We start from the raw sequence: 1,153,433 nt of genomic DNA on the forward strand, positions 1-1,153,433 counted from the left end.
ACAGGATCGGCATCTATTCCCAGGTCAATCTCGCAGTTGCTGGCCTGGGTGGTATTTGGAAGGAATTCTTCTTTTAATGCCCCACCGTTGCCCGAATTAGCTAGGGGTAGAGACGTAACAGGTGTGTTAGCCATTGTGGATTGGATTGAGCCCATAGGATCAAGTCAATCCACCCGTTCCAGGTAGGAGAGCTTATCAAAATAGTTAAAGGTCGGGATGTTGTATCTCAGCCCCACCCCGTCCGCCAGGTCTGGATTTGCAAATCCCCTGTAGTGCTTAGTAGTTTGTAAGGGGGGGAAGTTGGGGATAGAAGAAACTCAAATCCCTGGTAAGGATATTGCTCTTCCTAAACTGGGCGTGCCAATTACATATGTGTTCTACCACCCGTCTATCCCCAAAGTTAATAACAACGCAATCCCCAGAGAGATCCTTTCTTCTGTGACCCAACCAACTTAACCTCCTTGCGAATAATATCTGCCCAGATAAATCAGGGGGTAGGGGCCTGTTCTTATTCAGCCAGTGGGCCGCTTTGTTTCTTAACTCAGGGTAGGATTCTAGTCTACCTTGGGATAATTCCGGAACACCAACTAGTACTACCGTATATGGCAGTGATTGCGTGGGTTGATCAATGCGTGTAAAAGACCTCCTTGGGTTGATGGTTGGGGAAAGGTCTTTTACTAATGTAGGGTTTACTTTCGTGTGTCCCACGTCATCCAAGGCCTGGCCTAAGGTGCCCTCCACACTTTCCTTTTCCTTATTTTCTGCCAACCTCGGGATTTTCTGCAAGGGCCTGCCCGCGGTATCCGCAGTGATCGTCGTTTGCTTAGTTAGAGAACTGCGATCAGGTAATGAGTGAGTAATACTGTTTGTACCTGTTTTTTGTGCAGCAGGGCGGTGTTGCAAGACAGTAGACTTGGTGTTCGCTACACTAATTGATTTCCCTGTAATAGTTGGGTCGCTATTCAATACTTTCTCCAAATTATCTATTTTAACTCCTATACACCTTACTCTTTCCAATAGGGGTGCCATTAGAGATTTCATAAGGTGCTCAATTTTATCAAATAGACCCTCATTACATAAAGGGGACGGTGAAGAACTAGCTGGATTATCGATGGTTGCGTCCTGAGGACCACCATCATTACTAGGAGAGGATACTGTTACTAACACACTATTAATAGCGTTTTTACCTCTCGTTGTATTTAATTTAGCTGCGGGCCTCTTTTGTTTTTGGCCACCCATGCTCCCCTTAACGGTCCTTGTAGGTATGGATTCCATTTTTTTTTTTTTTTTTATATATTTTTATTGCAGGAATTAGCCAAAGTTACATGTCAGATCAGCAACATATCTGCAGGGAAAATAAGATGGAAACATCCGATCCCCCGTGAGAAAACATCTTGAATACACAGCCATTCAGCCCACAACCCGAGGGTCGGGCGGCGTCTTCTTACAAAAAATCACAGGTGGGGATCTGGTATAAAGTCGAAGCTGATCCGGATAATCCAACGGCCTTCATCTGCTTTTCTAGATCAACCTAACAGAAAAAACTCCCTCCCCAACAGTCTCATGGTTCCGCTCCACCCCCCGACCCAACCCCGCCATCAGTGTGTGGTGGTAAGTGTAGAAAGAGCTTGTGGGAAGAAACCCTAGGTGACTGGATAGAGATCATTGTCGTGGACGTCTAACGGGACTCAAGTTGTGCTGCATCATCACCCTCGGAATCGCTGGAAGCGCAGTAATCTCTAAGGGCCTGCACTATTGTCTCCCATTCCAATGCTGTTTCTAGCGCCCTCTCGTTTTGCTGCAGCCTCGCCAGTTGGTATCGCAAAGTGCTCTCCCCTGTGGCCCACTTCAGAAGTTCGTTGTGCCATTTAGCTCCTGTTGGACCAACTCTTGCCTTCCAATTCCTGGTTATCTCTCGTTTAGCGAGAACGAGCCCTAAATCTATAAATTTGCTCGAAATTTTATTTTTAGGGGTATGCGGGAACCAATGTAGGAGCCCCACCGCCGCGTCGACCGTCAAGGTTCTCCCAGTAACCCTATTAAGAGTGTCCTCGATCAAAAGCCAGTATGAGGACAGCGCCGGGCAGGACCACAGCATGTGAATGAGGTCTGCCTCAGACGCTTGGCACCTGGGGCAATCCGCTGTGTCCGTGGCGAAGTATTGCTGAATTTTCGCCGGGGTCAAATAGGCCCTGTGGAGTATATCAAAATGGACCAGTTGAAACCGGGCATGGCGCGCTCCCTTCCAGGCTCGGCGCATGAGTTGTGACCACGTCGTCTCCGGTATCTCTTTCCCTATGTCAGCCTCCCAGCGGTTCCGTAGTGTGGTGAGCGGGGGCAAACCCTTGTTAATCAATCTATTATATAAGCACGTGACAGCCTTGACAGTCCCCGCGGACATCATAACGTATTGGCACACCGGAGACGTAGGCGGTTCCTCCAGACCACTTTTCCAGTGCGTCTGAATTGCTCTAACCAGAGCCGTGTGCAGGAGGAAGTCGCCTCGGGGAGCGTCGAAACGGTCCAGGATCTCCTGGAAGGGCAGTAACACCCCAGCCTCATAAAGGTCCCCCACCAATTGAAATCCTGCATCTTCCCACTGTCCTAGGCGCGACCAGTCTCCCGCGTGCGGTAAGGCCGTTAACATCCCTAGCAGCATTTCCGGTGCATATGGGAGTCGCAGCTCCCCCCAGGCGTGGGCGCGATTCCAGCATAACCTAATAGTCCTTTCTACGAGCGTCAGGTCTTGTAGGGCCAGGCGCTGGCGTAGTGCGATGAAGGAAATAACATGCCTGGGCATGCCCGTGCCCCTCCCATCCTGCGGGCCACGAAACTCTCTCGCTATCTCCTGGGTGAAGGTCTGCAATTGAGCTGCCAGATAATATTTCTCAAAGTCTGGCACCGCAAGGCCTCCTTCCGATTTTGGTCTCATGAGAGTCTTGAGAGCCACTCTCCGGCGGCCCGATCCCCAGAGGAACCCCAACACCATGGATCTCAAAAGCCGAAAGGTGGCCGGCGGGATCCAAATCGGAAGCGCTCTAAAATAGTATATCAACCGGGGAAGTGCCACCATTTTCAACAGTGCAATACTGAGAGCGGCAGGGTAGCCCAAAAATCCCTGTTGCCTCGTAACGCGCGAGTACAGCGGGCTATATTGCCGTCTAGAAGGTCGGCGGGGTCATGGTATACGTATACCCCCAGGTACTTGAGGCAGCTAGGTTCCCACCTAATCTCTCTGCTGGTGTCGGGTCTGGGTTCTCCTTTACGAACCGGGAACAGACAGGTCTTGGCCCAATTCACCTTAAGGCCCGAGACCTCCCCGAAGGATGTCAGAGCCTCAGCAGCCCCATCCAAAGCAGTATCCGAATTCTCAAGGAAGAGCAGCAGGTCATCAGCATACAGTGAGATATAGTGCTGACCAGATAAGGTCCGCAATCCGCCGAAAGAAACTCCGGATCGGACCGACAGCGCCAGTGGCTCCACCGCTAACGCAAAGAGCAATGGGGATAACGAGCATCCCTGCCTTGTGCCTCGTTCTACTGGGTACTGTTGGGAGATCAGCGGGCCTGCCCTCACCCTGGCCGACGCCGAGGCATAAAGCACCGTGGTCCACCTGATAAAGCCCTCCCCCACACCAAAGCGCAGCAGCACTCTGCGCAAGTAATCCCATTCTAGGCTATCAAAGGCCTTTTCCAGATCGACCGAAAGGACCAACGGGCACAGGGCCTCTGTGTGCGGTTCCTCTAGCAAGCAAAACAACCTGCGAATATTCATGGTCGTGTTACGTTTTGGGATGAATCCTGCCTGGTCCTCGTGTATCAAGGAGCGCATGTGCCCTAGCAGCCTCGATGACAGTATGCTGCTTAGGATCTTATAATCGACCGTTAACATTGATAACGGTCGGTAAGATGCCGGGTCAGCTGACTCCCTACCAGGTTTGAGGAGGGGAACTACTAAGGCCTCACACATCGAGCTGTGGAGTCGTCCCAAGCGCTTCGCCTCTTTGTAGACTATGAGCAGTGGGGGCGCCAATAGGTCTACGTAGGTGTAGTAAAACTCGACCGGGAGCCCGTCAAGGCCCGGGGTCTTATCTCTCGCCATCCCTTTTATGGCGCTACGGATTTCCCCCAGTTCAATATCGGTGCCCAGGGCCTTCGCCACGTCGGGCTCCAGCGCGGGAATCTCTAAGGGTTGCAGATAATCATCAATCAGGGTGGGGTCTCGGGTCGGGTTACTGCGGTACAGCCGTTCGTAGTAGCGCTGGTAGCAACCTAATATCTCCGGTTGGGTGTACACCTCAAGACCCTCCGCGGTGCGCATGGACGTCGTCAGGGAGGTCCGGCGCGTGGGATTGGCCAACCAAGCCAAAAGCACGCCTGACTTATCCCCCTCCGTGAGCGACCTGGTGGTGTAGGCCTTATAATCAAAACAGCGCAGTCTTTCGACCTCTGCTGCCACCGCCTCCCTCGTCGCTGCAGTACGTTCTTGAAGTTCTGGATGGCCGGGGCGACGAAGTTCCATCTCGCGGAGCTTCCGGTCAGCTGTGGCCAAGTCATCAAGGATGACACGTCGCATTCCCACTTTCTTAGAGATACAATAGCCCCTGATCACTACCTTAAACGCATCCCACTCTGACGCTCTCGATCCAGCAGTGCCCCCATTGGTCGCAAAATAATCAGAAATTTTGTCCTCCAGGTCCGCCCTGAAGACTATATCCTCTAATATCTCTGTGCGCAGTTTCCAAGTAGGTACACTAGGGGTCCCGGGGAACCAATGTCCGCTAGGAGGGGGTTGTGATCAGAGATGGTCCTAGCCAAATATTCAGAGCGCACCGTCGCGGACACCAACTCCGCCGACCCTAGAAATCCGTCTAGCCGCACATGTAATTCGTGCAGGCCAGAAAAAAATGAGTAGTCTCTAGTGTCGGGGTGTTGCGCTCGCCAGATATCCGTCAGCCCCCAGTGTGTCTGCCATTCCTTCCTACCTTTAGCCACCCGCCGGACCGGGGAGTCCGGAGGGGGGGTGTGAGCGGTCGGCGTCAACATCCACCACCGAGTTAAAATCACCACCTAGCAGGAGGGTTCCCGAGAGGAAATGGGCCAAGGAGCCCGACAACCCGGAGAGGAAGGCGAGCTGGTCCACATTAGGTGCATAAACACAACAAATATTCAGGTCCCTACCCCCCAATGTACCAGAGATAGCTACGTAGCGACCCTCCGGATCCATCACCGATTTTGAAACCTGCAGGCGAACCCCAGCTCTTATCCATATTAGCGCCCCCCTCGCGTAAGCTGAGTATGAAGTGCAGTAGACCTGCCCTCTCCACCTACGTTGCAGCGCGGCCCCTTCCGCCTTGGTGAGATGTGTCTCCTGCAGCAGCGCTATTTGCACCCCTCTACGCACTAGATAAGCGTGAACCTTGTGACGTCTGGACATAGTGTGGAGCCCCCGCACATTCCAAGTGATGCATTTTACATTAGCGATCTCAGCCATTGTCCCACATCGTCGTTCCCGGGCTCTCCCAACAACGCTCAAACAAAAAACAAGCAACAGTCAAGTCAACACTAATGGCGGCCATCCCCCCCAACAACAACCCAACACCCGTCTGAAACAAACCCCTCCCCCCCTCCCCCCCACCCCAGAATAGGACCCAAATAGCACCATCTAGTTCCCATCCAAACCGTGTCCCCGGAAAACCCCCGTTCCCCGACTAATCCTGCGGTCGCCACCGCAGGGAAGCCTTAAGGGCTAGGTGCGGGCTGGGCGCCAGTAATGGGCCATCGAGTCTCGGTCTACCGAGACTAAGTCGAGCCCCAAGTCAAAAGTGTCGGCCGGATCAGGACCCCCCAACCCCACCAATGGTTCATAGCATTAACCGCAACCTCCACATCCCCCCCGGCAGACCCCCGCCCAAGTGGAATCAGCTCACCCGAGTTCATCCCTGCCCATCCAGCATGCCCTCAGCCGAGTCCGGAGTAACCACTGGCAGGTGAACACTATCAGTCTCTGATTCCTCCGTGTCCGAATGAGCCCCCTCGCCGCCCGGTTCCGATTCTTCAACAATGGGGCCGCCTTGGGAACCAGATAGGTTAGAAACCATTTCCAGCACTCCTCGCCGCTCAGCCATAGTCTCTACAGTCGAAGGCTTGCCCGGTTTGCCGCGGCGGCTCCGAAGTCTCTTGGAACGTCGTTGCTGTCCGGGTTCCGAAGTCGACTGGGAGGAAGAGCCGAAACCATCCTTGCCAGCCCTATATATTTCGAGCGAAGTACAGACGTCCCCCGGGGTATCAAAGAACTGGGTCTTATCGTCAAGGATAATGCGGAGCTTCGCAGGAAAGAGGAGCGAGTATTGAATACCCTCGCTCCGAAGTTCACGCTTGACCGCTAGGAAAGAGGTCCGCTTTCGTTGGGTCTCATAAGTATAGTCTGGAAAAATGTTCACCTGGCTATTCTCCACCTGATAAGGGCCATTGTGCCTGGCAGCGTTGAGGAGCAGGTCCCTGTCCCGAAAATGTAATAAGCGCGCCACCCACCACCGGGCGTGGGGAGCGACCTTGTTGCGGTGGCCTCGCCGGCACTCTGTGTGCACGCTCCAGGGTATAGAAGGAGGACAGACCTTCCGGGGCCACCACGTGCCGGAGCCAAGCTTCTAGATAGGCCACCATGTCGCCATCTTCGATCTTTTCCGGTAGGCCCACCACACGAATATTGTTCCGTCTGTTATGCCCTTCAGCGTCCTCTGCCCGTCTCTCCAAGGCATCGATCCGGGACAGGGCATCCCTCATCGTTGCAGCCAGAGTCTTCTGTGCCGGCTCCAAGATCTTCACTGAGCTCTCCACCTCTTTGACTCTGTCCGAGAGCTTATCGTGGTCTGCCTGAGGAGGCCCAAACTCGTCGCAACCTGGGCGATGTCTTGCTGCAGGGCAGATCGCGTATTTGCGATCGCCTCCAGGACCCGGTCGAATTGCTGCTGTAGGTGGGGACCACCAGAGCTCTCAGGGTCAACTCGATCGTCCTTGTCCGGCGCCTCCGTGTCCGAGGCGGCCGGGGTGGTTCCTTTAGGTCCCCTTGGTTTTCCCATGGCGGATGTGCCTCGCGGGAGAAAGCTCGGCAGGTTCTCCACCAAGTGTGGGCGTCGGCTGTAGTTCCCTTGGTGTGTGGCCGTATTGAAGAGGGCCTTCGATCGTCCTCGCCAAGTCCCACCACTTCTCCGATCTTTCGGGATGTACCACCGCTGAGACCCCGGAGCCCACCAAGGGGGAGGCGGGGGCGATCGGCGCCGACTGGGGTAGGCCCGTCGGGTCGAGGGAGACCTCGAGTTATAGCCACCAGTGCGGCTGGAATCCCTACGGTGCCAAGTTGCAGTGCCGCCCATATAGTTCCCAGGGATCCGGCGAAGTCAGGTTGGCGGCGGGAGACAGCCGATCGTTTCGAGTGGTATTGTCGCTCCGCTCAGGGCCTCCGGCCGTCCGTGTCCAGCCTGCGCCGAGAAAAGCGACTAACAAACAGTCCAGGGATGACGACGGTGTCCAGACACTCCCAAACCGCCAGCCGGACGGTCGCTTCTCGGGAAGATGAGACGTGGAGAAGATTCATGCAGATCTGGTAGGCTTCTCCGGGCCAGGGGTCCCGGCAAGGCTATCGAGAGGGTCCGGGCGCCATCTTGGGCTCCGCTCCGTTTCCTCCGCAACTTCGCTTTTCCGTCAGAGCAACCAGTTTTCGGGTGTCCCCGGGTGCCTAACCTGGTCGGCCTGAACCCGATCTTCGATTTGTGGGGGTCGGGGTGCCCCAAAATCCTCGATCTGCAGGATAAAAGCGGGCTCAGTCCCGGAGCCGAGCTCTCAGGCGACCATCGCCATCGGCGTCCAAGCCACGCCCCCCTTGTAGGTATGGATTCCATGTTAATATGTTTTTACATGTGCCTAGCTTTTTGCCCTCTAGTAGTTACCCTCGGGTTGTCATTGTTCATACTTAAAGAAGAAGCAGGGACCAAAATTGGGCTTATGGGTTTATCACAGAGCCCACTAGGTATAAGGTCCTCTGCCTGAGGGGAAGGGTCAGGTGTTGACTCGTTTAAAAAGGTAATAGGGGTCAGGGATAACCTGGTTGGTGGGGGCAAAAACTCCGGAGATACTTGGCCCCTGGTGGGGGACTAGTGTTAGTAGTTAGGGCATTGTGGAACCCTGGGAGAGAAACAAAAGTTGGAGCCAGTAGAGAATCCTGAGAATTAATAGTTGTTGTGAATATATTGGTAGGTGGCAAGGGGGGGAAGAGACCCAGTGGGGAGTGAGAGACGGCGTTCTGTGTGTTCTATGGCGTTAGCCACCACCCCAATAGTTTTCTAAAGCATACGATCTATTGCTGTCAGGCTGGGTAGTGGAGGTTTTGGGGCTGGCTTTTGCTTAGACACTAGAGCGGGCACCGCAAAATTATATTTCCCCGTTTGCAGCCCCTTAAATGGGAATTTAAATAATTACCAGAACGAGCTCTGGTCACAATGCAGTAGTGGTGAGAGTTGATAGGTAGTACACAAGATGGATGGTAACAAATCAGCAGTAGTAGTATGTAGTATATTCAACACTTTACTCAAAGAAAACAACCTCCCCCGTACCACAAAGACCAAGGGAGGTGGCCCGACCCGGCCTCTTCGGGACACTAACGGACACAAACGGTCTCGCCCTTGTCCCGTGCTTCTCCCGGCGAACTCCTGCGTCGCGGGAATAGTGAGTTGGTTAAATGCCGCCTGAGTCTGTGGGCGTGTCGGTTGTCCGGCCCAGGTGTGCGGCAGCCAAGAGAGTCCTGGGACATGCAGTCCCCCAAAGATGGCGATAGTTCAGTTCTGGCGGCAAAACGGGAGCGCCTCTCCCACTCAGGGCACTCAAATGAGAGATCGCTTTACTACACCCCCGAGACTGAAATCGGGCGGATCGCTTATTTTACCTGTGCTACTTTTAAATATTGTATTCTCCCTTCTGTCCGACCCCTTTTTAGAAACCCCTCGCTGCTTTGCACAATTGCACTTTCTCCCACTCGTATTTCTGGGGAAACCAGATTTCTACCTGGGGAACTGGCGCTATAGTTTGAGGATTATCACTTTCCTCTTCCCACGATCCTAAGGTGCTCGGCAGGGCTGGTGAAGCCCCGGGTCCCGGATTACGTGGCGGCCATCTTTGGTTGGGCTGTAGTTGCCACTATAAAAACGGTCTGCCATGTCTCCGCGCAGCGGACGCGGTCAGCGGACGTGCCGGATCTGTGCCGGAGTCGTGCCAGAGTCCTGCCCGTCTGCGCCCGTCTGCGCACGGACGGGCGCAGGGGCAGGGTCACTCACCAAACGGATTACTTATTCTGGGGAGGAAATCCGTCAACTGAATGGGGGCATAACATCTCTAGACCTGGCTACACTCACTCGTGTAGGGGAACTGTCCATCCAGGCACCGCAGATAGGTAGGTCCCCAGCCCCCCCGCATACTCTAAAGCTGGTTAGCCTAAACACTAGGTCACTATGTTGTCATAGTCTTGAGATTTACACTCTATTGCAAGGCGAAGACATTGACATCCTGACCTTGACCGAGACCTGGATGGGGGACAACTCCCTACCAGACATCATAGCCGCCGTCCCTGTAAACTATGACATCCATTGGCAGAATCGCACAGGGAACACCCGAGGGGGAGGAGTGGCAATAATATTCAAGAGACATCTAGCAGTGACCAAAATACTGGCCGAGTCAGTGGATCTGGCCGACTTGCTGGCGATAAAAATCATGCTTGATAATATGTGTGTTACAGTTCTCACAGTCTATCGCCCTCCCAACGCCACCCCAGGCTTTAATGACTCCTTTATGACCTATGTTTCTGACATATGTTCCAGATATAGAAATGTCATAGTTACAGGAGACTTTAATTTTCACTGGGACAAAGAAAAGAAACAGCCAGCAGCTAGCTCCCTAGAGACAACCATGTCCTCCCTGGGATTCAGGCAGCTCGTAAACGCCCCTACTCATACAAAAGGCCACCCCCTAGATCTGATATGGACTACAGATCCCAGGGTGGTATTAGCTGGAATCCTCCCTTGTATCTGGTCAGACCATCATTTGATCTACTGTGACATCCCCCTGGATACCATACCCTTACGCCCAGCACCTAAACCCAGACTGACCCGCCAGTGGAAAAATGTGGACCAACACACACTGAACACGTCACTCAGGGGAACTGTCCAGCCGATAACACCTAATAAAGATGTAGATCAAGACTGTAAGGACATGATGGACTATTTGGCAAAAGCCATCGATCAGATAGCACCCGAGAAACTCCAAACAAAAAATAGTGGACAAAAGGGAGCCCCATGGTTCACACCCGCTTTGAGGGATCAAAGGAAGGCTCTGCGTAATATGGAGAGAAACTGGAGGAAAAATAAGGATACAGATACCTGTGAACAATACAAGATGGCGTTTCGCAGCTATAAAAAATCCACCCGTGAAACTAAAGCTTCATTTTATGAGATCCGAATAAATAGGGCGACCAATGTTCAAAAGGAAACGTTCAAAATCCTGAAGGAACTAACTAAAAGAGCTCAGGATGCAGAAAGCAGCATAAACTGTGATACTTTCTGGATAAAGTTGACACCATTATGCTCGAAATAAAAAGTATGGGGTACGGCCCAATCGAGCAGCAGACCACTCTAAACCCAGCTGCCTATCATCATTTCCCCCTATGGACCCACTAATCCTCGAATCACTGATGAGGAAGACAAAATCTGGTTCCCCAGCAGATCCATGCCCCCCAAGTATTTTCTGCTTGGCACGTCCTATTCTAGAGGACCATATCCTAGCCACATTAAATAAATCCCTGAGCACTGGCAGGCTCCCCACTAGCTTTAAAGAAGCTCGTGTAAGACCGCTGCTAAAGAAAGTGGGGGCAGATCCGAACGCCTTAAAAAACTATAGACCCATATCCCAGCTGCCTTTCCTGTCCAAAGTACTCGAGCAACATGTGCTAAAATCTCTGTCAAGCTTCCTGGAGTCTAACCATCTACTCCATGAGAGGCAGGCAGGTTTCCGCGCACATCACAGCACCGAGCTTGTCATGCTCTCGGTGCTGGACGAGCTCAGAAGGATGGCTGACAGTAAGAGACCGAGCGCCCTGATTCTGTTAGACCTATCAGCGGCGTTCGATACTGTCAGCCACACCCTTCTGCTGGACAGGCTGGCTGGGGTTGGGATTCAGGGCTTAGCTCTTCGGTGGCTGGAATCATTCCTATCTGGGAGAACCCAGAGAATCCAGATGGGAGACAGCATATCAGGAGTGGGAGGTCTGACTTGTGGTGTCCCCCAGGGCTCAGATCTATCCCCACTCCTGTTTAACCTATATCTGCAGCCCCTGATTAACACACTAGCGGGGATGGGCTGTCGGGTGTTTAACTATGCCGACGACACACAGCTGTTGTTGGGCATAGATGACACCGTACAAGCCCAGTCACGCGCCCAGGACATACTCAGATACACAGTCCACTGGATGGCCACTAACCAGTTAAAAATCAACCCGGAAAAAACAGAGGTGCTGATAGTACCATCCAAGTGCTCCTCCTGGAGTGACATGTACTGGCCCCAGGAGCTGGGCCCAACTCCACAGCCAGCTGCCACAGTCAAAAGTCTTGGCATTAAGTTAGACAGTGCCCTTTCAATGACCAACCAGGTACCTGCACTGGTCTTTTAAGACCGTTGCGCAAACTAGTTCCTCTCCTCTCCGAGTCGATGCTTCGCACAGTGGTTTCTGCCACCATAGTGTCAAGACTCGACTATGGAAATGCGCTCTACTTAGGCCTGCCAAAAATGCTAATAAACAGACTTCAGGTAGTCCTAAACGACGCCGCCAGACTCATTTTTAATCTCCCGAGGAGAGCGCATGCCTCTCCATTATTAAAGAGTCTACACTGGCTGCCAATCGGGCAGAGGTCCGTCTTTAAAAGCCTCTGTATAGCCCATAAAGCCATCTATAGGAAGGCCCCGGCTTACATCAAGGAACGGATTGAGACATATAGACCGGAAAGAAACCTCAGGTCTTCAGACGCCCAACTCCTTGTATGCCCACGTTTCAAACTGGCCACAATGGGAGGGAGATCTTTCTCGGTCCTACTACCGAACCTTTGGAACGCCCTGCCTGAGACACTCCGTAAGGGGGGTAACCTACTCCGCTTCAGGAAAGCCCTGAAAACCAACCTTTTCAGAACAGCACTCAGCTTAGCTTAAGTCTTGCCCCTTCCCTCCACCCTTTTTCAGTATCCCGGCTGTTATGTTCTGTGGCCAAAAGCGCCCTGAGACCTGCAGGTGATTCGGCGCTATATAAACCCGCTATAACAATAACAATAACAATAACAAATGGGTAAACAATCTCCAAATAGGCTCCTCAGGAGGAAAAAGAGAACACACCACTATCCACCTCTAGCGCTGCGGCATCTCCACTGAACTCGCCTCTAAGAAGGCACTATTGCCCTCCTCTAGTTCTGCCTTACCCCTCGACATCTTTGAAAAGCCTAACTCGACCATCACAAACACCAAGAACAATGCGTCATGGGGCATCTTTATCCCATTTAGTGAAAAAGACATCCACAAGATTCTTCAGAATATCAACCCTTCCAACCCTTCCAACCACTTTGGTGACCAGTTGCCTCCGGCCATCTTCAAAGAAATCAAGAATGCACTCATCCCCACCTGGACAAGGATTGTAAATGCTTCCCTTTCTCAAGGCATGATCCCCGACTGCGTAAAATCAGCTCAGGCATTACCTATACAAAAAAACACAATGCTGACAAATCTGATCTTAATAACTACCACCCCCATCTCCAACATCTCCACCCTAACGAAACTCCTAGAAAAATGTGTTCCATCCCAACTTTGTGCTCACATAGAGAATTGCCAACTCCTAGACCAGCATCAATCTGGTTTTCGGAAGGGGCACAGCACCTAATCGTCCCTCGTTCACGTTATGAAGGACATTAACAAATCCTGCCTCCTGATCCTCCTTGACCTTTCCTGAGCATTCTACACAGTTAATCATGACAACCTCCTATCCATCCTGCAAAAGAGAATGGGGTTTTCGGATATGGTGATACAATGGTTCTCATCCTTCCTTCATCACCGATCACAACTCTTTGTGAGGCAAACCACTTTCTCTCCCAGCCCTCTCCAGTACTCATGGGGATCCCCCCTTTCTCTAATCCTCCTCAACCTCTTCTTGGAACCTCTTGCTAACTCCCTAAAGTCCACGATCATTATCTTCCACATGTATGCTGACAAAACACAACTCTATTCGAAAATCTCATTCCCGGAAAGCATCACCTCACTAGTTCAAGTTCAAAAATTTGTATAGCGCACTACTCACCCAGAGGGTCTCAAGGCGCTTGGGGGGGGGGGGTGTGGGGGGTACTTTACTTATCGAATATCCAAGTTTTTAGTTGCTTTCTGAAGGAGAGGTGGTTCTGTGTAAGGCGGAGGTGGGTGGGGAGAGAATTCCAGGTTTTGGCCGCTAAGTAGGAGGAGGATCTTCCCCCCATGGTGGATCTATGGATGCAAGGAATTGCGGCGAGGGCTTGATTGGACGATCGTAGTTGGCGGGTGGGGGTGTAGAAGGACAGTCGCGTGTTGAGGTATTCGGGTCCTAGGTCGTAGAGGGCTTTGTGTGCGTGGGTGAGGAGACGGAACGTTATTCTCTTGTTGACGGGGAGCCAGTGGAGGTCTTTCAGGTGACCTGAAATGTGAGCTTGACGGGGGATGTCCAGTATGAGTCTGGCTGAGGCGTTTTGGATGTGTTGGAGTTTTTTCTGTAGTTTGGCTGTGGTTCCGGCGTAAAGGGTGTTTCCGTAATCCAGTCGGCTTGTGACCAGTGCGTGGGTGACCGTCTTTCTTGTTTCGGTGGGGATCCAGCGGAAGATTTTTTTGAGCATGCGTAGGATGTTGAAGCATGATGATGAGATGGCGTTGACTTGTCTGGTCATCGAGAGGGAGGAGTCCATGATGAAGCCCAGGTTACATGCGTGGTCCGTAGGTATGGGTGCGGTTCCCAGGGCCGTGGCCACCATGAGTCGTCCCAGGCAGAGGGGGATGAACCTAAGATGAGGACTTCCGTTTTGTCCGAGTTCAGTTTTAAACGGCTGTTCTTCATCCACTCGGCTACTTCTTTCATTCCTTCATGTAAGTTGATTTTGGCGGTGTTTGGGTCTTTGGTGAGGGAGAGGATCAGTTGGGTGTCGTCTGCGTAGGAGATGATGTTGAGGTTGTGTTGGCGTGCGATGGATGCGAGGGGACTCATGTATATGTTGAAGAGGGAGGGACTGAGTGATGATCCTTGTGGTACGCCGCAGATTACTTCGGTGGCCTCTGATCTAAAAGGGGGGAGGCGGACTCTCTGGGTTCTTCCGGCGAGGAACGAGATGATCCAGACCAATGCTTTTCCTTGTTTTCCGACGTTGCTGAGGCGTTGTATGAGGGTGCTATGACAGACTGTGTCGAAGGCTGCGGAGAGGTCAAGTAGGATGAGGGCAGCTGTTTCTCCGTTGTCCAGTAGAGTTCGAATGTCGTCTGTTGCTGCGATGAGGGCGGTTTCGGTGCTGTGTTTGGCTCGGACGCCGGACTGTGAGGGGTCGAGGGATTTGTTGGATTCAAGGAAGGCGGCGAGCTGACTGTTGACGGCTTTCTCAATGACTTTGGCAGGGAATGGGAGGAGCGAGATGGGGCGGTAGTTCTTAAGTTCAGTGGGGTCTGCTGTGGGTTTCTTCAGAAGGGCGCTGAGTTCGGCATGTTTCCAGCTTTCTGGGAAGGTAGCGGAGTTGAAGGAGCAGTTGATGACGTCACGGAGATGGGGTGCGATAATGGAGTCTGCTTTGTTGAAAATGTGGTGGGGACATGGGTTGGTTGGCGATCCTGAGTGGATGGAGTTCATCAGGCGGATGGTGTCTTCAGTGGTGATTGGGTTCCAGGCGCAAAGATTGTTAGAGGGCGGTTTTGGTTCGGAGGTGGGTGGAGTGGACTGGTCTTCGGACTGGTTTTCAAAGCTGTTATGTATGTCGGCAATTTTGTTGTGGAAGAATGAGGCTAGGGAGTCGCAGAGGTCTTGGGAGGGAGGGATGTCGTTGGTGCCGGCGGTGGGGTTGGTAAATTCTTTGACGATGTTGAATAGTTCCTTGCTGTTTTGGGCGTTGGTGTCAAGACGATCCTTGAATGCTGATTTCTTGGTGGATCGGATCAGTTGGTGGTGTTTGCGGGTGGCGTTCTTGAAGGTGGCCAGGTTGTCAGTGGTTGGGTTTTTTCTTCAGGCTTTCTCGAGGGTACAACTTAAGGTCATCGTTGAACCTGGGGGCTTTTTTGCTACCTTGCTTGATTTTATGGTTTTTCAAGGGTGCTAGTTCGTCGGCGCTGTGGGCGATCCATTGTGTGAGGTTGGTGGCTGCTTGGTTTGGGTCCGATGATTTGGCAGGAGGGTTCTGGTGAAGCGATGTGAAGAGCAGGTCGGTGGTAATTTTGTTCCAGTTTCTTCGGGGAATAGGTTGTGGGGGGTTGTGGGTCGTGGTCTTTTTGTAGTTGAAGTGAACGCAGCTGTGGTCCGTCCAGTGGAGAGCTGTGGTGTAATTGAAGGAGATGTGCTTGCTGGAGGTGAAGATTGGGTCGAGCGTGTGTCCGGCATAGTGGGTGGGGGTATTGACAAGTTGGTCGAGACCGAGGTTGGCCAGGTTGTCCAGAAGGCTGGTGGTGTTGCTGTCGTTTTCCAGGTGGAAGTTGAGGTCTCCCAGTAGAATGTAGTCCTCGGAGGGGAGGGCGTGTGGGCTGATGAAGTCAGTGATGTCTTCGCTGAATTGTGTGCGGGGTCCTGGTGGTCTGTAGATGAGGGTGCCTCTGAGTGTGGTCTTGGGGTCGTTGTGGATCTGGAAGTGAAGGTGTTCGGCGGTAGCGAGGTTGTCGTCGGAACTGGTCGTGATGCGGATGGTGTTCTTATGGACGATGGCGATGCCTCCTCCTGTTTGGTTGGTGCGGTCCTTTCGGATGATCTTGTAGCCGTCCGGGATGGCTATGGCGAGATCGGGTGCTGATGAGGCGTTCTTCCAGGTTTCTGTAAGGAAGGTGACATCCGGCGATGTAGTGTTGAGTAGGTTCCAGAGTTCAATGGCGTGTCTGTGGACCGAGCGGGTGTTGAGCAGGGTGCACTTTAGGTGGTTAGTGTCGGAGCTCTGTTTGGAGTTTGTGGATTTGGTGTGGGTCCTGATGCAGTCGACCTTGCAGGAGTGGCAGGTGAAGGGTCCATGGGTGTGTCCTGGGGCGGCTTGGTAGCAGTTTGGTGGGCGGCCGGGGTTAAGGGCTGAGAGGGTTGCAGCGTCGTATGTTATGCGGGCGGAGTGGATTTTGCGGGGGCCAGGGGGTCTGGCGTTGGGCGCGGTCCAGGCGCGGACGGGCGGAGACGGGCTTACCTTTGGCGCGCATAGGGCGCGACCGCTGCGTGTGAACGCTGCGCGAAAAAGCATCTGTCATAAGTGGTTAGTGGAGGGGGGTGGGGCGAGGGAGGAGCAGCTGGGAGGCGGGAGCGGGGTGGAGAGCCGGGCTGGGAGGCACAACAACAAACAACAAAATGGCAGCAAGCCAAAAGCGAAATAGGACGAGATTGGGGCACGACCTTATAAAGCGCTATGAACAGGCAACAATATTCTGAGCAGGCAAAGCGAGTGATACACAATGGCACAGTAAATATCGAAGCACGGTCTAGCAGTAAGGCGCTACGATAACACAATATTCAGCAGTGCGAGCAATGCGTGATAGATGGCAGTCTGGCAGTAAGCGCAACGATAACACAATAATCAGGCAAGCAATGCGTGATAGATGGCAGTCTGGCAGTAAGCGCTACGATAACACACTATTCAGGCAAGCAATGTGTGATAGATGGCAGTCTGGCAGTAAGCGCTACGATACCAGAAGATTAAGCAGGGAGAAGCGACAGCTTCTGAGAAGCTCAGGACGGTCACAGCGCTAGTTCTGGAACAGTGAAGCCTACACTTTCTGTGGGAGGGAGGAGCAGCTGGGGGGCGGGAGCGGGTGGAGAGCCGGCCTGGGAGGCACAACAACAAACAACAAAATGGCAGCAAGCCAAAAGCGAAATAGGAAGAGATTGGGGCACGACCTTATAAAGCGCTATGAACAGGCAGCACAGTCAGGCAACAATATTCTGAGCAGGCAAAGCGAGTGATACACAATGGCACAGTAAATATCGAAGCACGGTCTAGCAGTAAGGCGCTACGATAACACAATATTCAGCAGTGCGAGCAATGCGTGATAGATGGCAGTCTGGCAATAAGCGCTACAATAACACAATATTCAGGCAAGCAATGCGTGATAGATGGCAGTCTGGCAGTAAGCGCTACGATACCAGAAGATTGAGCAGGGAGCAGCGAGGGGAGCGACCGCTTCTGAGAAGCTCAGGACGGTCAACACTATCCTAACGTCTACTCAAAATTGGTTAAAGGAGAACCATCTCCTTCTCAAAACCTCCAGAACGGAATTCCTGCTCATCTCCCCTCCAAACCACATCCCCAATTTAGACCTCTGGCTGACTCACCTCACTACTTTCAACTGCAATCCGATCATCATAGACTCAGCCAAATCTCTCTGAGTCACCATGGACAAGCACCTGAATATGAATAATTATGTCAGCAATGTATGTAAGGGAGCAAACCACTTGATGAGAACTCTCAGAAATATCAAACCTTTCCTGCCACAAAGTGATTTCAAGCAGGTGGTCCAAGCTCTCGTCTTGCCGAGGCTAGATGGCATTGCTACCCTCTGTGGCCTTCCCAAATACGACCTAGCTCCACTAGGCCTCACAGAACACTGCAGCTAGACTGGTTACAGGCTCCGAAAGAAATGAGCACACATCCCCAGTCCTAAAATATCTACCCTATGAAGCACAAACTCAGCTAAAGATTTCCGTTCTGGCGCACAAAGCCCTTCACTTCAATACTCTCAGGTACCTGGCACAAATACTTGAACTATCTTGTGAGGAGAGAGCCTCAAGAAGCACCACTACTTTCCTCTTGAACCACCCATCTTTAGCAAAAAGAGAACTTATCACCGAGCCTTCGCCGGTGCGGTCCCAAGGATACGGAACTCTTTTCCGCTGGAAGTACGAAGACTCTCCTCGACGACAGCGTTCAAATTGGAAGCTAAAAGATTCCTAATGAGCCAATTGTTACCTTAAGAGGGCTAGGCCCACTTTGCTGTGTGTCATTGTTCCTGCTACCATGAGACCTCCATTTGATATGGCTCCTTTTTACTGCTTATTATTACCCCCTTCGTTACCCGCTTACACCTGTTTATTGTATTAATTTCCTTTTCCCACTCGATGATCATTATGTCCTCCCTTCCATCCTATTGTAAAGCGCTCGGATATCCTTCGGGATCTTGTTCGCGCTATATAAAACCTAATAAATAAATAAAAATAAAACAAATAAATAATGGACATCTTGCAGGCAATACATGCAACTAAGAAATATGAGGATGTAAATCCCCTTAACTATAAATCATTTATCATAAAAATGAAAAGACTTCTAGATAGAGTTTACTCCTGCTATCCACAATTGGTCGGTTGGGTAGATTAAAATAGCAGTATTGCCACTGATTATATTTCTGTTTTCAGCCCTCGCAATAGTTCTCTATATTAAATACTTTCTTAGGTCGAGCCTATCCCATTCCGCAGGAATGGATAGGGGAGAATTTTAGTGTGCAAAATAGGTTCTCAAATCATTGGGCGGATTTAAGACAGTTCACGTGAACACAAGCATGCGCATTTCCCCACATCAAAGCCATCAGCCTCCCTCCCACAAGCTTCCCCAGCGTGCGCAGTGCGCACTGGCCTCACTTCTCCTCCCCCCTAATTGCTTTCACTTGGCAGTGAGCTACTTCAAAGGGTTCCGCTACCCCGCCCCCTGCTTCACGGACGCTTCTCAGGCCACCAGCCTGCCCAATACTTGGGTTTCATGGCCCGCTTTGGCTTTCTAAAAAAAAAAATACGCTCATTCACCGCCTGTTACAGCTCTACTTATATTATAGGAGTGTTTCCTTTTAATAGTTTATTCTCCTCTTTCCGTGTGACATCAAAGAGGAAGCTGCGAGGTTTCATGGCCCGCTTTGGCTTTCTAAAAAACGCGCTCATTCACCGCCTGTTACAGCTCTACCAACCTGCCCAATACTTGTTTTTTTGCAGTTTGTTTTGTGTTTTAGCAGTTTTGATATAGAGCAAATTGATCTCGAAGTTATTGGAATGCTAACATGGCACCAGTTACATTACACAAGGACACATTCGCTTTTTTGTACGCACTGGAAGATAACAGGATTTTCCCAGAATCACACGGTGTCAAGGCAAGCCGACGCCGAGATTAGAACCTGGATTCCCACACTCAGAAGTCCCAGCCCAGGCCGTGATGTCACATTCTCTCCCCGGGACCGAAACTTCACAAGCCCGTGTGACATCAAAGAGGAAGCTGCGAGGTTTCATGGCCCGCTTTGGCTTTCTAAAAAAAAACGCGCTCATTCACCGCCTGTTACAGCTCTACTTATATTATAGGAGTGTTTCCTTTAAATGGTATATTCTCCTCTTTCCGCTTGCCCTTTGTAATTGTAAACTTACGCATGGGGCTCCGTTACTTAATAATGAACATTGAACAAAGAGCATGCAGGGCGTCAGCTCGTACGGGGGGGGGGGGTGGGGCAGAGAATATATCTTGTGGCGTGTGCCTCAAGCACAGAGCCCTAGCCGCCCGAGTCTTTATTTCAGGTACTATACAAGAGCAACCCTTGAAATAAATAAATACCGCTCAGGAAAAATAAACCAAATTGTCCAATACATTAACAGTACACAAACAGGGATAAATGTGTGGAAGAGGCTTGATTGAAATATTTATATTAAAAAAACACACACACACCAGCATCAAACGTCTTGTGAGACTAACAAAAGATGAGGGTTTTGGAGGGGCAAGAGTTCAGGGAGGGGCTGCTGGTGCGTTTGTGGTCACCTGCTGCAGATACTGTTTTCCAGCACTGCCTGAAGTCAAGGGAAAGGCCCACGTGGCCATCAAAGCCCAAACTGCCTGTTTTTCTTCCCTCGTCTCTACCTCTGACTTTCCCCCAATGTGAGCAAAGACTAATCCTATTTAACTTATTCAGCAGTTTGTGCAGGGTGTAATCAGCATCTCCATCTGCCTCCCACCTCCACCTCTCCCACTCACCAGTGACCGTGCGTGGACCCCACCCACTGGTCAGCATGAAGTCCCAGCCCAGGCCGTGATGTCGCATTCTCTCCCCGTGGCCGAAACTTCACAAGCCCTTGTGACATCAAAGAGGAAGCTGGGAGGTTTCATGGCCCGCTTTGGCTTTCTAAAATACGCGCTCATTCACCGCCTGTTACAGCTCTACCAGCCTGCCCAATACTTGTTTTTTTGCAGTTTGTTTTGTGTTTTAGCAGTTTTGATATAGAGCAAATTGAACTCGAAGCTATTGGAATGCTTAACATGGCACCAGTTACATTACACAAGGACACATTCGCTTTTTTGTACGCACTGGAAGATAATGGGATTTGCCCAGAATCACAGGGTGTCAAGGCAAGCCGACGCCGAGATTAGAACCTGGTTTCCCACACTCAGAAGTCCCAGCCCAGGCCTTGATGTCACATTCTCTCCCCGTGGCCTAAACCTCACAAGCCTGTGTGACATCAAAGAGGAAGCTGCAAGGTTTTATGGCCCGCTTCGCCTGTTACAGCTCTACTTATATTATAGGAGTGTTTCCTTTTAATAGTATATTCTCCTCTTTCCGCTTGTTTCACTCTTGATGTAATGCCCAAAATTGCTGCCGCAGCTTTTTCCCCGTCAGTTCCTTTCTTCCCCATTTGTTTCTGGCAGGTTGCACATCTTACTTCAACCCTCTGAAACACTAGTCTAAATGTGAACATGATGTGACCACAACAGCATCACTCAGCACCACCACAGCACCACTCAGCGCCACCCCAGCATCACTCAGCGCCACCCCAGCATCACTCAGCGCCACCCCAGCATCACTCAGCGCCACCACAGCACCACTCAGCACAACCACAGCACCACCACAGCATCACTCAGCACCACCCCAGCATCATTCAGCACCACTCAGCACCACCACAGCATCACTCAGCATCACCAAAGCACCACCACAGCATCACTCAGCGCCACCACAGCATCACTCAGCACCACCACATTATCACTCAGCACCACCACAGCACCACCACAGCATGACTCAGCACCACCACAGCATCACTCAGCACCACCACAGCACAGCTCAGCACCACCACAGCATCACTCAGCACCACCACAGCATCACTCAGCACCACCACAGCACCACTCAGCACCACCACATTATCACTCAGCACCACCACATTATCACTCAGCACCACCACATTATCACTCAGCACCACCACATTATCACTCAGCACCACCACAGCACCACTCAGCACCACCACATTATCACTCAGCACCACCACAGCATCACTCAGCACCACCACAGCATCACTCAGCACCACCACAGCACCACTCAGCACCACCACATTATCACTCAGCACCACCACATTATCACTCAGCACCACCACATTATCACTCAGCACCACCACAGCACTCAGCACCACCACAGCAACACTCAGCACCACCACAGCATCACTCAGCCCCACCCCAGCATCACTCAGCACCACCACATTATGAATCAGCACACCACATTATCACTCAGCACCACCACAGCACCACTCAGCACCACCACAGTATCACTCAGCACCACCACAGCATCACTCAGCACCACCGCAGCACCACCACAGCATCACTCAGCACCACCACAGCATCATTCAGAACCACCACAGCACCACCACAGCATCACTCAGCACCACCACAGCACCACCACAGCATCACTCAGCGCAACCCCAGCATCACTCAGCACCACCACAGTATCACTCAGCGCCACCACAACATCACTCAGCGCCACCACAACATCACTCAGCGCCACCACAACATCACTCCGCGCCATCACAGCATCAATCTGTGCAACCATTCAACAACAACTTGTTCAAATATGTTCTCTCAATGTTTCAAGCTTTATTACAAATGTCACAAAAAGATGTTAATATTTCACTTCTGTTCTTGGATTTTCATCACAATAAAATACACTGAACATAATCTTCACAAAAGTTATTTACAAAAGTTTAAGCTATTGCCATTATAAATTACAATCACTTTTATTTAAGTATTAATTATTTAAAAAAATTAAAAGCCATTGTTATTTGTAATATCTAAGTCACGTAAATACAAAACATGTTGCATTACAAATGCTATAGGTGTCACATTTGCGAAAGTTATAACTATTGGCATTGTAAATGACAAAGCTATTAATTTAGCTATTTTCAAAACCAACATATACATGACAAAATTGTCATTTACAAGACCAATAGCTCAAACTTTCATAATGCGAGACCTATTGCATTGCAAATGCTTGTTTTACAAACCTTCCCATAACCACCTTAATATAATAGAATAAAAGCCCCAGACTGGCATTGGGCAATCTTGGTCTTTCAAAAGAGGCCACAGGGCAAGCTTTACCTAATTTATGCCTGTATTACTTTACAACCTTTGCTGGGGTATAGCACATAATGAGTTCTATTAATTCCCCTCCTTTGTATGATAACAAAATAGTTACTTACCAGTCTGTTTAATTTTAAAGCTTGAAGAATTTTCTGAATTCACATGCTGTGCATTATTTCACCATCTGGTGTATGAGACTGGAAACTTAGGTTAGTCCTCTTTCTTTTTTTCTGGGTATCATATTTGACCATTTGGTGCTATTTCCATCCTCGTGTGACGGAATATGTGCACCCTGGAAGCCTCTGTGTGTGGTCGCTATCTTTAGATTCTTTTATTCCCTTGGTGACTTCTAATTTTCCTAGCTTCTCACAAATTTTAGGCATTGCAGAGTACAACCCTCCCCGCAACGGCTCATTTTTTGGGTAGTTGGAGGATCCCATGTGGATCCAGAAAATTCCTCAGACTGCAAAATTACTTCTATTGGTAAGTAACAATTTTGTTTTGCAGCATGAATCCTTTTCTGGATTCACATGCTGTCCATTAATTTTGCAGCAGTAGTCTTCTCTTGGAGATGGTGTTAAAATGAATTTGAGTTTGCGAAGCGTTATTTCAGCACTCAGTTTCACTTGTAACTCTTTGTTCAACTTAATGTCCATGTGATAGTGCTTTCTGAAGGAATGAACTGATAACAAGGCGGATGTCATTTATAGGTCACTCATTGACATGTTTACTAAGAATGGTAAGGTGATCCCTTTCTTCTTAGTGGCATGAGCGTTAGGTCTTGCCTCCAAAGGCGCATCTGCTTCCTCACGGCGACAGAAAAAAAACGAAGGATTTAACTCTTGACTGGGGTGAATGTTTGATTTGCTCTGTATTTCATCCATCATCCGTGTGTCTTTTGCTTCCTCGCAGCTGCACTCTAATACATGCACTATCCATCATGCAATGGTGCCCTTTGTTACAGGTAATCCTATGCATGAATCAGCAAAGGATATAAATAACTGGTTTCCCTTTCTAATCTCTTTAGTTCTTTCCAGGTAGTACATCACTGTTTTGTAGACGTCCAGCGAGTGTAGGGCTCTTTAGGGCCTGCGTTTTTGGCTATTAAAAGAAAACTGGAAAATGAATTGTTTGAACTGGGATATGACTTTGGAAAGTAAGTGCGGGTTTGTCCGGATGATGTTCCTAACCTTTTGCATTTGTAGGTAGGGAGTCCTGGGTGGTTAGCGCTGGCAGTTAGCTGACCCTACGTAGTAATGTGATCGCAATTAGGAAGGTGTTTTTTAAGGTCAGGAACCACAGTTCTGCTTTGAGCAGCAGTACAGACGGTGCCTTCATTAGTTGTGTGGGTACAGGTTAAGGGTCCACATTAGTGTTGGTGCAGACATGGGTGCAGCTAGGCTCCTTGCCTGTTTTAGAAACCTTTTAATCACGAGTGATGTGGGGAGGCTCCTTAGGTGTCCTCTTGTTTGGGCTACTATTGCCGGCAAGTCTACCTCTAATGAGGGGCATGGTAGATTGTCATCTAGCAAGTTTTTGAAGACCCGGACTACTGTGGTGTCTTCAGTTCTGTAGTGAAGTAGTTCTTTAACCATGCACCACAGATTGTATCTCGGGCATTTTGCAGAATAGAACCTTCTTGTACTCTGTCTTGCCTCTTTTAGGATGTTGATTGACCATTTTGAGAGGTTCAGGTGGCCAAAAGCTATGTGCTTAGGGACAATGCTGCCAGATTATATGTGTTTACTTCCAAGTGGTGGACTTTTCCCCTTTGAGTGGAGAAATGAATGTGCCTGGTTGGACACTTTCTAAAAATGTTCTGTGCTATCTTCCCAAAAACATGAACCATGTTTATTTTGTGTACTATGGAGCAATGAGGATCATCATCATGCGCGACCACTTGCACTTGCTTATGACCAGCGCTATGAGCAGAATTGGTGGAAAAACGTTTTCAAATCTCCCTTACCAGTCTATCGACAGGGCAGTCCTTTTGGAGCATTGGGTTTATGTGTTGATGCCTGGTCGCGGTCTTGGTATTTCGCTTTTTTTGGTGCTACGTAGAGGTCGATCTAGTGTTTCCCAGTGCATGAAGAGATCTTGGAGGGGTCTAATGTATTGTCTCACGGTTGGCCTGCAGAGTTACTTGGCTGAAGAGATGGGTCCTCTGGGAAGCAGTCCTCTTACTTTGCCATGAAAGAGGAGTTGTGCTGTCTGCAAGTGTTGCATCGCTGGTGGTTGCTATTGGAGTGTGGTGCTAGGATGTCTGAAGTGCCGTGCCCAGGAAGCTTTCCCTCCTGGCTACTCTTCTCATGGGGCCTTCTATGGGGTTGGCCTAGCCCTGCCATTGTCCTCCTTCAACTACTGGAGTATTTCCTCCACTGCAGTGCCAAATAGGTGTTCTCCAATGAGGGGGAGAGGGGTTTATGATGCTTGCCTGCACCTTGCTTTTGAACCCCGAAACTCATAGCCAAACGTGTCTTCTCAGTGTTTTGCCCATCACCGTCTACTGGATCTATCTGCGGTGCGAAGGACAGATTTCAAACACATGTTGGTGATGGTCTTGCCTTCTTCCACTAAGGCGGCTGCTCATTTTTGGTACTGATTTTTGGTACTGCTCTGGGAGGTGCTTAATGAGGTTGCCCAATTCTTCCTAATGCTCATGGGCATACCGGTTTAGGACTGCATTGGAGTTTGTGATCCTCCTCTGAGTGGCTGCTCTTCCATCCATTTTTTTGCCCTACCACTTCCACCCTCTTGCTCTCTTTCTTGGGTGGAGGACCCATGAAAGTGGAAGCATTTTCTCTGTTCCTTGTCATGGCACCAATGATGGAGTCTGCTGTGGCTTTCCCTCTAATGTATAATGGGTCTCGGGAGGAGTGTTTATACTTTTTCTTCACTTGCAGGCTGCTGGCGCTCTGAAAGCCTCCCTTCCCTAGTACAGGGAGCCGGCCCAAAGCATCTTTTCTTTCTATGAACTGGAGTGCCTTTTCCTCTGCATTGTTTGTGGTTGGAGTTCTTTTCTTTGGAGCCAGGGCCTTGAGGTCTAATGGTTCCTTCTGCCTCTCTCACTCATTCTAGGACATTGTGCTTTTTTTCTGGGGGGAGACAACTGCTAGTGTCCTTGTATCAGGACTTGTGGGTCTCTGTGTTTCAACTTTCCTACACTCGACAAATCTTTCTGCAAAAATTTAGTATTTTGGGACTTTTGAGTCAAACGATTTTTGGTCGCTCTCACCTGCTTTCTCCCAAGGATCTGAGGTCTTATTTAGAGGTCTCTTTGATGGATCACATGCCATTTCGATGACCTCTTGCTTGCTGTCCGACCCTTTGACTTGAGAGTCTATGGTGCCCTGTCCTCCGCCTTGCTGGACAGCACAAAGTCTCTTAGGGATGAACTCTTTTCTGCGCCTCCATGGTGGCATAGTGTGCATGTCCTTGCTAGGCTCTAATCTCAGGGTTTTCGGGAAGAACTTTGAGCATGCCTCGCAGCCGTTATTGTTATGATCCCTGTGTAAGCAGAGGTTATAGAACTGATGGTTGTCTTTCTGGGCAAATCTGTAGTAGCACTTGGGCGGAAACTTAAGGGAGTGTTTTCCATTTGCTTCGACTGGTCCACTGGTCTATTGATGCATTGTCTGACCGCTTGTTCACCCTTCGATGTGTTGCCCCTGCTTCGGTGTTATTCAGTTCTTTGTCCTTTTTTCTTCCAATTGTCCCTTGTGGTAGATCTTTTTCTCTGTCCTCAACGATTATCTTTTAAGAAAAGGCTGTTTTTATAAAAACCTTTGATATTCCTTAAATCAATTATCATATCAGATATCCCCTTCAAAAATTAAGAGGGCATCAAAACAGATTCCTTTTATTAGGTGATGTTTTAGTGACTGAAAATTGGAAATCAAAAGCATTATGTTATTTACCCTGTAAGCATCTGTTCTTGGCATTTAGTGCTTTAGAATCATATGCTTTGCATAAGTCCGCCAGCTAAGGTTGGGCACGGATGATTATAAGTTGTTTTTGTTCCAAGAAGTTTTCTTCGAGTCATGAGGCTGGGTGACTCCTCCACTTGGTAATACTGCGCATGGTCATCAACGGAATCTTCAGATTGTTTTGCCGTGGGTAGATGAGAATGTACATATTAGCAATGAGATGTTCATGCAGTAGTATGCTATAAGTATATAAAGTGTATGAACTGCAACCTACACAAGGTGTTTTGGGGAAGATGGTTGGCGCATATGAATCTACAGTACAACATGCCAAGAAGAGATACTTACAGGGTAAGTAACATAATCTGTTGTGTTCTATAGATGCACATGCTTTGCACACACTGTAAAGCAGTCCCTCTCCCCAGATAGTGGTTAACCTGTGGGAGTTGCAGATGTTTGAAAAAGAGTTCTTAGTACTGCTGATCAACATTGGCTTGTTGGCGTGCAAAGACAACCATACAACAGTGTTTTGTGAAAGTGTGTGGAGTGGAACATGTTGCTGCTTTACAAATATGAGCAATAGGAATATTCCCTAAAAAAGCCATGGAAGCTCTCTTTTTCTAGTGGAGTGAGCTTTAGGAGGAAAAGGTAAAAGCCTTTTAGCTTTTGCCTAACATGTTTGGATGCATTTAAGTATCCATCTTGAAATGCCTGATTTAGAAATTGCCTTTCCCATAAAAGGAGGTGCGAAGGCAATAAACAATTCTTTTGTTTTTCTCAATAATTTAGTTCTATCAATATAATACATTAGGGCCCTTTTGACATATAAAGTGTGTAATGCCCTTTCTGCAACAGAGTTGCAGGAAAAAAAACGGTTACTCAATCTATAGACTAATATGAAAATTGGAAACTACCTTTGGTAGGAACCTAGGATTTGTTCCAAGTACTAACTTGTCTCTATGTAAATGGAAGAAAAGTTACTCAAGTGTTAGTGCCTGCATTTCACTGACTCTTCTAAGTGAAGTAATAGCAATTAAAAAGGCAAGTTCCCATGATAAGTATTGCAATTGACATGAGTTAAGTGGTTCAAACGGAGGACCCATGAGTCTTGTTAACACAATGTTTAAGTTCCACGCTGGTGCAATTAGAAGTCTAGGAAGAATTACTCTTAAGTCCCTCCATAAAGGCTTTTATGAAAGGGATTTAAAATAATAAGTGCTGTCTATTTTGCAAACATGCTGCAACAGCCCCAAGGTATGGAAGTGTATGCCAACCTTGTGGTTTGTAAATGCAATAAGTAATTATTGTTTCTACTTTCAGCCAGAACATAACGAATCTTTTCCATTAAGTCACAACATTGACTTGTGGTAGGTTTGCGAGCCTCGTTAAGAATGTCCATACATTCTTGAGATCGATTTAAATATCCAAATCCTTGGTATTGGGGTGTCTCAGTTTTCCTTGGTTATGTGTAATAAGGTCTGAGTTGAGGTGAAGCTTCTCTTGTGGAACTAGAGATGGTTCCAACAGTGTTGAAAACGATGGTTGACGAGCCCAAGTTGGAGCTTTTGGTATCATGGTAAGCGATGTATGCCTAAGTTTCCTGACCACTAGTGAAAGTAGTGAGAGAGGAGGAAAAGTGTGTGCAAATATCCCTGACCAGTTCATCCATGGAGCATTGCCTTTGGAATGTTGGAGTGGATACCTGCTTGCGAATGTTAGCATTTTATGTTTTCTTTTGTTGCAAAGAGATCTATTTGTAGAAACCCCAATTTCTGAAAGTACGGTAGAAGAACTAGGTGGTGGAGTTTCCATTTGTGGCCTTGTTGCTGTGTCCTGGCCAAGAAAGTCTGCAATTTGATTGCTTGTCCCAAGGACAGGCCCTGTTAGAAGGTGAATGTAGTGATGTATTGCTAAGCTCCATACTTTCTGTGCCAACGGAGACAATTGGTGAGTGTGTCACCCCGTTTTTGTATATAATACATAGCTGTCATATTGTCTGTTCAAAATAGGACAACATTCTGTTATAGGTGAGGTAGGATGGCTTTGACTGCTAGATGAACAGCTTGCAGCTCTAAGTAACTGATATGGAGATACTTATGTTTGGAATCCCACACCCCCTGAACCGTGAGGTTTTGGAGGTGTGCACCCCAACCTATCATGGAAGTATCTGCTGTTAGGATGATTTGCAAAACTGGGTCTTGAAAAGGCTGCCTCTTAGATACATTTTGTGTATTACACTATTTCAGAGAGTGATGTGTGTGGCTGTTCACCAACACTAGATTGTAAAGTTGACCCAGTGACGGAGTCCATTGATGAGAGAGACATTCTTGTAGAGGTCTCATGTTAAGTCTGGCATGTGGAACTATTGAAATACAAGATGCCATCATGCGTAGGAGTTGCAGAAATGTTCTGGCTGGGATTTGACTCTGAAACTGTTAAATTAATATTACTATGCTGTGTATTCGGTCTACATTTGGGGATGCCAATGCTAAATTTGTGTTGAGCATGGCCCCTAGCTATGACTATATGTTGGGTAGTTTTAGATGCGACTTTTGTAGGTGGTTGGTAAACCCTAGTTGATGTAGTAATTTTAGAGTTTGTTGAGTGTTTTGTTGGCAAAGGATGTGGCTGTTTGCTTTTCTTAGCCAGTCGTCTAAGTATGGAAAGACATGAATGTTTTCTCTGCGCAGATGTACTGCTAACACTGCTAGACATTTTGTGAATACTGTTGTAGTGGTAATACCTAAGGGAAGAGCTTTGACTTGATAATGTTTTCCCTGAAACCTGAGGTATTTCCTGTTTGCAGGATGAATAGGAATATGGAATTAGGTGTCCTTTATATCTTAAGGTAGCCACAAAGTCTCCTTTTTGTAACAAAGGAATGCTCTCTTGAAGTGTGACCATATCGAAGTGTTTTGATGTGATGTAATGATTTAATGGTCTGAGATTCAATATGGATCGTAGTAACCCATCTTTTTTGGGAATAAGGAAGTATAGTGAATGAATTCCTGTTCCCTGAAACTGTTTTTTAACTGTTTCTATTACTCCTTTTTGTAATAGAGCTTTTTTCTTGTTGCAGGAAAATTTGATGTTGACTGGACAGTTTGTGTTTTCGAGGTGGACTATTTGGAGGAGTTGTAATGAACTCCAGACAGTAACCATGTTGGATAATATCCAACACCCACTGGTCTGTTGCAATTGATTTCCAAGTGGTGAGAAATTGTTGAAGACTAAACTGACAGGTGTTAAGTGGCGTGAGGGATAGGCAAGGAAATCTTTGTTATTGGTGTTTGAGGACCGGGTATTCTTCCCTCTGCTTCTTCCTTCAAAATGTATACGAACCTCTGTAAAATGTTTTTGAAGTAGAGGTTATCCCTTGGATTTTGAACGCTGACCCAGTGGTGTCTGAGGAAGCAGATCTTGCACCCTGCTAGTAATTGGGTCTACGAAAGGAACCACGGTATGTATTTGTTTGCAGAGCCCCCATTGATTTTGCGACCTCTGTATCCTTTTTCATTTTCTGACGGGCTGTATCCGCTTGGGTGAATGTTTTGACGAATGACCTGTTAATCTTCTCCTACTGGTGAGTGAGGAGACGTATCATCTGCCGCAGATGAATGTGGTGAATGAGGTGGTGGAGTAGATGGTGTTTGTGGGGTAGGTGAAGGTGGACTAGGGTTGTATAATAGGCTAGTGGCAGCATTTTTCCTCTCCTTTTTTAAAGGTTGAATAGGAACATCCAAAACTTCTTTAAATGACATTTGCTTCTTAGAAGATTGTTGTTTTGCTGGTTGGAGCACTATCCTTTTAGTTCCAGGCTGAATCTGGAGTCTTTAGATTTCGGTCCGAAAACAAAGCATTTCAGTGGCAGAAGCTTCAGTTTAGTTGGCGCTGTGGTTGGTTTATAAACTGACTGTTTTTGTTTTGGTGCCGAGACCAAAGATCGAGGGGCTGTAGGCCCAGGTGTGGAGGAAGTTAGGGCCTCGGCTGCAGGCGGAGAACGCGAAATTGCCCAAAAGCCTGCGTTCCGCAACTTCGCGAAATTCTTTGCTTGTTTGCGTTCTCAAAATGCGTGTTCGTCAGATATTCCCCCCCCCCGAGCACGCAAACAACAATTGTGAACAGTAAAAAAGCATCGCGAAGAAGCAATTCCGCGTGTTCGCGAAATTTCTGTGTGTTCGCTGAGATTTTTTACCATTTCGAAGAGATATGCCTAACGCAATTACACAAATTCCGCCCACCCCTAATCTAGACCTCCGACTACTGAACAAAACGTTAAGAAAATGTGAAGAGCATATGAGCGAAAAAGAATTTACTCAAAATGTATGTGCACAACTAACATTAGAAAATCTGGGATTCTGAATCTATTTTATAGGACAGATAAATAGTACATTACACACAATTAAAACAATTACATAAAAAAAATCTTGACTAGCTTACTCCTTTTGCCTATAATACAGAAACTTCAAACACTTTCATGAGCCTACATGCACAATGTAAATCCTTATTTATTTTAACAGAAGGGTTTTAATTAGTTGTGCAGTAAACTATCCATTTGCTAGGAAGACCAATGTGTCAATTTTTATTTATTGATAAATCTATACCTAGATTTCATAGTGTATTGCTTATAGGTATGGCCATGGTACATTAAAAAGAAATCCTTAATTTTTCCCTTGCCCACGCAAGAAACCGTTCCTTATTTTCTATTGAATGCATTGTAAAGCCCCTTCCAGTTCAGAGACATGAGCTCCACAAGTACCAAAACAGTGATGAATACCATGCATGTTTTGTTATGGTGTTTTGAAAACTGAAACAGAAACTGTGTTTAGTGAAAGTCCCATACAAAACCAGTGACACACCTACTGGCAACATTTAATACAAAACGTATGCTGCACAATTGAACTAAGAGTTGGATAAATGCACATTCTTAGATAAATGCAGTCTCACAGATAAAAACGATCAGCCTTTATTCTATTACAAAACACAATTTTTGCAACAAAAGGTGCTCACATTCGTTAGTCTCTACAGCCAAGCAAGTTTCAAAATATGGAAAAACAAAGAACATTTTGTTTAGGTGAAATGCACATATGCCTGGAAAATTAAGAAAAAGAACACTCCGTTACTTTACGCCATAATTCAACTACCCAAGTAAAGCTATAGTTAAGCAGAAGGAGCAAATTTTTTAGATATCTCTGATGAGAAAAACAACATCCAGAAAGAGGTCAGTATGGCCGGTCACGCTGGTCATTTCTGTAGTCGTTTCTGATGAAGACAAAAAATAAATGTTACAGATCTCAAAAATACTATGTTAAACATTTAAGCTTCGCACAATAGCAACCCATACATATTTCTTACATACCTATGTCCAACACAACAAACTAATATGCGTTTTAATCAATGTCCCAAAAAAGAAACACCTGAACTGTTAAAGGTTTGATGTTTGCAGCCTGTAAATCACAGCAGAAACAAATAGCAAATCTCCTTTATCTCTATAACCACCCTAGAAACATCTCTGTCGATTTTACTGTTCCAAGGAAAGAAAGTCTCTGTATTTCTTTCTCTCACATTTATGCCCAATATCAATTATAACTTGTGGCTGGACTAACTTTAACCAACAATAATTCATTTAGGACTAAAATACCATTCGCATAGAAAAGGGTGCTTTAGATGAAGAAATCTGTATAAATTTAGTGTAGAATGATTACTGGGGTAGTGTTATTGGGAGATGTTCAAAAGTACCAAATTTAGACTACACCACTACATGGAATTGTTTCAGTGAGGCACACAAGGACTGGCTTTATTCTGGGTCATTTTTAGAAAACGTCAATGTGCACAGTCACACGTTTTGCGCATTTCTGTTAGATGATTACATGGAAAAAAACAAGCAACAGGTTACTTTACCCTTATGCAAATTCCTTCCTTTATAATTCAGCCCTTTCCAGGTATCAACTATAAACTTATTTTTTAAGCAGTAAGCAGGTTCCTGTCACCAGACCACATTGAGGAGAGAGTGATGCCCGAAGTGCATATACAGACTCAGTTATGCCCGTTTCGCCCAATAAGGATATAATAGATGGAGTACTGCCCAAATTATCCTCAAGTAGGAAGGCAGTAGGGCATAACAATAGGAGAAAGTCATCATATCCAAAATGTTACTTACCTTGTAAGCATCTGTTTGTGGCATGTAGTGCTGTAGATTCAGATGCTCTGCATACTCCTGCCATACAGTGTTGGCTCTGAATGTGTGTGAGTTATTTTTCTTCAAAGAAGTCTTTTGAATGACAAGGTATTTTGACTCCTTCGCTAGTTGGTAAATCGCATGGGCACCAACCCCATTCTTTAATTGTTTTCTTTCATGGCGGCTGAGGATGATTGTGGAGTGATGCAATATATAAATAGATGTCCACACAAAAGAGAAAGTTATAGAAGAGTGATTAGTGCAGCAGTCACAGGTGTCTAGGAAGGAGGGTGAGCTCATGTGAATCTGCAGCCCTACATGTCATGAACAGAAAACTACTGGGTAAGTCATATTTTACATTCAAGGCAGGTGTGGCTGTCGATACACATCTCTGCACAGACTGTACAACAGTTCTCTCTAAAAAGTGGTGGCTAGCCTGTGGGTTTTGAATAGGACTGAAACAGCATACTGAGTACTGACTGGCCAATAATGGCTTGTTGCCGGGCCAGCACAACCACCGAACCTCCGAACTGGGATACTTAGCCTGTCCATGAGAAGCATCTTAGACAATAATATGGATATCCTTAACCAATGGAGATAAAAAAACATTTCTGGAAATCCAAACTCTTCTTACCTATCTATACATCTGATGAAGAACATAATCTAGAACTTGTCTTCCTACACATTATCAGCCCTAAAGACGTTCCTGTATGGGACAAAAAGCGTTGGCGGTTTCAAAACGTTTTTTAACATGGAATGAATAAAGATTTCATCTGAATTCAACGTCGACTCATCTTTGAAACAATTGTGCTCTTTGATTATCATATCATTGTTTTATTTCATGTATAAAAGTGTGCTGGGCTATCTTGCATATTTGGCCTTGACACAATCATCACCAAACATAAAACCTTATACCTCCACGCTATCCTACCTTCTGACTGGACTGAAAACCACCTAATCCTTTTCGATTTCAATACCATCCAACCTAAGACCCTCTCCAAACCATCCGCCTCAAGCACTGGGCGAGGAACACACATCAAATCCTCCAGGTTGAGTTAGAAGCAATAGTCCGCTCCCAAATTTCAGCTCCACTCAGCCTGACCTCCGCTGATGACCTCACCGCCCACTACAAAACAAAAATGGCAGAACTCCTTAACACAGTCGCTTCGCTAAAACTCAAGGAATCAAGCGGTATCCCCCTCTCAGCAATCCAGAACATCAACCTCTACCCCTTGCAATGGAATAATGATACGACTTGCAACAAATTCGACTATATCCCTGAAGAAGCCCTCAAACTTGTTGCTTGCGTGAAGCTGACATCGGACATCTCCAACCCCCTCCCTGCAACGTTTGTAAAAAAAAAAAAACCTCAATCACATCTCAACAACATGGACCAAAATCATCTCCTCCTCATTGAGCAGCTCCATGCCGTCCTCCCTCAAACTCAGTCAAGTAACCGCCCTCATAAAAACAGACGCTGACCAGAATGACAGTAACCATTACAAAACTATTACAAACCTCCCTTTCCAGGCCAAAATCATTGAACAATGTAAACCAGCACAAATCAACAGCCACATTGAAAAATTCAACCGACATGACCCCTTCCAATCTGGGTCCAGCACAGATACTTCTATATTGAACGTCACAGACGACCTACACAGATCTCTGGACGAAGGCCAGGCCTGCCTCTTAGCCCTTCTGGACCTGTCGGCTTCCTTTAATACTGTTAACCATGACATCCTCCTCTACATCCTCTCTCACCACAGAGGTATCAATGGGCCTGTCCTTCAGTGGTATGCTTCCTTCCTGAACTAACGCTCACAGTTAATCAAATCAAACAACTCCACCTCAAAAGCAACACCAGTCTCTCAAGAAGTTCCCCAAAGGTCAAACCTGTCTCCTGCCCAAACCAACTTCTTTATGGAACCACTTTCAATGATCCTGAAACAAGCAAGAGTCGCTTACCATCTCTATACAGATGACACCCGAATCTACATTAACCACGGCACAAATTCTCACGCAGTGTGTGAGAATTAATGAGTGGGTGGGGCTGCGTTGGCCAATGGACGTGCGGAGCATCAGCGAGGTAGTGTTTGCGGCAGCTGTTGGCAGACGCGAGCACGGAAGGGGTTAACATCTCATTAATTAAAGACATTCACCACCTAAACACCACTCTTTCCACGGTTCAATCCTGGCTGACTGTCAATTATCTTAAGCTTACCCAAACAAAACCGTACTGCTGTTCATCCAACCAAAAGATAAGTCCTTTCCCGTAGATATTTGGCTTGACAACCTCACTGCATTAAATAGCAAACTATTAATCTCCAACTCTGTAAAATCTCTGGGGATTACACTTGACGAAAAATTTCCATGAAAGAGCACATTAATCCCTCAGCTAAAAATGCCCTCTACACGTTGAAACACCTAAAAAAGACCTAAAGACTGTGGTGCACTCCTTAGTACTCTGAAAACTGAACAATGGTAATGCAATGATCACAGGTGTCCCCAAAACACACTTAGTCCCTTTAATAGCCACACTTCATGCTACAGCCAGACTACTGTTGGGGGAAGAGTCGCTTGGACCACATCACTCCCACTGTTAAGAAACTCAATGGCTACCAATTGAAGAAAGATGTATTTTCAAAACTGCTTGCATAACTCATAAAGCTCTCTTTGTTGAAAAACCAGTTTACCTCACAAACAAACAATCAAAAGCCAGCCAAAAGAGACCTCTCTGAAGTTCTAACACTTTGCTCCTGATTTCTCCCAAATCCGAGACAGAAAAATGATGCACCAGCTCCTTCTCCATGAATGCTTCCAGAATTTGGAACTCGTTGCCTCAGGACCTACAAGACAATCACTAATTCCCTGATATGAAGAAGAAACAAACTTCTTCTTCTCAAATACCTAAACCCTCTCCCCTAAATGATCCTATTGGCCTGATGCTTCTTCCGTGCACCCTCCTTCTCAACTTGATACCACTACCTTGGGGAAAAAACGGACTCCACTCTCCAACATCCACAACTCCTCAGAACTATATCGTTTGCATATCCTACTGTCTGTAGTATACCTCTTTTTATATGGTAACTTTGTATCCTCTATGTACTCTTTATGTAACCTTTGTAATTGCTGCTATACCAGTCATGTAGCCGACTGTCTATTTAATGCCTGCTTTTATATTGTTACTATGCACTGCTACTTGCTTTTCATGTGCCTCATGTAATTGCTTCTTTATTGTTCTCGTATGCTGCTGTCTATTGTATACTTTTTATACTATTACTAGGTACTGTTTTCTGCTCATATATAAATTCTGTAATTGCTGCTGTGCTAACTCCGTGACGCGCTCTGCTGCCTTCGGGTAAAGTTCACGCTATACAAAACTCGATAGATAAATATAGCATATGAGGGCTTGTTTACATCTAAGGTATGGAAAGCCCGTTACGCAACCAAGTCAGGTTCTGGAAGGAAAACAGAAATTTCAATGGACTGTTTAAGATGGAACAGGGAGACCACCTTTGAAAGGAATTTGAGGTTGACGCTAAGGTCAACCCTATCTCTGTGTACTTGAAAGAAAGACTCTTCTAATGTTAATGTCATAGTTTTGAGACTACACTACTTGCAATAGCAGACTCTATCAGAATTGCCCTAGATGATTGCCAGCCAGCCATGCTGATTCTACTGGATTAATCAGACGCAATCCATACCATCTCACACTCAATTTTCCAACAGATAGGCATCCGAGGGTTAGCTTTGGACTGGCTGGTCGATTTTCTCAAAGACATGGTTCAAACAATCTCCATAGGGACAGTTCATTCTTGCACTGTACTGCTGAACAAAGGTGTCCCTCAGGGATCCTTCTTGAGCCCTACACTTTTTAATATCTATGTGAACCCATTGGCTAAACTCAATAAATCCTTTGGGTTTTAGACATTCTCATATGCAGATGATACACAGTTCATCATCTCATTTGGGCAAGACATTGAGAGAATTAAACAAAAATTCCTCACCTGTATGAAAGAAATTGCGACTTGGATGTCTCTTAATTGCCTCCAATTCAATGCAGTAAAGAAAGAAACTACATTGTTTGGAAAAGCTCGGAGTATAAAGAAGGACGACTAGAGGCCAGCAGAATTAGGAACTGCTCCTCAGCCGACTAGATCCGCAAAAATCTAGGCATAATCTTGAATGATCAACTTTTAATGCAAAACACATTTTACCTCTGTATGTGATGCATGCTTTGGCACTATGCGTTTGCTCAAAAAAATCATTAGATGGCTACCACTGAACTCACCAAAGACTCTCATACAAGATCTAATTATGTCCTGCCTGGATTATGGAAATACCTTGCTTTGCGTTGTTAGAACATTTCTTCGGACCAAGTTACAAGTGGTCCAAAACACAGCAATACGTATGATTGAGAACCTACTCCCTAGCACCCTTTATACTCGGAGACCTACACTGGCCTCCCAAAAGAAAGAGATCGCTTTTCAAACTGCTTCGCCTAAGATACAAGTCTTTATCAATACCAGGACCAAAATACCTATGCAATAAGCTCACTCCCTACATTCCAAGTGGAAACCTCCGCACTAGCCACATATCATTCTTATGTTCCTGAGCATTCATACAGCCAAATTCGGAGGACGTGCCTTCTACTAGTCTGCCCCACTCCACTAGAATAAGCTTCCTCTTTCCATTTGAACAGGCCCAACCTTGGTGGAATTTAAGAAACACCTGAAAACCTGGCTTTTTTAACTATCTCTTCCGAACTTACCTGCCCTACAGTGCCTAGATACCCTTATGCGGATTAGCCATGCGCTATACAAAGAATCAAATTACATACCATTACTAGCACGTCTGACTTAAGTGATGGCAACGAGGAATGTCACCTTCCAAGAAAGAAATTGAAGGGGCAAGAGTGGAGGGATTTTGGAAGAGGAAATCCTCTTCTATGGGGTTGACATTGAGGTATAAAACTGCTCTAGATACCAGCTCATGGTGAGATGTGGAGTCATCAGGAAGTGAGGATCAGGATCTGTGTCACTGTGCCGACAGGATGATTTGCCCTATTTGGATTGGTGATGACTATGGTCCACTGCCATTTCAGTATATTGCTAGGAATCCTTTATTTTAGCCTATTTGTAGGGTTTGCCTATTGGCTTTGGCATGATTCTATGCCTATTTTGCCTCTTTTCGGGCCTAAAGGCCTAAACTAGAGAGCAGCCATCTTGTCTTCCTGCCTCAGTTGTCTGAGGCTTTTGTAGGTCAGAAGTGATATTTAGAGTTGAGTTGTTATGCACTAGTTAGAAACCGGTGAGGACCGGCCCTTATCGAAGGAATGTGTTTTTTTCCCCGGGCTCTAGATGCAACTACAGCCGGCCACTGTGGGAGTGCAGGGAGCGCGGGGCTTGGCACAGGAATTCGGTGGGAGGCCGGGTGCTTGCTGGAAATTTCCATGAGCACAGAGCCTCCGATATTATCAGAGAACAGAAGAGCAGAGTTGTCAGATGGTTTTTGGAACTGAAGAGAGTGGTCAGATGGTTTTTGGAACTGAAGAGAGTGGTCAGATGGTTTTTGGAACTGAAGAGAACGGTCAGTTGGTCTTTGGAGTTTAAGCAGTCAGAGATGATCTTTGGAGTTGGAACTGTCAGCTGGAGCTGCCAGTTTGTCAGAATGTATTGAAGCAGTTGCCAGTCAGATGGAAGAGTTGGAGCTGTCAGTTGGAGCTTTTGGAGCAGTTGAACCAGTGGAGTGGAGTTAGCACGTTGGTGATGGTGCAGGGGAGAGAGAGTCCTGATTTCACCAGAGAGAGAGGAACAGACAGCAGATGTTGGTCCGTTGGTGGTGGTGCCATGGTGATGGAAAGAGTCCTAATTCCACCAGAGAGGGACAGAGAGTTGGACCCTTCTTAATAGGGCGAGGTGTTCCTAAATAATTTGCATTATATAATCATTCACTCCTTTTTGCTACCTAGGTTATGTTTAGGTCTCCACTTGCATTAATAATTTCCTACTGTGTTGCTTATATACATATATCATTGTTATAATGTTTTCATTCTATTCTAATGTTTAACCATCTTTACTTTTCAGTTCTTTATATAAATGTATGTGTTGGTGATTGCAATCTATCACTGCGCTATATAGAGCATTAGTCATTTAGATCCTTGTCATTGTAATAAAGAGACCCCAGTCAAATCCTGTTTGTTTATTGTCTCTGAGAGAGAGAGTAAAGGGTTCCTTTTTGACCAGATGCTGATGTATAGAGGGCTGGGAGACACCCCCACTTGTGGGTAACTGTTGATAACTAGGTACACTACTCGGGATCAGTGATGGCTGCAATACAGAACATATAATTTTCCCTTAGTTTCTGTAGAGGAAGGTCGGGCCCCTTTTTGCTGACAGAGAGATGGGTGATTCCTCTCTGGTGAAGGGAAATCGGCTCCTAAGCAGAAATGCCCAAATTGTTGATAGATTAACCCCACATAGCATAGACAGTCGGGAGACTACAAAGAATCGTCGGGGGACGTTAAAGATAAGATAAAGATAAGATAAGATAAAGAATCGTCGGGTGACGTTAAAGATAAGAGTCTTACAGGACTATAAATATAGCGTTAAAGATAATCGTCGGGGACGTTAAAGATAAGAGTCTTACGGGACTATAAATATAGAGACAGTCTTACGGGACTATAAATATAGCGACTGTGAGGTAACTATAGGATAAGATATGGAATCCATTAGATGTTAGTGGTATGTTTGATTGTACAGGCTTGTAAATAGCTCTTTTTCACCTTCTCAGGTGAGTATTCTAGATATCATGTATATAGTGGCCTGAGAAGAGTGTGGTTCGTGGCGACTGGGTTAGCTACGGTTGGTAGGCTGCCTGTTCTGAAAATCCGGTCGTTACAGTCACCTGGAGGGCCCATGTCATAAGAGTCCTAGGCATCCCCATGTGGGGGTGTAATGAAGGCATTCAACCCCCCACATGTATCCCCGTGTCTGAGTGCAGTGATCCCTGAGGTGTGGATGAATGGGGGTAAGGTGAAGTATCAGGTGGGTATAGGCAGTGCTGTGGTCTTGTTGGCGATGCTGGGGGTGGTGGTAAGTCAATGTCTGGCAGAGGGCTGGTGGCTTTGTCCAATTTCTTTTGATGTTTCATCAGAATGGGCCCATCAAAAGCCTATTCGAAGTTCAGCTGGCGTTTAGAGGACTGTGGGGCAGTCACTGATGGGCGGGTGAGGATCCAGTCTATTCGTGGGTGAAGAACAATAGTTACTTACCTGTAATCTGTGGTTCTCCAGTATTGGTGTCTTTCATAGATTCACATGCCGGAGTCATTCCCCGTCGTCGGAGTGGGAGTCCCACGGTACATAACAAAGCAATAATATGCCATAAATATGTAGTAAATAACAACAGAAATAAACCAGGAAGTAAAGTAGCCCCTGCTACAGTAGGAAAAACATCCACATCTATGACTATCCTAGTCATATTGTACAGTCCGAACTACAGCCAATCAGGCGCCAGCACCCACCAGAATGTTCTCCCCAAAGGCTCAGGCTCTCAGATTTTCTCGCAGGAGTGTAGGTAAAATCCCTTATAGCCTAAAAGCCTCTGAGGGGAGGTGGGCGGGTTGCATGTGAATCTATGAAAGACACCAATACTGGAGAACCACAGATTACAGGTAAGTAACTATTGTTCTTCTCCAGTATTAGGGGTGTCTTTCATAGATTCACATGCCTGAATCAGAGTAGCTAGCAGTATATATCCTTGCTGTACAGACGCTAAAGAAGCCAAGCTTGTCAGCAAATAACGCATATAACCATGCAAAGTGAAAATACACATGTCGTAATAAGCATAACATAATGGAATCATGGAAATGTGTGAACATAACATAAGAAGCGTCTGACAGCAGAAAAAACAAGGAGGTGGGAAACAGAGGCTCACCTTAGTGAAACAAATTCCGTAGAACAGCTCGACCCACAGAAGTACCAGCCTCGCTGATCGATTCTAGACAGTAATGTCTGGTAAAGGTATGGCGACTAGCCCAAGTAGCCGCTTTGCAGACCTGCTGAAGAGGGACTCCAGCAAATAAGGCCGTAGATGAGACCGCTCTAGTAGAGTGCGCTCTGGGCGCTGACAGTAAAGGTCTCCCAGCCTGTGCATGGCAAAAGGCAATGGCAGCAGAAATCCATCTTGAAATAGTCTGTTTTGAAACTGCCTGCCCCTTACGAATCGCACCGTAGGTAATGAACAACTGGTCAGAAGTGCGTAGAGTAGATGTTCTTTGTAGGTAAAATTTAAGACATCTTCTAATGTCAAGCGAGTGTAACGCTCTTTCCGCAGGCTTTTGTGGGTCTGGAAAGAACGATTTAAGAACAATAGGTTCGTTGAGATGGAAATCCGAAGGTACTTTCGGAATGTATTTTGGATTTGTGCGAAGTATCACAGAGTCACTAGTGAATTGCAGGAAAGGATGGTGCCCAGTGAAAGCTTGGATATCACTAACCCTCCTGGAGGATGTTAAAGCAAGGAGCAGTGATAATTTCCACGAAAGGTACTTCAGGTCGCCCTTGTGGATGGGCTCGAATGGGTGACGCATGAGTTGAGCTAGGACCACATTTAGATGCCATGAAGGAGGCGGACGCGTACAGGAGGGAACATTCTAAAGAGGCCTCTGAAGAATTGTTGGATAATCCTTGCTGAGTACAGAGAATTGGTCCCATCCTGACGATATCTGGATATTGCAGCCAGAAACACCTTTAAGGTAGCATGAGACAGACCTGTTTGTGCTAACTGCAGGAAAAAAGGAAGAATTTCCTCAGGTTTTGCTGAAAAAGGGTGAACTCCTGCTGAGCGGCACCAGATGCAGAAGCGCTTCCATCTCAGACTATATGTTTTGATGGTATTAGGTGCTCTAGCCTTGGCCAACACCTCTTTACAGTCCTCCCGGATGTTTAGGTGTGCAAACTCACGGTGTTCAGGAGCCAGGCCGCTAATTTCAGAGATGCTGGGTCCGGGTGGAATACTTGTCCTTCCTGGATGCTGAGCAAGTTCGGAATAGGATGTAACTGAATTGGCTTGCACTCTGACAGTAGGAGGAGCTCTGTAAACCAATATTGGCGCGGCCATCTGGGCGCAATCAGAATGAGTCGGCAAGGTTCCTTCTCCATCTTCCGCAGAACCTTGGGGACTAGTGGAATCGGTGGGAAAGCGTACACAAACATCAGAGACCAATTGATGGAGAATGCATTCCCCAGAGAGTTCGTGTGGGGATGCCAGCTTGCGAAGCTTTGGCATTTGCTATTGGTCCTTGTCGCAAATAGATCTAGGTCTGGCCAACCCCACTGATGAAATATGTGTTCCACTGTCTCCTGGTGAAGCTCCCATTCGTGGGTGATGACCGTTGTTCTGCTGAGTGCGTCTGCCAGGACGTTTTCTGTCCCCGGAACATGCACTGCTTGTAGATGTACATTGTGGTGAAGAGCCCATGTCCATACAACTTGTGCCTCTCGAGACAGGAGAAGAGATCGCGTTCCCCCCTGCTTGTTGACGTAGTGCATGCTTGTTGTGTTGTCTGTTCTTATCAACACATTGGCATCCTGAATAACAGCACAAAACGCCTTGAGTGCAAATAAAATGGCTCTCAGTTCTAAACGGTTGATGTGCCATCGTTTTTGCTGCGCAGTCCATTTGCCGCTGATCGTGAAGCCTTGTAGATGAGCTCCCTAGCCCTCGAGGGACGCATCTGTAGTGATGGTTGAAAAGTTCAGTAAAATATGGACATACAAGATTGTGGTATGTCAAAGAGGTTTATTGGAAAACACCCCATCCATCAGCTACCAGCGAGTAACTCATATTCAGGGAACACAAGCAGGCATGACATTCTAGGTTCCAAAGAACCTTAAAGCAACAGGATGAGGAAGACACTACACATCTTCCTTCTCAAAACAAAGCATTACCCCACAACAAAAGGTATGAGAAGAAAAGCGAACATAAAGGTACCATGCATAAGAAGATCAACCTAAAATAAATCACTTTTAAAACAACATCCTAACTTACATAGTCCTTGAGATAAGAAGGCATTTTCCTAACACAAGAAGCTTTCATTCTATCACAAACATTAGGCTCAACAGAAGACCTACTTACATTGGGAATAGAATTAGAAACATTTCCATGGACCACAACTACACGATTCACATTCCAGATTTTTCCATTCTCCAATTTTACAGAATTTCTGAAACTTTTCACTACCCGCAAGGGAGTAGTACACTTTGACCAGGACATAGCCCCAACTGGAGCTTTGACACAAACAAAATCCCCAACTACCACCACACATTCCTTAACTCTTTTCCTGGAATCATAAGAAACCTTGTTTTTAGACGGCATAAACTCCTCCCTTTCTTTCCAAGCATTATAGTTTTTGTCTTTCAAACCTTTACCCCAAAACATCCAACCAGGAGAGAGAGTGGTATTAGGATTTCTACCTTTAAACAGTTCAAAAGGGGTTCTTTTAGTTGTACTTTGTGGAGAAAATCTATGAGCCAAAATACATTTCTGCAACTCCTCTTTCCAATTCAAACAATTAACCCTTGAGAGTTGAATATTCTCCAGTATAACCCTATTGAACCTTTCAATTACACCATTTGATTCTGAGTGATATACGGACGTCCTTTTATGCTTAATCCCACATGACAATAAAAATTCATCCATCATATTTGAACAAAATTGAGGTCCATTATCACATAAAATTGACGTAGGAAATCCTTCCCTTCTGAAAACATCCTTAAGCAAAGAAATCACAGAAAAAGACGTGACTTCCGACACAGAAGAAACCTCAACCCATCTAGAGTAGAGATCTATTAAAACAATTAAAAAAGGAGTTTTCTGTTCACCAAACCATAGGTGCTGTTCTTGGTTGTAGAATTTTATCACTTACTTTACAATGTACACACTCCCTCACCTCCCTTTGTATTTCAAAGTCCATCCCAGGCCACCAGAAAGAACAACAAATTATTTCCTTTGTTTTTACAATTCCTAGATGACCTTGATGAGCCTCTTCAATTATTCTTCTCCTCAAAGTGATAGGAGGAATTAATTTGGAGCCTCTTAACAAAACATTATTTTCAACAGACAACTCATTAAATACCAAGTGCCAAACTTTATCAAAAGACTTGTCAAGTACTAAATTTTCCTGAATCAAATTCCTTATCTTAGAAACAACCTCATCCTTACCACATTCCTCCAACCACTCTTCCTCAAGTATTACTCCAGATGTAATCTCACACACATTTGTCGGGATCCAGCTGAGGCGCCTGCCTAGATTATAGGAAAAGACGAAAAACAACGGAGGACTACGGGTCCCAGAATGCCTGGAGGCAGGAGGAGGTTATTTGAGTGACACGTGTGCACGAACCAGCGCGCGTAATTTTGGACATTTGAATCATTCAGCTGGTCGGCGAGGATTCGCCGACATTGGGAAACCCGTGTGCTTTGACGGGAGAAAAAGAGTTTGGCTTCGCGTTCCCTGATTCCGCTCGCTTTCGAGGTGAGCAGTTGGAGAGGTCAGGGGCCGCGGGAATTCACCGAAGAGACTTCAGCTACAGGTAAGAGAGAGAGCGGCTGCTCTACTCTCAGGGATATTGCCGCTGCGAGCTGCTTCATCTTGGCGTTCTGATTGACCCGTGCGGCTGCAAGGGGTCAGAACTGTGGAACGATTAAAGGAGCAGACAAAGGGCACTTGGGAAAAGACTCCGTGAAGAGTGAACGGAGGGGTTAAGTACTTACCTTTCAGTTTTGGCATTTTCTCAGACATAACCAAAAGTGTGTTGATCCTCCGGTGAGGAGGAGCGCTTGGAATTGGGACCTGTCTTTCATCCTGGGAATGCTTGTTGATCCCCAAAGAGGAGGAGCGCCAACGGGTTAAATTGCAAAGACATTTTCCTTTGGATTTAGTAATACCGAGGCTCACGCACAAAAATAGGGGAAAGACCCGTAGGGCTACAATTATTTTAGTACGGTAGAGCTTTTGAGCTCCATAACATTAAGGAGGGATAAACTATTGGGACTGATGAAGTAATCAGTATTCTATGCAGGGTTGTTTTCATTGCACGGAGGTGCAGTCTTTGGAAGTGTCGTGTGCAGAGGATCTGCAGTCAATGTACAAGATACTAGCGAGATCTAATGAGAGTAGATATGCAATGGTGGATGTGACTAGTTTACTAATGTGTTGTATGCTTGTGTTTTACAGATCCTTTGTCCCTGCTGTCCCTATCCCGTCCTTTGTCCCCCGTCCGATCTGACCGTAACTCAGTGATAATCATATTGAGTTCGGAACGATCGGGAAGTGGAACCCTTATAGCATCACACCGATCCTGAGGAGCCAGAGGAGCATAACAACATTCACCTCGTCTTGACAGGTCTCTTCCTCTTCAGATAAACCATCAGCATCTCTGACCAATCTCGATAGACAGTCCGCAGTCACATTTTCCACACCAGGTATATAATTTACAGAAAAATTAAACTCTTGCAGACCAATTACCCATTTCCTTATACGTGAAGATACACAATCCAAACCTTTTTTTGTGAAAATCTCCTTTAAAGGCTTGTGATCCGAGCAAACCTTGAACTCCCCATAAAAAATTTTTACACTTTCTAAGAGCCCAGAATATGGCCAAAGCTTCTTTTTCTATAACAGAATAGTTTAATTCTGCACCTCGCAAACTTCTAGAAGCACAGGCAATAAGTTTCTCAACTCCACCTCTATTCTGTTTCAAAATAGCACCAAGCCCTTTTGAGCTGGCATCAATTACAACAAAAGTTTCTTCAAAAGGAACAAAAGCCTGCAAATTAGGAGCATTTCCTAAATCATTCTTAATTCCCTCAAATTCCTTCTGACAAAGTTCAGTCCAAACAAATTCCTTGTTCTTTACAATTAAAGCTCTCAAGTTGCCAGATTTACTGGCTAAATCCTTAATGAATTTTCCATAATACTCTACCATGCCTAAAAATTAAACAATTTCCTCTTTATTTTTAGGACATTCCAAATTGTATCTACCAAATCTTTCTTTGGAGATATACCAAAAGCAGAGATATTGTGACCCAGGTAATTTACATTATTCACAGAAAATTTACATTTCTCATACTTCAGAGTAAGACCAGCAGATTCTAGTCTCCTAAGAACTATCCTCAGAATCTTATCATGCTCTTCCTGATTTCTCCCATGAATCAACAGATCATCTTGATAACATTTTACCGACTTTACTCCTCTCAAAATTGATGCCATAACCCTTTGAAAAACTGACGCAGAAGACACAAGACCAAAAGGCATCCTTTTATATTTGTAAGATCCGAAAGGTGTGATAAAAGCCATCAGGTCTTGTGACTCCTGCGTCAACTCAATCTGATGATACGCTTGAGCTAAATCTAAAGTCGAAAATGTTCTAGAATCACCAAAAGAAGTTAAAATCTCGTCAATATTAGGTAGAGGAAACTTATCTACTACCACCTCCTTATTGAGCGATCTCAAATCACAACAGAGTCTAATATCCCCATTGGGTTTGTTTGCGACAACAACTGGCGCAAACCATTCAGTCGCCTCAACTGCTTCAATAATATTCTGTTCAAGTAGTTTCTTTATTTCCTCTTCTACCTTACCCTGAACTGCAATAGGAATCCTCCTAACTTTAGCAATAACAGGAACAGCATTCTTCTTTATTTTTATGCAATGCTTGTACCCTTTTAAGCAACCTAATTCCTTTCTAAATAGACAAGGGTACTCCTTTACAAAAGAATTCACCTCAGATTTTATTTCATGAATTTGAATCTGTGGATTTGAATTTGGATTTAAAACCACCCCCAACAAACGCTGATGAGACCAACTGATCAATGAATCACCAACTTTTGAGACATAAACCTTTCCAACAATCATGTTCATTTCAATTTCAATTAAAGCATTAAAATAACCTAACATACTTATGGGGAAACCACCATATCCTCCTGGATTGAGATCCATCCTACAAAGCTTGTTTCTCTTTTCAAAATGTTTCTCATACATTTCCTTAGATACAATAGTGATCGGAGAACATGAATCAAACTTCATGTCAATTTCCACACCTTCAATTTTCACCTTACCAACTGGGTGATCATCATTCAAACTTTCCTTAACCTGACAAATAACTTCTTTTACTTCCTTTCTAAAGACCTTTCTTTCCTTCGATTTGCAAAACTTTACAAAGTGCCCTTTTTTCCCACAAGCATGACAAACAAAGGTTAAAGCCGGACACGTTTTGGAATTTGCCTTATGTCCAGATTTCCAACACCTGAAACATGAAATAGCATTAAAAGAAGCATTCTCTTTGCTAGGTTCATTTGAAATATTTTTTACCTCTTTTACCTGACAAACAATCTCTTTCACATCCTCAACAACAGTTTCAACTTTCAACTTGTCACTTTTCAATTCATTAACACATTTTAACATGTGTTCAACTCTTTTTGCTATACTCACAACTTCTTCTAAAGGCGGTTCATCTTTCAACCATAATTCCTCTCTGATCTTTTCCTCTCTACATTTCAAAACTAACTAATCCCTCAACCGTTCTTCATTCACTGCACCAAATTTACATGTTGAAGATAACTTTCGTAGAGCAGATAAATACTCTTCAATAGATTCATCCTTCCCTTGTTCTCTTTTCCCGAAGTGATACCTTTCCATAATAGTGCTGACACGAGGCAAATAATGTTTATCTAACTTCAATAAACATACCTCATACTCATCCAAACCTCTTTGCTCTTGCACAGAAAGTTCAGGTAAATTTTCTAACACCTCCTGACCTTCCCCTCCTAAACAATGCGTTAAGAGAGAATACTTTCTTTCCGCACTTAGATTAGTGCCACATACTCATGCATAATGTGCACATTTTTTTTTCCATTTACTCCATTTTACCTTAGGTTCACCTGGATCAGGGAGAAAAAACGGTGTAGTTTTAACATTTTGCATCCTAAAATTATGTAAAACCTAAAACACACTTTCACCACAAGAAAAAGAAACTTATACTTTACACTACTAAGTACAAAATGTATTTCCTATTCTTAATCCAAACTAAAATATAATTTATTAGTTAGATTCTTTAAACTAAAATTAATAAAAATATCACTTTCTTCTTGTTATTTTATGGATACACATTTAAATAAACTTCTTCTCAAAGTTTTGCTGAAACATTAATCAGATACCAACTTCTGTCATACGAAAATAAGCAGTTGCTAAAAGAGACTTCAGTAAAAGGATCGTCCCTTCGCTTAATATAGGTTCAAAACAAGAAGTGTTTCCACTTTCGCCTGATAAGGTTTCAAATACAAGGAGCGTTTCCGTTTTCCACTTCGTTTAGAAAAGTTTAATACAGAGAGCGCTTTCTCCTCACACCGAAGAACACTTCTCTTCCTCTGCGTTCCACTTCACCGAGGATAAAACTACTTCCGCGTTCCAGACAACAATGCAGCTCTCGTCCTCAAATCTCGCGAATGCTCACGTTCGCCAATACAGTTATACGCATTCAAATGCGTCATCATTACTCACTGAGTCTTGAAGCATGAAGACTTCGCCAGCTCCACAAATTGCCAGAGCTCACAAACGGCCTGATAGAAAATGACGTTACACACACGAGCAAACACAACTCTTGGTGAGTCAGAGCACAATTGAACTGCAAGTCATTAACTTTCGAAAAACAACTTTTGATGTATAATTTACGATCAATTGTTTTGTTTTCAAATTCTAAGACCGTTTAAAAAAAAAATCTTCTCTTGTCAAAAATGTATAATTAACAGCCGCTGGAGAAGTATCCTCTTCTCTTTTAAAACACAGCCGCTGGAGAAGAATTCTACAAAATCATCTGTTGTTATATGATTATTTCCGTTTTGAATAAACACATACCGTCCCAATTAATTTAAACAGCCGCTGGGGAAATAAAATTCTCTTCCTTTTAACACACTGCCGCTGGGGAAGATACGTTCATTATTCATCCAGACAAGACTTTTTTCAATGCTTTCTTTCAATCCTTTTATTTAAAAAAACATGAAAAGTCACAATTTCTCCTTTTCCAATTATTTTAAAACTTAGCTTGATGTTGAGGTGTCCTTTCTTACGCCTTCTCCTCGAATTTCCCTCGTCGCCAATGAAAAGTTCAGTAAAATATGGACATACAAGATTGTGGTATGTCAAAGAGGTTTATTGGAAAACACCCCATCCATCAGCTACCAACGAGTAAATCATATTCAGGGAACACAAGCAGGCATGACATTCTAGGTTCCAAAGAACCATAAAGCAATAGGATGAGGAAGACACTACAATGGTTAAACTCGGTGCTTCTTGAAGGAACGCGCAACCCTGCCTCAGATGACTCCTCTGTGTCCACCAGTGAAGAGACTTCTTCATGAGTGGCGTGATGTGAATGAGGTCCTCGAAAGTGCCCGAAACCTGTTGCCACTGTAAAGTTAGTTCCTCCTGAAGCGGCCTCATTCGAAGCCGGCAATTTGGAAGTAATGGGATACAAGCCGATGCCATCCCTAGAAAAGACTTGTACAGTCGGACTGAAGCTGATTTTCTTTGCATCAGATCTTGTGCTAGCCGACTTATCTTTATCTGTCTTTCCTTTGAGATGAAGGCTCTGAGTTTTTGAGTGTCTAGAGTCGCACCTAAGAATGCCCTTCTTTGAGACGATTACATCTGGGATTTGCCGAAGTTGATGGTCAGACCTAGAGACTGAAATAGGCGTAGACATTGCTGTAGGTGTCGATGAACGGTTTCGTGAGAATTGGCCTTTATAAGGCAGTCGTCCAGATATGGGAAAATTTGTATTCCCTCCAGCCGGAGGTGCGCAGCCACTGGGGCTAAAACATTTGTAAATACTCTTGGAGCTGACCGCAGACCAAAAGGGAGGACCTTGAATTGGTAGTCCCTGCCAGCCACCCTGAAGCGAAGAAACTTTCTGTGGCTAGGTAGAATGGGAATGTGGAAATATGCATCCTGGAGATCTAAGGTGACCATGCAATCTCCTGCTGCTAGAAGATGCAATATTTCCTGAAGCGACAACATCCGGAAGGTTAACTTCCTTAGATATTTGTTCAAAGCGCGAAGATCGAGGATTGGGCCCCATTCCCCGTTCTTCTTTCTTATCAGGAAGAACCTGGAGTAAAACCCCATTCCTCTCATCTTCTGAGAGACGCTCTCTATCGCTCCTTTTCGTATCATTTCTTTGATTTGAGTAAACAGCTCTTTTAGGTGAGCTGGAGGCGGTCCTTTTGGCAGAAAATTTGGAGGGAATTTTTCGAATTCTAGGGCATGGCCCCTGGCCACAATATCCAGTACCCATTTGTCTGTTGTTATGGACTGCCAGTTGGAGTAAAATTGTGATATTCTTCCGCCAAGTTTTTCGTGAGGGTGGAAAATCAGTGGTGGCAGGTAAAAAGTCTCATTGGCGTTTGTCTTTGCTGCGGTAGTTTGTCTTTCCCCTGCCTTGGGTGTAGGTTGATCTTTTCTGTCCATAAGACTGGTAGCGCTGCGTCTGATAGCGCTGGTTACCTTGTCTGTATATGGATTGTGGTTGGTATCCACCTCTATTGGAGGACGTTCCACGTCCTCTTGCTCCTTGAAAGGGCGGCTTGCGGAATTGCAGGGTGCCCAGGGATCTTGCTGTTTCCCTATCCTTTTTAAAGTTTGTAATGCTTCCTCAACCTGGGGACCAAATAAATATTCGCTATCAAATGGCATGTCTAAAACTCTGTTTTGAACTTCTTGCCTGAAAGAAGTCGAATGTAACCACCCCTGTCTGCGCAGGATAGCAGCTCCTGCTAACTGTCGAAATCCTGTAGATGCAACATCTACCGCTGAGTCGATAATCTCTTCAGAGATTCTTTGGCCTTCTTGAAGAATCTGAAGTGCTTTGGTCTTGGATTGCTCAGGGAGTAGATCTATAAATGGTGCGATGTCAGACCACATTTGGCGGTCGTATCGCCCCAAAATGGCCAATGCGTTGGCAGCGCGAACAGTTGTTGCAGCCATGGTGGAAACACGCTTACCAATTGAGTCTAGGCGTCTGCCATCCCTGTCCGGCGGCGCCGTAACTGCAGAGGATGGATTTCTGGCTCTCTTTTGGGCGGCCTGAACAATTACTGAGTCAAGTTTTGGTTGCCCAATCAGACATGGAGGCGATTTCTCAGGAGCTTTATATTTTTTATCTATGCGTGGCAAGACCGGAGGGATGGAGGCCGGTGTTGACATTACTTTAATCCCTTCTTTCCATATAAATTCTACAATTGGTATTGTTTTAACCTGTCGTCTGGGCTGGTCTTTGAAATCGTATAAGAAACATTCTTGTTCCGTCTGTTCCATCTGTATATGGAAACGTTTGGTTGCACGTTCCATTAATAAGTGAAAACTTGCGACATCCACTGGAGGGGAGGCCGACGTAGTCTGAGGAGATGTGGAAGGAGATTGTACTTGATAGTCATCCCACTCCGACAAATCATCAACTTCTCCTTCTTCCCTTTGGTCTTCATCCTCCGAAGACTGCGGAGCTTCCTCCTGAGTAAGTTGTGATTGTGGAGACGGACACACCGGTGGAAGCACGGGTGGAGGTGCTTCGGAAGTTGGAGTTGTTGGCCCAGAACCTGCCGATTCTGATGGTGGGAACCTCCTATAGTAATCATCCAGCATATATTGTAAGTTGGATAACAAAGCCATAGGCACTTGAGCAACTGGGTTATTCACTGGTGTCGATATGTGAACAGGAGATTGGGAAACATCATATTCTTCCTCTTGTAGTTTGATACGCAACTCCGACGGGCTAGTAGCTTGTCCAAATGTATTCTGGACCATCTCATCCTCACTTTCAGTGTCCAAAAGTTGGTCTGGCACTTCAGAAGACACCTTTTGAGGTGAAATACGAAGGGGTGAAAGCTGCATTGCTGTTTCACGCATTTGTCCCGATGCTTGCTTTGGTGTTAGAAACACTGTCGACGGAGACCAAACCTGTAGTGCCGTGCATGATGACAATTGCGGCGTCGTCAGAGGATTTCCCTCCGATGATTTTGTCGTCGACGAGGTATCTTTCGTCGACGGGACACTCTTCGTCGACGGGACACTCTTCGTCGACGGGACACTCTTCGTCGACGGGACACTCGTCGTCGATGGGACACTCGTCGTCGATGGGACACTCGTCGTCGGTGGGACACTCGTCGTCGGTGGGACACTCGTCGCCGGCGGAGCACTCTTCGCCGGCGGGTCACTCTTCGCCGACGGTGTTACCTTCGTAGACGGCGTGGAGCCCGTCGACGATTTCTTTTTCGGCGGCAGTAAAGCCTTCAGAGGAGTCGACGACGAGGCGATACAGGCCTCACGAGACAAATCCCATAGTTGGAGACGACGTCGACGATGACATAACCATACGAGGCTTTGGAGAGGAAAAAGTTACCGTCGATGTCACTGTAATCGTCGTTCTCGTCGACGAGGAGGTAGAAGTGGTCATCGCCGGTAGAGGAGATGAGGTCTGTGGTAAATTCCTCTCAGAAGATTGAGGAAACTTGATGGTGGTTCCTTTTTTAAGGTCAGAAGCGCTCTCTTTGCCCTTGCTTGAGGGGACAGCCTTTGAAGTTGAAGGCTTATCCAGACCCTTAGAAGGTGGTTGTTTTTTAGTCACCTTTGCCTTAGGTGAAGACAATCCTTCAGGGGCAGGCCTCTTCCTAGAGGCTGTAGCTGAACCAGAGGCAATGCTGCCCACCTCAGAAGCAGGATTAGAAGAATCCTTTAGCCTCTTCAACCACAGGAGTAAACAACCCTCTCTATCCCTGAGAGTCTTTTGAGGCATGGTCGTGCAGATTTTACAGTCAGAGGCCTGATAATCTGGGTATAAGCAATAGATACACTTTTTATGTGGATCTTTCTCAAACAGCCAAAGCTTACCGCAACAGTCACAGGCTCTGAAGAGAGACTTCTTAGAAGACATCCTTGAAAATAGTTCAAATTGAAGTAGAGTGAAGAAAACTGAGCAGAGCTCAGGGAGACTCCCTTACACACGACGTGCGGTAGAAAGTTATTTGCTGACAAGCTTGGCTTCTTTAGCGTCTGTACAGCAAGGATATATACTGCTAGCTACTCTGATTCAGGCATGCGAATCTATGAAAGACACCCGTAATACTGGAGAAGAACAATAGTTACTTACCTGTAATCTGTGGTTCTCCAGTATTGGTGTCTTTCATAGATTCACATGCAACCCGCCCACCTCCCCTCAGAGGCTTTTAGGCTATAAGGGATTTTACCTACCCTCCTGCGAGAAAATCTGAGAGCCTGAGCCTCTGGGGAGAACATTCTGGTGGGTGCTGGCGCCTGATTGGCTGTAGTTTGGACTATACAAAATGACTAGGATAGTCATAGATGTGGAAGTTTTTCCTACTGTAGCAGGGGCTACTTTACTTCCTGGTTTATTTCTATTGTTATTTACTACATATTTATGGCATATTATTGCTTTGTTATGTACCGTGGAACTCCCACTCTGACGACGGGGAATGATTCAGGCATGTGAATCTATGAAAGACACCCCTAATACTGGAGAATCACAATGTGCCATTGCCGAGGGTCTATCTCGTCCTAGCCTTTTTAGAGGATCAGTTTGACGGTAGTCAGCGCCAAGGGTTTTGAAACCAGAGCTGAAGTCTTTGGGACTGGTGGTCATTTCAGCCTTCGACGCAAAGGGTTTTGGCTCAGACGGGCAGGTCGGTGCCGAGGCTGGAGTTAACAGCGCTAGTGAGATGCCTTTGATGGCTTCTTCAGCACCGAGGTGAGGCTGGATGTTGTGAAGCAGAGGTTCAGTGCCGACCATGGCCCAATGGCAGTGGTGGCCCAGGAAGCCGTCCTCTGTAGATCCAGAGATGTCGGAGGCCCCTTTGTACTGGGCTGCTCGACAGGTGAGAAGTGTTTAGAGGAATGGAGAGGAGGAATCATACTCACGAAAGTTTGTGCAGGTGGAAGGTCTTCAATCTCCAGGTCAGAGCCAGAACTAACATTGGGCGAGAAAACCTCATCAGTAGTCAATGACTGTGCATGCTGTTCACACTCGAGGTGCTGTGTACCATGAGCTCTGGGGTGTCCTCCTATACAACATCTTGAGGTGACAAGCCAGACGATCGCAAGTCTTTTTTGGGAGCGGAAAGAGGGCAGGCGTCCTAGTCATGCTTGGGCGAGAGGCAGAGGTTAGAGACCTTGTAGAGATTGTTCTGGGGATACTTCATGTGGCACCAAGGAGAGTATCTGAAGGGCATCCGTTGTATCACAGTCGAGGCATTTTCAAGAAAGGAGGAGATGAAACGGAGAAGGCCCCGAAGGGCGAGACCCCATGAGGGGCAGAGGACGACCGTAGAGTCACTCGAGGCAAAGGGTCGAGAGAGAGAGAGAGAGAGCGAGCAAAGCTGTGAAAGTTGACAAGAGCATCACAACAGTGCTGATCCAGGGCACGGGAGCACTCGTCTGAACCAAACGACAGAAAGAAAACAATCTAACAATGGAGTCGTTGCCCATGACCAACAAGATAAACAACTTGCACAGATATGGGAACAACACTAAATGGCAGGAGTACGAGAGCACGTTTATCTCTCAAATAGAATGTTACGAAAAACAAGTCACTTATTTTTCTATTGGATATTGACTTCTAAAAACTCGTTCTTTGAATTCGAACTTAAGGGCCACCATTGGTGGAGGGAGAGGATTTAATATCTTAAATTAAACCGTAAAAATGCAAGGCAGTTTGTCCAAACAAAGAGTTTTTGTACAGCAACGGAGGGAGGCCCAGGTCGCTGCTTCATGGATTGACTATAGTGGAACACCCCTTCACAGAGCTAAAGTTGCTGACATGCCGTTAAAAAGAGTGCATACAAAAACCCTCAAGGGGCCTCTTATCTGACAATTCTCAATATTTTAGACATAAAGAAAATCTGCAAGATAACCTTTTTTATCATTTCCCCTAAAGGGATTACAAAGTTAATGAACAGACCATGTCTAATCCACAATCGGATGACCTATGATATTGTGACTCAGTACGTCCAGAATCCAGCAGGTAGTCTTTCATCCTCCTTTGATGGATGAGGGGGAGGACAGAAAGATGCTGAGGAGTCAAGTTCATACCTATGAAACCTTGAAGGCATTTTCAGTAGAAATTACAGCTTCGTTCTCAAAGTGGCCGTATATCCGAAAAACTAGGGAATGGACAGGAGAAAGAAAGGGCTTGCAATTTACTTCCTCTTAGCTGAAGTAATAGCAACTGAAAAGCAATGTTGCCATGTCTATTATTGAGGAGATCATAAATTCATGGAGTTGAAAGGAGATCCCATTAAAAAATAACAGAACACTATTTAAATCCCAATGTAGTACCACCCTCACGCTACAAACCTTTAAGGATTATCAAGAATAGGAATGTTCAAAAGAGAATAAAGTGAATACAAACATGAAGATATAGCAGCCATATCACCTTTAACTCTGTGCAGTTTGTGGCCCTTCTCAGCCAAGTGCACATCAAAAAGGAAGGATGTGAGATCTCAGCCAGTATACACAAAGCTACTGAGCGCACAAAAAACAAGAAAACCGGACAATGTACTTGCATGACCTCTCCCAGTTCAACAGCATCTACTACTCCAAAGTACATCTGTAATTTCCTGTGGAAAGATATTACTTTTTAAAGGTACCCTTTAAAGTTCCACTTGTCTACCAAAGGAACTGAAGGCTACCAAAGGAGGGAGGCGAAATGTAAGTTTTATACACTATAGTTCCATTCATGACTGAAAGATTGTTCCCCAATGAGGCAATCTGCCCCAACATTTGGAGTCGCAGCAATAAATAAATAAATACATAAATAGAAGGGCTAACAGTTGAACTTTTCTGTCTATTGAACAAGATCATAGATTTATGACTTCCGTATCTAAGATTTTGGAGGAGACCACCCCCTCTTCACACAGGCATTTTTCTTCTTTGTGTTGTCTCTTATTATTTGCACCTGGCATCCCCAGGAGAGCCAACCTTACATCTCTCATCTTGAAAAGATTTAGGAGCAGGAGACTTGCCCGATGATCATTTTTTTTAAAACTTATTTTATTGGTTGCGCTGTAACAAAATACACAATACAGTCCAAAGCATCGCCATTATACTCCGAGTCAATACCTAGAACTTTACTTTTCATCATATTAAACGTAATCAATTATTGCATCAGTTCTTCAACTTGATAGTGGCACTGTATACTAATCATGATTCCCAATCTTCTCTTTATGCAAATCCAACCTTCTTACAAAACAACTCCTGACCCCGCATAATTCCCACTAACCCCCCCCCCCCTTGCCACTGGTGTGTGTTACATGGGGTACAGAATACAAGCTATAACTCAAGGCCCAACTGCAACCCAAGCGATCCCATGACTCCCGTGTACATGACCTCCTCGATCAGCCACACTACCCATTCACTCTTCCTTTGTCTGCTGAGCGATTGTACCAGCAGCTTCCATGCTGTCGACGTTTCCAGTGCTTTCTCATTGTTCGAATGTTGTGCTTGTTGGAATCTAATAGCGCTTTCACTACCGGCCCACTTGCTGAGCTCTGCCTTCCATCCCTTACTGTTAGGGCCCTTTTTCGATTTCCAGTGCAATGTTATTTCTCTTTTCGCTAATAACAACCCCAAATCCACAAATTTACTGGTCACCTTCATCTTGGACGTGTGGGGAAACCAATGCAGCAAGCATGTGGCTATATCAAACTCTAACTGTCGATCAGTGACTGTATTCAACAGGTCCCCCACTTCCTCCCAATAACCCCCAACTTTGGACATTCCTACAACATGTGCTCCAACTCCACCCCTCCCCCTGCACATCTAGGACACTCTGAATCTTGCACCTGAAAGTATTTCCGGATCTTACCCGGTGTTAAGTATGCTCTGGAACCAGCTGGAACCTTGCATTCCTAGTCCCTTTCCAAGCCCTGCGGAGAATATGTCCTCATGTAGTTTCCGGTATTGGCTTCCCGATGCCTGCCTCCCATTTTTGTTGTAACGTGTCTAGTGGTTGTAGTCCCTCATTCAGCATCCTGGAATAAAGGCATGTAACCGCCTTGAAGGTCCCTGCCGCCTTCACCACATACTGACATGCCATAGTTGTTTTGGGCTCCACAGCTCCCTCCAGTGTTCACTAATTTTAGCAACCAGAGCCACGTGTAACAAAAATCTGCCTCCAGTTAGCTCATATCTCTCTTGTAGCGCCTGATAGGGCAGTAACTCGCCACCTTCGTATAAATCCCCCAGTACCTGAATCCCTACATGTTCCCATTCCATCAGAGGCGTCCAGTATCCACCATGAGGTAATGCTGTTATCATCCCAAATGGGATTTCAGGAGCATAGGGATGTAGTACTCCAGCCCTGCGCTGGCTACGGTTCCAACATAATCTCAGCATTTTCTCTTCTAACGAGAGATCCCTATGGGTAAGCTTTTGCTGCAGGACTATAAATGACAGTATATGTCTTTGGATTCCCCTGCCTCTCAGATGCTCCGGGCCTCTGAACTCCACGGCAATTGCTTGTGTCAAAACCTGGAGTTGTGCTGCTAAATAATAGAGCTCGAAATCTGGAACTGCTAGCCCACCCTCAGCCTTCGGTCTCATTAGTGTCGCTTGGGCCACCCTCCGCCTTCCAGTTCCCCAGAGGTACCCCACTACCATGGATTTCAGTAGCCCGAACACCGATGAAGGGACCCAAAGGGGTAATGTCCTAAAAAAATATAACAGCCGAGGTAGGGCCACCATTTTCAGTAGTGCTATCCGACCCATCACAGACAATGGAAACGCCGACCTAAATGCTATGCTACCCTTCAAAGCCCTCACACATCTCCCTATGTTCCCCTCCAACAGATCAGCGGCTTCATGGTAAATACAAACCCCCAAGTAGGTCAGGCACGCCGGCTCCCAGCGCACATCCCAAGAAAGCTCAGGCGGCAGTTTCTGGAGTCACAGCTGCAGGACAAGTTGATTTTGGTGCAACTTTTAATGAAGGCTGCAGAGAAGCTGGCGAGGTTGGGGCCAAGTAAAGTACCCTCTTCAATCTTCTTCGGCTTTGCGGCTCCTCTCTCTTCTTAGGTTGTCAGTATCTGTTTCTCTGGTGCCAGGGACTTCCCTAAATACTGTATTTAGAGGCGTTAGGCGAGTGTAGGGTTCTGTGGGCTAATGACCATGGGGGTCACTACGCACATTATATGACCACTTCCTGTAGGAAGTGAGCATAACCCTGTCCCAGAATTGCTAGGTATGCCATTACAAAGATGGCTATCTCTGAAGTAGTGTCTACCTCGCAGTTAGCCACCCTTAGGGATGGTACAAGCCTCGGGTGGCTTGCCTACCTGTCTAGCTACCTTTCCTGCCTGTTGAGTTATCAAGGGGGCTCTGGACAGGGGCAGTGCTTCCTCTCCTGTGAGGGGGAGCCAGAATCCCATTCCAAAGGTGACGACTCCTTTGAAGCTTCCTAGCCCAGTTAGGCTAACAAGCAGGTCATTCTGTGGGAGGGTGTTACATCTTCTTCCTGACAGGCTTTTGTTCTTGATCTCCTAAGAGCAAATGGCTCCCACTCTAGGAGGTCAGAAACTTGTCTCAAGTGGCAGGCTAGCAAAATCCAGTCAGCAAGCACACCAGAGGCTGGTAGGTGTTCAGGGGGTGATAAATCCACCACTGGCATAAGGGTCAATTGATCAAGGCAAGATGTTTAGTTCCAAACAACCCTATTTTCCATGAAGCCATCATGGAGCTGGGGAAAAAGATTTCACCATTGTTCAGTACATGTTTTAAGATGGTTTTCCTGGTCACTTGCACTGGCAGTAATGCACAAGTTACTTACCTTCGGTAACGATATATCTGTAGGAAACATTAGTTAGTGTTAGATTCTTTACCTTAGAATATCCCCAGGCGGCAGACTGGATCCAGAAAGTTTTCGTCAGCAGTACCCCTGCACGTCGCTAGGCGTCGTCTACAGCTCCGCGTCCGTCGTCGGCGTCGTGATCACCGGGATGACGTCGGAGTACTTAGACGCTGCCCTCGCGCGCTGACGTCAATTCTGTACATAGCTTTCCGCACCAGTAACGCAGAGCCATGATAGAAACTGAAACTGGTCCCATGAAATTAGGGCCCTGAAAGGGATGTCCTTAACCCTAGATATCGGTTCGCAGAACGGGGAGCATGGGTGGGGCGGTAAGGAATCTAACACTAACTAATGTTTCTTACAGATATATTGTTACCGAAGGTAAGTAACTTGAGCATCTGAAAGAAACACATTAGTGCTTGATTCCTTACCTTAGAATAGATACCTCAGCAATACCAACCCCGGTGGTGGGTCTGCGAACCAAGATCACACCAGAAAATACTCGAGAACAGAACAGCCGAAAAAGCCATCTCTCCGGACTTGGCTGTCCAGGCAGTATTGCCTAGAAAAGTGTGCAGCGAGGCTCACGTGGCTGCCTGACAGATGTCCTGCAAGTAGTAGCCGCTGTGGCCCGAGTGCAATGGGCGCGCAGCCCAATAGGAGGGTCCTTTTTCGCCAAGGAGTAGCAAACCTTGATGCACAAGATGACCCACCGAGAGATGGTCGGCTTGTGCACCGTCCGTTCCTTCTTAGCGCCCACGTAACCAACAAAGAGCTGGTCGTCCACCCCGATCTGGCGTGTACGATCCAGATAGAAGGAGAGCGCACCTTTTGGGCCCAGACGGTGGAGCCTCTCTTCCTCCTCCGAAGGATGCGGAGGCGGGAAGAAGGTGGGCAAGGTGATGGACTGCCCGATGTGAAAGGCTGTGACTACCTTGGGCAGGAAAGAAGGACGAGTCCTCAGAACAACTTTGTCCAGATAGACAGAGAGGAAAGGAGTTTTAGAAGATAGAGCCTGGAGCTCACTCACTCTCCTGGCAGAGGTGATGGCAACCAGGAATGCAGTTTTAAGAGTCAGAAGACGAAGAGGACAGTTATGAAGTGGCTCAAAGGGAGCGCACATCAGATATGTCAGAACAAGATTCAAGTGCCACTGAGGCATCACGAAGAGAACAGGAGGAAAAGAGAAGGCTGATCAGGAAGCCTTAAGAAGGCTGAAATGGCTGAGAGGTAGCCCTTGAGAGTGCCCAGAGCCGAGCCCTGCTGGGCAAGAGACAGAAGGAAGAGTACAACCTCTGAAAGGGGGGCAGATAGTGGATCCACAGCCTTTGCTGTGCACCGTGCCACAAATATGTTCCACTTGCAGGCGTATACCGTTTTTGTGGAGGGACGCCTGGCTGCCAGAATCACATCACAGACTTCAGGAAGAAAGTCAAATGGCCTCAACTGTCGCCACTCGGGGAGCGCTAGGGGGCGCACAGCGGAATGGCTGCCTAGCTGTGCAGCTCCGCCGGGCGAATCTGCAGAAATCCGATAAAATGCACTGAAACGGATCGCCGTGGGTCAGCAGGCACACCGTTCAGCGTGGGAACATGTCGTGCGTGTGAAGACCCTCAAGGATCGAGCCTTCCCACACCAGAGTTGCGACAATCAGCCGAGAGCCCCAACGAACTCGGAGATTCATCATGGCGGATAGAGCTCAGCTACCGGCTCTTGGAGACTGCACCCGCCAGCGCCGCCTGGAGTGAAGGTGCGCTTCCGACAGTGCACTGAACAGCGGCGGCGCTTCCTTCGAGTGCGTATCGCCTGCAGTGTAATATTGGTGGGATCTACGCGGCGATGCAGAAAGAGGTCGGCAGACGTGAAGGTACGGGCCGGAGTGACATGGCAGCTTATCCCCACTCATGAATGCCCGTCTGTCTGTTAAACTAATAATGCACTCCACGTCATGTTTGCTCGAGAGGGGGAAGCGGATCTAGCTTGTTTTGGTATCTTGGCAAAGGAAAAGAAAAACGGGACGGTCGAGCAGTGCCATCCATGACAGCGCTTCCCCCCCTGGGACTGCTCCTAACTGCTGGGGAACGGCGGGCAGTAAAATGGCGGCGCCCCTCCACGGGTAGGCTCGGGGCTACCCGATGAGTCGGACAGCGAGGTGCTTGATGCCTTTCAGCCCATACCACAATGAGGGAATAAAACCGACCCCTTCCTGCCTGCATGAGGCTGTGAGTCTGGAGAGGGGAGCGCGATCTCAGTGGGTTGTATACCCGGCGCAGGGCTTCTTCACGGGCGGCTGACGCAGACGCCGCATTACAAGCAAAACGGAGCGGTGTCTAATGATGAGCCCAGATGCTCATTTCCTGGGTGATTAAAAGACGAAGAACTTTACCGACATAACCTGTGGGGCCGTGGGGTGGTGTGCCTCGCCTGCCGGCGCCGGTCCTTGTGATCTATTCTCGAGTGGGGATTGGCGTGATCCTGGCGAGGCGCTCAGACATCACGTCCGCTCACCCACGACGCTGGGGGGCCTGATCTGAGCACCACTCAGTATATACGGAGAATAGGTGCCTTATTCCCTCCTGCTGGATTTTGGCGCTGCACTACACATTGCACAGGTGAACAACCACAGGGACTACTGACCCGGCACCCCCCTACTGTACACCATGGGCAAGCCGGATAAACAACAGCCGAAGCTAACGTTTGAGACGCGCAAGGCGCCAAAAAATCAAACTGGTGCTGCAGAGGAAGACCTGGAAACTGACTCTCAAGAGGGTACTGTCATGGAAAACATATTGAAATCCATACAAGCCAACCTGCAGGACATCAATAGCAAACTTGATCATCTAACAGGCCAAGTGGACAGCATGGCGGCCAAACTTGACAAACAGGGCGAACGCTTGGATACGGCCAAAAACAGGATCTCGACGGTGGAAGACGAATCGCGAACCACGGCGGCCAAATGTACAGGAATGGAGAAGATATTAGCGGTGATCACAGCCAAGGCCGAGGAGTTGGAAGCCAGGTCGAGAAGTAACAACATACGTATCTCGGGTCTGCCAGAATCAACCAACACTGGCCGAATGGAGACCTATGTGGAACAACTATGCAAAGACCTGTTCGGCCCCGAAAATCTGTCCTCCATCTTCATTACTGAACGAGCGCACCGCTCATTGGCGCCAAAACCCAAACCGGGAGCCACGCCCCGACCGATCGTGGCAAGAGTTTTGAATTATCGCGCCAGGGATACTGTGCTCAGGATGGCGAGGGAAAAAGGCGAGATTCACCATCAAGGAAACAAACTTGAATTTTTCCCAGACTTCACGATTGCGGTACAACAGGCACGCAAAGAGTTCAACGAGGCTAAAGCCAAACTCCAAGAGCTGCAGATCCTGTATGCCATGTTGTACCCTGCTCGCCTGCGGATCACGTGGGAGGATAAACCGGTTTTCTTCTCGACTCCGAAAGCTGCCATGGCGTTCATCAAAACGATTGCCAAAGGTAAACGATCCAATCGCAGAGACAGACACACCGAGTCAGACTGACAGGTAAGACCTTCTGATAAACGCTGCGCTGTACTTGTCTAACTGACGGACCTACAGTCATTGGAGGGCAACGCTGGCCTCCGCATAGACTACAGCTCCCAACCGATGCCTCCTATCCGTACAGGGGGTAATGAATAATGAGACAATGTTGGGCATGGGTAACATGTCAGGCGGGGACGTGGCCTGGTTACCTAGGGAGAACTGCTATATGGTTCGCATGGCAGCGGAACACAACAAACTATCAGAGTATGGATATGGTTGAGCTGCCACAATATGCCGCCTCTATGTACTTGAGGGAGGGGTAATTTGCTTTCTGTCATATATGGTAAGACTGTTCCGAATACCTATTGCTTCAATGACGCACATTGACACTGGTGTTGCTTCAGAGCCCAGGCGCTCTATATACTGATTGTAGATTCGCCCACATCCTTTCACTAGGATGGGTACTGCGTCCTCGGCGGACCTCCACTAGGGCAGTCCCCGACAAGTTATGTTGACCATTTCTGTTCTGTGGGTATTATGGCTTCAGCAGAATTGGGTTGCTGGAGTGGGTGGGAACTGGGGAAGTTGGGGTTTGTTGGTTTTTGAACTACCTGGGCGATCGAAATGCACTGCTGTACGCCAAAGTAAGATACTTGTTCACAGGTTGACATCCGAAATCAAGATACTGTGCACTGTTGAGCTGCCATTTGACGGGGAGAGGGGGGTGGGGGGAGGGGGGGTCCGGGGGGGGTGTCACGCGTGGTACAACCAGGGTGTAATGTTGTCAATATGAGCGCAAATAGTCTGAAACTGCTAACGTGGAATGTGAGAGGCCTCACCAATCCTAAAAAGGTCAGACAAATTTTTGCATGTCTTAACAGGCACCACATAGACATAGCGTTGCTTCAAGAGACCCACATGGACCCCAAAGCACATAGACCAATTGGTACACGCTGGGCGGAATCGAACCACTCGGCAGCATACTCATCCTATTCCAGAGGGGTGATGACACTGGTCAAAAAGGGCACTCATTACAGAGTAACACGTACAATAGCCGACATAAACGGACGATATGTCATCGTGTCAGGAGTGTTGCGGGGACGGGAGGTGACGATAGTGAATGTGTATGGTCCGAATGTTGATTCTCCAGGGTTTTTTCAGGAATTATGGGATCACCTGCTGGAATTTACTGATACAACTATACTCTGGGGGGGGGGGACTTTAATGTGGCATTACAAGACAACATAGATCGTTCTGATGCATCCGTGGAGCAACACAAGAAAGCCAGGGAAAAGCTAGGAGACATACTAGCCGAACTTACACTCAAAGACGTGTGGAGGGTCAAACATCCAGCAACACCGGGCGCGACGCATGTGAACGTGTCACACGGTAGCTGGTCAAGGATTGATTATTGGCTGGGGACAGATGATGTGGTGTTATGGACTACACAGATAATGACACACCCGCGCACGCTGTCCGATCACAACCCAGTAGAACTTACTCTACAGATCCCACACTACACACCCCCTCCTTTCAGCTGGCGATTCCGCGCACAGGCACTATTGGACCCCTTATACGTGACTACCTTAACAAACGAAATAAAGAAGTACTTCCAGTTGAATGAGAACTCAGTTGACGATCCGTGCATTCTGTGGGAGGCATTCAAGGCGACACTTAGGGGCACTTGCATCAGCACGACAGCTGGGATACTCAAAGACATACGAGCGCAAATCACCAGGCTTGAGCGTGAGATATCGGCCCTAGAGAGGGAGTACGCACACACTGGTAATGGGGAACTACTGGGGAAAATTAAGCTTGTTCTTTTAGAACACCAAAAATTTGCAGAAGACGAACTGAAATATGTGCACAAGAGACCACTAGCTAGACAGTTCGGGGAGGGTGGGAGGCCTGGCAGGATGTTGGCAAGGAAAATATGTAAAGGACGAGAGCCGCAACTAATCACACAAGTGCGAGACAAAGACGGCAACTTATGTACACGACCTGCGGAGATCCTTGATAGCTTTGTTCGTAATTATGCCGACTTGTACACTTCCTGCCAACCTGCTCAGCCACAGGAAACACGTGACTACCTTCAAGATATAGCAATAGCGTGGTTGTCAGACAACCAGCGTGAATATCTGGCACAACCGATTACGGTAGAAGAGGTGACTGCCATTATACACGCATTACCAAACGGGAAAGCTCCGGGGCCTGATGGCTTTACATGTGAATTTTATAAGGTCTTTGTTGATCTCCTTGCCCCCCACATGGTTGAGATGTATGGTGCGGCCTTTGACCAGAAGGTGCTGCGCGAGGTGGTGATCATCACTCTCCTAAAGCCTGATAAACAGCCAGATCACTGCGAATCGTATCGTCCCCTGTCCCTTTTAAACGTAGACTCTAAAATTTTAGCGAAACTCCTGGCTGATCGATTGCAGCCCCTGATGACGAACCTCATACTCCCAGATCAGGCGGGGTTCATCCCTACACGAGCCACTTTCCACAATACGAGAACCTTATTTGCACTGTCTCACTACCTCAACCCCCAGACAAAGGCAGCGGCCGTCATGCTTGACGCAGCCAAAGCTTTCAACTCCATCGAATGGTCTTACATACATACCATATCACAGAGAATGGGGTTTCCAGCACGGTACGTATCCTGGGTGTCTCTCCTATATACGAGGCCGGTAGCTAGAGTGAGGGTAAATGTATACATATCGGCACCTTTCAATATTGCTAGAGGGACTAGACAGGGATGTCCACTGTCGCCTTTGATATTCGCCCTTGCCCTGGAGCCCCTAGCGTGCACAATTCGCCAGACACATAACCACTCAGCATTGCATTTCCCCGGGAGGCCTTTGCATATTTCGCTGTACGCGGATGACATGCTTCTCTACGTGCGAGACCCCGAACAGAATCTTAGCCCATTATTGCGTGAGTATGTGAAATTCGGTCACCACTCTGGGTTACAGATTAACTGGGAGAAGTCAATCATCATCCCACTCACTGATTCCACCACTCCACACACACCTGACTTCCCGCTAGGCTGGCAGTCCGAACCCACGCGCTATCTGGGTATATGGTACAGCCGGGACCCTGAAGAAGTGATCAGGACGAACTATGGGAGGGTGCTCACAGACCTGGAGGGTAAAGTAGAAAGATGGATACAGCTGCCGCTGTCATTAGCGGACAGAATTGCAATAGTCAAGATGAATGTCCTTCCGAAACTTTTGTATTTATTCAATAATATAAATCACACCGCCTAAGGCAGTTTTCACCCACATCACATCCCTGGTGCTTAAGCTTATATGGGCAGGTAAGCAGGCGCGCATAGACCTGCGTACATTAACATTGCCCTATGAAAAGGGTGGGTTCTGTGTGTCTGACTTTCGGCTCTACTACCTGTGTGCACAGGCCCAGTACGCAGCACACTGGTATCATCCCTCCCCATATCTCACACACACAGCGGTGGAAGAGGGCGACGCAGCACCGATTCCACTAAATGCGATAGTGACGCATAAGCGACCCCCACTACACTCAAAAGATATTAACACGGTTGACACCACGGCTCACGCATGGAGAACACTCGGTAGGATGACTCACAAACTTCCACTATATGCCCCGGCACTCCCACTGCATTTCCACCCACACTTATCTGTGACTAATGAGAAAGTGGGAATGGACCTACTGAAAAGTATAGGAATAGACTCGTTTGGGGATTTATACCACGAGGGGACTTTTCGCAGAACCGACGATCTGACCTATGTCAGCAACCCGACTCTACTTTTTAAATTCACACACTTTAGACTACAGAGGGCAATTCAGGAACTGTATCCAAATTACCCAGAAGAACCACCAACTTTGCAATCGCTGCAATTTATAATCACCTCATCGAATACATCCCATCTAGTCTCTAGATTATATAAGATGGCACAAAGCGAACTCCCACACGACACTGACAAGGCCCTGCAGAGATGGAACGACTCGCTCCCTGAGGAGCTTACAGAGCGTGAATGGTCTATAGCCTGCACACTCCTCAAACTACTCACTTCAAATGGAAACCTGCGCATTACACACCTTAAATACCTACACCAAATATACCATACACCACACAGGTTACATAAATATGGGTTACGGGAGGATGCAAGGTGCAGACGTGGGTGTGACGGGGCGGATTTCATACATTTAGCCTGGTATTGTCAAAAGATATACGCTTACTGGGATAAGATCACCACTACTTTGAGTGCAATGGTGGGGATCGAGGTGGAGTGCACTATAAAAAACTGTCTACTGGGCCTGGTGCCGAATATTAAAGCGGGGAAACGGAAGTTCTGTGCTATAGCGCTATTGCTTGCTAAAAAACAAATCTCCAGGTGTTGGGAAGGGAAAAAAGTCCCGGATGCTAAAGCATGGCTAACAGATCTGACGTATTGTAGGGACATGCTGCTCACATACGAAGAGGAATTGCCCAGAAGATCGCGCTCAAAGAATTTTTGGTGTTACTTGACAGACTATCTATTGACTCTTGAGGGGGAAGAAATGGAGGAATAGCTGGATGTTGCCCAATGTGACCTGCCCTTAAAGCCGCAGATCTAATACGTCACTCACACTGCTCAATGGTATAGTCCTGTACTTACCGCACATTCTTCATGCTACACACGGAGGGTGTCAGAGTGTAGAATTGCCCAGGGGTTGCCAGGTTTATTATGTTTTGAATGTTCTACAAAAAGGGGCTAAACACACCCCAAAAAATGAAGTTGCACGTGAAGTAGCAGTCAGCTGGCCCCCGCGCAAATACGATATATCACCACTGTTTTACTGCAGATACGCCGCTGGACCCCTGGGTTGCCAGCTGAAAGGCTGTGTTGTTCATTGATACTGCAATTTTTCAGAACGCGGCCAGCCCCAGGGTTGTAGGCCTACCGCTGTGTCAACTATGCCTAAATCACGTCAATAAAGATTTTGTTGAACTTAAAAAAAAAAATAATAATAATAAAACTGTCGCCACTCAATCTCTACGCATGGAGGTGGAGACTGGACAGGTTCGGGTGGAGGACCGACCCCTGCTGCGAGAGAAGGTCTTCCTGAGTTCAGACGCCATTCGTGATCTATCATGCACCTGTGGCTGAGTTAGTCCGCCCTGACGTTCAGGAAACCTGCCAAGTGTTGAACCACCAGGGTGACGCCCTGGTGTTCCAGCCATGTCCAGAGGCGCAGAGCCTCCTGACAGAGGGTCCATGACCCCACCCCGCCCTGTTTGTTGCAGTACCACATGTCGGTGGTGTTGTATGTGAACACCTGCACTACACTTCCCCAGACAGAGGGAAGGGATGTCTTCAGTGCAAGACGGATTGCCTTCAGCTCTAGAAGGTTGATATGGAGCCGGGACTCCGCCTGAGACAAGAGGTCTCTGATCTACCGCTCTCCCATGTGGCCCCCCATCCCAGGAGGAAGGCATCTGTCACCACTACGTGCTCCGGTTGGGGAAGGGAGAGAGATCGCAGCTGACCCAATTGCGGTTCATGAGCCACCACTGCAACAGGCTAGCAGTGCCCTCCGAGATCAGGACGTGGTCGGACAGGTTGCCCTGATGCTGTGCCCACTGAAACTTCAGGTCCCACTGCAGAGCCCGCATCCGCCACCTGGCGTGATGCACCAGAAGGATCCAAAAGGCCATCAGCCCCAGGAGCTGCAGGAGCCGCAGTGTCAACCTGACCGAGACTCGGAATAAAGGCTGAAAGATCGGAATCAGAGCCTGAATATCCCGAACCCGCTGTTCGGGGCGATAAACCCGAAACTGCGCTGAGTCCAGAACCGCTCCGATGAAAAGGAGCTTCTGAGAGGGGCACAGGTGTGACTTTGGCACATTGATGGAGAACCCCAGCGAGTGCAGGAGGTCGGCCGTAGTCTGGAGGTGGGAGACGACTGTCTGGGGCGAGCCCGTCTTCAACAACCAATCGTCGAGATAGGGGAAGATTGAAACCCCTAATCTGCTCAGATGACCTGCGACCACCGCCATCACTTTCGTGAACACCCGTGGGGCGCTGGTAAGGCCGAAGGGAGCACGGTAAACTGAAAGTGCTCGTGGCCTACCGTGAACCGCAGGTAATGCCGGTGGGCTGGCAGGACGGGGATGTGGAAATACGCGTCCTGCAAGTCCAATGCTACCATCCAGTCTTCTGGGTCCAGGGCAGCTAGGACCTGAGCCAAAGTCAGCATCTTGAACTTCCTCTTCCGGTGGAAGCCGTTGACGCTCCGTAGGTCCAAGATAGGGCGTAGGCCTCCTTTGCCCTTCTTGGGTACCAGAAAGTAGTGGGAATAGTAACCACGTCCTACTTCTGGCCCAGGAACGCGCTCGATTGCCCCCTTGGCCAAGAGGGCCGTAACTTCCTCCTGCAGAAGTTGCGAGTGATCCCCGACATGCAGTGGCACTGCGGTGGCATGGCTGGAGGTGTCGCCTCAAAAGGGAGGGAGTAGCCCCTTCAGACGATTTGCAGCACCCACCTGTCCGACGTGATGGTACGCCAGTGGGGGAGGTGATGGCGGACCCTGCCCCCCCACTGGCGATGAATGGGCCTGAAATGCCAGACTAGGAAGGCTTAGAGGCAGATGCTGCAGGGGCAGGTGTGGACTGACCCTGCCGGTATCCCCCGGTACCGCCACAGCGGTAACCACATCCGCGACCGTGTTGAGCCTGCGTCTGTGGCTGGCTGGACGGGTGGGTCGCCCCTTCCTTGGCCATGAAAAGCGGAAGTTTGCTGGCGTTGGCCTAGGCCCAAGGACTTGGCCGTAGCCCTGGAGTCCTTGAAATGCTCCAGCGTACTATCCGCCTTGTCGCCATAGAGGTGACGGTCTTCAAAGGGCATGTCCATGAGGGTGGCCTGGACATCCCCCGAAAAGGTGGCTGCGAACCGCCACCATCGTTGCAATCGTCCTACCCAGCGAGTCTGTTGTGTCGAGCCCACACCGTATTGAATAGCGTGCTGCATCCCGCCCTTCCGCAAGGGCTTGGGCGAGCTTTGCCCAGGCCTCTACCGGGCACTGTGGCAGCACCTCCGCAACCGTATCCCACAGAGTGGGTGTAACGGCCCAAAAGACAGGCGGTGTTAACAGACCGCAGCCCCAAACCCAAGGAGGAGAACAGTTTCTTCCCAAACTGATCGTACCTTTTGGATTCCCGACCCGGAGGAGCGGTCGGGAATGCGGTCTGGGATGTAGAGGCATGGATCACCAGGCTCTCGGGGTGGGGTGAACGGACAGGAAGCTAGGGTCGCCCGGAGCCGGGCGGTGGGCCACGTTCAGATCCACAGGGAGGCCTGTGGAGGGCTTGGACTAGGTGCCCAACAGAACGTCGGTGAGGGCTTCGTTGAACGGCAGTAGAGGCTCCGAGGAGCTTGCCTGCGGTTTGAGCACCTCAGTGAGGAGGTTAGTCCTCACGGCAGCGACAGGGAGCTCAAGAGCCAAGGCCTTGGCCGCCCTGTTCAACACCACGCTGTAAGCAGCCCCCTCTCTCGTAGCCACGGAAGGAGTAAAGACGAATCCAGTGTCGGACGAAGTGTCCAGACCACTGGCCTCCCCTAGCTTGTCTGCCCAGTTCTGGCTCAACTGGCACTGCAGTGCCAGAGGGTTCTCAGACCCCTCCCAGTCCTCCTCCTCATCCATCTCCTGATAGTCAGGGAAAAATGATGGAGCCAGGTCGTAGGTGAATTGCTCACCTGTCAGCACCGGTCCGACGCCGGACCCGGACCAGGGGTGGGACTGGGGACGGCATCGTCCGGGGACAGAGTCTTGGGCGACACCCTCGGGTTCGGCGCCTGCGGAGGAGTCGTAAGGTCGACTGGCGACGACCCGGATCCAGGCCCGGATTCTACGGGGCCCTGCGGCGTCGGGACCGGAGTCGATGACTGTGGCGTCGGGACCGGAGTCGACGACGGGGCCGAAGCACCCAACGGTGCTGGGGCCAGAGCCGCCGGCCCGCTAGGGCTCCCCGACGGACCCGAAGGAGCCGCGGCAGGGTCCGTCGGAGGGAAGTGAGTCCTCATGGCCACGAGGAAGTCGCGTATCTCCTCCGGCGTCGTGTGCAGCCCAGGGACCGTCAGGTGTGGAGCGGAGCCGCGTGAGCGGTGTCGCCCGAACCCGCAACCGTCCGGGGGAGTCCGAAGAGCGATGACGCCTCTTTGACTTCTTTTTCGAGTGCCTCGACTTACCTGAGGATTGGAGCCCGACGAGTGGTTGTGACTCATCAAGCGGCGATGACTGCGGCTCCGCGACCGCTCCCTCGACTTCCACCTCAAGCGAAGCGGAGCCGACTGCAGGAGCTCGAGCCACTTACGGGACCGCTCCCGTCTAGCCTTCGAGGTCAAGGCCCGGCAGTCGGGGCACGACTTGTCATCGTGGTCGGCCGAGACAGTAAAGGCACCGACGGTGGGGGTCAGTCACCGACATCAAGTGGTGACAGTCCTCGCAAGGTTTAAAACCAGGTTTCCCTACCGGCACCGCAAGTCGAAGGTCGACTCGAGAAGTGATCAAAAGTGATCAAAAAAGTTAGTAAAAAAATGACTAAGAGTATTGCTCTTCCCGGATCTGCGCTTGCTGGTGTGGAAAAAAGAAGAACTGACGTCAGCGCGCGAGGGCGGCGTCTAAGTACTCTGACGACGTCATCCCGGCGATCATGACGCCAACTACGGACGCAGAGCTGCAGACGACACCTAACGACGCGCAGGGGTACTGCTGACGAAAACTTTCCGGATCCAGTCTGACGCCTGGGGATATTCTAAGGTAAGGAATCTAACACTAATGTGTTTCTTTCAGAAAGTGCTGACCAGCACAAACACTGTGCCTTAGGGCTGTAAGGCCAGCCAATAGGGTGAATTATATATGCAGTGGTAGGGGACACAGCACAAAGGGATGAATGCCATGTTATGTCTTCACTTATGTCTGCACCAAGACACGCAGCCTGCAAAGGCAGTCATGCATGTGACTGGTGATGGGTCACTGAGGGTGGCACAATTTGTATTGCAGTCCTCACGGCCCCTTTTTAGTACCGAAGGCCCTAGGTGCCATTTACTAGGAGCTTACAGAGGGTGCTAAAGGTTTGCTAATTGGGTGAACAATTGTACAGTTTTGGGAAATAGCTCTGACACTGGGGAACTCGATAGCAGGAACCCAGTGCACCTTCAGTCTAAATCACATCATATAGCAGAAAAAAGTTAGGGCAACCATGTCAAAAAGGGGCACTTCAATACAGACAGAGTCAGCAACTCAGGAAAGCATTAGCAATTGCAATCAGAAATACTGCCTTGATGGTGAAACGTTGTACAGTGCAGCTTGGAAATGGGTTTGAAAAGTGTCACTGAAACACGTATACAACTGGTGACTGTTGACTGAGAAGGCAAAAAAAAGGCAGGAAAGGCAGACATACAACTTCAACTGTGTCTACTGCAAAGCTCTGCTGGGGTTAAGACAAACAAAACATTTTATCGATAGTTCTCTAGAGGATTCAGTTGACGGACCGACACATCCCACAACCACTACTACAGCAGTTAAGTTGAAACCACTCTGTCTCCACGCATGAGGTGTAGGTAGGTAGTGGAGATTTGGGGGCAGGACTCTGCTATACTGTTGAGAGTGGAAGTCCTGCCAAAGAGGTATAAGCTCAACCGACCGCCTGGTGCAGTCCGAAGCTATCAAGTGACATGAGCCCTGTCTGCCATGAAAAAAGGTGTCTTACATATCCAACACAACCATCCAGTATCCTCAGTCCAGGGCAGACAGACGTTGGAACAGGGTGAACATTGTCAATTTGTCATTCAGAAGGAAGGAGTTCAGTGGACAAGGATAAAGGATACTACCAAAGACTCCGTCCTTCTTCGGCATCAGGAAACAATGGGAGAATGAAACAGCCAACCTTGATCCCTGATGCTGGCATCTCTTTGTGGCTCCCTTGGTCAAGAAAGCTTAATCCTCCCCTCTAAGTATGGACTAAAGTTTCTCTGGGAGATGTTGTGGTGTGGGAGGCATTTTTGGGGGATGTGACAAAAAAAAGATAGGGAGTAACTGTGTTCTACAATCTGGAGCACCCACTGGTAGAATGTGAAGCTCCTTCACCTGGGTAGGTAGAGGGTGATACCTTACCTTCCACCAGTGTGTTCGTGAGTTGCAGAGGATGATTTAAAGCGGTTTTCTTTGCGGCAGCTGCAGGAGGGGGTTTGATAGCATGTGGCTCCGAGGGTGCCTGGAGGTTGTTGGTGTGATCCCTTGCCTCTACACCGAAAGGATGGAGAGACTTGGTATAATTGAGTTACACTGTGGTGCTGACTCTGCTGGTATCCTCTGTCAAAGCCTTGAAAGGGGCAACCTTTCTGAGGGACTTTAGACCTCAGAAAGGCCTAGAGAGTGTACGGTGGCCTTGCTCTCTTTAAAACGGTCTAAGGCAGAGTCTGCCATCACTCCAAAGAGCCTAGAGCCATCAAAGGACATGTCAATTAAGGATTGGTGGACGTAGTTTGGAAGGATAGTTGAGTGAATCCATACGTGGCATGGAAGCATCAAGCTGGTCCTGAATGCCCTACCCAGTCAGTCGGTAGTGCCTAGACCCGAACTATGAAGGACTTCGCTGTGTCCTGCCAGTCTTGAATGACGATTTGGAGGGTGACCACAATGTCCTCAGGGAAAGTTGGCAAGATATCCGCCACTCTAACAATGCATGCAAGCACATCCCCAGGGGGCAGCTGGTGTTGACTAGCTTTAGAGTAAGGCTGGAAAACAAGAAAATGCGTTTGGTAAATGTCTCCATGTTTCAACTCAGTCTAGGAAGAGAGGGAGAGAAGAAGGGGGAGACTGGAAAAAGCATTGCGATTGGGACTATTTGTAGACTTCTGCATGACAAGGATTTCCAGGGTGGGGTTTGTGGTGAGGAAGGTTGGAACCCACTGGAGAGGTCTATGCCATCTTGCAATCTATCTATTGACTAGAGGGCAAGATCCAGGTTTTGCCCAGGTGCCCAGTAGTATACTTGGCCGGTTCTTGTGAAAAGGGAGAGGCTCTTGATTTATCTAATGTGGGTGAAGGGCCTCAGTGAAGACATTAGTTTTGACCTCAGTGGACGGTATTGTGTGGTCTATCACTTCTGCTGCCCTTCGAATCACCGTAGCGAAGGAGACAAATTCCTCTGTAGCTGCAACACAGTTGGCGTTGGGGGAGGAGTCTGCCAGCGATGACCAGACTTGAGGAAACCTGAGATCCGTAGGAGCTAAATTTGAATAGCTTTATTTCGATATATAAGCATATCATAAAAGCATTACATTACAAAAAATAGATAAAAACAATTTAACAGTACACAATTTAAAAAATCTACAAAATCAACGGAAATATCAAGAAGTGGATTGTTAACCCAGACATAAGAACAAGTTTAAACAGATTCGGCAAGAACACATTGCTGGAGCAGCAGTTTCTTTGCAGATCTTATCCGCCAAGCCCAGCCCAAAAATTTTGCCAAGCAACAGGCGAAAAGGGGACGAGCATCTGATCGTAATATGCGTAATGCTTCCAGGTGCGATCTGGTGCCCAGGCTCCTACATAGTGGCTTCAGCCATCTCGACCTGGGTGCTACAAATGCGCGACACTCAAACAACAGATGGGCAATAGACTCAACCCTTGAATCACAAAAGGGGCAATATGGAATGGTTTGTACTGGTGGCTTCCAAGTAGAAGTTAACAGCCCTAAGGGAAGAACTCCTACCCTAAATTTGAAGTACAATGATCTGTCTCCCGGATTACAAATTAAATCCAGGTATGGTTCTCTATAAGGGAGCTCCCTGATTAGAAGAAACTCAACAACAGATTTGCATTGCTTAGAATTGGACATTCTCTCATTAGCCACCCAAGACCAGTAAATCTTCTTGAGCATCTGTTTAGATGGTGCTGTCCTATTGACCCAAGCGTCTCCTAGTCCCAATTCGTAGAGAAGCCGCTTGACTTCCCTGAGCCAGCTAACCTTGTGCCAGCCCGGTAAGGATAGGAGTTCTCTTAGGGCATCAGCATAGCTGCACAGTTCTGGTACATTCCATATCCGGGCCCATAGTAAGAGGGGGCGTAGCCTAGCTTGCTCACATGTTGGGCGTGTGCCTGCATCAAGCAAGAGGGGGAGTGTCGGGGTACTGTGGGGTAACTTCATAAGATCTTTATGGAAGTTGTTTTCGAGGTAGGTTAAGGTGTTGACTCTCTGTACACCCCACAGTTCCGCACCATACAGTGCTGCACTTACCACCCTCGCTCTGGAGATGTCTAATAGTGCCCCGATTGGTTTGAGAGATGAGGCACGTTGTTCTTTTAGCAGGGCCCCTGTGACCCTCTTATGGGTCAGAAAGACCTTTTGGTGATGGGCCTTCCAATTCATGGTGTCGCAGAGTCGAATGCCCAGATAGTCAAACTCCTTGACTCTTTCAAGTGGGACTGAGTCTAGAGCAGGAGGAATAACAGATTTCCTAGGGGGGTTAAGAACAAGGAATTTGGTTTTGCTTATGTTTATAGTTAGGCCCTTGGTGTCACAAAAGACCTTGAAGCTAGAAAGCAACTTTTGGATGCTTGCTGGAGATTTTGAGATTAGGAGGGTGTCATCTGCAAATAGGAGCGTAGGTATTTTTCTGCCAGCCAGGGACGGTGCGTCTGTTGGTTGTTGAAGAAGATGCTCCACCACTCCGTTAACATAAAGTGAGAACAGAGTGGGGGCTAGCACACAGCCCTGGCGGACGCCCCTATCTACAGGAATGCGGGATGTTTTTTCCCCCTGGTCACCCCACCTAATCTGGGCAAAGTTACTTTCATGGAACTTGATTAGCAATCCCAACAAATAAGGGGGGATACCCAACCCATCTAGGACATTCTACAATTGGGCTCGTGGGACCAGGTCGAAGGCAGTCCGCAAGTCTATAAAGACTAAATACAAACTGCCCCTACCCAATACGACCACTTTCCAATACAGCATTAGAAGGCGAAAAGTCTGCTCGATTGTGCCTGTCCCTGTTCTCAATCCTGCCTGGAAATCTGACAAAACCTGGTTTTCTTCGGCCCATTGCAAGATCCTACCTAGTACTACTTTGCCCGCAACCTTTTGTGTCGAGTCAAGCAGGCTAATTGGGCGATAATTAGCTGGGTCGTCTCGACAGCCTTTCTTAAAAATCGGGACGACCTCAGCGCCCCTCCAAGAATCAGGAAGAGAACCTCCCAACACAGCCTCGTTCAGGAGCGAGGCAATCAGTCTACTCCACAAGTATGGTTTTTCCTTCAACAGATCACCAGGAATTCCGTCTGGGCCAGCAGCCTTGTTGGTAACAAGGCACCTGATTGCCCCTTCTACTTCCTTAATACTGAAGGGGCAGTCATTAATTGTGGTGGCATCTGGGGATCTGGCTAAAAAATCCATGTTTGGTTGTAATACACCTGGTGGGACAGAGTATAGCTTAGAGAAGTGGGCAAACCAGACCTCACCAGGAATGTTACAGGTGAGTTGTACATCAAGGGGCTTGTCCCTGGCTCTCATCAGATCCCAAAACCCCTTAGAGTCTTTTCTAGTACTCGCCTCCCTTAGCTCACTCCAGAAGTTGTATTCATGAGCCTCCTTAGCCATGGCTACAGTTTTTTTATAAGATTTCCTGGCAAGTCTGATATTGCCTGGGTCCTTGGACTTCACTGCAGAAATAAGTTCCCCTTTGGCAACCCGGCATTTTGAGGAATACCACTTATCTCTTGCTTTAGAAACACCTCTCGTTGCAGCCCTCACCCTATTTTGGGGAATGATAAACAGTTCACTTAGTGCCGCAATGGTTTCTGTGAATGTCGATAGAACAGCTTGTCCGGTGATTCCCAGGGCGTCAAGACTCGACCCCACAGCTGTCGTTATAGTCCTTGCTTGCGCCATCCTTCCCTCATCCGCTGCTACTTTAGCCCATTTTAGCCACCTACCACAGTTTGAGGGAACAAGTTCATGGGATGTTTTCCACGTGTAAGCGGCCTTGGCTGGATTTCTATCGTGCCACGGCGGAATGAGGGTTAAGGATAGAGAATTGTGGTCGCTGTCGCAGGACAATATGACTTCCATGTCTTGATGAAATGGCCATAGGTTGTGGTTCAACATAATATAGTCTATTCTAGAGGTATGTCCCACCCTGTTACAGGTGTGCGCACCCCTAAGGTCTGATTTGGATCGTCCATTGGTTGCTCTCAGGTCGTGTTCCATACAGAGTGCGTTGATGTCTATTGCACTCTGCGTCCATTTTTGGATCGGATCTAGGGTCAGCGTAGGGATACCTCTCCTTGTATCATCATCCCAAGTGTCCAGAATGTCCTCCCTAGCCAGCGGCTCGAAGCAGCAATTGAAATCGCCTGCGAGGAGAACATAGGAGTCAATACTGCAAGTTTCTAGTTCGCTGTTAAGTCCTGTAGAAGATAGCGATGATACCCCTCCCCTGGCCCCCCTTAAATAGAGGTTAAACACTTCTAACTTCCTACCCCCCTGACAGCGTATGGTTATCCTCTGAAGATTAGGAGATTGAGTGGTTTTATGGCTTACACTTAAACCCAGTGCGATGCTAACCCATATAAGAAGGCCGCCAGACGGGCGACCTTTACTACCATGTTGTTGGGAAGCTGGAACGAAGTAAGTTGTGAAACCTACTCTGTGCCTGGGTTCTAGGCACCAGGTTTCTTGCAGGAGACAAATGTTAAAAGGGTCCACAAAGGCGTTCCACTCTGGAATGTCAAAGTTGCGGGCGAGCCCTGCCACATTCCAACTTAAGATCTTTATCAGAGGTTTACCTGGGGTAACCCGCCTAGGTGAATTGACAGATATAGCCGGAAAAGGCTCCAGTCCTGCCTCCACTGCAGCCACTCTATTAGACCTTTGGGGGGGCTCGTTCTGTGGTTAGATGAGAGCCCTGGCTACAGTGGTCCGCCTCCCATCTGCTGGAGCCTTCTGAATGGGTGACAAGGGAATCATAGGGGGTGCATCCAGCTGCTGCGCTACTTCTTGAGTTTCTAGACTGCTTAAGGTGTTCGACCCCCCCTCTTTTGGCAGAGCTTGTAGCGTTTCTTCTAGAGCTGGGGGGTTAATGTCAGTAGATTCTGTCATCAGGAGTGTGCATTCTGAAATCCCTAAGGTTAGGGGTGAAGGAGTCTTTTTTGCTACTTGAAGAGCAGTTTGCCTAGGGAGTCAGTCTACATCTTCGAGGCCACCAAACCTGTTCGTGGTTGGAAGCCCATGCCAGCGTCTAGGGAAATCTTGGTAGTTATTCGGGTGGCTCCTCCATGTTTGATGACGTACCAATGACCAGTCACCTTCCTGAGTATGTATGGGGCGTGGTGGATAGAAGAAGGACAACGGCCTGGGTATGATGGGAGAACCTTCACCAGTGGGCCATGAGCAAATGTGGTGGGCCGTATGAGGGTCCTCGAAAGTCACCACTATACAGTCTCCGGGACTGGTTTTCCTTGAGGGACCCACCCAGGGAACTCGACGAACCATTAGGACTCTGCTTCTCCGACCATTTGGAATTGGTCTGTTCACATTAGGCCAGTGCATTATTTTGTTCTTCAGAGACCAATGGTTCTCGTGATGACCATTTCCAATCTGGGGGACGCCCGTCAATACAACCACGTAGTCATTGGCCTCTGGAGGAAGATCGATATAGCCCCCTCTAAAATTGTTCTTAATGCGTGGACCCTGAATCGGTTGGTGAACAGCTTCGCTGGCAGAAGGTCTTAAGGAAGCGCCAGCATTGGGATTTACAGAAGTTTGAGAAGTGGGGAGCTTAGGAGCCCTAGTTGCGAGAGCAGCAATATTTTGGTCCACACCCACAGTCCGCGGTTTGGGAACCGGCCGAACTATAGCGGGTGCTGGAGGGGGGAGTTGTGGGGCTTGTGGTGTTGGGCCTTCTACAAGGAGGCCTTGATTTTCTAGACTTCTCAAGCCAAGAGTGGCCAAGGCAATAATGCTCTTTTCCATCTCTAGCAAATTATTTTCGATACGTGAAAGTCTAAGGTCTAGGGGAGATGAAGTTTCTTTAGGGTTTCCCAGACTATACCTATGAATTCCCTGTCCTTCCCTTCCTGGCCCTCTAAGTGCGAGCCCTCATCCTCTGCAATGGTGATGATAAAAGCAGGGGCTGATCCCTCTTTATACCCCTCTCGTTGTGCCTGTGCCCAAGATGTACACCCTCCTATTACATTGGGCACAGGTGCACTACCCACATTCAGCTGTTGTGCCACCGCAATTTTAGCCTTCTTACGAGAGTAAGCAGACTTAGAGTTGCGTTTCCTTTTGGGTGGTTTGCCGTTGTTGTATACAGGTGTGTTTGGGATTACCAGGGGAGGGGAATTAGAACTAACTTGCTGATTGCAAATAACCACGGGTAGGGTCAGGTCGCCTGACTGAATTGATGGACACGAGGCTGGGGGAGAAGTGGGTAGGATCGGGGTCTGATGGATGTCTGCCTGCGTAATTACACAGTGGGGAATGGCCAGACGCTCCGGGGTAACAGCAGATGCTATATGGCCCAAGGAGGATTTTTTTGAATTTGCAATGTCCTGGGACAACCTTCTAGCAGCTGCCAAATCCAAGGAGACACAAGTCTGTAATTTGGAAATTTCTTTGTATATGGCTAGATTAGTGCGAGTAATAAAATCATCCATGGGGCCGTTTGTTGGTGGCCCACCCTTGACGGACCTACTCCGGGTTGTCTGGGAGCACATGACTTGACGAGATGGACACACCGCCTAGACCGGCACTAGATTAAGGAGAATACAATAACAACCCAAATAATCCAGGAAGCCAAGCAAAGGGCGAAAGAGGGTGGCCCAGTCCAGTCCTCTCAGTCCTCGAACGGCCTCAAACGGCCCGCTCTTAGCCCGGTCTTCGCCCCGAGCTGCGTCCCGCGCTGCGGGAGTTAGAGGCTGTAATGTAGGGGGCGTGTTGGGCGGGGGGCGGGCCAGCAGGGAGAGCGGACCGGATGCTGGTTTACCTGGTCTCGCAGGGACTCCTGGTTGCTGGAGTCCCCGCACGCTCGCAGCCCCGCCGAGCCTCTCGCCCTGGCGGCCTTACTGTTCCTCCTCCTTAAGGTAAGATGCCCCACACACTCCTGTGCGAAGCAGCACCCGCGGAGCGGGTGCGGCGAGAAGTTGATCGATTCGCCTTGTGCAGCAACGCCTGGTCAGTTATGCCTCCGTGGGTTGGAAAGTCAGGAGTCAGGGGCTAAATTAACTCTAGAGGGTCCCGGGGGAGTACCACACATTTTATCTAGTGCTGCTTTCAGCTCAGAAAGCTGTTGTGGTGTCAGTAATGGGAAGCCAAGGCGCATCAGGAGCAGTATGTGAAGTGGGGAGAAAATATCTCCTCAGCCTACAGGCACTTATAGCGTCACACAACTCTGAATGGTGGAAGCAGCAGAACGAAGGAGAGCAACGTTTGGACTTCTTTGGTTTTGGAACTTTAATTTAACTGAGCTTTATGACGTCAATGACTGTTGTCAAAATTGGTTTCGGGAGAACGCCTGCACCATCGACTATGATAGAGACTGTTTTTTTTTTCTTCCGCCGGAATTCTGGGATGGCAAGTTTAGTTTGGAGGTCGAAGATGGCCTTTTGGTTCATCTTCGTGAAACAGTCATACAACACAGGCATCGTGTTTGGAGCCGAAACATCAGACAGACCTCATGGGTGTCTGTCACCAACATCTGGTGGTTATACTCCTAGCACGTTTTGAACCCTGTGGTTTTTAGATGGGACATGTCCCTAGCATACTGGAAAAAATTGAGAGAATATAAATTCTGTCTTGCTGTAGCTGATGGGATTTGATGGAGCTCCGGATCCCTGTCGAAAGGTGCAGAAAGAAAGGAACTGACATCAGCATGCATAGATTGCGTAGATATAGGGGACTGATGTCACATGTTGGGGGTGAGGGGAGAACCGGCCTGATGCAGAAACACAAGCTGTATATGAAATACCTTAGGAATTGCTATCAAAATTTTCAAGATTCATTCTGGCCCCTGGAGGAAAATCACAAGGTGGGAATCTGCAGTTAGAATTACCAGGACCTACTGCAGAGGTCAGTCAGATCGTACAGGAGGTTGCCATACAAATCTAACCTTCTCACCAGACTTCGGGTGAGAATCCAACATTTGAATGTAACATTGTTGAAAATTGGGAGCTTAACTGCAGGAGTCAGACAGTATAGCCATTTAAATATACCAGCTGCTTACATGGAAATTTTAAAGAAAGCAAACCACCAAATCAACAAGAACATGCTACACAATGAAATGGAATAGGTACAGCAGATGGAACCAAAATAACAGACATGATTCAATTTCATGTCAAAAGGATGTCTATCCTTTCATAACACTTGCCCTTAACACAGTCAACATTGTAATTTCCTTTAATAAGGTCCATCTTGCTGCAATTATGGCTTAAAAGAAGGCACCAAATTAATGTCCCTTTTCAAGGTTCCTGTAGTGAAAAAGGTCTAAAGAACTGGTTTCCTCCTCTAGAAAAACCATCACCACCTTGTGTACTCAATGTCAGAGCCAGCAGACCGATCCGTTACTGCTGTTAAAAAAAAAACGTCTTAGAAAATCCAATTATTTATTAATTATGGACACATTTGTCAAGGGTTAGCCACATCCAAACAGTTTATTTCTAGATTGACTGTAGCATGTTTTTTTTAATGCTGCACATTAGTGGAGAACTCTTTCTCGGGTAGACAGACAGTAGATTCAACTGAGGAAAAGCAGCCACAACAGTTTGACTCAGAAATGTTGCAATAGCAGTTGTGTGCAAAGCTGCCACTGGAGGTCAGCGCATACATTCAATAGACACTACTGCCTAGATTCAGACAAAGAAAGTGACAGTAAAGTCAGTCAGACTACTGTGAAGAGTCTGTCTTGATAGTAATGAACTAATAATGATCTTAGTTTCCTGCTTCATGTGGCCAAGGGAAGCATTTGGAAAATTGCTCCAAGCTTGCTACTCCAAAATGTAGGACTATTGATGAGGATCCTACAATGAGGGAAAATGGTTACTTACTTATAGTTATGACTTTGCATTGTAGGAATCTTCACTGAAGTCATAACATTTCCACACACTTCCCTGTTTAAGTTATTTTGGACTTCCAAAGCTTGTTATCACAGAGTCAATCATCTTATCTCTATTTTCTGACTGTAAAAAAAAGACTGATTCTGAGAAGCAACGACCAGTACAGGGGATCATGGATAGGAGAAGCTCCTGAAGACTTGCAGACAGACAGTTTTCACGACTATCAATATTTTCCCTCTATGTTACACCATTAGTAATATTTCAGATGATCCAATGCAGTTTGGAAATAGCCTCTTCAAACTATACATTAGTCTGCAGTTTGGACAAATTTCCCTTAGATAGGCCTCTGAAGGGTGTTGCTCCTCATATGGCCAATAGCACCCTGTGAACATTATTTAATGGACATGTATTCGATATGAAGTGTTCTGGGGACAACACGTGCAGTGTGGAATTATTCTAATGTTTATAACAATCAATGAAGGTCCTATGGTCTTCAGAAGAGGTATAGTTTTCTTCCTGGACCTACGGCCCAGATACTAGGATAGAGGGGCTGCTTCTTAAGAAAAAGAAAATAAATGGTCTTTAGGGACAACAAGGTCTAAAAATGTTCCTATATGTACTACAGTAGGTTAAAGCTTCAGTTTCATCAAAAGTGGCAGTAAATCAAGTTCTGAAGTTAAAAGAACAGATTTCTATGACAATTCCCTTGTTACTTGATGTGTGGTACAAAATTTGAGCTATGAAGTCTATAGAGGAAATTGAGTTCACCTCTATTCACCTTGGGATCCTCCTATCAGCTAAAAAAAAAGAAGGGTAAAACGTACATGCTAGCATGGTAAATAGAAAAAAAAATTGGCTAATTTAACATCACAACCAAAGGAACCCCAGCCTAACAATAGAGAACAGTTGACATATGTAAATAAGGGAAAGATTCAATGCTGGAAGACAAGGAACAACTTATGACAGATCAGTTTATAAATGCAAAAGAATGACTAACCATCACACTCACCTTCCACCCATTTTACCTCCATATCCACCTCCTCGATCGCCACCTCTGCCACCACGACCCCTGAAGCCTCTATCTCCTCCATATCCTCCCCTCCCACGATCTGTAATACAAAAAGACAAAACAATTAAAAACGTTAAAAAAATAATAATAACAAAACCAAAAGGAGACTAATAATTAAAGCCGCAGGCGAGCTGTTCAGTAAAACAAAAAAAACATCCATCCATAGTCACATCATTAAACAAAAGATATACAGTTTTCAAAAGTATATTTGGTCAACAAGACTTTTGTAATCATTCATCAATGGTAACTCGGTCACTAAGAAAAACAACAACTTTCAGAGGAGGGTCAAAGGGACTATGTTTAAAGACCATCCAAGTTAAGGCCCTCCCCTTCGGCTTTGGACTACGCCGAGAGGTACCGACGGATAGAACGGGGCCTCATTCTCCGAGCCGTTGCCGGGTGAGGTGAGGCTATCTTCCCACATATAGCTGGGAATAGCATCCTCCAAATTAACGCCAATCAAGAGGATACGGTAGGATGGTCCATTTGACCATATCCACTTCTTACAGACAAGTTCTTGTCTGATTCATTTCATTTATTTACGTTGAGTTTCATCACTTTCAATAGTGTATTTTTGCAGTAGCATATTTGTTAGCTTGGCCCTGAAGAATGCCGGTGAACCTCCACCTACACCTAACGGCAGAAACATGTTGGCCTTATTGATTACCAAGCAAAGTTTACAGTGATTATTTCACACTGTTTCTACACTGTTTTTTAACCTGACGTCCAGGTGAATATCATTAAACTTTTTCATTTGCCTCGACCGTCACTTTAAACACCACTTACTTTTCATTCTTTCACTGCACTGCATTACATCAGCACCGCCAGTGGCGAGGACACTTCTATCCTCTGAACTTTGGCCTAGTGACACAACGCCGATACATCAGGGCGTGGGCACACAGACCTAGTTCAAGACGTCCTACATGACGAGGCTCCGCCATATGGGTGGGCTGATAGGACTTATATCAGTACCTTAAGTGTCTCTCCATCACGTGGTAGCTGATGCACTGCACTTTCAGTGTGTTACTTTTGGTGATGACCTAGATTACTCAGCTTATTTCAGACCTTCAAGTTTTTTTGTTGTTTACATAAACTCGGTCACTACACCAATTACATGCTATCTAGAACTGGATCTTTCAAAGATTCATTCATGTGCTTGATTCATTCCCAATCATTAAGGTGGGAGTCTCACAGCAAGTTTAAAACAAAAGTGTAAGGAAATGCCTCTTTTTGTATGGTCATCCTCAAGTTTTTCAACTCATGTTGCTGGTTTTTTCGACTTCGTGAGTGCACCGAGGCCTGCTAAACACACATCATTGCCAGTGCCCTGATCTTAAAGTGTATGTTGAATTGGCTATACCCAATTGGAAATGGCTAACTTACCTGCAACTCCCTAGTAAATGGTACGCTGGTACTAGGGGCAGGTAAGTTAGAGGGCCGCTCATGGGCTTGCAGCACTAATTGTGCCACCCTGGAAGTTCCTCACATAAAACAAGTCCCAGTCGGTCACTAAAGACTGGTAGAGCAGTCGTGCATTGCTACCCTACCTTTGCCATTGAAAGCAATGGCAAAGCTACTACTTGCCCTGGACATGTGTGTTAAGTTATCCCTTTGGCAGGCCTACCGAGCCTTAGCCCCTTCGATGCTTGTGATGGAACCATTCCGTCATCAGTCACGGTTGAGCTGTGCTGATGACGGAATGGTTCCGTCACGACCACACCCAGTTATGGAATGTCCAGCACCGGGGGGAAATCGGGGCAGCAAGCAAGGTGTTAAAGGCAGGGTGCAACATATGACACAGGCAGGATATATACTTTACATGTTCTAACAGTAAAATACACAAAACAACCGTTTTTACTGTAGAAAGACTTGGTTGCCCAATTGGTGAGTACAATGGTACACACTTGACCTCTCAGCTGTGTTACTAATGAATGGTGTAAAAAACGTGTTACATTAAGCCTCACTTGTACTGCAAGTCGAAATTAATGTATCTTGTACCAGTGTGCAGCTCTAGCAAAGCTGTCACCTTGTTGCCTTTAAAACTCCTGTGACTCCCTGGGCACACATCAAGCCTGCCCCATGAGACAGCTTCTGCACTCCTGGAGAGAAGAGTTATTGACTCTCAGGAGGCAGAACAATGAGGGACTGCAGGCCAGCAAGGTGTCACCTCCCTCCTGCAGGAAGCCAATTGGGTGTTAGCCCCAAAAGTCAGAATTCAAAGGTGCAGCCGCCTTTGAAGGGCAAATGTGTAGCACCAGGGGGGATAGGTGCCCTATTGTTGAGGTAGATAGGCTGACAAGGTAGGCAAAGAGGAGAAACCAGTTGCCAAACAGGTTTCCCCAGGGGCACGTAGCCACACCCCCGGGAGGGGGAGCTAGTGAGGTCATTACACCAGGAGTCTTGGCATCTTGGGAGGGGGCAGAATGGTGCATCCTGGGATAGCAAAATGCCACCCTTCGCAGACATTGATCACCAGATGGGAGGGCACCTGAAAGCCTATTCGCTACCAACTGCATCCTACCTTGAGGGCACTTTCTGAGCATAAAGAGGGCACCCCTGGTACCCAGACTTCAGATCTCGACCGACTCGAAAAAAGGACCAAAGAAAAGCGGCCCTGCTGTTCTGAGGAAATAGCGAAGAGGCTGCACCGTCAAGGACTACACCTACTGCACCTGGTGGCGAGCAAAGAGAGGGACTGTCTGCCATGTCTTACTCAATGAGAAGCCATCCCAGAGCCTGGTCAAGCCAACAGAACTTCAAGTGCCAGCTGACTGGCCTCCTGTTTTCCAAACAGGGGCACAACAGCTGAAGAAGCCTGCTGGGGCATGATAGTAGAACAAAATCTTAAAGCTGATACCACCACCGCTGTACAGCACTGAGCGCCTAGACCCGGCATAGAGAGTTGCACTCAGGTTCGCTGATCCCAGGATTTCTATGGGAGAGTTGCTAGGACCCTCAGTAGGAAAGTTATCACTCCAGAATGGGTTGGCCTGTGACTGAGACAAATAGCGACTGGTTGTCCATTGGTGGCTGGACTTCGGCCACACCAGAGATGGCTTCGTATGACATCGACCCTGCAGCCAGGATCCCTTACCACCTTTGTGGATCAAGGAATCCCTTCAGGAAGGCCCCGATCAAGTCACATCCACAGCATCCTTAGAGCATCTTCAGTATCCTTCATCCCTTGTATCAGGACCACGCCATAGGAATCCAATGCTACGCAGATATAGTGCCTAGAACTGTTGAAGGCCTGCTTCTCCTGTGAAGGTAACTGCTGTTGACTTTGCTGGTCTCCCCGACTGGCTCTCTGCTGGACTTGGTCACCCCAAGAACTTCTAACTGACTGCATCGACACTTAGCAAAGTTTACCTTTAAAATATTTCTAAGTGTCTAATTCATTAGCTTTCCCAAGGCTTATTCACGGTTGAGTGAAATTGCTTTGATTATTGCCTGTAAAATCTATAACTCTGGAGCCCTCCGGTGGATTTTTTTCATTCTACTTTCTAAATTCTATAAAATACAGTCTATTTTTATAAATTGGTGTCAGATTTCTTGAGTGTCATGTAGATTTTTCCTTCAATTGTTTTGGTGCTGTTCAACAAGTTACTTAACTTCGGTAACAATATAGCTGTAAGAGACAGATTACTTATGGATTCCTCACATCAGAATTACCCCCAGGAGTCAGACTGGACCCAGAGAACGTTTTTCCTCAGCGGTACCTCTGCGCGTCGATAGGTGGCGGCGGTCAACTCAGCGTTCGTCGTTGGCATCGTGGTCGCCGGAATGACGTTGCGGTATCTACTGAGACGCCGCCCTAGCTGCTGATGTCAGTTCTTTACACGACATTCCACACCAGAAGCGTAGAGCCATGCAAGACACTGACCACTCGTGCACGAAAACTAGGAGGATGGGTGGGGCGGTGAGGAATCCATAACTAATCTGTGTCTCTTACGTAAATCGTTACCGAAGGTAAGTAACTTGTTCATCTGAAAGAGACTATTAGTTATAGATTCCTTACCTTAGAATAGATACCCCAGCAATACCAATCCTGGAGGTTGGTCTGCAAACTAAGTTCACACCACAAAGTCCTGGAGAACTGAACGGCCAAAGAAGCCGTCTGTCCAGACTTGGCTGTCGAAGCAGTAGTGTTTCGTGAACATGTGCAGGGATGCCCACGTGGCTGCTTGGCCGATGTCACTGAGGGGGACTCTACGTCCCAAAGCAGTAGTTGCTACCATTGCCCTGATGGAAGGGGCACGCAACCCCGCAGGAGGTTCACTTTTTGCTAAGGCATAGCAGATCTTGATGCAAAGAACGACCGATCGGGATATGGTTCGTTTCTGCAAGGCCCGACCTTTCTTGGAACCAACATACCCAACATAGAGCTGGTCATCCACCGGGAATTGTTTTGTGCTATCCAGATAGAACGAAAGTGCACGTTTTGGATCAAGACAGGGGAGCCTCTCTTCCTCTTTAGAAGGATGCAGAGGTGGAAAGAAGGTGGGTAAAGTGATTGCCTGGTCTAAATGGAAAGAGGCAACCACTTTGGGAAGGAAAGAGGGCCTAGTGCGTAGGACAACTTTATCCGGATGAACAGCCAGGAAAGGAGGTTTTGAAGAAAGGGCGTTATTTATTATTAGGGAGTTTTATAAAGCGCCTGGTTTACGCCCAAAGGCGTGTCCCCGCGCTATGGTAAGTAGGATAACAGTCTAAACAGCCATCACAGTAGCCTAGCGTCTGAAGAGATAAGTCTTAAGTTTCCGCCTAAACAAGGATTCTGAAGGCTCCAGACGTAATTCTGGCGGCAGGTCATTCCACCTCTTCGCGGCCAGGTATTTAAATGATCTGCCCCCCATGCGTGCTTTCTTAATTTGAGGAATTGTCAGAAGTCCTGTACTAGAGGAGCGCAAGCTCCTTGTAGGCTCGTACCAGGTAACCAGATTCTGTAACGGGGCAGGGGCTTTGCCTCTCAGAATGCGATGGCATGTGGCAAGAGCCTTGAATTCTACCCTGCTCCTGACCGGCGCTCACTCACCCTGCAAGCAGAGGTAATGGCAACCGGAAAGGCAGTTTGAAGGGTCAAGAGTCTGAAAGAACAGTTATGGAGTGTCTCGAAAGGAGCACACATAAAATAAGTAAGAACCAGGTTCAAGCCCACCGGGGCATCACAAAAGGAGTTGGAGGAAACAAGTGAGTAATGCCCTTAAGGAAGCAATTTACAATAGGAGACTCTAGGTCAGGCAGCCGAAGGAAGGGCAAAATGGCCGAAAGATAGCCTTTTAGAGTGCCCAGAGCAGAGCCCTGCTCGGCCAAAGAAAGAATGAAGGGGAGAACATCTGAAAGGGGGGCAGAAACAGGATCCACAGCCTGTGCTGCGCACCATGCCACAAACTTGTTCCATCCACAAGCGTAGACCGTTTAAGTGGAGGGACGCCTGGCTGCTAAGATAACGTTACAGGCTTCTGGAAGAAGGTCGAAAGCTGTCAACTGTCAGAGCTCAATCTCCATGCAAGAAGGTGGAGGCAGCACAGGTTCGGGCAGAGGACCATCCCCTGCTGCTGCAACAGAAGATCCTACCGAAGAGGCAGTCTGTTTGGAAGATCAATGGCCATGTGTAAGAGTCCGGGATACCAGACTCTTTGTTCCCGATCTGGTGCCACAGAATGACTTGGGCCCGGTTGCGCTTGATCTTCTTCAGCACTCTGGGCAGAAGTGGTATAGGCGTAAAGGCGTATAGAAGACCGGAACTCCACTCGCGACGATAAGCGTGGCCTAGCGAGTGCTGCCTTGGAAATTCCAACGCGCAGAACTGCTGACATTGCACGTCCTCTTCGGTGGAAAATAGATCTTACCAAGACTCCCCACTGCTGAAAGAGACCTCGCACCACCTCCTAGTGAAGACGCCATTTGTGATCCATCATGCACCTGTGGCTGAGTTCGTCGGCCCTGGCGTTCAGAGAACCTGCCAGGTGTTGAACCACCAGGGATATGCCCTGATGTTCCAGCAAAGTCCAAAGACGGAGAGCCTCTTTACATAGGTTCTACGACCCCACCTGCCCGGTTTGTTGCAGTACCACATGGTGGTGGTGTTGTCAGTGAACACCTGCACCACTCTTCTCCGAACATAGGGAAGGAATGCCTTCAGTGCAAGACGAATCGCCCGAAGCTTCAGAAGTTGATATGGCGCCCAGACTCCGCCGGAGACAAGAGGCCTCTGAACTCTGCCTCTCCTAAGTGACCGCCCCACCCCAGCACTGATGCATCTGTCACCACTGTGAATTCTGGTTGGGGAAGAGAGCGGGATCTGGAGTCGACCCAATCCCGGTTCGTTAGCCACCACTGCAATTGGCATGCAGTGCCCTCCGAGATCTGGATGCAATCAGAAAGATTTCTCTGATGCTGTGCCCACTGGACCTTCAGTTCCCTCTGCAGAGCCCGCAAATGCCATCTGGCATAGTCCACCAGCAGGATGCAGGAGGCCATGAGGGTGAGTGGCCTCAGGGTCATTCTGACCGAAACACAGAATAGAGGCTGAAAGATCGGAATCATAGCCCGAATATCCCGGACTCGCTGACGGGAGGATAAGCTCGAAGCCTCACTGTGTCCACAACTGCTCCGATGAAAAGAAGCTTCTGAGAGGTAATCCGGTATGACTTCGGCACATTGATGGTGAACCACAGCGAAGGCAGGAGGTCGACCGCAGTCTGTAGGTGGGCGACGACAGCCTAGGGAGTACCCGCCTTCAACAGCCTGTCGTCAAGATAAGGGAAGACTGGAACCCCTGACCAGCGCAGATGAGCTGCAACCACTGCCATCACTTTCGTAAACACCCGAGGGGCGCTGGTAAGGCCAAAGGAGAGCAGGCAAACTGAAAATGCTCGTGGCCTACCGTGAACCGCAGGTAACGCCGATGGGCCGGCAGGACGGGGATGTGAAAATAAGCATCCTGCAAGTCCAACGCTACCATCCAGTCTACAGGGTCGGGAGCAGACAGGACCTGAACCAGTGTCAACATCTTGAACTTCTCTTTCCGGAGGAAGTGGTGGATGTCCCTGAGATCTAAGATAGGACACAGGCCCTTGTCCTTCTTGGCACCACAAAGTAGTGGGAATAACAACAACAACGACTTCTGGGGCAGGAAGGCGCTCAATTCCTCCCTTGGCCAAGGGAGCCGTAACTCCCTGTTGGAGAAGGGCAGGTGATCCTCCGACATGCTATGGAATTGAGGTGGAATGGATAGAGGGGTAGTCTCGAAGGAGTAGCCCCTTCGGACCCACCCACCAGTCAGACGTGATGTTGAGCCATTAGGGGAGGTGACTGGGAATCCTGCCGCCCACTTGCGATTGATGGGCCTGAAAGGCCAGACTAGGAGGGTTTGGAGGATGCCGCAGAGTGGGCTCTGGTGGACTGGCCCGCTTGCTGGCTCCCAACCCCAAGGCGGTGGGATCCACGTCCCCAGTCACACAGAGGCTGGAAAGCTTGCGCAGGCCTGTGGCTCTGGGCGGAACGTGGTGGGGCACCCCTTCCGTAGCCACGAAAGGAACAAAATGCAGACTGCGCTGGGCGGGAGGTGAAAGCGAGGCCTAAGGATCTGGCCGTAGCCCTAAAATCCTTAAAGCGCTTGAGCGCGTTGTCTGCCAACAGGCGACTGCCATCAAAGGGCATGTTCAAAAGCGTTGCCTGGACCTCCCCCGAAAAGCCAGTTGACCTCAACCAGGCGCAGTGTCTTAGTGCTACACACGTGGAAATTGTCCTGCCCAGGGAGTCAGTGGTGTCCAGCCCACATCGGATGGTGAACTTCACTGCGTCGCTCCCTTTGGCAATAGCATGGGAGAGTACGGCACGTGCCTCCTCCGGGCTACGTGGCAGCACCTGGGCAACCGTGTCCCACACAGAATGGGAGTAACGGCCCAATAGACATGCGGTGTTCACCGAAGGCAGTCCCAAGCTGGAGGAAGAAAACAACTTCTTCCCAAGGTGGTCCAGTTAGTTGGATTCCCTATCAGGTGGTGCATTAGGGAATGCGCCTTTGGATGTTGAAGCTTGGACTACCAAGCTCTCAGGGTTAGGATGGGAAGAGAGTAAAATGGGATCGCCTGGAGCCGGGAGGTGGCGTTGGGCAATCATACTGACCACAGGAGCCCCTGTGTTCGGCTTGTATCAAGTGCCCAAAAGGATATCTGTAAGGCCGTCATTGAAAGGCAGCAAGTGCTCTGAAGAGGCCGCGGCCGGCTGAAGCACCTCTGTGAGGAGGTTAGTTCTGACCGCCACCGTAGGAAGCTCTAGGTTTAAGGCCTCGGCTGCCCTACGCAACACCACTGCCTAAGATGCACCCTCCTCCATAGCCACGGCAGAAGGAGATAGCATGCTAATGTTTGGGGAGGTATCCAGACCACTGGCCTCACACAACTCCTCTCTCCAGTCCGGTTCCTCCAACTGGTCGGCAAGAGGGTCCACAGACCCGTCCAGTCCTCCTCACTCTCTCCTATTAGCCACTCCAGGGGGGGTAGGAAACATCAGGAGAGAATAGGGGTACAAAAGTAGTGGTCGGCACCGATCCGGACGTCGGTCCGGCTACGTGTCCTCATCGAGGGGAAGGCCGGGGTCGACACAGGCTGGGGACACAACCGACGTCTGAGGCGGCGGTGGTGTCGTCACTGGATTCAGCACCGGAGGAGGTGTCACAAGGTCGACCGGCATCAATCAGGATCCAGGCCTGGATCCTTGGGTGCCCTGCAGCGCCGGTCCTGAAGCGGCCGACATCAAAGGCCTAGAGCACCCAACCGCGTCTGGAGGGCCCGAGGGCGCACCAGCGGAGTTGGGCTGCCCAAAGATGGAAATGCAAGGCTTTGTAAAAGCTTCAAAGCTGGGCAGGCGTCCCTCAGGCTCCCGGGAAGGTCTGAACCAACCCAACAGGCAGAGCCGGACGACTACCGCCGCTCCAGAGCAGGTGCCGCCGAGAAGAGGGGTCCCTGATCGGTGAAGTTTAAGGAGGCCGGCGGAGAGGGGAAGGACCGGCGATCACAGTGAAAACATCAAGATGGGCACTGTGAGCTGTTGAGGGAAGCGGGGAGCGCAACAGCCGTACAACAGGGACCTTAATTCGAGGGATTAGCGCTGGCCCCCCCCTACCCCCTAACCCTGCCAAGAAACTTAGCCAATGGTTTGTGAACTAGCGACAGAGAGGGTGCATGGCATGACATGGAACCTGGCAGTGTGGCACACAGCATGCAAAGGGGCCTACACAAGTATAGTGGCCATACCCAAAAAACAGTGGTATGCAGTGAATTTTCAGAGCCTACAGGGACACGAGAGACAACAAAGCAACAATGTAGTTACCCCACACAGTGATTGCTCCTGAAATACTGCCTGTACCTGCCTAAAATGACGGCCGCACCAAACCCTCCTACTTCTCTCCTGACCTTATCTCCCTCCTCCCCCTACCCCCTACCCCTACCCATCTCCGCTCTACTCTTCTCCACTTTCCTGCTACTGACCTTTGCCCTCACCTGTCCTGGCCCTTAGTCCCCACCCTGTTTATCTGTGAATTTTCCCTAGTCAATTGAGATCTAGCTATTTTGTCTGATGCCCGATGGAGCTATCTGGTTTAGCTATAGGGGAGACAGGCCGGGGGATTCCCTCCTTGGACGTCACCTACCCAGTCGGTCTTTAGACAGACTTCCTTTCGTCTCTCCTGTCGTCTCTTCCTGCATCCTCCCTCTATTTATGTCTCTCCTTCTCTCCTCTCTCAATGTATTGAGACTGAACTATTTTGTCTGATGCCCGATGGAGCTACCTGGTTTAGCTATAGGGGAGATGGACCGTGGATTCCCTCCTTGGCCGGCACCTACCCAGTCGGTCTTTAGACAGACTTCCTTTCGTCTCTCCTTGTTGTCTCTTCCCTTATCCTCCCTTTCTCACCTCCCCTGCCCCCTCCACTACTACTCTCTCTCCTCTCCTAATTGTATTTCCTATTTTTGATGCATTGTGTAATTGTTGATCTTTTTCTGTTACATTGTTGATTCTCATGTAAAGCGCTCTGATACCGTCGGGTCTAGCCAGTGCTATATAAAACTCTTTAAATAAATAAATAAAAATAAATACCTTCCGCTTCACGCATCGGCCGACGGACGGGGAGAACGCATAGAGGGACGATGCTTCTTCGCCTTCTTCTTGTGCTTCGACTTACCCTAAGACTTCGATGGCGACTGGTGTTGGTGGCTCCATGACCGGTCACGCGACCTCCTTCTCGTCTGGGACCTTGAACTGCGCGAAACGGACTACCGGGACTCAAGAAGCTTTCGGGACCGCTCCCGCAAATACTCCGGGTTCATGGCCCGGCAGTCGGAGCACGACTTGTGGTCGCGCTCCAGGTACCAAAGGCACACAAGGTGCGGGTCCGTGACCGACATCAATTGTCGACAGGAGTCGCAAGCCTTGAGGCCGGTCCGGCGTGACATCCTTCCGTGCACCAGGAGTTGATCGACTCAAAAAATGATGGCGACAGTAGTTGCAAAAAGAGACTCGAGGTACTGCTCTCTCAGGATCTACGCTGGCTGGCGCAGAAAAGGAAAGAACCGACATCAGTGCGTGAGGGCGGCATCTAAGTAGATACTGTGTCATCATTCTGGCGATCACAACGCCAACAACGAATGGGGAGGCGAACAACGCTGCCTATCGACACATACAGGTACTGCTGAGGAAAAATTTCTCTGGATCCTGTGTGACGCCTGGGGTAATTCTAAGGTGAGGAATACATAACTATTTGTCTCTTTCAGATTAAATGCTTAACATGCTGTGAGTTTTACAGATGAAACATACTGGAGCTAAAGAGGTTGGTAAATATATTACACAGTGAGATCAGACAACCACATTATATAATACACTCCATTTCCTCACAAGCAGTGTGAGTATAACCTACCTGAAAAGGCGCTTTATACCAGTGGGACTTTAGATGTGCATTCCCCTCATTGAAACAGACCCAAACTGCCATAAATGATATGAAAGTACCCCTCCAACAGGTTATCACACCTCAGGCTTTTACCACCTGTTGAGTGGAAAGGGAATCCCAGAGCTTTGCTCAATCTTAGGATAATTCTGTTTTTCTTCAGATTACTACCTTAATCCTGAAGAAACTTCCCTTGGGTGTTGTGTGGGTCAGTCCACTAGTACCAACTGACCTGGTTTAGTTCTGGAACCATGAAGAAACAACTAAGAGAGGTACCTTTTTAAGGTCTGTGAGACGTGTGGTAAAATAAGGTTCTACACTGATGGCCCTCATGAAATGTGTGTTTACAGCCAAATATTTGTACAAAATGTACTGAAAATACTCAACAACCGAGAGTGTAGGCTCCTCAGCATCACAGGTAGTGATGTAATGAGGTTATTAATAAAACGCTAACTGCCACTCCGAAAGGAGCATCCTGGAGCCGGTGAGCAGTGGTTCCCTGGGAGACTAGATGAGGGACAGGCATAGTTAGTCTGTGTAACTAAATATCCATGTTTTCAGCAATTTCCTGAATTTGGGTTTCATTTTCTTGCAGTCTCAGATGGGTTGGCAACTTGTTCCATGCCTTGGTTCCCAGAATGGCCACTGTTTTTTCTCTTTGGTTTTACATCTAAAGTAGGTGGTTTAAGGACGTTGGCTGATGAGGACCTGAGGGTTCTCGATGTGATATAGGAAGTAAATCTCTCTGAGAGGTACTTAGGTCCTAGTTTGAGCGAAGCTCTGAAAGTGATTACAAGGATTTAAAAAAGCATTCTCTTGTGGAGTGGGAGCCAATGAAGGCCTTTCAAACCTTCCGATGCCGAGGACCTACGAGGCAGCTTTAGCACTGAGAACACTACTGTGTGTTGGACCACTTGCAGTCTTTTCAAGGTTGATTTTTTTGCTCCTGCCAGGAGGGTGTTGCAATAAACCAAACGCAAGAGGATTAAGGCCACTACCACTGATTTCCTAGCGGAGAGGGGTATTAAATCAAATAATTTTTCCTGAGATTTACTGAGGCTGAAGCAGGTCCCTGCTACCCTGCTACTGCCATTACATGTGGAAGAAAGGATTGAGCAGTATCAAAATGTACTTCTACATTTTTGGCTACCTTCACCGTGTCAGGTGGGGGTGTTGTACCCTCTGGCCACCACTCATGTAGCCGGAATGGGACATCTTTTCCTACTGGCAAAATCTCTATTTTGTCAGTGTTGCATCTGAGGTGATTATCCTTCATCCACTGGATGACATCGGATAGGCAATGTTTAAAATTGAGTTTGGCGTTAGTGGAACTGTTGTCCAGCGAGAGAATCATTTTGGTATCATCAGCGTAAGATGTAACTTCAATCCCAAATGATGAGATCAAAAAGATGAGTGGGGTCATGTAAATGTTGAATAACAACGGGCTCAGTGAGGAGCGTTGTGGCACTCCTGTCGTGATGTGCCGTTCCACGGAAAGAAAAGTTCCCAGGGTCACTGCTGGTCTGCGATTGGTGAGGAAGGACTTTATTCATTCAAACACAGTGCCTGAGATGCTGCAGAACTTCAGCCTTTGTAGAAGGATAGTGTGTGAGATGGTATCGAAGGCGGCCGACAGATCGAGTAAGATCAGTAAGAATCAAAATATAGACCCCAGGATACAGCCTGTTTTAGGGATGAGTACCATAATTGCTCCTCCGGCGCAGGAAAAGAAGGCACATAAGAGCACAAAATCCTTTAAAGCACAAAAGAAAGGCTTCTTATGCAGACAAATTGACTTCTATCTCCTATAAGCAAACTGCTACGGTGCACAAAAAAGACTCTTAAAACTCTCAGAGCCTTCCCTGGAAGAGAGGTACTGGCTGGAGCCCACCCCGGCCCTTCGGAGGAACTTATCCCTGGCGCAGCAGCAACTGCACCATCATTTGACAGAGGAGGCGAAGGACATCTGGTTGGCATCCCAGTATCGGATATACCAGTGGGGGGATAAATCTATTAAAATGCTACATAGTCTATGTAAACTAAGGCAGAGCCCAGCCACGGTCTCCACCATCCGAGGTGCTGTTGGTGTCCTGCGTACAGTCTCCGCGGAGGTGGTGGAGGAATTCCGCACTTTATACCCGTAGGCAACAGGAGGTCGTTTTCCGGGTCCTAATGGGTTCCATATGGAGTTGCTTTGCTCCCATATTACCTCGCTGGGTATGCATTTATTGGGTATGATTCATGAAGCCCTTGAGCAGCAACTACTGCCTCGGGACTGGCATCAGGCCGAAATTGTCCTCTTTTTGAAGCCCGGCCGTCCACCAGAGGATCCGTCCTCATACCGTCCTATCTCCTTAATAAATTTTGAATCCAATCTGGCTTCATGCCCCATCGGGTGGCACATAACATTCACCGGGTTCACAATGCTATGGCTTTGGATCCGAAGCTGAGACGCCCCACGGACTTACTCCTAGCAGATCTAGATAAGGCATTCGACTCCCTTAGCTGGGAGAACCTTTTTCAGCTCCTAGAAGAGATTAATTTCGGCCCACATTTTCTAGTTTATGTGCGCCTCCTTTATACCGAACCGATGGCCTCTGTACGTAAAGCTGGCCATCGTTCCCCCTTCTGTCCTATTAGCCGAGGCACACGTCAAGGCAGCCCCCTATCCCCTCTCCTCCTTGCCTTGGCTGTAGAGCCCCTGGTGGTATGGGTTTGTGGGGATCGGGTGCTCAGAAGCTTTGACTGGCCACGTTCACAACCAGACCACATTGCGCTCTACGCAGACGATGTCCTGTTTTTTATGAACGAACCCTGGATTTCAGGCCCACTTATTTTGCAGATCCTCCAGGTTTTCAGCCAGAACTGTAGCCTTCATACTAACCCTGCTAAATCAGTGCTGTTCCCAGTATGTGGCCATCATGGTAGAGGCACCAGGGCATCCCAGTTAAAACATGCTACGGAAGGGTTTCAATATCTGGGAGTATATGTGTCCCCCTGTCGGCAGATTTCATGGCCACGCAATATAAACTCGCTCCTCGCCAATCTCCGTGAGGAGATAGCTGTCTGGTCATCCCTATCGCTTTAGTTATACGGACAGGCTGCAATTTTTAAAATGGTCTCTCTTCCCTGGGTTCTCTACTGTCTTATGAATTTCCTGTACCACATACTACGGGTGTGGTTTGCACAAATTAACACCTTACACAATACATTTTTATTGGGGCGGAGGGGCAATTCAAGTGGCACTTCAAACCTGCACGCAATCCACCTACTGCGGCGGTATCGTGGCTTCGGATGTATACTCCTACTATGTTGCGGCTCATCTGTTAATCATTAACAACTGGTGGTATAATTCCCCTACGGACCCGACGTTCGCACTAGAGCACTAGGCCATGGGGAGGACTCTCCTCCTGCAGCTCCTTTACAGTGTACAAAGCCTTGACTTTTTGCCACACACCAGTCGAACAAAGATCAGGCTGTGGAGGTACACGGTTCGACGAATGGGTTGGCACATGTGGCTGATGCATGTGACGCCCTTATGGCACGCTAATCATCTGCATCAAGTGGCTGCACTGAAAGGGTTCCGTCAGTGGAATCCGATTGTTATTTCCAACTTGGAGGATGTTATGCGGAGCAGCGTCCTTAAATCATTCCAACGACTACAGGAAGAGTTCCATCTCCACAAAACTCAGTTCTATAGGTACCTCCAACTGCGTCATGCCTTGACTCATTCGCTTGCAAATATACCCGAATTCCATTAGTTGGAAGGCCGACTTCTTATGGGGGATCTACTGGCACACAAAATAAGACAGATATACCAGACGCTGACGATGCACTCCAACACGACCCTACAAAAAACAAGGAGGGCGTGGCAGGATGACATACCAGACTTGACTGATGATGACTGGGCGGAGGCGATAGCTAGTCTCCCTGGTGCCGCAGTTGCATCCAGATACTGTTTCATACAGTTTAAGTATGTGCACCACGTGTATTATACTCGTCTACGTCTTTGGAGGATGGGAGTTGTGGTATCCCCCAGTGCTTATGATGTGACAGTGGGGGAAGGGACATTTCTCCAAACTGGTGTGGAGCTGTGGAGCCCTACATCCCTTTTGGCATAGGGTATCAACCTGTCTTAAAGAGGTGTTGTCGTGGGACCTCCCACACAATCCCCGTCTGTTTTTACTTCATAGTACAGAAGACATAGGTGGGAACCGATATAAGTAGCATCTTCTCTTTCTCGCCCTTACAATCGCCAAACAGGATATTGCCCAACTATGGAAGGGCACCTCTCCGCCGACAATGGGGAAGTTGCGATGAGAACTAGATAATTGCATGCGTGCACAGATGGCGATTTTTCAAGCGAAGGGTTGCCCCCAAAAACATAGGAGCATTTGGTCTTGTTGGGCCACCTACTGGGGCATCAATCACCCTCCTTTTCCATTACAATGCCAGTAATAGTTGTCCTATGGGAGGTTTGCAGACTACAATGTCTAATGTATTGTTTTGTCTATTTGGGTGTGCGGGGTACTGAAATCTGCTTGCCAATGTGGGAGCAGTGGGAAAGTCTGTGTGCAGTTTTGAGTGTATTATTATTATTGTTTTTTGTTATGCATACAAATTGTAACCATTGATATTTCCAGGTCTGGTAACGTCGTGATAATGTGTCTTCATGTGGATTTTGTTGTGCTTTTGCCCTTGTGGTACTTTCTAAATCTAACAAAATATGTTTTTTTTTTTAAACTTTCAGAGCCATCTCTTCCTTGCCTCCCACCAAGTCACTGAAGCCCTCATAACCTGCTTCACCTTCGGCGCCGACTTTGTCACCAAAGATCTCTCCTTAGAAGACCAACTAACTTGAAGCAAGAAAGCAAGCACTTGCAATGACATTAAGGGAGTCTGTCAATGTTAGAATATACCTCCCCAAGTAGTGTGTTCCCTCAGCCAGCTGCTAAGCTTTTATAAACTGAACCAGATGAGCTATCTAATGCAGAAGACCCAGTCAGACCTGCTTTCAGACCACTCCAACTAATTGTCAAATGCTAGGACACAAAGAAAAAAAAGAAGTTTTCTTTGTTCAGGATGACTTCGATACAGTGCCACAACATTTCCATCGCAAAAGACCATGCCTTAGGGATGGCAATTACAGAGAGTTCTCATGGCTAACATGGATCTAGCTAATAGTGGATTCCGACAACTTGCTGGATGTCATGAGTGACTTAATTTATTTTATTTTATTTATTTTTAACATTTGTAGAGCGCACTGCAACCCTGCGGGAATCCTGGCACTGAGACATTGGGAGAGAAACGGATATGAAGGTTTACATGGCTGGGTCAGAGGGTCATACTTTGTACTTTGGGGAAAACCCACGTCTTGACTCTCTTACGGAACAACATTGGGTCCTGTGTTCTCCTGATTTCCAAAGGAAGACTGTTCCAAAGGTGGGCAGCTGCCACGCCGAACGCTCTTCTCCCCAGGGTTGCTTTCTTTATCCTGGGAACCCTAGCAATACTGGCATAGGATGAGCGAAGATTGCATGCTGGTTCATACAATTTAAATCTGCCTTAGAGCGGTTTAGGCCCCTGTCCATGAAGTGCCTTCAACACTATAAATAAGGATTTAAACAAAATCCTTTGACTTACCGGAAGCCAGTACAAATCCGCCAGCGCTTGTGTCATTTGAGAATCTTATTCCAGACCAGAGATCCAACACTGTATATTAGATATGCTAGTCCTATTTGGAAATCACTTCTACATGTAAAGCCAGCCATTTTAAGTTGCTAGGGGAAGACATCAGATTCTGTACTGTGGATGATACCAGGCGAACAAGTTAGTTACCTTCGGTAACGATATATCTGTAAGAAACATTAGTTTTATTATTTATTTAAAAGTTATATTCCTTACCTTAGAATATCCCCAGGCATCAGACTGGATCTGGAAAGTTTTCGTCAGCAGTACCCCTGCGCGTCGGTAGGCGTCATCTGCGGCTCTGCGTCTGTCGTCGGAGTAGTGATCGCCAGGATGATATCGTCGTAATACTTAGACACCGCCCTCGCGCGCTGACGTCAGTTCTGTTCATAGCTTTCCAAGCCAGGAACGCAGAGCCATGCAAGAAACCGACACTGGTGCCATGAAACTAGGGCCCTTAAAGGGAGATACCTTAACCCTAGTTATCAGTTCGCAGAACCGGAAGGATGGGTGGGGCGGTAAGGAATCTAACTAACTAATCTTTCTTACAGATATATCGTTACCGAAGGTAAGTAACTTATTCATCTGAAAAAAACACGTTAGTTAGATTCCTTACCTTAGAATAGATACCCCAGCAATACCAAACCTGGTGGTGGGCCTGCGAACCAAGATCACATCAGGAAATCATGGCGAACCGAACGGCCAAAAAAGCCATCCCTCCGGACTTGACTGTCCAGGCACAAGTGCTGGGCAAACGTGTGCAGTGAGGCCCAAGTAGCTGCCTGACAAATGTCCTGCAAAGGGACTCCCCAACCCTGCGCCTGTTCCTTCTTAGCGCCCACGTAGCCAACAAAGAGTTGGTCATCCACCTGGAATTGTTGTGTGCCTTTGAGGTAAAAGGAGAGCGCACGTTTTGGGTCCAGACAGTGGAGCCTCTCTTCCTCTTTTGAGGGATGCGGAGGTGGAAAGAAGGTGGGCAAGGAAATAGACTGGCCGATGTGAAATACAGTAACAACCTTGGGCAGAAAAGAAGGACGAGTCCTCAGAATAACCTTGTCCGGATGGATGGAGAGGAAAGGAGGTTTAGAGGAAAGAGCCTGGAGCTCACTCACTCTTCTGGCAGAGGTGATGGCAACCAGGAAAACAGTTTTGAGAGTCAGAAGACGAAGAGGGCAATTATGAAGCAGCTTAAAGGGAGTGCACATCAGGTAAGTAAGAACCAGGTTCAAGTCCCACTGAGGCATCACGAAAGGAACAGGAGGGAACATGTGTGTGATGCCTTTCAAGAATCTATTTACAACAGGGGACTTGAAAAGAGAAGGCTGATCAGGAAGCCTCAAGGCGGCAGAAACGGCTGAGAGATAGCACTTGATAGTGCCCAGAGCAGAGACCTGCTGGGCAAGAGAGAGAAGAAAGAGGAGAACCTCTGAGAGAGGGGCAGAGAGTGGATCTACAGCCTTTGCTGCGCACCATGCCACAAATGTGTTCCACCTGCAGGAGTATACCGTTTTTGTGGAGGGACACCTGGCTGCCAGAATGACATCACAGACTTCAGGAGGCAAGTCAAATGGCCTCAACTGCCACTGCTCAATCTCCAAGCATGTAGGTGGAGACTGGACAGGTTTGGGTGGAGGACCGTTCCATGTTGCTGCGACAGAAGGTCCTCCTGAAAAGACAGATGAATCGGGGGATCGACTGACATACTGAGTAGCTCGGGATACCAGTATCTTCGTGCCCAGTCTGGAGCCACAAGGAGGACTTGGGCCCGGTCGTGCCTGATCTTCTTCAGCACTCTGGGCAGAAGTGGTGTAGGTGGAAAGGCGTACAACAGATCGCGTCCAAAAGTGTCGACGAGCGAGTGCTGCCGTGGAAATTCCAACGCGCAGAACTGATGACATTGCGCGTTCTCTTCGGTGGCGAATAGCTCTAACCAAGGCTCTCCCCACTGCTAAAAGAGACCTTGCGCCAAGTCTGAGTTCATATGCCATTCGTAATCCATCATGCAACGGTGGCTGAGTTTACCCGCCCAGGCGTTCAGGGAACCTGACAGGTGTTGAACCACCAAGGTGACGCCCTGGTGTTACAGCCATGTCCCCGCCCTCTTTGTTGCAGTACCACATGGCGGTGTTGTTGTCCGTGAACACCTGCACTACACTTCCCCGGACAGAGGGAAGGAATGCCTTCAGTGCAAGTCGGATCGTCCGCAGCTCTAGAAGGTTGATATGGAGGTGGGACTCTGCTGGAGATCAGAGGCCTCGGATCTCCGCCTCTCCCATGTGGCCACCCCATACCAGGAGGGACGAATCCGTCACCACTGTGTGCAACGGTCGGGGAAGGGGGATGGATCTGCCACCGACCCAATCGCAGTCCGTGAGCCACCACTGCAGCTGATTCGCAGTGCCCTCTGAGATCAGCACATGGTCGGACAGGTTGCCCTGATGCTGTGCCCACTGGAACTTCAGGTCTCACTGCAGAGCCCGCATCTGCCACCTGGCATGATGTACCAACAGGATGCAGGAGGCCATCAGCCCCAGGAGCCACAGCGTCAGCCTGACCGAAACTCGGGATAAAGGCCGAAAGATCGGAATCAGAGCCTGAATATCCCGAACCCGCTGCTCAGAAGGATAAACCCGAAACTACGCCGAGTCCAGAACTGCTCCGATGAAGAGGAGCTTCTGAGAGGGACTCAAGTGTGACTTCGGCACGTTGATGGAGAAACTCAGCGAGTGCAGGAGATCGGCCGTAGTCTGGAGGTGGGAGACGACAGTCTGGAGGTGGGAGACGGCTGTTTGGGGTGAGTCCACCTTCAACAACCAGTCGTCGAGATAGGGGAAGACTGGAACCCCTAATCTGCCGAGATGAGCTGCGACCACCGCCATAACTTTCGTGAACACCCGAGGGGCACTGGTGAGGCCGAAGGGGAGCACGGTATACTGAAAGTGCTCGTGGCCTACCGTGAACTGCCGGTAGTGCCGGTGGGCCGGCAGGACGGGGATATGGAAATAAGCGTCCTGAAAGTCCAAAGCTACCATCCAGTCTCCCCGGTCTAGGGCAGCCAGGACCTTTGCTAAAGTCAGCATCTTGAACTTCTCCTTCCGGAGGAAGATGTTGACCCTCCTGAGGTCCAAGATAGGGAGCAGGCCCCTTTTGCCCTTCTTGGAAAGTAGTGGGAATAACAACCACGTCCTACTTCTGGCCCAGGAACACGCTCAATGGCACCCTTGGCCAAGAAAGCCGTAACTTCCTTCTGCAGAAGTCGCAAGTGATCACCCGACATGCGTTGGAACTGCGGTGGCATGGCTGGAGGGGCCGCCTCCGAGGGGAGGGAGTAGCCCCTTCGGACGATTTGCAGCACCCACCTGTCCAAAGTGATGGTACGCCAGTGGAGTAGGTTATGGCGAACCCTGCCTCCTACTGGCATTGAATCTGTCTGAAAGCTCGGACTAGGAAGGCTTTGAGGAGGATGCTAAGGGGATGGATGTGGACTGACCGGGCCTCCCGCACCTGACCGGACCTCCCGCACCGCCACGGCGGTTACCACATCCGCGACCGCGTCGAAGTTGGTTCTGAGGCGTGTGGCTGGACGAACGTGTGGGGCGCCCATTCCTTGGCCACGAAAGGGACGAAAAGGAGAAGTCTGCTGGCGAAGCCCGACAGGCCCAAGGACTTGGCCATAGCCCTGGAGTCCTTGAAACGCTCAAGCGCACTGTCTGCTTTGTCGCCAAAAAGGCGACGGCCATCGATGGGCATGTCCATGAGCATGATCTGGACATCCCCGAAAAATTGGCAGACCTCAGCCAGGTGTGGCGACGGATCGCCACCGTCGTGGAAAACGCTCTGCCTAGCTAGTCCGTGGCATTAAGTCCACATCGGATGGAATACTGTGCTGCATCCCGCCCCTCAGCAAGAGCCTGGACAAGCCGTGTCTAGGCCTCCTCCGGACACTGAGGCAGCACGTCCGCCACCGTAACCCACAGAGAGTGGGTGTAATGGTCCAAAAGGCATGCAGTATTAATGGACCGCAACCCCAAGCTGACTGCGGAGAACAGTTTCTTCCCAAACTGATCAAGCCTTTTGGATTCTCGATCCGGGGGAGCGGTCGGGACTGTGGTCTGGGACGTAGAGGCCTGGACCACCAGACTCTCAGGGTGGGGTGTACGAACAGAAAGCAGGGGTCGCCCGGAGCCGGGCGGTGGCGTCTGGCCACATTCCGATCCACAGGGGTTACTGTGGAGGGCTTGGACCAAGTGCCCATCAGAACATCAGTGAGGGCCTCATTGAACGGCAGCATATGCTCCGAAGAGCTTACTGGCGGTTGAAGCACCTCGGTGAGGAGATTAGTCCTCACCTACGCAGCAGGGAGCTACTGATGTAGGAGACGGCGCCGACCGGCGCCGTTCCAACGCCGAACCCGGACCGGGGCTTAAACCGGGGGCGACGTCGTCCAAGGACGGCGCCGGGAGGGGCACAATAGGGGTCGGCGCCAGAGGAGAAGTTGTGAGGTCGACTGGCATCGACTGTGATCCAGGCCTGGATCCCAGGGGGTCCTGTGGCACCGGTGACTGAAGTCGGCGCTTGGGCGGAAAGAGAGTCCTCATGGCCACGAGGAAGTCTCAAATCTCGACCGGCGTTGCATTGAGCCCAGGGACCGGAGGGTGTGGAGCCGCATGGATGGTGCCACCCGAACCCTCGGCCGAGTCGCACGACCGGTGAGGGGAGTCAGAAGAGCGATGACGCCTCTTCGACTTCTTCCCATGCCTCGACTTACCTGAATGCGAGGACTTCGAACCCAACGAGCGGTGGTGGTTACGGCTCCGCGAGCGGTCCCTCGCCTTCCTCCTCGACCGGGACCGCGAGCGGGGTGGAGCCGACAGTCGGATCTCGAGAAGCTTACGGGACCCCTCCCGCCAAGCTTTCGAGGTTCAGACCCGACAGTCGGGACACGACTTGTCGTCATGGTCGGCCCCTAGACAGTAGAAACACCGACGGTGGGAGTCAGTGACAGGCGTCACTGGCTTGAAACCGGGCATCCCTACCAGCATCAGGAGTCAAAGTCGACTCGAAAAATATAGTCAAAAAGACCAAAAAGTTAGTCAAAAAGTGACTAAGGATAATAGCGCTTCCCGCATCTGCGCTCGTTGCCGCGGAAAAAAGAAGAACTGACGTCAGCCCGGCGATCACAACGCCGACGACGGAAGCGGAGCTGCAGACTACGCCTACCGACGTGCAGGGGTACTGCTGACAAAAACTTTCCGGATCCAGTCTGACACACGCAGAAGTGTCAAAAATGGTCACAGCCCAAAATCTACACAAAATTTCAGTTCCTAAAAAATCAGGGGGACCCTTTTTTATCAAGTTCAATCGCAGCACAAGGCCTTAAAACTCCGATTTCACCGTTCATATCTCGGATAATGGGGAGAATAGGCCTCCAGCCAAAGATCAAAGAGCAACAATTGGCATAAAAAGTATCCCCGGATCAAATAAACCAACTAACAAACCACAGAGCACTTTGGACGTAACATCAGCTGCACAACGCAAAATTAAACTATCGCCACTGTGGCAGGGTGCACAGGATGACTTAGAAGTTGATATATCAAAAGCAATTTCCTCAAGCGAATTAGAAACATCAAACAAGACGGTAACACCTCAAGGACATAACAAGGAGAAGGACGCAGTGAGAACCTACAGCAGGGGTATGGGGAATAACTGCATAACAAACCAGGATCAGTCCATAATAGATAGGTACTCCACCTATCAGTATTAAAAAACCAAGGATCAGCTTGACGCCATCGCCAAAGTTTTGTCAATTATTGTCATCAACGCCGCACATCAGTGAACCAGTACTTGGACATAAGCTTGAAAACGTGAAGGAGAAGTTGGATGAGGAGGATTGAGATAATTCATTGATAAACCACATACAACAAAACCCGAAAAACTCATGTTAAATTCCCATAATTCCCCCTCAGTGGTGAAAACTCCAGCAGAGAACATAAAACTGAAAGAGCCTCGGGGCAGGGAGGTCCTCTCACTAACACCCGAGTTAGGAATCAAAGCTCACCAGCAGCTGAACTCTGAAAACGCCTGGGCCAGCTTACTTAAGACAGTGCAACTGTTGGTAGAAGCACTCCAATACCAGTCGGACAAAATGGATGCCCAGTTAACTTTATTAAATACATTGGCTGTGTTTGTGGTGGCAATTGACGAAAAACTTGGCGCACAGAACCTACTCTTTCAGAGCTCTCGTGGGAAACAGCAAGTTCGGGAGATAAACTGTGGCTGCGGCCCAATAGTTGACAAACTTACTTCTCTCCCTCTGATATTGGAGGACTTGTGCGCCCAAGTTAAAGAGTCTGCACGGAATAACATTGAGCACAGCCAAAAAGCCTCCTACCCTGTGGAAGTCAAGCATGGAACAATCATAAATAACATGAAAGACCAATGTCTGATAAAGCCTGCCACAAACCCTGTAAGCACAGGATCTCCAATTAAAAACAAGGCCATCAGGAAGCAGGAACTAGCAACAGGACTCTCTTGGGGTCTGGAAGAAAAGCCAGCAGAAACAAGGGCAACCTCTAATGCCAAACAATCGCGAACCCAGAGGAGAAAAGGCAGGAACCAAAAAATTATTTTAAAAAAGGAGGATTTTGCTGGTTTTTTCATCATCTTCCATCTTCTAAACCTGACTTAGTTAATCAAACTCCTTTAGAGGAGAAGGGCAATATACATCTGAGGACATCGAGCACCGGGCCAGGGTTGGTCTCAAACTTCAAACAAGAGCCGGCTCTAGCGGGCTGCACGCAATAATATCCACCAGGGGAAATCGGAAGAACCTGAACTCCCAAGGACTGCGATTTACCCAGGGAAGAAGCTGAACATCAACTATTACCACATGAAACAAAGATAAAAGATCCTATTGCACAGGATCTTATTCTCCACCGATCATTTGCAGCAACTACAGATAAAGACAGCAAATTTTCTACAATCACCATCTCTGGTAACCAGTCTGACCAGCAAATAGGAAGGACCCTAACCTATCTGCTGATCTCTGCTCCCAAAATTGAAGATGATGAACATATAGAACCTAAACATGAGATTTTAAAAACTGAGTCCGCCTGCGTGGAATCTACGAGGCAGCTCTATGCTGGGGCTGCCATAAATACATCTTCAGATATCCAGAGCAGGCCAGGAACTATTGTAAAGTCATTTAACCTAATTACAAACACCCATGAGTGCATCAACAGACCACGAAGTGATAAACTAGTAAAAAATCCCATTAGGAATGTGAAAACAATAGAATTTGTTCCAGTATATATTAAATCGCGGTAATATTCTTCGAGTATTTACACATGTACCCTGACTAAGGGAAGTAAACTCAAAAGATTTGGACTCAGTTGAGTTTATCAATAATGGAGGCCTAAGTGGGGGTGAGTCCACACGGACAACATGGGGGTCGGAACTCATAGCCCAAAAAATCTTACTAGAAACATCTATATTTGAAAATTGGGGCATAGAACTAAAACCCTTCACCTCTTCTGGTTATCCAGCACCTCTATTACAAAATCAAGGGGATTGTCGGGTGTCTGAACGACCTAACGCCTCTAAATCAATATTGAGAGGGGCAAGGGGTCCCTCACCCGTCAACTTGAGGCAGCCTCAGGACAACGGGAGCCATGGTCAGAATCACTCCTATCGAGACCCCTGCTTTGAAGACTCAGGATGGCCCATGAGAGTGGTAGTCTCCAAGCATGAAATAAGTAAATGACAGGATAGCAGGCATAATCTCTTAGAAGGCGAAATAAACTTATTACGGATATGCTCCTGGAACATCAATGGTTTAAACAGCAAGTTGCCAGACTGCGCCACCATGAATTATCTAAAGTCATTCCACATCATAGCCCTCCAGGAGACCAGGGTATCTACGGTTTTTTGCCCCAGCTCTTAGAAGAGCAAGATTCGGTCATCTCCAGGGTGGTCTAGTGACTTACGTAAGCAACAACTGCACAAATTCAGTCCATCAAGTTGCTCTAACACTGGAAACTATCGCTATTAAAATCTCATCCATAAAAATGCCATTATGGTATAGGCACAACGAGATAATAATAATAAATACATACATACATCCTTCGAGGAAATCTGATGATGCAAAGCAATTGGTCAACTTCTTAGAGTCTTGTTTGAGCGAAATCAATACATCGGACATGATACTGACAAGAGACTTTAATCGACTTAGAAGGTGGTAGTGATCCCTAAAGTGATGGGGAGCACACAGTGTTGTTTGAATACCCCTCACACACTAACAGGCCCCTTGGTGTCATGCTTCATCATCGGGCCTTCGCATCCCTCTACGGGATGCAGTGTGCTGCGACTCACGGATACGTAGGAGCACTGATAGTGAACTATGTGTTTGTGTGTGTGAGAGGGAGAGTGAGTGGTGAGGTGAGAGAAGTGAAGGTTAAAAAATACCTGGCTAGTAGGAAAAAATATTTATTATGTCCTCGGCTGGTATTATTAAAAGAGGTGCAAGGCGAGGTTGTCAGTTATACATATTAGGGTATATCAACCTCAAAAAGTGCGTCGACATGTTTCGGAGTACAGGGACTCCTTCTTCAGGACGAGGATATGCACGACTATCCTCACCTTACTCACATGGGTTTTGAATGTAAAAGTGTATTCTACAAAAAACACTAGGTGAAATGTACCTATAGGTGTTTATAGTATGGACAAGCTCTGTAGCGCCCAATTGGCGTTGAAGATATAGAACCTGTAGGATAAACCAAAAGCATAATAAACATCACAGTCGGACGTCCAGGATCTGGAAAAAATAATTCCATACATGGGAGGGTAAAGTTGAACCAAAAATAAGGTTCATGGACCCTGTGGAAAAAAAGAAAAAGACACACAATAGACATAGACATACATTAATTGAAGATACGCCAAAAATCTTCCCAAACATTAACTGTGGAGGAAGGAAAAATATCTTATAGGTGTGGCTTACTTATGGACCAAGGTTATCTGACCTCATGAGCCTTAGCGTGGTATTGGGGGTTCCTTCCTCACTGCTCAATATAGCAACCTAAAAGATGTTAAAGGTAGGTTTTAGGGTCATGAATACGCAGTAATACTGGATATCCCAGTGGCCCTATTTTGAACAACAGAACTCACGGATACTGCACGACCTAGTTGGCTGCCATCCCCTCAACGCGGCTCCGACGATGTGTTGAGTCGTGCTGGTCTGTCTCTTTTATACCGCCAAAAACGCTTCAATTAGATGGTAATTAGAAGCGGAAATATGCCCAAAGAAGGACGGAATCCCTCCACCCGGTCCGGTATTGCGCGCTGGTCAGGGGCGTGTTTAGCGGTAAAAAGGCGCATGCGCTGGGAGTAAGTATTTCCACCTACGCACATGTCTGTGGCCGATCGCGGTGTTAGCTAGGAGTTGTGGCACATGTACGCAATGCGCATGCGTCTTAGTGCTAATTTGGGAGACGCTGATTATTCGCGCATGCGTATTACGCAGTAGGGAGCTGTTATGATGTGGCTGAAATATGAATAGTCGGAAATAAAAAGCACATACCGGGCTTTTACAATATTTGGAATCGAGGTTGCTCAATAGAATAGAGCTATGGCCAAAAGACAAGGGGGTTTGGTATTACCTAAGTGTGATCTACACATTCAGACCGGCTCATTTAAGACATTGAATCGTTAGTTGACAGCCAGTATAGGGGTGGTTGTCAGTGCAGATTATACATCAATTATTCACAATATTATAGTACATTGTTTACAGGTTGTTTTTCGTCTAGTTACTTTGTCAAGAGCACGAAAAAGTGGTATGCATAATTAATGGGTGCCCATTAGGTTAAGATGGATCAGCGCAGTTGGCTCCAAGGGATAGAGTCGTTCAACCCAGTGGTGTCTGTCCCTAGACGGAACACCCACCTTTGTTCTTTTTTGAATAGACCAACATCCATTGGTAATTGTTCAATCACTGTCCACTGTATTTCGTTCACACAGTGTTGGTGTTCCAGGAAATGGGCTGCCATTTTTGTAGTTCATTTCTTACATCTTATGTTACTTTTATGTTCATTAATCCTGGTTTTGACCGCCCTTGTAGTCATGCCCACATATTCTTTGTTACAAGGGCATGTGATTAGATACACAACGTTCTTACTGTTACAATTAGTGAACGTGCGTTGTTCCCATCTCGTGCCATTCAGGAAAGTGAGGGTCTGACTCTTTTTAGTTAGATGACAGCTATTGCAGTTCCCACAGGGATGGTGGCCATGCAGCCCCTGTAACCTTGTTTGTTGTTTTTTCGTGGTTGGGGGTCTTGTGTGTACAAGAATGTCTTTTAAATTCTTGCCCCGCCTCCCTCCCTCCTCTTGTTGAATTTAAGAGACTTTAATCTACATCTACTTGGCTCATCAAAAGCAGAGGAAGTCTCTTTACATTACCAATTATGGGACATAACGCATCAGGGAAGTAATTCAGCAGCAGCTCCCTCCAAAATTGGTCAACTTCTTATAGAGGATCTTGAACATCTTATGCTGCGAGCAACAAATGGAAGAATCACAGGCGATACACCCCCTGCATTTACTCATCATTCCTTAACAAAAAATTCAACGCTGGATTACACCTTTGTGTCCCTCACTCTCTTCAAAGAAATGTTCTCATTTAATATGGGAGATAAAGCTGACAGCGATCACCGGCCCAAGGCAATTACTTTGCATACAAATATTCCTGGATTTACAAAATGGAAGGGCTTACCTGGCACAGTTGCAACTATTAACCTCAGGAAAATAAAATTCACGTTGGTATCGGAAGATAACTTTCAGGAAACTGCTAAAAGTCTATTTGAATCACGGGTTGGGGACAATGAAATAGAGAAATGGATAAGCTTTACTCACGCCTTGGCTACGACTTACTCCGCCCCAATTAAATCTAATACAAAGCAGGGACATGCTAATTTTACCATGCAACAAAAGAGTAAGATAAAATCCATAAAAAAGGCATCAATCACTCTTTGCAGCAGGTGCGCCAGTATCCAACTGACATCACAGAAACTTGTTGAATTACGACAACAGAAAGCATGCTTAAAGCGAGCAATCTGGGAAGCCAGGCACAACTATGAGGATACCCTATGGGCAAAATTGCACGCGGACACCAAAGTAAAAAACAGTGCGAGATTTTGGGAAACTATAAAAAGATTTACTCACCCAACGCACGAGGGCCTGTCTTCAAATATATCTGAAGAGGACTGGGCCACTTTCCTTGGAAACCACTTTAAGCAAGGAAGGTTTGCTTCGCACGCTGAAACCAGCATAGACTCTATAAAGCGGCATAGGACCTCAAAGCATCAAGTCAATGAGGGAAATGTAATTTCTGAGGAACTGTTTGAAGGAGAATCATTGGGACTTATTCCTTTAAGGGATTATACAAAATCAATTAATAAGTACATTAAGAAGGGAAGGCAAGCAGGGGCTCCGGGGCCTAACGGAATCCCACCCGTGCTCTATAAACAAAACATAGAATACTGGGCAAAGGCTCTTAGCCCTTTGTTCTGGGAAATGAGAACAACAGGCCGACTCCCTCCATCTTGGAGGATCTCGATAATTACACCAATCTATAAATCAGGTGACAAGTCCCTCATCAAAAGTTATCAGTTAGTCGCCCTCTTGGACAATGATGCAAAATATTTTGCTGGGACACTGCTGGATGAGCTGCAACTTTGGGCGGAAGATAACTCAATCATTCCCCTAAATCAAACAGGTTTCTCTAAATCCGTGGGGACCTCGACAAACATAACAACAATGGCTTTGTTAATTGAGGTCACGAGAACACCACTACATTTATGCTTTATCGATTACCGGGCAGCCTTTGACCATGTGAACCGACAGAAACTCTGGTTGAAACTGGCAGGCAGGTGCATTTCCCAGGTTTTATTTAACATGTTAATCAACTTGCACACTGAAACTTGGGTGCAAGTAAAGCTCGGCGACGGGTCAACGCTATCTAGGAAAATTCCAACAACAAAGGCCTTAAGCAAGGCTGTGTACTGGCCCCAACGCTATTCAACCTGCTTCTTGCAGATCTTATTCCGTTATTAAATGCCTGCAACACACACTCCCCAAAGGTTGGGAATCTAACACTACCATGTCTCTTTTACGCTGATGACCTAGTATTGATTAGTCAAACGAAGGTGGGTCTGCAGCGTCTTCTAGACATCACGTTCCAGTACCCTGAGGCTAATGACTTAACCATCAACCTGGAGAAAACCAAAACCATGACAATCAAAAAGAACTTGAAGAAAATACCTTTCTGGTTTTGGGATAAGATCCAAATAGATTCAGTCTAAGAGTATAAATACCTGGGGGTGACCATTGATAAAGGCGGGCATTTTGTAACCCAAAGAGATGTAATTAAAAGGAAAGGCATAGCCTTAGCCGTCTCAATGAGAAACCTAAACTTCAGATTAACTGGCCCCTCACTCGCCCTCTTGGTTGAAGTTATACGAGCACAACTTCTTCCAACAATAACTTACTGGAGCGAGGCACAGAGAGGAAGGGATTCCAAGCTCTTGGACACTGGGGTTGCTAAAGTACATAGAATGGTCTTAGGTCTCCCTACACGAGTCTCTCCAGCACAAATCAGGCTCGAGTTTGGCGTGCAAAAACAGACTGTTGCAAGGAAAGGTGCAACAGTTATTTTCTGGGACAGAGTAAGGAAATCTAAACCAGGCACCTTAAACTGGCACTTATGGACTGAGTTACAACAGAAACAGTCATCTCCAGCAGCGAAATATTTAGCTACTAGTGTGTCAATCCTGGGCCTAACCGACCTTTTGGCAACCCCGACAAGCCACTGTCTTTTCAAAAAAGCTACAAAGAAAATTGTTAAAATGGAATCTTGGATTGAAGACAAAGCAGCCCTAGCAAAGAGGTCGCAGGCTGGTTGACCCTGGGCACTTACTCTTCTCAGGCTGCACAAAAGTACTTAGCTTCCGGCTTCGCCAAACACATAAAAATTAAAATTTTAAAATACAGATTAGGCTTGTTGCCATGCACAAGGCACTTTCCACACTGGCTGAAAAACCAAACTGATTTTAACTACCGTGTGTGTGGGATAGCGTAGGAAGATATGCTGCATCTCATCTGTACGTGCAAAGACCTAACAGAGGAAAGGAGACAGTTTTTAAAACCACTTTTCAATCAGAGAGGCATCCGTACACGGAGACAGGCCGTGTTAGCGTGCTTTTCACCTAGGGACACGCAGCTTAACTGCAGGTTTGTGAAATGTTTAGGAAAAGTGGAGAAGAAAATGTTAAATCAGATTGGCACTGCAGCTGACAAGCAAAGACACTGACGTTGCTAGAATAATCATTTTTTTTAACGGACTGCAATAATATAATGTCTTTTAATCAATTTTAACTTTTGAACTTGCAATGACTTGTTTGTAGGAATGGTTTTAAGTAACTCTGCTAAATAAAAGTAAACTTAAAACAGTCTGATGCCTGGGGATATTCTAAGGTAAGTAATCTAACTAATGTGTTTCTTTCAGATATATCTCTACAATCACAGGCTCACTGTCAGAATCTCTATGGACCACAACAGCAGATTTAAAACTTCGGTAAAGAGAAGGGCCAATAAAAATCCTAAGACAGGACCAACGGACTGACTCCTTTTTGATACGGACCACCAGGCCTCCTATTCCCCAGGGAATGGGGGCTCTAGAGGGGAAATATTAACTTTCTGACAGGCGAGTGAATCAATTACATTCAAGAGGTATACTCTCTCGAGTTCATTCAGTGCCCTCGACAAACTTATCTAGGTTCCAACAGCCATATATCCTCACAAAGATATGAAATGGGGTCATAAAGCTACTTCCCAATAATCAAAGGAATGAAGGTTTGTATACCAGACAACTATTAACAGCGTGTGATGCTTTCCATTTACCGGAAGCATCCAATAATTTGGACTCTTTATCTGGAGGCAGGGCATTCCCTGTGGTTTGGGAGTTAGCCCTCTTACAAGCATTAGAAACTACCAAAGAGTCTAAAGTTAACTGACCTTTGATGTAGACTGGGTCATTATTTGCTGTCCTGTATTTCTTCTCTACCTTGGGAGTGATGATCCTAGCTTTGACAGGTTCCTGAAAGATATCCTCAGTATGTTTAAGCAGGGCCTAGAACAACGGTAAGGTTTGGGTAGCCCTTTGAGATGAACTAAGGTCTCTAACATAAAATCCTCCTCCAGACTCTCCTTATGGAGCTCCACCCCATGGTATTCTTCAGCCCTAATTATGAGTTCAATGTACCCAACATTATCATCTGGAGGGGAAGGTCTAGATGGATACAAATCAGGGTCATTATCAGGTTAAGGGACATTATAATGATCCCATGGATCAGGATCCTGTGGGACATCTTGTGGTGCATAGGTATCTAAATCATCATCATCATTCCCTGTATCGTGTGGGTCAGGTGATGGTGGTGTAGGAAATTGTTCAGGTGAAAGAAGAGGGTCTTCAGAAAAGTAAAGAGAAGAAGAGTCAATAGCCACATTTGTCTTTTTTAAAGGAATGTGGTAGACCTCTGATAAGCCCATTTTCCTCTTTTCCGGACGTTTCGCATCAAAGTGACCCGTTTCCGGGTGGAATCCCATTTCTTTCTGTTTCAGTGGATTTTCGGTCCGAGACTCTTTAGCCACTGTTCTGTCTTTAGACGTCTGTTTCAGCGTCGAAAGTTTTGGCTCTGAAGTTTTTGGCTCCAAAGATTTAGCTTTCTGTAGCGGCGGAACAGAGACCAGAAAGTGTTTCTGTTTCGACGCCGAAGGTTTCGGGTCGGCACTGGCGTGGGAACGGGTTCAGCCAGAGCTGGAAGGCTGTTGGCTGTGTTTCAGCGCCGAGCCTGAAAGCGGGGTGCTCAAAACTTTTTGTTGGTGCCGACCTTGTAAAGGAGATGATAGGGGAATGTAGTGTAGTTCCTATTTTCCCTATAGGCCCTGCGCATTGGAATAACATAAACAACAGTATAGACGTAGAAGTGCGGTCTTCCAGGTCTCTACTGACTATGTTAAACTTAATTGGGTTTGTACCAACTAGCTCAGAGGTCACTGGAAACTTTCTTGACTGAATAGGAAGTGATCAGCTTCCCAGGCACAGACAAGAAGTGATTCAGTTTTCCAACAACCGCATAAACATGACAACTTTGCTCCTCAGATAAGAGTCAATCTCTGGAGTCGTGTGAAACAATAGACAGCTATTTCACTCACTCAGTTGTGCAAGAATTACTTTCACCAGGATGCAGAGAATAGAGAGACGGGCGTTTTCAATCAAAGGTATTATTTATTGAACAGTCTTTCTTCTCATGCAAGAGAAATGAATTGCCACAATTGCAAGACTTGTTATTATAAAAAGTGCGTACAGTAAAAGGAGTATTGCGAAATAATACTGTAAAAGCATTGATATGGTTTCTTAGCCATATGATAGTTAAAAGGAATAAAATATATACATTCATATATAGATTTAGCTAATGTTCTCAACTGGTGCTTCTAATTACGCCTACCCCAGTGTACCCGACATAAGCCTAATACTTGGAAGGGAGTAAGTAGCAGTTTAAGTTAAGTTGGTTTTGCCAAGGGTTTGCTTCAAGAATTCTCTCTAAGGATTTTTAGTCAGCACCATACCTCTGGAATAGAATGTTGGAGGTCTGGTATCTCCTCTCAGGACTCGATATTCCAGTCACCCGCAAGGGTAGGCTGGAAACGCCGGAGCTGGATTTTCTCGGCAGGAGAAAAGACAGCGTCTTTCTCAGCGCGTCAAGGAGGAGGGGCAGCGTCCGTGGGCTTCTCGCATCTGCTGGGCTCTGCAAGGGACAGCTGTTCTGCTCCTGTCTTCACCACCACCATCGCTTTTGCTTAAGGCAACGTTGGTATTATTTATACCTGAAAGGTGCCTCGTTTGACGTAAGTTTTTGGACATAAGACGTCAATAAAGATGTCACTAAGAACTGGTCGTTCTTACAGTGCTCATTAGAGTTCTATTACTAATGAAAACAAAGCAAGCGGGGCTTTCCCAGGTTGCTGGGGGTTTTATCTGTTGAGGAACTCGGAGTGTAATCTAGGAATCTAAGATAGTGGCTTCTGCTGTGTCATGTACTGTAATGAGCTGCAGAGGCGAGTTTCTGAAATAGGGCTGAAACATGGCTCTGATCGTTTATGCCATTATATGGGTATGGATTGATTATAGCCATATAGGGGCATAAGGTCACAATATTGATCGGGGTCCCAGATAGAACACGACACCCACTCCACGAATTTATGTCCATCAAATTACTAAAAACTAAAGCAATAAGATGCGTGTGTAACATTACCCACCCCAAAATACATATTGCATTTGAAATGGCGTATTTGAAATACATGAAAGTATAGTTACTGTACGTTATTAAGCATAGAAATCATTTAAAAATTATAGCATATGTAATCAGTTGAACGATTTTGCGAGAAAAAAATAACACATGAAATGTCTCTGAATACAGAAAAGAAGGGCGAGACTATTTCATCACATATAAATGCATTTTGTTGTCTAGAGGATGAGGTAAAGCTATTATGTCTCTAGATCTACTAAAAATAGAAGTTCTGTTCTTTATGAATAGTTCTACTTTAAGCAAAAGTATTTGTGCCAAAAAAAAATGTTCAATTAAAAAAAAAAAATTCTCATGGTGAACGGGGGAATAGAGTTCCAACGCTTTTCAGTAGTTTTTCTTGATCAAAACTGAAGGCCGAATTCAGAGTTCATGGGAACGCTGTGCGCCGGTATGTTTTAAAAAAAAAATCATTGTTTCTGTTCAGATGAGAACATCATATCAGACAGGCTCTCAAAGAATAGGTCTACATATTCAGGTGACAGTTCGACCAAGTTCGATAATGCTGTAACTTGGCAGGTGTGAGAATGATTAATATCATCGGTGTCTGGATCAGCAATGCTCACAGAAGGTTGTACCTGGGTGATGTTGCTTTTATGTACCGCTTCACTGCCGCCAACTAGTCGTAGCGCAGGAGTCTCAACGAATGCCGTCATCGGGATTGGTAGCCGCTGGGGACAACACGATGCATGAGCCGTTACAGGACTTAGCAAAGTATCGATATCCATTGGTACTGCTGATGGTAGTGCAAGACAGGTGTCTAACACGCATTCTTCTCCACATAGCATACATCGAAGCACAGGTAAGATGCAGGTCTGCCATATAGGTCTGAATGAAAGAAACCAGGTCATGTTCAGATCTTTTAGCCGGGCCAATCCAAGGACTCTATTTATGCTGTCCCGGTAGCGTATTGCTAGGATCGTTTCTTCCATCGTTGCTGGAGTCATGTCTGTGTTTTGGCTTGCCATATCGGAGAAGGAGGGTCAAAAATAAAATGCCTGCTACAAGTCCCAAAATCAGGGGTATTCCGCCAAAGACTGAATGGACAAAATTGGGAAGAATGCCCAGGATTGCTTTGAATGGTGTTAACAGTCCCGAAAAAATCGTCTTAAATACGTTTGCGATACCTACGGCATCCGACATATTTAGAATTTGGCTATGCATTTCTGTGAAATGCACGGGGCAATTTGTTGATAAAAGGTCATGTATCTCCGAAGCTGTCCTTGCAACTTGGAGATTATACGTCTCTTTTGATGACGTTATGGGCACTGTTGTCTGCAAAAGCACAGACTTCATTCTGCTTAAAGTATCAATTTGTATAGAAGAGACATTCAAAGTCGGCCAAATCGGCGTCTCGGAATCTTCATGGCCGTTTGGAAACAATGCTTGCATACAGCAAGTGACCATGGACGTTACGCTTACGAGATATGCTTTCCCTGGCACTAGGGCCCAACAGCTGCGATCCGTTATTAGAATGTAACTCCCGTTAGCAAGTTGCTTAGAGAAAGGCTCTATCTGTGTTGCAGGTGTGACATGTTGGTGGCATGAAAGGTTGTTTGAAGGTCCTTCACAGGCCCCGTGTAAATTAATACCCTGGCACAAAAGTATACCGCTTAGTGAATGTTTGCAATTTTCACCACTAAGAAATACATTTTTGTTGTTGTCACTATAGCATGTGTGTGTATATGGTAATTTCCATGATGACTTAATGTACCCTTTACCCAATCGTTCATACTGGCCAGTCGGTATATACTCAAGGCAATTTTTAAATCGGAAAGATGTTATCGGAATTGTGATAATCCCGTGTATTATCCATTCAATGACAGGTCTTTCTGACATTGTCAATGGTAATCTCTCAAGTTTTTCGATGCTCAGGATTGTATAGTCTGCTCCTTTCTGTGCCAAGCTGATTTGTTTATCAGTAAGGTTAAAGATGGAAAACAATAACGTTGTGTTGATTAAACGCCATGGCACATAGCATGAACGAAGATTTTGCAGCGTCCAGCCTAACTGTACAATAGAACGTAATTGCGACTGGCCATGTTGTAACATTAGCAAGTCTTTATCTATTATATCGATGGCAGATGGTACAATACTGTCCAGCGAATATATTATGGAAGACAGAGTCATTAACCCATTGTTCACAACAGAAAGTGATTTTTCCAAATTAATACGATCAATTTCTCGTATTTTTTCAGCTGTTTCAATTTGCATTACTTTCCATGCCTCGTTGTAAGCCGCATATACACTTGCCGCTATGAAACGTTTTTGACGCTGTTTGCGTGGTCCCAGAATGAAATCGCGCAAATCAGCACCATGTTTAAGTAAAGATAAGTGTTGCTTAATTTCTGCCAGTGTGGATGATTTTAGCCATTCAAGGCACAATTTCCCTACACTGTATGTTGTTACTATCCCTGGATGTTGTCTCTGGGAGTATCTTGGGTCTGGTCTGGTCATTTTTAACCCCTGTGTTTTATTCAGGAATCTATCTTGACAGTTATTCGTGTCAGTAGGCCAGATTAACCACTTGTTCCAATAAGGATGTGTTCTGTTTAGATGTAAAATTTGTGATACGTCTATTTCAATATCTGTGGTTGCATTATCAGGTATTGGCTTTGGAATAGACGGTTTGTTAAGGTCTTTAATCTTAGCTAGGCCAAGACAGGATGTTTGGTGAATTGTGTCATTTAAGAATACCAATTGTTCTGGGATCATGCAGGCTCCAAATAATGCTTCTAGGCCTTGTACCTGCCAATCTTTTGTACCCCAGATGGTTTTTGTTTCAATGTTGTTTTTCCAAAAATCAAAACCAAATGTCATCATTTTTTCATAAAATGCTTCTGAATATATCAATTTAGTATTTGCCAGCATTGTTTTTAACCCTGTTTTATCTAACAGTTTATAATAAAACGTTTCTGCATCACTTGTGTTAAACCCTGAGAAGTACTGGAATTTCTCATAGAATGTTTTCGAACTACTTTTAGGTGGAGTAGCACAATGTTCCCATTGGTTATACTTTAAAACATTTCTAGGTTGTGCAGACTTATGCAAGTAATGGTCTCCGTAATGTGAGAAGCAGTACATCTGTTCATAATTAGACGAACCCTGTAAATAATCATGTTCCGTAAATCTAGCTGACAGCACTAAATCTGACATCATATTATTTATACTTTCAAAATCCCAATCATCAGAGAATGTACTTGGTTTTACAAAGTCACTTAATGAAACCTTGAACTGGTGAGGATATTTCAAGATCTCGACCGGGCCATATACTTCATAGTCAGTCTTGTCCCATACTACCCCGCTGGGTATTGGAATGGCTGTGACATTTACTGATGATAGTCCTCTTTTCTTGACGTGAGATGATTTGTGTGGTTTCAGAACTAAGTTGATGTTCTGACTTGCTGTGTCCATTGAACTGTATTTTCCCTCAATGAATTTTCCCAAACAAAGTATCATGATGAGCCAAAGCTGGAGGAAAAATACACCTAGCCCAAACCAGAACTCTAACCATGGAGAAATGAGATAAGTTTCCTTGAGTTGATGAAAGAGTTCTGTTGCTTTTTCTTTAAAGGTCTTTGTTTCTGGCGTAACTTCAGGGTCGTTTTGATCTTCAGAAAAGTTATCGAAGTTGATGAAGTAGCCAGAGGCAGTTCTGTCAATTGTTGGAATTGTTTTCTCCTTTTGTCTTTCATTAGCACATTCTGATGCCACATCATTGTAGACTGGTGTTTCATGACAAACTGTTTCAATCTGTGTTTCAAGAGGCACGAGTTCCATGGCATTATTGCATAGTCCTTCTCTGTGCACTGCAGGTTTATCAAATGTGATTAGTCTTTCAGTTTGAACCTCTTGGATTGTTGCAAATTTGGGTATTCTGTTATTTCTTGGGAGTCCACTTGGCCTACTGTTGATTATAGGCCACATGATTGTGGTTTTACCAGGTCGATTGATACAACTCTGTTCTCCTTTTTACCAGCAAGGGGCGGTAGTACTACTGATCTTGTTCCGTTGATTGCTAAGACAGGTACTGCTTTTCTGTAAGAAGGCCCAAATTCCTTCTTCACCGCTATTTTCTCTCTGACTAGATCCCCAATCTTTGGAATCCAGACAGGCCTTGCTGGGGCTGGCGGTGCGTCTTCAGTGGTAGTTGGCTGTTGCTTTATTTTTATGTTGCTTAAGGATTTTCTTGTTTCATTCAAGTCCTGTAAAACAGCCAAACGATCTTTGATGTCAAAGTCTTTATTCTTATCTTTTACCACTGAAGCCTGACTATCGAGGTCCTGAACATGCATTCTAGTTCCGAACAATAGTTCGTACGGGCTGAAACCTTTTAGAGAATTTCTTGGCAAATTATTTAGACTAAGTTGGACACTTATTAAATGTTTGACCCACCCATCACCCGAACCTGATAACTTCGCTGTTATAGATTGCTTTATGTCTCGGTTTTTTCTTTCCACTACACTGTTTCCTTCAGGGTGAAATGGACAAGAGAACCGCAACCCAACGCCCATACTGGCCATGGCCTCCTTATAAGCTCGAGAGCTGAAAGCAGGACCCTGGTCAGAATGGAACATGGCAATTGCGTATGTGCCGATAAAGACTCGCAGATCTTTAATAACAGTTTTGGCGTCAGCCGAGCGCTGGGGCCACATCCATATGAATCTCGTACATGAATCCACTGCGACCATGATATATTTATAGTTTCCATCCCTTTGTAGGGGACCACAGTGTGCCAGGTAAACACATGCTAATGGTTTATCTGAGATGAGAAGGGACGTCTGTGCTGGTCGTTTTACTGTTGATACTTTTATTCTTTGGCATATTTCGCATTCTAATACATATTTCTTAGTTTGTATTCCCATGCGGGGCCACCAATATCTCTGTTTTAATAATGATATTGTTACGGAAACGCCAGCGTGTGCAGAAGCAAGCCCTTCATGTGCCGCTGTAATTAGTCCTAACCTGTGTTCCATGTTTGGAATTACTCTATCCCCCACTCCAGGGATTCGAGCAAAAGGAACATTATTCGTATCTGTTAAATATAAGAACTTTTTTGGAAAGCCTTTTTTGGAGTGTTTTTCTATCATCTTTTACTGACGCACTGACAGCTTGTAGTATTATCGCTGTCTATTTTTGTTTGTGACCTAGTAATCGCAGCTACGGAAGCCGTTTGCACAGCTGCCTTCGCTGCTTCATCAGCCAATGAATTCCCTGCAACGTGAACGACATCACGTTGATGACTCAGAGTGTGTATCACGTGAGTCTTTTGTAGTTCCTTCTGTAAAAGAACTACTTGTTCCCAAAGCATTTTATGCTTAATTGTGCCACCTTTTGCATCTTTGAATCCATTTTCAACCCAATTCTGCAAGTATTCATTATAAGATTGTACGCAATAATAGGAATTGCACACTATAAGTGTGGGGAATTCGCAATCGGTATTTTCAAGCGCCATCTTAAATGCTAGTAGTTCAGCTCGCTGAGCTGTACAATCTCCTAGAGATTGCGTCTTAGTGACCAGTGGTCTAAATTTTCCTTTGTGGCAACGACCTTTAACAATCGCGCACGCATCACTGTAAGCCTGTTTACCCCCAACTGCGGGTTGTGCTGATCCATCTGTCTATATGATACATTCATATTGTTCTTGAGGGAGAATTTCAATTGGCAGAGGACATTCATATTCATATTGTAAAAATTCCTGTGTTTTTAAGTTAGGATCGAATTCATATACTACGTCTGTTGCAGCAAGAGAATTAACCCATTGGATCCATCTTGGATGCAGAGCTTTAGCATTTGGAATGCTCGCTTTTGTTACCGCTTCTAGAGCAGGTATAGGTGTAACGATTATTATGCGTTTACCTTGTGCTAGGGCCCTTTCTTTTGCTACAGCAGTCTGAAGCGCAGTTAGTATTTTTTCTGTTGAACTGAATTTTATTTCAGCTTTTGTATACAAATGTGATTTGTAAGCTATTGGTACCGTTTCTCCCTCATTAGAGGTCAGGTACGTGAATCCGCATCTTCCTGGGATTACTCGGATTGCAAGGTTGCGTGTGTTGTCACGTGTTTCTAGTTTTGTTTTTGCTAACATGTCTGTTTGCAGTGATCTCAAAATTTCTGTGTGTTTTTGAGTCCAGTTGATTGGTTTAAAATCAGGTTTAATTAATTCGTAGAGAGGTTTAACCCTCTCTGCGTAATTTAGAATGTAAGTTCTTCCGAAATTCAGGAAACCTAGAATCGATTGTAAGTTCTTCAGCGTTTTCGGTGCTTGGAGTACAGCGCACTTCTCTAAGAAGTTGTCCGCTAGGCTCTTGCCTTCACTTGATAATTCGTAACCTAAAAATAGTACTGTAAGATGGGCAATTCGAGACTTTTTAAAGTTTAATTTGTAACCCTCTGCTGCGAAACCAAGTATTATGGTGTTCACTCTTTTCAAGTGAGTATCCAAGTCGTCGTCTGTGAGATAGATATCATCCACATAAGATAATGCCTCATCATCATATACTTGTAGTAACTCTGTTACTCTGGCTGAGAATAGTCCTGGGCTGTTCTTGAATCCCTGTGGGAGCCTACAGAAATTTTTCTGTGACCCCATAATTGAGAAAGCGGTCAAGTACCTGCTTTCTGGTGCAATATTTTGACAAAAGAACCCATTAGATATGTCTAATATCGTTTTATATTTTTTGCGAACTATGTTATTCATTAGTGCAGCACTATGCGAGTTCTGTACCGCAAAGGTTTTGCAACATGAGTTAAGATGTCTGTAGTCCAAGACTTGACGATATGAATTGTCTGGTTTGGAGACAGGAAACAAAGGATTGTTCATTTGAGAGGTGCATGTTTCAATCACCCCCTGATATTCAAGTTGATCTAAAATCTCCCTGACTTGTTTTTTAGCTTCTTGCTTAATTGGATACTGCCTTTGTGCAGTCAGTTGACTTTTTAACTGGATTTTGTGAGGAGGAGAGTCCTCATCCCATCCCACATGATTTTTATATAATGCTGGTGCCTGGGCTACTGCCTATTTCCTTGCATATATATATTTAGTGTGAATCGGAATGTGATTCGAGAAGGCAGGCATAATCATTTCTTCGCCACGAGGGCACTCCCTGACAAACTCCGGGGGCCAATATTTTTCCGCTAACAGGATGTCATAGCCTTTTGAGAGGTTATCCCAAAATAGACCCCGTATTTTTTTTAGTCTTATCTCCCTCTATACGCAGTGTTATTTCGTATACCTTATGAGGTTCGCTAACTCTGGTGTCGGCAGTTTCTACTTGAATGTATTCATTTGTGTCCACTGTCTCCAGATGACTCATCAGGATCTTGCGAGCTATGCTGATTTCTGCTGCACTGTCTAGCATTGTCTGTGCCCACTCCCCGTTTTTCAGCTGTGTCCTCAGTATTCTCGGCATGTTCGATTACTCTAATACTGAGTACCTTCTTTCTTGGAAATTGTAACTTTTTACTTTGAGCAGGATCCTTGTCTTTGGACTTGGTGTGCTCTCCTGGGTCTGACCGTCCTCTTCTTTCCGATTTCTGCGAAAAAGATCAAGAGGGACGTGTATCAATACTTTGATATCTATCAGGCTTTTTCAAGTTATCCCTATTTCTAAGGTTACATCTTTTCTCAGAGGGCTCCCTCTGGGGAGACTGGTGTTCTCGAGTCGGAGTTCTTTCCCTCCGTCGAGGAGACCTTCCTCTGGACTGGAAAACTTTTTCCTTGGGAGTGGACTGTTTATTTCCATCCCAATTTTTCTTTGGAGTATTTTGATTATTTTTAATAAATAATTTTTCAGGATTTTCGAGTAGTTGGGGTTTTACTGGTGTCCCACCCAAGCTGCCTCGTCCTAATTCTTCATAGCATTTTTCTATAATTCTGGCAAGCTCAATTGGTTGTTCTGTTATATCTGTTTCTTTCAATTTCTGGAGGATCGCCACAGATGCTGCTTCTCCTTTTATATTGGCTAGTAATATAGCCGAGACCTGCTTGAAGTCTTTCAGTAATTTCATCCCAAGAGTTAAAGCAGGTTCTGGACCGTATTCATTCTGAATCTGTTTTAGCACATCTGGTATTACCGCCATGGACGGAACACCATGTGTTTTTGTGGAAATGGAAGCAAAGACTGTACCCCAAGTGTCACAGTCCTCCACGTGTGGTGCGACCCCCATTGGAAGGCAGATGGTCAGAATTCTGTGTTTCTCAATAGGGGTAGTATTCGGAAATACGGCCTCTATTTGAGTAATTTTCTGCGCTAACCAGAAAGGAATTTGTTCCCGTTCTATGGGTGTTTTACCAAGACATGATTGTATGTTCTGTGGTGTAATTTTATTTGTGTTCCCCTGATGAGGGGTCAGCTGTGGAACATTAACAGTTGTTTGGACTGTTGCAGTCCGCATTACATATTGGACTAATTGTCTATGTATTTTAATTAGTGTTTTTAGCTGTACTAACAGCTCCTCTTTTGACATTTTTGCAATGTCCGGATGTGGTGTGTAGCTGGCTAGAACCGGCCACGTTGCTCCTGGTCTACCTAGTGGACCGAGCCTGGTAATATGATCATTGTGTTTTAGGGCGCCTTTAAACCAGAGAAGGTGCTTTTGGTATTTTAATGGGATTTCAATCTCCTCGAAAGGAGCGTACTCATCCGGTGGTTCCCCTATCTTGTAATAGTGGAAAACTTTTGTTGCAGCGTTTGCCGCTGGAAATTTTATCCAAGAATAGAATACCTCTGTCTGCCGATATTCGTGTGCCTCTATCACGAAGACGACTGTGCCACCTTGTGTGGTCAGTCCGTTTTCTATAAGTTTTAACGTTATAGTTTTTCTTATGTTGACCGGTTCACTAATCTCATCGGGACTCTGCTGAGTCGCATTTAATGTGGCATCAGCGGTGCCGTTGTTCCCGCCTTCTCCTGGCATTTTACTGTCAGGAAGGTCTTTTGTTTGCAGAGCAGGTCTCCAAGGAGACAAAGATTAGGTGCACAATATTTTGGAATACTGTATCCTTCAACGTTGAATAAACCAGAAACTCTACATAGGAATCTCTTCCTACTAAGTTCGGGCGGATTTTAGCCTTTCACCCACTCCAGACGTCTATTGGAGTATTTACGGGAGAAAGGGTCTGTGTGAAAAAGCACGACTGAGTTACTCTAACGTCTTGCATTAGTTTTATCGCCTTACCAAACGTTGGGCGCCATGTAGTGTAGTTCCTATTTTCCCTATAGGCCCTGCGCATTGGAATAACATAAACAGCAGTATAAACGTAGAAGTGCGGTCTTCCAGGTCTCTACTGACTATGTTAAACTTAATTGGGTTGTACCAACTAGCTCAGAGGTCACTGGAAACTTTCTTGACTGAATAGGAAGTGATCAGCTTCCCAGGCACAGACAAGAAGGGATTCAGTTTTCCAACAACCGCATAAACATGACAGCTTTGCTCCTCAGATAAGAGTCAATCTCTAGAGTCGTGTGAAACAATAGACAGCTATTTCACTCAGTCAGTTGTGCAAGAATTACTTTCACCAGGATGCAGAGAATAGAGAGACGGGCGTTTTCAATAAAAGGTATTATTTATTGAACAGTCTTTCTTCTCATGCAAGAGAAATGAATTGCCACAATTGCAAGACTTGTTATTATAAAAAGTGCGTACAGTAAAAGGAGTATTGCGAAATAATACTGTAAAAGCATTGATATGGTTTCTTAGCCATATGATAGTTAAAAGGAATAAAATATATACATTCATATATACATTTAGCTAACGTTCTCAACTGGTGCTTCTAACTACGCCTACCCCAGTGTACCTGACCTAAGCCTAATACTTGGAAGGGAGTAAGTAAGTAGCAGTTTAAGTTAAGTTGGTTTTGCCAAGGGTTTGCTTCAAGAATTCTCTCTAAGGATTATTAGTCAGCACCATACCTCTGGAATAGAATGTTGGAGGTATGGTATCTCCTCTCAGGACTCGATATTCCAGTCACCCGCAAGGGTAGGCTGGAAACGCCGGAGCTGGATTTTCTCGGCAGGAGAAAAGACAGCATCTTTCTCAGCGCGTCAAGGCAACGTTGGTATTATTTATACCTGAAAGGTGCCTCGTTTGACGCAAGGTTTTGGACATAAAACGTCAATAAAGATGTCACTAAGAACTGGTCGTTCTTACAGTGCTCATTAGAGTTCTATTACTAATAAAAACAAAGCAAGCGGGGCTTTCCCAGGTTGCTGGGGGTTTTATCTGTTGAGGAACTCGGAGTGTAATCTAGGTATCTAAGATAGTGGCTTCTGCTGTGTCATGTACTGTAATGAGCTGCAGAGGCGAGTTTCTGAAATATGGCTGAAACATGGCTCTGATCGTTTATGCCATTATATGGGTATGGATTGATTATAGCCGTATAGAGGCATAAGGTCACAATATTGATAGGGGTCCTAGATAGAACACGACAGGAAGGAAGGCTATTTACTCACGGTTCGTTGTGCCAGGGTGAGGTCTTCGGTATCGGTGTTAGCGCCGGATACGGAGACTTGCTCTTCTTCCATTATGGCATCCTGCGCATGCGATTCTTCGTGTTCGGACTCTTCTCCGAGGAGGTCCGGCACAGACCCGCTTTGCTGGTACATTTTGTGATGTCGAGTCCGAAGATCACGGAGGGTTTTCTACAGCCAAAACCAATGGGACGCGTCGCAGTCTTTCTCAACGTGATCTGGGGATAGGCAAAGGTTGCACACTATGTGCAAGTCGGTGCGTGGGAACTTGGACATAATTTGAATGGAGTCCGTTCAATCAGCTGCGACTGATCCAGTCGCGGGTATGTCCGGCGGCCGTCCAAGAATGTTCCAATTGAAGACTTTGGAGAGCAAAACCATACGCGGAAAGTGGGAAACGCGATCGATAACAATACTGTTGAGGATGGTAGTTTGCACGTCGAATTGGGCCCGAAGGAACGGTGCCAACAATTCACATTCAAACCAGATGAAGGGAAAAAAACAATCTAACAATGGAGTCGATGTTCATGCGCACTATCACCTAAGGGAGGAGTCACCTACCTCCTGACTGGAAAGACTTCTTCGAAGAAAAAGAAAGTGCAAACATCCAGACCCAACACTAGATGGAGATCAATGCACAAGCATATGATCTACAGCTCATATGCCTTGAACAAATATTTCTCTACAATAGGCTTTCAGTTATGTACTGTACTGTTCTGTTTTACTGGTGACAACAGGCTCTGTGATGTAATAGTTGGCCCCCTCGCCAAATATTACATTGTTGAAGACCTTAGAGGGTAGTCGCTTTCCAAGTAGAGAACAAGTTACTTACCTTCGGTAACAATATATCTGTAAGAGATATATATTAGTTATAGGTGCCATCCCTTAGAATTACCCCCCAGGCGTCAGAATGGATCCGGAGAAATTTTTTCGTAGCAGTACCCCTGTGCTCGGTAGATGGCATCGGTTGACTCTGCGTTTGTCATTAGCGTTGTGATTGCTGGGATGCCGGTGTGGTATCTACTTAGATGCCGCCCTCACGCACTTACGTCAGTTCCTTACACGACATTCCACGGCAGAAGTGCACAGCCATGCAAGACACTGACCACTGGTGCACAAAACTAGAGCCCTGGAAGGGAGTCCCTTACCCTAGAAGTCAGTTCGCAGAACTGGGAGGATGGGCGGGAGTGTGAGGAATCTATAACTAATATATGTCTCTTACAGATATATCATTACCGAAGGTAAGTAACTTGTTCATCTGAAAGAGACTACTAGATATAGATTCCTTACCTTAGAATAGATACCCCAGCAATACCAACCTCAGAGGTGGGTCTGCAAACTAAGTTCACACCAGAATGTCCTGAAATGAAATGAAATGAAAATGTGATTTGTAGAGCGCTGCAGCTGCCCTGAGGCGTCCAGGCACTAAAAACAGAGAAAGCCCTCGTAAGGTTACTTTGTTAAGCATTAAACAGGAGGGTTTTTAGCTGTTTGCGGAAGCTAGTCAGGTTGGGGTTGTTTCTCAGCTGCAGAGGGAGGGTGTTCCAAAGTTTGGAGACATTATACGAAAAGGAGCGTCCTCCTGCTCTGGCTCTACAGATTCTGGGAATCTTGGCTAGAAATGCCGTTGAGGAGCGGAGGGTCTTATTGGGCCTGTAGGGAGAAATCAGGGAGCGGTTGATGTCTGGGCCCGTTTCCCAGAATGTCTGGTGGGCAATGCAGAGCGCTTTGAATTTTACTCTGTCCCTAACAGGTAACCAATGTAAGGTCTTTAGGCCGGTTTTTATTGAGGTCCTCCGAGGGATTCCCAGCAGCGCCCTGGCAGCACAGTTCTGGGTGCGTTGAAGCTTTTGTAGGGTGTAGTCTGGTGCTCCCAGGTAGAGGGCGTTGTTAAAATCCAGACGAGATTGGATGAGGCCCTGTATGATTATTTGTTTGGCCTCGAAGCGGAGGAGGGGAAGGACTTTTTTGATCACCCTGAGGAGGCCAAAACAAGTGGCTGATATCTTGGTGGCCTGTGTGTTAAGGCTCAGAGATTTATCGAGCCAGACGCCTAATCTTTTGATGTTGTCTCTGGGGGGTGGGGCCACTCCCATGCTTGATGGCCAAATCAGCTCTATGGTGGCAGGGGAGGCTGGGCCCAGGAGCATGAGCTTAGTTTTGTCGTCATTGAGCTTTAGGCATGAGCTCATCATCCACCTCTTTACGTCTTCCAGGCAGGCCGCTAGGTCTGGTGGCGACTGGAGGCCGCTCTTCTGTGCAAGGGAGACCACCAGCTGGGTGTCGTCCGCATAGGAGATGATATTGACACCATGCGGACGAACCATCCCAGCCAGTGGCCTCATGTATGCATTAAAGAGCGTAGGGCTTAAAGAGGAGCCCTGGGGGACTCCGCATCCCAGAGGATGACTGGATGAGCGGGATGTGCCGTCGAAGACCTGAAAGGTTCTGCCAGATAAAAAAGATTCGAACCATGTCAGGGCATCTCCGGTCACTCCTAAGTCGGCAAGGCGGGTTAGCAGGATTTTGTGGTGTACAGTATCAAATGCAGCACTTAGATCGAGGAGGATCACTGCCACTGATCCTCCTCGATCCAGGATCCGTCTTGCCTCCTCAGTTACAGCCAGTAGGGCAGTCTCTGTCCCATGTTTGGTGCGAAAGCCTGTTTGGGAGGAGTCGAGGAGGTGGTTTTCCTCGAAGAACGTTGTCAGGATGGTATTGACGTGTTTCTCCAAAATTTTCAACGCCCATGGGAGTAGCGAGATCGGGCGATAATTACTGGGGTTGGCCGGGTCAAGGGAAGGTTTTTTCAGTAGAGCCCGCACCATAGCGTGCTTCCATGTTGTGGGAACTGTCCTGCTTACTATGGAGGAGTTCAGTAGATCCAAGAGAGTGGGAAAAATAGTAGTGCTGGCCAGGCTCAATGAGCCTGGGGGAGCAGGGTCGCATGGGGAGCCGGTTTTTATTTGTTGTGCCAATTTCTCTAAGGTTTCCAGTGCTATCAGGGGAAAGGACTCCAGCCGCTTGGTCGGGTTTGAGGCAGAGTGCGGGCTTTGGACAGGTGAGTCGGTGGGCGGGTTGGGAAAAGAAAGATACATTTTATTAACTTTTTGAAAGAAGAATTCCACCAGATCATTGCACTTGGATGGTGAGTTGTTATTATCTGTGACCGGTGACGGAGGTTTGATCAGGGAGTTAACTATACGGTAGATTTCTTTAGGTTTAGATTTCGCCGTAGTTATTTTGAGGTTGTAGTAGGCAGCTTGCGAGGATTTTATGGCCAGCTTATAGTTCCTGATCATTTCCCTATAGGTGGCTTTTTCTTCGGGATTGTATGAAGTGCGCCACTTTCTCTCCTGTCTTTTACAGAGACGTTTGTGGTTTCTGAGATCTTCTGTGTACCAAGGAGCTGTTTTGCTATGTCTCTTGGAGTTTCCTGGAGAACTTAACTGCCAAAGAAGACGCCTGTCCAGACTTGGCTGTCCAGGCAGTAGTGTTTTCTGAATGTGTGCAGGGATGCCCATGTGGCCGCCTGGCAGATGTCACTGAGGGGGACTCCAAGTCCCAAAGCAGTAGTGGCTGCCGTCGCCCTGGTGGAATGGGCGCGCAGTCCTACCGGAGGTTTCTTCTTTGCTAAGGAATAACACATTTTGATGCAAAGAACGACCCACTGAGAGATGGTCTGTTTTTGTACGGCTCCACCTTCCTTGGTGCCCACATAGCCAACAAAGAGCTGGTCATCCACCAGGAATTGCTTTGTGCGATCGAGATAGAAAGATAGCGCACGTTTTGAATCCAGACGGTGGAGCCTCTCCTCCTCCATTGAAGGATGCAGGGGCGGGATGAAGGTGGGCAAAGTGATTGTCTGTCCAATGTGGAAACAGGTAACCACTTTGGGGAGGAAAAAAGGTTGAGTTCTAAGGACAACCTTGTCCGGATGAACAGCAAGGAAAGGAGGCTTAGAAGATAGAGCCTGAAGCTCACTCACCCTGCCAGCAGAGTTGATGGCTATCAGAAAAGCAGTTTTTAAAGTTAAGAGTCTGAGAGGACAATTAAGTAGTGGCTCGAAAGGAGTGCACATAGGGTAAGTCAAAGCCAGGTTCAAGTCCCACTGGTGCATTACAAAAGGAATAGGAGTAAATGCCCTTAAGGAATCTATTTACAATAGGGGAATTGAAAAGAGAAGGCTGATCAGTAAGCCAAAGAAAGGCTTTAATAGCCGATAGAGAGCCTTTACGTGTGCCCAGAGCAGAGCCCTGCTGGGCCTAAGGAACGAGGAACAAAATAACCACAGAAAGAGAAGCAGAAAGGGGATCCACAGCCTTTGCTGTGCACCATGCCACAAATTTGTTCCACCTACATGCGTATACCGTTTTAGTGGCTGGGCGCCTGGCTGCCAAAATAACATTACAGACTTCGGGCGGAATGTCAAAAGCTGTCACCTGTCACCGCTCAATCTCCATGCAAGGAGGTGTGGCTGGACAGGTGTGGGTGGAGGACCGTCTCCTGCTGCTGTGCCAGAAGATCCTCCAGAAGAGGCCTCTGATCTCCGCCTCTCCCATGTGTCCGCCCCACCCCAGAAGTGATGCATCTGTCACCACTGTGAACTCTGGTTGGCGAAGGGAGTGGAATCTGCTTTTGACCCAATCCTAGTTCGTTAGCCACCACTGGATCTGGATTCAATCGGAAAGATTCCCCTGATGCTGTGCACACTGGAACTTCAGATCCTACTGCAGAGCCCGCATATGCCACCTGGCATGATCCACCTTCAGGAAGCAGGAGGCCATGAGGTTCAGAAGCCTCAGGGTCATTCTGACCGAAACTCGTGATTGAGGCTGGAACATCAGTATCATAGCCTGAATATCCCAGACTCGCTGCTCGGGAGGATAGACCCGAAACTGCGCTGTGTCCAGAACCATTGCGATAAAAAGGTGCTTCTTAGAGGGAATCAGGTGTGACTTAGGCACATTGAGAGTGAACCCCAGTGAACGCAGAAGGTCTGCCGTAGTCTGTAGGCGGGAAACGACAGCCTGGGGCGAACCACCCTTCAACAGCCAGTCGTCGAGATAGGGGAAAACTGGAACCCCTGATCTGCGCAGATGAGATGCGACCATCACCATCACCATCACTTTCGTGAACACCAGGGAGGCGCTGGTAAGACCAGATGGGAGCACGGTAAACTGAAAGTGCTCGTGGCCTACCGTGAACCGTAGGTAACGCCTGTGGGCCGGCAGGAGGAGGATGTGGAAATAGGCGTCCTGCAAGTCCAACGCTATCATCCAGTCTCCAGGGTCGAGGGCGAAGGGACCTAAGCCAATGTCAACATTGTGAACTTCTCCTTCTGGAGGAAGCAGTTGACGTTCCTGATGTCCAAGATAGGACCAGGGATTAGTCCTTCTTGGGCACCAGAAAGTAGTGGGAATAACAGCCACGACCAACTTCTGGAGCAGGACCTCCCTAGATAGTCCCCTTGGCCAAGAGAGCTATAACTTCCTGATTGAGAAAAGCCAAGTGATCCTCCGACATGCAATGGAAATGTAGTGGCATGAATGGAGGGGTAGTCTGAAAGGGAAGGGAGTAGCCCCTTCAGACTATCTGCCTGACGTGATGGTTTGCCAGTGGGAGAGGTGATGGCGGATCCTGCAGTCCCCTAGAACCTGGTGGCCCTGAAATGACAGACTAGAGGGGTTTGGAGGCTGCTGCAGAGGGGACGCTGGTCGACTGGTCCGCTCGCTGGCCCCCTGACGCACGACGCTGGGTCCCACGTCCCCGACCACGCAGAGGCTGAACAGTGTGCGCAGGCCTGTTGCTCTGGGTGGAAGGTGGTGGGGCACCCCTTTTGTAGCCACGAAAGGGGCGAAAAGCAGACTGCACGGGGAGAAGTGGTAGCAAGGTCCAAGGATCTGGCCGGAGCCCTAGAATCCTTAAAGCACTCGAGGGCGTTGTCCGCTTTGTCGCCAAACAAGCGACGGCCATCAAAGGGCATGTCCAAAAGAGTCGATTGGACATCACCCAAAAAGCCAGTGGACCTCAGCCAGGCGTAGCGTCGCAGGGCTACCGACGTTGAAATTGTCCTGCCTAGCGAGTTGGGGGTGTCCAGCTCACACCTAATGGCGAACTTCACTGCATCTCTGCCCTCAGCGACGGCATGGGAGAGAGTGGTCCAGGCCTCCTTCGGACACTGTGGAAGCACCTGCACAACCATATCCCACACAGAGTGGGAATAACAGCCCAAAACACATGCAGTGTTCACCGACCGCAGTCCCGATCTGGTGGAAGAAAACATCTTCTTCCCAAGATCATCCAGCTTCTTGGATTCCCTATCTGATGGGAGCAGTAGGAACTGCACCCTTAGAAATTGAGGCTTAAACCACCAAAGGGTTGGGTGTTGAGAGAGGAAAAGTGAGTTGCCTGGAGCTGGGCAGTGGTGTTGGGCAATCATCTTGTGCTGGGCTTATACCAGATGCCAAGGAGGATGTCAGTAAGGGCCTGATTGAACGGCAGTAGGGGCTCCGAAGAGACCGCTGCCGGTTGAAGCACCTCGGTCAGAAGGTTGGTCCTGACTGCCACCGTAGGAAGCTCAAGGTGCAAGGCCTCAGCCGCCCTATGCAACACCACTGCGTATGAGGCTCCCTCCTCCGTAGCCACAGTAGGGAGAGAAAGCATACCAGGGTCTGGCAAGGTAATCCAGACCACTGGCATCACCTAACTTCTCTCTCCAGTACGGTTCACTCAACTGGTCAGCTAAAGGGTCACCAGACCTCTCCCAGTCCTCCTCGTCTTCTTCTGGCTGCCACTCAGGGTGAAAAGGAGAGAACAATGGTACAAAAGGAATGCTCAGCGCAGGATCCGGCGTCGGTCGGGCTCCGTGTCCAGGTCAGGGTGGAGGTCAACGCCGGCTGGGGACACAACCAGCGTCACAGGGAGCGGAGGTGCAGTCAGTGGATTTGACGCCGGAGGAGTTGTTGTATGGTTGACTGAATGGGACCGATCCGGATCCAGGCCTGGATCCCTGGGGGCCCTGCGGCGCTGGGGCCAAAGCCTCCGGGTTTGAAGGCCTAGAACCTCCAGTTGAGTCCGTGGGGCCAGAAGACGCGCTGGCGGAGAGGGGCTTCCCAAAGATCGAGTGAAGGGCTTTGTTAAAACGATGAAGTTGGGCAGGGGTCACCCTGGCTCCCAGAAAAGGAGGAACGCTCGGAGCCGACTCAGCAGGCTCCGCAGGATGACCACGACCTGCATCCTGCGTCACGTTGGTCGATGGATGGGGAGAACGTGAAGAGCAACAATGCTTCTTCGCCTTCTTTGCGTGCTTCGACTTGCCCGAAGATGAAGACTTTGCGGATGAGTGGTGGTGATGGCTCTGCGACCGCTCCCGTAACTTCCCTCTCGACCGGAGCGGAATGGACTGCTGGGCCTCGAGAAGCCTTCGGGACCGCTCCCGCAAAGACTTTGGGTTTACGGCCTGGCAGTCGGAGTACGACTTTGGGTCGTGGTCGCGCTCCAAACACCAAAGGCACACTGGGTGCGGGTCCTTAATCGACATCAATTTGTGACAGGAGTCTCAAGCCTTGAAGCCGTTCCATGGACGGGATATCTCTAAGTGCACCAGGAGTTGAACGACTCAAAAAGAAGTCGACAGAAGTAAAAAAATAGTCGGCAAAAAGTGACTAGATGTACCTCCGGATCTGCGCTGGCTGGCACGGAAAAAGAAAGAACTGACATCAGCACGCTAGGGCGGTGTCTAAGTAGATACCGCAAGGTCATCCCGGCGATCACGATACCGAACGTGGAGTCGACCCACGTCATCTACTGACGCGCAGGGGTACTGCTACGCAAAAATTCTTCGGATCCAATCTGACACCTGGAGGTAATTCTAAGGGAAGGAATTTACTAGTCTCTTTCAGATTGAATTTTTCACCCCAAGCCACAATCTTCCTTAATGACTGTAAATAAGATTCTTTCCTGGTGCCCCTGGCTGAATGTAGAGGCACAGAGAGCGGGCCTTTCAAATGCTTTCATTGAGCTTAGTCAGGCATTTTGAAAACATTCTTCGACTGTGGTCTCAGGGGTCAGCAGAAACCATGGTATATCTCGGGTCGTTTTTGGAGGAATTGGGTCTAAGCACTTCTTAGGCATCTGATCACTTTGGCTCCCATTGACAGAAGCAGAGTAAAGGTCCGTATTGTTGGCTATTCCAGCCCCTGAATGAGATTGGACCCAAAATTCCACTGTTTAGGAACACTGTTCGTCACCCTATTCTCAGAAGAGAATTTGTTGACTGGAATTAGGGGATATTCTGGAAAAGCAGTAAACAGCCTAGGGCATTCAAAATGTGCAACAGCTGTTAAATAATTTTCTAAAAGAAAACATTCTTTGTAATATTCCTTAATTGCAGCTTCCCCATGTATGGTGGGTGGGGTGAACAACATAATAAAAGGCAGAGTGCCACATTCTCAGTAGTTCAATATTACCTATTAGGCATAGACGTTCAGAAATACACCAAAATCCCAGAATTTTTTTCCCCATACCAAGAGAAGATTTAGCACAAACTCACCTCCTCCGGATGGTCGTCCATCATCTGGCCTGGCCTCGTCGCACTGATTGCAGGAATTCCGTCTAGCAAAATTTACATTACCGCACGAACTAGATAAAAAAATAAAAACCTCAGTTTCACTCAATGTATATCCAAACAAACATTTTGTACACACAAAACATTATCTTACGGGTTTGGGCAGACCCAGTCTCCATCCTTTGGTTCGCTGCCACCCTGGAAACCTCCACAACCCCTAAAGCCACCTCCGCGTCCTCCGAAGCCTCCTCCACGTCCTCCGAAGCCCCCTCCACGAGGTCCTGTAGATTTAAAGAATTTGAACAGAAATCACAACATACTCTATAAAAACTTAGTGAGTGGACATGAAACTGTCCTTCCATTTCTGAATAGGAAACTCGGGTTAGGCTCTTATAATTGGCTATTTTAGGGTAAAGTATATACAGTTAGCAAAAACTATGGCACTCTCAGATTCTAGGAGATATTCAAGGGATAATGAAATGACCAGAATTTCAGAAACCCGAACATGTCAGTAAACACAAGCCAACTCTTTGACCAGCATACAAGGCTTGCCTGGGCTAATGCACACAATTCTCATCATTCTCTTTTTGAAGGTCTAGCAAATAAGAAAGCAAAGATATTTTAACTCCCCAGCATTCATACTGCTAAGAAACTGTGATGTTGGATATTTTCCAATCACAAAATGATCAGAATACACAGAGGGCATTAAACATGCCTTAAACGTAGTAAGCTATGAGACCTTAAAATTTGCCAAACCTGATGAGCAGAAATTTGATATGGCACTTGGCCATCTGTTTGAGTATAAAGTGTCTTTCTCCCTGGTTGCCAACTGCATATTACCTGCTTAATACTGTGAACTAATAATTGCATATAATACTATTGTCATTGCAAACACCATTGTAAATAGTCATGCTAACTTGTACTATTGTCCAACACTGTATTATCAGCAGATCTTGAAAACCCTTTTTCCTGTGTTGGCAGTACTAAGTGTGAATCCGGAAACGTATTATTCACTAATGCGCTGTTTTTTTCCCTGTAACATTTTGGAGGCCAATGTGTTCCGTCTACGGCTTTCTTTCTTTTTCTCTTCGAAGAGTGGATATTGTTTCAAACTGTAACTCGTAATAATTGTTAGATGCTTTTGTTAAAAATACTATAAATTAAGTGCATGAATTAATTAATGTGGCATTACTCAAACTAAACAATGTCACCCTATTCAGTCTAAGCATATCAGACTTCTTGTAGGCTTTTTTACTACGTCACTGTCACCAAAAATTGTCCACACTCACAGAAGGCTGGTGGTACAAGGGAAAAGTTGGTTATGTAACTACATAATTAGGTAAAATGATCCCAACTATTATAAAACACTTTATTTACCCGCAGTAAAACCCTTTTTGATGGGTACTCTATCTAATTGCAGATTCCTCACCTTTAGAATATCCTCAGGTGGCACACTGGATCTGGAGAATTTTAACAGGAGTGCTCCCGCATAGGCAGGTGCTGTCAAACATGTTACTTACCTCTGGCAAAGTCTTGTCTGTTAGAGACTAGCCACAGATTCAGTTCGCTGTGCTCCCCTTCAGCCTTACCAGCGCCCCTCAGGTGTTCACCAAAGGGATGCGGTGGTTGTAGCTCATCAGCGGCGATCAGGGTTGTCAGTCTTTCCCATCTCGACGAATGCTGTTGAAGGCAGGTCCGCTCAGGCTGTCATCTTCCACCTTCAGAATAGGGTGAACTTCCTGCACTCACTGGGGATCACCATGAACAAAGTCACATCTGACTCCCTCTCAGATACTCCCTTTCAACTGAGCTGTACTGGACACGCTGCAGTTTCAGGCATACTCTGCAGAATAGCGAGTCCAGGATATTCTGGCTAAGATACCAACGTTTTAGTCTCTCTCTTGGATTTTGATGAGACTGACTCTGAGGCTGCTGGGCCTCATGGCATCATGCGAACTGCTTGTGACACATGCCCACTGGCATATGCAAGCTCTACAGTACGATCTGAAGTTCTAGTGGGTGCGGCATCAGGGAAATCTCTCCAGCATGGTCCAGATCACAGAGGGAACTGCAAATGATCAGCAGAAGTGGTAAACGAACCGCTATTGGGTCAGTGGCAGACCCCTCTTCCTTATCCAACCGGATCTAACAGTGGTGACTGATACGTCACCCCTAGGAGGAGTAGGCTATCTGGGAGAGGTGGAGATCACAGGCCTCTGGTCTTCGGAAGACTCCGGACTCCACATCAATCTTCTGGAGCTCCAGGCATTTCGGCCGGTATTAAAGGCCTTTCTAACCTACAAGGGAAGGCTATAGCAGGTGTTCATTGACAACACCACCACCATGTGTCCTGCAACAAACAGTGCACTGGGGTTGTGAACCCTTTGTCGAAGGACATTGATGGAATGTCAGGGCATATCCCAGGTGGATCACAACCTAGCTGGCTCTCGGAATGTGAGGGCAGATCAACTCAGACAAAAAGGCCTCTGTTCTCCGGCAGAATCCAGACTCCACACCAATCTTTTGGAGCTCCAGGCATTCAGGCCGGTATTAAAGGCTTTTCTACCCTATTTCAAGGGAAGGCTAGTGCAGGAGTTCATGTACAACACCACCACCATGTGTACTGCAACAAACAGGGTGAGTGGAGTAGTAAACCCTTTGTCGAAAGGCCCTGTGCCTCTGGACATGGTTGGAATGTCAGGGCATATCCCAAGTGGTTCAATACCTAGCAGGCTCTTGGAATGGGTGGGCGACTCAGACGAAGATGCATAGTGGATTACGAATGGCACCGCCATCTGGATGTGGTGCAAGGTCTCTTTAAGCAGTGGAGAGAGCCTTAGTTGGATCTGTTCGCCACCACTGGGAACATGCAATGTGAGCAGTTCTGCACGCTGGAGTTTCCAAGGCAGCTCTCAGTCGTACACGATTTTGTCTCAAGGGAGCTCCGGCCTTCTGTATGCCTTTCCACCAAAATCCCTCCTGCTCAGAGCTCTCAAGAAGATCAGAAACGACTGGGACCAAGACATCTTTGTGGCTCCCAACTGGGCTCGAAAGGTTTGGTATCCAGAGCTGTTAAGCATGGTCATTGGTCCTCGGGTCAGGCTGCCTGTTCGGCACAGCAGCAGGGGAGGGTTCTCCAGTTAAACCTGTCAATGCTCCAGCTTGCGTGGAGATTGAGCAGCGGCAGTTGACAGCTTTTGACATTCCGCCTGAAGTCTGTAATGTTATCTTGGCAGCCAGACGACCCTCTACCAAGACTGTATATGCCTGCTGTTGGGGAAAATTTGTTGCATGGTGTGCTGAGAAACTGGTGGACTCTCAGGTCCTTCTCTTTATCCTTTCTCTTGCAAAGCATGTCTCTGCTTTGGTCAACTTAAAGGGCTCTATATTTATGCCATCCCAGCATACCTGTGGTTGCCAGATGAGCCAACCCTCTTAAAATTCCCCGATATAAATAGGTTCTTGAAAGCTTTACAAAACGCTCCTACCTTCGCCTAAACTAGTCCTCACTTTTCTGCTGTGTGCTCCCTTTGAGCCCTTGTACAACTGTTCTCTCAGGCTCCTTATCATTAAGACAACTTTCCTGGTGGCAGTAACATCGGCCCTGAGGGTCAGTGAATTTCATGTTTTGGCATCCAAGCCTCTAGACCTGCACATTTACTCAGACAATCTAGTTCTATGTATCAGAGCTTCCTGTCTGTCGAAAGTTGTCACTCTCTTTCATTAGGCCAAACCATCCTACTGCCTACCTTTTACGTTCCGCCACATCCCACCACGGATGAGGAGAGTCTTCACCATCTGGACCCAAAAAGAGCATTGTCATTGTATCTTGACTGCACGAGACAGTTACGAGTGGACGACCAACTCTTTGTTGGGTATGTCGGAGCGAAAAAGGGGAAGGCCATGCAGAAATGGGCCATCTTCCAATGGATCGTGCTCTGCATTTAGATCTGCTATGCATTGGCCCAGATGCAACCGCCTGAGGGTTTGAGAGGTAATTCCACCAGAGATAAGGCTGCAGCCATTGTGCTAGCACGCAGAGTTCCGGTCATGGATATCCGCCAGTCAGCAACGTGGGCTTCACTAAACACATTCACAAAGCATCACTGCCTGGACTTTGCTCATTCGTTCCTGCAAGACTTTGTAGTGTGAAACACTTTAGCAGATCCACCTTTGGAGAGCTATTGCTTGGGTATCTATTCTAAGGTCAGGAATCTGCAGCTGAAAGTCTCTATGAGATGAACAAGTTCCCTACCTTCGGTAACGCCTTATCTGCTAGCTAGCCGCAGATTCCTTACCGATCCACCCATCCTCCCTGCTCTGTGATCGGATATAAAGGGACAGGGCTGTTACCCTTTCAGGGCCCTAGTTTTTTACACCAGTGGTCAGAGTTCTTTGTGGCTCGAGGCATGGAAACTCGGAAAAAGAAGCTGACGTCAGCAGGCTGTGGTGGTACCTAGATAGACACCACTCTTGTCGCAGATGATGCCCCGTGGAGCCAAATGACGCCACCAACCGCTGTGCATGGGTCCTGTTCACAAAAAAGATTTTGGACCCAGTGTGAAGCCTGTGGCTAATTGTAAGGTAAGGAATTTGCGACTAGAAGTCTCTATCAGATGTGTTGCTCTGTGTTGGACTCATACTGTTTCAGAAGTGAATGATTGGAGCCACTAACAAGTGCCATCCGTGCATGCAGAAATCATTTTCTTGTTTCTTTCCCTTGCCATGGCCCGTTTGAACTGTTGGTGACAGTGTTCCGACCTCGAACATGAGACCTTTTTAGATGTTACAATGGTCATTCCATGAAAATGGAAAGTGGGAGGACAGTGAGGAATCTGCATTTAGATAGAATATCCCAAGAGCGTTACCAAAAGGTAAATAACTTGTTTTTCAGATGTGACCAACCTTCCTGTAGGACCTGACTGTCAATGCAGTAGTGCTTTGTAATCATCCATACTGCGGCCCAACTTGCAGCCTGGCAGGTGTCAAAAACATGCATACCTCTATGGCTAACACAGTCACAGCTGCCTTGACCCTGGTGGAATGGTCTCTCAAGCCATTGGAAGGATTTTGGGCCACTGCATAGCAGGTCTTAATGCAGAGGACTATACACATTGACAGGGTCTTCCTTTGAACCTCCTTGTCCTTTTTTACGCTTGAAGAGCTGACAAAAAGCTGATCATCTAACCGGTGATCTTTCATTGAATGATGTACAAGCTCAACACCCTCTTTGGATCTGTACGACTGAGCCTCTCATTCTCTTTCAAGAGATGGGGCAGAGGAAAGAATGCAATCAAGGCGACTGATGGGCCAGCATGTAAGGGCGAGATGACCGTACAGAGGAAAGACACCCACATATCCCTCCAGAGACCTCCAAACCAAGTTGTCAGGTAAGAATATAGTTTAAGTCAGTTGTCTGACAGCATCTCCAGCTCATTCACACAGCATGCAAACGAGATGGTGATAAGGAAGACTTCAGCATCATGAGCCTTAACGAGCACCTGTACCTCAACTCAAAAAGGATGCACACATATGGAATCTCAAAGCTATGAAAAGGTCCTGTTGGTTGGGAGAAAACGTGCCAACCAATTTAGGAAGTGGATCAAAACCAGTGACTTTACCAGTCCAGCCATCCCTGTTTAGCACTGAAAGGACAGACAACCAACCCTTTCACTGTGTCCACTGCAAGGTCTATCACTGAGTGGGAGCAGACTCACCTGAGGAGTTCTAGATGATTTGGTCGTTCTTATTCAGTAAGAGGATCCATTCTCCACTGCAAATTGAAATTTGTGAAGAGTGCAATGGCTGCTTTGCAGTGTCCCAGAAGGCACGTACCATTTAGGCATTTTGACAGACAGTCACGGAGGACTACCTTAAAACTAGCACCTTTAGGGCGCGTATGATACCCATGAGAATCCTGGTCAATTCAATTGATTGATTTCTGTTTGACTCCAGGATACATACACAGCTGGGGGTGCGGGCGTGCCAAAGGCCGGCGCAAAAATGCAAGCCTGTCTAGCCAGACCGCCGCCAGACGCCAAACCCACAGTCTGTTTTGTCTTCTAGGTAAGCGACAAGGTAACTTCCTTACATTATGTCTAGAAATAACTATTCAAGTGCAGAGCTCAGACTTTTAAATATGCCCCCTTATATTGAAGTAGCCCTGCCAAGAACATGTAAAAAGGCGCCTCTTTTCCCCTTAGTGCAGATCTCATCTGCAGCATCCTTCCGTAGCTCAAAAAGAGAAAGGGCTTTAGTCGATGTTTCTAAACAACTGAAGACTATTTACCTCAATGCCCGGTCCATCTCCAGCCATGCCTTGGAATTATGGGCGCTTCTAGATAAGGAGAAGTCAGACATTTGTTTCATAACTGAAACATGGCTTAACGATCAGTCTGCTCCTGATATAGACATTGCCTTTCCATCGCTATATAAGCTAATTAGGTTGGATAGAGCAGCAAGGAGAAGAGGGGGAATAGCAGTTGCCACGACTGATAAATCAGAAGCTACTATTGTAGATTCCCTGAATGTAGACAAAGCAGAAATCTTAATTTTTAAACTTACAATACAGTTGTCCAAAACATGGACAGGAGCCTTAGTTTGTAGACCTCCGGGACACAAAGTCAATTTTGTGGATGTGCTAATAGAACTTATTGCGCCTTTTGTCTTGGGCGCAAAAGAACAATTGTTAATTACTTGTAAATAGGTGGTTCTCCAGTATTGGTGTCTTTCATAGATTCACATGCTTGAATATTCCCTGTCGTCAGAGTGGGAGTCCCACGGTAAATGAAATAGCAATAACCTACCAATAATATGTAAATGTAAAGCATAACAGATGAAATAAATATTAGAAAACAGGCAGTAAATGCCTAGACCTAATTCCTCATAGGAATCCATGAATAGAGAAAAAACACTTGTAGCCTATTCCTGTCATTATGTTGGCCCAAACTGTACCCAATCAGGCGCCAGCAGTCCTCCAGAACCTTCTCCTCAGAGCTCAACACCTCAGATTTTCGCAGCACAAGAGTGACCACAGAGTCTATGAGGAGAAGAGAGCCTCTGAGGGGAGGAGGGTGGGTCGCATGTGAATCTATGAAAGACACCAATACTGGAGAACCACCTGTTTACAGGTAAGTAACAATTGTTCTTCTCCAGTATTAGGGTGTCTTTCATAGATGCACATGCTTGAATATAGAATAGAAGGCAGTAATATCGGAAGAAAACTTCCCAGTCATGATACACATGCATAGAATCATAAAACCAATATGCGTATAGTCAAGCAAAACAGACAGTAATAAGGTAAACCATAATGGAGGAGGGAAGACAGAGGCTCACCTTATTGAAAAAGATTGCGAAGCACAGCCTGCCCCACTGCAGTGTCTGCGTCGTTGATGACACTTAGGCAGTAATGTTTCGTAAACGTGTGCCTGCCTGACCCTCGCTGAAGACTGAAGAGGCTTGCCTGCCTGTTGATGGCAGAAAGCGATGGCTGAGGAAACCCAACGAGCAATTGTAGGTTTGGTAACCGGACGCCCTCTGTGGAAACGTCCATAAGCTATGAACAGTTGATCAGCTTTACGAAAAGGGGCTGTTCTGCTGATGTAAAACTTTAAGCACCTCTTAATGTCCAAGGAGTGCAAACGCTGCTCCGCTGGAGACTGTGGATTAGGAAAGAAAGTCTTCAGGAAAACAGGTTCGTTAATGTGGAAATCTGAAGGCACCTTAGGCAGGAATGTGGGATTAGTACGAAGCACTACACAGTCAGGTTGAAACTGCAGAAATGGAGGACTTATAGTGAAGGCATGGATATCACTTACGCGACGAGAAGATGTGAGCGCAAGGAGAAGTGCAACCTTCCAAGTGAGAAACTTCAAGTCTGCCTTGTGTATTGGTTCGAAAGGTGCTTTCATAAGTTGTGACAACACAATGTTGAGGTGCCAAGTAGGAGGAGTGCACCGAATCTGTGGGAACTTGCGAAATAATCCTTTGAAAAATTGGCGTATAATTCTGGAAGAACAAAGGGAAGTGACGCCATCTTGACGGAAGTGGGAAATTGCCGCCAGAAAAACTCTCAAAGCTGAATGTGAGAGTACAGACTGAGCAAGTTGCAAAAAGAATGGGAGGAGCTGCGCAGGCGTGGAATGAATGGGATGGATCCCAGCAGCTGCGCACCAATGGCAGAATCTCTTCCATTTAAGTTTATAGGTTTTAACAGTTGACGGAGCTCTAGCCTGAGCGAGGATGTCTCTACAGTCTGGTGGGATGGCTAGATGAGCAAATTCAAGGTGCTCAAGTTCCAAGCTGACAAATTCAGAGAGGAGGCGTCTGGATGGCAAATCTGACCCCTGTCCATCGTTAGAAGGTCCACTCGAGGACGAAGACGGATGGGTTCGCACTGGGATAGAAGGAGTAGCTCTGAAAACCATGCCTGACGAGGCCACCTGGGGGCGATCAGAAGAATGTGGCAAGGCTGTCTCCGCATTTTCCACAATACCCGAGACACCAGAGGGATTGGAGGAAAAGCGTAAGCAAAGAGATTGCACCAGTTCATCAAAAGGGCATTGCCCTGTGATCCTCGGTGGGGATGCCAGCTTGCATAAAACGGGCATTTCCGGTTCTGTGGTGTGGCAAAGAGATCCAGCGGTGAATGCCCCATCTCCGAAAAATCAGTTTGAGTGATTGATGGTGCAACTCCCACTCGTGGGTCGATGACGTGGACCTGCTGAGGGAATCCGCTAGGATGTTGGAAACCCCTGGTAGATGGACTGCAGTGAGAGTGACTTGATGACTTAGAGCCCAGTCCCAGATCGTCTGTGCCAGCTGCGACAAGATTGGAGACTTTGTTCCGCCCACTTGTTTATATAATGCATGCTGGTTGTGTTGTCCGTCTGAATAAGGACTGACTCTCCTTGGATCAAGAGATGAAATGACTTGAGTGCCAGAAAAATGGCCATCAGGTCCAGCCTGTTGATGTGCCAGGCTCTCTGAGGCAAAGTCCACTTGCCCTTTATGGACAGGCCTTGAAGATGAGCACCCCATCCCTTCAACGAGGCGTCCGTCGTCAGAGTAAGTTCCGGAGCGATGGAAAGGAAGGATGACCCTGTCGACAGATTGGATGGCCGCGCCCACCATTTGAGGGCCGCTTTCATGCGGGCGGTGACACAGACTATGTCGTTGAAGAAACCGGTGACCTGGCGCCACTCTCCATCCAGTTCCTCTTGAATGGGACGTGTCCGTAATCTGCAATTGGGGATTAATGCAATGCACGATGACGCCATTCCCAGAAATGATTTTAATAGTCGGACAGAAACGAACTGTCTTGCGCGCAAGAGAGACACCAATTGAAGAATCTTTTGTTGTCGCTCCTGAGACACAAATGCTTTTGCAAGAGCCATCTTTAATGTGGCCCCTAAAAAGTTCTTGCAGGTTGCTGGATGCAATTGGGACTTGGTCATGTTGATGGATAGACCGAGGAAGTGAAACACCTCCTCACAAAGGCGAGTGTCCTGAAGCAGCTGCGTACGAGACTGAGATTTTAGAAGACAGTTGTCCAGGTAAGGAAAAATCTGTACACCCTGAAGACGTAGATAAGCTACCACAGGAGCCAACACCTTCGTAAAGACGCGAGGGGCTGAACGTAGGCCGAAAGACAATACTTTGAACTGGAAATCCCTCCGTCCCACTCGGAAACGTAAATACTTCCGATGTCGCGGTAGAATAGGGACATGGAAGTAGTCGTCTTGGAGGTCGATAGTTGCCATGAAATCCCCCACTGAGAGTAGCCGTAAGATCTCCACCAGCGTTAACATGCGGAAGGATTGGCACTTGAGATATTTGTTGAGTGCTCGTAAATCCAGTATCTGCCTCCAATCCAGCGTCTTCTTCATGACAAGGAAAATAAAATCCCATTCCCCGTTGAGACTCTGGTACCACTTCGACGGCACCCTTCTGTATCATAAGACAAACTTGATGTAATAGTTGTCTTATGTGTGCTGGTGGTGGGCCGGAAGGTGGGGTGGGCGGAGGAAATTTGACGAACTCCAGAGCATGGCCTTTCTCTACGATGTCCAGAACCCAACGGTCCGAAGTGATGGAGGACCATTGAGAACAAAACAGGGAGATTCGACCTCCAACTTTTTGGGGTAAAGGCAAGTCATTGTCGCTTGGGAGCAGATACCCTGCAAGAAGATTTCCCCCTATAGGTTTTAGAAGACTGTTGTCGCGAAGACTGCTGCTGGTTGTTGTTTGAATAGAGTTGGTTGCCTTGGTTGTAGGAACGGTATTAAGTGTTTCCACCTCGAAAAGTAGATGAGGTGCCGCGTCGACGTCCACCCCGAAAGGGCTGTGTCCGAATTGCAAAGTTCCTAGAGAGCGAGCAGTGTCCGTATCTTTTTTAATGGACTGTAAAGCTTCATCAACATGAGCCCCAAACAAAGACTCGCCGTCATACGGCATGTCCAAGATCTTTGCTTGTACTTCCTGTCGGAAAGATGTGGAACGCAACCAACCTTGCCTACGTAGAACAGCCGCTCCAGCGAGCTGCCGAAAGCCAGTGCAGGCGATGTCAACGGCACAATCAATTATCCCCTCCGATGTTCTCTCCCCTTCTTGGAGATGTTGCAAAGCCTCCGCCTTTGAAGCATCCGGAACTAAGGCCACATAAGCTGTCATGTCCGCCCACATTTGGCAGTCGTAACGTCCCAAAATGGCCAAAGCATTGGCCGCTCTCACTGTGGTGGAAGCCATCGTAGAAAACTTGCGGCCTATAGCATCCATGCGACGACCTTCGCGATCTGGTGGTGCAGTAACAGCCGATGCAGGATTCCGCGAACGACGCTGAGCTGCTTGTGTAACCACTGAATCGGGCTTTGACTGTCCAATGAGGCACGCTGGAGTGCCAACAGGTGCCTTGTATTTCTTTGCCAACCTGGGCATCTGAGCCGGAAGTGTATTAGGAGTCTGCATCAATTTTACTCCTTCAGCCCAAATAAAGTCAATTATAGGCACAGTATGGACTTGCTTGAATGGCTGGTTTTTAAAGTCATAAAGAAAACAATCCTCTTCTCTTTGGACTCTAGGCAATTTGAAGCGTTGAGCTGCCCTATCCATTAACTAATGGAAACTCGCAATATCTACAGGAGGAGAATCCCCTGGTGTGGCCGGAGATGGGGACGGTGTCTGAACTTGGTAATAATCCCACTCCGCCATATCGTCATTCTCATCATCATCACGAACCTCACCATCTTCGCGGTCAGGAGAAACCTCATCCTCATCGCCGGCATACACCGTCTTGTGTATCCGAATATTGAACTTGAGGAGCAGAAGTAGGCAGAGGTGACAAAGGAGCCGGAGCCGGTATAGTAACCGGTTGCAGAATAGCAGGGGCTGCAGGCACTTGTGGGGAGGACAGAAAACGTCTGTTGTAGTCGTCCAACATATGTTGAAGATTAGAAATAAGCGACAAGGGTAGCGTCGCCGTAGGAGCCTGAACCGGCGTAGTGTCCTGCTGGAAATATTGTTCCTCCTCATCGTTACTGTAATGTTGGCATTTGATGACCAAATCAGCTGGACTACGTGCTGCTCTAAATGATTTGTGAACATCTTCTTCAGAGTCCTGCTCCGAGTCTGTGGCAAACAACGGCGAGGGAGGTTGCGGATCACTGGAGATGGAAATCTGGTCCACAGGCACCTTGCGGCGTTGGTGAAGAGATTGAACATCGGCAGATGCAGTGGACGACAATGGCAACATTGGCAGTGAGGCAAAAGTAGAAGTCGTCGATGGAGCCACACTGGCAGCATCCGGTATAGTCGATGGTACCGCCGTCGACGGTAATGGCGTCGGCGTTGCCTTCGTCGACAGAGTCGGCGACGAAGATGCCTTCTTTTTCGTCGACGGAACAGTCGTCGACGGTGTGGTCGTCGACGGTGTGGTCGTCGACTGTGCGGTCGTCGACGAGGCTGTCGACGGTGAAGGCTTCTTCGTCGACGACAATGCAATCGGAATGATAGACGGCACAGTCTTGAAACTAAGTGTTACCTTCGTCGACGATGAAGACGTGGACCGTCGACGATCCAGAAGCAAATGTCGTCGTCACCGTCATCGTCGATGATCAGGAGACGGCAGATTTCGGCGTTGGAACGACTGTCGACGGTCCAGTCGACGCAGAAGCATGTTTTTTCACAAAAACAGGAGCAGAAGATGCAGTAGACGCCTGAGAGCCAGGTCTCTTGGGCGTGGACGTAGTAGGTAGAGGTGAAGACACCGTAGGTGCCAAATAAAGAGACATCTTCCTCTTCTTGACGAAAGGTGAGGGCAACTCCTGCACACTACTACGTTTAGATACTGCTTGGGAACGACCAGAAGTAAAACATTCGCTATCAGAAAGTACACCATCCTTGTCCTTGAGTCTCTGAAGCCATAAGAGAAGGTGGCCTTCCCTGTCGTTTAGAGTTTTTGTGGAGAAAGTTCTACAGAACTTACATTTTCCCACTTCATGGTCGAGGTAAAGACAGTAAATACACTTACTGTGTGGATCCTCTGAATAAAGACGCAGCTTCCCACAAGAAGAGCAAGGTCTGAAGAGAGACTTCTTACTTGTAGAGATTTTGAAAAGCACAGGAAAACCTGAAGAAACTGAGAAAACTGAGCAGAGCTCAGGGAGACTGCCTTACACACGACGTGCGGTAGAAAATATGAGGTGTTGAGCTCTGAGGAGAAGGTTCTGGAGGACTGCTGGCGCCTGATTGGCTACAGTTTGGACCAACATAATGACAGGAATAGGCTACAAGTGTTTTTCTCTATTCATGGATTAGTATGAGGAATTAGGTCCAGGCATTTACTGCCTGTTTTCTAATATGTATTTCATCTGTTATTTTTTACATTTACATATTATTGGTATGTTATTGCTATTTTATTTACCGTGGGACTCCCACTCCGACGACGGGGAATATTCAAGCATGTGAATCTATGAAAGACACCCTAATACTGGAGAAAAATGTATTCCTATTGGAGACTTCAACTATCATGCTGACCTATTGCTGGACCCTGACACTGACCAACTGATATCACTGCACACATTAGGACTGAAGCAATTGGTGGTGGGTCCGACCCATCTGGTCGGTCATACCCTAGGACCTTTTGTTTACAAATTCGACTAAGCTCATAGTTGATCAGCCGCTACAGCTTCTCTGGACTGACCATTATTTAATACATTTTAGTCTTTTCATGGACGATCCTATAGTCAGTCGTGTTAAGGACAGTGCTGTCATTAGACCATGACGGAAGGTCACCCCTGCCTCTTTTTCTACTCACTTTAATATCGCAGCCCTGTCTGACACAGATAGTACAGAAGAAGTAACAAAGATCTTTGAACATGCCATAAAATCTACTTTGAATATAGTAGCGCCTGTGTCAAGAGTTAAGACCAAGAGTAAACCATCTCCTTGGTTGACTTCAGCATTGAAATTTGAGAAACTGTCTAATAGGGCGGCAGAACATCTCTGGAGGAAAACACAAACTGCCAGTGATCGAATTAAATATAAAGAAAGCCACAGTTTATATGTAAATAACATTAAACAGGCCAAAAAGCTGTATTTAACTGAGAATTGAGAAAGCTGCCAATTCTAGCAAGAAGCTATATAACATTTTGAAAGAGTTCACCACTTCTGAAGCTATCCAACCCGCCCTCGTTCTTACGCAGGGCTGGGTCGACAAAATATTTTTCTTTTTCAACGACAAAGTAAAAGCTATCTATAGATCCTTTCCCCAAGAAAACAACACTCCTATGCCTTCAGCTACGAAGAACCATTATCTGGTACCTTTTTTGAACAATTTTAATCCAGTAACTTGTGAACAGGTATCAGAAGTTTTTGTTAAGATCAAGTCTGGTTCTCCAGCTGATCCTCTCCCCCCACCGGATCTATAGGAAAGTAGCCTAATGGTTGACACTCAGGGTAACTGAGATTTTTAATATGTCTCTGGAACATGCTGTTGTACCAAGAAATTAGAAAATAGCGCAAGTCAGACCCATCCTAAAGAAGCCCACTCTAAATGCCACTGAACCAGTCAACTACCTCCCCATTTCACTGCTGCCCTATTTCGGGAAAGTTCTCGAGGCCCTGGTAAATAAACAACTAATAAGTTATCTAGAAAGCTATAAGCTTCTTGATTCTTCGCAATCAGGGTTTCGAGCGGCATATAGTACTGAAACAGCAGTAGTTGAAATGTTAGTTAACATCAGGCAGGCCTTGGACAAAAAAGAATCATCTATGCTGGTATTTTTAGACCTATCGGCCGCTTTCGACACCATCTCCCATGACATCTAGTTACAGTGGCTCTGGGATATGGGGGTCCGAGGGAAGGCCTTGGACTGGTTTAATAAAGGATCGCTCCAACACTGTGCATCTTGGTCCACTGGCAGCGTGCAGCAGACCAGTATGTATTGGAGTCCCCCAGAGATCTATCTTGAGCCCTATGCTTTTTAATTTGTATGTCACCCCATTGGCCAAGATAATTAGATCCTATGGGTTTGAGTCTGTCTCGTATGCAGACGACACCCAGCTGCTGATCACAATTGGCCCTGACCCTGCTGACACTATGATCCAGTTTCAAAAGTGTATGACCCACATTGACAGCTGGATGAGCCAAAATAAATTACAGCTAAACAAGCCGAAAATTATTGGTCAAGCAGCTGTGGCCCGAGTCACTCGGCCCCTGTCCTTCTCCAAAACAAACAGTCTGCAATTTGGGAATTACCATCAAGAATAAGCTTTCCATGAAAGCCCATGTGAACCGAGTATTGGGCACCTGCTATGCCATTCTACAGAAATTACGAAAAATCTTCAAGTTGCTATCAACTGAAACCCGTAAGCCACTGGTGCAGGACCTTATCGTAAGTCGCATGGACTATGAAAATGCCTTATTGGCCTCTATAAATGAAGATCTTTTCTCCAAACTACAGATTCTGCAGAATACAGCAGCCAGATTAATCCTGAACTTGCCCCCTAGATCAGCATCCGGCCCGAATCTGAAATTTCTGCATTGGCTTCCAATCAGGAAGAGAGGGCAGTGTAAAATCTTGTGCCTAACACACAAAAGCTTCTATGGCAATGGCCCTGGCTATCTCGGAAAAAAACAAAATAAAATACCAGCCTGCCAGAACCCTGAGGTCTAGCTCAAAACCTCTCAATTCCTCTGCGGATCCGCACTGTGCGTAATGGAGGCAGCTCTTTTTCTTCTCTCGCCCCCCATCTTTGGAATAAGCTCCCGGCCCACCTCATATCCATCTCCGACAACCTTCATTTCCGTAGAGAATTAAAAACATGGCTGTTCTCTAATTAAATGGAATAGGATCCAGGTAGTGGAACTGTCTGTAAGCGCCTTGAGACCTAACGGTGATCTGTGCGCTATATAAGACTTTTTGACTTTGACTAGTTTAGTCCTGATGAAGACCCGCATTGATGTTTTTACTAATCATGCTGCATAAGGTCGAAACAATGACGATTTACATATCCAGCTTGTACTAAATCTTAAGTCAGACAAGGAGTGGAAGAAATAAACCTGTACAGTCGGGACATTTTTCCAAATCTAGTCTGTTATAGCAACTTTGAGAAACAAATCTGTTTTTACAATACTCACTGAATCATTTGATTTCACCAAATGCACTGTATGAGCATGTTTTTCACGCTATATTAGAAGCAGCCTTTTTTGTTTGTTTAATGTAATCTTGATACAATTGTACTGAATATACCAAAGGAGCATAAAAAAAGAGACCCATGTGTATTCTGAGTCTTTTTTTATATTGAGTGTATTGAACAAGCTGAAGCAACGTGACACGAGACCCGTGTGTATTTTTAATCATTTATTTATGTAAATAAACTTAGTGAAAGATACACTTCCTCTAGTGGCAATGACAAAAGTGATTTATATAAAATGTATGTTTTCCTGAAGTGCATCACAAATAGTGACGAACTGAACAAGTTACTTACCTTCGATAATGATATATCTGTAAGAGACATATATTAGTTATAGATTCCTTACCTAAGAATTACCCCCAGGCGTCAGACTGGATCTGGAGAAATGTATTTGAAGCAGCACCCCTGCGCGTCGGTAGGTGGCAGCAGTCAACTCCGCGTTCGTCGTCGTGATCGCCAGGATAACGTTGCGGTATCTACTTCGATGCCGCCCTCGCGCGCTGACGTCAGTTCTTTACACAACATTCCACACCAGAAGCGCAGAGCCAGGTAAGACACTGACCACTGGTGCACAAAACTAGGGCCCTAAAAGACGAGTCCCTTACCCTTTAAGTCAGTTTGCAGAACGGGGAGGATGGGTGGGGTGGGGTTGGTGGTAAGGAATGTATAACCAATATATGTCTCTTACAGATATATTGTTACCGAAGGTAAGTAACTTGTTCATCTGAAAGAGACTATTAGTTATAGATTCCTTACCTTAGAGAAGATACCCCAGCAATACCAACCCTGGAGGTGGGTCTGCGAACTAAGTTCAGACCAGAAAGTCCTGGAGAACTTAACGGCCAAAGAAGCTGTCCAGGCAAAAGTGTTTTGTGAACGTGTGCAGGGATGCCCGCGTGGCGGCCTGGCAGATGTCACTGAGGGGGACTTTTCAAAACCATTTAGCTGCAGTCTATTCATCCTCACACATTAAGGTGTAATTTGTGGTAATTTGGATACAGGACTGCTGCCCTACTGCTAATTATTAGCAAAAACAATGGCCCAACCCGAAATCGATTATTGGCTCAATGAATCAGTACTCACAGTTAATCATTTTTTGTGACTGAATGGGTGTTTACAATTAATCACCTCTTGTAGATTTTATCAAACCTCTTCAAAAGCATCCACCTTGAAAAAACTGATTTATTCAAAAAAGGAGTTTTAATGAATTGCTCCAACACAGCGAGAAGATTTCATATATACATTAATAAAAATTTCAAAAAACGAACGGTAACAAAGAGAGCAGCGTGCTTCTATAAGGGTGCCGGAAAACAGAAAGAAGAAGTGATTTTGAAAGAAAGGGTGTAAGCCTCAACAGAATAGTGACATAGGGTTATTTATAAAGTTGAAAGAACAGTGCTGTACAAAAATCAGCAAAATTATGTAATAAGGCCACTGATTGCTTGTTTCTCTTTTAGCATTTATACATTCTTTAACTGGCATGTATAATGTTTGAAAAGGCAGTGGTCCTATTTTTTGGAGTTAAGCGTCGACGTTTCGACCCGTCTGGTGGTACTGGGGTAGCTGGGGACCTCGACCTGCGGGTCTTCCTCAGGACGTGTATGACACGAAACTTCGTACCGTGGTTAATAAAGCTGTGAGCCCAAAATTTCTTTTTATGGGATGATCAAGAACCTCCTACATCTGGATGGTCATAGACGACTGATTGGTCACAGTCCCACTCCTACAGTGCCGAATTAATGGTCGTTGGCCTTCCACAAAGTTATTCAGGTGATGATATCAAAGGTAACATATAGGACTTAATCCGTTACTTTCTGTGTTCGTATACGGACATCATAGTGAATATAGATGAAGCTCAGTTTATGCGCCAGAAATTCCTTTTGGAATGACGGCCCTCACTTAGAGTTGTTCGCGAAAGTCGAGAAAGTCTCACCCGGCAATTCAGGGCGCGGGAGTATCGGTTTCCTGGCGGCGACTGTTCAAGACAGAAGGCCCTCCTGAAGTGGAAACCTGAATAAAGGGCAAATACGCAGGCTCAGAAGCTGTGAGTTTAATATTCTCCTGGCCCAGTCTGGGGAAAAGCCCCAATCTGGTATGATGGTAGTAGTAACACATGGTTGTAGGTTTTTATTCCCGATAACATGCAACAGCTTTCCTTTGATGGACAGCAGGAAGGCTTTTAGGGCCAAACAGAAGCTCCAGCAGGCGAATGTGAAGCTCTCTACTGGAGACAAGAGTCCTCTGATCACCTTCCACCTCCATTAGTGCCTCCAACTAAGGACAGATATGTCTGTCACAACAGTGATCTCTGGCAGAGAAGGGAGATTAACCTGCCATTGGTGAGACTTGCACCTGACATCCACTACTAGAGATCGTCTACCTTAGGATCTGGATGGAGTGGAAGAGGCAGCTCGCTAAAAAGCCCACTGTGTTTTGCGTTTCACTGCCAGCCAAACATGCACCAACTGGTATAATGGAGGAAGAGGACGCACAAGGCTAAGAAGCCTCAAAGCCATCCTCACTGATACGAAGTACTGATCATCAAGCTCATACTCTGAATGACTTGGACTCACTGCAGTGGAGGCAAAGCCTGGGTCGTCCCTGAGTCCAGAACTGTCCTTATGAATTTAAGTTACTGAGTGGGGAGGTCCAGTTGGGACTTCCGCTCATTTATGGTAAAGCCTAATGATGTAAAGAGCTGGAAAGTCATGCAGAGGTGGCCTACGAATGACTGTGGTGAACCCACCTTTAGTAGCCAACTGTCAAGCTACAAGAATACGTGTAATCCTGACCGTCACTTTCATGAACACCTGAGGGGATCAAGGTAAGGCTAAAGGAGAGTACAGAGAATTAAAAATGTTCCTGGCCCACCTTGAACTGCACAGTAGCTGAACGAGTATACGAGAATTCGAGTCTTGCAAGTGCAGAGATACAATCCAGTCTCCTACATGTAGAACAAATGGAATCTGAGCCACTGTGTGCATTCTGAATTTGTCCTTGCACAGAAAAGACATCAACAGGCAAAGAGTCATGATAGTCTGAGACTTCTATGCTCCTTCAGAATGAGGCAGCATGAAACGTATCCTTTCTCTGAATCCAGAACCCATTCAATGGCATCTTTGGAGAACAAATATATTACCTCCTGCTTCAGCATTGACATGTCCTCCAAGTTCGCTCTTAGGCCTAGAAAAATCCACTCTCTCACTTGCAACTGCAAGTGAGATTTTATCAGGTCGAGCTATTTTTACCACTTACTCGACCTTGCTGGTGAGTAAACTTAAGTTGGAAGAACCAAGTAAAAGAGCAATTAAGACACCTTTAAATCTTGTTTTTATCGTGACACATTTGCTGACTACTCAAGGACAGAGGTCAAATGTCAGTTTGACTTCTTACTAATTATTGCCTATCTGTTCCTGGAAAAAGGTTTTAACTTTTCTTTCACTTATCACAGTTAATAGTTTTTGTCAAGTGAGCGGACAAGAATTATATAAAACAAAAGGATGTAAAATGCCAGGTATTTTCTCCAACATTTAAACTGCTTGTAAATGAATAGCACAAGTATTTCAAAATATAACCGGGATATTGAAAGAACTATTTATGTAATTTAGAATTGTGATTCAAACAAAGGTTTAAATAGGAACTAAGTAAATCAGAATACTTTACTTGGTGATGTGCAAATGACAAATATTTGCATATTTTCAGACACTATTTCCAAACACTGTACACTATATAGTTTTAAAACCACGTCAGTGACAAATTCTGTGGCCATCTCATTGTAACATCTCTTGATTGCAAACGAGTGTACTGCTACTTTATTCTTTAGTTATGTATTTATTAAAAGTGATAGTTTTTAAACAAGATTTAGGAAACATTCCTGTCCCACCCCCCCCCACCCTTGATGGCAATGCAGTTAATGAACGAAGAGGCAAATCAGCGGTCATGCGTATCCTTTACGTGGCTAGATTTGTATTCTATATGGAGTTAATAATTAGTTCATTAAATCAAACAAAATAGTTTTCTGTACAGCAGACGTGCTTAACTTGTATTTGAAGGTGGTTTCATATGTGATAAAGAAGAAAATGGTGTCAAAATTCTTGCCAGGGATCACATAATTTAAAACCAGTTTATGGGTCAAGAGCATTATAATTAGGTACAGTAGATTATTTAAGTCACTGTACCTGCAGGTCTGGTAACATTTTTAGGATTTTACGAGGCCTGGCTCCGGTGTGGGAGGAAGATGGGGCACAGAGGAAATAAAGGGTAAGGTATAGCCGCTTTCATGATTTGTAAGGCCAATCTGCCGGACTCAATTGATCCAACTGGGGAGGCAATTCTGTATCCTGCCTCCCACCGACTGGACATAAATTGTAGAAGACTAACAAAAGCGTTTTGGTAGCCCCTTCAGCAGGTGGAAAGGAACTGGAGGACTGAGGACCCTGCTGCCTAGTGTATTGTCTCCTGCACCACTAGTTGGGAAGGCTGAGGCGGCTTATGGTTCATCCAGTAGAATAACCTTTAAGTTTCTTAAATTATTGAGGAACTTATATAGCTGGTGAATATCGAATTAAAGGGCATATTCTATAACACTGAATCAACCTTTTCACTAAACATTCTGGACCATGGAAGGGCATATTTATTAGGGATGCCTGAACATCACCAGAAAATCTAATCAACCTCATCCATGCATGCCTCCTAAGCATGGAATTGGGATCAAACACCCTCTCAAGGCTGTCAATAGTGTCCAGGACTGCATAAAGTCATCATGTATTGTCGGAGCAAGAGATGCTCAGAGGTCCTCCAATACTCACCGCAAGATCTCGCTGGCGATGTCCCACAGAAGATATGTGTACCTGCCCATAGTGGAAACAATTATGGACCTAAGAGCCTCTTACTGAAAATGTCATTCCTTTTGGATTCCCTACCTAGTTGTTGTAAAGTGTTAGGATTGCCCTCACTAATTGAGGGCTGCAAATTTGGACTCTCTGGTATCGGGCGCTTAGTTAGGAAGTCTGGATCATCAAGCACAGGCTTATGTCGCCGAGCTACAAACCAGCTAATAGGAGGGCAAGAAAAAGGCTTGGACCAGGAAGCCATCAATGTGAAAAGAGGGCATCATTAATTAATAGCAAGGTATCTAACAACATCAACCCTAGACAGAGGATTTCTGTTAGAACTTTATTTTTCTCAATGGAGGACATCTGTAGATCTAGCACCCCAGCTGCCCTTCGGACCACAGCTACAAATGAGGCACTTTTTTACACTGTTGGCCCATGTAGTGAGTCAAGCTTGTTTTCAAGGGGGGTGTCTAGCCCACTTGTATTTTGTAAATCAAGTGTAATCCATAATGAATACAGTAAGGAGGGATGAAACCATCAATGCCCCAATCTTCATCAGTGTTCTGGGGAACCCTATGTGTCCCTTGCATAGGGTCAGAGTCAGAACCAAAAAAAAACTAAGCATCTGTTGATCGCTGCATCATGGCAAAGGGAACGGGTTACAGAAAAAATGCAGAATGAGGTTGTGCCTTCATGGTCTCATAGTGAGGCACTGATTTGGCTTGGGCTCCAGGAATCTCAGAGAGCAACTGTGCAGAGGATTGAAAGGCAACAGGTCAGCCCGTTTCACCCACTGATCCTCTTCGATGTGAGTGATGGCATTTTGGTCTGTAACATGTACATCTGCTGAAAAAGGAAAGGATTTAGCGTTATGATCAGAGCAGATGGACGAGGGGCAAGATGGCGGCCGCGGCTGTGGCCGTGTGAGTGTGCGTTCCTACCTCCTTCACAGTGGACAAAACCAGAAGCCGCTTACCCGTTTTCTGATGTATTACATGGATAGTGCTGCATGTTGCGGATCTCTGTGGCCCTCTGGACGCCATGTGATACATCGGCAAGACTGAGGCTCGGTGAATTGACGTGAGTTGTCGGTAGCTGCTAGATGCCATTTTGATTGCCCGAGCGTGGAGGCGGGGAGGTCTTTGCATCATTGGCAGTGCTCGGCAGTGCTTGACAGTGCTCGGCAGTGAAGCCGCCAAGAGGTAGAGTGAAGGTGAAGGCGAGAGCAAAGGCTGAGTAACCCGCACCCGGAGCAGAGCGGAGGTGAGGCGATTAAGCTCCCAGGCAGCTGGTAGTCGGCGGCTGAGACTTCGCAGATACTTTGTTGCTGGGGTCAAGTCAGACTGCAACATTATGGCCCCGAAAGGCAGGGCGGTGAAAACGTGCGGAGCTAATGCTGCTAAGGCCGCTAACGCTAACGCTGAGCCTCTGGGAGCAAATACGAGTTGAGGCGTCGACTACACCTGCGACTCGAGGCGGACGTAATGGAAGTATCAGAGGAAATACACAGATCGTGCTTGATGAAACTATATGCAGCAAGGCACCTACGCCCTCAGTGTTGATCCAAGCTCCAGGTGAGCCAAATGTAACAGGAAATGACAATATGCCTAGAAATCCTACAGTCCCTGCAATTTTCTTGAAGAAGGCGAATGTAAATGCTAAAGCGAAACCCAGCACTGCACTAACAGCGAGCGGCAGCACTGACACTGCTATTGCCACTAATAGTTTAACTCTTCCTAGCTGCTCTGTAAATGCCGAGGTTGGGCTGAATAAAGCTCTCTGTATAATGAATGATGATGTGATTGACTCTGAGTCAGCAATGTCAGACGGCAAGTTCTATTCGATGTCAGACCTCTCAGTTGTCTCTGAGGATGATAACAACAGCTTGATTGGTGAATAGGGAGATGAAGGCGAACTGGTGGGTGATGAGGACGACTCTGAGCATTCACAAAGGGGCAGGCTGGTGATCAAGAGACTGTCAGACGGAACCAAGAATCTGATAGAATGCCCCATGTGATGTCTCCTCTTCTGCAACCTAGTTGGGAAGGGAGAACCCCGGAAGGTGGGGAGCAAGAACAAGGCCACAGCCAGGGTATGGTGGAAAAGGAAAGAGATGGGGTTACTCTGGACATCATTTATAAGAGTATTATGGCACATCGTTCTGAGACCAAGGCAGAAAGTAGTCGTACCCAGGGAGCAGTCCGTAAGCTTCAAAACACAATGAGGCGTATGAAAAAATCTTATAATGAGTAGACTACGAGAGTTACTGAAACGGAGGAGAGTATTTCTAGTGCGGAGGACTCCCTGACTAAACAGCAAGCAGCCATAGAGACATTGCAGACAACAAGTTCAGATGTTGAATGGAAATTAACGGATTTGGAAAATCGCGCAAGGCGCAAGAACCTGCGAATCCTGGGTATACCCAAATCTAAAGAAGGGAAAGATGTCCGCAAGTTTATTATAGAAGTATTTTCAGAAGCTTTCCCTGAGCTAAGTGACTGGCAGTGGGAGAATGAGGTCATCAGGGCGCATAGATTTCCTTTTACCCAGCGAAAGCACTATGGTGACTCTAGTGCGGCAGGGGGCTCAAAAGCCCAGCCTAGAGTGATTTTGATATGTCTTAACAATTTTATATTGAGAGGCAATATATGATCTGGCACGCCCAGATAGACGCCGCACAGGCAGTGGTTGCGAATTTTTTGTTCGACCTGATTTTTGCCCTGCTACTATGCGGCAAAGATGGCAATTCCGGCAGCTGATTTCGTTGTTCCAAGCCAAGGGGGCACAAGTATTTCTTTTAAATCCTTCCAAATTGAAGGTGATTCACAAGGGCCAGACTAAACATTTCACATCTGAAGCTCAGGCGCAAGATTACTTGAAGTCCCTGGACGCCTAAATTTGAAAATGCAATATAATTTAAGTTGCTGCTGTCTTTTGTCTATTTTTTCTTCGTGTGCTAGGTGTCATAAAAAGCCCAGTTGATTCTGGAGTTTCCATTCATATTTTTGAATCTCCATTTATATTTTCTGCTTATTCTAGCAGCACAACCACAGATCAGTTCTATGCTTAATAAACTGTTTTCCGTGCTGAATAACGGGACTATTTCACAATGAGACAATCAGACTGGCTGGCTAAAAAAAAATATATATATATTTTTCTCTCTCTCACTTTTGTTTTTGATTAAAGGTTTAAATGCAATAGAGATTTCCTCTCATCTTGATATCCTATACTGAATGTTGGTTAATATGGTTTATGTAAAGTACCGGAAAAGCAGCAACTACGGGTGGTGATCTGGTAGGGTCCCTGTGGAGGGGGAGCACTCACTCAATCATCATTGAGGACAGTGTCCTTAAGCCCTGTTATGGGTGGTAGGGGAGGGGAGGGCAGCAGGGAGGGTGGGGTCTGCTTGGGGCAGCCAGGGTGGGGGGTTAAACATAAAAGTAGTACATGAGCACACTTTTTTTTCTTCTTTGTGGTACGCAAGGCGTTGAATGAATGACATTTTTTTGTATTAAAGACTATGGAATGGTAGTTAGAACTTTAAGGTTAGGTACATTGAATGTTAGGGGTCTCAACTCAATATTATCTGTATTCAAGAGACGCATGTAGTGTGGTCAAAGCAGAATCTTTTAACTGAATTGGGATACAATGTCCTAGTATGTACTAAACAAACGTGTACTTTGGGGTTGCTATTTTGGGAAAGAAACAGGTTATTAGTATTGGTCGGATTTTAGAGGACAGCTGTGGTAGATGGACAATTACAGAATGCGCTATAGGTTCCGTCAAATGTACGTTATGCTCCATATACAGCTCTAATCTTGATGAATCAGCCGTGTTAGATTATCTTAATGTTGAGCTAGCGATGTGGCCTACCCCAGTAATAATATGTGGGGATCTGAATATAAATCTTCAACTGGATTCATTGCGCAATGACAGTTATGTGTATACTGGAAGAAAAGCAAAAGTATTTAGGTCACTACAAGCACTTCTTATAGCGCACGGATTGGTCGATTCATGGTCTTATCTTAGGGGTAGCAATCCAGGCTATACCTTTTTTTCCGCGCCTCACCAGAAGCTAGTGCGGCTTGATTACTTCTTTGCACCACAATACATGATTTCTGGTGCAACAATACAGGTTTACCCGAGAGCCAAGTCTGATCACGGCCCTTTTGTCCTTTCTCTAACATCTAATTGCTCCGCCAGCAAGCCTCAGGAATTCTCCTTTGATCGCAAATTGTTGTTGGATATAAACTTTCAGGATTATATGATGAACTGGATCGCAGAGTTCTTTAATCATAACAGGGAGAGACCCGAGATGGGGTTCGTGTGGGACGCGTTTAAAGCCGCTTTCAGGGGGGAGGTTCTTAGTTTTGGGCTACATGCGCAAAAGCAAGCACGGGTACAATCTAACGAATGCAATGTTCCTTCTGCTGGTGTAGCTGGTTGAGGAAAGAACGCCTTCAGAATGACCGGCTCATTGAAGTGGAAGTCCGAGGGAACTTTAGGAATAAACCTAGGGTTAGTTCTCAAGATTACAGTGTCTCTTTTGAACTGGAGGATAGGTTCTTCGATAGTCAAGGCCTGCAATTCTCCAACACGCCTAGCCGACGTGAGAGCGAGGAGGAGAGCCAATTTCCATGAAAGGTACTTCATGTCAGAATGATGGATTGGTTCAAATGGGCCTTTCATGAGCTGAGAAAGGACTAGATTCAAATGCCAAGTAGGAGGAGGCGGTCTCACTGGTGGATAGACTCTGAACAAGCCCTTAAGAAACTGCTTGACAATCCTGGAGGACCACAAGGAAGGCCCAGACCAGACCTTCTGTACCTTGAAATCGCCGCCAAATGGATTTTAATCGATGAATGGGCTAGTCCCGACTTAGCCAAGGACAGCAGATAAGGTAGGAGCTGATGAGGCTTGGAAGCAAAAGGATCAATCTTTTCTCTCCTACACCAGCAACAAAATCTTTTCCACTCAAGACGGTAAGTCCTGTTCGTTGAAGGAGCCCTTGTCTGGGAAAGGACCTCCTTAATTTCTCTTGATATGGGGAGATTCATAAACTCTCTCTGCTCAGGAGCCATGCTGTCAGGTGTAATGACTGTGGATCTGGGTGCCAAACTTGTCCTTCGGACATTGTGAGAAGATCTGGTAGAACCTTCAAAGGAAGAGGAGGAGCCAGCGACAACAGATGGAGTTCTGTGTACCAGAACTGTCTCGGCCACGCAGGGGCTATCAGGATCATCCTGCACGGCTCCACCTTGATCTTCCTGATGAGCCGCGGGATCAGAGGTATGGGGGGAAAGGCGTAAACAAATGTCCTTGACCATGATATCGAAAGCACATTCCCCAGAGAACCTCGATGGTGAAACCTGCTTGCGTAAGACCAGCATTTCTTGTTGGCAAAGAGATCCACCTCCGGTCTGCCCCACTGGCTGAAGACCTCCTCCAGAACTCGCTGAGTAAATTCCCATTCGTGGCTGACTGAGGATGACCTGCTCAGTCTGTCGGGGTTCTCGGTTAGAACTCCTGGCAAGTGTTCTGCCTTTAGCGATATTCCCTCAAGGATCGCCCATTCCCAGATCTGTTGAGCTTCTTGCGACAACGGACCAGATCTGGTTCCTCCTTCCTTGTTCACATACTGCATGGCCGTGGTGTTGTCCATCCTGATAAGCACTTGCGAACCCTCCAGGCGAGGAAGAAAAGCTTACACAGCCAGTCTTATCGCCCTTAGCTCTAAAAGGTTGATGTGGAGTTGTTTCTCCTGGGGCGACCAATGACCGCTGACATGCAGGTCTTGCATCACTGCTCCCCAACCCTCCAAAGACGCGTCCGTTGTTACAACTTGTGGAGACGGGTCGTTTACGAAGGATAGACCTTGGGACAAGTTGTTTTGATCTGTCCACCATAAGGCCGCTTCCTTCATCATTGGAGTGATGGTCACTTTGTCCTCGAAGGAACCGTGGACCTGCTTCCACTGATTGTCTAGTTGCTCCTGCAGAGGACGCATTCTTAGTCTGCAATGAGGAATTAGCGGTATACATGATGAAATCACCCCCAGCAAAGATTTGTAGCGGCGTACTGAAAGACACCTTCTTTCTTGAAAGTCTCGAGCCAAGGTCTGTAATTTCTCCCTCCTTTCCGGAGTAGGGAAGGGTCTTGAGAGCTTTGAATCCAGGATGGCTCCCAGGAAACGAGCCTTTCTGGACGGGACCAGGGATGACTTTGTTGTTTAGAGTGAGTCCCAGATTCTGAGACAAATTTGTACAAGCCTGAACAGCGTCCAGCGCTGCCTCCCTGGACGGAGCTTTCAGCAACCAGTCGTCCAGGTAGGGGAAGACTTGGAAATGGTTCCTTCGCAGAAATGCTGCTACTGGTGCCAGCAACTTTGTAAAAATCCTCGGGGCTGAGCGGAGTCCAAAGGGTAAAACCCTGAACTGAAAATGGCTCTTGGCTACTGTGAATCGTAGAAACCTTCTGTGTGCTGGGTGAATCGGGACATGGAAGTACGCATGCTCGAAATCGAGCGTGGCCATGAAATCCCCCGGGCTGATAAGCTTCAAGATGTCCTGGAGAGAGACCATCCGGAAGGACAGGGAGATGAGATAGGTGTTGAGCTCCCCGAGGTCTAAAATGAGGCGCCATTTCTTTAGTGTCTACCTTACCAGGAAGAACCTGGAATAGAATCCTTGTCCCTTTTGATTTGAGGGGACCGGCTCTATCGCTCCCTTCCGGAGCATCTGTTGGACCTCGAGCCGCATGAGACGCTGGTGTTTCGATGGAATGGCTGCCGGGGGGCTTGGATGGCGGGACTTGCGTAAATTCCAAGGTATGCCCTTTCCGAGTGATGTTGAGCACCCAAGGTCCAATGTTATTCTGGACCAGTTTTGAAGGTATTTGGTTACCCTGCCTCCAACTGATGATCTCTTGGAGGAGGGTCCAGTAGGAAGAGCCAGGAGGCCGCTATTGGTGCTTGGACGAATCTCGTCCTCGTCCAGCCTGCTTCCCCTTATTGTAAGGCTTGGAGTAGCTTGAAGACTGGCCATGTCTCTGCTGATAAGGCTGACAGTTTTGCTGGGAACCTGAGCCCGTGGAGGAATAGCGCTGCTGTTTATAGGATCCCCTGTAATTATTACCTCTGCCTCTGGATCCCTTAAAAGGAGACTTGCGGTATTGAAGGGTCCCCAAGGACCTGGCAGTTTCTGTGTCCGTTTTTATTTCCTGAAGAGTGTCATCAATCTATTTTCCGAATAATGCTTCACCATCAAAGGGAAGATCCAGGACCTTGTTTTGGATCTCAGGCCGAAACCAAGTAGCCTTCACCATCCTTGGCAACGGAGGACAGCCCCCCCCCAGCCAAGGAACGAAACGCTGTTGTTGCAATGTCCATTGCACAGTCAATGATCTCCATTGACGTCACTTCTCCCTCCTGTAAGATTTTTTTTGCCTCCGATGTTGACTCCGGAGGTAGCTGGTCTAGGAACGGGGCGACATCACACCAAGGCTGGCGGTCGTATCTACCCAAGATCGCCAGGGCATTCGCAGCTCGCACTAGAAGACTCGTCATCGATGAGAATCTTTTCCCTGCATTATCCAATCTCCGCCCTTCCTTGTCCGGAGAAGTTGTTAAGGGGGCAGAGGGGTTACGGGATTTCCTCTATGCTGCCTGTGAGATAACTGAGTCTGGTCTTGGATGACCCGTCAAGGCCGTCGGTCCATCGTCGGGTGCCCTGTATTTCTTATCCAGACGCGGTAGCACAGGGACTACCATCGCTGGGTTCTTCATAGCCTTTAGGCCCTCCTTCCACAGATGATCTACAATAGGAATTGACCTAGTTGTCTTCCTAAAGGGTTCCTTGAAATCATATAGGAAACGATCCGTAGCCACAGCAGACATGGCCAATTTGAACCTGCCAGCTGCTCTTTCCATCAGCTGATGGAAACCTCCAATGTCCGCTGGCGGGGAATCAACTGGATCCAAAACTGGTGATGAGGGATCCGGAATGATATATTCATCATACTCAGTAGTATGAGCAGAGTCATGATCCGACTGTTGATCCTCATCCGAGGAATCCTCATGGGCATCTGCCAGCCCGGAGGAATCCTGTGGAAAGAATGTTTGAGGCTGAGGAGAAACCTGAGCAGGTAAACCTGGCATCACCGTTGAGGCAGAAATCACTGCAGGCGCAGCAGGCGCCGCCGGGACCAGAATTGGCCTATTCGCCTTAGATTTGTAGTCCTGCAGCATCTTATGCAGATCCTGAAGAAAAGCACAGTAACCATATCCTGCCCAGAATGGTGTTGCGACTGGGTCGTGTGCTGATGATCATCATCCTCCTGGTCGTATTCTCCTTCAGAGTCCGTCTCCTGGCATTTGACTAGAAGTTGAGAAGGACTATTGGCATAGCTGTACGAGTCCTGGTCATCCTCCTCTGACTCCCCTTCCTGAAAGAGCAAGGTTGGTAGCAGGGGGGTCACTCTCCTCGGAGAAGTCATCTCCGGCGTAATTCTTGTTACAGAAATCGTAATTCTCTTTTCAGAGGACAATACCATTGACGGTTCCGTCGTCGATGGTTGTACACAAGTCGACGAGATCGGGGTCGTTGATGTCGTCGACGATGAAACTGTCTACGCTCCAGCTGCCGTCATTGTCAAAGTCGTCGTCATCGATGCCCTCGTCGACGTTGTCGTCGACACCATTATCGTCGGCGACGCTGTAACCTTCGTCGTCGACACCTTCGTCGTCGGCGCCTTCGTCGTCTTCGTCGACACCTTCGTCGTCGACAAACCTCCCGTCGACGCTGATGAACCTGCCGTCGACGCTTCTCTCTTCGACTACGGTTCCTTCGTCGACGAATCCCCCGTCTACGGGCTCGTCGACGATACCAATTACGACTTAGATTTCTTCATCGACGGAACCTCCGCCGTCGACGTCTTTGTCGTTGAGGACTTAGAACTCCTCTCAGAAGACTGGGAAGAAGGTTTCTTGAAGGCTGAGGCAGTCTTCTCACCCTTGGAAGGCGTAGCTGGTCCTACACTCTCCTTTTCACCTCGGTGAGGAGATTTGCTGGGACCCTGGCTCTCAGACTCACTGGGGGTCTTTTTTGAAGCCTTAGCAGATCGCTCCACAGAAGGATAAGGGGAACCCCTACCCCTCTTCACTGACCTTCTTGAGGAAGACATCGAAGCTGCATCCTCACTGTCACTAGAGACAGTATCCTTCCTAGATTTCAGCTTCTGGAGCCATGTCAAAAGCCTACCCTCACAGTCCCGGAGGGTCTTGGCCAAAAAGGTGCAACAGATCTTACAGTCCGCAGCCTTGTGGTCAGGATAGAGGCAATAGATGCAGTCTTTGTGCTTATCCTCCACAAAAAGCCTTTTCTTGCCACAGGTGGAACATGGCTTGAAAAGGGCCTTTTTCTTCTCCATGTCAGACATCCTGGAAGGCAGCTAACAATCCTGAAGAGAATCTGAAAAGAATCTCAAGAAAAAATCCTGAAGAAATTCCTTGAAGAGTAGAAGTTGAGCAGAGCTCAAAGGAGACTCCGTAAGCACAACGTGCAGTAGAAAATCTGAGGCTCCTTCAGGAGGGTTCTAAGGGGTGAGGCACTTCTGATTGGCTGATGCCTAGGTTTGGTCTCTTTTACAAAAAGAGGGTGATGTGCTACAAAAGGGAATGAGGCCTAGGCCTTTTTCCTTTCTCTTTTGTACCTACAGCTATGGTATTTTTGTTACACAGACTCCCATTCCGACAACGGGGAATGATACAAAAGCATGGGAATCTATGAAAGTTCCAATACTGGGGTAACATTTGAATTATTCCACATGTTTATAAGGATAGGTGAGCCAGTGTTAAAAAAGAAGTTGAACCTAACAGCCTCCATATATTTAAAAAACATATTTGTTTTACTACCCAAGATGAAGCATCATGTTTCTTCAAAAGAAAGCTTAATGAAGTGTACTGCTCTCACATAGATCACAGAGTGAATGAGAATAGTCCCACAAGAGTTTGACAGTGGTCTGTATTACAAAGAAACTATAAAATTGTTGTATTGTTCAATTAACATTTAATGTCTTGATTCTTGTTAAAGATAACACAGTATTACAAAGGCACTGGTTTCAACAGAAAAATCATTTCACTCAACAGTTACAGGAAAAAACTGTATAAATCAAACTCCCCTGGTTTGGAAGAGGGCGAGATGTGACCTACAGACTCCCAAAAACCTCTGTGGTAGTATAAAAGTAACACAATCGTGGGTCCTTGGTGAGACCACTCGGACACAGCAGGTCCAGAGTTAGTTTCATATAAACTCAATATAAACAAAAGAATAGTTGTAGCACCACAGGGCACTACAGCATTCAAAACCCCAGTGTGGTGATAACCTGAACCACAGAGGAGAATAAGGATAAGTTACTTACCTGTAATCCTAGTTCTCTTCCAGGGGTATCCTCATAAAAGTCATAAGCACTGAATATTCCCGCCCATGTGCGGGACCCCGGAAACAATATAAAAATATATATGTAAAAAACACATATATCTCGCTCCACATATATGTACGTACATATATTATTTTTCTCACACCAATGCAGCCCCAAAACTGAGGCTAAACAATGTAAACAAAAGTACATGTACTGCAAATAGTAAGGAAACAAAAACACATTAGGTCAAATACACCTTGAACTTTGTGTTTTAATGAGCAAAACCACTCATAAATCCTGAGAATTGCCAATAAATAGACATTGTTAGCCCTCAGGCTACATTGTAAAACAATAGCATAGAAAATGAAACCATTTTCAACAAAAACTGGCACCGTGCCTTTAAGGCAGCCATGACCCCAGGCTTCCCATCATGCCTCAGAGGTGACAGTTAGGTCAGTTGTTCTTTGCATAACCCTGAAGACAGGGCTCAACCCTAAGATTGTAATAGTACCGAATCCCATTTACCTGGGGAGGCGGTTGGGTTGCTTATGACTTTGATGAGGATACCCCTGGAAGAGAACTAGGATTACAGGTAAGTAACTTATCCTTCTCTTCCAGGGGATCCTCATCAATAGTCAAAAGCAGTGAATAAAATAGCAAGCCCATCAACCACCTGCAGGTAAATGAGAAGTACATGACCCAACCAAACCATAACAGCCAATAACTCAGCTGTTAAACAGATTCCTCATGGAGGCCTGGCCCACCTGGGTATCTGCTCTCGTGTCAGAATCTAGACAGTAATGTCATGTAAATGTATGGACCGACCTCCAGGTCGCCGCTTTACAAATCTCAGACATGGGCACATTATGTAGGTAAGCCGCCGTGGCAGCTCTACCTCTAGTGGAATGCGCTTTAGGGGTAAACCCCAGAGGTTTTTGCGCCAATTGGTAAGCAAGTTTGATACACGAAACAATCCATCTGGAAATGGAACGTTTCGATGCTGCATGACCAGTTCTGATTGATCCATAGTTAATAAATAACTGATCAGAATGCCGAATAGACTTGGACCTGTCCAGATAGAACTTTAAAACCCCTTTCAGGTCCAAAGAGTGTAAAGCCCTCTCCGCTGGAGTAGAGGGATTGGGAAAGAAAGTGGGCAGCGAGATCGACTGATTGACATGAAAATCTGACACCACTTTCGGCAGAAAAGAAGGGTGCGTTCTCAGCACCACTCTATTCAAATGAAACACTGTTTATGGTTCCTTGGTACAGAGAGCCTGAATCTCGCTCACCCTACGAGCTGAAGTAATCGCTACCAAAAAAGCCGCTTTCCAGGAAATATGCTGTAAAGTAGCTTCATGAATGGGCTCAAAAGGAGGACCCATCAACTTTGATAGTACTAGGTTCAGCTCCCAGGGAGGAGAAGGAGGACGTACAGGAGGGTACACCTTTTTCAGACCCTGCAGGAAATCTTTTACCGCTGGCAACTGGAAAAAAGAAGTTTGTGAAGGTGATCGCCTATAAGCAGTTATAGCGGCTAAATGCACCTTAATGGAATTAAACTTCAACCCTGCTTTAGCCAGGTACAACAAGTAGGGAAGAACTGCTTCTTTTCTGACCCTTCACCGGATTATGACCATTCTGTATGCACCACATATAGATCCGCTTCCACTTGCATGCGTAAGAGTGTCTTGTGGAAGGACGTCGTGCTTCTCTCAGAATGGACATGCAGTCTTGTGGCAGTCCTAGATGGCCGTACTGAATGACCTCAGGAGCCATGCTGCCAAGTTCAGTGACGGAAGGTTGGGATGGTGAATCCTCCCGTTCATCTTCGATAACAGGTCTGGCCTGCATGGAAGCCTCTTGTGAGGAGACACTGACAGGTGAAGTAGGTCCGTGTACCACCATTGCCTCGGCCAGTCGTGGGCAATCAGGATCATTATTGTGCATGAGTGGTTCAACTTGCTCGTCACCTTCGGGATCAGCGGAAGGGGTGGAAAGGTGTACACAAATTCCCCTGACCAGTCGATCAAAAAAGAGCATTCCCTCTCGTTCCTGGTCGGTAGAACCTTGAGGCGAAGCTTGGGCATTTGCTGTTTACGTCGTCCGCGAAGAGGTCTATGGAAGGACGACCCCAAGCCTGGAAAATGTCTTCTAGCACTTCGTCGTTGAGAACCCAGTCCTCTCTGTCCTCCAAGTGCCGACTTAGGGCGTCCGCCCTCACATTCTGCTCTCCTGGGAGGTGGACTGCTTGAACCGACAACTTGCGAGCCAGAATCCAATGCCAGATGTGCTAAGCTTCCAGTGATAGAGTCCTTGAGCGTGTTCCTCCCTGCTTGTTCAAATAGTACACCGTGGTGGTGTTGTCCGTTTGTACTAGAACCATTGCCTCCTGAAGCGAGGGAAGGAACACTTTGAGGACCAGATGGACTGCTCTCAATTCCAGCAAGTTGATGTGGTAGGTGCTTTCTTTGGAAGACCACAGACCCTGCACTTGGAGAGGCCCTATGTGCGCCCCCCAGCCTTGTAAAGACGCGTCTGTGATGATCGTTTGTGCGGGAGGAGGTTGATGGAAGAGAACTCCCACCTGCATGTTCTGCTTCTTTGTCCTCCACGGGATGGAAGCTCGAGCTACCTCTGACAAAGTGATCTGATCGTCCCAGCGATCTGATTGCTGGTCCCATTTCTCCTCCAGATCCTGCTGAAGAGGACGCATCCGAAGTCTGGCGTTTGGTACTAAGAAGATGCATGAAGCCATCGACCCCAAGAGGGAGGCTATCTTTCGCACTTTCTGAGTCCTGTTGCGAAGAACTTGCTGGCACTTGAGCGTTATCGAACACTGTCTCTCCTCCGAAGGAAACACTTTTCCTACCTCGGAGTCTAGCAGAGCTCCTAGGAAGTGAATCTTCTGAGTGGGTTGGGAGACAGACTTGCTGTAGTTGACATGTAGGCCAAGACGCTGACAGAGTTCTATGTAGGTCTGGAATTGATTTCTTACTTTGTCTGGAGAAGGACCTTTCAACAGCCAATCGTCTAGGTATGGGTATACGAAGACCCCCCTGCGACGTAGAGCTGCCGCCACCACTGCGACACACTTCGTGAACACTCTGGGGGCCGACTTCAACCCAAACGGCAGGACTTTGAACTGGTAGTGGGAGGTCCCCACCCGGAATCAAAGGAATCTCCTGTGATCGGGCCGTATCGGGACATGAAAGTATGCATCTTGAAGGTCCAGCGAACACATCCAATCCCCCTTCCTGAGATGTGGATATATTTGGTGAAGCGCCAACATGCGAAACTTTTCTTTTCGGACATGTAGATTGAGTGTTCTCAAGTCCAGAATGTGCCTGTATTCCGCCTTTTGGCCCTTTTTTCTGACCAGAAAATACCTCGAATAGACTCCTTTCCCCCTTTGAGCCACCGGCACCCTCTCGATGGCTGATTTTTCGAAGAGTGTCGCTACTTCTTTCTTTAGCATTTGTAGCTGGTGGCTTGACGTTGGCATCGGAGGAACGGGTGGAGGTAGATGTTGAAAACGAAGACAGTACCCATTCTGCAGCGTAGACAACACCAATTTATCTTTTGTAATGGCCTGCCACTCTGTCCTGTGATGTGCAATGCTTCCCCCCACTGGAGTGGACAACGGCGCTGGGGGAAGTGAAGACTCATTGCTTCTGCTGAGGCTTATTGAAGCTGTTGCCTTGGCGCTGATTCCTGTTTCCTTTGGAATTGCGCTTGCCTTTATATTGCGATTTTTGTTGGCCTTGCTGGTTCTGGCCCTTCTGCCAGTGAGGGGTTTGAACCCTCTGCTTCGAAGAGCCCTTGTTGTCAGAACGGAACTTCTTCCGGAATTCCTTTTTCTTTTCAAGCCCCACGGCTTTAAGGGTGTCTAACTCCATTTTCATCCGTTGCATCTCCTCATCAGCACTCGCCCCAAAGAGAGATGTGCCTGAAAAAGGAAGGTTTAGTATTCTGGCTTGAGCCTCGGGTTTCAATGCTGTTAGGCGCAACCACGAGGATCTCCTCGCTGTGATACCATGCGCATAACCATGCGCAGCCAGTGTTGCTACATCTGCCGCCGCCCCTATAATCTGATTGGAGACTTGACTGCCCTCCATCAGAATCTCCTCAAAGTCCTTTCTATCTTCCTGAGGAAGTTTTGCAGAAAGCCTCTGAAGCGAGTCCCACAGAGATCTATCATATCTGCCCAGCAGAGCTTCCGCATTGGAGACCTTGAGGAAAGAGGCTGAGGTGTTCCACATTCTTCTCCCCTATGAGTCTTGTAACTTGCTGTACTTATCTGGCGGTACTGTGGATGAGGAGGCCACCGCATTGGATTTTTTAGCCGCCTCAATGATTACTGAATCTGGCGGTGGGTCGGACTTGAGGAACAGAGGATCCTCTTCAGGAGAGCGATATTTCTTGAGAATCCTCGCTGGGACTGACTTCACCATCGCCGGAGTCAGGAAGACTTCATTCACCGGATCCATGATACCCGGGACCAACGGCAATAAGGGTTTGGGTGCCGTTCTGTGCTGCAGGGTTTCGAAGATGACCGTCGTCTTGACCTGCGGAGCTGTCATAGGCACTCCTAGCTTCAGGGCTCCCCTGCCCAAGATGTCCTGGAACAAGAAAATATCCTCAGTTTGAGATATTCTCGAGCGTGGACTGTCTGTTAGGGTCGGAGAGTAATTCCTGTGAGATCGGGTCCTCGATGGACCTGAAGAGCTATGAGTCCGCCTGGACCTAGATCTTCTCCTACTTGAGCGCGTTCTAGAAGGAGATTGCTCCCTGTGACTAGATCTTCTCTTACTTGAATGCACTCTAGAACGAGACTGTTCTTTGCGGCGGGATGTTTGATCTCGATATGCCCTCAACCGATCCGCCATCTCCTTGTCCTTGGCCCAGTGGTGAAGAGGTCTATACCACCTTGGGGAAAGACGAACAGGAGGAGATTTTTGGGTGCGATCCTTCACTGGCGAACGTGAACCTGCAAAGTCGCGCTTGATCCTGCTGAGACTTTGCAGAGGACTTGGACCTCTCCCTATCCGAAGAGCTGATTTCCCCATCCGAGGATCTGCCACTTCGAGATGCCGAGGAGGATGAGGACAGGCTCACCAGAGACCGTCTAGAGGAAGACCTCGACCGACCTCTTTCTTCTGAGACCCTCCTTCTTTTGGCGGGAGGATCCTGTATTGGTGATTGTTCCACCTCCGCAGCCGATGCTGATCCTGGGGAACCCAGTTGAGACCTTAGGGCTTGAGGCTGGTCCAATGGCTCACTCTCCATCTCTTGCACCACCTGCCTCAAAGGCAACCTCTCCTGTGATCTTGTAGGAAAGATATTCGCTGACTGCGAGTCGCCCCGCTCCCTGGATCTCCGCTGATCTGTCATCAGTGGCTGTTTCGACGACGAACGCCGAGCAGTTAGACGCTCTCTCGACTTCGACCGTGATCTCCTCGACGCCGACCTCGAGTGTCGATGACTGTCCTTTGACATAGAGCGTCTCGCCGTTGAAGGGTGTCTGCTCGATGACGACGGAGGCTGCTTCGACGTCGACCGCCGATGCTCTGGCGGCGACGGAGGGTGCCTCAACGTCGAATGCCGCTTGTCCGAATGCGATGGAGGCTGCCTCGACGTTGAACGCCATTGACAAGGCGTCGACGTGGGCTGCTTCGACGTCGATCGACGATGTGTCGGCAGAGGCTACCTCGACGCCGAACGACCATGACTAGTCGTCGACGGAGGTTGTCTCGACGCCGAACGCCGGTGGCCAGGCGTCGACGGAGAGTGCCTCGACGTCACAGCATGACGATGCTGCTTCGACACCAGTTGGCTCGCCGTCGAGCTCTTCTGCTTCAATGGCGACCTACCCCTCGACGCTGTCTGTAGTGGAGGTACCTTGGATTTCGACGCTGAAGACGTCTTCGTCGCCGTCGACTGCTTCTTCGGCGCCGATCCCGACGCCGAAGGTGAACAAGTCGGGGCTTCATTCGACGTCGACCACGCCCTCAGACTTTTCTGCTTCTTGGGAGATCTTCCTCTCTCAGAAAGTCCATAAACTCGAATTCTCTCTCGGTCTTTGAGAGTTCTGGATGTTAAAACCTGGCAGTGTTCACAGGTTTTCGAAGAATGAGAGTCTGGTAGGCACAGGATACACACTGAATGAGTGTCAGTCTTGGCCTGTAGTGTAGTTCCTATTTTCCCTATAGGCCCTGCGCATTGTAATAACAAACAGCAGTGTAGGCGTAGAAGTGCGGTCTTCTAGGTCTCTACTGACTATATTAGACTTAATTGGGTTTGTACCAGCTAGCTCAGAGGTCACTGGAAACTTTCTTGACTGAATAGGAAGTGATCAGCTTCCCTGGCTCAGACAAGAAGGGATTCAGTTTTCCAACAACCGCATTAACATGACAACTTTGCTCCTCAGAATAAGAGTCAATCTCCAGAGTCATGTGAAACAATAGTCAGTTGTGCAAGATTACTTTCACCAGTATGCAGAGAATAGAGAGACGGGCGTTTTCAATAAAAGGTATTATTTATTGAACAGTCTTCCTTCTCATGCAAGAGAAATGAATTGCCACAATTGCAAGACTTGTTATTATAAAAAGTGCGTACAGTAAAAGGAGTATTGCGAAATAATACTGTAAAAGCATGGATATGGTTTCTTAGCCATATGATAGGTAAAATGAATAAAATATATACATTCATATATACATTTGGCTAACGTACTCAACTGGTGCTTCTAGTTACGCCTACCCCAGTGTACCTGACCTAAGCCTAATACGTGGAAGGGAGTAAGTAAGTAGCAGTTTAAGTTAAGTTGGTTTTGCCAAGGGTTTGCTTCAAGAATTCTCTCTAAGGGTTTAGTCAGCACAGTACCTCTGAAATAGAATGTTGGAGGTCTGGTATCTCCTTTCAGGACTCGATATTCCAGTCACCCGCAAGAGTAGGCTGGAAACGCCGGAGCTGGATTTTCTCGGCAGGAGAAAAGACAGCGTCTTTCTCAGCGCGTCAAGGAGGAGGAGGGGCAGCATCCGTGGGCTTCTCGCATCTGCTGGGCTCTGCAAGGGACAGCTGTTCTGCTCCTGTATTCACCACCACCGTTGTGTTTGCTTAAGGCAACGTTGGTATTATTTATACCTGAAAGGTGCCTTGTTTGACGTAAGTTTTTGGACATAAGACGTCAATAAAGATGTCACTAAGAACTGGTCGTTCTTACAGTGCTCGTTAGAGTTCTATTACTATTCAAAACAAAGCAAGCGGGGCTTTCCCAGGGTGCTGGTGGTTTTTATCTGTTGAAAGAACTCGGTGTGTTATCTAGGAATCTTTAGGAAGTGGCTTCTGCTGTGTCATGTACTGTAATGAGCTGCAGAGACGAGTTACTGAAATATGGCTCTGATCGTTTATGCCATTACAGGGATACCTATTGATACCTATTGATACCTATTGATTATAGCCGAATAGGGGCATGAGGTCACAATATTGATCGGGGTCCTAGATAGAACACAACAGGCCATCTTCCTTCCACATGAAGGGCATTTGTCAAAGAGGGAAGGCATTTTGACAGAAAAAACACCTTTTTAAGCCTAAAAAAGGTAGCAGTAGCACCCTAGACGTCGAGTGAAAGCAAAAATTGTAGATTTACAAGAATATTTTTTGACCGAAAGTCAAAACGAAAGGGAGCTGTTTCACCAGGGTCCTGACTGAAGGAGCCGGAAAGAACAACTGACCTAACTGTCACCCCTGAGGCATGATGGGAAGCCTGGGGTCATGGCTGCCTTAAAGGCACGGTGCCAGTTTTTGTTGATAATGGTTTCATTTTCTATGCTATTGTTTTACAATGCAGCCTGAGGGCTAACAATGTCTATTTATTGGCAATTCTCAGGATTTATGAGTGGTTTTGCTCATTAAAACACAAACTTCAAGGTCTTTTTGACCTAATGTGTTTTTTGTTTCCTTACTAATTGCAGTACATGTACTTTTGTTTACAATTGTTTAGCCTCAGTTTTGGGGCTGCATTGGTGTGAGAAAAATAATATATGTACGTACATATATGTGGAGCGAGATATATGTGTTTTTTACATATATATTTTTATATTGTTTCCGGGGTCCGGCACATGGGCGGGAATATTCAGTGCTTATGACTATTGATGAGGATCCCCTGGAAGAGAATGTATAGATATCAAGCATAGGAAAAATCACACCATCTGGTGCCTGTTCGCACCGATTTGTATAATACATAGGACATTCAATTTTTTGACTACGAAATAATGTACGAACAAACATGTGTAATGCTGTTGAAATGAAGAAAATGGAAAATAAATAAAAAAAACAAAAAAACATAAGAAACATCGAAGTGTCCGATGGGCCCTGTGGGCCTTGACTGGTAATATTAACTCACACATTTAGCATTGGAATCTTCTATTAGTAAGACACTCAGAATGCACCAAAGATAATAATTAAAGATAATAATTAAAACTCTTATGAATTTAAGGATAGCACCCTGGAGCAGGGGCAAGACTGATTTGCACATGAGTGATTATAAACTGAGGTGGCATGGTGAGCAAAAGAGTGGTGGGTTAGAATGCTTGGCAGAGCGATTGTTCATGGGTAGACTTACTGCACGTATTCTTCCCATCACATTTTGTGTGCTTAATTAACGAATAACTGGTTGGGATTTCTCAGAAACTTAGTTTTAACACAGCAGAAAGAAGAACCCCTTCTTTCATCTAATACCACCCTGATCTAATTAATGGACTGGAGAAAAAAAGATAGCTAAAATGATTGATTAACAAGGAAATTCAACACTACTTTGGGAAAAGATGGTGGGTTCTCATAACGGACCTATTTGTACGAAAGACTCCCCAGCACCAATTCAATTCAAAGTGGGTAGTCCACACGATGAAATAGTTGTAATTCTGTTTTATTTTCAAGCTTCATGTATATCCATTAAAATACAACACCAGATTGTAGCCAACACGTGTTTCATCCTACAGTAATTCAACCGTTGACTTTATCAGGGCTACAAATCAAACCTTTTTTTTATGAGTACAAATCTATACATTGCTCACTTTCTCTAATTCTCTAATCCTTCACACCCTGGTGAGTTTTAGTATTTCTTTGTGCGGTGGCTGGTCCTCAAGCCATTTTAAAGACAGTTATTCAGGATACTGTGATCCTTATAGAAAATATTGATCTGAATAAAGGCATCAAAAATGACACCCAAAGTTGCATTGTGATTGATTTGAGAAAATCATAGTAAGTTCCTAAATAACATATAATTTAAGTAAAGAAGGAGAAGATACCACATTTTATATATATTCATATATATATATATATATATATATATATATATATACATACATACATATATATATATATATATATATATATATATATATATGAATATCTCGTGTGACCTAACTTATTTAAGTTCTTTTAGTTTAATCCACCATATGCAAAACCTGTGCCAAGACCTGTTCCATACACACTTACCCCATTGTGTAAATCAAGGTAAGTCTCCAAATACATAGCAATATGTATCTATTGTTCTAAATACTAAAGAGCTTATAAATTATCATCAGCAAATTTATCTCATTGTAATTTTAAGCAATTTAATGAAACTACCAAATATGTTCTCCCCAGTTAGTATTTGGTAGCCACCACATATTTCTCATCGCTCAATCACTTGTTAATATCAATGATCCGAGTCCAAATATATACGTTGTTTTTGTAATTAATTCATAGACCAGAAAATCAAAATTCCCCTCCATGATCATAAGAATATATGAGAATAAAATTAAGATTACGGTGCAGTATAAAGTAAAGTGACCTATGAAAACGGTAAATTGTACCCATATTAAACACAAAAGAAGTCTCTTCAATGGGCTCTAAGCAATCAATTGATATCACAGCATATGCTGTAATAGTCTCAAAATCTTCAATTTAGGTCGTAAAACACCTCGAGATTCGGGCTGTGTTTCTGACTGTATATGTAGCTTTAAATATCCAAAACTGGTCACACGCCCATAAGATTTCTGATCTCAAACCTTACCATACCCAAAATACGGGCTCAGAAGCCCCTACTAAATGTTCTAGAAAGAGAACTTTCTATAATTCTACCTGTATTCACATTGTCGAATGGTGAAATCCCCGAGAAATGCTGAATGTGGCCTGTGAATAGGCTCTATGGTGGGCCAATTCATTTCGAGCATAGGAGATAATATTCTGACCAGTGGCAACACTTTCCTTAGGCCTTTCAAAATATCTTCGATTACATTTAGTTTGAAAAAAGTAACTTGACCTGGAGACTTTTTTATGGTCACTATAAAGACTTTTAAGGAAGAGAACTGCAATTTGGTTGAGTCAAATACATGAAGTAGGCAATGATAATTTCTTCTTACCATGATATCAGTTTATGTCTCTTATTCAGATTGTTTGCTCTTGTTGAAAGAGATTTTGCTTCTTTCAGAATATACATGCATGCTGGTGGCTAGTTCATAAGTCGGCACTGTCAAATTCAGTGATGTTACGATTGGATGCTGGATTTCCTCTGAAGTGTGGTCAGAAGATTTTGCCTGCATGGCAGTCTGTTGTGTGGCCTGATAGACATCTGCAGTAGATCTGGGAACCATCAATGCCTCTGCCTATCTAGTAATATCAGAAAAATACTCAACCAAGTTTTGCGTAGTTTCAACAGCGCAGCCTGGAAGAGTGGGATTGGAGGAAAGAGTACAGTAATGTCCTTGACCAGATGAGCAAAAGGGGACTGCCGCTGATCGTGCCTCCGGAATCTGGCTGTGAAGTCGCTATATTTTTTGTTTTGAGCCACTGCAAAGTGGTCTAACAATAGAATTCCCCACTCATCGAAGACATTTGCATGACTTTGACGTCCAGAACCCTCTTTTAACTATCCTCTTTGAATAACAGGTAGACTTTCTAATTTGATTCTTAGTATCCAGGTTTTGTGCATTACTTTTACCATAAGCCCACAGGTAATTGCCCACAACCAGATATTTTGTACTTCTAAAGAGAGTGCTTTCAATCTGGTGCCTCCCTGTTTCTTTAGTTAGAGTATTATCAAATTATTATCTGTCTGACTCAGTATCGTTTTCATTGTGAGTCAGATGGAAAGCCCCACGGGCCAGAAGGAGCACTCTCCACTTGATAGCTGGTATGATAACTCTCCTCCAATGGCCTTACTCTGCCAGCTGTCCCAATCACGCTCCCCATCCTGTAGGAGAAGCATATGTGACAATTGTCTGTAACTGTATTTCCTGCTAGAATGGAACTCTTCTGATAAGATTGTGTTGCCTGCACATTCATTCAAGGAAATGCTTTGCTCGACAGTTAGCTTCAGCTGGTCTTCTCTGTTGTCAGTGTGACCACTGATATACATTGCTCTAGGGGTCTCATATGCAGCATTGCAGTGGGAACAATGGATAAATAGGATTCCATAGAAAAGAGGAGGGAGGAGGCCTGCCAAACTTTGATTTGCTATTGTTTAGCAGGAGAGGACATTTGTCTAAGATAGAGGGTACTATATCCTCCAAAGTATACACTTCTTCTTCTACATGTCAATTGTGGCCAAAACAGATGCCGCACACGAGTTGGAACTGAGTTTTGAAGACTGATTAGGAGGCCTAATTTTGTTTAGTAACATGGATGGTCTCCTGCACTCCTGTTTCACCTCAACGTGAGCTTTGATTAGGCAATCATCCACATACGTCTAGACAATTATCCCCTGCCTTTGTAGGTAAGCAATCGATACAACTAAAAATGTAAAGAACATGCATGGGACTGACGTGAGGCCAAATTACTGTGTACTGGAAGTGTGAGTTTCACACCATAAGGATCCGATACGGCCGGCCTCTGGACTCACGGTGGGGAGGAGCTCCTGGGGGGGGGGGGGGGGGGGGGCTGTAGCTGTTGTTACCCAGACGGGACCCCCACAACAACAAACCCTAAAACACTGCCCCGCTGGCCATGACGAAGGACAGGCCCCTTCGAGGCGCCCAAACAAATAAAAGAATGCAGTATTCAGTGCGGGGTCCGGCAGTGACAGACCGCCTCAGACCAGTCCTGGACCAAGAAACGCAACAAGACGCCACGGCCCGAGGCAAGGCTGACATATTGGCAGCAATTTGTGATTTCATAACGGCGCTGAAAACCAAAATCGACAGAATGGCCATGGATATTAACCACTTGTGCCTAGACCTCCGCAAGGTGGCGGTTAGGGTTACGACAAATGAAGATGACCTGGCTGCACTGCAGACAGAGGTCAGACAGCTAAGAGAAACGGTGACGACCCTTCGAGACCACACGGCTAGACTGGAAGACAGGGCGGAAGATGCAGAAGGCCGGTCACGAAGAAACAACCTCCATTTTCTGGGATTCCCGGAAAAGGCAGAAGGACCGGCGGCGGACCTATTCCTGGAAGACTGGATTTGCGCAACATTTCCAAACCTCCGACTCTCCAAAATGTTTGCAGTGGAGAGGGCCCATAGATCGCTAGGACCGCCGCCAAAACCTGGAGCCCTGCCTAGAGCCATGATCGCTCGCATCTTTAACTTTCGGGACAGGGACGCGATCCTGCAGCACATACGCACTAATGGGCCACCCAGATTTGAGAACCAGGAGATTCACATATTCCCAGACTACACGAAGTAGGTACAGGACCTACGTAATGGCTTTCTGGGTGTCAAACATCGGATGCGGAGTCTCAACATCAAATATCGCCTAATGTTCCCGGCCAGGCTTCGAGTACAACATGACGGCAAGGTGCGTTTCTTTGATAACCCGGCGGAGGCCACTGATTGGATGGACTCGCTGGGCTTGGCCGGTCTCGATCTAAACCAAAGTTGGCAAGAACAGAGGAGGCAGAGCGGGCGGCAGCGGTACCGACAAGGACGAACGGAGGAACAACGGTTGAGAACCCAGGAGCCACCAGATGAAGGCCGTATCATGGTGGGACGAGATGGCACACTCCTCATGGAACGGGAGGCGATTCCCACACAAAACCAGTTCTCGCCACTATGCCTGGTAAAGGAAACACAATCGGACACAGGGGGTGCCACCGGCCGGTTGGGAGCGGGCCCTGGAGAAGACTGACTGGTGGGCTGAGAGCTGGGTTCGAGGGGGTCTAGGTCATAGACACAGTTAGTACAAGCGCTGCAATAAGGGGCACTGGGCTGCATTACAAGACATGAGTGAGGGGGCCAGAGGGCCATGGGACACGTTGGAGGGGGTGGGAGGGGGGGGGGGGATTGGGTGAATATTTGTTGAGAGGGTATGTTATCCTGCCAAATGGACAGTTTTTGGAAAGGCCGGCTGTAGTGTGCTGAGGCGATCCGGGTAGACCTCCGGTCGGGCGGGGCCACGCGGTGCCAGTCAGTCCACTCCTTTTGGTGGCTGAGAAGAGGGGGACTTTGTTTTTTTGATCTTACGAAAGTAAAAGTGTTTTTTTTCCTTTTTCTGAGATTAGTTTCCTCAAGTTGGGAGTGGTGATGTGGGGGGAGGGTGGTGCTTAGGGGCGGGGCTCTGAGTCCTCAGACCAAGGTTGGGTTATGAGACTGAAGTACTACTGCCTGTGGGTGGGGGGGACAGGGGATCACATTTTGGTTTTGTTGGGGATGCTTCTGGGTCTGGGCGCTGCTGTACGGGTAGGGGTCTGCGACAAACTGATTCTGGGGGGTCATGCTGCAAAGTGGAAGGGGGTCCCCTACAGGTTTGTGGGGCTCGGCGTTACTCATCACAGTGGACTTATGCAAGGGGACACACAGAGATATAGACTGATAACGTTGAATGTGCAGGGGCTCAATAACCGGGTCAAACGGATTCGGGTGGCAACCTATCTTAGGCGCTATGGGATCAGTATTGCGCTGCTCCAAGAGACGCACTTGCGGAGAGACTGTCTAAAATATGTTCAACGTAGGTGGAGGGGCCAATTCTTCACTACCTCATATTCGGGGTTTGACAGGGGCGCACTTATATGGGTGCTCCGGGGGTTCCCTTTAAAGCTTTGCATACCACGCAGGACCCAGAGGAGAGGTTTGTGCTTGCGGCAGGGACGCTGGATGGGCGTAATGTATGTGTGGTGAATGTGTATGCCCCGAATAGTGATGATGGGGGAGGGGGGGTTTAAGTTGAGTTCTGGGGCAGTTGGACCTGGATCCAGACACAGAGCTGATAATAGCGGGAGATTTTAATTGTGCCCTTGGGGAATTGGACAGATACCCCCCAAAATTGGATACTAAACCCAAAACCAGGGAAGCGATAGACCAGATGCTCCAAAACTATGGCCTATTGGATATTTGGCGACATCGGAATCCAGAGCGTAGGGAATACTCGTGTCACACACCCGCTGCCAATACCTATAGTAGACTAGACTATTTTTTTATCCAACAGGCGGCGGCGCATAGGATAGCGGAAACGCAGTACCTGGCCCGCTACTTGTCCAACCACTCCCCACTGTTAATAGCGTATTCACTGGGCCGACCGCGGTCTAAGATACCGCTGTGGAGGCTTAATACTGAAGCTTTCGGGGACCCGACCTATAAGTACACCATTCGAATGGGCTGGAAACCTATTTTGAGACAAATTGGGGCTCGGCCAGTTCCAGAGCAATTGCCTGGGATGCAATGAAAGTGGTGCTACGGGGAGTATGCATGTCTACAGAGGTGGGAGTTAAGAAAGTGCTAGAACGCGACCTACGCCGTCATGAAGAGCACTTGGCTGCTCTAGAGAAGGAGCTTCCAACGAATAAGGAGTGGTTGGCGCAATGGGATGCCACGCGACGGAAGATTGGGGACTTATGGGACTCACGAGGTAAATGTAATAAAAATCTGAGCAGGCGCCGCTAGTATACGGAAGGCGACAAGGTGGGTCGGTTATTGGCTCACCTGATTAGGGCAGAGACGCAACCCCTCCCGATCCTGGCACTCAAAACCGACCTGGGCCGGGTGGTCAATACACAACACGAGATCAACAAAGCATTCTGGACCCACTTTGTAGAATATACTCGGAGCCTGACCCTTTTGCAGGCCCAGAGGTAGTGAAGTCTTTCCTGGCGTCTGTGGAGCTACCCAGTGTGGATCAGGCGAGTCAGGAGGCATTGGGGGTCCCCTTTACAGGGGAGGAGATATGGGCGGCGATTGCCCACCTGAAAACTGCTAAGTCCCCTGGGACGGATGGCATGGCGGCAGAACTGTATAAGGAATACGGGGCGGTCCTGATCCCTAAATTATTCGAAATTATGGAGGAGGCTGGTGAGTGCGGACAGCTACCAAGTTCCATGAGGGAAGCGTTGATAGTAATGATTCCCAAACCTGGGAAGAATCCCCTGCTCCCTGGTTCATATAGACCGATTTTGATGCTGAATGTGGACCTTAAAATTATCAGCCAAGTCTTGGCCAAGAGGCTCCTTCCCTATCTACAACAACTGGTCTATGAAGACCAGTCTGGTTTTATACCAGGCAGGAACACACTGCGGAATATCTGCCGCCTCGCCCACGTTATGCAATCATTGGGGGTGCGGGCCCATCAAAGCACCTTAGTATTCCTAGATATCGAACAAGCGTTCGACTCGTTAAGGTGGGACTATCTCTGGCAGGTACTACTAAAAATGGGCCTAGGTGAAGGTTTTGTCAATTGGACTAAATTGCTCTATACACAGCCTGTGGCGAGGGTCCGCACCGGTCGGTACGTGTCAGATGTAATATCCCATGGCAAGGGGGACACGGCAAGGGTGCCCGCTTTCCCCCTTGCTGTTCGCCCTGGCAATGGAGCCATTGACCTGCCACCTTCGGGGGATACTGGAGGGACAGGGCATCCGGATTGGGGGCTTAGAGCATGTTGTATCCCTATATGCAGATTTGCGGCAGCTTCTGGACTGGACTGCGAAGACAAGACTTCTGGACTGCGAAGACAAATTCGCAGCTTTACGCAATAGGATTGGAAAATGACAGGGAGTTAACCCAGCGTCCGGTGCTGGAATTCCCCTGGGCAGCGGACCCGATCCGGTATCTCGGGATATAGATCGGCAGGACTGAGGCCACCTTTTATCTCCATAATATGGGGAGGATTATCCTGGGTTTACGGGGTAGTATCGTCTTCTGGAACACACTCAACCTCTCCCTCATGGGGAAGATCGCCTTGATAAAGATGGTGGTCCTGCCTCGTTGCCTCTATACAATGCAAGGGTCCTTCTTTGAACTCCCGCACAAAGTATTCAAAGAACTGGATGCACTCCTAGTCCTATTGTTATGGAATGGGAAGAGATGCCAGGTTAGTCTGGAGACTATGAAGCGTAGGTGGGGAAAGGGGGGTCTAGAAGTCCCGGATCTAGAGCTTTATTACTTTGCGGCACAATTGCAGCATGCTATATGATGGCTGGACACGGACCGCTCCTGGGAGAGGTCATTGCTAGAGGGTACCTACGGGGATCGACAGCTGGGTGCACTCCTTTGGCGGGCGGGGGGACAGTGGGATCAGAGTCCCCCACTTGTGAGACTCGGGGCGACATTGTGGAACCGAGTGATACGACGCCTGATTCGGGGTCGAGCGTTTGCCCCGGAGGCTGACTTCTGACTCATGCCATCCTTTGCCCACATAGACCAGGTGATGTCCATGGACAAATGGAAAGAGGGGGGGCTGCCTGATGCTGTCAGACCTTTATCCGGATAATACATTCATTAAGTATCAAGAGGCGGTTAGTAATTTTAAGCTGGATCGGGGCAGTTTCTGCAGTATGCAAAGATAGCGGCGACGGCGCGACATCTATGGCCCTCGTTCCCGGAAGCCCCGGAACACACTCACCCCCTGGTTATGATGCTCGCCGTGGCTGGGGTACGAAAATTTGTGACTCATCTTTATAGGGCGCTTCGGGAGGATAAGCAGAATAGCCCCCTAAAAATAGAAGATACTTGGCAACGGGTGTGTCCGCAGGAGATTACCCCTCGAGACTGGGAAAAGATACACAAAAGGGTCGGGAAGGTGTAGGTATGCAACCGATTTAAGCAAATTCAATACAACATAATACATATGACTTACCTCTCACCCAAGTGACTACATGCCATTGATAAATCCAGAGATCCTCACTGCCCCAGGTGTTGTTGTGCTCCAGCGGATTTCCCGCATATGGTGTGGCTCTGCCCAATGATTATGGAATACTGGCGGTTGGTCCTAGAGGACCTGACCAGGATAACGGGGTGGGTACTTGACCTGGAACCGCACGCTTGCCTATTGGGCTTGATTCCGCGAGATCCTAAGCGCAAGCTGAGTAGGAGGTTCCTGGTCCTAGGACTAGTTATAGCTCAAAGGCAGATTGTAATACATTGGCTTGGGGAAGTGGACGACATATCTGAGGGAGTGGGCACTGGCAGAGGAAGTGCATATACGTAACACCAGGAGAGATCACGAAGTACCGGAAGTGCTGCTGGCGTGGGGAACAATGATACAAGAGATAGGGGGACTCTCCACGCAATCCACACAAGCAGATGAGGAACAAGCAGATGGGAGGGCCCAGACCCCAGAGAGCAGACACAAGGAGACCCAGTACAGCTGCTATGCATTACAGACCTTGAGATACCCAGACCCAGCTGGGGGGAGGGAGAGGGGGAGTGGTTTTGGTGGAGGGAGTAGGGGTGGGGAGTGGTCAGTTACAGTTATGTTGTGGGGACGTTCATAAAACTGTGTAGGAATCCGGACCAAGAGTCTCTTCCATGGTCCAGTTCTGTGCTCCTGATTTGTATTGATATAAAATTGTGTTCCACCTCGGCTGAGGTGACAGGGACTGCTGCTGATTATTGTGTGTAATCTGTTGGGTATGGAGGAACACCTAAAAAAGAAATTAATAAAAAAAAAAAGGATCAGATACTGCCTTCTGATGCTTTGCTATAGGGATATAGTAGTATGTCTCTTGCACACAGGCCTATCACACGCATCCAAGACCCTTTGATTTAAATGTCGATACAGATGCAGAGCCACCATCCGAAATTCTTCTCATTCAAATTTTTGTCGGAAAGTGAGGATCTAGAATTAACCTGTGTCACAATCAGCCGTTTCTCTTGAATTGGGAAGTACCTGAAGTAAAGTCCTTGCCCTGTTTGCTTAGATGGCACCAGCTCAATTTCTTTAACAGGGAAGATGTTTCCTTTCTCAATATGGTGAGAGAAGTGTGGCTCTGGGGTTAGAGGCGGCAGACCTGGAGCTTGAGTTCGGCCCGGGACCAGGGTTCAATTCCCCGCTTCGGCGGGTCTTGGGCTCAAAATTCCACGGACTCGTTAATTCTCGCTCCGGTGCCTTCTCGACTCACGGGTTCACGCTTTGCGACTCTGGGCAATAGCTTGCTTAATCTCCACAACGGCCCCTCGCGGTGGGATGCCTGGCTTTCACCTTGTGGATACCCTACCAGGGTTATCTCACAGGGGAATACCAGAACGGGTTCCCTAAGCAAGCGCTGAGATGCCCCAGGGTAAGTCGTGCGCTATATAAGTTTCATTCATTTCATTTCATTTCATTCATTTGGTGCTCTATTGTTTTGTTTTGAAGTAATAGGCAGTGGATTGGACTTGAAAGAAAGATAATCTATGACTCTCAATCATTTGCACCTATCTGTGACGATTAACTGCTAGAGTTTGAGTTTTTTTTTTTTTACTATTGGTACCTATTGAGTTATTGGTCATGGTATTGCAGTTGACATGGCCAGTGGGGGACTGAAGCAAAAACAACAGTTGATGGACAGAATGCAGAACAATGTCATACATTCACCCCATTACAAGGAAAATTCCTCGTATTATGAATAAAAGTGACAAATAAGGTCACTGCATGACATTACATCACCACATGCCTTACTAATTGCCAAAAGCGACTAACGGTAATAGTGACTGAAGGGATCTTAGTCCTGATAAACGACAATGACACTGAGTGGCTGAAATAAGTTGACGTGTTTCTAAAGACAGTGGTCCCAAACATTAGGAAAGATAGGACAATCCAAATGAATATAGACGAAAATTGAAATCTATATTTGCTGTCCAGCCGGACAGATTTTAATAGCATAAATAGTTATATGTATCCAAGTTGTTAAGCAATTTCCAAGCGGAACACAACCTATGTCCAACTATCACATATGTGAAAACATATGACATACATATAAGGCAAGAAAGGGCAGTCTGTAAGTGCTTCAGAATTATAACAGACGATTAATATTAAAAAAAAATAATAATGAAATAAGTTGACAGCATAAGAGATTATAGGGCAATAATACTACAATACCATCAGATAGAATGTTTTTAATCCTGCTAGGAGGCCCAGAATAAGTAGATAGGGACACTCAGAAGGTAGTTTTAATAAGACATTGCACGGTGGATCCCTTTGAATTTTTCTTTGAAAAACAAATAAAAAGACTATTGTGCAGGGGGTATTGTAGCATGCCCTATGATGAAGCATGCCAGAGAGGGTGATAACTGATAATATTTGTTGTCGTACCCCCACATCCCCATTTTGAGTGCATTAGGTTTAAAGTTTGGGAGGACGGCTGAGGAATTGTACCTCTCACCCCTTCTTTTGTGTGTACATTGAAAGGCAACTGCCAGTACAACGCATGGGTAAGTGAAGCTGAAGGAGCCTTAATGTTATTGGTGTCTATTTTCAAAGTTTCCCAATGCAAGCCTATCATGCTGCCTTTTTTCGCTAAATGGTAGAGTTTTAAATTATTACCATTTTGCACATCAGATACTGCAACGCTCTCTTTGAATAGTCTCTTCTGGACAACTACCATTCTTTCTTTTTGAAAAATCTTTCCTTGGCTTTGCTTCTAAAGAGTGCTGCCCATGAAGAAAACATACGGAAAAGTGCACCCTGTGTACATACTTCTATAGACAAATATTTAACCTGAAGTCTTCTGGGGTGTACCCATGCAATGGAAAACTATATGATTATCAGTGATGATCCTATAATGGAGAAACTCCTATTCATAGTAAAGTTCTCCTTTGAGGGCATGTTTGGTATTCCAGCATTTAGCAATTCTTTTGCAACTAGAGAGAAAAAATTCATATGGGACTTGAATTAAAAAATCTGTTTCTGTACCCCCAAGCCACTCCCAAGGACAGATGTGTGCAGAACTGGAAATGTCAAAACTTGATGGAAATAGCATCTAGTTAAATTGAGCTATTTTGTAACGAAAGAACCCAAAAATAAGTAAAGTTTTGTTTTACTGTGTTAATTAGAAAAAAAATGTAAATCGAAAAATGCTGCAAGTCTAAAAGGTTCTGGATTCCTGCATGCAAACAATCTGTAAGAGAGTTGATGCGTCACAGTGCCAGAGAAGAAAGACTAAACTAAGAAGAACAGTTATGACTAATCAGTATTCTATAATAGAAGACCAATGGGGGCAAGGATATACGAGACAGGGCAATGTATGTAGGTAGAGAAGATTGGGGTCAAGAACAGCTTCCTGAGAGATATATATATATATATACACATATATATACCAAAGTTCGACTTGCGCTGCCTTACTAGTAAGCACCGCCTGCCACAATCTGGACACGGACCCAGAGTAAGTGCTTCAAGAATCTTTTATTGTTCCCTAATGCCAAGACTCGTTTCGCAGCCACAGCCGCTTGCTCACTCGACAATGGGTATTGCTCAGAAAGTGCAATTTAAAGTGACAGTGCATAATTACCATATCGACCACGTGATTAGCTAAAAATAGAGCTAAAAAACATAGTCATCATTTCCATAATATATAAATATATATATATATATATATATATATATATATATACTAGCAGCCCGTCCCGGCCTTGTCCGGGAGCAACAGGCTTCCCCGAGCCCCGCCCGCCCCGACATTGTCCAGCAGCCCGGGCCCCCGCCCATCCCGTCCCCCGCCTGCCCCGACATGGGTCCCCTTACCTCAGCCACCTCTCCTCCCGCCTGTCCGCTGCTCGCACCGCCGCTCCTCACATCACCGCTCCACCCCCGCGCCATGTCCGCCGCTCCCTTACCTCAGCCGCCGCTCCTCCAGCCTGTCCGCTGCTCGCACCGCCACTGGCCTGTCCGTCTCTCCTCACGTCACCGCTCCTCCCCTGCGCCATGTCCGCCGCTCCTCGTCGCGATCCTGGACGCTGCTCCTCCCCTCGCTCCTGACGTGAGCACGCACGTCGCGGCCGACGCTACTTCGGAGGGACTACTTTTTTTTTTACTGTCAATTTTTTAAATAACGTTTTTTTTTTATTTATATAGCCTATAACCATCTACACACCCTGACGATTCCAACGGTGTATCGAGTGTGTAGATTGGCGCTGTGGTTCCCGAGTTTACCCGCCTCAAAGGCTGAAAGTTCTTCCTTTATTATAGTAGTATAGATATATATATATATATATATATCCAAAAACACTTTGCCACCAACTGTCGCTCCTCTTTACCTCGGGTGCCTCCTTACCGTACGGTGAAGTGCGTTACGATATATACAAGATTCGGCGTTTCGACGTTGCCGCCTTCGTCAGTGACGAAGGCGGCAACGCCGAAACGCGTTTGTTGACTGTTAAAGTGTGCACACGGGAAAATAAACCTGGCGTAGAGACTACGAAATTTTGACTGGAGTGTCCTTAATTGTGAAGCAGTTCATGGGCACTGTGTATATGTGTATATATATATATATATATATATATTTATATTTATATATATATATATATATATATATATATATATATATATATATAGAGATCTCTCTCTCTATATCACTATCCATCTATATCTATCTAACAATCCATCTATATCTATCTATATAACTTTCCATCTATATCTATATAACTATCCATCTATATCTAACTATCCATCTATCTATCCATATCTATCCATCCATCCATCTATCTATATATCCTCCAGATCGCTACCTTTCTAATTTACAATAGGCAGCATTAGAGAATATCGATTTTTTTACTGTACAAAGTGACATTTGTGCTCATAAGAAAAACTTTTCTTTTGAATGTTCATTCTCAATTTTTCAGTGCCCTGGTGCTTTCACCTCTACTCTGCATCTTCATGTCATCGCTTCCAGCTTTAATCTTCTACTGTCTCACAGCTTTTCCATCCTGATCTTGGATCAGACGTTTACCAACATTCAACACTGAGCTCTCAATCTCTCTTCCAAACCCAACAGCAGAAAAGGTTATCTGAAGTTGGCATCTATATATTGATGCACTCTGGGCTTAAGTCTGTCGTTACAGCTAGTCTTTATTATGCAACCAATAGATGCTGGAATAATGTAGAGTATGTTGGACTTGAAGAAGATTGATGTTGCTACGATATTGGCTGCACAAGAGAACAGCCTTATCAGGCTGGCAATCAACAACAGCTCTCCCCAGTGGAATGAAATGAACCATATAGTCGGCAGACACAGATATCCATAATATAATACAGAGATCCAGTCAGGGTTTTTTTTGCTGTGAAATCCGAAGTATAAGTACTGGCCTCTAACTACGCTCCACATAGTGCAGGATAGACTTCACCTAGATTTGATCAGACACAAACACCCCTCAATCATGATTTGTAAATAATACCAACCCACTAATGTGAGACTGTCGAAAGGCAACATGCAACAATAAAAAAGATCAAACAAACACATTTATAACACTTACCTCCACCGCCACGTCTGCCTCCACTAATGCCACCTCTAATGAATTCAGGCCTCCTTGTCGCAAACGAAACTTTAATGATAGTACCGTGAAATTCTTTGCCTAAAATAAATGGGATTATACAACATGTGATTTACAAAGTTTCAGTGAACTTGATCTGCTAAAATATAGAACACAATGCATTGCATCATGTGCTGACAGATCAAAATCAAATCATAGAAGATGAATTAAACATGACATTCTGCCTGTTACTGAAACAAGACACAAACCTGAAACTCTGTTTATCATATAGGCTAGTGTTACTTATAAGCACTGAAAATAAAATACTAGCAAAAATATTAAGTAGCTAACAGACTGCAACCAGTGATGCCATAACTGGTGTTACCTACCTACGAAGGATTAACTGGCCAACAATCCATTCTCCTTAGTTTGTAAACACTAAAAGCCATTCTCCATTATGTAGATCCAAGCTCTCAAGAGGTAGCAATACTGTTGGTTTGCTAAGAAGAAACTTGACTCTTTGGAATAGCCTTTATGCTGGAGGTAATATGTTCTGCTGAGGAAGGTGAACTCTTCATGAAACTGATTGAGCTGCTTTAAACAGTGCCATGCGGCAGAGTTATTTTAACTTGCCACTTGTATTAGTCTTGGCTCCAGAGTCATTGGTGGAGCTATTAAGCAACAGATGCTCACAATGCTGCATGTGGGTAAGGGTGAGACTATCGTGTCATTTCACACAGATAATATTATACATCCAAAGCTTAAATACAAATATCAATCAAATCAAAGTGATGTGGTTTTGAGGCTATTTTGGATTCGGCATCAACCGGGGAAATCGAAGGTGTTTCTGTTTACATGTACATGTGAGGAAAGTGCCTTCGTTCTGCATGGTTGGCCCCACTTTTGCTGAACTGCTGATGTACTTTGAGTGTGCCCCGGGCTCCTGCCAAACAGGTACCCAGGGCCTATGTTCTTTCCCTAAAACTTCATTAAAAACAAAACCCAATTGGCACTCTCAGTCCACAGGTCAGCCAATGGAAATGGTACCACAGGCACCCAGGGCAATTTGACCAGGGAAGGCCTCTAAGGGTTGCACCTCTAAGGGTTGCACCCTTAGAGGCCCTGTACCCTTACTCACACACACTGCCTTTGCAGGTTGCGTGTTTTGGTGCAGAACAAAGTGAAGAGTCGACATGGCACACATGCCTATGTGCCATGCCTACAACCCACTGCCCTGGCATAGATCAGCCACCCCTTTAGCTGGGTGCACTTTCCCAGTGGTGAGGGTACAAGTGCATGAGCCCTGTACCTCTACAGTGTCTAAGCCAATTCTTAGACATTGTAAGTGCAGTAATGCCATTAATAGTATATGGAGCTGGGAGTTTGTCATTACGAACTCCACAGTATCGTAATAGCTTTACTGAAAACTGGGAAGTTTGGTATCAAACCTCTCAGCACATTAAACGCACACTGATACCAGTGTGGGATTTAATGAAAAATGCTGCTCTCTGGGGCCTGAAACAATGCACATCCTGGGACGAGGTGCCAAGCCTCCTACTCCAGGATGGGCAGGGATCCAGAAGGGAAACTTCAAAGGCCCCAGGTCACTTGCTGCTTTCAGCAACTAGTCCCCACTGGTTCTGACTCCCACTTTGGGAGGAAGAACCGGCAGGAAAAGCAAGTGAGGAAGAGAAGTGTGCCCACCTCTGCCAATTCCACCCCTCAGGTGGGGGAGGCGAGGTGAAGAACAACTCCCAGTCTCCGCCATCTTGCAGATGGGGGGACTCAGCCAACCACGGACAGGCTCATGCCCCCCTCCCACTGGAGGAGGGACCCATTGGTCTCTGGTTTTTACCTACCTGTTACACCCCTAAATCTAGTATTTACCTTGCTTCCTCAGACAAGAAGAAACTACAATAAGAGGAAGAAGAAGGACCAAACAGCTGTGCAGCAGCTAACAAGAGGAAGACGCCCACTGACTTGGCCCCAGCCCAGTGTGTCCTGCAGCCAGCAACCTTGAAAACCCCAGAGGACTTGCCTGCCTTCAACCCCAAAGACTTTGTCTCCAGTTAACACCAGATTTGTTCATCTGCAACCTCTGGCTCCGGCCGGACACAGCGAATCCGCCCCTCTCAGTACCCGCCATCCACCGCCCGAGCTCAAGTGGGCAAACACCACAAGGATGTCCCCCCGGGAATCCTGACCCGAGATCCGGTGACTCCTGACCTGCCTCAAGCCTCCAGACGATGCCTGCAGCCTAAATCCGGAAGGTCCCCCCCAACCACGACCAGGAGCTGGTAAGACGATCTGACCCCATAAGGCACCCCTGCACCAGACTCCCCACGGCCTTGGGTGCCCAAACCCACAGTGGCTATCCAACCCCTAACTTCCCAACTAACCTCTTGAAGTGTTGGTCGTGCCCAGAAGACCTTTGTCCGCAAGTCTGCAGTGCCTTTGCAAACCACAGGTTACTCATTGAAAACAAAAGGGCGCCCAACGTCGAAACAGCACCTTGCACCCGGCCATCCTAGTGCCACTGAGGGTGCACGTTTGGTGCTACTTTCTTTCCCCATTTGTCCTGACCTAAAGTCCAGGAGCTTTGCTCCCACAACCAAGTGGCCTGCTTGCCAGCAGTCACCAACCGGAGGCCCCATAACCTCCAGTGGATAACAGTGGGCCTCAGCACTCTGCACCTGGCCGCCCAAGTGCCACAGAGGGTGTAACTAGAGTGCATCCTTGACCCTGGGGGACCCCTGAGTCTACCCCCAGACACTCAACTCCCACTACCAAATACTTACCTCAAAACCGATAGCACTATTTTCCTCCATAGGATAACATTGACTGTTTTTCTGTGAAAGGTTTCCTAAGTGTGGAGTTTGAGAAACTAAAGAAATTCTTTAAAATTGAATAATATAATAAAAACGATTTTCAGAAAATGTACCAGAGTAGTATCTAGGTATACTACTCTGTGTAAACCTAGTAATCTCAAAAGTTACTTACCTGCTATTTTACTAAAAAGCCTATTCAAGTTTATGTACTGCATTTACTAAGTATTGCATTTCGTTGCATCCATACTGTAAATCAAACCATAGTGCATATACAATTATCATTCAGACTGTATTTCAAATGCATTACTACTGTAAAGTATGTATTGCTTACGTGTGCCAGGCTTGCTTGGTTCTAGAAAATAAAATAACTAAAAGAATATTTTTATTCAAAAACGATTGGTCGGAGGTTCAGTCTGAATGTGTGAATTAATTTGCTGACTGAGTGTGTACAACACATGCTTAACACTGTCCTCTGATACTGCCTTACTGCTCAACCACACTACCACAAACAGAGCGTGAGGTGCTATCTAACTTCACCTCTGCCTACCTTTAGGGATCCACTGGACTCTGTGCACACTACACCTCACTTTGGTATCGTATATACAGAGCCAGCTTCCTACAACGTGCAGTTGCCACAGATCTTGGAGTCATGGCCTGACCCCAGACACCACAGGCAAAATTCTTTCACCAGCATCTGCGCGCAATAGTCCTTACAGAGATTGAAATCGGTCATGTTATGGGGCAACATAATGTGAAATATATGGAAGAAAAACTCAAAGAATGTGTTTCTGGGAAATGAGAGAAGCTGTGTATGGTGTCACTGCCAGAAAGGAACAGACTTCAGTGTGTAGAGTGGCACCCATAAATGTCCCACATATTACTTCCTGAGTGAAACAGCATTAGTGTGGAGCCGCACAGCGCCACTTTACAGCATGCAGAGGCACTATTGAAAAGTTTCTGGATACAGTCTGACACCTGGGGAATATGCAAAAGGAGAGGAATCTGCGCCTAGAAGTCAAAGCTCTACCTTTGTCTGTAAGACTGGGCTATAACATCTGCCATTGGTGAGAATATTTATCTTCCTTGTGCATGACAATGAGGGATTCTTCCACATAATGGAAGTTTCTATACAAAGTATTTTGGGTACAGACTTCGCATATTAAGGGATTTAACACTTGACCAAATATTTTTCAAAACTCAGTGGGAAAACATCCATCCCAGTGCTCTCTCTCCGTTTGCATGCTTGTTCTAACATCTTTATTTCAAACTTGCTAATTGCTTCGCAGGTCATTTCAGACTGCCAAAATATTTACATATATTTATAAGTAGATTTAAATAAATGTCAGTAACTTTGCTTTCATTTTATCTTTTAATTCTTCTTCGGTGACATTTATCAATTTCAGACTGCATCACCATCTTTCACTTTTTTGCATTTTCTTTTTTTTTACATTGACTTGTCAATACCTGATGCCCGGTTTAGGCTGATACACTAAAATGTTATCCCACCGTACTTTTCTGACCCCCAAGTGTGGTAGTAAAAATGTATCAGACTAGATCTCCGGACTGCCTCCAGTGTGTGATGGTAAGGGTGACATTGCCAAAATAACTAATTCAAACTGCACACCCTCCTTCTCCACTTGCACCGTTTTGTATTCTACCTTTGCAGTGAATCAATGTGTGCTGCTTCATGTATGGGATCTGCCACTATCTCTGAAAAAATCACTTGCTAGGCTTGCTGTGCAGAAACCTTCTAACTTTATGAAGTACACTGTGCAATTACCCGAGAAGGTTCAACCCAAATCTAATCAGCTTGAGATATGTAAAACAAAAATTCTTAATATACATCACAAGAACAATATCGCTTTGTGTTCATTGTATTTTTCAATGCAGTACCTCAAAAGATACTTGAAAAAAACACGTTACTGTGATTAATCCTTTTCCTAAATGTGCACATCTATACATATGTAAATTGTTAATAACCATGAATAAACAGTATAACAAGTATATTTCTAAGATGGCCCCAATGCATTTCGGGTTGTAAGAACCTTTCTTCAGGGGAGCACGTTCATGAGAACGGTCAAACAATGATTGGCGACCTGCCAGAACACATACAAGAAACAAAATATGATTATAATACCAGTATCCCTGGTATTCATGAAGCTTTGATATGTCGATACACCATGTCTCGCATCTACAAATTCTTCCACACCGTTTTTGTTGTTCAGTATGTAATTTATTCTGGAAGGACAATCATGAGTTCCATACTGGAAAGTGAAGTCTGTTTCAGTTGGGTTCCATAACATTCAATTCTTTAAGATCCAATAAGTCCATGATATTTACTAATACAGATATATTACTTTGATGTCTATTTTGTGTTTTCCTTTTTTGGCAAAAAACGGTCCAAAGTCAAATCCACATCTCCACCAAACACTAACCTTTCCTCTAAGTCAGTGATACTAATCTCTATCCCAGATCTGCTGATATTAGCGAAGAAACATCTAAAAAAAAAAAATATTTGCTAGAATAACTATTCATTTAAATATTGAGTGAATTCTTAAATGGAATTTGTACCTTTCTCGAAATGTCAGTGGCCTATATATTGCCCAGAATATCAACTTCTCGGATAGTCAAATGAAATTCCCCCAGTATAAACTTAACTCTGTATACAAAATTCTATTTAAAACAGTACTTCCACACCAGACCAAGTATAATAAAACATATCAGCTGGATAGACAACTTTTATGAGCAAGCAACTTCCCAAACAGGAGTTGATAACATTCATCATCGAGATCCACGTTTTATCACAGCATGCTGGAATGTGCACACTTATCAACTCATTGCCCCAATATATAGTTTAAGACTGTCTACATCATAGTAGGGTGACTATTTTTTTCCCCTCAATTTATTAAGTTCATTTGTCTACTCCTGGTTAATAATGTTATGATGTATCATTCAGTTTATCAGTGTGCATTGTTAAACATGCAACACATATTTATAAAACTGCATGCATGTCCTTTCTTCACATGTTAAAAGAGGTTTAGTAAGAAAATATGCATATGCAAGAGTAAAAGTGAATCACTGATATTACCTAATAAGTAGATTTTAAATAGTCTTTCAATTCCGACCATCCAAAACACACACTGACCTTCAAAAATGGGCAAAACTGAATGTATTACTAGCGATGTGGCTGTTACAAAATCCTCAGTTTACTTTTACTGGCATAATTAGCCACTAATATTTTGGGTCCACATATGGTTGAGAAAGGGGTAAAGGGCTATTCCGTATCCATTTTTCTGCACTGCTTTACTGGAACCGGAATGTCCAAAGCTTCCTCAAAGGACAGCTGGCACTTGGGTGCAGAAGTAGCAGTAGGCTCTGGAGGGTGGGCAAGATTCTGACCCATATAGGGATGAATGACCAGTTATTTCTGCCTTGTATCAATTTCATCTTGTGGAGGATCGGTTCAGTGCCAGCACTGACATGGGATTTCCTGATTGATCCTGAAGTTTCGGCTCTAAAGGCACCTTCGGTTTCAGCGCAGAGGTAGATGTAGTAAACATCGAAGGTCGGCTTGGTGTCAGAGTAGCGGGCGCCATAGGCGTCAGCTTTGAGAACTTGTTTGACGCTGTGTGGAGTGTCCTGAGTAAGTGGTCGGTGCCGAACATGGCGCGAAGGTAGTGGCAGTCTGAAAGCCTGGATGGTTGTGTGCCTATTGAAGGAGGGCTGCTCAACTTCACTCACAAACTGCTAGGCTGGCAGCAGATCCTCAATTTCGAGCTTGGAACTCGAGCCATCTCTGGGGCAGAAAGCTTCTTCATCTTTAGCAGAACGTTGTGGATGATGTTCCCCCTCATTATCCTCGTGGCCAAAGCAGTCTGGAGTATCACTGCAACCCCTGCGTGACATTCCAAGGCTACAAGCTTGACGGCCTCGTTGTGCTCAGGCAAAATGCACAAATAACATTTTGGGTTTTTTCCATGGCAGCGAGGACAGTATCTGAATTGGTGCCGTTCCTTACCTTCAAGGTATGGTGGAAAGACGCGGCTGAGATGCAAGTAGGCCCTGAATAGAAAGTACAACGCAGGCCTGGGCGATCCAAAACACCACTCAACCAAAGTAACGACCATTGATCCAAGACGAAAAGTAAAGGGTGATGCTTTAAAAGAACAATACCAACAGAGGGGAGGAATCCATGCAGACCGAATAGAGCACTGCCACAGTGTCGACCCGGAGCATGGACGCACATGTCCAAACCTGACGGCAGAAAGAAAAGTATCTAACATTGGAGTCGATGACCATGCACATTACCAGCAAGAGGAGGAATCACACTACCTTGTGACTCAAAACTTCTTTGAAGAAAAATATCTAGCACACCTCTGGTCCCACATCAGATGACAGAAGTATGCACAGCATGCGGATCTACAGCCACTTGTCTAAAACATTTTTTTCCATAAAAATAGAAAACGATGAAGATCAGGCTGGTTCAGTCCCAGGGTACACCAAAAAAAATTGAGATGATATAGTAACTGGAAGGTTGAAGCAGAGCTCCACCAGGGGACTCCCTCACACACAACATGCAGTAAAAAGGTGACCTATTTTCTCTAGAATGCGGTGAGTAGTAGATTGGGGTCAGGAAAGAGAAGTAGTAGAGCTGCCACTTCCACCTCAGTGGCTGAAGTTTGCTTAAAATGAGGTGGGGGTGCTGCTAGGCAAAACTGTTGTTAAGGCCTATCGCCTTTTTAACATAGTTTACCACTTTTTAAGATAAGCAGAGATTCCCAGCCTGAAAACGTGAAATGATGCAAGCATGTGATTATACAAAAGATCCAATGCTGGAGAATATAATGCTGATCATCTGTTCAAGAACACAATCATGCCAACCCAGTGTTATTTATGTCCTCATCCCATTACCTGGCAGTGCACAAAAGCATGGACAGAACTGTACTTAAAGATAAAAGACTGTATCAGGAGTATTAATGTTTAAATTATTTTTGAATGCAGTGACATGCATGCTTCAGTCTGATAAAAAGACCACCAAGGAGGCCCCACTACCAAAAGTTCAGAGCTTATTCAACTTTTTTAAACGCTACTTCTGGAAAACTCCCAAAAGTCGCGAAACAAGCGTGTGGAGCCCTTCTTAGCGTAACTTTGCTGAGCCGATCCACTAAGAAGACAGATAAAAATAGGAGTACAGCATTCTAGTCAATCAATCAATCCAGTTTATTCGATTAACTAAAATCATAAAAGTACAAAAAAACAGATACAAAATACACATCCCATAAGACATAAAAACAAACCAAAAGTATTACAATGATTTTGTGAATGTTTAAAAAGGAGCGAAATATATCAGAGTAACAAATTCATAAAACAGTGACAATAAAATGTATACCATGTTTAAACTTAGACATCTTTTTTTCTTGATTCGAATAGCAGCAACAAGAAAACAGGCTACATTAAATATATCCCAGGGGTTACTCAGCATTTGGAGATAAAGTAACGCTGGTCTAACTAGTAAAAAGCCCTTGCCAATCAATAAAGGCTTTCAAAACTTCCTCTGAATATCGTTGTAATAATTACAAAACATCATAAAGTGTAAGGTGTTCAGTACGGAGAATTTATCACACTGACAGGGGTCAGCGTCCTCTGGTTTACACCACCCATGAAAATCACCCAGTGTGAGGTGGATCAATTTAAGACGGAACCTAGTCAGAAGCCAGCAATGTAAAGGCTTAGTCACAGTTATCAGATAGGGTTCAATTGACAAGGTGGTTTTACTCAAGAGATGAGCCCTAACTGACGGTTTCTGTAACTCCAAATCTTCCCGTTCCATCGTCTGTGTGTTCAGAAATTTCATTTTGACCCACTTCACATCAGCCTTACAAATCCTTTTGGGTATCTCAAATATTTCTGGTCGCCCTATTTTATGAAACATACTCTTAACATATGATAACCACTTGATATTACTGTCTTTGTCCAGTTGGATAATATCTTTCAAAATCAGATGATTTAAAGTCAATTCTGGATTTAGCCAGGTTTAAGCCAGCACAGAAGTGGAGCCAGACTCATGATATCCGAGACAAAGCCCTGCACTAATTCCTGATGGACGGCAAAGGTAGATGTTGATTGAGGTACAGACAAAAGTCTACGGAGAAAGATATTTTCAGCTAACTTAACTCCCGGCTGTTGTTTAAAACCCCATATAGAAGAGCCATAGGCGGCAATTGCCAGACATTTAGATCTATATATCTTGAGGATGGCCTCTACAGGCCTAGCCCCCAAGCACTGGGCAAATCCTAATAGAGCAGCCATAGATCTAGTGACAGACAATCTTTAGGCTTTATCTTGGGGAACCCATGAGCCTTTATCATCGAATAATACCTCTAGATATGTAAAAGAGGTAACCCTAGACACTTCCATACCATTACAAAAGGACGGCTAAACTTTCCAAGTATTTTTACCAATTATCATAGTATGTGACTTTCCATTGTTGACGACCAAAACTAGGGACTGCATATAAGCTCCAAAAGCGTCCAACAGTTTCTGGAGATCCATCGCAGTACGAGCTAGGAGGACATCATCGTCCGCGTATAAGAGGACTGGAATCAGATACTCTCCTATACGCGGGATGTCGAGGCTCGCCTCCCTTAAAGATTTGTCCAGGGCATTAATATAAAGAGTGAAAAGTAAGGGCGCCAGTATACACCCTAACTGACGCGAAGAGGTCCTGATGAAGGTCAGCCAAAAAAATAAACTAAACACGGCTCAAGCCCATGTCCAACAGGATGCTCCACAGCTTAGACCTGTTAATCAGGTTGAACGCTGAGGACACATCCATAAACGCCATGTGCAAAGAGCCCTCCTTAGCCACAGTATACTTGCTAATTAATAGGTGCAAGTTAAGACATTGGTCCATAGTGCTTCTACCTTGCCTGAAGCCATACTGCAGGTCTGATAGAACCTTATTGTCAATAGCCCAGTCTGTAATTTTAACTAAAACCACCTTACCCAATATTTTTACCGCCGAATCAATCAGCGATATGGGTCTGTAGCACCGCGGGTCCCCTCTCTGGCCTTTTTTTAAAAACTGGAATGATAATAGATTGGCTCCAGGATGCCGGAAACCCATGCATACCGGAAGCATTAAAAACATTAGCCAATATTTTTACCCAGAATTTAGGTTCACATTTGTATAGAACAGCAGGGACTCCGTCAGGTCCAGGGGCTTTATTACTGGAAGTCTCTTTTATAGCTCTCTCAATATCCTCCTCACTGAACACTAATGGGACTATTGCCTGTCGGGGAGGTGGGCTAGCAATGGAAGACGGTATTGCAATGGAGCCATAAATTGCCCCAAAATGATCTAACCACTGTGCTTCTGTAATATTACAATTCTGCGAGTCATTCTCCTGAGAAGAGAAAAAGGGGGCATTTACAATAGCCCAGAATCTAGAACTGTCTTTTAAGATCTCTACAGATAAGAAGGCATTCCAGACCTCAGACTTTATTGCTGTTTTTCGAGAATGCACTACTAACTTAAACTGATTTCTAAGGCTCGCTACCAAAGCCTTATCTCGGGGTATGCTTTTCAAAGCTGAAATTAATAAACGATGAGCACTCGCGCACTTCTCATCGAACCATCTAATGTCACGATTCCTTTTAGTCTTGGTACTAATCGTCAGATCTGCTGCAATCTGACTACATAGAACCGCAAAGGACCAAAACCTTTGGATTAGAAGAGTCAGCGCACATAGCAAGGTTCCCTTCAGCCTTCAAACAAAGATCAGAAAAAAAGAATCAGGCGTTACTTTCGACCACTTGAGCCTCCTCCCTTGGTCACGTGTTACCAGACAGTTAGCTCCATGGATTTTCCCCCTCTAACCCAAGATGCCCACACTTATGTCCAAGACTAAGATAACAGGGTTCTGGTCACTGGAAGGTGACACCTGGCATTATAGAAACTACTTTATCTATCAACCTAGGGGACAAAAATATATAGTCAATATTAATGTCTTTATTCTTAGATTTAAAGTTGGGACACCTCTCTGGATGACTAAAACAACCAGGTTCAAAAAGATCAGCTTCGGCCAAAAGGTCCTCTTGGGCCTCCCCCCCACCCCCGAGGTAAATGTTCAAAGTGAGGAGTCACCGAGTGACTATGTCCTAAGTGATCATCAATCTGACAATTTAATTCACACAAATGAACATTAAAATCGCCAATTAATAATACATAATAAAAAGTGGATTGTTTTAGCCTATATTCTTCTAAGAACAATTTACGAAAACACAAGTGTTGATTCATGAAAGCAGATTCCCCATAGTTATAAAAGTTTACCAGTAATAGCTTTGAGTAATTGGGAACAGTTACTTCTACTACCAAGCAGTTTGAGTAATCAACCTCTAAACTTTTTGATGAGCAATTTAGTTTAAGTGAGAGGTGGAGCACTAAACCCCCTATTGCTCTACCTGCTGAGGCGAAGCGAGCAGGTTGAAAAAAAGACCTAAACCCATCCAACCAGAAATTAGCCCCAGTATCCCAAGTTTCCTGTAACGCTATTATATCATAGGGTTTAATAAAATCCAACCAAATCGGATCATCTCTTTTTGACCTCAGGCCCGCGATATTCCAGCTAAATATGCTACAGTTTAGTGCAGTTTCGCCTCCTGTGTCAATTGTAACAGGGCCCTTGGGTTGAGGATCAGCATTACTACCCTCTTTCCCATTCAGTCAACCGTTCCCGTCCAATTGTGCTAGAGGCGAAAACCTGTTTAAGAGGGGGAAGTCTCCCTCAGGCATCCCAGGCAAACAGGGTACCAGATGTGATTGTGTACATAGCGCCCTAAATTGATTCTCAAAACCTGACGTAGAGCTTCTTCTGTGAGGGGGACAAGTTAGGGGCTGAAGACATCTGGTTGAGTCTGCCACCTTTACTCCATCCCATATCTAGAAATACTTGCTGGGGGTTAGAGAAAATCCAATGGCAATGCCCTGATGTCACCCCCTTTCAAGGTAGACGAATCCCGAAACAGCCTGTCAACAACAATCCGATTATTAAAGTTGACTATAATACAATCACCAGCTACCTTTATGGGACTGGTTCCCACCCAGGCTACCCTTCTAGCCATTATGATGTGCGCAGAAATCTCAGGATAGCCAGTACAATATTGGTCACACCAATGTTTGGTTTCACGTATCAGGGCCGCCGTGGATTCCCTGTCAGGGACCCTAACAGGGGGAACTCCAACAAGAACCGCAACCAAGGGGGTGGCTTCTGGAGGAAGATTAATTCTACTATCCTTATGACTTGTTTTATCAATCTGGGGGACCCGCTTCTCAATATCTGACAGCAACAAGCCAGCGGGTTGCAGGTTATCTAAGCTAGGGATACTTTGACAAACTTCGCCACTGGTGCGCCTAAGATTTGATCCTCAGCACTCTAGCATCAGAATTAGATTTTACCCCTCTCCCCGGGAGTTGATATAAGGGCTTGCCTAGATAATTCCCTCGAACCACCCGCTAAAGGAGGATTAGGTAACAGTTCCGCTTTTGATATACCTTGTGTGGTATACTTTATATCCTTTTGAAAGGAGTCCAACCTCTCACATTTCTTCTTAAGGTCCTCAACACATGTATTAAGAGTATCAATAACATCTTTGGCAATGCCAGTTAATATGCACTGAAACGGCTCACTAAAGAGCTCCTCTATCAAGTTCAGTAAAATCAGTTGAAGATTTTCATCCAGCTTGGGCGACAGTTTCGTGGGTCCTTTTTTTTTAACACCTTTTTGACGTTTACTGGGTTTTCTGCTGGTGCCCTTTCTCTCCTCAGGAGCCCCCATTGTACCCAGTGTAGGTCGATCTTTATCAAGAACGGGTGTTTCTGCAGTAACAACCTCTGGCAAGACAATCTCATGGGATTGGGTTTCCTTCCTTGTGGTTGGGGTACTAATCAATACCACCGGTTCCAATGGTAGGGAGATATGATGTAAAGATTCGACTGCCTCGGACCCTTCACCACTAGTTTGACTTGTACCCAAGCCCAACTCCTTTTCAGCATTAGCAATCTCCTTATTCAAGGCTCCCACGGCCGAGGTCAGATAAGATATTATTGAGGGAGTCTTTCTGGGAATTATAGCCTTTAAACCCTCCTGCTCCCGGTAGCCCAAATGTTTGCGCTTACCCATTTGACAAGCGTTAGGGAGGTGGCCCAGCCCAGCCTCTTCCTGGCTCTGATGGGTGCAGACGGGCCCGCCCTTCGCCCACGTGCGTTCTGCGCTGCGGGAGGTGCAGGGTGAATATGAAGACCTCTGGCGCCCTGTAATGACGTCCTCCACTCGTGCCGCTCCGAGGCCGCTGGGAGATGTAGTCATCAGCTGGCCGTTCCCCTCACGGCTGAAACCAGGGGCAGAGCAGTGCAGATGCAGATCAAACAGCCGTTCCCCTCACGGCAATGGAAAGACCAAGGTAGGATGATTCACGGAGGGTAATACAGCCGTTCCCCTCACGGCATGAATAAAGGAGTTTTTCACGTGTCACTTAAACCCTGCCTTGCGGGGCGTTCAATCTGCGCATTCGCAAGTGATCGTATCTCCAGCATTTTTAATTTTTCTTCACCATGACAATGCAACTACTTCATCTAACCACTTGGGGCACTTCTAGGCTCCGAGAGTAATCCTCTTGATTGGGTTTAACCATCCCCATTAACCTATGTTACACCATATATATATGTACGTGCGATCTGGGAAAGTACTTGCACAATGTTCCACAGAACTGCTATGTTGATTGATGCACTCTATCACAGGAATGGTTAAACCAGTTTTTCAAAACTAACTTTATTGTTCTTTCTCCAGTTCTTTATGATCAAGGGCCAACAGATATTGTCATTTTATTAGCCTGGTTTGGTCCATACGGTATTTTTTATTTTGTCTGTAACATGTATTTGTCTTGTTTGCTTCAAGTGATTCAGTCTTCACATGAGTCCAAAGCTAATAAGGTGCGGTTAGCCGAGGATACCCCACAACCTACTTAGAAGATGTTTTTAAGTCTCTATTTGGCATTGTGAAAAAAACCTGCAGACAAACGCACAAAAACACTTACCATCAAACCAGTCGATGGCTGCTTTTGCTGATGGTGGATCATCAAATGACACTGTTGCTTCTCCTTTTGATTTGCCGGTGTCTTTGTCCGAATAGAGATTTATCATGGGCTGGCCAGTCTTCTTGTTGGTCTATAATGCATAACAAATACTTACTTTATGTTTTACACAATGACCTCTAAATAAAACGAAAATAAATCAGGCATATTCCAATTCCAGTGGTTATTCTCTTTCCCTCTCCTTCTACCAACTCTGGTGCACATTTGCAGATGTAAAGTGTTTCAAAAATAAATAAAAAAGTGAACACAAACTGATAATCAACCTTTAGGCAAAAACATTACTCCCAAATAGATAAGACTCTGAATGACTTGTGTAATAGCTGGCCTCAAAATACTGCACATACTCTCAGTTAACCGAATAAAATACTATACTCTGAATCATTCTTATATTAAATATTTGGGATGCAGAAACCCAAAGTCCATGCTGGTCTGCAGCGGCCTGGGGGAGTGTGTAGTTGATTCATGAAGGCCATTAATAGGCCTTCATAAATGCTCCAAAAAAACAGAGAGAGTACACTCCTATTCGAGAAAGCAATTTGTTCTGGTGCTTGTGAAGTAACAAATAGCATTTTAATAATATTGTGTACATTGTCCAGCCTCAATTTCAAGAGCAAGAGAAAAACACAAAGACTATGAGGAGCTCAGTCCATAGACCTCGAAAAATTACTATGGCTTGAACCATAATCTGCATGTGACCTACATAAATTCATGTCTTTACTTCTGACATGAAATAAAATAAAGTATATGAACAGTTCCTCATCATCCTATAGGCACAGAAAAAATAGTAAGGTGACTATAACACTACCAAGAAAAGTAGTCCTACTAGAAAATAAAGTGACATTGATAAAGCATTAGATAGAAAAGGGAGACTTATTGAAGTCATGAGATACTAGATTAGCTTGTCCGTCACATGTGGGCATTTCATTGTAGGATATATCAACTAACAACTAAGTCAGTGGATATTTATCATTACAATACAGCCCACGTAGGAAATATATCATTCGTCCTCACCAAATCTAGGTGGAATGGCAATTATCCAATCAAGGCAGTCAAAATGTCAACTATGGTACAATCTAGGAATAAATATTTCAATGCATTTCTTCTAATCCTGTATCTTCAACATTATTCGACATCTGTCTACAAGAAAGAATGTGGTTATGCTAAAAATAGATTGCACTTAATTTTTTTTTTTAAAAACAGTATTTGTAAAGTGCCGTCCTCATAAACTGTTAAGATGGAGAATCAACTCTTATTCAAGGTTCAATCCCTATGGTGCCTAAATCTGCAATTCAAGTATGTGTCTGGATTCCACCAAACTTAGTACAAGGAACCTAACCCGCTCGCCCACACTATTTGGGTATCTCATGGTGTGGTCAATGGCCTACAATTGTAGATCACTACTTCTACTGTGAAATTCACAAACATGTCTGGTAACCGGGTAGTTTATCTAATTTTTTTATTTCTTCTTAAATGTTCCAGGATTTCTTTTTTTTCTTTACAGGATATTTTGCACTCCTAAAGTACTTTGTCTGACATAGGTAAGCGAGTACAGATACAGTATAGTCAGTATTAAATGTTATTAGTTGAGTATGTCATTTTTTCCTCCCACCCGGTAATTGATATTCATGGACACCTTTGCTATTTTTACTTGCCATGAAATTATTACATATGAAAAATATCTTATGAGGGATAGCCATGTCACCCTTTCAGGTTTCATTAAGGTTACTCTTTACTAATTGATCTTCTGATTTCATTCTTCTATAGGTAATAGCAGGCTTGAAAGGGAGATCAGCTGCAATGAGTGGGTCAATCTGAAAGATGTGCCAACGCAATATTAGGATTGTATAGAGTTCATGGGAATGGAAATTGTGTACAGTGATAATCCTATTCATGGGGGATACCATTTGCTGTGTCTTTCATTATTTTTGCTTTACAGAACCATCATTTTGTCTGATTTGTAGTCCTTAGCCTCTCAACTGGCTGGTTCAAAGCTCCAATAGGATACCCTTTATACCAGAATCCCTTAACTAAGCTTGGTTTGCTTCTTCAAAAATGTTTTCTTGATTACAGCTACTCCTTGTATGCAGCGGTTTGCCACATTGGATGCTCCTTTTGAACTCAGGTGGATGATTGATACATGCAAGGAAAACACTGTTCCCCGCTGTAGGTATAGCAGTTTCTACTTAGTCCTGTATTTCTACTAAGAAATCCAAAAACTTGATTCCATTGTATGCTCACGGTAAATGTCCGATTGTATTAATTAGTGTTGATATCACTGATCAATTCTTTGGGAGTTTCATTATTATTCCAGAAGATAAAGAGGTCATCCATCATACTACGTTATCTGTGAAATGTATGTACGGACAGACAACCTGCTTCACCCACCTGCCCATATATTATTTTTTCTATGTCTACAAGATGAGAAGGGACTGTTCATATGTTGCCTTAAGTCCTCTTCACATAGTAACTATGGACTGAACTCCACATAGTTCTATTTTCACACTGAAATTGAGGTAGGGCAGTGTAAACAAATTCATGAACAAGGTACCTGTTTGTACTGAAACACGTTAATGTTTGTGGCCCCTCCAGGATACAGCACTTCTATACCAGTGAATGCATTCCAGATATATATATGCATTGCTTGGCAGGCTGAAAGCGCGAGTAGTCAAGACACCGCTCATTTGAGGAGTGTGATGACAGCAGTAAGGAGCAAGTTTCCACTCACCTGCAAATCGTTTCAACCAGCAAAGAGCTCGCAGAGACCCAGCAACAGGCACTGATGAGAGCCATTTGGAAGGCTTGAAACGCGTCTGCCTTAGCGTTTCAAGGGGACTGCTAGCACCACGCGCATAATATTATAATGAAACCCTTTCCCTTAAACTCCGGAGTGTGCCGTGCTTTTTCCGATGAGGAGGTGGTACTGGTTTTGTGTGTTGTCAGCACTAACGTCACACCCTCTCGGTTTGGTGCACCGTGTTGAGACCAGCATTCCTCTCTGGAAATTTGCATGAACTGCAAAAACACGGAGCCCCCCTAGCAACTTGGATGCCCACCATGGCATGATACGCTGCATTGGGGAGAGAGGAGGCGACGCTGTTCGCCTGTTTAAGGATTTGGGGAGAGAGTCTAATAGGTCGTCCAGCTGGGCACTCAAGCTGGAGTACAGTCCATATCCAGCAACTGGAGACATCACCTGATGTGAAGAGAGGCTGTGTCACTGCACAGGCACCCCTATGGACTGCATCTACCAGCATGCATTGCTTGGCAGGCTGAAAGCGCGAGTGGTCAAGACACCACCCATTGGAGGAGGAGCGTGATGACAGCAGTAAGGAGCAAGTTTCCACTCACCTGCAACTCGTTTCAACCAGCACAGAGACCCAGGAACAGGCACTGCTGAGAGACATTTGGAAGGCTTCAAACGTGTCTGCCTTAGCGTTTCAAGGGGACTGCTAGCACCATGCGCATAATATTTTAATAAAACCCTTGCCCTTGAACTCCGGAGTGTTTTTCCGATGAGGAGGAGGTACTGGATATATAGATATATATATATATATATATATATACACATGTATATATTACCTACTGGCGGTCGCCAGTAGGTATATATAGTTAGGATTTTTTCTCTATGGAACTTTTGAAAATTCTATGTCTAATAACTTTGGCGTTTGTGGACGGAATCGGCTGAAATTTTCAGGAAAATGGCACATTTCGTTTCTGAGCAGCCCCTGAAAATTTGGGGGGGTTCCGTCATGGGGGGCCGAGAAAAAAGGGGGGTCCCAAAACGCGTTTTTCCCATTCATTTTTCCATAGGGCCTTTGGCCTCACTTTTAGCTCGAACGGCTGAATGGATTTACACGAAACTTGGCAAAATTATAGGGACTGTTAGCCCGATGTGCCTTTGCTGGGTCTCAATATATGTGCTCCAGTGGATTTTGAGAAATTAACATTTAAAAAAACAGATATATCTGTGACAGCGTCCCAGATAGCGCACCAGATCGCGTACTTTTCGCGTAACGGAGCTTTGCGTAGCGAAGCTGATTGGCTCTCCGGTGTCTGTCAACATTCTAAACAGTCCGGTGCGGCCGCCATCTTGTCTCTCGGTAGGATCGAGAGACAAGAGGAGGAGAAAAACGAAGGGGGAATTTAATGAAAGGGGGCAAGGTAGATCCTTCTTGACCCCCTAGGAATGATGTTGGGGTTATTAAAGGGTCCCGTGGGGCAAATAATAAAAATTAGATTTTTCGCGGTAGAAGCGCTTCTCGGTTCGCGAACCGGGTCGCAAACTGGTAGCGAAACGTGAATTCGCCATTTTGTGTTTCGATTTAATTAAATTACTAGGTATAAGGGGGTAAGGGAGACGTATCCTGACCCCTTATGTTTTCTGAGGGTGGCTGAGGAGGCTCATATATGTTGATACATGTCTTCCAGCGGCTGTGCGTGAGCGTTTTTTTTTTTTTTGCTGCGTGACGTCTGTTAACGTTCGATTCGATGGAAATACTGTTGACCGCCATTTTGTCACTGCGAGTAAATATTTTGTTAAAAATAATTGTTATAAATTAATCCTTATTGATAAACATTGTCTGCGCCATCTTGCCTTTTTTGCAATGCCACACTTTTGTTGAGCACGGCAGCCATTTTAGATGCCTTGACCAGACCCACTCTCTGCACGCCGCCGATCCTCAGCATGGCTCCCCACCCTCGCAAGCATCTCCCCCACGCACTGGTCACCCCCGCTCTCTCTCTCATGCATGGGCCAGAAACCTCCTCCCATCTGCGCTGTTCGTGAGCGTTTTTTTTTTTGTTGCTGCGTGACGTCTGTTAACGTTCGATTCGATGGAAATCAGGAACTGTTGACCGCCATTTTGTCACTGTGATTAAATATTTTGTTAAAAATAATTGTTATAAATTAATCCTTATTGATAAACATTGTCTGCGCCATCTTGCCTTTTTTGCAATGCCACACTTTTGTTGAGCACGGCAGCCATTTTAGATGCCTTGACCAGACCCACTCTCTGCACGCCGCTGATCCTCAGCATGGCTTCCCACCCTTGCAAGCATCTCCCCCACGCACTGGTCACCCCCGCTCTCTCTCTCATGCATGGGCCAGAAACCTCCTCCCATCTGCGCTGTTCTTCTCTGAGAATCACACCCTGTGCCCGCCCAACACCTCCCTTTCACCCTATTCACTACCGCACCCTCTGACACTCCTCTTCCTCTGTGTCCGATTGTCCAGGCCGGTCCCAGGCTATCACCTAGCCCTGCAGGTGTAGTTTATGGCCCCAGCTGTAGAGAATCACCCCTCTTCAAAGGAGTTACAGTAGATCAAGGCCCCCACCCGATGAGATCCGTCACACCACACACGTTCCTACTATCTGATAACCATCCTGTATTGTGCTTGGGGAGGGGATTCTCACTGTGAGGGTGTGTGGGTCCGAGCCTGAAGCGGAAGATTCCAGGGATGCCTCTTTGTACATCAAAGTTTTTACAATTATGTGTCACATTAAAAATATATAGCACTCCAACAAAGTAGTAGGATTATAACATTTTAATAACTTATAAATATATACAACGCAACAAAAACAGTAAATACATTTAAACATTTTTTTAAAAAAGAAGCAACAATGGTCAGTAGCTGTGTTTTGTGCGAATAGTCCCAAGGCAGCACAACGTGCTGAGTTCTGGACGGCACCCAGGTGATGTTACCTGGGTGGCGCACTGGTTTTTGGTATCCTACAATGCAGCTCCGAAAAACGGTGTGGGGCGTCCCGGGTGGTGCGGGGGGAGGCCTCGTCAGTAGCGGTCTGTTGTGCGAATAGTCCCAAGGCAGCAGAACGCGCTGAGATGTGGATGGCAACCAGGTGATGTCCAGTAAGTTGCCGCACTGGTTTTGGCATCCTACAATGCTGCTCCGAAAAACAGTGTGGGGCGCCCCGGGGGGGGGGGGGAGGCGGCGTGAACAAGCCTCCCCAGGTGGAGGCTCGTCTGCTGTACTGGGGCGCCCCTTTACCGTTTCAGTTGCCATTCCGCCCGCTTTTGCTACACTGTGCCTCATCCTCCATTCAGCTGTTTATCGCCCGCTCTTGCGGCTACAGCGTCTCGCTCACCATGTAGTTGAGTTGCGCCCACTCTTGCGGTGCAGCGATAGGCGGCTGCTACAGGGCCTGGTCCACTAAAATGGCCCTGGGACACCTTGGAACTCGGATGTCCCCTGAGCCTTGAAGATTTTACAAAAGTCTTGAGGGCCCCCGACTCCTGCAGGCTTCCGGTGGAGAGCGGCTGCCATGATTGCTTGTGCAATGACCACGACGGAGCCATGGTGGTGCTCTCATGCTGACGCCAGCTTCAGTCTGAAACATCCAGAAACAAGGTGGGGCTTTCATCGTTTGGGAAAAAAAAAATGTTTTAATCCAATGAAAAGTGTTATTTTTAGGTCATATGATCAAGCCTTCTATCATTAGGAAACCAAAAGTAAAATGAACCAATGAAAAGTTTTATAAACAAGTCACATGACCTGTTATGCTTACGTTACGCGCTGGTATAAAAAGCGTAGAAAATCCGTTGGCACGTGAGGCGGCGTCAGTAGCGGACCGATGTGCGAATAGGCCGAAGGCAGCACAACGCGCCAAGATCCGGATGGCACCGAGGTGGTGTTCAGCAAGTTGCCGCACTGGTGTGGCCATCCTACAATGCTGCGCCGAAAGTCGGCGTGAGGCGCCCCGTTGGCCTGTGAGGTCGCGTCAGTCAGTGGGGGCTGTTTGAGAAAGCAATGTGATGCTGTGCGTCACCCCCAAGATGGAGGCTCCTCAGCTGCAGTGGGGCGCCCCTTGGTGTTTCACTCGCTATCCAGCTGAGTTGCGTCCGCACTTGCGGCTACAGTAGGCCGAAGGCAGCACAACGCGCCGAGATCTGGATGGCACCGAGGTGGTGTCCAGGAAGTTGCCGCACTGGTGTGGCCATCCTACAATGCTGTGCCGAAAGTCGGCGTGGGGTGCCCCGTTGGCTTATGAGGTGGTGTCAGTAGCGGACCGATGTGTGAATAGGTCGGAACCAGCACAAGGCGCCAAGATCCGGATGGCAAGTCCTGGATGTTGGGTGCCATAGTTGAGAGTTCTGAGCAGTGCTTGTAACACTGTCTGAAGCTTATTTGCACCTGCTGCAGCTTCACTATTGCCCTGGTGTGGCCAAAGATCGCCCATGACATAGGCGGCCGGCTCCCAAGGTCCGGCGGAACTTTTTACCTTTTCCTTTCTGCATCTTGTCCCACAATCCGTTTGACCTGAAGACACGACCAGGTCCCTGAATGTGTGCAGGGGGACGCTATTGATTGAATCAAAATGGCGGCTTCACACAAAGCTGACTCAAGCGTTGCTGGTGATGCTATACAGACAAAAACTGGTTTTCAGTTTGTACATTCTTCAGGATTTTTCCATCCAAGGCTGGTTGAGAGTTTGTAGAACAATGGCTTTAGATCTTGCCCTCCCCTCTTTTGACTGTTGGTTCTTGTTGCCTATCTCTTCTGTTGTCATTTAACTGAACCTTTTTTGACTGCCGAAAGGGGTTCTGGTCCGACCGCTGGTTGGTGGAGACATTTTGACTATATCCTGGACCTGCCCGGCCTCGCCCAAAATGGCGCTGGTATAAATGGGACTCGTAACTCCTTGTTGTATACTGGTTGAACAACCTTGATATCACGAGATACGTATGCAGTTTTGAAGCACATGGTGGGCGGGGACGAGAATTGATTGAATATTTCGACATCCTTATTGATATTAAGTTCTGATGTGTTATTGATTACTGTACTATTGTAAGTTCGAATTAACGTCACCCATGGTACTTGCCCGCAAATGTATATCTAGAAAATTTTATTGTAAGTGGCCCTGTCGTATTTTAATTACAAAATGTACGTCCACCGATTCCGCAACTGTTAGACACCTTAGTTCTTGCAACCTAATGGCCCGCTCGTTACGTTCCTCTACAGTGTAAATGTTTCCTCATCATATACGATTCCAGTTTGCTCCGTGGCCGGCCCACGTGGTTATAGGCCCGTATTTGTATACTGACATTTTCACAATAAAGGTTTTTAAAACAAAACATGGTAGTAGTATTTACATTGGTAAAGTTTTTAATTTTAGTCACTGTTTTCGAATCAGTAAAAGGCAAGTGAAATAAAGCAGTCCAATTACATGAGGGATAAAAGGTATAATACGCAGGAACGCAGTTAAGATAAATGGTCAAGGGCTGTTGTGTTTTTTACTCCTGCAACATAAAGTGATCGATAAGAATCTGATATTCAGGCGTATCGGCGACTAAGACAGAAGGCCGAGCATCTTTTGCTCAACGGCTCCGTCATGGGACGAAGAAACGCCCTTTTGCTAGAAAAAGGAATATATTTTACTTGCAGGACAGTTGTAAATTTTCCGGGAAAGTACATTAGCCTGGAACATTATAACATATATGTTTAAGAAAAAATAATGTTCGAAAGCAATAAAAAGCGTAATTTTTAGGTCATATGACCAAGCCTTTCATCATTAGAATAACAAAAGTAAAATGAACCAATGAAAAGTTTTATAAACAAGTCACATGACCTGTTATGCTTACGTTACGCGCCGCGCCCCGGATCGCTTCCGGGAAGCTGCGCTTCGCGCACCGGAGCACTTCCGGGTGCGCTAACGCGGCGTGTCATATAACGCATTACGCGACAACGTAGGTCCAGAATATAGTCAAAATGTCTCCACCAACCAGCGGTCGGAACACAACCCCTTTCAGTAGTCTAAAAAGTTCTGTTAAATGACAACAGAAGGGACAGGCAACAAGAACCATCAGTGAAAGAGGGGAGGGCAAGTTCTTCCCTACCGGGTCACGTTGGGGCGCTACCGGAACTGATCGAATTGGTAGTCTACAGTGTTTCTGGATGTTTCAGACGGAAGCTGGCGTCAGCATGAGAGCACCACCATCTCGTAGCTCAGTCGTGGCCATTCCACGAGCAATCATGGCAGCCGCTCCCCACCAGAAGCCTGCGGGAGTCGGGGGCCCCCAAGACTTTTGTAGAATCTTCAAGGCTCAGGGGACGCTTTCGAGAATGGGGCCCAAGCCCTAGCAGACAAGCGTCCGAGTTCCAAGGTGTCCCAGGTCCATTTTAGTGGATCACGCCCAAATCTGAAGAGCCGGCCGCCATTTTGAGAGTCTTGTGGCAGCCGCCTATCGCTGCATCGCAAGAGCGGGAGCAACTCAACTACATGGTGAGCGAGACGCTGTAGTCGCAAGAGCGGGCGGTAAACAGCTGAATGGCGGAAGAGGCACAGTGTAGCAAAAGCGGGCGGAATGGCAACTGAAACGGTAAAGGGGCGCCCCACTACAGCGTGTCTTCAGGTCAAACGGATTGTGGGACAAGGTCCAGAATGGAAGAGTCATCAAAAGGCAAAAAGTTCCGCCGGACCCCGAGAGCCGGCCGCCTATGTCGGGGGCGATCTTAGGCCACACCAGGGCAACACGACTTGGGGAGGGGGCAGGAGCCAAGCGCCCCCTCCCAGTCCGCGCCACCACACCGTATGTTGAAAATCTGAAGCCATCGTTCTACAAACTCTCAACCAGCCTTGGATGGAAAAATCTTGATGAATGTACAAACTGAAAACCAGTTTTTGTCTGCATAGCATCAGCAGCAACGCTTGCTATCAGAGTTTATGAGTTTCATGCTCGATCGATTGAGCTAGCCGGATCAGGCAACAAAAAGTATAAAATAGTTATGTAAATAGTTATTTAATAAAATGTTTTACCCTGTTACTTTGCTGGTGTGTTGTATATATTTATAATATTTGCATAGATTTTATCGTTATTTTGGGCGGGGTGGGTGGTGGAGCCGAGCTGTCTTGCAGCCCTCATGGTGTGGAGCTCAGTTCATCTCACTATTTTCGTATTTCTCATGAAGGGTTGTTCCTAATGTTTCTATTTTAGCGAGGTCAAAAAGAGATCCCATTAGTGGCCTACTGATTTTGCTCGATTACTTTTGTTTTTTTACACGATTTTTCACTATCTGCAAAGACTAAACAGAGTATTGCGACTTTGTGCTTGTTTGTAAATAGAGAATGAACCAAAGAGAATCAATTCTAAAACAGTAAATGCTTGGATAACAATCAATCAAATGGAGAGACAAGCAGGCACGACGGATTACAACGGGGGCAAAGGCCTGCGTTAACTACCCTTCACTATCTGCAAAGAGAGAGTACTACTAAGAGAAAAGAGGGGGGGGCAGCGTTCAAAGCACATCAGCGTGCATGAACACGAAAAAGTTTTTACCTATCACGTACTTGACATTTGACAGCTTTTGATATTTGCTATTAAAAAACCATTGAAATTCACTGAAAAAACCATAGGTTTTAGCCCATATATAGTTAGGGATTAGCATTTACAAAACCTTAATTTACTCGCACAAAACCATAGAAATTCGCATATATAGTTAGATGCAATAACTATATATCGCGCACCCGCAACCCACTGCTGATGATGTCACATATTACATCATTCATGACATGGTCAGTGACATCACTGATGACATCACTGATGACATCTCAAATGACATCATTCATGACATGGTCAGTGACATCACTGATGATATTTCAAATGACATCACTTGTAAAATCACTGATAACATCTCATTTGTCATTACTGATCACATCACTGATGATATCATTCATGTGATAATACGATCAACCTCTTCAGACTCTAATATAACCTTAGATACAATCAGTGTAAACAGACTCTCACAGACTGTCACTCATCCATGGAGTTACTCACACACCTAGTCAGTCATGTAAAGAATCAATCACACCTCCATTTCCTCAACTATACAGTTATACACACCTTACTTAATCAAACATATACTAACACATATTTACTCTCTTATACAATCCCTGATACAAGTTCACAATGATCCATACAGCCACTCACACATTCACTGGCTCTTATGCACAGTTATTTATATATGTCAACTCTTACATGTACTGTGTTTTACATATGTAGTTACTTTGACATGTAGCACTGAGATATCCATTCACTCACCAATACACTCATGCACACAGTCAACCGCCCATACAGCTGTTTTCACATGCACTTTTGAACCTATACATCTACTGAATCAACTGCTCACACATCTATGCACAGAGTCACACACCTCTCAGCCACCCCCACACACACACTCAGTCTCCCATACAAATATTTGGGCAACCAATCAATAACCCATATAGTTACTCATATAGCTACTGATCAACACATGCAGCAGTTTACAGAACTACAGTAATAATGATGCACAAATTAAGACAGTTTAGTCACTAACCCATGCACTCAGTGAGACACATTTAATCATTCTCTCATACAGTCAGTCATGCACCTACTAAATTCTTCATCCAAACACTTATACATCCACTCATTCTTCAATATGTAAGACATATTTTAACTTTACAGAAACATACAGTCACTTGATGTTGTCATTTGAGATGTCATCAGTGATGTCATCAGTGATGTCACTGACCATGTCATGAATGATGTAATATGTGACATCATCAGCAGTGGGTTGCGGGTGCGCGATATATAGTTATTGCATCTAACTATATATGCGAATTTCTATGGTTTTGTGCGAGTAAATTAAGGTTTTGTAAATGCTAATCCCTAACTATATATGGGCTAAAACCTATGTTTTTTCAGTGAATATCTATATATATACATATATATAATATTTCATTGAAATCCAATCCAAAGTAATTAAGCCATTGTCTGGAAGAACATTACTGGATACAGCCAGTTAAAGCAAGAGTATCAAAAATGATTATATATATATATATATGTGTGTGTGTGTGTGTGTGTGTATATTCTACTTTACCTGCAGTGAAACATATGAATGTAAAAGTCATACAATCAAAGATTGCAATTTTTTGTAATGCGGTCTATGCACTTCTCCACCCAGACTCATTTTCACTGTCTTGTTCAGTCAGCATCGGAGATAACCAGATCCGGTTTAATTTTCAAGGTATAAGGAGAAATCAATATGAAAACAAATAAGGACAAGGTTCAATTACTGGCCTTCCACTCAGCCTTTTATACATCGGAGGTCAACAAAAAAAGTAACTTTAAACTGAGTAACAAACAACTGGTATTCAGCACTGAGAGGCCCCAAGAAGTGAATGTGTGATTCAGTATTACATTCAATCGTTGCCCAACAATTAAAACTGTTGCAAACCTAGATGTCTGCCAGCTGTTATAAGCAACATATTTTTAAGCATAAACGTAATAGCACTTTTAAATACTCAGTAGGACACTGATGAGAAAGAATCCAGATCAACAGTGTTGGAGTTAAAACCCAAAATAACTTGAGCATTTTGCATCCTACCATCTTTGTTGATGATAAATTCTGCTTGTCAGGAACGGTTTTAGTTGTGTCAAAGTACCTTGTCCAATTGTTTAGAAGCACTCCTTGGAAGTCATTATTCACAGGGTTCAGTTTAATTAGCCAGTGTTGTATATAGCTGAGAAACTAGTGATGGATGAAGCAATGGAAGACTCTGCTCTCAGTGGATGTTGCAGGAAAAAGGCTACAGCATAGGCTGGGATATTAGAGCAAGGATTTGATACAACCTTAGGAGGAGTCAGCCTTTTTGGACCTAATGAGATGCATCTATTGTAGTGTAGTTCCTATATTCCCAATAGGCTCTGCACATTGGATTAACATAAACGATAGTTTAGATGTAGGACTGAGGTCGACTAGGTCTCTATTGAATATGTTAGACTTAATTGTGTGTGCCAGCTAGCTCAGAGGTCACTAGAAACTTTCTCGAGTAAACAAGGTGTTTAGCTTTCCTGAATAGACAAGAAGGGATTAGCTTCTGACAACCGCATAAACATGACAACTTTGCTCCGTCCAGAATAAGGAGTATATCTCCAGAGTCGCGGAAACAATAGATAGCTATTTTACTCAGTCAATCGTGCATGCTTAGTTTCACCAGGAGTGCAGAGAAATAGAGAGATGGGCGTTTTCAATAAAAGGGTTATTTATTGAGCAGTCTTCTTTCTCATGCAAGAGAAATGAATTGCCACAATTGCAATACATGTCATAAAATAAAGTGCGTACAGTAAAAGGAGTATTTTGAAATAAAACTGTAAAAGCATTTATATGGTTTCTAAGCCATAAGATACTTAAAATGGATAAAATACATACAATGATAAAAAATTGACTAAATGTACTCAACTGGTGTTTCTAAGACACGCCTAACCGGTGTACCTAACCTAAGCCTAGTACGTGGGAAGGAGTAGATAAGTTACAGTTTTTGCCAAGAATCTGACTCAAGAATTCTCTATGGGTCTAATCAGCTCAGTACCTTAGGTATAGAATGAAGGAGGTCTTGTATCTCTTTCTCAGGATTCGATCTCCCAGCAACCCGCGAGGCTGTCAGGGAAACACTGGAGCTGGATTTTCTCTGCAGGAGAAAAGACAGCTTCTCTCGCAGTGCGTCAGCAGGGAGGGTCGGCTTCCTTCGGCACTCGCATCAGCAGGGCGTCGGGCAAGTAGATAGCCGATCGCCTCCAAACCACCGTGTGTTGCTTAAGGCAGATGTTGGTATATTTATACCTGGAAGGTGCCGAGTTTGACGTAAGGATGGACATAAGACGTCACTAAGAACTGGCAGTTCTTTCAGGACTCTAGGAGTTCTAGGACAAATCAAAACAGAAGCAGGGGGAATTCCCGGGCTGCTGGAGGCTTGGTTTGTTTAAGAACACGTTGTGCTTTCTAGGAGTCTATGGGAGTAGCCTTTCCGTATTTGGACTGCATTGGCTATGACTTAATATGGATATGATTCTTATGCCTTTATAAGGATATGATTTGTTATAACCACATAAGGGCATAAATCGGGAATGTCTTAATTAGGGTCCTAGATACATTCACAACACTCTGACGAGTTAAAGTGAACCACATATATACAAAAATTCCTTAGCTCACTCGCAGTATTATACAGAATGAACAAATCATAAGAGAATCATATCAGGCAGGTGTCTAACTAGAGAAAAAGCTGGAGTAGCATAACACAATCAAAACCAGAAGTGCCTTAGTGACAACTTTCCCTTGTACACAGATCAGCACCCACTTGAAGTTCAGCAGTGAATGCACACATCTCTCAGGCGACCGAATGAATAATAATTCACGTAACCTCTAGATGAAACAGAAGTAAATTGCTATTGAAGGCACTCCCAACATACCTTTAAGGAATGACGGCTGTAAAGATTCTGAAATAGAGCCATAAGTTTGGAGACGTTTTCTGGCTTATCCCCAAGTTCTAAGTGTATTTTGTGCAACTCTGCAAAGTGATTCTGGGGCCCTACACTTGTGTAGGTAGACTAGCCAATGCATTGTCAATACAATCAGTCTAATCAAGGAAGCTTGACAAGAGTGATAGCTTCAAAGAATATCTAACTTTTTGGGAATCTCCATTGAAGAAACTGCAGTCTGTCTTCCACAGGAGTGTTGTGAAATATATTTAACAAACGAATAATAGGTCTGAAACCAAACACACTACAATGTAGGTCTAATGATGTTTTAAGCTATATTCTTTGAATATAAATGAATAACAGTGGCTACTTGCTCATTACGTCGAGAGGAGGTTAAACTCATTTCTGCACTGAAAAAAAACCAAACAGAAAACAGATGCTGCAAATGATCACTAGATTACTAGGGAGTGAAATCCAAAAAGGGCCTGAGTGGGTGGGCAGTCACCATCTACCAGGCTTAAAGCAGTCTTTCTAACGATTTTGGGCTTTATTCACAAAGGGTCTCCACACTCGTGTCAGAGGGGGAGTTGCAAAGTCCAACCTTTCTTGATGCCCACATAGCCAAGAAAGAGCTGATCTTCCACCTGTAATTGTTTTCTGCAGTCAAGATAAAATGAAAGCGCACGTTTTGCATCCAGACGGTGGAGCCTCTCCTCCTCTTTAGAAGGATGCGGGAGGCAGGAAAAAGGTGAGCATAGTGATAGTCTGTCCTATGTGGAAAGAGGTAACCACTTTGGGAAGAAAAGAAGGTCTAGTTCGAAGGACAACCTTGGACAGCAAGGAAAGGAGGCCTAGAGGAAAGGGCCTGAAGCCCACTCACCCTGCGAGCAGAGGTGATGGCAACCAGAAAAGCAGTCTGCAAGGTCAAGAGTCTGATAGGACAATTATTTAGGGGCTCACAGGGAGCGCACATAAGGTAAGTTAAAACAAGGTTCAAGTCCCACTGGGGAATTACAAAAGAAATAGAAGGAAAAAGGTGAGTAATGCCCTTTAGGAAACGATTTACAATATGGGACTTGAAAAGGCATTGCTGGTCAGGAAGGCGAATAAATGCTGAAATGGCCAAAGATAGCCTTTAAGAGTGCCCAGAGCAGAGCCCTGCTGGGCCAAAGTACGAATAAAGAGAAGAACCTCTGAAAGAGGGGCAGAAAGGGGATCCACACCATGCCACAAATTTGTTCCAACTACAGGCGTGTACCATTTTGGTTGAGAGATACATGGGTGCCACGATAACTTTACAGTCTTCGGGAGGATGGTCAAAAAGCTGTCAACTGTCGCCGCTTAATCTCCACGCAAGGAGGTGGAGGCTGGACAGTTTCGGGAGAAGGATCATCCACTGCTGCTGCGACAGAAGATCCTCCTGAGGAGGTAGTCTGATCCGAGGATCGATGGTCTTGTTTTAGAGCTTGGGATACCAGACTCTTTGTGCCCAGTCCGGAGCCACAAGAATGTCTTGGGCCCAGTTGATCTTCTTCAGCAGTCTGGGCAGAAGTGGTATAGGCGGAAAGGCGCATAGAAGACCGCAAACTCCACTCGCGATGAAAAGCGTTGCCTAGCGAGTGCCTCCTTGGAAATTCCAACGCGTAGAACTGCTAACATTGCGCATTCTCTTCAGTAGCGAATAGATCTAACCAAAGCTCTCCCCACTGTTGAAAGAAACCTTGCACCACATTGGAGTGAAGACGCCATTCGTGATCCATCATGCACCGGCGGCTGAGTTTGTCCGCCCAGGCGTACAAGGAACCCGCCAGGTATTGAACACAGAGGATATAGAGACTGTAGCCACTAAGACCAACAAATGGCTACTGGGAGCCCTAGACATTTGTCTCCCCCTGGCTCGTAAAAAATGTACACTTCACAACTCGCCAGCATTATGGTATAATGAGCAATTGAAGGCTATGAAATCCAAGTGCAAACGCTTGGAACGCCTTTGGAGGAAAGATTACTCCCCTATAGCCAGATCTACCTACAAAAACGAACTCAAGCTTTACCACAAAGCCTGTACCACGGCTAGAGCCAATTACATAGCGAAGTCAATTTCTGAAGCTACTAACAAATCGAAAACTCTGTTTAATCTGGTAAAAGAGTTAGCGGGCTCAAATACATCAGCCAAACCCCCGCCATTGAATAGTGTCCTATGTGAAGAACTGGCGAAATTCTTCACAACGAAGATAGAGACCATCTACCAGGACATAGTTAAACAGCACCTGGCTCAAGAAACAGGGGTAACGGATCCCGGCTCAAACAAGGAGGCCATCTCCTCTACGGCTTACCTGTCCCACGAGCCACTAACATCCTGGCCCGAGATCAATGTTCAGGGGCTTCAAGACATCTTAGGGAAAGTTAAATCTGGCTCTCCCATCGATCCCCTTCCGATTTCAGTACTCAGACTTCTGGACACCCCTCAACTTTCCGTGATATGCCAAACTCTGAACTTATCCCTCTCCAAGGCAAAGGTCCCAGCAATATGGAAGCATGCAATGGTCTCACCTCTGCTCAAGAAACCATCGGCAGATCCGAAAATCTTGGCCAATTTCCGGCCTATATCCCTCCTACCTGTTTTCTCCAAAATCTTGGAGAAACATGTCCACGGTCACCTCGCCAGGTTTGCGGAGGTAAACTATATACTGCATCCTTCCCAATCAGGTTTCCGCCCTGGCTTCTCGACTGAGACTACATTGCTCGGTGTGATGGAAAACCTTCGCCTCCTGGTCGATAGAGGGGATTCCGCTGCGCTGATTTTACTTGACCTCAGCGCAGCGTTCGACACCCTCTCCCACAGCATTCTGTTAAAATCACTCTCCACCATGGGCATCAGGGGAAATGCACTTGACTGGATTGCATCTTTCCTGACACTCAGGACATTTCAAATCACCTCCAGTACCGCGGCCTCAAATGTCCACCTATCTCCTATGGTGTACCTCAGGGCTCGGTGCAAAGCCCCCTGCTTTTTAACCTTTATGTAACCCCACTCGCCCAGATCGCTGAAGCAGCAGGTCTAAACATGTTCACCTACGCCGACGATTCTCAAATCGTATTTTCACTCTCTAATGGTGATCATGACTCCTCCTCCCTCCTGCAGACAGGCCTTAGGAACATCGCCACCTGGATGAGCGCAAATATGCTCAAACTAAATGGCAGCAAAACTGAGGATTTAATGGTGGGCCCAAACCAAAACCTCTGGAACCCAAGACACTGGCCATCTGAAATGGGCCCTTTACCCATCCCATCCCAACAAGTTCGAAATCTTGGCATTACCATTGACTATGGCCTAACTATGGAGCCCCAAGTTACCAACCTTACAGCCACCTGTTTTACAATTCTGAGGTGGCTAAGGAAAATCTTTTGGATGCTGCCGGACGACACACAAAAGACTGTGGTCAACGCATTAATCACCTCCCGTTTAGACTACGAAAATGTCCTCTACCTAGGGGCACCACAGGCAGTCATGCGACGCCTTCAACTGGTGCAAAACGCTGCAGCTAGACTGCTCTGTAAGTGCCACAGAAGGGAACACATGTCCGGTCACCTTAAGGCACTCCACTGGCTACGAATTGAAAGTAGGGTCAAATTCAAAACTCTTAGCCTCATGCACAGGATAAAATGGGGCAATGCCCCCAGATACCTACAAGCCCTTGTGCAAACCTACACACCAGCTCGGAGCCTGAGATCTTCAACTCAAGGCCTGTTTTGTGTGCCAAAAACACGCCTAGCGAGGATGGGGGGAAGATCCTTCTCCCTTCTGGGGCCCAAGCTCTGGAACTCCCTCCCTCAGCACCTACGCTTGGAAACCCGCAACACCCATTTTCAAAAAGCCATTAAGACCTGACTTTTCAACCAATAACCAGCCCCTGCCTCTCCCCTGAGCTTTTTCGATCTGCCCACAATGTTTAGTATCTCTTAGCGCCGGGAAACCCTTTTTGGGTAACTGTTGCGCTTTAAAAGCCCAATAAATAAATAAATAAATAAATAAATAAATAAATAAATAAACTGAACCGCCAGCTATTGAACCACCAGGGCTATGCTCTGATGTTTCAGCCACTTCAAGAGAAGGAAGGCCTCCTGAGAAAGGGTCCTTGAACCCACCCAGCCATGTTTATTGTAAAACCACATGGCGGTGGGGTTGTCCGTGAACACCTGCACTACTTTTCCTTTGACAGAAGGAAGGAAAGGTTGATGTGGAGCCCGGACTCCGCCAGAGACCAGAGGCCTCTGATCTCCGCCTCCTCCATGTGGCCACCCGACCCCAGAAGTGATGCTTCCGTCACCACTGTGAACTCTGGTTGGGGACGGGAGAGGGATCTGCTGATGACCCAATCCAGGTTCGTAGGCCACCACTGCAATTGGTGTGCAGTGCCCTCCGAGATCTGGACGCAATCGGAAAGATTCCCCTGATACTGTGTCCACCTAAACCTCAGGTCCCACTGCAGAGCCCGCATATGCCACCTGGCATGATCTAGCAGCAGGATGCAGGAGGCCATGAGGCCCAGAAGCCTCAGGGTCATTCTGACCGAAACTAGGTATAGAGGCTGAAAGATGGGAATCATAGCCAGAATATCCGGGACTTGCTGCTCGGGAGGATAAGTCCAAAACTGCGCTCTGTCCAGAACTGCCCCGAAGAAAAGGAACTTCTGAGAGAGAATCAGGTGTGACTTCAGCACGTTGATAGTGAACCCCAGTGAATGCAGGAGTTCCACCGTAGTCTGGAGGTGGGAGACGACAGCCTGGGGCAAACCCGCCTTTAAAAGCAAGTCGTCAAGCTAGGGGAAGACTGAAACCCCTGATCTGCGCAGATGAGCTGCGAACACCACTATCACTTTCTTTCGTCAATGCCCGAGGGCCACTGGTAAGGTAAAAGGGGAGAGCAGTGAACTGAAAATGCTTGTGGCCTAACATGAACCGTAGGTAATGCCAATGGGTGGGCAGGCAGGACGGGGATGTGAAAATAGATATCCTGCAATTCCAACGCTACCATCCAGTCTCCGGGGTAGAGGGCAGACAAGACTTGAGCCAATGTCAACATTTTGAACTTCTCCTTCCGGAGCAGTTAAAATCCTTGAGATCCAAGATAGGACTCAGGCCTTTCTACTTCTTGGTCACCAGTAAGTAGTGGTAATAACAACCACAACCTACTTCTGGCACAGGGACTCGCTCGATGGCTCCCTTGACCAAGAGAGCCGCAACTTTCTGACAGAGAACTGCCAAGTGATCCTCCGACAGGCGATGGAAAACCGGTGGCATGGAGGGAGGGACAGCCCCAAAGGACTATCTACAAAACCCACCTGTCCGACGTGATGTTGTGCCAATGGGGGAGGTGATGGCGAATCCTGCTGCCCACTGAAAATGGTGGCCCTGAATAGTCAGACTAGGAAGGTTTGAAGGCTGCTGCAGAGGGGGCACTGGTCAACTGGCCTGCCCGCTGGCCCCCGACCTACGACGCTGGGTCCCACGTCCCTGGCCGCGCAGAGGTTGGGTAGATAGCGCAGGCCTGTGGCTTATTTAAGGTTACTTGCATGAACAGCGCTGTAGGTGGCAGAGGACCAGACTATGAAGCAACAACTGTAGATCACAAAGAGGTAGGCGACAAGGTACTGATAGACAGAGGTTTGAAAGCTGACTGCTTTGGGTGGAAAGGCACCAATATATCAGCTGTAGCTGCTTTCCTAGTCACTTTCAGGGGGCTAAGAGTAGGAGAGGTGTATGGCTGAAGAAAGAGTGGCAGCCTGCTTTTTTGATGGAGAATAATTTTACAGGTGCTTCCTTAATGAAAACCTCACAAGACTGTTTTTCTCTTTGCACCTTTTTAGCAGACAGTGCAGGAGGATCACTTCTCCCACAATGATCCAAGGAAGGGGTATCACCAGTATTAACAGCATCTTTCTTGAAGAACTAGGGATAGGTATTGCTATTTGTTAAATGTAAATGTAAATGTTTTGTACTTGTATAGCGCACAGCTACCCGGACCGGGTCTCCCGGTGCTTGTACTCATACCGCTAAGGAACCCTTCCTGGCTTTTCCCTGTGAAATGTCCACTCCTGGGCATCCCCAAGATGAAGCCAGGCATCCCAGTGCTGTTGGGGCCGTTGTGGAGATTAAGCAAGCTATTGCCCAGAGTTGCAGCGTGGGACCCATGATTAGAATAGGCACCGAGGCGAGAAATCATGTTCGAGGGAATTTTTAGAACTCAAGACCCCGCCAAGACCGGCCGAGGCGGGAATTGAACCCTGGTCCCGGGCCAGACCTCTGCATCAGGGTCTGCCGCTCTAACCATTGAGACACACTTCTTGAAGATAAAGTCTTACTGATGTCTCATTCAGGAGGCATTACGTTTCAGAAAAAGGCAGTAAATTCCTTTAAGAAGTAGATCACCCATGGTTTCTTCAATCCAGAAGCCAAACAGGTCTTAAAGAGAGAGCTTTTCTTCCCCTGACCCAGAAGAAAAATCCACAAAACACACTCACTGAGTTGTAGTAGGTGACGTTGTTTCTGCGAGGTTGTCCGGAGAAGAAAAAGATCAAATCCTGATTATTGAGGTAAATGTAGCAACTTGAGCAGAGCACTGCCACAGAACTCCCTCACACTTTTCGTGCAATAAAAAAGTCACGAGTTACGGTGGTCTGTAGGGTGAGTGAGTGTGCAGCTACTTGTGCTACTAAACAAACTCTGTTTTAAGGAGACTCGTCACTTTCACTTTTGTGACAATGTTAAATTATCGGGGTTTCAATGCCTGACTCAATATTCCAACTGTGGAGAACAGAAACTTCAATCCAAATATATGAGGAAAGGGTGTTTAACACTTGCTGGTGTCTTTCAACCCACCCACACAATGAAAAGGGTGACTTCTCAACCCATCAAAAACTGAAAGGGTTGTTTTTCAAACCATCTGGATATCTTTCAACCTATCTACAAGATGAAAAATCAGTTTCTCAACCAAACAGCAAAACTGAAAAGAGAAGTATTTAAGAATGCAGTCAGAGTGTTCATGCTCAAACTAGATACAGAGTATCTTGTATAAACTACCAATGATGTCCAAGAAGGAGAAACAGAAAAAGTTCTGACTTAACCAGTTCGTAATGTTATAATATATGTCTGTTCTAGGTATCTCTATACAGGCAGAAAGTTATGATACACATTCCATGTGGTGGTTTAATCTAAAGTAAACATCCATTCTGGGTCAGCTGTAGAGCGGTCATTGTCCTGAAAGGCAGTAACCTGACCTCTCAAATAAATTAATTTAAAATCTACCTGCTTTAAGGAACCCTTTCACTTAATCACTGTAAATATCAATATGACAAAAATGTATCTTGATCACAAATTATGCCTGCCTGTAATACGCCAAATAATTATTTCCCCTTATATCTGTTCAAGAAATAAACAAGTAGCAGGCATCTTCTAAACTTTGACCTGTGATATAAAAGTTAATATTTCTCCACCCCGGCCGTCAGCACCGACCCCCAACAAAAGGTTATATCAAGCAAAACAGATGCAGCAGCACTGTGTGGTAACCTACTGTTGCCTTTAAGACTTGCATAGACACGTCATAAGGGGAACAGACACATAAACTTTGACACAACATTCTGTCATGTTCTCTCCAACAAAACATCAGCAACTAATGCTTCAGCCAGATGAAAAAGGTAGGCTTGTGGAAACATTGTGCAGTTACCTATAACTATGTTTACCACCTAAACTCAACCTATAGAGACCAAAATGAATCACAACATTATCCAACCGCCGCTGACAGTAGTACTGTCACGTCGCTGATAGGGTCACTGTCGACATCGCTAAGTTAGCATGGCTCGTGCAGCCATGATATTGCTTTTGCGCATTTTACTACATAAGTTTATTTTTGCAAGACTCTGTTTAGGTCTTTCACATGAGAACTGTCCGCTGTGTTTCTTCTTTGCCTGTTCCTGGAGTTTAGTCTAAAAATTGTGAGCAAGGTCGATAAACAATGTCCCTTGTTATTCTGTTCAGGTCAGGCCCTAGTACCTAGAAAAAACATACCACTGCAGCCGCGGCTGATGCATGTTTAGGAAAAACACACATGGAGAGTGACCTTTCCAGGGAGAAGAGCAATAGCCACCTTCGATGTAGAAATACCATCTAAGTTCTAAGGTATAGGGTCTGCTGACAAAACCCAAAGATCTACTATTAAATGATAATACAAATTCTATCCAAGGGGAGGGAGGGGAGGCACTATAGTCCTTTCTCCATTGTCTTTATAATATGACTCCTCCTTTCATAATGTATGGACTGGCTGCGATGCTAACTGTATTTCTGTTATGCATTTTTCTGCTTGTTGTGGCACATACACTGCATGTTAGAGCATGTTAGTTAAAAGAAACATTTTAAACTATAGTCGTGTCTCGGTCAGATTTTATTGTGGACAGGTGCAAGAGTGTGAGCGAAAAGGTGTGTCTTGTCACCACGATTCCTGAGAGATCAGGGAGTGCTGTGTTTTGGGTTGTTGAATCATTTGCTTCTCGGTGTTTGGGTAGGAGAGCGAGTGAGACACTATAGCTAGTCGGAACTGGGCTCCTGGGTACTAAGGCGGTAGAAAGGCATAGCCCCTATACATCAATATCCAATTTTCCTGCGCATAGTTCTGTGCATGTGCAGAATCCCTGCAACAGCATATTAAGTCCAAATGGACAAGTAAAACAAGTTACTTACCTTCGGTAACGCCTTATCTTGTAGAGACTATATCTAGCAATAAATTCCTTACCTTTTGAATTGCCCCAAACGTCAGACTAGACCCAAAATATTTTTCATGAGCAGTCCCCCTATGAGCCAGTAGGTGGCATAGATTGGCTCCACGTCTGTCGTCTGTTTAGTCCACGCCAAGTGATGTTGCGGGAACCCAGGCGTGCTGTCAGCAGCGGCGTAGCTGGAGGTGGGGGCGTCCTCCCCAGGCGGCACTATTTTGGAGGCGGCGGCCGCACGGCACTAGCAGCCAGTGGCGGCGGCCTTTATAATTTATTTGGGGACTGTAGTGTCAGTGTCCACAATTAAATTATAAAGGCACCCGCCATGGTCCACCAGTGCCACGCGGCCCCCGCCCCGACACTAGTGACGTCCAGTTCTGTAAATTGCGTAAGTATTTATTGTATTGTACTACAATACAATACAATTACAATATGTAAGTGAAGTGCAACTGCTTGCAGAATGCTGCAGCATACACACCACCAAGCGTAGTGGTGGTGGTGCGGTGCGCGACGTCCCGTGTTTGTGGGTCCCAGGGCCATCAATCTTGTAGCTCGCGTAAGCGCTACTAATGAGGGCCCTTGGCATTATATTTGTCCAGCACCTGCCACGTGCAGAAAATGTAGCAGTGACGCTCGCCACCACGACGCGCTCTCGTCGTGAGTGGAGTCGAGTCTGGGGAGTGCTGGGCGATTTGTAGCAGATCTAACCCCTAAGGTAGGGGCCCTACCACCACTGTGTAGTCTACACACGACCGACGAGAGCCGGAGGTAAGAGCTAAAAACAGTTGTCCTCAACAATGGAATTTTAGGGCAAGAAAAAAGGACTCATCCCTTCAAGGTAAATTATGCTTCACCTTTTAGAAAATGTTTGTCACGTCAGGATGCAAAGTAAACGTTTGAAGTTTTTTTCCCGTTAATTCAATTTGATGCCCTCCCTCCCTTCCCCAAATGTGATTACATGGGTGCATGTATGTTTTGAACGCATGAACACATGGTATAATTTGTAGAATATTTATTTGAGTTTACTTTGCTTAAAATTGTAATTAACTTTTTTTACTTTGAGCCATAAAAGCGCTATCATTCAATATGGTGTTCTTTTTGTCTCCTAATATTGGGTGAATAGTATATATTGGTATAGCTCCATTTACTAGCTTCATTTTCTGACACTACCCCTTTGCCAGAGTAGAAGGAACGAACATATGAAGCGTATACCTTATTGATTGATTGATCTACATGCTTGCATGCTGAGGGCTTACTTCTCCGCAAAGCTACTGATGGATTGAATCGAGTTGGGCTCACTGGATATAACAGATTCATACTTAAGGCTTTAACTGGTGGGCAGTAGAACATATTTTAGCAGGTAGCAGACAGTTCAGCAGAAATCATCCTATGTATAGTAAAATTTGTGAAAAAAGTACTGATAAAAAAGACCAGACCTTTAACATGAATCTTAAGGTGCATACTTGTCACACATGTTGATCATTAGTACACAACAATGAACATAATTGAAATAGTTTCATAAACATTAAGTCTGTATGTCATATGACTACCGAATTTGGTGGTTTACAGTTTATATTTCTGGGTCAGCCCAAGGTATCCTGAAGTTTGTGATAGCAACAGCTATTTCGTTCCGGTTTTCCTGAATCAACACTTATTTTGAAACGCATCTTATCTTTCAGTTCCCTGGTATTGTCAAAGAAAATAGGAAGGGGGTTGTAATGGTGTTTTTGTTTAAATTTCATGCGTAGGTATAATTGAGAGGTCGCACCGAGCAATGCTTACATTGTGTTTTTTAATAATTGTTTTACATAGCGCAAACTAGCCCCGAGACAACGAATATCCGCTTTAGATGAGCACCAGTTTCGTTACAGAAGGACACATACATTTTTTTTGTTAGGCGTGGTGAGATTAAGTGATTTGCCCAGAATCACAGGATATTCAGCGTCGTTGCCAAGACTCGAATCCGCTTCAACCGCTCTAGCTCTAAGGCTACATCCTCTCAAACGTGTTGCTTACGTTTCCCGTGCTCTGTTTATTTCGAATGAAGCAATTCAATTCCAATTCAACATGCTACCCTCCTGCTTCTGTGACCTGTGAGCGTTTGTTTTCGAATGCAGTTAACAGTGGACTCTAACCATTGAACTGACCTGCACAGCAGAACGTGAACTCTAACGATCCCAAATAGTTTCCAACATTGTGTTGCATATAATGGAAGATATGTTGTAAACACTAATACATTAGGTGCGAAATGTATAAGGATACTTCGAACCACACGTGGTTGAGTATTCACCTTAGAGTACTCCCCAGGTGTCAGACTGTTCCCAGAAAACTTTCCCCAATAGGAGTGGTGCCCTGAGCCGTAAGGCAGCGCTGTGTTGCTCTGCGATGGCTCCACTTCACCGTTGAAGTTTCTAAATGAAGCCACATACAAGTGCAACCCCTGCATACTGACACCAGATATTTTCTTTCTATATCTTTTGACATGGATCTCAAGCTCTGCTCTCAACTTGTCGCTTTTTTTCCTGACTACAAAACTATTTAATCATTGTTATGGATCAAAGTCCACACCAAAACAGGTTTCAAGCCATGCCGCTATTGCAGGAAGCATATCAGTCACGAACCCGCTTGTGATGTGCCTTTAGCGTCTGTACTCATCCCAAGAACCATAATCCAGAAAGACAGACTGGTGCTGCACAGGAGGTGATTGGTGAATGGTGAACGGCCCTTGGAGATGACACTGTGCGCAGAGTATGTGCAAGCGCTGCACTAATCTATGGAGGGAGGTAAGAAACACATGCTTATTTTCCAGTTTCAGTCAGTAAATGAAAGCTGCCAATGGTGCAGTGATATACTGAATGCAGTATGGTGTATGTACGATCATCTGTTTGCTTTGAGCTCTTTGAAGGCCTTGCATAGATATTATCACTGCAGTGTTGACAGTAAGGATTGGGTTTTGTAATACCAGATTGAATAGTGTTTTGGATGATTAATGTCATTGACACAACATGGCTGCAGTTTTGTGTAGCAGCCTTAGGTCTGTAAAGAAGCAGTCTCAAATCGATACTGCATTTCTAGAATGAGTGGGCCCGTGCAGCTTACTTCCCTTGTGAAGCCTTTACAACTGTTGAATTAATCTGAAGAAGGATTTAAGAAACACTTGCTTGTTCGCTAAGAATGAGGAGTAAGTGAAGTGCAGTTAAATAGTGAAAAATGTCTTTGTGCTGTGGGTTTGGTGTGTGGGGATGGGTGGCATTTGTTTGAAAGTCACAGAAGAATTAAATTATTCTCAAGCTGGTACAGTATTTTGTGCACAGATTTTGCATCAGCTTACTTTGAATTTAGAATGTAATTGCAAATATCTCCCAGCAAAACATGTGTAGTGAAGGTAATTTCTTGCATGACAAGATGTTAATGATAGATTACCCTGTCCCAAAAACTATTTCTTGCTTATGGCTAAAGTCAATTAGACATAAATCACCACAGTGCAAAAGCAATGTAAGACACTGATTGCTCATACCTCCTTTCATTATGCTCGTTGGGTCTGTTTGTTCAAGTCAATCAGACAGCAGCATTACTGAATTACTGGAATATTAATAAACTTTACTTGAAGCTTACTTTGACACATGCACATAAAGCCTACCCAGCTGTAATTTTCTGAATTATCTTGCACAGGTTGTTGCTCAATTTAAGAATACTCTTCCTGCTTACAGACAAATATATTCCTTCGCTACAGCGGTATCATAAGAAGATATTAGCGAAATAGAACAGTCTAAGAAACAGAGATTTTATACTCCCTAAACTGTTGCTTTTCGAATCACAGTTCTAATGAAGCAATGCTTAAATGTAAATAAAATGTGATACCAAGGGAATATGTTCCGTTTTGCCACTGTACACTGGAGAAGCCATCGTAAGTGAGAAATTTGTCTACTCAAGAAAAGAAAACCTGAGACTTCATATAGCACTACCCTATTTCTCACCCTATACCTCTCTCAATATATCTTTTACCTCAACTCTCTGACTCATCTCAAACCTCTTTCTACTACTCTTTCAAATGCACTACCCTATTTCTCACCCTATAACCCTATCAATATAGCCTCAACATCCACCCATTCATCTCAAACCCATACCCCTACAATGACCCCCAAAATAGCCCATTCTAGACTCTCCCCTACTCTACCCCTCCTTGTACCATCTGACACCTCTTTTTACTATACTGATCCCCCAAAACAAGCCTTTCTAAACTCTTCCCCCTGACTCTTCCCCTCCACATCCCTTTTTACTCAACCCAGGCCTCCCACTACTGATATGACGTCCACAAAAAAAATCTAAATCTTTCACTCTTGTATCCCTCCACTATCCTTTTCAATCAAAAAACAGACTAACATGTCCACTTATCAAATTTCATATGTCACTATACTAATTCACCACTAATCCTTTATGGGTTCGAGTAGCGTGCTACTCGCTGAAAAAAGTGCTTCAACACCTCATTAGGGGTAGCAAGCACCCTTTTTCCCTCTTCTATCCCTCCACTATCCTTCTCAATCCAAATAACTGACTAATATCCACCACTCAAATTACTTTCATATTTCACTATACTAATGCACCACTAATCCTTTATGGATTCCGGGGTAGCGTGCTACTCGTCAAAAAAGCAATTCAACACCCCATCAGGGGTAACAAGCTCTTCAACGCATTTTCAGAGGTAGTATGCGCTATATAAATGCTATTACAATACAATAAGGGGAGGCAAGGTTCTTTGGAGAGCAGTGAGCCTCCTCATTTTGGTGTTTTAGAACTGCCCATGAACATTACCCCACAAGAGTTCTTTTCACAGGGCTCCATTCCCAACTACCTCAGTACCAGGGGGCCTCTAGTTTCAGCAGCAGTGGAATCGAGAATAGGTTTGGTTGGTATCTTTAGTTACAGCGAGGGGGCATGGTAAGGCTGGCTTTGAAGCAGATGTAACTTTAATCTTTAAAGTTCAATGTATGTTTCATCTTTAAAGTTCATTATTTGGTGTAGCTTTTTCATCTTTAAAGAATGTTCCGTTTTCGGAGTGTTGTGCTTCAGAATGATAAAAATGCCACTCGGCTGCAGGGCCGCTTTTAGCATTGGTGGCAGGTGGTATAACAATCTCTGTTGGTAGCCTCCAATGTCTTCCTTGTTCACAGATTCCCTCACTACTGCCCTACATCTCTCCATAGCCCCTTTCTCAGTTTCATTTAATTTCTTTTATAGTGCTACTCATCCCTATGTAGGGGTCAGAGAACTTTACATTACATACACATTATGCAGCAACAGTGTTTTTTGCAAGTGTGATGAATGCATCTCACATGAGTGTTGCAAACAACCATGTCACTGGCCTCCTCCAGGCAACAAACTATGCTGTGTGCAGACTATTTTATACTGTGTGTAATACAATATTTAAATTAATTGCATACATACTCCGTGTTTTCTGTCACAGGCTGTGCCCCCACAGCACCATAAATATAAGTCCCTATTCCCCTAGTGCGCCAACAAGGATTCAAATCAGTGACCCTCCGGCTACAGACTTAGACATCTGAAGTGATCAAATCAACCAACTGAGTTTTCTTGCAGCGCAATACATTTCCCACAGATGAGTTTACCTTGCATTCATTTTCCATTTTAGGTGTGTACAATAAGGCTGAGGGGATTGCTGGTGACTGTGGAGGGGGAAGTTGGACCTGAGGAGCGAGTAAATGTGAGCGCGATCATGAGAACGAAAAAGAGAGAGAAGAGTGAGAGTGTGGCAGTTAAAAAAGACGAGTACATTTTGGTTGAAATGGGGAAGGTACTGCATGTGGAGATAAGAAATAAGGTTTAAAATACATGATATACCTGGATGGAATGATGGAGTATGTCTAACGTTATGAAGTAAAGTTATGCTGTACTATTGGTGCCAGCTTGTGTCATTAAGTAGCTGAGCTTTATTATTGTGGACATTGTTTTGAGTAAAGCACACTGCAATCATTATTAATACCTACACTTGACAAAAGAATTTCAGTTGTTTTCATTCTTATTGTGACAGGATTGGCACTTGGACTTTAAAAATAATTTGCCCTGTCCGTTGAAAGCTGCTTTTGTCTCCAATTTTATTATATTGTGTGAAAACAAGCATGCCAAGAATGTCAGAACACAAAAGCAGTGTGGGATTTCTCTAAGTCACTAGGCCTTGTGTGAAATTAACTTCTATATATCTATAATCAGCAGGAGGTTTTTGGCACGATACAGCCAAGCTACACGGTTGGCTCCATTGGGCTCCAGAGCAAATACTTACTTTACCCCCAGCAACCCATCTCCCCCGCTACCTGCCATGGGCGGCAACTGAAGGACAGCCCGGGTGCCAGAAGCACTATCTGTGCCACTGGCTGTCAGCTTCTTTTCATGACTTTCCACACCAGAAGTGCAGAGCCATGAAGAACACAACCGGTGTATCAAAACTAGGGCTCTGAAAGGGGTCCTCCCTGTCATAGAAATTGGTACACACACCAAGTGGGATGGGTGGGTCGGTATTGGATCTGTGGCTAGATAAAGTCTCTACCGGATAAGGCGTTATCGAAGGTAAGTAACTTGTTCATCTGATAGAGACTTCTAGCCACTGATTCCTTACCTTTTGAATATATACCCAAGCAATACCATCCCCAAGTGACTGTCTACTAACTCATTTCAAATTTGAAAGTCCTGCAGGAATGAACAATCAACAGTAATGTTTGGTAAACATGTAACGGGAAGCCCATGATACTGCCTGGCAGATATCCAGGACCGGAACTTCGTGTGTTACTGCTGTGGTCGCAGCTTTAGCTCTGGTGGAATGAGCTCGCAAACCTTCAGGAGGTTGCTTCTGACCAGAGCGTAACAGATTCTGAAGCAGAGCACAACCCAACAAGATGACTGTTCGCTTCCACACCGCCTGACTTTTCTTCACGCCCACATACCCTATAAAGAGTTGGTTGCCCACCCAGAACTCTTGTGTACGGTCAAGGTAGAACAACAACCCCCTTTATGGGTCGAGGCAGTGGATTCGCTCCTGTTCTTTAGAGGAATGAATGGGGGTTGAAAAAGAAGGCTGGGTGATTGATTGGCCTACATGAAACAGTGAAACAACTTTTGGTAGAATAGAGGTCTGTGTGTGCAAAGTTGCAGTTTTTCAGGATATACTGAGTGAGAAGATGGCTTATATGATAAGGCCAGCAGCTCACTCACTTGACAGACAGAAGTAATTGCCACAAGGAAGGCTGTTTTTTAGTGAGAGAAGCCTGAGGGAACAATTGTAGAGAGGCTCAAAAGGAGCGCACATTACAAAATTCAAAACTAAATTAAGGTCACACTGAGGCATAATGAATGGTGTAGAAGGGAAGAGATGAGTAAGACCGTTGTGAAACCAATGTACAATAGGGGACTCGAACAAAGAAGGTTGGTCAGGCAACCACATAAAAACTGAAAGAGCATACAAATAGCCCTTAAGAGTGCCCAGAGCAGCGCCCTGCTGGGCAAGAGAAAGAATGAAGAGTATGACTTCAGAAAGAGGATCAATAGATTTTTCTGCACACCATGCCATAATTTCTTTTCCCAACGGCAGCTGTATACTGCCTTGGAGGGACGTCTGCCTGCCAAGATGATGTTACAGACTTTGGGCGGAAGGTCGAAAGCTGTCAATTGTCACCGCTCAATCTCCACGCAAGAGTAGACAGGTTCAGTTGAAGAACCCTCCCCGGCTGCTGCAACAGAAGATCTTCCCAAAGGGACACTCTGATTGGAGGTTCAATGGTCAGGCTCAGTAGCTCGGGATACTAGACTATCTGTGCCCAGTCCGGACCCACATAAATGACTTAGGCACGATCTATCTTGATCTTCTTGAGAACTCTGGGTAGGAGTGGTATGGTTGAAAAGGCATGCAGGAGGTCTGAACTCAAGAAGAAACGTGTCTCCGTGTAAGAGCCGCCTTGGAACATTCAGAATACAAAACTGCTGACATTATGCATTCTCGGCAGAGGCAAATAGATCTAAGCAAAGCTCTCCCCACTCCTAAAAGAGCCCTTGCACACCTCTCGGCGGAGGAGCTATTAGTGATCCGCTAAAGATCTTCGACTGAGTTCATCTGCTCTGGTGTTCAGAGACTCTGCCAGATATAGAACTACCAGGGATTTGCCCTGTTGTTCCATCCATGTCCAGAGATGCAGGGCCCCTTGACAAAGGGTCAAAGACCCCACAGAACCCCGTTTGTTACAGTACCACATGGCGGGGTGTTGCCCATGAACACCTGCACTAGCCTTCCCCTGATGGAGGATAGAAAGGCTTTCAATGCCAGCAGAATCGCACAGAGCTCCAGCTAATTGATGTGGAGTCAGGATTTTGCCAGAGATCAGAGTCCTCTGATCTCCACCCCTCCTACATGGCAGCCCCAGCCCAGAAGTGATGCATCTCTCACTAGTGTGAGATCTTTTAGGGAAGGGAGAGGGTTCTGCCTCTGACCCAATTGCGGTTCGTTAGCCACCTGAAGATCTTTTGTAGTTCCCTTCAAGATCTAGACCATGTCGGAGAGATTCCACTGATGCTGCAACCGCTGGAAATTCAGGTCCCACAGCAGAGCATATGCCATCTGGCATTTGTCACCAGTAGGATGCTGGAGGCTATGAGGTCCAGCAGTCTCAGAGTTACTTTCACTGAAACCCAAGATAGAGGCTGAAACCTCAGTATTATAGCCTGAATATCCTGTACTCGCCACTTGTGAGGATAAGCCAAAGCACCGTGTCCATAACAGCTCAGATGAAAGCCAGTGTCTGAGGAGTCAGGTGTGACTACAGCACGCTGATAGTGAACTCCAGAGATTGCAGAAGGTTAGCTTTAGTCTGGAGGTGGGCGACGATAGCCTGGCGCAAGCTCACCTTCAGCAGCCAGTCGTCGCAACCCTGATCTCTGCAGATGAGCTTCATCCACCGCTATCACCTTGGCAAACACCCGAGGGAGTTGGTAAGGCTTAAAGGAAGCATGGTGAACAGAAAATGCTTGTGGCCTACCATAAACTGGAGACAGCAACGGTCAGCAGGCAGGACGGGAATATGAAAATAGGCGTTGTGCAAGTCCAATGCTATCATCCAGCCTCCAAGGTCCAGGGCAGACAAGACCTGAGCCAATGAGAGCATTTTGAATTTCTCCTTTTTGAGGAAGAGATTGAAGGCTCGCAGATCTAGAACAGGATGAAGGCCTTTGTCCTTTTTGGGAACCAGAAAGTAGCGTAAATAGCAACCACAGCCTACTTCTGGCATCGGAACCCTCTCTATGGCTCCCTTGGCCAAGAGAGCTGTGACCTTCTTGCGGAGAATGAGATGGTGGCATGGGTAATGAGGTAGTCTCCAAGGGAAGGAGTAGCCCCTTTGGTCAATCTGCAAAACCCTCCTTTCTGATGTTATGGACTGCCAGTGGTGCAGGTGATGGCAAATCAGCTGTTAGCTGGTTGCCCATGGTGTTAAGGAGCAGACTTATGGGGTTTAAAGGTTAATGCAGTGGGGGTGAGGTGATGATGGGGTTGCAGATGGTGGATTCACCAGACCTCTGGCCACCTGACCGCGAGGTCTTTGGGTACTGCAGAGGCTGGGGAGCATGTGTGGCATGGTGCCTACCCGGGAATTGGCACAGCTGGAAGCCTCTTCCGTAGCCACGAAAGGTGGATTGGAAGGTGTCTAGGGAGGGGGGGGGGGCTAGGGGGGGCAAGCTGCGAAGCCCAAGGACCTGGATACAGTCCGAGAGTCCTTGAAGTGTTTGAGATCTGCCTGGTCTTCAAAACGATGGGTGCCATCGAAGGGGATGTCCATAAGGGAAGCTTGACATCCCCCGAAAAGTCAAATGACCTCAGCCAGGCGTAGCTGCGGAGTGCCACCAATGTTCTTTTTGCATTTGTCACCCCGAGTGGGACGGGTATGCCCAGACGTGGGTCCCGTGCTCTCCATGCCACTGGAGTCAAGCTATCCTGCTTGATGAGGGCTAAAAGCCCGAAACCAGTCCTAGGATGCTTGTTCCCAGCCCAGGAAGGACCTGGCCTGGCAGGTCGGGCTGGACTGTTCCCATTGGGTGCATGGTAGAGACTGATTTACATATGGCTGGGTCTAAACTGGAATGGCGAGCAAATAAACGATGGATTTAGGCCCAGATCTCTGTCTGGTGAGTCATCCAGGACACTGGCATCCGCCAGCTTCCCATACCAGTAATCATCCAGATGGGCCAAAGGGTCTTCATGAGGGTCAGGGTAGCCACAAGGATTCTCACATCACACCAGTCAAAATCCCCACAGGGCCTGTCAAGAAAAGGACACACTGTATCAGACCTGGTCAGTGCTGGTGTTAAAAGACGCTCCGTATCAGAGTCAGGAGTAACTATGGTCTCTGCTCTGCCAGCACCAAAGGAATGAGTCCAAGCAAACGTTGTGGGTAAGGCACTCCATAGGGGTCCACTTGCCCAAATATGAGGTGTATCACTCATAAAACTCCTGAAGTTGGACGAAGGTTGCTCCTGGAAATTCAGGAAGGAGCGAAGCGGATTCCTGCTCCTGGTCCACAAGTGGAGTGCAGAAGCAGGGCCATGACTTGCGTCATCGTGCCTGTGCCTCGTCCGAGGACTTGGACCACGTGACAAAGTTTAAGAGCACTTCTATTTTTGGGAATGTTTATATTTGTGGGACCTACCAGATGAGGACTTCGACTGTGATGACAACCGACTGAAATGACTCTGAGAATGAGTGTGTCAGGCCACCAAGATCTTTATCGTCCAAATTACCTTCAGATTCATGATGCTGCAATCAGGACAGCTGCTGGAGTTGTGGTCTGACTACAGGCACCACAGGCAAACCAGATGTAGGTCCATCACAGACATTTATCTGTAACAGGCCTCACAGAGTTTAAAACCCAAAGGCTTCTTAGGGGACATCCCTAGCACAATGGGAGCAAAAGTGCTTCTAGGTCTGACAAAAAGGTCAAAAAACTCTCAGAAGTCTGAAACTCGAAGAAAGGGCTGCTGCAAATCCAGATTAAGGTCAAAGTGGTTCAAGCTGAGGTCATGGAGAGGTTAGAGCATCTATTTCGGGAATACCCTCACACATAACATATGGTAGAAATATGAGCTACTGTGGCTACTCTGGCAGCTAGGGGTAAGTAGGAGAGCTCGGCACTTCCACCTAAAAGGCTGAAGTTCAGGTTGTTTCAAATTAGGTAAATATGCTACTAAATAAATATTGTTGTTGACATGTTCACCCTTTTCAACAAAGTGTAATGCTTTAGTTACCGAGGGATTCTCAGCCTGACAATGTGAAATGATTCAAGCATGTGACTATATGAAAGAACCAATGCTGGCAAAGTTTAGATTCTGTGAAATGTCCTCATAATTATCCTTACAGTTCACTTGGCCTTGCACTGTATTCCTCAGGATCGGGCAGGGCTCGAAAAATCATTTAATTTTTGCTAGGCCTGCTGGTCTAATAACCTAAAAAATGTACCCGACCTAACTGAAATCAGTTTTCAGGAAGCAAAGCAAATGTGAAAAGTTAACAAGATTAAAAGGCACTTTTATTGCTCTTTCACTTTGTGAGCAATAAAGATGCCCTTAAATCTTGCTATCTTGTCACATTTCCTATGCTTTCAGAGACAGAGGTCAATAGTCAGTTTGCCTGAAAATAGCTCGTCCTAATTGAATCTGGCTCGCAAATGCGAGCAGGTAAGTGGTCTTCTTCAAGCCTTGTCCGGTCACTTTCTTCAATCGACAGTCCAGCTTCCACATGCAGGTAAGTCTTCTAATACTATTTATTCTGGATGTGTTCCAACGGCTAATGGGTCCCTGAACTGTGAAGCAGAAAGTTGATACCCACGATCCGCCAAATAGATAAAGATTTCAACACTCTTATTTGTAGAGCTATCAATGCTCACTACGTTAAACTTCTTTAAAATACTAACCTGCCAAAAACAAAGTTTCCTGTACTATCAATGAGAAAAAAATGAAAGCCATTCAGGTGACTGTAAATAATTGCCTGTAGTAGTATAATTATGCACACTTTAATCAAAGTATTAATTCTTCTTTTCTACCATTGTCCATCCAATATGCCTATTAACTGGTGTTTCGGGTTAACAAATAGGTAGGAACATGACTGATTGTCTTCAACAATATAATTATAAAAATATTATGAATTTCTCTTAAGACTAAAAGGGTATATGAAAAAAGACCAGCACCCTATCATCAGTTTTTATTTTTTTAAATTGTATTTATTGCTTCAATGCACATTCATTACATTTCCACTGACGTAACAAACACATCTTTTAGCATTTTACACTCAGTATATGGGGATTACCCCTCATAGCGATCATGAGCAGCAATTCTTTTCCCTTTTTTTAGGTTTCACGCCTAGCGATTCAGTGCGCAGCACTGTTTTGCAGCAAGAGACTTCATGTAGGGGGTTTCAAAACTAACCTAGGAATCGCACACGCTCGTGCGTGTGCTTTTTGTTTTGGCCCACACTATTGGCCTTTGCATGCGTCTTTTTAACAAAGACAGCATGCAATTGGCCAAAGGCAGGCGCATTGCTCCCCCAATGGCCTATTGGTGTTGGTTACCCGCACGGCCGCCATGTGTTTTCAATTATCGTGCCCAGAAATTGTTGCTTGTTCTTTTTTGGATCCATTTCACAGGGAAGAAACTAAATGAAAGAAGGAAAGAGGTTGTGAACAGTTTCTTCAGATCACAGTTTTCAGTAATTAATTTCGTAGGCACTCTTTGTTCCCTTCAGCACTTGTGCAGGTAGTGGGAAAAGTTCTTTATTGATTATTTGTTGAGATGTAAGCCAGTGGATGGTTGAATCGCAGTGCACCGGGGTACGTAGCCCTTCTCAAGTACTGTGAGTACGAGTGACACGATGACTCGGACACGATGAGTACCGTGAGGGACTTGTCCCTGACTCATTGAGTACTAGTAATAGAAAGTAAAGTGAGTACCAGTCAACCAGTAGCTTCCTGCTCCGAATGTAGTGAGAATCAGCAGTGCACTGGCCCCGAACTCTGACCTCCACGCTGCAGCGTCAAGGTGATTTATTGCAGCAAAGTACCCCAAAACTGCAAGGTACTGCCCCTCTCCTGCACTGTGAGTTTCAAGATCATACTGGTGCCGACAGAGTGAGTATCAGCAGTACACTGACCGCAGACTCTTGAGTAATGCGCTGCACAGTTATTACATGCAGGGAATTGTTCCAAAAGAGGGACTACTGCCCTTCTTGTGGGCAGTGAGCTCCAGCAGTGCCTGCCCCTGACCACCGACTCTGAGCACCATGCAGCACAAGCACAGTTATTACATGCAAGGAACTGACCCCAGACAGCGAGTGCTGCCCTTCGCACGCACCCTGAGTGCAGGCAGCACACTGCCCCTGCCACAGTGAGAGGAAGGCAGGCTGTGTCATTTTCTACGTGCATGAGTGCCTGGCGCAGCCTTAGTGCTCACTGTATTTCGCAAGTTCAATAAGAATACTGCTCCATACACAATGCGTACCAGCAGTACACTGACTTCAGGCTCTGAGTACTACACTACACAATAATTAAATGTACATTCATCACAAAAACCCTTCTCGTGCACAGTAAGTTCTTCCGAGCCAAGTGAGTACCAGCGGTACATCGAACATCACGCTGCACACACACAGTCATTTTGTGCAGAGAACTGTGTCAAAACACAAGTACTGCCGTTCGCACACGATTCTTCTCGGTACACAGTGAGTACCAGCAGTACACTGACACCAGACTTTGAGTACCACGCGTCACAGTCGTCACTGCTCTTCTTGTGCACAGTGAGTTCCAGCGCCATTCTGCCCCAGACACAGTGAGTACCAGCAGCGACCTCTCCCATACTCCGTGTGTCACTCAGCACAGGCACGATGCTCTCTTGCAGCAACTCCTCAAGCCTAGCGAGTACAAGACAGCCATGCCACGGAGCAGTGAGTCAAAGCAACTGCTCCAGATAGCTTGTGTGCGCAGCACCGTGCCCCAGGCACAGCTTCACGTGGTGCAAAACGCAGTGAGCAATTCCAGAACCCACACAGACACGAGTTTGGCTGTGAGCTGACACAATAACTACCAGCACTGTCCCAGGCACAGCGGCGGTACCAATAGCGCAGGCGCAATGAGGATTAAACCACCCTGCTGCCGAAGTCGCCTAGATTCGCAACATTTAGATCCTGCCTGCTAGTGCTTACCTGCAACAATCTTCCCACAGGAAACGCCAATTGAAAACCGTCCATATAGAGAATACTGCAGTGACGGGCCTCACTCCAACCTAGATGCGCCAAGAAGCAGCCACCCCTGGCTCTGAGACACTGGAGTAGGGTAGGGTGATGTTATACTCTGAGGATGGAAGGAGTGCAGGCTATCGAGCTAAGATAAAGTTTTGTGATACAGGATAAGTTCACACAAAGTGCCGCGTATGAGGGTCACTGCACGTGTGTTGAAGGGTTGAAGTGGTCCGACTGTGTAAGGTTTATCTTTAACAACGTGATTTTTTGAAGTGGGTGTATTTTTCAAATTGTATTTTCTCTGTCTGCAAGTTATTGTTTATCTGTGTTTACCGCTGTTTATTATGTTTCTATATTTTGTGTGTTTGTTTTTATATGGGTACAGTTTGTTGTGCTAAATATGCCCATGCCCCTGAGCATCAAGTTACCTACTTAGAAATGTTTGTTAACTTCACTAAGTAGTGAATCTGTAATCTTAGCTTGAACAGATGTGGGAGCCGAATCCCATTATTTTACTGCACCCCAAATTTACCTTCGGCGACTTGGCTCCGGCACCCTTGATCTCACGATAATTCCCCACCTGTTTTGACGCCAGGCCAACAAATTAGCAGCGTAAGTACATATTGACTGGGTGCACTTATTAACTGAGTTGTAACCGCTCGAAGGCCATTGACTCTGCCGTTCTTTGCCTGCCGTAGCTGTGGAGTGCTGCGAACTACTGTTTGTCCAGGGATCACCGGGTGAGGAAAACTACACGGGCGTGTAGCGGGACTGCGAGGACCAGGGGGCCAAGTTCCATCTCAGTGGCCGCACCTGGGTCCTCTTCTCGCTCCGCCCCCCGCCTACTTCAACGCCTCGCGGCCCCCGCTCCGCGGGAACCGCTCGAAGGCCATTGACTCTGCCGTTCTTTGCCTGCCGTAGCTGTGGAGTGCTGCGAACTACTGTTTGTCCAGGGATCACCGGGTGAGGAAGACTACACGGGCGTGTAGCTGGACTGCGAGGACCAGGGGGCCAAGTTCCATCTCAGTGGCCGCACCTGGGTCCTCTTCTCGCTCCGCCCTCCTGCCGTTCCCCCTCCTACCATCAGTACCTGGCTAAACTATTTAAAGGAAGTAAAGTTGCGCGCACGCGGGACGCGCGCGGGACCTAGCCCGGGGCTAAGCCCGGGCCAAGGGCGGGCCCGTTTTAGCCCGTTCTAGACCGGGTAAGACTGGACTGGGCCACCCCACTAACATTTTTCCATATCTGTTACTGTATACCCAGGACTTTTGAATCTCACTTTATTGTTTCTGGTTGTGCATCTGTTTTTACTGCATTGTTTAAGCATGTCTCCCAGAATCACCCGAAACAGTAAAGCTGCGCACGCTGCCCAGATCATAGGTCCCATAGATCAATTCATTGCAAAAGCTCATGACGCTATTAACCAAGGTGTGCTATTATTAGAGAGAAGGGTATCACAAGATCTCGCTTTGGCCAGGCGCTCTTCATTGGGCTTACTGGCCTCAGCCATAACACCACAACGTCCCTTGGTGCCTGACTCTCAATACGAAACTCCGTCAGTACCAGGGACGGTGGATCTATCAGTATCTATTGACCTTTCTGTAACACAAACATCCCAGCTTTCTGCTCCCCACCCCTCAAGATCCCTTGAGAGAACTCCTATTCTTTTTTCCAACTTGGAGGTGAATCCTCTATCCCCGAACACCAGGGGTCAACGGGAAGGTGCAATCCCGAAAAACAGAAAGAAAAAAAAAGATAACCACCCTACCCCGAACCCCACTGACTTGCAACAGGTTCTTCAGCCCCAATTTAATGATGATCCACATTTATCAACTCACCCTTTACCACTACCGGAAATTCCAAATCAGCCTAACATCATAACACTGCCAGAAACAATTGATCTTTCATCTGACAATCGTAGCATCGTTCCGGAAGGTACTACAGGCAAAGGGCGAACCTCTTTGCCGCAAGATATGCCTATTTTAGCCTCCATAGAGGCTCTAATTAAATTACATCTTAACCCCATTAAATTGGTTCTATCTAAGATCGAGAAATCATTAGCCACATTGACAACTGAATTAAAAACTAACACTACGACCACCAAGCCTGCAGCTCCAGTGACTCGGCAACCTAACTCAATACCCATTCCAAAACCGGTAAAATCAGGGGCCACTCTCCCCAAACAAACTTTACAACTTCCTAAAGTGGTGACCACCACAGCGGTGGTCCACCAAAAATCTGCCCCCATAACCAGCTTCAACCCTCAGCAAACCTCATCAAATTCAGCCACAAAACAACCTGTTATTCCTTCTGTGCCCGACCCTCCTGTACAAAAGGCCACTTCTTCCGGTCCACTACCTGCACGCCCCGCAGCTAAAACATCAGTCAATAAAAATGCGGCCTATAATACAAGGCGCAATGTCCCTCGCTCAGCTCATCTCCCTCCAGAAGCTACACCGTATGTAGCTATCATGACCGGGGTTCCAGCGTTGCATGTCAACTCTGAAGAACCCGGTTGGTCCTTAAAAAATAAGGTTTTCCATTGGTTGTCATTGAATCGACCACTTCCCCCATTTGTCAACAATGGCATTGTCTCAGTCCGTAGAGTTCCCTGGGTAGGGAAAGAGAAAAAAACCATCCCAGGTGATTGCGTCATAATAACTTTTGAAGACCCCCAAATCATAGAATATATCTGCCCATGGGGCGCCCAAACCTCCTCGGAAGGAATTGGCACGAAAAGGTTAGCTTTCTTCTACCCCCCAGCCAACCTCCTTCCACCGGCCCCCGAGTGGAACTGGACTCAGGTAGGGAACCGACATAGAAACACGGATTGGATAAACTGGCAGGGACAAGGAGGCAGAAACACCATGCCTTCCTTGGATTGGAGAGGAGTCTCCACGTCTAACAGGTTTGACTGTTTGGAGATGGTGGACTGACCACCAACAGCCAAAGTCCTGGCCGTTGGTAACCCCTCCACTTTAGAGCCCCTACTCTTGACACCAGTAATTTCCCCTGTCATTCAAAAACCGTCGCCCATACCTACGTCCCCATCATCACCAGCCAAGTTAACTGTTTCAGAGGATGTTCGTACCTCCCAACATGTTGGTTCTCAGCCTTACCTTCATTCCAACAACCTGTGTGTTAATCATCATGAAAGTCTGCCCCGATCTCCCAGCACCGAGACGACTTCAACACAAGGCAAACAACCCCATAACGGACTGGTAGCAACTGCCAACGGACCACCAGCGGCCACGTCACTGCCGATATTATTCTGGAACGTAGCTGGTCTGCGACCCAGGATGCTATCGGCATCATGGTTGGCTTTTGCTACCTCTCACACGATAATGTGCTTTCAAGAGACATGGATAACTGATCCACTGCACATTCAAGGTTACGTAACATTCCACTCTCCCGCTAGTCCCTCAATACACGGCAGACCAAAGGGGGGTCTTGCGGTATATGTATCCAATAAGCTTGAAGTCAAGAAAATTTCCCTGCAGTGTACTTCTTTGTATTACCAGATTCTTTTGATTACTTTTAAAAATGGTATTTCATATTGTTTTATTAATTTTTATAATAACCTTTTACCTGTAGAATGTGTTAAAATTGTTTCCGAAATGTCACTTTATGTAGGCGATCTACGTGCAAGGTTTGCGTCAACTACATGTAATGTAATCTGGGGAGGGGATTTCAATGCACAATTGTGTTCCCACTATATGAATTCTGAATGTGGCCTCCTAGATGAAAACGATTGCCCTATGACACATTTTACTCACTCCTCTGTAGGAGATTCTTTTAATGGTAGTCTAATGTCACTGGAATTGACTTTTGCTAATGAACTTACTGACCCCCCCGTGGAATTTAATCCCACTTTTCACGGAAGGGGTTGTTTTAGCACCATAGATTTTATATTATGTTCTTATTCATTAAAGGGTACTGTTTCACAGTTTAGTACAGGATCTGAAATCTCAGGAGACCACTTCCCCAACACAATAGTATTATCTCTAATTTTGAGTGCGTCTCAACCTTTTAAGAAAAGCCTTCTGGCCCAAGAAACATTGTCCATGGCCAAAAATAATGGGTACTGTGTGAAATGGTCAAGAATCGAACCAGTTGAAACATCAACCACTGTGATCTCAAACGCACTCCCTTGGATTAATACATGCTTAAATGAGACATCCTCCCCAGCGCAAATTATCACCAGTTTTGGGGAAATTCTGAAAGTAATCCAGAAGGCCCTCTTTCGAACTCGCAAGCAGGACCGCTGCAAGGAGCCAGGCTGGTTCAATACGGCTTGCAGGAAAGCTTTAAACGCCTTAAAAAAAGAGCTACATAATCCAATCAGGGACCGAGTAAAAATAGCTAAACTAAGACAGGAATATAAGCAGGCTCAGCATAACTGTAGGAGAGACCATAAGAACGACTTATGGGCCCAATTACACGAGAGTTGTAATAGAAAAGACAGCATTCTATTCTGGCAAACGGTAAAATCTCCCTTCCTGAGCGAGGGTAGCTCTCATCAATATTTGGATGTAGCTGTGTCTGCGGACGAGTGGGTGTCCCACTTTTCAAAAATCATTAGTGACCCCATCGCAGAAAGTGTTGCTCAACCAAATTTTGTACCCGAGCCCACTGAGAAAGGGGAATATCCTATTGACCTTAACTTCTCTCTTGATGAAGTTATAAGCGCACTATCTTCTTCAAAAGCCGGAAAAGCCCCTGGCCCTGATGGTGCACCACTAGATATATTTCTTTTTAACATCGAGTTGTGGTCGCCTATAATCACCCAGCTAATCGCTGCTGTATTAAAAGAAGGACTTTTGGCCTCTTGGTCTTCCTCCATATTGCTCCCAATCTTTAAAAAAGGCGAGAGAAACAACCCTACGTGCTACAGGCCCATATCCCTCCTGGATTCACTGGGTAAAGTTGCGGGCCGCTTAATCTTGGACCGCCTCCAGGACTGGGCGACAGAAAAAAACATCTTAACAGACCTCCAGTACGGTTTCCGGGACGGACTGGGCACTGTTGAACAAGCACTAAATCTAACACTTCTAATAGGGAAATATGCTGGAGTTAAACGGGGAAACCTTTTCATGGTCTACGTCGACCTCAGTGCGGCGTTTGATTGTGTAATCCATGCCAAGCTCTGGTCCATCTTGGACAAGTTGGGTGTTGACCCACCTCTTCTCAAATTTCTGCGGGAGCTCTATACTGGCGCATCGGCTCGCGTAAGATTTGGCACAGGTGGTGAGTTGACCCCATCTTTTCCAATAAACTGTGGAGTAAGACAAGGCTGCGTCCTCGCCCCCTTTTTATTTAATTTATATACCAACGGCTTGGAAGCGGCCATGCTGGAGGGGAGCCGGGATCTACCCACCATCAATAAGCGCCCGATACCAGCACTCCTCTACGCGGACGACTCCGTAATATTTGCTAGGACCCTAGTGCAACTTCAGAAACAGCTAGATAAATATTGCACTTTTATGCTCTCACTTGGGCTAAAGGTCAATAAGACCAAGACCTTTGTCATGCAATCAGGCCCCAAGGTAAAAAGCTCGAAACATCTTTGCATAGACCAATCAAAACTGGAACGCGTCACGGAATACCCCTACTTGGGTATCCTCGTAGACGATAAACTATCATGGAAAAGGGCGATGGTAAATAGAAGATTGCTCTACCAACGTGCAACTTCTGCCCTCGTTTCCTTTTCCAGAAAAATGGGCAAACCATCTCCCCCAGTATTGCTTAAAATCCATCAAGCAAAATGCCTGAGCATAGCCACGTACGGAGCCGGGGTCTGGGGCTACGTAAAAACAGATGAACTACAAAAAATACAAAATGGCTTTGTAAAATATCTCCTGGCTCTCCCGCAGAGCGCCCCCTCTTTCGGATGCCATATAGAGCTTGGGATAGATTATCTAACAGATTATGTTAGGTGTCAACCAATGCTACTATGGCACCGCATATGGACAAAGCCCCAGTGCCATCTTACACGTGCCCTGATCTCAGATTGTCTCGAGATGTCGGCCTGGAAAAACATCCCATGGCTGTCTTTCGTGATCAATTTCCTGAAAGACCTTGACTTTACTCAGTACATCATCGAGCCTTCAGCCATTACTGAGATGAGTAGAAAAACCCTGAAAGCACACTGTCTTACTCATCTAAGGGAACTCCGTATGTCCAGTGAAGTATCTAAACAATCCAATGCCCATATTCTGATGGTTCAGACGTCCCCAGGCACCCAACCATATTTATCATATCACATATCCAACCATGAAAAGTACCTATTAACGAGGTTTCGGTTTAATTTGTTTTTCCGTTTAGTTACCTTTCCTAAAATGTCTACCTGGTCACACGATTTGGATAAATGTCCATGCGACAAGGTCTCCCCCCAAACAACAATGCACGTGGTACTGTTTTGCCACTACTACGCAGTACCACGCAGGCGCTGGGTCTTACCTTTGTTACGACAAATGGGGTTGAGGACCTGTCGCCCGGCGTTTTTAGCCTTGCAACAGCTTGACTCGCAATATGTGGCAAAGAATTTAGCTGTGTTTTTGAAAACTTGTATAGCCATCCGTAAAACCCTGGAAATGAACTTTGTTTGATTGTCAGTACTAGTGCTGTAAATGTACATAAACTGTATTCCTAAAATGCATTAATAACAATTGTGATTTTATAATGTATTGTTTTATTATGATGTACTTTTTATGATTGACAAAACGGTTAATCGAATAAAAGAATTGAATTGAACTGAGTTGTAGGCCAATAAAAAATGTGTTTTATTACAAAATCTCAAATAAGTGGTACAGAAATAAGAGTGCAATGCCATAAAGGCTTAGTTACATAGTCTGAAATAGAGAATTACTCATATTCTAATAAGCAGTAAAAATCATGAAGTCCGGACTATCAGGTTTGAAAGAATATTGACAGCATCTCTAGATAAAACCATCATTTGCAATACAATAGGTCTCGCATTTAAGCAAGTTTAAGCTATTGGCGTTGTAAATGACAATGCCTTTTATTTAGGTTTTAAAAACGAAAACAAAAATAAAAGGCATTGTTATTTGCAATGTCAATAGCTCAAACTTGCGTAAATACGAGACCTACTGCATTGCAAATGCTTGTTTATAATAGAAAGGGAACTAATGTAACTGCATGAATCAAGAAAACTGTGGCGGCAGTGGTGGTCGTAGCTCATCTTTCAAGGAGCAAAAGTGGGTAATCTGGGACTTAGTTAACATTATTCCTTAATGGCAATCAGGCAGGTGTGTGGCAGAGGTCTGCTACTCTATTCCCCATTGTAATCTGTGGCTGCGGGTGGAAGGGTTCAGGGGTTCTCATCGGTTACCTGAGTGAGTATAATGTCTGTGACGCTGCGTACCAGAGGCAAGATACCCCCACTCTCTGATGTGTGCACTCTCTCAAGCATATATCTCCATTCTTCCAGGTCTCGCTCCGCATTTTCATCTGTGTGTACGCTCATGGCCAACTTGTTACTTGCTGCCAACATGGTTGCAATCTGGCTCATGTCCAGGTCATGTGTATGAACGTGGTTGGGTCTGAACCACAGCGAGGGCATTCCCGGGGAGAGGCTGGTTTTAAAGCATGCCAGCCTTTGTGGTGTTAAGCAAGCGCGGTGTAAGTAATAACACTGGGTTTACTTAAACCTTCTGTTACTTGGCAAGCTCACGGACTTGGTTAAATACGCTCTTACATTTTCCATCTGTGAAAAGGGAGGGTAGATCCAGCTCCCATTGGTCTTTGATTGATGAGATTGCTACTGTGCTGTCTTTTTTCAGGGCTTTATATATACGCGGGGGAAATCCTCTGGTGGACCCCAGATCTAGTAGTAGTCTTAATGAGTACAACTCTTGTTGATCATCTGGGTAGGCGGGCCAGATCTCACGGATGGTACGTACTATTTTGGCGTGCTGTAAGAAATGTCCTCTAAGCACCTGGTACCATTGCCCTGCCTCTTCAAGTCAGGAAGGTCCCATGCATGAATAAGTCTCCTGCTGTCCTGCACCCCCTTCTTTTCTCAGTTTTAATGAATTCCTATCAGTATCCAATTTTGTCTTCACAAAGTAAACTGGATACCAGTCCAGGGGGGCGTGGCCTGACGCCGATGGGGACGGGAGCCTGAATCGGAGCTCCCGTTGGTGAACCCCTCCCTGGCACCATCCTGACCGCTGTAGAGGAGCCCCGGCAGCGGAGAATCGGCCCCGGAGGTGCCTGAGGTATAGGGACGGTGGCGGCAACGGATGCGGAGGGTTGAAAGCCCCTGTGGGAAGAGGGAGAGCGGAGGACCCGGTGAAGCCGCGGGCCGCACAAGATGGCCACGGTGCGGCAGTGACGGCTCCAGATGCACTGCGGAGCTGGAGGAGGCCTCGGGGGTCGCTCGGAATTGCCAGCTTGGGGCTGGCACGGTGACCAGAGCAGCGGAGGAGGCCTGAGCTATTCCTGGGGCGAAGGCGGCACACGGAGGAGCCTCGGCGGCGGCCTGGACAAAATGCTGTGGGGCTGGTGAACGGAGGTGTGGCTGCCCTGCACGATCTCCCAGGAAACGGGCCACGGAGAGTTGGCGGTGGCCGGAGCCCGGACTGTCGCTGAGGGGGTGAAGGCACGGGGAGGAACTGTGGCGGACCCCGGGCCCTGCTGAGTGGCCAACGGCGAGAAGTGCAGGCCCGAGGACACAGCGAGGACCCGACACGACCGGTGCAGGCTGTGCTGCACGTTGACAGAAACCTTCCTCCCCCCGCATGGTGGAGGGATCGGGAGGGCGGGCTCCTGGACTGAGCGCGGAGGGTCGGGGCAGCTCTTGGGCCCTGCAGCGATAAGCGAGGAGGCGCCGGGCGGATCTGGTGCTGGGTGAGGCCTGGGACCAGGCTGAAGAGCAGGCAATGGTGGCAGCCTGGAAGAGACATTGAGGGGGCAGAGGGGCCGCTGTAAGCCGATGTGAGAGGCCTCATCAGCTGAATTACGCTAGACACACCGGATGAGGTAGACCCACAGTGAGGGGGGCAGGCTTCAGTGTGCTGATCCTGGACGCTGGCTGTGGCTGTGGGCAGCGCGGCGGAGAGAAGGTCACGAGGCCCTGCAGTGAGTGTGAGAAGGGTGCAAGGAGCGAGGCCCAGCAGCTCAGGGTGAGGAAGAGGCAAGGAGAGGCCTGCGGGTGGACTGGTAAGGCTGCAGCGGTGCCTGGAGACCGAGGCACGCACAAGACGGGGGGCCTGACGGGGTCTGCCTCGTGTGGTCATTGGACATCCTGCGGAGCGGGCAAAGCTTAGAGAGCAGCGCGGTGGGGGACAACTGTGCCGGCCCATCGAGGTGGAGGAGTGAACGTGGGCCGGTGGAGAGAGGCACCTGTGGAGCGGAGCGGTGGGCACACTGCACTGGAGAGGTAGCAACGAGGTACCCAGGGTGTAGTATTTACAGGCTCGAACACTGCCTGCGGGCAGGGGGTGCCTGCAATCACCTTTGCCCAGTCCTAGCGCTTGTGGGGAGCACAGATTACTGAACCTGCGGTCACAGTAGGCCGGACCACCAAGAGTCGGGAAAATGAGCACCAGGAGGGAGCGGGCGAGGACTGCTGAGACCCTACTTCATGCCCGGGGACCAGGACGCCCCAGGGCGACCTCACCCTTCAGGACATTCGGCAGGCCATAGAACGCTCCCGACAGGCGGTTGAAACTAAAATTGACACTCTCAGGGAAGATTTGGGCCTTCTTCGCGCGGATCATAGGAAACTGGCGGATCGAGTCAGGGCCACGGAGGCGGAGATAGAGGGCCTGGGACCGCGGTCGCGGCGAAGGCCGGCAAACTCACAGCCATAGAGAAAAGGGTGCAGGTTCTGGAACAACGGGCGGAGGATGTGGAAAATAGGGCCCGCCGGAATAACATTCGAGTCACGAGCCTTCCGGAGAAGGTCGAAGGGAACAATTTGGTGGAGTACCTCGAGCGATGGCTGCGCACGGAAGTGGCGGGGGAAGGGTTATCCCCATTCTTTGCGCTGGAACGGGTGCACAGGGTGCCGGCCCGGGCCCCGCAGCCTGGCAGACCGCCGAGGCCGGTGGTGGCCCGCCTCTTTTTCAACAAGGACAGGGACCATGTGCTTGGCCAGGCGCGGCTCAAAGGGCAGCTTAAAATGGAGAACAGCGTGGTACGGATCTTCCCCAACTTCTCCCGAGAGGTTCAGCAGCAAAGAGCATCCTTCACGGCTGTTAAACGGAAACTGCACCAGATGGGGGTGTCCTACTCTATGGTTTTTCCGGCCAAGCTGCGCATTGTGCATAATGGAGGAACCACCTTCTTTACCACCCCCCACGACGTATGGGGCTGGATTGAGGACCAAGATCCCCAAGGGCAACAGCGTGGAAAGGAGGGTCCTGCGAATAAAAGCTTACCGACCTCCCCTGGCAAAGGGGCTGCTTCAAAGAACCATCCGACGGCGGAGGAGGCAAATCGAGCTAAGGCCAGTGCGATCACAGCAGTGGCGTCATTGAGTGCAGCAGGAATCCGGGAACCAGCACCGCTCACTGTGGAAGACCAGAGGGACTCGGACTCAGAGACCAGCTTGAGTTCGGTGGGGGATGTCAGCCAGACTCTGCCACACGTAACTCCCCGATCAGCAGACGACCTGGGGTGAGGTGGGCTGCACATGCAGGTACTTTCAGAACTATGCTTGGGGGCAGGAAAAAGGAGACTGATGGTAATGTTCTGCTACTTCTCACTTGAGAGGGCTCCCTGATGCTTATTTGTGACCTGCTGTCCGGGGTGGGGGGAGAGGGGGGGGGCGAAGATTACGGCAACCTCTCGGTGAACTTTGGCCTGATCGTCACCTCTGAACTTGGTTTGTTTGAGCACTAAAGTGCCTATTTTGGATGGGGGAACTGTTTTCCCTTGTCCTGGGGAGAGGGTGTTGGGACGGTAATTGTAATGTTTGGAAGGGGTTAGTAGTTTGGGTCATGGGGAGGGATGCTGCTGCCGACGGGGGTGAAGTGCCACGTCCTGCTGTACTGTAAGAGTTACTGGCAGGTTGTGCGAAGAGGTGCTAGGTCTGGGGACATGCAAGGGGGTGAACATTTGCACTCATGCAGCAGACACAGGCCACCTATAGCATAATGTTGTGGAATGTTAGGGGCATGCATTCTATGAGTAAAAGGTATAAAATATTCTCACAACTAAATAGGAGAGAGGTGTAAATAGCGATGCTCCAAGAAACCCACATACTAGATAAGGAAGGTGAGGCTCTGCGCAGGCGCTGGAGAGGGCAGGCGTTCTACACATCATATTCAGCATTTGCTCGGGGGGGTGCTGATCTGGGTGCGGGCGGGAGTCCCCTTCCACCCAATAGAGCACAAAATTGATCCGTACGGTAGGTATGTGCTGTCTCTGGAGGGTTGGACGGGCAGGATCTTACCCTAGTCAATTTATACGGCCCGAATGTGGATCATGTTAGATTCCTGGAGCAACTGTCGGGGGTGCTGGCACTGTACATGACAGGGGCGGACCTAATAGGGGGAGATTTTAATTGTATTGCAGATACTGACATGGACCGATCGCACCCGCCTCTTCGAGACTCCCCAGTACATGCGGTAGCTAGAGCTTTCAGGGACTGGCAGACTCGTTGGGGACTGGTGGATGTGTGGCGCAGGGCACACCCGACAGGAACTACTCACATTTATCCCACACTCACGATTTACACATCCGCTTGGACACCTTCCTGAGCACACCGAGCCTCTACACCCAGCTGGGGGCGGGGGGGACAGAGTACCTCACTAGGACGGTCGCGGACCATAATCCACTAATGTTACGATACAGGGAAGGTAGGATTTTGCAGCCCATTTCTACATGGCGCCTTAAACCGGAAGCGCTTGAGGATCAGGTATTCCAGCAAGAGACTAGGGAACACATCATACAATATTTTACTGACAATGCGGGCACCACAGACTTCAGAATCATGGAATGGGAGGCCTTCAAGACTGATCAGGGGGAACTGCATGACTTCATTTATAGGGGTCCGTAGGACGCCCCTAGCTGACCTGGAGAGAGCGGATGGGTACTCAGGGCAGTAGAGAGGAGAAAGCCGGACACCCAGAATTGAGACAGGAACTCCTTGAAGCTGAGGAGGAGGAGGCAGTGCAAGTTGAGCGTCTGAGATGCTTTGATTTCCAGAAGTACATGGACAGGACACACGATGAGCGGGACAAAGCTGGGCGACTGTTGCCATGGCTCGCTGACCCATCCAGACGGGGCAGTCCTATTCTGACGATCCACGACCAGGGAGGACGTCCTTTATATACGCAGTAGGAGATTAGCAGCAGGTTTAGGGAGTACTACGCCCGCCTGTATAAAAGCACTGGCAACCGTGACATGGGCAAAATAGCAGGATACTTGACACCCCTTCCGCTCCATTCCTTAGCGGTGGAAGAGGCGGAGGGGCTAGGAGCGGCGATTACGGTGCGGGAAATTAGGGGGGCAGTCAAAGCGATGGCACGAGGGAAGACTCCGGGCACAGACGGCCTGCCCCAGGAGTTCTATGCCACATACCTGGTAGAGCTGGCTCCCAGGCTAGTGGAATTATATGCGGCTGCATGGGAGAGTAGGAGGCTGCCGCCCACAATGAGGGAGGCGATAATGGTTCCCCTGCTTAAACCAGGCAAGGGCCCAAATCAGCCTACCGACCGCTGTCGATGCTAAACCTCGATTTTAAAATCCTCAGAAAGATATTGGCCAACAGGTTGCTGCCACACATGACATCTTTGATGCATTCCGATCAGGCGGGTTTCATCCCCAGCAGAAATCCCACCCTGAACATCAGGAGACTGTTTATAGTGCTACAGCAGGGGGCGGCAGAGGCGCAGGAGGTGGCGATCTTTGCTATTGATATCGAGAAAGCATTCGATAGCCTTGAGTGGGAATACTTGTATGCAGTTCTAGCATGGATGGGGCTGGGGCAGGACTTTATTCAATGGGTTCAAATACTATATACGGACCCAGTGGCGCGGGTACGGACGGGCCGCACCATCTCCCTACAGTATGGGGTGGAGAGGGGTACGCAACAGGGGTGCCCCCTTTCCCCCCTGCTGTTCGCGCTGGCAGTAGAACCGCTAGCGTGTATGGCACGATCAGGGGCGCCATATGAAGGCATTCGACTAGCAGAGCAAACACACTATATCTCATTATATGCGGATGATTTGCTCCTTTTTCTAAAGGACACAGGTGAGGCGTTGGAGGGGGCCCAGCATATGATGGACTAATTTGCAGCTCTTTCTGGGCTCTGTGTCAACTGGCAGAAGTCACGACTCTTCCCGATAGTGGGAGAGGCCATGTCCGCCTGTGGGCCTCGGAAACCTCCAGTGGGAACCCCGCTGTTTTAGACACCTGGGGGTTAAAGTGTACCATGATCTCTCTGATGTTCATGAGGGAAACGTAGGGGGGGGCTCTCCGATCGCTCAAGGGCAGTATGGCGTTTTGGGGGACGCTGCCCCTGTCAGTGGCGGGGCGAATATCCTTGCTAAAAATGGTGGCATTGCCTCGTCTGTTATATTTTTTTACTGTGGATCCCTAAGGCATGGTTCAGATCCCTCGACTCTCTTCTGACAGCTTTTATATGGGGTCCCAGCAGGCACAGAGTGGCGTTGGCCACATTGCGCAGGGCGCGAGAGGAGGGAGGTCTAGCGGTGCCGGATTTGGAGAATTATTATTTGGCGGGTCAGCTCCAACGTTTCACACAGTGGGTGGCAGGAAACCTATATCCGGACAGGAGGATGCCCCTATTCACCCCGAGTAGAGCAGCTGTCCTGAGTACACTCATGGGTACCAACAAACAGTGCGCACTGACCACTTCAGAGCATAAGGTGATAAGCAGCTGCTGGATCAGGTGTCTTCAGAAAACCAAAACCAAGCGACCTTACTCCCCGGAGATGCCTGTGGCGTTGTTAGAGGCGCTCCCGCATGGGGGTCAGTGGAGGGGAGTGGAGGCGTGGGCACGCTCAGGGGTCACTAAGGCAGGAGATTTATATGGTAATGGGGAGCTGCTCACAATTGAGGCCTTCCATGCTAGTTGGGATATCCCACAGGGACATTTTCTGCTGTATGGAGCGGTCACTGGGGCCATGCAGAACATTGGGGTCAGGATACATTAGAACCACCCACACATTCTACATGTGAATACATAAGTCTAGCAGGCGGGGTCAGTAAGGCGGTCTCATGTCTCTATAGAGCCATTAGACGGGATTCCACAGGGTTGCTGGAGAGTCTGAAATGTAAAGGGGAAGTGGACACGGGGAGCCCCATAGCGGAGAAAGATTGGGACAATACACTTATCTGAGCCACCAAGGTCTCCCGCAATGCACGATTCCAATTAATTCGTTTTTATACTCTGCATAGGGCGTATATTACCCCTGATAGGATTAACCAATTGTAGCAGGGAGGCGGAGGCGGGTAAGGATACGGACGATATCTCTCTCAAAGACTAGTGGTGTACTGACTTACCTTCCACCTCCTCTCTGTCACCACCTTAGGACACCTGGGAATCGAAGAAGGAAAGGCGTGTCCCGGCACCTTGGAGGAGAAGAGAGGAGAACGAGTCGAGAGCGTGGAAATCGAAGGAGGACGCAGTTCAGAGATAGCAGAGGAGAAGAGGACGAGAGGAGCTGTGCCAGGAGGCCCACGATACCGCACAGCGCCCAGCCACAACCACGGAGGAGGAGGAGTGTGGCTCTTTCAGGTGCGCGACCGTGTGTCAGGCTGGTTGGGGAGGCGGGGAGCCGCAGTGTGAATATTGTACATATCGTCTCCAGCCTACCCTCCCTTTCCTTCCCTACCTCCCCTTACCTTCTCTGCTCCACAAATACCCTTCACTTGTACCACTCTGTAGAAAGTAGTACACGATCACCGGTGTCCTCACTCCCCCTGGTTTCCCATTGGGAGAACGCAACTGTTGGGCAACCCACCAAGAGGCTTTCTCTCTCTCCCGCATGTGGCGCTGGAACCCAACCAGAGAAAGGGAACGGGTCTCTCCAGAGAGAGGAGAAAGACGGACGAGTCCTTGAAGATCCCGCGACCTAGCTGCCACCTTGGACCCTGCCGCCCTAGCCCGAGAAAGGCGAACCCAAAGAAAGAAAAAGACCTTCAGTAAAATAAAACCTCAGTAACCCCGCTCTGGTCTCCGTGTCCCTCCTTCTGAACCGCCACACCAATATTTTGATCAGGAGGATGTGTGTTGCCCCAGATGCCAGGAGATAGGGGCTAGCTATCTTCACATGATGTGGAGTTGCCCGAAGACAGAGGGGTATTGGCAGGAGGTGGTTCGAGAGACAGCGCGAGTCACAGATAAGGAGATCCCATGCACCCTTGGTCATGTACTGCTCAATTTATTTCCCCACTCTGCTAAAACCAAGGTCACAGCCAGGATCCAAGACCTGGCATACATCCTGGCGAAACGTGTACTTACCAGCAAGTGGAAGGCTCCGGCTGGTCCGGGAGTCGGCAACTGGAAAAAGGAACTAGTGAAATGGGCAATCTGTGAACATAGAATCTTGCTTAGGAACGCGAAAAGAGGTTGTAACTGGATGAGACTGCGTACTGAAGAAGAGTGGTGGGCACCCGGAATTGACCCAGTACAACCTCCTTAGTTACAGACAGAGTCATGGGGTACGGATCGCGACGAACACGAAGAAGTGGAACGCGGCTCCTTTAACTGGGCATACACGGAGGAGGAGGATCCTCCTCCTGCACACGTCAGCGAGACCGGATTGGCTAAAACTGAGGAAGTGATGTTCATGGCGTGTGACATCACCCCCAAAGAGACGGCGAGGAGAGGAGACGGAGAACCGGAGACCGGAGATTGCAGACCCGAAGGAAGAAGTGGAGAACCAGAAGAACAACTGGAAGCAAGCGGAGGAGCGTCCGAGGCGAAGCCAGGAGGCCAACGACCCTGCGAGCCGCCGTGCCACTCTCCCGGGGGAGGAGCGTGGCTTTCCCAGGTACGGCAGCGTATGGCGGCTTGGGTGGGAAGTGTAGGAGAGTAGGGTCTGCAATCCTATGATCACCCAGATTTTTTGCTTTTGCTTCACTGGTTTACGACTTTCTCTGGCTGTGGGCCTGCTAATCAGACCCACAGCCTGGCTGTTCTCTTTCTAAATTACGACATGTACCCTAGGTGCATTTACCAATTGGTACTGGGCCACCTTATCAGACCCCGTAACGCAGGGCATAGGTGTACCCAGGGCCGCCAGGGGCTGCAGCATGTATTATGCCACCCCTGGCTGGCCTCCTCAATTTGACACAACTGGCTGCACGACAGCTGGGGCGAAGTCGTGTAATCACCCTTCGCTTTAGGTATAGGAGTTCTATATCTAACCACACAATGGACATCCGAGTTCCTATCAGTCACTCCTATGGCAGGCCTTAACAATCCTGAAGGCAGAGTGCGTGGGCTCGTGTGAACTAAGCTCTGGCCCGAGCCGAGCCCGGTTGCAGCTTGCGGAATCAAGACCCAATGGCTGTTCCATGATAGCGCGTACCACATCGGTAACTTCGGTGTCGCGTTATCAAGGCATGTCGAGTAAGGTGTAATACGAATCGGGGTGCTGCCCTCTCACCAATTCTGGCGACGAGGTTAGCATTCCGCCCTTCTAGAGGGACACGAAATGTAGGTAACTGTGAACCCTGGTTAAAGTTAACTAAAGCCTCAGCTCCACAAAATGGATGCTGCCACCACAGACACGAGTCTGACCTCCTGCTGCTGGGAGTCCTTCCAGCGAGGAGAGCTTGGACAAAGGGTTTCCTGTCGAGGGCGGTGTTCGCACCGTCCCAGACAGGGTTTGTGTATTCTGGGTAGGTAGGGCTTTTGCGAGAAGGTGACTGCGGAGTGGCACCCCGGTGCTCACTACGCATCTGCCGGTTAGAACCAGTTCCAGGGGCGACAGCCCTGGCCCGGGGAAAGTCCGGCAGGGGAGAGGGGTGTAACTACCCCCCTTCCTGGTCCCACCCTTAGGGCAGGACCTAGTCATGTACCCACCCCTTTCTTTAGAATAAAGGCCGGAGCGGGGACCCTTCCAAATCAGATCATCTTTGATTCAAGAACTACTTTCTACGAAAGGACATTCAAGACTCTTCTCAAGATTTCTCCCTTGTGACTAAGGAGTAGTCACCCTGCATCAGCGGGCACCATCTAAGAACTCTGCGGTTTGCTGTAAGTCCTTCCTCAAGGAATCCGACGGCCCAGCTCGACGAGAACCGGCTTCCCTGGCACCTCTGACCTCTACCCACGTCATCAGCTCAGCTGTGCTCTGTGGGTGCGACGAGACCTCGAGGGACCGGCCATCATCAAAACCTGCACGCTTTCTTAACCGGCACGACCATCGAGGTAACTCTCTGGTGAGTGCTCTGGGGTCCGAGAAGCCCCGACCCTGAGCTGCTCCAGCATCGAAGTGCAGACTCCCAGCATCTCCACGATCTGCGTGGGGCCCTTCTGCTCGCTGCTCAGCACGTTGTCTGGTCACTAGCCGCTGGCTTGTGCCCTTCTGTGACGACATCCGACAATCAACACTGCTGGTCTGGTTGCTCCAGACTGGCCCTTGCTTCCATCTTTTCAAGAAGCACCCCGGACCCTCCTGGTCCACTCAAGACGCCATCTTAGGCCCACCACGTGGCCCTGAGATTTGCCAAGGCTTGTTGCCCCATCCTGGGCCCAGCAACGCCGACAGCATCATCCTTCGTGGGACAGCTCGCACCTCCACCGTGGTCGCCGACAACGCCTCCTGGTCCGTGAGACTGCCGAGCCTAGCGTCACCCACTCACCTGGTCGAGGTGACGGCCAACCGGTGCCTTCCTGGTACCCTTTGACTACTGGCTAGTAGTACGAACTTGGTCCCCTCCGCTTTCAGGTATCCTCAATCTCCGATCCAGGCTTGGATCTCTACGAACTATTCATCACTGGTCGCCGGCCAGCAACTCCTTTTCTTCCGGCTCCTGGCTCGTCAGCGAAGACCCCGACGCCTGTAAGACTTGTGCAGCCGCAGCCCTCGTGGCTAGGTAACTCGGCATTTCGGTGCCTGCATAGCCTCTTTACTCTAGGGTCCCGAGTCCCTCGCTTCCGACTCGCCTTATCGGGTCCGCCCGAGACCTTAAACTTTCCGTGTCCTCGGACACTTGTTTTAATTGTGCACTTGAAGTATTTGCTAAAGAGATTTGGTTTGTGCTTAGTACCCTGTCCTCATAAAGAGTACAGGGCTGTTGTGATTCTTAATAAATATACTGTTTATTTTCATAACACTTGTGTGGTGTCCTTTCACTGGGCGTTCAAGGGGTACATGTGTGGTAAACAGCTGGCTTAACGCGCCCTCTCGAGTCTTTAGCCTTAGACTGCTCGTATCCACGCTACTAGGATAGCTGGTCTATAGGTTGACTTACAACCAAACACCATAAGGGTCGTTGGAACGATACATAGCGGTCGCTAGAATAGCGAACGTTGCATATCGGGCCAACTTCTCACAGGAAGCAAGCGTGTAAAATAGTGTACAGAACCCCTGTTTGTATCCAGCGTTACACCCCCCCTTTCGTTTCCATTTACCCCGCGTTTACCCTCACTGTCTGTGTACATCCCATCCACTTCACTGGCGTATGTTAGAGTTGTGCACGTTCACCGGTGATTCCTCTCCCGACTCACTACACCCGGTCCCTAGGTGCCTAAGACCCCAGCGGACAGCTGAACTAACGGCTCCCTTTCTGTTGGTCTTCTCTTTCCATGGGACCCCGGAGCCGAGGTAGAAGCTTACAACCCAGACCCTGACCAGACCTTGAGGGGCAGTGCTATACCCAGAAGTCAAGAAGGAAGAACACCCGAACGCCAAAACGGATCCCAGTCAGTTCGCAAAAGAGAGACTAACGTTCAGAACGAGGAGAACATTAATGCTAAAAACAAACCGAGGAATACCAATAAAATCCTCTTTAACCCCACGAACAGGTGTCCTTCTCGTTCCTGCACCACAACCTGATACCTCTACTGCCCCCGGCCCACAAGCCCAGTCCACAGAGGTATAGGTAGATTGGAGCGGGCATAGGCCTGTGGGGTGTTGGTAGATGATCTGCAGCATGAGGACCAAGAGTCGACACCTAGCTCGCCACGGGCAGGATCCCAGCTGGTGGGCCATGGGGAGCAGGATCAAGAAAGAGTAGAGGGGGGGACATAACTGGGCCACGGTAGCCTAACATCCAATCTCACATGGAGTGCTCTCTGAACAAGGAACAAGGATGTGGCGAGTACGACTGGGACCCAGACCATATCCGCAGCGAGAGTTGAAGTGGCAAGGAGGTCGGCAGCAGGTGGGGAGGAGGGGGGGATACTGTTAGACTGTTAACATTGCCGAGAAACCAGTACAGCAACCATTGCTGAATGTGCTAGCCAGGCGTAGGATAAGAGGAAGCTGGGATTGGAGGCACACAAACTCATTGTGACTAATCCTACAGGGGGAAATGTGGGTGTTTCCTGACCAGATGATAATGTAATTGTATTTTTCTGAATAATAAATGCCAATAAAAGCTGTTTAAAAAAAAAAAACTGTATTCCAGACATGTGCAGCCAAGGATATTTTGCAGGCTGAATTAAACTAATATCACAGTGAGGTGACTGAAATATTTTTTAACCCTTCGCCGTTATTTAAGTTCATTACTTGACTGCAGTGGACAATAACATATTGGCAATGGTGGTAAGATTATACATACTGTTATAGGGCTACATCCATGTTCGCTCTCTCCGGGGCCAATAGGAGTGTTTATATTAAGAGACAGTCTAATAGCAATTTTTTTATGTTCTATAATGACAAGTGTGTTTATTTCGATGTAATTATTTTCCAATAAAATATTTAGTCTTTGGCTATTGTAACCCCATGCAACCTGCCCTGAATGCCAATTTGTGTCGCTACTTTAATGCCTAAGAGTATCTATTTGTCCTGAAGAACATTCCCAGGAGAACTGTTCAACAAGCAGAATCAGGGTAGACGCTCCTATTTTGACAATTTTGCGAACAAAGGTTTTATTAAAAAAGGCACTTTTTGTAAAACACAAAATTAGAGGAAAGGCAATTGTTTGTCAGAACACAATTCTACGTTTAAGTGACCATGTATAAATGCATTGGATTTTTTTAAATAGATTTAATACTTTCTTTCCACTGGTAGTGGTGTAAATAGGCATTTGCTTGAAATATCTAAAGATATGTTGGGTAGTTGAAGATAAGGTGGTTGTTTAAAAAAAGCATGCACTTATGTGTGTGGCATGCATAATTAAATAGTGAAAAAAGAAAAATTACAGCCTTTATTTAAACTCATGATCAGGACTTTTATTAAAACGTGTGTTTTATAGACCATGGAGTGAAGATGAAAAAAGGAAGTCACTTTCGAGACATGAAGCATGCAGACATTTCAGGTCCAAGAGGATACATTTAAGAATTATCGATTTAAATATAAAGGTGCATATGTGTAATCACCCCACCAGGATCAAGCTGGTGTCCTTGCTCAACCTCCACTTGCTTCCACAACTTACTCCGTCACACTGTCCTTCACATTCCATACGGACTTGAGCAGCATTCTAACCCCTTCTCTTTAGACAAGTAATAAGATCACAAAAATGGCATGTGAAGCGTAGTAAATTAATGGCCCTTCATGCAGGGAGAAAAGGGCAGGTATGTTTCACCATTTATTTTCCAGAAATAAACCACTACTGTGGTGGTTTGTTTCTAAAAAAAATAAAACACAATGTTGCGTGAACTGATAAAACCTTGGTGGTCCAATAATAATCAGCATTAGTGGTGATAAAACCAACACAGATCTTTCTGAAACTGGTGCGGCTCTAAATATGGTGGGCAGTCTTCCGCTCTGGGAGTGGAGTCTAGAGCCTACACTGAAAAGGCAGCCAGATGCAAAACTGTAAATGACCCGACTTTGTCTAGGATCTTGGGTTGGATTTGGGGGAGATAATACTTTTTCGTTAGCCATCAAAGCCACATGATGATTGCTAGCTCTCGAAAATCTGGCACTGCACAGTCCATAGCCCATCTATAAGCTCTAAGGAGTTTTAAGAGTACGATCATCTCCAAAAAGTAAGCAATGTCTCACTTTATTTGACAACCACAATGACTCTAAACAGCACAAAGCATTGTACACCTGGAATAGTGCAACTAAACGTTTGATTTGCCGTTCTTCTAGAAAAACATGCAGCATGATTCCTTGTAATGTAACAGTAAACAATCTATGATGGTTTCAAAATGAATTTCACACTTGAATATTCCCTGCACATTTTCAATGTAAAAATACAGAACTTTAAAAAGGAAATGAGGAGGAATGGTTGCTCTCTCACACCCTGCATAACTGAATTCAATCAAAGATATATGTACAATCCACCTACTCCTGCATAATCAGCAAGGTTATTGTGCTGTCCCAAGGAAAACAGAGGGGAACTAGTACTAAAGACTTAAAGTTGGGATGAAGGCCCTCTGCAACTGTTGGTAAAGCTGTGCACCTGCCCTCTAGTGAGACTGACAACTAACCTTCCTGCATAAGGAGCTGGAGTGTCACAGCCACGAAAAAAAGTGACTAGATCCACTGAATGCATGCAAGACCCAGCTGAACGGGAGGACTTGAAGGACATAATAGTGCACTGCCTGTCCAGGAGCCACATGATTCCCCAAATTTGCTGCCCATGAATCAACACCATTTTTTCGGTCAGCCATATCACCTTCACTATCAAAACAGACATTGCAATCGCTCCCGTCTCTCCCCATACCAATTATACTTACCTCTACTGTCATTTTTTTTGATTTTGGGAAATTCAAACTTCGACCACAGGTATAGGGTTTCATCTAATCAGGTGGAGGAAGTGCCCTTGACTTTGGAACCCCGAGAATCAAATGCACACTATTAAAACAGATTTTAGACATGATATGGGTTGAATCTCTAGTGAAGTCCCTATCCTCCAGGCAGTAGCCAACTGACTACTGTACTGTCTAGTGCTTTCTGTGGGAGCTCCTGACCTATGGGCAGAGTTGGTACAGGGAAATCTCTACAACGATTGATGATTCTTGACAGAAGCCTCCTGTTCCCGTGAATGACTGAAGGGACAATGGGGGTAATATGGCTCCATGCCCAGCAACTGCGCATTTGCAGCCCACAGGCTACTGAACTTTTGTAATCCAGAGAGGGATCGTTCTACAGTAAAGGACGAGGCACCAGTGACCAGACACCATGCCATCCCTGTACACAAGTGGGAACAGTCTTTGGAAGCATCTAAGACTCTTTTCGGGTGGTGGGCTTTTTGGACATCTGTCGGATGTGAACAGTGTAGGTTATTGAACATAATCCTTCAGTAACCAAAAAACAGAGGTAACATTAGAACCTTCAAATCCAAATGGGAAAAAACCTAACCCCCAATTGCTTCATAAAGAGTCCGGGCAGAACTAAACAGTCCACCTGTGCAATAAGACTGGCAATAGGGCCCAATGATATCTAAAGATAACCACCAAGTGCTGAGGAACGACAAACACATTTGTTTTTGATATTCTGAACCATAAATACCAGGAATTAGGGCCATATGTATCAAGATACCAATTAGCGATTCTGTAATAGCGATTTTTAAGAAATCGCTATTTCAGAATCGCTAATTGGTATGTATCAAGAAAATCGCAATTTGTTAGCGACTTCTTGATATTCCTTAATTGCGAATTCGCAAATTGCGAATTCGCTATTAAGGAATACTTTCCCATTCATTTCTATGGGCCTCCTGGCCCATAGGAAGGAATGGGAATTTATTCTCAATTTGCAATTTGCTATTCGCAAATAGAGAAAAATTTCAAGGGTGCAGGGGTGTCCAAAGAACACCCTGTTGCACTCCTGAAATAAGTATGGGTGCACATGTGGTGCCCATACATGCCCTAAGGGCATGTATGGGCGTCACATGGCACTTTGAACAATTCAAAAATGGGCATTTTACAAGAAATTCGCAAATTACCACCAACTTCAAGTTGGTGGTAAATTGCAATTCCTTGGGGACAATTAGAATTTTTTTTTAGCTTCATACATTGCATTTAAGGAATCGCAAAATTTGCGATTCCTTAAATGCAATTGAAAATAAGGAATCTTAAATTTTGTAATTCCTTATTTTGCACCGGATTTTCATTCATACATCCCATTTACCAAATTCGCGTTCACAAAGGCCGAAATTCTGCGAATATCGGCCTTTGCGAATGCAAATTTGAATGATACATATGGCCCTAAGCCATTACTGATAAACCTCACTGCATGCTACAGAGTCAAGTGCTAAAAGGGAGGACCTGGTCATCAAATTTAGGTGCAATATTATTATGGGACCCGGACACTGGTAATAAATGACTTCAACCTAAACAGCTATTGATGAGTAATCACTTATTGCCTTGGAATCCCAGGAGAAGATCGCACAATAATCAACATAATACCATCAATTGGTATAGTACTCATGTTCAAAGGCCAATATCAATTACACTCATTTCAAACTCTCACTGTTTGCCTGAGATGCCAAACGGTAAACTATCCTAAGACAATTTATAACAAAACTATGCATTGAAGGATGCAAAATTATAAACTGAAGAAAATCAAAGGTAGTTACAAATATGGTTATAGCATCTATGTACCTTTATGACGCCAATCTGCTTGAAGAAATCACCCACTTCCTCAGGTGTAGCATCTTCTGCGAGACCTTGCACAAATATGGTATTGTTATCAGTGTTGTCCTGATCACCACCTAAGAGCAAGCACATATTTAATAGCTATTATTCAAAGACGAAGCAAAAGATTCCCAAATATCTCATGCTGCATTTTAGAAGTAATGTTCTTCAATGGGATGATAGCCATTTCAAAGCCCAGAAAATTAGACCATGTCAAAGCTTTAAGCACATATATTGACAGAGGCTTGTAATTAGTAGTAGTAGTAGTAGTTTGAGCTTTATTCAATATGAAAATATCATAAAAGCATTTACAAATTAGAAGTTAAAAATTCCAGTGCTAAAAGACATACATAATAGTTGTAACATACATCATAGTAAACATTTTAGTGTTAAAAAGTCCATATTTCTGTATCTAAAACTTTGTGTCACAAAAAAAAACATGTTTTTATCTACAACAATGAATTTAAAACCGTGAAAAATTTCATTGAAGGTCATACTACATATTCAGGAAGGATTTAAAAAAAACAAATCTTTTAGTAAAGAAGGGAATAACAAGGAGGGGGGTGGGCCAATATTGCGTACTAACGATACTATTTCAGAACCATGTGACTAATGCACTATACACTTTTCTCATTAAGGCGTAGGCTTAATTTATTTAGTAGCCAAAAAGTTCTGGGTAGCCAATACTTAACACTTCTTTCCCATGATCCTTTTACGAGTTAGCCAAACACTTCCCAGAAACTTGGCTACTCCGCAGATCATTAATGAGGATGATGTATCAGTTCTCAGAATACGGAGTGCAGCGCCATGTGGAGTGAGCTCAGATCTGGATGGAGCACCAGATCTAGAGATATCGACAAGAGAGACGGAACCGGCTGCAGACGAATCAGCCGATCCCGAGAATGTAGTGTACCAGAACTGTCGGGGCCACGCTGGTGCAATCAAGATCCTCCGGCAAGGTTCCGCTTTGATCTTCCTGATTAGTCTCGGGATCAGGGGTTTTGGTGGAAAGGCGCAGAGAAATGAGCCACACCAGGCAATCGAAAGCGCATTCCCCAAGGATCCCAGATGGTGATCCCTGCTTGCGTAGAACTGGCATTTGGCATTCTCTGGAGTCACAAACAGGTCTGTGGCTGGGGTTCCCCAGCATCCGAAGACTTCGTCGAGAATGGCTTGGTTAAATTCCCATTTGTAACTGATCGATCTTTGGGGACTCAATGCATCCGCTGTTGTATTGAGCAGACCTGCGAGGTGCTCTGCTGTAAGAGCAATGTTGTGGAGAATCGGCCAGTCCCAAATCTCTTGAGCTTCTTTGGAAAGTGTTCGGGATCTCGTCCCGCCTTGCTTGTTTATATAGTGCATGGCTGTTGTGTTGTCCGTGCGGACCAGCACTGCGCGGTTTGAATCCGTGGCATAAAAGCCTGTAAGGCCAAGCGAATAGCCTTGAGTTCCCATAGGTTGATGTGGAACCTGCACTGATCTGGATCCCAATGACCACTCACATGTAGTTCCTGCAGAACAGCTCTCCAACCTTCCAATGAGGCGTCCGTGGTGAGAACCATGGGAGACGGAGGAAGCGTGAAGGTCAAACCCTTTGAAATGTTGTCCTTTACCAGCCACCAGCTGCATGCTTCTTTCATTGCTGGTGTCACCGTTATCCTGTCGTCGAACGAGCCCTCCGCTTGGTACCACTGCTTGTCCAGCTGTTCCTGCAGCGGACGCATTCGAAGTCTTCAGTGCCGAATTAATGGTATGCAGGATGATATCGATCCTAGTAGGGACTTGTAAAGACGGACAGACAGTGATTTCCTCTTTTGCAAGAGACGAGCTGACAGTAGAAGTTTGTTCTGACACTCTTCCGTCGGAAAAGCTTTGCATTGATCCGTGTCCAGGATAGATCCTAGAAACTTTGCCGACCTGGATGGGTAAAGGATCGATTTTTCCATGATGAGTTGGTGGCCCAGGTTGCTGAAAAGCTGGATGCAACTTGAGACTGCCCTGGAACCTGCTGGAAAGGTCGGAGCTTTTATAAGCCAATCGTCTAGATAGGGAAATACTTCTAGAGATTGCTTTCTGAGAAACGCTGCTACTGGAGCAAGTACTTTGGTAAATATCCGTGGTGCCGACCTGAGACCAAACGGAAGCACCTTGAATTGAAAATGGCTCTTGCCTACTGTGAAGCATAGGTATTGCCTGTGACCTGGATGGATCGGAACATGGAAGTATGCGTCCTCCAGATCCAGTGTCGCCATGTAGTCCCCTTGGTTCAGAAGACACAGGATATCTGGCAGGGTGACCATCCTGAAGGAAAGCTTTATGAGATAGGTGTTGAGCTCCCGTAGATCTAATATTGGACGCCGCTTATCTTCCGTTTTGCGAACCAGGAAGAACCTGGAATAAAAACCTTTCCCTTTCTGTGAGAGAGGGACCGGTTCTATTGCCCCCTTGATGAAGAGTTGGTGGGCTTCGAGACCTAAGAGCCGCAGATGTTTCGACTCGCTGGCGCCCAGAGCTCTGGTTGGAGAAAGCTGTTGAAACTCCAAGGTGTGGCCACACCGAATGATATTCAAGACCTACTGGTCTGATGTAATCGTTTTCCAGTTTTTCAGGCAATGAGAGATCCTGCCCCCTACTGATGTTGACGGAGGGGTAGGAACAGTAGAAAGAGCCAGGAGGTCGCTATTGACGCTTAGCATTGTCTCTGTCCTGGCGACCTTGACGGCTTTTGCCTTGCTGCAGAGAGAAAGAAGCAGATTGGCCTTGCCTCTGAGTATACTGTGGTCTGTAGGACTGCGATGACTGAGAATATGAGGAGTAACGTTGTTGGTATCCTCCTCTGTTGTTAAACTTATTTCCCCTTGCTCCACGGAATGGCACTTTACGATATTGAAGAGTGCCTAAGGACTTGGCTGGGTCTGTGTCCTTTTTGATATCCTGTAAGGCTTCATCAATATGCTTTCCAAAAAGCATGTCACCGTCATAAGGCATATCCAATATTTTGTCCTGTACCTCAGGGCGAAACCAGGTCGCCCGAAGCCAGCCTGGTCTCCTAAGAACAGCCGAACCTGCAAGGGCCCTGAAAGCCGTTGTCGCTATGTCCATGGCACAGTCAATTATTTCTGCTGAAGACCGCTCTCCTTCATCCAAGATTTTTCGTGCATCCATCTTAGTAGGCTCCGGCAACTGGTCTATCAAAGGAACCATATCGCACCACATCTGGCGATCGTAGCGGCCTAAGATCGCCAACGCATTGGCGGCACGAACTAGGAGACTTGACATAGAGGAACACCTCTTCCCCACATTGTCCAGGCGTCCATCCGATTTGCTCTGTCTCGAATTGGCCCATAACAGTACTCCATCCGACGATTCAGCATCTCGTCTACACGCTAAGCGGCTTGAATATAAGGTGCTGGCCCAAGAGCGGGCGCAAGCTACACTCCTTCGAACTCGTCACCGAGTTTATGAGCTCGGAGACCGAGCCGGCAGAATTCTGGCATGGTTGGAGCGCCGTCAGCAGGGCACCAGATGGGTCCCCTTACTCGTCCGCCCCAATAACACCCACATAACAGATCCACAGGAGGTGGCAGAGGCATTTGCGGACCATCTAGAGCAGATATATTCTGCCAGGGCACAATACACGTCAGAGGAATCTCGACAACTCCTAGAGGATACGCATCTGCCCACTCTCTCAGAGTCCGACAGAGATGAACTAGATGCAGACCTCACGGTGGACGAGATTAATAATGCTATTTTTGCCATAAGGTCGGGCAAGGCTATGGGACAAAATGGCATTCCCATCGAATTCCTGAAGGGAGTAGCCCTTGGAGTAACCCCCCACCTGAAGTCAATGTTTGAAGAGAGTCGAGATAGGGGCGTCCTGCCACTTGACCAACGGCTGGCCACCATCGTGGTGACCCATAAGCCAAACAAGCCGACTACGGACTGCAGCTCCTACAGGCCCATTTATCTACTAAGCGCCGAAGTTAAGATCCTGGCGAAACTCCTAGCCACCAGCCTCCTCACCATTCTCCCTTCACTGATCCACGACGACCGGTCGGGATTCCTCCCAGGCCGAAACACAGCCCTAAACCTGGAGAGTGAATAACGTCCTGGGGAGACAGTCCTACTTGCAAGAAGATGCTGCGATACTGTCACTTGACGCCACAATGGCGTTCGATTCGATAGAATGGTCATATCTCTGAGGTATTGGCAAGATTCGGCTTTGGACCTAAATTTTTCTAATGGGATGCTTGCTATATACGGACTTATTGGGAAAGGTGCGTGTCAATAATCACACATCCCGCCAATTTGCCTTACATAGAGGGACCAGACAGGGCTGTCCCCTATCCCCACTATTATTTGCACTTACCCTGGAACCCTTGGCCCACTGGGTCCGGACGGATGCATCCATTATAGGCCTCAAATGGAAGGACGACATGATAGACAAAATCTCTCTAAAAGCAGATGACAACCTGGTCTACGTTGCTTCCCCTAAATCCTCCATTAATCATTTACTCCACGTCATGACTAACTTCGGGAAATACTCCGGTTATTCCATTAACTGGTCGAAATCGGTGCTGTACGTACTGCACGGCCCACCTCCGACTCTTCCTCGGGTATATTCCATTGCCGTGGCCCTAGATGGCTTCAAGTATTTAGGTATCTTTGCCACCCCAGATCCCAAAATGTTTTATGACCATAATATGAAAGGCCCACTCCAAAGACTACACGCTGATATATCACACTGGCGATCATTGCCCTTGTCCCTCCCTGGAAGGGCGGCCCTCTTCAAAATGTTGGCGCTCCCGAGATTTTTGTACGCCCTCCAGAACTGTCCCTTTTCTATCGCTGATTCTTACTTCAACACGCTGGAGGGAGACTTGCGTCTTCTATTGTGGGATGGTAAAGCCTCCCGCATAGCTCTCCGTAAGCTTACCAAGGGGTGGTACGACGGGGGCATCGCCTTGCCGGACTTACGCCTTTATTAATGGGCACCCCAGTTAGTGGCTACAAACCACTGGGTCCACGGATCACCCTTAAATCCAGCTTTTCACCTAGGACGATACCAAACGGGACGAGAGGGTTATTTGGGGGCGCTCTATGGCAAGGATTCTCGCAATCGATATGTAGGGCCCATGACGCAGACAATAGCCATATGGCACCGAGCCAATAAACGAATGGGATGGTCTAACACATTCACTAGGGCCACGCCGTTATGGGCTTCACAGAAGCTTGGCTCCCTCTGTTACCAAATGGGCTTTGATAAACGGGACACCATTGGCAGATCCACATTAGGAGACTTGATTCACAGGGGTAAATTGTTAACCTTCACTGACTTACAACAGAAATACGCCCTTGCACAAGGTGAGGCTTTCCGATATCTTCAAATCAAACATGCTATCTTTTCGAACGTATCAGACCTCTCCTCTCTCCCAGAGGACTCACCCCTCGAGGACAGGCTTCTCTCTGAGCCCCTTCACGCCAAGGCTATATCATACATCTACCGGAAACTGTGCAACAGCATGCCTGACTCATTCCAGACCTTACGTAACAAATGGCAAGGAGACTTGGGACACCTACAAAATGAGGAGTGGCAGGCAGCGTTGATGTTCCCCAGAGAAACGGCGATTAATCATTGTTTTCGACTAATCCAACTCAAAGTGTTACACAGGACATACACGTCTGCCCCTCTCCTGGCTAGGATAGGTAGACGTCCGGAGGACCTATGTCTTCGGGGGTGTGGTCTAACTGGCACCTTTTATCATATCCTGTGGAACTGTCCTGTGATTCAACAACTGTGGCAAAGAGCGACTCATAAAATGAAGGATGCACTGGGAAAACCAATCCCTCCGTCACCTAAGGGGGGGATCCTTAATATATGGGACGCCACGGATTTGACTGATGTTAAGCTCAAGTGGATGGCTTTGGGATACATATTAATAAAGAGAGCAATAGCAATAAACTGGAGAGCCTCTCTACGGCCGTTGCTGGTGGGATGGTTGGCTGAAATGGATAGGTGTATGCTCGCTGAGAAGACTGTGTACACACTCCTGGGCTGCCCCAAGAAATGGGATAAGAAGTAGGGCCGTTGGAATACTTATCAGGGAGAGATTTGTAGTTCCCCCACAGCAGACTTGGCCATGGACAGAGCTGGACCCCGACACTGTAACACTCGCTGATCATTTCTGGTTTTATTGTATAATGCCCACTGTGATGACTCTGCTTTGTATTAAAATGCTATTGTATGATTGATTCTGCCCTCTTTATTTCAATAAAATGTTATTTAAAAAAAAAAACATCGTTAAGAGCACATGTACTGCCTCCTGTTTAGTAGGGCTCAATGCATTTCAGAGCAATTACACCAATACCTAGTAGTTGAAATGGGGGTAAAAAGTTGGGGTAAACCTGCAAAGAGCCGGATTCTTTACACATGAGAACTACATTTGCTCCAATACCTGCCATGGCTATATATCCATAAATTCAAACATGACTTTATTCACAATCAAATTCCTTTAGAGAAAACATGAAAGGTGGAATTGCTTTATCTATTATGTTTTCATGGTTTGGCAAGGGAATTTAAAAAGGGCTGAAGAGTTTTTAAGATGGATTATGAATCGGAATCCTTTCCTGAAATTCACACACACTCTTTGTAACAAAGAACTGGTCTTCCTGGACCTGCGTATTGTTCTGAGGTATTGTTACCTACAGACTGATGCCGTCACAAGAAAACAGACAAAAATATTGCACTATTTCACAGTTTCCATCCCTGTCCTTTTAGATACAACTTACAGGGTAGACAATTTCCACTACGCTTTTAAAAATAAAAGCAGACATGCTGTCAACCATACTGTGGGATCGTTATGCTCAACAAAACATTATAGGCACATTTTTAAAAAAAGGGTCATAAAAACAACAGGGTGGCCCATTTAGAATATTACCAACAGGAGAAGCAAAAAACTTTGATATGTGTCACACCACAGCATCAAACAAAATACAGAAGATTATTAGTAACACAGACTGAGTTAAACATCGAATCTTTTAAGCTTTGAAAACCGCATGTTTTCTTATAAAAAGAGGGTCATTTAAGGACCCTGTTAGTACACACTAGACCAAGGGCACAGACAACCACACGTAATACTACATTTTACACCAGTGAAATGCCATTTCCCTTTCGGAAAATGTACACCCTCTCACAAAAACTGCCATAAAGGTTTATCTTAGTCTTTTTGCCTATAGTTCTTGAAAAACAAAAACCACTACTTGTAATTTTAACCAAGTTATTTACTTGAACGCCTACCAATGTGGCCTAAAGTACGTAGCAATGACAACTAGGAAAGTAAAAAATATGAATGAACACAGAAACATCATAAGGTGGAAGAAAAGAATGACATGGGTTACTTTACTTGCTATTTCTAAGAGAAGGGACACACTGAAGAGGAATTACACTGCCTTGTTATAAGTAAACCATGGATCTCAGCAAAATACCCTGACCCCAAAGCTATCTTTCTAGACAGAGAAGCAATGTGGAATTTTTGTCTTAGAACATATATACATGTAAATGACAAAACTCCTTAAAAAATGGCTAAAGAGAACAGTTTATTGAGTGGGTTTTACTTTACATAAAAATGTATTACATTGAATACATATGTGCAAGGACTCAGAATAATACAATGACACCTACTGAATATGCTGAAACCTGTGCCATGAGAATTAACCATATGGACGGGATACGACCTGGAGTGTTCTACCACTACACTTAGATGGAATGCTACACTGTACATCAGTAGGTGCAGTAGAGACCCCTCCCCTCGTCTTCCACCACTTGTTTGGGCTATTGCATTACTCTGATAGGGAGTTAAGCCCTACTGTTGTTTTATATAAATTTGGGTATATTTTTTTGCAATTGTTCAAAGAAACTTTCCATTGTCACTGGAAGTGCCTGAAAAAGATGTAGGTACCTGGTTAAAATACTAATTTCCACCACATTTATTATTCCTGACCATGACAAGTATAGAAGAGGACCATCTTGTCTGGTCTAGATGATTCACTATAAACAATGAGAGGACGAGCGGTAGGTCTGTCCGTGAAATGTCCTCTCAAACTAAGCAGCATCCATATTAAGTATGACGTTCCGAAAGATCAGTATTTGTCAAACTCGCCAAAGAAAGCTTGTTCTGGCTACACACAAGGATAATCCCTACTTGACAAAATTCTTTTTCAGGATACCAATACCCTTACCCATTAAAGTGGCTTGTTTCATGATTGTTTCCTGGTCCTCACTGGGTGGAAGGCTCAATACCCAATGTGCTACTGGTGGAGGACTTTGTCAAGATGTCTTTGGGATTTTTGTATAGCGCGAACTAGACTTGAGAAATCGGGTATCACAACGCTTTACATGAGCACCAGTTTTGTTACAGATTGACACATTCATTTTTGTGTGGCACAGGGAGATTAAGTGATTTGCCCAGAATCACAGGATGTTGAGCGTCGCTGCTGACACTCGAAACCGGTTCTCCAGCTCCGAGGTCGACCGCTCTAGCCGAAAGGCTACATCCTCTCCCCTTATCGCGTGCTTATTACACACATTTGCATGCTTAACATCTCCTTTGAAGTCACTACTTTCTGTAAATAGGAAATCTAGATTAGGCCAAAAAGGTGCTAAAATTATCTATTGCTATCGTTAAGACAACGTATTTATTATCATTTTATTATTGGAATCTATGAGTAAAGGACTCAAAGGACGTTATTATCTAATACGTCACTAACAAAAGGTTAACCTGTTTTTTCCCTTTGCTGGCCTTCTATCGGAGATGCTCTGGACAGGTGATTTATGCGAATTTCTGGTCATTTTTGCGTAGGCTCCAATATAACCTGTGTACTTGGAAGAGCTGTCTTTTTGAGCATCTCAAACTGCATTGAAGTCCCCTATTGTTATGATGCTACAAAAACCGAGCAATGTGTCAAAAAAGCTCCTAGGAAAATATCTTGTGATGTGTTGACGGAGTATAGAATGGCTACAGTGACTGCTTTGCCCAAAAATTATTAACCCTTTAGAATTAAATATCTGCTATAATTCTCTGATTTCCTGTCTAATAGAGGAAGAGGTTGTCCATCCTAATGAATAGTACCACTCTATTATGTCTATTCTCCTGGTGATGGGTAAAAAGCTGTTGGGTATGTTCTTTGTCTCATTCTATTTTAATCTTTCCTAACCAAATTAGTCTCTTGGAGACAGTTTGTGCCAGCTGCCTAGACTGCCGGTATTTCCATGGTGCTTATCTTGTAACTGGGGAGTTGAATCCTTAGTACTGAAGGATATTACCTTTATCTATAGCAAAGCAAATATGTAATAGTTTTATTTGTTATTGTTTCATGTAACCCTGATCATTGAAAGGTGCTCATCTCCAAAGTGTACATCGTGGTGCAAAGGTTCCCCATGGATTTCTCTCTTACAGGCATATGATTACCATGTAATACCTCCCCCATTTGTACAAAATGATAACCTACTTCTAATTCTAAACATAAAGGAAGAACAGAACAGGTTTCACTTGTTCAACCTCTGTTGTGACACTTTTCGTTTTGAGCATCTAACTCAGTTCACAAGGGAAACTGGAAAGCCAGAGTGACTTACAACATAGGTTGCGTTTATGAATGTTAGCCAACTGCTCTGGCTATCAGTCTGTTTTTAGACTGGTCAACTTCCCCGTTGTCGGGTATTCTTTGTAGTTTGGGAGTGCGCCTTTGTTGAAGTGGTGCATCATCTCTGCAGGAAGGAGCATTTCTTAGCCTGGGGCAGGTCTGTTGTCAGCTGGACACCTTCATCAGAAACCTCACAGTACTGCAAGACCTTCAGGTGTTAGACTCTGTCGCTGCCCACTGTGGCCTCAGCCCAATCGTGGGTAGCACCCCAACAGGTGAGTCGCCTCATGGAAACTGGAGCAATCAAGACACTTGCCAAACGTCCCCACCAGCTGGCCTGCTGTGGTGCAAAGTGTGATAATCAGGGAGCTGTTAAAGTAACTGAGTGCTACAAAGTAATGAAATAGAGTGGTCTGCACCTGAATCTTGATTCCTGCACATGAGAGCTTGAATCCAAAGGGGGTGGGGGGCAGGGAGGCGGGGGGGGGGGTGTCAAGGTTATCGGACATCAAATTACCTGAAGGATAGACACCTGGGATAAGAGTACAGAAGAGTCAGAATATAAGGCGCAGTAGCCCGAGAACTTGTTTAGTAATTGTACCTTTAGTGTGTTCTGTGGCGTATTAAGTTTGAGTGTGTATTAAAGTACTCTTCTTTACTAAATTAGGGCTAATTAAGCTGCTGGGCGTTTGGTGAGATCTGATCATGCAAGCTACTTCCTTGAGAATTCTGCTGCCACTGAGAATCAGATGCTGACAAGGTTTTACTTGGCCCAGTTTTGCAGAGGCACAGTAGGACATACACATATATAGCAGGTTCCACATCACATCAAGGTTTGCACCACCAATTGCTCACCAGGCTCAGTTCAGTTTGAAAAGCTTGAAAAGGATTCTTTTTTTGAGTCATCATTCCACCGTTGGCAAATGCAAATAGACACTTACAGCCCTCATTCTATTCTGGGCGCCCAGGGCTAAAGTTGTTGCTTTTACCTGGAGCCGGCCCGGCCTGCCCCCTTTTTCAGGGAATGGTGTAATAATAGGACCCTTTTTTTGGGGCTTTAGACCAGCTTTATTTCTTTTCCCCATTCTATCAGTGGTTCCCACACAGTGCTATTTACATTATGTGCCATACCAGATTCCAATCGGTGCAATTCTTAGTGCAACTCTAAGCCAATTTTCATACAAAGGGGGCTCACATCCTTTTATATCTTACAGATCTCTCTCCGAGCAATAAGAATAAGGTTAAAAAATAAGGCCACCTGTGTCTCCCTTAACCCACAAATAATCTGTGTCTACCCCGAAAAAAATTCTAACTGTGTTCAAACTAAGTTTAACGTTGTAGATACTCTCCAGTGCCTTCTCCACATTGGCCCAAAAGAGACCTAGACTGGGACAGTCATAAAATACATGGATATCATCAGCCTCTACCCATCCGCACCTAGGGCAACGAGGAGGCGGTCTAACAAACTTCGCTATTTTTTTCGGTGTATAATATAGCCTATTCAAAGCAAAAAACATTTTTTTCTTAAGAGAGGCAGACCTAACATAGCTATACAAATATTGAAGGGATGTTTCATAGAGGGTAACTGAGGCGGCCTCTAGGGTAGACGAACTCCAGACAAGATGTAACGGGGGTGCCTGTGCTTCCTCTGCCACAAGCATTTTTTTGTACCAATGTCCCACTTCCCTCTTCCTATAGCCAGGAGATTGGAGAGCAAACTCAATGTCCCAGTTACCTCCGATGTTCTTCTTCTCAGCGGAAAACCAGGAACAAAGTTGGATGTATTTAAATCTAGAAAAGTAGTCCCCAATCCTTAGCCGCAGAACCTCCCAGGGGAGAACCCCTTCAGATGTTACCAGGTCTGACCAGACTGCTATTCCTGCTCTACTAATGGGAGCAGATAAACTGTCCTTGAGGCATAATGGCAGACCAGGAGACTCCCAGATAGTAGTATTTTATGCCCCATCTTTCCTTTACTCTACTCCAAACAGAGAGCAAGTTTTAATATCTTGAGGCGCACCTTCTTGTAAAACCTTGGTGTACCAAACTTATATAGAAAACCAGGCCCGCCCCCCTCCTGGTCCATTATCCCCAAGATCTGCCCCCAGTTGGAATCATCTGGATTAGAGAGAAGGCTTCGAATATTTTTTAGCTGGAAGGCAAAGGCATACCAGAGTACGTCCGGAAGCGCGAGTCCCCCCTTTAGCAATTTTCTTTTACATTTTTTCCATGAAAGCCTGGAATTTTTATTTGCCCAGATAAAGCTGCCAATTTTTCCCTGAATTTTTCCCAACATTTTTTCAGGAAAAATCAGGGGTATCGTATTAAATAAATATGTTAATTTGGGTAGACTTACTTTCTTGACCAAGTTGACACGGCCATATATTGTTAGAGGGAGATTTTGCCATCTCAGGAAAAGTTGGTCGACATCCTTGGCCACCCTCTGTATATTAATCTGGACTATACTATTGAGATCCAAAGTTATTAATATGCCCAAGTATCTAAACTGACTACTTTAAGCTCTCTCCCAATTGTCGATCCCCCAACTCATTATTTCGTTTTTTGAGTTGTTGATCTGGTAGCCCGAATAACGACCAAAGTCAATCATTATCTCCTCCACTCTCATAAAGGCCTCGGCCGGATTGCTGGTATAAACCGGCAAGTCGTCCGCGTATAACGCCAACTTACAACTGTAATCATTTACTTTGAAGGGTGTTATCCTGTCATCGATCCTCAGCAACTGCGCCAAGGGCTCAATATAGAGGTTGAACAGGAGGGGCGAGATGGGGCACCCCTGCCTGGTACCCCTCTTTATGCTGAAGCGTGATGTCAGTAATCCATTCAATAGAATCGCGGCTGAGGCACCCTCATAGCAGCTTTTCAATGATTGAATAAAAATGGTCCCAAACCCCATAGTACTAAGAACGTCCCACAGGAATCCCCAATTGACACAGTCGAAGGCCTTCGCAGCATCATATCTCCCTGCCAGAACGCTAGTGAAGATCTTATAATCCGCATTTAGCAGGGAGATTGGCAGGGAGTCTGCCTTAGAGGGATCTTTCCCTAGTTTTAATATAAGGACAATTGTGGACTCCTTCCATGATGGTGGGGCACTACCTACTGGGCTATAAACATAGTTGAATAATTCACATAGCCTTGGCTGCAAGACATCCTCGAGCACTTTATAGACTTCCCCGGGGAGGGCATCGGGCCCGGCCGCTTTTATTATTTCTTATCTTTTTTATGTGGAGTCTGACTTCTTCCTCTGTGAAGGGGCTATTGAGGATATCACGGCCTTCATCAGTCAACCTGGGTAGAGCCTTACTCTCCAGCCACTGGAGGGTATTCACGGAGCTTGGGGACAGCTCTTCGTCGTATAATTCAGAGAACAAGGAGAGAAGACATTTTTCCATGTCCTCCTGTTTGCATGATATAGTGCCCTGGTCATCAATGATTAGTCTATTTATGTTGTTCCTCACCCGGTCTGCTCTGATCTTACTGGCCAGTATTGCCCCAGCTCTTTCACCATACTCGTAGTTCTCCATAGAGTACGCGGCCCACTGTGCCTTAACTTTCAGATCCAGCAGACCTCGATATTCTAAACTGAGACGTTCTAGATCTGCTAGAACCTGTGATAAATTATATGCATGGGTATTCAGTCTTAGGTCCTCTAATGATAAGATTTTGTCTTCCAAGGTTTTAAACTTCATTTTCTCTTCCCTATTGCTGGAGCAAGTCAGACTATGCAACTGACCTCGAATATGAGCCTTATAGGCATCCCAAACTAATTTGAGTGGGGCTGAGCCAACATTATCAGAAAAGTAATTAATAGTAGAGGGAGCCACCGAAGTGACTATATCCTGATTGTTTAAAACTGCCCTATTTAGAATCCATCTAGGGGTTGTTACTCCCCTGGCCCTCCCCTTCAAGAGTGAAAACATAATAGTGGCATGATCAGACAGGATGCTTGGAAGTATTTTTATCTCTACTAAGGTCTCTAAACATAACCTGTCTACAAGGATATAATCCAATCTTGAAGCATGGCCATGTTTTTTGCTGAAATATGTAAAGCCCGGCACATTCCCACTCTTAACTTTCCAGGCATCAATTAAACCTAGCTCATGGATCAGGTTAACCATGGCACGACGAGACCTCGGGGCATTAATATACTGGCTGTGGTTAGAGCGATCCTGTCGGGGGTCAAGGAGGACATTAAAGTCCCCCCTATGACTAAGGGAGAAGTGACTTCCACCAGGTTAGACTGTACTTTCAATAGACAGGCAGGGTCATCTGTGTTAGGCCCATAATATGATACTATCGTCAGTTCACTTCCACTAAGATCAACGCGTGCCAAGACCCATCTTCCTGACTGATCAGTTGAAGTTGACTTTATGGATCCTCCGATCCCAGTTTTAATCAAAATAGCAACTTCCTTATTTACCACCATCTGCCCGGAAAAACAAAATGCGAATACCCATCTGAGCCTCCCAAACAGCTCTTTACCCTCAATGGAGCTCAAGTGGGTTTCCTGGAGGAGAATTACTTTAGCCGAAGACTGTTCCAGGTATTTTAAGATCAACCTGCGTCTCCGGGGGCACCGAAGCCCGTTAACATTCCAGGAGATAAATGGTATTTTGTTGTCAGACATCAGGTAACCTCTATCCCCTCCGTCTTATCCAAACCCCGATGCGCCCATGTACTCAATTGAAAGTTCCTATGGACTACTGTGAAGTGAGGACTCTTTTTCCTTTCTCCCCTCAGCCACCCCCCACACCCCTCTTCCCACCACCCCTACCCACCAATAACCACCTGCCTCCCCTACCTCCCTGGGGAACCCTCCCTTTATTCCTGAGCATTACGATCTTAGATGGGTACCCCCTCCCCCCAATCTGTGTATGGTTATAGATAGTACGTAAGTGGTGCAAAAAGAAAAAAGAACTTGCTTTTGTCAGTAGTGAGTGTTACCTAACAGTTAAGAGGTGATATAAAATGCAGTTGAGTGTGTATCAATTAATAACCCTGCTGTTTTCTCAAAGCGGCTACACCTCCCATCCCATCCTACCCCTACCGCCTCCCAGCTACTTGCATCACCTTTCCACTTGCCTCTCCATTCCCACTTTATTGCTCCCCTTACTGCCTGCCCTGATCTTTTCAATCAAATTGTCCGCATCCTCAATCTGACGAACGGTGTACATATGGTTATTCCACATTACGCGGAGTGTTGCAGGAAATCTGAGCTGGGCGTGTGCCCCCAAGGAGTTAAAGGTCGCCAATCTCTTGCCCATCTCCCATTGTTTTGTTGCAGTTATGTGGGAAACATCTGTGCGTATTGTAAAAGTAAATGGGCTGAAGGAGGTTGACCTTATTGAGCCTGCTTTAAGGGCTAGAGACAGGATTCTTTCTTTAGTGGCATAAGTCAGAAAATTAACCAAGATCTTCCTAGGGTGCTCCTTCCCTGGACTTCGCCTATATGGGTCACGATGAACCCTCTGGATGTCAGCTAGTAGATCATGGATAACATCAGGAGAGTCCTTTAGGATTGTTGTTTTAAGGACCGCAACAATAAATGCCTTGATATCGCTCCCCTCAAGATCTTCAGGCATGTTCAAGAATTTTAGATTATTCTTTCTTGAATGATTTTCAAGCCTCTCAAGGTCATCCTTCATATCTCGATTCTGCTGAACCGACTTATCCATGGTGAATGTGGAGGTGGTAATTGCTTCCTTGATCTTAGGAAGCTCCACTTCAAGTGCATCGGTCCTTAGTGAGACCTCCTCCACTTTCCGAGCCAATGCCTCACAGGATGCCTGAATGGCAATCTGATTTGCCTCTGATATGGTGAAGCCCTTCCCTATATCCTCCTTTAGCCCCAATAGAATGTCCAAAAGGGTTCCCGGGATAGATGTTGTTGATAGGGTATTGTCTATAGGTGTGCTATTGATAGTTAAAAGAGGGCTCTCCTTATTACAACTATTTCCATCCTCCTTTCCACTAGTTGAATCACCCTTGAGCTCCCGCTGACTATCCTGGTCTGTGTCCTGGATGTCGAGGGCAGAGAAGCTATTTGAGAGCTCCACTGTAGGATGCACCATGTCCTGCACAGGGGACGAAGAAAGCTGTGGGATATGGCTAGGCTGGGATGGCCCACACATACTGCTGAGTGAAGGCTCGAGAGGAGCGACTTCCGTTATTGCACTAACTGTAGCGTTGGCTGTAGCATTACTTGCGGCCATCCTTTTTTACCTATCTAAGACTCCCGAAGAGAGAACTTTATAGTATGACTTTAGCGATGGAGTAACTCTTACTGGAGCAGGGCCCCCACCCTTCACTTTTTTCCTGCTCTTCTCTTTCCCTGGAGGGGTGTCTGTTCCACTGTGGCTCCCCTTCCCCTTCTGAGAAATAGCTTTAACTTAAATCACTGGGGGAGAAATAGATGAATTTAATATATTAGTGCCCCGATTTCGCAGTGTATAGCGACTAACCCTTGGCTGAGAGATGAATGAGGCTGGAGCGGAGCCCAATTTCGGTACAGGAACGCTAGGGTCGAGGGCAACTGAACTGTCACCGCCTTTCTCCATGCAGGGTTTCCTCACCTCACTATCCAGATCCTGTAAATCACTAATTAGGGTGAGATCTAAATTGCCCTCAATGTCCAATACACCCCCGCAAATTTCCTGCCCCCCGCACCACGGAAGTACATCCGCCCTTCTGAAATGCGCGGGAGTATTCAGGGCAGTATCCACAGACTGATTGCAATTTTCACAAATAAAATATCTACGAGTCACATGGACCTTACCGAGGAATGAGCTCACCACCCCGCAGCACAAACAGTCTGGACAAGTCTTCCGAGATTTCGCCGCCAAGGTCTAGCAGCACCAAGCTCCCGGAGCCATACAGGCTCTCTAGGCAGGCCGCCCTCTCCACTGTTAACCATCCGTGTTCATCAACGTGGAAATTATCGGTGATGTGGAAATGACCACCAAACAGCAAAAAAAAAAAAATGAGGGAAAACAGAAAAAAACGGGATTCGGAATATCAGGAGGGGAGGGTGGAGAGACCAAACTGCCGCTTAGAATCACTACCAAGGAGCACCTTTAACCGCCAGCGAGCTAGCAGGATCCAAACGCCATACTCAGGGGGAGGAGCTCTGTCCTGGCCGTTAGCTTCCGTCCGTAATGTTCCCTCCAGCTTGAATGGATTCTTACCATGACACATTACCATCAGTGTAACAACACTGGGTAGGGGGAAGGGGCACTGAGGACTTCACAGAAAATACCTCCAGTGGAGAACTAGGATTACAAGCATTGGCCTTTTCTTAATAGTCCTAAACTTTACAATGGGTAAAACAAGCGTATTCCTAATAAAGCACAGCCTCAAGTAGAGGGTGGCAAGTTGTAAGGATGAACAGAGAGTGCAAAGACACTAACCAAAATGTTCTGCAAAGCAACATGTCCTTCTATTGTGTTGGAGTTGTACCTAAATCTAAGCGATAGTGCTTTGCGAAAATGTGGATTAACCTTGAACCAGATCCTAAATATATTTCACCAAGGGGTGCTTTTCTGATTTATGCGGCAGTAGCTACTTTCCATTTGGTAAAACGAGTTTTGGGATTGTAAGGCATGGCGTCATTAGTTAACTGTGAGCAGAAAAATGTACAGGATACAATCAATCTGACAACAACTGTTAGGAAGTCAGAAAATGTGTCTGAATAGGGTCATAATTGGCCAAGAACTAATTGGATATTCTCTAGTCTTTTGTCTAGCACAAGTAAAATTGTAAGACATTCCTAACATTCAGAGAAAGCAGAGATCTATTTGCTGAAGTTGTCAAGTGATTGGAACATGGAAAATAAATGGTTTACTAAATATGGAAGTTAGACAAATTCGGAGAGTAGGGCTAGAGTATCACTGCTACTCTATGTGAGTGGACATAATATAGGGTTTCATCTGTTGTAAACAATGATTCCTGTTTTGTTGTAGTAAAACAGTACAAGCATATCTATTTTTCTTGCTATGCCTTGGTATGATTTGATATAAGCTGGACTTTGTCACTATGTCCAAAGAATACAAACAACTGATCTGAACTGTGGAAGGTGATGCTGGTACAACGTGAGGCACATTTCAACTAGAATAATTAGATTCAAAGGAAAGGTATGTACCACTACCTGTCGGTGCACTTGAAAGCTTGTTACTGATTTGTAAATGCAGTATGGATTTTTTTTCAGCAAAGTTTCTTCTTCAGAGAGAGCTTATATATCAGTGTTAAAAATCTGGCTAAGACTTGTAAACTAATCTATGACATGATTTTAGTCTACTATTCCAAGGGTTCATGTTGGAGCTTATTCATAAGGCATCATTAGAGCACATTTCAAGAGAAGCAGCCATCCTGATAGCAATTTATTGAGCACTGAAATAGGGACTCACCCAGTTTCCCTGCCAAAGGCAATCTATGATTTTTATATCAATCAAATTATATATTTGCTTACTTTTTGTCATATTACAAATTCATCAGCAGAAAGCTCATCTATGAGTTGGGTGTGAGGAGGAATCAGTTTTCTATTTACAAAAAAAAATAAGAGAATCACTTCTAATCATACATACATCAATGGGAGCCTCACTGAGGCGTGTAGAGAGGAATCTAAATAGCCACCAAGCAACAGATACGGTACATAAGATGTTTAATTACCTTAGTATCTTGTTAGTCATGACACTAGTTTATCGGCTAGTGGGACGGGCAGTGAGAAAAAATATGTCCCCACTAAAGAGATTAACTTACTGACACTGTGAGCATCTGTACGTGACATGTGGTGCTGTAGATTCACATGTTCTGCATACTCCTGCCATCTAGTGTTGGGTCCAGATGTCTGCAAGTTATTTTTAGGTCTCGCCTACGCAGCGCTCATGCACTGCTTAGGCAAAAATACCTTTTTCCGTCGCTTAGGCTTTTCATCCAAAAAAGTGCACGCGTTCCAGTGTCTTCAATGACAGCGCGTGCACGTGTGGAGTTTCACTTGCGGCGCCATAAGGAAGCAATTATAGCTCCTGGCGCTGCACGCTCCCGCAAGTGAAATGCTTTGACTCGCCCCCTCCTCTCGCCCCTTCCCCGCCTGGAGACGTTTACTCGATAACCGGTTGCTCATAACATCTGTGTTGCTGACTTTAGCATTAGGGAACCCGGTTCGAGCCCCGACTTAGACTCAACATCCTGAGATTCTGGGCAAATTACTTAACCTTCCATCAATCAACATAGGTCTTGTGTGTCTTCATAGTTTGATCTTTTTGCTAGTCTTAGATATTTTCACAAATTGCCTCCTGGTGTAATATGCCTAAATTGGTTATAGGCAGCCGCGGCTGGGTTCTGCACGTCGGCGGTGACAGGCAGTGTTCGGTTCCCAATGCCTATCTGGTATTTTTAAAAAAACAAAGGGGAATTGCTATGAGGGCACAGTTTTTTTCAGTTGTCATGTAAACTGGGTGCTTGGCAAACAAACGCGATGCAGTGCCTTGGCCTTCTTTGATATGCCGCATAGTGCAGGGCGGGCTACTAGGTAGTGTGGGCGGGGCCAGAGGTGTGCATCAGTATTGCGCTGGCATGACGGCCTGCGGCAGCTGCCTTTTTTTTCTTAAGCCGGTGTCCACAATGGTATTCAGTGACAGGCTTGTGCAGGGGAGACAAGTCCTGTGCTTTGTGGCGCTTGTCCTCCTTTGCTTTAATAAAACTTATGAGACCGCATTCCAGCCAGCAGCATGAGGAATGAAAACCAATGTACGCTACTGAGAGAAACCCTTATTTTATTAATCAGGTAAGTGTAGATCGATACCGCATCGCCGGCCTCAGTCGCAGCACTGTGATGTTCATGCCTGTCATTTTAAGCTGATCCTCTGGGGAGAGAGGTTGGCGTCTTGCACCGGCTGGTGTTCTCACGCCACCATCCTGGTGATTGCACGCTGAGCCCTAAAGCCCTTTGCGTAATGAGCCCCGCATGAGTCATTCCGGAAGGGGGATAAAGTGTCACACGATATATGCTTCGCAGTGAGGGTCCGTATTACTTGTTTTAAACTATAGTGTGGGTGTGTACATGCACAATCGTGTGTGTGCTCAGCTTGTGCACCATGGGCGCTAGTGCAAGAAAGGAAGTGGGCTTTGTGGCGGATGTTTACAGCAATATTCAGGATTTATTGGGCCTCTTAAGCCTCTGGGCCCCGGTGCTTCTGCATCAATCGAAGCTTCGGGCGCGCGTGTATGTGTATGCAGGATGCCCGGTTTCAATACTGATCCTTCACGGAGAGATGTGTGTTTGTTTCGCTCCGTAAATGAAACTTCTAAATATGAGATTAATGAGGCTACAGTGTATGTTTGTGTGCACGTGCTGTGTGCCCAAATTATCGTCACAGGTTCGGAATTTTACTGTGTAAGACCCGGCCTTTCAAATTTGGGGGTCGACAGAATGAGTACCATTGAGGGGGGTAACCTGTTCAGCTGTTATTTCCACCAACAGAGCATAACGCAGCAAATACTTTGTAAAACAAGGTGTGACTTTTGATACATTTATTTCTTTGATCACGAATCCACGTTGTCACCTTAAAACGAAGCAGTGCCAGGGAGACGAGCGTCTTATGAGGCTGGGATTCCTGGCAAGGGCAAACTCCCCTCTGCAATTACCTCATCAGCAGGGCCTGGGCAACCTTCGTTGCTGTAGCAGGTGCAGTGGCACCGAGGCCCATGGGGTGAGTGGCCCACCCTTATTATGACTCTTATTCGACTAGGGGGCAGAGAATCCCGTTCTCCTCGGCAGTAGTGTTGCCTACGACACCATATCTGCGCCATTGCCCCTCCGCTACAAATAAACAAAACAAGAAACATCAGCCAGTGAATCCTCACGGAAATCCTAAGAAAAGAGAGCAGAGCCACCCCACCCCTCCCTTCCACCCCACTGTCCCAGCACGCGCTACACCCTGCATCTGGGCCCATCAGCAAGCAGCAAAGTAATCGTGAATGGGTAACATAGCGCCTGCTTCTAGCCGCGCAGTTTCGAAGCACTGTAAATAACAGGTGATTTGAAGTTCCTTTTATCGATATCCTAACCATGAAAGCTGTGTCAGCCCCACCCACAGAGATATAGCCGTGACATGTAGTTCACACACAGATCTTTGCAGCAAGTGCTTTCACACACCGAGTAATCTTTGATTTCCGGTAGTTACCTGGAGTTTGCTACGGAAATGTTTTACATTTCGCGCCCCCCAGACCTCCCCAAAAAAAGAAACTTCCCCATGATAATTCTGATGACACCAGGAAATATATAGGTTACAAGAAGAGCTATTAAGGCGGGGGCCTCCCACATGGTTCGTGTTTGCAGTCACACGGCGGATATCAGCCTCTTCAGTATGTAGTGTTTGCTGCCACCCCCATAGGATTCATGTTATCGACCTTGAAAGGATAAAACCCCGAGCCACAGGAGCGTTGATGCTGCGGTCTACAGGCTGCGCACATATATCTCTGCAGTAAAAACCATCAACAAAGCCCACTGAGCTGCCTACGGAACCTGTCATTCTGGTTAACTCACTGTAAAGTTTATGTGATCATTTCTATGATAGGGAAACAGCATGTTGACTCTGGGGAATCATGTGTGTGCTGCAATGAATTGTTATTATTTTTTATTTATAACTAATAACATGGATAATAATTATACTACAACTACTACTGATGATAATCATAATAATGATAGTAATAATAATAATACTTACAACAATGATAATGCCACTAATCTATTATTATGTTGATGATGTATGCTGAGGATGGTTTTTACTTTAAAGTAAAAACCATCATGGGACCTCTCATGCGATTTACCCACGAGTGCCCATTCCACCAATCACGGCTGCGTTCTAAAACTAGGCCACTTTAACTCACTGACGGCTTCTTCAACAACCTCTGACATCTGTGCCTAGGCTACCCACAGCAGACAGAGAGGACACTTATATGTAAATAGAGAGACTTCCCTCTCGATTGGATTTTCTCTGGAGTGTAGAAAATTAAATGATACCTTCCTGGTGAGGTTGGCATCTTATTGGGCAGCACTGGCCAAGTTGAAAAATTTGCAAGACTCCAACAACATGGAATTCTTGTGCTGATGTGCTTCAATCGCAGATGATGTAGGTGCTTCAGTGTAAAGGACCTCGAATCGCTTTTCTTTGTTGTTTTCTTATATTCCATAAGGTCCGCATTTACAGTGCCATTAGCTCAAACTCTCCTAAATGCAAGACCTATTGCATTGCAAATTCTTGTTCTTCGAAGAAATCTCTTGAGTCACGAAGTAAAGTGACTCCCCCTCTTGATGATAATTATTAGATTGTAGTCCCACAGTCAGTGCGATTGGAGTGTGAGTGTTAGTAAAGAGATTACCATGTATATGATAGTGTAACTAGGTACTGAAACAGTCAAAGGTGTCCTAGGAGAAGGGGTGGCGCATGTGAATCTACAGCACTACGTGTAACAAACAGATGCTTACAGGGTACGTAACTTAATCCGTTCAATAGCATGTGTGGCTGTAGACCTGGGCTGGACAGTAAATATGTAAAAGGTGGTTCCCACTGGAAAATCGTAGCCCTTAACTTTCACAACAATAATGTCAAAACAGAGATTTAAAAAACCCTCTCACAAGAGTAGGTTCACAATTATGTGTTTAGTGCATTTATTGTTGTGTATCTTCTCAGTCATGAATATATACATCAATTCTTAGTGATTATTAAGCATTACTTATATCTTGAAAGAGAAAAAGTGCTCCTACAAAGTGGCGGTGAAGTGAAGAGTGATAAAAAGTGAAAAAAGTGCATATGTGCTATGTACAGAAATATACAGGGATAACAGAGTGTTTGAAGTCAATACTCATCAAGCAAGTGTTGATATTCACCATCTAATTCTCAAAAACACAGTCCACATATGTTGTCTCGTCTACGGTTCGATCCCTGGGCATTAGTTAATTTGAGCATGGTCATCATAAGGACATAAAATATACAGGAAGCACCCATAATTGTGGCAGAAGCTTGCACTGTTATGATAAACTATCTAAAAAGCACAAGGCAATTGTAAAAATAGAAATTTAAATTCTAGTAGATTAAATAACTTCAGGAACGGTCTTTATCACAAAATCCAATTGAAAAACTGGAGCAAAGCTGGATGCCTAAATCATCCGAAAATAAGCTGCTTCTTTAAATACATTCCATACATCGAGCATTCTGTAATGCGAGCTGGCTCAAGGAAAAATTGCAGCTGCTCATTTAAGCACAATGTACTGAATATAATTAAAAAGGACCGTCATTTCAGATGATTTAGGCATCCAGCATTGCACCCATTTTTCAACTGGTGGTAACTGCTTATTAAAGCGCTGTACGGAATGGATCTAAAGAAAAAGCTTGTAGGAGAAGTTTGGGCATTTTTCGCTGTCTGTGGCTGCAAAGAGATGTCTATCTGTGGAAACCCCCACCTGTGGAATTATAAGAGGAGGACTCCGAGGTGGAGTTCCCACTCGTGGACTTGATGCCGCATCCTGCTGAGGAGGTCAACAAAGTTGTCGCCTGTCCCTGGTAGATGTTCCGCTAATAGGTGAACGCCAAATCATCTGAGATAGGCATTATAACTGTAGAGTGTGTGTCCCCTCCTGTTTTTGTAAATAGAACATGTCTGTTGTGTTGTCCGGCCGGACCAAGACAACTTTCCCTTTGCAGTGGACTAAAAAGGCTTTCAAAACTAAGTTAACTGCTCTTAGGTCTAGGTAGTGGAGACTGTAGTGATAGGTGTCCCAGAGACCCTGAACTGTGAGATTCTGTAGATTTGCATGTAAGGGATGCGTCCACTGTGAGAATGATCTGGGAAATAGTTTTGAGGAGCAACCACACTTTTGATAGGTTCTGTGTATGTCACCACTGCAGAGAGTGAGGTATGTGGCTGTCTATCAACACCAGATCTTGTAATTGAGCCTGTGACTGAAACCATTGACTCGCCAGACATTCCTGCAACACACACATATGTAGTCTTGCATGTGGCACTATTGCAATACAATACACCATCATGCCTAGAAGTTGTTGAACTATTTTAACATATGTGTTGATTGGGGTGAAATTGATGGTGCAGTACTGTGATGTTGTGAATACTGGCTGCAATTGGGTAGGCTAACCCTTTGTGTTGACAATAAGGTTGAGTCTGTGAAGGCTGAAGATGCGAGTTCTGTATGTTGACTAAAAAACTCCAATTGATGAAGAAGTTGTATAGTGGTGTGAGTGTGTTGTAGGTACACCTGAAGCATACTGGCTTTGAATAGCCAATCTTCCAGATACGGGAAGACATGAATACTGTGTCTGCGTAGTAGTGCTGCAACTACAGCTAGACATTTGGTGTACACATGGGGTACAGTAGTGACCCTGAGTGGAAGCACTTCAAATTGATAATGGGTTCCTGCTATGGCAAACTTGAGGTATTTCGATCAGCTGGATGTATTGGGATCTGAAAGAAAGTGTCCTTTAAGTCTAGTGCATGCATAAAGTCGCGTTGTGTTAATAGAGGAATGACATCTTGAAGAGTTACCACGTGAAAGTGCTAAGAGAGAATGTATTGATTTATGGATCTGAGGTCCAGTAAGGGCTGAAGTGAACAATTTTTGGAGGAATGGGAAAGTATAAAGAGTATACTTCTGAACTTTGTTGTGCTAGAGGAACAGGCTATATGGCTCCTTTTTGCAACAGAGCCTGTAGCTACTGTTTGAGCAAGGTTTGGTGCGGTTTGGAAAGTATGCGCCTGCAAGGTGGGACGTTTGGAGATGTTTTGAAGAGCTCCAGACAACAAACATGATGGAAAATATTCAACACCCACTAATCTGTTATGGTTTTCCAGTTGTGGAACAAGCTTTGTGGTCTTCCACCGACAGGTGTTAAATGGTAGGGGGGAATGCAAAGTGAGTCACTGTTTGGAAGTGGAGGGTGTGGTATGAAGGGAGGCACTTCTTCAAAGCCCCTTTGGAATTATTCCCTCTCTATGTGCCTCTGCAATATCCTCTTGATATAGAAGTGTGATGATGTTGCCTATAAGAAGAGGTGGAGGCGTCTGATGAAGTTGTTTTATTACTCTGATTGTATGTGGGGCGTTGAAAGGAACCACGAGGAATGAGGGTCTTAAGCGCCCCCACTGGTTTGGCAACCTCGGTGTCCTTCATTTTTTGTAGTGTTTAGTCCACTTGGGGGACCAAAAAGATGTCGTTGGTCAAAAGGGACATTAAGGAGTGTCTGCGGTTCTTCTGGTATGAAGCCAGATATACGTAGCCAAGAGTGTCTACGTAGCAGTATGTTTGTATTTATGCCCCTGCTAGCTGTGTCTGCGGAATCAAGGGCACATCTGATGGAGTTGTCTGAAATTAATTTACCCTCCTGGACAATTCGATGGCCTCCTTTTTAGAAATTCCCAGGAAGATGATGGAGGAGTTTCTCCATCCCTACCTAATGGGCCCTGTTGTATCTTGCTATTACCCCTGAGTATTAGCAATTCACCAATAGGTGGCTGCCTGTTCAATGGGTTTAGACTCTTTGTCAGGTGGAGTGGCATAAGCTGATGTATGAGAGTTTGCCATGGTGTAATGACACATGCCCATACTGGATCTTTAAAAATGTCAACTGAGTGACAGAGAATTCCCATTTGCATGGGAAGATATTCACATGCTATAGTAGTAGGGGAGAGTGTTTCAAAGAGGACGTCATCCTCTATGGAGTCTTTCTGCAGGGGGACCTGGTAATATGCACCTGCCCAACTATAAGTTCCAGGAAGGATGTTGCATCGTCCGGGGGGTGATGGGTTAGCTGGGTAAAGGTCTAGGTAAGTATGTCATAGCTATACCATAAATCTGTGGAATGCTGATCATTGTCATCTCCTCCCCTGTGATCCTCATTATCTGACTGTGGAGAACCCATTAGAGTACTGTCTCCTGAATCACTAAGAGAGCGATGTGAGGAAGGAGGTGGTGCTTGTGAGAGAAGTGGAGGAGGTGTTAGAGGCGGAGAATAAGGAGGCAAAGGTGGCTGTAAAGGACTAGCTGCAATGTCCTTTTACTGTCTCTTAGGAGGCACAGGTAGATCAATGGCCTCCTCAAAAGAAAGCTGACATTTCTATTAAATAGGCGCAGATTCTACTGCCTTTGACATATTCTGAACAGTAGAAGGCTGAATATGTAACTTCTGCTTTGGATCGAGCCTCTCTTTCGTAGTTTCATGGATCGGTTCTGATGCCGAAATGGATGGTTTGGTGCCGAACATGTTTTTTGATCAGCACCAAAGTGGTCGAAGCTGAAGCGGTGGAGGATTGGGTGCATGGAGCCGATGTGGCAGATGATTTGCTTGGCACTGAGATTGCTCGGCTCCAAGTGGAAAGTTTTGATTGGCTTTCAGTGGCAGGCATCCTTAGCAGATATTCAGTGCTGACCATGGCCCGACGGCAATGGTAGCCCAGGAGCCGTAATTTCGGTCAAAAATAAATGTCTCTTAGTGAGTTGGGCAGAAACATAGATACTCACTGCACACTGTCAAGTCCTTTATCCTTAGGCCAGACTATTTCAGTTACGGATTATGAGCCCGAAATGGAAAGGCATCTTCCTCTGCTACCAAAGCCTTGTGCAGCTCCTACTCAGTCTGTTTGACATAGTGTTGGGCAAAAAAGTTGTGTTTCTCTTCCAGATCTCAGCGCTTGTATCTCTTTCTGATGTGCCCAACGGTCCTGCAACATTTTCTCCGATCTAAAAGATAGACAGGCCTCACAGTTTTCCTTGTGGTCAGGAGAGAGGCACAGGTTGCAAACCTGTTGAAGGTCTGTATGTAGGTATTTTGCATGGCAGTACTGAAATGGGGTTCGGTCCATCAACAACACATTGTAGGTCGAATCTGATGAGACAGGAAACAAAGCTTGATTAGGGGAGGCCTGAAGGCCGAGACTGGAGAACGTCGAATCGACGATTGAGGTATTGCTTCTGCTTTTGGAAAGCAATGATGTAACACAAGCAAAAACAATACCGACGAATAAAGAAGGGAACAACGAACCGAAGTGCGTCCAAAAGCTGAGTCATACAGGAGGGCTGAAGAACACGTCCAAACCCAACGCAGAAAGAAAACAATCTAACAATGAAGTCAATGCCCATGTGCAATATCACAGAGAGGAGGAGTTACTTCACCTTCTGACCCGAGAGACTTCTTCGAAGAAAAGCAACTTGCACACATCCAGACCCAACACTAGATGGCAGGAGTATGCTGAGAATACATCTACAGCCACACATGCCATTGAACATGTAGTTTACTGAAGGTAAGTAACCTTTTCTTCTCATGGATACATTTTCACACAGAATACTCACCTTGTTAATGAGCTCAAAAGCAGTAAATTCTCTGAAAGTTGGTATTGAGTGGTCCAGGTCAGCCAAGGACATCATGCAACTCAGCTCTAGCATAGTGACCATCACTGCAAGCCTGAGATGTGAGGTTTAGTGCTTTGCAAAGGTTTACAAGGATGAACACCTAGCTCTCCTGCAGATGAAGGCAACAGAGACATCCCTAGAGAGAGCCATGGGCCCTTTTAGAAAGTGCCTGAATGTCCCCTGGAGAATCTTTCTCGGCCAGGGTATAGCCTATTGTTGATACAAAGAAGGCCCTACCTTTTGTTTTGCTCCAGTGAAGCCCACAAAGACATAGTTCGCAACTCTGTACTATCAACTGCAGTCAATGTAGTAAGAAACTGCATGCCTGGGTTCCAACAATTGCAGATGTTTCTCATCCTGTCCTATGTTGGAAGATTGGGTAAGAAGAATCGACAGGTGGGAAGGACCAACATATCTGAGCAGAAAAGTGTGAAGGGAGAAACTGCGGGTAGAATTAATCACCAGAGACAGAAATATTTTTAGAGCAGGAAGTAAAACCAACCAACAGTGCATCAGCCTAAAAGGAAATGCCATGAAGCAAGTGAAAACAAGGTTAAAATTCCACTGAGGAACAACAAACTAAGTGGTAGGGAGCAAGTAAAGCAACCATTTCTGAGAACGCACTACTACTGTCTATTTAAACAAGGAAGGTTGGTAATGAAAACACAGACAGAGCTGCCAGGTAGTCTTACTGTAGCCACAGCAAGGCTCAGCCATGCAACAGACAATGCAAACTTCAAGGGAGGTCTATCAGTTAAGATGTAAAGAAATGAATGCATTTACACTTACACTATTGAACAAATTTGCCCCAATGGACTGCACAAATGCATTTGGTGGAAGGCCTCCAGGCCCCCAAGACGATGTATTTGACCTCATCAGAAAGCAAAAGATTCTACTTGTCACTGCTCAAACTCTACATGTTCAGTCATAGTATCTGAGGATTGTAGGACCTGTTGCAAATGCATCCATTATGAGCGGGCGGGGACATGAAGGTCGAATGATGTGTGTCAACAAATTGGCACAGCTGATCCTCATTGCCCAGTTTCGAGCTATCAGAATAAAAGGCTCACAATCCTTACACACAACTTAAGACAGAAGACGGATCGGTGGATGTGTAAAGCAGTCCCTGAGATAAACTCACCCAGATGGCATCATTCAGGGAAGCACCCTCCGAGGAGTCCATAGCACATAACAAAGTACACTTTCTGTTTTGGGCAAAGGTGAAAAGTGAAGAGCCCAGCAATACTCCAGAATAGCAACCCAAAGAGGTTAAACCTCCTTGGGGGAACCTGCCTGCAAAAACAAATATGCCTACTTTCTCGTCTTTACTAGCTTGTTATCTTTACTGTAGCTTCATGTTAGGGATGAACTTGCTATTCAATTCTATTGAAAATTGGACCATCAGAACATATGATGGAGAAAGAAATCTAATTTACATGAAAAAGTTACTTACCTTCACAAACTATATTTCTGGCTGATACGGAATCTACCTGCAGATTACACCTGTTGACTAATCCCAGGCGTAAGACTGGATATGGAAAATTCAAACTTTAAGAGCCTAATACAGACCCCAGAAGTGACGCTGGATGAGGTCACCGAAGCAATATAGCACCTACCTTAGTGTATCAGCGTCCGTTTCCATCCATATTTCCAAGCCTTTAAGGCGAGCAGATGAAGCAAACTATTAGGTGTGGTGCAGGGCCAACTCTTAATTGGGATCTTATTTAACCTCTCTCTGTACTACATCCATACAATGGGGAGGAGGGTGGGATCGGTGAGGAATCTGCAGGTAGATCAAGAATCGACCAAAAAGCAGGTTAGTGAAGGTAAGTAACTTTTTCTTCTAATGGATACTTCTGACTGCTGATTCCTGATTTTAATGGATTATTAATGTGTAAAGCACTCGATTGCCCTGCAGCGCCTTGGAGCTGCTTCTGTCTGGAAGTAAAGACTGGTTAGTTAGTAAATAAAGAGCCAGGTTTATAAGGATATCTTGAAGGAGAGGAGGTTAGGGCTCTCCCTCAGCTCCAAAGGAAGGGAGTTCCACAGTTAAGTGGTGGTGGCTGTTATGAAGCGTCTTCCTCTCCAAGTGGTTAGTTTAAATTTATGGTTGTTCCCAAGTTTAAAAGAGCCTCAATTGTTGAATAGATTCTCAAGCCGCACCTTCCCTAGGGGAGGGTTGATGGATGATTAGATGAGGAATTGTTGCAGCACAGACCTAACAAAGTGTCGATCCGTGTGCACCTCTGAATCTAGAAAACAATGCTTGACAAAGGTGTGCAAGGACACCCACATTGCTGCCTTAAAGATCTCTACAATAAAAACGCCTCTCGCGAGGCTGAAAACAATTACTTGGCTATGGTGGACTGAACCCCGATTTCCTCAAGCAGCTCTTTCGGTGCAAGAGCATAACACATTTGATATAAAGGATGGTCAAGGTAAAAACTAACTGCTCGTTGAAGAACCAGATGATAAAGTTCCTCCCGCATAGGATGGTGCGAGGAAAACGTTTAGAATGGCGATAAACAGGACCAAATGGAAAGGGCCAGCACTTTAGGAAGGTTCTAAACACCAGCTTGGCAGGGAAAAAAAGATTTGAATGCCAAGTCAGGAGCTCAAGACCAGCGACCCACTGGCCAGTTTCGTTGAAGTAATGACCACCAAAAAGATAGTCTTCAAGGTAATTAACTGTAAGTTAAGGGGCTGAAACAGAAACCCAATCAAAAAAGTTCAAACAATATTTAGGTCTTAATTGGGAATGCCAAAAAGAGTAGGAGGTAACAGATAGGTCATCCCTTAAAGGAACCTCATTGCAGTGGGGGATTTGAAAATGGACAGTTGGTCTGGGAGACATAGGAACAGTGACAATGTCATCAAGAACCAGTGCGCACCATCTCTGAGCCAGGAAGAGTGCGAACCTGTAGGACCTGTGGCAATCTGGCTTGTAAAGGAACCCCATTGTTGTCTGCACACACCTTGATATAAAACTGCTTCACCACCCAGACTACACAAATTTTGTGGAGGGGTGATACGCTGTGAAAACATTTACCTCCTCTATTGGTAATTGAGAGGAACCTTGAAGTCCCCACTTACTCTCTATGGCTGAAGATTAAGACATCATCACAAAAACCAGAGCAGAGTTGGCCACAGGATGACTGCACTGGTGCTAGAGATGCAAAATATTAGTGCTCAAACACTTGCAGTTCCACTGCTTGGTAACCACCATGCAAACACTAAAAACTTTACTATAGAAAGAACACTTAATGTGTTTCATAAAAATCTTATTCTGAAAGTTCAGAGTACTTCACAAGTTCCCCTACATGTTTTTCTTGTTTTAGTCCATATAAGAGGAGGAAGCCATATTACGGGTTCCAAAACAATGTCTTTATTTATGTTTCATCAATACTTCGCACTCCAGCCCAGCCAACACATTTTGTCCTGAACAGGACTTCATCAGGGTTTGAGAAATCGTGTATGACTATCTGGAATCGGATTAAGCCAGTATGAGTATGGCATTAAAGGAACAGTTTCTCCCAAGTGGGTTCGGCAGAGTAATGCAGACAAGCATGCAACTGTGCCGATACCGAATAACAAATCCAGTATTGGCGCTATTGCATGCTTGTCTGCATTATTCTGGCTCAGTCTTGGCAAATCATCCTCAGAACACGAGAAATCAAGCCTGGAGAGAAATTGTAGTGCACCAGAACGCTAGACCTCACATGAAAGCAATCCACAAGCTTTCCCTTAATGGATACTAGACAATCAAGTCCACTTAAGAAATGCCCCACTTGGCAAAGATGTCCAGGCCAACTTCCGGCAGACAATGCTACTCGTGGTCAGAAAGTTAACACCAGTTCAAGCTGCCGACTGACATTCAGAGACCCCGCCAGGTGATTGGCTGATAACTTAATCCTGGTGGTGCCCAACACCACCCCTTTAACACCTCTAGGACATGAGTCAAGATCCTACTCAATATCATGCACCAACAGGCATGCATGATCAGCAGTATACAGGAGCTTAGCAGTGTAAGGACTGGGAGCCTTGCACCTTCCATGAAGGATGAGATCATTCTCTAGATGCCCTGTATCCTCTGATAAGGAGGAAAGGCACGGAGAAAAGTGTCCAGAACAGACGCTATGAACAGGAGATGCTGGGAAGGCTGCAGGTCAGATTTGCGTATGTTTATTGTCGAACAACAGAGTTGCAACTGACTGAAGCGGATGCAGCACCAACTCAGGTGACTTAGCCTTGAGCAGTCAGTCGTCCAGGTACAGATAATTTGGAATACCTGATCACCTGAGATGAGCTGCATCAACCACCATCACATTGGTGAAAAGTCGAGGATCTGAAATCAAATCAAGAGGAAGTACTGCAAACTGGTAAGGGGTAGAACTCACCACAAAAACCTGCTACTTCTGAAGTTACTGCAGGACCAGGATATGGAAGTAGGCACCCTGTAAGTCGAACAACACTATGGAGTTCCCTGTTTCCAACGCTAACAAGGCCTGGGTTACATTCAGCATCTTGAACTTTTCCATCAGGGAGCTAGAGGTTCAGGACCCTGAAGTTTAGGATAAGATGTTGACAGCTGTCCTCCTTTAGAAGAACAAAGAATTCCCAATAGCATCTTTGTAACCTCTCCTGTTCTGGCTCCACAGCCCCCTTCAGCAGGAGCACTATCACCTCTTGTTGGTCTTGATTTTCTTTGGACCTTGGAGAGGGCCACAGGGGGCAGAGTTGGGGAGGGGGTAAAAGAAGGAAGAGCCTAGTAGTTAATGGTATGGAACCTTTCTATTATCTGAAGGACATACTGGTATGAAGTAATTGACTTCCAGGCTGCAAGAAAGGACAACGGGCCTGTCACAGGCCCTAGATGTGCTGGAAAGAAAATACAAAATAGGCTTGCATAGGCTGCGGGGGATGATGAGGAGGCAGGTTGATGAATAGAATCATTGTCCTTTGTCTCTAGCTCTTTCTGTATTGCTTGATTAGAGGGTTGTGGGGCTGTTGTGCCTGTGACTGGAGTGACTGCCGAAAACTAAATCCTCTACATAAGCCTAAAAAACGATGGCACTGTCTGTAGTCTATTTGAGCCTGAAGCTGCTGGAGGCCCTAGTACCTGGCTGTAACCTTGTTGGCCTTTCTCACTTACTCGCCATATAAAGACCTTGAAAATGGAGATCCATAAGAGTGACCTGTACATCTGAGAAAGAAACTGATGTGCAAACCCAGGAATGACAGCGGACAGCTAATGAAGCCCCCATGGCACACACCATTAAATCTGCCATGTTGAGACCTGATTTGAGGAAAATGCAGCATGCAGGAAGCTGGCTCTTTATGTGGTATACCAATAACTAGGTGTATCGTATAAAGAGTCCAGCCATTCCCCCAGACGTGTACAGGGCTCAATGTAAACCCAAAGTGCTCTATTTGTGGTAGTGTGGTCGAGCAGCCTTAGGCCTAACACAGAGGAGTGTAAGACATGCGTAATGCACACAATGACTAATAAATGACACACAATTCAAAAAGGAGATACACACCAATTGTATAAAAATAAGCTTCTTTAAAGATTTATTTTAAGACCAAGAGGTACGTTAAAGGGTAAGTACATTTTTAAATAAAAATACTTTCACAATTAGACAGAGCAATTTTGCAGTTCACCAATGTTAACCAATGGAAGGAAAACAAGAATGCAGTTTTTCAGTTACGTACATGACGTACAGATCCAGTCTTCAGGGTTTCAAGTCAATAACAGGCAAGGTTCAGGCTGGCATCAAAGCTGCACCAGCGGCACAGGGGTGGGTGGTACAGAGGTCTGATTTGGAGTCGGTGCCCACTGTTAACCAATGGAGGCTGGGGGTGATTGAAGATGCTCTGTTTACAGACAAGTAAAGTGGTGTTGGGGGCCAATCTCCGGGGGTTTAGACAAGCACTAAAGGGGCTACAAAACAGCACCAAATATACACCCTCAGCTTCGCAGAGGCATACGGGTGCAGAGTGGCGACGCAGCATTGGCCGCCAAATGCAAGTCAATGGGGTAGATCGCTCTCAGAAAAGGGCTGCAGGCTCTGGCCAAGAGTCCGGAGGAAGAAAGCCCACAGCTGTCAGGTAAGTAGAGATGCTCGGGAACGTAAGGGACACTGTTGGTCGAGCTCCCCAATGCTCAGGGGCCTCAGGTGTAGGGGTTTCCTTAGGTGTTGGAAAAGAGTTACAGGAGCAGGTTGTGGTCGGGGGGGGGGGGTCTTCGGTTTGAGGTTTGAAGGCGCTGAGGTGGAGTCCGGCAGGGGTTAACCCACGGTTGACTCTGGCTCAGAATCGCTAAGGAACCTCTGCTGGACCGGTGGGTCACTTGGACTCGGGCGTGGGTGTCCGGTGCTGAGGGGGGATAAGGAGGCTGTTTCGCGGTTCCTCTGGCTTAGTTCTTTTTCTTTAAAGTTGGTTTCTTCTGTATAGGTCCGCAGCCATGGGAGATTTAGAGTCTTTGTTGAAGGCAGGCAGGGCTTTGGATGTCGCTAGGCCTGCAGGATGAGTCGACTTTTTTCTGCAGAGGCAAAAGGCATCTGCCAAGGTTGGCGAAGTCACAAGTCCTTCTTTCTCTCTTGCTGATGTAGCTTTTTGGTGTCTGGGTTTCATAGGTCATCAATAATGTGCTTTCAGGGTTTGGGGGTACCAGATTTAGGGGTGTTACAGGGACCAATAGGTGTCTCATCTGGGGTGACAACACCCACTATTATGCCACCCTCCTGGGGAAGGGGCATGGCCCTAGTCCTGACTGGATAGGTCCCACCATTGTCAAGATGGTGGGCACTGAAAAATGTGCTTCACTTTGCCTCCAGCACCTGAGTGGTGGAGTTAGGGAGAGGGGGCACGCCTCCTCTTCTCACTTAGATTTTCCTGACTGTTCTCCTACCAAAAGTGGGGGTTTGAACCAGGGGCGGCCATCTGTTGCTAGCAGCAGAGGCTGGGGTCGCATTACTAAGGCGGCAAGGCCTTTGAAGCTTACCTCTCAAGCTGGGCTGTGTTTTTGGCCTCAGAACAGGGGCTGTCGACCCTGGGGTCCAGAAACATGTCTGGTGGTGGCAGGCGGCCTAAGGGCAGCCAGACACCACACCAGAGTTGGTAGGGTTTTAGAGGCCACCTCTGAGGTGCCCTTTGAGTACATGTTTTAATAAATCTAACACTGGCATAAGTGTGGGTTTAAGAGAGTTGTTTGGTACCAAACACTCCTGGGGGTCAGTAAAGCCATCATGGTGCTGGTAAACTCGAGATGTCGAGTTTCTAGACATGCACTCTCTATGGCTTCCCTAGCACGTACAATGTTAAGAATTGACTAAGATGTTGTAGGGGCATATCTGCTCATGCCCATACCATAGATATAGTGCACCCTGCCTTAGGGCTTGTAAGGCCTGCTAGAGGGGTGACCTACCTATACTTTAGGAAGTGCTGCTTGTCATGTCACAAAGGCGGTGTGACATACAAACTTTGTTGCTTTACTCTGCACCAGGAAATGCACGCTGCAGTGGGAGTTTGCATGGCTTGGGGAGGGGTCCTTAGGGGACCCTCTTCAGTCGCAATGCCCTAGGTACCGGGGTACCATTTACAAAGGACTTATAGAGGTGTCTGAAGTGCCAATTGAGGTACAGTTTTAGTGAAGGAGTTCTGGCACATTTTCCATACAAGAAGAGGGGGGCTGACCATGTCAAAAGAGGCCTTTTCTTACACAGCACTCAGATTTCAGCTCCATATTGTCAAAGGAAAAGACTTTCTTGACCTCAAGCGTCCATGCCCTTCTATTCTATCTCTGAATGAGCGGAGAGGATAGTCCCTCATATCTGGCCCAACGAGCAAGAAGCCTGGATGACTAGACTCTCTGGACACAGATGAGTTGACAGGAAGGGAGGATCCATTGGGGCCTGCGGATAGCGCCTCTCTACTTGCCTATTCACTGCCGGGACTGAGGCAGGCTTTACACATGTCGCCATGATGGGTTCCAGCAGGACATATTTAAAAGGGGGTAGATGCTCCGATGTCAGAGCTAAGGGCAGGAGTACCTCACTGGGGAAGGAGGAAATTCAGGTTTTTTAGTGCACAAAGGAAAACTCATCTCCACCTCTAGAGAAGCATCCAGACCCCTGGTAGAGGATACAGCAACTAATTGAGTTATTTATTCCACAGCTTTCTCCAACAACAAAAGTTCAAAGGATCCAAATTTGAGCAAAGGAGCTCATAAATCCTGTTGCCTCTAAGTCTAATGTTCCAGACTGTAGTTCTTAATCCAAGGGTCTCAGTAATTCCCGTCAGGACCTAGGCCGAAGTAGGGGCTATGTTTTGGAGAGAGTCTGCGCTACATGTGTCGAGTTGGTGCTAGAGGAGGTGACGCAACAGAGGCAGAGATGGCCTTGGTGCACCATACCTTTTTTTCTCTGAGTGTACTTACTACCCCAATACACTACCTATCCCTGAACCCTAAACAAACAGTACTACTACTACTACAATTCACTACCCACCCCTGAACCTTAACAAATCTCCTTACTAATCCTACACTATCCATACCTGAACAATAAAATACCCTAGCTTCCTCTAAACAGTATCCATCCTTGAACCCAAACAGCCCCTTACTCCCCCTCACTGAAACCTAAAAATTCCTTGCTACCATTAAAAACTACCCATTGCTGATACCTTAAAATTCCAAACCACACCTAAAAACAAATTAAAAATGAAAACCAATACTAAAATTAAAATACATATTTACAAGCGTTTAATATATATATCTCTCTCTTCATTGGAGAAAAAAGTTTAAAGTGCTGTTATAGTTAGGTGTTGAAATAGCAAAAACTAAAGTTTAAAAACCCAAAAAACACTGAGATTCACCAGTGCTCTCACTATGCACTACTTATCACCTCACATTACTTCACTCATGACATCTCAAATTAAATCACTGATGACTTCAACCAGTCATTGTTTCAGTGTCCTACAGAATTTGTAGACTTGAAGTAATTCAACCTGCTTCAGCTGTGGTCCAACCCACAGACCCCAAATCCACATTTCATTTCTTTTTAAATTATTTTTGGGTACTACAGTACTGGCGCTCAAGTGCCACCCCCATGTTACCACAGTATTATGCAAGCTTCTCACGGTGCTGCTAACATAGTATCGTAGTACCATCAAGTGGAAGCTCGAGTGACGGAATTAACATGGGAAATCATAGGTTGCCCCTCCTTCCCTTTCTTGGCCCCCACTTTTTGGATCACCATGAACCTTTCCAAGAAGGAGCTGAGGTAGATTACATTTTTGGGGAAAGGTTCCTGGAGTTTCGGGCTAACAGCACCTAAGTTATCTGCAAAACAAAAAAAAACACTCTTTCGACGGAACCCTGTGACCTAACTATGAAAACACAGTTACGACCAATACTATCCGAATTATGTTCAATATAGTTCATAGTAAAGGTAATCTGAACTAATGATAATTCCAAATGTATTAATTTATTATTAATTATATGCCAAATTTAAAAAAAGCATACTTTCCCCCGTTCTCCTTCAGCGAACAATGATAACCAAATGATGTTGCTACTAAGGATCCAAGGGTAGACAATTAAGAGTGACTTTGCATGCTGTTACCTCTTGCCATGTTTGATGCCTGTAATTGACCTACAGCTTTTCTTAATCAGTCCCAGCATTAGTTATTGGCCAGCTGTTTCCCTGAACTAGATCACACAGCGTAACCCAACACTTAGTTGCTCTAAGCTGTTGTTTCTCAATTTAGATTGGCCATAAAGATCAGGCATCACTTGATATTTAAAAGCAATAACCCCTTCAAGGATGTTTAGCACACTTATTTATATATTTGTCTGACATTTGTTTCTCAAATCGGTTATATTCAATGCGTTTCTTCACTACTGGAAGGCGTTTCTCTCTAAAAATCAGTACTCCTATTTTCAAACTTCTTCAAGCATGTTGTCTAAAAATATTCCATGAGTCAACGGGGTAGTAAAGCCCATTTAGAGATATCATTTGAACATATTTTTTGTGGGAATTCTGTTCTTTTGTTATTAAACCAGAACTTTGGTTCTTAAGCCTTAGTAATACAACCTTTGCTTCTTTGAGCTTACCAGCATCCGATCTGTGCCCATGATCTCTTTCACCTGACAGCGAAAAGGAACATACCAAGGGGGTACCGGCAAAGAAAACAAAAACACAACATTATTTGGTTGTTAAAGCTCCTCTCCATCTCTCCCCAACCCAACTGAATATTGATCTTTTGTTATCGAGCAGCTAATGATCCCTCAATATTACAGATATTTTCAATAAAATGATTTGCTTTCTGCAGTCCTTCTGCACTTAACAATATAAAACGAGACTACTAATTCTTTTCTTTAGCTGTTACCCACTCAATACTACCATTTGATAATGATGTAGCAAGAACTATAAAATGACGCAATCAAATAGCCAACAAAAATGCGGTAAAACTTTTATTTTAACTCCTTCCTTTTGTCCTGATTTCTCTAGTTTGATGCATTTCTCAAGCCCAAAGATTTTCCAACCACACCGAAAATCTAAAGTTGTTGGAATTTCTGATCTTGTTTTTATATTTTCCTTTAGATTCAAAGAATTGTCACTGAAACGTCGATACTTGGCACTTACCACCACCAAAATTTGTGAAGCCACCACGATCACCACCACTGCAGAGAAAAATTGAAGAAATGATTTTTTTCTTCTTCAAGTGCTGGATATCAAGTGATGCTTTTCTTGGCACACGGTCAGAGGAGAATGGCTGAAATACTCACTGGCAGAACATTTCCAGGGCGTCCCATAACATTGCTGCTGAACATGGCATCCAACTGTGTGGCTTTCATTATCCTACTGCTTCAGCAGTTATCAACATGCCAAACAAAGTTGACCAATTTCCACAAAATACTTCTACATTAAAGGTAAAAGACTTAAAGCCTGTCAAGCTATATGTGATGTTATTTTAACCTTTATAACCAAGGGGCACAGTAAAATAACCAATACAATAATGTAAGACACATCATCAATAATAATCTGAAAAAACGTGGACTAATTAAATGTGTTGATCAGAAAATTAAGCAATTTCTGCAACAGGTCAAATGAGTGGTTACGCTATATAAACATAATACAGAAAAGCTAGAATGAGTGGAGAGTGTAACTTGCATGAACGAACCGTACTTTTTTTTTTTTTTTAACAAGTGTGGTCAAATTTCCATAGACTCATACCAAAACCCATTAGACTTTTCCTACATCAGAAAGCTTACACTGGCCACAAAAAAGTTTATACTACACCAGTACTTATAAATAAAAGCTTGGACAAGTCTATGAGTGTGCGTAACTTACCAAATTTCACACAAACACTATCTGCAAATACAAGGCCCATCCCACCACCATGCTCTAATTTGGTGCATTCTCCAAAAATTAAACCTTCAGGTGATAATCGAATTAGCAGGTGGACAAGGATGGGAAGACTACCATAACTTTACCGGTCATATCTTAAATATGTTTAACAGTTCACTGTAAATACAGCAATGATAAGAATGATCTACAATTCTGTAAGCTCAATAAAGAAGTGGGATGCACAAACAAAAATAGTAATGGTGTGTTTCGATTTGCATAGCGTATCTGAGAAAGGGTGTGTGTGTGTGCGTTTACTGAAAATCCAAAGGTTAAAGTGGCAATAACACATGCCCTTCAAACTCAATGGACACGAGCCACTCTTTTTCTAACTTTTTTCTGGATCGCAGCGCCTCAAAAAGAAAAGGTATTAGCTGAGGGGAAACGGGGCACCTTTCCGATGCCCCAAAAAGGTGTAGGGGTCAGGGTACCACTACCCTGCCCTGTTATACCTTATTCTTACTTTTTTGTTTAATTTTCAGAACACATGGCCAGAGCTCCTTGAGTCCGGTAATGGCTGACGCAACATTTCTCTTCATGCTGTTGCCTGCCAATGAGAGTGCAAACTCCTGCGCAACTCATGGAAGCCTCTTCCCAGACTTCACTCCTATGGTTCAGGAAGCACAAACATAATTTCTTTCAGTAAAAAAGAAGCTGCAGAAACGATCAGTCAAATATTCAATGCCATATCCCACTAAATGTAGAGTGGTACTCTTTAGTAAGACTTACTTTGTTACGCAACGAAAGGTGGCACTAGAATACCTGGAAACTTGCAAAACAGCTGATGAGATGACAGAAAAGAGTGCGACCAGACAGGCAAATAGTCAGCGAAGCTGGAGACTGCATTCTACCTGTACCAATAACGACTAACACTGATGGTGTATTCATCAACCGCCACACTTGCACTTGTGGCAATAACACCTTGATAAGAACTGACTAATTCACTGGATTTTTGCCCCAGTTAGTCACTTGTAACATACAAACTGATATGGCTCTCTAGACCACTTCCTACCAGGGACAGCCTTAGCAGTATTCCTTTACACACTGACGCACATTTGCCACTGTTGCATGGGTGGTGGGTGGATTGCACTTTATCGATCTAGGCGGGATGAAGGGACGTTCTGGGAGGAGTGCCCCCTGTTTTCTGATAAAGTTTGCATGTGTAGGAGGTGAATTGATACACTTATTTATATATGAAAGGTCACCCACTGGATGCCCGGGTTGGACGCGCTCTCGGATTCCCTCAAGCGTTTAGCACGCAGGCCGCGGTTATGAACACTGCTGCTAGCCTATTGGTATGTTTCTTATTTGAGGAAAGAACTTTCGCTTATGTTTCTTACTGGCAATTGCAGGGAGAGCAACAACAGATCATACTAATGTACATGTCAAGAAAATCATATATTGGATTGAACTATCACTGGTGCACGGGAATGTAATACACACTCTCAAACTGATAAGCTGGAATGTACGTGGGCTGAACAATCCCTGGAAATCATGCCAAGTGCAGATTTATATGGACCGACACGGGGTGGACATCCCTTTTCTTACAAGAATGTCATAGGTTACCTAGAGTGCACCTGGAGACAACAGATATTTTGCATCATGCTAGTCTTATTCCAGGGGGAAGCTATACTTATCTGCAAAACTAGAAGCTTCACAATAAAAGAGCAGCAGGCAAACATCCAAGGCCACGGGCTGTCAGTGGTGGGACATATCAATGACACATCTTTGTTCATCCTTTACATCTACTCCGGACTTCTCTGATGACCTGATGGCTAAAAGTAATAAATATGCTGGTCTTCCTAGGGATTTTCTTGTGGCGCTCTCGATGAGCCGTGACCTTTCCCTGTTGATGCACCGAGCAACCCCCCAAGGAGTTGTGGCCCTAAGAAAAATTATTAAGTTATATGAGCTGACCGATGCTTGGAGAACTACGCACCCTCAAATAAAGATTAATACTTTTTGCCCAGGATAGGAGTTCATGTATTGACTTCTGGTTGGTGACACCTCAGATTATGGATATGGTACAGGATATCCGAATAATTACCCAGAATACTGATGGATCACTTCATTATTGCCCTGCAACTGGGCATTCCCTGCAAATTGCGGCTAAACAGAAAATCGAGGCTGAGGAGGGGTGAGCTGTGCCACCCAGTATTCCAATCTGAAGTGCAGAAGGTTTTTTACACTGCTTCAAATGTAATGAGGTGTCAGTGTCCATGCTAAGCTAAAAGTATTTTTCTGTGGTGTTTGCATATCCAAAAGCTCAGGCATCCTTAAATCACTTAAGTCGCAGCTAGATGCATTTGAAAGGGGCTTTCAAACAATTGCAGGTCGAATATAACAATTGTCGTGACCCCTCCCTACTAGAACCCTTGCAGGAGAACAGCGTAGATTTTCACAAAACAAATGATTGCTGGTTCTACACTGAAGAAAATAGGTAAAAATCCAAACACCCAGAGAGAGGGAGAGAGAGGGCAGAACATTAGCATGGGTGCTACAAGCAAACAGACTGCACACATAGCTGGAATGTCCAGTGCAGATGATGATATCAAGATGTCCACCACAGATATTCAAAAAAGTATTTCGAGACTCTTATAAGGGCTTATACTTTGCAGGGGAGAAATATGCATGACCTGACATAGCTGAATTTTTAGACAAGTAGCCTTGGTGTAGGTGGAAGTGGACATTCAGAAGTTGTTCAACTACCCAATAACGCTTGAGGATATTAATCTGGCAGTGACCAATGGGAAGGCACCGGGCTTTGATGGCCTCTGGGTAGAATTTTATAAAGAGTACATGGACATACTCGTACCGCGACTCCATGATGTGTACAACAAAGCAATAGCCAGGGGTGTGTTGTACCAGCGGATAATGGAAGCTGTGATCTCAGTCCTCCCGCAACGGGGACTGGACCCTGAGTTGCTCCTCCTATCGACCATTGTGGCTGAATGTGGATACCAAAATATTTGCTAGGATCCCTAGAGACTACAACTGTTAATGAAAAGGTTGGTATTTGCGGGTCAGGAGGGCATTGCACCACAGGGATATACATCAGCGCTTAATTTATGTACATTGATCGTGGCAAAACTATTAGATGGGTAAAACACATTTGATTCTTTTGAGTGGACTTACATGTGAGAAGGTTTGAGAAGTCTTGGAGCCTACTTTTTGAAGCTGGCAGAATTGTTTTACACAGAACCAGTGATGCGAGTGGCAGTAAAGTACTCCTAATGGATACATTTAAGATAGCCAGGGGCACTTGACAAGGGTGTTAGTTATTCCATTGATTTCTGAATTATCTGTGGAGCATATTGGCTTAAGGAATTTCACACCCTCAGGGGAATACAGGTCGGGCTGGTCCTGTGTTATACGCAGACCACATAATTTTTTCCTTCAGAAACCAGATGACAATATAAGCACAATCATTAGAGACATACATCGATTTGAAGGATACTCAGGCCTCCAGAATAATTAGAACAAATCGGAGATATTCCCATTTAGAGCCTGTGTTAATGCCTGGCAAGGGAAGTATCCGATTTTGGACGGGGTCAAATATCTAGGAGTTCACGTTACTAGGAATATGGGGAAGTTGGTAGGGCAAGAATCTGGTGTGGTACTTAAGTCATTTAAAGCATGAATAGACAGATGGATGAAACACCCCATATCGATGCTCGGGCAAATCTCCATTATTAAGATGGATATTGTCCCAAAATTATATGAATGCCTCAGTGACCATGTCCAGAGAATTTTTTTAGGCAACTTCAACAGTTGCTGAGCAGACTGATCTGGGGTGGGGAAACAACTCTGTATATGTTGGAAATTCTTGACACAACCCCAGGAGATAGTGGGTCTAGTGGCCCCGGACCTCCATCCATGTTACGCATGCAAGGTAAATGATGTTTCCCTGATGGCGTGCAAAACCTATGAGATGGAAAAATGTTTTAGCTTGTTTTTGTATTTCAATCTATCGCAAAGGTTAACATGATGATACAGGTATGTGAAAATGTCAGTTTAAATGAAACACTTTAAAATAAAATTTAAAAAAAACACACATTGAAATCCACCAGTTAGAGTTAATTCACCAACTATAGTTAACTCAAGCATTGGCACAGCCGATAATTCTGACTTTGGGAAGCATGTATTTTTTTTAACTTTGCTAGTAAAAGAAATATGCAAAAAATGTGCAAACATAAAAATATATTTAAAAAAATGGCCCAGCAGCCCGAGTACCCCAGCCCTGACTTTGAAGTACACTCTTTTGCAGATGGCTATGAACGTGTGATCAGGATAAATTCTGTCACTCAAAGTCCTAAATACCCAATGGATGAAGTGGGTTAACCCCTTACCTCATTTTGGAGGCTACAGACGCAGAAGCAGAGTATAAATGAAACTAGAACAGACAAATAATGAAGACAGTTCCCCAAAAGCCCCTCCTTATGTGTTGAATATGTATGGATTTTTATTATGACATTTTCGAAAACTCGAGTTTGGTAAAAGAGCTAGATTTATCCTTAGGTCAGACCTAAAATTGTCTTTAAATTACAATTAAAGTTAGTAGGCGTTTTGGATGGTATGCGTTTTTCTGTTCGCAGTGGTACTAAATTCATGTCATTTATTCATTTATTTCCATGAGTCCCATTAAGGTAAGACCACCCTTGAAATAATCTGCACATTTTGTAAACATAGATAACATTTTCACACCCAACATATTTTCTTCAATAACCATCTTTATGACAATAAAATTACAACACTAACAAAGTGCGTAAACGATTTTTATCTGTAAAGGACAAAACTATTATTAACAGGGCAATACGTTGCAATACGTAGCGGCTTTATTATGTAGTGAGGCAAAAAAAGTTACCATCAAAGAATTCCTGGATGAACTGTAAGCTGCAATCCTTTTCACTAAGAAGCTGCACACGTCATGAGGCAGACACACTCGATTAGTAGCAAAGTATCAGCCACTGCCTTCGTTAGGAACCTGTCTTTGGAAGTGAACCTTTAACAATGCCTTTAGTTCACCCCTTCACTAAGCACATCAGTGTGGAAGACATCAGGGTTTATGCCAGAGTTGGCGGAACAGTCTACCATGATATTCTATTCAAATCGGCTTTTTCGTCCTATTTTTAAGTACACCGCTGCATCTGCGGTACTGCATTCTAATTAATTCTATAGTAAAGGCTATATTGCGTAGCTATTCAAAATGAATCTAGAATTAATTTAAGCCTCGCATGCAGGCTTTCGCTACCTCACAGTAAACGTTTTTCCAAGCAGAAGAAATGGAGGAACTAACAAACCATCATAAAACAAGCATGTAGCAAGCAGGTTTCATGGAACTTGGAGGCCAAATCTGGACTCATTAGAATTAGATGCAGCCATTGAATACTACCTACAGGTATGCATAGAGTGTCCCACCTCTGTCAAACAGGAACAAATGAAATAGCCACCAATTCCACTTTACCCATATTACAATGGATCCTAGTTCACCTAGAGGGGACCAGATGCACAATAGCCATGCACAATAGAGAATAATATTCCCCCTTTAACTAGCTGATTTGTCCACCACAGATGGCACTAAAAAGGCTAGAAGTTCAACTCAGGAAGAAGCTTTAAGTTGCTAAGCCTTTTTTAATGAGACAGTTGAATGTATTTCATCACTGTTTCAGCTGCCTGCAGTTGGGCACACGCGCCTCCTTTCAGCAGTTCAATGGTCTATCTCCAGCAGTCATGCTGCTTGCTCTAAGGCCTTTTGAAATTGACAGATGAAAGCTGCAACACGATCATCCCCCAATGATTCCAATTTTCTGCTCTACCTCTCCACTTTAAATCACCCAAACACTAGGATGTGTCGTTTTATTTTCATTAGCTCTTATTTACATAGTCATCTAAAAGGGTTTCTTCTCTTGCACCTCTGCTCACCAAAGTATGTATCTTGGTCCCCATTCTTGGTTGGTTTTGCTCATTTTCCTCGACCTGCATGCAGGCTATACTTTAGCCTGTTCAACTGCAGCACTTAGACTCCGTTTCATGATATGTTTAACTTCATTATAGCAACTTTTCTTGATTTGCTTGCCTTTCTATTTCTCTGCCTGCAGCTGGGCGCCATCTTGGGGCCAATCCGCTTTTCAAGTCATGTGACCTGCACTGAGGTCTTCCACAGGATGTAAAATGGCTACTGCAACACATACGAGCAGATGACACACCTATTAGGTCTATCTAAGGCAAACCAATTTACATCAGACCCAAACCGGCTGGTCCAACCACACAAAATTACTATTCTGATGAGTTCTTGCGATTACTCCTATCTCTTTTCTGACCGTGCCAGCCATTGGATATTTTCAACCAAAAAACTTACATAAATGTTACCCGAAAAAAAAACACCTGATCTTCATTCCGTCCCAGCTATCAGTCACTAAAAAAGTGCTTGTCTCCGATATAGGGTTTCCTTATTAATTACCACTCAGTCAGAATCCGCTAACATATCTTTTTAATCAGCTTTTTTGTTACCAAACACAGATGTGATTGTACAGCGATCGTAAAGTCACATCATATGAGCGCACCTGGGTGGGGCGCTTCAGGCATCTTTTGCCTATCAGGAAGTTGTCACACAACAGTAACTGTTCTAACAACAATAAAGAGCCCTCAACCGCTTGTGAGAAAGGGATGGAGAAGGGCAGCCTGTGTCATGGAGAGTACAATGTGAGCATCAGGGTATTCTGAAGGTGTTAAATTGCCTAGCTTAACAGGAAATTCATGTGGGGAATCATGGGACTGTGGGTTCTTGGGCGTCATGTTTGAGAGGTTTGTTTGGATCTTCGAGTGCAGTAGAGAGTGTTTCGTTGAAAAGCTGGAATGCAGTATGGTGAGTGCAATGCACGTGAATTGAGGTAATCAGTGGTTTCCACCTTCCTGTGAATTTCTTTTCGGCGTGCGATAGGTTGTGATTTACTTATTCCACGTCGAAGGTAGTCAGAATCTATTGAACCAGAGAGCGATAAAAAAGGCTGCACCTTTTTTATCCAGATAGAGCAATAAGTTGCTTGGCTGCTTCCACCATCATTCCCTGTAATGTGTCTGTTTTAGTCCTTGCAGAGTACCAGAATCCACTACGACTGGATGCCCCAGTGTTCACACCAAAATTGTCTAACCTTGTACCCTTGTTTTTAATTATGAGTCTAGGCTAGAGTAAAGTTGCATGTGCTATGCCATATGTCACCCATTTTTTTATTGATTTCTTAGTGAGGTATTACTTATGTACTTCCTTCATGAGGACCTATAGGAGGGTGATGTTTTTTGTGTAATGTGAAGCACAAGTTACTTACCTTCGGTAACAATATATCTGTAAGAAACAGTAGTTAGTATTAGATTCCTTACCTTAGAATATCCCCAGGCGTCAGACTGGATCCGGAACCTTTTGTGGAGCAGTACCCCTGCTTGTCGGTAGGCATCGTCTGCGGCTCCGCGTCCGTCGTCAGCGTCGTAGGCGCCGGGATGACGTCGCCGGAGTACTTAGACGCGGCCCTCGCGCGCTGACGTCAGTTCTTATACACAGCTTTTCCGCGCCAGAAACGCAGAGCCATGATAAAAACCGAAACTAGGGCCCTGAAAGGGGATGACCTTAACCCTAGATATCGGTTCGCAGAACGGGGAGGATGGGTGGGGTGGTAAGGAATCTAATACTAACTACTGTTTATTACAGATATATCGTTACCGAAGGTAAGTAACTTGTGCATATGAAAGAAACAGGTTAGTATTAGATTCCTTACCTTAGAATAGATACCCCAGCAATACCAACACCGGTGGTGGGTCTGCGAACCAATAATCACACCAGAAAGTCCTGGAGGACGGAACGGCCAAGGAAGCCGTCACCGGCCTTGGCTGTCCAGGCAGTAGTGTCTTGCGAATGTGTGCAGCGAGGCCTACGTAGCTGCCTGACGGAAGTCCTGCAAGGGGACTCCCCGGCCAAGGGCAGTAGTAGCGCCGTGGCCGGTGTGGAATGGGCTCTCAGCCCAATAGGAGGCTCCTTTTTAGCCAAAGAGTAGCATACCTTGATGCACAACACAACCCACCGAGAGATGGTCCGCTTGTGCACCGCCCGACCTTTCTTAGCACCCACGTAACCAACAAAGAGTTGGTCATCCACCCGGAACTGGCGTGTGCGATCCAAATAGAATGTGAGCGCACGTTTTGGGTCCAGACGGTGGAGCCACTCTTCCTCTTTAGAGGGATGCGGAGGCGGAAAGAAGGTGGGCAAGGTGATGGACTGCCCGATGTCGAAGGCTGTGACTACTTTGGGCAGGAAAGAGGGTCTTGTCCGCAACACAACCTTGTCCGGATGGACAGAAAGGAAGGGAGGCTTGGATGAAGGAGCCTAGAGCTCACTCACTCTCCTGGCAAAGGTGATGGCAACCAGGAAAGCAGTCTTAAGGGTAAGAAGACGGAGAGGACAGTTATGAAGTGGCTCGAAGGGAGCGCACATCAGAAAAGTAAGTAAAAGGTTCAAGAGCCACTGAGGCATCACAATACTAACAGGGGGGAACATATGAGTGATACCCTTTAAGAATCTGTTAACAACCGGGGACTTGAACAAAGAAGGCTGGTCTGGTAGCCTTAAGAAGGCGGAAAGGGCAGAAAGGTAGCCCTTGATAGTGCCTAGAGCAGAGCCCTGCTGGGCAAGAGAAAGAAGGAAGAGGAGAACCTCAGAAAGAGGGGCAGAAAGGGGATCCACAGCCATTAATGTGCAACATGCCACAAACTATTTCCACCTGCAGGCGTATACCGACTTTGTGGAGGGACGCCTGACTGCCAGAATGACATCACAAACTTCAGGAGGCAAGTCAAATGGCCTCAACTGTCACCGCTCAATCTCCAAACATGGAGGTGGAGACTGGACAGGTTCGGGTGGAGGACCGTCCGCTACTGCTGCGACAGAAGGTCCGCCTGAAGAGGCAGACAAATCGGGGGATCGACAGACATACTGAGTAGCTTGGGATACCAGTATCTTTGTGCCCAGCCCGGAGCCATAAGGATAACTTGGGCCCGGTCGCGCCTGATCTTCTTCAGCACTCTGGGCAGAAGTGGTATAGGCGGAAAGGCGTAAAACAGACCGCAGCTCCACTCGCGATGAAAAGCGTCTCCGAGCGAGTGCCGCCTTGGAAATTCCAACGCGCAGAACTGATGACATTGCGCGTTCCCTTCTGTGGTGAATAGATCTAACCAAAGCTCTCCCCACTGCTGAAAGAGGCCTTGCGCCACGTCCGAGTTCAGACGCCATTCGTGATCCATAATGCACCGACGGCCGAGTTCGTCCACTCTGGCGTTCAGAGAACCTGCCAGGTGTTGAACTACTAGGGTCACGCCCTGATGTTCCAGCCACTGCCAGAGGCGCAGAGCCTCCTGGCATAGGGTCCACGACCCCACCCGCCCTGTTTGTTGCAGTACCACATGGCGGTGGTGTTGTCCGAGAACACCTGCACTACACTCCCCCGGACAGAGGGGAGGAATGCCTTCAGTGCAAGCCGGAGGGCCCGCACCTCCAGAAGGTTGATGTGGAGCCGGGACTCCACCGGAGACCAGAGGTCTCTGATCTCCGCCTCTCCCATGTGACCTCCCCAGCCCAGGAGGGACGCGTCCGTCACAACTACGTGCTCCGGTTGGGGTAAGGAGAGGGATCTGCCGCTGACCCAATCGCGGTCCGTGAGCCACCACTGCAACTGTCTTGCAGTGCCCTTCGAGATCAAGACATGGTCGGACAGGTTGCCCTGATAATGGGCCCACTGAAACTTCAGGTCCCACTGCAGAGCCCGCATCCGCCACCTGGCGTGTTGCACCAGAAGGATGCAGGAGGCCATCAGCCCCAGAAGCTGCAGCGTCAACCTGACTGAGACTCGGGACAACAGCTGAAAGATCGGAATCAGAGCCTGAATATCCCGAACCCGCTGTTCGGAGGATAAACCAGAAACTGCGCCGAGTCCAGAACCGCTCCAAAAAAGAGGAGCTTCTGAAAGGGGCACAGGTGTGACTTTGGCACATTGATGGAGAACCCCAGCAGGTGCAGGAGGTCGGCCGTAGTCTGGAGGTGGCTGACGACTGTCCGGGGCGAGCCAGCCTTCAACAACCAGTCGTCGAGGTAGGGGAAGACTGAAACCCCTAACCTGCGCAGATGAGCTGCGACCACCGCCATCACTTTTGTGAACACCCGTGGGGTGCTGGTAAGGCCAAAGGGGAGCACGGTAAACTGAAAGTGCTTGTGGCCTACCGTGAACCGCAGGTAACGCCGGTGGGCCGGCAGGACGGGGATATGAAAATAAGCGTCCTGCAAGTCCAACACTACCATCCAGTCTCCTGGGTCCAGGGCAGCTAGGACCTGAGCTAGTGTCAGCATCTTGAACTTCTCCTGCCGGACCCTCTGGCACAGGAGTGCCGGAGTCTGATAAGACTGGCACTCCTGTGCCAGAGTGTCCTCAGACCCCTCTCAATCCCCCTCACCATCCATCTCCTGAGACACAGGACCAAAGGATGGGGTCGGGTCATAGAAGTAGAAATCTCCCATCGGCGTCGAGAACGGCGCCGGACCCGAATCGCGGGAGGGATCGGGGACGGTGCCGCCCAGAGGCGGCGCCGGGGCGACACCCTCGGGGCCGGCGCCGGCGAGATCATGAGGTTGACCGGCGACGACCCGGATCCGAAGTCACAGGCGGCGTCGGGACCGAAGCACCCGACGGCGTCTGGGCCGAAGCACCCGACCCGCTGGGACCCCCAGTCGGGGCCGCTGGGCCTGAAGGCGCCGCGGAGCCAGACGGAGGAGTGAGCGACCTCATGGCCGTGAGGAAGGCATCTCCTCCGGTGTTGACGTTCTGCCCAGGGACCGACGGGTATGAAGCAGGCTGAGACGCCCGCGGCTCCGGCAGGGGCCGCGAGGGCGGTGTCGCCCGAACCCCCGGCCACGTCACGCGAGCTTCAGGGGGAGTCGGAAGAGCGGTGACGTCTCTTCGACTTGTTGTGCTTACCTGAGGACTTCGAGCCCGAAGACGACTCCCGGAGCTATGGTGGCTGTAACCCCGCGACCGGTCCCTCGACCTCCTCGCAGACCGGGACCTCGAGCAGCGCGGGGCCGACTTCCGGAGCTCGAGTCGCTTGCGGCACCGCTCCCGCCTAGCTTTAGACGTCAGGGCTCGACAGTCGGAGCAGGGAGGGATCGGGGCCTTGTCGTCGTGGTCAAGGCCCAAGCAATGAAGACACCGGCGCAATGAAGACACCGGCGGTGGGGGTCGGTAACCGACATCAGTCGGTCGTAGTCGGCGCAGGGTTTAGACCCCGGCATCCCTACCGGCATCCCTACCGGCACCGTCTGAGTCATTAGACTTCGAAAAGGATCAAAAATGATCGAAAAAGTTCAGTCAAAAATTGACTAAGGGGTACCACTTTTTCCTGATCTGCGCTTGCTGGAGTAGAAAAAAGAACTGACGTCAGCGCGCGAGCGTACTCCGGCGACGTCATCCCGGCGCCTACGACGCCGACGACGGACGCGGAGCCGCAGACGACGCCTACTGACGCGCAGGGGTACTGCTACGCAAAAGTTTCCGGATCCAGTCTGACGCCTGGGGATATTCTAAGGTAAGGAATCTAATACTAACCTGTTTCTTTCAGATTCAGTAGTTATACACATTGAGCACCACTAGTGATTTACATGGTGCTTGGTCCTCCTGTTGCTATAGAAAAGTTGCTGATGATGATACAGTGAGCCAGTTGGCGAGAAATAGTCAACCAGCTCATGTTGGTCACTTACGTAAGGAACTTTCTTTACATTTTTTACAATTGTTATAGGGTATCTGGCGTATGTTCAGAAAGAGTTACATGGTACCTAGGCACCGGTCCTGAAAACAATCACACCTGGACATATGGTCCGACTCTCAGTTTTCGCTGGAGCTTGACCTAACCTTATTCATGGGTAATGTGCCCAGTGACTCAGTTGGAAATACTGGAGGCCAGTTGCTTCAGAAACATAGAATTTTGGTTTACACTGTTTGAAAGAATTTTTTGATACCACCCTAAAATGGATGTCTTAGGACTTTGCATTCTCCCACCGTTCACTCTTGGAAAGATAGGCGAGCCATTGCTGGGACGAAGTCTGGGTTAAGGGACATAGGAGTATTAGGTGAGGGGAACGTAATGAGCTCCTTCTTGCATACCAGCTGGTCTCAAATCTCAAGGACCGTTATTTTTGAATTGCCAAGATAGGAGTCCATTGGTCCATGTTTAAGCGCAATGCAGGCCAGATCACAGAGTGCTTAGTACGCTATAGCTCGATTCACATGGATCCATCTCTCTTCACTTATTCCTCACTATGAATTCAAAGATGTAGCTTAAGTGTGTCACACAGCAATAACCCACCAGATTTGGACATGCTAGACCCACCCTCCCCCTAGGGGCCATCAAGAGTATGGCCTAGTTGCAAGACTTCTTACCCACTAAAACACATGCAATTTTTTTTTTTTTAAAGTGAAAGTATTTCTCTGGAACAGGATAGGCATTGAAAGAGATTTAAACAGATACAAGAGCCTAGGGAGATTGCACTGCCTTGCTTCAGGCAATATATATAGAGAGGGCGCTAGCGCCTGAGGTCCTTTAGGACTTCTCTACAGAGCTCGTGCCAGTTAGCTTTGCTCCAGGCATCCAGCTGTTTAGCAGTGCTAAGGTCTGGATATCTAATGCAGTGGCAGGCCAAGTGAAAGGGAGCAAAGTTTTGAAGCCTGGACATCGCCGAGGCCAGGGACATGATCTTCAAAATGTGTTATTTGTGCTTGTTGACCTTAAAACCAAAGACCAACTTGAAGCGATCGAGTAGGTCTACAACCTTGGGGAGGTACTTGGATAGGTTGGTCAATGTAAGGAGCAGGGCATCAGCATAAGGATAGGCCTATAAGATTCTCCCCCAAAAGCAATAGCCAACAGTGTGCGGAAGGTCTTACTCTGTATAGTAAAGGCCATTATGCAGCCTTATGTGTGTTAAAGAGGCTTCTGTTGCAATAACAAAATATTCTCTTTGAATGCGTTCTGCTGCTTTTTGGCACTAGGAGTTTGTGGCATCTATTGAATCTAACCCTTAAAAAATATTTATGTTTTTGTCCAGGACTAGGTCCCCTGACCTATTCACCACCTCTAGGAATCCGATAATGCCCCGGTTACTTACCGGTAATCTTCATTACTCCGAGTATAGTCTTCCTCGCCACATGAGTTACATAGTGAGCTTTAGCTCCACAACAGAACCCTCCAAAGCAAAAAGAAACCACCTCCCACCCCCTCCCAACATGGCCGACCAGTCCCACCTGACCTCTATAAGAGGCGGGCCGGCCCAACCAATCAGCCTGATCTACCAAGCAAACAATGAAGCCGATAGCCAGACAGGGAGGGGGGGAGGGAACTCATGTGGCGAGGAAGACTATACTCGGAGTAATGAAGATTACCGGTAAGTAACCGGGGCATTACCTCCTCGTTAGTCTTCCTCGCCCCCTGAGTTACATAGTGAGCCAATACCCAAGCCAACAAGGCTTCATTGACCACCATAACAACAACACCACACGGTGAAGCAGAGAAACCAACCCAAGGTTGAAGTATAACAACTGAAAAGAAAACAGGGATCACAGGAAACCTGAAATCAAGACCTCCAGGAAAAGAAGGCCAACCAGGAGTCGCAGCTCCAGCACTCAGAATGGCCCCAGCGAAGTCCCCCCGGGACTGCTAGAGACCCACGTACCAGGCGGGGGACGACCACGCCGAAGCCAGATAAAACTCCACAGAGGAGACACCCAAGAAGGGGGCCCAGGGAACAGAGCCACACCTCGCGGACCGACCCTGGGCCCCCGCCGGAACCACCGAACCCAGCGAAGCGTAGGGAAGGATGCCAGCCTGTGTAAGCCAGCGAACCAAGGTGGAACGAGGGCTAGTGGCCCGAACGAACCGGGTCAAAAGACACAACACAGGTCATCCCACCTGGAAAGGAAAGACGTACGGCCAAGAGAAGCCAAAACAGCACGCCGAACAACCAGCATGGACAAGGGAGGAACCCCGTCGGCCGGGAAAAGCGGTAAAGACACCACCCGAGTCCGAGGCCCCAGGGAAGGAACCCCGGGAAGGACACGGGGGACATGCCGGCGGAACAACCCCGTCCGGCAAAAACCCACACGAAGGGCGGGGAGCGGAGGAACGACCCCCGCACGCCCATCCGCCCAGCAGCCACCGAGGGCCGGGGCCCAAAAGGGCGGACCCCGAAGAGCTCGTAGAACGAGAGAGAAAACTCATGTGGAACGCCTCACGAATTTGCGAGTCACCCTTGCGCAGGGGCCCTGCAAATCTCCTCTGTAACGTTCCAAAATTAGTATATGTGCAGCCGAAGCGAGCACCCAAGGGGGAGACCGGCAGAGCGCCCGTGGGCGAAGGATAAATAACATCGGAGCCAAGCGAGCCACCATGGAAACCAGGCCGTCGAACACCGGACTGTGGAAGGCCCGCAAGGCCGCCCACCGGGCCCACAGGGAAGAAGGGGCCACGTTCCAGGAACACCCCTCCGACCGGAAACCCAAGACCCGCAAGGGGACCACGGAGGCGGGGACAGCACCAAGCCGACCGCGTCAACGCGAGAAGGGCGCCCAGCGCCGGGCACCGGCAGAGCACGTGGAAGACCTGCGGGAACCCAGTAGCAAAGCCACAACCCCGAGCAAGCAGCGTCCACCGTACAAGAACCGGGCCTGCCGAAGGAGGCAGGCCAGCCGACAAGAGCCGGCTCAACACCGATGCCGAGAGCGGGGGACCCAACCACGGTATGGGAAGATCCGGGATCGGCCAGGAGGCCCGAACCGTCAGCTCGCCATAGGAGAGGGTACCCGGGGCGGCGGACCCCGCCGGGAACTAAAAACAGGAACGCACCACGACAAGCGTGGCAACCCCGCGCGGGTGCCAGGCACCTCACCACTGCAACGTTCCAAAATAAGTCCATGCGCTGCCGAGCCGAGCACCCATGAGCACCCCGGCCCTGCCCAAGCGAATCCTGCCGAGGACCCGCGAACTCAGAGGGCACGGGGGAGACGCGTACATCAGACCGAAAGGCCACACGAAAGACAGGCAATAAGGACCCGGAAGGAGGAGTAGAACCCGGGCCGGAGGGCCGAGCCCCCCTCCGTGAACAGAGACCTCGGAGGCAGACCGAGCCGAGGCCCCAGGCGTCGAAACACCACCGGGGCAGGGCGAGACCAGGCAACGAAGGCCAGATCCGACTCCGTCGGACCCCGGGGGAAGACAGCCCGAAGGGCCAGGACCGGTGACACCCCCACCAGGGCGCCCAACCCGACCACGACCCGGGGACCTAAGCACCGGCAAATGGAACGCCACACGAAAACGTGCAGGGGCCAAGCCAGTCAACTCCTCCAATTTTAGTAAATGTGCTGCTGAAGCGAGCACAGCAAAAAGACGGCCGGCCAGGAGGACATTCAGCAACCCTTGAAGCACGAGGTGCTGAGCGGCCGCAGGAGAACCCAACGACCTCCAAACGACCCGGCGCCAAAGGACGCCCCCCCCCTGAAAGAACCAGAGGGAAGTACCGGGACCAGGCCCACGCCCCCCCGAAGGAGGACCAGCCCGAGACGAGGACCGAAGGGACCACCATACACAGGCCAGGAAGCCGACGGATGAGAGACACCGCCAGATGTGAAGCCACACCCATGGGGGGGGGACAAAAACGAGGCCGTGAGGAAGCACACGGCCAGACAGGGAACCCCAAGACCCACACCCGGCGACTAAGATCCACCAGGCGGGCCAGGAGCACAGCTCCCCCCCCCGTTCGGGCCAGAAGGCTAGCCCAACGGAAGCACCTGCAACCGAGAGCGGGGACCCCCACGCGCAGGCCGGCCCCACAGGCCAATCCATGGTCCCAGAAAAACCAACAGGTGAGACAAGGGAAGGAGCGGGGACCCCAACCCGTCGAGACGGTGGGCACAAAACGGAAATCCAGTGATTGCAAAGCGCTCAGCTACCCGAAGGCCTTCCTGCACTGGGTGCCTTTGGGAAGATCAAGCAAGCCATTGCCCAGAGTCAAATGGTGCAGGGCTAACCTGCCTCCGGTGCCGGGGATTGAATCACTTCCCCCGCGGCAAATCCGCAAGACCGGACAGCAAGCCCGAAGAGCCCAAGAACCGGGACAGCCACGTCCCAGGACGGTATGCCACGGAGGCAACCGCCCCCCCCCCCAGGGGACCCCCTGGAGTGAGAGGGCCGAAAGTCAGTCACTAAGGGTGAGACAGGGAGCGGCCGAACCAGCACGGGACCGGTACCGCCGAAACTCGGGCCCGGACCCGCCGAAGGACCCCACCCATGCAAGGGCGGGACGTCCTCACCTGAACTGCGCAGGGGCCAAGCCGAACTACACAGAAGCGGAACATGATGCGAAAATCGCGCACAACCCCCCCCGCAAGGGCACAAGGCGTAAGCACGAAAGCCGCTGTTTCATAACAAAACAGAAGTACTAGTAAGGTGCCCATTCACCCCTACGGGAATCTTGGCGCCGAATAACAGACGTCAGTTGTTACCCAACGCAATGGAAATAATCTCACTGACCACAGATGGCTGAAAGGCCGAGTGGGCCCGCCGGTATCTGAACCTGCGACCACGAGGTCAACACCAGCCCCTGCAGTAGACGCATCAATCCACTGAGTCACTAGCCCCGGTAGTCCCAACCCGGCCAACTCCCTGAGGCCCAAGGAGGAGGCCAGGCTACCAAAGCCCTGTGGGGCCGACGCGGAGAGACCGAAAAAACCAGCCATGCCCAGAGGCAATAACCGATCCCTGGGATATCGAGTCCACGACCCGCCGAGGCGGGGAATCGAACCCCGCCTCTGCACCAGGGTCTGATTCGCTTCTCCACAGCCGCAGAACGGGACAACACGAGTGGAACACTCGCGACCGGCTCAACCAGACGGCCCAGGGCGAGTCCCCCAGGGCGCCAGAATAGGGAACACGGACAAAAGGGAACTGTCCCCATGCCTATAAGCACAGGCACTCTGTGAATGAGGCAACCTCACAGGCCCTATGGTTGCACGAAGAAGGAATAAAACACTACCCCTTCACCTCGTGTTGTATGACAACAGCCCGGCCTTACAGGGCACCAAAAAACCGTTAGAAAGTTCCACGTGGGATACCTCCACAGCATAGGCAGGATTCGATCCCTGGCCTGTGAGGACCGTCCGTTCTATTATCAGCACCACACGAAGTGTACCGAAGGCACAAGTCCCATTGAGCTAATAACAGCCGAAACGCGGAGCCCTTTACAATGAAATGGTTCCCCGGACCTCCGAGAAGGAGACAGACGCGCTGCCAACCCGACGAAGGAAAACGCACCTGGAGGCACTTATAGCTTAACAGTACACGCAATTACTAGCCCAATTACTCTGGGCCCGCCCCCGAGAGGTGGGAGGCGCCCGGAACCAATCATAGCGCGGCAAACCGCCGCGGCCCGTAGGGCAGCCACATCCATGAAGGGAGGCAGAGGGGAGACCCGGCCGCGACCAGCGTCCCAGGCCCGCAGGAGGGGAGCACCCGGTCCGGATCGCAGAGCCCCCGAGGACCCGCCGAGAAAAAGGTAGGACCGAGTCCGCCCCCCCGAAGCGCAGATCCGCAAGGCTCCAGCACGTTGTCATGTTACATCAGTGCTTACCTTGCAACAGAGTTTTTCGGTGCTCAGCACAGGGCCCTGAATCAGCAACACCGGCGCATACCATGAGCACCAGCGACGGAAGCAGTCATTTGCAGACAGATATTCCTTCGTGTACCTGAGGGAATCCCAGGCCAGAAGCCGTGCGGCCTCACAACAATCAGCGCGCCCACCGGACACAACAGAATGCCGAGCCAGAGACGCCGAGACTCGAACCCGGCTCTCCAGCACCGAATTCGACAGCTTTGACCATTATGTCAAATCCTCTCCCCCCAATAATAAAATAGAAATACGAGACACACATCGGACTCGAACCTGGGTCATGTTTAAGCGCCAAACCGTCCATGACCCCAACTCGGGGAGCAGTCGAATCATACACGCAGGCAGTGCCACAGCGCTAACTGCTGCCTGAGGGAGTAAAACCTTGCGCAACACACCCCCGTAACCAAGGCACATGCATGTAGTCAGAGCGCAATTCCATGCGGTAACTACACAGTGGAGTCAGGAACACGAGAAACACCCCTGCTTGAGGGGAGTGACAAACACCAGCATGACCACATACAGGAGAATGCGCAGGACCCAAAAGCCCATTCAATGGCTCGGGCCCCTCAGTAACGACCGGGGAAGACACGGGAATGTACAGCCACTCCACACCCCCGGCCGCCCCCCCCCCCCCCCTGTAGACCCATGGCACGCTACAGCAGCACCTAACCGGCCCCACAGGACCGGGGGAAGGAATTTTTAGGCATAAGGCACCAGAGACCGCTAGAGCAGGTCCACACCCTAAAACCCCAGGGCCAGCTCACGCCGGCCCATCTTACCTGAAGAGTGCTCTGGAGAGAATCGTGCAGAACAAAAAAAACAGGCTGATTGGTTGGGCCGGCCTGCCTCTTATAGAGGTCAGGTGGGACTGGTCGGCCATGTTGGGAGGGGGTGGGAGGTGGTTTCTTTTTGCTTTGGAGGGTTCTGTTGTGGAGCTAAAGCTCACTATGTAACTCAGGGGGCGAGGAAGACTAACGAGGAGGTAATAACTATTTACTTGTGCATGCAAGAGTGAATGAGTGTGTAATAGGAAGTGGGGGGAAGAAAGGCAGGCGACCTCGCAGCTAGAATCTACAGAAAGCAGCATGAATGGATTGATGCAGCCAAGGAAGTTGGAATTTAATACCACCATTCTTTCGAAAGTAAATTTAGGTCACGCACATGTATTTAGTGATCCATTTAGATTTGCAGAAATATTTAAATCAAAAAACCAACAGCTTTCATGTAAATTCAGAAATTTAAATTTGAGGACTTGTTTTGTAGTGTAAAATTAAGCATACCGTGGAAAATTAAGTACTGCATGATGCCTACTGACTACATTAGAAATACAAAGCAAATGGGCATGTGCATCATTTACCTCTTACTTACCTTTGATGACCTGGCCCAGTCCTCACTTATACTGGTCTCAGAGACAGAACATTAACATTACTTTCACCTTACTTTAGTAAACAATTACAGGGCATACCATAACAAGCCACACTATAAAACGACGGGTCATACCAGCCATACCATACTATACAAAGCCAGGCCATACCATACTATACAAAGCCAGGCCATACAATAACATACCATACCATAACATTTCATACCATACAACGGCAGGTCGTACCATAGCATAGTACAGAATGGCAGGCCATATTATACCATACCTTACAATGACAGGTCCTATCATACAATGCCAGGCCATATCTTACCATAGTATACAATTGAAGGCCATGCCATACCATACCATACCGTACTGTGACAGAATATATCATAATACATTATACTATGCATACTATACCATATCATTCTATACCACGTCATACCATACTGTAATATGACAGAACATATCATACTATGCTATAGAATGACAGGCCATATTATCCCATCTCATACCATACTATACAATGACAGGTCATGTTAAAGCATATGATACCAGACAACACAATGAAAGGCCATACCAAACTACAAAATGACAGGCTACACCATACTATACAATGACAGGCCATATCATCTCAAACAATACCACACTCACTATACAATGACAGGCCACACAATACCCTACCATACTATTCAATGAAATGAAATATCATTACTGTTACAGGACATACTATACCATATCATACAATTTCAGGTCATACCATAATAAGCAATAACAGGCATACCATACCATACCATGCTATGCAATGACAGACCTTACCATACCATGAAACAGAACTAAAAAATAAAATATTGGCAAAGCCAATGTTTGTTAATACTTTCCAGTGAGCGGCCATGCTCTTCGTTTCTATATAGAGCCAAAGGAAAGCAAAGCAATAACAATAGTGCTCAAGAGTTACTCCTGTTCTCTCCACACTATCTTCTCAAGTCAAATCTTTAAAAGGGTTGCAACAAATCTATATAAATCGATTGCTCTCCCTAGGGGTAAAAAATGATTTTATACATCAGCTTTAAACACTCATGTGGTAGCCAACAAGTGAGAAAGTAGTCTGGTCAATGTGCAGATAGCTGTAAAAATAAATGGGAGACCTTACTGAGCATTACCTAGACATTTTGTGCTTGATTGGCGAAGCGAAGAGACGATTGTGGCTCTGTTAGGAAAGATCTTTTTCCAGCTAAGTATGATGGCTCTTATTCATCTTTAGAAAAAGTCAGATTGTGGTTTGCAGATAATTATGAAAAGACAGTACAAAAGCAGCCCTGGAAAGCATATAGAACCGTCTGTTCGTGTATTAAGTAACCTCAGCCTACACAATGATATCTAACGATTATGAATAGTAGATAAACAATGCGGCTGACCAAGGTTAAGCACTTTAAAATCCTAGTAACAAATATAAGTCCAAAGTTTGCGCAAGACACATCCGGAGCTCGCCGCACTGATTCTCCACTGCGACACAGATACAAAGATTTGCAAAAAAGAGACGGTGCACCAAAAGATAAAGTAAAAGAAGGCTTCGTATTTATCCAAAACTCCTTTATTCTTTTCAATCCTTAAAATCTCAGCCAACGCGTTTCGTTCACTTGGAACTTCGTCAGGGCTTGTTCGGAGATTATAAATCCGGATAGGAGTATAGAGATGGAGAGGAATGATATTGGCCTCGTTCTCCAATTGTCAATCTCAATGCGGAGTTTGTAGCAGGCTAGAAATAAACAGCTCATAGGTGCTAGTCCAGATTAGAGCGAGAGATAGCCAGTATGCCAGTGATATTTAAAGTGTATTTTATGGGCGTCCTTCATTTGAGCGTCACAATAGGTAAACAGGAATAACTGCAGTCTATCCTTTAGGAAGGATCTACCATCAAGGCCCAAGGAAGGTAATAATAGAAAGGAATCGCCGACCAGTGTAGCAGTCGCACGTCCTGTATGTGGCGCTTAGAACTGTGTATATTCGGTCTTCAAAGACCCCTCTCTCTGGAGTTGTTTCCTCTATATCCTCCTCTGTAGAAACCTCTAGAGGGAAAGAATTGATTGTTGCCTTTGTAAGAGGAAGCATTTAGGTCTGAGGATGTAGTTTTGGACCATGCTTTGTAAAATGAGTGGAGAGAGGAGCCTCTATTGGATGGGGACTGGAGTGTTCCCATAGAAGTGTCCTTTTTGACTTTTTCTAAAGATCGGTCAACTACAGGGCCAAACAGGTGTTCCTTATCAAAGGGGGTGTTCAAAATGGACAATTGAACCTCAGGCTTAACCCCCAAGATCCTAAGCCATGCATGCCTTCTAAGGAGAAAGCTGGTATTCATTTTCCTAGCTGCAGTGTCGGCTGCGTTTAAAGAACATCTTATTGAGGAGTTGGAGAAGAGTTTACCCTCTTCAACTAACTGCTGTGCCTTATTTTTGTGTTCCTCCGGGAGATAGTGGAGTAGTTGCCCCATCTCATCCCTGTAGGCCCTGTGTGGTTGTGATTCACCAGTGGTTAGTGGCTCAAACAGCTACTCGTTTTCCAGAGGCATCTGTAAGAATGGATTCTTTGTCTGGGAGAGGTGCAACCCCAAAGCTTTACGAGTTAGCTCTTTTGCAAGCACTGGACACTACTAGGGAGTCAAGAGGAAATTGTCCCTTAATCTTTAGGAAGGAATTGAATACCTGGCTGTTTGTCTCAATATTATCTGATAATGTAGATCGCACCATTTCTACTTACATCAGCGCCAAAATGCCACGGCATTCGAGCGCTATATAAACTCATATCCTATCCTATCCTATCCAATCATATCCTAATAAACACAGGATCTGATGGTGAGCGTTTATATTGTTCATCTACCCTTGGAATTAAAATACGTGCTCGGACAGGATCTTTAAAGATATCTTCAGCATGCCTCATAATGCCTTTAAGCATAGGCAGTGTTTGACTTGACCTGTATGTGGACTCAAGTGTTTCAAATAAAAAGTCCTCTTCTAATGTTTCTTTATGTAATGGCACCCTATGATACTCTGCCACTCTAGCATTAAGCTGTTGATAAGCCATATTATCATCTGTTGGTTATGGCTTTGCTGGGTAAAGGTCTGGCTCATTGTCTACTGGAGGGTCAATGATGTGATCATTCCATGGGTCTGCAGGCAAATGATTATCATCATCACCATGATCTACATCTGGCTCTGTATGTGGAGCCCCCTGAGGTATTATGTGTAAGGGATCTTCAATTATTAACTTTGGAAAACATGATGGAGAGGGTTGTGGGGCAGGATAAACAGGGCTAGCAGCCACGTCCTTCAGTAGTGCCCATCTGCGTTGCCACGGGGGCGGCTGGCGGTTCCTGCACCGTGCTGGTTCTGGCGGTACCGATATTTTGGGACAGATCGCTGGAAATCCACCCTGCTGCTGCGCCGTCCCCTGACCCGCGTGGAGTGCTGTGCTGCGGCCTGTGGGCGGCAGAACGGCGTGCCTTGAGCTGGCGCCGGCTAGCGTTGCCCTGCACGACCCGGGCTGGCGGTGATTGCTGGGCCTGGGCAGGATTGGGGCCCTGCTGTGAGCGGTGCCCGGGCCCGGACGGAGTCCGGAGTGAGCCGGCCGTGCAGCGTTGGAGGCGGTGGGTGCTACCGGAGGTGAGGAGCGGAGGGGCGGCTCCCTGGAGGCTAGGCGGTCAGTCCACAACTCGGCGGACGTGTGACACAGTGAATTGGAGTTGGCGGCGGGGGGCAACGGAGAGCGGTGGGCAGCCGAGACTGGTGGCAAGCGAGGCCCCCCCCCTGCGGAGTGTCTGAAAGGCGAGCATAGAGGTGAGGCGGAATTGAGGGATAGCTGTCTTGGGGGTCGGTCCGCGGTTCGGCGGACGTGGTGGGGCCCCGCGCGGGGTCCCTCAGTAAAAGACTGCAAGGGTGCTGACGGGCGAGCCCCCCCCCTGCGGTGACCGCCTGCGAGCGGAATTTGGCGGCCTTTGAGGACCGGTGTGGAGCAGTGCAGGCCTGCCGATCGGAGGGCTGCGTACTGAAGTTCTGGTGAGGCACAGCCTACTTCCCCCCTGCGGCCTGGAAGAGGGCCTGAGAACTGGTGGCAGCGCGGGGCCCCCGGCGAGTGCTGGCGAGATCGGCCATTGAAGCGGGGGTAGCGGTGACCCTCCTTGCGGGGCGTGATTGTGGCTGGCTGGGCCTGGTGCTGGAAGGTGGCAGGCTCGGGCACAGTGTTTCGGCCCTGGGTTCGGCGGGAAAGGAGCGTGCCGGATGGAGTGAGCCTTGCTGGGGCTCGTCCCCACTCCTGCTAGAGTAGTGCTGCCGAGTTGGTGGGAGACCTCATATCGACCCGCATTTCGGCGGGCAGCGCCTTGGGGCCTTGGTGCTAGTATGTCCTTTTGGTAGTTGCTCCACGGTTGGTGGAGATATCACGAGCAATCTGGGACTTACAGGCCTGGCTGAAGCAGTGCGGTAGAGCAGCGAGGCGCGGCCCGCAGAGTGGCCCAGAGCAGAACAAACGAGCAGAGGGGCGGTGAGAGGCCCTTGGACTGTTGACGGGGACCTATCTCTGCGGCGGCCTGTGAGTGGGATGTGGGCCCGAAGTGACGCTATTATGGCCACCAACAGGGGCAAGTAAGACAAGTCACCTAAGGACCCACTACTGAAGCCGGGGAGTCGGGTCTCCTCGCAGGAGGACGCCCAGACTGCACAACCGGAAGATGCAGAGGCGCCGGCAACCAAAGCCTTCATGCTGGAGCTTTTCGCCGCCATAAAGGAGGACATTCTGGAGGTTCGCTCTCAACTCTCCTCTGACTTGCGCGAAATGAGGCGGGACGTCGATGCTACTGGAGAGAGGGTGGCGACCCCCTAGGAGCATGATGTGGGCAGAGCCGACTATCTCCCATCAGCTCCAGCAAGACGTTATTCGGCTGACGGAGCAGAACTTGGACCTGCAGGCGCACACCAAGGATCTGGAAAACCGCTTACGGAGGAACAACATCAGGATCCTGGTGGTCCCCTGGAAGGGGGAGGGGGAGAGCCTCCGGGAGTATGTGACGGCGTTGTATAGACAGATCCTGGACGAGGGGGAGGACATAGATCTGCAGCTGGACAGGGTGCACAGAGTTCGCCTGCCGAGAAATGCCAAAGCCCTGCCGCCGGACATCCTAGTCTGTGTTCATGACTTTCAGATTAAGGAACGGATACTGCGCAAGGCCCGGGGGAACCCTCACTTCAGTCCAGTTTTGTGGGCATCAGCCTGCCCTTTTTAAAGACCTGGCGACCTCCACCCTCATCAAGCGCCGCAGTTTCCAGCCAATCACCACATATCTGCGGGAGCAAGGCATCCCCTATTCCTGGGGTCATCCATTTCGCATCATCATTAAATTCAAGGGGAAACTTTTGCAGCTTCGCTCTCTGGATGCAGCATTTGCGGCGCTGGGCTTGGAGAAATCGGACCCCGCAACTGGCGCGGCCGGGTCGCCGGCTCGACGACGCAGGCGCTCCGATGAATGGCAGACGGTGGGGAGATCGCCCCCAAGGGGGAAGCCTGATCCTTCTACAAGCCTCATGGAAAGAGAGGCCGCCGTCTCCTCCGTGGCATTGGTGACTGACAGTGAAGGGGCTTCATGACTACAGTTTGCTTGGCCAGGGATGAATGGTAGGGTGGTGCTGGGAGGGGTCTCCGGGAGTTGAGACTGTGATATTCGATCTTCCTTGTTCCTAGTGGCAGGTGGTGCCCCGCATCAGGATTGGGTAAGGTGCTGGATGGCGCTGCGTTCCCCTTCACGGATGATTTGCTTGATGAACTTTAGTCATTTTCCAGTTTGCTTCTCACCTGCTTTGAGATTGTGTTCTGCTGCGAGGTGGGTGGGGCGGGGGTTTGGGGGGGTGGGGGGGCGGTTGTTTTTGGGGGTCTGCATCAGTGCTCAGAGGGGTTAGGGCTAGGTGGGGGAGGTTGGGTGCCTCTGAGATGTCCTGCAAGGGTCCAGTTACGGACACCCTGTCCAATGCTTTTATCCCTCACTGGAGAGTAAGGGCAAAGATTTGAAGATTGTAAGCTTGAATGTTCCTGGTCTCAATAACCCTGTTAAGCGCGCAGCCATACCATCGCTGTTGGAGAGGTAGAAGGGGATGTGTGTCTCCTACAAGAGACTCACCTCCTCTCACAAAGATACTAAGAGGATGAAGGACAGACGTTTCCCAATGCAGTTGTGGTCTTCAGGACCGGCGAAAAAGCAGGGGGTATCCATCCTGTTTAGTGCTAGGGCCCATTGCAAGATCCTCTCCCAAGTAGTTGATATTAAGGGGCGCTTCCTTGCGGTTAGGGTCCAATGGGGGTCCACGCACTTCACAGTGGGCTCCCTGTATTCCTCCAAATGAACGGCAAGAGCCCTTTTTGAAGTCGGCGCTTGAGGAGGTGCTAGCTTCCCCGGATGTGCATGTGCTAGTGGGGGGAGGGGGCATGTGCTAGTGGGGGGGGGGCAGAATGTAGTAATGGATCCTGTGCTAGATAGATCTGCTGCGAGTTCACATCAGGCTGGGGCAATATCCCAGGGAGGGAAACAGTGGTTGCAAGATGGAAGGCTGCAGGACGTTTGGCGCACTCAACATCCCCTAGAGCGCGACTTCATCTATTACTCAGCAGCTCATAAAACTTATGCGTGCCTTGATCACTTCCTTGCTACAACGCCTCTAATGCCCCATGTGTCTGCAGCAGATATTTCCCCACGCTCCTTGTCTGACCATGCCCTTATTTCTGTACAGCTTGCATGTACTGGTCAGAGGCCACCGTCGTCCGGTTGGCATCTTCGGGACTCCCTTCAACTCAGAGTCGGTAGTCACTCGCATGCGGGCCACGATTACTCAGTACTTTGAGGATAATGACAGGGATAGTATGTCACTGGGGTCCGTATGGGAAGCTCTCAAGTATGTGGCCCGGGGGGACTTTATTGCGGTGTCTGCGTCCTTTGCCCGGATTCGTAGGGAAAAGCGCAAGGAGTTATAGAGGGAGGTGGGAGCTCTGGAGGTGGCCCATAAAAGGACAGGGGCGCCACGCGTATGGAGGGAAACGAAAAGGCGCATGCTCAAGCAACTCGATTTGGACAGAACGGAGTATGCCCTCTTGCGCCTGCGCCACAAGTTTTACCTTAGCGGGGACAAGGGGGGATGGATGTTGGCACACAGGTTGAGGGCTCGAGCGCAGCTGTCCGCCGTTCAGGCCATTAGGGATGCGAGTGCGGTAGAGCAAACCAGCGATTCCCTTATTCCAGATTCTTTTCGACGGTTTTACCACTCCCTGTACTGCCGGGAGCCTGCAGACCCTGCGCGGGTGGAGGCGTATCTGGCGTCCTGTGGTGTAACGCCCCTCTTTCAGACCTGGGCAGCAGCGCTCGACGCTGCCATACGCATCGAGGAAGTTATCTCTGCGATTGCGCGATTAAAGCTGGCTAAATCCCTGGGGCCAGACGGCTTCTCAGCCTTCTTTTATAAGACGTTCTGTGTGGAATTAGCACCCTTCCTAGCTCGCCTCTTTAATTCCTTCTTGGAGTCAGGAGAGGTGACCCCCTCCATGTCGGAGGCGTCCATCTCGGTTATTCCTAAGGCGGGGAAGGACCCCAAGGAGTGCGGGACGTACCGTCCAATCTCACTCCTCAATATCGACGCCTAGCATTTCGCGAGCGTGCTGGCTGCCCGCCTTAGCCCACTAATGGATGGCATCATACAGCCGGATCAAGTGGAGTTTATTCCGACGCGGCAGGGAGGGGAAAACACTAAGAGACTTCTGCACCTCAAACTCTGTACACCGATCGCGCATGCAGGCCCTCTTTTTATCAATCGACGTGGAGAAGGCCTTCGACTGTGTCGACTGGATGTATGTGTTTGAGGTTCTGAAAGCGTTTGGCATGGGGCCCAACTTCCTGCGATGGGTACGCTGACTATATGCGGCACCGAAGACAGCGGTCCGGGTGAACGCCTGCAGGTCCACTCCTTTTCCCATCTCTCGCGAGACAAGACAGGGTTGTCCCCTGTCACCGTTGCTTTTCGCGCTCTACATGGAGCCCTTTGCCCCGAGAGTGCGGTCCAATGGAGGCATTGAAGCGGTTCGGTTTGGCGCAGACATACACAACATAAGCCTCGCCGGCGTGATTCTCTCGCTCACGAGCCCTCACACTTCCTTGAGACACCTATCAACAGAACTACGCGAGCTCAGTGCTGTTGCAGGTTTCAAAGTTAACTTCTCTAAGTCGCAGATCCTTAATGTGTCGATCCCTGCTGCTGACGTGCCTGACCTACAAAAGGACTTTGCCTTTCAGTGGGTTCACTCTGACATCCTGTACCTTGGGATTTGCCTTGCCCCCTCTATAGGGCAGACAATTTCTCTTAACTATAAGCTCTTAGTCGATCAAACAACTAAACCGCTCTCGGACTGGTCCTGTCTCCAGCTCGCTTGGTTTGGTAGGCTGGCGGCAGTCAAAATGACCTTTTTCAGCTGTTACCTCTGAGCCCTTCACCGGGTACCATTCAGAAGCTGCAGGGGCTGATTACCAAGTTTCTATGGAATCAGAAACGTCCACGGCTTGCCTCCTCGTTGATCACGGCCCCCAACGGACACGGGGGACTGGGCTTTTCCTCCTTACTAGCGTATTACCAGGCCTGTCTGCTCTTCATTCTCGAACTGAACAGGCCATATTCTAGTAAGCACTGGAATTTAATGGACCAAATGGTAGCGGGCTGCAATATTTGGCGCAAGTTATGGCTCCCTCGAAAACAGAGCGTGGGGCTTGTACTCGTCCCCGGTGACGTCGCCAACCATGAAGGTGTGGGATCAATTGGCGAGGCGAAAGGGCTGGACCACCTTCCCATCGCCGATGACGCCTATTGTTGATAACCCAGACTTCCCGCTTGGTTGCGCATTCCCGATCTTTCGGCGCTGGAGGGAGAAAGGTTGTAAGAGAGTGGGTCACCTCTTTGACCTCGGCGGTCTAATCTCGTTTTCTCCGCTCCGCCGGAACCACTTTTCCCTCTCCGAGTCTGATGCCTTCCCTTATTCACAGGTGGCGCATTGGGTCACTCAACCCCAGAACATCGCGGCTATGTCCCGCCCGCTGACAGCCGTAGAACGCTGGGTGGTCTGCAAAAAGGATGACCGCAAACTTATATCTGACTTGTACACCATGATCATTGCGCGCCCTAAAGCTCCGCGTAGTAAAGCACAGGTTCACTGTGAGACGGAGCTGGGGCGCCCGTTATCGCACAAGGAGTGGGAGAGGGTGTTCTACCGTGCACACCACACCGCTGCCAAAGAGCAGGTGCTGAATCGGGTGAAAAGGCGGTGGTATACTTGTACTATACCCCAGCGCGTATTAAGTCCTGGAACCCCAGACACTCAGGCTTGTGTTGGCAGGGATGTGTTGCTCCGGGTACCTTGACACACCTGCTCTGGCACTGTCCGAAACTGGAGCGATATTGGAAGGTGGTCCTTGATGATCTAGATGACGCATTTCACATCACATTCCCTAGGGCTCCTGAACATGTGCTGCTAGGGCTCCCTCATGGAAAGGCATTTCCCTTGCGCTCTATGAGGGGTAAGCAGATCGCTCTGGCCTTGTTAGTGGCGCGCGTAGTTATCCTTGCGCAATGGCGTTCCACTGAGGCTCTGGACCCGAGGGACTGGATTCGACGGCCGTGGCATCTACTGGTGATGGAAAGGTTCTCTTTGTGCATGGATGGCAGGGGTGAGGATTATTCGGAGCTGTGGGAGCCATTCATTCATCTCCGCTCCAGAGATCTGCGCGAAGTAACATGTTCGAAATATCTGCAGATCTTGCAACTGATCCCAGTGGCACCTCAGGGTGCAGGCCAATAATTTCGGAGGTTCTGGGAGGTGGAGGGGGCGGGTGCGACTTAGCGAGTGCAAGGGGGTGGACGAGACGGAAGCGGAGGAGAGTGGTGGGAGGGGGGTGGGGTGAGGGAGGGCTGGGATGGGGGGGCTGGGATGGTGGGAGGGGGCTTTGTTTTGTTTTGTTTGTTGTTCCTGTTCTATTCCTAATTACAGTACCATGCTTAAAGTGCTGGCTGTTCCCCCTGGCAATGCATACGCTCACACCGGGTCGCCCTCCGGGTGTAGACCCATAGACTGTGTTTCATGCTATTGGATCGTGCCCTGCCAGACGGTGGATGTAGGCAGCTGAGCTGTGTTAAGTGATGCCATACTGCTTAATAAAAATGATTGATACTAAAGATGTCTAAAATTGGTTCTGGAAACACTGACCTTAGATTTGGACGTCGAAATCGACCTCTTTGGTATTGGACTGTTTCAGCTCTGAAGCGTATTTCTGTTTCGAAGTGAGGGTTTTGGATTTGAACACCATTTGTCATTTGAGCCTGATGATTTTGGGCCCAAAGGTAATTTTGGCCGACTAGGTCCTGAGCCCGAAGGCTTGACGGTTTGTTTTGGTGCTGAGCCGAGAGGCAGAGCATCGGAAACATTGTCTCTGTACCGACCTTAGCCAGAAGGCAGAGATGGTGCCTTTTAAGTTTTGTAACATGATTTAGGGGGCAAGGGGTCTTCGGTACTCATGGCACCCTGCCCTTGAGGCTCATCTTTGGATTCCAGATCGATCTCAGAATCAGACTCTAAAACGGAAAGGCCCTCTTTTTCTGCAGCGGACGCTTCGAGCCCTTCTTGGTTGGATTCTTCCCTGAAGGAATCGGAGTGTGTGGATGCTTTGGCGTCGAATCTCTCGTCGTCGAGCCAGACGATTGCATAGAGTCTTCTTGAACCGAAACGACTTACAAACATCGCAGACTTCCTTCTTGTCCTCCGGAGAGAGGCATAAGTTACAAACTTGATGTAGGTCGGAGCGAGGATAGTTGGCGAGGGCAGACTTGGAATGGAGTATGTTTCATCGGCAGAAGGCTGAACCGATGCGATTAGACCCGACAGCCGCCCACGAGGTTTTCTATTGAAAATGGAGAGTTTGTCGAGCGATATGCTACGCGGAAAACACAAAAACATGTACGGAAATAATGCCGTCGAGGGTAGAGTGGATTGCGTACTGACGGGAACCTGAAGAATGGTTTTCGAACCGGAGCACAGCAATACACGTCCGAACCCGATGGCGGAAGAAAACAACCTAACAGTGGAGTCGATGCCCATGCGCACTATCACAGCAAGGAGGAGCCCTCTTACCTTGTGACTGGAAAGACTTCTTCGAACAAAAACAACTTGCAAACATCTGGACACAACACTACATGGCAGGAGTATGCAAAGCATGTGTATCTACAGCACACATGCCTCGAACATATAGTTGCGCTTGGAATCTCCTTGGGAGCTCGAAATGCCCCAAGGATGTTGAATTTTCAATCCCTGCACCCAAGACTTTAATTTCCTGTTTTAAGCGGCTTGAAGTTGTGTTTACTGTAACTGCACAGTTTTGCTGTTTGGCACAAAATAAGCAGTCAGCTAAAATTTACCAAAACAAAATTCTATTGTCTAAAGAAACGCTCTGGCAAAAATATTCAAACTAATCTAATCTCATCCTCCCCTCTCTATTTCTCTAATAAGTCCAACAACTTTTTGTTTTGCTCCATTTTCTGTTTTTCTACCCTCTTTCTCTCTTTTTTGTATGTCCATGTTACACTGACTAAATGTACACCTCAGTTTTCTCCATATTAAGTTTAAGGCTGCTTGTCGCCTTCCACTCCACAACATGCTTGAGACATGCGTTAAGGGGGAGGTTGAGGTCTTGTCTGTTTGATGTATGAGGGAGATAATAACCAGAGTGACATCAGAATATGGTGTAGCAAAGAAACCATGGCAGGTTAGGATTTCTGCCAATGAGATGACAGGCAGATGGAACAGTGTTGAGCTCAGTGAGGACCACTACGGTACCCTACAGTTATGGGAGTACGCGTTTCACAGAGTCACATTTTGTCAAAGGAATGCAACCATGGAAGAGTGGGCATGTAAGAAATCTATGCAGCAGTATTTCCTTGATCATGGACACCAACATATGTGGAGTGTTAAGAAAAAAGTTGAACTCGAAAGCAGCCATATCTAGGATGGAATGTAAAACTGCAATATTGTCAACTGGCTAGATCAACGATGAACAGCTTGGTGGTGATCTGAGTAGAAGAGGTGAATAATGAATCCCAATCTGAAAGATGATGATCATTCCTGGACAGAGTTAGTGTATGACACCGCCTTTTCTTTTCTGGGCATGTACTAGAATTGATAGACCTAATTCGTAACCTAGGTATATCTGGCCACGGCAATTCCAAGTCTTATGGAACATTTACTTGAAGAGAACTAGCAGATCAAGAAGGTAACAATGATGGAAGTTCTAGAGATTGAAGAGTGGTTTGAAGAGGATCCCCTTAAGGAATAATCAGTTACGGCAGAGAAATAATCAGAGGCAGCATCGCAGTAAGCTGAAACAAGGTCTACTGCTGCCAAGACAGTTAAACTTATTGTACCAATAGCGAAGATCTCAGAGTCTGTTGATTGATGTAATATTGATCTGGGTATCAGTCATGTATGCGATAACTATCTGTGTGGTTAAAGTTACAGTGATAAATGCCTCGATGTTGATTGAGGTCTTGACAAGAGGATCTTGACAATGAGCACCTGGAATAGCTCAATGATGAATAAATCACCATCAAATCCATTTCAGCCCCCTTCCATGATTCGGATTTGAATGATGTTTGTCTCTCAGGGACCATAAGGACTACTTAACCATTTTCGATGGCAGTCATACATGTCTTTGTCGCCGGGCTGATTGACAAGCCTGAAAAGGACTTCTATATAACTACATCCCCTTAGATCTTCCTCTTCTGTCGTGTCTTGAAAGAGGGGTAAGACTGCAGTACAAGGAATATCTTCTTTGGCTTCTCTGTGGAACTTCTTTTGTTCTTCCTTGAGCTTCAGATCCTCCTGCTTCGTTCGAGGCAGATACTTGCCCTGTCTTTGAGAGTTAATTTGGGCAGGTTTTAGAGAATGCACACTCTTTAGTAAATGCTAAACATATCCTGAGCTAACAAACATTAAAGAGTATATATCAACAAATGACGAGTCGTGTGTCTCTTCTCTTCTTCTTTTATTTTCCAGTGATCCCTCTTAATGTAATCTAGCCGTTGCCAACACGTGTTTCATCTTTGGTAGTTGTATACCACAGACTTCTTCAGGGCCAGAGCAATGTAATATAAGTATATCAGTCAAATTGCCCAACATACAATAGAATCACAGTATTTACCACATGAACTCAGATGAGCGTGTTGACGTTATATCAATAAGCACAAGCCAACAACCAGTCAATTTGACAAGTTTTCAGAACCCAAGAGTTTAACACAAAAGAGCTAAATGAGGTTAGGTAGCAGATTATAACACAGTTTGTGAACCATAATGTGCCCAATGAGAAGTATATAGAAATAAGTGTGAAACACCAAAATCCATGTGAGTCCTGCCTAAACAAAACAATCACCACAGTGCAAAGGTTCCATGAATATAAAGAGAAAGTGACCTACCCTTGTGACAAAAACAAATCACAAGCCAAGAAAAATAGTGGAGAACCCCTAGGAATGAATTAAATATCTCTCACCTAAGATTAGGCTCTCAGTTCTTATTCCTATAACACAGCTAATAATAAGCTGGAAATGTGATCCTAATAACCTGCATAAATCAACAATAGAGCAGTATTAAAGGATTATAATGACCAAACCACTGAGTCCAATAATATCACATCTACTGTTGGAATCAGAACTCACTCCAAAACTTGTGTTTCCCAGCTCCATGTAACCGCAAATCAAAACGATACTCCCAAGTGTAAGGAGAGACCATGTGTTCTACCTAAATGGAAGTAAAATAGAGGAAACAAAAAAAATGAAGAGAATCATTTCTCCAACACAAACGCCACTCTGTATTATGATTAACCCTTTCTATTAAAAAAAAAACCAATGACTATCTATAGGTGCTATCATTTTATTCATAAGGTCTTAAATTATTGCATGTGTATAGCACCAACATGCAAAGCAATGAGTCTTAAAAGCATCCCAACATGAATCTCAAAACCAAAACTCGTGTTCTAACCGCAAGCCACGTGTGCCAAGCCCACCAGTCATTCTCTTAGTTTAAGGGATACGATCTGTTAAGTAGCCATAATTTGAACCCAAATTTAAACATCTATCTAATGATAAGGTTCACGTTCGACCAAACTCAATTTATTTAATCAGCACAGTTTAAGCAAAAAAGCTAGAATATCTCTAAGGTTATCCGGTCAGGAAGTGCCAGAATTAACCTAAACAATAAGTACGGTAAGTTTGCATAACAGCCTAAGGGCGACTCTGTTAAAAAAAACAATGTCCCATCGATCGCGCATATTCTTAAAGGCTACACAGACATTTATCTAGAGAATATACCTCTAACTGACAGCTAAAATGCGCTCAAAATACGGCAATGAAGACTCACCAAAGTTGGAGTAACGTCTTATTCAGAGAAGGATAACTGGCGTTTAGCACCCGCGCCATTTGGTAAAGCGTTAAAATACCCGAATCCCGACTATAAACACAAACGACTGACTTTGCGCAAGGATTCAGTAAAGTATTTCGTGATCTGCACTTAGAGGCGCCATCTTATGTAAACCAATAAAATGGAAGGCGGCAACCCCCATCGGGGAATGGCGTCGTTAGTGGCAGCCAAAGGGCCGACCTGGAGCCGGGTCACTTCCGGGTTGCGTGACCCGGAAGTGAACGTCGCGTCAGGACCAATGGGAACAAAGGACGAGGTACGCCCCGGAAGTGTTAGTAGGGCGCGAGGCTTAAAAGCCCGCGACCAGCCTAGAGGCCCCCTCTTTGTCCGCTGATCATCCAGGAGTCGGACGTCTCCAAGAGAAGACATCGTGGGAGCATCGCGTTGGAGTATACAGCGAGAGTTACCCCGACTCGTGGTTTAGGTTAGCGGGCCTTGCAGTGTGTGCTAGATTTCCTTGCAGCCTTTTACAGCTTTTGTACTTAGTTTCTGGATTTAAATGTTGTTGGCGGGGGGGGGGGGGTTTGCAGCGGTAAATCCTCGTGTCCGGGGGGGAGGGCGAGCGCTGGTGCTCGATCATTCGATTTCCTGGGGCCCGGGCGGTGGGCCTAAAAAGCCGTTGCGTCTCTCGATAAGTTTTTTAACGTTGTTTTCTTTAAGTGCAGGATGCCGTCGAAGAAGGTACCGAAGGGTAAACAGCCCGCAGCCAAGAAGGAGGAATTCCTTGCCTTTACGGAGCTGCTGGAGTTCACAAGAGAGAAGGGCATGGATTGGGTACTTAAGAATATGAGAGACGGGGCTAAAGCAGATGCGAACTCTCAGGAGGAGAGGGGGAGAGGCAAAAGAACGAAGCAGACCCCAGAAAAGCTTAGAAGCTCGGCAAGAGGCAAGCGGTCTAGGCCAACGGATTCACGACCAGTATCACCAGGTGAGGAGGAGGCGCCAGAGGCAATTGATTCGAACTCAGGCGCAGAAAACGACACAGATGACGCCGATGGGCAGTATGAGGCAACTAGGCCTACGCTGATAGGAGGGTTCCCCGTCACTTCTGTGGGGGGGTCCGGTCCGCAAGGTATGTTACCGCCAGTAGTGGCACAGCCGGGTAGCGGAGTGTCGCAAGTTTGGGTTCAGCCCGGGGGGGTCGCTCAGTTACCAGGGATGCAATTATATGGGTCACATGGTCAGGCGATAGGTAGCAGCCCGGTGAGCTCAATGTTTCCTGCTTACTCAGCTCACGGGTCCCCCTTAGCGATGACCGCTTTCTCTAATCTAGGGTGTCCAAGTCAGGGCTCAAGGGCGAATGCAGTGGGTGAGGTTCCGGGTCCCTCTAATGGCCAGATGCAGGGAGGGTTTGGGGGGCAACCAGCTGGTTCCCCATTATTAGCTTTCAGCCCTCTAATGTTTGGTTCTTCCTCGATGACCTTATCGCCATCCGCGGGGATAACTTGGCATGTGCCAGCAGATATGAAGGACAGGATACTCAGAGGCGAATACATAGAAGTGTTTGACCTTATCAACGCGGGGGTGGCGGCCGGAAAGCCCAAAGCCGGAAAGGAGGGAGATTACAATCAGAAGAAATCATGGGTAGAATGGGCCATGAAGAATTGGATCACGGGATTCGCAATATATGCCGCTGTTATGCTTGAAAAATATCCTGTTTTAGGCCCACAAATGATGAGTTATATATCATTGATACATGGAGCGGCAACGGAGTTTCCAGGCCAGGGGTGGCTGAAATACGATAAAATGTTCAGGCAGATGAAGGCAGTTCACCCGGGTATAGCATGGGACCAACGGGAGATTAATTTGTGGCATACAGTCTTTTATTCCACCCCTTCAACGCCTACCCCAGTGCCCTCAACTCAGGGCCAGTCCTTTCGGACTGACAAAGGGATCGGTGAGAAAAAACAGGCCTGCTGGCAGTTTAATAGAAATGAGTGTACCAGGGGGGTCTCGTGTAAATTCAAACACTGCTGTTCCTACTGCGGGGGTACCTCTCATCCCGAGATTAGGTGTTTTAAGAAAACCAGTAACCCCAAGGAACAAACCAGCCACAGTGCCCCAAAAGGAAAGCCAGCTAAGACCCCCGACAAAACTACCAACTCCAATTAAACGGCATGTCCTGACACACCTCCTCAGTAAATACGATAATCTTGGGGAGGCTCAATTCCTACTGCAGGGTTTTACAATTGGCTTTCGCATCCCGTCTTCAGCCCCACCTTCCAATGTCCCACCTCGCAATCAGAGCTCAGTGTTGCGAAATATGGAGGCAGCTCGAGAAAAGATCATGAAGGAGGTAGCGTTGGGGCGGGTTGGGGGTCCTTTCACAGAACCACCTACCCATAATCTGGTTTGCTCCCCTTTGGGTCTAGTTCCGAAAAAGGAGGAGGGTAAATTCCGTCTGATCCATAATCTGTCGAGTCCCCCAGGGCTTTCAGTCAACGATAAGTTAGATCCGGATCTGTGCTCAGTGAAGTATACCAAATTTGACACGGCTATTGAGAAATTGCAGGCATTAAGGGAGGGAGCTCTAATGGCTAATGCCGATATTGAATCAGCCTTTAGATTACTGCCCGTGCACCCGGACGACACCAGGTTCTTGGGCTTCACATTCGACGGTAACTATTTTCTGGATTTGTGCATGCCTATGGGGTGTTCTATTGCCTGTGCAGTTTTCGAGACTTTCGCAAGGTTCCTAGAATGGGCGGTTGAGCAGTTTCTGACCTCGGACAACTCACATGCTGTAGTCCACTACCTGGACGATTTTCTGTTCATGGGTCCCGAGGGTTCCCAGTCGTGCAGGAAGGCCCTGCTGGGCTTCCAGCGATTGGCTGAGGCGCTCGGAGTACCTTTGGCGGCGGAAAAAACCGAAGGCCCGACCACGTGTTTGACCTTCCTGGGCATAGAAATCGATACGACAGCAGGAGTGTGCAGGCTGCCAAAAGTCAAGGTCGATGCCTTTAGGGCCGCTATTGATGGCTGCCTGGGGGCAAGGAAGGTAACCTTACATCAGCTACAAGTTCTTCTGGGTCAACTAAACTTTGCTCTGCGGGTCATTCCTATGGGCAGGGCCTTCTCCAGGAGTATAGCGAGGGCGATGTCTGGACTGCGGGCCAAACACCACAGAGTGAGGCTCTCAGCCACAGTTAGAGAGGATCTTATGATTTGGAAAAGTTTTTTGAGGGACTTCAATGGCACGGTATTGTGGCGAGCAGCCTGTTCTTCTAATAAGGATCTTGAGCTGTTCACCGACGCTGCAGGTAGTATCGGTTTCGGAGCTATATTCGGTCAAAAATGGTGTATGCAGTGCTGGCCAGATGACTGGATCAAGCGAGGCCTGACTACTAACATTTCCTTCCTTGAACTTTTCCCCATAGTGGTGGCTTTGCACTTGTGGGGAGATCTGCTGGCAAACAAGAGTATAGTATTCTGGTCAGACAATATGTCCGTTGTCATGGTGATTAATAGCCAGAGGGCCACCTGTGCTTGGGTACTCAGGTTGTTGAAGGAATTGGTTTTGCAATGCCTGAGCCATAATGTCCAATTCACTGCTAAACATGTTCCAGGTGTCGAAAACAAAGCGGCTGATGCATTGTCTCGTTTTAAGTTGACAGAGTTCCGGGAGCATTGGCCCCAGGCGGAGACGTCAATGTCAGCCTTCCCAGCGGAGCTATGGAAGTTTGGTGCCCCACAGCCCCCGAGTTGATATCTGCATCCTTGGCTCCAAGGACTATGAGTATGTATCAGAGGTCATGGGAGTCGTATATGGCATACCTGAGGGGTGTGGGTGTAGCGGACATCTTTGACCCCCAGAGTGTATTAGGCTTCATCGTGCAGCAGAAAGAGCAAGCGAAGTCAGTAGCATTCATGAAAAGGCAGCTGTCGGCTTTAGCATTTTATGCGGGTCTACGGGGGGTGTCTGATCCGACTAAAGACCAGAGAGTTAGAAGAGCAATGAGAGGTTGGGAGCGCCTAGCGCCCGGGGAGAAAGATTGTAGGAGGCCGATAAACGTTGAAAAACTGATAAAAATCTTAGGAGCTCTCCCTTTCGTATGTTTCTCCCAGTATGAGACACAGTTGTTCCGGGTGGCCTATACCTTGGCCTTTTGTGGGGCTCTGAGAATTTCGGAATTACTCCCGGCGTCTAAATCAGATAGGGAAGGGGGTCTGAGGTGCTCTGATATAATCGAGTCCAAAGGTGTCCTACGGCTAAGGGTGCGGAGATCGAAAACGGATCCGCTGGGTAGAGGTAGCTGGTTACAACTGGGTAGAGTAGAGGGTGAGCCCTTTTGTCCGGTCAATTTGCTGAGGGTATTTCTCCAAGTCAGGCCCCAGGGAACTGATGATAGACTCTTGATTCATGAGAATGGGTTACCCCTTACCAGGTTCCAGTTCACTCGGGTAGTAAAAATGGCCTTGGCACGGATCGGAGAGGATCCGGCCGAATTTACATCACATTCGTTTAGAATTGGAGCAGCGACAACGGCTGCTGGCCTAGGCCTACCCGAACAGGTAATCAAAAGGTTGGGTCGCTGGAAATCATCTTGTTATGAACGTTATATCCGCCCGCAATTAGTCTGACGTATCTTTCGCTTGCGTGCCTTTTGTAAGAATCGACTGCCTGTATCTCTTCACATTTACTCTTCATATTTACTTTAGGTACCTCCCTTAAGAGAACCCAAATCTTTTGGTGCGGCCACTCCTTCATTCGCAGGGCCGGGGCGCACTTCGAAAAGACACTCAGGGACAGGGTGACCATGATGCGAGGTTGTGACCATCATTGGGTGGGAATAGGCGGGCAGCGCCTAGCGGACGTCCCGAGGGATGTAAAAGCGGCTCTGGCAAAAGGCATGCCTTCGCCAGACGTATTCGTGTTGCACTGCGGAGGCAACGACATGATTCCAGGCGGGAGGAGAGAAGTGAAGGAATCCCTGTTTTCTACCCTAGCAAAAATCAAAAACATTTTCCCAGAAGCCATAGTACTGTGGTCGGAAGTCATCCCGAGACTCGCGTGGGCTCGGGCGCACCCATGAAGGCAATAAACAGATCTGTCAAAAGACTGAACCAATCGGTGGCGGAAATCCTGAAACAATCGAGTATTAAAGCGATTCGCCATAAATTAATTCAGGCAGAAAGGCCGGAGTTATATGCAAAGGACGGAGTCCACTTGTCGGAGGCGGGTATGGAGATATTTATAGAAACAATCCTAGGAGCCGTCTCCGAAGCTCTTGAGCGCAGGGGGGGGGAGGTCGAGTCCGCCAGTAAGCTCCTCGTCCTGTGGCGGGGTTCCGGACAAGAATACCACGGGAACTTCTTGTCTAGAGACAGTTAACTCTGAACAGGTTTGCTAAATCAGTATGGACTCTGGGCTGGAGGGAGAGCTGGGGCCGACCTGCTGGTAGCCTTGGCTTTTCAGCCTTACCCCAGAGGCCGCTGGTTGCCCAAGTGGGCGCTTTCCTCACCTGCGGCTCTGTTGACCAGAAGGGGGTTAACGTATGGGGCAGGTGATCTGGATTGTGGCCTGCTGGCGCAACCCTGAAGTCAAATAAAAGGCCCAGTGGAATGGGCGGTGAATGTATATATTGTATTATAAGTGCAAGTTTTATTCCTAAATACTGTATTTGAATATGTACGAATAAATAAAGAGAATTGGTGGGTCAATGAGGTAATTGACCAGAGAACTTAAATTTTAATAAACAAGCAGCACACTGCAGAAAATCAAGTACGACTCCCGAGTTTGATGTGGGGTTGGGTCCTTGTAAAGCATGCAGTGTGGCGGGGGGAGAATGCACTTTGTCTGCCATCTATGGAAGGCGGCAACCCCCATCGGGGAATGGCGTCGTTAGTGGCAGCCAAAGGGCCGACCCAGAGCCGGGTCACTTCCGGGTTGCGTGACCCGGAAGTGAACGTCGCGTCAGGACCAATGGGAACAAAGGACGAGGTACGCCCCGGAAGTGTTAGTAGGGCGCGAGGCTTAAAAGCCCGCGACCAGCCTAGAGGACCCCTCTTTGTCCGCTGATCATCCAGGAGTCGGACGTCTCCAAGAGAAGACACCCACCCACCCATCCCTATTAATAAGGATTCGATTAGGGCAGTAGCGGGGTTCCGGACAAGAATACCACGGGAACTTCTTGTCTAGAGACAGTTAACTCTGAACAGGTTTGCTAAATCAGTATGGACTCTGGGCTGGCGGGAGAGCTGGGGCCGACCTGCTGGTGGCCTTGGCTTTTCAGCCCTACCCCAGAGGCCGCTGGTTGCCCAAGTGGGCGCTTTCCTCACCTGCGGCTCTGTTGACCAGAAGGGGGTTAACGTATGGGGCAGGTGATCTGGATTGTGGCCTGCTGGCGCAACCCTGAAGTCAAATAAAAGGCCCAGTGGAATGGGCGGTGAATGTATATATTGTATTATAAGTGCAAGTTTTATTCCTAAATACTGTATTTGAATATGTACGAATAAATAAAGAGAATTGGTGGGTCAATGAGGTAATTGACCAGAGAACTTAAATTTTAATAAACAAGCAGCACACTGCAGAAAATCAAGTACGACTCCCGAGTTTGATGTGGGGTTGGGTCCTTGTAAAGCATGCAGTGTGGCGGGGGGAGAATGCACTTTGTCTGCCATCTATATACTTGATATTTCGTAACTGTCTGTATCGGTAATATCGCTTTTCATTTCCATAAAGGGAAATATATTGTCATTATCCGCATATATTAAAAAGTGGTCAATACCTTTGTAACAGTTTTGAAATATGTATTATAAATGAATCTGTTTTCTATCACAATCTCAAAAAACTCTAATACGACCCGTATCGATAGAGAGACATCTGACATCCAAATTCAAAGTGGCCAAAGCTATTTACGATCGTGGCGGGAAGAAATACTTTCCAAATACTTTCAATTACATACGCAGTTATAAGGGCTCAGGTCCGTCAGTTCTTTCTATTTCATGAGTCATCAATGAGTAGTTTCCTCAAACGATTAGTGCACAACCTGGTTACTAGATATCAATACAGGTTTTAGGAAAATATGAATCTAGTATAGAAAAAGAGTAAGAAACGAAATGAAAATGGGGGAAAGAGATGTTTGAAACCTTCACCCATAAGTGCATATCTGTCATAATTATAATTTTTTCTTATAGCACCATCTTAGAAAAATAAATAAGGTCATCAAAATATAACGACCCAACATTAATGAAAAATGGTGTAAACATTTAACAACATTCACATAATGTTATGTACATCTTTCAAATTCTTATTAGTAAAATTGTACATCTAAATTCATATTAATCCTATCCAATTCCAATAGGCAATATACATATTAATACAAAGTAGTATTGGTGTATAAAATATCATATGAAACAGCATCACATCCAAAGTATCTACCATACAACTTATACTAAAAATTGTTATTTATACTTTAAAGGAGCAATACATCTCTCAAAAAACCCTATAGGGTGACAGTGATCAGAACAGATCATTAGTTTCTCAAGTAAGCATCCCGTTTCATATCAATACTCTTTCATTACATAGAGAATAGATTCCAAAAATGGATATAACACTTAGAATTCGTCATGTTGTTATTAGAAACAAAGTACATCGTCTTGACAACAATAGTGAATCCACACTCTATTGTTATTCTGGTTATAATAATATATCCAAGAAGCAGTACATTATCCAACCAACTTCAGATTGATGCCAAATCGATCAATCCAGATTAATTTCCCAGAAAGTATTGAAGTTCGTCATCAAAGTTCAAACCCCTCTCTACGGCATGTACCTGCATTATCCATCTTGCCTCCAGTTGAGTTTAAGCTCCCGGTTTCCACCTCTCACATCTAGGGGCATAATTTCAAGTCCATGAAAAGCCATAGATAGACGTTCTGTTTGTGAACCACATTCCAATGCATGTACTGTGAGTGGGTACTTGATGTCTCTGTTTTTAAGTGCCCAGTGATGTTCTGCCATACGATCTCTCAATCTCATTATGGTGCGACTGATATAAACTAGGTTGCACCTGCAAATCACAGCATACACCAAATAAGTGGTATTACAGTCAATGTGTGTTTTTATGTGGTAAGTCTTCGAACCATTATAGCTAAAACGTAGCGTCCCATGCATTGACATTTTACACATGCTGCAGTTACCACAGCTTACCAAACCATAAATAAAAAGACCTATCCCTTAGATCAATCAGCAGCAAATCTATTTATCTCAGTAAAGAATGGCGAAAGGGTTATTTGGAGCAAAAGCACTCTCACCAAGGAAACTACACTGAGGGATCAGTCATGGGACTGGATCTCTGAGACCCTGAACAGTAACAAACAAACGAGGGACACTAACTCTTCTGTTTAGTACAGCGGGAAAAACTAAAGGGAAAATGCCAGAATTAGTAAAAAAATTCTCCCGCTATCGTGGCCCTACAAGAAACTTGGAGTAGACACAATTTCAATCTGGAGGGATATTTCATATATGACATCCCTGCCCTGCGGGTCAAGCGGGGGCATGAGAAGGGTGGGATTGCAATTTTACTAAGTGAAGAGTATGACTGGGCCCAAGAAATAATCCCAACGAATTCCTATAATTACTAATGTATTAAGATTAAGTTCAGGACAAACCTCTCGGACTCCCAAAAAAACGTACTAATCTTTAATGTATATATCCCACCTGGAGCAAAAATGGATGGAATGATGATAGAGATCCTGGATGACATAGATCAAATAATTGAAAGGCATAATTATCCACCGTTCCTCATCATGGGTGACCTTAATGGAAAAGTATCCAACAAAGAAATATCAAAATGGATTAACTGGTATAAAGAAGAGGCGCTGGAAATCTCCATACCATTATTTCCCAAAGGGAACAAGGCGGATCAGAGGGGAAAAATTCTACTAGCATCGCTCCCAACGCTGAATGGAACCATATTAAACGGGAATGTGGAAGGCGACATTCCCGCCTCAAATACAAGACAGGGAAATAATAGCACCTCACTTTTGGATTATATGATATCCAGTCTCGACTTGTTTGGATCCGCCTCAGAACTAAAAATAAGTTTTGTTCATGGAAGCAATCACGCTATCCTACAGTTATCAACAGAGTGGAAAATACATTCATGTTCACCTACTCAAATCATGTACAAGCACAGTACAGTCATGGTAAATCAAAACCAAAGGCGGATCTATTGGAACTCAGCGACACTTAATAAGATAACTAATACAATAGCCACTAACCAGCTTCTTCAAACAACACACTCTGTAAACCCAATAACGAATTTTTAATTGATCATAAAAAAACTAACTTGCAGAAAAAACTGACGTAACCAAGATCTACAAAGATTGAAAACAAAAATCCAAAATTAGATACTGGAATAAATCTGCTAAATAAATTAATAAGAGCACAGTTCTTAGAAGGTTCACTATCTAGACAAGCAGAAATTAACAAACTAAAGAACCAACGGAGGAGAGAAAAAGAAAAACACAAGAGAATAACCCAAGATAAAAATTGGGTGGATCTGCAGATAGCAGCAAAGCAGAACAACCAACGTGCCTACTGGAACATAATCTCCAAAGAAACGGGCACGAAAAAAACATTACAAAGTATTCCGGTGCCCCCAAACGAATGGGAAACTTATCACACTAATCTATACAAATTAAACAATAATTCTGAAATGGCCTATACGTCTTTTAGCAATACAGAAACTGAATCCTTAAACACTGGAGCATCCACCCCCCTCTCTATTGAGATACACATAAGAAGGGCGAGATCAACAGGAGCAACTGGCCCAGATCAAATCCCAATCAAAGTCCTCCAGGTCGATCCTAAAGGGTGGAGCAGGATGCTATCCCCCCTCTTCAACTACATTCTCAGCACTGGGGTAATCCCGAAGTCGTGGAAGGGGAGTATCATCATACCTATACATAAAAAGGGATCAAGACTTCAACCTGGTAATTACAGACAAATCGCTCTGCTGGATGCCACTGGAAAGATCTTCACGGCGGAAGTCCTGGATCAACTTAAAAACTGGGCCTTCTCATATGGACTAATCCCTCGATATCAAGCTGGTTTTAGACCAAAGCATTCAGTCACGGATAATATTGCCATGCTTCAAACTATCCTAGATAAATATGTGTCCATCAAATCTCAGGCTATTTACGCAGCTTTTATCGACTTTGACTGCGTTTGATAGGGTGGACAGGAGAATACTTTGGGAAAAACTTAGTAAAATGGGTATCCCTGACCAGTTACTATGAATATTCATATCACTGCATACAGACACCTGGTGCCAGGTCCAAATGGGTAGAGAAAAGGGCTTAACTAGCCCTATCCCGACCCCCAATGGCCTCAAACAGGGATGTCTCCTTGCTCCTCTACTGTTTTCCCTCTATCTCCGTGATATGCCTCAATGTCTCCAGCACGCACGCAATTTTCCACCAAAAGTTGCCTCCCATAACATACATACACTGTTATACGCAGACGATATTGTCATATTAGACTTAACACCATTTGGACTACAAAGCAATCTCCAGGCACTGAACAAATATACGGAGGAAAATTACTTAATCCCTAACATTACTAAAACAAAAATAGTTTCTTTTTCAGGAAAGAAAAAGAGTTCTAAATATAACTGGACCCTCAGGGGAGACAAGGTGGAAGAAGTAAACGAATACACCTATTTAGGCAGAATCTTCACCAAGTCTCTACAAAATCGGCCACACACTGTGAACCTGACCAGGAAAGCTGATGCACACGCTGGAGCTCTTTCAAGATTATACGCAGCGTCAGGACACAGGCATTTCTCTTCCCTTCTTAAGGTATATAGTGTTATACTGCCTGTACTATCATATGCCTTGGAATATATTCCCATAAACCAGTGGAAATTCCTTGACCTAAAAGAAGGGAAAATATTACGGAGACTAACGAAGGTGTCACAGGCCGTCCCAGTACAAGCTCTTCGCCTCGAGTTCTCACTAACCAGCTCCTACTCTCGAGGAATTGCTAATGTCATCAGGTGGGCATATAATCTCCTGCACGCCGAGGAAGGAACTCTTCGATCTCTGCTCAAAACAGAAACAATTGATCGTGACTCATCCAAACACGTTTTTAAGAAAAACATGTCAGTTGCGTTTAAGCTAGCGGAGATTAATATCGATTTGCTGCTAGCTTGGACTCCATCCCAGCTTAAACTCTTTTTGAAACATTTCAGCTCAAGGCTTAGCTTTGATCTTGACCTTCTGCATTGCTCTAAACTATCTACATATAAGAATGTTACTGAAACTATCACAGGGCACTTAAAAACAGGGACATCAAGTACCCACTCACAGTACATGCATTGGAATGTGGTTCACAAACAGAACGTCTATCAATGGCGTTTCATGGACTTGAAATTATGCCCCTAGATGTGAGAGGTGGAAACCGGGAGCTTAAACTCTGTCAACTGGAGGCAATATGGATAATGCAGGTACATGCAGTAGAGAGGGGTTTGAACTTTGATGACTAACTTCAATACTTTCTGGGAAATTAATCTGAATGGATCGATTTGGCATCAATCTGAAGTTGATTGGATAATGTACTGCTTCTTGGATATATTATTATAACCAGAATAACAATAGAGTGTTGATTCACTATTGTTGCAAAGACGATGTACTTTGTTTCTACTAATAACATGACAAATTCTAAGTGTTATATCCATTTTTGGAATCTATTCTCTATGTAATGAAAGAGTATTGATATGAAACTGGATGCTTACTTGAGAAACTAATGATCCGTTCTGATCACTGTCACCCTACAGGGTTTTCTGAGAGATGTATTGCTCCTTTATTGTATAAATAACAATTTTTAGTATAAGTTGTATGGTAGATACTTTGGATGTAATGTTGTTTCATATGATATTTTATACACCAATACTACTTTGTATTAATATGTATATTGCCTATTGGAATTGGATAGGTTTAATATGAATTTATATGTACAATTTTACAATTAAGAATTTGAAACGATGTACATAACATTATGTGAATGTTAAATGTTTACACCATTTATTATTAATGTTGGGTCGTTATAATTTGATGACCTTATTTATTTTTCTAAGATGGTGCTATAAGAAAAAATTATAATTATGACAGATATGCACTTATGGGTGAAGGTTTCAAATGTCTCTTTCCCCCATTTTCATTTAGTTTCTTACTCTTTTTCTAGACTAGATTCATATTTTCCTAAAACCTGTATGGATATCTAGTAACCAGGTTGTGCACTAATCGTTTGAGGAAACTACTCATTGATAACTCATGAAATAAAAAGAACGGACGGACCGGAGCGCTTATAACTGCGTATGTAATTGAAAGTATTTGGAGAGTATTTCTTCCCGCCGCAATCGTAAATAGCTTTGGCCACTTTGAATTTGGATGTCAGATGTCTCTCAATCGATACGGGTCGTATTAGAGTTTTTTGAGATTGTGATAGAAAACAGATTCATTTATAATACAGAATTCAAAACTGTTATATTGGTATTGACCACTTTTTAATATATGCGGATAATGACAATATATTTCCCTTTATGGAAATGAAAAGCGATATTACTGATACAGACAGTTACGAAATATCAAGTATATGTTATTGGTTTACATAAGATGGCGCCTCTAAGTGCAGATCACAAAATACTTTACTGACTGCGTCCGCGAAGTCGGTTGTTTGTGTTTATATTCAGGATTTGGGTATTTTAACGCTTTACCAACATGGCGCAGGTGCTAAACGCCAGTTATCCTTCTCCAGATAAGACGTTAATCTGTCTTTGGTGAGTCTTCATTGCTGTATTTTGAGCGCATTTTAGCTGTCAGTTAGAGGTATATTCTCTAGATAAATGTCTGTGTAGCCTTTAAGAATATGCGCGATCGATGGGACATTGTTTTTTTTAACAGAGTCGCCCTTAGGCTGTTATGCAAACTTACCGTACTTATTGTTTAGGTTAATTCTGGCACTTCCTGACCGGATAACCTTAGAGATATTCTAGCTTTTTTGCTTAAACTGTGCTGATTAAATAAATTGAGTTTGGTCGAATGTGAACCTTATCATTAGATAGATGTTTAAATTTGGTTTCAAATTATGGCTACTTAACAGATCGTATCCCTTAAACTAAGAGAATGACTGGTGGGCTTGGCACACGTGACTTGCGGTTAGAACACGAGTTTTGGTTTTGAGATTCATGTTGGGATGCTTCCAAGACTCATTGCTTAGTATGTTGGTGCTATACACATGCAATAATTTAAGAGCTTATGGATATAATGATATAATGATAGCACCTATAGATAGTCATTGTTTTTTTTTTTAATAGAAAGGGTTAATCATAATACAGGGTGGCGTTTTTGTGTTGGAGAAATGATTCTCTTCATTTGTTTTTGTTTCCTCTGTTTTACTTCCATTTAGGTAGAACACATGGTCTCTCCTTAAACTTGGAGTATAATTTTGATTTGCGGTTACATGGTGCTGGGAAACACAAGTTTTGGAGTGAGTTCGGATTCCAACAGTAGATGTGATATTATTGGACTCAGTGGTTTGGTCATTATAATCCTTTAATACTGCTCTATTGTTGATTTATGCAGGTTATTAGGATCGCATTTTCCAGCTTATTATTAGCTGGGTTATAGGAATAAGAACTGAGAGCCTAATCTTAGGTGAGAGAGACTTAAATTATTCCTAGGGGTTCTCCCCTATTTTTCTTGGCTTTGGATTTGTTTTTGTCACAAGGGTAGGCCACTTTCTCTTTATATTCATGGAACCTTTGCACTGAGGTGATTGTTTTGTTTAGGCAGGACTCACATGGATTTTGGTGTTTCACACTTATTTCCATATACTTCTCATTGGGCACATTATGGTTCACAAACTACGTTATAATCTGCTACCTTACCTCATTAGCACTTTTGTGTTAAACTCTTGTGTTCTGAAAACTTGTCAAATTGACTGGTTGTTGGCTTGTGCTTATTGATATAACGTAAACACGCTCATCTGAGCTCATGTGGTAAATACTATGATTCTATTGTATGTCGGACAATTTGACTGATATACCTATATTACATTGCTCTAGCCCTGAAGAAGTCTGTGGTATACAACCACCAAAGACGAAATGTGGAATTTTAGTTTGCGAGCTAAACATCATCTGCGCCAGCTTGTCACCCACATACGACGTGCACGACAGCCATTTTAGGTATCATGGTCTCCCTGTCCACGATCGATCGCCAGCGCGCCCCTCTGACCCAGCAAGCATCCTCCGCGCACCCTGACTCCCCCTCCCTCCCCCTCATGAGCATAACCCTTCTGCATGATCCTGTCCTTGGGAGTCACGCCTGCGCCTGACCAGCATCTCCTCTCCTCCCATGAATGCCCCTCTGTTGATAAACCTTCCCTCCGCGCTCGATTGTCCACGCGGCATGAATACCACTCCTTTGATGACCCCTTCCCCCGTGTCCAGCTGTCCACACAGGTCCGAGGCCATCGCCTAAGCCGGGAGATATCATTTACTGCCCCTTATTGTATGAAGTCGATCTGCTTCAAAGGACCCTCTATTGATCAAGGCCTCCCCACCCCCTGGGATATGATCAGGCGCACACATCCTAAGACTCGGCGGAATACTCAGCTGCGTGATGACCCCCTCCTCTTATCAGCAGGTTGAGGACCTCTATTGTGGAGGTATATGGGGGTGGGATTGACACGAGGATTACGGGGATGTCTTTTTCCTTACTTCACAATGTTCTGATTGTAATAAAGAAAGGTCACATGCCATAAACCAGGGTATAAGAGGCCAGGCCTCCGAGAGGCTGAGAGAGCACCTCGAGACAATACCTTGTTGTCTGATCTGATGTGTTCTGCTCCGTCGGAATAAAACTTCTGTTTCCTGCCTTCTGGTCTCCGGCGCCTGCCTCATTGCTTGGTAATTTGAATGGTACAAAGGCGGTTAGCGCCGGGCAAATCTTGAAAAAGGTCATAGCCCTACCTTTTTCCACAATTGGCGTCCCAAAGCGTGGGGCCCATCAGCGACACGTGGATCCAGTGGGAGAGGTCCCGACGACAGAGTGAACGACTGCAACGATCGGGAGAGCTCGTGTCCGATAGACCCTCGTCTGACAGCCGATCATCCGACCTTCACTAGTTCCGAACAGACCTCTCTCGAGTGATCTACGGTCCTGACTGGGAACCATCAGGAGTGCCACGAACGTCACGAAGAAGAGAGGACGATCGGGCGCTGGATTCGGAAGACAGGAAACCGTCCATGCGGTCCGGGTAAGGTCGTGTAAACACGACAAATTGAGAAATGATTGTTTGGTTTGGATAATACTAGTATTACGCTTTTTGTTGAACCCTCTGGAGATTCACCGTCTGCAAACGGAGAAAACAACAGGCTCTCTCTTTGCAAACAGTGAAGGATAGGTAACGCAGACTTTTGTCCCCATTGTAATCCGTCGTGCCTATCTTCCTCCCCCACTGTTTTCCCGAACTGTCGTTCGTGGATTGTTGTCTGGAGATTCTTTGTCTGCAAACAGGGAAGAACAAGGTCTCTCTTTGCAGGTAGAGAAAGAGTGGGTAACGCAAAACTTTAACACGTCGTACCCACTTATTCTCCCCATTGATTGTTTGATTGACCGTACATTAAGTGTTCGGTATTGGTTCTTTTGAGGTATTCACGGCCTACAAACAACGTAGAATAGAAATATTCTGTCTAGTCTTTGTCCGCCGTGATAAGATAGGTAGTGCAGATCTTTGTCCCCGTTGTAACCCGTCATGCCTATCTTCTCCCCACTGATTGGTAGCCTGTACAGCCTGGATCGCTTATTAGAGATGAACCATCCAGCTCCACTGGAAGGCACCCCTAATAAGGACATGTTCACTAAGCATGGACTAGTCGCTATAGTTTATACTAAGCTATGGCATAAATATACAAAGAAGAACCCTGAAAGTCAGTGGCCACTGATAGGTTCCTTTGATGAAAATAAAATAAAAACATTGGAAATAGCGCTCCAGAAAAATAAGACCACGCCCACTATGCTCGATAGTATAGGCATGTGGCGCAAAGAAACGGAAAACGAAAGAAAAGAGAAGAAGCAAAAATAGGGAAAGAATTACGAAAGGCAGCCCACCTAGCCGCTAAGCAACTAGAAGAAGAAATACAAGAAAGAAAAGAAGCTGCACAAAACCAAGAATCAGGGTCGACAGGTCAATGCCCTATTAGGACCCCCTCTGCGCTCTACCCCGAATTGCCCTCCAAACAACGGACGAACGATGAGTTACTACTAGGTCCCCCAATCATCTATATGCCCCCTCCATATGCCCCCTGCCAACAAAGCTTGCAAGCCCCAAGTGCGAGCGAAAGCGGCCTTAGCGCTAGTGCACCAGCCCTCACGGCCTCCGCACCAGCCACATTAACAACAGCGCCAGATGGCCCCAAAGCTAGCAAGCAACCACCAGCCAGACCAAATAGGTTGAGCAAAGATGAACGGGATGGGATTGACAAAATAGCAAAGACATTAGTAGAAGGAAGGGAGAGCGAAGAATACACAATGAACATGTATAACTCACATGCCGACAGCCATAGACGGCATTTCATTTTGCGATTCAGCTACCACACCCTGAACGCATATGAGGATAGGTATCAGAGTAAGGGCCCCGCTAACCTGACAACGCTATATAGAAAGGTTGATGTTGGAGATGGGACTGAATGTGAGGCGACGGAGCTCTTCATGCAGATGCTTGAGGTCTTCCGCCACCTCACGGAACAAAAACCAGAAGCCAAGGTTACAGTCCCTGAAACGACCTCAGTAGAAGTAGCCAATACTATGATGCCCATCAGAGAAGCGGCCCCTTACTGGATCCCGCCACGTGGCCAGGGAACAAGCGATGATATTAATCATGCAGATGCAAAAGGGAGGGTTGTGTACAATTGGGTTTACCAACCATGGGACCGACAAGATATCCTAACCTTTAAACAAACTCTGCCCGATTTAAGAAAGAACCCGACAGCATTCTATACCGAATTAGGCACAGCCTTGGGTTCGACGATAATGACCTTAGCGGACATTGACTTGTTTTTCGGGTTATGCCTGCCAGCTGACGTGTGGAAGCAAATCCGGAAGGCTGACCACACGGATCTGTTTGGACATACCTGGGACCAACTCAGTAAACTAGATAGACAGCGAGAGCCTGGAAGGAAACCAGTAAAGGACATATTAGAACTCCCAGACAAGTTCAGAAGTTAAAGACACTGATCCCAGAGAAAAAGGTAGATTGGTCGATAGTCACGGCCTGTCGACAGAAACCCCAGGAAGATGTGTCAGAATACTTCTCCCGATTCGAGACAGTGTTCTCCGACTACAGTGGCCAAGACATGACCACCGCAACCGGACAGCACCTGTTCGTACAAAATTATGTAAAGGGCCTATCACAAGAGGTCTCCCAAAAACTGCAGACGAGTGAGAGTAGTTGGGGGGCCTCCAAACCCACAGCTATCCTTCAGATGGCTCAGTATTACGAGCACCAAAAGAATGAGAATGATAGGGCGTCCGAGAAAAAGAAGAAAGATTTAAAAGAAAGGGTAATGATAGCCCAGATACAAGGTATAGCGGCAGGACGGGAACACCAAAGGGGGAACTACCAATCGACCACCCCCAGATATCTACCTCCTAAAGATCACACCCCAACACCCCACACTGGACGTAGAGACATTAGCAATGACCAGTGTGCCTTTTGCAAAGGATTCGGCCATTGGAAATCCCAGTGTCCGGTTCTGCTAGAGATGAATAGAAATAGGGACACCAGGGATGTAGCGGGTGGACCAAGAAATAGGGGACAAGGACGAGGGCACACAAACGACACCAACAATGACAGATCAGGGAGATCGAACACATTTGACCGTCCCCGACAGAACCAGTATCAATTATCTGACGGTGAGAATACCCCTGATTTTGCATAGGACTGCCAGGGGCAAGGGAGGGATCCAGTCGAGCTCTGTGTTGACCAGCAAGGTCCTTACGTCACTGCTAAGGTCCTGGGTACAGAGTCTCCATTCTTGGTAGACACTGGAGCGACACGTAGTGTGTTATCAAAACGACTGATTCCAAGGGCACCCTTGTCTGGCTCACACATTACATCGATAGGTTTCGATGGAACGCCCTCCACTAATCCCCTGTCCGTACCTATCACCTTTGACCTAGAAAACAACACCACTGACGCGACATTTCTGCTCTCCTCCAACTCCCCTGACGCCATTATGGGCATTGACTTACTGAAACATTTTCGAGCCACCATTAGGTGTTCCCCAGATGGAATCCGAGTCATCCTGTACGACAACCCAGACATACCCAAATCCTGCCCTGCACGGCACATGTGCTCCATAACTGATGCTGACCTGTCCTTGCTTGATACCCTGCCTCCGTACCTATGGGCCAAAAATGACTCTGATGTGGGACGAATGATGATTGACCCCATTCATATAACTGTAAGACAGGACGCTATGCTCCCGAAACTCCCACAATATCGGATATCCCCCGAGGGCGAGAAGGCACTGGTAGCAATCATTCAATCTCTGGTGGATGCGGGAGTGGTTGAAGAGGTGGTTAGCAACGTCTGCAACAGCCCAATCCTACCTATTGTTAAGAAGCAAGGCGAAGGAGATGAGAAAGCATACCGCTTCATCATCGACCTGCGAGAAATTAACAAAGTGGTTGTACCCCAATACCCCGTAGTCTCCGATATCACCACCATTCTGACCCTCATCCCATCCACTGCCACCACCTTCACTGTTATCGACCTTAAGAATGCGTTTTTCTCTATCCCCATCCATCCAGACAGCCGGTATCTCTTCGGCTTCACTTTAAAATCCCGCTCGTACCGATTTTGTAGAGCCCCCCAGGGGTACACTGAAAGCCCCAGCATTTACAGCCAGGCCCTCAAAAGACAGCTGGATGCCTTCCAGCTACCAGATGGAGTGGTGTTGATCCAATATGTCGATGATATCCTTTTGGCGGCCGACACCACCCCCCTCGCAACCACAGCCTCTGTCCAACTCCTACACTTTCTTGCAGAAAATGGCCATAAAGTTTCAAAAAAGAAATTGCAGTTCTGCCAGCCACAAGTGACATACCTAGGCCATCTCCTGTCCAAAGAAGGGAGGAACCTTACACCTGACCGAATCCAAACCATCCTAGACACCCCCGTCCCAAAAACACAAAAGCAAGTCCGCTCTTTGGTTGGCCTAACCTCTTTTTGCAGACAGTGGCTACCTAATTTCAGCCTCATTGTGAAGCCCCTACTTGCCCTATTAACCAAAGATGCCCCCTCCCCGCTTCCTTGGACCACTGAGTGTCAAGCATCCTTTAAGGAATTACGGGATGCACTCTGTTCAGCACCCGTCCTAGGAACCCCGGATTACTCCAAACCCTTCTCCCTCTTCACCCACGAAAGGGAGGGGTGTGCATTGTCTGTCCTAACTCAATCAATTGGTCCTAAGCAGCGCCCTTGTGCCTACTTCTCCGCCACTCTTGATCCTGTAGCCAGAGCTTTGCCTGCCTGCCTTCGAGCAGTAGCTGCCGCTGCTGTCTCTATCCGCCAGAGCGAAGAAATAGTACTTTCAAACTCCCTCACCGTGTTAGTACCCCATGCTGTCGACACCCTTCTGAACCAAACCAAGACTCAACATTTGACTAGCGCACGACTGACAGGGTACGAATTGACGCTACTTGCACCCCACATCACACTAAAGAGATGCACGACTTTGAACCCTGCCACATTACTGCCCCTGCCTGAAAATGACCCCGACGTTCCTCCCATACACGACTGTGTGACCCTCACGGACGAACAAACTAGGAGTAGAGTTGACCTCCGAGACACTGCTTTCACTGACCCAGATGGAGAGCTATGGGTAGACGGCTCATGCATCAAGCTCCCAGATGGCACCACTTCAGCTGCCTATGCAGTAACGACAGCCCGAACAGTAGTTGAAACAGCCTGCATCACACAACGATCTGCCCAGGCAGCAGAGCTGATAGCCCTCACACGAGCATGCATCATAGCCACAGGGACCACCGCGAACGTATATACAGACAGCCAGTATGCCTTCGGGGTGGTTCACCATTTTGGGCTCCTGTGGAGGGAGAGGGGATTCCTGACGTCCCACGGCACCCCTATCCTCCACGGAGATCTAGTCTCCGCCCTGATTGAAGCAGTTCTCCTCCCCAAACGATTAGCGGTGGTCAAATGTCAGGCACACAAAAGGGTGACAGACTTAGTCGGACAACGGAATGCACTGGCCGACATCACTGCACGAACCACAGCTGAGAATAGGACGGTGACACGCATGTATGTGACCAGGTCACAAGCAGAGAAATGGACTGACACAAGGGAAATGATCAGAGACATCCAGTCGGCCAGCACCCCTCACGAACTGATTAAATGGGCAGGGGTGGGTTTGAAGGATGATGAGGGCTGCTGGCGAACGAAGGATGCCAACAGATGGTTGCTGCCTGACTCATATCTGATCCCCATACTGACAATGGCACATTCCCCCGCACACATAGGATCTGCACCCATGATCGAACTCATTTCCAAAGTCTGGCACAACGACAAAATCCCCGACTAAGCTAGATGCCTAGTCCAGCAGTGCCTTATCTGTTTGCAACACAACCCCGGGAAAGGAACTGTGGTACCCCGGGGAGGGTTTGGGACCCCCAATCACCCCTTTGAGGTCCTTCAGATGGACTACATCCAACTAGAGAGATGCCAAAGCCTGAAGTATGTACTAGTCATCGTATGTGCCTTCAGCAAATGGGTAGAGGCCTATCCAACCCGAGACAACACTGCCATGACTACCGCCAAAGTACTACTGAAAGAATTCTTTCCTCGCTATGGCCTTTGTCGAATTTTATGGAGCGACAATGGCCCCCACTTCATAGCTGGGGTTATCCAACTAATCCTAAAAGGATTGGGGGTGAAACAGAGATTTCACGCAGTCTTCCACCCCCAATCCGCCGGCCTGGTGGAACGCCATAATGCCACACTGAAGTTGAAATTGTCAAAAATAGTGGCAACCACCGGACTTAAATGGCCAGACGCTCTCCCTTTGGCCCTGCTATCGATGCGCTCTACCCCCACCAAACACCATTTGACCCCCTACGAGGTTGTATTCGGGCGACCGATGAACCTCTGGACTGCTCCCAAGCCAACCTCCATTCATGACGTCCCGGACGTCCTACTATCTGATTATTTGTGCAAGTTAACTAAAACATTGTCTGTCATTCATCAACAGGTGCAGCAGGCCATCCCTGATGCTTCCAGGGGCCCCGGCCACGACATCCAACCGGGAGATTTCGTTCTAATACGAAATTTCCAACGGACCAAGAGTCTGGAACCCCGGTGGACGGGCCCCTGGCAAGTGCTGATTACCACACGGACGGTGCTTCGAGTGGAGGGGAAGAGGCACTGGCTGCACGCACATCACTGCCGGAAGGTCTCTGCAAACCTGGCCACGACAGAAAGCGTCAACACCCAAGAAGAGCTCCTGAACAAAGACCGACCGACATTGAACTGTTATCCCGATACTGAGGCACTCGAACTTGCAAAATTCTCTGATCCCACTGTGCCATCCAGAGAAGGGTATTTCCTGCGTCGAAAGGAGGGAGCTTCGGCTAAGTAGGCCACGGACTAAGTTGAATCTCAGAACGGTGACCTAAGCACAACCAAGGGTTGCCGGGAGAGAAGCTAAACGAAGTCTGTGGTTCTGCCCGCTACCGAGCCCCTTGAAAGTGATGGAAACGCCAGATAAGAAGATGATGGAAGCGCCAGATAAGAAGATGATGGAAGCAACAGGAAATACCCACTATAGAAACCCAAAGACTGACAATTTGCACAAATCAAAGACAATCGCCCTCTTTATTGTCTTCCTCTTCTGCCTCCTCCTCATGACCTCCTTCTGGATTCTGGAGGAAAGCACACCGGCTCATGAGGCATTGCTGCCTACTGCACAACCGACCCCCATGAAGGAGCATCACCTAATCTCCCTGTCGCCTCAGCTCCGAGAAAGGCGCAGGGAATTCTGGAACAATTCCTTCGTGCAACTGTTGCACCAACACAACCTTGCTGCAACTGCTGGATCTGCGGGTTGCTCCCGCATGCCACTGGACACTCCATCCCCTTCATCCCTTCTCCTTTCTCAGTTCACGGCTCCTGCCTCGCCTGGTTGATCCTCATGCAAGAGAGCCACAAGGACAACGCCACTTCCAGCCAGACACTGTCGCACTTCTACTCTGGGTTCTGGCTGAACAAAACCGGAAAGACCTCTGCTCCCCTGTGTCCTGCGCTCACAGGCGCCACCTTCCTTAAAGACATTCCAGCCAAAGAACGTGTTGAAGTACAGGTACTCCACAATCCGGCTAGATCCACCTTCTCTCATCTGCAAAAACAAACCACCGCCACTCTGACTGTGGCTCTGTCTGTTATCAATGTCACCGGTCTTGTGTGCCTAGAAGGCCAGGGAACGCAGCTGGTGGGTCACAGTTCCTGCCGAATTACCAGAACATTGGACTCAGTTGACCCCCCTTCTTTTGTTGCTTCTCCAAATATGTACTTTGTGTGTGGCACCAAGGCTTACACCTGGCTCCCGAAAGGTTGGAAGGGTATCTGTTACATTGCCTTCGTTCTTCCCCCCACGTATGTAGCCCCTGCCAACCATCACCGGCAGAGGCGTGCAGATGACATTGGACAAGCCGACTCCACTGGAGCACAGTTCCTAGATGCAGCAAAGGGACTTGTTCCTCTGTGGGGCCCAATGGCAAACAGCCGCGCTATCCGACACCTGACCCAGGCAGTAGAAACAACGATCAACATCACGGCCGGCATCCTCGCTAACAACACGGCGGAGCTTCAGGCGATCCGCCTTGTGACCCTTCAAAACCGCCTTGTTCTAGATGTGGTCCTAGCCGATCGAGGAGGAGCATGCCGCATCATCGGATCCAGCTGCTGCACCTACGTGCCAGATAACTCACCTTCAGTCTACAAAGCCATTGAACACCTCCACAGACTTTCCTCGGAGGTTCACCAAGAGCAGGAAGGATGGTCGCTTGGGAGCTGGTTTTGGGACAGTTTGAGGAACTGGGGTTGGAGGTTGTTTTCCTTCATACTGATACCTGTTCTGATATTATGTGGGTGTTGCTTGGGTATTCAATGTCTACCCTCCTTGTGCAGCTTCGTTTCTAACTGTATGTGCCCAAAGACATTGGACTTCCGAACTGAGCACATGAGTCCCCTCTACGAAGTAGAAATACGTAGCCTTATGGGGATAAATCCAAACTGACAAGTTGGCGAGACATGTTAAAAGGGAGGACTGTGGAATTTTAGTTTGCGAGCTAAACATCATCTGCGCCAGCTTGTCACCCACATACGACGTGCACGACAGCCATTTTAGGTATCATGGTCTCCCTGTCCACGATCGATCGCCAGCGCGCCCCTCTGACCCAGCAAGCATCCTCCGCGCACCCTGGCTCCCCCTCCCTCCCCCTCATGAGCATAACCCTTCTGCATGACCCTGTCCTTGGGAGTCACGCCTGCGCCTGACCAGCATCTCCTCTCCTCCCATGAATGCCCCTCTGTTGATAAACCTTCCCTCCGCGCTCGATTGTCCACGCGGCATGAATACCACTCCTTTGATGACCCCTTCCCCCGTGTCCAGCTGTCCACACAGGTCCGAGGCCATCGCCTAAGCCGGGAGATATCATTTACTGCCCCTTATTGTATGAAGTCGATCTTCTTCAAAGGACCCTCTATTGATCAAGGCCTCCCCACCCCCTGGGATATGATCAGGCGCACACATCCTAAGACTCGGCGGAATACTCAGCTGCGTGATGACCCCCTCCTCTTATCAGCAGGTTGGGGACCTCTATTGTGGAGGTATATGGGGGTGGGATTGACACGAGGATTACGGGGATGTCTTTTTCCTTACTTCACAATGTTCTGATTGTAATAAAGAAAGGTCACATGCCATAAACCAGGGTATAAGAGGCCAGGCCTCCGAGAGGCTGAGAGAGCACCTCGAGACGATACCTTGTTGTCTGATCTGATGTGTTCTGCTCCGTCGGAATAAAACTTCTGTTTCCTGCCTTCTGGTCTCCGGCGCCTGCCTCATTGCTTGGTAATTTGAATGGTACAAAGGCGGTTAGCGCCGGGCAAATCTTGAAAAAGGTCATAGCCCTACCTTTTTCCACAGAAACACTTGTTGGCAACGGCTAGATTACATTAAGAGGGATCACTGGAAAATAAAAGAAGAAGAGCGGAGACAAACGACTCGTCATTTGTTGATATATACTCTTTAATGTTCAGGATATATTTTGCATTTATGTTTATAAGGTATTGACTTGTTCATACCCGTTTGGTTGTAGATGGATGGCCTATACCTTATCCTTTGAGCTTTCTTTATTGTCCATATTACTCATGCTATCACAATAACCCAGGGCTACTATCACACAGCCATCTATTCTTGTTCTTGTTGCACACTCTTTAGTAGTTTGGGAGGAAGGAAGGCAAACCGAACAAATGGAGTGTGGATCATTTGCTGCGTTTTTCCTCCCAACGGCGAAGCACTTCAAACAGAACTAATGCATATTTTCCCGAAAACTGCACAAAATAATACTTTAAGTGGGAACAATAGGAGGAAACCCTTCCTAGGTGCTTAACATGTCCAATGAAGCTTTCAAAATAGAAATCATAGAGGAAAAAATGCCTCACAAATGGTGCTAAAAGACGAATAGTGTTTAGAGATCCTTGTCAGCCAAGTATCCGCACAAGACATACTGGTATAGGGAGGCAGCTGGAACACAAATACTTTCAATCAGTTGCATTTTTCCTTAGGTTTTCTGGTAAGAGGAACAAGTTACCCACCTTCAGTAATGCTCTTTCAGGTAGAGACGATCTAACCACAGATTCTTTACTATTTGAATATTCTCAGCCGTCAGATTAGACATGGAAACTTTTCAGCAGTACCTCTGTGCGCTGGTAGGTGGCGTCATGGGGGTCGACAGATGGCATTCTATTCTGGAAATGACGTGCGGAGCCTACGTAGGCACCACCCCTGTGAGCTGACTTTAGCTGTTAACGCTGTCCACACCCTCATATGCAGCAAAGTGGCTTTGACTAGTGTGCAGATTTCTAGACTGGGAATCTTATCATTGGAGAAAGCGCGATTCACAGAATAGGGACAATATGAAGGTCGGTGAGTTATCCGTGCTTAGACCTCTCTAACTGCAAATTCTTCACCTTTTGAATAGATAATATAGCACCTATTCAGAGATAGGTCTGTGAACAGGCTCAAATCAAAAGGTCCTGTAGGATACAGTGGGGAAATTCCTTTCTCTGCAAACCTGGCTATCCAGACAATACTGCTTCATGAATGTATGGAGTGAGGTCAACCTAGCTGCCTGGTAGATGTCCAGGACAGGAACTTTGTACGTCAACGCAGTGGTAGCAGCTACGGTTCTGGTAGAATAAGCTGGCTGTCCTTCTGGAGGCCAATACATAGCAGATTTTGATTCAGCGTACAATCTAGGAGATAATCTGTTTCTGCATGGCCTTGCCTTTTTGTGCTCCAGTGAACTTCACAAATACAAATAAGGAACGGTGTTGCAAGTTTTGCAAGATGGATGCTCGCGTCCTCTGAACTAGTTTGTATGGGAATTAGGTGCTGTACTCACTTACTCACCACGCCAAAGTGATGGCAATGAGAAACACTGTCTTAAGAGTGAGGAGCCACAAAGGACAGCTGTGAAGCACCTCAAAGAGAGTGCATTCAAATACCTGAGGACCAAGTTAAGGTCTCACTGTGGAATTAGAAAAGGAACTGGCGCTAACCGGTATTATAGGCATTTCAAATAATGCATAACAAGTGATTTAAATAATGAGCAACAATAAAAAGGTTGGAACTTTACCAAAAACAAAAGTTGTGCGGCGTGAGAGACAATCCAACAGAACATCAGGTAACTTGGCCTGAAGGGGGTCAAGCTTGCATGTGCCGTACCAAGCAGGCTATACAGATTTTGTCAAGGGACATCTGCCTGCCAGGATGAAACAACCACCTTCAAATTGAAGGTCAAAGGTGTTCAGCTTTCGCTGTTCAATAACCATGCATGAAGCTGAAGATAGAGAAGGTCCAGGTGAAGAACATTGCGACAGCAGATCCTTCTGGAGGGGTAGCTTGATCAGAGGACAGCTACTCAAACCCAGGAGCTCTGTATAGCATACTCTTTGTGCCCGATCTGGAGTCACTAGGATGACTTGGGCCCAGTCAGTCTTGATTTCCAGAACTCCGGGCAGAAGAGGCAGGAAGGCATATAGGAGTCCAGAGTTCAACTTTAGGCGAAACACATCTCCCAGTTGGCAACTCCAACGTGCAGAATTCACTGGCATTGGGCGTTTTCAGTGGTAGCAAATAGCTAGAATCAGGTTCTCCCCATTTGTGGAAGAGACCTCATGCTACCTCTGGATGTAATTGCCACTCATGATCCGCTAAACGTCGCCGGCTGACATAACATTCAAAGATCCTGCGAGGTGGTTCACCACCAGGAAAATTCATTGATGGTCCAGCCATGTTTGTTGCATTACATGATAGTGATTAGTGATTTTGTCTGTGTTCACCTGTACTAGGCTTTCCGTGATGGATGGGAGGAAGGCTTTCGATGCCAAGCAGATGATCTGGAGTTCCAAGAGGTTGATATGGAGCCAGGCATCCACCACAGACCTCTAGTCTCTGTCTCTCCTAGGTGGCCGCCTCAATTCAGAAGTGACACATAGGTCACTTCTGTCAGCTCCAGCTTGGGTAACGAGAGGGGTCTGCACTGCCCCAATCGTGGTCCAGTAACCACCACTGCAGATCTTCCGCAGTCTCCTCCGAAATTTGAGTGTGGTAGTAAATGCCCCGTTGATGTTGAGGCCACTGAGAATTCAGATACCACTGCAGAGCCGGCATATGGCAACTGGCATATTTTACCAGCAGGATGCAGGAGACCATCAGTCCCAGCAACCTCAGAGTAAATCTCACTGAGATCCAGGACAGAGGCTGAAAGATCAGGATCATACCCTGAATGTTCTTGAGTCTCCAAGGGAAAGTCAGGAAATAGAACAGGTCTAAAACGGCTTAGGTGAATGGGAGCATCTGAGCAGACGTTGGGTGTGACTTCAGCACGTTGATAGTGAACCCTAAACATAACAGGCGGTTTGCCATAGTCTGATGGTGTTGACAACTGCCTGGGGCAAGCTCATCTTCCACAACCAGTCGTCGAGGTAGGGAAAATAAAGGACTCCGGAAATCCGAAGGTTTTCTACCACCACCATCACTTTTATGAACACCCAAGTGGTGCTGGTGATACCAAGGGAGTCCAGTGAACTGAAAATGCTTGTGTCCCACCATGAATGAAGGCAGTACCGATGGGCCTGCAGGACGGCTATATGGAAATAGGCATCCTATAGGTTTAAAACCCCCATCCAGTTTCCGGGGTTAAGGGTAGACAAGACCCGAGCCAGTGTGACCATCTTGAATTTTTCCTTCTGGAGAAAGGGTTTGAGAGGACACAAGTCTAAAATAGAGCGAAGACTTCCTTCCTTCTTTGGCACCAAACACGATCTTATTCTCACTCTGGCACCATCCCAATAGCCCTAAGGCCAATAGGTCTTCACTTTCCTGCTGTTAACTGGACAGCTAGTTCTCCATCAGTCATTGCGAGACAGTGGAAGGTGCAGCAGATTGGCAATAGCCAAGTTGTACCCCTTTCAGACTATCTGCAGGATCCACCTGTCCGATGTTATAGTCTGCCGAACTGGCAAGAATAATTGGATCCTGCCTGCAACCAGGTGATGTGCTCCTCTAAGGACAAGCTAGTGAGGATTGGTAGATGGGGCTGTGGGACGGAGCAGAAGGGGGGGGGGCAGGGGGAGAAGTGGGCTGTGTGCCTCACTGACCTTGACTGTGGGAGTGGCGGGTGTTGAAGACTAGGACAGGAAACTGCAGGGCACCCCACTGAGGCTGAATTGGCTGCTGGCACAGGGGACCCATGACCAAGCCATGAAAGGTATGGTAGGCCTGATGAGGCTGGCAAGTCAGAGCAGATAATCCCAGGGAGAGTGCTGTGGCCATGCTCTCTTTGAACAGCTCCAAAGCAAAACCTGACTGGACCCCAAAAAGGGAATTCCTGTCAAAGGGCATGTCCAAAGATGATTGGACATCACCTAAAAAACCCGTTGACCGTATCCAGGTTTGGTGGCGAATGGCAACGCTAGTGCCAATGGCTTTCCCAATGGAATCAGTGGTATCCAAGTTGCAAGGAATTGTGAACTTGGCTGCGTTACAACAGTCCCGCATAGCTTGGGCCAGAACATGTTGCAGATCTGGGACACCTGGGAGGGCTTGAGCCACAAAGAGCTTTGGAATAGCGGCCCAGAAGGCAACTGGCATTCACGGAACTTAGGGCCAAAGTGATGGAAGCAAATACACTCTTCACAAAGACTAGTTTGGATTCCCTATAAGGGGAGGAGTTGGGAAAGGAATTCTCGTAGACGCTTGCACCATCAATCTTTAAGGGGGAGGGGTACTGGAAGAAAATTGCTGTGTTGCCCATGGCAGGACTGTGGTAAATATTTGATTTACCGTCCTAATTTCTATGCAGGTAAGTACTTAATCAATAATAACTCAATCGGAAAGAAAGAGGCAGAGTCAGTGGTGTTAGAGTTCTTAGGGGTTTTATTCCTTAAAAAGGAATGGTCTGACCGGATATCATGTTCCTACCACCACTGGGGTGTAGGAAGGGATAGAGCAATATTTTATTGACAATACATAGCTTATATACTTAAGTCGCATTATAGAAACCAATACAGTAGGCGTAACAGCTGAGAGAAACAAGATAACAGCATCCACGTGTTAGTAATACGTAATTAGAAGGCGTGAACTGGGCGTGAACACAGAGGTGTGTGCTAGAAACGTCATAGGTAGGTGTCACAAGTGGGTGGCACAAAGCAGAATCTTGTAATGTCAGCAGAAATCTGAGGCTTGGATGCGCGCGCAGCTGCATGACGTGTGATTGACGTGAAACTGGAGGGTGCAGGGGACTTGACATTTACACTGGCGGAAAGAGACAGAAGTCTGGCATGTCAGATCAACTCGTACTTCTATCATATCTGATATCTGATGTTTGGGAACCATACTATCTAGAAGGAAAAGGTCTCTGGGGCAGAAGCTATTCTATACTGACTGTGAGTGCGTGTATAAGCGCCTAAGTGTCTGCATGAGATTGCGAGGGGCATGGGCCTACCATGGTAACAGAGGTTATGAATTACTTGCACGGAGACAGTGAGGCCGGGCCCTTTGCTCTGCAGCTGGGGGGATGTTTACTTAAACTAGTAGGCAGGAATGTATTCTCGAGGAGCGGAACAGATAATTCGAAGGTTGAATACTGTCTTGGCAGGCAGCAGGCTGAGCTAAGCGCCATGAGCCGCACAGGGAGTAAGGCAGAGGTCACGGGTACAGAGACAGCCTGGGCTGAGGCTTTCGGAGTCAGAAAGCAGGAAAAAGGCTCGATGGCAGAATTCAGGGCCTACTTCGCCAGAGCTGAAAAACGTGTAAAGTACACCACAAAAAGACGTTGGCATAGCATACTTAGAAACGGAATATTCAACCCATTCAGGGTGGGTCTGAAAGAGGACATGTTAACGTTGGACGCAAATGTATTTGCGTCTTCATAGCTGGCACAGGAGGGAAGTTACATGCACTTTAAGCTGGCACATGGAGACGGTGGGGTACACGTTAGGGAACATTACTTGACCATAAAATTTATATTTCCTCATTCCCTCCTTGTTCCCTACGGGCCCTTCATGATATATCGATCCTCATGAATCGATCAGTCTGTTCTTGTAACATCATTTGCTCTTCTTTCTTCCTCTCACGTTTTGAGAGAAAACTGGAATGTTCAATGCATGATGTGGCACACAGTCCACATATCGCTGGCCCACACTGTAGGCACAGGCAGCAACTGAATACTATGACAAGGGCAATGCCTAGGAAGGATAGGATCTTCCATCCCCAAGCGGTTAACGTTGTCCAGAACCAACCGGACCAAGTCCAGGTGCCTGGATTCTGATGTATCAGATTTGCAATTTTATGAAGACGTGTAATAGCTTGGTATACCGTTGGCGCGTTTTCTGGAATGAAAACACAGCAACTTGACCCGATGACCTTACAAGCTCCGCCTCTATCTGCCAGGATGACGTCAATAACCAGACGATTCTGAAGAACAACAACCCGCATGGCGGACTGCTCCTCTGTTAAGTTACCTAGGGCGGAGGCAGTTTCATTCACTACTGCTTCAAGTGTTCTAGTTAATCTGCGTATTAATTTACTATTTTGGACGGGGCCTGTGAAGAAAAAGAATCCTTTATTGAAATCTGTGTATTGCTCCCATGCCGTTTCAGTGTAGTCGACAATCGGGAGATCTCTTCGGAGTCTATTCTTTACTAGATTTGTATTTCTGTGATAATCAGGAGGGGCTAGAAAAACAGGTGGCAGAAGGAATGCAATGTAACAGGTACCATCCCAATCTGGAGGTAAGCGTATGTATGCGGTATGGCCACAAACAAAGTAGGAATGACGAGTAGCTTTAAAGGAAGATTTGCCTTGGTCACTGAATTGGACCAATTGCTATGACCTAAGTGTACTGAACCCTTCTTACTGACACATAATTTACCGGTGACTGGTAATACTGACATAGCAGGGAGAACTGGTGCAGCTTCGGATTCGACAGTAAGAATCATAAGGTTAATTGTATAATTACCTAATCCATATACTTCATTTTCTAGATCAGTTCCTATTCTAATGGGAAGTCCCTTCTTGTCAGGGTAACAGACGTTAAGCAGAACTAAGTTCAAGTTTCCCCAAACCCAGCTCCCTTTAAAAACAGCAATATCAGGATCTAAGGAATTAATTATTCTAAACCATGCACCACAGGAGCCATTGTGAGTGAACGGATACGGAAAGAGGGGCAGAACTCCCTTGTATTTCTGGTAGGGAGGGAGTCGGCCACATATCCAACAGTTTGTAGCATTGTTAGTCTGATGGGAGTGATGTAACATACTAATGAATGTGTTGTTGCGCAGCGCAAGTCTGTAAGATAGTTCGTGGGGAGGTAATTCACTAAAAGAATGTTCGGCAGTGACATTGTAAGCAGATTGTTCACGCTTTAAGATAGGGTAGTATATAGGAAGCAATATACTTGCAACAATAATCAGAAGACTTAGAAAAAACATAATCAATAATGTCACTATACAGTGACTGCGGAGTGATTTGCAATATGTACGTTTCTTGAGTTGTCTCTCTCTCTATCTCGATCTAGGGGATACATGTCAGAAACTATTTAACCGATTCACCTAGGGGAGGACTTAAACAATTAAACTGTCTGACTTGCTAGATCGAAGTTTCAATCGGTACTCCTCTTGGGGAGTTTTCTCTTGTTTCGTAACTTTAAAGTCACTAGGCTCGATGCAGTCTTTGGAAGGGGTGGACGAGTCTGTTTCTGGCATTAGTTCATTGCATTTTTTTATATGACTCGTATGGATCCACCCCTTTCGTCCTTCCACCTTGATCGCGGTCCGTGTTGTAAGAAGGACGGTCTTCGGCTCTTTCCAGCGGGGCTCCAGCGGACTTTTCCTGTCGAAGTTCCTAATTAGCACCCAATCGCCAGGACGGACATCGTGTGGCTTTACATCTGTGTTGTCCGGGAAGGCTGCGGCAACCTGTGAACGACATGATTGGAGTGCAGACATCAAGGAGGCAAGGTAATCTGTCAGCATATTACAATCGACATCGGTAATTTTCTTAGGCATGGGCGTCCCCCACATATTCGGTGGTCTGCCAAAGACCACTTCATACGGGGATAGTCCTGATCTCGAATGGGCGACCATTCTCATATAGAATAATGCAACTGGCAGGGCGACTATCCAGTCGACCCCTTTCTCTTTACAAACTTTAGCAAGGCGTGTTTTCAGTGTCTGGTTATGCCTTTCTACAAGGCCAGCGGCTTCGGGATGTCGGACACAATGAAATTTCCACTGATATCCTAGCAGCAAGGAAACCTGTTTCATGAGTTCGGATGAGAATGGCTGTCCGTTATCTGAGTACACGACACGAGGCAAGCCGTATCGTGGGAAGAATTCTCGAACCAGCTGCCTGGCAGTGGTCGGAGCAGTGTAATCTGGGACTGGATATGCTTCGGTCCAACGGGAAAGTGCACAAACAATTACGAGGACATATTTGAATCCTCGACAACGGTCCATCTGGATATAATCCATCTGGAGGACTTCAAAAGGGTGATCGGGAGGATGAAATCCACCTTGCTCTACAGGAACGCTTTTACCTGGATTGAACTGACAACAGATCATGCAAGTACGCACTTTCTGTTTTGCTGCTGCTCGTAAGTGTTTATTGTACCAGAGATTCTGTAAACTGTCTAACATCGCTTTCTCTCCTAGATGTGCTGGACTATGTGCTGTATTTATTATGACTTGAACCATAGAGTCGGGGAGAAACCATGTAGATTTTCCCTTCGTCACCCAACCTTGATCTGTCTGGATCCCTCCTAGTTCAGTCCATTTCTTTATTTCATCTGTAGTAGCATGTGTATGAATATCGATTACATCTAGTGTGGGATCCCTAACTGTCATACAATGTGTCGGTACTATTGTCTTTGTCATGTCAGTTGTCTGAGTGTGAGTCAATGCTGTATGTTTTGCTGTTTGGTCTGCCAGGTCGTTACCCTGGGAAACAGAATCTGTAACTTTAGTATGTGCTTTACACTTCATGATGGATATGCCTGAAGGCAGATGTATTGCTTCTAACAGTGCTTGAATGAGGGGACCGTGTTGGATCTTGGCACCGTGGGAGGTCAAGAAACCTCTTTCTTGCCATAACACTCCGAAGTCGTGTACGACTCCGAAAGCATAACGGGAATCAGTGTATATGTTAACATTTCTGTTCTTGGCTAGTATACAGGCTCGGGTCAGAGCGATGAGCTCTGCTGCTTGAGCGGACAATGTATCAATACGATATGTTTCTTTAACTTCAGTTTCAGTGGTCCCTGCATACGCGGCCACTAATTCTCCTGTACTTGTTCTCATACATGAACCATCCACATAAAGTGTCAGGTCTGGATTTGTCAAAGGAACATCTGTTAAGTCTCGTCGGGGCTTTGTTACTGCATTAATGATCTCTATACAATCATGCGGAACTGGATTAGTCATACTTGAAGGTAACAATGTTGCGGGGTTTAGAATGCTGCAGCGTCTGATTTCTATGTGTGGCTGGAATAGCGTTAATTCATAACCTGTCAGTCGTGCTATAGTCAAGTGTTGAGTCTGAGTTCTGTTTAAAAGAACCTCTACAGAATGTGGAACTTGTACTGTTAATTGATGTCCTAAAACAATTGAGTCGCTCTGTCTGATTGCTAATGCTGTTGCTGCTACTGACTTCAAGCACGCAGGGAGTGCCTGAGCTACTGAATCCAATGTACTTGAAAAATAAGCGCAAGGCTTATGTGATCCTGCTTGATCTTGAGTGAGGACAGACAATGCTGTACCATCACGTTCTGTAACAAAAAGTGTAAAAGGTTTGCTGTAACATGGTGTTGCTAAAACTGGTGCTTGGCATAAAGCTTTCTTTAATTCCTCAAAGGCCTGTGTATGTTCCTGAGTCCAAGGAAGGACAGTCGAAGTCGCTGCCTCCTGTGTTGTCAACTGAATGAGTGGTTTAGCTAGAAATGCATACTGAGGAATCCATTGTCTGCAGTACGAGGTGAGGCCTATAAAGGCCCGCACTTCCTTTTGTGTCTGGGGTTGTGGCATATTTACAATTAACTGGATACGGTCAGGAGTGAGCTGTCTCCCCACTTTGGACAGCAAGTGACCCAAGTACACAACTTGCTGAACACAGAATTGTAGCTTCGAAGGAGACACCTTGTGTCCCTTGTCGGCCAGAAAATGTAAAACTGTCAGTGATGCTTGTTCACATTCGGGCTCACTTCGTGCGGTGATCAGCAGATCATCGACGTATTGCAGTAAGGCGGTATTAACTGGCATTTGAATACAATCAAGTTGTCTTTTCAGTGCTTGACTATAGATGCTGGGGCTTTCTGTGAATCCTTGAGGTGCGCGTGAAAATTTGAAACTTCGTCCATTTAAACTGAATCCGAAGAGATATTGGCTCTCTGGATCAATAGGTACACTAAAGAAGGCGTTCTTGAGATCAATTACAGTAAAGAACGTTGCTTCTGAATCAATAGCAGTCAATAGGGATGAGATGTCGGGAACCACAGGGTACTGTGGAACGATGCATTTATTCAGTTCTCGTAAATCAATCACCAGCCGATATACTGGCGGTGCATTGGGATCAGTACGTTTAAGAATCGGAATGATAGGGGAATTACAGATATTGGAGTCGGTCTCTACGACCACTCCTTGGGCAATGAGCTCTTCAATGATTTCCAGTAAAGCCACTACAGCATCGGGTGGTAACTTGTATTGTCTGATTCGGGGTAGAACAACACCTGGCTTCAGTGTAACACGGTATGGTGTAATGTGCATGCAGCCTACATCGGTTGGGCCTTGTGCCCACAAGTGATCTGGTACATTTTTCAATCTGACATCAAACTCTCGTAATACATAGTGACCCTTGAAATCTCGCAAAAAGAGTCTAACTCCTTCCGGAGAACAACATATCACTGCTCCTAGAGCCTTCAATGTCTTTATTCCTAACAGATTTTCTGGGCATGATTTCGTAAGTAACAGGTCTGTAACACGTGATAATGGACCCACAGCCAGGGGGACTGGTTCTGATACCTCATTTACAATAGGCTGTCCTGAAAAACCAAGGGAAACATTCTGTGAGCCTGAGAGGGGTGCCCCTGGGACTTCGTCATGGCTGATTGTTGTGCGGCTTGCCCCTGTGTCAATTAAAAACTTTCTGTCTTTTCCCAATACTTGACTGTGTACATAAGGACCCTCTTGATCTACAGGAATCTCAATAAGAGGCAAGCCAACCTCCCTCTCTAGGCTGTTTCATGTGTATCGCTGATAATCGGGATAATCAGATTGGGCATACTGGTACATCTGTTGTGAAACTTGCTGAGTCGCGGCAATGGGCTGTGGCTGTGACTGTGGTACCGCTACTGTCTGTGCTGCATGTGGTGAAACATGCCTGGGCTGTGTATTCTGCATAGGCTGTATATTCTGTGAAGTCTGTTGCTGGACCTGGTCTTGTCTAGGCGGATGCGGTCTTTCCTTAGTTTTACCTGTTGCTATATTATGTTTCAGAACTGGACATTCATGTACGTAGTGACCTGGCTGCTTGCAATAGTTGCATGTCCCTTTAACGGGAGCTGCTGCATTTCCTGTCTGGGCCGTACCCTTTCTCTGGCCGTCGGCTGGAACCGACTGGGCCACTAACATTTTCATTTTCGTGTCTTTCATACGTTTCTGTTCATGATCCTGTTCTTCTCTGATTCTGTTCTGATGGTACTGTAACATCTGTAACATCTGGGATGGCGTATTTGCTTGCCATGTACTCTCAACCTTGTATACACGGGCTTTAACTGCTGCCAGGGAATTCTCGACTAACTTTGATACAAAAAGATGCGGGTACGATTCGCTACTTGGTTTAAGGCCACTATTAATAATGAAACATTTCTCGAATCTTGAATAGAAGTCACTAGTATCTTCATCGTGTTTCTGTTTACAGGCTGAGATAGCGTCCCAGTCTTCCTTTCTGGTTGTCAGTAATCTTGGCAGAACCTGTACTATCAAACCTGGTAATGCTTTAGTTTTCTCCCCAAGGCCTAGCCCTGGGGTACGAAGTTTCTCCTCGTCTTCTATTTCTGCCCATACAATCTTTTTGTCTCCCACCTCCCATTCTCGTTCCTTTAGTTTCTCGTAGATGCCGGTGGGCAGCAGTACCTTTAACATTTTCATGATATCTTCATATGTGTAATCTCCCATCAGTAACATGTCTTTAAGTTCTCTGTGAAAACCTGCAGGGTCTTTGTCATGACAGGGTACTAGTTTCTTCATTTCCAATAGTTCTAACTTGGTCAGAGGTGTGTGTACATACACACGTTTCAAGGAATGGTCGGCACCCATAACTGGATGTACTTCTCGTAAAGGGTTCTGACTTTCAAGACCATGCAGACGCTGCATATGGTACATTTTTCTTTCTGGGGGCGGAGCGGGAACATATTCGGAGCTTAAAAAAGTTTTATATCTGTGCCGTTGTTCTAGAATTATTTGTATTAACTTGGTACTTAGGCCTCTCCATCTATCCATGAGTAGTGCTTCTAATGTATCGTGTAAAGGACCTGGATCAGAATGTTGATTTCTGTATAACGTGAGGAGGTGCTGAATCATGTATACACCTGCTAATTTCTGCTCGTCTGGAGATAGGTTCAGGAATGTCTGCGCTACTGTGTTATCATTGTATATGTTCGGATTGTCAGCCCATAGTACTGCTGACCGGGCTAGTTCTTGTTCATCCATAGAATTGAGTACATGGTACCCCATTCGTTCTCGAAGCATTTTATCAGTCTCTTGGAACTGATGTTCAGGAGAATTCGGTTTTGATATGCCAGAGAGAAAAACTCTCTTGCTTTCTGGACGAATGCCTTTCCTAAGGTAAGTTCCCTTACCTACATACGCTATCGTATCCGTGGTCTTTTCGGGTTCTTCAGGTGCTTCCTCCTCCTCGGAGGAGGCATTTTCTTTCTCTTTTTCGTGTATTTCTATCACTGCTTTTCTTATTTTCTTGTACATACTGGCTATACAATTCACTTTATCATGTTTTCCTTCGGATATATTTTGACCCCACTTGTTTAGTGCCTCCATTTCATCCTGCTCTGTCTCGGGCCTGTCTCGTTCTCTTATTAAGCAATTTATGAAAAAACGTAGTATATATGCTTGAGTGTCAACTTTCTGATGTGCCAGGGCCTCCTTAATACTTTCAGGATTTTCCCCAGTCTGGACAAAATGATATATTTTATCTAGGTGATCTTTCATTCCTGAGAATAACACTAGGTAATCTGTAGCTTGTCGCAAACGTATTGATGCTATCAACATTCTATCGTCTTTGCCGGGTACTGGATCGTATCTGCAAACTGGAAGCTGTTCTTTGAGGGTGTCGAGACGGGGTGACTGTAGTGTAGGGTACCTCTGCATGTCCCTAAGATGTAATCTGTGTGTTGCTGGCGGGGTCTGGAAACCCCCGGTCGCACCTCCTGAGGCGGAGGCTTGGGCATTATCTCTCTGTGGAGTCTGTATGTGTACTTGAACTTGTCTCTTAGTAGGATCAGGCAGAAACGGATTCGGTATATTAATTTTAGGTACGGGAGGTGGTGGAGGTGGAGGAACGACGGGCTGTCGGACAGGGGAACCTTGTTGCGGTAATGGCGGGATATGGTCTGGAGGCGGGTTGCCATCTCCGTCACCGTCAGTAGGCGGGACGTGGGCACGTGGATTGGTGTAAGCGGGTGCTACATCGTTTAGATAGGAATTCAGAAATATGTCCTTAGTAGTTCTGTGATTTACTTTAGTTGGAACCAATGGTGGCGGCAGATTTTTCGGTATTTCTGAAGTGGCTTCAGGTGAACCTTCGGCCACAAGATACATACCATTTACAAGATTGTTTCGTGCACGGTCTACTTGTTCTGATTTTACTCGGATCCCTTCAGTAACTAATTCGTTTTCTCGGGCTTTATCTGACTCTTCTCCATGTCTGTCTTCTCTACGGAGTGCTTTTTCAGCACGTTTATGTGATTCCTTACGCCAAAATTCTATGGCGTCTTTCTGAGATTGTCTGGCTTTCTTTTTCCATAGCGCTTCTTCTACCTTCATGATGCACTCGGCATCCCATGTTCCTGTAACAGGCCATCTGTGTCTCTCGTCTAGGTGCTTAGTATAATCGGCCCATAAATCTAGATACAATATGGCATCTAAGCCATGTTTATGATACATGAAATTTCCAGGAGTGTCCCTAGGGGGGATAGGAATTTCTTCCTCTAGTATCCCTTTCCTAGTTCCTATCTGCTTTAACTTATTGAAAAACTGCATCTTGCTTACTTAATACTGAATGCTCAATCCTTGCTACTTAACTCTGAACACAGCTAGTTACACTAGAACACAATAATGCACATAAAAACAGTCACTCATACCACGACATTAATCACATGAAAGACATTTGAGACATATATGACTACCCCCCTATACTGGATGTACTGCTAAACAGCACAGATACACTGCTAAGAACAGTGCAAGAACTAGAACAACGGATATACTGCTAAACAGTACAGATACACTGTCTAAAACAGTGCAGACCGAATTTGTGTACCCAAACCCGTCTTTACCGGATACATAATAATGCACCCGTCTAGATACGTCCCAGCAATGGTACTCACCGGGAAGCACGGAAACAGAAGGCCTCGGAAAACTCGACTGGACTGGACCGGACTCGACTCGACACGTGGATACTTCGGAAACTGGTGGGCCTCTTGACACCTCGGACCTTGCTTCTTTCGGCTAGGCTCTGGTCGGGATCCTCCGCACTCCTCACCGCCTCGTCTGGGTGCTGATCGCAGTCTTCGTCACCTCCGTGGGCCAGAGGGAGATACAGGAAATCCTGCCAGTACGCGTAGTTCCGTCTAACTGATGGCAGGGGACAGAGCTTGCAACGCACCAACCGGCGCGTGGGGTGGGGGAGGGGTCCCTGTTCGGGCGCCAGAATAATGTGGTAAATATTTGATTTACCGTCCTAATTTCTATGCAGGTAAGTACTTAATCAATAATAACTCAATCGGAAAGAAAGAGGCAGAGTCCGTGGTGTTAGAGTTCTTAGGGGTTTTATTCCTTAAAAAGGAATGGTCTGACCGGATATCATGTTCCTACCACCACTGGGGTGTAGGAAGGGATAGAGCAATATTTTATTGACAATACATAGCTTATATACTTAAGTCGCATTATAGAAACCAATACAGTAGGCGTAACAGCTGAGAGAAACAAGATAACAGCATCCACGTGTTAGTAATACGTAATTAGAAGGCGTGAACTGGGCGTGAACACAGAGGTGTGTGCTAGAAACGTCATAGGTAGGTGTCACAAGTGGGTGGCACAAAGCAGAATCTTGTAATGTCAGCAGAAATCTGAGGCTTGGATGCGCGCGCAGCTGCATGACGTGTGATTGACGTGAAACTGGAGGGTGCAGGGGACTTGACATTTACACTGGCGGAAAGAGACAGAAGTCTGGCATGTCAGATCAACTCGTACTTCTATCATATCTGATATCTGATGTTTGGGAACCATACTATCTAGAAGGAAAAGGTCTCTGGGGCAGAAGCTATTCTATACTGACTGTGAGTGCGTGTATAAGCGCCTAAGTGTCTGCATGAGATTGCGAGGGGCATGGGCCTACCATGGTAACAGAGGTTATGAATTACTTGCACGGAGACAGTGAGGCCGGGCCCTTTGCTCTGCAGCTGGGGGGATGTTTACTTAAACTAGTAGGCAGGAATGTATTCTCGAGGAGCGGAACAGATAATTCGAAGGTTGAATACTGTCTTGGCAGGCAGCAGGCTGAGCTAAGCGCCATGAGCCGCACAGGGAGTAAGGCAGAGGTCACGGGTACAGAGACAGCCTGGGCTGAGGCTTTCGGAGTCAGAAAGCAGGAAAAAGGCTCGATGGCAGAATTCAGGGCCTACTTCGCCAGAGCTGAAAAACGTGTAAAGTACACCACAAAAAGACGTTGGCATAGCATACTTAGAAACGGAATATTCAACCCATTCAGGGTGGGTCTGAAAGAGGACATGTTAACGTTGGACGCAAATGTATTTGCGTCTTCATAGCTGGCACAGGAGGGAAGTTACATGCACTTTAAGCTGGCACATGGAGACGGTGGGGTACACGTTAGGGAACATTACTTGACCATAACATTTATATTTCCTCAGGACAGTGCCATCTCTCAATTTAGCAACTGACTGTGGGATCAGAGCAAGGTTTGGCCCAGGCCCCTAACAGTATCTGCAAGAGCTTAATTGGAGGGTAGGAAGGGCTCGGTAGACAGCTTCCATATCAGGAGCTCTTCCATCAAGACATTTGTTTTGACCTTTAATGTGGGAAGTTGGAGGTTTTGAACTTCAGCTGTCCAATGCATGACCATGGCAAAAGATGCAATCTCCTCAGTGGCCTGGCCTGGGGGTGAAAGAAAATCTGGTAATAAGGGAAAGTGTCGAGGCCACTGAATTCTTGAAGGACATCACACCAGTTTTTCTTCATGGTAAGGTTGCACCATCTCATGACCTGCATCCTAATAGTTCTCAGAATCACACCAAACAAGGATTGCATAGAATAGGTTCTTCCTTGGGAAGGTAGCAAGTCAAGAGTAGGTGATTAGGTTTATTCAGAAATAGAGTGCAGCCTCAGTGGGGGTCATAGCGGCAGCAACTCTAAGTCAGAGAGAAAAATGGGCATCTTGTGCTCCGGTGTTGGGGCTCTGGGAAAGAGTGTGGAGCCGGATAAAGGGTGGGTGGAAAGTGGTGGATTCGGAGGGTTCAACTGGCACTGAGGTCAAACACGCAGGTGGTTTCCCAGATGGAGGGTGCCTCTGCTCCCTGGGGCTTGTAGACACATCAGAGGGAGTCGTTAATGAGCCAAGTTCAAGTTCAAGTTCAGTCATTTGTATAGCGCACTACTCACCCAGAGGGTCTCAAGGCGCTTGAGGGAGGGTGGGTGCATTACTTATCGAATAGCCAGGTTTTTAGCTGCTTTCTGAAGGAGAGGTGGTTCTGTGTAAGGCGGAGGTGAGTGGGGAGAGAATTCCAGGTTTTGGCCGCTAAGTAGGAGAAAGATCTTCCTCCCATGGTGGATCTATTGATGCGCGGTATTGCGGCGAGGGCTTGATTGGATGAACGTAGTTGGCGGGTGGGAGTGTAGAAGGACAGCCGTTTGTTGAGGCATTCGGGTCCTAGGTCGTAGAGGGCCTTGTGAGCGTGGGTGAGGAGACGGAACGTTATTCTCTTGTTGACGGGAAGCCAGTGGAGATCTTTCAGGTGACCAGAAATGTGAGCTTGACGGGGGATGTCCAGTATGAGTCTGGCTGAGGCGTTTTGGATGCGTTGGAGTTTTTTCTGTAGTTTGGCTGTGGTTCCGGCGTAAAGGGTGTTTCCATAATCTAGTCGGCTAGTGACTAGTGCGTGGGTGACTGTCTTTCTTGTTTCGGTGGGGATCCAGCGGAAGATTTTTTTGAGCATGCGTAGGATGTTGAAGCATGATGATGAGACGGCGTTGACTTGTCTGGTCATCGAGAGGGAGGAGTCTAGGATGAAGCCCAAGTTACGTGCGTGATCTGTAGGTATGGGTGCTGTGCCCAGAGCCGGTGGCCACCATGAGTCGTCCCATGCAGAGGGGGATGATCCTAAGATGAGGACTTCCGTTTTGTCCGAGTTTAGTTTTAAACGGCTGTTCTTCATCCATTCGGCTACTTCTTTCATTCCTTCGTGTAGATTGGTTTTGGCGGCGTTAGGGTCTTTGGTGAGGGAGAGGATTAGCTGGGTGTCGTCTGCATAGGAGATGATGTTGAGGTTGTGTTGTCGCGCGATGGATGCGAGGGGACTCATGTACACGTTGAAGAGGATGGGACTGAGTGATGATCCTTGTGGTACGCCGCAGATGACTTCGGCGGCCTCTGATTTGAATGGGGGGAGGCGGACTCTCTGGTTTCTTCCGGCGAGGAACGAGATGATCCAGTCCAACGCTTTTCCTTGTATTCCGACGTTGCTGAGGCGTTGTATGAGGGTGGTATGACAGACTGTGTTGAAGGCGGCGGAGAGGTCAAGTAGGATGAGGGCAACTGTTTCTCCGTTGTCCAGTAGCGTTCGGATGTCGTCTGTAGCAGCGATGAGGGCGGTTTTGGTGCTGTGTTTGGCTTGGAAGCCGGACTGTGAGGATTCGAGTGAATTGTTGGATTCAAGGAAGGCGGCGAGCTGACTATTGACGGCTTTCTCGATGACTTTGGCCGGGAAGGGGAGGAGTGAGATGGGGCGGTAGTTCTTAAGTTCAGAGGGGTCCGCTGTGGGTTTCTTCAGAAGGGCGCTGAGTTTGGCATGTTTCCAGCTTTCTGGGAAGGTAGCGGAGTTGAAGGAGCAGTTGATGACATCGCGGAGATGGGGTGCGATGATGGAGTCTTCTTTGTTGAAGATGCGGTGGGGGCATGGGTCAGTTGGTGAACCTGAGTGGATGGAGTTCATCAGACGGATGGTGTCTTCAGTAGTGATTGGGTTCCAGGCGCAAAGGTTGTGAGAGTGCTGTTTTGGTTCGGAGGTGGGTGGAGTGGATTGTTCTTTGGACAGGTTTTCAAAGCTGTTATGAATGTCGGCGATTTTGTTGTGGAAGAAAGAGGATAGAGAGTCGCATAGGTCTTGGGAGGGAGTGATGTCGTTGGTGCCGGCGGTGGGGTTGGTAAATTCTTTGACGATGTTGAATAATTCCTTGCTGTTGTCGGCGTTGTTGTCGAGTCGATCCTTGAATGCTGATTTCTTGGTGGATCGGATCAATTGGTGGTGTTTGCGGGTGGCGTCCTTGAAGGTGGTCAGGTTGTTAGTGGTTGGGTTTTTTCTCCAGGTTTTCTCGAGGGTACGACCTAACTTCTTGGATTTCTTAAGGTCATCGTTGAACTAGGGGGCCTTTTTGCTACCTTGTTTGATCTGGTGGTTTTTCAAGGGTGCTAATTCGTCAGCGCTGTGGGTGATCCATTGTGTGAGTTTGGTGGCAGCTTGGTTTGGGTCCGATGATATGGCGGGGGGGTTATGGTTAAGCGCTGTGAAGAGTTGGTCGGTGGTGATTTTGTTCCAGTTTCTTCGAGGAATAGGTTGTGGTGGGATGTGGGTCGTGGTCTTTTTGTAGCTGAAGTGAACGCAGCTGTGGTCCGTCCAATGGAGAGCTGTGGTGTGATCGAAGAAGATGTGTTTGCTAGAGGTGAAGATAGGGTCGAGCGTGTGTCCGGCTAAGTGGGTGGGGGTGTCAACAAGTTGTTTGAGTCCGAGATTGGCCAGGTTGTCTAGAAGGGTGGTGGTGTTGTAGTCGTTATTCTTTTCAAGGTGGAAGTTGAGGTCTCCCAGTAAAATGTAGTTCTCGGAGGTGAGGGCATGTGGGCTGATGAAGTCAGTGATGTCTTCGTTGAATTGTGTGCGGGTTCCTGGTGGTCTGTAGATGAGGGTGCCTCTAAGTGTGGTCCTGGGGTCGGTGTGGATCTGGAAGTGCAGGTGTTCGGCGGTCGCGAGGTTATCGTCGGAGCTGGTCGTGATTCGGATGGACACCTACTAGACCACATCTTTACTAATCTTGGAAATATAGTATGCGTTCAGCCCAGTTTTGTAACATGGTCAGACCATGCACTACTGTCCTTCTTGTGGTCCCCAGTAACACAGACCCACAAGGCCTCCATTCTAAAAAAGGTTAGTCGAGTATGGTCTAGATTACCCACTGAAAAATGAGAGGCAGCCCTGAAAAGCTGTTCGCCCGCACCCCATGAGGACCCGGTTGCAGCTAATGAAGCCTTTGATCAGTGGATCAACTCCACACTAGATCCTATTCTCCCAAAAAAAGAGCTACGGCATAGAGAGGGTCCCAATAAACAACCATGGTATTCCAGGGAACTCAAGGAACACAAACAACTGTGTAAACGTGCGGAAAGGAAGTGGAGAAAGAACTACGCAGTTGCTGCGAAAAATGAATATAGGTCAACTCTGAGATCCTACAAAACTCTAATAAAAACCACACAAGCCGCATATTATCAGAGCAAAATTGCGGAAGCAGCTAACGCCCCCAGGGAAATTTTTAATATCTTTCAATCCCTGGCAACCACACCCAGGACTATTAGTCCTATTCAGAATCCACAGAAACACTGTGATGAGTTAGCTATCTTTTTCGCATCTAAGGTGTCTAACATCTATTCCGGCTTTGCATCAGTGACAGACACCCCAGATAATTGGAAGAGAGGAAAAAAGGAGGACCTGGATATGGACTCTAACCCATCAGTAGATCTCAAAGCCTTTCCTCCATTGGATCTGGCTGAAGTGGATAGTCTCCTTAGTAATCTTAAATCTGGCTCCCCGTTAGACGCTGCCCCCCCGGCAGTTCTTAAACAGGTATCAGGGACAGTATGCCCTGTGATAACGCAGGTCATCAACGCGTCTCTGGCCTCCGGTGTAGTGCCCCCCAAATGGAAGAAGGCCAAGGTCAGAGCTTTGCTTAAGAAACCTAGCTTAGACCCTGAAGACCTGGCCAACTATAGGCCTATTTCACTATTACCAACTATCAGCAAAATAGCTGAAAAATGTGTGAATCAGGTCCTTTCTTCCTTTATTGAATCCACGGAAGGATTGCACCCCACCCAGACCGGGTTTAGAGCAAAACAAGGAACAGAGACAGCCCTGGTAGCAGTAGTGGAGGCAGTTAGGGGTATAGTGGATGCAGGAGGCTGTGCTGCGGTGGTCCTGTTGGACCTCAGTGCAGCCTTCGATACAGTAAACCACTCTCTTCTGCTGCATCGGCTGCATCTTACAGGAGTCTCTGGAGTGGCGATCAAATGGCTCCATTCTTTCTTATCAGACAGAAGCTTCTCTGTCTTTGAGGGAGAGGTGTCATCCAGCCAGCTGCAACTGAATCACGGCGTCCCCCAGGGCTCTTCCCTCAGCCCAACTCTGTTTAATATCTATATGAGACCTTTGGCTGAGGTGGTTCTTCCCTGGGGAATCCAACTCGTTACCTACGCCGATGACACGCAGCTGGTGGTTTCCTTGGTGAGGAACGATGTTTCAAATCAGGGGATCAACAATCTGACCCCGTGTCTCACCAAGGTTCTGGAATGGATGACTTCCTCCTTTTTAAAGCTAAATGGGGCCAAAACGGACATCATGCTCCTAGGTTACAAGGCCCCAATTAATCTTGACCCTTGGTGGCCTCACTGCCTAGGACCCCCCCCAGCACCCAAGACTCATTTAAAAAGCTTAGGGATCTGGCTAGACTCCTCTCTAGGATTTCAATACCAGGCAAAAAAGGTAGCCGGAACCTGCTATGGGCTGCAGAGAGTCTTAAAAAAAGTGTTAGACCTTCTGCCATTCGAAGCCAGAAGACTGCTAGTCCAGTCATTGATTATGTCACGGCTGGATTATGCAAACGCCGTCTATATGGGGGCCCCAGTCGGCACCATAAAAATTCTGCAATCTGTACAGAATTGTGCTGCTCGACTGCTCATGAAAGTCCCTAAAAGATGTTCAGCAAAAGCCGCACTTCAATCCTTGCACTGGCTATCCATCAAGGGAAGGATAACTTTTAAGACCATGTGCATGGCGCATAAATCCATCCATGGTGCTGGCCCGCCTATCCTGGATCCCCTTTTTCGTCGCCACCAATCAGTGAGATCTCTGAGATCCAACCAGCGGAACTTGCTGGTAGTTCCCAGGATGAAGCTGGCCTGGATGGGTGGCCGTCGACTTTCGGTGCACGCAGCTAAAGAATGGAACGCACTCCCAGATGTCATCAGGCATGAGTCAAACCACCTTGCTTTCAGGAAGCGCTTAAAGATGCACCTTTTCCAATAGTGTCTTTATTTTCCCTTGTCTTACAGCGCTGGGATGCTTAAGAGTAGCCATGCGCTATAGAAGAAGGTATTCATTCATTCATTCATTCATGGTGTTCTTATGGGCGATGGCGATGCCTCCTCCTGTTTGGTTGGTGCGGTCTTTTCGGATGATCTTGTAAGCGTCCGGGATAGCTATGGCGATGTCGGGCGCTGATGAGGCGTTCATCCAAGTTTCTGTAAGGAAGGCGACGTCCGGCGATGTAGTGTCGAGTAGGTCCCAGAGTTCAGTGGCGTGTTTGTGGACCGAGCGGGTGTTCAGCAGGATGCACTTCAGGTGGTTAGAGTTGGAGCTGTGTTTGGAGGAGGATTTGGTGTGGGTCCTGATGCAGGCGAACTTGCAGGAGAGGCAGACAAATGGTCCGTGGGTGTGTCCTGGGGTAGCTACGCAGCATTGTGGGGTGCGTCCGGGGTTAAGGGCAAGGAGAGTAGCGGTGTCATACGTTAAGCGAGTGGAGTGGGTATTGCGAGGACCAGGGGGTCTGGAACTGGGCGCAGTCCAGGCGCGGACGGGCGTAAACGGGCTTACCTTTGGCGCGCCTGGGGCGCGTCCGCTGCGCGCAAATGCATTTGACATAAGTGGAAAGTGGAGGGGAGGATCGAGGGAGGGTCAGGCGGGAGCGGGGTAGAGGGGCGGGCTGGAAGGCACAACAACAACAAGATGGCAGCAATAACGAAAGGAAACCGGACGAGGTTGGGTTGGGCAGAGACGCAGGCACAATCAGGCACAGATAAAACAGAGGAACACAATGCGAGCATGTAAAACCGCTACGCTGGCACACAAGCGCTGCAATATGCAAACACAATAGCGTTACTCTCTAATTAGGCAATGCGGCAATTTCAGATGATCAGGACGGAGCGCAGTCAAAATTAAAGCACCAGTCAATGCTAGAAATGAAGCGCTACGATACCAGCACCAGCCAATGTTAGAAATGAAGTGCTACGATACCAGCACCAGCCAATGTTAGAAATGAAGCGCTACTATACCAGCAGGAGCCAGGGAGCGAGGGGAGCGACCGCTACTGACGGAGTCAGAACGGTCACCAAAGCCAAAGCGTAGGGCCATGGCGATGGCCATGGCCTTGTGGAATCCATTCATCTGCCTCTGTGTCGCAGACAGCCCCCGAAACTTGGGTTGTGCCAGGACAAGTTACAACATGGACTCTGACATTGACAAACTTCAGAAGAGAGATTGAGAGGCATGGTGATGCCCTTGCACCTTCTCAGGAGAATGTGAGATGCTAGAAGGGGCTGCTGAGTCCGGCTTGTTTTTTTTTATATTTCTCTTCAAACTTACCTGGAAATTTAGGAGCGTGCTAACAATGAACCTCAGGATCCTGTGACTTTTGGCCCTGGACTTGGACTGGTCTTGCCGCTGAGCCTTACGTTCCTTGTAGCATAGGGTTTTGCCTCACAGTCTCATATAGCCTTTGGTTTCATCAACGCGTAGTCACTGCAAGCACCACAAGCAAACATGAAGAGGACCTCTCAAAGATATTTGTTTTAGACCATCCTTACAGGGCTTAAAACCGGTCATTTTGAGAGGCAACATCACCTTTGCCCACACAAAACAATTGATGTGAATTGTCTGAAAGTTATGAGCAGAGTATGGGAGTGGCATTTGTATAGGCTCTGCATATCATTTTCGGAGTGGAACTGTGTCAGTGCTCAGTCATCTACCAACGCGCTGAGGTACCTTCTGGGTTCACTTTGACTCCTGGGGAATATTTAAACAAGCATTTGCAATGCAATAGGTCTCGCAGCATTAAAGTTTGAGTTATTGGCATTGTGTATGACAATGTGTTGCATACATTTTTTAGCAAACTTTGAATTGGTGAGCAGTTTGAGTGTGTGCAAGAGTATGCTGTTGCTCACAGCTGTTATTATTCACACAGCTCTAATGATGCACCTCACCACAGGGCTGACGCAGTTATTATTCACAAAGCTCTGATGATGCACCTCAGGCACGGCCTCACAGCTGTTATTATTCACACAGGTCTGATGATGCACCTCACGCACGGCTGACGCAGTTATTATTCACACAGCTCTGATGATGTACCTCAGGCACGGGCTCATAGCTGTTATTATTCACACAGCTCTGATGATGCACCTTCGGCACGGGCTCGCAGCTGTCATTATTCACACAGCTCTGATGATGCATCTTAGGCACGGGCTCACAGCTGTTATTAACACAGCTCTAATGATGCACCTCACGCACGGGGCTAACGCAGTTATTATTCACAAAGCTCTGATGATGCACCTTATGGACGGGTTCACATCTGTTATTATTCACACAGCTCTAATGATGCAACTCACGCACGGGGCTAACGCAGTTATTATTCACAAAGCTCTGATGATGCACCTCAGGCACGGGCTCACAGCTGTTATTATTCACACAGGTCTGATGATGCACCTCACGCAAGGGGCTGACACAGTTATTATTCACACAGCTCTGATGATGCACCTCAGCCACGGGCTCACAGCTGTTATTATTCACACAGCTCTGATGATGCACCTCACGCATGGGCTCACAGCTGTTATTATTCACACAGCTGTGATGATGCACCTCACGCACAGGGCTGACGCAGTGTCAAGGCAGTGCAGCATGTTCGCTTGCTGCGCTGCATGAACTCTTTGCAAATATACCCCTAGTTAAGTATGCTGCGAGGATTATTTGTGAACATCGCCTAAGGAACCATTCATTTGTCAGCTGTTTAAACTTGAGTCTTGGTAAAGTTCTGTGTGCCTGGTGGAAGCGTGCACTGACGCCTGGTGGTGTGTGTGCATGGTAAAAGCGTGCACTTGTGGCTGGTGGCGTGTGTCTGATGAATGCGTGCATTGACGGCTGGTGGTATGTGTGTGTGCTTGGTGAAATTGTGCGCTGGTGGTGTTTATGCCCGGTGAAAGCGTGCACTGATGACTGATGGCGTCTGTGGTTGGTGAAAGTGTGCACTGACGGTGTGGTTCTGTGTGTGGCTGTATGTGTTGTTGTGTGTGTGTGTGTTGTTATGTGTGTTGTTGTGGTTGTGTGTGTAGTTGAGTGTGTGTGGTTGTGTGTGTTGTGTTTGTGGTGGTGTGTGTTGTTGCGTGTGTGTGTGTGTGTTGTTGAGCGTGTGTAGTTGTGTTTGTGTGTGTGGGGCATCCAAAAGTACAGCTACACCAGGAGACCTACAATAGACGCAAAGAGACAGAAGGGGTCAGAGAGAGGGAGATCATACCGTGGTGCAGAAGAGAACACAATGCGACATGGGACACACATGGTAAACGTGACGAAGAAGAGACAGGGACATCTTGGTATACAGACTGGCAGAGAGTAGACACTCAGAATAGAGACACAACAGGGGTCGGACACAGGGAATACAATCAGAGGACCAGCAGAGGACAGACTATAGCAGAACAGAGACACAAACCTGAAGACATCTTGACAGAAATAGAAATGCCAATTTAAAGCGGTGCCCGTACTACAGTAAGTGGTTCAGTCCCCAATATTTACTACATACATGCAGTTAGATCCACTCCCTTTCACAATAGATTAGGCCAAGGCCCTTAAACATTGAAGTGCCACGCAATGTTCAAGTTTCTGCAAAGGAAGCGCTTGAAATAGCCTTCTTAAAGTGCCAGTAAAATCCTGAGCTCTTACTCCGGTCACGGAGTTTTTGCTGTGAGGAATCGAGCCGGCCATGGTAATTTTCGCCCGATTCCGCCCGATTCCGTTTTTTGTCTGCGAGTGGAGCAGGAGGTGTCTATGGACGCCGGTAATGAGCGCCGTTGTGTCGCAGCAAGGCACCAAGCTCCGAGGGGCCACAAGCTGTTCTGAGTTTGCATCTGAGCTCCTATCTGGACAGAGAGGACGGCGGAACGAGACGGGAGGAGCCTTGAGTTGCTGACACGGAGGAGGACGCTACGGCGCGCGCACTCCTGAAAACGAAAGCTATGGTGGGGGCGGGACTTCCGTCTTGTGCGCGAAGCCCGCACCCACGAGTGCCTGGCCCGAGGAGCAGGGTGACGCGGGGCTCCCATGCCCGAGGGAGAGCCCAGCGGAGGCTGTAGATCTCGGGAGTGGCGGTAAGTGCCCTTACTTGTAGGGGGGTGACAGGGGGGGGGGTGCGCTCGTGTGTGTGTGTGTGTGTGTGTGTATGTATGTGTGCGATGGGGGGGCTTTGGTGCACGTGTGTGTGTGTGTGTGCGCGCGAGTGTGTGTGTTTGTGTATGTGCGCGTGTGTGTATGTGTCCGGGGGTGTGTGTCTATGTATGTGCGTGCGTGCATGGGCGCTCGGGGGAATTGTCAGGAGAAGAGGTGCGGCGTAGACAGAGTGTGAGGCAAGGTGGGGGAGGGGTGGGTCTGGGGTGGGTGCAGTATAGTGTGCAAAGGAGAGAGCGGGTGAGGGCGAGGCACTTGGTCGGCATGCAAAGGGGGGCGAGAGTGCCGGGATAGTGGGAAATTGAAGAACATCAGCGAGGTGAAGAGTGGGGTGGCATAGCGAGCGCTGAGCAGGGCTGCTGCGGAAGGGACATGAAAATGGTTGATCACTGCATGCAATATGACTGTCGACGGCAGAAAGGGGCTTCAAAAGATGGGAGGGGGGACGCTGGGATCCTTGGATTGCTTGCCCAGGACGGTGGGGGCAGACATGGCGCTATTGGGGGTTGGGTCCAGGGGGGAGATAGACGGGCAGCTGCAGGGGGTTAAGCGCTGTCGGGTGATCGCGGAGCTGCACAATGGTGCATCAACACTGCCTTCTGCAGCGGGGGGGGGGGGGGAGTTTGAATTACGCTATTGGTGGCTTCATCTGTCAAAATTACCTTTGTTATGCCGGGGGAGGGGGTTGCGGAGGCCGAGTGGCGGAGAGTGATGCGCAGAAAGAGGGGGGATCAGCTTCGGGACATTAGCATGGGTCCTGCTAGCTGATGGGGAAAAGTAACAGACGAAGAACGGGAAGCGCGCAGAGTGGGTAATGCTGGTAAAATTTTAAAAGAATGGGGGGCCTAGCAAAGACTGAGCAGGGCTGTGGCGGAAGGGAGAAGAAGTGTGTTAGTCATTTCCCACAAGATTAGCGGAGTAGCAACGGCATAAGGGGCCCGTTTGCTGGAGAGTTTTTGAGAGGTGCGCATCTGTCGGCGGGGGGGGGGGACGGGCTCTCGTATTGGTGGGGCTCTGTTTTCGGAGGAAGGACTCGGGTGGAGACAAAAGGTGGATGTGTGTGTGTGTATGCGCATGCGTGTGTGTGTGTCTGCGCATGCGTGTTTGGAGCTTCCCAGGAGACAGCAGCTGAGCGCGTGGCCCGCTCAGATCGCCTCCTTGAAGAGGCAATGCGCGCGGCCAGGTGCTGTCTCCTGGGAAGCAGACCCAGTGACAAAAGATCTCTGGCGGACACAGCGCTAACGCGCTGTTACGCCACGAGACCTAAAAAGTAAGGAATATGTTGTAAGTCATCTCTACCTAGGTTTTATGCTATAATGATTTATGTACCTTTGTGACTTTATTTAGCCTTCAATTTCTTCAAATAAGTCTTGAAAATGTAGCCTTACTTAGGCTATGATGTTGTTACCAGCATTTTATAATGTCAGGTGTAAAGTGATGCAAAGCAATCCAGTTCGCAGTTATTATAACATTTACGACTATCAATTAAGATCCTACAATGAAGAATTAGAGACCAGCGCAGGCAGTGATAAAACTGAGACAATATCAATTTAGCCCTGCTTGACAATGAAATTATAACAGTTGAAGTTCTTGGGGTGCAGAAAAGGCTTCATGACCCAAGGTATCAAAGATGTGGCCGAGTCCTACAATGGTGTGGTCTTTGATAATACTACAGACAATGGGTCTGAATCTCCCAATGGTAGATTACTGAAAGGTATGTGGAAACAAGATATTCAATACTTTTTTTTTTCTAGTCGAGAAGACTTATACCCATCAGAAAACTGCATCCTCTACTCTGCCATCAATGCATTTTATAGAGATTATACAGGAACACGTCATACAGATTCACCTGTACCCTTATTCCTTGCTCTTCATCAATTAAGGTCTACGGGTGTTCAATATTTGGCCTAATGGAGAATCACTTACAGATGCTCCTCCAAATGGTCAGTATGTAAATATTAGAAGCTGTGTTTGTGAGGGTTGTCTGCATGAAAAATAAGCTGCACTTTGAAATGAGTTGTCCTATAAAACAGATCCAGAAAGCCACTGATGACAGATGCCAGTACACTTAAAACTTTAGCAGCGAGCAGACTGAGTAGCCTATCAGATCCTATACAAAAAAACTAATTTTGAGTAGAAATAGCTACTATACTCTGCAGCTTTAAGCGGCACCAAATACCTTACTCTATAGGGGTTCCTTTACTCAAAGTGCATTAAAAAAATCTTAGGAGGTTCTTCAGAACACATCCACTCACTGACTAAGACGAATAAATAAATAGGCGGATATGCTGCTAAAGTATACGAAATCTTATTGCTTCTTGAGTTAATATAATGAGGTTCCTTGGCCAGAATTTTGCTATCCACATTTAATGACAAAAATAACAAGTTCAGTTATTACAGAAGAATTGGACATTGTTTCTGGAATGCAACTAACAATGTGGCAAAGAAGGAACTGGATTTTAAACGAAATTGCTTAAACAATGGGGAAAAACATGGGCATTTGGGTTGGTTCAGAAAGCATGGCATGTGCAAGCCACATCAGTCAGAGTTAGGACAAAAGTGAACAACTTGCTTCTGCCACGTGTAGGTCAACAAATGCATTCCACTCAATCCATCAATGGAAACACACTTTGGTCACAGACTGGCTAACATGGGCGACTCGCCCCATAAAAATATTGCCCAGATGGACAAGTCCACTTCAGCAAGATTACCTAGCAGAACACCTTGCAAAGCTGAAATGTGGCAGTCCGCCAAAAACCAATATGAGGGTGCAGCATGAAAAATCGCTGGCAAGAGTTAGAGCAACTAAAAAAAAACAATATGTAAGAAGATCAATATCAGAAGCTGGAAGAAGTAAAAGATAAAGCAGAAGGAAAACCCGTAGGAGACAATTGGTAACCTTACGAAACCAGAAAACGTGCAGTTCAGCTAGGCGAACCAAACTGAATGACACACCAGGTATGGGAACACATGGAGAGAAATATTGCCTTTGAGCTGGAATTGGTATAGTCCAAAGCTCCGTTTTTAATATAAAATCAGGGCCTTCTGTGGTCCTATTACAAAAAATACAAAATTTGAAAAAAATATTGTCTAAGGGTGCTCGTGGAAGACAATTTCTATGGACTGGAATCTAGAGAATGCTAAAGTGATTCTGGTATTTTACTGACCTCTGCTGGTCGTTTTCTATCAAAAAAAGTTGAATAGAGGCAGTTGCCAGAATTTTTTTTAAGAAAGTCCCTCAGCAGAAAGCAATTCTGGTATTTACTGACCTCTACTGGTCATTTTCTATCGAGACAGTTAAATAGAGACAGTTGAACAAGCAGAAAGCAATTCTGGTATTTTACTGACCTCTACTGATCTTTTTCTATCCAGGCAGTTAAATAGAGGCAGTTGAACAGAAACAAAAGTCCCTAAGCGGAAGCAGACAAGTCCTAGGGATGATCTCTAGAGCCCACCAAGTACATACACATACAAGTATATACTAAAGTATAAACAAGAGGTCTCGAGTGCTTGACCAAAAAAAGGCAAAAACCGAACACTGCAGAATTAATAGCAGATGACAGCTTGAGACATGCCTCACAGCACCAGGCACCTTGAGATACTGCCTAAAGTAGATGTAGAGGGTGCACAGCTGTATAGCAAAGAATTCTTTAAGAAAATGGTTCTCTTAGTGGGGTGCACTCCTTGGATGCGTTTCCGTCGAAACGTCAAACTAAATCACAAAGAGTCGTGTGCGCATGGAGCATGCGGGTACATCCCAAGGAGGCACACCTGGGTGGTTCAAAAACAATGATTCCACTGTAGGATTGAAAGTTTTATTTTTGTTCAAATTATACTTTTTAGAAGTTGATGATATTTGTATTCATATCAATAACGTTCGATTTGTAATCCAAAACTCATTTCAAGCATGTAGCTCCGATGCATTTCGGGCTAAAACGCCCTTTTTCAAGGAGCGCTGAAAGAAGAAGAGATTAACAGTGATTGGAAACGTGCGGTTGGGCTGCACAAAGAAAAACACCTTAAGTGATAGAGACTAGGCTGGCCGCTCGCCACTTTTTCCCGCCGCTAGCCCCCGGTGGCCCCGCCCACCTACGGCCCATTGGCCCTGACGCTAGCCCAGCCCAGCTGACCCGCCCTCCCGTCCCCCTCTTAAGGGGAGAGCCTGGTTGACCGCGGGAGTGACCGCTGTGCCTTTCTCAAGGCCGGGTCACCCCCTTGCTCCCCACGCCTGCTGCTCGCCAGCCTCCTTGCGTCCTTGCCAGCCTCCTTGACGCCGTCCCCCCCCCAGGCCCCCGAGCAGCCCAGCCACTGCAGAGCCGGCCGCTCGCCACTTTTTCCCACCGTTGGCCTCCGGTGGCCCCGCCCACCTCCGGCCCATTGGCCCTGACGCTAGCCCAGCCCAGCTGACCCGCCCTCCCGTCCCCCTCTTAAGTGGAGAGCCTGGTTGACCGCGGGAGTGACCGCTGTGCCTTTCTCAAGGCCGGGTCACCCCCTTGCTCCCCACGCCTGCTGCTCGCCAGCCTCCTAGCGTCCTTGCCAGCCTCCTTGACGCCGTCGCCCCCCCAGCCCCCGAGCGGCCCAGCCACTGCAGAGCTGGCCGCTCGCCACTTTTTCCCGCCGCTAGCCCCCGGTGGCCCCGCCCACCTCTGGCCCATTGGCCCTGATGCTAGCCCAGCCCAGCTGACCCGCCCTCCCGTCCCCCTCTTATGTCGCCCCCTCAGCGACCGTGCAGCGGACGCGCGCAGCGGGAGCACCGATTGAGCGCCGAAGGTGCGCCAAATGTAAGCCCGTCCGCGCCTGGACCGCGCCCAGCGCTCGAACCCCTGGCCCCCGCGGACCCCAGGCCACCCGCCGGACGTACACCGCCGCCACTCTCAACGCGCTCAACACCGGCCGAGTCCCGGGATGCTACCGAGCCACCCCGAGACGCACCCTTTAGCTGCCACGCCTGCAAGTTCACCTGCATCCGGACCTGCCTCGCACCAGCACCCGCCAAGCCGAACACCAGCAGCAACCACCTCAAGTGCATCCTGCTCAACACTCGCTCCGTCCACAGACACGCCATCGAACTCTGGAACCTCCAAGACACCACAGCTCCTGACGTTGCCTTCCTCACGGAAACCTGGATGAACGACTCCTCAGCGCCCGACATCGCCATCGCCATCCCAGAGGGATACAAGATCACCCGGAGAGATCGCGACATCCAGACTGGAGGAGGCATCGCCATCATCCACAGGGAGACCATCCACATCACGACCAACACCGACGACACCCTGACTACCGCCGAACACCTACACTTCCAGATCCACACCGACCCGAAGACCACCCTCAGAGGCACCCTGATCTACCGACCCCCGGGACCACGCACACAATTCAGCGAGGACATCGCCGACTTCGTCAGCCCGCATGCCCTCCCCTCCGCTGACTACATCCTCCTAGGGGACATCAACTTCCACCTGGAGAACAACAACGACCGCAACACCACCACCCTGCTCGACAACCTCGCCAACCTCGGACTCAAGCAGCTGGTGTCCACCCCCACCCACCTCGCCGGACACACCCTCGACGCCGTCTTCTCATCCAGCAAAGACATCGCCTTCAGCCACGCCACTGGACTCCACTGGACGGACCACAGCTGCGTCCACTTCAGCTTCAGAAAAACGACGATCCACCACCACCAGCAACAGGTTGCTCGAAGAAGCTGGAACAAGATCACAGCCGACCAGCTCGCCGCCTCCCTGAGCCAGCACCCTCCCGCCAGCTCAGCGAACCCCAGCCAGGCCGCCGACAACCTCACAAAGTGGATCAGCAACTGCGCGGACGAACTCGCCCCACTGAGGACCCCGCCCAGCAGACCCGGCAGCAAGAAGGCCCCATGGTTCACCGACGAACTCAAGAGCTCCAAGAAGAACTGCCGAGCCCTCGAGAAAGCCTGGAGAAGGGAACCAACACCAGACAACATGACCACCCTCAAGCTTGCCACCCGGAAGCACCACCAACTGATCTGCGCCACCAAGAAAACTGCATTCAAGGACCGGCTGGACAACAACGCACACAACTGCAAGGAACTCTTCAACATCGTGAAAGAGCTCTCCAACCCCAACGCCGGAAACAACGACATCACCCCATCGCAAGACCTCTGCAACTCCCTCGCCTCCTACGTCCACAACAAGATCGCGGACATACACAACAGCTTCAGCACTCAACCGCCGCGCGCCACGACCGAACCACCGCCCCCCACTACCACCCTCCGCGCCTGGACTCCGATCAGCACCGAAGACACCGTCCGCATGATGAACTCCATCCACTCCGGATCTCCGACCGACCCCTGCCCTCACCACGTCTTCAACAAGGCCGACGCTGTCATCGCACCCCACCTGCGGGACATCATCAACACCTCCTTCGACACCGCCACCTTCCCGGAGAGCTGGAAGCACGCTGAACTCAGCGCTCTACTAAAGAAACCAACAGCGGACCCCACCGAACTCAAGAATTACCGCCCCATCTTGCTCCTCCCGTTTCCAGCCAAAGTCATCAAGAAGACCGTCAACAAACAGCTGGCCGCCTTCCTCGAGACGAATGGATCCCTCGACCCCTCACAGTCTGGCTTCCGAGCCAACCACAGCACCGAGACCGCCCTCATCGCTGCCACCGATGACATCCGAGCCCTTATGGACAACGGAGAAACAGCGGCCCTCATCCTCCTAGACCTCTCCGCGGCATTCAACACTGTCTGCCACCGCACCCTAGTGCAGCGCCTCAGCAACGTCGGAATCCAGGAGAAGGCACTGGAATGGATCATCTCCTTCCTCGACGGAAGAACACAGAGAGTCCGTCTACCACCGTACAAGTCAGAGGCCACCGAAGTCATCTGCAGCGTCCCTCAAGGATCCTCGCTGAGCCCCACCCTCTTCAACGTCTACATGAGCCCCCTCGCAGCCATCGCACGCCAACACAACCTCAACATCATCTCCTACGCTGACGACACCCAGCTGATCCTCTCCCTGACCAACGACCCCGCCGTTGCCAGAGCCAACCTTCACGAAGGGATGAAAGACGTAGCCGAGTGGATGACGACCAGCCGCCTGAAACTGAACTCAGACAAGACGAAGTCCTCATCCTGGGCTCCTCGCCCTCCGCCTGGGACGACTCCTGGTGGCCCCCCGCCCTGGGCACCGCACCCAAACCGACAGACCACGCACGCAACCTGGGCTTCATCCTGGACTCCTCCCTCTCCATGACCAGACAAGTCAACGCCGTCTCCTCGTCGTGCTTCAACATCCTGCGCATGCTACGGAAGATCTTCCGGTGGATCCCCACCGAGACCAGGAAGACGGTCACCCAGGCCCTCGTCACCAGCCGACTGGACTACGGCAACGCCCTCTACGCCGGAACCACCGCCAAGCTCCAGAAGAGACTCCAGCGGATCCAGAACACCTCAGCCAGACTCATCCTCGACATCCCACGACACAGCCACATCTCCGGACATCTGAGAGACCTGCATTGGCTCCCCGTCAACAAAAGAATCACCTTCCGTCTCCTCACCCACGCACACAAAGCCCTACACGATCAAGGCCCGAGCTACCTCAACAACCGCATCAACTTCTACGCTCCCAAACGCCACCTCCGATCAACCAGTCACGCCCTCGCCGCCGTCCCCCGCATCCGAAGAACGACAACAGGAGGAAGGTCCTTCTCCTACCTGTCCGCCAAGAACTGGAACTCCCTCCCGACCGACCTGCGCCTGACCCAAGACCACCTCTCCTTCAGGAAGAAGCTCAAGACCTGGCTGTTCGAGCAGTAGCAGCACCCCCCTCCCCCCAAGCGCCTTGAGACCCTCCGGGTAAGTAGTGCGCTCTATAAATGTCTTTGATTGATTGATTGATTGATGGTGAATAAAGGTAAATAATCACATGCCGAAGTTGTAAAGGGAACGTAAAAGACAAGAATAACGTGCAAAAGGCTAAAAAATGAGTGAGATGTGCCAGTTAAGAACAAACTAGAGATGAATGTAAGGAAATAAACAAGGGTTAAAACGAAGTCGGAACATGCTGCCGTAATGGCGTGCACCGGGGAAGTACGAGTGTCAACGCTAAGCGCGTTGTTGCGGATTTAACACGAGGCGGGAGTGTAGACTTACTTCATGCAGGAAAAACATGCATCTCGCAGTTAGCGGTGCTGGCGTGCTGGACGTGTTTGAACTACGGGAGGTGTGGTATATAAAGGGGGAAGTGTGATAAACATAGAAAAGGAGTGAAGTGCATAACGGTGGTGGCCATATTGGAATGGGAAACCCAAAAGTGAATTAACCTTTAGGAAGAATGCAAGTAAACAATGCAAGTAACAACATCAAGATACTGTAATATGATCACAAAAAACAACTATATTCAACGCGGTCATTGAGTCCATTAGGTTTAAGGGTCTGCAGTCTATAAATCCATTCCAATTCTCTTTTCAAGAGAAATTTACGAATGTCAGTGCCCTCTTTTTTAGAAGCTGTCTCTAACACAATGAACTGAAGTTGAGCGATGGTGTGGCGGAATTCATTAAAATGTACGGCTATGTTGGACTTTTCATTTCTGGTACGAATATTTGACTTGTGTTCGTTCATGCGTATTTTGACTTTTCTCTCAGTTTTACCAACGTATAGTTCGCCACATGGGCATTTTATGGCATAGATTAAGTTCATGGAATCACAAGTTGCGTTAACATGTAATTTGATAGGGTTGCCTTTCATTGGATGTGGTATGACGTTGCCCTTGATGATGCAGATGCAGTTGTTGCAATTTTTACATGGTATAGTTCCTTTGTATTCAACATGACTGTCAGGTGTTTTTGAGAGGATTTCTTTTAGATTATTGCTGCGGGAATATGCAAAAAGTGGTGGATCTTGAAAGCATTCCCTGAAGTCAGGTTCCATTTGGAGAATAGGCCAGAGTTTGAGGATAATTTTTTTGAAGGTGTGGCTGGTTGTTGAATATTTGGATACGAGTAGCCTGCAAAAAAAAAACACCACCTCACGCATGGTACTTGTATCCAAATATTCAACAACCAGCCACAGACAGTCATGTTGAATACAAAGGAACTATACCATGTAAAAATTGCAACAACTGCAACTGCATCATCAAGGGCAACGTCATACCACATCCAATGAAAGGCAACCCTATCAAATTACATGTTAACGCAACTTGTGATTCCATGAACTTAATCTATGCCATAAAATGCCCATGTGGCCAACTATACGTTGGCAAAACTGAGAGAAAATTCAAAATACGCATGAACGAACACAAGTCAAATATTCGTACCAGAAATGAAAAGTCCAACATAGCCGTACATTTTAATTAATTCCGCCACACCATCGCTCAACTTCAGTTCATTGTGTTAGAGACAGCTTCTAAAAAAGAGGGCACTGACATTCGTAAATTTCTCTTGAAAAGAGAATTGGAATGGATTTATAGACTGCAGACCCTTAAACCTAATGGACTCAATGACCGCGTTGAATATAGTTGTTTTTTGTGATCATATTACAGTATCTTGATGTTGTTACTTGCATTGTTTACTTGCATTCTTCCTAAAGGTTAATTCACTTTTGGGTTTCCCATTCCAATATGGCCACCACCGTTATGCACTTCAATCCTTTTCTATGTTTATCACACTTCCGCCTTTATGTACCACACCTCCCGTAGTTCAAACACGTCCAGCACGCCAGCACCGCTAACTGCGAGATGCATGTTTTTCCTGCATGAAGTAAGTCTACACTCCCGCCTTGTGTTAAATCTGCACCAACGCGCTTAGCGTTGACACTCGTACTTCCCCGGTGCACGCCATTACGGCAGCATGGTCCGACTTCGTTTTAACCCTTGTTTATTTCCTTACATTCATCTCTAGTTTGTTCTTAACTGGCACATCTCACTCATTTTTTAGCCTTTTGCACGTTATTCTTGTCTTTTACGTTCCCTTTACAACTTCGGCATGTGATTATTTACCTTTATTCACCATCATTCCACCTAGTCTCTATCACTTAAGGTATTTTTCTTTGTGCAGCCCAACCACACGTTTCCAATCACTGTTAATCTCTTCTTCTTTCAGCGCTCCTTGAAAAAGGGCGTTTTAGCCCGAAATGCATCGGAGCTACATGCTTGAAATGAGTTTTGGATTACAAATCAAACGTTATTGATATGAATACAAATATCATCAACTTCTAAAAAGTATAATTTGAACAAAAATAAAACTTTCAATCCTACAGTGGAATCATTGTTTTTGAACCACCCAGGTGTGCCTCCTTGGGATGTACCTGCATGCTCCATGCGCACACGACTTTGTGACCTTGAGATACTGCAACATAAGTGCTGCAAAAGCACATAGCACTAACGTTTAGGAACACCACAGTATTAGCGGTCAGGAATACTCAGGAGGTGGCAGTGTAGAGTAAATCAAGAAAGAAAAACAAACAGCCTACGGCAAATTATGTGGCAAAGCATTAAGCAGGCCCCAGCAACTCGACAGCAATAGCACTATGTAGAAGGCAGCAAGAGCATGGCATGTGCAGCACTGGATATGTGGAGAAAAGGTACAGGCTAACATGTTCATAGCTTTGCATGAATGTATACAACATGTAAAAATGCTTCCAGCCTGCTGCATTAAGTAATGGCTTGAGAAGCATTTAATTTTAAACCTTTTAAATCAATAGATGACTTCATATTTAATGGTATACTTTCAGACAACAGGATTGCTGAATTTCGCACCTTCAACTAATACAAAATGAAAAGTAAAAGAGTAAGTAATACTACAAAGACAAACACGATTGTTAAACTGTAAAGCCCACCTCATTCCTCGGTTAGAGCCTCTTCCATCCGTGTTGAATCCACCACGCCCTCGTCCTCCCTGTGACCCACCATAGCTTCCTTCTTCTCCATACCTATTCATGTCACGTCGGTTATCTCCTAGAAAATAATAATAAATGTCTAAAAGGAAACCTGTGACTTTCACACCAAAAAACTAGTTGATTCAGTCATCAGAAATGTTGATCAAATGCTCATATATCAGAAATGTTGATCAAATGCGTCCCACCCCGGTTATCAATAAAACCACACACAAGTTATCCACCTGCTTAAGACGATGATCCTTACAATGTTTGGTACAGCAGTTAATAATTCAGTAAAACAGGAGCACACAAGCAGTACATTTAGTCTCCTGTGTTACAAGAAGCAGCAGCACATCACCTGCATCTTCAACCACCCCTGAGGAAACAATTTTAACTAACCTGTAATTGTAGTTCTGCATGGAAAGAGATTACAATTAACTATAGTTCTCCAGCACCAGTATCTTGTATAGATTCCATATACCAGTATGTAACATTTTCTCTAGTAGGATCTTTTGTAGGCTCATAGTCTTTGAACAGATTATACAGGACAATAAAAGGCACAAAACAACGCTAATCTAATGGAAACCGGTTTTTCAACACTGCCATCTCACTTGTTTCACCACTAATGTTGACATTTAATACAAATGGATCACAAGACATTTACATGCATGTTTACACTGGAGTGAGAGAACCCATGTTTTGATCCTTCCTATGCAAACAAGGGTTGACCTTCAGTACCTGTTCAAAATGCTACAAATAGCTATAGCTTCTTTGTAAGGTTATTAGTCCAGTCAATCAAGAATTTGTTTGTTTCCACATTCTCATTTTAAGTAAGAAACTAAAAGTTTAATAAGGTCCATTACCAACATTGAGGAAAGGAGAGTAAATACAGAACATGCACTGAACTAACTGGATATTGACCTGAGGAACTTATGCAAAACAAAAGATTTGATGCGGACATCTTGGATATTACATTCTTACTAGAACGTTATTGGAACTCAAGGGTATGATCCAGTAAAGGGCCAGAAATCGCGGAGGGAAGAAGACCTGCACAAACCATTTATAGACAAGGAGTCGGAGGCTGTGCTGGAGAACCCAAGGTGTTTCTCTAGGAACATATGTTTCACTCTAATATATGATACATTATGCAAAGGGCGTACTGCAAACCGGCTAAAATCAACAAATATTTCACTCGCACGTTTGCCCACGCTGCTGTTTTGCGGACGTGGACTTGTTACACATGCTGTGGGGCTGTCTGCGCCTACAGGGATACTGGAGGGCTGTAGTAGAAGCCCTAGCCCGATGCACGGAGCGCACACTCCCCTTCGAGGGAGACCTGTTTTTTACATCTTTGTCATAGAAGTAAGCGTCATAGGGGGACCTCCGGTTTTCAGGAAAGGTAGTGACGAAGCGGATGATCACGAAAAGGTGGAAATCCACGGAGCCCTCTCAGGTACTAGCATGGCAGCACTTAGCAGCACTGATTACAGGTATGGGAAGGCAACATTGCACCAGGAAGACACATAGGGCCTCCGCAAGATCCTAATTGCAGCAAACTGGGACACAATCCTAAGAGACTTCCAGGGCGAGAATAGCACTGTCGCAGACATGGGGGCTTCTACAAGCGGACACGCCTGAGAGACACTCACAGTACACATTTGCACACGCACCTACACTCCAGAACATGAATAGCAAATAGATATATTGGGTGAAGGTTCGGGTGTTGCTCCAGTCATATTATTACCCGCCTCCCAAGTTAGTAGATCATCACACAGATGCCTGGACAAGCACATCAACGTGGCATTGACATAGATTTGAGCTCTGCATGGGACAACATCGATGAAAGAGAGAGTTAAGTAGACCACCAGGAGACACTGATAAATGTAAAAGCTGCCTGTCAGCTATTACACTGGAACAGGCACTATTATTTTATCATATGCTCAAAAAAGGAAATGTAATAACATGGAATGACAAATGTGAATGGCTACTTTTGTTAATGAAACTTCTAATAAAACTGTTTAAAAAACAACAGAGGCTCATGTCATTAAAACAGATGTCTTAATACTGCCTGCCCGACTGCTGCATCACTGCACTGTGCTGACTCAAGCCAATAATGCTGCATGAAAGAATGAACGCTCTTCCATGTTGCAGCACGCCAAATCTTCTCTAGAGGATCGTATGCGAAAAGGGTTGCTGATGTGGAAATTGCCCTTGAAGAGTGTGCCCGCAGAGTAGAAGAAAGCGGTTTGTCCCCCTTGGAATGGCAGAATTGAACAGTGGCGGAGATCCACCTGGGTATGGAGTCTTTAATCACAGGACTATCCAGTTGAGATGGGCCATCGGCCACAAAAACTTGTGAGTTACGGAACTGTTTGGTGTGATGTGAATAGTACTTTAAACCTATCTAAGTCCAAAGTGTGCAAAGACAGCTCTGCTGCAGTAGTCGGACTGGGAAGAAAGGTGCGAAGGATAATTGGTGTGTTCAGATGAAACTGTGTGGGCACCTTAGGTAAGAATTTTGGGTTCATCTGAAGGATGACTTACCTCTGTAAATCAGAGAAAAGGCTCCTGGATAGTAAATGCCTAAATCCAGCTCAACCTTCTAATGGAAATCAAAGCTAGAAAAGTGGCTACCTTCCACGAGAGAAATTTAGGTCTGATTTATGAATTGGTTCAAACTGTAGTTCAATGAATTGAGAAAGGACAATATGAAGGTGCCACTCAGGTGGAAGAGGTCGCACCGTAGACAAAACTCTGAAAAGGGCTTTCATGAACTGTTTTATTATCCTGGTCGAGCACAAGAATGGAACCTGAAGGGACCATATATATATCTAGATATTGCAGCAAGAGGCACCCTAACAGATGTATGTATTACACCTGACAGAGCCAGAGAAAGTAGATATGGCATGACAGGCTCTGGAGTTGCTTTGAGCGGGTGTAAATTGTGTTATTGGCAACATAAACAGAGCTTTTGCCACTTTAGTCTGTAGGTTTTATTGGTGGATTGTGCTCTAGCACTTGCCAAAATGTCTTTGCAATCCTGAGGAATGTTTAGGTGATGGCATTCATTGAATTCAGGAGCCAAGCGTATATTCCGAGAGAGCGTGGATCCGGGTGCAGGACTTGGCCCTGGTTCATTGTGAGAAGTGTTGGTTTGGTCCGTAGTGGAACTGGTCGGGATTCTGATATTAAGATGAGTTGGGTGATTGAGTACTGCCTCGGTCACTGGGGAGCAATTCAAATAAGTCAGCTTCTCTCCAACCTCATATTGCTGACAACCCTCAGGATCACTGGGATGGGTGAAAAGCGTACTCTTAAATCCCACACCATCTTATCAAAAATTAATTCCTTAATGCTCCCGGGAGCAGGTACCGACTGGCGGCATAAAACCAGCATTTGTTGTTGTGGTTAATGATCCAGATGCGGTTTGAGCCAAAGGTGAAATATCTTGTCTAACTCCTGCTGGTCTAGTTCCCAATTTGTGGCAACTTTCTAAGGATCCGCTGAGGGTATCCACTAGAGTATTGCTTGTTCCTCTTGAGAGTGATGTTGGTAACTGTGAGCTACTCCCTTAAGCTCTGATTCTCCAAGGAAAGAGGAAGGGATCTTGTCTCTCTTTGCTTGTTGACATAATGCATGCTGGTCGTGCTGTCGGTCCGAATCAGCACTGACGAGCCTTGAATGCTAGGGCAAGAAAGCTTGGAGCGTGAGGAAAATGGCCTTGAGCTCCTTGAACGTTTATACGCATGTATTTCTGGTATGCAGATAAGTGAAGACGAAGGGGTGAATCCCTTGGAGAATTCTTCGGAGGCGTGTGAATGAACTTGAGGGTCTGACCATAGATAAGGAGATCTAGTACCCACTTGTCCTTTGTAATCTGTGTCCACTGGGGTAGATGGCTTGTGATATTCGTACCCACAGGGACGGGGGAAGGGATAGTAGCTGGCATGGAATCGAGGTCATTGTTTTCGTGGGACGTGCTGGTTGTTTGTGCATATTCGATTGTTTTGAGTACGCGGCAGAAGGTGGATGGTGGTATTGCTGCTTTTGATATGGAGGGTAATATTGGGACTGGGAAGACTGATATTGGTGGTATTGCTGAGGTACTCCTCTGTAGGAAGAAAAACCCTAGCTTCGAGCTCCTTGAAAAGGATATTTACAATATTGTAATGGGCCTAGTGATTTAGCCATGTCCGTGTCAGTTTTGATGGCCAAAAGGGCGTCATCCATGTGTTTGCCAAATAATGTATCATCATTGTATGGTATATCCAATATTTTAGACTGGACCTCTGGTCTGAATGATGATGACTTCAATCAACCTTGCCATCACAAAACAGCAGCTCCTGCCAACTGACGAAAACCAGTGGAAGCAATGTCCATTGCACAATCAATGATTTCAGATAAAGTGCGCTCCCCTTCCTGTAATATCTTTCTTGCTTCCAATCTTTTATCTTCTTGCACCAGGTCTAATAATAACCCTATATCAGATATTTGCCTACCGTGGTGGCCTAGGATAGCTAAAGAATTAGCTGCATGAATAGACAAGGCAGACATTGAAGAGAAGCGTTTCCCGAATGCTAATCTTCTGCCATTCTTATCGGTAGGCACGAATATTGGTGCGAAAGTATTTTTGGATTGGCGCTATGCCGATTGCATGACCACTGAATCAGCCTTTGGGTGGCCCATGAAACATACAGGAGAGTCGTCAGAGGCTTTTTAATTTTCATCAATACGTGGTACCACGGCTGCTATAGTAGCAGGGTTTTCATGAGCTTGAGGCCTTTGTCGCAGTTAAGAAAAACTATAGGGATGGATCTGATTGATTTGCATACCTGCTCCTTAACATCATTTAAAAAGCAATTGGATTGCTTTACTGACATAGGGAGCTCAAATTGTGGGGCAGCTCTTTCCATTAAATTATGGAAATACCCAATGTCCTCAGACGGGTTATCCAATGCGTGCGCAGGTGGTGACGGCTTATTTATCACAATCATCCAACTCATTTAGAGATGGATGAGTGTCATGTATCTCGCCCTCTCTTCCCTCTCGTCAGAGGAGGAGGAAGATGAACAATCTCCGGGAGGCAGAGGAATGGGATAAGCAGGAGGCATCCTGGGTGATAGAGGGGATCAAAGTAGAGTAGATAGTGTAGGAGAGTAGGGTCTGCTATCCTATGGTCACACTAATTTTTGCTTTTTGCTTCACTGGTTTTCGACTTACTGAGGCTGTGGGCCTGCTAATCAGACCCCCAGCCTGCTGTTCTCTCTCTAAATTTATAATACATGTGCTATAGGTACATACCACAATTGGAAATGGACTCCTTGTCAGCCCCTGTACCATGCACTATAGGTGCCCAGGGCATAGGTGCCACCAAGGCCTACCAGGGGCTGAAGCATAGCTTTTGCCACCCCTGGCTGGTTCTTAAATTGACACAACTGGCTGATCACTCAGCTGGGGCAAGTGGGTGTAATCACCCCTTGCTTAGATATAGTATACCTATATCTAAACCTATATCTGGACACATATATAGCCTGTAAGCCACTCCTATGGAAGGCCTCATCAATCCTGGAGGCAGAGTGCGTGGTTTTATGTGAGATGGTGCTCTGGCATGAGCTGAGCCTGTCTGCAGCTGTCGGGAACAACTCCCTAAGCTGATCCGGGATAATGCCATACCATATACTCTTAAGCGCCTTATAATCCTCGCGGTTATATAGCAACTTTGGTTTGGCTTTATCAAAACATGTCGTGTAAGGTGTCATACGAATTGGAATACTACCCCCTCGCCAGTTCTGGCGACGGGGGTAGCATTCCACCCTTCTAGAGGGAGAAGACATGTTACTTTACTGAAACGCGGTTGATTTAAAATGAGCCTCAGATCCACAAAATGGATGCCCCTGCCACAGACACGGGTCTGGCCTCCTGCTGCTGACCGAAACCGGCAGAGGAGGCCTGGACAAAGAGTTTCCTGTCACAGGGCGGTGTCAAACCACCCCAGACAGGAGATAGTGGATTGGAGTAGGGAGGTTTCAAAGAAACCAGACACTGCCTGGGGAGCACAAGGCTGCCCCTTGCAGGATCCGGCCAAACCGGTTCTGGGGCCTCCCAGCCCCTGTCCCAGCGCGGCCAGGATCAAAGGAGAGGGGTGTAACCACCCCCTTCCTGGGTCCCACCCATAGGAGGGGACCTAGCAGGATGTCCAACCCCCGAGATTCGAATAAGAGGGGGAGCAGTCCCAACGGACCTCAGATCATCCTGAAGAAACATAAGAAACGAAATCTGGACCCTTCGACTTTCTACACGACGTGAGAAGACTGAAGAATCTCCCTTGTGGTCAAGGAGTGACCACCCTGTGCAAACAGGTACCATCCAGCCCTCGACCCTTGCTTTGTTGCAGTTCCCGCCGGAACTCGAGCGACAGAGATCGACGAGATCAAGCTTGCCTGCCTTCTACCTGCCCGATCCACAGTCCCTGCAGAGCTGAGACCCGTGGAGGCGACCGGAAGCGTGGGGCACGCCATCTTGAAAAGGCCACGAGACGCTGACCGTGCAGCCCACGAGTGACCCTCGAAGCTGTACACCGGGGTTTGAGAAGCCCCAGCCCCGAGCTCCACTTGCACCAAAGCTCACCCCTCCACACTCGACGAGTGCTGCGTGGGGCCCTTCTGCTTGTGTGCGCTCGACGCGTTGGCCCGGTCACTTGCCAGCTGGCTTGTGGCCCCTGTGCCGACGAAACTTGAAATACGACTCGCTTTTCTGGTTGCTCCAGATCTGCACCAGCTCCTGTGAAAAGGAGCCCCCACTCTGACCCTCCTGGTTCGAGTGATAAGCAATCTCCCGGTTCCGCGTGGATTGCTTTTGCCAAGTGCTGTTTGCTGCAATCTTGAAGCCGACGGTGCTGACGGCGAGAGCCTACGTGGGACAGATCGTGACCTGCTCCTGGACGTCGTAGATGCCCCAGAGCCCACGTGACAGCGGAGAGAAGCCTATCGACAACCGCCTGATTGCGCCCGACATTGCCTGGTTCCGTCCTGGTTCCACCCTGGTCACTGCTGAGTGACCCAGACTCTGTCCCCTCTGCTTTCAGGTACTTTTCTACTTCGATCCACCCTTGGATCGCACCGGACACTTCTGCTTCACAGCGCCTGCAGCTGCAACAGCTTCAAGCACCAAGAACCTGCGTGACAGAACCCGACGCCACTTCGACCCTGTGCACCCACGGCCTGTGGGTGAGGTAACTTTGCAACGCCGGTGTCCATACACTGGTACACACCTCTAGGGTCTGTGTCTAAAGTTTTGTGTTCCTAGGTTCAGCGGAAGTATCTTTTAATTCACTTTAACTGACTTTTACGCACCATTGACAGTGCATTGGTGCGCGCCGCACTTTCCGTGCTGCACCCGTCTCCTGTGGGCTACTCCCGACTTCTTCATTGCTTGTCCTGACTGCTCCCAGCGAATCTCTAGGCCCTAGGCCTAACCATTGTTCGATAAGTGTTACTTATACCACTTTTTTAATATATGGTCTGAGTGGCCACCCGCCCTCATCCATAAACGTGCAACTTTATATGTGTAACAGTGCTTTTTGATTTAACGCTTGTGCCCCTTTCCTCATAAAGAGTACTGGGGAGTAATTTAGAAATAAATACATATATTTTTATAATATATACTTGTGTGGTGTCCTTTCATTTGATTACAGGATTGTATGTGGTAAAACAGCTCGCTTAACACGACCTCTTAAGTTAAGCCTTTAAGGCTGCTTAGTCCATGCTACCACTAGGATAGCTTGTCTACAAGGTTGACTTACAACCTGACATCTTTGGGGTTTGTTTGGACTGATACCCAGTGGTTCCAGAATTGGAAACACTACATATCAGGCCAACTTCTCACATTGGTGTGCAGCGGTGCGGATTTGAGCTTGCTGTTGTTTTACCATTGCAATCTTTATCAAATTGAAAGATCACATCAAGTACCTCTAGGTACATATAAATCAAAAGCTTAGCATATTAAGTTCTACTGAACTTAGTAGTTGTAGATTAAAGGGATTAGCACACCCTGACTACAACTCACTAGCAAGGTACAGTAGGAAACCACTTAGTGTAGGTAAGTGCACCACTTACACCTCACTAGCAGTCATGTCTGATACAGGTAGAGCTTCAGGCTCTGCTCCTGTAATAGTTGATCCTATAGGGACAACATCCAGATATGACAACCTTAGCCACAAAGACCTGAGTGCCTTGTGCACAGCCAGGGGGCTAAAAAAGGGCAGAGGCCCTACCATTCCTTCCCTAGTAGCTCTCCTAGAAAAGGATGACCTAGATAAGGTGAGTCAGACTCCCTTAGAAACAGAGGAAGGGATAAACTCCCCTGAGAATGAGGATCTTCCAGAAGAAGTAGAGGAGGAGGAGGAAGACCCAGAGGAAGGCTCTGATTTAGAAGAGCCTGAAGATCAGGATCAGGGGGGAAACCAGGTACAGGTTGCCAGGCTTACCCAGGCCAACTTGGACCTACATGGGAATGGAGAGGGCCAGCACCACTCCAGATCTCATAACCACATTCTCCCAGGTAACAGGAGGGTGAGATCTCTATCAAGGGATTCTCATCTTTCTAGTGCCTCAAGAGAATCTCAAAGAGGAATGACTTCCTCCCAGAGAAAAGAGCATAGGGCCAGGATGAGGGCTGTCCAACTCCAGATAGAGAGGGAGGAGGTAGCTCTGGCTCAAGCTAAACTGACCTTGGCTCAAGCTAAACTTACCTTGGCTAGGGAACAGAAATTAAGTGGCTTAGATGCCACTGGTGGCAGCAAAGTTCCTAAAGAGAAAGACAGGGCCTATGACAATAGAAACCTGACAAAAATTGTGCCCCCCTACAAGGAAGGGGATGATATCCACAAATGGATGACTGCTCTTGAGAGGGCCTGCATGGTACAGCAGGTCCCTGAGGATCAGTGGGCAGCAATTTTATGGTACTCCTTTTCTGAGAAAGGGAGGGACAGGCTCCTCACTGTTAGACCTGAGGATGCCAAAAACTACTCTGTTCTGAAGAGTGCTCTTATTGAAGGGTTTGGCCTAACCACTGAGCAATACAGGTTGTTGTTCAGAGACACCCAAAAAGCACAGACTCAGGACTGGACTGATTTTGTAGATTGTGCCACTAAGGCTCTGGAGGGTTGGCTGCAGGGAAGTAAAGTTTCAGACTATACAGGATTGTACAATCTTATGATGAGAGAACAGATCCTTAATAACTGTCAGAACCAGCTGTTGCATCAATATCTTGTTGACTCTGATTTGACCTCTCCCCAAGAATTGGGAAAGAAGGCAGACAAATGGGTCAGAACAAGGATTAAGCAGAAAAACCAGAACCAAGGTGACCAGAAGAAAACAGACCAGAAGGGTGGGAATCAGAAAGATAAAGAAAAGGACCAGAAGTCTTCAGGCCCCCAAACTAGCAATAAGGAGGGGGGTTCCCAAAATGGAAACAAGAAAAAGAAGAATGATGGCCCAAAGAAACCTTGGTGTAATACCTGCAAATCAGTTTCACACTGGGGCAGTGAATGCACTAAGAAAAATCCAGTCCCCACCACTGCAGCTCCTAAAGCAACTGCACCCCCTAGTACAGTCAGCAGTGGTGGTACACAGCCAAAGGGTTTAGTAGGGTTGACCCTGGGTACTGAGGTGGAATCTGGCCTAGTCAGAATCCCCACACAGGCAGTTCTCCTATATGATGTGGACTTATCTTTGCCCACTGCAGTAAGCCCCAGTAACCTGGGCAAATATAGGCAGACTCCCTTAATTAATGAGAAACTGGCTCAGGCCTACAGGGACACTTGTGCCAGTGTCACAATGGTGACACCTGGCTTTGTGGACCCTGGACAGATTGTACTAGGTGAAAGTTACCTAGTGACCAATGCAAGCAACTCCACTACTTCCCATAGTGTGGCTGTTGTGAACTTCTCCTGGGGAGGGGTAGATGGCCTAAAGAAAGTTGTTGTGAGTGCAGACCTCCCAGTAGACTGTCTGTTAGGCAATGATCTTGAAAGCTCAGTTTGGTCAGAAGTGGAGTACAGGACTCATGCAGAAATGCTAGGGATTTCAGCTCATGTCCTTGCAGTGACAAGGTCTCAGGCTAAGAAGTGCCTTCCTGAACCAGTGGTGGATCTTGAAACAATAGACCAACCACAACCCAAGAGAAGGAGCAAGAGGGTTAAGGCTGTGCCTTCCCACTTGCCCCAGGTTGAGGATCAGGTTTCACAGGAAACTGATTCTGCAGTCCAAGAGGAGACTGTCTCTGAGGAGCTTGAACCTGATCAGGTTGAGTTTCTGGGGACAGGGGGACCCTCAAGGGCAGACCTGGGGCAGGCCCAATTAGATTGCCCTTCACTTGAACCCCTCAGACAGCAAGCTGCTGCTGAGGCTGCAGGGAATGCTCAAGGTACCCATAAAGTATATTGGGATGAAGGGCTCCTTTATTCAGAGGCTAGAGACCCCAAGCCTGGCACAACCAGGAGGTTGGTTATACCTTTGAAGTTTAGGGGCTTCCTTCTTACCTTGGCCCATGATATTCCCCTTGCAGGACACTTAGGCCAGAATAAGACTTGGGACAGGCTTGTTCCACACTTTCACTGGCCTCACATGTCAGAAAATGTCAAGGAGTTTTGTCGCTCCTGTGTCACTTGCCAAGCCAGTGGTAAGTCAGGTGGCACAACAAAGGCCCCCCTGATACCACTACCTGTGGTGGGGGTACCCTTTGAAAGAGTTGGAATAGACATTGTGGGTCCCATGGATCCTCAAACAGCATCTGGGCACAGATTTATACTGGTGGTAGTGGATCATGCCACCAGGTACCCAGAAGCAATTCCCCTGAGGACCACCACAGCTCCTGTGGTGGCAAAAGCCCTCATTGCAGTTTTCTCAAGAGTGGGCTTTCCAAAGGAGGTTCTTTCAGACAGAGGTGCCAACTTTATGTCTGGATACTTAAAAGCAATGTGGAAAGAGTGTGGAGTAAACTATAAGTTTACCACACCCTACCATCCACAGTGCAATGGGCTTGTGGAAAGGTTCAACAAGACCCTAAAGGGAATGATAAAAGGTTTACCAGAGAAGCTTAGGCGGAAATGGGACATCCTTTTACCCTGCTTGCTCTTTGCTTACAGAGAGGTCCCACAGAAGGGGGTTGGCTACAGCCCTTTTGAACTTTTGTTTGGCCACCCTGTAAGGGGTCCACTGAGTTTAGTGAAGGAAGGATGGGAGTTACCTCTCAAAAAGCCTAAACTAGACATTGTGGACTATGTACTTGGTCTCCGCTCCAGGATGGCTGAATACATGGAGAGAGCATCCAAAAACCTTGAGGCAAGTCAGGAATTACAGAAAGCCTGGCATGACCAAAAGGCTGTTCTGGTTGAGTACCAGCCAGGGCAGAAGGTGTGGGTGTTGGACCCAGTGGGGCCAGCAGCTCTCCAGGACAAATGGACTGGACCCTACCCTATCATTGAGAAAAAGGGAGAAGTCACCTATGTGGTTGACTTTGGCACCCCTAGGAGCCCCCACAGGGTGCTCCATGTCAATCGTTTGAAAACATTTGTTGACAGGGAGGACATGAGTCTCCTCATGGCCACAGATGGGGAACAGGAGGAAGAGAGTGACCCTCTCCCAGACCTGCTTTCCCAGAACCCTGATGATGGTTCAGTTGATGGAGTAGCCTTGGCAGGCAGCCTCACTGAGCAGCAACAGGTGGACTGCAGACAGGTGTTGCAGGCCCACAGACACTTGTTTTCACTCACACCCAGTCAGACTAACTGGTGCACCCATGAGGTGGACACTGGTGACAATCTGCCTGTGAAGAATAAGATCTACAGGCAACCTGACCATGTCAGGGATTGTATAAAGGCTGAGGTGCAAAAGATGTTGGAGCTTGGAGTGATTGAGCCATCAGAGAGCCCATGGGCTAGCCCAGTGGTCCTTGTGCCAAAACCTCATACCAAAGATGGGAAGAGAGAAATGAGGTTTTGTGTGGACTACAGAGGTCTCAATGCTGTCACTAGGACAGATGCTCATCCCATTCCAAGAGCAGATGAGCTCATTGATAAATTGGCTTCTGCCAAGTTTCTGAGCACATTTGATTTGACAGCTGGCTACTGGCAAATCAGACTAGCTGAAGAGTCAAAAGCCAAAACAGCATTCTCTACCCCCAGTGGACATTATCAGTTTGTGGTGATGCCCTTTGGTTTGAAGAATGCACCTGCCACCTTCCAAAGGTTGGTGAATCAAGTCCTTGCTGGGCTGGATGACTTTTGTGCAGCATATCTAGATGATATTGCTGTCTTTAGCTCCACCTGGGAGGATCACCTGATCCACCTGAAGAAGGTTCTGGAGGCCCTGCAAAAGGCAGGCCTGACTATCAAGGCTACTAAGTGCCAGATAGGGCAGAGCAAGGTTGTGTACTTGGGCCACCTAGTAGGTGGGGGTCAAGTTCAACCACTGGAGAGCAAGATCCAGACCATACAGGACTGGGCTCCTCCAACTACCCAGACACAAGTCAGAGCCTTCTTGGGCCTGACTGCGTATTACAGAAAATTTGTAAAGAACTATGGGTCCATTGTGACACCATTGAATGACTTGACATCCAAGAAGATGCCCAAAAAGGTTCAGTGGACAGTTAGCTGTCAAAAGGCATTTGATGACCTGAAGAAGGCCATGTGCTCTGCACCTATCCTGAAGAGTCCTGACTACTCCAAACAGTTCATTGTACAGACAGATGCTTCTGAGTTGGGGGTGGGAGCTGTGCTTTCACAACTTAATCAAGATGGTCAAGACCAGCCCATTGCTTTTATTAGCAGAAGGCTGACCCCCAGGGAGAAACGTTGGCCAGCTATTGAGAGGGAGGCCTTTGCTGTGGTTTGGGCCCTGAAGAAGTTGAGGCCATACTTGTTTGGTACTCACTTCCTAATTCAGACAGACCATAAGCCCCTCTTGTGGCTAAATCAGATGAAGGGTGAAAATCCCAAACTGCTCAGGTGGTCCATTTCCCTACAGGGGATGGACTTTACAGTGGAGCACCGCCCAGGGACTGACCATGGTAATGCAGATGGTCTCTCCAGGTACTTCCACTTAGAACATGAAGACTTATCTGGTCAAGGTTAAGTTTAATGTCCCTGCGTTTGGGGGGGGGGGGGTTATGTAGGAGAGTAGGGTCTGCTATCCTATGGTCACCCCAATTTTTGCTTTTTGCTTCACTGGTTTTCGACTTACTGAGGCTGTGGGCCTGCTAATCAGACCCCCAGCCTGCTGTTCTCTCTCTAAATTTATAATACATGTGCTATAGGTACATACCACAATTGGAAATGGACTCCTTGTCAGCCCCTGTACCATGCACTATAGGTGCCCAGGGCATAGGTGCCACCAAGGCCTACCAGGGGCTGAAGCATAGCTTTTGCCACCCCTGGCTGGTTCTTAAATTGACACAACTGGCTGATCACTCAGCTGGGGCAAGTGGGTGTAATCACCCCTTGCTTAGATATAGTATACCTATATCTAAACCTATATCTGGACACATATATAGCCTGTAAGCCACTCCTATGGAAGGCCTCATCAATCCTGGAGGCAGAGTGCGTGGTTTTATGTGAGATGGTGCTCTGGCATGAGCTGAGCCTGTCTGCAGCTGTCGGGAACAACTCCCTAAGCTGATCCGGGATAATGCCATACCATATACTCTTAAGCGCCTTATAATCCTCGCGGTTATATAGCAACTTTGGTTTGGCTTTATCAAAACATGTCGTGTAAGGTGTCATACGAATTGGAATACTACCCCCTCGCCAGTTCTGGCGACGGGGGTAGCATTCCACCCTTCTAGAGGGAGAAGACATGTTACTTTACTGAAACGCGGTTGATTTAAAATGAGCCTCAGATCCACAAAATGGATGCCCCTGCCACAGACACGGGTCTGGCCTCCTGCTGCTGACCGAAACCCGGCAGAGGAGGCCTGGACAAAGAGTTTCCTGTCACAGGGCGGTGTCAAACCACCCCAGACAGGAGATAGTGGATTGGAGTAGGGAGGTTTCAAAGAAACCAGACACTGCCTGGGGAGCACAAGGCTGCCCCTTGCAGGATCCGGCCAAACCGGTTCTGGGGCCTCCCAGCCCCTGTCCCAGCGCGGCCAGGATCAAAGGAGAGGGGTGTAACCACCCCCTTCCTGGGTCCCACCCATAGGAGGGGACCTAGCAGGATGTCCAACCCCCGAGATTCGAATAAGAGGGGGAGCAGTCCCAACGGACCTCAGATCATCCTGAAGAAACATAAGAAACGAAATCTGGACCCTTCGACTTTCTACACGACGTGAGAAGACTGAAGAATCTCCCTTGTGGTCAAGGAGTGACCACCCTGTGCAAACAGGTACCATCCAGCCCTCGACCCTTGCTTTGTTGCAGTTCCCGCCGGAACTCGAGCGACAGAGATCGACGAGATCAAGCTTGCCTGCCTTCTACCTGCCCGATCCACAGTCCCTGCAGAGCTGAGACCCGTGGAGGCGACCGGAAGCGTGGGGCACGCCATCTTGAAAAGGCCACGAGACGCTGACCGTGCAGCCCACGAGTGACCCTCGAAGCTGTACACCGGGGTTTGAGAAGCCCCAGCCCCGAGCTCCACTTGCACCAAAGCTCACCCCTCCACACTCGACGAGTGCTGCGTGGGGCCCTTCTGCTTGTGTGCGCTCGACGCGTTGGCCCGGTCACTTGCCAGCTGGCTTGTGGCCCCTGTGCCGACGAAACTTGAAATACGACTCGCTTTTCTGGTTGCTCCAGATCTGCACCAGCTCCTGTGAAAAGGAGCCCCCACTCTGACCCTCCTGGTTCGAGTGATAAGCAATCTCCCGGTTCCGCGTGGATTGCTTTTGCCAAGTGCTGTTTGCTGCAATCTTGAAGCCGACGGTGCTGACGGCGAGAGCCTACGTGGGACAGATCGTGACCTGCTCCTGGACGTCGTAGATGCCCCAGAGCCCACGTGACAGCGGAGAGAAGCCTATCGACAACCGCCTGATTGCGCCCGACATTGCCTGGTTCCGTCCTGGTTCCACCCTGGTCACTGCTGAGTGACCCAGACTCTGTCCCCTCTGCTTTCAGGTACTTTTCTACTTCGATCCACCCTTGGATCGCACCGGACACTTCTGCTTCACAGCGCCTGCAGCTGCAACAGCTTCAAGCACCAAGAACCTGCGTGACAGAACCCGACGCCACTTCGACCCTGTGCACCCACGGCCTGTGGGTGAGGTAACTTTGCAACGCCGGTGTCCATACACTGGTACACACCTCTAGGGTCTGTGTCTAAAGTTTTGTGTTCCTAGGTTCAGCGGAAGTATCTTTTAATTCACTTTAACTGACTTTTACGCACCATTGACAGTGCATTGGTGCGCGCCGCACTTTCCGTGCTGCACCCGTCTCCTGTGGGCTACTCCCGACTTCTTCATTGCTTGTCCTGACTGCTCCCAGCGAATCTCTAGGCCCTAGGCCTAACCATTGTTCGATAAGTGTTACTTATACCACTTTTTTAATATATGGTCTGAGTGGCCACCCGCCCTCATCCATAAACGTGCAACTTTATATGTGTAACAGTGCTTTTTGATTTAACGCTTGTGCCCCTTTCCTCATAAAGAGTACTGGGGAGTAATTTAGAAATAAATACATATATTTTTATAATATATACTTGTGTGGTGTCCTTTCATTTGATTACAGGATTGTATGTGGTAAAACAGCTCGCTTAACACGACCTCTTAAGTTAAGCCTTTAAGGCTGCTTAGTCCATGCTACCACTAGGATAGCTTGTCTACAAGGTTGACTTACAACCTGACATCTTTGGGGTTTGTTTGGACTGATACCCAGTGGTTCCAGAATTGGAAACACTACATATCAGGCCAACTTCTCACAGATAGGATAGGCGGTGGCGGTGGCAGAGGCATTTGTTAATCTTGTGCAGCAGTCCTGCAACATCGCCTGCAAGTCCTGCACCAAAGAATCATGTGTTTGTTCTTGTGGTGGAGGATGAGGATGTTCCTGGATGTAAGAATAATGGTGCCTAACATTATAATAGTGTCCATAGTAAGTGTCTTCCTCGTCATCTGCTTACTGATAGTTTATTCATAATTCCAATGGGCTATGGCAGTCCAAAAGGTCCCTCATCATCTGAGTCATCCAGCTCATCTAATAAATGGCACGGAGAAAAGGGAGACACTTTGCTGGGGGAAGTGTCATGAGGCTTCAGAATTGCTTCTGAAGCTTTCATTCCCGTTGACATTAGAGCGGAGGGAATGACTGTCTATTGACGGTGGCTTAGACGGCTTTGCCGATGAGGCATCAGACGTAGACGGCTTCTTTGACGACATGTCTGAGGACAACAGCTTTGTCGATGGTGGGGCAAACGAGTCCATCGTTAATGGGAATGGTGGCTTGATCGTCATTGGTGGAACCAACTTCAGAGTCGTCGACCACGAGATGACAGCACAAGGTGCCGTTATGGACGTAGAGGTTTTCATTTGTGCTGTCGACTGCGGTGAGGAAGTCACTGTAATCATGGTCGACGTAGTGCTGGTTGACGATGGAGCACCTTCTGTACCTTGTATTTCAACATTGACGGCTCTGAGGAAGTCTAAGAGCACTTTGAATACTTGGCAGGAGGGGTAGTTGGCTCTGACGAGACATTTTTTGAGGAGATTTTACGAGTTTTTAGCTTTTTATCAATTATTTTGAAAGACCCTTAATATGTGTGGTCTTTTGAATATTTCTGTCGAGCTCAGAGATTTCCTGGTCGTGGGAACTATCCCTCTTTTGAGGTTTGATAGAAGAGTCGCTGTCCTCACCTCTACATTCTACACTCCTTAACAGCATGATGAGGATGAACACAATAAAGGCATTCTTCATGGGGTCGCCCACACACAATCTCTTCTTCCCACAGGATTTGCAGGATCTGAAGAGTGCATTTTTAAAAGAATCAGAGATGCTGGAGTTTGAAACAGGTGAAGTAAAGAAAAAACTGAGCAGAGCTCAGGGAGACTTCCTTCCACGACATGCAGTAGAAAATCTGAGAAAAACTCTTTGTTAGGAAGGTTCTAGAGTGCGGTGGAGTCCGTATTTCCTACCGGTAATTTGCTGCTTGGACACTGTTGGGACACTGCTGCAAGGGCTGTGAAGACGCCCGAGTCCCGGTATCGCTGCTATAAGCCAGGGAAGACTACAGCTACCGGCAGCCTTTGCGGTGCGCATGCACGCCGCGAACCTCCGATTGCAGCGCAAGGAGGTACAGAAAAGGGGAGCCAGGGCTCCTGGCAGTGCCAAGGGCGGGCCCGTCCTTGCCCGTCAGTGGCGAGAGGAGGCTGGACCGGGCCACCTCCCTTGGCATGTAAATCGCGCCCAGAGGAAAGTAGTAGGAGCTGAGGGACTTTGTACAGGGGCCAGGCAGAGAAGAAGCAGGAGTGAACTTCCGCCACAACTGTAAGTGCCCTATCTACTCTGCTAATTTAAGTTGTCCCTCTGGGCTTGTTGTCATTCTCAGCATCAAAAAAGCCCCCACAAATTTAGCGGTCGTTATAGAGTTGAGCATGGGTAAACTAACTGTAAAAGCTTTATGTCCTGCACCCCCTTGTTCCACCCCTCCACTTCTTTCCCAGATATCAATTGACCGGATGCTACAAAGGGCGATATGAGTGGTGGCCACAGAAATTCAACCGACTGAGCGCCGATAGTCTATAACTCCGGACCTCCCTTTGGTCTTGTCACTCTCTAACCTCTCCCTTCCCCTTCAAATGGGTGACAGTACACAAAGTCAGGTCTCTCCGTCCAAGTCGCCCGCCTCAACCACAGAAGCTACTTGTAAGGCAACCACCAGAAATAGATGGCGCACCAAAACTCCTGCTAATTCTAGTATGGCCAATCACCATCCTCAACCTAAGAATGTGGGGGCAAAAAGAGGAAAATTAATAATGGAACCGCTATGTAGGTAGGAGCCGACCAGAATGCCTGGGAGCCACCAATTCAAATGGATCAGACGCCTCCTGCATGGGTTGCATCATTTTCTAACGCATTATTTAATCAAATCAGCAGGAGCTCTTAAAAGAAGAATTTGCCCTAATCCATGCCCGTCTGGACAGTAGGACTAAGATCTGCACATGTATAGACTCAGCACAATCAAATCCACCACCCGCAGATAATATACATGGGAGAACTTTGGTTCCAGCTTTGTGTACTAGTCTGAGAAATAAATCTGCAGAGAAAAGTAGAGGGGAAGGTTCCACAGCCCATATTGCAGATATCGGAACAGTAGCCATCAGCAACACAACAACTCGCACTACAGGGGTTAAGACAAACGGACCCGTTGGCCGAAAGGAGACCCCTGCAGCTCCGAGATCAGCTCCCACACCTGAAGGTCACTGAGTCTAAGAGCTACCTTCTATTAACCTGCCCCCTGCAAGCATACCATATGAACTAGTTCTTGTTGGTGTGCCCTCATTGGGTGAAGATAAAACAGAAACTCATTTGGAACTTAAAAACAAATGTCTCCATTTGCACGCTAGACAATACCAGTTCTCTTATGCCAATACAGCTGACATTTTGATGACCCGAAGGGTGAAGTGGATTGGCAACCCGGCTAAAGATATTAGTGGGTACTGTGTAGTTGTTAACTTCAGGAACCCCCATTTTGTACAACAAATTTTATATCTGAGTAACGGGGGCTCTACCATCAAACTAGGAGGGGTCAGGTGGAAGGCATGCAACGGCCACAACCATTCAATTTACTCCTCTTTAACAGATTTGAGAGTTTGGAGGAGGTGGACTGACTTTTGATCCCAGGGTTCCCATGTAGTAACGCTGGGTTAGCAATGCACGAAGTCAACACTGGGAGGGCAGAGGGAAAATTAAAGACTGTCATTGATAGTGGAAGGGTAGCGTGCAAGATCCCACCTACATTTGAGCTGATTACTACATGCCTGTTAAATTCAGCCAAAAGCTTTGTAGAAAAACGCAGTCCACCGTGGTCCTCCTTTTATTCAAAATTCTGTAAATGATTTTGTAGTTTCACCAATGAGGGAATTAGTTATGAAGGCTCCAGTCGACAATCGGTCCACCTTCCATAGAACCAAGATGCTATCCTGGAATGTGGCTGGTATTAAAAATAAATTATACTGTCCCGAATGGGGAGTTTTTGTAGATTCCTGTGATATATGCTTATTTCAGGAAACATGGGCTACAGACCACCTGTTCGTAGAGGCTTCGCAACATTCTATTTCCCTGCCATTGCTGGAACTAGGGGTAGGCCTTCAGGAGGACTTAGCACTTGGGTGGGATGCCATCTGAACTGCGACGTTAGGCAAGTGATCCTTTGCCTAATATTATCCTTTCCTAATAATTTTAAACTTTTCTTAATTAATATTTATTCTAGGCCATTCAAGACGGGCAAGGAGTCCCCTTTACTCGCACACTTAGAAGACTTCCTCCAGGATATTCTTGTGGATGTTGCGATAATTCTGGGAAGCGATCTGAATTGTCAGTTTGAGCCCCTACTGGAATTTGAGGATTTGGACAGTGTAGAAGGCGATGAGATATGGGCTATTCCTGTGCCCAATATCCCTCGGATCAGGGCATGGTCCCCCCTAGCTCTTCAAATCAAAGCTCTAACTCTCATATATTCACTGAGAGCCTGTAACAGGCTGTTTCCCTTGGACTCCCCAGGTAGTTTTACCTACAACAGGTTGGGCCATTCCTCAATCCTAGATTATATATTACTGGAAACTAGAATAGGGTTGTTAGCCTCTGACTTTAGAGTCATACCACGTGAGGACAGTGACCATAATACGCTGATGGTAAGTTTTGCAATCTCCCCTGGGGCTGATCATAGCCCGGGTCATACTGATCAAGACGATGGGCTTCTCCGCAGTAATAACAGGAGGAGAGTGAAGTGGTCATTGTTAGCGAATTCCCAGGAAAAAATGGTAACACCATATAGGGAGTTTTTTTCAGACCTTGAGGCTATGTTAGAGTATGTGAACTATGATAACTTGGTACCCCATATGAGCAAGGTAGCTGAAATTAACCGCCAAACTTTCCTGAGACTGAAAGACGTCTTTTGGAAAGAATGTCGTAGGATTGGTGCCCACAAATCACACCAATCTTGGTTTGATTCTAATTGTAGGCAAACGAAAAGTACCCAGATAGAGGCCATAAAATCAAAGTGCAGTCCCACTCTAAAAACTCCATTAACGCTGCCAAAATCTCCTGGGGAGAGAAACAGTGGGCACATCTAAAACAGGCTCTGGAAAATAAAGACCTAAAATCTTTCTGGGATATAGTGAGCTTAGGAACTGCAAGAGGACAGGGTGCCTTCGAACCAAATATAGCCGCAGAAAAATGGGAAGCCCACTGCAAACTCCTATATGCTCAAAGTCCCGACGAATGTACTGGTCAGGGACAGGAAATTTTTAACTCTTTTAGAAATAGATCCAGACCCCCCAAAGATCACCCTGAAGGAAGTGTATAATTCCCTAGAAAAAATGTGGCAGGTAAAGCAGCTGGCCTTGATAAGGTTCCTGGCGACCTGTACCGGGCGGAACCCAAGATCTGGGGCCCTTATTTATGGGTAGTTTTTAATGCCATTCTGGAAGGGATGATCCCCCCCGAGACTTGGTTGGGTGCAGAGGTGATACCAATATTTAAAAAGGGTTCACCTCTCCTCCCAATCAGTTGATTGGGAGGAGAGGTGAACCTATCAGTCTGATCGACGTCTCTCAGTAGGTGTTTGCTAGGATCATTGTGGACCGCCTAAAACTATGGATGGTGGATAATATGTTATGTTATGTTAATTTCGATTTATATAGCGCCAAATCACCGACAGGTCTCTTAGCGCTTGCTTTGGGAACCCGTCCTGGCTTTCCCTGCGAGATAACCCCTACTGGGCATCCCCAAGGTGAAGACCAGGCATCCCATCGCGGTAGGGCCGTAGTGGAGATTAAGCAAGCTATTGCCCAGAGTTGCAGAGTGTGAACCCATGATTCGAATAGGCACCAAGGCGAGAATTATCAAGTCCGTGGACATTTTGAGCTCAAGACCCTGCCGCGTCGGGAATTGAACCCTGGTCCCGGGTCTGACCTCTGCATCAGGGTCTGCCACCTCTAACCAGTGAGCCACACTTCTCCACACCAGTGAGCCACACTTCTAATAACATCCGCTCCCCCCTCCAGGCGGGGTTCAGGGCCAAAATGTCAACGATAGACCAGATTTTCAGGCTGCAGCTCCTCTATTGGAAGGTGGTAATGATGGGGGGCGGTAGCCTGTGTCTGGTCTTCATTGACCTTAAAAGTGCATTCGACCTGCTTCCCAGAGAGGCTCTATGGAAGGTGCTCAGGGAGTTGGGTCTTCCGTGTTATCTTTTATCCCTACTTAGGAAATTACATAATGGCACATTTGCCCAAATTAGATTTGGTAAGAATGGGGAACACACTAATCGTATACCGGTTAATAGGTGAGTGAGGCAAGGATGCGTCTTAGCTCCCACACAGTTTTGCATCTTTATCAATGGCTTAGTGGATGCCATAAATAAATGTCAGAATATTGATGCCCCTAAGCTAGCAAGCAAGAGAGTTCCAGCAATTATGTTCGCAGACGACACCTTGCTCCTCTCAAAATCCCCCATGGGTTTGCAAAAAATTCTGGATGCCTTCTGCGAATTTTGTAGGGATAGGGGTTTAGAAATTAATATACAAAAAAATAAAAATTCATGGTTTTTAACCCCTGTATGAATGTTTGCTCCAATCCTTGTATGAACGGTGTACCGTTAGAGAGAGTACCAGAATGTGACTCCCCTCTGCTGCCCCTGCACATGGATCTGGGGGTGAGACCTATTGCACAAGAAATTGCAAGGTGTCCTCTCCTGTATTGGGGTTGTCTGTGGGCAACAAATGAGCTAGCGGAGTATAGAGGTGAACAGCAAGAGGTACTCAGCGTAACGGGGGCAGGAAAGCTACCTTGGCTTATGTACATCAAGAAAAGCCTAAATGAGATGGGCTGTTCCGAGCTATGAGTGAGTCCTCTAACGGCCCATACCAGGTTTACGCGTACATATTTATCCACCAGGTACTGGAGGGAAAAACTTGATACCACCACAGAGGACCCCAATATCGGCTCTGTGACCCGGCAGTTATGGACATAAAAGCCATCTACCAACTAGAGCGGTGCTTGGATTTTATACGTCCAACCATAGCTAAGAAACTCTACTTGCAGTTTCGACACGGCTGTCTTCCCCTGCATTCATTTGTTAATAAATGGTCTAAGGATGTTCCCTTGGCCTGCCCCGTCTGTGGTCTAGCCGAGGAAACAGAACTCCATGTTGTTTTTGTTTGCCAAGGCTATTCCAAGATTAGAAGAAGAGAGCTTCAGCAATTCAACTCATTGTGTAGATGTGTATAGGCTTTTAAAACATGATACTAGCATGTATATAGTATTTGCTACCTCACAATTTCTTGCTGCAATGTGGTGGGCTCGTCTGCAATTTTTTAAACCTCAGTGAAATGCATTTTTATAGCTGTGGTCATTGATAAATTATGAAAGATGTTTTTCCTTTTATTAATGTATTTTACTCTTTTTAACCTTTCTTATTTTCCAAATTCATTTTTAATTGTTGACATGAATTGCTGTCTTTTATGGTTTCACAACCAAAATAAAGATTTTCAAACAAACAAGGAAGGTTCTAGAGTGTGGTGTCGCCGGATTGGTCATAGTTCAAGTTTGGTTCTTTTTTTATTAAGAACGTAGATAGGCTAATAAACAAACCTTCTATTACCATTATAGCCTATTGCAAAATTATTTACTGCTCTGTTAATATACTGTGGTACTTCTACTTCGACGACAGGCATGATTCAATCTATGAAAGATACAATACTGGATAATTACAAACTACCTCCAACAACACTGAAGTTACTTACATGGGGATTATTCTGGTGATTCTGAATACCAAGTTTGAGGTTAAAGTGAAAAATGGTGCAGGAACTGAACAATATTCGGGAAGTTGCATCTAAAGTGCCTGACCTGAACATTTCCAATAGTTGGAAACAGTGCCATTTTGTCCACTGTATACCTTGAAATCAAACAAGAGAATGTTAGAAGATTTAGTCAGAGCATCAAAATTGCATTTGGTGGAATTTGCAGATTTCCACAAAGGGAAGAATAAAAGTGGTTGTATTTGCAGTTCCTGGGGTCAGTGATGTAATCCCTTAAGATTTTGCAATGAAGTAAGTACCAAGTCTACCTGAATCAAGCCATGCTGGAGAATCAAATTGGGCGGTACTATGCTGATAGCAATAGGAAAGTAGCAAAATACTTTTAGTTTTGTATGATGCACCGAAAAAAAGAAACTTCTTATGTTCCCAAACATGAGCAGACACACAACATAATGTCATATCTGACTGGCTGAAGTTGAAATTGAGATCTCAACCAGGAAGTCAGTCTGAGCTTAGTGCAAGCCAGTAAGACTTGTGTCCTCTGAGAAACTGAAGAAGCCTGAGTGCTTATGGAGAAGATGCTGCAAGAAAGTTGCTCTGACAGCATGACAGATCTGTTGTTACTTGCCCAAGATACACTCTGGAACCTAGCCCACTGTTTGCTATGGTGGTATGTTTAAAAAGCAAAAGACATTTATAGCTTTGAGTTAAGGGTGAAAGAGATCAGCACTGAATATAATTTATGGTATATACCGCCTTCTTCCCTCTCCCTATTAAGTCTGAGATCGCTGGATGGTCAAAGGAAGAAGGTTGGTGCTTGGTAACGCGGTGACAATAGCTTAGACCGAGGGCTTGACTGCATGCAACAGAATAAACAAAGCAATTTAAAAGAAAAACACTGATGCATATTTGGGGTCGAGTGCAGGTGTAGAGTATCATTTTGCAGGTGCAGACAGGCTTTTGTCATGGCTACTTGCTCGCAGCTGCTCCTACTAAGTCACTCGTTGTCTGTAATTCAGCAGGAAGTGGAAGCACCCTTGAAGCAATTAACAGAGGCACAGACAGAGGGATGTCTGAGGCAGAGATGTGGTGCAGCACAAAATAAAGAAAGACAATGAAAAAGGAAAATTAATATTTTCAATGATGCTGCTGGATTCCTAAAAGGATCAGTGCCATTTTCAACATCAAAAAGACAGCAGCATATCTCGCTAAACAACCAATTACCATGGTGCTTGTCCTTAAAAAAGGTATGTGAAAGATTAAAGTCAATATTTTTTCTCTACTACGAACATGGTTAAATCAAATTGGCTCCTTTTCAATGAAAAAGAAAACAATATTCAGCCATTAAAGCAAGCCTGTTTGGATACCTATATTTTGAAAAAAACACTTGACATTTGTAGTTTTATATTTTTAGAAGTAATCTGGGAAGGAAAACCATTTGATTCTAATGACCATCTATATCTACTATAATAAGAACAGAATTATATCCATGGCAAGTTCCAACAGTTTTGAAACCAAGACATCAGAGATCATAAAAGTCAGACGTCTGTCAAATAGAATGTTTTGCTTTGTAGCATCATTCGCAGCACCCCATGAGAGATAGTAATGTTGTCCCACAGTGAGATATGTAACCGCAAGAGATACAATCCAGAAGATGGCTTCATTAATGCGTTCATTCAGGAAGCGCTTATGAGGTTGTATTTTGAATTTGCAGTTCCTAAGCATTTCATGAGGAGGTGGCCTAAACTTCCTCTAATAAGAGCTTCAAGGTCTAGGTTATGTGAAATTCTCTTCCTCCAGCATTTAGTGCTAGGAGGAATGAATCAGAGCTAGCTTTTTTTATCCTTGACACAGAAGACAATAACTTTGTATGTCTACTGGATAATGTTCCTTCCCCTACTACGCCACATTTTCAAGACCATCTAAAAGAATTGGCATTATGTCCAGTATTTTCACCGTCGAAGAGAGTACAGGACACTAACATATTAATGTCAAGTCCTTTGACAGAGATAGATTGTCAACAGTCAGAATGCCTTGGCTAAACTGATTTCACAACTACTGCAGGGCAGGGAGCCACATCACATTAACTCGCCTTTTGCGTAAACAAGTCCAGGGCTGGCAATTGTTCCTTCAAAGAAATAGAGAGTTCCTTTGATTGAGTAAAAAAGTAAAAACACTTTTAAAAGTTCTCTTTTTAAAGTTGTATTGCTACAACACATTCAATTGCTGCAATGATGACAATAACAAAGGAGTTCTAAATTGCTTGTTTTACCTTGGGAAGAGTGACTGTAGTTTTCCTTCTGTGACTGATAAGACGGAGGCTTTTGTCCAGGTGAATTTTGATGCTGACCGTAGTTTGATTGCTGGCCGTACGAACCTTTTGTCCAGAGACACAGGAGTGAAACTGGGTTAGTTTGTTTATAATGCAACAGGAATGCAAAACCAAAGCTAGCATGCCTTATGCAATAACAGGAATAAGGAACAAGCATTTACAATGCAACGGTTTCGCCTTTGTAAAAGTTAGAGCTATTGGCATTGTAAATGACAAATTTTGTATTTATGTGTTGGTTTTGAAAACGGATAAATAAATGGCATTGTCATTTACAATGCCAATAGCTTAATCTCTCAAAAATGCGAGACCTATTGCATTTGCACCCACACGCACACACACAGAGCCACCCACACAGAGCCACCCACACACAGAGCCACCCACACACAGACCCACCTAAAAAAAAGCTAGCCACACAGACAGAGCCCCAACACACACAGAGCCCAGCCCTTTCACAACCTGATACCAATACCCACCCCTAAATCCGAAAACTCCCATACCGCCTAATACCCCTATCCAACCCTAAATATACCATTACCTCCCTATACCCCTACCCATAATATCCAATGCCCTTACTAACCCCTAAACCCCATAAAACACCTTTCCTACCCAAGACCCCCACCCACCACTGAACCCTAAAAACTCCCTTACCACCCAATACCCCCTACCCACCCCAAAACCCTAAAAATACCATTACCTCCCTACACCTCTACCCAACACCCTTACCCATCCAGAAAAAAAACCTTATGCCACAAGACCCTTACCCACCCCTAAAAATACCTGCACCACCGAAGACCCATAAAAATACCATTACCTCTCTATACCTCTGCCAAATACACCCCTAAACCTACCCTTACCTAACCCTAGAAATACCCGTACCACACAAGACCCCTACCCCGCTCTAAACCTTAATTGGAGAGAGATATAAATATATTTTCACACACACATACATTTATCTTTACCTTATATGCGTGATAAAGGTATATAAATTGCAATTACATTTGTGATAAAAAATGCGTGGTAAATGTCCTGTGTTGTAAAAAAAAGTGTTGTAAAGACTGCTTCCCGCAATAGTGTACTTAACTGCACCTCTTAAAAACAAAATTAGGTTTAAGGCCCATATAATCGATTGAATTTACAAAATAGCGATTTCCTAACAGTGATTGCGACTCTCTGGGTATCACTATTAGGAAATCGCAATTTTAGTACATTCCATTTTGTATTTCCTAAAGCGATTTCTTAGAATTTGCTATTTTTTAAATGTAAAATAGACCCATGGGCCCACGCCCTTACTGTATGTCAGTCTAAAAGTGATAAAAAGTAGTGTAAGCCGCAGAATTTGTTAGTTGATGGAGTGTATCTGTAGAGCATGGACTGCGCTAGAGAGCAGTGGAGCGCAGAACCAGGAGCGCGCACCTTGAGGTAGGACTCGTGGGCACTACATTGAGACACCCAGAGAAGGGGGGGGGGAGGCAAGGCTCCACCTGGGAGGTAGAATGTTTGCGGAAGAGTTGCGTCATCAGTTTCTCTTTCTGGACCCTAGCAGGGTGGAGACAGCTCGGATACGGATGGGAATATGGGTCCTGATCCGGGGGGTACGGCCTGTCATTTCCATGCCCCCCTCCCCCCGAATAAGGAAGACATGCACAGGGAACCCCAAAGTACACATGTACCTCCTTCCAGACATGCATTGGCAGCCTCTGTACACCAGAGAACCCACAGCCACAAATCTCATAGCGCTGCGAAGAAAGCAAAAAGCTCCCATCACGAAATAAATGTCTGACAGACAGTGATGCTACTCTTCATGCCCCACCACCCCCCCCCCCCTCCCGGCGAGCATGATGACATGGGCCGGACTGGGAACCCAAAGTAGCCCTGGCAAATTTTGTTAGATCAGCCTCTAAATGGTGCATAGCGAGCGAGTCGGACCACTACAAAGGGTTTTAGGGTGCTCTGCCACCCCCACCTCACCCCCCAAAAATTGGGGCAAATAATGGCAAAAACGATGCATTCTACTATACATTCTTCATTAAATATTCAATTGTATTTGATTTTAAAGCATAGTAATACTTTACAGTGCACGAGGATACAACAATCCTTGTTGAGACTCTTCAATGTTCCCTCCCTGTCACCCTCTAACAGTGCCCCTCATCACTCCATAAGCCCTCTCACATGAATTTCATTTGTATTATAGCGCCTTTCATGACAGCGTAGGGTGTCGGGGCACTTTACATCACAAACAACAGAGACAATGACGCAAACGTGTGTAAATCAGTCCATAGAAAAGGTTAATAAGACAAAGGGGACAGGACTCCCCTGCCATGCAGACTGGCAGGCATTGCTGCTTGTTCTGGGGAAATCACAACCTCAGCATTCAGAATGTAACAGAGAGGTTAGGGTGGCCTTTACCAGGAAAGGGTGCGGCCAGAGCTGCCAACTTCGGAGACGGGTGATCCAGGTTCGAGTCTCGGCTTTTTGGCGCAACTTCCTGTGATTCTGGGCAAATCATTTAATCCCCTCGTGCCTATGGACAGCGCCTGGACACCCTCTAGTCCGATTAGCAGCACTATACAAATCCAGGTATATACATGCATTCATTCAAACACAAACTAACAAGAATACATTTTACTCAAGTAAACCCTTTTATCAAAATTAGGATAATAAAAACACTGGGAGAAAAAAACAACTTTTGTAACCAATATTACGATTATAACACAAGTACTGCACAGTAACAAAAGGACCTATGTGACAACAGCAGTGACCCACTGAGCTGTGCACATCAAATACTGCTCTGTGGTCTGTATTGTACAGGCTCTTAGCAGCAGGGATATTAACCCTCTGTGCTACCTTAGAGGAGTCAACGCTGCCAGGAAACAAAACTCTGCTCGCTCCAGCCGGAACATTCATCACGGAGTTATCTTGACACTTTTCTTGTTGCCTGGAAAGTGTTGAATCTACGAGGAACTCTGCAGCGCTTTAAAACCTGCTGCAGTGCTACAAAACCACCCCCCAGTAACAAGCGCGCCCCCCACCCTTCCAGGCCCCCCGGGACTGCCCGATGCCCGGCACAGGACGGCCAGTCCGGCCTTGAACCTTCGAGCTGCTCTCCCTGCGACCACCTACAAACATGTATGTTATCTTATTCCTGACACAGCGCCAGCCGTGGCCGCATAAGGGGCGTCTGTGAGCTAAACGCGGCACGAACAATCATATTTTCAAGAGAAAGGGCAGAGAAACGTGACGGGTTCAGGAAAGAAGCGGATGCAGGCGAGAGAAGGGGAGATGAAAAGCGTCACAGAGATATGTGAGGAATAGAGAGAGAGGGTAGGAGGAGAAATAGACTAGAGTGTGCTAAAGTAGTAGGGTCGGAGTGAGGGCACAGAGCGCCTGAGGTGACACACTGCAGGGCATCCCCAGGAAGGGGATGCAAAGCATGAGTTTTATTAAAGAAAATTACAACATACAGAGGCAGCTAGAAGCTGATGGCCGCAGGCCATGCCGCCCTGGGCAGAGGCGCGGGGTCCGGGCACCCCTCATCAAGACCTGTGCCAGCCTCTCCCTCTGATCATCGACAGCTCGAGTGCCTGGCAGGTAGCGCACACACAGCCCGTTCACGCTGTGATTGGGCACGCAGTGCCAGCCTGTTTTGCAGCTGCGCCCGTCATACCAGCTGCGGGCACCCCTCCAAGGGAGAGAGCTACACTATCGGATTATGCCGGAGGACGGCTCGCTACCCCTTCACTTACTCTTCCATCTAACAGCAGCTGCCAGTGAAGGATCCCGGAAGCGCTATGAGGGGGGTTCAGAGCCGCCTAACTCGAACCTGCACACCCCAGACTGCCAGCCCGAAGCCCTCCCTTTCAGCTGCGTCCTTACAGCGGCATACAACCCTACACACACACACTACAGCCCTGCCCTCCGCCTGTACCTCCAAGCTCGGCCCCTCCTGCCCGAAGCCGGGCCGACTTACCTGGGGTTTCCTGACCTCGACATCGGGACTACCTGCTGTGCACGGACCTCGCAGCTGCCCCTTCGCCATTTTGACCAGATTTGTAAACAAGCGTCGACTGTAGTGATCTGCGAAGGGGGGGAGACCAAAGCCAAGGACAGCGGGAGGGGGGACGGACGGCGAGAAGGTGGTCAGGATACAACCACGCACGACAGGGACGAGGTCATCAATGAAGAAAAACATTAGTGAAAAGAAAAAAAAAGTACAAGCCCACAACTTCATGACAAAATCATGACGGGCGAAGAGGGAAAAAATCTCGGGAACGCCCACGAATCTGCTCCGTGAATGACGGACAGATGTCTCTTCCAATGGCTAGCCTCCATTTATGGAGCTAGCCAATGGAAGAGATGGGCGGGACCACAGCCATACTACTCTGACAAAAGTTTTCGCCTGCGCGAACTGCTTGCGCAGATCGCCAGGTCGAAACCTAAAAATGGCACTCACTGTTTCTGGTAAACGTAGTTCTTGCTGTCCCTACTTGATACCTGATTGAGAATGCCTAAATAGTGTTTTCCTACAAGTGTACACGTAGCTGTCCTGTTTTCTGTGTTTAATTTTTGTGTGGATATCAGAGGTGTTTTCAGAACCTTTTCAAATAAGTGCTTATCAGTGTTTATTCAGCATTCTAACCCCCCCAAAACAAACAAAAAAACTATCTTCATCCAGTGTTTAGAAAACATATTTTCTTGCAGGGAGTGATATGGAGCACATATTTAAAGTAATGCAGGGTATGTTGAGTCTTCCCATTGGCAAAATGTCCTTATGCTAGACTGTGTTAAGCATAGAACATCTGTGTATTACAATCACATCCTGTTACCCTCTCTCATATCTCATTACATATCTCACTAACGCTGTCAGGTTTACAGAGAGATTAATGGATTAAAAAATTAAGTATGTGTGCTATATTCAAATGTTTTAATGAAGACATTTCTGGACACAGTTGGGGGTCCCTCACCTACGCCTCACTGATTATTACGATATTGTAGGGGAGGTCAACCCTACCGTCAGCATAGTACCTTGCGAAACCGTAAACTTTTTTGAGTTACACATGATTAATTTGTAGCACTGAATTCTAAGAAACCTGAAACTTGATGCTTAAAGTAGGCAGTATGATGTTCCGCCTGACGAGAAAAGAAAGAGGTACTAAGGTAAAAAAGTTTTGTATTTTGAGGGGAGGGAGGGAGTGAGCTGAGAGCATCTGCTATTTGCTAACCATCCTGGTAAGATGTTTTGATGGGCATCAGTCTCAGAGAGCAGCTGTGCAAGGGTTCAAATGGTGATCAGATGACGAAGATGAGGAATAAATTAAGATCCCATTGGGGCATTTAGAAAGGCATAGGAGGAAGCATATGTTGTAATGTAAACCTTTGAAGAAAAGAGCCAAAGAAAGTCAGGGACAAGCAGGGGACAAAGCAAACAACAAAACTTTAGACAAGGGTGCAAACGGAGGATCAAACATTTTGAAGTACACCAAGCCCTAACCGTATCCTATCGGCAGGCGTAAATGGTTTTGGTGGAAGGATGCCTGGCTGCCAGAATGGCATCATAGACTGCAGGAGGGAGGCCAAATACCCTCAACTGTCACCGCTCAATCTCTATGCATTTAGATGAAGAGTATGCAGATTCAGGTGTAAGAAGCCACCCTCCTATTGCAGCAGGAGATCTTCCCGGCGGGGCAGCCTTGTCGGAGAACAGATGCTAATGCACAGGAGTTTAGAATAAAATATTATCCTTTCCCAATTGAGAGCCGCTAAGATGGCTTGGTCGTTCCTGGTCTTCTGACGAACTCTGGTCATGAGTGGTATCAGCGGAAAGCGTTATAGGAGTTCTGTGCTCTAATAGAGACTAGGGCCATATGTAGGTAACTTGGAAATACCGATTCCTAAATTCCGAATTTTACCTATTCGGTATTTAGAAATCGGTATTTCATATGTAGGGAATAATTCAGTAAAAAATACTGAATCGTTAATATTCATATGGGCTTGGAGGCCCATTGGAATGAATACAAAGAAATTTGGTATTACCGAATCAGTATTACCGATTCGGTAATCGTGGGAGGTACTTCAAGGGTGCCTCTGGCACCCCTGAATTGTGCATGTGTGCACATGTGGCGCACATACATGCCCTAAGGGCATGGATGTGTGCCACATGGCACACTTCAAAAAGCAAAAAAGGGCTTTTTGGAAGGAAATCGCTATTTACCACCAACTAAGAGTTGGTGGTAAATAGTGATTCCTTAAGGCTGAGGTGCACTGTTTTAAGTGCTACCTACATTGCATTGAAGGAATCGGTATTACTGATTCCTTAAATGCAAGGCCATAAAGAATCAGTATTAAGGAATCAGTATTTACCAATTCCTTAATACCGAATCCTCCCTACATCTCAAATGCCTAAATACCGGTCGGTAACGGTGAACTTTAATGAATTTCACTCTTACCGACTGGACTTTGGCCACCTACATATGGCCCAAACTGTTTTGCCAAGCAAAAGCCGCTTTGGAAAGTCCAGCACAGAGTTGCTGACATTGCTAAGGTTCTCCCCAATCTTGGAAGGGTTCTTGCACCACCTCTAAATGGAGACGCTATCCATGATTCACAAGGCATATACTGCCAAGTTAGCTTACTCAGGCATTTTAAGCCTTCAAGATGTTTAACTACTAGGAATATGTTTTGACGTTCCAGCCAAGTCCAGAGGAGAAGGGCCTCTTGACATAGGGTTCACGACCCCACCCCGCCCTGCTTGTTGCAATATACACATGGTGCTGCTATTATCCGTAAACACCTGAACGAGCCTTCCCTTAAAGTAAGGAAGGAAAGCTTTCAATTCCATGCAAATCACTCCAGAGTCATCTGGTCCCAAACTCTCCTACATGGCTGCCCCAACACAGAAGTGTGCATCTGTCACTGCTTTGAAATATGGATGGGGAAGAGGGGTCTGCCACTGACCCAATCGTGGTTTGTTAGCCACAGTGAGCTGCAGTGATGACTGCAGGTCTTTTGCAGTTCCCTCCGTTAACAGGATCTGGTCGGAGGGGTTCCCCTGATGCTTCAGATCTCACTGCAGTGCTGCCCTCATATGCCAACAGGGAGAAAATTACAAAAAACAATTTGATGGACAGAATGTAGATCAATGTCTTACATTCACCCCAGTACAAGGATCTGGGCCTAAATCCATCGTTTTTTGCACTCCACACCACCCTGGGTCAGATAATGGCTTTATGCAAATCAGCTCTGACCCTGTGCCCCATGGGAACAGTCCAGTCCGAACTACACAGCCATATCTTTCCCAGACCGGAATCAAGCATCCGAGGACCGGACCGGTTTCGAGGTAACATCAAATTGTTTTTTGTAATTTTCTCCCTGAGTGTACTGGGGTAGCTCAGACGTGGGTCCCAGAGCCTCCACACCACTGGAGTCAAGCTAGCCGGGCTGAAGAAGGCTGATAGCCAGAAACCGGTCCTTGGATGCTTGATTCCGGTCTGGGAAACACATGGCTTGGTAGTTCGGACTGGACTGTTCCCATGAGGCACAGGGTCAGAGCTGATTTGCATATAGCCAGTGTCTAACCCAGGGTGGTGTGGAGTGCAAAAAAACGATGGATTTAGGCCCAGATCCTTGTACTGGGGTGAATGTATGACATTGTTCTACATTCTATCCATCAACTGTGTTTTTTGTAATTTTCACCCCGAGTGGGCTGGGTATGCTCAGACGTGAGTCCCAGGCTCTCCACACCACTGGAGTCAAGCTATCCAGGCTGAAGAAGGCTGATAGCCAGAAACCGGTCCTTGGATGCTTGATTCCGGTCTGGGAAAGACATGGCTTGGTAGTTCGGACTGGACTGTTCCCATGAGGCACAGGGTCAGAGCTGATTTGCATATAGCCAGTGTCTAACCCAGGGTGGTGTGGAGTGCAAAAAAACGATGGATTTAGGCCCAGATCCTTGTACTGGGGTGAATGTATGACATTGTTCTACATTCTATCCATCAACTGTGTTTTTTGCAACTCATATGCCAACAGGCATGTTTTTCCAGGAGGCTGCAGGAGGCTATGAGACCCAACAGTCTCAGAGTTCATCTTGCTGAAATCCAGGATAGAGGCTGAAATATCATAATCATAGCCCAGATATCTTGGACTCACTGTTCTGGAGGAAAAGCCTGAACATGTACTATATCCAGAATAGGTCTGATGAAAGGGAGCGCCTGAGAAGGAGTCGGGTGTGACTACGGCACGTTGGTAGTGAACCTCTGCAAATGCAGAAGGTCAACCGTAGTATGGAGGTGGGAGATAACTGCCTAGGGCGGTCATCAAGAGAGAGGAAGATTGCAGCCCTGTGATGTGTTGCAACCAACGACATCACTTTGGTGAACAGCCGAGGTGAGCTGGTAAGGCCAAAAGCGAGCACAGAGAACTACTAATGCTCCTTGGCAACCATGAACTGCAGGTAACGCCTGTGGGGAGGTAGGGAGGGGATATGGAAGTAGGGGACCTGCAAGTACAGAGCTACCATCCAATCTCCAGGATTTAGGGTAGACAGTACCTGAGCAAAAGGGACTATCGTTCATTTTTCCTTTTTCAGGAAGTAGTTGAGGGCGCAGGTCTAGGATAGGATTGAGGCCTCCATCATTTTTCGGCATCAGAAAGTAGCAGGAATAGCAACCAAGGCCTACTACTGATACCGGCTCCCTCTCAATAGCTCTTTTGGCCAGAGAGCTAATACGTACTGCAGCAAGTGAGAAAGAGGTCCTCTGGCAGCGAAATCATTGGATGGTGGTCACATTGGTGGGGTCTATTTGAAAGGTAGGCTGTAGCCCTGCTGGACAATCTGAACTGTCAATTTGTCAAAGTGATTTCCCACCATTGGAGCAGGTGGAGCTGAATCCTGTCACCCTCTGGGTAGCCATGATGAAAGGAGGGCAAATAAAAAATGGCTTCATATTGTAGCTGCCTCACAGCGGCAGCAAATGGCAGTGGCCATGCTGTCTTTGAACACTCAGCGGTACAAAAGGGGGTGGTGATGGAAGGAGCATCTGAACTAATCAAACACTCACACCCAGTCAACAGATCTGGGTTTAATCCATCAGCGTTCTTTAGCCCACTCTGCCATCCCAGTTGAGACATGGCCATATGCAAATCAGTCTGACCCTGTGCCTCATGGGAACAGTCCAGCCCGAACTGCCAAGCCATGCCTTCCCTGGACTGGAAACAAGCTACCGAGGACCGGTTTCTGGCATTTCAGCCATCTTCAGCCCGGCTTGCTTGAAACCAGTGGCAAAGTGAGCAAGGGACTCTCGTCTGAGCATACCCTGCCAACTTATGGTATGTATTTTTATATATGTCATAGCAACAGACCATGCTATTACAGTATTATTTTATATTACTGTTCACGCTGTACGTATTATACTTCGCATTCTATCTAATGATAGTAGCAGTTCACCTCTCTTGCATGAGAAAGAAGACTGTTCAATAAACCCTTTTATTGAAACGCCCGTCTCTCTATTTCTGTGCAACACTCTGTAAAAACGAAGCATGCACGATTGACCGAATCAAATGGTTATCTATTGTTTCCACGACTCTGAAGATATTGTTCCGGTTCTAGGGGAAACATAGTTTTCATGTTTATGCGGTTGTCAGAGACTAATCCCATCTTGTTTATTCGAGAAAGTTTCTAGTGACCTCCGAGTTAGCTGGCATACACACAATAAAGTTTAATGTACTCGATAGATACATACTGACCTCAGTCCTATGTCAAATCTATAGTGTATATTATTCCAATGCACAGAGCCTATTGGGAATATAGGAACTACACTACACCCCAGTACATAGATCTGGGCCTAAATGGATTAGTTACTTACCTGTAATCCTAGTTCTCTTCCAGGGGTATCCTCATCAAAGTCATAAGCATTAGAATATTCCCGCCCAGGTGCAGGACCCCGGAAACACTATATTATATGTGCCCCATATATATATATATATATATATATATATATATATATATATATATATATATATATATATATATATATATATATATATATATATAAACAACTGCAGCCTAATAAGCACCAAAGCTGAATCATGCTGTAAAGAATTTCCACCATACATGAATAACATGCATTAGAAACATGAAAAACAACAACAAAGTTTGTTTAGAAACTGTTTTAATGCTTAGAAAGCAGTAGAAATTCTCATAAAACACTGAAAGCATAGAAAGCTCCCAGGCTGCATTGCAAATACACAGTCTAAAAAGACTGAAAAGCTAACCTGTAGCTGCATAGCAATAAACTTGAACCGTGCCATTAAGGCACTCATGACCCCCAGCTTCCCATCATGCCTCAGGGGTGACAGTTAGGTCAGTTGTTCTTTGCGGAGACTGAAAAAACCATTGAATAAGGAGGTTAACAATCTCCAAATTAAAATAGTCCTTTTCCCGTGGAGGCAGGAGGGTTGCTTATGACTTTGATGAGGATACCCCTGGAAGAGAACTAGGATTACAGGTAAGTAACTTATCCTTCGCTTCCAGTGGATCCTCATCAATAGTCATAAGCATTAGAATTAAATAGCGAGCCTCACCTCATCTCCCTGCGGGCAAAGGAGAACACAGAAAACGTGATCAGTAAGCCTAGTAAAAATCAAGCTAGGATAGAGGAATCCACTATCCGAACAGATTTCTCAAGGAGGCCTGGCCTACTTGAGCATCAGCCCTTGAATCAGATTCTAGGCAGTAGTGCCTCGTAAAAGTATGAACTGATTTCCAGGTTGCGGCCTTGCAAATCTCTGACATAGGGACGTCATGAAAGAAAGCCACAGTGGCCGCTTTCCCCCTGGTGGAATGCGCCTTGGGAGGCACGGCGAGGACGGAGGCCACGCCCCTTTGTGAGGCCACGCCCCCGACGCCGCCCTCCACACCTACAAATTATGTGCATCTATCGGACGCGCAGCGGACGAGCGCAGCGGGCACGCCGTCAGCGCGCCAAAGGCAAGCCTGTCTGCGCCCGTCCGGGCCCTAGGGCACGCCTCGCTGACCATCTCATCTCCTACTCTTCTCAATCCCTCAGAGAACTCCAGCACTCTGACCCCCCGCTGTCACCTACAGCCACGCGCCGTATACACACAGCCGGCCTCACGCGTCCTGCCAAACTCGCTCCCTCAGCCACACCGATCAGGAAAAACTACGTCCTTCAGGGTGTCATATCTGAACACTCCATCTTTAGTGAAACTCTCTGAGGACATCTTCATCTTGCTGTGTAATAACAATCCTGACATACTCCTGCTTACGGAAACCTGGTTAACATCAGAGTCCCGCCCAGATATTTTGGCTGCCCTCCCCCCTGATTATTACATTCTTCACGCCGATCGCCCTGGCGGCCCGCCCAGGGCCGGCCCAGGGGCGGGTGGCAGCCATCATATCTAAGCGCCTAAATTCCACCTCCTCCCATTCCCTCCCCATCCCTGAGGTGGATAACTTACTTATCAGCGTGAGAACCGATTCCGGCGCCCTTACTCTCCTCCTCTTATACTGGCCTCCATATCCTATGCCATCCTTCTCCACCATTATGAGCGAACAACTGGCCATTCTGCTAACGCTGCACTCCAGCTTCGCCCTTTTCGGTGATCTAAACTATTGGTACAATGACTCTAACGCTGGCCCCCATGCCACAGAGCTCTTTGAGGTTCTTAACAGTCTGAATCTTACCCAACAGGTCACCCAACCCACCCACAACAAGGGCCATATTTTGGACCAGATCTGGACCTATAATCTCGCCTTGTCCTTGCCAGATATATCCCCCTGTGTCTAGTCCGACCACCATCTAGTTGACACCACCATCACTGTCGCCGGCCAGACTCCTGCTCCTCTGATGACTGGTGGCTCTTCACGAAAATGGAGCGCATACGACTCCCAGGGCTTTCTTACGGCCTTGGCCGACACTCGCCCAGTTTATAACTCCTCTGATAACATCGACGGAATCGAACACGATATTGGATCCTGGCTGAGGTCGGCCAGCGACCTCTTTGCCCCCCTGACCAAATTCCCTCGTACTAGGCATCATAACTCCCATAGGTGGTTCTCTGATGACCTCAAGCATCTTAAATTAAAAACACGTCAGTTAGAACGTATCTGGAGACACGACTACTCCAAAACCCCCAGACAGTCCTACCTGGCCGCGCGTAAAGAATACAAAGCTGCCATTGGCCTAGCCAAAATGGAACATTTCTCCAACAGGATCTCGTCAGCAGTCAACAAATCTAAGGAGGTGTTCAGAGTCATGAACGAACTCACTACAGAGGACAGAACCCTCCCAGCTCAGACCCCCACTCAAGCGGCATGCCACACTCAATTCCTTTTTTGTGGAAAAAATCATCAAAATTAAAAACTCTATCCCTCCCCCTCCCCAGCCATATCCATTGGACACTTCCTCTAACAACCCCTTGACTCTCACCACCTTTCCTGCCCTAAACCCTATCTCACTAGAGGAACTCGCCACTTGTGTGAAATCTGGCTCCCCTAACGACTGCTGCCCGCCATCTGTTCTGCGGGGTATCTGCCTCAACTTACCTGACTGTATTCTTCCCCTACTGAATGGGTCACTTAGCAGCGGCATTGTCCCTAGTTCTTTTAAGGAGGCCATCTTAGTGCCCCTCCTTAAGAAACCCGGAGCCGACCCCTTGGAGCCTTCGAATTATCGCCCCATCTCCCTCCTCCCGTATCTCTCAAAATTAATGGAGGCCCATGTCACCCGATGTCTGTCAAACTTCATCGAATCCTCCTGTCACCTCAAGCCTAATCAAGCCGGCTTCAGACCTGCCCACTCTACAGAGGCAGTTATCCTGGCAGTTCTGGACACACTCAGGAGCAACGCGGGCGCGGGGTCCCCCCAAATGTAAATGTAAATGTAAATGTAGGTGTATTTATATAGCGCAACCTGTCACCCAAAGGGCATCCTGGCGCTTGCTTAGGGAACCCGTCCTGGTATTCTCCTGTGAGAGGCCCCGGCAGGGTGTCCACAGGGTGAAAGCCAGGCATCCCGCCGCGAGGGGCGGGATGCCGAGATTAAGCAAGCTACTGCCCAGAGTTGCAGAGTGAGACCCCGTGAGTCGAGTAGGCACCGGAGCGAGAATTGTCGAGGCCTTGGAATTTTGAGCCTGAGACCCGCTGAGGCGGGGAATCGAACCCTGGTCCACGGTCGACCCCAGCTTCCGGGTCTGCCGCCTCTAACCACTGAGCCACACTTCTCCACGAGCCTCCCCAAGCCCTCGTACTCCTGGACCTGTCGGCCGCGTTCGACACGGTGGACCATAACATCCTTCTCCACTGTGTCGAGCAGGCAGGCATCCAGGGCACCGCTCTTGAGTGGGTCAAGTCCTTCCTGATTGGAAGAACTCAGGCGGTCCGTCTAGGACCCTATACTGCAACAAAAACCCCCACATCCTGCGTAGTCCCTCAGGGCTCCTCCCTTTCACCGCTCCTGTTCAATCTATACCTCCAGCCGCTGATCCACTCTCTTCAGAAATGGGACATTATTGTCTATAACTACACTGACGACTTACAGATCATCCTCCCGCTCAATTCACCTCATGCCATCAACACGTTCCACGCAGTCATGATCCACATCCAATCATGGATGAACCAGAACCAATTGAAGCTTAATCCCGGGAAAACCGAGCTCCTCCTCCCTGGCCCACTGGGGCCCTCAGTTCTGGCTCTCGAAGCTAGGCTCCACCCCAGCCCCGGTAAAATCAGTAAAGAGTCTGGGAGTGATCATTGACGCTGAACTCTCCCTCAGAGCCCAAGTGGGCGCGGTAATTTCATCCTGTATGTACCAGCTCCGGAAGATCCGTAAAGTCCGTCACTTACTCCCTCCCACCGCACTCACCCAAGTGGTCATCTCACTTGTGCTCTCCCGCCTGGATTTTTCTAACTCCATCTACTACGGCCTCCCACAATCCCTGGTACACCGCCTCCAAGTTGTCCAGAACCAAGCGGCCCGTCTAATTCACAAAACCCCCAGATGGCAATCGGCCAAACCTCTACTCCACAGTCTGCACTGGCTCCCAATAGGCCAGAGGGCAGCTTTCAAGGTGGCCTACCTCACATTAAAAGCCCTCCACTGCTCCGGCCCCGCGTTTCTGAAATCTCTTATTTGTCCCCACCGTCCAACGCGAAACCTCCGATCAGCCCACCGTCATCTGTTAGTCACTCCCAAAACCAAAACCAAGAAATTCGGCGGTTGCCATTTTTCTCATCTGGCTCCCGGGCTTTGGAATCTCCTTCCTCTCTCCATCAAATCCTCCCCTTCCCTTCTGAACTTTAGGAAATCACTTAAAACCCACCTTTTCCCTTCCCTGGGCTAAATTTCCGCCACTCGCCTCCTTCCTCACTCACTCTGTCTTATAGCGCCAGGAAGCCTACGGCGTCAGTGCGCTCTATAAATTGCACCTAAGATAAGATAAGAAAGGTAAGGGCCTTTTCGCCAGCTGGTAAGCTAGGGTAATGCATGAGACAATCCATCTCAAAATGGATCTCTTAGCGGCTGGGAAGCCTGTTCTCATGGCGCCATAATTAACAAATAATTGATCAGCCCTTCTAATTCCCTTGTTGATTTCCAAGTAGAACTTAAGCACCCTCTTGAGGTATAAGGAATGAAGCGACTGCTCAGCTGGGGTCGCTGGATTAGGGAAGAACAATGGCAGGGAAATGGACTGATTGATGTGAAAATCAGACACCACCTTAGGGAGAAAAGAAGGATGCGCCCTTAAGACTACTCTGTTATGGTGGAAAACAGTGTAAGGCTCATTGGTACACAGTGCTTGAATCTCACTTACTCTGCGCGCTAATGTAATTGCTACCAGAAAAGCGGCCTTCCAAGACAAATGCTGCAAGGAAGCTCTGTGGATTGGCTCAAAAGGAGGGCCCATCAACTTCGATAACACCAGGTTCAACTCCCACGGAGGAGAAGGGTTTCGAACAGGGGGATACACCTTCTTTAACCCCTGTAAGAAGTACTTGACCACCTGCATCTGGAAAAAGGAGGGCTGACTAGGTGCCTTCCTGTACGCCGTAATGGCAGATAAATGCACCCTGATAGAAGCATACTTATGACCAGATCTTGCTAGATACAGAAGGTAAGGGAGAATGACATCCTCCTGCCCCTTCGTAGGATCAAAGTGATGCTCTCTACAACAAAGAAAAAACCTCTTCCACTTAAACGCGTATGACGTTCTTGTGGAGGGTCTTTTTGCTACCTTTAAAATATGCATACAATCAGGAGGCAGATTTAAATGTCCGTATTGCATGACCTCAGGAGCCATGCTGTCAAGTTCAGTGAGGGAAGGTTGGGATGAAGAATCCTCCCGCCCATCTTGGTCAGCAGGTCCGGCCTGCAAGGTAGTCTCCTGTGTGGAGTCTCGACAGATGTAGAAGGCCCGGGTACCACCACTGCTGTGGCCAGTCTGGAGCTATCAGAATCATGGTCATGCTGGATCTGAGTAGCTTGGACACTACCTTCGGGATCAGGGAGGGGTAGAGGAGGAAAGGCATAGGCAAATGTCCCTGACCAGTCCATCAAAAGAGCATTCCCCCTTGTCCCAGGACCGTGGAATCTGGATGCGAAGGCATGGCATTTTGTGTTTTCGTCGTCTGCGAATAGATCTATTTCCGGACGACCCCAACGATGGAAAAGGTCCGCCACCACCTTGTCGTGTAGCACCCAGTCTGGCTGATCTTCGAAATGCCTGCTGAGTGCGTCTGCCTTGACATTTAGCTCTCCTGGAAGATGCACCGCCACCACCGAGAGGTTCCGGGCAAGCAGCCAGTGCCAGATAGCTTGTGACTCCAGGGAGAGAGGACACGTCCGAGTTCCACCCTGCTTGTTCAGGTAGAACATGGTCGTCGTATTGTCGGTCTGGACCAGGACTTACTCGGACACGATTGCAGGCAGGAAAGCTTTCAGAGCCAGATCACTGCTCATAGCTCCAGCATGTTGATGTGGTAGGTCTGTTCTTTTGCCGACCAATGTCCCTGAATCTGAAGGCACCCCATGTGTGCCCCCCAGCCTTGCAGAGACGCGTCTGTCACCACCGATTGCACTGGTAGTAATTGGTGAAAAGGGGCTCCCACCATCAGATTCCGCTGCTGAGTCCATCATGAGAGGGAGGATCTCGCCGCCTGGGAGATAGAGATCTGATTCTCCCAGCGACCTGTCGACTGATCCCACTGGTCCTCCAGAGTCTGCTGCAAAGGACGCATCCTTAGCCTGACGTTGGGAATGAGAAAGGTGCAGGATGCCATGGATCCTAGCAGGGATGACACATGCCGGACTGTCGGATTCTGCACCTGGAGCAGAAAACTGCATCTCTGTCTCATGAAAGACAGTCTCTCCTCCGAAGGATACGCTCTTCCCACACTTGTGTCCAGAACGGAGCCGAGGTAGTGGATGGGCTGGGAGGGCTGCTGCACTGACTTGTCCGTGTTGACATGTAGTCTTAGGTCGTGCAGCTGCTGCAGACAGAACTGGAAGTCGTGACTCACTTGCAGTGGGGATGGACCTTTTAGCAGCCAGTCGTCCAAGTATGGATAGACGAAGAGACCTTTTCTGCGAAGAAAAGCTGCCACCACTACCATGCATTTGGTGAAGACTCGCAGAGCCGATTTCAGTTCAAAAGGCAGGACCTTGTACTGATAATGTTTGTGGCCGACCACAAACGCAGGTACTTCCGATGACGTTTTGCGATGGAAATGTGGAAGTACGCATCTTGGAGGTCCACCGAACACATCCAATCCCCTATTTGCAGATGTGGACATATTTGGTGAAGGGCCAACATGCGAAACTTCTCCTTCACAATGACCTTGTTCAGAAGTCGAAGGTCCAGAATTGGTCGAAACATGTCCTCCTGATCTTTTTTGGGGACAAGAAAGTATCTGGAGTAAACTCCTTTTCCTCTTTGAGAGCGTGGAATCTCCTCTATCGCCTGCTTTTGGAGAAGAGCTCTCACCTCTTTTCGAAGCAGCTTTAACTGATGAGGACGAGACTTTTTTGATGGTATGTCCTTCGGAAGCGCACTGAAACGTAGCGCATATCCATTGCGTAGTATATTCAGCACCCAGCGATATCCTGTGATGCTGGCCCAATCTGCTAAATGTTGAGAATCACTTCCTCCCACTGGAGTGGGCAACTTCCCGCCTCTCGTCGTGGTAGAGGACTGCTGTTGGTGACCACCTCTACCTCTGTTGGACTTTCCTCCTCGAAACTGGGTCTTCACCTGGTTCTTGTTTTGGGACCACTGAGGGGTTTGAACCCTCTGTTGAGGCCCCTTGCGCTGGTTGGATTTGTAGCGGCGCTTAAACTCCTTCTCCAACCCAACCGCCTTGACCGTGTCGAACTCTGTTTTCATCCTATTCATCTCTTCCCCAGCGTGAGTGCCGAAGAGAGGAGAGCCAGAGAATGGGAGGTTCATTGTTCTTTGCTGAGCATCTGGCTTCAGTCCTGTTAATCGTAACCAGGATGATCTCCTGGCGCATATACCATGCGCGTAAGAGTGTGCTGATAGCACCGCACCATCTGCCGCTGTGCTTAGCACTCGGTTAGCCACCAAAGATCCCTCTGTGACTATCTCAGCGAAAACCTTTTGGTCTTTCTTTGAGAGCTTGGTTTTGAAACGCTCCAAAGAGGCCCAGGGAGCTCTGTCATACCTGCCAAGCAACGCAGCCGCGCTGGAGACTTTAAGGGAGGCAGCAGCAGACGTGCAGGCCCTGCGACCCCACGAGTCCTGGGACCTGCTTTCTTTGTCTGGTGGAACAGAAGAAGTGGCCGAAACAGCATGCGTCTTCTTCGCTGACGCCACAACGACAGAGTTTGCAGGCGGATCCGTCTTGACGAAGACAGGATCCGAGGTAGCTGGCTTGTATTTCTTCAAGAGATGAGCCGGTACCGCCTTAATGGTAGCTGGAGTTAAAAAAGTGTCCATGACAGGGTCAAGGATCCCAGGAACCAAAGGCAGCAAATGATGGAGAGTCTCGAAAATCACTGTTGTTGTGCCTTGCGGGACTGACGTCTCAATATTGAACTTCTGCGCACCTCTCTGCAGAACCTCATGTTAGGTGGAAATGTCGTCTATGGGAGGACCCTGGAAATCGGGCTGTCCGATAGTGGGGGGGGAGTAATCCCTCCTGGAGGATCGGGTGGAGGAAGTCGAGGAAGTAGATGGTGTTCTCCTACTTCTTCGGTGTGCACTACTCCTCTCCTTTCTCTCGATCTCACAGTGCGTTCCTCGCGTCTCGGAGAACGTGACCTGTCGTGCCTTCTCTCCGGAGACCTCTCATGCCTGTGCCTAGGAGGGCTCGCTCTGTCCGCTTCGTCCACCAGTCTCTGAAGAGGAGACCTATGTGCAGAACTGGCATATTCCTACATCCGCCTTACTGCTCCAGAGTCCTGCCAATGACTTACCATCTTGGGGACAACTGAACTGCAGCAGGAGACTCCTTTGGTTTTGAAGGAGACTTGCAGACGCGGGTAGCAGGTTCCGGAGTGGGCGACCTTGAAGAAGCCCTCCTGGAAGAATGAGAGGACGAATGGCGTGAGGCTGACTCCGTCACCAGGACCACCGATCCATCCCCAGACCTCACAGAGGCCTGTCTCGATCTAGACTCCTGCCATCTTGTCGACGTCGAACGCCGTCTCGACGGCGACCGGTGCCGATGAGAGGCAGGTGAGTGCTGTCTCGACGTCGAACGGCGATGAGAAGCCGACGACAGAGGAAGTCTCTCACTTGACGCCAAGTGTCTTCTAGAAGAATGCGGAGCTGCATCTAGTCTCGACGTCGAAGGTCTTTGAGACAACGGCGGAGGGGGTTTTCTCGCCCTAGACGACGGTCGTCCAGTTGACGACGGCGGAGGAGATCTTGTTCTTGACGTCGATCGCTGATGGGATTGCTATGACAAAAGAGAGCCTGCCCTCGACGCCGAACGCCTTGCCAACGCAGGGTCTTTGCACCTCGACGCCGATCGTCGCCGAGTTGATGACGGCGGAGGGGTTTTGGTCCTCGACGCCGATCGTCGCCAGGTTGACGACGGCAGAGGGGTGACACTCCTCGACGCCGATCGTCGCCGAGATGACAAGGGCGGAGGGTCTCTGCTCCTCGACGCCGATCGTCGCCAGGTTGACGACGGCGGAGGATCTCGAATCTGCGACGTCGACGACGCACCTTTTCTGGACGGCGAGCCCGCTGTCGAGGGTCTTTTCTTCGATACATGACCCACTTGAAGATCTTCTTTCAGCGCCGAGCCAGACGCTGAAGCTGAAGGACGCGAGGACTTACTTCTAAAAGATGTTCTAGCCCTCTTGGAGCCCTTCCTGACTGGAGACCTTCCTCTAGACTTCTCTGCCAGGCCATAAATGCGAATTCTTTCCCTGTCCTTCAAAGTTCTTCTGGACAGGTTCTTGCAGTGAGAGCAGGCCTTCGGGTCATGATCTTCAGGGAGACAGAGAATACAGACTTCATGAGTCTGTTTTGGCCTTCTTTTTACCACAAGAAGGGCAAGAGTCAAAAAGAGAGGGCATTTTAAGGTGTTAAAAATGCACAAACCTGTCAAAAAAAGATACCCTCTTACTTCTACAGATGAAAAACGTCGAAGTAAGGAATAAAAGTTGTCAAAAGTGAAAAGATTTTCTGAAGAAATCAGAAAAGGGTGGAGCTGTGTTGCCAGGATCCTTCCTGAAGGAGCTGGAAAGAACAACTGGCCTAACTGTCACCCTGAGGCATGATGGGAAGCTGTGGGTCATGAGTGCCTTAAAGGCACGGTGTCAGTTTATTGCTATGCAGCTACAGGTTAGCTTTTCAGTCTTTTTAGACTGTATTTGCAATGCAGCCTTGGAGCTTTCTATGCTTTCAGTGTTTTATGAGAATTTTTACTGCTTTCTAAGTATTAAAACAGTTTCTAAACAAACTTTGTTGTTGTTTCTCATGTTTTGAGGAGGAGCCAGCACACGTTGTTGTGGGGGTTCTTCCCGTTTATTTCCTTGGTTACAGCATTCACACGAACAGGGACGCGTTTTGGCAGTCAAGCTGCCTTCATCAACCTGAGTTGCGCCATATTGGTGCCTCTTTTTAAAGGTTTACAATTCATTAAAATCGAAGATGCACTTCACTCCACAGTGATTGGATCACTACAGGCATGTGAGATAATATGGTTCATTTTTCCACAGAAGGCATAACCCTGAATGTGTTTAAACAAAGCCACAACAATGTAAACCCTGCAAAAACGAAATTCGCTTCATGGTTACTTTTACAGACTGTGTTATTCGGCGTTATACCCTCCTGTTTTGTACTATTTAAAGTCAATTCCCAGCATGCTCTATTATGTTGCAAATGAAAACCCGGACTGGATTATTACGAGTCCTCCAACTGCACCTGAAGGCATCACCATTAATATCCTTCTTTTTAAACCAAAGTCACGCATTTAAGCAGTTTGCACATTGCTAACTTTCATATCCTGCCGATTCCTTAGCAGTTCCTTTCTCTCCGTTTGAAACATATTCTGCATTCGGAGACAGCTCACAGTTTCGGATCAATTGCCGAAGTACAAAGGAAAAAGGACTTACAGCAGTGATTCAAATGAAGCTTGAATTTTCGTGTGTCATTTTCGTAAATATATATATATATATATATATATATATATATATATATATATATATATATATATATATATATATATCCATCCTACTGGCGGTCGCCAGTAGGTAGTTATAGTTAGGACCTAGCTACCAAAGGAAATCCGTAACATTCTATCGCGAATAACTTTGGCGCCGGTTGAGGAATTTGCGTGTAATTTTCCAAAATTTTGGCCAGCTCCGCTCCGCTCCTTTCCTGAAAGTTTCGGGGGGATTCGTGAAGTGGGGGCTGAGAAAACAGGGGGGGTCCCAAAACATGTTTTCCCCATGCAATTTTCCATAGGACGTTCTGACACGGCTACAGCCCGAACCGCTGAACGGAATTACGCCAAACTTTGCAAAATTGTAGGGACTGGTACGCAGATGTGGCTTTGCTATATTTGGTGAAATTTGCTACAGTGTTTTTTTTTTATTAACTTCAAAAACACATATATATCTATAGGCGCGCTCCGAGTCCGCCATCTTGTGAATCGAGACACAAAAGGTGAAAATAAAAAGGGGGAAATGTTTAAAAGGGGGCAGGGTACACACCCTCTGACCCCCTAGGTTTTCTGAGGGGGGCCTAAAAGGACCCTGAAGGGTAAAAAACCTTTTTTTTTGTGCAATTTTCGCAGGGTAAGCGCTGGGTGCGTTCCCATGTACGCTCACCGGTACGCGCACCCTGAACTCACCACTTCACTCACTACTTTACAATATATAAAGAATAAAGCTCTTTTTGGAGAATTGGAGGTAGTTCTAAAAAGAACTGGTTTTTTTCTTCTTTTTTAGTTTTTTATTTTTTTATTTTTCCGAACGTTTTACATTTTTTGGGGGTATTTTTATCAGAACAAAAATAAAAATAGGGAATGCCAAACGGCTCAACAGGAGCAAAAAAAAGGGGGAAAATTAGGGCTGGGGAGGGCAGTGGTGTTTTTCCCTTTTGCGAACAATCAAGAGGATACTCTGCTCTCCAATACAAAGCAGTTCATTACACTGCTTACAACGAATGTTGATGTCGCTGAAAACAGGCTGAATGTTGGGAATCAGCTCCACTGATCTTCCTCTCCCCGATGTTGTAGCTCCTTCAGTGGATGTTGAGGCGCCATCTCTTGGGGGATTACGTGCCAGGTCTCTGACACTCTCCCGGGCATAGTTCTGGGGGTGCCTCCGTTGGACATGGCGAATCATTGTTGAGTTGAGAAAACTATATTTTTTTCTAGGGTCACCCCGTGAAAGAACAGTTTGGCAAATTTTGCACTCCACTTTTGGAGCATTAACCTTTTTCTCTCCTGGTGGAATAGTAAAAAATTTCCAGATAAAGTGCTCCTTCACCTTTGGCTGATGAGTTTCCTCCTCGATAAACCATCAGAGTCCTCACTGCTGCTAGGTGGTCTTGCAGCCATTCTTTCTAAAGTAATGAAGAGAAACAGGGAACAGGTCTTGCTCACTCCAAAGTGAAAGAGGTAGTGAAGGAAATGGGTGGGGTTTTCATTAGTTGTAAAAAAAGCTGTAAAGAACCAATGAAAAGTGTTATATTAATGTCACATGACTTGACGCGCTTACGCTGCGCGCGCCGGAGCGCTTCCGGGGGCGCTTACGCGTCCCGAACGTAGGCGCTTCTTAGGGCGCTTACGCGGCACGAACGTAGGCGCTTCCGGAAGCGCTTACGCGGCGCGCCTAAATGATGTTTTGCTACCTTTTCGAAAATACGTTTAAAGTTAAAATACGGGCATTTAAAATCAAAAATACTACTTTTATAAGTATGCCACTAAATGTCTTGCATTATTTTTAAACTTTAAATACAAACTTTTTTTTTCTCGCATGCGGGAATAGCGCTCTCGCTGCGCTCTCGGGTAAGCTCACCGGTGCACGCACCCTGAGCGATCCGAGACAAAATGATTAAAAAAAAACCTACATGAAAATTACATTGAAAAATTAATTTTAGAAAAAAAAATAAGAATTCACTTTAAAAATCGTAGGTTACAAACTCAATATAGTAAGGAATTAGCTTTTAAAAAACCTTTGAAATTCACGGAAAAAACCATAGGTTTCACAATCGTTATAGTTAGGAATTAGCATTTAAAACACCTTTGAAATTCACTAAGAAAACCATAGGTTTCACAATTGTTATAGTTAGGAATTAGCATTTAAAAAACCTTTGAAATTCACTGAAAAAAACCATAGGTTTCACACCAGTTATAGTTAGCTGAACATTTTACTGATACAAAACCATTGAAATTCCCACGTTATAGTTAGTTGGACTCACTATAACTCGCGTGCCCGCAATCCACTGCTGATGATGTCACATATTACATCATTCATGACATGGTCAGTGACATCACTGATGACATCTCAAATGACATCACTGATGAGCTCGTACATGTCTTTCTAGCTGCTTACCCGCCGCTTGGTGGCAATAGTGAATTACACTTGAAATCCAACGTGAGATTCCTTGTTTTGAAAGAGGAAAACCTTTTCGAGGAGCACTAAAAGCAACAAAGAGTTGTGAAGATTTCCTGAAACCGTTTGTGCGTTTAAGATAAAATTTCAGACATCTCTGGACATCCAAGGAATGAAGAGACCTTTCTGCTGGAGTCGTAGGTCGAAGGAAAAAAGATTTAAAACTACAGGTTAGTTCAAATCGAATTAGAGTGTCGTTTTTGAACTGTAAAAAAGGTTCCATAATGGTGAGAGCTTGCAGTTTCCCAACCCTCCTAGCTAACGTCAAGGCTAAAAGGAGGGCGACTTTTCATGATAGAAACTTCAGATCCGCTCTATGAATAGGTTCAAACGGAGGTCTCATGAGATGAGTCAGAACCAAGTTGAGTTGCCATATTGGAGGCGGAGGCCGAACTGAAGGGAAAAAACTAAAAAGCCCTTTCAGGAATTGTTTGACAATCCTAGCGGACAAGAGACTGTCTGCCTGAATCTAGAAATAGCTGCCAGGTGTACCTTGATGGAGGAATGTGCCCGGCCTGACTTAGCCAGAGTTCGAATGTAAGGCAATATCTGATGAGGAGCAAAAGAGAACGGATGGAGGTTCTCTCGGTGGCACCATAAGCAGAAACGTTTCCATTTCGCGCAATAGGTTTTGCACTTGGTGCGCGGGCTTGATTTAAAATTTCTTTGCACTCCTGAGGGATATTCAAACTCTGGAATTCTCTGAGCTCAGGAGCCACGCTGTCATCTGGAGAGAGCTTGGATCTGGGTGCACCACCTGACCGTGGGACATTGTCAATAGAGATGGAATGGGACGTAGGTGAACCGGCTGATCTTGAGAGAGCAGGAGAAGCTCTGTGAACCATAATTGGTGGGGCCCCGCAGGTGCAATTAAAATCATTGTGCAGGGTTCTGTCTTGAGTTTCCTGCGAAGCCTTGGATCAGGGGAATTGGAGGAAAGGCGTAAACAAATGCGCCTGACCAGGCCATCGAAAGAGCATTCCCCAACGAGCCGCGATGGTGATCCCTGCTTGCATAGAACCAGCATTTCCTGTTTTCTGGGGTAGCGAATAGGTCTATGGATGGAGTGCCCCAAAGTGTGAAAACCCAGTCGAGAGTGTCCTGATCCAGTTCCTACTCGTGACAGACCGATTTCAGACGACTCAATGTATCTGCTGTCGTGTTGAGGGTACCTGGTAGATCTTCTGCTGAGAGAGATTTTTTGAAGAATTGCCCATTCCCTTAACTCCTGGACCTCTTTTGAAAGAAGTTGAGATCTCTTTCAGCCTTGTTTGTTCACGTAATGCATGGCCGTCGTGTTGTCCATACGGACCAGGATGGTGGAGTTCCGAATCCTCGGAAGGAAAGCCTGCAAAGCCACACGAATTGCCTTGAGCTCCAGAAGAATGAGGTGGAGAGAATGCTGTTTGGGCGTGCAGCACAAGTTACTACTTGTGTAACGATATATCTGTAAGAGACATTAGTTAGTGATAGATTTCTTACCTTAGAATATCCCCAGGCGTCAGACTGGATCCCGAAATTTTTGCGTAGCAATACCCCTGCGCGTCGGTAGGCGTCGTCTGCGTCTACGCGTCCGTCGTCGGCGTCGTTAGTGCCGGAATGACGTTGTCGGAGTACTTAGACGCCGCCCATGAGCGCTGACGTCAGTTCTGATACACAGCTGTTCCGTGCCAGATACGCAGAGCCATGATAGAACCAACACTGGTGCAATGAAACTAGGGCCCTGAAAGGGGATGACCTTAACCCTATATATCGGTTCGCAGAACGGGGAGGATGGGTGGGTCGGTAAGGAATCTATCACTAACTAATGTCTCTTACAGATATATCGTTACACAAGTAGTAACTTGTGCATCTGAAAGAGACACGTTAGTGATAGATTCCTTACCTTAGAATAGATACCCCAGCAATACCAACCCCGGTGGTGGGTCTGCGAACCAATATCACACCAGAAAGTCCTGGAGGACGGAACGGCCAAAGAAGGCATCCCTCCGGACTTCACTGCCCAGGCAGTAGTGTCTCGCGAACGTGTGCAGCGAGGCCCACGTCGCTGCCTGGCAAATGTCCTGTAAGGGGACTCCTCGGCCCAGGGCAGTTGTCGTTGCCGTGGCACGAGTGGAATGAGCCCGCAATCCAGCAGGGGGCTCCTTTTTCGCCATGGAGTAACATGCCTGGATACACAAGATGATCCACCGCAAAATGGTCCTCTTGTGTACTGCCTTTCCCTTCTTCTCACCCACGTAACCAACAAAGAGTTGGTCATCCACCCGGAATTGGCGTGTGCGATCTAGGTAATAGGAGAGCACACGTTTTGGATCCAGCCGGTGGAGCCTCTCTTCCTCTTTCGAGGGATGCGGAGGCGGAAAGAAGGTGGGCAAAGTAATGGACTGCCCGATGTGGAAGGCCGTGACAACCTTGGGCAGAAAGGAAGGTCGTGTACGCAAAACCACTTTGTCAGGATGAACAGATAGGAAAGGTGGAGTAGAAGAACGACGTCTGGACTCATGTCTCCTCTTCCTATGTTTCTTCTTCGACTTTGAAACATGATCCGATGCCAACCTCGAAGACGACCTCTCACGAGAACCAGACCTCGACCTCGCCCTCGACTTAGACCTCGCCCTTCGAGAATGAGACCTCGACGATTTCTCCTTCCCAGCCTTCATCTTCGCAACCAGGAGTTTGGCCTCTCTTTCCCTCAGGGCCTTCGGGTTCATCTTCCGACATGAAGAACAATCTTCCACATCATGGTCGGAACTCAAACACCAGATGCAATCATCATGCGGGTCGGTAATCAACATCATTTTACCGCACTCCCTGCAGGGCTTGAAGCCGGTCTTCTTGGATGACATTGTCGAAGAGACAGGATACAAAGAGGCAGAAATTTGCAACAAAATAGCAACACCAGTTGGCTACAGAGATTCCCGATAACCGTTAGCGTCGACGACACGGAAAAAAGGGAACTGATGTCATCACGCCGGCGTGGGCCTATTATAGGAGTCGGTGACGTTAGCGGAGTCGCGAGCGGAGCCGTGTCTCTGTGACGTCCTATCCACGTCGGCGCGAGGCTACGAAAAGAATTTCCGAATGTTGATGACGCAAGGGGGATATTCACAAGGTGAGGAATCCACACGGCAGATGTATCTATCAGAAAAGTGAGAACAAGATTCAAGTCCCACTGGGGCATCACAAAGGGAACAGGAGGGAACATGTGTGTGATGCCCTTCAGAAATCTATTTACAATGGGGGACTTGAATAAAGAGGGCTGATCAGGTAGCCTTAAGAAGGCAGAAAGAGCAGAAAGGTACCCTTTAAGAGTGCCCAGAGCAGAGCCCTGCTGGGCAAGGGAAAGAAAGAAGAAAGAGCAACACTTCCGAAAGGGGTGCAGAGAGAGGATCCACAGCCTTTGCTGTGCACCATGCCACAAATCTGTTCTACCTGCAGGCGTACACCGATTTTGTGGAGGGACGCCTGGTTGCCAGAATGATATCACAGACTTCAGGAGGCAAGTCAAATGGCCTCAACTGTCGCCGCTCAATCTCCAAGCTTGTAGGTGGAGACTGGACAGGTTCGGGTGCAGCACCGTCCCCTGCTGCTGCGACAGAAGGTCCTCCCGAAGAGGCAGACGAATCGGGGGGGATCAACTGACATGCTGAGCAGCTCGGGATACCATTATCTTCGTGCCCAGTCCAGAACCACAAGTATAACCTGGGCCCGGTCGTGCCTGATCTTCTTCAGCACTCTAGGCAGAAGTGGTATAGGCGGAAAAGCGTACAATAGACCGCAACTCCACTCGCGACGAAAAGCGTCTCCGAGCGAGTGCTGCCTTGGAAATTCCAACACGCAGAACTGATGACATTGCGCGTTCTCTTCTGTGGCGAATAGATCTAACCAAGGCTCTCCCCATTGCTGAAAGAGACCTTGCGCCACGTCCGAGTTCAGACGCCATTCGTGATCCATCATGCACCGACGGCTGAGTTCGTCCGCCCTGGCATTCAGAGAGCCTGCCAGGTGTTGAACCACCAGGGTCACGCCCTGATGTTCCAGCCATTGCCATAGGCGCAGAGCCTCCTGGCATAGGGTCCACGACCCTAGTCCGCTCTGTTTGTTGCAGTACCACATGGCAGTGGTGTTGTCGGTGAACACTTGCACTACACTCCCCCGGACAGAGGGGAGGAATGCCTTCAGTGCTAGACGAATCGCCCGCAGCTCCAACATGTTGATATGGAGCCGGGACTCCGCCGGAGACCAGAGGCCTCTGATCTCCACCTCTCCCATATGGCCTCCCCAGCCCTGGAGGGACGCAACCGTCACAACCACGTGCTCCGGGTGGGGTAGGGAGAGGGATCTGCCACTGACCCAGTCGCGGTCCGTGAGCCACCACTGCAGTTGTTTCGCAGTGCCCTCCGAGATCAAGACATGATCGGACAGGTTGCCCTGATGCTGGGCCCACTGAAACTTCAGGTCCCACTGCAGAGCCCGCATCCGCCACCTGGCGTGATGCAACAGAAGGATGCAGGAGGCCATCAGCCCCAGAAGCCGCAGCGTCAACCTGACCGAGACTCTGGATAACGGCTGGAAGATGGGAATCAGAGCCTGAATATCCCGAACCCGCTGTTCGGGTGGGTAAACCCGAAACTGCGCCGAGTCGAGAACCGCTCCGATGAAGAGGAGCTTCTGAGAGGGACACCGGTGTGACTTCGGCACATTGATGGAGAACCCCAGCAAGTGCAGGAGATCGGCTGTAGTCTGGAGGTGGGTGACGACTACCTGGGGCGAGCCCGCCTTCAACAACCAGTCTTCGAGGTAGGGGAAGACTGATACCCCCTGCCTGCGCAGATGAGCTGCGACCACCGCCATCACCTTCGTGAACACCCGTGGGGCGCTGGTAAGGCCGAAGGGGAGCACGGTAAACTGAAAGTGCTCTTGGCCTACCGTGAACCGCAGGTAACGCCGGTGGGCCGGCAGGACGGGGATGTGGAAATAAGCGTCCTGCAGGTCCAACGCTACCATCCAGTCTTCCAGGTCCAGGGCAGCCAGGACCTGAGCCAAAGTCAGCATCTTGACCATCTCCTTCCGGAGGAAGCCGTTGACGTTCCGCAGGTCCAAGATAGGGCGTAGGCCCCCTTTGCCCTTCTTGGGCACCAGAAAGTAGTGGGAATAACATCCACACCCTACTTCTGGTCCAGGAACGCGCTCGATGGCCCTCTTGGCCAAGAGGGCCGTGACTTCCTCTTGCAGAAGTTGCAAGTGATCCCCCGACACGCGGTGGCATTGCGGTGGCATGGATGGAGGGGATGCCTCGAAGGGGAGGGAGTAGCCCCTTCGGACAATCTGCAGCACCCACCTGTCCGAAGTGACTGTGTGCCAGTGGGAGAGGTGATGGCGAACCCTGCCTCCCACAGGCGTCACATGGGCCTGAAAACACGGACTAGGAAGGTTTGGAGGCAGGTGCTGCTGAGGGAGGTGTGGACTGGCCTCGCCGTGGTCCCCGACTGCCGCCACGGCAGTTTCCACATCCGCCACCGTGCTGTTGGACATTCTGCGGCGCGGGGCTGGCAGTACGTGGGGGGGGGGGGGGGCGCCCCTTCCGTGGCCACGAAAGGAGCGAAAGGCATCCGAATGCTGGCGTGGGGCCGTGAGGCCCAAGGACTTGGCCGTAGCCCTGGAGTCCTTGAAACGTTCCAGCGCATGGTCTGCCTTGTCGCCGAAGAGGCGACGGCCATCAAACGGCATGTCCAGGAGCGTAGCCTGGACATCGGCCGAGAAGTTGGCAGACCTCAACCAGGCGTGGCGTCGAACCGCCACTGTCGTTGCCATCGCCCTGCCCAATGAGTCCGTTGCATCCAGCCCACACCGGATAGAAAAACGTGCTGCATCTCGGCCTTCCGCAAGGGCTTGGCCGAGTTTAGCCTGGACCTCCTCCGGGCATTGTGGCAGCACCTCCACAACCGTGTCCCACAGAGTGTGGGTGCAGCGGCCCAAGAGACAGGCGGTATTCACAGACCGCAGCCCTAAGCTAACAGACGAGAAAACCTTCTTCCCGAACTGTTCGTATCTCTTGGATTCCCTGTCGGGCGGGGCCGACGGGAATGCGGTCTGGGAGTTTGAGGCCTGGATGACCAGACTCTCGGGGGTGGGGTGGGTGGACATAAAGCATGGGTCGCCCGGGGCCGGGCGGTAGCGTCTGGCCACGTTCCTATCCACAGGCGGACCTGTGGCGGGCTTGGACCAAGTGCCCACAAGAACGTCACACAAGGCCTCATTGAACGGCAGCAGGGGCTCACTGGAGCTTGACTGCGGTTTGAGGACCTCTGTGAGGAGGTTAGTCCTCACGGCCGAGACGGGGAGCTTAAGGTTTAAGGCCTTAGCTGCCTTCGTCAACACTACACTATATGTAGATCCCGCCTCCGAAGCCACAGTCGGGGTGAACTAAATCCAGTGTCTGGCGAAGTGTCAAGACCACTGGCCTCCCCAAGCTCACACGTCCAGTCCTGTTGAGACTGGCAATCTAGTGCCAGAGGGTCCTCAGACCCCTCCCAATCTTCCTCGTCACCTGTTTCCTGCAAACCAGGATTAGTAGACAGGGCCTCCTCGTAGAGATAAAAATCTCCAAAGGCCAACGGAATCGGCGCCTGAGTCGGACCGCAGGAAACATTGGGGGCGGCAACCACAGTGAGCGCCGGGGGCGACACCCGTGGGGACGGCGCCGGTGAGGTCATAAGGTTGTGGAGTGGTGTGGCTCTCTGGTTAGAGGCGGCAGACCCATAAGCAGAGGACGGCCCGGGACCAGGGTTCGATTCCCGACGCGGCAGGGTCGTGGACCAGGGTCAGCGGGCTCGATAATTCTCGCCTCGGTGCCTACTCCAGTCAGGGAACACACTCGGCAACTCTGGGCATTAGCTTGCCTCATCTTCACAACGGCCCCCCCAGACCACCGGGGATGCTTGGTCGCACCTTAGAGATACCCATTAGGGACCATCTCTCAGGGTGAGCCAGGACGGGTTCCCAAGCGGTCGAAGTGCAGAGATACTCCTCCGGGAGTCAATTCTTAGCGCTATATAAAACCCGCAATTAAATTAAATTAAGGTCGACCGGCGACGTCCCGGATCCGGAGCCGGATCCGGCGAGGCGAGACCGAAGTCGCCGAAGCGCCCGACCCGTTAGGACCTCCAGACGGAGCCGTTGGGCCCGAAGGCGCCACGGGAACCGACTGAGGAGGGAGGGCCCTCATGGCCATGAGGTACCTCTCGAACTCCTCCGGCGTCGCGCCGTGCCCAGGGACCCGAAGGTGTGGGGCAGGCGGCGACGCGAGCGACTCCCGCGGAGCCGCGTGGGCGGTGTCGCCCGAGCCCCCGTCCGCATCGTGCGAGCGTCGGGGTGGGTCGGAGGATCGATGACGTCGCTCCGACCTCTCATGCCTCTTACCTGAGGACTTGGAACCAGACGACCGGTGTCCACTCCCGGAGCTTCGATGACTCCGACCTCGCGACCTGTCCCTCGACCTCCCGTGGGACCGGGACCGGGACCTGGAGCGGTGCGGGGCAGACTGCCTCAGCTCGAGTCGCTTGCGGGACTGCTCCCGCCTAGCCTTCGACGTCAGAGCCCGGCAGTCGGAGCAGGTTCGATCGTCATGGTCGAGGCCTAAGCACTTCAGGCACCGGCGATGGGGGTCCGTGACCGACATGAGTCGATCGCACTTCGAGCAAGTCTTGAACCCGGGCATCCCTGGCACCGATAGAGTTGAAGACTCGACAAAAAAGAGTGATCAAAAGATCAAAAAGTTAAGTCAAAAATTGACTGGGGGTAGAGCTTCTTCCGGATCTGCGCTAGCTTGCGCGGAAAAAAGAAGAACTGACGTCAGCGCGCACGGGCGGCGTCTAAGTACTCCGACAACGTCATTCCGGCGCTAACGACGCCGACGACGGACGCGGAGCCGCAGACGACGCCTACTGATGCGCAGGGGTATTGCTACGCAAAAATTTCCGGATCCAGTCTGACGCCTGGGGATATTCTAAGGTAAGGAATCTATCACTAACGTGTCTCTTTCAGATGAGATTGCTCACTTGTAGGTCTTGCAAAACAGCTAACTAGCATTCCAGTGAGGCATCCGTGGTCAGAATAAAAGGAGATGTAGCAATCTTGAAAGTGAGACCTTTTGAGATATTGTCTTTGATCGTCCACCAATTGGCTGCTTTTCTCATAAGAGGAGTGACTATTAAGTTGTCGTCGAATGTGCCTGGCGCCATTGCATGTCCAACTGTTCCTGCAAAGGGCGCATACGCAGTCTGCAATGCGGAATTAAGGGGATGCAGGATGAAATAGATACTAGGAGAGACTTGTAAACGGACCGACAGAGATCGTCTTTATTGCAATTGACTGGCAGAAAGAATCAACCTTTTCTGTCTTTCCTCTGATGGAAAAGCTTTGTAGCACCTCGTATCAAGAATGGACCCTAGAAATTTGTAGGACCTGGATGGAAGAAGCACCGACTTGTCCTTGTTGAGTTGAAGACCCAGATGATTGAAAAGCTGAATGCAACTTTTGACTGCTTTTGCAGTTGCTTGAGAAGATGGAGCTTTTATCAACCAGTCGTCTAGGTAGGGAAAAACCTGTAAAGACTGCTTTCTGAGAAACGCTGCCACCGGGGCCAATACCTTTGTGAATATCCCCTGAGCGGATCTGAGTCCGAAAGGCAGGACTTTGAATTGAAAGTGGCTCTTGGCTTCTGTGAAGCGTACAAATCTCTTGTGAGCTGGGTGGATCGGCACATGGAAGTATGCGTCCTCGAGATCCAGAGTCACCAAGTAATCTCCTGGATTCAGAAGACGCAAAATATCATGAAGTGATACCATCCGAAACGACAGTTTTATGAGATTGGTGTTGAGCTCCCTCAGGTCTAAGATTGGGCGCCATTTCTCTTCCGTCTTGCGACCAGGAAAAACCTGGAATAGAACCCTTCTCCTCGTTGAGCTAGAGGCACTGGCTCTATCGCTCCTTTGATGAGCAGTTGATGAGCTTCGAGACGTAGAAGATGTAGATGTGTTGATTCGGTGGCGCAAGGGGCTCTGAAAGGCGGGAGGTTTTGAAACTCTAATGTGTGGCCAAACCGGATGATATTTAGGACCCACCGATCTGATGTTATGATCTTCCAGCTGCGGAGACACTGTGATATCCTGCCCCCCACTGATGTTACCAGGGGTGAAGGAACAGTAGACAGAGCAGAGAAGCCGCTATTGGCATTTAGAGAAATCTCTCCCCTGACACCCCTGTCGACCTTTTGAAGGTTGGCGAGAGAAAGACGCCGACTGGCCTTGGCGTTGAGAGTACTGAGGTTTGTATGATTGCGAAGATTGTGAATAGGAGGAGTAGTGTTGTTGGTATCCTCCTCTGTAGGTAGAAAAACCTTTTCCTCTTGCCCCTCAGAAAGGCACTTTGCGATATTGTAATGTTCCCAAGGACCGTGCCGTTACTGTGTCCTTCTTGATGTCTTGTAGAGAGTAGTCTATATGCTTGCCAAAAAGCATGTATCCATCAAATGTCAAATCCAAAATTTTATTTTGTACCTTAGGGCGAAACCAGGTAGCCTGAAGCCAGCCTTGTCGCCTTAGGACAGCCGAACCTGCCAATGCGTGAAAACATTTATGGCAATGTCCATCGCACAATCAATACTTTCTGAGGAAGATCGCTCTCCCTCCTCAAGGATCTTCTTCGCGTCAGCCTAAGAACTGTCTGGCAGTTGATTCATAAATGGAGACAAATCTCACCACATTTGGCGATGATATCGTCTCAAAATTGCAAGTGCATTGGAGGCTCTAACAAGGAGGCTGGACATAGATGAAAACCTCTTTTGCACATTGTCAAGGGGCCTGCCCTCCTTATCCAGTGGTGTGGTAAGTGGTGCAGATTGATTCTTTGACTTTCTTTGAGCCTCCTGAGAGACAACAGAGTCTGGCTTCGGTTGACCAACCAGGCAAGCGGGAGTATCATCAGGAGCCTTACAATTCTTCTCCAGTCGCGGTAGAACAGGGATGACGGTAGCTGGAGACTGCATCACCTTTATTCCTTCACTCCAAACGTGTTCTACAATGGGGATAGAACGGATGGATTTACTAGAAGGCTCCTTAAAATCATAGAGAAAACAGTCCGATTGTACTACCGGAATTAGAAGGCCAAACCTCTTTAAAGCTCTCTCCATAAGGTTATGGAAACCGCCGAGGTCTGCTGGAGGAGAATCTATAGGATCCGGTGATGGTGAAGTAGGATCTGGAATTATATATTCGTCCCATTCCCTATCTGGATCCGTGAAATGTTCTATATTCCGGTCATCATCTGATGAATCATCATCATCCTGCCGCATGATGATATTCTGCCGTTCCACCAAAGGTTCCGGTTACAGTGGTTGAGCCGTAGAAGTAGACGGAGGTGGCGGTGGTGGTGGCGATTGCATGGATTCAGAGGCTTGAGATGGAAATCTCCTCTTATAATCCAACAACATGATCTGCAAGTCACGTATAAGTGAAGACGGCATGGCCACCATACCTTGATGTGATTGTTCTTGAGGTCTATCCCGAGGACGGAATTATTGTTGTTCTAGGAAATAATCATCAGAATCTGAGTCCTGGTATTTCACCTGGAGCGGAGATGGACTGTATGCATCTCCATAAGGACCTTCTTCCTCCTCTAAGTATTCTTTGTCCAAAAGCAATGATGGAGGAAATGGTGTCACCCTCCGCGGAGATGTCATGTCCGGTGTAATTTGGCTTCTTTTAATAGAGATTTTGACTTTTTGTATCGTCGAGGGAGTCGTCGACGATGTCGTCGTCAAAGGAATCGTCGTCGGAGAAAGGATCGTCGAGGACGATGGACTGATCGTCAACGGTACCGTCGACGAGCTCGACATCCGTACCATCATAGCCGGTGTCATTGACATCGTCGTCGACGTTTTTTTCGTTGACACCATCGTCAGCGCCATCCTCGTCGACGTCGAGGTTGTTAACATAGTCGACAAAACTTTGACAGGAACCTGCAGCGTCGACGAAGTCATTGTCGAAGCTCTCGACGTCAGGACCGTCGACGGAGCTGAAATAGACGTCTGGTGAATTTTAGCTGTCGTCGTCGACGTACCTGATGATGTAGTCATCGCCGAAAGGGTTTTCTTCTCCGATTTTCCCTCCTGAGGTACAGATGTTGTTTTTTTTTAATGTTTTGCCTTTTCAGTTGGAGGAGAGGCAGAAGAAGGTCCATGGCTCACCTTCTGGGCCGAAAGTACCTCAGGAACAAGTCCCTCCCGCTCCTTTACACCTCAGTGAGGAGATTTTCTGGGACTTGGCCAGTCAGACCTATCAGAGGTCTTTTGAGAGGCCTTAGCAGGAGGTTCAGTTGAAGTTGAAGGGGAAGACCTACCCCTATTTTTAGACCTCCTTGAAGAAGTAGCGGAGGAAGAATCTTCACTATCACTAGAAATTACCTCTTTCCGTGACTTCATCTTCTGTAACCAGGTCAAAAGTCGTCCTTCCCTGTCTCTCAGAGTCTTGGTAGAGAAGGTCTGGCAGATTTTACAATCAGTGGCCTTGTGATCAGGGTACAAGCAATAAATGCAGTCTTTATGCTTGTCTTCAATAAAAAGCCTTTTTTTAGAACAAGTAGCACAGGCCTTAAATAAAGCTTTATCTTACTTATCGGACACCCTGAAGAGAATATAGTTGAAATCCAAATGTTGTAGAGAAATCTGAGAAGAGCTCAGTGGAGACTCCCTTAGCACAACGTGCAGTAGAAAATCTCAGGCTCTGAGGCTGTCTCAGGAGGGTTCTAGGGGGTGAGGCTAATCTGATTGGTTGGTGAATGTTTTTGGTCTCTTTTACAAAAAGAGGCGGATATGCTACAAAATGAGATGAGGCCTAGGTCTTTCTTTCTCTTTTGTACCTACTGCTATGGTATTTTTTATTTACCGTGGCTCCCATTCCGACGATGGGGAATGATACAAGCTATTGGAATCTATGAAAGTTCCAATACTGGAGTAAGTCTGGAATTACAATGATGATCTATGCGGCAACTCCGGGAGCGGTCCAATACCTCCCTCCTCAATGGGACTTGGAGCCGTATTGAGTCGCGTGTTGAGTGGCCAGAAACTTCATGGCCTAGTCACGGATGGCCTTAAGATTCATGGTCCTGCAATCAGCACAGGCTGTGGAGTTGTGGTCCCATTCCAGGCATCATAGACCCACCACGTGGAGGTCTGTCACAGACTTTTGCCTGAGATAGGCACCGGCACCCAATTGTCAACGCCACAATTAGGGCAGTCAGCCACAAGGTGGCGTTGCTCATGTAATTTAGAGCTGAGCAGTATAACAGTTGTTTAGGAAAAAAATATCAATTAAAAATTCACCAATACCTGCCTCCTCAGCCATTCCTTTAGCTATGGGGACCTGGAATAATCTGAACTGTCGCATTTACAAGCGAGAGAGATGGTTAATACTTGTTTTGGCAGCGATTACGGGAGATAGGTGGTGCAAGCTGCAGTGGTCTCCTGGTCCTGGCAATTAATATTTTACAAACTAAGCACTGCTTGAAACCGGTTGGTTTCTTAGGGGCACAGTGTACAAACGTTAAAAAAGGGCCATTAGACAACATCGACAAAACGCTGAAAAAATTCTGCCAGAAAACGACTGAAGGGAGCATGTCCGGATATGCGCGGATGACACGAAAAAGAAGGAAATGAGGTCTGGTCACTGTGTTGGCGCTTCTATACTCACCTCTTCCTTGACATTTTTTTTATTTTTTATTTTGTTTATTCATTTTCAGAGAAACACAGTACATACAGTTCGTTAAAAATGGTACATTTCTAGGGTATATGCAAACTGTATAGTACCAAAATATACATAAGATTATTAATCATTTACCAGGATCAGAATAACAACAACAGGTAACTATCAGTATTTCCCAACAATTTGTTAATTAAGTGTGTGCATCAGTCATGCTTACGTATGTAGCTGATGTCATTTAAACTGTGAGAACACAATAGAGGGACAGGTTAGCATGCCATAATAAATACATATAAGGATAAACAGTGCATGCAAAGTAGCTAGAGATGGCAGGTCAATTTGCTTGGTAGCAATCTTGAACATGTGTATAATCTACAGATCACATTCATCTGAATACAGTTGAGGTAGTCCCCCCATGTTGTCCGAATCCGACCATACTCAGTGTTTTGACTAACTGAATCGACTATCTCAGTCATCTGTAGTGTAGAGGGTGAGGATGCCGCTCTGGCCCGTGCCCAGCTCAGAAATGGCTCCCATATATCGCGGGGCCTAGATGCATCAACTCCCAGTATGTGCCTGTACGTAACATCAGATAGCCAGGCTGCAAATGTCGGTAGAACCTTGCGCCCCCATCTAAGAGCCACTTGTCGCCTGGCATACAATAGGAGTAGTGCATGAAGTTTTCGAATTTTGGGGACTGTGTTAGTGATCAGTCCTAGGAGACCAATGTGTGGTGCCGGATCATCCGTTCTGCCAACTATCTGGTTGATCGCATCAAAAATTTCAGTCTACTTAGTTAGTAATGGGCAGCCCCAAGCCACATGGAGGAACCCGGCATCCTCTTTCCCACACCTCCAACAGTCAGCATCGTCCCTTAGCCCCATACGCCTTAAGCTGATAGGGGTACGATAAAATCTATGTAAGAATTTAAAATGTATCAGGCGTAATTTTATAATTTGGTGTGAGTTCTAGCAGTTGTCTACAGTAAAAGGACCATTGTATGTCAGTCAATGGTGGATCTAGTTCTGCATTCCAGAGCTGCATGGATGTGGAACGTATGATTGGAGCTTGGTCTTGCATGGTGGTGTATAAGCGGGTGACTAATTTTTTGGGGGAAGCTCGAGTTAATATGTCCTGGAGCGCCAGCTGTACTGGGGACTCATCTGGGAATCCCTCCCAGAGAGCTCGGCAGGAGGACTTCAACTTATGATATGTAAACAGGTCTCGGAACGTTGTGGGCGAGTCTTCTTCTCCAATCTGTGGATCTCTAAATTACCCCTCTGGGTATATATCAGCAAATGTACGCAATGGTGTGTTGGCCAGTGATAGTTCGCCTCCACTCACCGCCAAACAGGGTATCATCGGGATCTGTTTCAGTGGGATGGCCGGTGCATATAGTAATGGGACACGCGCTCGTCGCTGTAATTCCCGCCATACCCATCGCAGTGTGTCAGCCGAATCAATGTCTTTAGTGGGTCTCAGGGTTTTTTGATAGAGCGCCACATTCAAGGGCAGCGATGTCACCGAGTCCAGCTCAACTGCCACATGCGGCTGATAGGTTGTCGGGTATGCCCAGAAATGCAAAAATTGGGCCTGAGCACATAGGGCATATTGATGCGTGTCAGGGGCACCTAACCCTCCTTGCCTCAGCGGTAGGGTCAACAAGGCCCACGAGACTCTGGCCTGAGTGCCGCCCACACCAAGGATAAAAGATGAGATCGCAGGCATGTAAAGAAGTGTTTCGTAAGTAGGATTGGGATGTTGGTAAATAAATATAGAAATTTGGGTAGGATGATCATTTTTGCCAGTGCAATTCTACCGGCGATAGAGAGTGGTAATTTTGACCAGATGGCCACCCTACCTATAAGCAAATCCACGGCCCGCCCAAAATTTAAGGACTAGGGGCCAGATGTAGGTAAGTAACATTTACCGAATCTTAATTACCGAAAATTACCGAATTTTACCGATTCGGTAATTAAGATTCGGTAAATGTGAGGGGTTGGTATGTAGGGAATCCAGATGTTCCCTTTTACCGAATCGGTAAAATTCGGTATTTACCGATTCGGTAAATACCGAATCGGTAAAGCCTATTGATTCCTATGGGCTTCAAAGCCCATAGAAATCAATAGGCTTTACCGATTCGGTATTTACCGAATCGGTAAATACCGAATTTCACAAGGGTGCAGGGGGTGTCACTTTGACACCCCCTGGCAGCCCCTAAACAGGCACAGGTGCCATGTGGCAGGCATACCTGCCCTAAGTGCAGGTCTGCCTGTCACATGACATAGGTGTGCATGCACACATGTGCATGCACACCGGAATCGGTATTTTACCATGGATTTGTATTCCATGGTAAAATACCGAATCTGTAAGCCATGTGCACAAGGTACATTGCCTACCTACATTGCATTTTCGGTAATTTTACCGAATCGGTAAATATTACCGAATCGGTAATTATTTTACCGATTCGGTACATATTACCGAATCGGTAAATTTACCGATTCGGTAATGATACCGATTCGGTAAAATTACCGAAAATGTGCCCCTACATCTCAATAGCCCTTTACCGATCGGAAACGGCCGAAAATCGGTATTTTCGGCCGATTCCGATCGGTAAAGGGCTACCTACATCTGGCCCTAAATGTTTTGGAGATTGTGGCTAATCCATACCCCCAAGTATTTTACTTCGTCGGCCTCCCACCGCAGTGGGAACTCCGAGTGTACTTCCGGTGTATTGTCTGTTAAGGGGAAAAGTACCGATTTGGTCCAGTTAATGGACACTCCAGATAGGCCTCCAAATTTTACAAACTCTCGTAATAAAGGGTTCAGGTTTTCAGCTGGGTTCTGGACGTAGAGGGTGACGTCATCTGCGTAAAGAGAAATTAATAAACTGCGTGTGCTAAATCCGATGCCTCTACAAGTGTGGTGTTGTTGTATGCGGGCTGCGAGTGGCTCCAATGCTATAGCTAACAACAGAGGAGATAGGGGACATCCCTGTCGAGTACCACGTGAGATCTCAAAGGGGTCTGATATTATACCGTTAACTCTCACTCGTGCTGTTGGTTTGGTGTATAGAAGGCGAATCTGATTATGGAATAAGGTGATGAAACCCATACTTTGCAATATGCGATATAGATACGGCCACTCAAGGGAGTCGAATGCCTTTGTGGCATCAAGGAACACCGCAGCTGCATGGACAGTGGGGTGAAGGTAATGCAATACTGAGAATATGGTTCTCAGGTTATGGGAGGTGGAACGACCAGGGATAAATCCCGATTGGTCAGGTAGGGCAACCATGGGGAGTAAAGGCTGCAAACGGTCCGCTATGAGATTCGCAAATATTTTTACGTCAACATTGATGAGGGAAAGGGGCCTGTAAGAATCTAGAGATTGGCTGTTTTTGTCTGGTTTTAACAATGTTATAATCAGGGCTTCTCTCATCGATGCGGGGAGGAACTCTAGTTCTAGTGATTCTGCAAATACCTCATGTAACCTAGGTGCCAGTTCCTCCACGTACATTTTATAAAATGCTGTGGTGAGTCCGTCTGGGCCTGGTGCCTTATTTAATGGCAACCCCTTAATCACTTTTGCTATGTCTGCAACTGTCACTGGAAAGTCCATGTGTTTACGATGTGCATCACTGAACCAAACCAGCGCGATGGAGTCGAGAAAGGCCTCAAGGTGTTTGGGAGTAGTAGTGTGCTTAGCCGTAAGTCAGCATAGAAATTTTTGAATTCATGTAGAATGTCATTTTGACCTACAATTATGTTTCCTGTGGTGTTACGGATTGTGTGTATGTAGTCAGTTTTGCCGGTAGTACCAAGCATTCTCGCCAGTGTACGGCTCGGTCTATCCCCCTCTCCATATCGCCATGCCTCAGCATGTTTGCCAAGGAATTTTAATTCTCGTTGTGCCTCTTCTGTATACTCTAGTAATTTCGCCTTCAGCTTCGCTGCTGTTTCTGGCGTGGGTGTCTCACAGAATTGCTTCTCTAGGTCTTGTATTTGGCCCTCAATTGTGCTGATGGTGCCTCTGATTGCTTTTAGGACTCCGGCTTGCCGCGCAATGCATTGACCTCTTATGACCACCTTAAAGGCGTCCCACAAAACTGAATCAGTGGACACCGATCCTGAATTAGTATCAAAGTAATCCTTTATATCTTGTCTGATTTCTTCCTTGAAGGCTTCATCAAGGAGTGCCTTCCTTGAAATTTTTGGCACGACGATGCCAAGCAGAGCCGAATGATGCCACTTACCGGCTAGAGGATTGCTGAAAAATTCTGGATCAAGCCTGATGCCTAGGGAATTTTCCACAGTAAGGAATCTGTGCCTAGAAGTCTCTATCAGATTAATATTTTATCTCACTAGTTTGTAAGAGGAGGTAACAAACCCCAAACCTTTGCCTATTAGGGTAAAATTCCATGTAACAAAATCCCCATCTATCAGTGTTAAAATAGTGTAATAACAATTCACCCTGAAAGAAAATGGTACTTTTTGTATGTTTGCCCCCAAGGTTTTCGAATGATGCTGCTCGTTTTTCGACTCAGAGCCTGCTAACCAGACCTCAGTGCCATTACACTGGCCCTAAAGTGTATGTTGAATTCGCTATCCCCAATAGGAAATTGTTAACTTTCCTGTAAGTCCCTTACATGCCCTGGGTTCCAGGTAACCCTTTTAAGTTAGATGGGGTACTCCAAAGCTTGCAGGACTTACTGTGCCACTCTTCAGGTCGCCTAAGTAAAGCAATTACCCCAGTTTGCCACCGTAGACTGGTAGAGCAGTCGTGTACTGCAAGCCTGACTTTGCTATTGACAGCAATGGCAAAGCCACCAATTCCCCGGGACATGTGTTTAAGTTGCCCCTTTGGCAGGCCTACCTACCACAAAAGGCAGGGTGCAACATATGACTGGGTCTGGTGGCTTAGTGGATTAATGTGCCCACTGTGGGGAACTGTGTTCACCCTCGTGGTCAAAGATTCAAATCCTGACTAGTCCACTTAGCCGTTCATCCTTCTGAGGTCCTTTAGATGAGTTCCATTGAGTTGGGTAACAAACATATGTCATTCAGCGCCAAGATACCCTTGGGTGAACATGTGCTTTAGAATTACACGTTATGGTATATGACACAGGCAGGACAGGTACTTCACATTTTCTGGCATTGAAACACACAAAACAGTTTTACTGTGTAAAGGCTTGGTTACTCAATTGGTGAGTGCAGAGTAACACACTGACCCCTCAGCTGTGCAGACTCCTGAAAGGTGCAACCACAGTGGGCACTCCAAGGTATCAAACAACTCATTAAATTAGGACCAATTTGTATCTCAAGTCAAAATTAATTTGTCTAGTTGCAGTGTGCAGCTTTAGCAAAGCTGCCACTTTGCTGCCTTTAAAACTCTTGTGCCTTCTCTGGTGTCCAGTGAAGCCAAGGGAACTTCAAGGGCAAGCTGACCGGCCTCCTGATCGAGCATGGGGACACAACAACTGAATAAGCCTACAGGGGAAATTTGGCAGCCCAAAGTCTTCAAACTGCCATGCAGCCCAAGGAATAAGACCCAACGCACAGAGTTGCACCCAAGTTCACTGAGCCTGAGTGCCATGGGAGAGTTGCTTGAAGCCTCAGAAGGAAAGTGATTGACCCAGGAAGGATTGTCATGTGACTGCGACAGCTGTCTAATGGTAGTCTGGGGGCAACTTGACTTCTGCCAGATCGGAGAGGACTTTCCGGGTCATCGACCCTGCAACCAGGTCCCCAACAGCATCGACCATTTCGCATCCACAGAATCCTTAAAGCATCTTCAGCATCCTTCATACCATGCATCACAGACACTCCAAAGGGATCAATTGTAATGCAGCTAAAGTTCCTGTAACTGTTGAATGACTGCTTCCCCTGTGAAGGTAACTGTTCTTGAAGACCTTCCTGGTCCCCCTGACTAGCTCTCAATAGGAGTTGGTCACACCAAGTGATTCTAACCGACTGCTTTGACACTTAACTAACTTTAACTTGAAAAAGGTTTCCGTTTCTAAGTGTCTAATTTGCTGACTTTGACAAGGCTTGTTCGCTGTTGGGTGAAATTACTTTGATTTATTATTCTGGTGGGTCTTTTTTGTTCTAGAGTCTAAGTTCTTATAAAAATACAACCTATTTTATAAATTGGTGTCAGATTTCTTGTGTGTCGTGTTCTTCTACAATTGTTTTGGTGCCGTTTAAATGCTTATCACTTGTTCCGCTGTGTAAGCCTTGCTGCTCAGGGCCACTGATACCCAGGGTTGAGCTGAGGGTTCTACAGACTAAACCTACGGAACCTAAAGGGGTTGGTAAGTGTATTACACAGTGAGGTCGCACAAACACATCATATAATAAACACCATTACTTCCCACACCCTTAAAAGCCTATTGGTTTTAAAATACACTTTCATAATATACAGGTCAGACCTACTGTCTCGATTTTAACTTTTGAGGAGAGGCAAAATGCACCTATGGCTTCTGCTAAACAATATCAGAAAGTTCTCACCAAAACTAAGGCCTTTTCAATGGGGCATAAGCCTTCCAACCACACAAAGTGCTATATGAAAACTGCTTTTTTAAGCAGAAGCGCTCAACACCTGGCCAATCTAATATTGTAATAAGACAGATCAATATAGAGAGGGAGTCAAAGACCTCAGCGGTGCTTCTTAAGCTCCTTTTCTGTTGCTCACATAAGTTTAACAGTAGGCGTCCGGTCACACGAGACCTCAAAAAGAACATGATGGCATATTTATAATCTTCACCAGCAGCGTTCCCCACTCTGGGGAGAATTCCCTTATTGCACTGCCTCTAGAACTCAAGCAAGGGGACTGAATCCAATGATAAATTACTCTTGACACGTTCGTCCCTTATTAATCAATGAATTTTTTAGTTTATCCAATCGTGGTGTTGGGTAATCTTCCTTCTTCCCAACATAGTATTATGTCATTCATAACAAGTAGAACTCATTGTTTCATTCACGAATGAAAACGATCCCATCCCAATGCATTTTGGTTTGGAGTTGCCCTTTGTCAGAGGATAATGAATCTGCAAAAAGTTTTATAAAGCAGGTTGTTAGACCTGTCAGCCCTTTGGGTGGTCCCTCCTACTTATTTATTTATTTTTGTCCCCTTTTTGCCCCTCAATCCTTTCATTTTTTATGTCCACTGGAATTTTTAGGTATTGACCTGGGGGTTAGGTACTATTTGACCCCATGGTTCCTCGTAGATCTAGAAATCCCTCCTTTTCTGAGGGCAAGCTTAGTTACCCAAAATGGTGGCCAGTAACTGCCATAACGGTTACTTCAGGAAAGAGACCCATAGGTTAACATAGGGAATCTAGAACCTTCTGGCCTATTCTGGACACTTGAGGCTAGGAGTATAAAAGGCCAACTGTAGGGCGACCATTTTGTCATTCAGCGAGAGAGTTAGCTGGAGTATAGGCTGTGGCGCTAGGTGGGGGTTAGGACATTCAGAGGGTTGACTTCCTTCCAAGGGATTGCCTCCTTACTGCTTTCACCAACATTCCCCCTGTAATGCAGACCTGACCCTGCTAAGTTCTGTTCCTGTTGACCCTGGGCAAAAGATGCACCCAGCTCCAGAAAATCGATCTTAGGAGACCGATCTGTGAAGTAGATCTGCTCCTGTTGTCCAGAGGGTGAACTTTTACTAGTAGCAGTGAGGGAACTGCCACGGAAGGAGAGTGGACAGAAAAGCAGATTTCATACCACCCCCCTTCTCCTTTCGTTTTATTCCCAGTCTCCCTAGTTGTCTCCCTCTCACCTGGGGTCAGTAGCGCCAACGCGGGAGTGCTCCCTCGCAATACAGACTTGGTGGAGGACAGCGAGATTGGGGGAGGAAATTGATGGCGGTGATCCCAAAAAGCGCGACAGCACTAAGGAGAAAGCGGAGCGTGAATTCCCCAGAACTGGGCAGTCGCGGTACTGCACAAGCCCCGTGAGGCAGACGATAATCCCTGAGAGAGAGGGTAGTGTGGCTGTGAGAGAATCGGGCAGCTGCGGTACTGCGCAGGCCCGGCAGGCGGAAGCTGATCCTTGTGAGGGAGCGGAGTGGCAACCCGAGACCTGCCGCGTTCGAGCAGGGTCGGAAGGAGAGCCACTAATCCCCTGCGCTTGCGTGCTGGAGCCGCCCCCACCGACGCTGACGGAGTGGAGCGCCGAAGGAGCCGCCGCACAAATCCGGCCCAGTCATCTGCCTCAAGGCTGCCGCGCTGGGGTCGGAAACATACCCACTACAGCTGAGCCAAGATCGGAGGTGGTGAGAAGGCCGGGACTGAATTGTTGCACCATCCGGTAAGGACGTGGTGGGAAGTGCGGGGCCCCAGGGGCTAAGAGGGCCTCATGACTGTCCATAAGGTTGTCCCTGAGGGGAGAGAGTTGTGACTACTTCCCCGGAATAACAGCCAGGGAGTTATTAACTGTTGCTTCCCGTGAGGGGACTGGGAAGTTGCCCGCAGACCTTGGGAAATCACCTCTCTGATAAACTGCACCTGGGGCAGCGCGACACTAGTGCGTGGCTCTAGGGTTGAGGCATTTTCCTCTGGTCAATGGAAGTTAACTTTACCATTCATGTAAGCCGAGATAACAGAGTGCCCTTTAAGAAGGTGGGGGCCACCCCTGTTTTGCACAACAGCTAGAGACAGAGCAGTCTTGTGGAAATCTGACATAATTCTATGAATTTAGAGCATTCTATGTAGCGTAGACAGAATAACAGAAATAACCTGCCTGTTTTTATTTAGATAAACAGCTGTTTGAACAATGTAACCAATGTGATATTAATGATACTGTTGATGGAACCTGTAACTACATGCCAATAGTAACATTGAGATCCTAAGGGTAATGTATAGTCTTGCCTTATTATAGAAGGGGTTTGGATATTGCTGTGTTCTCCAATTTTAGCTGAATACACTGCCTAAATACGGGAAACATTGCTGAGCTCCTTCCATGGGTGTGAGAACTGTGTAAAAAAATGTTAAATGTAAATGTGTAGATGGTAACAATCAAATGTAGAGTAATTTTATGAACTGAAACTAAATACTGCTAAGTAACAGAAAGAAAAACAGCAAAGTGATTTTATAAAACAGCCCGTATTTTTCTAAGACTGGTGTAGTGTCTTTCTTTTCTAGTGGATGAACGCTGTGTTACTGAAGGGTTCAACGCAAACTTAACACATGTGCCTTTGGGATAGACCTTCCTACTCTGTGCCAAGCTACCCTATGTAGACTGGTAACCCCAGGTCCAACACAGGTCAAAACAAATACCAACCAACAACCAAAATTAATAATGTTCATGGCTTTATAATCATAATGACCTCCCTACTGGAGGTAAAAATTGGTCAACCAATAGTGTCAAAGATAAAACCAAAAGAAAAAGATAAAACCAAAAGAAGAAGAAGCTGAGTCAAAAGTGTCAAGCCCACTTAACGAACAGTTAATCCACAAGAATGGTGCACCCAGGGTAAAGCATACAAACAAAAATAGTGAATAGTGAACCACGTATGGGTGAAAAGAAATCACGCCATTGTGTCTTAATTTCAGACACATGTAAACAATGCGCATTGAAAACCAAGTTCAAAGTGTTAAGACAACTGAATAAACAGCTAATTCACGAGAATGGTGCGCCCAGGGGAAAAGGGTTGAAACAAAAGAATGAATAGTGAACCACATGCAGGTGAAAAGGAAATCATATCAATGCTGTTTATTTTCAGACATATATATACACCGCTTGTTGAAAATGTGCCGAATCACTGTGATTGATGAAGCAAAACTTTGTGCGGATGATAAAAAATGAGCATGTCCTATTATGCACAATGGATGTAAAATCATTATACACTTTGGTTCCTCACAATTTAGGGATTGAAGTGATTTAAACACTTTTATTTGAATTTCGAGTTGGAAAATCAGTTGGAAATATTTTTGAGGGAAATTTTACAACTCACGCTGTATCGCACCTATTTTTGCTGGGACAACAATTTCCATTTAAGGCTCACAGGCACTTCATGAGCAATGAGCCCATGCACAACTGACTACTCTAAAATGCTGGAAGTAAATAAACAGAAGAAGAAAAAATAATTAACTATACAAATCTGTGCAGACATCGAGTATTACAATGCATCTATTAAGCTGTTGTAAAGAGTGAGGCCTTTCAAATCTATTCAGAGTGCTAAAGTGTAGAAAGTTTCAAGTAGATGTAGAAAAAGATGAAAATAAAATAGACTGGTCACATTTTTAGAACCTTCTAATTTTAGACAAAAATGTATCAACAAAAGGGATTTGGTGATTTAAGGAGGCTTGCGAGTCTGTAGAAATTTCAGTTTGCTTAACGGATAATACTTCAGATACCAAATTAGGGTAATTGAAAATGCTAGTCTCACCTTGTGAGTCATTGCTATAACTGTCCTTCTGGGCTTGATAAGAATGCTGCTGATTAGATGAATTTTGTTGTTGGCGATAATTTGATTGCTGACCATATGATCCTTGCAAGAAAAGAGTAACAAGTCATCATTTTGCAGTATACAAAGCAACAGTTTGTCAAGAATAAAATCTATAGGTCCAGACTATATTGCACGTGTGACTTACTACGACCACAGAAAACAGATACATAGGGTGCAAGATGAAAAAGGAAGGGAAAATGCTACTTACCCAGTATGCATCTGTTCTTGACATATAGAGCTGTAGATTCATATGCTTTAGCATAGATCGCCATCTGGTGTTGGGCCCGGATGTTTGCACTTTGTTTTTCTTCAAAGAAGTCTTTGTAGTCACGAGGTAGGTGACTCCTCCTTTCGGTGATAGTGCGCCTGGGCATCGACTCAAACCACCAGATTGTTCTGCCGTAAGGGTGATGATGGAGTTAGTAAGAGTAGAAAAAAGATGTCCATATATAGTGTATCTAAGTAAGATAATACTGCAACAGATAAATGTACCCGGGGAGGCGGGTGGTTGCATATGAATCTACAGCTCTATATGCTAAGAACACATGCATACTGGGTAAGTAGCATTTTCCGTTCGAGGCATAGGAGCTGTAGATCATATGCTTTAGCGTAGACTATACAGCAGTTATCTCCCCAGTAGTGGCTAACCTGTATCTGTTGCAGTGGTTTGAAATAGTGTTCTTAAAACTGCCTGGCCCACACTAACTTGTTGTTTTGCTAACACATCTACACAGTAGTGCTTTGTGAATGTGGGTGGTGTAGACCATGTTGCAGCCTTGCAGATGTCATCTTAGGGTATGTTCCCTAAGAATGCCGTAGAAGCCCCTAGCTTGCGTGTAGAGTGCGCTCTAGGGAGAATTGTGTAGTACGCTCTAGGGAGAATTGCTAAGGTGCGTTTAGCTTGAAGGTAGCATATTTGGATGCACTTAACTATCCACTGTGCAATACCTGCTTTTGAAATGGGATTGCCTTTATGTGGTGGGGAAAAAGCAACAAGTTTGTTTAGTTTTTCTAAAAGATTTGGTTCTTACAATGTAATAAAGTATCGCTCTTTACATATCTAATGTGAGAAGCACAATCTGCTACTGAGTCTCGTTGAGGAAAAAACACGGGTAACTCAACAGACTGGTTGAGATGAAAGGCAGAAACTACTTTGGGTAAACATTTGGGGTTAGTTCTAAGAACCACTTTATTGTGGTGAATCTGTAAAAATGGTTCTTGTATGGTTAGTGCCTGGAGTTCACCAACTCTTCTAGGAGATGTGATGGCTATAAAGAAGGCTACCTTCCAAGTCAAAAACTAGTTTCCATTTGTGCAAAGGCTTAAATGGTGGGCCCATGAGTCTTGGAAGGGCTATTTTAAGATTCCACACGGGAGAAGGACAAAGTCTAGGAGGAGTGATTCTTTTAAGTCCTTCCATAAAGGCTTTGATAGAGGGTATACGAAACAAAGACAAGTGATGTCTGTTTTGTAGGTAAGCCGCTATTGCGGCAAGATGTAATCGTATAGACGCATATGCTAAGTTAGCACGTTGTGAGTGTAACAGATAGGAAATTATGTTTTGAGTTGAAGCATCTAGCGGATGGATTTGATTGTTCGTATAATAAATTACAAATCTTTTCCATTTTGCTGCATAGTATGCTCTTGTGGTAGGGCGTCTAGCCACTTTAATGACGTTCATGCAGTCATTGCAGGAGATTAAGGTAGCCAAACTCTATGATTTCAGGTGCCAGATCGCAAGGTTGAGTTGACTGGGATCTGGATGCCTAATCTCTCCATGGTTCTGAGTGAGAAGCTTGGGGGAGAGGCGTAACTTTTGATGAGGGACTACTGATAGTTTTAACAGGGTTGTGAATCATGGTTGTCGAGCCCATGTGGGAGCAACTAGGATCACTGTGAACGAATGTTGCTTGAGCTTCCAAACCACTAATGGAATTGGCGGGAGAGGTGGAAAAGCGTAAGCAAATTTCCCTGACCAGTTCATCCATAGCACATTGCCTTTAAACAATGGGTGTGGATATCTAGACGGAAAGTTTATGCAGTTTGCGTTGGTGTGTGGCGAACAAACCTATTTCTGGGTAGCGCCATATCTGGAAGAATGGGAAGAGTACTTGAGGATGTAGTTCTCATTCGTGGATTTGTTGCCTTTGACGACTGAGCAGATCTGCAATCTGATTGTTTACTCCTGGAAGATGTTCTGTAAGGAGATATATCTTTTGAGGTATGGCCAATCTCCATTTGCTTTGAGATAGGTGTGAAAGCTGTAGAGAGTGCGTCCCTCCTTGTTTTTTGTATGCAGTACATTGCTGTCATATTGTCTGTATGGACTAGGACAGCTTTGCCTACTAGATGTAGTTGAAAAGCTTTCAATGCTATAAAAATTGCAAGCAGCTCCAGATGGTTTATGTGGAGTTGTTTTTGTCGTAGTGTCCACATGCCCTGAATGGTATGTTTTTGAAGATGAGCTCCCCAACCAGTGAGCGATCCGTCTGCTGTTAGCACTATCTGTGGAACCGGGTTGATGAATGGCCGCCCTTTGGAAAGGATTTGTATATTCCACCACTGCAGAGAGCGATGGGTGCAGCCATCTACCAACACCAGATCGGTTAACTGACGTTGAGCCTGGATCCACTGAGAGGCTTAGCATTCCTGTCGGGGACTCATTTGGAGTCTTGCGTAAGGAACAATTAGAATGCAAGAAGACATCATTCCGATCAATTGCATGAACACTCGAGCTGGTAATGAGTGTTGAGGCTGAAATTGTTATATCAGGGTTTGCATATCATGATTGGGGTATGCTAGAGCTTTGCAAGTGCCTATTGTGGCTCCTAGGTACACTTGTGTGTTGGAGGGCTGGAGATGAGACTTGGTGCGGTTCACAGTGAATCCCAAGTCGTAAAGCAGCTGAACTGTTTTGTGAGCGTGGTGTATTTTATTAGCCAGTTGTCCAACTAAGGGGAAATGTGAATGTGTTGTCTTCTTAAATGAGCTGCGACTACTGCCAGACATTGGGTGCTGTAGTTACCCCGAATGGAAGAACTTTGAATTGGTAATCTTGTCCGTCCACCACGAACCAGAGATATTTCCTGTGCGCGGGTGAATGGGAATATGGAAGTAGTCGTCCTGTAAATCCAGAGTGGAAAGAAAGTCGTCTTGCTGAAGCAATGGGAGCATCTGTTGTAGGGTGACTATGTGGAAGTGGTCTGATTGAATATAGAGGTTTAGCTGTCTGAGCTTTAGTATGGGCCTTAGAGAGCTGTCCTTTTTTGGAATAAAAAAAGTATAGGGAATACACTCCTGTCCCTTGATGATATAATGGGACTGGTTCTATCGCATGTTTTGCTAATAGAGAGAGAACTTCTAGTTTTAATAGGGTGAGATGTACTGGTGACATTGCATTTTCTCTTGGAAGGATAATTGGTAGAGTGCAGGTAAGTTACAGGAAATAACCATGCTGGATAATTTGTATTACCCACTTGTCTGAGGTAATTGAATTTCAGATAGGTAGGAACTGTGCGAGACGTCCCCCGAGGTGTGAAATGATCGGGGGTAGCGGAGGGAAGTCATGGTTTATTGGCAGGGGAAGTGCCGGTAGAGGTACCTCTGTTTCTTCCCTTAATATTATTTCCTCTGTAGCCTCCTCGAAAATAACCTCTGGAAGAGGTAGATTGGTTGTAATTTTTATAAGAGGAGGAGGGATTCTCTGATGACACTGTTTTTGTGCCACCCCTGTAAAAGGAGCGACAAAAGGAACCCCTGTTTTTATTTTAAGGCCCCCATGGACTTAGCAGTATCAGTGTTTTTCTTAATTTTTTTCTAGTGAAGTCCAGACTGCTGGCCCGAAAAGATGTTCTTTATCTAAGGGCTGATTAAGTATGGAGGATTGGACCTCTTGCTTGAATCCAGAGATTCAGAGCCAAGCATGCCTACAAGTCAAGTCAAGTCAAGTCAAAAAATTTGTATAGCGCACTACATACCCAGAGGGTTTCAAGGCGCTTAGGAAGGGGAGGAGGATTATATGTCAAATATCCACGTTTTAAGCTGCTTTCTGAACGCTAGGTGGTTCTGGGTGAGGCGAAGGTAAGCGGGGAGTGAGTTCCATGTTTTAGCAGCCAGGTATGAAAAGGATCTGCCTCCCATGGTGGTCTTGTTGATGCGAGGTACAGTGGCGAGGGCTTGGCTGGAAGAACGTAGTTGGCGGGAGGGGGTGTAGAAGGACAGTCGAGAGTTGAGGCAATCTGGTCCGATGTCGTAGAGTGATTTGTGTGCGTGGGTAAGCAGTCGGAAAGTGATTCTCTTATTGACGGGTAGCCAGTGGAGGTCTTTAAGGTGACCAGAGATGTGTTCGTTGCGTGGGATGTCTAATATGAGCCTGGCTGAGGCGTTTTGGATTCGTTGGAGTTTCTTTTGGAGTTTAGCGGTGGTACCTGCGTAGAGGGTGTTTCCGTAGTCCAGTCGGCTCGTGACCAGAGCGTGGGTGACTGTTTTCCTTGTTTCGGTGGGGATCCAGCGAAATGTTTTTCTGAGCATGCGAAGAATGTTGAAGCAGGAAGAGGATACGGCGCTGACTTGTCTGTTCATTGAGAGTGAAGAATCCAGGATGACGCCAAGGTTCCGTGCGTGGTCTGTCGGGATGGGTGCTTTTCCGAGGGCTTCCGGCCACCAGGAGTCGTCCCAAGCAGAGGGGGATGTACCTAAGATGAGGACTTCTGTTTTGTCTGAGTTCAGTTTCAGACGGCTTTGTTTCATCCATTCGGCAACTTCTTTCATTCCTTCGTGTAGGTTAGTTTTGGCGGTGCTGGGGTCATTGGTGAGAGAAAGGATCAGTTGAGTGTCGTCCGCGTAAGAGATGATGTTGAGGTTGTGTTGGCGTGCGATGGCCGCGAGGGGGCTCATGTATACGTTGAATAGGGTGGGACTGAGTGAGGATCCTTGAGGTACGCCGCAGATGACTTCAGAGGCCTCGGACTTGAATGGAGGAAGGCGGACTCTCTGGGTTCTTCCGGTGAGGAACGAGGTGATCCATTCAAGTGCTTTTCCTTGAATTCCGATGTTATTGAGGCGTTGTAGAAGGGTGCTGTGGCAGACTGTATCGAATGCTGCAGAGAGGTCGAGGAGGATGAGGGCGACTGTGTCTCCATTGTCCAGTAGAGTTCGAATGTCGTCTGTTGCTGCGATGAGGGCGGTCTCAGTGCTGTGTTTTGCTCGGAAGCCAGATTGTGAGGGGTCGAGGGATTTGTTGGCTTCGAGGAAGGCGGCGAGCTGGTTGTTGACGGCTTTCTCGATGACTTTGGCCGGGAATGGAAGAAGCGAGATGGGGCGGTAATTTTTGAGTTCGGTGGGGTCCGCTGTTGGTTTTTTCAGAAGGGCGGTGAGTTCAGCGTGTTTCCAGTCTTCTGGGAAGGTAGCGGAGTTGAAGGAGCAGTTGATGACGTCTCGGAGGTGCGGTGCTATGACGGAGTCTGCTTTGTTGAAGATGTGGTGAGGGCATGGGTCTGTGGGGGATCCTGAGTGGATGGAATTCATCAGGCGGATGGTGTCCTCAGTGGAGATAGGGTTCCAGGCGTTAAGGGTGTTCACGGGGGGAAGATGGTCAGCAGATGGTAGGGTGGGTTGGTTTCCGGGTTGGTTGTCAAAGCTGTTGTGGATGTCTGCAATCTTGTTGTGGAAAAAAGAGGCTAGGGAGTCGCAGAGGGTTTGAGAGGGGGTGATGTCGTTGGAGTTGGCCGAGGGATTGGAAAATTCCTTGACGATGTTGAAAAGTTCCTTGCTGTTGTGGGCGTTGTTGTCAAGTCGATCCTTGAATGCTGTTTTCTTGGCTTTTCGGATCAGTTGGTGGTGAGTGCGGGTGGCGCTTTTGAAGGCGTACTTGGTGCTGGTGGTTGGGTCTTTTTTCCAGGCCTTTTCAAGGGAACGGCAGAGTTTCTTGGACTTCTTGAGATCATCGTTGAACCATGAGGCCTTCTTGCTGCCAGGTTTACTTTGACGTTTTTTCAGTGGAGCTAAGGTGTCGGCGGTGTTGGATAACCATAGGGTGAGGTTGGCGGCAGCTTCGTTAGCGTTAGAAGAGAGGGCTGGGGAGTTTCGAAGGAGCGATGCGGAGATTTGGTCCGTGGTGATTTTGTTCCAGTTTCTTTGCAGGGTAGGTTGGAGGTGGATGTTGGGTTTTGGTTTGTTGTAGGTGAAGTGAACGCAGCTGTGGTCAGTCCAGAGGAGATCCGTAGTGTGGCTGAAAGAGACATGATTGCTGGAGGTGAAGATGGGGTCGAGTGTTTGACCTGCGATGTGGGTGGGGGAAGTGACTAGTTGTTTAAGTCCGAGGTTGGCGAGGTTGTCCAAGAGGGTGGTGGTGTTGCGGTCGTTGATCTTTTCAAGGTGAAAGTTGAGGTCTCCCAGAGGGATGTAGTCTTTGGAGGGGAGCGCGTGTGGGGTGATGAAGTCCGTGATGTCTTCACTGAATTTTGCGCGGGGTCCTGGTGGTCTGTAGAGGAGGGTGCCTCTGAGTGTGGTTTTGGGGTCGATGTGGATCTGGAAGTGGAGGTGTTCGGAGTTGGCGAGGTTGGCGTCAGAGCTGGTTGAGATGCGGATTGATTTCTTATGGACGATAGCGATTCCTCCTCCTGTGTGGCTGGTACGGTCTTTGCGAGTGATCTTATAGTCTTCAGGGATGGCAATGGTGATGTCAGGTGCGGAGGAAGCATTCATCCATGTTTCCGTCAGGAAGGCGATGTCCGGAGAAATGGTGTCTAGTAGATTCCAAAGGTCAATGGCATGTCTGTGGACGGATCGGGTGTTGAGAAGGATGCATTGAAGGTGATTGGGGTCGGGGATCTGTGCTGTGGGCGTAGCGGAGATGTTGACAGTGCCGATGAATTTGCAGGAGTAGCAAGAGAAAGGTCCATGGGTGTGACCAGGAGCGGCTTGGACGCAGTTGGGGGCGCGACCGGGGTTAAGGGCTAGGAGAGTGGCGGCATCGTAAGTAATGCGGGAGGGGTGGGCAATGCGAGGACCAGGGGGTATGGCGCTGGGCGCGGTCCAGGCACGGACGGGCGTAGACGGGCTTACCTTTGGCGCACCTTCGGCGAGGCCGTAGCGCGTGGACGCTGCGCGTGGGGGCATCAGGCATAAATGAAGTGTGGAGGGGGCGGAGCGTGGGAGGGGCAGCAGGGAGGCGGTAGTGTGGCTGAGGGGCGGGTCAGGGTCCAGGGGAGAACAACAACAACAAAATGGAGGGTCCGAGGGAGGGCAGGCAGGGGCAACACAGACAATGAAAATGCAGCGAGTTAACAGCAAGCGCTATCAGAGCACAAGCGCTGGTGAAACAAACCCAAACACTGATGGTAAATTGAGCAGTAGTCAGGATAAAGCATGCACAGACAAGCCAACAGTGAAACCAATAGCCTGAGCGAGGTCGCGCTGCGAGAGGCAGGTAATTAATTAAAGCGCTATGCGAGTGAGGCGCCAGAATAATAGGCAGCGGCAGAACGATACCAGGGAGGCACAGAAAACGATATCAGCTGAGGCACAGGAGGAGCTTCGTGGAGCGACCGTCCGGAAGCAGGTCCAGGTGGTCACAGTTAGGCTGGGAGAGAGGAAGGCTCGATGACCGTGGGTGGGAGGGGCAGCAGGGAGGCGGTAGTGTGGCTGAGGGGCGGGTCAGGGTCCAGGGGAGAACAACAACAACAAAATGGAGGGTCCGAGGGAGGGCAGGCAGGGGCAACACAGACAATGAAAATGCAGCGAGTTAACAGCAAGCGCTATCAGAGCACAAGCGCTGGTGAAACAAACCCAAACACTGATGGTAAATTGAGCAGTAGTCAGGATAAAGCATGCACAGACAAGCCAACAGTGAAACCAATAGCCTGAGCGAGGTCGCGCTGCAAGAGGCAGGTAATTAATTAAAGCGCTATGCGAGTGAGGCGCTAGAATAATAGGCAGCGGCAGAACGATACCAGGGAGGCACAGAAAACGATATCAGCTGAGGCACAGGAGGAGCTTGGTGGAGCGACCGTCCGGAAGCAGGTCCAGGTGGTCACAGTTAGGCTGGGAGAGAGGAAGGCTCGATGACCGTGGGTGGGAGGGGCAGCAGGGAGGCGGTAGTGTGGCTGAGGGGCGGGTCAGGGTCCAGGGGAGAACAACAACAACAAAATGGAGGGTCCGAGGGAGGGCAGGCAGGGGCAACACAGACAATGAAAATGCAGCGAGTTAACAGCAAGCGCTATCAGAGCACAAGCGCTGGTGAAACAAACCCAAACACTGATGGTAAATTGAGCAGTAGTCAGGATAAAGCATGCACAGACAAGCCAACAGTGAAACCAATAGCCTGAGCGAGGTCGCGCTGCGAGAGGCAGGTAATTAATTAAAGCGCTATGCGAGTGAAGCGCTAGAATAATAGGCAGCGGCAGAACGATACCAGGGAGGCACAGAAAACGATATCAGCTGAGGCACAGGAGGAGCTTGGTGTTGATGGCACAAGATGCTCTGTCTGCTGCATCTGGTGCACATTTTATGGAAGTTTTGGTGATAAGCTTACCTTCCTGAATGAGGTCGTTAGATTTGGTCTTATACTCATCAGGCAAGTGTTGCATGAGTTTTTCCAACTCATCATAGTGAGCCCTATCGTAGTATGCTAACAGTACCGGAGCATTGGCAATATGCCAATGGTTAGCAGCTTGCGAAGCCACTCATTTGCCTGAGGCATCAATGAGTTAAGACTCCTTATCAGGAGGAGGGGCATCGCCTGTAGTTTGAGAGTTAGCTCTCTTACGGGAGTTAGATACAACAAGAGAGTCTAAGGGCAACTGGCCTTTTATATATTCAGAGTCTGTAGGAGCGGGCTTGTATTTTTTATCCACTCTAGGTGTAAGTATTCTGGCTCTAACTGGGTCTTTGAATACCTCGTCTGTGTGTTTCAACAATCCCTTGAGCATTGGCAAAGTGTTAGTAGATCTTTGTGAGTGCGTAAATGTCTCAACGAGGAAATCCTCTTTTAGAGGGTCTGTATGGAGCTCAACCCTGTGATATTAAGTAGCCCTGTTGATAAGCTGTGCAGAGCCAATGTTGTAATCAGGTGGGGAAGGTCTGGAGGGATACAGGTCAGAGTCATTATTTTGATCTGGATTCTTATTATAATCTTCCCAGGGATCAGTGTCCTGAGGTATGTCTTGTGGTATATCCTGATCTTCATCCCCATCCCCATAAAATTCCTCCTGTGTTTCAGGTGAAAGTGGAGGTGGTGGTGAATTTGATGGTGTAATGAGTAAATTGGGATTAAGAGGAGGGGAGGGAGGTATGTAAGGGGGAGAAGGGTTAGTACCCATGTCATTTTTCTTCAGTTGTATAGGAGAATCCTCAGAGATCTAGCTTCCGTTTTTAGGTAGAGTGGGTAGAAGGTATTCAGTTTTAGAGTCCATACTAAGTCTTTTTTGTTTTGGATCCAAAACTGTGTCTTCAGATGGAGGCTCCTTGGAAGGAGTATCTTTTTCTTTAGGAGTGGATTTCAGCGTGGAAGATTTGGGCTGAGAGTCTTTGTGCGCCGAATGTTTCAAATCGGAGTGCTTAGTTTTAGCCTGTTTTGGGTTTAAAGCTTTCAGAATGGCATGTTTCAGCTCCGAAATTTTCGGCACTGAGAGTGTTGGCTCAGAGCTTTTAGGTGTCGAGGATTTTGGCTACAAGGATTTTGGTTTAGATAATTTTGGGTCCGAAGCTTTCAATTTGGAGGATTTCGGATTCAAGGCCTTCGGTGTTGAAGGTGTCTTTGGTGTTGAGGGTGTAGAGACTGGCACATGTTTTGTTTTATGTTGCGGTGCCGAAGGTGTTGGTTCAGCACCGGAATGGGGCCGGATTGAGCCCAAGCCGGAAGGCTTGTCCCTATGTTTTATAGCCGGCTGGAGTGTAGGCCATCTGAAACTTTCTCTCGGTGTCGACCTGAGGGCGAGGGTGATACCCGGGCCTTTGATTTTTGTAGTTTTTGCACATGGGGATATGTACTCACGGTACGTTGACCCGGAGTGACATTCAGGTCTTCCTCCATGTTGGAGTCTGTTTCGGACACGGAGACCAGATCTTCTTCCTCGGCTTCTGCGGCTGGACGTTGGAGTTCTACATCTTCGTCGAAGATGTCCGGTACGGAGCCGCTGCCCCGTTGCACCTCGTGGTATCGAGCCTGACGATCACGAATGGTCTTCTTCGATCCGAATGATTGACACACTTCACAGTCCTCCTTGTTGTGTTCTGGGAATAAGCAGAGGTTGCAGATCTCGTGCAAGTCTGCGAGTGGAAACTTAGCACGACACCCGCGACATAGCTTGAATGGAGTCCGTTCCATCGACTGCTGGCACGGTCGGCATGGGTAGGCCAGACGGCCCGCCTCGAAGTACCCGATCAAAGGTTTTCACAATTTACACTATGCGCGTTGAATTGGAAACCGCGATCGAAAGACAATACCGTCGAGGGGGGAGGATTGCGCCTTGAAGGGTTTCGAAAACAATACCGAACCGGACTCAGCAATACACATCCGAACCAGATGAACCAGATGGTGGGAAAAAAAACTATCTGGGGATGCAGTCGATGCCCATGCGCACTATCACCGAAAGGAGTAGTCACCTACCTCATGACTACAGAGACTTCTTCGAAAAAAAACTAAGTGAAAACATTCGGGCCTAACACCAGATGGAGATCTATGCTAAAGCATTTGATATACAGCTCATATGCCTCGAACATACATTTATCTATAAGATAAGGTTACTTACATGTAATTCTAGTTCTGCACTGTAGCGAAAGTTACTTACTTCTGTAGCACTCTTTTTTTGTAGAGACTATCTAGCCGCATTTTACTCATCTTCTTAATATTTTCCAGGCACCAGACTAGATCTAGAAACTTTTCAGCTGTATCTCTGCACACTGGTAGGTGGTGCTGCGCGTCTCCAAAACGGTGCTGTTAATGTGCAGAGCTTGTATATGCACCATTCCCTTGCGCTGACATCAGTTACTTCCAAGACTGTCCAGGCCCACAAAAAGCAACTTGGTGTGTCCAGTGTGCAGATTCCTAGACTTGAGATCCTATTAATTTATTAATTATTTCGGCTCACTTGCTATAACTACGCAGATTACACTCTATGCCCAGCCTGACGATCTGGGATCACCTCCTAAAGTAAGGAACCTTAGACTTACCATGGACTCCGAGCTATCAATGAATGCCCAAGTGGGTAAGTTAGCAAGATCAAGCTCCATTGCTATGAAAACTCGAACGCATCTTCTCCCACCTAACATTTCCACACAAGGTTGATGCTACTATCTCTCTTGTACTGTCTGAACTTGATTACGTCCAGGGTCTCTATCACGGTTTATCCTGATCAACTATTCACTGAAAAAAACAAAGGTTAAAGTAACGTTCTAGTTAAGTAACTATGTTAGTGACAACATTAACCGTTTGAACTAAAAAAAAAAAATAATTACGCCATAGCAGAGCAAACTATAACTTGCACCCCGGCCAAGCACTGCTTATGACCTCACATATTACATCACTAATGACATGTTCTATGGCATCATTCATGACATCACTGATGACATAACAAACTACATTATTGATAACATCACTGGTGATATCATCAAAGATTCTTTTGCATTCATTTCTCTATAAACTAGTATGTAATTAGAGGCCAGAAAGTAAGTACAGAATAGCTCCCCAGGGCCAATAATGAAGCAGGGAGGGGTCTATGCAGCCCCCTCCTGCTTATTGATGATTTTGGCCCCAGAGGTGGGCTCCCTGGGGCCTATAATGGCTTGGAGAAGGGGGGGCATACAACCCTTCCCCTAATTAAAGGAAGTGGCCCAGGTCACCATGTCCCCCCCCCCCCCAGACTCCCCTGGAATCCTGCAGGATCACTGCAACATTTTCCATTTTAATTTAGTTTTTCGCCCGAGGGTTGCTCCCTCCCTCTGGGTCACCCCCATGGGCCTAGGGGGCCTGCTCCCTTGCATATTTTTTTAGTTGGCACTTCAGGACAGGGGACTAGGTCCCCAAGTCCAGTAAAAGCTGCCACCAACATTTTTCTGATGTTGCCGGCAGTCAGAGTGCTCATTCCTGCGGAAATCAGACTCCTGCGGAAGCAAATTGGCCGAAGGGAAAAATAGTTCCCTGGGCCAATCAAAAAGTAAAAAATTTTAATTGGTGCTTACTATAAAAAACCTACTGGATGGATTTACACTACATCTCAAAAAGCACAATCTGCGGACCAAGATCTAGCTTCCGGACAAATTTGGTGCTATTCTGTTCAGCAGTTTTAGCATTTTGGGACCCTCTTTTTTTCTCAGCCCTTCCTTGACAAATTACCCCGAAACTACAAACTAGTCAAAATGTCGCACAGGTGTGGCCACAGGAGCAATAGAGTCCCTCGGGCCCGCTATACTGCAGCATAGCGCACCAGAGGATTGTTGGCGGCCGGAGGCACCCGTGACCGCTCCCGTAACCCGCAAGGGCTCACCTGACTGCTGATTGCTGACGGGGCACTGGACCCTCGGATCATTTGTATCCACGCCGGCGAGCAGAGGTCGGCGGCCGCCATCGTAGTGCCACCGTCAGCAGCCTGTGGCCGGGTCCCGGGGGCAGCTCATTGCCCCCACAGCCTGAGATAACCTGTTCGGGGGTGTAATGATTTCCAGTCTGGTTCCGCAGGAGCGTCAGGAATCCGGAGAATAGTCCTCAGCCTTCCCCTACGGCCTTTCGATTATCAGACTCTAGAGTATCGAATGGCTCGCCAGGGGAAAACAGGGAAACAAAACAAGGAAAGGTTGGGGAAGACAACAGGTCTTGGTAGTGGACTTCAGAATGGCCACTTGGTACAAAGGCAGGCTGTAAGGGAAGGAATGTATTACTGGCTATACTTGATAACAACACCATGCACAATGTCTATTATATACATATGAACATCACCTACCACAACTAAACGTCTGGACCTTGGGACATTTGCTGAAGGGTAGATTAACTGCATCGCTGCGGCGGCTTTTCCCGCTGTGTGCGGCAAATTTCAAAAAGATGCGTTACATGACGAGCTCAGCTCGTCATCAGCACACGACCACCGTGGCTGATGACGAGCTGAGCTCGTCATCAGCAGCGAAGAGGATAAGGTGTTCGTTTTCTGTGTACAACAGGATAAAAGATAATAAGACTCTATCCCACTCCACACTAGCAAGTAAGGGTAAATGATATATATCTCACTCGGTTATTCTCTGGGAAAAAACAGGAAGAACATCCAATTCTTCTTCAAAGCTGGATACGTGTGTGCAAGCCTCTATCGTTTATCTTGCACAAGGTTATCGTGATCTTCTTGTAGCTAGGCTTTGAAATCACACCACTCTCTGGTCCACGCAAGTTCCCCAAAATAAATGTCTAATAGTGCCGAAGGGAAGGATGGTGTGGGAATACACACAATAGGAGACAGCATTAGTTGGGGAATCCAAATGCTAACTCACAAGCAGTGCCCGAACAGATGGCGGGGAATAGACCCGGCCGCCGGGCGAAGCACCAGGAATGGGGGAGAACTTACTGGCTACACTCTTGTAAACAAACAGTGCCCCGGATGGCGGGGAAAAAACCCGGCCGCCGGGCGGAGCACAAGGAGTAGGGAAGACTGGGTTGACAGTGCCCGGCCGGATGGCGGGGGAAAACCCGGCCGCCGGGCGGAGCACAAGGAATAGGGAAGACTGGGTTGACAGTGCCCGGCCGGATGGCGGGGAAAAACCCGGCCGCCGGGCGGAGCACAAGGAAGTCTGGAAATGGCAAAAAAGAACAAACACGGAATAAATAACCTGTGTTGATGGTTCACCACGAACCACACAGTGTACACTGATACCAAGATAGAAAAAGTCAGTGCACCATATAACTGACAGTACGGCCCCAAGAAAGAAGCCGAACGAAACACCCTCTCGGAGGAGGCAGAAAGAATACCGGAAAACAAACAACCAACAGGAAACCGGAAGTCAGGCAAAACGAACCGGGACAGAAACCTCGGAGGAAGGGCTAGATGCTAGAACGCAAAGCACCGTCCCGTTGTTGTACACATCTTAAACAGTGTCCTGCAGTTAAAGTTACAGTACGAGTGGGACGTCGGGGCATGACAGGGGGTGCCCAAGACACTAGTGACAGACAAACAGCACCTCTCCCTCCTGGGCAAGAAATGACAGGCTCGTAACGCGGAAGTACAACGGCAGGGAGCCGCGATCGGCGGCAGCCATTTTGAGGTTTAGGGGCAGCAGAGAACAGCAGCATGAAATTGCAGCAAGATTATGTTTTGACTTAGGTGGATCAACATCACAACTTTAGACAAGAAAAATGCCCATGTCTTCAAAACCAGTATATCCATCAAGAAGGTGGTATACAGCGGGTCGAAACAAAGAGCTTGAAGCTCACTCACATGCTGAACCTATGTTATGGTGGCGAGGAACACTAGCTTCAGAGTGAAGAGCTGCAAGGAGCAGCTATGAAATGGTTCAAATGGACAACACATCAAAAATATGAGGACCAAATTAAGGCCCAATTGCTGCATGGCAAAAGGGAACCTTTCAAGAAGCACATAACTACTGGAGAATTAAACAAAGATTTGGTGGTTTTCAAGCCACAATGAATCATCAACTGGGCCGCATCATGACCATCCTGTATGACACTGGAGCGGATGGAGATCTTCAAGGACACCTGGGGGTACGTGAGCCACTGAATTCTGAAGGGTATAGGAATTGCACCCCAGTAGCCAGTTGGCATTAACTGACTGAAGCGCCAAGCTGGTGTTGAAATCTTCTTGAATGCCCCTCCTCGGTTTGACTCCCGATAGGGGAAAGAAATCAAAAATGTCTTGGGATTAGTTTAGCCCACAGATGTCAGCACCATCAAGCTTTCACATAAGGGATGCTGAGTAAGAAATGCAAGATCGCCCGCAGCAGGGAGGTGGTGGTGTGCAATTTGGCAGTTGACCATCAAAGAGTACAGTATCAAGGTTTAGCCTGTGCCCCCAACAAGGTATCCTTAAGAGACTCATTAAAAGGTAAGAGGGGAATCAACAGATGTTTACCCTGGTTGAAGATCTTCCGTAAGAACACTGGTCCTGACTTTCAAGGTAGCGAGCTTGAGGTCATAGGTTTCAGCCACCCCTTAACCATTATCATGGCATAGGAAGCACTCTCCACTTTAGCGGAACCAGTGGACGAGAGGACCAATGACTCAAGGGAGGTATCAAAGCCATAAACATCCTGCAGGTCATCATAAAATTATCCCTGTGATATGGTTGGCCAATATGATCACACACATCATAGTCATGCCTGGAGAAGAGAATAGGGTGTGCATTTGTCGCTGTGGAGGCAGACCAAGTGGAGCTGTGGTGGCAGATCAAGCGGGGAAGTACAGCATTACTGGCAGGAGGGGGCTACCTCGGTTGAAGTCGGACCTGCACCGATTTGACATTGAAGCGGTTACAACTGGGGCCTCATCTTTCGGCACTGAGCCACCACTGGCGTTGAGGCACCGGGATCTGGCGGGAGGCAACCTTGTTATGGACTCGGACGGTACAACTGGCGCCAAGGGCCTACATACCGGCGATAATCACGCTGAATAACCTTTTGGCTCTGTGGGGTTTATACCCGGCCACTTCCTTTACAGAATGGCCGGGTATTTGCTGTTGCTTAATTCTGGCGCATTATGGTGGTAACAGCCAGTCCGCTAAGTAATTGAAAGGAACCACCGGAGTGTTTGGCAGTAATTTCACTTGGACAGATTCTAGCCCGAGCTGGGCTACGGTGTTCAGTAACTTAATTACTATTGATTTGTCCGGCACGAGTTGAGGTTCGTGCGATGAAGCCATGTCAGGCCTTAATGCCCCAGAATTAAGCAACTGCAAATACCCGGCCATTTTGCAAAGGAACTGGTGCCCTGTTTTATGCCAAAGTTGATACTAAACCAGGTACCCTCCTCCCTTGGACACCAATTGAATTGATAACTGCCTCTTGATTACCTTCATCCGTGTGTACTCCTTTCCAAATATGTCCCCAGCCCTCCTGTCATGAAGAGACCCCGAATCGCGAGAGGGTCGAAATGTCGTTGACTGCATGAAGAGAGTGCCTGAAAAACACTAATATAATTCAATGTATCATAATTGCTAAAGGCTCCTCTTCCCTTATGCTTCCAATAACCACTTTTTCCGGCTACGTGTGTTTTAATGCTTCGATTTAGAGCAGCAATCCGAATGTCTGAGGCAAATGGCAGAAGAAAACAATCTAAGGAGGGCTCATTGTGCTGATGTATTCTGGTACAAAGGAAGAGTCACAACAGATCTTGTGACTCAAATTTAATGAAAGAAAAACAACTTGCAAACATCCAGACCCAGCAATAGATGGCAAGTGTATCTAGAGCCTGTGAATCTGCAGCTGCACATGCAATGCATATGAAACCGTTTACACAACTGTCTGAGGTGGAGATGAACAAGTCAATGGTCTAACAGGGAAACAACCGTATGCATAAATATAGGATTTGTTTTACATACAATATGATCTTTGCAGAGTTGGATTAAGGGTTCACTTGAACCTGTAATTCACTGACCCTCCAAGGTAACTGGTTGTAATGAGGAAGGCCATCTTCCATGAAAGGTAGTGCCTAGGATAAGAGTTTAACTGTTTAAAAGGTGGGCCCATAAACAGATTTAAATCAAGAATGAAATCCCGTAAGGAATCTGCTGGTACCCCTGACAATATTACCTTTTTAAGGTCTTTTTAAGTCTATCTCTGATGAAACCATTAATAACAAAGCTAAAAGTAAATTACCTACTTTTTATTCAAATCAGGAAAGAAAAGAATATGTTTGTTTTAAGTGTGGCGTTCCTGTTCATCTAGCAATGACAAAAAATATCCTGCAATTGGTCAAGTGTGTAGATACTATAAAGCAAAGGGACATTATGCCAGAATATGCAAGAACAAAAAAAAGATTTAGGAACAAAGGGTATGATTCCAGAAACCAAAACTCTGATAGGATTAAGAAAGTTAACTGTGACTTTGAGGAGGAAGAATTTATGTGAACTGTATGTGAAGTCAATGGTAATGGGAAATATGCTCCTTTTTAGGTCTCGCCTGTCGATGCGCATGCGCATCGAGCAAGCGAGACTATGGGGGCTTATCCACTCTTTATCCACTGCAAGGAATCGTGGCGATTCCTTGCAGTGCCCGTGACTTTTAAGCTCAATGCGCATGCGCATTGAGCTTAAAAGCGCGTGCACGTCCGTCTTGTTTTACCCGCTCTGCCCCCTCCCCTTCCCGCCGTGTCGCATTTCTCCTCCCCCCTCCCCTCTCTTCCCTCCGTCTTGTTTGTTATTTTACCCGCTCCGCCCCTCCCCTTCCCGCCGTGTCGCATTTCTCCTCCCCCCTCCCCTCTCTTCCCTCCGTCTTGTTTGTTTTTGTTTATTTTACCCGCTCCGCCCCCTCCCCTGCCCGCCGTGTCGCATTTTTTTTTAAACCCCCACTTCCCCCCTTTTTGGTTTGGTGTGGGGAATTGTGGCTTGATCTTGTTTTGTTTGTTTGAACTCTGCTGCAAGCTGAGGATTACGTGACTGCCATCGGTTGTCTCGCACTTTTCACGATCCAAATGTATTAATTAACAGTAAGGGAAGAGGAGCTTCATTCTTGATATTTCCCTAGAATATAATTTACCCCACTTTGCAGACACGCACTTTACACCCATTCTGTATGTCACACCTGGCTTTGCAGAACCCATCCCACACACATTTTAAGCGCCACACTTTAGTTACTGTCACAAACACAACATACACACTTTATATATGCAGAGTACTCCCACACAGCCCTTCTTCACTTTAAATTAATCCCAGATTTACGCAACACAGATATCACTACCTCACCCCCAGCACACCCCACACACACGTTGGAGACCCACCACGCCGACTCAATCCTTCTGGGAACCAGAATGTCTGCGGCACTCTAGCTCCCTCAGCTGCACTTGCACTGCCGGCTGCACGCGGAGCTGCACTCCAACTGGCGCTTCTCAGTTGGCTGCACACGTCGCTGCGCTTGCACTGCCGCCTGCTCAGTTTGGCTGCTTTCCGTGCTGCACTTGCAGTCCCGGCTGCGCAGCCCGGACAGCAGGAAAGCACTAGACAAGGAACGCAAAAACGCCAGTCTCACCAACCATCCCTCCAGTAAGATACATAAACAGAGCACAAAGTTTGCGAACTTACTATTTTGGGGGGTGCTCCCGGGTGCTAATTTTGCTCAAAACTTGACAGAGGATAGGTGAATGCTCCCCAAACTTGAAGTTGCACCTTGTCGTGAATCCTTGTGCACTGCACAGATTGTAGCCCGCTGTCAAGAGGTCCCCCTCTGCATGACAGACTGCCCCTGCTGCAAAGTCCCCCCCGTGGGCAGCGAAGGGATTCCAGCTGCCATAGGAAGGTGCCCGGCTGCAAAGCGTAGGTGTCCTGCTGCAGAGTAAGGAGGGTCCCGCTGCACCCACGTGAAGCCCGGGTGCCTGTGTGCCGCACAGAGCGCCTCCAGTTTGCCTCTAGAGGGTGGCCTGCTGCTCGCGTCTCCTCATCCTCGGTCAGTGGCCCCCATTGTAGCAGGCTCGACCTGCCTCCCGAGTTTGGAATCACAGTCCTCTGCCTTCAGCAGCGCCGGCTCCCGCGCCTCCCCTCTCCATCCCAGCTCCTCCCATCCGAGCACTGGCTCCTCCTCCCCACAGATCGCAGCTCCCCCTCCTGGCCGGCTGCAGCAGCAGCTTATCCCGCGCCCGCCACACCCCCGGGAACACCGACCTTACTCTTTGGAACAAAGCGCCTCCTACCTTACCCGGCGGCTAGCGCCTCACCGTGAGTGAATGCACCTGCAGTATGTAGAGCAGCCAGGATGTAAAGGTTTATTAATTAATTCATTCAAAAGCGGCCCTTCTATAATTAGCTGTTTCTTGCCCACTATTCATGCCCAGCCCACAAAACCGGGGAACTAGCTGTAGAAACCTGATGAGAGCTGTTAGAACTCCTGGTAGCTGACTCACCCTCACCCTCACTCACCCTCAACCCCTCACCCTCACTCACCCTCACCCTCAACCCCTCAAACTCACCCTCACTCACCCTCAACCCCTCACCCACCCTCACCCTCACTCACCCTGACCATCACTCACCCTCAACCCCTCACTCACCCTCAACCCCTCACTCACCCTCACTCTCACTCATCCTCACTCACCCTCAACCCCTCACCCTCACTCACCCTCAACCCCTCACCCTCACTCACCCTCAACCCCTCACCCTCAACCCCTCACCCTCAACCCCTCACTCACCCTCACTCTCACTCATCCTCACTCACCCTCAACCCCTCACCCTCACTCACTCACCCTCAACCCCTCACCCTCAACCCCTCACTCACCCTCACTCTCACTCATCCTCACTCAACCACCCTCAACCTCACTCACCCTCAACCCCTCACCCTCACTCACCCTCAACCCCTCACCCTCAAACCCTCACCCTCACTCACCCACCCTCAACCCCTCACCCTCACTCACCCTCAACCCCTCACCCTCACTCACCCACCCTCAACCCCTCACCCTCACTCACCCTCAACCCCTCACCCTCACTCACTCACCCTCAACCCCTACCCCTCGACCCCTCCCCCTCACCCTCACCCTCACTCACCCTCCCTCACCCTCAACCCCTCACCCTCAAACCCTCACTCACCCTCAACCCCTCACCCTCAACCCCTCACTCACCCTCAACCCCTCACCCTCACTCACCCTCACTCACCCTCAACCCCTCACCCTCACTCACTCACAACCCCTCACCCTCAACCCCTCACTCACCCTCACTCTCACTCACCCTCACTCAGCCTCAACTACTCCCCCTCACCCTCACTCACCCAAAACCCCTCACCCTCACTCACCCTCACTCACCCCTCACCCTCACTCACCCTCACTCACCCTCAACCCCTCACCCTCACTCACCCTCACCCTCACTCACCCTCACCCTCACCCACCCTCACTCAGTGCAATAGTTCTCAGACCATTTCAGTTAGAGCTTTTAGAAATGTTTATGGCTTTTTTTATTTGTAATACTTTAGCATTGGCTACAGGAAACAAAAATGCTAAACATTTACAAAAAAAACCCATAAACAATTCTAAAAGCACTAACTCTAATGGTGCGAGACCTATTGCATTTCCAATGCTTGTTGTACAATCCTGATTGGTGATGAAGAAGTTAGGGTAATGGCAGATTCCGGCGCCAGGTACACACTCATTGGTGAGGAGTGGTTAATAGAGTTTCCAAACATAACATATCTCCTCCTGACATTAAGCTTGTGGGATATGGAAGGAAACCCGCTGATGCTTTAGGCTTCTTCACCACCAGTCTTGGTTTTAAAGGCAAATACATTTTTGCAAAGTGATATGTTGCCAATGATGGTTACTGTCTTTTGGGGTAGCCTCAGCAAAGGGATCTGATGATCACTCTTGATCTAAACCATTCTGATCAAGTTCTGGGTTATACAGATCTCATTTTTCAAGTAGGTGATGATCCAGCAACTGGATGGGAGAAGATAATTCCCAACGTGTTTTCTCTGAAATTGGGTTTGTTAAAACTTTTTTCCATACGATTATCCTGAAAAGCAATGCTATACCCAGGGTACACAAAGTCAGAAATGTTCCTTTACTTCTTAGGGATGCTGTAAAAAAAGAGTTAGAGAGGTTGTGTCAACTTGATGTTATTGAGGAGATTCAATCCTCCGAATTGTTGTCGCCCGTTGTTGTCGCATATAAACCCAAAGGAAAAGTTAGATTATGTGTTGACTTGAGAGATCTACATGGTAATGTGTGGGTGGACAGACATCCATTACCGAATATCGGAGAGATGTTTGCCAAACTTCAATATTTTCGACCTTAGGCCTGTCGAAAGCATATCATGAAATTGCTTTACATGAACATAGTAAATAATATACTTCTTTCATTACGTCGGAAGGTGCTATCAGGTACAAAAGGATGCCTTTTGTTTTAATTTCTGCATCTTCTGTCTTTCAGAGAGTTATGCATAAATTATTTCAATATGTAAAGAATGTATTGGACTTTCAGGATGATATCCTAGTTGTTGGCTCCAATTCTCAAGAGCATTCTGAAACTTTGCACATGGTGATGTGTAATCTTCAAAATAAAGGTTTGACCTTAACCAAAGAAAGTGCAAATTTGGTATGCCATCACTGGACTATTTAGGTCATTTCATCAGTAAAAATGGTATTTCACCATAACAAAATGTAATCAAGGCCATTGAGGATGCACCTGAGCCTCAAACCAAAGAACAACTTAGATATTTTTTAGGTCTAGCGGAGTACTACGCTAAGTTTATTCCTGTATTTTCCGACAAAACTGTTCACATGAAGAAGTTGATGAAAAAAAGTCTGTTGTTTTTGTGGGATGACAATTGTACTAATGAACATTTAAAAAAATGTATGTCATCTGCCCCTGCATTAGCCACATTTGACACTGCCTGTAATTCGGTAGTTGTTTCCGATGCCAGCAACTTTGGTATTGGTGCCATCCTGATGCAAAACCAAAAGTGGCATTTAGTCACAATTGCTTTTGTGTCAAGGCCGTTAAGAGATGCCGAACACAAATATTCCACCTTGGAAAACGAAAAACACCTGCATGTTGGTGGGGTATTGAATATTTTCGGAAATATATTCATGGAACTGTTTTTAAGGTAAGGATAGATCATCAGTGGATTTATTTACAACAAAAGGTTGTGGTAAGCCAACTCCCAGGATTGCCAGATGGCTATACAAGTTACAGGATTTTCATTACAAGGTTGAATATATTCTGGGTGTAAAGAACATCCTTGCTGACTGTTTATCAAGGTAGCCCGTGAGGGATGATAATTTGGTTGAGGATTACGTAGATCCGGAAAAAGTTGTTGCCATCTGTGAAGTATCCAAAGGGTGCATTAAGGAGGACCAATGGGGGTTGGCATGTGATGAGGATATTAATCTCAAAGAGGTTGTGAATTTTGTTATGTCTTCATGGCCCAGAAAAACTGATGTTCCTCATGATCTTCATCCATTCTTTCAAGTGGCTTCCGAAATGTCTCTTCAAGATGGTGTTCACCCTGGCATGACCAGTATAAAGAGCAGAATCAGGAGTGAATTTTGGTGGCCTGCTATGGATAGGTGTATTTTGTGCAAGGTCAGAGAGTGTGTCAAGTGTTGTGTCCATGACAAATTGCAAATGAATGTCTGTGCGTTTCAAGGCCATCTCGTGTCTGAGAGTGTGTGTCTCTTGATATTGCTGGTCCCATGTTTTTTGGCTACAATCCCTCGTATGCTATTGTCCTTGTTGATCAATTGTCACAGTGGCCTGATGTTATGCTGGTTTCTCAAATCACTTCAAAGGTTGCTATTCAATTTGTAAATGAAGTTTTTGAAAGGGAAGGTTTTCTTGAATTATTACTTACAGACAATGGTGTGCAGTTAACTTCTATTGAAATGAAGGATTTCCTAGGATGTTATGGCATTGCAAATAAACGCTCTTCAGTCTATTACCTCCAGAGCAATGGTATTGTGGAAAGGTGGATTAGAGTGTTCAAAGAAGGTTTACAACTAGCAATTAGTAATGGTAAAAATAGTCATCAAGCCATTAAGAAGTTACTTTGGAGTTATAGAAAGCAGTTTCCCGCAACCTAAGAAGGAAAAGGACGAAAGAAGATGCCCTGTCTAAGGGTGGTACAATAAGTGCTGCAGCCCTTAGAAGCCTTTTCTGGTCACAGTGCCCTGGGCACCTGTGGTAACACTTACCAGGGACTGACCTATGGCCAGAGACGTCAATTGGGTTTAGGCTTCAATGCAGTTTTAGGGAAAGAACATAGGCCCTGGGTTCCTGATTAGTAGGAGCCCAGGGCACACTCAGTCAAAGCACATCAGCAATTCTGAAAAAGGTGGGCCAACAATGCAGAAAGAGGGCACTTTCTCACAACCCAAACCAGTTATAGAATGCTTCGCAGCTAGGCTCGACCTAAAAAAGGATGAGAAAGATAGCCTTGGAGAAGGCTGTCTGTCTCATCCTTTTTTAGAATTCATTCATTTGTTTTTTACCTGAACAAATGTTTGGGGAAAACAAATATATGAATTCACAGGACATAATGGGACGTCTTTAAAATGCGGCTTTACTGTGTTCTTGATTGGCTTCCCATAGACACGCTATAATGGATTTCAAATCTGAAAATATCGCTCATACTTGTTCATAAAGAGAATGTCTATGCACATCTGGTAAATTGCAAAAATAGTCAAATATTTGATTTTTTTAAACTTCAAAAAAACATATATATAAAAAGTTTTCTGTTTCCACTATTCAGCCTGGTGGCTGCAAATAGATGTAAATGTTACGAATATGCTGCTCAAGAATAAAAAAATGGGAAGTTGTCAACTTGACTGATCTGTAAAGAAACGATCTGGGAAGAGCTCATCTTACCTTGGTTAGAGTGGCTGTAGTTATCTTGCGGTGGATAAGAAGATTGTTGCTGGCCTGATGAACTTTGCTGCTGGTCATAACTTGACTGCCCATATGAACTAGGTCCTTAAAGATGCAAAGGTATTAAAAAAATGTAAACCTGTAAACACGTAATAATGCAGCAGTGCATATGCTGACGAGAATAAATATCCATGAATGGGCTTAAACCACACTGGGTACGCAAAAAAAAGGTTATGGTTCCCATACTGCACTTTGCCAACTCTTCTAGAGTCCTAGTATACAGTTCATAACTCAAGTACATGCCATTACCTTAAAGCACAACAGTCTCTTTGTGCACTGCAGCTGAATGACCGCATAAAACTCCCCCAATTGGTAAATATATTTCCAATTTTTTGATTGATCACAATATCCTTGTTTGTTTTGTATCATTCTGGTTATAATGGTTTATTATTTTGCACTTCTAAACGGACATCAGATTAAAAATGATACCTTGATCCGAATAAGTACTTATACTCGAATAAGGCAGAAGAATTATACTGGATAACTGATAGGACCAAAAGATTTGGAAGAAATGTGGACCATAGATGTGAACTCGCTCTATACTTCTAGTCCCCCCTCTGAAGGTATAGCGGCAGTACAAAGGACACTACTTAAGACTGAGTACGTCAGTGCAAACTAAGTATTTTTGACTGAATTGATAAATGTTTCATTATATCATAGTTATTTTTGTTGAAATGGTTGCTTTTACCTATACAAGAATGGAACCTCGCGGGTATTCTAGGTGTACTGAGCAACACCAACAGTTTCATGGCAATGTTTTTAGGTGAAACTGTTGTAATGTGCTTATTACTAATGCGGTCTCTCCACTGCGGTTCTCTGCCTTTCTGCTCAGACTGTGATGAGGTCACATGGAATGTTGGGTTAGTTTGTATGTAGGTGAGTGTCAGTTGGTGTGATGGGCTGAGCAGAGAGGACCCTGCTCCTGGTGGGGCATTTCCAGGCTTTACTATGGAACTTTGTAACTGAGAACCTGTAAGATCACCACAAGAATAAATCCACTGTTATCATCTACAAGACATGTCTGAGCCTCCTACTTCGTTTTAACACTGGCGATGATTTAAAAAGAACCCACGTAAGCTACCTTGGATGGACTTGACTTAAGAAACTGAAGTAGAAGAAGCCCATTTAGAAGAAGCAACGATTTACAGAATTTCCTACTGATTGGAAAATTATAGGACTTAAAAGACTCAAGTAAGTGTATTGAAACTCATGGATTGGATGAAACTAGGCACCCCTAATGCCGCACCAGTGACCCTGTCAACGGTCGCCCTCGACGAAAGGTGTCAGTTTCTTCCCAGTTTAAGACTATTTAGATACAGTTTTGGGACTGTTTTGGCATGAAGTCTGAAGTCTTGATTGAGCTGTGCAGAGAATTCTTTTGGTAGCGTAATTTTGATTACAGCTGTACTATCTCCTTGACGAAGAGAGAGTAACCTAAGTTACTGCTGCGGTAAGAGAGACACCGCAGTTTATTTTTGTAAGAGTAGCCCTAAGGATTTGAAGTGTCAGGATATAGCAGCAGTGTTGGAAGTCTTGGCTGTTTTAAAAAATGAAAAAATAAAAAACGGCAAAGTTGCCTGCTTGTGTTTGATCTGGAGCTGTGCTGAAGAAGTACGTTGTGGCATAGAGGAGCTGAGAGGAGTGAAGCCTGTTTTTTACCATATAGCTCAGAGACATTACTGCGGGGGGGCAACGACGTGATCTGGGTGATTTGGTACTGTTTTCCACATTTTTTATGGGTCTGCTTGCACCACAATATTCAAGTTTTTATTTTTGGCGGAATTGACACTGTGGCATACAGTAACGGGAAATCGTATCTTGATCCCAATTTTAAGCGCATTTTATTCAACTGATTGTTTAACTGTCATGAAGGAGTTTAAAAATGAGGCGCGTGTCGTGCACAGCACGCGCAATCTTATCTGCTCCGCGATGAGCTGCAATGTCCTCATGGATCCTTCATTCTGGACTGTGTGCTGTGGATTTCTGCTGCCTGCATGCAGCGACGTGCTGAGAGCCTCCCGACGCGCCGTCGTCTACGTACCGCCATCTTGTGGTTGCTTCATGTCCAGTCTGCTATGATGAGTTGAGATATGGCGTCTTGACTTCTCGCCTTAATTCTTCCTCACGGACCCACGGCCTTGATTGAAGGGCTGGACACTCGATTCATAGGTTCGGTTTACTTTGCCAGCCACATATTTGTCTTGGGAATAAATGGATTTTGACAACGTGTTGTTTGGAGAGACCTCGGTGAACAACAGCAGTGAATTCAGTGGACAACTCCCTCCATAAAAGTATGATCGGCGGTGACTACTTTATTTATTTCAGTTTATTTTGTTGTTGTTTCTTTTCTTTATCGGGGGCAAAGATCGAGCTCCGGTGCTTAATTGAAAGTGGAAAGAACTAATGCATATCGTATGCATGTTGGGTTGTATCTTTTGAGGGAGGTGTGTCCAATGCTTTATGTTTTCGTAATTTTAGAAGGTCACTATCTGCCTAGTTTGTTTCGCGAGTTTTCTTTTGAAGACTGTTTGGAATGTAAGAATGTTTTATTGATAACTGTTTGGAATGCCATTCTGAGGATGTCATGGGTTTAAACCCGTAATATGTTTGCCATGAGTTAGAAATACTCATGTTCTTATTGTTTTGGATATAGATTTACCCTTAGTTTTTTTTGGGATTTATGAGTTTATTAGTACTCATTGTATGATTCAAGAGTGTTTTGGGTTAAATGGATACCCTAGTTTTTTTTGGGTTTAAAGGATACCCTAGTTTTGTTTTGGGTTAAGGGATACCCTAGATTTTCAGGTTTAGTCTTGTGTTATATACACATTACTAAGACTGTGTGTGATGGGTACACACGTGGGGGGGTTACTTCTGGTGTAGTGTAACTTCCCCTATCAGTTTTGCTATTGCCCTTGATTTTTGCGATTTGTGAAATGTGTGCGGTTTTGGATTTGTAAGTTTAGGAAGGTTGGAAATTGGTGCGGTTTTGGTTTCTTGTTATTTTTGATCATTTTCAAGGAGAAGGATGTAAGAAGGTATTACAATGTTTTGGTGGTGCGTCCTCTTCTTCTCCCTGCCAAAAGTGTGTTTACCATCTTGATGCATTTTTGTGTTTATGGTCGTTATTAAGGGGGAAGGATGTGTTATATATTGTTTTAATGCATTCTTCTTTTCCTGACTTGTGTATTTTCTTTCCAGACTTGTGCATTTGTATTTTCTTTCCAGACTTGTGTAATTTATTTTCTTCTATTTCGTGTATTTTATCTTCTTCTGTTTCTTTTGAATGTTTTGATTATTAAGGGGGGAGATGTGTTGTAATGTGCTTATTACTAATGCAGTCTCTCCACTGTGGTTCTCTGCCTTTCTGCTCAGCCTGTGATGAGGTCACATGGAATGTTGGGTTGGTTTGTATGTAGGAGAGTGTCAGTTGGTGTGATGGCCTGAGCAGAGAGGACCCTGCTCCTGGTGGGGCATTTCCGGCTTTACTATGGAACTTTGTAACTGAGAACCTGTAAGATCACCACAAGAATAAATCCACTGTTATCATCTACAAGACATGTCTGAGCCTCCTACTTCGTTTTAACAGAAACATATTTACAGAAATCTAAAATGACAATATGGTCTAACTATCTCTTCATGAGTTGGCGCAGGACCCAAGAGTCATTGAAGAAAAAGATTATCAATTTGAATGATAATGGAAGTCAATATTGAATTTAGTTTTAAAACTGATTATTCACACATATTTTGATTCTTTCGGTTGAGTTAAACAATCGGGGTATACAAACACAAGTATATTCTAAAGCCACAGATAAAAACAATTTGCTAAACCTTCATAGCTTTGACGCTGGTACCCTAAAATAAAAAAGTTTCTATTCACAACAGATAGATATGAAAAGGATCACCGTAGATAATTAAACAAAGAAGCTAAAATTGAATATAGTGAGAGGAAACAAGATATCACACAAGCCACTGAACGAACAAATACACAACCTAGAAATTAATTGAAAACTTTTGAAGGAAGGACTCAATAAGATTTACTTTTGTCTGTAAATAGTCTACCATAAACAGGGCCATAAAAAGCTTTTTAAGAAATGATGAGAAATATTGCAACCTGAAATTGGTTTTAGAGATTTTCATCAGATCCGCCAAAAGGGCCTAGCCAACAACACGCACAACAGCCAAGAGCTCTTCAACATCGTGAAGGAACTCTCCAACCCCAGCTCCAACACCAATGACGTCCCACCCTCGCAAGACCTGTGCGACTCGCTGGCCACCTTCTTCCACCGCAAGATGGCAGACATCCACGACAGCTTCAATGCCATGACCGCCCAGACAACCACTGAGACCTCCGCCCCCACGACCACCATCCGCACCAACCACCTTCTCTTCTGGACCAACATCAACGACAACAACACCATCAAAGTTCATGACCACCATCCACTCCGGATCGCCGATAGACCCATGCCCACACAACATCTTCAACAAAGCCAGCACATCCATCGCACCCCATCTCCGGAAAGTCATCAATACCTCCTTCAAGACAGCAACCTTCCCTGAGAGCTGGAAGCACGCCGAGATCAACGCCTTACTCAAGAAACCGAAGACGGAGAGCCAAATACAAGTCGACCCTACGCTGGCCCTACTGGGCATGACAAATGATGTAGACTTGACACGCCCCCTGCTTGCCTTTCTGGTGTTGGCCTTGGTAGTGGCCAAGAGGGACATAGCGAAACACTGAGGGGCACCAGAGGTACCATTGTAAGAAGAATGGAGGAGAGGACTGGATTTATATATGGCGGCTGAGAGAGTCACATATAAAGCGCGGGTATGTCCTAGGAAGTTCCGCAAAGTAGGGGGGAAATGGAGAAACTATCAAGGCTTGGATGGTGGGCTGTAATGGGACACTGTGGGAGGGGCATAGTGGAATACAGAGGGATCGTATGACAATTAGACTGTTGATGATATTCTGGAGGGTTACCCTTGTGGTCTTTTTCATTTTTGGACTATCTGCATCAAACTGGGTAATGACGCGGGGGGAGGCGGGAGTGGGGGGGAAAAGTGAGCACCTTACTACTGAAATGACTGTAATATTTAGTTATGGAAAAAATGCAAATAAAAATGGTTCTAAAAAAAAAAAAACGAAGGCGGACCCCAAGGACCTCAAGAACATTCGGCGCATCTCCCTGCTCCCGTTCCCAGCAAAGGTCATTGAGAAGACTGTCAACGAACAACTGACCCGCTACCTCGAGGAGAACAACATCCTGGACCCTTCCCAGTCGGGTTCCGCAGAAACCACAGCACTGAGACTGGCCTCATCGCCGCCACCGATGACATCAAGTCCCTGCTTGACAACGGAGAAACAGTGGCCTTCATCCTCCTGGACCTGTCAGCCGCCTTCCACACGTCTGCCACCACACACTACGAACATGCATCCACAACGCCGGGATCCAAGAGAAGGCCCTGGACTGGACCACCTCCTTCCTCTCCGGCAGAACACAGAGCGTCCGCCTTCCCCCCTTCCGCTCCGAAGCCACCAAGATCATCTGCGGCGTATCCCAGGGATCATCCCTCAGCCGAACTCGGTTTAACATCTACATGGCACTGCTCGCCCACGTCGCCCGTCGGCACGACCTCAACATCATCTCCTACGCCAATGACACCCAGCTGATCCTCTCCCTCACCATGGACTTCCACACCGCCAAAACCAATCTTCATGAAGGAATGAAGGCCGTCGCTAAATGAATGAGGAACAGCCGACTGAAGCTGAACTCTGACAAGACGGAGGTCCTCATCCTCGGATCCACCCCTTCAGCCTGGGACGACTCCTGGTGGCCAACCACAGTGGGAACCACTCTAAACACCCACCGACCACGCCACAACCTAGGGGTCATCCTCGACTCCACCCTCTCCATGACTAAACAGGTCAACACCCTCTCCTCCTCCTGCGTCAACACCCTCCGCATGCTCCGCAGGATTTACAAGTGGATCCCCAATGAAACGAGAAGAACGGTCACCCAGGCCCTCGTCAGCAGCAGGTTGGACTATGGAAACACCCTATATGCAGGAGCCTCAGCCAAACTCCTGAGACGGCTCCAACGCATCCAGAACGCCTCTGCATGCCTGATCCTCGACACCCCTCGCCGCAGCCACATCACACCCCACCTGAGAGACCTGCACTGGCTCCCGGTCAACATGAGGATAACCTTCAAGCTCCTCACCCACGGACACAAGCCCTTCACAACACAGGACCAACGTACCTCAGACGACTCAGCTTCTACACCCCCACCTGCCAGCTCCGCTCCGCCCACCTCACCCTCACCACAGTCCCTCGCTTCCGAAGAGCGACCTCCGGCGGCAGATCGTTCTCCCACCTCGCCGCCAAGACCTGGAACACCCTCCCCATCCACCTACGGCAGACCCAAGACCTGCTGACTTTCAGCAAACTCCTCAAGACCTGGTTTTTCGAGCAGTAGCAGCATTCCCCACCGCAGCGCCTTGAGACCCCTACGGGTGAGTAGTGCGCTTTACAAATGATATGATATGATTGGTTGACAAAAAGTGAGACCAATATTTGCATTTCAGCAATTCATGGACATCAAAGAGATAGTAACAAGAAAAAATAAACAGATAAATAAAACTTATTTGGGGATTTTTCTTGATTGATTTGCGTACACTGTAATAATGCCATTAGGCCAACTATGTTCAACATACTGGCATCAACCAAACTATCACAATAGCAACTGCATTTTCTCAAATAATTTATACGTTGGAAAGCCAGTGCGAAAATTTAAATTTGGTTTTTCAGAACACAAAAGTGACATTCGCAAAAGAATGTTAAGTAAAGTGAGGCTGTTCGCTTTCATGTAAAGAAACTTGTTGTTAGCCAAATGAAAATTCAAGTATTATAGACCCTCAATCCCTCTCCAGGTATGGACAATCAAAAATGTTTGCTTCAAAGTGAGATCACCAGGATGAAGATTTTGGATACTATTCAAACCAGGTAACTGTTGTTTCATACCGATACCCCGATATAGGCTCAGGTAGTAACAATATCATTCACCTATATTTCCCCTGCCATTACACTACATAAGGGTTCTTGGTACTGACCTTTTACCTAGTTACGGTCCTGCTTAAATGACGTGGGGTTTTCTCCGAAAATTAGCCTCATTCATTATGCATGAGGATTCTTGGAATCTCAGCAGGACTACCATCTCCTGCATAATAACTATGTATAAGGGTCATTCTTTTCGTCATCCTAAGTCCGACATGACACAGCTAGGTAGATCCCCTGAGGATACCACTTTGGGTATATAAGCACCAAATCTTTAGTGAGGCGAGAAGAGGCGAAAAAGGATTTCCATGCTGGTACACTGACGCAGGACGCTGAGGTTCCTGCATGCAGACACTCCAGCTTGCAGTGGTCGGACATCCCTTGCGGGGTGTCCATCTCGAGACCAAGACTGGGTCCGACAGTTTCTCACTTCAGTTAATGGGGTTGGCTTCAGCCTAAGGGGATTCTTGGCTCGAAACCTGCATACATGCTAGGTACATGTAGGTACATCTAGTTTGAGTTGCCTAGTAGGAGTATGCATTATTATGGTCATGTATTTATATACCTGCCTGTATTCATTGTTTTAGCACTATGGTAGGAATCTACCATCCTTTTACACTGTTGGTGCTTATAATCATTTATATGTTTTTCCGTCTCATGGTTGTTTCAGCACACCTATTTTACACTAGAATGATGCTGGTTCAATAAATGTTTATTGAAAATGTCCCCACCGTTTATTCTGTGTATCTCTCTGAAAAAAAGTGAGAACGAGTGACTGGGCAAAAAGTATTGTACTGTTTCCAAGATCCCTGATGGGACAGAATTGTCAAGTTCGATAGTTGCCAAGAACTATTCTCTACTTAGTAAGAGGCGTTTACAGTGGCACTGAGAGCTAGCGGTATACAGTTAAACATACCCGGTGAGGGTGTCTGGAATCAGTCTGGACCACAATCCCACAGTGTATGTTGTCTAAACGCGCAGATCCTATATAGGTTTACAGGAACTACACAGCATGACTAAATATAACAGAGTAGACATGTGGTGCTTCTTTTGATAAACCTGTGTTATATATACTTTTCTGATTTTTTTTTTAGACCATAACTAGGATACGATCTAAAGTATTGACAGAAATTATGTTGGATCTTTGATATATAGAGCACCTAGCTTATATTTTGTCCATTATTTTTTAAAATAACATTCTTTAGTATCTAGTATTCTTGATCAACAGAGTCTTATCTCATCCTCTCTGGTAGCTTTGCAAGCTCTTACATATGCTTCACATATAGCTTTAGTTCAGTCACTTGCAGCAGCTCTTTTGCTAATTTTGTTTTGCAGCTTATATTTACTCTTCATATTTTCTAAAGCGTCCCTCATTCGTGTCTAGAAGCAGCTGCCATCTGTTGCCATTCTAATTCTATGACTTAAATACGTTTTATCTGTGGTTGCAATTTGCTCGCTAAACTTTCAGAACATTTTCTCCATGCTTTTTAAAAATTCCATTTCTTGTTTAGTGTTCCTTTTCTTGTTGATACCTAGAGTTACATTTGGAGGACTGCACAAACATGGCTGTCATTGTAAAGTATTATTTCCCAGTCCTTTGCTCTTGTTCATGGCCATGGAACTCTGTAACCTGAATCATAAAGACTAGCTCGCGACACAACATACAACTTTGGGTATAACAGAATGTAGAGTATGGTGTGTATGCGCTAACAAGAAGCTGTGCAAAGCAAAGGCTAACTGCACTGATTTTTTCAGCAGATGGCAAACAACAGAGGTTATTACTTTTGACTCTGGGTAGGAACCAATGGATCTTTCCAGTTGGTTGACTGTTTGCATAGTACTATTGTATTATTACATTTATAATGCAACACTGTTTCCTCTCCACAGCAATCAAATATGCTTTCAAAACAAGTCAAAATATTTATATTTAACTGATCATGTCAGATGAATTCATTGTTTGGTGTGACTATGATGATTCATCTAAAGACATGACACATTCATTTCAGCCACATGATTTACACTAGTTCACGACTGGTTGGTCATTCCAATGTAATTTGTTCGTAGCATATTTGTATTTAAGTTTATGGGGAGATATTTGCGACTTTACAGCTATTCAATGGTTGACAATATGTAAATGTAAATGTAAATGTGTTTTGATTTATATAGCGCAACACTTTAACCCAGGGGTCTCAAGGCGCTTGCTTAGGGAACCCGTCCTGGTATTCCCCTGTGAGATACCCAGGCCGGGTATCCACAAGGTGAAAGCCAGGCATCCCGCCGCGAGGGGCCATAGTGGAGATTAAGCAAGCTATTGCCCAGAGTCGCAGAGTGTGACCCCGTGAGTCGAGTAGGCACCGGAGCGAGAATTGTCGACTCCGTGGAATTTTGATCCCGAGACCCGCTGAGGCGGGGAATCGAACTCTGGTCCACGGCCGATCTCAGCTTCCGGGTCTGCCGCCTCTAACCACTGAGCCACGCTTCTCCACTAAAGCCAGCTTTCTCCCGGACGAAAGCCAAACTGTGTCTCATCGAACCATCCAATTTCTTCCAGGAAGCCCGAGAGGGAGCGGGTCACCCATTTTTCCACGATCTTAATAGGATAAGTGAGCAAAGAGATGGGCCTGTAGTTGGAAAGACAGGCAGGGTCCAGCGTAGGTTTCTTAAGCAGTGGTGACACGACTGCCAGCTTCCAGCACTCGGGAACGCTTGCCAACTCCAAGGACTGGAGGCAGATGGAATACAAAGGCTGGAAAAGTTCCGCCTGAAAAGCTTTCCAGAATTTGGGTAGCAATGGATCGAGCGGAGAGCCCGAAGACACTGTACATGCCATGCTGCGGAATTCCTCAAAGGAGGGACTGGGAAAGAGTCTTAGTTGGAGTCGACTGGAAAGAATATCCGGAGCTTCCAAACTAAGAACTGGGTCACTCGGCTGGGGTCGACTAGGTGACTGGTCCGGAGCTCCCAAGCCGGGGCCAGAGCCAACCGGCCGGGGTCGACTGGACAGGCCACCCGGAGCTCCCAAGCCAAGAGCCGGAGGCAGTGGATTTTTTAAGCCATCCAGGATCTTAGCAGTCTTCTCCACAAAGGCACAGGCCAGGGAGTCACATAGGGCCTGCGACGCAACGACCGTATTGGCCACACACACAGGGTGGGTCAAGTCCCTTACGATTTTAAACAGGGCTTGAGACTTGTTAGGCGCCTGGCTCAGGGTGGTTTCCAGGAAGGCCGCCTTAGCCAACTTGATCTGCGCCTTATAGCCCTGCAGTGCCAGCCTGAACGAGGCCCTCGCGGAGGTCGAATACTGCTTCCTCCAAGCTCTCTCGGCGTGTTTGCAGCTCAGTTTTAGCTGCCGCAGCTCCTCCGTATACCAGGGACAGGCCCGGTTCAGTCTACCTCGTGACTTGCGGAGGGGCGCAACCCTATCTAGCGTATTAGTAATGGACCGACACAAGGTAGAGTAGCTTTCCTCCACCGAATTACTCAGGCAGAAGTTATCTGGTAATAGGGAAGGTAACGATGGTGATTTTAGTAGCCGGGACCAAGGTCTGCCCAGTTTAGCCAGTCCGACGCCGGCTTCCCCCGAGGGAAGAACCCCTATGCAAAGGGAGAAAGCAACCAGTGAGTGGTCGGTCCAATATTGACATAAGATATCATTGACCGTCACTAGTTGTGCGTCAGCAAAGACCAGGTCCAGGGCATGGCCCCCCCTGTGAGTCGCAGATCGAACCAGTTGCTGCAACTGAATGTCGCCAAAAGCTTGACAGGGTGTCGTAAATGCACCATCCAGAGGGCCGCCCTGCCACAGGTTAAAATCCCCTAGGACCAGCAGCTTGGAATGGGTATTAGAGAGGTCATATATCAGGTCAATAAAGTCTGATAGGGAGGGTACCGAGCCCGGCGGACGATAACAAAGAACGCCCGTGAGCAGAGATTTCTCGCAGTCTTTAAAAGAGAATCCCATCAGCTCAAAGCCCAAGTCCTCTCTAATTTTGAGTTGAAAAAAACCCAGCGTTTCTCTGTAAATTACACCAATTCCACCACCCCTATTCTTCAGCCTTGGAGTGTGGATGATCTTGAAGCCTGGGGGGCAAGCCATGCCCAGTTCAACCAGGCAGTCCTCCCGGGTCCAAGTTTCGGTTACGAACAGGACATCAAGCCCTGAGGACTCAATGAGGAAGACAATCTCTGTGTGGTGTTTGCGAAGCGACCGGACGTTAAGCAATCCACAAGACAGAGAGTGAGACGGAGGTCGAGTAGTAGCCTTCTGAGGCAAGGGCGACTGACTCGGTCTCAGTTCCAGTAAGGTAGCCCGAGAGTAGAATAGGCGAGGAGAGTGCGGAGAACCAGAGGGAGCGGCCCTGTGCGCGCCCGTTGTGCGAACGGGCGCAAACGGGCTTACCTCTGGCGCACCTCCGGCGCGCTTACGTCGCGCCCGCTGCGCGCTTGATCATCCATCCTTTTATGATATTTGCCCGAGCGTGAGTCCGCATCCTGCGTCGAATGCGGGTGGAAGCTAATTAGGGTGCAAGTGAGCCTAACTGATTCCCCGGCCTAAGAAGCAGACACCCAGGTAGGCAGCGCGATTTTAATGGGCTCTGAGAGCTCTATAGCGCGATTTTACAGCAGCGCGTTTAAATTAAAATAGTGCAGTTAAAAATGCCACAACAGCAAAGAGTGCGTAGGACAAGAAATTCTGACCTCTCCGCATCCCGTGGTGGCTTAAATAAGCTCACCAGGTGCGTGAGTCCGCCTCCTGCGTCCCTTGCCCTAAGCAAGATGGCGCCCGAAGTGCTCCCAGTCTTCAACCCCACCCAAGATGGCGGTCGGACCTGCTAAGCTGTCTGAATCCCGCCGAATGCGGGAATGCGGGTGGAAGCTAATTAGGGTGCAAGTGAGCCTAACTGATTCCCCGGCCTAAGAAGCCGACACCCAGGTAGGCAGCGCGATTTTAATGGGCTCTGAGAGCTCTATTGCGCGATTTTACAGCAGCGCGTTTAAATTAAAATAGTGCAGTTAAAAATGCCACAACAGCAAAGAGCGCGTAGGTAACAAGTACTCACGGTGATCCCTTTCTGGTTCATGACACTACTAACAGTTTGCTTTCGGAGTTGATTCGCAATTAACAACGTTTATATTCTTTATGGTTTAACTTTGTTACTTTTCCATACAGACAGTACATCCTGAAGAAGAACCTAAAGATGCGAAATGCACTGTGCTAAAATTTAAATGTTACAAGAAAATATATTATTAATTCCAAGAGAAAATATCAATTTTGGACAACAGATTAAAAAATACTTTTAGAATAATGTCAATTTGGAAGTACAAAATGGTACCAAAAACAGTACAACACAAAACAAACAAGGATAGTGTGATCACTGAATAATATGTACATTTATTACACAATCAGGTACAGATTCAAACAACCACTCAGCAGTGCACAAAGAAATTGTTCATCCTTTAGGGGACAGCATGAACTCAACTTAAACCACACTACATGTAAATGAAGGGAAACTGGGTGGGGTAAATGAACAAAGTAAACAAATGAACACTCCCTTTTAGGGATGTCTAACAAAAACAGTGCAGCTGCAATTAAGTAAAGCAACAGCTTCCTTTTTTAAAAGCTAAGTGAAATTTTGGAGATTGTGTGGTTAGTTGAATCTCCACTGCAAATCCTGTAGAATAAGTCAGTCTTGTCTTCTTCCAAATTGTGCAGTCTCACCTTGTGAGGAGTGGCTGTAGCTGTCCTTTTGTGACTGATAAGGAGGAGGATGCTGCCCAGATGAACTCTGCTGCTGGCCATAGCTTGATGGCTGACTATAGGAGCCTTATACACAGTGGCAATTGCGGAAGAAAGTGAAAAAATTTAACATTGTGCTACATAAAAGCAAGTTCACTGCAGGAGAATGTTTTGAGATGCATACCACTACAGAAGGCAATGAAGGTAAACCAACAGCACAGGGGACGTACTGTAAAAACTGCTTGAAACATGATCACAACTTCACATTTAGTAAGTGAATAATAATACAGATATGGGAATCAAGGGTTATTTGCTTGTATAGTCAGTATCAAGGATGGGTATACTCTAGTAAAGGTTTTTTTTCGAAACATATCTAGGTACCGATATGAGTGACTGAGAAGTCATAATAAAGTAACAAAGTGTTGAAAAACATGTTCTAAAAAGCATTCACTAAGTTGCAATAGAGTTTTTGTGTTGAGATTGTGTATTTGTACACAGTATATTTAATGTAACACGCATCTGCAATTTAACAGGATCATTAGATCAGGGATTACTAATTTTGTTGTAGCAGAAATTGGGGCATATTACAAAATAATTTATGAAATTGTGTTCTGTGAATTTACATTATCAGAAAAAATTAAACTAAGATGTGTTTAAGCACCAGGAGGCCATGTAGTTGGATACAACTATACTACATAAATACACTATAAGCAGCAAAACATAAAAAGAAGTCAAAAGGTGAACATCAGTGACTTAGTTTAAGCTTTTTGTCTAGGATCATAAAAAGTAGACACTTAGCTAACATACTCATTAGTGACATCATACACCCCCAAACACCCCAGTATAATGTAAGTGTCACTATGCATTAAATGCAGGACAAAATGCAGCTCTTCGTCAACCTGAGGTAGAGGGCGGTAAAACAAAGTGCCTGCATTCTTCTGCCCTGCTCCTTATTTAACAATTTCTGAGGTACCCGGTATACTACCAGCACACAAGACTCATACAGGTTGTAGCTAAATGGCTTCCGCCCATTTCATTAATCCACCTGGATTTTCAGCTTTTTTGATCACAAGGTTTTTGGAGCTTTTCTCTGGGGGAGTCTCACCCACGGAAATCACATTGTAATTGGGCGTGTTTACCACGAGTGTACAACGTTTAGGATAAAGCTGCTGAGACGCAGCTAGAGTAAGGGGCACTGGGCTGGTTACAAATGAAAATGTGGGCACATGCCTGTGCAGCCTGAGCATGTGAGATTGCGGTTGTGCACAGCCCAGTAATAGTGCACATGTAGCCTGGCACAGAAGGGACTCTGTGGGGATAGAAGTTGGCCTTGGGTAGGCCTTATAATATTAGTGGACACTCCTAGATTGGCCAGTTGAGTTTACTAGATTATCTGTAGTCTCACTGTATTCTACACATGGGGGAATTCTGCATTAATTTGCAGGTTTGCTCCTCTTAGGCCTTTACAGATCAATGATCTGTCCAACTGGGGTGGAACATGCACCCAAGTTTAAATATGCAGGTCCAAAGAACATACATGTACCCCGAATGGGTTGTACAGAGTTGTCATATTTCTCTGGCTTAGCTCCGAATCAGATTCCAGGCCTAATGTCAAAATTCTGGGCCAACTCAATTACTCGGCTCCCCAACAGGGGAAACAAAGGCCTTCTCACATAGGAGCAGCTATCCGTGATTCACTCTATTCCTGAGGAGGAAGCGCGGGGAGGAAAATCTGCATCTGATAATTAACTGTTACTAGGGTTGGAACAGGCCAGGCCCATTGAACAAAGGAGAAATCCAAGACATATGCAGACAACACAGGAGGGGCTGCCCTTTGAGGTTTTGGTGGGAAAGTCCCTGAAAAGGATGTCAGTTAGGGGTGGTGCTGAGGATCATAGAGGAGCTGTGCACATAGACCTCTTAATGGCGCCATACTGGATTGTCACAGAATGCTGTGTAGGAGGGTTGAGACTGGGTGGAGGGGTAATGTGGCATCCTGGGATTGGCAAGGAGTGCCTGCCATGTGCAACTTTCCAACCACACATAAACTTTTGCACAAGGAAGATACAGTGAGCTCAACTTTGAACATGGACGGTGACTTCAGCAAAACCATGGAGAGCTGGAAGGACAAGCCCCCTGATGGACTAAGGACTGTCTGCAGTCGATCCCACGAATAGTGGGTCTCTCCAAAGCCAGTGACCACCTTACATCCCCTAAGGGCCCATTGGGAGAAGACATGGACTTTTGTGCTCCAGCAGGAAGAGGGGAGCAACATAGAACAGGCAAATGAGAAAAGCTGGTGCAGAGAGCTGGTGATGGCAGCTCTCTTCAAAGTAGGTATTGGAGACCATGAGGTCTGCCAACAGGAGCAAAATGCGCCCAGGATCAAGCAAATAGTCCCAAAGTGGCTAGAGATATGAACCTTTGAAGATGGCCTATTAAACATGCCTGCAAAAGGAACCAGCAGGCCTTGAGAAATCTACTCACAGGCCAGATTTTAGGATGATTTATTTTTAGAGCCTAATGACCTGTTCTGGTGAGCTGACAAAGAACAGGTGTTCTGTTCACTCAGAAAGTAAATGAGCAGTAAAGATGGCTTTAAATAGTGTTTTTATTTTCTCACATTTGCTCTACTTCAGAGAAGGAGGTCAAATGTCAGAATATGTCTACTTATAATTTCTTGCGTATTTTATCTTGGAGGTAGGTAGGTGTTAACTTTTCCTTCTCTGACTGAAAGTTTGAGGATTTTTTAAAGACAACTATTTGGGAATCCTACTGTACAAAGTGTGTGAAATCACATTCAAATAGTTTTGAAATCAACTGTATACAACTTTCAAAACAAATTTAAGTAGCTATGAAAGCACAGTTGTTATAACTGATGAAAAATATTAATAGGATTAAAGCAAACCAGAACACTTTACTTGGTGATGTGCAAATGATAAGATATTTTGCTGAAATCTAAGTGCCACATATTATTGCCTATACGCTATAGTTTTATCAGCGAACCTGCTATTAGTGGGAACGTTTGTGGCCATTTCAATGGAAAATGTGCTATTTGTAAATGACAGTGCACTATCACATTATGCTTTAGTATTATATTTATTACAGGGTTTTTTTTTTAAATTGAACTGAGAACCATTCCAACCTGTGCCCTGATGGCAATCCTAATCCAAGAGGTCACGTGGGCTAGATTCCAATTATTCAAGGAGCAAAAGTTCAGCCTATTAGATTAAACAAACAAGTTTTTTGTACAGTAAAAATGTAGACCTTGCATATTTTAAGGTGCTCTTATATGTGATTATGACGAAAAAGGAGGCTTTGCCTACCTCTGCCGGCCTTAACACACTCAAAAACTACCAGCCAATCTTACTGATCCTATTCCCAGTAAAGGTACTGGAAAAGATAATCAACAATCAACTCATGACACATCTGGAGCAGTACCAGGTACCAGACGCCTCCCAATTCCGCAGCAATCAGAGCACTGAAACCCCGATTGCATCCACCAACGACATCCGAACTCTTCTCGACCGAAGAGAAATAGCAGGTTTGGTCCTCCTCTGCCTCTTGGCAGCCTTCGAACACTGTGTACCACCACCCGCTGCACTAAAGACTTAACCACATCGGCATCCAAGGGGACACGCTCAGATAGATCACCTTCTTCCTCACCGGAAGAACCCAGAGGATCCACCTCCCACCTTTCACCGTTGAATCCAAGGAGACAAGCTGCAGTATGCCACAGGGCTCATTCCTCAGCCCCACACTCTTCAAAGCATATATGACCCTGATGGCCAACATCGTCAGATCCCACGGTCTCAACATAATTTCCTACGCAGACGACACCAAACTCATCCTCACACTCACATGCTATGTAAAATCTTCAAGGGGCTACCCCTACACACAAGACTCATCGTGACATAAACCCTCAGCATCAGCCGATTGGACTACAGCAATGCCCTCTACGTACGAATCGTCACACACCTTCTACAGATACTTCAGATCAACCAGATCATTGTAGCCAGAATCATCCTCGGCCTTACCTGACTAACCCACATCACATCCCACCTCCGGAAACTCCACTGCCTCCCCATACAGAAGAGGTGCCAATTCAAGGTGCTTCCCCCCACACAGAAGGCTCCACACAACCAGAAGCCTGCCTACATTAACCACCACCAAAACATCCACCAACCGTTGAGAAGACTATGCTCCACTTCCCTTTCACTTGCCCATGTTTTCCGCATGTACAGAAGCAGAAGTAGAGGACGCTCCATCTCCCACATTGCAGCAAAGACCTGGAACAGCCTTCCCACGCACCTCCAGACCATCACCTCTCTCCTGGAATTCTGAATAGCCCTCAAGACCCGGCTGTTCGAATAAGCCTCCAGGGCCTGCAAGAGCCTGGTTACCCATTAGGTGATTAGCCACACTTTGTAATTCCTGATTATCGATAGGTTCACACAATTTGAGACTAGTGTATGGATCAAGTACCTTCCATTTAGATCGAGTGAATTATTCAAGTCAGTAGACCTGCAGGTCAGGTAACATTTTTATGATTTTTCGAGGCCTGAATGGGTACATAGGGTTCCATCACAATTTCCTTTGATACCTCATATGTGGACCAGTGCCCAGGAGTTGGCACAGAACAATTGGTTTATCCCTGAGGAAGCAGATGTGCATGGGGTCCTCTGTCCAGGTTTGGATTGCAACAGAGGCAGAAATCCTCGGCCACAGGACCCCATACATGGGACCCCAAGCTGAAGTACTGAAACATTGTGGGGGTGTAATTTGGAGTGCGGTAAGAATGGAGGAGCCATTGCACCACTCCTCCAACAGAGACCATGGGCTCGTTCAGTGCCAGTGTCTGGGGAGTGTAGGTTAGAGAAAAACAATGCAGACTCCCATGCTAGCACAGCTCCATATGGCCAAGAGGGGAGCCGGTCGGGCAGCGCAGGAGTGAACTTTCCACCCTGCCCCAACACAGAAAAAGGCTTTGGATGTGTAACGGGGGAACCATTCGAAAAACTAGATAAAGAAACATGCATGTAAACACTGCAGCTGGAGCTGCTAAAAAAGTATGCACCCTTCATTGGTGGGAGACCCCCATAATGCCCCACCTTTGCTAACAGTTTCTTATTCTGTGTTGACCTCCAAGGATGGCAAGGATCCACCAATGACGTCAAGGAGGCCCGTGGGGGGCTGCAGGAGTTGCAGCAATCCCAGAAGTGATTTTGGTTACAGGACCCCAAGTTTCCAGGGTCAAGAAATCCATGATCCCCAGGCATGTTTAACATTTATAAAATACTCTGGCCTGTAGCTTTTGTTCAGAAGTGAAAGGATCTCCAGCGGTTTGTCCTACAGCTGCATGTTATGTGGTATAAAGTGGTGCAAGAAAGAGACAGACCCATGTGTGTTGCTTTCAAATACTTTTCTCAGATATGTGCTGCTACCTGTGATTTTGACAAATATTGGAATGTTTTTTAATAACAATATGAAATGCATACTGATTCCAGTGACAAAATGGTGACTGGCAAAGCCAATAGGCGTTCCTTATATATTGGTGTTGTGCCTCCCTTCCCCCAAAAAACAAAGGCAATTGTTTGGATTGTAAAAAAACAAACACACCCTTCTGTTGGGATGGTCTATCTGGTAGAGGAGGGGGTATTTTGATTTTCTATCAATCAGGTGTCTTGTAAAGCGAGACTACTCACTCGTAAGGGTCTTTTGGCGCTGGGGTCAGAACACACTAGGGATCCGATGAAATTTCAGAATGTCACCAAAGGAATTTCCACCTGCCTAATTTATACACCGAAATGACTGCAAAGCATTTAGTAGAGTGTGTGTGTAATAAATGTTTAGAGAAAAAGAAAATAATTTTTTGACTGTTGTGTGCACACTAAAGATGATTACTAGACCAAACATCACCTCTCCTGAGTAGAGCATGTACGCTCTGCTTCGCTACCCTGACAGAGTCAAACCCAACAATGAGGAGCTTGTTTCTCAGAGGGGGAAAACAATTTTGGACCTGACGCTTTCACAGACATAGCATGCTGCACAACTTGATAACCCAATTTACTACATAGATCACTTGGCAAGTGATTTAGAGGCTTTAAGTAAGTTGCTGTGGAGATGGGCTCCGCCCAAAGTAGTACTCAAGCTACATGGGCAAATACAGTCCGCATGTCCAGGTTACAACTAGAAATAATAGTCACAAGGCAGTAATTTCTTTACACCCAGTGAAAAATCTGAAGTATAATGGCATGGTCTACGGTGTCAAAGTATGCTGACAAATCAAGCAGCAAGAGAAGGGCAGTGTTGACATTATCCACGATCAAGGATTGAAGATTTAACATTCAGTTGGGCCTCAATTCGGGAGCAGAAAAAGGCTGTCAATTTCCTAATGAGTGTGTGAGATTATAGTTGTGTGGTGGCAATCAAACAGACATAAGGCAAAAAAGGAAAACGCTACTTACCAGTATGCAACTGTTCTTGGCATGTAGAGCTGCAGAGTTACACACTATGCATAGATGGCCACCTAGTGTTGGGCCCGGATGTTTGCAGTTTGTTTTGTTGTAGAAAAGTCTTTGGAAGTCACGGGATAGGTGACTTCTCCTTTGGATGATACTGCACATGGGCATCAGCTCCATCCTCATATTGTTTTTCGCCATTAGGGAAATGATGGAGCTGTACAAGAGGTAGTGATGTCCATGTGATTTGTATCTAAGATAAAACTGGAACAGATAAAGGTAGCTGGGGAGGCGGGTGGGCGTGTGTAACTCTGCAGCTCTACATGCCAAGAACAGATGCATACTGGTAAGTAGCATTTTCCGTTCGAGGCATATGAGCTGCAGATTACACACTATGCATAGATTGTATAGCAGTACACACACCTAGCAGCGACCACCAGTATCTGTTGCAGTTGTTTGAAACAGTGTTTTTAGTACAGCCTGGCCCACTGTAACTCGTTGTTTAGTTTGCACATCTACACAGTAATGCTTTGTGAATGTGTGCGGTGTAAGCCATGTAGCTGCTCTGCATTTATCATGTAGGGGAATGTTCCCTAAGAATGCCATTGAAGCCCCTATTTTCCTTGTAGAATGGGTTTTTGAAGGAATTGTTAACGTACGTTTTGCTTTCTGGTAACATATGTGTATGCATTTAACAATCCGCCTAGCGATCCCTGATTTTGATATGGGGTTGCCTTTATGTCCCGATGAAAAAGACACAAAAAGTTTTTTATTTCATGAAAAGTGTGTGTTCTTTCTATATAGTACAGTAATGCTCTTTTGACATCTAAGGTGTGTAGAGCTCTTTCTGCGACTGTTTGAGGCTGCGAGAAAAATACGGGTAGGTCAACTGATTGATTTAGATGGAATGGTGAAATGACTTTAGGAAGGAATTTAGGATTAGTACGAAGAACCACTTTGTTATGATGCATTTGCAGAAAAGGTTCTTGAATGGTTAATGCTTGTAGTTCACTAACCCTTCTGAGAGAAGTAATTGCTACTAGGAAAGCTACTTTCCAGGTTAGGAAATGCAATTCACATTTATGTAATGGTTCAAAGGGAGGTCCCATTAATCTTGTGAGAACAATGTTTAAGTTCCACACTGGTGCAGGTGGCGTTCTGGGAGGAATTATTCTTTCGAGTCCTTCCATGAAAGCTTTTATAGCTGGTACTCTAAAAAGAGATAGATGTTGTCTATGTTGTAAGCATGCTGCAATGACAGCGAGGTGTAGTCTGATAGATGTATAGGCTAAATTACACTTTTGAAGGTGTAATAGATATTCTATGATGTGTTGAATAGACACGTTGAAGGGATTTATTTGGTTGTTTTGGCAGTATATGACAAACCGTTTCCACTTAGCAGCATAACATGCTCTAGTAGTGGGACGTCTAGCTTCTTTAATAATGTTCATACATTCTGGAGGAAGGTTGAGGTAACCAAACTCTATGACCTCAGGAGTCAGATCGCTAGGTTGAGCTGAGCTGGGTCTGGGTGTCTGATCTGTCCATGGTTCTGTGTTAATAGGCGTGGAGATAGGTCTAGTTTTTGGTGTGGTACTACAGACATCTGCAACAGCGTGGTGTACCACGGTTGTCTGGCCCAAATTGGAGCGACTAGAATGAGCGTCAGAGAATGTTGTTGTAGTTTGCGTACCACTAACAGAAGTAGTGGGAGAGGAGGAAAAGCGTACACAAATAGTTTTGACCAGTTCATCCATATCACCTTTGGACAATGGGTGTGGGTATCTGGCGGCAAAGCTTGGGCATTTAGCGTTTTCGTGGGTGGCAAAGAGGTCTATCTGAGGTTGTCCCCACATTTGAAAGAACGGATGAAGAACTTGCAGATGAAGTTCCCACTCGTGGATCTGCTGTGTTTGTCGAATTAGCAGATCTGCCATAGTGTTTTGTACTCCTGGGACATGTTGGGCTAAGAGGAAGATCTTTAGTGGTATAGCCCATCTCCATATCTGCTGTGCTAACTGAGAGAGCTGCAGAGAGGGTGTTCCCCCTTGTTTGTTTATGTAGTTCATAGCTGTCATATTGTCTCTGCGGACTAAGACAGCTTTGCCTGACACTTGAATTTGAAATGCTTTTAGGGCTAGAAACACAGCTAGCAACTCCAAATGATTGATGTGGAGTAACTTCTGTTGCGGTGTCCACCTGCCTTGCAGGGTGTGATGCAGTAGGTGAGCTCCCTAGCCGGAGAGCGATGTGTCCGCTGTCATGACTATTTGAGGAATTGGCTCTAGAAACGGTCACCCTTTGGAAAGGTTTTTGGTATTCCACCATTGCAGAGAACGAGGAGTTCGACCGTCTACCAACACTAGGTCTGTTAGTTGACCTCGAGCCTGGTTCCATTGGCTTGTTTGGCACTCTTGAAGTGGATGCATTTGCAGTCTTGCGTGCGGTACTACAAATATGCAAGATGCCATGATTCCTATGAGCTGCATGAACACTCGAGCTGGTAGCGAGTGTTGCGGTTTGAATTTTGTTAGGAGAGTTTGTACACTTGTTATCCTGGCTGGAGAGAGATAAGCTAGTGTTAGTTGGGTGTCTATTGTAGCGCCGAGATACTGTTGTATGTGCGAGGGTTGCAGATGCGATTCGGTGTGATTTACTGTGAATCCCAAGTCGTGAAGCAGTTGAATAGTAGCGTGAGTGTGTTGTACACACTGGCTGTACGAGCTGGCTTTTATGAGCCAGTCGTCTAGGTATGGGAAGGCATGAATATGTTGTCTTCTTAAGTGTGCCACTACTACTGCTAGGCATTTGGTAAACACCCTTGGCGCTGTTGAGACTCAGAATGGGAGCACTTTGAACTGGTAGTGCTGCCCGTCTAGCACAAATCTGAGATATTTTCTTTGCGCTGTGTGGATGGGAATATGGAAATAGGCGTCTTGGAGATCTAGAGTGACCAGGAAGTCGTTCAGTACCAGAAGTGGAAGGACTTGTTGGAGTGTGACCATGTTAAAATGGTCCGACTGTATGTAAATGTTTAGAGGTCTGAGGTCTAGGATGGGTATTAAAGATCTGTCCTTCTTTGGTATTAGGAAATATAGGGAGTATACTCCTCTGTTTTTCTGATGGTCTGGAACTATTTCTATTGTATTTTTCTGCAGCGGGGATATTACCTCCTATCTGAGCAGTGTTAAATGTTCTTGTGACATTGGACGTTGCTTGGGTGGTATGTTTGGGGGGGTGGATATTTGTTCTAGACAGTAACCTGACTGAATTATTTGGAGCACCCACCTGATGTGATGTTTTCCCAAGCTGGCAGGTATTCTTGAAGTCTTCCCTTGACAGGAGTGGAATAGGACGGGGGAAGGGAGTCATTGGGCAGGGGTAGAGGCAGAGCGGGAGTTGTTATTTTTACCTCTGCCTTTGTTATTGTTACCCCTGTAACCACCCCTTTGGTAGCCCTTGCTGTCAGTGGACTGTGTAGGGGCTTTGTACGAGGTAGAAGCTACGTCCAAAGAGTATCTCCTGGTGGCACCTCGATAGGATGAGCGACTAAATGAACGCCTGGGATTCTGCGACTGCAGTGCTCCCATAGATTTGGCGGTATCTGTATCCTTTTTCATTTTTTCAAGTGATACATTTACGTTAGGTTCGAATAGGTGTTGCTCATCAAAGGATTAATTAAGAATGGCACTTTGTAACTTCTGGTTTGAACCCTGAAATGCGTAGCCAGGCATGTCTATGTAATAGGACGCTGGTGTTAACTGCCCTAGAGGCAGCATCTGCTGCATCCAGTTCACACCGAATAGAGGAGTTAGTAATGTTTTTCCCCTCTTGGATAAGTTCATTTGCTCTATCCTTGTACTTATCAGGGAGGTGTATCATTAATGATTCTAATTCGTCATAATGTGCCCTGTCATATCTGGCTAGTAATGCCTGTGTATTGGCGATACGCCACATGTTTGCTGCTTGAGACGCCGTTCTTTTCCCTGATTCGTCAAGTAGCTTAGACTCTTTATCTGGTGGTGGAGCTTCACCTGATGTTTATGAGTTTGCTCTCTTGCGTGCATTGGAAACTACAAGTGAGTCTAGTGGTACTGGACCTTTAATATATGCCTGCTCTGAGGGAGCATATTTTTTCTCTATGCGAGGGTTAATGACCAGAGTTCTGACTGGGTCTTTGAAGACTTGAAGAGCATGCTTAATCTCTCCTTTAAGCATTGGTAAAATGAATGAGGACCTTTGTGCACTATCAAAGGTATCCATTAAGAAGTCTTCATCCACAGGGTATGTATGCATGTCGACCCCATGCTATTGCGCAGCCCTGTGAATTAATTGATAGAAACCCATAGTGTCTTCTGGTGGGGAAGGCCTTGAGGGGTATATGTCATCCTGAGGGACATTTGGAACATCTGGGGTGTTATAATCATCCCACGGGTCAGGTGATCCTGTAGGAGTAGCTGGATCAGGCATGTTACCCCCCATATCATCAGAGCTATCATCCCTGTTGTCATCGACTGGTATGATAGAGGATGCTGGGGAATGTTTTGGTATGGGAGGATGTGTTGATGGTACAGGTGAAAGAGAAGGGGAAGGCACTCTTAAAGGAGAGGTAGCCATGTCCTTCTTCTTTGAATGCGGAGCTAGAGCTGTTGTGTCCAGTGGTCGCTTTTTTTAAGCCAAAATTAGCTGTCCAGTGATTGGATCTTTAGCTAGAGTCTTTCGAGCAGGGTCTGGATAAAGTAAGTCCTCTGCAGGAGGCCGATCTTTTGGTGCGGAGGAAGGTTTTGACACGGAAGCGGTTTGTTTTGTTTTTTTGGAAATGTCTTTAACCGGAGAAAGCAGGAGTTCTTTTCGGCTCCGAGGCTTTTTTTGGTTCCGAGGATTTTTTCGGCTCTGGTATGTTTTTTGGATCCAATGTTTTTTTTGGTTCCGGCGGTTTTTTCGAATCCGAAGCGGGTTTGCTTGGTTCCGACCTGGGTTTCGGTGCCGAAGGAGTAGTGGTATGTTTCGGCGCCGATGGTTTGGATGTCGGCGTAGCCGGTGAAGTTGTCTTTTTCGGTGCCGGTAAGTGTGCGCCGGCACCGTGCAACAGCTGACTCGAGCCCGAGTCGCATGAAGGCTTAATTAGCTTTTTAGCCGGGCCCGAAGGTGGGGCAGTAGAAGCAGTTTGTTGGTGTGACCGGGGCCTTCTTTGGGTGTGTCGAGGAAGGGTCGGGGTGATGTCCTCGACTTCGGAGTCTTCTGCCTCGGAATTGCTGTCAACATCGTGTTGTTCTGGAACGTTGACGCCTTCCTCAAAGATGTCGTCCAGAATCGAAGCTGAAGATCGAGCCATTGTTCTCCTCGCTCTTCGGACCCAGATAGTCTTCGTGGAGCGGAAAGAGGCACCAGTGGAACAGTCAATCAATCAAGAATTTGTAGAGCGCGCTACTCTCCAGCTAGGGTCTCAAGGCGCTGGGAGGGGGGGCGGAGATGCTACTGCTCGAACAGCCAGGTCTTGAGATGTTTCCTGAAGGAGAAATGGTCCCGGATCAGCCGAAGGGGGGTGGGTAGGGAGTTCCATGTCTTGGCCGCCAGGTAGGAGAAGGATCTTCCTCCGGCGGTGGCTTTGCAAATTCGAGGGACGGCGGCGAGAGCGAGGCTGGCGGATCGGAGCTGGCGGGAGGGTATGTAGAATGTGAGGCGGCTGTTGAGGTATTTGGGGCCCCTGTCGTGGAGAGCCTTGTGTGCGTGGGTATGAAGTCTGAACATGATCCTCTTGCCGATGGGGAGCCAGTGTAGGTCTTTCAGATGGGCAGAGATGTGGCTGTGATGGGGGATGTCGAGGATGAGTCGTGCAGAGGCGTTCTGTAAGCGCTGGAGTCTTTTCTGGAGTTTGGCTGTGGTTCCCGCGTAGAGGGTGTTCCCGTAGTCCAGTCGGCTGATGACGAGAACCGTGACCGATTTCCTGGTATCGGTGGGGATCCACCGGAAGATCTTTCGGACCATGCGCAGGGTGTTGAAGCAGGACGACGAGACGGCGTTGACTTGCTTGGTCATCGTAAGGGATGAGTCCAGGATGAAGCCTAGGTTGCGTGCGTGGTCTGTGAGTTTGGGGGCGGTGCCCAGCGCAGAGGGCCACCAGGAGTTTTTGGCCTCGTGCTCCGGGGAGAGGCAAAGGTTACACACTTCAAGAAGGTCGGTGAGGTGAAACTTCGACCCACATTGTGGACACTTTTTAAATGGCGTCCTTTACATGAGCTGGAGTCGAGGCCTAGTTAGGCCTGAAGGCCGTCGACAACGACCGGAATCGAAGTTTTCGGTGTTGAAGAGTAGCGTCGACTGGAAAAGCGTTCGAAACTTAATTTCTGTAAATTGGTGAGGACTGCGCGCCGAAGGAAATCTGTTACAACACGGAGCACTGGAAACACATCCGAGCCCAGTGGCCGAAAAAAACACTTTTCTACAACAAAACAAATTGCAAACATCCGGGCCCAACACTAGGTAGCCATCTATGCATAGTGTGTAAGGAGTAGTTTCTGTCCTGTAACTCCAGTTCTGTAGTAGGGGTATCTCTGTTATAGTCATAATCTAGTGAATAGTCCTGCCCATGTGCGTGGACCCCGGCAATCAAAAATAATCTCTTAAGTTGTCAAAATAATGCAGAAACTGCAAAGACACTTAAGAGAGAATTTCAAGACAAATAATGCAGCCTATAACCACAGGCTACACTGTCCAGTACTTCAACTAGAAATTCCACCAAAAAAATACCACACATAAAACAGCCTGCAGTTTCTACCATAGAGAAACTTGCCTCCCCCATTCAAAGACTCTGGAATGATAGAGAGGAAGGTAGGGACAGACAAGCCCCATAGGCTGCCATTATGTGGCTTAAACAGGATACTGTGCCTTTAAGAGAACTTTCCAGAACTTCTCCCAGTATCCCAGAATGCATAGCAGGTCCCTCCACTTTCAGTTCTTTTTGAAGGCGAAGCACGCCAGACCTGTCGCATTCTTTACATGATGAAAAATCTCCACCGGGGAGGAGGGCGGGCGCTTATGACTATAACAGAGATACCCCTACTACAGAACTGGAGTTACAGGACAGAAACTACTCCTTCTGTAGTAGGGGATCTCTGTGTATAGTCATAATCTAGTGAATAGAATGGCAAGCCCATCCCCACACCAAAGCGGCGGTGGAGAATAGTACATAACGCCACTACTGTGCGAACAAATTCCGCAGCGAAGCCTGCCCAACCTGAGCGTCTGCCCTGGCATCAGTGTCCAGGCAGTAATGCTTAGCAAAGGTGTGAACCGACTTCCAAGTGGCTGCCTTGCATATTTCAGCAATCGGCACGTTACGGAGCAGAGCCGTCGTGGCAGCTTTGCCCCTGGTGGAATGAGCCTTAGGCTTACCTCCTAAGGTCTTATTAGCCTTTTGGTAACATAATTGTATGCAGGACACAATCCACCTAGAGATGGACTGCTTCGAGGTCGCAAGACCCGTCCTGACCGACCCATAATTGATGAACAACTGGTCAGACCTACGAATATCCTTAGTTTTATCCAGATAAAATTTCAACACCCTCCTAACATCCAGGGAATGGAGAGACCTCTCCGCTGGAGATGAAGGGTTCTGAAAAAACGTAGGTAAAGTTATAGTCTGGTTGACATGAAAATCAGAAATAACCTTGGGAAGAAATTTAGGGTGAGTACGCATAACAACCTTAGCAGCATGAAATACAGTATAAGGTTCATTACAACACAACGCCTGAATTTCACTCACCCTGCGGGCCGATGTAATGGCCACGAGGAACGCCGCCTTCCAGGACAGGTGCTGCAACGAAGCCTTATGAATAGGTTCAAAAGGCTCCTTCATCAATCTGGACAGCACCACATTCAATTCCCATGAAGGCGAGGGAAGCCTGACAGGAGGGAATACTTTCTTCAAACCTTCCAGAAAGTCTTTGATCACAGGGATCTGGAAAAAGGAAGTCTGTGAAGGGCATTTCCTGTAGGCAGTCAATGCAGCAAGATGAACCTTAATGGAATGGACATTAAGGCCAGACTGCGCCAAATGTAAAAGGTAAGGAAGGATGACATCTTCCTTGCAGGTCGTAGGATCATGGTTCTTAGACTGGCACCAGATACAAAACCTCTTCCACTTGTAAGCATATGAAGTCCGAGTGGAAGGTCTCTTAGACTCCTTCAGTATGTCCATGCAATCATCGGGCAGATTCAGATGGCCATATTGCACTATCTCAGGAGCCATGCCGCCAAACTCAAAGACGAGAGGTTGGGGTGTAACATCCGTCCCCCGAACTTCGTGAGAAGGTCCGGCCTGCACGGCAACCGAATGTGAGGAAGGAGAGACCGGTGAAGTAGGTCCGTGAACCACCACTGCCTGGGCCACTCCGGGGCGATGAGTATCATCCGAGCTCTGGATCGGGCCAGCTTGATGAGCACAGCCGGAATCAGGGGAATGGGAGGAAAGGCGTACAGAAAGTTGTTCGTCCAGTTGATCCATAACGCATTCCCCAGAGTCCCTTGTTGGAAGTATCTGGAGGCGAAGTCTCTGCACTTGCTGTTTTCGGCGGTGGCAAACAAATCTACGTCTGGAGTCCCCCACCTTGCGAAGACTTCTCCTAGTACTTCGTCGTTTATGACCCATTCGTGGTTTTCCTGCAGCTGTCTGCTCAGTGCGTCTGCCTGAACATTCTGCACACCTGGTAGATGAGTAGCCGTTATCGTCAGTTTTCTGGCCAGGAGCCAGTGCCAGATCGTCTGCGCCTCCTGCGACAGGGTGCGCGATCTCGAGCCCCCTGCTTGTTGAGGTAATACATCGTGGTAGTATTGTCCGTCTGTACAAGCAGAGAGTTGGTCTGGAAGGACGGAAGAAAGGCCTTCAGCGCCAAGTGAACAGCCCTGAGTTCCAGGAAATTGATGTGATACGTGGCCTCCATCGGTGACCACGTGCCCTGAATCTGTAGAGTCCCGGAGTGCGCTCCCCATCCCAGAAGAGACGCATCCGTCACGACAGTCTGCGTGGGAATGTCCTTGTGAAAGGGAACCCCTCTGAGGAGATTCTCCGCCGAACACCACCACTTCAGAGACTGAAGAGCATGCAGCGACAGTCGAATCTTGTCGTCCCAAGATCCTTTCCTCTGATCCCACTGGTCCTCCAAGCACTCCTGCAACGGTCTCATGTGCAGCCGTGCGTGTGGCGTCAGGAAGATACAAGAGGCCATCGATCCCAGTAGAGAAGACACCGTCCTCACTGTTGTAGATGGAGTCGTCATAAGAGCCTGAGCCTTCCGAAGGAGTGATAATCGTCGCTCTTCCGAAGGAGACACGCTTGCTGACAGCGTATTGATGGAGGCTCCCAAGTACTGTATGCATTGGACCGGAGTCGGGACAGACTTGGCCATGTTGATGTGCAGCCCCAGCTTGTTCAGGAGAACGCACGTCTTCTGGAAGTGTGCTCGCGCTTCCGAGAAGGAGGATGCCTTGATCAACCAATCGTCCAAGTAAGGGTAGACGAACACCTTGTTCTTCCTCAGGTGTGCTGCTACCACCGCCATGCACTTCGAGAACGTTCTCGGCGCAGACTTCAGTCTGAATGGGAGTACTGTGTATTGATAATGATTGGTGCCGACTTGGAACCGCAGGAACTTCCTGTGTTTGTGTGCAATGGGCACATGGAAGTAAGCATCCTGTAGGTCTATAGCGCAAAGCCAGTCTCCCTGTTGCAACTGAGGATAAATCTGATGCAACGACAGCATGCGGAACTTTTCTCTGCGAATCCATTTGTTTGCCTGTCGCAAATCCAGAATGGGCCTGAACTCGTTCTTGTCCTTCTTGCGAACCAGAAAGAACCGGGAGTACAGACCTCTTCCTCTCTGAGACAGAGGTACATCTTCTATCGCCCTTTTCCTTAACAGGACATCCGCTTCCGCCTGAAGCTCGCGCAGCTGAAACTGCGAGCCGACCGGGGGAATAGCCGGAGGAGGGCTGGTGAACCGAAGACTGTATCCATTGCAAACAATATTCAGCACCCACTTGTCCTGAGTAATTTTTCTCCACTCTGCCAGAAAAAGTTGTATGCTTCCCCCTACCGGAGTGGGTAACGGATCCGGGGGAAGTAAGTTCCTAGGGCCTAGACCCCGCCTGGCCCTTGGGCGCCGGAGCCGACTGCTGGCCTCCCCTGCCCTTCTGCCGCTTCTGGAACGGCTTACGGAACGGCTGCTGCTGTTGCGAGTGCCCCGAAGCCTGTCCTCGTCCTCGGCCCTGTCCGCCGAACCGCCGTTGGAAGGGACGGTACTGCTTCTTGGTCTCTTTGGGCTTCTCCAGGCCCACAGCCGTCAGCGTTTCGGCCTCCGCCTTCATGCGGGCCATTTCATCATCCGCATGCTTCCCGAAGAGGGTCTCACCGGAGAACGGCAGATTGGCCACCCTCTGCTGTGCGTCCGGTTTCAGGGACGTAAGCCGGAGCCATGCGTGGCGCCGTTGGTTGATCCCGTGGCAAAATCCGTGAGCCGCCAACAGGGAAGAGTCCGCAGCCGCGCTGATTATCTGGTTGGCCACCAGCATCCCCTCACTCAGGACTTCCATGAAGTCTTCACGCTGCTCCCGGGGCAAATGCTCCGCAAAGCGCTCAAGGGCGTCCCAGAGGGCGCGGTCGTAGCGTCCCAACAAAGCCGTGGCACTCGCCGCTTTCATGGAGGTAGCGGAAGTTCCACAGACTTTTCTCCCCGCCGAGTCCATCCACCGTGATTCCTTGTCCGGGGGGACCGTGGAGGTCGGGGTGGTGGCATGCTGCTTGCGGGCCGCCGTGACGATGACGGAGTCAGGCGGAGGCTCAGCTCTCAAAAAGGCCGGATCCGAGTCGGGAGCCCGGTACTTCTTTAGTAATCTCGACGGAGCCGCCCTCGTCACCGCCGGGGTGAGAAACAGAGCCATAGCCGGTTCTTCCAGGCCCGGCACCAGGGGCAGGAGGGGACGAGACAGATGCTTCTGATGTAGAGTCTCGAAAATGACCGACGTCTTTGGCGTAGGCACTGTCAGGGATATGCCTAGCTTCGCCGCGCCCCTCAACAGGACGTCCTGAAAGGCAACCAGGTCATCTATCGGGGACACTCTGGTGTCCGGTGACCCCGATAGGGTAGGTGAATAATCCCTGGTCCGAGAGGACCTCGTGTGTGAGCGAGATTCGCGCCTCCTATGGCGGTGCCTCGATCTCGTGGATGATCTGTGCCGCGACCTCTCCTTCCGCCCAGAGCGAGAGCGAGACCTGCCAGCTCGTGGGCGCTCCTTCGGTTTACGCGGAGGGGTCTTCCGCGGTTCATCACGGGGTTTCTTCGGCTCCTCCCGGGGTTTCGGTTTCGGAGTCCCCTTAGGAGGAGCAGGCAGGGACGGCAGGGAAGTGGACCTCGGCGGAGGAACCTTCGGCTGCGGTGTGGGCCCATGCGGAGGAACCGGAGGTGGAGAAGGATCTCCTGAAGGCAGTGGTGGTTTGGGCGGAGGGTCCTCCTTAGGCACGGGGGGAGGAGTCGGAGTCCTGGGCCGAGACGGAGTGTACACTTCCGAGTACACCGAGCCCGGTGACCCCTTAGGCGAGGGGTGCGGAGAGCCATCCCCATCAGCCGGCGACCTCTTCCTCTTGCGACCTCCACTGGAAGCAGCGTGACTCCTGGGACTAGAGTCCCTTTTCCGCCGTTTTGGAGAGGGTGACCTACTCCTCGACGCTGACCGCTGTCTGCTGGACGCAGAACGACGCTTCTCCGGCGTCGAATGACGTCTCCTGGACTCCGACGTCGAACGCCGTCTCCTCGGCGTCGACCCTCTTCTCCTCGGCGTCGAACGCCGACTCCTCGACGTCGACCTCCTCTTCCGCGACTTCTCCTGTCGTCCTCTCGACGTCGGGCGGTCCGCCCTCGACGACGAGCGCCGCCGTCGTCTTGATGATCCCGACGTCGAGGAGCCCCTCGACGTCGATCGGCGGTGTCGCCTCGACGGCGATCGACGGTGTCGCCTCGACGACGACCGACGGTGTCGCCTCGACGGCGAGCGTCGGCGCCGCTTTGACGGCGAGCGTCGATACACGTCACTGTGCCTTCGTCGACGGTAGGAAGATCTCGACGTCGATGAAGACGATGACATCGACGGCGGCTTCGACGTCGGCTTCTCCTTCGCCGTCGAGCCGTCACGCCGTCTCGACCCGGAGCCCCGGGGAGAAGGGGAGCACGCCGTCGTCATCCCTCTCGACGCCGTCGTCGATGCCATCGATGTCGACGGAGAATGGGACCGATTGCTGGACTTCCTGCCCCTGGGGAGCCCCCCAGGGGCCTCAGCAGAGGCAGAGGGAACCTTCCCAGGCTGCCTAGACCCACCTGCAGCCCGCAGACGCCTATCCTCCAGGCCAGCCAGCCTGATCTTCAATCTGTCCCTCAAGGTCCGAGCAGAAAGCTGCTGGCAGATTACACACTCCTCAGGGACATGATCTTCCGGAAGGCACACGATGCAGACCTCATGGGGATCACTCTTGGCCTTCTTCCTCTCACATGCTGGGCACTTCACAAAAAGGCCAGGCATCTTGGAGCCCCAAAACACCTAAAAACAGCACAAAAGGGAGAGGAAAGCACCAAGAAACAAACTTGCAACACTTTTAAAATTCAAAAGTGCAAAAACAATTCCAATAAACCCTTGAGAAAGGGAGAGCTCAATGCCAGGGTCCTGTAAGCAGGAGCCGGAAAAAAGAACTGAAAGTGGAGGGACCTGCTATGCATTCTGGGATACTGGGAGAAGTTCTGGAAAGTTCTCTTAAAGGCACAGTATCCTGTTTAAGCCACATAATGGCAGCCTATGGGGCTTGTCTGTCCCTACCTTCCTCTCTATCATTCCAGAGTCTTTGAATGGGGGAGGCAAGTTTCTCTATGGTAGAAACTGCAGGCTGTTTTATGTGTGGTATTTTTTTGGTGGAATTTCTAGTTGAAGTACTGGACAGTGTAGCCTGTGGTTATAGGCTGCATTATTTGTCTTGAAATTCTCTCTTAAGTGTCTTTGCAGTTTCTGCATTATTTTGACAACTTAAGAGATTATTTTTGATTGCCGGGGTCCACGCACATGGGCGGGACTATTCACTAGATTATGACTATACACAGAGATCCCCTACTACAGAATGTGCAGCTCATATGCCTCGAACGTACATTTTAAGTGGTCTAGTAAATTAATTCTTTAACTTGGCCAAGTTCCTTTTCCATCCTTGATAGCCAGAAAACTCAGAGTTATGTTGGATTCTACTTTATCCTTTATACCCCAAGTAATGCCACAATAGCTACTTGTTTTAGCTTATTGAAAGCTTTTAAAAAGTTTGTAAAATACCTTCCTTTAGCTAGTGACACATTGATGACATCGAGACTGGACTACGCAAATGTCCTTTATCTGGGCATCTCTCAAGATCTGCGCAAAAGGCTACAACGAGGTCAGAACACTGCTGCTCGTCTCAGACTCCTAAAAGACATTCCATTGGTTCTTGTCTAAAATCCATTCACTGGTTACCAATTAAATCCAGAATTAAGTTTAATGCTCTCTTAATCACTCACAGAGCTTTCTTTCAGAACAATCCACCCCATCTTCAAAATAGGTTAAACAAACACTTTCCCTCTAGGCTGCTTTGCCCTGTAAATCATAACCTGCTTCTTGTCCCAAAATTATGTAAAGCTACATCTGGTGACAGATCTTTTTCCTTTCTTCCTCCCACTATTTTTTGGAATTGTCTTTCATTGCATCTGCATGATCTCTCTAGTGAAAGTGTACTTAAGCACAGCTGAAAATGTTCTTATTCCGTGAACCTTAGTAGCGCTCTTTTTTTTCTTATTGTAGTTCAGCGCCAGGAAGATTCTCATGAAGCACCTGCACTTTATAAATATAACTTAATTCAAGTGTGTGTGTTTGTGAGAGTGTGTGAGAGTGTGAGAGTGCGTGAGTGAATGTGTATGTGTTCATGTATATTTTAAATATATATCTATATACCCACACGCACGTATTTAGACACACACATATACATATACATATATATATATATATATATATATATATATATATATACATATACATATATATATATATATATATATATATATATATATATATATTACCTACTGGCGGTCGCCAGTAGTTAGTTATAGTTAGGATCTAGTTTCCGTAGGAAATCCGCAACATTCTATTGAGAATAACTTTGGCGCCGGTGGACGAATCTTTGCGAATTTCTCAAAGAAGATGGCCTGCTCCGCTCCGCTCCTTCCCTGAAAGTTTGGGGGGGATTCGTCAAGTGGGGGCTAAGATAAAAGGGGGGTCCCAAAACGTGTTTTCCCCATGTTATTTTCCATAGGACGTTTAGACACGGCTACAGCTCGAACGGCTGAATGGATTTATAAGAAATTTGGTAGAAAGGTAGAGTCCGGATCGCTGATTACGCTTTTCTTTGAATGGTGTAAATCTGTTCAGTAGTTGCTGAGAAAATTAACTTTGAAAAAATATATATTGGGCTACATTGGGCTATATATATGTTAGAGCCCAAATGTAGCCCAATGTAGCCCAAAGATGGCCACCAGAGACAAAAAAAAACAAATGTAGCACAAATATCAGCCAGATGTAGCCCAACTATAGCCCAATGACAGAATGTCCCAGAGGGTTCTAAAGAACAACTAGAGCGCCAACAGTCTTACTTATTACAAAAGTATGGCACACCTGAAGTCATCTTGATTGGAATAAAGTGTTAACACTTAAAACATTTAATTTGCAAAGGAACAAAATGAGGGGGTTCATTTTGCCATAGAAATTATGATTAGTGCTGAAGAAAGAAAAATTAGGGCACATTTTGAGTGACTTCTCAAATCCTCTTATATTTCATTAAAAAAATTCTGATATGCAGTCTCCCAAGATGGCCACCAGAGACAAAAGAGCCCAAATGTAGCCCAAATATCAGCCAGATGTAGCCCAACTATAGCCCAATGACAGAATGTCCCAGAGTGTTCTAAAGAACAACTAGAACGCTAACAGTCTTACTTATGACAAAAGTATGGCACACCTGAAGTCATCTTGATTGGAATAAAGTGGTAACACTTAATACATTTAATTTGAAAAGGAACAAAATGAGGGGTTTCATTTTGCCATAGAAATTATATATATATATATATATATGTGATCAAGCTCCCTAGTGGAGTGAAACGCGTTACCTCATAATAAACGTTTTGAACCTGCTACTCACTTGAGTCTGGATTATTGGAGAGCTTTACTTTCGACTGTCTGCTGTGGCGCTGCGAGGTCTGCACCCTGCTGCTGCCTGTCACTCACTGACAGGCTGGGACTCCTTTATATATATATATATATATATATATATATATATACATATATATATATATATACATATACATATACATATATACATATACATATATACATATACACATACACATACACATATACATATATATATATATATATATATATATATATATATATATATATATATATATATATATATATATATATATAATATATATTCACTGAAAAAACCATAGGTTTTAAACACGTTATAGTTAGGAAGTAGCATTCAAAAAACCTATGAAATTCACTGAAAAAACCAAAGGTTTTACACACGTTATAGTTAGGAAGTAGCATTTAAAAAACCTATGAAATTCACTGAAAAAACCATAGGTTTTAAACACGTTATAGTTAGGAAGTAGCATTCAAAAAACCTATGAAATTCACTGAAAAAACCAAAGGTTTTACACACGTTATAGTTAGGAAGTAGCATTTACAAAACCTATGAAATTCACTGAAAAAAACATAGGTTTGACACATGTTATAGTTAACTGGACATTTTACTCATATAAAACCAATGAAATTCCCCCGTTATAGTTACTTCAGCTAACTATAACTCGCGCGCCCGCAATGCACTGCTGATGACGTCACATATTATATCACTCATGACATGGTCAGTGACATCACTCATGACATCACTGATGATATCTGAAATAACATCACTGATGAAATCACTGATGACATCATCCTTGTAAAAGAGTGGTAGACCTCCTCTCAGCATAATATAACCTTTGATACACACATTTAAAAATAAAAGCTAAAATGTTCAAAGAGTGATGTAATATGTGCCGAGACGCCTGCGGGCAATTGTTCGCGCTTAAGAAATGTTAAAAATAAATAAATAAATAAATAAATAAATGTAGGTATTTTACAATGTGCAGGAAATAAATGTGATCGTAGACTACTTTCAGTCGTAAGAGGCACAGCTACCATAATATGCCATGAGGAGCTTGGGATGCCTTATGCAGAAGACCAGATTGTTTTTGCCCCTTATTAATGGGAGCCAAAATATGGTCATTACCCCAGAGGCTGGTTTGATTAGAACCTGCATTTTAGACTGCATGTTATCTCAATAGATCCCGCCCAAACAATTGGACCTAACCATAAAATAGGTGTTAAAGAACTGGTTTTAGAGCACTGTATGAATAAACAATTGATCACTGTCCTGGCCAAGCAATCAATTGTAAATGATGCCTTAGTGTCAACAACTTGTGGTGTAGAGCCTTACCTGAAGTGGTGTGTTTCTTCTATATATCGTCACTGGCTGACCTTGCTTAGACCCTGCACGTTGAACTTTAGATTTGCTTTTCCATTCCCAGGGAAACAGCAGCAAGTTATCGCTCTTTTTGTGTATGACCATTTCTCGACCCAAAGTACCACCCACTTATTTCTGTTAAGGCCATTATATCAAGATCCAATGCACCATTATTTGGTGTTGTTGCTGCCAAGGCCAATGTGAGACGGCATAAGATGGTTTAATTCTCATGCTGTCTTTAGACTCACCTGAAATCTGTTCAGCAGTTTAAAATGTTATAAAATCAGTGTTCTACATCAGGAAGAGCTGTGAATTTTAATGGCTATTTCTGTGAATTGAAAAATGGGTATTGTTTATGATTTTGTATTAGAATACATTTTTCACTTATGTTTTTCTATTTTATGTGTGCTTTTATGGCCTTTGGCCGAATAAAGTTTACTTTGACTTGACTCACTGGAAGAAACCCTTAAATATTTTGCTTTGCAAAGTAAAGAAGCCATAATCTTAGTAATTTCAAAAGAAGCAAATGATCACTCAAAGACTTAAAATTATAGACATATCCTTATTAACCCTTTCCTTGCTGCACTACCTCCCCAGTGCTGCCGTCGGCCAAAGGCCGCCGCGGCCCCGCCCGTGTACGGAAACGCCCGCACCGCGGCAGAATTACCGCCGCGGTTAACGGGTTAAATATGGAGCCATTATTTGGTGTTGTTGCTGCCAAGGCCAATGTGAGACGGCATAAGATGGTTTCATTCTCATGCAGTCTTTAGGCTCACCTGAAATCTGTTTAAAATTTTATAAAATTAGTGTTTTACATCAGGAAGAGCTGTGAATTTTAAGGGCTATTTCTTAAAGTTCTAGACATGATTTAGTCATCAAACTTAGTTCATTTTAAATATTTGATCTTAGAATTGTGAATTGAAAATTGGGTATTGTTTATGATTTTGTATTACATTACATTTTTCACTTATGTTTTTCTATTTTATGTGTGCTTTTAGGGCCTTTGGTCGAATAAAGTTTAGTTTGACACGACCCACTTGATGAAACCCTTAAATATTTTGCTTTGCAAGGTAAAGAAGCCATAAGCGTAGTAATTTAAAAAAAAAGCAAATGATCACTCAAAGGCTAAACATTATAGACATATGCTTATTAAATATGGGTGCAAACATATATGTAAACATACTAGTAGAATCGCTAGAACAACTTATCAAACAATTAATTAATAATACCCAAACAGGGTATATTAAAGGCAGACTTGCCAGTGACAGCATAAGAACATTCTATCATATCATCAAAAAAGCTTGTCTTGCTATTCCTGATGGGGTGGCCTTAGATGCAGAGAAAGCCTTTGATAATTTTCTGTGGATGTTGCTTTAAGCAGTTCTCATAAAATAATCTTGGCAATACATTAATCCAATTGTCATTATACACTAACCCGACAGAAACAATTCGACTCAATGGCTCTCTTTCTGCAACATTTACATTCTATCAGGGTACAAGTCAGGGTTGCTCCTTTTCATTGTTCCTGTTCCTTCTTTCCAATGATCCATTAATACAACTACTAAATAATTTGCAATACATTAAGGACTTCTATTTTAATTACATGTCTTTCAAAACCGCGGCAGATGATATCTTAAAATTCTTGGAAGAAGCAGATAGTTATCCCTGCAACTTATTTACCAATTCTCTGAAGTATCTGGATATACTTTTAATAGGGATACGACTGGGATATTATCGCTTAACTTACTTTCCTTGCCTTCCCATCTTGGCAATTCAGGCCTAATGTGGCAACCTAAATATATTAAATACTTAGGAATTTGGTTTTGTAATGACCTAGCTGAATCAGTTAAATATAATGAACAGAAAACAATAACAATTGAAAAGACTAAAGATCTTCTAACTACCTGGTCCCAAAACAATATATTGTGAAAGGGCCAAGCTGAAATGTTAAAAATGCTGATCATTCGTCTTATAAATTTTATTTCCAGTGTGCAATCCATTCATTTAGCAAAATCCTTGTTCTCTCATATTGATAAAGTCATTAGGTACCTCCTTCCATACCACTTCCATATTAACTAGCTCACAATTTGATTTTCCACACTCCAAACAAAAATTAATGGGCATTACAAAGCTTTAGGTATATTATACAAAAAAATTGTAAACCCACTCTCTAGCTCAAATGTAAATTCCCCTGGAACAATTGAAGATTAGTTCCGAAAATGTAATGCTAGTGGAGTGGTGTGGCTCACTGGTTAGAGGCGGCAGACCCGAGAGCAGAGAACGGCCTGGGACCAGCGTTCGATTCCCGACGCGGCAGGGCCCTGAACCAGGGTCAGCGGACTTGATCATTCTCGCCTGGGTGCCTACTCTAATCAGGGATCACACTCGGCAACTCTGGGCATTAAGCTTGCCTCATCTCCACAACGGCCCCTCACAAACGCCGGGGATGCCTGGTTTCACCTTGGAGACTCCCAGGAGGGACTATCTCACAGGGAAAGCCAGGACGGGTTCCCCAGCGGTCTATAGCGCTACGAGGCCTGCGGTGCGGGTAGCAGTGCGCTTTACAAGACACACAATTTATTTACAATTGAGCTCAAAATGGGTGACCACAAGAATATGTCTTGTGATCCCAACCTGCTTTTGTCTAAAATAACTCCAGTCAACGTGCTCTAGAAGACCATTTTTTATGATTTTCTGAAAATACAAGACAGAATCTCTAAACTAACCCCCCTTTGTGATCAAGATATAATTATCTGCCTAAAACACTGGCATTCAGATGGCACCACACACTCCAAAACAGAAGCCCTTCAACTGATTCAAGTGAAATGGGTTAAATAATGTGCTATCTTAATAAAAGAAACCCTATCAGGTGAAACATGGAACATGATTTGTACAGGAGCATTGCGTAACAAGACTGTTCCCCTCTCTAACACTATCGAAGTTATACACTATGCATATGTTACCCTGGACATCAGGCAAACACACCAACTGCATTTAGTAGCTACAAATGTTGGAATCTCAAGTCTGCTGGGGGAAATGCAGATTATATTGTAACGTGTACGTATAATAAGCCAGAAAAGTAAAAAAATTGCTGTTCAACTCACTAAAATATTTCAAATTATAATCAAGCTAGATTTTTCAGGTATTAAGTCAATTGTTCTCATCTATAGCGTTGTGACTCTAAGAAACCCCCTTCTGGATATTCGTTTAACTGTTAAAATTATCCTTACAGACTGGAAATCGTCTATTCACATATCACACAATACCTGGTTGACGTGGGATACTTCTCCCTCCCAGGGAACCTCAAAATATCTCAGAGTATGGTACTCATTAGACAGATTTATAAATAACAATCCTCCTTAATAAGTAAATTATAACGACTTACAAAATATACACAACAGCCAGTACTGTATACCACTCTAACTTATTCATCAATGAATCACTTGGTTCCAGTCTTCCCCATTGTGATTTCTTCTCGATATAACATTTTGTTTATTGCTTTACAGTGTGCATTTAATATTTAGAACGGTAAAGATCATGATCTTCGGTGCCAGATTACTGTGTTTCACTTAATTTTCAACTTTTATATTGTTTCAACTCGAACACATGTATAGGTTCACTGTCTCTCTCTAAAACAAAAAGTGAGAGATCTGTTCGAAATAACGACAATATAAAGTTCTTCTTAGAGTCTCTTTTAAACCTTTGTGTTTTTGTTCATATTGTTTTATAAACATCTCAATAAAAAAAAGAAGATCTCAAAGAGGTGCAGAGGGAATGAAAATAATTCATACCTTAAAAGGTTCTGCACAATAGTCCAGCCAAATCAAACAGGCCAGTGCACAGCCACCAAGCCTCTGCATTAAACAGATCTTCAAACAGTAGAGGATGATCTATTTTATGTCATTTGACAATTATTCCTAGCTTTTACGAACAGTCGATGGCCTGACCTTTATATAAAACAGGTTTAGGGCCAGTGTTGAACCGAACAGATATTATAAGTAGGTTGTGGTCGCTGGTGCAACTGAGCACAATGTTAACGTTGAACATTCATAATGAAATAGCCTCTGAAAATACAATAAAATCAAATGAGATGCCCGATCCACAACCAGTGAATATAGGCACAAAATTATTTATAGGCGGGCAACCATTAAAGGCAACAACCAAATTATGTTTCTTTAAAGTATTATTAAAAGCCTTGCCATATGGGTCATTTTGGAATAGTGCCTGCCTGCCTCTCCCCAGGTGTACTTCAATTCAGAGTTCATTCAAAACACCTAGCAAAACTTAAACCTCTGATCTCAAGCGTCAGTGCTTCAGAGCATTTCTTGTGTTAGCATTAGCATTATTCACAAGAGTCTGTCTACACAGGGACACAGCAAAGCAAGTGTCACTGCACAAGAACCTACCAAAAATTATTTTAAGGAACATAGCCCACTTTGCCACATTACTTTCTCAAGTTAGAGACAGCAATTTTTTTCAAGGCCAGATCATTTTTAAATAAATCGTTGGAAAAAGCAGGCAAAAACTCCAATAGATGTTCACTTTTACTAACCTTTAGAATTTCACAGCCGTCAAAGGTACTGAAAGCCTTATAGTAAGTTTGCTTTTTAAACAAAACATCCTTTGTTAAGTGCACAAATTGTTGCTGTGCTCACCTTGCGGAGCCTGACCAAAGTTGTCTTTCTGAGGATGCTGCTGACCTGCTGAATTTTGCGGCTGACCACTGTAACTTGACTGCTGTTCATGTGAAGGACCTTTTCCACCATAGCTACAACAGAGAAAAATACAACGCTAAAGTAAAAAATAGAAGGCCCAGCAATAATCCTGGCAATTCAGGATTCGTTTCGAATGAATACAGCCACAAGAAATTATTTAATCACTTTAAAAGCAAAGACAAATTAAACAACGAGGTCTTGTACCAAGACAAAGAGTTATATTCAAATGTACATTTCCAAGTTTGGTGGGAGTTAGTTCTATACATCTGGCGCCACATCTGAGAATGTGCAATGTATTATGGTAACTATTCATTAACTGACTAGGTCCTCACTCTGCATCCACAACTTTAAAGCAATAAGATAAATGCTATCCAAACTGTAAAAATAGAGAGCTCAACCTCGATGCACCTCCAAAATCATACAGAATATCGTTCACAGATGAGGATTAGCCATAATCCTAAATTTAAATCATGGAAGTTTCTATGAATTCCTAAAGAGTAGACTGTCTTGGCACAAACACGAGATCTAAGGTTTCAACTTTTATAAATATATTCAATTAAAAATAATTTACATCAAAACACAAATGCCAGTCTATTTTTTCTCATCATGCCATAATAAAGTACATATGGCACCACCTTAAAACAGCAGTTTCAGCAAATCTGAAAAGTCAAGCAGGAAATGGTGCTCTGATACAGTAGTGAAAATCTACACTGCCCTTTAAGGATTGTAAAACTACATTCCAAACATTCCTTGCAAAGTCCAACAGCTCGTATTAGGCGGACTCAATGAAAAAAATAGATGATGTAAGCGAGCCACTATCTAAAAAAGACCTTCCTGCATGAGACAGGCAGGTGGGATATTTTTGAAGTCAGAGGATATACGTATGTTGAAGAATAAGGATGACAAAGGAGTACGTTTTCTTCTCCATCAAAGCATCCTCTTTGATATTCATGAGCAGCAGAATACAGAGGAAAATTTATCCACAAACTCCGAGAAGGGAACCATAAATCAAATGAGATGCAGGTGAAAAATATGTGCAAAAATATTACACTAGAAAGCCTGAGCTTTCCAGTGCATCTTGTCCTGGATTCCAAACTAATGATCCATAAACATATACAATGATCTACACTTAGCAGGTGAAGGTAAACCAGAGCAAACTGCTCAATAATTAGCAAAAAGTGTTTTCAATGTATAAATGACTCTGGTCTCATTGAAGTAGGACCCTCATAAAACCTGAGGAGTAGGAAACATATCTGCCTTGCTGAAAGGACTACTAGCGAAGCAGGTTGCCAGGACAATTGTCAGATTACCACGAGTCTTAAATGTGTCAATAGAAAACCGGTCAATCAATCAATCAGTGACACTTATAAAGCGCGCTACATACCCGTAGGGTCTCAAGGCGCTGGGGGAGGGGGTGCCGCTACTGCTCGAACAGCCAGGTCTTCAGCTTCTTCCTGAAGGAGAGGTGGTCTTGGGTCAGGCGCAGGTCGGTCGGGAGGGAGTTCCAGGTCTTGGCGGCCAGGTAGGAGAAGGACCTTCCTCCTGTAGTCGCTCTTCGGATGCGGGGGACGGTGGCGAGGGCGTGGTTGGCTGATCGGAGGTGGCGTTTGGGAGCGTAGAAGTTGACTCGGCTGTTGAGGTAGCTCGGGCCTTGGTCGTGTAGGGCTTTGTGTGCGTGGGTGAGGAGGCGGAAGGTGATTCTTTTGTTGACGGGGAGCCAGTGAAGGTCTCTCAGATGTCCGGAGATGTGGCTGGTTCGTGGGATGTCGAGGATGAGTCTGGCTGAGGCGTTCTGGATCCGCTGGAGTCTCTTCTGGAGCTTGGCGGTGGTACCGGCGTAGAGGGCGTTGCCGTAGTCCAGTCGGCTGGTGACGAGGGCCTGGGTGACGGTCTTCCTGGTCTCGGTGGGGATCCACCAGAAGATCTTCCGTAGCATGCGTAGGATGTTGAAGCACGCCGAGGAGACGTTGTTGACTTGCCTGGTCATGGAGAGGGAGGAGTCCAGGATGAAGCCCAGGTTGCGTGCATGGTCTGTCGGTTTGGGTGCGGTGCCCAGGGCGGGAGGCCACCAGGAGTCGTCCCAGGCGGAGGGTGAGGAGCCCAGGATTAGGACCTCCGTCTTGTCCGAGTTCAGTTTCAGGCGGCTGGTCGTCATCCACTCGGCTACCTCTTTCATCCCTTCGTGCAGGTTGGCTCTGGCGGCGGCGGGGTCGTTGGTCAGGGAGAGGATCAGCTGGGTGTCGTCGGCGTAGGAGATTATGCTGAGGTTGTGTTTGCGTACGATGGCCGCGAGGGTGCTCATGTAGACGTTGAAGAGGGTGGGGCTCAGAGATGATCCTTGGGGGACGCCGCAGATGACTTCGGAGGCCTCTGACTTGTACGGTGGTAGGCGGACCCTCTGTGTTCTTCCGTCGAGGAAGGAGATGATCCATTCCAGCGCCTTGTCCTGGATTCCGATGTTGCTGAGGCGCCGTACTAGGGTGCGGTGGCAGAACGTGTCGAATGCCGCGGAGAGGTCTAGGAGGATGAGGGCCGCTGTTTCTCCATTGTCCATCAGGGCTCGGATGTCATCGGTGGCGGCGATGAGGGCGGTCTCGGTGCTGTGATTGGCTCGGAAGCCGGACTGTGAGGGGTCGAGGGATCCGTTCGTCTCGAGGAAGGCGGCCATCTGCTTGTTGACGGTCTTCTCGATGACTTTGGCTGGAAACAGGAGGAGCGAGATGGGGCGGTAATTCTTGAGGTCGGTGGGGTCCGCTGTTGGTTTCTTGAGTAGAGCGCTGAGTTCGGCGTGTTTCCAGCTCTCAGGGAAGATGGTGGTGTCGAAGGATGTGTTGATGATGTCTCGCAGGTGGGGTGCGATGACAGCGTCGGCCTTGTTGAAGACGTGGTGAGGGCAGGGGTCGGTCGGTGATCCGGAGTGGATGGAGTTCATCGTGCGGATGGTGTCTTCGGTGCTGATCGGGGTCCAGGCGTGGAGGGTGGTGGTGGGGGGTGGTTGTTCGGTCATGGTGTGCGTTGGTTGGTTGTTTAAGCTGTTGTGTATGTCCGCGATCTTGTTGTGGAAGTATGAAGCAAGGGAGTTGCAGAGGTCTTGCGATGGGGTGATGTCGTTGTTTCCTGCGCTGGGGTTGGAAAGCTCTTTCACGATGTTGAAGAGTTCCTTGCAGTTGTGTGCGTTGTTGTCCAACCGGTCCTTGAATGCTGTTTTCTTGGCGGCGCGGATCAGCTAGTGGTGTTTCCGGGTGGCAAGTTTGAAGGAGGTCCTGTTGTCCGGTGTCGGTTCCCTTCTCCAGACTTTCTCGAGGGCTCGGCAGTTCTTCTTGGAGCTCTTGAGTTCGACGGTGAACCAAGGGGCCTTCTTGCTGCCGGGTCTGCTAGGCGGGGTCCTCAGTGGGGCGAGTTCGTCCGCGCAGTTGCTGATCCACTTCGTAAGGTTGTCGGCGGCCTGGCTGGGGTTCGCTGAGCTGGCAGGAGGGTGCTGGCTCAGGGAGGTGGCGAGCTGGTCTGCTGTGATCTTGTTCCAGCTTCTGCGGGCGGCCTGTTGCTGGTGTTGGTGGGTCGTCGTTCTCTTGAAGGTGAAGTGGACGCAGCTGTGGTCCGTCCATTGAAGCTCTGTGGCGTGGCTGAAGTCGATGTCTGTGCTGGAAGAGAAGACTGCGTCGAGTGTGTGTCCGGCGAGGTGGGTGGGGGTGGACACCAGTTGCTTGAGTCCCAGGTTGGCGAGGTTGTCGAGCAGGGTGCTGGTGTTGCGGTCGTTGTTGTTCTCCAGATGGAAGTTGAGGTCTCCCAGGAGGATGTAGTCAGCAGAGGGGAGGGCATGCGGACTGACGAAGTCGGCGATGTCCTCGCTGAATTGTGTGCGTGGTCCAGGGGGTCGGTAGATCAGGGTGCCTCTGAGGGTGGTGTTCGGGTTGGTGTGGATCTGGAAATGCAGGTGTTCGGCGCTGGTCAGGGTGTTGTCGGTGCTGGTCGTGAGACGGATGGTGTTCCTGTGGATGATGGCGATGCCTCCTCCCATCTGGTTGGCGTTTCGGTCCCTCCGGACGATCTTGTAGCCCTCTGGGATAGCGATGGCGATGTCGGGAGCTGAAGAGGCGTTCATCCAGGTCTCAGTGAGGAAGGCAACGTCAGGGGCTGTGGCGTCTAGAAGGTTCCAGAGTTCGATGGCGTGTCTGTGGACGGAGCGGGTGTTGAGCAGGATGCACTTGAGGTGGGTGCTGCTGGTGTTCGACTTGGCGGGTGCTGGGGTGAGGCTGGTCCGGATGCAGGTGAACTTGCAGGCGTGGCAGCTGAAAGGTCCGTGGGTACGTCGTGGAGTGGCTTGATGGCATTCTGGGAGTCGGCCGGTGTTGAGAGCAGTGAGGGTGGCGGCGGAGTACGTCAGGCGGGTCGGTCGGGGTCCTCGTGGGCCAGGGGTCCTGGCGCTGGGCGCGGTCCAGGCGCGGACGGGCGTAGACGGGCTTACCTTTGGCGCGCCTTCGGCGCACAAACGGCGCACCCGCTGCGCGTGACCGCTGCGCGTTCGCACGGTCGCCATTTAAGGCGAAGTGCGCGGGTGGGCGGAGCAGCTGGGAGGCGGGAGCGGGGAGGGTACAGAATAGAAAAAGGGGCGGGGAAAAGCGGCGGTGGCGGGAAGGGAGGGCGGGGGGCGGCGAGGTAGGCGGACAACAAGGAAGGAAAACCAAAACACAGGCACAATGAGATAAAATAAAAAGCAGGCACAAATTACGGAAAAAACAAGGCAAAACAACAGCAGCGGAGGCAGCCGGCAACCGGCAAACGAGGCAGGTCAGCGAGGCAGAGGGCAGGCAAGGGGCACACGCAGCAGCTGGTGGCCGTGCGGCGCGGGGGTGTCCCACAGGTGGGTCACACTCACCTGCGTCGCACGGTCGCCATTTAAGGCCAAGTGCGCGGGTGGGCGGAGCAGCTGGGAGGCGGGAGCGGGGAGGGTACAGAATAGAAAAAGGGGCGGGGAAAAGCGGCGGTGGCGGGAAGGGAGGGCGGGGGGCGGCGAGGTAGGCGGACAACAAGGAAGGAAAACCAAAACACAGGCACAATGAGATAAAATAAAAAGCAGGCACAAATTACGGAAAAAACAAGGCAAAACAACAGCAGCGGAGGCAGCCGGCAACCAGCAAACGAGGCAGGTCAGCGAGGCAGAGGGCAGGCAAGGGGCACACGCAGCAGCTGGTGGCCGTGCGGCGCGGGGGTGTCCCACAGGTGGGTCACACTCACCTGCGTTGCACGGTCGCCATTTAAGGCCAAGTGCGCGGGTGGGCGGAGCAGCTGGGAGGCGGGAGCGGGGAGGGTACAGAATAGAAAAAGGGGCGGGGAAACCGGCGGTGGCGGGAAGGGAGGGCGGGGGGCGGCGAGGTAGGCGGACAACAAGGAAGGAAAACCAAAACACAGGCACAATGAGATAAAATAAAAAGCAGGCACAAATTACGGAAAAAACAAGGCAAAACAACAGCAGCGGAGGCAGCCGGCAACCGGCAAACGAGGCAGGTCAGCGAGGCAGAGGGCAGGCAAGGGGCACACGCAGCAGCTGGTGGCCGTGCGGCGCGGCGGTGTCCCACAGGTGGGTCACCTGCGGCGCGGCGCGGTGACATAGTCCTATGTAAAAGAGTAAAAGCAACAACTGCTGACGAGCCTGAAACCGGTTTCATTTCCTTGCAGGAGTAATAGTTATAAATAAAGCACATTCTAGGAGAAGTGATGAAGGTCTGAATTGTGTACAGGTTTAAAGGGAAAGTTCGAATAATTTGCACAGCACAATAAAAAATGTAATTATTCAACTGCCCGGAAGAACAGTCTTCTAACTAAGGAAGACTTTAAGACCTTCAAGATAGAGTTCCTCACTATAATGGTGAAAAGGGTGTTTGGGACGGATCTTTACAATAGCAGGTGATAGCTGCTAAGTTTACTTAATATGTGAAATTTGGGACGAGATATTCCTAAATACATATTTTTTATTTTAACAACTTTATTTTGTGGATTGGGGTGTACAGATGACATGACACTGTATTACATTTCGATTTATCATCTTGTCTACGTAATTGAAGAACAACAATTATGCTTAATGGCACAAACCAATACAGAAGATTGTAACACATTGCTGGATCCATCTGGATTTAAGGGTTAGGTGAAAACACCTTAAGGTCCGACACCCTGATGCAATTCGTCTGTTATTTCGGAGACAGCCTAGGCTGAAGATTTTTCTGGAATAGAACATTCTTAACCATATTCCTCTTCTTACACCGCCGTGAGAAACAGTGTAGAGCAAGATCAGTCAGAGAAATGGCATTTCCCCAATCTCCCATTGAAGCGTTCCAACAGCACACAACAATACTTGTGAGCTTTGTGTTTGATCTGGTGATAGCTGTACGTTGATGAAATGAATCAAATTTACATTGTTGTTTTACACTAGCGCAGAGTTTGTTGAAAGTACAAAACAAAGGATATGAAGGCTAGCTAAAACACCATCAGCTCCAAAATCTTGATACGATTCTTCTGTTCTTTTGGAAAACTTAATTTGTATTAAGAGTTTGCTCACATAGTTTCCTTAACTCGCCAAAGATAAAATCACTACAATTGTTAGAGGTTGAAGAGTTTCCTAGAAAAAGACTTTCGGAAGCAAATTCCTCTTCTTACACCAATTTACTAAGTAAGGCAGAGACAAATCAGTTAAGGAAATCCGTTCTTCCTAATCTCCTTTTGTGTGAAGCCACTGAACATCTGGACATACTATAACAAATGTACATGCACTGCCCTCTAGTGTCCACATCTATGAAAATACACAATGTAATGGAATATTAAAGAGATGAGACTTCTCTGATTGCCAGACAAGCAGTTGTCTTCCCTTGCAGACAGGGGCGGCTGGTGACATTTGAAAGTGGTGAGGCGTAAATACTGCACTGTGGCGAGCGTGCGCAGCGTGCGAGGCCCAACCACCTATGGGGGATTCGGGAGTTACCCCCGGCACACTGCTCACCCTGCGCTTCCACAGACATCACCAACCCTGCACTGGCACATACATCGCTCACCCTGGACTCACACAGGCACACTGCTCACCCTGCGCTCACACAGACATCACCGACCCTGCACTGTCACAGACATCACTCACACAGGCACACTGCTGACCCTGCGCTCACACAGACATCTAGCCTACATACCATTGCTTAATACCAAAACTGTTTCCAATCAGCTGTTGGGCTTTGAGAAGGCCACAGTCTATATAAATTATGCCATTCCCTGGCTGTGAAATATTCAGATAATGCCTGGCCTTCACTGAAGAGGTTAGCAGGACACACCTCGTACGAAGCACCCAAGAAAAGCAGATGTTTCCCCCCGAAGATGTGTCTGAACCAGACTTAAATACCCTTTTGTGGTTATTATGCTGCACCATGTGATTGATGATGGAAAATGCGAGAATTAGAAGGAGTTCTATTACACATTCACTAAAATATGCTACATATTATAATGAAGGAATACATGATATTTGAGCAATTGGCGCACCATTAAGCTATAATAAATCAAGCAATATATGATAAATGTGCATTTGATACTAAATGAAACATACATTTATAAATGAAAATTATGCACTGGAATATATGAATACATGGAAACGCATACATTGCACAAGGGTCTAGGGTCACGTGCTTTATAATCAGAAGCAAAGATAGCACCCTGAGCTGCAGCAGCACTAGTACTAGCAACACCCCCCACTTCCCCCAGCTCTCTCAATGCAGCGCCAGGGCACAGTTAATCCTCGCCCGCAGTACGGCCATTAGGAGACCGAGGGGCTCCTAATGGGCATGCGCTAACAAGTTAAAACATAAGTGCGCATGAGTGGGCACGGTGCAAAAATTCGCCCTCCGTCCCCACTCATGCGCACTTGTGTTGTGCTGCTGCCTGCTGCTTCCATGTCTGACAATGCATGTCAGTCAACATGACACCAGACCATGGTCTGACGTCATGCTGGCTGGCATGCATTGTCCGTTCTCCCTCGGCGTCGGTCTTTGAACTTAAGTAAACTATTCAGTTTACTTAAGTTCAGAAACGTCGGAGCTGCGGGCGGCTGCGGGGGGGCTACGCCACCACGCCCTAATGGACGCACCACGCCTGGTTGCAGACATTTGTCTTGAACAGAGCATAGCATATCCTACGAAGGAAAACCCTTAGTTACTTCTCTCTGAATGTTCTAAAATACTGGATTATCCGTACAGAATGAACAATTATTTTCCAGGTGACATGTAGACCTATATCCTGCAGAACAAACGGGGTTAGACACAAGTCTTGAATCATTTTAAGCTTGGATGACACCTTGAGTAGTGATCGAGTCTCTGAGTGCAGCAGTGGTGTTGTGTTCCACACGCAGAGTGTCGTCTGCACATCCACTCGTGAAATAAAATGCTTTCCAGTGGCATTATTGTTAGAAGTAATTGGTACACGGTCTGTGAATATTCCTGGGAGTTAATAGTAAGCAGGCATGATGCCTCCTCTATGGTCACATTCCAAGCGTATCCTGCCTTCTGCCCTCAAAATAAGCCTGCCAACCAGTCGCGTGGTCATCTAGAGCCGGCCTGGTAGCCACAGACTACCCTGCCGCACACTTGATCTGGCATCGAGTGACTGAGCCCAGTGAAGGAGTAACAATTTTCAGCCGTGACTCCCCAACCAGAAGTGGGAACGAGGCAAGTTGTAAAACCACTGCTTCCTTGTCCGCAGCCCCACAGTTCCACAGAGTGAGAACTTGACTGGTCACAATGGTTCCTGCTGGGCCCTCACAAAGCTTCCACAGCAAACCTGATGTCGGGCACAAGCACAGTAGACAGCCATAACAACCAAGGGGAGGAGTAAGCTGCTATCATTCTTCACTCTGATGAGAGACAAGCACAATGCACAGCTAAAAGCTTTCTAGCATCTACACATTTTCAGCAAGAGACTTGCATATGGAGATACATTCCTCATCAAGTGCCTACAAGTACGGACCGCTCAAGTATTTTAAGAAACATAAAAAGATGGTTCGACAAAAACAAATCACTAACAGCATGAAAAGAGTTCACAGATCTCATATATCTCCGGCATTAAATAGTATTTTCTCATCAGTACTATACCCAGCTAGACATTTGTTTTTGCCCCTCATTACCTGCCAGAGGATCCTTGCTCATAACTGCCATACTGCTCTTGCTGACCATAGGCACTCGGCCTGCCATAATTCTGCGAACCTTGCTCCTGTGTTGGTTGCCCATAACCTAATTCAATATGAAATATCACTATTTAATTTTTAGGACGGGAATGTCAAAGAGATCAAGTAATATTAATAAAGCAAATAACCTCACCGGGCTGATTCTGTTCGTATCCTGCATTGCCACTTCCATAGTTCTGTCCATAAGAAGGGCCATCAGAAGAAAAGCCCTGCAAAAGAATGTAGGAATGTGTTAATTTATAGATTCAGTTTTTAGCAAGTTATCTTCGCTCAGACAATTGCCTTTATGCTCCAATGCTTCAATAACTATAACAACTAATCCTACAAAATAAATTTGAGTACATTGCAATCAATCAACAAAACATGCTTGACGTCTTTCATCTATAACTATACACTGCAACAATGGAGTTTAACACTTGTGTTGTGAATAGATACCAAGACACTACCTCCCAAAGCAGACCTGCAGTACCAAATGGGCAAAATGACTCTTGAGACAAACCCGACAACCTTTCTATTGCGCCTTTGGTCAAAAGGGCCTGGACTTCCTGCCGTAAGACAGAGATGGTCCTCCCGCAGCCGTCCTGAAAATGGTAGAAGATGCAGCAGGGTAGAAGAGGAATGGAAGAGCACAGCCCCAGCAGACAATTTGTAGGACCCATCTGTCTTGTGATGCCCTGCCACTCCTGGAGGAAATATTCGATCCTGCCTCAGATAGGGTGGCTGTGTGCCAGCAAGGACAATTAAAGTGATTATTAGGTTGTAGCGCTGGAGGGGAGGGGTATTGAGCAGTAGGTTCCCGCTGCTGACTCGCAGTCTCTGGGAAGGATGATCTCTTCCATGATAAAGGGCTGAGAAGCCTGGTGGATTGGAGGAGTCTAGCACCAATGGTGGGAAAACCTCTCAAATATCTACAAAACGGTTGACATTGTTGGTGGAATTGCCTTCGGGGGCAGACTTACCCAAGGAAACTGCTGTGGCTATGTTAGCTTTGAACTGCTCCAAGGCTGAGTCAGCTTTATCCCCAAAAAGGAAGGATGAGTCAAAGATCATGTCCATTAAAGAGGCCTCGATGTCCTGGAAGAAACCTGTGGATCTCATCCAGGCATGGCAACAGAGAGGCCATGGCACCTCCCATACAATTAGCTGCATCCAGTCCTAATATATCACAAACGTTGCCGCTTTAATGACGTGAATGTGTGTGTGGGGTTGAGAGGGAGTCTGAGGTTGGGGTTGCCAAGGGCATGTCTTGTCCCAAAAAGGTGGGTATCCACCTTTGCAACAATTTATCCATCCCTGCACTGACCACTGTGTGCGAGACTGCTTGTGCATACATGCACCGGATTGACAAAGTTGTCAGTGAGGCATGGAAAGACACTTCCATCTGATCCATGTTGGTGAACACAGTTGGCAAATATCAGCCTTTGGCTGTTGAAGCAGGAACCCCTTAACAAAGACTGCGGCTAAGGGCATTGTCACCACTATCACTTCAACAAAAGATATATTGAATGTCTTCCATTCACCAGCAGTGTCAGTATTAGTGCGGACAGACACGTGCTTATATAGCTACTAAAACAGGTTAGAGGGCATTTTGTGAGAAATACATATTTTCTGATTACTGTATATCTGCAATTCCCATCAAATCATACATATTAAGAGCAACACAAATGTTCACTGCTTGGAAATCAAACTCTACTTGTAAAAGGATGGACTGGAAACAGATTATTTTAAGTGTTGCTCCAGTTATGACTGGTAGATGGTCAGACCATAACTATCACTGTTTGCTACAATAAGCGAGTCCAGTGAGTCTGGTATTCAGGTCCACTTTTACCTTCAAGACATTCTGTGCATAAGCCAGATCAAAACATTGGCCCAAGTTCATGAAGTCAGGATGCCCTCCCACAGCGTTGGAACCAAACTCCCAGTATGTGGACCCTGAATGGATTGCTATGATTTCAAGGAGATAAACTGTCTTGTGTGCTGAGAACCTCCATTAGACCATCTCAAGGACTACTACATGACCAGCTGCTTCAAATGTGTAGAGATTACTGTCAAAGAAAGAATCTGCTTAACCAACACCATAGACCTGTCCTCATAGCTCAGCCCGAAATCAAGGTACTCAAAATTAAAAAAGGAGCTCAAGCTGCTCTCTCCACGTCTTCCTCAAAGACAAGGAGATTGAGACATGTACAGCTGAAGTACCTCCACAGAGTATACTATAGCCCAACCAGGCAAAGCAGCATAAATGAGTGTATATCAGTCCTGCCCTAGGTGTAAACTTGAGCCTGGTACCTTTAATCATAAGGTGTAAACAGGTCTAATTGTAAAGCGATATTGATCACTTATTCACTCAACCGCTACTGAGGCTGTGGGCAGAACGGTAGCAACAGATCCCCAGATGGCACTGCTGGGCTTGATGGATGAAAAGGGTGGCAAAAACCACCAAACTTCTGGTGGCTATGGGGCTTTTCATTGCCAAACTGGACATAGCCACCCATTGGCGATCCGAGAAGGCCCCTACAATACTGGAATAGATGCATAGTATGGACTGGTGCTCCCGGGCTAGAGAATAAATCTATTAATCACAGGAATACCCATATAAGTATGTGAAATGATGGGGTATGTGGTTGAATTATTCTCCAGACATGCGGGTATAGGCATGAAACAATGTTCCCAAATACATGAGTTGATACCAAGTCTTCAATGGAACAATATGCAGCTGTACATGGATGTCCACTGTTTGTTTTTGTCTCTGCTATTAATACCACAATAAAAAGTGTCATAAGAAAATAAACAAATGATAGAGTAGGTGGAATCTCATTACGGGATGAAGAAAGTTCCTTGAAAGGCACAAATGTGTTCAGTGAATATTCAAACTCCAGGTCCACTCAGACGCTCAAATACAATTTGCTGCATAGAATGAAAACCATCCACCAGTAAAAGTGGAAATAGATTTAACAAGTGTAGGTATCAGTGTAAAACTGCTGAGCTTTTGATGGTAAAAAGAAGGAATCTCCACCGAAAGACTTGGCACAGAATTCATTACTTACAAATTAAATCCCATACTGATATTGTAACTATTCTTTCCTCCTTCATTTTATGGGGCAATTACAGGGCATTAGTGAGTAGAGAGAATTTTTTCAGGCTACCTGGTGAAGAAGCACTAGACGTACATAATACGTAGATAATGCGAGGATGGCAACTCATCCAATGGAAGGGTTTGGAACCATTTACAAAGCTTTGTGAAAGATTCCGCCCAAAACCAGGGAAGCGATGTGTTCCATTGTGCAACCCAGTGTTCCTTGTTTGTGCACGTTTATAATCACAATGTTTTGCTTGTCATGCAACAAGGAGTGTTAACTTATGGTTTGCAACAGTTCGGACACGCTCCTTATACTTCAAATGGTGTCCTATAATCTTGCTGATCAGTGGGATTAGAAAATGTGAGACTGAAGATGCTCTTTCATCCTCTTTTGGCAGTTATATTAATATAGTCTGTAGTGCTGGCAGCTGTGCTACCGTGAATTGGGACTATCTGAGGTCCAAGGTGACAGACTAAACCTGAAATTCTATAAGCCGACCCAGTGGTTTACTGAAAAATGGACATTCACTCACTCATATCAAAATGAGAATGTCCATTTTTAAAGGTGCGGAGGACAGCAAGACCAAGGGCCTTACGAAGCTCAAATTCTGTTAGAGAGTGCCGCTCTGCCCCAAAGATATGTAACTCTCTTCCACCGGATGTACGCAGAATGTCTTCAACAACTGCTTTCAAATTGGAAGCCAAAATAATCCTAATGAACAAATTCTTAACTTAAGTTGGCCTAGTTTTCTCCTGGTCAAATTCATTGATCCGTTGATACAACCACTGTACCTCATTTGATGCTGCTCAAATTAATTGATCCATTGATACAGCCATTGTACCTCATTTGATGCTGCTCTCCTTTACAGCATTGTGTGTCCCCCCTCCTAGCCCGCTATATTCCTGTTTATTGTATTACTCTCCTGATTCAATTGTCTGGGAACTATGTGATTATTCCTATTGTGTATTCTTACTGAATGTCGATATAATACAACCATTGTACCTCATTTGATGCTGCTTTTCTTTACAGCATTACATGTCCTCCCTCCTAGCCCGCTATATTCCTGTTTATTGTAGGACTCTCCTGATTCGATTGTCTGGGAACTATGTGATTATTCGTATTGTGTATTCTTACTTGATGTCGATATTGGACTTATGTCCTTCCTTCCATTCTTTGTAAAGCGCTCTGATATCCTTCGGGATCATGTTCGCGCTATAGAAAACTTTACGAATAAATTAAATAAATAAACTAATTAGTAATCACAGATGCATGCTATAGGATAGGAGGGTTTTCTTTGTGTTAAGACGTTGGAAGGCCCATACCAGGTGGAGTGGACCCCCACACTAATGTCGAAAAGCAGAGCTAGAACAGGTGGTTTGCCTGATCTTTAAATCCTCTTACCTAAATTCAACAAGCAGGGTCCTTTTACAAATTTGCTAGTTTTGTCATTTTAAGACACAGCCTCCACCCGTCTCATCCACAGGGACTTTGCTTAGTTCCTCACAGTAAAGACATGACCTTAGGCGGAAAATAGACTAAAAAGATATGCAAGCCTTGTGTGAATCAGCTACAGATTAGAAATAATTGAACTGCCCTTGAGAGTCTCCTGCCCTTGCTTCCTTTTGGGACAGTATCGGAAAATTTCTGGCAAGCACCCTGGAGTGTCCTTATTAACATCAACTTACCCTTGATCATCTTTGGCTTGGCAGATAGTGTTAGGGGCCTGCTAGATCGCTGCTTGTTTATGCTATTCTCCTAGCTAGGAGGCAAATTTGTATAAGATGGACAGATTCCACTGCCCCCTCCTTTTTAGATTGGCAGACTTCAGCCTTGGCAGCCTCTAAGCTAGATCTTATGAGCAAGAATAAGAATGCATTTTGGAACCTCCTGCAACTCAGATGAGTTTGAGTTTAAAACATTTATAGATAGATGAATAATTGGGGGCGTGGCCAAGATGGCGGGGTGAGCGGACGCTTCCTCCCGTAGCTCCTCCGGCCCAGCTCAGCCTGAGCCCTGATTTCTGCGCTTCTCTCCCCCCGCGGCTGCATCGCAGGTGAGAGGATTGTGCCGGAGCTCGAGGGGCACATTTTGGTGCCACTTTGACTTCTGTGGCCCCGGGGGAAGTTCCCGAAAAGTTTATTCGGAGATCGCTCCGAGGAGTATAGCCCGGGTCGCCCCGAGGAGAAGAGCCTGGAGGCGGAGCGTAGTGCGGCGCTGTCCGCGCGCCTCGGCTGGCCCGAGTGCTGAAAAGCGGAAAGCCGGAGATCCCGAGGGAGCGGACTGGACGGACTCCGCGGAGTGCGGTGGCTTCCTGGCCGGTGCCCTGGTGACGGGCACCATTGTTGGGCGACGGACCTTAGCCCTGCACCGGCGGTCTCCCCCCTCCCGGGGTCTCGAAGGGTGACGACTTGCGAACTCCGCGCCTGGAGGCCCTGGACGGCGGAGTTCGAGCAGTGCCCGAGCCGGGCGAATCAACTGGTGGTGGAGGGAGGCATCGGTTTCCTACTTTCCGGACTCGATACCATTTGAGGGTCGCCCACGGACTTGCTGGCCCGGGCTGCCTTCTTGGGTCCCACCCTCCCGTCATCTTGTCTTTGTGTGGCTGAGCCCAGTGACCCCGACCCGCGCCCTTCTCACACGGGAGCCTCGGCTCGTCCTGGCACCAACTCATCTGCTGCCCTCCCTGGGAGCACGAGGCGGGAGGCCTACACTTCGGACGTTGCTGCCTGCCCTACTGGCCCGGGGGCCGTCTTGCCCAGGCTCGGACCGCCATTTTGTCGCCTGTGACGCACTACCCTCGCCCTCGGCGAGGGCCTCACATCTGGTGCCCGCGTGCGGCGGCGCTCGCCTACAGCAACTGACCCTGGGCTTTGCCGGGCCCCAAGATGACTGGAAGACGTGGCGCGGCACGAGGAGATCGCACCTTGCCGGAAATGCTCGGCAGGTCCCAGCAACTACGCGACAGGACGCAGCCGTCCCCGGGGGCCTCCCGGGCATCAGCGGACGCAACTGTGGGCGAGCCGCCGGTCACGCGGTCCTTCATGGAGGACTTATTCAGCTCCCTCAAGGAGGAATTTCAAACTCTTAAGACCGAAGTGGCTGGAGAGGTCCGGGAGGTGCGCAGGGAAGTCGAGGGCCTGGGCGAGCGGGTCGATACTGTGGAGACAGCGGCTCAACGTCGCGATGAGGAGATAACCCATCTCCAGCAGGACGTCCTGCGCCTCCGGGAGCAATGTGTCGAGCTCCAGGCCCACTCGGAGGACCTCGAGAACAGGTCCAGGCGGAACAACATCCGGGTGCGGGGTGTTCCATCCGCGGATGAAGGTACGGACCTAGTGGCTTATCTGCAGGACCTGTTCCGCGACGTCTTGGAGGAGGGAGCGGATTTCCCAATCCGCATTGACAGAGCACACAGGGTGGGCCGCCAACGCCAGTCATCGGCACCCCCGCCTGATATCCTGGCATTCTTGCCGGATTTCCCCCTAAAGGAGCGCATCATGACGGAGGCCCGCAGGAAGCAACCACTGACCTTCCGAGAAAGACCTGTGGCGCTCTATCAGGACCTGTCCGCCATCACACTGCAGAAGCGCAGGTCTTTCCGCATCGCTACGGACTTTCTGCGAGAACACGAGACAGCCTATTCCTGGGGTCACCCCTTCCGTCTTATCTTTCGATGGAATGGGGTGCTGCATCAGCTGCGCTCCTTACAAGATGTCTGCGGAGTGCTGGGCCTTACTGCTACGGAGGAGGACGGGGCTACACCCGCATGGCGGCGTCCCGAGCGGCGGGGCCGACTGAGGTCGAGAAGGCGCCCATCGTCAGCGCCAGCGAGTCGTCCAGACTCGCCCACCATCAGAGCTGAAATGGCGGAGGCCCTGAGGACTGCGGCCAGGAACTTGCCTGAATCTACTGGTGTGGCCTTAACGGCCTAACTTTTCTCCGGGGGGAGAGGCTCTTAGCTTTAACGATGCTGGGCTGGGGGCTGGGGGGGTGAGGGGGGTGGTGTGTGGCTGGACGTCCACTTGACTGTTTTCTGCAGACTCGCCCATTTGGGCTAGACTGAGACTATGGGGTGTTGTTTTCTGCTTTTTGTTTTGGCTGGTTGCCATAAGTGGGTTTGGGGGGGGTTTCACTGTTGGTTTGTTGTGGGGGGGTCCCGTCCGAAGCTGTCCGAACGTGTACGATGCCGCTTCTGGCCTTCCCTGCGCCCCTGCCCCGCGCGCCCCCTCCGCTGATCCCCCGCCTGCTGCATAGCGCGTTGTTTCCCTGGAGGCGATGCCACCCCTGAAAGTAGTGACCCTTAATGTTAAGGGTCTGAATAACCCCGTGAAGCGTAGGGCGATCCTCTCCCTGTTGGAGGGGTCGCAGGCGGATATCTGCCTCCTGCAGGAGACCCATTTACTTCCCAGAGATTGCCATAGGTTGCGCTCTGCCAAGTTCCCCACGCAACTCTTTTCCTCTGCTGCGACTAAGACCGCTGGGGTGGCCATTCTTCTAGCTAGCTCCTTTAGGGGGGAGGTGTTGTATAAACATGCTGAGCAGAAGGGGAGGCTTTTGGTGTATCGCATGCGCTTCGGAGGTGTTGCCTTTACGGTTGGTTCGGTTTACAGCCCCAACGACCACCAGGACCGTTTCCTGGAATCGGTGTTGGTGGACGTTACTGCCTCGCCCGATCGCCATATTATCTTGGGGGGAGACCTGAATATGGTCTTCGACTCCACTCTAGATAGGTCTGCCCAGCGCTTTCCGCAGACAGGGGAGCTTTCTAAGGCGGTACAGGACCAGATTGCGGAGATGGACCTGCATGATCTCTGGCGCACCATGCATCCCACTGTTAGGGACTACTCATATTTTTCCCACGCACACCGCACTTATTCGCGGTTGGATTATCTTTTGGTGAGCGGCCCGCTTCGCTCGGCCGCCACGGCGGCGGACATCGGGGTCTTGTCCCTGTCCGATCATGCGCCGGTTTCCGGGGTCTTTGCTTGGCCGGCGGCCCCCCCGCCAGAGGGAAGTGGCTGCTTCGGGACACGCTTCTCCATAAGAAATCGGTAGTGAAGCGAGTGGAGGAAGTCATCCAGGACTACCTGACCCACAATAACAACTCCGACACGTCCCTGGCTACGCAGTGGGCGGCTTTGAAAACAGTCGTCAGGGGGGAGTTTATCTCCATTTCCTCGGCGGAAAACAAGGAACGCCAGCGCAAGAGGGAGGAACTGACGGCGCAGGTTAGGGAGCTTGAGCAGGTCCACCGCCGAACGGGGGCTCCTCGTGTTTGGAAGCAACTGAAGGCGGCACGGAAACTCCTCTCTGCGTTGGATCTAGATCGGGCGGAGTACGCAGCGCTGCGCCTGAAACATGCCTTTTACACCGGCGGAGACAGGTGCGGTAAGCTCCTGGCCCATAGGCTCAGGGCTGCGCAGCAACGCAATGTGGTGAAGGAGTTGGTGGGAGTGGATGGGATCCCGGTTTCCGGTGACGCGGAGGTGGCAGATACCTTTCGTTCCTTTTACGAGGCACTGTACGCTTCAGAACCTTCCCCACCGGGAGAGGCAGAGGCCTATTTGGAATCCGTGACCCTCCCGGCCTTGGACCCCTCCCAGGCGGACCACCTAGAGAGGGACATTCACGTGGAGGAGGTCATCTCTGCGATCGCACGGCTGAAGCATGGTAAAGCCCCGGGCCCGGATGGCTACACGGCCTTGTTCTACAAGACCTTCTGTCCCACCGTCGCTCCTCTCCTGGCTCGCTTGTTCAATTCCTTCTCCGAACCGGGTGCCATCCCACCGGACCTCCTCTCAGCGACTGTGTCGGTTATCCCCAAGCCGGGGAAGGACCGGACCCTGTGCGGCTCGTACCGGCCCATTTCGCTCCTAAATGTGGACCTCAAGCTTTACACCGGAATCTTGGCGGCCAGACTGGGGCTACACCTACCGGGTTTGGTGGAGGCGGATCAGGCCGGTTTTGTACCCGGTAGGCAGACGGTCGACAACACGAAGAGGGTGACGCACGTGCTGGAAAAGGCCTCACGCGTCCCGGGGGAGCGGATGCTGCTATCGGTCGACGCGGAGAAGGCCTTTGATAGGGTTCATTGGCCCTACCTCGAGCTGGTTCTTGGGAAACTGGGGATCGGCGAGAAGTTCCGCACTATGGTCTTTAACTGCTATAGGAGACCGTCGGCGTCAGTACGTGTCAATGGACACAGCTCCAGCAGCTTCGCCATTGAGCGCGGCACGAGACAGGGTTGCCCCCTCTCGCCGCTCCTCTTTGCCCTTTATATGGAGCCGTTTGCGCAGAGGATCCGCGACAACCCGGACGCGATTGGGGTGAAGATGGGGCAATACACACATACTGTCAGCTTATACGCGGACGATGTCTTGCTGACCCTAGATGACCCCAGGCGGTCACTCCCTGCCTGCGTCCAGGAACTGAACGCTTTTGCCCGCGTCGCGGGCTTTAAAATGAACATGGCTAAGTCGGCTGCACTGGATGTGTCGCTCTCTGCCGACGCCAGGCGGGACCTTCAAAGTCTCTTCCCTTTGCAGTGGTCCTCCTCCACGGTGCCTTATCTGGGCATTTTGCTTGCTCCCTCCCTGCCTGCCATGGTCGCAGCTAACTATTCCTCTCTGAGCAAAAAGATCAAAGAGGAACTCGGCCGATGGAACAAGGGCCTACTCTCGTGGCTGGGCCGTATCGCTGCGGTGAAGATGACGATACTGCCCCAGATCCTGTATCTTTTTCGCGCTCTACCTCTTCAGCCCCCCGTGGGTTGGATACGGCAGACGCAGGCAGACATCTCCCGCTTTGTGTGGCAGGGCCGTAAGCCCCGGATGAAGCGGGTCCTCTCCATGCTTGCCCCGGAGGCGGGAGGTCTCGGAGTCCCGGACCTCCGGAAGTACTTTCAGGCGGCGCAGCTCCGGTACCTGGTGGAGTGGAGCCGGTGGGAATCGGACAAACACTGGCTCTTTCAAGACCAGGCAGTTGCAGGCCGTACCCTCCAGGAGGTCCCGTTCCTGCGGCGCATTCATCGCCCGCCTAATCTCTACGCCTCCTTTATCACCCGGGTCCCGCTAAGAGTGTGGGACGCGGTGTGTGAGCCTCGGGAGCTCACCACTTTTCCATCGCCGTTCACTCCCATTGCTGGCAACCCGGACTTCACTCCGGGTCTGGAGCCGGGGGCCTTTTCCCACTGGGTGAGTGCGGGATGCAGAGCGCTTTTCCAGATCTACGGGCCGGAGGGCGTGCTCCCCTTCCAGCAGCTCCGACAGGAGTTTGGCCTGACGGAAGGGGACAGACTGCGGTACATGCAAGTCCGCCACTGGGCTCTTCAACCCCCAGTGCGTGACGTCGCCGCCCGTTCGATTACGCCCTATGAGCGATGGTTGGTAACCCGGGCCTCGGACGCCAAACTCATCACTGATTTGTATAAGTTTCTCCAACCCCCGCCGTTTCATTACCATAACCCAGGGAGGGAGCGCTGGCACAAGGAACTGGGCAGGACCCTGAGCCACAAGGAGTGGGACAAGATTGCATATCGGGCGAGGCACTCTGCGTACCACACTGGGCTGACGGAAACCTTCACTAAAGTATCCACCTATTGGTACTACACCCCGGAGCGGCTCTACGAGATGCGCAAAATAGGCGATAAGGGTTGCTGGCGCTGCTGCGGACAGGAGGGCACCCTCACGCACATTCTCTGGGAGTGCCCGGTGCTGTCGGCCTACTGGAAGGAAGTCTTAGATGAGGTGGATAGGAATTTTGAGATCGAGCTCCCGCGCTTCCCCGCGTATGTCTTGCTTGGCCTCCCCAATGACCTGATGTACCCGCTGAAATCCCGCAGGGGCAGGCAGATTGCGATTGCGCTAGGCTCCGCCGTTCAGAACATACTTGTACTTTGGCGCACCCCCACTGCCCCCTCTATCACTGGTTGGTTGCATAGGCTCTGGCAGGTGCTGGGCATGGAGAAGATGTCGCTAACGGTGGCTGGGAATGTTGACCAGTTTGAGGAGCTCTGGCATCCCTTTTTGGCATTGCTGTCTACGGAATTTCGCGAGCTTACGTGTCCACGGTACTTGCGCCTCCTTAGGCTGACGCCGCCGGCGCCAGCGGCGGAGTGAGTGTGCGGATTGGGGGCCGGGGGTCGGGGGTGGGAAGTGGAGTTATGTGCTTCTAATGCTGACTTTCGGACGGGGATGTTGGGGTATTGTTTTCTTTCCTCTCCTTCTTTGCTTTTCTTTCTTCTTTTTTTCTGGGGTCAAGGGGCTGGTGGAACGGTATGCTTCTCTTTTACTGTGTCGCGGAGTCCTATTCTGGTTTGGCCTTGCCTAGGGAGTGGGGGCCTACAGGGGGGTCGTTCACAATGCCTTATCGCCTTATGTCTTTGCCTTGTTACCCTCTGGGGCATCCTGCCTCCCTCTTTTTCTTCTGACTCGCTGCAACGTTTTGCTTCCTGTACTGTATGCTTACCTGACTTCCTGATCCCCTCCCCGTGTTTTTTTTATGCCTTAATAAAATACTTTAAACCTAAAACATTTATAGAGCGCACGTTCACCTGGCGGTTTCATGGCGCTGTAGTGTACAGAACCCAGAGAACAAAGAAATCAGGGGAGAAGCAGAACAAACAATTACAGTGGAAAGGCTTGTGCAAAGAGAAAAGTTTTTAACGCCTTTCGGAAATGTGAATATTGAGTAGAAGATCTAAGGTGGGCGGGAAAAGAGTTCCAGAAAGCGGGGGCAAGTGTGGAAAATGTTGTGCCCCCCCACTTTTTACGCCTAAAGCGGGGAACTGCCAGCAGGTATTAGGAGGATGAGCGCAGCTCCCTGACAGGGGCGTAAACTTTAATTTCCGAAGAAATGAAAGCAGGGGCTGCGCCAACCCGTGCCTGAAAAGTGATACAGCCCATCTTGAACTGAGCTCGTTCTCGGATAGGGAGCCAGTGCAAGGACTTGAGGAGAGGGGTGACATGGTGGGACTTGGCCAGATTATAAACCAGGCGAGCGGCCTGGTTTTGAACCAGCTGTAATCGCCGCAGACTGTAAGCGGGCATGCCACAATATAGTGCATTGCCATAATCGAGGCGAGAGATTACCATCGCCAGGACTATGAGTTTTAAAGTAGAAAATGAAAAGAAACGGGAAACTTTACGGATGGTGCGGAGTGAAAGAAAGGAAGAGGACACCAGTAGACTGACCTGGGAGTGCAGAGAGAGTTGGTCGTTCAACTTAATCCCAAGGGTTTTCACAGAAGAGGATGGAGAAGGGGGGGGGGGGGGGGGGGGGGGGGGGACCCAGGGAGGGGGGCCAAAAAAGAGAGGTCCAGGGACTGGAGCAACCACCTGTCAAAACCAGCTCAGTTTTGTCTGGGTTTAACTTCAGGTGGTTGTAATTCATCCAGTCCCGGATAAAAATCATAATAGACTGGAACTTAAGCATGGAGTCAGGGGATGGGGATAAATTAAAAATAAGCTGAAGGTCGTCCGCATAATTGTAGACTGAGACCTCCATTTGCTGAAGGGCAAAAATAAGAGGGGCGATATACAAGTTAAATAAAAGGGGGGAGAGGGAGGAGCCCTGAGGAACCCCGCATTGTACCTTCCGTAAGTCCGTCGAAAAGTCACCCAGGCGCACTGCCTGGGTGCGGTCCCTCAGGAAAGAGGACAGCCAGACTAAGGCCGAGCCTCCAACCCCCGCCGCCCTGACACGTGAGAGTAAGATGGAATAGTCAACCGTGTCAAAGGCGGCGGAGAGGTCAAGGAGGACCAGGGTCTGGGGATGGTTAGTGTCCATACCCTCCCTGAGGTTGTCGAGGACCGATAACACCACGGACTCCGTAGAGTGTGCGGGGCGAAAACCAGCCTGACGGGGGGCTAAAACGCTGTTCTCCTCCACAAAAGTACTGAGCGCGCTCTGGTCACATGGTGCTCTAGTACCTTCCCCAGGAAAGGCAACAAGGAAATGGGGCGATAGTTGACAAGAGCGGAGGGGTCCGCGCCAGGCTTTTTAAGGATGGGGACAATGATGGCCGATTTAAGTGGTTGAATAACGATGCCCTGAGACAAGTGAGCTGTTAAGAAAATTGAGAGGGGGCTGCACACAAACCGAGTAAATGTGCTCGAGGAAGTGGGCAGGGCAGATGTCTAAAGGGGAACCTGATTTGACCATAGGAAGGAGGGAGAGAAAAGACCCTTCCGTCAAGAGGGGGAACGAATCAAGATGTGCCCCGACAGACGGACACTGGGGGTCAACAAAGGAAAGAGGGGGGGGAGAGATATTGGCTTTAATGTTGGAAATTTTGTCCAGAAAATAAGTATTGAGGGAATCACATAGGTCCTGGGAATGGGAGGGTTTTAGGGTAACTCTGTCGGAAAGGCGAGATTGTGTACAATAGAGAAAATTTCTCTAGGCTGATTTTCAGCTGCCAGGATTTTTGAGGAGAAATAAGCAGTCTTAGCAGCCAAAATAGATTGGCTCAGAGTTGATTGATTGAGTTGTCTTTTTTTTTTCTTCTCTCTGAGTCCTATGATTATGATGCCTTAACACTCTTCGGGCTAAGTCGGATAATCTTAGCTTGTTACTGGTAGTTTTACGACGAGGGCCATCTAGCTCTTGGAGCTTGGCAGAAGAGTTATTTCAGCTGGTTCTTCATTAGCACCCAGGCAAGTTCTGGTACCGGTAGGTGGGGTCTCCACCTCCAGTCGCCTACGCCTCTCAGCTTGCTGAGTGTGGGTATAGACAACTTTAGTGCAAACTGAAATGAGGTTGGTGGTGAATAAGAACTAAAAAATAAGAAAATTAAAAAAAGAAATAATTGAACTGTTTGTACTGCCTGAAGTTCAATGACACGCACTGGAGAGAAATTTTTTTAAAGGCACTAAATAGCGTTGTGGAAACAGCCACTCCACAAAGATGGAGGATTAACAAACTAATCTCTCCACAAACAGAAACTAGGCGGGATAACGGATGAGGCATGGGTAAATGTTGGGACTGGTGCATGTAGGATAAAATCTAGGCCAAGTCAATATGCAAAAAAGAGAAGTGACAACCATTTCTGAAAAATGAATGTTTCGGGCCTGTTCAAAAGGCACAAACAGAACAGAGTTGCAAGTGGCAATTAAAACAGAGAATTAAACCACCAAAATATAAATGTGAAAGCGTTAAGGTGGTCAACATTAAACATGGGGAATGGGCACCACAGAAGATCTCTAAAGAACGTGCTTACATTCAGAAGAACTTACTTTACTGAAGTGGTTTCAAGAAAGAACCAAACTCTGCCCCATCAATAAATGTAGCTTACCGCTGGCCCTTGTCCATAGTTCTGGTTACCTTGTCCACCATACCCAGCATTGCTAGAAAAATAGAACACAATTTCGCATTTTTAAAACTCTTCTAGACAGATGATTCCAAATTAATTTAAATCAGATACAGAGCATACGACAGAGAAAAAAATGTGCCTACAAACTCAAAATACGTTTTTCTACAGTGTGACTGTTTCATAACAAGTTGGCTATATTAAAAGTGACATTGAATAAACTCATCAGGAAACTTCCATAAGATGAACAACAGCGTAAAACAAGTTTTTTATGAGTCATTTTAAAGGCTTCCTGAGGAAACAATACAGATCTAGTAACAATGTTGAAGAGTAATATAAAGGCAGGTTATTGGACAGTACAATTGTGTAAAGGCTAATTCAGCATATTAAAACATACTAAAACCAAGCCATATGGATTTGTTTATCACAACATTGTGTTTGAAATTGGCTATGAACAGATGAACTAATGTATCCAAAATGCCACTGTTTCACCTTATGGTTGACTGGTGAGCTCAATGTCCCAACCGTTCAAAAAGTAGGGAGGATGCAAGAACTCATTCGAATTGTCTGTAATGGTAATTTAAGCATTTAAATACCACCAAAACAATTGAAGAAGAAATCGAACAGACACCAAAGAAATCGGACACCAATTTATAAAAATAGACTGTATTTTTAGACACCACAAAGAAAAAGATCCACAGGAGGGTTCCGGAGATGGAATTTACAAGGTCAAGAATTTCACACCATTTCCTCCAATTCAATTCATAAGCTTTTATTCGATTTGAAGGTACAAATCATACAATCGACATTAAAAATACAACACCACATATATACAATTAATACTCAATATTCACATTAATGGTGCGGAAAAAGCTAAGATAAAAAAACATATACATCAATCATTGGGCAGCTGCTAAGTTTTAAAAATTTAGAAGCGATATAGGGATATATACAAATATGTACAGACAGGAAATCAATATATTTAACACACAAGTGGAGTTTCCTGGCAGCTGTACATTAAAACAAACCAAATCCAAACCGCTCTGATGGCATAAGAAGGTGAGTATTTGGGGTGTAAAAAGGAACCTTACAATACATACTATGGGCATAAAACACAAGTGACCATTCCAAATTTATAGCTAATAAAACTTTTATGTACAGACAGGGATGTATAAAATGATAGCAGCACTATACATTTCCTGGCAGCTGTACAACTCAAAAATTTACAGACAGGTAAGTATAAAGAGATTACAGTACTATACTTTTCCTGGCAGCTGTACATTTCAAAATATAGGTGGCCATAAAAAAACAGATATCCACATTCTCCATTGAGGATAATAGTATTAATGCGGTCTTTGTGGTTCGAGTATTGTATTTTATAAAAATGGGCTTAAGGTATTTTAACCTAAGAAAATGATAGAATTTACAAAAAAGTAAAAAGTGGCAACAACTCTGACGTGAAGTGTTGTCACACGGGCAGGGAATCTCTGATCTGACTTTCTGAGTTGGAATCGCAACAAGGTGGTGAACGATACCCAGTCTGACACGGGTTAGTACAAATTGGTGAGATGGGCGAGTCACGTTCGCAAGGTAGGATTGTAGCCCCGGAGTTAAGTTCAGGTCTTTATAAAACTTCACGGTGGCTAATTTACCATGCACCTTGTCACGCTCCCCCTTTTTAAATTTTAAAAATGTTAACTTGATTTCTTTTTTGGGGATGGCAGCTGCCTGCTCTGGATCAAGAAAAACATCAAAGTCGAATAGAAGGTTGTACCAGAAATGAATATATCGCATCCACTGAATACGTAATGAGTGGTCAAGACCTATACAATCAAGAATAATCTCTTGAGTGAATCGAGTCTCTGACTTGGCCCAAATAGAACGCCACAATAAGAGTGGCCGAACGGCTGCTAAGTCAGATATAAACTCGATCCCTACCTCATCATGGATCAATTGTACTGAGGCGGAGGGAGGAACACATAACAATCTCTTTAGAAATTTGTTTTCGTCAGCTTGGAGCGAAGGACATTCACTGTGGCCCCATACACCTGCCCCGTACAGTGCAGAAGAGACACAGCGAACGTTATATATATTAATCATATCTGGGATACTTCTAGAGCCAAGTTTAGAGGCAAATCGGAATATGCTGCTGGTGGACCGCAACATTTTCAATCTGATGTTGTCAAATTCAGAGATCCAGGACCCACTGTTGTTATACGTAATACCCAGGTAACAGAAAGTTTTGACATATGTCATTTTATCTTTGTCCAGAAAGAAGCTATGCTTAGTCTTATTTACAGCCTGCCCGCATGCCATGACATACGTCTTGGATTTGTTCACACAGAGCCTCCTATTTTGAATGAACAACATGAAACTATCAATTAGGCGCTGGAGACCAATCTGTGTGCGGGATAAAAGAACAGCGTTGTCTGCATAAAGTAAAAGTGGGATAGGTTTTCCTCCAATCAAAGGGGCATCTGCAGGAATATCAACCAGGTTACGGTCGACGCCATTAATAAAAAGTGAAAATAAAAGAGGAGCCAAAACGCATCCCTGGCGAATTCCCCGTGAAACTTTGAAAAATGGTGTACATTCGTCTAGGGTGCCGTAACGGACCTTAAATGAAAGTTTTTCATAAAGCCTGGCTAAGAAATTGACTATTTCCTTCGGTGCCCCAGATTCAATTAAAACCTCCCAAAGGATAGCATGGTTAACTAAATCAAACGCGCTGCTCAAATCAGCAAAACATAAAAAGAGGTTGCCTTTTTTGGCCACAGTATATTTATTAATAATAAGGTCCAAATTAACACATTGTTCCAGGGTGCCCATACCTTTGCGGAACCCATATTGTACTTTAGTTAAAATATTCGAATCGGTTGCCCAGGTTTCTAACCTTTTAAGCAAAATGCGACTCATAACCTTAGCCGAGGCATCCAACAAAGAAATCGGACGGTAGTTGGAGGCCTCAGATTTACTGCCTTTTTTAAACAGGGGAATTATAACTGATTGGCCCCAGGAAGGGGGAAAATTATCTACTGCCGCACAATTAAAGATCCGCGTCAGGATGGGGGCCCACAGGTGTGGTTCGGCTTTGAGCAAGTCGATCGGGACCCCATCCGGGTCCGGGGCTTTTCCTCCTTTGCTATTGGAGAGCCCATCGTAGACTTCCTCCAGTGTTACTCCCAAAGGTAGGGGTATCCAACGTGTAGCCTCGATAGATAGTACCTCGAGTGGTATCCCATCCGGATTAAAGATGTTGGTAAAATGGGTAATCCAGTCATTGCATGCGATATAGGAAGTGAGTTCCGGGATGTCGTCATTATTCAGAAAAGGGCTGTTAATTATTTCCCAGTATAATTTGCAATTTTTGGTTTCTGCTGCTTCCTTTAACTTATCCCATGCCTCACACTGCAGGAGCTTTTTCCTGTTGGTGATGGCCGTTTTATAGTTGACCCTGAGGAGTTTTATTCCATCCCTGTCTCGTGGTTTGGTACCCAATGCCCTCTTTAATTCCCGAAGTGCAACCATGCAAGGTTTGTCAAACCAACCCTGCTTTACCCCTCGGGCTGATGAAGGTGCCCTAGTGAAAATACCTTCGATAGTAGTATTGATATTAATAAAATTTAACAATAGGGACTCGGGAATGATTGCATTGCTTAAACAATAGCTTATTTGGGTTTTACAGCTAGTTATAAGCTCCTTCTGTTTGGCCTTTGAGTTAGTTCCAGACCATCTGATCCTTGGACCATTTGGTCTGATGGGTACTAGGTCAGTAGAGCACTTTTCTCCTGACTCTGATGATGATGTACCATGACCCAGGAGTGTAATACAAATACTATTGTGGTCACTGAGACTTTCTTCTTTAATATATTAGTGAAGTCTCCAGTGCTGGACAGCAAGATGTGATCTATAAATGTCCCGGCCTCCCTTCCTGTAAAGGTAGGACATGTAACTGCCTGTGCATTTCTATTACAATTTAACAGGTAAAGGTCTAGCTTAGTTGACATTTTGTTGAGCAATGTGCCATAATGACAATGTGGGAAATGGGGGAATTCCTCCCTCTCACCCGGTCCCCCCCATTGATTAGACATTACTACTCCTAGAACACATGGATTCCCATTGGACAAATGGCATGGCTGTAGGTTAAAATCCCCTGCCCATATGACCTCTGCCTTTCTATTCGAAATGCCCATGACCCTTACAATCTCCTTTTCAAGGGGGTATAGAATGTTCCCTCTGGTGGCATCGAAGATATTATTATAAAAGTTAACAATAATCAAATCGATCCCCTTACTGCACTTAACCCTCACTACCTGGCTGTGGGTTCCCACAGTCGTACTACTTCTAACTACACAATTATTCAACCTGTTAGACAGGAGCAGCAGGAGACCCCCCCTTAGCCCTACCTGAGCTGGATTTGGTAGCTTTAAGGCAATGGGATGAGTACCCTTCGATATTAATTTGTTCCTGGCACCAGGTTTCCTGGAGGAGGATTATATCAAATCCTTCCCCAATAAACCTGGTCCAAAAGGGTGAATCTAGTTTCCCTGCAATGCCAGCGATGTTCCAGGAGATAAGGGTAACACCAGCTGACTTGGTGGAATCCTGGATGGCAGCTCCCGGCTGTGTAGCGCAGGATATAGTTGAACTAATTTCCTGGGAGCTGGCAACTGAGCCTGTTCTAGGAGCGTCAATGGGTGTATTCGCATCAGGACTAATACAATAGGTACCTTTAAAGGGGGGAGTGTTTAGGTCGTTACTAGAAACAGTATATGATGTAGGTTGTTCATTGGGACTTCCCTCTTTTACCGTATCATATCGTCTGCCCACCCGTGCAACAGCGGGTACACAGTCCGACATACGAGATGTCGTAACTTTGGCATAGACAGATACCTTGGTGGCAAGCTCGCTAGAGGGTGTTGGGGCACTACGTCAGTCGACCATCTCCAGACAATCGAATCTGTTGCTAGTATGGATACCTTGCCATCCATTCCCCATATGTTGGCCTTTATTGGGATACCAGGGACGTGGTGGCCAGTCCCTATTCCTGCTTTTTTGTGTCACCCAGGGGCCTCCAAAATTCCATGGTTGTTCTTGAGGGATAACCCAATTAGGAGCTAATATTGGAGCGTGAAAGTTGAATACTGGTGGATAGAAAAAGGAGAGCCGCTGAGTGTCGATTCCCCCTTTCTTCTCCAACTCAGGCCAAGAACAAATATGATTCACAGAGGATGCGTCTTCGCAAGTAACAATGACGCAATCCCCCTGAATTGGAGTCGCCCCCACCCATGGAACCCTACGGACAGAAGATATTCTACAAGTATTAGTAGGCTGTAGTGGCCTGTTGATGCTGAGCCATTGGAGGATTTTGTTCACAAGGGACCAGGAGGGTTCATCAGTACCCACTGGAAGTTCCGGAACTCCCGTTAGGATTACCGTGAATGGTGTAACCTCTGGTGGAAGGTGAACTGGGCGTTTAGACCTGGGCCCCCTCTTGGCATCCATATGATGTGATTTTTGAATGACCGGGGCTTTATCTTGGGGTGGCTGCAGTGACCCCTGTGCAACGGTGGTATTAGCAACAGGGGGTAAAACTGCAGGGGACAGTTGGGTAGGGTTTTGTTGACTGATAGGATGTGGCTGCGATACTGGTTGTGATACAGGTTTAGCACTAGGTTTGGCAGATACACTCTTGTTTGGAGCAGGTACAGAGGTAGTTGGAGGCTCTTTGGTTTTTACCTGTACTTTAGGCGTAACCGGCGGCCTAGCTGGGTTAGTCATTATAGTCCCTGGATTGGTGATAGTAGGTCCCCTTCCAGTTTTGGTAATAACCGCCCTGGTCTGGTTAGGTAGTTTGGTGAGGAGTATGGCAAGCTGCTTTTCTATTGCCATGATACTCTTCTCAAAGGTTGGAGGTGGATTTTTAGTATGTCCCTGAAAGTAGCAAGGAGTTGTGATGTGTCGCTGTCTGGCGAGCTATGGCCGCCTTCTTGGACATTGACCAATTCGGGACATTGTAGGCTAGAAGGATCTGAAGTAACTGAAGTTTTGCTAGGAGAAATATTCTTGGATGAAGCAGTAGTTCGCCCTTTCTTTTTGCTAGTAGTATGGGAGTTTGGTTTAGTATTCCCCTTTTTGTGCTGTACGGGCTGCTTTGGAACAGCACCTTCCCTGACCCCCCTGAGGTTGTTAATTTGTACAGGGTCCTGAACCGGTTCTACAGAATGAATATGCTCAAGGTCAGGGGTTATCTCAAGGTTCTCAGTTGAATCCAAATCCAGTGACAAATTAGTAGCTGACAAATCCACCGCACTAGGGATGGAGTGGACTTGTGCTATAGTGCCAGATTGTATTAGGATAGGAATTGGGGTAGCTGATGGCAATGGGGATAGGGCAGTTGCTAAGGGACCCAATGAGGATCTCCGGGCAATCGCAAGGTCCTGGGAGACCCTGCGTTCTAGAACAGCGATGTTCTGGTTAATAGCCTCAGTTGTTTTAGAAATAAATAGGTCGATAGGACCTGTAAATGAGGCAGCCTTAAGGGCAGTTTTACTTCTTAAACCCCTAGTCATGGTTATATTAATTTAGGATTTCACAGTAGATTAGATAAATGTCCAATGTCAATGTTTAGAAAATCAGTACCTTTAGGCAATGTCCGTATGAAAATGTCAAGGGGGGTGGCCCAGCCCAGCCTGGTTCGGTCTGGAACGGCTGAAACGGGCCCGCCCTTGGCCCGGGCTTAGCCCGGCGCGGGCCCGCGCACTCCCGCGACGCGGGAGATGAAGTCCGCTTTTAAACGCCTCCTGGCGCGCTCCGCCTCAACGCGACTTCCGGTCGCGGAGGCCGCTGGGATTTGTAGTTTGCCCACTCCCCCACTCTGCGGCAGCACTGGTGGTGAGAGGCTGCGGCGGGGGGAGGAGGACACAGGCAGCGGTGGAGCAGCGTCAAGGACAGCAGTGATGGCGTTTTCACGAGGGTTTTCAGATAGATGTGGCAGCGTTTCTCCCTGGGCAATCAGTGGCAGTTTATACAGGCACCATTTCACTCAACCGCGAACAAGCATCATCAAATTCAGCAAATTTGACACTTAGAAGATTATTGAGCTACAAACTGGGCAAATTGTAATGCGGTCAGATGTAGTTATTTGGGGTGTCCAACTCTGGCACTGAGCCAGTCAGGGGGACCAGCAGGCCCTCTGAAACGGTTACCTCCTCAGAAGGAGCAGTCTTCCAGCAGTTCCAGTCACTTTATCCTTGTTCCATTGATTCCTCTTATAGTGGTCCTGATGCTGAGGATACAGGATGCTTAAAGATGCTCAAGGATACTGTGGATGTGACATGATCGAGGAAGGCATTCCCTTCTCACAAAGGGGATGAGGAGGTCCTGGACACAGGTTTGATGTGCTAATGGGTCCTCTCTGGTCTGGCCGAAGTCTAGTTGCCACTGGACTACCAGTCATCCAGCGTTGTGGTCACAGCCAAATCCTTCTCCGGGCTGTAGCTTTCCTCCTGGGTAATCAAGATGCACCCCGACAACTGTCCCGGGTCCAGCAGACTTCGGTGCAACTTCTGAGCATCAGTTCCTGGTCTCTGGTACTACACAACAGCGGAAGCAGTGATCTGGGGATCTGGGCTACCACTCACCCTTAGCAGGCTCCTTAAGCTTTTGTGTCCCTTTGCTGCGAACAGGTCAGTTGGTTGGCCCTTGGAGTCCCTTTGCTTTGGCTGGGCTCTGGAGATGGCTTTTCTTTGAGCACAACACAGCAGACACAGTTTCCTCCCCTTTGCTAGTTACCAGGTGCAGCCTCTCTTTGCTGGGAACTTGGTGCAGCAGAGCAGTGCTCCTTCAGTCCTTCCTCCAGTCCAGTCGAGATCGGAGTTCTGGGTGTCAGGGGTGCTCTATTTATGTACAGAAAGTGCCCTCAGGGTAGGATGCAGTTAGCAGCCAAAGAGCTACCAGGTTTCCTCCCTGCTAATAACCACTTGCGGGGAAGAGTGGCATCTGGCCATCCCAGGATGCACCATTCTGCCCCCTCCCAAGATGGTAGTACTTTTCCCTCAGCATCCAGAGCTCCCGAGACCAACCCAGAAGTGTGGTTTACATGGGGGTTGCACGCCCCTAGAAAACCAGTTTGTCAACAGGTTTACCCTTTCCTTTCCTGGGTGCCAGTTAGTCTGCCTAAACAATGGTGTTGCCCTTCTCCCAAAGGTTCCCCATTTGCCCTTCAATGGCAGCTTCAGGTTTGAAGCTCACCTTTTGAGCCAAAACTAGTGTGACTTCCTGCAGGAGGTAGGTAACACCTCTCTACAGTGCAGGCCCCTATAATCTAATTTCCTGGGAGTCATTAGCATGTCTTCCCAGGAGGGCAGAATGCTGTCTCTGGTTCAAGCCCCATGTGCAACAGTTAAGGTCATAGGAGATTGAAGGCAACAAAGTGGCAACTTTGTAAAAGTTGCACACTTTATCTAGTTACATTCATTTTAACTGGAGTCAAGCTTCATGTAACAAATTGTTTGATACCTTGAAGTATCAACTATGGTCGCACCTTCAGGAGTTAGCACAGCTGAGGGGTCAGAGTGTAACCCTCCACTTGCCAGCGTTGCGACCAAGTCTTTTCACAGTAAAAACAACAGTTTCGTGTTTTTACTGTCAGAACATGAAAATTACATGGTTTACCCATATACCAATGAAATAGGCTGCAGTCTGCCTTAGGGCTTGGTAGGCCTGCCATAGGGGTGAAAAAGACATGTTTCAGTGGGACAGTTGACTGTGCTGTGGCTTTCACAAGTGAGATACTGCATAACAGTAACTTTGATTTGTGCGGCTCAGAGTCAGGTCAGATGCAGCCTGCCACTGGCATTTATGCCCCATACAGCCTACAAAAACCTTGGTGTCAAGTCAAAAGCTTCATCTGTCCAGAGCAGCATGCATTTTTTATTGAGAGTGCCCATGCTCCACTGAGGAAGGTTCTCCGGGGAAGAGAACTGCCTTGAAAGAAAAGATCAAATCAAAAAAACTAGCATTTTTTAGGTGGACTAGTAAGATTGAAAATATCTGCTTTTTACCATGCAAGCTATCCCCTTCATGATATTCCTCATTATCATTACTTCAGGGATGGCTGTAAAATGAGATGGGATCCAAACCTAAGAGTTGGTGAAATATCTGGAAAGTCTTTTATCTAGTGGTATAGTTAGTATAAGGGACGTTTCCCTCTCATAAACAGTTCCACGACAGGATCCTAGCAAATTATAAAATTATCTGTTCTCCCAAATGACTTAATCGCAGTTGGAGCAGACAATGTTCTCAATGTCACAATCACCGAGTGCAGCCCTGAAAAGGCAGCGGGTCACAGGTCTACTTGTTACAGACTATGGCTAAGTCAGAGGTTCTTAACCTTTGGTCCGGGGACCCCTGGGGGTCCGTGAAGCCTACTCTCGTGGGCCAGGACTGCTTGGAAAATTATATATTATTAACAGATTAATAAAGTGTAAGTGAATATAGAAGCAAAAATGAATTGAAGGCTTAACATTAAGTATGTTGCTAGGAGCAGTACAAGTGCATCAAACAGAATGTAATATGGGCAGTGAGTGGACTCAATTGAATGTATAAAAAGCTTCAACCTTGCCATTCAAATGTTTTTTTTTAAACTGGTTTTATTCATCAAACAACACATTTGGAGCAGGGCTGTGTAACCCAGAGCCCTCTGTACAATCAATATGTAACCTCATGACTTTGACTTTTTAGGAGAGAAAAATATAGCAAGGATGTAGAAAAGCAATACCCTCTTGCCATGAAGATACGGAGCTCTAAGCCCATACAAAAGTCCAGGCCCCTCTCCCATACGGACACCAAGGGTGGCGCCGGCGCCTTCCACGCCTTGCCAATGTGAACCCCAACAACATAAAATGGCGTTTATAAATGTTGCCCCCAATCCGCTCCAAGACATCTAGCAGCACTAACTTTGGTGACCGGGGCAGGTCCCAGCCCAGCACCTCTGAAAGGCAGGACATAACCCCTCTCCAGAACTGTGTCAAGGAAAGGCAATGCCAGACCTTATGTATCAGGGTCTCTTCCTCCTGTTCACATCTAAGGCATACCGGGGAAGCTACCATACCTCCCCTCCACAGCCAGACACTTGTGAAGTAGACCCGGTGGAGAAATTTGAATTGGATAAGACTTAGGCGTACCGTGGTGGCTGCCCCCGCGGGGAGACCAGCGCCTCCGGCCAGTCCTCTTCATCTAGCGAGCCAACATTCCCCTACCAAACCTCTCTAAGTTTTTGCAATGTGGAGGAGCGGTGTGTTACTAGGGACTGATAAAACTTACATATTTTGTGGTCCTGGAGATCCCCCATAAATACTTTGGCTTCTACCGGACTGAATTCCGCCAATGACTCTTGGCCCAGCAGACTAGGAGAGAGAGCGTGGCGAAATTGGAGGTATTTATAAAATTGGGACTTAGGCATCTGCAATTCGTTTTGTAGGTCTTGGAAGGACTTCAGGATTAGCCCCCTCATGACATCCCCAAAGGTAAAAAAGCCAATATTGTCCCAGCCCAAAACCCTGATAATGCAGCTAGTTGTGGCAGGCAACCATTATACCATAGGGGGGGTCTCCCGGGTCAGTGTATTCCACCACCCTATCCGCCACAATGCCTGTCGCCAAACCTGGAAGACGACTTGGGTCGCCGACGTCAGAGCCCTACGTACTGGTGCAGAATAGAGGATCATGTGGAGAGAGAGATCCCCCATGAGATGCCGCTTAACAGCATAGGCTGGGTCATCCTGACCCCCATACAACCACTCATTTAGGATGAGTAAATGTGAGGCCATATAGTAGGACAAAATATCTGAGGTTGTCAAGCCCCCGCAATACGTAGATAGGAAACATGTCCGCAGAGCGACTCTCACCGCACCTCCTGCCCATAGAAATTGCCCCAATGCGGAATTCACCTGCCTAAACAATCGACGGTGGATCGAGTAGGGATGATTCTGCAATTGGTACAGTAAGCGAGGAAGCCCGCCCGGCCATAACTAGACAACGGCATGCATGACCATACCCTCAAATCCTCCCGAACACGTTCCCAGACCGGAACCAGGTTCCTCTCCCAAGCCAGATAGGAATACCCCAAGGTACTTCAGTCTATCAGTAGCCACCCGGACCGACTCAGCCCAAGCAACCACACCCGACGTATTCCCGAGAAGCCATAGCATGGATTTACTTGGATTCAGATAGAGGCCAGATGATTCCCCAAAGATCTGCATAATGCGAAGCAGTCGCGGACAGGTCCTATCCACATTTGTAAGAAAAAATAACACATTGTCGGCATACAATGCAACGCGGTCTGACAAACCATGATCCCACTCGAAGCCTGTCACTTGCGCATCCATACGTACCCAGGCAGCCAATGGTTCGACCGCCAACGCAAACAGATAGGGAGCCAACAAGCAACCCTGACGGATGCCGCGCCCAAGGGAAAAAGTGGAGAAAATAGAGCCTGAGGCCCATACCGATGCAGTAAGATCAGTGAAGGGCAGGGACAGGTAGAACATGAAGTGCGGCCGAGGTTGAGTTACATCCAGAATCAAACTCCCATGTTTTGCTTTACATATTATAGACTGTCCAGAGCATTGAGGGAACATTACCCGCCGTTTCCGTCAGAGCCTGAATGCCTTGCACCGCTACAATTATTGATCACCACTAATGACCTATCCCATTTGGTATCTAGGCTATATTCTGCTGCACAATCGGAATTGGCGGGACACGCTCTGAAGGCCAAGGGGCGGTGGGATGTACTCTTAGACACACCATTGACGGATGAAGAGTGGACCAGCACTTGCGCCCTGACACAGATACTGACGCCTAACGGTAATTTGAGAATTATTCACTTTAAGTTTATTCACCAAATTTACTACACGCCGACAAAACTGCTTAGGTTCGGGTTACAAGAGGAAGACAGGTGTAAAAGGTGTAATAGGGAGGGAGCAGACTTTGCGCATCTGGCCTGGAACTGCGACAAGGTAGCGAGGTACTGGGGGGAGGTCACTGCCACGTTAACTGTCATATTGGAGGAAGAGGTGCAGTGCACACCCAAGGTCTGCTTACTGGGCATAGTGCCACGATTCAGGGCATTGAAGCGCAGGTTCTGTGCAATAGCCTTATTGTTAGCGAAAAGGCAGGTGGCACAATGCTGGCACAGTCGGAAGGTGCCGACGAAGAAAACATGGCTGCATGACATGTCCACCTGCCGTGACAAATTGCAAACTTATGAGGAGCAGTTGCCAGCAAAGTCCAGGCCGAAGGATATTTGGTGTTATTTGTCGGAATACCTCGCCTCAATGCAGGACAATGAGGAAGACTAGCACCTCTTTTGAGTCAGTTAGGAATGTGGGATGTTTAATGCACGAGGACAGGCCCAGTGGTAGCAGACAATTGGTGGGAACTGGAACTATCATCACAGTTGAAGTTTAGAACGTGAGGGGTGGTACTGTACGGTCTTAGTTGGGGTATGTTGTTTTCTGTTTCTTAATTACAAAATGAGAAAATGTGAGACTCACATCTTTTTGTCAGCTAGAAGCCATACGGGTAGTACACGGGGGGGCTCCACCTCTCAGTCATGAGATGTTCATGTAAAACGCACTTATGCTCTGATGGATGATCATACAAACGTAGCGAGCCGGCCCCCGGGTTGTAGGCTCATGCTGTGTAAACTGCTTTGTGTTAATAAAGGTCTTACGCAAAGAAAAAAAACAACAAAAAAAAAAGTGCGGCCGAGGTTCAATCTACGTAATAGAGCGAAGAGGTACACCCAGCTAAGGGAGTCAAATGCCAGGTCCATATCTGCCAGTAGCAGCGCCACCTGGTCATCCGCCCCCGAATGGAGCCAATAGCCACTTGTGCGTGACGTATATTGTGCTGAGTCGCCCTCGGAGGCTTGAACCCGGATTGATCGGGGTGAACAAGAGTGGTGTTGTGGGCGTGCAAGCCGTTAGCCAATGCCCAGGCCAATACTTTGGCTTCGACATTGAGGAGCGAGATTGGGCGGTAGGAAGCATGCCGATCTGGGGTCTGCCCGGCTTATAGAAAACCACCACCTCTGCATGCCTCTAATCCCATGGAAGGCAACCCCGCTCATGAGACTCATTCACCACCCTAAAGTAGTGGGGTCCTCGCTGCAAAATCAATTTCTGAATAAACAAGCAGGGGAATCCATTGGGCCCCGGCGCCTTGCCCGAATTGAGGACTCCCAGGGCAGCGCTCAATTCCTCCTCCGTGAGAGGGAGATCTAGCTCCGCGCTCACTTCATCAGACAAAGCCCGAGGCGGGAGGTCATCCAGGAACCGGCCAATCTCGTCTTCACAGTAACATTCTTTGGGGGCATACAGCTCCGTAAAATATGTAGAGAAGCTTTCGGCTATATCTAGGGAGTCTGTAAGAGGCCTTCCATCAGGGCCCACTATCCCACGAGAGGCTGAGAGTGAAAAAAACCCTGACAAAGTCTATGGAGCATCTTGCTAGATTTATCTTCCCATTCATAGATTCGGCTGAGGGTTGCCAACCAGGCAAGGCGGGCCTCATCCATGAGAAGGGCTGCATAATTCTGTTGCGCTAGTAGCAACTGCCACCGTATTTGGTGTCCCCCCTCGCCCCGACTACGATGCTCGAGTTCCCTAATATTCGTCTTGGCTTGTAAAAGGGCCTCCCTCCGAGCCTTACGAGCACAGCGCAAAAGGAAATGTCCACACACCGTAGGGTAGGCTTCATTGCTTCCCATATAGGTTCAAGCTCCGAGACCAATCCCACATTAAACGTCAAGTATTGATCCAGCGCGCTCTCAAGGCACTCCCTATAATCGGTCTTCTGCAGGTTCCACGCCGAGAGAGGCCAGAGAAAGGGCCGCCGTGCCCAACCCATCTGCTGCACAAGAGTAATCGGCGAGTGATTAGACAGACCCCTTGGATGAATATCTGCCTCCACCATCCGGGCCGCAACTGTGCGCGGAACAAATAGAAAATATAGACGCGAGGAGGAATTGTGAACCGCTGAAAGATAAGTGTAGCCCCAGGCCTGGCCATGTGTCCGGCCCCAGGGGTCTTTCCCAGTCAAGCCCAGATAGCAATGTGGAAAGTTTCGTGACATGGCTAGCCACCACGCCCATCCCGGGTCTTCAGCGATCCAAGGCCACGTCTAAGACATCATTCCAGTCCCCCACTATCACGGACAGGCCATACGGCATATCAGCCCATAGACACATCCCAACACCACTGGTTTCTCCCTGATCGTGCCCCACAGAAACAAATAGCGCCCCAGGGTGTCGACCCACATCTTAATGTGTGTATACAGGACTCAGCGGTAAATCAAAATCGCCACCCCGTGACCCTCGTATAAATCAGGCATGAAACACCTGTGTATAACCATAACTCTGGAAGCAGAGTACCTTCGAGACCATAAGATGCGTTTCCAGTAGCATAAGTATGTCAACGTGGGCCCTCTCAGCATATTGGAGAATAGCCCCCGCTTAATTTTAACAAGGGCACCCCTGACATTCCAGCTTACCACTTTGAGAGTCTCAAGGGAATCCCGGCCCCCCTCAGGTGAACCAGCCATTGGTAACTGCAATGGAGAGGAGAGGTGCAGAGAAGGACGTGTGGTGAAAGCCCAGTGGTCTAGTAATGTAGCAATGAAGAACGACTTGGTGACAAAAGCAGCACATTTAGTTATTTGTGAATTAAATAAAATATTTCATCAGATGCTTATTTGTTTGATGAAGGCTTGTCTCTGTATTTTGTGTGTATATTGTTTTCTAGTTCAAATCATCAAAAATGCTTAGTCTAGGGTCCCCAGCTTTCAATAATTATTCAGTGGGGGTCCTCAGATTTCAGTAGTGATTAAGAGGGGTCAACAGAAGTCAACCACTGTAATTAGTACAACAACAGCTTTAACTTAGGCTGTAAAAAGACAGATCCCAGGGCCGAAGCCACTGGCGCCACAGGCTTTCGAAGAGAGAGTATGTAACCAACATCTATTCATCCGGACTGGCGTGAACCCAAAGTTACATGGAGATTATATGCTGCAAGAATGCTATTTGTTTTTACAGAAACAAAAGAATCCTTTTTGACGAACATAAAGAAAACGACCGAGAACTCAGTGGCAATTTTAATTCCCATGTCTATCAAAGCTCAAAAACAGAAACTAATATCACCAATGTCACTATTCCCTTAAATGCTACACTGATGCCAGTTACAGTGTTCTTATGTCCCTGCATTTTACTGTCGATTGGTGTCATCTGGTGCTAGCTATTACAGAAAGTTTCAGGATCTGGTCTAATATCTTGGGAGAAGTGTAGCTCAATGGTTAGAGCGGCAGACCCTGAAGCAGAAGTCTGGTCCGGGACCAGGGTTCAATTCCCGCCTCGGTGGGTCTTGGGCTCAATTTCCTCTGACCTAATAATTCTCGCCTCGGTGCCTATTCTAATCATGGGTCCCACTCTGCAACTCTGGGCTATAGCTTGCTTAATCTCCACAACGGCCCCAAACAACGCTAGGATGCCTGGCTTCACCTTGGTGGTGCCCAGGAGTGGACACTTCACAGGGAAAAGCCAGGAAGGGTTCCAAAGCGGTATTCGTACAAGCGCCGAGATGCCTCCGGGTAGTCGTGCGCTATACAAGTACCTCTACATTTACATTTACATAAGGAATCTGTGGGAGAAATAATCCATTAGAAAGGAAGGATTGCAACTCTGGGTTTTAGCTCCATTAATTATTGCAGCCCCCTTAAATCCCTCCCTCAACAGAAAATAAGCCAAGCATCTAATCATTAGTTTCTTATATTGATGAGGGTTGGGAAAGAGGGGTCCTGACAGAAGATTGGGAGCTACCTTCTTGAGCGAAACTTTCCTCCCTGTCCCTGAGCAAATAAGAAACAATTAGTCACAAGGAATGTTTGTGCCTTTCGTCATCAGAGAAAGGGCCTGATATTGTGGTAGCCAAGACTGCAATATTTATGGGAAAGGCAAAATTGGAAAGAGAAAGACTGTTTTCTTTTTCTAACACTGCCATTCCTATATTATTAAGTGGGAGCAGCAGAGCGATTGCCAAGCAGGGGTATGTTCAGAAAGCACAATCTCCCAGAGAGGTTCCTGATTAGGGACAGCAAGCAGTTCACTCTAATCCCTGAGCAGGAACTCATTTTGGATGGTGCTATGTGGGAAAAGGGCAAGCAGATCAAGGTTGTTCGGCCCCCAAAGGTGGCTTAAAATGGCCCCTGGTTTCCAAGGGGAATTTTAGTCAAATAAACAAAGAGAGTCTAGATTATGGCACAAGACATGCCTTTTTGCTTTACAACCCACAGCACTTCGATTCTGTTGGGGGCAACAATGTAAGAGGTTTTAACCAAGATCTACTCACCTCAAAAACCAAAAAAGGATAAGTTGGTGTCAAACAAACAAAAAAGGCCTACTAACACAAGACTGATCTATTCACCATCTCCTTTTGGGCTTTCTGCGGAAGAAGATATGGGGTGTTAATTTGATCTGCATTTCAGTTGCTTTTTGGAGATTACCTTACGAAACTGCAACCTCAAAGGACCTAACATGCCCCATGGTCAACAGGATATTTTTTTCTCAAGTGAAATAATAGGAATAGAATAGAGAGACATTCTCTCAGGCCATAATCCACTAACTGAATTTCAACTGCCTTGGGGAGGACCAGTGTACATATTGTTTAGGGTAGCCAAGACCAAGTAACGACAAGTTAACATTTAATACATTATTATAAAATGTATACAGATATATACATGCATTTCATAACTAGGCAAACTGCAAGATACGTTCACCAAGGACATATCTCTCTTCTTGTGGCACACAGTAGGCAGACGCAACTGTCGAATGGGGATACATGTACCATACGAGTCTGGTGGTGACAGAGATGGGGTGGGAAGGAAACTGATGCAGGGAAAGCCAGTGACATAGCCCCCTCCTCCTGGATGCTGCATTCCTACACAGGTTCTGAGGATGGGACGCACTGTGCATCAGTTCTGAGCGGCACGGTAATCAAACCCTATGCAGACATCCATAACGAATTTGGGTTGGAGAGTACCCAGTTTTACCGTGACTTACAACTTAGATACACCCTTGGGCCCTATCTCACCACACTCACTCAGTTGCCAGAATTCAAACCCTTGGAAGCGAAATTGACAATAGGACTCTTTCCCCCAGGAGCTGAATATCTGTGCTATTCAAATCCCTGGTAATACAGATGTCGGACTCCTGCTCAAGGCTACATGAACACTGAGGAGGGTATGGGCCCGCTAGGAGAATGCCTCTGAGCAGAGTTGGAATTTCTCTAGGCTTTTTACCTATACTACACTCAGTACTCATGACGTTCGTAAATCCACACTTTTCCTCAGTTCGATCCTTGTCAAGCTAAAAGTAGAGAAGGAAGGTCATAAGGAGCACACACACACACAACCCATTTCATTTTTAGTGTGCTTAGGAAGAGAACTAGTTCATAGCTTGAATTACACCACTCCTTATAAAGCCAGAGTTTAAAATTAGCAAAAAAAATCTTTCATACAATCTCTAACACTACCTGTCTTCTAAATCTATTACAGAAGTGAGCCACTCTTCAGATTCAAGCATTTGGGCAACTAACAGTATTGGTCTACTTTTAATCCCAATTTCACCATCATAAGAGATGAATTGAAACAACTGTAACTAATGTGCAGTCCACTATTTAAACACGGTGTACTCTGGAGATATGACACTCTTGATATTGCTGATCTCCCTGTGGCTCGTAATATCATTTACCAACCCACTTTGCTAAGAAGGCTGTCTGAGGTGGGAGCACTATCCGGACCTCCTTCAACTTTCGGATTATAACAAAAAAGTAGTAGTCGACCATTAATAGCCCAAAACAGTTTATTGATTGTCTTCCACAGTATTCCTGCTTATCTGCTTACTGTTGCTCCTGTTTTATAAACATTCAAGCAGTATAGAGACTGCCTGTCACTTTGAATATCAGCTTTCAAATTTGTACTGATGGCACTTTCCCATCTATATCAAAGTCCCGAAGCTTGTACTGAGAACTTTACTGACATGTTTTGGCCAATCATGATTGGGTGACTGCAGATGTTTCAAGTTTTAAGTCTGCAGCGGCAGAACTCCTACTTACCTGAACTAACCATTAGTTGAAACACCATAGTTCAGACCTTTACTCCTTTCCATCAGTGGATCGGGTAATTAAGATGAAAAGCAAAGTGAAAAAATCTGAGGCTTGGGTCAACTAAATACTTTTGATGTACAGTCATGAAAATATTGTTTAACTTTTAGCGGAACACAATGAACCTAGCATTACCAGGGCAATCATTGGGACTAAGACGGAATGTGTCAATCTCTTGCGGGCACAGAAGGCTAATTTGAATTAACTAAAGTTAGTCAAGTCAAAAAGTATATTGTCTGATTAATTAAAATCTTTACAATCATCCCAAAAAATAAAAATAAATAGAAATGACTTTACAGTCACTATTAATACCAAGCAACATTAAAAATTACCCATTAATTTTATAACTTGGGACCATATGATTAGCTAGCATATAAAATGTTATAGATATAATAATATTAAATTTAGATCTAGTCCAGCTTCTGTGATCCTGCCGACTAAGTAAACTCTTAATCTGTTTTACAACCAGTCCATGTGTTGCGCGGTTGACCCGTAGGGTCCAAGCCTGGAGAATCATTCTCCTCTGTTTTCCTCCTGCTCGGCTTGCCATAAGCGTTTTTTTACTTCTGCCAGGAATTTTACTCCCCGGCAGGCCAGAATTATGGAGGAGCCACCCAGCCAGCTTATTACAGCCTGTCTGCATGTGCGAATGTTCAGTTCATTAAAGATGGATTTATAATACCGTCTCCTCAGGACCATGACTGCTGGGCATAGGCATAATAGATGGGTTAAGGATTCCTTTTTATATCCACATAGTCGACACTGCGCTGTTTGTGTTTCCAGAATGGTTGTAGATCTTTTGAGATGTGCTGACCCATCCGATAGTCTGTGTAGCTCTTTTTTAAATACCCGCTAAAGTGTGATACTAAGTATGCTTGCGGTTTAAGTGATTTGTAGGAGGTAATGATGGTCCACCCGTGCCTATGTTTAGAGATTGTGTTTTTATCCTCCAAAAAAGATTTCCTTTTTGCTGCGTCATTGACCACTCTACTAATACTTGCTTGACTACCCTGTTTTCCCATACCATTTCTAAGTCAAGGTCGGCCAAACATGTTTTCAAATACCTTTCCCAGGAACTCGATGTTTCTTGGTCCACCTGATACATGATTTCTTCCGAGCATAGGCTGTCCATTGTGTCTGGGTCCGCGGAACGAAATTTTTGGTATAGCTTCACGAAGCCGCTCATGCTCCGAAATTTCTGATGTTGGAGGCCAAATTCGAGCCTCACTTAAGATGGAGAGGCAGATTTTGGCAGGTTGAAAACGGCCTTGTAGATCTTTGTCTGGAGGTCATTTCGTAGGTCTGCCTCCTTGCCACACCAAGTGACTAAACCGTAAGACAGGGTGGGCCAGATTTGAGCAGCCATCACCTTTAAGAGGTTGTTCTGATTCGGGCAATTCAATTTTGTTTTTAGTAATCGATATGCAAAAATTAGCAATTGCCCTTTGGCTTTTATTGCCAATGTATGCTCCTTGTGTGTTAAGCCTTGCCCTATTATTATACCGAGGTATTTATAGGACCTTGCTCTTCCGCCGTTGCCCCATTCACCGTCCATTTGAACTTGATTTTTTTGGGATCCACTAAGCGGACAATTTTTGTTTTTGCCTCGTTTAGTTCCAACTTTTCCAGGTTCAAATAGAATGGTAGATTATTTATTGCTCTTTGTTGGCCTATTGGAATTTGGCTTAGCACCACAATGTCGTCCGCATATTGTAATATAGTGATCGGCTTGTTTGCCATAATCGGCGGATGACATTCGGCTGCTTCCATGACTTTGCTGATGTCTGCAAGGAACAAGTTGAATAGGCTTGGTGCTAACACACATCCTTGTTTTAAGCCTTGCTGCGTGTCAATGCTCGAAGTTGTGCGGCATCCATGGCCTAATTTCTCTCTCGCCCAAGTGTCGCTGTGTAGGGCAATTATTGCATTTAGTAGTTGGCTCGGCAGTCCCCATGCGTTTAGCTTTGCCCAGAGGTGCTCTCTGCTCACTCGGTCAAAAGCTGATTTTATGTCAACGAAACATGCTTACAGCCGTGATCTCTTTTTTACTGCTTTTTTGTTAAAAGCGCCAAAATAGCCAATTTTGTTATTGTTCCCATCCCTTGCCTCAAGCCTTTTTGGAACTTGGGAATTATGCTCGTATCGTCCATCCAGTCTCGTAGCTGTACTAGAGGGCAAGAAGCGTAAAGTTTGGCCTCAACATCAATAAAAGATATCAACCTGTAATTGGCTGGCTTGCGATGGTCTCCCTGTTTAAATATCGGGTGTATTATGTTCCTGTTGGAATATAAAATAATATAAATATGATTGTACCACTATCGACCATATAACCGTCACACGTATCCATGAATTGAGCATAAAAACATATTTGTATGATAGCCTAATGATAGGTTATAGAATATCGTTTTGTCCTATTAATGTAGTTAGGACTACTTAGTATAATATCCCTTCGTCTATCTCTTCGAGTGTTGATACTTCATGGTATAACACAGAACACGAAAAACGGGTTAAACCGTAAGTCTGCCTCTCTTTTGTATGGAACATAGTTCAGGGAAACCCAAGGTCAGACTTGCTCTTCTCGTAGGATGCATACATTATAGCAGGGTCTGTTTCTGTACTCTACGGGTCCAAGATAGACAAGAAGAGCACCACACTGACCTACTCTTGGAATAGCTTTTTAGCTTAGCTACTGACAAATGTGTAAAGAACCTTAAATGGGTGTTCCGGTAGACCAACGGATAGCTTGTGTATTTCCTTTCTTGGTGTTAAACCAGAATATGTAAAACGTATATATACTCTGTGTAATGTGAATTGAGTTAGTCTCCTCTGCGCACCTCCATGGGTTGTGTAGACAGAGGCTCCCCTGTCAGGGCTTGTATTTTGATTCAATAAACGATTCGACCTTCTCCATTGCCGACTGCTTGGTAATTCCTTCATTGTGAATACGTAGATATATATTCGTGGACTATTGGTAAGTATAGTCCGACTTTAAGAAATTGGAATCCTTCAGTTGGCGACTCCGCTGGGACTCCGCGTTAGGGTCGTCCCCTTCTGTAATCAGGAGCAGAAGGGACAGGGAGGAGTTCTGGCCGAGTAGGTGGACAAGAAGTTTTACTTAGAGACCCCGTTAGCAGAAAGTCCGCCCTCTAACCCAGTATCCCTCCCAGTGGCTGAAGACCCTACGCCGGAGTCCTATGGGCTTAACCCGAGAGAAATACAGACTGTGTCGGTCTGTCTAGGAATCGGCAGTGGAGAAGTCGGGATTGACCTGACTGCACCAGGTGAGTGAATCTTCTGAAAGGAATCAGACACTTGAAGGAAGTGTCTATTTTTGGAAACGGTGGCCGGGGAAGCCGGACCACGAGGGAATCAGGAAAAAAGGGTCTGACGTGGCGGTGCAGGGGCTGCACGGGCAGATGCCTTTAGGTTTTGTATTTGCATTGTGAAATTGCACTTGGTGCCTCGCGAAGCACGGGGTGTTCGCTCGGCCAAACTCACTTAGGGAAACCCTTGGAGCAGCTGGGTAAGCCAGGAATTTGGAAGCCTTGGGCTCCGAAACACCAGCCCAACCAGAGTGCGACTAGGGGATATCCAAAAAAGAGTGAACTTGTGGTTTTCCTACCAAGGGGCTTTATTGTGAATTCTTGGAATTCATTGGAAATTGATTCCCCAAACAGGAGTTGACGGGCTCTGTTCGTAATGTAAGACATGTCATTGGAATTGGAATTTGTATGAGAGCTCATTTCTGAAACCCTGCGGCCTATTGTGGCATCTTGCATGAATACGATCGTAAGAGTATAAGAAAGTGAATGGTGAAGTGGGCGCGCCCGTATGAAAGAAGCAAGTTGATAAAATTGTGACATTTGTAACGTTATTAATAACATGCTTTCTTTTAGTAAATTATGTTTTGGGTGCTGCTGTGGGAGAGGTACTCGGCTGGAAGTAAGGCAGCCTGCCCCTCCCCAAGGAAGCCCCAGTTTCGATATGTATGTTAAACATGGTGTTACTCCAATTTTATTTAACACATTATGGAACAAATATACTAAGGATAATACTGAATTGCAATGGCCCCTTACAGGGTCATTTGATGAAAATAAAATAACGTATTTGCAAAATAAAATGTTTATGAAGAAAAGCCGCCAGTCTATGTTTGACTTCTTGAACCTATGGTTGAAGGAGGCTAAACGACGGCGAATAAGGGAAGAGAAATTAGGAAGAATTAAAGCTGAACAAACTATAACTCAAAAGGCAGTAGCTTATGATAGGGGGAAATTAGAGGAAAATATGGCTCAAATGGATAGGCAGTACCGCTTAGAAACAGACAAAAGCTATGTAACCCGACCCGATACGGGTGATGAGTTAGGCGGGTTATTAGAAGCCCGTCCGCCTCCCCCTTATGCCCCACTGAGGTTATATCTGGCAGTGCCGGTGGCCCAGCAAGGTCCTTTGCCTGCACCCGCGCCTGCACCTCCGCCGGCACCCCCACTACCCCCAGTGTTTCCCATACGAAATCCTGTAGGTGCAACGGCTACGGCCCCACTAGATGGGTCTGTACGGGATGCATTGCTTCCTCCTCCTTCGCTCCGACCCTCTACTTCTCCCCTGGTTACGTTACAACCAGATTCGATTGTACCGTCCATGTCAAGTCCAATATTCATCTCTCCTCCGGCTCGCTGTGTTATCGATATTCGAGCTTTGGCTACCATAGACACGACCCCTAAACGTTTAAGATCGGACCTGAGTGATCCACGAATCTATACTAGGTCTGCAATGGGAATGGAAGAACGACAAACTATAGTAAATCAAGCATCCCAATGGATGCGGAATACTATTTATATGTTAAAAGATATTTGGAGCACTATGAAGGATTATCAGCCGGTTGCTCAACAATTAGCTCTAGAAAATATGGCGATTCGTTTGATTTCGCTGTGGGAACAGTGTTTTGAGGAAGGATATTCGCCACAGATAATAAAAGATATTAGAGACCGAGCCCATAAATTCCATCAACAAGCCGATGAGGTGTATCAAAATGTAGCAACTCTCCTGCAGTATCGTGAGCGAATGCATCGGAAATGTGCTGATTGGGGAACACAGAATCCTATGAGAGAAGTACACCCCCTTCTTATCCCAGAAGTACCTGAACTTAGGGATGCTGGGGGGCAACGTAACTAGAGTTAGGGAGGACGCTAAGCTTCAGGAACAATGGGTCTATATCCCTTGGAAATGAAGCGAGGTCCTTGCATTAAAAGCTCAGCTCCCTGACCCGCGTAAAAATCCCACTGCTTATTACAAAGAACTGAGTGAGGCTGCCAACTCTGCGATCATGACAATAGCAGATGTTGAGCTGTTCTTTGGCCTTTTGATTCCGGTCGATATCTGGAGACAGATACATGATACGGATCATATTGTTGAGTTAGGAGCAGCATGGGATCAATTAAAGGATTGGGATAAAGAACGGAAACCTGGAGAAAAACCTTGAGATGAAGTATTTGCAGTACCAGGTAGAATAATTACGTACATGCAGACACACCTACCTCCTAGAAAGATAGATTGGGATAAGTTAGCTGCTTGTAAACAGAAGAAGGACGAGAGTGTCTCGGATTTCTTCACTAGATTCGAGAAAACATTCATAGATTTTAGTGGACAGGATTTATCCACGGATGGGGGAATAAGATTATTCGTAAATAGATTTGTGACGAATTTGTTACCAGAGATTATGACGCGCCTTCAGGTGGCTGAACGTACATGAACTACGTCCACCCCATCTGTGATTCTTAGCATGTCTCAGTACTATGAACATTGAGAAAATGAAAATAAGGAAAGATCGGAGAAGAAGACGAAAGACTTAAAAACTAGAGTTTTGTTACAACAAGTTAGTAGAGGCCAGATTTCGGGGCGAAATGGGTGCGGTTCCTTCCCAAGAAGGACCGTCAGAGGACGGGGAGGCCCCCCGATTCTTGGTTTCAATCAATGTTCGCATTGTAGAGAGGAGGGACATTGGAGATCGGATTGCACGTTGCTAATGACCAGGAATGCTCCCAGTAGGGGGCGAGACCGGGGCTGGGGAAACGTTGATCGAAATAGCATGAGAAGAGAAGATGGGGATTCTCGGAAAAATTATTTAGATAATCCACAGAATAGGCAGTATTATAACGAGACTTTCGTAGACGACAACTACGAGGAGCAGGATTTTGCATGAGACAGCCAAGGACAGGGAGGTGGCCACATTACAGTACCAATAGACCAACAGGGACCTTATGTAAAGGGGAAACTGTTGGGTGCATCAGGAAAATTCCTAGTGGATACTGGAGCAATGAATAGTTCAGTTGCTCATGCCTTGGTCCCAGAGGTGGCTCTGTCTGGCCAGCAGTAGGGTTCTCTGGAATACCAGTGGTAAGCCCTATTTCCAAACCTCTGCCCTTCACTTATGGACCTATTTCTATACGATCGCCCTTTTTAGGTCTCGGCTAAACTCGCGGAAGCGCGTTGTCGCCGAGAACTTATTGTTAGCGAGTGTGCTTCCCAGGAGACACTCCTGGCCGCGCGCATCCCCTTGGAGGGCGATTTGAAACGCGCACGCGCGCGCGATCGCGCATGCTGTGGGCAGCTGCTTTCGTGCGTTCACACAGACACACACCAGCGCCCATGCACGCACTTGCTCATACAGTGCCATGCTTCAAGAAAGTAAAAATAATGTGGACAGAACGAATAAAAAGAAGTTAAACATGAATGCTAATGCTGTGATGGGCACTGAAAATCGAAAAGCTTAAATCAGATGTGTGAAATAATAACGTACCGAAAAAACCCTGAAAAATGACATGTGCATGAAAGCCAAAAAATGAAAAGCAAGTGTTTACCTGTGGATGAAGTCCGTGCGAAGCATTAATACAAATGTTTACATGCTGGCTTATGTGTTTAATCAAACGGAGAAGAGAGGATAAAACACAGTGCTAGTGCAATGAGTGAAACAAAACTGTGCTATATATGTCCTCCTAGATCCAACACAGTCATCGTAGGTGCCAAGAAATATATGAGAGTACCTACATACTGCATCCGGCCGTGAAGGGCATTTACACTACGGAAGGGAGAATGCAGAGTAGTGAGTGCAGAGTAGTGAGTAGAGAGTGCAGAGTAGTGAGTAGTGGGTGCAGAGTAGTGAGTAGTGAGTGCAGAGTAGTGAATGCAGAGTAGTGAATGCAGAGTAGTGAGTGCAGAGTAGTGAGTGCAGAGTAGTGAGTAGTGAGTGCAGAGTAGTGAGTGCAGAGTAGTGAGTGCAGAGTAGTGAGTAGTGAGTGCAGAGTAGTGAGTAGTGAGTGCAGAGTAGTGAGTAGTGAGTGCAGAGTAGTAAGTAGTGAGTGCAGAGTAGTGAGTGCAGAGTAGTGAGTGCAGAGTAGTGAGTGCAGAGTAGTGAGTGCAGAGTAGTGAGTGCAGAGTAGTGAGTAGGGAGTGCAGAGTAGTGAGTGCAGAGTAGTGAGTAGTGAGTGCAGAGTAGTGAGTGCAGAGTAGTGAGTAGTGAGTGCAGAGTAGTGAGTAGTGAGTGCAGAGTAGTGAGTAGTGAGTGCAGAGTAGTGAGTAGTGAGTGCAGAGTAGTGAGTAGTGAGTGCAGAGTAGTGAGTGCAGTGAGAGTAGTGAGTGCAGAGTAGTGAGTAGTGAGTGCAGAGTAGTGAGTAGTGAGTGCAGAGTAGTAAGTAGTGAGTGCAGAGTAGTGAGTAGTGAGTGCAGAGTCGTGAGTGCAGAGTAGTGAGTGCAGAGTAGTGAGTAGTGAGTGCAGAGTAGTGAGTAGTGAGTGCAGAGTAGTGAGTAGTGAGTGCAGAGTAGTGAGTAGTGAGTGCAGAGTAGTGAGTGCAGAGTAGTGAGTAGTGAGTGCAGACGAGTGAGTGCAGAGTAGTGAGTAGTGAGTGCAGAGTAGTGAGTAGTGAGTGCAGAGTAGTGAGTGCAGAGTAGTGCATAGTGAGTGCAGAGTAGTGAGTGCAGAGTAGTGAGTAGTGAGTGCAGAGTAGTGAGTAGTGAGTGCAGAGTAGTGAGTAGTGAGTGCAGAGTAGTGAGTGCAGAGTGGTGAGTGCAGAGTAGTGAGTGCAGAGTAGTGAGTGCAGAGTAGTGAGTAGTGAGTGCAGAGTAGTGAGTAGTGAGTGCAGAGTAGTGAGTAGTGAGTGCAGAGTAGTGAGTAGTGAGTGCAGAGTAGTGAATGCAGAGTAGTGAGTAGTGAGTGCAGAGTAGTGAGTGCAGAGTAGTGAGTGCAGAGTAGTGAGTGCAGAGTAGTGAGTGCAGAGTAGTGAGTGCAGAGTAGTGAGTGCAGAGTAGTGAGTAGTGAGTGCAGAGTAGTGAGTGCAGAGTAGTGAGTGCAGAGTAGTGAGTGCAGAGTAGTGAGTGCAGAGTAGTGAGTAGTGAGTGCAGAGTAGTGAGTAGTGAGTGCAGAGTAGTGAGTAGTGAGTGCAGAGTAGTGAGTGCAGAGTAGTGAGTGCAGAGTAGTGAGTGCAGAGTGCAGATTAGTGAGTAGTGAGTGCAGATTAGTGAGTAGTGAGTGCAGAGTAGTGAGTGCAGAGTAGCGAGTGCAGAGTAGTGAATGCAGAGTAGTGAGTGCAGAGTAGTGAGTGCAGAGTAGTGAGTGCAGAGTAGTGAGTAGTGAGTGCAGAGTAGTGAGTGCAGAGTAGTGAGTGCAGAGTAGTGAGTAGTGAGTGCAGATTAGTGAGTAGTGAGTGCAGAGTAGTGAGTGCAGATTAGTGAGTAGTGAGTGCAGAGTAGTGAGTGCAGATTAGTGAGTAGTGAGTGCAGAGTAGTGAGTGCAGAGTAGTGAGTAGTGAGTGCAGAGTAGTGAGTAGTGAGTGCAGAGTAGTGAGTGCAGATTAGTGAGTAGTGAGTGCAGAGTAGTGAGTGCAGAGTAGTGAGTAGTGAGTGCAGATTAGTGAGTAGTGAGTGCAGAGTAGTGAGTGCAGAGTAGTGAGTGCAGATTAGTGAGTAGTGAGTGCAGAGTAGTGAGTGCAGAGTAGTGAGTAGTGAGTGCAGATTAGTGAGTAGTGAGTGCAGAGTAGTGAGTGCAGAGTAGTGAGTAGTGAGTGCAGAGTAGTGAGTAGTGAGTGCAGAGTAGTAAGTGCAGAGTAGTGAGTGCAGAGTAGTGAGTAGTGAGTGCAGAGTAGTGAGTGCAGAGTAGTGAGTAGTGAGTGCAGAGTAGTGAGTAGTGAGTGCAGAGTAGTGAGTGCAGAGTAGTGAGTAGTGAGTGCAGAGTAGTGAGTAGTGAGTGCAGAGTAGTGAGTGCAGAGTAGTGAGTGCAGAGTGCAGAGTAGTGAGTGCAGAGTAGTGAGTGCCGAGTAGTGAGTGCAGAGTAGTGAGTAGTGAGTGCAGAGTAGTGAGTGCAGAGTAGTGAGTAGTGAGTGCAGAGTAGTGAGTAGTGAGAGCCGAGTAGTGAGTAGTGAGTGCCGAGTAGTGAGTAGTGAGTGCAGAGTAGTGAGTAGTGAGTGCAGAGTAGTGAGTGCAGAGTAGTGAGTAGTGAGTGCAGAGTAGTGAGTGCAGAGTAGTGAGTAGTGAGTGCAGAGTAGTGAGTAGTGAGTGCAGAGTAGTGAGTAGTGAGTGCAGAGTAGTGAGTGCAGAGTAGTGAGTGCAGAGTGCAGAGTAGTGAGTGCAGAGTGAGTGTGCAAAGTGCAGAATAGTGAGTGCAGAGTGCAGAGTAGTGAGTGCAGAGTGCAGAGTAGTGAGTGCAAAGTGCAGAGTAGTGAGTGCAGAGTGCAGAGTGGTGAGTGCAGAGTGAGTGTGCAGAATGCAGAATAGTGAGTGCAGAGTACTGAGTGCAGAGTAGTGAGTGCAGAGTGAGTGTGCAGAATGCAGAATAGTGAGTGCAGAGTAGTGAGTGCAGAGTAGTGAGTGCAGAGTGAGTGTGCAGAGCAGTGAGTGCAGGTACAGAGTGGTGTGTGCTGTTGAGTGCAGAGTGCTGTGTATTGGCAATGTAAATGACAATGCCATTTATTTATGATTTAAAGAAAAAAAAAATGTCATGAGCAATGCCAATAGCTCTACCTTTAATGATGCCGAGACCATTGCATTGCAAATGCTTGTTGTTAACATCTAACTGTGGTGAGAATCTTTTGGGTTTAGATATCTTGAAAGAGTTACATGCTCGGATTTATTGTTCACCGGATGGTGTATATTTGACAATGCAGAAACCTTCTTTGAAAGATTCACAATATTTTGCAAGGAACCAGCATCTATCCCCTAAGCTTTCTACCATTCCTCAGACTTTGTGGGCAACAGGGGACACTGATGTAGGCCTGTTAAAAATAGCCCCCGTATCCATTACACTGAAACCTAATGCGCAGCTGCCTCGCATTCCACAGTATAAAATAGCGCCAGAAGGTGAACGGGCTATGTTAGAAATAATTTGTGATCTTATTCAAAAAGGGGTAGTAGAAGAAACGTCAGCTAATATTTGTAATAGCCCGATTTTGCCGATTTTGTAAAAGATACCAGTTGATGGCGCTCCAGATTATAAAAATACTTATCGTTTTGTGATTGACCTACGCGCAGTTAATAAAATAGTGGTTCCACAGTATCCCGTGGTACCGGATATAACAGCTATTTTAACAATGATTCCTCCCACGGCCAAATATTTGTCAGTAATAGATCTGAAGAATGCCTTCTTCAGCATCCCAATTCATTCAGATAGCAGACATATCTTCGGATTCTCATTGGCTGGCCGAAGCTTCAGATCTACACGCGCTCTTCAAGGCTATACTGAAAGTCCTAGTATTTATAGTCAAGCTTTAAAAGCAGTCCTGGATGAATTAATTCTGCCTGCCGGAAATTCTATCATTCAGTATGTGGATGATGTATTGGTGGCTTCCGATACTAAGGAGGGGTGCAAGGAGGCCACGGTGAAATTGTTACAACATTTGGCTAAGAATGGAAATAAAGTGTCCCTTTCCAAATTTCAATATTGTCGACAGGAAGTGACCTATTTAGGTCATTTTCTGTCGAAAGCGGGGAGATGATTGACTCCAGAGCGAATATCTGTTATAACTAACATGTCTGTTCCTCGTACGCAACGTGATGTTCGTGCTTTTCTTGGTATAACCTCTTATTGTCGTCAGTGGATTCCTAACTATTCCCTTCTCTCTAAACCCTTGTTGCAATTGACAACCAAAGATGTGCATGAACCCTTACCCTGGACGGATGAATGTCAAGAGGCCTTTGTATATTTAAAGTCTGCTTTGTGTTCTGCACCTGTGTTGGGAACCCCAGATTACCGAAAGCCTTTTTCACTTAATGAACAACCGTCCACTTCATGTACATAATCAGTGTTGACACAACCATTTGGGGAGAAGCAGAGGCCTTGTGCATATTTCTCGTCTATTTTAGATACTGTAGCACGAGCTTCCCCAAGCTGTCTGAGGGCCACTGCTGCAGTAGCACTGGCCATCCGACAGTCAGAAGGAATAGTCCTTAACACTAATCTGACAGTCATGGTGCCACATGCTGTAGACATTCTTTTAAATAGGACTAAAACACAACACCTCACAAGTGCTAGATTGACAGGATACAAACTGACATTGTTTGCCCCCCACATTACGATTAAGAAATGCACTACTTTGAATCCTGCTACGTTATTACCACTCCCTGACAAAGATGAAAAAGTTGATGTCCAGGATTGTGTGTTCAGAACAGAGGAAGAAACAAAAGGACGTATAAATTTAACTGACACCCCGTTACTGGAACCAGAGGGAGAATTATATGTTGATGGCTCTTGCTTTAAATTACCAGATGGCACCACGAAAGCTGCATATGCAATCACGACTTTAAAGACCGTAGTAGAGACCGCAAGGATTCCACATCATTCAGCGCAGGCAGCTGAACTAATAGCCTTGTTAAGAGCATGTGAGATTTGTAAAGGTCGAGAAGTAAATATTTTTACAGATAGTCAGTACGCCTTCGGCGTCGCCCATAGTTTTGGGAGGCTTTGGAGGGAGCGGGGTTTCTTTACCACTCTTGATCAGAAGATACAGCATGGTCCTTTGATTGATCGATTGTTATTTGCCTTAACATTACCGAAAAAGTTAGCCATCATCAAGTGTAGCGCACATAAGAAAATTGTAGACTCGATAGGAAAAGGGAATGCTTTTGCTGATTCAGTAGCAAAGTAAACTGCTCTAAGTAAAGGAAGTCCTATGTTTTCTAGTGCATCTGCTCGATGGCCTATTGAAACATCTTTATTTGATAATACTCTTGAAAGTGTGAAACAGTTACAGAAAGAAGCAACTCCAGCAGAGATACAGAAATGGGAACAGGATATTGGGAAACTAGATGAGAATGGGTGCTGGATAGATCGATCTGAAAAACATTGATGGTTGCTTCCAAACGCAATGGTGTGTGCAGTAGTCATGATGGCATATGGTCCAGCCCATATTAGTGCAAAAGGGATCAGTACAGTTCTAGATCCAGTATGGTACAACACTAATATTGTAAAGACAGCAGTCCACGTTGTGAAATACTGTCCGGTGTGTTTACGACATAATCCAGGAGGTAGAGAATCTGTTTTAAGTGGCAACTTTGCTCCGCCATCCTTACCATTTGAAGTTTTACAGAAAGATCTCATACAAATGGAACGTGTAAATACCTTAGTGGTGGTGTGTGCTTTCAGTAAATGGGTCGAGGCCTACCCCACTAAGGATGCAACTGCCATCACAACCGCAAAAGTACTGATTAACCCCTTCCACGCTCATGACGAGCTGGGCTCGTCATGGTGTAGCCTCCTCGCACGCTGATGACGAGCCCAGCTCGTCATGTAACATGGGTTTTTTAAAATCTGAGCATACGAGCAGAATATCAATAGCGCGCATGAGGTTAAAGAATTTTTCCCTCGATACTGTTTGCCTCGAGTTATTTGGTCCGTCAATGGACCTCATTTTAACTCTACTCTTGTACAATGTGTCTGTGATGGCCTACAGAGCAAGCAGAAGTTTCATGCCGCCAGGCACCCGCAATCTGCAGGACTGGTTGAGAAATATAACGGCATATTGAAACTTAAAATGGCCAAAGTCTGTGCAGACACTAGACTCAAGTGGCCTGATGCACTCCCAATAGCTTTGCTGTCACTCAGAACAACTCCCCATTCAAGGATGGGCTTGTCTCCTTATGAGATTACATTTGGCCATCCAGCTAACGTGTGGGGAGTCCCTAGACCTAGATCCTTTAGAGATATTGATTACCCCTTGATGACAGACTATCTGCATGAGTTGACTAAAGATCTGCGTTCTATTCATCAACAGGTATCGGACACATTGCAGCCACTACCGGAGGGTTCCGGACATCGATTGGAACCTGGCCAGTGGATACTGGTGAAGAATTATCAGCAGACATCGAGCCTAGGTGGACCGGCCCTTTCCAAGTATTGTTGGTAACGAGGACGGCGGTGAAAGTGCATGGTCGCAAGCATTGGATACATGCTAGCCATGTGAAGAGCCTCCCGTTGCCGCTGCCCTCTGATAGACAGAACAAAGACGGAGTGCCTGGTCAGGAAGGAGAATTGACTCGGAGTTTTATCCCTTTTTCGGATGCTCAGGAAAAAAGGCAGTCAAGTGTTGTGTTGCCTGAAGGGGAAGGTGAAATCACTGAGTCAATCCCGAGGCGGCACAAGAGGAGGCCAGGCCTGTCACCCATGCTACTAATTTGTTCTTTGACCAGGAGTAACCTGGCCGTTGTCGATACGATCTGTGGCCCCGAAAATAGCACGGTACCCCACTCGCTAAGGAAGAAAAATAAAATGAGACCTTGTTGTCTAAAGAATCGAGCAGAGTGATTGGGGTGCGGAGCGAGACACTGGACTGAACTCGCAGAGAGCTAGGAACTTTGTGTAAAAAGCTCTGTTCAGAAAGAAGGACTGAGAAAAGGGCCGTGATTGTACTCTTTGAACCTTGAAAGTTTGCTTTTCCTTGGAAATGGATAAGAGCCTGCCTGTGAGGCTCGAGGGGAAGAAAAAAAACGGACACAGGGAGAAGATCACTCTAGGGGAAGAAGAAACCCTCTGGTGGTCGGCGTGCTCTGTGGATACAAAGTTTAGTTGTGGACTTTTAGCAAGGGACCGAGATAGATTTGGACTTTTAGAGAGTATGTTTCCCTTTGGTCGAATTATGATGGAGAATGAAAGACCGCTGGCCCCTCGGCGCCAGATTCGTGACATGCAATTGTTTTCTGGATGGCCCACCAGAGTGAAGGTGGCATTCGTTGTTCTGATTGCTTTCATTTCCGTAATCATGATGTGTGTATTTATATATCTAGAATTTCAATATCCAGTTCGTAAATTCTTAGTAACTACTCCTGCTCCCGAAGAACATCAATTTTATTCTCTACCCCCGCATAAGGCAAGGCATAGGGAGACTTATTCGAAAAATGTGTTAATAGAAATGTTGCATCAGACTCACAGTACTACAAACAAGACGAATTGCTGGGTTTGTGGATTATTGCCATCCGTTATGCATCAACATGAATTATTTATATCTCTACCTCTATCGTATTTAGCTAGTTGTGAAGCATGGTGGCAACTGTTATCCTTGATGTATTCTCATTATGTTGTAAATCCCAAAATATATTCTGAAAGAGACTATGAAGCTATTTTGAAATATATAGAGAGACACCAGGGGTTTGATGCAGAAGGAGATAAAGGTCAGGGTTCATTGGATCCAAATGCTTGCATGAATGTATATACAGATTCCAAAAATGATACTTTGTTTCAGGAAGAGATGCAGGATTTCGAGCTTTTCAATTCCACTTTGTATTTTCGACATTTCAAGGAACGTAATGTGACAAATGATAGAGCACTGCCAGTCCCCATTATAAATTCCACTTCCTCGTTTTGTATTAGGGGGCGGGGTCACATTAAGGTAGGGAGTAGTACCTGTAATTACACCTATACGTTGCAAACTGATAGTACTCCTCCGATGATCACTCCCCCTTAACGTGTATTTTGTTTGCGGGGAAAAAGCCTATACTTGGCTTCCCTGAGGATGGGCAGGACGGTGTTATCTATCTTTTCTTTACCCTCCTGTATATGTTGCACCTTCTAATTACCATAAGACTCATCAATTAATAAAAAGAGATTTAGAAACTAATAGAACTATAAGAAGTTCTGATACTGGTAAAACTGACCAGACAGATACCTCACTACAACAGTTTGAAGATATCTCAAAGGGGCTGGTTCCATTTTGGGTACCAATTTTCAACAGTCGTAATATAAGACGACTGTCTAGAATTGTGGAATATGTGGTCCAAACAACGACTGAAATATTAGCTAATATTACTGTAGAGCTTCAGGCTACGAGACTTGTTTCTCTTCAAAATCGGATGGTGCTCGACGTCATCCTGGCAGATCGAGGCGGAGCCTGTCGGTGATCGGCAGCTCATGTTGTGTTTACATTCCTGATTCGGCCCCTACTATACATCTTGCCCTTAAAAAATTGCACCTGTTAGCAAATGAATTACATGAGGAAAATGGTACCTGGACCCTTAGTGGGTGGTTCTGGAATCTTTTAGCTACATGGGGATGGAAGGTATTTACGATTATTGTAGGAATCTTTGGAATAATTTTCATTTGTTGCATATGCCTTCATTGTGGTCCATCGTGTTGTACTTTTTGTGCAACTAAAATAACGTCTTCTTTGACCCAGGCCCAACAAAAGAAGATGGATAAACAAATGATACAGAAAGAAGTAGCGCATCTCATGCAGATAGATGAAGGGGTATTTGTAGAGTAAAAGTAACATTGTTATATTGGCCATAGTGGGCCAAAAGGGCCGTCTGTTGGAATATAAAATAATATAAATATAATTGTCCCACTATGGACCATATTATCGTCACACGTATCCATGAATTGAGCATAAAAACATATTTGTATGATAGCCTAATGATAGGTTATAGAATATCGTTTTGTCCTATTAATGTAGTTAGGACTACTTAGTATAATATCCCTTCGTCTATCTCTTCGAGCGTTGATACTTCATGGTATAACACAGAACACGAAAAACGGGTTAAACCGTAAGTCTGCCTCTCTATTGTATGGAACATGGTTCAGGGAAACCCACGGTCAGACTTGCTCTTCTCGTAGGATGCATACATTATAGCAGGGTCTGTTTCTGTACTCTACGGGTCCAAGATAGACAAGAAGGGCACCACACTGACCTACTCTTGGAATAGCTTTTTAGCTTAGCTACTGACAAATGTGTAAAGAACCTTAAATGGGTGTTCCGGTAGACCAACGGATAGCTTGTGCATTTCCTTTCTTGGTGTTAAACCAGAATATGTAAAACGTATATATACTCTGTGTAATGTGAATTGAGTTAGTCTCCTCTGCGCACCTCCATGGGTTGTGTAGACAGAGGCTCCCCTGTCAGGGCTTGTATTTTGATTCAATAAACGATTCGACCTTCTCCATTGCAGACTGCTTGGGTATTCCTTCATTGTGAATACGTAGATATATATTCGTGGACTATTGGTAAGTATAGTCCGACTTTAAGAAATTGGAATCCTTCATTCCCTTTCCAAGAGACGGGGACGTCAGTATGTGCATAAATGTGGTTGAAGAGAGGCGGTAGGATCTCTGACCTCAAGTCTGGGTCGTTCTTAAAAAGAGAGTTGGGTAGCCCATTTGGACCTGCTGCTCCTTCTGTCTTTAGTTTTAATATTATGCCTCGCAATTGTTTGCTGGTGATTCGTGGAATTTGTTCATTACCCTTTATCTTTTGTTCACTATCTTCATTTTCTCCGTTATTCAGACTCAAGTTTCTTTTTCTTTTTCCCACTTCAAACACCGTCCCGCAAGAACCTTCAATGGTGCTTAAGTCTGCATTGCAGTACAAGTTTCGCACATGTTGAACCCACGTTTCCTCTCCAATTCCTGACTCTTGTTGGAGTCTTGCTCCTTTATTCAGATCGTTTATAATGCCCCAGAAGTCCCTGCTATTTGGCAAATTGCCTGGGCACAATAATTTGTTCCAGATGATTTTCTTATGTGCAGTTATGGCGATCCTCAACATCTTCCTGTATATGTTCCTTACTTCCATTAATTTACTATTATTTGGGCTTCTTCCCATTCTTTTTGCTCGCATTTGTAATCTGACCTCTCTTGCGACCCTTCTCTTTTGATCTCATAGGTCCGTGTTGAGCCAAGGCTCCTTTATCGTGTTTAGTCTTCTTTGACTACCCGGCAATGCTGGAAATTTTCGGGTAAGGACCTGAGCCAACTGTTCCCAGTTGTTAACGCGTTCATCCTCTGACTGAGGCCCCAATTTACTCACATAATGCCTTGCTGTCTCCTGGATACTTTTCAAGCCCCCTCCTCGCCATTTTAGTTTTTTTAAGTTGAACATATCGGCGTGCTGTATAAGGGAATTCATTTTTTGGGCCGAAGTGCGAGATATGTTCATTCTCGTTATTTGGGGGAAGTGATCGCTTTCTATGCGTTGGTCGATTTGAAATGTTTCGATACTGGGGAGTAACTTATTACTAGTAATTGTAAAATCTATTGTTGAGCGAGCCTTGCCACTCAAATACGTAACAGCTGCTGGTATGTCGCCCTTTGTGTTGCCATTCAAAATTGTCAATCCAAGGTCTTCTAGTATGTTCGTTATTTTTCGTCCATCACAGATCACTTGCGTCTTCCCTTCAACCTGATTTTTAGTTGTGGGGTTGCAGTTGAAGTCTCATGAGATGAACATTGGGCATTGCACGTAAGATCTTTGCATTGCTTTTATCAGGGACGTTAAAGTAGAATATTTTTCTTTCTGGGTGAATGTAGACATTAATCAGTAGAAGTTGCCAGTTTTGTTTCTTTGGTGGGGAGTGATCACTAATTTTAAATCACTTAAGCTCAATTAACCCCCACGTCCTGTTCTTCTGTTCTATAGTTATTGCACAATTAGAAGTATAAGATGTTTTTAATTTACCCAAGCATGTAATCATCATTAATTAAGCTGCATTAGTTACTAGTCATGTCACCTTATATTTTAAAACCATAACCCCAACACATAAGGTTCCCTTTAGCAAAGTCCTAAACTACATCAAAGACTGTTTAACACCATACTTAGGATGACCAGGCATCCGGATTTGCTGGGATCATCTTGGTTTTTCATCAGCTCCACAGGCAAATTCAGCAGGTTAGAATGGCCTGTTAAATACATACCAGTCATACATAACCAGAGGGTGTTTTTTAATCATTGCAATATACTGTAATATAATCTATATCTTGAAAGTATTAGATGAAAAAACAGGATATAAGGAATTCAGTGGTAAGAACAGTGCATCCTAAAAATAGGAATCATTGGTGACATTCCTAGCATCTGTAAACTAGGGTGCATGTCAATGTCATAAAATGACTAAACGCAAGAATATTACTAAAGGTTTTCTAGTCATCACCATACTGGAAAAATGTTTGTTATGAATTCATAGTGGCCAGCAAATGTCATACTACATCTAAAATAAAGCACTATTTCCTTACATGTAAATTGTAAAAGACAGAAATTTGTCCCCAACATTAAATGTTCTAACATCCTGCATTCCCACAACTCTCCCACTAAATAATAATCGGGCTGTATGATTGAGAATAAACTAAAATTAAGACCATGTAGAATATACCCCATTTTGCAAATCTATGCATGTCATATTCCCGGTTTTGGTCACTTCCGGTACGATAATAGATGCTATTGAAACGTTTGGTGCCATTTTTGTTGGAGATGTTTAGCAATGCAGCATGGTATGATATTTCCTATTTTAAATCCACTAGCATTTTACACTTGTACTGCAATCGCACAAAAATACTTTTTGCTAAAGCTCCCTCAAAATTGCAATGTATCATGGCTGTACTATGACCATGTAATATTGCAATTATTACACTGTGGCAGTATACTTGCTCAATTGTATTGCTAGATTGTATTACTGAAGTAACATTATGTACACTTGACAATGGTTGTACAGATTGCATCACTCTGTTTATGTAAACAAAGTGTAGCTAAAATTCATATTGTGAGTATCTCTGCTCTCGTAGGAACAACTAGTTGTTTCTCATTTTGATAAACTCAGACGTTCAATGGCTAAACATGCCTGACCTTTGATCCTGTGTGTTATTTACAAAACGGACTTGGATAGTAAAGGATTAATGTATGAACTCTATCTGCCCCTTAACATTGAAGAGCTAAATTTCTCCAGACCTGGTAACAAATGTCTTATAAATACAGATTTGCACTATTTTATTGATGCAATACATGTAGAAAAGCTTTATTCGAGTTAAAGACTCATAAAAGCACAACATGCATATTTTAAAAACATCACACTTAATCAGGACATTTCATTCAATACATTAAAACAGTTGCGCAAGCTTAATCATTGTAAAACAAAACATTATACAAGTAAAACATAATCAAGAAACATTAGGAGAAACAGAAAGGGCCCTCCGCCTAATGGACCAAGCCCACCCCAGGTACTTTGCTATTCCCATAACAATAGGCTCCTCAGAAGTAGTGCAAATAATTCTCTGCGCCTCAGCCGCACTGGATGTCCCAAGGTTCTTGCAGATAGGGGTTAACCAGACCCTTCTTGGGGAGGCATAAGCCTTACAAGCAAATAGGAAGTGTCCCACACTTTCCTTAGTTGCTCCGCATGCTGGGCAGCACTGGGTGTTCAAACTCTTCCACCTGCCTGTTAGATCTCTCAACGGGAGGGAACCAGATCTTAATTGGAAAAACAATTTTCTGTCCATAGGAACAGTTATACTGTCCCAGTATTTTTCTAGAGCAGGACACATTTTACTTTCCAAGAAGCGACCTCCCATTGAGTCAGATTTAACCCTTCTCCAAAGCCTCTCGTCTATCCATTCCCAATATAGTGCTTTAATTGTATTTTTGCTTGGGAACACTTCCCCCGACGGATTGTCCCAAAGGTTGGAAAGACCTAGTTCTCCTAGCAATACCCTTAGATTTTTCAGCCATGATATTTTATGGAATGTATCACTCTTGATTATTGCCAGGAAGCCTTCCCCATAATGCCTAATTTCAGGGGTGGACCACAGTCGCCTCCAGTATAAGATGGGACGCAGTCTGGCTCGGTCGGTTACCGATCTTCTTCCCAGGTCCAGACTAAGAGGGATTAATGGTGTACTCTGGGGCAATCCCGTAATACCCCGAAGAAACCTGTTCTCAGCTATCTGTAATGAGGTTAAGTTGTCAAAACCAAACAGCTCCGCCCCATATAAGGCCGATCCTATTGCCTTAGCATCGTATACAGCGAGGACAGGTTTTATGGGTTTTGTTTTGGATCTATTGTGCTCCACCCGTAAGGCCCCCGATATTTGCTGATGTTTCAGGACCGCCTTTTCTATGTGGTGGGACCAACCATAATTACTTGCGATTTGTACCCCTAGGTAGGTGAACTCCCTTACGACCTCAAGCCCAATATTATTCAAGTGTATCCTAGGGCGAGGCTTCTGTCCTTGGGAGAAAGCCATCAGCTTGGTCTTGCCTATATTTACTTCCAGGCCATGCTCCTGGCAAAAATCATCAAAAATATTCAGGGCCCGTTGCAATCCAGCTGGGGTTTTGGATATTATCAAAGTGTCGTCAGCGAACATCAGGATCGGAACCCTGATGCCCGCCAACGAAGGCGCATCCACACTAGCGTCCTGCATCCTGCTGACTATCCCATTGATATATAATGTGAAGAGCAAGGGCGCCATTGCACAACCTTGGCGCACCCCACGCTCCACAGGGAAGTCAGTTGAGTATTGGCCATTTGTCCCCCACTGTACTTTGGCAAAATTGCATTCGTGCAACCTCATAACCAAAGTAAGCAATTCTGCGGGAATGCCTATCTTACTTAACACTGCCCAGAGCTTACCCCTTGGGACTAGGTCGAAGGCAGCCCGCAGGTCGACAAAAGCGACATACAGGCTGCCCCCACCAAGAAGAACCGTCCCCCACCGTAACATAGTGAAGCGAAACACCTGGTCGATGGTACTGGTAGCCCTTCGAAAGCCTGCCTGAAAAGGGGAAAGAGAATCATTTTCGTCCACCCAGTCCATAAGTTTGTTTACCACCATCTTCCCAATTACTTTTTGGACGGTGGCAATCAAACTTATGGGCCTGTAGTTAGCTGGAAGGGATCGATCTCCTTTTTTGTGGACGGGTATAATGATGGCTCCCCTCCACTGTTCCGGGACTTGCGCACCCTTTGCAATTGCGTTCCCCAATAGGAGCACATATCTGCCCCACCTATCTTTGTCATTTTTAAAAACGTCCGAGGGTATCCCGTCTAATCCCGGGGCCCTACCCCCTTGAACGGAGCTAATTACAAATTCAACTTCCTTGGCGGAAAACAAATCATCCTTAGGAAATACAGCCAAGATTACATCCCCACCACCCCACTCCTTTGTTTCAGCATATTGGGGCCTAAAGTAATTCACCCAATCGGATTCAGCAACATTATTATCCGGTTTATTTGGGGTACCACCTCTGCCCCACTTTACTATCTTCCAGAAAAGCCTGGAATCCTTTGCTCCAGAGGCCTCCTTCAGTTCCTCCCAATGCTTCTCATCCCAGTCTTTTTTGGCCAAGAAAATGCTAGTGTTGTATTGCTTCCTGGCAGTTTTGATTGCTACACTGTCCCTGCTTCTGATAGCATTACCCAGTGTTAATCTGGCTGCCCTGCACTGTTTGTTAAACCACCCTGCTGGTTTAGAGGAAGCTGTGCGATTACCCTTACATGTTCTCATAAAATATGGCTTTAGGGTGGCGAAAAGATTGTTATGGATTTCGGTGATCGCCCTAGATCCTGGCAGTGTTGCACTAGCTAGTTCCATGGAAAGAATTGCTTTGTCCACTTCAGACCCAATAAAATCCATGGAGGCTGCATTCGCCAACACCGAGGGCCATTTCAATCTACGCATATTATTCGCCATGTCTGGGAGCAACCCATTACTAGCATGTAGATAAGGCTGAGTGTGCTTCCACCAGGTATGGGTCACACAGAGGGGGTTGTGATCACTTTCTATCCTGCCCTTGACTTCCATGTCACAAACCCCCTGCCAAAGATTAAGACTACAAATAACGTAGTCTATCCTGCTTCTATTATGACCATTGTCATATGTGCACATACCTTCCTTATCTCCCTTTGTTCTACCATTGAGGGCACGCATCCCATATTCTAAACACATAGCATTTAAGGAAAGAATATCTTTAGACCAACGTTTGACAGGGGCAAGATTCAGGGAGGGAACGCCCCATAGATTGTCCTCTTCCTGTCCTAATGGGTTTTCGGTACTGTCTAGAGGCTCAAAAGTCCTATTTAAATCCCCAGCTATTACTATTCTGTTCCCAAGGGACTTTGTTTGCAGAAAATTAAATAGAGCCTCTAAAGTGGGGGAACTCCCATTATTGCAACCTCTGGCATAGACATTATATAAATCTATCACACCCCACTCTACAGAGGAAATTCGTAGCATTTGAATATCTCTGCAGCCCAAGTCCCACATTTTCACAGTAAGTCCGGAACTCTGTCTAATCCAGACTGTGAGGCCTCCTTTGGGTCTACCCCTAGGGCCTCGACATGCCGGGATTGAAAAATTTAGGTAGCCTTGGAGGTAAATAGGATCACAGGCCCAAGTCTCCTGGAAGAAACACAGTTCAAACCCGTTGATGAAGTCGGCCCACGATTGTAACATCAACTTACTCCCCAATCCTGCAATATTCCAAGATACAAAGCTTTCCATAGCAGGGCTATCACTACCCATTATATCAGAAATGGGCAATCCCACGGGACTCAATTGTCCACCATCCTCATCTCCCAAATTGTGATCATTGTCCACAATATTCTGTTCCATTAACACCTCACCACTCATATTTTGCATTAAACCCCCGGTATTTTCCTCTAGAGATGCAACATTTTCATCGCCTTCTATTACCTTCAACACAACATCAATACTCATTTCCGGGGTTTCGGGGACCCAACTTGGCTTCTGGTGTGGAAGGCATCCCCTGATATTAAGCTTTGGTCAATATCCCCAGTTCAAACATTGAGTGTCTTCCAAATTATTATGGTTTGAACCAATATTTTGGGGTTGCCATTGCAATAGGGTAGAGGGTGGGGGTGCAATCATTACCAACGGAGGATTGGTGGAACTATTTAGATTCATGGGCCCGCCTTTTAATAAGCATGTTTGTCTTGGGTAGAAAAAAGAGAGATCCACGATACCAATTCCACCACTACTTGTACCCCAACCCTGCCTTGTAATCCAACCAGCCACCCTGGGGTCTTGAAAATTGATGATAATACAGTCACCCCCCAAGTTTTTACTGGTGTACCCAATCCAGTCGATCCTCCTTGCCCCTATTATCAACCCGTCCAGCCCCCCCGGGAGTGGTCTATTTTCCTTCAACCAGTGCATTACTTTATTTTTGAGCATCTGGAAGTTTTCTCTTTGACCGACTAAAAGAGGTGGAACATTAGTGAGAACCGCCACGAAAGGGTGGGAATCCGGGGTAAGATTCACAGGAGGAATCTTTCGGGGTTGTTTCTCCAAATAAGTCGGTGGTGGTCCATTAACCGGGGCACTAGGACAAGGGTTAGGGATATTTGATTTTTGCTGAGGATTTGTGGATAAAACTTTAGTTGTCCTGGGGCCATTAAGGCCCTCTGCTCCAATGTTTGTGTCGGGATTGGAAATACTTGGCATTGGCTGGTGGTTACTTGCAACGGTGTTGCTGTTATGGAGACCCGTCTTATTCTTGTCCTTTACCATAGGGTGTTGGGCCTTAGATGCTTTTTCCCTTGCACTAGTGCTCGGACAGACCTGCTCTGGTGGAATAAGCGGTTGGCTTGGTCCCTTTGCCTGGGTCTTACTTATAGTGCAGCCTGCTTGGGGGAGTGTTACAACAACAGGCAGGTTTTGTGCTTTTTCTGAAATTTCCTCAGCCCTACTAGACTCAGTTATCTTGGGCTGTAATTTAATTAGTGACTTAGTATGGAAAAAATTGTCCAGGGTAGCCTGCTCAAAGTGGTCTAGTCGATCCATTAACTTATTTACTTTGGCCTCAATGGGTGTCAAAAACAACCTTAGTAGTTTCTCCAACTCAGGTATCAATGAGTCTATTGGAGGAATATTCGCAGCCAACCCGTTCCCCCGGGGGTCACTAAATGGTGGATTAGAACTCTCTATAACTACATTGTCCCCCTCATTTGGTAAGTCGCCACTTCCACTTACCCCGTTGTGTGCCTTTTGTGTAAATAAAGGATTTTTTACCACTTTTCTTACCTTATTAGGGGGTTTGGAAGGATGGGATTTCCTAGGGGCAGTAATCCTTTTCCTTTTTACACATGGTTTTGGGCCTGCCATACTAGTTTTAATTATGGTTTTCACTGTAGATGAATGAACAATGGGGTCTAAAGGTAGAGATGTGGACAGAGTGGCATTGTCCAATCTTTGTAGTGGGCCGTCCTCAATCTCCAAAGTAGAGGGAGAAGTGTTTTGTATTTCAATCACCCCAGGCAAAGTTATAGAGGACAGAGGGGTTACCAATGCCGGATAAGCTTGCGGCAACCGTTTTTCCATGGAGCTTTTGAGAAGCTCAATGGACAGCCTACGGTCTGCACGTTTCTCTGCCAGTGAGATCTCTTTGTCTATATCTTGGTTGGGACGATTGAAAAAGAATTTATCCAAGGGGCCTAGAATGGTCGTACCACCCTCAGAATGGGGAGGTGGTAAGCTGGTGGTATTTAACATGTGAGACATTATTGGTAAGATTTATGAGTTCATAAACACAGTGGGGCACACAATATAATGAATCAATATAGTCCCGAGAATAACAAATTACAGGCAACAGATCTCAAGTCCTACTCGTCAGTGGGGTGGCCCAGCCCGGCCTCCTTCGGCCCCTGACGGCCACAGACGGTCCCGCCCTTGTCCCGGGCTTCTCCAGGCGCCCTCCCGCGCGCTCCCGCGCAGCGGAAGAGCAGGACCCGTAATATATGCACGAAAAGGTGAGAAGGGGGGAGGGGTCGGGGAGAGCGGCCCAGGTGTAGCAAGTCAGGCAGGCAGGCGGGCGCTCCTGGGATATGTAGTCCCAGTGCAGCGCGCGCACTCGCTCGCAGCCCCTACCAATATCCTTCCCTCAGCGTCCCTCTGTAAACAATGGCAGGCAGCACTCCAAGCGCAGCGGGACCCGCGGAGCGGGTTCCGCAAGAAGTGGGTTGATGGCTGATGGCAAACTCCAAGCTCCCAGCTCCAACCAGGTCACAGCAAAAATGCAGAAAGGCGTCCCACTCGCCAGATCCAAAGAACAGCTGATATATGCTCGGTGAGAGGGGGGTGGGGTCGGGGAGAGCGGCCCAGGTGTAGCAAGTCAGGCAGGCAGGCGGGCGCTCCTGGGATATGTAGTCCCAGTGCAGCGCGCGCGCTCGCTCGCAGCCCCTACCAATATCCTTCCCTCAGCGTCCCTCTGTAAACAATGGCAGGCAGCACTCCAAGCGCAGCGGGACCCGCGGAGCGGGTTCCGCAAGAAGTGGGTTGATGGCTGATGGCAAACTCCAAGCTCCCAGCTCCAACCAGGTCACAGCAAAAATGCAGAAAGGCAATACAATATCTTGCGGTACACTGATACAGCAGGATAAACACCGAAAACTTTGCTTATCAAGGTAACACCATTAGAAAGATTTGCTAGGATTAGTTACATTACAGCTTGTGCATTGTTGAAGAAAAACAATCCTACATATAACATAGGATGGCCTTGTGAAATGGCAACTCATAAGAACATACCTCTGCTGTGAATATCCGCCGCTGGAGTTACTATAATTTCCAGAATCTATAATTAAAAAAAAAAAATCAAAAATATTTTAAGTCTTCAAAAACATCTTTGATTTCTTTCCGTTAAGCAACAGTCAGCACAAACCTCAAGACTCCTGTTAGGGACCAGTTTAAATTTTTTGCAGAACCAGCATAAATGTCATGAGAAACAGCACTGGCTTTCAACAATTATAATTCCCCCAAAATAACAAAGGCCCGCAATAACCATAAATGACTGGGAGCTGAAATGAATCTACATGTTTGAATTGTAAAGTCAGTCGACCTATTGTCCCTCATGCAAGTATACATACATATCATATATAAAACATTATTATATACATAGTAACATCATTAAGACTGGTATTTGCATTGGGCTCCAAGAACACCATTCAGCTTCTTGCACAGCTCTCAGTCAGCTTTCATGCAACGCCATACTTTAGTCATATTTAATGTCACAGGCAATTCTCCTAATTAACCACACTAATGTTTGTTGCTTGTTCACACAATATCCAAATGATGTTATAAGTCAACAAAGGAAAGAAATGTTAAATATAAAGTGAACGGGAACCAGGGGAGCTTCAATCAGTTGTTTAGGCGTTTCAATGCATCATTACTTGTCCCTGCTCTAGTCTTTGGGCTAGTGTGTTTAAAGATTGGGCATTGCTGCTAGGTTTGGCATGAATGTATTTTGTGAAAGCTGAATCCATAGAAAAGGGAGCCTCTAAAGGGATCGTTTGAGAAATTCTGCAAAGCTTGACAGGGTTTCAACAGGTCCTTGTGCACCCATGAGTGACCATCTCTGGAGAGGAGATGTCCACAATTACAAGCAGCACCACAGTTTTCGGTACCAACTTTCTCTAGAGCAGGAGTCTATTATACTGAATTAAACACACAGGTGTAACAGAAAATGATGACCATAGAAACCACAAATTTGTCAATATTCCACTGCTGCAGTACCAAGCAGAATGCCACAAATATGGACAAGTACAAGTATCAAAGTGCAACTTCAGAACGCGCAGCGGGCGTGCGCAGCGGGCGTGCCGTTTGCGCGCCTAAGGCAAGTCCGTCTGCGCCCGTCCGCGGCCGGACGGGGCTAGGGGCACGACTCCATGCCAAAAGTACATCATACTCTTCGGAAGAGCTTAACACACTCCAAGGCCACTGGCCACTCTCAGAAACCGTCCGTAGGCACATCGCCTCATTAGGGCTTGTCCCCCCTCCTACTTCAACATCGCCGCCTTCCCGATCGGCCTCCCCGCCACGTTGCCTTTCCCTGTCTGACTCCTCTCTCCCTACTCCGTCATTATCTGTCCTTTTACTCAATACCAGGTCGGCGGTCAAGCACCATCACGAGCTGTTTGTCCTACTCGATACTGAGAAACCTGACTTACTGCTCTTGACTGAGACCTGGTTCTGTGATTCTTCCCTCCCCGTCCTCTTGGCCACCCTCCCCCCTCCTACGTAGCCTTACGTGCCGATCGCCCGGCGGGCAAGGTTGGCGGTGGTGTGGCGTTAATCGCTCGATCTGAATTGAACTTTCAAACCCTTCCCTCTCCCCCCATCCCCCCACTGAGTTCCTTGTAGTCCGCTCCCTCTTCTTCTCCCCCCCTATTACTTGCCTTCTAATGTATCGCCCACCCCAGTCTTCGTCTCTGTTCTTACCGGCATTCCAAGACCTACTGGCCAACTTGGTGGTCAACTACGCTTCGGTCTTGGTGCTGGGGGATTTTAACTACTGGCCCTCGGACCCCTCTGAGTGCACTGCTTCGAAAGAGTTCACGGAATCCCTCCTTTCTCTGAACTTTGCCCCACACATCAGTGTCCCCACTCATTCTCACAGCCATATACTCGACCAGGTCTGGTCCCTCAACCTTCCAGTTTCCTCGGTAACTGTATCTCCCTGTCCCTGGTCCGATCATGCCCTCATTTCTTTCTCCATCTCTCTCAACCCTGTATCCAAAGCCCCACACGCCAAAAATACCTGGGCACGGAATTGGAACAGAGTTGATTTTCCCTCCCTGTCCTCCCTGCTTCGGAACTCCACTCCGACCCTTTCTGGTCTCTCATCCGACTCCCAAGCCAATGCTATTAATACCTGGCTGGCTGGAGGTTGTGACTCAGTGGCTCCCCTGCGTCGCATTCCCATCCGGCGACCTAAGGACTCCAACAGATGGTTTAATGACCACCTAAAAAAGCTAAAACTAACCGTCCGACAGGCAGAGAGGCAGTGGAGGAAAAATTATTGCCCCTCACTAAAAATCCTCTACCTCACATCACTTGCCGAATACAAAACTGCAATCCTCTCAGCCAAAACCTCCTACTTTTCAACAAAAATTATGTCAGCCGAAAACAAATCCAGGGAAATTTTTGGTATAGTGAAGGACCTGGCCTATTCCGATAGAACCTCACCCCAAATCCCTCCATCCCAGTCATTATGCGATCAACTTAACACTTACTTCCTGGATAAAATCGTCACCATCAAGGCCAACATCCCCCCCCCCTCGTCCGCCTTTGTTGACCCCTCCCCTCCCACTGTTCAAAGTCATCTTACTTCCATTCCCCCCCTCACTGAGGCAACATTCCTGGAGATACTCCCTAAAGTAAAGTCGGGTTCTCCGGCAGACATCTGCCCGGCACGTATCCTGCGACAAATCTACTCTTCTTGCCCTGAACCCCCTATTACTTTCCTCAACAGCTCTCTTGCGCAGGGAGTAGTGACCCCCGCGCTCAAATCAGCCACCATAGTGCCCATTTTAAAAAAACCTGGCGCTGATCCGTCCAACTCAGCCAATTATCGCCCCATTTCCCTGCTGCCCTATTTGGGCAAGGTGCTGGAACGCCACGTCACCGCAGTACTCAGCGCCCACGTAGAGGCCAATGGGGGACTGGCCTCTCGCCAGGCCGGTTTCCGCCCCAGACACTCGACCGAATCAGTTGTGGTATCGGTCTTGGATAACCTCAGGAAGGGTATGGATCATAACAAACACCAGGCGCTGGTACTACTCGATCTCTCCGCCGCCTTTGACACGGTGGACCATACCATCTTACTGTCCCGTGTCAAGGCGGCTGGAATTGAGGGCTCAGCCCTGATTTGGCTTTCCTCCTTCCTGAGGGACCGCACCCAGGCGGTCCGGCTAGGAGACTTCACAACCACCCCACTCCCTGTCGCCTGTGGTGTCCCTCAGGGTTCCTCTCTTTCCCCCTTGCTATTCAATCTGTATATCTTTCCTCTCATTTTCGCTCTTCAGCAGCTGGAGGTCACCGTGTACAATTATGCGGATGACCTCCAGCTCATCTTTGATCTCTCCTCTTCCCCCCTTTCTGTCTCTAATTTTCAACTCACCATGACATTCATCAGGGACTGGATGAACCACAACCATCTTAAATTGAACCCGGATAAAACCGAGTTGGTTCTCTCCGGTGGTTCCTCCAGTCCCTGGAACTCTCTCTTCTGGCCCCCCACTCTTGGTCCCTCCCCCACTCCCTCAACCACGGTCAAAACACTGGGTGTTAAAATGAACAACCAGCTCACCCTCCATTCACAAATTAGTTCGGTAGTCTCCTCCTGCTTCCTTACCCTCCGAACTATCCGCACTGTCTCCCGTTTCTTTTCTCCCCAGGCACTTAAGGTGATCATGGCCGCTCTGGTGATATCTCGGCTGGACTATGCCAATGCCCTCTACAACGGCATCCCTGCATACAGCCTGCGAAGGCTTCAGATGGTCCAGAACTAGGCGACCCGATTGGTCTATGGTCTTCCACGCTATCATCACTCCACACCCCTTCTCAGGGAGCTTCACTGGCTTCCTGTCAAGGAACGCTCCCTGTTTAAGATCGGCTGCATGGTCTTCCAGGCCCGCCAAGGCACTGCCCCTGCCTTCATTTCTTCGCTAATAAAAGATTACGTCCCCACGAGAGAGCTTCGTTCTTCCTCCAAGTCTCTCCTTCAAATCCCGCGATTCAAACGGAAAAGTGGGGTGGAACCACCTTCTCCACTTTGGCGCCCACTTTCTGGAATTCCCTCCCCGATCACCTTCGCTCTGCCACTCATTATCTCTCTTTTCGGAAAGACCTTAAAACGTTTCTTTTCAGACAGGCCTTTCCCGTGTAACTTCCCTTCTTCTCTACGACAGATTTTATTTCTTTGACTCAGTTGCCTAACTCTCTACAAGCTCCAAGAAACCGTACGGTGCACGCTGCGCTCTATAAATGTTTTAAATTAGAAATTAGAAATTAGCATAGGAATACTGAACAAATTTAAACTGTTTTTTCTTGCCCTGACTAGCCATCACCTTTGTATGAAGTCATGCATGGTTTAAGTAGGTGTATTACATTAGGAATAGTCAGAGAAACTGAAAGGCAGATGTGCAGAGTCCAAAATACAATTATTTGCCATAACGTGAAATAAACAGTATTCGAAATGTTGAATCTGAACTTCACACCAGCGAAGAAGGTAGAACTGCCTGAAATGCCTGAAAACTGGGGCCCCTGCGACGACTGCTGCTCAGGAGCGAGAGGCGGATCCAGGCATTGTCCTGGTGTTTCGGCCACGTGGGTAGGGGGTCCACGGGGTCGAGCGGACCTAGGGGCCCTCACCTGCACAGGGGTGACATTTGCGGTGGACCTAGGAGGGTGGCCACTCTTGGACCTGCTGCAGCCAGACCTGTCCTTGCCATCCGGCATTGCGCTCCCTCCTGGAGTGAATACGGCCTGTGCTACCGGCGGTGGCTCCTCCCGCGTCCTGGCAGTGTGGCATTTCGCCAGCGGTGATCTGGAAGAGGACGGGGCTCTGTGACGGGCCGGGTGCCTGTGTGGGTTTCGCTGCAAAGCTGATCTCGCTTGGGGGGTTCGCGGGGGCTGGTCGGGCCCGGGGCCATTCAACATCCTGGAAGTGTGGACTTCTCACTACCGTGAGTTGGTTCATCCATTGCGCTGTCCACAGTGGCCCCCTCTGGTCTACTAACCACCTGGACGCCCGATGCGGGGAAGAGACTGCTGCACACCATGTCCAGCCTTTGCAAAGAGCAGCTGAGGGCGAACGGGAGAGTCCAGCACTGATCACCCTATTTGAGCTCTGCACCCCCTCGCTGTCCTATCTGTGTAACGCCAGCGGAGGGCCTCATTTCGCGTGTGGAGGTCGTTGTGACGGGGCTGAGCCTGGGGACATCGTGACCACCACATATTGCTACCCATTGCCCGGGTGTTGCCCGGTGGACGTGGACGCCTGTGCTCTTTGCGAGTCTGCTCTTCTTCTGGGACTACTACAGGGAGAGCCTTGCCTACTAAAGAGGCCCCGGTGGTCACTAACCACGTGGTGGGGGTCATCGTGTGCTGGCGGGAGACTGCATCCCTATGAAGAGTGCGCAGCAGATTGTCATGGGCCGCTTACGTAACAACCTCTCTTGTGATGTTCCCCCTGGGGCCAGGTTGGGGCATTACTCACGACCCCTGGGTCGACGACTGATTAATCCACCCGATATTGCTACCAAACTGGACTCGGTATTGGCAGCAGTGGAGCGCATCGGCAGCGCCCTGGCTCAGACCCGCACTTCCTTGGAAGGTCGCATGGACACTATCACCTCAGATGTCACCCTCCTTAGGGCCGACCACCACAAACTTTCAGACCGGCTTCGTGACGCGGAAACCACGCTGGCAGATCTCCGGCCCCGGTCTCAGAATTGCTCTTCCACACTCCAAGATCTGTTGGATCGAGTTTGCACCCTGGAGGACAAGGTGGATGATGCGGAGGGCCACTCTCGCCGCAACAATGTACGCGTTGTCAATCTTCCAGAAAGGGCGAGGGACAAGCCCCGGAGACCTGGTTGAAGGAGCTCATGCCCCCCCCCCCCCCCGGAATACTCTCCCCGCACTTTATGGTGGAGCGAGCCCACCACATACCTGCTCGCAGGCCCGCTCCTGGGGTGCACCCTCGCCCCTTCCTATTCCGAGTCATGAACTTTAGGGACAGAGACGCCATACTACGGGAGCTAGGCAAACATCCCGGCCCAAAACGTCACAGTTTCTCTCTTTCCTGATTACACGCCTCAGGTGCAATTGAGGCGGCCACCTTCACTGCTGTCTGTGGGTGCACAGGTTTGATATACAAGCGAGGAGGCTGGATGTATTTGCCAAAAGATCTGTTTTTATTGCCAGAAGTAACAAGGGGTTGGGATTCAAGAGGGTTTTCTTCAGGTTCTCCTTCTGATGGTGTCCTCGTTGAGCTGGATGGAGAGGTAGAGGGCGATCTCACGTGCTCCTCGTCTTCTGAATCACGGGGGTCTCCCCGAAGGCTCATAAGAGAGGAAAAGAAGAGCCTTCAGAATACTATATCTTGGGTTATTTCAAGAAATTGCACCAGTCACCACACCTTAAAGTGCTCACAGAATGTCCTTCTCAGGGTAGATGGTGACAGCAGCAATTGGTAATAAGTGCCTAGAAAAGGGACAGGTGAAGGGGAGGGAAGGAGTCAGAAGAAGTTAAATGGGACCGTTCTATTTCAAAACAACCAAAGCAGAAGTTACACATTCAGTGCATCAGTGCCACACGGTAATCGTTCTAAGGCCCTTAATTTAAGAGACCGGAAAAACACCAGAGCACCCTACAAAATGCTCAGGTTTGCGCTTACATGTTTACGCTCACTGGTTTGACAGGGGCCGCTACATGCAACCAGAAACAACAAGGTCCCTGCTCCCTTAAATGAGGAAAGAAAGAAAACAAACCCACAATCCTTAAGGAACCCCTAGTTCCCCACCTGCCTCCCTCGTTCCCCCCCTTTCTTCCTGTGGAAAGCTGTTACTCACCGGCTCTGCCGCAACTCTGCAGAGTTGCGGCCGCTCTACAGCATCCTCTGGAGGACTCCAACACTCGTCACACAAACGATTGTCCGGTCTCCACTCCTTGGGTCTTCTTCGGGTGCACCGCTACAGGGTCCGTCTTCTCTGCTTCGTACTCCCGACGTCCTTCCTCCTGGTTCCACGCCACCGGTCTGATCACCTTCTTTCCCGTCGTCTCCTCTTTTCATTGGTGGAGGAAAAGAACTTCCGGGGTATTCTCCGCCCACCCTTCCGGGTTCCCGTCAGCGTCTCTCTGTAGAGATACAGGATAGAGGTATGGATGTCCTTTTCCTGCGGGATCCTGTGGGTGCCGTCGGGAGAGGGGCACAGGTGTCTGAAGGGGAGAGTCCGCCCATGGCTCTACGCCTGCGAGTCCCTCCTCACACCGTCAAAAAACAGCTTTGCGACCTGGACCTTCGCTACTCCCTGCTCTTCCCGGCCCGCTTGCGAATTATTAAGAATGGCTCTACAAAGTACTTTGACTCCCCTGCTGAGGGGTGGGATTGGCTGGAGGAACTGGGTCTAGCTGTGGTAAATAAAATTACCGGACTATTTTTCCATACATTAAATAACAATAAGGATAGCTCAATCAAATGAGAGGCAGAGTCCGTGGTATCTGAGTCATACGGGCTTTAATGAAATGCCTCGAGGCATGGGACATCGGGTTCCATCACCACTAAGGTTCAGGAAGGGACATTCAACATTTTATTAACATCACACATTATATATAGTAAAACAGTATAATTGAAATGAATACAGTAGGCGTAACAGGTGAAAAGAGAGAGATAAGAACACATGTGCATAACAGGAGGCGTGTAAGAAGGCGGACACGTGGGCGTGCACTTGACATGTCAGAGAAACGTCACAAGAAACGTCACAAGTGGGTGGATGCTTAGAGAAAGTTTGCAGGATCAGCAGAAACCTTTGTTACATATGCACGCGCAACTGAGCATGACGTGTAAATGGGGAGAACTGGGGGCTTTGACTTTAGCACTAGCAGAGGAGTCTGGTGTCTGGGATGTCAGAACGACCTGTACCTATAGCATATCTGGTATCTCATGTTTGGAGGATGTGTCGTCTGAAGTAAAAGGTCTCTCGGACAGAGGCCGTTCAATACTGGATGCTAGTGCGTGCATACGTGTCTTGGTGCAATGCGCGGGGCCATGGGCCTACCATGGTAACGGGTTCTGTAAATCACTTGCAAGGAGGACAGGAAGGCCGGGCCCTTTGCTCTGCAGCCGGGAATATGTTTACCTATTTCACTAGACTGGAATGTGTTTTCGAGGAGGCTGAGCTGATAACTGTAGGCAAAATACTGTCTTGGCAGACAGGCCAGGCTGAGCCGGGCACCGATTCGCAGGGCAGGAAGTAAGGTAGGGGTCAGGGATGCATACCTAAACTGCAGCTTTCAGAAACAGAAGAGACTCGGAGCCTCAATTAAGGGCCTGGCTCGACGGAGCCAGAAAACATGGAGAAAACGTGTGCTTTTATTCAAAAGTGTACCATGTAAAGACGTTGGCACCATAGGCCTAGAAGCCTAATTAACGTGATTTTCTTGGGGAACTATATAACTGACATGCTAACGTTGGACGCAAATGCATATGCGTCTTCCTGGCATGCACGGAAAAGGAATTATATGACATACATGGAACATGGGTGCATGGATAGGGTGCGAGTGGGGGACACATTAGCTACCTAAAAATTTCTACTACCTCATAGCGTCAGCGCCCAAATCATCTGATGAGCCCCGGCTCCGCAACCGTCCTCGTGGAAAGCGACGCTGAGGGGGGACCACAGGACATACAGTGTTTCTAACCCCAGTCCAGACCAAACCAGATTGGAACCTCAGGGGGCCCTGTGGGCAATGGCGGCCCTCCGGCCCTCCAGATCTCCATCTCCGGCCAGCTCTGCTACCTCTCCACCCAGATCCGTAGCCCCCGGATCCACACCGGAATAGTCCTTAGGTGCAGATTTCCCCCCACTTCAAGGTGTCACCCCACAAACGGCGCATGACATTATCTGATATTTAATCTACATCAAGGACAGACTACTACACGGATCCTAGACAAGCCTGTTTGTTAATTGCCTTTTGTGCGATGCCTCCTCTCTCTCTCTCCCCCTCTTATCCACATGCTTTCTTAGAGGTATTTGAAAGGGCCAAATTATGCCTTGCTTGCTTCCCTCCACAGGTCCCCTACTCTCCCTCGAAATCCGGCCAGTATACTGACTTGTGACCTGAATGCACGTAAAGACACCTTCGTTTTTGCTGTGATGTCCCATATCCTGTTTTACTACGACACTACGATGGGGATGGGTTTTGCGCTGTCTCCTTTCATTTGTTGGTCACACTCTGACTTCCCCCCCGCAGACAAACAACGACGACAGATCCGTAGCCATGAGTTGGCGTGATTGTTTGGATAGTTCCTCACGTTTACCTGGCCCCGCGCGCCTGGAATGAGCTTCCCATTTCTCTCAGACAGGCCCCTAGTCTAATGTCGTTCAGAAAGGCATTAAAAACCTGGCTGTTTACCAGTTAACTTCGCTGTTCCTTTTATTCTGCAGTTATGTTTCCTCTTCTTAAAGGACCTCTTCGCTAAAGCGCCGGGACACTCCTACTGGAGTAGCCGTTGCGCTATAGAAGAACCCAAATAACATAACATAACATAACATAACATAACATAACGTTGGGGTACCGCTCCTTTCCCGTTAAGAGGTTACATAAGTCTTCGCCCTATTACTTTTCTCCCCCTGTTTGAGTCACTAGCTTTGCAGAACTGCCGCCTTCTCACCCTCCCCATCCGATGAAGCCCCCCGCACGGCGGGCCCCACATCACCCGGACCGGGCACATTAATCTTAACCGCCTTGATGACGGACCTGAACGTCCTCACTTGGAATGTCAAGGGCATCCAGACACCCTCCAAGCGATATGTCATCTATGCCTATCTACAGCGTCACAAGAAGAGTATTGCATTTTTACAGGAGACATCTGACAGCCTTGGACTCGGCCATATATAAAGCACTCCTTTCTCGTCCATGGCTAGAGGGGCAATGATCTGGGTTACGGCAGGGGTCCCATGGGAAGAAAAGGAGGTTCTGACAGATACAATGGGGGGGTGTGGGGGGCGGTACATCCTGATAAGTGGCAGACTGAACGGACAACCGGTTCCCTATACGCCCCCAATGTTGCCCAGGGCACCTTCCTGAGTGATCTCTCAGGGATTTTACTCCGATGGAGCGACATCCCGTGGTTCCTGGGGGGAATTTTAATGCAGTGCTTGATGTCTCCCTTGATCGCTCCTTTCCCCTCTCACTAGTACAGCAGTTTCCTCCAATGCTCGCCTCTTAAAAGCATGGATAGGTAATTGGGCCCTCTCAGATGTTTGGCGGGAGCGACACCCTCACTCCAGAGTATACTCCTTCTATTCCCCAGTCCATAAGCTACATGTGCTACTTGACCGCATACTCGCATCCGCAGCCCTTTGATACAAGCAAAGGATTATCTTGGTCGGACACACTCCGATCATAATCCCTTGCTGATACACCTGGCCTGGGGAGCGTCTCCTCCTTCCGGCTCCAACCTGGCACCTACAAACTGCAGCCTTGGAGGACCCCCTTTTCCGAAGCTCACTGGAGTCCGCAGTGGCCACCTATTTTGCACTTAACACCGGTTCCACAGACTCGATCCTCACTGAATGGGAGGCCTTTAAAGTGGTGATTAGGGGCCATTGCTTGGCCCAGACTTTGAGCATTCGCAGGCAATTAGACACCTCCCTGACTTGCATTGCAGACCGGTTAGTTCAGCTCGAGTCGCAGGTCGTCACCGATCCGGCACAACAGCAGCGCCTCAACACTGCCCATACCGAACGAGAGACAGTCTTAGACCGCCTACGCTGCCATAACTATTTAGCACATTCGATCCACTCTCACTCAGCCGCAGACAAAACCAGGAGACTACTGGCCTACCTGAATAGACAGGAACACCCCCAGCGACTCATACATTTCCTCCTTGATGACCTCGGTCGAGAACACAACACTCAGGGAGACATTCACGCGCTGATGACTGACCATTATACCCACCTATACGACACCGCCATGACAGGTAATGCTCATGATGTGAGCTCCTTTCTGGACACAGTGGAGTTACCTACTCTATCATTAGATCAGACCCTGGAGCTGGACACTCCTATAACAGATGACGAAATACGGGACGCCTTGCTTGCCTTGTCCTCGGGTAAGACTCCAGGACCGGACGGACTCCTAACGGAGTTTTTCAAAACGTATGCAGAACATTTGGTACCGCAATTAGACTCGGTGTTCCTGGAGGCAATCTCGGAGGGGACTCTGCCTTTATCTATGCGAACGGCTAATGTGGTGTCTTTGTTGAAACCTGGTAAGGACCCCGCATCTCCTGGCTCCTACCGACCGATTGCCATCGTGAACTCGGATTATAAGATCCTGGAGAAGGTACTTGCCAATCGGTTAGCCTTGCTAGTCTCTGATCTGGTACATTCTGACCTGAATGGATTAGTCCCACAGCGTAGCACGGCCCTGAACTTACGCCACTACTTCCAGGTGGCGGAATATGCCCCAACCGTCTGGCCGCGTTCTGGTTGCATGATATTAGACCTAGAGAAGGCCTTCGATTTGCTGGCCTGGAATTTCCTCTTTCCGGCCCTGACACGCTTCGGGATTGGTCCCTACTTCCTCGGCTTAGTACGGCTGTTATACTGTAATCCATCCGTTCGGGTTCGGACAGGCCCATAGCTCTCAGATCCGGTTCAAGTACGGCTAGGGACACGGCAGGGGTACCCGTTGTCTCCGTTAATATTTGCATTAGCAGTGGAGCCGCTGGCGGCTTACATTCGCACTCTTATGGAGGTCGCGCAGCACAGGTGCGCGTGACCTGACCCCAGGTCACTCCCCACGCCGCTCGTTTCTCCTCTAGGACCCATGTGTCGCCGAGGGTTCGCCGCTGGTGTGCCCCAGGTTTGCTTTGCCTCCTCACAGTATTTTTTCAATTTCTATTTGCTCGCCTGTATTCTTTTGCTCGCCTGTATTCTTAACTTGGATTTTTAACTTTATTTACTGTGCCCTTGTGGATTGTTGGTGCTCCTTGTGCGCCCTGCCCTCAGTGCCCTCCCCCCGCTCCCCGAACCCTGCTCCCCCGCGGCCCGCACACTTTTTCCTTCCGTTTCCCTGCACGCCCGCCCATTGGCCACCCCGCTCCCGCCTCCCAGCTGCCCCTCCCTCCCACTTGGCCTCTTATGGAGGTCGCGCGGTGCAGGTGAGCATGACCTGACCCCAGGTCACTCCCCACGCCGCTCGTCTCTCCTCTAGGACCCGTGTGTCCCCGAGGGTTCACCGCTGGTGTGCCCCAGGTTTGCTTTGCCTCCTCACAGTATTTTTTCAACTTCTATTTGCTCGCCTGTATTCTTTTGCTCGCCTGTATTCTTAACTTGGATTTCTAACTTTATTTACTGTGCCCTTGTGGATTGCTAGCGCTGATTGTGCACCCCTGCCCTCAGTGTCCCCCCCGCTCCCCGATTCCCGCCGCTGCTCCCCCCACAGCCCCACCCACTTTTTCCTTGTTTCCCTGCACGCCGCCCATTGGCCACCCCGCTCCTGCCTCCCAGCTGCCCCTCCCTCCCACTTCGCCTCTTATGGAGGTCACGCAGCGGACGCACGCAGCGGACACGCTCAGCGGGCGACCGCAGCGGGCACGCCGCTGGCGCACCGCTAGCAAGCCCGTTTGCGCCCGGGCCTCGCACAGGGCGAGAACCCCTGGCCGGGCACCCGCCTGACGTACGACACCGCCACCCTCACTGCACTCAACCCAGGACGACCTGCCGCCTGCCACCGAGCCACCCCGAAGCGCACCCACGGACCCTTCACCTGCCAAGCATGCAAATTCTCATGCCTTCGAACTTGCACCTCGCCCACCGAACACAGGAACGACAACAAAAACCACCTCAAGTGCATCCTCCTCAACACCCGCTCCGTCCACAAACACACCGTCGAACTCTGGGAACTCCTTGATACACCGGCCACACGCTCGACCCCATCATCTCTGCGAGCAGCCACATTGCCTTCAGCCACTCCACAGGACTACACTGGACCGACCACAGCTGCATCCACTTCACCTTCAAGAAGAACACATCCCACCACCGCACACCACAGATCCCCCGCAGGTGCTGGAGCAGAGTCACCACTGACCAGCTGACCACATCGCTAAGCCAGAACCCACCTGCAGACACCCCTGACACCAACGACGCAGCAGACAACCTCACACAGTGGATCACCGACTGTGCCGACAACCTCGCTCCACTGAAGAAACCCCCAGGCAAGACCAGCAACAGAAAAACCTCATGGTTCACAGACGCCCACAAAACCGCAAAGAAATCATTCTGTACCGTCGAAAAAGCCTGGCACCACAAACGAACATCAGAAAACATGACAGACCTCAAAAGCGCCACCCGCAAATATCACCAGATGATCCGCACCACCAAAAGGACATCATTCAAAGAGCGGCTGGACAACACCTCCCACAACAGCAAGGAACTCTTCAGCATAGTCAAAGAGCTCTCCAACCCCAGCGCCAGCAACAACAACATCACACCGTCGCAAGACCTCTGCAACTCCCTCGCCGCTTTTTTCCACCGCAAGATCGCAGACATACATGACAGCTTCGGACCCCTGACGCCACCCCCAGCCACCAAACCAACGTCCCCCACCACCAGTCTCAGCGCATGGACGCCCATCAGCACTGAAGACACCACCCGCTTCATGAACACCATCCACTCCGGATCCCCCACCGACCCATGCCCTCATCATATCTTCAACAAAGCTGACACCATCATCGCACCCCACCTCCGGAACATCATTAACAGCTCCTTCACATCAGGCACCTTCCCTGGAAGCTGGAATCACGCAGAAATCAACACCCTTCTGAAGAAACCAACAGCGGACACCAAAGACCTCAAGAACTTCCGCCCCAATCTCTCTTCTCCCCTTCCTGGCCTGAGTCATCGAGAAGACTGTCAATAAACAGCTGACTGCATTCCTCGAAGCAAACAACTCGCTCGACCCATCCCAGTCTGGATTCCGAGCCAACCACAGCACCGAGACCGCCCTCATCGCAGCCACCGATGATATCAGGACCCTGATGGACAACAGAGAGACAGCCGCTCTCATCCTCCTAGACCTCTCTCGGCAGCCTTTGACACCGTCTGCCACGGCACCCTAACAACCCGCCTCTTCAACTCTGGGATCCAACAAAAGGCTCTAGACTGGATCACATCCTTCCTCTCCGACAGAACCCAGAGAGTCCGCCTCCCTCCCTTCCGCTCCGAGGCCACCAAGATCATCTGAGGCGCCCCCCAGGGCTCATCACTCAGCCCAACCCTCTTCAACATCTACATGAGCCCCCTCACCACCATCGCACGCAAACACAACATCAACATCACCTCCTACGCCGACGACACCCAACTGATACTCACCAAAGACCCTCTCACCGCCAAAGCCAACTTCCAGGACGGAATGAAAGAGGTCGAAGCACAGCCGACTAAAACTCAACTCGGACAAGACGGAGGTCCTCATCCTCGGACAATCCCCATCCGCCTGGGACGACTCCTGGTGGCCCACGTCGCTGGGCACCGCACCGACACCCATGGACCAAGCTCGCAACCTGGGATTCATCCTGGACTCCTCCCACACGATGACAAAGCAGGTCAACGCAGTCTCGTCCTCATGCTTCAACACCCTGCGCATGCTCCGCACGACTCATCCTCGACATCTCCCGCCACAACCACATATCCGCCCACCTGAGAAACCTGCACCGGCTCCCCGTCAGCAAGAGGATCACAATCAGGCTGCTCACCCACGCACACAAAGCACTCCACAACAAGGGCCCCGAATACCTCAACAACCGCCTCTCGTTTTACACTCCCACCCGCCAGCTTCGCTCCACCAGCCTTGTCCCACGGATCCGCAGAACCACCACCGGAGAAAGATCATTCTCTTACCTGACTGCCAAGACGTGGAACTCCCTCCCTGCACACCTACGACTGACCGAGGACCATCTCACCTTCAGGAGACACCTCAAGACCTGGTTATTCGACCAGTAGTGGCAAGCCCCTCCCGTCAGGGCCTTGATACCCTCACGGGTGAGTAGCGCGCTCTACAAATGTATTTATTGATTGATTGATTGATTGACTCACGTAGATATAGGGATTGAGCTAGGCGATGGCGTACATACCATTTCGCTTTACAAGGATGACCTATTAATATACGCCAGAGATCTTCATGATATCCCTCCCTCCCTGGACGGAGCCCTTAGTCTTTTTTTGCGTGCTTCTGGGCTGCGGGTCAACCCGACGAAGTCTATACTCTCACCGTTCTTAGGGGACATCTCAGATTCGGGCTACAGACTTGGGGGGGAGCCAGTGGCCTGGTGCACCGATCCTTTCATTATCTAGGAGTCCAGGTCTACCACGCCCGCGCTGATCTCTTTGATGGAAACGTCCGTGCTACCACTACGATTCGGTCTCAGATTGGGTTCTGGAAAACCTTCCCCTTGGCAATATCTGGTAGAATCACCCTGGTTAAGATGGTGGTTCTCCCCCACCTCTTATATTATTTCGCCACTCTTCCCCTCATCATCTCACCTCCTTTCTTTAAACAATAGGAAGGAATAGTGAAAGATTCCAAAATACAATTATTTGCCATAACGTGAAATAAACAGTATTCGAAATGTTGAATCTGAACTTCACACCAGCGAAGAAGGTAGAACTGCCTGAAATGCCTGAAAACTGGGGCCCCTGCGACGACTGCTGCTCAGGAGTGAGAGGCGGATCCAGGCATTGTCCTGGTGTTTCGGCCACGTGGGTAGGGGGTCCACGGGGTCGAGCGGACCTAGGGGCCCTCACCTGCACAGGGGTGACATTTGCGGATTTGTTTTAATAGTAGCAATGGAAGTCTACTGCACGGAAGTCCCAGAGGAACATTTGAGCATTTCTTATTGAAAGATTTATTGAGGGGGACAACTAGGGTCATGGGGCTACTAGGATGGAGTTATTCTGCAAGAAGTGCTCATGGCAAATAACTTAGAACATTTAGAGCTACCTAACTTATAGTGATTAAACGTGAAAATGTTTCTTAAGCACACCTCAACGGTGGTAATGTTGCAAAAAAGCAAACAGAAAACATGACAGCAATACTTCCTTCTTATGTCTTCCCCTTCCTTCTTTAGAAGCCAGGGGGAGCTTTAAATGTTACCATAGCATTACAATATACAACATCTAGCAAATTCAGTAAGGCACATTTCGATGTAGGAAGCTCAATCATGATGGAATATTTTAAGATTACTGTATGGGCCACTGTATTGTAGTTTGATTAACCTATTATTTTTAGGACATAACTCATTGGGAGACAGCCGCTCAAAGAGTACTATACAAATTCCTGGTCACAGATCTAGATGAATATAGAATGATTAGGAAAGGCATCTAAAAGGGACTGCAAGGAGAAAGTCGAATCTTCCAACATAATGAGTCTCTTCCCATATTTTACTAATGCACTGCATAATAGTGTTGACCATGTAATTTGCTTTTTCGTGTTGTTTGCACTCTTAGTACAAAATTGATTCGGATATAGTTGCACTATGCTAAACTTGTATCTATGCTACCTCATACTATGTACTAAACTTGTATCTATTCTACCTCGAATAATGTAAAGCGCTCTGATACCCAAGGGTCTTGTTCGCGCTATACAAAACTTTTAAATAAATAAATGAAATAAAAAAATAAAAAATAACTCTCAGAAAGAACAATCAAAATATGACCATAGATACCACAGTACTTTTTTTTACAAATGTGCCACTTTATGTTCTGTCTTTTAAGCTAGCAACAATTTAAATCCTGCAAGTCTGTATCCATGCATAAGGTAAAAGTGGCGCAAATCCCAGAATGTAAATTATACTTTTCAAAAAGGTAGGATAAACTGAAGAAGTCTCAAGAGTCACCTTGCGGCTACGGCAAAAAAATAAAAAAATGTTTATGAAGGAAACTTACAAAATATTTCAGTAGATTCCATGTGTTTAAAGGTGTTTCTATGTAATTTCAAACACTAGAATTAAGAAAAACGAAGATCAACATAGTGCCTAGCTTAAATTAAAAGGTCTGTACACATAGGTAACTACTAATTATAAATCATTTAGCTAAACCTGGGCTCATTTCAGAGCAGATTGTCATTTAAGCACATGAAGGACCACAGCCCCTAGTGTTAAACAGTTGCGCTGTGTGTATCTTCACTGAAAAACAACATAAAGAGAAGCTATGGGGCAAGGTAAGAGGTAAAGATATTGGAATGTAGAGTGGTACACATGGAAGTAAATACTTATCTATATAAGTAGGTGCATGTGTCCTTGGCTTATGTTCGGACGAGAGTTAACAGATCCAAAACCACATTTATAAGCCTGGCTTTGTCGAAACGACAGAGGGATGAATTGGAGGTTGCCGTGGGCACCTGATCTAGGGAGATTTAAAGTAGACTTGTATAAATTTGCCAGGGCTGAATAGGATGCAAACTTGCGTAAGGTGTAAAACATGCACAGGTCTGAACTCATATTTGAGCCGACCCTCAAGGCTATAAAACTAAAATCTGACAAACCACCCAAGAGGAAGAAAGGGCACTCATGATAATGGCTGCTATCTGTATATTATGCACATTTCATTGTATAATTGTATTTCACCCAGTGTTATCAGAGATATACGAGCTTACATCTTGATATGTACCAAAATGTTAACTAACATGTTATCAGATACCAATACTACTGGCTGGATAATGCAGAAGGGGAGGGACCTAAGTGGTTAAGTACTTTTGAAGATGTTTGAAATCAACCCTATAAACAAATAATGAAGCAGCCTGATGATACTTTTATGGCTGGAATCAAAACATGGAAGTGTTCTCACCAGCAACAAGATTGTATATTTGTTGCGTTGTATGGCTGAATATGAAAATGATTAGGCACAACTAGTAACAAAAAAATTCACATATATGCATTATATAATATTCTGTGTATGTGATTGTTCTTTTAGTACTGAAACTTGGAATTTAAGAAATATAAATAATATTCTGTCTATTGACATTATTGAGTGAGGGTAGGGGCTACGATACACAAGATGGCAAAGACTCAAAGGGGTGATCATGCGCACTGAGGTAAACTCACAATACAGAGATCTTGTGACACACAGTGGGCGAGATGCTGGAAGCTCAAGCCAGATATCGGGATAAGCTTGAGGTACTGCTTTAACCTTGAGCCCAAAAGGAGCCAAGCTTTTAATTGCCTTCATCCATCGCTATACCCTTATGCAGAGTCAAAAGCAAATAATTAACATGTGACATAAAAAAAAATATAATAGTTAAATACTCATCTAGGGATACTATTAACAAAGTGGAACCAGAAAACATGTGATTAACATTGGCTCCCCTGCTTAACCAAGTTGTGTGATTGTAGGTAAATATTTTATTCCCTTGATCTTCTTTCTTCCCTACTGCATACGAAAGCACCTTCAAGTATCCGAGTTCAGAAAACAAGCTGAAACATAGAGGAAAATTGAAGAATAGTGCCCTCACGATTTGTCAACAAAAGTTCAAAAAGAAAATTCAAGCGTTCTTTTTAAGTTTCACGTGTGTGGTTTTTATTTTTTGTCACATCTGCGGAAAAGGGTACAGCCGACACGTGTTTCGCCCTAGTGGCCTATTGGCCCTGGGCTTTTTCAAGGCGGATAGGGTCTTGAAGGAAAGGAGAATATGAGGATATTTTACAGGACAGTATCCCAAAGTAGAGACAAGGAAGAGTATGGAATAGGAATGGAAAGAGTATCTTATAGACCAAAGCTGAAATCAACGAGCAAGACCTATATTCTTTATGCCTGCATTTCTCCATAGCTCTAATGTATTTTACATCCCTTTTGCAACTTACTGTCTCACGTATGGTGATCTAAATGGGGACTACTGTGGGTCTTATCATCTTTTTCTTTATCAGTCTTTCTTGCCACCACCTACGTTCACAGATTCCGTTGAAATGTACTCCCAACTGGACCGCATGCTGCATAAGACACAATAAGTACCGGTTTTCCCTGTGATTTTATCTCTTGTTTCTCCACTCGGATTAGTAGTCCTTTTAAAAGAGTAAAATACTATTCAGCAGGCTATGCAATTCACTTAGCCAGTTTTTTTTAGTAATTACAATTAATTTTTCTTTCCTGATTACCTTTATGACCCATTATCCCAGTGTATTTAATCAGAAACCCTTTTCCTTCAATTTCTATGACCTTACAGCGCCATCCGCTGTCACTGTAACTCTTAAGTGTCCTTGCTTTTTGACACGCGTCAGATTTTGAGTCAGCATAAATTTGACGGCGGTAAACGGAACTCCTCTTGCTCCAGGACCGCAGATACTAGATACCAGCTATCGAGAGGTAAGAAATCAGGGGTGGGGAATTCCTATCTCCCGACGCCAGAGACATCTAGATTTCTTAGGAGGGCAAGAGGTTTTAATTTGTATTTTGTCCAAAGGACACGTAGACAGTTTTATGGTAATCCGTTACACAGCTGTTCAACCCTGTAGGTCACAGCCAGTTAATAAGATGCTCTGAGCAGTTTATTGGCAGTGAAAGGGTGAATGCAAAAGCTGGGGCCTGCACTTTCATTTCCCCAGAACAGAAAAACAAAATGATAAAGCAGAGCTCGAAGTTGGAAATAGCTCGGGCAGCTTCCAGGCCCCATGTAAGAGGCTGCCTTATCTGCCTCTTGGCCTCTTGCTCTGACTTGAACTGTATGACCCCTGCCTTGTATTCTCTGCTCCACTTCTCGGCCTCATCTTTAACTCACTTTGCTTTCCCTTCTCATGCACCCCCTCCTTTGCACTTTGCCTTTCCTGTACACCTTATGTTACACCCGGTGCCTGAACCTGCTCACCCCACCCCACCCCCCTTAGCCGCCCTTTCTGACTTCTCTGACCCGCTCCCCTTGGCCTCTCATATCTTACACATCAGGGCTTACATTAAAGCTCATTAGTTTCCCCATGGGCTTTCATGCAGGCCTAAGGCCACCCCCAATTCTGTCCTTGCAGTAGGCCTCTCATGTCACTTTGTGCCTGCACCAGGGGCATTGTGAACACACTGCTGTAGAAACTACAGCAGCTGTGAACTTTTTGATGGGCCTCTTCAGTCTGCTGGTCCGCAGACAAAGGCCCATAATGGACTTGAAAGGGTGGGTGGGTGAGTGAGTGAAAGGGTGGATGAATAGATGCATGTATGAATGAGTGAAAGGGTGGATATACAGATGCATGGATGAATACGTGCAAGAGTGGATGATAGATGCATAAATTAATGAGTGAAAGGGTGAATGGATAGATGCATGTATGAATAACTGAAAGGGTGGATGTATAAATGCATGGATGAATACGTGCAAAAGTGGATGATAGATGCATACATTAATGAGTGAATGGGTGTAATGGCTGGATTTTCTGAGTAGGTGGGATCAGCCCCCAGGGGCCCCTCCAACCCAGCCAGAACGTACTCACCTTCCCTCCTCAGGACCACCTATCCAGGCACCTGGTACCTACCTGAGGATGGGGAACTCGCAATATACAAGCTCATATTATTAAGAACACCACTAAATCTATAGGGATACTAAGAATACTCACTGATTACTAGGGATATCCATACCCTACACCACACTTATTCACATCAGTTGGTCTCGCGGCCACCCTGACCCAGACCGTTCTACACTAGGGCAGATATGACACACAATCCGGTGCGTCTACACACGGGCCTGCAGAACCCAATGCTCCCTTTTCCAAACTGTTCGCAATCCTGCGAAACTACACACTAGTTCGACCACCTAGTGCTCTCACTTATTCAAGCCACAATCCAGTGGGTATCCACACTGATCTCATATTCAGTGCTCTCACTAACGCCGCATATCAACGACGACCACATTCCTATGAACACCTATACATATATATATATATATGGGGAAGTCTCTTCACTAAGGGTCTGCTACTACAATAATATTATGGGATGGTGTACTAACTTAGTCCCTTGGTTGCAAGTCTCCTCTCTCCCTCACTATTACTTACCTGATCAGGGGTAGCATCTGTTCAAATAGTAATACCTACCAGGAGTGATTAACTTCACTGTATGGGGATAAAGATATACACACTATGTGACTGAGTTATTTCTTGATTTAAGCGCTCCTACCCCCCTTTTTGATCCATCAGTGGCTCAACAGCAACTGGCTTGAAGCCAGGATAACTTTATCATAAAAGAACTCATGCACACTAATTCACTAATTAATGGGGTCATTTATTATTAGTACAATATAAACCTTTACACAGAACTGACAAAGACTATAGGTAGAACACACCGCTTGAAAGAGAAGGATTAAACATAACAGGAACACTCCGCTGAAAGGGAAAAGATTAGACATAAAGTGTAAGTGTAACTAATGTGATGAAAACAATATCACCTGATTAGTGTGAAGTCTTGTTCTAGCTGTCATCTGGGTTCCTCTCTCGTCTGTGCCTTGGCTCATCTCAGACTCTCTCTCTCTCCTGCACTCTTGGGTACACCTCTGCGCTGATCACTCTGTCTCTGGACTCCTCTCCCCCACACGAACTGTCTCCACCTTCTATCTTCAATCTTAATGGTTCCTGCCGCTCTGATCACCGTTCATTCCACTAGCTTATTCACTCTGTCTCTGCGCCAATGTCCAATTAACTCCATCTGCTCCCATAGGTTAGTCCACGATCTCTCCTCTGTCTCTTCTAAAAGGCATTACTTCAGACTCCAGCTATTCACACCTCCTCCTGATAAGCAACTGCTTCTGACTGCTTCCTTCAGTTCCAGCTCACTATTCAACTCAACTCTTCTCCAGCTTGAACCCTCTCTGCTTGACTCCCTCTGCTCGACTCTCTGGCTGACTGACTCTCTGTTTGACTCCGCCTCTGCACTTCACTGATATAGAATGCTGTTTCCTCATGGAAAGTTCCAGCCAGCAGCTTCCTCCCACCAATCCCATGCACCAGGCTCCTTGCGCTAGACGCTCCCACAGTGACCAGTCTGCTTGTTTCGTCTAGAGACCTGAGCCCGGGAACAATTCCTGATTAGATTCAGCTCTGGCCGGTTCTCTCCGGTCCGCTTAGGGCGAACAACAGTTATAACTATAAACTTTGCCTTTGCCCTGAAAAGCCTCTCAGCTTCATCAAGATGGAGTCCCTCTAGCTCTAGGCCTGTAGGCCTGAAAGGGGTGAAATGCTCCTTAGCTCTGTCAGAATACCTACATAAACCATACCAATATGTCTAATATGTCAAAGCCAATAGGCAATAGACAGGTTAAAGTCAAGAATAAAGGCATATTAAGCAGCTATCCTCTTATAGGTCTGGAAAAAGGGCTTAAAAGGGCCAACACAGGCTAAGAATACCTATACTAGATGCGAGCAAGATTAATGATCTATATCACTGCTAAATAAAGCCAAAAACTCTGCCATAACAATGGGTGAATGGATAAATGCATGGATGAATGAGTGAAAGGGTGGATATACAGATGCATGGATGAATACGTGCAAGAGTGGATGATAGATGCATACATTAATGGGTGAATGGATAGATGCATGGATGAATGACTGAAAGGGTGGATATACAGATGCATGGATGAATACGTGCAAGAAAGGATGATAGATGCATACATTAATGAGTGAATGGGTGAATGGATAGATGCATGGATGAATGAGTGAAAGGCTGGATGGATGAATGAATGAGTGGAGCGTAAGGGTGGATTTTTAAATCCATAAATGGATGAATGAGTGAAAGGGTGGATGGATGGGTGCATGGATGAATGAGTGGATGCATAGGTGCATGTATGAATACGTGAAAGGGTAGATGTATAGATGCATGGATGAATACGTGCAAGAGTGGATGATAGATGCATACATTAATGAGTGAAAGGGTGAATCGATGGATGCATGGATGAATGAGTGAAAGGCTGAATGGATAGATGGATGAATGAGTGGAGTGAAAGGGTGAATGGATAGATGGATGAATGAGTGGATGGATGTAAGGATGGATGTGTGAGAATGGGAGGAAAAGAGCAAGGGTGAATGAAGGGATGGGCGAGTGGATGGATAGGTTGAAAGTTGATTGATGAGTGAAAGGATGGACGACTTACTGAAAGGGTGGATTATTGGGTGAGAGAGTAGATGAAGAGATAGCTGACTGGGTGAGGGATGGATGGGTGGGTGGCTGGGTGGACGGGTTGACTGATGGCTTGGTGGGTGGAGAGTTGAGTGTAAAGGTGGATGGAGGGATTAGTGAAAGGGTGTATGGATATATGAGCGAAACGGAAGATGGATGGGTGAAAGGGTGGATGGATGAGCGAAAGCATAAATGGATGAAGTGAAAGGGTAGGTGGATAGATGAGTGAAAAGGAGGATGGATGGGGTGGATGGATGGAGGGATGAGTGAAAGGATGGATGAATATGAGTGAAAAGGAGGGTGTGTGGGGTGAAAGGATGGATGGATGAGCAAAAGGATGGATGAGTGAAAGGAAGGCGGGATGGATCAGTTGGATCAATAGGTTTGGAGATGGCAGGATAGGCTTTAGCAGCTACAGTAGAGGTGGTGGAGCTCTTGATGGGCCTCTTCTGTCTGCAGCTCGGCAGACAAAGACTTGTAATTAATTTGAAAGGATGAATGGATGTGTGGGTGAAAGGATGAGTGAGTAGAAGTGTGGCTGGCTAGATGGATGGATGGATGGATGAATGAGTGACCGGGATGGTGGATGGACAAAGGATGTTATAATGAAGGAAAGGGTGAATGAGTGGATGGGTTACAGGGTGTAAGGATTAGAGAGCGAAAGGATGGATGAATGTAAAGGATAAATGGATGGATTGATGGATGGGTCGAAGGGTGGGTGGAAGGATGAGTGAAAGGGAGGGTGGATATATGAAGTGAATGGAAGGGTATATAGATGGAGTGAAAGGGAGGGTGTATGGATGAGCTAAAGGATGGATGGATGGTTGAAATGGATAGGTTTGGAGATGAATGGGTAGGTTTGGATATGGATGAGTGGATCAAGAGACAGATGAACAGATGGATGAACAGATTAGTGAAAGGTAATGGATTAAAGAATGAATGGGTGCCAATGTAAAGGTGAAATGCTAGATATCAGTGGGTGAAAGGATGAATGGATAGATGCTTAGATGGAAGAGACAAGAGAGCTATTGTGGAGAGGATTCCAATTACTTTTTTTCGCTTGCTTGGTTTCATAAGAACTTTAAATCAACGGGGGGGGGGGTATTTAAATGTTCTGGTTACTCACTTGGCCTACATTGTGCTCCTTTCTCTACCTTGGGATTATCAGGTAGGCGTGGTGCTGTTTGCCAGCGAGTTCTTACTAGACAGCTAGTATTTGGTCTCATAAAAGCCACATTGCCATAGAAATTCCCAGCACTGAACAAAACTACTTTGTAAAAGAGCAGAATGCTGTCACACACAATGAAGCCAGCTCACAGATAGGAAGAGATAGCATTTAAATAAAAACAAAGTATCTTGGTTAACTCAAATTTCATTAGGGGCTCAAATGTTAAAGTCACGAAAGTGCACCCATGATATATGTCCTTGTATTAAAGGAGATTTACGTTTTTCATGAATTCACATGAATTTCCTTAAGTAGGCCAGAAAACCGTAGTCCTAGAAAATATTTGTGAATTGCATCTTAGCATGAGCAAATATGAATATGCCCCAGCGGAAATCTGTTGAGTGTTTACAAGTTCACTTTTTCTCCAACCACATTTTTCCCAGCCCTGGAAGAAACTTTACTTCTGCCGTTGTCAGGGGTAAATTTCCGACCTTTCTCAGTATGGGAAAAGATTAGAGAAGAGCTGGTGAAAACCTCCAAAATTCAAATCCTTCTATAGTATTAGCCTGACATAACCAGAGAGGCTATTATCAGAGCTCTTCTACAAAGAGATTGCAGCCATTATTTGACAGTGCACTACATGGTACCAAAGGGACAAGTGGATTTTGTTACAGGACAAGTAGATTTATGAAGCTACTTGTCCCATGGACAAGTACATATTTCGATAAATTCCACACCCCTGAGAAATACTTCCAAATTCGGCACAAGCATTTTCACTCTAAGCGTGTTTAAGACAGTCCCCCAACTAATCTAGATAGAATCTACCATCACAGAGCGGCTGCAGACAGGGGCCTTTGAACTTTGCTTTCTCTTTAAGAGACATCTGTCTACATGCGGCTGTCTTCTTTTCTCCTGTGAATAATAGTTACAGCACAATTGAGGGCCTTGAAAGGTTTTTCATTAGCCTGTGCCTAGCCATTTATTTTCGTTTTCGGCGCCACAGCCTAGAACGTCACTTGTCCTCCATTTTCTATTATGTTTCCTAAGCGCCCCTCACTTATTTCTGAAACGAATGGGCTACCGGTAGCGCCATTCACGATCAGCTGCAATGATCGGTGCCCCTCCCTTGGCCTCTTAGTTCAATCGCATTTCAGCGCTTATTCAATATATGCAATATGTCTCAGATGGTAATTTTGCATATTGTCTCTACCATAGCATCATGAATGCAACCAGTCAGCAAAACTGATTTTTGGTAAGCACTTACTACATTTAATTAAATGTTATGGCTCAAATCATATCACACTATTACTCAAACTATTTATTTTGTTATGAATGCCTCACTTTGAATTCTATTTTGCCTCTGACGTATCATGAAGTGCGACTTTTTGCATTGTAATTTCTGTCCCACACAGGCTTACATGAAGAACGTACATATTGTAATTGTATCAAAGGAGATATGCTTTATATAACAGTGCCAGCATTTTCACGTTTTAATGTAATTGCTTATTAATATGTGAATCATGTACTACGTATTTTCAGGCTCACAAGACGAACTTAGATGATTTTGTTGTTTCAAATATGGTATGCTAGAATACCAGTCCCAGCGTTTTCATGCTTTAATTTAATTGCTTATTAGTGTGTTAATCATGTACTACGTATGTTCAGGCTCTCATGACGAACGTAGATGATTTTGTTGTTTCAATTATGGTATGTTAGAATACCAGTCCCAACGTTTTGAACGTTTCACCCATTTTTAGTTGCTTAACAGTATGCTAATCATGTACTCTGTTTGTTTTTAATATTTGTCCATACAACAGTCAGATAACCACTCACTGTTATCTCAAATCATTTTAAATCAGTATGCTCTAATATTTCTCCATCCATCCTTTTTTTCCCTGTATCTCTCTTTTTCACTTCTCCTTTTTCTTCCTTCTCCCCCGTTTTTTGGGCGTTTTCCTTCTCTCTCTCTTTCTTCTTTCCTCTCGGTTTTCAACTTTCGCCTACTCGTCCCTTATCTCCCTGCTGATCTCTATTGTGTCTTGGTTTGCTTCCCCACGACTCTTTCCATTCCTATTCCATACTCGTCCTTGTCTCTACTTTGGGACACTGTCCCTCTGTAAAATATCCTCATATTCTCCTTTCCTTCACGACCCGATCAGCCTTGAAAAAGCCCAAGGCCAATAGGCCACTAGGGCGAAGCACGTGTCGGCTGTACTCTTTTCCGCAGATGTGACAAAAAAGAAAAACCACGCATATGAAACTTTAAAAGAACGCTTGAATTTTCTTTTTGAACTTTTGTTGACAAATCGTGAGGGCACAATTCTTCAATTTTCTTCTATACTTACCCTTAATATGGCTCTTGGGTGAAGCCTTTCATGAGGAATGTGCCACAACACAATTGGGCCCTGACATTTGTAGCCCCTAAGCCCAGAAACTTCCACCCAAACAGTTATCCACAAGCTGAAACATAATGTTTAATTTAATAGGCTATAATGTTGCTCTGCAAGCATTCTGTATTTGAGTATGGACTTAAAGCTCCGCCCATATTTTCATTGGCTTGTGCCATTGTCCTTAGGAAATGCTGGCTTATGACTTGTTAGTAGACTTGTTAGTCTTTCCTTAGTACCGCCTTGTCTTCATTTGGAACCTCCTGCGAGGACTGGCCCTTTAACTTCTGTTGTTACACATATGTCTTAGTTGGAGGCACAACATACTTTCGTGCAACATTCAGCACGCCATGTGCGCTTTCACTTTTTGCGCAGCCCAGGACAATGGCGACCGCTTTTTTTTAAATGAAATAAGTCTTGCATTTACAAGAGTTTGACAATGCCTTTTATTTATGTGTTGATCATCAAAACAGATAAATAAAAGGCGTCATTTAAAATGGCAACGCAAATGCGAGACCTATTGCATAACAAATGCTTGTTAAAATTTGAATACTTTAATATATTTCATATAGCGCTCAGGGGGCAACTTGCATCTTTTTGAACTTGTGCAGAGGCCGACCAGCCGTGAGGGAAACGGCCGCACCGGGGGAGTCCACAGCGCCGTGAGGGGAACGGCAGGCAGGACCACAGCCCCCAGGTGCCCCGGCGGCGCACACCTGACGCCACCAACACCGCGCCCGGAGGCGCTTGAAAACGAAGGAACGCCTCCCGCAGCCGCGGGACGCGCGCGGGACGGGCCGGGCGGAGCCCGGGCAGAGGGCGGGCCGTCTGTGGCCGTCCGGGGCAGGAGGCGGCAGGGCTGGGCCACCCCCCCTTACAACCACCGTACAGATCTTAGTTCGTGGTGCCTCATTGTGGGGCCGGAACACAGTATGTCTACACGCTCCGGTAAGGCCTTGAGGGGTGGCGGTGATAGTACCCCTGGGCGCACTATGTTTGGCTCTATGGACAAGTTCCTCACTAGGGTGGCGGCTGTCATCGACAATGAACTCGCCATATCAGAAAGGCGCCTCTCTCTTGACTTTCCTTCCTCCAAAAGCACATCTCCAGCAACAGTGTTGTCCTCACAAAACTCTACTTCCTTTGCACGCTTGTCTGGGGACCTACCTGGGGATTCTTACATTGCACCAATAGAGGGTGAGGTAGAGGGCGGTACAGACGGGGCAGAGAGCTCGCAGACTGGTAATCACCCCACCAGCCCTTGTGCCGTGCTTAAGGAGCCCTGCACCGAGTCTTCCATGGCATGTTCACCTGGCAACCAGCCCCAACCCTGCCCTGATGCTCTTGCTCTCGACCCACAACCTCCCCCTAAGACTCGTTCTACCCAGGGCCACAACAAAAGGAAGGGGAAAAGGGCAATCAACATTCGAAAGGGCTGTCCTCCTTTGTTTACTAAGCACGCCAGGTGCCCGCCCAAGAGGGGTTTTTCTCCCTTGGGCGCCGTAGGTCCTGTAGCCTCAGGGATTCCCATTACCGCTCCAGTTGTAGCTGACACAGTGCTGCCTTCCTTGCTGGTCCCATCAGCGCCTGACCTAACCAACGTGGGTCCCTCTTTAGAGTCGATCGAGAAGTTGGTCAGGTCTCTTTTGGTACCACTTACTGACCAAGTAAAGAGGTTGGGGGATAGGCTTGACTGCTTTGAACAGGCAACCAGGGATAATTTCTTTTCCCTCAAAACCCTGTTCAAACTTCAGCCAAAGCCCAGTGAGGATAAGACAGACAGGATAGATAAGAACACTAGGATAGAGGTCCCAGAGACACCCCCTTCAGGAGAGCAGCCGTCGCGGCCACCCAAGCGACCAGCCCCCGGGAATACTGTCTCGGTTGCCCCTCAGGATGGACCTAGGCAGACAAGGCCGAATGTCTCCACCCATGCTGCCCAAGTGCATGCTATCCCTCCCCCAGTAGTAACAACCCTGGCGCCTACTCAAGGCCTAAGGCAACACCAGAAGGGAGGAGCGGGCCCAACTTCGCAAACTGGGGCCGCTTCCCTTGTTACAACTGGTGGCAAAGCATCGACCCCTAAGGCTATACCCATTCCTGTCCCACCTATAAACTCCCTTCCCCCAGGCTCTCCTCAGAATACCAGACGAAAGTGTCCCCCAGTTAACCTCCCCCCTGAGTGCCACCCGTATGTTGTTATCCTCACCAAAGTCCGCCCTATCGGGAGTACCCAGCAGGAAAACCATCAGGCACTTAAGAATAAAGTCATCCACTGGCTGAGAGCATACAGGCCCTTGCCTTCGGGAGTAGATGGTATAATTCTTGGTGTACGCAGGGTGGGATGGATTGGAAACGGGAAAAAATCTCTCGAAGGGGATTGTGTGGTGATAAACTTCCAAGATGTTAGGGTTGCCCATCTGATATGCTCCCAAGGACAATCCACGGTGGGAACGGGTATCGACGTAGTCGACTTAACATTCTTTTACCCCCGGCCCATTACGATTTCTTCTTCCATTCACCTTGGGCAACCAACCCACATCAGCAGTTTTGGGGGTCAATTTCCTGTGGAGAATACCGTTCACGGCCACTCTCCCCCGGGAGTTTTCCCACAGCGGCCATTTCAGGCTCCACTGATACCGAACTGGGGATCCTGGGGTTGCTGACTCTGGGATGTTCCCGGGGAGGTACCTGTGGCTCCGAGCCCTGCTGTTGAGCCAATACCATACCCTAAAACAAATAGCCCCTGGCCCTCATCGCAAATCCAGGCTACAGCCGAGTTTGTAGAAGAGCAAGGGGAGATCGGGGCACCATTTAACCTGCTGGCTAGCCTCCCTGGTGTGGGTGTTTTGGACACACCGCTCCCTGTTGAAGACTGTCGCATTACGGCTGTGACGGACCCCCCGGTTAGGGTTTTCAGCTGGAACGTGGCGGGCCTCGAGAGGAAGCTAGCAATGCCGGACTGGAACGAGCTTGTGGAGCAATACTCCATTTGCCTGTTCCAGGAAACCTGGAGTCGGGTGCCCCTACACAAGGCGGGATATTCCACCCACTTTCTGCCGGCAGTACATAGTGCAACTGGTAGGGGCCGCCCTTCGGGTGGCCTACTTATCTGGGTGGCTTCAAATCTTAATTGCAGGGTGGTGGAGCGGGACACTAATTGCCCGGATCTCCTTAATATATTGCTGAGAAATTCCCAGGGCCGAGTCATTTTAAATATTTTTAACATCTACGCCAGAGGCACAAAGGGGGGTAGAGAATCCTCAGTAATAGCTTGTCTGGAGGCTCAGCTCCGCTTATCTTCCCACAGGTCCTGTACCTTGTTGGCGGGTGACCTGAACTGCACTTTCGAGCCTCTGGATCTAGAAATCCTAACAGACCAAGAGGAACATGATAGTGGGTGGGGGATTCCGCCCCTCGAGCTTAGTCCTATTAAAAAGTGGACAGAAGTGGCCCTCCAGATCAACTCACTAGCTATGGAGTTCGGTCTCAGGGCTGCTAATGGAAGGACAAGGTCCGACAAAGCAGGGGCCCACACCTATAACAGGCCAGGGCACACGTCACGGATCGACTATTTTCTCCTTGACAGACACCTGTGGAGCATGGTGGAGGACATGGTGATTGTACCATCGGTAGAGAGTGACCACAATCTCCTGTCCCTCACCTTATCCTACAGGTGTCTTAACATCACCGCGAGTAGATTTCCTAGTAACCCCGCCCCGGACCTGTCAGTGGTCACAAACTGCGGACGACGGCTAAAGTGGGCGAAGCTGGCACTTTCAGAGGAGAAAACTTCTGCCATTAGGCAGCTCCTTGCCTCAGCCCTAGTCAATCTCGACCACCAAGACGAAGGGCTGATGGAGGTGGAACCTAGGTTCTGTGTCATAACTAAGGCTATTAGTGACCTCTTTGTAATTCCAGCTAATTCGAGCAGAGGGAAACAAGGTTCACGATCGGGACAGGGCTGGTACAATCAGAAGTGTAGGGAGGCGAAGTCACTTCTTATTGAGGCAGTCAAGTCCAAACTACCGTCCAAGGCTAGGGAGGCAAGAAGATACTATGCACTCTGCCAAAAAAATGCGAGGAGGGAGTGGGAGGAAAATTTCTGGCAGGACCTCCTGGCTGCCAGTCGTGGGAAAGATGCCAAAGGTTTCTGGGACTTGGTGGGCAAAAGGAACCGTCCTGACGACACCCGGAGGACCTGTACCATTAATGCCCAGACCTGGTTCTTTCACTTCCAAAAACTTTACTCTGCTGTTGAAGGCCCATTAAACGATTCTTTTAACCTCCCACCCTTTACCCTAGATCGTGACCTGGAACTTTTTTCTGTCTTGGACGTAACAAAGCAGATTAAAACCCTGGTTCCATTGAAAGCAGCTGGTCCGGACGGCCTACCAGGCGATATCCTCCGTGCTTATCCGGAAGAATGGGGGGTACTAATCACTGCACTCCTGAACGCAATCATTGGGGGAGGCCCTGTGCCAGACTCCTGGAGAGGTGCGGAGGTGGTCCCCATCTATAAAAAGGGCAGTCGGGATTCACCCGGGAACTATAGGCCTATAAGCCTAATAGACTCTAGCCAGAAATTGGCGGGGAAAGCCATTTTGGGGAGGATCTCCCAATGGGTGGACGATAATCATATCCTGTCCGATATGCAAGCCGGGTTCCGTTCAGGTACAGGAACCATCGAACAGGTCTTCAGGCTCTTGCTAGTATACTGGAAGGTGGTGGTGCTGGGCAAAGGCAGTCTTTATTTGGCCTTTATTGACCTCAAGACTGCCTTTGACCTGGTACCTAGGGAGGAACTCTGGAGGGTCCTTTATGGTTTAGGGATGCCCCCGTACATATTAAACCTCCTTATTAACCTGCACACCAACACCTATGCTCAGGTCAGATGGGGGTTGAATGGGGAAAAGACCGACAAGATCAGGGTCGAGAGGGGAGTAAGGCAGGGTTGCGTTCTGGCCCCTACCTTATTCTCCCTCTACATTAACGGGGTGGTAGATCACCTATTGGACGAACCAGCAGACGCTCCCACCCTGGGAGGTGTAAAAATCCCAACCCTGCTGTTCGCCGACGACACCCTCCTCATCTCTAAAACCCCCCAAGGTCTCCAGACACTGCTGAACCGCTTTCAGGACTTTTGTACCACTAAGGGCCTTGTTATCAATGTAGATAAGACTAAGTACCTAGTTATACATCCACCTCGCAAACTTGGCCGCCCTCCCATCCTGAACTCTATACCCCTAGAAAGAGTGGCAGAATTTGATTATCTGGGAATCAGACTGAACGATGTGATGAGCTGGACCGCCCACATTGACAAAATGACATTGGCCCACAAAAGGGTGGGTGGCGCCATTCTTAAGGAGTTTAACAACTCTTCAAAACATTGTGTTGCCCCTCTACTTGAGATATACAAAGCACGTGCGGTCCCTGCGTCACTCTATGGAGCGGAACTGTGGGGTTTGGGTAAAGTCGACTCACTGAGCAAGGCTGAAAATAAATTCATCAAGGATCTCCTTGCCATTCCATCGAGTAGCCCGACCATCCCAGTGCTCATGGACACTGGCTGCAAAGCCATAAGGGACCAGGCTCGGCTTCGACCCCTTTTGCTTTGGGCACGTCTGTGGAGGGTCCCGGAGCTAAAATCCTATGCCAATGGTCTGGCAGAGGTGATGCATTCTGACGGTTGGCGTAGCATCAAATGGCTGAAGGATATAAAACAACTTTTAGGGGACCTAGGCCTGGACTCATGCTGGCATAGCCACTCCGCTCCTCCGAAGGAGACCTTAAAAAAACTTTTCTGGGAGTGGGTCTGTACGAAGCGCTTGAGAAGCCAGCAGCATTGCAAAACCACCGCAGCTTTTCTGCTGTTAAAAGACGATGTCATGTATGAGCCGTACATGGACATTATATCAGTGGCTATGGATAGGTCCCTGTACATTAAATTTCGGTTAGGAACCCTACCCTTGGCCGACTTCTGCTCGAGGTGGAATAAATCCCAGTCTACATCAGGCTACTGTGCTCTTTGTCAAGACAAGCCAGAGACGGTGCCACATTTTCTTTTTGAATGCCCGGACTACGGTCGCCCCAGATCACGTTGGCTCGGTCCCATCTGTAGAGAACTGGGTACTCGTCAGCACTCCGTTGCACTCCGGATCCTCTTAACTAACACAGCCCCTCCCATTGTTTGTGCTGTCGCTAAGTTTTTAAAATGGGCTTGGTTGATTAGAATTAGAAGACTGTCCATATCAATTTAATTCTCTTTTTATCTAATTTATGCTGACCTAATGTGTTTTATCTTTTTACTAAATGTACAGTCTTACTTTTTTCGACATGCTGTTTTTATCTTTTGTACTGCTTTTATGATATGTGCATATCGAAATAAAGCATCAATCAATCAATATATTTTATGTCATGTTTGTTGCATGATTTCCAACAAAACAGTTACAAGGCTCAGCTCGTGCACGGACTCCAAGAGCAAAGCCCGCCCTTTTTGTTTAGCCCGACATTTTTGTTTGGGTTCGTCCTCTTAATTTGTTGGCTCGCCCACCTTTAACTTGTGACAATTTGCAGAAACGTTACCTTTGTAAAGTCACTAGAACATAGAATCTAATAACCAGTAAATACACAGCATAATTCTTAAGTCAATTAACTAGCATTAGCACTTGATCTAAAATAGGTAGTGGGTCACATCTATTCGCAATATAAGCATAAAAGGTACTGGAGATATATGGCAACTCGTCAACACAAGGACGTGCACCGCAGCAAAAGGAAATGACCCATAGCGGAGCCCTAGAACGCACGGAGCCAAGGCTCTCGTCTCGTGGGCGCCATTTTGAAGAACATCCTACACCCTCACTGTGTCGGCGGCGAGCACTAGGAACGTATGCTTTCCACCTGCTGCCCCAAGAATCACCTGAGGTCAGGTGGCACCTACCCGTAGACATGGCTGAGCAGACTTTCGTCGCCGCCAAACACCCGAACTTCACTTTCGCTGAACAAGTAAACAAGAGCTTGGCGCAGAAGGGACTAACTGACAGTGGAAGGAGCCGACGCTATTACGTAATGATAGTGGAAAGAGGACTCAAACTGTTGAAGATTTTACCAACGAAAGGCCCGATTGAGGTGGCCATCTTTAAATGGCATTAATTTTGTAAACAATACAGTAGAAACCATTTTCTTTACGAATTTTGGATTTTTTGCAAGTGCTTAGAAACATCATCTGCAAATCACTAAACTAGCATAGAATTACTAAGAACACTGAATGTAGTATTGCGTCAAAAAGACCTGACCAGTGCATTCGAATCAAGAAAACCTGAGCTCTGTCTATGAACTATAATAGAGCGTTTAGAATACACAAACGTTGGTATTCATACAACGGGAAACGCGTAAAGGTCAGTTAGCTCTTGTGCGTGTAGTAGCCCTCAAAGATTGCTAGCTATGCGGTATCGTAACAACGGCACCTCACAGTATCATGTTCTTCGTGTTTTGTCCTCAGTCGTTCCCTCGGGCAGCGCAGGCTCCCTCTGATTAGCTAACACTAGTCTTGCTCCCATAGGCTGCAGTTCTGGCAGGGTACGCGATTGGTTAGAAATATAAGTTTTAGTAGATGCCCTAGGTGTACAGTGGGCATCAGCGAGATTGGCGCCTTTTTCATAACAGAGAATCTGTTTGCCTTGGCTTCTTCAACCATTGCACCCGACTGTCTCCTGGCCAGAGAAAGTGGATACTTAAGGGCTTAGGTAGCCAAGTACTGACAAGGTAAAGAGGAAACATACTGGATACATTCGTGGAGAACGCTTATATTCCAGATTTATATGGGCACTCGTTTTTTGTGTTTTTTTTTTAAAGAAGTATAATTACAACTTGCAAACCTTTTCTACCTTTTAATCCGTTCAAAAACAATAAAAGTTAACGTGGAACACCCACAAAATGGGGTTGCAAGTGGCATACAAGCCAACAGACCTGATCCAGGTGGGAGACTCCTGTTATATTCATACATAACCTTATTGTTGAAAAGCATTGTATATTATTATTTGTTTGTTCCACCCGCCCACATGTTTGTGCTTATAATGGTTGCTTCTCCCTCGCGCCTGCTCCAGTTGTTCGCGCTGGAAAAATTCAAAGCTGAACATCAGGGTCTCACACAAGGCCTATGTAACGGAAAGAATACATCTTCTTTGTACCTACCTCACTTCCAGTTTCTTATTGCAACATTCATTTGGCGATATGGAAAAGGAGGAGACTACTCATTACCATGAAGACGCTACGGCTGTTTCGCCTCATAAGCTAATTTTGCAACCACCTTTAAGTAAAACTCTTGGATCTGATCTTTAAGGGCTAAGAGGTGCACGGAGTTGGGCAAAACTCTGCTGCGTAGCAAAGCTTTAATGGCACCCACTCCTACCCTAAGGATGTGAAATGAAGAGTTTGTCATGAACAGACAACGCAGGGCACCTGCTGCTGTTGGAACAATGCCTCCACCATGTCAGCCTCCCGTCCAGAGTGCTTTAACACAACCACACCCACTCTCAAAGCAGCTCCTGGTGCTATGCAGAGATGTAAATAGGCCACTGTGATCGTGGGCGGACAGCGGACTGGAAAATCAGGCGAGGAGGCCGGATATAGTGAGCGATAGTGTTTTATTAAGTCTATACACAGTGGGCGGTGGTGACCAAGGAAGGGGTCGGGTCCAGTGTTGGGGCCGGCGGCGTGTCTTCTTCTCTCTTCTTCCAAATCTTCCGAGGGGCAGATGGGCGTCCTGGTCTTGCGTGTAGCCGTCTCTGGGTGGTCGGAGAACACCTCGGAGGGCAATAAGAGAAGAGAGAGGAGCCGTTAGTAAACTGGACTCGTGGTCTGATCCCGTCACCGGTACCCGGGTCGTGTGGGGAAACGAAAAGGGAGTGAGGGAGGTACGGGTAAGAGTCGAGGAAGGTAGAGTCAAAGAAGTGCACAGGGTGGTGGGGAGAGGTGTGCTCTTTATACAGTGCTAGGTGGATATCTATATACAAACGGTCTAGTGCCTAATGGTGACGTGCCTAGGATAGCGGGGAACAATTTACAGCGAGAGGGGATTTCTACTATATACACAGTGCACCTAATGTGCTCTCAAATGGAACTGGTACTCACGCGCTCCGCCGTAACTCTCGTCCGAGTTACGGCCGCTCTTCAGCCACCTCCGTGGGACTCCACCACTCTTCGGTCCACTCCTCGCTATCGCCGTTCCCGTCTTCTCCGTCCGTCACCGCTCCAGCCGAAAGCTCCTGCCACGATCCTTCGACGCCGCCAGTCTCTCTCCTTCCGTCTTTTCTATCTCCGGCTGGCTGTAAGGAGGCGGGACTTCCGGGGTCGTAGGATTGTCCTTCCGGTTCCCCGTTCCACTGGATTGGATCCTGCAGGGGAGAGAGGGGCGGGATTTCTGTCGTCATGGACGCGGTGGTTGTGGACCCTTTTCGTCTACGCGGGCATGATGCGGGGTGAGATGGTAACAAAGGTGAGGGGTCGGCTCGGGGTCGGGTGCCCCGGGGAGCTAGATCACATTCCCTTCCCCTAGCTGTCTTTCTTGTACCCGGTGAGGAAACAGGGTATCAAGACAGATAATCAGCGTTACCTTGTTCTAAACCCTTCCTATGTATCGTTGTGAAGTGGTAAGGTTGGAGGGACAAGAACCAGCGAAGGACTCTATCATTGTGCCCTTTATTCCGAGCCATCCATTCTAGGGGAGCATGGTCGGTGTAGATGGTGAACTGTCTCCCTTCTAAGTAATAGCGAAGGCTTTCCACGGCCCACTTGATGGCGAGTGCTTCCTTCTCTACCACGGCATAGTTTTTTTCTCGTGGGAACAGTTTCCTACTTAGGAAGAGAATTGGTTTCTCGTCTCCCTGAGGGTTTTTCTGTGAAAGAACCGCCCCGAGTCCTTGTTCGGAGGCGTCCGTTTGTAGTATGAAGGGTAGGGTGTAGTCCGGGCTTACTAACACAGGATGGGAGGTCAGAGCAGTTTTCAGATCAGAAAACGCATGTAGCAAGACTGCTGTGGGCGTTTTAAGAAGGGCATCTGTTTTCACTGATTTCTTTAAAAGGTCCGTGAGGGGTGCTGCTCTTTGGGAAAAGTTGGGGACGAAACGTCGATAGTACCCCAATAGCCCTAGGAAAGCACGGAGGTCTCTTTTGGTCTGAGGAAAAGGGAGGGAGTGAATGGCATCAATTTTACTCTCCTGGGGTCTTATCAACCCTTCACCGAGGAGAAAGCCCAGATATTTCACGGTCTGTGCGGCTAGAGTGGTTTTCGCAGGGTTTATAGTGAAACCGTAATGTCCCAAGGAGGTGATGACCTGTTGAAGATGCTCTAGATGTTGGGACCAGTGGTCACTATAAATGACAATATCATCAAGATACGCGCCTGCGTATAGGGAGTGAGGCCTTAGGATGGTATTCATGGCCCGTTGGAAAGTGGCTGGGGCGCCATGAAGACCGAAAGGGAGGACGAGAAATTGATACAGGCCATCAGGGGTGGAGAAGGCCGTCTTTTTTCTGTCCTCTTCTCTAAGCGGGATCTGCCAATACCCCTTACAGAGGTCTAACGTGGAGATATATCGTGCCTTCCCTATACGTTCGACCATTTCGTCGACACGGGGCAATGGGTATGTATCGAAAGTGGATATTTTGTTGACCTCCCTGAAGTCTATACAGAAACGGACAGATCCGTCCGGTTTGGGTACCAGAACTATCGGGGAGTTCCACTCGCTGGTGGATGGTTCGATGATTCCCATCTTTACCATCTGTTCGGTCTCTTTTCGTATCACCTCTCTGCGGGCCTCAGGGATTCTATACGGCCTTTGTCTGATTACCTTCCCGGGTATTGTTTGTATACTGTGTTCGGTGATGGTCGTGTGTCCCGGGGAAGAGGAAAATACATGTCGCAACGGAAAAAGGGCTGTCTCTAGTTCCTGTCTCTGTTGTGACGTGACATCTTGGTCAATACAGGGGTTGAAGGAAAGGAGGTCTGGGTCGGGTGTTCCTGATAAAACTGGACGGGGGCCTTCCCATTTTTTCAGAAGATTGACATGATATATTTGTGTCACCCCACGGACATGATCAATGTCTAGCTCGTAGGTGACTGGAGTCACCTGACGCAGGATGGGGTAAGGGCCCTGCCACTGTCCCAGGAGTTTTTGATCAGAAGATGGTAGCATTAATAATACTAGATCGCCTGCTACGAAAGTTCTGGGTTTGGTGCCTTTGTCATATTGTCCCTTTTGTTTGTTCTGGGCGTTCTCAAGGTTCTGGCGTACTATGTCTCTGATGACTGCTAGGTGGGTTTTTAGATTCTCCATGTACTCGGGCAGAGGCCGAGTACGGTCTGGCTCGGCTTCCCAAGCTTCTTGAGCCATGTCTAACAGGGTACGAGGGGGTCGCCCATATAACAACTCGTAGGGCGAGTATCCGGTGCTACTCTGGGTGGCGCAACGGATGGCAAACAGGGCCAGGGGTAGCATATCCTCCCATCGTTTGGCTTCCAACCCCAGCAGTTTCTTAAGGGTTTGTTTCAGGGTGGCATTGTACCTCTCGACGAGCCCGTCGGTCTGGGGATGGTATGCAGAGGTACGGATTTGTTTGATTCCTAGGTGGGAACAGACCTGTTTCATCAAGGCAGAGACAAAAGGGGTACCCTGATCGGTTAGGATTTCCCGGGGAAACCCTACCCGAGTAAAGACTGAAATGAGGGCCTTTGCAATGTTCTGGGTGGTGGGCTGTCGCAAGGGGAGAGCTTCAGGGAATCGGGTTGCATAGTCCACAATGACCAGGGCATATCGACATCCGCTGCGGGAGGGTAACAGGGGCCCAATTATGTCCATCCCTACCCTACTGAAGGGGACATCAATCACGGGAAGGGGTTGTAGCGGTGCCCTAGGGGGTTTGTATCTGCTATGTCTCTGGCATACTGGACATTCTTTACAAAACCTTTTGATGTGTTGGAAAATCCCAGGCCAGTAGAATTTATCCAGAATTGTCTGACTAGTCTTTTCCTCTCCGAAATGGCCTCCCAGCAGGTGACTATGGGCCAGGAAGAGTACCTTCTTCTGAAAGGGTCCGGGGACCAGGAGTTGGGGGTTCTGTTGGTTCCCACCCTTGCGATATAACAGCCCATTTTTCTTGAAAAAGTAGGGACCTACGATAAGGGGATCCTCTTGTTCCACAGCCCTTCCCCAGGCTTCCTGTAATAGAGGGTCTTCCAGTTGGGCTGCCCTGAACTCCCGGTCTGTGTGCCAAGGATGGTCTTCTGGGATCACTGGATAGGCGCCTGTATATTCTCTTCTTTCCTTTCTTTTCTGTGCTTTGGTTTTAAACGGTTTGCGTGTCTGTACAGGGGAGGACAGTCCATTCGGAAAGGGTGCTTCTTCCCACCAATGGGTCAAGGATTCGGTGGTATCTCGAAGCAATGCAGGTAATCCTGGATAATCGCTTCCCAGAATCGCCTGTTCCGGTAGGGTAGGGATCAATCCCACAGTGAGAGTGGTACCGGGATCCTTGTCATGTCGGACCTTTACCTGGGTGGTCGGATAGGTCTTGGTATCCCCGTGTACACACTGAATGGCTACCGTTTTGGAAGTAGGTTGAACGGGGTGTGATAAGGCCTGGGGCCTTAGGACGCTCTGTCGACACCCGGTGTCGGTTAGGGCCATGAGGGTTTGTCCATCAAAATTTACTGGACATCTGAATGGAGGAGGGGTGCTCCCCGGTACGGAACACACATAATTACGTGCCAGCCCAACTTCCATCGGCTCTTCTTTGTGCGGACAAACTCTGGCGATATGGCCAAATCCTCCACAGCTGTAGCATTGTGGTCCGGGATTGACAGGACGGGGTGCCATTGGAACGGGGAACACAAGTGGTGGGTCAGGCCTTCTGGGAACAGGGGGACGAGGAGGTCGGGGACCGGTAGGAGGGTGTGATCGGTGGGAGTGTTCTTCTCTTCCCCTCTGAACTTCCTGGGCCCTGCTGTAGGCGCTTGCAATTTCAATTGCCGTGTCCAAGGTCAGATGGGCATGCTGGCGTACCCACCTTTGGGTGTTCGGGAGTAGGGATGATAGGAATTGTTCCAAGTATATTTTTTCGAGAATGTTCTCTTTAGTGGAGGTGTCAGGTTTTAGCCAGCGATTGGCTAAGTCTTTTATACGAAAGGAGAGTGCTCGAGGAGTCTCCTGGGGACCTTCCTTTACCTGTCGTAGTCGTACTCGGTACGTTTCCTCGTCAATACCCAGTCGTTCAAGGATGCACTTCTTAACATCTGCATATGGCGTGTTGCCCTGAATGTTCGCTTGTTGGTAGGCGGCCTGTAGATCCCCTGTTAGCAGAGGTCCGAGATAATGAGCCCATCGGTCGGCTGGCCAGGTGGCCGCCTGTGCTAACCGTTCAAAGTTGGTAAAAAAGAAGTCAGGGTCTTCTCCCGGCACATACTTCTGGAGAACCACCGACGGGAGGGAGGACATTGGTCTCGGTTGTCCTAAGACGTCGGTCAACTTCCCCATGGCTTCTACATGTGTGGTACCCTGTCCCTTTAAGACATCATGGAGTTGTCCACGGTCATCCTCCGCTGTTTTTAGGAACTGCTCCATGAGTTTGCCCAGCTGCTCCTGGGACTCCGCCATCCTTTTCATCACGGCCTCCATACCTCCAGTTAATCCCACTTCTGACACCAGATGTGATCGTGGGCGGACAGCGGACTGGAAAATCAGGCGAGGAGGCCGGATATAGTGAGCGATAGTGTTTTATTAAGTCTATACACAGTGGGCGGTGGTGACCAAGGAAGGGGTCGGGTCCAGTGTTGGGGCCGGCGGCGTGTCTTCTTCTCTCTTCTTCCAAATCTTCCGAGGGGCAGATGGGCGTCCTGGTCTTGCGTGTAGCCGTCTCTGGGTGGTCGGAGAACACCTCGGAGGGCAATAAGAGAAGAGAGAGGAGCCGTTAGTAAACTGGACTCGTGGTCTGATCCCGTCACCGGTACCCGGGTCGTGTGGGGAAACGAAAAGGGAGTGAGGGAGGTACGGGTAAGAGTCGAGGAAGGTAGAGTCAAAGAAGTGCACAGGGTGGTGGGGAGAGGTGTGCTCTTTATACAGTGCTAGGTGGATATCTATATACAAACGGTCTAGTGCCTAATGGTGACGTGCCTAGGATAGCGGGGAACAATTTACAGCGAGAGGGGATTTCTACTATATACACAGTGCACCTAATGTGCTCTCAAATGGAACTGGTACTCACGCGCTCCGCCGTAACTCTCGTCCGAGTTACGGCCGCTCTTCAGCCACCTCCGTGGGACTCCACCACTCTTCGGTCCACTCCTCGCTATCGCCGTTCCCGTCTTCTCCGTCCGTCACCGCTCCAGCCGAAAGCTCCTGCCACGATCCTTCGACGCCGCCAGTCTCTCTCCTTCCGTCTTTTCTATCTCCGGCTGGCTGTAAGGAGGCGGGACTTCCGGGGTCGTAGGATTGTCCTTCCGGTTCCCCGTTCCACTGGATTGGATCCTGCAGGGGAGAGAGGGGCGGGATTTCTGTCGTCATGGACGCGGTGGTTGTGGACCCTTTTCGTCTACGCGGGCATGATGCGGGGTGAGATGGTAACAAAGGTGAGGGGTCGGCTCGGGGTCGGGTGCCCCGGGGAGCTAGATCACAGCCACAGTCTGTCAACGTGAGCCCGTTCAGCACATGTAGTTAGGAAGCTCCAGCTCAGACTCTACAATTGGGAACCCACGTGGAGGCGGCAAAGGCTCAGATTATAGGACACAGGGCTCCTGCTAATCACCAGGCTGAGGAGGGGAACAGCAGCTGTTCTGAGCCAATGGCGTCCGGGCCCTCCCCCCAAAAAAACTAATTGCACTCTCTCTTCAGCCACAGCCGGGGGGGGGCTGGGGATGTGGTTTACAGCAGAGGAGGAGCTTGCATCACTCTGTGCATCTATATACTTGAAGGAGGGGGGCTATATATTCATGAAAGAGGGGGCAGCCGGCGCCATGATCCAATAAAATAAATACTGTGGCCTGACCCTGTGTGACTGGATGAACTGCAGGCCAGGGTGTAGGGCAGGGCTGGCTGGGTCAGACAAATGAGCTCTTGTGTGACACATATCTGGAGAGGGTATGGAATTTTAAACACAAGAACAACGCAATCCTCTTTGAGGCAGTAGCAGTAAGTGATGGCCAAGTTTTTCTTGAATGTCAACAATGGGGGTTTGGAATATTAAGACCCAGGACACCTGCAGAGTGTATGGCTCAATGATTTACATGATTACATCCAGGTCTGGTGCCCTCCAGCAAATTTTTTCTGCGACGTCACCTATCTGAGCGGCAACAGTACTTATTTTCCCAGCTTGCCCCAGTTGTCTCTCTGACTCTTGCTCCCTCCCAGCATTCCTCTGCCGCCTCGTCCGCTTTGAGTTCCGGCGGGGGCACACGGTTGCGTGACTCGAGCGAGGTGTAGGCAATGCGGGGGTGGGAAAAGGGTGTAAGCAACCAGTGTGGAAAATTAACACAAACTTGGTGAACATTATCGGCGCCATCTTGCCCCTTTCCAAGCCCATTCGTGCGCGTAAGCGGCAGCCATTTTGAGCACCATGGCCTCCCTGCCCCTCGCTGATAGCCAGCGCGTCTCTCTCTCCCTTAACCTCGCAAGCATCCCCCCGCATACTGACAACCCCCGCTCTCTCATGCCTTGGGTCATAAACCCCTCTTCAGCGCAGCTTCAACACGGAATCCCATCCTGTTCCCAGCGCGACACCTCCCCTCATTCCTTTCATGGCCTCAGATCCTTTTGATGCAAACCCCCTTTTCCTGTGTCCCCGTTTGTCTTCCTTGTTCCCAGGCCGCCACCTGGCCCTGCGGATACTGTTTATTACCCCGTACAGTAGGAAGCTTCCCCTCCCCATCAAAAGACCCTCGAACCGATCAAAGCCCCCACCCTATGAGATCCGGTCAAACCCATGCATTCCGTGAATCGGCGGAATGCCCTGCTGTGCGGCAACCATCACTTGTTGTGACCGGGGTGGGGAATCCAACTGTAAATGTATGTGGGAACGGGCCTGATGGGGAGATTCCGAGGATGTTCTTTCAACTATCGACGTGTTGCGAGAATGTGTTATGTGCAATAAAGGTCATAAACCCTAGTATAAGAGGCCAGGCCTCAGAGATGTGGCTAGAGCACCTCGTGACGATACTTGCTGTCTGAATTGATGTGTTCTCCTCCGGAGAGAATAAAATCCTCGTTTCCTGCCTTCCAGTCTCCAGCGCCTGCTTCTTCATTGGTTAACATTGGTGGGTCATAGAGGCGATACCGCCGGGCAACAAAAAAGGGTCTTTGGTTACTGGTTGTCTTTGGAACCCCTTTTTTACAATTGGCGTCCCAAACGTGGGGCCCATCAGCGACTCGTGGATCCAGTGGGAGAGGTCCTGACGACAGAGTGAACGACTGCAACGATCGGAAGGTACCCTGTCCAATAGACCCTCGTCTGACAGCCGATCATCCGAACTTCACTGGTTCCGAACAGACCTCTCTCGAGTGATCTGCGGTCCTGACTGGGAACCATCAGGAGTGCCACGAGAAGTACGAAGAGAAGAGGACGATCGGGCGCTGGATTCGGAAGACAAGAAACTGTCCATGCGGTCCGGGTAAGGTCGTGTAAACACGACAAATTGCGAAAGTGATTGATAATTGAAAGTGATTGATAATTGATGAGAAAATACTAGTATTACTTTTTGTTAATTTATTGGAAATTCACTGTCTACAAACGGAGAAACAACAGGCTCTCCCTTTATAAACAGCGAAGGATAGGTACGCACCCGTCGGACCTATCTTTCTCCCCCACTGAACAATTGCCCCTTCCCCCCATTGATTAACTGTTATAGATTGTTTTCTGGAGATTCTCTGTCTGCAAACAGGGAAAAATAGGTCCCCTCTTTACAGATAGTGAAAGGGTAGGTGACGCGAACCTTTGCGAGCCTACTTATTCTCCCCATTGACCATATTGATTTTTTATTTTTGACCTAACATTGATTGCTCAAGATTGGTTCATGAGGTATTCACTACGTGCAAACAACGTAGAATAGAAATATTCTGTCTAGTCTTTGCACGCAGTGATAAGATAGGTAGTGCTGACTATTATCCCATTGTGATCCGTCATGCCTGTCTTCTCCCCACTGGTTAGTAGCCTGTTTAGCCCGGACCGCTTATTAGAGATGAACCATCCGGCTCCGCTGGAAGGCACCCCTAATAAGGACATGTTCATGAAGCATGGATTGATCGCTATAGCCTATAGTGAGCTGTGGCATAAATATACGAAAAGGGATCGAGAAAGTCAGTGGCCACTGAGAGGATCCTTTGATCTTGACAAAATAGAAACGGTAGAAATAGCCCTTCGTAGGAATGAAACAACACCTATTATGCTCGATAGTCTCGGTATGTGGCGCAAAGAAGCCACACGACGAAGGGAAGGCGACGAATTTAGAAAAGGTGAAGGGACACGACGGACAACCCCCCAAACGTCTAGTAGGCAAAGGGAAGGGCCAGCGATGGCACAGTCCCGAGGAGTAGATATGAAAAGAGAACGGTGTAAAGGGGTGTGCCGACAAGTCAACCCCGGAACACAACGACCCGAAGGTAATCCCCCGACACTGCGCACAGGACGAATAGATTTAAAACAGAACCAATGTGCTTTCTGTAAATGCCTCGGGCACTGGAAAGCCCAATGCCCGACTTTGCAGAGCATAGGTAAGAATGGAGGGTCGACAGAAAGGACAGGCCGACAGAAAGGGAAAAGGCGCGAAATAAAAACCAATCAGACTAGTGCGGACAGGACAGATAGAACCACCCCGTTTGATTATGCTCGATGGCACAGATTTCGTCAGACCAATTTTAACGACATGTTAGAGTTTTGGGACTGATTGCTCTCTGTTGCTCCCCCACTCTGAAAACCAAACACAATTACAGATCAGTGTAAACAACCCCCGTTAGAGAAAGGACTCAAGGAAGCCAAGCGTCTATTATATAACTTAGGATTTAATTACGGTAAAGAGAACACACAACCAACAGTAAATAGAATAACTAGTAGAAATCTCTAAAAAAACAAACTTGACTAATAGGAAGAATACAAAACATATTATGCTCACTCCGGAAGTCCTCGAGATGTAACAGTTCGATGGTCCCGCCCATCCGAAACACATAGCACGTGTGGGGCGGGGCCTGCCAGCAGCCATGAGCCAAAAGAGATCGCCGGCGAGAAGGTCCTGGAGGCTCCACCAAGCAGGCAATGAAATGGTCTTCCCATACTACCCTTCCAGGGATAGCGCCCCCCGGGCCGCGAGTAGGGAGGGGGCGGCTGCAAATGACCCCCTCCCTCGTATCTCCTGGTCCGGCCATCACGAATCTCTCCATCGAACGGATGCAGGGTGGGCAGGGAGGAAGAGGCGACGCGGACGAACCTCTTCCACCTCCACAGGTAGGAGGCTTCCCTGCCCTGGTCCGGCGCCGACGTCCTCCAGCCGGGCGACGGCTATATACCTACGCTGCACAGGACACATAATGCCCGACTGGTATATTTCCTTAGCACGGGACATACAAGACCCGACTGGTATACTTGCATAGTACAGGACACACAATGTCCGACGGACATATTACGGAGCACCGGATGTACAGTGGTCCCCCAAGAGTCGGAATCAGGGGTGTAGGGTGGTCATCATGTGCGCCCCTGATTCAAAGGGGCGGCGTAGGATGCGCCGGGAGAGGAAGGCGGCACGGACGAGCCTCTCTCACCTCCCCAGACGAAGGCTCCACTGCTGCACCCTGGCGCCCCGAACCAAAATGTCCTGCTCCAGCAGCATGATGCTCTGTCTTTCGCCATCACAAGAAGTTTCTTCCACTCCTGATGGATACGGCAAAGGTGGCTGCCGCAGGGTCTCAAAATGGCGTCTGGGCCCTCGAAAGGCGGGTCTAGGCCGCTGGAGTAACTTTGTCCGAAATTGCAACTCGGGCACTTGCCCACCTGGGCGCAAACCCCCACCATCGACAAACATCCCCTCGACTTTGAAGATTCTACCAAAGTCCCAAAAGCCCTCAGCCCCTTCAGGCTTCCGGTGGGGAACAACTGCATTGATCACTAATGAAAGGACCACGGCACAGCAACAAGATGGCGGTGCTCTCGTGTCTGCATCAGCTTCCGTCTGAACCACCCAGGAACATTATGGGCTAACGAACTCGAGTAAGTTCCGGCTGAGCATCAACATGACCCGGTAAGAAAGACTCTACCCCCTCCCTCTCTTGATTGACGGTCCACACCACCAGCCCCTCTGTTAGCACAGTTTTCTTTTGAACTGCCGAAAGGGACCCTGGTCCAACCGCCAATCGTCGGGGATATTTTTTCCTCTGGTGCTACTTCCGGACTAAACCGGCCTCGCCCAAAATGGCGCCGGTATCAATGGAAACTAACGGACGCCTCGTGGTGTTCCTTAACTAATGAAACTTGATGTACTAAGATATATATACGAACCATTGTGCACTCGAGGGGAAAGGGAGGAGGGTTCACTTGGCGAACGTTTGAGAGGGGTTCCATGAAAATGTTGATTTCAATGAACGATTTATTTTTTTGATATTTATTGTAACTGGTACATAACGTCGCTTATGATGCACACCCACGGTTTACATCTAGGAAATGCGATTCCGATGAGCTTGACTGTGTTTCCATTTATGAACTAAAATGCCCCTGATTCCCTCGTCACGCAATGAAATGTTTTTAGTTACTTGCAAACAATAAAGTAGGCCTTTTTACATGTTCTTGTGCTATAAAATAACCCCCTACTGTATGTGCTTCCATCGACGACATGTCAGGCCAAATTATGATTGTGCTCTCACATTTTACGTACTGAATGATTATACAAATAAAGGTCTTAACAACTATGAATAAGCATCGCATACTTTTGTAAATGCGGGTATCGGTGGGAGGGTTTTTCTGTGCGCAACCGTTCTGCTCTTTTTTTAAGGTTATCCGAGAAAAGGTTGTTCGGCCCCGGATTGATGATCGGATCCCAGGTATGATACGTTGCTTCCAAAATATGCGACTAAGCTCAGGAACTAACGTATGAAGAAGGACCTCGACTTCTGAGAATGGGTAAAGTAAAGCGGGGTGATTGATAAAATGTTATTAAGATATGGTGGTCGAAGGTACTAAGGTACCGGGTTAAACGAAGAACTGATATGCCTTAGAACCTCACAGCTTTGGGAATGATTTAAGGATCCCGAAGGCCGGATACATCTACAAAACCGGGTACCTCACGCTAGGCACCTCTGATTCCTTTTTAAGCGTTTCTCTACACACGATCCTTAAATGCCATCCTCGAACCTCCCCATGAACCACCTATCACATTGCCCGCCCCCTTGACTTTCGGAAACCAAAACCCTAAGGGATTATATCCCGAAGAGATAAGTACGAGTATGCGGTAAGTAAAGGACTTTCGCGCCCGTACATTTGATGTGTTCGAATGTTGTCCCCCCACCTCCCCCTTTCCCTCCTTTTTCCCTCTGCAGGTTACATTAGAATCCCGATTAGAGTATCGTAAGGGATCTGGAACCACGTCACGCCCGATGCATGAAAACGGACTAGCGCTGCAAGACGGCACAAAAAGGACGCCCTACCCAATGCACGACCTTTTTGTACCTGATCTAATGCTCTTCTGTCCCAAAACTGCATGCTTTCTACATCCTAACACAGACCCGAAACGTCTAACGTTGGGTAACGCACTGAATAGCCCAAACAATACACGGTCATTCTCCATGTCCCACGTGTACTGTTTGGCCTATTGTCTCTCTCTCTCTCTCTCTCTCTCTCTCTCTCTCTCTCTCTCTCACTCTTTCACCCCTCCACGCTTTCCCTCTTCCTAGCGACTGGCACCTAATTGACGAACCTGGTGCACCTCCTGATTGGCCCCAAATACCATAAGTATTTGCACAAATTTGTCCAAAATAAAATTGTATCGGTACCACGTTACTACCTCTCCTTTTCTGCTAAATATGGATGAAATTTAAATTGGCCAATAGGAAAGGGACAGGTAAGACGACTGAGGTTCCCTAAATTTGACCCACAGCCAGGGAACTATTTGTCAGTGGCTTCTATGATAAAATACGTCTGTGGTAATGCGACCATCCCCATTCCAAATTGTCTCTACACCCCAAACAGTAAGAAATGATCGAGACACCCCCGTCTTCCCAAAATGCCCCCAGTTTGAGGTCAGCTGCCCTGAACGAGAGCCTGAAAAACGCCCCCTGCTCTAATTCACTGTGTTCCCAATTGTTTTCCATAAGATCCCTCCTTCCCCGAGGATAAGTTTAATAATTACCGCAAACCACCCCCCGAGTTTTTGTAGTAACCAGGTTGCGAGGATTTATATAGAAAGTTAGAAAGATGTGTGCAAAGTTGAAAATTAGATCGAAAATCGAAAGAACTTGTTGCAGTAAGCCTTGTTGAAAATAAGATGCTTTTATGTAATGCAGACTTGTTTAGCCTATGTTCACCCCTCAGAAGGATGCCTATCAGATTATGGTGAATAGCACGTTGCACTTTTTTGTAAAATACAAGGCCCTGAAGACCAGCCTAGCCTTGCAAGACTCGTACTAGGGAAATGGGTCTCTACCAGAAGAACTGACATCTACTATAATAGACGTATGCAATAAATGAGTACCAGACCTCGTACCTATTACAAATGAACGTAATAACCATCAAAGCGCCAAAGAATTAGCCAGCAAAAGGAAGTTGTAAGGAATCCAGCAAACCCTTCATCAATTGTTTATACGTTAGCCGCAAGAATCTCCAATGTAGCGAGTGCTTACCCCAGTTGCTTGGTGTTGGGAGAGAAATAGATTTATGTAATTACCTTCTTCTGCAATATCTCTAAAGACTGTCTTTTCAAAACTCATTTAAGGGTATCACTGTCGGAGGAGAAAGAGACCGGATGTGGGAGCACGCGGCCTGACTGCGGATTGTGGAACATCAGCGACGGAGGCCGAGGCGAGACCACAGCAGTAAGGAGACGCAGGACGGGGCACTGTTTCAGACAAAGCTAAGGAAAGGGCTGACCTGAAGCCCCTGCTCTATGATCAACGTGTGCCAAAAAGTCCCCGCTCTCTGAACATGGTTACGGACTCGCCTGTCGCAAACTCTCCGCCCCCCTGATCTGTTCCCGACTTGGCCTTGCTCCATCCCCTCCTCCTCCGACCTACCATAAGGACTGTTCACACCCGCACCTTTCCACCCGAACTCCCAAGTTCCTCCAAATCCTACTGAGCTACCCAGAGAAGAGTACTCCCTGCGTCAGAAGGGAGGGAGCTCCGACTAAGTAGACCACGAACTATGTTAATCTTAGAACGGTGACCTAGAACTCCACCAAGGGTCGCCTCTAAAGAAAAGATGAACGAAGTATGTGGTTCTACCAGCTGCTGAACGCCTCGAAGATGATGGAAGCAACAGGAAATGCCCACCACAGAGACTCAAGAAACAAACAGATCTCACAATTCAGGAACAATCGCATTTTTTATTGCAAATCTATGCTCTGCGTTACAAAAGAAAGTGCACCTGCTCCAAAACCGTAACGCATTTCTCCTATGAGGTCTGGCGAAACAAAACAAAATGTACCCCTGCCCGCAGACCTCCAACGACTCAATCCACATGAACATTTCTGTTGATAGGTAATCCAGGTGCTCAACAGTGCCAACAGAAGACGGCATAGACACTGAGAACTCTGATTTTTACTTTTTATTATATCTCATTTCTCTCCCAACCACCATTGGACTGACTATGCTCCCGCTGAGTACAAAAAAGGACTTACTTGTATGATAACTTACCAGTTCTTATTCCAAATGACTATAAGCATCTATGATCTGTACCCAACGCCCTCGCTACATAATTCTAGTCTGATATTGCATTACGATGACTTTTTTCTGCAACCGACTTAACGATGAACCCGCCTACTAGATGATGAGATTTTTTAATATGATGTTTATAATGTGATGTTTATGTACAGTTCTTTTGCCTAAGTCCCCTCTCCCTTACTTATGATCGCTGCATATAGGTATAGATAGGAAATAGGCCAGCAAGATGTCTTGGAAATGTTAAAGGGAGGACTGTGGAAAATTAACACAAACTTGGTGAACATTATCGGCGCCATCTTGCCCCTTTCCAAGCCCATTCGTGCGCGTAAGCGGCAGCCATTTTGAGCACCATGGCCTCCCTGCCCCTCGCTGATAGCCAGCGCGTCTCTCTCTCCCTTAACCTCGCAAGCATCCCCCCGCATACTGACAACCCCCGCTCTCTCATGCCTTGGGTCATAAACCCCTCTTCAGCGCAGCTTCAACACGGAATCCCATCCTGTTCCCAGCGCGACACCTCCCCTCATTCCTTTCATGGCCTCAGATCCTTTTGATGCAAACCCCCTTTTCCTGTGTCCCCGTTTGTCTTCCTTGTTCCCAGGCCGCCACCTGGCCCTGCGGATACTGTTTATTACCCCGTACAGTAGGAAGCTTCCCCTCCCCATCAAAAGACCCTCGAACCGATCAAAGCCCCCACCCTATGAGATCCGGTCAAACCCATGCATTCCGTGAATCGGCGGAATGCCCTGCTGTGCGGCAACCATCACTTGTTGTGACCGGGGTGGGGAATCCAACTGTAAATGTATGTGGGAACGGGCCTGATGGGGAGATTCCGAGGATGTTCTTTCAACTATCGACGTGTTGCGAGAATGTGTTATGTGCAATAAAGGTCATAAACCCTAGTATAAGAGGCCAGGCCTCAGAGATGTGGCTAGAGCACCTCGTGACGATACTTGCTGTCTGAATTGATGTGTTCTCCTCCGGAGAGAATAAAATCCTCGTTTCCTGCCTTCCAGTCTCCAGCGCCTGCTTCTTCATTGGTTAACATTGGTGGGTCATAGAGGCGATACCGCCGGGCAACAAAAAAGGGTCTTTGGTTACTGGTTGTCTTTGGAACCCCTTTTTTACACCAGGAAACTGACTGACTGGCGCAGCGTGGCCTTCAGACAGAAGCTGGTCAGCCAAATATGAATTAGACGGCTACCAGGGCTTATAAAAAGAAAGAGGCAGCCTGGAGGGAAGCGGGGACACTTAGAGCCCAGAGAGGTATGGTAAATCGCCATCTCTCACAGCAGACTCCCTGCCAGACTCCATAGCACCGGCTTACAGGGAACCGCAGTTGCCTGGATCCGCTCTTTCCTCACCGGATGACCCCAATACATCAGACTCCTGCCTTCCTCTCCGAACACATAGTCATCACTTTTGAGTAACCAATGGATCATCGCTCAGCCCCACGCTCTTCTTTCCGGAATAACGTCAACTAACCTAGACCTCAATATTCCGAATTGACTCCCATTCAAGGATTGTTGGTGAACGGACTATGCTATTCGCCTTGTTTTTTGCAGTTATTTATTGTTCATGTTGTATTCTTTATCTTGTTTTTTGCACAGTTATTTATTGTTCATGCTGTATTCTTTATCCGTGGTTTGCTTACTGACTGTCAGCCTTCTGGGTAATGCAAGGCCCTTCTGTTTTTCACAATGTGTATGTGAAGCACTCTGATACCTACGGGTCTAGCTAGCACTATACAAAACTTAAAAAAACTTAAAAACTTAAAAAAAATATATCTAAATGGCCCTCCTCATCACCATTGTCAGACAGCACAGAATCAGCATAGTATCCTACTCCGACACCCAGCTCATCCTGTCCCTCACAAAGGAACTTAACACCACCAGACTCAGCTTCCAGGAAGGAATGAAAGACTTCGCTTCCTGAATGAGCAGCAGCTGCCTGAAGCTCAATTCAAAGAAGACAGAAGTCCTCGTCCTTGGACCCACCCTGGCGCATAGGACAACACCGGGTGGCCTATCGCCCTCTGCAACCACCCCACACCTACCTGAAACCGTGGCATCATACTCATCTCTTCCCCCACCATGACCTGAAAGGTAAACACCATCTCCTTCAGATGCTTAAACACCCTCCGCATCCTCCCCAATACCGTCATATGGATCCGCCAAATCCAGAAAGACCGTCACCCAAACACTCATAACCAGCAGACTGGAATACGGAAACACCCTCTATGCCGGAATCAACAAAAGCCTGCTCCGAAAACTCCAGACCATCCAGAACACCGCCGGCAGACTCGTCCTGAGCATCTCTCGACAAGACCAGATCACCCAGCACGTACGAGACCTCCACTGGCTCCCAGTCAAGAAGAGTGACCATCAAGCTACTTACTCATGCCTACAAATCCCTCCCTCCACAACACCAGACCCCAGTACCACAACAAAAGTCCCCTTCTTCGCACCCAAGAGAAGCCTCTGTTCTGCAGACCTTGCCCTTGCCGATACCCCTCGCATCCACAGAGCCGGTGGAAGAGCTTACTCCTACATCCTGACAAAGACCTAGAACGAACTTCCGGTTAGCATCAGACGTTTCCCCACTATGCATGCCTACAGGAAAAACTTCAAGACCTGGCTCTTTGGGCAAGATGCAACTGCACGACCCTCCTCCCTGCCCCCAGCACATTGAGACCATAGCGGTTGAGCAATGCGCTTCACAAATCCCTGATGGATTGATTGATTGGCCGAGCAATACTCCATTCGCACATGGAACTCAACGGAATTCTATGGAGTTTTTTAGGAACTCCATGTAATTCAGCTGAGTGCAACTCCGTGAGCTCCGCCCAGGGCTAGTAGGTGTTTCCTTGTGAGTAACAACCTATGGTTGAAGGATGCTGTTGCTAAGGACAAAAAAGATAAATACAAGCAGCAGACATTTATAAAGTGGATTTAGTACTGCAAGTTAGTTAGAGAAATTACTTAGCTCAGTTGTATCCCAAAAAACTCAATTTGATCCTCCACAAACATTTTTGCAATTTAAAGGGGAACCACCAATCCCTTGGAAAAGGTATAGATAAGAAATGTAGGGCCTACTTGTGACAACTAAAGAAGATAAAATTCATCTGAAAGGAAAAAATGCATATTAATGCGTGCATTACGATTAGAAGGACAAGAAGTATTTAGATCACTTCCCAAAATAGAAAACACAAAGGAAGAGGATGAATATGGTGAGTTTCTAGAAGCGTTGATGAGTTTCCAGGTCAGATTTAAACTAACCGTTAGCACCACATCACAATGCTACAATTTTTACACAAGAGGGCAAGAAAAAGGCAATTCTAGGAACGGATTTCTAACTACCTTGCAGTGTCTTTCAAACACCTGCAATTTGCGAGTGAATACCAATTAAATGAAATGAGACCAGCTCATGGTAAACACAAACAATGAAAGGATTCCATAACGATTATAATGGATCCCACCTTGGATGAAGTGGTAACAGCAGCAAAAACTATTGAACAATCTATGAGCTTGTTCAAGGAAGTGAATAAGTATTGGTCAGTGTAGGAAGGTGGATACCTGACTATGGTTACCCCAGATTTTTTGCCTTGTGTTTAGCTGGTTTTCGACTTAGTTGGCCTGGTTCCCTGCTAATCAGGGCCCCAGGCTATCTGCTCTCTCCTTAAAATGGATTCCATGTACCCTAGGTTCATAACTAAATTGGCTTGGGTCACCTTATCAGCCCCTGTACAGAGCACTATAGGTGCCCAGGGCATAGGTGCTTTCAAGGCCTACCGGGGGCTGCAGCATATCTTTTGCCACCCCTGGCTGGCTATCCAAAATTGAAACAACTGGCTGATCACTCAGCTGGGGTAAGGTGGTGTAATCACCCCTTGCTTAGATATAGTATGCCTATATCTAAACCTATCTGGACACATATAAACCTATAAGTCACTCCTATGGCAGGCCTTAACAATCCTGGAGGCAGCGTGCGTGGTTTTATGTGAGATGGTGCACTAGCATGAGCTGAGCCTGTCTGCAGCTGTCGGGACCAATTCCCTTAGCTGTTCCGGGATATTGCCATACCATATACTATTAAGTGCATTATAATCCATCGCGGTTATATGTTAACTTTGGTTTGGCTTTATCAAAACATGTTGTGTAAGGTGTCATATGATTTGGAATACTATCCCCTCGACAGTTCTGTCGACGGGGATAGCATTCCACCCATCTAGAGGGAGACGACATGCTACTTTGCTAAAACGCGGTTGATTTTAAAAAGAGCCTCAGCACCACAAAATGGATGCTTCTGCCATAGACACGAGTCTGACCTCCTGCTGCTGACCGAAACTCAGCCAAGGAGGCCTGGACAAAGGGTTTCCTGTCACAGGGAGGTGTCACACCACCCCAGATAGGAGATAGTGGATTGTAGCAGGGAGGTTTGAAAGAAACCAGACAGTGCCTGGGGAGCACAAGACTTCCCCTTGCATAATCCGGTCAAACCGGTTCTGGGGCACACCAGCCCCAGCTCCAGCGCGACCTGGACAAAGGGAAAGGGGTGTAACCACCCCCTTCCTGGGTCCCAACCATAGGAGGGGACCTAGCAGGATATCCAGCCCCCAAGATTGGTATAAGAATAGGAGCAGTGCCAAAGCACTCAGATAATCCGGATGAAACATAAGAAACAAAACTCTGGACCCTTCGACATCCTACTCAACGTAGAAGACTGAAGAATCTCCCTTGTGGTCAAGGAGTGACCACCCTGTGCAAACAGGCACCATCCAGCACCTCGACGTTTGCTTTGTTGCAGTTCCCGCCGAGTTCGACAAGATCAAGCTTGCCTGCCTTCTAACAGCCCGATCCACAGTCCCTGCAGAGCTGAGACCAGTGGAGGCGACCGGAAGCGTGGGGCCCGCCATCTTGGAAAGACCACGAGACGCTGACCGTGCAGCCCACGAGTGAGCTGTACATCGGGGTTTGAGAAGCCCCAACCCTGAGCCACTTTTGCACCGAAGCTCACCCCTCTACACTCACCGAATGCTGCGTGGGGCCCTTCTGCTTCTTTTGGCTCAATGCGTTGGCCCGGTCACTTGTCCGCTGGCTTGTGGCCCCTGTGCCGACGAACTACGAAATTTAACTTGTGATTCTGGTAGCTCCAGACTTACACCCGCTCCTCTGAAAAGGAGCACCCGCTCTGACCCTCCTGGTCCGAGTGAGAAGCAATCTTCCAGTCCTGCGTGGATTGCTCTTGCCAAGTGTTGTTTGCTCCAATCCTGAAGACGACACCGAGAGCCTTCGTGGCTCGTGATCCACTCCTGGACGTCGCAGATGCCCTAGAGTCCACGTGGCAGCGGAGAGAAGCTCCTCGACAACCACCTGATTGCGCCCGACATTACCTGGTTCCGTCCTGGTTCCACCCTGGTCACTGCTGAGTGACCCAGACTCTGTCCCCTCTACTTTAAGGTACTCTACAACTCCGATCCACCCTTGGATCACACCGGACACTTCTCCTTCACAACGCCTGCAGCATCTTCAGCTTCAATCACCAACAACCTGCGTGACGAAACCCGACACAACTTTGACCCTATGCACCCGCTTCCTGTGGGTGAGGTAACTCAGCAACGCCGGTGTTCCCACACTGGTACACACCTCTAGTGTATGTGTCTTAAGTTTCATCCTTCTAGGTTGAGCGGAAGTCTCCTTAAACAGTAACTTTATAACTTTTACGCACCATAGACTTTGCATTGGTGCATGCGTGTGCTTTAAGCGCTGCACCCGAGTCCCGCGGGCTTTTCCCGACTTCAGCATTGCTAATCCCGACCAGTCCCAGCGATTCCCCAGGCCCTAGGCCTGTCCACTGTTCGATTGGTTCGATTGGTATCTCTTTCTTGATATATGGTTTGAGTGGCCACCCGCCCTCATCCATAATTGTGCAACTTTCATATGTTATACTGTGCTTTTGTTTAAACGCTTGTGCCCCTTTGCTCATAAAGAGTACTGGGGATTATTCGATCAATAAATACATATATTTTTATAATATATACTTGTGTGGTGTCCTTTCATTTGATATTACAGGATTGTGATTGGTAAAACAGCTCGCTTAACACGACCTCTTGAGTTTAGCCTTTCAGGCTGCTTAGTCCATGCTACCCCTAGGATAGCTTGTCTATAAGGTTGACTTACAACCAGACACCATAAGGGATTGTTTGGACTGATACAAGGTGGTTCCAGAATTGGAAACATCATATATCAGGCCAACTTCTCACATTGGTGTGCAGCGGTGCGGATTTGAGCTTGCTGTTGTTTTACCATTGCAATCTTTTTATCAAATTGAAAGATCACATCAAGTACCTTAGGTACATATAAACAAAAGCTTAGCATATTTAAGTTCTACTGAACTTAGTAGTTGTAGATCAAAGGGATTAGCACACCCTGCCTACAACTCACTAGCAAGGTACAGTAGGAAAACACTTATTGTAGGTAAGTGCACCACTTGCACCTCACTAGCAGTCATGTCTGGCACAGGAGGAGCTTCAGGCTCTTCACCTGTGAAGGTTGAGCTTACCCAGGCAACCTCCAGCTATGACAACCTCAGCCACAGAGACTTGAGTACCTTGTGTACTGCAAGGGGGCTGAAAAAGGGTCACAACCCTACCATTCCGATCCTGATAGCCATCCTGGAGAAGGATGATTTAGATAAGGCGAGTACAGTTCCCTTAGAGGCAGGAGATGGAGTGAACCCCCCTGAGAATGAGGACACCCCAGTGGTGGACGAAGAAGAAGAGGAAGAAGAGGAGGAGGAGGGCTCAGAAGTAGATGAGCCAGTTCAGAATCAGAGGGGTAACCAGGTTCATGTGGGGCGGCTTAGCCAAACCAACTTGGACCTACTTGGAAATGGAGAGGGCCAGCACCTCCCCAGAGTACAAAGCAGAACTGTTCCAGGCAGTAGAAGGGTAAGAACTCCCTCAGGGGATTCTCACATTTCTAGTGTCTCCAGAAACTCTCAAAGGGGAATGAGTTCCCCCCAGAGAAGAGAGCATAAGGCCAGGATGAGAGCTGTAGAACTCCAGCTAGAGAGGGAAGAGTTAGCCCTGGCCCAAGCTAAACTTGCTTTAGCAAGGGAACAGAAAATGTGTGGCTTAGATGCCACTGGTGGCAGCAACATAACTCCTAGAGAGAAAGACCGGTCCTATGACACTAGAAACCTGACAAAGATTGTGCCCCCCTACAGAGATGACATCCACAAGTGGATAACTGCTCTTGAGTGAGCCTGCATGGTACAGCAGGTTCCTGAAGAACAGTGGGCAGCAATCTTATGGTACTCCTTTTCAGAGAAAGGGGGAGATAAGCTCCTCACTGTCAGACATGAGGATGCTAAAAACTACAAAGTCCTGAAGAGTGCTCTAATAGATGGGGTTGGCTTAACCACTGAACAGTACAGGTTAAAGTTCAGAGACACACAGAAGACACAGACACAGGACTGGACTGATTTTGTAGATTGTGCTACTAAGGCTCTGGAAGGTTGGCTACATGGCAGCAAAGTACATCACTTCACAGGATTGTATAATTTGATTATGAGGGAGCAGATCCTGAGTAATTGTCAGAACCAGCTTTTACACCAGCACGTGGTGGACTCAGATTTTACCTCTCCCCAAGAATTGGGAAAGAGGGCAGATAAATGGGTCAGAACCAGGATTAGGCCTAAGAATCAGGGCAATGACCAGAAAAAGGAGTCTATCAAACCTCAAGATAAGGGTGGGGATAAAAGTAAAGAAAAGACTTCCCCAGGCCCCCAAAACTCCAAGGATGGGGGTGGGTCCCAAGACACTTCATCTGTTCAGAAAAAGCCATACTGCCTTGTCTGTAAACAGACTGGCCATTGGAAATCAGACAGCTGTTGTCCAAAGAATGGCAATAAAGAGAATATACCTCCAAAGACAGCTCCAACACCTCCTGTTACTGTCAGCAGTAATCCCCCAGGAAGTGGGAGCATCCCCAGGAATCTGGGTGGGTTTACTTTTGGAGCACAGGTGGACCCTGGCCTATCCAGGTCCCCATCACCAAATGATCTTGTCTATGAGACTGGCATGGGGTTTGCCAATTTCTCTGATTGCCCAAATACTTTGAGCAAGTACAGACAGGAACCCATCATCAATGGTTTGAAAGTTGAAGCTTTTAGAGACACAGGGGCTAACATCACCATGGTGGCTGACTGTATAGTCCCCTCTAAGCAACTTTTACCTGGTGCCACATATCAAGTAACAAACATTGATGGAATACAAACCAATCATCCCATGGCAGTAGTAAGTCTCAGCTGGGGAGGTGTCACTGGCCCAAAGAGAGTGGCAGTGTCATCAAACTTGCCTGTAGACTGTCTACTAGGAAATGATTTGGAAATCTCAGCCTGGGCTGAGGTTGAACAGGAAATCCATTCCAAAATGGTAAATGTCACTGGAAAGGTTAGTGGGGCTGTGATGGCTACAGCCCCAATCCAAGATGTCCTTCCTGAAAAGGTTGGTAAGGCTGAGCAACTCTCAGCCCCATCTTTAGCTAACTCTCTTCCTGAAAAGAATAGCAGAACTGTTATGATAACAGCTCACACCCAAACTGAGTCTCCGCCTGAAAAGGTTGGTGGGGCTGTGATGGCCACAGCCCAAACTCAAACAGACATATGTGTTGTGAAGCCTGAAATGATGGATCACTCCACACAAACTGAGAGCATGGAGGAGGAAGAGAAATCTCCCCTCACCGGACATTAGGACAGGATCAGCCTCCTCAGGGAACTGATCTTACTCCTGATGAAGGAACTGTCCCAGAGGTTGTTAGGCCTGGCCTGACAGAGCCTCTGATGGCAGTGAACCCAACTCAGGTGGGACCCAGTCTGGAGCAGGTAACCTGCCCCTCTCCACCTTGCCTTAGCCAGCCCAGGGCTGCAGAGGACAAGAAGGACAGTGAGACCCCACAGGGCCCCTGTCAAATAAAGCACCCCCATCAACAGATTAGGGGCACCGAAACAAGTAGCCCTAGTAAGGTGAACACTTTAAAAACTCCTGGAGGGAGGAGCTACGACAGCAAGCAAGATGGCCGCATAGTCTCCCGGCTCCGCTGACCTCCGTCTTACGCTCCAAGATCCTGTCACTTATCCTGATTTCCTGCCCCGGATCCGTGTGTGTGAACTAATCCGCACTCCGATGGTGTGATCCCGGGGTTTTTCTGACATTGTGGAGCTGGGTAACGTCGAGGACCGATTTGTGGCCTAACCCAGTCTGGAAGCCGGGGTCTCGAGTGCTGACTTAGCCGGGTCTGAGTTGAACAACAGCGGACTGTTGAGGGCGGCAGGGTCCGGTCTCTGGAAGTTTCAAAATGTTTGGATTGCTTTGCTATCATCTGCAGCCTGGTGTTGTGTTGGAGGTGAGAAGAAGAGTGACGCACGGTGCTGTGTCGCAGGGGTCCCTGATCAGGAGGCCCGGCACTTGCATCGCCGGCGCACCTTGGGTTGGAGTCTCGTCGCGCACTAATGCATGCTGACGGTTGGTCCCTCACGGCTCAGTCCTGCTCCTGCTGATCTTACCCCGGAGAAGCCGCCTCTCCGTGGGGATCATTATGCCTGAGGAAATATGGAACCGGGCGGAGCAGGCCCAAAGGGGCCCGTCATTGCGGGAGGTGCTGGCGGCCCTAGAGGCACTTCAGGCGACTGTGGCAGCTCAGACCTGCGGCCTGTTGTCGGCGGCAGATGGACTTAAAGGACTGAGACCGGATCCTGACTTGATGCCCGAGACCCGGCAGCCAGCTTGCCTTTTGATCGACGCCCCAGTGGCGCAATTAGACCCGGTGCTGGAAGCTGTGCCTGCCCCTACAGAAGTGGATCTACTTGAATGGGCTGTGATCGGTGACTTAACTAATTTTTTGGAATCCCCGGTTTTGCAGCTGTTGGAACATTCAACTGCTGTCCCTATCCTGGAACCTTTTAATTGGTACTGTGAACTGTTTTGGATTGTGTCGAACCCCCTCCCCAGTCGGTATATCAAGATGGCGGATATGATAAGGCCTGGCTTCGGAGACGGGGAGGGACATCGTCGGTACCAGCTGCTTACTTTGGGATCTACTGTTCTTTTTTCATCTACTGAACTATGTTCCGACCACTTCTGTGTATCTTTTGACATTTTGATGATGGGGCTTTATTCATCTGAGGGACTCGGCGAATTCGATCGACGGGGCCAAGGCTGAGACTGTTGTTTGGGTTGTTCATTGTGGTCTTATCGGTAACAGGACTGCTTCATTAGCTTAACGGAGTCCGGGGCAGGGTTGGTGGTTCCCCCCGGGATGTTTTCTCAGTTTGGACTATTCAGATGTGACAGTTTCGGGGGGACCCCTTTGTTAGGGCGGGGGGGAGAGACCGGGAGCACGTAGAAGATAGCCCTCCTCCGTTTCCCCTCCTTGGGTGGGGTTTAATTTCTTTCTGTCTTTCTCTGGGTCTTTCTATATTTTGGGTCTCAGTTCTTGGGCGACAGGCACGCTGCTGGGGGGTAAGCCGTAGTCATCTGCAGGGGTGCAGGGTGGGGGGTTGGGGGATGGGTGTTTTGTTTTTCGTTTTATTTCTATGGTCTTTTTTCTTCTTATCTTTCTTTGCCCTTTTCTTTTCTTCCTTTCCGGGTCAGTGTAATGGGTTCATTTTTATGGCTATCTCTGCTGTTTCATATGTGCCTCAATTCTCGCGATGTTTCAGTGCTACTGGGCGGACATTCAGCTGGCGCGAACTGTATTTGTACGCTCGCTTATCATTAATAGTATGTTTTAACGCCGCTGACTTACACAAAGAAGATTTAACTGTGGACATATGCTATTTCGCCCCCCCCCCCTTTTTTCGCAACTTGAGGTATTGTATGGCACCTGATCCTTCTATCTTATATTATAAAATGGAACCTTTTTATCCTGTTACCAACTTGATATGATCTACAACCAGTACGTATATTGGACGTGGCGAATCTGCTCCCCGGGATGCTAAGTCTGGGTTTTGATTGTTTTATTGTGTTGCAACTGCTTAGCGGCCGGCCCTGGGGGTTGTAGGCCCGTGTTTGTACTTGGTTGAAATGTCAAATAAAGGTTTTCCCAAAAAAAAAAAAACTCCTGAGGGAGTTCCCTTAAAAATAGTTAGGGACCTCCCACAGATGGATTCTGTTGGGCACAGCCAAACCTGGGACCCAAAGGGCCCAAACCTGAACTGTCCCTCCAGTAAGCCAAAACAAGGGACCCAGCCTCCAGCTTTAGGTAGCCAGAGGTTGACCCTGAGAGCACAGTGCAACTCAGTTGAAGAAAGAAAGGCACACATGGTGGAAGATAATTGGAGGAAGCTGAGCCCTAAATTAGTGGAGCCTCACTTCAATACTCCATATCAAAACCAGCCTTTAACTTTGCATAAACACACCCAAGGTAGTGATTCCCTATGGTGGAGACCCTCTAATACCCCAAGGGGGAGGGACTGCTTAGTGTACCATGAGACAGGGGGTACCCATGCTAGTGCAGGTACTTCCTTATATGGCCACTCAGGCAATATAGGCTTACCTGCCCAAGGATAGCCTTATCTCCTTTCGTTTGGGGGGGGGGGGGTTGTGTAGGAAGGTGGATACCTGACTATGGTTACCCCAGATTTTGTGCCTTGTGTTTAGCTGGTTTTCGACTTAGTTGGCCTGGTTCCCTGCTAATCAGGGCCCCAGGCTATCTGCTCTCTCCTTAAAATGGATTCCAGGTACCCTAGATGCATAACTAAATTGGCTTGGGTCACCTTATCAGCCCCTGTACAGAGCACTATAGGTGCCCAGGGCATAGGTGCCTCCAAGGCCTACCAGGGGCTGCAGCATATCTTTTGCCACCCCTGGCTGGCTATCCAAAATTGACACAACTGGCTGATCACTCAGCTGGGGCAAGGTGGTGTAATCACCCCTTGCTTAGATATAGTATGCCTATATCTAAACCTATCTGGACACATATAAACCTATAAGCCACTCCTATGGCATGCCTTAACAATCCTGGAGGCAGAGTGCGTGGTTTTATGTGAGATGGTGCTCTAGCATGAGCTGAGCCTGTCTGCAGCTGTCGGGACCAATTCCCTTAGCTGTTCCGGGATATTGCCATACCATATACTATTAAGTGCATTATAATCCATCGCGGTTATATGTTAACTTTGGTTTGGCTTTATCAAAACATGTCGTGTAAGGTGTCATACGATTTGGAATACTATCCCATCGACAGTCCTGTCGACGGGGATAGCATTCCACCCCTCTAGAGGGAGACGACATGCTACCTTGCTAAAACGCGGTTGATTTTAAAAGGAGCCTCAGCACCACAAAAAGGATGCTTCTGCCACAGACACGACTTAGACCTCCTGCTGCTGACCGAAACTCAGCCAAGGAGGCCTGGACAAAGGGTTTCCTGTCGCAGGGAGGTGTCACACCACCCCAGACAGGAGATAGTGGATTGTAGCAGGGAGGTTTGAAAGAAACCAGACAGTGCCTGGGGAGCACAAGGCTTCCCCTTGCATAATCCGGTCAAACCAGTTCTGGGGCACACCAGCCCCAGCTCCAGCGCGACCTGGACAAAGGGAAAGGAGTGTAACCACCCCCTTCCTGGGTTCCACCCATAGGAGGGGACCTAGCAGGATATCCAGCCCCCAAGACTGGTATAAGAATGGGAGCAGTGCCAAAGCACTCAGATAATCCTGATGAAACATAAGAAACGAAACTCTGGACCCTTCGACATCCTACTCGACGTAGAAGACTGAAGAATCTCCCTTGTGGTCAAGGAGTGACCACCCTGTGCAAACAGGCACCATCCAGCACCTCGACGTTTGCTTTGTTGCAGTTCCCGCCGGAACTCGAGCGACAGAGTTCGACAAGATCAAGCTTGCCTGCCTTCTAACAGCCCGATCCACAGTCCCTGCAGAGCTGAGACCCGTGGAGGCGACCGGAAGCGTGAGGCCCGCCATCTTGGAAAGACCTCGAGACACTTTCCGTGCAGCCCACGAGTGACCCTCGAAGCTGTACATCGGGGTTTGAGAAGCCCCAACCCTGAGCCACTTTTGCATCGAAGCTCACCCCTCTACAGTCACCGAGTGCTGCGTGGGGCCCTTCTGCTTCTTTTGGCTCAACGCGTTGGCCCGGTCACTTGCCCCCTGGCTTGTGGCCCCTGTGCCGACGAACTACGAAATCTAACTTGTGATTCTGGTTGCTCCAGACTTACACCGCTCCTCTGAAAAGGAGCACCCGCTCTGACCCTCCTGGTCCGAGTGAGAAGCAATCTTCCAGTCCTGCGTGGATTGCTCTTGCCAAGTGTTGTTTGCTCCAATCCTATAGCCGACACCGCCGACGGCGAGAGCCTTCATGGGACAGCTCGTGATCCACTCCTGGTCGTCGCAGATGCCCTAGAGTCCACGTGGCAGCGGAGAGAAGCTCCTCGACAACCACCTGATTGCGCCCGACATTGCCTGGTTCCGTCCTCGTTCCACCCTGGTCACTGCTGAGTGACCCAGACTCCGTCCCCTCTGCTTTCAGGTACTCTAGAACTCCGATCCACCCTTGGATCACACCGGACGCTTCTCCTTCACAACGCCTGCAGCATCTTCAGCTTCAAGCACCAACAACCTGCGTGACAAAACCCGACACAACTTCGACCCTATGCACCCACTTCCTGTGGGTGAGGTAACTCAGCAACGCCGGTGTTCCCACACTGGTACACACCTCTAGTGTATGTGTCTTGGAAAACAGCTCGCTTAACACGACCCATTGAGTTTAGCCTTTCAGGCTGCTTAGTCCATGCTACCCCTAGGATAGCTTGTCTATAAGGTTGACTTACAACCAGACACCATAAGGGATTGTTTGGACTGATACAAGGTGGTTCCAGAATTGGAAACATCATGTATCAGGCCAACTTCTCACAGTCAGCAAAAAATGAGAACGAAGTATGTTACATGAAAGCAAAGCAGTTTAAAAAAGAAGATACAAAAGAGAGACGTGTTGGAAATAGAACTTTCAGCTATCGAAGCGAAAGTCCAATTATTTAGCCTATGCAAGTTAATGTCCAGCAATCAACCATGATTGTAGCATCTGTGGAAGGAAGGGACACTTTGCAAAGATGTGCAGGGAAAGTAGTCAGCCAAGTCAGGCAAGGTGTCTAGTATTAAAGAAGAAACAGCAGAGAAGGCAGAAATAGAGCAGATGAAGAGAGTGATGCTTAAGATTATGGTCCTAATGCTAAGAGAGGAAGCTGATGAGAATAATGACGAGCCGTGAGAACTTCAATGTGTGCATGAAGTGGACTTATTGGTTGAGGACAATTCTGGATCGCCATTCACAACCCTATCCAAGTCTTGTTTTGATGCAAAGATAACAAGGGTGGTACAAGATCTGCTGCATCCTGACATTCAAGCTGTCACCTTTGATAGTAAAATAATCAATTTTATAGGTCATTTCGCTGTTCAGACTTATTTCAAAGGAAGATCTGCCATTATTAAGATTTATGTGGCACGCAAAGAGGCAAATGTGCTTGGATGGAAAGACCAGAAGCTCTTGAAGATTATTCTCAATCCCTATTTGGGAGATATCCTGTACTCATTGTGAATTAAGTTAACTTCAAGGAAAAATTTGTAGCTTCCATTCCCACAAGTATTTTGTCAGAAGATGGGAAAGTGAAAAGGATATATGCATGAAATAAAAGTGAAAAGCCGGCTGAATCAGTAAAGCTCAAGTTAAGAGGAGTGCGATTAAACGTCCGCCAAGAATGTCAACAGTTATTGGATTGGGTGCAATCTAATGGCATCATTGAGAGGACCGAGCCTTCCGACTGGGTCTTTCCTATTGTAATCACCAAGTGAAGTACTGGAGAGCTTAGACTGTGTGTTGACCTAAGAGCGCTTAACAGTAACATAATAGTAGATCATCATCTGTTACCCAGGTGTGGGAGTGCAGGCTTGATAAACAGGCGAGGAAGCTGAATATATTGTCTAACACAGGGTGGTTTATTAACAGTCACTACAGTATTATCCAAAACAGAACGACTTTCTTCCGGGTCTTCTTCTAGGTCTTCCCCATGACGCACCGAGTGGGGAAGATGTTTCGGGCTCCTCTTCACTCTGGTTGGGGTCCTCTCCAGAGGCTCATAGAAGGAAAGATAAATGGAGCCGTCAGACACTCTGTTTTGAGGGGCTTTTATATCACCAGTCACCACACGGAGGAGTGAGGGAAAAGGTAGTTGAGAAATGTGCACCAGGAAAAGAAGCAGAACTGTCCTTCCCAAATTATCAATGGATAGGAAAAAGAAGCGTGTGAAGGATATCGAATGAAAGCAAAATTGGGCTACGGTCTAAAACTAGTGGGGTGAAGTTATTTAGGCTATTGACAAACAGATGATCTTCAAATATATTGCGTATTATGGATTGTGCTACATATGGTCAAATGAATACATGCGCTGGCTCAGAAAAACGTTACAGGGTAGCTGCGCGGTTTTACACTCATTAAGGCACAAGGGAATGCCAGAGAACAATACCAAAGGAAGGGGAAATCTGTGAACAGTAACCCGTTTCCTACACTCCTCTTAAGATACCTCCTGCCTCCGCCTTTACCTCCCGATTCCCCGGAAGCGGCCCCACTCACCGGCTCTGCCGCAACTCTCCAGAGTTGCGGCCGCTCACCAGCCTCCTCCGGCGGACACCACCACTCTTCAGTCCACCACTCCTCGATATCTTCGTCTTCTCCTCCTCGACCGACTTCAGGTCCACCGTGCTCCTGGACTCCCTCGGGGTCTTCCTCCGGTGTTCTTCGGTCCTCGGCGTCCTCACTTCTTGTTTGTCCCTCCTCCTTGTGGGTCAAAGACAACTGCTTCCTGTGTACCTCAGTTTTCATTGGTTCCAACAGTTCACTTCCGGGTACATCACTTCCCACTTCCAGGTGAGGTACGGGATCTCGCTGTGCGGAGATATCACACAGGGAGAATAATGGATGATTGCTTGTCTCTGCCTTCAAGTCCCAGGGTGCATCGGGTCGTTGGAAGTCCACGGACTGGTCGAGACCTGGAGCCCTACAGGTACTAACGGGACCCTTTTCCTCACATCCCCTTTCCCTTGCTGTCTTTCTACTGGGGTTCTGACTTTGTCGAAATCTCGATAAGAAGTCTACATTCCCTTGTTAGACACCTTTCCTGTGCTTGGTTTGAAACCTATATGGCTGTAAAGATAGAAACCACCTTAACACCCTCTCGTTGTTTCCCTTGTTTCTGGCTAACCATTCTAGATGGGCATGATCGGTGTACAAAGTAAACTCCCGTCCTTCCAGGTAATACCTTAAGCCTTAAGGTATCGATTGCCCACTTAATGGCTAAAGCCTCTTTTTCTATTGTGGCATAGTTTTTTCTCTGGGAAAGAGTTTCCGACTTATATATAAAAAAGGCCTTTCTCCCTGGGAGGTTTCCTGTGACAGGACTGCTCCTATTCCCTGGTCTGAGGCATCAGTCTGAAAGACAAATGGCAGGGAGTAATCTGGACTTATGAGAACAGTCTCGGCCGTGAGTGACGCTTTCAGGGATTCAAAGGTCTGTTTGATGTCAACTGTAGGATATTTCAGTTTTTCCTCTGTCTTAACCGATTTTTGAAGTAGATCAGTCAGGGGGGCTGCTATTTGAGAGAGTCTTGGTATATACCTTTGATAATACCCAAGCAATCCTAAAAAAGCCCGGAGGTCTTTCTTCGTTTGTGGCAGGGGTATTTCGGAAATGGCTTTCAACTTAGATGATTGTGGTCTTATCAAACCTTCGCCTAATAGATATCCAAGATATCGAACAGTTTGGGCTGCCAAACAACTCTTTGCAGGGTTGATTTTTAAGCCATATGTCCCTAATGTTTTTATAACCTGAAACAGGTGTACCAAATGTTGTTTCCAGGAGTCACTATAGATGATTATGTCATCGATATATGCTCCGGCGTAACTCTCATGAGGTTGTAATATTACATTCATGGCCCTTTGAAAAGTAGCCCGAGCTCCATGTAATCCGAAGGGCAGCACCTTGAATTGGTAAAACCCATCAGGGGTTGAGAAAGCTGTTTTTTCCCTGTCTTGTTTTCTTAATGGTATCAACCCTGGGTAGGAGATAAGTGTTGAACTCAGAAATCCTGTTGACCTCTCTAAAATCAATACAAAATCACACTGAGCCATCTGGCTTCGGTACGAGTACAAGAAGCGAATTTCATTCGCTTACAGAGGGCTCTATAATATCCATTTGAATCATTTTCTCTATTTCTTCTTTAATTGTTTGTCTCCGGGCTGCTGGGATACGATATGGTCTAAGACGTACTCTCTTCCCAGGAAGGGTTTTTATGGCATGTTCCAGTAGAGTAGTTCTACGTGATGACGAAGAAAAGGTATGCTGGATTGGCTCTAGGGCGTTTTCCAATTCTCTCTTTAGCTCATGGGGTAGCCCTGCGTCTATGCATTGGAAGAACAAGGGAAGGGTTACTTCCGTAGTGTTGACAGCTACCGGAATGGGCCCTTCCCATTTCTTTAGCAAGTTCACATGGTAAATCTGAGTAACATGTCTAACTGAGTCACCGGAGTAATCTTTTCCAGAATAGTATAGGGTCCCTGCCACTGTCCCAACAACCTTTGATCAGAGGAAGCCATCATCAACAGTACCGGATCCCCTATCTCGAAAGACCTCAACTTTGCCCTTTTATCATATTGTTCTTTTTGTGTTATTTGGGCTTCTTCCAGATTGTTTCTTACAATCGCTCTGATTTGTCCTAAGGGGGTACGTAAATTTCATACATACTCGGTCACAGGTTTGATATTGTGAGGTTCTGTTTCCCATATCTCTTGAGCCGTTTCTAGTAAGGTGCATAGTTTAGGCCCATATAATAGTTCAAAGGGAGAATACCCTGTACTCTTTTGTTCCTTGCACCTAATGGCAAACAGAGCGAGAGGCAACATGTCCTCCCATTTCCTGGATTCCAGAGCTAGGAGTTTTTTAGGAGTGTCTTTTATGGTTGCATTGTATCTTTCTACTAACCCGTCTGTCTGCGGGTGATAGGCAGCGGTCCTAATTTGTTTTATCCCCAAAAGTTTGCAGACCTGTCTCATCAACTGTGACATAAAGGGTGTTCCTTGATCCGTAAGGATCTCTTTTGGGAAACCTACTCTGGAGAATACCATGATCATAGCTTTAGCGATGTTAGGGGCATCTGGCCTTCTCAACCGTAGGGCTTCCGGAAATCGGGTAGCGTAGTCTACAATAACCAGAACATAATGACACCCACTTCGAGATGGTAATAAGGGCGCTCTTAGATCCATGCCCACCCTACTAAAAGGTTCACTTATAATGGGGAGGGGTTGTAAAGGTGCCCTGGGTGGATGGTATCTACTGTTTCGTTGGCATACTGGGCATTCCTTACAATATTTTTTTACTTGCTGGTAAATGCCAGCCAATAAAACCTTTCTGTGATTTGTTTTTCTGTCTTTTCTGCTCCAAAGTGTCCACCTAGCAAAATAAAATAGGGACCTACGTGGTGAAGGTTTTCTGTTTTTAAGGCCGAGATCCAGGCCTCCTGTAAAACCGGATCCTCTTGTTGGGCTGCATGGAAACTTCTGTCTGTTTCCCAGGGGTTCTCATCTGGTATTGCGGGCATAACCAACTGATTCTTCCCTTTTTCTGCTCTCCTTTGTCTCCTGCTTTTTCCATCTTTTGATGAGGGCCACTCTTTGTTAATATCTTGGGAAAAAGGTGCAGTGGCCCACCAATCTTCTTCTTTGGAACCTTCGTGTAACAACTGAGATAGTTTTGGATAGTCATTTTCAAGTATAGCCTGTTCTGGCAGACGAGGTATGAGACCTACCGTTAAGGTAGTTCCTGGGTCATTAGCATGTTGTATTTGAACCTGCGCGGTAGGATAGGGTTTGGTATCCCCATGTACACACTTTGTGGCTACTGTTCCACTAAGTGGTCCCAACCGAGATCCTAACTCTTGGGGTCGTACCACACTATGGAGACATCCAGTATCCGCAAGGGCTGTCATGGGGTGTCCATTGACAGCTACCGTACAATGGTATGGTGGAGATTTTTTCTTCTTCTGGGGAACAGAAGTAATTGCGAATAACCCCAATCTCCATGGGCTCTTCCTTTTGAGGGCAGAATCTAGCGATATGTCCCATACCCCCACACTGAAAACACTGTGGTCCTGTCAGAGGAGGTCTGATCATTGGAGGTCCTGGAATGATTGTGACTGGCTCAGGTTTTTTCACTAAAGAGGGCCAAGGATGGCGATGTATTCCTCGTCCCCCTGATTTACTTGATGTCTCTTCCCTCCCTTTCTGGATTTCTTGAGCACGGTTATGCGCACTGGCTATTTCTACTGCTGTTTCGAGCATTAAATGAGCTTGTTGTCGCACCCATCTTTGAATGGGGGGATGAAGGGAAGACAAATATTGTTCCAAATATATTTTGGCCATAATGCCATCCTTGTCTGTGGTGGCTTGTTTTAACCACCGGTCGGCCATATCTTTTACTCTAAAGTATAGGGCTCTAGGGGTTTCTTGTGGTCCCTCTTCATTTGTCGTAATTTCAGTCTATAGGTTTCGTCGTCTACCCCCAGCCTTTCCATGATGCATTTTTTTATATCTGCGTAGGGTACTACTCCTTGTACAGTAGCAGCCTGGTATGCTGCCTGTAAATCTCTCGAGAGAAGGGGCCCTAAATATTGATCCCATTTGTCAGGTGGCCATCAAGCAGCTGTCGTCATTCTCTCAAAATTTGTAAAGAAGTAATCAGGATCTTCTCCACTAACATATCGTTGTAATACCACTGAAGGAAGTGTGGTTAGTCCCCTCTGATGTCCCAGCGCTTCTGTTAGTTTATCCATGGCCGCTCCGTGTGTTTGGGTCTGGCCAGTCAGTACTTGCTGTAACTTAGTTCTATCTGGGGACGTGGCTTGGCGCGCGGCAAGATGGCAGCACTGTAGAGCTGCTCTGCTGGCCGCCGCGATAAATCCTACAATATCCTGCCTCACCTGAGCCAGCCACTTGATTTCAAGGTGGGACCGTGCTTGGGGTATCCCTCTCCTTCACCCGCGGGACCGTGGTGGGCTGCGCGGAGTCACCGCGCTGAAAGACTACGACTGCTGGGTCTGGCTGCCGGGCAGGCTGAGCTCTGCGGCGCTGAATAACGGATGCATGGGACCTATGCGGGCCCCGCGAGCCAGTGATTGCAGACACTGGCGGAAATCCTGCGGGACGCAGGTGAGTGTACTCGCGCCCTGGGACCCTGTTGAGTCCTGGGAGAGAGCAGACCTCGAGTTTGGCGTCATGGGAGGTGGCAGAGGTAGCCGGGCTGTCATGACACGCGAGCGGCCGGCTCCAGGAATTTCAACAGACCGTGAGGAGGCCGCATATGCTGACCTCTGGAGTTCAGACCCTGTGAGGAGACTACGTCGACTGCGATTGCCCTCGCTTGTGGGACACTACTCCAGTTGGGGACACTGACTAGCTGTGTACATCGCGGAGGGGGCTGATTATTACTCGGCTGTGGGTGCGGAGCATTGCGCATTGCGTGGAGGCAGCGCCCCCCCCACCTGCAGGAGCTGATGGAGTGATAGCGCTGCAGCGTCTGTGCGGGGACCGGAATACAATTGTGTGCTGTAAATGTAAATGTATTTGAGCTTATATAGCGTACAGCTACCCACAAAGGGTTTCCCGGCGCTTGCTTAGGGAACCCGTCCTGGTATTCCCCTGTGAGATAACCCCAGCAGGGTATCCACAAGGTGAAAGCCAGGCATCCCGCCGCGAGGGGCCGTTGTGGAGATTAAGCAAGCTATTGCCCAGAGTCGCAGAGTGTGAACCTGTGAGTCGAGAAGGCACCGGAGCGAGAATTATCGAGTCCGTGGAATTTTTGAGCCCAAGACCCGCCGAGGCGGAGAATTGAACCCTGGTCCAGGGCCGATCTCAGCTTCCGGGTCTGCCGCCTCTAACCCCTGAGCCACACTTCTCCACAGAGTCGGAGGTCGGAGGTGGGGTCGGTGCACAACTGGTGAGCTGCTGTGTTGGACAGGCCTCGTGAAAGGGCCGCTCCCTCCCCGCATGATAAGGCCCGAACGCCGGCTCTCCCGGTGTACCCCGAAGAACCACCCCGGCAACCCACCGAAGCAACCCGCAACCCGTCCCCCACGGGACGCCTGCTCCCGAACATCCCAGCATCGGCTGTCCCGGGCCCCCGTCAGCACCCTTGCCCCGGCCCAGCCGCCATCTTGGACACTGCACCACGAGGCCGCGTGGCCTCAGCTCGACCCCAACCCTGGGCCTGGCCAGGCCCCGCCATCGAGGCACCACCACCATCCACCCAGGAGGTGAAGAGACCACTTGGCAGGTCAATGGGAGAGAGGAGTGTCGATGGCTCTCCCCTGCCAGGTGCCGATCGCACTGGTCTCCCCGGGCGCTGGCTCCACTCCCCTGCTGGGTGTCTGGACTCCCTCATCCCGGACCTCCCGACCTCCAAGCGCGAGGGTCCGGACATCAAAGGGGGCCAGACCTATAACTGGGGCAGCTCCAGAGCAGGAAGGCAGTTGTATCCTGGAGTCGAGAGACACCTTGAAGAACTCATCCCTGACGGACTGCTGGCGCTGCCGCAGCCTTGCCTTGTGAACCACCTCCGAAGCCTGCTGGCGCTGCCGCGGCCCTCTGCAACGTGCATCTTCGTCTGGACCTGCTAGCGCTGCCGCGGCCCATCCTTGTGAACCATCGCTCTTGCCTGCTGGCGCTGCCGCGGCCCCTCTGCAAAGAAGTCATCATCGTAGCCTGCTGGCGCTGCCGCGGCCCTCCGTACCGAGAACCATCGTCCTAGCCTGCTGGCGCTGCCGCGGCCCTCCTTGCCGAGACTTTTCATCCTAGCCTGCTGGCGTTGCCGCGGCCCGACCTTTCAGACCTCCGAGCTCGAGGATTGTGAGCTCCTTCTGGCCGCCCTTGTACCGGACCGGTACCAAGACTGTCCCGCTACCCCTTACCCTACAGAGACTGGAATTGGGAGGATCCTCGTGTCCTGCCCCCACTGTATCGTTGATAACCTTGCCTCAAGAATCCTATATAAAGTGTGCAGATCGCATCCTTGTGTGGTGTCCATTTGTGGTGGGGAAGTTACTTGTCTGTACGATCGCTGGAGACGGTCCTCACCGGAGGCCTCTCCCCCTGTACTCGGCCGACCCTCCGGGTCCCCGTCAAACATTGGTGGCCAGCGGCGCGATCCGAATCAACGCGTAATCGTACAGAGAGTAACTCACCCCACGACACAACCAAAATTCCAGATGGAGAAACTAGAAGAGTATAACCACAGAGAACTAAAGCAGTTCTGCATAGAACTAGGCATTGCTACCACAGGACTGAGCACGAAAGAAGACTTCAAAAAGGCCCTGGAATCTTGGGCAGAGACGGGTACGGCCGTACCCCAAAACCAAAGCCTCGAGGCACCGGAAACGAACACCACTCCGACGGAAGAAAGAAGATCGGGTCTCTCCCCAGAGGAGATCGGGGAACGGGAAAAAAGCAGGCTCCATGAATTGGAGCTGGCTCGACTTCAATTGGATGGAGAACTGAAGTTGGCGGAACAAAAAATAACATTGGAACACTTGCGGCTCCGAGAGGAGCGGGAAGAAAAACAAAGACAGAGAGAGTTAGAAGAGAAAAAGCTAGCCTACGAACATGAGCGCAACCTAAAAGAAATAGAGCTTCGGAAACAGAATAAAGATCTCGGGGTGCCCGAGCGCCCGAACACTCCTGCCACTACAGACCCTAAAGTCCACATCCCCAAGGATGTCGTCAGAGAATATTACCGGAACGACGATATCCAGCAATGGTTCAAAGCCTACGAGGTAGCCATGACCTCCCACCGGATTCCCCGGAGCGACTGGGGAGCCTAGTTATGGGGGAGGTTCGTCAACGAAGGGCGAGACGCCCTGCTGCAACTCCCGGACCATCAGATGACCTCCTACGACCACATGAAAGCAGCCCTCCTCACTCGATACGGACTCACGCCCGAGATGTACCGCCAGCGGTTCCGCGACTGCAAACGGATCCCAGGTACAACTTGGGTGGAGTACGTGAACTTTTTCAGCAGAGCATTCGAGGGGTGGATCAAGGGCAGCAAGGTGACCACTTACGAGCAACTCTTTGACCATATTGTGTGGGAGCACCTCTCTAACAATTGCTTCGTCGAGCTCAGGCAGCACCTCCTCGACAGTAAACTAACTGAACCTCGGCAACTCGCCGCCGAAGCTGACCGATGGGAAAGCACCCGAGTTGCCCGAAACGGGCCCAGCGAACCAAACAGAACCAACCAAGGACCCCATCGCCCCCGAGGGGGAGGAGGAGGCCAGGGTCGGGGCAGAGACGCCGTCCCGGTGGCTACCGCCAGCAGCGCCCCGCCCCCGGCCGGCAGGGGAAACCCCTTGATGCGTCCAGGGTTCCGAGCCAACGTTACTTGCCACCGATGCCAGCGACCCGGCCACTACTCCAACGACCCTAATTGCCCGAAGAACCAGAACCCTATGCCCCGCCAGGTCGCTGCCGCCGCCCTGGGAGAAGAACAAACCCCAGAAGATTCTGAAGAGTACGAGGCCGACCAGCCCGAGTGGGAACCAGCCGTCATGATCCGGGTCTGCCTAGGGGAAAGAGACATGATTCCGCGGGCTCCCCTACCCGCCAATACGGGGAAATACAGCCAGTGGGTCAACATTAATGGGCGCCAGGCTGAAGCCCTACGCGACACAGGGGCCAGTGTGACGGCAGTCCGCTGTCATCTGGTGACCCCGGAGCAGATCTTGCCGAACGTCCTTTGCCCCGTCCGGTCAGCTGACAACTCAGAAAGTCTGTGTCGGATGGCCTGCGTCCCCTTCGAGTGGGGAGGAGTGTCCGGAATGCTGAAGGTGACTGTCCGCGATGATGCCCCAGTGGACTGCCTCCTGGGGAACGACCTCGAAAGTTCCCCCTGGGCAGCCGTCGAAAGAAGAGAACACCTGGGGATGTTGGGCCTCCCTGAATGGGCCTGCATAACGACCCGGTCCATGGCCGCCCGCGCCATCTCCAGTCCCGAAGAATCAGAATGGCCAGAACCTCCTCCCCCGATCGTCCCGGAGGGAGCCGCCCTAAGCGCCAATCCCCCAGAGCGAAACGAAGAAGGGCCCGTTCAACTCCAGGACCTTCCCGAACTGGCCCAGTGGCGGCAAGAGGGTGGTCCCACCCAGGAGCAGTTCCGACAAGAGCAGAGGACCTGTCCCTCCCTCGAGGGACTCCGGCAGCAAGCCCTCGCCCAGAGCGCAGGAGACCCCACAGGGGCCCACTGGATTTATTGGGACAATGACCTGCTCTACAGTGAGCAAAGAATTGCTGAGCTGGGGGCCAGTCGGGTGCTGGTGGTGCCCCTCCGCTTCAGAGACTTCCTTTTGAACTTGGCACACGATGTCCCCCTTGCTGGGCACCTGGGGCAAGACAAACATACAACCGCCTGGTGACTCACTTCTACTGGCCCAAAATGCGTAATGATGTCTCCAACCACTGCCGGGCCTGCGGGAAGAGCGGCCGAAAGATCAAAGCACCCTTGCAACCCTTTCCCGCCGTCACCACCCCGTTCGAACGGGTAGGAATAGACATTGTGGGGCCCCAGACCCCCGAACGGCCCAGGGGCACCGGTTCATCCTAGTCCTGGTGGACCACGCCACCCGCTATCCCGACGCCATTCCTCTTCGGACCGTGACAGCACCCGTGGTAGGCCGAGCCCTGATGGAGATCTTCTCTCGAGTGGGCTTCCCCCGGGAAGTCGTCAGCGACAGGGGCACGAACTTTATCTCAAAATACATGAGGTCTCTCTGGCAACAGTGCGGGGTCACCTACCGGTTCACGACCCCTTATCACCCGCAAGGAAATGGACTGGTCGAGCGGTTTAACCGCACTCTCAAGGGAATGATCATGGGCCTGGAAGAATCCCTACGTCGCCAATGGGACGTGCTGCTCCCGTGCCTCCTCTTCGCCTATCGAGAAGTTCCCCAGAAATCCCTCGGCTTCAGTCCCTTTGAGCTCCTGTACGGACACCCCGTCCGGGGCCCCCTCAGCCTGGTCAAGGAAGGATGGGAGATGGCCCCCCAGAAGACCCCTCCAGACGTCTATAAGTATCTCCTGACCCTCCGCAAGCAGACCCGGCGATTCAGGGAACTCGCCAAAGCCAACCTTGAGGCCAGTCAGGAGGACATGAAGAAATGGTACGATCAGCATGCCTCCTCCATCGAGTTCGAACCAGGCCAGCAAGTCTGAGTGATGTCTCCAGTCGAACCCTGTGCCCTGCAGGACAAATGGACAGGACTTTAAGGTGATAGAGCGCAAGGGCCCTGTCACCTACCTACTAGACATGGAGTCCGCCCGGAACCCCCTGCGAGTCCTCCACGCCAACAGACTCAAACCCCACTTCGTACGTTCGGAGCTCAGCCTACTGATGGCAACAGATAGTGGGGCGGAAGAAGACTCCGAGCCCCTCCCTGACCTACTGAGGATCCGTGATAAAGATGGCTCAGTGGAAGGGGTCAGACTCTCCGTTGCCTTGTCCCCAGAACAACGCCAAGACTGTCGGGCTTGTGAGAAGGTGGCCTGATATGCAGTGCTCACTATTCTAGTGATCACTATGTATCAGTCCAAACAACCCTTATTGATGATTGGTTGTAAGTCAACCTTATAGACCAGCTATCCTAGTAGCGTGGATACGAGCAGTGTAAGGCTAAAGACTCGAGAGGGCGTGTTAAGCCAGCTGTTATACCATCACATATACCCCTTGAACACCAAGTGAAAGGACACCACACAAGTGTTATGAAAATAAACAGTGTATTTATTAGAATCACAACAGCCCTGTACTCTTTATGAGGACAGGGCACTAAGCACAAAACAAAACTCTTACGAAAATACTTAAGTTAGCACAGTATATACAAATGCCCGAGGGGCACGGAAAACCATATACTCTGAAAGTGGAATGCGAAATTACTAGCAGGTAAGTACAGTACTAATAGACTTTGGAATCGCTAGGACTTGACTATAGAATCGTTAGATTACTTCTAGGAGGCCCAGGGGACTCGGGTGCAGAGGGTGCACTCTCACGCGTGATGCGGGACAAAGTCTATGGTAGCTAGTAAAGACAAAGTTAGTGTTCTCGGGCGAACCCGACCTGGTAGGAGGAAAACGAAAGTGGATTCTGACCCTTGGATAGTGAGGCTATGCTGGGGCACCGAAATGCCGAAGTTACCTAGCCCAGGGGCTGCAGCTGCATAGTTCTCAAAAGACGTCGGGAATCCTCGTAGACGGACCAGGAGCCTGGAAGAAAGATGCTGGCAGGCGACCAGTGAAGAGAGTTCGAAGTGATCCAAGCCTGGATCTTGAAGAGAGATGACACCTGAAAGCAGAGGGGACCAAGTTCGTGACTACTAGCCAGTAGTCAGGTGGCACCAGGTGGGCACCGGATGGTAGTCACCTCGACTAGGTGAGTGGGCGACGCTGGGCTCTGCAGATCTCACGGACCAGGAGGCGTTGTCGGCGACCAGGATGGAGGAGCGAGCTGTCCCACGATGGATGAAGCTGTTGGCGTCGCTGGACCCAGGATTGGGCAACAACGCCTTGGCTAATTCAACCCCACGCGGTGGACCTACAATGGCGTCTTGAGTGGACCAGGAGGGTCCGGGGTGCTCCTCTTTTGGAAGGGAGCAAGGGCCAGTCTGGAGCAACCAGACCAGCAGCAGTGATGTCGTCGGGCGTCGTTAAGAAGGCCACAAGCCAGCGGGCTAGTAGCCAAACAACGCGGTGAGCAGCAAAAAGCAGAAGGGCCCCACGCAGATCGTGGAGATGCTGGGAGGCTGTACTTCGGTGCTGGAGCTGCTCAGGGTCGGGGCTTCTCGGACCCCAAAGCACTCACCAGAGGATCCCTCGGCGGTCGTGCTGGAAAGAAGTCGTGCAGTCTTGAAGATGGCCGGTCCCTCGAGGTCTCGTCGCACTCACGGTTCTCAGCTTTGCTGTAGAGGTGAGTAGAGGTCAGAGGTGCCAGGGAGGCCGGTTCTCGTCGAGCTGGGCAGTCGGATTCCGGAGGAAGGACTTGCAGCAGACCGCAGTGTTCTTAAGATGGTGCCTGCGGATGCAGGGTGACTACTCCTTAGTCACAAGGGAGAATCTTGAAGAAGAAATCTTGAAGTCCTTTCGAAGAAAGTCGTGTCTTGATTCCAAAGATGATCTAATTTGGAAGGGGGCCCGCTCCTAACTTTATACTAGGAAAAGGGGCTGACCCGGTGACTAGGTCCTGTCTATGGGTGGGACTAGGAGGGGGGTGGTTACACCCCTCTCCCATGCCGGACTTCCCCCAGGCCAGGGGCTGGTGTGCCCCTGGAACTGGTTCTGACCGGCCTATGCGTAGTGAGCACCGGGGTGCCACTCAGCAGTCACCTTCCTGTAAAGCCCTGCCTACCCAGGATACACAAAACCCTGTCTGGGATGGTGCTAGCACCGCCCCGGTCAGGAAACCCTTTGTCCAAGCTCTCCTCGCTGGAAGGACTCCCAGCAGCAGGAGGTCAGACTCGTGTCTGTGGTGGCAGCATCCATTTTGTGGAGCTGAGGCTTCGTTTAACTTTAACCGGGGTTCACAGTTACATACATGTCGTGTCCCTCTAGAAGGGTGGAATGCTAACCCCGTCGCCAGAATTGGCGAGGGGTTAGTATTCCAATTCGTATGACACCTTACTCGACATGTTTTGATAAAGCAATACCAGAGATAGCATTTAACCGCGAGGATTATAATGCACTTAAGAGTATATGGTATGCGTTATCATGGAACAGCTATTAGGACTTGGTTCCGCAAGCTGCAAACGGGCTCAGCTCATGCCAGAGCACCATTTCACACGATTCCATGCACTCTGCCTTCAGGATTGTTAAGGCCTGCCATAGGAGTGACTGATAGGAATCTGTGTGTCCATTTTTAGGGTTAGATATAGGTATACTATATCTATAGCAAAGGGTGATTACACGACTTTGCCCCAGCTGTCATGCAGCCAGTTGTGTCAGATTTAGGAGGCCAGCCAGGGGTGGCATAATACATGCTTCAGCCCCTGGTAGGCCCTGGGTACACCTATGCCCTGAGTTACAGGGTCTGAGAAGGTGGCCCAGTACCAATTGGTAAATGCACCTAGGGTACATGTCGTAATTTAGAGAGAGAACAGCTAGGCTGTGGGTCTGATTGGCAGGCCCACAGCCAGAGAAAGTCGTAAACCAGTGAAACAAAAGCAAAAAATCTGGGTGATCATAGAATTGCAGACCCTACTCTCCTACATGACCCCCCCGCCCAAACTTTGGGACAATAAACTAACCTTGACCAGGTGAGTCTTCTTGTTCTAAGTGGAAATATCTGGAGAGCGCATCGGCATTGCCATGATCAGTACCAGGTCTATGTTCCACTGTAAAGTCCATCCCCTGTAGGGAAATGGACCACCTAAGCAGTTTGGGGTTTTCACCCTTCATCTGATTTAGCCACAAGAGGGGCTTATGGTCGGTCTGAATCTTGAAGTGAGTGCCAAACAAGTATGGCCTCAGCTTCTTCAGGGCCCAAACCACAGCAAAGGCCTCCCTCTCAATAGCTGACCAATTCTTCTCTCTGGGGGTCAGCCTTCTGCTTATAAAAGCAATGGGCTGGTCTTGACCATCAAAATTCAGTTGAGATAGAACAGCTCCCACACCCAACTCAGAAGCATCTGTTTGGACAATGAATGGTTTGGAGTAGTCTGGACTCTTGAGGATAGGTGCTGTGCACATGGCCTGCTTTAGGTCATCGAATGCTTTTTGACAGCCTGCTGTCCACTGAACCTTTTTTGGCATTTTCTTACTTGTCAGTTCATTTAATGGAGTCACAATTGATCCATAGTTCCTGACAAACTTTCTGTAGTAACCAGTCAGGCCCAAGAAAGCTCGAACCTGAGTCTGGGTGGTTGGAGGAGCCCAGTCCCTGATTGACTGTATTTTGCTCTCCAGTGGTTGAACTTGGCCTCCACCTACAAGGTGGCCCAAGTACACAACCTGTGTCTGCCCTATCTGGCACTTGGTGGCCTTGATAGTGAGGCCTGCTGCTTGCAGAGCCTCTAACACTTTCCTCAGGTGGACCAGGTGATCCTCCCAGGTGGAGCTAAAGACAGCAATATCATCAAGATATGCTGCACAGAAGTCATCCAGCCCAGTGAGAACATGATTCACCAACCTTTGGAAGGTGGCAGGTGCATTTTTCAGACCAAAGGGCATTACCACAAACTGATAATGCCCACCAGGGGTTGAAAATGCTGTCTTGGGCTTGGCATCCTCAGCTAACCTGATTTGCCAATACCCAGCTGTCAGGTCAAATGTACTTAAGTAGTTGGCAGAAGCCAATCTATCTATAAGCTCATCTGCCCTTGGTATTGGGTGGGCATCAGTCTTAGTGACTGCATTGAGACCCCTGTAGTCTACGCAGAACCTCATCTCTTTCTTACCACCCTGGGTGTGAGGTTTTGGCACTAGAACTACTGGACTAGCCCAAGGGCTATCTGAGGGTTCAATGACTCCCAACTCCAACATTTTCTGCACTTCAGTTTTGATGCAGTCTCTAACATGATCAGGCTGCCTGTAGATTTTACTCTTGACTGGCAAGCAGTCAACAGTGTCAACCTCATGGGTACACCAATTGGTCTGACTGGGTGTCAGAGAGAACATATGTCTGAAAGACTGAAGAACCTGTTTACAGTCTTTCTGTTGATGTTCAGAGAGGCTGCCACAAAAGACAACACCATCTACTGACCCATCATCAGGATTCTGAGTGAGCAGGTCTGGGAGAGGGTCACTCTCTTCCTCCTGTCCCTCATCTATGGCCATGAGCAAGCTCAGTTCCTTCCTGTCGACATATGCTTTGAGCCTGTTGACATGGAGCACCCTGGGGGGGCTCCTGGGAGTTCCAAGGTCCACCAGGTAGGTGACCTCTCCCTTTTGCTCAAGAATTGTGTGGGGCCCAGACCATTTGTCTTTGAGTGCTGCTGGGGCCACTGGCTCCAACACCCACACCTTCTCTCCAAGCTGATAAACAGTCAGGACAGCCTTTTGGTCATGCCAAGCTTTTTGGAGTTCTTGACTGGCCTTAAGGTTTTCAGATGCCTTCTCCATATGCTCAGCCATCCTGGAGCGGAGACCAAGTACATAGTCCACTATGCTGGTTGCAGGCTTTTTGAGAGGTCTCTCCCATCCTTCCTTCACCAAGCACAGGGGTCCTCTTACAGGATGCCCATACAAAAGTTCAAAAGGGCTGAAGCCAACCCCCTTCTGTGGGACCTCTCTGTAAGCAAACAGAAGGCAGGGAATCAGGACATCCCATCTACGCCTGAGCTTTTCAGGTAGTCCATGAATCATCCCTTTTAGGGACCTGATGAACCTTTCAACAAGCCCATTGCACTGTGGGTGATAGGGTGTGGTGAACTTGTAGTTGACACCACATTCCTTCCACATAGCAGTTAAGTAGCTTGACATGAAGTTTGCACCTCTGTCAGAGACAACCTCCTTAGGGAAGCCCACTCTGGAGAACACTCCAACTAGGGCCCTTGCCACTACAGGTGCTGTAGTGGTCCTAAGTGGAATAGCTTCAGGATACCTGGTGGCATGATCCACTACCACCAGTATAAACTTGTGCCCTGATGCTGTCTGGAGTTCCATTGGACCAACAATGTCAATCCCCACTCTTTCAAAGGGCACCCCCACCACAGGCATTGGTATAAGGGGGGCCTTTGTGGTGCCACCTGACTTGCCACTGGCTTGGCAAGTGACACAGGAGCGACAAAACTCCTTGGTATCCTCATTCATGTGAGGCCAGTGAAAGTGTGAGACAAGCCTGTCCCAAGTCTTTGTCTGGCCTAAGTGACCTGCTAAGGGAATCTCATGGGCCAAGGCAAGGAGGAAACCTCTCTGAGACAAGGGGATAACCAGCCTCCTGGTCATGCCAGGCTTGGGGTCTCTTGCCTCAGTGTACAGGAGTCCATCTTCCCAGTATACCTTGTGGGTACCTGTGGCGTTCCCAGCAGCCTCAGCAGCAGCCTGCTGTCTGAGGGGTTCAAGGGAAGGGCAGTCTAACTGGTCCTTCCCCAGGTCTTCCCTTGAGGGGCCACCTGAACCCAGAAATTCAACTTGATCAAGTTCGAACTCTTTAGGCTCAGTTTCCCTCAATTCCTGTAGGTCAGCCTCCTCTGAGACTTGATCCACAACCTGGGGCAAGGGGGAAGGCAATGCCTTAACCCTACTGCTCTTCTTCTTGGAAGGTGTCTGGTCCATTGTTCCAGGATCCAGCACCTGTTCAGTGGGGCATCTTCTGGCCTGTGACCTAGTCACAGCAAGCACATGTGCTGGCAAGCCTAACATCTCCATGTGAGTCCTGTGCTCCACTTCTGTGCACTGTGATGACTCCAAATCATTGCCCAACAAACAATCCACTGGGAGGTCTGAACTAACTACAACCTTCTTTTGGCCAGTTACCCCTCCCCAGGAGAAAGCTACAATTGCCATACTATGACTGGTAGTGACATTGCTTGCATTGGTCACCAGGAAATCTGTACCTGTCATGATCTGTCCAGGGTCCACAAAGTTAGGTGTCACCATTGTGACACTGGCACAAGTGTCCCTATAGGCCTGAGCCATTTTTCCATTAATAAAAGGTGTCTGTCTGTATTTGCCCAAAGTATTGGGACTGACATCAGGGGATATATCCACATCCCCTGTACAGACAAGGACAGCCCGAGTGAGTGTGCCAACTAAGTTGTCATACTCCTCAGAACCCATAGTTAACCCAACTAAACCCTTGGGAGGTGCACTACCACTGCTGACTGTACTAGGGGACACAGGTGCCTTAGGGGCTGCAGTTGCAGGAGTCTGCCCTCCTCCTTTCTTGGTGCACTCACTAAACCAGTGAGTTTTACTCTTACAGTATTGGCACCACCTTTTAGATTGGCCTTCTTGATTCTTCTTTTTCTGGGAAGCCTGACCCCCACCCTCTTTGGGTTGTTGGGGACCTGTTGAAGACTTCTGGTCATTTTCACCCTTAGAATCTTTACCCTTCTGGTCTGCTTTCTTCTGACCACCCTGGTTCTGGCCCTGGTTCTGCTTAACTCTTGTTCTGACCCATCTGTCTGCCTTCTTTCCCAATTCTTGGGGAGAGGTCAGATCTGAGTCAACAAGATGCTGATGCAACAACTGGTTCTGACAATTGTTTAAAATTTGTTCTCTCATGATCAAATTGTACAATCCTGTATAATCAGTAACCTTACTGCCCAGCAACCAGCCCTCCAAAGCCTTAGTGGCACAATCTACAAAATCAGACCAATCCTGAGACTGAGTTTTCTGGGTATCCCTGAACAGCACCCTGTACTGCTCAGTGGTTAGGCCAAACCCATCAATCAGTGTGTTCTTCAGGACTTGGTAATTGTTAGCATCCTCAGCCCTTGTGGTGAGGAGCTTATCTCTACCTTTACCTTCAAAGGAGAGCCACAAGATAGCTGCCCACTGACTTTGGGGAACACCCTGCACAGTGCAGGCCCTCTCCAAAGCAGTAATCCATTTGTGGATGTCATCCCCTTGTTTAAAGGGGGGCACTATCTTACTTAGGTGTCTTGTATCAAAACTCCTGTCCCTATTGCTAGGTATAATGCTGCCACCAGTGGGTTTTGACCCACTCAATTCTTGCTCTCTAGCAAAGGCAAGTCTTTCTTTGGCCAGGGCAAGTTCTTCCCTTTCAATCCTCAGATTGACTTCCCTTTCCTTGGCTTCATATACTCTCCTCTGAGGGGAGGTCATCCTCCTCAGAGCAGAGGCCTGAGAGCCATTGGTTTGAATGGATCTGTTAGAGCCTCTTGATAGAGACCTAACTCGTCCACTCCCAATGTTAAGCTGGCCTGAGAGGGGTCCCAGGGGTCTCCTAGTACCATTCTCATGCCTGCTTAAGTTGTCCCTAGTTAGCTGGCTAACTATTTCTGGACCTTTGTCTGCCTCGTCCCCAGATGTCTCTAGATCCTCATCCTCCTCTTCACCTTCTGCAGAGAGATGGATAAGGTCAGGGTCACCTGAGGTTCCCTCTAGGGGAGGCATGTTCCCATCTGGATTAGAAGGGTCTGGGTTACCAGCCCTCCTGGCATCATAAGTCTCTAAGAGACCAATCAGAAAGGGAATTGTGGGGTTAGACCCCTGTTTTAGTTTCCTGGAGGTACACACTTGTCTCATCTCCTGGAAGCTAAGAGCAGCATATCTGGAAGTAGTGACCTGTGGAGGGTCCACTGACACAAGGGGAGACTCAGAGTTTCCTCCTTTGTCTGACATGCTGATTCTAGTGTGGTGTAAGTGATGCACCTACCTACACTATATGTTTGCCTACTGATCCCTTGCTAAGAGTTGCAGCCAAGGTGTGCTAAGCCTTGAGGAGCTACAACAGCTGGTTCAGTAGAACTCAGAGTATTCTAAGCTAAGTTATATGTACCTGAAGTACTTATGTGATCTTTCACAAGATATTCTTAGGATACGTGTGGTAAAACAACAGCAAGCTCAAATCCCAACTGCTGCTCACCAATGTGAGAAGGTGGCCTGATATGCAGTGCTCACTATTCTAGTGATCACTATGTATCAGTCCAAACAACCCTTATTGATGATTGGTTGTAAGTCAACCTTATAGACCAGCTATCCTAGTAGCGTGGATACGAGCAGTCTAAGGCTAAAGTCTCTAGAGGGCGTGTTCAGCCAGCTGTTATACCATCACATATACCCCTTGAACACCAAGTGAAAGGACACCACACAAGTGTTATGAAAATAAACAGTGTATTTATTAGAATCACAACAGCCCTGTACTCTTTATGAGGACAGGGTACTAAGCACAAAACAAAACTCTTACGAAAATACTTGAGTTAGCACAGTATATACAAATGCCCGAGGGGCACGGAAAACCATATACTCTGAAAGTGGAATGCAAAATTACTAGCAGGTAAGTACAGTACTAATAGACTTTGGAATCGCTAGGACTTGACTATAGAATCGTTAGATTACTTCTAGGAGGCCCAGGGGACTCGGGTGCAGAGGGTGCACTCTCACGCGTGATGCGGGACAAAGTCTATGGTAGCTAGTAAAGACAAAGTTAGTGTTCTCGGGTGAACCCGACCTGGTAGGAGGAAAACGAAAGTGGATTCTGACCCTTGGATAGTGAGGCTATGCTGGGGCACCGAAATGCCGAAGTTAGCTAGCCCAGGGGCTGCAGCTGCATAGGTCTCAAAAGACGTCGGGAATCCTCGTAGACGGACCAGGAGCCTGGAAGAAAGATGTTGGCAGGCGACCAGTGAAGAGAGTTCGAAGTGATCCAAGCCTGGATCTTGAAGAGAGATGACACCTGAAAGCAGAGGGGACCAAGTTCGTGACTACTAGCCAGTAGTCAGGTGGCACCAGGTGGGCACCGGATGGTAGTCACCTCGACTAGGTGAGTGGGCGACGCTGGGCTCTGCAGATCTCACGGACCAGGAGGCGTTGTTGGCGACCAGGATGGAGGAGCGAGCTGTCCCACGATGGATGAAGCTGTCGGCGTCGCTGGACCCATAATTGGGCAACAAAGCCTTGGCTAATTCAAGCCCACGCGGTGGACCTAAAATGGCGTCTTGAGTGGACCAGAGGGTCCGGGGTGCTCCTCTTTTGGAAGGGAGCAAGGGCCAGTCTGGAGCAACCAGACCAGCAGCAGTGATGTCGTCGGGCGTCGTTAAGAAGGCCACAAGCCAGCGGGCTAGTAGCCAAACAACGCGGTGAGCAGCAAAAAGCAGAAGGGCCCCACGCAGATCGTGGAGATGCTGGGAGGCTGTACTTCGGTGCTGGAGCTGCTCAGGGTCGGGGCTTCTCGGACCCCAAAGCACTCACCAGAGGATCCCTCGGCGGTCGTGCTGGAAAGAAGTCGTGCAGTCTTGAAGATGGCCGGTCCCTCGGTCTCGTCGCACTCACGGTTCTCCGCTTTGCTGTAGAGGTGAGTAGAGGTCAGAGGTGCCAGAGAAGCCGGTTCTCGTCGAGCTGGGCAGTCGGATTCCGGAGGAAGGACTTGCAGCAGACCGCAGTGTTCTTAAGATGGTGCCTGCGGATGCAGGGTGACTACTCCTTAGTCACAAGGGAGAATCTTTAAGAAGAAATCTTGAAGTCCTTTCGAAGAAAGTCGTGTCTTGATTCCAAAGATGATCTAATTTGGAAGGGGGCCCGCTCCTAACTTTATACTAGGAAAAGGGGCTGACCCGGTGACTAGGTCCTGCCTATGGGTGGGACTAGGAGGGGGGTGGTTACACCCCTCTCCCATGCCGGACTTCCCCCAGGCCAGGGGCTGGTGTGCCCCTGGAACTGGTTCTGACCGGCCTATGCGTAGTGAGCACCGGGGTGCCACTCAGCAGTCACCTTCCTGTAAAGCCCTGCCTACCCAGGATACACAAAACCCTGTCTGGGATGGTGCTAGCACCGCCCCGGACAGGAAACCCTTTGTCCAAGCTCTCCTCGCTGGAAGGACTCCCAGCAGCAGGAGGTCAGACTCGTGTCTGTGGTGGCAGCATCCATTTTGTGGAGCTGAGGCTTCGTTTAACTTTAACCGGGGTTCACAGTTACATACATGTCGTGTCCCTCTAGAAGGGTGGAATGCTAACCCCGTCGCCAGAATTGGCGAGGGGTTAGTATTCCAATTCGTATGACACCTTACTCGACATGTTTTGATAAAGCAATACCAGAGATAGTATTTAACCGCAAGGATTATAATGCACTTAAGAGTATATGGTATGCGTTATCATGGAACAGCTATTAGGACTTGGTTCCGCAAGCTGCAAACGGGCTCAGCTCATGCCAGAGCACCATTTCACACGATTCCATGCACTCTGCCTTCAGGATTGTTAAGGCCTGCCATAGGAGTGACTGATAGGAATCTGTGTGTCCATTTTTAGGGTTAGATATAGGTATACTATATCTACAGCAAAGGGTGATTACACGACTTTGCCCCAGCTGTCATGCAGCCAGTTGTGTCAGATTTAGGAGGCCAGCCAGGGGTGGCATAATACATGCTTCAGCCCCTGGTAGGCCCTGGGTACACCTATGCCCTGTGTTACAGGGTCTGATAAGGTGGCCCAGTACCAATTGGTAAATGCACCTAGGGTACATGTCGTAATTTAGAGAGAGAACAGCTAGGCTGTGGGTCTGATTGGCAGGCCCACAGCCAGAGAAAGTCGTAAACTAGTGAAACAAAAGCAAAAAATCTGGGTGATCATAGGATTGCAGACCCTACTCTCCTACAGGGCTCTCCTGCTACAATTTGCGAACCTGTTCTCCCTCACCCCCGGGGTCACCCCCTGGTGCCTTCACGACGTGGACACTGGGGATAGTCCACCTATTCGACACAGGGCGTACCGACTGCCAGATCGGGTGCGCACCTGCATCCAGAACGAAGTCACCAAGATGCTGGCCCTAGGAGTGATCGAGCCATCCGACAGCCCCTGGGCCAGCCCAGTCGTACTGGTCCCCAAGGCTGCCGCCCCGGGCGTTGCCCCCGAGCTCCGGTTCTGCGTAGACTATCGGGGCCTGAACGCTGTTACCCGAACCGACGCTCACCCCATCCCCCGGGCGGATGAGTTGGTTGACCGCATGGGGGCTGCCCGCTACCTGAGCATCTTCGATCTAACAGCGGGCTACTGGCAAATCGGCCTCACCCCCAGGGCCCAAGAACGATCCGCCTTCTCTACCCCGGATGGCCACTACCACTTCAAAGTGATGCCATTCGGCATGAAAAACGCTCCAGCTACCTTCCAACGACTCGTGAACCAGGTACTGGCGGGCCTCGAAGAATTCAGCGCCGCCTACCTGGACGATATCGCTGTGTACAGTCGCCACTGGGCAGACCACCTTCACCACCTCCGAGAAGTCCTGCACGCCCTCCAGCAGGCCGGCCTCACCATCAAAGCCAGCAAATGTCAGATTGGCCAGGGGTCCGTGACCTACCTCGGACACCAAGTGGGGAGCGGTCTGGTGGCCCCCCTTCAGATCAAGATCGCTGCCATCCAGTCCTGGCAACCACCTGTCACCCAAACCGAGGTCCGGGCCTTCCTAGGGCTCACAGGATACTACCGGCGGTTTGTAAAGGACTATAGCAGCATTGTGGGGCCCCTCGCAGAACTAACATCCAAGAAAAACCCCAAAACCGTCAACTGGACTTCAGACTGTCAAACGGCCTTCGAGAAGTTGAAGGCCGCCATGTGCACCGCCCCCGTGCTCCAGGCCGCCGACTACAGCAGGGAATTCATAGTCCAGACGGACGCCTCAGATCATGGCATTGGGGCAGTCCTCTCTCAACTCAACGCCGAGGGAGTCGATCAGCCAGTGGCCTTCATCAGCCGACGCCTCCTGGCTCGAGAACAGCGCTGGAGCACCATCGAGCGGGAGGCCTTCGCAGTAGTATGGGCCCTCAAGAAACTCCGGCCCTACCTCTTCGGTACCCATTTCAGGGTACAGACAGACCACCGACCCCTGCAACGGCTGATGCAGATGAGGGGGGAGAACCCAAAACTGTTGCGATGGTCCATCTCCTTGCAGGGGATGGACTTCACTGTGGATCATCGTCCTGGCCAGGACCACGCCAACGCGGACGGCCTGTCATGCTTTTTCCGCCTCGGCGAGGAGAGTACCCAAGAGGATGGGTGACTCTCCCTGCCTTCAGCTGGGGGGGACGCATGTTGGACAGGCCTCGTGAAAGGGCCGCTCCCTCCCCGCATGATAAGGCCCGAACGCCGGCTCTCCCGGTGTACCCCGAAGAACCACCCCGCAACCCACCGAAGCAACCCACAACCCGTCCCCCACGGGACGCCTGCTCCCGAACATCCCAGCATCGGCTGTCCCGGGCCCCCATCAGCACCCTTGCCCCGGCCCAGCCGCCATCTTGGACACTGCACCACGAGGCCGCGTGGCCTCAGCTCGACCCCAACCCTGGGCCTGGCCAGGCCCCGACATCGAGGCACCACCATCCACCCAGGAGGTGAAGAGACCACTTGGCAGGTCAATGGGAGAGAGGAGTGTCGATGGCTCTCCCCCGCCAGGTGCCGATCGCCCCCGGTCTCCCCGGGTGCTGGCTCCACCCCCCTGCTGGGTGTCTGGACTCCCTCATCCCGGACCTCCCGACCTCCAAGCGCGAGGGTCCGGACATCAAAGGGGCCAGACCTATAACTGGGGCAGCTCCAGAGCAGGAAGGCAGTTGTATCCTGGAGTCGAGAGACACCTTGAAGAACTCATCCCTGACGGACTGCTGGCGCTGCCGCAGCCTTGCCTTGTGAACCACCTCCGAAGCCTGCTGGCGCTGCCGCGGCCCTCTGCAACGTGCATCTTCGTCTGGACCTGCTGGCGCTGCCGCGGCCCATCCTTGTGAACCATCGCTCTTGCCTGCTGGCGCTGCCGCGGCCCCTCTGCAAAGAAGTCATCATCGTAGCCTGCTGGCGCAGCCGCGGCCCTCCGTACCGAAAACCATCGTCCTAGCCTGCTGGCGCTGCCGCGGCCCTCCTTGCCGAGACTTTTCATCCTAGCCTGCCGGCGTTGCCGCGGCCCGACCTTTCAGACCTCCGAGCTCGAGGATTGTGAGTTCCTTCTGGCCGCCCTTGTACAGGACCTGTACCAAGACTGTCCCGCTACCCCTTACCCTACAGAGACTGGAATTGGGAGGATCCTCGTGTCCTGCCCCCACTGTATCGTTGATAACCTTGCCTCAAGAATCCTATATAAAGTGTGCAGATCGCATCCTTGTGTGGTGTCCATTTGTGGGGGGGAAGTTACTTGTCTGTACGATCGCTGGAGATGGTCCTCACCGGAGGCCTCTCCCCCTGTACTCGGCCGACCCTCCGGGTCCCCGTCTAACATGCTCTTGGCATTTCATTCCACTATTGGTGTATTGAGTGATGACCTGTTTCTGCGATATCCTCTCTTGAGCACTGGGGATCTCCGGCGGCCCACACCTGGATGCAGTGGTTGGGCCCGACTGCGTGACAAGCGGACATTCAGGCTGGGATACTTGAACACCGGCTGGGGTAAACGGGTGCATTGCTGGATCAGGCCCATACAGTACGGAGAGAGTGCCCAGGGACAGTGTGCTGTGCGTGACGTGCAGTCAGAGGTCGGACTGCGACACCTTCTGAGTCCCAACGCGAAGTCTAAAGAATATTCCTGTGGCCTGCGCTTGAGGTGGGTGTCGCATGCTACCCAGCTAATAACTGTGCTACTATATTGAGGGGGCAGAATGGGCAAACCAGATAAAACCCAGCCCAAGTTGACCTTTGAACTCTGTAAAGGCAGCAAGCCGGCCCAGACTGAGGCCTCTGACACTGAGCAAGTTACCGCCTCGCAAGGCCCCTCCACCTTGGAAACGGCTCTGGCTGCGATACACTCAAGTCTCCAGGCGATAGACGGGAAAATTGAGGCCCTCAACGGACACATGGACCAGTTTTCTGCCAAGCTGGACAAGCAGGCAACTCGGATAGGAGAGGCGGAACAGAGGATTTCTGACGCGAAAGATGGTTTCCAACAGGTAGCGGAAAAAACCTCGGACATCACTAGACTTGGCGGTCATTCAAGCTAAGAAGGAGGACATTGAAGCGCGTGCGAGACGCAATAATATCCGCGTACTTGGCATGCCGGAGACAACCAACGTGGGACGCTTGGAGGACTATGTTGAAACCATGCTACGTGAAATCTGTGGCGCAGATGAATTATCCCCCATGTTCGCGTTGAGCGGGCTCACCGCTCGCTGGCGACTCGTCCACCTCCTGGTACGCCGCCGCGACCTATTATTATACGTCTATTGAATTACAGAGACAAGGACACGGTACTACGTATCACCAGGCAAAAGGGTAAGATCACGTACCACAACAACCAGCTCTCGTTCTATCACGACTTCACTGCGCAGGTGTAGGCCGCACGGAAGGAATTTCAAAATGTGAAGCAGCTGCTCCAGCAGGAGAAGATCCCCTACGCCATGCTATACCCAGCGAGACTGCGAATAGGCGAATTCGAGGGAGGGAAAATCTTTGCAACACCGAAGCAGGCGATGGCATATGCTAAGACTCTGCAAAAACGGCGCAGATCTCCTGGTGATACCTCTGACGTTGAAGACTGAGTATTAAAGTGATAATGTTGCATGTCTATATGAGATGATTGATGGTAGTGTATAACGGGCTACTTTATACTGGTGACTCAGAGGGTGGGGAAGCTGTTGGTAGGCTCCCTGAGACGATAATACTGTATGATGCCTGGGATTGTTTCCGCCTTATGCTAGACATTTGTTTATATGGAGGAAGGAGAGATACCTTGTGAATATCAGTTACAGACTTTGGTACCTGAAAGTTGACCGGACTCTGCCTGATTAATATGCTTGACATGTTTAGGCTGGCACGGGTTGTGGGCTTTGTTATCATAGCTGCGGTGGCCCACTTCCGCCTGGTGCCGGGAGTGTAAGTTGCCGCCACGGCCCTCACTGGGTATGACCCAAAAACCACAATAGTGGCTGTTATTGTTGTTTGGGTTGGGAGGGGGATGATGTGTGCCTTAGGCGGGTTGGGGTTGCCAAAGTGGGAGGGAGGTTGGGGACCTGGTCTTACTTTCTGCTCGAGGGATTGCATTGAGAAATCTGCTTACTTTACTGAATGCGGTACATGGGTGCTGATGTACATGTTGTGGCATAGCGACGCTGGCTTGAGGCTATTATTGGGCCTATCTGACGGCGGGTGAGAGGTATACATGTCTTACGTGGAACGTGCATGGCCTCAATACACAGAAGAAAACTAGACGGGTACTTGCACAGCTGGATAGACAAGGGGTGCAAATTGCATTACTGCAAGAGACCCACTTAACGAAGCACACTGAGGGCTCCATAGCACAACGATGGGCTACCTATCGACTCGCCTCCTCCTATTCAAACTATGCCAGAGGGGTTCTGATCCTCATTAAAAAAGGGATGCCATTTCAACCACTAGACTCCTGTGTAGACGGAGAGGGCCGCTGGGCAGTGGTGCGAGGCAAATTAGGGAGGGTGGTGGTGACTATTGCTAATGTCTATGGTCCGTTAGTTGACGAGCCAGCGTCGCTCTCCTCTCTGTTTCAGGTTTTGCGCACGAGGCCGGAGTAGGCACTATTGCTTGGGGGGGATTTGAACACAAATTTAGATCCACAGCTAGATGAATCCGCCATGGCTGGTAGACGTATGGTAAGAACTGCTCAATGTGTCCGACATTTTATGGAGGAGACGGGGCTTATCGACGCTTGGCGTCTGAGACATGCTGGGGTCAATAAAGGCACACATATCACGCCGTCACACAACACATGGTCCCGTCTGGACTATTGGCTACTGGATGGGTTGGCTAACGGCTGGACGACAGAGGTCCGTACACTACCGAGGACCTTGTCGGACCACAACCCGGTCATGCTACAGTTGAAGGTGCCACATAATGTGCACCCCTCCTTTACCTGGCGGTTCCGGGCAGATTCCCTCTTAGATCCTATATACGAGGACACTATCCAGAAGGCTATAGTTCAGAACTTTGAGCTGAATGTGGGAACGGTCGACAGTGCAGCTACGATATGGGAAGCGTTTAAAGTCACTATGAGGGGGGTGTGTGTAGGCACATCGGCAGGTATCCTGCGAGACTTGAAGGAGCAACTACGTCGCACAGAGAATAAACTGCGTGACTTAGAGGCCTCTTATGATCCGCTACCCACACCTGACACGCTGGCACAAATTAGAGAATACATTGAGGAAAACAATTCCCTAGCGAAGTCAGAAATGAATTACTGTCACGCCTGCCAGTCCGCCTGCCAGTCCGCCAGAGAGCACACGGACAATGCGGTTCCATTCCGAGACGATTTGGAGCGACAGCACATGTGCGAGGGATCGGGCAGGACATTTAAGCCTGACTTCCTGTGATATCGCCTCACGGGTCACGAGACCCTTACTCACCCCGCCACGACTATCACCCCTCCGAGGCTCTCCGTATCCAGGCACACAATCGGAATCCACCACAACAGCGTCCGTGACGACAGGAACCCTGCCCCTCTCTCTGTTACAGGATCCAATCCGGAGCGACGACGGACCGGAAGGACTTCCCCGTGACCCCGGAAGTCCCGCCTCCCTGCCGACGGCCGGATACAGAAAAGACGGAAGAGGAGAAGTAGAAGGTGTCGGAGTATAGTGGAAGGAGATTTCGGCTGGAGCTGTGACAGAAGGAGAAGACGGGAGTGGAGACATCGAGGAGTGGTCCGAAGACTGGTGGAGTCCCACGGAGGTGGCTGAAGAGCGGCCGTAACTCGGAGGAGAGTTACGGCGGAGCGCGTGAGTACCAGCTACCTTTGAAGCACACTAGGTGCTCTGTGTAAATAGTACGGCCCCCCCCTTGTATAAATACTCCCGCTATCCTAGGCACATCACTGGTAGCTCTTGGACACCTTATATAAAATAGCACTTGACACTGTATAAATAGCACAACCCTTCCCCCCCACCTTCCTGTGCACCTCTTATACTTTACCTTCCCTTATCCGTCCCGTCCCTTCCTCACGATCGTTTCTACTCCTCTCACTCCCGGTTAACGGTGACGGTATCGACCTCTGGTCCCAGTGAGACTAACGGCTCCTCTCTCTCTTATTGCCCTCCGAGGTGCCTCCCGACCACCCTGAGACGTCTGCACCCAAGACCCGGAACCCCACTGGACCCCCACAACATCAGGAGGAGCAAGGAGAAAGCTACACATCCCGTGTTGGGTGTCATACGTTGGATTTTCTCTCTCCTTACCATACTGTTCAGAGTGCAATAAAAAAACTATAGCCCACTATATCCGGCCTCCTCGCCTGCTTTTCCAGTCCGCCGACCGCCCACGATCACATCTGGTGTCAGAAGTGGGATTCCCTGGAGGCATGGAGGCCGTGATGAAGAGAATGGCGGACTCCCAAGAACAACTGGGGAAGTTAATGGAGCGGTTTTTATAGACCGCTGAGGACGACCGTGGCCAACTCCACGATGTATTGAAAGGACAGGGAGACACCCACGAGCAAGCTATGGGGAAATTGACCGATGTCCTGGGTCATCAGAGGCCCATGACCTCCCTGCCTTCCGTGGTTCTTCAGAAATACGTGCCGGGAGAAGACCCGGACTTCTTTTTTACAAATTTCGAGCGGCTAGCACAGGCCGCCTCCTGGCCTGTTGACCGTTGGGGTCATTATCTGGGCCCCTTGCTGACCGGCGATCTACAGTCCGCATATCAACAGGCCAACATACAGGGTAACAATCCGTATGCTGATATCAAGAAGTGTATTCTTGAAAGGCTGGGCATCGATGACGAGACATACCGTGTAAGGTTACGCCAAGCAAAGGAAGGGCCCCAAGAAACCCCCAGAGCCCTTTCATTCAGGATCAAAGACTTAACCAATAGGTGGCTGAGACCCGATGCATCCACCAAGGAGGAAATCCTCGTGAAAATATATTTGGAACAATTCCTGACGTCTTTGCATTCAGGCACTCAAAGATGGCTGCGCCAGCATGCCCGTCTTACCCTAGACGCGGCAGTGGAAATTGCAAGTGCCTACAGCCGCGCCCAGGAGGTACAGCGAGGCAAAGAGGAACACTCACATAAACCACACCCCCCCACAGGCGTCCGGCCTCACCGTCCACCTGTACCGAGAAGACCGGAGCCGGCCCCTCTGTTCCCCCCCCCCCTGTTTTGCAACGGCCTATCAACCCCGGACCTCAATGTTATAGCTGTGGGGGTTTTGGTCACATCGCTAGGGTGTGCCCTCACAAAGAAGAGCCGATGGAGGTAGGCCTTGCCCGGAACTATGTATGCTCAATTCCCGGGGCAACACCACCCCCATTCCGTTGTCCGGTGAACTTTGATGGAAAAACCCGCATGGCCCTGACAGACACCGCGTGTCGACAGAGCGTCCTCAGACCTCAGGACTTGAGTCACCCTGTTAGTCCTTTGTCCAGCATGGTCGCCATTCAATGTGTCCATGGCGATACGAAGAAGTACCCAACCACCCAAGTACATGTCCAGCACCTCAAGGATCCCGGACCCACCCTCACCGTAGGACTCATACCCGCTCTTCCTGAGCAAGCTATATTGGGGAGCGACTATCAGGACTTCTACAGGACACCACCGAGTCCCTCACCAAATGGTGGGAAGAAGCACCCTTTCCTCAGGGGTTGTCCTCCCCTGTGTTGGCGCACAAACCCCATAAAACAAAAACACAAAAGAAGAAGGAAAAGAGAGAACACACCGGTGTGTTCCCCGGGATCCCGGACAAGCACCCTTCGCAGACCGACCGTGAATTCAGGGCAGCACAGCAGGAAGATCCTGTTCTACTGGAGGCGTGGGAAAGGGCGTTACACAACGAGGATCCCCTTACCGTATGTCCCTACTTCTTCAAGAGAAATGGGTTGTTGTACCGCAAGGGAGGGACCCAGCAAAAACCTCAGCTTCTGGTCCCTGGTCCCTTTCGAGAGAAAGTCCTGTTCCTTGCCCATAGCCACCTCCTGGGGGGCCATTTTGGCGATGAAAAGACCAGCCAAACGATCTTAGACAAGTTCTACTGGCCTGGAATACACCAACACATCAAGATGTATTGTAGAGAGTGCCCGGTGTGTCAGAAACATAGCAGATATCGACCCCCTAGAGTACCCCTACAACCCCTTCCTGTTATTGATGTCCCGTTCAGCAGAGTGGGGATGGACATTATAGGGCCCCTGTTACCCTCACGCAGTGGCTGTCGCTACGCCCTGGTTATAGTGGACTACGCCACACGCTTCCCTGAAGCCCTACCTTTGCGACAGCCCACTACCCAGAATATCGCCAAAGCCCTCATCTCTGTATTCACTAGGGTGGGGTTTCCCCGGGAAATTCTGACTGATCAGGGTACTCCTTTTGTCTCTGCTCTGATGAAACAAGTATGCTCCCAACTAGGGATTAAACAGATCAGAACCTCGGCGTATCATCCACAAACCGATGGGCTAGTCGAGAGATACAACGCCACGCTGAAACAGACCCTTAAAAAACTGCTGGGGTTAGAAGTCAAAAGGTGGGAGGATATGCTACCCCTTGCCCTATTTGCCATCCGTTGTACAACCCAGAGCAGCACTGGTTATTCACCCTATGAGCTGCTGTATGGACGACCCCCTCGTACCCTGTTAGACATGGCCCAAAAAGCCTGGAGCCGAACCAGACTGTACTCACCCCCTCCCCGAATACATGAACAACCTAAAAACCCACCTATCCGTAATCAGAGACATAGTTCGACAAAATCTAGAGAATGCACAAAACAAACAGAAAGGGCAATATGATAAAGGTACGAAACCACAAGCCTTCTCCATAGGTGATCTGGTACTGCTAATGTTGCCATCCTCTGACCAAAAGCTCCTAGGGCAGTGGCAGGGCCCTTATACCATCCTTCGTCAGGTGACCCCTGTAACCTACGAATTGGACCTGGATCCCACACGTGGTATCACACAAATATATCACGTGAATCATCTAAAGAAATGGGAAGGCCCTCGTCCTGTCCTGTCTGGCTCCTTTGCCCCTGTTCCCCTCTCCTTTAGCCCCTGTATAGATCCTGACCTAACCCCACAACAGCATCATGACCTTGAGACGGTCCTATACCCATTGCGACAGGTATTCTCGTCTTCACCCGGTCATACCACCATCACAGAACACGCCATACAAACAGTACCTGGGAAGGTGGTCTGACAAAGAGCTTATAGGGTCCCCGAAGCCCGCAGGGCGGTTATATAGAGAGAAACAGAACAAATGTTAAAGATGGGTATATTAGAACCATCGGTGAGCGATTGGAACTCCCCGATTGTCCTTGTACCCAAACCTGACGGGTCTGTTAGGTTCTGTATTGACTTTCGCGAAGTCAACAAGATTTCCTCCTTTGACACCTATCCGTTGCCACGTGTCGACAAGATGGTCGAACGCATAGGGAAGGCCCAGTACATCTCCACGCTAGACCTCTGTAAGGGGTATTGGCAGATACCCCTCAGAGAGGAGGATAGAAAAAAGACTGCGTTCTCCACCCCTGAAGGATTGTACCAATTCCTAGTCCTCCCTTTCGGTCTTCATGGCGCCCCAGCTACATTCCAGCGGGCCATGAATCACATCCTAAGACCCCACACTCTGTATGCAGGCGCTTATCTGGATGATATCGTCATTTACAGCGATAACTGGACTCAACACCTGGAACACCTTCACCAGGTCATCACTTCCCTGGGGTCTTATGGGTTCACCATAAACCCCGCCAAAACCACCCTAGCGGCCCAAACAGTGAAGTATCTAGGATACCTCCTGGGTGAAGGACTAATTCGGCCCCAGAAAAGCAAAACCAAAGCAATCCAATCCCTCCCTTTTCCCCACCCAAAAGAGATCTTCGTACATTTCTGGGCCTCTTAGGCTATTATAGATGGTTCGTATCAAACTTTTCCCACAGGGCAGCCCCACTCACGGACCTCTTAAAAAAGTCCACTAAAACCGAAACCATCCTTAGGAATCCCACGCCGTTGTTATGGCAGGCTTTTTCCGATTTAAAAAACGTTCTGACATCCAGTCCCGTATTAGTGAGTCCTGATTACTCACAACCCTTCATACTCCAGACAGACGCCTCAGAATAGGGACTAGGGGCGGTGCTGTCACAAAAAGATCCTCATGGGAACGAGAAACCCATTCTCTACCTTAGCAGGAAATTATACCCGCGAGAAAAGAACTATGCCGTGGTAGAAAAGGAAGCCCTGGCCATCAAATGGGCTGTGGAGAGCCTCCGGTACTATTTGGAGGGAAGACACTTTACCATCTATACAGACCACGCTCCCCTAGAGTGGATGGCTCGGAACAAGGGCCACAACGATCGAGTCCTCCGCTGGTTTTTGTCACTCCAACCCTATCACTTCACAACCGTACATCGAAAAGGTGTGGACCAGGGTAACGGAGACTATCTCTCTCGCTACCCTATGTCTCCACCGGGTACAAGAAAGACAGCTAGGGGAAGGGAATGTGATATCGCCCCACGAGTCACGAGACCCTTACTCACCCCGCCACGACTATCACCCCTCCGAGGCTCTCTGTATCCAGGCACAAAATCGGAATCCACCACAACAGCGTCCGTGACGACAGGAACCCTGCCCCTCTCTCTGTTACAGGATCCAATCCGGAGCGACGACGGACCGGAAGGACTTCCCCGTGACCCCGGAAGTCCCGCCTCCCTGCCGACGGACAGGATACAGAAAAGACGGAAGAGGAGAAGTAGAAGGCGTCGGAGTATCGTGGAAGGAGATTTCGGCTGGAGCTGTGACAGAAGGAGAAGACGGGAGTGGAGACATCGAGGAGTGGTCCGAAGACTGGTGGAGTCCCACGGAGGTGGCTGAAGAGCGGCCGTAACTCGGAGGAGAGTTACGGCGGAGCGCATGAGTACCAGCTACCTTTAAAGCACGCTAGGTGCTCTGTGTAAATAGTACGGCCCCCCCCTTGTATAAATACTCCAGCTATCCTAGGCACGTCACTGGTAGCTCTTGGACACCTTGTATAAAATAGCACTTGACACTGTATAAATAGCACAACCCTTCCCCCCACCTTCCTGTGCACCTCTTATACTTTACCTTACCTTATCCGTCCCGTCCCTTCCTCACGATCGTTTCTACTCCTCTCACTCCCGGTTAACGGTGACGATATCGGACCTCTGGTCCCAGTGAGACTAACGGCTCCTCTCTCTCTTATTGCCCTCCGAGGTGCCTCCCGACCATCCCGAGACGTCTGCACCCAAGACCCGGAACCCCACTGGACCCCCACAACATCAGGAGGAGCAAGGAGAAAGCTACACATCCCGTGTTGGGTGTCATACGTTGGATTTTCTCTCTCCTGACCATACTGCTCAGAGTGCAATAAAAAAACTATAGCCCACTATATCCGGCCTCCTCGCCTGCTTTTCCAGTCCGCCGACCGCCCACGATCACACTTCCCTGCTGCACTGCGCTTCGCGCTCGAGTGTTCTCATCTGGTTTAGTCCGACGCGTCACTTCCACCTCGCCTCGCTTTGCTCTCTCCGCTATTTGCTTCCTGATGTAGGCATCGTTCCTGAGCCTACTTGTAGAATTTTGCCTACGCTTTTCCGGAGAGACTTCGACTCGATCTGCTAGTCTGCAGGTCTTGGACATCTATTCAGAGCCTTATTTCCCTTAGAGGCTAATACCCTCGGCCTTCCACCTTTTACCCTTTTGCGGGAAGTTCTGAGGCTCCCTGTTTGTTTTATAGTCCTTTGTTGGGGCCGGCTGTCTTCTCTTCGATTCCTCTAGGGGCTCCTGTTCCACTCTCCTGCGGTTAGGTCTTTCGGCCGGATCAAGGTTCCGCCGAGCGGCCGGACTTGTAGGTAGTGGTTATTGGGGATTCCTGTGGGATTGTAGGAGTTGCGGTCCGGTTGACTTGACTATTCCCTTATTCTTTTGAGTTATTCATTCTTTGTGTTGCTGGACATTCCTGAACGCTGGCAGTTGTCACAGTGCAAGGGGAGAAAAGACCGGGTAAAGCGCTTGTAGCGCATTGTTATCAATTATCTTTTGTCTTCGTGTATTCTGAGGGTGTTAATTCGTTTGCCTATTGTTATTTGCAGAAACCCTATATTGCTGTGTTCATATTACGCTGCATTCCTACCACGCCGTTCAGCTTATAGCTCTTAGGGGTAAGCCTGGTGTACATACCTATACTTACTCATTTGTGAATTGTAAATGTATTGGCATTTATATAGCGCACTACTTACCCGTAGGGTCCTAAGGCGCTTCGACCGCTGCGAAACCCTTCCCGGCTTCCCTGAGAGATGGTCCCTTATTGGGTATCTCCAGGGTGAGACCAGGCATCCCCGGCGGTCTGGTGGGGCCGTTAGTGAAGATGAGGCAAGCTAATGCCCAGAGTTGCCGAGTGTGATCACTGATCAGAGTGGGCACCGAGGCTAGAGAATTATCGAGTCCGCTGACCCTGGTCCAGAAACCTGCCGCGCCGGGAATCGAACCCTGGTCCCAGGCCGTCCTCTGCTCTCGGGTCTGCCGCCTCTAACCAGTGAGCCACACTACTTCACTCTTGCACACCTGGTTAATAGAAGCGTTACATCCAGCAGGCATTCTATGGTACCTGGACGCATTGATGGTTCGAATATACTGTTCTCATACGAATATGGGTCACATCTAGTCAGAACCAGGTACTAAGACAATACATATAGAAAGGTTTTTACATGCTTGTTGATTGTTGTTGTACTAACCAAACCATTCCTTTTAGTGTCAGCTTCCACCAGAGAGGGAGATCCGTCCAAGAAGTCCAGTGTGTCTTCCCCTTTTTTCCTTGTTTTGTTCCCTCCTTTCCCTCCATACCACCATTGTGTTCTAGTGTTTGATAGACACAATAAGTGTAGGGGGACGGGTTGGGTCGGACCTCGGTTCCTGGCACTCCTGCGGAAACTGCGCTTGGCTCCTTACAATTACATATCGAAGAGATTCGTGGCCAGGGCTTACGGGGAAGGTGGTAGACCTGGTAGAGTGCTGGCCAACCAACTACGGGAACGGACGGACGCCCCCCGATAGATCATATAGTGGATGACACAGGGGTGGACCATTTTACTCCTAACGATATCCTGGGCCAATTTCACAAGTTCTATGAGCAGCTCTATACCTCTCGTGGTGATATGTCTGAACCCGCGCTTAATGAGTACTTGAAGGACACGGCATGCGCCTAACTGTCAGATGTCCACAGAAAATTTCTCAGTCTCCCTATTGATTTTTAGGACTAGAAGCATGTGCACCCTCACCTCACTACAAGTACCAGAATGCATTACCATAGAGAGGGATTGTATGCTATTCCATACTGCATAGGGGCTAACCATGTGACATGAGAGGAGGTTCATAAGCCACTCCATGAAAGATGGCGGTGCTTGGTTTTCCTAGCTGAACCCTCGATCGCTAGCCGTCATCCTCTCCTTGTCTGTAATCCTGAAATATCTGTTTACTGAAGCTGAAAATCCAGTATTTCCTGTGTCTGTGCCTCAGCCTTTGGAACCGCGCTGCTTGTGGAACAACGCTACCTGCAACATCGGAGTTTCTCCAGCGCTACCCAAAACAAAAGACCTAAGACATTTTTTTTCCTTCAACAAAACTTTATTGTACTCTGCAGCGCTGTTGCTGCTACATCGCCGCCCGTGATTATACACCCGCCTGGAGTACGAGAGTACTGAAACCTCCCTTATTTTGCTGCCATTACTCCTTGCTTCTTGAAAAGGCGAGGACACTTTTATTTGTTTCTCCAAAAAACTCACAAGCCTCTTTCAGTGAAACGCGAGGACGCGTTTATTTTTGTTGCTTTCCTGAGGTGCTCATGCCTCTGTCGTGTTAGACGCAGGACGCGTCTTTTTTCTTGGCACATTTCTTGAACATTAAACAAGATGTCGCGTTGCTCCTTTGGTCCAGCCTTCTCGAAACGCGAGGAAGCGTTTCCACATCTTTCCTTCTTGTTGAACTATTGGGAATTAAAGAGAGCATTTCCGTTCCTGGCTACTCAGCCTTCACTTGAGGAATCAAGGATTGAGTACATCTTTCTTTGCACCCCTACAACTGCTCTCACGGAGGGACTGAACGATTATACTGTCTTCCTCCTAGCTCTTTTATTTTTCAGACCACAAATCTACTGATGGACACAATCTGAAACCTTTTGAGTCACCAGGTCAGGTGAGTGTGGGATAGCACACAACCAGGGGCATGAAGTAAGTTTAACCTGTACACTGTGGCACATTATCTTACTGTTGCTATATGGTGTTTGTTTATCTTTCCTTACTGCAGTGAGAGTAGCTGATCTGGAACCATCCCTGAGTTACTAGACTATTCATTTGGCGGAGCTTTGATTTTGGTCTCTTCCTTTTCGTGAGATATTTACCTTCTCCATGGTGTTCCTTTGAGACACTGTGAGGGTGATATCTTTAGGAAAGGGAGTGATAATATCTTCGCTCCTGAGGAGATTGGATTTCTGCCTGGATATACTTCCATGCCCGACAGAAAACCAAGCCCACGTTTCTTAAACACTCCTCCTGAGCGAAAGTATGTCATGGACGAAAATCCCCTGAGGGTAGAGTCCGCAGAGAGCACGCTAAGAGAGTTAGTGACGGCAGTTGTGAATTTACAGACCGAATTAAAATTGGTCAAGAGTGAAATCCAACGACTCATGTCAGAGAACACTGTGTTAAGAACAGAGAGTAAAATGTTGGATGCACACCCTAAATACAAGCGTAGCTATATACACCCTGCTCACTCCCAGGTTCCCACTGTTAGTGCATCTCCTGATTCCTCCCAGATTCCTTCTTCCCCTTGTCCCTCCCAAACTCCTTCTACCCCTGTCAACGTTACAGTCATTACACCACCACAGACACCACTTGCCATGCCGGAAAGGTTCAATGGAGATAGTCATAAATACAGTGTATTTATGAATCAATGTCATTTAATCTTTCTCTGTACAGCCACCTCTTTTCCTGACAATGCTGCCAAAATAGCCTTTATTATATCGTATCTGAGCGGTAACACAGCCTCATGGGCCGTGACCTCAGTAGAAAACGATGACCCTGTATTGTACAACTTGGGTTTATTTAAAGAACGGATGAGAAGTCTATTTGCGAGACACTCGTACATGCAGGCAAGTGACAACGAGTTGTTAAACTTAAAACAAGGATCTAAAGACTTGTTGACGTACATCACTACTTTCAACAGGCTGGTTACTGAAACCCAATGGCCTGAGGAAAAACGAACCTCGCTGTTTTACAGAGGACTCAAAGACGATCTTAAAGATATTCTATCACAAATCGTAGATCCCCGGAAGAGTGCTCAGCGTTTATGGATTTAGTGGTCAAATTGGATCATCGCCTAACAGAGCGTAAAGGAGAAAAGTCTAAAGGGGAGTACCCTAAACTCTTTTTCTCCCGAGGCATGAAAAAAGAAACCTGAGACACCAGTGAACCTATGCAAATAGGTGGAATACGTGGCCCCTTATCCACTGAAGAGAAGGAGAAACGTTCAAAGCTCAACCTTTGCCTCTACTGCGGAAACGGATGCCATTTCGCAAAGTAATGTCCTGTAAAACCAAAAGTTCCAGTAAAAGACACACAGGGTAGGAATGTGCAAACTATGCAGTCGAGAAACTGAGTGACTTGGGGAGTAGAGAGGTAGCTCTTCCAAGTCCCTCCGTCCTACAGACCTCACACTATCTGGCAAATACATGGGTCCCTATACCAAAGCCCTTCTCAATCAATATAGTGTTCTTGTTACCTTCTCAACTGAGACATACCATGGCTATCCTTTTAGATTCTGGTGCCACAGGAATTTTTGGGATATAACCTTGGCTAAAGCCTTGGGCCTTGAATTTATACCCAAGAAACATCCTGAAAAAGTCAGAGCGGTGGATGAGTCTGAGCTCTCTTCAGGCATGATTTTATACCACACCCCTGATATCATTATGATGAGTGATAACGGCCATTCTGAAACCATGTCCTTCGACCTCATAGATACGCCCAACTTCGGGGCCTTTTTGGGGGTTCCCTGGCTCCAAAAGCACAATCCCCCAATCGACTGGGTGGCTAGAACCGTCACCTTGCGTTCCCCTTACTGTTTGACCCATTGTTACCGGGACCTCACACATTGGCATACGCCAGTATATTGTGCCTTAACCACGATTGATGACGCCTCCTTATCAAAGGAGTACCAACGGTTCTCTTCTGTATTTGAGGAGGTAAAAGCAGTTGCCTTACCTCCCCACAGGACCTATGACTGTAGGATTGATTTGATTCCTGGCGCTGATTTACCAGTGAGTCGCATCTATGCGCTCACCGAGACCGAAACCAAGTATCTACATGACTATCTACAAGACATGCTAAAAAAGGGGTTTATTAGACATTCCACCTCACCTGTCTCTTCCCCAATCTTCTTTATTCCTAGACTGGAAGGAGGCCTTAGAGCCTGTCTGGACTACCGCGCCCTTAACAAGGTGACGGTAAAAAACAAGTACCCTCTTCCACTCATCTCTACCCTATTGGATCAGGTGAGGAAGGCCACCATATGCACCAAACTAAATTTAAGAGGGGCCTACCACCTGATCCGCATCAGGGAGGGGGATGAGTGGAAGATGGCTTTTTGGACTAAATTCTGCCTGTATGAGTACTGCGTAATGCCTTTTGGCTTATGGAACGCTCCCGCAGCGTTTCAATGAAATACTGAGGGAGTACCTGGATATGTTCGTCATCGTCTGCATTGATGACATACTGGTCTACTCGCAGAATGAAGCTCACCACGTGGAACATGTAAGAACTATACTAAGTAAACTGCAAGAGCACCATCTTTTTGCTAAATTAGATAAATGTATCTTCCATACACGTAGTGTAGCGTTCTTGGGATTTATCATCTCACCCGCTGGTATTCACATGGATCCAGCCAAGGTATCTGCCATTGTAGAGTGGACCAGTCCTAACACTGTCAAAGAAGTCCAGTCATTTCTGGGGTTCGCAAATTTTTATATGAGATTTATCAGCCATTTCTCAGACCTCATTTCCCCTATAACATGACTATTAAAGAAAGGCGTTGAATTCCGGTGGGATACCACGGCTGAGAAAGCCTTTCAGGCCCTAAAAAACAGTTTCACCTCTGCTCCTCTAGTCAAACATGCCGATGAAACCCAACCGTATTATGTTGAGGCCGATGCTTCACAATACGCTGTAGGGGGAGTCCTATCACAGCGTGATAAAAACAAAGGCACGCTCCATCCTGTGGCCTATTATTCCAAGACACTGTCCCAGGCTGAACAAAACTACACAATAGGAGAGAGGGAATTACTGGCCATTAAGATAGCCTTTCAAGAGTGGCGCCACTATTTACTGGGATCACCACATGTGATCACTATTTTCTCAGATCATCAAAACTTGCAATACTTCAGAACGGCCAAAGCCCTGACTCCGCGACAACTGCGCTGGGTTTCCTTCTTTAGTGAGTATGATTTCCAGATACATTTTCGTCCTGGTATCAGATACGGAAAAGCTGACGCTTTATCGAGGTTGGGTAAAGAACATAAATGTTTTATTGAAGCACCAGTGCCTATCATTCCTGAACATAAAATCATTGCTGTAGGAGATTCAGATGTGGATTCTCACACCTTCTTAACACATCTCGAACAGTCATATTCCATGATAGACCAGAAGAAGTGGTTGGAAGACACCTCCAATACCATAACTGACAATCTGTTGTTCCATAAAAACAAGCTATTTCTACCTACAAGAGAAACACAGCTTCTCATTATTAAATGGTGTCATGATTTACCTTTAGCTGGGCATCCTGGAGAAGCAAAGACTAGACAGATGTGTCAGAGGTGGTTTTGGTGGAAGGGAATGACTCATGACAAAGCGGACTACGTCAAAAAATGTCCTACCTGTGCTCGTCAGAAATCCTTATACACTGTCCCTGCGGGTCTCTTGCAGCCCCCCCCTGTGCCAAACAGTCCCTGGACTGCTATCAGCATGGACTTCATTACTGACTTACCATTAACGCGAGGGTACACCGCTATACTAGTGGTGGTAGATCTACTTTCAAAGATGGCCCATTTCGTCCCTCTTAAGAAAACACCTATGGCCTTAGAACTCACAGAGGCTTCCATACAAAACATTGTTCGTCTTCATGGCCTACCTTCCATGATTATCTCAGACAGAGGTCCCCAGTTCATCTCCAAATTCTGGCAAGGATTGTGCCAATCTCTTCACATAGACCACCGTCTATCGACAGCTTATCACCCCCAAACGGATGGGCAAACTGAAAGGACTAACCAAACATTAGAACAATTCCTACGATGTATGATCTCCACCACCTGTGAAGACTGGGTACAGGCTTTGCCCCTCGCAGAGTTTGCCTATAATAACACCACTCACTTCGCCTCTAAAACCTCTCCTTTCTATTTTACAACAGGATACCATCCCAAATTCCTCATTTAGAGTTACCTTCCTCGGTTTCCCACACTCCAGCCGTGGTAGATCACCATAAGCATTTGCTGAAGATCTGGGAACAAGCCCGGCAAGAGTTAGTACAGGCCAAAGAAAACATGAAGACACAATCCGACAAACACAGACGTCCTGCCCCTAATTACAAGGTAGGGGATAATGTGTGGCTGTTGTCAAAGAATCTAAAACTAGAAGGACCACGTAGATTACAACCCCGATATCTAGGGCCTTTCAAAGTCAGTAGGATTATCTCCCCTGTAGCCATCAAATTGAGTCTCCCACCTGAAGTCCAGATACACCCTGTCTTCCACACCTCATTACTGAAGCCTTACATGGCTCCTGTAAATCCCGAGCCTCCCCCGCCCCCTATAAATGTGGAGGGAGAACTTGAATATGAAGTCAGACGTATAATAGACTCAAGAAGATACAGGGGAAAGTTGCAATATTTAATTGATTGGGTAGGATACCCCCCTGAAGATAGAACATAGGAGTCCGCTGAACACGTACATGCACCCAGATTAGTCAGGCGTTTTCATGCCTTAAATCCATCAAAACCAAGACCTGTGAGGCGGCCTTTAGGGGGGGTACTGTTAGGACTAGAAGCATGTGCACCCTCACCTCACTACAAGTACCAGAATGCATTGCCTTAGAGAGGGATTGTGTGCTGTCCCATACTGCTTAGGGGCAAACCATGTGACATGAGGGGAGGTTCATAAGCCTCTCCATGAAAGATGGTGGTGCTTGGTTTTCCTAGCTGAACCTTCGATCGCTAGCCGTCATCCTCTCCTTGTCTGTAATCCTGAAATCCTGAAATATCTGTTTACTGAAGCTGAGAATCCAGTATTTCCTGTGTCTGTGCCTCAGCCGTTGGAATCGCGCTGCTTGTGTAACCGCGCTACCTGCAACATCGGAGTTTCTCCCGCGCTACCCAAAACAAAAAACCCAAGACATTTTTTTTCCTTCAACAAAACTTTATTGTACTCTGCAGCGCTGTTGCTGCTACATCGCCACCTGTGATTATACACCCGCCTGACGTACGAGAGTACTGAAACCTCCCCTATTTTGCTGCCATTACTCTTTGTTTCTGGAAAACGCGAGGACGCGTTTATTTGTTTCTCCCAAAAACTCACAAGCCTCTTTCAGTGAAACGTGAGGACACGTTTATTTTTGTTGCTTCTCTGAGGCGCTCATGCCTCTGTCGTGTTAGACGCAGGACGCGTCTTTTTTCTTTGCACATTTCTTGAACATTAAACACGAGGTAGCGTTGCTCCTTTGGTCCAGCCATTTCGAAACGCAAGGAAGCGTTTCCACACCTTTCCTTCTTGTTGAACTATTGGGAATTAAAGAGAGCATTTCCGTTCCTGGCTACTCAGCCTTCACTTGAGGAATCAAGGATTGAGTACATCTTTTTTTGCATCCCTACAACTGCTCTCACGGAGGGACTGAACGATTATACTGTCATCCTCCTTGCTCTTTTATTTTTGAGACCACAAATCTACTGATGGAAACAATCTGAAACCTTTTGAGTCACCAGGTCAGGTGAGTGTGGGATAGCACACAACCAGGGGCATGAAGTAAGTTTAACCTGTACACTGTGGCACATTATCTTACTGTTGCTATATGGTGTTTGTTTATCTTTCCTTACTGCAGTGAGAGTAGCTGATCTGGAACCATCCCTGAGTTACTACACTATTCCTTTGGCGGACCTTTGATTTTGGTCTCTTCCTTTTCGTGAGATATTTACCTTCTCCATGGTGTTCCTTTGAGACACTGTGAGGGTGATATCTTTAGGAAAGGGAGTGAAAATATCTTCGCTCCTGTGGAGATTGGATTTCTGCCTGGATATACTTCCACGCCAGACATTGATGAGGCAGATATTAAGGAGGCCATCCTGTCACTGCCCTACAAGAAAGCTCCGGGGCCTGACGGGCTGTCGGCGGAATTCTATAAGAGATATGCGGATCTGCTCACACCCCACATTCTAGCAATGTATGCGGAGGCGCATGAGGTGGGTCATCTCCCACCAACTCTGAAACAAGCGCTCATCAACACCTTGTTAAAGAAGGACAAGACCCCCACTAGGTGCGAATCCTATCGCCCCTTATCCCTGATTATTATTGACGCCAAAATCCTAGCCAAGGTCCTAGCCTCTAAACTGCACCCTTTGATGCCTATGCTGGTTCTGCCAGATCAATCTGGTTTCATCCCGAATTTACCTGCCGTGGCTGTGTTAATGGTCGCGGCCAAGGCGTTCCATTCAATCGAATGGAAATACATGATCTCCATCCTGCACAGGATGGGATTTCCCCCTGTCTTTATCCGCTGGATTCAGATCCTTTATACTGATGCGTCGGCGAGGGTGAGGATGGGGGGGTCTTACCTCCGAGCCGTTGGCCATTCAGCGTGGTACTAGACAGGGATGCCCCCGATCCTCATTTCTATTTGCTATTGTGTTAGAGCCCCTAGCATGCAGGATCCGGCAAGCCCATAGGGCGGCTGCTCTAAACTTCAATATTAGACCGGTGGGCATATCTGCCTATGCAGATGACATGGTTTTATACGTCCGGGAGCCGCAAACATACCTATCGCGGGTCATTCGTGAATATATCCGATTCGGACTCTTTTCAGGACTGAACATCAACTGGGAGAAATCTGTCATTGTTCCCCTCACCCCGGTCACTACGGCGCCTAGGATGGAATATACCCTGATGTGGACAGCAGACCCAGTAAAGTATCTAGGCATCTGGATCCATCGCGTTCCCACGATTGTAATTCGGGAGAATTATGGGCGGGCCTATACTGAATTAGTACAGCAAATTGACCGGTGGGTGGGTCTGCCCCTATCATTTGCTGATCGCATCCCGGTGATCAAAATGGTGGTGTTTCCCAAGTTCCTGTATCTATTTTGCAACGTCCCCATTCGCTTGAATAAACATTTCTTTGCGACGGTGCAGACACAACTGCTCCGCTTGGTGTGGGGTGCAGGACCTCCGAGAACTAGCTGGACCACGCTTACGTTACCATTTGATAAAGGAGGTTTTTGTGCTCCAGACCTTTACGTATACTATTTGTGGGCTGGCCCAGTGTGCTTTTTTCTGGTTCCGGCCGCATGTCTTTATCCCGCATATGGCAGTCGAGGAGGGAGACGCGGGCAATGTAGCGGGCGATGTACCCCTACAAGGCATTATAACACATAATCGCAGACTGACACCTAAAACTGAGATAAACTCGATTGATGCCACGTTCTCTGCATGGCAGGTGATTGGCAGGCGTACAGAAAGGCTCCCCTTGTATGCTCCAAATGTGACTATAGAAGGACACAGTGCTCTTTCAGTTGCACATGAGCGTGGCTCGATGCGGGCACTCAGAGAGGCTGGCATTTCTGTTTTGGGGGACCCATATAGAGAAGGAACATATATCTCCGGAGACGATCTGAGTTATATTTCTAGCCCCACTCCATTGTTTACATACACCTTTTATCGGCTACCCAGAGCTATAAGGGACCACTATCCTAGCTTTCCACAGGAATCAGCAGTATCAAATTCATTGCAATTGGTGATAACAGCTGCCACCAAGAAACATCTGCTCGCCAGACTGTACAAGACGGTACAAGCAGAGTCGGTGCTCCCGGAAGACCGAAGCTTAGGACGCTGGAATAGAGCCTTGGGTACACAAATCACGGAGGCTATGTGGGAGCAGATATGCTCGGTAACAGGGAGACTATCGTCTAATAGTAACGTGCGCATTATACACCTGAAGTTCGTACACTAGACATATCACACCCCCACAAGGCTTCACAGAATGGATCTTAGGGACACAGATTGCTGCAGACGGTGTGGGCGAGAAGGGGCAGACTTTGTGCATTTAGCATGGCAATGCCAAGCCGTACATACATATTGGGTGGAAATTCTGAACATACTATACGCTATGACTGGCCAAACTCTGGGCTGCACACCACTATTATGTCTGTTGGGATACGTACCAGAGTTAAAAGGGGTGATGGGTCGAGAGTGGCTCTGCTGCTGGCTAAACGGCGGGTGCTTTTCACATAGGATGGGAAGCGATGTCCAAAGGCTGCTAAGTGGCTTACTGACATGGTGTACTGTCAAGAGCAATTGAACCTTTACTCAGAGGAGCTCCCGAAGAGCTCTAGGCCTAAAGACATATAGGATCCGCTGCGAGAATATCTATTGGCCTGCAGCGAGCAGGATGGTGGTGACGAGAGCACTCTGAATGGTTAACCGAGACATTGTTAAGTACTAGATCCGCCATCACCTGTTGTCTGTTCACTGTGAGAGGGTATCTACCTATATAGGCATCAGCACCAGCAAACACGGTAGAAAGGTTGTTGCTAATGTATGTTACTGACTGCAGAAAGGGGGAACCGGGTGGGAGAGGGGGAGTTGTTATGTTGGACGCTTTTCATTTACAAAATGTCACTGTAACATGTCTTTGCCATGCATATTTGCTACTAATAAAAAATAATAAAAAAAAAAAAACTTGGTTCTATCTTCTTCGACCACCGCCAGGAATCGTTCCATGACTTCCCCAAATGTTCTTGGTTTTCCGCCATTTTGGCCATGGCAGCCTCCAGCTTGATAAACAGGCGAGGAGGCTGAATATATTGTCTAAGAAGGGGTGATTTATTAACAGTTACAACAGTATTGTCCAAAACAGAACGACTTTCTTCCGGGTCTTCTTCTCGGTCTTCTCCTGACGCACCGAATGGGGAAGGTGTTTCGGGCTCCTCTTCACTCTGGTTGGGGTCTCCCCGGAGGCTTATAGAAATGGATAGATAAATGGAGCCATCAGAAACTCTGTTTTGAGGGGCTTTTATATCACCAGTCACCCCACTGAGGAGTGAGGGAAAAGGTAGCCGAGAAATGTGCACCAGGAAAAGAAGCAGAACTGTCCTTCCCAAATTATCAATGGATAGGAAAAAGAAGCATGTGAAGGATATCGAATAAAAGCAAAATTGGGCTAAGGTCTAAAAGTAGTAGGGTGAAATTATTTAGGATATTGACAAACAGATGATCTTCAAATATATCGCGTATAATGGATTGTGCTACATATGGTCAAATGAATACATGCGCTGGCTCAAAAAAAGGTTACGAGGTAGCTGCGCGGTTTTACACTCATTAAGGTACAAGGGAATGCTAGGGAACATCTCAAAGGAAGGGGAAATCTGTGAACAGTAACCCGTTTCCTTCCCTCCCCTTAAGGTACCTCCTGCCGCCCGCCTTTACCTCCCGAGTCCCCGGAAGCGGCCCCACTCACCGGCTGTGCCGCAACTCTCCAGAGTTGCGGCCGCTCACCAGCCTCCTCCGGTGGACACCCCCACTCTTCAGTCCACCGCTCCTCGATATCTTCGTCTTCTCCTCCTCGATCGACTTCAGGTCCACCTTGCTCCTGGACTCCCTCGGGGTCCTCCTCCGGTGTTCTTCGGTCCTCGGCGTCCTCGCTTCTTGCTCGTCCCTCCTCCTTTTGGGTCAAACACAACTCCTTCCTGTGTACCTCCGTTTTCATTGGTTCGACCAGTTCACTTCCGGGTACATCACTTCCCACTTCCGGGTGAGGTACGGGATCTCGCTGTGGGGAGATATCACACAGGGAGAATAACGGATGATTACTTGTCTCTGCCTTCAAGTCCCAGGGTGCATCGGGTCGTTGGAAGTCCACGGACTGGTCGAGACCTGGAGCCCTACAGGTACTAAAAGGACCCTTTCCCTCACACCAGGATTAACATTGTTATCCACTCTAGACCAGAGGAGTGCTTACCACCAAGTAGAGCTCTATCCAGTACATCAGCTTCAGAGGATGCTATTCGGCCTAGCATCGCCATCCTCAGTGTTTCACATGATCAAGACATGGAAAGGCATGTCAGTTCTTTCCAAGATTACATTTTAGTATTCTTTAAAGATCACGGCGAACATGAAGAATTCTTGTCGGATGTTTGTAGAAGGTTGGGTAAGAGTGTTTTGGTTCTGAGTGCGAACAAATGCCCCATAGTTGATTCTCAAGTGGATTTCTAGGGCACACCATTTCCCACAAAGGTGTGGTTCCAAAAGATTCTTTGGTGGAAGCTATTTCAGATGCCCCAACACCGGACAATAAGGAGAAGTTAATGTATTTTTTAAGGCTATGTGAATATTATAGCAAGTTTGTGGAGAACTTTGTATCCACGATGGAACCTCTGATACAACTACTAAGATAAGGTGCAGATTTTGTGTGGAAGCATGAGCAACAACAATCCTTCAATTGCATTAAGCAACAAATCAGTAAACATCTTTTATTCAGTGCCAAAATACCCCTTTAGGGGTGAGCGTGTGCTTTACAAATGCACATGTTATGTTCTGTTATTAAACAACAAATCAATAATGCACCCGCCTTGCAACTATTCAACTAAAGGGAAACATCTTGTCATCACAGTAGATGCAAGGGCATATCAATCAATCAATCAGGGATTTATAGAGTGCACTACTCACCCATGAGGGTCTCAAGGTGCTAGGGAGAGGAGTTACGGGCATTTCCGTGGTCATCCGAAGAAGTAGGTCTTGAGATCTTTTCTGACTAGTGTCGGGCTTCATCTGATGTGGAGGGGGAGTTGGTTCCAGGTCTTGGCTGCGATGTAGGAGAAGGATCTGCGACCCGTTCTGACCCTGCAGATGTGGGGGGTAGTGGCAAGTGCTATGTCGGCAGAGCAGAGGTTTCTCTTGGTTGCGTGGAAGAAGATTCTATTGCTGAGGTTTTGGGGTCCAATGTTATGGAGCCCTTTGTAGGCGTATGTCAGCAGTTTGAAGGTTATTCTTTTTTTGACAAGGAGCCAGTGGAGGTCGCGGAGTTGATGGGTGATGTGGTCATGTAATTGGATGCTGAGGACAAGTCTGACTGCTGCATTGTGGACGGTCTGGAGTTTGCTGAGGAGTGTTTTGTTTATTCTGGCATAGAGGGTGCTTCCGTAGTCCAGTGTGCTGCTGATGAGTGCATGGGTGACGGTCTTCCTGTAGTCGGGGAGATCCATTTGAAGGTCTTGTGGAGTATGTGGAGGGTGTTTGAAGCATGTGGAGGACAAGGCATTGATCTGGCCATTCATAGTGAGTGAGGAGTCGAGTATGATGTTGAGGTTGCAGGTGTGGTCCGTAGGGGTAGGAGGTTTTTCAAGGACGAGGGCCACCAGGCATTGTCTCATGAGGAGAGGGTGGACTCAAGGATGAGGACTTCAGTTTTCTCTGAGTTGAACTTAAGGCAGCTGCTGCTCATCCAAGATGCAACGTCCTTCATTCCTTCTTGGAAAGTGTGCCTGGTGAAGTCGGGTTCCTTGGTAAGGGAGAGGATGAGCTGGGTTTTGTCGGCGTATGAGACTATGTTGAGACGTTGAAGAGCGTAAGGCTGAGGGAGGATCCGTGGGGTACCATGCATCTGGTCTCTGTGGGTTCGGAGAGGAAGGGCAGAGTAGTAGTCTTTGTGTTCTGCCTGAGAGAAAAGATCAAATGCAGTCTAAGGCAGTTCCTTGGATGTCGGCGTCGTGGAGTCTGGCGGCTAGTGTGCAGTGGCAGATGGTGTAGAAGGCTGCTTAGAGGTCTAGTAGGATGAGGGCTGCAGTGTCGCCTTGATCGAGAAGGGTGCGGATGTCGTCAGTGGCGGCTGTAAGGGAGAAATGGGTGCTGTGGTTGCTGCAGAATCCGGATTGAGAGGAGTCGAGGATGTTGTTGGTTTCTATGAAGTGCGTTAGCTGGGTGTTGATGACTTTCTCGATGACTTTGGCGGTAAAGGGGAGAAGAGACATGGGCCTGTAGTTCTTGAGGTCTGTCGGGATTGCAGAGGGCTTCATGAGGAGGGGTTAGTCTTTGGCATGTTTCCCGCTGTCGGTGTACGTGGCTGTTTCAAGGGCGCAGATGAATGTTTGTTGTGGTTCGGCAGCGATGGCGGCCCTGTGGAAGATGTGCGGTGGGCAGGGGTCGGTGGGTGCTCCAGAGTGGATGCTTTTCATAGTCTTTGTGGTGTCTTCTGTGGTGACCGGGGTCCAGGTGAGGTGGGTCGGCTGGGTGGCATCGCTGGTGGGGGGTGTTGGTTTGGGTCGGGTCTTGGTCGTCGAAGTTAGCGTAGAGCATCTTGATCTTGTTGTGGAAGAAGGAACTGAGTTTGTTGCAGAGGTCTTGGTAGGGAAGGAGGTCGGTAGTTTCACTGTATCTTCAATAGATTCCATACTTTAGGGTATCTCGGCTTCCTAGTCTCGAAGGAAGTGGTGTCCTTTGTAGTCAACAACAACTAAAGAGTGACAATATATGTGGAGCCCACACAAGTGTATAAGAAAAAATTCCAAGCCACAGAAAGATGAAGAAAACAAAGAAAAAAAATATTTTCTTTAAAAAGAAGAACGCTCACTCACCACCTAGTGGTGACATGCTTCATCATTGGGTTCCCACTGGGGAGACCGAATGTCCCCCCAGTGTGCTACAACGCCTGTGTTACAGCAGAGCTGGTTTTTGTTGTTTTTCTTGTGATATGGTGTGGTGATTAGTGATAGTGTATGTGATTTAAAAGAAAATGCTTGTGCCCAATACAAAATTTTAATAAGGGGCCAAACAGTTCCAGTTAAAAACAAGATTTTAAGGACAATATAGAGTTTTAATTTTGAAACTCGTCCTGTGATTCAAAAGGTCAACACGTTTCTGCTATCAAGAGTATATTTTACTCAGCATTCGTCAGGACCAAAAATTTTGCACCTCCAGTGGTATGCGTGCGCTAAGTGGTGGTGGTGGTGAGTGAGGGTTCTTCTTTTTAAAGAAATTATTATTTCTTTCTTTGTTTTCTTTACCTTTCTGTGGCTTGGAATTTGTTCTTATACACTTGTGTGCGCTCCACATATATTGTCACTCTTTAGTTGTTGTTGTCTAGTATTGAGGGATTGAGGAGTGACCCATAAGGAACCCTAACTCTCCTGTTGTTTACATATAGTCCTTTGTAGTCACACATTCGTCAAAAGTTAACCACGTTTGGTTACCTACATGTACGCAGCTCCGGACCACTGGCATAGTCCGGAGCTGACTATAAAGGACACCACTCCCTTTCAAACCAAGAAGCCTGTATCCCCTAAAGTATAAGGAATATATTTAAGATTAGAAGCTGAACCAGGTAGGATACACCTGGGGTTCACACCTTCTTTCTATTTTTCATTCCAGTGACTGTTAGTAGTCACAAATACTTTGGAAGCGATCCATTTGCCCTGAAGAATACCCCAGTCCGCGTTGGCTATTATCATTGAGGAGAAACATGTTGGCAGCTGAGGAACGGGTTTGAGTCATTATCCTTATTGTACCCTTTCTAGATTGTTTTTGTGTTACACGGTATCCCTTTGACTAAAGGTAATAACCTAGTAGCACAGAGGTATTTTTCTTATCATTGGGCAAAAACATGTCGGCAGATGAGGGACGGGTTTGAGCCAATACCCTCATTATACCTGTTTAAGATTGTTTTTAGTGATACCCGGTCTCCCTTCAAATAAAGGTAATGACCTGGTAGAACTGAGGTATTTTAAAAAAAAATCTTTTTATTAACTGTGCTCATAGTATCATACTTTACAGGACAGTGTTCATATAGCATGTGGTAGAATAACATTTTAGATTACAAAGTAAGGCTGTCGTGTACACCACCTGGGCATTAAATTGTTAAAAACCGAACCCAAACCCACCCCCATCGCCCTGTATTTCCGCCAAGGCCCCCAGACCTTCTTCCATTTCTTAGTGCAACCTCTACTCTTGTAAATAGGTTCCTCTTCTCTCTGGCACCAATCTAGATCACGCAACCACTTGGCCCACTGCGGAGGAGCCTGCTCACCCCAGCCACTGGCTATGTTTTATTTTTGCCACCCCAGCTGCCAGTGCCAGCCAGATGGAGTAGTTTCAGTCCTGTAACTCCAGTTCTGTAGTAGGGGTATCTCTGTTATAGTCATAATCTAGTGAATAGCCCCGATCTTAAGTTGTCAAAAAATGCAGACCTGCACAGACACTTGAGAGAGAATTTAAAGACAGATAATGCAGCCTATATCCACAGGCTACACTGTCCAGTATTTCAACTAGAAATTCCACCAAAAACCACAAACAGCACAGCTGTCAAGTTTTTCCTCACAGAGAAAACTTTCCCTTTTCTCACAAAAGCCTCAGAGATGAAGGGGTGGACAGACAAGCCCCATAGGCTGCCATTATGTGGCTCAGACAGGGATACTGTGCCTTTAATAAAACTTTCCGGAACTCTCTCAGTATCCCAGAATGCACAGCAGGTCCCTTTTACTTTCAGTTCTTTTTGAAGGCGTAACACGCCAGACCTGTAGCATTCCTTACATGAATATCTTTATCCACCGGGGAGGAGGGCGGACTCTTATGACTATAACAGAGATACCCCTACTACAGAACTGGAGTTACAGGACAGAAACTACTCCTTCTGTAGTAGGGGATCTTTGTGTATAGTCATAATCTAGTGAATAGAATGGCAAGCCCATCCCCACACCAAAGCGGCGGTGGAGAATAAGAGAAATAACACCACTACTGTGCGAACAGATTTTGCAGCGAAGCCTACCCAACCTGAGCATCTGTCCTGGCATCAGTGTCCAGACAGTAATGCTTAGCAAAGGTATGGACCGACTTCCAAGTGGCCGCCTTGCAGATTTCTACAATGGGAACATTACGTAGCAAAGCCGTCGTGGCAGCTTTGCCCCTGGTGGATCGAGCCTTCGGTTTACCCCCTAAGGTCTTATTAGCCTTCTGGTAACACAATTGTATACAGGACACGATCCACCTCAAAATGGACTGTTTAGAGGTAGCAAGACCGGTCCTGACTGATCCATAATTGATAAACAATTGGTCTGACCTACGAATATCTTTGGTTTTATCCAGATAAAATTTCAACACCCTCCTAACATCCAGGGAATGTAGAGACCTTTCCGCTGGAGATGAAGGATTCTGAAAAAACGTAGGTAAGGTTATGGTCTGGTTAACATGGAAATCAGAGATAACCTTTGGAAGAAATTTAGGGTGAGTACGCATACCAACCTTAGCAGCATGAAATACAGTATAAGGTTCTTGGCAACACAACGCCTGAATTTCACTCACCCTGCGTGCCGATGTAATGGCCACGAGGAACGCTGCCTTCCAAGACAGGAGCTGCAACTAAGCCTTATGAATCGGTTCAAAAGGCTCCTTGATCAATCTGGACAGCACCACATTCAATTCCCATGAAGGCAAAGGAAGCCGTACAGGAGGGAACACTTTCTTTAAGCCTTCCAAAAAATCCTTGATCACAGGGATCTGGAAGAAGGAGGTCTGTGAAGGGCATTTCCTGTAGGCAGTCAGCGCAGCGAGATGAAGCTTAATGGAATGAAAATTAAGGCCAAACTGCGCCAAATGTAACAGATATGGAAGGATGACATCTTCCTTACATGTCATTGGATCATAGTTCTTGGACTTGCACCAGATGCAGAATCTCTTCCACAAACTCCCGATCGCAATTAGGATGATCCAGGAAGAATTACCCTTTCGTAAGGCACTAAAAACTTTTCTCTTTTGTTAATTCCCCCAGGACTATCACTCTGCTTTCACTCAGAAGCGCCGGGACACCCCGTTGGGGTAGCTGCGCGCTATATAAATTACACAAATAAAATAAATAAATAAATTGTAAGCATAAAAAGTCCTAGTGGAAGGACGCTTAGCCTCCTTCACTATGTCTATGCAATCTTCAGGAAGATTCAAATGGCCATATTGCACTATCTCAGGAGCCATGCTGCCAAACTCAAGGACGAGAGGTTGGGGTGCACCATCTGCCCCCCGAACTTCGGGAGAAGGTCCGGCCGGCACGGCAGCCGTATGTGAGGAAGGAGAGACCGTTGAAGCAGGTCCGTGAACCACCACTGCCTGGGCCATTCTGGGGCAATCAGGATCATCCGTGCCCTGGACTGGGACAGCTTGATGAGCACCGCCGGAATCAGGGGAATGGGTGGAAAAGCGTACAGAAAGCTGTTCGACCAGTTGATCCATAGCGCATTCCCCAGCGTCCCCTGCTGGTAGTACCTGGATGCGAAGTATCGGCATTTGCTGTTTCCGGCGGTGGCGAACAGATCTACGTCTGGAGTCCCCCACCTTGCGAAGACGTCTCCTAGTACTTCGTCGTTTATGACCCATTCGTGGTTTTCCTGAATCAGTCTGCTCAGTGCGTCCGCCTCAACATTCTGCACACCTGGCAGATGGGTAGCCGTTATCGTCAGTCCTCTGGCTAGCTGGCAGTGCCAGATCGCCTGCGCCTCCTGCGACAGGGTGCGCTATCTCGAATTCCCCTGCTTGTTGAGGTAATACATCGTGGTCGTATTGTCTGTACAAGCAGAGAGTTGGTCTGGAAGGACGGATGAAAGGCCTTCAGTGCCAAGTGAACAGCTCTGAGTTCCAGGAATTTGATATGATACGTGGACTCCATCGGGAACCACGTTTCTTGTCTCTGTAAGTCTCCGGAATGCGCCCCCCAGCCATGGAGAGACTCATCCATCACAATAGTATGTGTTGGAATGTCCTTGTGGAAGAGGAACCCCTCTGAGGAGATTCTCAGCTGAACACCACCACTTCAGAGACTGAAGAGCATGCAGAGACAGTCGTATCTTGTCGTCCCAAGACCCTTTCCTCTGATCCCATTGATCCTCCAAGCACTCCTGCAGCGGTCTCATGTGCAGCCGTGTGTGTGGCGTGAGGAAGATACAAGAGGCCATCGACCCCAGTAGAGAAGACACCATCCTCACTGTTGTAGATGGAGCAGTCATAAGAGCCTGAGCCTTCCGAAGGAGTGATAATCGTCTTTCCTCCGAAGGAGACACGCTTGCCGCCAGTGTGTCGATGGAGGCTCCCAAGTACTGAATGCACTAGACCGGAGTCGGGACAGACTTGGACATGTTGATCTGCAACCCCAGTTTGTTCGAGAGAACGCACGTCCTCCGGAAGTGCGCTTGAGCTTCTGAGGAGGTGGAGGCCTGGATCAACCAATCGTCTAGGTACGGGTAGACAAACACCTTGTTCTTCCTCAGGTGTGCCGCTACCACTGCCATACACTTCGAAAACGTCCTGGGCGCAGACTTCAGCTCGAATGACAGTACTGTGTACTGATAATGATTGGCGCCAACTTGGAATCGCAGGAACTTCCTGTGTTTCTGTTCAATGGGCACATGGAAGTACGCATCCTGTAGGTCTATAGCACATAGCCAGTCACCTCGTTGCAGCTGAGGGTAAATCTGATGCAACGACAGCATGCAAAATTTCTCTCTGCGAATCCACTTGTTTGCTTGTCGCAAATCCAGAATGGGGCTGAACTTGTTCTTGTCCTTCTAGTGAACCAGAAAGAACCGTGAGTACAGACCTCTTCCCCTTTGAGACAGAGGGACGTCTTATATAGCCCTTTTCCTTAACAGGGTATTGGCCTCCGCCTGGAGCTCGCGCAGCTGAAACTGAGAGCTGACCGGTGGAATTGCTGGAGGCGGGCTGATGAACCGAAGACTGTATTCATTGCAAACAATATTCAGTACTCACTTGTCCTGAGTAATTTTTCTCCACTCTGCCAGAAAAAATTGAAGGCTTCCCCCCACCGGAGTGGGTAACGGATGACGGGGAAGTAACCGCTCAGGGCCAAGACCCGGCCGGGCCTTTGGACGCGGTGGCAGATTGCTGACCACCCCTGCCCTTCTGATGCTTCTGGAAGGGCTTCCTCTGGAATTGCTGCTATTGTTGCTGTCCAGACTGCTGTCCTCACCCTCTACCTTGCGCCCCGTACCGTCTTTGGAACGGGCGGAACTTTTTATTCTGTTCCTTGGGCTTCTCCAAGCCCACCGCTGTCAGAGTCTCGGCCTCCGCCTTCATGCGGGCCATCTTGTCGTCAGCGTGCTTTCCGAAGAGGGTCTCTCCCGAGAAGGGCAGATTGGCCACCCTCTGCTGGACATCGGGCTTTAAAGATGTCAACTTAAGCCAAGCGTGGCGCCTCTGGTTGATACCATGGCAGTAACAATGGGCTGCCAGGAGCGACGAGTCCGCAGCTGCACCGATGAGCTGATTTGACACCAGCATCCCCTCGTTCAGGATCTCCATAAAGTCCTCCTTCTTCTCCCGAGGGAGGAGGTCTTCGAACTGTTGGAGGGACTCCCACAGAGCCCGATCATAGCACCTCAACAGTGCTGATGCGCTAGCAGCCTTCATGGAGGTAGCGGCGGTCCCGCATACCTTCCTGCCCGCTGAGACCAACCAGCGACTTTCCTTGTCCGGATGCACAATCGACGATGGAGTGGTGGCGTGCTGCTTTCTCGCCGCCGTCACTATCACGGAATCCGGCATGGGATCCATACGGAGGAAAGCCGGGTCCGTATCAGGTGCCTTGTACTTCTTCTGCAGCCTCGAGGGGGCTGCCTTCATCACTGCCGGAGTGAGAAAGAGCTCTATTGCGGGTTCCAGTAACCCCGGAACCAAGGGCAATAGAGGCCGAGACAGGTAATTCTTGTTAAGAGTCTCAAAGATGACGGAGGTCGTGGGCGTGGGCACCGTCAGCATGATGCCCAGCTTGTTAGCACCCCTCAGCAAGACCTCCTGAAAGGACACCACGTCGTCCACCGGGGATACCCTCGACTGAGGGGATTCAGATAAGGTCGGAGAATAGTCCCTCGCACTGGACGACCCCTGCTGTACCGAGACCGACCCCTCCTATGGCGTCATCTGGATCTCGTCGATGATCGATGGGGACTCCTGGATCTCCCTCTCCGTCCGGAGCGAGATCTGTGTCTTCTAGGACTTGGGCGTTCCGCGGGTGCCTGAGGAGCAGCCGGTGGTGGAACCTGCGGCGGCGGCCTGAACGGGGACCTCGGTCGAGGTGCCCCCTTAGGCGGCGTTGGAAGGTGCGGCAGTAAAGTTGACCTCGGAGGCCGTGGTGGTGGTGCACGTGACGGCACCAGAGGAGGTAACATTGGCGGTGTACGTGAAGGCACCGGAGGCGGCAACTGTGGTGGTACACGTGGAAGAACCGGAAGAGGAGGAGGCGAAGGAGTGCGTGGCGGCGGGTCCTTTGGCAGTGGACGATGAGGACTAGGCGACCTCGGCTTAGGAGGCGAATACATCTCAGAGTACACAGAGTCCGGTGTCTCCGTCGTCTTCTTCCTGTGCGTAGGCGATCGAGAGGCAGCGCCCCCTGTAGGTGACCGTAGTCGCCGTCTTGCCCCAGATGACCTGGAAGGACTCCTGGCTCCAGAACGTCTCCTGGAGGAAGATCTCTTCCTCTTAGGCGCGGAGCTCCTTCTCGACGTCAAAGAACGCCTCCTTGGCGTCGACGAACGCCGTATCGACATGGACGACCTACGCCTCGACGACGGGCTTCGCCGTCTCGACGCTAATGACCGTCTCCTCGACGTTGAACGTCTTCTCCGCTTTGACGTCGGTGACCTCCTTCTCGACGCTGACCTTCGAGTCGACGGCGAACGGCGATGTCGCCTCGACGGCGAGCGCCAACGCCCGCTGGAATTTTCTCAACGTGTCGATGGCGTCGAAGGTGACGACGAAGATGATGATGTCTTCAGCGGCGACCTCGACGGTGGTATCGTCAGTCCCCTCGACGTCGTCTCGACCCAGAGCCCTGGGGAGAAGGGGAACAGACCGCCGTCATGCCTCTCGACAACGTCGTCGATGCTATCAACGTCGACGGAGAACGGCAACGCTTTCTGGCCTTCTTGACGATGGGGAGCTCCCCAGAGGCCTCAGCACGTGCAGAGGAGGCAGATCCAGCCTTTCCAGACCCACCTCGACTCTGCAGCCTTCTTTCTTCCAGTCCCTGGAGCCTTATCTTCCTTCTGACTCTCAGGGTCCTGGTGGTGAAAGACTGGCAGATCTCACACTTCTCAGGTAAATGAGAAGAAGGGAGACACAGGATGCACAGTTCATGTGGATCCGACTTGGCCTTCTTCCTGGAGCACTCCGGGCATTTATCAAATAATGCAGGCATATTTGATAAAAATAGAGTGCTCAGATGATAGAAAAAGGAAGAGGGCACCAAAATACGTCGTGTGAAAACACTTAAACACTTAAGTGCAAAAATTCTTTAATAAACCCAAAAAAGGGAGAGCTCAATACTCCAGGGTCCTGCTAGCAGGAACCAGAAAAAGAACTAAAAGTAAAAGGGACCTGCTGTGCATTCCGGGATACTGAGAGAGTTCTGGAAAGTTTTCTTAAAGGCACAGTATCCCTGTCTGAGCCACATAATGGCAGCCTATGGGGCTTGTCTGTCCACCCCTTCATCTTTATCATTTCAGAGGCTTTTGTGAGAAAAGGGAAAGTTTTCTCTGTGAAGAAAAACTGGACAGGCTGTGCTGTTTGTGGTTTTTGTTGGAATTTCTAGTTGAAGTACTGGACAGTGTAGCCTGTGGATATAGGCTGCATTATCTGTCTTTAAATTCTCTCTTAAGTGTCTGTGCAGGTCTGCATTTTTTGACAATTTAAGAGATTATTTTGATTGCTCTGGGGTCCACGCTCATGAGCGGGACTATTCACTAGATTATGACTATAACAGAGATCCCCTACTACAGAACTCGTTATATCTGGACCAGTCAGTGGCACCCTTGATCATTAGCAATAGCCACCTGGGCTCTGGCGGGAACGGTGAACCCACAACCGTTGCCATTAGGTCCGCGACCTTAGTCCAGAAGATATGGTAGAAGGTGCCTTCACCCTGACATCCCCGTGTACAGAGAGCCGACTGACTTCTTCCCCAGGCATATAAGTGAGTGCGGGTGTGGTATACTCGATGTAGAATTTTAAGCTGCACCAAGCGAAACCTGGTGTGAATTGCTATCTCTTTGCAGGGCATCCTGCCAATCGTCTTCTTCTAAGGCACCTATGGCGTTCACCCATCTTTTTCACAATGACACCAGTGGATCAGGCATGTTATTTATGAGTTTACTGTAGATAGTGGATGTGGGTATCTCCAGTATGGGGTCAAGGAGCAGCCTATCCTCCATAGGGGAATACTCCGGGACTGACGTGCCACTCTGTATTTGTGAATGTAGAGCGTGAGTGAGGCGTAGGTAGGGGTAGTGTTGTGAGTCATGAAGATCGTATTCTTTTTTAAGATAGTTAAAGGAGCGGGGGGCATCCCCTTTCCATACGTCTCCCAAATACTCAATGCCTATTAGTTTCCACCCCCGAAAGCCATTCAACCGAGTCACTTATACTAGCTAATCACCAAGCAATTGAGGGGTTCTGCCCGTCAGGTAGCCCATCCACCCCAGGAACTTATTCGCCTCCCTCCAACACTGAACCACACCCCTGTGTACGAAGGACAGTCCTTCCGTGGCTTACGGGAGTAAAGCAATGGCTCGCAGTTTCCTCCTGGCATAACCAACCAGTCAACTCTATAGGCCGGTTCCGACCGAGCCGCACATACCCAGTCGTTGACCACATGTAGCTGGGAGACCCAATAGTACAACTGTATGTCTGGAAGGGCCAGCCCCCATCATACACCCCTCTTGTTAGCTTGCGCAACGCTATCATGGGGTTGCCATCATCCCAGAGCAGGTATTTTTAAATATCTGTATCCTGTCTTTGTCCAGTTAGTCTTATTCAAGAACTCCCTCCCTTTCATTTAATTGTTTGAGGAGGTTGAGTCCACCCTGGTGGTATTTACCTACCTGGTTGGGGAGAGGCTGCTGAGAAAGCATGACTATTATGTGTGTAAGGTTTCCTCTTCCATAGATAATGACTTTCTTTAGGAACACAGCATACGCCCAAAGTCTCTGGTTTCCCCCCTGTTCCTATTATTAGTAGGCAACTAGGTAGAGGGATTTATTTCTCCCACACTCTCAATGATGCTACCATACGGTTTTGTGGTAGGTTTCAGTTTCTGGAGAGACATACGGTGGCCTACCCTCCTCTGTTTGTGTGGTTTGGTGTGTGACTAGCTGCCCCAGTCTAGGTTTTTTCTTTTGATTCTGTTGTTTGCAATCTTGTTTATCCCATTATAAACCCAGACTACAAGGCCCACAATACCAAGAAAAAACATGGATTGGAGTAGCTAGAAATGTATGGACCTGAGAAACTTGCCAGCTATTTGGGGAGGGTCCCCACATTGTGGAAGCAGAAGAACTGGGTTGGTAAAGACTACCAGAAAGGGGCTAATAATGGGCAACCTGGGGCGGGAATTGACTAGAGCACTCCAGTGTTATATGTTATGTTATTAGCTATTTCTAAAGCACACGTTCACCTGGAAGGTCTCTTGGCGCTAGGTACGGAAATGTTGTAAAGCCCTCGTTACTGATAAGCCTGTATAAACAGCCAGGTCTTAAGAAGTTGCCTAAATTTAGTGGAGTGGGATGACTGCCTGATTTCTTATAGGTGTGAGTGACCAGGTATTAGAGGGACCAGGTAGTAGAGGGAGCTGGATATCAGTTCTCTTGTCGGACGGTATTTTTCAATCCGATCTTTCACAAAACCCGGGCAGCTCATATGTAATGCCTTGAACGCCATGCTGCATACCTTGAACCTGGATCTTTGCGCAATAGGCAGCCAGTGAAGGTCCTTAGTCACCCGCGAGATGGAGCCCCCTCTGGGCAGGTGAACTATCAACCTGGTGGCCTGGTTTTGAGTTAGCTTATGCACAAGGGATTTCAGGAGTTCCATATAGAGAGAATTTGCGTAATCCATTTTGGACATAACCAAGGCCATGATAACTTGGACCAGGGTCTTCCTCGTGAGGAACTTTCTAATCTTTTTTTATCTGACCCAGTTGCAGAAAACAGGCCGAGGTCACTGAACTGGCCTGCTGTTTACATGAGAGATCCTCATTGATGAACACCCCCAATCTTTTTTCAGCTTTTTTTGAAGTTGCAGGGGGGAGCCCATCTCGCTTGGCCACCACATAGGGTTCCAACAGGCAGTTCTATTCTTGGTGAGTACTATCTCAGTATTATCCGATTTTAGTTTCAGATGGTTCTCTTTCATCCAACCCCGGATGAACCGCATGGAGTTTTGAAAATGCTGACTGGCTAGCACGCTGTCATTGATTGCAAACAACAGTTGCATTTCGTCGGCGTAATTGAAGATGTTCACTCTCATCTTTTTATATAGATATTGAACAAATGGGGGGAGAGAGGACCCCTGGTGCACACCACAGCTTACCTTGACCGCCGTAGAGGTGTAAGGGAAGAGCCTAACCAATTGAGATCTATCCTTCAAAAAAGAGATCATCCAGTTCAATGCTGCACCCAATAGCCCAGTGGCCCTGACTCGGTCAGCCAAAAACAAGTGGTCAAGCGTGTCGAAGGCCTTCGACAAGTCTAGTAGTACCAGAGCTTGTGTGTTCCCCTTGTCTGCTTCCCTTTGCATTTTGTCCTTCACTGAGGTGACCACTGCTTCTGTGGAGTGAGAAGGAGGGAACCCCGCCTGACTAGGGTCCAAAAACTCCAACTTATCTATAACTTCACAGAGATGATGGGCATCATGGGCCTTCAGAATTGTAGCTAAGTATGGACGATAGTTATTCAAGTCAGAGGGGTCTGCTCCCACTTTCTTAAGGAGCAGCACAATGACTGCTTTTTAAAAAGATTTGGGTATCAGGCCCGAATCAATTGAGTGGTTAAGAAATTGTAACAAACTGTCTCCACAGGAGGAGGCTACCACTCTTACGACCTCAGGGGGGCAAGTTTCCTTGGGTGATCCTGACTTGACTTTCGCCATCAACTCCGTAAGATTGTCTTGAGAAACATAAGGGAAATGCGAGAGAATGTGACTGTTCATGTTTCCTGCTGATGGGTTGGTAGCGGAAGAGCTCAGAGGGATGCTCATTTTTATGGCATCAATCTTAGTCACGAAAAACACGTTGAGGATGTCACACAAACTCTGTGAGGATATAACCGGAAGAGTCACCATGTCTAAATTGGATAGTTCATTAACAAACCTAATTATCTCCTTGGATTTATTAGGGGCCTTCAAGATTTTACTTGTGAAGTAGCTTACTTTGGTTTGCCTTACAAGTGCCCTAAATACTTTGAGCTGCTGGAGTTATAGGGTTTCCAGATCTGGCGAGTATTCCGACCGCTATTTCCTTTCTGCTCGACGGAGGATAAGTTTCGCCCTTTTCAGATCTTCTGAGAACCATTTTTTGACCTCATGGCTTCTAGCCTTTCTGGAGCTATGACTGCGGGCGTGGATGTCACTAGCCCCCTCCAGCCAGTTGGGGACATTTTGCTCATAGCCATAAGTATCCTTCAGAGGAACCAACAAGGATTTCCCCAAGTCACCACAAAATTCAGTGAGATTGACCCGGGCCCAGTTCCTAGATATTGTAACCAGGCCACTAGTAAGGCCTATCTCCCCAGGCCTGACTACTGAAAAAGAGATCATATGATGGTCTGACCACCCGCACAGGACTATGCTCAGGTTCCGCACCGGGAATTTCTAAGTCCAAATTTGATCCAGTATGTGGCCTTTAATGTGGGTCGGGAGATTCACTAATTGTTCCAGGTACATATCGCTTAAGGCTTCTGTAAGATCAGAGGCTTGAAGTCCCCCATTTTCATCATTTGTCCAGTATTTTAGGTCCCCAATCTGGAGAACATTAGCGTGGTCTACCACTAAAGGGGCTATGGCCTCAGCAAAGGTCTGAGCAAACTCCTGCATGTAGTAAGGAGGCCTATATACAAGGACGTACACAAGGGCCTCAGCCCCGGATTTGAAGTGGATCACTAATGTTTCTACAGCTGGTAAATCCAGCGGATACAGCTTTGTAAACCGGAGGGATTTTTAAATTATAGCTGTGATACCCCCCATTCTTTTGTTTCCCTGTTAGCTGCCAATATATAATACTCATTGGGGAGTGCTGACAGTATGTCCGGGGATGACTCCTCCGTGAGCCACATCTCCGTTAATAGCAACAAATCTGGCGACTAAGACTCCAGAAGGTTGAAGATTTTCTCTTGGTGCTTTGCCAAAGAACGCGTATTCAGATAGATAAGCTGGGTGTCGATCAAATCTCTTTCTTCCACTAGTAGGATGGCACTCGTAGAAATGTTGTCAAGGTAGAGGCTAACCTGGCAATCGCCCTCAAGGTCTTCCTTTCTCGGGGAACTCAGTAGCCCTTCTTCCTTCAGGGATATCTTGAGTGTGCTAGGTATAGTATGAGTTTCCCTGTTCAGAGCCAGCAAATATTTCAATATATCATAGGAGATGTAAGGGGCATAGTAGCTGGCCCCGGCCGGCCTCGGATGGGTGCAGATGGTCTTGCCTTTGGCGCGCCCGCTGCACGCGTCCGCTGCGCGATCGTGCCATGTGAGCTCTTTTGAAGGCTAATGCAGAACCCCCGGTTCAATCGCCAGAGGCTAGGAGGTAACTCTTTCGCCCGCAAAGCTGGCTTGGCCTGGAATCAGTTACCACTGGCTCCGAGGAGTGTTTCTGACCCACTGCTTTTAAAAAAAAAACTAAAAACGCTGCTCTTTTAAGACTGATTCAGAGTGTGTATTTATTGGACTTTAGGGAGTTAGCGCCGGGGCACTTTTAGTAGTTGTGCGCTGTATAAATGAAATATAACATAACATATAACATAACATAACTTAAATACGTTAACGAGTTGAGGCTTTTCTTTGCATTCTGGGACCTTTAGCCCTATGTGTTCCATTATACATTCAGTACTTTGAGCGCCATAATTAAATGCAAAAACCTGGTCTAGAAACAGGCAAACTTAAGAGCCCTGGATGTTCGCCTAGAAAAGTGATTTGATACCCCTTCGAAACACAGATACTCAGGTTCCTGAAGAGAGAGGGAAAAAAATAAAGCAAAAACTGCACCCTCCCCGCATCCCCTAAATGGAATTGAGGGAATTAGGTGGAGGAATGCACTCTAAACAAAAAAATCTGCAGGACCTGAGGAAACTGGCAATAAGAACCCAGAGGAAAGGTGTAGGTTTCAAAAAAATGTAATAGTGCTAGCTGTTGTGGAGCACAGAGGTCCTACAGGTGAGGATATGATAGGATCATGGTTTGGGCTACTGAAGGAACTCTGAAAGAGTAGTTGGGCAACCACATTAGTGTTAAATGACAAGTAGAAGGGTGAGTAACCCAGGATAAAATGGGGCTCAGAGTCCCCAAGGAGAGGTTGAAGACAAAATCAGGAGAGGGGATTATTTAAGGGTCTCAAAAGTGGGGGTAAGGCAACAACAAAAGGTGGATCAGTGCATTTAAGTGGCGGAAACTATACAATTGGGGTATTCCGAAACGCCTCCTAGACGTCCTAATACTGCTCCACTCCAATACCTGGATTAAAATTAAACTTGGGGCAGGTACACACCTTTCGAAGCCGATTAGGACGACAAAAGGACTAAAGCAGGGGTGCCTACTAGCGCCCATTTTATTCAATCTTTTTTAGCGGATTTAGCTGCAGAACTTTGTCGTAAATATTTAATTTACCGTCTTAATTTCTATGCAGGTAAGTACTTAATCAATAATAACTCAATCGGAAAGAAAAAAACAGAGTCCGTGGTGTTAGAGTTCTTAGGGTTTTTATTCCTTAAAAAGGAAACGTTCTAGAACTGGATATCATGTTCCTGCAACCTCGAGGGTTCAGGAAGGGATAGAGCAATATTTTATTGACAATACATAGCTTATATACTTAAATCACATCATGGAAACCAATATAGTAGGCGTAACAGCTGAGAGAAGACAAGATAACAGTATGCACGTGGTAGTGGTACGTAATTAGAAGGCGTGAACTAGAGGTGTGTGCTAGAAACGTCACATGTAAGTGTCACGAGTGGGTGGCACAAAGCAGAAATGTTGCACTGTCAGCAGAAATCTGAGGCTTGGATGCGCGCGCAGCTGCATGACGTGTGATTGACGTGGAAACTGGAGGGTGCAGGGGACTTGACATTTACACTGGCGGAAAGAGACAGAAGTCTGGCATGTCAGATCAACTCGTACTTCTATCATATCTGATATCTGATGTTTGGGAACCATATTATCTAAACGGAAAAGGTCTCTGGGGCAGAAGCTATTCTATACTGACTGTGAGTGCGTGTATAAGCGTCTAAGTGTCTACATGAGAATGCGAGGGGCATGGGCCTATCATGGTAACAGGGGCTATGAATTACTTGCAAGGAGACAGTGAGGCCGGGCCTTTCGCCCTGCAGCTGGGAGGATGTTTACTTAAACTAGTAGGCAGGAATGTATTTTCGAGGAGCGGAACAGATAATTCGAAGGTTGAAGTCAGTCTTGGCAGGCAGCAGGCTGAGCTGAGCGCGGTGGGCCGCGCTGGAAGTAAGTCAGAGGTCACGGGTACAGAGACAGCCTGGGCTGAGGCTTTCAGAGTCAGAAGGCAGGGAGAAGCTCGAAGGCAGAATTCAGGGCCTACTTTGCCAGAGCAGAAAAACGTGTAAAGTACACTACAAAAAGACGTTGGCATAGCATACTTAGGAACGGACTATTCAACCCATTCAGGGTGGGTCTGAAAGAGGACATGTTAACGTTGGACGCAAATGTATTTGCGTCTTCATAGCTGGCTCAGGAGGGAAGTTACATGCACTTTAAGCTGGTACATGGAGACGGTGGGGTACACGATAGGGAACACAGCTTGACCATAAAATTTATATTTCCTCATTCCCTCCTTGTTCCCTACGGACCCTTCATGATATATCGATCCTCATGAATCGATCAGTTTGTTCTTGTAATATCATTTGTTCTTCTTTCTTTCTTTCACGTTTTGAGAAGAAACTGGAATGTTCAATGCATGATGTGGCACACAGTCCACAAATCGCTGGCCCACACTGTAGGCACAGGCAGCAACTGAATACTAGGACTAGGCCAATGCCTAGGAAGGATAGGATCTTCCATCCCCAAGCAGTTAACGTTGTCCAGAACCAACCGGACCAAGTCCAGGTGCCTGGATTCTGATGTATCAGATTTGCAATTTTATGAAGACGTGTAATAGCTTTGTATTCAGATGGCGCGTTTTCTGGAATGAAAACACAGCAACTTGACCCGATGACCTTACAAGCTCCGCCTCTATCTGCCAAGATGATGTCAATAACAAGACGATTCTGAAGAACAACAACCCGCATGGCGGACTGCTCTTCTGTTAAGTTACCTAGGGCGGAGGCAGTTTCATTTACTACTGCTTCAAGTGTTCTAGTTAATCTGCGTATTAGTTTACTATTCTGGACAGGGCCTAAGAAAGAAAAAGAATCCTTTATTAAAATCTGTGTATTGTTCCCATGCCGTTTCTGTGTAGTCGACAATCGGGAGATCTCTTCGGAGTCTATTCTTTACTAGATTTGTATTTCTGTGATAATCAGGAGGAGCTAGAAAAACAGGTGGCAGAAGGAATGCAATGTAACAGGTACCATCCCAATCTGGAGGTAAGCGTATGTATGCGGTATGACCACACACAAAGTAGGAATGATGGTTAGCTCTAAAGGACGATTTACCTTGATCATTGAATTCGACCACAGTAGTACATTTACTATGTCCTAAGTGTACTGAACCTTTCTTACTGACACATAATTCACCAGTGACTGGTAATACTGACATAGCAGGGAGAACTGGTGCAGCTTCGGATTCAACAGTAAGAATCATAAGGTTAATTGTGTAATTACCTAATCCATATACTTCATTTTCTAGATCAGTTCCTATTCTAGTGGGGAGTCCCTTCTTATCAGGGTAACAGACATTAAGCAGAACTAAGTTCAAGTTTCCCCAAACCCAGCTCCCTTTGAAAACAGCAATATCAGGATCTAAGGAATTAATTATTCTAAACCATGCACCACAGGAGCCATTATGAGTGAACGGGTACGGAAAGAGGGGCAGAGCTCCCTTGTATTTCTGGTAGGGAGGGAGTCGGCCACATATCCAGCAGTTTGTAGCATTGTTAGTCTGATGGGAGTGATGTAACATACTAATGAATGTGTTGTTGCGCAGCGCGAGTCTGTAAGAAAGTTCATGGGGAGGTAATTCACTAAAAGAATGTTCAGCAGAAACATTGTAAGCAGATTGTTCATGCTTGAAAATAGGGTAATAGATAGGAAGCAGTATACTTGCAACAATAATCAGAATACTTAGAAAAAACATAATTAATAATGTCACTATACAGTGACTACGGAGTGATTTGCAATATGTACGTTTCTTGAGTTGTCTCTCTCTCTCTCTATCTCGATCTAGGGGATACATGTCAGAAACTATTTAACCGATTCACCTAGGGGAGGACTTAAACAATTAAACTGTCTGACTTGCTAGATCGAAGTTTCAGTTTATACTCCTCTTGGGGAGTTTTCTCTCGTTCGGGAACTTTAAAGTCACTAGGCTCGATACAGTCTTTGGAAGGGGTGGACGAGTCTGGGTCTGGTTTCAGTTCATTGCATCGTTTAATATGACTCGTGTGTATCCACCCCTTTCTGCCTTCCACCTTTATCGCGGTCCTCGTAGTAAGAAGGACGGTCTTCGGCTCCTTCCAGCGGGGCTCCAGTGGACTTTTCCTGTCAAAGTTCCTAATCAAGACCAGGTCTCCGGGACGGACATCATGCGGCTTTACATCAGTGTTGTCAGGGAAGGCTGCGGCAACCTGTGAACGACATGATTGGAGTGCAGACATCAAGGAGGCAAGGTAATCTGTCAGCATATTACAATCGACATCGGTAATTTTCTTAGGAATGGGCGTCCCCCACATATTCGGTGGTCTGCCAAAGACCACTTCATACGGGGATAGTCCTGATCTCGAATGGGCAACCATTCTCATGTAGAACAGTGCAACTGGCAGGGGGACTATCCAGTCGACCCCTTTCTCTTTACATATTTTACTAAGGCGGGTCTTTAGTGTCTGATTATGCCTCTCTACAAGGCCTGCGGCTTCGGGATGTCGGACACAATGGAATTTCCACTGATATCCTAGCAGCAAGGAAACTTGTTTCATTAATTCGGATGAGAATGGCTGTCCGTTATCTGAGTACACAACACGAGGCAAGCCGTATCGTGGGAAGAATTCTCGAACCAGCTGCCTGGCAGTGGTCGGAGCTGTGTAATCTGGGACTGGATATGCTTCGGTCCAACGGGAAAGTGCACAAACAATTACGAGGACATATTTGAATCCTCGACAACGGTCCATCTGGATATAATCCATCTGGAGGACTTCAAAAGGGTGATCGGGAGGATGAAATCCACCTTGTTCTACGGGGACACTTTTACCTGGATTGAACTGACAACAGATCATGCAAGTACGCACTTTCTGTTTTGCTGCTGCTCGTAAGTTTTTATTGTGCCAGAGATTCTGTATACTGTCTAACATCGCTTTCTCTCCTAGATGTGCTGGACTATGTGCTGTATTGATTATGACTTGAACCATAGAGTCAGGGAGAAACCATGTAGATTTTCCCTTCGTCATCCAACCTTGATCTGTCTGGATCCCTCCTAGTTCAGTCCATTTCTTTATTTCATCCGAGGTAGCATGTGTCTGAATATCGATTACATCTAGTGCAGGATCCCTGACTGTCATACAATGTGTCGGTACTATTGTCTTTGTCACATCAGTTGTCTGGGTGTGAGTCAATGCTGTATGTTTTGCTGTCTGATCTGCCAGGTCGTTACCCTGAGAAACAGAATCTGTAACTTTAGTATGTGCTTTACACTTCATGACGGATATGCCTGAAGGCAGATGTATTGCTTCTAACAGTGCTTGAATGAGGGGACCGTGTTGGATCTTGGCACCATGAGAGGTCAAGAAACCTCGTTCTTGCCATAACATTCCGAAGTCGTGTACAACTCCGAACGCATAACGGGAATCAGTGTATATGTTAACATTTCTGTTTTTGGCTAGTATACAGGCTCGGGTCAGAGCAATGAGCTCTGCCGCTTGAGCAGACAGTGTGTCAATACGATGTGTTTCTTTAACTTCAGTTTCAGTGGTCACGGCATACGCGGCCACTAATTCTCCTGTACTTGTTCTCATGCATGAACCATCCACATAAAGTGTCAGGTCTGAATTTGTCAATGGAACATCGGTTAAGTCTCGTCGAGGCTTTGTTACTGCATTAATGATCTCTATACAATCGTGCGGGGCTGGATCTGTCATAATTGTAGGTAACAATGTTGCGGGGTTCAGAATGCTGCAGCGTCTGATTTCTATGTGTGGCTGGAATAGTGTTAATTCATAACCCGTCAGTCGTGCTATAGTTAAGTGCTGAGTCTGGGTTCTGTTTAAAAGAACCTCTACAGAATGTGGAACTTGTACTGTTAACTGATGTCCTAAAACAATTGAGTCGCTCTGTCTGATTGCTAAAGCTGTTGCTGCTACTGACTTTAAGCACGCAGGGAGTGCCTGGGCTACTGAATCCAATGTACTTGAAAAATAGGCGCAAGGCTTATGTGAACCTGCTTGATCTTGGGTGAGGACAGACAACGCTGTACCATCACGTTCTGTAACAAAAAGTATAAAAGGTTTGCTATAACATGGTGTCGCTAAAACTGGTGCTTGGCATAAAGCTTTCTTTAATTCTTTAAAGGCTTGTGTGTGTTCCCGAGTCCAAGGGAGGACAGTCGGAGTCGCTGCCTCCTGTGTTGTTAACTGAATGAGTGGTTTGGCTAGAAATGCATACTGAGGGATCCATTGTCTGCAGTACGAGGTGAGGCCTATAAAGGCCCGCACTTCCTTTTGTGTCTGGGGTTGTGGCATATTTACAATTAACTGAATGCGATCGGGAGTGAGCTGTCTCCCCACTTTGGACAGCAAGTGACCCAAGTACACAACTTGCTGAACACAGAATTGTAGCTTCGAAGGAGACACCTTGTGTCCCTTGTCGGCCAGAAAATGTAGAACTGTCAGTGATGCTTGTTCACATTCGGGCTCACTTCGTGCGGTGATCAGCAGATCATCGACGTATTGCAGTAAAGCGGTGTTAACTGGCATTTGAATACAATCTAGTTGTCTTTTCAGTGCTTGACTATAGATGCTGGGGCTTTCTGTGAATCCTTGAGGTGCGCGGGAAAATTTGAAACTTCGTCCATTTAAACTGAATCCGGAGAGGTATTGGCTCTCTGGATCAATGGGTACACTAAAGAAGGCGTTCTTGAGGTCAATTACAGTGAAGAACGTTGCTTCAGAATCAATAGCAGTCAATAAGGAAGAGATATCGGGGACCACAGGATACTGTGGAACAATGCATTTATTCAGTTCTCTTAAATTAATCACCAGCCGATATACTGGCGGTGCATTGGGATCAGTACGTTTAAGAATCGGAATGATGGGTGAATTACAGATATTGGAGTCGGTCTCTACGACCACTCCTTGGGCAATGAGCTCTTCAATGATTTCCAGTAAAGCCACTACAGCATCAGGTGGTAACTTGTATTGTCTGATTCGGGGTAAAACAACTCCTGGCTTGAGTGTAACACGGTATGGTGTGATATGCATACAACCTACGTCAGTTGGGCCTTGTGCCCACAAGTGATCTGGTACATTTTTCAATCTGACATCAAACTCTCGTAATACATAGTGACCTTTGAAATCTCGCAGAAAGAGTCTAACTCCCTCCGGAGAACAACATATTACGGCTCCTAGAGCCTTCAATGTCTTTATTCCTAACAGATTTTCTGGGCATGATTTCGTAAGTAACAGGTCTGTAACACGTGATAACGGACCCACAGCCAGGGGGACGGGTTCTGATACCTCGTTTACGATAGGCTGTCCTGAAAAACCAAGGGAAACATTCTGTGAGCCTGAGAGGGGTGCCCCTGGGACTTCGTCATGGCTGATTGTTGTGCGGCTTGCCCCTGTGTCAATTAAAAACTTTCTGTCTTTTCCCAATACTTGACTGTGTACATAAGGACCCTCTTGATCTACAGGAATTTCAATAAGAGGCAAACCCAACTCCCTCTCTAGGCTGTTTCATGTGTATCGTTGGTAATCGGGGTAAGCAGATTGGGCATACTGGTACATCTGTTGGGAAACTTGTTGAGTCGCGGCAATGGGCTGTGGCTGTGATACCGCTACTGTCTGTGCTGTATGAGATGAAGCATGCATAGGCTGCGTATTCTGCACGGGCTGTACGTTCTGTGAAGTCTGTTGTTGGGCCTGATCTTGTCTCGGTGGATGCGGTCTCTCTTTAGTTTTACCTGTTGCTATGTTATGTTTCAGAACCGGACATTCATGTACGTAGTGACCTGGCTGCTTGCAATAGTTGCATGTCCCTTTAACGGGAGCTGCGGCGTGGCCTGTCTGGGTCGTACCCTTTCTCTGGCTGTCGGCTGGAACTGATTGGGCCACTAACATTTTCATTTTCGTGTCTTTCATGCGTTTCTGTTCATGATCCTGCTCTTCTCTAATTCTGTTCTGATGGTATTGTAACATTTGTAACATCTGTGACGGCGTATTTGCTTGCCATGTACTCTCGACCTTGTATACACGGTTTTTAACTGCTAACAGGGAATTCTCGACTAATTTTGATACAAAAAGATGCGGGTACGACTCGCTACTTGGTTTAAGACCACTATTAATAATAAAACATTTCTCGAATCTTGAATAGAAGTCACTAGTATCTTCATCTGGTTTCTGTTTACATGCTGAGATTGCATCCCAATCTTCCTTTCTAGTTGTCAGTAATCTTGGCAGAACCTGTACTATCAAACCTGGTAATGCTTTAGTTTTCTCCCCAAGGCCTACCCCTGGGGTACGTTTGTTCTCCTCGTCTTCTATTTCTGCCCATACAATCTTTTTCTCTCCCACCTCCCATTCTTTTTCCTTTAGTTTCTCGTAGATGCCGGTAGGCAACAATACCTTTAACATTTTCATGATATCTTCATATGTGTAATCCCCCATCAGTAACATGTCTTTAAGTTCTCTGTGAAAACCTGCGGGGTCTTTGTCATGACACGGTACTAGTTTCTTCATTTCTAACAGTTCTAACTTGGTCAGAGGCGTGTGTACATACACACGTTTCAAGGTCTGATCGGTACCCATAACTGGATGTACTTCTCGCAAGGGGTTCTGACTTTCAAGACCATGCAGACGCTCCATATGATACATTTTTCTTTCTGGGCGCGGGGCGGGAACATATTCGGAGCTTACGAAAGTGTTATATCTATGCCGTTGTTCTAGAATTATTTGTATTAACTTGGTACTTAGACCTCTCCATCTATCCATGAGTAGTGCTTCTAATGTATCGTGTAAGGGACCTGGATCAGAATGTTGGTTTCTGTATAACGTGAGAAGGTGCTGAATCATGTATACACCTGCTAATTTCTGCTCGTCTGGGGAGAGGTTCAGGAATGTCTGCGCTACTGTGTCATCATTGTATATGTTCGGATTGTCAGCCCATAATACTGCTGACCGGGCTAGTTCTTGTTCATCCATAGAATTGAGTACGTGGTACCCTATTCGGTCTCGAAGCCTTTTATCAGTCTCTTGGAACTGGTGTTCCGGAGAATTCGGTTTTGTTATGCCAGAGAGAAAAACTCTCTTGCTTTCTGGACGAGTGCCTTTCCTAAGGTAAGTTCCCTTACCTACATACGCTATCGTGTCCGTAGTCCTTTCTGATTCTTCAGGTTCTTCCTCCTCCTCGGAGGAGGCCCTTTCTTTCTCTTTTTCGTGTATTTCTATCACTGCTTTTCTTATTCTCTTGTACATACTGGCTATGCAACTCCCTTTATCATGCTTTCCTTCGGATATATTTTGACCCCACTTGTTGAGTGCTTCCAGTTCATCCTGTTCTGTCTCAGGCCTGTCTCGTTCTCTTATTAGGCAATTTATAAAAAAGCGTAGTATATATGCTTGAGTGTCAACTTTCTGATGCGCCATGGCATCCTTAATACTTTCAGGGTCTTTCCCAGTCTGAACAAAGTGATATATTCTATCTAGGTGCTCCTTCATTCCTGAGAATAACAGTAGGTAATCTGCAGCATATCGTAAGCGTAGTGATGCCATCATCATTCTATCGTCTTTGCCGGGTACTGGGTCATATCTGCAAACTGCAAGCGGTTCTTTGAGTATGTCGAGACGGGGTGATTTGAACGTTAAAGGACTCTGCATATCCCTAAGGTGTAGTCTGTGTGTTAATGGCGGGGTCCGAAGACCCCCTATCGCACCTCCTGAGGCGGAAGCTTGGACATTATCTCTCTGTGGAGTCTGTATCTGTACTTGAACTTGCCTTTTAGTAGGATCAGGTAGAAGCGGTTTCGGTATATCAATTTTAGGTGCAGGAAGTGGTGGGGGTGGAGGAGTGACAGGCTGTCGGACGGGAAAACCTGATTGCAGTAACAGTGGGATATGGTCTGGGGGCGGGTTGCCACCTCCGTCACCGTCAGTAGGCGGGACGCGGACAGGCAGATTGGTGTAAGCGGGTGCTACATCCTCTAGATAGGAATTCAGGAATATGTCTTTAGTGGTCTTGTGAGTTACTTTAGTTGGAACCAATGGTGGCGGCAGATTTTTCGGTATTTCTGAAGTGGTCTCAGGCGAACCCTCGGCCACGAGATACATACCATTTACGAGATTGTTTCGTGCGCGGTCTATTTGCTCTGATTTTACTCGGATCCCTTCAGTAACTAATTCGTTTTCTTGGGCTTTGTCTGATTCTTTAAGTCTGTCTTCTCTACGTAGTGCTCTTTCAGCACGCTTATGTGATTCCTTACGCCAAAACTCTATGGCGTCTTTCTGAGATTGTCTGGCTTTCTTTTTCCATAGTGCTTCCTCTACCTTCATGATGCACTCGGCATCCCATGTTCCGATAACAGGCCATCTGTGTCTCTCGTCTAGATGCTTAGTATAATCGGCCCATAAATCTAGATACAATATGGCATCTAAGCCGTGCTTGTGGTACATAAAATTTCCAGGAGTGTCCCTAGGGGGGATAGGAATTTCTTCCTCTAGTATCCCTTTCCTAGTACCTATCTGCTTTAACTTGTTGAAAAACGGCATCTTGTTTACTTAATACTGAATGCTCAATCCTTGCTACTTAATTCTGAATACAGCTCGTTACACAAGAACACAATAATGCACATTAAAAACAGTCACACTCATACCACGACATTAATCACATGAAAAGACATTTGAGATATATATGACTACCCCCTTTACCGGATGTACTGCTAAACAGCACAGATACTCTGTCAGAGACAATGCAAAAACTTGAATAACTGATGTACTGCTAAACAGTACAGATACACTGTCTAAAACAGTGCAGACCGGACTTGTGTACCCAAACCCGTCTTGATACGTCCCAGCAATGGTACTCACCGGGAAGCACGGAAACAGAAGGCCTCGGAAAACTCGACTGGACTGGACCGGACTCGACTCGACTCGACACGTGGATACTTCGGAAACTGGCTAGGCTCTGGTCGGGATCCTCCGCACTCCTCACCGCCTCGTCTGGGTGCTGATTGCAGTCTTCGTCACCTCCGTGGGCCAGAGGGAGATACAGGAAATCCTGCCGGTACGCGTAGTTTCCGTCTAACTGATGGCAGGAGACAGAGTTTGCAACGCACCAACCGGCGCGTGGGGTGGGGGAGGGGTTCCTATTCGGGCGCCAAAATGTCGTAAATATTTAATTTACCGTCTTAATTTCTATGCAGGTAAGTACTTAATCAATAATAACTCAATCGGAAAGAAAAAAACAGAGTCCGTGGTGTTAGAGTTCTTAGGGGTTTTATTCCTTAAAAAGGAATAGTTCTAGAACTGGATATCATGTTCCTGCAACCTCGAGGGTTCAGGAAGGGATAGAGCAATATTTTATTGACAATACATAGCTTATATACTTAAATCACATCATGGAAACCAATATAGTAGGCGTAACAGCTGAGAGAAGACAAGATAACAGTATGCACGTGGTAGTGGTACGTAATTAGAAGGCGTGAACTAGAGGTGTGTGCTAGAAACGTCACATGTAAGTGTCACGAGTGGGTGGCACAAAGCAGAAATGTTGCACTGTCAGCAGAAATCTGAGGCTTGGATGCACGCGCAGCTGCATGACGTGTGATTGACGTGGAAACTGGAGGGTGCAGGGGACTTGACATTTACACTGGCGGAAAGAGACAGAAGTCTGGCATGTCAGATCAACTCGTACTTCTATCATATCTGATATCTGATGTTTGGGAACCATATTATCTAAACGGAAAAGGTCTCTGGGGCAGAAGCTATTCTATACTGACTGTGAGTGCGTGTATAAGCGTCTAAGTGTCTACATGAGAATGCGAGGGGCATGGGCCTATCATGGTAACAGGGGCTATGAATTACTTGCAAGGAGACAGTGAGGCCGGGCCTTTCGCCCTGCAGCTGGGAGGATGTTTACTTAAACTAGTAGGCAGGAATGTATTTTCGAGGAGCGGAACAGATAATTCGAAGGTTGAAGTCAGTCTTGGCAGGCAGCAGGCTGAGCTGAGCGCGGTGGGCCACGCTGGAAGTAAGTCAGAGGTCACGGGTACAGAGACAGCCTGGGCTGAGGCTTTCAGAGTCAGAAGGCAGGGAGAAGCTCGAAGGCAGAATTCAGGGCCTACTTTGCCAGAGCTGAAAAACGTGTAAAGTACACTACAAAAAGACGTTGGCATAGCATACTTAGGAATGGACTATTCAACCCATTCAGGGTGGGTCTGAAAGAGGACATGTTAACGTTGGACGCAAATGTATTTGCGTCTTCATAGCTGGCTCAGGAGGGAAGTTACATGCACTTTAAGCTGGTACATGGAGACGGTGGGGTACACGATAGGGAACACAGCTTGACCATAAAATTTATATTTCCTCAACTTGATAAATGCCGCAACCATGCACCCAATTTAGGGAAAATCAACCTTTCAAATCTGTTATACGCGGACGATCTGGTGCTGATAAGCCGCTCGTCAAAAGGCCTTCAGCACCTCTTAAACGCACCCTACGCCTTCTCAGCAAAGAATGCCCTCCAAATAAATCTTAACAAATGAAAGGTCATGACGGTGAATTATAGGAAAAAAAGGAATCCATGCTGGCACTTGAATGGAGAAAAACTTGACCGGGTAGCCACATACAAGTATCTCGGTGTTCTCCTGGACTCAAATAATACGTATAGGGCTCAACTTCACTCCATCCAGGGGAAGGCCACAATGACTTATCTGGCATTAAAATCATTAAAGGTCAAACTCCCCGATCTCACACTCAAACCTTTTCTTGAAGTCCTGCGTGCGAAACTACAACCAACGCTCACATACGGGAGTAAATCTCTTCATGGGAAGGATGCCGCACTGCTGGACACAGTCATAGCCAATTCTTATGAGGCAATTTTTAATCTTCCTAAATATGTCTCTCCTGCTCAGATTCGTTTAGAATTCGGCATCCTTAAACAAACATTAGAAAGGCGGAGTGCGTATGTAGCCAGCTGGCGCAAGATCCGCAATGCAGAGGCCGACTCCCTATATGCCAAAGTATGGGAAGAGTTACTCCGGCATCGTATTTCGTTGCCTAGAGACTATTTATTTGAATAAATTGAAGTTCTAGGTTTGTCTGACATCTGTGAAACGTCTATAGATCTCCAGTCCTTCAAAAAACTAGCAAAAAAATCAGCACGTATTATCTCAGCGATTGAAGACAAGAATGACTTAGCAAACAGAGCGCATGGATGGACAACCCTGGGTGATTATGGTAAAATACAGCCACAAGCATACCTTAATACCGGGATGAAAATAAAAGTCAAAGAAAATTTTCTAAAATTACGCCTTGGTGTAATCCCGATACTTCAACAAAAGGGGTTGCTGCACTGTTCCTAAAAGGAGGGGAAGGTTAGGAAAAGCTGACGTGACCGAAGGTGTGGGTAGTACACCTTTGGGCATCCATTTTGTTGGATGTATTTGCCTCACACACCCAAAAGGGTGTCATGCTTCATCATTGGCGGTTGCTCCTCGTCGGGGGGGCGGTGCAATCCCCAACGGGCTCACCTCGAGGAGGGGCTCTTTAGCGGAGTGCTTTTTTATCCAACTGCCCTGTGATGAAGTGCGGGTGTGTGGGTAGGATAGCAGGTAGGCTCGGTGTAGTAATTAAAATGCAGCAGGGGGTACCGGAAACAACTTTATTCTGAAGGTCCCCCTACTACAATTAAAAACAGTGAAAAAAGGGCTCGCTAGGTGTCACCACGTTAGGTAGAGCGATCCTAGAGAAGCCTTGCAGAACAAATGGTCAACATGTTTCTCGCACTTAGGTTAGTCACCTGCGATTCATCAGGACCTTGTAGAGGTGAAAGAAAAAGAACTCAACAACATCCCAGTGTCATGTATGTGGTGTAGGTGTATTTTACCTTGGTGGAAAGTCCTATGCCTAGACAATGAGAAAGAAAGCAGATAAATATTAGTAATATATTTCTCATCAAAAAGCAAGGAGGGTCAGCGTCAGAATATGAAAACAGTGAAGCATGCTAAGGGTGGTGTTGGGGGGTGAACCCAACCTATACATGCCAAGTGATTTCAGCGTGCAGTGTAAAACACACACACTCACACTGTGTTTATGATGGTAAAACACAATGGTAAAAAACAGTGATTAAAAGCAGCAGATTTATCTAAAAACACCATTTATGTTGTACAGTGGCAGGTCGTTCCATAATTATATAAGTGACACCACGTATTTATCTATGTGCTCTGATAAACAAAGTTTAGACAGGCTAATGGCTCACCTAATGGTCACGGTCTAAGAGCCACATGAGTGCTCGGCGGGTCAGTTCAACGGGGTTAAGCCTTCAGGTGTAGCTGCAAGGCGAATTGAATGTTAAACCTCAGGGGGCTCCATGGGCGAAAATTAAAAGGTAAAGAATTAGGTATCGAAGACTAGGGGAGTCCGAGTCTCGTAGAGATGTCCCATCTTACCTTAGTCAGCCCGTGACCGCGTGGATGCACCTACCCATCTCCGCCGAGTTCGGATAGATGGGTAGGTCTGGCGGGGTTTGTTATTTATTGAGAAACGGCAGAGTGGAACCTCGCCGATTGCGCCCTTCCGTGTGGGTCACGTGACAAAAGTAGTTACTGTAGCGGCCATGATGTAGTGGTAAAATGTGTATAAGGGAGGCTAAAGCCGACGTGGCTCAAATGTTGGAGTTTCTGGAAATCAGTGGGCGGACAATTTATCCAATAACTGTGTCATTGCATTATATTTTATTTGAGCCCGCTTGGTGTGTCCGGTCATACACTTTATTTACAATGTAATTATGGCCCCTTAAAGGTCACGTGGTGTATTGTGTGAACAGGTCGGCCATGATGGAAGGGGCAGAAGGTGATGAGAACCTGAATGTAACACAACCATTGGAGGTCTAATCGCGTAGACACCCGGCAGCGTTCCGCGAGATTTAGAGCTACAACCCTTACAAGACATGTGTCAATACATTATATTTTAGCCCGCTTAATATGTCCGGTCATATACTATATTAACAATGTAAATTTAGGCACAAAACTCGTGGTGTGCTATGTGGACCGGTCGGTCATGATGGAAGGGGCGAAAGGTGATGTGGCTAGAAAAGGGAAGGTTTTTGACTCAGTTGTAGATGGGTGCACTGCCAGTTTGTACGCATATGATTCTGTATATTATAAAATATCCTAGGTGCTATTCGGCGAGTGGACAAACCTAAACCACTCACTAGAGTAGAAACAACTACTGCTAAATGCTTTGCAAGTTGCCGGAGCACTCTCATGCGAGTATACAGATTGTTAAGTAACAATTTACAATTATCAAAAACCAATTGTGACAGAAGTAACAAGAGATCCAAAGATGAGTAGTTCTTGGAGTCTTTAATGGAGATTACAGCCAGCCGACACGTGTTTCATCGCCTTCGCGATTCATCAGGGCTAGAAGGCCGTATCCACGTCAAAAAAGGTCTGCGACTCCCTAGCCTCTTTACGAGATTCTTGGATGTCCGTTTCGGTTCCAAAAATGAGCGGATTTGAAGCCGTGTGTTGGCTTCTTCAGCGTGTTCGGCGGGTGCGCCTCCTCCGAGCTCAGTTCCTGTTTGGACCCAAATCCGCTCATTTTTGGAACCGAAACGGACATCCAAGAATCTCGTAAAAGATAGAGTAGTTTTTTGATAAAGACAATCAAATACGTAAAGAAATTCATCGGGTCACCTCCGAGCCTATAACGATACTACATTACTCTATATCTATAAACAAGACTATAGATTGCCGCTGGACACACGAGAACCAGCTCTACTAGGTCACGGGCCCGGCTGGGTCGGAAGTATCACCAGCTAAGCGACCTTTTTTGACGTGGATACGGCCTTCTAGCCCTGATGAATCGCGAAGGCGATGAAACACGTGTCGGCTGGCTGTAATCTCCATTAAAGACTCCAAGAACTACTCATCTTTGGATCTCTTGTTACTTCTGTCACAATTGGTTTTTGATAATTGTAAATTGTTACTTAACAATCTGTATGCTCGCATGAGAGTGCTCCGGCAACTTGCAAAGCGAAAGGTGATGTGGCACAACCCTCGAAGGTCTAATCGCGTGGACACGGAGATGCGTCCCACACGATTTTGAGCTACCACCCGTGCTGGTTATCTGTTGTTTTTCAAAATAGTGTCAGCCAAGATGTAGGGGGCCGCAGGTCTAGTAAGGGGACCTGGATCATGGTCACATAAACTGAGACTGTAGTTGTTGTATGTAATCCATGCCTAACCAGATTAAAGGGGAGCCAATATCAGTGTAAGGTAGTTGCTAAAGGTTGGCTTACAGCGAGTGCCAGGGGATATCTTCATTCAATCCATGGCTATCAGAGGATAAGCGATGGACCCATCTCTGCTCCTTCATAAAGAGTGCATTTTTTGGGGAGTTAGGGCTAGATTCCAAAAATGACCCATTTCAAGGAATCTTCATTGTGATTGGATTCCACATAGTGTTTACACATTTTTGTATTGGTTTTTTTACAGCGAAAATTGCTGCGGTGTTCAATGATGCGGGTTTTAATGGGGCGGGTGGTCATCCCAATATATTGCAAATTGCATGGGCAAGTCAGCAAGTAGATGCAATGTGTAGTATTGCAATTAGTGTGTTGCCTGAGTTCCCAATTGAAAGTCTCCGAAAGTTTGATGGTTTTCAATGTTGAGGTATATCTGCAGACACCACAGGAGCCACATGGGTAATGGCCCCTGACAGGAGGTAGATGCCAAAGGGTTTGTTGTGTCTCTTTTGTGACCTTCTTTGGTCTGGTACTGATCAGGATATCCTTCAGGTTCTGTGATCTCCTGAAAGCAAACCTGGGTTGTTCCAGATCCAGGTCACCAGTATTAAGGATACCCCAGTGGCGTTTAATGGTCTGTTTGATTTTATTGGACAGTGGGGTAAAGGTGGTGACACAAGTGATCGGTTGGTTCTCGATCGGTGTACTCTCCTGTCTCTCTAGTAGAGCTTCTCGGTTGTTATTCCGAGCCCGTTTTCTAGCTTTGGAGACATCGCTTTTTGGATATCCTCTGTCAAGGAGGTTCCTGGAAAGGATTAAGGATTCCTTCTTATAATCGGCCACATCGCTACAATTGCGCCGTATGTAATCCCAATACTGCCACACCTGCCCCCCCTGGGAGAGAACACATGCTTCACAACAGTGTCGCCTGTGTAAGTCCGCTAAGGAGGACATTGTTCATGTGATTTGTAATGCCCTAGACCAAGGAATTTGAGGTATAACCTTTTGCTACCATCCTTTAAATCACATGCTGTTCGGACCTGCAGGCAGGCAGTCAAACTATGCTTTACCATCAATAACCCCAAACTGAATTGCCAGGATGTGAAGTTCTTTGACCTAATAAGAAAAAGACTTAATAGTGTTTGAAAAACCTTATTAGGACCTGAGGACAACCTTGAACTGATCCCAGTAAATCTCGTACCTTTTAAGCTTAATTATGAATTGTTTTTAATGTTTCTATTGGTGTTTTATATTTTTGTAAATATTTTAATTAATCATGCACAAAATAAACATTACTTACTTACAGTGCATGTAAGTGGGTTGGTACAGCTAGTGCTCAGCATTGGCAAACCGAAAAAAATATATTATTGACAACACTTCTTTTCATCTTAACATTGCAGAAATTATTTAAAAAAACTCCAGGAGGTGGTAGCTGACTGACATCAGAGCGGTGTCTGTAGTGCAGGATGCTGTGATGTCAACTTATACTTTACTAGATTCTTAGGCGCACAGCTTTCCTGAGAGTGAGTGAGTGAGTGAGTGATGGTATTTCTAAAGCGCACTAATGCCGAGGCGTCTTGGCGCTGTGCACAGTAACTGAGATATGCAAGGCCAAGTCAAGTCAAGTCAAGTCATAAAATTTGTATAGCGCACTACATACCCAGAGGGTTTCAAGGCGCTAAGGTGGGGAGGAGGATTATTTGTCAAATATTCACGTTTTAAGCTGCTTTCTGAACGCTAGGTGGTTCTGGGTGAGGCGAAGGTAAGCGGGGAGTGAGTTCCATGTCTTAGCAGCCAGGTATGAAAAGGATCTGCCTCCCATGGTGGTCTTGTTAATGCGAGGTACCGTGGCGAGGGCTTGGCTGGAAGAACGTAGTTGGCGGGAGGGGGTGTAGAAGGACAGTCGAGAGTTGAGGCAATCTGGTCCGATGTCGTAGAGTGATTTGTGTGCGTGGGTAAGCAGACGGAAAGTGATCCTCTTATTGACGGGTAGCCAATGGAGGTCTTTAAGGTGGTCAGAGATGTGTTCGTTGCGTGGGATGTCTAATATGAGCCTGGCTGAGGCGTTTTGGATTCGTTGGAGTTTCTTCTGGAGTTTAGCGGTGGTGCCTGCGTAGAGGGTGTTTCCGTAGTCCAGTCGGCTCGTGACCAGAGCGTGGGTGACTGTTTTTCTTGTTTCGGAGGGGATCCAGCGAAATGTTTTTCTGAGCATGCGAAGAATGTTGAAGCAGGAAGAGGATACGGCGCTGACTTGTCTGTTCATTGAGAGTGAGGAGTCCAGGATGACGCCAAGGTTCCGTGCGTGGTCTGTCGGGATGGGTGCTTTTCCAAGGGCTTCCGGCCACCAAGAGTCGTCCCATGCAGAGGGGGATGTACCTAAGATGAGGACTTCTGTTTTGTCTGAGTTCAGTTTCTGACGGCTTTGTTTCATCCATTCAGCAACTTCTTTCATTCCTTCGTGTAGGTTAGTTTTGGCGGTGCTGGGGTCATTGGTGAGAGAAAGGATCAGTTGGGTGTCGTCCGCGTAAGAGATGATGTTGAGGTTGTGTTGGCGTGCGATGGCCGCGAGGGGGCTCATGTATACGTTGAAGAGGGTGGGACTGAGTGAGGATCCTTGGGGTACGCCGCAAATGACTTCAGAGGCCTCGGACTTGAATGGAGGAAGGCGGACTCTCTGGGTTCTTCCGGTGAGGAACGAGGTGATCCATTCAAGTGCTTTTCCTTGAATTCCGATGTTATTGAGGCGTTGTAGAAGGGTGCTGTGGCAGACTGTATCGAATGCTGCCGAGAGGTCGAGGAGGATGAGGGCGACTGTGTCTCCATTGTCCAGTAGAGTTCGAATGTCGTCTGTTGCTGCGATGAGGGCGGTCTCAGTGCTGTGTTTTGCTCGGAAGCCAGATTGTGAGGGGTCGAGGGATTTGTTGGTTTCGAGGAAGGCGGCGAGCTGGTTGTTGACGGCTTTCTCGATGACTTTGGCCGGGAATGGAAGAAGCGAGATGGGGCGGTAATTTTTGAGTTCGGTGGGGTCCGCTGTTGGTTTTTTCAGAAGGGCGGTGAGTTCAGCGTGTTTCCAGTCTTCAGGGAAGGTAGCGGAGTTGAAGGAGCAGTTGATGACGTCTCGGAGGTGCGGTGCTATGACGGAGTCTGCTTTGTTGAAGATGTGGTGAGGGCATGGGTCTGTGGGGGATCCAGAGTGGATGGAGTTCATCAGGCGGATGGTGTCCTCAGTGGAGATTGGGTTCCAAGCGTTAAGGGTGTTCGCGGGGGAAGAGGGTCGGCAGATGGTAGGGTGGGTTGGTTTCCGGGTTGGTTGTCAAAGCTGTTGTGGATGTCTGCAATCTTGTTGTGGAAAAAAGAGGCTAGGGAGTCGCAGAGGGTTTGAGAGGGGGTGATGTCGTTGGAGTTGGCTGAGGGATTGGAGAATTCCTTGACGATGTTGAAAAGTTCCTTGCTGTTGTGGGCGTTGTTGTCAAGTCGATCCTTGAATGCTGTTTTCTTGGCTTTTCGGATCAGTTGGTGGTGAGTGCGGGTGGCGCTTTTGAAGGCGTCCTTGGTGCTGGTGGTTGGGTCTTTTTTCCAGGCCTTTTCGAGGGAGCGGCAGAGTTTCTTGGACTTCTTGAGATCGTCGTTGAACCATGAGGCTTTCTTGCTGCCAGGTTTGCTTTGATGTTTTTTCAGTGGAGCTAAGGTGTCGGCGGTGTTGGATAACCATAGGGTGAGGTTGGCGGCGGCTTCGTTGGCGTTAGAAGAGAGGGCTGGGGAGTTTCGAAGGAGCGATGCGGAGATTTGGTCCGTGGTGATTTTCTTCCAGTTTCTTTGCAGGATAGGTTGAGAGTGGTTGATGGGTTTCGGCTTGTTGTAGGTGAAGTGAACGCAGCTGTGGTCGGTCCATAGGAGATCCGTAGTGTGGCTGAAGGAGACATGATTGCTGGAGGTGAAGATGGGGTCGAGTGTGAGTAAAAAGCCAAGTCTTAACCTCCTTCCTGAACCCCTGATGGTCGGAAATTTGTCTTACCTGCTGTGGTAGGGAGTTCCACAGCCTCGAGGCCAGATAGGAAAAGCCCTTCCCTCCCCAACGTTGTCTATTGATCTTTGAAACCATAACCAGCCCTTGCGAGGCAGACCTCAAAGGTTGGGTTGGCAGGTACCTCGTAAATAGATGTTGGAGATCGGAGGCCCCCACTCTCGCCAATGCTTTCTGGACCAGACAGAGCGCTTTAAAGTCAATCCGCCTCTGGACTGGGAGCCAATGTAGCTGCCTGATGGCCTGAGCGGTGGAATGATATTTTTGCAATGGAGGAGCAGTCTGGCTGCAGCGTTCTGAATTGATTGCATCTTGGCCAGTTGGGCGCACCCTGCTCCTAGATAGAGGGCATTGCCATAATCTATTCTAGAAAAGATGGTGGCAATTATAACCGTTTTCCTGAGATAAGGGATAAACTGCTTCTTCCAGCCCCTTAAGCAGGAAGAAGCAGGCAGAAACAACCTGGTTAACCTGTGGCTTCCATGACAGGTCTTTGTCGAACATGAACCCTAGGTTCCTTGCTTTTGCCACTGGGACCGGACAAGCTCCTGCCACCGTAGGCCACCAGTTATGGTTCCAGATAGACGGTTTCTGTCCGAACTCTAGGACTTCTGTCTTTTCTGTGTTTAATTTCAAGAAATTCAAGTTCATCCACTGCATGGCCTTCGACATACAGCCGGCGAAATAAGCAGCCTTGGAGTCCACAGAATGAGACACAGAAACGATCAGCTGAGTGTCATCAGCATATGACACCAGCTTGAAGCCCAAATCCTTGATTATCCTGGCCAGAGGGGAGACGTAAATGTTAAACAGGGTGGGCGATAACACCGAACCCTGGGGGACTCCTCCTGGAAGGGAGAATTTTTCTGACTGATGGCCGTTCCAAAAGATGACCTGTTCCCTGTCAGACAAAAAGGAGGAGAGCAGATCTACTGCTCGGCCCTTGACACCAACATCCCGAAGCCGTTGGATGAGTACCTCGTGGTTAAAGGTCGAAGGCCGCCGTACGATCCAGCAGGACCAATGTGACCCTGCCTCCCTCGTCCATCCCCTTCCGTATTTCCTCGGCTGCCATCAATAGGGCAGTTTCCGAAGAAAGATTTGCACGGAAGCCATGCTGGGTGTTATCGAGAATATGCCATGTCTCGAGATAGAAAGATAACTCCCCATTCATGGTTTTCTCCACTAACTTGGCTGGCAGCGAAAGGCAGGAGATGGGGCGATAGCTCTTCTCATCAGAGGGATCTAACTTTGCTTCTTTAGTAGAGGCCGAATGCAGCCATTTTTCCATGCTAGTGGGAAGACTCCCGAGCTCAGGACCTGATTCAGAACCGGCAGTAGTAAAGCACTTACCTCTACCTGTGCCAGATGAAGCACAAAAGGCGGGCAGGGGTCCATTGGAGACCCAGACCTGGTTTTCAACAATAGGTCAGCCAGCTTGTTCTCATCCAGCGGGGAAAACAATGAGAGGTCCCTTTGTGCATTACTGGAACCGTCGTAGCTGCTTTGCTCAATCTGAATACTATCTGCTGCTCTAGCTAGATCATTGTACACAGATTGTACTTTGTTCTGAAAGTAGGACGCCATCTTATCCGTAAATGCCTTGTCTGGTTGAAAGCTGGAACCCCGTGGGCAACTCAGTAGGGTGTTAACAGTGAAAAATAATTCTCTACTCGAATGGGCGGCATCTTAGATCTTCCTAGAGTAATAGGAAGTTTTCGACTGGATTATTAATTTTTTATAATCCTCTAGTGCAGCATAGTAAATTTTCCTATGGGCTGGATCATAGTTCAGTCTTCAGCCCGTACTTTCTGTCTGCAATTGATTTTAGAGCTTTTTAGATCGGGTGAGTACCAAGGGGCAGACACACGTTTTTGCTGCGCTTTGAATGCCTTCTCCGGAGCTACCAAGTTGGCGGTATTCAGAAGGCTAGCTTGAAAAGCCCTAGCCGCCTGATTGGCATCTGGACAGGCCACTACTCTTTCCTCAAGAGCACCTAATAAATGCGACCTGGTGACTGATTTCCAGGCCCGGTATTTCCTGGGGGGTGACCTAAGTCTCCTTCTGTAGGAAGAATTAGTGAGCACAATGGTGAAGAACACCGCATAGTGATCCGACCATAACATTGGTATTACCTTATTAATTGCGGTGTGGGGCATGTTAGTGCAAATGGCATCCAGGGTGTGGCCTGCCTCACAGGTGGGTTCATTAACAATCTACTCAAGCCCATGAGAGGAGAGAATGTCCAGGAGGTTAACCGTCTCCGAGTTGTTTGTGTCCTCCAGATGGAAATTAAAATCTCCCAGAATAGTGTAGTAATCATGCTCAAGGGAATTCTCTTGATGTGTTTGAATTGCCGATGAGAACGGGGCTCTCGGGCCAGGGGGCCTGTAAATTAGTAGGCCTGAGAGCGATGAGGTATTGGCAGATTTCAGAGTAAAGCTCATTCCTTTTGCACCATCAAGGCTCTCCGATATGGCCTGTAGGGTAAGAGAGGACCCGTGAATAATAGCTAAGCCACCCCCCCTACCTTCAACTCGGTTGAAGTTTGCAACTGTATAGCCCGAAGGCACAGCGATGTTCCAATCAGGGTCGCTACTGTCATTGGCCCAAGTTTATGTGAGAAATAATACATCGAGATCTTCTGTCTGTAGTAAACACTCAAGTTGGTATTTGTGTCTGGCCATCGACCTGACGTTAAGTAGCAGACATCTAATTACCCTGTTGTTTTCATTCACCGGTTTGAATCCAACACTTTGATTATTCTGAGCGCGGGGGCCCCTGCGTACCCATGCTATAGTGCTCAGTTCCTGCAAGTGTACCCCCTCCCGAGCAGTGCCGCGGTCAAGCCCTAATGACTTGTCAGTTGTTCCGTGAATAACCATCCCTGTATTGATTTTTAACAGCCTTTCTTTAGTATAGGTGGTTCTAAGAGGGGGGCCAGGGGATCTGGCACAAAGTGCATTCCGGGCGCTGACGGGCGCAGACGGGCTTGCCTTCGGTGCGCCGCCGGCGCGCCCGCTGAGCGGTCGATGCATCACTGCTTATATGCAGGCTGGGGGAGGAACTGCCAGGCGAAACCCAGAACTGGAGCACTAATCTTCAGGCGGGTCGGTCAAAGAAGCCAAGCCCCGCGTTAGCGATTCCAATCCGGTTCCAGTCGGCTGAGTGATTACCAGGAAAGGTATTTTAAAAATGCAAGAGTCTTAAACAGTGGCGCAACGAAACAAAATTAAGCAAAGCTTTAAAATCATAGAGGCAGTTCAGACATCAGCAGCCCCAGTTACCTTACGGCCGCGCTGATGGATACCTTCTGCTTATATGCAGGCTGGGGGAGGAGCTGCCAGGAAAAACCTGAACTGGAGTGCTAATCTTCAGGCGGGTCAGTCAAAGAAGCCGAGCCCTGCGTTAGCGATTCCAGTCCGGTTCCAGTCGGCTGAGTGATTACCAGGAAAGGTAATTTAAAAATGCAAGAGTCTTAAACAGTGGCACAACGAAAACAAAATTAAGCAGAGCTTTAAAATCAAAGAGGCAGTTCAGACATCAGCAGCCCAAGTTACCTTACGGTGTCAGTTACCCCTGGCTCTCTGGTACAGGTCGACGCCTGGCAGTTATCCTTATTAAAGCTTATTTAAATCACCTTATAGAATGTCGGAATCATCTTCCTTCCCAACATTTTGGCGACGATTATTGTACGGTGCGGGACTGGAAGTTACCGCCTGGGTAGCCCTGAGTTTCGGTGCCACTTCATGGGAACTATCGGCACAACGTGTTGGCACGGATCGCATCGGCAACCGTAGGAGAAAGAAGATTTCTAGCTGAAGCAAGAAATAATCTCAACTTAAGTGTCTCCTGTCTATTTTAGATTTAGAGGGAGTTGCCAGCCTTAGCGAGTTTAGCTCAAGGACAGTGTGCGAAGACTCTTCCAAGGTACTAAGCACGCAAAGCTTCACACGCATCCGTGTGTGAAGCTTTGCGTGCTCCGGCCTGTGAAGGCTTCTTCAACGTGTTGTGCGCGCGAGCCCGTGCGCATCTCCGGCTCACGCTGTCAGGATTTGGTTAATTCGCGCCTGCCTAATGTATATACTACAAATCCCATGATTCCAACTCATGAGGGGAGGTACTTAAGATCAAGACGCGCTGGGACTGACGCACCTAATTCTGTGTTTGTTTCCTGTGTTGCTGACGTTCGTTCAGCTTTCTTTGTGCAGAGTCTTGCGGTACCATTGCTTCGGTCTCTCCGGCTGGAGAGTAGAGAGGACGTCTTCTTCTACATGGGTAGGACGCTGTTATTTGTGCGGAGCGCTGTGTGTCGGCCAGCCTCGCGCTGCCGTACTCTGTCCTAATTTCTTTGTTACTTGTGCCGAGCACTGTATGTCTGTAGGCCACGCGCTCCAGTACTCTGTCCTAAATTCGGTGTTACTTGTGCGGAGCGCTGTGTGTCTGTGGGCCACGCGCTGCCGTACTCTGCTCTGCATTCTCCTACCTTTCATTTGGATACTTACCTAGCGATACGCGGTGGGGTCATTCCGACCACGTGGGTTCGCTGACATTCTAGTGGCCTTTTCATGGGAGTACATGTGCAGCGGAGCGCAGTGGTAATTAGGAAACCACGCGCTACCGGTTGCCTTACTTGTTCCAGGATTGTTATTGTGCGGAGCGCAGTGGTATTGGTCTAAACACACGCTACTGTGTAGCTACCAACTAGTCCTTGTGATATTTACTTTGTTCTGGCAGAGCGAGGTGGTGAGGATTTAACCACACGCTATTGTGCTTTCTGGATACCAATTCAATCCAAGACTGAACAGGATTTCCTGGTTTTGTTTGTTTCATTTCTTTTTTTCCGTGTTTCAATTGAGACTCAGGTTAAGACGTCCTGGTAATAATGACTTCTATAAGGATAAAGGAGTTGAACTGTATGCTACAGGGTGCCCATTGATTTATGAGTTATTCTTCGTGGATAACAATTCCCTGATAGCAGCCTTATCATTTAGGATATGTGAGAAGGTGGTGCATCTGTTGAGTACCACTAGTAAACACAGAAAGGTCATTGTTTAGATTACCTATACGTTTTATATGTTTACAGATTTTTGTCCTGAAGAGAAGGTCTGTCTTGGATGCTCTGGTGTTTTAAGATGTTCCTATGACACACAACAGGTACTGCTGATTCTAGTGAGACCACCTGAGTGTAGCCATTTATGTATGCTTTGCCTATAATATTGTATTTGTGTTGTTTCAGATCCTTTTCCCTGCAATCCCCTTTCCCTTCCCTCGCCTGATGGTTCGTACACCCTGTGTTTACACTTCAGGGTGTTGGTAACGTCAGGAGGTAGACCTCTATTAGCAATGACTGGATCCTGCGGAGCATATCTGACAGAATTACGCGCCCAAGAATACTGCTCCGCCCGATCCAGTGGTTTAGGGGTCATGGCTTCTATGGAGGATGTCCTCCAAGCTTTAGTGTTAGTGCAGCAGGAGTTAGCTTTATCTAGGTCAGAAACTGCCGCATTAAGAGACAAAGTGGACAAGTTAGCTAGGAATCCATTTGATGCTTCCTCCGCCACCCCACAGATACAGGTCACAGTGCCTCCACCCATTCCCTTGGCCAGTTCTGAAAGGTATTCAGGAGATCCTTCTCAACACAAGTATTTTTGGCCCAAATCATGTTGCATTTTTCTTGCAAACCCTCTTCCTTTCTGCCAATCATTTCAGAGTGGCCTTTGCCATATCCTCTTTAAACGGTGACGCCGCCAATTGGGTTGTTCCTCTGGTAAGGGATAATGATGCCATACTCTCTGATTGGGCGGCTTTTCGGGCAGAGTTTGAGAAGGTTTTTGATCTAAGGGCCACTACGTTCAGTGCAGACACAGAACTGTTAGAACTCAAACAGGGGAGTAACGATTTGGTCACATATCTTACTAAGTTCAATAGGCTGGTGGCCAAAACAGCCTGGACGGAGGAGAAGCGGATGTAGTTATTTTATCAGGGCTTAAGAGATGGTCTGAAAGACATAATAGCCCAAATTGATCCGCAACCTGTCACCTGTGCAGATATGATCAGTCTATCTCTCAGGTTGGATGGGAGATTAGATGAACGTGGAGGAAAGAGACGAAGGTGGGACAGAGGGTATTACAGGTCTGACATCTCTCGCCGTAAAACAGTTTCATCAACAGAACCGGGGAGTGAACCCATGGAGGTAGGAGCTGTCAGAGCCCCATTAACCAGAGATGCACGAGAAAGTCGTAGGGTGTTAGGACTGTGTGTGTACTATGGCAAGAAGGGACATTATGTAAAGGAATGTCCGGTTAAACCCAAGAATACAGGGGGATGGTCCCGGAATAAAAAGGTGGCGGTATCATCCGCAATACCTACTGAATACCATAAAGAGGATGAGGAAGCTAAGATTTGGAAACTTCCTTCCTTATCTGCCATGGCTTTGCAGGACAATGAATCACACATAGTGCTTCCCATGACTCTTGAAAGCAAGCAGCAGGTTCATCAGGTTTTGGTCATGTTAGACTCTGGGGCCACTGGCAATTTTGAGGATAGTGGTTTGGTGACAAATCTTGCTTTGCAGAGAGTAGCTAGAGACAACCCTGAGGAGGTATGGGCTGTGGATGGTAAACCTTTGAAATCAGGGCTTATCACTGAGCAGACGGATATAGTAGTATTGTCTGTGCTGGTCTGTAATGGTACGCACAGAGAGGAAATATCTTTGAACATTATAGAGGCCCCACAGTACGAGGTTATACTAGGAATGCCATGGTTGTGTCACCATAATCCACCATACAGTGGAAAACCAAGACTATACAATTGTGGCTCACTGGTTAGAGGCGGCAGACCCGAGAGCAGAGGACGGCCCGGGACCAGGGTTCGATTCCCGGCGCGGCAGGTTTCTGGACCAGGGTCAGCGGACTCGATAATTCTCTCGCCTCGGTGCCCACTCTGATCAGCGATCACACTCGGCAACTCTGGGCATTAGCTTGCCTCATCTTCACTAACGGCCCCACCAGACCGCCGGGGATGCCTGGTCTCACCCTGGAGATACCCATTAAGGGACCATCTCTCAGGGAAGCCAGGAAGGGTTTCGCAGCGGTCAAAGCGCCTTGGGACCCTCCGGGTAAGTAGTGCGCTATATAAATGCCTATACATTTACATTTACATTGACATTTAGATCAAGTATGTCAGAGCCACATAGTCCAGAACAAACATACACATGTGGTTGCCTTGTTATCCTCGTTCAGGATAGCTACTGCCGCCGAAAAGGAGGTGGTTTTGCCCATTCACTACCAGGATTACAGTGATATATTCAGTGAAATCATGGCAGAACAGTTGCCCCCTCACAGAGAATATGACTGCCGCATTGACCTGGTAGAAGGGGCCACTATTCCAACTTGTCGTGTATATGCACTCAGTGCCTGAAACAAAACATTGAAGGAATACTAAGAGCACTACCTAGAAATTGGATTTATAAGGCCTTCCCGTTCTCCTGCTGCATCGCCCTTGTTTTTTATCATGAAAGCTAATGGGGATTTGCGGGCTTGTGTTGATTATCGCATGCTGAATAAGAATACCATACGCAACAGATATCCCTTACCCCTTATTTCGATCTTACTGGACCAAGTGAGAAACGCCAGGATATACACTAGGCTGGACCTGAGAGGAGCGTATCATTTGGTGCGCCTTAGGGCAGGGGATAAATGGAAGACCGCCTTCAAAACTCACTATGGTCTGTATCAATATTTGGTGATGCCGTTCGGGCTTTGCAACGCCTCGGCGGCATTCCAATATTTCATGAATGATGTTTTGAAAGAATATGTGGACATCTGTGTAGTGGTTTACATAGACGACATCCTTATATATTCAGAGGAAGTGGAAGGTCATACTGAACAGGTAGTCAGGATTCTTCAGAAATTAAGAGAACATGTCACGGCCACGTATTCTCAGGATCAGGCGATGCTATATGGGGTCCACCTCCAGACTGCCCCATGCTCAGAATTCAAATCACACTGAGCATAAAGTAATCAGGCGAGGGAAAATAAGAAACCAGGAAGGGGCTGGAACAGGACGGGAGGCTGTAATGAGAAACAACAAAGAAACACAAGCATTAATGTCATATCAATGCTAACTACACTCAAGTATTCTCGCTAGGGCACCACCTACCACGGGTACTAGCTACAATCTCTTCTTCTCCCTCTTGGTAGGTAGTGAATAACCTTAATCCATGATGACAACTAATCTGAAATGCAATAAAGAATGTCAGCATTCAAGAAGGTATTCAATCAGCCCAAACACTTCTCCACCATCCACTACTTTCACACACACCTTCCTGGTGATCCCAACAAAAAGTCCCCAAAAGTGTATTTTCTTCAATCCAAAATAAGAATTAATTGTGCACCAAAAAACAATCCAAATCTCCTCTGATTAGTTCCAAAAAATGAGCTCCAGTCAAAACACAGTCTTGGTATCACAAGTTCCAATGTCATAAATCCAAGCGTTTATCTTTCAAACGGTTTAGCCCCAAGTCCAAAGTACAAGAATGCGTTTTTAACTACGCTTGCAAGCTCCACAGTTCGTATTGTATTCAGACTCACGGAATCCGGTAACAGCAGGTGATGATACCTTCCTTCCGCTGCAAGGACTCCGCTAACACCAGCCGGTGCTAGAACAGCGCTCAACAGCCGTTGAACGCTCCAAAGAGAAGCCGCTGCTTCCCAATCCTTCGTTCTCTCAGCCGAGAAAACACTGGCGAGTGCGAAGAGCTGCTAGATGGCACAGCCGCTTCACTTCTCGCCAGCACGCCGGAACAGAAACTTCCGACACACCAAAATCCTGCAGAGGCGTACAACAGCCGCCGCACGCTCTCCTTTCCTCGAATGAGAACTCCGCCTTGGCAGAACGCCACCAACGCGGGATACACACCAGTTCTGACTCCAATTACTGGTCAAAATCACGTACACGGCCCGCCAGTAATCAGACACCTTTATTGAGGCTGACTCCTCCCCTTGGCAAAGCTTTCTGGGATATGTAGTTCTTCCAATATTGTACGATCATTCTAAAATGTCACCCTTCGGGAATCGCAACCATGACAGAACACACGTGGTTTTGCAAACTGAGTAAGTACGAATTCGGTGTGACTGAAGTAGAATTCCTGGGGGTCATGCTTCATCCCGGAGGGTTACGTATGTCTGAGCGTAAGTTGTTGGCAGTGCAGAATTGGCCATCTCCCAAAAACATGAAGGAAGTCCAGTGTTTTTTGGGGTTTACAAATTATTATAGGAGGTTTATCCTACATTTCTCTCGGGTTGCAGTGCCTTTAACTCGATTGCTCAGGAAAGGAGTATCCTTCCATTGGTCTGTGGAAGCGAATGAGGCCTTCGAATACCTCAAACAAGCCTTTACCTCCTCCCGCAGTGCTTGCCCATCCTAAACCTGGATTGCCATTTGTAGTAGAAGCTGATGCATCAGACGTTGCGATACGAGCTATCTTGTCACAAAGGGATCACACCACAGGTCAAATGCATCCTGTGGCTTATTAATCAAAGAAATTAGGTTCAGCTGAAAGAAATGACACCATTTCTGAAAAAGAATTGCTAGCAACTAAGAAAGCCTTCCAAGAATGGAGACAATATCTGTGGGGGGCTGTTTTTCCAGTTACAGTATATTCGGACCACAGAAATCTCCAATAAATGAAAACAGCTAGGAATCTCACGCAAAGGCAAATGAGGTGGATGCTGTTCTTTGCGGAATACGACTTGGTGATTACCTTTAGACCAGGGATTAACAACAGAAAAGCTGACTCATTATCCATACAGGAGGATGATGAAGAGTCCTCTATTAGACCTGCTCTAGAATCTATAGTTGAACCATCCAAAGTGATTTGTGCACTAAGTGCAGAGAACGTTTTGAACAATGTAAGACATTGAAAGACTGCATCCTAATGGGAGTCTTGGATTGCAGAGGGAGAAGGTAGAACCATAAAACAGGGGCTGCCTTTTGTTGGTAACAAACTGTTCTTGCCCTATTTGGGTTTGCAGAAAAAGGCGTTTCACTGGTGTCATGATTCTCCAGTGGCAGGACATCAGGGAGTGCTTAAAACAGTTCATTACTACAAAGACATTTCTGGTGGAAGACGTTGAAACTTGATGTTTCATCTTGGGTGGCGCAATTGCCGACTGTGCCCGATCAAAGACTGACATTGGTAAGAGGTAATGGAAATTGATGCCAATTCCGACCCCACGTAAACCATGGCAAAATATTACTTTGGCCTTTGTTACTGGGTTGCCATCAGATCAAGGCAAAACGGCGTTTCTGGTTGTCATCGATAGCCTCATCAAATTAGGTCATTTTATACCCTGTGTCAACCTCCCTACTGCCGGGCAAACAGCTCAATTGTTATTCTCTAATGTCATTTGTTAGCATGGCTTACCAAAAGTGATCGTGTCAGACAGAGGCCCTCAATTCATAGCCAGGTTTTGGAACTTTTGGTGTCAGGCCTTACAGATCTCTTCCTCACTGTCCACGAGTTTCCATCCTCAGACGGATGGACAGACTGAAAGGTTAAACCAAACTCTGAAAAAATATCTAGGTTGCTATGCTGTTACGGCTCAGGACTCATGGGTCTCTTTGGTATGGATGGCAGAGTTGACATATAACAACGCTTGGCATAGTTCTGTGGGTGTGTCTCCTTTTTATGCAATCTACGGGTTCGATGCCTGCATATTTCCTATCTGTATTCCTGAGTGTGTATCTGAGCAACCAGCGGTTTTTAGTAGGATGAAAAGATTACACACGGTCCATCGACAAATCACCAAACACTTGCTCAAAGCTAAACAGGAGTACAAACGGTGGGCGAATAAACACTGTGTCGCTGGACCAGACTATCAGGTGGGTGATAGGGTGTCGCTGTCAACTAAGAACATTCATTTCAAATTGCGTAGTGTGTTCCATCCATGCTACATTGGGCCTCCTGTCATCGTAAAAAGGATAAACCTGTGGCTTTCAAGTTGAAACTGCCTGCCGCTCTCCGGATCCATCCGGTATTTCATTGTAGTTTGCTGAAGCCAGCCATGTCCTCCAGACGTTGGGGTCCTCCGCCTGTTCTGGTCGATGGTGGTTATGAATACGAAGTGAAGAGTATTTGTGATTCTAAGTGGAAGAGAGGTGTGTTGTGGTATTTGGTCTTGTGGAAGGGGTATTCTGCTGAGGATGACTCTTGGGAACCGTGTGACAATGTTCATGCTCCTGCAGCAGTGCGTGCCTTTCATGTGTGGTATCCTGGTAAACCTGGACCTAGGAGGCGCTGAGAAGGAGAGCCTACTGTCAGGATTTGGTTCATTCGCGCCTGCCTAATGTATAAACTACAAATTCCATGATTTCTTCTCATGAGGGGAGGTACTCAAGATCAAGACGCGCTGGGACTGACACGCTTAATTCTGTGTTTGTTTCCTGTGTTGCTGACGTTCGTTCAGCTTTCTTTGTACAGAGTCTTGCGGTGCCATCGCTTCGGTCTCTCCGGCTGGAGAGCAGAGAGGACGTCTTCTTCTACATGGACGCTGTTATTTGTGCAGAGCGCTGTGTGTCGGCCGGCCACGCGCTGTCGTACTCTGTCCTAATTTCTTTGTTACTTGTGCGGAGCGCTGTGTGTCTGTAGGCCAGGCGCTGCCGTACTCTGTCCTAATTTCATTGTTACTTGTGCAGAGCGCAGTGTGTCTGTGGGCCACGCGCTGCCATACTCTGCCCTGCATTCTCCTACCTTTCATTTGGATACTTACCTAGCGATACGTGGTGGGGTCATTCCGACCCCGTGGGTTCCCTGACATTCTAGTGGCCATTTCATGGGAGTACATCTGCAGCGGTGATTCGGAAAACATGCGCTACAGGTTGCCTTACTTGTTCCAGGATTGTTATTGTGCGGAGCCCAGTGGTACTGGTCGAACCACACGCTACTGTGTAGCCACCAACTAGTCCTTGTGATATTTACTTTGTTCTGGCAGAGCGAGGTGGTGAGGATTTAACCACACGCTATTGTGCTTTCTGGATACCATTTCAATCCAAAACTGAACAGGATTTCCTGGTTATGTTTGTTTCATTTCTTTTTTACTGTGTTTCAATTGAGACTCAGGTTAAGACGTCCTGGTAATAATGACTTCTATAAGGATAAAGGAGTTGAACTGTATGCTACAGGGTGCCCATTGATTCATGAGTACTGCTGATTCTAGTGAGACCACCTGAGTGTAGCCATTTATGTATGCTTGGCCTATATTATTGTATTTGTGTTGTTTCAGATCCTTTTCCCTGCAGTCCCCTTCCCTTTCCTTTCCCTCCCCTGATGGTTCGAACACCCTGTGTTTACACTTCAGGGTGTTGGTAACGTCAGGAGCTGGACCCCTATTAGCAACGACTGCATCCTGCGGAGCATATCTGACACACTCAGCACACCATCGGGCAGTGCATTCTAGGATGGAGTCGCTGCGACACTATGCGACAACGTCTCTGTGCGTAGCATGGCCTTCTTGGGTATACAGTTGATCTTCTGTGCGGCTGCCGGGCATTATGATTTCACTGCGCTCAGAGTAGCTGTTTCATATGCACAGTTGGTAGTCTGTGCTGTTGCCTGGTAGCGGAGACTGCATGTGGTGGCTGAATTATATCTAGGATGTTGGGAACCTATCTCTTCGTCAGAAGTTATGGTATGTATGTGGGCTGGGCTAAGGCTAAGGAGCACTGAGCAACACTCCACACTTTAACATGGTTCTCTATGCTAGCTCTGTATTCACGTATACAGTGATTGGCACACCTTTGAGACTTTGCTTCACATATCTGCTTTGGCAACTCATCCCAGTAATTGATTTAATTACATTTTTTTTCCTGGTGACTTGGGTAGTCTTCGAAAAAGGGGTGGCGTTCACCGTATCTATGTGTTTTCCCACCCGTGTGTGGGTCGTGTGGTGTACATCTACTTACTATGGCTTCTCAAAATAAAATCACCCCTCTCTCTCAACCTGGATCCCCGGCAATATTATGGGAGGATTGTGTTGAAATGTTTGAAAATTACATCACAGCTTTAGATGGTCAAGGTTTTCTCAGCAGCAAGGAAGAAAGCACTGTTATTGAGTGCCCTTGGCAATGAGGGTCAAAGGGTATTTAAATATTTGCAGCCGTCGATGGCTCTGAATGGCCAACCTATTGCTGATGTGTACAGAGAAGCAATCAAGTGGTTGGAAAATAGGTTTGCAAAGGAAATCAATTTAGTTGTGGTATTCTATAGGCGCAAGCTGAACATGAGTCGATCGATGAGTTTGTTGCAAGACTCAGAGAACTCTCCATCAAATGTCGTTTTGGCGCTATAACCGACAAAATGATTCGGGATCAACTGATAGTACAGTGCAAGTATACAAAAATCCAAGAGAGAGTGTGGGCAGAGAAAGATCCTACACTTAAGAGTGCTATAAAAATGGCTACGGTCATCGAGGAATCCCAAAAGTGCCACTACATTTGGTTCTAGAAACAGCGAGAGGGACTATGCGCGGTGTGGTAGTGCATATCATGCTGCGGATTCCAAGAGATGCTTTGCAATTAGTAAGGAATGTAGGAAGTGCAGGCGCAGAGGTCACTATGCTCACATGTGCAAGGCAATTACCACTGGGAATACGGAGAACAAGGCAAGAGTGGGGAGTGTTGAGGAGACGTATGTGGACAATGTGGGTGATAGGGTGTCTAGCGATCACGACAATTACGAGGCTTTTGCGGGGTGTAAATGCCAGAAGAGGCACAGCAAACTACATTACCCAGAAGCCTTTCACGTCAGAAAGACAGGGCTTGCCAATCCAGAACCTGCCGAGTATCCAGCTCGCTTTGTGTCCTAGGAGAAGAGGATATCCGTGCTTCGGGAGGCTTCCAACGTATAAGACCTTGAACTGCAAGTATTAAAATCCCTGGCTGGAGTGACACGCAGTCTGCGTAGTCTGCTCCCGCTTGACTTTGTGCGTTTTTGATTAACTCACGGCTGGAACCGAGCCGCTACTGAGGTGTTCTGCCTCTGCTTGTTTAACCTACTCAGGAACTTTAAAAAATACCGTGACCTGGAGAACTGCGCAGGAGCGCATTTCCGTTCTCAGTCACTCGAGTTTGTGGGACGGGCTATTTTCTCAATCCTTTGCCCTCACATAGACCCATGCTGTGACGACTGAGCTTCTTTGAGTGAATCGAAGCTCAGTCCCCTGTTTGCCTGCATTGTATTTTCCTCCTTGCTGATTTTGCTTCACAGAGTATTTTCCTCCTTGATGATTTTGCTTCACCAAGTATTTTCCTCCTTGATGATTTTGCTTCACGTTTTGTTTTCCGTTTTGCTGATTTTGCTTTAAACCATTTGGAGATTATCCTTCATGAAAGCACAGAAGTGCTTCATAGGTGCTTACGAATCCCCAATCAGATTATTGGGAGGTTACTATATTATTACTTCACAAAGCTGTGTGTGCTAATTGGAATCTAAGTGACTCTGCCAGTTAGAGAGATTCTCTACACTCTGAATACTGCCGTACCCTTAGTAAGTGTGCATGACTTCTTGTAGTACAAATCTATTGGGGTGTTATCTGATAAATTCTGATCTATGGTTAATTTCTCATCCTAAAACCTGCAGTTACCTAGTGGTAGAAGACTCCCAGTGCATCCTCGAGGGTCCGTATTCAATGACATCAATCTCTACCAGCAGAGGGGATTATTATCGGCAGCCGTTTATTATTTTATCCACTTCCCTTTTCCCTGTGGAGCTTGGTACCTGCTTACTGGGGAAGAAGGGGGTATAGCTACGTGCCATCGTTCCTGCTGATATCTAGTTCAAGTTCAAGTTTAGCATTTGTATAGCGCACTACTCACCCAGAGGGTCTCAAGGCACTTGAGGGAGGGGGTACTTTACTTATCGAATATCCAAGTTTTTGGTTGTTTTCTGAAGGAGAGGTGGTTCTGTGTAAGGCGGAGGTGGGTGGGGAGAGAATTCCAGGTTTTTGGCCGCTAAGTAGGAGAAGGATCTTCCCCCCATGGTGGATCTATGGATGCGTGGAATTGCGGCGAGGGCTTGATTGGACGATCGTAGTTGGCGGGTGGGGGTGTGAAAGGACAGGCGCGTGTTGAGGCATTCGGGTCCTAGGTCATAGAGGGCTTTGTGTGCGTGGGTGAGGAGACGGAACGTTATTCTCTTGTTAACGGGGAGCCAGTGGAGGTCTTTCAGGTGACCGGAAATGTGAGCTAGGCGGGGGATGTCTAGTATGAGTCTGGCTGATGCGTTTTGGATGCGTTGGAGTTTTTTCTGTAGTTTGGCTGTGGTTCCGGCGTAAAGGGTGTTTCCGTAGTCCAGTCGGCTTGTGACCAGTGCGTGGGTGACGGTCTTTCTTCTTTCGGTGGGGATCCAACTGAAGATTTTTTTGAGCATACGTAGGATGTTGAAGCATGATGATGAGACGGCGTTGATTTGTCCAGGATGAAGCCCAGGTTACGTGCGTGGTCCGTAGGTATGGGTACGTTTCCCAGGGCCGGTGGCCACCATAAGTCGTCCCAAGCGGAGGGGGATGAACCTAAGATGAGGACTTCTGTTTTTTCCGAGTTCAGTTTTAAACGGCTGTTCTTCATCCACTCGGCTACTTCTTTCATCCCTTTGTGTAGGTTGGTGTTGGCGGTGTTTGGGTCTTTGGTGAGGGAGAGGATCAGCTGGGTGTCGTCTGCGTAGGAGATGATGTTAAGGTTGTGTTGGCGCGCGATGGATGCGAGGGGACTCATGTATACGTTGAAGAGGGTGGGACTGAGTGATGATCCTTGTGGTACGCCGCAGATGACTTCGGTGGCCTCTGATCTAAAAGGGGGGAGGTGGACTCTCTGGGTTCTTCCGACGAGGAACGAGATGATCCAGTCCAATGCTTTTCCTTGTATTCCGACGTTGCTGAGGCGTTGTATGAGGGTGCTATGACAGACTGTGTCGAAGGCTGCTGAGAGGTCAAGTAGGATGAGGGCAGCTGTTTCTCCGTTGTCCAGTAGAGTTCGAATGTCGTCTGTTGCTGCGATGAGGGCGATCTCGGTGCTGTGTTTGGCTCGGAAGCCGGACTGTGAAGGGTCGAGGGATTTGTTGGATTCGAGGAAGGCGGCGAGCTGACTGTTGACAGCTTTCTCAATGACTTAGGCAGGGAATGGGAGGAGCGAGATGGGGCGGTAGTTCTTAAGTTCAGTGGGGTCAGCTGTGGGTTTCTTCAGAAGGGCGCTGAGTTCGGCATGTTTCCAGAATTCCGGGAAGGTAGCGGAGTTGAGGGAGCAGTTGATGACGTCTCGGAGATGGGGTGCGATAATGGAGTCTGCTTTGTTGAAAATGTGGTGGGGACATGGGTCGGTTGGCGATCCTGAGTGGATGGAGTTCATCAGGCGGATGGTGTCAGTGGTGATTGGGTTCCAGGCGCAAGGGTTGTTGGAGGGGGGTTTTGGTTCGGAGGTGGGTGGGGTGGACTGGTTTTCGAAGCTGTTATGTATGTCAGTGATTTTGTTGTGGAAGAATGAGGCTAGGGAGTTGCAGAGGTCTTGGGAGGGAGTGATGTCGTTGGTGCCGGCGGTGGGGTGGGTAAATTCTTTGACTATGTTGAATAGTTCCTTGCTGTTGTGGGCGTTGTTGTTGAGTCGATCCTTGAATGCTGATTTCTTGGTGGATCGGATCAGTTGGTGGTGTTTGCGGGTGGCGTTCTTGAAGGTGGTCTGGTTGTCAGTGGTTGGGTTTTTTCTCCAGGCTTTCTCGAGGGTGCGACAGAACTTCTTGGATTTCTTAAGGTCATCGTTGAACCAGGGGGCTTTTTTGATACCTTGCTTGATTTGATGTTTTTTCAAGGTTGCTAAATCGTCAGCGCTGTGGGTGATCCATTGTGTGAGGTTGGTGGCTGCAAGGTTTGGGTCCGAAGATTTTGCAGGAGGCTTTTGGAGAAGCGATGTGAAGAGTTGGTCGGTGGTAATTTTGTTCCAGTTTCTGCGGGGAATTGGTTGAGGGGGTTTGTGGGATGTAGTCTTTTTGTAGTTGAAGTGGACACAGCTGTGGTCTGTCCAATGGAGAGCTGTCGTGTGATTGAAGGAGATGTGCTTGCTGGAGGTGAAGATTGGGTCGAGCGTGTGCCCGGCATAATGGGTGGGGGTGTTAACAAGTTGTTTGAGTCCGATATTGGCGAGGTTGTCCAGAAGGGTGGTGGTGTTGCTGTCGATGTTCTTTTCCAGGTGGAAGTTGAGGTCTCCCAGTAGAATGTAGTCCTCGGAGGGGAGGGCGTGTGGGCTGATGAAGTCAGTGATGTCTTCGCTGAATTGTGTGCGGGGTCCTGGTGGCCTGTAGATGAGGGTGCCTCTGAGTGTGGTCTTCGGGTCGGTGTGGATCTGGAAGTGAAGGTGTTCGGCGGCAGCGAGGTTATCGTCGGAACTGGTTGTGATGCGGATGGTGTTCTTGTGGACTATGGCGATGCCTCCTCCAGTCTGGTTGATGTGGTCCTTTCAGATGATCTTGTAGCCGTCCGGGATGGCTATGGCGATGTCGGGTGCTGATGAGGCGTTCATCCAGGTTTCTGTTAGAAAGGCGACGTCCGGCGATGTGGTGTCGAGTATGTTTCAAAGGTCAATGGCGTGTCTGTGGATCGAGCGGGTGTTGAGCAGGATGCACTTCAGGTGGTTATTGTCGGAGCTCTGTTTGGAGTTTGTGGATTTGGTGTGGGTCTTGATGCAGTCAAACTTGCAAGAGTGGCAGGTGAAGGGTCCATGGGTGTGTCCTGGGGCGGCTTGGTAGCAGTTTGGGAGTCGGCCGGAGTTAAGTGCTGAGAGGGTTGCAGCGTTGTACGTTATGCGGGTGGAGTGGGTTTTGCGAGGACCAGGGGGTCTGGCGCTGGGCGCGGTCCAGGCGCGTACGGGCGTAGACGGGCTTACCTTTGGTGCGCCTTTGGCGCGCATGGGGCGCGCCCGCTGCGCGCAAAGGCATCTGTCATAAGTGGATAGTGGAGGGGGGTGGGGCGAGGGAGGAGCAGCTGGGAGGCGGGAGCGGGGTGGAGAGATGGGCTGGGTCGGCACAACAACAAAATGGCAGCAGCAACAACAAAGCCAAACAGGGTGAGATTGGGGCACAATGTGTAACGTCGTAATGGGCAGTGGCACCGACACAATCAGGCACTGATTCCAATGCGAGCAATAGAGCGCTATGAAATTTTTTTAAGCACAAACAATTTGTAAAGTCGAGCAATGCAATGCGAGTGATTAGAGCGCTATGAGTAATTTAAAGCACAAACAATTTGTAAGTCGAGCAATGCAAAGCGAGTAATAGATCGCTATGAATACTTTTAAAAGCACAAACAGCAGTCAGCGATGTAGCGCTACGATACCCAGGAGATCAGGGGGTGAGAGGAGCGACTGCTTCTGCACGGGACAGGTCGGTCACAGCGCGGCACGAGAACAGGATTCACCTATACTATCAGTGGGAGGGAGGAGCAGCTGGGAGGCGGGAGCGGGGTGGAGAGACGGGCTGGGACGGCACAACAACAAAATGGCAGCAACAACAACAAAGCCAAACAGGGTGAGATTGGGGCACAATGTGTAACGTCGCAATGGGCAGTGGCACAGACACAATCAGGCACCGATTCCAATGCGAGCAATAGAGCGCTATGAAATTCTTTAAAAAACACAGTTGATGGACAGAATGTAGAACAATGTCATACATTCACCCCACTACAAGGATCTGGGCCTAAATCCATCGTTTTTTTGCACTCCACACCACCCTGGGTTAGACACTGGCTATATGCAAATCAGCTCTGACCCTGTGCCTCATGGGAACAGTCCAGTCCGAACTACCAAGCCATGTCTTTCCCAGACCGGAATCAAGCATCCAAGGACCGGTTTCTGGCTATCAGCCTCCATCAGCCTGGATAGCTTGACTCCAGTGGTGTGGAGAGCCTGGGACTCACGTCTGAGTATACCCAGCACACTCGGGGTGAAAATTGCAAAAAACACAGTTGATGGACAGAATGTAGAACAATGTCATACATTCACCCAGTACAAGGATCTGGGTCTAAATCCATCGTTTTTTTGCACTCCACACCACCCTGGGTTAGACACTGGCAATATGCAAATCAGCTCTGACCCTGTGCCTCATGGGAACAGTCCAGTCCGAACTACCAAGCCATGTCTTTCCCAGACCAGAATCAAGCATCCAAGGACCGGTTTCTGGCTATCAGCCTCCATCAGCCTGGATAGCTTGACTCCAGTGGTGTGGAGAGCCTGGGACTCACGTCTGAGTATACCCAGCACACTCGGGGTGAAAATTGCAAAAAACACAGTTGATGGACAGAATGTAGAACAATGTCATACATTCACCCAGTACAAGGATCTGGGTCTAAATCCATCGTTTTTTTGCACTCCACACCACCCTGGGTTAGACACTGGCAATATGCAAATCAGCTCTGACCCTGTGCCTCATGGGAACAGTCCAGTCCGAACTACCAAGCCATGTCTTTCCCAGACCGGAATCAAGCATCCAAGGACCGGTTTCTGGCTATCAGCCTCCATCAGCCTGGATAGCTTGACTCCAGTGGTGTGGAGAGCCTGGGACTCACGTCTGAGTATACCCAGCACACTCGGGGTGAAAATTGCAAAAAACACAGTTGATGGACAGAATGTAGAACAATGTCATACATTCACCCCAGTACAAGGATCTGGGCCTAAATCCATCGTTTTTTTGCACTCCACACCACCCTGGGTTAGACACTGGCTATATGCAAATGAGCTCTGACCCTGTGCCTCATGGGAACAGTCCAGTCCGAACTACCAAACCATGTCTTTCTCAGACCGGAATCAAGCATCCAAGGACCGGTTTCTGGCTATCAGCCTTCATCAGCCTGAATAGCTTGACTCCAGTGGTGTGGAGAGCCTGGGACTCACGTCTGAGTATACCCAGCACACTCGGGGTGAAAATTGCAAAAAACAGAGTTGATGGACAGAATGTAGAACAATGTCATACATTCACCCAGTACAAGGATCTGGGTCTAAATCCATCGTTTTTTTGCACTCCACACCACCCTGGGTTAGACACTGGCTATATGCAAATCAGCTCTGACCCTGTGCCTCATGGGAACAGTCCAGTCCGAACTACCAAGCCATGTCTTTCCCAGACCGGAATCAAGCATCCAAGGACCGGTTTCTGGCTATCAGCCTCCATCAGCCTGGATAGCTTGACTCCAGTGGTGTGGAGAGCCTGGGACTCACGTCTGAGTATACCCAGCACACTCGGGGTGAAAATTGCAAAAAACACAGTTGATGGACAGAATGTAGAACAATGTCATACATTCACCCAGTACAAGGATCTGGGTCTAAATCCATCGTTTTTTGCACTCCACACCACCCTGGGTTAGACACTGGCAATATGCAAATCAGCTCTGACCCTGTGCCTCATGGGAACAGTCCAGTCCGAACTACCAAGCCATGTCTTTCCCAGACCGGAATCAAGCATCCAAGGACCGGTTTCTGGCTATCAGCCTCCATCAGCCTGGATAGCTTGACTCCAGTGGTGTGGAGAGCCTGGGACTCACGTCTGAGTATACCCAGCACACTCGGGGTGAAAATTGCAAAAAACACAGTTGATGGACAGAATGTAGAACAATGTCATACATTCACCCAGTACAAGGATCTGGGTCTAAATCCATCGTTTTTTTGCACTCCACACCACCCTGGGTTAGACACTGGCAATATGCAAATCAGCTCTGACCCTGTGCCTCATGGGAACAGTCCAGTCCGAACTACCAAGCCATGTCTTTCCCAGACCGGAATCAAGCATCCAAGGACCGGTTTCTGGCTATCAGCCTCCATCAGCCTGGATAGCTTGACTCCAGTGGTGTGGAGAGCCTGGGACTCACGTCTGAGTATACCCAGCACACTCGGGGTGAAAATTGCAAAAAACACAGTTGATGGACAGAATGTAGAACAATGTCATACATTCACCCAGTACAAGGATCTGGGTCTAAATCCATCGTTTTTTTGCACTCCACACCACCCTGGGTTAGACACTGGCAATATGCAAATCAGCTCTGACCCTGTGCCTCATGGGAACAGTCCAGTCCGAACTACCAAGCCATGTCTTTCCCAGACCAGAATCAAGCATCCAAGGACCGGTTTCTGGCTATCAGCCTCCATCAGCCTGGATAGCTTGACTCCAGTGGTGTGGAGAGCCTGGGACTCACGTCTGAGTATACCCAGCACACTCGGGGTGAAAATTGCAAAAAACACAGTTGATGGACAGAATGTAGAACAATGTCATACATTCACCCAGTACAAGGATCTGGGTCTAAATCCATCGTTTTTTTGCACTCCACACCACCCTGGGTTAGACACTGGCAATATGCAAATCAGCTCTGACCCTGTGCCTCATGGGAACAGTCCAGTCCGAACTACCAAGCCATGTCTTTCCCAGACCGGAATCAAGCATCCAAGGACCGGTTTCTGGCTATCAGCCTCCATCAGCCTGGATAGCTTGACTCCAGTGGTGTGGAGAGCCTGGGACTCACGTCTGAGTATACCCAGCACACTCGGGGTGAAAATTGCAAAAAACACAGTTGATGGACAGAATGTAGAACAATGTCATACATTCACCCCAGTACAAGGATCTGGGCCTAAATCCATCGTTTTTTTGCACTCCACACCACCCTGGGTTAGACACTGGCTATATGCAAATGAGCTCTGACCCTGTGCCTCATGGGAACAGTCCAGTCCGAACTACCAAACCATGTCTTTCTCAGACCGGAATCAAGCATCCAAGGACCGGTTTCTGGCTATCAGCCTTCATCAGCCTGAATAGCTTGACTCCAGTGGTGTGGAGAGCCTGGGACTCACGTCTGAGTATACCCAGCACACTCGGGGTGAAAATTGCAAAAAACAGAGTTGATGGACAGAATGTAGAACAATGTCATACATTCACCCAGTACAAGGATCTGGGTCTAAATCCATCGTTTTTTTGCACTCCACACCACCCTGGGTTAGACACTGGCTATATGCAAATCAGCTCTGACCCTGTGCCTCATGGGAACAGTCCAGTCCGAACTACCAAGCCATGTCTTTCCCAGACCGGAATCAAGCATCCAAGGACCGGTTTCTGGCTATCAGCCTCCATCAGCCTGGATAGCTTGACTCCAGTGGTGTGGAGAGCCTGGGACTCACGTCTGAGTATACCCAGCACACTCGGGGTGAAAATTGCAAAAAACACAGTTGATGGACAGAATGTAGAACAATGTCATACATTCACCCAGTACAAGGATCTGGGTCTAAATCCATCGTTTTTTGCACTCCACACCACCCTGGGTTAGACACTGGCAATATGCAAATCAGCTCTGACCCTGTGCCTCATGGGAACAGTCCAGTCCGAACTACCAAGCCATGTCTTTCCCAGACCGGAATCAAGCATCCAAGGACCGGTTTCTGGCTATCAGCCTCCATCAGCCTGGATAGCTTGACTCCAGTGGTGTGGAGAGCCTGGGACTCACGTCTGAGTATACCCAGCACACTCGGGGTGAAAATTGCAAAAAACACAGTTGATGGACAGAATGTAGAACAATGTCATACATTCACCCAGTACAAGGATCTGGGTCTAAATCCATCGTTTTTTTGCACTCCACACCACCCTGGGTTAGACACTGGCAATATGCAAATCAGCTCTGACCCTGTGCCTCATGGGAACAGTCCAGTCCGAACTACCAAGCCATGTCTTTCCCAGACCGGAATCAAGCATCCAAGGACCGGTTTCTGGCTATCAGCCTCCATCAGCCTGGATAGCTTGACTCCAGTGGTGTGGAGAGCCTGGGACTCACGTCTGAGTATACCCAGCACACTTGGGGTGAAAATTGCAAAAAACACAGTTGATGGACAGAATGTAGAACAATGTCATACATTCACCCCAGTACAAGGATCTGGGCCTAAATCCATCGTTTTTTTGCACTCCACACCACCCTGGGTTAGACACTGGCTACATGCAAATGAGCTCTGACCCTGTGCCTCATGGGAACAGTCCAGTCCGAACTACCAAACCATGTCTTTCTCAGACCGGAATCAAGCATCCAAGGACCGGTTTCTGGCTATCAGTCTTCATCAGCCTGAATAGCTTGACTCCAGTGGTGTGGAGAGCCTGGGACTCACGTCTGAGTATACCCAGCACACTCGGGGTGAAAATTGCAAAAAACACAGTTGATGGACAGAATGTAGAATAATGTCATACATTCACCCCAGTACAAGGATCTGGGCCTAAATCCATCGTTTTTTTGCACTCCACACCACCCTGGATTAGACACTGGCTATATGCAAATCTGCTCTGACCCTGTGCCTCATGGGAACAGTCCAGTCCGAACTACCAAGCCATGTCTTTCCCAGACCGGAATCAAGCATCCAAGGACCGGTTTCTGGCTATCAGCCTTCATCAGCCTGGATAGCTTGACTCCAGTGGTGTGGAGAGCCTGGGACTCACGTCTGAGTATACCCAGCACACTCGGGGTGAAAATTGCAAAAAACACAGTGGATGGACAGAATGTAGAACAATGTCATACATTCACCCCAGTACAAGGATCTGGGCCTAAATCCATCGTTTTTTTGCACTCCACACCACCCTGGGTTAGACACTGGCTATATGCAAATCAGCTCTGACCCTGTGCCTCATGGGAATAGTCCAGTCCGAACTACCAAGCCATGTCTTTCCCAGACCGGAATCAAGCATCCAAGGACCGGTTTCTGGCTATCAGCCTTCATCAGCCTGGATAGCTTGACTCCAGTGGTATGGAGAGCCTGGGACTCACGTCTGAGTATACCCAGCACACTCGGGGTGAAAATTGCAAAAAACACAGTTGATGGACAGAATGTAGAACAATGTCATACATTCACCCCAGTACAAGGATCTGGGCCTAAATCCATTGTTTGTTTGCACTCCACACCACCCTGTGTTAGACACTGGCTATAAGCAAATCAGCTCTGACCCTGTGCCTCATGGGAACAGTCCAGTCGAACTACCAAGCCATGTCTTTCCCAGACCGGAATCAAGCATCCAAGGACCGGTTTCTGGCTATCAGCCTTCATCAGCCTGGATAGCTTGACTTGTGTATTCTTGTCTCAACAAATCGAGTTGGGGCCAAAAAGGTCTCTGTTCAAGGTAATAAGAGGAGCACCCGCCCCCATCGAGAAAGATCAGCTCCGGTCCTTTTTTGGGGCCTGAGTACTATTCAAAATTTGTAGACAAGTTTGCGGAGAGGACAGAACCTTTGAGGAGATTGTTTCGGAGAGGTGAGAGGTTTGTGTGGGGGAAGTAAGCAACAGAGTGTTTTGATGCCATCAAGACAGCCATATGTGAAGCAAGCATTTTATCTCTTTTTGACAACAAATTGAAGAGTATACTTACAGTAGATGCCAGTGCCACAGCATTGGGTGTGATACTTTCACAACTCCATGAAAAGAAAGAAAGCCTGTGGCTTTTGCCTCACACACCTTAACCAAAGCCAAGAGGAATTATTCGGTAATAGAGCATGAGGCAGTAGCTGAATACTTCAGAGTCTATTTGTGGCTTTGACATTCATCATGTGGACAGACCACAAGCCTTTAGTCAAAATGTTGTCGTCTGGTGGTGCTGGCAAAGGGTCAGCTAGGTTAGCTCGGCTAGCGGAGTGCCTGCAGGAATATTCTTATATTGTAGAATGTGTGCAGCGGTGGTGGAATGTTCAAGCAGATTGTTTGTCTAGGCTAGCTTTGCCATGGGAGTTTCTAGATTGCAAGTCTTTTATTAATTTTCAGGCAGAAGGTGCAGTGCCTTATATATACAGTATGTTGTGGGTTGTGGCTGTGCTGCATTCACTATGGTTCAGTGGGAGGATGAGATGAAAGAGGAAAATTTCCTTCACAAGGTGTGTTCTTTGATTAGCCATTGAGCTTGTAGGTAATTTAGCGCCCTCTGTACTTCCAATGTCATTATGAGGGGTGATGTTTCATTCCTCCATTGTTTGATATAGCACATGAGGGGCATTTAGGACAAGGTTTGGGACAAGGTTTGACTTGTAGGAGGTTCAAAAATAAGTTTTGGTGGCCTGGGCTTAATGATCAGATAAAAAGATGGGTGGATTGTTGTGCTGTGCTTGTTTCAAAGAGAGTTAGAAAATGTTGAGAGTGAGGAGTAGGTGTGTTCAAGGGCATATTGACAATCAGCGCAAACCATGGCATACTGTGTGATTGGATTTCATTAGTACAATGGGGGAATTATCTGGCGGGATACGATTTTCTGCCATCAGTGTGTATTCTAAGTGGATTGTTGTAAACTTTTTGAAGGGCATCACCATGAGAATTACAATTTTTATGCTTAAGGACAACTTTCAAGAAGATGGGGTCCCACATGCGTTGGGGACTTATAATGGAACTCAGTTGATTTCGCATGAGATGACAATGTTTCTTAAATTGAGTGACATCAGACATTCTCGCACTTCATAACTCTCAGGGAAATGGTTTGGGGGACAGGGTCTACAGGTTAGTGCAGGGTAACATACAATTAGCCATTTCTAACCAGAAGGATGTGGCTGCCATGGTTTGTGATATGGTTCTAGCTTATTGGACCACTACGCATAGTATGCAGCAAAGAATTCCTTTTCAAGATATGTGTGGTCGTTTACCAGGTAGCAAACTAGTGCCCTCCTGGTTAAGAGAGTGGGTTCAAAATGATGGTCAAGTACAACCTGGGGGTGTGTTGAGTTGCAGGTTTGATTTTGGGAACTGAGTCATGGTTCGGTCTGGGAGGTTTGTGAGGGGATTTTCCAAATTTAGAGGTCCTTTTCGTGTTGAGGCAATTGGCAAGTTGTATATTACTTTGAACAGAGGTGAGAAGTGGAATCTCAGGAATGTTGACCTGTATCAAAAAAGTTAACACTGTGTGAAAGAAGAGGAAGAGGGGTGTTCTAGTGCCATGTTTTTAGGTGATCATGAGGTGGTTGGTGATGATGGGAATGTTGGAATGAGTCCGGTGGTGAGGAATGTACATGGTTCTGGTGTTGGTGATTGAGGGGATACTAGGCGGAGTACCAGATCTGGGAGAGCACCCATCTATCTGGAAGATTATGAGGTGTGATCCGGGTTGGTACTGTGGATGGGTGTATCTTTGTGTTGTGCTTCATTTCTGGTTCTTTTTGGGAAGGGAAGGGGATGTGTTGTGATGTCAACTTGTTCTTAACTAGATTGTTAGGTGTACAGTGTTCCAGAGTTGTCAGTTACCGCTGGCTCTTTTGTACGGGCTGCTGCCAGGCAGTTTATCCTTATTAAGTCACCTTGTGAAATGTCGTGATCATCTTCCTTTCCAACACAGGACCAGGAGAATTAACAAGGAAGACCAGGCAGCTAACAGCAACAGGGGACACCAGGAAATAGATGAGATAAGACAACAATGTTGAGAATTGGTAGAAGAGTTTCAGTAGGGCCAAACGGACAACGGCCATGAGGTCAGGGAGGAAGATTAGAAGGGTCAGGACAAGGACGATCTTTCGGAGAAGACCAAGAAGCAATAATACCAAGAAGAGAAGGAAGAGCAGAAGGTTGAAGAAGAGAACACTGTGAGAAGGGTGCAGACCAGATAGAAGCCAGTATGACTAGTATCAGGAGGCCAAAGACTAGGAAGTTCTGTTCATGGGTGGCAAGGTCCTGCTGACGGACCATCAGGTTAGGCTGAATGGTTGCAAGGTTTGTCAGGGAAGAAGATGTTCATCGGGTGATGCTGTAATGTGGTTAGTGGGTGCTGGGTTTAGGATTGTGGATCATGAGGTTATTATGTTGTTTACTGAGGTTTTCATGGTGAAATCAGAGATCGTAGTGATGGAAGTGCTGTTTGTGCTGGTGGGTCCCAATACCTGACTGGTGAGTTGAAAGACCTGGCTATTTGATCCAGAGGTCTGAAATACATCTAGTGGCTACCAATATCCAACTGGTTAGTTCTGCTGTCGGGGTGGTGGGCTCTGATGCCTGACAGGTATGACCTGCTGTCTAACATGGATCCTGGGTCTTGGCGTTTTGGAACCCGAGGCTTCTCTGGTGCACGGGAAAAGATTGGCTAGCATGAAAGGAAGGGTTGCTAGTTGGGAGGAAAATGATGATGTGGTGGTGGTTAGGCTAGTGTGGGGCAGGGCTGGACTGGGCTGGTGTGGTGAAATAAGGCTAGTGTATGGTGAGGTGTAGAAGATGAGACTTAGCGAGTGCTAAGGTCTAGCAGGCAGGGCTCGAACAATTCACTCGACCGCTCGCATTTGCGAGTCATATTAATTCAGGACGAGCTATTTTAAGGTCCTACTCGCCCTTTCTGGCGAGTAGGAAGACAAACTGACACTGGACCTCTGCCTCTGAAAGGAGAGGAAATGTGACAAGATCAAAATTTGAAGGCATCTTTATTGCTCACTAAGTAAATGAGAAATAAAAATGCTTTTAAATCTTGTTAACTTGTCACATTTGCTCAGCTTTTAGAGTCAGAGTTCAAGTGCATTTCAGTTAGGTCGAGGAGATTTTGTAGGTTACTAGACCTGCAGGTCTAATGCATTTTTAAAGATTTTTCGAGCCCTGCTAGCAGGGTAATATTTGGGTGGTGGGGGCAGAAGTCTGCTGGTGTTTGCTGAGGGCTGGCAGGTAGGTCAAGAGGTCTCTGGTGGGTGGGGAGGCCTGGCAGGTTGGAGCACAGATCTGCACTGTTGTAGTTGAGATTTGGATCATGACATTCAGCAATTGGGAACTGAGGCCTGTCTAGTGTGTCCTGCAGCCTGCCTTGTGAATCCTGAGGCTTGACTTGTGGGTGATAATGTCTGACTGGTGTACCGCTTAGTCTTACAGGTGAGGAACGAGTTGTGACTGATGACAGTTGAAGTCTGACTAGTGAAGCCTGACATCTTGCTGGTTGGAGTTGAGGCCTTGTTTGGGGTGCAAAGGGCTGGCTAGTATTTGCTGGGATCTGCTAGGTTGGGGGCTTTGACAAAGATCTAGCTGGTCAGTTCTGATGCCTGGCTGGTACATCCTGATTCCTTGCTGTTGTATCTTCATGTCTGGTTTATAATTATTGAAGCTTAGTGCTTGATAAGGGTTGACTGGTGCATTGTGTGGCTTGGCTGGTGGGTGGCTAATGCACCTTGCACTCAGGCTGCTGTGTCCTGATACACAACAGGTGGGTGGTGAGATATGTCACAAGGTTTGCCTTGTGGGTCACAAGCTATGTAATTTTGCTGGTTAGAAGTGTAGTCTAAATAACACACAAAGGGGTAGGGAAGAGAAGTATCTAAATTGTGTATAGATCGCAACCAAAGGCACGTGTCCAATGTGGAAAAACGTCTCTCACTCACAAAATGGTGGCATGCTTCATCTTAGGGCGTGCTACATACACCCCCGTGCAGACCAACACTGGGGTGGAGCAACAGGGAGGGGAAGACAATACAAACAAATACACTGTATTGGGATCAGCAAAAAAAAAAGTGTAGCCAATGAGTGTTAATAATTATCCCCACATCTGGTCTTCTTGATGGAAGGGGTGCATATGGTAGCCTGGAACGCCAACCAGAGGTGTCTGGTGGGTTGGTAGAAGTTGAGGAGGTGGATGAGATAGGTGTGCGCGAGCAGCTTGAACTCACATCTTTCCTGGACTGGGCGCCAGTGGAATGCGTTGAGATGTGGACGCTTTTTGGAATGTCCAACATGAGTCTGGCAGCACCGTTCTGAGTGGTTTGGACTTGGAGTTGGCGTAGGATGCAGGCTGGGTTTGCTGCATAGAGGGCGTTTCCGTAGTCGAATCTGCTTGTGATTAGAGCCTGGGTGACCATTCATATGGGGTTCCTCTGGATCCAATTGAAAATCTTGCGAAGCATTCGCAGGATGAGGAAGCATGATGTGGAGATGACGTTGATATGTTTATTCATAGTAAGGTTAGTGTCTAAGATGATTTAAGGTTCTTGGCATGATCAGTTGAGGTGGGTGGGGGCCCACTTCAAAGGACCACCACAAGGCATCCCTGGGAAAGTGGTTGTTTCGCAAAATCAGGACTTCGATTTTGTCTTAGTTGACATGGAGCCAATTTCTCATCCATGATGCAACATAGCTCATGCAGTTGACAAAGTTGGTTTTGGCAATGCTTGATCTGTCATGGAGAGAATCAGCTGTGTCATTAGCGTATGAGACAATACTGATGCTGTGCGATCTGTTGAAGTCGAAGAGGGGTGCCGTGTATACATTGAAGACTGCTGGGCTGAGGGACGAGCTTTGAGGGATACCTCAGAGGATATTTTTGGGATAGGAGGTATATGGTGGTAGGATCACGCATTGTGTTCTTCCTGTGAGGAAGGACGATATCCAGTGATGGGCTGGCTGGCGGATGCCCAGGAGGTGAAGCCTTCTGAGGAGTATGTTGTAGGAGATGATCTGCTTCTTCAAAGGAGGGGTGACTTCTGCATTTTTCAAATTTACCTGGAATTTGGCGGTGGTTAGGGAGGAGTTGATGATTGTGGTGTGAACAGGGATGATGATGTTGCTTACTGGGCTGTAGATGAAGTGGGGGCAGGGGGCAGAATTGGCACCTGAGTGGATGGTTTTCATCTGGGTGGCAGTGTGTTTGTTAATCAGGGGTTTCCAGCTGTTGATTTACTGTTTGGCAGTGATGGCCAAAGTCCGGCTGGTTGAGGAGATTCGGGTCCGTGGGCAGAGGGTCGAATTTGTTGTAAATCTTGTTGATCTTTTGGTTGAAAAAGTTTGAGAAGTCCGCACAGAATGTTTGGGATGGGTTGATGTCGCTGTTGGTTGTTGCTGACCTGGAGAACTCCTTGACGATGGTGAAGAGTTCTTTGCAGTTGTTTGACCTGGTTCGAGTCTGAGTATTAGGGCTCTTTTCTTTGCATCTAGTAGTTGTTTGCAGTAGAGGCTGAGGGCGGCTTTGTATGCTAGTCTTGCGTGTGGTGTTTATCATTATCCTCCATTTTCTTTCAAGTTTGAAGCACTGTTTGGAACCCACTGATACCGATGGCCTCACAGGAAATGGCAACTTTGACACCTAGTGGTATGTCTTTTTACTTTTTTTAAACAATCTTTATTGAGAAATGGAGACAACATCATGTTAGGAGTGGTTTATAGTAGGCGCGGGCAAGCAGCGACTTATGCCAGGTAGAATCACACCTTCTTGTAAAGATCAGAGGTCAGTTCACCATAACTGCTCAAGCCTTCCTCTGGCTCTTTCCACCGCAGGCGGGGCAGTGTCATGTTACTGAAAGCATATACGTTCAAAAAAGAGCCCCCCCACTCCATGCATGGAGCTCTGACCCCTTGCAGCAGATGGATTCCCTGCTGCTTGCCGGCCCATGCTAGCATTATTGCGAGGATGTCTCAGGGAGTCGGCGGAATGTGTGCCAAGCGCAGTGCTTCATTTGTAAAAAAAAAAAAAGTGCCTGGACCTTGATTATTGACACGGGTCCACTGTAGCTGATACTACCTACATGTCACTTTAAACTGTTGGTTGAAGCAGTAGTTTTATCATGTTTTAATGGATATCACATAGTTAAATGCTCTACTAATGCTGCCGATGCTGAGCACTGCAAACACCAGTACAAATTAAGCACTCAAGCACCCACCTAGAATGCCCAGCTACCAAGTGGTCCCAGTGCCAGATGTGACGCCTCCAGCTCCATCAGGCTTTTTAGCCGACAGGGCTGGTGTATCTTGGCATTTTGGAGTTTATGTGCACATTATTGAAAACAAAACTCCAGGTCCCAGAATGCAATGTGCTTTTGACTAAGACGACTGGATTGGCTTGAGGTATTTCACAACTCATACACACACTGCGCCCTCACACTATTTTAGACCACACACACTGCGCCCTCACACTACTTTAGGCCATGCACACTGCGCCCTCACACTACTTTAGGCCACACACTCTGCACCCTCACACTCTGCACCCTCACACACTCTGCACCCTGGAACCTCCTCGACACCACAGATCCTGACGTCGCCTTCCTCACGGAAACCTGGATGAACGACTCCTCAGCGCCCGACATCGCCATCGCCATACCAGAGGGCTACAAGATCACCCGAAGAGACCGAGGCAACCAGACGGGAGGTGGCATCGCCATCATCTACAGGGACACCATCCGCATCACGACCAACACCGACGACACCCTGACAACCGCCGAACACCTGCACTTCCAGATCCACACGGACCCCAGAACCACCCTCAGAGGCACCCTCATCTACCGACCCCCAGGACCACGCACACAATTCAGCGAAGACATTGCCGACTTCATCAGCCCGCACGCCCTCCCATCCGCTGACTACATCCTCCTGGGGGACATCAACTTCCACCAACAACGATCGCAACACCACCACCCTGCTTGACAACCTCGCCAACTTCGGACTCAAGCAGCTGGTGACCACCCCCACCCACCTCGCCGGACACACACTCGATGCTGTCTTCTCATCCAGCAAGGACATCGTCTTCAGCCACGCCACCGGACTCCACTGGACGGACCACAGCTGCGTCCACTTCACTTTCAGAAGATCCACGATCCACCACCAACAGCAACAGGTTGCTCGAAGAAACTAGAACAAGATCACAGCAGACCAGCTCGCCGCTTCCCTGAGCCAGCACCCTCCCGCCAGCTCAGCGAACCCCAGCCAGGCCGCCGACAACCTCACAAAGTGGATCAGCAACTGCGCAGCCGTCCTCGCCCCACTGAGGACCCCGCCTAGCAGACCCGGCAGCAAGAAGGTCCCATGGTTCACCGACGAACTCAAGAGCTCCAAGAAGAACTGCCGAGCCCTCGAGAAAGCCTGGAGAAGGGAGACAACACCGGACAACATGACCACCCTCAAGCTCGCCACCCGGAAGCACCATCAACTGATCCGCACCACCAAGAAAACAGCATTCAAGGACCGGCTGGACAACAACGCACACAACTGCAAGGAACTTTTCAACATTGTGAAAGAGCTCTCCAACCCCAACGCGGGAAACAACGACATCACCCCGTCTCAAGACCTCTGCAACTCCCTCGCCTCCTACTTCCACAACAAGATCGCGGACATACACAACAGCTTCAGCCCACAAACAACGCTCCCAACGACCGCACCAACGCCCCCCACCACCACCCTCAGCGCCTGGACCCAGATCAACACAGAAGACACCATCCGCACGATGAACTCTATCCACTCCGGATCCCCGACCGACCCGTGCCCCCACCACGTCTTCAACAAGGCCGACGCTGTCATCGCACCCCACCTGCGGGACATCATCAACTCCTCCTTCGACACCGCCACCTTCCCTGAGAGCTGGAAGCACGCCGAACTCAGCGCTCTACTAAAGAAACCAACAGCGGACCCCACCGAACTCAAGAATTACCGCCCCATCTCGCTCCTCCCGTTCCCAGCCAAAGTCATCGAGAAGACCGTCAACAAGCAGCTGGCCACCTTCCTCAAGACTAATGGATCCCTCGACCCCTCACAGTCTGGCTTCCGAGCCAACCACAGCACCGAGACCGCCCTTATCGCTGCCACCGATGACATCGGAGCCCTGCTGGACAACGGTGAAACAGCGGCCCTCATCCTCCTAGACCTCTCCGCGGTGTTCGACACTGTCTGCCACCGCACCCTAGTGCAGCGCCTCAGCAACACCGGAATCCAGGAGAAGGCACTGGAGTGGATCATCTCCTTCCTCGCTGGAAGGACACAGAGAGTCCGCCTACCACCGTTCAGATCTGCAGCCACGGAAGTCATCTGCGGCGTTCCTCAGGGCTCCTCGCTCAGCCCCACCCTCTTCAACGTCTACATGAGCCCCCTTGCGGCCATCGCACGCCAACACAACCTCAACATCATCTCCTACGCCGACGACACCCAGCTGATCCTCTCCCTGACCAACGACCCAGCCGCTGCCAGAACCAACCTCCACGAAGGGATGAAAGACGTAGCCGAGTGGATGACGACCAGCCGCCTGAAACTGAACTCAGACAAGACAGAAGTCCTCATCCTGGGCTCCTCGCCCTCCGCCTGGGACGACTCCTGGTGGCCCCCCGCCCTGGGCACCGCACCCAAACCGACAGACCACGCACGCAACCTGGGCTTCATCCTGGACTCCTCCCTCTCCATGACCAGACAAGTCCACGCCGTCTCCTCGTCGTGCTTCAACATCCTGCGCGTGCTACGGAAGATCTTCCGGTGGATCCCCACCGAGACCAGGAAGACGGTCACCCAGGCCCTCGTCACCAGCCAACTGGACTACGGCAACGCCCTCTACGCCGGAACCACCGCCAAGCTCCAGAAGAGACTCCAGCGGATCCAGAACGCCTCAGCCAGACTCATCCTCGACATCCCCCGGAGCAGCCACATCTCCGGACATCTGAGAGACCTGCACTGGCTCCCCGTCAACAAGAGAATCACCTTCCGTCTCCTCACCCACGCACACAAAGCCCTACACGACCAAGGCCCGAGCTACCTCAACAACCGCCTCAACTTCTACGCTCCCAAACGCCACCTCCGATCGACCAACCACGCCCTCGCCGCCGTCCCCCGCATCCGAAGAGAGACAACAGGAGGAAGGTCCTTCTCCTACCTGGCCGCCAAGACCTGGAACACCCTCCCGACCGACCTTCGCCTGACCCAAGACCACCTCTCCTTCAGGAAGAAACTCAAGACCTGTATGTTCGAGCAGTAGCGGCACCCCACCCCCCCCCAAGCGCCTTGAGACCCTCCGGGTAAGTAGTGCGCTCTATAAATGCCTTGATTGATTGATTGATTGATTGATTGCACCCTCACACACTCTGCACCCTCACACACTCTGCACCCTCACACACTCTGCACTCTCAATGCAACATACACTCCACATACCACTCAGTGCCACATAATTACACTGCACTCAATGCAACATACACTCTAAATTCCACTCAGTGCCACATAATTACACGCTACATAATTACACTGCACTCAATGCAACATATACTCCAACAATACCACTCAGTGCCACATAATTACACGCCACATAATTACACTCTACTGAATACAATAAACACTCCAGACAATACCACTCAGTGCCACATAATTATATGCTACATAATTACACTGCACTCAATGCAACATACACTCCAAACAATACCACTCAGTGCCACATAATTACACGCCACATAATTACACTCTACTGAATACAATAAACACTCCAGACAATACCACTCAGTGCCACATAATTATATGCTACATAATTACACTGCGCTCAACGCAACCTACACTCCAAATACCACTCTTTGCCACATAATTACACGCCACATAATTACACTCTACTGAATACAATAAACACTCCAGACAATACCACTCAGTGCCACATAATTATATGCTACATATTTACACTGCGCTCAACGCAACATACACTCCAAATACCACTCTTTGCCACATAGTTACACACCACATAATTACACTCTACTGAATGCAACACACACTCCACACAATACCACTTGGTGCCACATAATTACATGCCACATAATTACACTGCACTCAATGCAAAATACACTCCAAATACCACTCAGTGCCACATAATTACTCTATCTATCTATCTATCTATCTATCTATCTATCTATCTATCTATCTATCTATCTATCTATCTATCTATCTATCTATCTATCTATCTATCTATCTATCTATCTATCTATCTATCTATCGATCTGTCGCCCTCACTCTATCTATCTATCGCCCTCACTCTATCTATCGCCCTCACTCTATCAATCTATCTATCTTTCGCCCCTCACTCTATCAATCTATCCATCTATCACCCTCACTCTATATATCGCCATCACTCTATTGATCGCCCTCACTCTATCTATCTAGCTATCTCCCTCACTCTATCTTTCGATCTATCTATCTATCGCCCTCACACTATCTATCTATCGCATCACCACAGCATCACTCAGCACCACCACAGCATCACTCAGGGGCACCACAACATCACAATGTGCTACCAAAGCATCACTGAATGCCACAGCATCACTCGTCGCCACCACAGCATCAATTTGTGCAACCATTCAACAACAACTGGTTCAAATATGTTCTATCAATGTTTCAAGCTTTATTACAAATGTCACATAAAGATGTTAATATTTCACTTCTGTTTTCATCACAATAAAATACACTGAACATAATCTTCACAAAAGTTATTTACAAAAGTTAAAGCTATTGCCATTGTAAATTACAATAACTTTTATTTAAGTATTAATCATTAAAAAAATTAAAAGCCATTGTTATTTGTAATATCCATACATCTAAGTCACGTAAATACAACGCATATTGCATTACAAATGCTATAGGTGTCACATTTGCGAAAGTTATGACTATTGGCATTGTAAATGACAAAACTATTAATTTTGCTATTTTCAAAACTAACACATAGATAAAAAATGTGTCATTTACAATACCAATAGCTCAAACTTTCCTAATGCAAGACCTATTGCATTGCAAATGCTTGTTAATATATATTTGTAGCCACTGGTAGCGGCTTTAGCCAACTTGGATTGTAGAATGTTTAACTACGCGGATGATACCCAACTCATCCTCAGTATAGATAATTCCCCACATGCACAGGACCTAGCACAAAACATTCTCAGATTTAGAGTGAGTTGGATGACGGCAAACTCACTGAAAATCAACCCAGACAAGACAGAAGTCCGTGTTATCCTCTCCAAAAGCTCCCCTTGGAACAATCATTTTTGGTCTCAAGAGCTAGGTTCCACCCCCCTACCTGTGCCGGTCATGAAGAGCCTTGGCATAAAAGTAGATTCCGAGCTCTCCATGGCCAACCAGGTCTCCTCTGTGGTTGGCACTTGCACGGGCCTGATACGGCAGCTTCAGAAACTTGTCCCTCTCTTTTCCACTACCTCACTTCAGATGATAGTGTCGGCCACTATCCTGATTATTTTTTTTCTTGTGTCAAATCCTATTTCCCAACTTTTTCAGCCTCAAGTTTCAGTTAATATCTACAACCTCTTCACAAAGGTAAAATTTGCTATTTATTGATTACCTTTTCTCGTAATTGGGGCCAAGAAGAATCAAGATTCAGCGCTTTCACTCGCCAGTGCTTCTTAAATTGTTAAACGTACTCGAGCTTTGTTTTCTTTTGAAGCTCTGAGCGAGCGTGTGAACGAGCTGTCTGAGCAAACGCTCTTCCTACATCACTCCAACACTGAACGAGTGTGTGTTCGAGCACCTTCTCTTTTGTTATACCTGCTTGTCCCAGGGGGGGTTCCGGTTGTTGTTCCAGGCCTTCAATTACCTCGGAGTTAGGAGTAAAGACAAACGTAGGGGCTTTGAGTAAGGACTTCAAAGAAGGTTTTATTGGAATGTAAGTCTTTTTCTGCATAACAGGATTATCAATCCGGTAGGGAAAATCAGTCTTGCCAAGAGTTCAACAAAATAACGGTAAGGTTTGGGACACATCCGTCGGTAGCTCCAAAAGACCAATGGTAGGAGGGCTTCGGGCCAGTTCTTCTCTCCGTTGCCGCCCAGCGTTGTCCGACAGGTCCGCCAACACCCAAAAGCGAAAAGACAGACAAGAAGACTAAGGTTACTGGGGCGTCCAATACGTACAACTTGTTAAGGGAGGGGGGTGTGAAGGAAACCCAGTGCAAGTGAACCCTCTAACGAGGCGCAGTGCTATAAGTGCTCGTGAGGGGAAGGGCACAAGGGATACAAGGTACACTCCGAGGCGGTAACTATTCAGTAGGGACGCTACTACGTCCGACCCACCCTGCTACCCGGCCCCGTACCTTGTCAAGCCACGTTCCTCCCTTGGGACCGTGGCAGGGCGAAGCACCGGAACGTTGGCCTCCTGGCTTCTCGAACACAGCAGGGCTCGTCTGTAGCTCGTCCTCCGTCCTGGTCTCACTCGTGTTGATCCTTCCGGTCCGCAAACAGTCCTCCTCGAGGGAAACGCCGTCCGCCGAGGAAACAGTGCTTCCGCTTTTTGACGTTGCTCCGTAGAGAAGGGGCGTGGCTGACGTACCCGGCTCGTTCCAATTAAAGGAGCCGATTCCCATTTCAGGAGGGGTCCAGTATTCGTCTTTCTTCTCGCTCCACTCGGTCTCGGGCAGCTGTGGGGACAAGGTGCAAGGTGAGAGGGGAGCGGCGGACCACCAGTCCAGATCATTACGGGGTTCACCCAGCACCCCGTCACACTGCTCTAGCTCGAAGAAGTGTCTATGGCCTCACGTCGCCATAACGTAATCACACGTATGTGGAAGCCATTTTGTTTCTCCGGTTGCTGGGACAACCACTGATTTCATTGGGCAGACAAGCGTAGAAGATTTATGGCTGTTCCATACGATTTTCAGCAAAAATAGGTTTGAAAACATTTATTTATTAATATTTATACTCTGATTTTTATATACTTAATATTTATACTCTGATTTTTATATACTTGATGATTTTGATTTTAAAGTATTTTTGCTACTCAGTTTTAACTATTATTCTCAAAATATACTTCTGAAATTGTTTTTATGGATTACATTTTACCTGTACATGACATTTTAGTTGGATCTACTAGATATTGATATTCAAGTCATTTGTTATTTGTACACAACAATTTAAAATGCAATTTTATTCTCCGTCTAAGTTTCTACAGTCCAAAGGGGATCCACCCATACCTTGGAACAGATGGAGGGAAGAGTTTTTAACGTTTTTAAAAGGCATAGATAGGGATAGATTTTCTGCAGAAAGGGAGAGGAATATTCTTTTGCACTCGCTAGGGTCTGAAGGACAAGTAGTATTCAGAACTTTACCACAACTTGATGGAGGTGGTGATAGGAATGTTTTTGAAGATGCTATGTCACACTTAGAGACTAGATTTAAACCTACGTCTAGCATCGCTTTGAATAGGTATACATTTTATACAAGAGCACAAGAAGAATCAGAAACTTTTGACTATTTTTTAACTGCACTACGTTATTGGTCCACAAACTGCAATTTTGTCCCAATCACTGATGAGATGATTAGGGATCAGATTATTGTTCATACCAAGAGTAAAAAGATCCAAGAACAACTATGGATTATGGGAGATCCAGATTTAAAAGATGTTATTATTACAGCAAAAGCAATGGAGCAATCAGACAAATGGATTAAATCTTTGGATAAAAGTTCTAAGGAGAAATCTGAAGACATATGTACTGTCAAGACTGAACCAGTAGCTAGTTCCTCGAAGACCAACACTTTTCAACGAAATGTTAACAACCATCAAAACAACTTTAGAAAAAATGACAAAGACTTTCATTGTTTTAGATGTGGAAGTATTAACCATGCTGCTTCTTTTCCTAGGTGTCCTGCTTTAAGGAAAGAATGTAAAAAATGTGGTAGGCTAGGACATTTCGCGAGTGTATGCAAAAATTATTCGTCAACTTCAGGGAATAATAATAAGGGAAGAGTCGCATTTTTGAATAATGAGGAAGGAGAAGAAACAGAGTGTGAGAGGGGAATTGTAGTGTCCATTACTGATTGTTGTGAACAAGGTAATTGTTGCGCAACTATTAAGTAACCTGAGTGTAGGAATGTCAGATCTCACAGCGGAGGTTAGGCGCGAACCCTGCCTTGAGACGCGATCTAATACCTATAAACTACATTTCCCATGATTCCAGGTCCTACGCGCGCGACGCCTGTGTAATGACGTCACACGCGCAGAGAACATTACCGGAGAAGAAACAGAAGACGCCGCCGTTGATTCTGGTTCCGATCCTGATCTGGGTGAGATCGTGAGTTTCCAGCGTATCCTTTACGAGTGTGCTCTACCGGCTGGTGAGTACAATAGAAGCCTTCCGCTTCTGTCTAGGGGTGGCGTCGGCTGGCGCTTCCCATTTCCGTGGAGTTCCTGCGTATCCTTTACGAGTGTACTTTACCGGCTGGTGAGTACAATAGAAGCCTTCCGCTTCTGTCTAGGGGTGGCGTCGGCTGGCGCTTCCCTGTTCAGTGGAGTTCTCGGCTGAGACTCTAGCGTTTCACTGGCTAGTGAGACGCCGGTATCCAGGCAGTGTTTACAGTGTGAGAAGGTTCAAGAATATTATTGGGAACACTGTTTTCTGTGAACTGCCCTTCCGTGTTCTGGGTTCAATTCGAATTCAGACTTACAGGGCTATTGATCTTTCTTACGTCCCCAATGCATTGGCCTTGTGCTTGAGGGGTACAATCAGACTTACCTGCATTGAGACATTGGGTTCCAAAGGTGCATAATCTGTGGATCATCAGCCAAACGGATGACATTATTTGGTGTACCTCTATTACTTCAGGAATCAGGACTTTGGTATTACTTCTTGTGTTCAGCAGAGAGTGTTGTCAGGTGAATTAACCAGGCAATGCAAAAAGGGAGTGAAGACAATAACTGTTGTTTCCGCTTTTCTTCTCTCTGACAACAGGGGCTTATGAGCTTCGCCTGGCAGGCTAACTTCCATACAGACCCCTGTTGAAGCCCCAAATTACATCTTTGTTGGTATGTAGTAATGTGCAATCTGTAATGTAATATGGATCATGCTGAGTTTAGATACTGACCATAGGTTCTTGTGTTTTAGGCTTATCATCCTATTCAACCTTTTATGATTGCCAGGCAAAGCCTTCCCCTTATTCCTACCAGGTATAACTCAGTTAATTCGCAAGGGAGGGGCTACAGGTTGTTTTGCACATTGCATTGCATCTTTAGTCTGTGCTTGTCTCATGGTGCCTTGTTCTCGTTTCAGCTTCCCTTCCCCGCAGTTCCCTCCCTTACCTTCCTGTTAATCCCTCGCTCGATCATTCCTGTGCGTCTGTTCCCATTCAGACCCAGGGGCTGTCGAGAGGTGGACCCTATAGAGCATCGTGAGATCCTGAGGACCGTTGGACCTGACAAGGAAGGTGGATATCTGACTATGGTTACCCCAAAACTTTTTGCCTGGTGTTTAGCTGGTTTTTGACATAGTTGGCCTGGGATCCTGCTATTCAGGGCCCCAGGCTGATTGCTCTCTCCTTAAAATGGACTCCATGTACCTTAGGTGCATACACAATTGGAACTGGTTCACCTTATAGGCCCCTGTAACAGTGTACCCTAGGTACCCAGGGCATAGGTGTTTCCAAGGCCTACCAGGGGCTGCAGCATGTCTTGTGCCACCCCTGGCCTGGCCTCCATATTTGACACAACTGGCTGATCACTCAGCTGGGGTAAGTTGGTGTAATCACCTCTTACTTAGGTACAGTATGCCTGTGCCTAACCCTAAACTGGACACATATGTTCCTATCAGCCACTCCTATGGAAGGCCTCATCAATCCTGGAGGTAGAGTGCTTGGAAGTATGTGAGATGGTGCTCTAGCATGAGCTGAGCCTGTCTGCAGCTGTCGGGAACCACTCCCTAAGCTGTTCCGGGATATTGCCATACCATATACTCTTAAGTGCATTATAATCCTCGCGGTTAAATGCTATCTTTGGTTTGGCTTTATCAAAACATGTCGAGTAAGGTGTCATACGAATTGGAATACTATCCCCTCGACAGTTCTGTCGACGGGGATAGCATTCCACCCTTCTAGAGGGACACGACATGTGTGTAGCCTTAACACCGGTTAAAGTTAACCAGAGCCTCAGCATCACAAAATGGATGCTGCCACCACAGACACGAGTCTGGCCTCCTGCTGCTGACCGAAACTCGGCAGATGGTGGCCTAGACAAAGGGTTTCCTGCCTTGGGAGGTGCGAGCACCACCCCAGACAGGGTTTTGTGTATTGGGTAGGACAGGGCTGAATAGAATCAGACATGCCCGGGGCACACAAGGTGTCCCCGTGCATAGGCCAGTCCAAACCGGTCCTGGGACTTTCCAGACCCAGGGCTGGCGAGGAGCTGGACAAAGGAAAGGGGGTGTAACCGCCCCCCTTCCTGGTTCCTCCCAGAGGAGGGACCTAGTAGGTGATCCACCCCTCAGATTGGGAATAAGAGTGGGAGCAGTGCCATTGCACAGCAGATCATCCTGAATCAACTTGAAATAAAGAAGAAGACTGGACTGCGACATTCTGCTGCTCAGAAGACTGAAGAGAATCTCCCTTGTGGCCTAGGAGTGGCCACCCTGTGAACACAGGCACCAACCAGCAACTCGACGTCTGCTTTGCCGCCGCCTCCCGCCCGAGCCCGAGCCCAGAGCCCGACAAGAACCAGACTCCCAGACCTCTCAGAGCCCGATCCACAGTCCCTGCAAAGAAGGGACCCGTGGAGGCACCGAGTGACGTGGGACCGGACCTCTTGGAAGACACTCGAAAAGCTGACTGCGCAGCTTCTGAGGTATCCTCGACGTTGTGCTTTGGGGACTGAGAACCCCCACCATCGAGCAGCCCTTGCACCGAAGATCAGCCCCCCAGCATCTCCACGATCTGCGTGGGGCCCTTTTGCATTGTGCCACTCGACGCGCCATCCCGGCCACTAGCCACGTGGTCAGCGGCCATCTTGGCGACGAAACCGACTAACTACAAAGCGGGTCTGGTTGCTCCAGACTTGCCCAAGCTCCTGTGAAAAGGAGCCCTCGCTCTGACCTTGCTAGTCCCAGTGTTAAGCATCTTTCGATTCCTGCGTGGCTTGCATTAGCCAAGGCCTGTTTGCTCCGATCAGGTCGCCGACACCGCCAACAGCGAGAAGCCTGCGTGGGACAGCTCGTGACCGATTCCTGGACGTCCTCGACCCCCGGTGTCCACGTGGCTGCAGAGAGAAGCTACCCGACAACGCCTGTTTGCACCCGACATCGCCTGGTTCCAATCTGGTTCCACGGTAGTCACTGGCTAGTGACTTTGAACATTGTCCCCTCTGCTTTCAGGTCTTCACATCTTCAGATCCACCCTTGGATCCACCGGAACTCTTCACATCGAGCCGCCTGCAGCATCTTCAGCTCCAAGCACCATCGACCAGCGTGACGAAACCCGACACTACTTCGACCCTGTGCACCCACTTCCTGTGGGTGAGGTAACTCAGCTCCGCCAGTGTTCCTACACTGGTACACATCTCAAGGGCCTGTGTCTTAAGTTTCAGCGTTCTAGGTCACTCGGAAGGTTCCTAACTCTTTAACGTTGTACTTTTTACGCACCATAGACTTTACATTGGAAAGTGCGTGCACTTTGAACACTGCACCCGAGTCCCGCGGGCCTTTCCCGACTTAGTCATTGATAGTCTCGAATAGCTCCAGCGATTCTCAAGGCCCTAGGCCTGTTCCCATTCCGATTGGTATCTCTTATACCACTTTCTTAGTATATGGTTTAGGTGGCCCCTAGGGCTCATCCATATTGTGCAACTTTTGTGTATTTTAAACTGTCTTGTGATTTAACGCTTGTGCTTCTATGCTCATAAAGAGTCCAGGGGATTTTATAGTTAATAAATCAATATATATTTTCAATATATATCTGTGTGGTGTCCCTTTCATTTGGTATTCAAGGGGGTTGTGTATGGTATTACAGCTGGCTTCACATGACTTTCAGAGTTTAGCCTAAGACTGCTTTGTCAACGTTACCACTAGGATAACTGGTCTACAAGGTTGAATTACAACCAATCATCATAAGGGTTGCTTGGCATGGTACAAAGTGATCACTAAGAATTAGTGAGCATTATATACCAGGCCAACTTCTCACACTGAGTGGTTGGTAGAAGTTCTTGGCGTTTCTCTCAAGCTTTTGGCTGATTCAGGGTCGCCTTGGAACATCATAACTAAAGAATATTTTGCAGAAATTTTTAAGGGCATAATAGCATTACAAGGCCTTAGGAAATCAGACATTATTGCTGGATCATTCGATGGTTCTATCATTGATATGGAGGGATATGTTGGTGTGGATATGCGATTCAAGGGACATGTTTCCTTCGTGAAACTTTTCATAGCTATTAAAGGTGTGAATGTACTTGGTTGGAGGGATCAAGGTAGTTTAGGGATTATGTTGAATCCTAGGAGCCAGGATCCTGTGATGTCATTGATGGAGAAGATGAGGTATCAAATTTTATAAAAGGTATTGTAAGTTATGGTGAAAGGGGAATTGTTAACAACATAGTTGAGTCACTTCCCAATGTATTCTCTAAAGAACTAGGGAAGTTGAATCATTTTCAACATGAGATCAAACTTAGAGAAGGAAAAATCCCTGTTAGACAACCGTTGAGAAATGTACCTATTAACATCAGAGAGGATCTAAAAATGTTACTAAAAAATCTCATTGATGATAACATCATTGAGGAGATAGATTCCTCTGAATGGGCTTCTCCGATCGTTTTGGCTCGCAAGGCTGACCAAAGTTTGAGACTATGTGTGGACCTGAGAGGGCTTAATGCTAATTTGATTGTCGATTGTCATCCCTTGCCAAAGATCGATGAGGTTGAACTCAGCGCCCTTCTGAAAAAACCCACAGCTGACCCCACCGAACTCAAAAACTACCGCCCCATCTCGCTCCTTCCATTCCCGGCCAAAGTCATCGAGAAAGCGGTCAACAACCAGCTCGCCGCCTTCCTCGAAACCAACAAATCCCTCGACTCCTCACAGTCCGGCTTCCGAGCCAAACACAGCACTGAAACCGCCCTCATCGCAGCAACAGACGACATTCGAACTCTACTGGACAATGGAGACACAGCCGCCCTCTCCGCAGCTTTCGACACAGTCTGTCATAGCACCCTTTTACAGCGCCTCAGAAACGTCGGAATCCAAGGAAAAGCACTGGAATGGATCACCTCGTTCCTCACCGGAAGAACCCAGAGAGTCCGCCTCCCACCATTCAAGTCAGAGGCCACTGAAGTTATCTGCGGCGTACCACAAGGATCCTCACTCAGCCCCACCCTCTTCAACGTATATATGAGCCCCCTCGCGACCATCGCACGCCAACACAACCTCAACATCATCTCCTACGCTGATGACACTCAACTGATCCTCTCACTCACCAAAAAACCCAAACACCGCCAAAACCAACCTGCATGAAGGAATGAAAGAAGTAGCCGAATGGATGAATCACAGCCGTCTGAAACTGAACTCAGACAAAACAGAAGTCCTCATCCTAGGCACCTCACCCTCCGCCTGGGATGACTCTTGGTGGCCAGAGGCCCTTGGAAAAGCACCCATCCCGACGGACCACGCACGGAACCTGGGCGTCATCCTGGATTCCTCACTCTCGATGAACAGACAAGTCAACGCCGTTTCTTCATCTTGCTTCAACATTCTTCGCATGCTCAAAAAAACATTTCGCTGGATCCCCACTGAAACTAGAAAAACGGTCACCCACGCACTGGTCACGAGCCGCCTGGACTACGGAAACACCCTATACGCCGGCACCACCGCAAAACTCCAGAAAAAACTCCAACGCATCCAGAACGCTTCAGCCAGGCTCATATTAGACATCCCGCGTAAAGAACACATCTCTGGTCACCTGAAAAACCTCCACTGGCTCCCCGTCAATAAGAGAATTACTTTCCGCCTCCTAACCCATGCACACAAAGCACTTTACGAAATTGGACCCGAATGCCTCAACACACGACTGTCCTTCTACACCCCCTCCCGCCAGCTACGATCCTCCAACCAAGCCCTTGCCACAGTACCTCGCATCAACAAAACCACAATGGGAGGCAGATCCTTCTCCTACCTGGCAGCTAAAACCTGGAACTCACTTCCCACTCACCTTCGCCTTACTCAGAACCACCTAACATTCAGAAAGCAACTTAAAACATGGATATTCGACAAGTAATTCCCCACCCTTCTTCAAGCGCCTTGAGACCCTCTGGGTATGTAGCGCGCTATATAAATCTCCTGACTTGACTTGACTTGACTTGTGCATGCTGGAATGAGAAAAAGATTTCTCCTCATTTGATTTAGGCTCTGCGTATCACTAGATTTTATTAGATTCCAGACATTTGACTGCGTTTCTCACGCCCGAGGGACTATTTCAATATAGGAGGATTCCATTTGGACTGGCCTCTGGGGCGTCAGTTTTCCAACGAGCTATGCACCACATTTTTAAAGATCTAGAGGGATATGTGAAATGCTTTCAAGATGATATTCTTGTGTTTTCTCCTAATAATGATTCTGATAAGGAACATGTAATTGAGGTTTTTAAGCGTTAAGAATTACATGGTCTCACTCCCAAAAGCAACAAATGTAAAATGTTTCGTGATTCAGTAGAATATTTAGGGCACACACTTTCTGGGGATGGGGTTATTCCAAAAAACTCACTAGTGGATGCTATTATCAAAGCTCCTCATCCAGATAATAAGGAGAAACTACTATCTTTTGCTGGGTTATGCGAATATTATAGTAAGTTCATCAAGAATTTTGCAACAAAAATGGAACCTTTGAGGGAGCTAACTGATCAAAAGTGAAATTGCTCATTCTCCTACATTGAAAATGGTTGCAATTTTATCTCCAGGTGGTGGTCATAATGCTATTGCTCGCATTGGGAGGCTCATGTCCAGACTACAAGAGTATAATTTTTCTATAGTGTTTGTCCAAGGAAAAAGAAATGTTACTGCTGATTGCCTTTCCATGTTACCATGTATTCCTGATAAAGGAAGTGAAAAAGTTGATGAGGTGGCAGTGGTAGCTTCTTTAGGAGATTTTGTTGCAGAAGGATTTTCTGCCATATCTGAAGAGCAGTGGAAGAGCTTTTCTTTAAAAGATAAACGTTGGGAGTTGTTAAAGAAATTTATTATGGAGGGTTGGCCTATAGTCAACATGGTTCCTACTGAATTAAAGTCTTTTCATCAAGTGTTGAATGATCTGGAAGTTGACCATGGTATTATTTTCAAAGGGGGGAAGTGTGTTCCTCCTGAGGGAATGCAAGATAAACTTCTGAAACTTGCTCATGAGGAACATTTAGGTAGGTCATCCATGAAAAGATTAGTGAGATCTAGTTTTTGGTGGTGGGGCATGGATAAGATGATTGATAGTGTTACGAGGTTAATGTTCCAGTTGTTCGCTTCTTGATGCAGCAGTTCCTAATTCCTCCCAGAACAAATAAACCCTCAAGGAATTGAGACTCTTGTGGGATTAACTTGTCCCCAGGGGAAAGGGGAGTTGGAAAGAGAAGACAAGAAAAAACACTGGACTCTGCTTCAATCAGCATGGTGGTCGAGTAGATGTCTGTCTCTCTGGTTGGAGTGATTTTAAGCCTTCTGCTTTTCTTTAGGAATTCTCAACCTGGATACGGACAGTGTAACAAATAATGTTCTAATAACTACCACTTTAATCTATGAGATTCAGGGGGTAAAAGTTGTTGTCAACATACCTAGTAATGGAAAGCTCTAACAAACACTCCTTAGTATCTCGGTTTTCTCTTGAATAGCAATGATACCTTAAACACAAGAATCAAAAATGGTCAAAACATATTTTGCAAGGTATTAGCTCATGTTCTAGTGCGATATGTTAGTTGAATTAGTAATAGGTTAAAATGAAATACTCAAAATTTTAAACTAACCCCTACCTTTTATTCCGAAATACTTGCTCCGAATGGGGTTCTGAAAGATAAGTGATGCACAAGAAAAAACTATTCACCTAGTACAGGTTCTATTCCATCCGAGAATTATTCCTATAGTACTAGAGGCAACCACATCACACAACTGCGATTTAAATTATGAACAATCAGTTTTCAGGTTCACAGAATATCTCTCAATAGTGATTAAGCTATAACCAAATCCTTTTGACATGACACAATATCACTCTTTTAGTGATAAATCATTAGCAAACAGTGTCCTGTGATTAATCATTAGCAAACAATGTTTTGCTCAAGTTTTCTAAAAAATATCAAAACTGAGGAAGTCCAGATCAACGTTTTAATTGAAAGGTTAATGGTTTCCTTTGTACATGAGCCCCATGATTTAACTTCCTTTTGAAAATGCACCGAAAATGGTGTCCTTAGGAGCGCGATATAATTGAGTCTTTATTTCTTGTATTTCAGAATAAAGTAAAAGCTAAAGGCATTACCGGGGAATTACTGCTGTCTGTTATAGATTTAAGGCCTTACCGGTGAGCTGCTGCTGTCTGTTACCTTCGTTTTACTGCATTTGGTATTCTTTTGGTTAATGACTCCTGTGTCGTTTCTATTTCCTAGGTGACGCCCGGATGAAGACAGAGACGGAGCCAGAACCGGAATTTTGTCAGGGGATCAGGAGCGCGGTGCCGAGGGAAATCGGAAGGGGGGAAAGAAGAAGCAGGACCGGCGAAAAACTCAGTGTGCAGGTAAGAGGGTAAAGGGATTCTTCAATCTGACGGAAGCTCTCGCAGAAATGAAGGAGAGATCTTCTTAGCAATCGGGTCTGGAACACAACGGTGACGTGCTGAAGCGAAGCACGCAGTTAGGACTGGAAGGCTTTGATAGCTGCAGGCAGGTGTATTGAGCTGCGCTCTATGCGCTACACGTGGATTTTACTTGGTGGTTGTTTGGGAGTGGCCCAACTGGAGCCCACGTGAGACTGTCACCAAATTACTGAGTCCTGAACAACAAGCATTACTAACTGTAAGGGCAATACTTAAGTGTACAACACAAATACCCAAATAAATCAACGTTTTAGACAGCATGAATAGACAATGAAAGCTACCTCTCATACATAATCAGATGGAAGCGCATGATACACCTATACCCTTAACAGTTCCTCCCCCCCAAAGGTCGTCTCACGGGGCGGGGTTTTTCTGGATGTAAAGTGTAGGAAGGGGGAGGCTCTAGTTGGTGCAGTGAAACACTAGCGACAAGCAGGGACTCTCTCTTCCTCGTCAGGGCTGAGGGTTACCTTCCAGACAACCTCTGCTTACCCTCTAGGTAGTGTGGCTTAAGCAGTCGTAGGCTAATCTTTGGGGCACATAGGGTTAAACACTTGCAACAGTACACCTTTACAACCAACCCACCACACAACGAGACCAGACTGTATTCTGTAAAAATATATATCTTTATATAGATTTTAAGCAGGCTTGTGAATACAGTCAATATACTTTATGGAAACGGTTGCAGATTACTTGATTCAGGTTACCACAGTTCTTATGCAGTTCTCTTGAGGCCCGTAGGCCGGTGTTACTCAAAGTTCTTGTGGAGCCGGCGGCTTCCAGGGGATCTGTCCCACGTCGCGTTGCCTTCCCGGGGTCGTTGATCGTTGCGGCTCTTCAGCCGAGCAGGTCGCTGGTCCTCCGGGGCAGCGGTGTTCTGTGGTGGCAGGGTCCTCTCCTCGTCGTCCGCTCCGACCCTGGAGGCGGCGGTTGTGCGGCGGTGACAAGCGGCAGTACGGTCCTCAAGTGCAGGACGTACCCAGCCAAATGTCGGTGCAGCTGTGGACTCACAGCTGAGCTGTCGGGCAGGCTACCGACTCTGCGGATTCTCGTAGGGCAACTGTCCGTCTTTGCAGGTGAGTGGCTGCTCGCTATGCAGTCACCTCGTGAGCTCGGACCGGACGGGTCCTCCTTCCCTTTGCTCTCGGGCTCCCGGTGCAGTTGCGGTCACGGTGTTCGGGCCAGCGGCGGCTGGTCCTTACTTTGCTCCCACTGTTGCTGTGGGCCCCGGTCACGGTGGTCAGGTGGATGTCGTTGCCTTGGAGGAGATTCCTCCGTCGGTGCTGCGGCGATGGTCAGCACCCGCAGTCGCTTCCTTCCAAGGGGGTAGCGTCCACTGGTCCTGGGACGCTGGTCAGGGGGCAAGTTCAGTTGCAAGCCCTTGGAGATCTCTTTAGCAGAGTTTGGCACCAGTAGAGCAAAAGTCTTTTCGTAGTCTTTTTGTCTTCCTCTCCTTCAGCAGCAAGGCACCAGACACAGGCAAGAGTCAGCACCCTTCCTTGTCTCTCACGGTCCTTCTCGTAGGGCAGAGTCCTTCTGTGGCCCAAACCGGATCTAATTTTCAAGGAGCAGGGCTCCTTCTTTTATAGGCCAATTCTTTTGTTCTTGCAGGCCAGGGGGGCCTTTGCATAGCCACTCTCAGTTCTGGAGTACCCCGGCGGGTGTACTCCGGCTTCTGCTTTCAGTGTGAGGGGCAGGCGCATCAGACGCCCCACAGGAGGTGGAGCCAGCATTGTCCGGACAGGGGTGGCCAAAGTACCTTGTTGATGGGGGCTTCGCCCTTCCTGGGCCAGGTGCCGGCAGAGTCATCCGCCGCTCCCCAGGAGGGTGGAGCCAGCATTGTGGTGGCCGAGCACAGTGACAGTTCGAGTCAAGAGGCACTCCTACCTCCCACTAAGGTGTAATCTGCGCATTCACCACCTGTCATCCCTCCAGCCCTGTCACTCACACATCCCAGACAGACAGATACACATACCAGCAGAGGCGGCTGAAATGGTTAAGCAAGCAAATGCCAACTTTCTAAAAGTAGCATTTGCAAACCCGGGATACTAAAATAAACTTGACTACAAGAAAGATCTTATTATCCTGAGTTCAGGCATACTAAACATGACTCACTACCGTGCTCCTTGAGCCTGCGGGGATTATAGGGTGTAATAATCCTCGCAGCTCAGTCTGGCCTAATGGAGCAGGTAGCCTTCAGTAGTGAAATACGGTCTTCGTTGTAAGTCACTACTAGGACATGCCACGCACATCAGGGCTTGTCCTACCTTACACCTACAACGCACCCTGCCCGCAGGCCTACCATAGGGGTGACTAATATGTAGTCAAGGGAAGGGTCGGTGCGGGCAAGTGGGGACACTTGCCCAGCTAGTGTGACAGTACGAGACCGCACGCGGGTTCTGCGGTCGCAGTTCCCAGACACATCTTTACGGCTGCTTCGGTGGGTGGCGCAACCAGCGCTGCAGGCCCACCAGCAGTATTGGCATCTACAAGCCCCGGCACTCTCTCGTGCACTTTACTAGGGACTAACAGTAAATCCAATGCACCAATCATGGATACCAATCGTATGTACAATTTATAGTAGGGAGCACTTGCACTGCGGCACGGATCAGCCGTGGCGCAGTGTCCTGAGTATCGGAAAACCAGCAAAACATCGGAGGCACATCAGCGAAAAGTGGAAGGGAGACTCACGCCAAGGTGCCAGGTCTAACATGTGTCCCCTCTAGCTGAAATGTGGGGGGAACTACCCTTCCCCAGGGAGTTCCACATCACTAAGGCGGAAAAATCTGGACAGACCGTCAGCGTTGGCGTGATCGGTGCCAGGGCGGTGTTCCACCGTAAAGTCCATACTCTGTAGAGAAATGGACCACCTCAACAGTTTCGGGTTCTCACCCCTCATTTGCATCAACCATCTGAGGGGCCTGTGGTCCGTCTGAACTCGGAAGTGAGACCCAAACAAGTAGGGTCTTAGCTTCTTCAGCGCCCAGACCACAGCAAATGCTTCACGCTCTATTGCATTCCACCTACTTTCCCGTGGAAGTAACCTCCGACTTATGAAGGCTACGGGTTGGTCAAAGCCCTCCTCAGTCATCTGTGAAAGAACAGCCCCTACACCATGCTCTGAAGCGTCTGTTTGCACAATGAACTCCTTGGAGAAATCGGGGGCCAGGAGCACGGGCGCCGTGCACATGGCAGTCTTCAGGGTGTCGAAAGCCTTCTGACAGGTGTCAGTCCAAATCACATTCCTGGGCTGCTTTTTCGAAGTCAGCTCTGTCAAGGGGGTCACGATCGTGCCATAGCCCTTGACAAACCTCCTGTAATACCCAGTGAGCCCCAGGAAGGCTCTCACTGCAGTCTGGGTCTTGGGGGGTTCCCAAGCCAGGATGGTTTCGATTTTGGGCTGCAAGGGGGCTACCTTGCCACTCCCAACTTGGTGTCCCAAGTACACCACTGAACCCTGCCCAATCTGGCACTTGCTTGCCTTGATTGTGAGGCCTGCTCTGCGCAGGGCCATCAACACTTCCCAGAGGTGTCGCAGGTGCTCGGGCCAAGTGCCGCTGAACACCGCGATGTCATCCAGGTAGGCGGCACTGAACTCGTCCAGTCCAGCCAACACCTGGTTGACCAATCTCTGAAAGGTGGCAGGGGCATTCTTCATTCCAAATGGCATAACCCGGAACTGGAAATGCCCATCTGGGGTTGAGAATGCCGACCTCTCCTTTGCCCCATCGGTCAAGGCGATCTGCCAGTACCCAGACGTTAAATCAAACGTGCTGAGGAACCGGGCAGCCCCTAGCCGATCAATGAGCTCGTCAGCTCTGGGGATGGGGTGCGCGTCAGTCTTCGTGACTGAATTGAGTCCTCTGTAGTCCACACAGAACCGGAGTTCGGGTGTGGCTCCCGGCGCAGCAGCCTTCGGAACCAAGACCACGGGGCTGGACCAAGGACTGCTGGAAGACTCAACCACCCCGAGGGCAAGCATCTTGGAGACCTCCTCCTTGATGCAGGCCCGTACCCTGTCAGTTACCCGGTAAGCCTTATGCTTCACCGGTAAGCTGTCTCCAGTGTCCACATCATGGACGCACCAATCTGTGACACTCGGAACCAGGGAGAACAGGTCTGGAAACTGCCCCAGCAACTGGCGGCAGTCCTCCTGTTGTTCGGCGGTCAGGGAGGGTGAGAGGTTAACTCCATCCACTGACCCATCCTTCTCACAGGCCACCAAGAGGTCAGGAAGAGGCTCCGACTCCTCCTCCATTCCGTCATCGGTTGCCAACAACATGCCCACTTCGGACCTTCGCAAGTGGGGCTTGAGGCGGTTGACATGTAGGACCCGCAAAGGGTTCCTGGGCGTCTTCATGTCCACCAAGTATGTCACGGGGCTCTTGCGCTCCACAACCTCAAATGGTCCTGTCCACTTATCCTGAAGGGCACAGGGCTCCACTGGGGCCAAGACATACACCTCCTGTCCAGGCTGAAGCTCGACCAGAGTGGCATTCTGATCATACCACCGCTTCATTTCCTCCTGGCTCGCTTCCAGATTTGCCTCGGCAAGTTGTCTGAAGCGTCTGGTTTGGTTTCTGAAGGCCAGCATGTAGCTATATACATTCTGGGGAGGTTTCCTGGGAGATTGCTCCCAGCCTTCCTTTACCAAACTCAGTGGTCCTCTCACGGGGTGGCCGTACAGCAGTTCAAAGGGGCTGAACCCTAGGGACTTCTGTGGTACCTCGCGATATGCAAAAAGCAGGCATGGCAAGAGGACGTCCCACTTACGCCTCATCGGACCTTCCAGGCCCATGATCATGCCTTTGAGGGTTCGGTTGAATCTTTCAACCAACCCGTTACCTTGGGGATGGTAGGGTGTGGTGAACTTGTACGTTACGCCACACTCCTGCCAAAGGGACTTCATATATTTCGATATGAAATTGGTCCCCCTGTCGCTCACCACCTCTAGAGGGAATCCTACTCGTGAGAAAATTCCCATCAGTGCACGCCCCACCACGGGAGCCGTCACTGTCCTCAGAGGGATGGCTTCAGGGTACCGGGTGGCATGGTCCACCAAGACCAGGATGAACCTGTTGCCCATGGCTGTCTTGGGGTCCAGAGGCCCAACGATGTCAATACCCATTCGCTGGAATGGCGTACCGACCACAGGGAAGGGTTGGAGGGGAGCCTTGTTCTTCCCTCCCGTCTTCCCACTTGCCTGGCAAGTCGGACAGGTTCTGCAATAAGCGTCTGAGCTCTTATGCATTTGGGGCCAGTAAAAGTGGGTGACAAGCCTGTCATAGGTCTTGTCCATCCCCAAATGTCCTGCTAAAGGCACATCATGAGCCAGACCCAGTAGGAAGGCTCTGAACTTCTGGGGTACCACCAGCACACGGGCTGACCCAGGTTCAGCAGCCTTAGGCTCCGAATACAGGAGGTCGTTCTCCCAGTACACGTAATGTGTTTTGGCCTGAACACCATTGGCCTGGTCTGCAGCCTGCTGCCGCATACCCACGAGAGAAGGGCATACTTTCTGCTCCCTGCAGAATTCCTCCCTGGAGGGTCCTCCTTCTTGCTGCCAATGGGTCAGCTCAGGCAGGTCCCCCAGTTTGGCGATCTGTTCCCCTGTAGGCTCCAGGGCATCCCCCTCAAGGTCTGCCTCCTCCTGGACCGTAGGAACTTCAGGGGCTGGCTTCCCGCGCCCCCTGCGCCTTCTCCCTAAGGCCGGTTCCTGGGCCTCTCCTTCAGGCCCCAGGACCTCTCGATCACCCCTACTGGCTGCCATCGACCGGGTGGTCACGCACGCCCAGTCAGGCAGACCCACCATCCGCAGGTGAGTCGTTTTCTCCACCTTTTCCCAAGGGGAGTGCTCCAAGTCGTTCCCTAGCAAACAGTCAACAGGCATGGTTTTTCTCACACAGACCTGCAGAGTACCAGAGACCCCCCCCCACTCGAAGGGAACTTGAGCCATCGGACACTGACTCTCAGAATTATCAGCGTTGATAACCCTACAGTAGGCATGGGGTACAACCTGCTCTTGAGACACCAGGTGCTGCCTCACTGCAGTCACACTGGCTCCTGTGTCTCTAAGAGCCTCGGCCTCCTTACCATTGATGATCACCACCTGCCCATATTTTTTAGTGTTAGAGGGCAGGTAGTTCGTAGGGATCATCTCGCTGTCTCCTAACGAGACCAGGGTCATGTGAACGGGATCTCCACCCCCCGGGACCATCATTTCTTCTCCCAGGTGAACGCTAGTCATTTGTCGGGGCGGAGCACCAGTGGGTGCGGGTTTTCCAAACAGGCGACACTTGGGGTCACTGGATATGTGCCCAGGCTCGCCACATTTGAAACAATTGAAGGGCCCCTTTGGAACAGGTTTACCTGTCGGGGCCCCATTCTGCTTCAGGGGTGGGGGAGGCTGAGAACCCTGCTGCGGATTCCCTTGGGAACTACTTTGGGGGCCTTTTTGGAACCCTTTCTGTTTTCCCCCCTTGTCCCCCCCACTCTTCTGCTGGGGACCCTGCCCACTCTTGGCGGAATCTCCCACGGGACCCTTGTGGACCCTGGTGCTGAGCCAGCGGTCCGCCTCCTCAGCAAGCTTCCTCGGGTTGGACAGCTTGCTATCGATCAGGTGTTGGCGTAACTCAGGAAAACAGTGATCAGACAAGTGCTCCCATGCAATTAAATCAAAGAGACCTTGAAAATCATTAACTTTGTTACCTTTCACCCAACCATCCAGTGCTCTGCAAAAGTAAGTCACATACTCCACATACGTATTCCCAGGCCGCTTAGTACATCCCCTAAACCTCTGTCTATACATTTCAGGGGTAAGCCCGTACCTGTTCAATAAAGCTTCTTTCATGTGGGCATAGGATCTCTGATTCTCAACGGGAAAATCTAGCAAGGTATCTCTCCCTTCGCTAAGGAACCTTCCCCACAACCCCGCTCCCCAATCCTTGTCAGGGACCCGGTGGGAGGACATGGCTACCTCGTATGCCCTAAACCACTGTCCTATGTCATCCCCCTTAAAGAACTCCTTAACTATGTCCTTCGGGATGTGCACTCTTGACTCTACCTGCACTGGCGATGTGCTGCCACCAGAGGGAGGCCGATCCAAGTCTCTCTCCTTGAGACTTATCTCCCTCATTTTTATTTCGTAATCCATCTGGTGCTTTCACTCTTCCAGCGCCATTCTTTTGGTTTCAAGCTCCAGCTGGATTTTCATTTCTGCCAACTTTCTCTCGTGATTCCGGGTTTCCTTCCTGTCCGCCAGCTCCTCTGGCAACAGGCCTTTACCAAAGCTGTGCTCGCTGTCTTGCCTCTCGAGATCGATCAGATCCCCAAGTGCATTCTGCTCCTCCGTCGCATTCTGCTCGGCGAGGACATCTTGCTTCTCCGGGGTTTTCCGGGACTCGATCCAGGCTTTCAGGGCCTTGGAGAGCTGGGTCTTGTTTTTGCAGCCAGCGTGCGGGACCTTGAGTTTCTTGCAAAAGAACTTCAGTTCGTCCCTGGAATATTTATCCACTTTGGTGGGGTCCCACTCCACCTCCAACACCTCGGAGGTCGTGGACTCCGCTCCATCCAGGCTCTTTGTGCCCGGCATGGTTTCTGCACTCGGAATCTTCTTTTGGCAAAGTTCAAAAAGCAAAGTCTGTGGCTAAGTAACTGGACCGTAATCCTTGTGTAGTGGTCAGAAGCTCAGGTATAGATATCGCAAGTGTAAATTCGAAATCCTCACCGCTGCGTCCAATGTAGTAAGGGGGAGGCTCTAGTTGGCGCAGTGAAACACTAGCGACAAGCAGGGACTCTCTCTTCCTCGTCAGGGCTGAGGGTTACCTTCCAGACAACCTCTGCTTACCCTCTAGGTAGTGTGGCTTAAGCAGTCGTAGGCTAATCTTTGGGGCACATAGGGTTAAACACTTGCAACAGTACACCTTTACAACCAACCCACCACACAACGAGACCAGACTGTATTCTGTAAAAATATATATCTTTATATAGATTTTAAGCAGGCTTGTGAATACAGTCAATATACTTTATGGAAACGGTTGCAGATTACTTGATTCAGGTTACCACAGTTCTTATGCAGTTCTCTTGAGGCCCGTAGGCCGGTGTTACTCAAAGTTCTTGTGGAGCCGGCGGCTTCCAGGGGATCTGTCCCACGTCGCGTTGCCTTCCCGGGGTCGTTGATCGTTGCGGCTCTTCAGCCGAGCAGGGCTTGTCCTACCTTACACCTACAACGCACCCTGCCCGCAGGCCTACCATAGGGGTGACTAATATGTAGTCAAGGGAAGGGTCGGTGCGGGCAAGTGGGGACACTTGCCCCGCTAGCGTGACAGTACGAGACCGCACGCGGGTTCTGCGGTCGCAGTTCCCAGACACATCTTTACGGCTGCTTCGGTGGGTGGCGCAACCAGCGCTGCAGGCCCACCAGCAGTATTGGCATCTACAAGCCCCGGCACTCTCTCGTGCACTTTACTAGGGACTAACAGTAAATCCAATGCACCAATCATGGATACCAATCGTATGTACAATTTATAGTAGGGAGCACTTGCACTGCGGCACGGATCAGCCGTGGCGCAGTGCCCTGAGTATCGGAAAACCAGCAAAACATCGGAGGCACATCAGCGAAAAGTGGAAGGGAGACTCACGCCAAGGTGCCAGGTCTAACATAAAGCATGAAAGGTTCTGACTAGTCTTGGAGCATCACATTGTTTTCAGGTTCCCATGATCTTTCTGAAACATCATACCCCTTCCAGTCTATTAGATAAAACAAACGTCCTCAAATACGTTTAGCATCTAATATCTGTTTAACCTCATACTCAAGATGATCCCCTACAACAATCGGTGGAGGAGGATAATCAGGTCTTGTAGATGGATTACAAGGTTTAAGAAGGGACACATGAAAAACCGGATGAATTGCATGGTCTTTTGGGAGATTCAATTTAATTGAGATCGGATTCAAAATTCTTTCTATTGGGAATGGTCCTATGTATCTTGGTTTTAACTTTTTAGGTCCCTCAATCTGGATGTTTCTGGTTGATAACCAGACTAAGTCTGCTTCTTTGTATGGTGGTGTCGGTAGCCTGTGTTTATCTACTGAAAACTTCATTTTTAGTTTGTTCTTGGCCAAAGTCTTTTTAACCTGTTCCTGAAAGTTTTGTAGTTTAGTCAATCTTTCAGTAACTGCCGGCATACTCTGTTCCTTTTCTGGAAACATGACCGGAACAGAACGTGGATAGAAACCTGTTAGGAAATAGAAGAATAGAATGGGGAACAACCTAACTCTGAATGAACACTATTGTTATATGAAAACTCTGCCAAAGGTATCACCTCATCCCAATTTGCTGACTGAGTAGAGATCAGGCATCGTAGACTCTGTTCTAAATATTGGTTTACTTTTTCGGTCTGGCCATCAGTTTGAGGATGAAAGGGTGATGACAATGCTAACTCTATTCCTAACTGTTGACTAAGTTGATTACAACATTTCTAGACGAATTGAGGGCCTCTGTCTGAAATAATTTTATTCGGAAGGCCATGAAGTTTTACAATGTTATTTAGGAATATTTCACTAAATTCTGTTGCTGATGGTAATTTACATAGTGGAATGAAATGACCCATTTTGGATAAAAGGTCTACAACCACTAGTATTGTGGTAAAACCATGAGATTTTGGTAAGTCTGTTATGAAGTCAAGACTAATTGTGTGCCAAGGTAGAGGAGGAATGGTTATAGGTTGTAAAAAACCCATATGTAAAGAATGAAGAGATTTTTGTTGTGCACATACAGGACAAGCTTTAACATATAGTTGTACATCTTGTTTTAAGCTGTTCCACCAGAAGTATCTTTGACACAACTCCAAAGTCTTATTAATTCCAGGATGTCCTGCTGTACCTAAATCATGGTTCCACTTTAACACTTGCAAACGCAACTCCTTGTCAGGCACAAACAACTTATCTTTGTGAAAGAAAAGGCCTTCACATATACTATTGTTTTTCTGAGAAAGCCATTGATGTTGGTCCATGGTTTCAATGTTTTCTTTTACTTGGTCAATAAATTTATCAGAATGGGTTACTGCAAGTATCTTTTCAGCCGGAATTATGCTTTGTGTTGTAGTGTCTTGATCATGATGTTTTTCGCAAACTAGACAAGATAAAGTATCTGGCAAAAGGGGGGACACAAACGCCGCAGGGGGCGAACATATCTGCGGACCTGTGAACCGGAGGCTGTCACATTTACCTTCCTCGCCGGACGCTCCTGGGGCCCTGACGCTGCTGGTCTCCCCTGCCGCCGCAGCAAGCACCATCGCGCGGCCGCAGTGGGGGGAGACTACAGCTCCAAGGCTCCTTTGCCCGCACCGCCCATTTCCGCTGGACAGCGCGCCCGGAGGCGCATAAAGGACAGGAGCTCCCACTGAGGAGCGGGGGACACAAACGCCGCACGGGGCGAACATATCTGCGGACCTGTGAACTGGAGGCTGCCACACTTACCTTGCTCGCCGGACGCTCCTGGGGCCCTGACGCTGCTGGTCTCCCCTGCCGCAGCAGCAAGCACCATGGTGCGGCCGCAGTGGGGGGAGACTACAGCTCCCAGGCTCCTTTGCCCGCACCGCCCATTTCCGCCGAACAGCGCGCCCGGAGGCGCATAAAAGACAGGAGCTCCCACTGAGGAGCGGGGGACACAACCGCCGCACGGGGGGCGAACATATCTGCGGACTTGTGAACCGGAGGCTGCCACACTTACCTTGCTCGCCGGACGCTCCTAGGGCCCTGACGCTGCTGGTCTCCCCTGCCGCCGCAGCAAGCACCATCGCGCGGCTGCAGTGGGGGGAGACTACAGCTCCCAGGCTCCTTTGCCCGCACCGCCCATTTCCGCCGGACAGCGCGCCCGGAGGCGCATAAAGGACAGGAGCTTCCTCCGCGTTGCGGACGCGCGCGGGCGGCGCCGGGCGAAGTCCGGGCACAGGGCGGGCCATCCGGGGCAGGAGGAGGCAGGGCTGGGCTGATCCGCTGACATCGACTGAATCATGGGTAAGCACAAGAAACCAACTAATTTAGAGGAGGGGGGGAAGAAGGCTAAGGTGCCTAGACACTCAGAGTCCATTATTTCTTACCTCTCATCAGCTGTGGGGGTCCTTACTAGGGAAATTGAAACTGCCGAGCAAGAGTTGGGATTGGTACCCTCTCCCCCTATAATCACTTCCAACTCCCAGGATTTCCAGGACATTGTCCCTGCGGCTCATATCCCACTAGAGCCGGTGGTGACTATTGTAAAACCTACACCTGTGTAGCAATTTAATACTGCTCCTCTTCTGGGATCTACCCAACTGTTACCACCGCCAACGAAGGCCCAGCTGACTGGTCATGCTCCAAAAAAGAACAGGGGAAATCGGGAAAAAGCAAAGGACATTGCAGCTGCAACCCCGAGGGTTAACGATTTGCTGGGCGAACAGCTTGAGGCCCTATTTGTTGCGAGAATTGAGCCCTTGCTATTGGGAATCGCAAAAGATATTGTGGACAGTATGAACACTTGCATTGTAGGCCTATTAAAGAAATGCGCCCTTATTGACAGACTTGTAAATAAACGCACTTTTTTCCCAGAACATCAAGAAGTATGTACAGCTATGTCAGGGAACGGCACTCAAAAGGATGCTAGGTCAACTGTTACTGTGTTACCAAGCAGTGGGGCGGAGTTTGCAAATATCAGGTCGGGGGCCCTACACACAGCCCCTATTAGCTCGAAGGCAAACCGTCCGAATCATGGTAGGACTGGTAGGCCGGCAGAATGCAAAGACAGACTCCAAGGGGCGGTGGGGTGTCAAGTAAAATTAGATCTACCTCCAGAAGCTGCCCCTTTAGTAGCAATCTTCACCGGCATTCCCCCACTCAAAGAAGGAGAGGGCGAATCCACCCCTGACTTAATAGTAAAGGCTAGATCCTGGTGTGCTGACGCCAGCAGTGGTGGGGCAAACATTTCCAACAGGATCATCATGGCAAGGCGGGTGGGCTGGATTGGCAAGCAAGTAAAGATTATACAGGGGGCTTGTGTGATAATAAACTACGACAGTCATGATCTGGCCCAGAGACTGTTTTGGGATGGCTCGGAAATACTGGAAACAGCCCAAATGAGACCGGTTCCTTTGGGCTTTTTCTACCCACCCCCATTTAAGAACGGAGGTGACAACTACTTACCTATGATAAGGTGAGGGATGAGCCCAGCCACAAGAGGGAACAGAGCAGGCAGGAACACACGCTTGGAATGTTTAAGGAAGGAGCCAGTAGTTCAGGATGCATCCTATTCTCAACTAGTGCATAGACCTGAGGAGGGTGGCGGGCCGGTCAAAAGGGGGGACACAAACGCCGCAGGGGGCGAACATATCTGCGGACCTGTGAACCGGAGGCTGTCACATTTACCTTGCTCGCCGGACGCTCCTGGGGCCCTGACGCTGCTGGTCTGCCCTGCCGCCGCAGCAAGCACCATCGCGCGGCCGCAGTGGGGGGAGACTACAGCTCCAAGGCTCCTTTGCCCGCACCGCCCATTTCCGCTGGACAGCGCGCCCGGAGGCGCATAAAGGACAGGAGCTCCCACTGAGGAGCGGGGGACACAAACGCCGCACGGGGCGAACATATCTGCGGACCTGTGAACTGGAGGCTGCCACACTTACCTTGCTCGCCGGACGCTCCTGGGGCCCTGACGCTGCTGGTCTCCCCTGCCGTAGCAGCAAGCACCATCGTGCGGCCGCAGTGGGGGGAGACTACAGCTCCCAGGCTCCTTTGCCCGCACCGCCCATTTCCGCCAAACAGCGCGCCCGGAGGCGCATAAAAGACAGGAGCTCCCACTGAGGAGCGGGGGACACAACCGCCGCACGGGGGGTAGGCATGAGCGGATTTTGCGGATTGGCAATCCGCGAATTTGCGGATTTGCAAACTCGCAATCCGCAAAATCCGCGAATTCCCGCGAATTTGCGGATTTTTTTTTTTTTTTGTGTTCGCCCGTGTTTCTGCCAGTTCGCGAGGGTTTTTACAATTTCGCAATTTGCGAACTTACCTGTCGGGTCGCAAGTTTTGCGAACTTGTTGTTTCTACATGTCCAGCCTGTTTGGGACACTCTTCTTCATCACTGCCACTCTCTGTCACCACTGCCACTCTCTGACTACTCATGCCACCCTCTGGCCCACCCATGCCACCCTCTGTTTCATCACCACACCCTCTGGTTGTCCAGTGTACATTATTTTTGGCAAAGCAAAGCACACCTTCCCTGCCTCAAGTGACCTGAATTAATTTGGGGCTGATTAATGTGTCACAGAATATTTTTTTAGCTGGCACCTGCTTCCTTAGTGCGCCCTGATTAGTGATCTTTTGCACTTGCTAAGTGCTTTCATTGTTGCAAAATTAGTTACAACACCTGCCCTGCCCCAACTGACAATAATGAATTAGGGGCTGATTAATGGATTTTAACTTCCAGCCTGGCTCCTGCTTGTCTCCCTTAGCTGTAATTCAGGACCTTTGTGGCATATGTGTAACTATTCTGAGGTTCAGAGCAGGGTCACATAATAGTTGCAACTGGCAACTGAACTCTGGAGGGGCCCCTCAGGAAGCACTACAGGAAATGGCTACTAATGATGAGCCTGAACTTTTGAACCTGGTAAGTAGTTACTTTCAGTTTTGCTAAAATCGTATTTCTGCAATTTCGCACTTATTCGCGGGGCGCGAACTCACGCGAACAGTGCGAGCAGTGCGAGCAAAATCCGCTGCTCGCGGATTTGCGGATTTTTCAGGAAATTCGCAAATCTCGCGGATTGCGGATTTCCCGAAAATCCGCAAAATCCGCGAGCGGAACGGATTTTCCGCCCATGCCTAACGGGGGGGCGAACATATCTGCGGACTTGTGAACCGGAGGCTGCCACACTTACCTTGCTCGCCGGACGCTCCTAGGGCCCTGACGCTGCTGGTCTCCCCTGCCGCCGCAGCAAGCACCATCGCGCGGCTGCAGTGGGGGGAGACTACAGCTCCCAGGCTCCTTTGCCCGCACCGCCCATTTCCGCCGGACAGCGCGCCCGGAGGCGCATAAAGGACAGGAGCTTCCTCCGCGTTGCGGACGCGCGCGGGCGGCGCCGGGCGAAGTCCGGGCACAGGGCGGGCCATCCGGGGCAGGAGGAGGCAGGGCTGGGCTGATCCGCTGACATCGACTGAATCATGGGTAAGCACAAGAAACCAACTAAGTTAGAGGAGGGGGGGAAGAAGGCTAAGGTGCCTAGACACTCAGAGTCCATTATTTCTTACCTCTCATCAGCTGTGGGGGTCCTTACTAGGGAAATTGAAACTGCCGAGCAAGAGTTGGGATTGGTACCCTCTCCCCCTATAATCACTTCCAACTCCCAGGATTTCCAGGACATTGTCCCTGCGGCTCATATCCCACTAGAGCCGGTGGTGACTATTGTAAAACCTACACCTGTGTAGCAATTTAATACTGCTCCTCTTCTGGGATCTACCCAACTGTTACCACCGCCAACGAAGGCCCAGCTGACTGGTCATGCTCCAAAAAAGAACAGGGGAAATCGGGAAAAAGCAAAGGACATTGCAGCTGCAACCCCGAGGGTTAACGATTTGCTGGGCGAACAGCTTGAGGCCCTATTTGTTGCGAGAATTGAGCCCTTGCTATTGGGAATCGCAAAAGATATTGTGGACAGTATGAACACTTGCATTGTAGGCCTATTAAAGGAATGCGCCCTTATTGACAGACTTGTAAATAAACGCACTTTTTTCCCAGAACATCAAGAAGTATGTACAGCTATGTCAGGGAACGGCACTCAAAAGGATGCTAGGTCAACTGTTACTGTGTTACCAAGCAGTGGGGCGGAGTTTGCAAATATCAGGTCGGGGGCCCTACACACAGCCCCTATTAGCTCGAAGGCAAACCGTCCGAATCATGGTAGGACTGGTAGGCCGGCAGAATGCAAAGACAGACTCCAAGGGGCGGTGGGGTGTCAAGTAAAATTAGATCTACCTCCAGAAGCTGCCCCTTTAGTAGCAATCTTCACCGGCATTCCCCCACTCAAAGAAGGAGAGGGCGAATCCACCCCTGACTTAATAGTAAAGGCTAGATCCTGGTGTGCTGACGCCAGCAGTGGTGGGGCAAACATTTCCAACAGGATCATCATGGCAAGGCGGGTGGGCTGGATTGGCAAGCAAGTAAAGATTATACAGGGGGCTTGTGTGATAATAAACTACGACAGTCATGATCTGGCCCAGAGACTGTTTTGGGATGGCTCGGAAATACTGGAAACAGTCCAAATGAGACCGGTTCCTTTGGGCTTTTTCTACCCACCCCCATTTAAGAACGGAGGTGACAACTACTTACCTATGATAAGGTGAGGGATGAGCCCAGCCACAAGAGGGAACAGAGCAGGCAGGAACACACGCTTGGAATGTTTAAGGAAGGAGCCAGTAGTTCAGGATGCATCCTATTCTCAACTAGTGCATAGACCTGAGGAGGGTGGCGGGCCGGTCCTGAGTAACCGTTTTTCCCCTCTGTCACACATTGAGGAAATTGATTGACAACCAGTCCCTATGTCACCCCCCCTACCTAGGGTGCCCATCACAAACGGGGTACCTGCTTGTAAAATCATCAGCAGGAACATAGCTGGAATTAGAGCCAAAAGGACAGATGGTGCATGGGTTAAATTTGTTAGCAGTCACGACATTATAGCATTCCAGGAATCTTGGGAAATCTCTCCCAGTTACTGGATGGACAGCTATACTAGCTTCTGCATCCCGGCTACCCCCAATTCTGTCGGCAGACCAAAGGGAGGCCTTATCTTTCTTTTCTCCTTAAATCTTAAGGGTTTTTTAAATTGGTTAAAGTTGCTTCCCCGAATCTTCTAGTTGTGGAATGGGTGGTATCTCCTACCCGTAAAACGATTTTTATAATTCCTGGACAAGAGACAATGGTCATGATCACATTGCCACCTTGGAAAACTTTTTATCCACTGTCAGTCAAAATAATTCCACTAACCCTGAGTTTATCTTACTGGGTGATTTTAATATCCATCCCTGCTGCGATTTGTGCCGCATTGAAGAGCATGAGGCCCCATGTGGCGCGGAGGTTCCCCATTTCGAGCACACCAAGTCTGGAGGGGCACTGAAATCGTTGTTGGCGCATTTTAATTTATTTGAATTAAGTGAGTCTGAGGGGGGGGGGCCAGAATAGTTACCTATAAGGGCTCTGACCCAGGATCAATAATAGACTATATTTTCTTTTTTTTATTTAATTTTCACTCTCACGCCCCTAGGTAAGGGTGGGCCTTAGCGTGCCCATACTGCCAGGGTTTACCACACACAGTCCTGATGAATTGCCGGGTAAATTAACACCGTTTCGATGGCAAGAAACATGTTGACTAATCTATAGGAACCCACCACTCAATTAAAGTGGACTGTTTCCTCACATATTTTAATATCTCTGTCTTTAGTGATCATTTAATAAAATTTTCACCTCAGATACACTACTGACTATTTTAATACCCTCACCACTCACTAGTCTAAATTGCACTCAACACGCCCTGAACTCACTATCCCGCTCCGCAGTAATCCTGGCGTTGCAGCACACCAAAGAGACACTAGGTCTCTTTGGTGGGGCCCGATGATGAAGCATGTCATCACTAGGTGGTGAGTGAGGGCTTTCTTCAACATCCCAGTGTGGTTGTTTTCTGTGCTCCAGAGAACGGCTTAGCCTTTCCTGTAGACACTCTTTTTTTGATTATTGTATATTTTCTTGTCCCCAGGCATTTTATATAGGGCTGTTTCTTATAGAGTAATCATTTCCGCATACAGTGATCACAATCCTGTGCTGCTTGAGGTGTCTTGGGGTGATTTTGTGGTTCATAAGTTTTGCCTTGTCAAATCAAGGTCAGCATTACGCCCTGTGGATCAAGGAAGAAGGTTGAAATGGTCAAATGTAGTCCCAGAGAACTTTATGAAAGAATTACTTCCTAAAATTAGGGATAATATGATGGTTTGCCAGGACTCAAATGCCGCTACCCATGAAATCATGGGGGCTTTTGAATCTGCATGTGTACAAATCTCTAAAGACCTAATGACTAAAACAGGGAGTGGAGGTAAAAATCAGCACAGATGGTTTGACGCAAACTGCTCGAAAGCCCATAGAGTGCTTATTCAAGCCCTAAAACAGTCCCCAAGAGTTAAGGTTGTCATTGCCCCCCTTAGGAAGGAATACAAGTTAATTATTAAAGGTCGGAAAAATGAAATAAAGAAGGCTGCCTGGGATAACCTACTTTCTACTGACGTTTTACGTGACAGTAGTCAATTCTGGGCTATAATTAACCAGCCTTTCTTCTCAGAGGCAGATAACACGGTCATGGACTGTGTCATACCTGACGAAAAATGGCTGTGTCATTTTAGAGAGGTGTATGGAGACTCGGATTCGGGTCACCAAGGCTCTCCTTTGGTAGTAACCGAGTCCGCCCCCCTAATATTTGATCAAATAGAAGTGTAGAGAGAGCTATTCTGTAGACCTCAAAGAACAAGGCTCCTGGGCCGGACGGTGTCCCGGCCGATCTCTATAGACATCTACCAAAGCTCTGGGCTAGGATATTAACAAATGTTTTCTCTGTTGCTAATGGCAAGCATTTCCCCTCGTCTTGGGCTACTTCAATTATTGTGCCCATTATTAAAAAAGACCTGCGGGAAGACCCAGGGTGTTATAGACCCATTTTCCTCCTAGACTCGGGGGTCAAGATACTAGGTAGAGTTTTGCTGGCAAAGTTAAGGGACAGCATTGAGAGAAGTGGGGGGCTATCAAATATCCAGTATGGGTTCAGAGCAAGGAGAGGAACTTTGGAGCAATGCTCTAACTTGCATTTGCTGATCGCGAAATATACTGTAGCCAAGGAGGGGTCGTTATTTCTGGCCTTTATGGACCTCTCCTTGGCCTTCGACCTGGTAAACAGGGCCAAACTATGGGCCATGTTATTGGAGATAGGGATTGATGTGGCATTGGTAAACTTCATGGCATCCCTCCATCAGGAGCTATTCGCCACAGTTAAAGTTACCAAAGAGGGAAGGTGCACGAGCCGCTTCAAATCCGAGCGAGGAGTGCGCCAGGGTTGTATTTTGGCCCCTCTCTTATTTAGAATTTATATAAATGGCGGGGACGTTCCGCGTGTAGGAGAAGCAAGGATACCGGCTCTCCTATACGCGGACGACGCAGTCTTAATAGCTCGCACTGGCGTGGCCCTCCAGCGATTGCTGGACGCTTTTGGGATATTTATGGATAGGTTGGATTTGAAAATAAATGCAAAAAAGTCTCATACGATGGTGGTTGGTCGCCATAAAAACAAGAATAAATCTAAAATCTTTTCGTGCAAGGGTGAGGTGGTCTCCAGGGTAGCTGCCTTCCCCTACTTGGGGGTCCTGTTTGATGAGAATGGTTCGTGGGGCCCCCAAATTAAGGCAAAAAGTTTGTCCATGGCTAGATCCTCTTCTGCCCTTTTGGGGTTCGCAAAAAGGCTGGGGGCCAGGCCTTTGGAGGCTCTCTTAAAAATGTATAACTCAAAGTGTAACTCAATTGCTAGGTATGGTTCTTCCTTATGGGGTTATACACGTCATGACTCCATTCAGAGGGCGGAAAACAGGTTTTTGCGATCACTTTTGTCTGTCCTTCAATCCACTCCGACCTTCTCAATCCATGCGGAGGTAGGTTTGGACTATATTACTGACAGGCTTATTTTGGCCCCGCTAATATTTTGGTTGAAGACATGACTCAATGAGGAATTAACGTTGAATCATGCAATCCTGTCTGATGTCTTGTCATTAGATCATGCTAAAAAAGTCCCCTGGCTGGAATTCCTGAGAAAGACCTTTGGCCAGCTGGGATGGCCGGAGCTCTTTTCGTCACCATCCAGAATCAGGAGGGAGGATGTTAACTTGACTAAAAAACACTTTATGGACAGGGCCAGACTGGCCCGGGAGGAACGGGAATTGCTGAAACCTACAGTTAGGTCGCATTACATGTTATTATATTTCCCCTCACTTGAGCCATATCTTAAGATTGTTTCCAGGCCATTTCACAGGTTTTTGCTGACCAGGTTCAGATTTAATCTGATCCACTTTTATTTGGGTAATTACCAATCATGGGCCAAACCAGAGGAGGGCCCACCTTGTAACTGTGATAATTACTCACCTCAAGATACCATGCACTTTATTATGTTTTGCGGGCACTTTGCGGACATAAGGAAATTATATCTGTTGCCCATTTTAAGGGATGCTGGCTTCATCCACGTGAGGCCAGCTCTAGTCTATCTTCAGTCTTTGAGCAGTCCCTACATTATTTTCAGTGTAGCTAATTTTCTGGTGGCGGCATCCAGAATTAAGCCACATGGTGCGATTATGAATGTACCATAAAGCACCTTTATCTATGTGTATTATTGCACAGATTGTTTTCGATGAATTATACTGTATATGTATTTTAAGATATTGGAAAATGTAATGAACCCAGAAAATGATTTTTAAATCTTTTGTATGTAAATGTTTTATTCCTTTTATGATTTTTAACAAATCGAATAAAGTGTATTTGATTGATTGATTGATTGTATCTGACAAAAGCTGTTTTGGCCCAGGGCGATATGTGATGAGAAAATCGAACTCACTAAAAAACTGCAGCCAGCGCATCTGTCTGGGGGTTAATGCCTTAACTGTCAAGAAGAATTATACGTGCTTGTGATCAGAAAAGATAGTTATAGTATGCTTAGCACCCAATAAATGATGTCTCCATTCTTGGAAGACAGCCTTAATAGCCAGCAATTCATGTTCCGTAATGGTGTAATTCTGTTATGCAGGTAATAATTTACGCGAATAAAAGGCAATTGGATGCAAATGACTTGTTTCAATATCTTTTTGCAGTAATACACCTCCCAAAGCTGTTTGTGAAGCATCCGCTTCAACAAAGAATGGTCTATCTGGATCTGGATGGATTAAGATGGGCGCTGAAGTGAATGCCTTTTTTAATTTTTCAAAAGCTTTCTCAGCTTCATAAGTCCAGTGAAACAATTTTCCCTTTCTTGAGCAACTGTGTGATTGGTGTTACAATGTCAGAAAACTTTGATATGAAGTGTCTATAAAAGTTAGCAAACCCCGAAATTCTCAGTGTATCCTTTACAGATACTGGGGTGGGCCAATTCAAGATTGCTTCTACCTTTTTTGGATCCATGGTAATGCCTTCTGGGGACAACCAATAATCTAAGAACTCGACTTTAGATGTATTAAAAACACACTTCTCCAGTTTGACGAACAAAGAATTGTCTCTCAATTTTTGTAAAACTGTCAAGATCTCCGGGGCGCGGTGGAGCGTTGAACTCAACCTCCGCACAGAAGACAGATAACGTCACGGAAGGCTCAGGAACCACAAGATCCGGCATGCCAAGCGCACGCATCACGCACCCGGAAATGAGTACTTAAAGCGCATGGGACGAAGGGACATTGTCGAATATTTTGATTGCTGATCGGCTGTCCGTTGTGTCCCGCTTGTTCTGTGTTCACGGGAGCAAGGAGCTGTGAACAGTTCGACATTTGGAGTAAGTACCGCAGTTTGGAACTCCGGTATAGTTTCTCGGAAACGAGCGGCTGCTCGTTTCACTCTGCAGCAGTGGAGTCTTGGTCGAGCGTTGGTTTCTACGCTCCCGAGACGGACAGGAACAGAGACGCCCACCAAGGGAGGTGATTGCCGCGTCTCTGTTTTGGGTTGTTCGGTTATTATTACTGACCCATCGGTGGAGCACCTGGCGTGGTGTTTCCGAGGTAGATTGCAGAATAAAGAGGACTCCTCAGCGTGCTTCCCCATCAGTCGTTTTCGAACAGCATTTTCGGCCGTTTCTCTGCACAGTGTCCTCTGTTGGCCGGACACCGGGACCGGTGTCCATGCAGAGGACGGTTGGATCACGGCTCTAAGAACTATGAGCCAACGGCTGATGGGTAACGTATGAGAGACCTTGTATTGCGAGACTTGAATCGCTCTTTTGATTTGTTTTCTCTATCCTATGTGTACTTGTGCTTATTAAACAAGAACATAGCAGTACAATTGTTTCCGTGGGTTGTTCTTACCAATATCCTCGATCCCGAGAAGTAGGGGGATTACAAAAACAGAACGAACATGTTCCATATGATCTTTTGGATTTTTTGAGTAGATAAATATGTAATTTATGTATACTATGACACAGATGTCCAAGAGGTCATGCAAAACTTCATTTATAAAATACTGAAATACCACTGGGGCATTGCAGAGACCAAAAGGCATTACAGTATACTCGAAAAGACCATATTTTTTGCGGAAAGCTGTTTTCCACTCATGACCTTCCTTAACACGGACAAGGTGATAGGCCCCTCGCAAATCCAATTTAGTATAAATACTTGAGCCTTTTACCTGATTTAACAAGACTGGGATCAAAGGCAATGAATATCTGTTTTTAATTGTTGCCTTATTTACAGCACAGTAGTCTATACACGCTCTCAGATCACCGGACTTCTTAGCCACGAAGAAAAGTGGCAACGAAACTGGTGATGTTGAATGATGAATAAAGCCTATCTCTAATAGTTCGTCCAAATATGACCTTATATTTTGATTTTCTGGTTCTGTCAAGGCGTAAATTCTACTACAGGGTAAGGCAGCTCCGGGAATTAGGTCAATCCTACAATCATAAACCCTATGTGGTGGTAACTTGGTTGCCTTAACTGGATCAAAAACATCAGAAAAATCTTGATATTCTTCAGGAATACTGAAAGTTTCCTGATTCAAGGTAGCACAAACAAGAGGGTAAAGAGATTCTTCAATCTGACGGAAGCTCTCGCAGAAATGAAGGAGAGATCTTCTTAGCAATCGGGTCTGGAACACAACGGTGACGCGATGAAGCGAAGCACCGTAGTAAGGACTGGAAGGCTTTTATAGCTGCAGGCAGGTGTATTGAGCTGCGCTCCATGCGCTACACGTGGATTTTACTTGGCGGTTGTTTGGGAGTGGCCCAACTGGAGCCCACGTGAGATTGTCACCAAATTACTGAGTCCTGAACAACAAGCTTGAACAACAAGCATTGCTAGCTGTAAGGGCAATACTTAAGTGTACAACACAAATACCCAAATAAATCAACGTTTTAGACAGACAGACAATGAAAGCTACCTCTCATACATAATCAGATGGAAGCGCATGGTACACCTATACCCTTAACTGATAGGATTGTTAGAATATGTCCTATTTGTTTGAATGGTGATACAATATTGAAAGTGCACCCAGCTCCTTTAGTACCTGTTGCATGGCCAAAAAATCCATGGCGTAAATTAGCTTTTGACATTTCAGGTCCTTTTTATTGTCTTCCTCAAGATGCACGTTTTGCTTTGGTCTTAATTTGACTATCACTCGATATGGCCTGAAGTAAGGTTTGTTTCGCATGCCACTTCACTTGGAATTGTTAAGTTTTTCCGAGAAGTTCTTATTACAGACAATGGGGTACAACTTAAATCTAAAGAAGTGGAAAATGTTCTTAGTTCTTGTGGCATCAGACATGTTACTACTCCGTTGTACGAACCACAAGGTAATGGTCAGGTGGAAAGGTTTAATCGTGTGCTGAAAGAATGTATGGAATGGGCCAGGAGGAGTGGAAGTGAGTGGAAACGTGTTCTGTGAGAGAGGCTGTGGATGTATAGAATTACTCCTCATTCAGTAACTGAACTTAGTCCTTTTCGCCTAATGAGGGGAAGAGAACCTGTCTCAAAATTGTGTCCTCGGTGGATTAAGGAAAAGATACATACTTCTGTGTCTACTGACAGTTACAGTACATCTTTGAGAGTCAAGCGTCATCAAGATAAAATGAAAGAGTATCATGATCTTAAACATAATGTATGAGTTCCTTCTTTTAGAGTTGGAGATTATGTAAAAATCCGTAAACCAGGTTTCCTTGTCAAGGGTTCGTCAAAATATGGACCCATACGCAAAGTGGTTAAAGTCAATCTTAATAGTGTAATCACTAATGCTGGTAAAGTGTGGAATGTTAGGCGTGTTGTCAAATATCGAGATGCTTCTGATAAAGATGTAGTTCTTCCTGAGAATGTGTCACGTCCTATGATGATTAGACAGAGCTCAGGATGTGATTCTCATTCTACAGATTTAGTTGATACCAGTTCTGTGGCTTCATGAGTTAAAACCAGTAGAAGAATTATAAACTCTCCTGTTAGATTTAGAGACTATAGTTATTTTTTTTTTAATAGGGATAAGTTGTGTTGCATATATTATATTAATAGTTTAATACTGTCACTTTAAATTGTTTCTATCTGTAGTTTACCATTGAATTTCTTGTTGCTATGGAATTGTTATGTTCTATGTTCCAAGGACAGGAGTTGACTGGTTTCTGTTGGGAGCAGATGAGATACTGTGTTCCTCTTCAATAAACCTACGTATTTTTGTATTTTCTGGACTCATTTCTTACACCCCACTCAGTGCTTTCTCTGTGATTAGCCACTGCCCTTCCTTTTTCAAATATGAACTGGACTGATCTTGTCTAGGACAAATACTACTGTGGGTGTCAACGACATAATAATATTAGGAGTAAAATCTAAACAGCTAAATTAATTGTCTAGGATGTATTTTATATTTGTGCATACATTGTGAGCTGCTGTAAATATGATATAATGGCCACAACCACTTCAACTACAAAAGTGCACTGAAAATGGGATGCCTAGATGAAGGCTATTTGGAAGCATTTTGTTTAACCGAAAGGCGGTCAGCAGTGAAACGTATGGAATGTTCTACTGCACAATATAACTCTTGATGAAAACAGCCAACGTGAGGAAAAAAGTGGTTTAATGCATTTCGACAGCAGACTTAAAAATGAATGAAATATGAATAGATTTTATGAACGGCCATAATGAATAGAACAGATGGTGCAAAGGTCATTTTAAAAATCAAGCCTAATGTAACAATACTTTTCAGGTATTCGGGTGGAAATGGGGCACTTTTTAAAAAAGAATTCTAGGTTGCCAAAGCAATATTTAGAGACAGCTTTCATTTGTTGAATGAAATACTTTTTCATCCACACAAATTACAACATTTCTAACAAAAGAGCACAGATATTTGCCCCTCCCACCCAAGAGAATATGTTTTGTTACTTTTCAACTTTAGAAAATATGCTTCTATCCTAGCATGAACTACAGACAGGATGAGTGCTGGACTGGAGTTGTGATACATATGTTCCATCTACCTTAAACAAATCTGAATGCCGTCAGCATACATGAATTACTGTAACCCAAAGAAAAATACAAGTGCAGCAAAGAACCTACAGAAATATTAAAAAAGAGAGCAGGTTAGGGTGGAGGCAGGTGGAATAAACAGTACTGAAAATGCAGACTGAAGAAGAAGCAACATAGCGAGTGCCATCAGACAAGAAGGACAAGTGCCAGCGATGAACTGCATAACGCCTGCCCATTTGTGCTACTTTGGACTCAATACCAAGATGCAGCTGGAGTGTGTATACCACCAGGTAGGGATTTCCCCAATAATGACTATCTAGGGTTGGCTGAAATTCCACTATGCATTCTGAGTCAGGCTTCTTTTGTAGAACACGCCCACCTCAGGAAAATTCGCAGCACAACATAAATATGTAGAACTTGATATTTCCATGAGTATTAACTGTTGATCTCCAGTGAGAAAAGCACATAAGCTCATCAACTAGTATCAAGCTCGCTTTTTAAAAAGAGTTGAGGAACAGACACTATCCCCTCCTTTTTAGGTCGAGCTGGTGTAAGCAGTGCGAAGCACTGCGTCCAGCGAAGCATCTTTTGTTACTCACTTCCTGGGAATGTGAGACAGGGGATGGGCACGCGCTGTGCTGTCTGAGATTTCAGCGTGTGTGCCTGCTTTTGCTGCTGGGCGCTCGCGCAGGGCCGTCTGAGATTTTGGCGTGTGTGCGCGCTTTTGCTTTTGTCCTTCGCATCACGTGTACTGCTGGGCGCTGGCGTTCTGCTGTTGTGAGCGCGCCCATAAGTACACATGATGTGCTTATAGTTTTACATGCAACGATTGCTTCTGCATGCCATTTTCGTTTCTTAAAAATTGTTTGTTCCGTCTGTTACACAACGTGCTTTCACTATACAAATTATAACACTTTTCTTAAGATAATAAAGCATATTTTTTACGCTCATTGTACCGTCTACAAGCACAGACCAAATCGTATGCCTGCCTCTCTCGCAGATCCATCCCAATCCCTTTAAAGAGCACTGTTCATCTACAGGTTGGCCCCCACCACACTTTGACTTTCTTTTGCTGATACGTGCCAACCCCCCCCCACATTAATTCCCTATCCTTCATCTCCCCGCAGTCTGAGACACCCTCCGCCAGATGCGCAGCTATCTACACATTGCATGAAATCTTCTCTCCCTCCGTGTCCAGCATGCACAACCTGAACTGTGAACTTACATCCACCTGGCTAGCATCACCCTCCACCCCTGGCCCCCTCATGTCCTTAAGCCCCCAAACACGGGCATGACCGCAGCCCAACCAGCTCGGTGGAAGAGCCCACTTTCTACTCCTAGCCCCCCTGGCCACCATCCCTCCGTACATACTTTCTTCCCTTTATTCTCGAGGAAAATTGTCCGCGCAAGACACACGCACTCATCACTCTCGCGTCAGCTGCTCTGCACAAAAGCCACCACCTGCCCCCCCCCCAAAACAACACCTCCCCACTGTCCTGCCAAGCCAACTTCTATCAGCCTGAATAGCATCGCCCTCCACCCTGGGCCCCCTCATGTCCTTGAGCCCACAAACACGGACGTGAACGCAACCCAACCAGCTGTGTGAAACAGCCCACCCTCTACTCCTGCTCCCCCTGGACACCATCTCTCCGTGCCATTACTTTCTTCCTTTTATTGTAGAGTGAAATTGTCCGCGCAACACCCACGCACTCATCACAATCGCATCGGCCGCTCCGCACATAAGCCACCACCTGCCCCACCACCCCTGAACAACACCTCCCCACTGTCCTGCCAAGCCAACTTCCATCCGCCTGGCTACCATCACCCTCCACCCCTGGCCCCACATTTGTTCTGCTTTCTTTCATTTACTAGGTTATCTTACAAGCAGGATTGTATATATGTGGTACTATCAGGTGTGACACGTTAATTTGTTTCCTGTTTTATTATTCAACAGCTCTGTTAAAACTCGCAAAGGTACTTCAAAAGCTGCCTCGCTGGCACCATGTTTGCTTTTAGACTCGTAAGCGTTACCACATGTTCGCCTTCTTGACCTTTCTTCTCACCGACACTGGTGTTTACTTTAAACGTATGCTGAATTCAACTAAACTAACTAACCTTTAACCGTCGTCTTAGTAGCGTCAGCTAGCTTTACTGACTACGTTTAAATGCAAGTATCTAAATGCCGGTGGCAAACTAACTTTCACGTTAAATGCACCATTCTAAGTGTAACCACATGTTCGCCTATTTGACCTTTCTTCTCACCGACACTGGTGTTTACTTTAAACGTATGCCGTATCAACTAAACTAACTAACCTTTAACAGTCGCCTTAGTAGCGTCAGCTAACTTTACTGAATACGTTTGTATGCTGCTGGTCTTTACTTTGCGCGTCTGGCTTATTCAACCCCTCTAATTTGACTTTTGCATTGGTCTTAGTAGCGTTAGCTAACTTTACAGACTACGTCTAAATACAACTTTCTAAATGCTGGTGGCAAGCTCACTATTGTTAAATGCACCATTTTCAACACATAGTAAGTTGTATCCGCTGTTGTAAAAATACAGTGTGTTAATGCACCATTTTCAACACATAGGGGTCGATTAGGATCGCGGACGGAAACGTGTTCCGTCCGCCGAGGAAGGTGGCAAGATACTCCGGACCTGCCCGCGGAAAAACCGCAATAGCGATTAGGATCAAATGTGACAGAAACGACGATCGCGGCGGACGGAGCACAACAATCTCCGTCCGTGGCGGTCGAAGTACACCTGAGGCCGCGGCAGGCGGACGGAACCTAAAAAACACCGACCGCCGCGTACGCACATGACCAAGAGAACAACAACCTCCCCCGCGACATCTGCGTAGTGTCCGTGTCCGCAATTAGGATAACTCCGCAAGTACCCCGGTAGCCACCGCGATCCACGTCCGCGGCAGTACCAATGCTACGAGAAACCGTGCACCACAGCGGAAGTCCAACATCCCTACAGTCAAACCAATGGCATACATAGCGACAGAATTCATCACCAAACACAGGAAAATGCACGACAACACACCTGACACATCTAAACCAAACACAAGACACAATGACCCACCCCCAAGAACTGCATAAACCACACCTGCCAACACACCCACCAATCACCTGACTGCCAATCAACATTCACACAGGGCCAACACACCGACTATAAATTAACTCCCACCCACTCCAGAAATCCTCTGCATCACAGCATAGCTGCTAGCAGGAGACACTACTTAGCGAACAGCATAAAATTTACATCATACACATAACCCACACCCAAACACACCCTGTACACAAAGACCCACCACACCTTACCCAAACACCACACACCAGCACCTCCTCATTCACACTAACACACACCCCGAGCACCATGGCCCCCAAGAAAAATCCGAAATTCACCGACACCGAGCTTAGGGTAATGGTCGATGAGATCATTCGTGTTGAACTCCACATCTTTGGATCCCTAGTGCAGCAGACCAGCATAGCTAGGAAGAACAGCCTGTGGGACCGGATCGTCACCAGGGTCAATGCTCCGGGACCGTCCCGAGGACGAAGCATGAAATCCAGAGGCGGTGGCACGACCTCAAGACCCGGGTGAAGTCCATCAGAGCCAAGAACTTCCTCCGGGCCAACCACACAGGTGGTGGAACCCCCCGGAGCCCCTACCGTACACCGAGTGGGAGGAGAAGGTGCTGACCATCCTGCACCCTGAGACCCTTGATGGCCTTGATGACGGAGAAGAGGCTGGTAAATACCAACCAAGCACCACAAACACAACAACACGGTGTGCCTCACACAACTCTGAAGACACATCTCCCAGACCCCAGCCATGCATGGTCCACATACTCACCAACGTCTAAACCACTCCCCACAGGCCCCCATGTCCATAGAGAGGGTGGTGGTGGTGGGTGGGGTGTGTGAGGGGACGGAACTACAACTCCTCACAGGCCCCCTTGTCCTTGGAGAGGGTGGTGGTGGTGGGTGGGGTGTGTGAGGGGTCACTAGTCCAACTCCCAACAGGCCCCCATGTCCATAGAGAGGGTGGTGGTGGTGAGTGGGGTGTGTGAGGGGTCACTAGTCCAACTCCCAACAGGCCCCCATGTCCATAGAGAGGGTGGTGGTGGTGGGTGGGGTGTGTGAGGGGACGGAACCACAACTCCCCACAGGCTCCCATGTCCATAGAGAGGGTGGTGGTGGTGGGTGGGGTGTGTGCCATTGCCGACTGAATGTCAAATATAAATAAATGTACACGTTTAGGCACAGGCCTTGGCAGGGGATCCTAATCTGACAGCTGCAATTAACACCAGGCCTCCAGCATCCCCACACTCTGAACCTTCAGGGGACGATTGGACAGCCACCTCCGGGGCTGAGGATGGTGCCGGCTCAAGCAGCCAGCCTGGGACCTCTGGCTCGCAGGTCACACCTGCACCAACAACAACTACGGCCTCTGGCATCACCACAACACCGGCTACTGTGACCTGCACAGCTACCTCCAGCACCACCTCCACCACCACTACTACCACCACTTCTGCCCCTGCCACCCTGCCCAACCCACCGGCCAACGCTGGGGCAGCACCATCCCAGCCACCCAGGGAGAGAGTGAGGCAAACCATAAATGCAAGGCCAGATCCTGCAGGCAGGAGCACAGCAGAAAGAAGGCATGATGACACTACACCCAATGCTGTGCAACAGTGTCTTGAAGCACTAGTCAGGGTGGAGGCGAACTATCTACGTGGCCAGGCACATGCAGACCGGGCCCACCAGGACTTTGTGGACAACACAGCGATGTTTGGGGCCATCGAGAGGCGCCGTGCCCTGGCGGCCCTGGCACGGCGTTCATGGGCTGGGCCTGGCACGGCGGTAGTGGAGGGGGCCTGAAGCGGCGGTAGTTGGCATGGCCGGAACGGCGGTCATGGGCTGGGCCTGGCACGGCGGTAGTGGAGGGGGCCTGAAGCGGCGGTAGTTGGCATGGCCGGAACGGCGGTCATGGTCTGGGCCTGGCACGGCGGTAGTGGAGGGGGCCTGGAGCGGCGGTAGTTGGCATGGCCGGCACGGCGGTCATGGGCTGGGCCTGGCACGGCGGTAGTGGAGGGGGCCTGAAGCGGCAGTAGTTGGCATGGCCGGCACGGCGGTCATGGGCAGGGCTGGGCCGGCCGGTGTAGGCTGGCTGATGCAATGTCACTGTAAGGGGGGTCATGAACTGCCATGTGCATGGACATCAGCTTATGGATGTTTTGGCCTCCACCTCCCCCGCCGAATACATGTCCCGCCATGGTGGCGCCACTGTTACAACTTTGTTGCAAATGATGCATCCGTCCCGGTGTCTAGCACATGCACTTGCCGGTGTGTGAGCGTGACGGTCTGTGCACGTGCAGCCAATGGGAGGTGTGGACATGGGCCACGGTTGGCCAATAGCAAGTACCGTTTGCTGTTCACCGCAACACCAGGGCCAATCATTGGCCCAATTCCAAACACGCTTTCACGGCTGACCAATGGCTGGCGCCGTATGCCACTGACATGGCCACAGGGCCCTATATATGTGTGATGTGCAAAAGCATACCTTCTACGATGACCACCGACTGCTGCCTGTGACCATCACCTCCACCTGCTGCTGCGGAGCTGACCACCGACTGCTGCCTGTGACCATCACCTCCACCTGCTGCTGCGGAGCTGACCACCCACTGCTGCCTGTGACCATCACCTCCACCTGCTGCTGCGGAGCTGACCACCCACTGCTGCCTGTGACCATCACCTCCACCTGCTGCTGCGGAGCTGACCACCCACTGCCGCTCTAGTGCCATACTCCGTGACCTTGGTATGTCGAGAGTCAAAGAGATCCGGTCTCGTCCCTTCACCGCCGCGGAGCTTGATGTCCTCGTGGACGCTGTGCTCCGCAACTACGGACGCCTGTACGGCGCACCCGGACAGGTGGTAAGTGCAGTGGGGGATAAGTTGTTGTGCATGAGGTGTCATATGACACCTGGGCTCTGGAAACTTGGCGGTGTGATGTGTGACCAACAAAAGATTCCATATGTGCATGGCTGCAGAGAGAAATGTGTTGCTCCTATCTGTGTGACTGGCCAACTGTCCACTCACTTCCACCCTTTTGTCTCCCATCATGGTAGGTGAAGCTGCACCGTCGCAAGGACATGTGGAGGAGCATTGCACGTGAAGTACGAGCAGCGGGGGTGTCCAATAGACGACATACACACTGCCACAAACGCTGGGACGACATTTCCAGACTGAGCAAGAATGTAGCGGAAGTGACACTAGGGATGATTCCAAGGACGGCACGTCTGGCCCGACGCTCAATGACCCCTCTCATGCACCGTATCATAGCTGTGACGCATCCTGACCTGTCCGAGCGGTTGCGTGTGGATGAACAGCAATGTGGCGGTAAGCATACTGTCAGTGTATGTTGCTTGTGAGTGCTATGCATGTATAGTTGCCTACACACATGGACTTCCGTCGATCGTGAGGCTCGTTACAATGGCATGTTGGTGACATTGCTGCAGTAAAATGTCACTTCCCGATGCGGCATGTTGAGACGCCACCCGCTAAGCGGTTCAGTTTTCATGCACATGCTGTAGTGCTCAGTCACCCCTTGGCAACACTTGTGTGCAGATGTAGTTCCTCATGCCCAGTGTGCATGCTGTACATGTATTACGGCCAACGCAACTTAATTCCTGTGAGGTTGACTGGTTGGGGTGGGCCGTGTGCAGGTTGGGGGATCGATGGGCATTGTCATCATTGGCTTTAGGGATTCCGTAGCAGTACTGTACGTGAGTGTGCCCATGACTTACACCAATTTCCTGTGCATTTCAGCTTTGGCAGAGGGCACTCAGCCACAGACGGCGGAGATGACAGAAGGCAATGCTTCCGGATCAGACGTCGCGCACACGCAGACTGACACCGAAGGGGCCAGCGCCGGAGAGGGGGACAGGACCATCCCGGAGGACTCGCATGTGGAGACAACATCGTCATCATCTTCCGACAGTGTTGGTGAGTCAGCACTGTTGTCACAGACTGGGAGTGGGCAATCAACACCTTCGGTCGGGACACAGCACACAGGGCCCACCCTGCCGCCAACTGCACCATGTACTGTTCGTGCACGCAGGAGTAGGGGGAGCAGAGTGGCGTTCGGTGTCGGCACCGCTGCCCCAGCCTCGGTGACCCAAAATGCACTTTGTGCAGAGGGTGTTGATCTGCTGCGACAGCTGTGTGTGGGGCAGACCAATATGATTAATGCTTTCCAAGACCACGATAGGAAGTTGGGGCAGGTGGTGGCATTCATGGAAGGTATGCATGGTGATCTGGCTGGTGTACACAGGACACTGCAGTCATTGTCTAACAGTGTGTCGTCTGCCATTGTACAGTCGCATGGACTGGGTGGTACTTCTGTTCAACCATCTACAACTCTGGATGTGTCAGGGGGGAGTGAATTTTCAGACCAGGACTCTAATACAGGTTATTGCAGTAGAAGCAGCGTCAGCCAGCACGTCAAGGCACGGAGGCCTCAGTCCCCATCCCCTAGGTCAGGGAAATCTGTTCACAAGGACAACGTCAGATATAGTGGAGTACACACACGTGAAGCAAAAGAGGGGTTGGGTGTAATGGCTACACATGCTGCACAGCCATCCCACACACAAGGTACTACCAAGCCAAGACTCACTTCCACTTCCATTGACACTACCTTGTACGAGGACATTGAGAAGACGAATGAATCTCTTGAGGGCTCGCATACTCCCAGTGCCAGGGAGACTAGTAAGGAAGGAGCCACTCCCAAGGGCAGGGAAACTAGGAAGGAAGGAGCCACTCCCAAGGGCAGGGAAACCAGGAAGGAAGGAGCCACTCCCAAGGGCAGGGACACAAGGAAGGAAGGAGCCACTCCCAAGGGCAGGGACACTAGGAAGGAAGCAGCCACTCCCAAGGGCAGGGAAACCAGGAAGGAAGGAGCCACTCCCAAGGGCAGGGAAACCAGGAAGGAAGGAGGCACTCCCAAGGGCAGGGACACTAGGCAGGAAGGAGCCACTCCCAAGGGCAGGGACACTAGGCAGGAAGGAGCCACTCCCAAGGGCAGGGACACTAGGCAGGAAGGAGCCACTCCCAAGGGCAGGGACACTAGGAAGGAAGGAGCCACTCCCAAGGGCAGGGACAAGGACAGTCATAAGACAAACGCACCTAAGAAGAGCACGGACACTCCCAGGGGCAGGGACACACACGGGGAGAAGGTGTGTCCTGGGGATATGTACACCACACACGACAAGTCTACTGCCTGGAACAGGGCACCATCCAGGGAACAGGGAAAGTCCGCAGACAACAGTACTCCTACGGAAATTGAACATCCAAGGCCCATGGCATCTCCCATGGACAGTGGCGCTGTCAGGGACAGGCATACATCACCCATTGTTGCACTGAGGCAGCTGTTTTCTGGGAAACTGAATACAGATGTCTCCGCAGTGGAGTCACCCCTTACCTCCACTCCCATCAGGGCCCGTCAGGGACGGATGCAGGTGGACCCTGTAGTAGCATCCCCCATGACACATGTAGCAGAGGCCACAAGGCAGCCACACAGCAAACGACAAGCAGGCTCCAGCACGTCCCCAGAGAGCATTCCCCCCCAGCAGATGCACCTCCCATGGTGGGTGACATTTCTTCTCAGTCCGGTCCACTTGTAAGTCCTGTCCTGTCCAGGGTGCAGGCACATGTCCAAAAGAAACGTAGACACACAGCATTGACACATGCACAATCCGATGTGGGACAATTGCAACTATCCCCCGCTCCCAGAGCCACCCTGCCTCCTGGACCATACAGCCCTGTGGCTCATCATTTCAGTGGTCCCAGTGGCGCTGGTGCAGTAGACTCGCATGTGTCTGTTGGTGGCAGGGTATCAGTCGAGACATATCCTGTATCAGGTGCTGGCAGTGTATCTGGGTCTATGGGCCATGTGTCAGTCACTCGGTCTGTGGCTGGTTCTCACACTCCTGTATCAGGTGCTGGCAGTGTATCTGGGTCTATGGGCCATGTGTCAGTCACTCGGTCTGTGGCTGTGTCTCACACTCCTGTATCAGGTGCTGGCAGTGTATCTGGGTCTATGGGCCATGTGTCAGTCACTCGGTCTGTGGCTGTGTCTCACACTCCTGTATCAGGTGCTGGCAGTGTATCTGGGTCTATGGGCCATGTGTCAGTCACTCGGGCTGTGGCTGTGTCTCACACTCCTGTATCAGGTGCTGGCAGTGTATCTGGGTCTATGGGCCATGTGTCAGTCACTCGGGCTGTGGCTGTGTCTCACACTCATGTATCAGGTGCTGGCAGTGTATCTGGGTCTGTGGCTCACGTGTCAGTCACTACATCTGTGGCTGTGTGTCACACTCCGGTTCCTGGTGCTGGCAGTCTGTCCGATGCGGGTGCTTCAAGCAATCCACCTGATAGTGTGCTGTAAGTTGCTGTAGTGTGCCCTCAGATGTACTGCCTCTGATGGACCTGTGCCTTGCCATGCACTGTTTGTGCACCTAGACCCTCTCATGTGCTGCCTCTGATGTACCTGCTCTGGTGTCAACACTGCCCTGTTGCTGCCCTGTTGCTGTTCTCACACTGATGTACTGACTCTGATGTATATGCTCTGGTGTCAACACTGCCCTGTTGCTGTTCTCATACTGATGTACTGACTCTGATGTACATGCTCTGGTGTACACACTGCCCTGTTGCTGTTCTGATACTGCTGTATGCCCTCTCATGTGCTGCCTCTGATGTACCTGCTCTGGTATCAATACTGCCCTGTTGCTGCCCTGTTGCTGTTCTCATACTGCTGTACTGACTCTGATGTACATGCTCTGGTGTCCACACTGCCCTGTTGCTGCCCTGTTGCTGTTCTCAAACTGATGTACTGACTCTGATGTACATGCTCTGGTGTCCACACTGCCCTGTTGCTGTTCTGATACAGCATTGTGCCCTCTCATGTGCTGCCTCTGATGTACCTGCTCAGGTGTCCACACTGCCCTGTTGCTGCCCTGTTGCTGTTCTCATACTGATGTACTGACTCTGATGTACCTGCTCTGGTGTCCACAATGCCCTGTTGCTGTTCTCACACTGATGTAGTGACTCTGATGTACCTGCTCTGGTGTCCACACTGCCCTGTTGCTGTTCTCATACTAATGTACTGACTCTGATGTACATGCTCTGGTGTCCACAATGCCCTGTTGCTGTTCTCACACTGATGTACTGACTCTGATGTACCTGCTCTGGTGTCCACACTGCCCTGTTGCTGTTCTCACACTGATGTACTGACTCTGATGTACCTGCTCTGGTGTCAACACTGCCCTGTTGCTGCCCTGTTGCTGTTCTCATACTGATGTACTGACTCTGATGTACATGCTCTGGTGTCCACACTGCCCTGTTGCTGTTCTGATACTGCTGTATGCCCTCTCATGTGCTGCCTCTGATGTACCTGCTCTGGTGTCCACAATGCCCTGTTGCTGTTCTCACACTGATGTACTGACTCTGATGTACCTGCTCTGGTGTCCACACTGCCCTGTTGCTGTTCTCATACTGATGTACTGACTCTGATGTACATGCTCTGGTGTCAACACTGCCCTGTTGCTGCCCTGTTGCTGTTCTCATACTGATGTACTGACTCTGATGTACCTGCTCTGGTGTCCACAATGCCCTGTTGCTGTTCTCACACTGATGTACTGACTCTGATGTACCTGCTCTGGTGTCCACACTGCCCTGTTGCTGTTCTCACACTGATGTACTGACTCTGATGTACCTGCTCTGGTGTCAACACTGCCCTGTTGCTGCCCTGTTGCTGTTCTCATACTGATGTACTGACTCTGATGTACATGCTCTGGTGTCCACACTGCCCTGTTGCTGTTCTGATACTGCTGTATGCCCTCTCATGTGCTGCCTCTGATGTACCTGCTCTGGTGTCAACACTGCCCTGTTGCTGCCCTGTTGCTGTTCTGATACTGCCCCTACTATTTGGAACTCTCTCCCCAAAGATCTTCGCTGCAACCCCTCCTACCCTTTCTCTGATGTACATGCTCTGGTGTCCACAATGCCCTGTTGCTGTTCTCACACTGATGTACTGACTCTGATGTACCTGCTCTGGTGTCAACACTGCCCTGTTGCTGTTCTCATACTGATGTACTGACTCTGATGTACCTGCTCTGGTGTCCACACTGCCCTGTTGCTGTTCTCACACTGATGTACTGACTCTGATGTACCTGCTCTGGTGTCAACACTGCCCTGTTGCTGTTCTCATACTGATGTACTGACTCTGATGTACATGCTCTGGTGTCCACACTGCCCTGTTGCTGTTCTGATACTGCTGTATGCCCTCTCATGTGCTGCCTCTGATGTACCTGCTCTGGTGTCAACACTGCCCTGTTGCTGCCCTGTTGCTGTTCTGATACTGATGTACTGCCTCTGATGTACCTGCTCTGGTGTCCACAATGCCCTGTTGCTGTTCTCACACTGATGTACTGCCTCTGATGTACCTGCTCTGGTGTCCACACTGCCCTGTTGCTGTTCTGATGCTGCATTGTGCCCTCTCATGTGCGGCCTCTGATGGACCTTTTAAGTGCAATGGACGGTTGGTGCACTTAGCCCCTCTCATGTACTGCCTCTGATGGACCTGTGCCTTGCGATGGACTGTTGGTGCACTTGGCCCCTCTCCTGTACTGCCTCTGATGGACCTGTGCCTTGCCATGGACTGTTGGTGCACTTAGCCCCTCTCCTGTACTGCCTCTGATGGACCTGTGCCTTGCCATGGACTGTTGGTGCACTTAGCCCCTCTCCTGTACTGCCTCTGATGGACCTGTGCCTTGCCATGGACTGTTGGTGCACTTAGCCCCTCTCATGTACTGCCTCTGATGGACCTGTGCCTTGCGATGGACTGTTGGTGCACTTAGCCCCTCTCCTGTACTGCCTCTGATGGACCTGTGCCTTGCCATGGACTGTTGGTGCACTTAGCCCCTCTCACGTACTGCCTCTGATGGACCTGTGCCTTGCCATGGACTGTTGGTGCACTTAGCCCCTCTCATGTACTGCCTCTGATGGACCTGTGCCTTGCCATGGACTGTTGGTGCACTTAGCCCCTCTCATGTGCTGCCTATGATGTACATGCTCTGGTGTCCACACTGCCCTGTTGCTGCCCTGTTGCTGTTCTCATACTGATGTACTGCCTCTGATGTACCTGCTCTGGTGTCCACACTGCCCTGTTGCTGCCCTGTTGCTGTTCTGATACTGATGTACTGCCTCTGATGTACCTGCTCTGGTGTCCACAATGCCCTGTTGCTGTTCTGATGCAGCATTGTGCCCTCTCATGTGCTGCCTCTGATGTACCTGCTCTGGTGTCCACACTGCCCTGTTGCTGCCCTGTTGCTGTTCTCATACTGATGTACTGCCTCTGATGTTAATGGTCTGGTGTCCACACTGCCCATGCTCCATCCTAGACTGTGATGTTACTCCGATTCTGCGTAAATAAAATTGTGATTCATGTGTCGTGGTTTGTCGGAGTCATTCTTGCGTGTGTGATGCTGGTGTGGATTTGTATTTTCTTGAGGGCGGTGGGTTCAGATACATGTCACTCTCCCCTACCTGGGTCACGACCCTTGGAGGCGTTGCCGTACACAAGGATATGTCGATTTCGGGACATGTCACTCCCCCCTCCCTACGTCACGGCCCTTGCAGGTACTCCTCTCCAGACAGCGAATGGTTTGTAGCCTACCTGCGTCGTCCTCGATGGTGGGCCAAGACTAGGACGTAGTGGATCGCGTAGAGTATCGGGTAAGCGTGAAGTGCAGGGTCCATGTCGGCGAGCGGCTCGTGGTGGGTATGGTCGCTGTGGAGCATCCGCAGTGTTCAGGCAGGTTGTTTTTCCGCTGCGCTTTTATGTGTATTTTCCGCCATCTTGATTTGGAGGACGGTCCTAGACGTCAGTCCGTACGGCGGAGTCTCTGGATAGGTTACGTCCGCCGCGTGGTTGGGTGTGGTGGTGCGGCGGACCGTGTTCTACCGCCGCGGACGGATTTTGGCACGTTTTTCGTATCCTGATTTGGCGGCCGGAGTGTCCGCGACGGGCGCACGGAAAATAGGCATGTTCCGCATGCTCTGGGTCGGCGGAGGCACTTCCGTCCGCCATCCTAATGAGCCCCATAGTAAGTTGTATCTGCTGTTTTAAAAATACAGCGTGTTCTTCTCTAAGCTGGTGTCATGACAAGTTTATTCTTTTTTGGTGCTTTGTTATTCACTGCAAGTGCTAACAGTCTCACTGAGGAACTTCGCAGACGTGTTTTTCGGAAAGCTGGCGTCATGCCACGCTCATTCTTTTCAGGCTTTATTTACTGCTAGTGTTAAAAGCATCAGGGAAGACTTCGCACGCCGCTTCAAATCACGTGTTTTCTTGCAAGCTGCCGCCCTGCCACGTTTTTTGATTTTGTGCTTTGTGATACAGGGCAAGTGTTAAAAGCTTCACGAAAGGACTTCGGAGGCCGCCTTACTGGCACCATGTCTGCTTTTTATTAACGTTTGCATGTTAAATGCACCATTCTGAACACATTTTAGCTACTATCGACTGTTGTACAAAAACAGCTTGTTCTTCGCAAAGTTAGCGCCATGCCACGTTCATTGTTTTCTGCTTTGCGTTTGCAATTCGTCTCATATTTAAGAAGTGTCTCACAAACTCAGTTTCAGCTTCAAAATACGTAATGTTATGTTTGCCTTGAAATACAGTCTCCTCCTCATTGTGCTCTTGCTTTACTTGTACAATAGCTCTTATTTTGCGGAACTAACGCTAAACTGATTTTTAAAAGCTTCCTATCCCCTACTTTAAGCGTACTTGCATTAGGAAACACGTCATCTAAAACTGTGCGTCACATAGGGCTACTAACTATTTACACAAAACATCAACTGTATTGCATCTCAGAGCGACAATATTACTTGCAGCTTTTCTGATTTGTCCATAGTTTATTTGTGTGTACACAAAATAAGCTCAAATAGCTAACTTTGCTGTGTTAGGTTACTTGAAACAATACGTCACATACGGCTGTGCTTAGCTCATATTTACTAGAGGGTCCCTACTTTAAGCGTGCTTGCATTAGGAAACACGTCAGCTAAAACTGTGCTCAGCTTGGACTTACTAAAGGGCCTCTACTTTGAACTAGCTTGCATTGAGGAACAGGACATAATTCACTATGTATTTTACACGGAAAAAACTGTTGCAGAAGCAAAGCACAAAAAAAATGTTAAACATCAAAAACAACACAGTTTAAGTAACAATAAGGACTACACTTAATAAGCAGCCCTTGCATGCAGCATTGCGCTACTCAGTTAGGCTAGATATACACATTTAACTGCTTCGTAACAACGTACGTTTCTGCACAGAAGCTTTAAATTATATGTTTGTGCATACTAAGTTTTGCCCCTAAAGCTATGCTTTACTGGCAGTTTACTACCAATAAAGTAGCGAAAAATGTATTGCCTAAGCTTTACAATATAGACAAATGTAATATAGGACACGATAGGTACTATATATTTCTCCTGTCCAGCTGGACCAGGAATTTATTTAGTTGGAATCACAAGATAAAATTAAATACAAAGACAACAGTTACTTAAAGTAGGGCACAGTCCTGTACTGTACCAGTGAAGGAAACTCAGTGATAGAGGAAAGGGTGCAAGGAGAGGATTTTCACAGGCAAAAGAGAGTGAGCAACCTGGACACTTTTTAAATCAGCGTAGGTAGTGTTCTCCAGAGTAGAGCATACACAGTGATACACAATGGTTACATGTATGTCCACTTAAAAGAGTCGAAGTTTCGATCCATTGCTCAGATTAGAAAGGATCATCATCAGGAATAAAAACAAGATTATATTGCCTGGTGTAAATAGTACGCCTGTTTAGAGAAAGAACAGGGAAGGAAAAGGACAATAAGGTTTTTTAGATGGCAGGATTTAAGAGGTCAGCATTTTGAAGGGTTAGTACACATTTTACAGTACTCGGATTCGCAGTGAGCCTATTGGTGTAATCTCTCTTATAGTGCCGGTGCACAGGTGAGTCCGATCGTGTAATCTACACAGACACATAAAGTAATAGCACATTATGAACCACATTGTGAAATGACCGGTTTTACCGCGTGACCGTCGTGAGTGCGAATCGCGGTATTCAATTCTAGCGGGGGTTGTTATTCCGTCTAATGTGTGCCGTGACTGTCTACTCCCTCCCTGCGGAGGTCTGAGCTATGGCTAGGCGGCCCGCTTAGCGACGGGCCGCTGTGGAGGCGGGGGTTACGATTTCGATATCGGGAGTTTCCCAGCTGTGGGCCGAGGCCTACAAGCGGTACCTCCTCAGGCCCCCCTTCCCCCGCCTACTCCCTTTCCTCGGGGTGCGGGCAAGGCCAGGCAGCCCATTTGGTCGCTGGGCTGCTTACGAGGTGGGTGTCTTCGGTCCCCGGACCCCCCCCCTCCCATTTCACCGTTTCTAACACCTATGTCCGGGCGGTTTCGAGCAGCTCTATCTGGCGGCTGCGGCTCGCTTTTGTTCCCTAGACGGTGGCATTGTGCCACGTGCTTAGCACTAGGTACGCATGGTTATCCATTGCTATCGCAGGCCCTGCGGGTCTCCCACCGACAGTGCGAGCGCATGGGATGTGACCATGAACATGTACCCAAGACTGCCGGGGTGCCTCGATATGTCTCGGCCCGGTCCCTGAGTTAGACGTGTGTATGCGTTCTCCGTCTACTCAGGCCAGGCTGGGACTGATAGGAGGTGTTGCATGGTTCCTCGCCCCCCCCCCTCCCCGGTGGTTGCTCCTGTGGGTGATAGCGGGGGCGGGCGGGTGCTTGACGGTTGTCCCATCGGGCCGTATTTCACCATGCCCCAATTCACGATTGCGGTATATGAGCGAGTTCCCGATGTATTTATGTTAGTGTCTGCTTAACTTCTCCCCGGGCCTGCGGCCCTGCCCTCCCTGTACCGCCGCTACTAAATCCCTTAGACGTAGTCACAATGCCTTGTTTTTAGTCAAGATATTCTTTACGATGCGGGGGGTTACCGAGCACTCGGTTTTGAAAAGGCAAATGTTTTATCCGTCAATATGATATGCTACGCTGCCGCCCGGCCATTTGTGTTACTTACTGTATAATGTTTTGAGGCTGCCATGATGCACTAGAATAGGTTCATGCTGAATAGCGGCGCATATTTTCGATTACTTGTACAATGCTATGAGGCTGCCATGCTCTAGAATAGGTTGGGCTGCCAGCATCGCGCTCACAGGGGTATTTTATGTGCAAACAATGGTTTTGTCTGTCGTCGGAGTGGGTAAGGTTTAACGTCTGAGGTATGTGGCACAGTGTCTGCATAGGGGACCTCGAGGGGCCCTCCCCGGGTCTCGGCACTGCACAGGGATCCGGTTATGGTCTCGCAATATGTTCGGCGGGCTTCCGGTGGTTCGACCTCGGGGCCGCGCTAGAGCGCCGGAACATGCGGATCCTTGGCTCGCTAGACCGTAATCGGCCAGGATCATAGCGTGTGAGGTATGTATTTGGGCCTGCGCCGCCCCGGGGTGGCAGCATGTTTAGTGGGTGCTGGAAATATAAACAGTCCAAGTGTTTCCATTTTGAACATTTGGTTTGTTAGCGCAATTCGAGGAGCATGTTCACTACCCCCTCCAGTGTTAGGGTGCCGTGTCTCTATGTTATCTTTCAGAGTTTTACGTGAAGACAGTCATCTTCTGGCTATGTTCATATGTGATCATGTTGTTGAATCTTATGCATCCCCTAGATAGCATCGTGTCAGGACTAGTACCGCTTGGTACCCGCGTGAAGGCAGTCAGTTCTGTTTTCTTTACATTTCTTTTAGCATATGGTCCAGTTGGCTCACAGTCATTTTTCTTTCAGGGGAAGAGCCAAAGATAAACATGGAAAGTCAGGGGTCCCCTCTGCTTTTTACGCAGACGTCACAGGTCGACGACTCGGGGATAGGACCCTCTCAGGATGCCCAGATGAAGGCACTGCTGAACATGTTCAAGGGAAATGGGGTTGCGTAGGCTAGTGAACTTTTGTCGGCCAACTCCCCCAGAGCCCCCGGAGCTGGCCCCGCTCCCCCCGCTCCAGAACAAGACATTGTGGAGGATACTGGTACCACAAGGCCCAAGCGTGTAAGGAAGCCGACAGTGAAAGACTTCCCAGCAGAACCTCCCCCCAAAACCAGGGCGGCCGAACCCGTCAGAAATGTGATTGTGCACGCCCCGCCTCACCCCCGGCGGTGATCCTGGCTAGCGCCCCCCCCACTCCCTCGCCCTGTGATTTTTACTGCGGACTTTGCCACCCGGGAGGACCTGGGTAAGCTCACAGATACCCTCTCTGTTTTTATGTCTGAGGTCAGAGCGGGTTTGCTTGCCGCTCCCTTGCTGGCTTCACCACCTGCGGGGCCCCGGGTGGTGGAGCCAGTAGTTATGGTTCCCCTGCCTACGGCTGGGGACGCAGTCGTAGCTCGAGTGTGGGGCGGGCTTCCGGTTCAAGGGGGGGACAGCAGCGCAGCGCCTGACTGCCCCCTTGTCGAGGTGGCTTCTTCGGCGGCCGTCGCACTGCCTACCTCCGTTATTCTGAGGAAAATTAAATTTTGGTCATGATGTGTTCCCTAGCGCGTACCCCACCGACTCCATGTACCAGCTTAAAGTGCATGTAACTTCCCTCCTGTGCCAGCTATGAAGACGCAAATACATTTGCGTCCACCATCAACTTGTCCTCTTTCAGAAGCACCATGAATGGATTATATAGTCCGTTCCTAAGTATGCTATGCCACCGTCTTTTTGTAGTACACTTTTCACTTTTTCCTGCTCTAGCCAGAGTAGGCCCTGAATTCCTGCCATCTGAACCTCTTTTGTGGCTCCTGACTCTGCCCAGGCTACCTCTGTACTCGTGAACTCTGTCCTACTTTCAGCGCGGCCCCTCGCGCTCAGCTCAAGCCTGCTTTCTGCCAAGACTGACTATAACCTTCGAGTTATCTGTTCCGCTCCCCGAGAATACATTCCTGCCTACTAGATCCTGTAAACATCCTCTCCAGCTGCAGAGCCAAAAAGGGCCGACCTGTCTTAATGCAAGTAATTCATAGCCTCCGTTGCCATGCTTCCATGGAAGGCCCCGTGCCCCCACGCTTCACATGTAGACACTTAGGCGCTCATACACGCATCCACAGTTAGCATAGAACAGCCTCTACCCTAGAGACCTTTTCCGCCCAGATAGTATAGTTCCTAAACATCAGATATCAGATATGATAGAAGTACAAGTTGATCTGACATGCCAGACTTCTGTCTCTTTCCGTCAGTGTAAATGTCAAGACCCCTGCACCCCGTCAATCACACGTCATGCAGCTGCGCGCGCATCCAAGCTTCCGATTTCTGCTGACATTGCAACATTCTGTTAGCACCACCCCTTGGTGCCACCCACTTGCGTCACCTATCAGTGACGTTTCTAGCACACACCTCTAGTTCACGCCTAGTTTACGCCTCTTGATGATGTATTGGTACCACGTGTATACTGTTATCTTGTCTTCTCTCAGCTGTCACGCCTCTTACATTGAACCTTATGATGTAAATCAAGTATATAAGCTATGTATTGTCAATAAACGAGAGCGCGCTCATCTATCCCTTCTGACACCCCTGTGGTGGTCAGAACATGATATCCTGATTCCTTTATGAGGAATAAAACCCTTAGAAACTCTAACACCACGGACTCTGTTTTCTTTCCTTCTGATTGAGTTATCATTGATTAAGTACTTACCTGCATAGAAATTAAGAGAGTAAATTAATTATTTACGTCATTTTGGCGCCCGAACAGGGACCCCTCCCCCACCTCACGCGCCGGTAGGTGCGTTGCAATCCGTGTCCCCTGCCATCAGTTAGACGGACTACACGTGTACTGGCAGGATTTCCTGCATCCCCCTCTGACCCACGGAGGTGACGAAGACTGCGATCAGTACCCAGACGAGGCGGTGAGGAGTGCGGAGGATCCCGATCAGAGCCCAGCCGAAAGAAGCAAGGTCCGAGGTGTGAAGAGGCCCACCAGTTTTCCGAAGTTTTCCGAAGTTTTCCGAAGTTTTCCGAAGTTTTCCGAAGTTCCGAGTCGAGTCCAGTCGAGTTTTCCGAGGCCTTCTGTTTCCGTGCTTCCCGGTGAGTACCATTGCTGGGTCGTATCTAGACGGGTTTGGGTACGCAAGTCCGGTCTGCACTGTTTTTAGGCAGTGTATCTGTACTGTTTAGCAGTATATCAAGTCTTCCGAATTTCTGCACTGTTACACCAGTGTATCCGTACCGTTGAGCGGTACATTCAGTGTAGGGGGTAGTTAGCTATGTCTTCAATGTTTTCATGTGATTAATGTCGTGGTATGAATGTGACTGTTTAAACGTGTATTATTGTGTTTTTATATAATATAGCTGTTAAAGAGTATCAAGGAATAAAGATCTAGCATTCAGTAACAAGTAAGCAGGATGCCGTTCCTCAGCAAGTTAAAACAGATCGGAACTAGGAAAGGGTTACTAGAGGAAGAAATTCCTATCCCCCCTAGGGACACTCCAGGCAATTTTATGTATCAAAAACACGGCATAGATGCCATATTATATCTAGATTTATGGGCCGATTACACCAAGCACCTAGATGAGAGACACAGATGGCCTGTTACTGGAACGTGGGATGCCGAGTGCATCATGAGGGTAGAAGAAGCATTATGGAAAAAGAAAGCTAGACAATCTCAGAAGGACGCCATAGAATTTTGGCGTAAGGAATCACGTAAGCGTGCTGACAAAGCACTCCGTAGAGAGGATAGACTTAAAGAATCAGATAAAGAACAGGAAAACGAATTAGTTACTGAAGGGATCCGAGTAAAAACAGAACAAATAGACCGTGCCCGAAATAATCTTGTAAACGGTATGTATCTTGCAGCAGATGGCACATCTGAAACTGAATCAGAGATACCGAAAAACTTACCGACACCATTAGTTCCAACTAAAGTAATGCATAAAACTACTAAAGACATATTCCTGAATTCGTATCTAGAGGATGTAGCACCAGCTTACACCAATCTGCCTGTTCGTGCCCTGCCTACTGACAGGGATGGGGGTGGCACTGCGCCCCCAGATAATGTTCCGCCGGTACCGCGACAGACCTCCCCTGTTCCGCCACCTCCGCCACTTCCTCCACTCAAGACGGATCTACCGAAACCAGTACTACCTGATCTTACTAAACGACAGATTCAAGTCCAGATACAGACTCCGCGGAGAGATAATGCCCAAGCATCCGCCTCAGGAGGTGCGACAGCGGGTCTACAGACCCCTCCACCGACACATAGATTGCATTTAAAGGACAAACAGAATCCTTTCCAGTCTCCCTACTCACCCCGGCTTGAGGCATTCAAAGATAGGATGTCATTTTGCAGATATGATCCAGTACCCGGAAAAGACGATCTAATGGTATTAGCATCACTGCGCTTAAGATCTGCCACCGATAACTTGCTATGCTGTGTAGGAATGCAGGAAGCTCTCGACAGACTATACAAATTCATACAGACAGGGAAAGACCCCGACAGTGTCAAAGCTGCCATGTATAAACAGAAAGTTGACATTCAAAAACAGATATTACGATTCTTCATTAATTGTGTGATAAGAGAACGAGACAGGCCCGGGACAGATCAAAGTGAGTTAGACGCATTGAACAAGTGGGGCCAAAATATAGCAGACGCAAAACATGACAAGGGGACTTGCATAGCCACTATGTCCCAGAAAATTAGAAAGGCAGTATTAACTGCACATCAGGAAGAAAATGATAAAACTTCCTCCGAGGAGGAAGATGAAGATGAAACATCAGGAAAGTCTACAGACATTATAGCATATGTAGGTAGGGGAAACTACCTTAGGAAAGGTGTCCGTCCGGAGAGCAAGAGAGTCCTTTTCTCTGCTTTAACAAATCCGAATTCTTCTGAGCATCAGTTCCAGGAAACTGATAAAAGGCTTCGAGACCGAGTAGGGTACCATGTACTCAATTCTATGGATGAACAGGAACTAGCCCGGTCAGCCGTGTTGTGGGCCGAAAACGCAGACATATATAATGATGACACGTTAGTGCAGACATTCTTGAACCTTTCCCCGGAAGAACAGAAAATAGCAGGTGTATACATGATTCAGCACCTCCTCATCAAGTTCAGAAACCATCATTCTGATCCAGGTCCCTTACACGAAACATTAGAAGCACTACTCATGGATAGATGGAGAGGTTTTAGTACCAAATTAATACAAATAATTCTAGAACAACGACGTAAGTATAACACCTTCCTGAGCTCTGAATATATTCCCGCCCCGCCTCCGGAAAGAAAAATGTACCACATGCAATGCGGTGGTGGCATTGAAAGTCAGAATCCCTTACGAGAAGTACATCCAGTTATGGGTGAGGATCATACCCTGAAACGTGTGTATGTTCACACACCACTGACTAAGTTAGAACTGTTAGAAATGAAGAAATTAGTTCCGTGCCATGATAAAGACCCTGCGGGTTTTCACAGAGAGCTCAAAGACATGTTACTGATGGGAGATTACACGTATGATGATATTACAAAAATGTTGAAAGTACTGTTGCCCACGGGCATTTACGAGAAATTAAAGGAAAAGGATTGGGAAGTGGGAGAGTCAAAGATAGCATGGGCGGAAATAGAAGACGAAGAAAGCAAACGAGTCCCAGGGTTAGGCCTTGGGGATCTGACTAAAGCATTACCAGGTTTAATAGTACAGGTTCTGCCAAGATTATTGACAACTCGAAAGGAAGATTGGGACGCAATCTCGTCCTGTAAACAGAAACAAGATGAAGATACTAGTGACTTTTATTCAAGATTCGAGAAATGTTTCATTATCAATAGTGGTCTAAAAACTAGTAGCGAGTCATATCCACACCTTTTTGTAACAAAATTAGTAGAGAACGCCCTACCACTAGTTAAAAATAGAGTGTACAAGGTTGAAAGTACTTGGCAGGCAAATACGCCATCACAGATGTTACAAATGTTACAATATCACCAGAACAGAATAAGGGAAGAACAAGATCAGGAACAGAAACGTATGAAAGACACGAAAATGAAAATGTTAGTAGCTCAGACAATTCCAGCCGAGGGTCATAGAAAAGGTGGGGCCCAGACCAATCATTCTGCCGCTCCCGTTAAAGGGACATGTAATTATTGCAAGCAGCCAGGTCACTACGTCCATGAATGCCCAGTCCTGAAACATAACATCGAGACAGGTAAAACTAAAGAAAGACCGCGTCCGCCTAGACATGAACAGGGTCAACAACAGACCTCACAGAACGAACAGCCAATGCAGAATACACAGCCTATGCATGATCAGTCCCATACAGTACAGACAGTAGCAGTACCGCAGCCACAGCATGCTCAGACACAGCCCGCAGCCGCAACTAGACAAGTATCACAACAGATGTACCAGTATGCCCAGTCGGCATATCCAGATTATCAGCGATTTACATGAAACAGCCTAGAGAGGGAAAGTGATTTGCCTCTTATTGAAATTCCTGTAGATCAAGAAGGTCCTTATGTACATAGTCACGTATTAGGAAAAGACAGAAAGTTTTTAATTGACACAGGGGCAAGTCGCACTACTATAAGTCATAATGAAGTCCCAGGGGCACCCCTCTCAGGCTCACAGAATGTTTCCCTTGGTTTTTCAGGACAGCCTATTGTAAATGAAGTATCAGAACCAGTACCACTAGCTGTGGGTCCATTATCTCGAGTTACAGATTTGTTACTTACGAAATCATGTCCCGAAAATCTGTTAGGAATTAAAACACTGAAGGCTCTAGGAGCTATAATTTGCTGTTCCCCGGAGGGAGTCAGACTCTTTCTACGGGATTTCAAGGGTCATTATGTTTTACGTGACTTTGATGTCAGATTGAAGAATGTACCAGATCACTTATGGGCAAAAGGCCCAGCAGATGTAGGTTGTATGCATATCACACCATACCGTGTCACACTCAAGACAGGAGTTGTTTTACCCAGAATCAGACAATACAAGTTACCACCCGATGCTGTAGTGGCTTTACTGAAAATTATTGAAGAGCTTATCGCCCAGGGAGTGGTCGTAGAGACCGACTCCAATATCTGTAATTCGCCTATCATTCCAATTCTTAAACGTACAGACCGCAATGCACCGCCAGTATACCGGCTGGTGATTGATCTTCGAGAACTGAACAAATGCATTGTACCACAGTATCCTGTGGTCCCCGATATCTCCTCCCTGTTAACTGCCATTGATTCAGAAGCAACGTTCTTTACTATAATCGATCTCAAGAACGCCTTCTTCAGTGTACCCATTGACCCGGAGAGCCAATATCTCTTCGGATTCAGTTTAAATGGACGAAGTTTCAAATTTTCCCGCGCACCTCAAGGATTTACAGAAAGCCCCAGCATCTATAGTCAAGCACTGAAAAGACAACTAGATTGTATTCAAATGCCAGTTAATACCGCTTTACTGCAATACGTCGATGATCTACTGATCACCGCACGAAGTGAGCCCGAATGTGAACAAGCATCACTGACAGTTTTGCATTTCCTGGCCGACAAGGGACACAAGGTGTCCCCTTCAAAGCTACAATTCTGTGTTCAGCAAGTTGTGTACCTGGGTCACTTGCTGTCCAAAGTGGGGAGACAGCTCACTCCCGATCGCATCCAATTAATTGTAAACATGCCACAACCCCAGACACAAAAGGAAGTGCGGGCCTTCATAGGCCTCACCTCGTACTGCAGACAATGGATTCCTCAATATGCATTTCTAGCTAAACCACTCATCCAGTTAACGACACAGGAGGCAGCAACTTCGACTGTCCTCCCTTGGACTCAGGAACACACACAAGCCTTTGAGGAATTAAAGAAAGCTTTATGCCAAGCACCAGTTTTAGCGACACCATGTTACAGCAAACCGTTTACACTTTTTGTTACAGAACGTGACGGTACAGCGTTGTCTGTCCTCACTCAAGATCAAGCAGGTTCACATAAGCCTTGTGCTTATTTTTCAAGTACATTGGATTCAGTAGCTCAGGCACTCCCTGCATGTTTAAAGTCAGTAGCAGCAACAGCGTTAGCAATCAGACAAAGCGATTCAATTGTTCTAGATCATCAGTTAACAGTACAAGTTCCACATTCTGTAGAGGTTCTGTTAAACAGAACCCAGACTCAACACTTGACTATAGCACGACTTACAGGTTACGAATTGACATTATTCCAGCCACACATAGAAATCAGACGCTGCAGTATCTTGAATCCAGCAACATTGTTACCTACAGTTATGACAGATCCAGCTCCACATGATTGTATAGAGATTATTAATGCAGTAACAAAGCCCAGACGAGATTTAACAGATGTTCCATTGACAAATCCAGACCTGACACTTTATGTGGATGGTTCATGCATGAGAACAAGTACAGGAGAGTTAGTGGCCGCGTATGCCGTGACCACTGAAACTGAAGTTAAAGAAACACATCGTATTGATACATTGTCTGCCCAAGCAGCAGAGCTCATCGCTCTGACCCAAGCCTGTATTCTAGCGAAGAACAGAAATGTTAACATATACACAGATTCCCGTTATGCGTTCGGAGTCGTACACGACTTCGGCATGCTCTGGCAAGAACGAGGTTTTCTGACCTCTCATGGTACAAAGATACAGCATGGTCCTCTCATTCAAGCACTGCTAGAAGCAATACATCTGCCTTCAGCCATATCAGTCATGAAGTGTAAAGCACATACTAAAGCCACAGATTCTGTTTCCCAGGGTAATGACCTGGCAGATCAGACAGCAAAACATACAGCACTGACTCACACTCAGACAACTGACACGACAAAGATAACAGATCCGACAAACTGCATGACAGTCAGGGATCCCACACTAGATGTTATTGACATTCAGACACATGCTACTCCAGAAGAAATAAAGAAATGGATTGAACTAGGAGGGATCCAGACAGATCAAGGTTGGATGACGAAGGGAAAATCTACATGGTTTCTCCCTGACTCTATGGTTCAAGTCATGATAAATACAGCACATAGTCCTGCCCACCTGGGAGAGAAAGCAATGCTAGACAGTTTGCAAAATCTCTGGAACAATAAACACTTACGAGCAGCCGCAAAACAGAAAGTGCGTACTTGCATGATCTGTTGTCAGTTCAATCCAGGTAAAAGCGTCCCTGTAGAGCAAGGTGGATTTCATCCTCCCGATCACCCTTTTGAAGTCCTCCAGATGGATTATATCCAGATGGACCGTTGTCGAGGATTTAAGTATGTTCTCGTAATTGTCTGTGCTCTGTCCCGCTGGACCGAAGCATACCCAGTCCCAGATTACACTGCTCCGACCACGGCCAAACAGTTGGTTCGTGAATTTTTCCCACGATACGGCATGCCTCGTGTCGTGTACTCAGATAACGGTCAGCCATTCTCGTCTGCCCTAATGAAAGAAGTTTCCTTGTTATTGGGATACCAGTGGAAGTTCCATTGTGTCCGACATCCAGAAGCAGCAGGCCTTGTAGAAAGGCATAATCAGACATTAAAGATCCGCCTTGCCAAAATATGTCAGGAAAAAGGGGTCGACTGGATAGTCGCCCTGCCAGTGGCACTATTCTATATGAGAATGGTCGCCCATTCGAGATCAGGGCTATCTCCGTACGAAGTGGTCTTTGGCAGACCACCGAATATGTGGGGGACGCCCATTCCTAAAAAGATAACCGATGTTGATTCTAATATGTTGACAGATTACCTTGCCTCCTTGATGTCTGCACTCCAATCATGTCGTTCACAGGTTGCCGCAGCCTTCCCTGACAACACCGATGTGAAGCCGCATGACGTCCGCCCCGGGGACGTTGTCCTCGTCCGTAATTTCGACAGGAAAAGTCCATTGGAGCCCCGCTGGAAGTCTCCGAAGACCGTTCTTCTGACTACAAAGACCGCAGTCAAGTTGGAAGGCAGAAAGGGGTGGGTACACCTAAGCCATATCAAAACATTCCCAGGACTGAAACCGGAACAAGACACACCCACCCCCACCAAAGACTGTGATAACAAAGACTTTACCGAAGTTAAAAGAGAAAAGACTCCTCAAGAACAATATCGTATGAAATTGCGATCTAGCAAGTCAGACAGTTTAATTGTTTAAGTCCTCCCCTAGGTGAATCGGTTAAATAGTTTCTGACATGTATCCCCTAGATCGAGTTAGAGAGAGAGAAGAAAAGAAAAGAACATATTGCAAATCACTTCGTAGTCACTGCATAGTGACACTAATAATTATGTTTATTCTCAGTATTTTAATCATTGTTGCTAGCATCTTGTTACCCATATATTATCCTATTTTCAAGCGTGAACAATCTGCTTACAATGTCTCTGCTGAACACACGTTTAGTGAGTTACCTCCTCATGAGCTTTCCTACAGACTCGCGCTGCGCAACAATACATTCATTAGTATGTTACATCATTCTCATCAAACTAACAATGCTACAAATTGCTGGATATGTGGCCGACTCCCTCCCTACCAGAATTACAAGGGAGCACTGCCTCTCTTTCCGTATCCGTTCTCTCACAATGGCTCCTGTGGAGCATGGTTTAAGATAATTAATTCTTTAGATCCCGACATTGCTGTTTTCGATGGGGGTTGGGTTTGGGGAAACCTGAACTTGGTCCTACTAGATGTCTGTTACCCAGATAAGGAGGGACTCCCCACTAGAATAGGAACTGATCTAGAAAATGAAGTATATGGATTAGGTAATTATACAATTAGCCTTATGATTCTTACTGTCGAATCCGAAGCCACACCAGTTCTACCTATTATGTCAGTACTGCCAGTCACTGGTGAATTATGTATCAAGAAGAAAGGTTCAGTACACTTAGGTCATAGTAAATGCACTACTGTGGTCGAATTCAGTGATGATGGAAAATCATCTTTCAAAGCTATCAGTCATTCTTACTTTGTTTGTGGTCATACCGCATACATTCGCCTACCTCCAGATTGGGATGGTACCTGTTACATTGCATTCCTTCTGCCACCTGTTTTTCTAGCCCCTTCTGATTACCATAGAAATAGCAATCTAGTAAAGAATAGACCCAGAAGAGATGCCCCCCTTGTCGACTACACAGAAACGGCATGGGAACAGTACACTGATTTTAATAAAGGATTCTTTTTCTTCTTAGGCCCTGTCCAGAATAGTAAATTAATACGCAGATTAACTAGAACACTTGAAACCGTAGTAAATGAAACTACCTCCGCCTTAGGTAACTTAACAGAAGAGCAGTCCGCTATGCGGGTTGTTGTTCTTCAGAATCGTCTTGTAATTGACGTCATCTTGGCAGATAGAGGTGGAGCCTGTAAGGTCATCGGGTCAAGCTGCTGTGTTTTCATTCCACAGAATGCACCATCTGTATATCAAGCTATCACCCGTCTTCATAAAATTGCAAATCAGATACATCAGAATCCAGGCACCTGGACTTGGTCCGGTTGGTTCTGGACAACGTTAACAGCTTGGGGATGGAAGATCCTATCCTTCCTAGGCATTGGCCTAGTCCTAGTATTCAGTTGTTGCCTGTGCCTGCAGTGTGGGCCAGCGATCTGTGGACTGTGTGCCACCTCTTGTATTGAACATTCTAGTTTCCACTCAAAACGTAACCGAAAGAAAGAAGAACAAATGACGTTACAAGAACAGACTGATCGATTCATGAGGATCGATATTTCATGAAGGGTCCGTAGGGAACAAGGAGGGAATGAGGAAAATTAAATTTTGGTCATGATGTGTTCCCTAGCGCGTACCCCACCGACTCCATGTACCAGCTTAAAGTGCATGTAACTTCCCTCCTGTGCCAGCTATGAAGACGCAAATACATTTGCGTCCACCATCAACTTGTCCTCTTTCAGAAGCACCATGAATGGATTATATAGTCCGTTCCTAAGTATGCTATGCCACCGTCTTTTTGTAGTACACTTTTCACTTTTTCCTGCTCTAGCCAGAGTAGGCCCTGAATTCCTGCCATCTGAACCTCTTTTGTGGCTCCTGACTCTGCCCAGGCTACCTCTGTACTCGTGAACTCTGTCCTACTTTCAGCGCGGCCCCTCGCGCTCAGCTCAAGCCTGCTTTCTGCCAAGACTGACTATAACCTTCGAGTTATCTGTTCCGCTCCCCGAGAATACATTCCTGCCTACTAGATCCTGTAAACATCCTCTCCAGCTGCAGAGCCAAAAAGGGCCGACCTGTCTTAATGCAAGTAATTCATAGCCTCCGTTGCCATGCTTCCATGGAAGGCCCCGTGCCCCCACGCTTCACATGTAGACACTTAGGCGCTCATACACGCATCCACAGTTAGCATAGAACAGCCTCTACCCTAGAGACCTTTTCCGCCCAGATAGTATAGTTCCTAAACATCAGATATCAGATATGATAGAAGTACAAGTTGATCTGACATGCCAGACTTCTGTCTCTTTCCGTCAGTGTAAATGTCAAGACCCCTGCACCCCGTCAATCACACGTCATGCAGCTGCGCGCGCATCCAAGCTTCCGATTTCTGCTGACATTGCAACATTCTGTTAGCACCACCCCTTGGTGCCACCCACTTGCGTCACCTATCAGTGACGTTTCTAGCACACACCTCTAGTTCACGCCTAGTTTACGCCTCTTGATGATGTATTGGTACCACGTGTATACTGTTATCTTGTCTTCTCTCAGCTGTCACGCCTCTTACATTGAACCTTATGATGTAAATCAAGTATATAAGCTATGTATTGTCAATAAACGAGAGCGCGCTCATCTATCCCTTCTGACACCCCTGTGGTGGTCAGAACATGATATCCTGATTCCTTTATGAGGAATAAAACCCTTAGAAACTCTAACACCACGGACTCTGTTTTCTTTCCTTCTGATTGAGTTATCATTGATTAAGTACTTACCTGCATAGAAATTAAGAGAGTAAATTAATTATTTACGTCAATTCCTCCGAAACCTGCCCCAGTGCTGCTTCCCGCCCCCCCCCTGTGCCCATATCTGTTCACGCGCTCCCAGCTGCACCTGCGTCTGCGCCCAATACGGTCTCCCCTGCGCCAGCGTTTATGATGACTATGGCTCCCTTGTTGTCAGGCAAATGTTCCCTTGCTTGGCAGGTACCGCAGGCAGCAAAAGAAGGCATTTGGCGTAGAGAATTTATTGACATTTTTTCCCTCCTTATGTTGGGTGCCAAGGGTGTTGACATTAGGAAAATGGGTGCCAAGGATGAAGAAAAGAAAGCTTGTTTTGAGTCTTGGCCTGAGAAAACAATCAAGAACTGGAGACAGGCTTTCTCCATTTTGGCGGCAGTAATCACTGAGCGCTTCCCAGATCAGGCGCAGGGTCTATTTCAATACGCGAGTGTTATTACTGAGGAAGCGGAATCTTCTACAGGCATGGGGTGGTACAGGTACGACTGTGAATTTCGCAAGAAAATGTCGGTCTGCCCCGAATTAGACTGGGATCAGATGGAAGTGAGACTCTGGATGCAGCATATGGGGAAGGGGAAATCAGAAGGTGTGGGCAAAGTCAGCACGCTGGAAAAGAAAGCTGAAACAAGTAATGGTCTGTACTCAGAGAAGAAAGGTAATTTCAGGCAGTCCTTTCGTGGGGGGCGAGGCGGTGGGGGTTTCAATAGACAGGCAAACAGGAAGGGCTTCTCAGCAACTTGCAGGTTGTTTAATGCAGGTAATTGTACCACGGAAAGGCGTGCAGGTTTGCGCACTCTTGCAGTAAATGCAGTGGGGCCCATCCTGGGTCAACATGCGACAAGCGCAATGCCGCTTCTAGCGCATCCAGCAAAGACAAATAAGAACCTTTCCCAAGCCCTGCCCCCCCCTGTGCTCATCCTGCTACTCCCGCACCCCCTACCCTCCCGCCACTGCCTGGCCATGTGGATCAAATTACTTGTGTTGTTCCCAGTGGGGACCCCTCCTCTCTCCACTCCAAGGGCCCGTCTCCAGTCATTATCCCTAACCTGCTGCCCTTGCTACGGTCCTATCCCAATGAGAAAGACAGGAATGTCCTGACTGAAGGTTTTCTGGAGGGTTTCAAGATCCCTTACCAGGGTCCCAGGGTCAGTAGGGACGCTGAGAATCAGAAGTCTGTTAGGGACCTCCCTGAGATTGTAGGTAAGAAAATCTGCAAGGAAGTGTCTTTGGGGAGGGTGGCGTGCCCGTTCATGTCTCCTCCCCTCCGTGATTTTGTGGTGTCCCCGTTGGGTGTGGTCCTTAAAAAGGAGCCGGGGGCCTACAGGTTAATTCACAACCTTTCCTTCCCGGAGGGCAACTCTGTGAACTCTTGGCTAGCAGAGGGGGCTTGCTCCGTTTCCTACTGTTCCCTGGACATGGCAGTTGACCTGGTTAGGAGAGCGGGGGAAGGGGCCTGGCTTGCAAAGGCAGATATTGAGGCGGCGTTCCGACTATTGCCCGTGCACCCAGACAGTCAGCATCTTTTGGGCTTTAAATGGAAAGAGGAGTACTATTTTGACAAATGTATGCCTATGGGTTGCGCCGTCTCGTGCGCCTTGTCTGAAGCTTTTAGCACTTTCATTCAATGGGCCCTCTCCGCGAAGTATGGTGTCACGGCTGTGCCCCATTACCTCGATGATTTCCTTTTCTTTGGGAGGGAGGGCACACAGGAATGTCAGGAGGGTCTGAATAGTTTCATTGACTTGGCGAGTCACCTGGGTGTGCCTTTGGCGCCTGGCAAGACTGAGGGTCCAGCACAGGTTCTTACTTTCCTGGGCATTGAGTTGGATACGGTAATGGGCGTGTCTAGACTTCCGGCCGAGAAAGTACAGGGCCTGAAACAGGACATTCAGGATTTGTTGGGTAGGGACAAGGCACCTCTGGGGGTCATCCAGAGACTCCTGGGCAAACTTAACTTTGCGGCTAGAGTCATACCTGTGGGACGAGTGTTTGCTAGAAGGTTAGCCAGGGCCACTGCTAAGGTCTCCAAACGTCATCATTTTGTAAAACTGTCGGCAGGCCTGAAGAAAGACCTGTTGATGTGGGCTGAATTTCTGACAGATTTCAGTGGGATGGTCATCTGGAGGTCCCCGTGGGTGGACAGCCCCAAAATCAGCATGTTCACCGATGCCTCTGGGAGGGAGGGTTTCGGGGCTATCCTGGGTGATTTGTGGTGCGCGCAGGAGTGGCCCAATGCTTGGCGCAAGCGTGGGATCACTTCCAACATAACTGTCCTGAAACTCTTCCCTATCGTAGTGTCGTTACATCTCTGGCCGGGCCCTTTGTCTAATAGGAAGGTCCTTTTCTGGTCGGACAATATGGCGGTTGTACAAGCCATCAACGGTCAAACAGCTAGTTGCCCCTTGGCTCTTTGCTTACTAAGAGAGTTGGCCAGTAGGAGCCTGCGCTGCAATTTGGAATTTAGGGCTAGGCACATTGCGGGGGTCACAAATGTTGCAGCTGACGCTCTTTCTCGTTTTCAGTGGGACCGTTTCCGGGCGGCGTGCCCACAGGCGAGAAAGGAGATGACCCCCTTCGCACCAGGACTTTGGTGCATCTTGGAGTGGAGCAGGAGCTGAGAGAGTAAGGGGAGAGGTCTTTAGCCCCAAGTACGAGGAGGCGCTATGGTAGTCACCTGGCCAACTTCCACAAAGCTATTGTTGAATTATTAATTATTATTATTATTAAGGGGCATTTATAGAGCGCCTGGTTACGCAGAATGCGTGTCCCCGCGCTGAACTGAAGCACTCTGAGAGAGAAGTAGGGGAGGAGCCCACTTATTTAGAAAAGAGGTAAGTTTTTAATTTCCTCCGGAAACTAGATTCGGAGGGGTCCAGACGGAGATTAAGAGGTAAATTATTCCAGTTTTTTGCCGCCAGGTATCGGAAGGATCTTCCTCCCATACGGGCCTTTTTCACCCTAGGGACCTTAAGTAAGCCTCCATGCGAGGAGCGCAGTGCACGAGTTGGTGCATACCTTGTAATAAGGTTCTGGAGTGGTGCTGGTGCCTTTTTAGCGAGGATACGGTGGCAGGTACAGAGGGACTTAAATTCAACTCTGCTCCTCACTGGCAGCCAATGGAGTGACTGGAGGGCGGCCTTGGAGTTCGATCTTTTTGGGAGGTTTAAAATGAGGCGAGCTGCAGCATTCTGTAGCACCTGAAGTCGATTAATCGCTTTACAGGTAGCTCCCAAATAGAGTAGGTTGCCAAAGTCCAAGCGTGAGGTGACTAGAGCATGCACCAGCGTTCTGCGGGCGGCCGTAGGGAGGAGAATTAGGACTTTCCGCAGAGTTTTTAAAATGCTGAAGCACATGCCCGTCACCCTGTTAATCTGTGGTCCGAAAGACAGATCAGTATCTAGCCAGAATTGGGTTTGTTTGCCCTACCACTGGAGGATAAAGTACAGGCCTTTGTGGTCTGGGCCAAGAAACAGGGCAAATCCCACTCCTGGGTTTGCGGGCACCTGGCTGCCATTAGTCACGATGCAAGGTTGAGTGGGCAGGAGATCCGACCAAGTCGTTTGTAATCAGGGCAGCTTTGAAAGGGTGGGCTCGTAAAGAACCAAAGATCCCTGACAACAGGTACCCCATCGAGTTCCCCACGCTGCAGGCCATGTTGTCGGTCCTGCAGTTGGTGGTGCACTCTCACTACGAGTCTTCTCTCTTTTCTGCGGCTTTCAGTTTGGCGTTTGTCGGGGCATTCCGGAGCAGTGAGTTAGTTGCACGCTCTAAGGCAGATTTGTCTGGGGACGCTCTAGGGGTGGCGGACATAAGTATTAAGGAGGGTCTGTCCATCACACTCAGACGGTCCAAGACAGACCAGGCTGGCAAAGGGTCAGTTATCCTTTTGGCCCCCCTGGGGGACCCTCGCTTCTGCCCGGTGTCTGCCTTACAGCCTTACCTTGCGCTCCGTCCTGCGGTACAAGGCTACCTTTTTATCCACTCTGATCTCAGCCCCTTGACCAAATTCCAGATGGATAAAATAATGTTAGCATGCCTGGATCGAGCTGGTTTGTTGAAGCAGGGGAAAAGGTTCTCCAGCCATTCATTCCGTATCCGTATCGGGCGGCCTTTTAAAGCAGGCATGCAGCCAGAAAAGGTTCAAAGTGTGGGCGCTGGGAGCCTCCCTGTTATAAACGTTACATTCGCCCATGAACAGGGTATCCCTGCCTGTCCATAGTATTGTATATGTTTGCTGTGTTCCCTTTTTAGGCTGTTATGCTCCTTTGCAGTTTATTTGTGCACTCTTGATCAATAAACATTTCAGAATGTATTGCGTCTTTTCTTTGACAGGGTCAAGAGTGTGGGTCTTGGGGCATTCCACAGTCGCCAGGTTGGGCCGGTGGGCAGCAATCAGGAACTGGACGCAGGGCTTCAGGAACATTGACTGTGTTTGGCTGGGTTTTCCTGGCATGCGCTGGAATAGCTTGTTGCACAGGTTACGGGAAGCCCTTGCTATGGCAGGGCCTCCACCTCATCACTTGGTAATTCACCTAGGTGGTAATGACTTGACGAATTTGGGGAGATCTACCTTACTGCAGAAAATGAAAGGGGATCTTGGGGTCATCTGCGGGCTCATGAGTGAGTGTGAGATTTGGTGGTCTGAAATCGTGCCACGGAGAATTTGGTGGGGCGCACAGTCGTGTCAAGCAAATGAAAGGTCCAGGAAGAGAATCAACAGCGCCATGAAAAAATTCACCCAACGGAGGGGCCTGGGTTTCATTAAGCATGAAATGAATCAGGACAAGATCAAGGGTTATTTTGAGGCGGATGGTGTTCATCTCACGCCTGTTGGCTTAGACCTGTTCCTCCTCGATTTAAAAGAAGCACTTTTGAGCAAAGGTTGCAGGTAATAGTGGTAGCATTGGTGGGGGGCCCGTGCGGCGGCGGGGACCACCGCACAGGCTGTGGCGGAGTTACTGGGCAATCCGGAAGCAGAGAGGTGCAACACTGTACTTCCGCGGGCACATAGAGGTGCCAGAGACTAACCTCGAACCTCATGGGAGGTCCACGAACTCGTGCCGGCGCCCCAGTAGTCCTTCGGGGGGTTGTGGGCCTGTGCAACCAGAGGTTTGCCTAGACATGCCCCGCAAGGGGCGTGAGTAGTGTGATTATCATAATTGTGCAGCAGCTGGGTGGTTCGCCACTGTGCTCAACAGGCGGGCAGGTGGCGAGAATGCGGCCTGCCCTTGGATCGCCCGTAAGATAACCCACCATCATTACATATGTTGTATGTAATAAACCTGCAGCAACTTTTCCCAAACTTAACACTTGTGTCTGTGTGTTATTTGCGGGTTTGGGTATGTTGGGGCGGGGGGTTCTTGTGGCCCTGATGTGACTATGTGCCTGCCCGAGGCCACCCGGTGGCCATAAGGAGGGCGGGCCCCTTAGTCGCAGAGGGCTGCCCCCGCCCACCCCTGGCTGTGGCCAGCCACTCCTCCCCAGGGCAGGCGTTGCCCGGTAGGAGGTAGGCGGGTCGCTGACACACGTCCAGGGTGGCTAGGAGGAGCTTGGGGGGTATATCTCTCCCCAGCGCCATTGCGCAGGCCTCTTTGCCGCTCCGGACGTCACGCTGCAGCTTCGGGACACTCTTTCCCGCCCTTCCTCTAACCCAGAGTGTCTGATTGAGGGGGGCTCCTGGGGGAGCTTTAATGTGTTCCTTTTTCGTTGCAGGTGGAGTTACTGGGCGATCCGGAAGCATAGAGGTGCAACACTGTACTTCAGCGGGCACATAGGGGTGCCAGAGCCTAACCTCGAACCTCATGGGAGGTCCAGGAACTCGTGCCGGCGCCCCAGTAGTCCTTCGGGCGGTTGTGGACCTGTGCAACCGGGGGTTTACCTAGAAACGCCCCTCAAGGGGCGTGAGTAGTGTGATTATCATAATTGTGCAGCAGTTGGGTGGTTCACCACTGTGCTGATTGGCTAAACAGGCGGGCAGGTGGCGAGAATGCGGCCTGCCCTTGGATCGCCCGTAAGATAACCCACCATCATTACATATGTTGTATGTAGTAAACCTGCAGCAACTTTTCCCAAACTTAACACTTGTGTCTGTGTGTTATTTGCGGGTTTGGGTATGTTGGGGCGGGGGGTTCTTGTGGCCCTGATGTGACTATGTTGAGAGCAATTGCCTGCGCAGCACCCGCTCTACTAACCCGTATAAACAGAGACATTCCAATCTCTTTAAACAGCACTGTTCGTATACAAGTGGACCCCCACCCCACCGTCACTTTCTTCCACTGCTACGTACTTAACACCCTCCCCCACCCACATTCCGCCCCTATCCTTCACCCCCCTGCAGTCTGGGACATCCTCGGCCACATGCGCACCTATCCACACATCACCTGCAATCCTTTCTCCCTCCGTGTACAGCATGCCCAACCTAAACTGTAAACTTCCATCCACCTAACCAGCATCACCCTCCACCTCTGGCCCCTTCATGTCTTTCAGCCCCCAACATTAAGCATGCTTGCAACCCAACCAGCTCTGTAAAAAGCCCACCCTCTACTCCTGGTCCCCCCTGGCTACCATTCTTCCTTTTATTGTAAAGAGCAATTGTCTGCGTAGTACTCCCGCATTCATAACCCTCACGTCGTCCGCTCCGCACATAAGCCACCATCTGCACCCCCACAACTCAACTACGCCTCACTACTGTCAGCCCAAGCCACACCCTGTACATCCGCAATTCTCCCCTCAGCCCCTTAAAATTTGCCACCAACAACACTTTCCCAAGCGCCCCTCTCTGCTCCGAAGTCCTCCCAAGTGCTCGCCTATCCTGGAATTCGCACCTAACAGCCTTGTGCTCGGCCACCTCCCCTCTGCTGCTATTAGCCCCATGACAACACTGCCCCATCCCTGCGCGCAACACTGTCCCGCAATAATCCTTCACTCTGTACGAAACTTATAACACAATTAAATGCAAGCCCCCCCCCCCCTGCATAGAGGCGAAAACAGGAGTGGAGCTCCATCATAAAGCTCTGCAAGATCCTCGCCCGTGTGCGGCTCGTGACTTCTTGCCCCTCAGACAGCATTGCCATTCCTGCTGCAAAAGATTAGCAATTCCACCACATACATCCCCCTGCCCCTAGGCCGCCCAGAACCAACGCCCACCCTAGCTCATGCCTAACACCACCGTCCCGTGCCAGCAAAGGCAGCAAACTAAGGACCACTGCAGCCTCTCCCCATCCTACCAAGCCCCCTTGCGCCGTCAATGGTCGGCTGATATTGTTTACACTGCATACTCATATATTGATCACGTTCCATACTAAAATAAATGCTCATTATGCACAAAACACCATCTTCCCCCTGCATATTTACTTTGCTTACCATGCACACTTACACCATACACATACTAATAACCATGCATGCTTATTATTTTGCATACTTACAAACTGATCGTTTTCCATATTCATGCTTTGCTCACCCTGCATACTCAAACACTACTCCCCCTACATACTCACTGTCATTAAAACTTGAAAGCTTGCTAACATACTCATCACTCTGCATACTTACACACTGCTCACTGCATACTCACACTATGCTCACCTTCCATATTACACTTTGCTCATTCTGCACACTAACAGCCTGCTACCTCTAAACACACACGTACTGCTTACCCTGCATTGTCACATTGTAATCACCTTGCATACTGAAAAAACACTCAACCTGCATACTCTTACACTGCTAGCTATACACACTTACATACTCATAATTCTGCATACTCACATGCTAATTACGTTACATACTCAGACACTGCTCACTTTACGTAGTCACAAACCCATCGCCTTGCATACTAAATACTGCTCACTATGCATACTTACACTGTTATCACCATGTATCCACCCACATACTGATCGCTGTACATACTCACATTCTAATAACTTTGCATACTTAAATCTTCATCATTCTGCATACTTTAACATTACTCACCTAGCATACTCACAATCTCCTCACCTTGCACACTCACACACTGTTGCTCCTGCACACCTACATACTGATCACTGTAGCCACTCGCATACTAATTACCTTGCATGCTTACATAAAAACCACTCTCATATTCAAATATTGCACATCTTGCAGCATGATTGTAGCAAAAAATAGCATAGTACACTTTACATGAATATCTTTAAATAAACACTACATAATGCTACTATTACTACAATACTTAATTATGAATTTATTAACAATCAATGTAAGTGATAATAGCTGGTGATGTATATAACTGTCAAAGTTGTGCATTAATAGCTAATAGTATGTATGCCTTGTAAAAGTGTGCACTGCTACTTAGTAGTGTAGGTCTGCTTAGTGAAGGCATGCACTAACATCTGATAGTATTTGCATAGCAAAATAGTGCACTAACAGCTAATAATATTTGCATATCTAATAAAAGAATGCACTGAAACTTGCTAGTATATTAATGCCTGTTAAAATGTTGCAATGCCACCTAGTAGTATATGTGTACCTACTGAAAGCATGCTCACCCTGCATATTTGCATACTACTGCCCCAAACATTCACAAACTCATCACTTTAGACACCCACATACTAATCATCTTGCATATTCACATACTAATAACACTGCAAACTCACACACTAATCACATGGCATACTCACATACTAATCGCTCTACATACTTATACACTGCTCACTTTGTATACTCACACTGTGCTCACCTTGCATATTTACACTTTGCTCATTCTGCGCACTGACAGACTAGTACCCCTAGACAGACACATACTGCACACTTACACACTTTTAACTTACCCATCCACAAACTAACCACTTTCTATACTTGCATTCTCATCACTCTACTTACTAAACTGCTGCTCACTTTACATACTCACATTCTGCTCACTCTGCATCACTCTGCTTACCATATGCACTTACACACTGCTACTTTAAGCATCCACAAACTGATCCTTCTGCAAACTTGCATTCTCATTACCGTGCATACTTAAACACTGCTCACTTTACATACTCACACTCTGCTCACCCTGCATACTTACACCCTACTAACTCTGCATACTCAGTCTGTTCACTCTGCACAGCAACACACTACTGCCCCTACCCACCCACATACTGATCGCTGTACATACTCACATTCTAATCACTTTGCATACTTAAATGTTCATCATTCTGCATACTTTAACATTACTTACATTGCATACTCACAATCTACTCACCTTGCACACTCACACACTCCTGCTCCTAGGCACCTACATACTCATCACTCTAGCCACTCACATACTAATTACCTTGCATGCTCACATGAAAACAACTCTCATATTCAAATATTGATCATCTTGCATACTCAAATACTACTTACACTACATACTCACACTCTACTCATCCTGCATACTCACACTTTGTTCACATTGTAGACTTATACAGTTATACACTGTTAACTCTAAACACCCACATATTAATCACCTTGCACATTCACAGACTAACCACCCTGCATATTCAAAAATACTCACCCAATATCCTCACACTCTGCTCGCCTTGCATACTCGCACTTTGCTCACCCTGAATACTTTAACTATGCACGCCTTCCATAGTAACACACTGCTAGCCCTAAACAACCACATCCTAATCACTCTAAACACTCACATACAGATCACTCTGCATACTTAAACACTGCTCTTCATACATACTTACAGTCTGCTCACCCTGCATACTCATAGTCTTAAAAAAAAACATAACATCTCTAAGACACTTGATGGAGCGGTAATTTCTTCTGGTAATTTCTCAATGCAAAACCCTCATGCTACCTCTAATTTACCGCTCAAAAGGTGTTGGGCCCTTCACACCATGTAATACCTTCAGGAGACTTTAATAATCATGAACAGTCAAAAATGCAATTATTATTTAAGCCAATAAAGAGAGTTGTTGAGTGTTTAAAGGGTTTTATTTTCTAGTAAAAAGTTAATTTTCTCTGACCCTTTATTCATTAATAAAATATCAATCAGGTTACAGAATTTGGAAAACAGAAAAAATAGCATTAATACAGAACATATTACAGTCTGCATATAAGCATTTACATACAGGAATGTGGCGCTAAATGTCATTCAAAATTCTTAAAGAGTTTCTAAGAAAAAATAGTCTTGCAAGGCTAATCAAAAATCAAATAGTTTGCAAAAATCTCCCATTAAGAAAAAGAAATGCATAAGTCAAATAAATCTTTTCAGACCTAATTAATTTGTCTAAGCATAACTTGAAGTTTAGCATCTAATTCTATTTAATCAGCTGTTCTTCTGCATCTGTCTGTGTCTAAAGAGCAAGCAGGGAGTGAGATAGCCCGCCCTTCACGAGACCTCAAAGGAATGTGGCCTCAAGTGCCAAGATATGACGTGGAAGCAAGAAACCTCCCCCTGATTCTCCTCGGACGACCCTGCAGCACTCGTGACGATCTCGTACCTAACCCATAGGCTGTCTGGCCTAATCTGTTCCTTCTCTTCAAGAGCTCACACACCCCCTAATGAGCCTAGAAGCCAGCTGAGCTGAGAAAGCCCGCCCCTGTCAGTTTTTATACACAAAATTTTGGCAGACTACACAAAATGTTGCATTTCAGGAAAACCTGTATGTTGATTGGTTAGTCATGGTGGCATGAGTTCTCATCACCCTGACGCATTCTAAAAACCTGACCATGCCAGTTTTTAACAAATGAAGCATACATAATAAATACATTTTATAAGTTTGCAACAATTGCTAGGGAAAATTTTCAATAGTCTTCCTTCCTTCCTGCCAAAGCGCAGTCAGATGGACACTTTTAACTAACACTGGTGCATTTGGCAGAATCACAAGGATGTACAGTTCAAGGTGTTCTTGACTTCTTGGCATGAGGAAAGCTGCCACGGTCTGCGCATGCTCCCTTCTCATTCAAAGCAAGCCATAGCTTTTGAAGGTTTCACAGGCAGCCATTTAATGGTAGGCCCCAAAATAAAATAAACACAAAGATAATATTAGTTTCATGTAAATCAGCACATTATGTTTCCAAACTCCATATTAATACTCATTATAAATGTTTTCCTAGCCAAGCTACTAGTGTAAAGCAGTTTTTCTATTATTTATGATAACATGTAAAATAAATGTGCAATGTGCACAAAGAACTAGAGATGTTATTAACTAAATGTTTATGAAAATATGCAACAAGTCAAAGTCTTTTAAGACAGAAATAGTGAATGTAGATTGCATGGGATGAGCTGGGAAGAGAGAAACATATTCTATTAATCTTCAAAGCTAAAAAGGCCACTTTTTTCTACATTGCAAAAACACATGTTAATTCAGCAAAAGCATGTCAGACTGATTTGGCCTAACTTTCATATTTTTCAAGTTCCATGTTTATAACTTGCACCAAAAGGTGCGTGGCAATTTAAATGCAGTCTGTCTGAAGCACAAAAAAAATAAAACAATGCCTGACTGCAGATGAAATCTGCTCCATCAATCCACCCTTCTGATAATTCAAATCATAATAACATGATTTATAATTCATCACATATATTTCATTTTCACAAGTGACATTTGTTTAAAATTGCAAAAGCTGAGCATATAACAATTTTAAATCTATTTCTAAGGCAAACACAAGTCTATCTGTAATCAGATCATATATAGCCAAGCTCAAATGTTTTAGCGCAGAGTTCTGTAAGTAGCTTCTTGGAACAGTTAGTCTTCTTTAAAATAAGTAACTAAAATAAAAAAAAAGAAATTCAACAGGACAGTTTCAGCATTTCTTTTCTCTTTGTCATCAGCTTGCCATCAGAATGGCTCATTGGCATTCTGTACCTTTTTCAATGCAAATTAGACTACTTAGGTGCTGAGAAACTCGGACAGAGCACCATCAATCCCTTGCACTTTTTCAACCAATGCCTTTCACTCTTATCTTCACTTTGATCAGATTCAGATGATTCACCACTTCATCTCTCAGACCAAAGCCGTTGCACCATCCATTATGCAGATCTTGTGTAGCAGCTGCAATCTGGTGAGAAACTGCACACTGTACATCAACCTGACCTACACAGCCATGGCTAGTGTTCTCCTCAGTGTTTTCCACAAGTGCATTTGCATATGCATTTTCAAGCCACTTTGGTGTTGGTGAGACACCGTCTTTGGCAAAAGGTAACTCAGTGCTGCCATTGTGTTGCTTTATTATGCTTGACACTTCAGGCAGATAGCTGCAATCCATTCCTTGTCCAATCTGTTGTTCTGCACTCATTAGCTTTAAGACCACATTATAATCTGATTTCAGAGAAACTGGCAATCTATACCTGGGCATCAGTCTTTGCAATAACACTTTTGCCACTTTGCATTTGTCACTTTTCCCAAAAACAGTTCTGATACAACCCTGTTGTGCTGCTTCAAAAACATTTTCTTGAGCCTCTTTTAATTCACCTGTGAAGATTCCATAGAATGTGCATGCTAACAGAACACAAATGTATGCAACTGAATTAGCATTTCTCTCTCCCATGACAACAGTGACTCTAATTTGAGCAGATATACTGCATGTTATGGTAAGGGCAATCAATTTCGAATTTTGGACTGGGGCAACTACTGAAAGCCATGAAGCTTTGACAACATAATGTATAAGGAGCACAGCATGTGCTGCTTTTAATGTGTCACCTTTAAAACATGGGCCATCTACAAAGTGGACAATGTAGGGCTGACTCAGACATTCATCATTAAAGTCTGACTTTGGCTTTATGCATATTTTCATGATATTTAGACACTCATATTCATTCTTATCACAAACCAATTCATTTGCTGACATTTCTGTGAAGTTAGGGTCAAAGGTCATTGGGCAATACATCACAGACCTTTGAACACAGTCATCTGTTTGAATAGGCAATGAGAGAGTGCAGCCCTCCCTCTCACTGCAAATTGGTGTATTTTCCTTTAAATAAACTTTCATTCCTAGTGCTGGGGCGCAACATTCTTTCTCTTTCAACTCTAGGAATGTTTTTGTGCAATTGTTGTCCGATGGAAGCGGATCAGACACATCCTCATGTGTCAGCCTCAGTACAGGCTTAGCCACTAGGGAAAGGTTTAGTAACCACTCTCTACAGCAGCTAACAATTCCCAAAAATGTCCTGACTTCTTTCATTATTTGAGGTGGATTCATCTGGTGAATTATTTCCACCCTCTCTGGTGACACCTTTCTACCTCCCTTTCCAATTTTGTGTCCCAGGTATTCGTCTGCTTTTTGACAGTACTCCTGACTATTCTCTTGCATTGGCACTGTGACATGAGCTTTGCAAACATCAATAAAAGTAAGCCATTCTTCAGCACATGGAATGTGAAAAAAGATATTGGCTGGATTCGGTACCACAGGACAACATGGAAAAAATATGCTTTTAATCTCCTGCACTATTCTGTTCTTTTTATTTATTTTCTGTGAACCTGTGATCAGAAAGTTACACAAACTTCCAATCAAGTCCATCAAATATCCTTTTATTGGTAAAATTCCTGCAACTGATGGTGTTCCTGAATACATGCCATTTGGTTCTAATTCTAATAAGACATGTTCTGCATATTTTATTAATCTGGCATCCTTCTCTGTGAACTCTCTTATTTCTGTGTTTATTACCTTTTCAAAAACAGAAGGTAATTTTTCAACTGTCTTTTCTGAAAATAATGCTACAGCTGTTTCTTGTTGGGCCATTTTAAAATGTACCTCCTCATCAGGAATCTGAAAAATAACATTATCTGATGTACAGTATTCTGTGCTGTTTAATTCGCAAAACAATTCGTTTTCTGCTAGGCCTGAGTCACAGACAACAGTTTTGCAATCTTCCTCAAATGGGCCTAATTTTGGTGCAAATTTTTCTAAAACTGGGTTTGTAATTTCTTTGTTTAAAACTCCTGCAACTAAATCTGGACTTCCCACTGCCTTCACAAAGCACTTGGTAAATTCTGAATTGTGAGGGTTAAAACTCTCATTTTCAAACACAGCAACCTGTTGGACTGGGTTCTGATTTTGTCTCTGGAAATAATTCACATTTGCTCTGGACATCTTATTTAAATTAATTTGAGCATTTTCCATATTTTGTGGGACCATCTTTGCTTGGAAAATTCCTGCCATAGGTACCTGTTTCTGAACTGACATTTGCATTTGCTTAGCTTGCATATTTTGCATCTGCATTTCTCCATGTTTTTGTGCATCATGTTTAAATTTATTTTTCTTCTTCCAATGCTCAAATCGATTATAAAGATGGCAAAAGGACACATTTTCCAGCAGTACAACATCCATACCTGAATTTTCACAAACCAAACCACCTTTACTTCCATCCTGTGTTCTTTAAATCTGTACCAAATCAACATCCTTTGCTCGCACTCCACCCTTCAGGAAAATAAGCACTGCTATATTTTCCTCCATAACAACAGAAAATGATGGTGCATTCATGCAAACCCTTTTCATTGTCTCCTCACCTTGCCCTTGAACAACGTTAGATTCAAACCACAATTTAGTCTGCATGGCAATGTAAAAGAACATTTCCAAATTAATGCACAACTCTTTTAAAATTTCAACAAATCCATCAACTTGTGGATACCACAGCATAATTATGTCTCTCAATTGTGGGAATGTGTTCAGAAATGCTGCAAGTTCACTTTTATTCTGTAGCATAGGAACATGCACTTCTCCCACCATTTCTCTCAATGAGTAAGCAAAAGTTTCTCCCTCATTCTGCTTATTATTTTTCTCAACTAAATCTGGTGGCTTCTTTTCCTTATCCAGTTTCCTAGCCAGGTCTGGTGGTTTCCTTTTCTTCTCATGTTTTCTTGCCCATTTGTCTCCTAATTTCTCAAACCCATTGCATTTAAAAATATATTTTATTTCTGCAATGTGCAATTTCATTTCTGAAGAACATATTTTCTCATTTGCTTCATCATCCATATGTACCCTAAAACTTTTCTGAGATGGAAAACTTCCTGAAACATCAGTTTCATATTTTTGAGCCAAATCTGCCAGGCCATTATGTGTAGTTAATGCACATGCAACTGTTTCCTTACTCAGGGAAATTAATTCTTTTTCCTGACACTTGTTCACATTTTCATTATTTAAACAGCATGGACTATTAATTTTTCCATGTTCTAGTGCTGAATTTAAAACACTACGCTGTCTCTCTTTTTCAGGGCCTGTGTTAATATGTTCTCCCATGTTTTCTATCTTTTTAATCACTGCTGCTTCCTCTAAGCAGGTTTGAAAAATCACATTTTCAATTACATTTATTTTATTCTGAGCTGTAGATGTTGTAAAGGCCATTTTTCCCTCACCCTTCAGTGCTTGGGGTCATTTCTGTTCAAAAATCTGTGAATTCCGAGTTTCTGAAATAAACCCTGCCATAATCACTCCTTCTGCAGCTCTTTGAACCTTTTCAGTAGGGACCATATTAATTGGGACAGTCATAATTGTTCTAGGCATTATCTGTGCCCCTGCAGTTAGCAATTCTTGGACTGAATCAGGCACATTTGAAGCAGTAACACCTGGAGGTATCACTGTCAGTGCTGAATCAACAGGTAATGGGTCAATATAAAATGTTTGCACAGTTTTTTCAATCTGTGTTTTTCTCTGTTCAACAGAAGCAGTAGCCACTGTAGTGCTTACTAGTACACTATTTTCAGTATTTTTAATGGGAACCACATAAAGTGGTGGACACTCAGTTAACAATGCATCCATTATTTCATCCCCTGAATCATTATTTATTTGAAGCTCTTTATCATCATTAATTCTCTTCTCCTGCATTTGGTGCTTTACCTTTTTATCCTCACTTGCTTTCTCTCTTGCTACCTTTTCCCACATGCTTAAGGCCTCAAATTGTGCAGCTTTAGATGGTGTCTTTATTTCACATAACACTTCCCTTAATTTGTCAATAATTAGCAATTCAAAAGTACCATCTTTTGGAAACCTCAAAACACCCTCTTTTTCAGTAATCTTGCACCATTGGTGAACCCACATACATGTATTTTGTCCCAAATTGGTAGACATAAAATGCACAGGAGTTCCTTCAGGAGCATCATCAATAAAAAACGAATTTTTCACTTTACCTCCTAACAGCTTCTTTAAGCCTTCAAACAATTTCATGTTTGCAATAGTTCAATGCAATTTCTTTCTCTCCAAAGCTGTCAGTCTCAATTTTTGTCAGTTTTACTCCTACTACTGACCCTCCACAAAACCTTACTGCAATATTTTCTTAATCAATAACTCTTAGTAACAACATAAATACATTCGCTACTCTGTCTGTTGTGCTAAATAAAGGATAGATTTATATTCACTGCGAGTAACACATTCCGCTTACCCTTCACAAAGTAAGACCTTCCGTTTACTCTTCAAACACTACAGGTAAATCCCTTCCGCTTACCTGTCACACAAGCTCAGAAGAACCTGCTACTCCTTTGGACTTATCCTTCAGGATATATCTTAGTCCAAAGTTTCACCAGCGAACCCTTTTGCTGTCACTCAAGCTCAGAAGAACCTGCTACTCCTTTGGTGTGACCCTTTCTAGGTGATATCAGACCAAAGTTTCACCAGCGAACTCTTTGCTATAAATCACTCACACAGAAAATAGTCCCTAATTTAACACTGCCAGCCCTACCTAGCTTCTCAGTGCTATTCCAACAGACGAGTAACCTCAGTGCAGTGTGGCTTCCATTTACCACCCACTATTCCTTCCCGGGATTCCACAGGTGTGCATACCTGCGTGTTCAGACAACATGGAACACAACACTAACTTAACATGAAAAGTTAAAACATGTAATCAATAACCAAAAATGATGTCCTATGAAATTACCAATATAATCAATAACACCATCAATTCAAAATGAGCAAAATGTCACCAACAGTAAAAATCCTTACTATTTTCAACACTTCAAAAATACATACATACATGCTAGCATATTAACAACATTTCACAACCCTATTCATACTCACACCACTTCTTGCATCACCTGCCAGTACTGCTTTGCCAGTCTTCAGGTTCCGAGCATTGGAGTCAGGAATCAGGACGTGGACATTTATCTAACTTGGGCAATTATTTTACTTCCCTACTTAAGGTCAATGATCCATTAGTTGAGTAGTTGATGGTGAAATCAATAATCATTAATCACCAAACTAATCAATAATGACCATCCTCTGCTTACCAAAAACTGATGGAGCGGTAATTTCTTCTGGTAATTTCTCAATGCCAGTGGCGGTGCGTCCATTGGGGGCGTTGGGGCGTTGCCCCACTAGCCTTGGACGACCGCACTGGCAGTGGCAATGAAGAATGACTTTTAAAAAATAAATGTGTGATTTAAAGAAATTTAATCTGACCCGAGCGCACTGCGCGCTACCTGTCCCAGGAAAACCCGACCGAGTCGGGCATCTATAATGAAGTGGGCGGTGGGGGGCGGGGCTGCGGCAGAGTGGCAGGCAGGCAGCGCACACAGACAGGCAGCGGGGTGCTGACTGCGCTTGCTAAATCCCGGAGTACTACATTTTTTGACTGGCTCGCGCATGCTTATAAGTGTAGACCTTCCCTCCCCCCTCCCCCCTAGCACTCCGATACATAGACAGGGACCCGGGGCCCCGGTCACATCTAGGGCAGATAGGGGCCTGCTCGTGGGCCAATCCTGGCGCAGTGGCACTGTTCACGCTGCGCCAGGATTGGCTGCTGCAGCAGGATGGTGCCGTGATTGGGTGTTGGCTGCTCGCACAGTAATGGCCAATCACATATGGCTATATCCAGCCATGTAGTCGGTGATTGGCCATTTCCCTACGCTCTTGGACAGTCAGGACGTCACAGCACGCACGTAGCACACCAGTGCTGCCAGTGCCACCGTCAACACCAAGAGACTGAGTAGTAAGTGTGAAACTGAAAGTAGAACGAACTTTCTAGAAGTATAGTGAAGTCGAGGTCCGAGCCGAGATTGAGTTCTAGTGTGTGGGAGAGTAGAGAGAGAGTCAGTCTTAAGGTAGAACATTGATGTTCTTAACACCCCTCATGAATCTGATCCCAACAAGGCAGACTCGAGTCGACATCATTCTGAGGTGGGAAAACTGCGCAGCATGAATTGCCCGGCAGTGACTATCATCTGTTATGTATAGCAGCACTTAGAAACAGCAGAAGCACAATATTTAGCACTATATAATAACACTGCAAGAGTTCAGTTTGGCGTTTCATGTTCGAGGTTTGAGTCTATTTATAAAACTATCATAATTTTGCTGATGGTGCCGTTGAGACAACGCAATATTGTATGTTAAAAATAATGGATGATGTTATAAAGATGGTATGGCTTTGGCGGAACTTAACGGTGAACATACTACTTTTAATTGGTGCATTTCCTGTCATTTGTTGATTTGTGTTCTGTGTACTATTAACCTCCCATCAACGTTAATTTATAATCTCAAATGTTTTCCTACGAATTCCTCTATATTACTTTTAAAAACTACACTTTCAGTGTCTTAGTTATAGCTACAATGTAAAGTCTAAAACTCGCTGGCAATCCCTAGTTATGGTAAGCTGACCACAACATAATTCATGCCCCGGCGCTGCTCATGAACTCACAGACACAGTATTGATGATATCTCAATGACATCGTGCTTGGGTTGGAAGCCACAGTCTGGGATTTAGCCATTTGGACTCTCAAATGGACATCACTGACGTTCGTTAATGGATTGAGATCCAAATGCTGGCTCTCGACTAGGCGCTTTGCCAAGCCTACATACCCACAGTGCTCACAGTGCACAGCTGTTAGCTAGAACCACCAGTCACAGTGCGCGTGACACTGGTGCCTACTCATCTTCTCCGACCTCGTTGTGACCAGTGTTTGAATCGTGTTGTATGTGCAGCCTAGGACCGCCTGCTTGGATCTGCTTCTTTTGCTGGACTGACATACAAGTTACTGCGTAAGTGTTGACCAATCCGACACTGCTGTAATAATATACTAGTGCAGCATTGGCATTGCGCGCCCCCCTTCAAAGTGAATTATTTCCACCCACTGTGAATGTGTTGAACGTCACGTCAGCATTGCAATTTCCTATGCTCTGAGTCTGTCTGTGCTGTCTCGCACGCACTCACCCTCATCATTGATGAGAGCGTCACTTTATTATCATCTTGCATTTGCAAATTAATGTAAGTAACCGTTCTTATGTATTTTTTTATATATTACTTGTTGTATTTCATATCAGGATGCCGAGCTCAGAGGCTATTATACTGTACACACACAGCTAACACTGTCTTCGCGTGGAGTATGTCGTATTTCCTGTTTTGGGCCATCTGACCTTTGGCTGTGTGGGCTGGATAGAGCAGGGCTACTCCGACCTGACGGCTCCTCGCTTACGGCAGACCCAATATATTCTGGGCGATTTATTTTCAGGTTATTGCCTTTGAAAAGCATCCAGAGCTCGGACAGCCCCTGAAAGGCTGGTCGGGCTGGGAAAGCGCCATTTCCAACATGGCTGTGACAGTGGGACATTTTGGGGTCAGTGCTTGCAGTGATTATTGTAAAGGGCACATGGGGGCGAAGGATGGATTAGTGCTGCACTAAGGCCAAGAAATAACCTGTTCTGTAAACTGCCACTGCTTCCTCAACAATACCTGTTTTCGCCACTTTTTCATTTACATCCAATATTGACACTAGTCCTCCTTACAGTAAATGCGAAGTTTTGTAGTGGTGAAAAGTCAACTCATGTCAGTAGACCATCATGTGTGTCGGGGACTCCTCAGGCTGTGGTTATAATCCTGCGCCAGGGTTCCCTCGGGAAGGGTTTGTAACATTCCTAAGCCAGTGCTCCCGCAGGACATTTTTTATAATACTCCCATGCCAGGTCTCCATCAGGACACCTTCAAAACATTCCCACGCCAAGGCACCCTCGAGAGGGGTTTGCAATATTCCCATGCCTGGGTCCCCGAGGATATGTTTATAATATTCCCATGCCAGAGCTCCCTCAAGAAGGGTTTATAACATTCCCATGCCAGGGCTCCCTCGGTATACGTTCATAATCTTCCTGTGCGCAGACAGGCTGACGTGGTGCTTCTGTTGGGTTTCATGACTTCCATGTATGTGACTCGCTGCTTCCTTTGTAAAGCTCTCTAACGCTTTCGTGCAGTGCAGGCGCTTTATAAAATTGCATCAATAATAGAGAACATGTACAATAAAAGCACGCCATTCGTATCGCCACGGGAGACAGCAGCTACTCATCCCTAACTTGCTCTTTGATCCCCTGCCCGGCCCTTGGCATTCCTGGGCTGTCGTTTTATTAGACACATGGTGACCTCAGGATAGCACCTGGAAGCTTTGAGAACTTGTTTGCACACTCACTGTGTGATAATAGCTCCTACTCCTCACCCTGTGAAGGGACCTTTTATCCTGTGGTACACGTACACGTAAGGTCTGAAGGGGCGGAGGGAGAAGGCACCAAGGATATTGTTAATGTTTTTCCTAGAGAGAGATCAGAGTTTTGTCTAATGGAAGTTTTGACTCATGGAAATGTAGCACAGAAGGTTAATGTGCCTGCTGCAAAGAACATGTACCTGATGAAGTCTGTTATGAAGCTCTGTGGTTATACTGAATAAGCGGCTACCTAGGTTATATGACAGCTCTTTATTAATGTAATACCTGCACTTTCACAATTGCTTTATTAACCTTCCTGCTTTCTCAAATTTGCTTGAAAATGCACAATTTTTCCACTATTTTTTCAAAATTTTGGAAAAAAAACCCTCCCTAGGGGGTTCGGGCTCGCACACTACGCTCGCTCGCTACGGTGCAGTTTGATTATCAGTTTCCGCCCCACCACTTTCAAATGTCACCAGCCGCCACTGCTCAATGCAAAACCCTCATGCTACCTCTAATTTACCGCTCAAAAGGTGTTGGGCCCTTCACACCATGTAATACCTTCAGGAGACTTTAATAATCATGAACAGTCAAAAATGCAATTATTATTTAAGCCAATAAAGAGAGTTGTTGAGTGTTTAAAGTGTTTTATTTTCTAGTAAAAAGTTAATTTTCTCTGACCCTTTATTCATTAATAAAATATCAATCAGGTTACAGAATTTGGAAAACAGAAAAAATAGCATTAATACAGAACATATTACAGTCTGCATATAAGCATTTACATACAGGAATGTGGCGCTAAATGTCATTCAAAATTCTTAAAGAGTTTCTAAGAAAAAATAGTCTTGCAAGGCTAATCAAAAATCAAATAGTTTGCAAAAATCTCCCATTAAGAAAAAGAAATGCATAAGTCAAATAAATCTTTTCAGACCTAATTAATTTGTCTAAGCATAACTTGAAGTTTAGCATCTAATTCTATTTAATCAGCTGTTCTTCTGCATCTGTCTGTGTCTAAAGAGCAAGCAGGGAGTGAGATAGCCCGCCCTTCACGAGACCTCAAAGGAATGTGGCCTCAAGTGCCAAGATATGACGTGGAAGCAAGAAACCTCCCCCTGATTCTCCTCGGACGACCCTGCAGCACTCGTGACGATCTCGTACCTAACCCATAGGCTGTCTGGCCTAATCTGTTCCTTCTCTTCAAGAGCTCACACACCCCCTAATGAGCCTAGAAGCCAGCTGAGCTGAGAAAGCCCGCCCCTGTCAGTTTTTATACACAACATTTTGGCAGACTACACAAAATGTTGCATTTCAGGAAAACCTGTATGTTGATTGGTTAGTCATGGTGGCATGAGTTCTCATCACCCTGACGCATTCTAAAAACCTGACCATGCCAGTTTTTAACAAATGAAGCATACATAATAAATACATTTTATAAGTTTGCAACAATTGCTAGGGAAAATTTTCAATAGTCTTCCTTCCTTCCTGCCAAAGCGCAGTCAGATGGACACTTTTAACTAACACTGGTGCATTTGGCAGAATCACAAGGATGTACAGTTCAAGGTGTTCTTGACTTCTTGGCATGAGGAAAGCTGCCACGGTCTGCGCATGCTCCCTTCTCATTCAAAGCAAGCCATAGCTTTTGAAGGTTTCACAGGCAGCCATTTAATGGTAGGCCCCAAAATAAAATAAACACAAAGATAATATTAGTTTCATGTAAATCAGCACATTATGTTTCCAAACTCCATATTAATACTCATTATAAATGTTTTCCTAGCCAAGCTACTAGTGTAAAGCAGTTTTTCTATTATTTATGATAACATGTAAAATAAATGTGCAATGTGCACAAAGAACTAGAGATGTTATTAACTAAATGTTTATGAAAATATGCAACAAGTCAAAGTCTTTTAAGACAGAAATAGTGAATGTAGATTGCATGGGATGAGCTGGGAAGAGAGAAACATATTCTATTAATCTTCAAAGCTAAAAAGGCCACTTTTTTCTACATTGCAAAAACACATGTTAATTCAGCAAAAGCATGTCAGACTGATTTGGCCTAACTTTCATATTTTTCAAGTTCCATGTTTATAACTTGCACCAAAAGGTGCGTGGCAATTTAAATGCAGTCTGTCTGAAGCACAAAAAAAATAAAACAATGCCTGACTGCAGATGAAATCTGCTCCATCACACTCACGAGGACCTACCTGACACGCAGGACCAGGGGAAAAGCTGCTGCTGACACCATCACCGCTGGGTCCTTTACGCTGTTTGTTCCTCCCGCTGCGGTGCTCACCACCTGCACGGCCGCTGTGGAGAGGAACTACAGCTCCCAGCAGGCCGAGCGAGCCTCCGTCCAACCACTTCCTGCCACCACACGCCCGGAGGCGCTGATAAGGAGGAGGCTCTCACTGGGGACCGGGGGACACTCACGAGGACCTACCTGACACGCAGGACCAGGGGAAAAGCTGCTGCTGACACCATCACCGCTGGGTCCTTTACGCTGTTTGTTCCTCCCGCCGCCGCTGCTCACCACCTGCACGGCCGCTGTGGGAAGGAACTACAGCTCCCAGCAGGCCGAGCGACCCTCCGCCCAACCACTTCCTGCCACCACGTGCCCGGAGGCGCTGATAAGGAGGAGGCTCCCACTGGGGAGCAGGGGACACTCACGAGGACCTACCTGACACGCAGGACCAGGGGAAAAGCTGCTGCTGACACCATCACCGCTGGGTACTTTACGCTGTTTGTTCCTCCCGCCACCGGTGCTCACCACCTGCACGGCCGCTGTGGGGAGGAACTACAGCTCCCAGCAGGCCGAGCGACCCTCCGCCCAACCACTTCCTGCCACCATGCGCCCGGAGGCGCTCATAAGGAGGAGGCTCCCTCCACCTCGCGGACGCGCGTGGGCGGCGCCGGGCGGAGTCCGGGCAGAGGGCGGGCTGTCTGTGGCCGTCCAAGGCCAGAGGAAGCCAGGCCGGGCCACCTCTCTAACCTGCAAATAAGGGTAAGCGGAAACAGATGGGTTCTGAGGGTCTTGGTATAAAAAACGCTAAAGTCCCACGCAAGGCTGACACCATTATATCCTATCTAACCTCAGCAGTGGGGGCTATAAATGAAAAGTGAGCACACAATCCCTGTTCCTGACACACCTCAAGACATTGTTATTAATACACGTGTAGTGTTACCGGAGGAGGGGACCAGTCATAGGAATCCTTTAGCTCTGGAACAGTCAAAACCCAAGAAATGTGTTTGTAAAACAAAACATTCGCAACAAGATCAAGATCAAATCACGACTGCATTTTTGGGGGATAAATTGGAGGAACTGATCAACTCACGAATAGAACCATTACTCGTGGGCATTGCAAAATATATTGTGGACTCACTAAATGCTTGTGTAGCTGGTCTATTAAAAAGGTGCGAAATCATAGACTATTTCATAAAAGATTATCTATCGCACTCTCGGGAGGGGAACACCACCCTTAAGCTTGCACCCCTCATAGTTTTGGAGGCTATGGAATGTTTAGGGCCAAGTGTAATTACACCTGACACACGAGTAAAAGCTAAAGACAAACAAGTAGGCGAACTTAATAAATTGACCCTTAGCAAAGAAAACACCTTCACACATACCAGTGCATTCGCCATAAATACCGACACTCAGAAGCATAATACACCACAGTTAAACATCACTACTACCATCCATAAACCTAGCAACTTTAGGTTGCATCTTCCCCCCGATGCCGCCCCTTTTGTGGCTGTATTAACTGGGATTCCACCCTTAGCACAAGAGGCCACAGAGTCTACAGGGGAACTTTTAGGCAAAACTAGAGAATGGTGTAGACACTACTCTAGCGGGGATTATGACTTACCCGCCTCCATTAGTATGGTTAGGAGAGTGGGGTGGGTAGGTAAAGGTCCAAAGTCAATTCAAGGGGACTGCATTGTTGTAAATTTCAGCGAGAATAATGTCGCTGAAAGACTGTTTTGGGACGGCTCTGAGATTACTAATTCTGGGGTTAGACCATTTCCTTTGGGCTTTTTCTATCAACCCCTAAATGCCCAGAACGGTAGGCGGCCCCTATTATTATCACACAGCCAACCCCATTCGGGAATACTTGCTTATGATGGAATCTTTAGATCTAGGGCATCTTGTACCCCTCCTCAGCAACTTATTATATCATCCATGGTCCCCAAGAGTAAGGTCAACACACAATGTGGGGGTATACCTCTATCAAATCGCTTTTTGCCACTTGTTGGGATGGAGGAGTTAGACTGACAACTAAACCATTGTGGCAAAAAAGATTTGATTGTTGCTAAGTCACTTCCAAAAAATACATGTAGTATTCTGAGCTGGAATATAGCTGGTATCAGATCAAAAAGTAAGGATGAAAATTGGTTGGGTATGGTTAGAGCCCACGCAATTCTAGCACTGCAAGAAACTTGGGATACGAGAAATAGCCTGGCAGTGGACGGTTATACCCATTTTAGTAACCCAGCCGAATCAAGTACGGCTGGCAGGGCGAAGGGAGGACTAGCCACACTCATTTCATTAAACATAAAAGGCATAGCAAAACAGATTGAATCTGGTTCTAAAAATTGTTTAGTCGTTGAACTGATGATAACTAACTCCCCCACCCTATTACTTATACATTTTTATAATTCTCCAGTCAGTCATACCCCAAACGAGCATCTAGACTCCCTAGGGGAGTTTTGGACAAGTACAGGGAGTCCAGTAAATATGGGTTCGAGGTCATACTCATGGGAGACTTTAATATTCACCCATGTAGTTTAGAGTGCATTCGGAAAGATAGTGAGGGTTTCCCCCACTCGCTCCCGACGCATTTTGAACATACAAAACAGGGGGAGGCTTTGGAGCTTCTCCTGGCTTCAATGAATCTCTATGAATCTGGATCCTGCGAGTTTGGGCCTAGGTCAAACACATATGTAGGAAATCACACAGGCACAGTTATTGATTTTAATTTTTTATCCTCTTATGTTTTGTCGCAAGTCATAAACTACAGGGTAGAACATTCTGTCTTTAGCGACCACAATCCCGTAATCCTGGAGGTCATCCGAGGGGGATTACTGGGACGTATTAACACCCAGGCTCTTTGCGCCACTGAGCTGTCCCTAAAGACCAGAATCGGAGGCTAAAATGGGACAAAGTAATCCCAATGACCTTCCTACAAGACACCCTGGCTAAGGTCGAGGTAGAGGTGGGCATTTGCCTGGATAATACTGATCTGAATGCAATAATAGTTGAGGCTTTTAATGTTATATGCCATCAAGTTAATATCAAGTTAACGGTCAAAGCAAAACCAGGTAGGCATTTGGGGCCAAAATGGTTTGACTCCAATTGCTCAAAAGCCCACTCAGTTCTCCTTAAAGTGCTAAAGGAAAAACCTAGGGACAGAGTGCTTATTGCATCTCTTAGAAAACAATATAAACAGGCCATCCAGGCCCGTAAATCAAAGATCAAAGATGAGGCCTGGAATGATTTGCTATCAGGAGAGGCTCAGCGGGATAGTGCCAAATTTTGGTCTATCATCCCTACTTCTCGGGCGTAGAGAACCCTGGAGTAGAATGTATTATTCCGGATGAACAGTGGGTGGCTCATTTTGGAAACATCTACAGTCATCCAGCCCACACTACCATACACGAGATGACGCCTCCCCGAAATGTAGTGATGGTTCCGGCTTTCAGGGTTGAGGAAGTGGAGAAAGCCATAAATGACACACTAAAGAATAAAGCCCCGTGCCCAGATGGGGTACCCGCTGATTTCTTCAAGTGTGCACCGAATTTTTGGGCTAAAATCCTTAGTAACGTTTTTAATGCCACAAGAGACAATAACTTCCCAGAGTCTTGGGCAAAGTCTATAATTATCCCAATTTTTAAAAAAGGTCTGAGGGGAGATCCAGCCTGTTACAGGCCGATCTCGCTAATAGATTCCAGTGTAAAAATCCTGGGCAGGGTGTTATTGGGGAGATTGACAACATGGCTTGATGGGAAAGGGATTATGTCAAATGCACAATATGGTTTCAGGGCCAACAGGAGCACACTGGACCAGTGTCTTAACCTCGAACTCCTTATAAATAAGTATTCGATTGCCAAGGGGGGGTCACTGTACATGGCCTTTATGGACCTCTCCTCAGCCTTCGACCTTGTTAACAGGGCGAGGCTGTGGGGGGTCCTTTTGGAGATGGGCTTTGATCCCCCACTGGTTAGTTACATGGCTGACCTCCACCGCCACCTTTCGGCCTCGGTTAGAGTCACCAAGGAGGGGAGGTGCACCTGTCACTTTAAATCAGAGAGGGGGGTTAGGCAAGGTTGTATCCTTGCCCCCCTCCTCTTCACACTTTATATTAACGCCCTTGAGCCAGCTTTGGCTGATTCATCTTTGGACATCCCACGTGCAGGAGAGACAAAGATCCTGGTCCTCCTGTATGCGGACGATGCCGTCCTTTTGGCACGTTCCGGGGTGGCCCTTAACCGATTATTGGCTTCCTTTGGTAAATTTATGGCCTCTCTAGACCTGAAAATTAACACTCAGAAATCCCAGATTATGATCGCAGGAGCTGCAGGCAGGAAAAAGAAAACAAAAACATTTTTCTGTACTGGGCAGGAGATAAAGAGAGTTCCATTCTTCCCATACTTAGGGGTCATCTTTGATGACAGAGGAACCTGGGGTCCCCAGCAAACCTCAAAAAGTAATGCTGTAGCAAGAGCGGCTGCAGCATTACTTGGATTTACAAAAAGGCTGGGAGCACGCCCCATGGAGGCTATCTTAAAAGTATATAAAGCCAAATGTTTGGCTATAGCCTACTATGGCTCTGCCATCTGGGGTCACAAGATTGAAAAGGTGGAAAATATTTTTTTAAGATCTCTGCGCTCTGTTCCCCAATCCACCCCTACATACTCACTACACGCAGAACTGGGCTTGGGCTATGTAACAGACGCATTAAAGTTAGCCCCAGTCATTTGTTGGCTAAAACCTGGCTCAATAAGGAGATATCATTAAATCATATAATCCTTAAAGACTGTTTAGCCCTGGATATAGTCTTAAATATCCCGTGGGTGAGATATGTTAAGTCACAGCTTACACAAGCGGGACGTCCTGAGCTTTTTCTCTCCCCAGATCGTATTACAAAAGAGGATGTTAACACAGTAAAAAGTACCCTGGCTAATATGTATATATCAGAAAGGGAAGAAATTGAATTAAAGAAGCCACTTGTCAGAAAGAACTACATGCTAATGACTGTCCCGGGCATCGAACCGTACCTTATCTTAGTAACCAGACCATTTCATCAATTCCTTTTAATCAGATTTCGTTTTAATCTTATCCATCTAATGCTTGGTCATTATCTTAATTGGGATATACCAGAAAATGCAAAACCCTGTGACTGTGATCATTTTTCTACCCAGGACACGTTACATTTTATCATGTTCTGCGATCACTACACTAAGATCAGAAAAAAATATTTGCTACCAATTTTGCGTGAGGCAGGCTTTATACAGGTTAGGCCAGCACTCATGTTCTTGCAACTTTTACCTAGTGCAAGAGTAACACTTCACGTAGCAAATTTTTTAGTCGCAGGAGTTCGCATTAATAAGAATCGCCTAAACTTATAGTTTACACAAATTAACATCTGACCATTTTTAGCATATATGATGTTTTTATAACTTTTAATAACTTTTAGATACTTTTTATATGTATTAATTCCATGAAATGTGACTGTATGAATTTTTTATGTGGAAACTTTTTTATAAATTTGTAACTAATAGATGATGTATTGTGCGTGTAATGATGAAATGTATTATGTGTTCACCTTTTTTGATTTTTATTAATCGAATAAAGAAATTTGACTGACTGACAAGACAAAAAAGCATGCTAACATATAAAAAAAACTTTCAAAGTGCTATACATCTTTAATTTTTTTAAGTTAGAGCAAATACCATACTTACATACTCATCATCCTGCATACTTACATACTGCTTACTTTGCATACTAGCACTCTGATCACTATGCATGCACACACTGTGCTTACCATGCAAACTCAAACTCTGCTCACTCTACATACTGGCATACTAATGACCCTAAACAGCCATATAAACATCACCCTGCATACTAACAAATTGATTGCTCTGCATACTCAAACACTATTCACCCTGCATACTCACACATACAACACTACACACACAAAACTTCGCACACACACACAGTACACCAAACATACAAATTCATCTAGTAATTAAGTAATATTTGCAGCAAACTACAAATTGTGTACTTCCTGTGTGAATTGTAATTATGGCTATAAAAATACCCCAAAAATGTATGCATATATAAAATATTCAGACAATATTTATTTATTTATTTATTTTATTTTCGAGATTTTTATAGCGCAACAAATACACTGGGGTGTCTCGGCGCTGTGGAGCTACTAGAATCAGCCATCACCTTACTGGTTGAACAGTATAATTATTAAAAACTGCCTATATTACTAAAATCTCATTCGTAAGCGGTATCTGCCATATACACTAATATTGTTTATGAGATGTTCTAATCCATGAAAAATAACTTGCTAATATTTACTAAATGTACTGCTATGTAATTTAAAACGAAATATATAAATGCATTCATAACGTGAAAGAACTAAATTCAAATTCATTTTTATTACAGATTATTCTAACAGAAGAAACCACCAGCAAGGTAAAGACATTTTTATCACAATTATTAATGTCATTTACAAGGAATTGTGTATACAGATTTTTAAGTTGCCTTTACTATATTATGTTAGCCTTAGTACATAACGCAAATTACTAGTAAAACACAATTTTTCAATTACATTATAAAACAACATTAATATATTACAGCATATGGCTAAATACATTTAAATTTACAAAATTACATATAAAAAGTAATATTAACATAATTAGCAAGCACATTTAAGGAGTAATACTTTAATACAGCATCTTATTATATACATATTAAAATGCATAATATAATACAAGCTCAATATCATCAAGGACATGAAAATTTAATACAAATTCAAGAGGCAAACAATGTTTGCCAAATAGTATATTTGCTATTATTCACAATCAAAACAAACCAGCATATATATGGGATGCAGAAGATTTGCATTATATAATGGACCTTGGAGAAGCATTATATATAGTAATGTTCTCCATTAATAAACAAGATGTTATGCATCCTGATGACTTACCAAAATATATTAAACATGGGGATGATGTATATTCAATTAGACTTGATCAACCCTACTATTGTAATATATTTACACGTTTTGATTTATCATATCCAGATATACAAGAAGCATTAAATCTATCAATAACACATTCTGGAGTCTTACTTTGTATGGATATGTATATTATTTCTATAATTAAAAATGAAGATAAATATTTTATTTTCGATTCACATAGTCGAGATAGCACTGGGATGCCACATCCAAATGGAACATGTGTAGTACTAAAAAAAAAACTTCAGGATGTAATACATTATATTAACAATTTAGCAAATTAGATAAAACAAACTATTGCAGTAGATGTCCAATTTGAATTAACACCAATCAATGTTAAAATAATACAAACAAAATCATTTCGAAAAGCTTTACAAATACAACAAAAACTTACAGAAAAAAAGAGCAAATTTTTTGTACATAACTCGAAACTTTTAGCACAAGTATATAGCAATGATAACAAAACTGAAGAAGCAAGAACGTCAAAGTTAGATAAAAAACACAGTAATACCAGTACATATGCACAAGCATCAAGTTCATTATTAAATACACTACCTAAAACTGTTATACAAACAAAAACACATCAAAAAAGACATAATACAAATACAATTAATTATGAGACATGTAAAAAAACTAGAAGTAGCACACTATCAAAAAAAAGACATAGCACAAAGTAGCAATATAAACAAGCAAACATATGCAGACATACTTACCAAAAACTTACCATTTAGTGAACACCTACAAAACATTACATTATGTGACACAAACATTGCGACAAAAGAATACACTAAACAAAATATACTTATGGAAAAGTCATTAAAAACAAATACACTCACAGATGTAAGCAATCATAACAAAATACATAATAAAGATAGTAAATACGATAATGCAATACAACAATCCACAGTAAATCAATCACATAGTAATAAAACAGAAATTCTCAATATAGCAAATAAAAATAGTGACATATTAATAGAAGTAAATTTTCAAATTAAAGATGCAGAATTGGAGAAAAATCAAATAGACAACATATATATTTGCAATCCTTTATTTGCTATTATTTACACTCAAATAAAAAATACAGCAAAATGGACTGCACAAGATATACATAATATAATGCAACTAGGCAAAACAATGTATATAGATATGGTAACTTTCTATCACAAACAAAACATAAACATTGAAGATATACCTACTTATATTGAATACAATAATACAATATATTCAATTCGGATGCAAAAGCAACACATACATAACATATTAAAGAATAATACATTAGAAGCAGACATTACATTAGCATTAAATAATGCTTTAGCTGTACATAACTCTGTAATAATATATTTAAATACAGTTATAATTTTCATTAGCAAAACTAATGACTACTATTTTATATATTATTCATATACAGCACAAAACAAGCAAAATACGCATAGTGATTGTACAACTATAGCTTTACACATAAAAACATAAAAATGTTATGCAGTATATAAGAATGCTTACAAATAAAGTAATGCCCCTTAATGATAATTTAATAGTACTAAAAATAACACCAATTACTGTGACTGCAATTCTTAGAAATTCATTCAAAAAAGCACAAAAAAGACTAACTTCAAAACAAACTCTACAAAGTTCTAAACAAATGAATATACATTATACTAAACAATCGCCATATACAACTATAGCTGTTATGCCTACAAGTATAGAAAGAAATATTATTGACATAGAAGCTAATAAAAATGCACAAATAACCAAAAACATTGAAAGTAGCGTAATACCTAATACACAAATGAGTGACTCAGAAAACAAAGCACCTTTTATAAACAAACACAGAAAAAAATGTAATTTTTATTTAAAGCGTTAATACAGATGCTACAAATAATACTAATGCAAATATATTATTAGAAATGACCATAATAGATGACTTCCATACTGAAATACAATATGGCCCAGAATATATATGTACTATTTGTAACCAAATGTGGCACAGGCAGACAGTTAGAGATATCTGTATTATTAATAAACAAAAAACGTTTATGTTATGCAACATTAGTAAACATCAAACAAATTATATATGTAGTACATGCTATCAATACATAAGTATAGACAAAATACCACCATGTTCAGTTTATAATGGAATGAGCTTTCCTGATATACCACCTGAACTATATTTGCATGATTTAGAAGAAAGATTAATGTCACCAAGAATACCTTTTTGCAAATTAGAACATTGCCACGTGGATTCCAAAAATCATTAACAGGTGATGTTGTTAATGTTCCAGCTGATGTTACGACAACTATTACAATATTGCCAAGACAAATAAGTGATAGTATGACAATACCAATAAAATTAAAGAGAACATTATGTTATAAGTCATACACACAAGATGAAAATGTAAGACCTAACATAGTAAAAAATGCAGCTTTATGGCTAGCATGCAATAGTAATTTGTTTAAAGAATATGGAGTAACAATAAATGCAAATTGGAAATATACACCATACCAAACAAATAGTAATACAAACACTTCTGAAGCAAATGATACTTCAACTACTACAGATAACATACCCGTAGGCAATTTAGATACATTAATAACAAATGAAACAATTACAACAGATAACATAAATATATTAAATGTAGCTCCTGCTGAACATAATACACCACGTGGATTATATGAAGATAAAGATTCAGAATATTTAGCATTTCCGACAATATTTTGTGGAGAACGTAGACTAGCTAATGAAGATAGACATATACCAGTACATTACAGTACAATATGTAAATGGGAATTAAGAAGTTATGACAAAAGAGTAGCTAATTGTATAACAAATATGTTTTTCAAATTGAAAAAATTGCAAATTAAACAAATACAAGACAAAATATTTATATCACTTAGAAAACATTTTACTAATGGCAAAGTTATTACAGTAAAAGATATAACAGACAATTTACAAAGCATACTACAATACAATGAAGGATATAACATATTGAAAACAATACGAAGTTCTCCTCCCTACTGGGAAAATTGCAAAAGAGATCTGTTTGCAATGATACGACAATTAGGCATACCTTTTTTTTTTTAACTTTATCAGCAGCAGAAACAAAATGGTACCATTGAATTAATTTACTATTACGTATAAAGAATAAAAAACAATGTACCAAAGAAGAATTCCAAAGTATGGCTTGGGAAACAAAATGCAGTTTAGTTCAGCAAGACACTATAACATGTGCACAGCACTTTGATTATCAAGTAAGAAAATTATTTAACTGTATTTTATTACACAAAAGTAATCCAATAGGTAAAGTAACTGATTACTTTTACAGAGTTGAATTTCAGGAAAGAGGATCACCACCTATACATGCATTGCTATGGATTAATAATGCACCACAATATAGCGTAGACAAAGATGAAAAAGTTATCAATTTTATAAACAAAAACATAACATGTAGCAAGACAGAAGACACATCTTTAGAGTGTTTACTACCATTACAAAAATATGGACATACTAAAGATTGTCGAAAAAAACATAAGAGAGCATGCAAATATCAATATCCAAAATATCCTATGGCACGTACTATGATATTAAAACCATTACAATTAGACAAAACAGATACTATCTTAAAGCAACACATAGATGTCATACATTCAACAATGAATACACAACAGTTTCCAAGTTACACATATGAAGAATGTTTACAACATATGGAATTAACTGAGGAACAATATATAACATGTGTACAATTAAAATAGACAAAACAACTATTGTTTTAAAAAGAACACCAGCTGAATGTTTTATCAATAACTACAATAAGATAATTTTGCAAGCTAACATAGATATACAGTATGTTCTAGATGCATATGCTTGTGCTGTATATATTGCTTCATATATTAGTAAATCTCAGCAAGGATTAAGTAAAATAATACCACAAGCTGCAAGCTTGCCATAATGAAAACATTAAAGAACAATTAAAGCACATTGGCAATACATTTTTAAATTGCACCAAAATTAGTGCACAAGAGACCACTTACCTTATATTGCAAATCCCATTAAGGAAAAGTTCAAGATCATTTGTATTTATCAATACAAGTATGCCAGACAAACGAACATACTTAATGAAAGACATGAATACAATTAACATGCTGGCAGAGACATCAACAAATGTACAATTTGACAAAATAATTAATAAGTACAGCAAGTGTCCAATAACATTACAACAATGTACTTTAGCCGATTATGCATCTAAATACGATAAACCAAAGAAAACTAAAAAAAAAGTGCAAAGCAGCTATGATAATTTACTTTTAGAAACTAATTTTTATAGCTCAGATGAAGAAGAACTTCCAATAGATAAATTACTTAGTAATAAAGACAGCAGAATATACACTCAACCTACAAAAACAAAATTATACTCTATTGTAGATTTAATAAAGTAAATGATTCCGAAAATTATTACAGAGAATTATTAATGCTTTATTACCCATGGAGAATAGAGAGCAATATAATTTCTCAGAAAAATACATACTATGAGAGATACTTACAAGTACAAATAGAAGTTGATCAAAACTATTACTTATATAATAAGCAAAAGACAGTGCCTAATGATGAAGATACACACAATGATGACAATATGCTTACACCACCATCATCACCTATAGCAACAATATCAATAGATGATAAGCAAAATAACACACAAGATTATCAACGAGACGCACAATATGATCTAGCACTAGATTTAGGAATTAGAAGTATTACAGAAGAAGAAATATTAGTAAACCATGTACTACCACAAGAAGAATACAATAACATGATGCAAAATTTAACACCTGAACAACTAAACTTTATATTTCACCATTTAAATTGGCTAAAAACACAAAACACATCTGGCTATACTTTTTGTACTGGTGGTGCAGGAGTAGGTAAAAGTTTTCTTATAACTGCACTTTATCAAACTCTACTACGATACTACAATACTAAAGCAGGAGAAAATCCAGACAACATTTACGTATTACTTACAGCACCAACAGGAAAAGCAGCACATAATATAAATGGAAAACATTACATAGTACATTTAAAATACCAATATCTCAAACTTTAACATATAAGCAATTATCACATGAAAACAGAGGTGCACTACAAAGTCAACTAATGCATTTAAAACTCTTAATAAGAGATGAAATATCAATGGTAGGTGCAAATATGTTCACTTTTATACACAATAGAATGCAAGAAATAAAAGCATCTGACAAACCTTTTGGAGAAATATCCATATTAGCAATTGGAGACTTTTATCAATTAAAACCAGTTTTTGATACATATATATTTGAAAATGCAAAACATTTGTATGGCCCATTAAGTACAAACTTATGGCAAACACATTTTAAATTATATGAACTCACAAAAATTATGAGGCAAATAAATGACTTACTATTTGCACAAATGCTTAATAGACCAAGAGTAGGTAAGCATACAAACACTGAGGTAAAAAACGTAAAAGCTCGGCAAATAGAGCCTGACTCAAGTATAATACAAACTATACCCTATATAATGTCTACAAACAAAGAAGTTAATGAAATAAATAACAATGTCTTAATGTAGCACATACAGCACTATCCAATGTATACAACAATAGAAATAGATACAGTAGCAGCAGACTTAAGTGTAGAAATAAAAGAAGCAATATTGAAAAAATTACCTACAAACTCAACACAAACAATGGGCTTACCGAAGATATTACATATTGCAATTAAATTACGTTATGATTTAACTTATAATATTATTGTAAATGATGGTTTAACTAATGGTGCAACAGGTATAGTTGAATATGTAGATAATACAAATAGTATTCCAACTATAGTTTGGATTAATTTTGACAATGACAAAATAGGCAAACAGACAAGACAACAGAACAAACACCGATACCATACAAATATTTTTCATACTTGGACACCAATATTACCAATTTCAAGACATTTTCAATATAGCAAAAAAATTATAACAATAATATGAAAGCAATTTCCATTACGACAATCATCTGCACGCACTATACATAGAACACAAGTTGAAACAATAGAAACATTATATATACATTTCAATAACAGCAAAATACATCACTTACATTATGTAGCAATCAGCAGATCAAAATCCTTAAATAACATATATATTAAACATTTTGATGAAACTAAAATATTGACACACAAATAAAAGTACATGAAGAAATGCTATGATTAAAACATATATGTTATTAGAAATATCTATACCACAAATACAACAATATAACAAATGTTTCACAATTATAGCACATAACATACGCTCCTTGTAACTACTACATTGAATACTTACCCAAATCATAAATATGACATAATGGGAGATTTTAATACAAATTTTCAACAAGCAACACACAATAGCAATTTGTTACTCGGTTACATGACAAAACATTTTAATTGTGAACAAACAATAAACACACCTACAACAGACTACAATTCTTTGCTAGATCATATTTTTACAAATGTACATTTAACAAATTACGGCACATTAGAATAATATTATAGTGATCACAAACCAATATGGATAGCTATTTAAATAAATGCATTATAATGTTTTTCTTTAAAAATGTTTCTTTTCAAATGATAACCTATGATGTTTCTTAATTACTGCATTATATTTTACAGATGATTTCCATTGAAGAATTGAAAGACATGAAACAAGAAGATGCAAAGCCATACCAAAAGGCAGTCCGTGTCAACATTATTAGATGTTCATCAAAAACGTATTATCGAAATGCTAAACAAGAAAATAAAGTATTGTATCATATGTCTTTAGCAGATGAAACTGGCTGTATAAAAGCAACTTGTTATAATGAAGATTACTATAATCAAACCAAAGAACAAAATGGAATGCTAATTCGCAATTATATAATCAAAAATGCTATGTTGTTAATAACAAAACAAACAAAAATTGCAAGAATGCCACCAATAACAATAGCACCAGCTATTATCCAGGAGGCTGAATACATTTTACAGTCACCAGCACCACCACTGTCTCCGATAAAGGCAGTAAGAGAAGCCAATGTGAAGACACTATTGAGTGTGTCAGGGACAATAAACGAGGTAAGCTACATTATATAACTTTTTATATATAGACATTTGTATATGTTTCTTTTCCAACAAAAATTATAATAATGTTACCAAACTGTATAAGTATAACTAATTGTTTCTAATAAAATGCAATTGTTAATGTTTTGAAATAAGTTCCTACATGACTATATATAAAATGTATAACAAAAAGTATCAAATACATGCAACAACAATGCTACAACTTGTTAATGCTCAAGAAAAAAGTAATTAAAAGGTAAGTAACAGCTTAAATAATATGTACTACCCAATATATAATTAGTATGTAAAAACATATAAACATCAGTACCTTATAAAAGTGATTTTACAAAGATATTTCTTAGAAAATCATTATTATAACATACATTTTCAAGCATAACATTGTATATATGTATAAATATATACAAATATATTACTGCATGGGGGGGCGCTAGGTGGCGCCAGAGCAAGATGGCTGCCTTGGCGTAAAGCTCCCGCCTAGCCGGGCGCTACAACATTCAGAATCCTCATCCTGCCCCATAAAATGCTGCTTTTCTCCATGCCGATGCTGCTGGGAAGGTGTTGAGCGGCTTCGGTGCAAATTTGGGCCGGCTCCTTGGAACGGCACACCCCGGTGGCGAAGTGAGGGCCTAGCTCCGTCGGAAGCCAGAAGCGGATACAGCGGGTACGCGAGGCCCCTGCTTTAGGGCCTGCTGAACACCTTTGGTCGGCTCCGATAAATGTGGCGCCACCGCTCACACTCACACCCTTGTGGCCGCTCCTACCTGGCCTGAAAGACCGGTGACCCGCTGAGTGAGGCCCATCACTCATGCTCCTGGGGTGCGGAGGTCCGGCGCGGACCAGAGACAACCGGAGGATCGCGGCAGCCATTGCTGACATTGCCGGTGAGAGGGGACAGCGTCGGGGCAGCTCCCCTGGGGGGACAACAAGGGACCTGTGGCCCACACGCTGACTGTACCCGGCCCCCCAGTGAAGGAGAGTGTGCAGTGCGCCCCGCCTTGCCCCCCCCAGCCGCGCTGAGCACCGCGATCCGCCATTTTGGGTGCCACGGGGCGAGCTGACGGAATCAACAGCCATATAACACTACTGCAGCCTGAAGTGACCAGTCGCCTCACAACAGCCCTGCTGTAGCCCCCAGGGTCCCCCCTACACTACTTGGCTCCCTCGCCTCCTTGCCCAGAGGACACCCAATACGGACCACATTGCGCCGAAAACCTGCGCCAGGCGGTGGACGGTTGCCGCCACTACATTGATGCACGCTGTGGGCACACCGTGAGCACTACAATCCTGCCATTTCGCTGCTGACCACCCCCCCTGTTGGCACGGCCTCTGGAGACTCGGCGGAGGCGGACACGGACGCTGGCACTGCCCAGAGAAGGAGGGGAATTTGGCTGGCTTCTTTGGACGCGGAAGGGAGGCCCCATACACAGGTTCGCTATCATTGAGGCTTCGCGCAGTGGGTCTATTACACAGAACCCCCCTTGAATGTTTTGCGCCACCAGAGTACTGCGGCCTGCAACACTCTACCATCACGCTCTATCTGCATTGGGCCTGACACCATAGGAGCTGCTACTGGTCGAGGTTCGGCTCCGGCCAACGCCCGGGCCCCTATCCTTGCGTCTATTGGGGGCACAGCCGCTAACGTCCCCGTCCCCCACATTGGGCAGGGGTGCTGCGCCTGGGGGCAGCGGACAACCATGGGCAAGACAAAAACTCGGCAATCCAAGCTGCCATTTGACACCCGATAAACACTGAGTTCTGCGCCTAGAGGACAGGGAGATGACGACCCTCCAGACATGCGGGAACCTGGTTGGAAGGAAGTACTAATGAGCATGCAGCAGAGCTTATCCTCCATTGACTCCAAAATAGACACGATTACCCTACGCCTAGATAATGTCGTAACAAAACTAGATGGCCATGAATAACGTTTAAAAGAGGCTGAACAACGCGTGTCCGACTTGGAAGATGGCGCCAGCGCGAGCAGACAGCAAGTGTCCCAAATGGACAAATTCCTGAAAATGATCTCTGACAAGAACAAGGAATTGGAATCCCGCTCTAGGCAGAACAACGTTCGCATGACTAGACTGGCTGAGACGACCAATACGGGGCGGCTGGAGGACTTCATGGAAACCCTGCTTGCGGACCTGTTTGGCAGAGAATCCTTTTCCGCACAACTGGTCATTGAGAGAACTCATCGTTTCTTGGACGCTAGACCACCGCCGGGGGCTCAACCTCGCCCCATAATAATGCGGTTCCTCAACTATCGAGATCGGGACACCTTGCTGAGGCTGGCGAGAGAGAAGTGGGAAGTGAAGAATGGGAATACCACCCTCTCGTTTTATCCCGACTTTACACAAGCTGTGCAAGACGCACAACGGAAATTCCTGGCGGTAAAGAAGCAACTTCAGTCCCGCAGCATCCTGTACGCTATGCTGTACCCTGCACGATTGCAGATCCATCATAGGGGCCGGCAACACATCTTCACCTCACCACAGCAGGCGGAGGATTTTCTCAAGCACGACCGGCGCTCCGCCTCTAGGGAGGCTGCAGCGCAGCGTAGGTCGAGGTCCCACTCGGCGTTGTCGGAGCCCTCCTGACTGTGATAAGCCTCTTGCTGCGATAGGACCAGTGGAGAAGTGTGGCTCAATGATTAGAGCGGCAGACCCTGATGCAGAGGTCTAGCCCGGGACCAGGGTTCAATTCCCCGCTTCAGCGGGTCTTGGGCTCAAAATTCCATGGATCTGATAATTCTCGCCTCGGTGCCTATTCCAATCATGGAGTCCCACTCTGCAACTCTGGGCAATAGCTTGCTTAATCTCCACAACGGCCCCCACAACGCTAAGGATGCCTGGCCTCCACTTTGGGGGTGCCCAGGAGTGGGCACTTCACAGGGAAAGCCAGGATGGGTTCCACAGCGGTATTCGTACAAGCGCCTTGAGACCCTTGCGGGTGAGTAGTGCGCTATACAAGTATCAATTTACAATTTACATTTACACTGGAGTGGCTGCTAAACACCTGAGAGACGCTCCCCAGACTGGTGATATATGACTGTTCTTATTGACCTGTGGGCACAGACTTTCGCCCGGCCTCCCGCCCTCGTCCCGTCAGATCGACCCCCGACTATGGGAGGTTGTGGATGGGTGAAATAAGAGAGATGGCGTGGTATTGGCGGGAGCCCCCACCCTGCGGCTCCCCTATTGATGGCATTACCCCTAGTTCATGGTCTGTTATTTGTTCTTGGTTTGCTCCTTACGAGCTGGGACCCTAGGTTCTATGGGATTCTCTGGGGGGGGGGAGGGATGTTACTTCCTGGCTAGTTGGGTCAGCCCGTGTGGGTGGGATTTATTTTATTTATTTATTTATTTAAGTAGTTTATAAAGCGCACAGCTACCCCCGTCGGGAGTGTCCCGGCGCTACAGATTGCAAGCTAGAAAGAAATTAGCTGATTATGACATGATGAACAACCAGGTTTTTAGTTTGCTTCGGAACATAGGCTCCGAATCAATGAACCTAAGATCCACTGGCAGGCTGTTCCAGAGTTTAGCTGTGACTACTCCGAACGCTCTGCCCCCACTCCTGGCACGTCGAAATCTGGGTACCACCAGGAGGCATAGGCTGTTTGACCTCAGATCTAACAGACTGAGATAATTTAAGTCTCTTTCTCAAGTATCCAGGGCCCAACCCATTGAGGGCACGAAAGGCCAAGATCAAAGCTTTGAACTGGATGTGGCGGGAGATGGGAAGCCAGTGCAGTTTTTTCCGGTAAGAGGCAACCGAGTGGCGGAAAGGAATATTACCAATCAGTCTCGCTGCAGCATTTTGCACAATTTGCAAACGTTCAATTTGATAAAGAGGAGCGCCCGCATAAAGACTGTTGGCATAGTCTAAATGCGATGTGATAAGGGCATGAACAATGGTCTTGCGGGAATCCAGAGGGAGATAAGGGAAGATCTTCCTGATCATGCGTAGTTTGCCAAAGCAAGCTGATGTAACCTTGTTGATCTGAGATTTGCATGACAGGGCATTATCAAATTGAAAGCCCAGGTTTCGGGCTGTCTGGACTGGGACCGGAGGGGGATTCAGTACAGTTGGCCACGACTGAATAGCGGGCAAGGCCGTTTTTTGATTGAAAAATAAAACCTCTGTTTTGTCAGTATTCAACACCAGGTGGTTAGAGGCCATCCAGGAGCAGATATTACTGAGACAGTGATGAAAGTTGGTAAAATTGGTGTCAGAGTGATCTCTAAAGGAGAACACCAGCTGAGTATCATCAGCATAAGAGATCACTCTGACCCCCCAAGATTCAACCACTTTAGCCAGCGGGCCTAGATAGACGTTAAAAAATAGAGGGCTCAAAGCAGAGCCCTGAGGCACTCCGCAAAAAAGAGGTTTACCCACCCTCTGATTCAAAGGGCCGGAGAAAGATCTTCTGAGTCCGCCCAGAGAGGAACTATCTAATCCAAGTCAGCACAGTGCCCCCGATTCCCAACTGCCCTAAACGGTCCAGTAGTATTTCGTGGGACACTGTATCGAAAGTGGCGGACAGGTCGAGGAGGACCAACATGGCCTCCTCGCCCCTGTCCACACACTCACGAATAGTCTCTGATACCTCTGAAAGCGCAGTCTCGGTGCTGTAACCGGTTCTAAATCCCGACTGCGAATCATGTAGCAGCTGGTTAGCTTCTAAATAATCTGCCAGTTGCCTCTGAGCCGCCTTTATCCAGGATTTTTGCTGGCTTTGGGAGAAGGGAAATCGGGCGATAGTTACAGAATTGTGAGGGATCCGCATCCGTTTTTTTCAGGATCGGGACTAACATAGCCTGTTTCCATGCCATGGGAAATTGACCCGAGCCTAATGAAGAATTCCAGATGGAAAGGAGGGGGCTAATCAGTACCGGGGCAAGATTGCCCATCACCTTAGCGGGAGCTGGATCAAGCGGTGATCCTGATTTGCCTTGGATAAGTAGCTTTGTGGCAGTCTCAGGTGTGAGCTCTATAAAAGAATTCAGCGAAACGTTCTGAGAATCAGTATCACCGGTCGGAGGGGAGGCCAGAACTGGTTCAAATGAGGAAGTTAACTTAATAATTTTGTTTTGGAAAAAGTCCGATAGTCCGTTGCAAAGAGCCTGGCTAGGAGAACTCTTAGCCGTCATGGCAGGAGGGTTGACAAAGTCCTTCACTATCTTAAAAAGGATTTTAGTAGAATTCTCTGCATTCTTAATTTGCTGTGTATAAAAATCTCTCAACGTAGACCGTTTTAATTTTTGAAATTTATTCAGGGCGGTCTTGTAAATTACTTTAGCCTCAGAATCATATGTCAGCCGCCATTTGCGTTCCAGCTGTTTACAGCGGCTCTTTTCCTCTCGCAAAGCGGGGGAAAACCAAGGGGAAGAAGGCCTAGATCTAGTGGAGGTGATAGGGTTTAAAGGGGAGATGTCGTCAATCGCAGCTGAAAGAGCGGAATTGTATTTCGCTACTTCCTCGTTAAGGTCCTCAAAAAGAGGATCAAACTGATAGGAGAAGCGAGGATCAACGGCGTCGCAAGTGACTTTATGCCATTTTCTCCCTGTCTCCCCATTCAGAGGTAAGGGTAAGGGAAGTGAAGGGAAGGTAAGATCAAAAGGAAGAAGGAAATGGTCCGACCAGGTAAGGGGAAGTGAGGGAAGAATAGAGATACCAGGATGGTTAGTGAATATCAAATCAAGAGTATGACCTGCTGTATGAGTTGGGCCCTGAACTAACTGGGACAAAGTTAGTCCTTGCAAGGTCTCAATTAAGTGAGACGCTTGTGAACAGGAAGGATTATCAGCATGAAGGTTAAAATCTCCTAATACAGTGAAATAAGCATGTCTGAGGGAGCAATCGGCTATCGTGTGCAACAGAGTGGCTAATGAAGACATTGAAGCGTTGGGGGGGTTATAGGTGGGGAATAGGTAAATAGCTTTATTTCGATATATAATTCATATCATAAAAAGCAAGACATTTACATAAAAACAGTAGAAACAGCATTGGTAAAAGCATATACTTTAAAAGACAGTTTACAAGAATTCTGAACTTTGTGGCCTAGAATGCTCTCAGACAAGATGGGAAAGTCTATTCAATCTAATACGCCAGGCCCAGCCTAGGAATTTAGCCGTGCCACTGGCAAACAATGGCCAAGGGTCAGTTTGCAAGATACTTAAGGCCTCCTTGTGGGATCTAGTTTTAAGTTCTCTGCACAGTGGCTTCAGCCATCTTTTACGGGGGCTGCATAAGCCGGGCACTGAAACAGTAAGTGAGGAACTGTCTCTAACCTCTCCACACAACAGGGACAAAAAGGGGTTGTTTGCATCGGGACCCTCCAGCTAGCTGTCATGGTTCCTAGGGGGAGGACCCCTACCCTAAATTTGAAGTAGAGTGCCCTATCCCACGGGGTTCGAATACAGTCCAGATAAGGCTCACAAAAGTGAACCTCCTTTACCTGTAGAAATTCAGTCGTAGCCCTACACAGTTTAACATTCGTTTTTCTATCCTCAAACACCCATGCCCAATATAGTTGTTTGAAAGTTGACTTGGGCGGGGCCGATCGAGTGAGCCAGGCATCCTCAAGGCCCATGTCTATTAGAAGGCGCTTAACTCCCCTTAGCCACTGGATTTTAGCCCAGCCAGGCATGAGGAGGATCTCTTTTAGCCCCTCTGCATAGCTGGAGAGTTCGGGAACTCTCCAGATACGAGCCTATAGGAGGAGTGGGCGCAATTTTGCCTGGTCACTGATAGGACGTGTGCCCATGTCAATAAGGAGAGGTAAGGTTGGGGTGCTATAAGGGAGGGCCATTAGATCTTTGTGGAATTTATTTTCAGAACGAGTTAAGTGAGCCACATTTTGCACACCCCATAATTCGGCCCCATAAAGGGCTGCACTGACGGCTCGCGCTCTACAGATATCGAGAACCGGTGCAATGGGTTTAAGAGAAGAGCCCCGATGTTCCTTTAAGAGAGCCCCCGTCACCCTCTTATGTGTCAGCAGCATCTTATTGTGGTGGGATTTCCAACTCAGAGAGTCGCAGAGACGAATGCCAAGATAGTCAAACTCTTTGACCCTCTCGAGTTGGACTGAGTCAAGAGTAGGCGGGTTGACTGATTTTTTAGGGGGATTTAGGACCAGAAACTTCGTCTTCCCCGTATTGATGACTAATCCCCGTGCATCACAAAAGTTCTTAAAATTGTCTAGAAGACACTGCAAGCCCGCTGGTGACTTGGAGATGAGGAGGGTGTTTTCGGCAAATAGGAGTGTGGGGATTTTCTTCAGGGATGGTGCATCTGCTGGATGTTGTAGTAGATGCTCAACCACTCCATTGACATATAATGAAAATAGAGTGGGAGCTAGCACACAGCCCTGGCGGACACCCCTACTTACCGATATTCGTGCTGTTCTCTGACCCTGTTTGCCCCACCTAATCTGTGCAAAGTTATTAGCATGAAATCTTATCAGCATATCCAATAAGTAAGGGGGATGCCTAATGCATGGAGGACGCTCCAGAGGTGGTTACGTGGGACCAGGTCAAAGGCAGTCCTTAGATCTATAAACGCAAGGTATAGACTGCCTTTGCCCAGTACAACCACTTTCCAAAACAACATCAACAGCCGGAGTGCTTGCTCGATCGTTCCCATACCCGATCCAAACCCGGCTTGGAAGTCAGATAAAATATTGTTCTCTTCAACCCACTGTAGGAGCCTACCTAGGACCACTTTACCTGCCACCTTTTGTGTGGAATCCAGGAGGCTTATGGGACGATAATTAGAAGGGTCATCCCGACTTCCTCTCTTAAAAATTGGTACAACCTCTGCACCCCTCCATGAATCTGGAAGGTCTAGACCAGCCAGGCCACCGTTCAACACGGAGGCAATGAGTCTCCCCCATTCACCCAAATTAACACGAAGCAAGTCCCCTGGAAGACCATCGGGCCCGCTGCCTTGTTGGGAACCAGACACTTGATCGCCCCTTCCACTTCCTTGTGCGTGAATAAAGCTACCTCACTGGGCTCAGTGATGCTCGGGAAGTGCTGCTCCACCTCAATAGGCCCTGAATCCGCGGCCACAGAGTAGAGCTTTGAGAAATGGTCAAACCATACATCCTCCGTTATATTACATGTTATAAGAGAGTCCGTAGGTTAGTCCCTCATTCTTATTAGGTCCCAAAAGCCCTTAGAATCTTTCCTCGAGCTGGCCACCAGTAGATCTTTCCAAAAACGGTTCTCATGCTCGGCCTTCGCCTTTGCTAGAGTCTTTCGATAAGTGCGCCTAGCGGAGCTGATCTGGGGACCCTCCTTGGCTTTCACCGCCCTTACCAGCTCCCTTTTGGCAACACTACAGGCCTGGAAGAACCAACCCCTATTGCACATGTGATTACCATAAGTCTTACTCCTAGCACCTGAGGAATGAACCACAAACATATCGCCTAGTGCTTTTGTTGTTTCAGAGAACAACTTGGAGACTTCCGGGAGGGCGGCTTCACGGGCGACTAAGCATATAGCGGTATTAGACATAATTAACTTGGCGCCCTGGATCTTATCTTCATTAGCCACAAAGGTGTTCCATTTTAGTCATCTGCCACAATTAGTAGGGATTACTTTGTGCGTTGTTTTCCTAACAAGAGGGCTTTGGTCTAAGGAGGAGTCCATCCATAAGGTGGACAGTGACAGAGATAGAGGATTGTGATCACTAACAGAAGTCTGGAGGACCTCCATATCTATTAAGTGGGGCCAAAGGCTATAATTCAATAGAATAAAATCAATACGTGAAGAGTGCCCTACTCTATTATACGTATGAGCACCTGCCAGGTCTGAGACCGATCTACCATTGGTGGCCCTAAGGCCATGCTCCAGGCAGAGGGCATTAAAATCAATAGCAGTTTGAGACCAGCTTCTGATAGGGGCCAGTGAGAGGGAAGGGATACCTCTTCTGGCATCATCCTCCCCAGTGCCCAGTATATCCTCCCTAGCAAGCGGTTCAAAAGTACAGTTAAAATCGCCTGCTAATATTACTAGGGAATCTGGTGCACAGGAACTAAGGCCCTCCTCTATGCCCGTAAGAGAGAGTGTGGAAGACCCACCCCTCGAGCCTCTAACATAAATGTTAAAGATTTCAAGCCTTCTCCCCCCGCTTGGCCCTCTGGCTGTGATTCTCTGTAAGTCTGGAGATTTACTAACTATAGACCTAAAAGAGAGACCTAGTGAAATACTTGCCCAAATTAAGAGGCCGCTAGAAGGACGGCCTTTCCCTCCGGGTGCTTGAATTGCAGGGACAAAATAGGTGGTAAAGCCCACCTTATAATGTGGTTCTACGGTCCATGTTTCTTGAAAGAGACACAACCCGAAGGAATCAACAAATGTGTTCCAATCGGGTAAGTCTATATTGCGTGCAAGGCCAGCTATGTTCCAGCTAAGCAACTTTAGGCCTTCGCCACCAACTCCCTCAACATCCAGCGCACAATCGACAGTGGAGGGAGCTAAAGCAATATTAGGGGCGTTAGCCAGAGACAAGGCTAACTGTTCCCTCCCTGATGATTCCACAAGTCGCCCAGTGAGCTCTCCCCCTATCAGCAATGTTGGCCGCTCAGTGTGGCTGCTAGATGCAGATCTTTCACCTCGAGTATCTAGTGCAAGTAAAGGTGACTTGGTGCAGAGCAATCCCTCTGGATGCTGCAAGCTTATTTCATACGGCTCCCTAAGAAGGGGGTTACCCTTAGTGTTCTGACCAGCTGGGACAAGTTGGTTCGCATTATCGTATTTTGGCTCAAGAAATGTGCCACCAGCACAGTGTACAACAACATCCCCCTCTATGTGCATAGTCTCACCTATGAATAGGTTACAGTTATCAGGGAAACATTGTGATGGTAAGAGGACAGAGCGGGGTAAAGGGCAAGGCAAAGAGCAGTATGGGTCAGCTGAGGGCAGTATGTCAGAGGCCCTATGGGAAAGTCAATCCACATCCTCAAGGCACCCAAATCTATTGTAAGTGGGTGCCCCATTCCACCCACCATGTGTGTCTTGCCAGTGGTTGGATAACCCGCCCTGTACACAGTTATTTGCCGAGATCCAATTCCAGTTTCCCCCAGTATTAGGATATGAGCGCGGGGGGTAAAAACAGATTAGGGGTTTAGGTGTTATAGGCGAGTTCCCTCCATAATTATTCCATGAGTGAATGTGATAAGCAGTATTGGGATCTTCAAAGGAGACAATAACACAATCACCTGTGATAGATTTGTGCGAGGTACCTATCCAAGGGACCCGCCGCACCATAAGAATTTTGCTTCTCAGGTGATTGGGTAACGGCCTATTTGCATTAAGCCAATGAGTCACCTTAAAGTCTTCCTACTGATGGTATGGGATTTCCGGCACCCCCGTTAACACAACTACATAAGGTCTTACATCTGGGGGGAGATCAACATAGCCCCTATAATGGTTTTTATTAGATTTTGCCCTCTGTGAAATGAAGTGATGTGTATTATGGTCTTTGGCCCTCGGGACTGCCATAGCTTTCGGGGCTGGTGGAGGATGGACTGGCAACTGGTTTGCATCCTCCTGTGCTAAATTAACGGAAGTGCTTGCTATAACCTTGCGCCGAGGTTTCGGAATGGGTTTAGTCACAGGAACTACTGTTGGAATAACAGCAGGTACTGATGGAGTAGGAGTAGCGACTAGAGCACTAGTCGGATTATTTTCAGGTATGCTCAGGGTTGCTAAGGTTAGAATGCTTTTTTCTGTCTCGAGCAGCTGGTTTTCTATTCGTGACAGTCTAACTTCCAAGGGGGTTAAGAGTTTTTTTAATGTTTCCCAGGCAATTGTTAGAAATTCCACATCCTTCCCTTGTATCGTACAGAGTGGTACCCCACCATTCTCACTTTCTATTACAAGGTTATCATGATCCCCCACCGATTTAATTAAGCTAGATTCTAATGCAGAGGGGCAATTATTTCCCATAGAAAGGGATACGTGAGATCCATGAGGGGGTGCATGAGAGGGTACCTGGGGAGGGAGGCTACCCTCCCTCTTGTCATTAAGCTTTGCCCCCGTAAAAAACTGGGCCTTTGCAACTTTGGCCTTTTTCCTAGAATAGGCAGATGTGTTGTTGCGCTTTTGTTTGTGGATAGCACCCTTTTGGGGGGTAAGGGAGATCCTCTCGCTCACTACCTTACACCTAACAGTGGGTGCCATCTCCGGAGGGGCTCCCTCAACCCTAGCCACCCCACCCAATGATGGACTAAGGATGGGTGGGGATAAACGGGGAGACTCCACCATTAATGCTGGGGCTGGGAGGGACGAGAGTGCTGGCTGGTGAATGACTGCCTATGTCAGAATAGGAGCTGGGCCCGTTAAACGTTCAGGTGTTTTGGCAAGGGCAAACTGGCCTAGAGAAGATTTTTTGGCCATAGCCAGCTCCTGGGATAACCTTCTAGCTGCATCAAGTTCAATAGAGACCCTATGCTGCATTTTATTGATCTCAATGTCTATGGCAGTATTAGTCCTGGTAATAAAGTCATCAAGTGTCCCATTTTGCAGTTTCCGTTTAGCTGCCCTACTTCTATACTCACGTGTGGACATACCACCTTATAATCTGCAGGCGCCTCGACAGGCGAACTTGTAATAGCAAAGAGGTTGGGGCCAAGGGGAGTAGCCCAGTCCAGTCTCCACCGGTCTCGAACGGCCTCAAACGGCCCGCTCTTTGCCCGGTCTTCGCCCCGAGCTCCGTCCCGCGCGCGTCCCGCGTCGCGGTGGAGCTTACGTCAATAAAGTACCTGAAAACAGGGGGCGTGACCGCCGGGGGAAGAGGCACCAGCTGCGCTGAGTGGGGAATGCTGGGCCTCGCAGTCCCCCGGTAGGTTCCCTTCGGTAGGCAATCGCCACGGACCTCGACCTGAAAAGCTTCAAGCTGGGAGCGATGTCAGATTCCGCCGACTGCGGAAAGCGCTCACACCAGCAGAAGCACTTCAGGGAGCAAGCGAGAAACAAACCAGGACGCCCAAAATGGATCTGGAATCCTCAGAGCAGGCAACAATCCGTGAGTGGCACCCGCGGAGAGGGTGTTGTGAAAGGTGATATAATCAGGAGGCAGGGGGCGTGGCCGCCGGGGGAAGAGGCACCAGCTGCGCTGAGTGGGAAATGCTGGGCCTCGCAGTCCCCCGGTAGGTTCCCTTCGGTAGGCACTCGCCACGGACCTCGACCTGGAAAGCTTCAAGCTGTGAGCGATGTCAGATTCCGCCGACTGCGGAAAGCGCTCACACCAGCAGAAGCACTTCAGGGAGCAAGCGAGAAATAAACCAGGATGCCCAAAATGGATCTGGAATCCTCAGAGCAGGCAACAATCCGTGAGCGGCACCCGCGGAGCGGGTGTCGCGAAAGGTGATATAATCAGGAGGCAGGGGGCGTGGCCGCCGGGGAAAGAGGCACCAGCTGCGCTGAGTGGGGAATGCTGGGCCTCGCAGTCCCCCTGTAGGTTCCCTTTGGTAGGCACTCGCCACGGACCTCGACCTGAAAAGCTTCAATCTGGGAGAAATGTCAGATTCCGCCGACTGCGGAAAGCGCTCACACCAGCAGAAGCACTTCAGGGAGCAAGCGAGAAACAAACCAGGACGCCCAAAATGGATCTGGAACCCTCAGAGCAGGCAACAATCCGTGAGCGGCACCCGCAGAGCGGGTGTCGCGAAAGGTGATATAATCAGGAGGCAGGGGGCGTGGCCGCCGGGGTAAGAGGCACCAGCTGCACTGAGTGGGGAATGCTGGGCCTCGCAGTCCCCCGGTAGGTTCCCTTCGGTAGGCACTCGCCACGGACCTCGACCTGAAAAGCTTCAAGCTGGGAGCGATGTCAGATTCTGCCGACTGCGGAAAGCGCTCACACCAGCAGAAGCACTTCAGGGAGCAAGCGAGAAACAAACCAGGACGCCCAAAATGGATCTGGAATCCTCAGAGCAGGCAACAATCCGTGAGCGGCACCCGCGGAGCGGGTGTCGCGAAAGGTGATATAATCAGGAGGCAGGGGGCGTGGCCGCCGGGGGAAGAGGCACCAGCTGCGCTGAGTGGGGAATGCTGGGCCTCGCAGTCCCCCGGTAGGTTCCCTTCGGTAGGCACTCGCCACGGACCTCGACCTGGAAAGCTTCAAGCTGGGATCGATGTCAGATTCCGCCGACTGCGGAAAGCGCTCACACCAGCAGAAGCACTTCAGGGAGCAAGCGAGAAACAAACCAGGACGCCCAAAATGGATCTGGAATCCTCAGAGCAGGCAACAATCCGTGAGCGGCACCCGCGGAGCGGGTGTCGCGAAAGGTGATATAATCAGGAGGCAGGGGGCGTGGCCGCCGGGGGAAGAGGCACCAGCTGCGCTGAGTGGGGAATGCTGGGCCTCGCAGTCCCCCGGTAGGTTCCCTTCGGTAGGCACTCGCCACGGACCTCGACCTGAAATCTTCAAGCTGGGAGCGATGTCAGATTCCGCCGACTGCGGAAAGCGCTCACACCAGCAGAAGCACTTCAGGGAGCAAGCGAGAAACAAACCAGGACGCCCAAAATGGATCTGGAATCCTCAGAGCAGGCAACAATCCGTGAGCGGGGGGGTTATATACCAAGATACCAGCCAGTATAGTGGGAGTTGAATCCAGAATCATAAAATACATGGCTTCAATAAGGTGTGACTTTAAAATAACGGCAACCCCCCCCCCCCCAGTTTTGGCGTTATCACGATTGATACCCACCAATCGGTACCCTAAGGGAGTAGCCAAGTGTATATCCGGTTTGGACGTATCTTTAATCCAAGTTTCCGTGAGAAATAGGATGTCCCAGGCATGTGTATCCAGCGACAACCATATTTCACTAGCGTGACGAGGCAGGGAGCGACAGTTGATTAAAGCAGCCTTTATCATCCAAGGGCAGTCTTGGAATTTAGCCAACTTCAAGGATTGAGGGCGACGATTCAACAAAGGGGTGAGAGTGAACTCGCATCGTGAGCATATGAAAGGAGAGCTCTATAGGTTGAGTGGGCAGCAACAGACAGCTGGAGAGCAGATACCTTGTCTAATCTGAAGGAGCTGAGTACTAGTCCAGCAAATCTTAGTGGTCAAGGTGACAGGGGGACCGGCGCTCGGCGCGGGCCCGGCGCGGATGGGCGCAGACGGGATGGGATGTTTAGTAACACTTTGTTGGTGAATAGTGAGTCAAAGCAGTGCACCTGGGGCACCGCAAGCATGTATAGGAATTCCCTGCGACCATGGGTGAACGAGAAGACAACAACGCTAATCTGAACATTCTGTCGTGGAATGTGTGAGGGCTTAACGAACCTCGAAAAAGGCGGCAGATACTAGGCTACCTTGATCGGCATCATGTCCATATCGCTCTTCTGCAGGAGACACAATTGGCGATGGGTAGCACCCCCAGATTTGCGGCCCGATGGGCCTCACATAGCTGCTTTGCCTCCTACTCTTCGTATGCCAGGGGAGTAACTATACTTATCAAACGGGGAGTCCGATTTGTGGAGGGTGGACAGGACTCTGACCCAGTGGGCAGGTATTGCTTATTATGGGGGAAGCTCCAATCACATGAAATCGTACTAGTGAACTTTTATGGGCCGAATGTTGATGATCCCCACTTCTTGTTAATGCTCAGGGGGAAGATTTCCATGTTAGGATGTAGATATGTCATCTGGGGGGGTGATTTCAATACAGTAGTTAACCCCGCCTGGGAAAGGTCGGCCGCGACTGCGGCGAATCACACCTCCTCCCAACGCACATTACTGTAGGTCTTGAACACAGACTACTATGTAGACTCATGGCGTTTCCTTCACCCCACGCAGAGAGAAGGCACACATCACTCTTCCATGCATAACACCTGGGACAGGTTAGATTATGTGTTCGTTGCGAAAGGCATGACTAATTGGCTGGCAGGGGCGATACACATGGCTAAGACCTATTCAGATCACTCCCCTGTGAAAGTTTCCCTGCGCCCCCCCTGTGGATCTCGCGCCCTACCTTAGCTGGAGGCTTAACCCCCTTCAAGGCGGAATTGGAACAAGAAATCATGGATTTCTTCCCCAGGAACACTGGCTCAGTAGCAAGCCATAGGACTGTATGGGAGGCTTTCAAAGTGACTGTGAGAGGGTGGTGCATTTCCAAGGGGGGGGCATCCTACGGGACCTTAGGCGAACATAGGCCACATTAGAAACTGACATGAAAACCCTGGAGCGGGAGGTGCTGGAACGGGGAGACTCAGGACCCCTGAAAGCCACGCTACGGGAGAAGGTATCAGAATACACAGTCACTGCTGATAGAGAGAGCAGATTCAGAGGGAAACATGCAACAGCTAGGAGATACGGAGAAGGGTAGAGGTCGGGGAAATCATTGGCGGGGGCCATCCGACCTCCTCGCTTTTGCAATTACATCACTGAACTGCGGGACGAGCAAGGCACAACACACAGATCCTTACCGGACCAAATGGCTACCATGACTGCTTATTACAAGGCATTATACACGTCACATAGACAATCGGAACTTAACCTGAGGGACTATTTTGAGGACGTGGCCCTTGCTTGGCTAAGTCCGGTGCAACATAAATTCCTGGCGCATGACCTCGAGGTGGACGAAATTAAAGAGGCCATTATGGGCATGAAGTCGGGTAGATGCCCTGGGTCAGATGGGATACCCATAGATTTTTACAAGACGTATGTCCAGATACTTGCTCCCATCCTCAAGGCAGTCTTCTATGAAGCGCTGGAAGAGGAGAAACTACCTGGCACCATGAGAGAGGCGCACATACTTTCCTTACTGAAACCTGGTAGGCTCCAGACCAGTGCAGTTCCTATCGCCCACTGTCCCTCCTCAATAGCGATACCAAAATCCTTGCAAAAGTACTAACCATTATATTGAATCTGCTTCTTGAAAAAATTGTGTTGCCTGACCAGTCGGGATTTGTCCCCAACTGGGCTATGTCCCACAACCTTCGTACCCTGCTGGCGATCTTGCAGGATATAGATCCTAAGTGTGCGGCGGTGGCTGTCTTTTTAGACGCCACCAAAGCGTTTGACTCAGTAGAGTGGGATTACCTTCTTGAGACTTTGGAGTACATGGGATTCTCGAACCTCTTCATACGATGGGTCAAACTCCTCTACAACGCACCAATGGCAAAGGTCCTGCTTAACGAGTCCCGCTCAGATCCTTTTACCGTCACCAGAGGTACCAGGCAGGGCTGCCCATTATCCCCTGTCCTGTTTGCAATTGCCATTGAGCCACTAGCGGCGAATCTATGCCAACATCACAACCATAGGGGTCTAATTTATCCTTCCAGACAGGTACTAGTGTCCCTATACGTCGACGATAGCACCCTTTATATCCGCCACCCCTGCGATAACTTGAATCCTGTACTGCGGGAGGTCACTAAGTTTGGAGCGTTTGCAGGCGTACAATTAAATTGGGGGAAATCAGCGGTGTTCCCACTGACCGTCCACACACAGCCCCATGCTTTAGACTACCCATTACAGTTGGAAGACTCGGACTTTAAGTATCTGGGGATACATGTATCCAGAGATAAGGACACGTTGCTGAGAACTAATTATGAGCGAGCTATGACTAAAGTAATTGATAATATCACAAGCTGGCTTAAGCTCCCTCTTTCAATGGCCGGGAGAATTTCACTAATCAAGATGGTGGTGGTCCCTAAATTTTTATACTTATTTATTAACATTCCCTATCACCCTGGAGCACACTTTTTCGCAACCCTAAAATCGCAGCTGATCTGCCTGATTTGGGGCCGAAAACAGGCCCGGCTGACACTAGATACACTCACACTGCCTTACTGCTTCAGGGGTTTTGATGTACCAGACTTTGAGCAATACTATTACAGCTCACAGGCGCACTTTGCGGTATACTGGTTTCACCCCCCGCCATATATGCCTCATCTCGCAGTTGAGGATGGCCACATGGCGCCGGTACCACCAGCCGGATATTTATTTGCTCCGCGCAGGGACAGAGACAAAGACCCCTCTACTGTGGACTGCACTGCTAGGGCTGTCCACTGGTTGGCAAAAACTGAAGGCGTTGCGCAACTATACTCCCCCAGAATGCCACTTAGGAATTGCCCTACCCTGCAAGTGACGACCAAAAGAATTTGCCTGAACTTGTTGTCTAAACTGCAGTACTTTACATGGGGGGGACCTCTTCCTTGATGGGACATTCCGGTCAAGAGACCAATTCTTTGGGGATACTCCCTACACATGCATGGATGTGTTCCTCTATACTAGACTCAGACAGAGCGTAAGGGCCATGTGTTCCGCCTTCCCGGACGAGCCAGAGGTATTAACTTCCCTTCACCTTCTATTGCAAGACGACGCACCTTCACATGTTACCTCGCTATTGTATGCAAGAGTCAGATCAGTGGCACCCGTTACGCATATCAGAACAAGGGCTGCTTGGGACACGGACTTACCCGCACCTCTTACGGATGAGCAGTGAGAACTGGCATGTAAACAGACGGGGTTGGTCTCCGGGAGTAGCAGGCTCCGGTTGCTTCATTTCAAATTCCTACATAGACTGTACCATACGCCTGCGCGTCTACATAGGATAGGATTGCGAGCAGATGACAGATGCCTTAGGTGTCAGCAGAGACCCGCAGATTTTATGCACTTGGCCTGGAACTGTCCCAGAGTGACCGCCTACTGGGCAGAGGTATTTGCGGGCCTCACTGATATGCTGGGGGTCACTATTACACCACTTCCCACAATAGCGCTTTTGGGCCTAGTTACAGATATCGTTACACCGCATGGAAAGTTCCTCTTGCTGGGCATACTGCTGGCATGGCGTCAGCTGGCCAGCCGCTGGGGTAGGGGAAGGGCGCCTAAATTCAAGGATTGGCTACATGACATGACCACATGGCAAGAAAACTTGACTGCTTATGCGGACCAGTTACCCATAAAGTCGTGGCCGAAAGACATCTGGGGCCCGTTCCTGGCCTACCTCAGAGAGAGGCAAGAAGGGGATGATATAGACCAGTTTGAGGAGGGGCGGGGAATGCTTAGAACCATCGGGGGGTACGGACGGGGGTAGATTTTGGGGGAGGGAATGGGCAAGCTACTATGGGCAGATGCTTATGTTAAAATGTATATGTACGCTGTTGTTTGACTTGGCTTTCCTATGGAACTCACAACGTGCGGACTGCGGCAAATTATGATAAATGTGCGGTAATGTTTCCTGGGTACATTATGGACAAATGCTTCACTCGCTATGGTACCATGTAACATTGTTACGGTTGGGGACTGTCAAAGTCACTGGTTGGGTGGGAGGGGATTGTTGGGGAGAAAGGATGCTTGCTTAAGGACGACATCACTGTATTACCCATCAGCTGCACTTTTGCCTGTTTTGTATGACAAATGCAAATAAATAAATTTCATTAAAAGAAAAAAAAAAAATATATATATATATATATATATATATATATATTACTGCATATATAAACAAACAAAAAATAAAACAATACTTCACAAAAAATTGCTAATCATCTAATACTTACAAGTTTTTTGGCAATTTAATGCACTCTAAAGAAAAACGCCACTCCGCTACCAACTATATTCCGAACGTATTTTTTAAAACGGACTATTTCGTCTTATTATAAAGCCGTCATTACGTATTAGATACAGCAACAAAATTGTTACAAAATTTATATGCCATAAGTATCAATAATACTTCAGAGCAGAACTATTAAAAGGTAAGTAACAATGAACATATTATAAGTAATATTTCCCATTTTCATTTAGATCATTGCAATAAAAAGTATATAATATCTATTATTATATATTTATAGAGCATCATAGCACTAAAGCTAATAGAAAGGAAACATTTTGCAGTGACATGTACCTAAAAGCCTATTAATTCCTAAACTGCCATGTTTGCATCAAATTAAAAAATTCTCTGTTTTCTCATTTTTAAAAGCAACAAAAATGTTATATGTAATGCACAACAAAAAAAACATTTGACAAGTAAGTAATCATCTAGAAAAAAAAATGTATACAATAATATGAACAAAAGAAGCAATTAAATACCAATACGAGGTATGTAAAGCGATTTATGTATGTGACTATTTGAAAAAATATTGCTAAATACAGTGAAAAAAAAATGTCATACCTATAACCCTTTCACTGCGGCGGCTATCCCGCCGCAGTGCTAATGGGTGGAGGGGGGCCGTGCGGCGCTCCAGCGCTGGTGACGGAACTGATCCGTCATGCCCCTCGGGTGAGCTGTGCTTGTGACGGAACGGATCCGTCACGGCCCCGCCTGCTCAATACAACGCGCCGCGCAGGCGCGGCGAGCGGGCCGTGACGGAACCGTTCAGTCACCAGCACAGCCCACCAGAGGGGCATGACGGAACGGTTCCGTCACAAGCGTGGGAGGGGTTAACAAAGTCTATTCAAGTCTATGCTATTATAATATGTGTCATATACAAATAATATATAATGTTTATACTTTGTTACAGATGTTTTCATGCACATTGAAAAGCACCAACACATTATTTTATTATGTTTATATAAGCCATATGTTTTAATATAAAATATATATATATATATATATATATATATATATATATATATATATATATATATATATATATATATATATATACATATATTCATTTAAATGTATACATATATATATATATATATATATCATGAAATGTTTTCTCACAATTTCATGCACTCTCAGCAAAAAACGCCACTCTGCCACCAACTATATTCCAAGATGTCTAATTCCAAAAAAGTAATTTCACTTTGGCAGAAAGCCTTCATCACGTGTTGAACACAGCAACAAAATTTGTAAAGATTTTAAATGTCATAATTATTAATAATACTTCATAGCAGAACTATTAACAAGTAAGTAACATTTAACGTATTATAAGTAATATTTCCAAATTTTATTTAAATTATCACAATAGGAAGTATATAATATCTATTTATTTATATATATAGAGCATCATTGCACTAAGACGAATAGATACATGAAATTTAGCAGTAAGATGTACGTAAACAACTATTTGTTCCTAAACAGCCATGTTTTCAGCAAACTTACAATACCATCAGAAGCTTGTTATTTTTTATCGACAAAACAACAGAGTTCATACCTTTGCTGATCCGACAATGAAACTCCTCCCCCTCCGAACATGGCAGCTTATACCTATAGACTAACAGTTATGCGTATCAACTTCAAATTTGTGCACATTCAATACTGTGCACTACTAAACAATAGAAAATTGTTTAATAGCAATGCTTATTTAGCACACTATCTAGTCACTAGCTCTACTACACCTGCCATCACTATTATCGAAACATGTAAATAACACTTCAAGAAAAGCTCCTACTAATAACATGTGCACCTCCTACTTGCTCCTCTTCAAAAGCAAATTTTTTTTATATCTAAAGTAACAGAAAACCGAATATTTAACATGTAAGTAACTATCTACTAAAACAAAATGTATATAGACAATATCATACACAAAAGCAGCAATTAAACACAAATACAATGTAAGTAAAGCGATTTACAAATGTAACTATTTGAAATATTATTACTAAATACTGTGCAACAAAAGTATTTTCAAGTCTATGCATCATATACAAATAGTATATAATGTTTATACTTTCTTACAGATGTTTTCAAGCACATTGCTAAGCGCCAATACATAATTATTTTATTATGTCTATGTAAGCCATATATATATATATATATATATATATATATATATATATATATATATATATATATATATATATATATATTTTTTTTTTTTTTATATATACTTATGTAAATGTATATATGTATATACAGAGCTATACCCTAATGTTAAAAACTTTCTGGGCTCTAGAGACTGCAAAGATTCACACATTACCACCCCCTTGGTGTCTGCATACAATGTTTAAGCCTCACCTATAGACAGCATTTAGCTGTGTCAAGCAACTTCTTGTACACCACCCCAAAAATGTACACTGCAGTTTGTGCCAGCTCATTGCTATCCACTGGCTTGTTTTTTTGTTACTCTGATTTGCTTGCTTCTTATTTACTGGCTTTCCTTCCTATTCTTATGTTCCTCCCTCCTTTACAGCAAAGCTTCAATTTCATTAAATAGCTTGCAACGTTCCACTACTCACATTCAGGGAACTACTTTTTTCTTTTTCATCTAGCACTCCATAACAATGCATGTTTTGTTATTCCCCCCCACCACCTCCTGTGCTGCTCCCCACTCATGCTCTCAGTCTTGCCCCCCAACCTTCCATTTTTGTCTGTAAAAGCACCACAACAAGTATATTACAGGTTTATAACTAAACAGCAGACTTTAATGGTTGTGTTTCTTTTACCTACTGCATTTCACTTATTGCAGGAAAGCACAGACTTTAGATTCAAAGGTTTTCATGACACAGGGTAAAGGCTAGCTGCTTGACTCAATTAGCATTTGACGCAAAAGGTGTACTTGGCATGGCTGAAATGGAGATGTCTCTTCTGGAGTTCCATGAAGCTGCTCCCTGGGTTTCTAAAGATGACCACATGCTCTGCCTTTTGTTTCAGTTCTGAATATTGTAGATAGTAAATTAGACCTCCTTCAGCAATTCCCCTTTAAACACCAACACTTTCTCATTCGCTTAAAACTCTATCACCGTATATTTAGTGAAAAGTATTAAAAAATAAAGCATGCCATTTCTTAATATTGAACATTTCGAATTCAATGTACAATTTACAAACATATAACATATGTAGTTGCTTTTTCTCCAATATTTTGAAATGCTTTTAAAACAAGCACTAACAAACTCAATAACTTTGCACTCCAATTGCAAAAGTGGAAAGGGGCGACCACTCGGTCCCCCCGAACGTATGGATGGGTGCCCGATCCCCCCCGGAAACCATTTTGGGCGGGGGCGTGGCTCGGCTGGTATGCCCAAAGTGGCATAGCCGGGGCGCGCCCTTTCCCGCCCAGGAGGGGTTGTCCTAGACGCCCGCACGGAAGACCACGCCCAGTAGGCGTACCGGAGGAGGGTCCCCGCCCTCCCGCAGACGGATAAAAGAGCGGGAATCCGAAGAAGCGTCCTCTTGTTCCTGTGCTCTGAAGGCTGCACCAACTCGTTGCTCGTGAGCCCTCGACGGAACAAGCGGCATTTTTGAGAACTTGTAATCTTGTTGTTTCTCTTTCAGTTATTTGGAGTACGAAGGATCTGGGACCTCGTTGATCGACTAGAGCGGAGTAAACGAAGCTATGGCCGGCAAGAAAGCAGGAAAGAGCTCCGAGTTGGAGAAGGTACTGCGCACCTTGTCGAATCGAATGGCGATCATGGACCGAAAATTCGGTAAAGTTGACTCGATCGGTCGAGGTTTGGCCGAAGTTAAAAAACAATTAGCGGCTCAGAACAGCTCAGGCCGTCCTAAGAAGGTAATAGGCCCGGCCTTGCCGGGAATCGTCCCTGAGGGTAGGGGGAAGCGTATTAAGAGGAGGGCGGTTTCCGGGGAGGATCCGGTTCCTGAGGGGCCCCCAGTCGCCCCCATCACACCAGCAGACACCCCGGTACCAAACCCAGATGTAGGTTTATCAATCCCGGTTGTAATTACCCGTGTTAATGATGAGGAGATGCCCCCGGAACTGGCCATCCAATTAGCGGCAGTGTTACCCTGGCTCAAGAAGAAAGCGGGGGGGCAGTGACCGCGGGGGACCCGGCCGAGGAGGCTAGACTAATAATCGAGCAGTTACGGCAGTCGAGAGAAGCCGGGAAGGCGAATGTTCCTCTTGTTCCCCCACAGGTGGCGCCAGGAGTACCTACGGTTAGCCGGGAAAAGGCGGCAGACACAACGGTACCCGGTAAGCACACATTGCCAATGGCAGGGGAAGGTTCGTTACCTTCAAGGCGCGAAAGGGTGGCCCAGCACATCCCTGCAGCCACAAAGGAATTGATATGGGGGGAAAAATATGTGAATATGTTTTCATTGTTGACTGACCATCGCGAGATGGAATATGCAAAATCCCAGAAAGATTTATGGCATCCCAGTGTATGGCAGGCCAAGATGGCGGAATTTAGGGTGGATGAGACCGTAGCGAATTGGGTAAAGGCCTTTTCGATATTTACGGCAGTCATGGGTGAACGAAAGCCGGAAGTGCTGACCGAGTTGTCCTGTTACCAGAATAGGATTATGGATTTTTATACTATGTATGAGGGGGACGAGTGGAAAGGATATGACATGAAATTCCGAAAATCGAAAGAGTTTGATACATCTTTGACCTGGGACTGCCTCGACTCGGTGTCATGGCACAAGCAGCTCTTGCCTGGTGCGGCGGGTACGTCCTCGCCGGGCGGGAGCGGGTCGGGGTCAGTTCGCCAAAAGCCTGCGGTGCCCTTTAGAGCAGGCGCCGGTGGGGAATTTCAGCCCAAGACCGGCGGAAATGGCGGCAAGCGGGGGGTTTGTTGGGGCTTCAATAGAGGCAACTGTAGCAGGCCCCAGGGAACATGTAGGTTCAGGCATGCGTGTGCGGGCTGTGGGAACTCCTCACACCCGGAGAGTAGCTGTAGATCTAAGAACAGCGGAACGGGAGGAAAAGGGGGGCCTAAGCAAGAGTGAGGTGATGCTTGGGAACCGATTGCCTACACCTGTCGATATCATGGCTCTGACTCCTTGGTTGAACAAATACCCTGATCATGTATCCGCCGGGGTGTTGAGGAATGGATTCCTATATGGCTTCAACATCCCGGCGGGGGATTTTCGGGGGGACTCTTTTTGTAAAAATCAGTTATCTGTCCAACAGAACCCAAGCGTAGCAGCAAAGAAAATTTCCAAAGAAGTCGGCTTGGGGCGGGTGGCGGGGCCTTTTCATTGCCCTCCGGTGGCGGATTTCGTGTGTTCCCCGCTAGGGGTGGTTCCAAAGAAGGACCCAGGGGAGTTTAGACTCATTCACAACTTGTTTGCCCCAAGGGGTTCCTCGGTGAACGAAGCCATTGACCCGGATATTTGTTCGGTGCGGTACGCATCGTTCGACGATGCCGTTGCCATATTAATTCACCTGGGCCCCGAAGCGCTGATGGCGAAATCGGACATCGAATCGGCATTCAGGTTGCTCCCGGTACACCCGCGAGACCAGCGCTTGCTAGGTTTTGCGTTTCAAGGGAGTTATTACATGGATAAATGCATGCCTATGTGTTGCTCCATTTCTTGTGCATATTTTGAAATGTTCAGCTGTTTTTTAGAGTGGGCATTCACCGAGGCCACAGGGCATAGGCACGTTATGCACTATCTAGATGACTTCCTGTTCTTGGGAGCGGCCGGCGATACGAAATGTGCGCAGGCCCTGCAGGACTTCTGCATCCTCCTGCAGGAGTTCGGAGTCCCATTGGCACCAGGTAAGAAGGTTGGACCATCTCCTTCACTGGAGTTTCTGGGAATTGAGCTCGATTCTGTGGAAGGATGTTTCCGTTTACCGATGGAAAAGGTGGCCAAGTTTAGGGCTTCCTTGACGCAATGCCTGGGCAAGGAGAAAGTGACCCTGCACCAGTTACAACAAACAGTGGGTCAGCTTAACTTTGCCTTAAGGGTGATACCAATGGCCCGCCCCTTCTCACGCTCTATTGCACAAGCTATGGTTGGCCTCAAGGAGGGACACCACCACCACCGTACGAGATTGTCGGCTGAGGTTCGCCAGGATATGCGCATTTGGGTGGCATTTCTGGCGGACTTCAACGGTCGAGTTGTGTGGAACAAACCACCAGCATCTTCGGATGAACTAAGTTTGTGGACCGACTCAGCTGGGAGCGTGGGATTTGGCGCCATCTTTGGTAACCGATGGTCGGCACAAGTATGGCCGACGTGGTGGCACTCCAGCGGTCTGACAGGTAACATTGGGTTCTTAGAGCTATTTCCCATTTGGATTGCTCTGATGGCATTGCCAGACGACTTCAGGGACCACTCGGTGGTGTTTTGGTCTGATAATATGACTGTGGTTGAGTGCATTAATCAGCAGGCAGCCCGCTGCAAGTGGATCTTGAGATTGTTGAAAGAAATTGTTTTACGTTGCATGAAATTGAATGTACAGTTCAGGGCAAAACATGTGCCAGGCGTACTGAATTATGCAGCTGATGCACTCTCTCGTTCGCAAATGCAGGCTTTCAGGGGCCATCTACCCCCAGCGGACCTAGTGGCAGCACCATTCCCCGAAGTGCTATGGCTAATCGGTGCCCCGGATTACAAGACCTCGTGGCAGCCAGCTTAGCTCCCAGGACAAGGAAGGCTTACGAAGGAGCGTTTCGTTCCTACTGCACATTTTTGGGTCCGACAGGGAGACAGAGCTGGGGGCAAGAGGAATCCTTCCTGGGGTTCCTGGTAGCGCTGCACAGAGAAGGCCGATCAGCGGCAACGGCCAATAGACATAGGGCGGCCATTTCGTTCATGGCACAGCTGCACGGCATAAGTGACCAGACGGGTTCCTTTTTGGTTAGGAAGGCACTCCGCGGCTGGCAACGCCTCGAGGGTCGCAAACAGGATACGAGGCGCCCGATTGGCTTAGACAGATTGTCTCTGCTTTTAGCAAAGCTGGATGAGACGTGCTCCTCCCCTTTCGAAGCAGTTCTGTTCCGGGCAGCTTTCGCCTTGGCATTCCATGGGGCTATGCGGTTAAGCGAGCTCGTAGCAAGGAACAAGAAGGATATGGAGGGAGGCTTGTGCAGGGATCACTTACAAATAAGGGGTGATTTGATGGTAATCTCGATAGCCAGGTCCAAGACAGACCAGGAAGCTATGGGAGATAGTGTTGTCGTGCAGCGCGCACGAGGGTCCCCCACTTGTCCGATAAAGTGTTTAGAGGAATACTTGGCACTGAGGACGGCTAGATGGGGGGGAGCCTGCTTAGGCACAATGATGGCACCCCACTGATGAGATTTCAGTTTCAGAGGGTGCTAGCACTGTCAATCGCTGCCGCGGGCATGGACCCGTGCGATTTTGGGACCCACTCATTTAGGATAGGGGCTGCTACTGAGGCTACGGCCCGGGGTCAGAGTGCGGAGGAAGTAAAACAGCTAGGCCGTTGGTCCTCGAATTGCTTCAAAAGGTATGTGCGATTGCACATGTTGTAAAAGTCAATTGACATGCACTCACGCTTCTTGTCTTTTGTTTGAATTACAGTTTCGCGAGCCTGCCACGCGGGTCGGAATTGGAAGTCGACCCAACATCAGGAGACCAGCGGGCAAGGATCACCGACTGGCGAGAGAGTGGTATGGGTCGTGGGCCACTCATATGTGAGGCGCGCCGGGGACGTATTCAAGGCAGGTGACATGACTCGCGCATCTGGGGAATACGGGTACAGAGTGACCTTCCATGGGAAGGGCGGGCTCTGTTTTGACCAATTTCAATCGTTTTTGGAGGGTCTTTTAGGGTGGCAAAGGTCACCGCCATCTGTAGTCATAGTACACCTGGGGGGCAATGACTTAGTGAAGCTGGGAAGACGAGTGTTATTAGAACACATCCTGTCGGCAGTTAGCTGGTTGGCTAAGAAACTCCCGGGGTGCACGATTGCCTGGTCCCACATGATCCCCAGGAAGATTTGGCGGGGGGGTCTTTCAGTGTCAGCGTTGAACCACTCAGTGAAAAGGGTCAACAATAAAATTGGGAAATTGTTTCGCTCTGCGCAGTTGCATAGCATTCCTCACGGGTGTATTCGGGGTGATCACATGTATCTGAATGATGGGGTTCACCTGTCCAGGGAGGGGAATGATTTACTCATAGGAGACTTCATAGCATGGCTAAGGGGTGTGAGGAAGCATGACCTTTAGGAGGAGTGGGGGGGCCGGATAGTCGGTCAACTATCCGGCCTGTGGCGGTAAGGTCATGATCGGTGAGCAGTAATTTCAAGGTCCCTAGAGGGGGGCGCCACCCAGAATGGATGGGAGCGCCCGGGGGGAGGCGGCCATTGGCCCCTTCCACGGGGAGGCGGCACCCACTAAGGATGGGTCGTCTAGGGGGAGACGGCCATAGGCCCTCCCAGGGGGGAGGCGGCTAGATGCCCCTCCTACGAATTTCCCGGGGGCCGGATATCCGCGACGGCGGAAGAGAGTTGGGGATGGGGGGGAGTCCACGCTGTCCTTCCTACAGATACCTCACACGGGAACTCGGACGACCTTTAAGATGGCGTCGAGTGAAAGGGGGCCCCCACGACAAGGGAAGTTACAGTTGGCAATGAGGGTAAAGTCCTCTGCGCATGCGCCACTCACACCGTGAGGGCGGGATTTTGGTAGTAGGGATCTGACACCGGTTAAGACCTTGCCGCTGGCCCTTAATGCTAGGATGTACAATTTTTTTTTTCAAAACCAAGTTTATTGAGCATAGAAGTATCAAGAATGTGGTATCTCCACACACCAAGATCACCACAACAGTATCAATGTAACGATGACATAGACAGTAAAGGATGAAGCAAATGCCAAATAAGCTCAGTTTTAGAAATGCCCCAGCAGCCTACTCTAACCCCCAACTACACCCCCCCCGTACCTAACACTCCCCCCCACCACACGTGTACAAAAGAGCAGCAAAAAAGGAAAAGCATAAAGAATAAGCAGGTAGAACGCAACCAGGGCTTTGCCGCATCAGGCCAGAAATGTCACTGTGATCAAATGTCCTCCTCCTGCTCTGCCGGGGGGTCCAAGGACAGGCCACGGTAGTCGGCCCACCGCTTCCAAATCTTGAAATGTTTGCGCGGGCAGCCCCGCGCCTCGAAGACCGGCTTTTCCAGGCCCATGAAATAATCTAGCCCAGCCTGCCATGCAGACAGGGGGGGGGCCCTTACAGATTTCCATGCCCGAGCCAGGTCGCGCTTGGCCACAACCAGCCCCAGGAGCAACAGGTGACGCTTATATATGTTGCCCCCTACCCCTTCCATAATATGCAGCAGGCCCAGCCGGTGGGTACGAGGAAGATCCCAGCCCAGGACCTCAGCCAGGCAACTCCACACGCCCCTCCAAAATCCAATCAGGCGACCACACGACCACACCGTATGCATCAGGGAGCCAGGCACTTCCCCACAGCGCAGGCATTCCGGTGACGCAATCAAGCCAGCCTTCCACAGACGCTCACGCGTATAATAAGCACGGTGCAAGTATTTGAATTGGATCAGGCGGAGCCGAACCGCAACGGCGGTGCCGCGCGGGGATTCCAGCGCCTCCCTCCAATCGTCCTCATCAAGGGCACCCACGTCCACCTCCCACGCCTCCCGAAGGGAGTGAGAGTGGAAGAGCAGTGGATAACAAGTGTCTGATAAATCCTAGAGACTTTCTTGTCTCCCAAGTCTCCCATAAACACTTTTGCCTCAATCGGGCTGAACTCTGGCAGGGAGTCGAGGCCGGCAATGCTCGGGGCGAGGGCATGCCGCAGCTGGAGGTAGCGGAAGAGCTGGGACTGAGGCATCTGGAACTCCGCTCGGAGTTCCTCGAAGGACTTGAGGGTGGCGCCGGACATGACCTGGCCCAGTTGTGTAACTCCAATAGCCTCCCAGCCCTCAAACCCAGCCAAGGCCGCCAGTTCCGGAAGCAGGCCATTGTGCCACAGCGGCGTTTCAGCAGTTAATTTGCCCCACCAACCCATGCGGCGCAGGGATTGCCGCCACACCGTAAAGACCACTTTAGTGACCGACGGCAGTCCACGGCGTATGCGAGCCGAATAAAGAATAGTGTGAAGCGTGCGATCTCCCATGAGCAGTCGCTCCAGGGCATAGGCCGGATCCCCCCTGTCCCCATACCACCATTCATTGAGGACAAGTAGGTGAGACGCTTGGTAATAGGAGAGGAGGTCCGAGGTGGCCAAGCCACCACAGTATGTGGACAGAAAGCACGTCCTCAAGGCCACCCTGGCTGCACCACCATCCCACAGGAAGCGGCCCAGCACCGAGTTAACCTGGCGGAACCACTCCATGCCAATGGGGTGTGGGAAGTTTTGGAGTTGGTATAGCAGCTGCGGCAGCGCCACCATCTTAAAGATGGCCGACCTCCCAAAAATTGTGAGTGGCATTCTGGACCAAGTTTTAACATCTGTCTGGACCCGTTCCCACACCGGCAAGACACCACGTGCCCAGGCCACAGCCCGCGAGTCCGAGAGGAAGACACCTAGATATTTTAGGACATCCGTCGCCACACGCAATTCGGCGGCCCATGGGTCAGCAACCACTCCGCCACCCAAAACCCACAGGGTGGATTTGTTCAGATTAAGGTGGAGCCCCGAGACCTCGACAAACCCCCGCATGATCTCCAAAACCCGGGGACCCGAGCGCCGCAGATCAGTGAGGAATAGAAGAACATCATCCGCATATAGTGCAATCCTATCCGCCAGGTCATTGTTCCAGACAAAGCCACGTAGTCGGGCATCCGTTCGTATCCGCGACGCCAGGGGCTCCATGGCGAGGGCAAATAGGTAGGGGGATAGCGGGCAACCCTGTCGAGTACCACGACCGATGCGGAAGCGCCCAGAGACAGCGCCGGCCACGCGGACCGAAGCCGTAACATTAGTGTAGAGGAGACGAATATATGACAGGAAGACAGGCCCTAGATTAAGGCGGGCTAACAAGGTGAACAGATACGCCCAACTCACTGAATCGAAGGCTCGGTCCATGTCCGCAAGAAGGAGTGCCGCCTGTTCATCTCTAGTGCCCATGGCGTCAACCGCCGCCTGCGCCCGTCGGATATTATGCCGGGTGGCCCTGTGCGGCATGAATCCGGCCTGGTCAGGGTGGACCAGGTCAGCAATGTGAGGCAAAAGGCGGTTCGCTAGGGCCTTCGCCAAGATCTTGGCCTCGATGTTGAGGAGGGAGATCGGCCTGTAAGAGTCGTGTCGGTCCGGCGCCCTGCCCGGCTTCAAGAATACCACTATCTCGGCATGACGCCAGTCTGGCGGCAACTCGCCCCGAGCCCGTGCGGCCTCCAGGGCACTGCGAAAGTGGGGTCCCAGCTGGACGTGGAACTTTTTGTAAAATTCACTAGGATAACCGCTCGGGCCGGGCGCCTTGCCAGTGTTCAATTGGCCCAGGGCCTCCCCTAGTTCCTCTGATGTAAGCGGGGCCTCCAAGGCGGTTCTGGTCTCGTCGGGGACTGCCTGCGGGAGCAGGTCATCTAGGTATGAGGCAATCTCGTCCACCATCAAAGGATCACGAGGAGCGTATTGCGCCTCGTAATAACGAGCAAAGCTAGCCGCCAGCAAATCTGGGTCGGTCATGACCGAGCCATCGTCCGTCGTGAGACCAGGCAGCACTAGGGTCTGGAAAGTCGCCTGGCACAGCCTATGCAACATGGTGCAGGACTTGTCGCCCCACTGGTACACCCTGCTGCGCGTGGCGAGCCACGCCAGTCGGGCCTCCTCGTACAGGACTGAGGCATACATCTGTTGGGCCTGTAGGAGCTGTCTCACGACGCCCTCCTCACCCCCGAGTCGACTACGCTGCTCCAGCTCCTCAACGCGGGCCGCGGCAGTCACAATGGCCTCCCGATGTTTTCGCCGAGCCGCCACACACCAAGCTATATCAACGCCCCGGAGCGTAGGCTTCAGCGCCTCCCACACAACCAGTGCGTCGACATCCCCCACCAAATTCTCGCGCCAGAAGTGGTCAATCGCCTCGCGTAAATGGGTCACATACTCCGGCCGCTGCAGCTGCCAGGAGGACATACGCCAGCGAAAAGGTTGTCGTTTAGAGGGGAGGGTCACGGTAGCTAGGACAGGGGAATGATCCGAGAGGCCTCTGGGGAGTATCACGGCATCCCTGACGCGACTCAGGCAGGCACCTGGCACAAACAAATAATCCAGTCTCGAAAAGGACCCATGCACCGCCGACACATACGTGAATGCACGCACCGCAGGGTGAAAATGCCGCCAAACATCAATCCAGCCCAGACCACTCACAGTCGCACACAATCTGGTGGGAGCGGCCGCGGGAGGGGGGGGTCAGACATAACAGGAGCTCGTCTCAGGCGATCCAGGCCCACATCCATAACCTCGTTCCAATCGCCCCCCACCATGGTCAGAACCTCCGGAATCTCGTCCCAGAGCGCGAACAGCCGCTCGGACAAGGCCCACTGCAGGGGGGGAGGGGCGTACACACTACCAAAAACCACTGGCTCGGAACCCAGCAGGCCCTTGATAAAGACATACCGGCCCTGATGATCAATCCATTGTTTCTCATGAACATATGCCACCCTACGGTGTACCAGTATGGCCACCCCCCGCGACCCCCTCGTGAAGCCCGCATGATAAACCTGTTGATATCCAAACCTCTGGAGGCTAAGGGCCTTAGAACCCAGCATGTGAGTCTCCTGGAGCAGAAGCACATCCACCATCTCCCTCTTCCCCCATCGCAGCACAGCCCCACGCTTGATTTTATCCAGGATACCCCTCACATTCCATGTCACCACGCGCAGAGTCTTTTGAGGAGACATAGTCACAGTATCAGCCATTATCATCACAAAGTCTAGAATCCGGCCCTCCGTCCCACCCTGGCGCCACCCGCAAATCAACAAAAATCAAAGCCTCAGACACGTGTGGTCCCACCCCCCCAGCCCATGCACTCAGCAACCCCCCCCCAACCCCGAACTCCCCCAACATTAGTAACACAAGAGCCACCCCCCACACCCACCACCCCAATACCTCAGAGAACTTTGAAGTATCTGTTGCGGCATGGAGAGACCCGGGTCCAAAACAGAGGACCCAGGGCCCGCCATACCAATGGATCCCAACAACCCAACCATGGCACACACACACCACCCCCCCCAAAGAACACTCACATCCGTGAGGGTCTGAGGCCCACAAACGGTACCCCCCGAGCCCCACAGTGTCCCCATGAAAAACAACTGGAGTCCTCACATGGGAACCGACCGGCATACAAAAGACAGAATAGAACAGTCTCACCAGCCAAAGTAGGGCAACTCAAAGTTCAGCAAAAAAGAATCTAGTCCCAGCAATGTTCAGCTGCCCGCATCGGAGTGCTCCGAGTCCCTGGCACCGCCCGACTGTGATGCACTGGCGGAGGCCGACCTCTTCTTAGAGCGAGACCTCCGATGGCGGCCCTTCCTGTTCGGGCGATCTGTCCGCTCTGGCGACGATCCCTGAGACCTGCCCGGGTCCAGTCCCGGCTGGGGGTGCGGCCGGAGTCGCACCGCTTCGTCGGTCCAGCGGAACACCTCCTCCGGTGAATCAAAGAAATGGGTCCGGGACTGATACACCACCCGCAGGCGGGCCGGATACAGGAGAGAGTATTGGAGCTTGAGTCCCCTCAGCTTAGCCTTAGCGTCCATGAAGGATTGTCTCTGCTGCTGCACCATCTTCGTGTAGTCCGGGAAAATCATGATGGTATGATTCTCGAAGGCGAGCGAGCCCTTGTTCCTCGCCTCCCGCAGGATAACATCCCGGTCATGGTAATTGAGCAGCCGGGCGATGACCGGCCTTGGGCGCTCACCCTCCGGCGGCCGCTGGGTCAGAGCTCTGTGGGCCCTCTCGATCACGAAGCACGTAGACAGTGCCCCTTCGGGGAGCCAGCTCTCTAGCCACTGGGTCAAGAACCTCTCCATGTCGTCCTTCTCGCACCGCTCCGGAAAGCCGATGAAGCGGAGGTTGTTTCTCCGCGCGCGCCCTTCGGCATCTTCCACACGGGCCGCCAGTGTCTTTTGAACTCCCTCCACCTCCGCCAACCGTATCTTCAGGGCCCCAATGTCACCCTCGGTCGCTGTGATGCGGGTCTCAGCCCCGGTGATCCGCTCCACCGCAGGAGCGTGACATCCGCCCCGACCGCCCCAATTTTGGCATCAAGCATGTCCCGGGACTGGGTGATGGCCGCCAGTATAGCCGCATTGTCCGGTCCAGGGCCACCGCTGCCACCGGCCGCCCCAGAACCGCCACTCGGCCCGGTGAATTTGTCGATGGGGCCATGTTTAGGCGGGCCACCTCCTCTATCCCTGGTCATGGCGAACAACACCCCGGGACCGTTGGGCACTGTCGCAAGTCTTGGATGGAACGGCAGCAATGAAGTCACAAAGGAGATGGCGGGCCGGTCGGCACAGATCAGGTGTCGCGAAAATCGAGGTCCCGGCTTCACCCAAGCGGGACAGGCCTCGCCCACACTCGTCACCACAAGCGGCCGTCCAAAGCTCAGAAATAAGCTGCGGCTCCATGATCCGTGGGCAGCCGCAGCCAGCGGGCCGAGCCAAGAGCGGTGCAGCGGATGCCACCACCGTCCGCCAGTCCGTCACCGGCCGCCTCGGAGCTCAATGACCCCAGTCTCCAGCCGGCCACGAGGCCTCGCAGTGTCGTCGCCCCTCTCTGGTCACGCAGGGGAAGAGTCGTCCTCTCGTAGAGTAGGAGCCAGTGGCGCCGTCCTGATCTCCAGGCGATCGTAGCTGTAAAGTTGAGCCAAGGGCGGTGCAGCGGATGCCACCTACACCCGCCAGATCGCAACCGCCACCAGGCGTCGCGAAACTCGAGGACCCCGGTCTCCGGCCGGTCACCAGGCCGCACGTCGCCGTCGCCTCCCTCCGATCACAGGAAGGGAAGAAATGCAGGATCGACACACCAAAGTAAACAGGAGACTTCGCCAGATCGATGCCAACCACTGGGTATCAACAGTGGGCTCGGGGGCCAGGATAAATGATCGAATTAGGTCCGGGCCGGCGGGAGCTCTACAAGGCTGCGACCGCCATCTTCGCCCGCCAAGCCACGCCCCCCCTAGGATGTACAATTTTAATTTAGAATGTATGCATTTTCAGGATGCTAGACTCGGCTAGGAAACCTTTGTATTAGAGATCTGTTAAGGTTAGCCAAAGAACATGTCTTCATCAAAATGTAATGAAAGTAAAATTGTACATAATTCATGAAACTTTTATTTAATGTTTTAAATTTTGTTTCATATTTTAATAAATACGGCCGGGGGGGGGGGGGTAACTCCCCCCCGCCTTCCAAAAGTTCAAACCTGTGTCTGTCTTCTCCCATTGGGAAGTGGTGTTGGGAGGGGGTGGCGGGCATCCCGGCCATATGGAAAGGGGCGACCACTCGGTCCCCCCGAACGTATGGATGGGTGCCCCGATCCCCCCGGGAAACCATTTTGGGCGGGGGGCGTGGCTCGGCTGGTATGCCCAAAGTGACGTAGCCGGTGCGCGCCCTTTCCCGCCCAGGAGGGGTTGTCCTAGACACCCGCACGGAAGACCACGCCCAGTAGGCGTACCGGAGGAGGGTCCCCGCCCTCCCGCAGACGGATAAAAGAGCGGGAATCCGAAGAAGCGTCCTCTTGTTCCTGTGCTCTGAAGGCTGCACCAACTCGTTGCTCGTGAGCCCTCGACGGAACAAGCGGCATTTTTGACCCACCCACCAGCCCCTATGGCAATGTTTGTTTAAATAAAGTTTGATTAGAAAGAAGTGTATAGGCCTTTTTTCCTCTGTAGAGAAGTAAGGGAATGTGTCATATAATGATGTTGCTTCTGCTTTTAGGACAATTTTTCCCTTTGTAGAAAGGTAAAGTTGATGACTCATCAAGGCTATGTCAGAATTTTTTCTTCCCTTAGTAGATAAAACAACTGTCGTATTTATTTTTTGGTCGGGCGGTAAGGTCATGATCGGTGAGCAGTAATTTCAAGGTCCCTAGAGGGGGGCGCCACCCAGAATGGATGGGAGCGCCCGGGGGGAGGCGGCCATTGGCCCCTTCCACGGGGAGGCGGCACCCACTAAGGATGGGTCATCTAGGGGGAGACGGCCATAGGCCCCTCCCAGGGGGGAGGCGGCTAGATGCCCCTCCTACGAATTTCCCGGGGGCCGGATATCCGCGACGGCGGAAGAGAGTGTGGGGATGGGGGGGAGTCCACGCTGTCCTTCCTACAGATACCTCACACGGGAACTCGGACGACCTTTAAGATGGCGTCGCGTGAAAGGGGGCCCCCACGACAAGGGAAGTTACAGTTGGCAATGAGGGTAAAGTCCTCTGCGCATGCGCCACTCACACTGTGAGGGCGAGATTTTGGTAGTAGGGATCTGACACCGGTTAAGACCTTGCCGTTGGCCTTTAATGCTAGGATGTACAATTTTAATTTAGAATGTATGCATTTTCAGGATGCTAGACTCGGCTAGGAAACCTTTGTACTAGAGATCTGTTAAGGTTAGCCAAAGAACATGTCTTCATCAAAATGTAATGAAAGTAAAATTGTACATAATTCATGAAACTTTTATTTAATGTTTTAAATTTTGTTTCATATTTTAATAAATACTGCCGGGGGGGTAACTCCCCCCCGCCTTCCAAAAGTTCAAACCTGTGTCTGTCTTCTCGCATTTGGAAGTGGTGTTGGGAGGGGGTGGCGGGCATATGCAACCTACTCTCTTTGCCAATACCATAGGGCCCATTAGGATGGCGGGCGGATTGCCCCCGCCAGGCTGGCGGTAGCCACCGCCAGCCTGGCAAGAGCAATCCGCCCGCCATCCGCACCTGAATTCCCCCCTGCCATATTGGGATGGCGGGGGGGACCGCGGCGGACGGAAAGACCGTCCGCCGCTTTTCCGTCCCGTCGCAAGGCGACCGGGGCAGAAAATATTTAATATGGTGGCGGTGTCTAATAGACACCGCCAGCCATATTAGGATGGGCTTCTTTTTTTTTGCATTTCCGCTGCAGCATTGCATGCGGTCTTCACTCTGGGGAGAGGTGGGGGGTGCACACGGGGGGTACCTGTGTAACCCCCCTGCATTTGCATAAACAAAGCGGCAAGCACCGCGCGGTGCCTGCCGTTTTGTTTATGCAAATGCATGAATGCATCTTTAGCATTGTGGCGGGCGGTGCTGAGAGCACTGCCCGCCACAATGATAAAAATGCAGGATGTGCCCGCCACTGTGGCGGGCACATCCTAATACCCCCCACGGGACCCCCGCCCTTATGGCGGGCAGTCCCTTTTTCCGATGGGATGGCGGGTGGACAAAGTCCGCCAGTCATCCTAATGGGGGCCTTGATCTTTATTTGTATTGGTGCTTTCAGCCCATGAAGCATAACATATGTCAGACGTCCTCAATAAAATTAAGTGAGCTCTTAATTCATAAACTTGCTCTCCTGCCATTAAGCGTTTGAGTGACCTTCCCTGTAGCAGTGAATTGTCAAGACTGAAAAGCTACATTTATCAAGTAAGATTCCTGCAGCAGCAGCTTGCCAAAACTGCCAGGCCACAACAGCGCAGTAAGGCTCTCCATAGTTAAGTGACCTTTCAAGACAGCCAAACAGTGAGCATATCTGTGGCAGTGACCTTCTCATATCGCAAGAGTTCAGCGGCACAATGAACTTCCCAGTAGCAGTAACCTGTAACAACTGCAGACCCTAGGAGCACAGGGAGTCTCCCTGTACAAATAATCTGTCAGGGATGCAACTCTTAAGCAGCTCAATGATCTTCACTGTAGCAGGGATATGTCAGAAATGCAAGGATTCAGCCGCATAATAAGCCTTTCTATAGCAGTGACCTGTAACAATTTCAACCCTGGTAGCACAAAGAGTATCCCTGTAGCAATGACCTGTCAGGGATGCAACACTTAAGCAGCCAGTGAACTTGATTGTAGCAGTGGCATGTCACGATTGCAAGACTTCAGCAGCACAGAGAGACGCCAGGCAGCAATTTTGTGACAGCATTCGCTAGACACAGCCTGTAGCCTGGCTTAACACTGGTGACGCCTGGTGTGACAAATGTTTTTGGGCACCACCCAATAACTTCCTCCTCGTCAAATTCTCTCAGTACCACCCGGCAAAAGTGCTCTTCACCTCTCTCCAAAGTCTCTCTCTCACATACATTCCATTTGTTTCAGAGCTTTGGTAAAGGCAGGCTTTACGAATCCACTAAACTATCCACATAAAATACAGAACTGTTCTCTGCAGCAAGCATATTAACCTTGTGTGCTACTTTATGGCAAGTTAAAATGTCACTAAGCAATACTCCAATCTCTCTCTAGCACGAACATTAATCACAAGTTATCTTGCAATTTTTATTGCTGCCTGAATGCTAAACGCACAAGGAACACTACAGCAGGTGCTTTTAAATCGGAAGTGTTTACTAAACTTAGCGCCACCCCCATGAGGTCAGTACCCCCTTCCAGGTCAGCGCCCAGTTTGCAGTTCATGTGACCATGCCGTTATGCGTACTGTGAACTATTTTATGCTAATATGAAAAGTGAATTTGATTGCATCAGCATAATCTACAAAAAAAATTGTATATACAACGACATAAACAAAAGCAGCAATTAAACACCAATACAAGGTAAGTAAAGCGATTTGTATATGTGACTATTTAGAAAATATTGCTAAATACAGTGCAACAAAAACAAAATGTAACTATTAATAACGCCTCAAATTCTATTGATACGAATTAACAGCTATTCCTTTCAGTGTTCTTCAATCTGTGGGGCGCGCCCCCCTGGGGGGGCGCGACACCTTCCCAGGGGGGCGCGCACTCCACTTCAATCTAACCTTTGTTCCCTGCGTCCCACCGTCCGTCCGTGCAAGTCTTGGAGGATTCTGGTATGTGGAAGGGGGGGGGAGGGGAGATCGATGGGGCAGGAGGTGCCCGTTCTTTTGTCTTGCTAACTCTCCCAGTAGGGGGTTAATTCACAGAGCTGACACCTTCAGCTGCAGTGGGAGGCAAGGAGTCTCCTTTGCTAAAACCGAAAGCAAACTAACAGACACGCTTTCGGTTTTAGCAGAGGAGACCCCTCACCTCCCACTGCAGCTGAAACATTTCAGCTCTATGAATTAACCCCCTCCTGGGAGAGTTAGCTCTTCCCAGAACGGAGACAAAGCTTCTAGAGTTGAGTCTCGGCAATGAAGCTGAACATCCTGTGATTCTGGGCAAATCACTTAATCTCCCTATGCCTAACATAAAAAATGAATATGTCCTCATGTAATGCAACTGGTGCTATGTAAAGCGCTCTGATACCTGATTCAGGTCAAGATTGCGCTATATAAAACTCAGTAAAATAAAAAATAAAAAATTTGAATTTTTTCAATGCAATAGGTCTCGCATTAGGAAAGTGTGAGCTGTTGGTATTGTAAATGACATACTTTTTTAATATGTGTTGGCTTTGAAAATATATAAATTAATGGCATCGTTATTCACAAAGCCAATAGCTTACACTTTCCTAATGCGAGTGCTATTGGCTATGGCAATGCTTGTTGGTAAAAAGCAAGGACAGTGCTGTTGTGGTGCTGAGTGATGATGTGGTTGGGCTGAGTTATGTGGTGGTGTCCCAGAGTGATGTGGTGGTGTCCCCGAGTGATGTGATGGTGTCCCCGAGTGGTGTGATGGTGTCCCCGAGTGATGTGGTGGTGTTCCTGAGTGATGTGGTGGTGTCCCGGAGTGATGTGGTGGTGTTCCCGAGTGATGCGGTAGTGCCCCTGAGTGATGTGGTGGTGCCCCCGAGTGATGTGGTGGTGCCCCTGAGTGATGTGGTGGTGTCCTTGAGTGATGTGGTAGTGCCCCTGAGTGATGTGGTGGTGCCCCCGAGTGATGTGGTGGTGTCCCTGAGTGATGTGGTCATGTCCCTGAGTGATGTGGTGGTGTCCCTGAGTGATGTGGTGGTGCCCCTGAGTGATGTGGTGGTGTCCCTGAGTGATGTGGTAGTGCCCCTGAGTGATGTGGTCGTGTCCCTGAGTGATGTGGTGGTGTCCCCGAGTGATGTGGTGGTGTCCCCGAGCGATGTGGTGGTGTCCCCGAGCGATGTGGTGGTGCCCCTGAGTGATGTGATGGTGTTCCTGAGTGATGTGATGGTGTTCCTGAGTGATGTGGTGATGTCCCTGAGTGATGTGGTGGTGTCCCTGAGTGATGTGGTGGTGTTCCTGAGTGATGTGGTGGTGTCCCTGAGTGATGTGGTGGTGTCCCCGAGTGATGTGCTGAATATGCCCGGAATGTGCGCATGGCGGTCGAGTCCAGAAATTTTTGTCAGGTGGTGGGGGGGCCCAACATCTAAAAAAATTCAGCTGGGGGGGCTCAACCTACAAAAGTTTGAAGACCTCTGCTTTACAGTTACTTTTCGATAAATTAATATTCATACATTCAAAACAGAATGCAAAAAATATATTGTGATGTGGTGGTGCCCCTGAGTGATGTGGTGGTGTCCTTGAGTGATGTGGTAGTGCCCCTGAGTGATGTGGTGGTGCCCCCGAGTGATGTGGTGGTGTCCCTGAGTGATGTGGTCATGTCCCTGAGTGATGTGGTGGTGTCCCTGAGTGATGTGGTGGTGCCCCTGAGTGATGTGGTAGTGCCCCTGAGTGATGTGGTCGTGTCCCTGAGTGATGTGGTGGTGTCCCTGAGTGATGTGGTGGTGCCCCTGAGTGATGTGGTGGTGCCCCTGAGTGATGTGGTGGTGCCCCTGAGTGATGTGGTGGTGCCCCTGAGTGATGTGGTGGTGTCCCTGCGTGATGTGGTATTGCCCCAGAGTGATGTGGTGGTGTCCCTGAGTGATGTGGTGGTGTCCCTGAGTGATGAGAGGGTGTCTGTGAGTGATGTGGTGGTGTCCCTGAGTGATGTGGTGGTGTTCCTGAGTGATGTGGTGGTGTCTGTGAGTTAAGTGGTGGTGTCTGTGAGTGATGTGGCGGTGTCCCTGAGTGATGTGGCAGTGTCCCTGAGTGATGTGGCGGTGTCCCTGAGTGATGTGGTGGTGTCCCTGAGTGATGTGGTGGTGTCTGTGAATGATGTGGCGGTGTCCCTGAGTGATGTGGTGGTGTCCCTGAGTGATGTGGTGGTGTCCCCGAGTGATGTGGTGGTGTCCCCGAGTGATGTGGTGGTGTCCCCGAGCGATGTGGTGGTGTCCCGAAGCGATGTGGTGGTGTCCCTGAGTGATGTGATGGTGTTCCTGAGTGATGTGATGGTGTTCCTGAGTGATGTGGTGATGTCCCTGAGTGATGTGGTGGTGTCCCTGAGTGATGTGGTGGTGTTCCTGAGTGATGTGGTGGTGTCCCTGAGTGATGTGGTGGTGTCCCCCGAGTGATGTGCTGAATATGCCCGGAATGTGCGCGTGGCGGTCGAGTCCAGAAATTTTTGTCAGGTGGTGGGGGGGCCCAACATCTAAAAAAATTCAGCTGGGGGGGCTCAACCTACAAAAGTTTGAAGACCTCTGCTTTACAGTTACTTTTCGATAAATTAATATTCATACATTCAAAACAGAATGCAAAAAATATATTGTTATAACTAAATACAGCTATTTACAAGTACAACAATAAATCATATTTTTACATATTACAGGAATAAGTTACAAAAAATATATTCGCGGAGGACTAGAAACAAAAATTAAGAGTATAACAATTAATGATGCCACCGACTCTGTGAAAGTTAGTCTATGGAGAGAAGCAACGGATTTTCCTATTGAAATTGGAAAATATGTACAGATAACACACCTGACGGTACATGAATTAAATGGAGAAAAGATATTAAACACAACGCGACACACTAAACTACAAGTAAGTTACATTTTTTTTAACTATTCATTAAAAAAAAAAACTTTACCCAAAAGATTTTGTATTAAAACACTTTCTCTATAGGTCATACAACCACCAAAGGAAAACATTACCATAACATTATATGGACTAGAAAAACATAGCAAGAGATAAGGACAATGACAGTGCAAGTGGAAACAACTGAAAATTTCCAATCGATGGAAATAAACAACACAACTGTAAAGGATTTCTTAGACATTAGCACAGATACAGAAGACTTTGAAGATGCGTTAATGCCACACCTACCAATTACACTAAATGTACTATTTTGCAATGGATGTATAACAGATATAATTAAACAAGTGTAATTAACAGTACGTGAAAAATGCATAACGAACTACAAAATACAAAAAAAAGAAATTTGATATTGCAGTAAAACTGTTTGTTTTCATTAATAAAAATTTAGCTAGCACATAATCTAGAAGTATTTCGCATGCTATTCTATATGTAGCACATTTTTGCACATGCTAATATACAATTCTATTTTTGATTTATACTACATTATTTCTTTTAAATTGCATAGACTATAAACATTTAGTACACATTTACACTGTTAACTATTCAGACATTTTTTATGAAAAATGTATATAGTAAAAAAAATGCAGCACGCAATTGCAATGTTTGTTTGTATCCCATTTGAGCTACTAAACTTTATATACTAAACAACCTGCATGACAAAAAATTATTCGTTATTACCTACCCTAATAACAACATTGTATATACAAATTGTTTTTGCACTATTTAAAACAAATACTTTTATGCAACGTAAATGTTAAAAAAAGATAATAGAAAGTTTTTTTTAAAGTTTATAAATTGTGTACTATTGTCAATTAAAAATAAACATATACAAACATTTGTCTATATATTTACAAATATCTACAAATTTTTTAACAATTGAAAGGATTAGACAAAATATATTCATTTTATGTTATCACTACTAAAAAATGTGGACTATTCTCAATTATTTACTACACTTCCTTCAAACTCCCTGTTCTCTTCTGCTGTGCTAATCTGCTGCTCTCTTTCACCCGCATCCTTCTTTAGCTCCCTGTTCTCTTCTTCTATGCTAATCAGGTATTTGTAATATCAATACATCTACATCATGTAAATACAACACATATTGCAGTACAAATGCTATAGGTGTCACATTTGCACAAGTTATAACTATTGCCATTGTAAACAACAAGCTAGTAATTTACCTATTTTCAAAACCAACACAAAAATAAAAAATTGGTAATTTACAATACCAATAGCTCAAACTTTCAGAATGCGAGACCTATTGCACTGCAAGTGCTTGTTTAGGCATGTCACCCAACTAACATTCACACAGGACCACTACTTACAACAAGCATTAAAAATGCAATAGGTCTCGCCTTTCATTAAGTTAAAGCCATTTGCTTTGCTATATAATACCATTAGCAAAGCAAATGGCTTTAACTTAATCAAAGGCGAGACCTATTGCATTTTCAATGTTTGTTATTTTTTATTTCCCAACCGTGACCCCAACCCACACCTCCCTCCCACAAGCATGACGGCCACCGCTGCCAGCCAAGCCTTCTGCTATTAACTTCTAAATCTTGGGAATGCTTCCCCGTGACTTTCTTCTGTAAACATGAGCTACAAAGATCACTATGGAAAGATATTTAACGCTGACTTCTTCGGATGTTTAAATGCAGCTTTTTACGAGCAAGTGCGTGCTGCTGCGGCTGCATTGCAAGTAGCACTTCTCTTTTGCTGCTGGACATTAAGGGGCATATTACCAACAACTAGCGATAATTTTTGTCTCTAACTTGTTTAGAGACAAAAATTATCGCCGCACATCGGCGATTTTTATCGCAGATAAACTTTGCGCAAGGTTTATCGCAAATGCGATAAAAAACAGCCGCAATGCATGAATATCGCTGAAAAGTCAGAGATATTCATGCATTATCGAGCAAATGCTCTTAGCCATGTTATACACCTCCCATTGGATAACATGGCTAAGAACTGCTCCTGGGCAAGTGTTAGCTTTTGGAGATATTCTCTCTTAGCGCGAATATCTCCAAAAGTTGGTAATAGGAGATAGCGATGTTAGCGACTGTTTCCAGTCGCTAAAATCTTGGCACGCCCACTTTGCATGTCATTAGTGATAAATATCACTGACATGCAAAGCGGGGCCCAAGATGGTCGCTATCTCCTATTAGCTGTCACTAACTGGTGTTAGCGACAGCTTGGTAATAGGGAGATAATTTTATCTCCGCTTTCTTGGCTTTTAAAGCCAAAAAAGCGGAGATAAACCCCCTTGATAATATGCCCCTAAGACATTTGGACTTTCCCGACCAAACAGATACAGTTCAATGAGTGGCCTATTAGTCTCATATTTAGTGGAATGTTTTTAACACAGGACCTCTGCCGAGATAGGCTTGGTGTGTGTACTGAGACTGAAGACCCTTCACTGCACTAATGCTGAGCAGTTGTTTTCGACTCCAAATCCGCGCCAGCTTTAAACTCTCCACCCCTGGCTGCAGGAAATGCCAGACACTGTTTATACATCGATAATCAACATGGTAAGAGGAGAATATACTGGAATAAATGATGATAAATGTGCTGCCTTTAGAACCAGATAACACGCTGACTTAAGAGCGTGAACTATCTCTTAAGGAATGAAAAACTGATAAAATAGCATTTTCTGTGCAAGGCGTTTAACTTTAAGCATCTATCTTCCTCTGGTTTGAGTTTTAAAAATAATACTTTTATCGCTGTATCTTGAACTCGAGCAGAAATAAGCAAACATAAAAGACGTTTGATACTTATTTCTTTCTGACCTCCGCTTCAGAGTCGCCACTTCTCGTGCATTGCAAACTTGGGCCTGGCCTAACGGCAGCAGCACTTGGAGTCAGAGCCGCAGTGTGCACAAAAAAAACAAGTGGTTACATTAATTCCAACAAATTAATGAATTAATGCCGGACAGACTGTTTGAACGATGAAGAGTAGTTGGCAATGGCATACACTGTATGGCTAGGCTTTGTTAGAAAGCCATGCAGTGATTGCCCTTGGTTATTTCTGCCGTTAGCACGCTGATCTTTTAGTCTCTTTGTCGAAGAGACTTTGTGCGCTTTGCAGTTACCACCACCACAGCATTGCAGTGAGTCGGTCTAGGGAGTGATAGGCCAAGGGTGATCGAGGGAGGCGGGTAGGCACAGCTAGCGATGGATGGCAGTGTTCAATCATGCTAAATAGCACTGTGACATTAAATAACTTAGCCTGTCCCTACAATATGTAGCAATAAACTGAGCTATCACAGGCAGTGTCAGTCACAGCACTCATGCCGCACACAAGGAAGCAAAACGGTAGAGTTAAAGAGAAAGGTGTTATTTTCCTTCTGACCTCGTCATCTTTCTCCCTGTGGCATGAACGGACCGGCCTTAAGGCAGCAGCATGTGGAGTCTGAGTATAAAAAAATAGATAAGGTAATATAACTCGCAAATAAATTCAGTTAGTAGACTAGTTGATTCTGTTTTTAGGGCTCGGGCCTCGCCCACCACGAAGTGGGGGCGGAGCTTGCGAGCTCTTTTGTATTTAGAAAAAAAAGAATTCAGAAAGGGGTCTGGCTGGCACATTCTTTAGTGCGCGCCGGCGTTTTTTATGGCATCTGCCTAGTGATTCGTCTTCGCTGTGCTGTTTATGTAGTAGCCTTGACGTAATAGGGTATATTTACTTTTCGTCCGTCATTTATTGCAGTTGTATGGCATATTCTGTGCGCCGAGCACGGCAGAGTGATTAATCTTAATTAGGAGCTGTCAGAGTGCCCGTGTAATACAATCCAGATGTTGCGAGCGCGTTCACCATTGCATTGCATGTATCATGCGCGGCCTGCTTCAGGGACACCGTGCCTAATGTAAGGCAGCTTTGCATCGTTTCTCTGGCACCGAAGATCTTAATGGAGGTGTGGTGTGGTTAGAGGGGGTGGGGATGGAGTAGTGTGCGGTTACTCTGATACTCTCATCGGATGGCCATCATGTTCGCTATTTCTTGTTCATGCAAACCACTCTCCCTGTTCTAGGTCAGATTATAGCACTATACAATAGAAGACCATATTAGAATACAATAACAAAGAGCTGGAAAGAAGGCTGAATAAGAGTCTCATGCTGCGTACAGGAACATTGCACCCCCAATCCAGCATTGTAGGCTGCAAAGAAGTACTACCACCACCACCACCAGTACCACCACCACCAGTACTACCACTACCAGTACTACGGGCAGCAGTACCACCACCACTAGCACTACCACTACCGGTACCACCACCAGTACTACCACTACCAGTACCACCACCAGCACCAGTACCACCACCACCAGTACTACCACTACCAGTACCACCAACACCCCCAGTAATACCAGTACTACAGCCACCAGTACTACAAGTACCACCACCACCAGTACTAACGGTACCACGACCACCAGTACTACCACTACCAGTACTACCAATACCAGTACCACTACTACCACCAGTACTACCACCACTAGTACCACCACCACCAGTACTACCACTACCAGTACCACCACCACCACCACCAGTACCACCACCACCAGTACTACCACTACCAGTACTACGGGCAGCAGTACCACCACCACTAGCACTACCACTACCGGTACCACCACCAGTACTACCACTACCAGTACCACCAGTACTACCACTACCAGTACCACCAACACCCCCAGTACTACCAGTACTACCGCCACCAGTACTACAACTACCACCACCACCAGTACTAACAGTACCACGACCACCAGTACTACCACTACCAGTACTACCAATACCAGTACCACTACCACCACCAGTACTACCACCACTAGTACCACCACCACCAGTACTACCACCACCAGTACTACGGGCAGCAGTACCACCACCACTAGCAATACCACTACTGGTACCACCACCAGTACTACCACTACCACCACCACCAGTACCACCACCACCAGTACCACCACCACCAGTACCACCATTACCAGTACTACCACCAGCAGTACTACCATCAACAATACTACCACTACCAGTACCACCACCTCCAGTACTACCACTACTACCACTACCAGTACCACCACCACCACCAGTACTACCAGTACCACCACCGCCACCAGTACTTCCAGTACTACCACCATCAGTACTACCATTTCTACCACCACCAGTACTACCACTACTACAGCCACCAGTACTACCACTACTACAGCCACCAGTACTACCACCACCAGTACTACCACTACCACGACCACGAGTACTACCACTACCAGTACTACCACCACCAGTACCACCACCACCAGTACCACCACTACCAGTACTACCACCAGGAGTACTACCACCAACAGTACTACCACTACCAGTACCACCACCTCCAGTACTACCACTACTACCACTACCAGTACCACCACTACCAGTACCACCACCACCACCAGTACTTCCAGTAACACCACCACCAGTACTACCACTACCAGTACCACCACCAGTACTACCACTACCAGTACCACCACCAGCACCAGTACCACCACCAGTACTACCACTACCAGTACCACCAACACCACCAGTACTACCAGTACTACAGCCACCAGTACTACAACTACCACCACCACCAGTACAAACAGTACCACGACCACCAGTACTACCACTACCAGTACTACCAATACCAGTACCACTACCACCACCAGTACTACCACCACTAGTACCACCACCACCACCAGTACTACCACTACCAGTACCACCACCACCACCACCAGTACCACCACCACCAGTACCACCACCACCAGTACTACCACTACCAGTACTACGGGCAGCAGTACCACCACCACTAGCAATACCACTACCGGTACCTTCACCAGTACTACCACTACCACCACCACCAGTACCACCACCACCAGTACCACCACCACCAGTACCACCACTACCAGTACTACCACCAGCAGTACTACCACTACTACCACTACCAGTACCACAACCACCACCAGTACTACCAGTACCACCACCACCACCACCAGTACTTCGAGTACTACCCCCATCAGTACTACCATTTCTACCACCACCAGTACTACCACTACCAGTACCACCACCTCCAGTACTACCACTACTACCACTACCAGTACCACCACCACCACCACCACCAGTACTACCACCACCACCACCAGTACTTCCAGTACTACCACCATCAGTACTACCATTTCTACCACCACCAGTACTACCACTACTACAGCCACCAGTACTACCACTACTACAGCCACCAGTACTACCACCACCAGTACTACCACTACCACGACACCAGTACTACCACTACCAGTACTACCAATACCAGTACCACTACCACCACCAGTACTACCACCACCAGTACCACCACCACCAGTACTACCACTACCAGTACTACGGGCAGCAGTACCACCACCACTAGCACTACCACTACCGGTACCACCACCAGTACTACCACTACCAGTACCACCACCACCAGTACCACCACCACCAGTACCACCACTACCAGTACTACCACCAGGAGTACTACCACCAACAGTACTACCACTACCAGTACCACCACCTCCAGTACTACCACTACTACCACTACCAGTACCACCACTACCAGTACCACCACCACCACCAGTACTACCAGTAACACCACCACCAGTACTACCACTACCAGTACCACCACCACCAGTACTTCCAGTACAACCACCATCAGTACTACCATTTCTACCACCACCAGTACTACCACTACTACAGCCACCAGTACTACCACTACTACAGCCACCAGTACTACCACTACCACCACCACAAGTACTACCACTACCACCAGTAATACCAGTACTACCAGCATCAATACTACCAGTACTACCACCACCAGTACTACCACTACTACAGCCACCAGTACTACCACCACCACCAGTACTACCAGTACCACCACCACCAGTACTACCACTACCAGTACTACCACTACCAGTACTACCACTACCAGTACTAGCAGTACCAAAACCACCACCACGACTACCAGTACTACCAACATCAGTACTACCAGTACTAACACCACCAGAGTAGTGAGTAGAGTAGTGAGCAGAGTAGTGAGTAGAGTAGTGAGTAGAGTAGTGAGTTCAGATTAGTGAGTAGTGAGTGCAGATTAGTGAGTAGTGAGTGCAGAGTAGTGAGTGCAGAGTAGTGAGTAGAGTAGTGAGTAGTGAGTGCAGAGTAGTGAGTGCAGAGTAGTGAGTAGTGAGTGCAGAGTAGTGAGTAGAGTAGTGAGTAGTGAGTAGAGTAGTGAGTAGTGAGTAGAGTAGTGAGTAGTGAGTGCAGAGTAGTGAGTAGAGTAGTGAGTAGTGAGTAGAGTAGTGAGTAGTGAGTAGAGTAGTGAGTAGTGAGTGCACAGTAGTGAGTAGAGTAGTAAGTAGTGAGTAGAGTAGTGAGTAGAGTAGTGAGTAGAGTAGTGAGTAGTGTAGTGAGTAGAGTAGTGAGTAGTGAGTAGAGTAGTGAGTAGAGTAGTGAGTAGTGAGTGCAGAGTAGTGAGTAGAGTAGTGAGTAGTGAGTGCAGAGTAGTGAGTAGTGAGTGCAGAGTAGTGAGTAGAGTAGTGAGTAGTGAGTGCAGAGTAGTGAGTAGTGAGTGCAGAGTAGTGAGTGCAGAGTAGTGAGTAGAGTTGTGAGTAGTGAGTAGAGTAGTGAGTAGTGAGTAGAGTAGTGAGTGCAGAGTAGTGAGTAGAGTAGTGAGTAGTGAGTAGAGTAGTGAGTAGTGAGTGCACAGTAGTGAGTAGAGTAGTGAGTAGTGAGTAGAGTAGTGAGTAGAGTAGTGAGTAGAGTAGTGAGTAGAGTAGTGAGTAGTGAGTAGAGTAGTGAGTAGAGTAGTGAGTAGTGAGTGCAGAGTAGTGAGTAGAGTAGTGAGTAGAGTAGTGAGTAGTGAGTGCACAGTAGTGAGTAGAGTAGTGAGTAGTGAGTAGAGTAGTGATTACAGTAGTGAGTAGAGTAGTGAGTAGAGTAGTGAGTAGTGAGTAGAGTAGTCAGTAGAGTAGTCAGTAGAGTAGTCAGTAGTGAGCAGAGTAGTGAGTAGTGAGCAGAGTAGTGAGTAGTGAGTGCAGAGTAGTGAGTGCAGAGTAGTGAGTAGTGAGTGCAGAGTAGTGAGTAGAGTGGTGAGTAGTGAGCAGAGTAGTGAGTAGTGGGTGCAGAGTAGTGAGTAGAGTAGTGAGTAGAGTAGTGAGTAGAGTAGTGAGTAGTGAGTAGTGAGTAGAGTAGTGAGTAGTGAGTGCAGAGTAGTGAGTAGAGTAGTGAGTAGAGTAGTGAGTAGTGAGTGCAGAGTAGTGAGTGCAGAGTAGTGAGTGCAGAGTAGTGAGTAGTGAGTGCAGAGTAGTGAGTAGAGTAGTGAGTAGTGAGTAGAGTAGTGAGTAGAGTAGTGAGTAGTGAGTGCACAGTAGTGAGTAGAGTAGTGAGTAGTGATTAGAGTAGTGAGTAGAGTAGTGAGTAGAGTAGTGAGTAGAGTAGTGCAGAGTAGTGAGTAGAGTAGTGAGTAGAGTAGTGAGTAGAGTAGTGAGTAGAGTAGTGAGTGCAGAGTAGTGAGTAGAGTAGTGAGTGCAGAGTAGTGAGTGCAGAGTAGTGAGTAGAGTAGTGAGTAGAGTAGTGAGTAGTGAGTGCAGAGTAGTGAGTAGAGTAGTGAGTAGAGTAGTGCAGAGTAGTGAGTAGAGTAGTGAGTAGAGTAGTGAGTGCAGAGTAGTGAGTAGAGTAGTGAGTAGAGTAGTGAGTGCAGAGTAGTGAGTAGAATAGTGAGTAGAGTAGTGAGTAGAGTAGTGAGTAGAGTAGTGAGTAGTGAGTAGAGTAGTGATTAGCGTAGTGAGTAGAGTAGTGAGTAGTGAGTGCAGAGTAGTGAGTAGAGTAGTGAGTAGTGAGTAGAGTAGTGAGTAGAGTAGTGAGTAGAGTAGTGAGTAGTGAGTAGAGTAGTGAGTAGTGAGTGCAGAGTAGTGAGTAGAGTAGTGAGTAGTGAGTGCACAGTAGTGAGTAGAGTAGTGATTAGAGTAGTGATTAGAGTCGTGAGTAGAGTAGTGAGTAGAGTAGTGAGTAGAGTAGTGAGTAGAGTAGTGAATAGAGTAGTGAGTGCAGAGTAGTGAGTAGAGTAGTGAGTAGAGTAGTGAGCAGAGTAGTGAGCAGAGTAGTGAGTAGTGGGTGCAGAGTAGTGAGTAGAGTAGTGAGTAGAGTAGTGAGTAGTGAGTAGAGTAGTGAGTAGTGAGTGCAGAGTAGTGAGTAGTGAGTAGTGAGTAGAGTAGTGAGTAGAGTAGTGAGTAGTGAGTACAGAGTAGTGAGTAGAGTAGTGAGTGCAGAGTAGTGAGTAGAGTAGTTAGTAGTGAGTAGAGTAGTGAGTAGTGAGTGCAGAGCAGTGAGTAGTGAGTGCAGAGTAGTGAGTAGAGTAGTGAGTAGAGTAATGAGTAGAGTAGTGAGTAGGATATCACAGGCAGCAGCTGTGCAAGCTTCTTACACTCACAAGGAGACCACAGGCACCTGAGGTGCAATCTTCTCCCACTCACAAGAACGACATCACAGGCAGCAGCAGTGCAAGCTTCTCACACTCACAAGGAGACCACAGGCAGCAGAGGTGCAAGCTTCTCACACTCACAAGAAGGACATCACAGGCAGTAACGGTGCAATATTCTCACACTCACAAGGAGATCACTGGCAGTACACACCACATGAACACACTCCATAACACATAGCAACAATACATTGCCATTTACAATGCCATTAGCTCAAACTCAAATAAATCCGAGCCCGATTGCATTTCTAATGCTTGTTTTACTATGGCTCAGGTCATTGTTGACTGATGAGTAGTTTTGTGTTTTGTGTTCATGCATTGTTAGTTTGCCTTGCCCTGGGTTCGCAATCACAGTGTCGCGCTTGGCATGCTATCTCAGGTAAGATGATTTAGTTCCACGTTACCCTTCAAGCTAATATTCTGTGTTTAAGATGTCCTGAGGTGTTTACATTACAATGCATACCGTACTGATTGCAGAGCAAAGGTGGGTCAGGCCATCCATGCCATTACCTAAGCCATTCCGTGCTGCTAATATGGGAACACATGTTCACAATGCTATCATATGCCCAGGCCCCTCGAGTCTTTGTTCGCTTCACTCCCAAAACGCATGGAATTTAGTTTCCAGAGTTCAAAGTAGTTTCCAGCCCGTCCTGAGCCCAGTGTTTTTGGCTTGACAAATGGCTGGTGGTTTGGGTAAAGCAGCCTTTTCAGCCCCTCCCAAATTCAAGCAATACATTTAAGGAATTTGTCAGGGCAAGAACAAGGGGTCTGGTTACAGAGCAGATTGACAAAGGAAAGAAGCATCCATGGCCTCAGAGGGTACTGTAAACTTTCGGAAAAGAATATCCCAGGAGGACCCAGCCTTGCCTTTGATGCTAGCCTTGTGACCAGGCTACGGAGTTTGCATATGCACTGTGCATCTTGATCTGCAGGGCACAGCTACTCAATACATTGTTATCTATTCTGTCTAATTTATACATTACCACTATAAGATGCAGCAGTGGCTTCTTACTTGCAAGATGTTATAGAATATGTTTTTAAAAACTTGTTTTAAATATTATTTTTGTTAGACAGGAATGAATGGTAGTGACTGTTGCATGTCATGATGTATTAATTAGTACTTAATGCAATATATCTAAAGCCATAGGCTTTCATATTGCAGTAACACATTTTTCTTTTTTGTTTTGCAGTTTTACATAGCACAAACTTGACTCAAATGTATTTGGAGTGCTTTACATGAGCACCGGAACATATGGCTTGGTGTTAAATCACTGTGTCGCTCATCGTGTGTTTGCTAATAACAAAAAATGACCACTCTTATTTTTAGATCCGCTTATACAATTTAATTGCAGTTATTTACCTTTTATTGAGTTAGAAATGTGTGTACATCCTACAGTATTTCCTTACACACGACCTGTACCCCAGCATAATTGTCACATTACAAAATCCACTCATTTTATAGTGAGTAACAATACCAGGTGCCTAGCATTGAGTTTTATTATGTGCTAATACTAAAGCCAGGGAACCTCTTCATAGGAATCCATGTTCACCTAAAGGGCCTTAAAAATTATTTGATTATACTGAATAGGCAGCTACCTACATCATTATCTGTCAAAATGTAACTAAACTTTCACAATTGCAATATTAACCATCTTGTCTTCTCAGATTTGCTAGAAAATGCACCATTTGCTCACTATTTTTTCAAAATGTTCCTGAGGGAAAACACCCATCCCCCCCCCCACCCCAAACCCCACTTATGATGGTCAGGCTCGAGTACCATGTTCACTTGCCACAGGTCACTCATCCTGAACGTTTACGCCTCACCCCTTTCAAATTTCACCAGCCGCCACATTTAAACATCAGCAAAAAGTGGGGGTAACTATAAGAAGAAGAAGATCCTACTCTCCTACAAATGTGTTATTTATATTACCTAACCTATGGCTAGATACTAGAAGAGTTGAACCTGAAATGTGTGCTCTTCAACAATCATTTCTGTAATTTTGCAGATCAACTCCAAAAACAGATAATCTTATCTTACTTTACTTGTTGCTTCTGTCGGCTTACCAGAGTCACAGTAACCAGCAGCACCACAAGCAGGAGTCAGACAGTAGAGACTCAAGTTGAGTCGATGTGCAGACTCAATCAGTCTCACTCTCACACGACCTTACCTGCCCCACGGACCATCCGAGATCCAATCGTCTGACTCGGTCAGAGAGGAACAATTAAGTGAAGCAAGTCACTCACAGCCTGGTCCCAACCTCTAGAGTCTTGACCCGCACGCAGCAGACATGAATCCAACTCGACTCCGCTGCCATGTCACGTCAGCACGGCTTTTACTGCCACACAGATGCTGGGCAATCATTTTTGCCACAGCTGTCATCATTGGTAGCGCTGGGACCTGGTCGGCATTCCCAAACACGGTGGTACTCATACCGCAGCTTGCTCCACGTCCCTGGTGTAGGGTACAGCAGGTGCACACTTGCATTTACATACACACACGCTGCTAGCTGTAGCATTTGTAGTTAGTTACAGTCCAATCATGCCCAGCTATGCTGAGCGTGCTTCGTGCTCATTCACTCAGCTTCCTGGCCCTAGCCCGCAGCAGATATATACAATGTATCAAATCAAGGACTGCACCAACCGGCCCGGGATCACCATAGCAACGAGTAAGACAAGTTATTTCCCCCAGCCAGGCCCAGCTTGCATCTTGATGTCCTGCAGGCATAGCTTCAGCACAGCAGTGCACTCAAGTGCTGCTCACACTGCAGCTGATTTTATGCCACCAGAGAGCTTACAAAGGCTGACAAACAGCTCCTAAAAGTGTGAGGAATCACAAATTTGCTAGCATTCGCGACAAGAATTTGCAATTCTATTAAGGACACGGAGGCGAGGATTATGCTTCTCAATCTTTACTAGAAGCTCACAGCAGCCAATGAAAATGCTTGCTTTTCATTCAAGTATAACGTTAAACTGCATATCCCATCATGCTTTACCTTAATAGAATTGCAAATTCTTGTCGCGAATGCTAGCAAATTTGTGATTCTATGTCAGGACCGGAGGCTTCTGATTATGCACGTTTAATGCTTATTAAAAACAACAGAGGTAATATCCCCCACCGGCTTATAATAAAATGTTTTAAAAGTCGATTCAGACGACCAATCTGCACAATGCATAATATCATGAATGCTGGAACCCAACATGAACGATTTCGATGCCATAGCACCCCTGACAGAATGTGCACCAAACATGGTGATTTCAATGCCTGCTTCCTCCATTATAAAGCGAAGCCATCTGGCAATGGTGGCCGCAGCCACTGCTTTGAACGGCTTTTGTAAGGCTATCAAAAGCTGCGAACAGCCCTGAGGCCTAACTGCCGCAGTACATTCCTCGTAAGTCTTTAGACAATGAACCACACACAACTTTTCATTCTCCTGAAATGCATTATAAGATACCTGTGTAGACAAAGTTTTAGTACGTCTAAAAATCTGAAAAAGAAACTCCTTCCGGAGTAAATACTCTACCTGTTAAATCCAGCGCCCGTACGTCCGAGGACCTCCTGCACGCTGAAAGGCAAAGTAACATGGCCAGCTTGGCCGACAGCTGTTTCCTGGAAAGAGACGAGTTAACCGGCCACTTGTCAAAAAGGTCTAGAACCCGTTTAACATCCCACAAACCGGAATACCTAGGTTTGGGGGGATTTTCCACTCTAATACCTTTTAGCAGTTTGCACACGACAGGGTGCATACCAATCGGCCTACCATCCAGCTGAGCATGGCCCGCCGAGATGGCAGATCTGAAATTGTTGACCGACCTATAGGCGAGGCCCTGTGACGCCTTATCCGTCAGGAAGTTTAGCACATGGGGTAAGCCGGCCCCCACGGGATCCAAATGTCGTTCCACGCACCAATCCACCCAACCTTTCCAGGCCGAGGAATATCGCTTTCTCGTGGAAGGAGCCCAAGCCTGCTTGATGAAGTCTGCAGCCCTGCTCGAAATCCCTGGCACTTGCCACTGTTGCCTTAAAGCCTCCAGGCCATCAGCCGAAGTCTGCCCTCCACTATCAAAGGATGTCTCTCCTGATGAGGGCCCAGCAATAGCATTGACGACTCTGGTAGGAGTCTGGGAAGGTCGCAGCTCCACTGCATCAGCTTGGGAAACCAAGATTGGGACGTCCACCAAGGCGTCACCATGACCACTTCCGCCTTCTGTCTGATCACCTGAGACATTGCTCTGGGGATCAGTAAGAAGGGGGGGAACGCATAATGCACCCCCATTGACCAGTCTTGGAGAAAGGCGTCCGTCGCCCGAGCCAACGGATCCGGTCTCCAGCTGAAGAATCGGGGAATCTGGAAGGTCAGCCTCGACGCAAATAAATCCGTCTCGAACGGACCCCAAATGCTCATCAGCCACTGGAATATCCTCGGGAGCAACTTCCAGTCGCTGAAGTCCCTGAGGTACCTCGAGTTCCAGTCCGCTACCTGATTGGACTGCCCCGGCAGGTATTCCGCAATGACCGATATCTGGTTCCGGAGGCAGTAATGCCAAAAATCTTTGGCTATCTGCACCAGCATGGACGACCTCATGCCTCCCAATTTGTTGATGTACCTCACCGCCGAAATATTGTCCAGGCGCAGGAGGATACAACATGAAGTCTGCTTTGGGGAAAGCGTTCTCACCGCGAACGACCCCGCAAGCAGCTCTAGGCAATTGATATGAAGAGACAGCTCTTCCGGGGACCACCGTCCTCCTGTGGAGATGTCTCCACAACGCGCGCCCCAGCCCCACCGGCTGGCGTCGGATTCTATCGTGACTTCCGGGAGGGAACCGAAGATCGCTCGGCCATTCCAAGCGTCGACGTGTCCCAACCACCATTGCAACTCTGTCCTCACCTCCTGCGTGAGGGGAATGTTGTCCGAATACGACAGACCCTTCCGAAGATGTCTGATCTTCAACTGTTGCAGGGCCCTGTAGTGAAGCGGGCCCGGGAAAATCGCTTGGACCGAAGAGGCTAGGATCCCTACCATTCTCGCCCGCGCTCTAAGGGAGACCGACTGGCTGCCTATCAGTTTCCTGATCTCTTTTTTCAGATCCCGAAGCTTGTCCTTCGGAAGGCTTAACTGGGCTATCACCGAATTCACCGTGAAACCCAGAAAATCTATAACCTGTGTGGGAACCATGACCGACTTCTTGGTGTTTATAACAAAACCCAGATCCTGCAAAATAGTCATGGTCAGCTGGAGATACCGCAAAAGGGACTGCTGGCACTCGTCCACTATCAGTATATCGTCGAGGTATATGATCAGACGAATACCCCGTTCTCGGAGATACGCTACTACCGGCTTCATCACCTTGGTGAAGCACCAAGGAGCCGAGGAGAGCCCGAAAGGCAGAACCAAATATTCGTACCATTGGTCTCTCCACTGGAACTGAAGAAACCGGCGATGCGGGGGAAAAATTGGAATAGAGAGATACGCGTCCTTGAGGTCCAACCGGACCATCCAATCTCCCACCTGCAACAGATCCGTTAAAAGATGGATACCCTCCATCTTGAAATGGTTGTATGTCAGGAATTGATTGAAGTCTCTGAGATTTAAAACTAGTCTGTTTCCACCCCCTTTTTTCTGAATCACAAAGATGTTGCTGCAGAAACCGTGAGGGCTGCGAGTACTTGGTGCTATCGCGTGTTTCTGCAGCAAGGCCGCAATCTCTTCGTCTATAAAACTGGCCTCTAGTTGGGAAAAATGGAGAATAGGGGGTACTCTTGACTGAACAGGACGAGAGTAAAATTCCAAGTGAAAGCCCTGAACTGTCTGTAAGACCCAAGCGTCTTGCGTAAGGTCTTTCCACCGCCCCAGGCAGTGTTGTGTGCGACCCCCCAGCGGAAGAAGGGAAATATCTGAAAGTCTCACCTGAGCTCTGTTGATGCTTGAAGTTTCCCCTGTTATTTCCAGCTTGGTATCTGTTTCTGTTGAACCTCTTACGGGAGGGGTAGAAGGTCCCTCCCCTGGTGGAGTCAAAGTCGTTCCTGCCCCTTCCGAAGTCGCCTCTGTGGGGGCCAGGAGGACCTCCTCGGCCTGACGAGCGACCCCCGCCTCGTCCGGCCCTGTGAAAAACACCCTGGCTGAGAGCACGTTTGATGCCCGACTGGGCCTTGTCCAACGCCGTAAAGGTCCCGACATACTTGGAGACGTCCCTGACGAACTTGTCACCAAATAGAAGACCCTCAGCAAGGGGTCCCGGCTCCGCGTCAGCTAGCTCCGTTAGATTCGAGTCCATCTTCATGAGCAAAGATTTTCTTCTCTCTGCCGAGACGGCACAATTCGCGTTGCCCAAAAAACATATGGCCCTCTGGGCCCATCCAGCCAGCACGTCAGGATCCATAATGACCGAGGTCTCCTTGGCTACAAAGGCCATCTCTAAGATCTTTGCCAAGGGACCGATGGCATCCAGCATCTTGTCCTGACACCCCTTCCATGCTCTGTCTAATCCCCTCTTCGGATCCTTAGTGAATTTCTTCAGAAAGGTGAGGAGGTTGGGGTCTATCTCCGGCGTTTCCGCCACCTGATTCGGGATTTCTGGTCTAGGGCACTCAGAGCGCAAACGGTTTCTTACCTCCCTAGGGAAGCCCTTACGTAGATTTTCGTGAATATAAGCAGTGACCGCCGCCGGCGGCACCCAGTCTTGAGATCTGGGGTGAACTATATCCGATGGGTCAAAGGTGAAAGGTGTATGCGCCGGCGCGAGGCTCTTGGGCTGCGCCACCTTTGCCCTCTTCGGAGGGTTGTGATCTTCGGAAGTATCCGTATCTGTATCAGTGTTAGTACCGGTATCCGTTTCCGTGTCCGTATCGTGGACCCTACGCTTAGCTGAGGCTTTGCCCCCTGCGTAAGAGTGGTCCGCCATGTCCGGCAAGGTAGCTAAGGCCTGTGTGTGAGGCCAGGTGGCAGTGTCCCCCGAAGGAGGACCCGAGGTGGACGCCTCGCTCTTCTTCTTTTGAGGTTTGGTGAAGCCATGTCTTTTGGCGAAACCTTCTAGTTGTCGTCGTATGGGACGAAGGGCCGTAGCCAGTGCCTGTTGCACTGTCTGTGGGACAGTAGTCTCCATCGCCCTGTTTACGGAGGACTGGACAGAAGCGTCCAAAGCACTAACAAGGTTGTCCTCCAAGGCAGCCGTCTGCCTAGTCTCAAATTCCTCCTCCTCATAGTACCCCTCATTATATTGCTCTTCAGACATACTGCTGTACTGGGAACTAACCACCCTATAGGCTGTGGTTACTCAAAACCAGGTACAAGGAGGGTCAGGGGGGGTCAGCCCACTCAGCACACTAACTTTCAACCTTCAACCCCCTCAGCAAAGCTGTAGTCAAAGTGGGTCAGAGACCCAGGCCACTGCAATTCCTCGAGCGTGTGCGCGCTCTAAAACGGCCTTTTTTAGTATTTTTCAACCTCACCAGGCGATCACTAAGGCAGATGGACCCTTCCTAACACTCCAACTGCCAAAGCGCAAGTGAAACTGTTAACGCGGGTCGCGTCGCGACGTGCAGCCCAAACGCTACTGAATCCTACCAAAAACTAGCCCAATTCAGCGCGTTTTGGGCGCACGTCGCGACCGAGAGCCACCCGGCCTGTACTGGCGTCAGCGGCGATGAGGGAAGCCGGCTGCGCATGCGCTAGACGCGCGAACACTATGGAGAAACACCGGGACTGAAAACTAGGCTCAATCTGCAAACAAAGGCGTCCGTCTGCCTCCGGTCAACGACCGTTACGCTACCCTCGCGCCAGTGAAGCGCGTTCCTGCCACAAATGAGGAATCAATGACTGAAGACGACGGGCGCAGAGGCGCCACGTCGAAGCACCGCTACTCCCCTCGAAAGAGGTAACCAGTTCTACTCAATGCATACAACAAGTAATACAGTGCCTTTTAGTTTGAATAACTCCACAATAACATGTACAATTTAGCACAAACAATCACAGAGGGAGTAAACAAGGTGCACTTAGCTCTGTGAGCAGCAAAGAAAGAGGAAGATGGCGGCAGGCTGAGGCCTCTTATGGACTAAGGGGGCGTGGTTATATGTAAAGCATGATGGGATATGCAGTTTAACGTTATACTTGAATGAAAAGCAAGCATTTTCATTGGCTGCTGTGAGCTTCTAGTAAAGATTGAGAAGCATAATCAGAAGCCTCCGGTCCTGACATAGAATCTAAGATTATGCCGGGATGCATTAAGATGTTTAGTATGTGCTACTGTAACCTAAGATGTGTGACAATTGGCACAGCAGGTAGGAGGTAAGGGGCACCTACTTGCTGTGTCTACTTACCCAAAAGTTGCATGGCAGTTAGTCTTGCCTAAAGATGCCACCTGGACGTTTTTTTTATGTCCAGGTTGGTACAAAAATTAGAAAAATAATTGAAAAACTGTCTTTTTCCTGTATCAGTGCATACTTCAAACAGCAAATATAAGAAAACATTTTAAAAGGGGCTCTAGAGCCGCCTCAATTAGGGGTGGGCGAGCCAAAATATTTACAAGGAGAGCCGAGCCAAAAGTCTGGCTCTGATCTTCGAGCTCATGCATGAGCTGAGCCCTGAAAATGTTTGCTATGTAAATCACAGAAGAAACATCGCTTAAAATATGATCAAGTTGTTCAAAATTCTAAGCATATTTAATGTGAAGCTTTGACATTATAATCTCAAATTATAGCATTGCAGTGAGAAGTACTTATTAAGTGACAGTTTTAAAACGTAAACCGTTATTAGTGCATAAAAATTGAAGACAGTCGTGTAAACACTGTTCATGACCACGATTATTATAGTGCAAACTTTCAGTCTATTAAACTAAGCACAATAGGTATTTGTACAACTGGTATTCTGAATTCACATCTTTGAAAGTGTTTTCATATGCGAAAATGAAGAAAAATGTTGGTGAAATAAAATATTTGACTAAGATTACACAATTCACACAAATCAAGAGGGCAAGCAGCACTTTATCCAGGTTGTGTGGTTTCACTTTGTACAAATCAGCCAGGAAATAGGTTATTGAATTGCCTTTCGTTAAGGCTTGTTTTCACCTTCGTGCAATTTTTATATACGCTCGACCGGAAGGAGCACTGTACATGAGGAATAGTTGCATTACACATGGTCACGTTCATTGTTTATAGGCGGGGGAGATTAAATTATTTGCCCAGGAGAAACTCAGGATATTGAGCGGGCACCGAGACTAGAACTAGAACTTGGTTCCCTAGCTGTTCCAAAGTGCAGCTCTCTGGCTGTAAAGCCTAGGTAGAGGGAGGGAGGCCACATAAAAACTCAGCTTCTTATAGGCGAGATTCCAAACTGACATCTTTGGAACCTCGAGCTGAGCTAGGATTCAGACTCCAGCCTGGCTCTATCTTTCTAACCTTAATGATTCCTTGACTGATAAGTGAATTGGACAGAGAGGGAAATGTAACGTTACAAATGAATACAGCTGACTGTATATGAAGTTCTATTTACATATCATGAGATGCAGTATCGCGACACGCTATGGATCCAAGAAAGGACAAGATTGGGGGAGGTGTTGCAATCATCTTTAGAAACTCCCTTCACTTTAAGGCTTTTCCTATCAGCTCCTTCCGCACTTTTGAGTGCCTATCTCTTGAGCTTCAATTACACCACCGCTCACCCCTCCGATTCCATGCCATTTACCGCCCGCTGAGTAGCGGGCCTTCGTTTATGGAGGAACTTATTGACTTCATCAGCGACCAATACTCGCTAAGTGACAATCAGACCTTCGTGGGTGACTTCAATCTCCACTGGGGCTTACCGCGAGACTCTTCTGCAAATATGCTAGCCACCTTCTTCTCTGCAAACGATCTTATCCAACACTGCACAGAATCAACACACCCCAAGGGCTCAATCCTGGACCTTGTGATTTCTAAAGCAGGCATGCTTTCTATCGCTACCCCTATTCATGTAGACTGGTCAGACCACTTCCTCATCCCATTCTCCCTTCACCTATCACACTCAATAACTCTTGGGCAACCTAAGAGGGCTACCTCCTTCTTCCGTGACACTAAACATATTGAAATTGGTTCCTTCTGCGAATCAGCTTTGCTATCACTTCCAAGTCTAGACCCGAACCTAGATGTTGACGAACTCACCTCCCAATGCCTCACAGTCCTTGCAGTCGAAATCAATAACTTCGCTCCTCTCCAAAGCAAAAAGAAAAGGCCCACTCCTTCAGCACCTTGGTTCAACAAATCCCTCTATGAAGAAAGGAAGCACCTTAGATTCCTGGAGAAACAATGAAGGCAAGCGCCCTCCATCGATAATTTGGCCACGCTTCGTTCAGCAAAAGATCCAAGTACCACAAGCACATCTTCCTTGGGAAAGCATTTAACTTCAGAACCCTCCTTGACTCAGCCAAAAATAGACCCAAAAAACGATTCGATCTCATCAAGAATCCTAACTGCTCTCCCCCAACCTCCAAGTTGGAGGATTCTACAAAGAAAGCAGCTGTCTTCGCTATATTCTTTGACGAAAAAGTGAAATCACTGGTGGATCATGTCGTTCATCCTACCCCTCCAGAGGAGAGCAAATCCTTAGCCATTCCGCAGAACTTTGACCCCATCTCTGAAGATGCCCTCCTCAATTGAATCCATGAAACAAAGCCCTCCAACCATTCCCTGGACCCCATCCCTAGTGCCATTGCCATTGAATTCTATACCCATTCTCTTTCCTATTGGACCACTCAGGTCACCCCTCTGCTTAAAAAACCCACTGCGGATGCGAATGACCTCAACAACTTCCGCCCCATCACTAACCTACCCTTTCTTGCGAAGATCACAGAAAGATGTGTAGCGAAAGAACTCTCTTGTCATATCAAGGACAATGATCTTCTTGATCATTTTCAGTTTGGCTTCATCCAAAACTGCAGCTCTGAAACAACCCTGCTGCAAGTGATTGATGACGCGCTGCGGATACTCGTTTCAGGGGGGATCTTGTCTTCTAATTCCTCCTCCTCTCCTCCTCGCTTTCTCCTCCCCTGGTTCTATCATGGATGGATCAGATGAATCTACTTAATAATAAACCCATCATTGTCGACAGCGCAAAATCCCTTGGTGTCATACTCGACAAAACACTCAATCTAATCTCCCACATCAATTCCATTGCAAAGTCTGCCCGATACCAACTGCGCCTTCTTTGGGGAATTCGTCGCTTTTTCCGGGAGCAAGACCTTAAAACCCTGGTCCAATCCCTGGTCCTCTCCAGACTGGACTACTGCAATTCTCTTCTTAATGGCCTCCCCAAATCCCATCTGCCCCCCCTTAAATCTGTTCTCCATTCAGCAGCTCGTTTTATTTTTGGGGCCAAAAGAAGCGACCACATCACATGTTATCCACCCTCCGCTGGCTTCCCATCGAGGCAAGATCTATCTACAAGACTGCCTGTATCACCCACAAAGCCTTGCATTCCTCCTCTCCTCGCTACCTGGCGAATAAACTGAAACTCTCTGGAAGCTCTAGACCATCAGGTAATGCGGAAAATGTACTGCTTGAACCTCCCACTTTTAAGAAGGAAAGATCGATGGCTCAATCCTTTTCAGGCAATGCTGTGAGAATCTGAAACTCACTTCCGCCTCAGCTCCGGACCACCACCTCCTCCCAGGCCTTCAAAACTGACCTCAAAGTTCTCCTCCTTCAAAGACACTTCCAAATTTAATTCATGCCCTCTCTATTATCTGAAGGAAGACCTTCCATTATAGAAAATTCTATACTCCATGACTATGGAAGTACATTCCCAGTGTGTTCTTGTGGTTTGAATGTCTGCCATTTATTGCAGTATTATCCTTCTACCTGTGTTTGGTACTCTTTTGTAATATGCACATGTCACTTTTGTAACACACTGTTTGCTACCTCTTACATTTTGTTTGCTTTAGGTACTTGCTCAAGTGCCACCATTGCCTATGTAACGTTTGTTCATTTGTTTGAGTGTTTGCCATTTATTGCAGTATTATACCTCTACTTGTACTTTGTATGCCTTTGTAACTTGCACACATCACTTTTTCCTCCTGTAATGTACCGTTTGCTACCTCTTGTATTTTGTTTGCTCACAATTGTCACTTTTGTCTCATGTAACTTAACGTTTGCTTTTGTAATCTGTTCACTTGTAATTTTCTCCTCATGTATCATTACTGTTCCTAATGTGAAGCGCTCTGACACCTTCGGGTAAAGTCCGCGCTATATAAAAATGCATTAAATAAAATAAAGGACACTGAGTGCGTGATCGTTCTCGAATCCTACGGTGAAGAGATGCGCGCTGCAGGCCTGTCCCTGTGTGACCCGTACAGGCCAGCTAGAAGCATCTGGCTATTAACCTCGGTTGTGGGCGGGGCTTGTTTTGGGCGTCTTTCTCGTCAGTGCAGTTCACAGACACGTACTGTTTAGCGCCTGTCTTGTGAGACGGTTGGGCTTGCATCCCGTCTGTCAGGCAGGTGGCTGTTCCTTGGTATGGATCCACCGGCCCCCGCTGCTCCCTTTAGTTGGGCTCGCACTCTCTGCTGCTGCCCCCGGCCGCAGCCTTCGGCGGCTGTGTTGCTTACCCTTCTGGGCTGTTTGGCCGCCTCCGCTCCCACCTTGCTGGGAACACCGGGGACGGAAGAGACCACTTCCTGTTTGGACCTGGAGCCTGGAGATGTTGCCAGCCTCCGAGACGGTGAGGGGAGTTAATGGGGGTAGGAGGGTTAGTTGGAGATCTGGAGCCCGGGGATGTTGCTTGACTCCGTGACGGTGTAGGGACGATTAAAGATGTAGGATGGTTAGTTGGAGACCTGGGGTACCAGCGTCACTGTCTAGTGGTTGCTAGGGGATGTGTAGAAGTGTATGGGGGGGTGGGAGGGAATAGTTGTATGAGGGCGACTGTACACTATAAAGAAGTGGGGTAGTCATGCCTTCACTAGAAGCAAAACCCGCAGTTTGAGCCCATATAACTTAAACGCACCCTCCGGGAAAGGTATTCCTCCAAAAGTAGTTAGTACCCATACAAAAATTAAATGCGCTACACATGCACAGCCTTGCAGTTTATTAGGAGTGTTAATAGAACGTATTGTTTCCCAATTCTAGTCAGTCATACATCCCCATGCGTATTTATACTTGGCCGCATGATTCGCAATTCTGTGTTTTTGGACCTCGTGGTTGTGATAGATAGCAATCTTAAATGCATACTTCTCAACATTTTGGCACCAAAATGAGATATGAATTTTCAGTTTTCAAAAAATGCCATTTTGACAATTATGGCATCACTGGAAATTACGTTACGTCGCCTTTCAAAGTGATAATACCATTATATGAAATTACTTCACGTGACTTGGATTAGATCACAGAAAAATACGATGCGGCCTTTGATACAGAGGGTATTGCTTAGGTGTGGGACGAAGATGCTCAACTGATAGAAATGTGTTTTTCAGCCCATAAATAGATGGCACCCAAGGAGAACAGCCGGTCTCACCTCCCTGAGACATTTATTGCCCACTCTTTATTTCCTGACCATATGTGGGTTCCAGCTTTACCCTTTTCTTATCTTGAGCTCTGTTCCTTCCCTGTGTAATAGGGGGACCAACTGGCATGGGTGTAAATTCAGGATGGTGAGTGTAAAAATTCAGGACATAGGGTCAAACTTCAGGACAGAAATTCAGGACAAAAGATCAAAATTCAGGACAAAAAAATCGGGACAATAAGTACGTTTTACAGACACTTCAGTTGAGGTCGCGCAATAGTAAATAATTCAGATGAGGATGAACTCCAGAATGGCCTCATCAGCCCATGGATTCCAACTGAGGGAGAGAAAAGCTGTGTGAACTTCTGTCTGGACGAGCACTGACTATGCCAGCGGAGGGATACAAAAGAGGACATATGAGGAAAAGGACAGAGAGTGCTGCGAGACCATAGCAGCCTTTCAGGATGAGTGCCACCCTAAGTCAACGGCAATGCACTGCAAGGGGCTAGGATGTGTGTGCCTCTTATGAGCCTTCAACAAAAAGTACATATTGTCCCTCACCACAGAGCGCATATCACTATATATGAGATTGTATTCCACTGTATGTAATATACACAAACTCTCTTTAAAGTATGTCAGGTTGAGAATGATTATATAACGTTAGAGACTGAAACCTGTGGGATTGGAGTGTTGACGCTTGGATAATTCTGCCGCCAGCAGACCCACATTAACCAAATTTCATTACCCACACAATGTGTCAACCAGCCATTTTTAAATTATAGCAACATGCATTCAACAATAAATGCTACAGGGAAACAATCTTGCGGTTACATTTTCATCATCCCCCACAATATCTTCATTGAGCATTTTGTATATGATAATCCAAAGTTATTTAATTGGGATCCCCTTCTGGGCCAGGGGTTCCATAAACATCTGGCAGCTCTGATTACCTTTAGGTCAAAAGTGCCTCGACATAACATTAGCACATACCTCTGATACATGGCGTGAGGTCCAACACAAAACAAAAATTAAATGGACACAAAAGGCAAAATGAGTTAGGGATTCTTTGCTGGATTCGATCATCATGCCCACTTATTCTGCTTTTCAGTGACTTACATTCTAAGCATTTTTGCAACTACTTCAAGAAAGACCCATTGGTCTACGTTTTAAGTACTGCAACCTTATTACAGGAGGCCAGGCAAGATGCAGATAGAATAATCTTTTTGACACCAAGCACCTTATGTCCCATATATGCAAATGCCATGAAGTTGTTATGCTCTTCTTTTCTTGGGCGCAAAGAGGCATAAGCATCAAACCAAGTGTTTCCTCTCAACTGTGTGGATAAAGACAGAAGAACATATAACAAGAATAACTTAGAAATAGAAGTAGAAGATTCCTGGAGCTCCTGGAGGCTCTATTACCAGAAGAGAGTACCAGTTTCTGAGCTAGATAGCTCGGAGTGTTCTGATGTAAGGCCATGTGCGTCATACACGCGATTTTCAGATGAATTCTAGCTTCGAACGGTAGTCAGTTGACGGCTCTACGGTCTGGGAGAGTTTCTTTTCGAACCTGTGACGAGTCTAGCAGCTGAGTTGATAGAGGCTCTTAGCGGAGCTGTCGTCGATCTGGGGAGGCCTCATAGGGCTACAGCCCCAAATTCCACTTTTGGGTTTACTAGGGCTCGAACTCCTTGTTTTAAGTCTTTTACAGGCAGGAACGGTTTCAGTCTTCTCAGGGTGTTCATGTGGAAATGTGCTCCTTTTGTGGAGGCACTGATATGTTTCTGAATATTTAGGTTTCGGTCCAGTGTCACACCCAGCGATTTCGCTGATTCGACAATGCAAGGTTGCCCTTTGAGTGCTGTTCGGTGCTTCATCCAGTTGAGGCTGCTAGATGAATGGTTGGGGGTTGGGGGGGGGGGGGTTTAAGAGGAATTCGTATTGAGGGAGTTTAGTTTCAAATGGTTTTCGGCCAACCATGTTTGAGCTATGTTGGGTGAGTTTCCTGGGATGACCTCCTGAATCTGTTGCACTTCAAACAAACACCAAACTGAGAGGGTGGTAGGCAGGTGTCTATTTTAATAGGCTCTGTTACAAATCAAAGTGATTGGACCATTAGCCGTCCAAGGCAGGTGGGAATGTTACCTGGCTACCCCACTAAACCGATTTAGAATGGGCCACAGTATTCACGTATCATAAAACAGTATCCAGTGATGCCCACTTTAGTCTAGTCCAATTTAAGATACAACATTGGCCCTACATTACACCACAAACACTCAGCAAAATATATGCAACATGGATGGATGAATGTCCCCAATGTTGACAGCATGGGGCGATCATCTCCATTAGATTTGGGCTTGCCCGGTGGTCAGCGAACACTGGTGAGGGGTGGTAGAGGCACCGACCTCAATACCGGTAGTGCTGTGGATAAATCCATACACTGTTGCATATTAGGATTACATCCAAAGTTTAAGAAAGGGAATATTTTCTACATGCTCTTATTGTTATTATTGCTAGCCATTGCAGGATTATAATAATCCACTGAAGCTCCTCCTTGTGGTAGTGGTACCAGGACGTCTGAGTGACTACTAGCCGAGGAGATCACAGTGAGAATGGTGCGGACAGATGATAAAAGTAGACAATGACTTATAAGTTGGGTCACAGACCTCTTGCGTTTCACAAACCTGAACAGGATCCCCTTTTCAATCTTTATCCCGTATATTTTACATACATATTAACGCTTCTGTCCGTGTCCAAAAATTTTATTTACGTTTGATTCTATTGCTTTGTGATCTGTCCGTAGTCCTATAGTTGATTAAAATAAATAAAATACCTTTGCCAAAAAAAGGAACTCAAAGACATTGGAGAGCCCAGTTTGGAAGCCCTGATGGACTCAATGTGAGAGTGGTTCATTAAATATCAGAGACCGGTTAACTAAACTAAAAACAAGTGTACCCTGTGGTACCAAACAATATAATAACATGGAGTAGAATTCTGTTCCAGTTTTGCTTGGTGTGTAATTTTGGAACTAGTCACTTGCTTTAGGCCTTCTTGTTTCCTCCGTATGTTAAGCACAGGTTTGCCTACATGGGTTAGACGAATATGAGAAGGACCAATTCAAGGACCTGCTTATTGGCAGTGCTTCCTGCACACATACCAGAAAACTGTATCTACTGCAAGGGAAAACTCTTGCAGTAGGCCTGATTAGTGTATCCTCAACAGGTCCCAAAATTGCTAATAATCAGAATAACATAAGTTGTCCTTTATTAACTGCACTTTCTAAAAAACAGAACAAAAATTAGCAAAGATGGAAGAGGAGTTTAGTTGTTGCAAATAGACCTGGGATGCTCCACATCTCTTAAATCCCCATTCCCTTATGAATGGAATTACATTTTATTTTAGTAAAACAGAGTAAAATTAACACCCAAAAAACACAGCTGACTCTGAGGGAAGATTTCATCTGATGGACGTCTTAAAACTCTAGATGGATCAAACTGCCCAAGGTGGAAACCGAGGTGCCATCTCGCGAAGCAGAGTCTAAACCAAATTAAGAGCAATCTGTCTCAGTTTATCCACCCACTCAAGAGACGGCTCCAATGCTGGTGAGGTTTGTAACATAACATAGTAGTTTTTGAGATTTCGGGTTCCTCCCTTTGGCAGTGCCACAATGCTTTACAAACTTTTTTTTAGCCCAGACTATATCTGATTTAGTCAGGGCGGTTGGATTAGAGAAGAGGCTGGCCTTCCCAGATTCGTCAGTTTCAGCTTGATATATATATCTATACTACTATTATAAAGGAAGAACTTTGAGGCGAGTGAACTCGGGAACCACAGCGCCAATCCACACACCCGATACATCGTTGGAATCCTCAGGGTGTGCAGATGGACATAGGCTATATAAAGTTAAAAAATATGTTATATTTAAAAAATTTACATTATAAAAAAGTAGTCCCCTCGAAGTAGCACAGGCAGCGACCTGCGTGCTGACGTCAGGAGCACGGGGAGGAGCGGCGTCCAGGAGCGGCGGACATGGCACGGGGGAGAAGCGGTGACGAGCGGCGAGGAGCGGTGGACTGAGGAGCAGCGGCTGAGGTAAGGCAGCGGGGGTTGGGGCAGGCGGGGGACGGGGTGATGTAAGGCTCCAAACTACCACGATCACGCTCATTAGTTTTACCTCAAACACAGCTCAGGAAGTTGAACTGCAGAGCGCCAGCGTTTCAGCGTTTCAGCTTTAAGGGTCATTAGGTTGACACGCAGGCATTATGTTACCATGCTGGAATCTCGGCACTCCGAGCTCCGTCAAGGGTAAACCCCGCTCAAAGAGACCCCACAGGCGAAAGTGATCCGTCAACCTCGGAGCAGTGTTTAAATGTGCCCTCTTTTCGTGGTACTTTTCATGTGGACGGGGAATGCAAACAGCCCGAAGCGCACTGCTGTGACTATCATATGTCGCCTTTTTAAGGTTCCGGGGGACAATGTCGGGGCAGGCGGGGGTCGGGGCAGGCGGGGGCCGGGGCGGGCGGGGGCGGGGAAAGCAAGCAGCCCGAAGGAAAGCCAGGAAATCTGGTGAGGGTTATCCCCACTCTAAACACATGGAAATGGTAATTTCCAGGCGAAAGCTGGAGTAATAGCTGCAATACAGTGAGACGGTTTTACATTATAGTGCACTGCTGTGACTATCATATGTCGCCTTTTTTGGCTCCAGGGGACAATGTCGGGGCAGGCGGGGGTCAGGGCAGGCGGGGGACGGGGCGGGCGGGGGCCCGAAATGCTGGACAATGTCCGGGCAGCCGGGACTCGGGGAAGCCGGATTGCTCTCGGATAAGGTTGGGACGGGCTGCTATCAATCTTCAATCTTTTTAATATACCAATCTTGAGTAGTGATCTTTTTTTTTTTTGGGGGGGGGGGGGCAGTGGCTCCCTCCATGTTAGGACGTAGCTTTCGCTTAACCATCCAACAATGCTAGCGGGCAGAAAACAAGATAAGCTTGGGTGCTTTTAATAGATAATTACAACTGATTAAAGTCGCCGGTCACGCTAATTACAGGCTTGTAGTCCGAAATTACAATTCCCCTAGCCACAAAACCAAGGTCGATGGCCCAGCCCAGCCTCTTCCAGGTGCAAACAGGCCCACTTTTGGCCCGGTCTTTGCCTGGGAGTATCCTACGCAGCTGGTGAAAGATCTGTTGTTTATGCGCCTGACTGGTGCAAATTTCAGGACCCTACTTTCTGGCCTCAAGTGTGCTGGTGCGGGCTGAAGCTTGCAGTCCTGCCCCCACAAAATCTGGTGTGTCAGCCACTTCAGCAACTACAGCAAAGAGCAACAAAGAAAGCACATGAGAACACAACAAAAACAAAAGTAAAAGGCCAGTACTTGATGGACAAGATGGCTCCTCAGGTTGTAGGGAAAAAAAATCTAATACTTCTTCTTTCAGGTGGCACTGTTACGAGATGACCAAAATTAAATGGTAATGTGGTACATAAATGAAAATGTACACCTTCATGTCAAAGGATGGCAATGCCTGATGTAGGAATCAAAGGAGATACAAAAAAGCTGGTAAAAAAAACTGCATAAGCAAGTTTACGTTTCTAAACAAATTGTTGAAGTTCCTAATCAAACAAAGGAAAACATCAGAGTATCCAAGAAATAATGTACGCTGAAGTGACACAAAACTGTGCTCACTCAAACCTACTGTGCCATAAAGTAGAAAATATACACTTCGAGGACTATATACTCTTTGCCAAACTTCTAAGTGGCTGTCCAACGCTTGACAGTAGTTGAAAATAAATTAAACATCACCTAGTAATAAGGTGTTCGATCTCGGTGCCCTTTACTTTCTCAAAGTTTGCAGTATACTTCTGTGTGTCCTGAAATCCCCTTCCATGGCTTGCTTTGCCCTAATCTCTTGATCTTTCAATAGTTTTTCTAGTTCATGAACTCTGTAAGTATCCTGTCATCAGGAAGCTACAAGGATTCCAGCAATTAACGCCTCCCAGGCGGCCTTTACATTTGCCACCTAACCATTTACACACATTTGCATCTTTTGCGGAAGCAGACACCCTGGGCTTATTTCTTTTCACCGTCTGCCCCTCCCTCCGGAATGCAGCAGAGGAGACTTCCTTGCAGGTCAGCTGGGGAATCTGAGTTGTGGAAATCAACTTTTGTTATTTATCTGAGTAGCTAAAATTATGGACAAATGCCGTCTGTTAAGACCTTCATCACGGACAACGGACAAAAGCCCTAATTTACGGACTGTCAGTGAAATTTACGAACGGTTGGTCACCCTTTTGTGTTATAGGGCTATCGATAGAGCCCGTTTCCAACCGACTCGTTACTATCGGATCCAACGGTCTCCATTTTCACCTCTCTTCACTCAAGCACTGTAGCTTTAATGTTAGTTGCCTTGTGCCGTTAAGAGTACTGAGAAAGGTGGAGTATGGGGGTAACACATCAGAAAAAAAAAATAAAGAAGGGGAGCAGTGAGGAAATGGAAGCGGGGAAGTGTGAAGAAGCAAGGATACCTTTGATAGACGGGAAGATGGCCAGTCTTCCAAAGAGCAGCAAATGACGGAAAAAAGTGAGGGGAGCAGGAAGAAGATGGAGACTTGGGAGGTGAAAGGCAGAAGACTGCAGTAGGTATGAAGTGGAAAAGAAAGATAGTAAGAAGGAAGGGGCAGGAAAAAGAAGGCATAAGAAATGAAGTCGGCAATTATATTGGTGGAGAAAAGTGGAACAGAATCGAGAAAAGATGAGATGACAGGAGAAAAGCAGAGTGAGGGGTAAATAGATGGAGGGAAAACGAATTTGGTTTGAGTGAGAAATGACTGCAAGAGTTGGAAGAGGTAAGATGTAGAGAGAAGGCTTAGAAGGGGAGAACAGTGATGGAGAGAATGAGGGATGTAGGAAAAGAGGTAAATGGACAAGAGTCTGAGATTAACCTTTGAGGGTGGAGAGGTGTGTAAAAATCTCCCCTTTGCTAGCTCTACAGACGATGCAGATAAAAATGCACCTTTTGTGTTATGATTACCGTTTCACGGGGAAAGATCCTCTTTCTGCCAAAACAATAGGCATATGCATATTGAAGGCCCCTGTCTGCCTCTATTGCCTGTCATGGGCCACAATTGCACCACACAGTGACCTCTGACTATGTGACACTGAGATGCTGAACATCAGACAGGCAGTCTTCTTACCAGTCACCTGCACAGTTAATGTGGACCACAGTTGTTTTAATAGTTTCCTACAAGACTAGGGGGTTCTGGTGCACACACCTTTTAGTCTTCCCTCTGCCTCACACTCCCTGAGCCCTTCCAGGTTGCATACATTGGTTTAAGGAAAACGGTGCGACAGCTAGCCTCATCTACATGACCTATGATTGGCTGGAAGCACTGTGAGCAGCATCTGATTTATGTCTCCTCAAAGTCTCCGGCAGCCGTCCATAAGCTGCATTGTGATTTGTTTTCAGTTTATCACTATGACAAATGTCTTCAAACTGTGGGGAACCCCTCTTCCTTGGGTTCCGTGGTTTTATTCCCTGTCTGATATAAATTTATGGTATGGTTGGGTGTCCTTACTATGTACAATACTCACAAAAACTGTTTTGGGTCCAGTCAGGCTCATTTGTAAAACCTTCAGCTCAACCCTAGGTAGTTCTGGCTTCGAGCAGCAACGCTTAAACAAAGGAATTAGTGTAAAGCATTTAATAGTTCCAAACAACGAAATAAGAAAGCCACACAACATGAAAGAAATCTGACATTAATTTGTATAAATTGAGTATATTTTAATACATTTTCAGAGTCCATGATGAGCAAAATTCACCAGAGGGTGCCGGAGATGCACATTTTTAAAGAAAACTTAAATCTCAGTTTAAAAGCAAACAAGCATTGGTGACCGTAAAGTTTGCAAACATTTGAAAAGTTTGTTAGAGTTGTGTTGACTACTCTGGCCTGACTTGGGTGATCGGATGCAATAGGGTGCAGGTCTGGGAGTGTATTTGGACATTTACCTAGCGACCAAAGCGTTTTCCAGTTTAGTTCCAAACTTTACTACATGACAGCCATATACTTCAATGGAGTGGTCCTGATGTTGCCGATGCAGGAGATGAAAGATGCTCAAGAATGCTCTGGGTGCCGTGCGGTCAATGGAGATGCCTATACAGTTATTCCTTGATTCCTGGCGACTGTGGCCACAGAAATCAGGGTCCCTCGAAGTCCTCTTTGAGCTAGTAGAAGACCATCTGCTCCTGGGCTACCAGTCTAAGTCCACTTCAGGCCCACCAATTTCTGTTGGTGGAGGCTGATGTGCCTCTTGGGCAACCAATCTGGACTTAGACAACACTCTTGGGTCAGGCAGACTTGCGTGCAACTTTTGGCCATAGAGGATCGCTCTCTTGGGGCGCTCAGCTGAGCTACTTCAGCTTTGATGGCTCTGTTCCAGGCAGTCAGTTAACTGACTCTTAAAGTAACTTCCATAGTCTAGGGCTTGGGAACAACTTTTCCCCAAGCCGGGAGCCACAGGCACAGTCCTCACTTTGTTAGCCCAAGGTGAGGCAGTTGCAGCACAGCTGAAGGTGCCGCCTTTCTTTGTCAAGTTCAAGGGTCAGCAGGGCAGTCCTTCTTCGGTCCTTTCTCCAGTTTCTGTGATCTACGGTTCAGAGTGCCATATTTATGCCCAGGAAGTGCCCTGGGAATGATGATGCTGTCACTAGGCAATGGCATACCAAGTCTCCTCCCTCTCTGTGACTACTTTCCAGCTATGTGTGGCATCCAGCTATCCCAAAGTGCATTATTCTGACCTCTCTCAAGATATCTGAAACCATCCTCGGATGTTAGAAGCTTAGAAGACCATCCTAGAGGTGTGGCTATCTGTGGGGTACACTCCCATGGTAAAAACAGTTTGGGCACTGGTCTTCCATTTTGTCCTCTCCTCAGCATGTCTACCTGTGCCAAGGGTAGCCCCTCAAGAGTGTGATCACCATTTACCCACCAAAGGCAGCTTCACCTTTGAAGCTCGTCTTTTGGGCTAACACCCTGAGTGCCTTCCTGCGAAGGGAATGTAACACCTCACCCTGTAGCAGACTGCTATTGTTCCTAAGTGTGGGAGTCATTCACACTACTACCCAGAAAGGCAGCTGTCTTGTGGCCAGAGACTGTGTGAGGCCACTGAACAAACTGGGTCACAGAGTGGCAACTTTGTAAACATAACATTTCTATAATAGTGACATTAAATTTGACTTGGGCGTCAAGTCGGATTTAATGCCAAGATTAATTTGATACCTTACAGTATTCATATTAGTAGTTCCATTCAGAAGTTAGCTGGGCTGAGTGGTCAGTCGGTAACTCTAGGTTAGCCAAGGAGGCTACTAACTCTCCCACAGCAAAACAACAATTTGGAAGTGGTGCTGTCAGGACGTGTATATATACACTGGCTCTGAGGTCTGGTTACCAGGCCCTAGTGCACTATGAGTCAAAAAACCAGGAGCATCAGTCCAGAAATGTGAGGGTGAACATGAAAAAAGAAGCATTTCATTACATGACCTCCCCAACCCCCTCCCTTGACTTCTCCTAAGGCCTTTTGTGATTGAGTGGAGACAAACCCCCTTTGAGGAGAACCAGCATTGCTGCATGAGTCATTCTCTCCACCTCTGCCCAGGCAGAAGTTTCAAGGTTGTTGCCCCGCAGACACTCCACTGGGATGGCAGAGGGCATTGGTACTTTCTTAAGGTCTGTATCCCTTTACCCACTCAGTCTGCAAGGTTTTGGGCTTTTTCCCCTTCTTTTCTATATACAAAGATGCAGACAACCTCATGTGGGCCTCCGGTCTAGGAGTGCTGGCACAGTAGGGGGCCAAAGAGGCAAGGCTATAGGTATCATTGGTGCTGCAGGTGCAGTAACACCAGGGCCCATTGGTATGAGGGGACAGCTAATCCCCAATTATGGCTGTGCTACTATCCTTTCCTCCTTGCATTAGAGCCCAGTGCAACTTTGTTGTGTCAGTGTTGCTTTAGGCTACAGAGCAATGGCCCAAGATAGTTGAACATTGAAACAGAGCAGACATCCTAGCTTTTGACTCAGAGAGAGGATGGGCAGTGGATGGGGCAAGATGGGGGCCCATGTTTAAAAAAAAAAAAGAAAATAAGCAGACAGATCTAACTTTAGCAATCGGCAGCTGTTGCTTGCCATGCATTGAAGTGGTATTTCAACAGGGTCATTTGGGATGTCACTTCAGTGGTGGCGTGGGCCCCATTACTTCAAAGTCCTGGCCACTCTATTCCAGTATGTCCTCGAGGTCGAACAGCCTCACACCGAGAGTAGTTAATCCGCACAGCCCCTCGCACCCAAAACAACAAGACAAGGAATCTTGTCCCATTCACCACTGCCTCCCCCTTCTGAAGTGATGTGCGGTGTATATATTTTCCCTTTCGGGCTGTTTGTCAATCTGTATCACCCATTGGACCGAATCTGCCTGCCAACTGATCTGGAGAGCATGAAGGATGTCTGGAGTGTAGATCAACAGCTCATTTAAGCACACAATTTTTTATTGGGGACGTGAGCTATGGAGACCTTCTCTTCTAACGGGCTTAACTGGGGGATGTTGTCTATCCCATCAGGTGCTCTGGGTAAGCTGTAGGTACCTGAAAACGGAGTATTTCGTAACCTGAACTCCCCTTGAACCTCTGAGAAGTCACTGAAAGCTTTGCCTGAGGTTTGATTCCCAGTATAAAGACACCAAGTACGTCCCTGCCTCTAAAACCCTCTGGCAAAGTTGTCCCACCCACAGGACAGTTTGTTGTGCCATTATCCTCAGCCACTTGGTTTCCCTTGCCACATCTCTCCAAATACTCATTCCAGGCTTAGTAGCGAGTGGGAACCCTGCCCTATCCCGTATAAAAAGTGTTGTGGGTTAGTATGCCACAGAGCCCATTTCTCGCTATAAAAGCTGGATTCCCCCAGGGTTTGTAAGTCCAGTCATTGATCACTACCAAATTGCTGCTCGATAGAAGACAAGGAAATTAGTCATCCCAAGTCCTTCTTTAAATGTGCATTTAAAACACATGCCCATACTGACCCATTGTGCCATAAAAAAAGAATGGACTGACTCCATAAGGAGCCTGAAGAATTTTTCGGGGACTTTATGCTGAACGTTTTGCAGAACATATAATACCCTATGTAACTCTCCCATTTTAAACAGGGTGCTCGACCCAATTGAGATCTGGAAAAGGACGTTTAGTGCTGCACGTTTCTTTTATCAAAGAAGAGACATTGCTGACCTCATACTGAGCAGGGATTGGATCTCTCCATACCAGAGTATTTAATTCCTGTAGTTCCCAGGCGTACTTGTGTGGTCTAGTCAGTGATGTATGCCCTTTCCCTATCTTGTAAAGGTTAAATTTGTCCCAATGAAACATTGACAACTTTGATGAGTTTGCCTTCCAGGTAGTGGTTGTGTTTTAATAAACTTTGTGTACGTGAAAGAGTAGTTTAATTGCAATGAGTGAGATATTTGGTGTAGAGGGGTGGTGCACTTTTTATGACTGGTGTCTGTTAAGTGTGGTTTAGACCCTTTCTTGTGAATTGTTTATGATCAACCTGTTCTTTAACCCGTTGACCGCTGCGCGAATTCCGCCGCGGTGCGGGTGAAATAATGGGTGGGCGTGGTTCGGACGGCCCCAGCCATCCTCCGCACACGCCCACAGTTATGTTAGGGGAGTTCTTTTAGAGCGCACTGACACCGTGAGTTTCCTGGCGCTGATTGGGATTTCAGTGAGATAGCAGATTAGCCAGATTAGGGAAAAAGCCAAGTTTTGAGAGATTTGCGAAAAAGAGTGAGTGAGTTAGCAGATTTGAGAGAGAGGGGAAAAGAGTTCCAAAGTGTAGGAGCAAGGTGTGAGAAACTCCGACCTCCAACCCTCGCGAGTTTGAAGGAGGGGGTGGCAAGGAGATGAAGATGGGAAGATCTAAGATTGCGAGAGGGGCAGTATGGAGTGATGAGGGATTTCAGGAACCTAGGGGAGGGGCCGGTCAGGGATTTGAATACTATGCAGCCGATCTTAAAGGCTGCCCTGAGATTGACCGGGAGCCAGTGCAGTTTGGCAAGGAGAGGCTTGGCCGACTGCCATTTTGGAATCCTGAAGACCAGTCGTGCCGCTTGGTTCTGAGCGATCTGCAGCCTATAGAGCAAGGTTTTAGGCAGACCGTGATATAAGGAATTTGAGAAGTCCAAGCGGTAAAGGACCAAGGCCAGGGTGACTTGGAGCAGAACTTCGGGGGAGAGGAGATAAGCGACCTTCCTGATCCTGCGAAGCTGGTGCATACAGGAGGAGACCACCGCCCCCACCTGGGCTTTGAGTGAGAGTTCGGAGTCGATAATAACTCCCAGACTCTTTACGGATGCCACAGGGGCAGGAGGGGGGCCAAGCCCTGTGGGCCAGAAGTGAGGACCCCAATGGATGGAGCTATTGCCTGGAAGAAGGAGCTCCGTCTTTCCAGGGTTCAATTTGAGCTGGTTTTGACTCATCCAGAGGAGAATGTGAGACATGACAGCATGAAAGTTAGAGACAGCGGAGGGGGTAGAGAGAGGGAAGATGAGTTGTAGGTCGTCAGCGTAGTTGAAGACGTTGACGTCCCACTGCCTCAGAGAAAGAAGGAGGGGGCGAAGATAAAGATTGAAAAGAAGGGGGGACAGAGAAGAGCCTTGAGGGACACCGCAGGTGGAAGGTACTTTGGATCCACGGAAGGTACCCAGACTGACCGACTGAGACCTGCCGGACAGAAAGGAGTGGACCCAGGCCAACGCCGGGCCCTGGAGGCCAGTTTGTTCGACACGGCGGATGAGAATGTTATGATCCACCGTGTCGAACGCGGCCGACAGAGCTAACAATACCAGGGCCTGGGGGGTGCCCTTGTCAGCATTGCCTCTCAGAGTGTCGAGCACGGCCAAGATGACTGCCTCCGTGGAGTGGCCGGGCCTGAAGCCTGCCTGATTGGCCTCCAGGAAGTTCGAGCTTTCGACGAACTGTGAGAGGCTGGCAGTGACATGGGCTTCCAGAATTTTGGAGAGGTAGGGGAGAAGGGAGATGGGTCGGTAGTTAGCTGGGACCGAAGGATCAGCCCCAGGCTTCTTCAAAAGGGGCACAAGAACGGCCTCCTTGAGAGAGCCAGGCACCGTACCCGAGGAAAGAGAGGAATTCAGCAAAGGAAGGATACATTCGGGGAGGGACAAGCAGATGTTTCGTAAGATGGAAGGGGGACAACAATCATCCGGGGAACCGGACTTGACCCGTGTGGCTAGTTTCGCTAGGGTGGCGGAGTCAAGGATGGGAAAGTGTGAGAATGAGGAAGTATTGTGAGGGACGGGAGTGGTATCAGCGTCAGGAAGAGAGGCAGTGATGGAATCCTTAATCATAACGATTTTATCCACAAAGAAAGAACTGAGGGCGTTACAGGATTCCTGAGTGGGGGCCTGGGTGGGAAGAGTCCTGGTGTCAGTGGTAAGTTCCCCAATAACTTTAAAAATCTCCTTTGATTTAATAGGTGCGGAGAGGATTCTGTCAGTGATGTGTGCAGATTTGGCCGCGATAATAGCTTTCTTGTATTTATTGCGCGCGGCCAGGTAGATATCCCTACTCGTGGCACAATAGTCTCTTCTCCACCTGCGCTCGAGTTTGCGAAGTTCAAGATGTTGCTGTTTTAAGCTAGAATTGTACCACTTGTGGGAGTGACTATGCCGGGACCGAGGGAATTTAGTTAGAGGGGCCAGGACATCGCTGGCTGATACCAGCCAGTGGGAAATGTCATTGGCCAGCTTGCCAGTGCTGAGGTCAGGCGTGAGGGGAGGACGCGATTTTGAAAGGAGGTCAAGAAAGCCCTGGGTGTCTACAGCCTTCCATTTTCGCGCCATGCCGCCCTCTGAGGGAGGAACCCTGATATGGCCACTGATGGTGAGGGTGGCCTCGACCAAGAAATGGTCGGACCAGATGCAGGGAGTGATCACCGGGTGAGAGAGCTTGATCCCGTGGGTCCAGATGTGATCGAGAATGTGATCTCCGGTATGTGTGGGGGTATCTATATGTTGTTTTAGGTTGAGGGACGATAAGGCCTCGAAGAGCTCGGTGGCCTGGGGGCCAGCATCCTTATGCTGGAACCAATAATTAAAGTCCCCGAAGATGGCCACACGGGTGAAAGAAGTGGTGAGGTTGGCCAGCTGTTCAGCAAAGGAGGAGGGAAAGAGAGGCATGGGGTGGGGAGGACGATATAACACCACGAGCGTGATAGCACCCTCGTTCGTGCCCAAGTAGATCACAAGATTATCGACTGCTGGGAGAGTAAGCGAGGAGGTGGAAATGAGTTGTAAATTTTTCCGGATTGCTGCTGCCACGCCCCCTCCATGACGGCCGCCTGGTCGATTGGTGTTCAGCATGTAGTAATCAGAGGGCAGTGCCGCCAGAATGTCCGGAAGTGAGTCCTCCGATAACCATGTCTCCGAGAGTAAGAGTATATCGGGGTTCTCGGCAGTCAGTAAGAGGAAGATATCAGTCTGATGCCTGATAAGGGAACGGGTATTAAGATAAGATATGCGGATGTGTGACTCGGGAATAGCTGGTATGTCTGGCCCCAATAGGGGGGGGGAGCTTCCCTCAATTCCCAAAGAGGAGATGCGGGCCCAGATGGTAGGGTGAACGTCGGACGGCCGGGGGCTGTCCAACGCACCGAAAGAGTTAATCCCTTGGGTGCTTAGGATGGCCTGGAGCTGTCCTTGCGCCAGTATTCATCTGCTGAGGTCAGCTCCAAGGTGTCCTAGCACCCAAGGCAGGAAATCCCTCTGGTACAAACACCAGGGGGATTTCCTTCCTTTCATTTATTTTAGCCTAGGACCTGGCGAAGAGTTTCTTTAGCTTCGGAGTCTATTTTGTTTTTCTATGAAATGACGATTGGCAAGCTGACATCATTTCAGAGAAAGTGAAAATGAAATGAGCTAATTTCACCTGCGCTGCTTCTGTGCTCGGGGGCAAATCTTATCCCCTGAGCACCGAAGCAGACAGGAGAGGTATAGTTGTAATGGTGAGAATTTCCCCTCGCCAATGGTATCTTTTCCTAGTGGATCCCTGCTTGGGGATCGCTGCAGGAGGGTGATCCCCAAGCAGGGATCTACCCCAAAAGACACCAGGGCCAATTTATTCTGCTGTTGGGAGCTGTCCCATTGCAGTGGACTAGTGCTCCCCCACTAGACACAAGGGATGTATTTTGTATTTTTTGAAGGGCTGAATAGGTGGGTCTGGTGCTCCCATGCATTGGTTCTAGTCCCCACCTGGGCAAATATACCCCAGCAGTCATTCTGCCACCTCGGCGGGGGCAGATAGGAGTTATTTTCCGCCTATACCTGCACCAAACTTAGATATTTCTAAAAACTAGACATCCAGGGGAGTCCAGGGTTATAGGTTTTGCTTGGATCCCATACATTTTTCTTACCCACAAAGTCCTGTAAACCTCAAGTTTTGCCTAAAATTGCACATTTACACTGCATTTCTGTGACGTAAACATCCGCTTTCAGCAGTATTCCACAAAATTCCTACCACCCAGCATTCCCCCACTTGCAGGGGCGGCTCCTCCGCTAAGGCAGCAGAACGTCGCCCCACTGCCTTTTAGCACAGCAAAAAAGGAAAAATCAAATGATAATAACGCAATGTTGTTATCATTTTATTTTTCCGTGCTGTGGTAGCTTTGTGGGGTGGGGCTGGGCAGTGCATAGGGGGGAGAAGGGGTGGCACCCTCCTAAGTACGCATGATTGACTCTACATGTTCTCCACCCAGGTTGCATTACAGCCTGGGTGGAGAACATGCCAAGGCTCCCATTCTTTAAAAAAAAAAATATATATTTTTTATTTTTAGAGTTTTATATAGCGCGAATTAGACCAGAGACATAGAGTATCAGAGCATTTTACACGAGCACCAGTTTCGTTACAGAAGAACACATTAATTTTTGTTAGGCACAGGGAGATTAAGTGATTTGCCCAGAATCACAGAATGTTGAGCATCGTTGCCGAGACTCGAACCCGGTTCCGCAGCTTCGAGATCGACAACTCTAGCCGTAAGGCTACATCCTCTCCCCCATTCCCAGTCTGAGTGCCAAACCACGGCGCTCAGACCAATTGCAATGCTGCATTGCAGCGTTGTGATTGTCTTAGGGGAGCATGGGTGCTTCCTGTTCGAACAGAAGCCAGGAAGCAGGACGGAAGAAAGGTGGCGCCAGCCAGCTGGCTGGCAGGCAAGTGATCTTTTTGTATGTATTTTCACCCCCAAGGCCCGCTCTTCCCCACCCCACTGCTGCTTCCCGTGAGCAGCCGTGACTACCTACATTTTCCGGTCAAGTGGAATATCTCTTAATTTGATTCTTGCTGATCCAGACTTTTTTAACCTATCGCTATTCTGCTTCAGCCACAGAAAGTGAAGGCAGAGTGAACGCTAATTAGGAAGCAGAGCTGGGGTAGGTCTTGCAGTGAACGCCGTTCCACGTCTGTGACGATAATTAGCATTCACTCTGCCTTCACTTTGGGAGGCTGAACCATAACCCCATTCGGGATGGTTTTTACCGGACTTGAGGTACATGATTTACCAATGCGACGAGGAGCTAGCCCAATGATGAAGCATGGCATCCACTTAGGTGTGTGAAGGTTCCTGCTCCTATTGGAGGTATTACCCCATCTGAAAATACGTTCTTAGACACTCCATCCTCTCCACCTCCACAAGGAACTGCATACTCTTGTTTAGTTTCTAGATGTTACTGGACCTATACCTCGCCTGGTCCCCCCTCTTTCTACATAGTCACATGTGGACTTGGGGAACGTGCGGACCGGAATAACAGGCGGGGAGGCCGAATATAGTGAGCTATGTCTGTGGTTTTATTCAACAGATGGATGGAAATACAAAGTCACGGTGCAGTTAGGGATGGTGGACTTGGCTGATGACCCGGTTCGATGAGGGGGATCCTGGATCAGGTGTTGCTTCCCGCTTTCACCTTTCGTCTCCTCGGGATGGCGCTGGGGCTCCACGGAGGCTTGAAGAAAGGGAGAGAAGCGTACGGGCTTTAGTCCGAGCAACACAGTCGGAATGCTGCCACCTACACCCGGGCGTGAGAGGGTATGAAAGAGGACTGTGAGGGAGGGACGGTAACGGGGTTTGGAAGAGGCAAGGAAGAGACGGGAAGGAAGAGAGGTGCCAGGTGCTGGGCAGTGATTGGGCTCTATACAGCGTGCGTGAAACAGGGGTTATTAATATATACAGTGACTCGGTGCTCGTGAATCCTACGATATTTACAGCTATATATATACAATTCTATGTACAGGGGCACTGAGAAAGGGTGACGTGTACTCACGTGCCCCGCCGCAACTCTCGTCCGAGTTGCGGCCGCTCTCCAGCCTCCTCCTGAGGACGCCACCAGTCCTCCGTCCAGACGTCCTCGTCCTCCTCCTCGCTTCGATCTAGCCGTGCTGCGCCGCTCTCTGTCGGGGGTTCGTCGCTCTCCGCTGCCTCCTGCCACGAGTCGGTTGCTCCGAACGCCTTTCCTCTCTCCTCGGGGCTTTTTCTATCTTCCGGCTGGTTGACAGCCCGTCCACTTCCGGGGTCAGGGGCGGGTACTTCCGGGTTGATAGAGGTCGTCCTGTTTCCGCTTCCGGGATCGCTGGTGAGGGTTTCCGGTTCTCCGCGTTCAGGGGTCGGCACCTGCAGGGGATGAGAAAGAGAGGGTGTCCTGGGTGACCGGGACGTTAACCGGCCGAGCGAGGGAGACAGGACTCCCACGCTCGGACACCGCCGTAAAGAGGTAGGTGCAGCTTCCGTTCCACATCACAGTATTGGCTAACCTCGGTAACTCTAGGCGGCAACGGCTGACACCTTCCTTCCATCCATCTACCTTTCCCTACATCTCCGTGAGGGACACGGAACCTTGCCTGGCCACGCTGAACATCGCGCCGCCGCCGGGTAAACTACACTAACCAGCTGCCCCCAGGCTGCAGGCACGGCTGTGACAACATCGATGCGCCCGGAGGCGCCTTAACTGGAGGGAGCGCCGTAAGCTCATTCAGAGCAGCACGCCGTGAGGGCAACGGCTGACACCTTGCATCCATCTACCTTTCCCTACATCTCCGTGAGGGACACGGAACCTTGCCTGGCCGCGCTGAACATCGCGCCGCCGCCAGGTAAACTACACTACCCAGCTGGCTGTGACGACATCGACGCGCCCGGAGGCGCCTTAACTGGAGGGAACGGAACGGAACGCCTCTCGCCCCGCGATTCGCGCGCGGGAGCATCTCGGGCTAAGCCCGGGGAAAAGGGCGGGCCGTCTGAGGCCGTCCGAGGACGGCAGAGGCTGGGCTGGGCCACCCCATTGACATTCGCAATGGGGAAGAGAAAGCAGCTTTGCTGGGGCGAACACGAAGGTAAACATGCTAAGATTCCCAGGAAATCGGAATCTATAATTTCTTACTTGACTCCTGCCGTGGATGTTTTGACCAAGGAAATAGCAAATGCTGAGATGGAGTTGGGGCTGGGTCCTGCCAACACTGACCCAGCATTAGAAACTGATTATACCCGAGTGTACCATTGGAACCTACAATTGGGATTGCAAACACCCCCTCCGCAGTTGAGCCCCTTATTGTTTCCTCAAGTCTACCGCACTCTCACTCCTCTCAAAAGGTTACAACACCATTGGCCCCCCCCTCAAGAATACCCATAGGCGAAGGTCTTTGATTAAAGCTCCTAAGAGGAAAAATCTACCGGGTAAGGCTACTCATCAGAATGCCAGCATAAGGGATCATGTTTGTAACATTCTAGAAGACCTGTTCACATCAAGACTTGAACCCGCACTGGTGGCCATCGCAAAAGACATTGTGGACACTCTAAATGTATGTGTAGCTGGACTTTTGGGCAAATGTGAGAAAATTGATGCTTTTCTCAAACAACAATCAAGCCAAATGGGGAACTTGGTCAACTCTCAAAATCTAAATCTTACTCACTCTAGGGTTAAAACTATAAATAAGGCCCCAGAAGCTCCATGGGAAAGAAGCCTGGTTAATGGGGGTGTCCAGGAGGGGCAGAGGCCCATGAGGGTTGGGACACCGAGCATTAACCACGGAGTTAAGCCTGCTCTCTATAGGGATAGTTGCCTGGAGTTGCCTCCGGAGGCTGCCCCTTTAGTGGCCGTTTTTACAGGGGTTTCACCAGCAAGGGCTGGCCCAGGCGAGACAACCCATGGCCTTATGGAATTGGCCAGGGAATGTTGTTCCCAGTTTAGTAGTGGAGGAACAGACATCACAAGCACCGTCATCATGGCAAGGAGGGTTAGCTGGGTAGGGCGGCACCCAAAATGTATTTCAGGGGACTGCCTAGTGGTAAATTTTAACAATCAGGACAGTGCACAAAGACTGTTCTGGGATGCTTCAGACCTGACAAATGATAGTATTAGACCTCTCCCTCTCTGCTTTTTTTATCCCCCGGACAGGCCTATAAGGCCTATTAGAAAAACTACTTTGATATATCAGGAAGGGCATCCTCGCACCATTGTGCGCTCATCACACTATCAGGCCAATATCAATGCACAACAAAGGTCTACACAAGAGTTGTCAGGGAGGGCAGAAAGGGGATCCTCCAGAGATTTGGTTGTTGTTCAGCTGGGAGGTCCACCCTCAGTAGAGATAGGTCTCACCAATCGTTTCTCCCCTTTGGCCTCAATGTACACGAACGATTGACTACCTTGTAGCTCGGCAGAGGAGAGGGATGAGGTAGGACCCTAGAGGCCCATATGCAAAATTTTGACCTGGAACATGGCAGGCATCAGATCTAAAGCCACGGATCCCATTTGGCTGGAGTTCATTAAGCAGCATGATGTTCTTGCCCTCCAGGAGACCTGGGACATCTCTTCCAGTTTTTCATTGGATTGGTATCTTAGTTTCTCCATCCCTGCAGTTCCCTTAACAGTGGGAAGACCTAAAGGGGGACTGCTTATCCTTCTTTCGCTGAATTTGGCAGGGGTTTTTAAGAAATTGGAAACTGCCTCACTGAACTTCCTCATAATTGAATGGATTATTTCCGAGCAGCAGAAATTTTTACTCATTCATTTTATAACTCTAGGGAGGGCTCATCTTTGAATGAGCATTTGAGCGCCCTGGAGCAATTTATCTCAGTCTATAAACATGATCTTTCTTCTGCCCCAGAGGTGGTTCTTCTGGGAGATTTTAGTATACATCCTTGCTTGTGGGACTGCTATAATGACGTTCATGGAGGGTCTCCGTGTGAGGGGGTCCCCCATTTTGAGCACAGTAAGGAGGGAGAGGCCCTGGAGGGTCTCCTCTCAAACATGAATTTATTTGAACCAGGTATTGGCAACGGCGAGGCGAGAGCTCCAACCTTCATAGGGAGAGGGGCAAACACAGTTATTGATTACATTTTTTTATCCCCTGGTGTTTTGGCTAAAACTATGGTCTATAGCGTAGTGACTTCAAATTTCAGCGACCATAACCCGGTTCTGCTGTAAGTTGATCTTGTCATTTTCAGGAACCAGAATGACTTAAGAGAGGGGGCGCCTAGGCATCTGTCGACCATAGACCAGGGGAGACGGAATAAATGGAACAGGGTTGTCCCAGAAGCTTTCTTTGAGGAACTCGCACTTAAAACCGAGGCTAACCTGGCTGTCTGATTGGATGACACTGCTGCAGGAGTTGGTGTCGTTGATACTTATGTAGCAGTGTGTAAGCAGATCTCCAAAGACCTTGAGGCTGGCGACACCGCCCATACAAGGAGGGCCTACAAATGGTTCGATAAAAATTGTTCAATTGCTCACAGTGTCCTACTTAAGGCACTCAAACATAGACCGAGGAATAGAGCCCTAGTTGCTGATCTCCGTAATGAGTATAAAACCGCAATTATAACACGCAAGCATCAAATCAAGGAGGCTTGGGAAAATCTGCAATCCACGGATGTGAGAAGGGACAGCAGGAAATTCTGGGCTGTTATTAATCAGCCGTTCTTCTCGGACCAGGAGAATCTGGGCACGGACTGTGTGATCCCCGATGAGAGTTGGCTTGAACACTTTAAAAGCACTTATGACATAGATCAGAGGGGGCCAACTTTTGCCGACGCCGATACTGTTCGGCATGCTATGCCTGTCAGGTTTTACTTGGCTGAGGTAGAAAAGGCTATTAAAGAGACAAGTAGAAATAAGGCCCAGGCCCGGATGGGGTTCCTGCAGACTTGTACATCCTGTATCCACAATTTTGGGCAAAGATTCTGACCAATGTGTTTAACGCGGTGTCCACTGCGGGTTTCCCATCCTCTTGGTCCTCTTCTGTCATAGTCCCTATTTTTAAAAAGGGGAATAGAGGGGACCCCGCCTGCTATAGGCCAATCTCATTGTTGGACTCTGCAGTTAAAATCTTGGGCAGGGTCATCTTACAGAGATTGGGGTATTGGCTTGCAGGTAGGGGGGTCCTCTCCAACCTCCAGTACGGTTTTAGAGCACACAGGGGTACCATGGACCAATGTTTAAACTTATACTTCCTAATAAGTAAATATACTGTCGTGAAGGAGGGACTTTTATATTTAGGTTTCATGGACCTATCGTCGGCTTTTGATTTAGTTAACCGTTCAAAACTGTGGCTTATTTTGCGGGAGATGGGTTTGGATGCGTCTTTGGTTAATTTTTTAAGTGTTCTTCATCAGGACCTGTCCACCTCTGTCAGGGTTACGAGGGAAGGACGGTGTACTGGGCAATTTAGCTCTAGAAGGGAGGTCAGACAAGGCTGTATTCTGGCCCCTCTTCTTTTTAACATTTACATCAATGCCTTGAAAAAACATTGGACTTGGCTACACTAGATATTGATGCTGTCCTACTTGCACGCACGGGCATGGGCCTACAGAGGCTGTTGGATCACTTTGGCAGTTTTATGGAAGCCCTGGATTTAAAGGTTAACACTACAAAATCCCATGTAATGGTTGCCGGAGCACAGAATAAAAACTTGAAGGTTAAAACCTTCACGTGCAACGGTACAGAAATGTTGAGGGTGCCATTTTTCTCCTACTTGGGAGTTCTATTTGACGAGAAGGGGAACTGGGGCCCTCAGATGAAGCTAAAGAGCAATGTAGTAGCAAGATCCACTACAGCTCTTTTGAACTTCTCTAAGAGATTGGGAGCAAGACCCATGGAAGCAATGCTAAAGATTTATAAATCAAAGTGTTTGGCAATTGCTTCCTATGGCTCGGATATCTGGGGGTATGTAGCATCACCCAAGATACAAACTGCAGAAAACCGGTTCCTCAGATCCCTTCTGTCACTTCCGCAATCATCCCCCACATTCTCTATACACTGTGAAGTGGGACTGGGTTATGTTTCAGACTATCTAAAAAGGGCTCCGCTGATTCGCTGGGTTAAAACCTGGCTGAACGAGGAGATCACTCTTAACCACCTGATACTAAAGGATTGGGTTGCCCATGAGAAGGCGGATAGGGTCCCATGGCTGTCGTATGTTAGAGTGGCATGCGGCAGGTTGGGCCGACCAGAATTGTTTTCATCGCCACAGGGCATGAAGAAGGAGGATATAGGGTGGATTGTGCATAATTTTCACTTGTTGGAGGCGGAAAGGGAGAAGGAAGAACTTAGAAAATCTATGGTGAGATCCACTTATGGTTTGTTAATCTCCCCAGGGATTGAACCGTATCTAAAGTATGTCACCAAGCCTTTCCATCGGTTTCTTCTGGTCAGATTCCGGTTCAACCTTATTCATCTCAAGTTAGGTATATATCCTAAATGGGGGAAACCAGAAGACACTGCACCATGTACTTGTGACAGCTTTTCCTTACAGGATACGCTCCACTTGGTAATGTTCTGTGAGCACTACTCGGTGGCGCATAAAAAAAATGTAAATACAATTTTGCAGGAATCTGGTTTTGTACAAGTAAGGCCTGCCCTCCTTTATTTACAAATGCTTAGTTCTGTCCAGGTTACCTATAGTGTAGCCAGTTTTCTGGTGGCAGCAGCCCGGTTAAACAAAAGGAGACTCCTTCAACTGTAATCTTTGTGTATGGTCAAATGAGGTTATGGCCATTAATTGATATACCAAATGATACCAAATGATGCACTTAATACTGGATTCAAATTGCCGATGGAGAAGGAATTTTCCTATATTTTTATACTGCCTACTATTTTAAAGCATTTTAAATTCTGTTTATATGAATTATATGAATTGTAAGATTCAAATGTGCTCTAAATTATCTATATATTTTTAACATGCGGAAGATGATTTTGTACTGTCTTTTATGATTTTAATTAATCGAAATAAAGAACTTTGACTGGCTATCCTCGGTAACTGTAGGCAATATGAAATAGTGACTGTGTGGCAAAGAAAAGAAACGTGATTGCAGGAGGCTTGAGGATTGTCAAGAAGGAGATGATTTTCTAGGGTATAGATGCCTCTTTTTCAGCTATGTTGGTGGTGTGCTATGGAGGGAAGACTTTCCTGTTTGTGAGTTCTGAGGCTGCTCTAAAATATTTGACGTGAAGAGGTTCATTGAGGTCAGACTGGAGAGGAGCACTGACTATGTTTGCGAACTTATCTTTGAAGTCCTGCACTAGGGTGTTCGGGTCAGCCTCTATAGTATTTGAGATGTTGGTTATGAAGGGGTTAGTACATATGTTTCTTTAACCCCAGTATCCAGGGTAAAATAAAAATAATTTAACTTGAAGAGTGATAGCTTCTGAAGGCCTTTTGTGGCTGCCAGGCCATTTCTAGCAGCAGTAGTCCCCTGTTTTGGATTTATGTGGCTTACATCTAGTTTCCATTTTACCTTTTCGGTTTAAATTAGCATTGTTTTCTAATGGGGGTTTTCACGTTTCCCCTAATGCGAGAATGTGTCCTTGCACACACTTATTCCCGATCGACATTGTCACCCTGAAGTCTGCATGTTTAGTTCCAGGGTCGCACACTTCAGAAAACGATGCCTTTTTTAGGTCGAGCAGACCTAACCCTCAATGCGTGAGCATTGATGGTGTCTGCTGGTTAGGTCTGCTTCAGACCTAATGTTACCCGTATTTGGGAATGTGGACACAAGAGGGTGCACGAGCGCAGATTTGCTCAGATTTGACCTCGTGAGCGCGCACGTCGCCGTGCCCCTCTCGTGCCTTACATTCCCGTGCGCACACAGCCAGCCCCCACACCCCTGCACACAAGCACACGTACACACAGGCAGGCACACACACAGGTACAACACACGCAGGCACATACAAGCGCACCCGCCCGCCGCCCCCCGCCTACATACACACAAACGCACACACACACACTCCCAACCCCGCTCACCGGGCACACGCAGGGCTTCCATCACTGGGGTGGGGGGGCGGGCACCGTCAATGTGCCCCGAAGCCCCCCCTCACCGGGTCTGCTATACTCCTTCCCCGTCCCACAGCACTCCTCAAGTACAGTGGGCGAAGACTGCAGGCGCCGCCACTGTCACGAGCCGCAGGGAACGCCAACGTGCATGCTCACGGCGTCACGCTCCTGCCCTCTCGCGTCTCTTCTGCGCTCCAGGCCGACGTGCGCCAAATACAGGAAAACAACAGAACCACCCGCATAGCTAGGGGCGGTCCGCCCCAGGCGGCACTATTTTCGGGGCGGCGGCCACGTAGCACAAATGGCCCATGATGGCGGCCTTTATAATTTATTTGGGGACACTGACAGACTGTCAGTGTCCCCAAATAAATTATAAAGGCCGCCGTCATGGGTCATTAGTGCCCCTACAGTGAGCGATGTACAGTGCACCCCCACACACACTTGCGGCTGTGACTTGAGCAAAAAACGCGAGATGGGCGCAGTCCGCTGCGTCCCCCACGTAATGCTTTTCAGGCGGGAAATAGTGGATTGGCTGGCTGTGTGCGGCTGAGACGACGGCGTTGCCTCTCTGCAGCCAGTGATCGAGTTGCCGAGGTTGGGAGGCCTAGCTGTTTGTTCATTGCGATGATGGGGCCAGCGAGATGGAAGCAGGTGGCAGACCCTGGTGAGGCATCCTGCTCTGCGGTGGGAGATCCAGAGTGGGTGCGGAGGCAGTGCCGCTGCCTAGCCAGTGAGGTGAGTGAGGCTAAGAGGGACATGCCGTAGTGGGGCCCCAGGGATCTGGCGTCAGTGCCTGAGTGCAGCTGCGCGCCTGGAAGATCGTGGCAAATTACTTCAAAAAAGTTTTAATTATAAAATGTGCAAATTACGAGCACCGCAATCAAGCCTACGTAAGAGCCGCACCACCGGCTGGTGGTGCAACGGCTCTGGGTCTGACTGTGCTGTCTGGCTGCCCGCCCGGGCCTGGATTGCCCTGGGAGGGAGGGAGGGAGGGAGGGAGGGGGGGCGAGGGAGGAGGGAGGGGGGCTGCTGTGATGTGAACACACGGTGCCGCAGCGGCGACGTATCCCCGGGGGTTGAGAAGGTGCAGTGATTTGCCACATTCATTGAAGTGTGGGAAAGTGTGTGTCTGAGGCCTTCTACCCGAGGATGCATATTTTTTTCCTGCCGTCTAAGTGTGCATGTGGGCAGACTATCTCGCTACTCTTCAGGGTCTGGAGTCAGCGCATGCTGCGATATCAGGATGTCTTTTCAGTATCCTGCCAAGTTCCAACAGACTTGGGCCCCCAGGATTGCTGCCGCCAGCCGAGCTTGACTGTGCCCACTAACCTCAACACCAGGACATTTCCGGGCAGCCCTGGCCATCAGTCTGCCGCTTTGCTGACTCCCCCCCCCCCCCCCCCCCCCCCACACAGACTCCCCCCCCCCACACAGACTCCCCTCCCCCCACACAGACTCCCCTCCCCCCGCACAGACTCCCCTCCCCCCGCACAGACTCCCCTCCCCCCGCACAGACTCCCCTCCCCCCGACACAGACTCCCCTCCCCCCGACACAGACTCCCCTCCCCCGACACAGACTCCCCTCCCCGACACAGACTCCCCTCCCCCCCCACACAGACTCCCCTCCCCCCCCCACACAGACTCCCCTCCCCCCCACACAGACTCCCCTCCCCCCCACACAGACTCCCCTCCTCCCCACACAGACTCCCCTCCCCCCACACAGACTCCCCTCCCCCCCCCACACAGACTCCCCTCCCCCCCCACACAGACTCCCCTCCCCCCCACACAGACTCCCCTCCCCCCCACACACTCCCCTCCCCCCCACACACTCCCCTCCCCCCACACACACTCCCCTCCCCCCACACACACTCCCCCCCCACACACACACTCCCCTCCCCCACACACACACTCCCCTCCCCCACACCCCCACTCCCCTCCCCCCCCCCCCACACACACCCCTCCCCCCACACACACACTCCCCTCCCCCCACACACACACTCCCCTCCCCCCACACACACACTCCCCTCCCCCCACACACACACTCCCCTCCCCCCACACACACACTCCCCTCCCCCCACACACACACTCCCCTCCCCCCACACACACACTCCCCTCCCCCCCACACACACTCCCCTCCCCCCCCACACACACACTCCCCTCCCCCCACACACACACTCCCCTCCCCCCCACACACACTCCCCTCCCCCCCACACACACACTCCCCTCCCCCACACACTCCCCTCCCCCCACACACACTCCCCTCATCCCCACACACACTCCCCTCCCCCCACACACACTGTCCCTCCCCCCACACACACACTCCCCTCCCCCCACACACACACTCCCCTCCCCCCACACACACACTCCCCTCCCCCCCACACACACTCCCCTCCCCCCATACACACTCCCCTCCCCCCACACACACTCCCCTCCCCCACACACACACTCCCCTCCCCCCACACACACTCCCCTCCCCCCACACACACTCCCCTCCCCCCACACACACTCCCCTCCCCCCACACTCCCCTCCCCCACTCACTCCCCTCCCCCACTCACTCCCCTCCCCACTCACACTCCCCCCACTCACACTCCCCCCCCCCCACTCACACTCCCCCCCCACTCACACTCCCCCCCCACTCACACTCCCCCCCCATCACACTCCCCACTCACACTCCCCCCCACTCCCCCCCACTCACACTCCCCCCACTCACACTCCCCCCACTCATACTCCCCCCCCCTTCACACACCCCCTCACACACCCCCCTCACACCGACACACACAAATACCACCCCCCACCCACACACTTACACTGCACTCAAGCAAACATACTCTCCAAATACCACTCAGTGCCACATAATTACACTACACATAATTACACTGCACTCAAGGAAACATACACTCCTAATACCACTCAGTGCCACATAATTACACGCTAAATAATTACACTGCACTCAATGCAACATGCACTCCTAATACCACTCAGTGCCAGATAATTACACACCACACAATTACACTCTACTGAATACAACATACACTCCACATAATACCACTCAGTGCCACATAATTATATTCTACATAATTACACTGCACTCAATGCAACATACACTCCAAATACCACTCAGTGCCACATAATTACATGCTAAATAATTACACTGCACTCAATGCAACATACACTCCTAATACCACTCAGTGCCAGATAATTACACACCACACAATTACTCTACTAAATACAACATACACTCCACACAATACCACTCAGTGCCACATAATTATATTCTACATAATTACACTGCACTCAATGCAACATACACTCCAAATACCACTCAGTGCCACATAATTACACGCTAAATAATTACACTGCACTCAATGCAACATACACTCCTAATACCACTCAGTGCCACAAAATTACACGCCACACAATTACTCTACTGAATACAACATACACTCCACACAATACCACTCAGTGCCACATAATTATATTCTACATAATTACACTGCACTCAATGCAACATACACTCCAAATACCACTCATTGCCACATAATTACATGCTAAATAATTACACTGCACTCAATGCAACATACTCCTAATACCACTCAGTGCCAAATAATTACACACCACACAATTACACTCTACTGAATACAACATACACTCCACACAATACCACTCAGTGCCACATAATTATATTCTACATAATTACACTGCACTCAATGCAACATACACTCCAAATACCACTCAGTGCCACATAATTACACGCTAAATAATTACACTGCACTCAATGCAACATACACTTCAAATACCACTCAGTGCCAGATAATTACACGCCACATAATTACGCTCTACGGAATACAACATACACTCCCCATATTACCACTCAGTGCCACATAATTACACGCCACATACTTACACTCTTCTCAATGCAACGTAAATACACTCCACATAATACAACTCCGTGCCATACAATTACACACCTCATACACTCTACTCAATGCAACATAAATACACTCTATCTATCTATCGCCCTCACTATCGCCCTCCCACCCTCCCTCCCTCTATCGATCGCACTCACTCTATCGCACCACCACAGTATCGCTCAGCACCACCACAGCATCACTCGTCGCCACCAAAACATCACTCTGCACCACCACAGCATCAATCTGCGCAACCATTCAAAACTGGTTCAAATGTTCTCTCAATGTTTCAAGCTTGATTACAAATGTCACAAAAAGATGTTAATATTTCACTTCTGTTCCTGGATTTTTGTCACAATAAAATACAATGAACAGAATCTTCACAAAAGTTATTTACAAAAGTTTAAGCTACTGTCATTATAAATTACAATAACTTTTATTTAAGTATTAATTATTAAATTGTTTGTAAAACTATTGCTATTTGTAATATCAATACACAAGTCACCTAAATAAAACACATATTGCGTTACAAATGCTATAGGTGTCACATTTACAAAAGTTAAAACTATTGGCATTGTAAATGACAAAGCTATTAAATTCGCTATTTTCAAAACCAACACATAAATAAAAAATTTGTCATTTACAATACCAATAGCTCAAACATTCCTAATGTGAGACCTATTGCATTGCAAATGCTCGTTTTATTTTCCGGGCTCGGAGGAGACAACTCTTCTACTTCAGACTAATTTAAACTTAGTTCTGCAACTTTGGCATAATGTGGTAAGCTTGCTGTTTTATTATTTACACAGCACCAATGCTGAAATCGTGAATCATGAAATGCTGAAGTGAGCTGTGGCTGAGATGAAGTTTCATTGTCCCGGACCTTCATTCTAAGAAGCTGAGCGAGGAGTATGCATCCCTGCACACTCGGGCGGAAGTGCATTTGTTGCACTGAGGCCAGCTTCAGATATACAGTTCCAAGATATGAGACGAGGTTATTCCAATAGGCCTGGCAGATGGGTACTCCCGACATGCTCTCTTTAACAGTTAGGAATTAGTAATACATAGGGGTTAACTTAGATTTACTATGAAGAATTAACACAGATGGATTGTTTGTGATTTTCACCAATTCTTATTAGGCTTATAACAATGATGTCTCGTCTTTCTAATAATCACAGCTCATGTTTTATTTACACGGATTAGAGCTTTTCGAAAAACATTTCAAAATGCAATATTGTTTCTTTTCTTTGTAAACACCTTGAGTATGCAAAGGTAACAAACGAAAGGGTTAGATCCGTTTCCACAACTTCCTTGGGATTTTTAGAGTCATGTTCTAGGTTACCAAAAACATCTATGACTGTAAGTTTAGGGGTTTAGATGTGGTACTGTTTGCTAGCCAACCAAATAAACATTTAATGATTATATAAGAAGACTATGTCTCTGTATTTTGATGTTTTCTTGATACATATGCACAGTCCTACTAGATTCGTTGGGAACGCATAACATTGGGACTTCTCTCAGGAAAATGCAAAGCGGAGACTGATTTTCCATTGATCTTGGCCCATGCCCACTGTGCCCACCTGTCACTTGAACTATTGAGTATGTCGGCCACATTCACTGGCCACTGGAACTTTAACTTTGGAGCAGTTCTATGACACCCTAAAACCATCATTTTTTTCCATGGGTGGGTATCACAGATCTCTTGGGTGATGAATTTTTGGGATATTCTCAAACCCACTTGGTTGCCCTTCCACCGACGTGGGACATGCACTTCAGTCCACCCAGAAACATGGACAAAGGCTCATGAATCCTCCCATCTGAGTGGAACCTTTGTAAGTTCAATGTGGTGTTCTATGGAGATGAGCAAAAGTATAGCTTGGTTAGAACGGTCAGCTACCCAGTATTTAGACTGACTAATCTGTCTTGTGGCCATATAGCAATGAATGAGTATGAACAAGAAGTCAACACTTTTAATAATAGGCAACCCAAAGTAGAGGTGATCTATTCTCTTTGGCTGTCAGTACCAGGACCTTCTCTGAGAACTAAGTACAAGGTAACTTCCATGTTCATCTATTTGGACATTAATCTTTCCTGCAGAACATTGATCTAGTCAGTATCTTCTGAGTACTTTCATACTCTTCACCTGTTGGGCAAGATATTTTATTTTCTTTCAGTTTCACAAAACTATAAAGGAATTCCTATATTCGTACTTCACATGTAATTAAGCAACGTACTGCATCTGGGTTTTCTGAGTTACCCTTTAATGAAACTACAGAGAACTTGGATTATGTGTCTGGAGCTTGAATAGCTCTCGAATAGCTACCCATACCACAGTGACAATCATTAATGTCCTTGTTAGACGGGGACCCGGAAGGTCCGCCGAGCAAGGGGGAGAGGCCTCCTGGCGAGGGCCCTCTCCTTCAATCGTACGGACGAGCAACCACTCCCCCCCACAGATGGACGCCACACAAAGATAGGTTCTGTACACTTTTATCGGTAATCGTAGGCAGGTTAACTTGACGATACAGCAGGACCAGGATACGAGGATCCCGTCAATTCTAGTCTCTTGGGAAAGGGGGTAGCGGGACAGTCTCAGTACCGGTCCGGTACAGGGGTAGCGGGTGTATAGCTCACAATCCTCGAGCTGGAGGGTTCGCAAGTAGGGGTAGCGGCAGCGCCAGCAGGCCTTCAAGATGGTTCACGAAGAGGATGAGCCGCGGCAGCGCCAGCAGGCCTTCAAAGATAATTCACGATGAGGATGAGCCTCGGCAGCGCCAGCAGGCCTTCAAAGATAGTTCCCGATGAGGATGAGCCGCGGCAGCGCCAGCAGGCCTTCAAGGATAGTTCACGTTGAGGATGAGCCGCGGCAGCACCAGCAGGCCTTCACGATGGTTCACGAAGAGGATGAGCCGCGGCAGCGCCAGCAGGCCTTCAAAGATGGTTCACGAAGAGGATGAGCCGCGGCAGCGCCAGCAGGCCTTCAAAGATGGTTCACGAAGAGGATGAGCCGCGGCAGCGCCAGCAGGCCTTCAAAGGTAGTTCACAAAGAGGAGCCGCGGCAGCGCCAGCAGGCCTCCAAGGATGAGTTTGTCTCGGTGTCTCTCGACTCCAGGATACAACTGGTTTCCTGCTCTGGCGCTACCCCAGTTATAGGTCTGGCGCCCTTTGATGTCCGGACCCTCGCACTTGGAGGTCGGGGGGTCCGGGATGAGGGAGTCCAGACACCCAGCAGGGGGGTGGAGCCAGCGCCCAGGGAGGCTGGGGGCGATCGAAACCTGGCGGAGGGGAGCCGTCAACACTCCTTCTTCCATTGACTCGCCAAGTGGTCTCTTTACCCCCTGGGTGGATGGGGGCGCCTCGATGTCGGGGCTTGGCTGGGCCTGAGGCTGAGGTCGACCCGTGGCCACGAGGCCTGGTCGTGGCGGGTCCAAGATGGCAGCTGGGCCGGGGCCGGTGGTTCGGGAAGGGACCCGGGCCTGCCGAGAATGTTAACCTTCTTTAAATGGCGGCTGCTATTTTGTGGAGAATCGGTGAACAAGCCTGCTGGTCAGGTGAAACGCGTCCGAGGGCGACAAATAAATACACTTTTGGTCTGCACAAGTCTCGTCCTGGTGGTCTTTTCTGCCTGGGAGGTAAAGTGTTGTCGGGATTAGCTCCGGAGATCCCGTACGAGACGAGACGCCCACTGGTTTGGAAGGTGGCAGTCTTTCTCTGGAGAAGGAGGAGTAGAAGCTGTCAAGACCTGCCACCCCCCCGAAGCTGCACACAGGAGGAACGAATCTCAGTGATTCTTACTACAACGGTGAACCTGCTCGACAAGGCTAGCGACGAGAACCGGAGGGTCCACGCTGCGGGCCACGGACAGCAGGTAGGAACCGTGCAAAAGTTTCGGGAAGCGGGAAAGCTAGGGCATAACCTGCAAAACTTCCGCGACATTTTCGCAGAAATCCTAGCGGTTGCAGACCAGGGACGAAAGTTCCAGGATTCTGGTCATCAATTACAATGTCTGCCCAAGAACTTCAGGAACGTGAGGCAACTGCACTCTCCATTTTTGATGACACCAAGTCGGTTAGCGCTAAACCTCCAGCAAAGGAAACATCGGCAAAAACGTCTGATGTAATGACCAGGTTGAAACGCCTAGAAAAATTGAGACGTGGAGAACTTTCAAAATGGTGGGAACAGAAATCGCTGCAACGCTACCTAGAGGTCAAACGAATCCCACGTGGCTTGAGGATAATGGTGGCGCCTACCTACGAGGACCCGGACCCAAATATGCTACGAGAATGGGCGGACAACAACCATGATTCATCTAGCAAAATGCTTGCTATCTTGATCAAATACGCGGAATCCGACAGAGAAAAAATGCTAAAAGAAATCGAACAAATTACGCAAATATTGGATAAAGAGCCCGATCAGGAGTTTATCAGCAAATTTAAAAAAGACATGGTAGAGCGTCTGAAGAAATTGGAGTCCAGTATAACGGAACGCAAAGCTGAAAAATTCCTAAGAGACTATGAAAGAGGCCAGATCTATACTTTTGCCAAAAAGTTCGACACAATCCGCAAACAACGTCTAAATTCCAACCAAAAACGCAATGATCCACACTCTGATGACAGCACAATACCAAGCTCAGACGTTGAGACTGACCCAGAGGAAGGCTCAAGTAGGTTCAGCAAGCAGCCGATTCCCACAGTATTTGATGAGTTTGCTTTTTTAGAGGAGGAGAGGAGATTCAACCTCAGACCAAGACGAAAAGTCAACTACAATCAAAAAGGAAGAGGCAAAGGAGCAGGCGACGCAAAAGGAGCAAGCAAATCAAACGCAGCGTCCAGCAAAGCCAAGAAATAGAGACTCGAGGGCCAGGGCCAGGGCATAACAATACGATTTTGAACCTAACTAAAACTGTGTTGACTCCAAATGAAGAGAAGGTTCTACAATTAGGGCTCTCTTTCTGCCCACCGGCAGAGTTTAACTATGTGGAAACCCGAGTTGACACTTTTAAATTCGTTAGGAATTTGAAATTGAAGAAGTTTTTTGCCCAAAGTAAACCCCCCAAAAAAGCCTCAACTGAACTATGTTCCACTATTACTGAGGAGATCCTCTCTGTAGGCGATATGGACTTACTGCTCAACCTGAGAGACATTGAGATGCAGGTCGACCTTGAAACGGACACACCAACACAAACTTTGCCACCAGAGCGGGAGGAATTTCGTGAAGCTACAAGCAGTCAGGCAGCTCTGATTGCGGAAGAACAAGACCTGTGCATCAATAAATCAGTACCATCTAATTTCAAACCCAGTTCCAAATTCACCCCACTCAGTATCCGGGATACTGTGGATGTTTTTCATGAACTGGTAGTAAATGATTTAAAAAACCTTGAAAAATGTACAAGTGTAAAACATAAAAATTTCAGCAAGCAAGAAAAAGAGCTTTCGGCTTTAATCACTAAGCTTAAATCTGATCACAATTGTGTAGTGAGAAATGCCGATAAAGGTGGGAATGTTGTGCTTTGGGATAGGGGCCAATATCTAGCAGAAGCATATAAACAGCTTAATAATCGCTCAAATTATATCAAAACAACAGAACTTGCTATGCGAAAAGATTTCGAGCTGTATAATAACCAACTACATGATTGGTACCAACAGGGCCTCCTATCGTTAGAGGAACATAATTTCCTAAAAATCAACAACCCAACCACCCCAGTGTTTTACCTTATACCCAAGGTGCACAAAGATGTGGCAAATCCACCCGGCCGCCCGATCATTTCGGCAATAGGTGGAGGTTTTGAGAGCACATCTAAATTTGTTGATTCTTTTCTGTTTCCATTAGTCAAAGTACTCCCCTCCTTTACGCAGGACTCTAGTGATTTTCTCAAAAAAATTTATGACATTCCATGGGAACCTGATCTTCTATTAATGACAATAGACGTCTCCACGCTTTATACTAGTATAAGGCATGAAGACGGCCTCCACGCAGTCAAGCATTTTTTGAAAATCAGACCAATCAAATTGTGGCTCCATACACAAATGATCCTGACAATGATTTTGACCTGTTTAAACTGTAATTACTTCCTGTTTGAATCAACCCTTTATAAACAGGTGTGTGGGACCGCGATGGGCACCTGCTTCGCCCCCAGCTATGCTAATTTGCATATGGGCTGGTGGGAGGAGCAGGTGGTCCAAGCGGAGTTCCACAAAGAGTGGGGAGAGAACATCCTCCACTGGAGTAGATACATTGACGACCTGTTCGTCATATGGAAAGGTTCGGAACAGAGTGCTCAAAACTTTATTGACAAGCTGCAAAATAACAAGCTCAATTTAAAGTTCACTAGCACCATTAGTGCATCATCTCTAACTTTCCTAGATCTAACTATTTTTGTAAAGAATGGGAAGCTACAGTCGAATCTATACAGAAAACCCACGGCAGGGAATACGTTGCTCCACGCAACAAGTTTCCACCCGAGCAAGTTGGTCAGAAGCATTCCATATGGTGAGAGTTTGAGGGCCATAAGAAACTGCAGCGACCCAGAATGTCTGGAGAAAGAACTAATAACACTCAATAGTCGTTTTGTAGAGCGAGGGTACACGCAACAGAACATCAAAAGTTGCATCACAAAGGCTAAAAAACGTAGCAGAGAAGAAATCTTGTTCAACCCACCAACACCATCTAGTAGGAAGCAGAACGAAGGAAACCAGGCTAGAATGATTACCACCTACAGCAAAAAGCACTCTGAAGTAAGAAAAATCCTGAACCAACACTGGCACTTAGTGGCCAATGACCCCCTTTTGCATGACCTTGTTCCTAAAAAACCGGCAATTACATTTAGGAAGGCTAGATCCCTAAAACAGATGCTGGTCTCAAATATGCTACCCCCCAAACCTAAAGGGAAAGGAACAGGCTCGGACTGGCTAAAAAGGAAACCAGGCTTTATTAAATGCACGAAATGCAAAGCCTGCAAGCTAGGAGTGAATACCAACACGTACCAGGGAGGTTTGTCTAAAAGGGTGAAACAAATCAGGGGCTTTTTTGACTGTAAGACCGACTTTGCAGTATACGTACTTCAGTGCCCTTGTGGCCTGAGGTACGTAGGAAGTACCATCCATCCTGTACACATTCGCATATTGCAACACATGCGAGCCATCCGGAATACAGATCCGGCTTATCCGGTGGCACGCCATTTTGAGGACCAACACAAGAAAGATGTTTCAGGGCTAAGTTACTTTGTCATTGACCAAGTGCCAAAAAGTACAAGAGGCGGTGATAGAGAGAAAAAACTAAGGCGCCTAGAATCAAGGTACATTCTTGAACTCCATTCTAAGGCCCCAGGGGGGCTGAACCTTGAAGAAGATCTGAGCACTCATCTCTGACTTAATACTTAGCCCCATGGGCGCAGCCAAAAAATGTCCTCTGGCAGAGAAGAATCTTCTGAATGTCAGTACTGCAGGTTAAGTCAGTAAATGGAGAGTAGCCGTGACCTCAGTTATATGTTCCATACTGCATGTAAATGAAAAATTGTATTGAATGCAAATTCACAAAATGAATTGGTTTTAATAAGGGCACTCACACATTTTCTTTTCTTCCTCTTTTTGTTTTCTTTCTCTGTTCTTTTCTTGGTTTTCACTCTCTGTGCCCTTACAACAGACAACAGTAACCCACATGCCCACTGGGACGAGATCTTTAGAAAACACTGACCGTGGATCATTATCATGGAGCGGATAGTGCAGCCCACTATGGGCGTCATTCCGGATAATTCACGTAGCGCTGTATAATGTAGTTACAGTATTCACCTAGTTTTAAAATGTTGAAATAAGTGCAATGCCTTATTGTTTTACCAGTTGTTTCATTTTGGCAATATCGAAGTGATAAATTTGTGAATCTGCGCTATTTTGCACAAAGCTACCATGTCCACATGTAAGAACTACCAGTCTGTTTTCAGTATCTGTTGTTCTGTAGTTTTAATCACGTGATCACTGTGTTGCACAACCTTCTTTAAATGGCGGCTGCTATTTTGTGGAGTATCGGTGAACAAGCCTGCTGGTCAGGTGAAACGCGTCCGAGGGCGACAAATAAATACACTTTTGGTCTGCACGAGTCTCGTCCTGGTGGTCTTTTCTGCCTGGGAGGTAAAGTGTTGTCGGGATTAGCTCCGGAGATCCCGTACGAGACGAGACGCCCGCTGGTTTGGAAGGTGGCAGTCTTTCTCTGGAGAAGGAGGAGTAGAATATATATATATATATATATATATATATATATATATATATCCTGACCTTGTCCGGGAGGAATCAGGCTTCCCGGACATTGTCCAGCATTTCGGGCCCCCGACCCCCGCCTGCCCCGACATTGTCCCCAGGAGCCTTAAAAAGGCGACATATGATAGTCACAGCAGTGCACTATAATGTAAAACCGTCTCACTGTATTGCAGCTATTACTCCAGCCTTCGTCTGGAAATTACCATTACCATATGTTAAGAGTGGGGATAAACCGAACCAGATTTCCTGGCTTTCCTTCGGGCTGCTTGCCCGCCCCGTCCCCCGCCTGCCCCGTCCCCCGCCTGCACCGACCTTGTCCCCTGGAGCCTTAAAAAGGTGACCTATGATAGTCACAGCAGTGCGCTTCGGGCTGTTTGCTTTCCCCGTCCACATGAAAAGTACCACGAAAAGAGGGCACATTTAAACACGGCTCCGAGGTTGACGGATCACTTTCGCCTGTGGGGTCTCTTTGAGCGGGGTTTACCCTTGATGGAGCTCGGCGTGCCGAGATTCCAGCACGGTAACATAATGCCCGCGTGTCAACCTAATGACCCTTAAAGCTGAAACGCTGGCGCTCTGCAGTTCAACTTCCTGAGCTGTGTTTGAGGTAAAACTAATGAGCGTGATCGTGGTAGTTTGGAGCCTTACATCACCCCGTCCCCCGCCTGCCCCGACCCCCGCTGCCTTACCTCAGCCGCCGCTCCTCAGTACACCGCTCCTCACCGCTCGTCACCGCTCCTCCCCGTGCCATGTCCGCCGCTCCTGGACGCCGCTCCTCCCCGTGCTCCTGACGTCAGCACGCAGGTTGCGTCCGGCGCTACTTCGAGGGGACTACTTTTTTTATAATGTAAATTTTTGAAATCGAACTTATTTTTTAACTTTATATAGCCTATGTCCATCTGCACACACTGAGGATTCCAACGATGTATCGGGTGTGTGGATTGGCGCTGTGGTTCCCGAGTTTACCCGCCTCAAAGCCTTAAAGTTCTTCCTTTATAATAGTAGTGTATATATAGTGTGTATATGTATATGTATGTGTGTGTATATATATATATATATATATATATATATATATATATATATATATATATATATATATATATATATATATATATATTATACACACACACACTCGTGCAGGTTTACTAAAAGTTTGTAAGTGCATTTTTGTGATGTAAAGCGAATGATAATGTTGATCAACGTTTGTGTGGTAAAAATGTTTTTGCATTGCAAGTCTCTGGCAGTGCAGAACTAAATTACATTGTGTGGCCTAGTGCGAAAACTTAGGTAATGTGTGCAAAGTACCCACTAATACAGAATTGGGTCATCGACAGTTGGAGTTATCACTGGGCAGGTTGTCGCTTTTCTGTTTCTCATTAAACCTTTGGTCACTGAAGCAAGTCTCCAAATAGAACATAATACTACAAAAGTGTAGCTTTGAGAAGCTGAAGAGTGGGGTCCATGGATACCAATGGAGTCGAACACAAGACCGAGAAAAGCACAAATGATGTAAATGAGGTGAGACCGACCCAAGGGAAAATAAAGATGAAGCAATAGAATGGAAAAAAGAAACAAAGGCTGAAATAATATAAGGAAATATATTAAAGATTAAGAATTCCAGATGGAAAAAAGATGTAAATAAGGAAAGCAAAGGTGGTGGTGATGTAATCATTTATTTGGTAGGATTTCCCAGTTGAAAGGTAATTATGCAATTTGTATCCCATTCTGAACGTAACTGCGAAGGAGAGCTTTACTGCGATGCTTTCTGCTCTGAGTAAGGGATAGCTAGCAGTAACTTGTTCCTTTTTCATCACTATAATGGAGATGCTTGTAAAATAATTGGGAGCTTTTCCGTGCCATCCATTTCCTAATTTGCTCCCTTGTTTGTAACTGCTGAAGTTCAGAACTCACTTTTTAACCCAAGCACCCACTTGCAGACAATGCTGCTTATGCCTACTGCTCGAGTTTTTGCACAGCTTTATCGCTAACAAAGTTTACTTTTTATACTTCATTTTCAATTTATTTTATTAAGTGCACATTTATTAAAAACCTTTGCACAGAGTGCCAGTAACAAATCGAAGAAAAAAAAATATGTAAGAAGACAATGCATTACAGTAAAAAAAGGTTAAGAGCTGACAAGACAAAAATTAAAAACGTGCTCTTACAGCCAGAATATTGAAAAAACGGTTCAGTCAACCTAATGCCAAAGATGAGGGACATATTTTACATTAACAGCACTATAAGTGCTAAGCCTGAATGGCTACATGTCCTTTCTGTCAAATCCAGCTAGAGACACTTGTGCTATTCCTAGAGACTGGTGTTGGCTCTTACATCTGGGGCGCAGGGTAACTGGTCTGTAGCTACGTGGTCTAAAATTAACAGGACCCCCTAAGGTCTTGAAGTCTTTCAGTCTAGTTTGTCCAGATACTTCGCAAGCCAGAAGCTCAGCTGCATGTTCTTCCCACTGTACTTTTTAGGTTGAGCCTGGACAGTGCGCATGCGCTGTTCTGTGAGGCATGTAGTATTGAGTTAGGGATGTGAAGATCAGCCCATATTTTTAATTGGCTTGTCGTACTTCTTAAATGCTGGCTTCTGATTCCTTCATCGCCTTTTTAGTCCCTCCTTAGTACTGCCTTGTCTTTATTTGAAACCTCCCATGGCAACCGGCCATTTTACTTCTAATGTTACACAGTACGTCTTATATAGTCTGTATGCACTATTTTTTTTAATAGGTTTTGCCCTCCTGCAGGCAGGACGTGCTTCCTTTACATTCAGTGTGCCATGTGTGCTTGCACTTTCCCGGCTTTTGCATTGTTTGGTCCCCTGATCCTGCGCTTGTATTTAGTTAATTACTTTTCCTTCACAGCGCGATTCTTTCAGAGCATCCAAAACCAAGCAGCGGCGTTGGAAGAAGGCTCAGCCCCCGTCCCTCCCCCTCACACAATGCACTGAAACCTGAAGAGCAGCAGAGGAGAGAGGCAGGCGGCAGTCGGAATCACAAGAAGCATTTGCAATGCAATAGGTCTTGCATTTGCGAGACTTTGAGCTATTGGCATTGTTAAATGACAACAGTGCCTTTTTATTTATGTGTTGGTTTTTAAAACATAATTAAGTCATTGTCATTTACAATGCAAATTGCTTAGACTCACTAATGCGAGACCTATTGCATGGCAAATGCTTGTTATATAAACTGTTGCAGGTGCGTGCCACCGTGCGGGTGCGGGCTGATCAACCTGAATGATCTGTTGTTCTTAGTCATCCATCCACATTATCAATACAAGTCTACCCCTTGGGTCAATACAAGTCTACCCCTTGGGTTGTCTAGACAAGTCTTTCACTCCCCCGTGTGAGGCTCAGCTCAGTGGAAACCACTGCGTGTCAACCTAGGATCCCTGAAACAGGTCACTACCAGTAATACTCAGCACTGGCCTACCAGCAGCCAAACCACTCCTGCCGCTGACATAGATGACCTGGTGGGTAATACAAGTAAATCTGGGAGGTCAAATTGCTCCTCCTGCCCATGGTTGTGGTTGCCAGGACAATCTGCCTCAGAACCTTGCACTTTCCTATGGAGAAGTGTGAATTTGATTGTAGAGAAACAGGTTTGTTTGCATTTTTGTTATTTTCTGCCACTGGTACTAAAATGACAAATTGTATGCATAGAGTAGAATCCAAAAGCTTTAGTCACACTCTAGTTTCATAGACCTGCTGTCAACCGGTCTAAATTCTATATAATTTATTGGGGTGTTAATATGTCACCGGTAACTTTGAGTGCATACAACTTGACATGAGGGCTCCTAATGATGGTACTCTTGAACAGCCTTTGTGTGTGTGACAACTAAAACAAGCGGCTACTGAATTAAGCATACGTAACAGCTGTGTATGTACAACATGCTTTGTTTTTTATATCTTTTATTTCCTTAACAAGCAGCCCTATTTTATTATATTGTATGGCACTTTGAGAAACACTGTGTTTCCAAACGTATTCTAATAAGCGGGATTGTGCAGCAGTTCCATGCAAGGAAACATACTAGGAAGGGACTGAGAGATGCCTACAAACTCTACCCATATGCTTTTTAGAGGCTCCTACGAGATACATTGCTTGCAGGGGAGAAAGGGCAGTGCTAGTACAGACAGTAGCACAGAAGCGGGTAGTAGTGGGTGGCACTAGGAGCAGACTAGTAGGAAAAATTGAGCACAGGCCTTTATTTCCCTTTTGGCAAATTGAGCACTGGAACCGTCTGTATAAATCTGTTAATTTGGGATGATTTTCTAGGGAATGATCTTAGTCTGGGAATGGAGCAGTTCTGCAGTAATAATGGGGAATGATGAATTAATGACCTGCAGTAATTGATTGATGTTAGGAATTGAACACAGGCTTGTTCTAATGAAGTCAAATCCTGTAGTAAAAGTGCATGCCTAAGACTGAAAGCTTGGGGTGAGCTGGCAAGGTTACATGCAATACAAATACCATGGAAAACGCACACACACACACTCACACTTACACCCTCTCTCTCGCAGTAGAGATCCCTCTACTTCTCACAGCTCCCCCCACCCTCTCTATGAAAAACACTATGTATGCCATGGTCAGCAGCACCACAAGCAGTCCTTCAAAAAACGGATAGTACTGTACGGATGGGACCAAGAAGTATTTCTTCAAACACAGCTCATGTGGACTAGAGGTAGCAGCAGTATATGTATGAGACTATAGCCTCGAAACATCTCAGTTGCCATGCATGACACAACCCCCACTCTCTGTTATCTTCCCCTTCAAACTAACGAGCTAGCTCAATTATTACAACCCGCAAACAGGATAAAATCCCCATACCTGCTGCCAGACTCCTTCACGGGGTATGAGCAAGAAATGAATTGGGATAATTCCCTCAGCAACGTTCTTAGTGCCTCACCCATGCAGCTCAGCCCAGCCCAGCCTCAAAGTTACCTTTTATAATTAGACTTATGGAAATACACCTGCTGGCCCTTAAGATAGGGTGACCAGATTTTGAGTAGGGAAAATCGGGAAAGGCCAGGCATAAACGTAGGACTAAAAGCTTTTAGCCTTACTTTTATGTCTGGCCTGTGCCGATTTTGCTTAGCCTTGTACCTTGTAACTGTACATAAACACACACATACACCATTAGATATGCAACAAACTTGAGTCTGAGCGCATCCCCTGCCTCGCTCTCCATCCCCACACTGTCTCCCCATCTGCTGCAGCTGACCTGCTGCGCTGCGTGAAAGAAACAAATACAGTTTACTTAAGGAGAGCGCATCTGTATTTCTCTTTTCAGGATGACCTAACCTTTGTTACAAAAAACGTGACATCAGTTTAAAATTAAGGAAAGCATCGGGACATCAGGACAGTCCTTGGAAGACCGGGACTGTCTGGGCAAATCGGGGTGCCTGGTCACCCTACCTAAAGACCCAATTGATTACCATAAAGACTCTTGTGTACCATAGCTCGCTAAAATTCTCAAGCTCTTCATAGATTTCATTGGTACTTTGAATGAGGGTTAGCCCTAGCCTTTGTCAACCGGTTCATCTCTTGGGATCTGGTCGACAGCCATTTCGTTCTCCAAAACCTTTGTGATTGAATGTGTGTCTGGGTTGAATTTTGACTGGATTGAAACTTTTTGCCATGAGCCATTGCCAGCATATGTAGTTACTGTCTGGTCATGCATGTTGTGAGTATTCTGTGGATTTCTGCAGAGATCCTCCTTGTGACCTCACTGTCTTAGAACTTCAAACCAATTCGCCTGCTTTCATATCTGTGCTCACTGCCCTTGGATTCGAGTGGAGGACGATTATGGGACATCTTCCCAGTGCATAAATTCGTCCACCAAGGAGGAGGGACATTTTGCTGTGCCTCAATAAAATAATTTGGTTATAGTTCTTAGTTGCAAAGTTGAAACCAGCCTCTTTTTTTTTTTTCTTTAGACCCCAACTGGCAAAGGCCTATATTCATGTTGAAAAAGTATTCGTTACAGTACAACACTCTTCATCGTTTTTTGGTTGAACATTCAAGATCTCTTGTATATACTTTAGTATACTTATGTGTTTGTACTTTGTGGGCTCTGGAGATCAGCCCTAGGACTTATCTGCTTCTTCTTAGGGACTTTCGTTTCTGTTCACCTGCCTCTATTTAACTGTCTTAATAGAAAACGACCAGTAGAGGTCAGTAAAATACCAGAATTGCTTTCTGCTGAGGAACTTCCTTTTTAGGGCTCGACCTCTGCAATGCGCAAGCATTGCAGACGTCGAGACATATTGGGACTTATCCAGAGCTTACCCAAAGGGGCGATTTGTTGCTGTGCCCGTGAAAAAGCGCGTGCACAGCATCAAAGCCACCAGCCTCCCTCCCACAAGCTGTCCCCAGCGTGCGCTCTGGCATTTCTCCTCCCCTAAATATTCACTGCCCACGGTCGGCCGGCACATCAAAGGCTGCTGCTCCCCGTGCGTCTTGTCACCCTTACTCTCACCTAATGCTCCTATTCGCCCCTCCTTTTGCTAGTGTTTTAAAACTACCAGTAGTATTAATTACAGAGGTAGTTCCATATGTAGTAGAATCACATAAGTCGACTGCCAGTTTAGAAAGTGCAATATGTAGCTCAGATCGAGTAAATCAGTTATTCCTTTTGGCACACATCATTTTGGGGAATGAGGATTGTGTTGCCTGAGTTGGGATGCCAAGCTGAGTGTTTAAGAAAATGTGTCGCAAATTTGAAAAAAAAGTAATTCATGCTTTTTATTGTGCCATGCACTCAGTTGTTAGTGTATAATAGAAGCTATTTCTTCTTTGTGTCTGTCTTTGGTTATTTTCACCCACCACCCAGCTCCACCGATGCACCCACCACACAGCTACACCGATGCACCCACCACACAGCTCCTCCGAGGCACCCACCACCCAGCTCCACCGATGCACCCACCACCCAGCTCCACCGATGCACCCACCACCCAGCTCCACCGATGCACCCACCACCCAGCTCCACCGATGCACCCACCACACAGCTCTACCGATGCACCCACCACACAGCTCCACTGATGCACCCACCACCCAGCTCCACCGATGCACCCACCAGCCAGCTCCTCCGATGCACCCACCACCCAGCTCCTCCGATGCACCCACCACCCAGCTCCTCTGATGCACCCACCACACAGCTCCACCGATGCACCCACCACACAGCTCCACCGATGCACCCACCACCCAGCTCCACTGATGCAACCACCACACAGCTCCATCGACACAGCTCCACCGATGCACCCACCACAGAGCTCCACCGATGCACCCACCACAGAGCTCCACCGATGCACCCACCACAGAGCTCCACCGATGCACCCACCACAGAGCTCCACCGATGCACCCACCACAGAGCTCCACCTATGTCCCCACCACGGAGCTCCACAGATGCCCCCACCACACAGCTCCACAGATGCCCCCACCACACAGCTCCACAGATGCCCCCACCACACAGCTCCACCGATGCCCCCACCACACAGCTCCACCGATGCCCCCACCACACAGCTCCACCGATGCCCCCACCACACAGCTCCACCGATGCCCCCACCACACAGCTCCACCGAGGCACCCACCACACAGCTCAACAGATGCACCCATCACACAGCTCCACAGAGGCACCCACCACACAGCTCCACAGATGCACCCACCACACAGCTCCACCGATGCACCCACCACGCAGCTTTACCGATGCACCCACCACGCAGCTTTACCGATGCACCCACCACACAGCTCCGCCGAAGCACCCACCACACAGCTCCGCCGAAGCACCCACCACACAGCTCAACCGATGCACCCACCACACAGCTCTACCGATCAACCCACCACACAGCTCCACCGATGCACCCAACTAAGCTCCACCGATGCACCCACCACACAGCTCCACCGATGCACCCACCACACAGCTCCACCAATGCACCCACTAAGCTCCACCGATGCACTCACCACACAGCTCCACTGATGCACCCACCACACCGCTCCACCGATGCACCCACCACCCAGCTCCACCGATGCACCCACCACCCAGCTCCACCGATGCACCCACCACCCAGCTCCACCGATGCACCCACCACCCAGCTCCACCGATGCACCCACCACACAGCTCCACCTACACAGCTCCACCGATGCACCTACCACCCAGCTCCACCAATGCACCCACCACCCAGCTCCACCGATGCACCCACCACCCAGCTCCACCGACACAGCTCCACCGATGCACCCACCACACAGCTCCACTGATGCACCCACCACACCGCTCCACCGATGCACCCACCACCCAGCTCCACCGATGCACCCACCACCCAGCTCCACCGATGCACCCACCACCCAGCTCCACCGATGCACCCACCACACAGCTCCACCTACACAGCTCCACCGATGCACCTACCACCCAGCTCCACCAATGCACCCACCACCCAGCTCCACCGATGCACCCACCACCCAGCTCCACGACACAGCTCCACCGATGCACCCACCACACAGCTCCACTGATGCACCCACCACACAGCTCCACTGATGCACCCACCACACAGCTCCACCGATGCACCCACCACACAGCTCCACCGATGCACCCACCACACAGCTCCACCGATGCTCCAACTAAGCTCCACCAATGCACCCACCACACAGCTCCACCAATGCACCCACTAAGCTCCACCGATGCACACACCACTCAGCGCAACCACAGCTTCACTCAGCGCAACCACATCATCACTCAGCACCACCACAGCATCACTCAGCACCACCACAGCATCACTCAGCGCAACCACAGCATCACTCAGCGCAACCACAGCATCACTCAGCGCAACCACAGCATCACTGGTTCAAATATGTTCTTTCAATGTTTCAAGCTGTTTTCACGCTTTATTACAAATCACAAAAAAATGTTAATATTTCACTTCTGTTCTTGGATTTTCGTCACAATAAAAAACACTGAACATAATCTTCACAAACGTTATTTACAAAAGTTTAAGCTATTACCATTACAAATTAAATAAATTATTTAAGTATTATTTAAAAAAATTAAAAGCCATTGTTATTTGTAATATCAATACATCTAAGTCACGTAAATACAAAACATGTTGCAGTACAAATGCTATAGTTGACAACATTTGCGAAAGTTATAACTATTGGCATTGAAAATGACAAAGCTATTAATTTAGCTATTTTAAAAAATAACACATAAATAAAAAATAATTCATTTATAAGACCAATAGCTCAAACATTCGTAATGCGAGCCCTATTGCATTTCCAATGCTTGTTACATTTTTTTGGCAACTGCCTTTATTTAACTTTCTTGATAGAAACGACCAGCAAGAGTCCGTAAAATACCAGAATCACTTTAGCATTCTCTAGATTCCAGTCCATGAAAATTGTCTTCCACGAGCACCGCAAACAATAATATTTTTTTCAAATCTTCTATTTTCAGTGATATTACCACCGAAGGCCCTGATTTTATATTAAAAACAGAGCTTTGGACTATACCATTTCCTGTTGAAAGGCAATATTTCTCTCCATGTGTTCCCATACCTGGCGTGTCACGTAGTTTGGTGCTTACTTTCCATCCATGTTAAAGAACAGTAGATGTTTCAGTACTCAGGCTAATGTTCTGCATAACTAAATACATATAAGGTCCCAAAGCTGAGACCAATTGCATTGCAAATGCTTGTTCCTTTTCCCCGCACTACCAAATTAAATTCCTTACGTCGAACTGTTTTATAGAACCAGCATTCTTTCTTCCTCTCAGTACTAGACAGTTGTAACTTCGTGTCCTAAAAAGAAAGAGAGATTATAAAACATGATGCCTCAATCTGAAAAGCACAGACAGTGGTCATCAATATACTGAGCCTTACATATCATGTCAAGGCTTTAAAAGTCTCCAAAACCTGCCTCCTTTACACTCAAGCCCCAGCCAATTGGCTCTCATTTGCTAGAATAGCTGGGCATACACAATAGGGAGAGGACCTGCAAATTGGGTGTAGCGGGATATGAACGGTTTGCTTCTTTTCATTTTAAGTGCAGCACATGGAAACTAATATATTGTATGTAGCCATGAGTGCGGCAAAAGGCAGAAAGTAAAAAATGCATAGCACGTATCCTGTCTTTATAATAGAGGGCTTCTATTTCTGTACGTCGTTGTGCACATTGATCCAGCTAAGCTCTCCAACAACCCTCAATACTCATCCCACTCAACCCAGGAGCAACTTTACCTTTACTCATCGGTGGGGCCCATAACACCGCGAGTCATACGTTCACACACTATACCGCTCCTGAATAAGTGAAAGGAAAGACGAGCTGCTGGTTAGCGGGGTACCTAACATCTATACTATATACATTATTTACATTTCAAAGTTATCTGACCTGAAATAAGAAGGAACATAATACATCAAGGTACTCCGCTATTCTTTCGATGGACCAATTAGTAGAAGTCAGTTAATGGCGATTAAGTCCAGCTCAACCACAGAATTCCTTACAAATGTTAACTTTTAATTCTGTCATGACTTTATTAAATCAAATGAAAACAACTTGAGTTTTAAAGTTTCAATAGTTTATCTATTTCTTATAGGAAAATGAATATAGCATATTCTTCAGACAAGCAAAATGTAAGCATTTATTTAGTACATGTTAAGGAAGAAATAAAATTTTGAAAGCATATTACCCATCAGTCATAGGCGAATGACTGAGTCAAATTAAACAGGTTCCCAAATTGTATGTCTCTATTCTCCTCAATGCCTCCCTTCTGACATAAAATCTCTGCAATCGATCATCTTCTCTGCTCCATCCAAGTTAAAGTCCAAAAATATTCCAAAGTCTCTAGCACCATAAAATTGTTCAAACCGAAAGCATGTCGTGGTGCAAAATAAAATCTGTGGAGCCAACTTTTTCTCTCTTTTTCGCAAGCTCTTTTATACCCTTTTTCTCTTACTAACTTAAATTGAAACTTTTAGGGTCCACAGTCATTTCTGATTGGTCCATTAGAGCGGTGGTGATGATCACCTCATGTACTCTTCGCTCAATCCAGTTTGAATTTTGCGATGTCATTCTTCCATAGGTTCTCACGACCTCTTCAGAAATTTAAGTTTTCATCCATTCTTTGTATCAGTTTTTCATTATTGTACTTATTAAGCTTCCTTTCACACGCTTTTAGATGCAGGCATCCTTTGGCACATTTCCTGCTCATTGGTCAAGCTGACCTTGACATCTCTCACTCCGAGCACAGGCCGTCCGCTTACATTTCTTACACACTACGCATGTGTGGGGGCCATCTTTTCTAGAGTTTTGCCATTATTTCAGTAAACAGCCATCTTTCCGACTAGGCCGTGCAGGCCTAAATGGGAACTAATGCGAAAATAAAATAACAGGAATTAGATTTAGAATTTTTGCCCTTCCGTTTACCTCCCACTATTCTAATTTTTCCCGTTAATTGTTACCTAGCAAAAGCAAACACATAAGTGCCATTTTACTCACCATTTGTTTTCTCTTTTTGCCACAAAAGACGTTCAACAGTAGCACAAACACACTTATTTAGTCCAGAATATATTATCACAGCTCTGTTAGTATGACTCATTTTGTTTTTGTTAGTATATTATTTTTGCAAATATCAATTAGTTTCCCCACGTGTAGTGTCAAAGTTTTACATATATTTTGTTGATTAGTTTACGTGCTTCACTCCATTAGTGTTATTATGGTTATGAGAGATTAACTTTACAAGGGGTACACAACATTTTTTGTCTCTCCCCTGCTCTATCTACATCAGTGTAGGAATGAGTGTATATATCCTGTTTTCTGTAAATCGATGCTAAACAAAATATTAGCTTTTGCATTCTTGTAGTCTAGATAATCAGCTGCGTAGGCTGATCGTTCTAACCTAAACGTACAAAAACAGAAGGATGACCTACATACATGTCATTGGTAAGTTAAACCTTTGGGGAGAAATAAGCAACTCCAAGCCGCATCTGGCTCCCTAATGATTTGTAAAATGACAGTAAATCAACAAACAGAATATCGTGCAGAGACTCTTAGAGAAGTATGAACGCTATTACGTGAAGATAAAATTCTTAGTTTGTCATTTTCGTTCAATAGATATCCTTCTTTGGTGGGTGCCTATTACATCTTTGAATTAGGTGGCAAAGGATGCTGGCTCTTTTAATATTACAAGGTGGTTGGAACTTTCGGTCACTGGGTGGGACCTAGTCATTTTGGCCCCAGAATTAGTGAAAACCTGTCGACACCTGATGGTGGCGTTTTTTAAGGAAATGGTTTTGAGTGCCTTTAAAAAAAAAAAAGCATGACGTTTGATCTTTAACGTTTATAACATATGTTATGTCTCATTGAAATAGTTTTATAGAGAAATATAGCCAAAATACTTATGTCACTGACTAAATATGCTCACTAGAGCTTCAAATGAGCTACTCTGCAGGTGTTGGTCTGCCACAGCAAGAGGAAAACCTGCCGTCCAATTTGTGTATCTGACATAAGCATCCCGGTTTTATTTTAAAAACTAGGGACACATCAGTAAGTTGGTCTTCCCCACAAGGATTTCCTATACATTTTGTCTCAGCTAGCCTAACTCGATTGGGGGATTACTTAAGCCAATCATAGCTATTTGCACAAGCATTTCTCAAAGTTTTTCTTTCTCTGATTCAGTTCACAGGTTGTTAACGTATGCATTTTACCACGAAGACTGGAATTCGTTGTTCTGTAGCTACCTGATCATCTGGTACTTTGGAGGTGGCTTTGAGCAGAGCGTTGGCACGGTGAAGTACTCCCTCCTCACCGTGGTGTTCACGGTCTCCTCTGCACTACTGTACCTGGCGCTCCATGCTGGCACAGCAGCCCTTGGCCTTGAGAAGAAGGAACGTGTGCAAGGGTTTACCACCGTAGTCTTTGCAATGATCAGTGCCTTCACCATCAGCTCCAGACTGCGGCGGATCTTGTTCATGGGGTTCCTGATTCCCACGAAGGTGCTTCCTTTGCTGTTCCTGGCCATATCACTCTTCCTTCCACATGCTTCCTTCCTCAGCAACTTGTGTGGAATCCTGGTTGGCCTTGCCTGTATCCTTAAAGCATTCAGAAAGTCTTTTCCTATTTGTTTGTAGCATTGCAAGGTAGCGCTGTCAAATGAAAGGGTGTCTGTGCATGCTTGACGCATAAGCATTTTTCTTTGGTCTGCGTGGCGCAGTATCTTCAACTCCTTTCGAAGGCAGTGCAGCTTAGCTGTACACTGCCAGATCAGGATTTGTTGCCTGCAGGATGGTTGTGTGAGTTCAATGCAGCTGAAACATGGTGTAATCTGTAGGCTAGATGGCCGAATGCCAGCCAGACCATTGCCCCAAGGTCGGTTAATTGAATAAATATTATTAAATGTATTGAATGCTCTAACACTTGTTAGTGACATTTTAGAACATGCATTAGTACAAATATTGTGGAGTCATAGGTATTGTATTTATTTGTTGGTATGAGTTTTGGTTTGCATTGCTTTTGTGCTAGTTATGGATTATGAAGTTAATCATAACGAGTGAATTTAATTGATTTCTAGTTTTAACTCCTAACTATAAGTCTACTTTAACTGTGGTTTCTAAAGAAATAATTCAGATTTTTTCAACTTACTTTATTTAAGTTGTCACAACCCAATGAACCATAACTTCACTTTAACCTAATTTTTTCTACATCTTTTTAGGTTTCGCCCTGGCCGTAGCACCTGCGAAGCAGGTGCTCCGCCCAGGGTGAAATCTTATGATCCTACACTATGGGGCTTAGTTCCGCCTCTGTCTTCCATTGGCTAGCTCCATAAATGGAGGCTAGCCATTGGAAGAGATTGGCTGTCAATCATGCTTTCCCCGCGAAAACGCGATTCGGGGGCGTTTCCGTGTCTTTTTTTAAGTCACGCCCTCTCCTCTTCCCATTGGCTGGAATTTTAACTTCCAGCCAATGGGAAGGGGAGAGCACGCAAACACGCCCCCCCCGAATCCCAAAATGACCTGGTTTCAGCTGTCTGCCCCTCCCTTGTTATTACTTGATTTTTGCTTGCGAGAAAGAGTCACTCAAAGTCCTTGAATGCCACTCATAATTATAATTAAATTATAAAAATTGCAGACATAAGCAATCTGAAACCTTGGCCGCTTATGCACCTCTACATACCAGTGAGTTGAATGTTCCCCGTCTAGCGCTCTGTTTCTAAATCGACTCGCAGCCCTTGGGAGAATTCCTAAAAAAAATAAAAACTAACCCTATTAAACCATCTGTACACTGTAAAGTTGATAACAGTTGCTAAAGCGTGAGGAAAGCCGGGCGAAGCACGAGGCGAGCGGGCTGCCGGGCACGGGGCCGGGCCCGGGCGGAGGAGGAGGGCCGCGGCCTAGAGGAGGAGCCGCCGCGCAGGGCGGGAGCGGTGGAAAAGGAAGCGGCCTCCGCAGCGCTGGCTCACTCGGCCTGTTCCCTCGGTCGCCGCCGCAGCGCTGGCTCACTCGGCCTGTTCCTTCAGTCGCCGCGTTCTCCACAGCCGGGTAGAGGCAGAGCCGGTGGTAGCAGTCGCCGCCATGCCGCCCGTGGACCTGAGGAGCCGCGTGCGGGGCATGATCGAGGCCCAGCGGGTCGTGGTGTTCAGCAAGACCAGCTGCCCCTACTGCCACAAGGTGCGCGGGGAACGGGGCGCCAGCGATCCGGGAAAGGGAGGAGGCCACCGGGGGAGGGAGCGCCTCTCCTCAGCAGAGTCTGAGGTAACTCTGGTCACAGGCCAGTGTGGGGGGCGCCGGACGGGGCATGAACTAATTGCCGGGGTACCAGGGAGGGAGCGGGCAGGGAGGGCCGGGAAGTGCTCCTCAGGCCAGGGACAGGAGGCGCACCTCAGGCCGGGGGGCACCAGGCGCTCCTCAGGCAGGGCCCGCACCTCACACCGGAGGCCTGAGGCGGGGGTCTCCTCAGGCCGGGGGCAAGCGGCGCTCCTGCTCGTGACTGAAAGGCTTGTTGGCGGGTGACATTCCTGTCAGAGCTCAGGCCGACTTCCCGCCATTTGCGGCCTCCCCCCGCCTCTTAATGTGCCCAACTAGTAAGTCTGAAATCCTCGCCCGCAGTCACCATGCCGTCCCATTGTGTAGTGCTTGTGTAATCCTCTGCACTTTTCTGCTTCAGCATGCCCTTTCGCAGTTAAGTGTTACTCAATCCTTTCTTCCGTGGCTTGCACCATCCTAGTCGAATGACTCCCTCATCCTTCCAGAGACAACCCTCCATCTTTATACCCGACTCACATCTTTCTACCGCATCAGGAGGGCCAGCCCTCCGCTCCTCCACCGTATTTGAATTCCTGCACTACAAGCATGTTTTCTTCATCCTCACCGCCTAACCAGAATTCATGCACTGCCCTTCTGCGACAGGTCTCTTTATGCACCTTGCAAATTATTTCGTCATCGTAGCACACGCAGAACAAACTAGAGTTCTGCCCTCGGACCTCCTTAAGTCTGTTATGTAAGTGTTTTACGCTGCCTCATTATTAATGTGTGCAAGTTTTCAAAGCTCTTAAATCAGGCGGAACTGCACATTGCAGGAAATGTCAGTATGTTACGTTGGGGAAAGATTCAAACAAATAAAAATAAACACAAGAATTCCAAAACACACTAATTCAGACCAATGATTTAAAGTAGTAGAGCAACACTTTCTCTCCAACGTGGTTTCTCTAATCCAATACAGGGTTCTTTAGGAGGGTCTTGTAACTAGTTATATGTGATCACTACCTGGTGATCTACAGCTCACGGTAGGTGCTCTGCACACATCAGAACTCTGAAAGTGAACATATTTAGCTCTTAAATTCCCACTCCAACATTATGCAGGTATGCTGAAAACCAACATACAGGGTGAGCTTGCCTCCAAGATAAGCAGGAGTGCTGGTTGTGATAGATTTGCAAATGATGCAGCTGGTCTTGAAGATGGTGTATGCTGGCAATGTGAACCAAAGTACTTCCATCAGATTGAGGTGATGTGATCATATTTCTTCAGGCCGTGGATAAGGTGTGCTGAAGCATGTAGGATGCCCCTACAGGGTGCCAGTGTAGAGTCTGTGAGGCCATGGAGTATGTCACTTCTTAAATACAGATAATAGACTTCAACCTCATGAACATTAGTTCTAAAGTTGCTTTCTGGAGGATACAGTTTGATATTCTTTAGAAGGGAGAGCTGGTACCAGGCTTTCCTTGTGGTTTTTGGTAACATGTTCCTCGAGTGAGAGGTTGGTTTTCAGAATGAATCAAATTGATTTGGGAATCAGTGAGAGTTTGGGTTTGAAGCAGTCGCGTGTCATATCATTCAGACAGGTTTGCACTGTATCTTGACTATTGTTCTAGGCCAGGGATCTCCAACCGGTCGATCGCGAGCTACCGGTAGCTCGCCGACCCTCCAGGAGTAGCTCGCGCCGTCATTTCATTATTTTGTATTACTCTAAGCTCTGGCATCCATTTATTATCCTTTCCTTCTCTTTCGGCCTTTTGTGAGGGCTTGCCCGCCCTCACCCAACCCAGCAGCTCAGATTGGCTGAAACAGAGCTTAGCTGGAGCGGGCGGGCAGAAGAACATGACGTTCTTCCTGTACTCCGGAACAAGCAGGAACCGCGCCCCCTGCCATTTCCAGGCTGGCTCTTTACAGCCTGCAAGACATGTGCGCAGATAATCAGGACGGAATGCCTAATAGCTGTAATGCAGGTGGCGGAAGCACTATTGATGTACTTCCCCTTTCGAGAAGCACAGCAGCTGCCTTTTGATCCTGCGTGGAGCGGAGCACAGAAGCAGATTAGTAAGCAAGCCCCAGTATGTTGACAGTAAATACTGAGCATTCAATTAGGTCTCAACATCGATGCTCAACCATAAGCATATAATTTACACTCCAGTGTTGTGCTTCGTTTGTATGAATCTGTGTGCTCCATATATTATGTGCTGCGATATGTTGACAATATTTTCTGGGTTATTACTTCATTAGTTGGAGCGGTCGGGTGTTCGGTGATTTAACTACTATACCGATAGTTTATTATTGCTTACTGGCAGTGTTTCTGTTTTTGGATTTAGGGTTCAATCTCAGAGATTGATGTGACCTTGTGCTCTTTTAAGCTAAATATGGTATTTTAGCACAGTTTGGCCTCTGGGGAAAGTCGTATTTCCCATTTCTATGGTTTTCTTTAGTGTTAGTCACCCAGGAAGAAAGTAAGCCTTGCTTCTTTAAGTGTTGGGAAGTGCAAGTCATTGGCAGCAGGTGCGTGTGTTTTTTTGTTTCTTTTTAAATTCTGTATTCGACATCTACTTTTTAGTGTCTCGCAAGTGTTGAGTTTCACAAATAGTTGCACATCTCTTTATTCCAAGAGTCCCCTGGGTGTACACAGCTTTTGGTCTTATGTGACCCAGAGGGTGAAAAGGGGGAATTTCGGGACCTTCGTAATACACACGGACACTAACCTGTTACGCCATCTGACCTGATGCTGGGTGGAAAAATGGCAGTTATAGTACCTAAAGGCCTAGTACAAATTCTGTATGTGACTCATGGAACTTGCATTGGTGTCTCTGCCAATGTACTGAATGCTAAAATGATGTGATTATTATAGCTTAATTAACGTTATTTTGCGATACTTAAACAAGATTAAACTTTCACAGGAGGGCTCATTCACCGCTTTTCCAAATACATACTTTCTGCATTTACCTATCCAGTCATCGCACACATTCATCAGGTATTTGTCCTATTAGTTCGGGACTCCTTAATACAGATTAGTGAAGGAGGTGCATTGATCTCTGTTAGACCTGGCACCTTGGCGTGAGTCTCCCTTCCACTTTTTGCTGATGTGCCTCCGATGTTTTGCTGGTTTTCCGATACTCAGGGCACTGCGCCACGGCTGATCCGTGCCGCAGTGCAAGTGCTCCCTACTGTAAATTGTATATACGATTGGTATCCATGATTGGTGCATTGGATTTACTGTTAGTCCCTAGTAAAGCGCACAAGAGAGTGCCGGGGCTTGTAGATGCCAATACTGCTGGTGGGCCTGCAGCGCTGGTTGCGCCACCCACCGAAGCAGCCGTAAAGATGTGTCTGGGAACTGCGACCGCAGAACCCGCGTGCGGTCTCGTACTGTCACGCTAGCTGGGCAAGTGTCCCCACTTGCCAGCACCGACCCTTCCCTTGACTACATATTAGTCACCCCTATGGTAGGCCTGCGGGCAGGGTGCGTTGTAGGTGCAAGGTAGGACAAGCCCTGATGTGCGTGGCATGTCCTAGTAGTGACTTACAACAAAGACCGTATTTCACTACTGAAGGCTACCTGCTCCATTAGGCCAGACTGAGCTGCGAGGGTTATTACACCCTATAATCCCCGCAGGCTCAAGGAGCATGGTAGTGAGTCATGTTTAGTATGCCTGAACTCAGGATAATGAGATATTTCTTGTAGTCAAGTTTATTTCAGTATCCTGGGTTTGCAAATGCTACTTTTAGAAAGTTAGCATTTGCTTGCTTAACCATTTCAGCCGCCTCTGCTGGTGTGTATCTGACTGTCTGGGATGTGTGAGTGACAGGGCTGGAGGGATGACGGGTGGTGAATGCGCAGATTACACCTTAGTGGGAGGTAGGAGTGCCTCTTGACTCGAGCTGTCACTGTGCTCGACCTCCACAATGCTGGCTCCACCCTCCTGGGGAGCGGCGGATGACTCTGCCGGCACCTGGCCCAGGAAGGGCGAAGCCCCCATCAACAAGGTACTCTGGCCACTCCTGTCCGGACAATGCTGGCTCCACCTCCTGTGGGGCGTCTGATGCGCCTGCCCCTCACACTGAAAGCAGAAGCCGGAGTACACCCGCGGGGGTACTCCAGAACTGAGAGTGGCTATGCAAAGGCCCCCCTGGCCTGCGAGAACAAAAGAATTGGCCTATAAAAGACGGAGCCCTGCTCCTTGAAAATTAGATCCGGTTTGGGCCACAGAAAGACTCTGCCCTACGAGAAGGACCGTGAGAGACAAGGAAGGGTGCTGACTCTTGCCTGTGTCTGGTGCCTTGCTGCTGAAGGAGAGGAAGACAATAAGACTACGAAAAGACTTTTGTGCTACTTGTGCCAAACTCTGCAAAGAGATCTCCAAGGGCTTGCAACTGAACTTGCCCCCTGACCAGCGTCCCAGGACCAGTGGACGCTACCCCCTTGGAAGAAAGCGACTGCGGGTGCTGATCATCGCCGCGGCACTGACGGAGGAATCTCCTCTAAGGCATCAACATCCTCCCGACCACCGTGACCGGGGCCCAAAGCAACAGCGGAAGCAAAGTGAGGACCAGCCACCGCTGGCCCGAACACCGTGACCGCAACTGCACCGGGAGCCCGAGAGCAAAGCAAAGGAGGACCCGTCCGGTCCGAGCTATCGAGGTGACTGCATAGCGAGCAGTCACTCACCTGCAAGGACGGACAGTTGCCCTACGAGAATCCGCAAGGTCGGTAAGCCTGCCCGACAGCCCAGCTGTGAGCCACAGCTGCACCGACATTTGGCCGGGTACGTCCTGCACTTGGGGACCGTACTGCCACTTGTCACCACCGCACAGCCGCCGCCTCCAGGGTCGGAGCGGACGACGAGGAAAGGACCCTGCCGCCACAGAACACCGCTGCCCCGGACGACCAGTGACCTGCTCGGCCGAAGAGCCGCAACGATCAGCGACCCCGGGAAGGCAACGCGACGTGGGACAGATCCCTTGGAAGCCGCCGGCTCCACACGAACATTGAGTAACACCGGCCTACGGGCCTCAAGAGAACTTCCATAAGAACTGTGGTAACCCGAATTAAGTAACTTGCAACCATCTTCATAAAGTTATTGACTGTATTCACAAGCCTGCTTAAAATCTATATAAAGATATATATTTTTACAAGAATACAGTCTGGTCTCGTTGTGTGGTGGGTTGGTTGTAAAGGTGTACTGTTGCAAGTGTTTAACCCTATGTGCCCCAAAGATTAGCCTACGACTGCTTAAGCCACACTACCTAGAGGGTAAGCAGAGGTTTTCTGGAAGGTAACCCTCAGCCCTGACGAGGAAGAGAGAGTCCCTGCTTGTCACTAGTGTTGCACTGCGCCAACTAGAGCCTCCCCCTTCCTACATTGGACGCAGCGGTGAGGATGTTCGAATTTACACTTGCGATAGTTATACCTGAGCTTCTGACCACTACACAAGGATTACGGTACAGTTACTAAACCACAGACTTTGCTTTTTGAAAGAAGATTCCGAGTGCAGAAACCATGCCTGGCACAAAGAGCCTGGATGGAGCGGAGTCCACGACCTCCGAGGTGTTGGAGATAGAATGGGACGCCGCAAAGCTGGACAAATACTCAAAGATGGAGCTGAAGTTTTTCTGTAGGAAACTAAAGGTTCCGCACGCTGGTTGCAAAAACAAGCCGGAGCTCTACAAGGCCCTGAAAGCCTGGGTGGAGTCCAGAAAGACCCCGGAAGAGCAAGACGTCCTCGCCGAGCAGAATACGACAGAGGAGCAGAATGCGCTTGGGGATCTGATCGATCTGGAAAGGCAAGACAGCGAGCACAGCTTGGGTAAAGGCCTGTCGCCAGAGGAGCTGGCGGACAGGAAGGAAACCCGGAATCACGAAAGAAAGTTGGCAGAATTGAAAATCCAGCTGGAGCTGGAAACCAAAAGAATGGCGCTGGAAGAGCGAAAGCATCAGATGGATTATGAAATCAAGATGAGGGAGATAAGTCTCAAGGAGAGAGACTTGGATCGGCCTCCCTCTGGTGGCAGCACATCGCCAGTGCAGGTAGAGTCAAGAGTGCACATCCCGAAGGACGTAGTTAAGGAGTTCTTTAAGGGGGATGACATAGGACAGTGGTTTAGGGCATACGAGGTAGCCATGTCCTCCCACCGGGTCCCTGACAAGGATTGGGGAGCGGGGTTGTGGGGAAGGTTCCTTAGCGAAGGGAGAGATACCTTGCTAGATTTGCCCGTTGAGAATCAGAGATCCTATGCCCACATGAAAGAAGCTTTATTAAACAGGTACGGGCTTACCCCTGAAATGTATAGACAGAAGTTTAGGGGATGTACTAAGCGGCCTGGGAATACGTATGTGGAGTATGTGACTTACTTTTGCAGAGCACTGGATGGTTGGGTGAAAGGTAACAAAGTGAATGATTTTCAAGGTCTCTTTGATTTAATTGCATGGGAGCACTTGTCTGATCACTGTTTTCCTGAGTTACGCCAACACCTGATCGATAGCAAGCTGTCCAACCCGAGGAAGCTTGCTGAGGAGGCGGACCACTGGCTCAGCACCAGGGTCCACAAGGGTCCCGTGGGAGATCCCGCCAAGAGTGGGCAGGGTCCCCAGCAGAAGAGTGGGGGGGACAAAGGGGGAAAACAGAAAGGGTTCCAAAAAGGCCCCCAAAGTAGTCCCCAAGGGAATCCGCAGCAGGGTTCTCAGCCTCCCCCACCCCCGAAGCAGAATGGGGCCCCGACAGGTAAACCTGTTCCAAAGGGGCCCTTCAATTGTTTCAAATGTGGCGAGCCTGGGCACATATCCAGTGACCCCAAGTGTCGCCTATTTGGAAAACCTGCACCCACTGGTGCTCCGCCCCGACAAGTGACTAGCGTTCACCTGGGAGAAGAAATGATGGTCCCGGGGGGTGGAGATCCCGTTCACATGACCCTGGTCTCGCTAGGAGACAGTGAGATGATCCCGACAAGCTACCTGCCCTCTAACACTAAGAAATATGGGCAGGTGGTGATCATCAATGGTAAGGAAGCTGAGGCTCTTAGAGACACAGGAGCCAGTGTGACTGCAGTGAGGCAGCACCTGGTGTCTCAAGAGCAGGTTGTACCCCATGCCTACTGTAGGGTTATCAACGCTGATAATTCTGAGAGTCAGTGTCCGATGGCTCAAGTTCCCTTCGAGTGGGGGGGGGTCTCTGGTACTCTGCAGGTCTGTGTGAGAAAAACCATGCCTGTTGACTGTTTGCTAGGGAACGACTTGGAGCACTCCCCTTGGGATAAGGTGGAGAAAGCGACTCACCTGCGGATGGTGGGTCTGCCTGACTGGGCGTGCGTGACCACCCGGTCGATGGCAGCCAGTAAGGGTGATCGAGAGGTCCTGGGGCCTGATGGAGAGGCCCAGGAACCGGCTTTAGGGAGAAGGCGCAGGGGGCGCGGGAAACCGGCCCCTGACGTTCCTACGGTCCAGGAGGAGGCAGACCTTGAGGGGGATGCCCTGGAGCCTACAGGGGAACAGATCGCCGAACTGGGGGACCTGCCTGAGCTGACCCATTGGCAGCAAGAAGGAGGACCCTCCAGGGAGGAATTCTGCAGGGAGCAGAAAGAATGCCCTTCTCTCGTGGGTATGCGGCAGCAGGCTGCAGACCAGGCCAATGGTGTTCAGGCCAAAACACATTACGTGTACTGGGAGAACGACCTCCTGTATTCGGAGCCTAAGGCTGCTGAACCTGGGTCAGCCCGTGTGCTGGTGGTACCCCAGAAGTTCAGAGCCTTCCTACTGGGTCTGGCTCATGATGTGCCTTTAGCAGGACATTTGGGGATGGACAAGACCTATGACAGGCTTGTCACCCACTTCTACTGGCCCCAAATGCATAAAAGCTCAGACGCTTATTGCAGAACCTGTCCGACTTGCCAGGCAAGTGGGAAGACGGGAGGGAAGAACAAGGCTCCCCTCCAACCCTTCCCTGTGGTCGGTACGCCATTCCAGCGAGTGGGTATTGACATCGTTGGGCCTCTGGACCCCAAGACAGCCATGGGCAACAGGTTCATCCTGGTCTTGGTGGACCATGCCACCCGGTACCCTGAAGCCATCCCTCTGAGGACAGTGACGGCTCCCGTGGTGGGGCGTGCACTGATGGGAATTTTCTCACGAGTAGGATTCCCTCTAGAGGTGGTGAGCGACAGGGGGACCAACTTCATATCGAAATATATGAAGTCCCTTTGGCAGGAGTGTGGCGTAACGTACAAGTTCACCACACCCTACCATCCCCAAGGTAACGGGTTGGTTGAAAGATTCAACCGAACCCTCAAAGGCATGATAATGGGCCTGGAAGGTCCGATGAGGCGTAAGTGGGACGTCCTCTTGCCATGCCTGCTGTTTGCATATCGCGAGGTACCACAGAAGTCCCTAGGGTTCAGCCCCTTTGAACTGCTGTACGGTCACCCCGTGAGAGGACCACTGAGTTTGGTAAAGGAAGGCTGGGAGCAATCTCCCAGGAAACCTCCCCAGAATGTATATAGCTACATGCTGGCCTTCAGAAACCAGACCAGACGCTTCAGACAACTTGCCGAGGCAAATCTGGAAGCAAGCCAGGAAGAAATGAAGCGGTGGTACGATCAGAATGCCACTCTGGTCGAGCTTCAGCCTGGACAGGAGGTGTATGTCTTGGCCCCAGTGGAGCCCTGTGCCCTTCAAGATAAGTGGACAGGACCATTTGAGGTTGTGGAGCGCAAGAGCCCCGTGACATACTTGGTGGACATGAAGACGCCCAGGAACCCTTTGCGGGTCCTACATGTCAACCGCCTCAAGCCCCACTTGCGAAGGTCCGAAGTGGGCATGTTGTTGGCAACCGATGACGGAATGGAGGAGGAGTCGGAGCCTCTTCCTGACCTCTTGGTGGCCTGTGAGAAGGATGGGTCAGTGGATGGAGTTAACCTCTCACCCTCCCTGACCGCCGAACAACAGGAGGACTGCCGCCAGTTGCTGGGACATTTTTTCAGACCTGTTCTCCCTGGTTCCGAGTGTCACAGATTGGTGCGTCCATGATGTGGACACTGGAGACAGCTTACCGGTGAAGCACAAGGCTTACCGGGTAACTGACAGGGTCCGGGCCTGCATCAAGGAGGAGGTCTCCAAGATGCTTGCCCTCGGGGTGGTTGAGTCTTCCAGCAGTCCTTGGTCCAGCCCCGTGGTCTTGGTTCCGAAGGCTGCTGCGCCGGGAGCCACACCCGAACTCCGGTTCTGTGTGGACTACAGAGGACTCAATTCAGTCACGAAGACTGACGCGCACCCCATCCCCAGAGCTGACGAGCTCATTGATCGGCTAGGGGCTGCCCGGTTCCTCAGCACGTTTGATTTGACGTCTGGGTACTGGCAGATCGCCTTGACCGATGGGGCAAAGGAGAGGTCGGCATTCTCTACACCAGATGGGCATTTCCAGTTCCGGGTTATGCCATTTGGAATGAAGAATGCCCCTGCCACCTTTCAGAGATTGGTCAACCAGGTGTTGGCTGGACTGGACGAGTTCAGTGCCGCCTACCTGGATGACATCGCGGTGTTCAGCGGCACCTGGCCCGAACACCTGCGACACCTCTGGGAAGTGTTGATGGCCCTGCGCAGAGCAGGCCTCACAATCAAGGCAAGCAAGTGCCAGATTGGGCAGGGTTCAGTGGTGTACTTGGGACACCAAGTTGGAAGTGGCAAGGTAGCCCCCTTGCAGCCCAAAATCGAAACCATCCTGGCTTGGGAACCCCCCAAGACCCAGACTGCAGTGAGAGCCTTCCTGGGGCTCACTGGGTATTACAGGAGGTTTGTCAAGGGCTATGGCACGATCGTGACCCCCTTGACAGAGCTGACTTCGAAAAAGCAGCCCAGGAATGTGATTTGGACTGACACCTGTCAGAAAGCTTTCGACACCCTGAAGACTGCCATGTGCACGGCGCCCGTGCTCCTGGCCCCAGATTTCTCCAAGGAATTCATTGTGCAAACAGACGCTTCAGAGCATGGTGTAGGGGCTGTTCTTTCACAGATGACTGAGGAGGGCTTTGACCAACCCGTAGCCTTCATAAGTCGGAGGTTACTTCCACGGGAAAGTAGGTGGAGTGCAATAGAGCGTGAAGCATTTGCTGTGGTCTGGGCGCTGAAGAAGCTAAGACCCTACTTGTTTGGGTCTCACTTCCGAGTTCAGACGGACCACAAGCCCCTCAGATGGTTGATGCAAATAAGGGGTGAGAACCCGAAACTGTTGAGGTGGTCCATTTCTCTACAGAGTATGGACTTTACGGTGGAACACCGCCCTGGCACCGATCACGCCAACGCTGACGGTCTGTCCAGATTTTTCCGCCTTAGTGATGTGGAACTCCCTGGGGAAGGGTAGTTCCCCCCACATTTCAGCTGGAGGGGACACATGTTAGACCTGGCACCTTGGCGTGAGTCTCCCTTCCACTTTTTGCTGATGTGCCTCCGATGTTTTGCTGGTTTTCCGATACTCAGGGCACTGCGCCACGGCTGATCCGTGCCGCAGTGCAAGTGCTCCCTACTGTAAATTGTATATACGATTGGTATCCATGATTGGTGCATTGGATTTACTGTTAGTCCCTAGTAAAGCGCACAAGAGAGTGCCGGGGCTTGTAGATGCCAATACTGCTGGTGGGCCTGCAGCGCTGGTTGCGCCACCCACCGAAGCAGCCGTAAAGATGTGTCTGGGAACTGCGACCGCAGAACCCGCGTGCGGTCTCGTACTGTCACGCTAGCTGGGCAAGTGTCCCCACTTGCCAGCACCGACCCTTCCCTTGACTACATATTAGTCACCCCTATGGTAGGCCTGCGGGCAGGGTGCGTTGTAGGTGCAAGGTAGGACAAGCCCTGATGTGCGTGGCATGTCCTAGTAGTGACTTACAACAAAGACCGTATTTCACTACTGAAGGCTACCTGCTCCATTAGGCCAGACTGAGCTGCGAGGGTTATTACACCCTATAATCCCCGCAGGCTCAAGGAGCATGGTAATGAGTCATGTTTAGTATGCCTGAACTCAGGATAATGAGATATTTCTTGTAGTCAAGTTTATTTCAGTATCCTGGGTTTGCAAATGCTACTTTTAGAAAGTTAGCATTTGCTTGCTTAACCATTTCAGCCGCCTCTGCTGGTGTGTATCTGACTGTCTGGGATGTGTGAGTGACAGGGCTGGAGGGATGACGGGTGGTGAATGCGCAGATTACACCTTAGTGGGAGGTAGGAGTGCCTCTTGACTCGAGCTGTCACTGTGCTCGACCTCCACAATGCTGGCTCCACCCTCCTGGGGAGCGGCGGATGACTCTGCCGGCACCTGGCCCAGGAAGGGCGAAGCCCCCATCAACAAGGTACTCTGGCCACTCCTGTCCGGACAATGCTGGCTCCACCTCCTGTGGGGCGTCTGATGCGCCTGCCCCTCACACTGAAAGCAGAAGCCGGAGTACACCCGCGGGGGTACTCCAGAACTGAGAGTGGCTATGCAAAGGCCCCCCTGGCCTGCGAGAACAAAAGAATTGGCCTATAAAAGACGGAGCCCTGCTCCTTGAAAATTAGATCCGGTTTGGGCCACAGAAAGACTCTGCCCTACGAGAAGGACCGTGAGAGACAAGGAAGGGTGCTGACTCTTGCCTGTGTCTGGTGCCTTGCTGCTGAAGGAGAGGAAGACAATAAGACTACGAAAAGACTTTTGTGCTACTTGTGCCAAACTCTGCAAAGAGATCTCCAAGGGCTTGCAACTGAACTTGCCCCCTGACCAGCGTCCCAGGACCAGTGGACGCTACCCCCTTGGAAGAAAGCGACTGCGGGTGCTGATCATCGCCGCGGCACTGACGGAGGAATCTCCTCTAAGGCATCAACATCCTCCCGACCACCGTGACCGGGGCCCAAAGCAACAGCGGAAGCAAAGTGAGGACCAGCCGCCGCTGGCCCGAACACCGTGACCGCAACTGCACCGGGAGCCCGAGAGCAAAGCAAAGGAGGACCCGTCCGGTCCGAGCTATCGAGGTGACTGCATAGCGAGCAGTCACTCACCTGCAAGGACGGACAGTTGCCCTACGAGAATCCGCAAGGTCGGTAAGCCTGCCCGACAGCCCAGCTGTGAGCCACAGCTGCACCGACATTTGGCCGGGTACGTCCTGCACTTGGGGACCGTACTGCCACTTGTCACCACCGCACAGCCGCCGCCTCCAGGGTCGGAGCGGACGACGAGGAAAGGACCCTGCCGCCACAGAACACCGCTGCCCCGGACGACCAGTGACCTGCTCGGCCGAAGAGCCGCAACGATCAGCGACCCCGGGAAGGCAACGCGACGTGGGACAGATCCCTTGGAAGCCGCCGGCTCCACACGAACATTGAGTAACACCGGCCTACGGGCCTCAAGAGAACTTCCATAAGAACTGTGGTAACCCGAATTAAGTAACTTGCAACCATCTTCATAAAGTTATTGACTGTATTCACAAGCCTGCTTAAAATCTATATAAAGATATATATTTTTACAAGAATACAGTCTGGTCTCGTTGTGTGGTGGGTTGGTTGTAAAGGTGTACTGTTGCAAGTGTTTAACCCTATGTGCCCCAAAGATTAGCCTACGACTGCTTAAGCCACACTACCTAGAGGGTAAGCAGAGGTTGTCTGGAAGGTAACCCTCAGCCCTGACGAGGAAGAGAGAGTCCCTGCTTGTCGCTAGTGTTGCACTGCGCCAACTAGAGCCTCCCCCTTCCTACAATCTCCCATGTATATTCAGGAAACTGTGATCTGCAGATAGGGAGATGCCCTGAGATAACCTATTCAACTATTATACAGTGGCAATAACTGGTAACCTGTGGGTTACATCTGTAGCTCTGCAGCAAGTGCACTAAACCCCTGAGCTTTCACACTGGGTTTGAACCTGCAACCTTAAGGTTGCATGCCTATCTCTGCAGCAGGCGCATTAACACATACACATTTCTGCAGCAGGTACATTAATCCACTTAGTTTGCTGCTATGGAACCATAACATGACCAGCTTGCATGCATTGCCATTTTAAAAGAAATTAAGCACCTAAAGAAACTAGGGTTGCCACCTTTCTAAATACCGGATATTTATAGTTTTAATAGTCTGCATAGGCCCGGACATGAAGGAAAATCATATGTATTAATTTGTAGCATAATTTTTCTCCCTTTGTTTATTTGATAACGAAAAAAAGAGAGGAATTTTGTTGTAGCATTTTCATAGTTCTTACTAACCCAATGTATGTCACTGAAGTACTTACCTAGATGGAGAGCAAGCTATGGCATGTGTAGGGTGGAAGTGTTTTCTTAGGTGTGTGAACCTGTGTGGGAAGCGTTTCCATGTCTTGACTAATAAACACCAAGGTGTGGTTAACATGTAATGGGATGCAGCGCGGTGGATGATGAGGTGCGTGACAGCCTTAAAGTCAATGACACTGGCCGTGGAGCGGGCTCTCTGAAAATTTGCGATTTGCTTAGCCTTTAGTAGCTTACTCCAATTTTCGCTGATCAGAAGTAGCTCTCACTACAGAAAAGGTTGGAGACCCCTGTTCTAGGCTAATAGCAGGCGTTCTGTCTTGGTTGGGTTGAGCTTCAGTTAGGCACGTCTGGGTGATGTGCAAGCAGCGTTTGACGCATTGGCTCTCCAAAGCAGAGGAGACATCAGTATAGTTGTTTCATCAGCAGATTGGTTTTAACTGTGAGAAGAGCATCAAGAGGCTTCATGTGGAGGTTCAAGGTGGCAGGAGACAATAAGCAGCTCTGTAGGACTCTACATCTGATGGGGGTCTATTGGGACCCGGAGCTGCCTTTATGAAGAAACTGGTGTCAGTTGGAGGAGAACCAGTAAAAGACATTGATGATGAATCTCATTTGTGACTCGAGGGAGGGATGCTAGACTGTTGAAGGCAACTTACAGAAAGAAGAGGATGGGGGGGGGTGTCGTCTTCATCTGTGGTCAAAAGTGCATCATTTACAATGTGTAACGGAGCGGTCCATGTGCTGCCGCATGACTCGAAGCCAGACTGGCAGTCCATGCCGGAGATTATTAGCATTGCTGTGATCTTGGAGTTTACCATAGACTGCTTTTTAGGTTTCGCCTGGCGTCCGCTGCACAGCAGCGTTCGCGCAGGCGAAATCTAATGTTAGAAAAGTTCTGGCTTTGGTCCCGCCTTCTCTATCCATTGACTAGCTCCATAAATGGAGGCTAGCCATTGGAATAGCGATCTGTCTGTCATTGCCGGAGCAGATTCGTGGGTGTTCCAGCGATTTTTACTCATCCCGCCCCCTTGCGATCGTCATGCGGCGGTGGGCGGGTTTTCTTTCTTTTTTTTTTTCGGTCATGTTTTTGTCTTTTTCGAAGTGTCTTCTGTTGGAATGGGCTGCGAGATTTAAGTTGCCAGGAAGTACTATGTATTTGCGATCTGGTAAGCAGCATTTTGTTTCTAATATCTATTCCCTTTGTACGTCTATCTCGCCTCATGTTGTCTCCCTGTCTGTGTCTCCGTCTTGTTGTCTCTGTTGCCCCCGTTTCATGTCCTTTCCAATGGAATGCTTTCGTCGGCATGTTTACGTTGTTTCTGTGCTACGTCTATCTCGCCTCATGTTGTCTCCCTGTCTGTGTCTCCGTGGTGTTGTCTTTGTTGCCCCCGGAAGAAGTCCAGGTCAGTGCTCCTCTCCCCTCCCGCTGTCCGTGTGCCCGTTCCCGCCCCCTCCCCCATCCCGTTGTCCGTGTGCCCGCTATTGGCATTGTGAATGACAATGCCGTTTATTTATCTGTTTTCAAAACCAACACATAAATACAAATTTTGTCGTTTACAATGCCAATAGCTCAAACTTTTCAAAAGGCGAAACCATTGCATTGTAAATGCTTGTTTTATCATGTACTGCATCCAACGTCTATTAAAGTATACTGAACTCCGCTGTGCATAGCCTTCTCCTTTGGCCAGGCCTAGTGTTTAGCCCTCGTGTGTAATGCCCAAGATGGATACATGAGCTCTTGCCAGGGTTCACAGACCCCATGGCAGGTTTGGATATTGGAGCCAAGCTAGGGGTTTACAATCCCTGCCTCGTGTTCCATGAATTCCGTGATAAAAAGTTAAAAAAAAAAGAATATTAACTTAAGGGGTGGATCTCTTAAAATACCCCACACCTTAGTCTGGTGTGTTAAGGGATGCTTACCCTGATCCTTTATTTTTCATTTTCAGAACTGGGGGTCTACGTGCTCAAGCATGTAAAGGCCATCATAATATTTTTCTCCCAAGTTCGCATCCAGTCCAATCAGCTTTGCTTATGTGGGTCTGCTGAAGGTCCATAAACTCTACATCGCAGACCTCTGTGGAATGACAGTCCAGATATCTCGAAATGTTTAACCCTACCATGCCTGCCTACATAGACTATCGGTCATCAGTCTCCTTTCTTTTCAAAGGGCTGCGGGGAGTTCGAGTTCATTGTAATTTGTGGACGGGCCTGGCTCCACCTTCATCGTATTGTCACAAAGTTAAGCCTGCTTCATTGCAAGGGTACTCCTTTTAATGATTTATTTTTCTTCTATTTATTTGAGCTCTTCTTTGGTTCCCAGTACATACTGCTGGCAAGGGAGCTTACAGGAGCAGCTGGGCTCGAGTTTAGTTTTATTTTCCCCACTTCCTTTTCATTGGACTTGCGTTCTAAGTCAGTGCTCCATTCTTTTTCATGCACCACCCCATCCATTGGCAGCCTACCTAACAGATGCTTCTTTGTGTCCCTGCAGCATAAGCGCCAACATCACAGGCAAGCTCGTCTGCGCTCAGACTCTGCCCACACCAGGAACTCTAGCCCTTCATCCATCCATCATGCTCAACATCTGGCCTACTCATCTGAATGCCTTCACACTCTGAAACCACAAGGCAAGTTATAAGGCAGCCAGTTATCTGCCTTCCCATTCTCACATGTTGCTTTTCCTCTGTTAATGCTCTTACTCCGCACAGTGTTGATTAACATTACTTTAACTTCTGTTAATTCCTTGAAGGCTGCCGTTTTATCGTCTGTCCTGAATTGTTACTCATTCAATGTTCGCTCTTTCCTCAGGCATTTGTAAGACATCTGGGATTTTACAATGCACAAATCTAATGTACATTCCCTCCCAGAGACATGGCTACTTCCTTACCTTGGCCCTGACATCGGAGCAGCTATTTCAGTGAGATCTACTGTGGTTCGTCACGGCTGACCCAATAGGCTGGGTATTGGACTGGTTGTCACTTATGAGTTCACCTTTCATTGCATTGTTACTGAGAATCCTACTTTTTCCTCAGTGGAATGTCTCATTTTTCATCTCCGGTTTAACTCAATAGCATTTCTTTTCTGTACTTTGGTATACCGGCCCCCTGGCTCCTTATCAGTACTATACTATCAAATCATAATGCGTATTGCAGTTTGAAGGCCTACAAGTTTAGTTTACGAACATGAAAGACCTAGAACACCTTGGCCCTCATTGAGGAAATTGGTATTGCACGCTATTTTTTATTAGTCTTTATAGTGTCCTAACTGTTACCCACTTGCCACTTATGTAGATCAATCATGACCCAGTTCCTTTTAGCCTGCCACTTACATCAACTAAGGATTCCTCACGGCACCACACTAAGACTGCATATTCGAACTTCTCCTCTGTCCTTAAAGAAACCCCTTTGGCCTCTAGCTCTGACTTATCTAAGGCAGATGTAAATGTTCTTAAAGTAAATCTCGTGTTCCCTAATATCCATTGTGCCATGTAAGAGCTATTGCTCACATCACAGATCTCCTTCTGCCCCATGGTACTCAGGCGAGTTACAAGCTGTCAAGTGTCACTGTGAAGCAATAGATCATAAACGTAGAAACTCGTACTCTGATGAAGATAAACCATAGAAATGCTATTAGAAACTCTCAACATCTGATTTGTTTGATTTATAGATGCTACTTTACCAATAAAATCAACACTTCTGGAAACTGTTCCTGAGAAATCTTTGCAGTAGTGAACAGTTACATGCAGCCAGAAGTCTGTAACATCAATGTAAAGCCCTCCCAGGAGTTCTGTTCCAATCTCTCCTCATTCTTTTCAGAACGCAAGATACCTTTGGTCTACAACCTCCGCTAGTGTTTGAACTATCTCTCCACTGTCCCTAACTGTGGCTCCCTTGCAGCATTCATCTGCCTATCTGAAAATTACAACCATTTTAACTTCTCTACTGCCAAGTCACTTTGGCTCCTTGCATTATACGATCCTGTGCATTAGCTCTTTACCCTCAACTTCACTGGCTGGAGGCTGGAAACATGCTCTGGGTTCACCAATTTCAAAAACAAATGTCGACAGACCCCAGAAATTCAGCCAGCTATCATCCCCTTCAGCCGCACCTCTGAGCTCCTTTGTACCGACCACCACTGGCTTCACTACTCCTTCACCAAACCCACCGTACACCATCAAGCCCACCTCTACCCTCTCAGAAGCGGGAACAAGGTCACCGAAGAACAGCTCACCACCCACTCTCAGCAAAACCCCATCACCTACATCCACGCATGCTAACACATCCGCAAGCAACCTCCATCAATGGATCTCCAACTGCGCTGACACACTGGCTCCCCTAAAGAGAGCAGCAGGCAAGCAACACTCCAAGAAAGCCAGCTGGTTCTCTCCCACCCTTCATGAGTCCACTCGCACCTGTAGATGGCTTGAGAAGAGATGGAGAAGCAGCAAGACACCGGAAAACCACTCGGCCTTCAATACATCTGTCACAGAACACCACCACCTCATTACAACTACAAAGAAAGCAGCTCTACAAGAAAGGATTAACACCAACACACTTAATAGCATAAAATTCTTCACCGTGGTCAAAGAATGGCTAAACTCCGCACAGAAACAGGAGACCTCTCACCCTCCCAAGACCTCTGCAACAACTTTGGCATCTTTTCCCACTGCAAGATTAAGGAGAACTGTGACCGCTACTGTGGCCTCGATACCCAAGACCCTGCCACCCTACCCGCAACTACCACACCGACGACACTGGACCCTCGCAGACCCTGCTCAACAGGACTCACCGCTGATGACACCCTCAAGATCATAAAGGGTATCCACTCTAAGAACCCTTGGACCCTTGTCCATACTACATCTTCAACAGAGCCAGCAGTTCCATTGCCCCTGAACTCTGCGGCACCATCAACAGCTCCATCATCGCCGCCACCTTCCTGGAAGACTGGAAACACATAGAGATCAACTCCTTGCTGCAGAAACCCTCTGCTGACCCGACAGACCATAAGAACTTCAGACCCATATCTCCACTCCCCTTCCCAGCAAAGGTCATCCAGAAGGCCATGAACCCCTTACTCTCCGAGTTCATAGAAGCGAACCACATCCTTCTCCCCCAATCTTTCTTCCGTAGCAACAACAGCACAGAGACCGCCCTCCTTGCTCCCACAGACGATAGTCTCTTCCTCCTGAACCAAGGCGATACTGCAGCCCTCTTCCTCCTGGAGCTCTTAGCCACCTTTGATACTTTCTCCCACTGCATCCTGTGCACAAGACTCCACAAGGCTGGCATCCGCTCCTTCCTCATCGGCTGAACACAGAGAGTCAGTCTACCACCATTGCACTCTGAACTTGGTAGATCAGCTGCGCAGTGCCTCAGGGCTCATCCTTGAGCTACATTCTCTTCAACATCTTCTTGGCCCCATTTGCAACCATCGTCGGGACCCACGGTCTTCTATACCGACGACACCCAGCTGATTCTCTACCTCTCCAACGAACCCACAGTCACGAAGTACAACTTCCACGACGGAGTGAAGGCTGTCGCTACCTGGATGAAGGACAGCTGCCTCATGCTCAACACCCCCTCCGCCTGGGACGATTCTTGGTGGCCCACAGCACTTGGAACCTCACACCCACAGACCACGCACGAAACCTTGGCATCATCCTGGACTCCTCGCTCACTAGGAATCTTCAGATCAACGCCATCTCATCAGCCTGCTTGCACATGCTTCACCTGCTTCAAAAGATCTTCAAGTGGATCCTCACTGTGTCCAGAAAGCTGGCTACCCACACACTTATCAGCAGCACACATGACTACGGCAATGCACTCTACGCCAGCATCACCCGCAAACTCCTCGAGAAACAGCAGTACATTCAGAACGCCTCTGCCAGACTCATCCTCAACATTCTCCACCGCAGCCACATCACCGGTCACCTGTGAGCCCTCCACTGGCTCCATGTTTACAAAAGAATCACCTTCGAGCTCCTCAGGCATCTCTACAAAACCCTTCACGACACGGGACCTGCGTACCTCAACCACCACCTCACATTCCACACACCCACCAGAGATCTCCGCCCAGCCAACCCTGGCCACCTTCCCACGCATCCGCAAGACCACGACCAGAGACAGATCCTTCTCCTACCTCACAGCAAAGACCTGAGGTGGATTGCCTGTCCACCACAGGCAATCACATTAATGACTCCATTCAGGAGGGACCTCAAGACCTGGCTCTTCGACTGAACCACAGTGCTTTTGACGGACCAGCAGTCCTCCCCCTCCCCAGTGCCTTGAGACCATTAAAAGTTAATATTCGTGCTCTACAAAGTGATTGATTGATTGATCAGATATCTCTTCTATTTCCTCCATAGAAAAAGAAATTAACAAACAACTCTCCAACTGTCTTGAAGTCAACTCCCTCCTTAATCTCTGACCTACTCACAGTACCCAAATTGCTCTACTTATCAACCTAAAAATAATTCTGTGGATTGGCCACCCTGGTCTTATTTGACATCTCAGTGACATTTAACACAGTATCGCTCTCTGCTTTCCTTTCCTGCTTGATTATCTTAGCAGTCTGTAAAGAAGTCCTTATGATTAAACATGATTTTAGCCCACGTTTGAAGCTTTCAGGACATTCTGTATACAAAGACTAGTGAGATCCATAAAAGCCTTACCACCTTGAATTCCCCTGGGATTATAGATTAAAAAAAGTACTTGTCTTCTTAGGGTTCCCTGGTTTCTAGCTGACCAGAGCCCAAATAATGCGGTCATTCTCCTTGGCACGTGGTAGGTTGGGTAATGGCCTGATGTGATTTAGCCCCCACCACAGCCTGCTTGAGTTTAGTGGTCCACTGAGGGAGGGGAGGGGAAGAAAGACAGCTAGGCTTGTACTGGGGAGGGGGACAATACCACAACGTGTGTATACACAACAAGAGAGGAAGGGAATAACGGCTACTCTCCTACCCCTAATTTAAATAGTTATCATCAACAAAAGAGCGCCAACAGGAAAGACAGTGAACCCCTATCTCACAGTGAAAACAAGGTGAAAAGTTACCTAAGATATAAATGGTCATTAAATTGTGTAAAGGGAAAACAAATGGAAAATTAATTATTTTCTAAAAGAACCCTCACTCACCCTAGAGGTGACATGCTTCATCATGGGGTTCGGTCACAGGGGGGCTGACTATCCCCGTCTGTGTGCTACCACGCCTGCAAGTGCAGCGGAGCTGGTGAGTGTGAAAGTGGTGATCAGTGAAAAAAGTGTATGTTTAAAAGATCACAACTGTGCCTTAACAGACTTTATTAGGGGCCAGTTGTTCACATTAAAAACTGTGTGGTCGCTGGATTTTTAAATTTTTATCCAGGGATCTCAAAAAGTGACTGGTCAAAAAAAAAAAATGACAATACCACAACGCCTAGGCAGGCCACCCCACCCCCCTTTTTATTTTATTTAAAACACTTATTCCTAGTGTTGAGGCGAATTCTGCCCCCCTAAGGGCAGATTGGGTGTAAGTCTCCCAATCCTCTTCAGGCAGCAGGAGGGGGTTACAAAAAGAAATTCCCGCACAGTTTCCAGCTCGTTTCTCCCCCCTACAAAGCTGAACCAGGGGTGGGAGAAAGAGGAGGCTCCGATCCCGGGACAGCAGTTAAAATGGCGCCCTGGCAGTAATCCGGGCCACGAGCTCACGAGGCGCTCATCAAGTGGACCTGGCGGCTGCGGGACTTGAAGCGGCTCCGATAGGGCGGCGGTGGACCCCGCGAACCCCACCACTGGTTCCTGAGGCTCCACCGCTGATTCCAGGGGCGCCGCGGACAGAGACAGGCTCTGGTCGGCGGCCCGGGAGTGCGGTGAGAGCGGCGGTGCAGAAATTGAGGCCGGGGACGCACGGCCTACAACCAGGAGTGACCGGGCTGCCCGTGCTGCCCTGCGCTGCCCTGCGCTGCGGGCTGGCTTGACGGGACGCTTGGAAGTGACCAGACGACACAGCCCTTCGGAGGCGCAGAGCGGCGGGGGCATCTGAACCGGGGGGACGGCCGCCTCCTGGAAGCCGAATGCATCCCTAGCGGTACGCGGATGAAGGCGGGTTGCGGAGTGGCCCTAGGAGTCGGGGGCGAGTGGATTGCAGCTGGAGTGGGCGCGGGCATTCCGGCAGCTGTGTGGAGTGAGACGGAGCTGCCGGGTCCAAGCGCCGCCCGGACGCAGTGCGGCGAGAAGAGACAGACGCGGCTAACGGCGGGGTAGTGACCCCACATCATCATCCCAGGCCGGCGCCGGATGGGAGGAACAGCGCCTAGATACTTTGATGCGGGGGTGCTTGTCTAGGGGGCCAGGGGAGGCCGCATGAGCACTCCAGCCAGCCAGGCGAAGGGGAGGAAGGCCGCTACAGCGGACAGGCTCAGACGGGAGAAACCACAAGGGGCTTGGGATAGGTCTACCCGGAGGGAGTCTCGGCAGCGGTTGGAGGTCCAGTCTCACGTCGCCAGTAGGTGGGCTGCCCTCAGGTGGCGCAACCTCCGGATCCATGCATTGCCTTAGGACGGTGCAGCGCCTCCTCAGCAGGATCGAAGAAGGTGGGGGGCCCTACTGTGAGGGGCACGAGCCATCAGATACCCCCTCCTCCCTGCTGTTAGGTGATTCATTGCGAGCTTGATGTAAGGGGCATCAGGAGAAGCCAGGAGAGGAGGCCCGCACCAGCCCCTTCCCCCGTGGGGTGGTAGACGCCCAGAGTAGGGGGATCCCGGCGGGGTGCCCGTTCGGAGGGGAAGAGGCAGAGGCGCAGTAAACCCCAACGGGAGACGCATAAATGGCGGGCCAGAGGAAGAAAGGGGATCGCACCCTCCCGCAAATGTTCGGAAAGGGACAGGCAAAGGGAGACAAAGGACAGTCGTCCCCAGGGGCGCCCCGGCAACAAAATGAATCCAATGAAGGCGAAGTGCCCATCACCAAATCCTTCCCAGAGACTCTATTTAACTCTCTCAGACGACTTCCACGCCTTAAAACAGGAAGTTGCAGGGGAGGTTCGGGAGATCAAGAGGGAGGTGGACGGACTCGGAGAAAGGGTGGCCACCATCGAGGACGCGGACCGCGCAAGAAGCGAGGAAGTGGAGCAGTTGCAACAGGACATCCTACGCCTGAAGGAACAACAAGTGGATCTGCAAGCTCATGCAGAAGATTTGGAAAATAGGTCCAGACGGAATAACATTTGGGTCCAGGGGGTTCCGCCTAAAGAGGATGGACAGATATCACGGGATACCTGCAAGCCCTATTCCGAGACATCCTGGGGGAATCGGCGGACTTTGATATCAGGATTGATAGAGCGCACAGAGTGGAGTTGGCGAGGCGTGCATCCGCTCGAGCACCGGACATTCTAGCCTTTTTACCGGACTTTCCCCTCAAAGAACGCATTCTCAGGGAAGCAAGGCGGAAGCAGCGCCTGCGGTTTCAGGACCACCCAGTGCCATTATATCAAGACCTGTCGGCGATCACGCTTCAAAAACGCAGGGCCTTCAAAGTAGCTACGGATTTCTTGAGAGGCAAAGAGATCCCATACTCCTGGGGGCACCCTTTTTGCCTGATATTTAAATGGAATGGCGCCCTGCACCAACTTCGCTCCCTCCAGGAGACATGCAAACTGCTGGGCATAACCCAGACGGAGGAGAGTGAACCACCGAAACCACCCAGACGGTCCTCCAGGGATGGCTGGCAGCAAATTGTCCGACGCTCGTCGGCGGCGAGCTTGAAGCCGGACGCACATATCATCAAGCAGGGGCTGGTCAGTGCCATACAGGAGGTGACCAAAGGCACCAGGTCTTCGGACTGATTGTTCTCAGGGGGCAGTACTTATTAGCATAGTCATTACGCGAGTCCGGGGGGTGGCTGGGACCACCGGGAGCGACATGGCTGCACGTTCCCACAAGTAATTCACCACAGCCCTGCGCTGCACGAGGGCAGGACTGGGACTATGTTCGTTTGTTGGGGTATTGAGTTGGGGTTGGGAAGAGGGGGACGGGGTGAGAGGGGGTGAGTTGGGGTTGGGGACTGGAGCGTTTGTTTTGGGGGGGGCACCCCTCTGTCAAACTTTTTTTTCTGTATTATTTCCCACAAACTACACAGGGCGCCTGAGTCAATGATTGAGAGAAGATGACTCAAAAACGTCTTAAGATTCTTTCCCTTAATGTGCGAGGGCTAAACAACCCCATAAAACTATGAGCTGTCCTGTCCCTTTTAGAGCACTCAACAGCAGATATCTGCCTCCTACAGGAGACACACCTGCTACCTAAAGACCAACACCGACTTAAGTCCTGTGCCTTTCCCACACAACTATTCTCGTCCTCCTCCAAGAAAACAGCAGGGGTGGCGATACTGGTGTCCAGATCATTCCCGGGCAAGGTACTCCACCGAGAGGCAGAGATAAAAGGGCGACTGCTGGTGTACCTATTCCTAATGGCAGGCCAGATGCTAGTGGTGGGCTCTGTATACGCACCCAACGAGCGGCAAGAGGTATTTTTCCAGAAAGCGTTGGCAGCAGCCACGACCAACACTGAATGACCTTTACTGCTGGGGGGCGACCTTAATCTAGTTTTCCATAACACGACGGATCGTTCCTGCCAAAGTTCGGGTCAGGTGGGGGCTCTTTCCAAATCCGGACATGCACACCTCCAGGATCTGGGCCTCATTGACCTGTGGAGACACCTACACCCACGCAGCACAACATACACCTATTACTCGGGGGGGGGGCCCATAAGACCTATGCCAGGCTCGATTACTTTCTTTCCTCCTCCCCACTGGTGCCGCGAGCGCAAGAGGTAGACATCCTGCCAGCATCACTGTCTGACCATTCCCCGGTGGTGGCCACCTTCTCACTCCCAGCCGCACCGAAACCGCAGCGACATTGGCGTCTTAGGGAATCCCTCCTACATACGGTGGACCGGATTAAATCCGCCATCAACCACTTCTTATCCCACAATGTGACAACACTGAGACTTCGAGGGCAAGGCAGTGGGCCGCCCTTAAGGCCGTACTGCGGGGCAAATTTATATCCATCGCCACAGCCAATAACAAAGAGCGAGCGCAGAAACAGGAGGAGATTGCACAGAGAGTGGCTGAGCTGGAGCAAATGCACCAGCGTACCGGAGCCGCGCGGGCCTGGCGCCAGCTGTGCGCAGAGAGGAAAATGTTAGCAGCCTTGGACCAAGACAAGGCGGAATACGCAGCCCTCTGTCTCCGACATGCCTATTATGCTGGGGGGGATAGATGCGGACGCCTGTTAGCGAACAAGCTGCGTGAGCAGTTCCAGAGACAAGGGGTACAGGCCATACATACCACCCATGGCGACTTGGTCTCAGACGATGGGGCAATAGCGGAGGCCTTCAGGGCTTTTTATAAGACACCGCAAGCAGGCCAGGGATACCTAAAGAGTGCACATCTCCCTTCCCTGAACTCAGCCCAGGCGGCATTCCTGGACAGAGCCATCAACCTACAGGAGGTGATGTCAGCGATCTCGCGCCTGAAACGTGGGAAATCCCCCGGGCCAGATGGGTATCCGGCAGGTTTTTTACAGAACGTTCTGTCACCAGGTGGCCCCCCTGTTGCGAGATCTTTTTAACTCTTTTGCCCAACCCTGCGCGATACCTGCAGAACTCTTGGAAGCAGCAATTACGGTCATACCGAAACCGGGAAAAGACGCCACCCGCTGTAGCTCGTATCGACTGATTTTGCTCTTAAACATTGATTTTAAACTGTATACGAGTATTCTGGCACCCTATATGTCACAACTGGTGGAACCGGACCAGGCCTGCTTCATACCCCAGCGCCAAACCAGCAACAACACTAGGAGGGTCCTCCATCTCATTGAAGCGGGGTGGCGCACGAGACAAGACTGCATGCTACTGGAGATAGATGCCGAAAAGGCCTTCAATAGGATCCACTGGCCTTATCTTGAACAGGTCTTGCACCTCTTTGGACTAGGGGACGTTCTTTGTACCCGCATTCTGACCTGCTACAGGCTGCCTAACGCTGTGGTGCGCGTCAATGGGCATGCATCCTCTCGCTTCCTGATTGGCAGAGGGACTAGACAAGGGTGTCCCCTTTCCCCTATCTGATTCGCTCTATATATGGAGCCGTTGGCACAAAGGATTCGGCAACATGCACTCATCAAGGGAATCAAATTTGGAGGGGACACGCACAAGATTAGTCTTTACTTAGACAATATTTTACTTTCCCTCACCGACCCGTCCAATCTCTTCGAGCTCTTTTTAATTGAAATGCACAGTTTCGCACTGGCCGCCGGGTTCAAAATTAACACCGATAAGTCCATTGCCCTCAATATCTCCCTGTCAGCTGAGACGTTGGCCGCGGTGCAAGAGGAACACTCTATACAGTGGTCCAACACCACGGTCCCATACTTGGGTGTCCTCCTGGGCCCCACCATTCCGGCCACCATAGAAGCGAACTATACTAAACTCCGCTCACAACTCCGCTGAGAGCTCCAGAGATGGAAGCGCCACTCACTTTCCTGGCTGGGGAGGATAGCGGCCACCAAAATGACACTCCTGCCGCAGATACTATACCTATATCAGACCCTTCCCCTGCGTCGCCCGACAGGCTGGATACAGCAGACTTAGTCTGAATTGACACGTTTCATATTGCAGGGCCGTTGTTCACGTTTTAAACAGGACATCGCGGTTCTCCTACCCGAACACGGTGGAGTGGGGATACCCGATCTACAGCTCTATTTCTATGCGACACAGCTCGGAAGCCTGGTGGAATGGCACAAGTTGGAGTCTGGCAAAAACTGGCTCTTCCAGGATCAGGCAGTGGCGGGCATGTCCTTACAAGGGATTCCCTTCCTTCCAAAGCACCACCGGCCGCCTAATTTATATGCGTCCCATATTACTGGCACGGTCATGGAGGTTTGGGATCGGGTCTCTACCAAACACGAGTTCACCTCCTTCCCCTCCCCCTTGACACCACTATTTGCCAACCCCGACTTCACCCCGGGTCTAGACCCCAAGGCGTTCGCGGCTTAGAGGCACTTCCCTTTGCAGGTTTCTAGGTCACCTTTTTAACCTGGACTGTATCCTTTCATTCCAACAAATGAGAGAGAACTATGGCATTCCAGAGGGTGATAGGCTACCTTATATGCAGGTTCGTCATTGGGCACTTCACCCACAGGTTAAGCCAGGAGCGCAACGTCATCTCACTCCGTACGAGAAGTGGCTAGTCACGCGCACGTCTGACAAGAAATTAATTTCTGACTTATATCAACAACTCTGTGGTAATTTATTATTTTAAATTTATTACAGGTATGTCAGATCAGGGGATGTCAGCACCACCCACCTTTTTACCAATTCCAGGTGAACCATCTATTCCCTGGAAAAGGTGGAAAAATATATTTTTTACTTATTTGTTAGCAATTGGTGGGGATAAATATGGTCCCTTAAGGAGACAGGCCATTTTATTACATCACTTGGGAACTGAAGGTAGAAGAATTTATGATGATCTACCTGAAATTTCCTTGGGAGTTGGGAATGGACATCCAATTAATGTTTATGACATGTCTCTCATGATATTAGAAAAGCATTTCACTCCTAAACTAAATGTAGTTTTTGAACGACATAGGTTTTTCTGTCGCACTCAATCACAAGATTAGGATATAATAAACTATGTAGCTGCTTTACGAGGTTTAGCGGTAACTTGTGATTTTCAGGGTTTAATGGATTCTTTAATTCGTGATCAAATTGTTAGGTGCACGAAAAACAAAAAAATCAGAGAAAGACTTTTATCTTTGGATCCAACTCTTGATGAAGCTATTCAGATCGCAAGAAGCATGGAGAATACTGATGTTTGGTTAAAAGAAATTGATGTTGGAAAATCAAGCAACAAAGGCGTTGTTGCGGTCGATGTTGAGGAAGTGAAGGACAAGAAAGAAATTAAGATACTTGATAATAAGGCCAGTACAAATAAGTTGCCTGAGAATCAATCAATCAATCAGTGACACTTATAAAGCGCGCTACATACCCGTAGGGTCTCAAGGCGCTGGGGAGGGGGGGTGCCGCTACTGCTCGAACAGCCAGGTCTTCAGCTTCTTCCTGAAGGAGAGGTGGTCTTGGGTCAGGCGCAGGTCGGACGGGAGGGAGTTCCAGGTCTTGGCGGCCAGGTAGGAGAAGGACCTTCCTCCTGTAGTCGCTCTTCGGATGCGGGGGACGGCGGCGAGGGCGTGGTTGGCTGATCGGAGGTGGCGTTTGGGAGCGTAGAAGTTGACTCGGCTGTTGAGGTAGCTCGGGCTAAGAAAAGGACAATTATTTGTTATAGGTGTGGTGGACCAGGGCATATTGCCACAAGTCCAACCTGTGGAGCAAGGAATTCGATTTGTAGAACTTGTGGAAGGAGGGGACATTTGGCTAAAATGTGTAGAACAAAATTGCGTCCTGCACAACAATCTAATGTTAAAGTAGTAGAAAACCTTGGTGTGGTACATGAAGATGTGATTGTTGCAATTGAATGTTATATTTTTAATGAAACTAGTAATGACAATGTAGTTGGGTGTAATAATATTGATGGTACCAATGGTGTTGTGGTAAAAAGAGAAAGCACTGACAAGCTTGAAAAACCACATTGTGATATTATGATTGGAAAATGTATGGTAAATGTCCTAGTTGATTCTGGAAGTTTATTCACTATTATTTGTAAAATGGTTTTCATTGAACAAATAAAGGGGCGAATAACTGACCTACTACGATCTGATATAAAAGCAGTTGGATATGGAGGAAAAACTATCAATATCATTGGAATGTTGTGGAGTGATATTACATTTAAGGGGAATGCTGTTCATGGGAGAGTATACATATCTGAAGATGGTTCCAATTTGTTAGGTTGGCGGCACCAAAAGGACCTAAATATAATTCTCAATCCAAATAGTCAAGAACCTGTGATGGTCGTAGAAAGAGTGTGTGAGATTGAGACAGAGTGGAGTGAAAAATTCATGTCTGGATTCCCAAATGTTTTTACAGACAAATTGGGTTTGTTGAAGGGTTTCACACATCGCATAATTTTTAAGAAAAATGTGGTGCCAGTGGTACATAAAGTTAGGCCTATTCCTTTACTTACGAGGGAACCTCTTCAACAAGAACTGAATAAATTGTTGGAAAATAAGATCATTGAGCCAATAGAAGCATCAGAATGGCTTGCCCCCATTGTAGTTGCCCCCAAGGAGGGTAATAAAATTCGTTTGTGCATTGATCTCAGAGATCTGAACAAAAATATCTGGGTGGATCGGCAACCCCTACCCAATATTGGGGAAATGTTGAGTGGAATGAGTGGTGGCAAGGTTTTTTCAGTGCTAGATATGTCAGCTGCCTACCACCAAGTAAATTTACATCCAGACTCGAGAGCCTTAACATCTTTTGTAACTCAGCTGGGTGCTTTCAGATATTGCCGCATGCCTTTCGGATTGGCTTCTGCTTCTGCAGTTTTCCAAAGGATTATGCACAATATTTTTAAGGGGATGGATAAGATCTTGTGTTTTCAAGATGATATTCTTGTAGTGGGTGAGACCTTTGAAAAACATGATGAGCTTCTAAATGAAGTATTAAGAAGGATTGATGAACATGGCATGACCATAAAGAAAGAAAAGTGTCAATTAAGGAAAGAACAAGTGAACTATTTAGGACACGAGATATCTGGTAAGGGCATCAAGCCAAAGAATAGCATTGTAAAAGCTATTGTTGAAGCTCAGAGGCCTGTAGACAAGGATTTGCTAAGGTCATTTCTGGGTTTGGCAGAGTACTGCTCAAAATTTGTGTCTAATTTTTCTGATCTGGTTGAGCCGATGAGGGCATTGTTGAAAAAAGGTATTGAATTTGAGTGGAATCAAGCTTGTGAAGAGGCGTTTAAGAGGGTCAAAGATTCTTTGATTTCTGCTCCTGTGTTGTGTCATTTTGATATTCGTAGAAAAACTGTGTTGACGACAGATGCTAGTAATGTAGGTTTGGGTGCAGTCTTGACACAGTATGCTGATGGAGAGGAGAAAATAATAGGATATGCATTGCGTCGTCTACAAGGTGCTGAGAAATCTTATTCAGCAATAGAAAAGGAAGCATTGGGATGTTGTTGGGCAATGCATCATTTCAAGTTTTATCTTTGGGGTTTGCCTTTTATGCTTAGAACTGATCATAAGCCACTATTGTATATACTTAAAGGTGGTAAAGGTCTGGAAGGAAATGTGACTCCTCGAATTTCTAGATGGCTATTATCGGTCATGGACATGAACTTTACAATTGATTTTGTAAGAGGAAAAAAAAATATTGTAGCAGACTGTTTGTCTCGCATGCCGATTGTGGATGAGGAAAAGATTTCTTCTTTTGTTGAAGTTGATCTTATACCCGATGGAAATGGAGTGGCCTTGAGTAGTGAGGAGTGGTGTGTGGCTTTGGAAGGTGATGAGTTGTATGGAAATTTAAAGAGTGCTATAACTAATGGATGGAGAAATATGTCAGATTTGGATGAAGATCTGAAACTATATGTTAAGGTGAAAGATCAGTTAAGTATCCACTCTGGGAAGGTATTAAGATGCAATAGGGTTGTACCGCCAAAGATGTTGAGACCAAGATTGATTAAACTGGTGCATGAGGGTCATCTTGGCAGGAGTATGTGTAAGAGAAGATTGAGGCAACGTTTCTGGTGGCCAGAAATGGACAAAGAAGTAGAAATGGTGATTAAAGACTGTTATGCTTGTAGTAACAGTGACAAGTGCAAAGTTATACGTGAGCCACCCTTGGGATGCGTGAAGGTTCCTGACCGTCCATGGGAGAAATTAGCCTTGGATTTTTTGGGTCCTGTGGAAAGATTGGGTTCTAGGAGCAGATTCTTGATTGTCTTAGTAGATTATCATAGTAAGTGGTTCACCATTAAGCCAGTTGAGAATATCACAGCAACAAAAGTAATTGAGTTTTTAAAGGAAGTATTCATGGAAGAAGGGATTCCGAGAACACTGGTTACTGACAATGGAGTGCAATTGGTGTCTAGCATGATGAAAAGATTCCTTGATGATTTTGGGATTGAACATGTTCAAGTAGCACTGTTCAGACCACAGGCTAACGGCCTTGTTGAAAGTGTCAATAGGATTGTAATGGACAATATCCAGTTATCTCTGGCAAACGGCCTAGCTTGGAGGGAAGAATTAAACAAGATGATGTGGGCTCATCAGGTAACTTCTCATTCTGTTACGGGAATTTCTCCTTTCATTGCATTGAAAGGGAGAGAACCAGCCACTAAAGAATCACCAATTTGGCTAAGGAGGAAAGATCAAGTTTGGGTAGATCGTGAGTGCATGGCTGAAAGGATGGAAGATTCTCATGCTAGGAACAAAGAAAGTTATGATAAAAGAAAAGGAGTGAAAGTTGTGGGAATTGAGAATGGTGATTGGGTTGTTGTGAAGAAGTCTGGATTTGTTAAAAAAGGAGAAAGTAAATATTCTCGACCTCAAAAAGTAATTAAGGTCATGGGGTCTGTTGCAAAATTAGACAATGGAAAAATCTGGAGTTTGGGAAGTATATGTAAAATTAATCCTCGTTAATCCTCAAGTTGTATCTTGAACATCTGTTTTATCAAATTGTATGTAATGTTGTTAGTAACATCCTATTATTATGATTTAGGAAGTTGTGTATTTTATTTATATTTTATTATGAGGGGGAGATGTATGGTGATGTCTTCTTTAAGAAGAGAACTTTCTGATTGTGTGACATCATGAAAGATTCTTTTGCAAGCAGTTGAAGCTGAGGGTCACTGAAAGCTGTATCTGAATAAATACTTCTTCAATTTTACCAAGTTTTAAGTGTGATTACTACAAACTCCTTGTTACAAACTTTTATACGTACAACGCTGGCAGATGTCGGTGGGAGCGGGAGATAGGGAGGGCCCTCACACCCAAAGAATGGCTAGACACTCCGCATATTATGCAGGCCTCACTGAAACCCTGACTAAAGTGGCCACCTACTGGTACCATACACCAGAGCGCCTTCATCAATTCGACCCCCGCATTAGCGACCGCTGTTGGAGAGGGTGTGGGGAACTAGGCCCGCTAGAACATCTGCTGTGGAGTTGCGACCGATTGCAGGGGTATTGGAGCACAATACTGGATGATATAGACTCACACCTAGATACCCAACTCCCCCGGTTTCCATCCTATATCCTTCTGGGGCTGCCCAATGCCTTGATGTATCCCTTGAAATCACGGTAAGTCCGCCTCATCGCCATAGCAATAGGGGTAGCCACACAAAACATTTTAGCACACTGGAGGACCCCGCAGACCCCTCCACATACAGGATGGCTGCATAGGCTGTCGATGGTGCTCGGCATGGAGAAACTGTCGCTTGTTTTGGTAGGTAGAGGGGAGGAAATCCCAGAACTGTGGCGGCCTTTTCAAACACTACTCACTGGGGAGTTCGGAGAACTGAGTTGTCCAAGATACCTACGTCTTCTGCGTCTGGCAGACACCCCAATCCCAGAATTGAGGGAATCTGTGCGCCCGCGGGAGGCCACACTCTACTGATTCTTCCATCTTCCGCTTGGTGGGGTCCTCCTTTTGATTTGTGGACAGAGGGGGGAGGGCCCGGTTGATTTGTTTTGGGGTGTTCTACGTGACCTGTACTGCTGACCAACTCCTAGCAAGTACTGAGCAAGACTGTCTTTATTGAACTGGAGTTTGTATTGCGATGTCTGAAGAAGAGAACGAGGTCCTGTTGTCTTGTTTTTGCTCTGAAATTTCAATAAAGAGATTTAAACCATAAAATGAAACAAAAAAAGAACCCTGGTTAGTGCAAGGGCAGTGCAATAATCTTGGCAGAATATACATTTGTCTTTTACGGATCAGGCTCATCGAATAACGTAACAATCACGCAATTATTTTTTTTAAATCTAGAAAAGGGGACAAAATAAATACGGCAGCTAGTTTTAAAATGCTGAAACAGTGTCCATATAGGCCTAGCGGAGGGGGCCGGTGGCCACCAGAGTTTTTATTACATAGAAATGGCAAGGCTGACCTGCGGGGGAATTGCTACCATCTCTTTCCCCAGCACTTTAGCAGCTCTGATGACAAATTTGGTGAACCAAATGTTCAGCTTTGTATTTTCTTGGTTCATAGCTGCTATTATGGCCTGACAACATGTGCAAGCTCCTAGTTTGTTCCTTTCCTCTTGCAATAGTCCTTCTGTCTTTTAGTAGAGCTGGGCATGTGCAGGCTATGTGCTCCAAGCTGTCTGAGTGGTAGCCGCATTCCCTGCATTCGATATTGAGATTGAGGCGCCGCCATTGTGGCAAATACTTTAAAAAGGGCCACTCGCCTAGCCTTAGGGCCATGAACTTAACCTTCCAAAAGAGGGAGTGTGTGCTTGATAAGTGGGATGACACAGCCCCCGGTTTATAATCTGATACAATGGCCCAGGCATGTTTTCTTCTGGATAATTTTGCCCAGTTAGAGTGGTAAGACCAGAGCCGAACGTTTCGCTTAATTGCGGTCTTCAATGCCTGTTGTGGTGGATTTGTTCCCCAATATTCCGTGACTCCGAGTAGCTGTAGGGAGTGGGCCAAGTGGTGCCAATATTTTTGGCTAAATCAATCATTACATTTGTAGAGCGCACCACATACCCGTGAGGGTCTTAAGGCGCTGGGGTGTGGGGGGCTGCTACTGATCGAAGAGCCAGGTCTTGAGGAGTCTTCTGAAGGCCAGCAAATATCCTGGTAGATATTTCATTCCAGAGTTTAGACTCAAAACTGCCATCCCGGAAGATGCGCAGTCTGTTGCAGAACTTGATGAAAGCACTAGCCTCGACGCCGTTGTGATCGAGCATGCCAAGTTCTAATCTGACTTGTGCCGGAGATGAAGACCTCGCCAGGCGCCATGCTCGCTTAAAGATTTTGGTGGTTGATTTATTTAAAATGATGTTTGTTGAGCTCATAATAATCTCATGTCCATATGATAAAGAATGTGTGATCTTCTCCTTCATCACCTTAAGCAGAGGGGTTAGGCTTGGCCCTAGTAAATGTTTTGAAAGTTTTGCCGACGCAACCTCAAGCGACAGTGCTTTAACCTTGATGGTGTCTTTTTGTTTGGCGAAGGAACCCCTGGAGTCAAGATAAATTCCCAAATATTTATAGTGGGGCAATGTATCGATGCTTTTATTATTGAAGAACCACCTACTTTTCCGCTGCTTCTGTTGGCTGAAATTAATTATTTTTGTTTTTAACAGATTCAATTTGAGGGCATTGTTAAGAGTGGAGGGAAGGAGTTCGCCAAGAAGCCTCTGAAGGCCTACCTTTGTGTGGCTCAGTAACACAAGGTCGGCAGCGTATAACAGATTGCTGATGCGGGTTCCGTCCAGTTGACGCGGGTGGGAGTTAACCATGTCTAGTGTGGGAGACAGGTCCGGGATAAACAGGTTAAAAAGAAGGGGCTCCAAGACACAGCCTTGTTTAACACCGCTTCCTGTTTGGATCTTTTTTGAAACATGGGACCCGTTGCTGAACTTTATCCTTATCCTGGTCTGTGTGTGGAGTTGGATTATGGCTTGTAGGAGCGCGGGGTATGCCCCAGCGGTCTAATTTTTGCCATAGGTGGCCACGTGTCACTCGATCAAATGCCGCCTTGAAGTCAATGAAGCAGCAGTATAGTTGCATACGATGAACGTCTGCATTCTCTATCAAAACGGTTAATGTCAATAGGTTGCTGGTTGTGCCTGAATTAGCTACGAAGCCGGTCTGATTGAAGGGTAGGCGCAGTGATAATTCAGCCCAGGTTGACATTTCTTCTAGTAAAATGCTGGCGTGGTATTTGGATTCGATATTGAGAAGGGCTATCATTCTGTAATTTTTTGGATCACCTCTTTTACCACTTTTGTAGATTGGATGAATGATGGCACCTTCCCAGGAATCCGGGATGTGGTCATTGAGCCTGCAGTGTAAAAACAGTGGTGCAAGGAGACCTGACCACAGCGTTTCGTCTGAGGTAGACCGTTCGGGCTGGGGGCTCCGTCGGACCTGCCTTTCCTAATTATACGGGCAATGGTGTTTATTAAAACTCCATGTGTCGTCAAGATCTCTGGGGTTGAATTGTTTCTTGGCTCCTTTAGCATAATTATAGTTGAATCCAGGACGCCTTCAGCTGTAGTAGTGGACCCGATGCTGCCTGTGCAGTGGTCTTCGGTGAGTGGTGGCCAAAGTTTGCATGTCGAATGGGGACTGGAGTGCTCTGTCCTACTTAGATGTTCTCTAAAGTGATTAGATAGAAACTCAGTCCAGTCGTCAGCACTTATGTTTGCGCTGCTTTGTCCTCTGCCTCCTAATGGGCCACTGTTCACGAGGGACCAGAATAACTTTGTGTTGGACCTTTTGCTGGTGTGGACTAACTTTAACCAGAACTGGTCTGACGCAGATTGCTTGTCTCTGTGAACGGATGCCTTAAAAGCTTTTTGAGCTTGCTTGTAGTGGTTGAATAAAATTACATTTCCCGGGCTTTTTCTGGCCCGGCGTAGAGCAGCGTTTCTCAGTAATTTTAATGTTTTTGTTGTTGGTGAAATGCGAAATTGTGGTGGATCTTGCCAGGGGTAAGATTTGGATGGAAATTCGTTTAATAGACTGTTTACCAGCACTTTACAGCTGTCGATGATAGGCACATTTTTGGCACATTGTAAACGTAGAAGATGACCGCATTTCTCCATGACAGTGGGGACAACGCTTGACGACCATTTCATTCGTCTTAGATTCTCTGAGTGACTGTATGATGTCGTGTAAGCAAGGGCATGATGGTGAGGCATATTAAGAGATAACGTTATTATTTGAGGTTGATGGTCGCTTTCCCCCAGTGCTGCGATGTAGTGGCACTCAATTAAGGAGAGCATTTCGCTGTTTCCTAATGTAAAATCCAAAAATGAATGGGTTTGGCCGTTAGTTCTTGTCCAGGCCAGGGGGGTATCTGTATATGAGCGACCGTTATTACTAAATAGCCTATTTTGCTAAATTGGAGGACTGCATATTCGCCCAGGTAGCTTACATTTTTCTTCGGCAATTGTTATAATGAATATAAAATCAAAGATTAAAACACAGCTTCCTCCTAATAAATTGAAAAAAAAAACAGGTAAACAAGAGAATGATAAAAAAAATTCCACATGTGATCATCTTAATGACATTTTGGTGAACTTTCAAGTTTTTTGTACTTGGAATTATTGGAGGTCAAGTCTTCATGGAATTCAGGCGTGGTGAGGGAATTATCGGTTATACTGTTGTAGGGTGGAGAGTATTTGGCCAACCTGTCCTCCACTAATGCCCATTGTCCATGACCGCTGCATTATGTTTGATTTCAACAATTTGCGTTGGTCTAAAAAACTTAGAGTCCCCAATGTCCCTTCCTGAAGGTTTCTTGACATATCACTGTCACCCACTTCCATTTTCTGTGTTTTGGTGCCATGTTTGTGGTCATATAACTTTTTGTATTTGTTTTGCTGAGATAAACTTCTGCTTTTTGCAGCAAATAAGTTGCATTCCACTCTTTCCTCTCCACCCATCCATTAGGAAAGAATTTTGTGCTAGGCCTTCTTCTTTTGAGAAAAGAAAAAGGGGATATTCGGGTGACCTGGTTAGGAGTAGTGTGGTATGCCCAGAGCATGTCTTGTATAGCTCTCTCAACCGAGAGTGGATTGGCACAGGCTAGTTGTATACACTTTTGATCATTCTATTAATTCTTTCCACCAGACCGTTGGCCCGGGGACAGTACAGATCAGTCTTAAGATGTGTGATGGCTAGTCTTGTAAGAAAATCGGTCATAAGTGTTGAGGTGAATTGCAATCCATTATCCGTGACAAGGGTGAATGGAATGTCTTCCGTTGCGAAAGGTTCTCTCAGGAAATCAATGAGCATTTCGCTGGTGACTTGGTTCACCATTCTTGTGACTACCCAATGGGATAAGTAGTCTAGTAAACAAATGGAAAACGTTTTGATACACCCTTGTGGTTTTTGGGGCCAATGATGTTCAGAGCAAGCTTTTCCCAGGGTTTATCTGGGATAGAAACTGGCTGAAAGGGAGTTTTACAAACAACTTTGGAGTTGTCACTATTAGCACAATTGAAACAGTTCTTTGGATTCTACCATTTAATCCATGTTGGGAAACCAATAGCGCTCTCTAAGCCTAGATCTAGTTAAGCGCCTCCCAAGAGTACCTTCATGCACTAGGTCAAGTACCTTGTTCCTTTTGCCTACGAGGGGGATATTATTTTGTCATTCCTCATCATTAGATTCTGGTTTAAATTGATTTCATGGTGATCTTCTCAGAATTTCTTGATTTCTTCATTGTAAGACTTGGGCCAACCCATTACAATGTATGTCTTAAGATGGTCAAATGTCCCATCTTTGACAGAACATTCCTCCCACTCCTTGCAAGTTATGGCAGAAGAGTTGATTTCCAAAATGGGGTACTCTGGCATGTCGTATTGTTCCACTTTATTTAAAAGAGCTTTAGATAGAAAATCAGCTGCAGTGTTTAGATTGCCTTGGGCATATTCTGCTTTAAATCAAAAACCTTCTAAGCCCAGAACCCACCTGGCCATGCAGGGCGTGCTGTTAGAGGATCCCTTTGTAGCTGAACATGTCTGTTAGTGGTTTATGGTCGGTGGGAATACAGAATAGAAGACCTCGTAGTAAAAACTAAAAATGTTTCACAGCCCAGAATCCTGCAAGGGCTTTACTTTCAACCACTGAATAATTCATTTCAGACTTGGGAGGAGTTTGTGAAGCGAAGGCCACAATCTTTTCTTTTTCAATTATTTGGGAGAAGATGGTACCTAATACTTAACTGCTAGCGTCCGTGGTTAATATAGTTTTCCTACTAGGGTTAAAATTACATAGATACCGAACCGAAAGTATAGCCTCCTTGATTTTCTCAAACGTGGATGGATGTTCTTCTAGCCATTTGTAGTGTGTATGATTTTTTTTAATGAAATCTCTAAGGATACTAGTCCAGTCCGTAAAAACTTTCACATACTTAGCCATGTATTCCGCAAGTGCTAGGAATGACTTGAGTTCATCTTTTGTCTCTGGAGCCGGAGCATCCTTATTAGCTTTGAGTAGACACATTTTGGGTCTAAACCCATCTTTAGAAATTGTGTGCCCCTGGTACTCCACTGTCCTGACACCTATTCGACAATTCTTGTTTTTTTTAATGTTAACTCTGCATCTTTTAGTTTAGTGAACACTTTTCTCCACAATACATCCTACTCCTCCACAGTGGCTCTGTATATTAACACATCGTCTTGAAAACAGAGGGTTTTAGGTATTCCTTCTAGGATCAGTTGCTTCATTTTTTGGAACACTGCAGCCGCTGATGCAAGCCCAAATGGCTTTCTGCAGAACATGAACATGCTCATAGGTGTAGTGTATGCCGTTAACCATCCAGATTAGGGGTGGAGCTCAACTTGATGGTAGCCCATGGAGAGGTTCTATACGCTGAAGCATGTAGCTTCCCCCATTGTGCTCAACATCTCATGGATGCGAGGTAATCGTTGCGTAAATCAACACCTAATCTGATGTCATCTCCATGTGCCTTGTTTTGTGATGACAATGGGGACAACCCAATCAGAGCAATCAATGGGTTGTATGATACGCGCATGGTAAAGACCTGTTCAGAATTATTGGGGTCTAGCTTGATCCCTAATTCTTTTCGATGTTGCCATCCAAGGAGGTTTGAACCGTCCTCTACAATACGATATACACTTTCCCAACTTTAGATCGGTCCTTAAATGTGATGAGTTTTAACCATCCCTTTAAGAGGAATAGGATCTTTGGTGTACCGCCTGGGAGATATATCAGCTGTAATTAAGTTTTCCTTGATACTATTTGTCATGGATTTATAATCTGAGAAGTTAATTAATTTAAAGGGAGAGCATGAATCAGCAAACATTTTAATGGGATTACCATCTAGGAACACACCACATTCGGGATATTTGATTTGGCTGCAAGAATTAATATCATTCACTTGGGGTATTTTTTTCCTGACAGATTGGTATCTTTCCTCTAAACTTTCATTACCTACTCCATCAGTTTTTTAGAAATGTTTCTGCATGCCCTTGTTAAGTGGCCTTTCCTATTTGCATTTCCTGCAAAAGGCAGATGTAGCCTGACATTTCGGGTGATTAGCTAAAGGGTTGCTCCTTCCATAGCGATAACATTTAAGTTTTTTATCTTCTGACTCACCAGATTGGCGGAATCCTTTGTTAACCTTAACTTTGCACACGGTGGTTTCAGGATCTTTGTTTATTATTTCTGAAATGTGTTCATTGGTGGAAGGTGTTCTAATCTCTATTAAGCACAAGGCTGTGTGCTCAATGGATTTCACTATCTCGATAGTGTCTTGAAGATGGGGTTGTTTATGTAAAAGCTTTTCCTTTATCCTTGTATTGTTAGTCCAACACACAAACTGGTCTCTTATGAGAGCTTTGTTCAATTCAGCAAACTCACATAACTTACTTAATCTTCTAAGTACATCTACCTAGTTAGTCACACTTTCATATTTACCGGGGGGATGGCTGAAGAATTTGTGATGTTCTAGCGCTATGTTGATTTTATCCCCAAAGGTATTTTCCAATTTGAGTCAAGTGGTTTTGTACTTACCATCTTCTTTGTCGTCATCACGTTCAACACAATGTACCTCCGGGTCAGGTAGAGTCTCAAAAATTCTCCTGCCATGTGTGCCCAAATTATGCAATAATATATGTTGTTTTCTTACATGACTGAACCTTTCTCCCCCAATAGCAATTAAATAGGATTCAAATATTTTTATCTATTCATTCCACTGTTTCATTTAGAAATGACGCAGGCTGTGACATGCTTGCCGCTGCCATGGTGGAAGGTTACGAAATAAGATAAGTGCAAGAGGAAAATAGAGGAAAATGAAGGCAGTCTGCAATAGAATTGATAAATTAAAGTACTAGCTAAACTAACCTAACACAATGGTACATAAATGTGGGACATTTGCTATTAGCACAACGATTGCCCACCCATTGGCACAGGCAATATAAATTCTATAAAATGTATTACAGTATTGTATAATTAGCAATAAAATAACATTGACCGAAAAAAAATCACTGTAGAATAACACGCAAAATATAATGCAGGATAGGAACTGTAAAGGAGCACAAAATGTCCTGTGAGATGAGGAAGTAGAGAAAAATGGTGTGCGTATTATCGAGAGGATGCGTACAAACATGGATCCAAAGCCTGGCTTGGTGTGTGCATGATAGTAGAGGGATCACACAGAAACGCACAATAAGAAGTGCTAAGCCAAAATGGGGGAGTGCTACAGCAGAGGGAGGCTGAAAGTGTGCGTGTCATTGTATAGGACACGCTCGCTGAGAGGCTGGATGAGAATATTGTGAAGGACGTGAGGCCAAAGTGTGTGTGTCACTGTGAAGGACACACGCCTAAAAATAAAATCCTCATAGGGGTAAGCGAGTCACCACGTATACACTGGAACCAGCTGAAGACTCGCACAGGGAGGCTGAAAGTGTGCGTGTCACTTAGGACAGACTCGCTGAGAGGCTGGAAGAGTATATTGAGAAGGACGCGAGGCCAAAGTATACATGTCACTGCTCGACACTGGACCCAGCTGAAGGCTCACAGGAGGGGAGGAGCCATGAGTCGGAGAGGAAATGCAGGATACGCCAAGCAGGGTAGGAGAGTGACACCGCAGAAAGACTAGGACCCTGAAAGATGAAGATTAACAGGGAGGCCTGGCTTAGTAAGCGTATCTTCCCAGAGGGGTCGGTGGCCACACCTCTAGGCTCTCCCGGAAGAAGACTCTAAAAGCCATCAATAAGGAAGTTGTTGCTGGGAGAAAGGGCAGTTGGGAGCTGAAGATGCATGTATACACCAAGCCCTCAAAAAGAAAGAAAAGCGCTGCAATTAAGTGAAGATACAGGGCAGCGTCTGCAAAAGATCCGAGTCGGTGGAAGTGAGGTAAGGACAGCAAGCACTGGAACACACAACACAGTACCTTAACCTTTGCATGCACAAGGTTTTAAGAAATTGAAGAAAAGTTCAGTTCCCAGCAGACGCACGTCCGGAACAAGCGGAGGATATCCAGAAGGGGAGTAGACCGTAGTTTCTGCTCCCTTACGCAGAATGTCACCAGTGTTAAAAAGACGCTCCCACTCTGCAAGCAGATTTTAAGCTTTTTATTTAGAGTCTCCTATCTCTGCAATTCCATGTTCTCTCTCATCCCAAGCCTGACAGGATAAATTTTCAACAACATTCTAAGTGAGGCTTCAGCACCTGGGCCGACTTTGGAGCAGGGCGACCGGTGTGGCCGCTGACCTCAGGTGGCGCACTGTGTTCAGTAATAACATGATTGGAGAGATGAGGGGCACTTTTTCCTGGTGGTAGTGGGAGAAAGCGAGTAGGTGGTAATGACTTGTGGGGGTCACCAAAAATTATTGTAGCACCACGTGCCACTAGCACTTAAGCCTGCCCTGTTCGGCACCAACTGAAAGAATGCACCATATAGCGAAGAATGAGCGGCAGAGGGAGGGGAATACCTTTTGTAAAAATGTAAGGAGGAAAACACTGAACTTGCACTATTCTTGGACAATTATAATAAATAATATAAAAGGAAAGATTATAACACTCTAGCTATACACCAACTGTCTATTTATAATAAGTTCAAAATGAAGTTAAACAAGCATTTGCAATGCAATAGGTCTCGCATTAGGAAAGTGTGAGCTATTGGTAATGTAAATGGCAATTTTTTTTAATATGTGTTGGCTTTGAAAAAATATAAATTAATAGCATTGTTATTTACAAAGCCAATATCTTACACTTTCCTAATGCGAGTCCTATTTGCTATGGCAATGCTTGTTGGTAGCAAGCAAGGACAGTTCTGTTGTGGTGCTGAGTGATGCTGTTGTGGTGCTGAGTGCTGATGTGGTTGGGCTGAGTGATGTGGTGGTGTATTAGAGTGATGTGGTGGTGTATTAGAGTGATGTGGTGGTGTATTAGAGTGCTGTGGTGTGTCCCAGAGTGATGTGGTGGTGTCCCAGAGTGATGTGGTGGTGTCCCAGAGTGATGTGGTGGTGTCCCAGAGTGATGTGGTGTCCCAGAGTGATGTGGTGGTGTCCCGAATGATGTGTCTGTGAGTGATGTGGTGGTGTCCGTGCAGTTAAGTAGTTTGTTTCCTCAGTGCCAGGATGCCTGGAATTCTTGGGGCATCGTGGCTCTCTATAAATCTAATATTCATTGAACTGGGAAATTGGTATTGAGGAAATACATATGAAGCGAGTATGGAGTGGTCACTGTGGAGCCAATTAAGCATTGCATATAGAAGGAGCACCATAGGCTCATATGGTGGGGCCTCTAGAGACACCTTTTGAAGACCATGAGGTGTGGGCACAGTGAGAAGAGGCATCTGGAACAACGTTCTGGCTTGTAGTGAGAAATAAATTGTGGGAGAACATGAGGGATGGGAACTACAAAGAAACTGCTAAAAATAATTAAGTCACCTGGGGTTAACTTGGACAACTGTAGGTGAGAAAATATGGGGCACGTCACTGGGGACAATTGGTGTTGGGAATGCGGAGGAGGAATCTGAGACTAGGGGGCTTGGAGTGGTTGATTTGGGGTGCACTAAAAGTTTTTGTTTCAACAGTGGGTGTGAAGAATCTTTTTCCACATAATATACTTCAACAACAACAAAACTCATTATTTTTCCATGGTAGAAAATCGACATTTCAAAATCAATGTCTGTTTATGTAGGGTGAACCGGCATGCTCAGCTACAGATGGCCATTTGTCTTGAGTAAATGGCCTGTTAAGTTTACGGTCAACTCCTAGAATGGAAATAGCATTTTTAAATGAAAAGGTTAATTTTCATCCAAAAAATAAGGCTTATACTGAAATCCAACATATTAACCTCCCCTGAGAACTAACTTGAGCATCAAATCATGCTAATTCCTATGAGATAAAATGGCATATAACATTCAAGTACGTTTCCTGAAAGAGAAGAGTGCACATGATGTCCAAGAATCGCCATTGCTCTTATGGGAACAAGTATACTTGGCTTAGTACGTGATCCAAGTTACTTTGAAAATAATTCTGGTCACCACAAGGGCCCAAAGTTATTTGAGACCTAGGCCTTTGTTACGATTTTGTCAGTAAAGCCAACTCTGACGGAAATGGGTGTTTATGTCTGAACTGGTATCACGAGTTATGTGCAGAATGTATAAAAAGACCTGGCTGATAAGGTGGAAAAGTGCACTATTATAGTATCCCACATTTCAAGCAATGAAACCGAGAATAAGGGATGTAATGGTGCGCGAACAGGTGGGGGCGGTCAAACCACGCGTTATGTTATTCATCCCCCCCCCCCCCCCCCCCCCCCCCCCCGATTACTAGCATTTTCTGTGGCAACGCCAGTTACCAGTAGAATACCTGACAAACAGAAAACACTTGGCAACTGTAGGTCATTAGTCTTATAGGTATTTACGGCTTTTAAAGGGTATGTAGTTAACTGCAAATTTTGGGCTACGTAAAAAACGAAATTAAATGTTATAACAATCTCGTTATTGCAGTTGATCTGCCTAAAAAAACTCAAGTACTTTTATTACCTAATATGATTCGAAAAGTGTGAAATACCTGCTTTACACACACAAAAAATACATATATTAAGCGTTAGTTCGACTACAGTTGGCAAAATGGAACATAAAATATTAAGGGCTGTTCCATTGTCGCAGAAGTGGCTGCAATGCCCTCAGACAGCTTTTACGCCTTCGGTGTAGAAGCAGAACTCAGTCTGTGGGAGATTGAGCGTATACCACAAGAGGACCCCCAAAAAATCGCATCTTCACTGGAAAATATCTCTGTCGTAGGAAACTGGGCAGAATTCCTCCTCCAACGTAAAAAGAACTCAAAGTAGTAATGTGCCTATAAACAAGATGCTGAACCAAGGACTTCTGGAGACATGAGTTGCGTAGATGTTTGAAGACCCTCGTATCCATCTTCGTTCTTCAGCTCTCTGCTGTGGGATATATGTGTCACCTCCGCCTTTTCATCACCCACTCCTTTCGGGCTTGCATCCGCCATTTCCACCCCAAGTTCTCGGTTCCTGACCTGGTAGGCTGCCAGATCAGATTTGTACTTTTTCCGGAGGGCTGCGGCACGGATCTCAAATGGTCGCCGGTGTTCCGGGCTCAGCTTCGCCCAATACTCGCCCATCTTCTTGAGGGCTTCGGCGTAGTTTAGACTGGGCCATTCGGATCGCACCTGATTTTTATGCTCCGCCGAGTATAGTAAACAAGAAAGCAGAGGGCGGCGTGTGTATGCGTGCGTGTCTCTGCAAACTCACCTTGTAACTACAGACATGTTGTGCAACTTGCGCAGAGCGTGAACAGGACTTCCGGAATCAACAGGGGCTGCTGGAGGGAGGAGCAAGGTTAGGGGATCCAATAGCCTGGCACTGGGAGGACTTCGAGGGAGGTCACTGCTTATCCGCCGAAGGCGCCTGTGCTCTCAGCGGGAAAATAAGTTACGGAAGGCGATGAGCTGACTCAGAGGCAAGTGAACTTTGGAATAATACCAAGAAAGCAGAGGGCGGCGTGTGTATGCGTGCGTGTCTGTGTGTGTGCAGGGGAGTGGGGGGCGGCAGCGTGTGTATGTGTGCGCGCACCTGCGTGTGTATGCGTGCGTGTCTGTGTGTGTGCAGGGGGGTGAGAGGCGGCAGCGTGTGTATGTGTGCGCGCGCCTGTGTGTGTGTATGCAGAGGGGTGGGGGCTGGCTGTGTCTGTGCGCCGTTAATGCATGCGAGAGCAGGGGCTGAGTGTTCGTCTGTGCAAGCGCGGGTCAGAAGCGCGCTCCCGTGGTCAAAACTGAGACTGCAAAAGCGCGCGTCTGACTCGTGTCTTCATTCCTAAATACGGGCGACAATAGGTCTAAAGCAGACACAATCAGTGCTTACGCATTGAATGTAGGTCTGCTCGACCTAAACAACTGGAGCCTCAACTGGCAGTATCGTTAGCACCAAGATGTTCTTTTGGGGGTAACTACAGAGCTTACGAAACTTACAACATAACACCCAAAACTGTTTTTAAGTGATAATTTATCAAACTGCTGCGCAGATTTACACTAAATAAAGCACACACACCCTTAAGCAAAATTCTACTTTACTGTAAATTTGGTGTTCAGCTTTGTTTTCTTGATCAAAGAGCAAATATACCAGTGGGAATTAATGTAGGAAAAGTCTCTTTTTTTTGACACCCCCTTATTTTTTGGAACCCCATCCCTTTATGAATATGCATGAAATGTGTAATGCTGACCTCAAATCGGATAAACTGTTTTGAAAGGTATTGTACAGATTAATCAAACAGCACCAGAGTTCTTAAGAAGAAAAAAAAATGGTTGGAATCATAGACCGAACCACAACTGTAGTGAAGCTAACACGTATGCACAGCGTAATTTCCTATTTATTACCTTTGTTGAGTGTGCGGAGGAGTCATGACATATGAGGCTAGAGTCACAATGCCACTCTACTCCCTCAACGATGGTAAAAATAGCCTAGAGCACCCTGCACATCAGCATGCATGGTTTGTGCCCAAAACCATGCTGTTGTGTTTTTCTTTATGTAACAATTTGAAACAAAGGCATTTAATAAAATATCAAATTGCATTTCTGTGTGCTGAAGTTTTTTAATTTTTTTTTTTTTTTTTTTTAGAAGACTTTCTAAGCTTTGAAAAATGTACTTCCCTCTAAGGAGGTAATGTGTATATGACCAAAATAATTATCTAACAGCGTTGGTAGCAGTATATGGAGACCATTCAATACACTGAGCCTGTAAAAGGGTTACCATTTTGAACGTTAAAAACTGTTTCTAATTTTATTTTGTTCGTATTCTTAACCTGCATCCTTTAAATGAATTGAAGTCTCCCTTTCGCTCTGACCTGTGTTGTGTACACTGGTTTCTTCTTTCTTTCATTCTGCCTTCAACGGATGTATAGTTTAAATAATTCAAGAAAGCTTTGTATTTCCTCTTAACATGATTCCGTTTTGTTTTCTATCACAATTAGTCCTTCTGAAAGCTGCAGTTTGCCAGACAAATTAATGGTGGCCTTCCGAAAAGATTCACAACTTGTTAACAGAAAACTGTTGGACATTCATCACTGATTGATGGTTAAATTAAGGAGTTTTAAAGTTACTTTAAAGGCGTAGTATAGGCATAACACGGCAAAATACTTTTGAACTAGAGTAATACATGTAGGAATGTTGGTTTATTAATACACTTCCTCCAAATAAGTTGTTTTATTGGGCGACATGTCTTTTTTAACATGGCGAAAATGTATAATGAGTATGTTACTTCACAGGAGTAGTTTTCCATACAGTAACTCCAGGATTTTGTAATTTGCAAAAACAAATTGGGACGCTCGTAAAAATCCCTACAAAATCTTCTAAAGACCCTGGGTTTTAGGCTTCCTTTTACTGGCCATTTAATGCTAGGCTTGTCCAGTAAAAAAGGGTCCGAGCAGAAATGAGGTGTTTTCTTTCTTGTTTGCTCCCCTGGCTGCTCGGCTATGAGCACCTTGAGGGAGCGGAAGCTCTAAACAAGCACCAATGGGAGGAAATGGCCGCAGGAGACTGTCTCCCAGCAGGTATGTTAATGTTCTGGTCTTCTTTTTTTTATTTGCATTTATAAGACTTACAAAGTCAGCAGTAAATAAGAAAATTGACCGTGGCACAACAACATCCATTTTCCAGCCCATGCACCATATAATAAATTACTAAAGTAGACATTTTGTGATACATACAGTACTTGCATTTAGTCAATCTGGTGCGATTTTAAATAATCAACTAAATATATCCAATAATCTTTGGGTCTTGAACTCGCAGGCAGTTCCTCCTCATACGTCAATAGGGTATCCTTGCAATATGTCAGATCCACAATCCATTGTTTTAGTTTTGGAGCCACTGAACTGTTCCAACCAATATATATTCTACGCTTTGCCATCAGCAATGCAACTACACAAAATTTTCGCTCAGTTGCTCGTACATCAGGCACTAGACCCAGCAAAAGTGTGAATTGTACATTCAATGAGAACTCCCACCATATCACTCAGCAGTTCGGTCACCAGATGTAGAAAATCTGCCACCTCCAAGTGACATCTTTTGCATTTCTAATCCGTGCTCAACCCTACCTATGTAGTCGCTCCGGTGTGTAATAGGTCTGATGCAGGTATTTGTAATGTATTATTCGTAAATTACCATTAGGTGTTAATAGGCCTGTAAGTGTGCATGTTGTGGCCCATTCCTCTACCGTTAGAGGAGTGTCTAGGTTGGCTTTCCATTTTTCCATTGTCCGCACTGTATTACCCGCTATATCCTCTTGTAGTTTAGCATATAGTTTAGAAACTATATGATGTGCTTTGGGGGTCGTGAGCAATAATTGTAGTGAGGACAGTTGCATCGGTTCTGCAGGATATGATGGATACAATTCCCTTATCGCTCTTTACAATCAATAATAAGTGAATTTGAAAAGTACAGTTTGATTGCTTATGAACGTCAGCTCATCCAGGGTCCTAAAGTTCCATCCTGATATAGATCACCCATAGTGTCTATACCCACTTTCTTAAGTATGTTCATATCCACCCATTCTTGAGTGACTGAGAGCTTTGGATGGTGGTGCAATGGAAGTGCAGCTGCATACAGTGGTAATTTGTTCGCTTTCTTACCCATTATGTACCAACCTTCATTTGTTTCACCTATTGTATTGATATTGCGCGCATGTAGTGAGGGTCTCCGATGGGTTAGAATAGCTGTTGGCGGTATGGGAATCGCATCCCCTTCTTCTATTGCTACATGTGTGAGGAATGAGACTTCGTGATACCAATAATGTGCGTATTGTGCTTGCGCACACAAGTAATAAAGGATAAAGGAGAAAGTCTGGCACTCTAAATCCACCTTGCGAGTAAGGTAACGTTAATGCACGCATTTCATTCCTCGCTGTTTTCCCTCCCATATCCGGTTCAGTAATAGTTGTTATTCTACGAAACACTTCATATATAACAATAACTTCAATTGATGGCTTAATCGGAATATTATTAAACAAATAAAGAAATTTGGGCAGTATTACCATTTTTACTATAGCCATTCGATCCGCCAGTGATAGTGGCAGGCAATTCCATCTTTTTATTTTGTCTTCAATAGTACTGATCGCTCGGCCATAGTTTGTGCGGATAACCAGGTCTGGGTCTCTATGGAACCATATTCCCAGATATGGTTCCATAGAGAACCGGTTCTGGTCCTGATTGCCATTCTAATGGATAGTGCATAGGTTGTGGACTTGTAGTATCTGTTAAAGGGATAATTTGTGATTTGGACCAGTTTATTTTGAGTCCTGAGTGGTGCCCACATTTTATATATTCAAGCAATAGAGGGTTCTAAGTTTTGTGCTGGGTCACAGACATATAGCATCATGTCATCCGCATACAGCGAGATATGTAGTGGACTGAATTGTAGTGCGGAATAGTGATGACCCTGTCTGATTTTGCACACCAAAGGCTCAAGCGCTAGTGCAAATAATAAAGGAGACAGGGGACAGCCTTGTCTCTTCCCCTTGTGATTGGTTTTGGTTCTGTTATGTATTTGTTAACTTTGATACACGCTGATGTGGCAGTGTATAACATGGATACCCATTGCAAAAATACGGTGGGAAACACATTCTGCGTAACACCATGTGTAAGTAGGGGCATTCGACAGTATCAAAGGCTTTAGCAGCATCAAGCAACACTGCTGCAGCTTTGGTGTTAGGAATTAAGTAATGTGATAGGGCAAACAATGTTCTTGTATTATGTGCCATTGATCTCGTCGGGATAAAACCCAATTGGTCCGGTAGAACCAGTAATGGCATCAGCGGTTGGAGACGTGTGGCAATAAGTTTGGCAATCATTTTTGTGTCCACGTTTATTAGTGATATGGGCCTGTACGAGTCACAATATTCTGGATACTTATCCAGTTTTAACAAGGCAATCAACATGGCTTCTCTTAAAGTAGTCGGGAGTATTTGTTGATCGAGTGTCCCCATACATTTGTACCAAATACGGAGCCAATAGATCTGCAAACGATGGTAAAAATTAACATGTAAAGCAGTCGGGGCCCGGAGCTTTACCGTTCGGTAGGGACTTAATAATGGCAGTGACCTTCTCAACAGTAACAGGCAGTGATAGGTATTCTCTGTGAGCGTCTGACAGCCATGCTATTGACACATCGGACAGGTATTCTACAATTTCCTCCTCAGTGGCAGTGGGACGTGATGTGTATAGTTCCCCATATGTTGCCATCAATTCACGTAATATACTTTGTGTCTCATATTTTGGCACCCCTTCAGAGTCTCTAATTATCTGGACCATTTGTGGGGTGCGACCTGCACAAGTTTTAGTTGCTAAGTTTCTGCCTGGCCTGCCTTCCCCATAGGAACGAGCAAGTTGACGTTTCGTAACATATTTTAGTTCATCTGTAGTTCATCTGTAGCATATGTTTGGTATTCTGCTAGGACCGTTCTGATTTCCCCCAACACTTGAGTATCCTGCGTGCGTTCATATTTTTGCTCTAAGTCACGCAGCTTATTTTCCTGTATGAAGAGTTGCTGTCTTATATCTTTAAGGATACCTGCAGTGGTGCTGATACAAATTCCCCTGATTGTCGCCTTAAAAGCCTCCCATAATAAACCTGGGTCTTCAGTCGTCGGAGCATTCGTCTCAAAATATTCAATTATAGCAGTTTGGATGGTATCAGTGTATACTGAGTCCAACAATGCAGTTGCATTAAATCTCCAACTGAAAGGAGGTGGTGTATAGTGCGGTATAGTTAGTGATAGCAGTACTGGGTTATGATCGGACAGTGTTCTAGGCATGTGCCTTATCTTAGTTGTCCAAAGTGATGTCGTCCGTACCTAACCAGTAATCTATGCGTGACCAACTATTGTATGCAGCTGTCGTGCGAGTGGCCTCTGTGCAGGTGGGATACCGTGTTCTCCATATGTCAGTGAGGTGCATATCAGCCATGATATCTTTTAGTGTAGGTAAAGCACGTTTGTGAGGATAAGTAGCGGTACCAGATCTGCCCAGGCCTTCCTGCAATTCAATATTCAAGTCACCACCCCATAATAACAGAATATCTCGAAGCTCTGACAATATACGCCATACCCGGTGGTAGAACTCGGGATCGTCCATATTGGGGCCATAGGTATTTATTAAGGCTAGTTTTTGTCCACGTAGAATTCTTACCAATATAACGTATCTTCCCTCATCATCCTTGAGGACCTCTGTGATATTAAAATTCAGACCCTATTGGACTAGAATAAGGACCCCTCTAGATTAGGATGAGTAATTTGAGCTATGTACTGTTTCCGCCCATCGAAGGCCAATTTTACTAAGGGAGTTAGGTGCAATGTGTGTCTCCTGCAGGAGAGCAATATCTATTCTCTGTCGATCAAAATATGCAAATATTTGGCGAATTTTCTTCGGGATATTCAACGCTCTGACGTTCCAAGTTAATAAATTGACATGATTGAACTGTGATTTCTCAGCGAGTATTTGTGGATCTAAGTATCATATGAAATACATGCTGACATTTGCAACATGCATAATCTTCAAATGTAGTCTACTGACAGCAGTAGTAATACAGTTTGTAGCATAAGGCTGGAATTCTGCGATGTCTCAAGTGCAGTGGTCTAACGAACAAAACCCAACATCTCTCCCCCCACCCTCCACCCACTTCGGCATCCCAACTATGCCAAAGACAGACCCATACAGAAATCAAATTCAAAACTAAACCACGGTTGGGGAGTACCCATTCGGGGGGCCCACCCGGTGCACATTTCTGCATCCAACATAGTTGATGTGGCTAGGTACTCGTGTGTTATACGGAAAAAGGACATTACAACTGTATCTGCGCAACAGTTCTTGTAGCAGTGGTGCACCTGCAGGGTCCTATATATCTAAGCAGTTGCCACGAACAATGAACCCTTGACAGAATCAAACATATAAAACATTAGTAGGTGCTAAAATGAAGGCAGGTATGGGAACACATTACATATTTTTAGGCATATTGAGTACACACAACTTAACAATTTCCTGAGCGTGGCTACAGGCTAACTTCCAGTTATGTGCAATAGTTTACGGCAATAAAGCAACATTAATCATTAAAGCAACATTCCACCTACATTTCAGGGATATGTTTCCACACCATAGGCTTGTTACGCAAAATCTTTCCACTCCTACCGAATTCAGTAAGAAAAACCCTCGTGCAGGCACTGATTCTGAGTCGGATCGATTATTGCAACGGCCTATTACTTTCGGCCAATGAAGGAGTTTTGGATAAGCTTCAGGTCATCCAGAACACGGCAGCCCGCCTGGTTCTGAATGCTCCCCCTAGAACACCCTCCAAACCCATTCTTGACCAATTACACTGGCTCCCAGTCAGACAAAGGGCAAAGTTCAAGATATGTTGCTTGATTCACAAATGTTTGAATGGACAAGGACCTGTCTATCTCGAGCGGAAATTTGTTCCCTATGTCCCTACGAGATCACTTAGATCAGGTAACAGTCTTCTTCTGGTGGTCCCCCATATTAAAAAAGTCAGACACGGAGGCAGAGCACTGTCTACTATGGGCCCCAAGTTGTGGAACAGACTCCCTCTGGCTCTGAGACAAATCAAAGAGCACCTAAAATTCCGAAAATCTCTAAAGACCTTTCTGTTCTAAATGAAATTTAAATACTCCTCCCAACTGCATGTCTTTGATTACCGGTCAAAAGCGCGGAGATACTTCTGCCGGAGTGATTCAAGCGCTATATAAACTCATAAATAAATAAATAAATAATCAGGCAGCGACCGACATGAGTCAGTTCGTCAGCACAGCGCTGTCCATTGAATTCTCCTGACAATTCGTAGTTAGGGAGTCTAATTCGAGAGATATGGGTCTGCAATCTAGCATATATGTCTTGGCAGTACACGCAGGCCGCTGCTGGTTCTAAACATATTACCAACAACCTTCAGTAAAGTACCATAGTGTATCGTCATGGGCACAGATCGCCCACAGAAGACCCATTGGAGGATTGACTTCCAACCTGTGTGTAAGTCAGCAGTGTGGGCTAAACAGTTCCCCATCAATGTACAAATAATAGCGTGCATTTGTGTCTTACCAGCAGCATGACTTGTGTGTAGTGTCTCTCACCATACCAGAGTTCACTCAGTCTGAGTCACCATGCTGTTCCTCTCGGGTTTTCTCTTTTCGTCAGTTGTTGAGCGACCTCAGGAAGTCTTCGGTGTTTGAAAGATAGTAGTGCGACCATCTTGCGTTACTTTAAGACGTGCCGGGTAGAGCATGACATATTCAATGCCCAACTCACGCAGTTTCTTCTTTGCCGGGTTGTACTCTTTGCGCGTGAGTTGGACTGCTACTGTGAAGTCCGGATAGAACTCCACGTTCCCCTGGTAGTTGATGGCACACTTCTCCCAAGCCAACCTCAAGATGGTGTCCCTATCTCTGTAATTGAGAATACGGGCAACAACGGGGCGCGGAGGTGCACCTGGTTTCGGTCTTGGGGCGAGAGATCTGTGTGCACGCTCCACCAGTAGGACTGACGAGAAGGACTCTGTACCAAATATACTACAGACCATCTCCTCCACGTAAGTTTCCATTTTACCAGTGTTCGTGGATTCTGGCACACCTGTTATACGTACATTATTTCGGCGCGATCTCGCTTCCAAATCCCTGTCTTACTGCGGATGACCTCTAGAACCTTCTCCATTGCAGAGCACGTTTTTGCCATGGCGTGGGATACATCCTCCACAGCCAATAATCTGTTTTCAGTTTCAACCAGTTGTTCCCCGTGTTTATCCAGTTTAGCCGCCATGTTGTCAACACGTTGCGTAATGGTGTCACAGAACTGCCTGTGTTATTAAGTAATAGGTATGGTAGGTGAAGAAGTTTGCCACTTTGAAACAATTGAGTTTGTTCATGGGTCTAAGTTTGTTGGGTGAAATTTTGTATTTCTTGTTTTTCACTGGAATTTTTGGATTAATTTCTCAATAGAAAGAAGAAATCATTTGACAGACCAATCTGGAATATGCTAAGAAGGTAATGCACCATAGATATTTACATCGTCATCCTATTTTCCTTTCTTCCATGCCAAGTTCTGGTGATAAGGAATCTAAAAGAGCATTAATCTTGGTGAGCATAATTTTTTCAGTATAAATGGCAGGTACCTGTACATCAGTGGTAAACTAAATCCTTCGGTATTTCAGATAATATGCTTGCCAACATAGGCATGTGCCACCTATTCTAGCTGGGAAACCTTAAGGATTTACATCATGAACGTTTTATTTGCCTTTATTACGGCTATGCACCCACAGAGCATGCGCATTTATGATGTCAAGTTGTACAGGAATAGAATGGTCAAATTCTGCTTTGTAAATCGGTGTCATCAGTACAAGCTGCTGATTTATATGCCTGAATACCAACTCGGATACCGTACAACGAATCAACATTTCTAATCTTGGCCATTTAGAGTTATATCAACAGCAGGAAAACAATGTTGAGCCCTGTCTCGTAATCTGTCCAAGATCGAAGGTATCCAACAAAGTAGCATTCACTCTCCCTTTGGCTCTTTGATTACTAGATAGGGAAAGGACCATCTTGGTAAATGCAACCCTGCATTTGAATTTGGTTAGCACTGAAATCAGTACACACAATACTGTGTTAAAGCTTCCACAATATTCAGTGCTATAGCAGCTGTTGGTGAATCGATGTATTTAGCGTTTTCAATAATGTGGCAAAGAGCCTTTTTGTTGACACTTGAGGTATCTCCCCCTGAAGGATCAGATTTTTGCTAGGAGCATAAGAATATGTAAATGTTTTTCAGTCTGCTAGCCAGATTGTTGGCGTAAATCTATCAATGTAGATTAAGATATGAGCCGGTTGTTTTTTGGGAGGATGAGTCTTTATCTTCCTGATGTGTTACTACAATGGTAGCATCTGCAGCATCGTTCAATTTGACCATTATAGAGAAAGGTAGATATAGATCCATGAGGGCAAGGTACAGATTGTTTGTGGCGCACTTTAGCCAGGTGCTTTGCCTTTTGGCCTGAGAAAAATTGCCTCTGGGATTGTTTATGTATTTGACATTAACCAATTGTCTGGTTTCTTCTGAAAGTGAAGGGATGTCAGTGGTGTTGCTGCAGAAGTCGGAGTTGAATATTAGCTACTTCCTTGCGGTTTTAGAATAACCATGCTTTTTTGTCGTTTTTCTTTTGGTAGTGTTGTTTCTAGCTTTAATGGCAGTCATAATGTGTGATTTAGCCTACATATACTTCAAGTAATCTGCAGAATTTTTACCTGCCTTAATTCACATTTTTTTTGTTCTTGTAAATTGTAAGCTAAATTTCAGCTCTTCCGCCAAATATGCATTTGTATTTTTATTGAAGTTGTTTGTAAAACCCGTTCACTAGTAAATTGCCTCTGATCTAAATGGGCAAGACTCCAGCAGTTGAATATATATTCTAAATTCATTGTCATTGTTAATGCATTTATTGGTGTGTACCTTCATAATCATTGACCCTTCTCAGTCTTGCTTTTCAAAACCGTTCCGCAGGATCTGAGCAGAAGGGCATGTATTCCTATTTTCAAATAATTATGATGTTTTTTTTCGTAAACAAACTTTATTAAGCATTTGGAAGGCTTGTCACAGTACAACAGCTATATTCGCTCTACTGAACGATCGAACAGCAGAATTTTCTTGGCATTAATCTAAATCTCGGTATTGCTGTGCTAGTATCCCAGTGTCCATGCTTTGCCCCCACGAGCTTAGGTATTGGATGTTTGCTATGTACATGTTAATAAATGGTACAGTATGTAAATTAACCCCCGCCTCCCACCAGACAATAATTCCCACTCACCTTAGCTCCACCTCCCTGCCCCCAGGCGTGTCTTGCGTCATGCAGCACTTTCATTCTTCTCCGGGCACCCACCAGAAACCTCCATCCATCTCTCTTGTCTTCTAATTTCTTGATAAAGCTTCCATTGGGGGCATACTTCCCTTCTCTATCTCCCCCCCCAAACTCCCCCTCCCCCCCCCCCCATGCATGGACCACCATACTTGTGTTCAGCCAACTGCCCACAGTATCATTATATAATTTTGTGATTGTTTGGAAAGGATCTAGAGCATTGAAGTTCTCTGTGCAGATGTCAAATTTTTGGTTTTGTCTGTGGATTGCCCAGCGTATAGGAGATAAAAACACTTTAGTTCATGTCTCTTCTGTTAGAAGTAGATGGGGGACCATCCATTAGGATGCAATTTGTTCTAGAATAGCTTTGGTGTTGGAAAGAAAATAACTTCTGACCAGAGGGGATGCATACCCTCCAAAATGGTTGTTACAAGTGGGATCTTAGCTTTTTAATTGCTTTATGAAACTTTGATGGATGAATTTGGTACTGCCATTGTCTCCAAACGATCTTATGCATAAGGAGCTTAAAGTCACCGCCATATGATTAATTTGGTGTCTTTCGGTACTGCTGCTATTTTCATGTTCGGATTTACCCTAGATCTAGGTTGCCTGGGGCATGACCATGTATGTTCATGACGTGTAAGCCTACACCTTTTCTACAGAGTTTAGTGAGGAGCCATGAATAAAAACAAATTATAGAGCACACAGCCAGGGTGTTCTAGTGCGAGTCTGCTCAGATCAGAACAGCCACACACAGTAGGTTCGAGAAAATATGTGTTTTTAGTTCCTTACTTCTTAAAGCGAGCCTCACCCAGGATAGCACGTAAAGCAAGTGAGTTTTCATTCCATGCCTTGCCTGCCAGCACCAAAAGGAGCTCATTCATTCATTATTTTCATGACCTATAAATCTTTACCGTCTCTACAGAGTTTACTAAGGAGCCATCTGCCTTCATCATCTGACCTTACAAATAAGCTTTCATTTTTTGAAGGTCATAGTGAAGAGACAGTATTTCTTGTGCTTGTTTCTTGGCTGTCAGCAGATGACTGTCGTACTGTATTTAGTTCTTCCTCCACCATAAGGCTCAGTCTTTCTTTCTACTTGTTGTTCAGCCTTATGCCATCTTGTGTTCATCTGGTCTTACTCTCTTAATTTGAAAGAATGCTTTACGTAATATTTAGCACTCCATCGTGATTGTCGAACCTGCTGTTTTCCTTTTAATTTCTTTCATAGCTGTGCATGTGCAGCACTTAGGATGAAATCTGTCTGAATAACACAAATATAAATATATTCTATGATTGACAAGCTTATTTAAGCAGAGCACTGTAAGGCAATATTGCAAATATTTTCAGGTGATGTTTTCCCAAGTGGGGTACTGAATGTTACAGCTTTCAATATGCCCTTATACAGTTGAAGACAATAATATCTTAACCGCGTTGACATGTAGGAGTTCGGTCTACCAAAATCCGCTATACTGCAGGATATACCATTGCAGCCTTTAGTAATATCCAGGGAAAAGTAACGTACTACCTTGTACTGCCACACGAGTGCCTCCTGTAGAAAAGTGTGGAAAGTGACCCCCTGCGGGCCAGGGGACTAAGATACAATCTATATAGTGAAAGAAGCAGGCTGGGCAGCAGAACATGATTGTGCTACATTCAAGGACTCATGGTAATCCACAGACTTGAACTTCTAAACAAGCAGGTTACCCCCCCTCCCCCATCAACTTGAAATGTTATCTAATGCTAAGTTAACCTAAGTTTGAGGCTACATCTGATGGGGGTAAAAAAAATATATTCTTAGTACATACTCATTGCTTTGATGTTCTTGTGGGACTTGCAGAGCACCTGCTTCAGCTCAAGCATGGTCCTTTCTGTATTGCTGAGACTTTCGTTGAGAGCCCCCTTTGATCTGGAAGGTGTCCTAAGCTGAAACTGGTATTTTGATGCTGGGGCAGTCCAGATAAATATTCTGTTAGGCATGCTGGTGATCGATAAACCTACCATAAAAGTCTACACTTTTGCAGCACAATCTTCTCTATTAGTATTGATTCTAGTAGGCGCACCTGCCTTGACTGTACTTTGTTAATGTGCGGCTCAAACATGGCATGATGATTCCAGCAGCCAGAGAGCTTTATTCATGTTTGAGTTTGTTGCTTCCCTTAATGTGCTCAGATGGCCTGGGAGGATGTTCTTTCCTGGATCTCCCCGAGCCGGTGGTCACCAAGCTTGATCGCAAGCTCCCCTTCAGTGCATTGAGGAGGATACCAGCCTTAAACTATATTCCGGGATCCACAGCAGAGCGGAGGGCTTCCCAAAACCGGAAGTAAGTCCATCATTCTTTCTTTTCATGCAACAGAGAAAGCTAAGATTTTGTGTTCTTAACATCGGAGGTACATCTAGGTCATTTGGGGATCACTTGGGTTGATTCTGGCTGATGGAAGCACTGTAAATGACACCACCGTCAGAGTTTATCTGTAGAAATGAGAAGACCATTGGAGTTGGACTGTGTCAATTTACAATTGAAAAAAATTGGACAATGTAAGTAACAAGGGTCGAGGTTAAGCAAAAAGAAGTCACTCCTTAGCTGAAAATATGGGCAATTATACCTTAGATGAATGAGCAAACACTCCTTTTTAAACCGCTCACAAACAGAGATTTGAAAGTTCTGGTAAGCGTGGCACAAAGTTGAAAGTTAGAGTAACACAATTTCTATAATGCTGTGCACGCATAACCACTATTGCACAATTACTTCAGTACCCTTGTGTTTTAGACCTTTATATATTATGAGTCAACACCCGGAGTATCCTTCGTCTTTTTTGGCTTATCCGAGAGATGTTCCTTAAATACCACATTGCTCTTTGTACACCTCCATGGCAATCTCATAACCTTTTGCTTTATTGATGTGTATTCTTAAATATCAACAATGCTGTCAATCATTTATTTGGTTTTGAAAATACACAGTTCACAAAGCAAAATATTAATTTTCATGAAATTGATGAAACTCCTAAGGGGTACATGTAGAGAAATTGATGTATTATGTTAAGAATTTGATACATTCCTTCAGCATTCAGAGATCCAGTCGAGCCTGGGCGTTTATTTGACACACAATGTGCTCATGGGCAGAGGTCGATTAATTCCACTCCGTAAGTGTTCCGGACTGGAAAATTGGGAGGGGAGTTGTTTGCTTTCTAGTCCAGCTGGATTGCCTGTCGATATCTAATCTGCATGGAAGTTCTACTGAATTATTCCATCCTAGTCATTTAAACAATCCATGCCACAGACATAATTTGAACAGTTAACAGGTAATCTCGCTTTCTGACAGTTTTCAATAGCTCCCAACCTACCTTTGAGAACAAGACTTGAGGAAGTAGCGTGCACACATTCATATCATCGCTGTGCTTCTCTTTGCTGCACCCCAAATTAACTTTTCTGGGAGCCTTCTCTTCCAGTGGTGATTAAAATGGGTGAAAACCTCCTTTTCGCATCTGCCATACCTTGTGGAGTAGTTTATTTAGCCTTTTGTATCGATGTGCATGTCTTTTAAAACAGCCTTTAGAGCAGATTTTTCAGATTGAGTGAATAATACATTGTAACATATATTTCTTTTTTTTCTAAATTGTCTTATTTTTCAGACTGAACCCACCTCCAGGCTCTTACCCCACTCAGCAGTATTATCAATACCCTCCACAAGGGCTTCAAGGCTCAGCTACGCCTGGATTGGGGCACACCCATGTGCCTATTCAGCATCACCATGGGCCACCTTCTTACCAAGTCGGGGCACCCCATTGGCCAATTCATGGACCCAGTTCTGTGCCAGTCCAAGGACACTGCTGTAGTCATTCACATGCCAGTGCCTCGCCTGGAGGGTACCCTTCAGCGCCTTGGGCAGCCCCTATGAGTGGTCACACTGAAGTCTTGCAGCATCACCAGACCGTTCCTCCATCAGTAGAGCCAACAACGGCACAATTTGGGCTCACTGGTGTGGAGACTCGCTAGGACTCTCTTGGGAACCCAGCAGAGGCTGCCATCACTTTTTGGGATCCGAGAGGTCCTCTTCCTGAATGCATCGACAGCTCCGGCAGGGCTCCACCAGGGGCTTAGTGTGATAACCATTCCTGGCTAGAGCTCGTTTCATCAGAAGTACGTGATATCACAGCATCGCTGAGGTGTTGGATGGACAACATAGTACAGGATTTGACACACTTGTGAGGAGGTAACGCACCCATGGCTACATGTCTTGTCACGCTTAACCGTGAAGAAATGTAATGCAACCCGGCGGCATGTTGGCACATTCTTTCTACAGAACACAAATAGAACATAACATAATGTGCATGTGAGTCTGCAATTTAAAGTAACACCCCAAAACAGGTGCTCATGCCTTGGGACGGGCAAAGGTCCATCTTGCATATCTGCCATTAAGCCTACAAGGTAATCACAAGCAGTGGATGAAGACTCGCACACTTAAAGAGTAAACACTATGTAGTTGTTTTTATCGTTCACATACACACCTTTCCAAATAGAATTAAAAAAAGACATCAAATGTCACCGTGCAATGCCTGTGAAACCTGTACTGCACATTTCAGACAGTGTACCCAAGCTAGGGTTCCAAGTCTCACAATCCTGTGTGCAGCGTCTGGTCTGATTCATTTTAAATCATGGAAAGAAATGCATGGACTCCAACTATGACTATATAACTGTATGTAATGGTTTTATATGTGTGGTTTACGAATGCACAGTAAGTACAATTTTATGGTGTGGTTGTGGGACTTTTGACATTCTGCTTCACGTCCGCACACTTAATGGACAATGTTTTTTAAGCTGAATAAAATTGAACATTTTGACTTATTTTAAACTTAATTGCGCTGCTGTCATTATTCTCCTCTTGTTCTTAGGACGTTGTTCTGTGTGAAGGCCATTACTCGGTACTCGGGGGCATTAATCTCTGCTATAGTCTCTTTTATACCTCACACGTCTCTCTGGGTCCAATTCATAGACCCAGTTCTGTGCCAGTCCAAGGACACTGCTGTAGTCATTCACATGCCAGTGCCTCGCCTGGAGGGTACCCTTCAGCGCCTTGGGCAGCCCCTATGAGTGGTCACACTGAAGTCTTGCAGCATCACCAGACCGTTCGTCCATCAGTAGAGCCAACAACAGCACTAAATGATGATTTGAGATTACTATTCGAGAACGTGCTAGGATGGCAATACTGGAGAGTCCTCTCTCCATACATTATCTAATACTAAACACACATTTCAACAGTGATTCTCGGTGCTTTTCTCTTAGCACGGATAGTGCGGTCTTTTTTTGTTTTGAATCTAAAATTACACTGCTGAATTCTCACACTTACCCGTCTTTAATTCTGCCAGTGACCGCCCCATCTCTTTATCCTTCTAATACTTCACCCTGATGCAGCACGTTGTTCTATCTTGGATTGTGGTGTGAATGGTCATGCGCTTTCAAGTGTTTGAATTTCTTTTTTTTATTTCGGTTTATTGAAAAATAGAACAAAAAGTTTAAAAATATATATATATTTTTCTTCATTGATATAGGTGTGATATACACAGGATAGTATTTGGCAATCCTATCGCAATGCATTGTTACCAATGGTTTTCTGCCCAGGAGAAGAGACCTCAATGAGGACTCAGTTTAATGGCCAAGTGTTCCAGGATGCAGCAGTACAACGGAATGCAGGATTCTGATTACAACCCAAAAAAACCCACCATTTATTTTAATAACATACACAGCTATCAGATAACTGTTCTGGTATAACACTTGATCCCTCCCACCCTCACCCACTCCTTCCCTTCAGCTTCCATTTAGTTGCTATTGTTCCTCTTGTAAGCACTCTACCTCGCAATTCTGAACCCTTAAAGTACTGGACCCCTCGTGTGTGTTATCTATAAGGGCCAATCCGATCCTGCCCCTACGTCCCGTCTGCCACTCCACTAATCTGCTCAGGTGTGGGTTGAGTCTAACCTGGGGGCTCCAGCAGTGTCTGTGTCATTGCACTCCAGATTACACCAGTCCCTTCTCATCTCTTCTGGCCCGACCCATATGGGCCTCTTCCGCTACTGCCCATTCCAGCAATTCTTTCTCCCATTCTGCCCTTTGTCAGGGGCTGCGGGCCTATCCATTGTATTGCTATGCGTCGCTTTGCAGCAGTAAGGCCTAGAACAGTAAAGCATCTGCTCAATCACCGCTTCGGAATCTCTGGGGCGAGGACCAACAGACCTTATTACAGGGGCGTAGCTAGAGCTTGTGGCGCCCGGGGCTATCCCACAGGTTGCCGCCCCTCAGGGTGGGGGGGAGGGGTGCTGGGGAATAAGTACGGCGAGCACTTGAAAGAGGTCCGAGAGACACGTAGTATTGCCGCTAATAGTTATCTTGATCAATCATGCAAGTTACATGCACATACATGACACGGTCCAAGGCTACACAGTTGAATACACCGGTGACCGGCAGTACAAAGGAGAACACACAGACTGCAAAATCTATCTGGGGACTCAGAAACACTGCATGCGACATCCATCAGAGAGATGCATGAACGATTACCTGGTAATCCCCTTAGCACAATGCAAACATACACATACTTGACACTGTTCGGGTATCCATCATCTACAGCTGACTTTAAATGACCAAACATCATGGTCCCCCCATTAAAGCATTGGGGACATGCAAAAACGTGATGTGCTCTGACTTGAGGCACAATAATGCAATGAAATACTCAGAACAGCATGAACTACTGAGGGGAGGTGGGGGCAGGGTGGTACACATATAGCCTGGCCTTAAAACAGTCACACCAGTCTCAACAGTCAGACCCACACCATTGCAGCCAGAGACTTTCTGCCAAACTCCTAGTGCCTACTGCTTGGTGCCAATCTAAGTTGGAGTGTGTGCAAAAGCTAAGTTCAATTCAAGTCAAGGGAGATTTCTAAGACGTGAGTATCTTGTCACCAACCTAGTACCAGCCTGCATTAATTGAGAGTTGCACTAGTGGCCCACAACAGCAGCAAGCCACTATAGCAACAACAAAGTACGACTCTGCAGGTTTACAGCATCATCATCCACCAAAGCATCAACAGTGCCAGCTTCTTAACCAATGTGTTCTCATTCCTTGAGAATCCCAGGCCCCGCCAACTTGCCTTACCAGCACCCATCAGGATGCAGAGCCGTAGCGGAAAGGCACCTGAAATCAAACACGGAAATGGAAAATATATATCTATGTATGCCAAATAAGACCACGCCCCCATGTTTCCATGACACGATGCGGGCAGAGCACATCTCCCTTAACACCCTTGACAACAAATCCATGCCGTTGCTGTGTCAGCATGAGAACACATCTCCCTGCCCTTCACTTTAGGGAGTGTCAGAACACATCCATCTTGCTGCAGCAGTACGGAACACATCAACCTTGTCCCCCCTAAGCCGCATTGCCTGGCGTGTCCACCTCACCCTACTGTACGGCAGTGCCACAACATGCCCCCCTACACTTCCCTTCACTCTAATGCCTGCAGTTCCAATCCACACATCAGATGCTTAAATCAGATCTGCTGATTAACCAGGCTTACTCAGAAGGATGATGAGACAGAGCAGCCCTGCCTGCAGATTTTAAACTAAATTGATTGTGTGTGACTGAAATAATTTATCAGAAATGATCAGACTGTGCGGCGCTGACACAAGCACTAATTATGAAACTGTGCATAGCTGCAAAGGTTTCAGATTGCTATGTGACATTTTCATAATTTCAATGTAATTATGACAGCATACAGTGACTATGAGTGACACTTTCTTGTGTGTAAAATCAAGCAATGAAGATGAGGGAAATGTAAATATCAGAAATGACACCAATTTGCGCAAAAAAAACACTCTTAAAACTCTTAAAAGATCTTAAAACTTCTGCACAAATGGAAGGGCACAAACTTCAACACGAGGGCCAGTAGTGATAAATGAATGCAAAATTACCAGTACGATTTAACCGGTTTAATATTGAACTAAAAGAGCTCATGAAGTGCACCACAACAGCAGTCTCCAGGCCACTGCATACTGACACAGCAGGGATGGCCTCGCACCTGAGCTGCGATTCACACAGTATCGGATCCTCTCTGCCAGTTCTGCTCTCTGAAAGTGTTACAGGGCTGCTTGCTGGTGCTAGCGCTGTCATGCGATAGACAACCTTTATGTTAGGGATGCAATCAGGGCCTCTCCTCCAGCCTCTCACAAATGCACATGACTGGAGGGCTTCACTGGTAAGTGCGAAGTTCAGATCCGTCTAGCCTGAAATTATGTCCCGATGGGGTGGGGGGAGGCTGCAGTTAGAGTTAACATCCTGCGTCGAGCCCACAAACTCAAAATCACAGCGCTGCACAGACCAGCGTAAGTGTTGGGGCACGGCGCCAACTTGGTAAAGTGACAAGGGAAAAATGAAAAGAATGTTGTTTTCATGTAAATGCACCCACTGGTGAAAAGAAACAACATGCCAAAACCAGCTGCATTACTATTACTATTGCTTGCATAGGCCCAGTCCCAGTAATGCATGTCGTTTTTAAATCACGCAGCACTCCCTAGGCTAAAGTTTACCTAAATGTTAAAAAAATACATTTTTTACTGACAATTAAAAACTTCGCAAAAGAAATAGTAAATTATAAAGCAGGGGGCATATGTCTGGCTTACCTGGATGGAAAACGGAGTTCAAACAGCTGATAACGCTGTCTGTCCGCCGTCGGCACATGGATTAGGCCAGTGAAGCATGTAACTGGCAGCCAGCCCCTCGTTTTCAATCCCATTGCCCTGTCTCAGTCGCTCCTCGGGGTCCGACTGTGTTCAGGAGTGCCGGTCGGTCCAACATGTCACGCTGCTGCAATGAACACGCACTCTCCTCAGGCCTCCCGGGGCTGAGTCTCTGCCGCCTTGGATTTTCACAGTGTATCTCCTGGCCACAGGTAGCCCTGATAGCAGCGGAACTCAGCTCTGGCCCAACATTAAGCGAGCAGGGCGACGACTGCCGTGATCCACAGCCGACGGCTACCGCAGCTAGGCCTCTCATGATTCATGATGCTGTGACACTAAGTTGACTCTAGGACAGTGTGAGGCTGCGGCCTATCTCCCTGTAACGGCTATTGGATGGCGGCCGCGGGAGTAAAAAGAAGTGCGTCACTGCGTCATTACGTTGCGCGCGCGAGACTTGTGACTAAGAGTGATAGGCCGCTGCCTCACCTTTAGTCATATTTCTCACGCGCGCAATGCCGAGATGCACTTCTTTTTACTCCCGCGGCCGCATACAGATAATGCACCAGAGTAGCACGGCCGTGGCTGCCCCAAAAACAGTGCCGCCTGGGGCGGACCGCCCCCCTCGCCCCCCCCTAGCTACGCGGCTGCCTTATTAACTGTGCATGGGACAGCTCACCCCTTTTCACGCTTAAGCTGGGTTAGAATTTCAAGACACTAGGAGGCTATGACAAGGCAGTGCCACATCATATGTAAGAAATCTGCCTCCATAGCCTCGCAGCGAGGGGAGTGCCGATCCCTGGATGCATAGATGGTGTTCAAAAAGACCACATCCCACCTCCTCACGCCACAAATCCCCCGCAGATGCTGGAGCAAAATCACCACAGACCAGCTCCTCTCATCACTGAGCCAGAACCCACCAGCTGACACCCTGGACACCAACAACGCAGCCCACAACCTCGTACAGTGGATCACCAACTGCGGCGACGACCTCGCTCCACTGAAGAACCCCCCAGGCGAGTCCCGCAACAGGAAATCCTCATGGTTCACAGACACCCTCAAAAACTCAAAGAAATCCTGCCGAACCCTCGAAAAAACCTGGTGCCACAATCAGACTACCGAAAACATGACTGCCCTCAAGAACGCCACTCGCGAACACCACCAGCTGATCCGCACCACCAAAAGGGCATCGTTCGAAGAGTGGCTAGACAGCAGCACCCACAACAGCAAGGAACTCTTCAGCATCATCAAAGAGCTCCCCAACCCCAGCGCCAGCAACAACGACATCACACCATCACAAGACTTCCAACTCCTTTGCCACGTTCTTCCGCCACAAAATCGCAGACATACACGACAGCTTCGGACCCCAGACACCGCCTCCAGTCACTGAACCACCAACCCCCACCACCATCCTCAGCACCTGGACCCCCATCAGCACTGAGGACACCACTCACATCATGAACACCATCCACTCTGGCTCTCCCCTTCTGACCCTTGCCCCCATCACATCTTCAACAAAGCCGACATCATCATCATCATCGCACCCCACCTCCGGAACATCATAAACATCTCCCTTCACGTCAGCCACCTTCCCTGAGAGCTGGAAGCATGCAGAAATCAACGCCCTTCTGAAGAAACCCACAGCGGACCCCAAAGACCTCAAGAACTTCCGCCCCATCTCTCTTCTTCCTTTCCCAGCTAAAGTAATAGAGAAAACTGTCAATAAACAGCTGACTGCTTTCCTTGAGGCAAACAACTCGTTCGACCCCTCCCAGTCCGGATTTCGAGCCAACCACAGCACTGAGACCGCCCTCATCACAGCCACCGACGACATCAGGACTCTGATGGACAGCGGAGAAACAACCGCTCTCATCCTCCCAGACCTCTCGGCTGCCTTCAACACCGTCTGCCACCACACCATGATAACCCGCCTCTTCAACACAGGGATCCAAGGAAAGGCCCTCGACTGGATCACCTCGTTCCTCTCCAACAGAACCCAGAGAGTCCGCCTACCTTCTTTCCTCTCAGCAGCCACCGAGGTCATCTGCGGCGTACCCCAAGGCTCCTCGCTCAGACCAACCCTCTTCAACATCTACATGAGCCCCCTCGCCGCCATCGCACGCAAACACAACATCAACATCATCTCCTACGCCGACGACACCCAACTGATACTCTACCTCACCAAAGACCCAGCCACTGCCAAAACCAACCTCCAGCAAGGAATGAAAGACGTAGCAGAATGGATGAAACTCAGTCGCCTGAAGTTAAACTCAGACAAGACGGAGGTCCTCATCCTCGGACAATCCCCTTCTGCCTGGGACGACTCCTGGTGGCCCACAGTGCTGGGCACCGCACCAAAACCCATGGACCACGCACGCAACCTGGGATTCATCCTGGACTCCTCCCTCACAATGGCCAAGCAAGTCCACGCCATCTCCTCATCTTGCTTCAACACTCTGCGCATGCTCCGTAAGATCTTTCGGTGGATCCCCACCAAAACCAGAAAAACCGTCACCCAGGCCCTCGTCACCAGCCGACTGGACCACAGAAACGCCCTATACACAGGAACCACAGCCAAACTTCAGAAACTACTCCAGCGCATACAGAACGCCTCCGCACGACTCGTCCTTGACATCCCCCGCCATAGCCACATATCCGCCCACCTGAGAAACCTGCACTGGCTCCCCTTCAGCAAGAGGATCACGTTCAGGCTCCTCACCCACGCGAACAAAGCACTCCACAACAATGGCCCCGAATACCTCAACAACCGCCTCTCGTTCTACACCTCCATCTGCCAGCTACGCTCTGCCAGCTTCGCCCTCGCCACCGTCCCACGATCCGCAGAACCAGTGGAGAAGTGTGGCTCAGGGGTTAGAGGCGGCAGACCCGGAAGCTGAGATCGGCCCTGGACCAGGGTTCAATTCCCCGCCTCGGCGGGTCTTGGGCTCAAAAAATTCCACGGACTCGATAATTCTCGCTCCGGTGCCTTCTCAACTCACGGGTTCACACTCTGCGACTCTGGGCAATAGCTTGCTTAATCTCCACAACGGCCCCTCGCGGCGGGATGCCTGGCTTTCACCTTGTGGATACCCTGCCGGGGTTATCTCACAGGGGAATACCAGGACGGGTTCCCTAAGCAAGCGCCGGGAAACCCTTTGTGGGTAGCTGTGCGCTATATAAGCTCAAATACAAATACATTTACCACCGGAGGAAGATCGTTCTATCTGGCAGCCAAAACATGGAACTCCCTCCCTACACACCTACGACTTACCGAGGACCATCTCACCTTCAGGAAACACCTCAAGACCTGGCTCTTCGAGCAATAGCGACACCCGCCCCCTCCCCCTCCAGCGCCTTGAGACCCTCACGGGTGAGTAGCGCGCTTTATAAATTTATTGATTGATTGATTGTGAAGTCGTTTGAGGGAAAGTAGGTCATATGCACTATGTTATACAGTATAGCTCACCGACACCTGCATGTATCCAGTCCAGTCCCTGAGAATGATCGGTTCATCACTGAGACACTGCCATGTTTCCTCTATGCTTATTTGCTTTACTTGTCTGTCTGTACGCAGTGCATGATATAGATGGGATATAAGCCTGCGATCCCCTGCCATTGAAAGCATAGCTACAAGTGTACGTGAGGCAGCGGCCACCTTGGGAACGTTTGTCATAGTTGGAGTGTAATGGCAGTGATTTTTGCATAATGAAGAAATTGACCAGGACCCAAATCAAATGTCTTAGTTGCATCCTGAATGGTAACATATCGTCCGGGTCTGGGTAGATGTCTGAAAGCATTATGCACCCCCTTCCTGTCACTTTTCAACTGACCTTATCAGGGGCATTGAAAACAATTTTTTTTAAAAATCCTTTATTGCAGCATTCATGAAATACAAGGATGGGCCTACAATCGCAGGGGCCGGCCGCTAAACCGTAGCAAACCTTGACGTTTTATAGTACAACACAGCTCTTCAGCCGACAACCCTGAGGTCCGGCAGCGATTCAGGATGGATAGTGTATCAAGACTCATTGATAAAGCACAGGATATAATAAAGGTCTTCTTTTTTAAAATATTGAAATGATCGGATCAGGTGCCATATATTCTAACAACAGGATACGGGGGGCAGACCAGGGAAACAGGATATATGTGTGGAAACAGCCATTTGTGGGTCTCTGGCGTGAATGCCTATATATCATTATAAACAATAAAACAGTATACATGTTTGTGACCGCCAGTCCTCAGGGCCCGCCCGCACAGTGATACGAGTAACGAAAGAACATGGACACTAATTTCAGAACACAATGAAATCAGAAGAAAACACAGACCATATCAATCCTAAGGAAATATGGGAAGGGAGAAAAAGGCCATAGAAAACAAAAAAGGAAAAATAAACCCCCCCCTCTAACCCCCCACCCTGCACCCCGGCTGATAGCTATAGCCTGACCCCACTAGCAGCGTGCCTGTCGCCCTACTAACCTAAACCCTAAAAGAAGGGGAAAGAAGAAGAATGGAGGAGGGCCTAATCATACGGTGTTCCCGGCCCCTTGGCTCCCCCGCCAAAACACAGACACCCCCTACAGCCAAAGACTGATGTGAAGCAACTCGTACAAAAATCAAGAGGGGGCATCGTGATACACCGCCCAGCTTCCATTATTAAACAGTTCCAATTCGAACTTCCATTACCAGTGTTCCAAGGCAGCCCAGTTCAGTTGATTCAACCTTGACCCTTTCGAAGCATCACACAAACCCTCCCCGGCAAAACCCCAGAGGACACAAACAAGTCATAGATGAGAGAGAAAGCATCAAATGTCAATCCATTACCCCCTGTGGCTAGTGATTCCAAGAGGTCCTCACGCGCGGAAAATTCCCCTCTCCAAGTTGGACTGTCCCAATAGTTCTTGCCCCGGAATCGTAGAACATCCAGAGAAGGGGGATACAACCACAAGATGAGGGAAGAGTTTACAACACAGTTGTCCGGGGGGGGGGGGAGGGAACGCCTTCTGAGACCTCCGAAGTCGATGATGATGAAGGGCACTGTGACACACTTGTGGTCCAGAGGACAGCGTTTTTCTGGGCGCCATCCGTTGAATCCGATATTAACATCCACACTCGATCTCGCACGGGGTCCTCGCCCGAAGCCAAAATGGCCGGTGCTTGAGGGGTTGTTGTTTGCTGGTTCGACCGTAAGGCAGGGTCCGGTACTTCGAACAGGATCCCAGTCAGACTGACATCCATTTTAGCCATTAACACAGTCGCTTGCGCGTGAAACACCCAAAGTTCTGCCAATATCGTTTCTCGCGCCGGACCAGTCGCTGGTCGATCCACTACACCACATTCAGTGGCAGTCACAATCGACTCCCCAGGTGAATCAGGCATTTTCGGGGGGACAACCAGGATACTGGGGGGGGGGCAAGCGTGGACAGCGACCCGTAGTTATCCACAGCCGGGAGAACCCGGCGCAGCACCGCAGTCCGGGGTCCCGACCCACCGAACCCCGGCTGGAATCTATACCGGGTCCGCGGTACAGGGATCCCCACACCCAATCAGCAGCAGCAGGTCACTTCTTTCACAACGCTGGGCACGGAAAACAATTGTCACCAAAGTCGGGCGTAAACAAAGGCTCCATGTCGGTACACCGGACCCTGCCAGGGTCTCTCAGCCGATGCTGTTGAATTGCAACCCGGCCTTACAGTTACTCGAGGCCCCGGCTTCACCACTGGAACAGGCCACGATCTTCAACTCGATGTAAGTCCGTCAAATCAAATGATAAAAGCTTGGGGATTTCACCACCGGAGCGGGGAACACTTCATCCAGGTAGAGGCTGGGTGTAGAATCAGGATAGCGTACAGGATCTCGTGGCGGGATACGGAGGTCGACGGAGCCGGGAACCTAAGCAGCCATCTTGGTTGCCGTCGTAGCTCCTCCCCCCGAAAACAATTTTTACCTCCCCACCCAGGGTAGTCTAGTGCAAGTGTTCATGGACAACACCACTGCCATGTGGTACTGCAACAAGCAGGGCAGTTTGGAGTCGCGGACCCTTTGTCAGGGGGCCCAGTGTCTCTGGACATGGCTGGAACAGCCGGGCATATCCCTAGTGGTTCAATAGCTGACGGGTTCTCTGAATGCCAGAGCAACAAACTCAGCCGAAGATGCCTAGAGTATCACAAATGGAGTCTCCATCCGCAGGTGGTGGAAGGTCTCTTTCAGCAGTAGGGAGAGCCTTGGTTATATCTGTTCGTCACTGACAACAACGCGCAATGTCAGCAGTTCTGTGCGCTGGAGCTTCCAAGGCAGCTCTTGCTCTGAAACGCTTTCATCTCGAGTGAAGCTCAGGCCTCCTGTATGCCTTTGTGCCCATACCACCCCTGCCTGGAATCCTCAAGAAGAGCAGGAACTACTGGACCCAAGTCATCCTTGTGGCTCTGAATTGGACACAGAGAGTCTTGTATACTGGGCTGTTGAGCATGGCCAACTGTCTTCTGATCGAGATGCCCCTTCCGGAGGATCTTCTATCGCAGTAGCACTGTCAACGCTCTGCCTTTCTTCATGGAGATTGAGTGGTGAATCAATCAATCAATCAGTTAGGATTTGTAGAGCACAACTGATCACCCTGCGGTGTATCCAAGCGCTGAGGGTGAGATGATTAGTCTGAAAGCCAAGTCTGAGTGTTCTCCTGAAGTCAGCGAGGGTAGAGGAGGTCCGGAGGTGGAGGGGCAGGTCGTTTCAGGATTTGGAGGCGAGGTAGGAGAATGATTGTCCCCCTCCACAGGCTTGACAGATAAGTGGGATTTGTATTCAGGCTAGATGGGCTGAGCGGAGTTGTCTGGTTGGCTGGTGGAAGGTCAGTCGGTGGTTGATGTAGGCTAGTCCTATGTGGTGGAGGGCCTTGAACGTGTCGGTGAGTAGTTTGAAGTGACATGATGAGGAGCCAGTGGAGGTCTCTTGACGTGGGAGGTTATGCATGACCGTCTTGGGAAATCCAGTAATCTGGCTGCTGTGTTTTGGATGGTCTGGAGTAGTTTCAGTAGTTGTGAGGAGTGAGATGCGGCAGTAGTTCTTGAGGTCATTGTTGTCTGCTGTGGGTTTCTTTAGGAGGGGTCTTACTTCTGCGTGTTTCCTGGAAGGTGGCCAGTTTGATTGCCGAGTTGATGATGTGCGTAAGTGGAGGGCCGATCACTTCCGGTCCTAGGTTAGAGGAGTGGTGTGGGCGGTGGCCTGTTGGTGCGCCATAGTAAATAGAGGTCATGATTGTCGCAGTGTTCTTGGTGTTGAAGGGTGTCCAGTCAGTGAGGTGTTTGTGTGGCATGTCGGCGGGGGTCGTGGGAGGAGTGAGCTCCATCGGTTGAGGGTCGAAATTGCCATAGATGTCTGCTATCTTGTTGTGGAAGTCGTTTTATAGGGTTTAGCACAGGTCCTGGGTGGTGGGGTTGTGTTTTTTCGATGGCCATTGGGGCAGAGAATTCCCTGATGATGTTGAAAAGTTCCTTCGAGCAGTTGTTACTGGTTTTGAGGCATGAGCCCAGGGTGACTTTTTTTGGCTTCCTTGAGGGAGCAGTGATCATTCCTGATGGCAGATTTCAGCGCTCAGTAGTCTGTAGAGTTTCTACTGGAGCACTATCATCTCTATTCATTTACATTCTTTTTTACAGGACCGGCTTTCCGGTGTGAACCAGGTGGCGTGAATATTGTACCAGTCTGTATTGGGTGGTTTGATGGAGCCGATTCTGTCTGCGCTGGTGGTGATACAGTCTGAGACATTTTGGGCTTCCTGGTTCACGTTGTTCATGGTATAAAGGGTAGTGGAGCTGAGGGTGGTAGTCCATTGGGTTTGCGCAACTTTGTTCCAGTTGCGTTGTGCAAAGTCGTATGTTGTGGTGGTGTGCTGGGGTGTTTCCGCCATGGTGAAATGGACGATGCTGTGGTCCAACCAGGTGACTTTAGAGGTGTGGCTGAAACGGATTCTGTCACTGGTGGTGAAGATTGGGTTGAGGGTGTGTCCGGCGCTGTGGATGGAGCTAGTAACAATTTGCGTTATGCGGATCTGGTGCATGTTTTTGAAGAGGCTGGCAGCATGTGAGTCAGTTGGTCCGTCGAGATGGACGTTGAAGTCTCCTAGTAAGAGGTATTGATTTGATTTGAGTTTGGGGTGGCGATGAGTTTGGTGACGGCATTGCAGAATGCTCAACAGGTACCTGGGGGTCTGTAGGCAGAGGATGCCAATTATGGTATTGTTGGCTTTCATATGCATCTGGAGGTGTTCCATGATAAGAATAGAGTCATCCTCCGTGGTGGTGAGTCTGATGGAGTCTTTCTGGATGATATCTATACCTCCTCTGGTTTTGTTGGGGGGGCTTTGTGAATCATTTTGTTGCAGTTGGGAGTAGCGTTGGCTATGTGTGAGCTGAGGCTTGCTTGAGTCGGTTTTCGGTGATGAAGACTACAGTAGCAGTGGTGTCCCAAACTTCCTCGACATACTGGTCGAGGGATCTGACAGTGACTAGCATGCAGTTAAGCCAGTTCTGGGCTTTGGTGGTGGGGAGAGTAGCCTGTGTAGTTGTGGCAGTGTGGCAAGTGATCCTGTAGACATGGCAGGCAAATAGACCTGTTTATCTGGTGCTTGGGCCCAGCATCCGGTGCTGGGTCTTCTGAGGTTAAGAGATTTAAGTGCGGTGCTGAAGAAGCTGGGTCTCTGACGAGGACCAGAAGTACTGGCGCTGGGCTGCAGTCCAGGTTCAGACGGGCACAGACGGGCTTTGCCTTTAGTGTAGCAGTGCAGCGCTTTATTAAATAGTCACAGGGATGGGCAGTGGGTGGGTCCTGGTGGGAGGTGGGAAGGAGGAGTATGTCCAGGCAATGCTGAAGCTTCTGTGGTCACTAGGCAACACTGGTGCGAGAAAGTTGCCTAGTGATCCGATGAATGCGGCGGCTTGCTGAAGATCAGGGTCAAGTCTTAAGGGCAGCGGAGTGCAGGAGATGAAGGTTCTGCTCGGCCCAGAGGATGGGAATGCTGTCTGACAGTTGACAGCCATTGACCTTCCTCCTGAAGTCTAGTACGTTATCTTGGCAGCCTGACATCCCTCAACCAACACTGTTTACGCCTGCCGTTGGGCAACATTTGTGGCATGGTGTACAGAAAGATACATTGATCCTCTTTCTGTCCCCCTTTCTTAGGTTCTCCTGTTGTTTCTTTTCCTTGCCCAGCAGGGCTCCTCTCTTTGCACTGTTAAGACATATTTTTCTGCAATCTCTGCTTTTCTTCGGTTCCCTGACCAACCTTCCCTTTTACAATCCCCTAATGTAAACGGGTATTTGAAAGGTTTGCAACAAATGTTTCCTCCCACTCCTTTTGTTATGCCTCGGTGGGACCTTAATCTGTACCTGAGGTTCCCGATGTGCACTGCATTTGAGCCCTTGCATAACTGTCTTCTCAGGTTCCTTACCATCACATCAAGACTGCATTCCTGGTGGCAATAACATCTGCCCAAGGTTCAGTGAGTTTCAGGCCTTGTCATCCAAGCTTCCTTATCTTAACATCTACCCAGAAAACTGGTGCTTCATACGAGAGCATCCTTTCTTCTGAAAGTTGTCATTCTATTTTACATAGGCCAAATCATCACCCTACTTATTTTTTACACTCTGCCTCATCCCTCCATGGAAGATGAGCAAATTTACTGTCTTGACCCAAAAAGAGCTTTGTCATTCTACCTTGGCCGCATGAGAGTTCCGGGTGAATGACCAACTCTTCCTGGGGTATGTTGGAGTGCAGAACGGTCAAGCAGTACAGAAGAGGACAATCTCACGATGGGTTGTGTGCTGTATTAAATTCTTTTATACATTTGGTAACAAACAACCCCTCTAGGGTTTGCGTGCTCATTCCAACAGATTTAAAGCTGCAACCATTGCGTTAGCGTGCGGAGTTCCGGTCCTGGACATCTGGCAGGCAGTATTGTGTTTCTCAGTACTCAAATACCACACACTACTGCCTGGACAGTCAGGTTTGTATGTTTGGGCATTTTGTCTGTTCAGTCCTGCAGAACTTCCTCAAAAATAAGACAAAAAGGGAGGGATTTGGGGCGGGGCTAGGGGATGGGGGGGGGTGAAGGGAAGAAGGGGAGGGAATGGATACTCCCTGGGTACCGTACCTGACACGTTCAAATCTGCTACGGTTATTCCCATCATAAAGAAACTTGGCGCCGACCCCACCATCCCTTCCAACTTTAGGCCCATCTCATTCCTTCCACTCCTAGGTAAAATCTTGGAGAGCCACATCACCTCCTCACTTTCTAACTACATTGAGACTCCCCACCTCCTAGCTGACCACCAGGCCGGCCTCAGGCCGGCTGACTCGACGGAATCTGTCATTCTCTCGGTGGTCGATGAGCTCAGACGTAGTGCTGACACCAACTCCCATCAGGCCCTAGTCCTCCTCGATCTCTCCGCTGCCTTTGACACGGTCTGGCTCACCTTCTTCCTGGCAGACAGCTCTCAGGCTGTTCGCCTTGAGGGCTTCACGGCCCCTCCTCGCTTGGTTTCCTGTGGAGTCCCCCAGAACATGGAGGTCACGGCGTTCAACTACGCCAATGACCTCCAACTCCTCCTCAATCTCACCCCCTCTTCTGATTCTATCTCCACGGTTCACTCCACTCTTACCTTCATTTATAACTGGATGAAACTCAACCAACTAAAACTAAACCCCGATAAAACAGAACTTGTCCTGATCGGTGGCCCTTCTAATCCTTGGTCCTCTGCTTTCTGGCCCCCCATCTTTGGTTCTCCCCCGTCTCCCTCTACTTCTGTGAAAACCTTGGGCATCAAAGTCAGCCAAGATCTCTCTCTGCGACCTCAAATCAGCTCGGTGGTCTCCTCTTGCTTTCTTTCCCTGAGAACCATCCACAAAGTTTCACGCTACTTCTCATCCGAAGCCCTCAAAATCATCACTTTGGCAATAATACTATCTCGCCTAGACTACGGCAATGCCCTCTATGTAAGCATCCCTGACTATGAGTGCCGACGACTACAGATCATCCAGAATCAAGCGGCATGCCTCATTTATAGGCTTTCTAAATCCAGTCACATCACTCCCCTGCTTAAAACCCTCCACTGGCTTCCCATCAAGGAACGTTCACTTTTTAAGATGGGCTACCTGACTTTTATGTCCATTGCCGGCACTGCCACTGCATTTATCAGATCTAAAATCACTGCTTATACTCCAACCAGAACCCTCCGTTCCTCTACCCTGTCCCTCCTCCAGGTCCCCCGCTTCCGCAAAAAGAAATCGGGTTCAAGTTCAGGATTTTATATAGCGCACTACTCACCCAGAGGGTCTCAAGGCGCTTGAGGGAGGGAAGGTGAATTACTTATCGAAAAGCCAGGTTTTTAGCTGCTTTTTGAAGGAGAGGTGGTTCTGTGTAAGGCGGAGGTGAGTGGGGAGAGAGTTCCAGGTCTTGGCCGCTAAGTAGGAGAAGGATCTTCCTCCCATGGTGGATCTGTGGATGCGCGGAATTGCGGCGGGTGCTTGATTGGATGATCGTAGTTGGCGGGTGGGTGTGTAGAAGGACAGTCTTGTGTTGAGGCATTCGGGTCCTAGGTCGTAGAGGGCCTTGTGTGCGTGGGTGAGGAGACGGAACGTTATTCTCTTGTTGATGGCGAGCCAGTGGAGGTCTTTCAGGTGACCGGAAATGTGAGCTTGACGGGGGATGTCCAGTATGAGTCTGGCTGAGGCGTTTTGGATGCGTTGGAGTTTTTATCTGTAGTTTGGTAGTAGTTCCGGCGTAAAGGGTATTTCCATAGTCCAGTCGGCTAGTAACCAGTGCGTGCGGTGACTGTATTTCTTGTTTCGGTGGGGATCCAACAGAAGATTTTATTGAGCATGCGTAGGATGTTGAAGCATGAAGATAAGACGGCGTTGACTTGTCTGGCCATCGAGAGGGAGGAGTCCAGGATGAGTCCCAGGTTATGTGCGTGATCTGTAGGTATGGGTGCTGTTCCCAGGGCCGGTGGCCACCATGAGTCGTCCCAGGATGAGGGGGATGATCCTAGGATGAGAACTTCCGTTTTGTCTGAGTTCAGTTTTAAACGGCTGTTCTTCATCCATTCGGCTACTTCTTTCATTCCTTCGTGTAGATTGGTTTTGGCGGTGTTTGGGTCTTTGGTAAGGGAGAGGATCAGCTGGGTGTCGTCTGCGTAGGAGATGATGTTGAGGTTGTGTTGTCGTGCGATGGAAGCGAGGGGACTCATGTAAACGTTGAAGAGGGTGGGACTGAGTGATGATCCTTGTGGTACGCCGCAGATGACTTCGATGGCCTCTGATTTGAATGGGGGGAGGCGGACTCCCTGGGTTGTCCCGGCGAGGAACGAGATGATCCAGTCCAAAGCTTTTCCTTGTATTCCGACGTTGTTGAGGCGTTGTATGAGGGTGCTATGACAGACTGTGTCGAAGGCGGCGGAGAGGTCGAGTAAGATGAGGGCGACTGTCTCTCCGTTGTCCAGTAGTGTTCTGATGTCGTCTGTAGCTGCGATAAGGGCGGTTTTGGTGCTGTTTGGCTCGGAAGCCAGACTGTGAGGGGTCGAGGGAATTGTTGGATTCAAGGAAGGCGGCGAGCTGACTATTGACGGCTTTCTCAATTACTTTGGCAGGGAATGGGAGGAGTGAGATGGGGCGGTAGTTCTTGAGTTCTGAGGGGTCTGCTGTGGGTTTCTTCAGAAGTGCGCTGAGTTCGGCATGTTTCCAGCTTTCCGGGAAGGTGGCGGAGTCGAAGGAACAGTTGATGACATCGCGGAGATGGGGTGCGATGATGGAGTCTGCTTTGTTGAAAATGTGGTGGGGACATGGGTCGGTTGGTGATCCTGGGTGGATGGAGTTCATCAGGCGGATGGTGTCTTCAGTAGTGATTGGGTTCCAGGCGCAAAGTTCATGAGAGTGCTGATTTGGTTCGGAGGTGGGTGGAGTGGACTGTTCTTCGGATTGGTTTTCAAAGCTGTTATGTATGTCGACGATTTTGTTGTGGAAAAAAGAGAATTAAGAGTCGCAGAGGTCTTGAGAGGGAGTGATGTCGTTGGTGCCGGCGGTGGGGTTGGTAAATTCTTTGACGATGTTGAATAATTCCTTACTGTTGTGGGCGTTGTTGTCGAGTCGATCCTTGAATGCTGATTTCTTGGTGGATCAGATCAGTTGGTGGTGTTTGCGGGTGGCGTCCTTGAAGGTGGTCAGGTTGTCAGTGGTTGGGTTTTTTCTCAATTTTTTTCTCGAAAGTACGACATAACTTCTTGGATTTCTTAAGGTCATCGTTGAACCAGGGGGCCTTTTTGTTACCTTGTTTGGTCTGGTGGTTTTTCAAGGGTGCTAATTCGTCAGCGCTGTGGGTGATCCATTGTGTGAGTTTGGTGGCAGCATGGCTTGGGTCCGATGATATGGCAGGGGGGGTTTGGTTAAGCGATGTGAAGAGTTGGTTGGTGGTGATTTTGTTCCAGTTTCTTCGAGGAATAGGTTGTAGGGGGTTGTGGGTCGTGGTCTTTTTGTAGCTGAAGTGAACGCAGCTGTGGTCCGTCCAATGGAGAGCTGTGGTGTGATCGAATGAGATGTGTTTGCTGGAGGTGAAGATAGGGTCGAGCGTGTGTCCGGCAAGGTGGGTGGGGGTGTCAACAAGTTGTTTGAGCCCGAGATTAGACAGGTTGTCCAGAAGGGGGGTGGTGTTGCTGTCGTTTTTCTTTTCCAGGTGGAAGTTGAGGTCTCCCAGTAGAATGTAGTTCTCGGAGGTGAGGGCATTTGGGCTGATGAAGTCAGTGATGTCTTCGTTGAAATGTGTGCGGGTTCCTGGTGGTCTGTAGATGAGGGTGCCTCTAAGTGTGGTCCTGGGGTCGGTGTGGATCTGGAAGTGAAGGTGTTTGGCGGTCGCAAGGTTATCGTCGGAGTTGGTCGTGATTCGGATGGTGTTCTTATGGACTATGGCTATGCCTCCTCCTGTTTGGTTGGTGCGGTCTTTTCGGATGATCTTGTAAGCGTCCGGGATGGCAATGGCGATGTCGGGGGCTGATGATGCGTTCATCCAGGTTTCTGTAAGGAAGGCGACGTCCGGCGATGTGGTGTCGAGTAGGTCCCAGAGTTCAGTGGCGTGTCTGTGGACTGAGCGGGTGTTCAGCAAGATGCATTTCAGGTGGTTAGAGTGGGAGCTGTGTTTGGAGTTCGTGGATTTGGTGTGAGTCCTGACGCAGGCGAATTTGCAGGAGTGGCAGGCGAAGGGTCCATGGGTGTGTCCAGGGACAGCCTCGCAGCATTGTGGTTTGCGGCCGGGGTTAAGGGTAATGAGGACAGTGGCATCGTACGTAATGCGGGAGGAGTGGGTTTTGCGAGGACCAGGGGGTCTGGCGCTGGGCGCGGACGGGCGCAGACGGGCTTACCTTTAGCGCACCTTCGGTGCGCATGTGGTGCGACCGCTGCGCGTGAACGCTGCACGTAACAGCATCTGTCATATGTGGATGGTGGAGTGGGGAGGGGCGAGGGAGGAGCAGCTGGGAGGCGGGAGCGGGGTGGAGAGAGCTGGGCTGGGAGTCACAACAACAAACTACAAGATGGCTGCAAGCCAAAATCTAACACGACGAGTTTGGGGCACAATGGCAGTGGAAATGGCAAAGGGCAATGGCACAAGCACAATCAGGCACAAATCAATTACACAGTCAAGGCAGCAAATTGATTCGTGATTATTGCGCACGTTAGCAGTATAGCGCTATGATAGAAGTATACAGCAATATGGCGCTACGATAATTTATCCAATAACCAAGGCACAAATTAAAGCAGAAGTAATGCGAGCTATGCGCTAATGATTACAAGCAGAGAGCGATCTGGCAGTCTCGTGCTACGATACCAGCTTCTGGGTCAGAGCAGGGAGCAGCGTGGGGAGCGACCGCTACTGAGGATCTCCAGGTTTTCGACACTCGCTCCACTTTTCTGGAATTCCCTCCCCTTAGCCATCAGATCCACCCCCTCTTACCTTGACTTTCGGGCAGCTTTGAAAACCCACCTCTTATCTTCTGCCTACTCTTCTTATCACCTTAGCTGCGTGTAAATATCCCTCCCCAGTGCTGCGCTGTCCATTGGTAGTAGTGCTGAATGGACGTCCAATGGACGTGCGCAGCACTGGGGAGGTAGCGCTGCTGACGACCGTTGGCCGTCAGCAGCACTTAAGAGGTTAACTCCTACCTTTTCTTAACACCCCTCCTCTCCTTCCCTCAGTTTCAGATTCCTTCTACAGCGCCAACAAACCGTTTGGTAGTAGAGCGCTCTACAAATCCCTTCAACTTCAACTTCATGTGAGATTGGTCTACCTGAGTATCTATTCAGAGCTAAGGAATCTGGGACTAGAAGTCTCTATTGGACAAGTTACTTACCTTCGGTAACACCTTATCTGTTAGAAGATCTATGTAGCTACAGATTCCTTACCGACCCACCTATCCTCCCTGCTCTGTGAACTGATTTCTAGGGACGGGGCTTTTTCCCTTTCAGGGCCCTAGTTTTTCGACCCCAGTGGTCAGTGTACTTCTTGGCTCTGTGCTTCTGGCATGGGAAGTCTTGAAAAGTAACTCACGTCAGCATGCCTGGGTGGGTGGCCTCCATTTAGGTACCGCGGATGTCACTTCAGGTGCGGATAAGACATGCTGAGCTACACCATCTACTGGCACGAAGGGGTACTGCTCACGAAAAAGTTCCAGATCCGGTCCCAATCCGGTGGACAATTCTACGGTAAGGAATCTGCTGTTTGAGAGAGTCTCCACCAGTTAAGGCGGTACTAACAGTAAGTAACTTGTTTTCAGGGCTATCATTTATCAGCTAAACAAATGAAGAGTCATTTTACCATTATCTTACTTGGATCACGTTCATTTGATCCCATTCTGTTGCTCCACATCTGATACATCCGTGCGTTCACTTCAGGATTGCTTTATCTCTCTTTCTTCACTTGGTTTACTTCAACAGTGTTCTATACACACCTACATTTCTCAAACACCGGTCCCCTAATTCAAGGATTCCCAACAATCTCTTTCCACCTATTTGTCACTTCTGCCCGTTCCGGCATCACAGTGGCCCATCCACATATAGATGAGTTCAGAGCACAAAACAGACTCTCTAGCAACTGTGTAATCCGACCTCAAACATTGCTGCATCATGTCTGGCCCAGATCAATGCTGATGACAATAAGTGTATTATTAATTTGGGAGTGAATACTAATACAACACAATAAACACACTTTGATTAGGTCAAAATAAAGTTGTGAGTACATCTCTGCTTAACCTCTAGTAGCGGTGGCACAATAAACCAGCAAGTCGCCTGCTTTAAGAGGTTCTTATACACATGCCATACACAGTTTGACAATTTCTACTATCCTGTTTGGGGGATGCCCTTTACCCACCTACCCTTATTTCCAATGGAAATAGTTTGCACACTTTTTCACTTCAAATAAGAATACTATCTGTGCACGCACTAATATTGTATCATAATCTCATAATCCACCGGCCACTAACCCACAACTGTCCTACATGCAATCACCACTTCTCACTTGGGTTTCTCTACATTTTACCATTATATATATATATATATATATATATATATATATATATATATATATATATATGCATCGATGCTCCAACCTTGCCTCGTATTAAAGAAACATTACATGTAATGGGGTGACCCTGTAAACCATTACATGTAATGGGGTGACCTTGTAAAAAATATAATAGCGTGACCGGCAACAAAGGAGACAGATGCTGTCACACCTGTTTCTAAATCAAAGAAACCATACTTTTTTCACCTTTATATGCTGCTAGATTAATCATCACAGAGATCAAAGGACTACCACGGTATCTGAGTCGGCTGACCAGCACCTTGAAATCTTATAGGACCAGGTATCCGAGAGGAGCCAAGGTTCAAATAAGGCTGTCCCACCACTGCACAGTCCTGATGAAGACCCGCCCTTGATGCGCAAAACCAGGTACACAAACATAAAAAGAGGACTTTGTTGACATGCATACAGGCGCCATCTTTAAACATGTTAATACACTACCAATGCATCAATATTTTACTTTTTGTCTGTGAATGCATTCAACCCATGGATGGGTAAGTGCAGCTCGATTACTGGTTCTCTGATGCCGCGTAAAATTCCGCATGGCAAAAAAGAAAGAAACAGTACATCATATGCGGCGTGATACCACACTTCATGAAGCCCATGATGGGCATTGCCTTTTTACAACATAGCTTTTTCCACATAAGACCCTGAATGGGTATTCTCTTTTTACTGCACCTTATCAATTCATCGCCAAACATACAGAGTCATATACATTGTAGTTCATCAATTCTTATCCTATGCTGATCAACAAAAATCCTATTACTACATAATCATTTTCCCAAATGCACAGCTAGTTCCTCATTGGTATTTAAACCTTCAGGATTCCTGGTTTGCAGGTCGATGATGTATCGAGACTCTAGTCTCCTTAACGTCATCACCCTATCATCTCCTCTAGGATGTGCGGGAACATGATCTAAGGCAAAAAATGTTAGAAGATTCCTGCCACTTATATGTTCCAATTGAAAATGCTGGGCTACTGGATATGCCATATCACAGTTTTTTATAGCCCTGGTATGAAGATTCCAGTTTTTCTTAAGAATGTTTGGCGTTGAATTGATAAGGTGTAGTAAAAAGAGAATATCCATTCAGGGTCTTATGTTGAAAAAGCTATGTTGTGAAGAGGCAATGCCCATCATGGGCTTCATGAAGTGTGGTATGGCGCCGCATATGATGTACTGTTTCTTTTTTGCCATGCGGAATTTTACGCGGCATCAGAGAACCAGTAATCAAGCTGCACTTACCCATCCATGGGTTGAATGCATTCACAGACAAAAAGTGAAATATTGATGCATTAGTAGTGTATTAACATATTTAAAGATGGCGTCTGTATGCATGTCAACACAGTCCTCTTTTTATGTTTATGTATATCTAGTGTGACAGGTCCTGACTATACAATTCTAGGAGACTTTAACCTACACTTGGTGAAAACTTCTGATCCCAAGGTAGCTTCATTCAAGAATGCAATGGCAAACTTTGCCTTGGACCAAAAGGTATACCTAGACACTCATTGTGCTGGCCATTCCTTAGATGGTATTTTCACCTCATGTCAGGGCTTAAACAAAATTGGCACTCTCCCGGTCCCATGGTCAGACCACAAGCTGGTCTTCTTCTCATTAGAAATTAAAGAAGACACAGGGAGGCCCGCTGAAATTCTAAAGAATACTACATATCCCGACTGGTCAAAAGTCAACCCTCAGGCTCTTCTTGACACACTCCGCTCATCCCACCCAGTTCTTGATGCGTACAGCAATACAGCCTGTAAGCAACTTAATGGGTGGTTGGATGCCGCAGTTCAGGTCGCAGTTCCACAAAGGAGAGTGACTTTCAAAAGGAAAACCCCCTCACAGCCATGGTTCTCAGAAGCACTGAAGGCACAAAAACAGATGTGCAGAAGGGCAGAGAAAAAATGGAGAACCAATTACAACACCAAGCTTAAACAAGAATATAAAGCGGTCCTAGCCAGCTATAATAAATTAACAATGACGGAAAAAAGCAAATACTTTGTGCAAAAAATCAATGAGTCAAAAAATTCTAGTAAAGGTTTCTTTGCCACTGTAAAAAAACTATCAAAAATTGAAAACAATAGTCTGGAAGCAATGTCGTCAGACTTCTGTAACACACTGGGTGAATTCTTTGTCAACAAGGTATCCTCAGTTTATGAGTCCTTTAAAAGTCACCACCCAGATAACGCAGCCCATGCTCTCTCACACCTAACAAATCTAGCGGAACAATCAGCCCAATCCACACTGTTCCATTTCATCCCACCAACAGCAGATCAAATTTTGCAAGAGGTGCTTACAATTAATTCAGGCAGTCCAATGGACCATTGCCCGCCTAAAGTAATGCAAATCTGCCCAGAACAGCTGAGCTCGTTACTAGAAAAACTATTTGATCAAATCCTAACAACCAACACTTTCCCAGACGACTGGAAAATTATATCGATTATGCCTTTATTAAAAAAATCAAATCTGGATTGCGAGGAACCAGGCAATTATAGACCAATAGCCAATTGCCAGGATTCCTTTCGCTGCAAAAATCCTCGAGAAACTGTTAAACAAACCGTTATCTCGCTACCTGACGGATGGTAACTGGCTGGACCATTCTCAGTTCGGTTTTCGGGAGGGACACGGAACTGAAACCTCTCTACTTACAGCAGTGGAAGAACTTAGGAAGGTGCTGGACAATGGAGGGAAGGCCGCCTTGGTGCTATTAGACCCATCGGCGGCCTTCGACACGATCAGCCATGAGATTCTCCTAACCCGTTTGAGAGCAGCAAAAAGTCATGATTCTGCCCTCCTCGCCTCCTACCTAGGTAACAGAACCTTCTCGGTGGAATTAGGAGATGCGAAGTCTAAACCATTTAGCTCACCATGTGGGGACCCGCAGGGGTCCTCTCGGAGCACTACCCTTTTTAACTTGTATGTGGCCCCTCTAGCAGAAATTATAAGGGATTTTGGCTTCACTCCAATATCCTACGCCGACGACACCCAAATCGTGGTGTCCATTGGCAAGGATGTGAAGGAGACGGCAGAAAAATGTCAACTATGTATGCTACAGGTCAGTCAGTGGATGAAAAAGAACTGCATAAAGCTTAATGGGGATAAGAGCGAGGTGATGATACTAGGGGGCGACACAAATATCTGGTCCCCGGCATGGTGGCCCAATAATCTGGACAGATGTCCAGATTCGTCAGAAAAAGTGAAGAATTTGGGCATTACTCTGGACACCAGTCTTTCATTGGACGCCCAAGCCAGCAAACTGGCCTCAACAATCTGGTTCATCTTAAAGATGATAAAAAAAATACTGCCTTACCTACCAGAGGACTCTCGCAAGACAGTGGTGACAGCTTTAGCCTTGTCAAGACTGGACTACGGGAATGGCTTGTACGCTGGGGCTAGGACAAAAATCCTAGCCAAACTACAACGCCTGCAGAACGCAGCAGCCAGGCTGGTGCTCGGCATACCTAAATTTGAGTCAATCAGCCATAAACTAAGAACTTTACACTGGCTTCCAATTGCAAAAAGGGTGCAGTTCAAATCACTATGCCTGACATACAAGGCACTTCAGTGACAGGATCACAATTCCTGAAGTCCCACCTAAAACAATACGAACCGACCAGACTTCTCAGATCCAGCCAACTGAAACTCATCAGGGTCCCAAAATTTAGACGAGCCAGTTGGGGTGGAAGAAGCTTCCTGGTGCACGCAGCACGAACCTGGAATCGGTTGCCTCTCGCCATAAAAAACAGTCAATCTTTGGGATCCTTTAGAAAGGCAGTCAAAACCTGGCTGTTTTCTACATAGCTCTAGCTGCCGGTCTCGACAGTCGGCGGTATGTCATAGCGCCAAGACGCCTCCGGGCATTCGGGCGCTTTATAAGTGGACAAATCAAATCAAATGTTTGTGTACCTGTTCAAAATGAAATGACGTATATAAAAATGGCAGTTTCGGGCGCGCCAATTTACCATCGACAAAGGCGACTGCCGAAACGCGTCTGGCTACTGGGAGTTCGAAATAAAGCTTAGAACTCGCCCCTGAGAGTGCTTTCCTTTCTTTAATACGAGGCAAGGTTGGAGCATCGATGGCAGCGGGAGGCACCGCCCGCGAAAGCACCCGTTCCTGAGTGCGTGGAATTGGTGCAAACTTGGAGGAGCTTGAAATATATAAATATATATATATATTTATTTATTTATTTATTTTGTGTGTGAAGTGGAATTAGTTTTGGGACCGAAGTGGTGGTCTAGTTGGTGGTTTTAGACTTTTGTTTCATCATTCAACATTAAACCATAAAAAGAAAGACCACATTTCAAGTGGTCTCATCGCACAACGTTTTAACGGCTAAAAGGCAAACTCCTTCCACGTTGTTTTATTGTTTCTTGAATGTGTGGTTGTGCTCGGATATGATTTACAAGAATGGTATGGTAGGTGTGTCTGTTGTATGTATGAATAAGTGCAGAATGGGGGTCTTCTATCACGAAAAAAGCATCAGCTGTGGCATTTGGACTTTGCAAATTAAATAGTGCATTGGGCAAAGCTGTTGTAAGAGATCCATGTGCAAATGTATTACCAACCATCTTCTAGTGCCACCAAGCTTACCCATGGAACCTCACTCCTGCTTCTGACAAAGTACAGTGCATGGCATACAGGAGAATCTTCATTTTTACCAAACCACACCACCATTTTACCAAACCTCACAGAAGATACAAACCCCATCTAATCTCTATCTGGTATGAAGGGACAAAGATGTAGCCCTATCTGAAGGATGCCTTAACCTTTCCCACGGTGCAAATTCCGCCACGGTGCGGGAGTTCTGAAGAGTGGGTGGGCCCGCGTCGTCCAACGGACGTGCACAGCACTACCAAGGTAGTGCTCGCGACGGCCTTTGGCAAAGGGTTAAGTAGGAATTGCAATAACGCGATACTTTAAGCACGTATAATATTTTTCCCCATCTAGGAGATTAGAACAAGGGATTTTAACCTGTCAAGAAGCCTTGGGCTATTGTCTGAGAACTAACAGTCTGATAGACTTCGCTCGGTTTGACAAGTAAGGTTTGGATGCAATACCCTACCAACACAATAAAAAGCTTTCTTAACATGACACATTAATAACTGCACACTATTGCTTTCCGCTTGAACAATAGATCCTTCACTGTATGTATACTGGACCGTTCTTTTTCTTACAATTGCCTTATTTTTTTGTCCTGCTAATGAGAATTATTGTTTTTTTTCCAAGATGTTTAATTCTTCCACTTTAGCAACTGTGCAGGTTTTCTGATTCACCAAAGTCACAAATCAACTAGAGTGCTTCTAGACAATGGATACTCACAAACTTTCTCTCTGGGACAAATTTACAGAGTGGTTTGTGGCCGAGGGCTGTACCGGTGGGGGCGGGATCAGTGGGGGGGCAGGGCTAGAGCAATAAAAAAACTGTGCCAATGATGTTGAACGCAGGCCCCTGCAGTGGACTCATGATCCACTGAGCCACCAGACCCAGCATACACACATCTATCTATCAATCTCTCTCCATCTATCTATCACTCTCTATCTCTCTCTATCTCTCTCTCTCTATCGATATCTGTCTTTGTCTACATCTGTCTCTAGCTCTCCATCTTTCTCTGGCTCTATCTGTCTTTGCCTCTATCTGTCTCAATCATAGCTGTCTCTGTCTCTTTATCTGTCTCTGTCTCTATCCGTTGTCTCTTGCATGTCTCTATCTCTATCTGTCTCTATCTGTTTCTTCTCTGTCTCTATCTGTCTGTCTCTATCTATCTCTGTCTCTCTGTCACTATCTGTCTCTATTTGTCTCTATCTGTGTCTCTATCTGTCTCTGTGATTTGATTTGATTTTTTGTTTTATAAAGCGCGCGATTGCCCGTGGGCGTCTTAGCGCTGATTCTGTTCCAAAGACACATGGTTCGGTTTGCTCAGATTTATCTTGCTTCGAACAACCAGGTTTTTACTTCCTTCCAGAAGGAGAGCATAGAGGTGGTGTTTTTGATAGTGACTGGGAGTAGGTTCCAGGTCCTGACCGTTTGCAGTTTGAAACTCCTTCCTACCCATCTGGCCTGTCTAAACCTGGGGACCTGCAGCAGTCAAGACTGGCCGGATCTGAGGGTTCAGGATGGTTCATAGGGTTTGAACCGTTTTCTGAGGAACAACGGGCCCGAACCGTGGAGGGCCTTGTAGGCCAGGCAGAGTAATTTAAACGACATTCTTTTGGATATCGGGAGCCAATGGAGATGATCTAGTCTGTGGGCTATTGGCTCAAACTTGGGGACGTCCAGCACCAGTCTGGCTGCTGCGTTTTGTAGACGTTGGAGTTTAGTTATGATTTGGGCCTGGGCACCGGCATAAAGAGCGTTTCCGTAATCTAGCCTTGATAAGGCCAGTGCTGTTACCACCGTTTTCCTGGTGTCAAGCGGGATATATGGAAGAAGCTTCCTTATCATTTTCAAAATGTACCATACTGCAGATGTCAGTTTGCTGGCCTGAGCATCAAAGGAGAGCTTGTTGTCCAATGTTACATCAAGGTTCCGTACCTTCTGAACCGGAGAAGGACAGTTGCTCAGGCTGTCTGGCCACCATTCTGGTGTCCATACATTAGCGTCCGATCCAAGCAGCATTAATTCACTTTTATCCCCATTCAATTTTAAGCAGTTGCTCTGCATCCACTGCTTGATTTGCAACATACAGGTCTTAAAGTTTTTCGTGGTTTCTTCGCTCGCTATGGACACCACTATTTGCGTGTCGTCAGAATATGAAACTGCCACGAAACCACTTATGCTAGCCGCCAGAGGTGCCACGTACAAATTAAAAACAGTGGGGCTTAGGGAGGACCCTTGTGGCACACTGCATGGTGATCTGAAAGGTTTTGATCTGTATCTATCTCTCTCTGTCTCTTTCTGTATCTCTGCCTCTATCTATATCCATCTCTGTCTCTATTTGTCTCTATCTGTCTCTGTCAGACCCTGTCTCTCTCTATCTCTATCTCTGTCTGTATTTGCCTCTAATTGTCTCTGTATCTATCTCTTTCTGGATCTCTGTCTCTATCTGTCTCTGTCCAAACAGGAAGCTTCCCATAAGCTTCCCGAAGGTCTTGGAGAAGGCCGTCCAACTTCAACTTGCAGAATATCTCCAGACTAATTCCCTACTCCATGACTCCCAGTCTGGTTTCCGTGCGGGTTTTAGCACGGAAACAGCATTACTAGAAGTATCAGAGACTGTTCGAGAGTGTGTGGATAAGGGCGAGGAGGCCATGTTGGTTCTCCTCGACCTGTCCGCCGCTTTCGATACGGTGTCTCATCAAATACTTTTAGACCGACTGGAGCAGATTGGACTGGGTAATTCTGCACTGTCATGGATCACTTCTTTTCTCCAGGGTCGATCACAGAGGGTTCTCCTCAGACCTTTTAAATCAGGGTCCAAACCTCTTGCCTGTGGAGTCCCGCAGGGCTCGGCACTGAGTCCTCTGTTCTTTAATGTCTACCTTGCCCCGTTGGCCAAGGTAGTGGAGACATGCGGAGTCAGAGTGATTTCCTATGCTGATGATACACAGCTGATATTATCCTTTAGAGATCACTCTGACTCCAGCCTCTCTAGCTTCCGCCACTGTTTGGGAGAAACATGTTCTTGGATGGCCTCGAACCATCTTAGTCTTAACACTGACAAGACGGAGGTCTTGTTTTTTAATCAAAAAATGACAATACCCCCCTCACTGTGGTGGCCTACGGTACTCAACCCCCCCCCCCCAATCCCGGTGCACACTGCCCGTAATTTGGGATTCCAGTTCGACGACACGCTCTCCTGCAGCCCTCAAATTAATAAAGTCACGGCTGCCTGCTTTGGAAAACTAAAAATGATGAGAAAAATCTTTCCATTTCTGCCAATGGACGCGCGCAGAACAGTTACCCAGGCCTTAATAACCTCCCATTTGGATTATGCCAACAGTCTTTATGCGGGGGCCCCTTTGTACCAAATTGAACGCCTGCAAGTAGTTCAAAACGCGGCAGCAAGACTGATTGGCAATATCCCTTTCCGACATTCGATCTCAATGTTTCGCAAAAAGCTCCATTGGCTTCCTATAGCCTGTCAGATTAAGTTTAAAACACTCACTCTTGCTTTCCGTGCTTTGAACGGAACCGGACCAGAATACTTGAGAAAGAGACTGACATTATCTCACTCAATGAGAGACCTACGTTCCAACAGCCTACGTCTTATGGTTGTGCCACGCTTCCGCCGCACACGAATGGGTGGCAGAGCCTTCGCTGTCCTTGCTGCGAAACATTGGAACAGCCTCCCTTTAGACCTCAGATTTGCCCCATCTGAAGCACTGTTTCGCAGCCGCTTGAAAACATGGCTATTTTCCTCATTTTAGATAGGTCCTCCTTTATTTCTGCTGACAGTTTTTAGCGCCGGGACACCTCCGATGGAGGTAGCTGTGCGCTCTACAAGATTCATAAATAAATAAATAAATAAATAATAAAGGCACTTTAAAAGTCAGTTGTGAAAGAGCTTACAACTGACTTTTAAAGGGCCTTTTGCGAATCTTTCCACAGTGTCATGACGTCACAGAGGCCGGCAGTAAACACAGAAGATGGCCGCAGGAGCTTAAGTAGGGAATACCTAATTAATATGTATCCACTACGTATGCTCCTGCGATCATCTTCTGTAGTTACTGCCGGCCTCACTGGAAACTAGAAACGGCAAGGCAAGGTCCGCGGGCCGCCAATGAAGGCCTGCCGGGCCGCTGGTGGCCCACTGGCCTTACTATGAGTACCACGGTTCTAGGTGGTCAAAAGAGAATATGGAATTTTTTTCATACATTTCAACCAGTAAATGAATATGGGCCACAACTATAAAGATATTTTGAAGTCGCAAACAATGTTCCATCTAATTTTTTTCCTCCGTGTGTGGCAAAATAAGGTCTCTGTGCACTGCAGCCAAGGCTATGTGCACCAAGAACCCACCCGCACAGGTAGACCAGGACTTAAAGTGGGATGAAAAAACTAGGGGGGTCTCTCAAAGGGGCGTGGCCGATGCAATTAAGCTAAAGATCTGTGCTAGCATAGTGTGCCACCTGACTGATATTTAGCTTGTCATTGCATCTAGATATATAATACAAGTAACATTACACCTACAAGAAGCCAGGACTATTGGCTTTGTCAATGTTTGTTTGTTGCATAAAGTTGTATATAATATTGAAAATGCTTCAGGTCTTGTTGTAGAGGTTGTGGCTTAATGCTCGAGTTGCCGACTTAGGAAATGAGTTTTGAATCACGGGTCAGATTAACATCCTGTGATTCTCAGCAAATCAATTAGTCACCCCTTGCATACAAAAATAAATACATCGTTTAAATCGCTCCAATACTTTTGGGTTGAGTTCGCACTATATAAAAATTGCTGTTCGTAATCTGGGGCTGATGGTTTGCTTTTGAAATAATTTATGTTAAATGCAGCCCATGATGCAGACCAACAAGTCCTGAACTTCAGGGGCCTAACACTCCCAGCCAGGGCTGGCCCTACACTGGTTGCACACTGTACAACAGTCTTTTTTTGCACCCCTCCCTCATTTCCTCCTCCATGAATTCCCTCACTACCACTCACCAACAATGCATCTCATCTCTCTATAGCACCTTTCTGACAAACATTGCTTTTTAATAACGCTGCTACTAGTTTACTCACATTCAGTTCCATGATCTGCATGGTACACGTTCTTTGTAGCAGGCACGGTCCCCCCTCTGCGCTGTGTGGTTGGCAGGCATGCCCATGTTAATGCACGGTGAGTGATGCAACAGTGAAAGTGTAGGTGGGGTAAGAGGAGTGACTGCAGGGTGAGTGAGGTGACCATATGAATTTGGGTGCAAATGTAAGTGCAGAGTGGGACGAATTAATGCATGGTTAGTGATGGACTTATTTGAGAGATTGCAGATTGAGCAGTGAGGTGGACAGGTGTGTGAAGTATCACATGAGTGCAGGCTGAGTAGTGTGCTCATGTGACTGCAGGGTGAGGTACAGGGTGAACAACACAAGTGTATTGTGAGTGCAGAGTGATCACTGTGAGTGCCAGGTGAGCGGGTAAATTGTGTGAGGGCATGGTGATCAGTGTGAGTGCATTGTGATCACTGTGAGTGCAGGGTGAGCGGGAAAGTGAAGGGCGAGAATGAGGAGTGAGTTGTCTGAATGCAGATGCAGGGTGCATTCCCAGACACAGACAATATATGACATGAAGGTGTGTGACTGTTGGAGAAGTTGAGAGAAAATGTGTGAGAGAACGTTTGTCAGTGTCTATACATTCAATGGAAATACAGTAATGGCACATTGTGTACTGTACAAAAGCTGAACAAAAATACCCAAGGCCTCTGGAATTCTGCAGCAGAGGAAAGCACCAAATTATGCAGCAGTGTTGGCTAAATTATGGAACAAGAATAGGCAAAATATATGGGATAATACAGCACATGCTTTCATAGTGTTACTTCATTCTTTTATAATTTTTTATACATGGTAATCCTGTCTCTGCAAATATTCCACCTCCTTAAGAACGGTACAGAAACCAAATACAGATGCAAGCAACTGAAAGATGCCCAGCCAACCTTTGTGAAGGGCCTTCCATGCACGCACACACATCTCGGGGAACTTTTGATCTTTTGATTTGTTTAAGCTAGAAGCTATTTTATTTGTTTTAAATATACAGATTTCTGTTTCAGATGATGGATTATATGGCAAATCCATAATTATGCAAATATAAAACATAATTCCAGTGGCCCTGGTAATACCTTATACTTGTGATGCTGCAATATGCCATGTGTTTAGGAACAAGCAGACCTTCTACTCTGTATCACAACATGGTTTCCCATTAAAAGAATGGAAGAGTATAGTAAAATATGTATGCTACCCTAAAATCTATGGTGAGAGCTATTCCTTCTGCTGCAAATGGTGGTCGGTTATGTAACGCAGGGACTACTGGACGAGGCTGAAAAACAGGTAGGCTTTAGCGCTGCTTGTTCCCAGTTTGACAATCATTTTGTCAGCCCCCAACTGACGACCTTCTCCATGAATTCCCTTACTACCATCCTCCAACAGTACCCTTCACATCTCCAAAGCTTCTCTCTGGCATATATTTATCTTTTTATAGGTCTACTCATTGTTCATTCACACTCAGTTCTGTGATCATGGTACATGTCAGTCATGCGTTCTTTGCAGCAGACACATGAACCCATTGAGGGTTCCAGCAAGAGCATTAATCACTGTCATTATATTGACTTTGTTAATGCTGCCTCCAGACTGAGGGACACCCAAAGAAACTAGCAGCACCTGCTTTCAAACTCAAAAGTTATTTTAAAAACACAGTGACCCCACCTCACAAGGTCAGTGCCAGGTGTGACTGCTCTAACGTCCTAAAGCTAGCTCTGATTTAACTCACACACTGCAACGGCATTAATCCATCCTGTGTTATGTAATACAAAGAAAACATTAAAAAATCAGTTGTGAACTTTTGAATAACAACACTATTCACCAACTTCTTTGTGCTGGTCAGTACATGGAACCGGCTTCCAGTCCTATGGGAAAACATAACAATTTAATTATTTTATTTTTAGCAGCTTCGACCAGAGAGAGGCATTTGCACAGCACACTTTCAAAAATTTAAGTGAAAAGCAGCCCCCATCCTACATTGTTAACAGGCTTCAGGCCCCCCACCCTCCCTGTCCCCCTCCTGCACCCCCCACCCATTGTGTGGGTCTGCCCTCGCTGAGACACTTCCCGGACACACACACAGCCACAACTGAGTACTTTGCAGGTCTTTAAAAGACCATTTGCTTGATAATGAGGCTTTGTTGTTTATCACCCCTTAGAGCCCCTGAATCGCCACTCTGCCTATTGCTGCCGAAATCTTTGAGTCTCCCTCCCCACAAATTTGGTTGTAGTTGCGCCTCTGATTGTGAACATGGGCTTACAATTCTCATTGTTTCCTGTAACATGCCAGAACGCCTGCATGTTACAATCAGTGCAGACTTACCGAAATGTCAGGTAGATATTCCTTGTGAACCAGGGCGCCACTGACACTTAAAGCAAAAACGGCATGTATAACTGCTGTCTACTCCAGGCTGTGTTAAGGCATTCCACAGGCCCATGGCAAGAGTAAACTAAAAGTCATGCCTGTGCCGTAATACCACTGCCCTTCAATTACGAAAAGACCACACCTTTCACAGTGCTCAAATTTAAAGGCTGTGGCTGGTGCACTTTAATCAACTACGTGCGTGCTATGCAATAATCTGTGCACGCTGGTTAAATGCACAGTGCACGTGCGCTCATGCGCGCAGGTTACAGGGAATGAGGGTCGCAAACCCTCCGATTGGGAAGGAAACCGGGTTTGCCACTGCAAAAAACATTTTACATATGTACAAAACCAATTTTATGACTCAGAAAAATAATTCCGAACAGCAAAATTATTTTAGAAAAGATTACAGTTTTGCAATTTGGAAGGGGTGTGAAATGGCCAGTGCTTCCAAATCGTGAGTCTGTATCATATATATATCAATGGTTTGTGACCGTAATTCTGGTCGCAAAACATTGATCAGTTACCGGCTCCCAATTTGGGATGGTAACTCATTCGTAAAGAGAAAGGAGTCCCCTTAAGACCTCTTCTGCTTTTGGAATCCGAGTGGCAATTTCTGGGCAAGGAGGCAGTGATCCAGGCCCACTGATGACTTGAACTGAAGTTTTAAAAATATATATATTTTTTGAAACATCCTAGTTTTCATAAAATAAATTGGCCTCCTTTACAAAAAACAAAAGCGTTTCCATTTTGTATTGCAGTGACCGGGATGGTGGTCTGCACTCTCGTACGGGCTACCATTCCTATCATTACAGCCAAATGGATGGGATCACGAATTGCGACTTAAACATGTTGTTCTGTGACCCCGCACGATTCCTTATTTTACAAATCAACCCAATGATGCACAAATGACTTTGCAAAATAGAATACTGGTTGCAAAAATTTGGTGCACTAGTTTTGACCAGTATGTTAGTACATTTGGCCCCAAGTTCTGATTTGATATGTAATGCAAGGCCACTGGAATTTTGTAGTTCAGCAGCACTTTCTCCATAATTATGGATTTGCTGCTCTTTCCACATAATCTTAACACAACTGTGACGGTGTGGGATATGTGCGTGTGCAATTAAGGGGTAAATTCCACAATCGTTTATATTAGTTAGTCCCATCAATATTAATGTACATACTCCAACTCCCCAAGGTACACCGTCTAACCTCAACAACACAATTCAATAAGCTAGATATTGAAGGGAGTACGTTCAATCAAAAGTGCTAATTATCTTGTGCCTACTCTGATTGGCAAAAATCAACAATTTATACAAATGCTCAACCGAACAAACCAACAATTTTATCATTGATTTTTCTTTATTCTGAAGCATGGGTTCAGTCCAATCTGCTTCCAAACGATGTTACAATCAATGTTTCAAACAGCAAAATTTCACAAATTAACAGCCTTTAACAGCCAATGCGTTTCGTCCCCATCTGGGACATCATCAGGGCTGTGAATAAGGAAAAGATTAAAAAAATGAATAGAACTGAAAGAATTTTCATTCTACTTACAAAACACATCAATTCTATGTAACATTATGTTAAAAAAACAATATGAACAAGATATTCTTGTGTCTAGTCTGTAGACCACAAAGAGACACCACCCTACCTATTTAACATGCTCATAAAATTGATTTTAACATTATAATAAATTGTATAACCATACAATTCATTTCCGTATACAAGTCATTATTTGCAATCCTACACATTTATTCCGACATGGAGAACTGTTATCATTTGCTAAAAATAGCAAGAAGAACCCTTGATACCCCTCAATCGTAAACTAATTAATAGGCTGCTTCCTCAGGTATACCCTACTGTATCCACTGAAATTGGCTCACCTTCAAGTATATGACCAGAATAGATAATATATATCTTCGTATCCAGCCAATAATCCGAAATCTTCCTATAATTTGCTAATATCCACAGTCACTATATAACGAAAGAAATGCAATACTTGGTTTACTTCATTTCATGTCTAATTATCATCATCATGAAAGAGTCCAATGTTGCATAATCGTCACAGCGGTCCTGGCCCGATAAATCCGGAATGCGCCAGACCTAATTCAGAACCCTACTTTTCTACTTTGCTTTAGCCAATCCTTAGTATTCTTACAAAGCTGCGCAGGTAAGGTCCACTTCAACTTCATACAGTTTACCAATTACCATCTGGTCCGCCTGTACGTTTCTTTCCTATTCAACAAAAATCATCACTTCCTGTTATCTTTATTGGAACCTCCCTCCTTTTAGTCAATCAGTCTAAAACCTGGGCTGCTTTCATTCTGGTCCACCCGTGTCAATTATTTCCGGTCCTTGTTACCTCACTTCCTGTTCCTTTCTACTCCGTCCCACCACAGGTTTCCTATGCATATCGGCATACTTTAATAATCCTAATGCTTCTGTTAGCCTTCTTTTTATTGTTCCTCGTTGTTCTAACTATATGTGAAGCCTCCTCGCCATTGGTTCACCTATGCCTATATCTTTCAATAGGTGAGGCCAAGTAGATTTTGACGGAGGCTATAAACGGAGATTAGGTTGAAGGAATATGTAGAACCATGGCTCAGTCCTATATAGATATACTTTTTTCTTTTTAGTGATTTGAAACACGGATTAAGCCCAGGAATAGTGGAGTATAGAGTGGATCTTGGACAGAAACATTGACAGCTCAGGATCGGATGACAACTCGGGAGATTCAACAGAATATTGTACAGGAATTAATATTATTGGTGAGAGCTTAAGTATAGTATGACTTATAGGTGATGTCAATGCATGGGTTGGAGGAATCCGTTTTTAAGAATGGAGTTACAACAAACATCGCTATTTTTCTTTTAGGTATATTCAGGGTATTAAACTAGGGATTTTCGATGAGGAAAAAAATATTTCTTTCGAGACCATAAATACAGAACATTGGAGACTACAACATAGGTGAGATACTGTGAGGGGATATCAATTACAGGATTTATTTGGGTCATGCTGGTCTTGATGATAATTAGATATGATTTTAAGTAAACCAAGTATTACATTTCTTTCGTTATGTAGTAACTGTGGATATTAGCAAATTATAGGAAGATTTTGGATTATTGGCTGGATACGAAGATATATATTATCTATTCTGGTCATATACTTGAAGGTGAGCCAATTTCAGTGGATACAGTAGGGTATACCTGGGGAAGCAGCCTATTAATTAGATTACGATTGAGGGGTATCAAGGGTTCTTCTTGCTATTTTTAGCAAATGATAACAGTTCTCCATGTCGGAATCAATGTGTAGGATTGCAAATAATGACTTGTATATGGAAATGAGTTGTATGGTTATACGATTTAATTATAATGTTAAAATCAATGTTATGAGCATGTTAAATAGGTAGGGTGGTGTCTCTTTGTGGTCTACAGACTAGACACAAGAATTTCGTGTTTATATTGTTTTTTAACATAATGTTACATAGAATTGGTGTGTTTTGTAAGTGGAATGAAAATTCTTTCAGTTCTATTCATTTTTTAAATCTTTTCCTTATTCACAGCCCTGATGATGTCCCTGATGGGGACGAAACGCGTTGGCTGTTAATGGCTGTTAATTTGTGAAATTTGGGTGTTTGAAACATTGATTGTAACATCGTTTGGAAGCAGATTGGACTGAACCCACACTTCAGAATTAAAAAAAATCAATGATAAAATTGTTGGCTTGTTCGGTTGAGCATTTGTATAATTTATTTGTTGGTTTTTGCCAATCAGAGTAGGCACAAGATAAATTAGCATTTTTATTGAACGTACTCCCATCAATATCTATCTTTCTACATAATCCATGATTTTCGGAAAATTTGCAGGTCTCACTCAAATAGATCAAAAGTTATTAAAACGCTATCACAGTATTGCTGCGCAGTGGCAGGCCTTTTGTCGCACAGAGAGAGGCCATCTTTTATTTATTTATTTATAAGATTTTATATAGCCAGACTTGATCCCAGATGCTGATTGTATTGTTTAGTTTTTGAACTGATATTAATGTAGTGAAACCTTTGCCATTACAATTCCAACACGTAAAAATGACCAAATAGCAAAGTGATACTGCTTCAAAATATTATTGCAAAAAACACAGTTGATGGACAGAATGTAGAACAATGTCATACATTCAGCCCAGTACAAGGATCTGGGCCTAAATCCATCGTTTTTTTGCACTCCACACCACCCTGGGTTAGACACTGGCTAAATGCAAATCAGCTCTGACCCTGTGCCTCATGGGAACAGTCCAGTCCGAACTACCAAGCCATGTCTTTCCCAGACCGGAATCAAGCATCCAAGGACCGGTTTCTGGCTATCAGCTTTCTTCAGCCTGGATAGCTTGACTCCAGTGGTATGGAGAGCCTGGGACTCACGTCTGAGTATACCCAGCACACTCGGGGTGAAAATTGCAAAAAACACAGTTGATGGACAGAATGTAGAACAATGTCATACATTCAGCCCAGTACAAGGATCTGGGCCTAAATCCATCGTTTTTTTGCACTCCACACCACCCTGGGTTAGACACTGGCTATATGCAAATCAGCTCTGACCCTGTGCCTCATGGGAACAGTCCAGTCCGAACTACCAAGCCATGTCTTTCCCAGACTGGAATCAAGCATCCAAGGACCGGTTTCTGGCTATCAGCCTTCTTCAGCCTGGATAGCTTGACTCCAGTGGTATGGAGAGCCTGGGACTCACGTCTGAGTATACCCAGCACACTCGGGGTGAAAATTGCAAAAAACACAGTTGATGGACAGAATGTAGAACAATGTCATACATTCAGCCCAGTACAAGGATCTGGGCCTAAATCCATCGTTTTCTTTGCACTCCACACCACCCTGGGTTAGACACTGGCTATATGCAAATCAGCTCTGACCCTGTGCCTCATGGGAACAGTCCAGTCCGAACTACCAAGCCATGTCTTTCCCAGACCGGAATCAAGCATCCAAGTGGATTTAGGCCCAGATCCCTGTACTGAGGTGAATGTATGACATTGTTCTACATTCTGTCCATCAACTGTGTTTTTTGCAATTTTCACCCCAAGTGTGCTGGGGATGCTCAGACGTGAGTCCCAGGCTCTCCACACCACTGGAGTCAAGCTATCCAGGCTGATGAAGGCTGATAGCCAGAAACCGGTCCTTGGATGCTTGATTCCGGTCTGGGAAAGACATGGCTTGGTAGTTCGGACTGGACTGTTCCCATGAGGCACAGGGTCAGAGCTGATTTGTATATAGCCAGTGTCTAACCCAGGGTGGTGTGGAGTGCAAAAAAACTATGGATTTAGGCCCAGATCCTTGTACTGGGGTGAATGTATGACATTGTTCTACATTCTGTCCAACAACTGTGTTTTTTGCAATTTTCACCCCGAGTGTGCTGGGGATGCTCAGACGTGAGCATCCCCAGCACAGCTCTAGCTAGACCCAAGGGTTTCAGAGCGATTTCCAATAGTAAATGTTTAAAGATAGCAAGTCTATACAGAGCACCTAATTTGCCATTTCTTGTTGCACGATTTAGTCAACCCTGCAGCATAATGTGGTCATCCCTGTTGTGTAATTCCAGTGACCCTGCATAAGAAACCATTAGAAAATGTCGACATAATAAAGCAAGAATAAGCACAGACACGTTTTAAAGTGTAAATCCCCTCGAAATCCTAAAAACTCGCTGGGGAGTATATTTGGGAGGACAAAATCAAAGCCCCAGCCTGAGAAAGGGGCAATAAATATGTAGTCCTCTGCTAAGGGTTTAAGCAGAGCTTACATGGTGAGGGCTGAGGCAGAGCGCCCTCGCCCATCTTCTCCTAAACTTAGATAGTTTGTAGCGGAGGCTGGACTCTTGTTATAGTCTTTACAGTTCATCAGAATGCACCTCATGATTACCTCAGGCGTGCTTCATTATTCAGTTGTTGATATGAATAGATGTTTTATACATGATCAACATTTAATATTTGTTCTAGAAATACACACACACCCTGCTTTATGGCCCACCATCCCACCCTGCCTTGGTTGCTGATAACATGGTTTCCGCCAGGACTGGCTTTAGGGCAGTGCAGCCGCACTGAGCACTGGCCTGTGGAGGGGGGCGCTGACCTCCAGGGGGGGAGCTGTGTTCAGCAAAAACTTATGATTGGAGAGATGAGGGGCACTGTTGTCTAGTGGCAGTGAGCGAATCCAAGGAGGTGGTCATGAGGTGTGTGGCAAAGCAAAGATGATTGTCGCACCAGGCGCCACCAACGCTAAAGCTGGCCCTGGCTTTCACAGTGGTTCACGTTAATTTGTGGCACTTAATGCTCTGGCTGCATGCAGTCTGCAACAGATAAAGCATGGCAGCGGTTACATAAAAGCAACAACTACTCTCCAAATGTAATCTGTAAGTAGTGCCATCCTTCAGCGTGCATGAGCTGGGCTTATGCCCAGAGCACAGGGTCTGCGCTATACATGGGCATTGTGGGCACCTGCACAGGGCCATCCTCTTGCTCAAAACCAGGGAGCCCCCGCACCAGAGCACTGGCTTTAAAAATATTATAATAAAATAATAAAAATATTTCAGTGTTACGAGGCCCAGGGAGCAGCGAGCGGTGGTGTGGTGCTGCGATGCCCAAGGGATGTGAAATGTCATCTCATTAGTACCAATATACCACCCAAATCTAGCAATAAGCAATGGAAAGATTACTAGTTGACCTTTGTGAAGGGTATTTCACTGCGCTGCAATATGTGTTGCTACATTTTTTAGTAACCGTTGATCCATCTGAGCTACAATAAGCCACAAAGTAAGAGGCTGGAGAAAAAGTTCAAATATCTTTGGACTAATGTTTGTTGAGCCTTTTGCAAATGTTTCCTATTCCCTATCTCTTTATTTTCCTTGTAAACAATATAAAATAAATTGTCTTAGTTTAGAGATGCATGTGTCACCCTTCACAAAGCGTTGTGATTTTGCACCTTCCTCAATCTTTCTGCTGAATTTCAACTTGCTCTGTGAATACTCTTGTTACTCCTCTTGACCCATCTTTTAAATCTCACCCCGTGGGACCTTTTCCTGCTCATAAGATCATAGCTGTTGCCCTGACCTCCCTTACAATATCTTGCTTACCCTATCGTAGGTACCAATGTAATAAATAAAACTAAAATAGCTATGGTTGTTGCTCTGCTCAAAAAACCCTTCAGCAAGCTCAACATTTCTCATCATCTACTGAGATTGCGTTGCTACCTTTTTTCTATAATTTCTTATAATTTTTTTTATGTATACAGAATATAGCAGTAGTTTATTGTGAGACCTTTACTTTGGGTCAGGGGCAATAGGTTTTCTCTGGAGGATACTATCGTTTTATTATTGCTGTTTCAGAACTATTTAATTTGGTTAATAGATATTCCATTTAGAAACTTGTCTCTCCAAAAGTGACAATATCAAGCTGTTAGAGCTTACTCCAAGAGGTGATAAAGATATTGGAACTCCAATATAGTACTCGATTAGCACCGTATTCAACCAGCATGTCTTTTTAAACGGACTGATTTAGAGCAGGTGGTTGTGAAAACACCCTAAAATGTATTCTGTGACTAATTGCCCCCCCCCCCCCCCATACCCAAAAAGCATCTTACAATGTCTCTGCGTGTGCAAAGTGTTCTGGGAAGTTATAATGGATAGTAGCCCACCTTGACTTGTTTTTATTTTACTGTCAATAAACTGGGCCCCTTAATAATAATGATACCAGCATTTGTTGAGCACACAGCTACCTCACGCGAGGTGTCCCGGCGCTGGGGGCCATCGGGAAGATTAAGCGGGCTATTGCCCAGAGTCACAAGGTGCTGGGCTAACCTGCCACCGGCACCAGGAATCATACTAAAAACAAGCATCCTGGGACTGGTTTCAGGGTATCACCCCTCATCGGCCAGACTAGTTGACTCCAGTGATAGGGTGAGCACATGACCCACATCTGGGCATACCATTCCACCTTAAGGCGACAAATGCAAAAAGAAGAATTGATGGACGTAATGCTGGGTCTACACTGGGGTGACATGGTGAGCAAAACAACCATTAATTTAACCCAGATCTCTTGACTGGGGGTGAATGTTTGATTTCTTCCGCATTCTGTCCATCATTTGTGTGTCTTTTGCTTTCTCCTCCTAAATATTCCGGGTATCCTCAGATGTGGGTCTGGGGCTTACAGTGCCACTGGATTCAAGGTAGCCTGGCTGATGATGGGGGATACCCTGAAACTGGTCCCAGGATGCTTGTTTCCGGCCCAGGGAGGGCATAGCTTGGCAGTTTGGGCAGGACTGTTCCCATGAGGAGCAGGGTCAAGACTGATTTGCATATGGCTGGGTCTACACAGAGTGGCCTCGTGAACAAAAGAACAATGGATTTAACCCAGATCCCTTGATTGGGGGTGAATGTTTGATTTGTTCCGCATTCAGTCCATCATTTGATTGCCTTTTAGTGAACATGTGCTTTGCACTACTCACAGCGGTCACTGGCTATGTTTTAGGGTGTGCGCATTTAACACTTCAGATAATTGGAGGTGCGTGACCAAAAGCTATTTAATCAAGATTGAATCTCATAGCGAACTTGGCATAAGACGTAATACAGGTCTGGCCACTAACGCCAACGTCAGAAAATAGGTTAAAACATTTCCCAAAAGCAGTTTTAAAGATAAGATTAGTGTCAGCCTGGGTAGGCCTTTCCTTTTACACAATAAATTGCTCCAAATCACACCAGGGACAACGTGTTCTATTGCCATACATGACAACACACAGAGAGATCTATTTTCCTTATATTTTTGTCCTCATGTTACCTCAAATGAGCATACACCCAAGCTATTATTGCTTACAATGCTCACAGATGGTTTTAGTAAGGGGCCAATACTCTCCTTGTGATACCCAAGGGCCATTATTCTGAGTAGAGCAATGGAAGTATAATCATTGGACATTATTTAATTTATGTCCCAGATGGAGAAGCTGCGTAGGTGGCTCTCTTGACCCTCAGTTTTTTTATCAACCCCATAAACGTAGGTCGAGGATCTTCATCAATTCACCCATATAGGGGGCCCGATTGGGGCCCGATTGGGACCCTGTCCTGCATATCTAGCTCCTTTGCCAGTAGGATCAGGAGGAACTGGAACTTGTTTAGTTCATGATGGTTCGAGCCCCACTTGACTGCTTCCCCCAACGCCCCAAACAGTGTCAACTTTAGGAATGCCTTCACTGCCTGCCTTAAATTGCCTGAAATATTCTTACCCAGCTGACTATCTCAGACAGCTGACAAACATATGAATATCAACTGCATCTTGACTTTGATACCTTTTACACCTGGGTCCCTGATTTCAATGACCTTCGTGAGCTTCAGGTGAGTCCAGTTGTTGTATTTCTATCTAGGACCCTAATTCGATATTCCCGATTCATGCCCTTATGTGGTTATAATAAATAGTATCCTTATAAAGGCATAAGAATCATATCCATATTTAGTAATAGCCCATGCAGTCCAAAGTACGGCAAGGCTAATCCCATAGACTCCTAGAAAGGACAACGCTTTCTTTAAACAAACCAAGCCTCCAGCAGCCCGGGAATTCCCCCTGCTTTTGTTTTGATTTGCACAAGAACTCCTGGAGTCCAGAAAGAACTGTTAGTTCTTAGTGATGTCTTATGTCCAACCTTACGTCAAACCCGGCACCTTTCAGGTATAAATATACCAACGTTGCCTTAAGCAAACACACGGTGGTGGGGAGCAGAGCGACGTTCTACTTGTCCGAGAGCCCAGCTGTTGCCAGAGCCAAAAGAAAACGCCCCTCCCTTCGACGCACTGAGACACTGTCTTTTTCTCCAGCCGAGAAAATCCAGCTCCGGTGTTCCCAAGTCACCCTTGCGGGTTGCAGGGAGATCGAGTCCTGAGAAGCGAGATACAAGACCTCTTTCATTCTATAACCAAGGTACGAAGCTGATTAAAACCTTAGAGAGAATTCTTGATTCCGATACTTGGCAAAAACCTAACTTAACTTAAAACTGCAACTTACTTACTCCTTCCCACGTATTAGGCTTAGGTCAGGTACACCGGTGTAGGCGTATCTTAGAAGCACCAGTTGAGTTCGTTAGTCAATGTTTTTATGTATGTATATATTTTATCCATTTTAAAGTATCATATGGCTAAGAAACCATATCTATGCTTTTACAGTATTATTTCATATTACTACTTTTACTGTACGCACTTTACTTTATAATAAGTATTGCATTTGTGGCAATTCATTTCTCTTGCATGAGAAAGAAGACTGCTCAATAAAATAACACCTTTTATTGAAAACACCCGTCTCTCTATTTCTCTGCATTCTGGTGAAACTAAGCATGCACGATTGACTGAGTAAAATAGCTGTCTATTGTTTTCACACGGCTCTAGAGATACACTCTTTATTCTGAGGGAGCAAAGTTGTCATGTTTATGCGGTTGTCAGAAACTGAATCCCTTCTTGTCTAATCAGGGAAGTTCACACCTCCTTGTTCATTCGAGAAAGTTTCTAGTGACCTCTGAGCTAGCTGGCAAAACTAATTAAGTCTAACATAGTCAGTAGAGACCTAGATGACCTCAATCCTACGTCTACACTGCTGTTTATGTTATTCCAATGCGCAAAGCCTATTGGGAAAATAGGAACTACACTACACAGTAGATTCTGTGAAGAGTGCACAAGTATTTTTTCTTAAGAGAAGCAGATTCTGCTGTGAATACTTGCCAAAGCTCCTGTTGCTCCAGAGGTAAGTAATCTTCCAATACGCAGGATCCTGGTTTCCTGCTTGCTTCCACTGTTTTAATAGTTGTAGGTAGCATTTGGCTACTTCCTTCTTTTTTAACGGTATCCTGCAGCTTCATTTTGATGACATTAGGGTTGCAATTTGCCCAGTCTTTGGTCTTGAACCATGAGAAGAGCGTATTTAAATCTGGACATGCCCAAATTCATGGGTATTCATCCCATGGCAATAATCTGTCACCCTCCATTACCTGCTCCCATCTTGTAATCCTAGAATTCTTCAAGGGGCCTGCTAAGCAGTCCTATCAAAGAGATAGTTGCCTCTTTCCAAGATGGTGGAAGGGGAGAACCTTCTGACAGTATTGAATTGAACAAGGTTATCTAGAAAGGAACTACTTTAACAGCTAAAGTGAGAGAGATTTCATTCAGGATTCCACTTAGGCCATCTTCCTTCCCCTCTTTAACTTTTTAATTGCTGCTAACACCTCTGACCCCATAATCTCCTGATTTTGGAACTCCTGCTACTGAGAGAGGGAGCGTAGCCCTTTAGCTTTCAGTCAATCCCATAATCTGTCTGGGTCTAAAGTGGTGGATTCTGAGAATACCTTTTGTAAGAAGTTCACAAACGCCCCTTCAATCCCTAAATTATCATCAGTTAGTGTCCTAGTTCCTACATCTTGTAGTCTTTTTATGTAATTCCTATTTCTGTCTCCTTTTAGCCATCCATGTCAACATTTTCTCACAACTCTCTCAATATTCAAAACTTTTCACTCTACTAACTTCCAATTGCTGTTTATCCTTGCTTTCTATCCTTGCCCTGAATTTTGCTTGATGCTGATACAACTCTTGTTCCATTTTCTTTTGCACCCCTTTCCTCTATCAATACTGACTTCAGTTTCCCTCCAACTTAGCCAATCCATCCTCTAACTTGGTCATCTCAGTTCCATCTTTTCTATTCTTGGACACCACTAGGCTTGTAATATCCCCCTTAGTTAGGCGTATATGTGTCCCACAATACTACTATCCTTTCCATTCCCTTGTTGTGTTAAAAATATTGCTGTTCTTATCTGGATCTCCAATACCTTATCTGAATGGGGGAGGAGCTTCCTGTCTAATATTCCATCTTGTTGCTTTGTCTGACTTGACAGAGCAACAGGCCAGGCGTTAGGACAACGTTTTTCAGAAGGAAGGTGTGGGACAGGTTTTAGACAGTCAACAGAGATGACAGCCATACTCTAGTTATGGGGACTGCCCCGAGGCTGAATCAGCTACTGAGACTGCATCTGAGGGAGTAACTAATTTTCTAGTGATTCTGAGGGACATGGTCATGGCAGTCGTGATCTCCTTTCTGCAGCACAATCTGTGCAGTGGAGAGACAGTAGCAAGGTAGATCAACCCAGAGAGAAAGCATGTGCGGCAGCAAAAATAGACTGAGTGCTCTCTTGGCAGCCCTCCGTTTAAGTGCAGCCCTAAATTACCCCATTCACTGCAGACGTTTGAAATAAAGTCTATACAGCAATTATTTTGCTGACTGATTATGTACATCTTATTTTGGATGTTGACTTCTTGAGGAAATTGGGCACCAAAAATGTGTATAGGGAACAGTTTCTAATGGAGACATGGAGGCACTGAGGCCTCATTTTAGGGCACACTGTTGGACTACGACTTGGGGACTTGAAGACATTTCTGGGCCTTACATTTATTCTTGGGATAGTGACTAAAGCGTGTGTACAGTCTTACTGGCCTACTCACACAGTTTCGGTAACACCAATCTTCGCACTGGTCATGAACAGAGGCAGTTTTTGCTATTGCAAAATATGCTGCATTTCAGTGAAAATTCTGCTGCTTCACCCCAGGGTCATACAGATCATGACCCGTTGTTCAAAATTCAGCCTGTCATGGAACATTTGTCTGACAGCTTTACAGATATTCCACTGGAGAGAATATAGCCAACAATGAGTCCTTGATCCTGTACAAATGGTGGCTGTTGTTCAGACAGTACGTACCAAGCAAAAGAGCTCACTATGGCATCAAGCTGTACATGCTGTGGGAGAGCTCCGCTGGTTATACATATAGTCTGAGAGTTTATATGGTGAAGGCATTCACTCTAAATCCTGTAGGTTGCCCTTTCACTCTTGGAGTCATGGCAAACATTGTATGGGAGCCTGTCCAACCACTCCTTCATAAAGATTATAACCTTTATGTGGACAACATCCATACATGAGTTGAGCAGTTCAGTGAGCTGTACAAAGCTGGTACAGTGGCATGCGGTTCAATGTCTTCCCAAAGCAATTCCTCCGGAGCTTGTGTACAAGAAGCTCCAAAAATCTCAGAGCACAGTGTTGTGTTCCAAGAAACTCACAGTCTAATTCTGCAATACCCAAGATGTGAACATACTTACTACAATCCACGATGAGAGTACTTCCCTGTCAGTTTGGCATCAATTGGCTGCAGTTCAGAAGCCCATCTGTATACTTGATTACACTAAGAACACTGGCGGATTGGATAAAAATGACAGGTACTTCAGCCATACAGCAGCAGAACAATGTCATACATTCACCCCAGTACAGAGATCTGGGCCTAAATCCATCGTCTTTTTGCACTCCACACATCCCCAGATCAGACATGGCCATATGCAAATCAGCCTTGACCCTGAGCCTCATGGGAACAGTCCAGCCCGAACTGCCAAGCCATGTCTTCCCTGGACCGGAACCAAGCATCCTAGGACCGGTTTCTGGCTATCAGTCGTCATCAGCCAGGATAGCTTGACTCCAGTGGTGTGGAGAGCACGGGACTCACGTCTGAGCATACCCATCCCACTCGGGGTGACAAATGCAAAAACAACAGTTGATGGACAGAATGCAGAACAATGTCATACATTCACCCCAGTACAGAGATCTGTGCCTATGATGCAAGTCATAACTCGTACATGGTATAAAAAACTGTCTGCCCAAGAGATCCTGCTGGCAACATACTATGCATGTGTTGTACCACCATAGAAAGACCAATGTCTTTTCTTGACTTTCAGTTGACCGTCATTGAGCAATGGTCCCCACATCTGCTGTGGTGGAAGTAGCAAGGCTTCAGGATTGTAAATGTACTGGAACCTCACCAGGTTCTAACCCAAGATGCACTTATTTGCTGTGCTCCTTGGGTTAGGATCAGGGGATATATATATGAAACCGATTTTTTGTCGCAAACGCTGCGATTCGCAAAAAAGCAGCGTTTGCGACAAAAAATTTGCAAAACGCGATCTATCAGGAAAATTGCATCGAAATATTAAGGAATCGCACAATTTGCGATTCCTTAATTTTGCGTAAGCATTTAAGGAATCGCATATTGCGATTCCTTAAATGCTATGTATCAAGCACCCAAGTAGTGCGATTTCTCCTTAAGAAATCACAAATTACCACCAACTTCAAGTCGGTGGTAATTTGCGATTTCTGTCAATAATGCACTTTTTGGCATGTTTCAAAGTTCCATGAGGCGCACATACATGCCCTTAGGGCATGTATGTGCGCCATATGCGCACATATGCTCATTTCAGGGGTGCATCAGGGTGTCCTTCTCAATATGCGATTCTCAAATTGCGAATCGCAAATTGAGAATGATTTCCCCTTCATTCCTATGGGCCTCCTGGCCCATAGGAATGAATGGGAAGGTATTCATTAATTGCGATTTCGCAATTTGCTAATCACAATTAAGGAATACTAAGAAATCGCTAAATATTTGAGACTTTTTTTAATACATCCCATTTTGCAATTCCCATATAGCGATTCCCAAAAGATCGCTATTTGAGAATTGCAAACACGGATGTTGATACATATGCCCCCTGATGAGGTTCCAGTACATTTACAATTTTGCATCACACGCACAGAAGGAGCGCGTTCCAAGGTGGCACGCAACATTTATAACGCCTTTGAGCATCGAAAAAAATTATAACACAGACCATTAGGTGTGCATTATGCAATTGCTGAAGAATTGACCTATAAGGTTGCCGGATTGGCACTTTGGCACTGCATTCGCTCGTGATTCTCACTGTACTTTATTGCTTATGTTTTCCCTTGTATGTATGCTGTAAAGCGCTCTGCAAGCGCTATATAAATAAATAAATAAATACATTTTTTCGCACAGCATGAAAGACTCAACCATGTTGTCGTTGCAGTGTCTGTTCTAATCAAGGAAAGAGGCAGGAGAATCTTGTTTACTGTCTCTAGTATCCATCTAAGCCAGGCCTATATTTGCCAACTGGCTTTACCTTTTACCATACAAAAGTGAAGCATTGGGAATTTGACAAACCTGGAGCTGTCTTAAGTATATACCTTTCAATGGCTGTGCATGGATTTATACGTTACATGGGCTTCTACTTCACAAGGGATGTAGCATTTCAAATTGCTTCCTTTCATTGAGAAAATCTTGCTTATGGCCTGATTTACACCTTTTTCAGTTGTCAGAATGCGATAGATATTCTGTTTGCTGTATGACAACTACGTTATAGTCACCACACATAACGGTGGATGGAACATAGCTCATGTTGCCACACAGTACCCTGTGTGGGAAATCCTAAAGCCTTTAGGAGTTTTTGAAATGCTCTCTGGGGAAGTTAATATACTCTTCCCCAGCATGTTGTTTTTTTTTTTTAGAAGGGGGAGTGCATATCTCTCCACAGTAACTATTCCAGGTTCCCCAAACCTTCCCCCATTTCTCGGGACAACCCCATGCCATATATACCGACCTCTCCCGAAACATACACAAGTCCAAATTCTCCACCCATTTGGAAACCCGGGGTGGCTGACTGGCTTCCCACATCTGAGCGATATTTCGCTTCGCTACCATACATGCCAGTGTTACCTATTAGTTCTCGCCTGTGGGTTCCCACACATTCAGTATACATCTCCCGGCCTCCGGCCGCAGCTCCACACCCAAAGCGCCTCACATCTCTTCATGAATCTTTGTCCATTACTCCTGCACTGCCACGCAATGCCAGAGAATATGCATAAAGATGCCAAGCCCTCCACACCCCCTTCGGCACTCACCACTCTTCATTAGCCCCATTCGTACCAGCAGTGGCCCTGTGACATATGACCTATGCAATATCTTTAATTGTATAAGTCGAAGTCGCATCTGGATCGCGACCACTCTCGAGAGGAGATCGCCTCCGTCCATTCTTCATCATCTAGCTTCACCCTGTCTTCACTCCACTGTGTTCTAATATACCCCAGTGGGTCCTCCATGTTATTGATAAGCTGTATCGATAGAACTCGCTTTCGTGCAGGCTATATTGCTGCCTGAGAGAAGCGAATGTGTGTACTGTGCCACCGCTCCACATATCTTTAATCTGAGTGATCCCGATAAGATCCCACTTGTTGAATCCCTTCGTCTTCCACTACCTTCCTAGTCTCTCTGAATTCCACAGGGTGGTGGCCAAGGTGAGTCTCCCTTCCCAGGCTATATATGTATTGCCCGCGTGCCACACGTGAACAGCATGCGCCATTGGACGCACTAGGGAAAACCGCCTAGGCCTGTGTGAGAAGGACCAGGAAGCGGACCAAGAAGCCGACAACCGGGAGTGGAGAAAAACGGGAGTGGACGTCCAAGCCAGACCAGAAGTTGCCAGCGGTCTAGCTTTGCATGGTGACGTCGAAGCGCAGGCTCTGCAAACGACCAATAAAAACAGACCCTCAATGGCCGAAGGACGGCGGAGTTGTATGGATGTGCCCAGGAGATCAGCGGGAGAAGAGGAGACAACCAGAGGAGGAGACCAGCTGGAGGAGCCGAGTGGAGGAGAAGACCCACTGCTGGAGGAACCGACCGGAGGAGGAACCCAGCTGCCGGAGAATCCGACCGGAGGAGGAGACAAGCTGCTGGAGGTGCAAAGCGGAGGAGGAGACCAGCGACTGGAGGTGCCTGCAGGAGAGGAGCCGCGGAGGGAGCAGAGCCCGGAGGAGGAGAACCACCCAAGAGCGTACGAGACGCACAAACCTGGCGGCCCAAGGAGGGGAGAGGATGCCCCGGGTCTGGACGCCGCTGCCCTGTTTACGGGCCGTGGCCCAAGGCAAGTGCCACTACAGGGAGCATTCTGGTTTGGGTGGGTGGAGTGAAAAGGGGTAAAACCACACTGACATTGCCGGCCTTCCTTCCCGCACACCCTCCCCTTTTTCCCCTGCACACTGCTCCTAGTGACGGTAGCACTATAGCCTTCAATAGTACAGGTTTAATTAACCCGGTCCCGTTCTTTATTTTACCTCTGCCTTCCATGGAGCCTGACTAGGGGAAGAAGCCACAGGAGCAGCAAACCCAGAAAACCCAGGACGAGAAGTAGACGCTCCGCTCTGACAACCACCCCTCTCTCATCCTTATTTTTGTTTTACTTGTTCCCTACTTTACCTCCTGTACGTATGCCTCTTACAAGGCAGATTCAAAACAAGTCCTGAAATAAAGAGGTACTTAAAACAAAGGTTACGACCCCATCCCTTATTTCATAGGCCACTCTGACAGCCTTACAGCCTGGCATACAGTGCCCTGGTGAAATCACCACCTGGCGCCAGCCCAGGGTCCATGGCATATCCTGGATCCCCCGGAGGTCCGTAAATAGCATGGTTCACCGCCGCGAGCTGAGAGGCCCCAATGGTATGCCCGTACGCCTAGCAGCCCAATTCCACCGCCGCACCATGGGAGAGTGAGCTTAGAGAATGCTACGCGGGATCTTCCATCCCAAAGAAGCTTCCTCTGGATGGCCTCTATATCTTTGAAATAGGAGGTCAGTACCGGGTCCATTGTATTCTGTAATACATCGGGGAAGGGCCATCATCTTAAACAGAACTGCCCTACCCAAAAGTGAAAGTGGAAGAGCCTTCCAGCGCTCCACGTCTTTCTTGAGCCGGTCCAGGGGAGGTCCCAGATTATTGATCTATCGTAGCTTCGGGACAAGTGTAACATAGATAGCGAGATACTTAAACCCTATCAGCTCGATCTGTATAGGGCAGGACTGCGGGAGCACTGGCGGCTCGCCCCTGAGGACGAAGAGCACCGATTTCGACCAACTATTTGCACAACCGGAATATCTTCTGAATATTGCAAGTACATCTAGAAAGTTGATCAAAGAGCCCCTGGGGTTGGTGAGGTAAAGCAGGATATCATCTGCATACAGAGACATTTTATCCTCCCAGTCTAGTGTCCACCGCAGGCCTGGTATTGATCGGTCCCATCTAACCCACGCCGTCAGAGGTTCCAAGGCTAAAGCGAAGTGAAGCGGGGACAAAGGGCTTCCCTGTCTCGTACCCCTTCAGAGGGGAAAGTCAGCAGACCTGTGGTTATTGACGACTACTTTGGCCAATGGGGTAGCGTATAACAAACGTACCTAGCTTACGAACTCCAGTCCAAAGCCCATCTTCTCCAATACTGCGAAGAGATATGACCACTCGACTCGATTAAACGCCATAGTGGCGTCTAAGAACTAGTACCGCCGGTTCCTGAATCGACAGGGAACCACCCAGTATCCTGTGTAACCTACGCAGATTGAGAGCAGTGTTTCGGCGTGGCATGAAGCCCGACTGGTCCGGGTGTATCAACGTGGTGATTACCTTAACCAGTCTGGTAGCTAGCAGCTTCGCCAGGATTTTAGGCTCAGCATTGAGCAGCGAGATTGGTCTGTATGAGGAGCAAAGAGTCTTAGTTTTCCCGCCTTGTGTATAACTACTATGTTCGCCACCCACTGGTCACATGGGAGTCGACCCTTCTCTTTACTTTCCGTGAACATGGAGCGGATATATGGGGCGAGTTTATGGGCAATTAATTTATACAGTTCTATTGGGATGCCGTTCGGTCCTGTCGCCTTCCCGGATCTTACCCCTCTAATCGCTTGCGCCACTTCATCATCCGTGAAAGGGGAATCTAGATACCCCTTATCGTCTTCTGACAGTGCAGGCATATGGATGTCTTTTATCAGATCACTGTTCTCAGCCTCTGTATATCCACCCACGGAAGTGTATACACCTCTGTAATATTCAGAGAACTCATCAGCCGCTGCCTGGGGTACTGTAACAGTGATAGAATCCGCTCCTCGTAGTCCGGCACAAGCTGCGATGCCCATTCCCCACGTTCGAGACACGCAATAAATTTACCAGCCTTATCTCCATGCTCATATATTCGACTTTGTGTGGCCTTATTCTGAGCTACCACCCTGTCTTTGGCAAGGCCTCTGTACTTATCCTGTCTGAATTGTAAAAGATGCACGTCCGCCGGAGTGGCTGTCTTGGCCACTAATTCTTCCAACCGAGTTGCATCTGCTTCCGCCCTCTCGACCTCTGCCTGGTGCTTCTTGTTCTTCCCCGCTATCAGAGACAGGACTTCCCCTCGGGCTACCGTCTTATATGCTTCCCACAATGACTGTGTTGAGTCGACCGTGCCTACATTTTCTTGGAAATAGCGATCTGAAATCTTGGCAATCTCCCTCTTAGTCGCAGGGTCCCTCAAGTGCCATGCGCCAATAGGAGCCACTCTACCAACTGCCGGCTGCCCGAGTTCCACACTCAATAACATAGAAGAATGATCAGGGATCCCCCTTCTAAGATATCGTGTCTCTCTGATCGTACCTGCCATAGCCCTGGTATCAATATGTAATCTAGTCTTGACATGCTGTGATGCGTGGCGGACACATGTGTGAAGTATGCCTGTGTCGGATTAGGTATCCGCCAGCTGTCCACAAGCCCCATTGTTTCCAAAAAGTTTGATAGACACATATGTGCTGCTCTGAGTATTCTTGCCGGGTGCCTGTCGATCTCCCCGTCTAGTACTGCGTTAAAGTCACCCCCCAGCACCAGAAGGCCCAAGGGCAGGGTGAGAAAGACAGTCCCCAAGTCGCGGAAAGTATCTGATTGAAGGCCAGGCGAGACATAGATAGAGAAGAAGGTAACCGTCTTACCCTCCCCATTGACCCAAGATACCGACATAGCGACCCCTACAGTCAGACCACGTGGCTTGGATTGTTAAAGGAAAGGAGTTCTTCACCAAAATTCCAACCTCCCTATACCCTGAGGTGAACCCAGCATGCGCCACTAACCTATATCCTACTTTATGGAGAGCCATGCAGGAATTACCAAAAAGATGAGTCTCCTGCAATAGCACTACATCAGGAGAATGTCTTCTCATCAACTGATTAACCATTCCTCTCTTGATCCGGTCACCAAGCCCATTCACATTACAACTCAGCACCTTTATCCCCGACCCCTTGCTAACGGTCGACATTTGACCAACATAAATATTGTCTGACTGTTACATTGCCACCATTATGCTGATATAGAATCCACATTGTCAAAACAATCACTGCACTCGCCCCCAATGTCAAAAAAGAAAAACATTAAAATAAAACATTCTGCAAGCAATTCTAAAAACAAGGAAATCTCAAATCCCAAAAAAACCCTTTGGATGAAAGTCTCACCCCACCTCCCTGCACCCCTGCATATGGCTAGTACCCATCCCCAATCAAGCAGTGTGCCTGTCGCAAAACATCCCAACTACAAATTAACTAAAGGTAGTAATGAGAAGGAGGCCCGTGCCCTGCCCCACCCCCCACCCCCAAGCCCCAAAAATAAAACATGACCCCAGAGCCCCGGGTCTCCCGTAGCTGTCTTATTATATTTTAGTCCCTTGTCCCTGAGCCTCTTCTTTACCGGGAGAAAACTCTGCCGTAGTTTCTAAACCGCCTGAGTAAAGTCAGGGAAAAAAGAGAGCGTGGCATTCTCATACCTCAAGGGGCCGCTCGTGTGTGCTGCCTGCCGAATCGCATCCCTGTCACGAAAATTGAGCACCCTCGCAATCATCGGGCGAGGGAGGGGGCAGGCTTGGGCCTCCCCCTGGCACCCTATGAGCACAGTCAATTGTAAAGAAGTTGCCCAGTCCCTTAGGCTTCAGATGGTTGAGTATAAGATCTTCTAGGAACAGGTCTGATTTCTCGGGTACCCCAAGGATGCGGACATTGTTACGCCTGGCTCTCCCTTCATAATCGTCGAGTTTACGGTTTGCTAGATCCCTAGAAGTCTTAAGGTCACGTACCTCTGGCTGCAGCAACTTCATGTCTTCAATTTAACTAGCTGTTTTAATATCAAGCAATTTGACATTTTCGGTTGTCTTCGTGAGGTCGGAACGTAACAAGTTAACCTCGATGGTGACGGCATCGAGTTTATTGTCCAATGCCTCCATCTTCTGACCCAGGTAGGACTAGACCCCTCTGATGGCCGCCATAACGTCAGTGAGTGTTGACTCCGCGGATGAACCCATAGAGTCACTGTCCACCACCTGAGAATGCTTCGACTCCGTCTGGGAATTTCGGGGTATCGTGTAGCGATCTAGCTTGTTGGTTTGCGTTTGCTTCAACCCCTTCGAGGATCTGGACGAGGATTTTTCAGTCTCCGGCTTGGTTGCCATCCTGACATCTGCCGTGCTCCACCACAAGACGCGATGCCCACCTGGGTACTGAACAGCGCTGGTTCACAGGCTCAAACCCAGGGGGGGGGATACTCAAAACTGCACTGGTGGAAGCCAAAAACTCTCAACACTCCAGGCACCACAGGATTTACTCACGGGGTGATGGCCGGCTCTCCATACTCCTGGTCAGCAGCTCTATATCTCCCTCTCCGCCCAGGCCTGCTTTCAACCGGTATCTTCAGGCAGGGACCGACCGGAAAAACGTGCACGTCCTCACTCCTCAGGGGCATTCCCAGTCTCTCACCAGTGGGAACTGAAAAGTCACATGGGGGAAGGGGGCCCGCCGGGGGGGGGTGCACACGGTGCCCCCGGTCCACGATGACAGCACAAATCGGCATCCGCTATTTCACAGGTGTCCCCTCCAGAGGATGTCACGCGACAGAGGGGCGCCAAAGACACACACCCCCTCCAAGGGCCAATACCACCAGACAGTCCTGCCACCGGTGTCCGACTTATGGATCCCACAGTGTCACTGCCCGGGAGTCCAGGGCCAGTTATAGCCACAAGTCGCCGCTCGATGTTGCCCCCAGCCGCACCGGACCTCGCTCACCTGCTTTGCGGGGTCCGGTATGCTCCCAGTATGGGCTCCCCCACCGAGGGCAATCAGTGCAGTCTTCTCCTCACTCTCCGGGGGAGCCAGCCGGCACGCAGTGCATCAAGGCTGCCTCTAGATAATCTCCCCTTCACTCCACAGGGGCTCTCGGTGTTCACAGTGGGCTCTCCAACGCGGCTCTCACGCCGCGTCCCGGCTGGGCGCACCTCTCATGGTGGCTCCCGGTCGGACCCCGGCTAGCCGTGCCCCCAGTCTCCCCCAGAGAGTGTCACACAGGAGGATTACAAGCCCCCGCTGTGAGCCAGTGCACCGCCCCACTGCCGGCCGCCAGCCGATCACTTTCGTGGCTGGACCGGCAACTTCCGGTTCCGGGCTCCGATGTTTATCGCTCCCTCCGCGGGCTCAGTGATTACTCCAGTCCCCGACTTGGGCGAACAGAAGGCCGCTGTTTCTCCAACGGCGTATCTCGGGCCCCAGACGCCGCCGAGGAACCGGTATCACCGTGACGTGCGTCGCTCTGTATCTGGCTGTGGGGCTTAGTTGCAGGATTTCAATCAGGATGTTAGAGCTGGGGCAAGTGGTTGATGGAGCTAAAGATTCACGCGGCCATCTTGGGCCAGCGCGTGACTCCTCCCCTTCACCAGCATGTTTACATTTGTTTCAAAGGTAGAGATGCTCACTCAGTTCAGGCAATGTAGGCCTTAAGCCATCATTGTATCCTCCATAACTTGTATCCTCAACTTGGAAGGAGGTGGATTTAGCAAAGCAAGTGCGCTGAAGGTGCATGAAAGACATGTCTTCTTCAGCCTCAAATAGCTGCCACGGATGGCGTTAGTTCACTTGGCAAGTATACGGTATTTGTCAGGTCTTTGAAGGAGACAGAGACATGAACAGGTAGGATAAGCTTAAACTAGGTGTACTTTCATAATGGGTACAGGCGTGGTTGGCACAGGTAAGGGAGGTCGGTCGGGGTGGGGGTAGTTGACAGACGACGGGATAGGTAAAATAAAATAAATAAAACAACTTACCGTGCACTTGTCACATCACACCCTGTAGTTTTCATGTGCATAGTTTTTTTGTTGACAACATTATGTTGGGCCTGATGATTAGACAATCAAGAAATGAGTTACCAGTCATGGTATGAGTATGGGGATTATACAATCAGGAAATGAGTCAGCCAGAACAAGTCATAGTATGAGCCTGGTGATTACAACCATGAAGTGAGTCACTCACTTAGCAGCCATCTTAATGTGACCCGGACTATAAAGGCACTCCCTGCCTGCACCTGGTTGCAAGGAAATCATGAATCTGTGCGGTCTCTTTCGCATCTTCAGAGCAGCTTTGGTGGCAGTCAGACTTCATGATAACGGTATGTAGTAGATCCTGAGTCACAAGCCTGCAGAGGACATCGGAGCATCATTCTGTGTCAAGAGTCTGCAGCAGACATCATCATCCTGTGTCACGAGTCTGCAGTGGTCGTCAGCAAGTCATCCTGTGTCAAGGACCTGCATTGGATATCAGCATGTCTGAAATTGGACAGTAAGTCACGCTGCCAGTCACACACCCCAAAGGGGGCATCTTTAGCGCCTCACAATAGAATCTTGCCACAACAGATTTTGGCAAAGGTAACAAGTCAGTACATAGAGGACTACAACTGCTAGTGCGTACGACACTGCTCTCAGCATCTCATGCCCAGCTTGCTGCAATAGTTAGGGATACCCACTAGGGATAGTTCGAAGGTGAAGTAACTCGAAGGATTACCTGCTTCAGATCTGGACAGTTCATTATTGTGGAACATGCGTGTAAGGTGCCTCACAGCAGTTTCATATTGGAGAAGGGGTTCATTCCTTCAGGTGATTATTCAGTGACTTAACTGAAGGCAACAGCCAGTCGTCGTCTTGAGCCAAGCTCCTAGGCTACCTGCTGATCTGGTTGAGTGAAAAGGTAATACAGATACTGAAGTGAGTGTGGTGGGATGCGCACAAGAGTGCTTGCATTAAGAGTGATGATTTGAGGTGGGGAACATCCATAGCAAAGCAGGCATTACATTGTAACCTTTACAACACAGGCATTACATTGTTAGTGCCATTACAACGCATGATTTACAACAGATGTGCATTTACATCGCATGTCTTTACAATGTGTTTTTGAAGCAAGTTTTTTTTATATAGTATTATTTAAAGTCTTTTATTTTTTGTTTAAGTAGTTTCAGCTTAAAGTAGAGCATTGTAAAAATATTTTTGGGTGTATTAATTTAAATGAATACTTATGGTATTTAAAAATGTTAATTATATTACTAAAATTCTTATGGGATGCCAGAAAAATAGTGGTAATGAGTGGGGAAGTGTATTAATAATTGGGCATTCTTTTTAATACAGAGGTATTACGTTTTTACATTTATTACTTTTTAATGTAATTTATAAATATTAATATTTTAAAAGGGTTTTGACATCTTTTCTCTGGCACGGGATGCCATAGAAATAAGAGTTTTGGGTGCGGAAGTGTATTAATATTAGGGTATTCTTTTTATACCCAAGTATTATTTCTTGTAACATTTATACATTTTTTAAATACATTTAATATTTAATTATTAATATTTTAAAAGGGGGTTGATACCTTTTCTCTGGCAAGGGATGCCAGGGAAATAGGGGTTTTGGGTGGGGAAGTGTATTAATATTTGGGTATGTATTTTAATACTCAGGCATTACTTTTGTAACATTTATTACTTAATTTTTAAAAAATATAGAATTATTTATATCTTTAAAGGGTTTTGACACCTTTTCTCTGGCACGGGATGCCAGGGAAATGGGGGTTTTAGGTGCAAAAGTGTATTAACATTTAGGTATTTATTTTAATACCCAGGCATTAATTATGTAACATTTATGACATAATTTTTTTAAATATATAACTATTTATATCTTAAAAGGGTTTTGACACCTTTTCTATGGCACGGAATGCCAGGGAAATATGGGTTTTGGGTGGGGAAGTGTATTAATACTTTGTTATTTATTTTAATATCCAGGTATTAATTGTTTAACAAATATTTTTTTTTAAAAGAGCTGCAATATGTAAAACTTTTATTTAAAAATTAAAATGCAAGATTTGTTTAAAATGTTTAATAAAACCTACTAATGTAGTATTTTTAAAAATAGTTTATTAATTATTCAATACAAGGGACAGTCATTTTATTAAAATAATACATTTAAAAGACAATTTAAAGAAATGAAATATAATTTTATAAAAAAAGTATTTATGTACTCAATAACATTTTAAAATAAATGTGATTAACTTATAAAAAAATTAATAAATATGGTGGCGTGGCCACAGAACTGATGGTGTGAGATGTGCATCTGGTATGCTCCATCTCCTCGGGGCCCGCTGTACGGCGACATAAGCACTTCGGAGCAGCAGCGGAGACCTGGAGCGCCTGTACCTGCATCCGGAGCTCGGGGTGGATCACTTGCTCTCTGGTCGTGCCCTAGGGGACCGGTTCCCAGGCAATTGATGGCAGCGAGCGGAGGCGGTGAAAGTCAGCCACCATTTTGCGAACATCGCCCAGGACTCGTGGACGAGCGCTAACTGCCTCTGGCGCCCCCGGGAGCTTGCAGAATCTTGCTGAGGCCCTTTGATTTACAGCCTGCCTCTAAACCTGAACTGCCTGACATCCGGCGCCTGTGGATTGGGCAAAGCTGCAGGGGAAGGCAGAATCCGCCATCTTGATCAGGTACCAGCGACACAACCCCCCTCCTCCATGGCATAAGTGCCAACACTTATCTGATGTCCCTGGGCAGGGTCTCGCGCATGTCCTCCTGGGGGTAGGCCCTGCCCCCCGGACGTATAGAGGAGCATGAACATTCAGCATAGTAAGAGCCAATCCCATGACCTCCTGGCAACACGTTGAATGGGCGAACTTCGCTGCAGTGACTATCTCCCACGTTAGGCTCCATAGTTTGGCACCTCTGGACTCCAGTTATGCCATGCTCTCAGGCACGTAAAGACATCCCACCGACATCTATATGCAGCAAGGTCCCCACGCCGGAAGTGGCAATGCAGTCCTCAGCTTCGACTCCAGTCCCGATGGCTGGGGAACCCTCGGCACCAGTCACACAAAGTTACATGGACCGGTTCCTGCAGGAGATACACGCTGATATCTCTTCCCTCAACGAGGAATTTAAGTCTGGACTCTGTTGAAATTCGAAGAGAAGTCACTGAGGTTCGGGACCGGGTTGATGACTTGGAGTGGACTGTTGATGCTTGTTCAGAGGACCACGTGATGCTACTGCGGCGCATTAGAAGATCAGCATATTGAACTTCAGTCCAAGCAGGAGGACCTTGAAAACAGGAGCCGCTGCAACAATATTCACATACAGGGGGTCCTGATTGGCGCTGAAGGGCCCAGACATAGTGGGGGTCACTGCTGAGCTACTACAGACGGTACGAGGAGATGACAATGCTTGCCTGCCCTTGATCAGGCCCACAGAGTCTTTGGGAGAGGCTCATAAAGACAGTGAACCGGATATCTTCACCAGGGTGTACTTTTTTACGGAAAAGAAAACAATCATGGAGGCAGCCCGCAACAAGACCGAGATTAAATATCTGGGATACAAAATCCAACTCTACCAAGAACTCTCTGCTGTCACTATCCATAACAGCGAGACTTCAACCACAACCTCAGGGCGTCCTCTTTGGTTGAGTGGGAGCGCAAACGCCGATCACTGCACTCACTGGTGGAGGCCAAGGCATTGCTGGGCCTACCCGATGACCACCCGGCAGACGAAAGCTCCTCCTCCTTCTGCGCCTTGGGCTGCGGTCTTAAGCCCAGGTGGGCCACAGTTCTCCCCCTACGCTCACAGAGCCGGCAAGCAGGTCTAACGTCCCAGGAGGCAATAAAAGATCTTATCGATCACTTGCGCAGCCTCAGCGGGGCCCCTCACCTACGCACTCGACTACTGGCTCTATATAAGGAAGGGACATTACAGAAGTTACCACTTCCAACTTACCAAGAGTCTCTCTCTTCATTTGTTGGCAGACACCAAGACACTGCTGGGATTGGCGGATGACCTTCTGTCAGAAGAAAGTTCTACCTCGGGACACGGCCTCAGACTTGAGTGGACCACAGTATCCCAGTGTCGTTTCACTACACAACATGCAAAACTAGTGTCTCAAGCGACAAAAAGGATAATATTGACCACCTGCACACATTTAGCAGGGGCCCCTTCCCTGCTCACTCAATTGCGAGCCTCTCTGAAAGCAATCTGCCTCGCTGTCTGCCAGGCAAGCTGCGCACGTAGTGGGACTCGATCAGACAGCGGCACCAGCACAAAATGGAGGGCGGCGATCGGACCCTAGTCCAGGAACTAGAGAAGTAAGCGGCACCAGCACAAAAAGGAGGGCGGCGATGGGACCCTAGTCCAGGAACTAGAGAGGTAACTGGTGGGGCCCGGAGACTCATGGGCCTGCCTTTATTGTACTCCGATACTCAAACGGCACCCTTGATGGCCCACTCCCCGAACTTTCTCCTAAAGAGGGTGGTGACGCCTCCGGCGGGATCAGAGCAACTCAGTGCCAATCTCCGTGCCCAGAGAAGGCCTTGTTGGGCCTAGTTGGCCCTCTGTTGGTTCCTATGTTATTCTGGATGTTTCTACAGGTCAATTATGACATCACTAGCAACATTGATAGTGGGATAACTGTGGCCATGGGCAGGCGGTGGGGGTTTACAGGCAGACTGGCGTTCACCTATCCATAATTGGGTGGGCTACACAGATGGAGGTCTGGGGGGATGGGAGCCACATGGTAAGGTGGTGGTGGTAGGGCGAGTGCCCGGTGCGGGGAAGGGGACTCTCATCTGCAACGCAACATATGTTTAGTTAGACCCTATACAACAGACGGGGTTGCCCCCCTTGATCACGACGTCTGGGTCTTGGTGTCGGATGTAGTGCCATATTTACTTAAGCTTGTTCAGGGAATTTAGTCCCCGGACATTTAGTGTCCGGGGCCTAAATTCCCTGAACAAGCTTACGTAAATATGGTACTACATCCGACACCTAGACCCAGACGTCGTACTGTTACAGGAGAAGGCAGACTTGCACCGCATGGCGCGTTTGAAGTATCCCCCACCATTACTGGGCCTATGCCATCTCTAAGACCCTGGGGATAGGGGTAATGTGCAAGGCCAATTATTGCACCTCTGTAACTCACGTGACCCGGGATGGGGGGCGCTATCTGAAATTGCAACTGTTACCGGTTAAGCGACAGTTGATGCTACTTTATGTTTATGCCCCAAACACTGCCCAAAACGCGTACATCCGGCGCGTACTATCTGAACAATCCAAGGGGGTGAACAGGGACGTGCTGGGGTGCGGAGACTTCAATTTAGTTTGGGACCTTACCCTAGACAGAAGTAATGTGACATTTCAAAATATGGGGGAATTGTCGGCGCATCTTAAGAGGGACATTGAAGGATGGGGCCTGGTGGACGCCTGGCAATACAAACATCCAGACGTCAGGGACTACTCCTAATATTCACATGCACACACTTCCTATTTGATCATTGATTACACTTTTGTCACGCCATCTCCTCTTACATGCCTGCGCTCAGCGGAAATCTTACATGTCCATCTCTGATCATGCGCATCTCAAACTCACATGGGAGGATCAAACTTCCAGCATGGCCTACCTGCCCCGATGGCATATGCCCTTCCAGCCCCGATGGCATATGCCCTTGCATCTGCTGTGAGACCTGGTGGATGTAGAGAAGATACGGAAGAGTATCAAGGAATACTTTTACTTTAACGCCTCCCCCGAGATCTCTCTGCCCATTCTGTGGGATGGGTTTAAAGCAAAGGTCCGCGGCACAATAACGTCCATTGCCAGAGGGAGGGAATTGAAACTGGTAGAATCCAAACTCACCTCAGAGATCAAGCTGCTAAAGCGTACAGACAAAGAGGCCTCAAACCAACGTGTCAAAAGACAATTAGCCTTGCTGCGTGGTCAGTTGTGTGCGCATCACACGGGAAAAGCGGAGCGGGCCTGCTGATCCTGCAGCAGAAATACTATGACCGCACCAGTGGAAAGCACACACTGCCAAAATCCAGACAGGTGAAGCGACATGGGCAACGGCAGAAAAGGGAAAAGCGGAGGCGTTCCGTGACTATTACCAGCAGCTATACTCACAGGAAGACCCTCTCCCATGAGACTCCACTCCTACCTTGCTGATTGTGAGTGGGAGCCCCTGTCCACGCATCACGTGTCCCTCTTAGACAGCTCCATTACGATGGTGGAATTAGGTGCAGCTGTCAAGAGTCTACCCCTAGGTAAAGCCCCACTCCCGATGGGCTCCTTGCACATTTTTACTGCGCCTTCCTCCCACAGAAGCAGGAACACCTCCTGTGCCTCTATAATTCTTTCACTGGTGACACTGGCCTCACCCCCATCATGGATATGGCTGAGATCACCATTATCCCTAAGGCAGGCAAGGACCCGGCGCAGTGTTGTTCTTACCGCCTGATAGTCTTGCTCAACTTTGATGCCAAGATTTGTACTATATTAGCCACACGCCTCGAGCCCTCCTCCCTGGCCTCATCAACCCCGGCCAGGTGGGGTTTATTCGTCACTGGCAGGGCGCGGACAGTGTTCGTTGTATAGCATACCTTGTCGAAAAAGCACACACATGAACATCCCTACATGCCTCCTCCCGCTCGATGCGGAGAAGGCATTTGACCGAAAAGACTGGTCCTAACTCCGTGCCGTGTTGAGTAAAATAGGCCTTGGACTGGAGTTCATCTCGAAGATCATGGCATCGTGTGTGGCCCCAACAGCCTGCATCCGACTCCATGTACGGGCTACGCAGGCGATATCACTACATCGGGGCACGCAACAGGGGTGCCCACTCTTGCCCCTCCTTTTTGCATTAGCAGTAGAGCCCTCGGCCATACGGGTGAGGGAGCTAGAGGGGATTAAGGGGTTAACCTTTGGAGACACCGACGGATTAGGTAAGCGAGCGAGCTCTCTGTGCGCGAAGCCTAAATAATGCATCGCTGTTAGACAGCGATCGCGCTACCAGTTACACGCGTTGATGGAGCTATCGCGCTCCAGCACTCCCTGTCTGTTACACGCGCTGGTGTAGCTATCGCGCTCCCTGCCTGTTCCAGAATCCGAGCGCATTAGTAAGACGGCTAACATAATAATTACTGTCACTTTAGTAATATTGACATTGATCGCGTTACAATCAGTGCCCTAAAGTTTGGCTGTCTGACGTGCACAAGGCTCATTATTCTACTAATAGGATGTGGTTTAAAAACATCTGACTCTGGAGGGGTTTTGATTATTGACAAACAAACGCTAATAAGCGTAGTTTATATAACGAGTAATTTTTCTATGACCACGCTATCCCTCTCCTGGCCAGCCATTTTTGGATTGATGGAGTTATGTATTAGTGGGACGCTCCGCATTCATAAATGAGGAGTAGGAAGGACTTATCAAACTTTTAACCACCATGTGAACTCAATTTTAAACTTTTGATTTATTGCTCTAAAGAAATTACTTATGAATTCTTTGTAGAGCGGTGCTCCTCATACCTGCGCTGTGGCCAGGTGGGGTGAAGCCTCTCAACCACAAGATTTGGGTGAGTCTGTTAATCGACAATGTTGGTCTTTATACATGTCCTTTTGTCACAATATATCAATCATAGGAATATGACTTATCCATGTTCTCTTTTGTATTTTGTCTGTCTTTTTGTGTGGATCTAATACCGTGCGACGCAACAGTATTCGGTTGAGTCTGTACCTGAAGATCAGGTGATATTAGTTTTAATTTCACACAATCTAAGTAGCAGTGTTTTACATTTTCGGTCCTGAAGAATGCATTTGAAACTTTGTTCAGAACTATGCAGAAACATGTTGACCATCATATAGTACGGTGATTATTTGGAACCCGCACTTACACTTGCTTTTTAAACTTTAGGGATTGGGAGACACTAATAAATGTTGTTTGTCCACCCGATCACCTAATTTTATACTCTCTCCCCTCACTTAACACTTCTCCCACCACAACACTGCCTCTACAGTAGCCACCTTAACTCTTTGTACTTCATTCACTTCCCTTATCTCGCACATATCGGCTACGGTAACACCTGACCGGCCGTTCAGTCTCCTGGGTAAGGAGAACCCAGATGATGAGAATAAGGGCGGTACAGAGTGGCTTCTGATGGGAACTATTTCTCCATTTGCTCTTGAGCCTTAACCCGGCCTGCATTTCACCATTGTAGCTCACTCACTGGTGTCTTTTGTGTTGCAATTGGTTTTATGATCCACCTCTTATTTGTGACCCCCAGGTGTTCTCTGTTGTGATTAATCTGTATTTTGGGGCATGCGCTTGGTTGGTCGGTAAACTCGCCCTTAGACCCTACTCCCATTGTTTGTTGTGAATGTGAACTGTACAGCTAAGGCTGTGGGTCTCTCTCTCCCCTACTGGTTGACCACATGGTCTCCGGTCCCATTGAGTCTACTGAGTGGTTTTCTTTGTCCTCTACCACTTTTCATTTTTCCTCTCCGATATGGCGACTAATTGGGGTTTAGCATTTGAGGGCGCTGAGGTCCAGAGTATTCTAGACGAAAACCCTAGTCTCCTAGACACTATTCCTGTCTCAGTCCAAACAACAAATAATGATGATGGATGGGTAAAAGTTCTAGCTCTCAAAAAATCCCATTCAAGAACATCCGTACATGGACTCATTATGGCACAATACCTTCGAGGCAACTGTGCACCTTCAGGTCTAATTGTCAACAATACTCCACGACTATTTCTTGATGACAAGGAGTTTCTCAAGGACTGGTCGATGATAGCCTGGAGGTGTACAAGAGACTGGTTGGTCTTGATCATCAAAACCGCAAAGAGAGTAGCGGATAAGATATTAATTGAGATCCAGATTCTAGAGGGCCAGATTAAAACTACATTAAAAAGCGGAATGTTCAAAAAGGGACAGGACGACAGTGATAAAAACAACAACGAATTTAAGGAATCCATCCTTTATAGTAAATTAGAGAAGTTCAAGAAGGACTTGGCCAAGTTCTCCATGGAACGTGTATATCCGTACACTAGTGATACATACACTGCACCTACATCCAACCGAGGTGGTAAGAAAGGAGGCTCCACGTATGGTACATCTAGCTCTGACGGAGCGTCCAGCGATTCAGATACCTCCCAACATGGATCGGCTGGTCCAACCCCCAGAGGCCGGGGTAACAGAAGAAACTGGAGAAACGGCAATCACTCCCAGAGCTTTAACAATTTCCAACCGTGGTGGCCGGCCAACCCATGGATGTTTGGACCACAGTGTCCCCCCCAAATGGGTGCTTTTGGCCCCCCTCCAATGCAACAGGGTCCAGGCTCGTTTCCTTTTTTAGGATTTGGCCAGAGACGAGGCAGGGGCAGGAGGAGACAAGGGAACACCAAACCACAGGTGCATTGGAACACAGAAACTCCGCAACAATCAGGAATGGATCTCCGCAGCGGAAAGAAGGTCCCACAGGACTCTGCAGGGACCAGCAACCAACAAGCCTTGTGATGAACCTTAGTTCACATACACTCTCCCCTACCGAAGAACGGCTCCTGAACAGAGGCTTAGGTTTTGTGGCTACCCAGAAAGGGGACCCCTTTGTAGCACAGATCGAACTGGCTAAGTTTTTTCGCAAAATAAGATTGCATTACTTCTTTTCCAAGTCAAAACAACTCAGCACTGTCCCTGAAGATATCAACACGGGACTGAGAAAACCATCCAACTTCAACCCACCTGCTGCAGCTCTACCTCCGAAGGTCTTGACCTTCGAAGCAGCAGTGGAAAATGACATTAAACGCGTTTACGAGACAGAGACCAAACCTTTCATGAACCTTCCGAAAAATGAACAGCTTGCTCTACGTTCACTAACATCGAACGAGAGTATCATTATCAAACCAGCCGATAAAGGTGGAGCAATAGTCATCCTGGATACCGAGACGTACCGGAACGAGTGCATCCGACAACTGAGTGACCAGAGATCATATCTTCCATTGAGGGAGGACCCCACCGAGAGACTGCAGAGCAAAATCAGCAACCTGGTAGAAGAAGCTACCGGCGAAGGTTGGATAACGCCTCAAGAAGGACAGTATCTGATAACAAAACATCCGATAGTCCCGTACTTTTACTGTCTTCCAAAAGTGCACAAGCCTCAGAGACCACCACCTGGCAGGCCCATCTTCTCTGGTATTGGCTCTGTCTTAGAACCCCTATCAACTTTTGTTGATCACTTTTTGAACCCTATGGTTAAGGCCATGCCCACCTTCCTGCAGGACACAAAAGATGTCCTTAGACTACTACCAACAATACCATATGACACTAACACAGACATCTTGGTGTCATTTGACGTAGAGTCTCTATATACGTCTATTCCTCAGACTGAGACCCTAGAAGTAGTAGGTGCCCTATTGGAACAGAGTGATCATCAATCTATCACGCCCACAAGTTTCATCATGCAACTTGCCGAGATCGCGATGAAAGAAAATTACTTTCGCTTTGAGGAGACTATCTACCTGCAGACGTCCGGGACCAGCATGGGCAGTGTTTTCGCGCCGAGCCTGGCGAACCTCTATGTTCATCATTTTGAACAGCAGGAGGTTCTGACGCCCACCAATCCATATATGTCATCATTACATGTATGGAAACGATACATTGATGACATTCTGGTGGTGTGGCGCGGCACAGAGGAAGACCTACTACTTTTCCACGGCTGGTTGAATAATAAGAATGCATACTTGAAGTTCACCATTGAACATAGTAGAACCTCACTAGCTTTTCTGGACCTGAGGTTACACGCAACCGCCAATGGTATTGAATCGGAACTATATCGGAAGCCCATGGCTAGAAATGCACTACTTAGGTACGACAGTTGTCATCCTCGAGCCCTGAGAGACAACCTGCCATTTGGCCAATTTCTAAGGGTACAAAGGAACTGCTCCAGCAAAGAAGCATTTGAAATTCACTCTAAAAATCTGGAAACACAACTGAGTGAAAAGGACTATCCGAGAAAGATCATCCGGAAATCAAAGAAGAGGGCGTCTAACAATAATAGGGAGTCCCTTTTGGAGATACAGCCACCCAAAGACAAGACAAACCGTATTGCTTTTGTGAATACATTTAACACACGCTCAAACCAGGTACAGAAAATCATAAAGAAACATTGGTCTATCCTAAAAACTGAAAATGATGACATCACCCCCCCTATTTTTGCTTTTAAAAGAGGACAAAATCTCAAAGATCAATTGGTCCATACACGCCCACGCAACAAAGAACCCAGGCAAGTTGGCACGTTGTGGGACTTACCTCCAGTATCTGGACATCACCCCTGCGGGGCATGCAGTGTCTGTCCCCAAACCAGGAAATCCACCGAGGTTGACATTGGGACTAATCGCCCTTGGATACAGAAGAGGTTTACCAACTGCAACAGCAGCAACCTAATATACTTGATCACCTGCCCTTGCTTTTTGCGATACGTAGGCATGACGACCCGCAAAATTAGGACGAGGCTACAGGAACACAAGAGCACGGTGCGGTGTAAAAAACAAGCTACCCGCCTCACCGCGCATTTCTTGGAAAAGGGACATGGCCCGGAAGATTTCTGTTGGACTGTTCTTGAGCAACCACTAATACCCCTGTCCTGCACTGACATCAGCCGGTTCCTGTTCAAAATTGAACAGAAGTGGGTATACCGTCTTAACAGCGACAAAGAGGGACTAAATGAACCTATCCCTTGGATGTCCCTATGATCCTCTACTACACACACAGAGAAATAAAGTCACCCTCTGGGTTTCCACTAACTCTGCCTCGGCGCCTTCGGGCCATAGACTAACTCCCCAGTCATTCATTGATACTTGCCCTAATGATCGTCTAAATTATACACTGATTCCAATCGGGACTACATTTCCCAGCATCCCTGTGGTCATGTGACTTGACCATGTGACCGCAATTATTCCCTGCACAACGAGGAAGTGCATATCAGTGCTCTCCACAGTGACGTCGGTGCCCCCCCAAGCAGTACAGCTGACTGCCAGGAGACACCGACGGATTAGGTAAGCGAGCGAGCTCTCTGTGCGCGAAGCCTAAATAATGCATCGCTGTTAGACAGCGATCGCGCTACCAGTTACACGCGTTGATGGAGCTATCGCGCTCCAGCACTCCCTGTCTGTTACACGCGCTGGTGTAGCTATCGCGCTCCCTGCCTGTTCCAGAATCCGAGCGCATTAGTAAGACGGCTAACATAATAATTACTGTCACTTTAGTAATATTGACATTGATCGCGTTACAATCAGTGCCCTAAAGTTTGGCTGTCTGACGTGCACAAGGCTCATTATTCTACTAATAGGATGTGGTTTAAAAACATCTGACTCTGGAGGGGTTTTGATTATTGACAAACAAACGCTAATAAGCGTAGTTTATATAACGAGTAATTTTTCTATGACCACGCTATCCCTCTCCTGGCCAGCCATTTTTGGATTGATGGAGTTATGTATTAGTGGGACGCTCCACATTCATAAATGAGGAGTAGGAAGGACTTATCAAACTTTTAACCACCATGTGAACTCAATTTTAAACTTTTGATTTATTGCTCTAAAGAAATTACTTATGAATTCTTTGTAGAGCGGTGCTCCTCATACCTGCGCTGTGGCCAGGTGGGGTGAAGCCTCTCAACCACAAGATTTGGGTGAGTCTGTTAATCGACAATGTTGGTCTTTATACATGTCCTTTTGTCACAATATATCAATCATAGGAATATGACTTATCCATGTTCTCTTTTGTATTTTGTCTGTCTTTTTGTGTGGATCTAATACCGTGCGACGCAACAGTATTCGGTTGAGTCTGTACCTGAAGATCAGGTGATATTAGTTTTAATTTCACACAATCTAAATAGCAGTGTTTTACATTTTCGGTCCTGAAGAATGCATTTGAAACTTTGTTCAGAACTATGCAGAAACATGTTGACCATCATATAGTACGGTGATTATTTGGAACCCGCACTTACACTTGCTTTTTAAACTTTAGGGATTGGGAGACACTAATAAATGTTGTTTGTCCACCCGATCACCTAATTTTATACTCTCTCCCCTCACTTAACACTTCTCCCACCACAACACTGCCTCTACAGTAGCCACCTTAACTCTTTGTACTTCATTCACTTCCCTTATCTCGCACATATCGGCTACGGTAACACCTGACCGGCCGTTCAGTCTCCTGGGTAAGGAGAACCCAGATGATGAGAATAAGGGCGGTACAGAGTGGCTTCTGATGGGAACTATTTCTCCATTTGCTCTTGAGCCTTAACCCGGCCTGCATTTCACCATTGTAGCTCACTCACTGGTGTCTTTTGTGTTGCAATTGGTTTTATGATCCACCTCTTATTTGTGACCCCCAGGTGTTCTCTGTTGTGATTAACCTTTGGAAGCCAAATCCATAAGATCAAGCTGTTTGCTGATGACCTCCTGCTCATGCTAACCCAGCCTGAACTTTCGCATTAATGTGTGGTCGAAAACCTGCAGACCTTTGAAGCCATTTCCGGCTTCCAAAACAATCTCTCTAAATCATTTGTTCTAAATATCAATATCCTGGTCCCCGAGGGCAGATTGCTTCAAGGGCTGACCCCCTTTCAATGGACGGTGGACTCAAGTACTTGGGGCTCCAGATTACCCCCACACTTGCCTCCTGGTCCCGTATAAATTGGGCAATCCTTTTCCGCTTAGTGCTAGCCGACCTTCAGAGATGGAAACCCCTTCATATCCCATGGCTGGTACTCATCAACCTTATTCAAAATTAATATTCTGGGGGCGTGGCTAGCAGCTGATGGAAATGTCCGCAGCCCAGGGAGGCTCTGTAATCCCTAAATCAACCCCGTCAATCCACATACTTATCCGGTAGCCTTTCCCTCCCCTGTCCGTGAGCTGAGGTGATGGACAATACGGAGAGTTGAGCGTTCTGGTTTTTGAGCGGAAAGACTGCTCCTGAAGGTGTTGGCGGCATGTGGTGGACTGCCTCCTGGTGTAGCGTGGTGAGCCGGGGCCTCAAGTTTGGAGCCTGGGTGGCGGAGCCTGATTAGCGTGTTCGCCGAGCAGAGGAGGAGGCGGGAGGCGATCAGCGGCGGACATCGTTGGACACGGTGCACTCTCCCTGCTGGCCTGCGGTGTCTGCCGGTATCCTGTGTGGTCCCCGACGTTGTTTCACCAGTGAGTGCCGGGGTCTCAATACCGACCGCAGCTGGGGGCCTGCGGTTACTGCCAGGGCCAGATGGTGAGAAGAGGATTGAATGGCTGCGGCTCCTGAGTGATTATTAATACGTAAGGCCCAGACTTAATGTTACCTAAACTGGAAGGAAGCAGGGCACAACGTGTGGCATAGTGAGGGCACACCTAATATAAAAGGGTAAAGCCGACGTATACATTGTGGTGTATGCCCTTGGAATGTTAGGGATTAAATTTGGCGCCCCACTCAGCAGGCTACGGTCCGGAGCGGGGGCAGAATAGTACCATTGCTGACTGCTATCCTTTCTTATGCTTAGAAATAGGGTTGTGTGGTGCACTCCTTAATCTATGTTTCTGCTTAAGCTATTCTTGTCTTTGGTTTCAAAGTGGTGTGCTGGGTGGGGAGGAGGAGCCACCCTCCACAAAGGTTAAAGTAAATGAAGACTAATGACTGGCGTCATTAGACTCTGCCCGCACTACTAATGGCAGACATCCATCTGCCTGTGTACTCTATGAAATTCTCAAATGCTTATGAATTATTTCATGACTTTTAATGATTATTTATCATTTTATAATTACAAATTTGTAGACACAGTATATATACATTCAAAATGAACATTCAATATTTATTGAACCTGTTCTAGACATTGAGTTTTCTGTCTAAACAAACATTTCATTGCAGTAAATGAATTATCCAATCCCAATGCATTTCGAGAGAATTTCCCTTCATCAGGGGCACACCCAATATACTGAAAAAACTCGTTCTGAGACCTGGAATCTAAGGCATCGCCTTAATTCAGAAGATTTCTTGCTGTTTAATGACCACAGAGTCACTGTGACGAACGGAGCATCAGATGGTATTCTTTGCAGGAACTCAACCACCCAATTCACATACAAAGAGAATAGGGTGGGAGCCAATACACAGCCCTTGCAGACGCCCCTGTTCACTGGAATTCGGGGGGGGGGGGGGGGGTTCTGTCCCTGGGAGCCCCATCTCACTTGGGCATAGTTGCCATCGTGGAGGCGGATTAGTATGTCAAGGATATTCCGCCAAGACCCTCCACAGGCGCTCACGAGGGACCTGGTCAAAGGCAGTCTTTAGATCAATAAATGCAAAGTAAAGACTGCCTTTGCCTATCTGGACCACCTTCCAGTAAAGGAGTAACCTAAACGCCTGTTTGATCGTCCCAGTACCTGCCCTAAATCCGGCCTGGTAATCGGAGAGGACTTTATGTTCATCAGCCCATGCTAAGATCCTCTCAAGCACCACCCGACCAACTACCTTTTGAATAGAGTCTATCAATCTAATTGGACGTTAGTTGGCTGGTCTTCCCTGGCTCCTTTTTTAAAAATAGGTACGACCTCAGCCCCCTTCCAAGAGTCGGGGATGGGACAGCCGTTATTAATGGCAATAATTAAGGATGTGATAAACTTTGTCCATCTTGCAGGTTCGGCCCGGAGCAGGTCTCCAGGGAGGCCGTCGGGTCCCGCTGCCTTGGCTGAAACTATTCGTTGGATAGCAGTTTCCACCTCCGAATCCAAGAAGGGATCGCTACTAGAAGGACCAGAGCCCATGTTGAGGTCAGTGGGTAAACCTCCGCATGGATTTTCCTCTGTGTCAGAGTAAAGTTTCATGAAATGGTCATACCAGGTTTTGCATGGGATGTTATTGGTAATTAGTTCAGAATCTGGTCGAGTTTTTCTCCTAACCAGATCCAGAAGTGGTTAGCATACCTATCCATGCTGGCTATCTTTAAGGCTTGCCAGTGTTTTTCCTCCCACTCTTTCTTGGCTTTGGACACAACCAACTTGTATTCTCTTCTAGCAAATTTGGATGCTAGAAGATGACTTGCTTTTAACAGCCATAATCAGGGCAGACTTCTTTTGACTGCAGATTTTCCTGTACCATATATCGTTACGCTTCCTGCTCAGAGTGCCTACAGCCAGCAGTCATTTGGAAAATGGCTCCCAGCATGCTAATAGTCTTTTCATAAATTAGGGGTACCTTCAAAGTACCATCTGATTCGTCAAGCGCCACTTGCATCTCAGTTGATGCCTCTTCCAGAGTCTGTTTTATGCCATGCAATCTTGATTCATCTAAGGCGACTCTGTGCCATTTGAGAAATCTTCCACATTTCAAGGGGATTACTTCCCTTGTGGACATGGGGTCACCCGTGTCCGTGTTTCCAAGATTAGGGAGCCACGGAGTCTTTAGGGTTAGGCAAAGTGACTTGTGATCACTATCGACAGTGGGTGTTATCACCATGTCAATTAAGTATCTTCAGAGATTACAACTTAACAACATATAATCAATACGTGAAGAACAACCAACCCGATTATAGGTGTGCGCCCCTGCTAAATCTGAAAGGGACCTGCCATTAGTCGCTCTCAACCCATACTCTAAAGGTAGAGAATTCAACTGCATAGCTAATTGTGTCCACCTTTTAACCGGTGGTATGCTAAGGGGGGAGATTCCCCACTTCGCATCATCATCTTCAATACCCAACATGTCTTCTGCGGCAAGAGGCTCGAAAGTGCAATTAAAATCTCCTGCTACTAGGAAATAAGAGTCGAAAAGACAGGTAGAAAGTTCGGCCTCCAGGCATGAAACTATGGCCGATTGAACTCCTACTTTGGTTCCTCTAACATAAATATTAAAAATCTCTAGCATTCTTCCCCCCTTATTTACCCCTAAGAGTGAGCCTTAAGAGATCATGAGTGGTGCATCGATGTTGGGTGATCGTACAATCCAAAGAGATGCTAACCCATATTAGCAGTCCCCCAGAAGGGCGCCCCTTTCCTGACAATGTTGCTGGGATACAGAAGGAGATGTAGCCCACTTTGTGAAGGGGCACCATGCTCCATGTTTCTTGGAAAATGCAAATGGCATGACCCTGGGCAGTTATTCCCATCGGGCAATAAAAGCTTTTTGGAGAGGCTCCCTATATTCCAGGAGAGGATCTTAAGATTTAAAGCATGGTCACTAGTGTGCTCCGGTTCTCGTGTTAACTGATCCTGGATATGATGAGATGCAGCTATGTGTCTTGTGGCTATTAGTGGGCTTGGGCTTGTGTCTACTGTCCTGATATCATGTGCACTTCCAGATGTGCTAAGTGAGCCTAGTAAGGGTATCATTTCCTGGTCATGTGTACTGGATGGAACAGCAAAAACAATGTTCACAAGAGCGTGTCCTGGGTTTTGGGGGTATTCGAACGGATCTGGTAAATTTTTTGCCAGTCAGTAGTTGTCGTCTAATTGTGATCCCCTAGATGGTCTTCGCTCAAAGATCTCATCCATGGCTCGTGCGGTATCGACTGTTGGAAAACGTCTGATCTGTATACCCGAAGAGCCAGGTGGGCAGGTCCTATAATCTAATGTTAGTAGGCCCTCGACCAAATGGGGAGTGGTCAATGTGAGCTCAATTGTGTCTAGTGGTTGGTCATAAGAAGAGTGCCTCCTAACCTTGACGATGTCTTCTCTTATTAATGAGCGCCACCCTCTAACATGCCGAATCCAATGTATGGCCTTGTTTATTAGTGAGTCCCCCTGTTCATAGCCCACATTCGCCATAAAAACTGTATGCTTTTCGGCAGAGAAAGAACGCTCAAAAGCATGTGAGCGGGGGGCTATAGCAGTGCGCTAGAGCAACTTAGCTGCAGAGATGTTAAAATCGGTGAGAATGGGGCGTGGCTTGGCGGGCGATCATGGCGGACGTGGCTTGTTAGAGCTCCCGCCGGCCCGATACTTATCCTGGGATTTCTCCTGGCCCCCGGACCCGAATTGTACACCACTTCTGGGGCAACAGTAGCGGACGACACTGGGAGTCATCCGGTGCCAGAAAGGACGCGCTGAGACCTCTCTCAACGTTGAGGCGGCTCGGAGCGGTGGGCGGCCTGGTGCCGGTTGTGCAAGCCGGGGCCTCAATTTTGATACGCCCGGACCGGAGGACTCGATCCGGGACCTGCGGCGCTACCCTTTGGCCACAATCCAGGGCTGCCTGCTGCCGGCGATCTGCTGCGGGACCCCCTGCCTTTCCTCGCAGTGTCTGCGGTGGGGGCCGGTGCCCGGTGGGGGCTTCGGAAGACCTGCGGCCTACCTGGCCTTGGTGGAGCCGGGACCCCGAGTTTGGTGGTCCCCGCCTGGAGTCACCGGCCCGGAACCTCTGGCTGGTGCCGGGAGGGACGCGCTGAGCCCTCGCTCGGCGGTGAGGCAATTCGGAGCGGTGGGCGGCCTAATACCGGTTGCACAAGCCGGGGCCTCAATTTTGGCAAGCACAGGCCGGAGGACCTGATCTGGGGCCTGCGGCGCTACTCTTTGGCCGCGATTTGGGGCTTCCTGCTGCCGGCGACCTACAGCGGGATCCCCTGCCTTTCCTCACCAGACCTGCTTTGGGGGCTCGTGCCTGGAGGGGGCCTCGGACGATCTGCGGCCTACCTGGCCTTGGTGGAGCCGGGACCTCGAGTTTGGTGGTCCCCGCCCGGAGTCACCAGCCCAGATCCTTTGACCGGGTGAGTGGACGCAGCGGAGCCCCCGGGGGCTGAGGTGTCAGTCGGGCACCAGGCCCGGATAATTGCTCTTCCTTGCTCCTGTGGTGGCCGGGGCAGCGGCCGGAGGACCGGTGGACTGGACTAGAATGGCCCATATCTGCACCGTGCCAGGAGTGCCAGTGGGCGCGGAGACGATCTAATACATCTTGGCGAGGCGGCGTTGCCTGGGGGCCTACCCGATCTGTGGGCCAGTGGCGAGGGGATCCTGTGTGGCTTGGTGTGCTCTGGACGCCCCGGCCGAGGCCTGGTTGGTGGACTATCGCGAGGTGCGACCTCGATACAGGTGCGTGTCACTGATCTGCCGTCTCGGCGGCCGCCATGACTAGGGGCTCGGCCGCCACTAAGACTGGACCCATTGATAAATTCACCGGCCCTGGTGGTGGAGCAGGAGCGGCTGGTGGGGGTCAAACTGCTGGACCGGACAACGCCGCGTTGCTGACGGCCATTACGCAGTCCCGCGACATGCTGGATGCGAAGATTGGCGCGGTGGGTGCCGATGTGATGCTGCTGCGTCAAGATCTTCGTAATGCGGTCGCTCGCATTACTGAAACTGAGACCAGGGTCACGGCAGTGGAAGGAGATGTTGGTGCCCTTAAGAAGAAGGTCGCCAACATGGAACAGACTCAACTGGGCCTGGTGCTTCGGGTGGAAGATGCCGAAGGGCGGGCGAGGCGGAACAACCTGCGCTTTGTTGGCTTTCCGGAGGACTGCGAGAATGGGCCCATGGACGCATTTCTGTCCCGGTGGCTGGAGAGCTGGCTACCCCCGGATTCCCTGTCGCGATGCTTCGTGGTGGAGCGTGCACACCGTGCCTTGACTCAGAAGCCGCCGGCTGGGGAGCGGCCTCGCCCGATCATCGCCAGGCTCCTCAACTTCCACGACAGGGACGTCATCCTCCGGGAAGCGCGGCTTAAGGACACCCTGCTCTATGACAATCATAAAATTATGATATTCCCGGACTATACCAAACTGGTCCACCAGCAGAGGCACTCCTTCCTGGCAGCCAAGGCCGAGCTGCGTGGCCTGAAAATCCAGTACTCGCTGCTCTACCCGGCCTGCCTCCGGGTGATCTTCAACTCCAAGACCCTCTTTTTCGATACGCCGGAGGCCGTCTTCAACTGGACCGATGAGGCAGTCAGAATTCGACCACATGTCCAACCAGGGCTGCACTCTGGGTCGTCGCGTGGCTCGTCACAGGACCGGAGCAACCCATCAGGCAAGGGGAAACGTCACCGCAAGTCCCGCTCCCGGCGGAGGTCCCTGTCCCGGGACCCCCTCTTGGGGGACACACAGCCCGATACGGATCAATCTGATAAAGGCTCCTGATCACCGTTCACTGGAACTGTCTGCTGGATGCCTTTCATGTGTGCCTATATGTTGCAGATGCTGAGCTGTGGACGGTGGGACAGACATTGGCTGGTGCAGTATTGACTTCTTCTTTGGCGAATGCCAGGGCCTTCCCGGTCTGATGCTTTCCTGTGGTGCTATGCTTATGATTCTGCTGTATGTTTGTTGGGGTTCGGGGCACGTACTATGGGCTGCCTCCTCCTTCTGGGACTGGGGGGTGGTTCTGGGAGTGTGCCTGGTTTAGGGGGGTTGTTTGGGATCCATTGGCATGTCTGACTTTTGGCACTATGTTTTGGGCCTGGAGTACTGTATGCCGCGACAGATGCTTCATTGTTTTTTGAGGTATTGGGGTGGGGGGAGGGGGTTTTGGGGTGTTGGGTGGTTAGGTGAGGGGTTGTGGGGTTTGGGGTTCTGTTGTCTGGGGTGCACGTGGTCTTTGTGAATTTTGCAACGGTGGGGTCTGGGGCATGGGCCGGGAGTCGGGGATTGGGGGGCTGGGTGCATTGTGATAATGGCTAATGTCCCTCCCTCAGCGCCCTCTGGCGCTTCCATGCGTGTTCTTAGCTGGAATGTACGGGGTCTATTGGACAAGATCAAGCGGGGGCGGTGCTCCGCTGGGCTAAGAGAGACATGGCGGATGTGCTCCTTCTTCAGGAGACACACATGCTAGGTACAAAGGCCCTGAGTCTACAGCGCTTTGGCTTTCATCAGGTGTTCCATGCCGGGTTTGCTAGGGGCTCCAGGGGAGCGGCCATTCTTATTCATAGACAGCTAGCGTACGTTCATGAGCGTCAATGGCTTGACCCCCAGGGCCGCTTTGTATTTGTTCAGGGGAAGGTTAGTGCAGAACCTGTTGTGTTTGGCTGTGTGTATGCCCCCCCCCCCTTTGCAATGGGCCTTAGCGGAACTACTATTTGCCCTATGGACTGAACTCCCCCACTCCATGGCTGTGATTGGTGGCGACTGGAACGATGTGTTGGATGTGGCTTTGGACCGGCAGAGGAGGCCTGGAGTGGCGCTTGTGTCCTCACCTACACGATTAGGAGCTATGGTTGATGGTCTGGGTTGGGTAGATGTGTGGAGACATTTGCATGCGGAGCGGCGAGAGTACACCTATGTTTCGGCTGTCCATGGCTCCCTTTCGCCCTTAGATTGTGTGTTTGTTCCGAGGGCCTTTCTTGACAGAGTGAAGGGGGCAGCTATTCGGGCCCATGGACTCTCTGACCACTCCCCGGTGGCAGTTCAATTTGACTTGTGCAGAGCGCGCCCCCCCTTCAGATGGCGGATGTCCACGTGGCATCTGCAGCGCCCTGACTATTCCCAACATCTACGTAGCGCGATTGCCCATTATTGGCAGGACAACCTTACCGAGGGGATGGATGCAGTGACCGTCTGGGAGGCTATGAAGCCCACCCTGCGTGGAATTGATATCGCTTGGTGTGCATCTGCTCGCCGGACTCGGCTGGGTAGCATTGTTGCGGCTGCAGAGCGGGTGGAGGAGCTTGAGGCTAGACACAGCGAGGCACCCGATGATATGGCGCTGCGGCTACTCCTGCAGGCACAACAGTCTTATTCCTCGGTTCTCTTAGACGAGGCTCGCCAGTCGTGGTTGGCCACCCGTAGCCGGGTTTATCAGTGGGGTGACAAGTCTTGCACTATGCTCCATAGGTTGTGCCAACAGAACCTGCAGCCTCTAACACTGCCGGGCCTTGTTGATGGTGCAGGAGTGGCGATCACAGACCCGGCAACTCTTGCAACGAGTTTTGCGTGCTATTATGGGCACCAGTATGCCTCCCGAGAGACCCTCTCCCCCGCCAGTATCGCAGATTATATTGCGTTGGTTCCCCCCTCTGCTGTGTCCGATGAGGTGCGCGATGCCCTGGACCTTCCCCTGACGGCTGAGGAGCTGGGTGATGCGCTGGGTCAGCTGAATGTGGGCAAGGCGCCGGGGCCGAGCGGATTCCCCAGCGAATTCTATAAGAAGTTCCATCTGCAGCTCGGGCCGCAATACTTGCGGGCCCTGGAACAGGCACGAGAACATGGCCGCCTCCCACCGGATTGGCGCCATGCCGAAATCGTGGTGTTTCTGAAGCCGGGTAGGCCCCCTGATCGCCATGAATCTTATCGCCCCATATCCCTCATTAACTTCGAGGCCAAGCTCCTGGCCAGGGCGCTGGCGAACCGCTTACTTCCACACATCTCGGCCCTTGTCCACCCAGACCAGGCAGGTTTTATGCCGCGCCGGGCTACGAGACACAATATACGGCGGGCGCAGGCCGCGATACAAGCCGTTGAGTCCTCGGAGGATCCGGCGGCACTCCTGCTGGCTGATATCGATAGTGCTTTCGATTCGGTCAGCTGGACGTTTCTTTTTGCCCTATTGCCGCTGCTGAACCTAGGCCTGACCTTCCTCTCCTATGTCAGGCTGCTTTACACCGAGATCACAGCCTCGGTGCGTATCTCGGGGACGGCATCCACTCGTTTTCCGGTTTCCAGGGGCACGCGTCAAGGGTGTCCGCTCTCCCCTTACCTTTTCACGCTGGCCATGGAGCCGCTGGCTGCCAGGGTGTGCCGCGATGAGCTCTACCGTGGCTTCGTCTGGGGTGCGGATCATTCGGACCGTATAGCTTTATATGAGGATGATGTGCTATTTTTCATGACAGACCTGCAGCGTACGGGTCCTCGTGTCTTAGAATTGATGCAGGACTTTGGTCGGGCATCGGGGCTCTACCTTAACCCGCGCAAGTCGACCTTGTGGGTGCTGGGGGGTGCCGCAGTGGCCTGCCCTTGGGCTGCATCCCTTCAGATGGCTGTGGAGGGTGTGAAGTACCTGGGTGTCTTCCTCTCTGCTTCGCCCACAGTGGCGTGGGACCGGAACGTCTTGCCAGTGTGGGATCGGGTCCAACTAGACGTCAAGACGTGGACGGGCATGCCTCTTAATATCTACGGCCGGTCGGCCATATTCAAGATGGTAGCTTTGCCCCGTCTCCTTTACCAACTACAGAATCATCCCTTCCAGATTGACCCGCAGTGGTTCTGTACTGTTAACTCTGTGCTGGGCCGGTTTCTGTGGGCTGGGGGTGCCACCAGGGTGGCGCTGCGCACATGCTTCCTCTCTACCTACTGCGGCGGTTTGGCGGCTGCGGATATTCTATCTTACTATCAGGCCTCCCATCTCCTTGTGCTTAACGAGTGGTGGTATGGGGACCGTAGTGATCCGGCTTATGCTCTCGAGCATTCTCTGATGGGTGGCGCCTCCCTTCACACCCTGCTGTACTCGGCCAGGCGGAGGCGACTGCTTCCACATGTCACCCAGGTGGTTTTCGCGGTCTGGCGGCGGGCCCTGCACCGGGTGGGCTGGTGGGGTCGGCTCACGGCTGAAACCCCGTTGTGGCGTAATGGCCTGTTACCAGCGTTGGCGTCTCTGTCCGGATTTGACGGCTGGGATGCGATCGGGATCTCGTCCCTCGGTCATGTCCTCTCTGGTACTACCCTAAAGTCCTTTCAGGACATCAGTTCTGAATTTAGCATGCCCAAGACCCAGTTCTTCCGCTACCTTCAATTTCGCCACGCTCTTACTCCTAGCCTGGTGGGCCTGGAACAGCTTCCTGACTTTAGCCCCATCGAGGCGAAACTTTTTATGGGAGACCTGGGTTACAAGAAGGTCTCACAAATCTACCGATCTCTGGTCACTCACTGTTCCCCTTCGCTCTCGGCGCTGAAGGCCTCTTGGGAGGGCGATGTTGGTCCCTTGGATGACGATGATTGGCGCGAGGCCCTTGAATCTCCCCGTGGTGCAGCTATAGCTATCCGCCTCCGCTTCATCCAGTTCAAATACCTCCACCGGGCTTACTATACTAGACACCGTCTATGGCGGGCGGGCCTTATCGCGACTCCGGAATGCCTGAGGTGTGGTTCTGAAGAGGGCACCCTTTTTCATACGGTATGGTCCTGTGAGAGACTGACTCGATTCTGGGCCGGGGTTTGGGACTGCCTGTCCGAGGTGTTGGGATGGGACCTGCCCCGTTCCCCTAGGCTGGGCCTCCTTCATGTTCTGGAAAGCGTTGGGGGCAATGTTTACAAACGCCATTTGCTATTGCTGGGGCTAGTGGTAGCGAAGAGAGACTTGGCGCAGGCCTGGAAGAGCGAGCGCGCCCCCCCACTCGGGGCTTGGAAGGCGGGCCTGGACTTTCTTATGGGACTGGAGCGACCTGTTTTTGAAGCCCGGGGATGTCCCCACAAACATTACAAAATCTGGAAACGGTGGGCGGATTACCGGGGCCTGCTCCTTGACCCCCCCGTAGACCTTGATGATGCATTACAGCTGGATGTGGATCCCGCACTCTAGGCTGCTGGCCGGCTCCACCCTTGTAGGTCTTCTCCTGTTGCTGAACTGTGATCACGTGCACTGGGTTAGGGTGGGATAAGGGGTGGGTAGCTGCGGGTGGGGTTAGTTGGCGTTCTAGGGGTTGGGTGGGTGGGGTAGTTTGATATTTTTCGATCTATAATGCTGGGCTCAATGCTGTATTAATGCTGTGTCTCCCTCTATCTGTTGTTGACAGTCTCCTCCTGACTGTGGAGGGCTGTACTGAAATTTGCTTGAACTCATAATAAAATTGGTTTTGAAAAAAAAAAAAAAAAGAATGAAAATTGTTTTGTTAGGGGCACTAATTAATGGATGGCTTAAAATTTGTCTCGAACAATGGGCCTGCGAGGATGTCTTAGTGGGCACAGATAATGTAAGTAAGAGGAAAATGGGTATAGATTGATTTATTGTGGAGCCTATTTTCCCTGCAATCTTGGTGGTTTTTAGCAAGGGTTTGGAAGGTTGAATATCTACTGGATTACATAACAAATGGTGCGAAATTAGACCTTTTACAGAAGCTACTAGCTCATGGACCAAGGATTTTAAGTCACTGACTTCGGCTCTTAAGGAATTTACAATAGACACTAGCTTCAAGCTACCTGTACTATGGGCTACTTCGTCCTCCGTCTCTGGTTCTGTTAGATCGTCCAACGACGCCTGGGTACTTGGACCGTCGTAACAGGTTAAATCACCAGCCAGGGCAGATAAGCGATTGGAGCAGACTATAACAGTTGGCTCCAAGTGCCTCGGCCCAGAATGTGAGGGTGATGAGGGGGGCTGAAAAATGGCAGCTTCTGGATTAAGCTGCCCTATTGATGCCTCTTCGTTGTTAGTGGAAAGATTCGGGCAATACGATTTTTGAAACATCTGAGGTATACATAGCGGCTGGGAGCGTTTGCCAACTATCTGAGCATTGGTGAGGTCTGTATTCAGAGGGGAATCTGCCGATATGTTTTCGCATTCATCAACAAGTGACTCAATCCGATTCATTACAGAAATATTAGTCAATTTCTTGTTACTTTTTCCTGGCCTTCTTCACTGGTACGCTGGGCTGTATTCGATCCTGTGATCCCCCCGCCCCTTCCATAACTTTCCTTTTGCCCATTAGACAATATTACATATTCAACAGTACACTTATTGGCTTGTTGGCCTAGGGCAAATAAAGTACCTTAGTTGATGGTATAGGTCCGTAGCAGGTCGTTGTGTGAAGTAAATGGCAGTTGATGTAAAGAGGGTGGCCCTGCCCTGCCTCTTCCTGTCTCTGACGGGCTAGGACGGGCCCGCCCTTGGCCCGGGCTTCGCTGTGGGAACCCTGCGTGGATTTTGTAGCGCCTCCTGGCGCAGACGGATGATGCTGTCGGTGAGCGCCCCCGGGGACTCTGGGAAACGGAGTCCCGGGCTTCTCACAAAGCAGGCAGTGGTAGCATTACGATGTTGCAGCCCCATGGGCTGTTCTGATGTGAAGAGGCTTGCGTCGGGAAACAAAGGCAGCTTGGCATACACAAATCGCCACAAAATATGGCGCCGCATATATCCCATATATCCTGGAAATCTGCTTATACCTAAGGTATTGAAAAACATCGCTACGGCAACCCAGCAATACTTCCAAGAAAATGTCTTGTCGGTTCAGTCATCCAGTATCTTATGGGAGGCTTATAAAGCGGTTATACGTGGGCAAGCTATAGCATCGATCACGGGACAGAAACGGGGGAAACAGGCAGTGCTGGACACCATGGAGTCTGAACTTATTAGGGCCACTGATCATCATGCAGAACACCCCTCGACTCAGACCTCTCAGAGTGTGCGTCTTAAGCAGCGACATTTTTTGGATTATCAGAAAGAGATGGTTAAAGAGCGGCTTCAGGCCACTCGTCATAGGGTGTACGGACTAGGTGATAAGGCGAGTAAACTGTTAGCCTGGCTAGATAGGAAGAAGCAGGCGGATAGAACGATTGCGCAATTGCAAACTCCGAATGATTCCTTGGTGACTGCTCCACAAGACATAGTAGATACGCTGGCCAACTATTTTGAGCGAGTATATGCCTCTCGCTCAGCCTTATCGATAGAGGAGGCTCAGGACTATATTAAAGAGATACAATATGCTTAAGTTATCACCGGAGGCGGCCCTATGGCTTGAGGCTGACCTCTCCATTGCTGAACTGCAGACGGCCATCGGCTCTCTGCACCCCGGAAAAGCAGTGGGGCCTAATGTAATCCCTATCAAACTTTATAAAAAAAGACTGCTGATTTGACGGCCCCCTACCTGCTAAATATGTTTCATTAAAGTCTTGAGGCAGGGGACTGACCACTATAGTAACAATCCATAAACCGGGTAAGCCTCCCGAGGACTGCTCCTCCTACCGCCCAATATCGTTGATTAACGCTGAAGCCAAAATTCTTGCCAAGCTTATGGCGACGCACTTAACCCCTCACCTCATGACCTTAATTCACCCAGGTCAATCTGGGTTTATGCCGCACAGGAGCACAGCTCTTAATTTACGGTGATTGCACGCGGTATTGGCGTGCCAGTCCTACATCCAAGAGCCCGCAGTCATCCTTTCATTAGATGCGCTTATGGCATTCGATGTTGTGAAATGGCCTTATCTTTTCGCGGTTCTTAGGCACCTGGGCTTTGGTCCAAAGTTCTGTGCGTGGATACACCTGCTGTACTCCAACCCACTGGCGCATGTCGTGACCAACGGTCATATGTCAAGGGACTTCCCGCTTTCGGGGGGTACGCGCCAGGGATGTCCGCTATCCCCATTGTTGTTCGCCCTGGTCCTTGAACCTCTTGCGGCATCGATCAGATGGGAACCAAAGATCCGTGGGTCCAATGGACACAGAGTTGGGAAGACCACATTTCCTTATATGCGGATGATGTGCTGCTATACCTCACATCCCCTAGACAGTCCATTATAGTACTCTTAGATGTGTTCGACAACTTTGGTCGGGTGTCAGGGTATACCATTAATTGGTCTAAGTCGGTCCTGTATGTCCTACGAGGTCTGCTATCATTGCTGCCCAAGAATTGCCCGCTGCGGATCACAACTGAGGCCTTTAAGTACTTGGGCATTTATGTGACACCTGACTGTGATGACTTTTATCAAAAAATCTAAGGCCCACGCTGGAGCGGTGTAAGTGGGACACCACATATTGGCGCAACCTCCCGCTGCACTGCTGGGTAAGGCAGCGCTTTTTAAAATGATGACAACCCCCACTTTTTATATGTCTTGGAAAACACCACGTTCGCCGTCCCACTGACATACTTTAAGGCAATAGCGGCTGAAGTCTCTAGCTTGTTATGGGGGAATAAGCCAGCGCGCATTGCGCAAGATAAACTAGTACAAAGCTGGTATGATGGGGGGATAGCCCTCCCCAACATACAACTGTATTATTGGGCAGCTCACCTTAAAATAATTAATCAGTGGATACATGCCCCCCAGATCGATCCAGCTTTTCAAGCAGATAGGCAGGGTCTGAGAGAAGATGGCATACTATCGGCATTATATAGCAAGCGTAGACCCCCCTTCCTGATTGGCCCAACTGCACACACGGTTGACATATGGTACAGGGTGCAGGCCAGATTAAAATGCACAGGGATTATAACACAGATAATGCCTCTCTGGGACTCGTGGCAGCTTGGGCGACTTAGAAATAGTAAAGGGTTTACGGCTTGGGACGTCATAGGTATATCCACAGTAGGCGATCTTTGGAAAAAGGGGGAGGTGGTCGAATTTGAACATTTGAGGCAGTGGCAAGAGGCAGTATGAACCATTCCCGTCCAGTATACCCGGAAGGGCCTTGGGGCGAAGGGTCCCTTGGCAGAGCCTATGTAGCATTTTGCTAGATTTATCTCTCCATTGAAAAACTCTGCTACGTGTTGCCAACCATGCCTGTCTGGCCTCATCTAACAGAAGAGCGGCATATGACCGCTGAGCCTGCAACAGGCGTCATACCCCGCACCACCAGTGTCCACCCTACTTTGACGCTCCAGTCTTTCCACCTCCGCCTCTGCCCCAACCAAAGCATCCCTGCGCCGTTTATACGCAGCCGCGCACCAGGTGATGTCTGCCACTCTAAAGGTAGGCTTCATTGCCTCCCATAAGGTCGCCGCGTCCGAGACCGAGCCCAAGTTCGTGGTCAAGTAATCCGCGATCGCCTCCCGCATAAGTGTGTCGTACTCTGCATTTTGTAGGTGCCACACCGAGAGGCGCCATCGGAACTGAGGCCGCGCCCCGCTCAACTGCAAGTCGATGTACACTAAGGAATGGTCCGATAGCCCTCTAGGGTGAATACCAGCCGACACCACCCTCGAGACCACCCCCCTAGGGACAAACACATAGTCAATCCTCGAGAAGGACGCATGTACTGCCGACAAGAAAGTATACTCCCTCCTGGTGCCATGGTGTAGGCGCCACACATCCACCCAATCCAGACTGGACACCAGTGCTTGAAGCTTTGTGGGTTGGGAGCCCCCCTCGAAACCTGCCCATTTTGGACCTATCCCTACTGGGGTCTATAACATCGTTCAATTCACTGCTCACCGCAGAAACCACATCTGGCATATCAGACCACAACGCCAACAACCGCTCCACCAGTGACCACTGCAAAGGAGGGGGGGCATACACACATCCCAAAACCACCGGCTCCGCCCCAATCATACAACGGACAAAGACATAGCGCCCCTGTCCATCTAGCCACTGTTGTGAATGTACATAGGGAACCCTACGATGGATGAGGATAGCCTCGCCCCTGGACCCCTGTGTGAAGCCAGCATGAAATACTTGTTGATAACCATAGCGCTGTAGACAGAGCACCTTAGTACCCATCAGATGGGTTTCCTGCAGAAGGAGAACATCCGCCCGACCCGCTTAGCCTGTCGTAAGACCGCCCTGCTTGATTTATCTAGGAGCCCACGAACATTCCAGCTCACTACCCGAAGGGCGCCCAGGGATCCCTGGACCGTTGTCAACCCACTAGCCATCTAGGGGCATATTGTGTGTGGGCCCTGAACAATAGTTGTAGCAAAGTGGAAGTACTGCATGTGATGCTCGGTGTGACAGCGCAATCTAACTCCCAAACCAAACCCCCCTAACCTCCCAAACCCCCCACCCCATACCTCATGAAACATTGAAGTACCTGTCACGGTCGGATTGGAGCCAGGCCCCCAACCGGGGGACCCGGGCCTCTCCCACCAATGGATCCCTAACTTACTGCCCATAACAGTTCCTCTCGCTACCTACAGGCGTGAGAGCTTCAGGGTCCAAGCCCACCCAGGGCTCCCTCAGTATTACAGCAAAGAACAGTACACATGGTCCAATTATGAGGGTTCACCAGTACTATCTCCTTCAGCCGGGACTGAGGGTCCAATCTTCTGTGTCTGGAGCGCTGCATTTCCTCCGACCCCCGAGCTGCAGTATTGTGATCGCCTCTGAGATCGGGGCTTCCGAGAGCCCCGCCGGCGTTGTCTCTGTGAAGCCTGTTGCACCCCTTCACTCAATGACGAATCGGAATGCCGAACTAGGGGGGTTAGGGCCCTCACCCGCACAGTCTCATCCGTCCATTTGAAGACGTCTTCCGGAGAGTCAAAGAAAAAAGTCCGCGACTGGAACACCACACGAAGGCTCGCCAGAGACAACAGGGCATACTGTAGCTTAAGTTCTCTCAGCCGGGCCTTAGCTGCCTGGAACGACTGGCGCTGTTGCTGTACCAAGCGTGTGTAATCCGGGAACACCATGATCTGGCTATTGTCAAACATGAGAGGCTCTTTCGCTCTGGCCTGTTTCAGGATGGCACCCCAGTCAAAGTAGTTCAGTAGCCTCGCGATTACTGAATGGGGCCGGGCCCCGACCGGTGGCTTCTGCACTAATGCCTGTGAGCCCGTTCGATGATCAAGCAGCGGGAGAGAGCGTCCGGAGGCTTCCAGCCCTCGAGCCACTGCGTAAGGAAACGCTCCATGCCCTCCGACTCACATCCCTCCGGGAAGCCCACGAAGCGCAGATTGTTTCGACAGGCCCGCCCTTCCACGTCCTCCATGCGCAGTGCCAGGCCTTTCTGGGTACTTTCCAACTTCAGATAATCAACAAGGTCCACCTTTACGTAGAGTTGGTGTATAACCAGGTGTTGATGGAATACACAGTATGTGTTAAAATACCCCTCACACACCAAAAGGGCCCTTGGTGTCATGCTTCATGATTGGGGTCTTCCCGCCCCACTGCGGGACGGGGCGGTGCTGCGACAAGCGACTACGCTGGAGCACCTTTTATTTTGAGGGTGCTATGTGAGTGAAGCCACGGACGAAGGAGGAAGCACCGCTGTGCTGGGGGTTAATTTGGACCCTCATTGTACCCTTCGCTCCAGAGTTGCCTCATGGGGCACTGACTCCAAACATCCCAAGCTTATTACATCAGCATTCCTGATATAGCCAGGAACACGTATATATATATTTATATATCTATACACATTGATTATTATTAAGTACATACACCCTAATTTTTTGTGGCAAAACATTAGTGTGTGACAGGGGGATCAGTACCCGGTCCTGACGAAGGGGCTTGAGGCCCCGAAACATGTTGACCCGCACAGGAGAGTAGGTTCATTAATCCACTTTACCTCTCCACATCACTTTTTTAACAATACCAGCCAGTGTTTATTAAAAAGTTTTTTCTACCACTAGGCCAGGTATTTTTTAACATCACTTATTTATTATCACCCCTGACCCTACTGACACTCGCTTCCATTCACTCACATAGCACCTTCAAAATAAAAGGTGCTCCAGCGTAGTCACTTGTCGCAGCACTGCCCCGTCCCGCAGCGGGCGGGAAGACCCCAATGAAGAAGCATTACACAAAGGGCCCTTTTGGCGTGTGAGGGGTATTTTAACACATACTGTGTATTCCATCAACACCTGGTTATACACTAACTCTACGTAAGGTGGACCTTGTTGATTATCTGTACTTTCAGGAGAGGAGGACGCGCCCACCTTGGTGTAGTTCAGCACCACCTCTTCACTCCCCCTTTTTGATATTTTTACTTTCCAACTTCACCACCTTCTGCTTGAGGGACACCACGTCGTCCTCTACCCCCGACATCCGGGTTTCCACTTCCGATATGCGGGATACTGCGTTCCGCAGGCCCTGCCGCAGCAACATCACATCCGACCCAAACGCGCCAATCTTGGCATCAAGCATGTCCCTGGATTGGGTTATGGCGGCCAGCAGCGTCGCATTGTCCGGCGGGCCCTCCTGTGAGTGTCCGGTAGTACAGTGAACTTATCAATGGGCCTGTGTGTAGTAGGGCCACTGCTCCCCTTACCTCTAGTCATGGCGATGCACTCCTCACAGCCCCCCCCCACCCCTCCAAGGGGGGAGTCCGCCACCTGAATCGTCCCATGTGGCCCCCACCTGGTGTACCGCCACTAGTGTCCGCAGGTGAATCGCCCTCAGCAGGAGGCCGGCAAATGTCGGGGCTATGCCGAGGCCCGGTGGACCGAAATCAGCGTGGGCAGGGCCAAAGTCAATGGGCACAGGTTCGTGGCAATTCGCCCCTCGCTGCCAAGGCCCAGTCGCCACTCAGGCCGTAGCGCAGGCTCGGGCCCCCCCAGCCGCCACACAGGCCCTCCCAATGCCCGGTCTGCAATTGCCGCTCCCCCCTTATCCCCCCTTCCATACCCCCCCGCGACCCGGCCGCCGATCTCCTTGGGGGTGGGGGGGGGGGTAGGGGGGGGGGGGGTGGAAGGCGCCAGTCTGCCTTCCAAAATACAGGGGGGCCCCCAGATCGTCGGACCACGACCAAGCCGCTGATTGAGCGGGGGGAGTGGGGGGGCAAACAGTGTCCACTGTGTAGGGCCACTTCAAGGCCAGTCACGGCCCCAAGAAGGGCAGGCCACCCCCAGCGGGCCCCGGCGCGACCACTGCCCGCGCCTCAGGCGTCTCCGCCGCCTTCAGTCTCACCAACTGCGCCGCTGCACCCCCCACGCTGCCCAGCCCGACCGCCGATCTCCCGATGAGCTGGGGAGGGGGTCCGTTTTCACAGCAAGGGGGGGGACTCCCCAGGCGGGCCAGATGGAGCCCCACACACCCTTTCAGTCGCCGCCACCACCAATGCGATGCCCCAGGCAGCGGGGCACTGGGCAGCCACCCGCACCGCAGCAATGCCGGGAGCAGCCCGGCAAGTAGGTCGGAGTACTCCCCTTGTTGTCTCCTCACAGGGGGGCCACAGCCAATGTCGTCCTCGGGCCCGTCTATTCTGCCCCCTGTCCCGGTTCCGGTCGGAGAGCCTTCTCTGTGCTGAGGCCCACCGCCGTCAGTCGCGTAGCCCTGGACACGCCAAAATCGAGGTCCCGGCTTCCCAGACTTTCGCCAGGCCGCAGAACGCCGGGCCAGCCACCTCCGTCCACCGGCACCGCAGCCACTCCGCCGAGACACCGGATCAACTCAGCTGGCTTCCAGGGCAAGGATATCCCCTCAAGGACCGCTGAAGCGTCCGAGGGAGCAGGATAATCGCCGGATCAGTGCTGGGCTGGACGGAGCTATCTAGCACACGTCCGATGATGGCCTGCTTAGCCACGCCCCCCAGGCAAGGGGAGAGATTATGGGGAGAGGGGGTAGGAGCAGGGAAAGTAGACAGAGAATGGAGGAGGGGAAGGGCAGGGGAGGGTGAGAGACAGCATTGAAAGAGGAGGGGAGGGGGTGGGAAGGGTGATGAGCGCAGCAGTTGTCGCTAGATAATTACATGAGAAGGTTTTCATGGTCTGGGTTGACAGCCTCGCTCTCGCCTGACAAATAAGTTAGAATCCCCTGTAGAGAGGGGCTTTGGCTCCGCCCACAAGATAGGAGATAGGAGTTTGTTTTTTACTGGACAGAAATGATGCTTCCACAAAAACTTGCTTGCTCTCCACACAGCTGTGATAATTTTATTTATTTATCCAGCCGTCTGAAATTGAACTTTCAGGGGCTGGCACATGACATTGTAAAGCCATTAAAAGTGTTTTAGAAAACTAGATAATTGATGGTGTTTTCTCTGGCAGCAGCACAGATGGGAGGAGGACAGCCATTAACCATTTTAAGGTCTGGCTTGCCAGTGCAATTGTCAACTGTCCTTTTAACCTAAACCAATGTTAATCTGCAGTGCTTTGCTTCCACACAAATACATTTTCAAACCAAAGCCACCCACTTTTAATGCTCCACAGTACCATAGAACATCCCTGTAAAGCCAGACGAATTGGCGTTGCCAAAGCTTGTTTATGATTTGCATGGGCTTTCCTTATTCATTATTTAATAATGTGGATTTCTCATAGATAATACTTCTAATCTCCATAGGCAAGGTAGCACACAACTGCATTTTTATTCATGTGGTTGTTTCGTGCATACCTTAAAAAAACAATAGGAAGAATGAGCTACATTTTTAGTTTGTTCAGTTAATCTAGTTTTAAACTTTAGCCAGCTACAGGCAGATAAGTGCTGATTGTCATTGTTAATGTTAATGATTAAACTGAATTTTAAGTTCATAGATTCTGAAGTCGGAAGGGGAACTCTTGAGGTTTTACTGAAACCTTCATGTGTGATTCAATGAATAACAAGACACAAGCGAAGCAAGCAATACTATCACATACTCTCCCTGCAGTACTAGACGCGTTCTCAGCAAAGTCTTGAAACTCTTTAAAGTGCATCCGACTCGATCATTTCTATAGAGAAATTTTCAGGAACATCCTGAAGAGAAGCAGTCAGGCAATACAAAGTGCAGAAGTAGAGATTTACACAAAGGAGACTGCTCAAAAACACATGGCCTCTCCTCTAATGGAGTGCTTCACACAAAAGAACAAGCATTTGCAATGCAATAGGTCTCGCATTTGTGAGAGTTAGAGCTATTGGCATTGTAAATGACAATGTCTTTGACCCATATGTTTTGGTTTGGAGTGGATGTATGAGTGGAGTGGAGCGGAATTATGTGTGTTGGATTGGAATGGTTAGTTCTGGAATTGAGCGCTGTGAAGGGATTTGTGTAGTGGAATTATGTGGCATTGTGTACAGTGGAAATGTGGATAGCAGTTATGTGGTATTGAGTTCACTGTAATGTTGTAGAGTGTGATTGAGTGTGACTGTGCGTGATGGGAGTGTAATTATGTGGATTGCTATTTTGTGTTGTGGAGTGGTGTGTAGTGGAGTTAAATTATGTGGAGGGTTGGATTTTGTGGCATGATGTGGAATTCTGTGGTGTAGATTGGATGTATGTGGTGTGCTGTGTAATTTTATTGTTGAGTTGAATTTTATGGTTTGGAATGGAAATGTGCAGAGTTGAATTGTGTGGCATGGAAGTCTGTGGCGTTGAGTAAAATTATGTTGATTGGAATAGCAGTGAAATGTACGAACACGTAGTGCGCATACATTGCCATGCTACAGCATGCATGCCCTGCTTATAAAAGAGAATGGTAATTAGGGTAAAATTTCATATGGAACAGATAGCCTTCCCAGATGTTGTTCACTCGCTGTTGTCCTTAGATGAAGCAATTTAGATCTCTGTACGTAGAACTCACAATCTCAAAGCCAATGTGGCAGCTACTACCAGAATTAATAACACAGGGATTTTATGTAAGGGCTCTTTGCTAATTGATAATTTCCCTTAAATAGGCCATTTAAATGGCAGACAGACGCTTCAGTAACAGCACAGCGAACACTCAAGGGGGGGGGGGGGTGACGACAAACATTGCTGCTCATCACAAGTAAGTAATTCTAGACGGTAGGGGTGGGGTGCTGAATGAAGGGAGGTTTGTGGGTTGAATTAAATGAAGAAAGACACAGGACATCAAAATTGATATTGCACAAAAACAGATGTGTACACAAGCTGCCAAATGAATAACAAGAGCCACATTTTATTGCTACCATATATGTTGACGGTTTTAAAAGTTGAAATTAGTTTCCCTCCTATGAAGATAACCCGCAGAAGCTGTTCCCTGCAGCAGCCGGGAGCATGGTATAGTACATACTCTGAGCACACAAGGCGTTTGAAGGCAAAACATTCCTGTACATGACATAAGAAGAAAATGTACACACCCTAGAAAACAAACAGAAGCAGATGGCATATCTAAACCTCAGGACCTCTGGCGATGAAGCACAGGCAGAATAGGAGAGAATGTGGGCTGAACACTAGCTTTCCAAAGCACACAGGTAATAGAGCATAGAGCAACACTGCAGGTTCTAGAGTGCTTTTGATCTAGGGCTCTCAACACAAATGGCAGCACTGCAGGTTCCAGATCACTCACATTCTTGCACACTCTGAGAAACACAGAAATACAGTAGATTTAAAGTCTTTCAGACCAGGCTAAGCATGGACCTACTGTAATTGCATTACAAGGACTCACGTGCTGGTAACATAGTGTTTGCAGGAGCAAGTTTTAATCATATACGCCTATGCAATCTCCCATTTTAACTCACTGGCAGTGAACGAAGTAAACAACTCCCAAAATAAGAATACACACGAAATGAGGTGTCCCGGAATAGTAGGGCAATGGAATTATGCGGCAGGGTTGACTAAATTATGGAGCAAGAAAGGGAAAATTATCTGATAATGAGGAAGGTTTTGTGATAGTATTATTTTTCAAATATTGTGTCATTTGTATGCGTTAACACTGTTTTGGCAAAGATTTCAACTGTTAAACACCATTTAATCTCCCAAATACAGCATATTCAACTGAAAGATTGCAACTTAACCTTTGCACCAGGCCCTTCGCGGAGCAGCAGTGAAAATAGGGGGAACAGGCAGAGAAGGGGGGGGGGGACTGGAGCAGAAGCAGGCTGAGACTAGAGGCTAATCACACATTGATTTTACGGTCAAATATTTCTGCATACGGTGAATGCGGCTTCCAATGAGCAGAGGAGATTAGAGAGAGGAAGCAAATTATGTAGGTACAGAATGAGAGGAGTGTGGACCGTAAATGCGAAAAACAGAAAGCAAGGAGGGCCTACTTGGTCAGGGAATGTGATTGAAAGGACCCTCCACGGAGCGGCAGTGAAACAAGTTTAAATCCTCGCAGGGCCAACTCAGCCTCTCATCTTTCTAAGGTCTGTAAAATTAGTATGCTTAATCTGGTAATGGCAACAGAAGTGCGGTATGACTCACCACGTAAAACCCCATATTAAAGTTGCAACTGTTAGTCCAGTGATAAAACCGTAGAGAAATACAGAGTAATACTGCAGTGGAATTCAATTAATATGAGATTCAAATTTGGGCGGCATTACTTTTTGGGGGGCGGGGGGGGTATTTTATATAGCGCAAACTAGACCTGAATGTTTCAGAGCGCTTTACATGAGCACCAGTTGCGTTACAGACAGACACATACATTTTGTTGGGCACGGGTAGGTTAAGTGATTTTGCCCAGAATCACAGAATGCTGAGAGTCCCTGACCTAACTCGAACGCGGTTCCGCAGCTTCGAGGTCGGCCGCTCTAGCCGTTAGGCCACACTCTCTCCATTCTCTGTGGAAAATATATTAGACAGACGTGACAACGCATGAGGGTGTTCGGTGGGGCACTGAGCAGCCCATGCATCTAGAGTATGACCCCAGGAAGCGGAAGCTAATGTTAATCCTGTCCACGCCCTCCCATTTCCTTCCATGTGTGAGTGTAGCAGACAACTAGCCACGAGCGGGCAACGAGAGGTCGTGGGCTGACTGCTAAGTAAGGAAAACTGGTTCATGCCAGGTGGCTGGACAGTACAGGGCATGTACAACTAGGATGCACTGCTTCCTTCTGACCCCTGGGCGACGGTGCCACGAGGCCGACGGTGCCAGAGATCGCTGGGCTCCATTATGGACCCCTTTGCAAATTTCATTATAAATTGATGCAGGAATTTCGTTTACCTGTAATGTCTCACTTTTCATCAGGAGTCAATAAAAATAGGACGATTTTCTTGAGGTGACAAAAATGGAGTATAACATCCAGTGAGTAGAGGAATTTGCAGTTGGAATATCCCTCATCCGTAAATACTAGTCTACCAGGTTGGTCTTGAAATGGGTCAGATATTTCAGCGAGATGAGATCCTGCAGCACAGATGGCAGTATCTGCCAGAAAGGGCACGTCAGCCTTTTATCTTTCCTAGGCTGATACGGTTAGCTTCAGTAATTTGGGCGACAGCTGAGACGGGAATTTCGGAGTCTGATGTGCAGTCCATACATAGCTAATAGTTTTGTCCAGTTCCCCAGAGCTGTATAAATTATTTTGCAGTTGAACTGTTGAGGGGTCAATGGCTAACAAAATAAAAGTACAATCGTTCATTATACAAACATATTTAAATTACAAATACCTTCATCTCCAGATAGCTTACTCCACACACACCAATATCTACCTGCTTAGTATACTCCTGAGGAATATGTAGGTACACTGGAATGATGTGGCAGGGCTGGCTAAATTATCCTGCAAACAAAGGAGCATTTTGTGGCGTCATGGGGTACATTTTGTGACATTATTACTTCATTATTTGGGCTTTTTTACACATGTCTGGACAAAGGTTCCACCACACTGATAACAGTATAACACTCAAACACAGCAATAGGCAATTAAAAGTTGAACAGGCAACTTTTGCAAAGCGGTTCCACTGCCCTCCAACACGCGTCTCCATGTTTTTTTTGTAATTTTTTGATCCGTTTCCACATGAAATAACTGTTTTGGGTAAAAACTGCAAATTATGCAGCAGGTGATGGATTCTGTGGCAAGTGCAGCAAATCCATCATTATGCAGCAAACTCCGCGCCCACAGAAATAGCATAATTTAATTGAACCTGGTAAATGCAATCGAAACATAGAACTTACAGATAAAATGCCTTCACTCTAGCTGCCCTTTAATGACCCGGCATCGGGCTATTTTAGAGGGGCAAAGGTGGGCCTGGCGTAGGTTTACAGACGCGGAGTCCCAGTTCTAACCGCAACAGATGCTCTCGAGAAGCAACTGCCCCTGAATAGGCCTTCCACCAGGTCCATGCTGAGGCATACGATGGGGTCCTGCAGAATTGGATGAGGGCCCGTGTCTCACATATTTTACATTTATTCATTGGCCCTCGGCTGAATGGGGGGTGGGGGTTCTCTGAACGGTAAGGGCCCCACTTGAAGGGTTAGGGCCCCTCCCGCACCACTGGGTCCATGTCATGTCCAAGCCTCGTGCGCTCTCGCTCGTGTTGGCTGCGCCTCCTGCGTCACACTAGGCCCAGAAGGGGAGCCGGAAGTTGCAGCCCGCAGCCCTCAGCCCTAGCCACTTAATCTTGCCAAGTAGATTAAAAAAACATTCTTTATTAAATCATAGCAGCAAATAAGTTAACAGCAAATTGAATTAACGCCACTGGAAAGGAGCAAGTGCGCCTCAGGCTCGAGGCCGCCGGTTAGTGGTGCCTCGCGATTTATTAATGAGGAGGTAGGGTCTTAAAGCGGCCATTGCCCAACCTCCCTCCACCCCCCAACAACGAACCAATTAATGACCCGACACAATCTAACTAGGCCCACAGACGTACAGGAGAATGTAGATGTTACTAAAATTAAAAGCCTACACTTTGTAGTCTAGTACCGGCTAAAATTCCATTGCTCATTACGAAGGAACAAGATTTCACTCACGCATGCTGGAAATGCGCACCCTCATCCGTGTGTTTGTGACGTGTGTGATTGAATTAGCCTCTCCATGTCAGGTACCCTTCGCATACAAGAGATAATGGCATAAGAACCAATTCATTATTCCGGTCATGCCTGCGTTGATGTCCTGGACTGCAACAGCACAGCAACACTTTCCTTTAACCTTCTTATGTCTAATGCACAGTCTTTTCAGTCTGGTCTAGGGGCAGCTTTGCGGTCTCCTCAGCCTCCGGTAACACAAAGCGAATGGATAGATATAAATATGTGCGCTTTGGATCAGCTCTCTTCACTTTGATGGATGGCATTTTACCTGAGCACGAGTGCACATCAACGTAAAAACAGCACTGCCTCTCCCCTACCTCCTCCACCGCCGAGGAACGTGCTGGAATGACGGCACAAACGAAACAAAAACGGGGCGGGAACAGCTACCGAATCCCTCCCCTCCAGGACTCCGTGACCTGCCTCATGGTTGCCAAGGCAATATTTCTGAAAATATTGTCGTGCTACCGTAAGGCAGGTCATGGAGTCCTCGAGAGGAGGGATCCAGAGCAGACAAATCTGCTGAACAGGAGCTTTTTCCAATGGCAGGCCTCCGTTTCGAGAGGCCTGCCAATGGAAAAAGGGGGCGTGGTTTCACGCAGTACTGAAATTCTCCTGTTCACAATAAGTCTTTGCCTCCAGCAGGGCCATGCCCTGCATTGGAGGCTTCGACCTAAAAAAGTAGTGCTGGAAAAGCAAGCCGTGGAAGAACCAACCCAACCAATCCAAGAGATTGTAAAGAGGCAATGCTCCATGGGATGGACAAACACAATATTGATAAGCTGGGACACAAATAAGGAGGCAAATTAAAGTGACAAGAAACCCAACCAATGGTAAGCAATGGGCAGGCTCGAAGCCTCTGTTTCTTGGTAAGCCACAGAATGCCTTGCAGCAGACAGGTAGTGCACAATTTAGTAGGTTCAACCTAAAAAATACTCCTTTTGTACACTAATTTCTGATATAGTTTTCTGTTCTCCAGAATCTAGTGCCTAGAACTCTACTCGCTTGTCATAATAGTTTGTCTCTTCCTGTTTGGTTACCTTCTTAAGCGCTCCCTCTCCTTGCCCCCACCCCCATCCCCCCGCCTCCAAATCTACAGCATGCGAGAGTCCTTGCCACAAAAGTACTTCGTTTTTAAATTGCTAAAAGAGTAAAAAAAATGCCCTGATTTAAAGGGGCCATCTGGTGAATAATTTCGTAAAATGTCTCAAAACCCCAGCAGACGATTATTAAACAAAGGATTATTCTAGAATGCTTATTGTTAATGATTGTTAGTAATGCTTGACTGAGGAAAGAGAACTACTTTTTGACTCACTGGATGGCCCCTTTAAGAAACCTTGTTGCAGTTAATATGCCAAGAAGCAGAAATGTTGATTCTAAGTGACGGAAAAAGCGTAATTATGAATCTAAGATCAGGAACTGATCATTGTTGCTGGTTTCGAGGGCCTTTACAGAGTGATGCCCATTTGCAGAACCTTTTCCATCTTGATAGGTGAGGACAGGTCACCTTCAGACTGCCTCGTGTTGGTGCCCTGTCCGTAGCAGATTGCGTACAACCTGACATAATTCATTGAAGACATAAAATAACTGGGTACAGAGACACGTTTGCCTGAAAGCATTGGCAAAAAGAGAAATATATAATTGTTTTTGATGTTGGCAACCCAACTAACAAAAAGTGGTAATGGTCTGTCTGAGTATGATGAGGTATGCACGTCTACTCCTACGCCATGATGCAGTGGCCATTTTGGCTTTTTTATACACCACTGTCCCAAGATAAACAAGCATTTGCAATGCAATAGGTCTCGCATTATTAAAGTTTGAGCTATTGGCATTGCTAAATAATGCAACAACAATAGCTCAAACTTTAATAATGAGAGACCTATTGCATTGCAAATGCTTGTCTTTTGGAAAGGTGGCAACCCTACTTGGCAATCTTGCCAGATGCATAGGGTCAGGATACCAACATTTCTAAATCTGATCGGCCCTCCTGTCTCCAATTAATTTTTTGACCTGCAAAATACGAACTCCCACCATGATTTATCACATCTCTTTCCTACCTGGACACTGCCTCAAACTAGGGGGTCTAGGCTTCCAGGATGAGGTAAATAGGGACACAGCAGCGCCTACCTCCTCTATTTCTACAAAAATGTAATAACAAGTTCCTGGTAACATCCTAATAGCTTGATTCTGTAACGAGTATATAACGAGTGAATAGGGTTTTTGGGTTGCAATATGCCCCCTGTTTGAGTGGACAGCAGCCTTGTAGATGGGTCAAACAGCTAATTTACACAATTCCCCACTAACATCGAATATTTCAAGTAATGTAGCACTAAAGATATCCCGTTATCAAAGCTAGTTTTGTTGAATATTGCCAATAGTTTTTCAGTTATAGTGGAAAAAGGCTCAAAAAGTGAGTTTTTCAGACGTTAGATTTTTTTTTTTTTACATTTTCAAGAAA

The 1,153,433-nt window shown here is 47.4% G+C and overlaps 2 protein-coding genes, 1 non-coding gene and 2 pseudogenes across 8 annotated transcripts; 2 read left to right on the forward strand and 3 right to left on the reverse strand.

The window, feature by feature from the left end:
• Positions 1-31,484: 31,484 nt before the first annotated feature.
• LOC147729852 (TATA-binding protein-associated factor 2N-like) lies at positions 31,485-632,822 on the reverse strand. Of its 6 annotated transcripts, XM_086954756.1 has the most exons (20): positions 632,716-632,822; positions 599,110-599,155; positions 555,104-555,155; positions 540,864-540,939; positions 540,671-540,776; positions 531,463-531,575; positions 503,711-503,815; positions 490,878-490,982; positions 467,333-467,434; positions 421,015-421,119; positions 395,742-395,859; positions 300,657-300,694; positions 300,125-300,157; positions 262,908-263,017; positions 201,896-202,025; positions 187,977-188,075; positions 134,547-134,673; positions 134,378-134,466; positions 82,242-82,341; positions 31,485-31,803 (listed from the first exon to the last, which is right to left on the reverse strand). In XM_086954756.1, the coding sequence occupies exons 1-20, from the start codon at positions 632,723-632,725 to the stop codon at positions 31,764-31,766; spliced, it is 1,704 nt and encodes a 567-aa protein (XP_086810882.1). In that variant the 5' UTR covers positions 632,726-632,822; the 3' UTR covers positions 31,485-31,763. The 6 variants fall into 6 exon arrangements, with proteins under 6 accessions (XP_086810882.1, XP_086810885.1, XP_086810884.1 ...); XM_086954759.1 differs by lacking the exon at positions 503,711-503,815; XM_086954758.1 differs by lacking the exon at positions 467,333-467,434.
• LOC147729853 (uncharacterized) lies at positions 134,969-145,829 on the reverse strand (annotated as a pseudogene).
• LOC147729854 (U6 spliceosomal RNA) lies at positions 315,717-315,823 on the reverse strand. The gene has a single exon (XR_015308850.1). It is a non-coding gene; the product is annotated as a U6 spliceosomal RNA (small nuclear RNA).
• Positions 632,823-945,065: 312,243 nt separating the features above from the next.
• On the forward strand, positions 945,066-1,056,469 carry RHBDD2 (rhomboid domain containing 2). Its single transcript, XM_086954763.1, has 4 exons — positions 945,066-945,324; positions 995,291-995,698; positions 1,053,790-1,053,940; positions 1,055,250-1,056,469. The coding sequence occupies exons 1-4, from the start codon at positions 945,120-945,122 to the stop codon at positions 1,055,611-1,055,613; spliced, it is 1,128 nt and encodes a 375-aa protein (XP_086810889.1). The 5' UTR covers positions 945,066-945,119; the 3' UTR covers positions 1,055,614-1,056,469.
• On the forward strand, positions 1,023,906-1,024,595 carry LOC147729856 (uncharacterized; annotated as a pseudogene).
• Positions 1,056,470-1,153,433: the final 96,964 nt, after the last annotated feature.

The sequence above is a fragment of the Lissotriton vulgaris genome, chromosome 2_1 (genome assembly GCF_964263255.1).
Source record: "Lissotriton vulgaris chromosome 2_1, aLisVul1.2, whole genome shotgun sequence".
Taxonomy (NCBI): domain Eukaryota; kingdom Metazoa; phylum Chordata; class Amphibia; order Caudata; family Salamandridae; genus Lissotriton; species Lissotriton vulgaris.

Coding starts and splice junctions, on each gene's coding strand:
- RHBDD2 (XM_086954763.1), top strand. CDS start 945,120: ATGGATCCACCGGCCCCCGCTGCTCCCTTTAGTTGGGCTCGCACTCTC. Junction 945,325..995,290: donor TGTTGCCAGCCTCCGAGACG/GTGAGGGGAGTT, acceptor TCTCTGATTCAG/TTCACAGGTTGTTAACGTAT. Junction 995,699..1,053,789: donor AATCCTGGTTGGCCTTGCCT/GTATCCTTAAAG, acceptor TAATGTGCTCAG/ATGGCCTGGGAGGATGTTCT.
- LOC147729852 (XM_086954756.1), bottom strand. Junction 540,940..555,103: donor ACTATGGACAAGGGCCAGCG/GTAAGCTACATT, acceptor ATTCTTTTGCAG/GGCTTTTCTTCTGATGGCCC. Junction 421,120..467,332: donor TTATAGCAATGACTCACAAG/GTGAGACTAGCA, acceptor TCTGGACAAAAG/GTTCGTACGGCCAGCAATCA.